The 1,153,433-nt window shown below is 41.1% G+C and overlaps 7 protein-coding genes, 4 long non-coding RNA genes and 2 pseudogenes across 26 annotated transcripts; 7 read left to right on the forward strand and 6 right to left on the reverse strand.

The window, feature by feature from the left end:
* Positions 1-21,125: 21,125 nt before the first annotated feature.
* LOC128312820 (uncharacterized) lies at positions 21,126-77,292 on the forward strand. Its single transcript, XR_008292601.1, has 9 exons — positions 21,126-21,379; positions 22,943-23,070; positions 23,918-24,095; positions 44,066-44,140; positions 45,757-45,796; positions 48,556-48,690; positions 50,959-51,069; positions 73,506-73,681; positions 75,018-77,292. It is a non-coding gene; the product is annotated as an uncharacterized LOC128312820 (long non-coding RNA).
* A 30,437-nt stretch (positions 77,293-107,729) lies between these two features.
* TSPYL5 (TSPY like 5) lies at positions 107,730-162,817 on the forward strand. 9 transcript variants are annotated; one of them, XM_053208104.1, is made up of 3 exons: positions 107,730-110,059; positions 143,971-144,870; positions 148,881-149,774. In XM_053208104.1, exon 1 carries the CDS (start codon positions 107,847-107,849, stop codon positions 109,083-109,085), a length of 1,239 nt encoding a protein of 412 aa, XP_053064079.1. In that variant the 5' UTR covers positions 107,730-107,846; the 3' UTR covers positions 109,086-110,059; positions 143,971-144,870; positions 148,881-149,774. The 9 variants fall into 9 exon arrangements, with proteins under 9 accessions (XP_053064079.1, XP_026919983.1, XP_026919981.1 ...); XM_027064182.2 differs by having other exon boundaries at positions 107,730-110,025; XM_027064180.2 differs by lacking the exons at positions 143,971-144,870; positions 148,881-149,774 and adding an exon at positions 161,412-162,817.
* Positions 162,818-191,734: 28,917 nt separating this feature from the next.
* CPQ (carboxypeptidase Q) lies at positions 191,735-675,287 on the reverse strand. Of its 5 annotated transcripts, none has more exons than XM_053208531.1 (8): positions 675,137-675,287; positions 569,352-569,818; positions 519,611-519,818; positions 463,587-463,794; positions 378,458-378,569; positions 324,205-324,296; positions 295,512-295,713; positions 191,735-193,638 (listed from the first exon to the last, which is right to left on the reverse strand). In XM_053208531.1, exons 2-8 carry the CDS (start codon positions 569,782-569,784, stop codon positions 193,610-193,612), a joined length of 1,284 nt encoding a protein of 427 aa, XP_053064506.1. In that variant the 5' UTR covers positions 569,785-569,818; positions 675,137-675,287; the 3' UTR covers positions 191,735-193,609. The 5 variants fall into 5 exon arrangements, with proteins under 5 accessions (XP_053064506.1, XP_053064504.1, XP_026919975.1 ...); XM_053208529.1 differs by lacking the exon at positions 191,735-193,638 and adding an exon at positions 219,290-222,967; XM_027064174.2 differs by lacking the exon at positions 191,735-193,638 and adding an exon at positions 229,238-229,270.
* On the reverse strand, positions 471,773-471,869 carry LOC113600702 (uncharacterized; annotated as a pseudogene).
* On the forward strand, positions 503,507-519,722 carry LOC113600649 (uncharacterized). Its single transcript, XR_003421748.2, has 3 exons — positions 503,507-503,786; positions 516,362-516,456; positions 519,585-519,722. It is a non-coding gene; the product is annotated as an uncharacterized LOC113600649 (long non-coding RNA).
* On the forward strand, positions 637,501-638,050 carry LOC106983843 (P antigen family member 4-like; annotated as a pseudogene).
* Positions 675,288-681,523: 6,236 nt separating the features above from the next.
* LOC113600651 (uncharacterized) lies at positions 681,524-698,687 on the reverse strand. Its single transcript, XR_003421750.2, has 3 exons — positions 698,462-698,687; positions 689,780-689,977; positions 681,524-681,732 (listed from the first exon to the last, which is right to left on the reverse strand). It is a non-coding gene; the product is annotated as an uncharacterized LOC113600651 (long non-coding RNA).
* Positions 698,688-708,059: 9,372 nt separating this feature from the next.
* Positions 708,060-808,977, reverse strand: SDC2 (syndecan 2). Its single transcript, XM_027064188.2, has 5 exons — positions 808,409-808,977; positions 722,438-722,549; positions 715,866-715,999; positions 711,531-711,666; positions 708,060-710,635 (listed from the first exon to the last, which is right to left on the reverse strand). Exons 1-5 carry the CDS (start codon positions 808,466-808,468, stop codon positions 710,472-710,474), a joined length of 606 nt encoding a protein of 201 aa, XP_026919989.1. The 5' UTR covers positions 808,469-808,977; the 3' UTR covers positions 708,060-710,471.
* A 59,676-nt stretch (positions 808,978-868,653) lies between these two features.
* On the reverse strand, positions 868,654-875,695 carry LOC128312825 (uncharacterized). Its single transcript, XR_008292622.1, has 2 exons — positions 875,511-875,695; positions 868,654-868,953 (listed from the first exon to the last, which is right to left on the reverse strand). It is a non-coding gene; the product is annotated as an uncharacterized LOC128312825 (long non-coding RNA).
* A 62,738-nt stretch (positions 875,696-938,433) lies between these two features.
* Positions 938,434-1,002,868, reverse strand: PTDSS1 (phosphatidylserine synthase 1). 2 transcript variants are annotated; one of them, XM_027064189.2, is made up of 13 exons: positions 1,002,559-1,002,866; positions 991,517-991,608; positions 980,028-980,072; positions 976,881-977,005; positions 972,570-972,728; positions 968,962-969,113; positions 964,668-964,809; positions 962,627-962,739; positions 959,481-959,546; positions 951,555-951,654; positions 942,577-942,645; positions 941,771-941,840; positions 938,434-939,537 (listed from the first exon to the last, which is right to left on the reverse strand). In XM_027064189.2, the coding sequence occupies exons 1-13, from the start codon at positions 1,002,735-1,002,737 to the stop codon at positions 939,428-939,430; spliced, it is 1,422 nt and encodes a 473-aa protein (XP_026919990.1). In that variant the 5' UTR covers positions 1,002,738-1,002,866; the 3' UTR covers positions 938,434-939,427. The 2 variants fall into 2 exon arrangements, with proteins under 2 accessions (XP_026919990.1, XP_026919991.1); XM_027064190.2 differs by lacking the exons at positions 938,434-939,537; positions 941,771-941,840; positions 942,577-942,645 and adding an exon at positions 947,030-947,079 and having other exon boundaries at positions 1,002,559-1,002,868.
* A 95-nt stretch (positions 1,002,869-1,002,963) lies between these two features.
* On the forward strand, positions 1,002,964-1,022,328 carry MTERF3 (mitochondrial transcription termination factor 3). 3 transcript variants are annotated; one of them, XM_015082015.3, is made up of 8 exons: positions 1,002,964-1,003,285; positions 1,005,681-1,006,029; positions 1,007,763-1,007,915; positions 1,012,775-1,012,964; positions 1,016,953-1,017,100; positions 1,017,482-1,017,553; positions 1,018,750-1,018,911; positions 1,022,037-1,022,328. In XM_015082015.3, the coding sequence occupies exons 2-8, from the start codon at positions 1,005,696-1,005,698 to the stop codon at positions 1,022,229-1,022,231; spliced, it is 1,254 nt and encodes a 417-aa protein (XP_014937501.1). In that variant the 5' UTR covers positions 1,002,964-1,003,285; positions 1,005,681-1,005,695; the 3' UTR covers positions 1,022,232-1,022,328. The 3 variants fall into 3 exon arrangements, with proteins under 3 accessions (XP_014937501.1, XP_014937502.1, XP_026919992.1); XM_015082016.3 differs by lacking the exon at positions 1,002,964-1,003,285 and adding an exon at positions 1,003,329-1,005,194; XM_027064191.2 differs by lacking the exons at positions 1,002,964-1,003,285; positions 1,005,681-1,006,029; positions 1,007,763-1,007,915 and adding an exon at positions 1,009,055-1,011,836.
* A 3,313-nt stretch (positions 1,022,329-1,025,641) lies between these two features.
* On the forward strand, positions 1,025,642-1,030,056 carry LOC106983863 (cytochrome b-c1 complex subunit 7). Its single transcript, XM_015082024.3, has 4 exons — positions 1,025,642-1,025,728; positions 1,027,887-1,027,958; positions 1,029,009-1,029,175; positions 1,029,847-1,030,056. The coding sequence occupies exons 1-4, from the start codon at positions 1,025,710-1,025,712 to the stop codon at positions 1,029,922-1,029,924; spliced, it is 336 nt and encodes a 111-aa protein (XP_014937510.1). The 5' UTR covers positions 1,025,642-1,025,709; the 3' UTR covers positions 1,029,925-1,030,056.
* Positions 1,030,057-1,085,686: 55,630 nt separating this feature from the next.
* GDF6 (growth differentiation factor 6) lies at positions 1,085,687-1,105,572 on the forward strand. Its single transcript, XM_027064192.2, has 2 exons — positions 1,085,687-1,087,180; positions 1,101,992-1,105,572. The coding sequence occupies exons 1-2, from the start codon at positions 1,086,757-1,086,759 to the stop codon at positions 1,102,954-1,102,956; spliced, it is 1,389 nt and encodes a 462-aa protein (XP_026919993.1). The 5' UTR covers positions 1,085,687-1,086,756; the 3' UTR covers positions 1,102,957-1,105,572.
* The last annotated feature ends 47,861 nt before the right edge of the window (positions 1,105,573-1,153,433 follow it).

Raw genomic sequence — 1,153,433 nt, forward strand, 5'->3', positions numbered from 1 at the left:
TTCACCTTCTAGTGGTTTGCTGCTTTGACATTCCTTGGCTTTTAGAAGCATCACCCTGATCCCTGCCTTCCTTTTCATATGGTACTTTCCCTGTGTATCTTTCTCTGTGTCCAAATTTCTCCTTTTTAAAAAAAATTTTTTTTAATGTTTATTCATTTTTTGAGAGAGACAGAGTGTGAGCGGGGGAGGGGCAGAGAGAGTGGGAGACACAGAATCTGAAACAGGTTCTGGGCTCTGAGCTGTCAGCACAGAGCCCGACGTGGGGCTTGAACTCACAAACCATGAGATCATGACCTGAGCCGAAGTCGGACGCCCAACCGACTGAGCCACCCACGTGCCCCAAATTTCTCCTTTTTTATAAGGACACCAATCGTATTGGATGAGGGCTCACCCTAATGACTTCATTTTAACTTGGTTCTATCTTATTATATATCCTAGATCCAAATAAGGTCATATTCTGAGGTACTGGGGGTTAGGCCTCCAACATATCTTTTATTTTATTTTTTTCTGGGGGGGACATGATTCAACCTATAACAACTATTTACTCATTAATGATTGGACTTGAACTGGAGTCCTTTTCTAGAAAAAAGGAAAAAGCACCCATCTACCGTCCGTCTTCTTTCCTAGGTTGAGTTTCTTGAGGGCCAGGCCTGTGTCAGATTTATTTTTCTATCCCTAGCATGGAGCTCTGGGTGTGGCACATGGTAGTTGCTCAATAAGTGAATGATTAACCATAAATACTTATTCAGATACCACTTTCTTCAAAGAAACCTGGCATATCAGGAAGCTCCAAAGGCTCTAAAAGGATGGAATCGCACAGAATGGTTAGTGGGTTCGTGCAAATCAGCCTAACATTTAGTGTGCCATTTTTCAGTCTAGCAGCAATAAGATACATGATGTTTTGTACCCCATACAATACCTACCTACATGAGTCAGCTATGGGGACCAGGCGAAGATAGTATAAGTCACTTACATTCTCTCATTTACCACTCGCAGTGGTGTTCCGAGGTAGGTACAGGTATTGGTCCCATTTTGCAGAAGAAGAAGCAAGACAGATGTCAGGTGGTCTGGGGTCATGCAGCTGGCCGATGGCAGAGCCAGAATTCCACCCCACTTCTGAGACCAAAGCCAGTGTTGTGAGCCACCGCGATACTCTGCTTCTCTGCTTGTCTTTTAGGCTATGTTTGTGAGACATAGCTTCATGAGTTGGAAGGGGCTTTGAAGATCATTTTAATCAACACCACCCTCAGTGCAGGGGCCCACACTCCAACCTCCAAGAACCAGTGGTATGTTTGTAGTATTTCCAGGCTTAAAGTTTGTTTTCTGTAAAATGAGAAAGTTGGGCTCTGTGGTCCCTACCAACTCAACGATTCTGGGATCATTTGAACATACCCAGAGAATGCTTTATTCTGAGGGGTGTGACTGGAGGCTGAAACCAAAAAAGAAAGTCCATGATGAGTCGATGGCTAACCCCTGTGGCTCTCCCTTCTTTGTCTTGTTTGGCCCCTCTGAAGCAACAGAAAAATAATCTATTCCTTTTTTCACACGGTAGCTCCTTATAGATAGCTTTTCTTCGTTGACACCACCTTCAAGGACTTTACCACGTTGGTTTTCCCCTTCCTGGTGAGTGCCATGTTGTCAGAGAAATCTATCTTAAAATGCATGAATCGGAAGGAAGGAAGGTCTGAGGAAATTGAGTAGCTTAGTGGCTGCTATGTGCAAAACTTTCTTCAAAGCACTGACTCAACTCTGTTGCCCTTTTGGATGCCATTGTTTCTGCAGAGCACCTCAGCAGGAAATGAGGCTGGCCAGTTCCTCTGGGGTTTCGATAAGACTGTGAGGCAGCCACAGCCCCGGGGCCTGCTGGAACCCACCAGAACTCTTCAAACACACCCACCTCTTAACTCTTCCACTTCCTGCATTGATTTGGGCTGTTCTTAGGTCCATCTTTTATCTTGTCAGTAGTCTAGTCAAGTCTCAATTATTGTATTTTTTTGGAATATCTCCTGGGGGCGATATTCACCTTCTCTTCCTATTGCCTTTTCCCTTGGCCAGACCCTGAGACACTGGTGCCTGGCTTCCCACCGTAGGCTCCCTCCGTTCCTGCTCTCACCTATCCCATTTACTGTTGTCAGAGTAACTCTCCTGCAACTCAGCCTCATCCCAGAACTCCTTAACCCCCTGCCACACCCCTTCTCTGCCTGCCAGTCTGTGGCCAGTGCCCCCTATCTAACTGACCCACCTTCCCATCATCCTCCAGATGTGCAGGTCTCATAGCAGTGTCTGTCAGGGTGAGAATGAGGCCTCTTTCTTAGTTTTCATCCAGAGAACAGAGTGCACAGTATGTAGTCCGCAAAAAAAACCAAAAACCAAAAAACAAAAAACACCCAAAAACAACAAAAAAAAAACCTTGTTAATAAATTGATCTGAACTGGAGTGCTTTGTGAAGAACAGACACCCATCTGTTTTCTGAAAATGAAGAAAAGACTTATTTATGTTCTTCTCGGAGCAACAAAAGGACTAAGTCTGGCTGAAGCACTTTGATTTTGCACACAATTCCCTTGTTTATTACAAATTCTGAGATGTTGGGTCTATAATTAAGGAAAAAGCTCTCCCCACATTAATTTTAGTCCCCAAGAAATGCATCCAATTTTACCAACTCAGAGGAAGGTATTAAGGATCCTAATATTTCTCAGGTGCCAAATCCAGATGGTGAGGATGGAAGTTATTTTCAAAAGGCCGATCACGAAGTACACGAGTGGAGGACACGGTGGCTTTGGGTTTCTGTCCGCGTCCTCTCCAGGAGGGTAAGGATCGGCTCGATTTGCAGAGCAGTGTGAGGCACCCCCAGGAACGGCCCCGAAGGTTCCCACTTATCTGCAGGTCAGTTCCAGGAGAAAGATGTTAGGTTCACTTCTCTTTCCAAGAGCAGATGCTTTTTTAAACGTCTTTGGGATCTGTTCCTTCTCTCCTCACTGACAGCCCAGTCCCACATTGATATCCAGGTCTCCCAGGAGTTTTGGAAATCAGAACGCCCTAAAGCAAACTCCCTGCATTACTTCCGGCCACCCGAAGCCATTCCCAAGACGCAGGCTCTGGGCCTCTCTCTCAGGGCCCAGTTTAGGAGAGTGCGGGCTTACAGCTGGGGACCATGGACAACTCAGTCCACAAAGTCGAGGATTTGAGGGAAGTGAGAGTGTAGGTTTGTACTTCTCAGCACATCATTTGGCACGGTCTCTGCTTTCCTTCCATGTGTGACACACATTCCCATGTCTTGCAAAAACTCTGGCAAGCCCTTGGGGGAGGAGGGGAGATTAGCGTGGATGGATGACATATGGAAGCTGCTACAGGAAGTACATGCTATCTAATCTGGATGGTATTTGGGGCTTGAACAAAGTAGAATTGTTAGGACTTGTAATTACCGAAACAAATTCTTAAATATAGATGCTGAGTAAGTGAGATCATAGCATCATGCAAGGGCTATTACAGTATGTGATTTCATTGGGCCATTTCACTTTTTTAAATTTAAGTTCAAGTTAGATAGCATACAACGTAGTCTGGTTTCAGGAGTAGAACCCAGGGATTCATTTGTTACATATGACACCCATTGCTCGCCCCGAAAATTGCCCTCCTTAATGCCCATCACCTATTTAGCCCATCCCCACTAGCAGCAACCCTCAGTTTGTTCTCCCTATTTCAAAGTCTCTTATGGTTTGCCTCCCTCTCTGTTTTAATCTTATTTTTCCTTCCCTTCCCCTATGCTCATCTGTTGAGTTTCTCAAATTCCATATATGAGTGAAATCATATGACATCTGTCTTTCTCTGACTCAGTGAAATTTGTAACTCATTGATTTATTTGATAAACATGTATTAAGACTTGTTTGTGCCAGGCATGTGGCTAACTGCTGGAAATATATCTAGCAAGTGGGAGGAATTACTGAATTGTGCACATGCACGCACACACACACACACACACACACACACACACACCATTCACATTGACATAATCTCCTTTTGACACCTGGGACTGTTGGCCTCAAGCACCAGCTGTGGTTGCTTGTTTTTGCTTCGGCTACCTGATTTCCTTATTTACTTTTCCCCCCGATTTAATTTGATGTTGCCACTATGTAAGAGAGGCTTTAGCTGTTGTGAGAGAGGTGGAAAGAGAAATGTGTATTTAGTGTAAGACATTTGTGTGCACATCTGAGCTGTTGATTTAATGAGATGACATCCAGGTCTGCAAACTGAATGAAAAGGAAGAGAGAAGGGATTTACAAGCTGGTTGGATAATTACAGATTTGTTTAACTGTTACTAAGATCCCATCTCACGGTTTTGTTTTTATAATTAAAGTTATTTCAGCACTGGGTTAAAACCTTATATCTTAAATGTCACCCAGAAGCATATTTTTTGTGATTGAGTTGTTCTAGAAAGCCTTTGAAACACAAGGTTTACCAAGGAAATAATAAAATACAGGCATAATAAATACAGAGGGGCAAAGTCAAGGTGGTTGATTAACGTGTAAAGATTATTGAAGTGTGCAGTGAAATATGGGGTAATCTAGTGGACATGGTTTATTGGTGGAAATTTTAAAACACAGGGTGTTTTAAAATAAATAAGGCTCAACTTTGATTAGTGTGTGTACTTTCAGTAACGGAATACATAATCTTGAAAAAATACTGGAGTCCCCTTTGAGGTACAATGGTTTAGCACAGATTTTTCATTTGGAATTAGTGTTTACTCTCAGCCAGAGAAAAATCCCAGATGTTTTTTCCATTAGGCTGTGTATTTAACTAGAAGCCATAATTACAGAGCACTTTGTAATGTGTGATGTGCTACATCATGCTCATACATGAGGCTTGCACTCATATTAATAACTGCCATTCATTAAGGGTTTGTCTTGAGCTTCGCCCTGTATTCAGCACTCCACAAACTCGTTTAATCCTGAGGAAAACTCTGTGGGTATTTTTGTGTGCATTTTTACAAATTAGGAGGCTGCTACCAAGTGAAGTTAAGAAGTACCCTGCCCAAAGCCATGGAGAGGCAGAGCTGGATCCTGGTCCCATCTGCCCGACTCCAGAGCCTGTACCCTCAATCACTGCACCTAGCCCAGGTCCTGAGTGGGCAGGCGTTTGTACGGGGATCCATCAGCCTTGCCTTCCACGCTAGGAAGATGTGGTGTGGTGGGAAAAAACATGTGGTCGCTCCTCCTCACTAGCAACCGGCACCTTGGTTTCATGCTCTGTAAAATGGGAATTATAATTCCTATTACTCACAGAGTTCTTGTGAATCTGGAGTGAGATAATGCATAAGAAAAAGTTTAGGAAACCATAAGGAGGCATACAACTGTAAATATCAATTGTATTATTTTCATTATGATAATACTATTAATCTATCAGTCCTCACAAACTTGTGTACCCGTTTAATATTCCCATTTCCCAAGGAGGCAGAATGTTTGGCTGGCTCTTTAATATTTAAAGAACAGGATTGTGCTTAGCGGTAAGATCCTTTGCCTACTCTCCCTTCCTTTCCCTGCAGCTCAAATCAGAAGGACCACGGTTCCCTGGAGGTGCAGAGTTCTGTTTCACTGGAAAACAACTTGGCATCTCGAAAACATTTTTTCTTATGCCATAACCATTTTAAAAGCTCTGCTGTCATTGAAAGAACTTTCTTTCAGTGTCTACCACTGAACCCCAACTGCCCTCCTTCTTTTTCTTTTTTCCCCAAGAAACCTAAAGTTTTTAGAGAGGGACTTTAGCACTTTTTTCCCCCTAAAAGGGATATTTGCTTTGTTCTGAAATGTCAAATGACTCACTGTGGCTGGAAGAGGGCCATTTGAGATACTAGACTGCTATTTAAATACACAAATAATAGGTAGCATGGCTACAGTGATTTTTCTGATCATGTTTATGCCTAAGAAGAGCCTCCACTCAAAGAGTCTGAGCGAGTTGTGAAGGCTCTGATGGCTTAGAGAAGCAGGAGATACAGTAAAAAGTATTTTCTCGTGGGGCCAACACACTGAATGAAAGCACCATCTGGAGAAGCTTCTGGGAATTCATATCTATTCAATAAGTATTTGCTGAGGACCAATCACCGGTGAAACACCATGTTAGAGACTAAAAAGATGCAGAGAGAGAGAGTAAGGCACTGGGCTTGTCTGCAAGATGCCTTTGGTCTATAAGTATAAAATAAGGTAGGACACAACATGTGTTGTAGTAAAGATACATTGTGTGGGATTAAGGGGCGCCTGGGTGGCTTGGTCGGTTAAGCGTCCGACTTCAGCTCAGGTCATGATCTCACGGTCCGTGAGTTCGAGCCCTGCGTCAGGCTCTGTGCTGACAGCTCAGAGCCTGGAGCCTGTTTCAGATTCTGTGTCTCCCTCTCTCTCTGCCCCTCCCCTGTTCATGCTCTGTCTCTCTCTGTCTCAAAAATAAATAAACGTTAAAAAAAATTAAAAAAAAAAAAACAATGTGTGGGATTAAGAGGAGACCTAGATCCCATTCCATTGGGGGAAATGAAGAAGTTGGGACACTGGGAACAAAATGGTCCAGCTTGGCTAGAAGGTTGAGTTGCTGCAGGGAAGGAGTAAGAAACAAGATGGAAAGGTCAACAGCTCAGGTGACATTTTAGAGGGTGGTCAACAATATTGTGCCCAGGAGGAAGACTGACAGGGGACCTGGTCCTTGGACCTGGTCTCATTTTCCACATCTGTTTCAGGTCCTCAGGTAGAGTTATATTAAACCAACATCTTTTGTGGGGTGCTTTGAGTGGATTCCTGTATGCAAAGACCATGACCAAAGCTAGCCTTTTGTTATTTTTTTCCCCCTCTGTTTAATGTATCTACCCTCTCCCCAGGGCTCAACATCAGAGCTGTGGTCGTGGGATAATTGGCTACAACTGTAGAAGCAGAGGCACTCCTTGCTCAGCCCATTTGCAGTCACTTAATCTTGGTTGCACAATCCCGCAATGAATGGAACAGATCTGGGCTCACTTCAAAACACAGGGAGGGGGTTCCTTAGATTATTGGTTCTCAAGCCCGACTACACATTAGAGTCACTCAGGGCAGCTTAAAACTTTCCCATCCTTTGGCCCTACCTCAAGATAACTGAATTAGAATCCCTGGATTTGGCACTAAACATTGGGACTTTAGAAACTTCCTCTGGTGATTCCAATGTACAGTGAGAGTTAGGAATCACTGCTTTAGATCATTTCTGGCAAGAAACACAAATCCAGCAGTCAAGAAACCCAATATTTCCCCCTTTGATACTTTTTGCCCCTGAATTCAGGGTGAAATTCAAAAATGTAATCCCTCAAAGTCCCATCCCAGTATTCTCTAGAAGTAACAGCCAGCTGCCTTACCACAGAGAATGACAGAGATAGCACATTTGCCCAGCAGAGGGACCTTGGCAGGCTAATATCAGGATTGTGACTTTTGACAAATTGACCACTGCCTTTTGTTCCTAGATGTTCTGTTACCACACAGTGTCTTCAGGATCCCCAATGTTAACCTGTGCTTCCTTCTCCTGACACATAATGTCACCCAGGCAATTAGGGGAGCTGCGCCCAGCTACTTGAAATAGATGTCTCTACCCAAAGAAAGACTTTTACTTAGCATTTCTCAACATATCAGACTCCTCACATAGAGACAGTCCTTGTAGTTCAAGGCCCCCAATGCAAGAAGTCTTGTTTCCTAGAACTTGATGTATTTTTTTTCCCTTGAATTATCTGGGTAATTACTTTGTGCACTCCATTCTGTATACAGACTTTTGTTTGGACCAAGAAATCCAGATCTAGAAATATGGGGCATCAAATTTATGCCCATCCTTGGAGTTATAGAATGAGAGGAGTAACTGTTCCTAAACACCAGCCTATGGGAAGGATCTTCCTAAACACCAGCCTAATTTAAAGTCATAAATTGTTTTGGATTCATAGTTGTCATGTGGGAAATTATGTTGATGTAATGATAGCCTTCAAGTACATCATCAGGTGAGTGATCCCAGATGAAAGCCCAGAAGACTACTTGTCAGACTCCCTTGCAGCCAGGTGTAGCCACATTACTAGGTTCTGGCCTATGAGAGATCAGCCAAAGTGATACGTAACATTTCCAGGTCATAAACCTCAGAAGGAAGGAGTGTCCTCTCTCCCTCTTTCTGCCAGCTGGAATGAGGACTTCGTGTAGTCACTGGGAACAGTGCTTGAGAACAACTTCCGTGTGAGAGAGGAATATATTTCTATCTTGTTTATTATTATTAGTTTTTAATGTTTATTTATTTTTGAGCTGGAGAGAAACAGAGAGTGAGCAGGGGAGGGGCAGAGAGAGAGGGAGACACAGAATCTGAAACAGGCTCCAGGATCTGAGCTGTCAGCACAGATCCTGACGCAGGGCTCAAACCCACGAACTGTGAGATCATGACCTGAGTTGAAGTCAAACGCTTAACTGACTGAGCCACCCAGGTGCCCCGATTTCTATCTTGTTTAAACCAGCGTATTTCTGGGTCTCTACCACACACAGCTAAACTCATATCCTGATACATAGTTCCCCAGAATCTTAAGCACCACCGCAAAAATCTTTCATAGGTACTTGGCTCCAGGAAGGGGGACTGGACAGAAAACTTGACTTGCAACATAATGATTTAAGTCAACTTCTGTGTTAAAAGTAGACTGATTTGAGTTGCCACATACTTAGAAGAAATGGAACACAAGGAAACCGAATGGTACAGAGGGGTCACTGTATCATAGGTGCTATGTGAGCCCCACCCTTGGTCGTGCTGGGAACCTCAACTAGGTGTGAGACATAAATGCATCGGAAACAAACTCTGTCCTACTGGGAATGAAATGACAGTCACGGTCTACATAATGCAGGATTCTAAAATGGAGATAGTCCCCATGCTTCATGCATAATTCACTGGGAATAATTTATTCAAAATAAGACATTAGTTATATCTACATGTTCAGTGTGTCTCTCAGAAAAAAAAAAGTTGGATTTCTGAATTACGGGCATCAGTTGCTTTGCTAATGTCATAAATCCAACAGAAAGAGAGAAATATGGAAGGCGTTGAAATCCAGGGAGCACTTCTAGCCCAAACAGTGAGTCCCAGACCATTTCTTCCCGAGTCTGGCCACCATTTGTCTCTGTATGAGCTCCCTGAGCAATGATCCTTTGGAATATCTCTGGAGAGGAGTGGCTCAACTCTGTATTTCATATGGTTCGCTTTATTTTTCCTTGGCTCCAGAGAAGGCAGTCTAGCACATCGCATGTTTAGGAGAGAAAGTAATGAGCTGTCAGGAAGGGCAGATTAGAAGCAATTTACTGACTAGTCAGGATCCTCAGCCATGTTCTTGTCAGGTAGGTGAGCTTTTATGCCTCTCAGTTCCTCCTAGGAATTGTGTGTCGATTCCTAGGAATTGGTGACCCAAACGGCCGAGCTGCTTGCATCATCCACTGCACTCACACTGGCTCTGGTTTACGAGACACGTATGAACCGAAGATGTATCTGATGTACGTACATAGTTCTTCCTCCTGAGCCATGTTTCTTGCCTCAATTCCAGTGCAAACTCAGACGTTTCAAGAGCACGAGGTTTAACAAAACATATGATACCAAGTTACATGAAATGTGGTGTTTAATTCCACCCAGGACTCTATTTGGTGATACAGTGTGAAGTTTTAAAATAATATTTTAGCACAAAGTAATGTATCTGTTCCTGCAAATGTCACATCTTTCCCAAGTGCTTTGGGTGATTCATTGTTTAAATGAAAAGCCTTAATTATATTTCTGCTACTCATTAGCAGCTACAGTGTGGGGATATTCACTCTCAGAACTTTCTGAGTGCTGATTTGATAAGATCGCTCACAGATAGCAGGGGAAAAACATGTCCCACAAGGAGATGGGGTGATGGACTTTCTGACTTATTTGGCTCTAAAACCAATCTTCAGGGAAGGATGTGGAACTTCTTAGGAAACGAATTGCCAACCTCAAAGTGTTCCATTTTTACAGGTCACTGAAGTGCTCTCAAATCTACCAGGACTTCTCGCAGGGTCCTGACACCAGCCTCTCCCCAGACTGCCAACCTTCATCCAGGATGTACCGTTACGGTTCTCTCCTCTGCAGCCCCCTAAAGAAAGAGTGAGGTGCAGCTTCTGAGAGACAAGATGGGGACAAGTTGGCTGTTGAAGGCAAGGAGGACAGGGTCTGGAGTGGGGGACAAAGGAAGAATGAATCAAGAGAAAAGAAAATTTAACATGTGGGACACAATAGGCTGGGGTCTGATAGAGATTTATAGCTCAACAGCTAGGCAAACCACTCCAAACCAATTGTGGATACCAGGATCTACCAGAAGAGGGTCCTACTGGGCAGGGGCAGAAAAACTGAGTTTTATCCATTTAGCTAATTGAGTCCTCTTGGGATGGCCCACTTAGAGTGGATAGAGAGAAGTGGCCCAAAAAGCTAATATAGATTGCGTTTATACTGATTGCTCTGAAGGCTATATATGCCTTGCCTCATTCAATCCTCACAAAGTTTTTCAAGGTAGTGATGATTATCTCTACTTTTCCAAGGGAAACTGGGTAGTTAAGTATCTTGATTGAAGTTAATCAGTCAGAAAGCGATAGATGTAGGTTAATTTGTTGATTCATTTCATTCACTCATACATTTATTCATTCATTCATCCTGTAGCTGGGGTCTACAATTTTATGTAATTACTTACACGTACAGAGAAACACATAGGTTCTTTACTTGGGATGCGAGACTTCTCACTGATGTTCTGTGCACAGGAGTGAGTTGTAGGGGGTGCGTGGATGTTGAAACTGTCCACACTCAGGGCAGCAGGACAGGATGGGAGCCCACTGGCCAGTCGCCCTGGTTGCTTTCCTCAATGTTCCACACCAGCGTCATCATTTTCTGTGTGCCTGGAGGTGAAAAGATTGGGAGGCCCTGCTGTAAACTGACCTTGCTCTTGAGACCATGCTGCCTGGTGAAAGGGGCCAGAGTGTGGGTAAGGAGTACTTATGCCTCCCAATTTATGGTGTAATCATATCTCAGTCTCTTCCAGTGTAACCTGCCTCTTTCAAGCCAGCTCAATGCCTTCCATGTGTCTTCTTTTCGACCCAAATGCTTGGGTGTTCAGCATTTTCCTCTTTCCCCCTTCACTCCAAAATGGCTCGCAGCATATGGGTATGTGGTTTGGTGGCTCACGTTTTCCAAATCTTTGCTGGCTTTGGTTGAAGAACCATGGCCTGATTGTCTCCATTATCAGCTTCTGTCCTCACTGAACCCCCTACTGGTGTCACTGCTCCTGCCTGTTTTGGGGTCACATACTGGCGTCAGTGGCCAGCTTCCACCTCCAGTCTCAAGGTCCCTGCCCTTGGGAGTCTTACCAGTCCTTCTGACTTCTCTTCACCTCTCTGCCCAACAACCAGGACACATGGGAACTTCTGGAATGCCTGCAAATTATGCAGCAGCCATGGAAAACCACCAGTTCTTTCTCAGGTCATCTATCCAGACTCCTTCTGGTGTTGTCCTGAGGCCCACCTCAGGGAGGGCAATGCTCTGGCTGCACTCCTTCCCACCAGCAAGGAATCCATGGATCCAGGAGGATGTACTCTGTCTAGTCTCTATTTGAGTACCCAAGACACTGAAATTCCTTGTGCAAATTCCTGGGGTTCCTTCTAGGTCCTCACATGGCCTGGGTCCTGGCCTTTTCCCAGGTGCCCAGTGTGTACATACCTGGGCCCAAGGATGGCCTCAAAAATTTGCTTTTGATAGGTAAAGGAAGTTGTATGGAATCTTACTTTCTCCAAAATAGCACACCAAACAGTGCTACTTTAGCAATTTGACATTGCTACACTATCTAAGTGTATGATCAGTGGGTTTGTTTCATAGACTGTACACTAGAATAGACTAGTTTGGTTGTCCTCAAGTTCATGTGTTATGTTGCCTGCAGATACTCATCATATGGACCATGTATGGATATGGAATGATAAAAAAAAGTACAATAAACAAAACAAAAACCACTGGTCCTTTGCCAGAGATTGAGAAACACTGATCTAAAGGTCCAAAACTTGGAGTCAAAAAGCTTCTCAAAGACTCCCGTTTTCTAGGTGATCTCCACCATCCCCCTGGAGGGGTAGATGCACTGCTGTCCCAAGGCCACTGAGTTCATAGGATGCAAAAGTATTTTCATGTATCAAGCAACTCAACAACCATTGCTGTGCACCAGCTGTGTTCCAATTACTTCTGGGTACTTGAACTTGGATCTGTGTTATTCTGAAGACCGCATTCATTTCCCTCAACTATGTCACCTCTGCATGGGGGGTTGCTGCAATGCCCACCTTTCTCTTACAACTTCATGCTGTAAAGTGATCTCCTTCTAGTCACCTCTTTTTCTAATCCATTTCTTCATGGATTGCCTTATCTGTCCTTGATATGACTACTGGTTTGTTCTCAGGTTTGGCCATAGCTTTTAGGGCCCAGGGGTCCCTGGATCTAAGAAGGCCTGTTACACCCAGGAGTTGTCTGCAAGTCCCATCATAGTACAACCAGCATTGGACTTTGACCTTTCTTAAAGGCCAGTAAACCATGTGTTCACGTATTTCAAGTGATTCTGATAATCAGTGACTCCTAAGCCTACAATTCTAGCCCAGATCATTCACCTGAGCACCAGACTCAGAGGCCAAATCCCTACCCACCCTTTAGGACCTTGTGCAGGTGATGTCCTCTAGGAAATATTCCTTAGTCTCTGGCTAATTTCAGTGCGCTTATCTGTGCCCCCATGGTGCTCGGTGGGGTTGTAGCAGTGTAGAAATATCTGAAGTACAAACTATCTGCTCCAGTGGCATTCTGTGCCTGCCCATACCACAGTAGAGAGGTGGCTGTGACTGTGGTTTTTAGACCAACATCGTCACCACCATGTAGAAGCTGGTTGGAAATGCAAATTCTCAGTCCCCAGGCTTGTTGAATACTAAAAGATGAGGTTGGGCTAGCAATCTGTGTTTTTAATTAATTAATTATTTTTTTCATGTTTATTTATTTTGAGAGAGAGAGAGAAAGTGGGGGAAGGGCAGAGAGACAGGGAGAGAGAGAGAGTCCCAGGCAGGTTCCATGCTGTCAGCACAGAGACGGAGATGGGACTCCATTCCATGAACTGTGAGATCATGACCTGAGCCCAAATCAAGAGTCTGACGCTTAACCAACTGAGCCACCCAGGCACCCCAGCAATCCATGTGTTAACAAGCACACCAGGGGATTCTGATTCTTGCTAAAGTTAGAGAACCACCCCATAGAGAAATAATGTTACCTGTTAGACTATAAGCTCCTCAAAGGCAGAGACAAGCCTCTTTCATCTTTGTGCCCCCAGAGTCAAGAAAAGTTCCCAGGTGCCTGGCCTGTGGTGGACAAAGCTGTGGGTTTGCTGCTTTTTTGATGATTTTGTGACCCAGACCCAGGAATGCCTGACTTGGGCCTCCAATAGCAGCCCCTGCCCTGGACGCCCAAGGAGTTTCAGAGAGAACAACAGATAAATGAGGAAAAAGAACTGCTTTAGTAATAAGTATGCCAGCTGAAACCCAGGAGGAAGCTTGGCAAGGTCTGGGTGAGATCCTGCTGTTTGGACTTGGGGCCTCTGTGCTATTTCGTATTTACGCCCACATTCAGACCTTGGTGGCCGCATGGAGCAGGGCATTTAGGGGAGAGAGGGGCCACGGGTGGCTGGAGCTCTGGCCCTGGTTTCCCTGTCATCAGCGGCACGAGGGTGAGAGGGAGAGGGGGGGAAGGCAGGTCCTAGGAGCCCTGAGCCATCTTTCCTACCCAGCCATGCAAGGCAAAGAGGATCATGAGCGCTCCCAGGGCCCACAGGAGCTAACATTTATGGAATACTCACTGTGTGCCAGGCACTGTTCCAAATAAGGTGGAGACAATGGTTCAACTGCCAGTTTTGCAGAGAGGAAACTGAGGCACGCAGGGAATGTATTGCCAAGGTCGTGAAAGTGGTATATGGCAGAGCCAGGCGGTCTGGGTCTAAACCCAATGTTGTAAATATTCTGCTAAACTGTTTCCCCACAGACAGAAAGTTGCTGTTTGGGAGCAAGTAGCAGGGAGTTTGTTAGGGGTAGAGGAGAAGGGGAGCATGGGGCACATCCATGTACACACACACGCATACACACACAATGAGAGAATGATTCCAGGGTCTCCTTATCTACCCAGACTCCTGGCCTAGAAGAGAGGGAGGATGGCTCATGTGCTCTGAGAGGCCAGCCTGTGCCCAGGTCCGTGGGCACACAGAGGCCAGAAGGGGGGCCTATGGGAGAGGGAACGAACAAGGGTGAGGGATCTTGCCTATAAGGCACAGCAAAAGTCCCCCACCTTCTGGTCCCCAACGAGTACACACGGCCCAGCGGATGTCTTCTGGTCAGACTACCTAGGTGGGAAATTCTCCTCACAGCCTTGGGCCCAAGGAGGGCAGGTGGGTGGGAGGCAGGCAGAGGCAGGCTTGGCCTGATGGGGTCATGCAGTCTGTCCTTCCTTAAGCACAGAGGGGTGGAGGTGTGGGCGGGGCTCTCTAGAGGAGGGGCGACCGGCAGCAGGGTGTGGTGGGCAGCGAGGCCAATGCCTGAATAAAGTGGGAAGAAGGCAAAACAGGTGGAGAAGTGGTTCTTTACCTGACTCACATTTGGGTAGTGTCGAACTTCCCTTAATGAGGGAGATGACAGTGGGTAGAGATTTTAAGTGAATACACAAGAAAGCTGATGCCTTTGTGGCTGTTTTCCTGCAAAGGTGTTTTGATATCGTGAAAATATTTTTTCTTCTTTTCAGTAGAACTGCCAGCTTCGGTATTTCTCTTTACATTAAAGGTGCATTAGTTTTCCTCAGAGTGGTTAGTTTGAAAGAGACTTAATTTAGCTCACTTAGTGGGGCCCTGCAGGAAATGTGGTGGGTTACAGAAAACAGAGTTGGCTTATGATATGTATCTTCTCCCCAAGTGTCTCAAAGCACAGGTTCGGGACCAAGATTTTTCTCCCCACATTACAAATGAGGACACCGAACCAAGGAGGTTTAAGCGGGTGATCAGTCTGCTGTCAGAGGCAGGGGTTGGTTTCAATTCTCTTCTGGTTCTGGCCAGCGGGTCTGCTCTTGGGGATTCATGCAGCACTGTCTTAGTTTCTGAGGCAAGTGACCTATTTCTGAGAAGACTCATCACAGAGAGGCCCTTACTGGATTTGCCTCACTTTTAAAGGGAGGAGCTCGTTTCGTCTCCTCCCAAGATACACATATGATGGATGAGATTATTCTCCCATCAACTGCATTCTCTGTCTTTTCACGTTGGAGTGGGGGTTTTAGCTGCACCTGCTTCTTTGGAAAAGATTCATCACAGTGGCGGAGACCTCCCGCTGTGCCCTGGAGGGGGTGTGGTGGAGCCATCGAGTGGCCTTCGGTAGGGGCCACTTTCCATTTCTTGTAGCTCTGGGACCCCAGGCTGTCCATCCATAGAAATACCACATAGGTACGGGCAACTGTGTTGGTTCAGGGAGCTAGGTTTTCTTCACCTCCTTCCTCACAACCTGTAGGAAGCACAGAGAAGACCGTTTGGGATTTCAGACTGAATGATGGTCAGGACAAGGTAATTCCAGATTAATTAGAATTCATCTGAGGGGAGAGAAAGTGCGGGAAGAACTTCCACTTACTAGTGAAGGGAATGATGAGAAATTGGTAGCAGTCCTCGTGTTATGTGAACAGAACTTGGCCTGGGGGCAGAACTGGAGTTAGGAGTTATTGCCTGGGAAGCTACCCAGGTGCCGATCTATAAATGAGAACATCCTGGCAACACAGTGAAGGGTAACTCGGGCTTCCATGTAACGCCTTCCATAACTGGCAACAGTAAATTGATTCTACTCCCACACAATAGGTAGGCTCTAAAACAGAAATTGAAGACCCATGCCTCACTGCCATCTTTGAGTATCTTTGCGACAAGCACGTGCAAGTTGTGTCTGCACCGTCAACCTTGAGGCTAGCTCCTGTGGACAGTTGTGGGACATTCGTAGTGACTGGATATTTTCAAACTGAGTGATACATGATATGGTGCTGTTTATTGGAAATAAGTAATTTATTTTAGAGTGATTCTATATATTGTCTACAGCTTTATATGGTTCAGTTTGCTTGGGAGGAGTTTTCTTGTTCTGAAGGTCACAATGGCTAATCTCTCATGTTTGAACACAGAAAAGTATACCACTTTTAGCAATGGAAAATTAGTTTCTTTTTACTCCCATTAAACAAATGTTCAATAAATATTTAAAGAGTATTGGCTTGAGGGATCATCAGATTATTGATTGCTCAGGCCTCTCGCATGTCCAGGTAGGTATAGGTCCGCCTGCCTTCTCAACTGGAGGTAGGATTGAATTTGGAAGCAAGGACAGATTTTTGTTAATGTCACAGAGAAAGAAGGGACAAAAGTTAGTGACAGATAAAACTGAGGGAGGACCATGCAAAGTCCTACGACACTGATTTGCATTTGGTTGAACTGAACTGAATTGCCTGAGAGCTGTGGCCTTTTAGGGTAAGTGGGAAAACTGACACTTAGAGATCTCTTTGCTCTCAGGACCCCAAGAGGGTCAGAATCAGACCCAACAATGGAGTCTCTGGATTGTTGGCAGTTTCAAAGTGAGTGTCTGAACTCAGCCAAAGATTATTCTGGAGTTTTCTCTGAGAGTAATGAGAACCAGTACCTATCTGTTACATGAAAGAAAGAAGCAATTTGGAGAAAGCTAGTAAAGAAATGTCATCTTTGCCATATTTGGCTGAAACTGGGACCTAACAGGAGATGTGAGAAAAATAGGAAAAGAGAAGAGTGAGTGAAGAGTCAGGGGGTAGGGATGTGTAAGCAGACAGAGAAATCTCCCTTCCTCCCATGTTTGTTCAAGATCTAACTTAGAGAGGGACTGTGTATTCAAACGCAATTCTGTACATTGTTGTAGAAGCATGCGGCCTCCTTGGGGGAAAGAATCTAGATGAACACAAAGCCTAATGATTACCGATACGTCATTATTTCCCCGTGTTGAACATGGGAATTATTATTTGTAGTAGATTTCAGCATTTTTCTTTTGCCCTTTACAGATCATTAGATGCATTTTCAAATCAAGAAAACTCTCGAAGGCCTTCACAAGCTAGACCGTTTATAGAGCAAAAACTCAGCTCCCAACAAATATTTACAACTTAATGATACGTTTGTATAAAGCCCAGAATTTTTGTATAAAACAGGTGTCAGTTCAGTATGTGTTGCCCTGCTCCGTTAAACATCCAGCTTTCCCTTGAAATTACTCCCCATCTTATATGGTGCAAATACATTGAACTGGTCATTTATTTTAAATTAACTCAGTGCGGGGCTGAAAAACACAGTTCCCCGATGATGGCAAAATTATTCCAACGAGGTTGCCTTTGGGACTGTGCACCATAAAGTGATCTTTATAGGTCAGTGTTTTTCATTCCAATGTGCTGTTGAAAGGTAAGTGTCTGGCACCAGGCAAAGGGGTTGTTTGACCAACGGGGCTTTATGGCCTGTACTTCTTAAAATTCCATTTTCTTTTTTCTTTTCGCCTTTACTCACTGTTGGGACATGTGGAAAACAGACGCTTTGAGCAGAGAAGACATTCAAAGGTCTCCCTGTTCTCGGGGCAAAATATAAACAAACATGCTGGTCACCAGTTTCCAGATTTTTCCCATTTATTGCTTTCATTGCAGCTGCCTGTCCTCACTACAAGAATCGGCTTTCTCTCCCATTTGGAGACCCTCTTTAGCAGAGGAAAGGAGTGGATGGTTAGAATCCTCTCTGTCTTTAAGGATTTCTGACCCTATTGGATCCAAATATTGCTTTTTTCTGGAGCTTAGTCCCCAAGTGCTATAACCCAGCGCCTTGGCTTCCTGCCAGAATGTCCCAAAAAAGAGTGGAAGGGGGTTGCCCCTCTGAACTGCAGTATGGCTTTTGTGGCTTTTAGCTCATTATTTCTGGCTTTGTTTATCAGCCTTTCTCCCAGTGTTCCCTACCTCCTGGTTCCTAACTCTGAGTTTGGCCAAAGAGTGGGCATGGATAGCCAAGGACAAGGGGATAAAGAGCATGTCCTCATTCGCAACCTGCAAGATGGATGATGTTTCCCAAGAGTCTGGTGCTTGACACTGGGTGCACCTAGAGCCACTCACTGGTGGAGGCTTTAAAACTCCTGCCCAGGCTGCCCTCAAGACCAATTACATCAGAACCTCTAGTGCAGGACCTAAGCATCAATATTTTGTAAAGCTTCTCAGGTAATTCTTAAGTGCAGCCAGAGTGGAGAACCACTGTCTTAAGTGTATTTGAGTGATTTTGACACTTTCTTGGTGTACCCTAGTGGGGCAGTATTGACTGTTTCTGTTTTTATTGCCTTAAAATAAATCAAACCTGAAAAAGACTGGGTCTGACGTTACCACCTGAGGTGTCCCTGAAACTCAGACGTTAGCATTTCTGCTTTCAACTTCTGCCACAGAAGGGCTTCAGACTTTTAAAGTGAGAAAGTCAACAGTTTTTCATCACTCAATTAAGAACTGAAAGCCATAGTTATAAGTTATGGGGCATTATGGGGTATGGCTTAGAAATTGCTCCAGAAAGTACCATTAATTTTATTTTTTTAAGTTTATTTATTTTGAGAGAGTACAAGCAGAGGAGGAGCAGAGAGAGAGGGAGAGAGAAGATCCCAAGTAGGCTCCACTCTGTCGGCACAGAGCCCACCATGGGGCTCGAACTCATGAACTGTGAGATCATGACCTGAGCTGAAATCAAGGGTTGGATGCTTAACCGACTGAACCACTTAGCTGCCCTAGGAAGTACCACTTATTAATTAATTTGCATGTATGAAATTATATTGTTTATTAGAATTTGTTGTTATGGGCATACTTTCTTCATATTTATACCATGGGAACAATGAAAGACAACGTATCATGCCGAAACAGAAGGTAAAACCTTTTCTTTATTCATGTGCTTAGCTACAAAATCATTTACACTCCATACCCCGCCTCTCCAAAAACAAAATAAACAAAGCAAAAAATAAAGAAATGATGTTTCAAGCTTAGAAAGTTCAAATATACTTAGATGCAATCCTGTTAATGATCAGTTTTCTATTGTGATCAGATTAGATTTTCTGCCATTTCGATAGCCAATTTCTGTATTAATCACCTCCAAGAGGCTTATACTGGAGTTGGTTTATTAAGACGATCACAGTGAATGTTCGAGCCCCCAGTTCCAGAAGATGGAACACAATTTATTGTCCAAGTGTCTGGATGAGCACAGGCTGGTTATCCTAATGTGAGTTAACTCATCAGTATTATCACTACAACCTGTGTGGGCATCAGCCAGGAAATGAGAAGAAATAGCTCCGGGTCATGTCAAATAGTTCATAAGTTAACTTGTGAACTCCATGATCATTTTTCACATCTCAGTTCTAGAGGAAGTCTCCAAGTTAGAGAATTTTAGAGATGGGACCTAAGACTTACCCGATGCCAGATGGCAGAAAGATCTCATCCCTTGTGCCAACGTTGAACTATTGGTCGTGGTTGTGTGGGATGTTGCACTGATAGACTGAGACAACATCTGGGCTCAGCAGGAGCAGCGCTGTCAGCAATGATGCCTGTGAAGGGTGTACGAGAGGAGGGCAGTGGCAGAAGATGGTTGGTATTTGTTGTGCCTTCTCTCGTCCAACCCTTTCCTCCTGTGACAGTGGTTCTCAACATCACTGCATCCTGCAATCGTTTAAGGGGACTACAAAACATCCCAATATCTATGACATACCCAGACCAATTAAATCAGAGCATCTGGCTATAGGACTGTGGTGATTCCCATATGCCTCTCATGTTGAGAGTCACTTTCTTGTGGACAAAGGACACAAGGGCCTTGAGTGATAATGTGACTTGCCCAATGCCATATAGATGTAGGTAGGACCTCTTTACCAGGTCTATAATTCTACCCACTCTTCTCTTCACCATACCCTATTGTCTTCATCAAAAATATTTAGAGAGGGGAGCCTGGGTGGCTCAGTCAGTTTAGCACCCAATTTTGGGTCAGGTCATGATCTCGTAGTTTGTGAGTTCCAGCCCCGCGTCGGGCTCTGTGCTGACAGCTCAGAGCCTGGAACCTGCTTTGGATTCTGTGTTTCCCTGTCTCTCTGCCCCTCCCTGCCCCTCCCTACTCATGCTCGCTCACTCTCTCTCTTACTCTCTCTCTCTCTCTGTCTCTCAGAGATAAATAAACATTAAGAAAATCTTTAAGGAAACACATGAATAACAGCACATCGATTATTTTGCTCACTTTTAGAGCAGTGGTTCTCAACTTATGAGTAACAAGCACAGACTTTCTAGACTAAATGGATTATAAGCAGTCATAGTTTAAAATAACTGCTTTGAAAATATATGAATAGTTCATTTTATCGAGTAAAATACAAATGTATTTAGAAGCATTGCTGAGTTTAGGGTAGCTTTTGGACCTTTCATGTTTTCTCAGTATATAATACCCTCTCGGTTACCACCATGGTAGGGTTGGGCACCACTGACCCAGACCTGAGAGGTTCATGAAACAGTGCAGCTATGAAGAGCCCAGAGTTTCACCTGGACTAATTACAGGCTCCATGATTACCTGCAGACAAACTCTGACAAGTGTTGCTGGCCTGTCGACTATTGTTGATGTACATGAGAATGAGAAGGTCTTTTCAGGACACGTGTGACTCAAAATATTCTGACTCTTGGGTACCTGAAAATGACATCCTTGAGACTGAGTCAGTGAGGATGCCAGTGATGCCTCAGCCTGGAGCCATTTAGAGGCTCTTTCAGATCAGCAGCTGCTATCCAATTGCAGAATGTGATGGAGTTCATGATCATGTGGTTTGCCGTCGTGTTTCTTGTGTTTGTATGAATATTCATGTATACAACTTCATTTCATTCTAGCTGGAAAACCTTGTGTAAATCACTTTTCCTCCCTAGGATCCAATTTTCTAATCTCGCAGAAAGAAGGATTAGTCCCTTCCATTTTAAGAAACTGTTTCCTATGGACCCATAGCCGAAAGGTTATTATTCTACAGATGAGGATCTTGGGGCCTAGAGGTGTACAAAGCAACTTTCCTAAGACCATACTTTATTATTAGAAAATACTGGACTCAAAATGAGATCCCTTAACTCAAAAATCTATTTTCTTTCTACTAACAAGGCTAAATAAAGATGTTGGGCTATACCAAAAATTTTAAGGCATTCCTGTAATTTACCACACCCTCTTTATTCTCTGTTCCAGCACTTCTGGAGGGTTCTCTGAGCCCAGAAGCCTACATATGTTTGGCAATCCCAGATGCACATTCTTCCTGTCACCAGTGGGGCTGTGAACTGGGTAAGAGGCCCACCTAAAAGATGGAATCGTTTCTTCCTTAGGGTCAGCTCTGGAGCAGGAGCTGGGAAATGAGACATTCAATTCTGTAAAATATATGTTTCTTGAACTCTGACTTATTGGATACTGGGAGCATTGGAGACATGCTCCAATGAGTGAGAAGGGGTTTCTGCCTTTGCCTTGTTTGAGAGGGAGACTGACACATGAATAAACACTGACCAATAAGACAGATTGATAAGTTAGCTGGTTGTAGCAGACGTGACTGATTGGCCAATTTTACACCCATTTCCAGACCCCTTGCCTGTACCCCCACAGAAAAAGCTAAATAGTTGCTTTTCTAGCTCCTGTGAAGAAAGGTAGTTATATGAATAGTCTTGCCAATATTCTCAATGACACACGCCTTATAAGATGACAACTAGGATAGGTCCTGTGAAGGGGAGAGGCATGATCTTGGGGTGGGGGGGGGGCAGGAAAGCCTTTCCTGAGGACATGATGCTCCAGCAGAGAGTTGAGGGATGACAGGAGTTAACTGGGCCACGAGGGCCACAAAGAACATTCCAGCAGGAGAACACCGTGTTCAAAGGGCCTGTGGTGAGGTGGGTGGGAGAGAGGTGTGTTTCAGGACCTGAAAGGAGGCAAGCTGGCTGGGGTGGGGAAGTGAGTGAGGGCTGTGTGAAGCAGGCTCTTACTCGCCTCTCCTGATGGTTCCTGCCACGTGGACAGAACTTCATTCGTTGTGGCCTTCTGGGCCTGCTTCTACCCCTCACTCAGTTACCTTCCTTGGGGTGGAGTGGGAATGACCTCTGGAGCGGGCAGGGGCAGCTCAAGAGTCTTCCTTTGTTCTAGGGAGGGAGCTGCCTGCAGTGAGCCTGAGGGTCCTCTGGTCCTCCAGGGAGAGGCTCTGCCCATGGGTGGCCTGCGATCAGTACTGCCTCCTCCAGGGTGGGGAAGTCTGCCTACTTTGGGGGCTCAGGGTGTGGAAGCACACCCACACACGGGTTCTGGCCACAGCCTCCAAACCGCTTTTATCATGAACGCAGGTGCTGTCGTGGCCCCCAGCGACTTACACCTTTGTCCTCTCTGTTGTCCAGAACTTAGGTGGGAAAAAGGACTTCTATTTATGGGGCCCTCAAAAACCCCACGAGGCATGGTTGCAAATACAGAGACGATCGGGCTTCAAACCACACAGAGCCTCACGGTCTTCGTCGAAAGGTTTAGATTCCATCCAGTACACAGTCAAGGTCTTTGCAGAGGTTTATTAGCAGGAGAGGGACCTGATCAGATTGGCATTTTGAGAAGTTCCTTCTGGCTGCTCCACAGAGAATGGAATGGGAAATTCTTAAGCGTGGATGGACGTCTTCCTCTGGGTCCCGACAGAGTGGTGGTGGGCAGGGGAGAGTCAGAAACAGCTCTTTGTCCCCCAGCCTCAGCTCTGGCTGAGGGGGGCAGGTGTGGCTCTCTCTGACCCATCCTCACAACCTCCATGGTAGGCTAGATATAGACTGAGAAACGCAGGGCTTGCTTTGAACAGTGAGTGATGGATGACCCAATTTTGTTGTTTTCCAGTTGTTCGGGCTGAAAGAAGAAAAGTTAAAACGCACTTTTAGGTTAAAAGAAATGCTGTTTGAGTGATGGAAGATGGATTGACAATGCTTCTTTTCATATCCAGATGGTGTCTATCTCTGGGTCCATGGGTGAGATAGAAGGAGCTGTGGCGTGCAGGGGGAAAGCTGCAGCTCGGCTGCGTGGGCGTCGGGAGGAGGCAGCGTGAGCTGGTGGTCAGTTGTGATCAGAGCTTGGAGGAGACACAGGGGACTAGGAAGGAATAACGAGGAGGATGTACTGTAAATAAGGGGCCAGGGAAGCCTCCCTGAGGGAGTGATTTATAAGCAGAAACCTGAAGGGTGAGAAGATGTGAGCCCTAGGGCAGGGTGGTGAGGAGTGGGGAGCAGGAGGTGAGGGATTATTAGGTCAGGATGAGCAGGGGCGGGGGGGGGGGGGGCGGCGCAGGGGGGGGTGGTGGGGGAAGAGCCAGACCAGCGCAACAATGAGTTGGAGACACAGAGGGGCCCATTATACCAAATCACAAAGTCTCGTGGGAAGGAGGAAGCGACTGAGCCAAGGAATGAGAGGCTGACCTAGGAGGGCTTCTTAGAGGAGGTGGCATTTGAACTGGGTTTTGAAGCCTGAATAGGAATTTTCAGGCAGAAAAGGCCAAGAAGCACATTTCAGGGGGCAAAATAGCTTGGTGAAGGCAGAGAGACATGAAAAGACATGATCTGGGAGATCCATTTTTTTTTTTTTAATTCTTCAGAAAAAAAAAAAGCTGATTAATACGATGGCCTCTGGCTCCGGTTATATTTCCCCATTTCATGTTTTCTTTCCCATGTGTTTGTGTACTGCCGAGGGGCATCTGGGTGTTTTCACTGAAAATAAATCTCAGGTATTTTATTTACTGTTCATGCTATGAAAAGCCCTTAGTGTTGGGCAAAGTTAGGCAGAATGCAACCACAACTGTCCCCAGTATGTTTGTTTCCACAGCCTGCTTATTCAAGGGGGATTGGAGGAGGTGCGTTTCATTGCAGAGATGAACTCAAGTTTGAATGTTGATCCGAGAAGCTGAACGCTCAGAGGCTCACAGTGGCTTTACTAGGCCAGGAAGTCAGGACCCTGTCGGCAAAGAGAAATTGAGAATAAAGAAACCTCCTGAATAATTCAGGTCAGAAATGGAAAACTTTAGTTTCAACTGTGCTTCTGGAGAGATCCTTACTTCGTTCTCTCAATGCTCCCCAGCTCAGCACTCCGAGGCCAGCTCCTAAAGAGGCAGCAATTAGAGATCACTGTCCGTTAGGACTTGCTTATCGCGCCTTCCCCACAGCACGGCCCTTTAACCTTGGAAGCCACGAGAAGCTAAGCATTCTGCCTCCCTCTTCCTCTGGTCTCCTTTACAGCTCCTCATCTGAATCTAGCTTGGGCCCTCCCCAGCCCTCCAGATCCTTCCACTATGCCTTCCTGACTCATGGTCTGTCATCAGCAAAATCCCCAGACCCTCCCATTATTTTCTGGACATTTGCCGCCACTTCCTGCAGCCCCAGATGAAATCCCCGTAGCCCTGTCAGAAGATGTTTTCTTTCTTTTTTCTCTCCTGCCTTCTCATACCCTGGGCATGGAGGCTGGCGAGGTCTCCCCTGCTGCTTCCAGTCCGCTGTTCTTCCCGCTGTCTAAAGTATCCAGGGCGTGTGAGACACCCCCCGGGGCTCTACGTGGTCCTGCCCCCCTTTTGTGTCATCTGCCTTCCTCCTCCTCTCACCCCCTCATTTACTGACAATTCAGTAAACGTGCAGCCTGTTCCCTCACCACAGGCCTCAACTGCACTCAGTGCTCCCCGACCACCACCTGCTTCCCTTCCAGCCCGTTGCCCCAGCAGCCCAAGTCAGGGGATTCTGAGGCCTCCCTCAGACCTCTGATCCGTCCTATTCCTTTGCTGTGCTATCTCTTCCCTCCTCAGTCAGCTGAGATCTCACGGGCCATCTTGCACACATTTTCTTGCACGCCGCTCAACTCCTTCGTTTGTCTCCCCCTGCTTTGCACTTGCCGGTGACCCTCCAAGCCCAGTTAAATCCTGCTGTCTTGACTGTCACGCGTCTGCACCAAGCAGCTGAGTGTGGCTTGCAAAGAGCACACAACCCTGTGATGGGCTATATTTTATTTTATTTTACTTTACTTTATTTTTAACTTAATTTAATTTATTTCAAATTCAAGTTAGTTAACATACAGCGTAGTCTTGGTTTCAGGAGTAGAACCCGGTGACCACGGGCTGTATTTTAAACTCAGGGCTATGGACCCGAGAAGCCTCTCCGCCCTGCCTGGCGGTGCTGCTGCTTCATGTATCTCGTCAACTCCTTCCCCTCCTCCCAGAGGAGTGTTTCACTCCTCTCCTCTCTGGCCTCAGACCACCAAGGCTCTCCTCCCGCCACTCAGGGCCTCGCTTCTTCGCTGAGAAAATGAATGCAATTGAAAGAGGACTCTGATGGGCTCTGACCCCCCCGAACTCTGGTTCCAAGTGCTTTGGTGCCACGGGCTCTCCCTTCCTCTGTCACCTGAGCATGAGTCCTCACTCCTGCCTAAGGCTGGCTCTCACCTGCACACTGGACCCCATCCCTGCACTGGCAGGACACTGGTCCTGCCATTGCCTGGTCCCTTCTGCATCGTCCATCATTCTGTTGAGCATTTAAACATAATGCAGTACCTCATAGCCTAACCTGCATCCTGTTCGGGCTGCAGCTTCATTTTGTGCTCCCCCTTTTTATATTTTATTTTATTTTATTTTATTTTATTTTATTTATTTCGTGTCATGTCATGTCATGTCATGTCATTTCATTTTTTAGAGAGAGAGAGAGAGAGAACACGAGTGGGGGAGAGGAGCAAAGCCTTAAGCAAAGGCTTAAGTAGGCTCCACACTCAGTGCAGAGCCCGACATGGGGCTCGATCCCATCCTGGGGTCGTGACCTGAGCTAAAATCAAGAGTTGGGAGCTCAACTGACTGAGCCACCAGCACCCCTTATGCACCCCTTTATAGCAAAACTCCTTGAAAGAGCTGTCTATTTGCTGTCTCCATTTCTTCACTTGTTCTCTCTTTAATCTACTCCCGTCGGGTTTTGTTCCTCATTGCTCCACCACACTCTGTGTCTACACCGAATGATCCAGTGGAGAATTCACACTCCTCAATTCAGGAGCATCGTTTGACATGCCACTTCTTCCTTCACGAGGCACCCTTCACTTGACTTATAAGTACTGCAACGTCCTGGTTTCCCTCCTACACCACTGCTCATCCCTTCCCACTTTCACTTGCTGGATCCTTCTCTTCTGGACCTCCAGGAGTTGGACCACATCAGGACTCTGCCTTGAACTTCTTCTCTTCTTTAGCCACGCACTCACTTCCCTGGTCATCTCTTCCAGGCCCTTGGCTTTCAAGACCATCTGTAGGCTGATGACTCTCACACTGATAGCTCTTGCTTGGAACTCTCCCTGATCTTATTTCCTGCCCAGGAGCACACTTGCAGTTGTGCAAATTAGGCTTCACACGACTCCAGGAAGTAGCATTGGTATGGGTAATAATCACAGATTTGGGTATTTATTAAATGAATTTTCTGGCATTTGGTAATAAAGTGACAGGGGAGTGTTTTCTTGGTTTGGACCAAGTCATCTTGTGGACTAGTGGGCAGGGCTGTTACAGCTTTTACCCTCCACTGGGCTGAGCAACAACCATCCTCCCTCGTGACTCTTCTTTAGGCAAGCCAAGCATACACCTGCCTGTGCCAGAGCACTGCTCTCCCCTGGCCTCGATCCTGCCATCCAGGTCGAGGCTTCCCTGCCTGCTCACGTCATTCCAGGCATTCCTTAATTATTACCACGCCAGATCAACTAACAGCCCTCACTTCTCTCCTACTTGACTGTTTTTTACATATTTTTACTAGTTATTTTTTAAATGAAGTTTTTAGAAGTTTTAATTCCAGTGTAGTTAACATACAATGTTATATGGGTTTCTGGTACACAATACAGTGATTCAACAATTCCATACATTACTCAGTGCTCATCAGACAAAGTGTACTCTTTAATCCTCACCCCTGCTTTACTATTTTTAATAGTACTTATCTCTCTTTTGTATTGTATTGTAAATACAGTTTCTTACCTGTTTTTCTGTCATCTCCACCACTCTTTGAAACCCAGGAGGGCAGGGGCTTTGTTTTGTTCATTGTTGAATTCCCAGAACCTAGAACAGTGTCTGGCATGGAACAGGTGCTCAATAAAAAATACTTGCTGAGTAGGGGAATGAATGAGTGGGTAGCATGGCTATACTTCCTCATGTCACTAGCTTATGTCCACGTACCCCATACATGGTATTATGGACTGAATGTTCGTGTTCCCCCCCAAATTCATGTGTCGAAGCCCTAAGCTCCATTGTGATGGTATTTGTTGATATTTGAGGAAGTAATCAGGTTTAGATGAGGTCATAAGGATAAGGCCCCGTGATGGGATTAGTGCCCTTATGAGAAGACGTGCCAGACTGGTTGCTTCCTCTCTCTTTCCACCATGTGGAGCCACAGCAAGAAGGAGGCAGTCTCCAAGCCAGGAAGAGAATGTTCACCAAGAACTGAATCTGTTGGCACCTTGACCTTGGATTTCCCAGACTCCAGATTGTGATAAATAAATGTCTGTTGTTTAAGCCGCCCGGTCTATGGAATTCTGTTATAACAGCCTGAGCTCACTAAGACTGGGTGCTCATTAAATGGGAATGATAATAATGCTAAACTCCTGGGGATGTTGCAAGTCTTAAGCCACGTAAGGCATGTACATGTGAGCTGTATACAGACTCTTACTGTTGCTTTTATTGCTAAGAAATTAACTGGTAGGGACAGGAATTCGAATTTCATTTATCCATTTATTGCACAATTATTTCTGAGTCCCTCATATGTGCTACATTCAGGATTCAAGGTTCTGGGGATACAATGGTGAATAAACAAAATCTTTGTCTTCCTGGAGCTCAAGAACTCTCAGATTAGATTTCTTTCTTTCTTTCTTTTTTAGGCTTTGCCCCAATTTCACTTGGGTGTGGTCTTAGCGCAAGGTGCAATCTGTAACGCAGAGGAAGGGTGAGTGAGCATGGAAGTCAGGGAGGGCAGTGATATTTTCAGATGCCAGCTGTTGTAAGTAAAGCTGCATGGATGGGAAAGTTACTCTGTCTCTGTAAACCTCATTTGTCTCTTCAGTAAAACTCAGGAACTAATGAAATCTACCTTGCTGGGCTGTTGTGAGGGTAATTTATGTAACGAACTTGGCATCCGGTGAGAGTTAAGTGAGCCAGGAGTGTGACTTGTGGAGCCATTTTTAGGGGAGGTCAAGGAGGGAACAGCTCCCAAGGGAGAAAGTTTCAGATCTCAGCAGAAGAAGGAAGATTTCTCACAGTTGTCCTGGCTGTAGGCAAATTCGTTTATAAGGGATTGATGATTACAAAAAGACATTATAGCAGGGCCTGGTGGGGAAGGAGAGAGGGAAGCAAGGCTGGAATGAGAAAGATGAGCCAAGCAGACCTGAGAAATAAGGAAAAGTGGTCTCAGGAAGATTTGTTGGAGGAGATCATTTCCGAATCCCAGGGATGAAGGAAGGTGGGATGGGCCATGGGTTTGGAGCCTGAGAATGTAAAGGAGCAGAGATCCGCTAGAGGAAAGTGGGCCTATGTTTACTTAGCTGAGAACCTGAGTGGCTTTGGATTCTCTAGGGGGGTGGGAAGTTGCTGAGGAGAGCTGGAGAGGGCCTTTACTGGAGTGAAATGCATTTGGAGTCTCTGGGTGCCCTTGGGGAGGTCGGTGGGGGAGATGGTGAGGGGAAGGGATGGCAAAGGGAGGAGAGGAACAGCACAGGGCAGGAGACTGTGGTGGCTAGAATGACTTAAGAACAAGCATGATTAAGTTGCAATTTCAAGCTGATAGCTGCATGTTGTGGCCACGTGACCTTTCCCCATGCTAAGCAGAGCCCCAGCCTTTTTTGACGTTGGCAACATTCTTGTTTTGGTGGATGATTTCCGGTAGGGTTGAGGGGATTGACTAAAGTAACCTTTCTGGTAGGCATTTTCATTCAACCCAGTACTTCACACGCATGTATGTGCGTGCATGTGCACACACACACACACACACACACACACACACACACACATAGTGACATACATTATTCCACAAAATAAGACTTATCCTTACTTTGTGTGATAAAGTAACAGCATAAAGTTAAACGTCATATGTGGTATTATTAACTCTTAAAGGCAACATAGAAACAATTTTAAATAATAGAACATATTTATAATTTCAAATAAAGATGATATGATGAGATAGTTGTGTTTACCTAGGGTCATAAATTCATCCCAAGACGCACGGGGACAAGACTCCAATCTTATCTTGTGGGCTGCTGATTGCAAGTGTTCTGCTTTGAAACGCGGTCAAGGGTGAAAATTCAGTTCACCCGGCTGGGTTACTGTGAATGATAATATCTGCAATATGCTTTTTATAATTAAGGCATTCTTATTCAATCTGAATCCAAAATGATGAACGTAAACACTAAGTCTGCTCATCATTCTTCAGGGTGAATGAATAAGTTGTAATTATTCTCTGGACAACGCCAAGTTAAGCTCAATTATCGAATCGGGGCTTGGGAAAGAAAATGGATTTGTAATCCAAGTATTTTTCTTTAATGTCCCAATTTCCCTTTTGGGAATTTGAAAATGAAAAGTTTGGGGCAGAAGGGAGTGGTGACAATATCTCCACTTCTATTTCATTTGGGCTGATTTCATGAGTAATGTTCTCCTTGCTGTGTCATAACAACAGTGGGAATATTTAGTAGATAGGGCCATTACTTATGTCTTGCTTCCTAGGCAAATAAGATCTTTTGAAACCCCCAGGTATGTGGAGTACCTTGTTGATTTTCCTCTATGGTTTCAAATTTAGTTTGTGAAGAATACTGAAAATATCAGTGAAATATGCGAATTTTATTAACAAACATCATCTTTGATAAAATTGCCAAATGAAACTGCTTCTCAATTAGAACACTGAATCTCATTCCAGAGTTCACATACCCCGCTTAACACTTTCCTCTGTAACACTTAGGATGACTCAGTAAGTGGATATGATTAGCTCTAATCCCCGAAAAACCCAAAAGTCAGCCATTTAGTGAGGTTCCTTTAATAAAATTAACAATTTAGCCTACATTTTCCAACTCGTCCATGAGATTTGGCATAATATCTGTGAGATGTCCAGACCTCAAGACACATAAGCCAGATTTCAAACAGCACTGTTCTTAGTAGCTAATAACTTAGTAGCTAATAACGTTTTCTAATAACTGGACTGTGTTTTCTAGCTTTGTTTACTGTCCTATGCCTTTTAAGCTCTTGATAATGCTTTCGTTTAATTCACATTGATCAACAACATCTATTTCGAGATTCAATTGAAACCATATAACAAATTCTCCAGGAATTGTGTCCCTACACCTGCTGACACACATGAAGCAGATTGCTTCTCTTACAATATCAGTGCCTCCTCACGTTGGGTCTCAGAATCTTTACTAGTAATTGTGTTCCGTACAACGATAGTGTGTTTTCATTAAGAGGAAGAGCTTTCATTTTATCTGCTGATTTCTTATTAACCGTTACATACACCGTATCCACGTGTGCTGAAAGAATAATATTTTTAAGAGCTGCATTTTCCATTTCTCTTTTGCCACTCAAGATGCCATTATATATGAGATTAGGGTTTTCTTGTTAACTGTTGAAGAATGACTAAGAATACCAAAAGCACACACTTACATAGGACTCCCTGTGGGCAGACTCTTTTCTGTGGGCCTTTACATGGATTATCTTTACAATAGCACCATAGACTAAGAACTGTTATAATTTTTATTTTGCAGTTGAAGAAATGAGGCACAGAGGGGGCAAAGTAACTTGCCCAAGGTATTACAACCAGTAAGAGGAGGATCTGGAATTCAAACCCAGCAACTCACTCCAGAATTTGGTTCATAATCAATACATTGAGCTACCTCTCGAATTGGAAATTGTGTCAATAATGTATATCCTTCCCCTCCCCATACTTGAAAAGACGTGAGGGATTTATTGAAAATATATAATGACCAAAAAAAAAAAATACATTGGGTTCTCTCATTTTCAAAGGATTCTGCGTGTTAGATAAAGCCTGAATTTTAAGTAATCTTCATTACAAAATCTCACAGTTGCTCTTAACCTTTTAGAATGAAGTTCAGATTAAGTCCCAGTGTATTGACTAGAGTCAGCATTTTGCTCAATATTGTTAGCCTTTAATTTCCAATTCAGGACTTGAACTTGCACACATGCCTCTAGATTTTTTACCTCATCATTCCTTGATCTTCATCCATTTTAAGGACCATTTATTATATTTCAACAAAAAGGTGATAATTGTTGAGAAACTAAAAAAATATCTGGTAGCATCCTTTCTGAAAAAGAAGAACTTCTAAATTTGTAACCTGTTGGGACTTTGTGAATTAAGCCTTACTAAGCAGAGCCTCAGGGTGTTTGATGGTGAGCCATAGTTTAGTTTAACAAAAGACCACAAGGAAATTGAAATAGAGCAGTTGATTGCTCCCAAGTCCTGGAGGAGGGTGGAGAGAAATGACCCTGCTGGGAGGTCAAGGTGGGATGCAGGCAGGGAGAATGGAAGGACCTGGGGTGCAAGCTTCCGATAGGGTTCATGGGTGTCATGATTTAGGGTTTCTGGGCTAAGGTCTAGATTGGCCAATTCAAATAAAAAAGAGCAGGGTTTTGATAGGCTCTGCAAGGATTTTATCTAAGGGGCGCACAGGGGGAAGGCCCTGGGAGGCAGGGCAGACTGTTGCTCAAAAGGCTGCTGGGGAGATCAGAGGAGGAACTTCCATTTCCCTGTGACTCTGTGGACTGTTATCTAGGGCATGCGCTCATTGGAGGAACTGGTTTCAGTTTAAGGCCTCTGCAGGCCACTTGACCACAAAGAATGACCGCTGAGGCAGCAATATTATCGAGTAATTTAGCTAATCTCTCAACAAACCAGCACTCAGTTGAATGGCTACTATTTTGCTGACAAGGGAAATACAAATTGTCATAATATAAAATAAAAGGACACCAAATTAACCCTCCCATTATGGTAATGGTCAAATTGACCATCATAAGCTGAGAAATAGAATGAGACGTCAACGAGAGAAGGAGCAAATGACCAATTCCCAGCCACCATGTGCATTCATCATGTGCCCACCACGAAGTCTCTCCAGTGGTGGGAGCAGCTGAGCACGGTATTAGCTGCAGCATTTACACTGCCAGGATTCCTCCTACAAACTCTGATATTTTCCAGTTAATTAAAAAGATGCAGGTTGTAACCTACCACAGTAATTTGATGATCCTCCAGTGAAAGAGACCTACAATTTGAAAACCCTCAGTTAGTGAAAGAGAGGGAGTTTCCCCATTGCTTCTATGTCAAGGTGGAGAGAAATGAATGTCCACAAGATGTGGAGTCAAGAATAGGAATTATGGCAAGTTTAGTGGAGCAATAATACAGTTAGTGACAGAAGTGACCATGAGAGCTTCGAACCTTTGTGGAGTCTCAGGAACTTGGGAAGGGCATTGGGATTTCCCTGGGGTATAGATGGAAGTGTGAGCCAGTCGTAAGGTGGCCCCCGATGCCATTTGCTTGACCACAGTAGCAGTGGAATGACGTGGTCAAGTGTACAGGCTTTGGGGCATGGCTGCTGAATCTGAATCCTGGTTCTGCTACTTAGCAAGCAGCTGTATGCAGGTTACTTAACCTATACTGTGGCTCAGTTTTCTCATTTGTAAAATGGGAATAGTAATAGTATTAAATTTAGAGGATTATGATGAAGATTAAATGAGTTACTATATACCATGCGTGAAAAATATTTAGAACAGTGTTTGGAATGTGATACGAATCCACTGAAAGTTAGCTTTTTTTTTTTAAAGTTTATTTATTTACTTTGAGAGAGTGTGCACAAGAGTGAGAACATGGGGGAAAGGCAGAGAAAGAGAGGCAGAGAGAGAGAGAATCCCAAGCAGGCTCTGCACCAGCAGCGTGAGCCCGATGCATGGCTCGAACACATGAACCATGAAATCATGACCTGAGCTGAAATCAAGAGTGGGACGCTTAACCGACTGAGCCACCCAGGTGCCCACCCCCAAATCCCTTTTTTTTTTAATTATCAAGGGGAGTCGTGTTCAGGCAAACTATAGGAATTGAAGGAGTTTTTAGCGTTGCTGTAAACCTCCATCTGAAGGTGGCCTCTCTGGGTGAATGGCTTTTCCTGACATTAGGTGACTTTGAAACACTGTAATCCCCCATCAGACCCACCCAAGAGTCTGTCCCCTGCTGTAGGACTCTTGTGTTCAGAGACTTCATATCCATGTCCAGTAGCTGGAAATGGGTCAAACAAGACAATGTCAATCGACACTTGTCCGTGAGAAGCATGACAGAGTTTAAGATGTAAGAGGAGAGGCAGCTATGGTCTGGGGCAGGGTGTGCTCACGGAGTGGACGTGTGAAAATGGAGCAGAGGTGGAGGCAGTTGATATTGAGGTAATTCAGAAATGTGACGTATGGAAGTTGGATGTATCATTGCAGGTAGCTTAGACCACTGAGAAAGAGGACAGGCTGTGGACAGAGAGTAGACTGTAAATCAGAGGTCAGAGCAAGTAACCGTGGGGTCACGGAAAGGGCAAGAGTGACGGGGGACAGAGAGTGCTGTGAGCTTCAAGAAGACAGTTTTCTGCAGTGGGGTCGGGGGGTGGAATCAAAGACATCTAGAGGCAACATAGGGATACTGATGCTGCCTCCTGGCCTGGAGCGTCCTGGGTCGGGGAGGGGAGAGCAGTCCAATTTGAGAGGTCAGATAGAGAAATGCTGTCCTTTGGAATGTGGGTATGGCTGAGGGGCCTGAAGGGGGATCCATCCAGAGGAGGATCTGAAGGGATCAGACTGTTAGGGTGGAAAGCAGGTTCTAAAGGAGGGGAAGAGCAGGTGGAGGGACGTGGTGGAGAGCCACATGGGATGGTGAAACGTGGTGCCCGGTGATGACAAGGGCCATAACCTAGGGGATGCCAAGAATACAGAGACGGGACGTGAGCTCATGTGACCTGAGGAAGGCAGCTCTGGGAGGGGCAGGCCTGCCACAGCTTCTCCTGCTGTGTAGGCTTTAAATAAGCCTTCTTCCCTCCTTCCTTCTCTCCTTCCCTTTCACCCAGCCTCATTCCTACACCACGAACTGACAAAAGAGACTGATTTTTGTACATTACTCATAAATGTGGAAATGGGCCCACACCTTTCAAGATCCCTCATTTGTGATCTCCTGGAGATGGACCCCACAGGATCTTTAATTCTAGGCATTGGAACCTGTTGAATTATGTGTTGGAGGTAGTGCTCCCCACTGGCTTTACCACCCAGCCCAGTGCTGGGCTTTTGCTTACATACCACTGTGGCTCCTCCAGGGCTAAGCCCACCTTCTGTTTTAGGGACATTAGAGCATTTAGGGGACTGGACAAGGGAGGGACTATATGGGGCAGTTCTGATGCGGACTCAGCAATTCTGGTAGTTCAGGTTGCCAGATGAGCCAGGGGACGGGCTGTCGAAGGAAGACCCTGGTCTCACAGTGATGGGTAGGCATGGCCTCAACATGGCGGCTGCTCCCTTGAAGGGTTGGGATGGTCTACAGATCCTCGGTTGTCTCGTTATCAGCTCTGATGCCTCTGAACACAGCAGACCTCCCTTTCTGGGAGTAATTCCTGTACCCCACACCAGTTCTTTCGTCTCTGGCCACAGAGCCCCCCAGGGTCATGGCCCCACCATGCGAGTTCTCTCTCCCAGTCCTGATGACCTTCACCTTGTCTCCTCTGGAGGGAAGTTTGCCCCTTCCTCCATGCATTGTTTTCTAGTCTTTATTATAACATAAACTCATGTCCATGTTCTCTTCCATGCAAGGATTTCTTTTTTGATTTTCAAGAGTTTGGCTTGTAAATAAAACAGTCTGAATAGTAACTGTCTTCTTTTCTGTGTCCCTGTAGCTCAAGGACCTTTAGATGCCTGTGCCGCACTGGCGGATGGGGCTCTCTAATCTTTGTTACAGTACAGACTTGAAGTTCTGTTTCTCCCCGGGCCTTCTGTTCTCTTCAAGGTCAGCAAGTGAAGGAAGAAAGAAAAAGCCCAAAGATTAATATTGCAGGATCTTATCTCAGCACACACACTTTTGTTCAGGAACAGACCTCAAAGGGCTGCTCCCGGATAGGCTCTCTGTCATGGGCACTGCATGTGAAGGGACCTGCCTGGCAAGCTGCTATCTTAATCAGGATTCTTCCGGAGGTGACTGTCAAAAGCTTCTTGGAAAATATTTTGTAAATGGATACCCAAGTATCTGTCTGTACTCAGAGGCAGGGGAGTAGCTGCTCAGATAGTGCCTGGTCCACACAACTGGAAGATTCTTCTTATTGTGTGTCCTTCTTTGTTTATGTAGTCTGATTTTTATTTCCTCTGACCACTTGGTAGAATATGGCCACCCAAGGCTCTCAAGCTTATGTGATATGGGTTGGCCATTTGGATGCTGCCTGCAACTGTCCTTCCTCAAGCTCAGAATCCCAGGATGGGGCATCTGATGTCTTTGCTCAGATCAGACATTTGTTCCTGTTATGGTCATCTGGTGTAGGGGTAGGAAGGGGTAGCAAGGGCTGTGAGAGGGCTCAGACCATAGAGAATGGTTATAGATGGACACACAGAGCACCGGCTGAGGCAGCTCCTCCCTTGCCCCTGAATACAGACAGACCCTTGTACCCTTTACAAGGTATTTCCCAGGAAGCTTTGACACTTGTTACCAGAAGAATCTGGATTAAGATAGCAGCTGGCCGGCAGGTCCCTTCACAAACAGGGCCTGTGACAGAGAGCCTGTCCCACACAGACCTGTGAGGTCTGCTCCTGAATAGTAGTGTGAGTGCTGTCTCTGAGAGTAGAGAGGTAGGGGCAGACCATTCTCAAAAGGTGAGGGAATTGGGGCGCCTGGGTGGCTCAGTTGGTTAAGTGTCTGACTCTGGCTCAAGTCGTGATCTCACGGTTCACAAGTTCAAGCCCTGCATCAGTGCAGAGACCGCTTCGGATCCTCTGTCGCCCTCTCTCTCTGCCCCTCCCCAGGTCGTTCTCTGTCTCTGTCTCTCTGTCTCTCTGTCTCTCTCCCCACCCGCCCCAAAGTAAATACACTTAAAAGAAAAAGGTGAGGGAATCAGTATGTGCAGGGCACGCCTACTGTACCTTGTTCGGCTGCACTTCTGGTGCTCGGGGCATCCATGACCACCCTCTGCCACGTGGTGATCCAGCCTGTGAGAACCCCTCCCACGAGGGGGAGTCCCCGTCCCTCCCACTTTTATCAGAGCTGATGGACTACTGAGCTGGAGGCTGTCTCCCTGTAACGTCCACCTTCTAGTGTTAAATCCGACCCCTGAGTCGTGGGAAATAAATCCGAGTTCCCTTTCCACTAACAAGACCTTCTGGTATTTGAAAAAGTATCTTCTTCAGGAAACTGTGACCAACTCCTTTAACTTTTCCTCATGGGATGTTTCAGGCTCCTTTGCCATTCTGACTACTTGCCTCTGAATGAGCTCCTGACTTGATTGTCTTTACTTAAAAAATTATTTATTTATTTATTTATTTATTTATTTATTTATTTATTTATTTATTTTTGAGAGAGCGAGAGAGAGAGAGAGAGGGAGACATAGAATTCAAAGCAGGCTCCAGGCTCCAAGCTGTCAGCGCAGAGCCCGACGTGGCTCAAACTCACCTACTGCAAGATTATGACCTGAGCTGAACCGACTGAGCCACCCGGGTGCCCCTAGATCATCTTTACTTTTATTAAACCGTGGTCTCCTAGACTGGATTCATTAATACTCTGTGCATGGCCTGGTGTGGGATGCACTTCCCTCATTCTAGAAACTACAGTGGACATAGTCTACAGTTGTACCAGGTTATTTAATGATCTCCTGTAAAGTTTAGAGGATGCTAGAGCAGAATTTAAAATCAGGTAGCATGGGTTCTGATCCTAGCTCCACCACTTACTGGTGAGGGGATTGTGGGAAGTCACTGCAAGAACTTTTGGAGCCTCAGTTTCTCCTGTAAACTGGGAATACTAATGGCCCTACCCTGATAAAATTTATGTTTGTTTTATATAGGGGTTAAATTAGCTAATATAAGAAAGCACAGTGCTGGTATTTGGTACATATTTTAAAATTTTTTTTAATGTTTATTCATTTTAGAAAGAGAGAGACAGAGCACATGCAGAGATGGGTCGGAGAAAGAGGGGGGACACAGAATCCGAAGCAGGCTCCAGGTTCTGAGCTGTCAGCACAGAGCCCGACACGGGGCTCAACCTCATGAACCGTGAGATCATGACCTGAGCAAAAGTTGGACGCTTAACCGACTGAGCCACCCAGGCACCCCAATCTAGTACATACATATATTTTTAAAGTTAGCTAATAGTACCATAATTATTTGTATTGTTTCAAGTGCCAGTGTTGACATTGGTGTTTCTCACATGATGTTCTTCTGGTTGCCTGGATTCACCCGCGTAGTGTTTCGTACTCCTGTGGAGGGCTCTGTTCTTGGGAAATCCCATTGTGTTAGATTCTGCCCATCTTCTAACCCTATCCTGCTAATTTTGGTCTCTGGCTCAGTAAGTCAGTCTATTCTATGTCTCTCCCAAATTTCTGCCTTGGTCAAAATGTAAGGAACCTCAATACCAATAGGAGGTTAGCTTTTGTTTTCCCTCTACCTCTCTTGAGGGTTAAGGAATGGAGTAGGGATGTGAATAAACATGAAACTCATTGAACTCAGAAGGATAGAGCGGCAGCTACACGGTTCAGGACTAGAATCGGCACCCCTGGGCTCCAGCCCCTACTTGCTGGTGACACGATGTTCCACCGGCTAATGGAATGTGCTAAGCCTCAGTTTCCTCATCTCTCGCATGTGAATACTATGGGACCTACCTCCTAGGGTTGTGGTGAGGACTCCAGGAGCAATCCATGCTGGGCACACATGTAGTAGGTACTCAGTGATACAAGGTGCTCTATTTACATCGCCGTGGCAGTTCTCTGTGGTTCTGAGTAGGAACCATAGGACTCTGGAAGAGGCACTCGTGTCTGGGGTAACACCAAAGCCGTCCCTGGGAGGAAAGAGAAGGTTATCCCCTTCTTGCCTCCCACGTGGGAGCCCGAGGATCTGATGGCCAGGGGAACGAGCTAACAGTAACAGCAGCAAACATGCAGTTCTACTAATATAAGCCACCTTTTGTTCAGCCCTCTGCTGGCATCTTCTCCAACACTGAGGCTATTATAACTCAGGCCTCCTGAACAGCACGCACCATCCTCACTGCCAAGGTTGGGTGTCTGGGGCTGACCTTCCCCAGCTGTGGTCTGGCCACCGCCCAGCTCATGTGGGTTGGGTGCTCAACAGAGGGAGGGTTAGAGGCCCAGGCTTTGGGGAATTAGGGAGGTTGGATCTTGGTATGGCAGCCAAAGAAATGTGAAAAAGGCACTTGTTTTTAAAAGCTCCTGCCTTAAAGCTTGGAGTCAGGGTCCCCAGAGAGTGTGGTAATAAAACGATGGTGGTAAATTACAAAGGTAGGGGCCACGTGGGCTTCTGAAAAGCATTTTTGCTTCCCGGAAATGAATAGCTTTTATGCATATTGAAAATTAATCAAATGATTCAGATCTTTATGTAATTAAAGTCCTTTGTAGGATCAAAGAAGCTTCTTCTGGGGAGGCTTTGAAGACACGGAGCAGAGGCTCTTGGCATACACATTCTGGAGATCCTGGAGATACCTAAATGAGGCTCATTTTGTCCAGACTTAACAACAATGAAGTTAAAGAAAAACCAGAACGAATCGGACCAGGTTGTTCGTGTCTGTCTGGTGCCAGCGTATCCCAGTGTGGCCGGATGGCGTGTGGCTGGGTACCTCCAGGGAGAACTTCCCTCAGCCCTCCGGTTTGCTCTGATGTGGCTCTGGAGGGACGGGTGGTGAGCCTGCAAGTCCCCAACCGTGCCTCAGGTTTATTCTGCTTCAGGGCCGGTCCAGGTGCTCTGCCCAGAGAGCAGGAATCTGCCAGCCCAACCGAGGCCTCCGGGGTGGATGGGAAGCCTTATCCCCAGGACACAGCACCAGAGGTCCTCTGGGTAATAAAGAAAAAATGAAAAGTAGGTCACTTGGGTTATTGCGCTGCTGGGCTCCAGGACCACTTTGTAACTTCCCTGAGGTTTCACTTTGCTCTCTGGTGACGTCTCTTTTCCAGCCTGTTCCAGAAACCAGGTTTCTTCATGGCTGCTGGTTCCTGGCACTGCCTCTCTTGTTCCTGGGTGGTCAGGCTGCACCTGGACAGGATTTCCATTAGTCTGGTCTTTTATAAAATCCTTCAATGTATATATCTTTTCCTTTTTTTTTTAAGCTTTATTCATATTTTTTTTCTGAGCATTTCCTGTCACTTTTCCCCCTCAATATTTTATTTGCTGCTATAGTGAATGGAATCCCCTCCTTGGGAAATTTTTGAATTGATTAATTCTGGAAAAGGATTGATTTGTGTGCGGGGTAGCACTTGGCATTAAATTCATCCGAGCCTATTGTTATTTTCAGGATAAAACTTTGACAATGAAAAAAATTATTGGGGCGCCTGGGTGGCTCAGTCAGTTAAGTGTCCACCTTTGGCTCAGGTCATGATCTCACGGTTCGTGGGTTCGAGCCCCATGTCGGGCTCTGTGCTGACAGCTCAGAGCCTGGAGCCTGCTTCGGATTCTGTGTCTCCCTCAAATTCAAGTTAGTTAACATACAGTGTAGTATTGGTTTCAGGAGCAGAACCCAGTGATTCATCATTTACATATGACATCCAGTTTTCATCCCAACAAGTCCCCTCCTTAATGCCCATCCCCCATTTAGCCCATTCCCCACCCCCCTCCCCTCCAGCAACCCTCCCTTTGTTCTTTGTAGTTAAGAGTCTGTTATGGTTTGCCTCCCTCTCTGTTTTTATCTTATTCTTACTTCCCTTCCCCTATGTTCATCTGTTTTGTTTTTTAAATTCCACACTTGGTGAAATCATGCGATATTTGTCTTTTTCAGATTTGCCAAAGTTTATTTTATTAATCTTTCCAAAGAACAAACTTCTAGCTTTAGAGTTTAAGGCTGTTATTTTTTATTTTGTATCCTAATGCATTAATGTTTATCTTTTGGTTATTAGTTATTTCTCTTTATTTAGGTTTATTCTTCTGTTTTTTATCTGGATTCTAGAATTGAACACTAAATTTGCTTTTAATTTTTTTCTAATGAATACCTATGAGGTTATTCATTTTTCTTTTTACTTCTGTGGTCAAATCTCTTAGCCTCCAATATGTAATATACTCATTCCTTTCTAGTTTGTAATTATTCTTTTAATTAAATACTTATTTTGAATACATTTAAATTTCCAAGTAAATTTGTGTGTGTGTGTGTGTGTGTGTGTGTGTGTGTGTGTGTGTGTAGAGAGAGAGAGAGATAGAGAGAGAGGTGGCTTTAGTTTCCTATTGATGCTGTAATGAATTATCACAAACTTAGTGACTTAAAACAACACATTTTTTTTTCTCCTACATTTCTGGAGTCAGAAGTATGGAATCTATTTCACTGGGCTGAAGTCAAAGTGTTGACATGGCTATTTCCTTCTGGAGGCTCTGAGGGGAGAATCTTTTCCTTCCTTCCTTCCTTCCTTCCTTCCTTCCTTCCTTCCTTCCTTCTCTCCTTCCCTCCCTCCCTGCTTCTTTTTCTTTCTTTCTTTCTTTCTTTCTTTCTTTCTTTCTTTCTTTCTTTCTTTCTTTCTTTCTTTCTTTCCTTCCTTCCTTCCTTCCTTCCTTCCTTCCTTCCTTCCTTCCCTCCCTCCCTCCCTCCTTCCTTCCTTCCTTCCTTCCTTCCTTCCTTCCTTCCTTCCTTCCTTCCTTCCTTCTTCTTTCATCTACCCTTTAGTGCAGCTTATATTCTTTGGTTTATATTCCTTTGTCTTCAAAGCACATCACTCTAGTCTGCTTTTGTCATCAGATTACCTTCTCTTTCGTAGTAGCATTTGCCTGTTTCCTTCTTAGAAGGATGCCTGTGATCACATCACTGGGCCTACCTGGATGATCTAGGGAATCTCTCCATGTCAGGATTATTCACTTCATCACGTTTGCAAAGTCCTTTGAACCACATAAAGTAACACATTCACAGATTCTGGGGATTAAGATGTAGCTGATTTAAGGCACTATTATTCATCCTATTTCAGAGATGCTTTTCTCTAATTGTGAATTTCTAATAGGCTTTATTTCAGTTTTAGTGAATTTGTTGTTTCATGGAAAATTAAGATTTTTTTTAAGTTTTGAAGAATATTTTAATTTAAACACCTGGTGACACTATATAGTAAGAATATTAAAACTGGTAGGAATATATTTTATGGGGAAGACATGAGAAAAGCTGTCATCTTAGAAAAAAATATAATCCGGAAGTGCTTATATAAAATCATAAGGTTTTGAAATTGTCACAAGAAAAGACAATAAGAGTTAAATTGAAACATCAGCATGAGTTCACCACTTTAAGAAAGCTCCTACTGTGTCACGAAGGTAGCTTAGGTAGCTTTGGTGTAACTGCCTGCAGTCAATAATAAAACTAGAGGATAAAAATATATAAACATATAATATATATATAAATATATATAAATATGTATAAATGTAAATATATATAAATAATATATATATAAAAAAAGACTAGACAGAGGATGCAAATTGTGACCATTGGTTTTCAGCAGGATGGGCCACAGGCTTTCTGCCTTATCTTGCAATGTCTTTGGAAAGGATGAGAAAATATTTGCAAGGCCCAGCTTGAAGCCTTCTTTTGGGACTCCTGAGTGCTTGCTCTTTTGTCACATGCCTTTGTATCAGAAGAAAGTTGTAAGGGATCTTGCCATGGCCAGAGTGCATCATGGATGTTCCCATGGGTGGCGGTTTTAAGTAAATTTCACCTTAGCTCTATAATCGGCTGGCTGGAATTATAACCTGGAGACTCCCTACAGGGCTTGGCATTAAGCTCTTCCTTGCACACGCCACCCTTAAGTACTGTTCAAGCAATCCCAGATCTGGGTTCTGGCACTGTTTGCAAAATTAGTGTTTCCATTGTTTGATCAGAGGGCTGAAATCAATGTGGGCAGTATTTAAATATCATCTAAGCATTACATATGATAGTGAATAAATGGCTGTGAAACCCTTCGACCAGCCTATCAGTTGGTGTTCTGAAATTTATCTTTTGATTCAAAGAATCAAAGTATAATTTATCCCAGAGACAGCAAAATTTGGAAATTTGGTCAACCATAAGGTGTGTACCAACTCATTTATATTTAACTACAAGTTCTCTTGGTTTCTTTGCTTACTAGTTGTGGTAGAATGAACTACTTGGCTTTGTTTAGATCAGACCTGTCAGAAGCAACTTGACTTTCTAGAGTTGTGGGAGGCCAATCGAAATATTGGCTCAGACTTCATCACAGACAATTCATTTAGAGAAGTGGAAATCGTTATGCATGTATACCTGAAAAATATCTTCATTTTACCTTCTCACATTAAGTTAGTGTGACTAAGCATATGATTCTAAATTTAAAATAATTTTCTATTAAAAAGTTAATATGTTTCTTCTCTGTCTTTAGGCATCCAGTGTTAGCAATGAGAAATTTTATTAGGATGTGCTTGGGCATGGGTTGTTTTCTTTTTCTTTTTTTAAGTAAGCTCTACACTCTACGTGGGGTTTGAACTCACCACCTTGAGATCAAGTGTTGCATGGGGCATGGGTCTTTTTCATCAATAGTCTTGGGTACTTGGAAGTTCTTTTATGGAACTTTGGGATATTTTGTCTTATTAAAAAAAATTCCTTCTCACTCTTACCTTTTAATTTTAATTTAAAAAATTTTTAAAGTGTATTTATTTTTTTGAGAGAGAGAGAGAGAGAGAGAGAGAGAGAGAGAGAGAGAGAGAATCCCAGGCAGGCTCCACACTGTCAGAGCCTGACATGAGGCTTGAACTTACAAAATGTGAGATCATGACCTGAGCCTAGATTAAGAGTCAGATGCTTAACCAACTGAGCGACCCAAGTGCCCCTTAATTTTTATTTTTAAAAAATTTATTGAAGTGTAATTGATATTCAAGAAATTCATATATTTAATGCATATACTTTGATAAGTTTGAATATATGCATATACTTATGACATCATCACCACAGTCAAGGTATAAACATCCATCACCTCCAAAATTTCTTTGTGTTCTTTCACTTTTTTTGTTTTTTGCTTTGGATTTCTGGTGATAAGAATACTTAATATGGGATCTGTCCTCATAATGTATTTTAAAGTGTATTGTTGGGGTGCCTGGGTGGCTCAGTCGGTTAACCATCTGACTTGGGCTCAGGTCATGATATCATGGCTCGTGGGCTAGAGGCCCACATCAGGCTCTGTGCTGACAACTCAGAGCCTGAAGCCTACTTCGGATTCTGTGTCTCCCTCTCTCTCTCTGCCCCTCCCCTGCTCATGCTCGCTCTCTCTCTCTCAAAAAAATAAACATTAAAAAAATTTAAAGTGTATTGTAAACTATAGATACTATATTGTACAGCAGATCTATAGAACTTAATCATCTTTTATAACTGAAATTTATACCCATTAAGCAACAATTCTGCATTCCCCCCACCCCCCAGCCCCTAGTAATCACTGTTCTACTCTCTGCTTCTATGAGTTTGACTATTTTAGATTCCTCATATAAGTAGAATCCTGCAGTATTTGTTTTTAGCATAACGTCCTCTAGGTTCATCGATGTTGTAGCAAGTAGTAGGACTTCTTTCTTTACAAGGCGAATAGCATCCCATTGTAAGTACATACCACGTTTTCTTTATCCATACCTATTCCCTCCTTCTCAAAAGTCATAGGTGATATTGACCTTATGAAATGGTCCTTCATGTCTCTTATATTTTTCCTTGCATTTTTCTACTTGTTTAGCTTTTACCCTAGTTATGGATGATTTCCTTGACCCCCATCTTTCAGAATGATAAGCTGGTCTCCAGTCCTATCCATTTTATTATATTCTGTTCACAGACGGAGAATTTGTCAGAAGTGATCTTTGAGTACAGCTAAGAGAATGGACTGGAGAGCACCACTGCAGACAAGGAGGTGAGTAAGGGGCTCTTGAGGTAGCATGGATGAGAGACAGTGGGGACTTGTCCTGGGAAATGGAGGCAAGTAAATGGATTAGGGAAAATTAGCAGTTGGAATAGATAGGACTTGGGGCTAGGATTTAGCATTGAAAAAGAGGGAGGAGACAAGGATGAAGAAAAGGTTTAGACTTTGGTAGCTGGATGATCGTGACACTATTCTTGTAGGGGGCCTCAGAAGTAGAAGCAGGTATAGGGGCATAAAATGAGCCTCTATTTGGACATGTTTGTTTCAGAAGCATCCAAGACATAGGAATGGAGATATCTAGCAGAGAGCTGAATCTATGGGTTTGGAACACAGCAAAGATATCTGACATAGAGTTATGGCTTAAGGATTTAGTAGGATATGGATGGACATTGAAGCCTTGGAACCAATAATATTACTCAGGGAGAGTGAGAATAGGAATCATTGTTTAAGAGACATGTCAAAGAAGAGAGGTCCACAAAGAGGCAGAGAAGGAGCGGTTTGAGAGTGTATTAGTTTTCTACTACTGCTGTACAAATTGCCACAAATTTATCATCTTAAAAGAACACCCATTTATTATCTCACAGTTTCTGTAGGTCAGTAGTCTGGGCTCAGCATGGCTCAGCTGCTTCTTTGCTTAGAGTCTCACAAGTGTGAGCTCCAGTTTCCTTGCTGGAAGCTCTAGGGAAGAATCTATTTCTAGGCTCATTTGGGTTGTTGACAGATTCCTTGCTGGCTGGGCGTCATTCTCAGATTCTGGAGGCTACTCACATTCCTTGGTTCACGGACCCCTATGAAGCTAGCAATGGTAGCCTATATCTTTCTCACTCTTCGAATCTCTCTGACTTTCCCTTCAGCCCCACCTCTCCTGACCCATCTCTCTGACTCCTCTGCTTTGAGGGGCAGAAGTGATTACATTGGTTCCACCTGGATAATCCAGACTACTCTCCCAATCTTAAAGTCAACTGATCACTTACCTTAATTCTACCTGAGGTCTCTTCACAGTAGTACTTACATTAGTGTTTGAATGATGGGGTCATGGGGATTTTGGAGAGGACATCTTTAGAATTCTTCCAACTGCAGAGAGAAAAGAAAGACCAAAAGAGAGGAGTTTGGGTCCAGGGAGCTAAAACCCAAGGAGGCGTGGGGATGAGAATGAACGTGAAGATGGTGTCCATAAGAACTTATATTTAGTGATAATAGCAAGCAAGAAGTCATGGCAGGGTCAGCTAGCTGAGGAGCCTCACAAAGAATTATTTTTGCTGGACCTCAGTGAATGGTGGGGATGTGGTCATCTTAGAAATATCCATCATCTGTCTGGGGTGATGGAGCTTTCAAAGAAGTGCCAGTTTGTGGTGGTGAGGGGGTTTCTAGGGGTGAGGAGATACTGATTTCCCTGGAAAGTGGAAGTGAAAGTCTTGGGCACGCTTAAGACCGGAGAGGAATTGGGTGCCGAGCCCACGCCCCCCAACTTTATTTCTATCATTAGCTCCTGTCTCCTTCCCCCAAAGCTCTTAATAGGTGTCTTAATTTCCTGTGGCTGTTATAACATATTACCACAAATGTGGTGGCTTAAACCAACTGAAATTTATTCTCTCACACTTCTGAAGGCCAGGAGTCTGAACTTAGTATCCCTGGGCTGAAGTCAAGGTATGTGCAGAGATGTGTTTCCTCCAGACACTCTAGGGGAGAATTTACCCCATGCCTCTTCTGGCTGGTGGTGCTGGTGGGGTGCGTGCCAATGTGAAGGAGAATTGGGTGTGGGTGGAGAGCCTCAGCAGGGATAAGGCTGGGGAGATGGGCTGCGGCTGGGCCACGGAACCCCTACATGAAATGCTAGGAAATGGTCCAGAGAAGGCCTACCTAGCTCCTTACTGTATGATGGTAGCCTCCAAAGAGGAGGATGGAGGCCTCCAAAGAGGATATAATAGGGGATGAGGAGAAAATAGTAGAACTTCCAGAGAACTTCGGTCATATTTTTTTCATATCATATCCCTCTCAATGTCTGTTGTAATGAATGTTTTGCACTGCTTTTGTAAGACATTAGTACAGTAATTGATACATATAATCCACAGGAGTTGATAACAATCTAGTACGGTAAATGACACACATAATATGCTATATTTATATGTACGCAAAATATTTACTTATATTTAAAATAGTTTACTGATTGGATGTAGGACCAAAATAGTTCAAAGACCACATAGTACTTTAAAGCACAGTAGCATAGCCTGCCCAACAATCTCACTGAGCACATAGGTAGACCCCTGGTTGGGTCCAGGAATGGTGTCCTGTCAAGTGGCAAAGTTGGCTCTAAGACCCTAGGATACCAAGCTTAGATTCTGGAAGCTTCTTTCAAAACAGGTGGGAAAACAGTTGTTCCAGAAGCTATGGTTGAATCTCATTGACCATATCTTAAATATCTTCCAACATCTAACTAACTTGTCCTAACAACCCTCTCAACAAATTGGTGTATTCAGTTACTGCTTTATGTTGGAGAGTTTGTCAGGAAGTGACATTGCTTAAAGTTAGGTATTCAGGATCCGTTATAATTGGTGTATTTATTGTTTTATTGTTTTTTTTTTTTTTAATGACTGTGCCTAGAGTTTGGAAACAGCTGATTAATTTTTTTCTGGGCTGAAATGATCATAGCCAGGCTGTGTGGAGTAAGGTTTTAGGGGCTTGGTCGCCCACATTACCCTGACACGCCCAGAATCATTTTCTGAGGGAATCCGAGCCCTGCTATGAGGGTTCTCCTGTGTCTGGCTCTGCAGAGCGGTGAGGTGGGGCGCATGTACCTTCTGGATCTTCATGGAAGTGTGATCATACGCAGACACCCCGTCGAAGGACATAGGCCTGCCTTTGGCTGGTGCCATGGAATGCCTGAACCCTTAGTGTTAGGACTGTGTTTATGAAGCTTTGCCTCCTGGGATACAGCCAGGCCACTGGAAAACCGTACAATCTGGATTTGGATCTTACCACCTGAGGTTTGGTGCGAAGCCATTTCACTGCACTGAGATGTGTCGTAAATGGATCCACAACACGGCCTCCCAGAACCATGGCCACATTTGCTTCAGGGATGCTGTTGACGGTGACGGTCTGTCGATCATTACATCACACAGCCCTTTTTAAGAGCCTCAAGTGAGACATTTTCTGTAAGTCTCAGTACCAGGATAGAGGTTTTTTTTTTCCCTGAGTTTGTTTTTCATTTTATGAATACTGTAAAGCATGTAAATGAACACATTTCCCTCTTTGATGGAGAAACACAGAGCTACATTTGCTGCTTTCTTCTCTAAAGTACTCAGGACTCTGTGGGTATATATTTTGTATGCTAATTCCAGCTTCATCTTATTTGTTTCTACCTTAAATTTTCTCTTTATCTCTTTACTTCACTGAATTGCTATCGTGTGTACAGAATGTGTTTCCTAAGCCACCTCAGATATTTCTGAAATGAAGAGAATTGAGGGCGCAGAGGTTTAAAATGTGAGTTCTTATGGTAGGATGATCCAAGGTTGGATTCCTGCCCTGCCACTTAGGACATGTGTGACTTTGGATAACATATCTGACTTTGATCGAGCTCCGGATCCTCAACTGTACAATGGGATGGCAAGAGCACCAGTTTTTTTTTAAGGCTGCTGTAGGCGGTAAATAGAAAGCATTTAATACAGTGCCTGGCATATGGTCAGTGATAAATCAGTGTTACATAATTAATGCTATTGTTAATATTAAAACTAGTGAGAGGAAAATTAAGATGTGAATAAATTAATTTATCTACTTTTTATCGACTGGAGGAGAAAAGGGCCAGTCTCATCCTGCCAGGGCATTTCCTCGATTCCTGTGGGTTGGGGCAGCCTGGTGAATTAATTGTACAAACTCCAATGATGATGGCTTAAAATCCCGTAGAAGTTCACCTAGGCTTCTGAGAAAGATTTTTATTTTTTATGGTTTAACTAGAAGGGTATGGAGAAAGGGTCATAACACGTTAAAGTGTATTACTGACTGCATTATTGACCTGTATTATGTTTTAACAGTAACTCCAAAAATTATTACCATCTGAAAAACAATTCCAAACAATAATGTTGTGGCTTCTCTGTATATGCTGTCATCAACTCAGAGGGGGTATTGCTAGCTACTAGCCACATACCCTGAAACTTAAACAGTAAAATGAAATGGAACAGTAGATGATTATAATATTCTAGAATAGGCTGGTATTGTTACAGTGGCTAAAGTGATGTATTCGAGAAAGAATAGTAATACCAAGGTGGTGTCTTTATTAAGGTGCTTTATAAACATGAACCTATTATTCCCCCAAGGAGCTCTTTCAAATAGCATAAGCTCCACACACCAGAGTAAGAACTCATTTTAGTCTGGACTTTTATGTGCTTAACTCATCTTTGATTCTGTTCCAGCATCCAGCACATGCCTGGCACAAATGTTTCTTGACAGAGTAAATGAATGAATAGGTTGCTCCACATCGTGAGAAGCCCACCAAGAACTGGACGATCTCTCCAGAGGCATCAGGACCGAAAAAAGCTTGGTGACCTGTGGGTTGATGAACAAGCACCTGGAAGTCTTTAAACAATTTTTTAAATGTTTAGTTTTGAGAGAGAGAGAGAGAGAGAGAGAGAGAGAGAGAGAGAGCAGGGTAGAAGCAGACAGAGACACAGAATCTGAAGCAGCCTCCGGGCTCTGAGCTGTCAGCAGAGCCTGATGCGGGATTCGAACTCGTGAATCATGAGATCATGACCTGAGCTGAAGTTGGATGCTTAATCGACTGAGCTAGACAGGTGCCCCTTCTACTGGAAGTCTTTAATGCTGGGAACATGGGAGAAGGGGTTGCATTCATTCATTCATTCACTCATTCAACAGATTTTTGTTTTAATTCACTATTATGGTCCTGATGCTATGCTGGCCATAGAGGACATAGAAGACAAGGAAAGTAGAAGACAAGGCGCTGTCCTCCTGGCACTGAGCACACAATAACAAAGACATGTGACAGGCACAAGGCATTCTATGGCATGACAAAGAAGGATACCAAATCCACCCCTGGACACACACAGGGAAAGCTTTCATGAAGAGTGGGCATACAAGGGTTGAGTTGGATGTCTTGACCAGGTAAAGGGGGTGGGGGCAGGATAGCTAGAAAATGAGAGAGCACATAATACACAAGAGCCCCTGGCCATGCTGAGTCAGTGCGGCTGGGGTAGAAAGAATACAAGAACGTGTTCACGGCTCAGACTGGCGAAGAAAGGAGAGGGGCCTGCTCGGCAGAGCCTTGCCTTCTAGGATAAGGAATATCACTTTACGCTGAGAGCAATGGACCTTGATTGAAAGTTTGAAGCAGGAGAGTTTCCTGATCAGATCTGAGTTTAGAAAGCTCACTCTGGATGCCATGGAGAGTGGATTTCAGGGTGGAGACTAGAGACAGGGAAACCACTGAATAAGGAGGCTGGGATGTTGACCAGGCAACAGAGGGTGGACCTGAAAGATCGTTGAGTGTCCTTAGTGATTGGATGTGACTGGGGACTGAAGAGGAAGAGCCAAAGCTATCTTCAAAGGAATGAAAAAAGTAAGATCGATGTTGCCTTTGAGTACTGGATGGACATTTTCCCACTTCTAACTCTTTCCAAAGCCACCTTGTGACACATGGGCAGGACTGTGAGATGTGCATCCGGCAATGTGAGAGGCCGTCTCAAAGTTGTGGGAGCTCCTCTTTGCCTCATTTCCAATGTCACTATCATGGTGGCATGGCAGCTGCAATCAGGGAAGCTGTGGGAGCCTGAGGACCCCTCTGATGGGAGTTAGGAGGCTTTAAGATCTTTGGACACTGCCTTGTGCAGATGAATGTGGGTCAGGACGTGCCTATGAAGACCCTGTCTTCTATTTTCCTTGTCTTCTATGTCCTCTATGGCCAGCATAGCATCAGAACCATAATAGTGACTTAAAACAAAATAGAAAACAGGTGGAAATCAATGAATCAGATAATCATGGCATTGGGCTTCTTGGGATTTGGAAGCAGAAAACCTGCATCCAGGCTCCATTTGGGGTAAGCTGGGGAAAATCATTTAAGCTCCAACTAAAATGTCATTAAACGTCAACACTAAAAACTCTAATGACTTACACAAATCCAGGAGTCGCTTATACTCTATTAATTTTAGTTTTCCTCTTTATAAAATGAGAATTTAAATGTCTGCCTAGGGGCGCCTGGGTGGCGCAGTCGGTTAAGTGTCTGACTTCAGCCAGGTCACGATCTCGCGGTCCATGGGTTCGTGCCCCGCGTCGGGCTCTGGGCTGATGGCTCGGAGCCTGGAGCCTGTTTCCGATTCTGTGTCTCCCTCTCTCTCTGCCCCTCCCCCGTTCATGCTCTGTCTCTCTCTGTCCCCCCCCCAAAAAAAAGAAAAAAATGTCTGCCTATACATATCTTGAATGAAATAAATCACATGTGTACTCATGCTTTGAAACTGGTAATATGGTTAACTATGTATGTGTTGGAAACCTGTGAGGGTTGCCAGGTGATGTGTTGAGCATGGATTTGACAAGTCAGACATTTAGGTTCTGGATATGTCACAAGCCAGCTCTTGGCAAGTAGAGTAGGTTGCTCCCCAAATGGCATCCAGTAATCACCACCTCCTGATATCTACTCCCTTGTGTAACCCCCACTTTGTGTGTGTGTGTGTGTGTGTGTGTGTGTGTGTATTGGAACTAGTGTTGACTCAGTAGAATATGGTGAAATTCATGGGATGTCACCATGGAGATTAGGCTGTAAAAGACTGTGATATCTGGTTCTCTCTCTTTCTCTGCCTCTGATGAAGCAAACTGCCATGAAGAGGCTCATGTGACTGAAGGCAACCTCCAGCCAAGTGGTGTGGAACTGGAGCCCTCGGCCCAGTAGTCCATGAGGAACTGAATCCTCCAGTAACCATGTGAGTGAGCTTGAAATCAGATTCTTACCCAGTGGAGCCTTGACATGAATGTGGTTCCTGCTAATACCTCGACTGTAGCTTCGTGAGAGACCCTAAGCCAGAGGACCTAGCTAGCTGTGATTCTTGACTCACAGAAACTGTGAGATAGTAAATGTTGTTTTAAGCCACTAAGTTTTGGGAGATTTTTTTTATATGGCGATATGTAACGACTATCAAGTTACTCAATCTCTCTGAGTTCCAGGGTCTTCCTCTATGAAATGGAATCCTAAGCCTACATGCAGAAGTTATAGCAAGAATTCAGTGAGACAATGGATCTAAGCCAAATACAGTGCCTGGCACCTAGTAGGCAGTAAATGGTTGTTAACGTTATCGAAAAGGCAGCAGAGCCCCAGGACAGTTGAATGGTACATACTACGGGGCACTGAGTTTAGGGTAGCACCTTCATGTCTACCCTGTGATAGAAAACCACACTCTACTGTTAATGTTTGTTCAGTTGTGTGTCTTCTGCAGTTGACTTTGAACTGGATGAGGATGAAGGTATGTATTTTGTGTCCCCACCCTATTCCTTGTGCCTAGTAACATTCAGTGAAGGTTTGTTAAATGAGTGAATAAATAATTGAATTAATGAGAGGGCTGAGAGATTGCTTGCCCCTTTGGGACTTCTGGGACTTCAAGCAGCTGGCGCTTGTCCCAGGAGATAGTGTGTGTGTTGGGGGGGGGGGGGGCGGTGGGAAGGACGTCGGAGCTGAAGTGTCAGGGCCAATTCTCACGCTCCTTAGCAGATACTCCCCCCGCAGCGCTTGCTGAACTCAGGCAGCACATCGCTACGTCTGCAAGGCTCAGTTTCCTCATGCACCAAAAGGGAGTCATCATTGTCCTAACCTCCTAATAGGATCGCTTTGAGGATTAAGTGAGGCCACCAATAGAAAAGCATTTTGCAAACGGCAAACAGGGCACAAATATTAGCTGCTAGAAATGCTGGCGGAAACCCGCCCCACGTGGTCATTCTTCTCAGGTGGCCTATTACTCAGTCAGGCATGTTTGGACACAACTCAGATTTGGAAAATATGTTTGGATTGTGGACAAAATTAATGGACTAATTTAATATGAAGAGCGATATTCTGACAAAGTTTTACTTTTTTATTATCTGGAACGTGTTCTTGTTTTCAAAGGAGTAAAATGTCTTATTTTTCCTTTGAAGTATTTTCTTTTCTTTTTTTTTAAGTTTTATTTATTTATTTTGAGAGAGAGAAGGACAGCATGTATGAGTGGGGGAGAGGCAGAGAGAGATGCAGAGAAAAAGAATCCCAGGTAGTCTCCACAGGGTCAGTGCACAGCCACGGCTGTGAGATAATGACCTGAGACAAACCAAGAGTCGGGCCTATAACCGACTGAGCCATCCAGGTGCCCTTCCTTTGAACTATTTTCATTCACCTTTGTGATTGGCATGTTTGGATTGGTAAATGGGAAATGTGTCTTTTACAGATGACTCCTTTAGCAGTAGGGTCACAGTAGTTTTTGCAACGTGTCGTTGATAAGTTTTGGCTCCAAATATTTGTTTTGTGTCCATGGACATGTGGGTCAGCACTCTTACCAGCTAAGGAAAACAAAGGCTTTTGTGAGATGTCCTTCATTTGTATTCAGGCTGGGTTACATCCCGAGCAACCAGCTCTGCCTCACGTGAAACACACAAGCAGGCCCTAACCAGACAGCTATTTCTGCTTCAGAGAAACCCAAATGTAGCCAAGAAGACTCAGTTTCCTTGAACAAGTAATATCCAGGCCCCTTTCCATCACACCTGACCTCTCATTCCAAACACATCTTCCTCTGCATAATAAATGCCTTTCCCCAGCATTTTACAAATTGTGGTAAGGGAGGGATTTACCAGTTTACCATGAGTGAAGGCACCATGTGACATGAACATGAGTTAGGGAAACATAGCATACTATACCTCCCTCTTGGGGAGCAATGCCCCCCTTTTCACTGCCCTCCCCCGTCTCCCCCCCCCCCCCCCCGCGTTAGGCAACTAACTTTAACATGACTTAGGTGAAAATAAATATCATCAAGTCAGACTTAATTGCTTTCTTTGTTCTTTCTTATATCTCTTTACTAACAAGGATAACCTTCTTCCTTGCCTTTTAGTTATTTTTCCAATTGCCTGTCTCCCTGGTTACTTTAATATCTCTGTGAGTACAGACTAGATTTTTCACTCTGCATTTCTTTGTTTTTTCAATCTGCATTCCTTTGTTTTTTCACCCTGCATTTCTGCTGGGCCCAACCCAGTGCTATAAATGGTGTAGGTGCTCAATAAATGTCTTTGGAACATGCCGATAGAATAGTGAATATTGAATCACCTAGAGTGGGCCAAATAAGCAGACCTTAGAGGAAGAGGGCACTGACAGGCAAAAAGGGTCATGTTTTAATTAATTAATTATTTTAATTTTATTTTTTATTTTTTAAACTTTACATCCAAATTAGTTAGCATATAGTGCAACAATGCTTTCAGTAGTAGATTCCTTAATGCCTCTTACCCATTTACCCCATCCCCCTCCCACAACCCCTCCAGCAACCCTCAGTTTGTTCTCCGTATTTTTGAGTCTCTTCTGTTTTGTCCCCTTCCTGGTATTTATATTATTTTTGTTTCCCTTTCCTTACGTTCATGTGTTTTGACTCTTAAAGTCCTCATATGAGCGAAATCAGATGATTTTTGTCTTTCTCTGACTGATTAACTTCACTTCGCATAATACCCTCCAGTTCCATCCACGTAGTTGCAAATGGCAAGATTTCATTCTTTTTGATTGCCGAGTAATACTCCATTGTGTGTATGTGTGTGTGTGTGTGTGTGTGTGTGTGTATATATATATATATATATATATATACGCATATATATATATACACACCACATTGTCTTTATCCATTCATCCATCAGTGGATATTTGGGCTCTTTCCATCCTTTGGCTATTGTTGATAGTACTGCTATAAACATGGGGGTGCATGTGTCCCTTTGAAACAGCACACCTGTATCCCGTGGGTAAATGCCTAGTAGTGCAATTGCTGGGTCGTAGGGTAGTTCTATTTTTAGTTTTTTGAGGAACCTCCATACTATTTTCCAGAGTGGCTGCACCATCTTGCATTGCCACCAACAATGCAAAAGAGATCCTCCCTCTGCATCCTCACCAACATCTGTTGTTGCCTGAGTTGTTAATGTTAGCCATTCTGACAGGTGTAAGGTGGTATCTCATTGTGGTTTTGATTTGTATTTCCCTGATGATGAGAGTGATGTTGAGCATTTTTTCATGTGTCTGTTGGCCATCTGGATGTCTTCTTTGGAGAAGTGTCTATTCATGTCTTTTGCCCATTTCTTCACTGGATTATTTGCTTTTTGGGTGTTGAGTTTGATAAGTTCTTTATAGATTTTGGATACTAGTCCTTTATCTGATATGTCATTTGCAAATATCTTCTCCCATTCTGTCGGTTGCCTTTTAGTTTTGCTGATTGTTTCCTTCCTGTGCAGAAGCTTTTTATTTTGATCAGGTCCCAGTAGTTCATTTTTGCTTTTGTTTCCCTTGCCTCCGGAGACGTGTTGAATAAGAAGTTGCTGTGGGCAAGATCAAAGAGATTTTTGTCTGCTTTCTCCTCAAGGATTTTGGTGGCTTCCTGTCCTACATTTAGATCTTTCATCCATTTTGAGTTTATTTTGTGAATGGTGTAAGAAAGTGGTCCAGGCTCATTCTTCATGTCACCGTCCAGTTTTCCCAGCACCACTTGCTGAAGAGACTGTATTTATTCCATTGGATATTCTTTCCTGCTTTGTCAAAGATTAATTGGGTATATTTCTGGCTATATTTCTCTATTCGGTTCCATTGATCTGAGTGCCTGTGCTTGTGCCAGTACCATACTGTCTTGATGATTACAGCTTTGTAGTATAGCTTGAAGTCTGGTATTGTGATGCCTCCTGCTTTGGTTTTCTTTTTCAAGATTGCTTTGGCTATTCGGGGTTTTTGTGGTTCCATACAAATTTTAGGATTATTTGTTCTAGCTCTGTGAAGAATGCTGGTGTTATTTTGATAAGGATTTCATTGAATATGTAGATGGCTTTGGGTAGTATCAACATTTTAATAATATTTGTTCTTCCTATCCAGGAGCATGGAATCTTTTTCCATTGTGTGTGTGTGTGTGTGTGTGTGTGTGTGTGTCTTCTTCAATTTCTTTCATAAGCTTTCTATAGTTTTCAGTGTATAGATTTTTCACCTCTTTGATTAGATTTATTCCTAGGTATTTTATGGTTTTTTGTGCAACTATAAATGGGATCGATTTCTTGATTTCTCTTTCTGTCACTTCATTGTTGGTGTATAGGAATACAACCTATTTCTGTGCATTGATTTTATATCCTGAAACTTTGCTGAATTCATGAATCAATTATAGCAGTTTTTTTTGTGGAGTTTTTTTGGTTTTCCATATAGAGTATCATGTCATCTGCAAAGAATGAAAGTTTGACCTCCTCCTGGCCAATTTGGATGCCTTTTATTTCTTTGTGTTGTCTGATTGCTGAGGCTAAGACTTCCAATACTATGTTGAATAACAGTGGCGAGAGTGGAAATCCCTGTCTTGTTCCTGACCTTAGGGGGAAAGCTCTCAGCTTTTCCCCATTGAGGATGATATTAGCATTGGGTTGTTCATATATGGCGTTTATGATCTAGCAGTATGCTCCTTCTATCCCTACTTTCTTGAGGGGTTTTATCAAGAAAGGATGCTGTATTTTGTCAAATGCTTTCTCTGCATCTATTGAGAGGATCATATGGTTCTTGTCCTTTCTTTTATTGATGTGATGAATCATGTCAATTGTTTTGCAGATATTGAACCAGCCCTGCATCCCAGTTATAAATCCCATTTGGTCGTGGTGAATAATTTTTTTAATGTATTGTTGGATCCAGTTGGCTAATATCTTGTTGAGGATTTTTGCATCCATGTTCATCAGGGAAATTGGTCTATAGTTCTCCTTTTTAGTGTGGTCTCTGTCTGGTTTTGGAATCAAGGTAATGCTGGCTTCATAGAAAGAGTTTGGAAGTTTTCCTTCCATTTCTATTTTTTGGAACACCTTCAAGAGAATAAATAGGTGTTAACTCTTCCTCAAATGCTTCGTAGAATTCCCCTGGAAGTCCATCTGGCCCTGGACTCTTGTTTTTTGGGAGATTTTTGATTACTAATTTGATTTCCTTACTGGTTATGGGTCTGTTCAAATTTTCTATTTCCTCCTGTTTCAGTTTTGGTAGTGTATATGTTTCTAGGAATTTGTCCGTTTCTTCCAGATTGCCCATTTTATTGGCATATAATTGCTCTTAATATTATCTTATTAGTGTTTTTATTTCTGCTGTGTTGGTTGTGATCTCTCCTCTTTAATTCTTGATTTTCTTTATTTGGTCTTTTCCTTTTTCTTTTTGATCAAACTGGCTAGTGGTTTATCAATTTTGTTAATTCTTTCAAAGAACCAGCTTCTGGTTTCATTGATCTGTTCTGCTGGTTTTTTTGGGTTTCAATAACATTAACTTCCGCTCTAATCTTTATTATTTCCTGTCTTCTGCTGGTTTGGGGTTTTATTTGCTGTTCTTTTTCCAGATCCTTAAGGCGTAAGGTTAGGTTGTGTATCTGAGATCTTTCTTCCTTCTTTAGAAAGGCTTGGATTGCTATATACTTTCCTCTTATGACCGCCTTTGCTGCGTCCCAGAGGTTTTGGGTTATGGTGTTATCATTTTCATTGGTTTCCATGAACTTTTTAATTTCCTCTTTAACTTCTTGGTTAGCCCGTTCATTCTTTAGTAGGATGTTCTTCAGTCTCCAAGTATTTGTTACCTTTCCAAATTTTTTCTTGTGGTTGATTTCAAGTTTCATAGCATTGTGATCTGAAAATATGCACAGTATGATCTCGATCTTTTTGTATTTACTTAGGGCTGATTTGTGTCCCAGTATATGGTCTATACTGGAGATCATTCCATGTGCACTGGAGAAGAATGTATATTCTGCTGCTTTAGGATGAAATGTTCTGAATATATCTGTTAAGTCCACCTGGTCCAGTGTGTCATTCAAAGCCATTGTTTCGTAGTTGATTTTTTGATTAAATGATCTGTCCATTGCTGTGAGTGGGATGTTTAAGTCTCCTACTATTATGGTATTACTGTTGATCAGTTTCTTTATGTTTGTGATCAATTGACTTTTATATTTCGGTGCTCTCACATTTGGTGCATAAATGTGTACAATTGTTAGGTCTTCTTTGTGGATAGACCCCTTGATTATGCTATAATGCCCTTCTGCATCTCTTGATACAGTCTTTACCTTAAAGTCTAGATTGTCTGATATAAGTAGGGCTACTCCAGCTTTCTTTTGTTGACCATTAGCACGAGAGATGGTTCTCCATCCCCTTACTGTCAATCTGAAGGTGTCTTTAGGTCTAAAGTGGGTCTCTTGTAAACACCATATAGATGGATCTTGTTTTCTTATCCATTCTGTTACCCTATGTCTTTTGATTGGAGCATTGGGTCCATTGACGTTTAGAGTGAGTACTGAAAGATATGAATTTATTGTCATTATGTTTCTTGTAGAGTTGGAATTTCTGGTGGTGTTCTCTGGTCCTTTTTAATCCTTTGTTGCTTTTGGTGTATATATATATATTTTTTTTTTTTCCATCTTTTCTCCCCTCAGAAAGTCCCCCTTAAACTTTTCAGGGCTGGTTTAGTGGTCACAAACTCCTTTAATTTTTGTTTGTCTGGGAGCCTTTTAATCTCTCCTTCTATTTTGAATGACAGCCTTGCTGGATAAAGAATTCTTGGCTGCATAGTTTTCTGATTCAGCACACTGAATATATCCCGCCACTGCTTTCTGGCCTGCCAAGTTTCTGTGGATAGGTCTGCTGCAAACCTGATCTGTCTTCCCTTGTAGGTTAGGGACTTTTTTTCCCTTGCTGCTTTCGTGATTCTCTCCTTGCCTAAGTATTTTGTGAATTTGACTATGATATGCCTTGTTGATGGTCGGTTTTTATTGAATCTAATGGGGGTCCTCTGTGCTTCCTGGATTTTGATGTCTGTGTCTTTCTCCAGGTTAGGAAAGTTTTCTGCTATGATTTGCTCACATAACCCTTCTACCCCTATTTCTCTCTCTTCCTCCTCTGACACCCCTATGATTCTGATATTGTTTCTTTTTAATGAGTAACTGATTTCTCTCATTCTTAAATTGTGCTCTTTTGCCTTACTCTCCCTCTTTTTTTTCTGCTTCATTATTCTCTATAAGTTTGTTCTCTATATCGCTGATTCTCTGTTCTGCCTCGTCCATCCTTGCCACCGCTGCATCCATCCGTGATTGCAGCTCAGTTATGGCATTTTTAATTTCATTCTGGCTATTTTTTACTTCTTTTATCTCTTCAGAAAGGGATTCTAATCTATTTTTGACTCCAGCTAATATTCTTCTAATTGTGATTTGAAATTCTGGTTCAGACATCTTGCTTGTATCTGTATTGGTTAAATCCCTGGCTGTCGTTTCTTCATGCTCTTTCTTTTGGGGCGAATTCCTTTGTTTTGTCATTTTGAAGGGAGAAAAGGAATTAATGAGGTAGAAAAATTGAAATTAAAAAAATTAAAATTAAAAAATATTAAAATTAAAAATACACACATAAAAATCGAATAGATGATGCTAGATCCTAGGTATGTTTTGCTCTGGGTGTTGAAAGTGATTTGACAGATTAGAGAAAAAAAGAAGTGGGCGGGAAGGAAATCATTTGAGAATTTGAAAAAATGGATACACTGAAGTAGACTAAAATGAGATGATGGGGGTAAAGTAGAATTTGAAAAAATATACACAAAAGTAAAGAATATAGTAGAAAAAATTAAAGAAAAATATTTTTAATAAAAATTAAAAATAAACATGAATTTTTTTGTTTTCTGTATTTAAGAAAAAAAAGAAATGAAAAAGAAAAAGATAAAAAAAGAAATCTTTTGAAAATTTGAAAAAGTGAATACATTGTATAGACTAAAATAAAATGATGGAAGTAAAATAGAATTTGAAAAAGTTTACCAAAAGCAAAATATATAGTAATAAAAATTAAATGAAAATATTTTTAATAGAAATTGAAAGTAAAGATGAAATTTTTCTCTTTCTGCATTCAAGAAAAATAAAAGAAACAAAAAAGAGAAGAAACAAAAAAAAGGAAATTGTTTGAAAATTTGAAAAGGTGAATACACTGAAGTAGACTAAAATAAAATGATGGAAGTAAAGTAGAATTTGAACAAATTTACACAACAGTAAAAAATATAGTAATAAAAATTCAAGAAAGATATTTTTAATAAAATTTGAAAATAAAAATGAATTTTTTCTCTTTCTGTATTCAAGAAAAAGAAAAGAATTGTAAAAGAGAAAAAGACAAAAGAAAAAAAGATAGAAAATTGAATAGATGAACCTGCTAACAGATTGAAGTTGGACTGAAATTGCTTAGCTTTCCCCTAGAAGTCAGTCTATGTAGCTCTTTATGGTCCATAAACTAAGCTGGTGGTGAGACTTGTTTTCTTGAAGAAGTGAAGTTGGCTTAGTTGGGCGGGGCTCAGTGTGATAGCTCTGCTCTCCACTAGATGGCGCTGCTAGCCTACTGGGGTGGATTGTTGAGGTGCTGGAAGGTGAGTATGCGCATTTGCATGAGCAGTGAAAATGGCGCCACCCAGTTACCCACTGTGTTTTCCCGGATCAGCAATTGTGCACCTCTCCTCTGTCTTCAGCTCTCGTCCACTCCCCGCTTTTTCACTCTCTGTGACCAGGCCCCAGGCAGTACCTCTCTCCTGAGTTTTGTGTCGGATGCGGCTATTTTCCCCGGCCCCTTACTTCTGAAGGACTGTGGCTTTGACCCGTTCCGCCCCTCTGCAGGAGGGTCTCACCAAGCAATGTCTGAATGAGCAATGGACGAATATTGGCTGCACCCAGGAACGCCCCCTGGACCCTGTTGTTGCCGGTGCCCCGAGACTGCAGCCAGGTGCCTGCCCATCCAGAAAATGTTCGCAAGACAGTGTAGCAGCAGCTTTTCAGGGATTATGGAAAATCACAACACACATCTGGCATCAGGCTTCACCCTTAACAACCTTGCCTCAGCACCAGCAAATGTGGCCGCCTTCTGGGGTCTGCTGGGACCAGGTGAATTCAACAGTTTCTACCAAATGTCCTTTCAGCAGTGGAACCGCTTTTCTCCGTGTGGCCTGAGAACCTCCCGGACCCCACTCTGTTCCTGGGGATTCGCCCTTCCTACCAGAGCACCGCCAGGTATGGAGCTGCGGAGTTGCAGACTTAGCGCTCCCCTTGTTTACAGTCTTAATGGAATTTAAACGCTCTCCTTTCTCCTTTCTCCTTTCTCCCTTTTTAGTTTAGTCCCTGCAGCTGTTTCCAATATTCCACTTTCTCTCCAGTTGCTTTTGGGGAGGGGTGCTTTTCCCGTATTCTCCCCTGGCTCCCCAGTCTCCATCGTCTCTCCGCCCGCAAAAGCGGTTCCCTACCTTTTGCAGCTTCTTGCTGCCCAAGCTCAGCTCTCCATGCCGCATACCTGCTGAATTCTGTGGTTCAGGTTGTGCAGATTGTTGTCTTAATCCTGTGATCAGTTTTCTAGGTGTGTAGGATGGTTTAATGCTGGTCTGGCTGTATTTCATGGACGTGAGACACACAAAATCTTCCATGTTCTTCCGCCATCTTGGCTCCTCCCCAAAAGGGTCATGTTTTTAACGGACCAGAATCAGACAGTGAGGGGGTAAAAAAATCCCACTTCCGTTGGCTCCTTCAGGCAGAGTCTGACATCAGTAGATTCTGTTAAGTCATTGTTCCCAACGGTTTGGCCCTTTTCAAGCCATTTATTCAGCGTCGTATAAGCATGGTCTTCCTGTATTTTCCTGCCTGGGGACATTTCTTCATCCACACAAATCCTCTTTAATTTTTTTCCTAGAGACACAATGTTTGTTTATGAGGGGAAAGTAATTTAGAAACTGCTCATCTTGATTTGGAGTTAATGGAACCAAACACACTGCCAATCTTAAGTTACCAACAGGATGATCATCTCACAAGAACACTGAGAGTCTTTGGCCAGATGCCAATTTTGGAAACGCTTTTAACATCTGTGTCACCAGCCTCCTTTTCTCATGCTGTGGGTAGCAAGCACTCCTTGGAGGCTTTGAATATACTCTCATGTTCTCCATTACTTGTCAGGTTTCATGTCATTTTACAAACACAAACAAGTGGAAAGACGGGCTTTGACTCAGAGGTGGTTCAGGACTCAGAATAAAGTGTGTGGGTGCCAGGTGCTAATTCTCTGTAACGTTTGTCAGCGCGGATTCTCTACCTCCCTGTGAGTTCAGCCATGTGTAACTGCGGGCCTGAGTGTGGGAGAAAGAGATGGCCTTTCAGACAATAACGCTGGCTTCCAGAAACATGGCCACTGCCAGAGGAAGAGGAGGCCAGACTGCGTTGGATTGTTTCATGGTTAGCGAGACAAACTTCAGTCAACTCGAGCTGAGGTCTGATTGTGTAGTGCTGACCCCGGTGGTAAGTGGAAACAGTGGGGAAATCTGTCACAGTTTGGCCATGACACGAACAGCTTCAGGACACACTGGGGTCTATTTCTTGAGACCCAAGTGTCATTCATCGCTGAGCGAGGCAAACAAGCTGAGCAGACATGACAAGAGGAATCGCATGTACTTAGCAAGAACCATTCAGGGAACCCAGCTGGGGGAGGCAGAATTGGTGAAGATGATCTTTAGTAAAAGTGACACCTGTTAAATTGCTAGTTATTGACAGGGACTCACGAAGCATGCCAAAGACAGAATAAGACTTTCTTTTTATTATCACTGGTCTTTTTGGGCTCCAAGAGGTGGGAGTAGCACGCGGAGCAGGAACATGGACAGTGCTGGAGGCCAGGAAGGAGGGCTCGAAAATACTAAAGGTCAGAGAAGAAGAGCGGGAAACGTGGTAAGGACAAAGAGAGGTCTCAGTGAGCTACATAGATAAACGGGTAGGGAATTCCTTTGGCAAACAAGTGAAGCATGAATCATTTAATGCTGAAATGGTGGTTGGAGTTACTGAAAGGAGTCTAGGAGGCAAGGTAGAAAATCGTTAGCAGAAATTAATCATCCACCGCTTTCAACACTAAAAATTATTCTGACCTACGCAAACCAAAAAGACCATAGAAGAAGCCAGAGGGACCGCTCCGGGGCCTGAGGTAGCGGCGGCTGCCGTCCTGGCAGGCAGAGGAGAGTGGCAACGGGGAGCAGGGCTGGGTCCGATGCTCTGGAGGAGATAATACTATCACAGATCTCTGTATAGGTAAGAGAGGGGAGGTTCCTGAAGATAAACAGAAAGGGAAGGTCAGTACTGAATGGGGCCCAGCACCCTTGGTGAAGAAAGTCACTGTGATGGGCTCAGCTCCTGGTGAGGAGATGTGTTTGGTTTGGACCCGAGAGTCCCCCTGCAGAACCTCATGGGTGGAGAAAAGGCATGCACTGTGCTGTCCAGGGGTCAGGCTGACCATACCAGAGGGCACCATAACCCCAGGAGCTGGACAGGATACGACCACACTGTTTCCACTGTTGAGAGCCAGAGGCCAACTTACTCCCTCTGGCGCAGACATCCCCAGGTTTCTGGACTGTAGCTTTCCCGACAGGTGTCTAGGCAGCACCCCACCATATCACAAGGAATCGTCTCACAAAATCTTTTCCTCTTCCAGGCACTGGGGATGGTAGGTAGGAGCTTCTTGGACTCCTGGCTTCCTGGGCATGGTGATGTTGGGATCACAACTGGCACTAGGACAGCACGAGGGAGGTCCCTAGGGTGCAAATGTAAGGAGGTACTCTCAGTGCCACTGGGAGAGTGCGTGGTCGGCACCCCCTTGTACTTTGCACCTCGCTTCTCCCACCCTAGTACTGGCTGTGGTTGGCCTCAAGTATTTTGCTCCGTATTTGGCAGTCTAGAGCCCACGTTTCCATCTGGTGTCTGGAGAAGCTGTGGCCAAATCTGGAATGCATCAGGATGGGAGGGGGGTGCTTTGTTCTCTGCAGCTGCCAGATTCCCAGGGGCTGTCCGGGCCCCACTGCTATGGGTGCTGCAGCCTATGAAGCTGTTCCTCCTCTGGACAGGAAGGGTGGGAAATAGAAAGAGAGCTTTCACCAGTGTGACCTAAAGGTAACCCCCAAAGGACACTGATAAGCTTTAAGAAATAACTTCTCTATTATTTTCTGTTTAGAAAAACAAATGCATGTTCATTTTACATGGAGTTAAAAAAGAAAAAGCACCTATAATTCCAACCCCCAAAGTGATCCACTATTCCCAATGGCAGTCCCTTTTAGAGTTTCATCTTTCATCACAGGGCCCTGGTGATGCCAATGATGAAGATGAGAACGATGACCGTCACGACAAATGTGTATCATTTCTCCACGTCAAACCCTAGGCTAATTGCTTTACATGCGTTTTCCAACATGAGCTAATCTATTGCTCATAACAACCCCCACTGGGCCAGCAATTGTATCCCTATTTTGCAGGTAAAGACAAGAAGCGTGAGATGTGAAGTGACCTGCCAGGGTGACACAGCTGGGAAGGGGATTCAAACCCAAGCGCACCTGACCCCATGGTCTGAGTGCAAGAAGGTGGATTAGGAAAGGTCTCCTCTTTCTGGGATCCCCCCTCTGGTTCCTTCCCTGTCCGTTTACAAAGAAAGCATAGAGTGAAGATCAAACAACAGATCCTGTTTTGGAAGATTTTCCACCTCTTGGGTAGAAGAGACTCGCCAAACAAGAAGCAAATATCACTCCCTCCATCCATCCCACTCCAGGTTCTGCACAGTGTTTATTGAGCTTGCTCACACCGTATAATTTACAGGTTTGAAGGAAAAACTTCTTGTATCCTTTCTGGGTTTGCATTTTGATGTTCTAGATTGTTTTGACCCTTTCTGGTGCTTCATGAAGTTGCGAGCAGTGGAAAAGACACTCCGTTGGAGAGAATTGTGCCCCCCCTCAGACCCAACGCTTGTTCACATCAGACATTCCCCCTGGGTTTTTGAAGTCAGACACACTGGGTCTGACACACTTATGACTTCTGCCGTCATAAGAAGAAACCGCCCTGTGTCCACACATGTTTTGGGATTATGTAAAACAGAGCATGCATGCGGATTCAAGATGGTTGCACATTCTTTGACAGTTCTTCTCTTTGGGGAAGTTGATTTCTCCTCCTCTTGAATCTGGGGGTGGCCTGTGACTGCTTGGACCAGTAGACTATGATGAGACTAGCTTTTATGGTTCTGAGATTAGCTTTTATGGGAACTGGCAGCCCCTGCATTGGTCCCTTAGAGCACTCTGTCCCAGGGTCCTGAGCTACGTAAGGGTGTTTCAATGACCCTGAAGTCACTGTGCTGTGCAGAAGTCCAGGTTGGCAACATGGAGAGAGGTGATCTCTCACACATTCCTTCCCCAGCCATTCAAGTCTCCCCAGATGAGACCATGGACACTGTGAGGCAGAAATGAGCTGTCCTTCTGTGTCTTTTCTGAATTCTGATCAGTAGAATCTTGAGATAAAATACTAAGTTGTCTTAAGCCGTTAAGTTTTTGTTAGTTATGCAGCAACAGATAACTGCAACATAACCACCTGCAAAATTTTACAAAGCCACTGAAGATATTTTCATCCAGATAAGCCCAGGAAAGCAAAGGGGTGGTGTCTTGATTTCCTAGGGTTGTCATGATACCACAAATTGGGTGGTTTAAAAAAGAACTCATTGTCACATAGTTCTGGAGGCCAGAAGTCTACATCAAGGTGTCAGTAGGGTCTTGCTCCCTCTGAGACTCTGGGGAGAATCTTTCCTTGCCTCTTCTGGCTCTTGGTGGTGGCCACCAATCCTTGGGGTCCCTTGGCTTGAAGCAGCCTGACTTCCCTATCTTTTCTGTTGTCACATGGCATTCACCCTACGTGTGCCTCTCTTCTTCATGAAAAGATAGATTGTATTGGATTAAGGGCCCACCCTAAACTAGCTCGGCTTTATCTCACTTAAACTGATTATATCTATGAGGACTCTATTTCCAAATAAGGCCGCATTTTCAGGCACTAGGGGTCAGGACTTCTACATATTTTGGGATGGGGGTGGGGGAACACAATTCAACCCGTAACAGGAACTTTGGACAAGTGACAGGTCAGTTAGCTGCCAAATGGCTGTTCTCTTGGAGAACACGTTTCCCTCCAGTAGAGCTAAGTAGTTTGTTGTGTTCTATTCCAGTTTTAGTGTTTACTCTGGTTTGAAATTCAGGCATTCAACATTCTAGTGAGACATTTATTTACAACTTTAATTGGAAATGTTTCATGCATAGCCTTTAGGCATATTTATATTGGTAAGGTTAGGGGAAAAACCAGTCTGTGTTTTTACCTGTAACAGCATCTGATCTTACAAAAAACTGAGCAACCAGATGAGAATAGGGGGACTCCCTCCAATTTTCTTTCTCTTCCGGTCTCTCCTAATCTGTGTCTCTCTCTCTCTCTCTCTCTCTCTCTCTCACACACACACACACACACACACACACACACTCAGTCACAGAGCTCAGAGAGAAATAAAGACAAACAAGAAATAAGGGCCAATCACAAAACTTTCGCTTTGATGGGAACAGGTAGGAACAGCATGGCAGTCTAGGCATGAGGATAAGCAGGTACCACAGAGCGTGGGACTGACAGCCAGGCAGATGCCATTCATTCTGTTACTCATGCATTCACTCAACACCCCTGTATCAAGCTGTAGCGACAGCATGACGACTGTTAATCGAGTGCTACTCTGTGCACCCGGAACCATCAGAAGATAACTCTGGTCACTATCAGTAAGGGATTTTCAGTGGCCAGGAACATACAGGGAGGTGGGAGGTGAAGTACAGAATGGTCTAGAGCAGAGACTCCATCAGAACAGTGAACTTGAGTCTCGGAGGAGATGGTGGCGAGTGGAGGGTGCGGATGGTGAAACAGACGGACTCATTGTCACTGTTGACAGTTTGTTTTACATGTTGGGATGGGCCCGTGCTGACTTCACACTTTAGTGGTCACGTTTACTGGTCCAGCAGTACTTAACCATTGGTGCCCAGCCACCTGAGTTTGAACCCCACCTTGGCCCCTTATTTGCTCTCTTAGTTTGCTGGGGCTGCCATAATAAAATGCCACAGACCGGGTGGCTTAAACAACAGAAATTAATTTTCTCACAACTTTGGCCTCTTTTTGTGTCTAAATTTCCTCTTCTTACACAGACACCAGTCAGATTGCATTAGGACCCATCTTTACAGCCTTGTTTTAACTTAATTACCTCTTTAAAAGGCCCTCTCTCCAAATTCAGTCACATTCTGAGGTACTGGGAGTTAGGGCTCCAGCATATAAACTGTCGGGGGGCACAATTCAGCACATAACACCTGCTGTCCAGTATTGGCAGGTTACTTTCTAAGACTTACCTTCTATACAACTGGAAAGCTGTTAGTAACTAACATGTATGAAATGCTTTCTGGGTGTTTTAAAAACATTTTTTTTTTTGATGTTTTGATTTTTTTTTTTTTTGAGACAGAGAGAAAGCACGAGCTGGGGAGGAGCAGGGAAAGAGGGAGGCAGGAACCGAAGTGGGCTCTGCGCTGAGAGCTGCGAGCCCAATGTGGGGCTTGAACTCATGAGCGATGAGATCATGACCTGAGCTGAAGTCAGATGCTTAGCTGAGTGAGCCACTAGGGCACCCTGCTTTCTGTGTTTTAAAAACTTTATATTTATCATCACATTTAGTCCTCACAATAGCCATACAGTTGGTATTGTTAGAATACCAAATAAAAATACAGGATGCCCAGGTGAATCAGATACAAAAATGAATACTTTTTTTTGTAGTGTGTATATGTCCTATGCAGTACCTGAGACATACTTACATTAAAAGTTGTTATTTATTTGAAATATAAATTTAGTCAAATGTCCTGTAATTTATCTGGCAACCTTAGCTCCTGGAGCCAGAATAGTAAGAAGGGTCAGGGCTGTTGCCTTGGGAGAAGGCCCAATTGTCCTCTCTCCTCTCGCATTTGGAAACTCCCTTCTTACTGCGGCACCAAACTCAGGCTTCCTGGGAAGGCAGCCTAGACCAGTGTGGTTCTCGATTTTGGAAGGAATTTGCTTTCTGCCTCTCTCTTTAGTTTCTTCTTCTCTGTCACCGGCTGGTGTGGCCTGAATAAGTTTTTCCTTGCATTGCGATAAGACCAAAGATTCAGATAGGAGCTTGGGGAAAAATGGCCAAGTGCTTGCTTTCCTGGTTCGATGCTACTGAGACCTACCTAACATAGGAAAAAAGACTCCTCCATATGACCTAGCTGTGTTCATCTAAGCCCTTCACTCAGTTTTGAACGCAAATCTTCAGCCAAGAGCAAAGTGCTATTTGCCTTGCTTTGCTTTTCTTCATCTGGTGGCTTAGCTCTCCCTTGGGGACCTTGGGTGGAGGGTTAAGAAAAATTATTCAAAACTTAGCAATAAGCAAAAGGGTTATTACACGACCTTTTAATGTCGTCTAAGGCTGTGCTACTTAAAATGTGGTTTGCTGACTAGCACTGTCACCTGGGAACTTGCTAAAATGTGAAATTTCAGGCCAAGCCCAAGACCTACTGAATCAGAATTTCTGAGGGCAGGGCCCAGAAGTCTGTATTTGTATATAGTCTGGGAAGCACTGATCCAGAGAAGCTGGCCTGAGGGTCCGCTCACTCTGTCTGGGAATGCAACATAGATTATACCACTGATTTGGGCTCAGACCTGGTGCAGTGCTAGTTAGATGGCGCTGATTTCATTTTCTGCCCAAGTGGACAGGACAACCTAAAATCTTACGGTTTCACTGACTTCTTGGGTGTGAACCAGTTTTGTATCTGGATGTGTAATCTTACTCTGCACTCCTGTTTTCTCAAATTCTCTTCTGATCCAGCATCGTCATCCTCCCGGCTCCCTCAGTCATGGACTAAATAAAACCTTGACTTGCGCTTTCTTATCTATATGAAAATTAGGTTTTTAATATTTTGGGAATTATACTCTGACAGAAGGATAACTGAGAGAAGACAGGGCTCATGTCTTCTTCAGACTCCTGGCTGAATACCGTCATCACGCTGTCTCCATCAGGGTCTATTTATTACAAACAACAAAAGCCAATCCGAATTAGCACAGATAAGAAGGAATTCACTGGAAGCCTATCAGAGTCACAGGACTCAGTTACAGGAAAGACAGCCAGGCCTCCAGGGGACCAGAACACTGTCAGTCCCTTACGTTCTCTCACCCCAAATGCTCTCTGGTGTCTGAGTTTCTCTAGAAATGAGCACCACTCTCTGGCTTCATTAGAGATTGCTTTCCCTGTTTACTTATCAGCCTGAAGATGGCTAGAAATGGATCTGAATGATCTTCCAGCACCAGAATCTGATTGGTGCCTGACAAACCAATGAATCGACTAGATTTCAGCACCATGCCCAAGTAGCTGCGGGAGGGGAAGGATCACACCTTCAGCTGCTCACTCACCAGAAGCTAAGGTTAGAGTAGATGTTCTACGAAGCGCCAATGGGCAGGGTGGCAGATTTATTTCTGATACTCTGCCCCTTAATAAGACTGTTTTAGAGACTCAGAGACAGAGAGATGATGAAAGATGTGTTCTTCCCAGGATTTCCTGCCTCAGACCTGAGAATGATCTTAGGACCAATTTGGCTCAACCATCCCTGAGGCCTAACAAATAGGAAAGCCTCTCGGCTTCTTAAATGGGCAGAGTGAGGGCTGAAAAAAGAGAGGATGATTTTTAATTAAAACTCTTTGAAATGGAACCTAATAAAAATATCATTTTTAGGGGTTATACACTTAAGTTAACTGATCATTGAGAAAATTGCATCATATTGGCATGCATTTTCAGCCCAAATACTTACACTACAGTAACAATAGCTACTGTAACAAATAAATCTCTACATTTCATTGCCTTAGCACAATAAAGGTTTATTGCCCACAGCAGTATAAATATAAAGCAGGTATCCCTGATCAGTGGGTAGGAATCCTTTGATTTGCTTAGGTCTTTAACAATTTCTGTCAGTAAAGCTTTGTACATATTTTGTTAAATTTATAGATACTGGATGGTTTTGACACTACTTTAAGAATTATTTTTCTTAAAATAATTTGTTTCCCAATATTTGTTGCCAGCATTTGGAAAGATAATTTCTTTTCTTAGACTGATCTTGGCATATTTATCTAGCAATCTGGCTAAATCCACTTAGTTACTTTAATAATTTATAGGTACATTCTTTTATATTTTCTATGTATATGAATATATCGTCAAAAATACCTTTACGTCTAATTCTTATGCCCTAAGAATCTAAAGAACAGTCAGATAAGAATTATGGCAGAATATTAATGAACTAAATATTCTTCTTAGGATATTAGAAAAGGGCAGTGAAGTAAACTCAAAGAAAGTAGAAGGAAGCGGGGAGTCTGGGTGGCTCAGTCGGTTCTCTGGGCTGACGGTGTGGAGCCTGCTTGGGATTCTCTCTCTCCCTCTCTCTCTGCCACTCCCCTGCTTGTTCTCAGTCTCTAAAAATAAATAAATGAACTTGAAAAAAAAGTAGAAGGAAGGAAACAACAAAGATTAAAGCAGATAATGAACACATTATTAAAGAATATCCACAAAACCAAAGATTTTTCAAAAGGCTAAAAAAATTAACACTCTCTGCAAAATTAATGAAAGAGAGAGAAAGAGGAGGCACAAGTTAACAATAGTAATTGACTTTCTGATGTAAATGTGAAGATTGTGTAATATAAAAATGTAAAAAATAGCTGCATATATTAAAATTTTTTTAACGTTTATTTGTTTTTGAGACAGAGGGAGACAGAGCATGAATGGGGGAGGGTCAGAAGGAGAGGGAGACACAGAATCCAAAACAGGCTCCAGGCTCTGAGCTGTCAGCACAGAGCCCGACGTGGGACTCGAACCCACGGACCGCGAGATCATGACCTGAGCCGAAGTCAGACGCTTAACCGACTGAGCCACCCAGGAGCCCTGCTGCATCTATTAAATGTAAAAAACATGATTACATATAATAAAAAGAAAATAGTCTTTTGAACAACTTAATGCCAACACACTGAAAAATTTAGATAAAATTGACAAACCTTAGAAAAATCACCAAAAGTGATTCAAAAGGAAATAGAAAATATGAATAGCTCTATAATAAATAAAAATATTCAAGCAATAGTATGAAATATACCCACAAAAAGTTATCCAGCTCCAGGCAGTTTTGCTAAATGATATCAAAGATTCAAGGAACAAATAATGTCATTCTTACAAAAATTATTCCAGAATGTATGAGTGTAGCCTAATCTTAACAGCAAACTTGGCAAGGATGGCACAAGAAATGCAAACTAAATCCAATGTCATATGCCTATGTTTATGAACATAGGCACATTCTACAAAAAATATTAGCAAACTGAATTCAGCAACATAGAAATGTAATAATACATCATGAGTGAGCTGGAATTATCCCCAAAATGTAAAGTTAGTTTTAACATTAGAAAGTCAATTACTATGATTCAATACATTAATAAATTAAAGGGAAGAAAATGATACAATTATCTCAACAGTTATAGAAAAATGTACTGTTAAAATTCAACATGTGTTCATGATATAAACTCTTAGCAACTAGGAAGAATTTTCAAAAGGAAGTAACTTCATTAACTTCAGAAAATCTGTAAAAGCACTCCAACAGCAAACAAACATCATAAGTAATGGAGAAGTATTGAAAATATTCTCTTTAATATCAGGAATAAGACTAGAGGGCTTACCATTCTTCCTTCACTTCTGTTTCATGTTGTAGTAGTGTCCTGACTAGGTCAGTAAGGGGAAGGAAGAAGATCAGAGTGAAAGAGTCCTAAAAGTCATAACAGAATTTAAAATAGTCTGCAGAGAAAACCCAAAGGCATCGGCAGATAAATTATTAGACTCAATACAGAAGTTTAGCCAAGTGGCTGGATGAACAACTGACAAAAACAAGAAGGACAACAAAAACAATTGAATGTATATCTATCAGGAAATACATTTTAAAAATGAAATTTAGAAAATCTATCTAAGAGTATCCCAAAATAAGAGGTACTTAGTAATAACCCCTTCCCACCATAGACAAAACTTTTGTGGAAAATATAATAAAAATGTACTCAAAGATACTTAGAGGCCCTAAAAATGGATGTGGCTGTGGATATGAATATGCACACACACATACACCAACTTGGGTCTGGTTCATCCTGGCAGTGGCAGGGCAGCAGGATGCTCAAGCATGGCCATTGCAAATGTTACAAGTTTGCAAATAATGCTGAAGACTGGCTGGAAGGACCGGCAAGCTCTTGACGTTCTTCCAGGGAGAGCTTGGACTCAGTGACCCTTGGGGGGAAGCCTCAAGAAGTTAAACACCTCATTTATACTGTGTTGTTTCAGGCTCTGAACTGTTCAAAGACCTTACGGAATATTAGGCAGCATCTAGGCTTTAAATTTGGCTCAAGGAAAGTGGCTTTCTTCTTTCTAATAGAGAAAGAAATGCTTAGTCTTGGACAAATACAAAATGATTTTGCAAGGGACGCTTTATGGTAATAACAGACCCTCAGCTTTATGGCGTGCTATAACAAGGCTAAATTACTCACAGCAAGATTCAAAACTTGAAGGCTTAGTCTTTACCTTTAATTACTGTCAGATGAGTCTTCATCAAGCTTCACTTGCTTTACTTCAAGCCATCCATTGAAAAGAAATCATACTGCAGAAACAAAAAGGGGGCTGGCACAAGTACTAATTTAGTGAAATGTGACCACTGTCATGGGCAAACATAAGTCTGGTTAAGGTGCGCGTGAAAGTCCTCTGTGTCCTTGCATCCCTTTCCTGTGTAGAATTTATCAGCGTGTTATTATTGCCCATTGAAAATCAATGGGAAAGAAGCCAGGAGCCCAAAGCCCACTCAGACTAATCATCTCAGTGTGTTTAATCACAGGACTGTCAGCCTTAGTGTAGTCACAGTCAGTACAGGTGGTAAATGACATTTCAAAATGTTACTGTCAAGTCCTGCCTTCCCCCATCCTCTGTGGCTTGCTTCTGTCCACCGTTGAGATGATTTACCCCCCACCAGCAGGTTCAGCCCCACAGTAGTTTCTAGGAAAAGGATTGTAAATATGCCTACCATCACTTACTTCCCTTCCCAAGACAGACATCATTAATGGATCACTACCTTCATTTCTGTGAAGCCCAGATAGCTGCCGCCTTAAAATCCTTTTCAACTCAGGATTCCCGGCAGCTATCCCCAACAGTCTGAAATGCAGGCAGGAATGCATTTGGCTTCTCTACTCTTGGACCAATTAGATGGAGAAGACCCTAAAGACAGCCAGCCTAGGACTGGCTCCACATGGAGTCACCCAGGCTGCTTTAGTCTGTCCTTGACTTTGTGTTCCTTTTCTTCTAACTGGGCTTTGCTGCATCCATCCATCCATCCATCCATCCATCCATCTATCCATCCATCCAACAAATATTGAGTGAGTGCCTCCTACAGATCAGATACTAATCTAAGCTCCAAAGAAACAGTATTTATATTATAATGGAACTTTTATTCTAGTGGTGGAGACAGATTATAAACAAACAAATGAAACGGATAGTAATAAATGCCAAGAAGAAAATTAGAGCAGGACAAGAGGATATACATATGTCGAAACGATTAAATTCACAGTTTGGATATGTGCAGTTTACTCTATTTCAATTATAGCTCAATAAACTTGAGGTGGGAGGTAAATTTAGAAGAAAAACAATGGTGGGTGACATGAAAAGGAGTGATATTTCAGACAGAATGGCCATGGCACTCCCCTCTCGAGCAGCAATACACGAGCAGAGTCTGTGTGAAGTAAAGGAACAGCACAGAAAGATATCTGGGAAGGAGCATTCCAGGTTGTTCAGGATGATAGGAAATCATTTGATTAGTATTTCTTCTCAGTTTTAAGGTAAGTTTCAGAGAGGTTATAGGACTTGTCTGACTTGTAATGGTTAAAGTAACAGATAACCCCCCAAATCTCAGGGCTTTAACATGATAGAAACACATGTTTTGCTCACTGGAAATCCAGGGCAAGTGTTCCTGACTGGCCAGATCTTTCCTCCAAGCAGTGATTCAGAGGTTAAGCCCTAGCCTCTTAGAGTTTTACTTCTCGTTACCAAGGTCAATTCAAAGGCATGGCAGAATGGGGGACCGGGTGTGGGGAATTCTAATGTACCAGTTGAGATCCACTTCCACTCTATAGGACATTGGCAAGAATACACACATGTGTGCACACATGTGACCCATAATTAAAAGAATCAAGATTCTTTTTTTTTCTTCGTTTTTCTTTAAAAAAAATTTTTTTTTTAATGTTTATTTTTGAGACAGAGAGAGACAGAGCATGAGCAGGGGAGGGGCAGAGAGAGAGAGAACGAGGCACAGAATCCAAAGCAGGCTGCAGGCTCTGAGCTGTCATCACAGAGCCCAACGCGGGGCTCGAACCCACAAGCCGTGAGATCATGACCTGAGCCGAAGTCAGACGCTGAACCGACTGAGCCACCCAGGTGCCCCTGTTTTCCTTTTCTTTATATTTTCTTACCTTTCTTTGCTTTTCTGCTCTTTTTCTTTCTTTTCTCAGGTCTATTCCTTTGCGGGGCATTGTCTAAAAGACCTTGTGTGAAGGGAGTATATTCCCAGACACTAGTGTGAGTGTGAAGGGTCAGGCTCCCCAAAGCCCATAAGGTGGGAGGACCTCAGAGGGTGGGCTGGGTCCCCGACCCCACCTCTAGGATTGCTTAACATTTACACCTTATTAATCATACAGTCCCACATGTACATAACAAAAGCAGATTAACTCTGTTATAAGGTTTATTAAATTATGATGGTAAATTATCTTCCCAAATCCCCCATCTTCATGTTTGTTGCTCATAAATTCATCTACTCACACACACCAAGAATTGGGAAACCTTGTTTTCTGTCCTGCCTTCCATCTATTCATACATCCATAAGTTATTTTTCATTTAGCAAATATGTATTAAGAAACTGCTATGTGCTCTGTTAGGATTATGAAAATAAAACCATAATATAAGATGAGATAAAACGTGGGTTTAGAACAAAATGCATTGAACTTCTGAATCCTCTATGAGTGTGTCATGTGTTAACGTGTCTTCTCTTTTATACGCAAAGATGAGACCCCAGCCTTCCATCAGTGATAGATGTACTTGAGCTGCCTTCTGGGCATGGCATGGGTGTTCTAAACCATCCATTCCAAATTCCAGGCTCTTTGTGGTCCTAGATACATGCAGTGACTGTACTCTGAGACTCCATTCACTCACATACTCCAGGCTTGAGTCTCCACATAGAGGTTCTGGTGACTTTCAATGTATTTAAATGTTAGGGTTGTCTTTTTTTATTCTCTGAAAAGTACCTGAAGTAACTTTCTTTTAACTATTATGGTCAACTGCTTGTGAATGCTTGTGCATTGATTTTCCAACTAGTGTCTGCATTGAACACTGAAAATAGCCCCTTAATTGCCACAAAGCCAAGCTATATTGGGAGAAGCCTGTCCATTGGGGTGCAGCAGATGCTGGGCAGAAGGACCCCGGGCGCAGGTCCAGTGTGGCAGGCAGACCCTCAGCACATGGAGGACTAAGCTCAGACAATGGGGGAAACAGCACACTTGGTGCATGATCCAAACACAGGGAAAGGAAGTCTGGGAGCAGAGAACACCCGGAAACAGGCAGGTGGTACGGCAGGCAGAGGCCAAGCTGAGCTGCCAGGGCAGGAAGCAGGCTTTCAGATGATGGCAAAAGAACAGCTCACATCGGGAGACAGATGAGGGCAAGGATAAGGAGCGTTGACTCTGGAGGTCCAGAGCCCTAAGTTCAAATCTTGATCTAGTCATTAGGTAACTGTGGAGGACACTGCTGGCTGATTCCATGCTGATTCTCTTCTTTCTGCACACTTGTCCTTTGTGGTTCGTTGTGGCACAGGACTGTGTTCTTACCAACGTACTGTGAGAGGAAGTGGATCCCAACTGGTACGTTAAAATTCCCCACAATGCCATGACTTTGAATTGACCTTGGTAATGAGAGGTAAAACTCTAAGAGGCTAGGGCTTAACCTCTGAATCACTGCTTGGAGGAAAGGCCTGGCCAGTCAGGAACACTTGCTCTGGATTTCCAGTGAGTAAAACATGGCTTCTATCACATTAAAGCCCTGAGATTTGGGGGGTTATCTGTTACTTTAACCATTACAAGTCAGACAAGTCCTATAACCTCTCTGAAACTTACCTTAAAACTGAGAGGAAATACTAATCAAATGATTTCCTATCATCCTGAACAACCCGGAATGCTCCTTCCCAGATATCTTTCTGTGCCATTCCTTTACTTCACACAGACTCTGCTCGTGTATTGCTGCTTGAGAGGGAAGGCCATGTCCACTAAGCACATGCGCACTGGCCTGTGGCTGGTGAGCTGTGGCAGCTCCTCCCTCTCTGTGCCCCAGTCCCCACAGATTGCACGTGCATCTGGAGGGGCTGCTGAGGAGAATAAAGAAGATGTGGGCCTGTGCATCTCCAGAAGTTTCACAGTGAGACCATCCCACTTGCCATCTCTGTCCAGCCCACCCTCCACGCTGCTGCCGAAGCAATTTTCTTGGAACGCAAACCCAGTTGCGTCATTTTCCTCTTAGTGCCCTGCCTCTCCCCCTCTGTCCGGTAAAGGCCAGACTCCTTATCATGGTTTATAAAGCCTTCATGGCCTGGCTCCTCCTACTTTCCAAGTCTAATCTGCCATTCTGTCAAATACAGCTTTGCTTCCAACCATTCAAAATTACACAAAACTCTCCCTGAAAGCGTGGTTTCACATTAACCCAGGCCTCTTTATGCACTATCGCTCTTGCCTGGAATTTCTTCCCCTCTATTGTCCATTCAGTGAACATCTAGGCATTCTTAAAGACTAGGTTCAAATAGACCGGCATTGTGCATAACTTCTCAAACCCTCATGCTCACAGGCTGTCTCCACAGCAGGCCTATCTCACTGTGCACATGGGCCTCCATATAGCAACAGCCACCCTGTGTGTCATTCGTTGACTTGTCTCTCTCCCAGGCTGGTTGCTCCCTGAGAGTGGCTACCTGATCAGACTCCTCTGGAAACCCCAGCACACTCTCAGTGCCACTGTTTGCTGAATAATAAGTCTGAGTTGCTTAGAATCGCACAGTGCCGGGTTGATGCATAGTGAGTTCAGTATTGTTTCCGTTCTGTTATGGCCTGTGTTCCCCAGAGAAGATATGTTGAAGTCCTAGCTCCCAGTACTTCAGAATGTAATTTTATTTGGAAATAAGGCTGTTGCAGAGGTAATGAGTTAAGATGAAGTCATCCTGGATGAGGGTGGGCCCCTAATCCAGTATGATTGGTCTCCTTTAAGAAGAGGAGAAAAGACACAGAGATGGACATGCACAGGGCCATTCAGCTCTGCACAGGAGGCAGAGCCTGGAGTGATGTATCGGCAGGCGAAGCACGGCAAGGATTCCTGGGAACAGCAGAAGCTGGAAGAGGCAAGGAAGGATTCCTCTCTAGAGCCACTGGGGAGAACGTGGTCCTGCTAACACCCTGATTACAGACTTCTAGCCTCAGAACTGTGAGGCAAATTTCTGTTATTTTAAGATACTTCATTTGTGATACTCTTAGGGCAGCCCTGCAGGACAAATACACTTTCCATCAGGCCATATGATCACTCCCGGTCCTCACATTTCAAGATGACTGCTGATTGTCTCCCTGTCTTTGCAAAGGATGATACCAAGGTCAGTATGCAGAGGGCATAAGGACCGTGAAACTCATAAAGCTTCAAGGGCCCCTCATTGATGAGGCCCATTCCAAAGGCATAGGAGGGTCTCCAGCTTTGTGTTCACATGAGTATAAGTTTTTGTAAAGATTTTAAAATAGTATGTTAACCACAATCCGTTAAGGCACTGTCTTTTTCCTCTCCCCTTGGGTCAGGTGACTTTAACATGGTTGTGAACTGTTTGGGATCCTGCAAAGGGGATGTAAACTTGGAGATAACTGAGTTTGGCTTAGTGGGATATATTTATGTGGTTTTCAGGCGCCTGCACGTGGAGTCAAGTAAGTGTTAGCTCTCCCGCTGTAGAAGGCTTTCCAAAATTCTCTTCCCACTCACTGCGGTGCAGGGCCAGAAGCTGTGCCCCATTATGCATGTGCCCCTCAGCACCCACTCTGAAACTAGGGGGAAGTGAAAAGACACAAGGTTCCAAGTGCATCCAGATGCAAGTCTGTGAAACATTCTTTGAATCACCAGATGTGTCAAACTGTAATTGGAGAATTTTGTGCTCATCAACTCTGTCAGAATGGAAGCTCCCTTCTGTCAGAAATATATTTTAGTAATGTAGCATGTACACTGATAAACACTCCTTACATTCTCTTATATCATGAGGGGAAGTCTCATAAAATAGAATTTCATCTGAATCCTTGTGTTTATAGGGCACACACATGTAACAGTAGTACAAACACTGAGCTCATTCTGAATGCAAAGCTGTATGTTTTCTGCATGCATATCAGATCACGTTTTTGTGAATCTGATATACCTTGTTCCGATGAAGGCTGGTGGATGCAGACAAAGAAGCGTGCAAGCGACAGCCTGATGAAACAAGTGTTTCCCTGAACAAAAGTCCTATATGTATTCATCTTGGAATCATTGTGTAGCGTAAGAGTAATTTATTGTATTATGGGACTCAATGCAATAGAATAACTTATGAAGCTGAAAGTAACTTTCCTAACCATTAATGAATAATGCAAAACAATTTTTTTTATAAAAGAAAGACTGAATTTTGTTTTCTCTTTAGAAAAATTATACAATTGTTATTGCATGAAGAGTTAATCAGAGCATATGGAGCCAAAAACTGTGTGGGAAGAACGTATTATAGAGATGTGTCAGGCAATTATTTAATAAGAATGTGATATTTATGAGTTCTGTGATCCTGGTAGGATTAGTCAACTTTGTTATATTTGAAATTTGTTGTATGTTCTTCAGTCTAAAGAAATATTCACTTTTGTATTAAATTTTATATTCCTCCTTTTGTATTTTTTTTCTTAAAGAAGACCCTCCTCCCCTCCCCCCAGATTATATGTGTTAAGCCCCATATAATCAGAAACTGGCCGTGTTAACACATAATGATGATTGACATGACTTGTTCATCATTTTTTTGAAAGCCAACTGCAGGCAGGGCAACGTGGTAGGGACTATAATTATGGTATAAAGTGGGAAGAGCCCTTGGTTGGAGTTAAGGGTCCAGAAAGAGAGAGAGGGAGAGGGAGAGAGAGACGAAGAGACAGACAGCCATATGAGATTAGGCAAAAACCTTCCCCTCTTTAAAACTTGATTTCATCTTTAGTGAAATAAGGAATTTGGATTAAATAAGTCCTAAAGTTCACCTTCACTTGATAATTTTATGAACGTGCATTTCAGAGTCAGCTCAAGCCTTGATATTATTTATAAATAATATTATCACTACCTAGTTGTTTCTGCTCTCCAGGAGTTTATGATCCAGTGAGCCAAGACTGGCCTTTGGTTTGCTGTGACAGGCAATGTTTTCTGGGAGTTCTTTTCCTTTGTGTCACAGGTTGATTTACATCTTGGGCCAAATGAACTCCAATTCTGATTGCTGAAGTTTTGAAGCTGTGCCTGGGCATGTTCTCATGAGGATGCTGTTCCTATTTCGGCATGAGTTACCATATCTAATAGCTGAGTTACTCTCTTGGTCTCATTGATCCTCTGACAAGACCTGTGAGGGCATGTACTCCTGCCTGGCAGTTTGGGGCATGATTCCATGACTTTGTTTTCTTGGACCCTAACATCGAATAGAACATTCTGTTTGATGTTTTGACTGTTCTGAGGGCATCCTCTAGGTTGTTGGGAATGATTTCTGCTACAGGGATAATGCTTATTGTCACATGGGATACTGACATGACATTGCTCTGTAGTTCTTTTTGCTAAGGAACCACTGTCCATATAAATGTCAAAAACAAAATTTCCATCAACCAGCTACTGTTCATTCCATATTAGAAAAAGAGCAGTGTGTGCTTCAGTTGGCACTTCTGTTTTTATTCCCAGGCCTAAGTTAACCATGGCTGTTTTTATTCATTATTCATCTATGGATTTGATTTATATCCCTTCTTTTTCCAACATAAGGATTTGAATTAGATTTCTGAATTCAATAGGGAATTCTGGCCATATCAAGATGCCATTTTTGAACATGGCAAGATCATAATTGTATTTGGGTTTGAGTTTGATTTCCAAAGATAACTTTAAAAGGTGTCAACAGCTCTTAATAAGGTCACTTACATAAGCAGGTAATTAGTTTAAGAACAGAATGTCAACATTGATAAAAGCTGCTAATTTGGTTATTTTTAAAGATGTTTCTGCTGTGGAAGAATACCTTTTAAGTAAGAACTCTTGTTTGCTATGACTGTTTTTGAAGATTACATGCAAGTCAGTTAAATGATTCATTCACTAATTCCCTCAATAAATATTTGCTAAGGCACTGGATGAGAAGCTGCTGACCACTCGCAGAGATGATGCAGTTCCACAGACTGAGAGTTAGTATGAAGAAGATGGAAGTTACAGGTCAACTTGACCCAGAAAAGGAAACCCTGCCTTTGAAGTTCCACCCAAAGATGGGACATTGATAGATGGTGTTGATCTATGCTGGCTTGGCAGACAGAGGGGAAAAAAAAAAGGCTCAACACCAGCATGGTCCTTTGGGAGAACCAGAGACATTGGCTCTATTTAATAAAGAAAGTGGTCATTTGGTTGCTGCTAGAGACAAAAAGCCAACCATAGGATAAGTCACAAAAGCAATAAAAACAGAAATTGCATGGAGCAAATAGCACAAACAACGCGGTCATTGTTTGGTCATTTAGATGGGTAATAATCACTATATAGATGGGTCAAATAATTAGCATTAATGCAACCACAGTTCTAGACTATGTGGAAAGTGTCTTGAACATTTCACTAATTAATTCAATTAGTCATTCAAACAATGAATTTTTACTGAGGCTATGCGCTAGGCCTTTGCTAGTAGGTGTTGGAGAATCAGAGATGAATAAACTGTATGGAGTGCAGTGTAAGGAGACAGATAAGTAAACCAACACTACGATATAGTTTGAAAAGTGCAATGACAGAGTACTTGAAAAGCACCCAATTCACTCGTGAAGGAGTGGTGAGCAAGGGACGCTAGGAGAGAAAGCATGGCCAAAACCATTGGTAGGTTACGCAACTACCATTTCCCCCACTCATCCTTGCCAATAGAACCTTTTGCTCTATATAAGGCAAAATGCATTCAAAGAAGAGGGCTTTCCGCCTAGTCACAGGGAAACCACAGCAACCATTTTCCCTTTGCCAGTGATTGCTCTAGGGTAAGTTGGTAACCTAGACCTACTGGTCCCAATGGTAATGGGACCAGTAGGAAAGTCTGCTGGGAAATATTTTCTTCTCTGATAAAAAAGATGTCCCAGGGGAAGCCTTCATTTCTTTCTGCCTTTAGATGTGGTTTTGTGTGGATATGATGTTTGGAGTCAAGGCATGCACTTTGAGACCATCTGGGGAAAGCCGAGACAAAGAGAAGGCAGCCTGCAGCTCAGATATCACCAGGCTGCTCAATTAGCTAGCTCTGGAATTGCCTGCTGTGCACTTCTTTCTAGGGAGGTAATAAACCTCTATATAATGCTGTATTACATTTCTAGTTTGATGTTTTGTTAGTTGAAGCTGGAAACATCTCAATTGATACAAGAGTCTTCCTGAAGGAAGTTCTGAGCTGAGTCTTGAAGAATGTGTAAGACTTAATCAGGCAAAGAACAAAGTGAGGCAGGTACAAAAGGCACTGAGCCAGACAGACACATCTGGGGAACCACAGTACTTCATTATGGCTATGGCAAGAGGTGGGGCTGGAGAGAAATGTGTGTGTGCCATGAGAAGAACCTTAAATGTATCCTGAAATAACCCCAGGGGCACTGCACTGAAGATGTCTCTTAGATTTGCATTTCATAGAGATGATTCTGGTGGCCATAAAGGGGATGGAATAGGGGGCTTGGGATGAGACAGACAGCAGGTAGGCTAATCCTGATGAGAAACGTTAAGGGTGGTGAAGTGGGGAGATGTTAGGAAGGCAGGCTCCACAGGACTTGAAGCCTGATTGAATGTGGGGGAAGACACAGTGAGGTGGGAAGGACAATTCTTGAGTTTCCGGTGGGTGTCTAGGCAGGTAGAAGTTTTTGCAACTGAGCTAGGAAATGAATAAGGTGGTTCTGAGGCTGGGGGAAACAGTTGGTATGTGTGTGATGGGTTGAAGGGGCATGGGGATAATAAGTTCAACTTGAACACATCCATTTGAGAATTCTGAAGGACAAGCAGGTGGGGATTTCTAATGGGCAGTTTTATATGTAGGACTAAAGCCAAGGGCTCTGAGAAGAGGTCTTGCCTGGAGAGATCTGAGGATCCTCTGCACAAAGATGCTGTTGAAACCTTGTGAGTGGGTGTACAACACGTAGACTGAGATGAGAAGTTTCTCTGGAAATGCCCACACTTGAGAAGCAAGAAAGAGGAAAAAGGTATGAAAAAGTGGGACAAAGGAGGCAAAGAAGCATCAACCAGAGAAACAGGAGAAAATGGTACAATGGAAGCAAAGGGAAGGTTATTTCCAGAAAAGAGAAGGGGCATTATTGTCAGATTCCAGAGAAATGTCAAGTCAGATGGACTCTGAGAATCCAGGTGTTTTACAGAAGGGAATTCGTAACCAGAGGAATGGTGGGGATAGGAATGGGTTTGTGCTATGGTAGGAGAAGCAAAGGAAGGTAAGGAAATGGAGACAGATGTATACATCATGGGTTCTTAAACTTGGCAGCACATTGGAATTTTCTGGAACTCAGCCCCAGGGAGCATAATTTAATTGGTTTGGGGGAGTCCCCTAACCATGAGGGGCACCAAAATTCCCCCAGGTAATTCTACTACGCGTCAAATTAGAGAAGTCCTGCCCCCAACTACACTGTGGGAAACTCAGCTGAGTGGGAGGAGGGCTCATGGCCCAGAGAGGCAGGCTAGAGGATGGTAACTCCTCAGAGAGACAGAAGAGGCTGAGATGGAGACACAAAGCACTGAACTTTTGCTGGGGGAACGCAGCAGGTCTTCCATGAGGAAGAAGATGCTATAAAGATGTGAAGGGGGTGTGTACAGTCCGGGAGAAGTCGAGGGAGACACCTGTATGCTGGTTTCTCTTGTTGGAGTTCCTCACGGGCCACGGAGTTCATTTGTATGATGGATTTACCGTTGGTTGTTTTCTTGTGTATGCCTATCCTTCCTGCTATACTGCAAGCTCATCTGTTTGGCTCACCATTTGATCTCCAGCAGCAGATCTATTGCCTGGACTCTAGTAGGTGCTCATTAGATGTTTGTTGAATGAATAAGTGGCTTATTTATCTCCCTTGGTGTGCTCAGCAGTGATCACTAGGATGCTCAGAAATATGTCAAAAGAAGTGAGAAGCCAGAGGCCTGCCACGGACATCACATGACACCCAACTTCTAATTTGATTCATCAACACCACAGAGCCTAGAAACTGAAAATTAAGACCAGTGACCAATGTGCGGCCCAAACCCCATTACTGCCTGTGGACTGACCTTGGGCAGGATGGTCACCTAGGCAACCTTACTGGAGAAGCAAAGGAGAGGTGGAGTGGGAACGAGTTGTTTGGGAATGTGAATGAAGCAAGGAGAATTTCAAATGTATGCCTCACAGAGGCATTTGCAAACAGGTCTTCCTTTATTTTCTTTTCATTTGCTGAACTGACCGGCTGGCTCATACTATCCTACAAGAAGCAGAAAGAAGTAAATTAACAAAATTCAGTGTCTCTGTTCCCTTTATGGGGCTAGTATGTGCCTTCTAGTGGGTTGAAGTTGCTGATCTGTCTCTTACCAATAAGTTTCATGAGGGCAAATAATTTTGTCTGGCTTATTCTCTGATGTATCCACAGCCCTTAAATCAGCATCAGCCCACAGTAACTATTTACTGAATGAATGAATGAATGAATGGACATTCACATTGTGCCCTGGCTTTTATTTTAGGCCTGCGGGTTCGCTGCTTTGAAATCCTGCAGTGCGCCACCTCCCAGTCTAGAACTTAACCATCACCCACTCCATCATGAAACTAACTAGGACTCTGTAAGGAAGGGATTTTGTTTAATCACCCTTGGTACCTATCACTGTCCTGAGCCCGTAAGAGAATTCGTTCATTCAAAAAATATTGGCTACTTGTCTTGCTAATTCCAGGTGCTGAGGTAGGCCCCATTGATACCATGTTAAACAAGATCCAGTTTCTCACCTCAAGGGTTTACCATCCTGGGAGGAGGAAAACCTACAGGCAAATAAACCAGTGAGCAGTGCTACAGTGGGGTCTGTACAAAGAGCAATAGGAGGGCACACAGTGGAGAACTTCCGTCTTCCTGGGGCTAGGGTAGGGGTGGTTGCAAGGTTGGTCAGGGAAGGCTCCTCAGAGTGGCTTCTGGCTGAGTAGGGACATGGGAGGGTATGTAGGTTGGTAGGCATGGATATAGAGTGAAAGAGGGAAGGTGGTGGTCATGGGAGAAGTGTGTTAGGCTGAGAGAAGAGTGTGACCATGAAAACAAGGAGACGAGGGGCACCAGGGTGGCTTGGTTGGTTAAACGTCCGACTCTTGATTTCAGCTCAGATCATGATCTCATGGTTTGTGAGATCGAGCCCCACGTTGGGCTCCGTGTTAAGGGCTTGGAGCCTGCTTGGGATTCTCTCTCTCCCTTTCTCTCTGCCTCTCCCCTGCTTGTTCTCTCTCCCTCTCTCAATAAATAAATAAACATTTACAAGAAAAAGAAAACAAGGAGACATGAGAAAGTGGAGAGGGGTGTGGCTCAGGGCTAGGGTTGTCTATCATGACATGGAAAATAAATCAACGATTTATTATAATCAGAACCTGGGTCTCAGACTTAGCTAGAACGGCTGAAGGCAGACAAAGTAGTCTTTTCTGTTTGTGGATGGAGGGAGCCCAGTCCCAGTGCCCAGATCCCAATGAGTAAGATCTCTGCTGAAGTCTGGGCTTTGCTTTCTTTGTTTGCAATTGATTACTGTGGTTGTGAAGATCTCATTTTTCTCCACTCCAAATCCTGCATCTCTTGTCTGAGGCTGATCTATGTGATTACACCCTTCTTTTCATATTGATCTGGTTTTATGGCACGAGATACTTTCAAATGATAAAACTTGTTTTCTTTGAGATAAAAAGGGTAGGAAAAGAAATTGACTATAGTGTTTGTAGAAGGATAAAGGAAATAAACATTTTTGGATAAACATGGACATTTTAAGCCCCAAACTGTGATCTATTATGGACATTTATATCCAAAAGGCAATCCTGTACACAGCAGTGAACAGAAAATGTTCAGGCTGCAAATAGGAAATGCTTCAAGGAAAACATTCTTCTTTTAAAATAATCAAATTCAAAACAAAGAGAATTGAAACTAAACCCCATCCCTAATTTGTGCTAAAAACCATGTGGCCAAAGTGTACAATTTATAAATGAAATTATCCTTGGCTTCTTGAACTGTCATGATTGGCTTCATCAATGAAAGGAGGAAATAGAAGGAAGGACCTTTATCTTAGGATGTATTTCCTCTCTGAATGGGGCTCCTGTTTAATTGGTTTTGCTCTGGTTTTTTTTTTTTTCCCTGTGGGCAGAAATAGAAAAGAGGTTGAAGGATGGACCAGTCAAGGCAGAGACCCCAGACTCCTCTCTTTAAACCAAAGAAAAAAGTAGAAGGTATTTTGACATTTTGTTTTAAATTTTCTAACTTGGCTCAAGTCATTTAACTTTCTTCACAATGCTATCTATACCAGAGAAACGTATATCCTGTATTTCTTGTCGGGAAAGAGAAAACAATTCTTCAAATGCTTGATAATGTGGCGGGCAAGAAGTACATGGACATATGTGGTATGAATTGAAAGTCTCCATGAAACTTCCTCTATGACCATAATATAAACAGTTTCCATTATTCTGCCATTGTACCTAGAATTCCTATTTGATTCATTCCTTTAGGGAAAGATATGGCAACAATTCAGATTATTCTGATCAGATGGTGATACCCAGCTAGATTGTCCACTGCTGGATGGCAGACCTATCTTCTGATTCCAAGTATGTCCACTTGGCCTAAATATGTCTATATCCATGGTAGGTGTTTAGTAAGTGTATGTGGAGAGCCAAAACTGAGCATTGTCAACCATTAGCACCATACTAGGATGGTTCACTTATAAAATAATTGTCCAGCTAAGAACACTGAAATTTATACTTATTCAGAAGAAGGAAACTCAGGTTGATTTGGGTGTTTTAGCAGACCAGGAGCAGGAGAAGGTGCAGTGAGATGCTTGGGACCCAGGGCACTAGACCTGTATTAGAAACATAATGTGACCACATATGTAATTAAGAAATTTCTAGTAGCTGCATTGAAAAAGGTAAAAGAAACAGGTAAAATTAATTTAATATATTATATTTAACCCAATATATTAAAAATTATCATTTAAACATGTAACCAAAATAAAAATTATTAGTGAGGTACTTTACATTTTAGTTTCATACTAAGTCTTCAAAAATCCAGTGCGTATTTTAATCTTACAGCAAATCTCAATTCAGAGGAGCCACATTTCAAGTGTCCAAGAGCCACATGTGGCTACCATGTTGGACAGCCCAGAACTGGAAGGCCAGTTGGCACACAGGGAGGGAAAGGGAGAGGGAAAGAGCAAGGGGGGAGCCTTAGGGAGTCTTACGGAGGAGGCTTAGGGAGCCAGGTGCCAGAAGAAAGTGGCTGGGAACAGGGAGGGGAGTTGGAAAGCAGGAAGGCATTGAGACAGAATATGCTTTGTAAGTCTGATGGGGCCTTTTAGTACAATGCTGGAGCTGCACTGCTCAGGTACATTTGCTCAGGCTGGGTTGGAAGGATTTTTCAGGGCTGCTATAGTTGGGGTTCCTTCAAGTGCTGTTCCTTTGGTGTCCTTGATTAACTCATCCAACTCAAAGTCTCTGAATTTAATAAATTCAAGGAATTATTAGAACACCAAAATTATCACTTAATTTCTTCTGGAGAAAATGACCATCTTCTAGAAGAACATGTTCAAATTACCATCTCGAAGCACAGGTATCCCTGGCCAGATGATATCTCCATGACTCTATATTTAATGTCACAGAGATTGTAGTAGAGACTGTGAGAAACAGGGTAGACAGAGAAACTTTCAGTCACTTTTACCAGCATGCCATCCAGTCTATCCAGGGCACTTTTCCATGATCTACAACCCATGAACTTAAACTCAGTTTGGAGGCACCTTCCATGAAGACATTATGGATGTATGGCACTACTTTACCATAATTGGGATGGGTGGGTGGGAGGGAAACCCACACCTAAATGCCATTTGCTTCATTAGAGACTGGATGTTGAAATGTTCTTTCTTGTTAAATTTAGAAATTTACAACAGTGGCAGCCCCAGTCACCCCACTTAATTCAAGGTGTATTTCTCTCCTAGGAAACAAATTAAAACTTAAAATTTTTAGGATTCTTTTTTTATTATACCCCATTAGATTTTGTCTCAGAAATTCCACATGCTGAGAGCTGAGAAATAAAAGATTTCAGGATCTTTCCAGCACACACTATTCAGAAAGAAAATTTCCATCTTCACTCCCATGAGTGGAATAATCCAACCTAGGAGGTGTAGTTCCATTAAGACCAATAACCCGAGGCCTGCACCTGATCTATTTTTTTTGTCCTGCTTTCCTTATTTTTTTAAAACATTTATTATTATTATTATTATTTATTATTATTATTTTGAGAGAGAGAGAGAGAACACAAGCAGGGGAGGGACAGAGAGAGAGGGAGACACAGAATCGCAAGCAGGTTCCAGGCTCTGAGCTGTCAGCACAGAGCCCTATGTGGGGCTCAAACTCATGAACTGTGAGATCATGACCCAATCCAAAGTCAATGCTTAACCGACTGAGCCACCCAGGCACCCCCTGCTTTCCTTATTTTTAAAAGGCCTTCTCTTGATTGTACCTTTCCATGGATTTCTTGGGCATGTTCTTTTCCAATCACAGGTATTATCTGTATCTTTGCTTACAGTAATGGTTCCACCCAGAAACTTACCTAGTAATTGAGTATTTTGGATGGGTCTTCCCTCTCAAATCTGTCCAAAATTTCTGTAACTACCTGGCAGATTGGCCAGTCTCCTGCTTGTGGTTTCTTCAGTTACTCTTATCAGGGACTCTTCCTAGAGCTGTAAGAGGATGGCTTTCAATGCTTTCACACTTGACATTCCTTAACCAGTGTGGGGAGAGGAGGAGTCATTATAGCTGGATCTTCCTCCTAATCTTTTCTTTGGGATCAGCTAGATCTGGGTGTGTCTTTTCATTCCCTTTATATCCATCTACCTTGTCTCTAAAACCCCAATTGTTTTCCTAAGGAAAGCTTTCTTTTCCTCCTACTTAAGCGGCCCATCTGCTTTCATTTGTCTTTCATTCTCTCTCTGCTCCTATTTAGATAGTAGGACAGAAGCATATTTTGACAACCAACCCATTTCCTCCTCGAATTTCTGAGCAAACCTGCTTTTAGATATACTGTTTCAAGTTTAGGCCTCCTAACTTGCCTTCTTAACTTTTCGGGCGATAATAATTTCACTGAGCATTTTTTTGAGGGGGGATGTTTTATTTGTTTTCTTTATCTAAACTCAGGAAGATGGATTATTCTTATAAACCAATGGCTTCTATTCCTTTCAATATATCCATTAGTGAAATCTACCACCTTTTGAGAGTGTCTCCAATGTTAGCAACCCTGAAATGTAAAGCGAGGGCCAGAATTTATGCAATTAACAAACTAAGGGCAAATTTGAGGCTGAGAGTTTTACTTCCATTATTTCATTCAATTTCCACAATAGCCATTGAGGTGTGTATTCATAACATTCAATTTACAGAGAAGCAAAATAAAAATTGGAAAGATTAAGCAACTAATCCATGTTATAACAAGTAATAGGAGATAGAACTAGGATTAAAATCCAGATCTGATTCTAAAGGCAGCACTCTCAGCCTGGGTACTGTATCATTTGCCTGTTAAAAGGTGGGTCACTGTCCATCCCTGCCCTTTCATTTAAATCCATATTCCTTGGACGTGAATCTTGGGAAATTGTTGGCTTCCCTCTCTCGTTATGCTTCCAGAATGTGTTTCCTTGCAGATGATGAAGTGGAGATGGGTAAGAATGAAAGGATGAATAGGAAGCTCCAGATGCAGGTGGGGCATGCTGAAATGATAGGTTGTGTACATAAATCAGTGGATGTGCATGGCTCTTGGTGACAGACACCCATTTGCCCTACAGCCAAACTGTCTGCTTTGGCTTTGCTGAGCTGTAGTGGGAGCCAAACTGTCTACTACTGAATCAGTGACCCAACAAGAGGGGCTGAAATTATTAAATCAAGCCAAATAAAAATCAAACCCTGTGCATTGCTGCAGTGGAAGAAGAAGAGATGTCACATGCCCGTTTCTGAGTATTTCAGAGATTTTTGTTGCCTGGGAATGGAATTCCAATGACTGGAAAGGCAGAGGGATGATTGCCTTAATGCATTGCCCGTTAATCCTGTTCATCCTTTTGCCAAGGAGTTAATGAAGCTGAGGCATAAGGAATTGTTATTAAACAACCCAACTTAAATCTACTATTTAAGCTAAAAGTAAAGCAGAACAGGAAGGTCCCCAAAGTCATAAAGGATAATAGTTTAAGCTAGAGAGGGAAATCTAAGGCAGGTTGCTGTAAACCTTGATTTTCAACCCTGTTACTGATGCAGATGGGCCTGTGGATCTTTTGAAATTTATTACTTTTTCATGCAAATTTGAGCCAAGCAAATTTGAAATTGTGTAATATGAAAATAGTAATAAAGCCTCCCTTTAGGTATGACATTTAGGATAATATAAATTCCCCTTATTTGTCATGTTCCCAGCAGGAAATAGATGGCACACTTAAATTGGATGAAAGGACTGTTTACAAAGGTGTGGGCAGGGTGCAGGGAAACTGCCAGAAGTAGTACAAACACTAGCTCCAGACCCACAGGGACCAGGGGAGGGAGCAGTTATTGAACCCTCAGCAGGCCAGCTGTATGGGGAGGGCCACCTGATGGGAACCTGGGTCTTTAGTAGAGGGACACAGCTGGTCTGTGGTGGCCCAGCAGAGTAGGACTCCTAGAAATTGATACCCTAATCTCTGTCCTCCCTCTCCCTGATTTCTTGCAGGTGCTGTGCATTGGCAGAATCTGGCTGGAAGCCAGAGGGCAAGGAGACTTGTTGATGTTGCATATATAGATCAAGTTCCTATGGCGAGCAGGGTGAAGGATCCGGAGGATCCCCAAGCTAAACCAAAAACCGAGCCAAGAATCATATAATTTCAAACTAATAGTAGGGCAAATTGTAAGGGATGCTATTGTTCCATGGCAATGCCCTTTCAGCTGGTAAACAGCACTCACACCCCGACTTCCCCCAAACTATCTATCCATGGTCAGGATTGCACTTGAATTGTATCGATTTTGAATTACAAGAAGCTTTGAGGAAACATGCTTTCCATTGAATTCAACCTCCCCAATTCACCTTCTCCCAAATACCATGTTGGTTTGGGGTCTTCCTATAGGAGATTTTAAGCTGCAAATTAATTACCAGGCTACAGAAAGAATTCTGGCTCACCTTTACGCAGCTTCTGTGTTCTTGAAATGCCAGAAAATTAAGATTTTTCTAAATACAATTCTATTTTTATTTTGAGGCATGGGATGTTTTAGGTGCAATGCAGCCCTTCTTTCCTCTTACCCTAGAACTGATTGGTATTCCAAGAAATTAATTTTAAATGGAATTAACAGTGATGCTTTCCTTGTCACAATGGATTGCAGAAGTTCTGGCTGCTAGACTGTAAGTTCCCTGAGGGCAGGGGTTTTGTCTCATTCAGCAACGGGTCTTCAGCTTCTGGCATAATGCATGGTTCTTAGAAAGTACTCAATAAATACTTTTTGAATAAATGGACAAAGCTTTTAAAATTATGCATAGATCCACACTGAATCATACCTATTTTTAACCATATTCCCTAAGTATGTATTAAAGATTTCAGAATCACTATAAATTGTGAAGGTTGAATGGCTCCCACCTCCACTGGAATGCTGGGAACACACAAACTAAGAATTAATATCCAAGATTATTAATCCTTGTGTATGATTCAATCTTTTAAAGGATTCTATGAACTGCAATTACTGCCAATTAAATTTTTTCCCTAAGACTCAAAGAAAGTCATTTATCCTTTCAGATCCCTGTGGATGAGGAAAACTTGGAATCTCGACCAAACCAAGTGTAAGAGTTGCCATGGGGCCCATTTTGTTCAGTCATCTGCTTTACTTTAAAAATAACAAGGCTGTATATTAAAGCCATCAAGGTTCAGTTCCAAGTGGGTTGAAAGGAGCTTTGATTCTCTCTAGGTAGCAGGATTCACCTCTATCACCTGCCACAAGGCAAGGACCAGCTGGGAGGGGCGAGAAGGATTGAGAAAAGCTTTGCCCTGTGATACTGTTCTTTGCTTAGAAAGCCTGCATTCTGGCATCTCTTAATGATGGCTTAATTTGGGGTATTTTTAATCCAGGAGATTAAACCAAGCCATCCATTAAGAAGTTAATCCATGCATTTGATTTCCATTAAGAGGGAGAAGAACAGATTTTTTTCCTCTCCCTTTTGTCCTAATTTCCCCTTTACTTAAACTTCTTCTCTGCTCAGTGATGTCATTGTAGCTTTTAGTCTCTGGCCTGGGGGTGTGGGTGTTAGCAGGTCTCTCTGTAGCCACTGCTGATTCATCTTGGTGAATCATCTGCCTGGGCTTCTGGGCTAGGAAAGAGTGATGTCACTGTATGTCCTCTTCCTCCTCCTCCACCCCGGCCTCTCCTTTAATACTCTGCATGTTCGCAACAGGCGTGTTCAGCTGAGACTTCCCAGGAGCCTGGGAACTCACTAAGCTTCCCAAACGCCGGGTGATCCCAGGCAGGGAGCCTGGAGTTCTCACCAGTGCAGGGCTGAACTTCTTCACCTTGCTCACCACGAGGACATTCATGACTCAAACAGCGAGGAGGTGACCAAACTGACACATCCGAGGCAGCCAGACATCCAGCAGTCAAGCTTCCCAGCCCTGCTCAGCCTCTCTGCTTTGAGGTCAATTATTATAAACTATCATTTTTGTAGGAGGCTCTTAGTTAAATGGTTGTATAAACCATGGCTCTGTTTCTCAGCAGTTATAATTCAGAGCCTCTGGTACAACAGTAATCCCTGGTTTAATCTTTTCTCTCTCTCTCTCTTTCCATTTCTTTTTTTCTCTCTTCTTCAACTGCTTCTCCACCTCACTCCTAACTCAACAGTTTCCAGCTGTGTATCGCTTGGCTCTGCTTCCACCCCAGATTTTTCTATAACATTCAGTTGAACTCCTTCCAGGTCCCAGATGTGCTATTTATTTATGCTGAAGCATCTGGGCCTCAACACAGCCCTGTCACTGCAACATGGAAAACCTGCAAAAAATTCAACTGGCAGCTAGCTGGCAGGCTGCACCATCCTGACAAACCAGGGAGGCATTTCAAAGGTGTATGGGTGAGGTCAAAGTGAGGGGCGTGAGGGGTGATGGCAACCCAGGCGAAGCCAGAAGCTCACACTCTCCCATGCTGTGGCTTTTAGATGAGTCTAGTAACACTGGAAGATGAGGGTCTGATTTATTTCAAAGCAGGATAGTGCCCAAATAACTCATTCTCCTCTGTAACTGACCTGGAAGCAAGGTTACCCAATGGGGTTGTCATCCCAAAGTGATGGGGCTCTGAACACCAAGGAAGACAGTCCAGAACTTGGGATTGTGGGGGCCACTGGGGAGGGACGCTGGACTGGGAGCCAGAGTCCTGGTTTTGGTTCAAATTTTCTCCCCCCCCCCCTTTTGAAAAGATATTTATTTATTTATGGGAGAGCACAAGTGGGGGAGGAGCAGATAAAGGGGAACAGAGGATCTGAAGTGGGCTCTGAGCTGACAGGCTGACGGCAGCGAGCCCAATGTGGGGCTCAAACTCACAAATTGTGAGATCATGACCTGAGCTGAAGCCGGATGCCCCGACTGAGCCACCCGGGTGCTCCTCTCCTGCTTCTTTTCATGACCCTAAGAAAGCCTCTTCATCTGGGATTCTATAGCCTTTCCCACAAAATTAGAAGATTGGGTTAAATGGTGAGATTTCAAGCTTTTTCTTAAAAAAAATTCAACCTAAATCTTAAGTGGAAGTCTTTTATGTGAGTTTAATACTATGGTGCAAGGAAGTGGTAATGACAATGTTTTGTTAAACAGCATTGCTGGCAGCCATTCCAGTGCACACTGGATCCCACAGAATTCAAAGGGGGGGTGGTGTCAGAAGTGTGCCTTCCCAACATTCAAGCATCCTCATCTTGAGAGTCATGGGGCTTGGCCACATGGCTACCCTTCTCGATGGCATAGAGAACAAGCCCCTCAATTGGCACTCTCTCTTCCTTTTTCCTTCCCTGGGCCAGTCTAACTTCCTCCACCCCCTCCTCCTTTCTATTACCCTCTTATCCTTAGTTTCCTGCTGATATGGCTAGTCATTCAGTTCCATCCTCTCTGAATGGGCCAGGTAGAGCAGGCATGGGACAGAACCATTTATAACATCAGGTGAAACAAATGCTTGGCACACGAATCTTCCGGACTACTAAATGGAGCCTCTCTTGGCAGATTTTCTGTGTATTGTATCAAAAGAAACTATTCACTCTCTTTTTCCACCTTGAGTCTTGTTACCGAAAGCCCCGCTTATCCTAGCCCTAGCTTGTGTGGCAAGCCCCAGGAATAAGGGTAGGGGCGAGGATGGGTCTGTGCCCCTCTGTCTAGCCATTTCTGAGATAACTTTGTTGAAACTTGAGGGTTCCTTAAAGCATACTTTGAGGACCACTGCACAAAATATAATCATCGCTCCCAATCCTTGGGTCCTAAAAACTCAGAGTAGTCTTCACTTAGATTAGAATCCTAGGAAGTTTTTGGACTAGAGGACTTTTGGAAATTCCCCCATCCTTTCTTAGCTGCTGTTTTGAGGGAAGTCTACACCAATCCAGAGTCTTACCAGTTGAGGGAAATTCCCCTTGAGGAACAATTCATAACTCCTAGCACAATATAGCTATCCTCAGGTGACACAACTTTCTCTCCAATGGTGGAGTGTGAGATACTCTAAGCACATTTCAGTTTTGAAGAATATCGTTCCATACAGGTGACTTCTTATTCACAGACCCAGGAGTCCAGGTGGTCTAGAGGTGAGGGCTGTGCCACCGAAGGAGATCCCAAATCATCTCGGCTCTGTGGACAAATGATTATTTTCCCTCTGATCCTCAGTGAATGGTATAGCACCATACTTAAAGCTGTTATACATTGTATTATGTTCTCCAAATATTTGCTGCCCTACTGAGTGATGGATTAAGATCTCCTGGCTACATGAATGTTGAGCGTAGTCACTGATTTGCTTTGGCCAATGAAATGTGAGAGGTGATGCATATCACTTCCAAGATAACACTCTCAAAGCTCATGTGAAATTCTACCATCTTTCTTTTCTCTCTTTTAACAAAGGGCAATATATGAAAAGGGCACTATCCCAAATAGTGGTTGCATCATCAGCCTGGGTCTCAGAATGATGAGGATGTGAAGAGGCAGCAGACCCAAGACAGACATGTGATAAATATGGAGCATGAACAAGATATACACCTTTGCTTTTGTAAGCCTCATTCTAGCTCAACTGTTTCTCATGGATTAGGGGCCAGACACACCTAGCTTGGAGTTTCAGCTGTAGAACCTCAGACAAATCACTTAACCTCTTGAAGCTTCCATTTTCTCATCCATGAAATGGGGATGATAATGGCACTCATCTCACTGGGTTGTTGAGAGACTTAAATACAAAAATGCAAGTAAACTGCTCAGCACAGTGCCCGATACTTAGAAAACACTTGATACATGTTACCTACTATTATTGTAAAACATATTTAGGGCACAGGAATAAAAACATGGGCGTATATGAAAGAGATGAACAATTATGAAGCAGGATAATTGGTCATAAATCTTCTTTTAACACTTAATTTTTAAAAATAATACTCAGTGGGGCACTTGGGTGGCTTAGCCAGTTGAATGTCTGACTCTCGATATTGGCTCAGGTTGTGATCACACAACCTGTGTGAGACTGAGCCCTGTGTCAGGCTCTGTGCTGGCAGCAAGGAGCCTGCTTGGGATTCTCTCTCTCCCCTTCACTCTCTCAAAATAAATAAATAAATAAATAAATAAATAAATAAATAAATATTTTAAAAATATAACTCAGTATTTATGACTCTATGCAGTAAGAATAATGGCTCCCAAAGATGTCCGAATCTCAATCCCCAGAACCTGTCAATATGTTACCTTATATAGCAAAAGGGACTTTGCAAATGTGATTAAGTGAAGGATTTTAGAGATGGCAGTTTATCCTGGATAATCCAGGTAGGACTGATGCAATACAAAGGGTTTTATAAGCGAAAGAGGGAGGCTGGAGAGTCAGCAAGAGAAGGAAATGTGAGGATGGCAGCAGAGTTAGGAGCGATCCAGTTGCTGGCTGGAAGAGTCAAGGAATGCAGGAAGCCTCCAGAAGATGGAGAGCCATTAGCATGGATGCTCTGCTATGGCCTCCATTAGGACACAGACCTGCCACCACCTGGATTTTAGTCCAGTGTGACCATTTGGACTTTTGACCTCCAGAACCATAAAATAATGTAATATAATATGCCACTAAATGTGTGGTAATTTGTTACAGCATCAATAAGAAACTAATTCAGGCCCAATCCTTCTTCTGTCATTTCAGCTTTGCTTCTTGTCAACAGGTAGTTTCATTTTCCTCAGTCCAAAATCAGAAAGGTTTGGGTAGGCCTTTTTTAGATCCCAATGCATGCTGACTCATCAATTGGGCCCCTGCCTGTGGCCATCCTTTCCTGCCAACTCCCTCCTCCATCTCACATGATCCCACCCTATCAATCTCACATACATAGTTTCAAATCATAAAAGGAATTTTCTATTTTAATTTTAAAATGACATGTTATACTTTGCTCACTGTATGTATTTTCCTGTAACTATTGAATGATAAAATTAAGGCCAGAAGGCCAGGCCCTTAGATAAACCTGAATTATGCCAGCATGTTTCTTATCATGACTTTTTCCAGAATTCTCTTCTAGCAAATGAATTCTTCCATCATCAAGAGAATGTCACATAAATTCTCTTGATGATAAATGAATTCATTTACTAGAGTAATATATGAGGCATATGGTAGCAATTAAAAAAAATATCATTGGTTGCTGAAATTTTGCTTGATTATAAACAGGGAGAAGTGATTGTTGTTGTTTGCTTCTTTTAGGGACTTTTATTTTACTTCATAATTTTTTTTTTTTATTCCAGGATAGTTAACATACAGCATTATATTAGTTTCAGGTACACAATTTAGTAACTCAACAATTCTATACATTACTCTGTGCTCATCATGATAAGTGTATTCTTCAATCCCCATCAACTATTCCACCCATCCCCCCACTCATCCTCCCTCTGTAACTACCAGTCTGTTCTCTACAGTTGAGAGTCTGTTTCTTGGTTTCCGTTTTTTTCCCTTTGTTCATTTGTTTCTTAAATTCCACATATGAGTGAAATCATATCGTATTTGTCTTTCTCCACTTGACTTATTTTGCTTAGCATAATATTCTATAGCTCCAACCATGTTGTTGCAAATGGCAAGATTTCATTCTTTTTTATGGCTGAATAACACACACACGTGTGTGTGTGTGTGTGTGTGTGTGTGTGTGTATATATGCCACATCTTCTTTATCCATTCATCTATCAATGGACACTGGGGCTTCTTCCATATCTTGGCTATTGCAAATAACGCTGTAATAAACATAGGGGTGCATATATCCTTTTGAACTGGTGTTTTTGTATTACTTGAGTAAATACCCAATAGTGCGATTACTCGATCATAGGGTGGTTCTATTATTAATTTCTTGAGGGATCTCCATCCTGTTTTCCTTTTTATTGGTTTTGGTGATGGCAGACAAGAGACAAGAGGAGTATTTGTCATCTCTTTTGCACAGGCACTTTTCACACATTTCAGCTCACCTGTCTGTAGTATGTAGGCTGTGCAGGTGCTTCAGGGGTCTCCCTCATGCTGGCAAACCTGGAAAGAAGCCTGCTCAATGTACTACCATTTCGAGGACTATCTCTGCCTCAGGGGTTCTTGGTTCCTTCACTGCTTGTGCTTGGAGTTAAGAGAATGAGTCACATGGGGAGGTGTAAATTTCCTGACCCTTCCAACTATAGTTCATAGAGTTAGCCACAAAACTTGTAAATATTCTCTTTGCGTTCTAAATTAAGATAGTAATTTTGTGCTCAGATTGCTACTTTTTTTTTTTTTTTTTTTTTTTTGCTTTCCATTGACTCCCAACTCACAGAGCCCAGGCTGAGAGTAAACAACTTTCCAGAATCTCCTCAACCATAAAATGCTGGTTAGTTTTTGTTATTTTCTCTATTAAAATAGGGTTGCAGTATGGGAGGGGTACCCTCTACCAGTCCTGGTGCCAGAAAATAAACCTTTTATCTTTCTTTATACCTTGCCTTTTCTTTCTTTCTTTTTTAAAAAAGTTTAATTTTGAGAGAGAGAGAGAGAGAGAGAGAGAGAGAGAATATGAGAAGGGGAGGGGCAGAGAGAGAGGGAGAGAACGAATCCCAAGCAGGCTCTGTACTGCCAGTGCAGAGCCCAATTTGGGCTTGATCTCACAAACCACGAGATCATGATCTGAGCCGAAATCAAGAGTCGGATGCTTAACTGATTGAGCCGCCCAGGCACCTGGCTGACCTTTTATTTCTAAGTGTCCCCCCATTACTTTAGAGGTCAGGGCTGTGAGCAACCCCCCCCCCCCCAACTCGAAACTCCTCTCCTTTCTGATATCCAGTCCTAGGGAAGGGTGGTCTGGCTACTCTCCAGTGACCAGCATCTCCCTCTCGGAGTGTAGTGTAAAATCTTAATACGTACAGTATACTCACTATCCTCATGCTAGATTTTTACTATTACATTTCAGCCTGGATTCTGCAGTGGAAAACTTAACTTACTTAAGTAAGTGCAACATAACTTACTTTCGTTCAATATTTTTATCTAAATATGGTTACACCCATTTTAGCTAGATATTGTAGGAATTGGTATCTGAACCATACCAAAGAGCAGATGGAGTTGGGTTTTTCTGAGGAAGACAAAGCATTAGGTTTTCTTGTCTTAGTTATGAAAATGCCAGCTTGAGCAATTAACTGGCTGGTGTCCTAATTGTCTTAATGTGTGAATCACAGGGGCCATATGGCCCACCTGATCAATTGTGTGGGTATGAAGAAGGGGAGGAAAAAAGGAATCCAAAGGGGCATAGTTAGTCACTCAAGTCTACCATTTATGTCAGAAGTGTGTTGGTTGCCAGTAAAGATTTGTAGATGTAGCTGCTGGGAGAAGCGAGCAGCATGGCGTGTCTCTGAGCTGGTCTTGCCTTCATATTATAGGGAGATGAAAATATTTTTTGGAGTCTAAATTACATGTGTGAAGAAACAGGAGGTAGCAATGGGGTTCTATGTATGAAGAAATAAAGCCAATTAAAAATAATTATCATCATCTTTGAAGTTCTAAAAAAAAAATCTTGTCAAGAATATAACCCCTCACTTGTGCCCATCTTGAGTAACAGCTGTCTCCCAGTTGCCATCAATTCCTCACTTGCCTTAATGGCAAAGGGTAGAGTCCTACCTTGGATCATATTACTGCTCTTTATTTTCAAAGGCTTCTCTTGAGTGGCAGCCACAAAAATCTCTCTTCTTTGGAAGAATTCAAATAATTTCCAGACATTCATTCATGATTTCACTTATAAACTTAGTTTAAAAAAAAATAAGGGTGTAGAACAGGGATTTAAAAGTGAAGTCTACGAGCAGAATAGTTTTGTTTGGTTCTCACAGGATTTTTAAGAAATTTCACATTAAAAAAATGCAGATTTCTCCATGGCTGTAATTAGCTGGAGTTAAGTGGCAATCGCTAGCCTGAGAAAGGGCATAACCCAATCTTCAATTCCCTACAGACGGGCACTGGGCTGGTTTCATTCACTTATACCACCTGCCCGGTCCTATAACTGAACCCTGGCCTGAATAACCACCTCGCACACTATTGGGAAACTGAGGTACAGAGTTACTCTGAGAGGCAAACACAGCTTAAGTCCACAAGGACTCAGCTTTGTGTGTGAATGGAAGAGGACCTGAAGTGGGGAAAAGGTTTTAAAAGCAACCGGAATGGTTTCTCTATAAACACACAGTGTGGGGGAAGCAAAGAAAGGAAAGTGATGGAGACAGAGAAATCGATGAGGAAATGGGGGAGGAGGGCATGGTTCTCAGGAGAGCTTTGTGCCCATTCGGTAGCAGGGGACAGAATGAAATCCACCACTCCGTTCCTCATGTGATATTATTTCCCACAGACAATGCCCAGGTTCCAGACACAGAGTCAACTGGAGATGGCCACATTTGCAGAGGCTGACTTCAAGACATATGTTCACTTTCTCCTCTAAATTCTATAAACTCTGTGTCCTTGGATGAAGCCACTATAGCTCGGGACCTGAACCACCACAGAACTGCTTTCATAAAGTGGCTCTCTGTCCTGCTCGCCAGACTTTGTGGCTGGTGCTATAGGAGATGCCCATGGTGCTGGATTCAGCATCAGGATGGTACTGGGGCTTTCAATTCTGATATTCCTTTCTGGGTTCAGTATTGAGAATACATGTGTTTTCTCTGAGAACATGCTTTTTCGTTTTGTTGCTGTTGTGTGTGTGTGTGCGTGTGTTTTTAACATTGCAAACATTATAAAGGTTATACCACATCTCCTTGCACTGGTAGGTTAAAGGCCAGATTTCTCTCCTTGCACTGCTGGGTTAAAGGCCAGAATCTGTGGCCAGCCTCCAGTAAGTACAGCAGACATAGTGGAATGGGACACATTTGGGTATTTCATTCTGTTTTTTTTTTTTTTTTTTTTTTTATTTCCCAGCCCTTAATTTTCCTTTGTTCTTTTTTCTTGACTATAACTTTTTAAGTGCTTTTTAAAATGTCCTATTGTTATCAGATATTATACAAATACAGAATGAATAACCAAAATGGGCATTCCAGAAAGCAAGGAGTATCTGCAGTTAAATTAGCTCGAGTAAAAGGAAATGGAACCCCATGCTTATGGATACTAAGTTGATTGCAACACGTAATTGAACATTTTAACCACAAAATACTTTCCCATTAATTTAGAATTCAATTTAATTTTGGCTTTGTTCATTTTCCCAAGGTCTTTGATGTAAATTCCTAGCTTCATGAAGATCTATGACTTGTTTGATATAAAGTGTGTGTGTGGATCTTCTAATTGGTTTCTCTCACACCATAGTTAGCTGGCTGGAGTCTGAGATGTGCTGGGTGATATGAGAGGATTCTTTCCCCCACCTCCATCCCAGGGACCTTAACTCCGTGCCGGTTCTGGCCATCCTCCATGAAGATCCTGGCCTTCCTCAATCTCAGAAGCTAGTGTAAACCATGCAGGATCTTAGATTATATAAAGTGAAGGTGATTCCAATTTCTGTTTTTCATGTTGCCCTTTGTCAATGGCTTTTTCTGGGATTTGCCAAGACTCACATCCAAGTCTTGTTGGGATATTGCCCTCCCAATTTAGCTCCCAAGTGAAATTCTACCAACCTCACTTCCTTTTCTAGAGCATTTCTGTACTATTATTGTGTTGTTGGGAAAGAAGAAGGAGTAAGGATGTTAAGAGTGTGTCTGTGCGTATATATATAGGAAAGGGAACAATCGAGATTAAAAAAAATATATGGGTATGATATGAACAAAACATTCCTGAATGCATAAAAAGAGATGTAGGGAAGAGAGAGACCTTGCATCCTACTGTTCTCTGCACTAGACAACATGTGGTGGTGTTGACTGAGGACAGCTTGTTTTGGTTTAGAAATTGAGGGTTGTTTAGTACAGGAATGGCTGTGGGGTAATTCAAGGAGAAGGCACTGTGCAGCTTACATATAAGGCAAGTTTGGTGTTTGTAACTCAGGGAGCTTCTTTTCTGGTTGGAGACAAAGTTGTAACCCAACTAGGAAAAATTCAAGTGTATGATAAATTACTGAATAACATTATTAAAAGTAATAACTGCAATAAATCGGGTGCACCCACAGTTCTAAATTCAACCCATAACCAATTTATGAGAGACTTTCTTAGAGAGCACTTAATTTGGCTTTAGGTTCTCTCCCTAAATTGTAGTGAAAATTTTCATATTTGGTGATTGGAGTTTAATGGATTTCTTGATGTTTATAATCACAACTATGTCTTAAGAGGCCTTCTTTTAATACCTTCTATTATTTTCTAAAACTATCAATGTCACTTATCTTCTAAGAAGTTTTAAAGTCCCATCTCTTAAGTTTCTCCAGCTTTGGTGCTGCAGGACTAAACCCATTAGATATTGGGCCTGGACTACTTAATACTATTGTAGTGAATATGAATTTTCATAGTTGCAGCAACTTATAAAATTCATGTAACTTAAACAGGGCAATTCAAGTTACTTGGTAACTTAACACTTAAAACTTCTGGTTTCTTTCATGCAGATACTTAATCACATAAGATGCCTTGTTCCTTTTCTCATTTCTCCAGGGCTAAGGATTTTCCATCTTGTCACTGATGGAGGAGGTCTGGTGTGAATATCATCTTCGGTCTTTGCTGGTATCTTTGAAATCTGTCTCTACTCCCATTGTGTCCACTGATGAAGCGTGTTCCCCATGGTTTCTAGTCATCAAATCCTTTACTCTGCATCTTCTTTGCCAACAATACAAGGCCCATTTAAATTCCCCATATGCTCTTAGCCAACCTCCACCTCTCTCTTTACTAAACATGGAGAAATATATGGCTGCTCTTGCACTCTGTTCTGGGGCTGTGGGAGATTGAGAGTAGGGTGGCTGGAGGGTAGGACAGGCCATTTCAGAAATCCCTTTGGCAGCTTTGTGAAAATCAGTAAAAGGAAACCTTGTTTAAAATAAAGTCACAGGGCACCTGGGTGACTCAGTCAGTTGAGCGTTTTACTCTTGATTTTGGCTCAGGTCATGATCCCAGGGTTGTGGAATCAAGTCCTGAGTTAGGCTTTGTGCTGAGTGTGGAGCCTGCTTAAGATTTTCTCTTTCCCTTTGTCCCTTTTCCCTGCTTGCTCTCTCTCTCTCTCTTAAATATAAACAAACAAATAATAAAGTCAGGAAGCTGGAAGGGGAGCTCTTGTGCCTACCACTTGTTGACAACTGAAGACACAACAGGAAGAGACACACTTTGTAAGCCCATACTACTTTAGCTGCTTTACTAGCCCAGCAGGAGGAAGGTTTTCTTCTTGCCCAGCAACAGTGCAGCCAATGAGAAACAGACACAACTCAGACAATGAAAAGTGACCATACTTCAAACCCCCAGTTTACTCCAATGGGCGTTTGTTTCTAACAGTCCCTCCCAATTCCCCTTTCTTCTATAAAAGAGCCTTCCTCTCTGTTTTCTGAACTTGCCTATGGTTTTGCTATAGCTTTCATGTTCTGAATTACAACTCTCTGCTATTCCTGAATAAACTTTTTCTTTTCTTTCTTTCTTTCTTTCTTTCTTTCTTTCTTTCTTTCTTTCTTTCTTTCTTTCTTTCGTGTGTGTGCTTGTAAAATAACTGACTTATTTTTAAAGTACACTTGTACATACCTTTCTACTCTCCTGGCTGTCCTGTGATGAAAGAAGCCCTTGGAGGATTTCTTGTCAGGGTTCCAGTGTTAAAGTTGGGAGCTAGTCCTCCCCACTCTTAGATGGCTGTCTTTTCCAGGATGGTCTCTACCAACTCCCAAGGGTTTTGATCCCTGGAGGGATAACTGTGAGAATCTTTTTCTCAAGATCCTGCACCAGCTATATACTCTCTAAATTTTCTCTAAGTTCCTCAAACCCATCTCAGAAAAAGTTCTTATTGCCTCTTTGTGTGGTGGAGATAATGGCTTATACATCATCACGTTTTTCCTCCTTATGTTTTATGTTATAAACTCTATGCACTTAGTGCTCCAGGATTTGCCTCTGAAGAGCTAAATTTTTTTTTCAATGCTATTGTATCTTCTCCTCTCAAGAGGCTATTTTGAAATTCAAAGCAAAGCATTTGACTTGCTGAATTCAGCTCTTGCTAGGTTCTTCCGTACTTTCTCCTCTTTAGGATAAAAACGTTAGCCTAAAGATCTAATTTTAATGGTGAAAATGTTGTAGGGTAAAAAGGAAATGCCAAGAAGTAAGAATATATCTGTGAATATTTTAAAATATTTTACAGCCACTTATATGATATGAACTGAATAACTTAGGTGGGCTACTATAAAATTTTGCTCTTTGGGGAGGAACTGGAAAGAAGCTAGGCACATTTCTCAAGATACTAAGCTTAGGGGCGCCTGGGTGGCGCAGTCGGTTAAGCGTCCAACTTCAGCCAGGTCACGATCTCGCGGTCCGTGAGTTCGAGCCCGCGTCAGGCTCTGCGCTGATGGCTCGGAGCCTGGAGCCTGTTTCCGATTCTGTGTCTCCCTCTCTCTCTGCCCCCCCGCCCCCCCCCCCCCCGTTCATGCTCTGTCTCTGTCCCAAAAATAAATAAAAACGTTGAAAAAAGTTAAAAAAAAAAGATATTAAGCTTAAATAGTTTGTGAAATTTACCATAAGAGGCAGATTTTTCTCTTCCTCCTTGGCTTTGAAAATATTCCCTGTATCACCCCCTTCTTTTCCATGATCTTCCATAACCTGGGAGGGTCAGTTGGCAAAATTCCACACAGTAAGCAAGACGTACTGCCATTTAAGAGGCTCAAACTATCTCCTTGGGGAAAAACAAAAACCCTGTGGCTAAAAATGTCAAGTCTGGGATCTTAAAGTTCTATTGGAGAAACTGGGGGGGGGGGGGGGGATGTTACTTTCTTGGTGGGAGACTAGGTTGGATCACTGGAATGTCTTTTTCCCAGCTTGTTAATTTATATGATTTGAGGAAAATAGACCTTAAAAGGAGTATACAAAGCACAATTTTTTGGAGAACAAAAGTGAGCACCAGTTACATCAGTATTTTGAGAAATGTTTTTATGAATTTTTAAAAAAAAAAAATTTTTTTTTTCAACGTTTATTTATTTTTGGGACAGAGAGAGACAGAGCATGAACGGGGGAGGGGCAGAGAGAGAGGGAGACACAGAATCGGAAACAGGCTCCAGGCTCTGAGCCATCAGCCCAGAGCCCGACGTGGGGCTCGAACTCACGGGCCGTGAGATCGTGACCTGGCTGAAGTCGGACGCTTAACCGACTGCGCCACCCAGGCGCCCCAGTTTTTATGAATTTTTAATAAAATTTGCAAATGATGAAATATCACATTTAAAAGAATCAATTAAATGCTTAAATAGGGACTTAAGCCCCTAATTATTGGGAAAAGGTAAAAATTCCCAGATTTCTGAGTTCATGATAGTAAACTTGTATTTCTTTCATAATATTCACATAATGCTCATGACAAATATAGTTCAAATGGAGATGTTTTATTCCCAACATTGATTGTTCAAATGAAACTCACTTATGTTGAGTATCACCATGCCAGGGATATAGACCATAGAAAAATTATTCCTGGGGTTCTTGGGTGACTCAGTCAGTTAAGCATCTGACTCTTGGTTTGGGCTCAGGTCATGATCTCACGGCTCTGTGGGTTCAAGCCCCAAATCAGGCTCTGCACTGGTAGTGTGGAGCCTGCTTGGGATTCTCTCTCCCTCTCTTGGCCCCTCCCCACTCACACTGTTTCTGTCTCTCTCAAAATAAATGAATTAAGAAAAAGAAAAAGTATTCCTGACTGATGTATGTATTGTTCATGTGTGTAAAAATGTGTATGCATGTGCATATATAATTTTATATGTTCATAAAATTTTTGAACATTGAAAAGGATTTTTACCCACTAGAGAGAGTTTGCTATTTCAATCTCTCACACCATAATTTTACATCATGGAGTAGTGGTTAAGAGCATGGGTGCTGGATCTGATTGCCTGGGCTAAAACCATTAATTTGCTGTGTGACCTTGGGCAAGGTACTGGACATTTTTGTATAGCAGTAACCTCATCTCTAAGAAGAGGGCAATAGCTACGCCTGACCCATGAAGTGGCTGTGGGGATTAAGTGAATCAGAACATGGCATTGTATAAAGTACAAAATAAATGTGAACTTTACTCAGTAACATTACTAGTAAGTGCAAGGCCCATGCTAGCTGCCTTGGAAGATAAAAGAGACACAGTCTTAACCTTTACATGGCTTACTGTCTAGTTGAAAACTCAAGCTATAGTCTCATATAAAGTTAAATATTAACGCCTGAGAAGAAAATCAGCAGTTCAGTTCAGCTGCATAGACCACCCTCTTAAATACAGAAGCCATATAGGCTGGGTGACCTGGAGTATCTTTATATAAAGTGCTAGTCTCACATTTGTTTCTCTTCACCTGACGCTTATCTCTTTGACATGATGAAAACAGGCTGGAGGCAGATTGTGTAATAAACACCATTTGCAGTGGCCCAGTCTACATTAACCTTGCAGTGGTTTTGCCATGGATGAGCAGTAAATGACGCAGATGCCGATGCTGGATTAAGGCTCTTGACAACAGAGGTTGGTTGAGCTGTGAGTGCTCTGAGAAGTGGGCCAGCCCACCAATTTCTGCAATTTTTATAGGGGCAGTGACTGCTTCAGCTAATTTTTAAGTTTTTCTGAGATTTACAGACAATTTCAGACAGTGGTTATCCAGTTTTAAGTGGTAATTTTGTACAAGGACTGGCACAAAACTGCATGTCTAATTGCCTGACAAATATTACAGTTAACTTCTCTGTGAGATTGAGGACAGGACTACTTACGATGGTCTGGGATGTTCATGGAAGGCCTTGGGAAGAAGTAGTTATGAAAGAGCCTTCAACAAGAATTTAAGGTAATCCTTGGACTAATCCTTTTTAAATCAAATATTAATTCCCCTTATTATGTTTTTTTAATAAAGAGAAATGCCTTTATTTACTTATTTTTAAAATTTTAAGTAGGCTCCAAGCCTGATGTGGGGCTTGTACTCACGACCCTGAGATCAAGAGTCACATGTTCTACCAACTGAGCCAGCCAGGCACATCATCCCTTAACTCAATTTTTAAATTAATCGCTCTGGATTTTCACCTACACACTGTCCCTGAATGGTGCTCATTTCAAAAGATAATTTTGTGTCTAAGTTATGAGTTTAATACATTTTCATTATGTTGATCAGAGTATATAACCTTTATCTATAAAACTGTTTCTGTGGGGAAAACAGGGGTATTCTGAATTTCAGAAGATCAATTTAGAAACCCATTTTTAAAAAACTCTACTTTGGTTGGTTCTTTCACTCAACAATTATTGCTTTTCATTAGTATCAGACACTGTTGTAGGCCCACGTGAACAAAAGAAAGACACCTGACCTCATGGAGTTAACATTCTGGAGAGGAGAGACAGTTAAACAATATACCGAAGAAATAACCGTGTAGTGTGTTGGAAGGCAATAAGTCCTAAGGAATAAAGAAAAAACAGTGCAGGGTATGAGGGATGGGGATGCATGGCAATTTTAAACAGGATGGTTATGGAGAAGATTACACTTAAGCAAAGTGTGAAGGGAGCCAGCCAAGATGACCACTTAAAGTGAGGGAAGAGTATAGAAGGCAGAAGAGCCAGTGCAACGTTGCAGCAGGAGCTGACCCAGTGAGTCTGAAGAACAGCAAGGAGGCCAGTACAGGTGGAAAGGAGTTGGGGGGCGAGGGGGGAACAAGAAGATAAGGTCAGAGAGGTAAGCTGGGTAGTGGCAGGAGGGAACTTGCTAGATCACATACAGCCTTGCAGGATTGCAGAGCCTTTGAGAAAGTCAGCGGTCACTTGCACTGGGCTGGCTTAAAGTAAGGCCTGCTTGTATCAAAAGAATTTCTCTTCTCCCCTGTCTCTTATACTTCAACTTTAATGTGGATACAAATAAACTGAGATCCTGTTAAAATTCAAATTCTGATTTCATCCTTCTGGGGCAAGGCCTGAAATTCTCCATTTTTAACAAGTTTCCAGGTGATGCCAAGCTGCCAGTCTACAAGGACACATTGACAAATAAGAGGAGGGAGGGGTTGAGTTCCCAAGGGCTTTGGAACTTACTTCTCCATTAGCTGGGTGCAAGGGACTTCTTGTTCCCCGTGAGCCTGAAAAGATAACCTCAGAAGGTTTTTGTTCGTTGTCTTTTTGGTCATGGTCTCAGCACGTGCTACGCTATTTCAAGGTCCTATCACTTGGCTAGTAACAACAGGGTCTAGACTTGCTCCAGGAACAAGAGCTAAGTTGTCTGGCTTTTTCCATGCAGTGTCTAAGAAGTTTCTAGGGCCTCCTCACTGCTACTATGGAGGCTCTGATTCTTAACTTCAACTTGGGAAACGCTGCTGCACTCCCTGAATAATTAAATTCTCTGACCACATTCCTGTCTCACTCCAGTTGCAGAAGTTCTGTACAGGTCCTATACCTTCAGTGAAAGCCCAGCTGTGTAAACGAGGCCTGAGGCAGCTAGAGGATTTGGGGTAGGGCCACCAAGCAGAAGAGAGAATACCCTGCCAATGCCTATTTTACAAGCAAGGCTGGCCTTCTTAAGAGCCAGTGCAGTAATTTGCAGGCGGAGCAGCCCTGGAAGGACTGGCCGCTTGCAAATATAAAGCACAGAGTAGGAGTCAGATGGGCTTGGGTTTGAATTGTGCTTCTACCCCTTACTGTGTAATATCAGGAATATTCCTTGGTGTCCCAGAGCCACAGTTTTCTCATCTGGAAAATGGGAATGACAACGCTTCCCTCATTTATTGAGATAATGCACATAAAGCATGCAGTGCGTAACCTGGTTCATAATGATGCTCATAAAATACTAATAATTATTTTTATAATTATTAGTAACATCCCACCTATCAAATCGCTTTGTGGCCTGGCACTACGGTACCTACCTTTACATTCTCTGGAGTTAAGGCACCATGGCAAATCCCTCAGCAAAGGCTTTCAAAGAGAAAAACACAGGGACCAATAGCAGTTTCATCTTGGCAAATGTCACACGAGGTAATAGGACGCACTGAAGATGTTTAGTTTAGAAAGTAGATGATGGGGGGGACACACGTGGTCATAGTTGTCGCCATGCTGTCTTGTATGAGAGGAATTAGACATGCTCTGTGAGACCCAGCGGGTACAACTGACACCAACGGGAGGGAAGTGAAGGACGGCACACGCACCCATTAACAGACAAAGCGAGGTAGGGGGCGAGGGAGGAGGGGGGCGTCCGTGAGGGTCCGCTCGTGCGCAGCTGCGGCGGCGGAGCCAATCACCGCGCGCAGCCCGTCCTCGCGCGAGGGTACAGTCGTACAGCCGTGACGTCGGCGGTTGCCATGGAGAGGCCCGCTCAGTCGCGACCGCGAGCTGGCGCCAGGGGCCGCGGGGTCGGAGCGTGGCTTTGAAGCTGCTTCCGCTACCACCATGAGCGGCCGAAGTAGGGGTAGAAAGTCCTCCCGCGCCAAAAACCGGGGCAAAGGCCGAGGCAAAGCCCGAGTTCGCGCTGCTCCTGACGACGCCCCCCGCGACCCGGACCCAACACAGTGCCAGAGGCTCGGGGAGGAAACCCAGGCGGCACAGGTGCAGGCTGGCGCGGGTTGGGGTGGCCTGGAAACCGCTGCGCCCGCGCCGCCCCGTCGGCCCGGGGAGGAGGCTGCCTGCCGGCTCCCCCTGGATTGTGGCCTCGCGCTCCGGGCCCGAGCTGCGGGGGGTCGCGGGCAGGCTGCGACCAGGCCCGGCCTGGGGAAGGCCACATCCCTCTCGGAGCGCCTAGCGACAGAGACGGTCTTCGTGGGAACCGTGGGAAGGCCAAAAAATGGCCCCCGCGTTGGAAATCGGCGTGGTGCTGCTGGGAAGAAGGCCTCAGAAACCTGTAGCGCAGCGGGGAGAGTACCTCAGGCCCTAGCTGGTGGGAAGCTGAAGAAAGGGGCCACTGGGGAGAGCGTCTCCGCCCCTGTGGGAGAAGAAACGAAGGTGGAGAAGGATGCAGGGTCAGGGCCCCTGGCGACAGATGGCAGCATGGATACGCTGGAGACCGTCCAGCTGAAGCTGGAGACCATGAACGCCCAGGCGGACAGGGCCTACCTTCGGCTCTCGCGCAAGTTCGGGCAGTTGCGACTGCATCACTTAGAGCGCAGGAACCTCCTCATCCAGAGTATCCCAGGTTTCTGGGGGCAGGCTTTTCAGAACCACCCCCAGCTCTCATCCTTTCTGAACAACCAAGATAAAGAGGTTCTCAGCTACTTGAACAGCCTGGAGGTGGAAGAGCTTGGCCTCGCGAGATTGGGCTACAAAATCAAGTTCTACTTCGGGCGCAACCCCTATTTCCAAAATAAGGTGCTCATCAAGGAATACGGGTGTGGGCCTTCGGGTCAGGTGGTGTCTCGTTCTACTCCAATCCAGTGGCTTCCGGGCCATGATCTCCAGTCGTTAAGCCAGGGCAACCCAGACAACAGCCGTAGCTTCTTTGGGTGGTTTTCAAACCACAGCTCCATTGAGTCTGACAAGATTGTGGAGATCATCAACGAGGAACTGTGGCCCAATCCCCTGCAGTACTACCTTATGAGTGAAGGGGCCCGTGCAGAGAAAGGAAAGGAGGGCAGGCAAGGTCCAGCAAGGCAGCCAGTGGAGACCCCTGAGCCTGGGGCAAACAAGTCCAACTGATCCTGCACTAGTTTCCCTACTACCTCCTGTTGGACCTGTGCCTAGCTAACCACGTGTGTTTGGCCGTCTGCCTTCTCTTCATGTTGGCCTCTGTGCACTGTATTCCCTTTGGACTTCAGTTACAAGAATATGGTATTTATGATCATGTTCTTTGGCCCCCTCGTGGCCTTGCTTTTTTCACATTAGTGTTACACGTTAAATGATCTCACCCCTACTGTTTATACGTTAAGCACACATGCTTCAAGTGTGTGCTGCCTTTGTCTACATTGCCTGGACCGTGTTCTTGGCTCTGGCCTTTCCCAGCTGTCTTTAACATGGACACTCATGAGTCATCCTCCACAAGGACCAGTGCATCCTCGAGCTCTGCTGCTCCAGGGCCAGTGACTTGCTGAGCTTTGTGTTCATGCTGGCCATGTGTGCCATCTGTGGCAAAGTCTTCTGTTGCCACTGCAAAATGAAGCTAGCACATATGGTATTGGCCATCAGCCAAAACTGATTGTTCCAAGGCCCTGGGGCCACCAGCCAAGGTTCCACCACCTACTGGATCTCTGGCTTTGGCTAGGGGCCTATGCTGCCCTGCTGGATGTGTGGAATAGCACTTGACTGCTGGGCATGGATGAGGTTAAGGGTGAGAAGCGTAATGCCATGTGTTCTATACCATTATGCGTCTCTTCCTGCCTCTGGGTCCTTATGATGAACATTCATCAGGGTCAACACCGTACCCCATCACTGTCAGGCCACTGAGATTTGTCTAGGTTGCTATTGGCCCCACTTGGCTTCCCAGTCAATGAGGACCTCAAGAACTGCCTGTGGACCAAGGCCCCCTGCCAGTGCATGAGACACACACCTACCTTCCCCAGCCTTCTAGGAACCCTACTGCTTGCCAGACTGATGGGCGGGTATGTGACATGTGCTCACTGTCATCGTGCTGCGGCTCCAGGTGAGAGTGAGGACTGGACCCACATACAATCTAGGTACCTTTGTCAACTCTTCTCATCCCTTGCTAGCATATGACCAGAGTGCTATAGTGGGGTTGTGGGGAAAAGGGATTTTTGATCTATGGGCCTGTGTCTACTTTATCTCATACCTCTATACCTCCTTACTTGCCCTTCCTTCACTTCTCTTCCTTCTTCCCTCCCCTCCTTTCCTGTCCTCCTTTCTTACTCCTCTACTCCCTTCCTTCCTTCCTTTTTTGTTTCAATATTACTACAGCTCAGAAAGTGAAAACAACTGAAAAGCCAAGGTTGTCTGCATACAGCTAGTGAGAGAGCTAGGACTTGCTGTGCACACTCACACATTGGGCTGACAGAGGGCAGAGGAAACCAGAAGGCCAAGGTCTGTAGTCAGACCTTGGTCCCGACTCCTGGATGCACTCTATAATTCTGAAGTTGAAAATTCTTTTCATGGCTAACATGCTAGAATTATAAGTCCCAAGGCAGCAGTGTTGTGGACTTAGTGTTTACTCCTGTTCCAGCTTTTTTGTGTGTGCCCCATAAGACCCAGTTGTCTCATATTGTTTCTTCCTCTGTGGTAGCCTCTGGCCATCTGGCCCTCGTTCCCCAGCTTTCTACCCTCAACAGTCCTTTGCTGTCTTTACTTCTACCTTCAGATACCCTTAGGAGTAGGCTTTCGTCTTGGGGCATGGGGTCAGGGTGGGCAGAATCTGTTCTGGATCACCAAGGCTCATTCCCAGTGGGTGTAAAAGCTGAGTTAGGCCCTTTTTCTCCTTCACATCCCTAAGGGTGACGCATTAAGACTGTAACTCCCATTCCTTGTGGGAGACCTTGTTCTGAGTTCCCCAGGGGCTGGGGAGGCCTTGACTCAAAATTGTATACAGGATGTGCCAGGCAAGGCAGTGGCAGCAAAAACAGAGTAGGAATGAACCTGATGTGGAGATGGGCCTGGAGAAGCAGATAGAAACGGGTGAAGAAACCTCAGGGAGAGTATGCCTATTTCTCAGTGATGGGGGGGACAGGGAGGGACCTTTTCCAGAGTGAGGAGAGGAGAGTTAAAGGGATCATGGGACAATTACAATGCCTAGATGTAGGTTTGCCCCAAGTTTTGTTCAGTCATTAACTCATCATTAGTGGATTTTATAAATCACAGAAAGAAACCCAAAACAGAATAATGTTACTTTGGATGCTTTCTCTTTTCTAGGTGTGGCCTTGCGTATGTGGAAGATTGATGCTATATGCTGCTTATTTTTGCCATAAGTAAAATCTTACCACTAATGGGAATATGTAGCAGAGTAGGTCTGCTTTTTTTTTTTTTTTTTTTTTAATGTTTTTCTCTTTATTGTGGACATTTTCAGACATGCACAGAAGTGGAGAGGATGGTCCCTGGACCCTGAGTACCCATCACCTAGCTACATCAATTATGATCAACCTGGTATCTTCCTCTCCCCACCTATATTGTTGATGGAAAGTCCAACACTGTGCCAATTTAAACTTGACTACTTTGGGAGATCAGGACTTTCTTTTGGTGGTGATAGTGGTGGGGTGCACTATCATGATCACATCAGGTCTGCTTTTTGCTTTGAATGTTAACTGATGAAGTTCTAGAAATGGGCCTTAGAAGTGAAAGTCTTCAAGATTAACAGGGAGTACTCAAAAAGAGATGAAAATGTGCTCTCTTTCCCCTGCATCACAACAGGAGAGAGACTGTTGTGTTGTAAATCTTTCAAAGACTGATATAAGGTGCTTACTTGAGACCCTTCACCAGAATATCAGTCTTTTTTTGCCTGTAAAAGATGGAGACTTGTGTGACTGTTAGAAATACCATCAGCTTGTCCTGGTCTCGTGATATAACTGTGGTCTTGAAAGTATAATTTGGTAATTGTTGCTGTGTTCTGTAAAAATAATCTCCCAAAAGTAATCAGTAACTGGTTGTCTTACTTGCTAATTTGACATCCTGGTAATAATGCAATTATTCCTTTGTTCCTAAGTATAAATAGTTGTAAGCCTGCATGCATTGTGGAAAAATAAAAATCTGTATCTCTGTTATATTTTTTATTTTTAAAAAAGAATTGGAAGGTTAAGCCGAAGCTGGGTAGTTGAGGGGATGTGTACATTGGCCTCGAGTGATTCCTAGGTCACAGGCCCTTGTGTGACTAGCTATATCACAATACACAAAATTCAGATTCCCAAGCCCTTAGCAGATAATGAGATTCTGTGGTTCTGGAAGGAAGCCAGGGAGTTCTTGTTCTTAACAAGTTTTCCAGGTGATTGTAGTGTAAATCCAGTGCTTCTCAAATTTTAGAGTACATCTGAATTGTGTGAGGAAACTATTAAAATATGAATTCTGATTCAGTAGTTCAGGGTGGAAACGGAGATGCTGCATTTCTTTTTTTTTATTTAATTTTTTTTAGTGTTTTGTTCTTAGAGACAGAGCACGAGCAGGGGAGGGGCAGAGTGAGAGAGGTACACAGAATTAGAAGCAGGCTCCAAGTTCTGAGCTGTCAGCACAGAGCCTGATGCAGGGCTCGAACTCACAAGCTGTGAGATCATGACCTGAGCTGAAGTCGGACGCTTTACTGACTGAGCCAGCCAGGCACCCTGGAGATGCTGCATTTCTAACAAAATTCCAGGTGATTTCAGTGCTGGTGGTTTGTGAACTACTTTGAGTGCCTAAGGAGGTGATGTTCAAGTCCCATTCAAACGGGAGTAACAGTGCTCAGCCTTGGCTACACACTAGAATTATCTGGGACACTTAAATATGCTGCCAGAGCTTTGTACAAATGCCAGGTAAATCAGAATGTGGGAAGGGGTTGGTCCAGATACAGGTATTTTAGAAACATCCTAGGTGATTCTTTTGTCTATCTAGAGTTGAGAACTAGGGTTACTGATGCTGTTCTAACACATCTATAAAAAGGTTAATTCTAGTAATCAAGAGAAGCATCAGCAGACAACAGAATGCCACATAGCTGCCCAGCAGAAAATAGTTGGAAAAAATTAGAAGTGGGTTGTTAAATGACAAGATAATAAAATTAGTTTACATGAGAAAGGGCTTGAATCAATAAGTGTACAGTGTTCAGAGCATAGTAGGTATTAAGATATTGAATGAATGAATGAATTTAAAACAGTTTATAGAAAAATGCCTCTGGGCTAGTCTGATAATTAAATTAGTAAAGTAGATCAAATTTGTTTATAAGGATGTATTAGTTTGTTGGGGCTTCCATAACAGAGTACCATGGACTGGTGGCTTAAACACCAGAAATTTACTTCCTCAGTTTTGGAGGCTAGAAGTCTCAGATTGAGGTGTTGGTAGGGTTAATCTCGGAAGACCTCTCTCCTTGGTCGTAGATGGTCGTCTTCTGTCTTCACACTGTCTTCCCTCTGTGTGAGCCTGGAGGTAGTGGACGGTTGTGGGAGTTGTGTGTGGCTGTTCTGCAGGCCTAGATTGTTTCCTTGGGCGCATTGCGGGCCTCGTGTTGCTACATCTTCAAAGGGGAGTGGGAAGAATCAGGATTTTTATGTAGAATCTCCCAATTTTGAATGCTATCAACTAAAAAAAATTTTTTTAAACCCCTAAAGCCTCACTACTAGTGATATGGGGAGTGCAAATCGGTATGGAGAGCAGCCTCTTTTTCAGGCTCAAGCCTCTTCTTGGGGTTCATGCCGACTCCTCTGGAGTTAGGAATTGGGGGAGGCTTTCTGCCCAGTTCAGCTCACACACTTGCTTTTTTATGGATGTGAAGCCTCCACTTACCAGGCCTCCCTTTCACAGCCCTCCACTTGGGTTCCATCTGATCTGGGATTCACTACCTTCCCATGGGCTCATTCATTTATTGAATGTGCCAGTCTTGGTGTAGACATTAGAAATATAGCTGTGAACAAATAGAACGTTGAATTCTGCCCCCTTCCTAGGTTTCAACCTCTTCTCAGATTTTGCCTGGGATTGTCAGTCAATCTATTTCTTTTTTCCCTTTTCCTGCATAGGGCTTCTGAATGTTTTAGATCAATATGGGAACTAAAAGAAAGTCTCTTTTTCACCCTCTGACCTCCTAGATCAGAGTTCACAGAGCAATTAGGCTTTTAATAACCTGAAAAGTGAGGGCTTCTTGGAGTAATTCTCATTAGGCGGGGAGTCCCTGGCCCTTTTCTCAACTTTGAATTTTATTATAAAAGGACTTTTGATTTCTAAACTCATTACTGGCTGGGCTTTTTTGGAAGTGTGCTGGGTTTGACTATGCCATGGGTGAGGGAGGAGAACAAAACAGACTTGCTATGCATAGCTTATTGGAAGTTTTATCAGCTTCTGACTGTCTCTCCTTACACTTGGGGCTTTCTGCCTCTGGTCTGCTCCACTGGTTTGCAACAAGGCAGAGAGGCATACTGCTCTGGGGTGGCCTCCCAGAGGGAGGAGACTTTGCCCTCAGTTGCCCCTTTCAAGATTTTGGAAAGCCCTTATGCCTTCTCAGCCCTTGAGATCCTAGGCCTTGGTGAGCCACTGTTACTGATGTTACATATCCCTCAGATGTTGGGGCAGCAAACCAAACAAAACAAACAAAACAAAACCAAACAAAACAAAACCAAACAAAACAAAAGAACCCAGGCTATTCAGCCTATGGTTTTTATCTGTCTTTGTCCTTAGCATCTTCACTTCTGCTTTTGGCATCTTCTTCAACTGTATTTCACCATTCCAGATCATAACTCACTTCTGCTGGTTCGTTTTTATCTGGAACTCTGACTTTGTGCTTCGGTACCCCAAATCAGCATTCTCTGGTTACCTACTCTCCAAGGCTCAAATCTTGAGTTCCTTCCTCCTCTCCCTGCCTCCTGTCAACCTGGTTCTCAGCTGAGGTTTGACAAATATAAGACAAAATAGTCACCATCCACGTGACACTTCATGCTTCCCAAACCACATTCACTTACATTATCTCAGTTATAACAACTGTCCCCTGAGATGGCTCAAAGAGGTTAAATGACTTGACCCAAACTACCCAAGTGGTACGCAGTAGATCCAGAACTCAACTCAGGTCTGCCGGTTCCAAACTCCATCCATACTTGTGATGGTAAACACAAGGCCCAAGCAGATATCTGGTACTGTGAATCTAGGCACTTCTTTCCACAGAACCTGGATTGATGCCTTCACGGAGTGCATCAGACCCCTCAGCATGGCACATTAGTCAGTCACAGCCAATCAGAGTTGGCATGAGTGGGAACCTTCTTGGCGATCCCAAACTACAGCCTGCTGTCGGAGCTCAGTTAGGAGCTGGACTAGCTAGGGTTGGGTGGCTCAGAACGGTGGCTGAGGCTTCTTTTAACTGCTTTGTTCTAAGGTCAGGATCGGCCCAAAGTTTTAATACCTGAATCTGAATGATTCGGGGAAAAGGAGGTAACTCTTCTATAACACGGAGTCTGGTGATAGGAAGTTGCTGGCTTGCTTCCATGGCTCCATGATAGTAGGACTCTGGTCCACACCACTGCTTCCTCTTCTCTTGGCTTTTTTTTCTCATGGTTCCGCAGCTGCACGTAAGGACAGGCAGGAAGGAGGGAAAGGATGTCTTCTCATATGTCTCTGTCTTTATCAAGGAAGGAAATCTTTGCCAGCAGTCCCTTCTGGATCTCAGGAGAACTGAGTCAGGTTCCTTGGGCCAGAAATGGGTCACACTCCCACACTCTATTTTAGGGAAACAGCACTTCTCAGCATCTCTCGCGGGTGTAGGGGTCTGCCATCAAAGAATAAGGAGAGCTCAAGAGGTTAGAATGGACAGGAGATTTTAGTCGCCTGTGGGCTCATCCTTTCTGGAGTGATGGCTGTGCTGCTGACACAGACACCACATACTAGGCAGAAGCACTGTGCATCTGCACTTCCCGCCTCCCAGCTCTCCTGGGCACCTCTTTTGCCAAGAAAGCTCTACCAGTGCTTGGTGTTCTGTGTCTCATCTCCTCTGTTACATGGCTAGTGCTCTTCCAGCCAGGCAGTGCCTTTTCGGTTTTCCTCTCTCCCACAGCACCTCACTCAGGGCTCACTCAACATTTGATGTATGTGTTCAGTAAATGCTACTTGGGTGGCTGTGATAAATCAATAATATTTCTAAAATGAAACTTTTGAACAAGTCAATCACCAATCAGAACTTTCAGGAGTAAGGTCCAATCCTAAGAAGCTCGTAACAGGCCCTTTGTTATATGACTGCATTAAAATTTTTTTATTTTTATTTTAGAAAGGGAGAGAGAGCACAAGTGGGGAAGAGGGGCAGAGGGAGACAATCGTATGCAGGCTCCATGCTAAGCATGGATTGATGCGGGGCTCAATCCCATGATCCTGGGATCATGACCTGAGTTGAAAATTAGAGTTTGTCAGTCAACTGACTGAGTCATCTGGGTGCCCCTGACCCTACATATATTTTATTTCAAACACTTTTATTATGAAAAGTTTTAATATACATAAAAGTTGACAAAGCACAATGGTTACCCATATATGATTTTTAACTTTGTGCCATATTTATTTTGTCTGTATATGTTTTGCTGAACAGTTTGGAAAAAAGTTGCTTGACCACTGAATCCTAAATACTCAGCTTGCATCTCATAAAAAAGGATTTTCTGGGGTGCCTGGGTGGCTCAGTTGGTTAAGCATCCAACTTCAGCTCAGGTCATGATCTCACAGCTCGTGAGTTCAAGCCCCACGTCGGGCTCTGTACTGACAGCTCAGAGCCTGGAGCCCATTTTGTCTTCTGTGTCTCCATCTCTCTCTACCCCTCCCCCACTTGTGCTCTGTTTCTTTCACAAAAGTAAATAAACATAAAAAAAAAAAAAAGGATTTTCTGCTGCATAAACATAAGACCATTATCAGGCTACAGAATACAGTTCCCAAATACCATCTAGTATTGAGTCCATTTTAGTCCATATTTGGACTTTTCCATTGTTCCCAAGATTATTTTACAGTATTAGTTTTAAAATCAAGATTAAATAATGCTCAGTCATTCATCTAGCTATGTCTTCAGTCTTTTTAAAACAAAAATAATCACCTCACTTTCCCCCCCCATGATATTGACTGAAGATGTTAGGCCAGTTGTCTTCTAGGATGTCCCAAATTCTGGATTTGTCTGATGGCTTCTTCCTGGTGTAATTTAACTTTTCCCTCTGTCTCCTATATTTCTTGTAAAGTGAGGGATGCGGATGAAATGCCTTTGGCAAGAATACTACGTAGACAAAGTGGTGTGCCTCATAATACATCACTTCCAAAGGCACAGTGACAGGTGTCCCACTGTTGTGCTGTTGGTTTGATCTATCAGTTAAGATGGCGATCACAATTAGTAGGTAATCTCTGAGATTACTGTGAGGATATTGTTTCATCCCAAGGTTTTATCAGCCATTGATGACATTTGGCCAAATCCGTTATTTCACTGTGGGATACAAAACAGTGACTTTCTGAACTTGGCATTTCCTTTACATATGCTATCTGGTATTTTCCTAAGGAACACCCAGCCCTTATCATCTAGTGGTGAACTATACTTCCTTGTGAAAGGCAGTATAAATGTCTAATTTGTTCCTTGTATTACCTATTTTTGGAATCAGAAGTAAGTGTAAATAATTGCTTCTAATGGCCTCAAATAAGGGTGTGTTATTCTTTTCTCTTTATTATCACTGTGGACTTGTGGGTTTTTATTTCATGTTTTATGATCAATTGCAACCATTTTTCTTTTGGCTACTCAGTTGATCTTCATTTTGCTCCTAACTTAAAAAAATTTTTTTTTTCTAATAGAGAGAGAGACAGAGACAGAGTGCAAGCAGGGGAGAGGCAGAGAGAGAGGAGACACCGAATCCAAAGCAGGCTCCAGGTGCCAAGCTGTCCGCATAGAGCCTTATGTGGGGCTTGAACTCACGAACTGTGAGATCATGACCTGAGCTGAAGTCAGACACTTAACCAACTGAGCCACCCAGGTGCCCCACTCCTAACTTTTTATCAGACTCCTCCTTGACCCTGATTTTCTCCCATTGCCCCCATGTGCTGTGCTGCAGCCAGTGTGACTCACTTCTCTGGATGCCCACTGGGTTCTCTGGATGCCCACTGTGCTCTTTCACACCCTGAACATTTGCATGAGCTGTTAGCATAGGAAGAAAGCCCTTGCAGCCCTTCTCAAATATGGCTCAGATACTGTTGTACGGGGGCCATACTTTTTGATCTGAATTTTTCCCTCCCTTCTCTTTATTTCCACAATATTTTGTCCACACTTCAATTTATAGAACCTAACTAACATAGTGACATGTTCTTGTCTGTTTACCAGAGACTGTGAGATTCTTGAGGCCACAGAATAATAATAACAAACAATATGTCTTAATCATTTTTTATTCTCATAGCTCAGGGGCTTACACATAGTAGGTTCTCATTAAGCAACTGAACAAATGAATGATCCCTAAAGATTCCTTAAGGCATCAGTGACAAACTACAGAGAGGCTAGAAGTGCCCAGAAACAGAGGTTGGGAATAGTTTCAAGTGAAGGAGAAGCATGAGTGAATACAAATGGGTTAAAGGATAATGGGGGAAGGAAGCTATCATTGGTACAACCTCAGGCAAAAAACTTAGTAGTACCAAATCACTCTTGCAGCATATTGGAAATCAAGTAGGAAAACGGAAGTGACCTGGAAAGCAAAAGAATAATGTCAGAAAGGTACCCTGCATGGTGTGCTGTAGTAATACTCCATGCGAATATATAATCAAAAACAAGAAAAAGCTGATATGATTCTCCCAATGACTTTTTTTCTCTCTTTATATATGCATACGTATACATAGTGTGAGCTCTCTCCTAAGAGGTCCCTTGAATTTAAAGGACTTCAAAAAATTGGCTTAGAACAAGATTTAGAAAAATCTCTAAAAGAGTGGTATCACCAAAAATCACCAAGCTAGACAAGTTAAGCCTGCAGAATGGAGCCCAGTGAGGTATCTAGCAGAAGGTTAGCTTAAGCCTCAATAGGAAATAGCCTAAATTCCAGGATTGTTGGGAAAAAATGGTCATCGAAGCCCACTGCTGCTCTGCCTGGTGCTGTGGGACCAGACACTTTATAAGAAAATTCAGAACACTTAGGGGGAGAAAGGTACAAGACAAGACCTTTGAAACCCAGGAACGTTCTGGACGTTATGATCGTGAAACAGACTGTTCCCCAGGAACTGAGGTTGTAGGACCTTGATGTGCCATCAAGAGAGCACTTCATCTCCTGCCCGGAGGATCCATCTTTCTGTCAGTGCCACTCTGGCTGGGAGAACATTTATTCACGCAACTAGCATTGATGTGAGGGACACTGAGCTCTTACATGTTTACACGTCATTCTCTCAGCAAGAGGTCTTATCTGATTCCCTGATAAAATGGCATTCCCATGCCCACTGCTCACTCTGTATTCATTCTCAGTTCCCTCTCCTTCATAGGATTTATCACAATTTGTGACTATGGTTTTGTCTTTGAGTTTGTTTCTTCCTCTGTACTATTTGCTCTTAAGTATCTTCATTCATTGTTGAATCCCTTAAATCCCAAGTGCATGCACACCGACAAATATTTTGGTCTGGTGGAAGTGTTAGTCTTATGAGCCATGACCTATTAAAATGGCAGACTGAATGGGCCATATCTTGGAGTTGTCCCATGGCAGGAGAAGCTTTCTCTTCCTAAGTGTGCTTTGAGATTTGGAGAATCCATTTTGTTGAGCACATGCCACATGCTGGGCACAGTGCTAAGCACATTTAAACACATCATTGTAACAATTCTATTATTATCCTTATTTTCCAGATGAGATAAAAGAGCCCAAGAGAGTTTAGGTAACTCATTCAATGTTTCATAAATTGTAATTCCTGGAGCTGGGAGTGGAAAGTCTTAATCACTATTCTGCCCTGCCTCTCAGTCTAGGGTATGCAGTTTGAATTGTTGAGTTAGACTAACATTGTCCCCTGCCTTCAGAAGGGAGGGAGGAGGGAGTGTGGCTGAAGATAGGCTTCCAGCTCTTCAGAGGATAGCTATCACTGTGCTCACTCACCAGGAAGTGGGAATACATGTGCATGTGTGTGTGTGTGCATGTGTATGTGTGTATGGGGGCGGGGGCACATCTTGATATGTGCCCAGAGAGGGAATGAGAATGGCCAACAAGCCAGCTTTGGAATACAGCCTACAGACCTGTAGACTGCATGCTGCTTGTCCACAGGCCCACAGTGCCTAGAGGCTGCCAGGGCATGTGTGCCCACTCGGATCACTGCCCACTGAGCAGTTGAGTCCACATTTTAAAGACTCCCAGCTGTGGGTAGCTTGTGGGCAACAGACTCCCATGGCCTGAAGCAGCTCAGAAGGAGTAGGCCTCTGTTGAGGCCCTGAGCAGATGGTGTGACAGAGAGGCTGAATCACAGAAGGCACCAGGCTCAACAAAAGGCCATCGCAACTACCAAATGAGGGGATTTGTTTGTGTGGAGGCAACTTAGATAGGCCTGTGGGTCAGAAGCTGTTCTTTGAGCTTCAGCCTCCCACACAGACAGCTGTCCCTATCTCTGCTCTTGTCTCCAAATAAGAAAGATGGTGAAAAATCATTCTTTCTTGACATTCCATAGGGACATTTTCCTATTCCCCCAAAACTCACTGAACATTCTGCTCTACACAGGGAGCACGTGGAGGGAAAGAAAGCAAAGCAGTTGACATTTGTTGAGCACCTCCTCCATGCTAGACTGTGACATGTGAAATTTTCACCATCTTTTGTTTAGGTTTGTTTTCTTAATAATGAGCTTATGAAGCCTCCATTGTTATGTACGTTTTCCAGTTAATAATACTGACACTCTACTCTGCAAGTTAAGAAACTTGCTCAGGGTTTCTCAGCCAGAATTCTGACTGATGGAGTGCCTTTGGCTCCAAAACTTTCCATTTTCCCATAGTTTTCCCTCCTAGAAGAAGAAGGGAGACACAGCTACTCCAAATTTTAATGAGAGTGATATGGATTAATTAGAATGCTTTCAGCTGTAACAGAAACCCTATCTAATGGGGACCAAGAATAAGGGCAGTTATTATTGCCATAATAAGGAATTTGGAAGCAAGTGGTCCCATGGTTGGTTTAGCTGTCCGGTTATTTTCTTAAGTCTCCAAACTCTTTCCATCTTTCTAGCCCTTCTAACATCCGTGGCATACACTTAGCAAGGACTTTGGGTCTTCAAATCTGTCTCTTGGTGCCAATATGGCTGCTTCAGTGCCAGGCATCACATTCTCAGAGACAGTGTCCAACATAGGAAAGTAACAAAGTGGGCAAAGGGGCTTCTCCTGCACAACACTCTCTCTTACCAGGGGACAAAATGTTTCCTTTACATCTTATTGACCAGACATGAGTCATATATATGTATATGCCAAGACATTACTGCCATGAGTTGCTCACATTAACCAGGACTAGTTCCCCAAGTCTGGGCCACGTTACCCGAAAGGAAGAAGGGAGCATGGCCGTGGGATATGCACTTGCCACATGATAGTAAAGTCACGGCTCCTCAGGCTGTCTAACTGCCAGAGGCAGAGCAGAGTACTTGGGAGAACTGAAGACATTCACTAGTTGTTCATGGATTTAGACTGCTTGTTTTGTTCCCTTTCTGATTTCAGGCATTTGTTAGGCGCCACAGTGGGTTGAAAGAACTATAGGATACAGGCTTGCATGTACTTTATGGGGGAGGAGTTAAATAAGGGGAACAGTGAAATGAAAGCATGAAACAAAAATTTCACAAAGCCAGCATATGATCGAATGGTCTCTGGGTCAAAGGGCAATTGAGCAGATTCTTCTTGAAAGTATTTTGTGAGTTTCTTTGTTATACTCATGATTGGATGGAAGCATTTCAACTCTTTTCAACCAGAGGGAATTGTTTTTGTATCCTCTGCTGGTTTTTGTTATTTCCTTCCAAAGAAAATGCATAAAATTTTCAATGATTTGAGGATATTCTGGGCCAAGGAAATTATTTTTAGGTGTTAAATACAATATTGCTGACCACCCAGAGAAAATATTTGGTGCTTCGGCAAGAGATCCGAACCATCCATAAACTTATGTATGAGTACTGGTAGCTTTACGACGTATGGGTGACATTTTATGATTTTTTTTTTCTTTTGCGGTGGGGCGGGAGGGTTCCCTGTGGAGCTAAGCAGTATTCAAATTAAGCATGAACATTCATTTCAACTGTTACATTAGAGGCATTTGAATAATGCTTAGCAAAATGGCACAGCAGCCAAAACTTTAATTTGGCCTCTGATTAAAGGCAATCTTCTCAATCTGGCCTCAGTTCCTAGAGTAATCCTTTGAACAGATTAAACACAAACACATACTTTGCTGATAATTGTGTGTTGATTCTATAATAAATTGGTTAGGAGTAATTGTTATCATTTGAAACCCCAGATCCCCAAATGGTAACTCAGGATATGAGTTCTCATTCCTCCAGAGCCTCAGCTGGACAACTTTCCCCATGGCCCAGGCATTTTGCTAAGGTCACCATTTGGGAGACACCACCCCCCTGCCTTTTTTATTTTTGGACTTTTGTTTTAGGATCTACCTCGAGAAGCTTACCTTGATTTTTCCAGCCTCTCCTTGGTTGGGGTTTGGGAGAGAGAAGGGAGGATCATGTCCAGCATGGCATTTTCCAGGCTCCCTTTTCTGGGACTGTCCTAATGAGTATGGGCTATAAGTGTGTTGCTACCTCACCCCACCCAGTTAGGTATTTTAAATGCTCCTCTGCCCTAGTTGAGCTGAAGCCATGGTGATCCACGCCAATCTAAAAAGAGACGGTTTTGCCAAACAGTCATCTATGGGTACTTCTCTGCCTCTGAGCACTCCAGAAGCTTCTGGGCCAATGAGCAATCACAGAAAATGTCATGGCTAAAAAACACAAAACAAAAGACATGATGCAGATTGCAGAACATGCTTACCTCATAGCTGCCTTCAGGTCTACATTTGAAGCCATGGCCTTCAAAACCAAAACTGGAACTCTAGTGGAACCAAGAAAGAAGAGTAGGTATGGGCTATGGTGCAACCAAGGCTGGAGAGAGTCACTGGCTTTGGGTTCTTGGTGATGATGTCAAATGTTTCAGAATGGTTAACTGGTAAATGTTGACCAAAGTTAGGTGTGGGACCTGGAGAGTTGGGAGAAAGGTATGCAATGGGAGGTTGGAGGGTAGAGTAGTTAAGACTTGGATTCAGGCGTATGTGGGCTCATACTCAAACTCTGACAGTCAGTAGTTAGGGTGTGCCAACTTGGCAGGGTGTTTAGCTCCTTTAAGCTCCAGCTTTTCTTTTTTTAATCTATAAAATAGAGACAAACGTTCTGAGTTAGGTGGCGGCCATAATAAATAAGAATTAAAAAAATGTTAACAGAATTAACAGAATTAAAATTAACAGAATTTTAAAAATGTTTTAGCATGTACAACTGAAAAGTCCAGGAGCAGTCTGGGCTTCGGGTAGGGCTTGATCCAGGGACTCAAACAATGTCTTTCTTCACCTCTCAGCTTTTCTTCCCTCTGCAAGCTGGCTGCTTGATTCTCTAGATCCACAAATATCACCCTTTCAGCAGCAACCCTAATGAAGAGAAAAGGTATTTCTTCCCTTTCAGTTCTCCCCTCCTCCTCCTCCTTCTCTTTTTCCTCAAAAAACAAAACAAAACAAAACAAAACAAAAGGCCTGAGATTGCCTCTTCTGGTTCATTTAGGTCATCATGTACACTTGAACCACTTCCTATGAACTGGGTTACTGCCCAGCCCTGGAGCCTGGAATGGGGTCAGTCCCACCCAAACTACAAGGGCTGACAATAAGGAACAGATGACTTTTTTTTCCAGATGCAAATAAATTGTGGTGCCAGTACCAGAGAAAGGGGGATGGATGCTGGGCAGGCAAAACCAGTAGATCCCCGCTGAATGGCAGTCCATTCCCAGGTCATCCTTGTTAATAAGGAAGTGGGAAGGGCAGAAATAAAAGACCTTGTTTATGAGGATCAAGTGCCAACCACTCCCCACCTTGCCTTTCTTTACAGTGTCATAGTCTTTATACTATAGAAATTTGGTCACAGCTTGATTGTGACATATGACCCACATTGCTTTAAGCTCTCAAGGCAGTAAGCCTTGTTACTATTCTCTCAGGGTTTTGGTAATTCTCCTCTGTATTTTCTGATGTGTCTCTTGGCTACGGATAATCCAGACAGCGATTGCTGACCATGGGCATGTGAGGCTTGGAAGTCTAAAGAAGTGAGGCCAGCAGCTACGACTGACATACAAAGAGGGCTCCTTCAGGGGGCAGAAGTAGAGGGCCTTCACCTGAGGCCGTTGGAAGCCGGATGACACTGGCTAGTATGTCAGAGAATTGAGGGATGGGATTACGGGATTTCCTGGGAACCCCTTGACTTTCCATATACCTCAGAGTGGTTTGGGAGTTTTTACTCCTCCTTCCTAGGCTAGGGGTCTGCCCTTCATTCCTCCTCTTGGCTCCTATTCCAGGGCTTACATTTCTGTAACTCCCTCTTCTCTACACAGTGGTCTGTTCCATTGGGGATGAGCCACACAGGTGACCCCTTGTTAATGTGGGTGGCAGAGGGACACACAGGCGGGTGGGTGTCTTCCAACACCAGACGGTGCCAGTTAAGGGATGCATGTAAGACTGGTCACACAGGCAAAGCTCCTGAGGCTCACACAGATGGCAGGATTTACTCTGGGACAAAGAGCAGAACAGAGTTAGAATGAGCTTATAACAACATGGAAAAGAGTGTTCACGAGAAATGTTGTGCACAAACTTACTACGAGAACGTCAGTCAGAGAAAGAGATGAGCTCTACTCAGTGGCACTAATGGATTCCGCGTACTTCCCTTTGGGCCGGGCTGTGGTGAGAGAATGAAGAGAATTTTATTTTATTTATTTTTTAACGTTTACTTATTTTTGAGAGAGAGAACACACGTGCGTGTTCGAGCAGGGGAGGGGTGGTTGTGGGGGAACAGAGGATCCAAATCAGACTCTGCACTCATAGCGGAGAGCCAGATGTGGGGTTCAAACTCAGGAACCACAAGATCATGACCTGAGCTGAAGTCAGATGCCTAACAGACTGTGTTAGGCACAGGCACCCAAGTTTTAGATGAATTGCTCAAAATGTGAAACTAAGAGAAAAGGAGGCAGGACGTAGAAGGGGTAGAGGCTAATTAGGTGGTGGTAGGTGAGTGTCTAGATTACTTTGCCCAGGAGTTGGCGGAGTTAGGCCTGGGAGCCAAGTGAGGGAGACACTTCCTCCTTTAGCAATCAGGAGGAGAGTGGAGGAGATGCTCAGCCTTGGGCCAGAGTGAGAAGCAGGAAGCAGGCAAGCTTTGTTCTGAGGATGCGGGTTTAGGGTAGAGGGAGCAGAGACCACCCAGAAAGGGGAGGCTTTCCTGTCCTAAGGCAGGGGACTCAGGAGGCTGCATGGATATCTCCTTCCAACGCCTGTTTCTTTCATCTGTGCTTGAACTTCACTCTGTACTTGAGCCAGCTGCATGAGGACAGGCGTGGGAAGACAGGGCGATGAAGTGATAGAGAGGATGTGGGGCCAGCGAGGGAAGCCCGGGCCTCAGGATTGGCCTTCAGCAGAGCAATCTCTTCCTCCTTAAGCTGGGGAGGTGGTTGCTAGGTGTGGATTGGAGAACAATTAACCCTATCACAGGAGGAGCCCTGGAGGTCCCTATAGCCCTCTGGGGAGGGGTGGGGGTGGGGGCGCAGATGCTCAGCCTGCCTGCAGCTAGCGCAGGGTTTGTTTTCCTGCCCTGCCTGAGGGCCAATGTGAGGTCACCCCCCACCCTCTGCCTCTGCCCATACACAACGGTTCTAAATCTTGAGGCGCGCCAGGTTCCAGCCCAGCCTAAAGGAACTATTTGTTCTCTTGAGCTGTATTCTGATCTCCATAGCACAGAAGAAAAAAAGTCCAAAATAAAATGTAGAACCTATTTTCAACAATTAGGGGTTTTGTTTTGGTTATTTTTGGAAGGGTATGTATTGGGGGGGAAGGTGGGAAGGAGGAATTCTTTCTTCATCCCTGCAGAATCTAAATCAATGAAAATTAAAAACTGGCTCCCAAGATGACACTGAAAAGTCTTAGCCCAGGATAAACTCTGAAAGCTACATTTTCAGCCCGAAAAATGAGGACTTTCTAACGGAAATGTTGGCAGCTCCGAGCTCTGCAGCCTGGCCCTGGGCAGTCTTGGGACGGTGTTTATTTGAAGAGAGGGCACAGCCAGAGCGGCCCCTCTTGGAGACTGTGGTCCTGGCAGTTGCAGGGCCGTCCCTGTCTCCTGTGTGTGAGCACCTCCGTTCCGTGGAGCCCTCACTCTCAGCTCCACTGCTAGAGGGCTCTCACTGCAGATCGATCAGTCCTGGGCATCTGCCATGACCTCCCTTTGCCTTTGAAAGAAGGTGCTGCCGCTTTCCACCTGCCTCCTTTAGGGGGATTTTCTTTCTGCCTGCATCAGGAGGGCGCACAGCTGTGGACAGGAAGGGCCAGGGGCCCACTGGTGGTTGCAATGAAAGGTGAAACCACAGGACGCACCATGGGACCTGTCTGCTGGACCCCACGCCTCCTACGCCAGCCACGGTCTTCTGCAGGCTGGCGGCTGGCTCAGCCCCTCAGTTGTGCGTGGATCTGGAGGGAAAGCCACGCTTGGCTGAGAGTGGCAGAGGGTGTGTGGGACGAGGCAGGGTGGTAGTGGGGAGTGGGGACGGGGACAGGGACAGTAGGGGTACTGCCTGGGAGCACTGGCTTTGCAACTAGACAGAAGTGGATTTGAACCTTGGTGCCAAGACTTACTGGCTGTGTGACAGCAGCCTGACTTCTCTGAGGTCCAATTTCTTGATGTTTAATACAGCGATAATAATGTTTACAGCAAAGTCTCAGGACCCCCCCCCCCCCAAATCACACACAGTGATTTTGAAATTGATGCCTTAGACCCAGACCATAGGCCATGGTTTGTGAAAATCTAAGTTCTCCTCCAGAAGCTGGCTTATTATGATCTGTGGACTCCTCTGCCCCAGCTTTGGGCCAGGACCACAGCCTCTTTGCCCCTGTATCAGCCCACACTTAAAACGCAGGGGCTTTCAGCACTTCCCACAAAAATCCACTCTTAGCAAGCACTCTGCAAGTCTGGTATACTTTTCAGTTGATCTGGGGACACTGAACAGGCCGCTTCTGGTCTTCTTTCTAGTTCTTCCTCTTCACGTCTCCACTCTTGTCCTCCAAGATTGCCCAGAGTTCGAAATTCTTCTCCCTCTATTTGCAGACTTGTCTGTGCCCACTCCCTGCTCCCCATATTGCAAACCCAAACTTTGAGATTGTTCAACAGATTTCACCAGATCTCAATGTCTTTGAAAGCAGTGGAGTAGCAAACAATAAATCTACCCTGAGAGACTGCCTATTTCGTAGCATTTTCATGAGTTCTAAATAAGGTGAGGTAAAACTACTACCACAGTGACTAGCACTTAGTTATCTTTATCTGTACCTTTTTGGGAGAAAGTTGGGGGTAAGCATATCTGAGAATCCAAGAAAGGATCCTCACACATCGGTGAAACAAAGAGCAAATGTTGAGGTCCACATATCCTGCTTTGTTTTCACAGAGATTTCCCCTTCTTCATCTCCTTCTCTGTCTTCTCCTTCTCCTCCTCCTCCTTCTTCTTCTTTCTTTTTCTTCTTTTTAATGTTTATTTATTTATTTTGAGTGCAACAGGGGGACAGTGCAAATGGGGGAGGCACAGAGACAGAGGGAGAGAGAGAGAATCCCAAGCAGGCTCCACACTGCTAGTGCAGAGCCTGATGTGGGGGTTGAACCCACGAAGCCGTGAGATCATGATCTGAGCTGAAACCAAGAGTCAAATGTGCAACTGACTGAGCCACCCAGGTGTCCCTGTTTTCACAGGTATTTCTATGTCTCATTGACACTCAAGGAACTCTGTGGGGAGGCAGGATAGCCTTTATCACACCTTTTACACAGAAAGACAGAGTGACTTCTCCAGATTCACTAACTGGGAAGTGACCCTTGTAGAACTGAAACCCCACAGGGGTTGGGACTGCTGGTGTTGCCCCAATATCTCTTTTCCTTGTTGCCAAAATTGCCCCTTCAGTCATTAGCTGTAGAATGTGGTCCCAGAAGAAAAGCACCACTTCCCTACATCCCTTGCAGATAGATGTGATCGTGTGATGCAAGTTGTTCCTCGGGACCCAGAAACCTTCCTTAAAGTCAGTCAGTGCCTCCTCTTTACTCCCTTTGTCCTTACCCCTTCCTCCATCCTGCCTTCTGTCACATGGATGTGGCCTGTGTCCCAGGGATGATGGAGCTGTGAGCTGGAAGGAGCCTGGGCTCCCCAAGAGCCTGTGGAGTCCCTATACTACTGGTCCTGGACTGGTTTCCTCAGCATTTTTATGTGTGAAAAGATGCTGTTTAAGCCACTAGTACTTTGGGTCCCTGTTTCTCACAGCTGAACCCTCTCCTGTCTGAGGCAGTAGATTTCCCGGCTCCAGGCACAGCACAGGGCAATAGGTTTCCTGGGAAGATGGTGGGAGGGGTGGGGGGCAGTGTGCGCTGATGAGAGGATGCTGAAGCAAGGACTCCAAGCATTCTGGGAAGCATTCTGACTGTGCTGTGCTCTGCCCTTTGCCTGCCTTCCAGAGTTTGTGAGGAAGTTTATGAGGAAGCAGACAGCCTGTCATCTCCAGGAAGCGCTGGCTCCTGGGCCAGAGTGTGAGGTTTGTCTTGAGTGCCCCCCTGTCCTCCATCTCTTCTGGCCCTCTTTCCCCTGCCTCCGCACACTGTGGTGCTGGTCTGGCACCCCCCCCCCCACCCCTACGCAGTAGCTACTACTACCGCAGGCTCCCTGTCTCCTTGCTTCTACCAAAACCCGCTCTCAGGAAAGGGTCTCCATGCCTGTCATTCCCACAGTGGTCAGAACCACAGCCTGCGAACCCTATGAAAGAGATGTCATGCTTCTGCGGGATACAGAGGTATTCCAGGACAACTTTCCTGCTGTGTCTACACCACTTACCATACAGAGAGTGAATCACACACCCTGCAGTGACATGGGCCTCCTGCCCAGAGGGGTAGAGATTACAAGGCAGTAGGACTCCGTGCAGGGAGCCTGGGCTTTGGCACCCGCTTTGGCGGTCCTGAGTTTTCAGGTTCTGGATGTTGGGGGCCGAGAAGCCTCAGGTTCTTTGCAGCAGGTGGAGTTTCTGGAAGCAGACATGGAGATGGAGTTTGGGCTCCAAAATGTTTATTGGGGGATCAACACGTGTGACATGGAAGGGGAGGGAATAGAATCGGCCAGGGGAGAAGGTGATCTGCACCCCTTCCCTGGGGAGTTTGGAGGAAATGCAGTATACGCAGCCGGTCACAGCTGTCCTATCATGGGCTGAAGGGCCTGGACCTTTGTGTCCCTGCCACTATCAGCTGCACGTGGGCTGCCCGGAAAGGAAATAGCATGCCCTTGGGTGAAGCAACCCTTTACAGCAAGGCACACCCGGAAGGGTCTGGCAGCTGGAGGCAACAAGTGCATCCCAGAGCAGGGTCTGGGCAGTCATCTCCTCCTCCACCGCATTCTCCAAGATGGAGATGATGAGTACCAACCTCACAGGGGTTAAGTTAGATAACGTGTGTGCAGATCCTTTGTAAACTGACAGAGGCTATCTCTATGGGCACGAGGGTAAGTCGTCAAATTGACCTGGCCCTTTAGGATGGACTCCCTGGGCAGTTCAGGACTGGGAAATCCGGAGCCCTCCAAGTTGAACGCTGTGAAGCCCATCCTTTCATTGAGGGTACGCTGCTCCTGCACTCAGCTGTTCCACATTAAGTGGCAGTTTGGGTTCAGAGATGAAGAAAGCGGAGTTTCATTCCACGTGGTGATCTCTGAATATATTTAAGGCTTGCTCCTCCCCCGTTCTAAAGCCATGCATAAAAAGGCCCAACTTTTCTGAGTCTGAGTCTGAGTCAGTCAGGGTCTAAGAGACATTTCAGGCCCGAGTCTACCAGAGTTGGGGTCCAAAATTAGAAGGAAGCCTGTGGAGGATGGTCTCAGTGTGACCCTCAAGGAACCACGCCTCCCGGTGCTGGCTTGCTCACATAGTCCCCTCCCACATTGGCTCTGGGCCCGGCCCTGGGGCTTGTTTTGGCAAATGGGACATCAGCAGGTGTAAAGCGGGCAAGAGGCTGGGTAACTGCTTGAGCCCCAGGAGTTGCTGAGGTTTGGACTGTACTCCTTGAGGAAGAAAGCCCGGTTGGAAGGAGAGGCCCCGCCCTCCCAGGCAGCCCTCCTGCTGAGCAGAGCCCAGGTGAAGCCAGCGGAGCCCCCCAGTTGTCCCACAGAATCATGAGAAATCATAAATTGCTATTATTATACATTTTTCGAATTGACGTTAAAGGCACTGAACATAAAATTAACCATTTTAAAGCAGACAATTCCGTGGCATTTAGTGTATTCACAGTGTTGTGCAACCACCACCCCTTTCTAGTTCTGAAACATTTTCATCACCCCCAAAAGCAAACCCTGCACCATTAAGCAGGTTGTCACCCCCCACCCTCACCCCCGCCATGCCTCTAGCTCCTGGCAACCACCAATCTGCTTTATGTCTCTATGGAGACAGACCTTTTGTGGCTGGCTTCTTTCATTATCATAATGCATTCATCTGTGTTGTGGCAGATATCAGTTCTTCATTTCATTTTGTACTCAAACTGTTGTAAGTGAATGTTCACAGCAGCACTATTCGTAATAGACCAAAGGTGAAAACAGCCCAAATGTCTATCAGCAAATGAATGGATAAAGTACGGTGTATACATACAACAGAATAGACTTCAGCCAGAGTTACTGTTATTTTAAGCCTTTAGGTTTGGGGATAGTAATAGATAACTGAAAGAATTTTTAAGGTGATCGGGGTAATGACAAGAGCCATCAGTTCTTACTAGGCTCTAGCGCCTTGCACTACGTGAAGCAATTTGCATGCATTATGCCCTGATTTTCACGGGGACCCTTGGCTCAGGTACTACTATCGACCCCATTTCACAAATGGGAAACCACCAATGGGAAACTAACCCCCTGGGAAAACTGAGAGTTGAAATAATTTGCCCAGTTTAACCCGGATGATTTGATTCCAGAGCTCATGTTTTATCCACTCATTGTACACAATCCAGCCCTAAACCATAGGCCTCCTCTGCTAGAGGGAGGGTCATGAGCCCCCAACAGACTGTGGCTTTGCTAGGAGAGTAATACCACTCTCTGTTCTCTATAAAGTTCCTAAGGAATATCACTGGGAGAAATGATCGACAGAAATTAAAGCAGATAGTGTTGGGGTGCCTGGGTGGCTCAGTCGGTTGGGCATCCGACTTCGGCTCAGGCCATAATCTCGTGGTCTGTAAGTTCGAGCCCTGCGTCGGGCTCTGTGCTGACGGCTCAGAGCCTGGAGCCTGTTTCAGATTCTGTGTCTCCCTCTCTCTCTGACCTTCCCCCATTCGTGCTCTGTCTCTCTCTGTCTCAAAAATGAATAAACGTTAAAAAAAAAATAAAAAAAAATAAAGCAGATAGTGTTTAAAATCTGTACAATGTAAAATTCTAATCTGTGGAGCCTGATTTAGGAACAATTGAACTTTGTAGAAAAATGTCTATACAGTCAATGTTCCGGGGCAGAAGTTACAATCTTCGTATTTGATATAAACAAAGCACACTGGTCAATAGTCAAAGTTGTATTGTACAATTTGCATGGGAAAGAATTAATCCCAGTGAAAATAACTTCCATGAAATACAATACCAATAAAAGTGGAAAGAATTGTAAAGGATTTAACTGGTCTGTTTAAAAAGATTGATCAAGAAATTAAAGGAATTAATGGAATTTGTTTAAAAAAGTACTTTCAGTACAAAAATGTATCCATGATGATATAACTGTGGCTTAAGTGGTAGTGCTCTTTGGAGTCGAAATATCCTCCGGACAGAACAGTTTTCTGAGTCAAAACATCTTATTATCATTCTATTTTTGAGTATAGTTGGCACACAGTGTTAAAACATTTTTTACCTTTCTTAATGGTTCTTTGAAGAGTGTAAAATGCTGTCAAGGTGTGAACGTAGGTCACTCTGGAACGCCAAGACAGATTTCTAGGGCCCTTTGGAAAATAAGTGCATTGGGATTTATTCAGGCCCCCAGAAAGAAAAGAAAAAGCCGCAAGTCTCTGTGGTGTGGTCATCTCAGGTAATCATGGAACCTAGCACCGCAGAAATATGAATCCAACAGCAATACCCACCTAGTAGCCACGATATAGGAGCAGGAGTTACTTGGGTTCACTAGAAAGAGATTTGGGGCTGGCTGGGGTAATGTGGGGATGTGGGGAAGAAGTATAGGGGTTCCCATATCTAGGCCTACAAGCTTTTCAGGTTTTGTGAAAATATTTATCAGCTGTAGATTACAAGTAATCTTGCAGCCATTCAGAGGGCATTGGTGGGAATTTGAGTAAAAAGTCTTCATCCTCCTGAAAGTTAAAATTACTAAATGAAGAAATGTATGTAAAATATAACATTAGGTCATCTAATAATGGGTTACGCATAGTATAGTTCTCATATAGTTATAATAAGTAGGATGTTTGGATCATAAACATAATTTATTCTTCACACATTCAAATTTATGAAAATTAAACATCCTTTCAAAAATGTAGAGCAAAATTATATAAATAACAATATTATATACATAGACAATATATGTGACTCACTTTCTCCCCCTCTCTCTTTATCTATCTGTCCTTGAAAGCTGTGGGTATGTTTTAATATATTTCATGTGATGTAGGGGTAGCCTAGGTCTTACAAAGGTCTTCATACACATGAGAGGGGTGGGGCATGACTTGAAGGTGAGGTAAGGGTTGTTAACCTGTTAACAAAATTGAGGTTTGGAGCCAGTGACCTTGTAAATTAGGCCAAGAGCTCGATTTTTCTTGAGGCTGCTGTGGCCTAGGAAACAAGAATTGTATACAGTATTATTAGAATCTGAGGAGAAAAAATACTGAGTACACAGGTAACAAATAGATCTGGGTTTTAAGACTAAAAATGCAGGTTGTGGGTCAGTGATTTACTAGGTGCCAAGTGGGGTTAAAAATAAAACCCCCAAAGCACTGCCTGGGGCCGTGATGTGAATGGAGCCCTTTAGAGTTATACGATATGGCAGCCCTGACACATCCCTTGGATTCACAGAAACGTGGAGAGCAGGTTCGAACCATAGAGATTGTTCATCCTGCATTCCATTCAATGGGATCCTAGTCAAGAGATAATGGATGAGTAGTCATCACAAGGAAAAAGAGAAAGATGTTCTTTGGAGCGAGGAAAGCCCCAGGCTGAGCCCTAAATAACCCACCACCTGTAATTCCTTCCTTGCAGGACTGGGGTCTAGAGCATTGGGGATGACATAGCGCTCTCTCTCTCTCTCTCTCTCTCTCTCTCTCTTTGTTTCTAGAGAAGCTGAACAGGTCTGGGCAGCTGGCCATAGGCTAAGCAGACCGATTGAAGTGCAGGGAGCACTAATTTGTTAGGAATCCCTGAAGTCCCTACTGTCACTGGCCATTACTTATGTCCTAGAATCTTTCTTTACAGGGGACCTCTCATTCACGAACACATCCATAACCTTAATGCGTTTGTTTTATAAGGGGAGACAGCATAAGTCAAGGGTTATTGCAGTAGATCCTTGCTCTGTGAGCACCACACATCGTCACCGTTCATCCTGCCGAATGCCGGCAGGGTGACCTCCGTGGAGAAAACAATTAATGAGTACAACCTTACTTTTGGAGAGAACTTGAAAGCTCTCCTGATTCCCAGCCTTAGTGCTGATTCCTTGACACAGGAATCTCTCCTTTTGATGCTTTAGAAATCAAATGGATAATGGAAACACTTTCCTGGTGGATGTTGAGAAATGGATCCTTCACAAACACCACCTATCCCAGGTTGAAGGGAAGCTTGGATGCAGTGCATTTGGCCAGTGTGTTCTTACAAGTAATCTTGCAGCCATTCATAGAACATTGATGGGAATTTGAATAAAAGGTCTTCATCATCTTTATTTTTGGACGAAGTGACCATTCCTGCCCAATCTAACCTTTCCCACCCTTCTGCCTCTGTTCCTCCTGATTTAGAAACCTACAATTTCAGGTCTGATAAGAACATAAAATTGACTTATCTTACCCCTTATTTATTTTTCCCCTGGGAGAATAAGGCCCAGAAGGATGAACAAAATTGCCAATAGTTGTTCAGCTTAGCATCGAGCTGTAGCAAAGCTGGGTCCCTTGAAGGCAGGGCCATTCCCAAAAGGGCTTAGGATTTGTGTCCCTTATTTTTCACCTAATGGAACTGGACGAAGACCCTTTGATGGCACACCCCGATGAACCCCAGACTCCTATGTGGAAATGCGGGAATGAGCTCTATACTATCCTCATGGATACAGACTGACTAGGACCAAGCTCCAGCAGACACATACGCCTTGCTTTGTGGACCAAACATGATGCTGAAATTTGTATATAACAATTTTGGGGTTTAACAACTACATTTTATGAGCACAAAGACAGCTGGCAGGTTTAAGGAAATATAAAGGGGTCCCTGTGTAAAGTAAGTTAGTGTCTCTTTCCTTTTTTTTTTAAGTTAGTGTTTCTTTTTAAAAAAAAAATTTTTTTTAAACGTTTATTTTATTTTTGAGACAGAGACAGAGCATGAACGGGAGAGGGGCAGAGAGAGAGGGAGACACAGAATTGGAAGCAGGCTCCAGGCTCTGAGTCATCAGCCCAGAGCCTGACATGGGGCTCGAACTCACAGACCGTGAGATTGTGACCTGAGCTGAAGTCGGACGCTTAACCAACTGAGCCACCCAGGCATCCCTAAGTTAGTGTTTCTTAACTTGCCTTTATGATACATCTAGATTTTCACAATGCATAAGAATCCCTGCATTAATATTGTCGGAGATCTGAATCAAGTAACCTCTCTGTATCTTTGTTTTTTCACCAGTAACATAATACTGATGTTCCTCAGCACCCCTGACAGGACAACTTTTAACTTGCTAGGGTCTCAGGGAGATATTGGTCATGTTGCCGAGTCCCAATATTGCCAGCAGTTTCCATTCTGCCCACAGCCTTGCGCTGAGGCTGACTGGAATGCTCCTATTGTGAAGCAGTGAGGCTGGATTAGAGTGTGTGAGAGGGCCTGGCTAGTAATTCTCATGTTAGAGAAACTACTCAAGTTAAAAGAAGCCCAAACAGAGGATGTGACAATCCAATTAAACTCAATTTGTGTAACGAGCACCTATTGTATACCAGGGCTATACTGTGCTCAGGGAATGGGGAATTCAGTGGCCAGTCCTTGCCCTCACGTGGTGGGGATGGGGGAGCAAGGGCCCCGCAGGGAGGGCCCCTGTTAGAGCCCTGCCTGGAGCCCATAAAGAGGAACTCTCCACCTTCTGACTCAGTTTGGTCCATTGAGGGCAGAACCTTTTCCACCCATGTATTTTTGTTGCGTTGAGGCGGTCCCAGCAGAGTTAGTCAAACATACCTTGAAGAGTGGGGAGGAAAGAGACACAGAGAAGAGAGGGGTGGGGAGTCACAGTGACTTGAAGCTGGAATTTTGTCACACTGACATCAACATTCTTCTTTGAGGAGTTCTGATCAAGCTTTCACTTTGCAGAGAAACTTCTCCCCAGCTTTCCTCCAGCACTTGAAGCTGCAAGTTCTGAAGGTGAGCTCGGGCCCTCACACCCCTCCCTCGGGCTCCCACAATGCCGGTAACCATGATGAATTGCACCTGGCCATGGCAACAGTCTAAGTTTTTAGAAAAGCCAATCTGGAACACTCACCATGCTTAATAAGGAGCACTGACAGATAAGCAGCCTTCAGGATGCCATTTCCAAAAACCCATCTCTAACGAGGCATAGCTAACAAAATGTGTATGGTGATTATTTATTCCAGCAGCCTGTCCCAAGGTGCTGGAATCAGTTGCATGTGAAATTTGCTTTGACAAACCATCCCTGATTTTGTAAGCCTTCCACTGGGCTCCAGACAGAGGAGCTTCCACTATTGACTGAAGCTTCTGGTAAACTCTTCCTGCAAATGGCAGAATATAGATTGAAGCCATTGTCAGGTCATCAGTCACACACCATTTCCTGGGACTGAGATCAGAGAAACAAAGCATTGAAAAGTGAGAAGTCTAGGGGCTGGGAGATACAGGGCCAAATACTGTTGCTTCCCTAGGAAGAAGCCAGTTGCTGCTTCTATGGGAGACCAAGAATGGGTGATATGTGGGGAGATGTAGAAATCCAGGAGGTAGTGGGTGTGATTCCAGGGTTTCAGAGAACCCTGTCAGATCAGGGCTTTATCTCCCAGCACGTGACCCGGTTTCCCCAGTTTCAACATGTAGGAAATCATACCTGCCCTGGAAATTCTGAAATCTCAGGCTGCTTGCAATTTATCTGACTTTATCTGTTGTGTTTAGAAAACCACATGTTGGTTGGGACTTAATGGGTTCAGGTTCATAGCATGTCAAAAAATCTGACACAAAATGCATGGCACAAAAATGTGTCAACATTTTTCCAGGAAAGAGCGCCTGGGGCAAGTGGGTAGTTCACTTTAATTCAGGATAGTAAATTTTTTCTGAAAAGATCTCATAACTATCATATAATCTGTATCTGTATCTGTATCTGTAGGATTAGGGCCAGCTGCTAGAAACAGACAACAGAAATGAAAGTGACTTCAGTAACATAGAAGTTTATTTTCTCTCATATAAAATAAGTCCGGATACCTAGAATAAGTTCAGAGCTCAACTATAGGTCTCCAGCTCCATGGCCCAAGATGGCTTCTGGAGCACCAGCCATCATGTCTGTGTTCTAAGTAGGAGAAGAAGGAAGGGGGAAGGGAAAAAAGAATGCTTCCTGATGGGATCCATTTTATTTAAAGGAGCCCCACACAATGACTTCATTTACTTCTATTGGCCATCCTTAGTTGCGAGGGGAATTGAACTATCTATTATGTTAGCTGGGCACATTGCTGCTTAGAATATATTGGACAGGCAACAGTTAGGCTCTGCTGTGTCATCTTTTAAGGGCAGCCTCTGAAGCTTAGGTGAAAAGAATATTGCCTTATCACCTAGACATAACCACATTTGAATGCTGGCTCCGTTGCCTTTTAGCTGTGTGACAATGAGTAATTCATTTTGATTTTCTGGATCTGTTTCTTTAGCCGTACAAATGAAGATACTAATCCTACCAGATGGGTCTGTTATAAGAAGTGGATGAGACAGATCATGTAAAGTGCTCAGCACCGTGCCTGACATTTGAACAGTAGGAGTTCGATAAATGTTAGTGCCCTTTTTCTTTCTTGTACGTTGAATGTAACATTTACCTGCCTAGAGGCTTTGACCACCAGCTCCTTGGCTTGGGCCCGTAGAGCATATTCCCTGGCAGAATGCCTAAGAGGGTGGCACTCGTATTTTTATTATGAGAACCATGGTGGCAACAGCAACAGTAAGAGTGGGCGTTCATCCCTAGCCCTCTCTGCACCGGGCACTGTGCCAAATGTTTTACAAAAATCATATCGTGTAACCCCCACTGTGTCAGACCCCCCTTTGTCCTCTGCCGAGATCTTTGGGTCTCTTACCAGAGTGATACTGCCCGCGGTTTACACCTGGGACTCTCATCAGACGTTGTCTAAGGGCTCCTGGGGACACTTCGCTCACAGTGCAGAGTGCCCAAGTGCCTAGAATTTACCTTCCTTCGTGACCCTCAGCCCCTGGGCAACCAGTGCAGGTACGTGAAAGCCCAGCTTCCTTGTGAGCAGGACAAACTGATGTACAACATCCTCCCAAGTGCCTGGGAGGATCAGGCTGGGAAACCATCTCTGGCTTCGACTTTCCTCTGTCCCCATCTGCTTCTACTTTCTTAAGTGGGAACGTGTCCTAAATAAGTCACCTGTACATGAAGCCTCCTCTCAGTTTCCGCTTCTGGGGAGTCTGACTGAAGATCCACCCCAAACCCCATGAGGCAGACCTATTAGTGAACCCTTTCCCGTTTTACAGAAGGGAAAATAGATGTTTAGACGGGTCAAGGAATTTGCCTGAGGTCACACAACCAGTAAGGTGGTAGAATTGTGATTTGAACCCAGGTCTTCCCAGCAGCACCCTGACATCTTACCTTCCAGCTGCGTATCTTCTCCGCATGGTGACCCAGAACCTGCAGGGACAGAGTACCAAGGATTCGGGCACGTTGAATGTCTCAGCCAACTTGCTGGTAAGGTGGGGGGTTATTTCCAAAGGATTTTGATGACAACAGCTAAGTTAAATTCTCAGTGAAGGGTCATCGAGGGTGTCCTGAAACCCCGACTCTTCTGATTGAGGTTTGACCCTCTTCAGCCAGGGGAGGGAGCAGTGGAGCTCCTGGAGAGGACGCGGTTTGCATCCGCCTGGCCAGCCAGAGTAGCCGCATCCAGCCTGGCCGTCTGCGGGGTGCAGAGGCCGTGGCATTCATGCCTCTCAGTCAGTCCTTGTCACATCCTCTCTCAGGGAAAATAGCTTGGCATGCTAGCATCAACTCTGCCCAGAAAATTGGGCTCACTTCTCACTGTATTGTTTCCAAGCCATTTTGGCTTTATCGCTGAAAGAGCGACACCCTGAGCCTTCCCATTTCCAAAGGGCTTACAAAGTCATTCCTTTCTCTCCCTTTGGCTTAAAAAGCCTGACCACACCATTTCTACTGAGGGAGACTGGGAAATAATTAAATTAGCAATAATAACTCAATAATTATAAAAAGTCCTCCTTAGCCGAGAATGGTTGGTGAAAGGGGGCCAAACATACAAACAAAACCACACACACAACAAAATCCCGGTTTGTGATTTTGCCCAGAAAATTAAATTTTTTATAAAAGCTTTTATAAAAGTAAGTTAGACTCTAATCATACCAATTATCAGCTAACTCTTAAAGAATAAATAAAACAAACTCTTTCCATGGGAAAATTTCCCAACAAAATGAATCTGATGGCTAATACTAAATTTTTCACACCTAACTTTTGTAGCACGCTCCCCAGAAGAGTAATTTTTACAAAATGCTTGAGTGTTTTATCATTTTCTCCAAGGGCTGCTATAAAATCTTTCCCATTTAAATTGTTTCCTTTGAAGCAACCCTGACTTTGCTTGTCTCTCTTAATTTGGGAATTGGCTACCTCTGCCTTAACTTCTTGGTCAGTGCTTTGCTGACTGAATCGAGCATTCTCCAACATCACTTTCACTGACCTCATGAAATCCCTCACCTTCTGCAGGATTTGCAATTTTATTGTGCCATCCATTTGCATTGTGTTTGCAAATATGGTCAGATATTGTAGAGGTCAGGCCATCAGAAGGGGCAGGCTTCCGTTTTTGGCAGGAAAGCATATTACTTAATTGTAAGGAGGTCTAGGGTGGAGCCCAATATCATACGTACTCTACTTGAGCAGTGGATAGTTTTGTGCTATGAAACCTTTGCTTTCCGGTACCAGTCCATAGTTTGGGCACTCATATATGAATATTCCAGTAACAGGGCCCTCCCTCTGTATCTGTATAGTGTCTCAAAATTTATGAAGCACTTTAACATTTAATTTGACCTTCATAGCTGCCAGGTGAGGAACCATCATTTTCTGGATGACCTTTCTGAGACTCATAAAGGTTAAGTGACTTGCCCAAGGTCCCATGGGGACTTGAGAGGCAGAGTCAGGGCTGGACCCCAGGGCTGTATTTTTTTGGTGCTTTTATCTGGAAGTTCTTCATCTAAGCACCGAGCAGAACAACCGTAGACCCTGAATGGAGGCCTAGAATACACAGACCCCTGAATGGGCCCCCTAATTCTGGCTTGGTGCATTCTGCTTAGCCAGGAGGCCTGTGGGAGGCAGAATCTGATGCACGCTACTCCCAGACCTAGCTCCGTATCAAGGTTAAAAAGCCCCATTAGCGAAGCTCATTTCTAAACTTCGCCAAAACCAAAGTGAGCTCCTCTGCTTGCAGAAGAGTCGCCCTGGGCATGAAACTCTCTCTCTGGTCCAGAACTGCCATTCGGCTCACCTTGGCAACATCATCTCAATTAGGGTCAACAACCCTCTTAATTATGCACGATTCCTTAAGCAACGAGGTAATGCTTCATTCATCAGAATTTTATCTCCTAGTTATACCACTAAGAGTCCCTTTGGTCTACTCCACTCAAATTATCAACAAGAATAAATCCGAGAGTTCAATATTACTGCAGGGCCATCCATTCATTAGGGCTCGTTTTATTAGTCTCCTGCCGTTTGGAGCTGCCAGAACGTGGGCAGTCTGCTGGCAGTGAAGGCTGAAATGTCACAATTAGCCACGCAGGCACGGTGGCCAGGTGGGCTCTGAGGCGTGCCAGGGAGGGGCAGGGTGGCCCTCGGGAGTGTCCCGTCTCTTTTTCTCTAATCGCTTCTAGCAGGCAAAACACACTCCCTCCCATTTCATTCCAAGGATGCGAACCGGAGAGGTCAAGGGCTCCCAAGAATCATCTAGTTTCTCTTCCTGTAAATATTTCTTTAAAAAAAATTTTTTTTAGCATTTATTTATTTTTGAGAGACAGAGAGAGACAGAGCACCAGCAGGGGAGGGGCAGAAAAAGAGGGAGACACAGAATCCGAAGCAGGCTCCAGCTCTGAGCTGTCAGCACAGAGCCTGGCACGGGGCTCGAACCATGAACCGTGAGATCATGACCTGGGCTGAAGCTGGATGCTTCACCGACTGAGCCACCCAGGCGCCCCTGTTTCTCTTCCTCTAAAGCACTGGCTCCCATGTCCTGGCCTGGGACCCGGGAGGACAGAGGGGTTACTGCATCAGTTTGGACAGCCGTGAGTGTGTCCAGCACTGCATGCACCACAAGTTTTTTAAATGTTTCCAGATGCCTCTAGGATGAATATAATAAACATTCATTTAAGAGCTATGGGATTTACAGTAGTTGCATCAACAGCCGTTTGGGGGCATCTTCTCAGCCTCCAACGACTCTTTTTTTTTTTTTTTCCTGAGAACTATGTTCCTTCTCCCAGTAGAAACTGGCTCCTGGCCCGTGTTTATATCACCTGAGCCCCCTTCTTCCCCGTCACGGCTAACTTACCTGATGCCAGTGCCTTGACTATGCTTACCAGACCAGAGTCCCCCTTGTAGAACTTGGAACTGGGATTCATAGATAGCCTTTGGGTGCAGGTGACTGGCCGGAGGTGATGTGTACCTGGTTGCTGTGGGACGACAGCGCCTTCCTGGGTTAGGTGTGGAAAGCGGGCATGGGTGCAGGATGGGGCGGGGGGTGGGTGGTGCGAACAGAGAGAAGCAGGAATCCAGGCAGCCACAGTAGGGTCCTGACCACTCTCCAGCTCCAGCTGTTTTCCTCCCAGAGGTGTGGCTATCCTGGCAATCCTTCCAGGACATTAAAGCTGATTAAGGTGACTTCAACCAAAGAAACTATGACAAAATAGTGACTGCTAGATAATCTATGGATACTAAATATATAGATACTAAATAAAACTTCCGATGCGGGAATTTTTACCTATTTTTATTTTTACCTATTATAAAGTTTCCTTAATTTCTTTTTCTTTAAATAATTTTTTAAAGTTTATTTATTTATTTTGAGAGAGCCAGAGAAAGAGAGAGAGGAAGAGAAAGAATCCTAAGTGGGCTCTGCAGGGTCAGCAGAGAGCCCAACACGGGGCTTGAACTCACGGAACTGTGAGATCAAGGGTCAGATGCTTAGCTGACTGAGCCACCCAGGCGCCCCTCCTTAACATCTTAATAAGAATGTTTTAGAAAGATGATGTCCTCTGCTTTGCCTGAAAATGTTCTACAGACGGAGATGCATATCTTACAGGAGAACACCTGTGCAAAGCGCTCAGCTTGGCATTCTCCGCAGAGTTCGTGCTCAACAAAGGTGAGCAACCATTTTCTTCACCACCCAGAGACTTCTGACCAGTCCTCACAATGCCCAGGTCCGGAAGCACCTTTCTCAAGTCTATTCTGCATTGAGAATGCATAGAACTTGAGCGTGTCCCCCTCACCTTGAAGATCTTTGCAGCCCCCGTGTAGTCCCCTGCTTGTAGGGTCAGGAAGAGGGTGCTCTGGGATGGGTTGTGGGTGTGAGGTGGTCTCACAAGCATGACGTGAACAAACTGAGTGAAAAATTCCCCGGCTCGCTCCCAGACCCACGACTAGAAGCTCCGGGGAGGAATGTGAGCGGCTGCATCCTTAACAGCGCCCCCAGGTGATTCCCATCATCAGGGAAGTGTGGAAAACACTGATCTGTTGGGGTTATAAATCCGTCTCTAAGTGGACGAACCACAGGTCTGAGGAGATGTTTTAGGTCCAGAAAATCATATCATATTAAAACATATGGGTTAAAACATCTTGGGGTTTTTTTGTTTTTGTTTTTTTTGCGTGTGTGTGTGTGTTTTTTTTTTTTTTTTCCACAATTACCCAGTATCCAACTGCCCACCTTCTTTCTCCCTAACAGGGCCGAGATTTTCATAGCATTTTCTTCTTCCCCACAAAGCCCCAGTACTTCTGGGAAGCTGACCCCATGCCCAGGTCCAGGGACCAATCAGTACATTCCATTTCCTGGTTCAAGTGTGGGCACATGACCCAAGGTGGCCTCATCAAGGGGAATTTCAGGATGGTTGCTTGGAAGGGATGGCATACTCTAAGGATGCAAGGCCTGGAACCACAGTGGCTATTTTGCCACCACGAGGGAGACAGCTTTCAGATGGCTCTGATCCCCTGGAAAGCAGAGTAGAAAACAGAGAAGAACTCAAGTCCTTACTGGCATTATTAAGGTGCCAAAGCTCAACTTATCTCTGCCCTCTCTGTTTGTGGGGCCAAAGATCCATCTGCTTCACTCTCCCAGTGCTTTGATCATGCTTCTAACGTCCTGCTCGTCTACTTAGTTGTTTGTGGGACTCCGTTCCTAGACTCTGCATCCTCTGTCAGAGGATCTTTATTGTTTTCGTACTTTGTTGGGCATTTGGAACTTGCAACAAAGAGTGCTACCAGATATACTTCACAAGAGCTTTGAAAAGCGGTTACGTTTATTTCATGTGTTGACGTGTATTGGTCAAGGCATGAAATCCTCAGGCGATCCCTAAGCAAGAGGGAGTGGATCTGAATTTCAGCAAGAGGGATTTACGTTACAGACAAGGAAAACTTTTCGTCTCATGAACGTTGTGAGGTATTTAAAGGGATCGTCCAGGGAGGTTTTAAGACTTTCCTATTTTGCAGATTAAGAACAAAAAAAGCGAATTTTGTAGGATAACTTCAGTGTTGTCCTGCAGAGCAGTGGAGGGACAGATCAATTATCCTCACTTAGGATCTCTTCTCCGTGATTTCATAAAGCCGTCCAAACTTTGTTCTGGACGAGTTTCCCGATTTCGGTTATGAAATCCATCATCCCGGCTCTCCCGGAGCCGCTCAAATGACACTTTGCAAACATTCCCAGGGGCAGACCCGCCCAGATGCCTCTTCTGGGCTGCTGGGGGATGAAAGGGTTCGTTCTCTCCCTGGTTGTGACCGACCAGATGTGTCACTTGGCCAGCCAGGAATATTTTTATTGCAAGTATGCCGTTTCCATTGACGGCAATCCCAAAACTGTTAAGACAAAAACAGAAGAGAAGATCATATTCTGGTTTGTTTGATTTTCTGATGTGGACTTGATGAGACAGGCATTATTTCAGGGACTTAAATCTCTCCCACTAAACCGTCCTACAGCGTCCAAAGCCTGCTCGTTTATACAATGAAAAAGCAGTGGTGCAGTGGAGGTGACTTTGCAAGGAAAGAGATTTCTTTTCTTCTTTTTTTTTCTTTTCTTTTCTTTTCTTCTCTTCTCTTTTCTTTTCTCTTCTTTTCTTTTCTTTCCTCTTTTCTTTTTTCTTTTCTTTCCTCTTTTCTTTTCCTTTTCTTTTTTTTCTGTACAGGCTGCAACAAGGACCAGAGTGCTGTTGGCATGTTGGTGAGGCAGCCCCCAGGGCCTGGCCCAAGAACGTTCACTCATCTGTTATTGGTCGCTGACCACACTCGGCACAGGGCAGTCGGAGTTGAACCAGACACTGTCCCTGCCACCAACAAACTCGCGGCCTCGGAATGGAGTCCTCGAAACGGCCCACGAGGCCGTGAGAATGTGAACAGAGCGCCAGGGGTGTGGCGAGGCCAGCCCAGGGTCTGCCCGGGCCAGGCTCCTGAGGCCAGCCTGCTTGGCTCTTAGCGGACACCATCAGCCAAAGAAGATGGGAAATAACTCTTGTGGGGGAGTTAAAGCTATGGCCTCATAGGCCCGACTCTGCTGTGTTTTACCTTAAGCCAGTCACTAAATTTTCCTGAGGTTGTTGCCTTAACAGTCAAGCAGAGCTTATCAAGCTTCCCCACAGAGTGCGTGAAAGCGCTTTATAAACCAGAACGTGTGTCCGCAGTTGAGCCACCCAGTGAGGCTGGCAGGCAACAGAATCAAGACGTGTCACCATGAAGAGAATGTGGGCTGAGGGGACGCACGGAGTGAGGCGCTGAACTCAGGGAGAGATCAAGCGCGTCTCTATGATCCTGAGGGCCACTCTTCAGGGATAGGACTATCGCGGGTGTCTCCTTTCAGCTTAAGTTGGCAGAAAAACGCAGGCTCTCCCGGATGCTGGGGTCAACCATCTCGGGATGGGAGTCAACAGTCAAAATTCCAATCCCACATCCCGGTCTAAAGAAAAGACTCAATTCGTCTGCTTGGTGGTGATTTTTTCCACTCTCCGAAAGCTCAGTAATATTTGACAAACCAGGCTGCATCACCATGGAGACGTGAACCGGCTGGCGCTTTCTCGGGCGGCACCACATAGGTGTGGAGGATGCCTGACTCCGTGGGCCAATTTCAGACACCGTGAAGGCCTTGATTTCTTACTTCTTCCCTTCCTTGCTTGCTTCACATTTTCGGGGGAGGGGCCCTGCTCATTAGCATACACAATTCCTTTAATGAGGATAATATCTTTCATTCCCTAATTTGCTCTAATAGCTAAGATTCCATTGTCCTGGGGGGGGGGGGGGGGGGGGCGGGGGGAGGGGGGGAGAAAAGGGTCACTTTTGCAGAGATCTAAATGCATGTGACATCTTTCGAGAAGGATTTTGGTGGCTGGAAGGGTGTGAGAAGAGGGCCCCAAAGTTCTCAGTGCTTGGAAACCCAGGGAAGGGCCCCTCCACCTCAGCCCCCCCCACAGAACAAGAAGGGAGCAGAATGGCTGCTGTGAACACGTTGGTCTCTTCATAGCTTTCCCCAGGGCTGGTGCCTGAAATTTGTGGCAGCCACGTGTCTTCCGTCAGAAGATTCCAGTGGTGGGGCTAGTATCTTGGTTTTCAAAATGGGGAAAAAATGTAAATTTTGGGGAATTCCTGGGTTTACTGATCATCATCACCTATATTCTAGAATAGATTATTTGGTAGAGATTTGTGAGCCCCTTTCAAAAGAAAGTCGTGCTCATGACTTACGAGCCAAGGCTCAGTTAGGAATTTATAGCCTGTAACTCATCTCCTTCTGGGCAAGTGCTGTGTGTAAGGGAAGCAGTGAACACACATTTGTTAAGAAAATGAAGGCAGATATGAGGTGGTCTATAGTAATAAAAATATATCCTAATGGATAATTGGACATAAAAAAGAAAAAAAATATTGGAGGAATAGAAAAAAATGTAGATTAAGAAGAAAGAGAAAACAAATAAATATTTTAGTCTCTAGACGATTGAAAGACTGTAAATGAGCCTGAGGTGTAGTTCCAAGGGTCCTGAAAACTAAAAGCATTAGAGTAATTGTTAGACATCTTATTCTCTCAATGTTTGGAAAAAAGTAGAAAGAAAGAAAGAAGGAAAGAAAGAAGGAGAGAAAGAAAGAAAGAAAAAGAAAAGAAAAGCAAAACAAAACATAGACTTACACCCAAATAGATGTTTTTAACTTTTTTCCCTGGCATTAAATTCTACATGACATTTATTGCATGAAAATTGTATTTTACAAAGAACCACAAGCAATGCAATATGTTTCAAAAGATATAGAAACGTTCTTCAAATAGACCCTCTAATAATGATTCTCTATAAAAGCTGAAGGCTTCACATTGAGTCAGAACTCAGTTAAGATATTTTTGCAGGGAACTATTAAAATATAGACCAAATAAATTTGTTTAGAGACACTAAAGAAAATCCATAAATAAAGTGTCCTTTCGTGCCATTCTCTCAAGTCTTTGATATAAGGATGGAGGTCTACATTATATAACACTAACAGATACCAGACATGTCCATATTCTGTGCCTGTGATGAGGGAGGGAGCTAAATCCTTTAGATACCAGACATGCAGAAGCAAATTGAATATCATGTTCAAAAATCTTAGGAATTTGATAAAAATTCTCACCCAGAGAGGCAATGTGGTATCGAAAATAAGAGCCCAGGAGACAGTGCAGATAGATTGGGGTTTCAAAACTTGGCTCAAAATCACTATGTGACCACCTTGGCTGAGCTACTTAACTTTTCCTCAGCCTCAGGATTCTATTTGCCAAAATGTGGATAATATGCCTTACTTTGAAGATTGAGTGAAAATTAGATGACATAGTGCATTAGTTTCTATTAGTTTCAGCTGCAAGTAGCAAAAACCCACAAATAGCAATGGCTTAAATAAGATAGATATTTATTTCTTGCTTGTGTTCTAGACCAGGGACCGGGCTCCTTAGAGCTTGCTGCTCTACCACAAGTGCCTCCCATTCCTCAGATAACCTCATAGTCCAAAATGGCTGCTGGAGCTCCAGCATCACTTTTGCATTCGAGCCAGCAGGCAGGAAGAAGAAAGAGAGTGGGGCACACCACTTCCTTTAAAAAAAACATTTTCGGGGGCGCCTGGGTGGCTCAGTTGGTTGAGCGTCCGACTTCGGCTCAGGTCACGATCTCGCGGTCCGCGAGTTCGAGCCACGCGTTGGGCTCTGGGCTGATGGCTCAGAGCCTGGAGCCTGCTTCCGATTCTGTGTTTCCCTCTCTCTCTGCCCCTCCCCCGTTCATGCTGTGTCTCTCTCCGTCTCAAAAATAAATAAACGTTAAAAAAAAATTAAAAAAAAAACCATTTTAATTTATATCTCTCTGGCCAGAATTTTATCACATGGCCTTACCTAAGGTCAAGGGAAACTGAGAAATACCATCTTTAGAATTTTTTTTTAATGTCTATTTATTTTTTGAGACAGAGAGAGACAGAGCATGAATAGGGGAAGGGCAGAGAGAGAGGGAGACACAGAATCTGAAGCAGCTGCAGGCTCCGAGCTGTCAGCACAGAGCCCAACACGGGGCTTGAACTCACGGACCGTGAGATCATGACCTGAGCCGGAGTTGGACGCTTAACCGACTGAGCCGCCCAGGTGCCCTGATAAATGCCATATTAACTTAGGGCAGGTTGGTGTCAGATTTAACCTCCAAAATATAGGACACCCAATTGAATTTGCATTTGGGATAAATAATGACTACTTTTTTTAGCATGAGTGTGTCTTAGGCAATATCTGAGACATATGCTTTTAATAAGAAAATTTTCATTGTTTATCCAGAATTCAAATTTAACAGAGTTCTATATTTCATCTGGCACTCTAGCCCAGTTAAAAATCAAAGGTCTCATTACTGAGGTGGGGGTGAAGAATGACAGCTGGGAACAGCCAGCAGTCTCTGCCACAAGCATGTGTGAAAGTATGTTTCACAGAGTGGGTCTCCAGTAAATGTCTGTTCTCTCTCCTTTCCCTGTGAGGCAAGGCCAGAGGACAGTCTCAAGGGTGACTTCGAGTAGAGCCAAATTTGTTTCTGAGGCTAGTTTGAGCATGTGTACCTGGTTTCGAGCTGAGAGATCTGTGCCCTATGCACGAGGGAGACAATTCTGGCCTGAAAATTAACAAAGCACCATTCTTTTTAGTCACGAGAACTCTTGGTCTCATCTCTGCAGAAAGTCCATTTCTGAGCACATCTGTAAGTTGGTGGACCGACCGACTGAGGTGGCTTCGAGGAGGGAAGGAGAGGCCTGCAGGGGAGGGTGGGGCGGGGAGGCATCGGTCCGTGGCTTACCTACCTGCCTGCCCTTCACTGCACACGTTTTCACTTCAGCGTGGCTGATGTGAGATTGCTCTCTCTGACTGTAGTCACCCAAACATTTCAGCTTCTTCTCAAGGCCACCTTGAATCCCTGATCACAAAGCCGTGTCATCAGTGTAATGGAGGAAGTCTCCCAATGCTGTGGCAGAGAAAGCATGAGCTCATTTCAGTTAATAACGGAAGTAAATTATTTGGGTTTCAGGTAAAATCAAGTGGAGATAGGACATAGTTTTGCTTTGCAGCACTTAGAATTAGAATCTACTTTGTCTAAAGACCGTTCTTGCCAGCAGTATTGTGTTGTGGGCTTTGATGACGGGTTATGTGCCCGTGCCCTCACTTTGAGAATGGCGGATTTGCTCCGAACTCAGGTTTTTGGGTTGGCACTAGCTTCTCAACTGGTCCTCTTGTGCCACTCTCCTTGCCCTCTACCTGTGTATCCATTCTTCACAGAGTAGGGAGTGATCATTCTAGATCATACCTCGGTGCAAACCCTACCTGAGATCTCCGGTGGCTTCTTGTTGCTAGACTAAGTTTCTGGCCAAGTGGAAAAGGCCCTATCCAGCCTGACTTTCTTTTGATTCTCTGGACACACTGTAGTGGGTTGAAAGGTGGTCCCTAAAATGTATGTCCACGTGCTCATCCCGGGAACCTGTGACTATTACTCTATATGGTAAAATACGTGATTAAGAATCTTGACAGGAGAAACATCTCCTGCACTACCCAGGTGGGCCCCAAATGCAATCACTTGTATTCTTACAGGACAGACACACAGAGAACGGGAGGAGGCAATGTGACCACAGAGGTAAAGATGGAAGTGATGTACACACAAGCCAAGGAGCACTGGAGCTACCAGAAGCTGGAAGAGGCAGTGGATGGATATTCCCTTAGATAAAGTATGGCCCTACCACCTTGAGTTTGGACTTTTGGCTTCCAGAACTGTGAGAGAATACATTTCTCAAACCCCCACATTTACGGTCATTTGGTACAGTAGCCACTGGAAACGAAGGCACCTGCCATGATGATTACAAATCTACTGGTTCTTCCTGTCATTCAAGGCTCAGCTTAAATGCCACCTCCTCAGATGTACCTCCCCTGATTGCCTATCTCAGGATGGCTCTGTTGACTCCTCATTTATTCTTTGGGTTTTCCCAGAAGGAGGGAGTGGTCAAGCAGTTGCATACTACTACAAGGAGAAGAAAGATAATTATTGAGAGCTGAGGATACGAGGGGAGCAGGGACTAAATCCAGGCCATTGGACTGCAGGGCTTGTGTCCTCTCTCACCAAGCTGTACTGCCCCTCGACAGTGTGAAACAATACTACTAAATGGCTGTGTGACAACATAGGATATATTCTTTTGTCCCCCAATATACTTGCAGAATTGCAGAGACCCTTGCTGCATTTTACCCCCTTACCTTCCTCGACAGTCTCATCCCTCCTGTTGAGCTTGTACACAGGGGCAGAGGAAGCAGAAATGGGAAATGATTGCTCACTTTCACCCACGTGACATAGGCATTCTGAAGGATGAAGAGAGCGAGACAGGGCCGATGGCTATTAAACAATCAAAACCGATGGTCCACAAGGTGCACAATTGGACACGGACTTATACCTTGGTGTGCTATTTAGGAGTGGCGATTAAATGCGTGTTATCAACATGTTTGATCTGTGTATTTTCCTCTTTGCTTCAGCAGCTCACCCCAATTATTCCTGGAGAAACAATATTCCTGATCTGGGTTCCTCATAGATGACTGACAGAGCCATTGTTTCAATATTGGCATTGATATGTCAGAGTTAACAGATGTTTTGCAGATATCAAGCTCAGAAGAATGGCAAATTGGGCCCATCTATTTTGTAGGATAAGGGGCAACAAGACGGCCTTGGGAGTCATCTCAGGGATAACTCAGAAGTTATGAGTTATAGGTATGCCGAGATGACCCATCATTTTCATAGACTGGTACTTGTAATGAGAGGACACAGATCTCAGTGATTAGAAACTTTGTGGCAAATTAAATATGGCCACAAATCCTTTGACTCTCTTTCCATTGAGAGATGAGATCCAGTTTCTCTCTCTTTGAATCTGAGCTGGCCATAGTGTCTTGCTTAACTGATAAAATCCAATGAAAGTGATGTTCTGAGATTTTTTTTTTTTTTTTGAGTAGGCTTAATGCCCAGTGTGGAGCCCAATGCAGGGGTTGAACTCACAACCCTGAGATCAAGACCTCGAGCTAAGATCAAGAGTCAGAGGCTTAACAGACCAAGCGACCCAGGTGCTCCGATGCTTTGAGATTTCTGAGGTTAGGTCATAAGAAGTGTTGTAGTTTCTGCCTAGGGGTCTTGGAACGCTCGCTCTCAGGACGTTCCCTCTTGGAAGCAGGTTCCGTGCTGCCAGAAACCCAGACTATATATAGGTGCTCGAATCAAGCTTGCAGGCCACAGACAGATCAGCTGCCAGCTATTGGGTGAGCCATCTTGAACATCCACACAGTCAAGTCATCAGAAAATTACATCCCAGCTGACATCTGGCTGCAATTGTATGAGAAACCCCGACTGAGAACCACCCAGCTGAGCTCAGTCAACCCATAAAGCCATGGGAATTAATAAATTGTGGTTTGAAGCCACTAAATTTTGGGTGACTTTCTATGCAGCCATAGATAATTAGAGCAGAATTTGGTCCCTGGAAGAGGTAATGCCATGCTAAAAACTGAAATCATGGGACACTGGCTTTGGGATCAAGCAGGAAGTTGTTACTGGAGGCTGGAAGAAGGCATCCCTTGTTTTGTTATGATGGATAATTTGGTACACTGTTGCTTGTGGTAATGTGAAAAACAGGAATACACCTATGAAATAGCAAATTTGGCCAGGGAGACATCCAAGAAGAATGTTCAAAATGCCCCCTGGTTTCTTTCAGGCTGGTATGATAAGGTATGGGTATAGAGAGATGAGCCCTAGTTGAAAGGCACAGAAGCAGACTTGCTGAATTTAGGAGTCAAGCTGTTTCTCATCCCCAGCCTCTCTAGTTGAGAAAAGTAAGACATGGTGTGAAGGTATTGATCATCTCAAAGGTATGGCCGTAAGATACTTGTTATACTTTACAAAGTTTTAAGACTATGGCTCATAGACCCACTCAACTGGACAGAAGAATTTGGAAGAAATTTGGGGGTATTGTTTCATACACCGGACTCTCAGCCCAAGGCAGAAAGCGGCCTGTCTCTGAGACAGAAAGATCTAAAGGAACCTCACACTGATGTTCAAAGCATCATCATATGGATGTGTTCAGCAGAGTTTTATTATTCATCTATTCATATTGGCATTCGCTCATTCAACAACTATTTATTGCATAATCCTGTGTCCTAGACTCTTTGCTATGCTCTGGAGACCCATGATGCTTAAGAGAGAGTCTCTTCCCTGGGGGCTTATAATCTAGTGGAGGAGACAGACCAGAAACAGGAAGTATAACCTGAGGATGCATCCCACCTCTACTGTGCATCCCACAGTAGAGGTGATGTGGGAGTGCAGAGGAAGGGCCCCAACCCTGGCATCAAATCTGCTCCACCTCATGACAAAGTTCATGCGTGAGCTGTGTGAGCTGTGTTCTGGAAAAAAGGACAGGCTCAGGACTGACAAAATGTGAGCTGCAGGCAGAGGCCACAAACAGACCAGAGAACTGGAGGACAAGCCCCCCACTGACCTCCTGGAGGCCATCGACTGGCTCTAAGCTCAGCTCCTGGAATCTGGTGGGTCTATTCCAAGCCTCCCGTGGGACCTACAGAGAGGGAGCATCTCTCACGGGCATGGATGTAAAGTAAAACATCTCAACTATGCCTTGGTTTTGGCTCCAAAGATGACTTCTGTGTGGCCGAATCTTTTTCTTCATGCATTTTATTATATATATATATATATATATATATATATATATAGTCCATGCTCTAAAACATTAAAAAATAAGAAGCTAAAATAAATTTCCAGAGTTCAAAATGGCAGACTGTGATCAGAGCCAATGTCCTTTTCCTTCCAATGTTGGCTTGTCTGCAAAGTGATTTCATACATACTTGGTGAAGCTATGCTGCCCCCACTCCCGTCTTTTCCTTCTTCCACCTCCCCCAGTTCCCACCCATTGAGGTTGTCATCAACTTCAGCTGTGGTCAAAGGCTAAGACCTGGGCTGAAGTCTACCCTGGACACCCTTTGGGGCTTGGCTGAGGGACTTAATTTCATCCCTATTTGGAAGGACTCAAGATGACATTTTTGTCAGTGATGGTATAGAACTCTCTCCTTCCTTACCCAACTGGTTGTCTAGCCTGAGTCAGGAACTGACTTTTCCCTGGAGTAATAACACAGTGTGGGCCATCAGCCACGGCCAAGTACAATCTGGGTGTAAGGTTCATCAGCACCAGTTGGTGAGAGCTCCTGGAGGGCAGGAACCAGACCCTCTATCCCCATTTTCCAGCACCTAGCCAGCTCTCTGGCATCTGGAAGGGGCTCAGTAGTGTTTGGAGAATTCACCCTGGGTATTACCCAGGCAGACAACAGCCCTCAGGTTCACCTTATGATGAGGGGGATTCTTCTACAGCTAAAGAATAAAGATGATAGTGGTAATAAAAGAGGCTAATACCATTTATTGAGCCCTAATGCTTTGTCAGGACAAGCAGTTTACAGGCATTGGAACTCAGAACCTCTGGTGTAAATATCATTGCCCTCATTCTACAGACGAATAAATGGAATCTCAGCCTTGAGGAATCTTGCAACAGCTTGCTTGATGGGGCTTGGACCTAGGATGATCAATTTTGGACTTTGACTCTTATCCATGACATCTTGTTTTGCTACCTGAGCTAAGACTACTGGAAAGCAGTATCCCTCCTACTGCAGAGCATCCCAGCTTCCATGGGACAAAACTGAAGTCCCTTTTATCTGGGCTATACCCCCAACTCTTTTCCCATCAAGGCATGGGAAGCACAAGCCAGGCTTTACTCAGTGGGAGTTTGGGTTTGGGTGACCAAGCAGCAAAGAGATAAATGCCATCCAAATTCCCACTTAAAATAAGCAAAACAGCCCCAGGGCTCACATGACCAAAGCCAAGGGCTGAGGGATTTGGTAGGTCTGTTTATTTCAGTCTGTATTTGACCTTGCACCACACTCACCCAGCAACTCCCAGTGAATGCAGAAACCTTTCCCCGCCTCGGGAACATCTCCATACAAAATAGAAACACTGCACAGATGAGAAAAATTAAGACGTACTCTCCAGCCCGCCTTGCCGTATTATTTAAAACAATTACTGTATGATTTTGCTTTCACATAGCCATGGAAACCCTGCTGAAAGGATTTAATACAATTTATTGTGTGAAGCTTAAGAAGAAATCTGTTTCTCCAGTGCAGGAAAACAAAGCCTGCCAATTCCTCCCCCACCTCCCTACAAGGTGTGATGGATGCAAATTGCCGGCCGGTGGGTGACCTCACACAGCAGGCGACTGAGCTTTCTGGGAAAGCGTTCTGGAGAGCCCGGACCTGCTTCCTTTAGATGTATCAGAAAACAAAGCCAGTGCCAGAGGAATGCTAATCTCCTTTGATGTGCCCAGAGTTGATTTACCATTTCGGAAAGGGAAGCACAGTTCTGGGTGGCAGGACCACAAGGTTTTGCAGTGCATACAACAGAGAAATTTCCCCTGCCAGGTGACCCCGGGAACCTCTCCATTCACGGGCTCTTCTTACAGGTATTTCAGGCCTCGGTGATGGGATCCGCGAGGGAGCGGAGCCGGACACGCGGGTCTGGGGACAGGGTGGGCTCGCTTCGGCGCTTGATACCTACGACCTAGTTTTGCAGCCCTTGTGGACCCTGGTTGCATATGACAAACCTGGCTGTGTTTTAGGGGCTTGGAGACGGACTGAGGCTCTAAGTCCCGGGTCTTTCTGATTACATTAGAAACCTTGAAGCTGAAGGAGGCCTGGTATTTTTTATTTTATTTTTATTCTTAAGTATTTTTTTAATTTTTAAAATATCTTTAATTATTTGTATTTATTTTTTGATTTCTTAAAATATAACTTATTGTCAAGTTAGCTAACGTGCAGTGTGCTCTGGGCTTCCGGAGGAGATTCCCATGATTCATCGTTTACATACAACACCCAGTGCTCATCCTGGTATTTTTTACAAGGGCACCAGGTGATTGGAATGCGCGGCCAGGGTTTCCAACCACTGCCCCAGGGCTTGGGCTTCCTTAGGCCGAATTCTTTATGCTGGCTTTCTGGTTCCCAGTAAGAGGCATCGTGCCTGATGATCTGTAAGCCTGAAAGGCCTGCTTTATTATTTTTTTAGTGTTTACTTATTTTTGAGAGAGAGAGAGAGTGAGCAGGGGAGGGGCAGAAAGAGAGGGAGAGAGAGAATCCCAAGCTGGCTCCATGCGGTCAGCACAGAGCCTGACGTGGGGCTGGAACCCAGGAGCCTGAGCAGAAGTAGGGCGCTTAACCAACTGAGCCACCCAGGTGCCCCACTCAACTCTTGTCTCTGCAGTTCAGTTCTTTATCCCTAGTTTCAGTGAGTGGTGGGGAGAACGTCAAATTGCGGCTCAACTGGGGGAAACTGGGTGAAGGGCTCTCCTGTACTATTTTGGCAACTTCCTGTGTATCCACAATAATTTCAAAACAAATGGTTGAACAAAGTTGCAGCTAACGGCTTGGGTTCAAATTCTGGATTTGTTTCTTAATATGAGGTTTGGGACTTAGGGAAATAGCGTACCCTCTTGGGCTTTTTCCTGTGGAAGATGAGGATAATTATATCTATTTATTACACAGTCAAAGGAGATCATAAAAGCATAAAGCCTGGGTGTTGGCTGGAGTCTTAAGGGCTAGATGAGATTGTTCCAACCCTCAACCTACAGATCGTGGACTGACTACTTTCTCAAGCCAACTTACAGCCTTGTGGTCACCTCAGACTGTGACCTCTTGCTGCCACCAAATTAGTCAGCTTGGACACTGTCTCAACACAAATGTGTTCAACCCAAATGTGCAACTCAGCCATTTCTCTTGCCAAACAAACCTCTCATGGAGGCAGTTCTGAGTGTAGGGGACTTCACTGGAGGTTTGTGAAATGAAAGAAATTACATCGACGTTTCAGAAATGACTCCCGACACAGCGTCATACAATCCCGCTTCTGAAGGTTTTTGGCCACCGCCATATTGGTTGGTCCTCACCTCTTCTGCTCTCGTCGTCCCTCCTGTCTTTTTCCTTTGCCCCCAGTTTCTGTGCCTTTCTAATGTGGAACATTTAGCCATCTTGTTGATTTCTTTAGCTCTCATCTTTTCTCCAGAGATCTTATTAAAATATTTTCCTGACACGTCCAGCCTCTCCAAAGCTACACAGAGCATCGGGAGGTCAACAAAAAGTCAGCCCCCAACTCTAACCCGTTGTGATGGCAACAGCAGGACTGTGCTTTCAGCTCAAGCTCACAGTCCACAGCCCCCTTCCTCCACCCTGTCTGACCCACAGTGGCCTGACGAGAAGGCCTCTCTGAGAATCATCTCTTTAGTCAGGCAGAGTTCACCAGCCTCCACGCCATGCTGCCAAGAAATGCTGTTTATGCTTTTATTAGAACAGACTTCCCCTCTGCTTGCATGCTGGGTCCTCCCGTCCCCCTACCCCTTGCACAAGCTGGTGAGGTCTTCAAAGACAGGAGACACGTCTTTTCCATCACATGGTATAGTCCTGGTGCACAGAAGGCATTTGGTAAATGTTTGCTCAAAGTAGCAATGAATGAATAATGGTTCACCAAACAACAGCGCTGAGTTTGCTAGGGTTATTTATTTTAATATCATGCAAAACACAGAGTGGACATTATCTCCTGTTTCTGAGTCTTTTGTGATTGGTTAACCAACAAGTTAGGACTAAAGTAGCTGCAGCGTAAGAGCCAGTGAGAGGGAAGCCATGGCGGTTGCATTCTCGGGGGGTTTATGCTTGACTGTAAAAATAATGCTGCGTCATGTTGTTGGAGCCGTTCTGTAGAGCTTATCAAGTGCTTTGTTTAATTTAAAAGTATCCTAGCAAGGATGAAGAAGGATAGCACACTTTACAATCCCTTGTCGGTAATTACCAGTCAACCTGTGATCAGACAGGATTAAAATTCAGATCTTTAGGACTTCCGACTCTGCTCTCACATACCTTGCCTGGGGATAATCCATTTCTGGAGAGAACAGCTAAATACTTCTAGTGGGCAGGGATGTGTCTGTCTCTTAGCAGCAGAAGGCAGAGCTCAGTTCCCAGCAGCTCCGTTGTCCTTCTTCTTCTGGCCTGTATCATATTTGGACTTCTTAGCTTCCAGGTCAACACAGGTCCCGGGGATGGAGGTGAGCATCGGGTGGCTGCAGAGATACCTGTCAAACCTCAATGCCTAGGTTTATTCAGTGACGCTGGATTGAGACAGCATGACATGTACTCATCTGTGCTTCATAGCAACTCAGTCCATGCACATTTACTGAGTACCTTCTATGTGCAGGCACTTTTGTAGGTGCTGCAGATTCTCAGGTGAACAGGAGAGTCGCAGTCCCTATCCTGACCGTCTAGTGGAGGAGATGGACATTTAACAAATAAAGGATCATAAATGTGCACGGTGCTGTGAAGGAAGTACTGTGTGAGTCAAGGGAGTAATAGGGAGTAGTGGTGAAAGCTGAGGACAGGGTCACAGCGCGGTTGTGCAACTGTGGTCTTTGTGAATGGCGTCCCTTGAGGTGGGGTATTGTACAAACCGTCTGGTCAGTATGGCAGTGGGCCTGAGAGGGAGGCGGTAACATGTAAACTGAAAAGGATGAAAAGGATTTTCCAGGTGAAGAAAGGAGGACTGGCATGTGCAAAGGCCCTGAGACTGAAAGGAGCTATGCATGGCCAAAGGATTGAAGGAAAAGTAGTGTGACTAAAGCAGAGAGTGAGAGGGCAGTGTGGTGGGCCCTGAGCCTGGAGAGGAAAGAGGAGCCAGGTCAGGCGAGGCCTCAAAGGCCTCGGAGAGGAGTCTGAACATTATTCTGGCTGCAGTGGGGGAATGTTTTGAAGCTGGGAATGGTATGATCTCTGTCAATTTGGTCTCCACTGGGGGATAAATTGCGGTGGGGACAGCAAGACCGGAGGTGCAGATAGCACCCAGGTGTAGACGGCCCTGCCAGATTCAGTTTGCACGATACACCTTGACCTCCTTTTCCTTCTCATGCTTACAATTGTGACAGCCTTTGCAATTTTCAAAGCATTTTTAATTTGATCCCAGGAGGTGAGGTGGTATGATCACCCCACTCCATACTTGAGGTAACTGAGGTTTAGAAGGGAAAAAGTGGCTTTCCCAAGATCCAACAGCCAGTGACTCCTGGCACTCGTTCTCCAGTCAAATCAAGGAACCTGACTAATCCCCATTCTATCATATTATGCAATGCCCAAGCTAAATTATATAATTACTTACTTTTTTAAACCCTAAGACGTAATCTGAAATTTCCGAGTCATGATTACCAAGCAGAAAAAGAAAGAAAAATACCCAGGAAAGACTGACGTTTTCCCTAGGAACAGCCAAGGTCACCCAAATTTCAGACGAATTGGGTTAAGAGCACTATATTTCATCGGCGTCACAGTGGCTCTCTCTTCTCATCTTTATTTACCCGAGTGTGGCCTACTGAAAAGGATCCAGTGTGCTCCAAGTCTCAGAAGATGTCTTTTTGCTCATTAATCACCAGAGGTTAAGACATAAACAAATCAACATTATTTAGAACGAATGAGGCAAGCATTCGTTTCAAAGACTTTTGTTTCCTCTGGGAACAGGAGCTACCTGCGCCATAGCCACAAAAATATGTGTTTTCTTTCCCTTTTAAGGAAATGCCACCTCATTGCCAAACCTTAAGCACAACATCCCAAGTGGAAGGAGAGGTTTCAAGTATAGCAGGGAGGAAACTCAGATTCAAAAACCCCACAGTTCTCTTCCACTGGGGACTCCATCTGAAACTGTCTGTGGATAGTGTTTAATGTTCTGCAAATCTCCTATTGAACAGGGATTCTTGTTACAACTACAGTACAGTGTTTTCCCCAAGATCCCTCCTTGTCTAGGAGCCAACCGCTCAAACCTTGAACAGGTCATTCCCAGACTGAATTTCCAATGCCCTCATTAAGGAGCAGGCATGAGGAGGAAATCATGTTTATCCTGCCCTCGTCCTTGACCCTGGGGCACACCAGATAAGTCATGAGTTTGGGGACTGAGGATTATAGCATGCAGTTGGCCCTCTTCACTTTTTTCTGGCTAGAGTTTTGTCAGAATTAATTCACTTGGATTTGTTATTTTGCTGGAATCTCTATGGAAATTACTAATCCAGAACATTATAAGCATAGTCCCATGAAGGCATAAAACTTAAAAGGAAAAAAAGCAGAAGGGGGGTACGTCTGGGTGGCTCAGTCAGTTAAGTATCCGACCTCAGCTCAGGTCACGGTCTCGCAGCTTGTGAGTTCAAGCCCCGCATCGGGCTCTGTGCTGACAGCTCAGAGCCTGGAGCCTGCTTCGGATTCTGTGTCTCCCTCTCTCTCTGCCCCACCCCCACTTGTGCCGTCTCTCTGTCTCTCTGTCTCAAAAATAAATAAAAACATTGAAAAAACACTTAGATGTGGACAAATAGGGCCCTGTGGGAAATGGAAAATGGAACACCTGAAAAGGGGAGTTTTTCAGCAAGTTGGGTGGGGGTAGGGGTGGCAGGGACTAGAACCCAAAGCTGCCATGATCCCAAGGCATGTTCAGTGGAAAGTTTGGGTTTGCAAGGATGCCAAAACCTACCAAACACACCCTCCTTGGCGTGGCTTTTCTGTAAACACCACCCTACCCCTTTTTCTGAGGGCACCCATTCAGAAGGAAAAGGTGGCAGCAGCTTTTGTGTGGCTGCGTCTAATGAGGTTCATGTCATTGTTGTATCTCAGTTTTGGGGAGGAAGGTCAGCGGGGAGAGCTGGCTGGGCTTGTCATATAGAAGCAGCATTGGAAACAATTGCAGGCTCCCCAGATCTCCACCCCTGCTGCCCCCACCTCCCCCAGTACACATTTCCCCCTCCCAGTGGCATTTGGTCCTACCTTTAGCACGTACCACACCCGCTGCTGATAATCTGTGCACAACTCTGTATCCTGTAGGGTTCTGTGACTGCAGGTGACAGAAAGTGACTCTGATTAGTTGGGGAGAGGAATTTTATCGGGAGGTCGATCAGGCACACGTAGAATCAACAGCGCTGTTTCAATAGTTTAGGAAACAGACAGGAGGCGAGACTCAGCAATGGGGGAAAGCGTCTATTTATGAGCTTAGTCCTGCCTGGCCCCTGTGACACTGGACCACTGGGGGAGGTGCTGGGGGAAAGGAGCTTCTAGTTTCTCTATTCTGGGGTGCAGGTGCATGGATTTACCATCTTGCTAAACCAAAGCCAGGAGTAAATCAGGGTGCTGAGTGAGGGGTGGAGGAAAACAGGGTTCACTGTACTTTTTCAATCTCTCCCAAGGGTCTGTGAACCATTCCAGGCAAAGGACAGGGTGATATATTTCTCCTCTTTGTATCCCCCAGGGTAGAGTCCCCTGTTTAATGCAAATATCCCCAAACAGGGCAGACCTGAGGGGCCTCAGACAGGAAGCTTGGGTTGGCCTATTGTTGCAGGTTCAATTCTGGGAAGGGAGAGGCTCTCTGAGGGGGTGGGGGGCGGCGAGAGGTGTCCACACGCTCCTCCTTCTGGGTGGCTGCCGACTGTGAACACTCCTTCCTGCAGGAGCTTAGAAAACTGGGGTCAGAGGCCTCCAGGGAACCTGGGAAGAGTCTCTCCTTAGTCCCTGGTGGTTGCCAATCCCTGCTATTCAGACAAATCTCCAGGAGCAAGCGGAAGGCCTGAGTGTGGCCGAGAACCTAAAGAGAGACAGAACGCCTGCTTTGCCCCTCCCTATGGATACCCTGTTATCCTCATGGCAAATGATGGCTTCCTGCATGCCCTCTCCTCTCCCCTCCCTAGGCTAGGACTCCAGGGCTGCATAGATTCATTTCTGAAGCAATTAGAAAAAACACAGCACCTTATAACTATTGGAGGTTGAGTTACAATTTTAACCCCAGCTGAGACTTACATTTTAATGAGAAAAGCATGAGCTCTGTGATGTTGGGGAAGCCACGTCATCCCCCTGGGCTCCCGTTTCCTCTTTTCCAAGGCGGTGGGGGCAGAGGGGTGAGGTCTAAGCGTCTCAGTTCTCAACAGCCCACCATACTAAATGAGCAGCCCCACTGCTTAGCTAGGATACGTATGAGCCTCATTTATTTGGGGCTGAGCTTAGAATCTAGAGGCACGGTTGGTCTCCTAGGTGACTGCCTTGCAACCTCACGGCAATCTCTTTCCTGTGCCTGTTTTCTCCTGTAAAGGGCTCTGGTAAGAGATTCCAGAGGCGCTACAGAGCAGGGAGAAGCCAGGATTTTAATATACATGCGGTGACATTTAGGGCCATGTCAGCATCTCCAGGCCGAGCTGGCACAGACTTACAGCTCACAAGATGATGCCTTTGGCTCATACCTTGCTTAAAAACAAAACAGAAATCCACTAGGAACACAAAATATTCTTTAGCAGAAAAGGAGGGACGCTTGGGACAAGTCAGGTGTCGGGTGGGCTGGAAGGCAGAGAGATTCCTGCTAACACTCATCTTTCGGGGGTCACAGGGTACGACCCCTCAAGGTCCTGACATAAAGGAAAAGGTTTAACTTTGTATAATGTAGCCCTCCCCAAACTTCTTTGAACATGAAATATTTTCTTTTCGTGGACTACTCATCAATTGCTGGCAACTTTGCATGATCTGTCTGCACATATGCTTTTGTACAGGGAACTTCCCATGCGCACTGACCCCAGGGCCTCTCCAGCCTCTCCATATGTTTGGGACATGCAGACAGCTTGTAAAGGAATGACACAGTCAGTAAGGTTGGTGAATTCCCTTTGAGCACTAACCGTGGATCAGACATTGTTTGAGTATCAGATAAATTTGTAAAAAATACATGGTTTCTTTCCTCAAGGAGCTGGTAGTCTGGTCGGAAGGGGACACGTGAAGAATGGCATCACCTTGCCTTCAGTATTGCTATGCATGGAATTGTGTCCCCTGTTCTGGACTGAATGTTTGTGTCCTTCCCCCTCAGATTCATACGTTGAAATCCCACCTGCCAATGTGACGGTATTAGGAGGCGGGGCCTTTGGGAGGTGAGTAGAATTAGATGGGGTCGTGAGGATGGAGCCCTAGTGAATGAGATTAGTGCCCTTGTAAGAGTCCCTGGCTTCTTTCCACTCTCTGCAGGGTGGGGACACAACCCGGAAGAGGGCCCTCCCAGAACTCCCCCCTCGGATGACGTCGTGGTCTTGTACTCCCAGCCTCAGGAGCCGTAAGAAGACAAACGTCTGTTGTTTATAAGCTGCCCAGTCTGGGCACTTCGTTACAGCAGCCCCGACTGACAAAGACACCCCAAACTCATATGTTGAAGCCCTGACCGCAATGTGACTGCTTTTGGAGATAGAACCTATAAGCAGGTAACTGAGACGAAATGAAGGCCGGGCCCTATTTTGATAAGAACCGTTGCCTCACAAAAGAAGGAAAAGAGGGATTGCTCTCTCTGCACAGGCCGAGGAAAGGCCAGATGAGGACACAGGGACAAGGCAGGCACCGGCAAATCAGGAAGAAAGATCCCACCAACAAACTGAGCTCTGCTGGAACCTTGATCTTGGCCTTTGCAGCCTCCAGAGTTTTGATAAAAGAAATTTCTGTTGTTTAAGCCACCTAGTCTATGGTATTTTTAAATAGCCCAAACTGCATGTGTGGGCATGAGCAGAGGATCCGAAGTCAAAAGCGGGCTCCAGAAGTGTCAGGAACCATAGCCAGGGGGAACCGTGGCTATTCGTGCACTGTGCTATCCTTACCTGTGGAGCTTATCATGGGCTCTCTGCGGACTTTGGGAAGCCAAGTCACGAGTCTGCGTCCCAGCCTCCTCATCTGATAGGTACAGTCGGCTTTAATGTTCTGTAATTATTTGGCCCTTGTATTCATTTCCTAGGATTGCCATTAACAAATTACCACAAACTTGGTGACTTAAGACAACAGAAGTTTATTGTCTCATGGTTCTGGAAATCAAGGGGTCACAGGCCATGCTGCCTCTGAGCCTCTGGGTAGAATCCTTTCTTGTGTTTCCTGGCACCTGGTGGTTGTAGGCAGTCCTTGGAGTTCCTTGGCTTATAACTGCATCACCCCAACCTCTTCAAGTGGCTTTGTTCTCTGTGTGTGTATCCATGGGTCTTCAAATCTCCCTGTCCTTAGAAGGACTGCACTCATTGAATTTATGGCCAACCCTAATCCTGATGACCTTACCTAGATTACATCTGCAAAGACCCTATTTCCAAAGGCCAAAGGTCCCATTCGCAGTTCTGCCAGTTAGAACCTCAACGTATCTCTTTAGGTGACGCGATTCAACCCACTACAGCCTTACTGTAGGTCGACACAATCAACTTGGCCAAGGCTTGTTGAATCACCTTGTAGACCGTGTCATAAGCCAACAAAGATGGATCATAATTGGCTGTGTTCACAAATGACGTGAAAACTGGAAACATGACATTCAGCTCTTGACTGGTCTCCTGTTAACAGGTCTTACACTCTTCTACCTATTCTGTTCTGTGCTCTGAGAACAATGGCAATAAAATACAAATCTAATCATGCCGTGTCCTCGTCCAAAATTCTTTGTGGCTTCACCTTGCCTAAAGCATAAACACTACTCCATTGTGGAACATGCCAGCCCTTCATGATTCGGTCCCTGTCCAGTCCAGCTTGGGTTCCTGTCCAACTCATCAGAGCATTGGGATGTCAAAAGACACAGTCAGGTGGAGAGAAGACAATGGTCAACAGTTGGGCCTGCAGAGGATAAATGGGATGGGGGCGGCGATTGATGGAGGCTGCCCCAGAATGGGACAAAGAAGGACGCAGCGAGGGTTCTGTCAGAAGAATGATGAAAGTGACTAGTTGGTACCTAAGGTGTTATGAGGGATGAAAGGCTCGGCAGTGGCGTTAGTGTGGCAGGCATCCCACATTGCCAAGTTTAGAATGTGGCTGGATTGGGGTGACCACTCTTGACATAGGACAACGACTTCACCACGGGCATTTGGAGAAGGAGGTGACTTGCCCCTCCCTCCTCCCGATGCTGGAAGGTGAGTGTCAGAGGGAGGGAGGCGTGGAAGCTGTCCTGACCCACCCCTGCCCTGGCCCCAAACCGCAGTACCTATAGATCCAGTCAGTCAGCACTGGGGGGCTGGCAGGAGAGGAGCTTCGAAACAAATAGGAACTGGCACTCGTAAAAGAGCATCAAGTCCAACCACAGGAAACAAATAATGTAATGGCTAAAACTGACAGAGCGTGGTTGCTCACAGTCACTAAAGAAACAAAACTGTGTCATGTTTACGCCTGGCGAGTTAAGCCTCTTCGACAGTCTTTTTGATGGGGAAACCGAGGCAAAAAGACGTTAAGTAGATCTCGTCTTCAGTTCTGAGGAAAATTAAATTGCGCATGGTTCTGGACATATTACCGAGGGCTCTGCAGATCTTAGCTCTTATTATTTCAAACGGAGAGGAAGACGTGTACAAAAACCCTGGCATCAAAAGGAGGCTCTGCTCAACCTCGTGTTGCCTCCGTTTTGGCAACTGTCAGCATTGTGATCGTTGCTCTGCATGTCTGCCTGCTTGACCCTGGGGACTGTGCCAGGCGCACCAGTGATGAATGAGCGAACGAATCATGAATGAGTGAAGTTGATAAAGTGAATAGCCTTCCTATTTCAAACTGTAGGGGTTAAGCGGAGGCTTGGAGGGTAGGTGTAGCTAAAATCGTTAAGATGCTGAATAAAGGTGGTGATAAACCCAGACTTTGGAGCATTTTCTTTGAGATGTGGGTTGTAATACACTTGGGTTTGTGAGAAGGTGGCAGAAATGGTCTGACACCTTTAGTGCAAGTTTGACTGGTGTTGCAGGGTATGGACAGGGGTTGTCTCTGGTTCCCAGGGGGCCCTGGGCAGCCTGGATTCGATGGTGACCAGTGACAACAGAATGCACAGCTCTCCGTTTGCTGTCTGGCTTCCTATGACAAGCAGGTGGGCATTAGATTTGGTCTTTTCAAGAGATGAACGTTACACGGAAGAACGTGTTCCACGTGAGCCAGTTCTGCTGCGACAATAAAAAACAACCAGCGGGAACCCAGCTTTGTCGGGCAAAATCCTAACTGAAAAGGCAGTGCTGGCCCTATTCGCTGAAATTCAGCAAAGCTCTGTGCTTACGTAGAGTTTTAGAGGGACGTTCTCTCGATCCCAGAAGAAGCCGTTATTCCCAAGCAGTTAGTCTTGGAAGAGAAGCACTGTCGTTCTGCGAGAGTCTGTTTCCCAGGCTTTGCCAAATAAAGGGGAAAGGTGAGCTGTTGTGCGCCTGGCACTTCCGAGTCTGACACACAGTTGCTCGATGACAATGTGGGTACCATGGGATTGAATCTAGGGTCCCAAGGGAGAGAGTAGCTCGCTTGTCCAGGGTGCAGCTTGTGGGAGCTCACGGGGCCAGGTCCTTAAATGGCTAAACAAGCGGTGGTGGATTGAGACCACGACCGTGCCGAGCTGAGAGAGTGCAGCCCATGCCACAGGAGATGCAGTCCACGCGCCTCAAGCTCAGCTTGGTTTCAGCGGATGTTAACCATCAATTCTGTCTTAAGGTGAAGGCTTCCTCCAGCCATCTCCTCTCTGGCCCTTTGATTTTGAAAGAGCTGAGTGCATTTCTGTAACGCCTCTGCTGTGCCAGGTTCGGTGGTCGTTGTTAGACAGGACGCGGTTCCCATGCTTGCTGGGTGTGCTTGCTAGTGTGGGACACAGATACGTAAGCAAAAACAGGGCAATAGAGGATGCGCAGAGAAGTGTGGCTGTTTTCATCGCCATCATCCAGGGTGGCGATCCTTGGCCACTCAGAATGCTGACAGCTTCACTGTAGCAATGCTCCCTCCGTCCCACCTTAACAGATGCTCTGTGGCCACGCTGCTGTGGAGGGCACCATAAAAACCACTGCACGGTAGCCGAAATCGTTTCACGTATCTCATTCAGACCACTGCTTCATTTTCTCTGGTAACCCCAACAACCCTTGACTCCATGAGGACGCAACTCACGGACCCGGCCAATTTTTCAGTGACACCAACATCTTGGTGTTCTCAGAAGCTTTCCTATCCAGCTTGGAGTCTGTGGGGACAGCCCGTTCCCCTTCCTCCCTCTCCCTCTGTGGTACTGCCTGGTGAAACCTCGGCCTTGGTCACTTCTCACTCTCCTCCTCCTCTGTGCCTGCACCAAATAGCTCAGCCTGTCAGGACAGGATTCAAGGCTAACCCAAGGCTTTTGGTCTGAGCGCTGCAAGGATGGAGTTGCCATTTTTGGAGATGAGAGAAAGACTCTGGAAGGAATAGGTCTTTGGGGGAGAAAGTCGGAGTCCAGCTCTGGATCTGTGAGGTTTGACATGGCCACTGAACAGCATGGATTTATGAATTTGCGGTTAAAGGAAGAGAGGTCCAGGCAGGAGATAGAAACTTGAAAGTCAGCAGCATATGGACAATATTTAAAACATGGAGATTGATTGAACTCATCCAGGGAGAGACTGTAGTTGAGAGAGGAGAAAAGGTCTGGTGACTGAAGCCTGGGACACAAACAGAATTCAGGGAGGCGGTGAGGAAGCAGCAAACAAGGCAAAGAAGGAGTAGCTCGTGAGGGAAAGAAAGCCGGGGAGTGTGGTGTTCCGGAAGTCAGGTAAAGAAAGTGTGGAAGAGGGGGCATGATGATAGGGGGTGGGGAGAGATACTATAGAGATACTATAGATACTATAGGGTCAGGCCAGGTGAGGGCTTAATAGGGGCTGAGTTAGAGACTTAGGTATCATCTGGAGACAGTTTCTGTGGGATGGTGGGACAGCGGTTATGACTGAGTGCATTCAGGAATAAATGAGAAGGGGGGAGTTGAAGACATCAGGAAGCTTTGAACTACCTTGCTGTAAAAGACAGAGTAGAGCAATGGGGCAGTAGACAAGGATGTGGGGTAAAGGGAGTTTTTTTATGGGAGAAGTTCTATCTGTGTGCTAGCGGGAAAGTTCCAGGGAAGAGTTAAAAATGGACGATGCAGGAGGGAGGGAACAGCTGCTAGAAGGAGTGGCCTTGATGGACGAGAAGAGGCGCTCAGGAGGGGCAGTGTGGAGGGCAGCCACGGGAAGGCTCACTGGGCTGGGCGCAGGGAGGGGCAGAGGTCTGCACCCCATGTGGTTGGGACATGCGCGGAGGGCAAGATGTGACCCTGCTTTCTGGATCGAGCCCTGTTCTCAGTGGATGGGGAAGCCGTGAGTGAGGATAGAAAGAGGTGTTTGAGGAGGTGTGTGGAAGGTTCATCCGTGAGATGAACAGTATGAGTGTCCGGGGAAGTGACCCTGCCCTGGCCTCGGGAAGGTTCTGACAAAGTATCAAGGCCAGAGAAGGAGGGAGGAGGAGACCTGGAGGAGGGCAAGTGGAGCCTGCATCCCTGTCCCCCACTCCAGGTCTGGTTGTACTCCTAGGGGTGCAGGAGGAACACATGGCCGGAATCGAGAGCCCTCCGAGGGTGCGGTGCCCTGGGGACACGACCTTCAGGGAGAGCAGGGGCTGGTTGTTTGCTGCCCCCGCACGAATGCAGCAGCCACTTGCCCCTCCACCCATCACCCTCTTCCACACTCCACACTCTGTGCGGCTTCCTGAAACCACTGTCCATCAACTCGCCTGCCCTCCCACGGGCAGGGTCTTGTCCATCGCTCTGTTCCTGGTGCCCTGGGCACCGCCTGGTGCAGACTGGCCCAGTGGTTCTCAACCCGTTTATTCTCAGGACTCTTCCACACTCTTAAACATTGCTTTTTATGGGCTATGTCTTGTCAACACTTACCATCTTGAAAATTAAAGTACAACATTTTTAATACTGCCTTTAAAAAATGTATTAGTTCTTTAAAAAATATAATGAACCCGGGGTACCTGGGTGGCTCTGTCGGTTAAGCATCTGACTCTTGGTTTCGGCTCAGGTCGTGATCTCATGGCTTTGTGAGTTCGAGCCCCACGTTGGACTCTGCACTGACAGTGGAGAGCCTGCTTGGGATTCTCTCTCCCTCTCTCTGGCCCTGCCCTGCTAATGCTGTCTCTGTCTCTCTCAAAAATGAATTAGAAAAAAATTAAAAAAAAATGAACCCATTGCATATTAACATAGAGAAGTTATTATTAGGAAAACATGACTTGTATTTTCCCAAACCAAAAGCTAAACTTCAGTGAGGAGGATGTCCTTGTTTTACCATTTTGCAAATCTCTTCCCATCTGACTTAATGAAAAGTGGAGGGGTTCCCATATCTGCTCAGGCCTTCAGTCTGCCATGTGTAGACTCTGAAACCTCCACAGGTTATTCATGAGAGAATGAATGTGAAGGAGATAAATGAGGTCTTGGTAGTATGCGGAAAATAGTTCTGACAACTTGCGTATCCCTGAAAGGGTCCTGGGGACCTTAGGTCCCACTCTGAACACTACTGCGAATATTTGCTGATTGACTGTCTGACCGACTGAATGAGTGAATGAACGAACAAATGAGTGAATGACTCTGTCAGTGCGACGTGCTGTCAGTTTTCTCCCTGGGCTTCCTGCCACCACCCAGGGCTCCCTTTCTAGTTCGCCTTCTGGATTGTTGCAGAGTCACCTTGCCATTGCACTGTCTGTCGCTTCAGGGTCAAGTGCAGTTCGATAGCATGGCACCTGTGGTCACCAGGGCCGGTCCCTGCCCACTTCTCAGGGCTCTTTTTATTCTCCCCACCCCAGCCTCCTGCCATACATAACCACTTTTCCCTTAATTCATGCTGTTCCCACCGCCCAGAACATCTTTTCCTGTGTCCTCCTCTCTCCCCGCGCCCCCCCCCCCCGCCCCGTCTGGCAAGCTAATCCTATTAAAGATCACCTCTCTGAAGCCTTGCCTGACTACTTGCCACTGAAACCACTGATAGACCAAGAGGCGCTTAACCCAGACCTCACTACACAGAGCACTGAGACCTTCATAGTCATGGCCGATGACCTAAGTGGGTGCACACACCTTACCTGCCGTACGCCTTTCATCCTCACACAGGCTCTGGGAGTCAGCCACTGCAGTTGCCATGTGGCCACACTGGGATGGAAACCACATCCCTTTAGGTGGAGGCTCTGGAGTCAAACAGCTCTGAACCGAATCCCAAGAAAACTAGTCTGAAATGCCCAGCTGTAACTTGCCTGGGCAAGTAACTTAATATTGCTAAGCCTTAGTACCTTCATCTGTGAAATGGGATGCTAACCGGACCTATCCCAAAGGGTTTGGTAAATCTTAAACACATTAGTACATGACAATGGTTTAGTACAGACAGCCACTGGCACATAGTAAGTGCTCAGTAAGTACCAGTTCTTATTATTTATGGTCACGTGTTCCTGCATTTTTCCATGCTCTAAGTGTAGGTAGATATTTATGCCACTTTCCTCTATTTGATGTTGAGGTCATGAAAGCAGGAACTATGTCCTGTAAATCTGTGTCTACCACACAAAACCCACCACCGTTCGTGGCACTTAGTAGATGCTGGATAAATATCCCATGAATGAAGGAATGAATGAGTGGCCACGCTACAGGCTAAATCAAGTCCCTGTTTACTGGACTCTGTCCTGGGTAACTTACGTCTGTCATGTAGGCTGAGCTGCACACTCAAGTCTGCATCTTGGGACGGGCCGGAGGAATTTCCCCAGACGTCCTTGCCTCAGGGAACCTGCAAGGAGGCGTAACTGGAGGGAGAATGTTTGGTGAAGGCAGATGCTGAAACTGTCTTTGAGGCGTGCGCTTAGAGAGCATACACAGGTTCAAATGCCAAAGCAAAGCCACAACACCCGCCGCGTGGCTTCCAGGGGCCGACCCTCTGGAAGTTGTGCTCCCAGCTGATGCAACCGCGCGTGTGCCCCTCTGTGGTGGACTCCCCTGACAGTGCTCTCTGACCGTGCTCTGTGGGAAGGAAGGCTGGGAGGTGGAGGCCCTGGCTGTCACATGGCTCTCACTTCTGAGCCTCTCCGAACTCCTCTTTTGGGGAATTGCTGGGCTGGGTCTGACCTGGAGGAGGGACAGCAGTGCTCTAGGCCCTCGGCTTGCTCACTGCCTGGCTTTGCATGCATGTTGTTGTCATTGTTGGGGGCAGTGTCACTGAGAGCCCATCTCTGCTCAGCAAGCAAACAGCCTCTAGTGTGGGGTCATGCTTCTCATGCTGGAAGGCTGTAAATCGTAACGGTCAAAGGCATGAGTCTTGGGGGGCAAACAACTAGATACAAGCCCCAGTTTACATCTTTCCCCTGCGTGAGATTTCATGTAATCCCCTCAACCTCAGCTTCCTCGTCTGTGAAACGTGGATAAAGACAGTTCCCTCCTAGTGCAGGTGTGAGATTTAAGGGAATTAGGGCAGATAAAGCTCTAGGATGTTCCTCAGTACTTAGTAAATGCTCCAGAAATTCTACCTGTTATTAGGAGATAAGGCCACAGGATGAACCAGGTGTGTATATATACATATATATATGTATATATATATGTATATATATATATATATGTATATATATATGTATATATATATATATATATATGTATATATATATATATATTTTTTTTTCCTGGAAAATCAGTTTTTCTCAGAGAGTTAGGGAGAAGTTTTGAATTTTGATTATCTCAACAGAGCAAGCACATGATATAAATATTTTATGAATTTTTAGATAAAATAGAACCTTTGGAGAAAATAAAATTGTGCTTTCAATGTTTGTTTTGCCCTTTCTGACACTGGCTCCAGAGCCCCAGGCCTGGGGCCAGAAGAGCACCCTCTCCTGGTGTGGGGGTACATCAGGTCTACATAGCAGGCCCCCCTCCGGAGAGCTTTAACAAGCATAGTTCCGGACCTGATCTCACTCAGAGGGATTGCACCCAGGAAGGCTGTCCCCTTAGGCTAGGGCAAGGGGTGGGTTTGCCCTCTCTCTTGGGGACCCCTGAAGTGTCACAGATGAGTCAGCAACTGATCTGCCGCCTGAAGCCAGAGCAGAGCTGATCTAACAGAGAAGATAGAGAGAGTGGGGCGGGTTTATTTATTTCTCTACTCTGAAGTCCTGCAATACCATGAAATCTTTGTATCCCCAGAACCCTTGCTCTAATCATTTCCTCTGCATTTGAACACACTTCAGGGCTTTGCTCAGGATGTCTGGAAAGGTGGACGGGACCGTTAAGAATGTGGCAATTACCTCACCTGCCCCTTGGCTTTCAGCTTGCATTGGTGGTAAGGCCTGGATGTATGGTTTTAAGTGGCTCCTTCAGGGTAACTAGATACTGAAAGACAACTAAAACATACAGATGCAGGCTGGGTAGCTGCTCCATTACATGTCTCTGCAGGGCTGTGCAGCGGCTCGTGGCTTTAATACGTCGGGCACATGACTGCGTGAGGTCTCCACCTCCCTGGGTCATCGGAGGTCTATTTAAGGTCAATTACGACAAGTTCTGAACAAAGGATTAATAGAAATCTGACAAATCTGGTTGGGAAATGTACTTATTTTGTCAGATTTCTTGAGTAGTAGCGTTGCTCCGTTCAGGCTGAATGATGGCATGCAACGTGCCTCCTTACTCATCCTGACAGCTAACAAGATAAACCTGTCAGCATGTGATTTGCCAAATACATTTCCGAGAAGTTCAGATAGAAGTTGCCGGTGGTGCACGCTTTGGAAAAGGGATGCGCGTCGCATTCAAGGTGGTGACTGTAAAACAAATCTGTTTCTGCCTGCTGTGCCCAGACGATTGTCTCCAATGGCCAGGCCAGCCGTGCCCGTGCTTAGGTGGTGAACTCAGCATAAAGCATCGTGGTATCGGAGGACCACTGGCAGAGAGCTGAGAGCCCGGTCAGGGGTGCCCTGCGGGTACAGGCCAAAGGCACAGCCGATTTGCATTATTTGGGCACTTGCTTCGTCTGTGGCTCGTGCACAGCCACAGGTGTGCCAGGAGCTGTGGCACGGCCAAACTGCCTGAAGGGGTAAAAAGTTCCCCGGGAGGACCTCGTGGTCTCAGAAGGAAACTGATGGATGTCTGGGGCTGGCCACACAGCAGACGGGGGGTTCCAATGTGGGATCCCTTGAGTTGCTCACCAGGGATTGGCTGGTCAGGGACCACCGCGTCAATCTCTCCGTTTCCCCCAGGGCCACACCGGCAAGACAGGGCAATTCTGGGTTAATGCGGCCTCTTGTCCTCACTTCCCTTCCTGTTGATGGGTGCCAATGGACAACAGGATGCTTCCAAGTTCAAGGCCCTGTGGATCTGAATTTGGAAGACATGCTTTCACAAGAGGGTCATGCCAGTGCCACAGAAGCCTCACGCTCCCCAACCATCTGGGTCAAGTTTACTTCTGGAACCAACTTGATCTGACCTGGTCAAGATGGTTGAGCCTCAGCCCACCGGCCATGGCTCTGGACTTAGTCTTGGAGCTGAAGGCCTGGTGTTAAGGAGTGATGACCAGAGGTATGTCGTTACGAATGGGCTGGGCCTACTGGTTCACCTTTTCCCCTTTAGGGCTGAATCCTGTCCCCAAGATCGAAGATGGGGCCCGACTCACTAAACTGTTCCATCTCCTCTCTGGGGTGGGAGGTGGTGGCTACTAGGTCTTTTCCTGCACAGGAGAGGAGTGGACCGATGGTCCAGTACCATAGAGTGCCCCTTCTGAGTGTCACCCACCACCTGAATTCATGCCATTTTGTTTTCTTGAGTCAGGGCCAGGGGCAGGTCACCATACCTTTGAACAGCATAATAGCTCTGCATTGAGTCCAGACCAGGGGCTAGGAACACTCTGAGCTATAGACCTATCTCACAACAATCCTATGACAAAGGTTATATTATTCCCATTCATTCAACAAAACCATAAACTCATGTTGTGCTGGATTCTATCCACAGGTAGGGAAGCCTTCAAAGCTCAGAGAGGCTAAATAATCTGCTGGCTGAAAGATCTAGTAAATGGCCAAGCAAGTAAGAACTCAAGCAGTTGGACTCAGGCACCTGGTGCTGAATGACCCACTGTGTCTGATCACCTTCTATGCTGGGCCATAGGCAGGGCCATGTGGGCAGCCCCAGAGCCCTTTCAATGCTTATAACTCCCAGGCCTGCTGTCCTGCCCCCCTGGATTTAGCCGGAGTTACTCAGAGTTCCGAGGATGGGGAAGGGGCTGGGGCCCCACACACCTCTTTGGCCTGGGTTATTTTCAGCCTCCTTTCCTAGACCACACTGGCCATACTTGATAGCGACCACAATTAGTTATTTTCAGTTAACACATTTTTTCTTAAAGTAGAATTTAATAAATATTTCTTTTTATGGAGGTAATTTTTATGGCTAATGGTTCTATCTTTTTATTTAAAACTTTTTTTTAACGTTTATTTATTTTTGAGACAGAGGGAGACAGAGCATGAACGGGGGAGGGTCAGAGAGAGGGAGACACAGAATCTGAAACAGGCTCCAGGCTCGGAGCTGTCAGCACAGAGCTCGACGTGGGGCTCGAACTCAGACTGTGAGATCATGACCTGAGCCGAAGTCAGCTGCTTAACCGACTGAGCCACCCAGGCGCCCCATAATGGTTCTATCTTTACAGTAGTGATATAAAATTTGCTTTGTAAGTAAATGGATTTAAGCTTTTTTTTTTTTTTTTGCATATACACAATGGAATACTACTTGGCAATGAGAAAGAATGAAATATGGCTCTTTGTAGCAATGTGGATGGAACTGGAGAGTGTTATGCTAAGTGAAATAAGTCATACAGAGAAAGACAGATACCATATGTTTTCACTCATATGTGGATCCTGAGAAACTTAACAGAAGACCATGGGGGAGGGGAAGGGAAAAAAAAAGTTAGAGAGGGAGGGAGCCAAAACATAAGAGCCAAAACATAAGCCAAAACATATTCTCTTAAAAACTGAGAATAAACTGAGGGTTGATGGGGGAGTGAGAGGGAGGGGAAAGTGGATGATGGGCACGGAGGAGGGCACCCGTTGGGATGAGCACTGGGTGTTGTATGGAAACCAATTTGACAATAAATTTCATATTAAAAATAAATAAATAAATAAATAAATAAATAGCATTTTGCCTTGGAAAAAAAATAAAATATTGTGGTAAAATACACATAACATAAAATGTACCATCTTAACCCTTTTTAAGTGTACAATTCCGTAGTGTTAAGTACATTCACATGTTCTGCTACCAATCTCCCAAACTCTATGAAAATCTTGCAAAATTGAAACTCTGTACCCATTAGACAGCTCCCCATGCCTCCTTCCCCGAATTTCCTGGCAGCCACCGTTCTGACTTCTTTCTCTATGGATTTGCCTACTGTGGGTGCCTTCTCTAAGTGAAACCAGATAGTATTTGTCCTGTGACTGGATTATTTCACTTAGCATAATGTCCTTAAGATTCAATGATGTAGGATGTTTCAGAATTTCCTTCAAGGCTGAATAATATTCCATTGTATGGACATACCACATTTTGTTTATCCATTCATTCGTGGATGTTAATGGACACTTGGGTTGTTTCCATCTTTTGGTCACTGTGAATAAGTTTCCTCTAAACATGGATGCACAATTATCTTTTTGAGACCCTGCTTCATTTTTTTTTTTTACATAGATACCTAGAAGTGGAATTGCGGATCATATGATATTCTATTTTTAATTCTTTTCAGAAACACCATATTGTTTTTCACGGGGGCTGTGCCATTTTGCATTCTCGCTGGCACAAAGGTCTAATTTTTCCACATAGTCCCCACATTTGTTATTTTATGCTTTTTGATGGTAGCTATCCTAATGAGTGTGAGGTGGTAACTCACTGTGGTTTTGATTTGCATTTCCCCAATGATTAGTGGTGCTGAGCAGGTTTTCGTATGCTTGTTGACGATTTGCATACCTTCTTTGGAAAAATGTCTATTCATCAAGGGGCCCATTTTTCAATAAGGTCATGAGGTTAATAAGTTTTTGAATCACAAATGCTTCTGGGAGAGGCAACAGACTTCATCAGTTTCACTGGTTCAACTGACAGAATTCATTAGTGTTTGCCTCAGAAGGAGGCTGTGCTAAGGACACTGAGAGCATATGGATTGGATGGTGTAGGTGGACAGGAAGATTATGGGGAAGTAGAGGTGGGTAAGATGGCAGGGGGCACTGGGCAGAGAACGGTGCCCTGTGGGATCTAGGAGAGAAGCAACAAATGGGAAGCAGGAGGGAACCCAAAATAAATTTCACTGCTTTCTCAATTTTGTCAATCACTGATCAGGCTCTCGGGGATGCCCAGAGAGAAGTAGGGATGAGAGTCCTCTGGGTTATACATATATTCAGTCCCTTGTTAGATTTCAGGACAGACACAAAGAGAATGAGAATTTTCCTGATTCAGCTCCCACCACCACCTGGAGGCCCCATCGATGGATGTGTGGGTCATGTGACAGGAGGGGAGACTCAGAGCTGGGCTCCCAGATGAAGCATTCTGACTCTCTGGGTCTCTGTCAGGTAGTTTTCAAGAGGGCCATGTGGGGGTGTTGGAAATGTGTGGAGTGGTTTGAGCTGGAGAATGCTACCTACTTGGGATGTGGGTCAGAATGCTAATGGGTGGGCAGTACGATTAAGAGCAAATTGTTGTGCCTGAGTCACAACAACGTCCCCAATGAGAAATGCTGCTCCATTCCTCAAAGGGACAGCAGATAGGGCAGAAAGGGCACAGTCTGCCCTAGTGACTGGCAACCTGCATCGAAATCCCCACTGTGATGCTTGCTAGGCTGCTTTGTGCTCATTCCTTAACCTCTCTGAGCTGTGTGCTACAATCTTCCCCAGGCGAACATGGGCTTGGCTGCTGCTTTGAACAAGGCTGGTGGTTCCCCATCATTTGGTAGTGAAGAGGTGACCCTCCAGCTGTGCCTGAATGCTGCTATCTTCTGCCGGGAAGCGGGGCTGGCCTGCCAGGCCTTGGACGTGCGTGTGTCGGTGAGTTGCTTCCCAGCCGCGGTGGTGGGAAGGGAGCTGGCAGCCAGAAGGGCCACGTCAACAAAAGCAGGCAGTGCCCACCCACTTGTGTAGCACTCTGGCATCAGTTCCCTTGGCAGTGGCTTCCCTTTGCCCTGGAACAACCCTGCCTGGGTCGGATCAGCTGGTAATCACAGCCCTTTACCACCGCCCCCCCCACAGACGAAGCTCTGTTTCCAGTGGGGCCAAGGCCCTGCGGATTCCACCTGTGCCTTTCCGGCTCAAAGAGAAGCTTTTGGTGCTTTTGTTTGATGAGCTGCTGGCAGCACCCCTGGTGGCACTCAATTACAGCCCAGCTCAGCCGAACGCTTTTGGTCTCGGGTTATGAAACAAATACCCGCTGAGCCCTGGACGCCCGAGCTCCGAGGCTGTTCAGATTTCACAACATCACTCTTGAAAAAAGCTCCTGTCTTACGCGGATCCTGTCACTCCCCTGTGTCATTGCATTCTTGCCTCCAGTTATGATTTTTGGAGAATACTTCCTCACACCTTCCCCCACCTCCCAGCCACCTGTATGTTCTCCCCACACAGCAGCACACGCAGCCGCATACCTCGGGGGTAAGAACGCAGGCAGGAGCTGCAGCTTGGGACAATATGTGTCACGGGGTGCTGGCTGTACCCAGGATTTTAGTGGTGGGACGTTTGTGTCTTTCTTCCTATGTAAAGGCCCATTTATCTACATTTCAGGCACCTGTGAATAAAGTTCTGTGATCTTGTTCATCTTACGGAGGCTCAGTTGAGTCAGGTTCAACTCTCCAGGGTGTTGGGGTAACCCCCTCTCTCTTTGCAGACACAGAAGAGGAGGCTGTGCCCTCTGAGGATATTGTCACTTGGTGGCTGTGCTCTCTACTCATTGGAAATACGTTGCAAGTTCGCTACAAATAGAAATCCCAAATTTTGGGAAAGGTGCATCGTTTTGTGACACTGATAAAAACATTGTTGGAGAATTGCTGGAATCCCATACAAAGCTATCGACAAATGTTGTTTGGTAGGATCAGGTCAGTTAACAATGAAAGAAGGGAAACTTAGCAAGAGGAGGTTATGGAAGGTGGTTTAAAACGTAGAATATTAAAGGATAAAAAAGGCCTTTGGGGAAAATGACGATGACCTCAAATGTCTATGCAATGCTTTGCAAAAGCTCCATTATGATTGTGCTATAATTCAGAGGAGAATGCTTTTGTGCTGTGCTGTCACGTTGGGCACCTCTGACTGCCAGACTCACGTGCTCCTGGCCTCACCTTGACTGCAGCCAGGGCTTCAGGATGGAGCTTTCACATTGATGGCTCCCATCCCTGCCTTACTTGCTGGGCTTCTCTGATGCCGTAGACCCAGTGTTGATCTTCCAATAGACACAAGTAGCCCAGAGCACTGGGAACAACACAGGAACAACCCACAAGCCAAGTGGAGCAAGGAGCTGACAGAGAAGTAGTCCTCACGGTCGGTGCCCGGAGCCACTCTGAGATGCCTTCTCTGCCATCCTCAGAAGGTTGCCGAGGTCGGTGAGATTATGTCCCAGTTGCCCTCGGGAGTGACTTTGACAATGCACCCTATATTGCATCCCTACCTTGCCTTTCTCTTTGCGGTCGCTCAGCCATGCTTCCCTGATGTTTCCCTGAAACAGGGAGCAGCACAGGGGTCCTTGACTCTGTCTCTGCCTGGGAGGGGGGGGACTCAAGTCGCCAGCGTGTAATTTGTCAGAAAGAATATATCCAACCCTCCTTTCAGTCTGGGTTCCAAGAATTAGCTCAAAATTTTAGTTATAACCTATATAGTGTTAAATACAAGAGAAAATAAAATTTTATACCTTTTGGCTTAACTTTTCAGATACAACTCTAATCGATTCTTTTCTTGCTATTCATTTCGTAACACTTGTTTATGATCTAAGTGGATTCACTTTAAGTGGCCTTTTCCCATCAGATAATGGGAACCTTATATATATATTTCCCCCCAGAAAACTGTAACTGATCTTTCCCCCACTTATGTTGTATGTCTTTTTCCCTTTATCAAATATTCTTCTAAAACATAACATTTGACCATATGGCAGTTACCACCATTTATATACTCAATCCACTAGCACTATATTTTGAAGTTATTTCCATTTTTTACACTATCATAAACAAAGGTGAGGAGAATAATCTCAGTGTATGAACCCTGGGCAGTTTTCAACTCCTGTGCCTCAGTTTCCTTATCTGTCATAGGGGGACAAGAACAGCACCTACCTCAGAGAGCCGTCCTGAGGATTAAATGGATTATGACTTGTAAAGTGCTCAGAACAGTGCCTTCCCCACACTCAGTGATCTATGAAGGTTAGTGATGGTGATAAAGGTGATGACTGTTACTCTAGTGAAGGCCATGGTCTGCCCAGTTATTCAGTCCAATCAATTCCCGAGACTTGTGAATTCTGACTGTTCACTTGGTTTAATTACTCCACCCTGTTGCTACCACACCCAGGTCACTCTCCCCTCTGCCTGGTGCCCTGTCCTCAAGTGGTCTCCTTGCTTTGAGTTTGCTCCTTCCAATCCATTCTGACTCCCACGGTCAAAGTGCTCTTTCCCAAAGACAAAACTCTGAAGAGGTGAACCAATTTATATTCCTTCTAGCACTGTGTGAGAGTACCTATTTCCCAAACCTTCACTAACCTTGTCTATAATTATTGAAAAAACATTTTTTGAAAAATGGTATCATTTTATATTTCATTTCCTTGCCATGGTTGAACTTTAAAAAACACATGCTTGCCATTTTTATTACTCCCATTCTATGATGCCTGTTCATGTCATTTGTTCTAAAAGGCCTTTGATATTATGACACAGTAAATGCTATCTGTGTTCAGAGGCTCAGTTTTGGAGCCTGGCAACATTTGCCCTGGCCAGCCTTGGCTCTGGGCCTGGGGCCATACAGAAAAGCCCCGTTTATAGTTGCTTCTGATGGTATAGTGTCACGTGCCCATCTGTTTTAACTTGGCCCAGCCCATGAGTGCCGGAGAACAGGACCCCTTGAAGCACACGATAATCGTTTACTCAAAGTGGCCTGTTCCTCAGCCCTGGATCACTTTTACATCAAGCTCCTTCTGGATGGCCATTTTTAGCTCAGATGACCACACCGTTTTGAAGCCTGCTGCTTTGGGGGGCTAAATATAATTTCTCTGGGAAAGGGGCCAACCGTGGCAGCTTATTTCCGTTTGGCCTGTGTCTTGAGGCAAGACTGAATATGAGAGGAAATGTGGAGCCAGCATGAAGAAACAGCGTGGCAGTAACCATCACTGCACACAGACCTTCCGGTGGCAAAGGCGGAGCCAGTGGACAGGTGAGTGCACCCACTTTTGAGCCCCCTGAGGGTACTGGCAGCTCAGTCATGACATTCTTTTGTTCTGGAATGACAGGGGTGTTTGGATGTGTGCCTACTCAAACCTTACTGGAAGGTTCTGCCTGAATTCCATTTCTCATTCTGGTAGTTCATACTACTTGGGATAGCACAGAAAGCCTTCCATGACTTAATCCCTAACTTCTCACTCTTGACACTCTCTAAATCCCAATGACCACACTCACCTCTCCAGCCATATGTAAAAAAAAAATTTTTTTCTTAATGTTTATTTATTTGTGTGAGAGAGACAGAGAGAGAGAGAGAGAGACAGAGAGACAGAGTGTGAGCAGGGGATGGGCAGAGAGAGAGAGGGAGACACAGAATCCGAAGCAGGCTCCAGGCTCTGGGCTGTCAGCACAGAGCCCAACGCGGGGCTCGAACTCATGAACCATGAGATTGTGATCTGAGCCAAAGTCAGACGCTCAACCGACTGAGCCATCCAGGCACCCTGACCTCTCCAGCCATATTGAACAACTACAGTTCCCCAAGTGCATCATCCCATTTTACACCTCTATACTTTTGCACATATTATTTTCTCTGCTTGGGTTATGACTGGAAAACCTCTACTCATTTTTTCAGATTCAAACCCAATGCCCCTTGACCCACTCAAGTAGAAGTAATCAGTCACTCCTTTGGTTCAGTATGGTTCCCAGTTTGTACCTTCATTGTAGCACTACTTTTTCCATGCTTATGTCTCCTCTATTGGAGTGTGAAAACATTGAAAGCAGGACTTCATTCATTCATTATTTCATCCATCCATCCATCCATCCATCCAACAGACATTTGCTGAGCACCTGCAAATACAACGTGGCACTCTTCCTTATCTTTGCACAGCTTCTGCAGAGCATGGCTTTGGAACATATCTGCTCAGGAATGGGTGGTAAGTAGTATGAGTTATTGAGAATGGCTGAATAACTCATTCCTGGCATTGGAGAATTGCCTTCAGGTGCAGCATATTTAATCATCCTGAGCTTTGTGATCTAATTGTGTGGGGGGAGATGCATCATTCCAGCACTCCACCCCACACTAGGACTCCTCATCACGTCCTGGCTGCCCAGTCTTCTATGTCCAGAGCTGCCAGATACATTCAGGAGCATCATCTGGGCTTACAACTTCTTCTCCCACCACTGACTTGCTTTCCCAGTGGAAATTATGTGTCATGTTGCACCCAGAAGAGCCAAAGTGTACCCTCATCATGGGCCAACTATGGCTCAAATAGTTGGAGCTGTGCTAGGACAGCATGATACCAATGCATAGCAGATAGCAGGAAGTGGGTGTTGGCAATAATCGCCGTGTTTTTTAAAAATTACTTAATTGGAGACAAATGGTTTGAGTGACTCAAGTCCATATAGAATTTGAAAAGGCCTATAATGGGGTGATGTTGGGGGGAAGAGAGTGAGTGCGCATGTGGGACAGATAAATGAATGCCCATAAACCATTTATAGGAGTGGGGGCTGTGCTTTGTTTTTTGGATGCACCTGCCATTTGTGCCCTCCTATTTTTCTTCTTGGTTTCCCAGGTTCTGGACTCCCTGGATCCTCCCTCCTTTGAGTCTCTCTGCTCTCTGTCAGCTTGGTCTCAGCTATAAAAAAGCCTCACTAAAGGAAACTGTTTATCCTCAACCTGGTCCGTGATAGAACCTCACACTGACTGTAAGGCATTGACTAGCAACCTCTAACTATTCACTATAGTTAATTATTTGTTCTGTAGGGTTTTTTGTTTGTTTGTTTTTGGGGGTCTTTTTTGATATTTGTGTTTGAAATATATTTTATGCTAATTATTTTAAAAATAGATTAAACCCTCCCCTAATATCTAGTTCTAGACTTCATTTTTTTAAATGTTTGATGCGTTTTATAACATTAAAATATGCTGTTCATAATTTTACACAGAGCTTTCAGATGTATTTTTTGGAGTGTTTGTAATAGAAGATGACTTTCAGTGTTTCCAGACAGAATTCTTATCAGGATGTCCTAAGGACTCGGACTCTTGCTTTAAGTTGTTATCCAAAAACAACAATTTTCTTTTTAAAGCCCAGTATCTCATTTTGGATTCTTTGTAGGAATGTTGGAAAGATCCCTCTGTCCCCTCCTCTTGGCCCACCCATCCCCTATAATAGACAAGCTTCCTAAGTTCTCAGGCCGGCGGCACAGGGGTCTGACCAAGCGGACAGCCAGGTCAGCACAGCTTGTTGGCAGGGTGATTGTCTGTAACAGGCCCTCTCACCCAACCCGAAGTTGCTACATGGCAGTCTGGGCTTGGTGATGCTTTTCGCTGTGTGGTGGTATCTCTAGGGCAAAAGTCACATCACAGTCCAATTTGGAGGGTCATTGAGCCACTCACTATTAGGAGTAAGTTTCCAAATCCCAAGTGTTGAGAAGTTAGTCCCTGGACATCCTGGGACATATGGTGCACACTGGCAGATGTGAAATAGAGATCCAGTCAAGTAATTTACCGTCAGGTGTGATTACCCAACCGTACTAAAGACCCCACAACCATGGCATTGCATCCCGCTCCAAACACTTGGTTAAGTGAAAAACGGATGAGAGCTCAGACTTCACCTTAAAATCTTTATGCTTTTCTCTTCCATTTCTTAGAATGAAATTCATATGTGAGGTAGCAGAGTGTATTGGATAGGACCAAGGGCTCTTGAAGCCAGAAAAAACCCCCTATCTTAAAGCCTTCCCTCTATACTTCTTAGCTGGTGACCCTGGGCATATTGTTTACCTCTCTCCGTCTCAGCTACTCACCCGTAAGATAGGGATAATGATACTGAAACTCACAGAGCTATTGAGAAGATTCAAAGAGACCGATGTATTTAAGTGGCAGCTGGGGGATAGCACTCGATAAACAATGCAGAGGTAAAGAAATGAAAATGGACCAGGCTTTTGAAAGATCTGGAATATCAAAGACACATTTTCTAGTCTAATTTAGGTCTTGAGATCTCTTTTCTTACTTGGTGCCTCTTCACATTGCTGTCCTTAAGTCAACGGTGGGATTGGCCACAGCATGTGGAACTGGGGATTGGGCACCAGTGCAGGGTAGAAGGTTGAGTTATGCCAGCATCTTGCTTTATGATTGGCCCAGCTAATAGACTTTCATTAACGCTGAGATAACTTGAAGATGTTCTTGAAATAAAATGTTGATCTAGATCAGGGGTTAGAAAACTTTTTCTATAGAGGACCAAATAGAAAACATTTTAGACTTTGTGGCCCATATGGTCTCTGCTGAGGTGACCCTTTGCAGTGTGAAAGCAGTCAAACACAGACAAACATGTAAGTGAATGCGGATGGCTGAGTTCTAATAAAATTTTGCTTATGGACATTGAAATTCGAATTTAATGCAATTTTAATGTGTCAAAAATATTCTTTTTTTCATTTTTTAAGTAACACTTTTTTTATTAAAAAAATTTTTTTTTTCAACGTTTATTTATTTTTGGGACAGAGAGAGACAGAGCATGAACGGGGGAGGCAGAGAGAGAGGGAGACACAGAATTGGAAACAGGCTCCAGGCTCTGAGCCATCAGCCCAGAGCCTGACGCGGGGCTCGAACTCACGGACTGTGAGATCGTGACCTGGCTGAGTCGGACGCTTAACCGACTGTGCCACCCAGGCGCCCCAGTAACACTTTTTTTAAATGTAAAAAAACGGGCCATATAAAAATGGGTATCAGGCTACATTTGGCCCATAGACCCCTGCTTTAGAATATTTTGTTAGAGATGAAATTTGGATGCTTTAGCTTCCTTCCTATTAAGTATGTGTGGTTATAAACTCTTGACTCCATGCCTATACTGTGTTAGGTTCTCTACAGGCATTACCAGAACTTCAAGAAGGAATCATCAAATCCACCATGATAGTCAAAGTTTCAATACTCTTCTCCACAGACGACCCATAAATAAAATATGCATTACCTCTTTTAATCTTTACTCCACACTGCAAAGTAGATTTTATCATTTCTACTTTATAGTTAAGGAAACCGAGGTTCAGAGTAGCTACTTGCATAGGATCACAGGCTGCAGAAAAGATAGGACCAAGATATAAACCAGGATTGTGTGATTTTAAAGCCCAGGCACTGAGCACTGCCTTTCATGGCTTCCCTCACCCACCAACCTTGTAATCATTTAGAAATTCGTGACAGAACAGAAGACCAGGGACTGTGTTAAACACTGACCTCACTTTTTAGAACCCAGGTCAAGGGTTTTTTTTCTGTGAATTTGGGTTCTATCGGGATAACACTGAGGAAGTTGGATTAAATGCCCAACAGCTGAAATATCTTTTTTATATTTGGTTTTGTTTTTTACTCACATGAGCAAGCATTACTATTAGCCAGGAGTCAATGGCCACACATGGGGAGAGACACCCAGCAGTGGGACAATAATTACTGAGGTCATAGATAACTTTGGGGTGAAGTTGACACAGGGGTCTTGTCACTGATGGAAGCAATGGCATGCAAGTCAATGAGGCCGAGCCACCCCGGATACAGTTCAAAAGGTTGTCTGCATTAAAATGATGTCAATTAAGTGGAAGGAATTCAGAGACCAAACAAGTAAATAATAACAGCTTTGGAAAGGGCTGATTCAGGAAGCCCAGTTTGATTTGACAGTGGTGTTGTGGTGGTAAGTGATGATAAATGGTTCCCTGGGAGAGCCATTTGGCTGTATTTGACTTGAGTGTAGAGCAAGGAGGTCAAGTGATCAACTTGAATTGTTCTAGGGGCCATTAACCAGTCTTAGAAGAAAAGGAGAAAGGGTTGGGGAGAGAATGGGGGAGGGAGGGAGAGAAACAGAAGGACAGAAGGGGCAGAGAGAGAAATGGGTAAAAAATGAGAAACAAGCAAAATTGCCCAGAGGCAATTAGCTAGTCTTTTCTAAGGGGAGGGGGGGGGGGAGGGAGAGGTAAAAAGAGAGAGAGAGAGAGAGAGAGAGAAACAAGCAAAATAGCAAGAAAAACTTGAGGTTTACTATAAGCCAGCCTTGGACTAGCTTCTGAAAGGAAGCACGTATGTGTTTGTTGTGGGAGAAGCTAAACTAGGGTGCAAAGGTGAGATAATAAGCAAGCAGGAGGGAATGGCCGTGTCTGATGAGAATAGTAAGGACACACGGGTGACATCCGTTTTCTCATCCAGTGACCAAAGAGACCAGATTTCAGGGTGTGAACCTGTATTAGCGGATAGGAAAGTTACTCCTCCAAGGCATCACGCCTGTGGGCGTGTGGGGAACACAGGCGGTCCCAAATAGATGACAGGAGGATATCCTGGCTTGGGTTTCTCCCAGAAGCAGACTCTGAGACAAGTATTTGAGTGCAAATAGTATCTTTGGGAGGTGATTACAGGAAGCAATCAGGGCGTGGGGAAGTGAGACAGAGATGGGAAGGCAGCCAGATAAAGGTTCATTATCAAGTAAGTACCACTGTGGACAGAGTGGAATCCCACCAGGATCCCTGGGGCCCAGTGTAGAACATGGACCTTGGAGTTACCCTGCCCGAGGAGAGAGGAGCTGAGGCCCCAGCAGTTGGTCAAGGGCCTTTTCCCCCAGAGTGTGTGACCATTGACTCCTGGTGGGCTCCAGGGGGCTTTGGCAGTCAGAGACAGCCCTTGGGCCAAGTGTGCCAGGGCTCGCTGGCAGTTGGCGTTGGGCTGGCATTTATGGCAATGGCGACTGCCAAGAGGATATGGCCAGGATGCTGGCCGCATCTGCAGTGGGCACCATCCAAAGAGCCATCTTGGAAGTGAGGCTCTGAGGGTTATGGTTTTACATGTGTACACGCCTCCTGCTACACAAAAGGGGTGGATGGGAGAAGAGAGAGAGAAGAGAGACAGAGGAGAGAGAGAGAAAGAGAGAGAGAGAGACAGCAATAGAGAAGGAAGCAAGTCCACGAGGGACCAAACGTGTCCGCGTGAGGACCAGAGCAAAGAGAGTGCAAGTCTGGAGTGTTCTTGCCTGCCGCCCATTCCCGCGAGAAAGGAAAACTGGATATCAGGCTCAATAATTCAAGGACTCCATGTTCTCATGCTGAGTATCATGCTGGCGGATGTGAAGATGGGTGGTCTTCTCCTTCTTGAGAGAGGGGCTGGACATGGGAGAACAAGTTTGCCGTGGCAGAAAACTTAAGCCGCTTTCATTGGCATGGAAAACTCCACAGATGAGGGAAAAAAGATCCTCCGAGTCTTCCTTTTAAGTGGTCTGGTAGTGAGACTGTTTTTCCCAGATGATTTCCTGGGCCAGTATAAACTTCTTCTGGGGCCGACTCTGACATTTCTCTCTCCACCCATTCCCCCTAAAGCATGAGCCCAGCCAAGTCTCTTTCCATACAAACTCAGCTTTTGGAAGGTGTTCAAGCAGTCAGTCTTGTGCAGGGCTAGGGTGTCTCCATTACAGCAAACATGCCCATTCACCACCCACCCCACCTCGGTCTCGGAGTGGGCTCCCTCAGGTGTCCACGGGACAACCTCTCCCCTGATCAGTGGGGCTTTGGTTTTTGCTGTTACCCAGAGGATGATGGGAACTCCTTTGAACTCAGGGCATCAGGGGAACTGAGCTGTGGGAAGTTGAAGAGTGACCCCCCCCCCCCCATACATCAGGGCCTGATTCCTAAAGTGTGTGAATGTTACATGATTTGGAAAAAAGAGTTTTTGCAGCTGTCATTTAAGGATCTGGAGATGAGGAGATTATTCTGGGTTATGCAGACTTTAAATGCCATCACAGGTGTCCTTAGAGGAGAAAGGCAGAGGAGGATTTCACATACACAGAGGAGAAGGGGATGCAAAGGTGGAACAGAGATTGGAGCAGTGTGGCCACTGGCCCGGGAATGCTGGGAGTCACCAGAACCTGGAGGCAGGAAATGGATTGTCCCCTAGATCCTCTGGAGGGAGCACCTGGAGTGCCCTGCTGACACTTGGATTCTGGACTTCTGACCTCCAGAACTGTGAGAACAAATTTGTGTGTGTGTGTGTGTGTGTGTGTGTGTGTGTGTGTTTAATTTTAAGGGCAGAGTGGGGGGCTTCTTTCTTTCTTTCTTTCTTTCTTTCTTTCTTTCTTTCTTTCTTCTTTCTTTCTTTTTTAATTTTATACATTTGTGTTTCTTTAAGCCAAGTTTGTGGTAATTTTCTGTAACAGCCACAGGAAACTCATTACACGAGTCCATAAAATTTCTGGTCACAAGCGGATCTGGTTACAGATGACCTGTGGATTGAGTTCGGTAATAACCTGAACAGCCCCTTCTTCTGGGTTTAGGTGAAGGCAGGGAGAGAAAAAGGGAGGCAGATGTTTGTTTCTAGCGGTAGCCTCCCGAGGGTTGTAAACTTGCTTCCAGAGACCTTGGGGAGACTGAGATCCTTGCTTTTATCTTCCAAGTGGCCAGGATGCTATCCAAGGGTGGGGTGACTCAATGAAAGAACGTGAGTGGTGTGGATCTGGGTCTGGGGTCCAGTTCCAGCTTTGCCAGGTCCTCAGCATGCAATGAGGTGACTGGCTTGGGTAGCACTGGGATTTGTACCGAGGTCTTCTGAATGCACCACACATTGCATAAGGACAGGAACGCTTCCATCTGCCGGGCTGTGAGGAGGCTGATGATGTCGGATCCTGTTCATTGGGGAAACCAAGGTTCTCTTAGGGGTGACACTGAACACTTCTAGTGTACCTGGTACTCTCCTGAGGACCTCACAATATCTTTGTAAAGTAGAAATCCTTATTCCCTGTCATACTTAGGGTTCCCCAGAGAAACAGAACCAAAAGGTGTGTGGTGTGAGTGTGTGTGTGTGTGTGTGTGTGTGTATAGAGAGAGAAGGTGAGTGGGAGAGAGGAAGAGAGAGAGAGAGAGAGAGAGAGAGAGGAAGCGAGAGAGAGGAGGGGGGAGAGGGAGAAGAGAAGGATTTAATTCAAGAAATTGCCTCACATGATGGTGGAGCCTTGGTAAATCTAACATCTATCGGGTAGGCCCGCAGGCTGCAGACCCCAGGAATCGTTGATGTTGCAGCTCAAGTCTGGAAGCAGTTTGCTAACAGAATTCCTTCTTCCTTAGAGGAGGTCAGTCTTTTTATTCTTAAGGCCTTCAACTGATTGGATGAGGCCCACCTACATTATGAAGGATAATCAGCTCTACTCAAAGTCTACTAATACACAAAGTCTACCGATTTAAATATTAATCTCAAATAAACAATACCTTTACAGCAACATCCAGATGTGTTTGACCAAATATCTGGGTACCATGGCCTAGCCAAATTGACACAAAAAATTAAACATCACTCCCTCTCCCAGCTCCAAGTCTTTTAACAGAAGAGGAAACTGAGGCTTAGGGAAGTAGAACAACCCACTCAAAGTCATGCACCTAGGGCATGGCTTGACTCAAAAGTCAAGGTTTCACTGCCAGGTTTAGATGTTTCAGCTGGCATTAGGCTGAAATCGGCCATGCAGCCACACCCAGTTCCTTGACTGGGTAGGTCATGCCCAGTCTAGGCAACAAGCCAAGGTGACCTTAATCAATTCAAGTTCTTTCTCTTCCTTACTACTCACCTTTGACCTTCTGACTCTCTCCTTCGGCCCTCATTCACTCTTCTCTGTTCCCTAGCTAAGTTTCCTTCAGCACATGCTTTTGCGATTTGTGTTTGATTTTTTTTAAGTTACTTCTAACATTTCATGCAGATTTCAGGTACCATATATCTACCATGAGAAAGCTCTCAGTCTCGAGCAACAAGTCAGCTTCTAGTTGGGGCTAGTGAGGGGGTTTCTCTTCCTGGACCTCTCACTCACAGGGCAGCGAGGAGAGGAGACCTGAGTGTTCTTACTCTTGAAGGGCAACTGACCTTGAAGATGGGGCCAACTCTTAGCCATCTTTGAACCCTGTGTCTGTCAGTGTCCAATCAGGAAAACTGAAATATACCGGAGATTTGAAGCGGAGAGAATTCCATTTGGGGAACGGATTGGAAAACCTGAATAGCAAAAAGGGAAGGATAAGGGAAACCAAGGATTCGTAGTGACAGGGAGCTGCTCCCCTTCCTCAGACTGGCCGGGGGAGGGGGAGGCACAAGGGAAAATGGCTCTTCCAGAGAGTTCCCTGGGTGAACTCTTGCAGCTTCTAGAAGCTAGGACACATGGCTTATCCTGGATTTGGGGATTGCTTTTTTAGGCAGATGCCTGAAGTTGATGCGGAGGAGTGAAGCTAAGGGTGTAGCTATGGTTACAAAGCTCTGAGGATATGTGTAGATTGGTGGGAACGTGTGATCTTTCACTACTTATTACCCAGGTTAGGTTGGGCCCCCATTTCATGCTGCCATAGCCCACTGTCTTCCCTCACAGCATTCGGTACATAACAACTATTCCATTTATCATTAAACATTTTTTTAATGTTTATTTATTTTTGAGAGAGACAGAGTATAAGCGGGGTGGGGGGGTGGGCAGAGAGAGAAGGAGACACAGAATCTGAAGCAGGCTCCAGGCTCTGAGCTGTCAGCACAGCTGATCAGCCGTGAGATCGTGACCTGAGCCGAAGTCGGACACCCAACCGACTGAACCACCCAGGTGCCCCTCCATTTATGATTTTATCTATCTGAGCCAGCTTCCCAGCCAGGCTGCTAGTTCCATGAGCTAAGGACCACGCCCTCCTTGTTTTCTCTCGTATCTCCTTTGTGTCTGGGGCTCAGTGGCCACCGGTGCTCGTGTGTTAACTGAACACCTACTGGGACCTCAAGAGATATCCTTTTTTATTCTCATCGAGAACATTCAGGGAGAATCAAAGGGCCTCATGGGAGTGCTGTAGAAGAAAGCTGTATTTGAGGCAGTTTTCATTCAGCCGTGGCCCTATCGTTCAACTTCTCACAGAGAAAAGGCGGCAAGAACAAGGAGGCAAAGGGCAGTCCAGGTAGAGTAGGGGTGGGTACGCCCTCCCTCCCGGAGAGGCGCCTCTGAGCGGAGATTTGGTGGTTACTGGAGCAGGTGGATCCGGAGGTCCATAAGCCCGCCCGTCTACTGTCTCCTCACCCCCTCCTCCCTCAGCCATCATTTACAGCTGGCTGCCCTGATCCCACATGCTCATCTCTACTCCCTAAGGAAAAAGAAGGGAGATAGATTGATAGGGTGCTTCATCTGTAGGAGAATCTGTGTGTTTGCCCCTAAGCCCTGTGGGAGTCAGCATTCTGAGAGCAGCTATATTCTCCCTGCGAGGTGTCCCCATGGTCTGGGCGTGGACTCCCCCTGAGAAGTTGCTCTTTCTCTCCCCTGGCTGAAAGCCAGGATGCTGACTTCTATCCTTAGAGGTGTTCAAGCTCTAATACCGAGAGTTTATGAATGTGACAGTCAGACCTGACCGATGACCACAGCTTGGCTACCTCAGATGCATTTTAACCTTGTCCCAGGTAAATGCATTTAGCAGGCCTGGCACAAGTCCGAGAGGCTTCCGCCCGTCCACCATTTGACCACTACAGTACATCCTCGAGATGCCTGTAAGGTATACATATGTTTAAATATATATGGTGTATACATTTAAATGCCTTATACCTATAAATATATAAGGTATTTATATGTATAGGGATGTGTGTGTGTGTGTGTGTGTGTGTGTACATTTTTTTTTAAGACCCAAGAATTCTTCACGGGGAGGGATAAAAAAATGCATTCTATCCTGCATGTCCACTCTGATCATTTATTGGTGGCCACCTGGGGCATGTGTTGAGAAGGATTCTGAAGTGCTGTGATCGCTAAGTTATGGGCACCAGAAGACTTATGAGACCCTTCTATAAGAAATATGTTAAAACCCAAAAGGCTCCATAATTGCATTTCTAAGCTTCCTTGGGAGGAATTCTGCAGCTTTTCTTGAGTGCTGAAATATCTAAGGCCATTCCTCTCTTTCTTCTTTTTGTTAATAGCAAAATTTCCCTTCCTGTCACACGTGCCTATCACCACACATGATGTATTTCGTGGTATCATCGAATGTTAGAGCTGGATGATTCTTTAGAGAGCATTTAGTCTAAGTGTCTTGTTTTACCGAGGGTGAAAATGAGGCATAGGAGTCTGATTTTCAAAAGGTCAAACAGCTAGTTAACACAGGTCCTCTGCCTCCCATTTGTCTTCTTTGGACCCTCTGCTTCCAAGGCAAAAATATCTGTCATCACCTTGACTCTCTGCAAGGAAAAATGCAGGGTTGCTTAAGATTGTGCCAGCTGCTATCTTGAACCAGAGAGGTCATCTTTGAGCTGTATGGTCTGGCTCTCTCACTTGCTAGTTGAGTAAAAAGTAACTAGTAAATGGCTTAATCTTGCTAAGCCTCAGTTCCTTCATCAGTGAACTGGAGGTGAGGATTGCGTGGATAAAATGAAGTGATGAACACAAAGTGTGTAGCACTGGGTCTGGCTCAATAAATGCTGACTATTTTTATCATCTGTACAATGATCCGGTTGGACTCAATGATTCCTTCTTGTTCTGAAGGCCTGTGATTCAGAACATCAGCTGATAACCCACGAGATTGCCTCTGAACTACCTGTGGTGGACTTCATGTTTCTATCGGGACTGCTCTACTCAAGTAAGATGATACGTGGCAAGTGAGTTGTTTGCTAACTAGCAAGCATTATTCATTGTTTATTTCAGCTAACATACTTATCATCATCTTTATAACTACTAGTATTAACTACTTTCAAGTAATATTCTAGGAAAATGGCTCCAATTCCGATGGCAAGTTTTAAATCCACAAAGGATTCTGTTAAATTCTCAACCCCCCCTAAGTACAACCTGGTTTTGCCAACCTTTATATTCTGACTTGTGTCTTTAAACTGACTATTCTCCACAAGGTGGTGTTTTAGGTTGATCTTTATATCCTGCTACAGTTTTAATTAGTATCATTTTATATTTGCTTTTTACTGATACCTTATTCCTGGGCTTTCATCCATAGTCATTTCCTAAAGGGCATGGTTTTTAAAAACCTAATAAATAAATTACAAGTGTGTGTGTGTGTGTGTGTGTGCACGCGCACATGTGTATGCATGTATGTGTCTAGGCTAAAGTCAGCACCAGCGTCTGAAGAGTGACCATTAGGTGTTTGTGAAGGGGAATGTTGTCTTGATGCAGAATTCTCTCTTGTGTCTCCGGATGTTGTCTGGTCACAAGTCCCAAAATATATCATTCCTCTGCTAAACTCCACAGTGACAGCATGGGCTCCATCCTGATCCTGTAGTCTGGATCCACACCATGTGTTCCAGGAATCATCTGGGAAGATGCTGTTGACATGAATTCAACTGATGGCCCGTCATCGGGCATCTTAAAGCTCCAGCAAGCACCCCAGGCCTGAGCACCATCTTCCTGGAGATGGGCTCCACGTACAAAATCCACGAGGGGGGCGTGGCAACATTCTGACAAGGCCTAGGGAATCTGAAGTGTCCTTTGTGGCTGGAGTTCAAGGCTCTATCAGGAAAAACTCACTGAACTGTGGGCCTATTATTTTTCCACAAAAAGAAGGCATGAAGACTGTGATCGGAGCGCCTGGGTTGGAATCCTGGTTGGGCCCTGCCGTGGTGTCAGCTGACTCCAGGGCTGTATCTTAATCTTTTCAAGGGCCAGTTTCCCATCCATGAAGTGGAGGAGGATTTACTTCCACTGCTGATTAATGGGTTGTTGAGAGGATCATAGGAGATAATAGATATGGAAGAACTTGTAAATTCTGAAGTCACTTTCAAGTGCAATTTTCAAGAGAAAATTCTTACAATAATCATAAAAGTATAATGATGGAAGGAAAGACCTGCCCTGCATTAAAGTCCCAAGAGCAGACAGTAGGATCTATCAGGAGAGGTAGAGAAAGGATAGAGGACATAATCCCTGCTCTTAAAAGCTGAAGCCCAGAAACACAAGTGAAGCCTGGAGGCAAGGGACTGCTCAGGCAGGTCTCCTCCAGCCATGAGGGGCAGAGATCCACATCGGCATGGCTTCAACACACAGGAATTTATTGTCTCTGGTCGTGGACAAGACCGCAGGACACGGTTGCCTTCACTCCATCTCCTGGTTCCACTTTTCCTCTTTGTTAGTTTTATTTTCAAGCAAAATCACCCTACTCCCATCAAGAAAATGAACTTCTCATTCCCAACGAAAGCCCCAGAACTTGAATCAGGTCTCGCACTGAATGGCTAGTGTCATGTTGGTCATGTTTCCTAAACCAGGCACCCATCAGCAAGGGCGTGTGATATACTGATTCATTCATTTACTTGACACATATTTATTTAGCATCTAAATTCCTAGGACTTTCCTGGGGGCTGAAGATAGAGCAGTGAAGAAGAACAACAACAACAAACTAAGAAAATGCATACATAAAAAGATAATTTTAGACACAGATTCAAAGTCAGACATTCTGGGTGGGAAGCCAGGACTCAGTATGTAGCAAGGTCCCTAGTGAGTCTGATGTCAGTGGTCTGTGTTCCACATTTTATTAGATGGTTGAAACACAGAATAAAGAATATGCTCCAAAGGCAGGGGAGCAGTGTTTAGCTGTAAGTCCCCCTTCCTTAGGTCAGGGAAGTTCTTAGAAGTGAACAGAGTAGACAACGAGATATCAATGATAATAGCTTCAGGATGGGCAGGAAAGCAGTCTGCTTGCTTGTAGAGCAAGAATGGCGCTATAATTGTTCAAGGCATCATTTCTGACCCTTGAAGGCCCTCTCATTACTTCCCAAGCCAAGATTCAGATACTTCTCACAAATATAAAAATTAAGAGTTGTTTGCTTCCTTTCTTCCCAGCTTAAATATCTGTAAAGATTCAGTCTCTGTGGGAACTAATAATCTTGTGCTCTAGATGTAGGTCTATCTGTTTAGAGTCCAGTATTTCTATTTTGGTTGATTATCATTCCACTAGCTGTCCCTCCTTCCTCCCTCTCTGCTTTCCTTCAGAATAGCCTGTTCTATCTCATTTCCTTCCCTTTCCCCAGAAAGTAAATTCTTGCCAAAAATGGCTCTATGTGTGGAGGTCTAGAGACTTGTTTCTTGGAGGCAAATAGTGAGAGATGCTTTGAAATCTGGTTTTATAAGCTGTTTTACCAGTTTTACCAGAGGTGAGAAACCAAAGCTGAGGCAGAGCAATGCCAGATAGCACTTCCAGAACTTTTTCATGGCAAGCCATCCTCAGGTTATTGCTGGGAGCATCTCCTACTCCTTTCCTTATTCCTCCTGTTTGCTTCATGGGGAAAAAAATCCTTATGCCATGTGACTTCCTTTTCCTCTGAAATTATCTTGCATTCCAGCCTTTGGTCACTATCTTACTGCTGCCTGAAGGTCAGAAATCAGGTCCTTCCCTTTCTGTGTTTGTGGAAGTGCTCAGTGGAAGTTTATCAAGCAGATGAATGATTGTCACAGTAAGGTGTGGGAAGGGGAAGGCAATTATAATGAAACAAAAGGAAGGCAGGGAGTGGTACCCAACAGAAGGAATAGGCAAGTAGGTGAATCCTTGATGGATGCATTAAGTATCATATGTAGAAGAGGCATCTGTTAGAATGCCACGTCTGGATAACAAGGTGGGAGAAGGTTAGAACCATTCCTTTAGAACCCTCCTTCTTGACTGTTCACAGATCATCACTTCAATAGAAACACGGATTACAACTGCAGGCTTAGAACTATAAGAAGGCAGAGTGGAGATGCCAGAACTTACCCTGTCTGGGTTCATTGTATAGAAGAGGGAAGTGAGGCCAGCAAAGGTGGGTGATGTGACCATGGTCAGCCAGGATCTTTCAGTAACAAAGCATTGCAAGTCATAGGCAGAAGCCAGGGAGGCCACTCACTGGGTGGCTGAGATTCACCCAGGAGCACAATTCTTAAAAAGTCTATCAAGTTATATAATGAAGAAAAAGCTGCTATCATTTAATCATTTTTGGATAATGGAATGATGAGTCAAATTTTGACTTTTCTCACAAATTCTTCTCTTGTAGTGAGATGCTTGGTAAAGTGTGGACAGCTCCATTTGTAGAGAAGAATAGCTGGAAATCTAATGGCAGCTCCTGATTTCCCTCTGCAACTGAAAAGCCTCCTGACTGATGATATCTGGTTCTTCTGGGTCTGGCAATTTCCTCTCTTTTTAAAGAGCAGATTGAGTAGAATTTGAATCTTAATTTAAAAAATAATAATAATAAAATAAAAAGATGAGAACACATTCAAATCACATGTCACTTCCTGCCTCCAACCCTCCTATCCAAACTTCTTAGCAAAGATTTAGTCCTTTACCAGGCTTCTCTGCCCATCCTCTCACTTTGTCACAAGTCTGAGCTCCTGGCTTTATTATTTCTAAGACTAAGTTATGCATCAAGTCTGGGAAAGTGAGCTATCTGTTTTGGTATGTGTGAAATTATCTCCTTTTAAAAAATTTATTTTAAACAGTCAGATGAATTGTCAGTGTTAATGCCTTGACTTTGGGAATTGAACCTAAGGACATGGCGTGTGTGTGTGTCAGGGGGGAAGAAATACAATCATGCATTCACTTGAAAAACGTTAGTTTAACCTTATATACTAAGATGAATGGGGGCAGAATTTCCTGAAGTCAAGTTCAGATGTGACATCCTTTCTAAAAGATGCCCAATTAAGATCACATATCAAGTCACCCCCCAGATTTGGACGTGAAAAGGCACAGGTATGGGGGCAGCAGTCTGTTTGCACTGCAAATTATAAGGAGATTTTTCTTTCTCTGTCATCAAGACATCATTTCAGCCATTTCTGTATAATTTTTGTGGGCTGGAAAATCCTTGTTGCCATTAATTATCTGTGTTCAAAACTGGAACGTGTGGAGAAAGGTTGGTAATAAAATAGGATGAAGCAGAAAATCATGCCAAATACCTCGTCAGCCAATAGTGTTGGGAAAAGCAGGTTCAGAACTATCTGTGAGAGAATTCAGCCCACCACAGGACAGGAGATAGAGGTTGTCTGTCAGATACACCTGTCCCTGTGTCCTCTCCTCTTCCTCCTACTTGGCAGGCTCATCAGAGTCAGCTTCATAGCACTGAGAGCCATGCCCCACCCCCAACTATCTACCTGTTTTCTTGGTTCACTTTGGCTCACAACACACTCAGGTTGGGCCATTGGTCTGGGTGGCCCAGATTCATTTTTGGGGGGGTTTGCTTTGTTTTTTATCTTTCCCCATTCTGATGGATGGCCACAGTGAAAACTTGTGGAAACTTAACTGCATTTGAGAAAGCATAAACACTTCAGGGAAGGTGTTGCTTTTTCTTCATTGTGTTTGGTTCAGCCCGGAGCCCTTAGACCTGAAAAGCATGCTGGATGTAGGAGGACTGACTTCTGGGTTCATTACGTCTACTGGCCAAATGCCTCAACCTGGCTGGGCTTGGGTTCCTCTTAGATTAAATTAGGAGGGTGGGCTGAGTCTCCATTTCCTCCCAGTCTCCTGGAGGGAGGTGACACTGTGACTCCTGTGGCACTTCTGTTCCTTTGCCTCTGGGTATAGTTACAAAACTAGCCCTCTCATTTTGTGCCTCATTTAACCCAATTTGTAAAAGAGACCTCACTTTTCTCTCAGATTTCAGTTTTGATATGCCTTTATGTTGGTGAATCATATTTTATAACCAAAACATTTTCTTACATTCCGCCCTAATTGGTTTGAGATGGGCATCATAAGGCCTAGTGCAGGAGGAAAGGGTCAGGATGTTAGGTCCCACATGTCAAGGAAACTGTCCCCTATTAGAGCTGAATGGATGAAGCATCATAACTGAGAAAACACATTGGACTTGAGCTCTCTAGCCTGGCAGCCCTCATGCCCTGGACACTTAGAAACTTCTGGGTTGAAAAATAAACTTCAATCTCTTAGAGGCAAAAAACTTTCCACAAAATCCTGGTTTAAACACAAAAGATGTAAATGTCTACTTAGCCGTAGAAGATTAGAGTTGTCACATAAGAGCAGCCATATGAGCTAAGGGGCCAAATTTTGGTGCAGGTGAATCAGAAAGATGCAGATGACATTTTTTTTCTGAAATGGAGCACATGGTGAAAAAGTAAGCGTTTTGGGCTGAAATATGCTGAGCACTCACTGAACCCCAGCTGTGCAAAAAAGCAGTTCAAGGTGCTTATGTATGGGAGTGTGTACGTGGTTCTCTTTTTTCTTTCCTGAACCCACTGCTGGAATCTATTGTCCTGTCCTCTTTCATAACCTTCTCTGCAGAGTAGACACACTCTCCCAACTGGGGCTCCATTTGCCCTGCCAAATCCCATTCTGAAAATCAACTCTTGAAATGGCAGCTTTAAGGGAACACAAATGGGGCTAACTAGGGAGCAGCCAAAAGGAATGGCTTGAAATCAGAAGTTAAAGAGGATCGAGAAGCCCTGTGGAGCGAACTTATATTTCCTAAGGATCCTGCTGTCTTGTGCCAGTTGAGGTGACCAGTGTCTCCAGATGGGATGTGCAACTTTGTGCGCTGGGCTGTAACTGCCTGTGATGATTGCAGTCTTCTCACTGCACCAAGAAAAAGAGCTACACCAACAAAAGCGCCAACCAGAAACCCACACTGTTTGAGGCAGGTGTCCTATTAAAACTGTAATTGTCTCCATTATAGAAATTCCTCCCCATGTTCTCATTCTTTGTTTCATGTACCTATTTTTCAGTAGTCTTCCTCCAACCGCTTCCCTCAAATCTCCCAGTGTCTCTTTTGTGAAAGAGAACGAAAAGAATTGCTAACTTTGACTTTCTTTCACTGTTAGGATGGATATACAAGAAAGTATTTTTCTTGTAAGTTTCTCATAGCGCTTCCTGCCTTGGGCATTGATTTTTGTATCCATCCATCTATCCATCCATCCACCCACCCCATAGTCATGCATTTACTGAACCTTGTGAGAATGTTGTTTGTTTTGGCCTGCCCAAAACTGTTCTCTCTTCTTCTTGGCAACAACTCCATTTTCCTTTGGGAAAATGCCTTCATTCATTTTCCTTTTTTGGTTTTTTAAATTTTTTTAAGCTTATTTATTTTGAGGGACAAAGACAGTGGAAGAGGGGCAGAGAGAGAGGGAGAGAGAGAATCCCAGGCAGGTTCTGTGCTGTCAGCATGTCACTCACCCGGGGCTCGAACTCACGAACCATAAGATCATGACCTGAGGCAAAACCAAGAGTCAGATGCTTAACTGACTAAGCCACCCAGGCGTGCTGCCTTCATTCATTTTTAATCCATGTGGTTCAGGTGAAACTGACCCCAGCAGTCAGCAGTAAGAGTGCATACATCACCCAGGCTTGGCCACTGCCCTGCCTCAGCGACTGGATTAATTGGGCAAGTCAGAGTCAGTCTGACTCCTTGGTCTGTGACTGGAACTCTTGGGAAAGACAATCTCTTGTTCAGCTAGATTGCCAAGCCATAGGAATGTCAATGTGGAGTTCCCAATAGCTATGAGGGAAGGAAGAGTGAGGCCAGCAGAGAAGAAACAGAAACAAGAGATGGTGAGTGAATGAGCAGCCACGTTCTGATAGCCCAGTGGAGCCTCTCGATCCGACTGCTGCAGTTCTGTTCCCTGAAGTTTTCAGTCTTGTGCGTGAATAAGTATCCATTTTGCTTAGGTCATTTTGAGTTGGGTTTCTGTCACTTGCAAATGAAGAGTTCTATCTATTCTGTGCCAGGTCCTGAGACCAAGACAAACCCATTTCAGAACCCAAGCAGCCTAGTGGAGTGCTTAAGGGTGTGAACTCTGTCATCTGCGTATGAATTCTGGCTTCGCTACTGACAAAGTACGTGACTTCACACAAGTTCCTTTGTGCCTCGGTTTACTCATCTAGAAAATAGTGAAGGTAAACAGAGTACCTATCTCACAGGCTATTGTGAAGATAAACTAATTCATCTAGAGTGTTTAGTATGGTGTCTGATCTGTAGTGAGCATTCGATAAGTACGAGCTAGAGGCAAATTGTGGCTAGAACCAATCAACAAGGTAACAGCCATACCAATATTCTCACGAATCTCCTTTGTTACCTTGTTCCTCCTCTCTATCCCACCTGTATAGATTGCATTATTGTTCCTAATTCATAACACCATGGTTGTTGTAAGCACTGGTGTTGTTTGCTCCTGTAGTATATCTGCAGCAGCTGACTGACCGATCACCTGTCCACCCGCCCCAACAAATGATGAAGTGAGGACATGCCATGTGGGAAACTGTCTCCAAGTAAAACAGTTGCCTCTAAATACACTATTGAACAAGTTGTTCCAGAAAGACTCACAGAACAAATTAAAATACTTAAATCACAAGGCTTATTAAATATATTTAAAACACACAACAGTAAGCAAGGGGGGGAAAGATGGGGTCAGTTCATGCACTTGGGATAGGGAGCAATTGGAGGACTCTACTACATGAATCCTGAGGTACACAATGTCTATATGCCCCGTCTCTCTCTGCCACTTCAGCTCTCCCTGCTCATAGTGTGGTTACTAGGACCAGAGTTGAGGTTTGTGAAAGAGGACTGTATAGGAAAGAATTAGCTTAGTAGGCTTAGGGTGCTCAAACTCTGTACATTCCAAAGAAAGGATGGTCCTTGACTACCTCTTGGGAGATAATCCTTGAGCCCTTGAAACAGATGGTCTAATAAGAGTATCTTTGTTTACCAAGGGCCTTGGGCCCTGCCAGATAGTTTATTATGCTAACAATGTGATTTATGGTAAGAGACTTGGGCCACATGTTATCAGTTGGACCCCTAGGGAACTGGGTCTGAGTAGTTAAGGTCAGTCACATAGGCATTCCAATAAAAATTCTGGACACTAAGGCTTGTTTGAACTTCCTGTTTGGCAATGCTTTGCAAGTGGTGTCATGCATCATTGCTGGGAGAATTAAGTGTCATCCATATAATTCTACTTGGAGAGGACAACTAAGAGCCTGTACCTAGTCTCTCCTAAACTCTGTGATATGCACCTTTTTCTTTTGCTGACTTCTATCTGTATCCTTTCGCTGTAATAAATTGTAACCATGAATTTAACTGCTTTTCTGAGTTCTGTGATTCTTAGCAAATCATTGAAACTGAGGGTGATCTTGGGTATCCCTGACACAGGACCCCCAGATGGAAGGTGCCCTAGGCCAACGTCACATACATGTGCTACTACAGAGATGTAGGAACAAGTATGCTATAGCTTGCTGATTAGCTAGCTGAGCACCTACGAGTTCTATTTGAACTTGGGCACAGCACAGATGGGCCCTGAAGGATATAACCAACTGGTTGCCCAATTAGGAGATCACGAATATCAAATGCTCACATATATTTAATGCTTCTTGATATTTAGCCTTACATATATTTAGTACACTCTGAATATTTGGTGCTCAGATGCATCATAAATATCAGGTGTTTCTTGGTCCTTTCATCCTTCTCTCCATGTGATTAACATGCACATGTTCCACTTGCCAACTACTTATCTTATATTTATACTTAACACATCCCCTAGGTTCTGCCTATGATAACCACACTTTTTGCTTACTAGCTACTCATTTAGACTTACACACCTTCAGATAGTTTGCCTATGTTTGTAAACCACAAGCTTACTCACTTACTAGAATTGAGTATTCTCAAAACCATGCACATCACAGGACACAACCTGCTAAGTGAGATAGGGGAGGAGAGTCACAAGCATATCACTGAATCTTTAGTCCTTCAAGTATTTCTTATGGAATAATGATAATAGTGATGACAGCGGAACTCACATATTCAGAGCTACTACTATGTTCCAGGCATTTTTCTAAGTACTTTATATAAAGTAATGCTTCATAGGAACCCTATGAGGTAGAGGACATTCTAATCTCATTTTCACAGAAGAGAACATAAGACACAGGCGAGTGAAGAGATTTGCTCAAAATCAATGGCAGAAGTGATGGTGGAGCCAGGAGTCACAGGAGAGCTGGCTCCAGAAACTATGCTCCCAGACACCGTATTCCGCTCACTTCCAGAACAGTGCCCCGGCTGAGCTCAAGTTCAGGCCTTGTAAACATTGCCGAATGTAAAATATTTGAAAATGCTTAGGCTGAATGTTCATAAGAAATTAGAGTGAGTGAAGGTGGAGGCACATTAATTTATATTAACCTGTGACAAGACCATCTTTCAGAAGGAGCTCTTATAACTTCCTTCTTCGAAAGATGGCCGCGAAGAACAGAAGTTCAATATGGTAAAATTTCGCCCAGGGCTGGCACAGGGAAGTAGATATTCATAAGAGAGAATTCGACTTGGAAGCGTTATGGGCAAAGAAATTACTTACCTATATACATATTGAAAATGTATCATAAAAATGGAAAATCAACATCCACACCCACTTCAGATCTACCGGGTATTTGTCACAAAGTTCACCTGCCTACTTGCATACTCCAGAGTTGGGAAGGCTAACAAAAAAGGGGGTCCAGAAGCATACACAGGGTGGGTGAGATCAGAGGGTGTCACACTCAGGAGTAGACATTTTAACATTTCTTCCTTTAAGCTACATACTTTTGAATGGTTATGACAAGGGTTGCAAACAGTAACTGTTTGGGTTATTTTGTGGAGGCAGGGCTAAAGAGTGGAAAATGACAGCAGTCTGTCAAAGGATTTGAATACTGATGCTTGCTCTGCTCTCTTTGTGTGGCCCTTGGTGGACCTGTGAGCCTAACTCTTGGTGTGTGCATTTGCAGAACTAGTGACCACACACCTGTGCTGAGGAGTCACAAATTCTGTGGTATAGTGAAACGAGGCGAGAAAAATGTACTGTTGGTGCCTGGCATACAGTAGGTACTCAGTTAACGACAGCAAGGTCTGAAGCATGTATACATTTTGTCAAAATATCCCTTTTGGAGATGAGCTCCGAAATTTTGCCCAGCCTGGATTTCTATTTGTCCTCAGAATGTTGGCAGGGGCCAGACTGGGAATTGGATTCCTCACTTGAAATAAAATTTTCATGACAAAACACAACATTTTATCTTTGAGTCCTTCTAAAAGGAAAAAAAAAATTCATGCGGTTTCTTGGAAACCAAGTGCTTCTTTACATGAGCATGTCTTAAGGCATAGTGGGAAGCCGGATCTTCTAGAATGGATGAGAGTAGGGAGTAGGACTACTAAACCTGACAAAGTCTTTTTGAAGTTTCACAAGATCCTAATTTTATAGACTGAGAAATTTTGCTAAGTCTCCCCACTCCTCTTGCTCCTTCCCCCTTCTCCTGCCACAAGTTAATGATCCCATAGGCAATAACCCCCACAGCTAATGAACCCAACACAAACCGGCCCAAGCATTGTGCCTGGTATCAGCCTCCAGATTCAGCCTTTGTCCAGGAGAGGGCGTTGCCATCAAACGTGGCCTCCTGATCAGCCCCCTCCCTGCAAGTCACTATAACTCCCTCAGCTTTGGCCACACAGTTCTCCTCATAATTAACCTCTCTTTTTATAGCTAATGGTTCTTACAGCGAGGCCTCTAATGTAGAGCAGCCAGTAATTCACCCTGAGGGTTTCTTTCCCTGTATGAAACCAAAGCATTTTAAAAAAGAGTCTTTCTATGCACAGCAGCTGTCTAAAAGTTGCTTAGAAAGCTAATAGGAAAGGCCTTCATCATTCTGAGGGTAGCCCCACTGGACCTGTGTTTGATTTCCTTGTTCTTCTTCCCCTTCACTTTTTTTTTTCAATAAAGAAGATCAAATTCATTCCCATTTAGGCATGTTCTGTGATTATAAATGGTGCCCCCTGGTATTCCTGGGAATATCTGACTATGGGTTGCTGCTGGCTGGCACTTCAGAGAACTTCTAACCTGAGAATGATATTGTCCTTAGGAAGCCTTCAAAGATAGACAAGCTGTACTGCCCACCTGTGAGTTCAAGGGCACATTTGTTGAGGCTAAAAAGACTAGAACCTTCTATCAGATAACCTGCTAACAAATAGTTCCCACCAGAATACCAAGTAAGTAAATAAAACCAAAAAACAAATATACAGATGAAGAAACAAAAACTCCAAGATCCTGAAACAAGAAAGAAAACGAGTGGCATCTTCCGACTCTATTTGTAAGTAAGAGTAATCAGTTGTGTGGTGGTCATTCTAAGGAAAGCTAACATTTATGACTGATTTAGGTCATTCCAGACACTGTTCTAAGCACTTTATAATTGTTCCCTCACATAATCCTTGGGACAATCGTATAGGGTAGATGGTATTAGTCCTATTGTACAGACGAGGTCACTGAGGCGAACACACAGGAGGCCAGAAAGTGTTGGCACATGGCCATGAGCTGGCTCTTAGCCACGCTCTGGCCAAGTTCATAAAGCTGCCTATGTAAAGATGTCCTCTGAGAGCTGCTCTTGGGTGACCTGCTGACCTTCCTGGCTGTATGTAGCAGCTGACACTATATTTTCTATTGCCCAGCATTATAGCTCCAGGAAAGTTCTCCCTTCTAAAGCCACATCTCCAGCCTACTCTATCTGAGCCTCTTCTCAACCCAGTTCGTTTCTAGATACCAATACTGCAGCCATGTCAAACCACAGAGTGAGTAAGAGAGAGCAACATCCAATGAACCTGCATTGGGTCCTTGCAACGTGTGGGGTTCTGAGACACAGAGATGGAAAAGCCAAGGGTTTCATAATCTGGTGGTGGAATAGACAAGTAAATAGACCATTCTGATACATGCAACAAATATTACAGTAGTTATAATAGCACTTCATTTGTATCAGGCACTGTTCTTAGCACATTTCATAGATTTTTCTCATTTAATCTTCACAATAATCCCATGGGTAGCTGTGGCTAACATTTTGCATATGAGGAAGAGGAGGTACCTACAGGCTATATGACTTAGCTATAAATGGAAGAGATGGGATTCTGAGTCCAGGCAGTGTGGCCCCAATCCTGTACTTTAAACCAAGCTGCTCTATGGCCTCTGTCCTGATGGAAGCAAGCTCAGAGGAAAGTGCAAGCACAGAGGAGGAACACTCCCCCAGGCAGAGGGGGGTCTTCCCAGATGAGGGGATCCCAAGTTGAGTGGGGTGGTCTATACAACCCAGTAGTACATGACTGGTACAAGACATGGGTTGAGTGGTGCAGGCATACCCTAGAGTATATGCTGTGGTCAGAAGCAATGGGCTGGCAACATGGCAACGTGGATATATCTTATGAACGTAAGAGTGAGTGGCAAAAGGGAGACAAGAATGGGGCTTGTAGCACCATGTCATATATGTTCCTTAAAAATGCATACACACGAAACAACAATATACATATATAAGAACATATATAGGTAAAATGATTCGTATCAAACAAAGTAGAATGGTGGCCTTTTGGGATTGAGATGGAATTCTAGTGTGGGGAGGAATAAGATTAAATAAAGAGAAGCATCGTGATTGTAGTGTACTGTGAAAGGAGAAGAATACATCAGTTAACCCTGAGTCCCTGAGAGAAGAGGAGGGTGGGGAGGAAGAGGATCCTTATTAGTGTTGGTCAAACATTTCTTTGCCAGGATTTGCCCCCCCTCTCTCCTTCCACAGGGTGTAGCATGAGGACCAAGTTGCTTTCTCCAGTGTGATCCCACCCCCTTCTCATCATCGATTGGTCCTCAGATGGGTACCTGACTCAAACCTGGTCAATCAGTTCACTTCCTTTTTAGAAGGCTTTAGTGTCTGATAGAGACAGTATAACTGAGGGTTAACGCCAAACTAGATTAAGGGCCAAAGTAGATTTAAACCCTGCCTGCACCGTGAACCATGTGACCTTGAGTATATAGCTTAGACTCCAAATACCTGGGTTTTCTTATATGTGAAAGATGAAAATATAATACCTAACTTGTGTGAAGATTTAGTGAGTGAATAAAATGCATGTGTAATGCTTAGAGCAGTGTCTGCCATACAACAGGGGCTCAAGAAATGTTGGTCATGATTGTTTCCTAAGAACTTGGGAATTGGGAAACTAAAGAAAGGTCTTTATCTGGATGGCTGATCAGTATGCCAAGGAGTAAGTTGCTTTCGATTTCACGAAGCAGCCTCATTATTTTATCCCCATGGGCCATGAAAATATCATCATTTTATGTAATATTTGTGAGGTGAAAGGGTTTGGGAAGGACTGTTAAGCAGGAATCAGTCTCTGGTTTAATTTCTAAAGCCTGGAAATACCCAAGTGGAGTTCATAGGATACTTCAGTATTTTTCCATTCTATCTCTCTCTCATTTTTTTCTGCAGTTAGTTTACATGTATTCTTGTGACTTCCCTTTAGAATCCTGATTGAGGTCATAATGATAGTGAAGACGCCACTGCTCAGCCCCTTAGCTCATCTCCATACATGGCAACTTCCATGCTGTCTTCCTCACAGGGAGAGTCACCCTCAGGTGCTGATTACTGAGTTGGAAATTGTTGAGAAACAAGTACAAAATCATGTATCTCTTCTACTGCCATGATCAAGCCCCAGTTCACACAAATGATAACACAAAAAACTTGAGCACACTGGATTTTATGTGGAATCTTCTGGTGTAATAACACGTTTCTGATTTCATGAGGTTTAAATATGTTGGTAAAAGAATCAGTTCTGCACTTACTCATTTACTTCCATGCTGGTAAGTTCTATTTACCATTTCCTAATAGGATGTTTATACAACTATTTCAAAAATAGCCATTTTTGGTCCTTAGAAAAGTTGGCCAAGTCTTTATTGGAAATTCAAAGTTGCATAAAAAACAAATAAATGATTGACTTAATTTTTTTTTTAGAACCAAAGTACTTACAAGAGAATGTGAAAGTGAATCAGAAGGGACGAACACACACAGAAAACCTTCCCTGACCTTTGGAAGTCAGAGAATAGTCAACAAACTGATTTAAGCAATTTCACTGCTTTGAAGGTTTCAAAGAAGACTGATTTCTGTTTGTTCAGCCACCATTTGGAAGTGCAAAGATCAAGGACATCAAAAGTGTTATCTGAACTTTTGAATGTGTTTGTGAAATTGCTAATATGTCATGGAGGCATTTTTCAGAGATCTGCATTGTGGCACTCTTTATCTGTGTCAGTTTGGCAGGTGCCATCTGATCAAGTGAGTGGCCCTTCCGGCACACCAAATGCCTTCCAAACTCCTTCCAAAGGCATACCAGAGAGAAAAGAAAACCAGTCATTTCCTGTGATTGGGAGTTAGAGTCAACCAAAGGGCCTATGATGACTTCCTGAGGATGTTTAGTTGGTCACTACAGTGGCTGACAGCTGGTGCATGAAGCTTGTAGTCTACACTTCACAAGCAGCAGTATTAAGTCTTCAAAATCATAAAGAAGTGCAGTCATGCTTTGCAGGAAGAACTACTTCAATAAAGTTTATCTGAGGGAGTCAGTCCAGGGCGATATGGTACTCCCCATCATTAGGGACCCATACTCCTTCCTGTTTGCTTCTCTGCTGTGTGTGACTTGCATTCTCAAGTTCACTTCATGGTGCAAGTTGGCTGTTGATGCTTCAACCTTCCGAAAGGAAAGAGGATGGGAGGAGAAGAGCATGCCCATCTCCCTTGCTCCCTTTAAAGAGACTTACTGGAAGTTTCTTGGGCCACTTCCAGTTATAACCCATTAGCCAGAACTTAGTCTCATGGTTACACCTAATTATAAAGTAAGGTAGAGACTACAACCTAGCTAAAATTTAGGGGGTCTGTTACCATAAAAAAAGTAGAATGCATTCTTAGGGACAATTAGCTAGTTCTGCCCCATCATCCTTCAGGACTTAGCTCAAATGTCCCCTTTTTAGAGACCATCAGAGCCCATCCTGTCAATAGCAGGCCTTCCATACTTATTATTCACCACATAATCAGCTCAGTTCCATAGAAGTGATCTTTGTTTATTTGCTTACTTCTACATTTTATGTTCTTGCTCCTCCACTACGACAAAGTTCTTTAAGTGTAGGGACCTTATCTGTCTTGCTGCTCACCTCCATACCCCAGTACCTTACAGTGCCTGCCACATGGTAGAAACTTGATAAACATGTGGAATAAATGAACAAATCATGAATGAGGGCCCTTAACAGAGAAAATCAATGAGGTATTAGGACTAAATACATAAGCTCTGGGATTAGATAACCTTAATTAAAATCTTGACTCCACCTCTTATTAGTAATGTGACCAGGGGCAGTGACTTAAGCTGTCTAAATCTTGACTTCTTCATTTGTAAAAATGGAGAGGAGGGTTTTGGGAGAATGACATGAGTGAACACATGTGAAATGCTTATCTCGTTGCCTGCTGGATAGGTAAAAACAAATGTTAATCTTTATACATGACCACAAAAATAATTATAGTTTTTGTTATTATTGGGATCTCTCTAGTCCCAAGATTTAAAGGAGGCATGCCAGAGGAAGAGACTTTAGAGATGAGCCCAGGGGATAGGCAGGAGTTGAACAGACAAAGAAAAAGAGTAAGGGGAGAACATTCTAGGAAGAAACTACATGTGCACAGGTCTTGGGGGCAGGAAGTGATGTTAGAACTGGAAAAAAAGTCAATGTGGGCAGAGTGAAGACAGGAAGAGTGGCATGTAAACTGAGGCCAGAAAGGAAGACAAGGTTAGAACATTCAGGACTTTGTATTATGAACTTTATCCCAAGTGCAAAGAGAAGCTACTGAAGGGCTCCAAGCAGGAGTGCATAATCAGATTTGTAATGTAAATTATGGGATTATTGCTCTTTAAAAAGTGGAAGAGACATGAGCTCTCCAATGAACACACACTAACAAAAAATCATGTGCATGCACACAGTGAAGGTGATTGTATACAAGTCAGGAAGAGGGTCTTCACTAAGAACTTAATCAGCACCTTGATCTTGGACTTCCCAGCATCCAGAACTGTGAGAAATAAATGTCTGTTGTGTAAGATATCAGTCTATGGTATTTTGTTAGAGTAGCCTGAGCTAAAACAACATCCCTTACTTGTGGATTAGAAGACTTAATGCTGTTAGGATATCGATGTTACCCAAAGTGATCTATAGATTCAGTGCAATTCCCATCAAAATTTCAATAGTGTTTTTTTATGGAAATAAAAAATCCATCTTAAAATTCATATAGAATCACAAGGGGCCCCAAATAGTCAAAACAATTTTGAAAAAGAACAAAGTTTGAGGTCTTACACTTACTGTTTTCAAAATGTATAAAGTTACAGTAAATAAAACAGTGTGGTACTGGCATAAAGACAAACACTTAGAACACTGGAATAGAATAAAGAATCCAGAAGCAAACCTTCTGTTAGAGATGGTTGAATGATTTTTGACCAGGGTGCCCAGACCATTCAATGAAGAAAAGATAGTCTATTCAACAATTGTTGTTGGGAAAACTGGATATTCATACTCAAAAGAATAAAGTTGGACCCTTACATTATGCTATATATAAAAGAATAAAGTTGAACCCTTATATTATACCATATATAAAATTGACCCAAAATGGATCAAAGACCTAAATGTGAAAGCTAACACTATAAAACTTTTTTTGAAAAAACCATAGGGGAAAAGCTTTATGACAACACATGTGGCAATGGTTTCTTGGATAAGACATCAAAGGAACAGGCAACAAAAGAAAATAATAAACTGGACTATATCAAAATTTAAAAATTCTCTGCATCAACTGATAACAGTCATCAGAGTGAAAAGGTAACCCCCAGAATGAGAGAAAATATTTGCAAATCATCTCTCTGATAAGGTTATACACAGAATATATAAAGAACTCTTACAACTCAATTACAACAACAACAACAACAACAACAATAAACCCAAACACCTTGATTAAAAATTGGGCAAAAGACTTAAACAGATATTTCTTCAAAGACATATGCAAATGACCAATAAGCACATAAACACCTTGATTAAAAATTGGGCAAAAGACTTAAACAGATATTTCTTCAAAGACATATGCAAATGACCAATAAGCTCAGCATTACTAATCATTAAGGAACTGAATTCAAAACTACAATGAGATACCATCTCACACCCATTAGAATGGCTACAAAACAAAAACAAACACAAAACAGAAAAACAAAAGCATGGGGAAAGAAAAGGGAAAATAACAAGTGTTGGTGAGGATGTGGAGAAATCAGAGCCCTTGTGCACTGTTGCTGGGAATGGTGCAGCCACTGTGGAAAACAGTACAGTGGTTCCTCAAAAAATTAGAAATGGAATTACAATGTGATCCAGCAATTCTACTGCTGGGGTTAAGCAGGATCTAGAAGAGATATTTATATACTAATGTTCATGGCAGCATTACTCACAATGGTCCCAAAGTGTAAAAAACCCAAGTCAATATTGATGAATAAACACAATGTGCTTTAAGCATACAATGTAGTATTATTCAGTTTTAGAAAGGGAGGAAATTCTGATACATCCTACAACATCGATGAACCTTGAGGATGTTACATTAAGTGAAATGCCAGTCACTGGAAAACTATTGTATGATTTCACTTATATAAGGTACTTGGAGTAGTCAGATTCAGAGACAGAAAGTAGACAGGTGGTTGCGAGAGGCTGGGGACCCTAGGGACAATGGGGTGTTACTGTTTAATTGGGACAGGGTTTCAGTTTTGTAAGAGGAAAAGAATTCTGGAGATAGATGGTGCTGATGGTTGCACAAAAATGTGGGTGTACTTAATGCCACTGAACTGTATTCTTAAAAAATGGTTAACATGGTAAATTTTAGCTTATGTGTGTTTTACAATTAGAAATAACAAACAACTATTGAATTAAAAATAAACAAATTGGGAGAAGCCAAGATGGCAGAACAGCATGGAAGTTTTTTGTGTGTCTCGCATCCATGATATACAGCCAGACCAACACTAAACCATGCTACACACCTAGAAAACTGATTGGGGGATTAACACAACAATCTGCACAACCTGAACCACAGAATTCAGCAGGTACATGGCACAAAGAGCTGAACATGGGGAGTGAGAAGCTGCAGCAGGCAGGGAGGTGCTTTTGTGGGTGGAGAGAGGATGGAGACGGGGGAAGGAGGGAGAATACGGGAAAAGCACCCCTCCCCAAAAGGAGCCGGAGATAAAGTGGAAAATTGGAAACAGCTACAGGGACTAAACTAAAAAGGGAGAAAGGAGAAAGGAGAGGGTTTAAATTCCATTAAGACTGTAAACAAGGGGAGCGCAAAGTCTGCAACTCCATAGCTCCATACCTGGTGGTGCTCTGGTGGGAAGGGCGAATCCCCAGGAGCAGAGTGGGGTCTGGGAGGTTCTTGGGCCACATAGGGAAAAGCGGTTCCACTGCTGGAAGGACATTTGGTAGAGACTGTTGAAGCCACCTGGTCCCAGCAGACCCCAGAGAATGACCACATTCTCTGGTGCTGGAACAAGGTCATTAAGGGTGAAGCCTGGTGCCAGATGTGTGTTGTGATTTTTCATAATCCCTGAAAAGCTGCTGCTACACTATTTCGCGAACTTTTTCTGGGGTGGGCTGGCACCTGGCTGCAGTCTCGGGACACCGGCAGCAGCAGGGTCCAGCAGCAAGCGTTCCTGGGTGCAGCCAACATTCAGCTGTTGCTTATTTGGCCATTGCTCATTTGGCCATTGCTTGGTGAGACCCTCCCGCAGAAGGGCGGAGTGAGTCAAAGCTGCAGTCCTTCGGAAGTAAGGAGCCAGGGAAAACAGCTGTATTTGAGACAAAACTCAGGAGAGAGGTATTGCCCGGGGCCTGGTCACAGACAGTGAAAAAGCAGGGAGTGGACGAGAGCTGAAGACAGAGGACGGGTGCGCGATTGCTGATCGGGGAGAACAGAGTTCTGATACTAGAGACTGGTAGCTGGGCGACGCCATTTTCACTGCTCCCGTGCATGCGCATGCGCATACACACCTAGCGTGCCACAATACTCCACCCCAGTAGGCTAGCAGCGCCATCTAGGGGAGAACAGAACCATTACACTGAGCCCCGTCCAACTGGACCAACCTTGCTCTTCAAGAACACAAGTCTCACTACCTGCTTAGTTTATAGACTATAAAGCACTTCATAGTCTGACTTCTAAGAAAAACTGAAGTAATTTCAGTCCTATTTCAATCTGTTAGTAGGTCCATCTATTCAATTTTCTTTCTTTTCTTTCTCTTTTTCACTTCTTTTCTTTTTCTTGAATACAGAAAGAGAAAAAATTCATTTTTATTGTCAATTTTTATTAAAAATATTTTTCTTTATATTTTTACTATATTTTTTACTTTTGTGTAATTTTTTTCAAATTCTATTTTACTTCCATCATTTTATTTTAGTCTACTTCAGTGTATTCACTTTTTCAACTTTTCAAATGATTTCTTTTTAAAAATATTTTTTAACTTTTTCATTTCTTTTTCTTGAATGCAAAAAGAGAACAACTTCATTTTTACTTTAAATTTCTATTAAAATATTTTTAATTTTTTTACTATTTTTTTACATTTATGTAAATTTTTTCAAATTCTATTTTACTTCCATCATTTTATTCTAGTCTACTACAGTGTATTCACTTTCTCAAATTTTCAAAAAATTTCCTTTTTTTCTTCTCTTTTTTCTCTTTTTTGTTTCTTTTCTTATTCTTGAAAACAGAAAGAGAAAAAATTCATTTTTATTTTTAATTTTTATTAAAAATATTTTTCTTTATTTTTTTTCTACTATATTCTTTACTTTTGTGTAAATTTTTCAAATTCTATGTTACTCCCATCATCTCATTTTAGTCTACTTCAGTGTATTCATTTTTTCAAATTCTTGAACAATTTCCTTCCCCATCCTTTTTTTCTCTAATCTGGCAAACCACTTTCAACACTCAGACCAAAACACAACTAGGATTGAGCATCATTTATTCACTTTTTGTATGTGTGTGTATTTTTAATTTTTTAATTTTAATATTTTTTAATTTTAGTTTTTTAATTTTAATTTTTCTACCTCATTAATTTTTTTTCTACCTTGAAAATGACAAAAGGAAGGAATTCACCCCAAAAGAATGAGCATGAAGAAACGACAGCCAGGGATGTAACCAACACATACAAGCAAGATGTCTGAACCAGAATTTAAAATCACAATAAGAAGAATACTAACTGGAGTCAAAAATAGACTAGAATCCTTTTCTGCAGAGATAAAGGAAGTAAAAAATAGCCAGAATGAAATTAAAAATGCCATAACTGAGCTGCAGTCACGGATGGATGCAGTGGTGGCAAGGATGGACGAGGCAGAACAGAGAATCAGGGATATAGAGAACAAACTTATAGAGAATAACAAAGCAGAAAAAAAAGAGGGAGATTAAGGCAAAAGTACACGATTTAAGAATGAGAGAAATCAGTTACTCATTAAAAAGAAACTATCAGAATCATAGGGGTCCCAGAGGAGGATGAGAGAGAAATAGGGGTAGAAGGGTTATGTGAGCAAATCATAGCAGAAAACTTTCCTAACCTGGGGAAAGACACAGACATCAAAATCCAGGAAGCACAGAGGACCCCCATTAGATTCAACAAAAACCGACCATCAACAAGGCATATCATAGTCAAATTCACAAAATACTTAGGCAAGGAGAGAATCACGAAAGCAGCAAGGGAAAAAAAGTCCCTAACCTACAAGGGAAGACAGATCAGGTTGGCAGCAGACCTATCCACAGAAACTTGGCAGGCCAGAAAGCAGTGGCGGGATATATTCAGTGTGCTGAATCAGAAAACTATGCAGCCAAGAATTCTTTATCCAGCAAGGCTGTCATTCAAAATGGGAAAGATTAAAAGGTTCCCAGACAAATAAAAATTAAAGGAGTTTGTAAGCACTAAACCAGCCCTGCAAGAAATTTTAAGGGGGACTTTCTGAGGGAAGAAAAGATGAAAAAAAAATATATATATATAAATACCAAAAGCAACAAAGGATTAAAAAGGACCAGAGAACACCACCAGAAATTCCAACTCTACAAGAAACATAATGACAATAAATTCATATCTTTCAGTACTCACTCTAAACGTCAATGGACTCAATGCTCCAATCAAAAGACATAGGGTAACAGAATGGATAAGAAAACAAGATCCATCTATATGGTGTTTACAAGAGATCCACTTTAGACCTAAAGACACCCTCAGATTGACAGTAAGGGGATGGAGAACCATCTCTCATGCTAATGGTCAACAAAAGAAAGCTGGAGTAGCCCTACTTATATCAGACAATCTAGACTTTAAGATAGACTGTATCAAGAGATGCAGAAGGGCATTATAGCATAATCAAGGGGTCTATCCACAAAGAAGACCTAACAATTGTACACATTTATGCACCAAAATGTGAGAGCACCAAAATATATAAATCAATTAATCACAAACATAAAGTAACTCATCGGCAGTAATACTATAATAGTTGGAGACTGCAACATCCCACTCACAGCAATGGACAGATCATCTAATCAAAAATCAACAAGGAAACAATGGCTTTGAATGACACACTGGACCAGATGGACTTCACAGATATATTCAGAACATTTCATCCTAAAGCAGCAGAATATACATTCTTCTCCAGTACACATGGAATGTTCTCCAGTATAGACCATATACTGGGACACAAATCAGCCTTAAGTAAATAGAAAAAGACTGAGATCATACTGTGCATATTTTCAGACCACAATGCTATGAGACTTGAAATCAACCACAAGAAAAAATTTGGAAAGGTAACAAATACTTGGAGACTGAAGAACATCCTACTAAAGAATGAACGGGCTAACCAAGAAGTTAAAGAGGAAATTAAAAAATTCATGGAAGCCAATGAAAATGATAACACCATAACCCAAAACCTCTGGGACGCAGCAAAGGCGGTCATAAGAGGAAAGTATATAGCAATCCAAGCCTTTCTAAAGAAGGAAGAAAGATCTCAGATACACAACCTAACCTTACTCCTTAAGGAGCTGGAAAAAGAACAGCAAATAAAACCCAAAACCAGCAGAAGACAGGAAATAATAAAGATTAGAGCAGAAATTAATGTATTGAAACAAACAAAAAAAACCCCAGTAGAACAGATCAATGAAACCAGAAGCTGGTTCTTTGAAAGAATTAACAAAATTGATAAGCCACTAGCCAGTTTGATCAAAAAGAAAAAGGAAAAGACCCAAATAAAGAAAATCAAGAATTAAAGAGGAGAGATCACAACCAACACAGCAGAAATAAAAACACTAATAAGATAATATTAAGAGCAATTATATGCCAATTAAATGGGCAATTTGGAAGAAATGGACAAATTCCTAGAAACATATGCACTACCAAAACTGAAACAGGAGGAAATAGAAAATTTGAACAGACCCATAACCAGTAAGGAAATCAAATTAGTAATCAAAAATCTCCCAAAAAACAAGAGTCCAGGGCCAGATGGATTTCCAGGGGAATTCTACCAAGCATTTAAGGAAGAGTTAACACCTATTTATTCTCTTGAAGTTATTCCAAAAAATAGAAATGGAAGGAAAACTTCCAAACTCTTTCTACGAAGCCAGCATTACCTTGATTCCAAAACCAGACAGAGACCACACTAAAAAGGAGAACTATAGACCAATTTCCCTGATGAACATGGATGCAAAAATCCTCAACAAGATATTAGCCAACCGGATCCAACAATACATTAAAAAATTCACCACGACCATGTGGGATTTATACCTGGGATGCAGGGCTGGTTCAATACCTGCAAAACAATTAGCATGATTCATCACATCAATAAAAGAAAGGACAAGAACCATATGATCCTCTTAATAGATGCAGAGAAAGCACTTGACAAAAATACAGCATCCTTTCTTGATAAAAACCCTCAAGAAAGTAGGGATAGAAGGAGCATACCTCGAGATCATAAACGCCATATATGAACAACACAACGCTAATATCATCCTCAATGGGGAAAAACTGACAGCTTTCCTCCTAAGGTCAGGAACAAGACAGGGATGTCCGCTCTCGCCACTGTTATTCAACATAGTATTGGAAGTCTTAGCCTCAGCAATCAGACAACACAAAGAAATAAAAGGCATCCAAATTGGCCAGGAGGAGGTCAGACTTTCATTCTTCACGGATGACATGATACTCTATATGGAAAACCCAAAAGATCTACCAAAAAACTGCTAGAATTGATTCATGAATTCAGTAAAGTTGCAGGATGTAAATTCAACGCACAGAAATCAGTTGCATTCCTATACACCAACGATGAAGTGACAGAAAGAGAAATCAAGGAATTGATCCCATTTACAGTTTCACCAAAACCCATAAAATATCTAGGAATAAAACTAACTGAAGAGGTGAAAAATCTATACACTGAAAACTATAGAAAGCTTATGAAAGAAATTGAAGAAGACACACACACACACACACACACACACACACACACACACAATGGAAAAAGATTCCATGCTCCTGGATAGGAAGAACAAATATTATTAAAATGTTGATACTACCCAAAGCCATCTACATATTCAATGAAATCCCTATCAAAATAACACCAGCATTCTTCACAGAGCTAGAACAAATAATCCTAAAATTTGTATGGAACCACAAAAACCCCGAATAGCCAAAGCAATCTTGAAAAAGAAAACCAAAGCAGGAGGCATCACAATACCAGACTTCAAGCTATACTACAAAGTTGTAATCATCAAGACAGTATGGTACTGGCACAAGCACAGGCACTCAGATCAATGGAACAGAATAGAGAAATATAGCCAGAAATATCGCCAACTAATCTTTGACAAAGCAGGAAAGAATATCCAATGGAATAAAGACAGTCTCTTCAGCAAGTGGTGCTGGGAAAACTGGACGGCGACATGAAGAATGAGTCTGGACCACTTTCTTACACCATTCACAAAATAAACTCAAAATGGATGAAAGACCTAAATGTAGGACAGGAAGCCACCAAAATCCTTGAGGAGAAAGCAGGCAAAAATCTCTTTGATCTTGCCCGCAGAAACTTCTTACTCAACACGTCTCTGGAGGCCAGGGAAACAAAAGCAAAAATGAACTACTGGGACCTCATCAAAATAAAAAGCTTCTGCACAGCAAAGGAAACAATCAACAAAACTAAAAGGCAACTGACAGAATGGGAGAAGATATTTACAAATGACATTATCAGATAAAGGGCTAGTATCCAAAATCTATAAAGAACTTATCAAACTCAACACCCAAAAAATAAATTATCCAGTGAAGAAATGGGCAAAAGACATGAATAGACACTTCTCCAAAGAAGACATCCAGATGGCCAACTGACACATGAAAAAATGCTCAACATTGCTTATCATCAGGGAAATACAAATCAAAACCACAATGAGATACCACCTTACATCTGTCAGAATGGCTAACATTAACAACTCAGGCAACAACAGATGTTGGTGAGGATGCAGAGAGAGGATCTCTTTTGCATTGTTGGTGGCAATGCAAGATGGTGCAGCCACTCTGGAAAACAGTATGGAGATTCCTCAAAAAACTAAAAATAGAACTACCCTACAACCCAGCAATTGCACTACTAGGCATTTACCCACGGGATACAGGTGTGCTCTTTCGAAAGGACACATGCACCACCATGTTTATAGCAGCACCAAAAACAATAGCCAAAGTATGGAAAGAGCCCAAATGTTCATCGATGGATGAATAGGTAAAGAAGATGTGGCATATATATATACAATGGAGTTTTACTCGGCAATCAAAAAGAATGAAATCTTGCCATTTGCAACTGCATGGATGGAACTGGAGGGTATTATGTGAAGCGAAATTAGTCAGAGAAAGACAAAAATCATATGACCTCACTCATTTGAGGACTTCAAGAGACAAAACAGATGAACATAAGGGAAAGGAAACAAAAATAATATAAATACCAGGAAGGGGACAAAACAGAAGAGACTCAGAAATATGGAGAACAAACTGAAGGTTCCTGGAGGGATTGTGGGAAGGGGGATGGGCTAAATGGGTAAGGGGCATTAAGGAATCTACTCCTGATATCACTGTTGCACTATATGCTAACTAATTTGGATGTAAATTTAAAAAAAGTTAATAAAAGAAACACAAACTATAATTAATGAATAAATATTTAAATAAAAATATTTAAATAAAGCGAACTTAAAATTTAAATTTAAAAATGTTAAATATTTTTACAAAAATAAAACAATTTGCATTTAACATTGAGTGTCCATCTAGTTGCCAATTTAAATTATGGATATTAGATTTCAAAAGTGTATGCCTAAATCAATAGATACTCAAATTTATGAGGAATACATATTATTTAGTATCGCAGATATAAAATAATGTAGCGTGTCACCATGTACAACTCTTGCAAATGCCATGCTTTATTCACAGGTACGTTCAGGGCCACAAACTGGGACACGATGAGAATCAAGAAAAAAATGCTCAACACTTCTGGGGAATAATAGCTCATTAATGCAAGAATCTATTGCATTCTCGATCTCTGAGAGGAAAGATTTGACAAGTTAATGAATTTGTCTTTTTTTCTTGAGTACTTCTGTTCCTCAAGTCTTCATGCTCTTAGGTAGTGTCTATGTTCACAACATTCAGATATAGTCTTCTCTCAAAGGCAAGACCTGAGGAGCAGCGCGTCCTTGGAGCCTGGGAGTGGAGGCTTAGAGTCATCGGTCACGCTGTGCAAGCCCTGAGCACCAGATCCCTGGTGACAGAAGCAACCATATATCCCTCACGAAATTTGCTGTTGGTGTGTGTTTGTGATATGTGTAGCCCTCTAAAAGCACAAGGCCCCTCTTTCTCGGGCCAAAGCATGGCACTGTTGAAGCCCCACCTGCTATTCGTTGAAATGAAAATGCGCCAGTTAGACTCAATCCATCCACACGGTGAAAGCTAGAATGGTTTGCTGTTCAGAGAATTTGTTTGTCTGAGGTAGATATTTGGCTTGAATTTTCTAGATTTCAGCTACTTTTTATCAGCTCCATGATCTTGAAAAAGTTATTTATGAGTTGTATACCCAGGTTTTCTCATCTCTAAAATGGGGGTTAAAATAGGACTAGCATCGATGCATCGAGTGAAGATTAAATGAGAAGATGCATATAAAGTTCTTAGCAGTATAACTGGCCCAGGGTGGGTGTTAGTGATAATGGTGATAATGATCTGGATGGCAAGTCAGAGCTTGGTGGAAATTCACGTTCCATTACAATTTCTGGGATAGACTGGCTGGTACTTAGAGTTAAGAGAACTAATTAGACTAGGGTGTGACTTTTACATCATGAAGATGTAAGGCACAGCTAATGTTCTTTCAATCTGGAAAACAGAACAAGGCTCTCTGAGGTACCGTCCAACCCAGAGATACTGCTTGAGGAGACCCAGAATAACCACCAGTGATATTAAGAATGTCAGGTTCTCTGAAGAGCTTGAGTGCTCTTAGGATATGCTGCAAATATATGAGTGGTTACCTGCCAAGTTTCAGGATCTCAGGGAGGCCTTAATATCCAGGGAAAAGGTCTTTGCCTGATTTGAGTAACTGATTGATTGGAAGACCTGCTTTGATGAGAACTGAGTTGACTTATCTCGTTTTGTGTACAGAACTCCATTAACAATTGCTTTCCACCATTCCTTTGCTGAACTATGGACCATTTAAGGGAGAGAGAAGAAAAAAACTTCAAAGGTAATTTCTTTCAGCTCCAAAAATGGTCTTGGTTTTTCTGGTTTAACACAGAATTGAGAAGTAAGCATGCATCATTTATTTCTATGCAAAAAACATTCTTCACTTCAAACGGCAATTAGTGATAACATTTCTATCTGGTGTCGTGATGAGATTTTTATGCTAATCATCACATAGCAGTAAATTAATCATTTGGGCACAGTTAGAGAGAATGTATATTTCATGAGACAGATATAGATATCAAGATCTGTTTGATATTTACTCAAGGTAAATGGGAAGCATCTCGAATTATTATGAAGGAAGCATACTGAGCAAATAGAACTGCGTGGCAATGAAATGGATGTGGTGTAGAAGCATGAGGATTTTCAAAACACTCTTGGTGTCATCAGTGTAATTATTGTGAGGAAGGTGGAACACTCTGGGGAACCTAAACTCCAAATCATTCGCAGACACATCAGAACCCTCAAAGCCACATCTTAACGACGTCAAGGGCAAAATCAGCAATCGACCTCCTTTCCCTGAATCCCCTCCTTTTTCTGTTGCAGAATTCACCTTCTTCACATTATACAGTATTTAAATGGCTTCTCTTCTCAATTTGCACTTAAGTCTACTCAACCAAATGAATCAGAAAAGCAACTTGACCCTGAAGTCAAATTGGAAAGCTGCTGTATGCAGAGGAAATAGGCCACCACTCAAATGATACACCATTTCTTAGCAGATGAACAGTTCCTTTTACAACAATTTATGGAAAATAAGAGAATTCTACCTAAAAATGTCTATAGCTATAGTTATTCAATAGCATGTGCCAGGCTCCACAACTATCTAGTAGACCTAAGCAGTTAGGATGTGCATGTTCTTGTGAGTTTTTTTTCATATTCCTTCTTTCACCCTTCTATTTTTCCAACTCCCATGTACTTCTCCATATCTCCTATATTACTAGTGCTACTGATAACCACATTCACCAACACACAATATTCACAATGTCCCCCAACCTAGCTCCTCTAATACTTCTCCATTAAAGCAGCAGTAAGGGGGTCAGTTAGGAAATGGGCCAATTCTGCTATCGTTTGGCCCTGTACAATTCTTTCCCCCCGCCCCCAGGGAAATAAACAACTCTCTGGGGAAAGGCAAAGAGATGAAATAAGATCCATTTCCTAAGAGCCATTTCCAGGATATAGGCAATGGGTTCTGATAATTCATAGATGCTGCTTATTTTTAATCTCAGTCTTTGGGCAGTTCATGAAATCCCTGAGATCCACATTCCCAAATTAGAATCAAGTAGTGAGAAAAGAATGAACCAAAATGTACAAAACATAAAATGAATATGGTTGTATACACTGGACAAAAATTAGTGACTTGACACTCACTTCTGGCCAAGCAGAAGTAAAAAGGACCAGACTTGTCTTTCAATATTAAACAAAAATCCAAATAAAATGTATGAAACAAGACAGTGGACATCAGGAAATGAAGGACATAGGTGCCCAAGAGACAGAAACAAATAGGGTGAGCTCTATGCTGGCCCTAGATTACTGCCTTGAGAGTTGCAGTTGCAGTTCAGAGAAGGAAAACCCAAACAGAGAGCAGCCAACCGAGTTAAGGAGAGGGATCTGAGTGTTCACAGAGGAGGCCAAGGCAGCTAGAGTTCATAAGATACACTCTCAGAGAGGGGAGAGTTTCACAGAGTGAGAATGTTAGAGACCTGCAGAGGGTCTCCTCACCCCTCCCCTAAATCTGAGTTCTGAAAGTTTTGATATGGAGGTGTGTGTGTGTGTGTGTGTGTGCGTGTGTGTGCATGTGTGCGTGTGTGTTATTATTCAGTTGTGGAAGTGTTTTAATTTCAATTATGATTTCTTCTGTGGCACATGGGTCACTTCTTCATTTCATTAAGTCACTTATTTTCCAAACTTATATTTTTTTAGTTGATTAGTCCATTGTGGTAGTAAATTTATTGAGTTTTTTCTTCTTATTCCATTTTTGGAGATGTTGTTCTGTTGTTTTACACTCTACCTCTATTTTTTTTTTGTGGTTACCCTAGAAAATTTAACATTTATATTTAACTTGGTAAAGCCTAAATTTAGACAGTACCTCTATTATCTTCTAGAGCAATACAAGGACCTTAGGACACCAATTCCTGTAACTTCTCTTTTCATTTATATGCTATTTTAGCCAATTATCTTCTTTCTTTTCAAATTATAGATATTATTTTATTTAGTTCATGTTTGTTTAAAATATTTACCATCTTCTTTGCTCTTAATTTCTAGTGAGCTGCCAGACTGAGGTGATCAATTAGGACAAGGAACCAAAATGAAATTAACAATCATGCTTTCATTACTTATGCAGATAACATATGCAAGATGTAAGAATAGGCACCAGTTCCCCAATATTCCATTTTCCTCGCACCAGGCAAGGGTCAGGTGAATCAGCACAGATGGAGGGGAATCTTACTGCCAAAGAGTTCTGAACAAAAGACTCCTGCCATTTTATGGATTGGGATGGGGCTAGGGAGAAGGGAGGGGAAATGGCTAGAAGTGAAAAGAACCAAGTCAGAGTAGACAAAAGTGTCTTAGTCAAGATCCTCAATAGGGAGGCCTCTGAATGGAGTTGTTGGGCTTGAAATGCAGATTATGTATGAATCTGGCTGGCCAGTAGGTCCTAAGTGCTTGACTGCAACTCTCTTCAGAAAAATATAACGTACCAGTTGTGTACTAAGTCTTGTGTGAGGATAGCTTTCCTCCATGAGGCCTGCTGGGCTGGTCTGCCCTGCCCCCTTGTAATTGCCTATAGATGAGTCTAAATGATCACACATAGATTTTTGGTGTGGAGCCAGACTTTTCACTTCTTGTCTATTGGTCTTCACTCTAGGGCCATTTAATTTTTCCAGGAGTAGACATTTTCATATTTCCTTTATCAAAGGTCTGTTGCTGGTAAACTCTCTCAATTTCTGTTTACCTGAAAACATCCTTATTTTGTTCTCGTTCTTGTATGCTATTTTTGCTGAGCATAGAATTTTTAGGTTGGTAATTGTCTCTTAGCATGTTGAAGGTATCTTTCCAGTGTCTTCTGGCTTGCATTGTTGCTGTTATTAAGAAGTTAGCTATTATTGATTTTTGCTCCTTTTAAAATAATCCCTTCTCTCTTGTTTCAAAGATCTTTTCTGTGGTCTGTAGTTTCTCTATAACATGTCCTAGTGTAGATTTCTTTGCATTTATTCTGTTTGGGATTCACTGGGCTTCTTGACTGTGTCAACTGATATATTTCATTATTTCTGGAAGTTTTTCATTTATTATTTATTCTTATTCTTGTAGTCTTATTTCTTTTATTATTGTTTGTCTTATTTTCTCTTTTATGCAACCCTGATTAAATATGTGTTAGATGATAACTCTATCCTTCATATTTCTTAACCTCTCGTTCATATTTTCTGTGTTTTTTCTTTCTGTGCTAAATTCTCATTAATTTTTTCACTATTCTTTCAGTTCATGAATTCTCCTATCTGCAATTAAACTGGTCCCCTAAGTTTAAATTTTTACTTATAATTGTTTACATTTCTTTAAGTTCTATTTTTTTTTTTTTTTTACAATATGCCTGGTCACTTGTACTCTCATATTCAATTTTCAATCTCTTCTTTTGATTCTTTAAACACAATAGATATAGTTTAGAAAATTCTCAGTCTAATAATTCCAATATCAGAAGACATTGTGGTTCAATTATGTTTTGTATTCTTAGTTTGTTCTTGCTCAGAATGCTACAGTTCTTTATTTGCTTTTGTTTTTTAAATTTTTTTGCATTTGACTGTGGGTTAATATTTATTGTAACATTATCGATGGGAATTTCTTTGGGCCTTCTACTCAGCACTTATTCAATAATGGTAATTTTCCTTGCAGTATTGAAATTTATTTTTAGTTCACCATTGTATTGAGGTATAATCCTTTGAGATCTCAGTTTTATTGGGGGTTCTCTAGTATCCCTAATATGTCTTTGAGATTTGTCTACAGTTCCCTGAGCCCTGAAAAGCAGTGAAATGGAATTGAAGTTTACCACCTGCTGCAAATTTTCTCATAGAGAAAGCTGATTTAATGTGCTATGTATCTCTTTTGGTTCATGCCTTCACTTAGTTTTTTGTTTAATATTTTTTTAACTTTTAACCAGTATTTATATATTTAAGTGTTTCTCAGATGGTATCCAGAATTTTTAGTGTAAGGGTCAAAGTATCTCTTTGCTGCCTTGCCAGAAATGAAAGACCTACTCTATCTATCAATCTTTTTAATTATTACCATTAATAAAACTGTTACTTTGTCTTTTCCTTCTGGAAATTCAATTACATGTATGTTAGACCATTTGCTATCCAATTACATGTATATTAAATCACATATGTATTAGATTACAACTCTTGGAAGATCATTTCGGTGTTTGTTTGTTTTCCTTCACTATTTCTTTCCTTAGTATTTCAGTTTGGGTACTTTTTATTGGCCTAATTTCAAGTTCATTCTTTCCTCAGCCTTGTTCAGTCTGCTGAGGTACCCAATAAGGAAATTCTTCATCTCTGATATTATATTTTTTATTTTAGCATTGGCATTTGACTCTGTTTTATAGTTTTCATCTCTCTGTTAAAATTCTCCTTCTGTTCATGTATGTAGTCCTAGATCTTTAATGTATCCACCAAAGTTATGTCAGATCCCTCTCTGATAGTTCCAGCATCTAGGCTATCTTTTAGTCTGGCTCTCTCATTTGCTTTAACTCTTGACAATGCATTTACTTTTTCTTGTAGTTTTTAAAATTATTAAAAAAATTTTTAAAATAATTTTTAAAGTTTATTTATTTTGTGAGAGAGAGAGAGTGACAGAGCGAGCAAGGGATGGGCAGAGAGAGAGAATCTCGAGCAGGCCCTGTACTGCTAGCACGGAGCCCAGTGTGGAGCTCAAACCCATGAACCGTGAGATCACAACCTGAGCTGAAACCAAGAGTTGGTTGCTTAACCAACTGAGCATCCAGGAACTCCATTAAATTATTTTTTTAAATTGAATACTGGACATTGTGTGTAGAAGAACAGTAGATATTGTTCCCAGAGTGGATGAGGATCAATGTTTTTTCTCTGTTAGAGCCTATGAGTATTATTTGGCCTTGCTGAGTCTCAACCTTGTCAACAGCAAAATGGGAATATGCCCCAACTTCATAGAAATCTTTTGTGAAATATATAAAACATCAACAGTATATTTATATTATTGTTTACCTGGTGATAGACCTTATTTTGTATCTTGAGTAAGGCAACTAGATTATACATACTTAGTTTTTATCTCCAAATGGTGACTTTTTTTCTTTTAATTAAAAAATCATATTTCATTAAAAAATTCTAATGACATAAAAATGTAGAAATTAGAAAGCCAAATGTCTCCATACATTCAATGAAGACCATATTACAATTGTGTATTCCTCTACTCCTTCGATAAATAGCATAAAAAACTGGTGTCCTTGTATTTGACTTAATGTTCATCAATACACACATGAAAACCAGAGATCTTCCAAATATTTATCCAGTATTTACTTTCAAAGTAGAAACAATATTTTTTACAGGTGGTATAATGAAATGTCCCCACTGTGATCTCTACCATATGTGGATTCTATGTTGGGTGGGGGTCATTTATTCCTCTAGAAACACAATTTGGAAAGTATCAAGAGAGACGGTAATAGAAAGTATGAAAAAGTACTGTGCTTTGAAAATGGACTAGGTCAGATGAAACTGTTAGTTGAAGAAGGACTTCCTGGAGCTGCAGACTCAGGATTCCTGGCCAGAAAGGACAAGCATGCTTTCTTTCTTGCTCTTGCTAAGACCTGGGCAGCATTTCCTCCATGTCTGCAATGACGTAAGAGACAACAGCCCAAACAGTGGCAGCAACATTCATCTGCTTTGGATCCATGATAGTCATGGTGTCTCCACGGGAGTGATGGAAGGAGAAATATTTATATAGGTCATCAAGTAGACTGGCTCCTGGGGAGAAAAGAGGAAGAATTCTTAGTGAAATATTTTGACAGAGATTTCTGATTAGCTGTTCAGAAACCATTGCTACTCACTCTTCCTGCTCCTACGATGCAGGCCACAGTGGCAAAATCATTACTTTCCCAGCTTCTCTTGCAGTAAGAAATGGCCATGTGGCACCATTCTTACTACTAGGATATGAGTGGCAGGCTATGGAGAGTTCTAGGAAAGCCTTTACTTTGGTGACAAGAGTCAGGAAAATGCCCTAGTGCTGCATTAAAGAAGATGAGAAGTTTGGAGATGAATGGGGCAAAAAGCCCACACACTAAAAATGTCAGAGTTGAAAGAGAAAAGGAGCTAGGAGTTAGAAAATACTGGTAGCCCATTGAACATTGCCTACTTCTGGACTATCTGCTACATCAAATAAATAAATAAATAAATAAATAAATAAATAAATAAATAAACGAACCTTCACTTGTTTAAGTAACTGATACAAATGTCCTACTTATTTATGAAAAGATATCTTCTTCTGTATCTTCAAGCGTGAAAATTATGTACCTTCCTAGATGCAAAGAAAGCCCACACTTTTTTGCTCAAGTTTTTCTTCTCCAATGATCCATATACTTCCCATGAGATTTCCCAGCAACCTCCAAGGGCACCAGCAGGTGTCTCTACCCAGTTAAGAGCTTTCTTCTCTCTCTAGAGAGGCTTTTGTCTAGCTTCAGCCATGAACCACAGCTTTGGTGAGGCTTCACTGTCCCTTTATCATCCTTCAGAAGATCTTGGACCCAGTTTGTAGATTCCAACTGCAGTTTTTTAGCCTCTGGTCTTATGTATGTATGTATGTATGTATGTATGTTTGTATGTATGTACTTATTGTTAACTATACATACATAAGATTTCAAAGAACAGAAATGCATATCATGATGGATGACAATATAAGAAGTAGGAATATGTTCACAATCCAATGCAAGAAAGACATTACAAGTACCTTTGAAGCCCATTTTATGAGCTCCCTGCCCCTTGCAGATCCTTTTCTCCCTCCAGAGGTACCCACTTTCCTGTTCTGCTTGTATGTTAATCACTCTTTGCTTTTTTAAAAAAACAGTTTTACCATATACTTATATGGCATTACAAATGAATGAATGAATGAATGAATAAAGTATTTATTGTTTAACACTGTCTGCCTTTGAAACATATACACCAGATATGTTTCTGTGACTTGTTTTTTCTGCTCATTGTGTATAGCTGCAGTATTTTCATTTTTTATTGCTGTACATTCCATTTATTGCATTGCATTTATTTATCCATTTTCCTGATGATGGACATTTAGGTTGTTTCCAGTTTTCATTATTAAATGTTGCCATCAACATTCTCTAGTGTCTAAATAGAGGAATGAAATTGCTGGGCTATAGAGCAGATGTGTGTTTAATTGTATTGTGTAATTCCAAAATGTTGCCTTTTTCAGTGTGCACTGCCACTGTCAGTATATGAGTCTTCCTCTTGTTTCATATCCTCTCTAGCATTTGGTAATATTAAACTAACATTTGCTAATCTGGTGGGTATGAAATATTATCTCATTATGATTTTAACTTTATTTTTTAAAATTATTAATGAGACTAAGCAAGTTTTCATATATTTTTTTGTTATTTATGTTTTCTCTTTTGTGAAATGCTTGTTCATGCCTTTTGCCCATTATAAATTGATTTGTGTTTTCCTATTGATTTGTAGGAATTCTTGAAATATTGTAGATACTAATATTTTCTTGGTAGAAGTTTATACAAATCATTTCCCAGCTTGTGACTCTTTTCACTCTGTTTTTCATGTACTTTGCTGAATAGATGCTCTTTTAATGTAATTTAATTTATTAATTTTTTCTTATGATTTTCACTTTCTGACTCTTGTTTAAGAAGTTTTGTCCTACTCTAATATCATAAAAATATTCTCTGGTGTTCTATTCTAAAAGCTGAAAAGTTTTGATTTTATTTTTGACTTCTTCATCCATTTAGAATTGGAATTGATTTTGTATATGGTAGGCTTATATTTTTATTTTTCAGATGTCCCAACAAATTTATTGACTAGTACATCCTTTTTTCCCACAGATCTGCAGTATCAATTTTCCATATATCAAATTTTCTTATACAAGTGGGTTTGTTTTGGGGCTTTCTAAATCTGTTCCAATGGTCTATTTGTGTATCCCTGTGGCAATACTACAGTGTCTTAATTACTTCTGCTTTCTATTCTTTGTTATCTGGCAGAGCAAATTCTCTCACCTTCTCTTCCTTCCCCTTCAGAAATGCCTTACTATTCTCAACTGTTTGCTCTTTCAGATAACATTTAGAGTCATTTTTAAATTGTACAAAGAATATTTTTGGATTTTGACAGATAGTGTGATAATCTACATATCAGTTTGGGGAGAGCTCAGATGTTTATATTAGGATATTGTGTTCTTATCCATGAAAATGGTGTATTGACATATTTCTATTTATTGAAGTCTTCTGTAACATCTTTAAAGTTTTGTAATACTGTTTGCATACCTTTTGTTAGTTTTCTTGTCTCCAAGACTTATATTTTTTGTTGCAAATTATAAATTATACATTTAAAAATTCTGCATTTTCTGTTTGTGGCTATCCATTTTTAGCATCAAACATATATCTGATTCATAAAAAGGCAGGTGTTCCTTCTTTTTGTACACATTGGAATAGTTTGTGTAAGATCAGAAATGATTCATTTCCTGGTTATTTTGTAGTAGAACTCCTTACAAAACTAAGTCTGGTCCTTTGTTTATGGTAAAAATTTTAACTAATGATTAAATTTCTCTCCTGGTTATTGGGCTATTCAGGTTTTGTATTTCTTCTTGAATTAACTTTGGAAATTATTTTTTATGTGTGAGTTTTGCCCAAATATTCAAAATAATCTGCATACAACTATCAGTTATATCCTGTTTTTATCTCTGTTTATGTCTGCATGTATAGGAATGCACTTTTTTTCATTCTCCATATTAGTTATTTAATGACTTCTCTCTCTTTTGTTCATCAGTCTTGCCAGCAGTTTATCAGTTGTATTCGTCTTTTGGAAAAAAAAGAGACATTTTTTTAATATATGAAATTTATTGTCAAATTGGTTTCCATACAACACCCAGTGCTCATCCCAAAGGATGCCCTCTTCAATGCCCATCACCTACCCTCCCCTCCCTCCCATCCCCCATCAACCCTCAGTTTGTTCTCAGTTTTTAAGAGTCTCTTATGCTTTGGCTCTCTTCCACTCTAACGTCTTTTTTGTTTTTTTCCTTCCCTTCCCCCATGGGTTTCTGTTAAGTTTCTCAGGATCCACATAAGAGTGAACACATATGGTATCTGTCTTTCTCTGTATGGCTTATTTCACTTAGCATCACACTCTCCAGTTCCATCCATGTTGCTACAAAGGGCCATATTTCATTCTTTCTCATTGCCACGTAGTACTCCATTGTGTATATAAATCACAATTTCTTTATCCATTCATCAGTTGATGGACGTTTAGGCTTTTTCCACAATTTGGCTATTGTTGAGAGTGCTGCTATAAACATTGGGGTACAAGTGCCCCTACGCATCAGTACTCCTGTATCCCTTGGGTAAATTCCTAGCAGTGCTACTGCTGGGTCATAGGGTAGGTCTATTTTTAATTTTTTGAGGAACCTCCACAGTTTTCCAGAGTGGCTGCACCAATTTGCATTCCCACCAACAGTGCAAGAGGGTTCCCGTTTCTCCACATCCTCTCCAGCATCTATAGAAGAGACATTTTTTTTTAACACTCTCTACCATATAGTGGTTTTTCTTCCATTGATTTCGATTTCTATTTATTATTTTCCTCCTTCCTTCTTTGGCTTTATTCACTTTTCTTTTTCTTACATCTTGAGTTGAGTGTTATGTTCATTGCTTCGCTGCTTTCTCTGTCTCCAGCACATACAGTAAGGCTACCATCCTTCCTATTGTTGCCTTGGCGATCTATATCCCACCAGTTCTGATGCGTATTTTCACCATTGCTCAGTTCTAAATATTTACCAATTTCTAGTTTGAGTTTTCTCTTTGACTCATGAGTTAGAATGTGTTTTGTAATTATTAAAAGTATGAGGACTTCCCTAGTTATTTTTTCATTATTGATTTCTAATCCAGCTTATAGAGAATGCAGGCTGTATGATACAGATTCTTGTAATTCTATTGAGATTTTCTCTGTAGTCTAATGTATGATCCATTTTTATAAATGTTCCATGTGTGGAAAAGAGTATGCTTCCAGTGTGTGGTATATATGCATGAGATCAAGCTTGTTAGTTGTGTTCTTTAAATCTTTTAACACCTAACTGATTTATTATCTATTCAGTCTATCAATTTTGAGAGGTTTATGTGGAAATGTCCCTCTGTGATTTTAGATGTTTTTTTTTTCTTGTAGTTCTAGCAATTTCTTTGTTATATATTTCAAACTTATACTATTAGGGGCATACAAATTTAGAATTACAGCATCCTGATAAATTGAACATCTTTATTAATGTGTAGTCATCCTCTTTATTTTTAGTAATGCTTTTTGTCTTGAAGTTAGTTTTTCTTAATATTTAATATAGCCATATCTTCTTTATTTACCCTAATATGTCTTCTTTCATCATTTTACTTGCATTCTTCCTTGCTTCTTGTTTTTAGAGGTTTCTCTTATAAAGACTTTAAAGTTGAATTAAAAAAATTTTTTTAAACGTTTATTTATTTTTGAGACAGAGAGAGACAGAGCATGAACGGGGGAGGGGCAGAGAGAGAGGGAGACACAGAATCCAAAACAGGCTCCAGGCTCTGAGAGGTCATCACAGAGCCCGAGGCAGGGCTCGAACTCAAGGACCGCAAGATCATGACCTGAGCTGAAGTCGGACGCTTAACCGACTGAGCCACTCAGGCGTCCCTAAAGTTGAATTTTAAAAATGTAGTCTAACAATCTGAATTTTAACTGGACAGTATAACTCACTTGTGTAGATTGTGAATATTGTTAAATTGAATTCATTTATACCATCTTAGTTTTTTTTTTATTTTTTTGAATGTTTATTTATTTTTGAGAGAGAGAGAAAAAGAGAACAGGGGAGGGGCAGAGGGAGAGGGAGACACAAAATCTGAAGCAGGCTCCAGGCTCTGAGCTGTCAGCACAGAGCCTCACGCTGGGCTTGAATCTACAAACTGAAATCATGACCTGAGCCAAAGTTGGACACTTAACTGACTGAGCCACCCAGGTGCCCTTATACCATCTAAGTTTTTGCTTTCTATCTGTTAATTTTGTTTTCTATGTTTGTTCCCCTCCCCACCCCCCCCACTTTCTTTCTTGCCTTCCTTTGTGTTGATTTTTTTCCCTTTTATTATTCCTTTTATCCCTTCCACTCTACTAGTTTGGAGATTACACACTTTATTTCAATTCTGTCAGTGGAGACCTTAGAAATCATAGCTCACATATTTAATTAAAGTCAATCAATATCTTATAAGAGGACACTAGGGCCTCTTTTGTCTCCTGTCCCAGATGTACCCACTGCTCATTAATAATCATGATTCAAAAAAACAGACATTGCCAGATACCCTCAAACAAATGCCAGGCTCCAGAGTTTTTTTTCTATAGATTCTCACTTATAATTTTTCTCCTCTGAGAAATTCCCTTACTTTGCCTTACTAAGCCATGCATTATAGAAAGACAATTATTGTTGTACCCAACAATTATTTTTTGGGGGAAGAAATCTGTCTACAAACTTCTGATCTACATGTTGGCACAGAGTTGTCTTCCCCCAGTCCTCTACTTCCTACCCTGTGAACTGGACCCTGTTCTTGTTCCTGAGAACTTTCTGGCCTCAGGTTGCTGTTTAGATTTTCTCTATCCCAACCCAAGTTTTAAAAGCTTTTTCCTGAGGAGCGCCTGGGTGGCTTAGTTGGTTCAGCCTCTGACTCTTGATTTTGGCTCAGGTCATGATCTCAAGGCTCATTCAGAAGATTGAGCTCCATGTCAGGTTCTATGCCGACAGCTTAGGGCCTGCTTGGGATTCTCTCTCCCACTCTTTGTGCTCCCATCCTGCTTGTACACTCTCTCTCGCTCTCTCTCTCAAAATAAGTAAACATTAAAACTTTGTGCCAAGGTTTTCCTCTACCTATCTCCCCTAACTCCTTGCTCCAAAGTAGGATTTGGATTTATCTCCATGCATATTTCACTTTGAGTTTAGCTATGATGCTATTAAACATAACACAAGCCAGTTAGGGAAAAAATAAGTATAAAAGAAAACTCAACTCTCACCTTTGATGACTCACCAACTAATGACTCCAGTGCCTGCCAGGAAATATCCAAAACAGGGTGTATTAAGTTGACAATGCCTCTAAAACCCTTCACCTGAGTTGAGGAGGCGTTCTTCCAATACAGTGGTTTTTCTTTCTAAAACTAGTAAATCATGTTTTCTATTAGCCCAGTGGCTCTGAAAAAGTGGGAATCTCACCATCATCCAGCCTAATAATGTAAAACCTTCAGTGGGTGGGCTGGAGTGGGGGTCCATAAATATTCAGAAGGCTCAATCCAATTCAATTAGATGAATACTTGAGTTCCTACAATATTCTAGGCAGTGGTCTAAGGACTAAGACAGAAATAAAGGTGAAAAAGACACAGCCTCTCCTCTCAAAAGACAGCTTTTGAGGCAGAGTTCCACAAGGAAAGGACAAAGAAATAGTGGATGGCTCATATAGCTGAATGACCTTTTTTGACCCCTAGACTTGGTCCCCTGGTTGTGTGAACTCCATACTTGTATTATCATTATCTCCACTTTCTTTTGTCATAATTGCTTGTTTCACATCTAATTTCCCCACTATTTTGTAAGGTCTCTGAAGGCAAGTCCTCTGTTTTGTTCTCTACTCTGTCACCAATACCTGTAACATAGCATCAAATAGAAGATGAATGTATATTTGTTGAGCGATTCAATGAAATTGGTAAATTTTATGACTGAACTGGGCCTTGAGGACGCTGTACCAGTCAGAGTCCCCATAGGAAACAGATGGGATGCTCTAAGAAGGTAGCTTGGAGAATTTGGTGAAAGGATTATTTACAAAGAGTGGTCAGGGTTAAATAAAACCCATAAGGGATGCTGACCTAGGACTGGCAACAAAGAGAGCCATTACCACTCCTAGGCCTAAAAGGCAAAGAAGAAAGCAGCTATAGCTGCCTGAAAGGGTCACTGGAAGAGCTGTGGCTATTTGTGGAAGCCAGGGAATCAGCTTCTTGCTGGTGCCTCTCATATCCTATTGGGCCTCCCTATGGCCAAACCCAATCATAGGCTAGAGGGAAGGTATGATTTGTTAATGTAGTCCATAACAGCCTTCAGGGCCACAGTATAGGGTAGAGAAAGGTGAAGATTTATGTGGACTGGTAAAAGAGAATTTTAATGTAAGTACTCAAGATGTCAACAGGCAGAGATGCAGTGTAGACATTCCAGGTGAAAGAGGATGTGAGCACTCCAGTTTGGGTGGCGTGTGTGTGTGTGTGTGTGTGTGTGTGTGTGTGTGTGTAATTTAAGTTAATTATTGGCAGATAAAGTTGGCAACCAACTGGGGAAGGTCCTAAATATAAGGCCGAAAAGAGACTGAATGTAGTTCATAAATGGGGATGCCTTGGGAACCAATGGGCAGGAAAGCAGGGAGACTGGAGTTGCACCTTAGGGAGATGCTCCAGAAAAATGTAGAGGTGGACTTGTATAAAAACCACTGTGGTGAAGAGAAGGCTGGGGAAGAGGTGTAGTCCCGGGGACAGGTGACAAAGATCATGGCCACATGATGATATCCCAGTCTCTGAAAGTCTCTGGAAAGCATATGGTGGATGAAGACAAGCAAAATTCCCAGTGAAAAGGCCAGAGGTCCATTTTAAAACCAGAAGATTCTTTATGTCATGATCTCACAGCATACCCAGGGGAGACAAATCTGTGTGTTTACTTTGGTAGGAGCGAGAAGCATGTTAACAGAAACCATGACATTTTAGAACCAGCTGAAGCTGGTGAGGAGCACATGCTTTGAGAGCACCAGGTGGATGTGAAACTCATGGATTAAGGATAAAATCAAGGAGTTGAAAGAATTAAAGTCACCAATGGTGGATGGAAGATGAATTAGAGTTGTGTACATTAAGAAACAGGAAAGGACATTTAGTTCCAGCAGACAGAGTATGGCTCACTTGGGGCTGTTTTCCTCAAATCCAGGGCTTCTTAAAGACACTACATGATGCCTGACAGGAAAGATTCCAAATTCCACATTGCAAAAATAGAAGCAAGATATACTTATGGATGCCCTCTCCAGGCCTCTGAAATTCCCTCTCAGTCTCAGACTGAAAGAACTTGCCTGCCAGATGGGTGGGAATTTGGCTGCCTCCTCTTAGAGCTAGAGCATTAGGGAAGGCATTTCCTCAGAGATCATCGAAGTTCCCACGAACATTTTATAAAACTAAAACAGCACCAGAAAATCCGATATTACCAATAAGAATGCTGATAACCACAAGGAGATATGAGGTGGGCCTGTTGGCTGCCTTGCAGCCTTGTCTCTGCAATTCCAAGGAGACATTTTACAGTGACAGCTACTAATCTAAAAGACCAGCACTGAGGGAGAGCCTGGATTTCAATTTCTGAGAGCACCTGACATATTCTCATGGGTGGAGGGAATGTTAACTATCCCCAGGGATAAATTGCAGTCTCTTTTGACAGGTATATGAGCTCTGAACAGGGAATCATCAAATGCTTTTTAGAAATAGAAAGCTGGTAGGAAGGAGCCTGCTCTGAAGGCCAACATTCACCCCCTGGAAATAAACCACAGCATTATTAGGCCAGTTCACTGTTAGGAAATTATTTCTAAGGGAGGTTTGGAATTTAAGGATGCGAAGACATATCCTGGAGTATGCCAGCCAAGCAACTGGACCTATGTAGGGAGATATAGCCGAGAACATAAGGATTAGAGTCAGACAGGCCTGGGTTCAAATTCAAACTCTTCTGCTTAACAAATGGGTGACTTTGGGTGAATCACATAAGGCTTTTCAGCCTTAGTTTTCTCACTCATGAAATGGGGCTACTGAGATATGAGAAATTCTGGTGAAAATTAGTAAGCATTAAATTAATACTTTATTATAGATGTTATATACCCATCATAAGGATGACCCAATATATACACAGCAGTTTGATCAATTAAATGCAGCTTGGAGCGATTAAAATTCTAATTTAATAAATTAAAGTTCTGGCAATTGTTCTTAAAGATGAAATTGCTGGACTCTGATGTCTATTCTATATGACCCTACCTTAACTTGGTTTGGATTATTTTTCCTTCTCCTCCCTCCTATCCCCTTCTTTCTACTCCTCTCTGAATCTTTTCTATAAACATTCATCTCAGAAAATATTTTCCAGCTGTGTGACTGGGTGAAGATGGTCCAATGAATATTGTAAGAAATACCCAACCTGCCCCATACTGTTCTCAGCAGATTCCAGTCTTCACAGAGATCTCAGTAATGACTGTGGTCTGTGCAGGATATTGGAACAAGATTGAATACCTGCTAATTCCTGAAAAGATGGGTGGGCAAATACACACAGATTCTCAAAGCCCCCTCTTATTTTAGGTTGACTCTCATTCATATGTAATCAGTGGATTTTCATGTACACAAATTAAGCAATTCATGTAATGGGAAGTTTTTAAAAGACATTTGAAAGCTTTGGAAGTTCAAGTCTGTTATTTCAGTGCATACGCTGGCTGCCGCAATGTTGCATGAAGGATGCACTAACAGGCAAGCAGCTGTGGAAAATCCATTCCTCCTTTATAAACAGATCTTGAACAGTCTGGGGTATGCAATTTAATTGCAATGGAATGTATTACAGACATTCCTCTGATCATAATTGTGGGGTTAGAAAAGAATATTATGGTCTTAAACTTATTCCCTGCAAGAAAATGGTCTCCCTAGAATCTATAAAATCTAAAAATAGATTTAAAATTTAATTAAAATTATTTCTTTGAGCAACATTATCAATGAAAAAACATTATTGCCAAACAATTAAAAAATCAGTTCATGGAATTTGCAGACATTTAATTTTTGTTTTCAAAAGGGGCAGCTTTATCTCTACCGTATTAAATCTCATTGAAAATTAGGGTGAGAAGCAGCTAATTAATAGCTTCCTAACTCATAGCTCTCCAGAAGAGAAAGCAACTTATAAACAGGAAAGGAAAAAAAAAACAGTAAAAGAAAGGAAAGGACTGAGCAAGGCAAGAAAGAGAAGGGAAAAACGTCTCCAATCAAAACCCCATCAAAAGTATTATAATTTTAGTTTCTACATTCTTAATTTATCCAAGAATCGCCAAGTCTGTGCTAAAAAATTACAGGTATAAGCCTGCACCTTCCATCTCTTTGTAAAACTTGGACTGGCTGCTGGAACAACTTTGACCACATAGCTTAAGTCAATACCAACAGACCTGGTGAACCCCCAGTTCACATATACCTAAACTCTGTGATAACGATTCATCTTTCCATCAAGTTGAAGAACTATATAGCAATAGCAAGACTAATTAATCACTGCTGCATTAAGCTGATACTACAGGCTTTCCCAAAGTGGGAATAATAAGGATACCATTTTGTTGAGTGCTTCCTGTGTGCCTTAGGCTTTATGGAGATTATTTCATTTAATTCTCCCAGTGACCCCGGGAGGGAATGATCATCATATGTCATTAGAGTCCGGATTCAAATCCGGGTGTCTCTGTTCTAAAACCCATGCTCCTAACCAGTTTTCTGTACCTTCTCTCACTGCCCTATCCCAGGTGTCTGTAACTACTTTCTCCCCAGTGGGAAACTATTTGCACAATTTACTCCATTCACTGCTCTGGTCCCCCCAGTACTCATTTCTACCTCATGACATGGAGATAGAAATTCAAACTGGAGGTATCCTTGACCATGAAACAGAGTGAAGACTTGAATTATGTTAATACAGTGGCAGCGACTATCTACCAGAAGATGAACAGCAGAGCCCTGTCTGTCACCAAGTCCCCTGCTGTATCTGGACGATACTCTCACAGCTGGCCAATCCTCCTGAGAGTTCCTCGACCATTCTGCCTAAAACTCACACCTTCCCTCTGATCACTCATTATCCTCCTTTCTATTATCTGAAAGTATATTATTCTTATAATGGTTTTATTATTTGCTGCCTATCTTTTCCATTGGAATATAAGTTCCCCAAGAGCAGAACCTTTGTCTTTTTGTTCCAATTCCCAATGCCTGGCATATAGTAGATGCTCATTAAATATTTGTTGACTCACTAAATGGATAAATGAAAGAATTATTAAATATCAAATTGGACAAAAGCTGAGACGAATACTGGCTTCATCCTCCTTTTCTACAGCAACTTTTGGTAAGGCAATCCTACTTTCTGGGGATTCTACTATCAGCTCTTTCCAAGCAGGTTTTCATTGTCAAAGACATATGATATTTCATACACAGGCTGAGATCTAAATGTCCTCTTATGGACTACACAATATGTTCCTATACCTTTCACCACTGTTACAGAAATTAACCACAACTTGAAAATAAGGCAAAAAGATGGGCAGCACATCTTTTCAATGTCATTCAGGAGCAAAGTCCACCTAAGAACTGTCTAGGAAAATGTTCTTAGTTTGACTCACTGTTTACTATTGATTAAAGGTCACAGACTTAGTGAATTTATATTTTAAATTGTATATTTTTGTCTAGTAGAGATGAAAATGATTTCTGTCCCAAAGAATAGATAATCCCAAACATTACAATTTATTGGCCGCTAGGATATTAACCAGTTTTAAAAATCTAACCTAGCAATCTTATCCTAATATTTCTTTATTAAATTGCACACATTTAGTTTCTCATATGCTCTGTAAATTGGTATTAATATCTTACTGATTTCCTCATTAACTAATTGAATCAAATCTTTGACATGTGTTTATTTTGTATTTGCATGAAAATTATAGTTTTTACCTTTTAGAAAATTATAGCTTAATACCACCCATCTATAAATCTTAAAAGAACAATTGCATTCTCATGTCTCAAAGGATAAGTTTCTCACAAAGTCATCATCTGTAATTTTATCCATGAGTACTTTAATATGCAAGAGCATTGAGCAAAATGGTTACCAACACAAGACCTGGCCTTCTGTCTTCTCCCCGTGTGGTAGCAGATGGTCTCCGGGTATGAGGAGATCATGAGGAGAATAAGTATAAATTTTACACACATAAACACACAAACATATATATAAACATAGGTGTATATATAGATGTATACATATATAAAATATATAGAGAGTCTATATCTATATCTATATCTGTATCTATATCTGCATTTGTATCTGTATCTATATCTATCTATATCTACGTATCTATCTGTGTGTATAATATTGGGCTTGTCCTTAACACTTCCTGACCCCTTAATATCCTTATTTCTTTCTTGAACTGCCTTCCAACTTTCACATGACAGTCATGATTTTACCATTTAGAAAATTATAATTTAATACCATCTATCTAAAAACCTTCAAAGAACAATCACATTCACATGTGATAAGGTCCTTATCTTTGAGTTTATGATTTTAGGTGTGTGCATGTGTATTTATATCTTCATATATAGCTATAAAGAAAAACCCACACCACCGTCCTTCTGTCTGGTTTTGGAACACAAAATGACATTGACACCTCTTTGGAGAGGGGTAATTTTGAATCTTACTCATTTTTACATATTGGTCCCAATTTATTATTCTCCCTTTGTCCATACAGAACTTATCGTCCACTCTTCTTTCATGGCCTGATGTCAGTAAAATTCCCACCTATGTGAGCTAATGTGACTCCATGTAATTGCTTTTCTGCAGTTCTCTCCACACTTGGGGAATGATGCTCACTAAGAAAACATCAGTAAAAATTGTTTCTGACAGAGCACACTGTGAGAACATTCAATGTATATGGGTCTTTGACTTGAAAAGACTCTGAAGATTGTTTCCAGTGTGGTGTTTATAACGAAGGTCTTAAAATCATCACAGGTTTTCTATGTGCTCACGGATTATGATTTCTGGCTACAAATACAAAGAGGTTACAAATCCACTGTGCAGTAGAAGGCAGGTGTTGAGATATAAACCTGTGTTTCTGCTCATCACCTCCCATTCTGTTGGCAAAGGAATGAGACAAATTGGAAGTATTACCTGGACATGCTGTTGTAGACCTACTTCCCTTTACTGCATATTGATAATTCCGTAAGGCTGGTTGACAGGAGTACTGCAGGAAGGCCTGGGTGACATGGGGGAGCTAGAGCCACAATTCTGTCACCCACTATTCAATGATCATGACATTGAAAGCCAACTGGTTGATAAAAATATGTCCATTCATGAGAAAGATCATAAGGAAGACTCTATGAACCTCTGACCAATGATTCTCACTTCTGCATGGCCAGGATAACGCATTTATAAAATCCAAGGTTTATTATTAAGGACTTAAACACATAGTTGATAGGTTGAAAAAGAAATGATGGCTTTTGTAAGAGGAAGCCTTGGCCTGCTTTTACAATCTTTACAATCTTTAAAAAGGTACCAAAAAAAAAAAAAGGTTGTAAGCAAAGGAAAAGGAGGTATTTTACCTATTCAAAGAAACTTTGATTAAACTATGCTACAACCAAAAAGGTTGAGTTGCTGTAGAATTGAAGACAATGTTTTGCTGTGCATAGAGAACTAACTGGCTATGAGACAAAGACCAGAAGCAACAGGTATTTCTATACAAGGAAGCCCACCTGAGAATTGGTATCATTATTTGGAATTGGAATCAGTCTTGAAAACCTGCAAAGACCTTCCAGCTACACTGTGGATCTCCATTATCCACCCCTTCCTCCCAATAAGGAGGACAGGCTAAAATTGTCCCTTTTAGGTTATCTAATATACATTCACAGCTGATTAAGCCATACTGATATACAGAAATCAGACTACTTGAGAGGGCACACCTATTAATTTTAGGTCATGTCAGGGTGGGCAGCCAAGGCCTCCACAAAATTCCTCTGGGGGCCTTTGTCAGAAGCAGAATTATGGGCTGGATGGACCAAGAGTCTACACTGAGATGGGCTTTTTCCATTTCCAGATAACCATAGTGTCAAAGTCACAAGAAGCTATGCGATGGAAAACAGGAAATAAATACATAAAAGAAAGTGTTACTACTAAAAGCAATCCCATCTGAAAACAGGCTATATTAAAAATATAATAAAATTTAAGTACTAATGAATAACATGCATCATGTCCAGAAACCAGGGGGCAGGTTTGGAGGTAGCTTAGGCCAATGAAGAAAATTGATCTGGGAATGAGAGTCTTTTGATTTCTTTCTATTCTTCATATTCATTTATACATCAGACAGCACAAATTTATCCAAAATAGGTGTGTCCATGATTTTGTGTAAGGCATGTGGTTACAAAAAGACGACAAACGACTTGGCTAACGCTGCAAAATATCAGTGAAGCTTCTTCCACCTTAGCTTCTGAGGGAAGGACAAGGAGAACAGGCATATGGTGAATAATTCTGGCCTTAAGCCATAATCCTTGAAAACACAGCAAAATTAGATGTTGGTAAAAATTTTGGTGAATATTGGCTCAGTTATTGAGCTTTTATTTTATTTATGCAAATAGGCTTTTTCATTCTTGGTCACCTGAGAGGTTCACATTTGGCAGCTAAATGCAGTCTCTTTAGTTGACTATCTGCTAAAAGGACGATTTTTTTTTACATAAAACCTTCTAAAATATAACCTTCTAAAAATTATTATTCAGTGAATAAGAAAAAATAGGCCAAACATGAAAAGCTTTCTGAATTCCAAAACAAAAGAAACAAATGTTTAAGAAGGAGCCTGGAAATGAATATGCTTTTAATGCAAACACATTTCACTTAAAGTAAAACATCAGTTCAAGGCACATCCATTAAATGCCAACACTCATGATAAGATCCTGGCCCATGGCAATCCACTAATAGGGAATCTACAAGGCTGAGGTACAAATTTTACATTTAAATGTAGCTAAATTTCCAATGCTATTATGGTTGACCCTCATTAATGTAATTTTTAGGACAATCCTCATAATGAAGAAATAGTGATTATTCTCAGTAGCCACCCAAAATATAATTACAGCACATTTGATTAAATGCTTCTGTGGTGAGATAAACTGCAATTTACACATTTCTGTGTTCTTTAAAAAAAAAGGCTGATGATGATAAAGGAAGCTAATGCTACTTTGTGGGGTAACATGTTATTAGCTGTTCCATCATTCATACTCAAACTCCAGAATTATCGGGTAAGGTAAATGGTGCTTGAGATTTGCTGCTACAGACCCTGAAACAGTTCCCAGCACAAACTTTATAAATAACACCAGGAGTCCTGCTGTTTCATCTGAGTCATTTTTCCGAAAGCAGCTAGAATTCTTGACAAAGGTGTAAGTATGCTGTCCTTTACTAACTAATTAAACTGGTAAGAAGACGGATTCTGAAGGATATGGAACATGAAGCATGAATTTTTTCTTGCTTACTTTCATACAGAAGAGGTAACAATCGTCCAGTTATTGTAACTAGTGGAGTGACTACTCGAGGTGATCACAACAACATTTACAGTGCACTCAGCGCTGCAGAGCAAGGCAGACACTAGGGATTCTGCCAAACATGACTTGGATATAAGGTTTTGAAAAGGAGATCATATTCACTCATCTGATATCTCCTGAGCTCCTACTGAGGTCCAAGTACCTTGCTAAGCCCCGGGCAAATGATGTTGGGCATAACTTAAATGTGTCTGCTCTCATGGAATTTCATGGAACCTTCAATCTAGCAGAGTACATCTGCAGAAATGAGATTAACGAACATAAGATTACATCCCAAACTGCTTGGGATTCCACAGATGAAGCTTAAAAAGGAAAAAGCCTCATTCTCCCCAAGTTACTGATTTTAATGTGGTAAAGACTATTTAGAAGCATGTTGGAGGGTGACAGAGGCTCTTTCACTACGGGCATGGTGCAGACTGGGAAATGGTATTCTTCCTTATTGTCTCTGGGATATTGGTTCTTTACAATGATGTATCATTTAATGATGAAAAAGGTAAAAAAAAATCATAACCATAATTGTAGCCAGGATTTACTAAGTGCCATGGCCTTAACTAAACATTTGACATTCATTATCTTATCAAATCATCGTAATGCTTCTGTAATTATTATTATCCTCATTTTATAGATGAAAAAACTTGGGCTTAAAGGTTATGATGATGATTAGAAGTGTAAGAGTCTGGTGAAAGGATCTGTAGACTTTTGTACCTTGTGCTGAATTCATCCCTTCATCTTTTTTTTTTTTAATTTTTTTTAACGTTTTATTTATTTTTGAGACAGAGAGAGACAGAGCATGAACGGGGGAGGGGCAGAGAGAGAGGGAGACACAGAATCCGAAACAGGCTCCAGGCTCTGAGCTGTCAGCACAGAGCCCAACGCGGGGCTCGAACTCACGGACCGTGAGATCATGACCTGAGCTGAAGTCGGACGCTTAACCGACTGAGCCACCCAGGCGCCCCCATCCCTTCATCTTAAAGATGAAGACCACAGGTCGGGGAGTCTTGGCTGCATGGAGTGATGTGATAGGGCAAGTCTATGAATGTGCCTCCCTCAGAGTACCCATGCCCACACGACCACCCATCTTTTTTCCCCAGGGAACGTCTACTATGAACATGTGTTTTTTGAAATTCCTTCTATTAGATTCAATAATAGAATGTCTGACTCGTACATCTCTAAAATTATATCCTTCCCTTGCTTCTAATTCAACCTTGCATGTGTGGTAACAGACCTCTAATCCCATTTTACTTATTTAGGGTGCAACCCACTCTGTCTGTGGTCAGTGGATTGTCAGTGGAATAGCTACTGTTCATCCCTCTTAGCTTTTAAGATCACTTCTGTCTGTGGAGAAATACCTCATCTCATTGAAAGCTTTCTTTTCACATAAATCAGGGCTGGGATGGAACTTCTCTAGTCCAACAGTCAAATGAGCCACACACCCAACAAGTTTGCCTCATTTTGGCTGACTGGAATTAAAAATTTCCCCAGCCCTGTGGGCTCTGGGAATTGTTCAACCTCCAGCTCCCTGATAGCTGTTCTTTGCTGAGTGTTACAGAATTTTACCCTATACATGCTCAGCTCAGTATGTAATAAAAGACTCAAAGAGAACCTCATGAAGATTTCTGGATCTCTTTTTCTGTTTATCTCCCTCTTCTCTGGTACTCCATCCCGTAAACATAGCTGCCTCAGACTCCCTGAACTCTAGTCTCTGCCTTTGCAATTTAGCAAGACTACTGTGTTATGCTTGGGTTTCCTCTCCCTGCTCCATGGCCTGAAACGTGCCTCCAGTCAGAAAACTGGGGCAATCATAGGAGTCATCTTTTGTTTTCTTTACCTCAGGGATCATAGACCTCATTTTCCTTTGTCCAATGTCTGAAATTAGCTGTTTAATATATCGTGCACAGTTTTCTAGTTTGTTTGTTTGTTTTAACAGCAAAGGACAAGTCTAATACCAGTTTCTCTCTAATGGACTGAGGCAGATATTAGCTTCTTTTCAAAAATTAAACACAAGTCATTTATTTTTTGTTTTTTAAATTGAGATATAATTGGCATACTTACCAGCTTCTTGAAGGTAGAAAATATGTCAGGTGCTGCTGTTGCTCCTACATTTCAGCACCCGATAGTTGCTTTACTTCTCAATATAGCAGACAAGTATTATATATGGCAGGCAAGTTAGTAGCACAAATTATAGAGCCAACTGCACTAAGTTTGAATCCTGATCTTGCATGTATCAGCTTGTAGTATATGGAAGGACATTTTACCTCTCTGTGCTTTGATATACCCATCTGTAATATAGGATTAATAATAATTGTAACTATCTTTTTGGCTTGTTTGAGCTTCAATGAGCTAATGAGGTAGAATGCTGCTTGGCATATGGTAACGCTCAGTACAGTTGCTATTATTAATATTACTATGAGTCATTGCCAAAAGGCCAGTTAGCATATTCCTGTACAACTGATCCTTCGTTGCTTTGAAATTTCATGCAGATAATCAGAGTGAGTTAGTCAACGAAATCACATGATATCGTTTCATTGTTATAATAAGGAATTATGCACCCCATTCCTCCCAGCCAATCGTAAGTAAGTAACATTAAGTTCCTAGGCTGAGAACAAAAGATGTTCACAAAAGCCACATCTTAGGATACAAGGGGATTATAAATGCACGTTGCTTTTCATCTTTCCATCCAGATTAGCAATGAAAAGGCATATGTGTTCTGCATTTCTAACAATTAGATTTTACTGGAACTGCACTAGTGGCAATAGATCAGTAAAAGAACATGGCAGTGAATTGGATTGTAAAGTGAAGACTCCTTTTATAGAGCAAATGATGGCCCACTGATTTATCTATGCCATAAATCTGGAGTTTCGGATGTAGGGTCTGTAAAAGGGCTGTACCTTGGCCAGCGTTACTTTCAAAGATCAGGCTTGGCCTCTTTAGACAGCTGCTTTCAGACACATTAAGAGCTATTCCTTTGGGGAGATTCTCCCTGGAGCTTTGATGGGGTTCTTAGGAAAGAGGAGGTCCCAGTATTTACACTTGCTAGGCAAAGATTTGAAAATCACTTGTGTGTATGCTTAACTAGCCTGGATATCAGTCATACGTCCGAGAATCAAATACAAATTAAAGTTTTAACATAAACAAATATCCTTGGTATTTGCTCTGCAAACCAGTCCATGTGCTACCACCATGACTGTTCTTCTGCCTTGGGAATAGTCCTTCCTTATGTGCCTGAAGGCCCCCCCCCCCCCTTCTTGGTCCTGGATTAAAATGGCCAGTTGTCAGGTGACCTCAGCAGAGATGTTGGCATCATCTGAAGTTCATGTCTTATAAATATTTAATGGTAGTCTTCAGAGGATAAAGGGATAAAGAAGCAATTAAAACTCACACTCCTGACTGGATACTGTGATTAAATTCAATTCTGGTGCATTATTTTAGTTTGATGTAGTACCACGGTGCAGGGGTCTGTATGCTATCACTGATCTAAATAATCCCCCACTGATGTACATGAGAGATCTAATATCAGAGAATAACAACACATCAGTCATCATTTCTGAATTATCTAACAGCATCCACCTTATGAATAATACTTTGAATTTAAATAATCTTCCTTTCATAAAAGATCAAAGCCTTTGTTTTCTTATCTATCTTAACAGCATTTCTGTGAGGAAAGAAGGGGATGGATTTGTATTCCCCTGTTTTTAGAGTATGAGAAACAGAGAACCAGACAGAGTAAATCATGTGCTCGGGATCATATACTAATACAGAACTTAACAGAAGCCTTAGATATTGGAGCACCAATCTGTAACCTTTCTGCGGCATCAGGGTTGGTAAAGTATTTTTGTAAGGGGCTAGAGACTAAACATTGTAGATTTGGCAGGTCATATAGTCTCTGTTGCAACTTAACTATTCAACTCTGCTGTTGTAGCATAAAAGCAATCATAGACAGTGTGTAAATGTAAATGAATGAGCATGACTGGTTATGATGACTATGTGTGTGTGTTATGTGTCTGTGTGTGTGTGTATTTTACAAAAGTAGGTGGTGTGCCAGATTTAGGTATAGGCCATAGTTTATTAACACCAATACTAAATCATGGCCCATGTTAAATACTGCCTCAAGCTTAGGGGCCACTGTATATGACAGCAGAAAGTGACATTTGTACATGCTTCCTCCAGTATCTTCACAAGACGAATCTTGATCATCACAAGATGCATGCTCTACAGGCTGTAAACAACTCTCCATTTTATATACGAGGAAACTGAGAGGCTAACTCATTTATCCGAGGCTGCATGGTTGTAAATGAAGCATGAAGACTATAGCATGAGTCTCCTGACTTCTAATCTTTCTCTTCTGCTAGCTGTCCCATGGGAAATTCTTGCCTCTACCTGCATTTTCAGGTGAGGAAATTCTAGGATCTGGGGAGGTTGAATGACTTGTTTGGGGTCAATGACCTGTTAGTAACTGTGCCAAGACTAGACACACCATCTGTTGGCTTCCGGACTAGTCTTCATTTGTGAACATTTACATTATTTTGAACATTATTGTGAACATTTTCCAGGAAAAAAAGGTTTAACTAGAGAGAATGATGGTATGTCCATTGTATTTTATTTTTTTAAACTTCCTGAAATGAAACTATTTTATAAACAATTTCTTTGATGTACCAAATAGCATCCAGACACTGAATAATATTTTTTGATTCACTTTATGTTTTTGACTATTTTTTAATGCTTATTTATTTATTTTATTTTGAGAAATATATATATATGGAGAGAGAGAGACAGTGCAGAGCCTGTTTGGGATTCTCTCTTTCCCTTGACAAAAATAAATCAGTCTGGATTATTATTTCTACTCATTAGTGACAATAGTGTAATCTATCCATTAACCTAAGACACATATGAGTAAAGAGGGCTTTTAGCTTCCAGTGTAACAGAAGGCATCTGCTCAACACAGAAAAGTATCCACAAGCTACCAGTGATCATCAGTTCCTAGACTCAACAGAGCATCCAGTTGCCAGCAGGGGATCCAAGCCTGCGAGGTACTGCCATGTTTCCAGACTCTGGATCTGGACCATAAGCCAAATGACACCTTCCCGAGATTTCTTAGGCCTCCTGCCATTTCTACCTTCCTCTGACAACTCTGGTTTTGCAAATTTGGGCTGACTGAGAAGACCTGCTCTGGATTTCCCAGCTTTGGGGGGAAGGAGTTTCTGGTGGTCCCATTAAGAATCCAAGTCCCTCAAAGGTTCTTTTGTTACCCATAGAATTAACATTCCTGCCAGGGGCTTCGCTTACATCACAGGTGTCAGCCACTCTCCCTGCCCTGCGGAATGTTAAAAAGTAAATACTAGAAGGATTCACATAGTCCAGCAATGGAACAGTTGCTAATACACTAGCCAGGGCTAAAAACCGCAAATGACTAAAAACTTTGGAAAAAGCAACATGAAGGGTTTTCAGACTTTTCCTACAGGAACACTCACGACTGAAAGCCTTATTCTAATTTTCAGTTACATCTGGTGACTGTTTATTTAAGACCTTGGTTAGAAAATTCAGTTTAAATATGCATCAGTGAATTCTGTTGCCATTACAGGCTGGCCAAACCCAGTAATGAGTCTGGCTGGCTTTTATTTTAAAGTCTGAATTAGCATATGCAGGGGACAGTTTCCCTAATTGTCAGATCATCCTAAGGAATTCAACACCCAACTTCCTTAGGGATAGATCTACCCCTGTCTACACTCCCCTAGGTCACCAATAATCTGCAATTCTGGAGACGTTGATGTCTCTCTTTTTCTCCATAATTCTTACTCTGGCCTTCACTTATTCTATTTCCTTGGTTGAGTCCATTACTCAAGTACATGTCATTGCTTTTCCTTTCTCCTTTCTTCCCTTCTGCTTCTTCCTTGACCCTTTCTCCCTTTCCAATTTATCTTCTGTCAACCTCACCCACTTTTCTTTGTTATTCTCCTTTTAATTGTCCTTGTCTTAATTGCCTAATTTCTTTTCCTCTTTTGCAACTTGTTTCCTTTTTTCCACTTGGAACTTCTTTAAGCATTTTAAAAACCAATTATCACCATGTTGCTTCATTTTTAATAAACTTGATTTTTAAAGTGGAAACTCCATTTCCTTAGTGTGCTATGGCAGAGAGGTAGACATAAATTAATTAGAGCTGGCTGAGATGGGGAACAGAAAGCCAGTCTGAGTTCTGTGCCAGAATGAATATGAAGCAGGTGGCAAGGAGTATGAACACATACCTATATCCAGTTTAGCACACACTATACTCACCAAATATATACAGCCTGTCTGTGCCCAGAGAAAAATAAGTTTCTCTTCATTGAATGCCAAATGAAGGCTGTTAAGTCAGGTCCTGGTGAACCGTTTTTCTAAAATTTTTTTATTGAGGTCTAATTGACATATAACATTACATTGGTTTCATGTTTACAACATAATGATTCAATATTTGTATACATTGCAAAATGATCACTGCAATAAGTCTAGTTACCATCTGTCACCATATGAAGTTAACTTTTAGGATTTACTCTCCTGGCAACTTTGAAGTCTGCTCTACAGTATTATTGATTATAGCTACAATGCTGTATACTACATGCCCATGACTTATTTATTTTATAAGTGGAAGTCTGTACCTCTTGATCCCCTTTACCCATTTCACCTACTCCCCAAACCTCCTTCCCTCTGGCAACCACCATTCTGATCTCTCTATCTATCAGTTTTGTTTTGTCTTGTTTCTTTGCTTTGTTTTTTAGATTCCACATATAAGCGAAACCATATGGTACTTGTCTTTCCCTGTCTGACTTATTTTGCTTAGTATAAGTCCCTCAAGGTTCATCTATGTTGTCACAAATGGTGGTATTTCATTCTTTTTTATGGGTGAGTAGTATTCATTACATATAAATATATATATATATAAATATAAATATACATATATATGTATATAAATATACATAAATATACAGATAAATATATATATATCTCACATATTTTGTATAAATATATATGTATCTCATATCTTCTTTATTCATTCATCCTTCAGTGGACAAGTAGGTTGTTTTCATATTGGCTGTTGAAAATAATGCTACAATGAACATAAGGGTACATATATCTTTTAAAATTAGTGTTTTCATTTTCTTCGGATAAATATCAGAAGTGGAATTGCTAGATTACATGGTAGTTCTATTTTTAAATTTTTGAGGAATCTCGATACTGTCTTCCATAATGAATGCACCAATTTATACTCCCAGCAACAAGGCATGAGGGTCCTCTTTTTTCCACATCCTCACCAACACTTGTTATTTCTTGTCTTTTTGATAACAGCCATTCTAACAGGTAGTGAGGTGATATCTCACGGTTTTGATTTGCATTTCCCTGACGATTAGTGGTATAGAGCATCTTTTCACGTGCCTGTTGGCCATCTACCTGTATGTCTTCTTTGGAAAAGTGTCTATTCAGATCCTCTTCTCATTTTAAAAGTCAGGTTGTTTTTTTTTAAATGAGTTCTTTCTATAAAAACATAGAAACCCTTAACCCCTTATTGGATGTGTGATTTGCAAATATTTTCTCCCATTCAAGGGTGTCTTTTCATTTTGTTAATGGTTTCCTTTGCTGTGCGGTTTTTTCAGTTTGATGTAGTCCCACTTATTTATTTTTTGCTTTTGTTGCCTTTGCTTTTGGAGTCAGATCCAAAAATTTATCACCATGACCAATATTAAGTAGCTTGCTGCCCATGTTTTCTTCTAGAAATGTTATGGTTCAGGTCTTACATTCAAGTCTTTAATCTATTTTGAGTTAATTTTTGTGTATGGCATAAGATAGTGGTCTAATTTCATTCTTTTGCATGTGGCCATGTGGTTTTCTCAACACTGTTTATTAGAGACCATCTTTTCCCCACTGTATATTCTTACCTCTTTTTTCATAAGTTAATTGATCATATATGCAAGGACTTATCTTTCGGTTCTCTATTCTGTGTCACTGACGTATGTCTATTTTTATGCCAAATCATACTGTTTTGATTACTACAGCTTTGCAATATAGTTTAAAATCAGGGGGCATCTGCTTCCAGCTTTGTTCTTTCTTAAGATCTGATAAACTATTTAAGGAGAACAAATTCAAAAATGGTACGGAGCTTTTTGCAATTGCTATGAAGTCCTGTTTCAGAAATATGAGTAGTTAAGTCAGCTGAAGATAGTCCTACAGGGACCGTGATGTCTGTGCATTGGCTGAAACACTCAGGTATACTCTCTAGATACCCAAACATTCTGCTAATATAAAATCTGAGTAACACAGACCCACTAGCTAAAACACAATTTAGTTTCCCTAAATGTTGGGCCTTCAATAGCCTCCCTGAGTTTTCAGAAGGCTTGGAGTCACACCTGCTAATCTAGCTTTTGATTACAAAACACAACAGTTGGGCAGTGCAGGTAACAATAATTATCTCAGTAATTATATTCTGTTATGCATCGTATACCCAGGGCCTTGGGCTTTTGTGGAAACACAAGAGGCACCCAGAATATCTTTAGAGCACGTGCTCTCTTCCAGTGAGCAGGTTGATAATAAGCTCTTCCTGAAACAATGAGAAGGCAGATTGCTTCCCTTTCATACCTTCTTCCTCCCCTTTCTGGCTCAGCAAATTTCAGTTGTGTTGCAGAATGGAAAAGAAGGGAGAAAGCTGTACGTGAGGAGGGAGGATGGAAACTGTTCAGGAAGAAATCCAATTTCTGTCTTGTGCTCTGCGTATTTCAAAATGGAAATGATACCCTTATTAAAGTGCCCATTAAGCCAACAATACAGGGAAGCATAATGGGGTTTAGGAGCCTGGGAAGGAGAAGAGGCAGGTCAGAGAGAGGAAACAAGATGAGGTCAGTATTTTTAAGGGAGACTGCAAAATGTTCAACCAGGGAAAACAAAATGCCTGCACACACTTCATTGAAGAGTAAAGAAGTACATCATCTCATACTGGCAACTGGCAATAATATCTCTCTTGCAGCCACAGAAAGATCTATTGGTGTCTAATAAGACAGTGGAGACTCTAGGTAGTGGTGTGAATTCCACAAAATGAGTTTAATGCATCAGGGTAAGGTTTATTAAATACTTGATATATTGACTTGATGTGAAGAATTATATCAGATTTGTGAGAGCAAACATGGTTACCTACTAGTCAAAACAGGGACACAGAGAAGGGAGGAGAAAAAACACAGAATCCCAACTGTGTGCTAGATGTTTCCATATATGTTGTCTCATTTAATCCCCAAAAGATACTGGTACAGTGGGTATTATCAGGCTTCATTTACAGATGAGGAAAAAAGGCTCAAGAAGGTATGTAAATAACCTAAGTTCATACAGCTGGTCAATGGTAGAGCCAAAATTTGAGGGCAAATCCCATATGGCTTCCACCCTGTCATGCTGCCTTATGAGAACAAATCATAGGTACTAAGTACTAAGTACCTTCCAGAAAGGAAACAAACCTTAGGGATCACCAACCATGTGCTAGCTACTTTGGAACATACTTGCACATTCTTCATCTCCTATAATTTCAGCTCTACCGACATGCAGACGATTTGACAGACAAACAGTGTGCAGCCTCTTCAAAAGATCATTCAAGTCTCCACCACTGCAATTACATAAATCTGGTGCCTAGGGTTGGGAATATTATGAAATCCCCAGCATTTGGCACCCCTCCTGAACAGGGAAATCTCATTTGAAAGCCAGAAGAAAGGCTTTGGAAAGAAACAGGGTAGGAACGCACAAGAGATTTCTCAACTGTGCATGCACTGCCTTGGTGATGGATGCTTCTGCTGTCCCTACTGGGGCCAAGCAACACAAACATTAAGTGTTTCTGCAGACGAAATGGGCCTGGCTCTGGAGGACAGGTCTGACTTTCAACAATTGAGAAAACAATGGCACAAGGACACGTTTTTTACTCGTTAGCAGCCTGGGTGAGAAGCCACTGGATAAATTCTTTTCCCAGGAATTTGGGCATCAGCAAATGATTGTAGCTAGTATTTATTGAGTACTTGCCTAGGGTGCACCAGGCGCTGTTCTAAGCACCGTTCTACTACTTTAGGTGGAGATATTAGAAAACTTACCCAAGGCCACTCGCAGCTGGGAATGGACCACAGGGGTTTGCTCCAAGATCTGCCCACTTTGCTACTTCTACCACACGGAACGGGTAGAATTTTGTCATTATCACGAGAAGACACTGCTGATATTCTCCCATCTGTTATTTGCTTTATATCCTACAGCTGCTTCTCACTACAGATTTCATTCATTCATCTTCCTATCTCCCTCTAAAAGTATATTAAAGTCCTGTTTATGTTTCTCCCACTGAAAAACAACAACAGCAATGTTCTTTTACCCCATACCCTCTCTAGCTACTGCTTTTTCTATCTCCTCCCTTTATAGCTAAACCTCTTGGGAGAGTTTCCTTTCTTGCCATCTGTATTCCTTCATCTCCCACTCCCTTCCCAATCTATTTCACCCTCACTGTTCCCCTGAAGTTTCACTTGCCAACCCCACCCTTCTGGTTGTTAAATCCAATGGGTATAAAAGTGTTTTTCTAGGACATTGGACCTGATTGACCATCTGTTCTTCTTGAGACTCTTCCCTTGGCTTCTGTCAGGGGGACACCTTCTCTTGGTTTGCCCCATCCCTGGATGTCTCTTTTCAGTTTTCTCTATACATTTCTCTTTCTCTGCCCATTCTTTAGTGTTCTCAGCCCTCCTCTTTGCCCGGGCTGCCTACCCTACTCCCGTAGCAGCATGACCATTGAGTACTAATGACTTACCTCCCCACTGACCCAGCCCTTTCCTGAGACCAGACACATATCAAACTATGTAAAGGACTTCCTGCCCCCGCCTTCTAACCTAAAGCTCTTTGTTCCCTGCTTCTGAAAATGCACCACTGTTCTCCAAGCCTAAAACCTGGCCTCATCCTTTACCTTTTCTTCTCCTTCACCTCTCATATTATATCACCAGGCCACAGCATTGCCAGTCCACCCACCTTCTCCATCCACTCTACCACTGCTCTTGCTGGGGACATCAGCACCCCTTGTCTGGTCTTACCTGTCCCAACTTTGTCCCCATGATCCATGCTATCAAAACTATTGCCAGAGTGACCTTTCCAAATACAAAGCTCTCCTACTCTTTACTTGAGCTCCCCTTTGCTGTGAGAGGTCCCTACTCCTTATCAGAACTTACATGAAAGGTGTGTTGTGATAATGCCCTGCTTATCTTTTCATTTTCAGTTTTCACCACTCTCTTGCCTCCTAATTCCCAAACACACCAAACTTCTTTCAATTCCTTACTGTGCCAGGCTCCTGGTTTCTGGGTGTTCCCACATACATCCTTTATAGGAACCACCCACCCCCCACCATCATGTCTTTCAGCTGACTGCTGGGTAACTCCCACTAGCTCAAATGTCACTTCTTCTTTGAAGCCTTCCCAGACCTCCAGAGCCTGGACTTGGTGCTCCTTACATGTGTTCCTACAGTCCCCTGTACTTCTAATAAGATGGCAGTCAGGACACTGTTTGGTGGTTGTCTCTTTGTGTACCTATATCTTCTAGTAAACATAGGCTCTGGAAGTAAGCACTGACTCTATCTTGACTATAGTTGGACTTCTAATTCCTACCATAGTGTCTAGTGAATAAATTAAAAAAATAATTTATAAAATACATATAAAAATAAATATAAAAGGTGTTAAATATTTTTGAATTAATATCTTCTAGGGGCTAGGAAGTGAGGAGAAAGTGGAGTAGCATAACCAGGTGAAGGGATGACCAGAAGGCAAAATAAAGAAGCATGGGATGGTAACATTCTTAGGTACTCTAGCTCACATTTTCCAGTATTGTAGATGAAGGATTCTTCTGGAGTCCAATGAAGACAATGAAAATTGAAAGAGAAGACTATGCTTTCCAGGATGTCTTTCAGGAAGACACCTGGGATAATTGCCCAGAGTATATGATGAAACAGACAAGATGTTGGTTTGTTTTGATACAGAGCAAGAGAAAACAGAGTGAAGGAAACCTATAGGGTTGTTAGTCCCCCCCCTTTTTGTCTTGTTCAAGATATTTGTCAAATTTAAGCTGACCGTTTCTTTGTCTCCCATGGAAAATGAGCAGGCTGTACAGATGGCATGAGGGAGAGCCATGTTTCTCAGTGCTTTCCCACACACCCAGAGGACTGAATACTTTAACATGGGCTCTTGAATGCAACTCAAGCTCTCAACTGACTGGTGAGTGGTGAAACATGGTCTGAAGCAATTTATTGCTTCAAGATGATGGCAGGAGGTAGATCTGGTTAGAAGTAGCGTGGCTCATTTTGAGCAAGGGATGTCAAAACAGAGGCTCTGCATAGCAGCTGGCCCTTTGGAACATGGCCACAGACATCTGGGGATACACTTGCCATTTAGGGGCTCTCTTCTGCCCTGGGGTACCCCTATTAATCTAGAAGCCCTGGAAACTAGGATGGGGGCCATTACTCTATTCTAGGAAGGTTATAATAATTCATAGGAGAGAATAGGTACTGAAGGATGAAGCAGTTGGGAAAGCTTCATAGACATATTGGCATTTGTGCCAGGCCTTGAAGTTCTAGCTTCTAGGAAGGAAAAAGGGGAGACATTCCAAGTAAGAATTTTCCGCATACTGTAGGGGAAAGGCATAGAGGAGGATTTGAGCAGGGTATGCCCAGGGAATAACGATTAGACAAGCTTGGCTGGAGGGGCAGGCTCTGGTCATAGAATATTGGAAGTTAAGACAGAACAAAAATACCCTGCAGTGTTCTACAGGTAAGATCAATGGGGCTCATTTACCCAGCTTCAAAAGGCTGCAAATAACTATTTTTTATGTTGAAAAAGAAATCCAATAATTTGTATCACTTGCTGCTATGAATCTGATAAAAAGCTTTTCCTGATGACTGTAACATATGGCCACAGGAACCCTGTATTCAGCTGTAATATTATAATACACCCCAGGAGAGTCAGATCATATTGATTTCATTGGGCCACTAGCCTGTCTTTACAGTATTCCCAGAGCTCAAGCTCCTTCACTGGGTTCCATTTTATTGTTCTGTGTAGATTTAGAGAGAGCCAGCTCTAGGGAAGGCTAGACTATGGGTGTGCAGAGAAGATGGAAGCACAACTACAGTCTTTAAGAAGTTCATATGGAGGAGGAGAAAAATAAGATGCTCCAATAATGTAGGGCAACATGTCAAAGAAAAGCATGAATGAGGACACAAAAGTAAGAGATAGATGCAGAGCAACTGGAACTCTCATACTCTGCTGGGTGGGAATGTAGACAGTGAAAAACAGTAAAACCATTTTGGAAAATAGTTTGGCAGTTCTTTAAAAGTTAAACATACCTCTACCCTATAACCCAGCAATTCTACTCCTAGATATTTTCCCAAGAGAAAAAAATCCACAAAAACTTGTATCAGAAAGTACACAGTAGCTTTAGACATAAATATGAAAAAAAAAACCAAAAATAAGCTAAATGAGTATTTAATAGGAAAATGACTAAACAAATCATGGTATATTCACATAATGGAAAATACTCAGCAATAAAAAAGAAGGAACTGATAAGGGAGACAACATTGATGAATCTCAAAGAGAGGATGTAGTACTAAAGAAATATGATATCCTGTGTTTTATTCCATTTACATAAAAGTTCAAGCACAGAGGCAAAACTAACCTCTGGTGATAGAAATCAGAATAGTGGATGTCTCTGGAGATGGGGGTGAGTTTGGGAGTTGACTGGAAAGAAGAATAAGGAAACTGGGATGATGGAAATATTATATCTTCATGTGGGTGGTGGTTACACAGGTGTAAATGATTACCAAAACTTACCAAACTGGGTGGCAATTCATTGTATGTCAATTCTATTTCAGTAAAACCATGAAAAAAATATAGGAGTTGGGTAAAGAACAGCTTCAGGGAAATGCTGTCTTGAGCAGGCTTCATAGAGAGGCTAGGGGAAAGGTGATTCAGGTGGATAAAACAGATAAAAGGTCAGGAGGTGGGAAAGTGTATTGTGGGTCTCAGGAAGGGCTATGTTGGCCACGAAAGGTAGGCTGAGGTCGTTACAGTGAGTGGGGAGGTTGGAGCAGAAAACACTGGTTATATATTCTATAAGATTCACCAAGAAAGAGAAGGCAGGAAGAATAATAACTTGAAGGGATTAAAATGCCTAAGGAACTTTTTTTTTTTTTTTTAATTTGTTTGTAGCTTGTTTGTAGGCCAAAGGGCAGAATCACTGAGGAGGAAACATTGAAAAGAGGAGATAATTTATAGAGCAAGGTTCTGGTAGACATGGATGGTTCACACTTAGAAAGATGGAGGAACCTGTGGACTCTCTGTCAGGAGGGAAGGTGAAGGACTGAGTAAAACTGTGAAGGGCTGGGGAGAAGAAAATCATGAGAGCTCACGATGTTGTCTCTAATGTCTTAATATGGTGGGAGGAGAGATCTTCACTGGAAGTGACAGAGGTAGGGCTGGAGCTTGGGGAGCTTAGGGTGCTATAGAGAATATTCCTGGGATGAATGGAAAATTCTGAGAATTATACAGCATGGATTGATAACGGAGATAACTGCCCAGGCTTGGGACTGGAAAGCATGGAGAATGAAAGCATATGGTGGCTACTGAGAACATGCTTGAAATGGGTCATGGCTAGAAGTGTAGGTTAGATAGGGCAGGACCCATGGGGATTACAAAAAGGTCAAGGGTCTGGAAGTCAGGAAGAAGAGGAAAAGGTTCAGGAGGCATAAGAACTTTGGTAAGTTTAAGGTAGTGTTCATCAGTGAAGGTTGTTTCACTACTCAAGATGTTTGAAGGAGAGCAGTTCCCAACGATAATGAGTTCCAAGTTATGCTGATGGATGGGTTGAATGGTGATGACATTCAGCAATGGAAGTTGGATTCACTATAGATGATGGCAGAAGACGTGTAGAAAGGGACTGAGGAAAAGGCTGAAGTCCTGGAGAAAATGTGGCAGAGTGTCCCCACTGACAAATTTCTCTTTCTCCCTAGGTGAACAGGAAGTTGATCTGAACTTTTGTTACAAAGTACTATTTTAAATACTATATTATTTACTGTATTTAACTTCTTTTATTCTATGAAGGTAAAAATGCTTGAGGGTGTATTTTAAAGTTGATCTTAATCAAATCTTTATGAGTAACACATAAGTGGTTTCATCTTCATTTTACAAACAAGTAGCTTTACATCAGTGCCCTCCCACAGCCTTCCTTCCAATTGGGGTAGGATTTGGTGCACAAAAGTAATTGCTGAAATCACTTGACTATTCAGAAAATGATTGCATTAGACAGAGGGCACAACATGTTATAAGTTTCAATATCTGAAAAGAAGTTGCACGTTTTGACACTTAAAAAATGAAATTTAGAAGTGCCTGGGTGGCTCAGTCAGTTAAATGTCCAGCTCTTGATTTTGGCTCAGGTCATGATCTCACAGTAGTGAGATCAAGCCCTGTGTGGGGCTCTGTTTGGCATGGGGTCTGCTTAAAATTCTCTCTTTCCCTCTCCCTCTGCCCACCCCCACTCCCCTAAAAAAAAAAACCAAAAACCAAAAACCAAAAAAACCTCAATTTATGAGAAGAAAGGAAGTTTTTGTTCTTATTCATCTTTTTACTTCTTTCATTGATTTTTTTTATTGGAATAATTTCTTCAAGATTTTAAAAATCAAAATTCTTATTTTAGGACTCCCAGATTCCTATATCAAAAAATATATTCAAAAGGCCAGGGGAGCATTTTGGTGTATCATGAATCAGAAGGAAATGTCAGCAGAACTGTTTCTACCACTTATTGATTGTGTGTCTCTTGGCAAAATACTGCCTATCTGTGCCTCGATTTCCTCATGAAAAAGAAATTATGCAAGTGAAGAGCTATGCAATATGGAATGTAAGTACTAATTGTACTAAAAAACAGTGAATTGCTAGCGAGATTTTTTTTTTAATTTTTTTTCCCAACGTTTATTTATTTTGGGGGCAGAGAGAGACAGAGCATGAACGGGGGAGGCAGAGAGAGAGGGAGACACAGAATCGGAAACAGGCTCCAGGCTCTGAGCCATCAGCCCAGAGCCTGACGCAAGGCTCGAACTCACGGACCGCGAGATTGTGACCTGGCTGAAGTCGGACGCTTAACGGACTGCGCCACCCAGGCGCCCCGCTAGCGAGATTTTAAATAGAAATTAAATTAACAGAGGTGGCTGGGTGGCTCAATTGGTTAAGTGTCTGACTCTTGGCTTCAGCTCAGCTCATGATCTCACAGTTTGTGAGTTTGAGCCCTGAATTGGGCTCTGTGCTGCTGCTGCAGAGCCTGCTTAGGATTCTCTCTTTCCCTCTCTCTTTGTCCCTCTCCCCACTCGTGCTCTCTCTTTCAAAATAAATTAATTAAACTTAAAAAATTTTAAATTAACAAAAGAAAGACAACTTTGACCTGAAATAGATGCTGGCAAGGTATTCCTAATCAGGCATCTTCTAGAAATGAGCACTGATCAATGAGATGAGAACTTCCACACCTTCCCACCACATCTAACTTCTTCATCAGCATCCACATACGCTGCCTTCCTAACTATGACCATAGAAGAACTTTTCAAGCTTATCCCAAAGCCTATTTCCATACTTATGCATTAGATCCTTTCCCCTTTTGCCTACTGGGAGAATTGCTTTGGTCATTCTTTTCTCTTCCACATCATCAATTTTTCCCCTCTTCACTGGACTGTTCTCACAAGCAAATAAACACATTATTTCTCTATCTGAAAAATCTTTTTCTCTACTCCATTTCTCCACAAGATCAGAGAGCCAGTGAGAGGATCCTTGCCCTTGGCTCCGTGCCTTCAAAGGCCACATTCTAGTTATTCTCCAGCCATGAAGTTTCCTATGGGGTAAGGCATCCATTGGGACAAGAAGTGCTTACCCAGAGCTGATGGTCCCTGCATTGTAGACCATTCTCTGGATACCTCATACCCCAGAGTTCTCTGTCCACCTGGCCCTTAGACCCTTACAGGGTGCTCACAGTCCTCTGAACTGGGTCTGTCTTCCCTAGAGTGGACCATGTTGCTAATTTACTCACTCCTAGGCTTGACTGATATTCAAGGGACGGCCACTTATGGGTGTGTGGCCAGAGCTTGGACATGAAGGCTGAGGTGTCTCCACCCAAGCAGACAAAGCTCCTCATAGTATGGGATGGAGCTGGGAAGGGAAGGGGTTTAGACCACAGTCCCTTTCCTTGTGCCACCAAGTTATGACATGAACTCCAAAGTCCATGAATTCTATATCTGAACTTGATTTTCCAGGTCCTTATGAAAGCATATTTGTCAGTGTAATGGAAGGAACACATTTTATTTAATAGTTTTTTTTAGCTTAATTTATACATTTTACATGCTGAAAATATTAAATTACATCTCCATTTATTCTTTTCCCCCATAAATATTAAGGGTGCACCCTTATAACCAAGAAAGGATTACTTAAAAAAATATTTCCCTTTGTGGCAAAATTCCACTAAAGAATGGTCTATAGTCAAGAGCTCAATTTCTCTCCTCCTGTTCTCTCTTAAACACATTTGTGTCATCAATATCTATTGCACCATGTATTTGCTTTCACCATCTAATAAAACTGCTCTTGTCAAGGTCACCAATACTTCACCTTGTTAAATCTACCAATTGGTTCTCATTCCTCTTACTTGGTGTTCCAGCAGCATGTGACATAGGGATCATTCCCTCCTCCTCCTCAACATACTTTCTTTCATTGTATTCAAAGATTCCACTCTCTCTGGTTAAATCTCAATGTCTTCTTTTTCACCTCTTTGCTGATTCCTCCTTTTATCTTATCACCAACCTCCTAATGCTAGAATTGCCAGGGCTCAGTCCTTATGATCCATCCAGTGCATGGCTATGTTGCTGGTGATTTCCAAATGATTTCTCCAGCCTGTACCTCTTCTTTAGCTTTGTACTCTCTACCTGACATTTCCACTTGGATGTCTAGTAGGTATCTCAGATTTCACATGTCCCCAGAGGAACTCCTTCTTTTCCAAAGCTGCTCTGATCACAGGCTTCCACATCGCAGTTTATGTCAACTCCAACTCCCAACTTCTTAAACCAAAAAACTTGAAAGTTCATTGGAATGATATTTTATTCTTGTAACCTATCAAGAAATCATATTGGCTCTACATTCAAAATATATCCTAAACATGACCGTTACTCACTACTTCCATTGCTAATGCACCCTGGTCCAAGCTCCAATCACCTCTTGCCTGGAATACTCCAATAGCCTTCTCATGGCTCTCGCTTTTGGACTATTCTCAATACCAGTGTGACACCATTCAAATATGACAGACCAGGGGTGCCTGGGTGGCTCAGTCAGTTAAGCGTCCGACTTCAGCTCAGGTCACGATCTCGCCGTCTGTGAGTTCGAGCCCTGTGTCGGGCTCTGGGCTGATGGCTCAGAGCCTGGAGCTTGCTTCCAATTCTGTGTCTCCCTCTCTCTCTGCCCCTCCCCCGTTCATGCTCTGTCTCTCTCTGTCTCAAAAATAAATAAACGTTAAAAAAAATTAAAAAAAGTATGACAGACCATGTCATTCTGCTCAAGACTCTGCAGTGGTTTCCCTATTTCACTCAGAGTCAAAGCCAAAGTCGTATCTAGCCCTATATTCTCTAGTCCTTGATCTTACTCACATTCTCTCCCACACTCCCTCAGCTCCAGCCACACTGGTCTCCATGTAGTACCTGGAATATGTCAAGCATGTTCCTGAGTTGGCACGTTGTGCTGACTGTTCAGTCCACTAGAATGCTCCTTTCCTAGTTATATGTTTAATATCCTGACTTCTTTCAAATCTGTTTAAATCTCATCTTCTCATCTGACCACCCTGTTTAATACCACAGCCTATCTCTAACTACCTCTGGCACTCCTAATTCCCCTTACTCTTCTCTACTTTTTTCTTTTCCATAGCACTTGCCACCTTCTAATATTTTATAGTTTGCTTATTTATTATTTGTCATTCCCCTATCATCATCCAATAGAACTTTCCTCAATGATGGCAATGTTCTATATCTGCATTGTCTAATATAGTAGCACTTGAGCTGTTGAGCAATTTAAATGTGGCTAGTGCACACTTGTTGGGATGAGCACTGGGTGTTGTATGTAAGTGATGAATCATGGGAATCTACTCCCGAAGCCAAGAGCACCTTGTATACACTGCATGTTAGCTAATTTGACAATAAATTATAAAAAAAAATGTGGCTAGTGAAACTAAAGAACTGAATTTTTAATTTTAATTAATTTTAATTTATATTTTAATTTAAATAACCACATGCAGCTAGTGGCTATCATATCAAGAACAGCTCTAGAATCTGAGTGCCATGAGAGCAGGGAACTTTGTCTCATTCACCAAGATCTCCTAAACACCAGGCAGAGTGCCTGATGTACAGGTGCTCAATATAAATATGTTAATGAATGCATGATCAAAAGTCCAAGGCCAACTTTTCCAAGGCCTTGCAGTTTATCACTGGAAGAGATAGGGGCAGAACCCAGGAACTCATCACTTAGGAAAACCACCTCTTTCCCAGCATACCAAGGAAAGATCCAGAAGTCTGGACAGGTGCCTTCTGGCAGGTGTACCCTGTAAAGAAGCACAATGCCTAATCCTTGGCATCCTTGATTTTATAAATGCATATACACATGCATATAAATTGGGGAAATAAGCAATCTTTCCTGCATAAAATCTAAACCTCCAGTCCCTGCCAATACGTAACCAACTCAGTTCATTTGTGGCTATCATCAGAATTCAGGACAGACACTCTCCACCCTCATGGTCTTGCAGAAGAAGGCTAATATAAATCTATCAACTATTTCACTGTTCCAATGGTGAGGAAGATGAGGGAACGTTTTATCATTCACAGATGAAAAGGTTGAGGTCACAAAATATAAGGTTTTATGCAACTGCATCCTGGAAACTGAACAAAATTACCGAATAGCTGTGGAAATTCATGTGGTTTTGGCAGAATAAAAGTACAATATAGGAAATTAAATAACCATAGAGTGAATGATATTTTAAAAGCTATTTTGGAAATGAAATATAAAATCAGTCTTATGATACCAAATCAGGAGTTTCAAAGTGTTTTCTTCCAAAATCTTATTTTGAAGATTCATAAAACCAATGTTTTCTGTTGTACTAGGGTAGTGAAGAAGTTACAAGTGCTTTACTAAACTGCAATAAAACTAAGGATTAGCCAATACTCTGCTCATGTTATATGCTTAATTTCTTAGGTTCCTAACAAAAGTAGCAGATTGTTATGTCTGTACTTTCCTTTAAAATACTTCAGAATAGGTTTGTCCATCAATGTTCATAGCAGCATATTCATAATAGCCAAAAGGTGGAACCAACTCAAATGTCCATTGAGGGATAAATAGATAAACAAAGTGTGGTATATACATACAATGGGGTATTATTCAGCCTTCAAAAGAAATGAAATTCTTACACATACTACAAGATACATGAAGCTTGAAGACATTATGCCAAGTAAAATAAGGCAGACACAAAAAGAAAAACATTACATGACTCCACTTACATGAAGGACCTGGAGTAGTCAACTTCACAGAGAAAATAGAATGGGGAGTTATTGTTATTCTTTTATGGGTTCCTAGTTTGGGAAGATGAAAACGTTGTGGAGATGGGTGGTGGTGATGGATAACAACATAAATTCTAAAGAATAGCATACTTAAAAATGGTTAAAAGGGTAAGTTTTACATTATGTATATTTTACTACAATAAAAGAATAGGTCAATATGTGCAGTGTGATCCTATGTGGCTGTTACTTAGGTTAGGCTATAACCAGGTGCTGGGTTCATTCTAATCAAGAAAGCACAACATAGGGGTGGTCTTTCCAGTTAGCTACACAGGTTTGTCTTTTCTTTATTTCAATCCATAAGCAATGCTTTGCTAATTAACATAACTGAAAGTCACTAATGGGTTTTTTCATTGATGAAATTAATAGTCTGTCATGTAGCTTGGTGAATGTTAGAAATGGGCTCTCATTAGTGAAATTGAAACTCTTCATTTTATTTATATGTGGATTGGCAGAAATATTTTAGGGACACTCCCCACACTTGCTCCACAAAGGCATAAGAATTCAATTATGCCTGTGGCCTTTAGCCTCAGGGATGATGGTCTTGGCTAAATCTCTCAATAGTCCTATGCCCAGCGAGGAGCACCGGAAGATCCTGGATTTCTGATGATACTGGCCACAAGGGTGTCCAGATCCTGCCCCTGGAATCTTCACGATGGCCTCAGTGAATAATCTGTGCAAATTTGGGGTCAGAACACCAAAACTATAGAGTTCTAGAACAGACTCAAGTCTATAGAAATGGTCACATGAACTCTGTGTGTGGGTTTATTTGTTAATAAGTGTTTACTGAGTAGATGTTTTATATGTGTTTATATATTTGCCTGAGATTTCTGTTCGTTGTGACCTAGTAGTGAAGTTATCAGCTAAGTAGGAAACCTTTACCTCAAAACTTCTTCAGAGCCTACCAAGATTTACCAAGAAGAAACTGAGGGTCATCCATGACCAAATCAGTCCAGGTCAGTTGACAATCACAAACACAGAGGCCAGAGGGAAATTCTAGTGTCAAAGGACAAGGAAAACCAAACCAGAATCAGATTACTAATCCTGGGAATATGCAATGGATGGTAAACTATAACATTTACCTTCCTCTCTGATTTTAGAGATAAAAATCTGAGGCTCAGAAGTCATTGAGGATCTTTCCAAGTGCAAATGAATTTTATAAGCAGAAACTAAAGGGAAACCTTTGTTATTATCATTATTTAAGAGTTACCGGTTGTTGAGCCATTATCATGTGTGACACACTACTAGGTACTTTAACGCAGGATTGCTAATTTTCACAGAATCCTTGCAGAGTCAGTAGCATTGTCCCCAGTTTTCAGAGGAGGGGCTAAAGTTCAGAGAAGTCATGTCAGCAGATGTGGTCAGTGCCCCATTTGTGGCCCCATGACACTCAGCATTCTTCACTAGATGTCGGCATCCTACTACAAACAATCTCTCAGGGAGTGGAGCAGGCTAGAAGTCCTGGAGATGATGGCCCTTGGATCAGCCCTTGGCTAATGATGAAAGCTTTGTCCTCCAAACTGGCTACCTCTGAGGCATGTTCTACTGTCTCCCAGATCCCAAAGTTCACTCAGAGGCTTACAGGAGTAGCCTGCTCAATAACATACTGTTTATTAGCTTCCTTCCATTTTCTGACTCATTTCCTCAGTCCCCATCAGCGCTTCTTGGAATCACCTTTCAAATAAACTACCTGTCTCAAATCCTTGTCTCAGAGAATATTTTGGGGGAATGTACCCCAAAGTAACCCAGCCAGCTACCAGGTTGTGGAATTAGACAAATGAACCCAGGTATATCTGCATTTGAGGGTCGTACTGTTCTCCTACTTTACATATTTGAATTGCATCTTCCTTTTTTCCTAAGTAGAGAGAAAAGGAGAGAGTGGATATTACAGAAAAAACTCTTAAGTTTTCTAAACAGTTTGTTTGGTTAATATCTCAAGCTCTCATGTCCTCAAGAGTTTATACTCACGACTCTGCACCATAGCAATATGAAACAAATTATCCCAATGATGTTTAGTAATCTGATTAGTCAATGTGGCAGGTTGCAAAACAGCCCTCAAAGATGTCTACATTCTAGTCTCCAGAACCTATGAATGTTAACTCTATATGGCAAAAGGGAACTTTGCAGATGTGATGAAGTTAAGAATCTTGAGATTGGGAAATTATACTGGATTATCTGGGTGGATCTAATGTAAGCACAAAGGTCCTTATAAGAAGGATATAGGAGTCAGGGAAGAAGGTGATGTAATGGGAGGGCGGAGATTATACTGATGCGATTTGCAGATGAAGGAAGGGTCATGAGGTAATAGGAGCCACAAAAGGTAAGGAAATGGGTTTTCTCCTCAGATCCCCCCCCCAGAAGGCAACATCCCTGCTAATGCCTTAATTTTATCCCAGTGAAAACTGATTTCTGATATGTAATGTACACAACTGTAAGAGAAGAAATCTGTGTTGTTTTAAGCCACTAAATTTATGGTAATATGTTACAGAGGGGACAGGAAACAGTCAGCTAAGCAGTACTGGTGATAATAATAGTATGTAAATTAGGTAGTATTCATTCAGCCCTTACGATGTCTAAGCATGGTGCTGGGAATTCTATCGGATGTTCTAGCCTAATCCTCCCCAGAAGTCCTTTTGAGGGACTATTTTAACATTATTTTTTAAATGTTCATTTTTGAGAGAGAGAAAGAGAGAGAGAGAGAGAGAGAGAGAGAGAGTAGGGGAGGGACAGAGAGAGAGGGAGGTACAAAATCCAAAGCAGGCTCCAGGCTCTGAGCTGTCAGCACAGAGCCCAACGGGGGGTCAAACCCATGAGCTCTGAGATCATGACTCAAGTTGAAATTGGATACTTCACTGACTGAGCCACCCAGATGTCCCTTAAGGGACTATTTTTAATCTACTCATTTTCTGGACAAGGAAGCTGAGATTTAGAGAGGTTTAGAACTTCAAATCATAGCTAATACCTGAACTCGGGTCCGTCTGGGCCTGAAATCACGTTCCGACTAAAAACACCAGAGTCTTAATCCTTGGGATGGTGAGTGGAAGGAGGTAAGTGAAAGGACATGTGTCACCAGTGTCGCAGAGCAGCTGTCCCTCAATTATATGTTGAACAGAGGGGAACAGCCACACACAGGATACTGAGGTTGAACCTTGGCCTCACCCACTTTTCCTATCACAGAACCTCTTCCCTCTTCCCCTCCGTGCTTCTGGAAAAGGGTAACTTAACTCTAACAGGACCTGCTGGTTGGACGAGGACAATTTAGGAATTAGGTGTTTCACTTTTAAGGTCTTCTTAGCTTCTAACTTCTATCAGAATTGAGACAAGAAATTCCACCAGCAGCTTTCTTGAAATTGGGAGTGGCTTTGAAAACCCAGAAAGAAACACATCCTTCTTAGTTTTTTTCAGTTTGAGTGCAGTTTAATTCTCAAAACAAACAAAAAGCTCAAATGGTCACACTGATTCTAAAACAGAACAGGATTTAAGGGGCGCCTGCGTGGCTCAGTCGCTTAAGCGACCGACTTCAGCTCAGGTCATGATGTCGCAGTTCATGAGTTTGAGCCCTGCATTGGGCTCTGTGCTGACAGCTCGGAGCCTGGAGCCTGTTTCTGATTCTGTGTCTCCCTGTCTCTCTGCCCCTCCTCCGATTGTGCGTGTTCTCTCTCTCTCTCCCTTCCTTTCTCTCTCTCTCAAAAATAAATAAAAACACTAAAGAAAGTAAAAAAAATAAATAAATAAAAGGGAACAGGATTTGACTGATGCACACAGCTAGATGAGAAAAGCAGGAAGTAGGTTTATATACCTTTCCCCCTGTTTAACATCCAATATCTGAGAGAGAGAGACAGAGAGAGAGAGAGAGAGAGAGAGAGAGAGAGAATCACCAGTCAAATGAATAAATAGGGCCAAATAAATGAAGAAAGCAATATGTGGGAAGGAAGGCTAAGACAGTACTTTCACGTAAGGCTTGCATCTGTGTATTTTAATCATGTGCACTAATACCCACTTACATACTTGCAGGCCATTAGCAGTGATAAGGGGGCTTCTTTGTTTGAAACTTTGTAAAGCCAACCTTTACTCCAGGATAGTAAGTTTTCATTTTGCCTGTGCCATCTCTGACCTCCTGGAACTGACTTCTAGAACCCTATATGGCAGAGAATTAATGGCCAAATCAAGACTCAGCTGGAAAGAATGTGTGATTGATTAAGTGATGTCAGCTTTGGACTCAGAATAGGGGAGTTGTAGGAGTGCTGTGCATTTGCTGAAACCTTCAAAACAATTAACTGTGGGCAGAGCACACTGCCCAGATTGAAGACCATGCCATCATCTCTGAAACTATATGCTATGAATATGCAGTTTTCACTTCTGCTTCTTCCATAGTTTTCCTAACTGACAACCAGCAAATCTTACTTTTTGCTTCTAAGCATACTGAAAAACAATGACTTTAATTTAAGAATGTATTTGACAAGAAGTTCAAATCAAATGTCCATCAAGTTCTCTGAAGATAAGGAATATTATATGCACCAAGAATCATTAAAGACAATAAAGCTCTAACATTCCTTAACACAAGTGTTGTTGGGTATTACTCTAATAAAGTTTCTTTATCAGCTCAGTGAATGAATGGGCCTTTACTTCCCACATAATAATTCTGTGAAATGAATGCATACAATTCATAATAATTTAAATCAATTACAAATTTAACTTTAAAATCACCTCTAAAACTTACTTAGGAATGTTAAAAGAATTTTCTCACTTGTTTTGAAATTATCCAATAGGCAATCACTAGGTTTTATCTTTTTACCTATTCTTCCCAGGAACATATGGTGGTGTCATTCTATCAACCAAATTTCCCATTATAAGAAAACCAGCAGAATCAAAAGGCTACCCAGAATATTGTTTTCATCAATAATAATAATAATAATAATAATAATACCATCTTTTAAATAGCTCAAGTTTGCAACTGTTTAATCTATCATATCTACTTGATTTCTTAAAATGTTTATTTACTTTGAGAGAGAGAAAAAGCGTGAATGAGCAGGGGATGGGCAGAGAGAGAGAGAGAGAGAGAGAGAGACAGAGGGAGAGAGAACCCCAAGTAGACTCCACACTGTCAGTACAGAGCCCAACAGGGGGCTTAAGCTTATGAATCATGAGATCATAACGTGGGCCAAAATCAAGAGTCAGACGCTTAATGGACTGGGCCACTCAGGCACCCCTACTTGACTTAAAATAATTTTTTAAATTCTCTTATTTGAGAGAGAGAGAGAGAGAGAGAGAGCACACAACTGGGGGAGGGGAAGAGGGGGAGGGATAAAGAGAGAATCCTAAGCAGGGTCCATGCCCAGGGCACCCCTACATGGAGCTCAGTCTCACAACAGCAAGATCATGACCTGAGCCAAAGTCAAGAATAGGACGCTTAACCGACTAAGCCACCCAAGTGCCCCTTGATTTTTATTTAATATATGTTCTACAGCATTATTCCCAAATTATAGATATTAAGTGAGGTTACTGAATAAATGGCAGAGCTAGGACACAAACCCCAAACACTGTGACTAAGTCCATACTCCCATGCCTGATCTGCCTGGTTTCTATTACATCACCATGTGATTCTCTGGCCTGAGATAAACCCATTTCCCTATCGCCCCATGAGAAATCCCCCCCTCTACTACTTCTCTCTTCTTTTTTCCTAGCTCAGACTGCCTCCCCTTCACCTCCACCTATTTGAGGTCTACAACTCCTCATGGCTCCCCTCATCTCTGCCATCTTTATACATTTTTGCTATTCTTGCTGAACTCCTTCCATGCTTACATTTTCAATACTTATTGATATATTCCTCCATGCTGTTTGATGTCCATTCGTTAAACAACTAATTCTTGAAGGTCCTCAGTGAATAAGGCTTCTTCTTGTGGAGTTTACGTTACAGCTGGGGTTCCTGCTTTTAGTATTTACATCTGGATTTTTAAGATCCTTTGCAATGGTAACTCCACTTGTGATTTCTCTGTCTATGGAGGAGCAATGTAATTTCAATGTTGTGTAGCTTATCACTAAATTAATAAACGGTGCCCTGGTGGTGTAAGTATATAGGTAGCTAATATCAGGTGACTAGACAGGTAAACTTACTTGAGATACCAACTCACTCCATTCTCCTCTAATTTTTTTAACACTGGGAAATCTACATTACCATTGAGTAAGGTACTTTTGGAATTCTCTAAGTGAGAACTTGTAAAGGAATTGTAAGGGGGAAATGCCTGGGGATTGGTTTCCTGTATATGCTAAAATCAAGATCCAAAATATCCATTTCTCAGAGATATGCCCGGAAAGACCCACTACACATGGGAACAACATTTTAAGAGGTTTTGAATTACTGTGCTCATTAATATGTTTTTTCCTTCCTTTGATCTTTTCCTTGAGGACAACTGGAGCTGTACTTACAACATTTCAAGGGTGGTGAGAATTTAGAACTAGGAAAAATCACTTGCTCAGAAAAACATATTTTAAAACTTTTTATTATAACCAAAATGAACAAGGGTGGAGTTGAACTCACCAAAACAAAACACCGTTCCCTTCCAAGTCTGATAGGAAGTAATCAGAGAACGAGCTTTAGGACTTCTTCCAGAGAATTCATCATAGAAAATTTAGTGTCTCGGGTGTTTTAAAAACTTGGTTTAAAAAATACTTGGTTTCTGTGTTAAATTAAACTTATATATTTAATGTGCCTAAGGCAGTTTCCTCCATAAAGTTTCTCCCTGAATTTTGCAAACACACACACACACACACACACACACACACACACACCCCTCATGTTACAGAGTTAGTTTGCATGTCTCCCTTGAAGAATCATGAGATACCAATGGCTGTTTTAGGACCCGATTTGCATAAATATCCCTTTTCCCTATTTGAGGACAGGTGAAGAGACTCTTGCCAACTCTTCTAGCTACTTAAGATCAAACTTCCTCCAGAGGACAGCCAGATGCACTCAGATAGTATAGGAGCTCACCTTGTGCCAAGGAACACAGTGAATTTGTGTCATGCCTTACGACACAATCTAAAGAGAATCTTAGTACTAAGCAGGGGTATAACACTGGGTAATGCTATCTAGACTTATCTCTCAAAATTAATTCTAGAGATGTTTCTCAAAGATCTTAAAAAACATAATGACCCTGGAGGAATAAGAAAAATTTTCTATAGAGAGCTAATGTCTAGAGCTGGTGTGGAGAGGGAAATACACCTTCTCTCTCAAGAACCTAGAAGCAGTCTGGGAGGGAAAAAGGCATTGGAGAAGGCCTCTTGAAATTGATGTTATGACTGGCCCCACTACACTAAGCATCTTGAGAGCACAGACTGTCTTGTCCATGACTGACTCCCTAGGACCTAGGACAGTGATTGCCTCATTAACGTTTTATAGCCGAATTGAATGGAAAGCAGCTGCAGAAAATGATAAAATAAAAAAGTGGGCAGTGCAAAGTTGGGAAGACTGTATTATTTGTGTATTCCATGTTCTCTCCACCAATCTATTATGAGGCCCCAGTGATATCTGAGAGAGAAGAGTAGAGAAACTTTAAAAATACAATAACTGGAATAATGAAGAGGATAAAGGCTGTGATAGAGTCAATGCTATGTGTTCACCAAACCATTTTTCTCCTGGAGACACAAGAAGGCTCCATTTCCTAGCTTCCTTACACCTAGACAGGGCTACGCAACTAGTCCTGGACAATGGCTTTTGGGCAGGAGTCACATGTGCTACTTCAAAGCCTGGCTGTAAAAACCTCTCTTGTAATCTTCCAAGTCTCTCCTTCTCTCCCTCCTTCCCTCCCTCCCTCCCTCCTTCTCTCTCTCTCCCCCGCTTCATTGTTTGACCAAATACAGAGGTACAGAGGTGTCATTTGAAGACATTAAGTGTCTAAAGTCTTAGGGCACATCAAGGCCAGTAGATGGAAAAAGTCTGATTACCTGAATAACTGTGTAGTATACAACATCCCCTCCCAAATACTGATCCCCACTGGCCTGTGTCATGAGCGAGAACTAATGTTTATTTGTTAAGTCATTGTGATGGGGCTGTTTGTTATAGCTGCCAACATTACATATGCTAACTAATACAGAAACCATTCGATTCTGTGTTAGTTATAGGGACACTGAACCCTCTGATTCCTAAAGGAGAGCAGGACTGGAAAATGGGGATTGCTAGAAAATGTGGGTGCACATTTGTATATGTAAATTCTAAATCAAATGCAATTTATGAAGCATTTTCCACATGCAAGATATCAAATAAATAGCAAGTTATTTTCGATTTCCATAGCACTTGTCAGTTTTATCATTTATCATATTTTGTCTACTTATTTTTTAACATGAAATTTATTATCAAATTTGTTTCCATACAACACCCAGTGCTCATCCCAAAAGGTGCCCTCCTCAATACCCACCACCCACCTGGTCTACTTATTAAGGTATGTTCATACCTTATTTCCCTTTCTAGGTGGTAAACTTAAAGGAAGGGCTATATTTTATTCAAAGGCCTAATTCAATCACAAAGTCCAGTTCACTTTTGAACAATGAGGGGTGGGGTTTGGGGTTCCAAACCCCCCTGCAGCTGAAAATCTGCATATAACTTTTGCTTCCTCAAAAATTTTACCACTAATAACCTACTATTGACTGGAAGCCTTGCCAATAATGTAAATGGTCAACTAACACATAATTTGTATGTTATTCAGATTATGTACAGTATTCTTACAGTAAAGTAAGCTAGAAAAAAGAAAATGATATTAAGAAAATCATAAGGAAAATATATTTATGGTGTTTTATATCTACTGTATTTATGGGAAAAAACTCATGTATAAATGGATCCACACAGCTCAAACATGTGTTGTTCAAGGGTCAATTGGAGATATATAATAAGTATTTTGAATTGATTTCCCAGGCTTTCTCTCTCAAAGAGTAATAAATGGAATAAGGTTGATGAAGTACGTGGAAAATATTTACCCTGTTGTTTTTGTACTCTAGGCTAGTACTCTATGTGTTCAAATCCTGACTCCAATACTAATATGCTATATGACTTGGCTAAGGTACTTACCTCTCTCATTATCAGTTTCCTCATCCATTAAATGAGATTATAGTAAGATAATATATGTAAAACATTTAGAAAGTGCCTACCATATAGTAAGTATTCAATAAATATAATCATCATCACTACAACCCCCACCATAATTTCACTAGAAAATTGCTGATAATATTTGTTATTTTAAACAGGTATAGTAAACCCAAATGCCTTTAGGGTCCAGGTTGGTAATGTAAGTGAGATAAAGTAAAAGCAAAATGTGGAGTTCAGAACTAGGTGGTAAGAAAAATAAGAGGCCTATTACTATATATTACTATATATATAGGAAGATATATACACACAGTAATATATAGTAATATATATGGTGTATATATAATATATATAGTATATATATGGCGTATATAGCAATATATGGGAATATGTATGGTGTATATATATTCCTAAATATATAGTAATATGCTATATTACTATATATATATAGTAATATGCTATATTACTATATATATATAGTAATATATAGTAAATATATAGCAATATATTTATGAATATATATGGTATATATATCATATATACAGATACTATGATTAACACTATGTTAAAGGTTTGCTAGGAGAATATAAAGAATGGGTGCCAATCAGCCATAATGATTACTAACATTTCCTGAATGAGCACGTTAAGATGTTAGTATATGAACTAAGCCTTGAAAGATAAGAAGTCAGCCATAAGGATTAGAAAGAAGTAATGTTAGAAGCAGAGGGAACAGCATATGAAAGGAAGAATTGTGAGATAATTTGGTGTTTTGAAGGAACTTCTGGTAGGGTGTTATGCTGGAGTAAATGTCCACATGGAAATCTGGTCGGAGAGCAGGCTGCAGAGTTTGGCAGGTGGCAGGTTATGAAGGACATTATATGCCATGCTCAGAAGTTTGCCTAGAAAGCAATGGGAAGCCACATTTTAAGAAGATAACTAGAAGCAGTGTACTAATGAGAAAGTTTTAGTGCCTTAACTAAAGTAATAGCACAATGAATAGAGAAAAGGCTACATTCTGAAAGTAGAATTAGCATATCTTGGGAATCAATTGAGTGGAAAGGGCTGAATGAGGAAGAAAGGTCTAAGTCAATGCAAAGCTTTTAGGTTTGTGTGACTAGGATGATAATTTTCTATTCCTAGAGGTGGACTGGAACGAGAACGGGATAAAAGTTCAGCTCTGGTCATGTTGAGTTTAAGCACCTACTGACCATCCACATGGTAATGTTGACTACATGGATTTTAACACCCAGAGATATAGATTTGGGAACTTCCAGAGCTCTCTTTTAGGGACACTGAGCTAACTAAGAAGAGAAGAATCCAAGCATGACACCCTATCACATACTAACACTTAAGAGACTAGCACACGGAGAGGAACCTGAAAAGGAACGGGAAGAGGGCGGTGCAAAATCAGGGAAGAGAAGTGCATCAAAGCTAAAGAAGTAAAGAGTATTAAAATGTGCATGGGGCTCACCTGTGTCAATGCTTCAGGAAAATCAAGTAAGGAAAGGACCCATTTGACTTGGCCAAAAACCAAATGAGTCCTTGGTGGGTAGTCTTGGTGGACTGCTTCAGGTGGAATTCAGACTGCAGTTGAGAAAAGGAGTCAGTGGTTGGAGACATGCTTGGCTGCAAAGAAAAAGACCTGGAGGACCATGGAGTCATGTGAAGGTGCTCACATTTTTTTTAAATGGAAAAGACTTGAGAATATTCTATATTCTAAAGGGAAAACATTAGTGAAGAGAATTGAAACTATAGAAAAGAAATAATTGCCAGTTTGAGGGGCTTGAGAGTGTAGAAGTTAGAGGACCCAGAACATAATCCTGGAGAAGAAAAGGAATATAGATCCTATTGTACCCAAAAGGGAGAGTGGGAATAGATGGATAATGGACTGCCTTTTGCTGAGCAAGGAAGGAAATGGAGGGTGGCAGAGGAGTTCAGTGGTGGTAGTTTGGGAGAGGAACTGACTGAGGACATACAGAAGGGGGCCTCACTGAGGTCCCAGCTAAGGTTGGAGGCCATGAATTTGCACCAAGTTAGTGGTGTATGTGACTTTTTCAAGAAGCCTTGTTTTCGAGTATAGATGAGGCAAAGAAGGCAGATGAATGACTTGATCCAAGACGTCCGGACATCAGAGGAAAAAGCTTATGCTCAGGAGCTGTTTAGTGATTTCCTCAGCCTGAGATTTCATTATGAGTCTGAACAATTTGCAAAACTGCAAATCATCTGAGATTTTCCCAAAGCCATGTTGAATACTAATTCATCTAGATAGACAGTGTAACCTGCAAGGGAATTGGAGCCTTTAAACTCAATTCTCTCTTGACACTTGAGAAATGAATGGAGAATTATGTGTCCAATTCTTAATCCTTGGAGGGCCAAGCACAAAAGTGTTTTATAAGAGTTATCAGAGCAGAGTTTTGTTCTCAGAATGCTCATTCTGAAAAAAATTAGAAATTAGAAAAAAAAAAAAGGAGCAAGGAGGCTTTCACATACTTCTAAGAGGAAAAGGAGGGGGCATTCCCTACCTTTATGAAGCCTCATACCTTATGGAACTCTAGGTACTGGCTATGACAAGCCTTTACATTTAAAGTAGAAGGCAAAGAAAAAGCAGACAAATGGCTTCCCTTAAAGATTTCATATTCTATTTTTTTAAGTTATTTTCCTTTTCTTGTTCCACTGAAGGATTATGTACAAATCTATACCCAGTAGAAGCAAAGTGGGTTTTTTTTAATGTTTTATTTTATTTTTGAGAGAGAGAGTGAGAGAATGAGCAGGGGAGGGGCAGAGAGAGAGGGGGGAGACAGAGGATCTGAAGTGGGCTCTGTGCTGACAGCAGACAGCCCGATGCAGGGCTCGAACACATGAATAGCGAGATCATGATCTGAGCTGAAGCTGGTTGTTTAACCAACTGAGCCACCCAGGTGCCTCTAAAGATTTCATATTCTAACTGGTGGCTTAACCTCTCAGGAAGCTTAGTCCTTACAAAGAATACAGATAAGAGGAGGGACTCCTGTCCTCTTTGCCCAGGGTAATAAGCATCAAGCATAAGTTCAATCTCCATAGTTGTCTATGCCACTCATCGGGCACAACTGGATTCCTTCCCACACGTCTTGAGGAAGGATCCCTCTCTACTATTTCTGCAGAAGTGCCTGTTGGACAGGAATTCCCCCCACCATACCCTGACACCATTTCATGTTTATGTGAAAATGAACATTTCATAGGCTTTAAAAACCTTATGATTCTGAGGATAGCCACAGCTGACAAGAGATTTCTGACAGATTTAAAAGGTAATGGGTTTTCTACTAGTTTCAGCCTGCCTATATTCCCTTTTGTTATGAATGAATAAAACTTTCTGGACCATTAACTGCCTTTCTTCATAATTTTAGCAGCCCATAATTTCAGTATTGTGTGTCAATATAGGTGCAATACATACATAAACAAATCATAAAATGGTAGGAATCATGTGTTTTGTTGATTTTGGTTCCAGAGGTATTCAGGATAACTGCAGATTATCTGGGATGGTAGTAAATTCAGATGGGCCTGATATTTTATATCCATCCATCTATCCATCCATCCACGCATTCCACCCATTTCTCACTTGAGTAGACTTTGGAAAACCATTTCATTCCCCTTGCTCTTCCTTATAATTCCCCTACTGACCCACTGCTTCATGGAGAGGAGTCTCTACTCACCCTTCTCACTGTTCCTAAATCCCTACTTCCCAAGTTCATAAGTGATAGGGCCATGCAACTCGAGATCAGATGAACTAATCATAAACAAACAATGGCAAAGCAGAAAATTAATCTTAAAAAAAAAAACAACACAGCACCTACAAAGAGAACCTGAAATGTTCATGGCAAAAAAACATACTCTTCCTGGTTTGCCCTTCCTGCAGATAAGATTAAGATATCCAGCTACAGAATTGTACCTCTTCCTGAGAACACCCAATCTAGAGCAAATCCCTGCTTTCTTGGACCCCACCTCAAACTCTGTCCTAATGCAAACCCAAATGTCTCAAGTCCTTTTTAACATCTTTGACTGAGATGCCCCATGATTTCTCATGGTGTATGTCCTCTCCCACTGCAATGAGTAATAAACCTGCCTTGTTCAACTGCATATGCCTTCCTGGTCTTTGACAAAGCAGAAGTTATAGGGACTCTTGGGGCACTCTGGTCTGATGTGAAGTGTACACAGTGTTTGAAAAGAATGAGGTGGGTAAAGAAATGAAAGAGGTGACTCTAGTGAGGGTGGACAAGGATGTTTCCTTTCAAAAATCCTAATTCCAAAGAATCTCTTGAGAACTTTCCCGCATTCAGCTCCTTTCTCTTGCATGAAGTCTAATATGGAGGCACCCACACACTGACTCATGATTGGGAAGACTTTTGTGGTTAAACCTGACTTTTTATCCCATACATTATTCTAGGCCAGCTCAGCAGCTGTTTGTTATTTTCAGTGAGTCAAATATGGTTGACCTTCTAGGTTCTGAGTGTGGGAAATGTAAGATCTCCAAGGGTACCAGTTAGAGGGTGGTTTAGAAATGTGACATGTAATATGCCATCTCAATATCTTTATAGAAATGAATTGAGACGGGATGAAGGTAAAGTAGAAAGTTAAGGAGAAAGTCTCTGAGGAGGTGGTTTTACAAACCATCATTTAAAACCAAGGGAAATTATTATAAAACATAAGGAAAATGCTGGGTTTTCTATGGGTGTTTGGTTTCTGGAAATCTGTTACTTATATAACTACAGGACCATGTAGAAATTAGTTTATTTTTACAAGTTGTGCCTCTGTATTTGTCAGAGTCTTGGTATTATGGGGGTAGAAGGCAAAGATGATTATCTCTACTCATACACTAGAAAACTGAGTCATGGCAATAAGTCTCTCAACACTGCAAAAGCTTCATCAACAGGGCTCTGGAACTCACCCAGGTCTTCCCACTCTAGAGTGCTCTCAGCATCACCAAACTGCTATTCATCCCAAGTAGCCCAGTTGTTATTCCTTTGGTTCTGAAATCTGATAACATTATTAAATCTGGGAAAACACTGACTAGATCATGCAATTCTTAGGTAGTTACAGTAAGTCGATGCTGTTTGAACACATGAACAAGGACCCAGAACCCCTGCCTTTCCTCAAAGGATGGTTCCTGGACATCCTACATCTTAGTCATAAGGGGACTTATGGGGAACTTAAGAAAAATGAAGATTCTGGGTCCCAACCCAGATTTACTACATTAGTGTTTCTTAGTATGGGACTCAGGAATCTGTACTAAGTTTAACAGGCTTTACAAGAGATTCTTAATTATATTATTTGAATACCACTGGTCCAGGGTAAGTAAGTGTTTGCAAAAGGCCAAAGTTAAAGAAAGGATCAACACCCCCAACCCCTATTGATGTTGAGTTAAATACACATAAGGGTTAGGGTAGTGTTGAGAAGGAAAAAGTGGCAAATGTTTCATTCAGGAATCATCATGCAAAAATTTGAGAAGGAGCCCTCTTAGCTTTTAATAACTACAAAATAAATACATCTACAGCAGTAAGGGTTTCAATGTGGGGTTTTTTTTTTCCAGATCTTGCAACAAAACTGCTATTCTTATGCTCATGGGGGATGAGGGGATACCCCTGTACTAATAGCAAATGAAAAGGATCTAGTAGACCATTCTGATGTTAGAATCAATGGCTTTAGGTCTGGTCTTGTTTAAGGGGAAAACTAAGGATTATATCATGGATCATTAAAATTGCTTCTAGTACTGTGGTTTTAGGAAAGAAGCAGACATACAGCAAGGGTAGACAGAATCAATGTGATTTTCTTAATAGCAATGGCTGTCTACGTATCTTGGGAGTGGTAATATTATAAATTATTATCTTTAAAATTTTTTAATGTTTATTTATTTTTGAGAGAGAGAGAGAGAGAGAGGCAGAGAGAGAGGGGGTCAGAAGATCCGAAGCCAGCTCTGTCAGCACAGAGCCCAATGCGGGGCTCAAACTCATGAACCTTGAGATCATGACCCAAGCTGAAGTCAGACATTCAACCCACTGAGCTGCCCAGGCACCCCATACTATCTTTTTCCATAGAAGGGTTACCTTTAAAAGTTATTTCACGTATAGCTTAGACTTTATATTTTATGGCTAAACAATATATTCCTTTTCTAATAGTTTTAATCAAGCTGTTCTTTTAAGTGATCTATGGCTAAAATTAATCAAGTTGGATGAAAATAATGCTACAAACCAGTCAGTTACTCAAAGTAGTATTGTTTTAAAGATTTTTTTTTTTTTTTTTAGCAATCTCTACACCCAATGTGGGGCTAGAACTGAAGATCAAGAGTCACTTGCTTTACTGACTAAGCCAGCCAGGCACCCCCGCAACCCCAAGTAGCATTTTTAAAACTAGGTCTTATGTTCTGAACGCAAAAATCTCTTGCAAACTAATAAATGCAACACAAGGGAGTGAAGGGCTCCTGTGGTAACAGAGTTAAGAGAACCATCAGCCTCTAGCGCTTGATCTCAATTATTCTAATTTTCACTGTTGGAACCGATGTTTAAGTTCTTCAACAGTTGCATAACATTTGAAAAGTCAGTAAAATCACATGCTGGCTTGTAAAAAGCCATCCTAGGTTATTCACTCTATAATAAGTAAGCAAACTGCATACAATTTCTCTTTACAAAATCTCATTTGGGAGTTGAATGCAGTACAGAGAACCAGACAAGAGGTATTAAGTGAAGCCAGCGAACCTTTTGCTTCCTTTTCCCAAATGGTCGTCTTAGACACAGATGTTTAAAATGTGCTACAGATGTGTAAATCAAGGTAGATGGCTATTTATAAAATTAAAATGCCACTGACCAAAAATGAAATATGTACCATTTTTACCCCACTACCAGCTTGGCAACTAGTTTGGTGAAAATTAACTATACTTGTGTGAAATTTATTACCACTGTGTTCATTAGTACCATTTCTTTTTTACCACTAATATTTTTACCACAAATACACAGTAATGAGATATTGTCAAAGGAGTAAATACTTTCTTTTCCGAAATCTTATTTTGAAAAGAATGGATGGGGGGGCGGTGGAGCTCATTTTCTCTTTCTTTTTCTTTGTTTTTAACTTCTGTTTGGATGTAAAATGTTTAATAAGTGGAAATCAAATATCCTTTGATGACAAAGAAATTTCCAATATGATCTTATAAACTGTGCTTACGTATCACCAGGACAAAATAATAACTATAGGTATTTCAATTTAAAATTTGATCAAGTGCTCTAAATGATGTATCACTTCTTTTTAAACCAGGTACTGCAAAGGGGCACTTTTTAAAACCAGGTACAGACTATGGATATAAAATATCCCACGTTAGCAATAAACTTTTGTATTTTTTAGTGAGATCTTTTCAAATTAATCTTTCAACACTCATATTGAGAAATCCCAGTTCTTGTCAGTTCTCAAATTTAATGACAGCCTTTTGCATTTGTGATGTTGAGGATTAGAATAAGGTAATGAATTCACACACTCAGCTAATTCAGTTTACCTTCAGTCCACAGAATTAATGCAACTGGATTCCTAGTGGGAAAGCCTTTTAAATTTAAAATTCTGTTTTGGATTTCTTAATTTACTACTCAAGGTGTAATGCTAATTACCATTACAACAAAAGATTAAAACAAAGAGAAAAGACTGCTCGACTCTTCCGGGTGGTGAGGACTGTGGTTAAGCAGGGGTGAACACCCTAGCCCTCAGCTGTAAGGCAGGGTTGAAAGGCAGCAACCTCAGTGAACAGCGCCTGGGAAAGGTGTTCTCAGCCAGGCAAGCTGACTACTGCAGCTAGGAGCCACAGGCTGTCTTGATTTCCCTTCATTTTTTCACAGTGCAAGACCATTCCTTCTGTCCCATGTAATTTGCAGCCATTATCATAGATATTAGATGTGGAAAGACTTGGCAGGTCACCTAATTCCCCAGCCCTTCGCACAGAATGCCCCTGTTGAATATTTATGAGGCAGTTGTTAGCTGGTGGAAACCAGCCTATTAGCAATCATGGTCATTTACCACTACCTGGGGGCAAACAACATCAAAAGAGCCTTTAAACAAAACCATAAGTGGAAAAAAAATAATGAAGGAATGTCATATTCTAGGCATTTGACTAATGGTCAGATAATGAGATTTATTAAAAACTTCCAGAGAAGCTAGATTCCTCTTACGTTTGGGGATCAGTTGAAAAGGCTCTCAACAATACCTGATGGTGGCTCTTTACTTTTGTGTAGGAAAATCTCAAAATAGGCTCTTCCCATGCCAGAGACAGAGCATGCTTCAAAAGCCAACCCGAAGGATTCTTGATTTAGGTACCATAAATTTAATTAATACAAGACAGCACAGTGTATACTTGATTAACATAAGACAACATTCTTAGTATTGCTCTGAACAGCGGGAGTTTTGAGACATTTTAAGCTGGCTACCAGGCAGAAATTGGAGAGAGTATCTAGCATTATTTGATATATGGGATAATTTAGACACAAATCCAGATAAATCAGGCCCCAAGTGGATTTGTGTGTATGAAGCTGGGTGTGTGTCTTCGATGAATCAGGCTGCATTGATTGCAAAGCCTCCGTGAACTAAGAAGCTGCCACTCCTCACTGTTTTCAGCATCACCCCAGGGATGTAAAGACAGCTGAGAAGGAAAACAGGCTTGCAGTCAAACAGAGCTGGGGCGGGTCTGCACTGCACTTCATACAAGTTAGGTAGGGGCTCCTAGTGGGTCTTAGCCTCAGTTTCCTCCTCTGTAAAATAGAAATAGCAGTATCTACTCATATGGACATTAAGAAGAGAGGATAAAATAGTGAATGTAATGCATTTAGTACCATGCAGGTCATCAATAAATACTGGCCTCCCTTGCCCTTCTGAGCATTCTATAGTTGCATTTATATGTTCATTTCTAGAAGACAGATTATTTAGGCCTACAGCAGAAATTTATTACAGGTAAATTTGCATGGCTGTAAATGCAATCAAATTTTCAAAATATTTCTAACCCACTGAACAGTAGAACAGGGTTTTAAAGTGCCAAGCAATTAAAATTGCTTCCTTCACATACCCTTGAGTTTAATAGCAAACCAACGCAAAATTTAATGTTGGAGAAGAGGCACGCTCATGCATCCTGTTTTCTTCATTTGAAGGAAATGGGAGCCTAGGATCTAACAACTTCCTCTCTCCTGTAGAATTCTCCAAGCTCCTCAAGCTGCTCCTTCCTCTTCAAGAAACTAAAGAATTTGTAGGTCACTTCCTCTTTTCTTCAATATGGTGGTGATTCATTTAGATATTAAGGATAATTAAGCATTACAACACACTTGATATTTAAATATTAAGAAACACCATTAACCACCATGGATGAAACTACCATTGACTTTAACCTCGTTCTCAACTTCTTTCTCTCCTAGTTCTTCTTTTAGCCATTAAGTAACTCCCTTAAGGTAGCTCTTCTAGAATTCATTTGATTATTCATAATATTAATAAAATATGCTCACAATGTCCAAAAGCAGTACCCCTCTCTTATTTTATTTTTTAAAATGTTTATTTATTAATTTTGAGAGAAAGAGAGAGAGGCAGAGAGAGAAGGAGAGAGAGAGAGAAAAATTCCAAGCAGGCTCCACACTGTCAGCGCGGAGCCTGAGGAGGGGCTCAATCCTACAAACCACGAGATCACAATCTGAGCCAAAATCAAGAGTCAGATGCTCAACCAACTGAGCCACCCAGGCATTCCAGTACCTCTCTTTTAAATGAAAAACAAAAAACAAGAACCAAACAAACAAAAACCACCCTCAAACTATGTTACTATGATCATGCATACCCAATATTAAATACTTAAGTAAAAACAGGAGAAAATGTCAACATTTTGGATATTGCCAACCATTCCAGGAGATAAAATACCTGGGTAGATGACTTACAGATTCAGCTTTTTGAGGTTCTAAATACTTCCTTAGAAATATGGATTATAGAATGAAACATGCTTATAGGTCAGGAAGAGACCCAAAAGAAAGAGGGCATAACTTCAGAGAGGGTCCCAGTGACTTGTAATTGCAGACATACATTGAAAAAATCTGATCCAAATCTTGACCAAGAACATGAGGAAATAAAACCAGAATTAAGTAGGATTAAAAAAAAATACAAAATCCAAGAGAAGCCAAGAAATATGGTACTAACAAAAGAATGAATAAAAATCCAAAGCAGCAATTTACAAGGAAGGTTGGTGGGTATGTAAAAGAAAGTCTTTGTGCTTATTACCTGGCATGGTTTTTCTTTGGTGCGTGTGCACACGTACGCGCGCGCGCGCGCGCGCACACACACACACACACACACACACACACCCCGCGTAGTAAGGAAAAGCAAAAAAGAATGACTAGTTCCTTTACAAGGTGCATAAACACATTCTCAGGCAAAATTAAACTCTTTAGTTCCAGGACAGTGAAAAAGCACACACTTTGTAAATGTCCCTGAGGGCCTGTGACCCAAGGCACAGGGAAGCACATACCACGATATGAATGGCGTCTTACGCACCTCTGTAATTGTCAACAGATGTGGCATGCCAACAGACTAGAAACAGTTGCCACTTAACACATGCTTTTTGGTGACTGATAGGATGGAAGTCTTAGAAAAATGAAGGTTTGATGAATGAGGCATCCTGCTTAATTGTGCTAAGCTGTTTAGTTCAAATTTTCATAAATAGATTCAACAGAGAAGAAACAGAAAACCTTTTCCTGATTCTCTCAAGAAATAAATAGGGGAGGGCTAGGAAGGAAATGAAAGAGAGAAACACAAGATCACGTTGCTACGGGATACTTAAACTGTATAAATCAGGCATTTGTGTGGTTATATTAACAAAATTGAAATAAAATTAGTATGAAGACCAGATGTTTAAAAAAATTAGGAAAATATATTCTTTCTCTTCCAAGATATTCTCATCAATTTGCTCCCTACATTTTAGTGATGTTGAATTACCAATCTTTTGAACAATTTAAAATTCATAGCTGACCTTTATTCATGTTTGTTTGATATAGGCAATTCTGTGCTTACCTAAAAGGTAAAGGTTCATGAGTAGACTGCTCCTTTGTTCAAAACACCACTGTTTACACTGAAAGCAATTTTAACTTATGGAAATATATGGGATTTTGATTATGGAGTACTGACACTATAAAAGGCCTAGTCAGGTAATTCCTCCATTTTCAGGTCAGAAAAGGTGCATACTAAATATACATTTTTGATGCATACTATTTTAATATCACTGTCTGGGATGAGGTTCCTTGCCAATAGAGAATACATAGCTGGTCCATAGCATATAATCTGGAACTTGATTTTGCCCATAAGAGTCAGAGTGCCATCTGTGTCCTTGGCCATGAGCCAGTTGGCTTTTACACCTTCATTCCTATAATCCTCTCACCAACTCTCATCAACCCATAATCAATTTACTTTGGCTGAACAGGAACTATAAAGAAGCCTCAAAATCCCCAGAAGCATCATTTGACATCGAAGAGCTAGTAATGCTATTAATAGTTGACTTTTTTCTTCTTTACTTCCTTATCTAAAGTGTTATTCTATGTTACAGTGAAGTGAGTGGGTGCTTTTCTAAATAATGCCCTTGAACCAGTAAAGTAGCAAGGTGACTTATAGTGAATGCCAGCAGCTCCATCATTCATTTATGTAACCACAAAGTAAGTGTGCTAAGACCCAAAGGTCAGTGAATATCAATAATACTTGTGCATCTTTTGCAGTGTTTCCTAGGATATTCAAGTATATGCCCAGCCATTCTCTCTACTGGGTCTAAATACATGAGAGCATGTTCATAGCAAGGCCTCTTCAGTTAATTTTGTAAATATAAAGCTATTCCCCAAACCCTGAAACCACTTATTGGAGATCCAATATCTAGAGTGTAATTGACTTTCAAAGACCTTATTGCTTAGCAAATATATTCAACTCTTACAAAAGTCCTGTGAAATATTATTGCCCTTATTTCACAAATTAGGAAACTGAAGCTCTGAGAAGTTAAATAACCTGTCCAAAGCACACTTGCTATAAAGCGATAAATCTTGTTCCTCTGTCATGACACTTGCCCCTTCACCACCACAAGGGGTAGATAAGTGGCTAGAACAAGTTAAATGTTAAAGGGGGTCTTTGGGTCTTTGTGATTGTTCTTGTACAGTGTCTTGTTCTTGGGTAACATGCACAGTAAAGTAGCTGTAGAGTGTATTCCTAATAACTGCCAAATTTCCCCACTCCCATAGGTAAGGAGAGACTGTGGGGTGGGGATGGGAGGGGAGAACACTCAGGTATTAGACGATGCAGATGAGACTAGGTGTTTTATTTTTATTTTTTAAATGTTTGCTCATTTTTGAGAGAGACAGACAGACAGACAGAGCGCGAGTGGGGGAGGAGCAGAGAGAGAGGGGGACACAGAATCCGAAGCAGGCTTTAGGCTCTGGCTGTCAGCACAGTGCCTGATGTGGGGCTCGAACCCACAAACCATTAGGTCATGAACCTGAGCAGAAGTTGGATGCTTAACTGACTGGGCCACACAGGCGGCCAGCGACTAGGTGTTTTAAACTGGGGGTACTTTGTGACTGCTTCTGGGACCTTACTGCTGCTCTTCCTTAGATCCTACGATGGCAGAGGTTTTGTGCATTTTATATTATTTGAATTCAATTATTTGAATGGTGAAAATGAAGGTGGTTACTGTGTTCATTTGCACATTATCCTTCTTTCCATTTTAAGGACTATACATCTTGACCATGGGGGTGGATATAAGAGCCAGCCCGGGTCACTGTGATCTTCTCAACTGAGTTGAATATAATTAGCTACTCTTCTGTGCATAAGAAGCTATAGAGATATAAAAGGCTTGAGTTGCCTATGGTTATAGGCTAGCCTCTCCAGGGACAGCTGGCTTCAGAGAATGAAGGCACCATGAAAGAAACTGGAATAAGCACAAGAGAGAATATGTGTCCTAACAGCATTCAAATGCTGGAATCCAACAGACCAAATCCAACCCTACCCTTCTTGTGGCTTGCTTGAATTTCCCATTTTTTGTTTCAGGTTGTCCACATTTGATCTCTGTCAGTACTGAAGAAGTCTAGAATAATACAGAAATTTTACTTTAATAACTGAAATAATAATAGTGGATTCTTGAGAATGAACTTTGTGGCAAGCATTTCACTTAGACTGTATTTTTTTTTTCAGTATAATCACATGAGGCAGGTATTATTTTTTTTTAATTTTTTTAACGTTTATTTGTTTTTGAGAGAGAGAGACAGAGACAGAGACAGAGCATGAGTGGGGGAGGGGCAGAGAGAGAGGGAGACACAGAATCCGAAGCAGGCTCCAGGCTCTGAGCTGTCAGCACAGAGCCCGACGTGGGGCTCGCACCCACAAACTGTGTGATCATGGGCTGAGCTGAAGTCCAACGCTCAACTGACTGAGCCACCCAGAAGCCCTGAGGCAGGTATTATTCTTCTCATTTTGTTTATGAAGAAATTGAGGCTCCACTAGGTTAAATGACTTTCCTAAGGTTCCACAGCTAAAGAATGGTAGAGCAAGATTTGAATCCATTTCTACTTGGCTCCTAAATACATGCTGTTATTGTCTCGTGCTATTTTATACCTTTACATGGTTCTCAGTTCTGGCTGCATTGTGGAATCACCTGGGGAGCTTCTAAAAACAGGTGTGCTCATGCCCCTCTTTAGGCTTCCAAGTTTGTACAAGGACAGCAGGTACCATTCACACAGAACACAGTGGACTTGTGCTCCGGGAAGTTCGGGGGCCCTGGGGATGAATATGTTCTCAATAAATGATGCTTCCTGGACTTGTGCAACTGATGTGGTACTGCAGCCAGACCAATTAAATCTGAATCTTTGGGAGTGGGGTCCCAGGTTGATATGATTTTAAAAGCCCTCCAGGTGATTTTAAAGTGCAGTCAAGGGTGTGAACTACAACCGTAACCTAAACACAGATCTTGGATTTATATGGGCTATGACTACACTAGCACAAAATGAAAACTTAAAGCTTATGGTGGGGCAATTAAAACTAATATGCCATGTGACTACAATTATTGGGATATCTCAGATAAAATCTTCTGTCAGGAATAGTGAGTGTGAAATCACTGGACAACAGATCTATTTATGTATTGAACTTTGCAGTACAGTGTTGGCTAAAAATATTAAAACGGTGTCTATAAATATCTTCATTCTTAAATATGACATCAACAAAAATTGATAGACTACATCTTCAAAAATGTAGATTTTGTAAAAATGGGTCCAGCAAACATTTTCATGTGGGTTTATATTTTCCATAACTGGATAGTTTTGGGTATTGATGAAGGCCATGCCCTTTCTCTACATAAGATTCTTTTCTCTCACCTGCCAGGAGACTATCTCAATTATTATGACAAGAAGGAAAGAAAGAAAGAAAGAAAGAAAGGAAGAAAGAGGGAGGGAGAGAGAGAGAGAAAGAAAAAGAAAGAGAAAGACAGAAAGAAAGAATGAAAGAAAAGAAGGAAGGTGGAATACTAAGGACATTTTTCATAACTTGTCCTAAATAGGCAATAGCTCACTCAGATCTCGAAAGATCCATAACTAATAGATTTTACAGAGCTCAACTATATTTGATTTATGCATTATGAACTGGAAGGACAATTAAGATAGCAAATGTAATATGGTAAAAGAAAGTTTAGTTACCATGAATTATGCAATCTCACACTTTGTTATAAAAACAGGATGATGGGGAGACTTAATTCACTGTTAGAAATCCCCATGAGGGGAATGTATGAGAATATTAGGTTAAGTGGTTGTTGTGTTTTGTTTTGTTTTTAACTTTAATACTGAGCAAAGGAAGGATCTTAAGCCAAAGTTACCTGAACTAAGAGTCTATTATGTATATCATTGAAATATAACTCATTTCTAGAGTAAAAAGTCTTTATCCAAATCCGAACTCAATTTTATCCAAATCTCTCTCTCTTTCTTTTTTAATTTTAGAGAGGGAGAGAGAGAGAGAGTGAGAGCATGTGCACGAGAGTGAGGGAGGGGCAGAGGGAGAGAGAATCCTAAGCAGGCTCCGTGCTCATTGTGAAGTTGGACACAGAGCTCAATCCCATGACCCTGGAGTCAAGAGTTGAAATCAAGAGTTGGAGGCTCAACTGACAGCCACCAAGGTGTCCCATTACCCAAATCTCTTGCATTATGGTATTTTTTCTATTGCTTCCATAATCCCATACTTATTAAAGTAATCAAATTGATAAATATACTTTAGCAGATTTTTTATAAGAAATTGATGAGCTATCACAGTACTCTAAGGCTTATTTGACTCCAAATATATCCAATTACAGTCAGACTTCATTGTTGATACTGAGAATTCCAGTGCAACCAGTGTCGACCACTGTGCAATGTTTCATGGGACTACTCTATGTCTAACTAGAAGGTTTAATTTGGCAAAACTTCAAGCAGCAAAACATAAAAAATAAGTTCAGCTTTAGCAAGAAACTGCTAGAAGACAGGCAGACCAATCTGTTAGGTGTGTGATCTATGAAGCTAGGTTTTGCCTTGTGTCTCTGAAAGGAGGAAGATGTGGGTTAGATGGAACCTACCCAATGGCTGGGATTGAGCTCTATCATGCCTCACTTCTGGCTGTCCTAAATCCTCAGACTGGCATTCAGGTCCCAGCTGGGGTCCTAGGCACCTTTTCAGCTTTAGTTTATTTCCCTATATTAAACTCCAGCCAAACCAGACTATTCATCCTTTCAAGAACCCATTGCATGTTTTAACCTATGCAATTTTGTTTATTTCCATCATTTCATGTGGAATGCACTCCTTCTCTATCCAACAAAACTCTATTTTTTTCTTGAGATTCAGGCAAATTGTCACCTCTTCTGTGATGCCCCTCACAATTTAATTCTTCTTTTGCCTGAACTTCTATTGTACTTTGTTCTTCCTGTGTCTAAACCCTCCAGTAACTCCTTGAGGATAGGGAGTGTACCTTATATATGACATTGGGAAAAAATGGACCAATATATTAATTCTGGTTTTTCCACTTAACAGCTCTGTTACTTTGGACAAAGGAGGCCCCTTGAGCCCCAACTGTCTCATCTGAAAATTGGTTACAGAATAATAAGGTATACTTCAAAAGATTCTTATAAAATTTTGAGATAATGTATGTAAAACAGCTAGAATAACACTTGAGACATAGCAGACACTCAATACATGTTAAATTCTCTCTTTATTCCTCTTGTCTGAATGTCATATAATATTTATTAGGTATCTCTTGAATGAATGAATGAATGAATGAATGAATGAATGAAATTGTGAAACTGTCTGAGTCAGGTCTAAGAAGAAAGAGTACGCAGTAGTATATCCTGAGAATTCAATGATGACACTCAAGGTAATTATTTTAATAAGTCTCATAATCATTCCTATCTGTAACCTCTTTTTTGATTTATAAAGAAAAATTATAAATAGTCATTTAAACATTTTGGAAATTAGTAGTTTTGGGTTTTAAGACAAAAATATGAAAAAAGGCAATGATATCACATTAAGGGTAATTTGTATTGTAGGTTAACAGAAATTTGTATATCTCTAGAGGAATATACATACTAAAGACAAATAATTCTATAATAAACAAACTGCTTTCAGTAATCATGCTGTTCCTGGTTGTGTGGTATTGCTATTCTGAAACTACTATGTGTGTGTTGTGGGATAAGGCAAATGAGTGGTTATGTTGTTGCATTAAGAACCAGGAATTTTGGCAAGGGAAAAGGAAATGCAGATATAACATCAGTGAAGTAAGGTACAACTTTGTAATCCTGAGATTTAATTGGAAATATAATATACTTCATAATATACTTTTTCTTAGAGAAAAAATATACATATTTCCTAGTTCTATCCACTGAAATGACCTAGAAACATTGACCAAGTCACTAGCAATAAGCACACTTAATGTTCAGACTGTGGCCTCTAAATACCATGACATACTAGAAGAAACTGGGCTCTTTGGAGAAATAGCTAATTCCAGATCTGGGAAGGAAATATACAAGATGGTCTGGAACATTTTGTCACATCACAAAGCTAGAACACTATCAATAAGTACAAGAGTCATGTCAAAAGGACTCAGGGACCAGCTTTAAAAGGCTCTCACTGGCCAGAGATAGGATAATTTGAGCATAAAATAAACATACTTACTGCAACAGAATGAAGCACATCTATATTTTTAAATCTAATAGTAAACAGCAATAGCAAAAAATAATCCAATTAGTTATTTTTGGAGGATACTAAGGAACCAACTAGTACATTTTAAAATAGGTAAGTAAAGGGAAAGAATGAAACATTTATCTTACCTTTATTAAATGAAAATACCTCAGGGTGATCAGACAGTCAATAAGGGGAAAGCTGTTTTTTATAGAATTGTTTCAACTAATAATCAAAATTACCATTTGCAACCCCAATGAAATAACCTTCAATGACTGTTAACATCAAAAAAAGAGAGGCAAGTATATACTACTCCTGATGGAAGTAAAAAGCAGCACCTAAGAAGTATTCTTGCCAAAAAAAAAAAAAAAAAAAAAAAGTAAAGAAAAATCAAACTTGCATCAGATGAAGGCTCTAGCTTCAACCACCAATTCACAGGAAATATATGGGAGAGTGAAAACATGTTAAATGGTTCCATGGGAATGGAATTAGCTAAATCCAGACTATAAAGAAATCCCAAGGGACAAATTACTTGGTTTCTGCAACAAACAAGCAGCAAGAAAGAAGAAAGATGAAGGTAAAACCTATGGATTAAAAAAGGCTTAAGAGATACCAACCACATCAACTGATTACATAGTTTAAACCTTATTGGAATCCTGGTTTAACAAAGAAAACTGTGGAGGGGGGAAACAGTTTGGACACAATTGAAAACATTTGAAATCTGGCCCTATATTTGATATGATATTAAGAAATGATTGTAAAATATTTTTAGGAGGAATAATAGATTGTAGTTACACACACACACACACACACACACACACACACACGAGTCCTTACCTTTTAGAGATACAAATTAAAATATTTACAAATGAAATAATATAAAAGTGGGCATTTGCTTCAAAATAATCTCTGTGTAGGAGAGTGATTGGGGTATGGATGAAATATAATTGCCCACGAATGAAGAATTCCTGAAGTGATGAATACGTGGGGATTCATTAATTATTCTACTTTTGTATCCAATCCACTTGAAATTTTCTGTAATAAATTTTTAAATTCATAATTTAAAATAATCTTGTATGCCAGGCCATTCTGAATTTTACAATCTAACACTTAAAGTAGGGATATACAAAGTTTATGTAGCTGGCAAGGAGGATACATATTTTGAGGTCCTACTTCCTTTGACTCTACTGGCCTTCATATAATTTTAAGGGTTTTTTCCTCAGAAACTTTCAATGTAGCTTTATTTAGTTTTCCATGATGAAGTCTTCCTCCTTATTTTTGTGATTATTAAGTAAACTAACTCATAGTCTTTGCTGGTGAACTCCTAGAGAAAAGGGGTCTCTTCTTATTTTTGTATCCTCCATAATTTATTTATAATATAGCTACCTGTTGAATGAAGTGTTACATAAGAAGTTAATTTGAGTATCTGTTAAGTATTAGGTGAAACTGACAGAAATTCAAATGCATAGGATGGGGAATCCAGAAGAACTAACCTTGAGACCCTGATAGGGGCAATTAGAGAAATGAAATTTTTCTAGGCTACATCGTTGGAAGGCATGGGAAACAACTGAGAGAGAAGTTTAAGTCATAGTGTTTTGAGAGTCATTATAATGCAGAAAATGGAGGAATAATTTCATGTTTTCCTCTGATTTTCTACAGCAATTGTCTTTGCAATTCCTCAATCTGCCTTCTCACTCCCAGTCCTCTCACTGAGTCTCCTGCCTGAGTGTGATGGGGTATCCACTGGTATGAACTTTATGGACTCCCTTCTAAAACACAGTTCTCGTCAACTCCCTCTTCTGCTGAGGATTTCTGGTGACTTTGCATCAGCTACAAGAGTTTTCCACCCGAAATTTATTCCTCTTCTTCATCTGGCCCAGAGATACTCAACTGTTCTTACCACCCACTGCTCTCCAAGATGAATCCTCTGCTCAGTGACGTTATTCCCCTAACCATTCCCAGTGGGGACACCTGCTTTTGTTCATACTATTTCTGTCACCAGAACTGCCCTTCTCTACCCTTTCTGTCCATTCTGATACTAGATAGTCTTCAAGAGCCAACGTAAGTTCTCCTTTTCCAGGTCTTTCCTGTCTCCCATCTTATGAGCTCCTACAGTTATTCTGCATGTAGTATTTATCTTGGTGCTATACCAAAAGCTTCCTTTTACTGTGATGTAGCTTTTCTTGTGTTCCTCTTCAAATCGATACATCTAATCAGTAACCATTTGCTGTATATCTATCATGTGCCAGGTAATAGTGAGTATTGTGGGTATATAAGTATGAATGAAATACTCTCTTGGTCCTTGATTCAGTTAAGAAGATAAAATACAAGGTATATTAACTTTAAAGTGAAAATATGTGCTTTAAAAACAGTTCCAGGTAACAACAGAAGAGACTTCATAAAGCAGTGTGTGACTAACTGCCCAATAGTGTAAAAAATGCCCCTACGCTGTAGTCAGTCATACCAGAGGCATGAGCCAGGTCTGCTTTGTTCAAAATACTCAATGACTTCTGTGGAGTTGAAGCAGGTCGACTGCAAGGGGGAAAACTATTATTAGTTATTTTGATGAGCAATTTCCAATAGTGTACTATTGATGTGGATGGTATACATATCTATCTAGCATATAGCAGTCATGGAATATTAAAGCAAGAGCTCTGACTCACTTGAGCTGGAGATAAGAGGCAGCCACCTGCTATAATTTCCTGTGTTACCCTTCTCTCTTTCTAATATTTCTTCTCATTCTTGATTTCTTTGTTGTAGTCTGCCTCTTCTCCTTCCTCTTTCCCTCCCCCACCCCCTACAATATAAACTTTACAAGAGCAGAGACGTACTAAATCTTTTTCATGTCTGTCCTATGTGTCTAGAGCACCTGGTTTACACTTGAGACATGCTTGAGGATGGAATGAAACTGCCCACCTGTTTAAATGAAGGCTAGAGTCACAAACCAGAGATTGCTCTTTTCATGTACCCAGTGGGGCGAGGTCTGCTCACCAACCAGGAATGATCTCTCTAGACATTATTGGCAGAGAGCGTTTCCACCACAAAGGAGGAATCTCTTAATCAGGAACAGAAAGGGGCATAGAGATGCAGTGTTGGACTACTCCATCTGGGGACTAGGAGACGTACGAGTCCTGGGTTCAGAGGTTGGACCTTCAATTTATTTTACATTACCATTCCTGCTTGTGTCCTGACCTTCTCCTTTCTTGGAACATATTAGAAGAGAGGCCTTTGGAAATGTAGAAATGGAAAGTTTTGTTTAGTTCTGTTTAATGTCATATGAGGTATTAGAAACAAACAAGATGGAAAATATGTGAAATTCTGAGTATTCTGCATATTTGGTACTTCAATATGGAGTCTGAACTTTTTAATCATAAAATGATGAAAGAAATTGTGATTTTAAAAACAATACAATATGTGAAGAAAGAGGAAAGCTCAATGAAGCAAAGCTGTCCCTAAAGTAATCACAGCTTATAGTTATGGCATTAGAGTTTATAAACCTCTTTCACATTATCCTACTCTTTCTACAAACCTAAACCCTACCTACTCAGCATTTGATTCATGGACACTTTGTCGAGGGCCAGGCACTTCTCAGGTACTTGGAACTCTGAGGAATTCACCATCAATCACCTTACGGTGAAAAGAGTAAACACCGCAAGGAGAAGGCATTATGGGGGCATACCCAAGGTACACTTGTCCAGATCAGTAGGAGTAAAGAAGGCTTGTGAGAGGAGAACAAGTTGCTGAACCATAGATGAATAGGAGTTATCTGCTGAAGAAGACAAAACCAACTGGGTCCAATGGCAAGGAAATGGGAGAGCACAGGTGTACCAGGAACTTCGGGGAATGAGATTTGTACAGGAGATTAACAGAAAGGGGTGGGGAGCCATGACACCAAACATGGCTGGTGTGGTGGCCGCACACCAGAGAGTGGAACAAGAAACACCTTGAATTCCATGCTAGGTAAAGATTATACTCTGAAGACAACGGGGGAGATGTTGAAAGATTTTAAGCAAGAAGCAGAGACAAACAGATATTGCAGCTTTTCTTAGTTGCTTACCAGAGGAAATCCTCATCTTCTTCCTAAGGAATCCCAATTTTTCTTGTATATCAGGAGGCTACATTTTCAGTGGTGACTGGGCCCCACTCTAGGCCCAGAAAGCAAAATTTGATCAAAATAAACCAGTGTTCATCGCCTCTGCCTAATTTAGCCACAGGCATGTTTTACAATTTTGGCCAATGAGACTATGGAAAAAATCTGCTTTGTGGCTTCTGGGTGAGATTGCCTCACGATTAAAAAGAGATATCTATTATGGACATTCTCTCTTCCACTGTTGCACAGTGTGTGAGAATTTGTTGCTTAGAACAACTGCAGCTATCTTGGGAACATGGGGTGGGGGGGCTAGTCTGAAGACAAAAGTCAACATGCTGAGGATGGCAAAGTGGAAAGATGTAAAGAACCAAGGTCCTTGATGTGGTAGTGGACTAAATCAAGTATTGTGCAACTACTCATTCCCGAACTCTTTTTAAATGAATTTAAAATTCGCTTTTCTTCTGTTTGATTTTTCAAGGAAAAGCAACCCAACTAATAGATTGATTTTCAATTTAGAATGTTCATTTTGGAAGCAGTGAGCCAATTAGATGGAAGGGGTCTAAGAACGCAGGCTGGGGTGTTAGTAGGAAGCTGCCATAGGAAAATCAGTGAATACTGATGAGACAGGTCTGTGTGGTGGAGAGAAGTGAACAGGTTTAAGAAATAAATGAAATTCAGAGTAAGTGGGACTTGGAGACCATTCTGTTGCATGTAATAGATGATGACTCTGTGGTTTCTGGATGGTGGTGCCAGTCAGTGAGATAGGGGACAGAGGAGGAGGAGTACATATTGTGGCTTGGTTGTTACCATACTTGTTTTGCATATAAGATAACCAAGTCTCACTCAATAGAATGTATAGTTTGTGAGAGCACAGATCTTATCTATCTTCTTTACTACTGATTCCCTAGTGCCATACAGTAGATAACTAGTAAGAATGCTTGATAATAAATGAGTACAGACATACAGATGGCCAATGGATACAAAAAGATGCTCAGCATCACTAATCATCAGGGAAAAGCACATCAAAACCACAATGAGACATCACCTTACACCTTTCAGAATGGCAAGTATTAAAAGGACAAGAAATAACAAGTGTTGAGGAGGATATGGGGGAAAAAGTGTGGATGAGGATGTGCACTTTTGGTGAGAATGTAAATTGGTGCAACCACTCTGGAAAACAGTACGGAGTTTTCTCAAAAAAGTAAAAATAGAAATATCATATGATCCAGTAACTCTGTTTCTGGGTGTTTACCCAAAGAAAACTAAAACATGAATTCAGAAAGATATATGTACCCTTATGTTTATTGCAGCATTATTTATAATAGTCAAGATATGGATGCAACCTAAGTGCCCATCAATAGGTGAATGGAATAGGAAGATGTGATATATGTACGTGTGTACGTGTATATATGTATATGTGTATATATATGTGTGTATATATGTATGTGTGTGTATATATATGTATATACATGAATGTAATATTATCCAGCCACAAAAAAGAATGAGATATTACCATTCGTAACAACATGTATGAACCTAGAGGGTATTATGCTAAATGAAATAAATCAGATAAAGAAAGACAAATATCATATGGTTTCATTTATATGTGAAATCTAGAAAACAAAGCAAATGAAGAAACAAAGCAGAAACAGACCTATAAATACAGAGAACAAATGTAGTTGCCAGAGGGAAGGGTGCTGGAGGGATGAGCAAAATGAGTGAAGGGGAGTAGGAGGAACAGGCTTCCAGTTATGGAATGAGTAAATCATGGAGATGAAAGGCAAAGCATAGGAAATATAGTCAATGGTATTGTAATAGGATTGTATGGTGACAGACTGTGGTGGTAGCTACATTGTGGTGAGTACAGCATAACATATAGACTTGTTAAATCACTATGTTGTGCACCTAAAACCAATGCAACATGTGTCAGCTATACTTCAATTTAAAAAATGTAAAGAAAAAAATGAGCATGGCTGAGAAAAATGACATCATTTGCCTAAGATAGCCCATGCAGTTAGACACTATAAAGCCAGAAAACACACTCACACACTCTAATTCTTTCCAGCGCACTGTCTACCACATGCCAACAATATTAGGAAAAGGTTGACTCAGAGTTTGAAGCAGAGGAAACTCTTATTGGTAGGTATGGAATAGGGTAGGCTCACTCCCTCAGGTCACATTAAGAGAGTATCTAATTTTTTCATTAATGTATATTTCATAGAAGAGTTTCTAAAGAAAGAAGATGTCTGAGAAGGATGCATGCAAGGACATTTGGAAAACGTGGATTATATCTCATTACTGACATATTCCGAATGAAATAGACTCCTCTTGTTCTAACCTGGAGCTTGTAATTAGAGAATCAGGTAAAAAAAAATTAAGATGGAAAGTCTCTCTGCTCTCTAGAGTTTTTGAATAGAGACTAACGAAAATCTCTCTTAGACCACTCTAAGCCATGCTCTTGTGTTGTGTTTGAAAGAGTCAGAGAACTATTTACCATTAATGTATGAGAATCATTAAAGACTAGAAGATATTATTCAGCATTTCCTTTCAGTCTTTATTCCTTTAAGGGAAATAATCCTAACTGTTGTAGCCTCCCTAATTTATGCCAATCTTCTACTATTTTTTCTACCTTTATATCTCTTTTCTCAGCATCCTTCATTTTCTCCACAGTCTTAAGATGAGGGACCCGAAGCGTGTTGAGAAAATAATTGTTTCTGTGGTTTTGTTTTCTCCTCTCATGTCATATTTACTAGAGTTTAAATGTTTCCCAAAATTAAGCTAAGAACTACAGAAGAAGAAAAGTAGAAACCATTGACTTTAACTTCAAAGAATTGATCACTGGGTACTCCTAGTAATCCAAGAACAATATTAGTGTGTAATTCAAATGCCAGATTGTGGGACACAAAAGTATTTTGGAAATTTAGAAAAGCAATAGAGTGCCATGGGCTGTTGTGGAAGGATTCATGGATACTGATGAAAACAGAGTGAACCTTAAAGAGCATCTAGGATTTGGAAGGGAAGAATAGGAAGGAGTATAGAAGGAAGTAGCAATGGGAGTACGTTGGAGTGTAAAAATATCTAGAATAGTCAGTTTATGTGGAAAACACATCTAAGATACTTTAAAAAAACAAACTTCCTCCCTCCAAAGCCTTATCTTTATGTTGATAGTTATTATGTCCATTATGGATATCATATAGATGGATGAAGGACAGCATCTCTCTTCTCCAAAGATGAACCTTTCTTTCATCAATCAATCTACTTGGCTTCTATAATTAATGAAAATCATGTTGAATTTTAATTCTGTCTGTGTTCTTAATTAGTATTTCACTATTGAGTACACAAGGAACATGAAAAAAAATGGGGCCCGCCATCAGACTACAGAAATTTGATAGGCATAGGACAGGGTAGGGGCTCAATAAATACTTATTGAGTCAGTGGAGGAAAGAAAAGAAAAAGAGAAAGAAGAAAGATGGTGTTTGGGATATTATTTCTCATTGATTTTTCAAAAGTTAGGTGAGCAGTTATTTAAATCATAATTAATATTTCGAATACCATCTTTAGGTTTAAGTTACTGTAACTTGCCAGGTTTTCATGAATAGAGGGTATACATACAGCTGGCATATTTTTATTTCTTTTTCTGATTAACTATGGTTCTTCATCTTTTTCTAAAATTCCTGAAATTTTCAATAGGTAAAAAGAGACACAATATAAGCAGTTCCATCATTTCTTCCAGAAATAGACCAAATTTGAAATATCAAAAGATAGCTTAATGGTAATAGGGGAAGACAGAAATAATTTGGTTCCATCTTACAGTATTCTGAAGGAAATTAAAAAGAATTCCAGGAAACATTAGCTGCAGTCTAAATGAACCACTGACGTTTTATAAGCCTTCCTGATCCACCCAGGTAGAGAGGGGAGTAGAACAAAGACTGTTAGAAGAAATAAGTAGTTATTTACAATAACAAACTCCTTTCCCCAGGGGTAAAATTTTCTAGAGCAGGAATGAACTGAAATCCTTTGCATAAGTAAGAGCTGAGTAAGACAAACATTTCAGACACTGCCATAGATTTGGAAGGCCATCTCAGCATTCCAGACTCCCCTGTGTTGCTGCACATTGTGGGAAAAGGGCCACCAGCCTTGAAAACAAAGTGGCCTGGTCTCAGGATAACTTTTGCCCTTAAGAGCAGGATAGCTTTGGCTAAGTTATTTAGTCCCTCTGAATCTGATTCTTTAATTGCAAAATAGGGATGACTGTACCTTCCCCTTAGCATGGTTATATGGATAAAAAAGAGTGTCTACAAAAGCCTCATAGAGTGCCTGATCAGTAACAAGAGCTCAAGAAATTGTAACTTGTATTAATTCTCAAGAAACCATAATGGAGCTCAAATTCCCCACTCCACTCCATTAGTTGGTGACCAAATCTGACCTCACGTTGGCAAGAGGAAAAGGCCTCCTTACCTTTGTGAAGACAATCAAACCAACCTGGTAATTGCAAACAGAACCATTCTTATGAACATCTACATGGAAGGAATAAAGCTAGAGCAAATTCTCAATTATCCAGTGCAACGAAAGCAAGCGACCCTGGGAGCAGAGATTTTACAAGTTTCTTTGTTCTACTTCTGGTTTTGGTTTCAGCTCCTCCCCGGCCCTCCACACACTCCCGGTCTCCACTTCAATTCACCCACAGTCTGTCAGTCTTTTCCTCACATTTACCACCCCACAAACTTACTCAGGCTTTCTCAATTTTTGAGAACATCCCTATGAAAAAAGTTAAGCCTTGGGAAAAATCTAAAATTCAAACAAATTATTCCATATAGCTTAAAAGGGCAAATTGCCTTCCCTTAGACCTTGATCATAATTAGAACTGACAGAAATGTGAGGAGTCTCAGATCTGTCCAGATGATGCACAGCCCCATCAATGCAAATGATATTTTAAAATATGGTTAAAATGTACACACGCCATGAAACAGAATCTAGGTCCTTGTATTAGAATAAAGGAAAGCTCCTTCTATTTTTAGTTATGAAAGATTATTATAAACCTTCAAACTTAAAATATGCTTTAAAAATATACAATATCTTAAGGATAAGCTTTTTAAAAATCTTAAATCCATGCAGCATGCTATTGGTGAAATCTATTTTGCACCTATGAATGCTCTGTAGCCACAGAAATAGTTCTGGAAACAGTAACGTTAAAACTACTGAATGGCATAATACAAATAGATCCTTTAACAATGTTTTTGATTATGGATATAAGGAGGGAACAACTTCAGTTCATAGATGCTTAATACCATCAATAACCCTTTCCCATGGCCAGTCTAGGGCAAATTTGAGAAGCAGTATATGAAGACTGTTTCACGTTCTAGTTCTGTGACCTCTTGAGGCCAACTCCTATTCTGTAAATTTATCCTTCCCCAGGACTTGTCTTAAAAATATCAACCTGATAAATCACTGATCATGTGAGATTAGTTTATGTCCAAGAGTTTTCATTAAGAAAAAAAGATGAGTAGGAAGTACCCTACCCTCAAAAAATAAAGCTCTACTGGTAAAATTTCAGATTCCATGGTATTTGGGTAGGGAATTATTTGGGTCAGAAAAGATTTCCTAGCACAGAGCTAGAACTAGAAGCATATTAGTAGTAATAATTGCTTTGTACTCGACTTCTCAAATTTTGGTCATGAGATCACCATTTAGATACCTGTTTTAAAAAATAACAAAAAAAAAAACCCAAACATATTTGTAGGTGTAATCCAGGAATCAGTAAAGCAGAATTTCTGGGAGTGAGGAACTTATAATTTAGAAAAAAAAATACAAATGAGTATTATTATTCCAAGTCTGGAAGTCATCAGATTATGGACAAAGCTTAGAGTTTCTGTGTATTAACTGGCCTATCAGTATCCGCTGTGGCATGTTTGAATAGCAATTTTAGTTTAAATCAGTAGCAGAACCTAAGGAACACCAACTTCATCTTTTGGTCTTACCAGGCACTCCAGCTTGGATCCAGAAGTTAATGTCTGTCCCTTCTCCAGCCCTAAAGACCTGTGTGATGTTGACAGGCTGCAGCAGGCTCATGACCTCCTCCACGATGGTCCTGGCCTTTTCGCTGCCAGTGAATTGCAGCCCAGAGGGTAAGAAGGTTCCCAGATCAGACTCCATCACCAGGCTGTAGTTGGAAATATTTGCCTAAACAAAAGAGAAAAGTGTTTGGTTCGTTATCTGTTGCCTGTGTGCTTTCTCCTTGGGAACTATCAAACAATAATAATCAAATGCTTTATCGCCTCGGCAGTTCTTACCAAAACACATGCTTCTCTGCCTGACCTCGGGTCTGGTCTGCATGTTAGTTAAGTGCTCTGAGATGTACAATTACTCATCTTGGGATTTGCCAAACACAAGTTGACTTGGAAGGATTAAAAAGATATAATGAAAGGAAATATAAGGCTTAATATTGAAGTTACTCAATTATTTCTGCTAGCAATAATAGTCTTTCCACCAATTTTCTTAAATGCCTAGTGTGTACCAGGATACGATTCCTCCTACATGGTAGGTACCTCCAGATAGTGTGAGTCATGTTCAGACAAAAGAAGGTATGCCCTGCGGACCTATTTCTCTGTTTTTCTTTCCTCTAAATGAGTATTTGATCTTATTTTAATTGTGAGTTCTGCTGAAGCTTAAAGGCATCAAACCGACAGGTCTGTCTTGGATTTCTGATGTTGTTGTTGCTCCGTTTGTTGAATCCCCAGGGAGGGAGCTAATAGGACAACACATAAAGCACTGCTCTCTCTGGTGTACAACCAGAGCACTTGAAACCCTGGCAACTGTGTCAGGCCACTAGTTTGTAAGCTCTTTCCAAATAAAGTCTGCTAAGAAAGCACATAGTGGTTTCGTGTAGCCTGTATTGTCACTGCAAGGGCTTAGAATATAAGATGCTGTCGCCAGGTTGCACAACTAAATTGCCACACAGCCCTAAGACTCACAAGTTTAAGGACCTAAAAACTAGCCTGACCTTCTGTTTCTCAGGAGCCATTCACTTCTCCAAGACTGGTCTACTACCAACAACTACCTGGTTGAGTTATTCCCACGCTATCCTTGGATGGCACCGCTAACCATTCCTTAATACTCACCCAGTAAAAGTCAATTAATAACATTTGCACAGGGCTTCCAGAGAGGTTTCACATTTGCAATCTCCTTTTATCTGCTTCTATAACCCATAAAGTAGACAAAGCAGCTTTATAAGGTTGATGCTGTTTTACAGAAAAGGAAATGAGGATTATAGAGGTCAAGTGATTTGCTCAACGTCACACGGTTGCAAATGGTAGAGCTGAGTCTGGAATCCTACACTTCCCAGGACTCCACACTGCCATCACTAGCATAGGATGGAGTGATAAGTAAGGCTTGTTCTGAATTAGAATGATTTCTCACTTACATAACAGTCTGAGGGCTGCATGTTTTTTTTTTTTCTAGAACAGATTCCTTTTTAAGATGATCTCCTAACTTGCCATGGAAGCGTACTATTGTTACAAGGGCAAGAACAGGAATGGTGGATTCTAAAGGAGGGTCTTGCAGGCAATTATAGGACTGAATGGGGTGGCCCGTGGGATTAGCAACATGCTTTGTTGCTAATGATTGATAAAGTTAACAAAGCAGAAGTCTTCTCACATTTCCACTCTCATTTCTAGGAGGTTTCTGTCTTCATGGTGATTTTCAGAGAAGGACCTGAGGCACTTATAATCAAATGTGTCATCTCAGCTTTCAGCTGTGGCTACTACACAACAGCAGCATCATTAGAGTTAATAATACGCACAATATTTGCATTAATGTCTCACATTCAGGGCTTGTTTAGCTAGCACGCTGATGCTAGGTCAGCAAGTTGACATGTTATTTGGCAGTCCTAACCTTCTCCCCTCATATGTCCTGCTACTTCTTACCCCAAACTCTACCCTCTGTAAAAAAGAGAATAGAAACATCACAATAATCTGCAAATGAAAACATAATTGGATAATCTTATATGTGAGGGTTCCCATACTACAGGCAGATCCCATCCTTCCAGCAAGAAAATTAGACAGAGTGCTCCTAGTCTTGCACTATTTAGGTTAAAATGGGGCTAGGCAGCAGTTTGGCTGTGAGACCCAACACTATAGAGCAGCCTGGTGAGGCGACACAGCCCTGGACCCACGCTATTCTATTCCATGCTGGGCTACCAAGGGGGTCACTGGCTTTCTCTCTCTGTCCCCAAGTCTTGTCATCTTGGCCTCTGGCTTCTCCATTGGTAGGGTGGGAGAAATGCTCTTTTTCAAAGCTTGAATAATGAGCCAGTGCACGTGGAGCTTTGAGCACCTTCAAAGGTAAGACCTTCGTGGATCACAGTGAGAGGGGCTGCGTGAGTTGAACTTGCCAGAGCTCTTCACAAAATGTGCATTAAGAACTTCTTGGCCCTCTGATTCGGCTGCAAATGAACAGACGTCCTAGGGACAGGGGCTCCACAGTTTGTGAATGCCCCTGTACAATGTCACAGGATGTTGCTAGGAACATAAGGAAATAATGTATATAATGAAGTTTTTAACGGTATGTGTGGCAGCCAGTTTAGCAGAGAGATAAAAGAGCATGGGCTTTGGAATTACTCAGACTGGGTTCAATTCTCAGATGAATCAGTCATTGGCTGTGTGACTTCATGCCGTCTATGTAACCTCTCAGTTTCTTCCTCTGTGAAATGGGCATGACAATGGCAGCCAGTTCACGGAGTTGTAAGAAAGAGTTCATGGTGAAGCCTGGTGCAGAATTTGCACTTAATAAGGTTGTCCTTACTGGTCTTACTACTAAGCATCTATACTTCTCAAACTTCCAAGGATGGTCTCCCCATAAACCATTCAGTTAGCTGTTACAAAGATGACAGGTGGCATTTTTCAGGGCTGCCTATTACCAGATATTGTAGGAAATGCTTTCCACCTTATGCCAGGTAATTCTCACAACCATTCTGTGAGACAAGCGGTACTGTAGTTCTCATTTCACAGAGGAAGCAATGGAGGTTTAGTAACATTACCTAACTTTTCCAAGGTTACCCTGTCAGTCAGTGGAGCACCCAGAATTCAGATGCAGAGGTCTGCTTTCCAAAGCTCTCCACCCTCCACCACCCTGTCTGCTGAAGCTTTCTCCCAAGTGTCAGGCCACAAGTCCTCGGTTTTAATTTAAAAATACAGGGACTGTAGTTAAACAAATGCATAGAGTTTAAAGTTATTTTTCATGATCATAATAAAAGGTCTGCTTGGGCAGAATTTATCATCCCTGCTAATAAAGTAATTTGATTAAGCAAAGGAAAGAGTAAACAAAACAAAAACTAAACTAAACAAAACAAAAATCCCCGAAAAGCAAACAAGTCTTGCCCCACAATTTCCTCCCAACTAGGAATAAAAAGCCTAAAATAATAAAACATCTTTTCAAGCTGAATTACACAGGATGTTCAGATGTCAGTAAACCAGAATTCTGGCGTAGGTAGAGACATGTTTAATTTCTATTCATGTAGAATTTTATTAGCTGCTGCTAACATGATGGCAGCATTCTATTGTTTTCTATTTATATATAAACATCTCCATATGTTTTCAATAAAGAACTAAGAAAACACATCACCCACCATCCATGGCATTCATTTATGGAGTCACTGTCTAATTGTTAGCACATGGTAAAGGACTCAGGAAAATAAAAGGTCTCTGCACAAAGAAACTGGAATGAGTAAGCTAGGTCACTGGGCTGTTAGAACTGCTGCTTCTCGGGAATGCGTCATTACAAACATCCGTGTTCCTCACTACGCCACGAGTTGCTGGGAATGCACTCCATGTGGATTTGAAAAGCTGATCACAGTTAGTGACAGGCCAGGAGTCATGCTCGTTCCACTCAACCATCTTAGCGCACATAACAAGATCTTTGTCCTGTTTTCAGGTTGTAGGAAGAAATCTGTTTCTAGAGACTGAAAACTTTATTCCTGAGATAACCAGCGCCAGTTGAGAGAAGCTGTGGCACGTAGATGAGGAGGCCGAGCAGCTCAAAGATAAGCTCAGATATTATCTGTAAGCCCCCACTTTGCTCTCGTAATAAAGAGAAAAGTCTCATTATTAGGAGCCGTGGAAACTGTTGTTCATTGCTGTGTAATGTACATAACGTAATGAGGGGAGATGCTCCTGGGTAACCTAGTTTGGCATCATTGGATTAGGTAATATCTGCTCAGGGTTGAGGACCCATAATTTTGTCTTGTGCTACAATCACATCCTATCACACTTCCTTTCTTTTTTCTTTTCTGAGAGGACCAGGTTACTCTGCCAAAGAACAATTTGGTAACTATTAGCATTCTTTAGGTGCAATGAAAGATTAAAAAGAAAAAAATGTTTAAAATACATACTGCATGCTTTAAAATGCTTACTCCCTAATATAAACACAAAGATGATGTTTGTGTTCTTTGCTTTTATAAAATTCCAGGTGATTCTTCTTCAGAAATATAGATTCAAGTTCAACAACATCTCCTCTCCCCTCAAATTTGGCTTTCTTCTTTCTTTGTTTTTTAATTTTATTTTTTTAATATAATTTATTGTCCAGTTAGCTAACACACAGTGTATGCAGTGTGCTCTTGGGAGTAGATTCCCATGATTCATTGCTTACATACAACACCCAATGCTCACCCCAACAAGTGACATCCTCAATGCCCATCACCCATTTTCCCTTCTCCCCGGCACCCCCCACCAACCCTGTTTGTTCTCTGTATTTAAAAGTCTCTTATGGTTTGTCTCCCTCTCTGTTTGAAACTATTTTTTCCCCTTCCCTTTCCCCATGGTCTTCTGTTAAGTTTCTCAAATTCCACATATGAGTGAAAACATATGATTTCTGTCTTTGACTGACTTATTTCACTTAGCATAATACCCTCCAGTTCCATCCACATTGTTGCAAATGGCAAGATTTCATTCTTTCTCATTGCTAAGTAGTATTCCATTGTATACATAAACCACATCTTCTTTATCCATTCATCAGTTGATAGACATTTGGGCTCTTACCATAATTTGGCTATTGTTGAAAGCGCTGCTGTAAACATTGGGGTACATGTGCCCCACTTTTATATCAGCACGTTTATATCCGTTGGATAAATTCCTAGTAGTGCTATTGCTGGGTTGTAGGGTAATTCTATTTTTAATTTTTTGAGGAAGCTCCACACTGTTTTCCAGAGTGGTTGCACCAGTTTGCATTCCCACCAACAGTGCCAGAGGGTTCCCATTTCTCCACATCCTTGCCAATGGAAAAACATTCCATGCTCATGGATTGGAAGAACAAATATTTTTAAAATGTCAATACTAACCAAAGCAATCTATACTTAAATTACATTCCAATTAAAATTACTCCAGCATTCTTCTCAGAGCTAGAACAAATAATCCTAAAATTTGTATGGAACCACAAAAGACCCTGAATAGCCAAAGTAATGTTGAAAAAGAAAACTAAAGCAGGAGGCATCACAATATTTGACTTTAACTTCTACTACAAAGCTGTAACCATCAAGACAGTATGGTATTGGTACAAAAACAGACACATAGACCAATGGAATAGAATAGAGAACCCAGAATTGGACCCACAAATGTATGGCCAACTAATCTTTGACAAAGCAGGGAAGAAGATCCAATGGAAAAAAGACAGTCTCTTTAGCAAATGGTACTGGGAGAACTGGACAGCAACATGTAGAAGAATGAAACGGACCATTTTCTTACACCATACACAAAAATAAACTCAAAATGGATGAAAGACCTAAATGTGAGACAAGAAACCATCAAAACTAGAGAAGAAAACAGGCAACAATCTCTTTGACGTCAGCCACAGCAACTTCTTACTCAACATGTCTCCGAAGGCAAGGGAAATAAAAGCAAAAATGAACTATTGGGACCCTATGAAAAAAAAAGCTTCTGCACAGCAAAAGACACAATCAACAAAACTAAAAGGCAACTGACAGAATGGGAGAAGATATTTGCAAATGACATATCAGATAAAGGGTTAGTATCCAAAAATCTATAAAGAACTTACCAAACTCCACACCCAAAAAACAAATAATCCAGTGAAGAAATGGGCAGAAGACATGAATAGACACTTTTTCCAAAGAAGACATCCAGATGGCCAACAGACACATGAAAAGATGCTCAACATCGCTCATCATTAGGGAAATACAAATCAAAACCACACTGAGGTACCACCTCACACCAGTCAGAGTGGCTTCTTCTTTGTTTAAAAGCTTTTATTTTCTCATGATGTAGGTGACATATCTTTGGTTTTTACCTAAAGTGACACTGCAATCCCAAGATCAAATGAAGAAGTAAAGAGACTCCTCTAATTATTCAAATTAATCATGTAGCCTCCCCAATTCAATCTTCAAAGAAGTAAACTTCACCCTGACACAGACCAGTATGTCTCAGTATCACTTTCCTGCACCATAAGTGTTAGTATTTTATAAATGATGGTGGTGATGCTGTTTGGTCAGGTGGAAAGCTCAGAACAAGTTCTCAGAAGCACATCGTCTTATGATACCGTGGGCTGAGTTGCTGCAATCATCTCTTCCAGCCATGCCAGTGACCTTGGAATTTCCAGTTCACGGAGTGGAGCAGTGGTTTCTTCACAGAGCTCCAGCTCAAACAGCTGTCATGACTGAATAATAGGTAAAGCAATTTCTCCCTGCTGTGCAAAGCCAAGAGTAGGTTTTACTTTCTGGTCAGGTCTACCCTGAAGTTCAGCCTTTTATGTCTGTGGTCACCAGTATTCAGTTTTGAACATCCTTGAGTACCCAAGGGAGAGCCAGGAAAGGGATGATGACAAAGTGGAAGGCCATAGGTTATTTTTATTTGACAGATAAACTGGCTGGGGGAACGGGCAGTCTAGGGTAAGTTACATTACTACTACAAGTGCAGACACCTATTGTGGTTCAGCTGCCATTCCGCCTGGAGACGGTACAGAATAAATGGCTTCTGAGGATCCCTTTCCAGCCCTATCATTCTCTATGTATGCACAGAAGGCTTCTGTTGTGAGACAAACCCGTGTTTTCAGGCAATCCAATTTTTACAATGTCATCCAAAGCACTCTAGATCTCAGTGAATTCTCCTCTTGAGGTGGTTAAGGTCCATAGATAGCCTTTAAACTTACTGAAAACACATGATCCCTCCATAAATGTCACTATGGTAACAATAGTGAGCAGAGAAGGCTGAAAATATGGCATAAACATAGGCTAAAAGAAATAGGAATTTTATTTATATCATAAGAGGAAATGTAACTGACTATATTCACATTTCCTTTAGGAATAAAAAGAATACGTTATCTAGAGTATTTGGTAGATAGACTTAAAAAAAAGCTTACATGGCAAGCTAATGTCAATCTCAGTTTTAAATTTTATTCCTGCATGTCAAAGCGACATAATCAACACTCAGAATCGGTGGGACTCGAGATCTCCACCATTTTGATTCTTTTAAAACAATACATCGGTCAGGTGTTTCGTGCTACCAGTTGCATACACACTTCAATATGCAGGTGCAGAAGAGAAGTCTCCAATACAGACAGGTCTGTGAAAGCAGCCTTCTCCACCTTCTCTCTATCCTTCTCAACCCCTGCTTCTCATGGCGTCTCCCCATCAGCTTTTCCTCTTGTACCCATCACACTCCCCCTCTTCCCCAGGCCCAAACAGAATAACTGAACTGCCTAAATGAGGTAGCCATCCTTCAGTTGACCTTCCTTACTCAACACTGTTACCTGCTAAATAAACATAAAGACATGTTTTTTGTTTTTGATGGTGGTGTTTTACCAGCCAAAACGGTGCTTTCCTGTTGACTTCTAATCCCTTTCTCCTGACTGGGAAGACTACAGCGGCTTCTTTAAGCCTTCCTCTAAGACCAACAGCCGACTTCACCTTCTATAAGTGGACAGGTTATTTGTTTTAAAAAATATAGTACTTATTTTCTTGTCCTGCAAACACAGACTACTCTATATTCTAGAACTCAAATATTCATTCAATGCTAGGGCATATCATATTAAAACACAATAGTTAAGTCTACTTTCTCTACAGCCTGTAGACAAGCACAGTATTTTTGGATTATGACAATACTCTCATATGCTTTCTTTGATCAAGCAGTCTTTACTAATGTTAGTAAAGATGCTAAATACAGTTTTAGAAGTAATTTTGTTTTTGTAAGCATGCCGTTTTTTTTTTCCTCAAAAGCACAATATTGGGTCTGAAACCTCACGCCCCCACACACGAACCCACAATAATATGCAAATATGAGCTTTAGGGCTCTTGGTCTACCCAAGTGACTTCATGCTCTAACTCTCCTCCTGCCTTCCCTGCCCAAAACACCACACTCCCATCTAATATGCTGGGTTACTGATCTTCACTTGATTTGTATTTTTATACCTACCTTCTCCAGAAAGGATTCAAGACTTCTTATAAGAAAAGGGCCTAATGCCATATTTTTAAAAAGTATCCAAACTCTCAAGAACCAAGAAAATTCCATGAAAGCAAATATCAAATCTGTGTGGATCTCTGTCATATTTCCAACTTACATAACAGAGCTCAGCACATAGTGGGTGCTCAATAAATGTCGGAGGAAAAAGAAAGTCACAACCAGGAAACCTGACATGATACCCTAACCGCAATTTGAGGATACAATTTAGCCCTAGCTTGAGCTGCCAGGGTAAGAGGGAAGATTGATGTATTACAGAGCTCTCATTATCTAGGAAAAGAAAGCATACCACCAGCTCCTTGAAAAAAGCAACAATTTTTCCACCGTTCAATTCTAAGAGTTATTATTATGTGTCTCTTTATATGAGGAACATTGAAGAAAATAACAGAGTCTCCAATAACAGTTTTACAAAAGAGGCAGAAACACTTTTCTGAACATCATTTCCTATATATTGATCCTCAATTAAAACAAAAAGGAAAATATTAAGTCATATTTCAGTAAAGGTGTTTGCTCAGGAGCAAACTGTATTTATTCAACAGTTACTGAGATAGTAACAGAGCACAGGGTGACCATACATCCATGTTTGCCCTTGGCAGTCGCAGATTATATCCTTTGTCTTGGCATGATTATTAACAGTGCCCCCTTTATCTCACAAATGTTTCCCAGATTTAGTAATAGACCATATTGCCAATCTATTTATTTGTATATACAAATACAATTTATTTGTATATAAAGATGACAAAATAGGCTTTCTTCCTTGTAAGAGGGCAGAGTTTCCCAGCAGAGGCCATAACTGGCTGTGATATTAAAAATGTGTTGAGTTTTAGGAAAGAGACATGCACAAATAAGGGAGGGTAACTACTGGAAAACATTGGGGAGAGCCTGGGAGAGGAGGTGATGTTTGGCCTGAGCAAAGCCCCTCAACTGAAGTGCTCCTGTTAGAACAGGGATCTTGTTAGTTCATTACTGCACCTCCAGGGCCTGCCAAGTGGCATTTGATGATACTCGTCAAATGAGTAAATGAAGAAATGATACTGTTGTAAGTATCCAAATCATGTTGTCCAGACATGTAGCTTTCTTTGTTTTTAATTTTATTTTTTTAATCTTTTTTTTATTTTTTATTTTTTAAAATTTACATCCAAATTAGTTAGCATATAGTGCAACAACGATTTCGGGAGTAGATTCCTTAGTGCCCCTTCCCCATTTAGCCCATTCCCCCCTCCCACCACCCCTCCAGCAACCCTCTGTTTGTTCTCTAAGAGTCTCTTATGTCTTGTCCCCCTCCCTGCTTTTATATTATTTTTGTTTCCCTTCCCTTATGTTCATCTGTTTTGTTTCTTAAAGTCCTCAAATGAGTGAAGTCATATGATTTTTGTCTTTTTTGTATGGAAAGAGCCCCAATATCCATCGATGGATGAATGGATAAAGAAGATGTGGTGTATATATACATTGAAGTATTACTCAGCAATCAAAAAGAATGAAATCTTGCCATTTGCAACTACGTGGATGGAACTGGAGGGTATTATGCTAAGTGAAACTAGTCACTCAGACATGTAGCTTTCTAAGAGAGAAGTGGAGAGAAGACAGAAGTAGAACTTAGGCAATCTCTAAAAGAATAAATATAAACATATCCACATAGCTCGGTTCTTTGTCTTCTTCAGATCTTTACTCAAACGTGACCATCTTGATGAAGTCTTCCTGGCTCTCCCGCAACACAAACTCAGACCACTTCCTCCCCACATACCCTGTCTCTGTTCCTTATCTTAGTTTACTCCTCAGCTGTCCCCTTCATCTAACATACCACTTTACCTCTTTATCCAGTTTGTTATCAGTCTTGATGCCTGGAATGGAGGCAAGATGAGGGCAGAGTTTAAAGTGGTACCCGAAACTTAGAAGGTTCTCAGTCAACATGTGCTGAGTGAATGACTAGATATATATATTTATGTGTTTAAAAACACACATGTGTGTATATATTTGTACCTGCAAACTCTGCAAACCCATAACTAGATGCTATTATGGGTGACAGTGGTGGTGGTGAAGATGATGATGATGATGATGTGGCTGCTAGTGTTGGTGATAAGGCAACAGCAGTTTTTCAGAATCTGTTCTTTTTTTTTTTTAACCTTCACAAGCAAGCACAGGTTCAACAACTAAAGTTGTAAGCTGAATCTGTAGTGACTATTTTATAAAGCTCTTAAAAATATACACATTTTTTACAAGATTCATTATAAATGCCACAAATAAATACATCTAGGAAGGCTATCTGGAGCGACAGCAATATAAAATGGCATTAAATACGAGTGAAACTTCTCAGGTTCCTTCAATAATGGAATAATAAGCTACTCTTACCCTGGAAGCCATGCAGCAAAAGCTGTTTCCTTCTCAAGTGAAAAAGGGCTGAATACATCTCTAGCAGACCCTACATCATCATCATTTGACCACCAAAGATGAGAACCCTCAACACTCAAGACTCACTAGAATAAAACGGCCATCATTCATAGCAGGAGCAGAGGATGAGGAATAACAACTGAATCACCAAGTGGGTATTTAAATAGCATTCTTCAAATGCGAAATAATTTTTATTGGCTTTTAAATGTTTATTTATTTATTTTGAGAGAGAGAGAAAGAGGAAGAGAGAGAGCGCAACAGGGGAGGGACAGAGAAAGGGGGAGAGAGAGAATCCCAAGCAGGCTCCACACTGTCAGCATAGAGCCTGATGCAGGGTTTGATTTCATGAACTGTGAGATCATGGCCTGAGCCAAAATCAAGAGTCGGATGTTTAACCAACTGAGCCACCCACGTGCCCCTCAAATATTAAATATTTTTTAAAGGAATCCTTAAGGTTTGGTATGCTTTAGTACAACATAAGGATAATAACAGACGGTGTAATCAGTAAGACTCAATTATAGAAACTAATAAATGCATCCTGGGACTACTTAGAGCTTTAACAATTGCTTTGCATACTTTGTAAGTTTTTAAGTATTCAGACAAAATGAAGGAAAATCATAAACAGATGAGGCAATTTAGCTTTGAGAAGAGTTAAGAAAATTTAATAGGTATAGTTTAGATAAAAGGAGGCTAAGGAATTATAGTGATTACAGAAAAGTATCCAAAAAGGTACCTGTATTGAGCTAAGGGAGGTATAGAAAAACAATTTTCCTCATGTGAGAATAGTAATAAGCAGCCCCAGTAATCACCTAAAGGTAGAAGAGGAAAATAGCTACAGTAGAAATAGCACCAAATATGTTGGAAATAATTATCATTCTGGGAAGCCACCTGAGGACCACGTTGGGGAGCCTGAGCATGAGAAAAGGCAAGTTGAATGAAAGCAGTCGGGTGCACAGCCCTCACCTCAAATTTCTCTTTGGATATCTGCAATCTTGATCAGGGTATCACTGGTTTTTGAAGGAGATACATGTGATCAGGATAACAGTCCTGCGGGTGTTGTCAGTCTCAAAGTGGGATGGATACTATAATCCCCACTTCAATGGTGGTTGCCACTGGGGAACTGGAGGAGGTGAATACAGACTCTAAAATGTCACTGGACACATTTCCTGGTTGTTAGGTGAGAGATCTTAGGCAAACCATTTAATTACTCTGGGCTTCAGAGTAGTCATTTGTAAAACAGGGGTGATAACAGCTATTTTGCAGGTTTATTCCAAGGTAGGAGTTCATAATCTGGCAAATTTGGCGGGCTCATAAATTTGGAGGTGGTCTGTGAACTTAAATGGGAAAAAATTGCATCTTTAGTTTCATTAACCTCCAAATGAAATTTAGAATTTCCTGAAATTATGAATGAAAGTAACAAACCACACTAGTTAGCAGAACCTGTCACCTTGTTGCCAATAGAAATCACAGGTACTTTCATATCACATTAGACTTGTAGAAATCTCAAAATAATCTTTATGTTCATCACTACTTTGGGATTACAGTAATAATTAGATAATACTGTAAGATCTTATTTTATACATTTTTTAAAAACATGGCCATATCATATTTAGTTTTAACTTTTTGATAACTGTGCTGATAAAATTCATATCCTTATAATATTATACATTTCATTTATGCACTAAAAAATATTTGAGAAGATGTCCATAGGCTTCACCAGACTGCCAAAGTGCTCCATGGAACAAACAGTTGTCACCAACCTCTGTTGGATAAATGGTAGCTTTATTATTAAGGTGATGATGATGATGATGATGGTGATTCCTATTGCTATTATTATGATTATTAAGCTCACTAGAATTTATTTGCCCTGGACATCTGCACTGCAGTCCTGGTACTCTCACATACTAGCTGTATGTTCTTGGCAGGCCATTTAATCTCAGTGAGTTTCATATCCTTTTCAACAAAGGAAAGACCTCTCTAATAGGGCTTTTCTGAAGATTACATGAATTTATTACATGCATTCTAAGATATACTATATATCAAACTTTCAATTCTCTTGAGACTTATTACTGTTATTGTCACCAACAACAGTGTCCAATAAGTAGAATAGCCGTATAAATTATCACTCAAGCCAGGATGCCTTTGCGATGAAAGATCAATAATGATGGCAGGACAATGGGTGGAAACTGGACTATCTCAGGTAGATCAGAAGCCAGTAAGCTATTTCAATACTACTTTTCTGATGTTTTTGTGTCTCCAATTCGGCACTATAAAATCCAATAGATAAACGCTGATTTCCCCCATTGTAATAATCACATTTTTCTCCTATTTTAACATTTTTTGGAAATGAGAAGGCATCTTGCTATTGACACATTCCATAAGATACTTCCCAAATACCAAGCAAACAACAAATCGTGCCATATATTAATCAGTTATCATTGCTTGTCCACATGCAAACTTCATCAAACATCACCAGAAAGGGCTCTGGTAATTCATTTTACACCGTAGCTAAGTTATTTGCATTGCTATCAACACGGATCACTAAATTTTAAATATGCATCCCTAATTATGGCTTAAAATTCTTCATAAAGTTTTGATGTATGCAAAAGATTGATTTTTCACATGAGGCAAAACAAAGGCAGTAGAAATCACCAAATTTTCAGATTAGATCCTAGAACGTTCAAGGTTAGCAAAGACTGGTGTAACCAAACATGCATCTGGAGGCCTCCAAGCAGGTCCTGAACAATTTGTGAAAAGCTTCCTTAGACTTTCAGGAAAAGCTGTATGGCTTTTAAAAATATTAAGTTGGAAGTAAAATGGAAAACAAAGTAGCCAGATTGGAAATACAGAGAAAAGCCTGTATTCAGTATACTTCATAATCAGGTGGTCAACTCTAAAGGCACATTTTTAGCAGACCCTTGTCAAAATGATGAGCAAAACTTACACAAAGTGGCCTCTCACCCTGACTTGGAGACCTCACTGCTGATGACCAAAAGGTATTTAATCCAATGCCATCTTTAGACTTGGACAGACTTTGACTATAACTACAAAAGTGTAAGTTGTTGTATGCTACCGTCAGTGTAAAAATGCACACTTAATGTAGTTTTATTTTTCCTTTAAAGTTTTATAAATCCTAACTGCACCCCCAATGACTGATAAGCCTTAAATCAAAGAAGTAGAGACTGCATTTCTTGCAACCAATCTCACAGAGTCACTCTTGAATTCCTTCTCCCCTCCCTCAGGCTCCACCATGATTTCCTAGTTTAAATTTGAAAATATAATATTTGGAATTCTGTTGTTCTAGTTGAAGAGGTGTAAATGATTGTGTTTTTTAAAAATAAAAGGAAATTTCCTTCATTATGATTCACGCATGTACTGCTTGAGCCATGTTTAAGAAAAGAGGCATAGTTTTTCGGGTGGGGAGTTTGGTGAGTTCTTTATAGATTTTGGATACTAGCCCTTTATTCGATATGTCATTTACAAATATCTTTTCCCATTCCATCAGTTGCCTTTTAGTTTTGTTGATTGTTTCCTTTGCAGTGCAGAAGCGTTCCAATAGTTCATTTTGCTTTTAATTCCCTTGCCTTTGGAGATGTGTCGAGTAAGAAACTGCTGCAGCTGAGGTCAGAGAGGTTTTTTCCTGCTTTCTCCTCTAGGGTTTTGATGGTTTCCTGTCTCGCATTCAGGTCCTTCATCCATTTTGAGTTTATTTTTGTGAATGGTGTAAGAAAGTAGTCTAGTTTCATCCCTCTGCATGTTGCTGTCCAGTTCTCCCAGCACCATTTGTTAAAGACACTGTCTTTTTTTCTATTGGATATTCTTTCCTGCTTTGTCAAAGATTAGATGGCCATACATTTGTGGGTCCAATTCTGGAGTCTGTAGATGCTGGAGAGGATGTGGAGAAATGGGAACCCTCTTGCACTGTTGGTGGGAATGCAAACTGGTGCAACCGCTTTGGAAAACAGTGTGGAGGTTCCTCAAAAAATTAAAAACAGATCTACTCTATGACTCAGCAATAGTATTGCTAGGAATTTACCCAAGAGATACAGGAGTGCTGATGCATAGGGGCACTTGTACCCCAATGTTTATAGCAGCACTTTCAACAATAGCCAAATTATGGAAAGAGCCTAAATGTCCATCAACTGACGAATGGATAAAGAAGATGTGGTTTATATATACAATGGAATACTACTTGGCAATGAGAAAGAATGAAATCTGGCCATTTGTAGCAATGTGGATGGAACTGGAGACTATTATGCTAAGTGAAATAAGTCAGGCAGAGAAAGACAGATACCATATGTTTTCACTCATATGTGGATCCTGAGAAACTTAACAGAAGACCATGGGGAAGGGGAAGGGGGGAAAAAGTTAGAGAGAGAAGGAGGCAAACCATAAGAGACTCTTAAGTACTGAGAAGAAACTGAGGGTTGATGGGGGGTAGGGGAGAGGGGAAAGTGGGTGATTGGCATTGAGGATGTCACTTGTTGGGATGAGCACCGGGTGTCATATGGAAACCAATTTGACAATAAATTAGACTTAATATAAAATTTTTTTAAATTAAAAAAAAAAAGAAAAGAGGCATAGTCTAGACTGTTGTAGCTGCTGGTAGCCATCCCCTTGACATCCCTTGGGTTACTCTGTCAGTAATAATTTACTCACATGCATCTCACTACCCTACATCAGTGGTAAAGATCTGCTAAAAGAAGGTGGTATTTTACTCATAAATATAGAAAGCATTTTTCATTTAATCAGAATAGTCATGAGAGAAGTGTACTTCATCTCACTTGAAAATTTAAATATGAAAGTCCACAATTACTGGCTCTTATGAAGACAATGTTAATTTATTACTCCACACATGTCACTTCCATATAATGCAATAATTAGCTGGGAAATTATATCTGCATTCTCAATATTTTTGTACAGTAGGAGTGTCAGTATAATTAGGCATTAACTACAGTGTCAGAGAACTGAAGAAAGAAGCTTTGTGTACAAGTGAATATTTTTTCCATCTTTATTTGCTCCATTCTTGACTTGGTGATTCAGAAAAAGTCATTTAAATAGAGACTATCAATGGAAGCCATCACCACAGTGTGCCCTATTAAGGAAATTGCTTAAAAGACGAAAAGATAATAATCACATGGGTGGTCAAAGCCTTTCTGGCAGGCTCTTGTGGAAGCCAACAGGCTTAGTGCCTTAGGATCCAACTCTTTGTTACACTCTTGAATCTGTCTTTCATTTCTATTCTCCTTTCCATTTCTGCTGTACTAGACTCTGGCAGGCTGAACTCACCACAAGGGGCAGCTCTTGATCATAGCCACCTTACACTGAAGAAGAGCAAACACCAATCCATTTTGGCAGGTACAGTTTTCCAACCCACTCAGTAAACAGTTTGCCGATTAAAGTACCAACAAATTGGGCTCTCAGTTATGAAGAAAAGAACATGCTAAAAGGTTATTTTATCTCCTAATCAAGGAAAGAATAAGTTAGAGTCTACTTTCTTAAAAACAAAACAAACAAACAAACAAACAAAAACCTGGAACAAATGTTGAATCATTTGTTCTTTGAGTTTAGTTTGCAAATAATATTTAAATGCCTCTTTTGCAATTCACAATTCATCTCTTGCCCCCAACTCACCTATCTCTCCTCAGTGCGCTCACACTGAAACTACTAAGGCAGATAGGATTAAGGGACACCACCTTTTGGAGACCTCACAGCTACTTTCTTTTATAATTGCTCCTGCAGTATCCTCAGTACCCTAAGTTGCATCCTTAAATTAAGACACTGCTAAGTGGATGTGGCCTGGAATATCCTTATTGTCTAATAATGTTAAAAAATACTGACATTAGTGAAAGCCTGTCCTTGGAAATCTTTAAAACTAGCACTAGCAGGGACCCACCCTAGTCTTTTGTGTATCAGGCACATTAGCTGGAAGTAGAGAGCTGAAATTGATATGTGGAGGGTCCTGATACATTTTTCTAGGTGTCTAAGCTATACACATGTAGAGAATATAAAAACAGATAAATATATACGCTATTTCCATCTCTCAAGGATTAGAATTTTTCTCTCATTTTTCTTTTCTTTTAAGATTAGAGGCACTGGGAAATGTCCTGAGGTGGTATCCTGGGGTGCCTCTGATCTGAAGACAATCTTTCAAATAGTGGAATGATCTTAACATTATTAGCTTGAGAAGGTGTTTCATATCACTGAAAGTTCTCTTTGGATGGTTTTTGATTTTATCTATTGTCCAGCTAAAACTTTACTTAGAAAATGCCCCAAGCTAAGAGAATATTACAGCAAAGATTAAAAAGTTTTTTAATCATTGTAGTAAGATGTAGAGAGTTAACTTCAGGAACAAATAAATATATTTATTTTTATACTCTCCAGAGCAAGTACCAATATAAAACATTGAGAATTACTGGTGTAGCTGATGTCTGCCTGATTATATAGTGTTATTTAGCCTTATCCCCTAAAATGTTGTAGAATACGATTCTGTGCTATATGTATTTTAAACTAAGCACTTTGAAGTGCCTTCTCCACTCATCCATTCATATGTTAGTTAACCACCATGCCTGATTTTATTGGTGTGTATATACTTCAGTGTATGAGAAGTGGATATATATATATATATATATATATATATATATATATATATATATCCTACATATATATATGTATCCCTATATTTAAGATGGGTGGCAGAGAAGTACATGGTCATAGAAGTTATTATGGCTGAAATCTTGAGATAGAAAAGCTAGGTTCAAGTTCACATTCTATACCTCATGGTTGTGCTGTGCAACTTGGGGAGCAACATTCCTTACTTCTCCGGGCTTCTTCATTTTCATGTATGAAATAAGGAAAACAGTACATTGAATGGCAACTACCAGAGTTATTACTATTATCAAAGTCTATGAAAGAGTACTCTTATTTATAAATGATCACACTGGTGCAAGAGATTATTACAATATCTTATAAATAGTAACAACTTGCTACATATTTATTTGGGAAATGGGATCTTTTAAAATTCTTGATGGTTTCTTTTCTCTCTGTGTCTATCCAAAAAAAGTCTCTACTACTGGATTTTCAGATCTATTAAAAGGAACAAATTACTTTCCCTTACATGGAAAAAAATGGACAATTTTCATAAAGAACTTTTCCCTCCATCTACTATTACATTCTCCTCCCTTTGACCTTTCCTAATTCAAATGACAAAACAGCTTGATTGCTTCCCATTTGGCTCTGCAGGGTATAATAAAGTATTTTCCAGAGCTTTGGAGGGGGAAAAACCATCCAGTTATGCCAGTGAGGGGGAAAGGATGCATGCCATACATTCTCCCAGCCCTCAGTTAATGCCAGGAGACTTTTCTGAAACATATTTACAAGTATTTACTACAGCATTGCCTGTGATTTCATGGGGTGGTGCATCTCATTGGATGAGTTTTATTAAATGAAACTATAGAAATCAATAAAAGCAAATTATACTCCTGTTTTAACTAGTAATGGAAATTCTGTCTAATCTCAAAATAACTCATGCTATGAAACCATTTTAAACCTTTGTTGAAAGACCTTGTTAAGCTGTTAAAATCTGAACTGTTGTATATATATGTTTTGCTGTGTGGCGTATAAAAGGCCTTTAGAAATTGATTCTGAGAATTCTCCTTTAAGAGAACTCTGCAACCAAACCAAAACTCTGAAACTGCTGGTTGCTAGGGGTAACCTCAGGTTATAGAATGAATAATTGCCAATGCAGGACAAGCACTTGATAAGAGTATGCAAGAATAAGGTTTTCTGAAAGAAAAAAAAAAAAGGAATAAAAGCCCTAATCTTTTGGTTAGGAAAAAATAATTATTCCAAGATCAACTCTATCAGGGGACAAGTGGCACATTTAAGATACTACCGGACTTGGGTTACTACTTATAGGATGGCCTATTAGAATGAGTTCCATAGAGAAGGATAAAGGACTATAGAAAGTATTCAGGTTGTAGTCACAATGGTGTCCCATGATTCTGCTTCTCAATTCCCTGTTTGATCTTCAGTCCTGAAAGTAACATAGTTTTAGTCCTACTGATTGTGGCTTCTGGACACTATTTCTCAGAGAACAAAGTGAACTCACCACCCAGTAGCTGCTTTCTAGCATTGACCTTGATGCCAGTTTTATTCTGCCCATTCGTTCCTCAAGCCATCTTTGACAGACCATTCTTTAATGGCTATACATTTATTACTCTAGCAGAAGTACACAAAAACCATAGCAGCCAGAAGTAGGGCACAAACTTCCAGAGGGGCTACTGATTATCAAAGGATATGATGTTCTGGGCATCTCCTGGGAAGAACCTCTCTCCTAGACAATAAATCATGTTTAAAAATGAAATACTGTAGGCAAATCTGTGGATAAAACTAGGATGTGGTTATAAAACGTGAATGACAACTGTTAGGGATTAGGAAGAAAGTTGCTAGGTGTATTGGGGTGTTCATTTCTTGAAAAGACCCTTCTATATGTATAGACTTTTTAAAAAATATGCCCCTTAAAATATATTTTTGAACACTATTGTATTTAGTTATCTTAATAAAGGGTTCTGTTCTTGTAGTGGGAAAGTATGCTTACCCCTTCCTCTAGCCAGGTTCCCTTGCCTGTTGTGTGGTTCCTTGGCTGGCTATCACTAAGACAATAGACTGACCTGGTGATGATGTGTTTTGTTAGCAAAATACCTAAGGGGAAACAATTGTCACCTCTTGAGAGCTGAGCTTACAAACAGTCCTACTAAAGCCCACCAAGACACAACTAAATATTAGATACAAGATACCCTAAATGCTAGAATTTCACTATGTACTACAAGCCTCTTCCACCAAAAGGTAAGACTGTGAGACTGGAAAAGGCTTCAGAAGAAAGTTTCCTAAACTTGTTCCGAATAAGGGTATAAAACAGGAGTCAACAAAAGTAACCAGCACGCCAAATCTGACCTGCTGCTTATTGGTGGTGTTTTTTAAATAAAGTTTTATTGAAAGGCAGCCATGCTCATTGTCTAGTATTGTCTGTGACTGCTTTTGCACTACAATATCAGAGTTGAGTAGAGAGATGGTAGGGCTTGAAAGCCTAAAATACTTACTACTTGGACCTTTAAGAACAAGTTGGCCAGTCTTTGTTTAGAAGACGAAGAGAAGAAGACAGCCCCGGGTAAATTAACATAGTGCCGGTGATTCAAAAGTGGTTTGCTGATTCTGTACCTTAGTACATCTGCAGCACATGTAATGGGATAATTTAGTTCAAAGGCTCTGACCCATAGGTCACTTGGGAGCCTAAGGCATGATACTTCAGTTCAGATTTGTGTGTCCTGATGTGCCCACCTGATTTCCTTAGAAAGTTCATGCACCAAATATGCTATGGGTCCTTCCAGGTCAGATCATGACCCAGTTGGCAATAGGGAGGCACTGAGGCAGAAACTATTTGTACCTCGTTGGCAACCTCTAGTAAGCTGGCAAAGTAGTCTGGATGCAAACTGAAGTCCTTCACAGTTTCAGGAATGCAGAATAAATGAGATAAGATGCCAGCCATGAGAAGTCACAATAGACCTCAGTGTTTTGGCATAATGTTCTCAGAACAACCTTAAAAGTGTAGTTGCCTTATTTGGGTTACCAATGGTAGTGAATAAGTCAGAATACTGTTCTTTACATGTATAGAGCTACAACCAATACTCAAGCCAAACTTCACTGTGATCCGAAACCATAAGGTGTTATATGGTAAATATTGCCCCACAACTGTAGGCAAAGTCCTGCCGCCCAAAGAATATGGGGAGAGTCAGTCCTAGTTGACACAGCCAGTCTTTTTACTTTAAACTATTCCTTTTCTTTCCTTTCCTTTAATAAAAACCAGCTAAGAAGGATCCTTTCTAAAGAAATAAAGGAAAGAGGTGAGTCAAAGCCTACTCATGTTCATTCACAAGGTAACATAATGAGATTCCCTAATATCAAAGGGAATATTTTGATATTTCTGCCTAGGCTGACATACATCTCTATATAAATACTACACATAGTATTCAGAGGATTCTGAAGCCCCATAGTCATAATGGAATCTACACAGGAGAGAGCAAACAAATATAAAAGACAGCCCTTTCACTTTACTAAAAAAAATTGATTCATAAATTCTAGTAAGACCCCAAAGAGCTCCCAGGTGTGCTGTAGAAATTATGTGAATGTTGGAACTATGAGGGGCTCCAGACCAACGACACACTGAGATAAATGAAATTTAAACAAATTTTGTGGTGTGCTTGACTGACTAATGCAAACACATAGGCACTGGAAGGCACTGGAAGAAAAACACAGGATGCATAAAAGCCCAGCAGTAACGATTGAGACAATAACCTGTGATTAGTACGTCTATACTGCATGGAACATTAACGATGTAAGGAAGGCCGCGCTGGAGACACGGTCCAGACACAATTATGCTGAATGGGTATATAAAGTCTATTATTTTTATAACCAGAGCTGCAGATGAGCACAAAACTGTTCCCACTCTGGCAGTGTCACCCAAGCTATATTCACATTATATAGAGGTGATAGGGTTGGTGAAATAAAATTGCCTAAGTAAACCCATTTGCACAGCTACCATAAAGAAGTCTCACAAGCATTTCTACCATATCCCTTTACTTTAGAATGAAACATGAATCTAATTAGGGTTGAGAAGTTGGCAAGAACTCCACGACTACAAGAAGCTAGGATTTTTGTATTTTTACATAGGAGGAAATTTTGTTCCTTGGCATCGGCAACACAAGAAATTCTGAAAAATACCATACACATTCATTCCAAATTTTTCTGCTTTAGAGTTGGCGAGAGTCAGGGTAAAATGCTGTATTTAGAATGATCATACATCCCCTCCCTCACTTAATAAAGCCTACTTAAAATATAGCCCTAATTAATGACTACCAGAACACAGCGGTGTTCATAATCCCTATAATTCAATTGCCAGTAGTTTGTGCAATAAATCAGGAAAAGGTTAAAATATTTTTATGCCAGAATAGAACATATCAATCTATTTTATTTGATTACCTTGTGTAATGAGGCTTTTTCAAGGCTAGATTACCTTACTCATTATAATTATGACAGATATTTTTGCTTAAAATGGAAAAGATTAAAAAATGCCAGAAATCTAGTTGAATCTATTCTAGGATTTTTTTTTCCCTCTTTTGTACGTTTCAGGACATGAGAAATGACATTATGCTCTCCTTCCAAAAGTAGAGAAGAAAGTAACATGGTTCCCATGAAAAGCAGATTAGGCAAATGGCATCGGGACAACACTCATTTTATTCACTGATTTGAAGGTTAAATAAAATCATCTATAATATTTTCTAATTCCAAAGTTGATCGGAAAGGGAAGCTTCCTAACGTAATGGGAATGCTCTATATCCATCTGGGTGATGGTTACACAGGGGTATACATTTGCTAAATATATTGTGTTATGTACTTAAGATCTGTGCATTTTATTACTGAATGCTAATTTTACCTCAGTAAAACACTGTTAGCATGAAAAACATGTTAGTTTCAAAAATCAATTACATAAAGCACAAGCAATATGCATATAAATAATTCTCATGTTCCTTTACTAATGTGAAGAAAGAAAGTGGAAGAAACTTTAGATCTGGAAGAGAACATTTACAATTTATCAAAATATGTGAAGTAGCATTTTTTTAATAAGAGAAAAATATGTAGATGTCCTTTATAGGACTTTCTGCTATGAATTGTTATGGGCATGCTGGATGAACCCTCAGGATTATTTCTATTCTAGATGACTCCAAAATATAGTAAAAAATTCATTTCCTGGTTGAAGTACTTTATTTAGTTACCTCCTCCAAAATGCTTATAGACCTTTTTGAGCCAAAGTTTTTCTTGAAAAGAGTGTTTTAGACATTGTAATAGAGTTGCACATGAATTTCAAAATCTATACACGAACCACAAATAGCCTCACATATTTCACAACAATTTAGTAAGGTTAGCAATTATTACAATTTAGCTAATATTTCATAAGAAAATAAACTATGAAGTAAAGGTAACTATTAATCTGATTAAAATTTTGAAAATTAGTTTGGCAATAAGTTTCACCATATAATTTTAAATCACTTTAATTTTATATTTTCTATGAGTATATGATAAAAGTACATTGTAAACCAAGATGTATTTCCTAAGAAAAGGATAGTTAATATTAATTTTACTTTCATTGTACAAAAGTTTAGCTACATGTGTCCATTAAAATAGCTTTTATAGGGGCGCCTGGGTGGCTCAGTCAGTTAAGTGTCTGACTTCGTCTTAGGTCATGATCTCTTGGTTCATGGGTTTGAGCCCCATGTAGGGCTCAGTGCTGACAGCTCAGAGCCTGGAGCCTGCCTTGGATGCTGTCTCCCTTTCTTTCTCTCTTCCCCTCCCCTGCTTGTGCTCTGTCTCTCTCTATCTCTCTCTCAAAAATAAATAAACATTTAAAAAAATAGCCTTTATAGAACTTTCACTGTTAAAAAGATTATATGAAGAGGAAGAAGGAAGTCTTCTGAGTAACAAAAAGAAGGAAAAATAATTTTCTGCATTCTATTTTTATTTTATTTTTACATAGCCAACTTTACTATCAAATAAATACCTAAAAAGAGTGCATAGAACAAAGGACAGAACCTGTAAATTTATAGTATTATAATAATGTCTTCTTGAAGAATACTTAATTGGTTCCAAGCAAAATTAATAAAATTATCTTTTAGGTCATAAAAAGCCATACATAAATTGTTGTATGGAAATAATAATATAAAATCTTTTATATTTTTTATCATATAGATTAAGGGTCAGCAAACTTTTTCTGTAAAGGGTTAGAAATTTAATATTTTAGGTTTTACAGGCCATGTATAGTCTCTGTCACGTAGTCGGCTAATGGGGTAAAAAACAGTCTTAGCCTGAGGTCTGTATATAAACAGGTGGCAGGCTGGATTTGGCCTGCAGCCACAGATTTTTGGTCCCTTACTGATAATGATCACTAATAACCATAACTACACCATAAAAGGAAAATTATTTTAGAAGTTCAAATCTTTTATTTTGCAATTACCAAAATAGGTCCTCCCCAAATAAACATTCCGTTTCTCTTTGATATCACCTACACTGGAGCCAAAGACATACCTTGGGTCTTAGTCATCACCAATATAAAGGAGAGTAGGGTTCTAATTTTCCTCTTCCTGATTACTCACTCAAACCCACATATTCCTCAAGGAGCCTTCCTCATGACCAACAAGTCATAGCCATTTCTCTCTTTTCTTAACTCCTTTCCATCCATCCAAGTGCTAAGCCTTTATAGCACTCAGCACCCTGTCAGGGATAGAATTCTTTGTAAAAGCAAGATACTTTTAGTACATAAATTAGAACCTTATTATATATTGTTTGTTATACTAAATTTTTTATGTGTGAGTTTAAAATTAATATTTAAGTAGAATGCAAGGTCCTTATGGCCAAAGACTCTGACTTCTTTTGTTTTTTACCTCCCTTTCTTGCATTTTTCTCTCCTTCCTTCCTTCCTTCCTTCCTTCCTTCCTTCCTTCCTTCCTTCCTTCCTTCTTTCCTGTAGATTAGAAATTATTCCACATTCTTAGAAATGTCTAGGTCAGGTGTTATATTTATTTCAAGGATAGAAAGATTATGTTCAATCAGGGGTTGAAGAGTTAGTCAGAAAATGCTCTTTTTTTAATTAATTTTTTTTTTTTTTACCATTTGTTTATTTTTGAAAGAGAGAGAGAGACAGAGTGCAAGTGGGGTAGGGGCAGAGACAGAGGGAGACACAGAATCTGAAGTTGGCTTAGGCTCTCAGCTGTCAGCACAGAGCCCAGTGCGGGGCTAGAACCCATAAACTGTGAGATCATGACCTGAACCGAAGTCGACGCTTAACCAACTAAGACTCAAGAGCCCCAATTTGGGCTAGATTCTATTAGTGCTGGGGAACAACTGAAGGTTTGGAGACAGAGGGTTTGTCTGAATCGAGCCAGGCTTCTGGAAGATTATCTTGGTTTGGTGGGTATCATGGAAAGCCTGAACTACAGAAAAGGCAGGGGGCATAGAAACGAGGGATTCATCAAAAGTGACAAAATGTAGGATGAATGTGGCTTTACTGTTTATTAGATATGGACCGCAAGGAAGAGGAAGGAAGGAAAGGTGTCAGTGACATTTTGATACTTGGCAGTGGGGAGATTGACACTGTCATTAATAGAAACAATAACGAAGGAGGAACAAGTGTGACAGGGATGATGGTTAAACTTCCTTCAGGCTAGAGTGTCTGTTGTAGGGTAAATTTTCAACAATAGAAGTTTACTGATCTCCAACTGTGCTGCTGAAGGTAACACTGCCTTTGTTTTCTCACAGACAATAACACTAGATCTTAGAAGGGCATGACTAATTGTACATTTTAATTGTAAATAATACTTTGTTCTCAATAGAGCAAAGCATAATTATGATACGAGAGTCTCTCTACATTGTGAGGGTTGAGAAGGGAAGATAAACTTCAATAAGTTGAGTTGAGGAAACTGAGTCTCCGAGAGGCTAAAGGACTCATTACTCAGGTCTCATGTTCAGTTAGTGGCAGAACAAAGACTAGAAGCCGCTCTCCTGAAGGCCAGTAGTGGACTGAGTTTCTTATTGAAGGGGAGAAGGCAAGAACAAGGCCTTGGAAAGTTGAGCTGTGGTGACCATTCTATGCTCATACTTCCAGTGTTTTGGTGGGTTTAATGTGGGAGGAAGAAGGCTATGTTCCCTTGTCTGCCAGTTGTGGTTTATAGGATATAGCTTTCTCTTTAATATAAAATAGAAACTTTTGTCAAGTAATTGTTTACTGATATCCCTGTTCTTTTACTTGTTTTCTTTCATTATTTCTACTTCACAAGAACTAAAACAACACAGTTATATAACTTACAATATCCACCTAGTCCTAGCTTTCTCTTAGAACCATGTTAAGTGGAGGATAAAGATCTTTTCAGACTTCAGTTAAGCAAACATAAACTCTCTGCTTTTCCACATCCATTTCCAGAACTGTCCTATAAAACCTCTCCACTCTCCGTCTGACTGCCAGCTGGATATATATTGATGCTCAAGGCAATATTGAGAGCCATGTTGCTGAAGAGTCTCTGAGCCTGGATCCTTGAATGACTATGTGGAGAGGAACCCTCCTGTAGATTGGATGTTAAATGAGCAAGAAATAAATCTTCATTATGTTAAGCACTGAAATTATAGGGCTTATTTATTTCAGCAGCTATCATAACCTTAGTTAGAACAGAGGATCTCTCTGTTACAGCTGGAGTGAATCGGACATTGTTTGACTATTTTCTGGTATTAAAAAATGCCATAGAAAAGTTTAAACACAATATCATTTGTTCTCTCTGATTTGTGACTTCCTTATTATATTTATTTAAAGTTAAACTCAGCTACCCCAGAAATGATAATGCTGTTGGCAATGCCTCATTCAATATGTTAATCATGAGAATACAGAATAAGTCCTTTGAAATTGGCTATATCATATAAACATGCAGAATGTTTTTTAAAGGTGAGATAAAGAGATATCTATAAATAAAACACCTATGTCTCCCTTTCTAGAATTTCTTTTCATCCCTGAAAATGCAAAGCAGACCAGCCACCAATATATAGACTTTTGTAGAGAGGCAACATGGATACTGTCAAGATAAACCAGTTCTGTTAATGTGATTTCATGTCCTCTGGAAAAAAATGTGTGTGTGTGTGTGTGTGTGTGTGTGTGTGTGTGTGTGTGTGTGTATATATATACATATATATATGTAGAATCAAGTCATTTCTGATTTTATCCATGTATTTTAGTAGGCTACAGTGAAACTCAAAACCTTACAGAGAAATAAACCTTATTTCAGATTGAAGGAATTTCAGCGTTGAGGAAAGTCCAAGCCAGATCCACTGCAGTTTAAATCCAATTTTTTTTTCTTTGAGTAGAATATATTATCGAGAATAAATGTGCTTCAAACCAGTTCTTAGGTATTATGTTGCTTATAGAGTCCAAGGTGTATAGAAGGTGTATAGAAGCTAAAAGCGCCTCCTTAAAAATAATTCAGTTACTCTTGTCGCCTCAAGGTAATCATTGTTGCACTGTATGCTAACTAATTTGGATGTAAATTAAAAAAATGATATTGAAAAACAAAGATAAAGTGCGAACTTGTAAACATGATGTATACGTCCTTCTTGTTCAGGCCCCTGTTTACCTCTCTACTGTGTGCTCTGACCACTGCAGCTTCCATTCCGTGCATCGACCACTCTGAGTCCCTTCCCCTTCCTCAGTGTGCGTGTGGTGCTGTCTTTACCTCCAGCCTTCACACATACGGTTCCCACTGCCAAGTACCCACCTCCCCCCTACCAACTCCTTTTCCTTAGCTTACTTCTATTCAGTCCTGAAGTCTCTGGTTAGATGTCATTTCTGCCCTGTAGCCTATCCTGAATGCTCTCCGTGGGCAGGTTAGGTGAGCTTCCTGTCTCTGCCATCAGTACTTTATCAGAACACTCCACACATGATTGTATGACTGAAGTTCAGTGGTTGGTGTCCTTTATACTGCAGTCTCGGTAAGTTTCGGGTGGCTTGTTTAATGACATGAAATCTAGCGCCTAATCTAATGCATGAAGCATAGTAGGCGGGACGCTATATTAAATGAATGTTGCTAAATCTAGAATAGCTCTCATCTGGAGTTCTAGTCAACCACAACACATAGAAGATGATGCTACTGACCCACCAACCAAAGGACACTTATCTGGAATAATCTGATTCTCCAGGATCACTCGAGGCCAAAAGAACTGAAGTGGTAAAAGCGTTAAGCATAAAGCATGGTTTTCCTTTGTACAGTAAATAACTATCTTCAGTGGCCAAATTCATGCCCCTTAGCTCATTATTCTTAAGCTCTAACTGAAGTAGGGTTATAGAGACTGACTCTGTAAATGATCCCAAAGGGTATAAACAAAATTCAAAAAACAAACCTTTCTCTGATTTTGATCATTTAAGCTTGCAAATCTGTTCCTCGTAATCTGGAAATGCAGGAAAAACAACCCAGCAGCAGCAGACCAGACCCTGCTCCTCTGCCCATCACTGTTCAGCAGCTCACCCACTGATTTGGAAATTTCTCTTTGAACTAACATTTGATTTGCTCCAGAGTATCTCTGAGCTTGTACACTTTGCCCTCTCTCAACGGTTGTTCTTGACATTAATCTCCCTGTCCCCCATCTTCACCGCGGTCTTGTATTTCTAATCATCATCTTCCACTATCACCTTCTTGCCTCAAGCTTCACTTTTGCCTTATTAAAGTCAGTGTCAAACCAAGCTGTCTTCCACATAGCCTGGTCTGAGGTGCTGCCAGTCCCACTGCCATTATCGATGCTCCTGGCTGGCTCTAGGCCCCCGCGTTTGGTTCTAAATCCAGGAGGATTTAGGGCATACAAGTATGGGAGAGGGCTCAGTGGTGAGAGGAAATGCTTACCTATTACTGTTTCTCTGGCACACAAGAAATAGTTGAACCAGAGAGGCTTTAAGAAAATGGCAGCGTGGCAGGTGGAATTCCTCTACGGTCACAGACTGATGTAGAAACAGAGAAGCCCTCAGGTCTACAACATAGCACCCTCGGTTCACCAGTGCATTCTCTGCTGTAGGACTGGATGAAGGCTTTTGCAAGGGGTGTTTGCTGGGGTCAGCCTACCACAAAGAATTGTTGAGAGTCTTCCGGACAATAGAGGGAATTTTTCAACCAAAAGCGCGGATGCTTCCGGTTTATTTACACTAATGTTAAACACGCAAATGCCCAGCAACCCGTGGCTACTTCCTTACCTTGTGTAACTGATAATACTGGAAGGCACCAATTCCACCTTGTTCCTCTGCAGTCCAGAGCACCAAACGCAGAGTCCTCTTTGGTCGCAACCCTGGGAAAAATAGTAAAATAAAACAAGTGATCCTTCAGGTGATTTAAAATTTTTTCAAAATGGCAAGGCCCCTCATCTGCATTCTGGAGACAGGAGGAACTCAGAGGTACGCATATTCATCTCTTGCTGATGTGGCTGCCTGCCTGATTCAGAGTGTGGCTGACACAGCAAAGAAGCGCCCTCAGGGCTGATCTCCAGGGCAGGCTAATGGAGAAAGGGGTTGTACAAGTGCTGCCTGCAGGCCAGAAGTGAGAGCCTCTAATCATATCCTGAATGGACAACCTGCCCAGCAGGACCCAGTGGAAGGCCAAGGTCAGTGGAATGTTAGATTGCATAGAGAAGATGCAGTCAGCAGGACTCTAGGCAGATCAGGGAGTCTTCCAATGACTAACTGAAACCCAATCATTTGGCTCTGCTTCAAGATCAGGTGTGAAGGGGGTTGCTCCTTAGTCTAAATCCACAAGCTGTCCGTGCTATTCTCAGTGACATGATGGCTGCAGAGCAGATACCGTGTTAATGTTTACCCACGGTCATTTTCCTTTACTATTTGGAAATACAAGGTCATTCGCTTCAGGTCAATGAAAATGAATTGCATGCAGATGACATTTTATTTACCTTATTGCTTCACAAACAGCTCGGTGACAATTTCATCGACTTGGGAAATACAAATTTCTGTCTTGGAGTTATTAAAGATCTGGCACATCTAGGACCATTTTTCAGTAACAGTGTCTGCTCAGTAAAAGTTAACTACAAGGATATCTGTTTTCCAAACTTAAAAAAATGGGAACGCAATATGCTAAAAGTCTCATTTTGTGACCAAGAATTAAAACCTGTTCCGATTTGGACCTTCTAATATCATTTGAGAGAAATAACCGTGACAGAACAACAAGAAGCTGGGCTTGACTCTTATTAAGAGGATCTATGCACCTGCCTCACCACAGGGGAGCCACAGGGAAGGACTTGGAGGGGCACTGAGACGGGCACGCTACAAATCCCCAGTGTAACCACACAAGTGCTGCCACCCAGGCATGTGGCCTTCGAGGGAACAGCCTGGCCAGCTGCAGCCAGGATGATAAATGCTCCTGGGGAAGGGACCCAGGACCTGCCTCCTCCTGGCCCCAGCAAGTATTCTCCTTTCATAAGCCTAGTGCTAAGGAGTGAATGGGTGCTACATTTTCCACTAAGTTGAATATTGTTGTGAAGCCACTTTACACTTGAGCATTTTAACATAATTAAAAGAATACAGGTTTAACATGTAGGCTGACCTGAGTTCCCATTAAAGCCTGGGCGAGCAGTGTCTATATTCAATTGCTCAGAAAATGCCACTGCTGTGTTCTTCTAAGTCCATCGAGAGCCCAGCTTCTCACCTCTGCTAGCATGGCGGTCAGAGCCCCACCCTCTTCTGCCCAAGCTACTCCTCCTGCAGCCAGACGGCCCCTGTAAAACTGAAACTGGGTCATGTCATTTCTCTGCTCAAAACCTCCAACAGCCAGAATATAAGCTTCTGGAAGACAAGGTTAAGCTTGTTGATTCACTGTGATGCCCTCCGTGCCCAACCTGCTTGGCACACCTTGGGTACCCAATAAATTGGTAAGGAACGGATAAATGAATCCAAACCCTGGGGTGTCACTTAGAATAAAATTCAAAGCCTTCCACCACTTTCTCAGCCTCATCTCCTAAAACTCTCCAGCTAGCTCACTCTCAGGCAAGCTGTTACAGTTGAAAACGGCAGGCAGAGCTGGTGAACCCTGCTATCATTAGGCACTAGCTGTGTGCAACCACTGGGAAATCGATCTACCTGAACTTCAGCAACCTTATCTGAAAAGTGGAGAGAATACTGTATGCCTATCCCATAACTCTTTCATGGGATGGTTGTGAGGATGAAATGAAATGTGATAATGTATGGAAGACAATTCTGTGCTTGGCATGTGGCAGACATTTAATAAATGAACTATGAAACTTCATAATGTGTATCTAGGCACAGAATGCACACTTGTACCCTTAGAGAGAAGGGGCATCTAAATACTCAGACAGCAAGTTCTTTCAAAGGCATTCAGGTGCCTGCTGACAAGGAATCCTGAAGTGCCCACTGCCTGTTCCAGAGTTAAATTAGCCTCTCACATTCAAAGCACAAACGTCAACCATTGCGGGAAGAAGTCTTACTGGTATATCTAAAGATCACCACCTTTGGTTTTGCTAAAAGAAATGTGCTTGATGTCACTTTAAATCAAATGACACTTTGCTTGCAACATAGAAAAAATAGGAGAGGATAAAGTACTACAAGTAAAAATTCTGAACATTTGTTAATCCATAAAAAGGAAAAAAAAATATTTTCTTTTCACATTATCTCTGCACCTACCAGCAAAACAGTACCAAATTACTAAAATGATGGAATTCTCTAAATAAGGATAGAAGGACAGTTAGCACAGGTTAGAAAAAATCATTTTTCTGAATGCTAAGTGCTTTTTTCTGAATATCCCTATAGACTTGGTGTTCCACCTGAAAGTCATTATTGTACGGTATTAGTCTCCTTCCCATTTCAAATCGGCCAGATGGCCAATGATATTATATTAAGATAATAAAGAAGCAATCAGTTGAAATGAGGAATGCTAGGGTCTCCAAACAACAGGAGCATAGCTGTTGATGTAAAGCTGGCTCTAAAAAGACACACGGAGCCTCATTCAAGCCCCTGAGAAAGCAGCTCAGTTCCCGTCAGCACGGAACACGAGGGCCTGCCCTGCGTTCAAAGCGAAGGGCCAGACAGAAGAGGTTAGGAAAGCAGTGGTAAGCACATGGCCTGACTGAGCTCCAAAGTCTCTACTCTGATATTCTGGCTGTCTCTAAACCTAAGACAAATGCGTGACTTCATTCAATGACTGGACTCTGCTCCTAGTGTAGGGTTTGGACCCCCAAGCCACCCACGTCCGCAGACGGGGAATGCGGGGCCTGGAAAGAGGCTGGCCATGAATCTGAGTAAGTATCGTTTGAGTCCCTGCCCTGCTACTTCCGTCTCCGTGACTTCAGACTAGTTACCTGATCTCTCTGGGCCTCAGTTTCTTCATCTGTACAGTAAGGAAAATGGTCATTGCCTCATAGGATTGTTAAGAAAATTAAATGAGACGAGGAAAATACGTATCAAGCATGGTCCCTGGCACATAGTAGGTTTTCAAGAATTGTTAGTTAGCTTCTTTCTATATGACTGCCCACAACTTCTTAGTCTGGGCCAGTAATCACCAGGGAGATCTTGTGGGAAAGCCAGGAGAGAGGCACAGTCCTCATTCCTCATCCTTAGGAACCGGAGAATATCTCTGTTTATTCAGAGTGTGTACTCAGCCAGTGGAAAAACCTCATCTAACTTGTAGAAAAATGCATACCCTCTTTCAGTGTGGAATGCTTCCTCAACACAACATAGAGCATATCCAAATCTAAGTAAAGACAGGAATGGGTTCCTCACTTCTTAGAAGTAAAGGTCAACCAGAATTCTTAGTTTCTGAATAAAGTCAAAGAACCGGAAAAATATGAAAACTGAATAAAGCTGATATAAGAATATCTGTTTATCATTTTTCTTTTTCTTTTTTTAAATTAATTTTTATTTTTTTTAAATTTAAATTTAAGTTAATTAACATACAGTGTAGTCTTGGCTTCAGGAGTAGAACCCAGTGTTTCATCTCTTACATAAGACACTCAGTGCTCATCCAACAAGTGCCCTCCTTAATGCCTGTCACCCATTTAACCCATCCCCCTCACCCACCTCCCTTCCAGCAGCCCTCAGTTTGTTCTCTGAATTTAAGAGTCTCTTATGGTTTGCCTCCCTCTCTGTTTTTTATCTTACTTTTCCTTCCTTGTGCATCTCAAATCCAAACTAGATTTAAAAGCTAAGAAAGAATTCTAAGTATATAAAATAACCACAACAACAATAATAAAGCAAGATCACCCATAGCAAGACAACATAGTGATATGAACTGGTATGTAGGGGTATGATTCTGTAGAGATGGGGTAAACAAATAGCTCAATATCATCCTGACTCACAACCCTGGCCCTGGCACAGCACTGGCCCCAGGCAAGCACGGGAAAGAAAGTCTTACAAATGGAGGTGAGTGGTAGGACTCTGGTCTCAGCGGTCTAGGAGTCAGGTGTCATTGAGGTTTTGTCAGAAGACAGGCAACTCATTCCCCTTTGGATGTACAGAAACTTCTCAGAGATTTCTCACCCTCCTGGAATTTCTGTTAAGAACTCCAGATAGCAGAGCACACATTTTACAGCATATGGTTTCCCTCTTAAAAAAACATAAAGTGCTGATATTGTGTCAGAATGTTGTCTTGTTTATGAAATATGATATACATGCATTTTCACTTTAATTTTTACTGAGGAAAATAATAATGCAAATGGGAAAATAGTACCTAGGAGAAAAGGTAAAAACCATCTGGTGGACTTTGTTTTTCATTCTTATCAAACCTGAAGATGAGAAGGCTGAGAGGTGACTTTCATTAAACTGATCAGTTGAAAGGTCAGTTGACTGTCCTACACTTGCGCCAAGTGGGGCAAAGCAAAATCAACTCACATTAATCCAACCTTGTAGATAGCTTTCCCATATCAGGAGTTCTAAAGAATGCTACTTGTTAACAATATGTGTCAACTCAAATGTTCACTTACTGCTCAGTTTCAATCCCTCCGAAACTATGGGTGAGTACTGTTCTCCCTTCTTTGACCTAACTTTGCAGAGAAAACACAACTTTCTCTTAGAGTAAATGCTGTATACCTATCTTCCATATAAATGCACTAGTTCATAAATAGACTTGTTGCCCAGCTCTCTTTTATCAATAGTTCAGGAGAGTGCTTACATTTAGAGATTTCTACCCCTGCAATAAACTTAATTAACATAATATCTGAGTTATAAGATAAATGACACATTAGCGTCTAAATTGAATGAGAAGAGGCTGTAAGCATAGTGGTTAAACAGATGGATTTGGTGGTCAAGACCTATTTCCACCTTACGCAAGTTACATAATTTGTCATATGGTATATAAGCACATTATCATTGTTTTGTTTTTTTAATAGGGTCATTGTTGAACACTGATTATTTTAGTGAAATAAACTATAACTACTTCTCTTTATAGGCAGGAACAGAAAATCACTTTGAAGATCTTTTGTTCTTGGAAAAATCATTTGGTGTTTTAGTTATGTAAATATGAAGCAATTAGGCACTTTTGGGGGGTCTTGGGGCAGGGCAATAACCTGTTTTTTTTAAGTTTTTTTTGTTTTAATGTTTATTTATTTTTGAGAGAGAGAGAGAGAGAGAGAGCGCGCTAGTAGGCTGAAGCAGAGTCCAGGCTCCAAGCTGTCAGCACAGAGCCCAGTGTGGGGCTGGAACCCACAAACCGTGAGATCATGACCTGAGCTAAAGTCAGAGGCTTAACCAACTAAGCCACTCAGGCACCCCCTAACCTGATTTTTATATTCCATCTTGTATATTCCATCTACCTCTGAGTCATCTAGAGGAAATGGGCACTGGGCAGGAGGCAAATCAGTGTGTAAAAGGAGCCTAGGGCCTTCTGGGAGGAAAGCCCCAGTGTCCTCACCCACCTCCTTGGATTGGGGGTTGGGGACGAGAGACCTGTTGGGTCAGGGTGACAATGACTAAGGTCCTGGGACACAGAAAGTCCTGGAAACAACTGAAATGAAGTGACCCTGATGAAGGGAGAAGTCTGGGCTGGTGACTCAACACAGTCACCCAGGGCTCTAGGGGAAGGGCTGATTCCAGCCTAGCGTGTGGCCAACTCCGGATCCTCCAGATCCAGCCACCCTGGCACAGAGGTTATGGTTTAGGGAGTAATAGCTGAAGATGAGAATGTAAACAAAGAGTTGCAATCTTGTTGCCCAAAATGAGCACCGCTGTGACTCAGGGGTACAATCAATGCCACGCACAGCAGTCACAGGTGGCTCCGGCTGCAGGTTTTGGAGGGGAGACTGGCCTATTCGGCCCAAGTAAAGTCCTGGGATTAACGGGCAATCTGGAGGTGGCGGGAGGGACCTCAAAAGGAGATAATAGACTTCCTGCTAATAAGGACTGTGGAGACTTGAATGATTAACTGTAAAGGCGATTAAAGAGATGTGATCATATTTATAACCTGTGTTTGTGGAACGGGTCATAACAGTTATAATTTCCATAATTCAAAAGGAACAGTCCTACCTCATTATAATGATTAGGATTCTATTAGCCAGGAAAATCACAATTAATCATTGCTGAAGCAAAAGCACAGTGACTACCAGTGCGTGAAGGCCATTTCTGGCCCTAACCCAGTTTCTCACCCTCATCTCCTGCTTCTGCCTCTCCTCCTAAGCTCCAGCCACATCACATTTCCTATCCATCCCTGAACATGCCATGCTGGCTCAGATATTTGGTTCTTTGTATATCTTCTTCCTCTCTAGAATGCCACTGCGCTTTTTCCATCTGGCAAACTCCTATTCACTCAACAAAGCCCATCTCTAATTTTACTTTCTTTGGGAAAGCTCCCCTAACTCTAGGGCAAAGTTGGCTACTCCTTTCTCAATGTTCCTCTAGAACTTCATCCGAACCTCTCTTTTCACTTTCAACCACACTTAAAGGACATTAATTTTCTGAGACTGACACATTTCTGTTTTTCATAATCCTGGTCCAGATTTAACGAGTGCTGAATAAATGCTTATTGGCTGACTGAATGAATGAATGAATGCCTGCTTACATTTATATAAATATAAATAAAAGCTACTGCCTTTTCATTTAATCTAAAGCATATTAGTGCCTCCTGGTTCACAGAAAGTTGGTAAGATATGCTCTTTTTGTGAAACCAAAGCCCAAATAACACGGGTAAAACCATCCCAGTTGTCCAGATAATCAGATGTGCTTCAACTTCAACATGAGCCTCAGTTGCAATTGCATTTACTTATTTTTGCAGCACAGGTGGGTCTAGTCAAAATTTAGTACAACAGCTTTTGTCAAAGAAGTCATTAAATCAATGTATTATGGTCAACAGAAATCTTTCCAGCAGCTAACTGTATTAAATTATAGGTATTTGCATTTTGAACTCCGACAGTTGTCTTTAATTTTTTACTAGATATTTGTTCTGATTATAAAGACAATATATATCCTTTTAAAAACTGAACTAAGAAAAACAATGAACAAGTGGAAACAAATAACCTCTAAGCATATTGCTATATTTCCTTATAAATTTTGTATGCAAGTATGTGTACATGCAAACAGTGATATTTTATGTATAGTTTTATACTACTTTTTCCACTCAAAATCATGGCATATATGGCCTTTATCTTCTATAATTAATAATCAAAGAAATGATTCTTAATTGTTTTAGCTATTCCCTTATTATTGGATGCTTAAGATATTTATCCTTAGGACAAGTTATTAAAAGTAGAAATACCGAATCTAAATAATATAAACATTTTTAAGGAGCTTGAGACATGTCACTAATGTCCTAAAGAAATGTTACCAATTTATATTCCCACCAGCAGTGTGTAGGAATATTCGCTTCTACTTAGTGTGGAACTTTTAATCCTATCTCCTTTGTTTTGATACATTCTATTCATTTTCAGCCCTAATAATCACACAAACACACACTGAAACTGTAGTGTATTTTTTAACTGTATCGAGACAAATGTTAAGTTTATTTCTGATGCTTGACTAGAGTTAAAATATGTGAATTGATTTTTCTTATTTAAATTGCCTGATAGTAGGGCTTTTTCATCAGTATATTATGATTAGCATTAGGATTATGTTAGCATCATGTAGGGATCACAAGTCTGATCTAGTTGGCATCTTTAAACATACTATTTCTTTTTCCCTATCATTATTTAGAGTGTTCTTATCTGCAAGGAGAAATTGAGAAGCCTGGTTAATGATAGATTTGAACTCTGAATCACATTTCTGTTAAGAGCTCTACCTTGCAAAAACATCCAAATGGGGAAGAGTTAAACACAAAGTACGATGTCTGAAAAAATGATGGTAAGTCAAGTACAAGTACTGAGACTTCTCTTACAAATTCACAGTCAGCAATATAGTTCTTTAAATTTTATTTCTTGTGAAGATGGCGCTGCGTGAGAAGAACGAAACTGTTTATGCTTGAATCAGGGGTTATCAGAAAGTAATACATCTCCAACAAGCAACGGAGATGAGGAAATTTCCAGGCTCCCCCTTCAAGACGAAGCAGCAGACATGAAGCACAAGTTGTTTATATGCAAGAGCCGTCATGAAGCTGCTTCTGGGAACTCTTGCAAGTGCTCCTCTCTAGGGTTATGGTCAGGGGGTTTTCTCTTCAGTTCTTTGTGTATAAAATTAGTTATGAGGTCGCCCAAGTTTGTTTTTGACCAATAATTAACCACACTTTTTGTTCTTGGTTTCATCTAAGTTTGGGTTTTCAGGCCGGAACACATTCGGGAGGGTCAACACATTGTTTGAAATCAGTTTTGAGCAACAACAAAACCCCCGTCCTTCTCGAGCACTGCTCCATTCTTGGCTCCCAAAGTGATCACTCAGTGTTCTTGCTGAGGACAAACCTCATCACTGGAAGCACAAGATCATCAAAATGTCCCCTCCTTTCCATTCCCACTGCAGATACCATACTTTAAGCCCTCTGAATCACTGCAATCACAAACTGTTGCCTCCAATCCACTCTGTAAAACTGCCGCCAGATTCATCTTTTTAAAGTAGTGCTTTGAACATGTCACTGGCTGCATGAAAATCTGTAATCAGTCCTTACTATCTGCAGCAGTAGTCTGCCTCCAAACTTTTTTGAATATGCATCTCTGTCAGCGATGCAATTTTGAGCACGCATCAACACATGTGTATGTTTATGCGTAAATGACACATATGCAATATTGTCAAACACTTAATATATTAATGAAGGTATTTCTTTTTTGAGATAAGGAATAAATATTTTCCCATACCCAAATGATGATCCTACATAGTGCCTGGCTTCAGAGACCACTGGTCTATAACGTAGAGCCCATAGGCATTAGAATGGCATTTGAGGCTTTATAGACTAGTTCCAATCTGCCTCTAGACTTACCTCCAACTGCTCTAGTTTCCAAAGCCTCAATTCCAGAGAAATTGGTCTCTTCATTTTCTTCCCATCTCTGTGCTTTTCCTCATAACCCTTATCCTACCCCATCTGCCCCTCCTTTTTTTCTTGACTTAACCAATGTCCCAAACATCTTGTAAGACCCAGCTCCAATTCCTCCTGCTCCACTCTCTCCTTCCTCTGAACTGCAAAACTGTTATTTTCTGTTCCACGCATTTGGCAAGTGGTCACAATTAGTGTACTTTCTGCTTTGGGTTTCCACATGCAGCTCCTGGTAAATCAAAGAGCTCTATATGTTGAATGGATTAACACACCTAATAGAAATGGTTGTAATTTACAATGAGATGGATAGAGATTAGATCTATAAAAAGAACTTTTGGACAGAGTATTTTTAAACATTAAATCAATTATCGTTCCATTTGCCTAAGGGAAAGTAAAGCTTGGAAATAAGGCGGGGAACATGGAAGGAGGCTGGAATCTCTGAACCTCTGTTAGAGGTAGAATATTACAATTGATGCCTCTGCAGATACTAAACCCATCCACAGGGACATGGGACTGGCATTTTCTCAAGAGAAGTGCTTGGCCTTCCAAGAGATGTGCTGTTTATCTCAAACATTTTCATTCCTCAGTTAGGGAAAGCGTGAGACACATTTGTATTCTCCAGATAAAAGAAACCTCAGAGCAAACTCAGGGGTGTTTACATGAAATTTCAATGCTTCAAAATTTATGAACCTTACACTGCCATAGACTATCTGACCCTTATGGAGCTTTTGCTTTTCCAGGTCATTGTGCCACATCTTATGTAATAACCACTATTAGGGTAAGAAAGAAATTTTACATAGTCTGTTCAAAGTATTTATAGGAGCTTGGAAAAATTTACTTTAGCTCTCAGGGGAATGCCATCTTAGAAAGACTCCCCAGGTTTATCTGCTCTCCTCCTAGGGCTGAGCTTACAGGGGTATGCTTGGTGTCTGTGAACATTCCACTTCTGAAATGAAACCAAACCCATGCAGTTATGTGCTTAGTGTGGGAAGGAATGCGATGCCACCATTCTTAGAACTTTTCCCAGGACCCCTGTCCTCAAACCTTAAAATCAAACTACTAGATTTTTTTCCCACTGTGTAGACACTAATATTTCAAGAACATTATTTCCTGTCATTTCCACATTTTACACTTGTTAAAACATGTCATTGTTGTCCATCTTTCGATACATGAGCATACATTTAAGAATTCTAGTCCATAAAGGAAGAAACCAAAATTCTGTCACAGGAGAAGTGGACATACAAATCAATAAATACTTGGACTAACTGTGCAGAAATCAAAAAGCTTAAATGGCATAATCAAAGCTACTCAAAATATCAGACTCACTCATTCAACAACTATTCCTGGCCCAGGAACTGAGGGATTTAGGGCTGAAGAGGACAGTCATGCTCTCTGGAGTCATGGAACCTAAACTTACATCTAGAAGACAAAGAGAGTAAGAAACTCCTACATTATTCTTATCACTACTGCCATCACTATCATTGTTGTAGGCACTTGTAATTCATCTAAAAAATTAACTTATCATTGCTCTGCATGGAGAATGAGGTTACTCCAGAGAGAGAGACTTACACTGGGTTCACAAATTGGAACTGGGACATAGGGCAGAAAGGTAATGAAGGAAAGAATTAGATGAGAGCAACCATATAGTGGTACAGCATTTACAGCATCCCTCATATGATTTTAGAGATGGTCAGCACTCAGTGCAAGCTGGGAGAGACAGGACCAAGGTTTACTGGGCACTCAGTACTGTCCCAGACACTATGCTGTTTCCAGATAATATCTCATATAATTTTAGAAACATTGCCCCATTTAATTCTGCAAAGCAAGTAATACTGCCTTCCCCTTTTACAAATAATGAAAGTGACAGGTATAGAAATTAGGTCACTTGCCAAGACTACACAGCTAATAAATGGCAGAGCTGGGATTCTAACTGGGACTGCCAGATGCCCAACCTATGCTTTTAACTACATCAGATCTCTGCCTTCCCAAGCAATAAGTTGCATGGGAAGATCTGACCAGTCCTGTACCTTCTTCTGTCTTTTTTTTTTTAGGTAAAACTCTAGCTTCTTCTGTCTGTTTTTAGGTGAAACCCTCACATTAGAGAGTATAATCTCACGAAGCTACTGTTTCTCTTCCCATTACTCAAAGGTCTGTATTAGCACCTTCAAATTCCATATAAAACTGCCCAATTTCAAAGAGACAAAGTGACAAGAATATAGCCTGTAGACCATAGACTGGTCAGTAGGGGTGAGAGCTGGGACCAGTGCAAAGAAAGAAATGTTCTAGGCAGATGGAGATAAGCAAGCAGACCCTATGACCTTCAAAAGTTGAACCACACTGGAATTTCATATTTATCAACAGGAATGACAAAAGTCTTGAACTGCTGGGTCTGAAAATCATCACTAACTTGAAATAAGTAGGAAACAGAGAAGGAAAATAACATTTTCTATATAGGTTGCTGAAGACTCATTGGTATTTTGGGAACCTGAGCTCCAGAAATAATCAAATTGAATCTAAAAAAATTATAAGCCTAGCATCCATTTAGACAAATCAACAAAATGCATTTTCTACACAAAAAAATCACAGGTCTGGAAAATCAGGAAAATATTACTGTCAAGATTATTGTAGAAAAGAAGCTCCAAATGCAAATATATTAATTTTTATGTCAACAATAAATCCATTAGGAAAACATAACTCATAAAGACATAGCAGGGGTTTTAAGTTCTCCTATGGAAAAATGATTTTTTAAACATCAGGTTTTCACTGCTCTCTGCAGAGGGAGATTATACCAGAGGGACAGTCATAATTGAGTTTAGGAATAGATCTGGAGGAGGGCAGAAAGGTGATCAAAGCACAGATTGGTGGAGAGCAATTACATAACAGTGAAAGTATTTACAGTTCCACTGATGCTGTATTAGAGACAGCTGGCCAACTGGTGGGGAGGTGAGGCTGGGGAGAGAAGGCAGCAGGATTTATTGGGTACTTACCACTATGCCAGACACTGTGCTAAGTTCTTTCCAGACGTTATCTCACTTAACTTTCACAACAATCCTTTAATACCTGGAGTATTACAATAACTGGGGGTATTATCCCCAAGTTACAGATAAGGAAACAAAGACTAAAAGAATGTTAAGTGATTTGCACAACTTCACAGAGCTAGTAGGTGCTATAGGCTGAGTACGAATCCAGATTTTCTTCTACCCTAGTGTCTATGACTTTTCAATCAGAGACCACCCTGATTCAGGTCCCTATACATCGAGAACATTCTTGGACATACAAAAGACAAAAATAAGGCAAATACTAAAGACATTACCACAGAGGCTGAACTTCAATAACAATGTGAAAGTAACTGAGCTGCTTTCTAATGAACGTTTCACCACGCTGACCATGTCCTGAATCATCAATGTTAAGTCGCAAGGTGTCACTACAGAGGACAGCACTTGTTTTCAAGTCTTCCTATTCATTTCCACCAGGACCCCACCTTCTAACCTCTCCTCAAGTTTTTAGTGCAATCTTAGCCAGGAAAATAAGGATTGAGATAAACACCATGTTAGGGAAGGAAAAGAAGCAGAAGGAAGATAGACACAAAGCACGATACAGAAAATCAACTACCGCTAGCCTGTGACTTGTAGAAATCACAGAAATCACACAAATCCCACTGTGAGCTGCTGGCCTTGAGGCACCGCCATCGTCGTTCTCCCACACAGCACTCTGCTCAGAGTCATCCCCTTCTATGAGAATTTAGCAGGGCTTACTCTCTCACTGGCTTGACCAGGGCATGAGTGAAAGATGGAAAGAAAGGAAGGAAGGAAAATGAATGAAAAATTAAGAAGATCCAGAGAGAAAAATGACTAGGACATTGAAGACATAGCTATGACGTAAGTGATGAAACCTGTTTCTGTTTAAAGAATAAACAGAATAAGGAACATTTTCCCCCCAATAGATAAGTAACTCCTTAAATAGAAACTGGTGACCATAAACAGCACTGACACAAACTCAAGAAAAGATGTGGACACCTTACTCTGTCTCTTCCTATACCTCTTGCCAACAGCCCCTTGGTTGGGGAAGTGGTCAGCAAACCATACTTGCTCCTTAGGCCCCGCATCTACCCTCTACAATAAGGAAAAACCAGAGGTGGCATGGGGGAGATGAAGTGGAGAGTGTCTGAGACCAAGTAGAAAGAATGCTGGAACATATCCAACACAGAATTCAAAAATCCAAGGAGGAAGGTGCCCATCTGGCCTGGCTCTCTGAGGCATCCAGAAGGAGCACTGTGGCTTCTAGATACTAGCACAGTGCACGTGTAGATGGAGGGCAAGAGCTCAGGGACTGATCTGCTGGGGCCAAGTGACTGGCCGTGTAGAGGCCGCCAATGCACAGTGACTGAGCGGATTCTACCTTGTGTGGTAAAGAGGCATTGTGCATAGGACCGGATGGTCTCCAAGGCCAAGGGACATGGGAAGGACAGTACATGGCCCAGACTTCAGACCCAACCAAGTCATCATGTGAAGAAGCAGTCATGAGAGAAATACAAACCAGAAAGACTTCCATGGTGTCATGCCAATCCTGACATGGATAGGAGAACACTAACTACATAATAGAGATGTTTGCTAATGAGGTTAAGTAAAAGGAAAGCTAGCATTTTTATTGAGTGCCTATTATATGCATTAGTTCCTTTGATTCTTCTCAATAGATTTTCACCATAACACAATGATGTCAGTATTATTATTTTTCCATTTCAACAGATTAGAAACAGAGGCTGAAGGAGGTGAAGCAACTCACTCCTGGTCACTTACAGTCATCACCCCTTGTCCACAGGGGATACGGTCCAAGACCCTATCCACAGATAGCACTGAATCCTATATGTACTGTTTTTTTTCCTATATGTACATACCTATGAAAAAGTTTAATTCATAAATTAGGTGCAGTAAGAGATTTAGCAACAATAACTAATAGTAAAATAGAAAAATAAAGCAATACACAGTAACGAAAGTTATGTGAATGTGGTCTCTCAAAATATCTCATTGTACTGTGTTCATCCTTCTTGTGATGATGTGTGATGACAAGATGCCTACGTGATGAGATGAAGTGAGGTGAATGAGGTAGGCCCTGTGAGTGCAGCTTTGGGCTACTACTAGCCTTCTGACAATATCTGCTTCCGGACTGTGGTTGATGGTGGGTAACTGAAACCATGGAAAGTGAGATGTCAGACAAGGTGGGGGACGACTTGTGTATAATAATGGTAGAAGCAGAACTTGAACCCTTTTGATCCTGAATGCCACAGTTTAAGCCTATACTCCTGTACATGGGTCCCCACGGTAAGCCCCGCGGGCCAGGGCTGACTCACTTGAGGATTGAAGATGATAACAGATGATATCATCATATACCCACTCACAAGGCACTAATAAGAAAAGTACTCTCTCGGCCAGTCACAGAACTGAAAAGTTGAGGAGGTCCTATTCTCTCAGCACTGGATTCACCCTGGCCACAAAGTTTGTGGCATATTTGAATAAACAGCCTAAAATGTCCAAGCATAAATCTACACATTATTACAGAGTCTTCTGGGCTATAGATCCCAGTTGCCTGGCTCTCCTTGGTTTGACTCACCAACACGTTGCTTAAATCTATTTCTGTATACTTAGGGGATCAATAGCATAAAGCATCAAATTGCTCTGAGCAAACAATTTTGTCTTCAGATTCTTCAAATGACAATAGGCATTAAAGAGGTTTTTTTTTTTTTTAAAAAAAAAAACCAAAGATGTCAGGTCATTTCCTCAAGGCTTGGGCTTTCCAAGCACCTAAAGAGGAAGGAGGGTTCACTACCCAACCACATTAGCCATACACATGTTCAAGTCCTCTGTAAGGCAACAGTGTTGACTTACTCATTTTTGAGCCTTGAACCTGGAGTACTTTGAGTCAACTGCCTCATCTAATCCCAGCCAGACTATTTTACTGTTCCAGCATTAAATAACAGCACCAGCGTGAGTCTCCTCGCGCCTAACAGACCATGGGCATTAAGTGTTAAATAAACAGGACTTATCCCAGTGTTTCACAGCCTGCTTCTTTACAGTATTAAAACTGTTGCTTCATCCCCTTGAGGTTCCCAAGTAAGAAAAACAGCCTGTTCTTTATTATAAGCAATAACAATTTCCCCTCCCATCTAGAAAATGCATGCCATTGCCCAGAATAAAGTTTATTTCAAGAATTAGATCACCTTAGACTGTAAAGCATAACTCTGTTCTGGTTGCCTGTGTTTTTTTTTGGGGGGGGGGAGGGAGAAATCACAATCCACTTTGAAAATTTACACACATTTGTCATTTTAGAAATAGTTCTTTGCTTTGGCTTTTGCGTGAGTAAAGGATTTTTCTAAGGACAGTGTCAAATAGCCCCATGATTACTCCCATTTTGCTATGCTAATCATTATCTTCCATTACTAGGCTACAGGCTCTGTCAGTTTTGAAAACAGCCTCTTTATGGAAAATAAAATATGAGTCAGGAGGCAAGCAAATTCTCGGTGGCATTTGCGTGTGTCATTTTATTCTAGGCAGTACCTGTGGCATTTCTGCAGGGTGGGCCTGCTTTCATCAGCTGTAAAGGCATCGTGAGAAGACACCAGCACTCAAAGATCTGGCTGGAAAAACGCCACATGGCTTCTGTTAAAACAGTTGGATGCCAAAAGTTAAGGCACATAGAAATCTGTAAAACTCCAAATGAAATGGAAGGTTGTTTCTCTCTTCCTAGATGCCCCTCTCATTCCAGAGGTAGCTGATAAAGACATCGGTTTGGAGTTTGACAGAAAAACAAAACAAAACAAAACAAAACTCTTCAAACAAAACTTTTAGAGGACGGGGATGGGAGGGGGCAGGATTTAGAGCAGAACTGTGCTATTTAATGACTGAGGCTGAATATGCTTTCTACTGGTTTCCTTTCATGTTTCTTCATAAAGCATTTTTCATGCTTTCCTGCTATTTTGTAGCAGCTTTTTTTTCTAATATACTTAGGTTGCCAAACTAAAAAAGAATCCCTGCCCCCATGTACTCTATTGAGTTGAAAGACGAGTTTCAACTATTCCATGCAGGAGAGTGAGCAGGCAACCTGTCACAGAAGTCAGGCAACAAAGGGCTCCCTTCAGAGCCTGTCCATTTCCAGGTCCTGCCACTCTGTGCCCAGAGAAGTCAGTCCCCTGCGCACCTGCGTCCTCCTGGGCTGCCAGCAGGGTTGTTGGCACCACACATCAGGGATCCAGCCACTGTATTTACATTTTAATAAGAATTTTTGCTTTTATTCCTTTTTCTTGTTTGCTCCCAGGGGTTCTAATAAAGGGAGAAACAAAGCAATAACCAATTCACATAAGGAAGAATCAGCTGCATTTGGCTGAACGGACAATTTGGACTAAGAAATCAGAACTGGAATTTTTCAAATAGGACAAATATTTAGAAAGAAACAAATGTGCTTTGGGTAAGTTTTATTTCCCTTGCACTTCTTTGTACAGAGAGCAATGCCCTGCCATCCTATTTACTGACTATAACGGGTGTAGTTGGAGTCACAGACCCCTGTGACAGTGTCTGCTGGATTCAAGCTTCTGACACCTTTTCAGGTCAGGTGTGGGCAAATCTAAGGAACAGCAGGACAAGTACATGGGAAGAGAGTCAAAGAAAGCAACTCAATTCTTAGATGCTTTCACTCCCATTCAATCTCACTTCTATCCCTTAGGAAAATTGTAAGTCTTCTTGGTGCCAAAACTGCCACCTCGCTTTTATAGAACTTCTATGAGCCTTCTTTTGACAACTGCAATAAACTCTCAAAATGCCATAGGTACAAGGATTTCAGACCAGTTGACTGACTCAGCTGCCAAGGCCCCTCTGTTAGGCATGGCCAGGCTTATTTAGACTTTGCGTCCCTCGCCATACATTCTTGGGGAAAGTATCCTGGATTCTAAACTGCAGAGGGCACCTGGGATTGATGTTATTGTCAGCACATTTCATGGAGCATACGAAATAGGCAATAACATTTTTAAGTTCCCCATTGCTCAGTGCAGCAATGTGTGCACATATGGGGAATATATACCTCTGGAGGTGGGGAGAGGAGCCCAGAAGGACTACAAATTGAGATTTAATGTCCAGAACAACAACAAAACAAAACAAAACAAAACAAAAATCCCCCCAAAACAAAGCACAACTCTGTATACTCACATTCACACATTTAGATTTCACTTCATTAAACTTATAACCTCTTCAATGAAGAGACAATGTTCATTTATAATTAGTAACATTTATATGCAGTTAACATGTCAAAGCCCATCAACAAGTTCCTAAGCATAGTTCAGGATTTAAGCTATGATAAAACTTTTCTTGCCATCTTCTTCACACTTAAGTGTTAGCTTAGGAGAAGTTGTCTTTGCTGGCTATTCAAAACAGATTTTACATCAATCCATATGAAATGATCATAAATACTCGGTTGCTAAACAAAAAAACCCCATAAACCTTTCATTCAAGCCACATTTGTGAAGACCCTTCCCCCAATCTCATAGGAGATTACTTTGATTGTATTTTTCTTTTTTTTAATGTTTATTTTTTTGGGGGGAGGAGGGGAGAGAGAGGCAGAGAGAGAGAGAGAGAGAGAGAGAGAGAGGGAGACACAGAATCTGAAGCAGGCTCCAGGCTCCAAGCTGTCAGCACAGAGCCTAACGTGGGGCTCGAACTCAGGAATTGCGAGACCATGACCTGAGCCGAAGTTGGATGCTTAACCGACCTAGCCACCCAGGCACCCCTTGATTGCATTTTTCAAAAAATAAATTTTCTTTTTCTCTTAGGAGATAACATGTTAATCATGGAAATTTTGGAAAATACAGGGAAAAGAAGGCATAACCCTATTAACGATAAATAATCTTTGCTAACATTTTGGTATTTTCCTTCAATTCTTTTTTTTTTTTTTTTTAGTTTTTTTAACGTTTATTTATTTTTGAGACAGAGAGACAGCATGAACAGGGGAGGGTCAGAGAGAGGGAGACACAGAATCTGAAACAGGCTCCAGGCTCTGAGCTGTCAGCACAGAGCCCGACGCGGGGCTCGAACTCACGGACCGCGAGATCATGACCTGAGCCAAAGTCGGCTGCTTAACCGACTGAGCCACCCAGGCGCCCCCCTTCAATTCTTTTTTGACATGCTTTTAAATATCTCTAAGTTGATCCATTATATGTACACATGTGTGCGTGCATGTGTGTGTGTGTGGGGGGTGGGTGTATCTATATACATATACACATATAGGATCCATTACACATAATATTTTTCATTTTGCACTACAAACTACTAATTTATCTGTTATTTCACAGCCTTCCTATAATTCTATTTCTTTTTTTTTTTGAGTGGCTGAATGGATTTTATTTTATTTTATTTATTTTTTTATATATGAAATTTATTGTCAAATTGGTTTCCATACAACACCCAGTGCTCATCCCAAAAGGTGCCCTCCTCAATACCCATCACCCACCCTCTCCTCCCTCCCACCCCCCATCAACCCTCAGTTTGTTCTCAGTTTTTAACAGTCTCTTATGCTTTGGCTCTCTCCCACTCTAACCTCTTTTTTTTTTTTTTTCCTTCCCCTCCCCCATGGGTTCCCGTTAAGTTTCTCAGGATCCACATAAGAGTGAAACCGTATGGTATCTGTCTTTCTCTGTATGGGTTATTTCACTTAGCATCACACTCTCCAGTTCCATCCACGTTGCTACAAAAGGCCATATTTCATTCTTTCTCATTGCCACGTAGTATTCCATTGTGTATATAAACCATGATTTCTTTATCCATTCATCAGTTGATGGACATTTAGGCTCTTTCCATAATTTGGCTATCGTTGAGAGTGCTGCTATGAACATTGGGGTACAAGTGCACCTATGCATCAGTACTCCTGTATCCCTTGGATAAATTCCTAGCAGTGCTATTGCTGGGTCATAGGGTAGGTCTATTTTTAATTTTCTGAGGAACCTCCACACTGCTTTCCAGAGCGGCTGCACCAATTTGCATTCCCACCAACAGTGCAAGAGGGTTCCCATTTCTCCACATCCTCGCCAGCATCTATAGTCTCCTGATTTGTTCATTTTGGCCACTCTGACTGGTGTGAGGTGATACCTGAGTGTGGTTTTGATTTGTATTTCCCTGATAAGGAGTGACGTTGAACATCTTTTCATGTGCCTGTTGGCCATCTGGATGTCTTCTTTAGAGAAGGGTCTATTCATGTTTTCTGCCCATTTCTTCACTGGGTTATTTGTTTTTTGGGTGTGGAGTTTGGTGAGCTCTTTATAGATTTTGGATACTAGCCCTTTGTCCGATATGTCATTTGCAAATATCTTTTCCCATTCTGTCGGTTGCCTTTTAGTTTTGTTGGTTGTTTCCTTTGCTGTGCAGAAGCTTTTTATCTTCATAAGGTCCCAGTAATTCACTTTTGCTTTTAATTCCCTTGCCTTTGGGGATGTGTCGAGTAAGAGATTGCTACGGCTGAGGTCAGAGAGGTCTTTTCCTGCTTTCTCCTCTAAGGTTTTGATGGTTTCCTGTCTCACATTCAGGTCCTTTATCCATTTTGAGTTTATTTTTGTGAATGGTGTGAGAAAGTGGTCTAGTTTCAACCTTCTGCATGTTGCTGTCCAGTTCTCCCAGCACCATTTGTTAAAGAGGCTGTCTTTTTTCCATTGGATGTTCTTCCCTGCTTTGTCAAAGATGAGTTGGCCATACGTTTGTGGGTCTAGTTCTGGGGTTTCTATTCTATTCCATTGGTCTATGTGTCTGTTTTTGTACCAATACCATGCTGTCTTGATGATGACAGCTTTGTAGTAGAGGCTAAAGTCTGGGATTGTGATGCCTCCTGCTTTGGTCTTCTTCTTCAAAATTACTTTGGCTATTCGGGGCCTTTTGTGGTTCCATATGAATTTTAGGATTGCTTGTTCTAGTTTCGAGAAGAATGCTGGTGCAATTTTGATTGGGATTGCATTGAATGTGTAGATAGCTTTGGGTAGTATTGACATTTTGACAATATTTATTCTTCCTATCCATGAGCAGGGAATGTCTTTCCATTTCTTTAAATCTTCTTCAATTACCTTCATAAGCTTTCTATAGTTTTCAGCATACAGATCCTTTACATCTTTGGTTAGATTTATTCCTAGGTATTTTATGCTTCTTGGTGCAATTGTGAATGGGATCAGTTTCTTTATTTGTCTTTATTTGCTTCATTGTTAGTGTATAAGAATGCAACTGATTTCTGTACATTGATTTTGTATCCTGCAACTTTGCTGAATTCATGTATCAGTTCTAGCAGACTTTTGGTGGGGTCTATCGGATTTTCCATGTATAATATCATGTCATCTGCAAAAAGCGAAAGCTTGACTTCATCTTTGCCGATTTTGATGCCTTTGATTTCCTTTTGTTGTCTGATTGCTGATGCTAGAACTTCCAGCACTATGTTAAACAACAGCGGTGAGAGTGGGCATCCCTGTCGTGTTCTTGATCTCAGGGAAAAAGCTCTCAGTTTTTCCCCGTTGAGGATGATGTTAGCTGTGGGCTTTTCATAAATGGCTTTTATGATCTTTAAGTATGTTCCTTCTATCCCGACTTTCTCAAGGGTTTTTATTAAGAAAGGGTGCTGGATTTTGTCAAAGGCCTTTTCTGCATCGATTGACAGGATCATATGGTTCTTCTCTTTTTTTTTTGTTAATGTGATGTATCACGTTGATTGATTTGCAAATGTTGAACCAGCCCTACATCCCAGGAATGAATCCCACTTGATCATGGTGAATAATTCTTTTTATATGCCGTTGAACTCAATTTGCTAGTATCTTATTGAGAATTTTTGCATCCATATTCATCAGGGATATTGGCCTGTAGTTCTCTTTTTTTACTGGGTCTCTGTCTGGTTTAGGAATCAAAGTAATACTGGCTTCATAGAATGAGTCTGGAAGTTTTCCTTCCCTTTCTATTTCTTGGAATAGCTTGAGAAGGATAGGTATTATCTATGCTTTAAACGTCTGGTAGAACTCCCCTGGGAAGCCATCTGGTCCTGGACTCTTATTCGTTGGGAGATTTTTGATAACCGATTCAATTTCTTCGCTGGTTATGGGTCTGTTCAAGCTTTCTATTTCCTCCTGATTGAGTTTTGGAAGAGTGTGGGTGTTCAGGAATTTGTCCATTTCTTCCAGGTTGTCCAATTTGTTGGCATATAATTTTTCATAGTATTCCCTGATAATTGTTTGTATCTCTGAGGGATTGGTTGTAATAATTCCATTTTCATTCATGATTTTATCTATTTGGGTCATCTCCCTTTTCTTTTTGAGAAGCCTGGCTAGAGGTTTGTCAATTTTGTTTATTTTTTCAAAAAACCAACTCTTGGTTTCATTGATCTGCTCTACAGTTTTTTTAGATTCTATATTGTTTATTTCTGCTCTGATCTTTATTATTTCTCTTCTTCTGCTGGGTTTAGGCTGCCTTTGCTGTTCTGCTTCTATTTCCTTTAGGTGTGCTGTTAGATTTTGTATTTGGGATTTTTCTTGTTTCTTGAGATAGGCCTGGATTGCAATGTATTTTCCTCTCAGGACTGCCTTCGCTGCGTCCCAAATCGTTTGGATTGTTGTATTTTCATTTTCGTTTGTTTCCATATATTTTTTAATTTCTTCTCTAATTGCCTGGTTGACCCACTCATTCGTTAGTAGGGTGTTCTTTAACCTCCATGCTTTTGGAGGGTTTCCAGACTTTTTTTCTGTGGTTGATTTCAAGCTTCATAGCATTGTGGTCTGAAAGTATGCATGGTATAATTTCAATTCTTGTAAACTTATGAAGGGGTGTTTTGTGACCCAGTATATGATCTATCTTGGAGAATGTTCCATGTGCACTCGAGAAGAAAGTATATTCTGTTGCTTTGGGATGCAGAGTTCTAAATATATCTGTCAAGTCCATCTGATCCAATATATCATTCAGGGCCCTTGTTTCTTTATTGACCGTGTGTCTAGATGATCTATCCATTTCTGTAAGTGGGGTGTTAAAGTCCCCTGCAATTACCACATTCTTATCAATAAGGTTGCTTATGTTTATGAGTAATTGTTTTATATATTTGGGGGCTCCGGTATTCGGCGCATAGACATTTATAATTGTTAGCTCTTCCTGATGGATAGACCCTGTAACTATTATATAATGTCCTTCCTCATCTCTTGTTACAGCCTTTAATTTAAAGTCTAGTTTGTCTGATATAAGTATGGCTACTCCAGCTTTCTTTTGGCTTCCAGTAGCATGATAAATAGTTCTCCATCCTTTCACTCTCAATCTAAAGGTGTCCTCAGGTCTAAAATGAGTCTCTTGTAGACAGCAAATAGATGGGTCTTGTTTTTTTATCCATTCTGATACCCTATATCTTTTGGTTGGCGCATTTAATCCATTTACATTCAGTGTTATTATAGAAAGATACGGGTTTAGAGTCATTGTGATGTCTGTATGTTTTATGCTTGTAGTGATGTCTCTGGTACTTTGTCTCACAGGGTCCCCCTTAGGATCTCTTGTAGGGCTGGTTTAGTGGTGACAAATTCCTTCAGTTTTTGTTTGTTTGGGAAAACCTTTATCTCTCCTTCTATTCTAAATGACAGCCTTGCTGGATAAAGGATTCTCGGCTGCATATTTTTTCTGTCTAGCACACTGAAAATCTCGTGCCATTCCTTTCTGGCCTGCCAAGTTTCAAAAGAGAGATCAGTCACGAGTCTTATAGGTCTCCCTTTATATGTGAGGGCATGTTTACCCCTTGCTGCTTTCAGAATTTTCTCTTTATCCTTGTATTTTGCCAGTTTCACTATGATATGTCGTGCAGAAGATCGATTCAAGTTACGTCTGAAGGGAGTTCTCTGTGCCTCTTGGATTTCAATGCCTTTTTCCTTCCCCAGTTCAGGGAAGTTCTCAGCTATTATTTCTTCAAGTACCCCTTCAGCACCTTTCCCTCTCTCTTCCTCCTCTGGGATACCAATTATGCGTATATTATTTCTTTTTAGTGTATCACTTAGTTCTCTAATTTTCCCCTCATACTCCTGGATTTTTTTTATCTCTCTTTTTCTCAGCTTCCTCTTTTTCCATAACTTTATCTTCTAGTTCACCAATTCTCTCCTCTGCCTCTTCAATCCGAGCCGTGGTGGTTTCCATTTTGTTATGCATTTCGTTTAAAGCGTTTTTCAGCTCCTCATGACTGTTCCTTAGTCCCTTGATCTCTGTAGCAAGAGATTCTCTACTGTCCTCTATACTGTTTTCAAGCCCAGCGATTAATTTTATGACTATTATTCTAAATTCACTTTCTGTTATATTATTTAAATCCTTTTTGATCAGCTCATTAGCTGTTGTTATTTCCTGGAGATTCTTCTGAGGGGAATTCTTCCGCTTGGTCATTTTGGATAGTCCCTGGCGTGGTGAGGACCTGCAGGGCACTTCCCCTGTGCTGTGGTGTATAACTGGAGTTGGTGGGCGGGGCTGCAGTCAGACCTGATGTCTGCCCCCAGCCCACCGCTGGGGCCACAGTCCGACTGGTGTGTGCCTTCTCTTCCCCTCTCCTAGGGGCGGGATTCACTGTGGGGTGGCGTGGCCTGTCTGGGCTACTTGCACACTGCCAGGCTTGTGATGCTGGGGATCTGGCGTATTAGCTGGGGTGGGTAGGCAAGGTGCACAGGGGCAGGAGGGGCAGGCTTAGCTCGCTTCTCTTTAGGTGATCCACTCAGGAGGGGCCCTGTGGCAGCAGGAGGGAGTCAGATCCGCTGCCGGAGGTTTGGCTCCACAGAAGCGCAGAGTTGGGTGTTTGCGCGGAGCGAGCAAGTTCCCTGGCAGGAACTGGTTCTCTTTGGGATTTTTGGCTGGGGGATGGGCGGGGGGAGATGGCGCTGGCGAGCTCCTTTGTTCCCCACCAAACTGAGCTCTGTCGTCCGGGGGCTCAGCAGCTCTCCCTCCCTTTGTCCTCCAGCCTTCCCGCTTTCCGAGCAGAGCTGTTAACTTATGACCAGCGCTTGCTGTCAGAACACAGTCCGTCAGTCCCCTCCGCTTTTGCAAGCCAGACTCGGGGGCTCTGCTTGGCCGGCGAGCCGCCCCTCCGCCCCGGCTCCCTCCCGCCAGTCCGTGGAGCGCACACCGCTTAGCCACCCTTCCTACCCTCTTCCGTGGGCCTCTCGTCTGCGCTTGGCTCTGGCGACTCCGTTCTGCTAATCCTCTGGCGGTTTTCTGGGTTATTTAGGCAGGTGTAGGTGGAATCTAAGTGACCAGCAGGACGCGCGGTGAGCCCAGCATCCTCCTACGCCGCCATCTTTATCTGAATCCCTATAATTCTATTTCTATTTGGCTGAAAAATATTCCATTAGAAGGATAAAGCATGATTTAACTGTTCTTCAGTTGATATACTTTCCCTTTACTTCTAAGTTTAATAATGCAAACACCACTGTAATCACTAGGTTCAAACATAAAGCTTTTTCAGATATTTGAATATTTTTGAGGATAGATTATGAGAAATAGAATTAGTCAAAGGATAATTTTAAGGCTCTTGATATATAATGCCAAATTGCTTTCCAAATAGTTGGTATCAAATTATATTCCCATAAATAGTATATTAAAATGCCTTTTTGCTGTGCTCTTACCAGTATTGTTTTTATTTATTTTTTATTAAAATGGAACAGAGGTAACTCCACAGTGGGAATCTAGTCATAGGGTATCAAAGTGCAGCAAAGCTGGTTACAGGTGAGGTGGCCAAGGCTCTCAGGTTTCAAGAGAAATACCTAAGTGTGTATACATATATAGTGTGTAGAGTCCTAGGAAGGAGTCAAAGAATTGCAGACCAACTGTATTCATCTAAAACAAAAACTTCAGTTTAATAATGACTAAACTGTACAAAAGGTTTTAACATTAATTTTCTCAAACTTCCCAAGAAACCAGTGTTTATGATTACATTAGTTTTATCAATGCAGTAGCTAAGATAAGAGAATTTCATTGAGGTGCCCACAATCCTAGAGCTTTTAACTTGTAGGGCAGGGGATCAAGATCAGACCTATAGACTACAAGACTAGTTGATTTTGTGACCTCATCAATAATTCTTAGGCTTGCTATACTCCTTGCTCTCTGGTTGAATTATTGGCTTTCAGTTTCTCAAGAAATTCTGCCATATCTAAAGCCTTGATTCATATAGAGTTAATAGAAGACTACCTTTTCCCATAAGTTCTCAGTGGAAATTTTGGAACAAATTGCTTCTTTGGTGGATATATTTCCTTATTCTATCCTTCAGTATGACCTCAGCCATTTCTCCTGATGTACGAAAACTTCTAGGGAGAACTGGAATTGGGCAGCTACAATCGAGAAAGCTCATCCATTATCTGAAGGGCTTGCCTGAAGACCAAGGAAGCCTGGCCCTCTGTGGATGCGTCTTCTGCAACCTCACTGGAAAGCTCAACCTGCCTTCTCATCCCAACATTTTAAAGTTCAAATGTAGAACCAGAATCTGCTTTCAAGGGAAATACATGAGAGTAGAGAGGAAATGCTGCCCTGCAGCTTGGGAAGGCCTTCAATTTCTGGCAACAGAAAATTCTTAGGGCTTTGTAAATGGTGAGCAAGTTCTATGCCTCAGGAGCATAAAGGGTTTTTGGCTTCCCAGAAACACATCACAGGGGTAACTACACTGGCTGAGAAAGTACTTATAACGCAGCCTGGATGATGTTGGCCATTTGTGGATCTGAAAAAGTAAAAAAACATCTAGAAAACAACCAATCGCTGTGTAAGGATCAGAATTCCACCAAGGTCAATGTTCTAGAATACAACCTCTCAGGAGAAAGGATGCTGAGAAAGACTTCTGGAAATCTCAGTAGCTTTCTTAAAGGCTTCTCTTTCTCATAAAACAAGGTATCATAGAATAGTCATTAAGAATCTGGGCTCCGAATTTGACTGACTTAAAATTTAGGATGCACCACTGACCATACTAGGTAAAGCTGCATGACCTTGGGGTGATTTCACCTTCTCCACCTAAGCCTCAGGGTCTTCATCTGGAAAATGGGGATGATACAATAGTATTAGCCTCATGGGGAGATTGTGAAGATTAAATGAAAAAAACCTTATAAGTTAGTAGATACAAAACATCCTATAAAAATATAAGCTATTATTATAATATTATTATTATGTGCTGCTTTAAAGCCAATCCCTTGTCCTATAGATAATTCTTATTTGTTATTTATAAAAGTTTCTTAAAAAATGGTTTTGGGGGATGCCTGGGTGGCTCAGTCAGTTAAGTGTCCAACTTTAGCTCAGGTCATGATCTCATAGTTCACGAGTTTGAGCCTCGCATTGGGCTCTGTACTGATAGCTCAGAGTCTGGACCCTGCTTCAGATTCTGTCTCCCTTTCTCTCTGCCCTACCCTGCTCACACTCTCTCTCTCAAAAATAAATGAACATTAAAAAAAAAAATATATATATATATATACATATATAAATATATATATGTATGTGTGTGTGTGTGTGTGTGTGTGTGTATATTTATATATATATATATATATATATATATATATATATAGTTTTGGGGTTGTTCAGTAAATAGCAAAAAAACAGCAGCAAACTAAACTGGGCTGGAGGGCAGAACAATGATTGCATGAGAAGTGATAGCAGGCATATAACTAAATGAAGAAGAAAGCTTTCTTACAATAGACTGCAAGACTAAACCTCTGGTAATTAAGGGAAGCAAAAGTATTATTTCATATCTTCCCATTCAAAAAAGCAAACATTTTGTTCTTGATATTCTTTAGCTTCATCTAAATATAAACATAAGATAAAGTTTTTAAAATGTAATCTTGTTTGGCATTCTTTGAGCTTTTTGGAATATGAATACTCATGTCTTGGCTTAATTCTAGAAAATATTCAGCAACTTTCTCTCTCTTCTCTCCTACTGGAAATATTTACTGATGTATAATAAAACTTATTGTGTTTCAAAATCATCAATATCTTCAATTCTTTTTTCCTCTTTTACACAGTTTTCTAATTTACATATTCCAAATCATAAAGTCTGTTTTTGATAGCATTCTCTCTTTGACTATCTATTCCTTCTGCTGACACTTTTTAAAAAATCCAAACGACTATGCATTTGGATTTCTAATAATTTTAATTGGTTTTCTTTTGTATCTGTACATTCTAATTTCATTATCACTTAGTTGTTATTTCAAAAACTCCTTTTTTTAAAGGTATGCTACTCATTCTTTTAGTTTTTAAAGATTCTAAACATACTTGTTTCTTATTTCCAAGTCTTTGCCACCATCCTCATGCCACCCTGTGATGACATGGGTAGCATGGCATGCTATATAATAGATATAAACTCAGTTGCTGCTAAGTATAAGAGACTGTTAAGATCGAAGGGAGAGTACAAGCAGAAGAATGGAGGTTGTAGAGATTATATGAGAAAGCCACCATATAACTTCCATTTTACTCAAGTTAGATTTTAAAATATTGAGAGAAAAATATTGAGTTCTTTTAAGAAATGCTAGATTAAGATATATGATAAATGGCTTGCTTTACAAATTCAGAATGCTAACTATTCCCAGGTAGTTTCCATTGCTCATTGCTTAGCAAGAGTTTAAGACTTAATACTGTTCTCATTATCTGAGTTGAATGGATGAATGAAGAATAAATGGAGGAATATTAAGTAATAATTCCACAAATGGAAAAGCTCATTCAAGTGAAATGATCGTTAATATCATATTTCCTCAATTCTAAGAGTATATTTGTTTTACAGCCGGTGTTTCTAAAATTAGAACAGTCTTATGATCAATATATACATTCATTGAAAAGGTTCTTTTTCCTTTTAAAAATCTTATCTTATACGAAAGATGTATCTTTCAAATAATGTTATTTGGAATTAAAGAACTAGAATATTTTAATATCATAATTATGAAAAGACTTCACACACATGCCCAAAAACAAAATGATAGCAACAATTTGGAAATTTCTAATTAAACGGGAACAACAGAAACCAAACTCTAACTGAAATGGATAGGCTATGTTATACTATAAAGTCAGCAAAAAATCTGAGCTTGGTCAAAACCAGAGGAAAATTAAATTATAGGTTTTGAACTCTTTGGAGGAAAATAACCTTTTCCTAGCTCCCTAGGGTCTGCCCATATAAGCAACTTCGACTCTTCTAGCTAAAGTGAGTTTTCTAATAAACCAGTGGAAACATGTTTATGAGTTTATTCTGCCCAGCTAAGAGGACCATAATTGGTAACGAAAAAACTAGAAGGGGATTTGTGAATGCTTTTGATCAAAACTGAGGTGTCTCTGAGAGAAACTTTTCCCTTGAGGCCAAGAAAACATTTGAAGAGACTTTCCAAACAGATCTCAGATAAAAGGCTGTAGTCCAGAATTATGATGCAGTCATCAATCCTGATTCTCCTATGCCCTAGAAAGACTGGAGGTGAGTGATGGGAGACCTGGGACCTTTAGAAAACAAGGCCATTGGCTCCTCCTGGTAGAACATTTCCAGATGCTTAGCCTACGTTATTTCATTAGTAGCAAACCAACTGCTTTGCTCTAGTCAATAAACCAACCAAGGCTCTGGGGGAAATGTTAGTCTTTAAAAAAATTGCCATTCAGTAAACCTCATCCAATGTTATGACCTAATAATTTAATAATCATTCTTTGGGAAAAGCTGGAAACACAGGCATGAAAAAAAAAACAGTCATAAAGACAAACTGTATATAAGCGTAAGCATAACTGGCTGAAAAGGGGAATCAATTAAAGAATTGTAAAAGAATGCAATGAATTCAATACTAAGAAAGTAAGAACTCTATTTATAAATGCACTATGTATGGATATATGTTTTGAACTCTAAGATATATTTCCCTAAAGAGTCATAAGATCAAATTAAATTCTAACTTAAATTTGTTGGGATAAGGTAGATTTTATGCCTTATCTGCAGGTATTACCCTGTGAAAATAAAAGCTGAACCTGGGAACTTATCAAGTAGAGGATCATGGAATAATAAATACTTTGAGATGGAAAGGGCTTTGAAGATCATGTAATCTAAAACCTTGCCTGGTCTGCAAATCCCTTGTGCTACTCTGGGACCAGATGATCCTATAGGCTCTGCTTTTGCAGAGCCTCCAGTCACCAGCTGACCCTTTCCTTTCCTTCATAGTCAAGTGCCTTGAAGAAAAGATTCATGTTTCATTACCTCCACACCCTCTTCTCTTTCTCACCTCAACTCTCTGTGACCAGCTTTCACTCTCCCTGCTCTACTGAATCTCTTCTCATTGAAATCACCCATAGCCGCCCTCCGCCCCCCACCGTGCTGAATCTATGAAATCATTTCTGTTCTTATCTTGATTTGTATTTGGCACTTTCCACTGTTATCCATCCTGTTCCTCCTTCACATCCTTTGCTGGTTCTTTACTACTTCTCTGGCTATTCCTTCTTGCCTTTTTTAAGGGCTTCTTTTCTTCTGCTCTTTAAGTACCACCCTACCTTAGGTACATGGTAATGGAACTTTATTATCTCACTCTGAATACTCTAATTGATCTCCTACATTTTCCTTGGTTCCAACCACCATCTAGATACTGAGGACTCAAAATCTAAATTTCAGCTCTGAACTCTATTTGAGCCCCAGACTTAGACATTCAGATGTCTATTAGAAAATGTCATTTGGATACCTTACAGGTGCCTGAAACTCAACATAATTAAACAGAACGCATTATTTCCCTCCACTTAAATTGGCTTCTCCTGTATTTACTCTTTTAGTCATACATTCAAACTGTATGCATATTTCTCTCACATAAATTGTCTTCCCTTGCATTTATTATTTTACACAATCATCCCTCAAGACAGCCAAATCAGAAATCTGAGAGTTTTCTTAAATACTTCTTTCATATTCAGCCATTACAAAAAAATCCTCCTCTCCTCTCCTCTGTTTCCCCTTTTTTTCTTCCCTTTCTCTTTCTTTTTCCCATCCTCCTCCTCCTTATTTTTTATTATTGTGATCATAACAAATATTTATTAAGTGTTTGTTATGTTACTCTTACAAGCTTTATAATTTTTTATCTCATTCAATTTTTACAATTGTGAAAATTGTGAACTGAATAATTTTTATTATTCCTATTTTACACGTAAAGCAATTGAGGCAGAGATAAGTTGGTAACTTTCCAAGTTAAGAGAGCTAACAAGTGGTAGAGTTGGTACTCAAACCCAGATGGTATGGCTCAAGAGCCTAAGGGTCATAGCCATTATGCTAAATTAATTACCAATACCTGTACAGTTTAATTCTTCAACCTCTTTCAAATATGTCTTCTCTGCTCCATCCTTATATAGCTATTGCCATGTTTAGGTCCTTATCATTCACTAACCAGATACTGAAGTTCCATGAAGGCCACAGAACCATGTGTGTCTTTGTTTATCAATGTCTGTAGTGCTTAGCATGATGATTAGCACTTACTATATCCTTAGCAAGTGTCTGCTGAGGAAACAAAGTATTTTTATCGTGTTAATAATTGGTAGATGATGATACACGTTAGTATCCAAACAACTTTTGAGATTGTTAACAGGGCACTACCAATAATTACTCTGGGTCAACAGGAATTGGGAGTGCTCCAGACAAACTGAGACATATCATCACCCTAATAATTAGAGTACCTATGTATGCCAGATGGGTTTTTGGCAACTCAACACCATTTTCTCCTTCCATACTCTCCCTGGTAGTATAGGAATTGGAAGCCTGGGAACTACATTTCCTGGAATCTACGCCAGCAGGATTATGGTGTTAGATGAAAACAATTAGCCTCATTCATGTGAGATTTCAAAGACAAAATATAAATAGAAACCATCCTTACTCCTTTGAGTGGGTAGTCACATGGGTCTTGGTAGACAGCATATGTGAACTTTTGCCAATAGCTTCCAAGTATTTTCCTAAAAATCACTCAGTTTAGTGCTGGGGGCAGCTGAAATCATTGGTGATAGTTTCCTGTAGTTCCTATACTTTGAAATTTTCTGAATACTAGTAACTGCATCACTGATCTTCTCTATCCCATGCCTTCCAAAATTTTATAGGTCTCTTTATTTATAAGGTAATTAATCCTAGTGGTCTCAACAGACAAAAGTGTCAGTCTTTGTGTCTCAGTCCATTAAAAGTTAATTTTTTCTTATGAGAAGCCCAATGCAGGCTGGTAAGAGCTCTCTTTCATCTGGTGACTAAGACAACCAGGTTCTTCCATCTTTTTATTTCCATCTTTTTATATAGCTTCCAGAGCAAGTGAAGATTAGAAGAGGCATACAAACTCAACCATTTTGACCCTGGGAAATTATTTTTTTCACTCCCCTTCACAATCTTTTGGCCAAGACCATCATAAGGTCCCAACCTAATAGCAGGAGAGGGTGACAGAACAATACAATTTTTGGTAAATATTAACTGTTTTTGCCATAGGCTCTAATCCACTAAATTAAATCCCTTCCTATTTGAAAAATCTAGAGTGGTTTCTGTTTCTACTGATACACTATGAAATAACACATAATTGGAGAACCTAAGTATATTAACTTTATAAAGAGGCACTAATCATTTGTTTCCATACCTACAGGTGTAAATACTGGTTATGCTGTGTATCCCTAAAGCATATTATCTTATGTAAAGTTTTACATATATGCTTATTGTTTAGCTCATCTAGCTACTGATTAGATATTATTTAAATTAATAGACTCAATAGTAAAGATTAAGTTAGGATTAATGTCTTAAATGAAGAGAACAAGGGCACCTGGGTGGCTCAGTCGGTTAGGCTTCTGACCCTTGATTTCAGCTCAGGTCATGATTTCATGGTTTGTAAGATCAAGCCCCATGTTGGACTCTGCACTGACAACATCGAGCCTGCTTGGAATTCTCTCTCTCTCCCTCTCTCTCTGCCCCTCCCCTCCTCATGCTCACTCTCTCTCTCTCTCTCTCTCTCTCTCTCTCTCAAAGTAAATACAAAAACATTTAAAAAATAAATAAATGAAGAGAACAAAACAAAAATTTGTTGGTATTAACCTATTAATACATACCTATCATTCCTTTGAAATAAAATGATCTATATTTTTTAGTGAGTGATAATGCTTGTGAAATTTATAAAGACATATGACTGCTGTCCATTGGACCTATAAAGACCAGGGTGCACATCATCATTTTCTTATACCAACATGCCTGATGATGCATAGGGTTGTACTAAAGTGAGTTAGAGTGGATGTGAAACAGGACATTGATTCTTGAATTTGGTAATCATCACATTTGCATGTAAAACTATTAGCTTCAATTCAGCTCTTATTCCAAAAAAAAGATAATACATACACAAACCTACTCATGCAACACATTATCTTAAAACATTTATATTCATGTGATTATAGATGTAGATGCAATATATGTACTAGATCACCATCCTTTCCATTTGAAGGTAATGCTCAGCAAACAGGCACTTGTTTCCATCTCAGTGATTACAGTGAAGGTGTTCCAGGGATGACGGATAGTCAATGCAGGTGGCAGAGCTAGCCCACTCCACAGACAACATTCAACTCCTGCCTGAACTGAGACATTCATCACTGTGTTCTGCCTATTCATGGCTCTGTCAACAAATGAAGGTCATGTGACTCTCTCCAATTTGTGCTAACAGGAAATGTGGGTACAACAAGAAATCTGAAGGAGGAATATGAATTGAGAGGAAGTATTTCCTGTGAGCCTTTATAGGACTGAAGTCTAATTCAGCCATTTTTCATTCAGGTTAATTTATGGAAAAGAGACTGAAGAGAAAGAAAGTGGGTGGAAATTCACCTTTATTTAATACTTACTCTGGGCCAGATTCTGTGCTCAATAATTTCACATATTTCCTTACTTTTCCTTATGTTTATCATAACATCCCTTGAAAAAAGGTATTATTGTTATCCTTATCATATAATAAGGAGGCCTGACTGTGTCACTTATTGTCTCAAAAACTTTGAGCAAAGCTTCTTGCCTTTCTCAGCCTCAGTTTTTTTCACCTGCTAAATAAGAATAATAATCCCTGCCCTACATATAGGCATTCTTCACATATATAATGATTTCTTTAACATTTTCCTTCCCTGCTAGACTACCAGCTACACTAAGCTTTTAAAAGCAGAATTGCCAAAGGCCCTCTTTTTTTCCAGGCCTCAGAGCCTGCCTGTAGAAGGGGCTTTACAATAGAGCTCACTTGGACAATCTAGATCCTCCTCAGACACATGCTCATCCCCAGGCAGAAGCCACATTTAGTAGAGTACCATTAGAAGCTTACGTTTGTCACTAAAATTATTCATACATCAAAGACCAAAGAAGAGAACTGCAGAAGAAAAGCAGCCAGTGATGATAAGCAGAGAAGGTCACCTTGCTGTTGACGATTGCTGGCACACACACATCAAGAGACATAGAACAAGCCTGAGTAAAGGTCAAACCCATCCACTTTGTGTGCCAGATACTAAGGCTAGGGAAGAATTTACAAAGAAATGCCATGAACTTTCAACGTTACTCACTTAACGCCCAAGGGTCAGTGGTTGGTCTCTGTTGATTCACTGTGGGTCTTTTGCCTCAGCTCCTTCTCAGTCACGGCAGTGGAAAATGCAAACACAAACTGAAAACTGCCACCTTCTAGGGAGCCAAAACAACATCCAAAGACAGCAAGAATCATAATAACAGCTTATAACTCCTTTAAACTTCTCCCTGTTATTTGGCCAATCAAGCAATGAATATAGTACATACCCTACTATGGGCCAAGTTCTGGAGATTTAGTGACAAGACACAAAGAGACCCTGCCTTTGTGTAGCTGACAATCTAGAAGTGAAGGAAATGTTACAGAAATCATTATATGTGTGAAGGTTGTCTAGGTGTAGGGCAGGAATTATTATCCACATTTAAGAGATGAGAATCCTGAGGCTGAGATTGGTAAGAGGCTTTGCACAGAGTTATTGAAACAGTAAGGGGCATAGTTAGGCCTCAAACCTGGGTCTTTATACTTCTAGTCCAGGGCTCTTTCTATATTGCTACACTGCTTGGCTGCCTGCCTGTCTCTAAGGACCCCTTTCTACTAAGGCATTCTTTTTAAGTCTACTGAGATTTGAACATGGTTAATACAAACAAGGATGGGAAATGCTTAAGTAGATTATACTTGTTTCTGGAGATGACCTTGAAGTCCTTCACTTTTTTTGGCTTTAAACAATGGGGCTGTTATTTTAGGAGCGATTTTAAAAGGAGAAAATACATCTATGGACTGCACTATGATTCACGCAAGCTCTTTGCTTAGGATAACTATGGTCTTTATTGGTTTTCATTAAAAAATCTTTCTTTCTACCATCAGTATACATGTGAGTTTCCTAGGGGTCATCTGTCACCTATGTCTATGTTGAGTATCAATCATAATACCCATCCTGTGCATTCCATTCTTCCAAAAAGGGGAGCTTTAGATGAAACTGTGAATCTCAAAACTATAAAATTGATAAGACCTTTGGGACACTTCTGTCTCAACAGTGATAGGAACTACTTCTTGCTTGAATAGTCTCTGGAGGTAGGGATAAATGAAAATGACTGTTGAGGCAGGTGCTGGAGATATTTGACTTCCAAGGAAGTCTTGAACATCTATGCATTGAGTTCTGTACGCCTGGGCCTCTCTCTTACTTCTTCTAGCTGCCCAACAGAAGACTTTTCAACATGCCTGTCAACAAGCTGGGAGTCACTATGGTCCTAGCCTGGCAGTAGGTGCCAGGAGGACCATAGTGCAGACGACAAAAACTTGGACATCGGAGACAATAATCTGTTTGGGAAATTGAGACCCAACATGAAACAGAATAAAAATAAACCTGAAGAAGTCCAGAGAGAGAAGAGGTTAATTTGGGCTAGAAGAACTACAGAGCCTTCACACTGGAAATGGGCTGGGCTGGGCATTGTGCGATGTGATAGGTTTGAGTAGAAGCACTGGAAGAGAAAAGCACGCTGAGCGGGCACATGGCATCAGCAAGGGCACAGAAGTGGGAGTGAGTAGGGTCTATGGAGGACACAGGGAGAAGACCCATCTGGTGAAGTAGAAGATGTGTCTTGGAGAGAAATGAGATTCAGCTGGTGTGGTACACTACAGAGTGTCCTGGGCCACAAGTCAGAATACCTGGGTTCTGATACACACTGTGGTCTGTGTCCTTGCACAAGCCACATTCTCTCTGGGTCTCACTTTGTTCATGTGAACAATCAGATTGTTCCACTAGACAATCCTTGTGATCTCCCTGCAGCTGTAGCAACTAAGATCCCTTGATCCTCAAAACTATTGCAGAAAAAAAACATACATATCCACTTGTGGCTAAAAGTCCGGGAGGAAACAGGGAACCAATGCCACAATGAACAAAGGGAAAAATGTCCTATTGTTTTTAGCACAGTTGAGACCCTCTGGAATTCCTCCTTCCTGAAGGAGGAAGTCTGGGTGGTATAATGTTAGGTGCTGAGGCTCGCTATTATTTTCTCCCTAGGACTCACTATCTAAGGTTGGTGGAGTTTGAAAAAAAATCCAGCTCGATGTTCATTTCTTTTCTCTCCTGCTGTACACACTTTTGATAAGAAGAAAAGCTTCAACAGTCATATCCTTATATAACAGGGCATGTACATTTCTTTCTTCAGAATCATTTCCCCTTGAAGATGCTTTCCCATAGTCGAGGTTCTCAGTAGTGGTCATTGCAGGGGGCCTGCCTTCTATAGGCAGTGCTCAGAATGATGGGAATCACCTTTGCTTCCCAGCAGATGAGTGGAATTGTTGTGCAGAAGGCATGTGAGAGCCTCCCTTTTGCAGACACAATTCACACAGCAGATAATCTTGTCTAAGTCTCAATGCGGCCATGGCAAACATGACATCTTAAACAGACTTTTATACAGAGCAAGTATTTTGCAAAAAAAAAAAAAAAAAAAAAAAAAAAAATCTACTTTTATCTAGATGTAGCTCCTTAAAGAGAATAAATACATAGGAAAATTCAGTTTTGAAGACCAAATAAAAATTAGCACATATACGCACACTCATCATGGAAAGCTTCTAGGATTTTGATTTTATTACTACTATGCAGCACCCTCAGCTCATCTTTAACTGAAGGGGAGGCACTTCTGTTTGATCATTTTTATCTCCTCCCCCTTCGGCAAGTGTCTGCCTTTTAAATTGTCAGCTGTTCTTAACAAGAAGCAGAATGACCAAAGTTTCCTCTTCCTGATGTTGTCTCATAAGGGTTTAACTGCTGATATTACTACTTCTACCATTGAATCATACCAGATTAATCTCCCTAAGTGTGTGAAGTCAACAACCAAGGTTTTGTCAAAGCTGGAAAACAGCATCTGCGCTTGGATGTTTCTCACGGTTTCAAGCAATAAATCACCAGGAGAGAGGAATAAAAAAGGCATTTATTGAAATTAAATCATCTGCTTACAAACAGTACATTTTTTCCCAGTCTGGAAGATTTGAAAAGAAAACAAAACTCTGGATGTGTACGTGGTAGACAGGGGAAAATGCTGATCAGTCTTAAGTAATTAATACATGTATCAAAATTTTAAGAAATAAGACTTGTGTAGAGTAGTAGGAATATGATTTATTTAAAAATTTAATGAAAGGAGAAAAAATAAGACTATTTTTCTTCTCTAGCCATCTTTCAGTAGGTAAAGGAGGGGGAAAGGGTATGTAAAACTGCATCTGAATATAAAATTTCAGGACAGCTAACATAATAAAACTACCCCCAAACTGAACTAGCGAACAACAGTCAGATCCAAAAGAAACAACAACAAAAATGTTTGAATCTCTTGGATGTAGATCAACTCATCTCACACATGTTTGAATCCAAAACAAACCCTACATAGTTGCTGACAGACAGTGTGGAACGAAGTGTCACTTCAAAGATGATCATAGCAATTCACAATGACCGGACAGCTCCCATCATGGGAATTCACTGCATGCCATGAAGTTACTTTTTATAGCAATTGGAGAATTATGAAAAATCTGCCACTGGGACCACAACTAATCTCTCCACTTGAAAGAATTATTAAAGAAAATCTGTTTTCTTCCAAAAGAGGAAATAACTGTTGCTTTAAGGATGAGTATATCAAAAAGAACTAGAAGTAGCTTACCTGGGAGACTGCCTAGGTTAAAGGAAGTTCTCTGAGTTAATAGTGATGTGATGTCTAAGATGGAGCAAAGAAGGAGAAAAGAAAAATGATTAAATGACGCAATTAAGGCTGAATGATTGACAAAAGGATAAAAGCCAGAGACAGTGCAATGACGGTGACCAGATCAAATAGATGGAGATGTGTGGACCATCCGACTTTATGACATGCATCCCAGATGTCACTTCTCCACTTGACCGTTCTTCCCTGAGACAGGGTCCACTTCTACCTGGCTGTGCCTTTTTACCTTCTTTCTCTTTCTTCTTTCCTTTCCCTTTAGTCCTTACCTTCCTATGTTTCTATAAGAAATCAAAGTCCTCCATGAATGGATTCCTCTACTCCCCAGAGTGAAGCTTCCCTCTGGCCCTCTCACTTTCCTGGCCCAGAGGATTTGTGCAGGGTCAGTTCTGCTAAATGTGACAGACACTATTGGTATTACCTTGTATTGGGTGCTGACAGTGAAAACAATGAGTACACATAATATATGGAGACATGGTGAATGAGGAGAGGTGAAATAGCAGGGCATATGTAGGGATCTGCAAGTAGGCATAATACAAAATATCCCTGAGATATACAGAGTAGGTGCTGCCCCTGTGGAAGGATCTGGATGATGTGCATGTGCCCATTTCCCATATGACCCCTACATGGGCTCCCTCAGGGACCTACCTCCACTCCTTCTGGGCCACTGACTAATGCTGACCAACATCATTTTCCTATTCCAATCTTGTTATCTATATTCCCCAGACTTAAATGCAGTAACCTTAAATGTACTCACTCCCTCACTTAATGACCTTTATTCATTACAATAAAAGAATGTACATGGGGGTAAGTCTGGAAAGTTATAAGGCTACAAGCATAATTCACAAGCCTAGACTATAGGCCTGCATGTTTAGCCTTCTAGCAAAGCCCATTCTAAAAATATGCTCTCTTCAACTACATAAAGCAACAGAGATGGCTACTCCTCCTGATGGCTTCCTATTCACCTTCCCACTGCCACCCCAGGCTCTCTTGGTGACCAGTGCTTTGCCTGCTTTCCCTCAATGACAGGCTGGCTTCAGAGTAAGCCCAGGTGTGAGTGTCATGAGGGACTGAGATTTGGTATTAAGGATTTGTTTCTTTTTCAGTGCTGGGTGTTGGGGTTGAGAAATGGGGAATGGAGAAAATCTGCTTAACAACTGCCAAGAAGAATCAGTATACATTTTTCCAAGGCACTATTCTGAAAGAATAAACAAAAACCCCATCTTTAAGTGAGAGCTGATTACATAAGTTGCATTTAGCAAAGCTGGGCAGAATCACTGATATGAACACATTTGTTTTGATGGCCCAGGGTTTTCTAATCTGATATGAAAATTGGGACCATTTGTCACGAGTGGCAACAAGATGATTCTATGTGATAATCTCCCTGACTAGTCCAAATAACATCTTCTGTAAGCTAATAAATACCTGCACCAAGACCACATGGGAACTGCGTTGCCAACCTCTGCAGAATGTGTGACTTGTGTCGAGAAGGGGGTTAGCAGTGGCTGAAGATGCAGTTTCTGGACAAGCTAGCAAGAGCTAAACCTGGACAGAGAGAGGAGGTAGGCAAGAATGACTTCTTTCTAGGGTGCTAATCAGTACCTTTATGTCAGAGTTTCCAAACCTAAGATCATGAAACGGACTCTCTAGGCCAATTTCAAATATTGTGAAAAACATAGTAAAAATATACCTTTATAAGTGAAATGGTTCCTTGAATAAACCTGAATTGGTAAATTTAATTTCTTTGCTCTTGGTTGGAAGAAGATCAAGTTGGTACAGTAACATTGATCATCTCATAAAAACTTATGTTCTAAAATTGTGTGATTAACAAAATCTGAAAATAAATCATCATATTTGTTAACAAATTATTTTTTTCAAAATCTTGCAAAGCACACAGGTGAAGATAAAAATACTAGGGAAACTCGATGGCATAATGATTGGGGCCACTGCCCTTGGCCATTCATGCTTTTCACAGTTCTTCTCTGTCTCCCTCTCTGTTATTCCATGACAATGGGTGTCACAGACAGAACCCTACTCTCATTTCCCAGTTCTTGTCTTCTCCAGATGTCAAGCATCAAGCTGAATCAAAGGTGTTTTGCTTCCTTAGAAAAGAAGTAGGACTTCTGGCTGCTCAAGCTGAGGTAGAAGGGACCTTTTTCTCATAAAATTTACGGAAATGCTTAGAAAGTATGCATTTCCCCCATCATGTAAGTTTTATTAACTGTATGATATTTTTTCTAGCTCTATTGAGAAATAGTTGACATACATCACTGTATAAGTTTAAGGTGAGCAACATGATAGTTTTATTCACATATGTTGTGACATGACAAAGACAGGCTCAGCTAACATCCAGCCTCTCATGTAGATACAATACAAGGAAAAGAAAGAAGAATACAGGAGAAAAAAAATTGTCCCTGTGATGGATTTATTCCTTTAACGACTTTCCTATATATCATACAGTGAATTCTACAAACTATCATTTAATACATAGCATAACTCAAGAAAGAGAAAGGAAGGGAAGAAGAGAGAGAGAGGGAGAGGAAGGAAGAGACAAGAAAAAGGAATAAAGAGAAAGGGACAGAAATGCCCAGATTTCAGAAACAAAAAGGGAATTTATATAGAGCAGAAAGTAAAAGCTGCTGCTACAGTAACCCAGGGGATTTTGAAAACCCCAGGCTGAGAAAGTAACTGAAAGGCTGGTCTAAGATCTCAGAAACCCAGAGAGATCAAGCCAAAGCAAGTGTAGATTTGCTGTGCAGGCACTTGCATGCTTCACTCTCTCAGGAAAAAGAAAAAGGACTCAATGAAGATAAGACTATGGTAAAAAGAAAAACTACACACCCAAAATTTACATAATGATATATGGCCTAAACCATATGCAGTTTATGTTAACAGCCAATGCAAGAGACGGAAAGTAGAATTGTGGCTGCGAGGAATTGAGGGGAGAGGGGAATGGGGAGACAAGTGTTTAATGGCTAGCAAGTTTCAGTTTTGCAAGATGAAAAGTTCTGGAGCTGAATGGTGGTGACGGTAGCACAACAATGTGAATGTACTTAATGTTGCTGAACTGTAGGCCTGAACTTTCTGTTATGTATATTTTACCACAACACGAAAACATTACAAAAACATGTGGCTAAGTAGAAGTAAAGAATGCCTGTATAAAATAATAAAATTAACTTATTGTGGTATTTTATATGTAAAAATATGTAAATGGACAGTGTCACTTTCCTGACTTCCTTCTAAAGAGTACTGAATGGAAGGGAGAGGAAGAGTTGCAGTAGAGAAACCTGATAAACACACTCAGCCAAGTGATCAAGGTCAATACCATCAGTGATAAGCCATGTTGAGGGCACATACCCTTGATAAGATGCGATAAGAACAGCACTTTACCTCCGTGATCTTTCTTCACAAAACCTATAACCTCAGTCTAACCCTAGAAAAACATCCAACAAATTGCAATCAATGGGCATCTACAAAATAACCGAGTTCCTCAAAACTGTCAAGATCAACAAAAACAAGGAAAGTCTGGGAAACAGTCACAGCTAGGAGGAACCTAAAAAGACATGACAGCTAAAATTCACTGAGCAGTTGTTTTGTGCCAGAAACAGAACTAGCTCATTTAATTACCATAATAAACCTACAGGTAGATATGATTATAATCTCCATTATATATATGAGGAAACTGAGGCATGGCACCTTTACACACCTTGAAAGGTAGCACACCTAGTAAGTGGCAAAGCCAAAATATAATAACCAAATAATAATAAACCTGGAGAAGGTTTAGAAGTAAGGCATAACTAAAACGCTAGTCAACAACAATATACATGATCAAAGGGGATATATTGGAGCAATTTATCATTGCTGTATTATTTAATTCAGACATACATACATGTAACATTTTAATAATAACCACCAAAAGAATAGAAAACATGCAAGTTGCCAAATAGTGGAAGGAAAGACAGGGAGAGAGTGAAAGAAAAAACAATGAATCGAATAAAAAGCAAAAAAACAAAAAACAAAAGTAACAACCTTAATAGAAAAAAGGGGGGAAATTGGTAAAATATAAGTAATCATGATAAACACAACAAACATCCTTGTTAAATGATATTGCAAGATTCAATATTTAAAAATCTAACTATAGGGGTGCCTGGGTGGCTCAGTCCATTAAGTGTCCGACTTCGGCTCATGATCTCACAGTTCCTGAGTTCAAGCCCCGTGTTGGGCTCTGTGCTGAGAGCCTAGAGCCTGCTTCAGAGCCTAGAGCCTGCTTTGTATTCTATGTCTCCCTTTCTCTCTGCCTCTCTCTCTCTCTCTCTCTCCTTCAAAAATAAATAAATATTTAAAAAAAATTTTTTTAAAGGGAAAAAATCTAACTTTAAACTGTTTACAGCAGAATCAACTAAAACACATGACTTAGATAAAGAAATGAATAGAAAAAGGAACCAAAAGAAAGTTGGTTCAATGATATTAATATAAGATAAAATAGACTTGCATAGAAAAATCATTATTAAAGATAAAGGTCTTAGGGCTCAACTATATAAAGCAACAAAACCTGAAATTATATAAGCCAAGCTGATAGAAATTCAAGGAGAAATCCTAGTGGAAACTTTTAAAATACTTTTCTCAAAAACATCAAACAGATAAAAAACTAGTAATGATACATTAGTTTTGAAGAGCATGATTAATAAGATTGCTCTAATGATCATACGTGCAACCTTATTCCTGGGGAAAGGAGTCTGTATATTCTTTTCAAGTCAACACAATACATTTTTTTAAAGGGGGAGGGTAAGGGGGAAAAAAGTTACAGAGAGGGAGGGAGACAAACCATAAGAGACTCTTAAGGACTGAGAACAAACTAAGGGTAGATGGGGGTGGAGGAAAGGGGAAAGTGGGTGATGGGCATTGAGGAGGGCACTTGTCGGGATGAGCACTGGGTGTTGTATGGAAACCAATTTGACAATAAATTATATTAAGAAAAACTGACTATATAATAAACCAACATTCTGTTTCAATGAATTTCAAATAACTGGTATTCTGTAAACCATGTTTAATAATCACTATGTAACAAACTTGGAACTCAATAACTCGATAATAACTTCATACTTTGGGAAACTTAAAGAAAGCTGTAATGATTTAAAGGCTCAAAGAAGAATTCATAATGAAAATTCCAACATATTTAACTGGATGGCCATGAAGGCATTATTTCAAAACTGTGGAAAGTAGTTACTTAAGTGCTTAGAGAGAAATGCATGTTAGAAAATTAGATTGGCAGTTAATGACTGACAGTTAATAAACATTCACTTCAAGAAGAAAGAAGAAATAAATAAAATTGAGCAAACCCAAATACAGAAGAAAAAAACATCATTTAGGTAAATTCAAAATCACAAAAACTGTATGATACTGTTTTTGGATATACACACTTACAGGATGTTAATAATCAGAACACTTGTTAAAACGATAGAGAGAGAAGGGGATGAACCATGGAGAGGTACAAAACAGGTTTCAACTGTATTGATGATTTTTTATTTCTTTTAAATTAAGGATCTGAAAGAAATATTTGAAATTGTTAACATTTATGAAATCTGAACGGAGGATATGTCAGTGTTTATTTTCTACGTTGTTTTCCAAATATTTGAAGTCTTTTTCAGTTAAAAAAAAAAGTGGGCAAAGAAAAAATTTAAAGAGAAACATTAAGAAAAAGAAATGAGGGGCACCTGGGTGGCTTAGTCGGTTAAGCATCCAACTTCAGCTCAGGTCATGATCTCACGGTCCATGAGTTCGAGACCCGCATGTGGCTCTGTGCTGACAGCTCAGAGCCTGGAGCCTGTTTGAGATTCTGTGTCTCCCTCTCTCTCTGATCCTCCCCCGTTCATGCTCTGTCTTTCTCTGTCTCAAAAATAAATAAATGTTAAAAAAAAAATTAAAAAAAATAAAAAGAAATGAGATTTTCTACTTTTGTAAGTTGTAAGTAACATCAGCCTTAGGCCCTTCATCTGTAGAAGGGATAATAGTAATTCCTGCCTTCTAGACTCAGTGAGAACTATATATACAGCACTGAGCTCAGAGCTTGGTATAGCAGGCTCTGTACCTACTTTACATCCTAAAGCAAGGGTACTCCTTGTTACTGTCAATTCTTAAAAAAACAAAAAATACCCCCCACCCCCTTAAATGTTATATATATTTGTAATTAGCAAACAGATATTACTGATATGGAACATAGGATACTACTGAAGTATTTTCTTACGGCAGCCACTTTAAGGTTACCTTGTCTGCCTATATCCAAAATCCCTTCTTCCCCAAAGTGCTCTATTTGAATTCCAAGATGACGAATTTCATGAGATGGTCATCATCAGTAGCAACATTGCCACTAACATTTTCTTCAACATTACATGCCATGGATTTTTCATTGTTGCAATTCTGGTAGATATGTGTTTCTTTATATTATGTTTGATTCATACAACAGCCCTGCAAGCATATTGTCATTTATTTTCCTAATAAGGAACTAAGGCCCAAATAGGCCCAGTGATCTGCCAGAGATGATAAAGACATACCTTGGAGGGCTGTTTTCAGGATTTAAAAAGGTCGTATAATGTAACAGACACATTGGAGATATTCCATAAATACTGGTTCTCTCCTCCTTTCTCTCAAATATTCAAGTAGTGTTTGTTGTTATATTGTTCAATTAATGTGTTTATTATATGAAAATATAGGGCACAGGGTTCTTTTGGCATATATTTTGCATTTTTATCAAAAATCCCTGCTTCATAAATTGAGCCACTGTTTTTTGCAATAAATATAATAAAGTTCCAAAAAGGCAATCAATTTAAAAATTCCTCTAACTCTTTATTTGTGGCCAAAATGGCCTTCAAATTATTTTATATAAAATTATTCAACTATAAAAGATGAATTCACACTTTCCTCTTTCAGAAAAGGAGTAATTCTAGAATGAAGCACTTCATAAAATATTTCTTTGTTCTAACATGCTGCCTGAAACAAGTGAATTTGGGATAGCTAATGGATATATGGTCTATGGTGATGAGAAGAGAAATATAGCCTTTGAAACACTTCTTAATTATATTTTCCCACACATTAACCAAAGCAATAAGTCAGAATAGTTTTAAATACATTTTAAATATATTCCTTTTAAAAGATGCCACTCAGAAAGAATGATCATACAGGCATCAGTGGTCATCATCCACAGTTTTCTATGCATGAGGATCTTCTGAGAATGCGTGGAGATTTTAGGGTTTTGATTATATTAAAAATAGAAAGGTTTCTTGAGAACTCAGCCACCAGGGTAAATTGTAAACAGTAAACACTAGATTTGATTCTTTGTTTTTTCGGCCTTGATTTTTTTCCCTACATTTCAAACCACTTACTTTGTAGCAAATTATGTTGCCCTCAACAGCCATTTCCTGTTTTTACCATTTTTTCCTTCAGGTTTATTATAAAACTTTGTATATACAGTGTTCCTAGGTTAGAGACATTAGCAGTGAGAACAAAGGGGACAGGAAAAGGTAAAGATCTTTCCATTCCCATGTCCTGTGAGTGTTATTTTAATTCTGCATCACATTTATGAAGAATCTATTAAGTGACCTTCTCTGTAGCAGTGAGAAGAGAATCAGTCCTGTATACACGTGGATGGTGGCTATACTGGGATGATGGTTTCAGTTTGGCTCATTGGAATCTGCTATTCTTTTGTTATGAGGGCTTCTCTGCTCTGGGGACGTCTCTGACCCCAGCTGGACTATGAAACAAGATATAGACAGACAGAGTCAATCCTGAGATTATATCCTTTGCTGAAATATCCACCCTTGTTGTTTTGGCAATTAGTATCCAACGAAATAGTTATTATTATTGATGACCTAGTAGGGGCCAGACACTGTCTAAATTATTTCAAATTATCCTCTCAACTACTCAGGATTACACTTCTCCTATTGTAAGGAAGGGAAAAGTGAGATCTAAAAGGTTAAATAATTTGTCCAACATAATACAGCTACTAAGTAGCATAGAAAGACTTGAATCTAAGATACTCTTAACACGCTTATTTTGCTATATAGGCTGCCTCTCATTTATCTGCAGATTTTGAGTTATTTAAGGAGTAAGGAAGGAGATTTAAAGACTTGAAAAGTCCATGAGACCTGGGTCACATGGTATAGCCTGGGGATGCTGGCATCTTGCAAGGACATGGGCTGAATATCAGCTCATCAATAATGATGATCCAATATGAGGAGGGCATTAGCAGTATTACAAATAATCTAATAATAGGCAACATTTTTTTAAAGTTTATTTTTGAAAGACAGAGTAAGAGAGAGAGAGAGAGCACAGGGGAACGGCAGAGAGAGAGACAGAATCCCAAGCAAGCTCCACGCTGTCAGCACAGAGCTCAACACAGGGTTCGAACTCAAAACCACAAGATCATGACCCGAGGCAAAATCAAAAGTCAGATGCTTAACCAACTGAGCTACCTAGGCGCCTTAACAGTCAACTTCTTTCAATACTTTATTTAGCCTGTCGTTGCTATCACACACTTGGTAGAAATTTTCCATTCCTAGAGCTTGATTTTGAGAATGTCCACAGGATTGGAAGAGCCTAAGTTTGAATTAAATTAACCTTTGTCTGCCAGGAACATTGAAAAAATCCATTTAACCATAAAGGTCCAATCAGATGTTTATAGCATATTTTCTTGTTTGTTTGCAGATCTCTTTTTCTGGGCAAGTTTACTGGAAGAGAATTCATTCTAAGCTGGGAAAACCACAGTTTTTTGCAAAATGCAGCATTAGCATGATGCAGAGAAGTGTGTAGGCGAAGAACACAACATCTCTGGAAACCCCATCACTTCCTCTTTGGTATATTTAGCATAGAGAGGTAGAAACTGGCTTGTTAGCCCCATAGCAAACAAAATTGTAATTCCAAAGTTGTGGTTTTCCAGACTCTGTATAGCTGGGATCTCCCCAGTCCATCTTCCTGTGTCTCCATTCTGTTCACCGTACTTCTTTATAAGTTGAAGGATAACATCTACCTGATATCTTTATTTTAGAAAGAACTCCTATCATGTCAATCCCATGCTTAAAATGTTCAATGGCTCCCTTTGCCTTAGCAAACTTTAGCTTTGCATCTAGTGTCCCTGACAAACTGACCCTTACCTTTCACTTGACTCATTTCCAGTCACTCTTCACTCATCTATTGCTCTAGACTTATAGAAACAGCCTCCACTCCTCAAACTATGTACTTCTGTGAGCTCTAATTTTGTCCTTTATTCTTCTACCTCCCACCCTTTCAAGGCTCAGCTCAAATGTCTCAAAGAGCATGTTATGCTATTGCTGCCTGACGAGGAGTTCCTTCATGGAAGGACTTGTGGTCTACCCATTTTATTTGGCTGGCATGAAATAGATGTTCAATATTTATTACTGAAATAGGAGATCTCCTTGTGAGCCAATTTGTGCAATACTGTGATGATACTGTTTTAATGAAGTAGCCTACATTTCCCAGACAGTCCCACCCTGGACTTCTACAGATCCCATTCTTGGGTGGGAGGAAATCCACTGGGGCACTAAGCATACCATCATTAAGTCTTCCCATAGTCCTTCTTCTCCAGGATAAATAATACCAAAGCTTCCGATTCCTCTAACAACACCACATTTCTTAACTTTCTAAGGCATGTGGGCCAAATCAAAGCAGATGTGGGGGAGGAAGCTGAGCACTCTGTGGAGAAAGGGGTCCCATGAGAGCTTCGTCTCACAGTGTTCATCGGCTATCCGTCCAGACTCTGTCAGACAGGAAGGACTGCTCACAATTTGTAAGCCACTGGGCCTGGGTTTTGTCTACTTTTACATAGAAATGGTATATTCTAACTAACAGATAGAATAATAACAGCAGTATTCATGCAGCCTAAGGTTCTAAAATGACTACTGAATCTCCCATATCACATCCAAACTAACAGGCAGAAGAAATTCTAAGTGATTCATTTCACTTTATCTCATGGAAACATTTCGAAGATCAATCTACATACAGTTTGTCATTTTACACATGTCAGTGGAAATGTCTGTGTTAGCTAATGAGATGTAAAGATGCTAAGTATTTTAGTGAAACTTACACACGTGATTAAAACTCAGGAAAATTCTCAGCAATTCTCAGCTGAAAAAAAATACGTATCTGCTACAGGTCTTACGGTAAAGCCAGACACTATATAACTTGTCACTAGAGGAAATAACATACCTAAATAAAAAAAAAATGAGAAGATCATCCTCAAAAAAACCATGAGAAGAGGCTATGAATGCCCATGACAGTAAGGCTACTTTTAGAAGTAAAATTTTAAAAAAAGGAAAAAGAGCAAGCAAATTCTTAGAGTCTAATTCTTCTACTGTTCTAGGTATTTGTCTTGTTAAATACAGTTATAAAAAGTCAAGACCAAAATTTGTTCAGAAGAAAGCAAACCACCATCTAGACATTAAAATTTAAATTAATAAAAATGAAATTTAATGTTGGGAGGGAAAGTTTTTTTTTCTAAGACTTAAAACAAGCTAATTTTTTAGACAGTTCCGCAGCAGACGTATCATTCCCCAAAGGTTTTGAGGATCAGTGATTTTAAGAGGATACTTATCCCAGAGGATACCTACCAGTCTCCCTTCTTGTGCTCACAAAAATAATTACAGAGGAAGAGCATCCGAAGTGAGAGGACAGAGAGTTTGTGGCATGTTTGAAGACAAAAATTCCTTCTAGGAAAGAAAAATGCTACCAAATTCTGATTCCTCTGGAGCCACAGAAAAACCTGGAAGGGAGAGCCCTTAGCACATGTCAAACATTTCTGATAATACCATATTCATTTAAATAAAATAGGCTCAGAGAGCATGGAGAAGAAGTTAGTTATTGCATAGAGTTTGCACATGGGTACAAATGCTCTTCAAGAAGAAATACAAGAACAGTCTCTATTATGCCAATAAGGGAAGCATTGAATAGTTCTATCTTGTCAATATTCAGGCAACCACAGATCCCAAACACAGCCTAGAAAATCTGGAATGAAAATCAATCCAAGGCTTTTTGTACTCAGTTCCATAAAGCATACCTGAGCCTGCATTCTTGGATTCTTGGTCAGTTCTGTCAACACCAATAATGCCCCAGAGCAGTGTTTCCCAAAGCATACTCTATCCATGAATTTGAATACTCTCCCAACAAATGTTTTCTGATGAATGAAGAAATTATCCAGGGTGTTTCCTAAATTTATTTGACTATCAGACACTTTTTTAAAAATATAATGTCTCAATATCCTGAGGATGAGTGTTCCTAGAAATAGACTAGCCATGCTGTTCCAGTAAAACAGTATTACAAAGTACGTACGAGTAAGGAGTCAGGCTGCCTGGATTTAACTTTTTTATGTGATAGCTCTGTGACCTTGAACAGGATACTTTTCTTTGCTTCAGTTTCCTCTTCTGTAAAATGGGTATAACAAGTGTATCCACACCTTGGAGTTGTCCAGAAGAAAAGAGAGTGTGTGCATAGTGGAGTACTTAACACGATGTCCAAAACACAGTAATATTCCGTAGATGTTAGCTTTTAGAACAGTTATTACACTCAGAGGTATGACTAAGCCCAGGGCAGGGAGGAGGTCCTTTCCAAATGGGATTGCCTTTTTAGTCTGGGCAGGTGTCAAGTTGGCTTCAGGGCTCTACCTGTCTCTAGCTCTACCTTTTAGATTTCCATCTCATTGGAAGCTGTTCATTTCCCTTGCTTGGTTATGGATTGGACCGCCTGGGAATTTTTCAAGGGAGGTTTGACAGGAGAGAAAGAAATCCTCTCACTGGATGTATGCATCCCTCTAAGAGAGAACCCACTGCACTCGAAATGGGTACTTAAAGCTCTGACTAGTCCAAAGCCTTGGCATGCATGTGGCTGTGTGCCCTTGTGTACTTCTGGGCTGGGAGGGCTTGACGGCTCCCGCGTAACTCTTCCTACTTCCTACTTCTGCTCTGTTGTTCCTGTTAAAACAATGTTTATGATAATGGCAATGCCAAGAATCTTTCCTTTGGCTTTTGAAGGTTTTTTTTCCCATGATTACTAAAATCACAACTTCTTACTATACAAAAATGTAATGTTATTAAAAATATTAAATAAAAAGTGAACATTTCCTGCAATTTTGCAAATCCTCTCTTCCCTTACGATCCCAACACTGCTACTGTCAACAATTTATTCCTCATTTTTAATGATGTGCAGGCCTGGAGGCTCTGTGCTCTCCTGGGAATTCTTCATTGTGCCCCTTTTGCTTCAGGAATTTCTATTTATCTTTATAAAAGAAAGCTTAACTATCACCTTTGTGAAGGTGCTTTGACCCAGCTAAGCCATACCAATCCCTCCCGGTCCTAGGTGCCCAAAGCAGTTTGTACATCCTTCAGTTAAAGAACTTAAAACAGTTTCATGGCAATTTTTGAATTCAATGTCTCTCTCACTTCAAGGCCTTCAAGGACCACGTCTCATTCCTCTTTGGTACAAGGCATCTGGCACTCACTGACATGCAGGCCAGTGCACCGTGAGTATTTGTTGAGTGAATCAGTGAAGGAATTTACAAATAAAATATTTTTCTAACACATAGACTCTCAAGCTCTGTAGTAATCACAACCAGGATGCTCACATTTAAATTTCTCTAGAAAGATGTTTCACACATATTCCTCATTTCAACAACCCAGTAGTGCTATTACTTCTGATCTTTTCCCTTTGTTTAGGCCTAAAAACTCAAAATTCTAACTTCACAGAAAATGGTAAATTTGGAAGAATTTGGGGATGGATGGTGGTTTATTTTTCAAGTGCCAAATGAACATTCTGAAGCATAGGATCCTTTGCCATAGGCTTTGTTCACTGACACCAGAACATTCCAGGAAATGACATTTCAAATAAACAGTTTCAAGTCCAGTAAACCACAAACACAAAGAAGTATTCAATAGCATTTCAAAGCAAATAGCCTTCTGTTGACAGTTACACAGGAATGACTGATTATATTTGGAAAGCATAAATATCTCTTCTGTTAGATTAATTGAATATAATTTTAGCTGAGGGCCTGGGCAAAAGAGTGAACCTATAATAATAGTAAAAGAAGAGAACAAAGGAAAAGAGATAAGGAGGGAAGGATGGACCTTAGAACTATATTCCTAAATATCAGAAATCCCTGCTTGACCAACATTCAAATTCACAAGCCCCACTGTAGGACTTTGACATACATGCGTGCTGCATGACATATCGTCCAAGGAACAGCAGCCAAAAGAAGTTACTTTCCTTGGAAAAAGAGATTGCCACAGAGTTTTCATACTTCACCACTTAAATAGTTTGGGCTTAATATAGTTAAGTAATATAATTATGAACCCATTTCCCAAAGTCCTATTTCTTGTTCATGTGTACCAGTTATTTTCTTTTTTTTTTTTTTAATTTTTTTTTTCAACGTTTATTTATTTTTGGGACAGAGAGAGACAGAGCATGAACGGGGGAGGGGCAGAGAGAGAGGGAGACACAGAATCGAAAACAGGCTCCAGGCTCTGAGCCATCAGCCCAGAGCCCGATGCGGGGCTCGAACTCACAGACCGCGAGATCGTGACCTGGCTGAAGTCGGACGCTTAACCTACTGCGCCACCCAGGCGCCCCATGTACCAGTTATTTTCAACTAGAACTCATATGTCACATGTTGGACCCAGCTCTTTGTATTAAAACACATAGGCAATCTACAAATAGAAATCCACAATCTAATTTTAACTTTAAAGAGTAAGACTCAGTGGGCACAATCACAGGAAGTGAGGTACAGAGATGACACTGGGCATTTGACCTAAGCAGGAAGTGACAAGGAGAAATTCAGACGCCTGAAAATGTAGTATGAAAGTAGAAAAAAGTGAAGGAGTCACTGGGTTTCCATCATATAAGAGATAGCAGCTTAAATAGTAAAGAGAAAGCATATTTAGGTATACCACAGCAGCTGGACCTAGAGTTACATCAGTTTAACTAACATATTAAGTGAAGAAGCAATATATTTACTAATGGGGGTAAGGGTAAAAAAAATTATCATTCTCTTTTACATAAAAAATATAGCACTGTCAGCGTTACGCTTATTAAATAATAATAAAAGTTAACATTTATTGAGTACTCGGTTGGATCAGACACTATTCTAAGTACATTACGTGAGTAGACTATTTAGTTTTCAAAGCAACTGTATGAGTTAGGAACATTATTATCCCAATTTCACAGATGAGAAAACTGAGGCACAGAAAGGCAAAAGCCACACACTTTGTAAATGCAGAGCCAGGATATGAACTCAGGCAGTCTGGCTCCATAGTCCTATGCCTTTTAACAGTATGTCATGCTACCTCTTAACACCTACTCAAAAGAAATATTACTCTTTATTTTAGAGTTTGTTTTCATATGTTTACATGAATAAACATAGGTTTCTTCATAGGTTTTCAGAAACCTATAGGAGAGTTAAGTCTTGAATTGAAGGAGGCTATTTACTAGCTATCAAAAGCAACTGAAGTCAGTGTTGAAAAAAAATACTTAATCCACCTTTGCATGATGTTATATTCATCCATGCAACTGAATCCAACTCAATTAATGGTGATTTAGGATTCCATGCTGAATACTAAAAATGTTAGATTCAAAGCCTAGAGAAGACATCATTTTTATTCCTATCTAAAGCAGATAAAATATTCTGGAAGCTTACGGTTAAAAGAGATAAAGAAAATTAAGACCAGAGAGTTCAAATGACCTGCCTGAGGCGAAAAAAGCAGTTTGAGGCGCAGAGTGACGTAAACTCTGATTCAGATGGGTCTGGTTCTCTCTTTGCTTTACCACTTTGTTTCTAATCAAGCTGGCTGAACACATCAAAATAAAATCAACTTCCCAAATGCATATCTGGGCCCTATAAAGAGGGAAATGTTTGATATCTGCCTGCCTCATGTCTAGAACCCACTTCATTCCGGAGTGAAGGTAAGGACAGAGAGAACAGACCACCAAGGGAATATTTTTAAGGGAAGGAGGAGAGGATTCACACATAGAGTACCCCAGATCTTCTCTGAAGGAATGTATGTTTTGGGTTTTGTTTGCTGGACAATTCATCTCTCTCAAACCTTACACAATTCTAAAAGCAGACCTTGAAATTATGTCTATACTGGCACCTATATGTGTAGGTGCTTGTGTATGCTCCAGTTCTATTCTAAGGGTTCTTAAGAACAGAGGACACGTTCTAAACCTTTCTGTATGTCCAGATTTTACCGAGTGCTTTCATACAGTAGGTGTTCAGTATGGAAGTGTTGAAAGTGTAAGTACATGGAATGTAAGGTTTCCAATGAGTTCATTTTCTCTCTCTAGAAAAAAAAAAACGTCCTGTATTCAGGTCTCTTAGTGATTTTTTTATTAGTTTATTTTAGTGGAGAAATTTTATGTATTCCTCCACCACCACCCCTGACCTGCCAAGGGATATTTGGCAATGTCTGGAGACCATTTTGGTTGTTAAAACTTGAGGGGGATGGTGCTTATTGTTATCTCGTAGATAGAGTCCAGGGATGCTGCTAAACAGCCTACATGCATGAGACAGACCCCACAATAAAGAATCATGTAGCCCCAAATGTCAGTAGTATCAAGGTTAAGGGACACAGGACTGTTTAGAAGTACAAAACGCACAACCACCTCTCCATTTCCCCATTTTTAAAACACAAGTAAGACATAAACCAAAATGGCACACCAAAGATATGCCTAAGCAAGACCATTTCAGCAATCTATTGTTAATATGACCAATTATTTAATAGGCTTATTTATAGGATTATAAGGGTTATTAAACACTGGAAGAAATGTATGAATTTAAACACACACATATATATGGAAAGCCTTCACCAAAAAAGATGTTCTGATCTTTACTGTATATGAAGCTGAGGCTACTTCACAGTTATGACAAAACATTGTGCTGATGAGGAATTTTAAAGCCACCCCTGACCTAACTCAGATGTGGGACTCTTCAAATTGTTTCATTATTTCTATTTTTCTAAGTTTATTTATTTATTTTGAGAGGGAAAGAGTGTGGGGGGGAGGGGTACAGAGAGAGAGAGAGAGAGAGGGAGAGAATCTCAAGCAGGCACTGCACTCAGTGCAGAGTTCCACCTGGGGCTCAATCTCATAACTGCAAGATCATGACTTGAGCCCAAACCAAGAGTTGGACACACAACCAACTGAGCCACCCAGGTGCCCCCAGACTGTTTCATTATTTCTAACCTCACTCAAAATCCACCTTTTTGACCAGCACACAAAGAGGAAATATATGTTTTTTGTGTGTGCAAATAGGGTCATCAAAAACTGCTTTACTATTGGCTTACCCTTTGTATGCCTGTCCATCTTCTTCATTTCTAGGTTCACCTGGAAGTTCCTATTTTCCAGCCTAGATTCCTTATTGTGGGTCCTTATTGAAGGATCATTCCTTCAGTTCTGCATTGCTCTCTTTGACTTCTGCCATGGAAAGATAGCTGCAGTAAAGCTATCCTAACAGCCTAATAATGTCTTTAAGATGAACAAGGAAAAGGAGGCAGGGGGAGCTGCTGGCTTTTCTTTGGACTTGGTCATGGTTTCCTTACATAGTCTCCAGCTGATGTGGTTATATTTGCTACAGTTTTATTTGCTTGTTCTTTTTCCCTAGTGCCTCATATTTGCTACTTTGGATATCTGGCATACACTTGAATAAAAATTTCTTTCTTTAAGGGGACAAATTCATTCTTTTCTGAGAATAAACTAACGAACACATAGATCTCAGGAGGATCTCTGAACATACTACAGTCACTAATCTGTTCAGTATTTTGTGTGTTGAGTTAAACATGTCACTACTGAGATCCTCATACATTGGTTAATGACTTTCTAAATATTTACCAAGATCTTTAATAAGCGAGAGTGCTTCCCATGATATAAAGGCTCCACCGCCATCATCCATGGCACCCTGCCCCACATCCCAGCTGTCCAGATGTCCACTGACCAGTACGACCTAGAACAAATAATAAAAAGAGAAAAAAAAATAAAACTAAGCAGAAATGACATCAAAGAGGAAGCATTCATAGTCATTCCAAATATAGAAATGAAACTTTTATATTTTCTTTTCTATTTTTACATCTTAAAAGATCTATGTCATTACTAGTGGAAAACCTGGTATAACGCTCTATATAAAGGGTGTAAGGTCATCCTAACAGTAATAAAAATTCTCACCTTGTACTTCTCTTCACTAATATAAGTTTGAATACTAAAGTGAAATGGTTTATTACTGACCGATGTTTTACAACTTTATTATATGGCTTAAAAGCTAAATGACATAAATGGGGCTCAAAACTTCAACTATATTCTCAACTGTCCCAAATTCTAGCAGACAATAATAAACATGTGTTGAACTGAATTCAAATGAAAAAGTGAGAACGATAATTTTTTATTTTTTATTATTTTTATTATTTTTTTAGCATTTTTTATTTTTTATTATGAAATTTATTGTCAAATTGGTTTCCATACAACACCCAGTGCTCATCCCAACAGGTGCCCTCAATACCCATCACCCACCCACCCCTCCCTCCCACCCCCCATAAACCCTCAGTTTATGATCTGTGTACTATAAATCACTCTGGTGTTAATAAATAAATATACTGGGGTTACAAACTACAGTCTAGTTAGACAAAAAACTTTTAAAAAAATTAAATTTACACTAGTCTTAAATAAGTCTACAGATTATATTACAAATTTTAAATCACCAAAGTTTTAAATTATTTTCAAGAATCATTAGAAATTATCTCCAGGAAAATAGAAACCATATTTCAATAAAACTAAATTTCATTAAAACATTTTAAACAAAGCAAGTTAAGTGATGCTTGCTTAATGGGATATCCATATGGAAAAATTGTACCTTGACCTCTATTTCACACAATATATGAATGTCAAATCAGATAGATTACAAATCTAAATAAAGATGTTAGAGGAAAGCATAGAACAGTTTTGTCAACTTGGAGTAGGCAAAGAGCACACACCATAAAAGAAAAAGTAACAAACTGAACTTTTAAAAAATAAGGAGTATCTGTTCATCAAAAGACCCCATTACAAGAGTGAAAAGGCAACCCACAGAGGAAGAGAAGATATTTACAATACATATACACAGCAAAGGAACCATATCCAGACTGTATAAAAAATTCCTACCAAACAGAAATAAAGAGGGAGTCAACTTATAAAAACATGGGCAAAAGACTTGAATTGACAACTCATAAAAATAGGCATACAAATACTAATAATCAAGCGAAAAGGTGCTTGGGTTCACTATCATCAAGGAAATACAAATTAAACTACATTCAATACATTTCCACGAAAATGACTAAAATAAAAAAGATAGAAAATGTCAAATATTGGTGAGGAGATAGACTGGAACTCTCACACATTGTTGGTGTGAGTGTAAGTGCTTATAACCACTCTGGAAAACTGATTTATGTACTGAGTCTGAACATACACACACCCTGTGTGTGCCCCAACACTTCCACTTCTATATATATCCAACAGGAATGTATGTGTGTATGTATACCTTCACCAAAAGAAATGTACTAGAATGCTCAGAATGTTCATAATGGCCCCTGCCCCCCCCCACCAAAGGAAACTACTTTAATGCCTGTTAACAGAGGAATGAATAAACTGTGTTGTACTGATCAATGGAACACTACATAGCAGTAATAATGAACGAACACAATACATGATCAATGGAGATAAATCTCATAAACATTATGAAATGAAAGAAGCCAGACACGAAATAATATATATCATGTATAATTCCATGTATATAAAATACAAAAACAATCAAAACAAAGGAGAATGGTTACCCAAGGTGAAAAGGGTTAGTGACATGAAGGAGAGCTTCTGGGGTGCTGGGCACATTCTGTTTCCTGATCTGGGTACAGTTACACAGGTGTGCTCAGTTTGTAAAAGCTTATCTTGTTACACACTTAGGATCTGTACACTTTCTCTGAGAACATTACATACCAATAAAAAGTTTTCAAAAGTTCAACAGATTGATGTCTATATACAGCATGTAGTAAGCAAACCAAAGTTGAATGAATCTTCTCGATGAATGAAACAAAAATGCCCCATGACTTTGGGAAAGCAGGATTTGGGTTCTGAAATATCAGGGTGACCCCTTGCACTGCCTGATTCCCCAGGCAGCTGTAGGATCCTCCATTGACTCTGCATACACACACAGCCAGACCCAGCCGGCATGACTTCATTGTAGTCACAAACAAGTACAATGCCTTGTAACTAACGAGACTAACAAATGGCCATGTAATGAACCCAAATGGATTGTTTCTAAGGAAAGAGGAAAAAAATGAAGAAGAAAACATGCTGCAATAGCAGGAAATTCTGACTCAGACGTTGGTGTAATCCCATGTGGGATGGACAAGCCAATTAGTCAACATTCTCACCATCCTCGGACCCATTTTCTCAATGAAATTGGAGTTCCCGTGGATTAAAAGTGTCAAAATGTGTTTTAATGAACTTTTTCCCAGTTAACACATAAGAGTAACTAAATCAAGGCAGCTGTTATTTCATCTTTCAGAATAATTGAGGTTATTTTACAATCATACTTCTTTATGTTTTCTAAAATGCCTCCATTATCCAACCCAGAATTATTACTTAAATAAATAATTAAAAGATGGGAGAAATGGTTTTGAATGATAGGAAATTAAATGTTATCCCATAAAATAAGGTCTTTGGCACAGTGCTAAAGAAGATTGACTACAAACCATGTAGATTTTAAGAGCTTATTTTAATATGTTTTTTAAAATCAGAAAATATATTGGGGGCCACTGTGAGACAGCAGCTGTAATTTTGATATAAAAAGTAGGTAATGACAATTCAGTAGCATTTTTAACAAACTTGAGTTTTCCTAATCATAAGAGCTCTACTCCCCTTAGAAAACAGTGATGCACAAGGTCTCATTCAACACGGTATCTGCATTATCATGCTTTAATGCAGTCCCACAAAGGATAAACCAGTACAACATACAAACTCACCATGCCTTGTGTCAGGGTCAGGCAGAAACGAACATTACTTATAATACATTTGTATCCGATTTAGGCAAACATACTAAAAACAGACTACCAAGAGACACAGTAAGCTCTAGTTTCTTGAAAAAGAATCACCTGATAAAAGACAGGAAAATACACAGTCCCTTCACTGCCTCTGTTGCCAGATGTGGAGCCCTTAGTGCAACAGGATGGCCTAGAACTAACAGAGAAGTGGGACACTCACCTATTTACTCCTCTTGTGTGCTGCTCCCCGAGGCAGGTAGAGCACTGACCAATTCCCCACCCACCACTTTCCTTTTTACCACCATCTCTTCCAAACACAGCAAGGAGTAAAAGTTATTAAAACAACAGCAGCAGCAATAGCAGGCACACCAAAACAATTAGGAAGGCAGAAGCAGAACTGTGATGATCTGAAATGCAGCTTCTTATTTGTGAGGAACACATTAGCCTTGACCACCAAAGACTCAGGCCTTGAGGTCGGGTGGGGCGGTGGGAGAGAGAACCTACCACAGAAGGGCAGAAACATACCAGATGGGAACCTGCTAAGATGAACAAAGACCAGCCGTGGCACACAACCCCCTACAGGCCAGCTGTGGGCCTGAGAGCAGAGATAAACTAAATCAAGGGTAGACAGACAGCAGCCTCAAGGACAAGCCCCTTACATCTTCATTATTGGGACATCCGGAGACACTAGTGCAAATAGATTTGCCTGATTAAATGATGAGTAAGAACATAATCAAAATGGGACATATGAAAAATATGGCAGAACAAGGAGAGAAAACAGCCTCAGTGGAAGTACATTCTTATGAAAGCAAGTTAATTCAAGGTATTGGAGAAAATGCCATGATCTTTGGCATTCACTGCATGCATTTATTCAACAATTTGTATTGAGTTCGTATTATGGGCCAGAAATACAGAAATGAAAAAATAAATAAATATTCTATCTTCATGGGATTATCGTTCTGGTAAGGGAAACAGACAATAAACAAATATGATATGATGGTAGTTTTAAGTGCTATCAAGAAATACTGGGCAAAGAAAGAAAATAGAGTGGTGGTAGCATGGAGAGGAAAGATCAGTGTGCTTCCTCCTACAAGGTGGACAGCCACAGGAGTGTTCTGTGCCTGCCCTAACAATGAGAGAAATCTGGATGATCTAGAAAAGCATAACTTTTTAAGGCCCATCAGAGATTTCAGATTGTGATTCAGTCAGAGGCGCTGAATTCCAGAGGACAACAAGCTCAAGGAGAGATGGGACACATGAGTTGCTTGGCCTTTTGCAGAGACAGGAGGGACAGGTGCCAGCAATAGACAGAGGTGGCAGACAAAAGCAGGAATGAAGAAGACAACTAAAAGGTTAACAAATTCTGAAAAGGCGAATGTGGGTTAATATGAGAGTTTAGAATACCTGGAAACCTCTCATGTAAGGTACTAGGTACCCAAATTTCCAGATCTTTTCCATAGGCCTCCATCAGGTACTCCCAAGAAATACTAGGAGCAGGGCAGAAGCCCTGAGAGAGCTTGCCTCAGTGATGCAGGAGTGCAGATGATGACCAGATACTATTGGGAGGCAGGCGCCAAACATAACCTGCTTCTGGGGCCCTTCTCTCATAGGAAGAAGTCACCTGCCCCTCCGGGAGAGAGGGAGTGCTATCTTGCAGGGCAGTCCTGGGCAAAGGTCAGTGGCTACAGGGAAAGGGGTAGAAAATTGCACTCCCACCCTGTACTGACACTAGGAAAAGCATGGATGCCTCTTGGGGAGGGCAGGAAACCAGCTCATACCTAGAATTCTGCATTGACTTAAAGCAGAGTCCTGCTGCCTGGGGGTGAGGGCTCGGAGTGGGGTGGGATACTCATTCCCATGACTACAGCAGAGTTTGGCTTCCACAGGGGCTTGGGAAAGAGTAGAAATGTTGGGAAAGCCCCACTCTTGTCCTCAGGCACACAGAGCCTGGCTGAGACCTAGGGGCAGGAGAACCAAGAAACTACCCTGTCCCCACCAGGAGTCCCCAATGAGTAACAAGCACAGCATTAACAGCTTATAGCCAAGGGAAGGGCAGGAGCACAGAGAGAAACACCCGCTGTGGTGCCAACATACAGAGCCTGCTGAAAGCTGAGGATAAAGCACAATACTAAGAAAAGTCCTCCAAGCAACCCAATCCCTACACTAAAAACAGAGTAGCAGCAACCCACTGCTAGAGAAATTTGAAACATGTGAGCACCAAAGGTAAGAATAGAGACAATAAAATCCAAACCTAGCTCAGCAATGAAAGATGGACTCATCCACTCTCAGACTAATGGCTGGACAGAAGAGGAGTAAGCACTTTTGCACTCACATACTGTTCACCTCAGGCTCCACTGTTCTGGTACATATGACATCTAGCATGCAATCAAAATTATGACATATAAAATAGGCAAGAAATAAAACAATCCGTTGTCAGGAAATACAATATTCAACACAATACTGTCGACCCAATGTAGCCCATATATTCAAAATATCAGACAAGGAGTTTAAAATAATTATGATTAATATGTTAAAAATCTAGTGGAAAAGATGGGAAATTTCATCAGAGAGATGGAAACTATAGTTACAAAGTCAAATGGAAATGAAAAATATAGTTATTTAAGGGACTAAATACTTAAGTGAAGTCAAAACTTAAAACTTTTGTAAGAAAAAGAAAAATATTTTCATGTCTTTAGGGGAGGAGGAAGTGTTCTTAAACAAGATACAAAAAATGCAAAGCATCAAGAAAAGATGCACAAATTCAACTATAAGAAAATGAAGACTTCCTGTTTATCAAGAGAATAACAGAATGAGAGGAGCTGCTACAAGTTGGGAGAAGATATTTATAATAAATATAACCAAAAAGTGGTTTATATTCAAAATACAGTAAAACCTTGGATTGCGATTAATTTGTTCAGTGAGTGTTCCACAGGACAAGCAAATATTTCTAATAAATTTTAACTTGATAAACGAGTGATGTCTTGCAATACAAGTAGTATGTGACACCAAACATCACATGATCACAACTGAGCCAATGGTTCTTCTCTCTCTGTGGGATTGTGGGTGATGAATGCAATGTCACATTTCTGTGAAATCCTCAAAAGGGGGCAAAAGCAAGTATCATTGGATAGGTTCCTTGTTAAAGTTGCTCGAAAAGGAAAAGATTCCACTGAGCCAATAGATAGCAGTGATTCCATTAGTGATAGTGAAAGTCGTCCTACACAATAACACTCCTGTCTCTTGTCTCCCTCACATGAAGGTTTTCAAAGGTAAGTTCAGGTTAATTTGTTTATTTTTCTTCATAGCTTGTATTTTCTTTATTATTTTGTATTATATTACAGTATTGTAATCATTTTTATGTGAACATTTTTGGGCTGTGGAATGAATCATCTGAGTTTCCATAATTTCTTATGGGGAAATTGGCTTTGATATGCAAGTGCTTTGGATTACAAGCATGTTTCCAGAACGGATTATGCTCATAAACCAAGGTTTGAATGTATATAAGGAATTCCTACTATTCAACTAGAAAAGATGAGCAATCCAACAGGAAAATGGAAAAAAGACATAAATAGGCATTTCACATATAAGAAATTATGAATGGATACAAAGCATTTGAAAAGATGACCAACCTCATCATTGATCAGGGAAATGCAAATTAAATCCTCAAAAAATTCTATTCTGTACCTAACTGGAAAAAAAAATTTAATCTAACAATATGAAGTCTTGGCAAGGATGCTGAGCAAAAGGAATTCTCATCCACTGCAGGAAGGAGCAGAAAAACCTAAATGGCTTATTAAAGCCATTTAGGAAAACCATTAGGCACATCCTATTAAATTGAACATATGTGCATCTCACAATCCAACAATTGCACTTTAGGTGCATATATATGAGGAATTCTGGCACTTGAGTTCTGGGACACGTGTACCAAAACAGTCATATAGAGGCAATCATAAAGCCTCAGACTAAAACCAACCCAAATGTCCACCAACAGAATGGATAAATAAATTGTGGCATAGTCATACAGTGGAATATTATAAAATAGTGAAAATGACCTACAGCTGCATCTATCAACATAACTGAATCTCAAAACAAAAATATAGGAGCAAAGCAAGAACAAAAAAGGAAGTCACAAAAGAAATAGAAGAGTATGATTCCATTATTTAATTTCAAAATCTGGTTGAACTAGAGAATATAATCTTTAGCAATGCATACAAAGATAGTAAGATTATGAAGAAAAGCAAAGTAATGGTAAACCAAAATCAGGATAGTTCTTATATCGGGTGGGGCTTGGGGCAGAGAGGAGGAGCTGATCAGAGAGAGTCATATGCAGATGATTTGAGTGGGTTTCTAAGGCACTGATAGTGTTCTTTCTCTGAAACTGAGTGGTGAGAACGTGTGTGATCTTTTCATTATTGTTTTTTAGGCTATACACATATGTTAAATAAAGTCTTACGAATGTGTATGTTGAACAATAGCAAGAGTTATTAAAGACGTATCTTCAAAGTCATGGGGCTCAGAGAGATATATCTTACGTTACAGGTCAGATATATCTCATCCTAATCCAACTGTTACAAAGCAAAGAAACAAATATGGAAAATGTCTACATTTACTTACAATCATAAGATTGATACTAAAATCTGAAAAAGAAAGAATGCCCTGTAAAACCAGCTACAGATCAAAGATAAATGTAAAAATCAAAATTACTTCTATCCAGCAGCATATTGAAAGCCATTGTGATAATGGCTCAATGGTCTCCAAATGCCCATAGAAAATGGAAGTTATATAGATACTAGATATGCTAAGAAAAGGCCACTAAGAAGTTAAGTCATACTTAATCTTCTTGGCATGCCTAGTTTTTAACATTCTGCATTTTAAATTATAAATTATATAGGTGTTTATCTAAACCTAACCAAGTTCGTATTGATTGATCCTTAATAAACAAAATGCCCACTTAACTTTGAAGCCTGCTTCATTTTACAAATGTCTTGTTCAATAAAAAAAAAAAAAAAACCCAGAAAGACAACTATTCAGTGTTTTTATTTGTTGCTTTTGTGATGTTTTTCTTTGCTTGCAGCTGCTTCATTCTCTCGGTCTCATTTTATTTGGTGTATTTTAAGAGGTAGCAGGAGGAGTATCAGGGTTGCAAAGTTCAAGGCCTAGTGCAATTCCAGACACAGGAAATCCCCAATCCAATTTTCAACAACAAAAATCATTAGATAGTTGAAAAATATGACCTACAAAAAAAAGGAGGAAAAAAGTTTTCTCATTATTTGGCCTTAGAGAAGAAGCCAAGAAGTGATCTAATAATGGGCTTCAGCCCTGACAGGCCCATCTGTGGAGGACTGAGCACCAAAAGAAAAGGCAAGGGAACCAGGTTTGGGCCATACCAGTGACTGTGAGGGTCATATAAATGATCAAGAATTTTCTGATGGAAGGCTTTTGTTGAAGTTAAAAAAGTGGCTAACTGGGGAAAGATTATGGAAAATTTCACTCCTGGGAGGGTTTCTAAAATAGGATCCATTCTTAGGTCTTACATGAAAAGCTAACAAAGGAGGGATAAATAAAATCTTTCAAGGTTCCATCTAATCCAATATTCCATGACAGTTCTTAAGAATTCTTCTTCTATTCTAACCACTTTAAAGGAGGAAATTGTCTTTTGAAAAGTCTCCATAACCTCAATAGACTTTTCCCTGAGCATCTCCTAGATACTCTGGCTGCCAAGATCTTCCCACAATTTAGGATCTAAATGCAGGTGGGCAGGCACTTCTCAAGAAATCCATGTTTTCATAATCCCTGTCAGAGACAAAGCCTTGGTTTTCAGAGGACAGTTGCTGCGTGTATTGTGCTATTGCCCAACACAGACAAAGGGGACTATGTTTGAACAAATATTGTCTTTCCCAATGAACAGAGTAGGTGGTCTACAGAATAAAGCTAGACTCCTAATACACAGGGTGTATTCAAAGACAACAAACATCTGAGCTCCTTTTGAATTAATTTATATTCAAGCTTTGTTTAGTGAAACAGCTGGGTGTTGACTGCTTGCAGGATACAGACTTCTTTCCCAAGATAATGAACCACGTGTCCAAATGCTCACACATCACCACAGCTACTCCTGAAAGGAGCTGTTTCCTCTTCTTGAGTGTCCCCTCTTACATGTTCAGGGCACTCAAATTGGCTTCATAAAAGAAAGATCATTCCTGTTCCTGGTTGAATACTCTAAGCACATTGCTGGTATCTGAAGGTACAATAAGAAGGGCCTAATTTATCTGTGACTCAAGAAAAAATAAGCCTTAGGTAGACTGATGAATGTGAATTGCAGTGTACTTGGAAGAAATGGCTGAAATTGATTAAAGATTGACTTGCAGATGGGACATGGCAGAGAGTGTCTATGGAAGGAAATCATTCTGATTAAATGAAGGTGGCGGGTTTCATCCAGAAGTCATGACTGGTTGCAACTGGCAATGATAATCTTTTAAGTAAAAGAACTGTGTTCCTGAATCCCCTCTCCATTGGCTTAAGCAACCACAGGATAAGTTGTCTCACTTGAGAGGATGGAAAGAGTAGAAGAGTTGAATGACAACACTATATTTGAACTTCCTCAAAGGAGGAAAGGGAGATGGACTTTAAGCAATTTTGATCTCAATGGTGATCATCTTTCTCATGGTCAAATCCAACTATGGTACAGGGCACAGCTATAACTTCTCTATTCTCACAGCCATTCACTCATCACTATGTTCTAAGCATTTGTTAGCCATGGCACATAAGATTAAAAAACAAAAAATAGAAGCACTTCATATTTTGGTATTCTACAGATTTTCATTATTCAATTTAGACAGGCTAACAGAGGTATCATCAATCTTTCATTATAGAAAACGGGGGCCAAGATGCTGCCTTCCAAAAAAAAAAAAAAAGAAAAGAAAAGAAAACCAAAGAAAAAGAAATTTTTTAACTTATTTTTTTGCCATTTAGTTTTATAAACTAAAGGATTATTTTTGGCCCCTAATGTTTTATAAAATCCCAGAAGCCTATGCAGCTTAGGGTACTGTTTTTTGTTTGTTTGTCTATTGATTGTGGAAACTTTAATTATTTAACCTTCTGTGATCTTCTGAATGTTCCTACAGAAGTCATTCTGCAAGATCAGCTGAAGGCTTCTGTCCACACAATATTCTGCAGCCTCCAGTTCTGTACCAATTTGATGAGCCATGAAAAGAAGCTAACAACAGACCAGGGTTTTCTATCCAAATGAATGCTGTCACTTTGAAAAGCACAGTAACTGGAAGGCTGTATAATAATTCCTCCCCTACCACCAGTTCCCATAAAGAGAAAGATGAATTGCTATGGAGTAGTATACAGATTTACTTCTGTGGATTTTTTCCCTAGTAGAAAGAAATTTGGTTTGAGGATAGGGTATTTTTAGTTACTCTGTGAATGATTAGGAAAAGAAGGAAGAAAGGAAGGAAGGAAGGGAGGAAGGGAGGGAGGAACGGAGGAAGGAAGGAGAGATTGAAGCAAAATGCTGACTAGCACAAAAAGAAGATGAAGTAGAAGACAGAGTAGAGGGCAAGAGGACTGCAAAGAAGCTTTGGCAAAGGCAGAGGAAGAAAAGAGAAAGTAAACCCAGGTCAAGATGTGAACCCAGTGTCAGGTTGCTGAGGCTCACATGACAAAACTAAGAGAAATTGTCTCACCATATGCTTATGTGCACTAGTTTGATGTCACTATGGGCGTGGCTAAGACTAGGTAAGCTGAGAAGTGGGAAGGAGGCTTTAACTAACACTAACCTGTCAAGATAGCCAGTGTATTTTAAGTTGCAGTTACCTAAATTACCTCTACCTCAAACATCCACATTATTCTGTTGGCTCCTGCCTGCCAAGTCCATGGACCACAACAGTAATGCGGAGTCAGAAGTCAACCATCCCAAGTCACAAGACGGGCAGTGAACTTTGGGGTAGCTTCATGGCTTCCTATGATGTCAACACTTGATGACAACTTTAATTTTGATGCATAAATTATAGTTTAAATAAAAGATAGTCAAATAACATTATAAATACCCCTAAGAGGACTTTTCAGTGATCTAATTTTTGTCTTCAGAACAGCGTGTCAAGAAGCCACGCTTACTTTCAAAGATTCTATGTCTCCATGGGAAGCAAGCTAATGGTTCAAACACAGTAGTTCTTGGTCTTTACTCCTCTCATCATATTTGAGCTCACATACTCTCAGCCAGGTCATTTTAGTTAATAATCTTTGCATTCAGACTCTAGGAACAAGCCAAATTTCCACTAGCATACTTTGTTTTAGGAAGGGGATGTTGCAAATATTAAACTTTTTATTTTCTTGTATCTTTGTGTAAAAGAATACTATTCTACCCATTAACCCTGATTCAGTCTTATTTTTTTATGGGAATTTTCTTCTCCTAGAAAGAAAAAGAATAGTTTTCTTAACCAATATTGTATCTAATATAAATGTTATGTAAGCGTCAGAGAAAAGTGTGTATTGTGTTTATATACCCAAAATGAAAAATTCTTCCTTTCCATTTAGAATATAATAAATTGAAACTTAACTTCAATATTCACTGTCAAATAACACATCTACATTAAGAAGAGAAGTGATCATTTTAGACTCACAAGAATCAAGTCTCTAAAGGCTAAAAAGCTGATTAACTTCATAATGTGTGTGTATCACAAATCAAAACAGACAGTCTGAAAGTGATTTCTTCTAAGTCCAAACTAACTTGAAGCATGGTCACACTTTGCACAGCACAGAAAACTTATTTTCTGCCCTCTTAGAAGTGTACTTCAAGGATAAGGAGTAGAAGCAGCTTGAATGTCATAATATTTGGTAATGGCAGACCCACTAGATAGAAAGGGGTAAAAATTGATTCTAGGGCCTCAGAGTGCATGAGGAATGACTATTTAAAAAAATACCTAATGATACAAGGTAATTTTAAGAACATTACAGAGACCACAAAGGATAATGAATAGTATAGTGTTCCTCTCTCCAAAATGCAATTAACTGAAATAAAAGATCATGATAAAAGAACGATTAACGGATATGGTGACATTATCACTGCAGACTTAGATTTTTTTAATGTCAACACTTATAAGGTTATCCATGTTCCCCTAAATATTTTGAATTGTCATGAGATTATAGCCTCATCAGTTACATGTTGATTGTGGCCATGTATTTTGAATAATTAACTGTATACCCTGGGAAAAGAAAGAAAGAAAGGAAGAAAGAAAGAACTAATGAACAAACTTTTCCATCAATTGTGCATTTTCTAAAGAAACAAAAATACTAATAAAAACAAATGTTTATTAATTTAACTTGTATTTTATCAGTGCAGTGCATTTTAAGAGACTATAAAATTAGAGGAAGATGAAAAGAAATACAAAGTACGGTTCTCATGAAATCATATTTGTTATGAGTGTTAGCACGTGTTTAACTTAAGTCACCCCTGGTACAATGTCAGACAGTATTTCTGTCAATACCTCAGAGACACTTATAAACTTCAAGATGATAAACACATAAGATGAATCATTAATATGTTTAACCAAATAATCAAGGTTCTATAATATCACCCTGAAGCAGAAATGATAGCTTATAGCTAACAAGATAATTCAGCAGGGATAAATATCAAGGTGTACATTGTACTCTGAGATGCTGGGTTGATAGCAGTTCATCTGGGGACAATCAGAAAATTTAGGTGTAGGTGGACCTAAACATATTGAGCAGTGTGTCCCAGCTATGGAAAATATTAATAAAATATTAGGGTTTGTTGACAGAAATATAGGATACTGATTATGTAAAGTAATACTCCCATTTCAATTAATCAAACACTTTTACCTCTCTCTCTCTCTTTCTCTCTCTCTCTCTTTTTTTTTTTTTTTGCCCAGATACCTATAGAGACCTTCCAGAAAATAGACTGTGGTTGGAGAAGAGATGCCAGGATCTTACAGTGCCTGGAAATAACACTGTTTGAAGAGCAACTGTATATGTTACCCTGGAAAAGAGCATGCTTCAAAGGGCTAGATGCCTCATCTACAAGAGAATGAACTTGATCAGATGGTATAACCAGGCCAGCGAGCAGAGGGTGCATGCATAGATTGCAGCTCGCTAGAAGAATGAATCTGAGCAGTTCAGCCAGGGAACAGAGGAGTCCTCAGAGGAGTAAGCTGCAAAATCCTGGCAGTGTTCAAGCAGAAGTGGAAGGAACATCTGTCAGGTAAAGAATGGATACATGACCTGAGGTCTGAGTGGCAGGTGGGCACTGAGCCAGATAATGTCCAAAGGCACTGTCAGCTCTAAGATTCCATGATTCTAAAAGGAAGAATGGGCTTATCTTGGCCATTATTCAGTGAGAATTGTTAAAGATTTCCTGTAAAACCTGTATTTTTTCCTAGTACAAATTTCTATTATCACGTTTTTTTCTTCAGTTGGACCCAGAATAAAAATTTAAAATTATGTTACTAGTAATATTTATTATTAAGAAAATAAGACATACTAAAAAGAACTTTTTATGACTTAAAATTTGCCTTCTTGAATTGGTGCCATGCTGCATCAACTTCCATTGAAACCTAGGGGCATACTGTGGGAGGCATAATAATTATAACCACTGTCAATATCAACCCCTAGCTCCTTTGGTAATTTTCTGACACATTTTCTGAGACATTTTTTTTCTTTGTAGGATGAAGGCTGCTACACTCATTATAACAGTCTCATCATACCATCTTGATGGTTCCTTTTGAACTTTCTCCAATTCCATTGGATTTTGAAACTGTAGCAATCAAACCCATAATGCATAGATAATGTAACTTTTTTGTGTGCTATATAGAAACTATAACACCTCTCCTGATATTTCCCGGAATTTGCTTATTTTCTTTAATGGCATAGAATTACATAAATTAAGAAACCTACAATAACTCTGAATTCCTTCTCAGGATCCTACATTCACACTATTAAAGCTAGAATGACCTTAGGAGATTATGGTCAGTGCTCTGCTTTTACACAGAGAAGTGCTTTGCCCAAGTGGCAGGGCCTGAAAATAGAACCCGTTGCTTCTGACACAGAGCTAAGGGCTATTTCCATTCTATCTTTCTGCCTGCTTCATAAAAAAACAATGCAGTGACTACTTTTGATTGCTTTTCTCTAATGCATTACCTTTTACTTGACTGTGCTGAAAATTAACCTGCTACTTTTTGCCTATACACATAGTCTAATGAGTTCTTCCTACAATTTATCCCTATCAGCTGGACATGGGCAAGTTATTTAACCTCTCTAAGCCTTGTTTCTACATCTGTAAGGTGGGAATAATAACACAAACCCAACTTTAAAGTGTGTGGTGAGAATGAAATGAGATGACATAATAGCTTCATCACTGTCTCAGTCACTGGGCACAAAGTATGGACTCTTACATGGTTGCCGTTATAGTGCTGATTACACCATAATTACTGTACGGTCACCCCAAACACTGCAAACAATTCTTTCTAGGAAAAATGCACTTGGGGAGTTGGAAAGGAGAGTGGATTTCACACACACTGCTTCAGCAGGCACAGGTTTAGGGTACTATGTGCTGCTTGCTTGAATTAGAGGGAGCATCAATCACAAGCGTATGTTATTTAAAATATGACAAATATTCTAAAAATGTTGTTTGGCGAGTCTAATTTAAAACAGCATGAACTTATCCCATTTGAAAACATTCGTACACCATGAAATAGCTAAGTTACATTTTCATTTCAGTAATAGGTTGCAAAGGGGAAAAAGATGTTACAGCTCAAGCAATCACAAACACACAGCCCTCCCTAACTAACTCTGTAGTTACTAGGTAACCAGGTAGTGCTGTGTGAAAATGAATTCAGGTGTTTGAACTAGAGATTCCCATGCACCTGAGGTGAGTTTGGTCCTGGCAATGGCTAGTCTAATAAATGATTCCACTGTCAATCGCATTTCTAGAGTTAGCAAGACTGGTCCCACAAAGGCTCTCTGTAGGAGGGCCCAGAATATAGGGAGAGAGTCTCCAGAATAGAGTCTTAGGGAACACAACAAAGTCTGGCATATTTCATGTAAAAATGAGAAGCTTAAGCTTTTTAAAAAAAAAAACAAAAAGCATATCTTGACATCCCATTTGAGCATAATCTCTGCAGAGAAGGCTCAAAGATCGCTAAGAATAGGGAGTAGATGATAAATGGCAGATATCAGTTTTATGCTATTGTAGACAAATTTAAGTGTAGTGTTGTTTAAAGATCAAAGAAAAAGCTAAATGGCCCATCACAGAGCTCTGTTTCATCTCTTTCAACTCTATACTCTTAACATTTGATGAATTTTCATCTCCATATGTTCCTTCAGTAAATTTCAGTAAGGTTGGACATGTTTCAACCTTTTGAACAGGGGAGAAGGGAGGAACATGCCTTCTATCCTCACCCCTCAGCTGAGAAATACCAAACTCTCTTCTAATGGCAGAGACCTTTTTATTTCCTTTTACACATATTACTCATAAGACTTGAAATACAGTAGAAAATCAACAAACCAACTTTGATTTCTTTCTTTTTAATAACAAAATGTTATTCAGAATCAAGCTAGTTCAGTTCCTTAAAAAAAAATTAGGGGTGCCTGGGTGGCTCAGTTGGTTAGGCGTCCAACTTCGGCTCAGGTCAGGATCTTGCCGCTTGTGGGTTCAAGCCCCACATCAGGCTCTGTGCTGACAGCTCAGAGCCTGGAGCCTGCTTCAGATTCTGTGTTTCCGTCTCTCTCTGCCCTTTCCTGCTGTCTTTCTCTCTCTCTCTCAAAAATAAACAAACATTAAAAAATTAAAAAAAATAATATTAGTGTTTGTGATCAATGAACAACTAAAACAAATTTATAATTAATTACTTTGACTTTTACAATTCTAATCACCTAAACCCATTAAAGAAGTTTACTGCAAGAACTCACGGATCTTGCAGTCCGTGAGTTCGAGCCCCGTGTTGGGCTCTGTGCTGACAGCTCAGAGCCTGGAGCCTACTTCAGATTCTGTGTCTCCATCTCTCTCTGCTCCTCCCCCACTCACACTCTATCTCTCAAAAATAAACATTAAAAAAAAAAGATTAAGTTTAATGTGTGCTTCAAAGGTCAAGAACTATACAGAACTATAGACAAAAAATTCAGACCAAAAATAAAATAAAGCTTAAAAGTTAATTACAAGACTTCTGGTCAACAGGGTACAGCAAGTTCACACTCTCATGAGCCTCCTCTGTTCCAAACACGTGGCAATTAGAGATGAGTTATAACAAGTGAAAACCAAAAGGCTATAGTTTGGCTCTAAAAACCAGATAAACATCTCTATGGACTAGAAGTGGATTAGAATCACAAGGCAGTGAGTAGGTCTGAAGCCAGGGGATCTGCAGGGCTTCAGATCTAGAAGCCAGCACTGTCTTCTGGGCATCCTGTTCCTATAGGTACAGAGAATCTGAAGTAGCTTTGCTGGAGATAGGGGGACCTATGCCAGGTTAACTGCATAGAAGCAAGCAAGGTAGATGGGCTCATGAGAGGAAGCTGAAAACAAGAAAACATGCCAAGTGGTACAGCTTTATAAAGAGTTTTAGCCTCTAGAGGAGATATGGACAAAGATATGAATCAGAACCAGGCACTGAATCAAGCTACCTGCTGGCTTTGGAACAGAATATGTGATCCTCGTTATCACCATTGGCAAGGGTGGCTGATACAACATAATAAAACCCAGTTCTGGACAGGCAGTGTTGCAGGCCAGGTGAAAGTAATCACAAAACCTTCAGAGAGAGAATGGGGAGCCCAAAGGGAAAGAACACAATACAAACAACAATACAAATTGAATCTTAAATCATCCTACTCAAAATGAGTCAGCAAACCCAAATTCCAAAACACATGAAGAAGTACAGTGTTAAAAATGTCAACAAAATCAACAACTGGAATAAAAATTCCATTCCAGATTAAATTAATTTTATGGAAAATCTACATAACATTTTTTAAAATTATGCTTAGGGTGATCAAAGGACTACTTTTCTAGAAAAAAAAATTACTAAAATTGACTCAAGGAGAAATAAGAAAACCTGAAAATATCAATAAACATTAAGAAATTCAATCAAGAGTCGGAAAGTACTCTCTATCTTCACACACACACACACACACACACACACACACACACACACACACTAACGCCATCTGACTCAAGAGGTAAATTTTATGAAGGAATAGAAAATCTTCAAACTAAGTCAATTCATTTATCAAGATATTACCTTGAGACCAAAACAAGACAAGGGCATTACAATATAGACCAATCTTATTTATGAATGCAATGCAAAATGATTATTAATGCAGTATAAAACTTCCTCCACTTTTAACAGATAAAATTAGAAAACAGACAATAAAGGTAAAAAAAAATGAGCTTATGATTTCAGTCAATCTATATAATATATTATCATAAGGTTAATTTGTCATTCTTGAAAAAGCAAACATAAAAACAAACAATATCCTATGTTTGGTCCAAATTGCAAAATATGTTAGTGATTCTTTATGAAAAAAATAAAATCCACAGCAACCCTATTTAATACACATGGAGGGTTCTGTGGATTTGTCCATGCAGACAGGGCATTTGGAATGATCAAATCCTGCTTGTTGCTTAAAGATTAAAGAATAATTTTGAGCAGAAAATAAGCACATGGATTCATTTACTCCTGCTTCACTACCCATGTCTATAAAGCTTAATGACACTGTCCCTAGCACCAAAGTTTACTTATTTTTATTTTATATATGCACTATTGCGCCATCAGTGAAATATTCAACAATCTAAAAAATCAAAACAGAGGCAATAAAACAGAAATATAGCTGTCTTCCATTTCCCCTTCTGTATCAGACAGGAGCCCTGAAGCAGTAAGTGCCTGCCCTGCCCACAGGCTTTTCCTTAGGAAAGTAGCCTCAGGAATTCTTTCTGCACAAAGCTGTTAGGGCTCATGCCATGTATGTCAAGAGAAATGAGCTCTGCTTCCATGGTTGCAAACAGTTATACTAAAATCAGCTCCTAAGTCAAACTAACATAGATAATCGGATATGAGAGAAACATACCTTTGACCTGGCTTGGCTCCAAAACCCAACTCAAAAGGGGTGAGTTGCATTGGATGGCAAGAAGCCATTGACACATACAGAAGGGGACGGGGGGTGTTGAGGAGGAAAAATGTACTCTACCCTTCAAGGTTCTTCTGGCTGGTCTAAGGATTATATTGCATGAAACAGATTAAGATGGGAAAAAAATCAAATTTAATTCCATATGTTTGGGGAAACCACATAAACTTGAAAGATTCCAAAGATAGTTAGACAAAATGAGGTATAAATGTTATCCTGAACTAAGGAGAAAGGGGTAGGGGTCTGGGACTTAAAAGGGAAGGAAAGCAATTCACAGGAAGATGAAAAAGTAGTTGTTTGGTAAACAAGTGTGTGCTGGACACACATTGGGACATAGGAATTTTAATAAACAGACTGCTAAATTCCTCCCTGTCTATTACCCCCAGTTCATATTATAATATAGTTATTTATGGTGATAGCTCCTTTCCTGGAGCAGGCCCTGTAAATTCTTTTAGGCAGTTAGGAGTGTCTCCTTGAAACTTTTGGACCTTGATTGTTTTCAACTCAAAATAATCTGTATGCCAAGGTGGAACGTCTTGAGGTGATTCGTTCTGAACCCCTACAGGGGTGAGGAGTCTCCTATACCCTCTGGAATTTACCTTGGTTCTTCTTTAATCCTAGTCTACAATAGTCTTAAAAGTATAGGGAACAGTACTATACAGCTAAAAAGCACATTATGTACCTGCCATCCACATGTCTTTGTACATCTATAGTAAATCACTATGCACTATCCATTCTATGTTCCCCCAAATATCTATCTATCTATCTATCTATCTATCTATCTATCTATCTATCTATCCATCCATCCTTAGACAAATATATTTGGAAAATGCTAAACCAGTATATACTATTCTAGAGAAACCTGTTTAGCCTTATTTTACCCAGCATTTCCAAAATGTTGTATCCATGCCTTCAGCAAGCATTTATCAAACCACTATGTTCCAGATGCCATAATATATAATTTCTGGGGATAGAGCAAGAAACTTGACAAAGCTTCTGTCCTTGTGAACTTACATTCTAGCTGGAGGATAAGTGAAGACCAAGTAAACAAAGGTAACTCCAGACAGTGACATATGCTGTGAAAATATAAAATCAAATAATGTGTCAGAAAGTGGTAAGGGGATCAATGGCCAGTAAAAGGCCTCTCAAAGAAAATAATGTTTGTGTTGAAACCTGAATGTTAAGAGCTGGCCAGGTGAAGATGTGGGAAAGAGAACTCCAGCCAAAAAGAATAGCTGAGGGAAAGACCTCGTGGCAGAATGAGTTTGAGAGCTTAAGTCTTTCTTTATAACAACCTGTTAGCATTAAGCAGAGCAGCAAATCAAGAAGCTGCACTTAGGAAATACCTGAGGTACCAGAAATACTAGTTTCATTTGAATTTAGGAATTATGATGGCATGCTGATTTAGGAAACCAAAAATATTGCTGAATGCTCATACATAGATCCATCTGGAAATGATCATTCCCTTTCAAGTACAGAAATGCAACATATTAAATCAAGAAGCCCCAGGAAAGATTTAATGTAGCAAACTAAAATGTGGCTTTCTAGAATTACTTTTCTAATTGTAGACAGTCATTGAGAATTTTTGTTTTAGATTTTTTTTTTAACGTTTATTTATTTTTGAGACAGAGAGAGACACAGCATGAACGGGGGAGGGGCAGAGAGAGAGAGAGAGAGACAGAATTGAAAGCAGGCTCCAGGCTCTGAGCCATCAGTCCAGAGCCCGACGCGGGGCTCGAACTCACGGACCGCGAGATGGTGACCTGAAGTCGGATGCTTAACCGACTGAGCCACCCAGGCGCCCTGAGAATTTTTGTTTTAGAAATGAAAGTAATACAAATATATAATTGCCATAGAAGTCCTGTGGAAGAAAACCAAAAGGTAAGGATCATTTTTTTTTTTTTTAATCTACCAGAGGAAATTGGGGAAGGGATGAACACTGAGGACAGGATCAAACAGAAGAGGAGTTGGATAGCCAGGGGATATAAGCAGAGATAAATCTTTTCACAGTCAATTGGAAAACTAACATCATGGAAAGAAGCCCTGAGGGGAGCAGTGTGGGGCACTGGTAGCAATAACTGGTCAGCATGCCCCCAGGGACTCTGCAGTGAGTGAAATGAGCAGCCACTGCCCAACGCAAGCCACCTGGAAGTTACCTGGGCTGACCATAATTCACACTGTCTGAACAGTGTGAATTCACTGGGCTGACCATAATTCACACTGTCTGAACTGTTCATAGCTGAAAGCAAATGAACAGTGTGGAGACACCCCTCGAGAAGAGGACAGTTTAGGAGCACGTGGAAACCAGTTAAGGAAGAATTCACACAGGGCAATAGGACAAAATAGGGACAAGTAAACAAACAAGTTAATAAGGAGGGTTGTATTTTGTGTTTCAGTAAGAAATGGAATACTGTACCATTACAACAGATTATCTCACAGAAATGTATTGTAAGTTCCTCCAATTCCAAATCTTGAAAGATGTGCTAAATTGTATATAAGTGCAAAAAAACAAAAACAAAAACAAAAACAAACCATGCTGCTGGGTACTCTTGCATCTTGAGAAAAAAAAAAAACACGTTCAATCAAATCATTTATGGAATAGAGTGTTCTGATTAAATTGATTTCCTGACTAGATAGATTATATTTTTTAAGTATAGTTGTCAATCTTTCTTAAGGACATCAGCCAAGATCAGTGGAACAGAACAGACAGTCCTAAAACAGATCTATGTATGTGTGTATAAAATAATTAAGTGTATTATAAAAAAAAATGTTTCACAACACCAACAGACTATGGGCTTTATGAAACATCCACAGCAACAGAAATTTAAAATGAGATAAGTCTAAGTTTTATATTTCTTCTCAACATCCTCGTGGATCTCCCCCTACCTACTTTGAAGACTTCTGTGCTCTCCACCCACACTGACCCCTGAATGCAACCATGACCTCCAGGAGTGAAGGGCTCCTCACCTAACCCCTGGTACTTAAGAGTACTCTGCAAGTGTTCGTTCTCCCTTGAGCCCTTTCATTCTTCAGAGGGATGAGACAGTAGCTTCTCTACTGCTTTCAGTAATCGAATCTACAACCTCTCAGGGGCACTGAAGAGAACTTCTCTGCCCAGGGACAGAATAACAAGCACTGGTGTGTAAAGTGAGTCCCTTTGCTAAGGCTACCACTGAAAGTGAAGGAGAAGTTTTTATACCCTCTAGGAAATGCAAGCCTTTAAAAAGAGGAATTTGAGGTATTTCCCCACTACCCATGCCACTGGAAGAATTTTTAAAGTTAAAGAGTAAATATGTGAACACTGTAACCTTTTAGAAGTACAACTGTTTAAAAAGAATATACTGGCAAGAGGCTCAAATATTCTAAAACAATGAACAGCTTGACATTTTTCAAACAAATATTTTAAAACTCAGGTCCACATGTGCACTGGAAATTAATGCCATTTGTTCGACAGTAATAGACTTGATTCATATCCACTCTCACATGTTGGATTATATTTGCTGATTTTATTAAACCTTCAAAAGGTTACAGCTGGTTGACATATGAAAAACTCCACACCTCTAGAAGAAGGAATTGTGTACCAGTCCTTTTTTTAACAAAACCACGCCTCAGAAAAAAATGATAAGACATAGCATTCTGTTCCTTACTATCACTGATTATATACTTAAATGTTTATCATCTATGGATTACTAGGAAGGAAACAGAAACAGATGGCTGAGAACAAACTTGGACAAATACCCCTGGGAATTCCAAGAACTGCCTGGAGAGGATGTTGTTGGAAGGCCTGGAGACCTGGGCTCTTCAAGTGTAGGGTCATAGGATGCAAAACTGGGCATAAACGGTTCATGAGACCACATTTACACTCTTTGCTGGTTGGGCCAAGGGACATTTGGATCACAGACAGGACTCTAGAATGCAGTACTTAGCAATGCCAATTGTATTCCTAGCTTTTCTTTCTGAAATGCTAAACAAAGTCTTTGAAAGGGCCATGCAACTCCAGAGGGACTGAAGCCATCCTTTAAATATGCTTTATAAAGCAACTTATATTAGAGAAAATTTCATGGCCATGCCAGAAACATGATCAGTGTGGGTTAAATCGGGGCTTCCATAATCATGACAGTAATTTTGGCAATGAGATCTTTAACAGTTACTAATGTACAGAACCTTCCAGCCTAAAAGGTTTAGTGACACAAATAACTATTACATTGTCAAGTCCTGAGCAACAATTAAAGTCCTGGAATTAACCCCAATAGGTATTAAAGGCTGCAGCTACTGTGTCTTGATACATTTCTGAAACACTAAAAAAAAAAAAAGTTACTCTTCTCATAAATGGTTGTGTTGTGCCCTTATAATGCCCTTCATGTATTTATTTCCTTTCTCTTTTGAAAAAGAAGCTTTCTGTAGATTCCTCATTTCCTCAATTGTTTCATTTTAACTTATACAAACCAAGGGGGCAAGACTGCTATTTTCTAACTGTGCAAGTTACTTAATTTTCCTGTGCTTTGGTTTCTTATCTACAAAAGGAAGATAATAATAATAAAGTCTTGGTCGTTATGAGGATTAGTTGCATCTATGTACATCACGTAGGGCAAGGCCTGGGCCATGGTAGTCAATTACAAATTATTTGTATTACTTTTACTATTTCAGTGATTTAAATAGATTTATGAAAATAGGCTCAATCATGATATAGAGGAAACTTTCAAGTTCCTCATAATTTACTTCCAGGTCATTTACCTCTCCTATCTAAAATCCCAGCCTAGGAATATCTCCTATTTTACAATGGAAAACTAAAAGGATCTCTGAAGGAAGAGAATTTGGTTAGGTCTGGAAGGCTAGCGGCCAACTCCAACTTTCAGTCATTCAAAACAATGGACCTTACATGAGCCTGATGGGAGCCTTCTAAAGAGCCAGATATGCTGTAAGTAAAGTACCTAAAGTTCTCTCAGATAAAGTTCAACCAGTTTAGATTAAAGTACAACATAGGAATTCCTGCTTCCAAGTGATGACGTTACAAGAGTCATATTCAAAATCACTTCCTGAAGCAGAGGTAAAGTGCCGAAGGGAAGAGATGACAAGAGGCACTAGGGATGGCGTTTCTCTGACTGTGGTCCTCAGACCACCAGCATCAGAATCATCTGTGGGCATCTTTACAAATACAGAATCCTGGGTCCCCCTCTAGATCTACTGAATCTGCATTAAGCATGGTTCCCAGCAATCTACATTTAAAAAATTTTTGTTTTAATATATGACATTTATTGTCAAATTGGTTTCCATACAACACCCAGTGCTCATCCCAAAAGATGCCCTCTTCATTTTTATTAAGCACCTAGATGAATCCTCTGCATGCTGAATTTCAAGAACCACTCCAGGAAATTTGACTCAGGTTATGGGACTGAGCCACAATTCTGTGCTGTTGGTGATGGATCCTTTGTGTCAGTTAGCGGAACTGTGGGTTGGATGATCTCTGGCTTACCTGTCTTCTCCACCAAGGGTCCCTGTCATCTGCTTCATTCCTGCCCCCTACCCAGCCTCAATGAAAGAATTCAACTCTACAAATCATACAGGGACCAAAGGAGGAAATTGGGCAGAGCTGGCCACTGTGAGAACTTGGCTCCAAGAATATTGCCTCTGTAGGATTTCTTCCTTAATATGGCTCCTGGCAAGACTATCTAATTTCCATTTAAAAAACAGCCATAGAGGTTTATGCTAGACAGTAACGTTTGTAAAAGCAATCCAGCCCCTGCCTCATAGGGATGAAAGAAGAGAATGGACTACAGAAAATGTACCAACTCATTGCTTTTTGTGGTTTCCTTGTGAAATGAAGTTAGGCAGTCCTTGGGAAGACAATGCTATTTCAAATTCTGTTAACAAGAAATTGTTTCTCTAAATTATAAATGAGTATATACTCTCAGTTATTTAGATATTGCAAAATAATGTATCTTCTCTAGAGAAAAGAAAGAAGAGAAAGGATAAGGATAATAAAGCATTCTAGCACATGTATCATCATTAAAGAAATTCAATATTTCCATAGTATCTTGAATGTCTAAACATCTTCTTCTTTCAATGTTACCTGTCTTATTCTCTCCAGCAGTTCAGTTTTCTTGCATTTCTATATTAAAAAAATAGAAGTGATTACATTTGATCCATAGGCATGAGCACAGGACATACTGATGCACAATTTATGTACAAAGATGTGAAACTGTGCTTACCTCACCACTGTGAGGGGCACAGAAGAGTATTACAAACTTTCACCCCAGTAGTTTTAGAATCAGGGTTCTCAGTTAGGCTCATGACATCCCTAGCAGGAAGAGAAACACATCACCTCTGGCAAGAGTGAAATAGGGGCCCTGGAGTGACTTGGCAAATTCTCCCGAGTCCCACAGCATGCTGGCTGGGGAAACCCTCAGCCCTGAGCCACCTCAATTGCGCCATCTACTCAACCACATACGGATGCTCAGTAACAACTCATTACTACTAATAGCAACCATATTGTCCACTGTTCACATACACCGCCATGCTCTGGATAGGAGCCTACAACGGAAGAACTCTTTACAGAGTGTGAACTGGAGCAATATATGGGCAGCTGAAGTCTGAAGCTGCTTTACATGCAAGCCGACCAGGACAAAAGATTAAAGAAACTAGGGACCCAGGCAAATTCAGCTGAGCTGTGGAATGCAAATAAAGTTTATAAATGAGAAAGACATCAAGGTTCTAACAGTAAGAGTGCAAGGCCAGCACAAGTTCAGCCAATCCCAGCAGCTTGTTAAAAGCAGTCTCCCCTATCCCACTGAATGTGCTTCCGGATCTCCAAGTTACATAACCCTATCTGCAGCAGCCGCTCCGCACTCCATCCATTACCCGCATTCCACCCGGCTAATTACCAAGCACCAGACATGCTTCTATGGGAGAGGGCTGAGAGCAATTTTGTAAGTCCCTGTGTCTTCATTAATGTGAACTTCTCAGCTTTTCTAGGTCAGAGAAACACTGGGTGATTACAAGCTCTTACTTGTATGGAAGGGGAAGAAAGCATGCTGGCACATTAAAAGGAGCTAATAATGCCAGTTACCAAGATTAGGGGGAAGAAGATGGAGTGCTTTTTAAAAGAATGCAAAAAGGCAATTTTTTAAAGTAAAATAAAGTGATAGAAGGCTTTACATCTCCTGAAGGAATCAATCAAGAGATCTTATAAGGTACTCTGAGTATTAAATTATCAAAGAAGACTAACTCTAGAAATAAGAGGAGGACTAGCTGATGGGAATTCAACTCCATGTAGCTCTTCCTAAAATACAACGAGTAAAGTACTGAAAACTCGTTTCTTTCATTCATTCATTCAAATACCTGGTAAAGCCTACCCCACCCCAGGGTCTCAGTTTGTTTCTTCCTCTGCATTCCAGAGCCATCTGTCCATTCCTCACTGTCCCATTTGCAAACTACATGGTAATATTCCTTTGTCCCCACAATTCCTTTCAAAAAGCATATAATCCAGTTTGTTGTGAAAGTCACAGAGGTCAGAAGTTTGGTAGAAAGGGGCCATGGAGAATGTTCATTTTCTCTTTCTTCTTTGCAAGCTAACTCCTCCAAATGGGAGCAGCCCTAACCATCAGCTGATGAACCACAGTTTTCATGTGCAGCCTTATCAGAATCACATTCATTTTAGAGTTCAAAAGAATTTAAAGATCCAACTGGCATATTTGTTTTCAATGTATTAACTACCTTTAAATATATTTAGACTGTGTCACAATCAGGGAACAATGGGACAAATCAAACAGGGCGGAAAAGGGAAAACCATTTTTGCAGAGAAAGTAACATTCATTTTTTTTTTTAACGTTTATTTATTTTTGAGACAGAGAGAGACAGAGCATGAACAGGGGAGGGTCAGAGAGAGAGGGAGGCACAGAGTCTGAAACAGGCTCCAGGCTCTGAGCTGTCAGCACAGAGCCCGACGCGGGGCTCGAACTCACGGACCGTGAGATCATGACCTGAGCTGAAGTCGGACGCTTAACCGACTGAGCCACCCAGGCGCCCCGTAACATTCATTTTTAAGATAGCCAGGTTGAACACATTTTTTTTTTTAATAAGAGAGACTTTCATTAAGCGTTTGCATGGCATCCCTGAAAAGAATATTAGTGGTAAATATTAAGCACTTGAAAATACAAGCACTGGGGAGGACAGGGAACAACCAGAACTCTTACGTACTTCTGGTGGGAATGTACATTGGCACAATCCCACTGCAAACAATTTGGCATTACCTAGCAAAGTCAGATATATGTAAACCTCATGACCTAGAAATTCCACTCCTAGGTATATGCCCTAGAGCTACTCTTACATGTATGTGCCAGGAAACATGGACAAAAAATGTTCACAAGCAGCACTTCTTGAAGCAGCAAAAATTGGAATCAACCCCAAAGTCCATCAACAATTGAATGGGGAGGTAAGCTATAGAATATTCACACGATGGAGTCTTATAAAATGTGAAAATAAATGAAGCACAGCGGCACACAGCAAAAGGGACACTGCATTAAAAAAAAAAAAAGCTAATTATAAGAGGCTATATACAATTAAAATAGTTTCATAAAGCTTTTTAAAGAGCAAAACTATATAATATATTGTTTAGAGATACATATACGGGAAAACTATTTTTAAAAACATAAAGGGGTTAACATGAAAAACTCAGACTGGTATTTTCAGGGTGAGGGGACACAGAGAGATTGCTCAGGAATGGAGCCCAAGGTGGGGTCCATGGGATTAAGTGATCTTAGGTTGAGAGGTGAATTTACGATGATAGTTTCATTATTAGGTTTCATAATTTACGTAGGTGGTACATATTCTCTTTACATATATAAGTTTTTAAAAAATCTGATATATGATGAAATATTGCATAGCCACTGAAATTCATTAGATCCATATGTACTGATAGGGAAAGATCTCAAGACAAATTGTTTAGGTTAATAAAAAAAGAAAGAATACCAGAATACAGAAAAATACCATAGTACAATCCCATTTCTGTAACAAGTTAGCAAGAAACTAAAAGCTCATAAAACTAGATGATAAGTATTTATTTGTACTGGATACCTCCTGTTTGCCCCTCTAATCCCACCTCCACCCTGCTCTCCGGCCAAGGAGGCTGACCTAGATGGATTGTATCAATAAACTCTCATGCCCCCAGCTTCCTGATGGGTTCAGCCAATGGGGAGCTTCAGCAGGAGTGTGGAAAGAGGGAAAAGAGAAAGGTCAGTGTGCTTATTCCCAGCTAGGTTCCTGTGGTCCCGGAGGACTGGCTGCTCCTTCCACCAAAGGTCTCACCACCATCAGAGGGTCCTTTCTACACCTCTGTGTCCACATTTCCATGGCCACTCTCCTTCTGTGCCCTCTCAGGTCCGGGGGTAATAAACATGATCCCTCATGGTTTCCTTCCATTCTCCCCACACCTCATAAATAGTGCCTTTATTAAATTCAAATTATCTTAATTTAAAAGCACCATCTATTTATTGCTGGGACCCCAACTGATAAAATTATATGTGGATATAAAAGCACAGAAAGGACTAGAAATATACACAAGAAAGGTTATCAATGATTAACACAAGTGAAAGAAGCTAGAATGAGGGGAAAGAAAGAAACACTGATTTTTTGGCCTTTATATTTCTGTATTTTATAACTTATTTTTAAGAGGCAAGTATTCATGTATTATTTAGGCAACACAAATATTAAGGGTACTCAAAATATTATTTTTTAAAATGCAAAGCAGAGAGGGGCGCCTGGGTGGCTCAGTCGGTCGAGCATCCAACTCATGATTTCGGTTCAGGTGATGATCAGAGGGTCATGGGATTGAGCCCCACATCATGCTGGGCATGGGGCCTGCTTGGGATTCTCTCTCTCTCTCCCCCTCTGCCCCTCTCCACATGTGCATGTGCACTCTCTCATGCTTTCTCTCTCTGTCTCTCAAAAACAAAAAGAATAAAATAAAACAAAAAGTAAAATGCAAAGCTAACAAGTTGAAAGGAACAAAGCAGATCCTTTCATGTCTCTATCCCCAGTGCCCAGCACAGTGCCAGGCACACAGTAGGTGCTAAAATGGAATGCTGGCACTGTAGTCCAGTGAACCTTAGGTTGAAAGGATTTCTCAGAAACAAGGTTAGCATCTATAAAGTTAATAAGAGAGGGAAAAAATAAGTACGCACCTCCTAGAGTCAACAGAGGCTTCCCAGAGATACAGGTAGTGGTATGCACTGTATACTACTGTTACGGGTGTGGGCAACAGCCGGGCTCAGCCTGGTTGCTGGCCTGTATGGTGTACCCATGGTGGAGGCCCCAGGCCCTCTGCAGGTGAGTTGTGCCATGGTCTCTGAGCATAAGAACTGTACCTGACTGTGTTCATACAGGTGTCTCTCCTAAGATCTGACAGACTTCCAGTATTGATACCTCCTTTTTTGGTACCCAGGGTCTAGATGTGTCTCTGGACTATGAACTCCATGGTCAAACATGGCTACTAGGCTATGACTACTGAACTGACTCTATCTGGGCACCTGAAGCTGGGGATGGCCAGCAACCCCTGCCTCACCCCGGTAGGTGGATTAAATCTAATCGTAGGCCCCCCCAATCTGGCCTACTCAGCCATGAAATACCAGATCGGGCTAACTCAAATTGTCCTTTAAAACTCAGAGTAGATCTCACTTCCTCTGAGAAGCCTTTCCTGATTCCTTGAGTTTGGGTTAAGTTCTCAAGTTCTCTCTTTCTTAAATGTTAATACTATATTGAAATTGCCCATTTACTTGTATGCATCTCTCACTAAGCTATAAGCTCTTTGAGGGCAGGAGCTAAGTTTTAGTCACTTCTGTATCATAAGGGACACTGATACAGCATAGGGGTTCATTAAATACTGGAAGGAAAACAGGAAGGAAGAAGGAAGAAGGGGATGAGGGACGCAGGGAAAGAAGAAGGAAGGAAAGGAGAGAGGGAGAGAAAAAAGAAACCACATGCTGCTGGACCCATGCATATGACAATACAAGATAGATCACCCTGTTTTGCCTGCTGTAATGACTCTTAAAGTCATAGATAACTCAAGAACCCATGTGAATATGGAGACATAGATTCATCACATACTTGCCGAGAAACTCCTCTCCTCCAATCGCTGTGCTAGGTAGGGTCCAGTGATCTAATAGTGAGAGAAAAAAATCCCTTCCCCATCCTCATGTTTATATGTGGGTATGTTTTGTTTTTCAAATTTCTAAATGTTTTAAAATGTTTTCCAAAGGTTCCTCTGATATCTTTGGAGTGTTTAGATTGTTCTTTATATTTCTAGTAATTGTTGTCAGGCAAGAGACTTTGTGAGTCAGTTAATTATCATTAGGTACAGCTACCAGAGACTTGCACTGGTTCCTCTGTGCTGAATTATCTCAAGAATTCTTTGCCAAAGTAATGGAAATGAATGTTTAATGTTGGCCCCCTCTGTCTCTCTGATTGCTTTACAGAATTCTGTGGTATTTGAAAAGTATCAGGGAAAGTAAATAAGGAAGGTTTGGTATTCCTTTTTTAAACATAAATGAAACTATTAAGCAAATGAGTCAGAAATCATATAAGAAAACATTAGAAATTAAAACAGACTTGAAAATGATTTCTAAAAGACCTTAGGTAAAAATTCCACTCAATTCAGTCCAGAAAAATTGTATTAGTCCCACCACATTGAATGAGGCTACCTTCTGACCACCCCTTACCACTCTTGCCTCCTTCAAATATGTAGCCACTGTACTGCGTGGCCTCACTGCTTCAGGGTAAGAAACTGTAGCACTTCACAAACCCAGGGTTTTCTCCAAGCACATGAGAACTACACAAAAAGCCCATGAAAAGAAAAGAAAGAACACAGCCACTTTGCAAAATTACCACTTCCTATCTGATGTTCACTACTTAACTGGGGGTCATAGACATTGGTTATGCTCATGAGTGAAGTAAGCAAGTACTTGAAAAGAAAAGAGGTAGAACAAATTGGAATGCACAGCTGGGAGGACAGTTAAATAGCATCAACTTTCAATTATCCACATGTAACGGTTAACCAGTGGAGACCTTTTCATCTCAGGTTGATTTCCTGGATCACCATCAAATTAAGATTTATAAGGGGACAGAGTTGACAATTACTTTGTGCTATGATCTGGGAGAGCCTGAAAATTCCTCAAATCCAAAATCTCTACCTTCTCCACCCCCCCTCACTGGCCTTTCCATGGTACACAAAATTCCCATGTAATACACATTAAAACAATGAGAGTCCTTCACTAGAGGAAAATGCTATCAGGGATGTAATACTTTGGAACTGTTATCGGCTTGTGGTTGGTTGTGTGTGGGTGATGTGTGGTGGACATACACATACCAGCCCGATATCCCTTTCCCTCTCCTTTGAAAACAGAAACCTGCTTTACTCTTGTGAACCACCTCTTTCCCACTCTCAGTCCATGGTTTAGGTGAGACTGACCATGACTCATGGTTCTCGTAGTGGGCACCCTACCTGGTGTTGGACAATCACAGATCTACAACCCACCACCACAATGAAAGTAGACAAATGACTCAAGTCAAACTAATCAAAGTCCTATCTAGAACTTTTGCCAGAAAAAAATTTCTCTAATTCACTTGGGATGCTAAGATGGCAGGACATAAGCCTGGTGTGCTCTCCAGGCCTTTTGGACACTGTTTGTAGGCTGTTTGCCTGGGAATGAATCATACAGAGAAAAGTTGAGCTTTGTGAAGGAGAGGCAAACACTTGACATCTTCTGAAAACCTGAATTCAGTCCTATCAAAATTCTTCAGTTACATGAGAGAAGACATTTCTCTCTTATTAAACCAGTTTCACTAAGTTTCTGAAACTTAAAACTCCAAAGGTCCTCATTAATACATAGGTATCGATGCCCTAATCTGAATGCACAGTAAAGGAAAATGCAGCCTGTGTAGCGGAAGGAAAAGAACACAACTGGGGATCACAGAGAACTGACTTTGTCCCTAAATGCTTAACCTTGGGCATGTCCCTTCTTAAAAAATAGGGGGGGGGGGGCAGTTCTAATAATGAACTCTACAGCTCTCTTTAAAGTTGGACATACTATGATTATATATATTTAAGCTATATAAAGATTTTGAGAGTGTGGAGAAGAATCAGAAAAAGGCTGCCAAAAGAGGCATATTTTGCAGGTTGGCAGGGTGAGGTGCGAGTGGGGGGCTTGTTTAGCTGACTGACAGGAGGACACAGGCAAAGGAAGGTGGGTTGCTGACAGGAAAATGAATGATCATGCAGATGAACGTCAATGACTTGACAATTTTGCCAGAACCAGGCCTGACTATCAAAGAAACAAACTTCCGAGCCAAAGTCAAGACCTTTGTATTACCCATTCTCCTCCAGGAGGAAGGCTGCACCAGAGGTGAGGAAATGAAGGAAGCCTCTGACATAACTGATGTGTGACTTGGCCCTTTTTGCTCCATTGTGCCCCTGTCTGGAATGCCCTCTTCACTTAGCTCATCTGGTCTAAAGCCTACTTGACCTACAGCACCTGGTCAAGGCCCTTCTCCACAAAGACTTCCCATGTCATTGCATCACACAGCAATTTCTCTGTTGTCCTTAATCCTAGGTCACTTGTCATGATTCCTCTCACTTAAAAATTACCTGATTCATGGACAGGCCTCTCTGCAATGATGGGGGAGGCCCAGAGGATACCAGAGAGCCCATGCCCAAGGGCACTGAGCTCCCCATGCATAGAAGCTGGCTGAGAACTTAGGTCTCTGGTCTCCTCATTCAGAGTTCTTCCCTCCCTACCCACTAATGACACCTATGCTACCTTCTCTTCATGTTCCTGTTGCTTTTTTACTGAACTTTCATTTGAACAGTTCCCTCCTCCCTACCCCCCAACCAACTTCTTACTGAATCCTCCCATGTGCTAGGCACTGTGTGGGCTCCTTACCAACATATTCTGTAACCATCACAATCACCTTGGAGGTACACATCACTAGTCTCATTTTATAGATGAGGCTCAGTAAGTCTGTGTGACTTGCTCAAGATCACAGAGCTAAGAACAGGAAGAGCTAGGATTTGAAAATAGGGTATATAGCTGTGAAGTCATTTTTGTCCTTCTCTGTCATCATCATTACCACCAACACCACATTACTATCACTGCTACTGCTTAACAAGGAGTGGTCAATGAAAAGACATTACCCCATATTCTCCCAACCTTATAATGTCAGTATTAATCTCATTTTCAGATGAGGTTACTTCCCCCAGTAAGCCTTTGTTGACCACCGCACCTCAGAGCAGGTTGGTGCCCCCCCACCAAGTGCTATTATTACAACCCTGTGCTTTCTCTGCCTGTTTTCACATTTAGTTAATGGTTTGAAAACCCCAGCTTTCTGTGTCCTCCATTAAATTAGAAGCAACCTGAAGGCAGGGACAATGTCTTGTCAACTGCTTATTTGGTAAATAATTGTTGAAAAATAAGGTTGACAAAAGTTCACAGGAAGCTTTTGTTGATCTTATAGAACCACTTTCCATTCACCCTGGCCCCTTCAACCCTACTTTCCAGGAGAGTGCATCCACCTGCAAGCAGAGCAAGAACAAAGTGGCCCAAGGCTGCCAATAGCAGCAAAGGAGGAAATTGTCTCCCTTCGACTGGGACTCACACTGCCATTTCTCACCAAATCTGGTATTTGTGACTTACTGAGGCCAAGTCAAAGCTAAATCAAAGCTACATTCAAGAGACAGATGGCAAGAAAGTGTAACATCTACCAGACCTTTCAAGTCACCAATTCTCTGTGGCAAGAGGTTTTGGTGGCTCTTTGCAAACATCCAGTGGGCCTCACTGAGCCATCAAGGAGTCTACAATCTGAGAGCTGACAGAAATAATCTCTTTAACCTACTGTGGCAATTTTTGAGGAAAAAAACCAGTTGGCAAGAAACCAGTAGTTGCTGGAGAGTGGTGTAAATATTTGCAGAAAGATCTCAATACCCTCTTATATGCCTTCAGAATCACAGCATTTAGCCCTTATTCCATAAACATCTACTTACTTGTGAGTAGTCATTTGTTCAATGAGTATTATTGCTTATCTATTAAGAATCAGGTACTCTCCTAGATGCTGGGAAGATAATGGTTAACAAACCTCCATCTCAAATGACCTTACCTGGAAGAGGCTGCTTATGAGGCCATTTATACTCAGAGTGTCAAAGCACAGACAATTACTTTATCAGATAAGCTAATGGCTCTTTTGAAAAGCAGGGCCACCAGGTAATTCATGAAAGGCAGACTGGAGCCAAGTTGTGAAGAATAGGGAAAGAACATAATTAGCTTTGCATGATTAAGTGACTTTTAGAGCAACAATGACATTTAGTAAACTAATTAGTTTGCAAGTTAAAATCGATGAATGAAAGCTAGATATCTCAACATGAGTAAGTCTTTAAAAGTGTAATAATAATGTTGAATAAGGATATTCAAGTTGCAAAAGGATATACTTTTATGATATCACTTGTTTAAAAATTTAATACTAAAAATCGAGAACCTAATTTGGGTATGAGAATGTGCATATGTAATAAAAAACAATCAAAATATGCACAGGAATGATATAGATAGACCATTAAGTAAATTCTACATGGAAGATACAAGGAAGATATGGGCAGAACTTTAACTATATATTATTTTGTTTCCTTCCTTCCTTCCTTCCTTCCTTCCTTCCTTCCTTCCTTCCTTCCTTTATTAAGGAGGAATCTGAAGCTAACTGTTGACATCTGTTCAATCTGGGGAGTGTATATATACAGTAAAACCTTGGTTGTGGACATAATTCATTCTGGAAACATGCTTGTAATCCAAAGCACTTGTATATCAAAGTGAATTTCCCCATAAGAAATAATGGGAAACTCAAGATGATTCATTCCACGACCCCAAAATATTCATATAAAAGTGATTAGGATATTGTAACAATACAAAATAATAAAGAAAATACAAAATATAAAGAAAATGAACAAATTAACTTGCACTTATCTCTGAAAACCTTCATGGCTGCTGTGAGGGAGACAAGAGAGAGGAGGGTTTTTGTGTAGGGTGACTTTCACTATCACTAATGGAATCACTTTTGTCTATTTGGCTCAATGGAATCTTTCTATTCACACAACTTTAAGAAGGAGCCTATCCAATGACACTTGATTTTGCCTCCTTTTGAGGATTTTGTGGAAATGTGACACTGCATTGTCATTAAACAGATTTGTTGTTCACATTGCTATAGCCTTATTCAGATGGTGCTTTTCTACAAAATTTTGCACTGTTCCCCACATTTTACACATCTTTCTAATCTCATTTGAAGTGAGAGATTCCTCCACTTTTTTTCCCTCATCTGTAGATGAGATGCAGACGTAGACTTCATATAAGATCTTGCAATTTCGGCCACTTGCATACCTCATTCATACTTCTCGATGATTTCCTTCTTCACTTCCACTGTAATCATCTCCTTCTTGCCACCTTTCTTCAACCTTTTTCTGCATGGGGCCATTGTATATGCTCACATGGATGTTGACTACAGTACAGTATTAATAAACTTTTGTCAGCATAAGAGACTCTTAAAAACTGAGAACAAACTGAGGGTTGATGGGGGGTGGGAGGGAAGGGAGGGTGGGTGATGGGTACTGAGGAGGGCACCTTTTGGGATGAGTACTGGGTGTTGTATGGAAACCAGTTTGACAATAAATTTCATATTTAAAAAATAAATTTTTGTCACATACTGTATGTATGTGACATGTATGTATGTCACATACATATTTAATGTAGCTGGCAATAAAGCAGCAGAGGAAAGGGTCTATATCCGCAGGCAGCCTGACCTAGAATGAAGCAAAGCATTCCTAAGCTTACTTTTGTACGGAAAAGCAAAGGACTGTCCATAGGTGCTCTGCAGTGACAAAAAATACACTAGTGCCAGTTGTGGCACCTTCCAACATTCTGAAAAATCACTGATTTCTGCCAAACACCGTGGCCTGAGACCAAGCATCCAAACATGGGAGATGATCACCCACAATCCCACCACGTGCAAGAGAGAGAAAAATCATTGGCTCAGTTGTGATCATGTGATATTTGGCATCACGTACTACTCTTACTGCAAGACATCACTCATTTATCAAGTTAAAATTTATTAGAACAAGTTACTCATAACCCAAGGTTTTAATATACATGCTTGTGTTTTCCTGATTTTTTTGTGGTTTTCTAGTATATTTGAGACATTTTAAAATTAAAAATAATTAAAAAAAAAAAAAAAGAAACACCGAGACAAGTTAGGAATTGCTATATAGGAAATCCAGAATGAAAGATTTTGAGTTTCCCCCTGGGGAAGTTGGTGATAGGCTAGAGGTAAAGAGTCCACAGAGCTCCATAAATACCATTCAGGGCAAGAGAACTAAACTCATACCAGGAAGATCTTGGTTTACTAGACCAAGTCCTATGCAAATCTTTTACAATACCAAGAGGCAATCTGGTACGTCTTCTCCTTTCAACCCTGCTGAATGAGGCACCTTCTATTTGGAGGAATTTTTCTTGCACAACTCTTTTTGGAGCCGGGAGAAATAGGGTATGTGGGGAAAATAGTAGTCCTAAAAGTTTAAGATACTCAGACCACTGCCTTGTTAGTTCCAGAGCTCAACGATACCAGACTAGGGGATAGCTGTAAGCGCTTAAGGTAGGGACTCCAGACGAAGAAGGGCAGAACATACCAGAGCAAGCTAAGCCTATGGCAGCCTCATGTGTATTCCTCCTACTATGTCTATTCCTACTCTGAAGACCAAGTTAAACCTAGCTTAGGTGATCACAGGAGCTGTACAGGGCCCAGGAGATTTGGCTTTCCAAGTTGGTAAATAGAACAGGAGCAAAGGAAAGAGTAGGACTATACTAAAAATGAACAAACAAGCAGAGGGGTTGTACAAACAGTCTGGCAATTTCTCCAGGGCTAACATAAAACTATGAGTGAGACTTCAGTGTTGCCAAAACTTCCTTAGATAAGAAGGAAACATACTTGTCCTTTGTGGTGCAATAGAAAAGTTAAAGAGAAAAAAAAAAAGAAAGGAAGCTAGAAATGAAACATTTTTACCTATTTCATGTTAGAACCGAGCATGGCTATAAGGCAAAAATGCCAGACCAGCATTGCTGAACTTTAGTGAATAGCCTTGGTCCCTGGAATACTCTAAACGCAAGCCAGTTGCCTCTGGTCCAATAACATGATCTTTCCTTCAAAAAATCTTTTGTGGGGAAGAGGCCAGCAGCCTGCATGCGTGTCTGATGAAAGGTCAACATGGCCTTTGGTGTGCACATAGCCACTGATAGAAGAAGGGTAGAACATTCTTGAGTTTCCTCTCATCCCTTTGCCTTGGACATTCAACACCTGCAAGGGGGACACCTGCCAAGAGAGCTGATGCAAAGGAAGGTCATAAGACTCACCACACTGATGTCCCTCTCTGCCCCATGAATACCTCTCTGTGGTACAAACATCTCCCTCCTCCCAGCAGTGTTGACAGACCCAAGTCCAAGGAGATATAAATCTGCCCGACATTCCAATAGCTCATCAGAATTCTTTCCTTATCTTGGAATCCAGCCAGCTATAACTATCTCCCTTCCTACCTTTTGCCAGACAGTGAAATGACACATCTGTTGGTGCTCCTGTGAAGGGAGCTGGCATCGTCCTCTGCATTCTGCAGACCCAAAAAAGTCATCATTGGGAGAACCAGGAGGGCAATGAAGGCTTTCCATCTAAACACTGGGAAATGGGGGTGTGCAAATTATGCCTTCAGTTAAAACAGACAGTTAAAACTAAAAATCTCCAAAGAATATCATCCTTGTTATCAGAGACAGAACTTTCTGGTAATACTGTTTGTGAGAATTTGATTTATTTAGAAATGGCGAGCCAAAGAATCAAATTTCTGAAACAGCAATTCCATGGACTTCATTCTATAGAGGAACTAGCAACTGAGATCAATTTTTTTACTCCAAACAAACTCTGCACAGATGAACAGGATTAACATTTCAGTATCTCCAAAAAAATCACTCTAGAACAAAAAGAAATATAACAGTTCTCTTAATTCCTCATCCATTGAAGATGTAAGGAGTTCTAGTTGCTAGCTGTTTGCTAGGCTAAAAGAAACAACAGGTCCTTCTTTGCTCTGTGACTTTCTATGTATTTGATTCCTTGATCTTGGGCTCATGTGAAGCTCAGGGATTTTAAGAAGAGAAGATGACACTGTATTTTCCCTGTTTGTTCCTACTGTCATAGAAACACCTATAGTTTTTGAATACGACTCATGAAATCTGCATCTCCTTCTTGATCTCCTAACAGCAAAGTTCAGAAAGGATAAACTTCTCCCCTCTTGGTTTCTGACTGTTCCAGCTGGGGGTGTTTCTTGATATACCACCTGACCTGAACACAGCCCCCCTCTCCCCCCTACCCCTGCCACACACTGAGTTCTCAGCACACAGAAAAGGCTGTTTTCATAGCATAGCAATTTATAAAGAAACTCACTTCTGGGACACAGTTCTACTGAATTCTTTACCTGTTTTTTTCAGTTTGAAGCAAGCACATGTAACTGTATTTGAATATAGTTCATGTCTTATATACACATTCCCAAAAGTCAGAGAATATAGTGAAAGTACATTTTCAACCCAAGCTCTACTGTGTAAGAACACTTAGAGGAAATATTAAGCATGTTTCAGAGACACAGAATTGGCAAGAGGCCATGCTCTGAACTAAACTGAAGGAAACTATAGGAGTATCCAACTGGATTTCTGAGATGAAGCCAGAGGAGTAACAAGAGAGCGGACCGCACTCTCACTCTCTGGAATTGAAACTGAGAAACTTGGTTTATTTGGGGAAGCATACGAGGAAACTTAGAAAGATGAGCATCTTTCTAACATTAACAAAGATGTTTAATCTCATAAAGCAGATCAAAAGAGTCACGAGGATAACTTCTTTACAGTATAACATGACTAAACACCTTATCTCCCGACATTCCTCCTAACCAATATAATGGGTCTCATCTGCTCATCAAGACTGTAGTCTCAGGCCAAGAAAATGAATGTTACACATTTTATTTCTTTTCCCTTGAAAGAATCTCTCCAGGAAGTTTTGGTCCCCTGTACCTCTCCAATAAATAGAAAGAAAGAAAGCACGTGGGATTTTAAACTATCACTCATTTACATCAGAACCATCTTCCATCATTCAAAAGCCTGCATAAGATCTTAATGTAAATGCTTGTTAATATATTGTTCATTAGGAAGTCAGGTGCAAAAAACGATTGGAAAGGGAGAACATCTTCTTATTGAGAGTAAATTATAATAAAAATACAGGTTTTAAATAATGTATAATTCCTTAAAAGCAACCTGGTTGGGGAGCTCAGGTTTTGTTTGTTTCAGACTCAGCAGAAAGCCTTCTGGCCCTGGTCGCCTCAAATTAAAATCAGACCCAAATCCAAACACATTGTTTCTTCTGATTAGCCACCCTCAGACTTGGAATATAATTTCCCTGCGTCAGGGTCTGAACTTTGGAAGCCCATCTTGCAAGCAGCTTTCGGTCCATGAACAAAGCTGAAGAGACCTCTGCTTTTCACTGGGAGAGTCAGTGATGTGGAGAATCTGGCGGCTCTTCAGAGCACAGCCAGGGTGGGTACAGTCTAAACACAAGGCTGTTTGCTTTCTTTTCTGGAGCCATTGAGCATGGAGGTAAACTGCTTACCCATGTTTGCCTGTTCAAAATACCATGGGCAGGAGAACTTGATTCAAAAGGCTGTACTCAGAAAAGGACAAACATCTGATAGACATGCATCACCCACAAATCCCAGGGCTGCCTCTGCTACTGAACACAAGGAGGGCAACTCTCTCTTGCGATCCTCTACGATACCAAGGCCCAAGTTTGGGCTTATTCTTAAAATTTTTTTTTTTTTTTACATTTATTCATTTTTGAGAGACAGAGAGAGACCCAGCACAGGTGGGGGAGGGGCAGAGAGAGAGGGAGACACAGAATCCGAAGCAGGCTCCAGGCTCCCAGCTAACAGCACAGAGCCTGACACAGGGCTCAAACTCACAAACTGCGAGATCATGACCTGAGCCGAAGTCAGATGCACAACCAACCGAGCCACCAGGCGCCCCAGGGCTTATTCTTATTTTAAAGTAGACAGATATAGGACAGCTCACAAGAAAGAAACGTTAACCCCTTAATATTGAATTTCCTGACGATTTATGCCACCATGCCAACGTTAACTCCATTTAATTTAATTGCTTTGGTTTACGTTCTTTTGAAAAGCACAAAGAAGTAAGGTTATTAGTGCATAAATGCCCTAGGGTCTGGAACTGAAGGAGCACTTTTCCCATACCCCTGCCTTATGATATTAGAAAACGCTTCCTGAGAGTAAGAGATGGGCATGGTCAATCCATAAAATGAACTGAGTAACTGGTTGGTTGTAAGACACCATGATGAACCTGACCTGTATAGGACTTGCTGGTCGGGCTGTGCATATTTGCAGTGAATGTGTCTGTTTTAAGGTTGATGCAACTGGGGGAGGGCACAACTACCTCCGGGCATAAGGTATACCATGGGATAAAGCATGGCAGGATAGAGAAATAAACCAGAATTAATCACCTGAGTGTAAATGTCACTGTGCTGATAAACAGAGATTAGAAGGAATTCAGATCATCTCAGGGCTGGGTTTACTTGAAGGAAAGGAGGACCTGGGGTCTAAATAGATAAGAAAGGATGGTGGAAACCTCTCAGCTAGCTTGGTTTCTAGACTTTAAATACCTCTGTGATGTGCTTCCAGGTTGAGGTAAATGGAACCATGTTCCAAGTCCCAGGAAAGAGTCCTTAGACCACCCCCCCACCCCCCACCGGCTTTCCCTCTGGTGGGAGAGCAGTGAGTTTTCCACATTTGCCCAGCACCAGTTCTTTTTTTTTTTTTTTGATATATGAAATTTATTGTCAAATTGGTTTCCATACAACACCCAGTGCTCATCCCAAAAGGTGCCCTCCTCAATACCCATCACCCACCCTCCTCTCCCTCCCACCCCCCATCAACCCTCAGTTTGTTCTCAATTTTTAAAAGTCTCTTATCCAGCACCAGTTCTTAAGGGGCTCCTCCCCACTGTGCCCTGGGGCCAAGGCCATTTCCTCACACTACTCCAGGGGGCGCTGTTCTCATAAGTCAGGAAGTGTAGGAATGCAACCCCTCAGCACACAGCAATGGGAACGGAGCCCCTGGAGCTCTGTGGCTTCCTGCTCCTTAAAGAAGCTTTGGAAAGCTATGTAAGGCCAGTGTGAGCCAGAACTGTCCTTGTGTGCTTTGTTTCCCAGCAAAACCTTTAGTTTTAGGGAACTCCCATGACCAAGCACTGCTGGACCAAGATTCTCCTGGGAGACCCCAGCTAGCTGTTGCATTGTGGGGAACAACAGGAGGGGAAGGAACCTTGTTTATCTTCCCTTCCCCAAAAGTTATCAGGTATCTGATTCAGGTATCTGAATCAATCATTCACTCTCCCTTCCCGAGGGCTGCCTCATTTAGAGAGGTAGAATGACTCACAAGGAACTCTGAGAAGTAACCTAAGACACTGCCCTCTGCCCTCAAGGAAGTATGTAAATGAAGTCACATGAAAATATACCATAGTTAAAGCCTGAAGGAAAGCTTGCACAACCTTATTCAGACAACCGGTCCCAAAGTTTTCTAGTCATAACTCTGCTATATAAATTTATCTTGCTGTAGCTTAAGCCCATTTGGTCTTTTACTATTACAGCCTAGATAATCTTTTATGGAAGAAATGTGGCAGGTTAAAAAAAAAAAGAATTTATTTATAGAAATGAAGATTGACTTTCACATCCTCTTAGGAATCTGTACTTTTATTTCCAATAAGGTAGCCCAGGGCTCAATACATGGTAGGCATTCTTTAAATGTTTACTGAATGAATGATTTATTCAAACACTTAAAAACTTTGGGAGAAGGTTTTTTTCCCCTTATAGTGGCAGAAACAGGAAAAATAGGTAGAAACTAGAAAAAGACAGACTTAGACATCAACTGTTTGAACTGCCCAAAGATGGACACTGGGGAATGGACTCCACGTCACTGGGGGTATTCAAGTGGACAACCAGAATGTTGTCAGAGGTATCTAGGAATTGGAAGGGTGGGTGGGCTGGTTGATTGGCAGAGTAACTTGAGCCAGAATACAAGGTCAGCTACAACAGTCTTGAAGAGGTATAATCAAGGTTTTCTGGGTCTTCAGAGAAGGCAGCAATCACATCCAGGTAGGGTGGTAGTTCTCTGCCTTGGCTGCATATTATAACCACCTGAGCTTTTAAAAATGAAGAGGCTTGAATCTCACCCCTAGAAACACTGATTTAAATGATCTGGGTGTAGGCTGGGCAAAAAGGTTTTTAACAGCTTCCCAACAGCATCTAGGTATAAGACGCACTGAACTGGAAGTAATAGGAGACACCTTATTAAAGAAGGAGAAATTATACCTAAACCTTAAGGGTTGGGCAAGATTTGAATAAATGGAGAGAAAGATAGAGGCATTCCTGTCATAACTTGGTTTATGTTTGATAAACACATATCATAGAGCATCCATAAAGGAATACAAAAAAGATTAATGTACTAATTTTTTGGTACAGTTAATGGGCTCTTGTTCTTACATATAAATTCCAAGTGGCTTTCATGCATTCAATAAATATTTATTAATCACCCACAATTATTTTTGTCCTCAGCCCAGTATTATAGGATGTATAGTATGGAATTACCCAAAAGGGTGGGTGGCTATGTTAAACAAAAACAAAAATTAAAACGAAACAAGGTCAATTCAATTATAAAGGGCAAAAATCTTTTCAACGGAGCCAAAGTAGATGACATTCAAACTCTGACACCTGTAAGTACTAGTAGCCGTAGAGTTTCCTTGTTTTTTAATTGGCTCAATAGTACCCAGTAAATTAAGCCCAGCAAACCAAGCACTCAATAATCAATCATTGTATCTAGTCTGGTTTTATATCCATCTCTTCTTCTCTGAAATCGAATATTTCTCTCCCAACTTTCCATGAAGAGTGCCTGCTTACTAACATACATAATTAGGGAGTGAATGGGTGATAAAACAAACCGCATTCACCATTAGAAGAGTTATGCTACATGGATGTAATCATTCTTCATAAAATAAAAAAAAAAATCATTGCACAAGAGTTGCAAAGTATTCTTTTTAAATGATAGATAATAAATCAAATGGGCATGATTAATGTCAGTATGGGGAAATTTGCAGTGGTGCTTTTGGTTGCAATATTTTTCTTGTCTGTATAAATCTGCTGAAAAAAGGTTGTAGAGAAAAGGGAAGCTATATATATTCAGGAAATGAGTAAGTCCAATTCTAAACATAGTGCTGTGCTTCTGCACATGAAATAGAGTAAATTTTACTGGAAAATGGAAAACTCTCATGCATTTCCATTTAATGCCACAGAGGTTGAAGCAGATGCTATGGATACTCCATCCCACAGCCTGTGGGCCCACCTTTGGGTTCACCTGCCCTCTGCTTTCCTGCCCAAGAGCATTCTCCAGCTAAATGCTTACAAGCAGGCAATCTGGAAAATGGGAGGGATTTAATGCTCCCAGGGTAACTTTCAACCAAGGGAGACAGCAGTCAGTACCCTGTCAGTCAGGATAAACATCTCAGCTTTGTCTTCAGGAGGACAATTTTGAAACATGTTCTACAGGGTTTCTCAAAAAAAAAAAAAAATCCCCCACAGACTGAACCCAGTTGCCTATAGCATTTACCCTATGTCTTAATGCATCCTTTATTGGATTTTTCCCCCCTTTGTTTCCCTCTTTATCTCACTTTGGCTTCCTGGAACTACCTATCAAATAGACTATCTGCACAAAATTCTTTATTATAAGGTCTGCTTTTGAAGAATCAAACTAAGAACAGGGCATCTAATCTTTCATTGTCTTCCTACTTTGGCCAGAGAAATAATGATCCTTTGAGGATATGCCTTGCATGCATGCAGTAGCTGCTCAATAGATGATGAATGGATGAATGGAAAGATGGGTACATGGATGGATGGACAAACAAGAGTATGCTACTAGGGACAATGGATAAAATAATAAGATTAACACTGGCCATGGGGGGGGGGGGTAGCGTTTGAAGAAAGAGAGAAATAGGAGTTAAAGGAGATGAATTCTTCCCATTGGCTGGGTTCTAGGGTCTAGTTGAGTGATTCTGATGAAAGAGCTATGTCATTACAGAGATGAAAAGGAGGTGTTCCATGGGGGACATGCACATTAAAAATGTACTCTCTTTGAATACCCAGACTTTGTGTTTAACTGCAATACCACTGATGATTCAAATTTGTATCTTACACCGCTTCCTGATACTTCTTTGCATCATAATCTTACCAATTTCAGTTTAATGCATTATGTTTAACCTCCAGGTAGAACTTTGATTTCCAGAGATGATATTTACAAAAAATCAAGCAAGGATAGTACAGAAGCCAAGGGAAGAAAGAGTAGTAGAAAGTCAAACTGGTTAACTGTGCCCCATGTCACTAACAGGTATGATATGATCTTGACTGGGAGGTCCTTATCACTGCAGCTGAGTCCTGGCTAAGATGGCTTCCATATCTGGTGGCAGTGGCTCCTGGAGACAGGGCTAAACTGCTCCTGGTAAATAGCCTACTACCTTCTACTTATTTCTGGCTCCAGGAAAGATGGAGCTGCCCTGGTAGAGGCAGCTCTTCCAACTCCCCTACCCCTACACAGAATTCATTCTCACTGAGACATGTAGAAACGGACTTAGGGGAGGGATCAATGTTAAGGAGTGGTCTCAATTGCATAGTCCTGCCACTACCTCAATTTTGAATGTCAGCTAATTACGGATACATTACCCAGTCAAGTACCAGAGGACTATTCTGACCTGGACACCCTGAGCCTTCTGTAAACCACGGTGGTCTAATCAAAACCAACCATGTATGCACTCATCTAAAGAAATCGGCTCTTCCAGCATATTATGAACCGTTAAATATTCACTTAAGACGAGTTTCTACATTGGCAATAGAGATAACTGTAAGGAATTTGTTTAAAATTGTTACCAGATAAATAACATTATTCTATTCAATCAGAAAAGGATGAAATATCTAAAAGCCTTTCAGGTTTGGAGAGACATTGTTTAAGGTTGTAATATAATTTTACTTCTTTTTAAATAAAACAAAACCTTATTACATAGGGTCATGAAGAACAGGAAAACAATGAATTATCCATGCCTCATGTTTCAGCCACTAGTCAGTCAAATAGTTTCCAATCCCATTTGGCAGCTCAGGCTGAGTACATGGAATTCACAGCAGTCTATCCCCTTCCAAAGGAAAAAGAGAAACAAATTAGGGGGTTAATCCTTGCTGTCTGATCAACTCCCACTGTCCGAATCACATGCTGCTGAACAAACAGCTTTAAAGGCTCTGTTTGCAAAAAGCATTTTGATTATCATCCAAAGGTTTTTTTCCCCCCTGAACCCTCTACTTATGTCATCTTGTAAAACAGACAGTTGGGAAAGTATTAGGGGTTGAGCCTGGTTGGGAAGAATGGGTTGTCATAGTTACTGTTTTATAAATATGGGCTCTGGATCAATTCCAGTGCTGATCATACTTAGGAAACATCTTTCTAATTAGATGGCCAGAGAATTAAAGTTACATATTCTGTGTTGTCACACAAGAATAGCAAAGGTCTCTGAAATTGAAAAATTTAATTTAAGAAGATGAACTTTTACATTATTATTCCTCTTAGGGGAAAAAAAAGAAGCATTCTTCCTTTCTTGAAGTAAAATTTTTGGCGAGAAAAATATAATATACATAAATGTCTTTAAATTGCAGGCTAAAAATAACAGAGAAGAGATCCCAAATCAAAGCTGTTACTTCAATGTCCCCTCCCTGTCTATTCATACTTTCACATATGAGCAAACAGTTTTCACTTTAAATAAATGAATGACTGTGACAATAAAGTAAGATTATATAAGGCCAGTAATACTGGATTGCTTACTATATTACTTTGAGGCCAGCTTTTGCAAATTGCTATAGACATTTTTCTGAGGATGAAGGGAGAACCTTGAAAGTTTAATTTGGGGATGGGGGAAGGTATATTTTCAATGTAACAAGAAATTACAGTGTAATCTCATGGAAAGGAAATGCTTTCCTGGATCAAGAGCCAACAATGATTTGTTCAGCCACATCTCTCTATGCTGAACACAAAAACTGATATCTAAACCTGGGGCTCATAACAGGTCCTCAATATATATTTGCAGAATGAATGAACAGCTAAACATTGATTAACGACATGGAATAGCTTGAAAGCAAAAACAAACAAAACAACCACACACAATAACAACAACAACAACAAAAACAGTAGATATATCAATATTCCATTCTTCAATTTCAAGTGGAACAATGAGAGAAACTTGAAAGGCATTAGATTTTGGAAGCTGAGTAATAAAGAAATATATTCTCTTTTCAAATTTGACAAGTTTGCTGTTTTCTTCATCCCAGCATTAGGTAGAAAGCCACAGTCACCTGTGTTAACCTGTCAGTGGTAACGTGTCAACACTGTCTTATAACAAGTCAAGTATATAAACTACACTAAGAAGAAAAGGTGCATACTCTACACTCATAGTAATAGTGAGAGACACCTTGGTCAAGTGCAAAGAGAAGGATATTTAAATCAAATAGTCTGGCTTCAAATCCTGCCTGTCCCCTGAGCATCTATGTGTTTGTGTGTAGACTCTCTGAGCCCCCAACTGCATCATCTGTAAAATGAAGTTAATAATAACACTTACTTTATAGGAGTGGGCAAGATTCAAATGAAGTGTGTGAAAAGTGCTCTATAAACTACAAGGAATCAAATAAAATCAGAAGTTCCAGAGTAAATTTTACTTCTCACTGTCAACTGTATTAGTTTGTTAGGACTGCCATAACAAAAAACCACAGACTAGGCGGCTTAAATAACAGAAATTTATTTTCTCCCATTCTGGAGGCTGCAAGTTTAAGATCAAGATGCCAGCAGGTTTGGTTTCTCCTAAAGCCAATCTTTCTTGGCCCGCAGGTAGCCTCCTTCTATGTCCTTGCCTGGTGGTTCCTCTGTGTATATGCACCTCTGATGTCTCTCTGTGTACCCAAATTTCTTCTTCAAATGACATCAGTCATAGTAGGTCAGGGCTCACTCTAAGGGCCTCACTTTCACTTACTCACATGTTTAAAGACGCGATTTCCAAACACAGTCACCTTCTGAGGTACTGGGCTTCACTGTATGAATTTGAGGGGAACAGAATTGAGCCCATAACACCAACTAAATATTGGGGTTTTGTTTGTTTATTTGTTTATTTGTTTTGCTTTTGTTTTATGTTTGTTTTTGAGAGAGAGTGCATGTAAGTGGGGGGGAGAGGGGCAGAGGGGGAGAGAGACAGGATCTTCAGCAGGCTCCCACGCTCAGCATGGAGCCCAAAACAGGGGCTCGAACTCACCACCCTTGGCTCGTGACCTCAGCCAAATCAAGAGTTGGAAGCTCAACAGACTGAGCCACCCAGGCACTGCCTAAATATAAGTTTTAATATAAAAATGTGGTGAGGGGATGAGATAGTGAAACATCACTGAAGGCTGATCTGCTGACTAATTAGCAGAATAGCAGAGTTAAAGTACAGCCTTTGGAGAGAACAATATATCATAATTGTTAAGAAAACAAGTCCATTACCAAATAACACATTTATTTACACCGATGGCTTCACAACATTAACAGCTAAATGGAGTAGCTAATGGACTTTAGATCATAAGAAATGATTCGTATAGCTGCTCTTTACCTTGGCTGCTAGAGCATAATCTTTCAATGTAATAGGTCTTAGTGAAGAAAGTACCACTGCTTCCCTAGGTTGCTAAATTTTCTATGCCCAATCCCAATCCCCACCCCCCAATTTTTTTCACTAAACTTTTTCAATTTATTTTAGACAACCATCAAATACTTGCGTGGCATTATTTTAACTGTCAGATATAGGTAATATTTGTTGAAAGCTTACCACATACCAGGCACTATGCTAAGTGTTTTACACAGATTATCTTGTTTTATTCTCAGACCGCACAATACGGTGTGTATTGTTATTATCCCAATTGTAGTGCATAAAAACTGAGGCTCTAGAAATTAATGACCTACCCATTTGGTCAGTGAAAGAGCTAAGATCCAAATTCAGCTCTAACTCCAGAGCCCAGATTCTTAATTGTTACCTCATGTGGCTTTCTTAACCCTAACTAAACTTCCAAGTTAATTCCATCACTAAAGTAATTATTTCCAAAGTTTAGACTATCCCCCAAATCACAAAAAATCTGCACAGAAAAGATATTAAAGTATGAAAGTCGCCTCTAATTAGAAATACCCAGTTCTTTTGGAAATTTCCCAAATTATAGTGTTCTCAATTTCCTTCAATTCTTTCCTAGGTCATCCAAAAACACTTCCAAGAGGCAGTACAGTTCCAGGGCATAAAACTGGGTGAAAACTTGAAAATGTGAGGTTCTAGTGCAGCCCAACATTATCACTTTACTTCTAAGATGGTACCTGAGCAAAGACAATGTATTTCAGAGGTTTTAGTGTCTGTTCCGAGTGACTGTGGCAAACACGGCACTGTGCACTTATTCTTAGATTCTGTAAGCCTGTATGAAGGATGTCTAGCACAATCAGTCCAGTGCAATGCTCACGGTGCACACACATCAGGTAGATGCAGTCCCTGCCCTAGACAGGCTCATAATCTAGTGGGGAAAATGGACAGATGGATTACAATACAGTATGGCATGCACCCCGACAGAGGTACAGTCAGGATTCTGTGGAAGCCAAGAACAAAGTAACTTACTTTGTTTGGAGGATTCAGCAGTTCCTTTTCCAAAGAGGTAACATGAGCCAAGACCAGCACAGGCCATAGAAAATGCAGCCCAGGCACAAGACTTCTTGTTTAAGTCGGGACTCCCTTCTCTCTTCAAAATCACCCCCATCAAAGCAACCAACAGCCTAAGAAACACAAATACAAACTCCATCTTTGATGAAATAAATTTAAAGATATCTGTAACATTGAACCCCATTAAGTGAAGGTACAAAGCAAATACAGGAACTTTTGCTGACTTGGCAGAGTAATTCAGAAGCTATGAGCCTGCAGATGGTGTACCTAAGAGAAACAAGCCGCATTACTGCAGAGAACCTAAGGAAGGTACAGGAATGAGAGTACCAGGTGCCTGTGAAGCAGGGGTAAGACACAAGGTTGAAAGCAGGAAGTTTGCTGGAATGTATTTATGAAAAGTATGTACACCCCCAGGTTCCCTGCTCCCTTCATGATCACACAAACACTGGCAGCCCATATTCCCCCAAGCCCAGCAAACAGGCATGTACATCTCACAGAAGGGGATGCAGAAAGACTTGGGACTCAGTGACTGGGCACAGTGGAAGAAAAGGTAACCCACCAGTTTGAGAACAGGAAGGTTAAGTGAAAGTCTGCCTATAAAACAACAAGACCCCTGGTCTCCTTTTCCACCCAATTCCCATGTATAAGCAGCCTTATTCCTGGCTCTGCATGATTATTCTCAATGAACTAGCCCAGGAAACAGTGGGTCTTGGGGGGTGAGGATAAGGAGTACGAAGAACTGAAAATTATCTTACAAGTTTGATCACATGAGAAAAAACGTGGGCTGGGTAAGAGCGATAAGTACATAGAATGAAGTAATTATTAATTCCAGGATTTAAAAAAATTAACAAAAAAGTAAATGAACACGGAGTATTGACTTAACTAAAAACCTGTGAAATAGCTGACTTAACTAAAAAACTGTGAAGAAATGGGTAAGGGTAAGGAGGTGAAATAAAGCTAATCCTCACCTAAAATAATAGGAAATGAATGGATAATGTTTAAAATTGAGAGCTTGAGAAATAGCTGTAAAGCACATTACTCAGATGCATGGCCATAAACAGCTAAGAGTTGGAAGTGTTGCTCTTGGGAAGCAGGTCAGGATGGAGTGGGAGTAGAAGGAGGGGACTGTGATTTTTATTATAAGCCCTTCAGCATGATTTCACATCTTCATCTATGTATTTATCCTTTGGATAAATAAAAAACATGCTTTAAAATATATAATGGTGTAAAACAACCCCACTGCAGACGCAGGGGAATAAGGTGCTCATCTAGGTAACTTTAGAAATGAGTGATGTCCATAAAGCTAAAGGTAAAATGAACTGCACTATAAGCACTGGCCTCTAGGTGATAAAGTTGTTTCACATGGGGGTGCAAGTTAACACTGCTGAAACAACACTACATGTATACTGGAACTGAGAAATTTAATGAATGTAGGGAGAATGGTGAGAGCCAGTTTTCTCACTGCTGGGGATGGAGGTTACAGAAAAACAAGAGGACAAGTTACAATGTGGTGAGGCATCAGAGTTGGAGATAGTCGTATGAATTCACATTTAACTTAATACATAAAGGGTTACTATAGTGTTATTCATAGATACATGTACACAAGTGGGTTATTGTACAAACCCATACCTCCTTGCTCTGTCAGCTGAGAAGATCTACAAACAATGACACCCCAGTAATAATAAGCATACTTAGTGCCAGATCTTGGGTTTGAATGCCATTCTCCAATTAAAAAACTAGGGCTCCTTGGAGAAATGGCTGATTCTAGAATGAGGGCAGGAAATATGCAAGATAAGCCTAGAGTACCTTCTAGTTCCAGAAAGCAAGAAAGTGCTTAAATGAAAACAAAAAACAAAAAATACCACAATGATGGGAGTATGTGAAAGGGACACAGGAGCCAATTTAAAGAGCTCCCAATAGCCAAAGTAGAACAATTTGAGCAACAAAGTAAAGTAGTATTGGATTATAACCCAAAATATAGAATAAATATCCATGCATCCATACTAATTTAAATAAATGACTGAATAAGTAATTAGGTAGGTAGGTAGGTAGATAGATAGACAGGGGAAAATAGTCAAATCTTCTGTGCAGAATAATGACAAATACTTTGAGATACTCTACCCTTAAGGAGATGGAGCATTGCTCACCAACTCTTTTTAAGTGTAGTTTTAACAGAGTGTATTCCAAAGAATACAGTACATAAAGAGTGAGGGGGAATTACAGTAAAGAAAACTGACGAACATGACTTCGGCCAGATTTTCAAGGTCAATATCAACAGTGTTAAGTCACACTGAAAGCATGTACCCTTGACGTGATGTGATAAGAAGGGCAATTTACCTCTCTGGTCTTCCTCCCAAAAATACATCATCCAGTCTAATCATTAGAAAAATATCAGACAAATTCCATTCTATACAATTGGTAATCCTCAAAACTATAAAGGCCATCACAAACAAGGGAAGTTTGAGAAATCATCATACCACGACGAGTCCAAGAGATGAGACTTCTAAATGTTGTGCATATTCCTAGACAGGGTCCTGGATAGGAATGGGACATTAGGGAAAAACTGAAGAAATGTGAATAAAGTTTGGGTCAACATCAATATTGGCTCATCAGTTATGACAAATGTACCACAGTCATTGTAAGATGTTAATAATAACTGGCTATGGGCTGTGGTAACTCTGCACTATTTTCACAATAATTCTGTAAATTCAAAACTGTTCTGAAATGAGTTTACTTTAAAAAATATTGTAAATTTACACAATTTCTACTCTTACTCTCCATTTTAAACTCACAAATTTCTAAAACTCTCAGCAGAAATGAAGTGGTACATGGGAGAATATTATTTAATTTCATTCATATGCGTGATCCCATGGAATTCTAGAACTTTTGAAACTGTAGGCAACAACCTTCACAATGCTTTCAAGTTGTTGTACCCCGTCATGACATATACATGGGCACTAGAAGATGGAGTCTGTATCAGGATAGTTTGTCAGCAAACAACAGTCAATTTTGGCAGATAGGGACAAAATGAAGGGATTTCTTGGCAAGATTTGAGGCAGCTCACAGAATGCAAGGTAACGCTACCCAAACAGTCTTCATAAAGAATGGGAAGCAGGCAGTAGGGGTCTCCTGTCTTCTCTTCAGAGAACTCCAGTGAAAGGAATCAGCTCTAGTACTTTTCCATTCCGGAGAATTCTGCTCAAAGCCCAAATTCTCAGAACAGCAGGTAAAGCAGATAACCCAAGAAAACCAGCCTCCTGTACCACAAAAACTCTGCGTGGACTCATTTGAATCTTGTGACTACCTCCAGGTAGAAGAAAGAGAAATATCTTAATTGGGATGCTACTTAGCCTGCATGCAAAGTGGAAAAGAGTAAGTTCTCCTAAGTAGTGTGTTATTTCCAGAAGAAGAGGAAGCAGGTGGTGGGGAGGCCAAAATATCAGCTGTCCCCTGCAGTTGTCCCTTCAGCGAACTTACAATCCAAAGGAAAGGTTGAGGTGAGCAGGATATTTCAACCCAAGCACAGGGGACAGAGGCAGCAAGTTATACAACAGAGAGATGGGATCCTCAAGAGACGAATTCTGAAGATCTGTACTCAGTCCTGAGAGCACAATGATGGAGGACACAGAGTCAAACCACTGTGAGGTCTTCTGGGAAAGAAGCTTAAATGAGACAAGTATGGAGAAACTCAAATGACTTAGAATTCATCAATGAAGAGAGTAGCCCATTTGGTCTATGTGGGTGGGTGATGTGTTTTCTCTTAGTTCCTCTTCTGCAAATCTTATTTTTAGAGTGATTTTTTTTAGAATATATACAAATCCATGAATGAAAAAGAAAAAAATACATCAGTCATAAGCGTGCTTACAATAATCAGCTATAGTTATTTTGGTGTTCAGCATTTCAACTGAAGACTTCAATATATATAATGTGCATGATCCTACAGCAGGAAGTTAGACTCAGCGAGCTTGTCCATACCTCTCCCATGATGCAAAGACTCTTAGACACAAGAGACAGACTGAAAAAGAACCTTCCTAGGGCCCCAACTTTTGTTTTGTTTTGTTTTTAATTCCAGTGTAGCTAACACCCAGTGTCATATTAGTTTCAGGTGTATAATACAGTGATTCAACAATTCATATATCACCAGTGCTCATCAGGACAAGTGTACTCTTAAGGCCCCAAAGCTTTTTTGGGGGGGGGTGTTTATTTATTTTGAGAGAGAGACAGAGCAAGCAGGGAAGTGTAAGAGAGAGAGAGAGAGAGAGAGAGAGAGAGAGAATCCCAAGCAGACTCCATGCTCCCAGTGCAGAGCCTGATGTGGGGCTTGAACACATAAACTGTGAGATCAGGACCGGAACCAAAACCAAGAGTTCGATGCCTAACCGACTGAGTCACCCAGGCACCCCTTAAAGCTCCAACTCTCAAAAAATCATAGGCCCCTGCAGTGGCAGAAGGAAAAGGGCATTTGCAGGCATTAGTTATCACTGGGCAAGTCAGTGCTAAGGATTGATCAACAGTTCCTGGGCTCTGGAGTTCCTTTCCTCTTTTATGTCATGTGAGACAGGTAAAGCAGATAACCCGCAAAACCGGCATCCTGTTTCACAATCCATCTTTTCTGATAACTTAAAAGATTTCCTCTGATTATTCCATCAGTGATTTCAGTGCCAAAGAACCAGCTGCAGTAAGTAATTTTTCCCATTTTTGACTGCACAATGGACCATAATTGGCAGAAATGCATCCCACAAGTCAGTCTCTAACCTACGATTTAGGCTTACATCAACAAATTCCTCCAAACTGCCAAGTGTTATTCCATCTGAGCAATTGCCTTATTCCTGGCATCCAAGCATGCCACTTCCTGCTCTATATGCTGGAGGTGGGGACCATTTATGGCTAGTTGGAGTCAGCAAACTCGGTTTGAAATTAGCCTGGTGGAATTCTGACCAAAAATCCCTTACTGTAATTTTAAAATAAATCATCCCAAAATGACAAAGCAGGACCAGGGCTGTAGTACCCTCACTAAAAACTAAGAAGTTTAATGGAAAGGAAAATGCCAAAGCTGCGGGGAAAATTACTATCACAAAAATTGTATTTCAGATTTCTGAGCACAAGTCAATTATATTTCCTAAACCTGTTCACAGGATAGATAAAATGCCAGCCCCCCTCATGGGACTTATATCTATTAATTTCCTACTACCCATACTTGCTGTAAGCACCACACACAGAAGCCTGAAGCAATGTCCAGGGACCTGTTCTGGTTTTTCCACAATCTTGCTGCCATTGCTATCAATGGCTCTGTGATGGAGGCATTCCAGGAATGGATCAAGGCTACTTTCTTTCACATCTAGGCTACAGTGAGTAACTACCACTGCCTTCTCCTAGCTATCAAGTCCTTGGGATGCTGCCTCCTTTTGCAAAATGAATCAAAACAAAAGCAAATCAAAGACTCAAACCCAAAGAGAGACAAAGTTTCCTTATGACACGTTGAAGGTACTCAATAAATGTTTGTTAAATCAATTTACAAGTGAAAGTATAAGCAGCAGTAATATAATCTGTCTATTGAAAAACAGCTAGATTGTTTTGGCCATGTGCCCCAACGTACCCCACCACAGTCTCCTAACACACATGTGGCATAATTATGTAGAGAAGCTTGAACGCAATTATTTTCTTTAAAAGCCATTTAGAATCATTTTGTAAACTTAGCATGTGTTTAGGGGGCATTATTTTGCAATTTCTTTTCAGTGGTGTTCAAGGTAATCATGTGGGTTGGTAAACAGCAAAGTAATGACTGAGAAATAAATGAACATAAAATATCATTTGTGTGGGGGCACCTGGGTGGCTCAGTCGGTTGAGCGTCCGACTTCAGCTCAGGCCATGATCTCGCAGTTCGTGAGTTCAAGCCCCACATTGGGCTCACTGCTGTCAGCCTGTTGGCACAGAGCCCACTTTGGATCCTCTGCCCCTCCTCTGCCCCTCCCTTGCTTGCACTCTCCCCCCAAAAATAAATAATTATTTGTAAAAAAAAAAGTATATATATCATTTGTGTGTGTGTGTTGGTGTGTTGGTGTGTGTGTGTGTGTGTGTGTGTGTGTGTGTGTGGGTATGTGTGTGTGTGAAGTTTTCGGCAACCAGCAAGACTGCAGACTGAGTAATAATTTATAACTAGCTAGACAACCAAAACAATTTCCCTTAAGTTGCCCTTTTGAAATTTTAGCTGATAAGAGATGGGAAGTAGGGCATTTACAAAATACAAACAATTTACTCTCCATCCTGAATCACAACGTGGAGCCTTGGCTAGAAAGGGAATTGGAAAGTATCATCCCCTACAGCTGGAAAGCTTATAATGAGTGAGGGTCCAAGACACTAAATTGAGACAGTCCAATCCATTTAATTTCCTCTGGTGACACCTCATGCTTGCCCCTCCTCCTTGCAAGAAGACAACTATGGCAGAGCTCCTTGCCCCTCACTGTCCTTTGGACTGGCTTATCCACGGCCCTGTGCTAGCGAAGCACATGGAATTCACAACTTGAGAGCAGACAGAGATTTGCTCTTCTGGAAACAGCGTAAGGATGATGTGGTTGGATCAGCAAGACTTCAGAAGCCAGAGCAAAAAACAAGAGACCATATGTGTTATGACCATTTTTAAAAATACTGTCAGCCCCACCAGCAGTGTGGACAATGGCCCATATGTAAGATACATCTGGAGCTACATGTGGTTGCCGGATTGCCCTGCTCTGTGCTTCTGCATATTCAGTAGAATCAAAGGGTTGCATACAGAGTTTTCTTCATAGCAGAGAGCGATGGTACCTTTTCCTAAAGAACACCATTTCTTAAGCTTCTCATTTCGAAGAGAAGAAGGGTGTACGCATATCGGTACGTGTGGTGGGGCGGGGGGTGCGGGGGGGAGAGGAGCAAGGAGAAAGCAGGGGAGAGAACAGTCAGTCCTGGCCTTGCCAGGATTGAGGATGTCACGATCTGATGAGGCGTCTGTGTGTGGTGTCTTGCACATTCTCCTCATCAGAGAAGCTTCTGTTCCACCGCTTCTCCTCACACTGGGCTCAAAACAGCCCCATTTACAGACACAAAGAGGAAGTTTCAGAGGAGAGCATATGGAATCATTCTATGCAGCTAAGGCAGAGTTGACCTTCCAGACTATTTAAAGATTCTAAGCCTGAAGCAACATAACTGGGTTGTTGCTCTTACTATTCCTTTGAGGTAGGTCAGATTCTACCGTTTCCTTCAAAGAACTGGCAAAGGAATTCACATTCCTTTATTTTAGCATTAATTCTATAAAGCTTTAAAAAAAAACCTATATAAAGTCACGAATTTGGCTGGCACATGCCTGATTTAATACAATTACAAAAATATAATAGCCTGTTTATATATGCCCCCGAGTCCTCGAAAATAGCCTTATCTCTTAATGTACTTTTTAATAAGCATTTCTAGTCATTATTAATATACTGGAACTTTGAAATTTGTTGACATAAAAAAGGCTGGATTAAAACAAACAATATACTCACAGAGATGTACTTGGCACATGGAGGGTATTTTCACATTCGTAGGCAAGATAACAGAAAGAATGCCTTTCTTGCTGGCTTGCTCATAGTGAGAGGATAAGAAATGAAAGTAACCCGAGGTGAAAACTTACTGATGTTATAAGACTTGACTTCTAAAGCAAGGTACAAAGTGTTAAAAATAATATTTTTTATTTCTTTCAATAAAATGGATGTGTCTCACACGTTAAAAGAATCCTGAATGACCTCTGTCTAGATAAAGCCTCCTAATGAGGAAAAAACATCACAAATGAAGTGCTCGTCTGGTTCTGGGGAGTGAGATCAGGCGAAATGCTGTCTTTGAATTACAGAACATCCCACGTGGTCGCTCATTTGATCCTCACAGCACCGGCGGTGGGTGGGTGCCATCACCGGCACTTAACAAATAGGGAAAGCGAGGCTTGGAGATCTTATGTGAGCTGACGTGCTTAAGCTGCAGAGCCAGGACTCCCCCCCAGGTCTGGCTGACTCTACAGCCCGTGATAGTACCTTCTGAATAATGCTGCTTTATAAACTTGGAGTCAGTAAAATGTCCCCAGAAATAGCAGCAATAATGGGAAAGGCAGACTAAATCGGGTTACGTAGGAAAACCTCAGAATGTCAATATTTACATTTTTTAAATTTGCATGGCTTTCTACACATGGTCAATAGAAGGTTTCTGAGATTAAAAGATTTAGTTTTACTGCCAGAAAGGACTGCTTTTCAGTAAGCCTGCTTATTATATAGTGGCCCCGGTGGCTCACTGACAGCATGACCAGAGGAGCATGGCATTACTCAAGGGAGACCGGATGTGAGTGAAATTCACTGTGCTGTCCTTATCTCCAAGTATCACTGACCGCAGAGAGACGGACAGACAAAACACATGGCCTAGAGGCTGGGAAAGTGTAAAGGGGACTCCCGGTATGGACAGGGCACTGGGACAAAAGGGCCAGCACAAGGCCCAGAGGCTCTTCTCTTGCTCAGCCCTCAGATGCCCATTTGAGAGCATGCACCAGTTTGACCCTTACTGGCCTGAACCAAGACTTGGAAGGAACAAATGACTCAGATGGTCTCCTCATTTATGAGCTGCATTTTTGAAGCAGCAAACTACTCATTTGCATGTTGGAGCAAGGGCCTTTCCTGGTTGTTGCACGTATGCTTTATTTTGGTTTGGTTTTGCAACTCCTCTCAGGGGAAACCTGCTGTCTCTTGCTCTACTTCTTTCCTTACCCATTGAGATCCTTCTGGTGGCACGTGGGTCACTAAAATACTAATATAATTCAAGAAAACTGTTTTGCTTTTCTGGTAGCATCCTTCTCCTAAAACATCCCAACTGCAGCTACTGAACTGTAGATTATAATGTTGACCGCTTTATGCTTCATCTCTCTGTCCTCTCTTACATGTGCTGGCATAACACTAAGACTCCACTTAGAACAGAGTGAAACCCACGCACTAGAGCCTCAAGACCTGGTGCTCACTCAGTCTTCAGCGCGACCTCAAAGAGATACTCGACCTTTCAGAGTATCGGTTTCCCCAACTGTAAAACAGGAGTAATGATACAATTTTAATATGATTTCACCAACTGCACATTAAATGGGGATATACCTTTTAAAAAAGTATTTTACACTTAAATAGTAGTATACAAATGATAATTACTAGGGTTATTACTGTGCAAAAGCTCAATGGGTACCAAGGAGAGAGAAAGGCAACAGGTCTAGATATGACCTAGTGAGGAAAAATCTTAGAATACGCTGGTCTTGGAAGACATTACTTCCAGTTCCAGGTCTACCATTAACTGGATGTACAACACTGGCCAAGGCATTTAACCTCTTTGACCAACACTTCATCTGTCATAAATGTGAGAGGAGGGAAGGGAAGGAAACCATGGGCCACAAGTAGGCTAGGATTTACACGTTTTCTCTCATTTAAGCCAAACACAAGAAGTGTTATGATGTCCACTGTCATCCAGGAAAAGAACCGAGACACTGGGAACTCAGGGAAAAGCATGCAAAGCACACACAGGTGGCTCACAATTCAAACCCTGTTCTGCTGACTCCCCAGCTCCTACTCAACCTGGTCAAGTACCAGACAAAGGAAGAAGTGTGACCATGGCTTTGATCTAGACAAGTCCTAGGGGTTTCTTTTAATTCTAAAATGCTAGGAGTCTAAAATCATGTAACTTTTTCCACTTAATGAAAAACAAAAGCCTAAACAAGGCAGAATGAAATATTCCTTCAGTTTCTACATGACCTCCCTCCACAAACGTTCCCTTGTTATTCAGGGATAGGCACACTGGTTACTAGTGGGCTGATCACAATCACTTAGATGTCCACTCCCAGCTCTTCTCTGGGGGATGGACATGACTCATGTCATCGGGCTATTACCATTCATCTCTCTTCTCACAAAAACACATGCCAATAACAGCAGGACATTCACACCACTGGCTTCTAATACTGTGAGAAAGATCTGCCCACACATCCTCAGCTCCATGGACAGAAAAACACAACTTGGTTTCTCACTAAAATTCTCTCACTAAAATAAAAGCTGAATTTATAGCATGATACTCTCACGGTAAGCACATCGAGCAGAGGAGAGAGAAAACCGCTGAGGAATTGTCCTCTCTGACCAGCCAATGCCTTTAACAGAAGAAAAGCATTAGAGGAAGCCTGCTTGGTGTCAAGTACAAGGCCTCTAATTCCATTTTATTTCCACCATTTCTGATGTCATTGAGAATTCCTGCTGCATTTATAATTAAGAAAGAAACAGATGGTAATGCTTAGGATTAAGCAATAAGGAGTGGCCATTAAAACAATCTAGAATGCCAGCAGTTGTATATGATATCAGAGGTTTAGTTTACCATAACAAAGTTTTATATCCATGGGAAAAGAGGAAGAGAAATTAAAGCTCTTTTTTACCTCACAAATCCATTCACATCACAGCTGTCCTCTCTCTGAAGGCACATCACACATCACAGGCAGAATCCTGGACACATGCGTTGCTGGACACAAAACAGGTCACATCTTGCTTTTATTATAAATTGCTATCACAACTGGCAAAACATAAAATCCAAGATGGAACAGTCACCAAGCTATGTTGGTAAGTCTCTAGAGGATCGCCAAAATCACTTGGGTGATGGGACAGGCTGAGGGTAGAGGGAAGAATTCCAGAATAATTTCAGAATACTGTGGGAACATGGCCAGCGGCCTAGATTTCCTGGAGAATATAAGAGGCTATTATATTAAATTGTGTTACAAAAATAAAACCAAACACCCCTCCGCCAAAATATACGTGCATATGTGGTGTGTGCATGTGTAAAACTCAAAAGAGAAATGGCTGCATAATTCTTCTGGTAAGACACACTTTAATGACAATGTCAACTAGTTGTTAGAAAAAAGTAATCTATCTCCCATTCCCCACTTATACACATGAGTGTTTCTACCTTTAGTAATCTGAACTTCCTGAACAATCTCAGCCCTCAACCTGCCTTCAGATTCTCTGAAGTAATTTCATCTCACTGGAGTCACATCACAGTCTCTCACAGGGACACAATTCCCATGGCAGGGAGGTCATTCTAAAACCAACCATCCAGGCAGGAGCTCTTGTATCAATCTGTTTGCATCCCCTTTAAAAGTGTCTGTCATCTGTCAACTTCCAGCCTAAGTCACTAATCTCGCAAGATGCATGGCAGCAGAGTGGCTTCACCTTTAGAACATCCCAAGGCAGCTAATTACAAGATCTTCTTGTTTGAATAGTGCTACGTATCACAAAATAACAAACTTGCAAAATTCAGAAATGCATTGTCATGGTAGAACTTTCTCTCCCTGACTTTCCCCCATCCCTGAGAGAGAGGGAAAGAGAGAAGGAGGAGAGAGAGAAGAAGAGAGAGAGGGAGAGGGAGAGACAAAGGCAGAGGGAGAGGCAGAAGCAGAGGGAGAGGGAGAGGGGGAGGGGGAGGGGGAGGGGGAGGGGGAGGGAGATCAAATAAAGAGTACAGAATAAAGACAGTGCAGGACCAGGTGGAGCCTTGAGAATTATCAGCAAAAATGCTGAAAATCTGTGAACTCATTTTCTGCCTGGATGATTCTTAAGAAAACATTCTTAATGTTCAGGACCTCTGATTATGTGACAATAGTCACACTTGAGATTCATTATATCACAACTGTCAGAACAGCAAATGGAAGACAATTCATACTGATACTTTGCCTATATATTTCAACCAATGGCACATTTATTAACTGTAGGCCAGGACTCAATAAGTCTTTTCTCATGGCCTGCATAGGATACAGGAGGAGAACCCTACAATTAAGAAAAGGGAATGCCAACATTCACATTGCCCAGAATAACTCACAGGCTTAGGTGGATACTAGGAATGACATTTTAGACAGGCTGGGAACAGCACATCAAAGGAAATATAATACTCCACAGCATAACAGCAGCTCTGGCTAATTAGTGAAGCCATGAAAGGTGATTGGCTCCACTTTCAAAGTTCCCTATACCTTTCCTGTGGCAGAGACTGCTAGTTAGTTACGAATTCTGATCTCCTCTTCGTCTACAGCATTAATAATAGAGGTGTAGCTGGGTTTATTGCTATTCAGCTAGGCTACATTTCCTAGCCTGCCCTTCACTTAGGCATGGTGGTGTTTTTTAAGCTCACCAATACCTTGTGAATGGAAGTGATATGTGCCACTTTCAGGTCTGAGCCTTAAGATGTTTCACATTCTCTTTCCCTTTCCCAGGTGACAATCCAGCTTCTGCAATGCAGTGATGACAATGCCCTAGGTGATAACAGAGCAACAAGATAGAAGGAAACTGGACCCTAAATTACCATGGCAGGGCTGAGCTACTCAAGAGATATATACCACTCATGTCTGCTACATGAGGAATAAATAAGTGTCTCTGTTATTTGAGCCACTATATTGTTGGATTCTTTGTTATAGCAACTGGACTTTAATACATTCCTCAAATGGAAATAAAATATATGATAAACATAAAATATATTATGAATATAATTTATTGGTCAGTATTTGTTTTTCTATCTACTGAGTTCCTTCTATCAATCTGTCTTGGCAAATTCTCCTTCTACATTATTCTGGCAGCTCCTATTTTCTAATAGGCACAGAGACATAACGAATAACAGTATTCTTATTTTGATATTCTAGAAATCTTTCAAAGGCTCCTAAGCAAATGCAATACTGTATACTATACACTATATTATATATACTATGTATGATAGAACCATCTATAGTCATATTCCTGTACTAAGCATGGGAGGGAAGGGTGGAAAGTAGGTTTATAGAAGCCCAGGACGTGGACTTTAATTCATGTAGATTTCTATGGTAAGTAATTAACACCATCTCTTTTATTCACACAGTTTATTTTGAAAACTTGTTCTGAGGCGTGCAATTTTGGTAGGGGAAAGTAACACTATTCATATTACATGAAGGGAATCTAACACTCAGAGGAGTTGATAAAATTCCCAAGGCATACAAAGCTCTAGTCTGGGACAGAGTTCACCATCCTTCCTCTCAGCACATAGGACAGCATTCTCAAAGTGTGGTTCCTAAATGCTCATGTGAAATGAGGAGCCCAGGTGTCCCCTCGATACCTACGGAATCAAAAAGAGCTAGGGGCTTGGCAGGAGTCTTCATTTGTGACACCTGACTCCTGATTTTCATGCAAAATAAACAAAATATTGTTCTAGACAATGAACATACTTCATTCAGGCCTGCTCAGTAGCCTCTTATTAGCTTATGAAAAAAAATTCACTTAGAACATTTGATCTAATCATGACTCCCTCCTAACAATCTTCCCCCAGAATTTAAACTTTTTTTTTTTTTTGAGAGAGAGAGAGAATACATGTGTGGGGGACAGGAACAGAAAGAGAGAGAGAGAGAGAGAGAGAGAGGCTCCTAAGCAGTCTCCATTCCCAATTTGGGGGCTCAATCCCAAACCCGGGGGTCAAAATCAAGAGTCAGATGCTCAACCAACTGAGCCACTCAGGTGCCCCAGAATTTTAACCTTTTATCTGTCCCGAAGCCCTGGATTTTTATTTTAGTCTTTTATCAACACAACCTAGCTTCTGGTAGCTACTGTATAGTTCTATTCAGGCTTGGGTATAAACAATTTTTTTCTTTTCTTTGATTTGGATTATTTTTTCAAAAGGAACTTCACAGCATATAAAGGGAAAACAAAGCCAAATAAACCACCAAAGAGAGAAACCAGTTGGCAACTATAATATTGTCCTAGCTGGGGGAAAGCCTTGGTTCTCTTCTTCAACTCAGCCCCGTCTGGGGAACTCGGATCCAAGGGCCCACCTTTTGGACCAAGCCGCTTGTGATCCCCTACTTCCTCACAGACCTATTCTCAGATAGGTACCAGTAATGGGGAGACAATTTGATAGCCAGCTCAACGTTGATTAGCTGTTCTTAAGCTGCTTCCACATTCCTATCCTTTAACTTTCCTATGCTTTAAACAAGCATCTGAGATGATTCTGATGATCAGCATGGTTTGGGAATAAATGATCTCACCCAACTCTCCCATTTTGCAGTTGAATGAACTGAATCCCCAAAGAACTAGATGAAAGATCAAGGTCACACTCAGCTGTAAGCTACAGCTGCAGTCAGGTCCCAGAACTCATGACTTTCAACAAGGGCCTTTGTCTCCATCATTTAAGCAACAAATAACAAAATCAAAGGAAAACTAAATAAAGACAACCACGAAAACATTACTGGTAGGGTAAAAAGTGGTATGAGACAGCTCAAAGCAAAATAAGAAAGGCAATTTGTATTCTCCTTTCATGGATCTCCTATACCATGGCTTCCTTCCATGGCAAATGTGGTCCTAATTATGCATGAACACAAAATTCTGGGAACGCAGCAAGGAGAGAAAGTTGGGAGATAAGAGCTTTAGATTCAAAGGAATAATTTTAAAGAAAAATTGGCTCCCCAAGGACACCTACCAAGGAAGGCATTGAGGAAGAAGTCTGCTGGCTGCTATGGGCTGGGTGATCGCTGTAAGATCATCATGTTCAGGGTTTGGCTCTGCCGGGTTGACTTAGGGGACTTATTCATGCCAATCCAATACATAAAAGCATGATGAAGGAGCCAGAGGGCCCTTTTACTGCTTTACAATGGAAGGCATTCTTGGCTTACAAGTATCAACAGTCTGCTACCCAGAAGTGGGCAAGGATGTAAGGACACTCCAAACACCAGCAGCTGGCTCCATCAGAAGTTGCTTTTGGAGTAAATTAGAACAAAGGGAATAAGATGCTCTCATGCCATATTTTCTCTCCATGTGGCACCTCCTTGCTCCAAATAACTTCCTTTGATAAAGAACTTGGTAGAAGATAGCAGAAGGCATCAGCTATGAGTGTAGTCCTCAGAGTTTCGCAGATCTGGGTTTGAACTGTGGATCTAGCACTCATTAGCTGTTTGATGGTCACTTCATCAAGCCTGTTTTCTACCTCAGGGGACTAAATGAGAAAGTACACACCATTTAGTGTGGTGTCCAGCATATACGTAAGTGTTTAGGAAATGGTGGCTATTTTTGCTACTTGTAACAGGGAGAGGAGAAGGGGAAGGCATGATAGTCAGTAAAGCAAATGTGATCTCCAATCAGCTAATCAGGGAGATAATAGTCTGGCAATGTTCCTCACCCCTAAAATTACTTCCTCCTTTGTAAGTGTTCACATTGTGGTAAAATTAACTTCTTTTCAAGTATTGAAACTTACCCATTAGTCATAGTATCAACTTCCACTTTATTCTGAATGTGTTTTTCAAAGAATCAATGTCCTTTTGTCATTCAACAAAGAAGTATCACTGAGACATTGCCTGCTACTCTATTTGTTTCTACTTTTTAGCCCAGGCCCACTCTTAGCTTAGCTTTAATGATTTTTCGGTGAGGGAGGTGGAGTAAACCCAGAGCAGCACAGGTTAGAAACAAGGAAAGGGAGATTAGGAAGGATGTCAAGCAATGCGAAGTGAAGTATGACCACAAGAAGGAAAGCCTGTGCCTCAGAGTCATTCACGAGACAGGGAAAAGATGAAAGGATTTATGTGGCCACTTCCAGCCTGTCCCCTGCTTTCCTCTGTCAAATTTCATCCCACAGTAAAAGAGAGTTAACTCTCCTGCACTTCTGGAATGTATTATCCAGCTTCTTCCAATGCTCATGGTGCCTTGTCCCAGATGCCATGATTGGGTATGTCATCCAAGTCCTGAAATGACAGAAAGGGCCAGAAACTCCAAGCAGGGGGCTGGCTGGCCAAGCAGCACAGTGACAGGCAAGGGATCTCCCCAGGCAGGTCCTCTGGGAGGTTCTCTGGACTGCAAATGCAAGATGCAGGTGGCCCAGATGGATCTGAGGTAGCATATATGATAAACTCATCTCCCTCCCTCCCCAACATATTCTGAACGGATCTTGGCCTTCTGTCTAGGAGATGTATAATGTATAAGAAGCTTCTTCCTCAGAAGCGGGTATGTAAGCAATATGCAATATTCAGAAGAGCATGAACTTTGGTAGAAGACTGCCTGGTTTGAAGCCAGGCTCAACCACGTACAAACTTTGTGACATTGGACAAGTCATCCGACCCCTAGTGCCTCAGTTGCCTCAAGTGTTAAAGAGGTTTGATGATAATAATAGCATCTACCTCATAAGCTTAATGTGAGAATTAAATTGCTTACACACACATAATGATTAGAACAGCATCTGACACGTAATCGGTGACACATAATAAATATTTGCTATTCCCAGGCATCTGTTCCACAGTCTGACATCGACTTCCTAGGCGCTCTGCTTGGGGCCCACCTCCTTCTTCCCACTCCAACTCCTTACCAGCCTCCTGATTCTCAGATGAATTTTAGGAACTTAGCCCCTTTTATCCCTCTTTGCCTTAACTGACCTTCCTCCTCCCATAGCTTGGACATCTGGTCTCATTGATGTGCACCTCTCACCAGGCCCCTCCTTTGTCACCAGCCTCTCAGTCCTGGTCTGCTCATTTCAGTTTCTGCCATTCCTGGGATGACAAGTATGAAATTTATGACATGTTTTTTTAGACAGTGCAAATACTACCAGGACCGTCTTAGGCAGGTGTCAGGAATCAAGCTCTCCCAAAGTAAATAAAAATGGTAATTGGCTATCTGACTACATCTCTCAAATCTCTTGCAGAAACCCCATAGCTCTGCCACTCGGCACCCCAAAGACGGGCTCATTAGGAAGCTGCCAATGAAAAACTGACCATAAAAGGATGGAGATTACTGGGACTGACCATTTCAGGGCAGAATCACTAGTGGCTAATCCACACCTACGAGACAGTAGTACCTATGTAGGATATGACACTAAAACAGTGTTTTGGTCCATGCAATGAAAGATGATCTTTCGTTTGGATTCCAAGCTACTTTCCAATTCCTTTACTCCTCACCCCAATTTAACAGTAAACTGCTGCATGGCTTAACACACCAGAGTCAAATCTCTGTGACATTCAAAATGCAGTGGGCACAGAGAAACTAATTCAAAGACGGCAAAGGAACTCTTAGGCAAACCATTGTCAAAATACTTGGCAATAAATGTCCGCTATTGGCAGAAAGGCACAAGGAATGTGTGGACCTTTTATAGAGGTTTCTGCAATTTCTCTCTGTGATAATTTACTGTTGATAAGTCTAGCTAGCCAAGATGAGTATTTTGTTTTTTTATTTTATTTTTTTAATGAAATTTATTGTCAAATTGGTTTCCATACAACAACCAGTGCTCATCCCAACAGGTGCCCTCCTCAATGCCCATCACCCACTTTCCCCTCCCTCTCACCCCCATCAACCCTCAGTTTATTCTCAGTTTTTAAGAGTCTCTTATGATTTGGCTCCCTCCCTCTCTTTTTTTTTCCTTCCCCTCCCCCATGGTCTTCTGTTAAGTGTCTCAGGATCCACATAAGAGCGAAAACATATGGTATCTGTCTTTCTCTGTATGACTTATTTCACTTAGCATGACACTCTCCAGTTCCATCCACATTGCTACAAAAGGCCATATTTCATTCTTTCTAATTTCCAAGTAGTATTCCATTGTGTATATAAACCACAATTTCTTTATCCGTTCATCAGTTGATGGACATTTAGGCTCTTTCCATAATTTGGCTATTGTTGAAAGTGTTGCTATAAACATTGGTGTACACGTGCCCCGATGCATCAGCACTCCTATATCCCTTGGGTAAATTCCTAGCAGTACTATTGCTGGGTCATAGGGTAGATGTATTTTTAATTTTTTGAGGAACCCCCACACTGTTTTCCAGAGTGGCGGCCCCAGTTTGCATTCCCACCAATAGTGCAAGAGGGTTCCTGTTTCTCCACATCCTCTCCAGCATCTATAGTCTCCTGATTTGTTCATGTTAGCCACTCTGACTGGTGTGAGGTGGTATCTGAGTGTGGTTTTGATTTGTATTTCCCTGATGAGAAGCAATGTTGAGCATCTTTTCATGTGCCTGTTGGCCATCTGGATGTCTTCTTTAGAGAAGTGTCTATTCATGTTTTCTGCCCATTTCTTCACTGGATTATTTGTTTTTTGGGTGTGGAGTTTGGTGAGTTCTTTATAGATTTTGGATACTAGCCCTTTGTCCAATATGTCATTTGCAAATATCTTTTCCCATTCTGTCAGTTGCCTTTTAGTTTTGTTGATTGTTTCCTTTGCAGTGCAGAAGCTTTTTATCTTGATGAGGTCCCAATAGTTCATTTTTGCTTTTAATTCCCTTGCCTTTGGGGATGTGTCAAGTAAGAAATTGCTGTGGCTGAGGTCAGAGAGGTTTTTTCCTGCTTTCTCCTCTAGGGTTTTGAGGTTTCCTGCCTCACATTCAGGTCCTTTAACCATTTTGAGTTTATTTTTGTGAATGGTGTAACAAAGTGGTCTAGTTTCATTCTTCTGCATGTTGCTGTCCAGTTCTCCCAGCACCATTTGTTAAAGAGACTGTCTTTTTTTCCATTGGATATTCTTTCCTGCTTTGTTAAAGATTAGTTGGCCATACTTTTTTGGGTCCAATTCTGCAGTCTCTATTCTATTCCATTGGTCTATGTGTCTGTTTTTGTGCCAATACCATGCTGTCTTGATGATTACAGCTTTGTAGTAGAGGCTAAAGTCTGGGATTGTGATGCCTCCCACTTTGGTCTTCTTCTTCAATATTACTTAGGCTATTCGGGGTCTTTTGTGGTTTCATACAAATTTTAGGATTGCTTGTTCTAGCTTTGAGAAGAATGCTGGAGCAATTTTGATTGGGATTGCACTGAATATATAGATAACTTTGGGTAGTATTGACATTTTAACAATATTTATTCTTCCAATCCATGAGCACGGAATGTTTTTCCATTTCTTTGTATCTTCTTCAATTTTCTTCATCAGCTGTCTATAGTTTTCAGCATACAGATCTTTTAGATAAGTATTTTATTGATAAGTGAGCATACCACTTCACTACTTCCAATGCATCGGGAAGTTTCTCTACCCCTATGATCAAAGAAGAGAAGGCTGGCAGTAGTTCTATGGACTTGTTAGGAGAAAATGCAGTCCAATGCACTCTGTCCTTTATAAAAGCCATATACAAAGAAGGCCCCAGAAACACAATGTTGTTGCTTACAGCTATTGCCCTATATTGGTTCTTTCTTGTCCTGTCTTACACCTTCCCAGCCCAAGTTTTTAGGTCCACAATTGCCGCAGCAACCAGCTGTGAACAGGTGTAACCCAACAGCATTTTGCCTCAGATACATCTGGCATTTCTCACTTTCTGCCCAGGGCTTTCAGTGCCTGCTTCCTGGGAAAGTGACAGGTACTCACTCAGCTGTTTTGAGCCACGCACAAACCTAGAGAGGCAAGGGACTTACCACCTCATAATGCAAAACTTGACCAATAGGAATCAGGAACTAATGGGTAAATTCTCTCCTCTTTTATTATCTGGTAGACAGATCTACCTGGCTTCTCAGAGAGTCACACTGGGAGTGAATCCCAGTTGCTTACAGTGGTGAGTAGCTCAATAAGAAACTCTTGGATTAGCTTTCCCTTGTTTGCTGTTTCCAGTCTTCCACATCTGTTCCTTGGAATAACTTCTCAAAAATAAACTACTCACATGTAATTTTTGTCTCAGGCTCTGCTTTTGAAGGGGAACCTAAACTAAGACACAACCACTGAAAAATTCTCTACTGTGTCAGGTTACACATTGGATTCCTAACAATGAAAATTAATTTAAAATATTCTTCAAGGCCAAATATATCATGATCATATAGAAGATTACCCCTTCTCATGAATGGCTCATGAGAAGACTTGTAGCCATGCATTACATATTGGGTTCCCAGAAATCAGACTGTACCAGAGTTTGGCATGCACAGTTGTATGCCTTTGGGGTGAACCCTAAGAAAGCGAGGGCAAGTATGCAAGAAGGAATAGAAAGAGAAGTCAAGTTGTAATGCAGTCCAACAATGGCCTCAGCTAACCCCACTGGCAGCTCTGAACTAAAATGGCTTATCAGAGTTGTCACATATTGGACTGCAATAACTGGGCTGTTATACCCCCCTATGAATCAGTCATTGGACGTGGACCACACCAGGACAGGGTGTGACCTTGTATGAGTGGCTCTCTGCCAGTGAAACAATCCCTGAAGGAGAGGACAATGGAGGCCATCTGCTGAGTGCATTTCCAGAACCTGGGCCAATGAGTCCTTCCCCAGAAGGAACCACTGCAGAGATGGGAGGAGAAACTCAGCTCAGTAAAGAGAAAATCAGGAGATACACAGAGGCTATTTCCAAATGTGCAATGAGCTCTCACCTGGAAGAATTAATGAGATTTGTCTTCCATGGCTGAATCTAGGAACAACTGGGGAATATCTACATATAGGTAGGAATATTTTTGCATCAAAAGTAATATCTTTCATATAGGGAATGCTATCTGAAGGAATGGGGTGTGTCAGTAAAGACTTCACGCAGGTGTAAAGCAAAGTCTGAATATACAGCAAATCCAAGAGAGAATATTAAGTTCCCTTCCAACCTTGAGATTCGATGATTCCAAGAGTCACAGTAATGCTCATAACACAAAATTGTCACTTATGCATCATTCATAGGCAGAACTATCAGCCCTTAGGCACAAAAAAATAAATATGAAAGTTCTATTTGCCATAGCTTCATGAGGAAATAAAAGTTGCTAAAGCAATAGGAATACTGACTAGTGACTACAGGCATTTCCCAACTTCCAAACACCCAACTCACCAATAAACTTTATCTATCTATCTATCTATCTATCTATCTATCTATCTATCTATCTATCTTCTTACATACCTATCTAGGTATCTGTCTATGTAGCCACCTATATCTCCTCCACTATCCTGCAGCAAAATAAACACTCCAGCTGTACCCATACCCACCTTTGGGCAACAAACCAGAATTTCTCCTGTGACCAGACATCAGGACACAGTTACCCCAAGGTAGCTCAAAATCAACATATCTAAAACTAAACTCAGCTTTCCTTTGCCTATATCCCACTTCAACCCATATTCCTTGTATATTCCTTTACTTTGTTAATGGTGGCACCATTAACTCGGACATCCCGAGAAAAAAATGCCGGAGTTCATGAGTTTTAGAACCAAACATATTTGATTATGAAACTGACTTTTCCTGTTTAGTTATTATATGGACATGAGCAAGTTACATAAACCTCTCTGAGCCTCATCTTTTTCAATTATATCATTGGGATAATAACTATATCATCAGGTTTTTTGAAACAAGAGGTTCTGTTAGCAAGGAAAAGTACAAGGAACTTTAAAAGGAAAAAAGATAGGGTCACCAAAGACAACATTATCTTTTTTTTTTTTTTTGCCAAGAATTGGCCCAAAGTCCCTAGTCTCTTCATCCATCACCCTGTGTCCCTCACACTGACTTTCTCTTATCATCATACATTATTCTAGTATACCTAACACTGCAAGATAAACTGTCATTTTCAATCTCATGTCCATGTAGAAATGCATTCCAAATTCCAACCTGCTTTTTGTACAACTGCTGATAAATTTGTGATTGTTCAAACTTGAAAAAAACATAACAAAAAGTCACATTTTAACTCATCATGTAGCTGTACCTACGGCTGCTAATACTCTCTCCAGACCCCATACAGAAGATCAAAGATACATGCTTGATCAAAACTCCCCCATAACTTCACATCAATGTTCTACCAGCCAGCAGGATCCTTTCTTTTTCCACTACAGCACCCTAATTTTGCCCACAACCTTTAATCGACTAGAATATACAAAGTCTTGATACTAAGTTTCCTTAACACAGATGCCTCCTGGTCATCTCATTTATAGTTCTCTATATTCTTATTATCAAATCCAATATGCACTGTTTCACTTTTGAAGTTCTCACCACCCATAGTGGAACATTTATTAATATGCTGGAGCACTGCCATAACTCTATTCATTAAAGGAAGGATTTGGCCACTGGATGACTGGATGGCTACTCTTTTATAGACTATCATCCTTCTTACTCCCTCCACATCCCCCTTCAAATCCCTCACTCCCAAGAGGCTTGAGTTTCTTTCATACCATTGATTTTTTAAAGAACAAAGTATTGTGAGTTTTAATAGCAGTGTTATGATTAAGTAGCAGTGCATCATCCCACAGTTCACAATCACCCTGATTATCTTTTGCTAATTCATCATTCGAATGGCTGGGTATTCTTCTCAAGTACCATTAATAATTCTGCATGTTATGCCTCCATAGTAGAAAGAGTCTACTTTTGCCTTTTCTTCTTTAGGGAACAAATAATTGTCCTCAGAATCTTGAAGTGTGGTAACTATCTTCCACTGAATAACAACTCTGTGCCAAAACTTTCATGAACAACATCTCACTGAATCCTCAAACAACTCAGTGAGGCAAAATACAAACCTCATTTTTCAGAAGGTAAATCCGAAGCTCAGAGATCCTGAACTATGCAAGGCAACAAGACGATGACTCAGCCTCAACCTGCTCAGTCTGTGTGTTTCTGCTCAGGACTCCAGTTCTTAGTAGTGGGAGTTGGCAGTTTACCAAAGCACAAGTGCTAGAGAGGGGCTGTTCCCAAAGGAAGGGATCCTGGGCAGACAAAAACACTTTTCTCAAGTTCTGGTTCCTTCACTAGAGGCTCCTTACCTTTTCCTTGCTTCTCTGCCCTAAATATAAAAATAAAGGAATTCAAAGTAACTCCAGATTTTAAAAGAATGATCAATCATCTCCAGAAGGAGAGTCACACCTATTCTGCTACAGAATGGTGCACAGATTAAAAGGGAACTTCTAATCACTCAAAATGGGACAATTTTTTTTAAGATTCTCCCTTTCTGTGGTTTCAATAGTTTCCTAAAAACAAAACAAAACAAATGAAAAAAAAAAAAACAGTCTAGCTCCCTAGAGCTAGTACAAGAACAACTATGTAAATGGAAATCATTCAAGGTAACTGAGAGGTTATGCAATGTACAGTGTCACTGTCACAGCCCACACATTTCCAACATCATGGGTAGATAAAGAAGAGCACAGAGCTTGAACTCACAGGTTTACTCTACCCACCACCCACTTTTGTTATCCAGTGGGCATGAACAATTTGCCCGACTCTCTAAACTTCTAGTTCCCTAGCGTACGGTGAGGAAAACAAAAGAACCTCATTCATAGAGTTGTTTGGGGGGATTAAATGACAAACTGGACAGCAAAATCCTTGACACGTGGTAAACACGGGCCAATAGATATGATTATTGTTTTGACAGCTCATTTCTATTGGGAACTAATCAAAGTTCCTAGTTCTTATTGTTAAAAATAAATGGTTTTTCAAAAATTACTTAATCTGCTGCTTTTCTCACTACTCAGGTTAATATATTTGTCTTTTTGAACACTAAAGTAGGTTAGTGGCACTCTGGAAGTAGAATCTCTCTATTCCATATAGTCCTTAAAGTCTTATAACAAAAAGCAATGACAAAGTGTAATACGGCTATTAATATCTAGATAGTGTAGAATGTGGTAGAATGCTGGTAAAAAAAAAACCATCTGTAAATCAGAAGATGGGGATTCTATACATTCCCTTCTCTGTTAGAAATCATATCGAGGGTGTTTCATAGACTCAAAACCCAGAAAAATGTTAACCTTCTAGACCAGTTTAATAATTTTATTTTAATTATTAGCTTCCACTAGTAGAGAAGGCAAAACTTTTCTTTTGATCATTAATTTATTCATGTATTCATTCATTTTTTTCTTGAAATTGGAGAGCATTTTGGACGCGCCTGGGTGGCTCAGTTAGTTAAGTGTCCAACTTTTGATTTCAGCCCAGGTCACGACCTCATGGTTCTTATGGTTTGTAGGATTGAGCCTGGCGTTGGGCTCTTCACCAACAGCATGGAGCATGGACCCTGCTTAGTATTCTCTCTCTCTCCCTCTCTTTATGCCCCTCCCCTGCTCTCTCTTGCTCTCTCTCTCTCTCTCTCAAAATAAATAAACATTTTAAAGAATAGAAAAGCATTTTTGAGTGGCTACTATATACATGGTAATGAGGTATAGATTAGCGACAAAAGAGAAGTATAAAAAAAAGACCAGTGGAAGTTCCTAAAGAGAGAAACCATGCATATGGCTGAGGTGATCAGGAAAGGCTTCTTAGGGAAGATGGCATTTGAGCTTGCCCTTGAACAATGTCGGCATGCAACTAGAGCTCAGTAAATATTTATTAGATGAATTAATGTTATTGAATCATTCAATTAAACAGTGAACAGATGAACAAACAGTAGGCAGATACAGAAAAGGGCATCAGTATGGAGAAGGCAAAGAAATAGTGAAGCGACACAAAACATATAGAACAGAGAATCTTCTGGGCTTATAGCACATAGATTACCTGTGGGGAAAGGCATGACCCTTAAAATATCTTGTAGACGTAAGGCTTTAAGTGCCATGTTTAAAGAGTGTTGGCTATTGTGTTAGCATAAGGGGAGAGACGCATACTTCTGCTTTGAGGCATACTTAAGGAATATTGGTTGGGTGGTGGAATTCCAGACATATGGAGAGGAGAAAGACCGGAATAGAATATTAAGATGGTATCTCTATCATTTACACAATGTCGCCTGAAGGCTAAAGAAGGAACAAGGTCCGGGTCTCTGATTGGCACTGAGTCTTGTGCGCTCATCTCCAGGACTACTTCCTAGAGGTTTATTATAAAAATACACAAGTGGTAGTTTATAGTATAAACTCAAAGGGCTTCTGATATAAACACTGAGGAAAAATGGGAGAAAGGCCTACTTAAATGTGGTCAGAATAAATTTGGAATGAAATATTGTAATTTTGCAAAGAGATGAGGCATGACTAAGGAAGAATATGCATTAACTGGCCATAATTGCTGCTAAAAATTCACATGACATTAAATTAAGTTAGTTTAACCTTAAATTAAGAGTCAAGAATGTGCACAGAATAATAATGTTCTCCATCCAATCATTCATGTTTAATTTAACTAACAGCATAACTATGACGGCACATTCGGCACATGGCCGCACAGTGTTCTTAGAATGTTCCAAAGGCAGTTCTTTTGGCAGGGAGAGAAACCATGTTAACCTCTTCCTAAGCTTCATGGGGATCGTTATTTAAAAATACTCCATTTTAGCAAGGCCCATAAACAGTTCAAAGGACAACTTCAAAATCCCCTGGCCACATATTTATTTAGATGTAACATCATTTTTACTGAGAGATTCATGTACAATCAAAAAATCTAATAACAGGTTAAGCAAATTACTGAATATCTGTCAGAATAACTTACAGATACTAAAATTTCTATTCCAAGGGATAGTTTGCCTGATGTGAAACAAAAATCAGATCTGACACTATCTATAAAATATAACTATATACAAATATTACAGGGAAGGAAAATACAGGGAAGGAAACACAGCAAGATGTCAACAGCAATTGTCTGAGTTAATGTGTTTCTGAGTAAGAATTCTTTTTATTTTTCTCTTTTTCAAATAAGTAGGTATTAATTTTATATTAAAATCCAACGTAAACAATAAACCAGGAGCTGCTACTAACTCTAGAAAACAGTGGAGTTGGAACTGAGAGATTTCTGCAACACAAATATAAAGGTTTGCTTTATGGGCCTGCCACAGTGGGTAACTCATGGGTAGCACTCAATAAATAGTCAATGAATGAGATATGGCATAGAATAACAAGTCAATTTGGGCAATTCTCTTTTTTAAAAATTCAGTTGGTTAACAGGATGCCAAACAAAACACATAATTGGTTATAAAATGTTAATTTCTACCTGATTGTTGCAGCAGAACTGTAGAGTGAAAATCCTGGGGAAAATCCAGGTGTTCTTCATTAGCTATTTCTTGGCCCTACTTTTAAGCTTAAAGTTTTCAAAACACAGACCCAGACAGTTCAGTGAAGTAACAACACAGGGAGGTGGCTATTTTGGATAACCTGGACTCCCCTTTCACTAAGGATTTATACAGTACATTTTTTGTTTTAATTTTGAAGTAAACATTTCAATGTTTTGATTGCTTTCCTATCTTCTTAAATCACCCAATTGGAACTTAATTTCTCGCAGATTCATCACTCTTAGGAACATTAGTTGCTACATTATCAGATAATAGAGTAAGTTCTTAGTGAGACCCTCACACCCCAAATGCTATGATTTTTGAGTTGTGAGTCTTTGTCTTGTCTTTTATTTGCAATTCCTAAAATGTACCTTGCTGTGGCACACTTTTATACTTTTTTGCATGCATTTTTTTTTCTTTGTCCAGACACGTCCCAATAAATTCCTTGACCATCTGTTAAACTCCTGCTTACCTGTCTTGTGTTCTTTGATTACTGTATTAATTCACTCCAAAACCTAGTGGCTTAAAATAATAAATATTTATCACCTCACAGAGTTTTGTGGGTGTTCAGAATTTGGAAGGAGAGAAGCTGGGTGGCTCATGTTTAAGGTTGTGTTTTACAGCATCCTTAAAGCATTTTTTCTATGCTATTTTAAACTACAGGGCTCGAGGCAGTGACTACAGCAAGTTATAGAGGAATCAAACTTTGAATCTTAACTCCCGCTTATTAGATGTGTGTCTCAGCATGAATAATTGACTTTGAATCTCAGCTTCTTCATCTTTAAAGTGGAAACTGTAGGGGGGCCTAGGTGGCTCAGTCGGTTAAGTGTCCAACTCTTGATTTGGGCTCAGGTCATGATCTCACAGTTTCATGAGTTTGAGCCCCACATTGGGCTCTGTGCTGGCAGCGTGGAGCCTGCTTGAATTCTCTCTCTCCCTCTCTCTCTGCCCCTCCCCAACTTGTGCTATTCCTCTCTCTCTCTCTCTCTCTCTCTCTCTCTAAATAAATAAATAAATAAATAAATAAATAAATAAACATTAAAAAGAAATTTCAAGTGGAAACTGTAACATCAGCCCTGTTGTCAGAATTAAATGAGATAATATAGGTGAGAGCACACAGCCAACTGTAAAATACTGTACAGTGCGTTTGTACTGAGCCAGCCAGGATGCAACGCTGCAGGCCCTGAGTCAATCCTGTAGATTCTGATTTCCAGAATTCACTGCCTACTTTACTTAGCCACCATGCAAGGGTCCCTTTATTGTCTCTCCTCTTTGCTCAGAATATTTCCCAAATTTGTAACACAAGTTCTACACAGAATACGTATTCAACAAGCGTTTGTTGCTGTTGATTATAATGTGGACAGTTATGCTGGTTTTCTTTCCATTTAGGGTAAAACACGAAACTCTTTAGATAGCAGTACCTCACAACCTAGAATAGAAAAAGACGAAGAAGTCCAGGATGATGAGTCGTCAAAGAGTACAGGTTCCAGGATAGAATAAACTTGTGTTTACTCCTAGCTCTGCCACACAGGATAACAGCATTGCTTACTTGACAAGGTCATGGTGAAGACTAAAGGAGAAAATGCATGAGAAGCATCACATGGTAAGCACTCCATAAATGTGGATTACTATTCACCTTGTGATTATTATTAAATGGCTCCATCACTAATAAAAGAAAGGTGCTCAAACCCATGAAAGATGGCATCCTCCTACTTGCAAGTACCATTTTGGCCACTAGGATGACTTATTGAGTCCAGGAAAGAACACTCTCCAAGGTTTGCCTTGTCTACCTGGGTGGCTATCTATCTAAAACAGCCCGTCTGGCTTGAGCTATTTCCATTTGCTGTCTTTATGAGCCCAGAGGCATGCACAGCTCTGAGCACATTTCAGAAATTTGAAAAATAAACAATGAAATGCCTCATGCTTGCCACACATGTATTTTTCCTTCCATGATTTAGGTTGGCTGGTTCTACGCCATAAAAAGTTTATAATAAGTAAGAAAAAAAATAAAAAGAATGAAATTTGCCAGCTTCAAACTCTTTAACCCCACCCCCTAAAACTTTCCAACTCAAGGTTAAGATGTGAACAAATGTTCCACCCAATATGTTCATGAAAGATTTAATAATTACTTTGCTTATGAAAGTTTAAACAGCTGCTTAAGTTAGTAAAAAGGCTCCCACCCAGGCAAAATAACTTGCTGTACCCATTAAGAAGGTTTTACAAATCATCAGACTACGTATTCGGATGAAAGGCAAAATTGCATTTGCTATACAGCATCTAACTAGTCAATTCTGTAGGGCATGATTTTGTTCACCAGGTCAGTCAGGTTTTGTTTATTCCTTCAACAAGGGTCTTGACAGCATCAATGTTAAAGCTGTTTCCAAAGGGACTGCTGAGCTTTTCGATAATTTATGTTAAAAAACATATACATGAAATAGGCCATGTGTTTTCCTTTAGGTTCTTTTACAGCATAACCCCATGAACACAGGGTTCATTATCAGATGGATTTGGAAATTAAAGGGAGTCACATCACATTCCTTAAAAAAAAAAAAAAAAAGAAAAAGAAAAACGCTACTCTTTGGGCTTATATACATACTACTCCTCTTCTGGAGCATTCCCCATCCCAGCACCCCAGCACCTTTAGCTTGGTTAACTCCTGGTGGTAAACTACTTGTGTTGTAGGAATAAGTTGGACCTCTCCAGAAAGGCTTCCTTGACCAGGATGTTCACCACTGCAATGAGCCCTCACTGTACCATGTAGCTGCCATATTATAGCACTTATCTCCTTCTATAGTGGTTACCTGTTCACCGGCTTGTCTCTTCTGCCCCAAGTACTGTGAGGGCAATGTGATACAGCCAGCACACAGCAGGAGCTCGATAAATTCTTGTAGAATTAATGAATGAATTCCCCTTAGTCACCCAAACTGCACATTTCCTTCTTTGTCTCTTCTATATCCAAACTTTAACAATCTCTGCCAATTTTATTTCCTAAGTATTCCCTGAATCCTTCTCCTCTTTCTCAACACTATGTCAACTGGCTCAGTTCCAGTCCTATTATCTTCTGCCTGAATTTCAGTATTTGCCCCTGCTAACGTATACAGTGGCCAGAGGGTACTAAAAGGCAAAGCTACTGCTAAAACCCTTCAGTGACTTCCTGCTGCCAATAGGACAAAGCCATAGCCTTGCACATGACATGCCAGGGCTGTGCTCTGTCCCTCCAATTTGCCCTTCCTATTTCTCAACCCCTTGCTTTTCAATAAGCTTTCCCCTCTCCAGGGAAGGCCAGGATTTATTGAGGGTCAGAGAAGCAAAACGACTGATCAAGAAAATAGAAGAGGTAGGATTTGAATTCTACTGGCCATGTTTCTAACTACAGTGCTATACTGCCCACCTCACACTCCTGCTACAACCCTCATGTCTGACGCATACCAGATACTCAATAAATTTGTTTTTGTATTAATGAACCAATAGTTTTTTAAAGTGAATATTAAAAAACATCAAAACATAAGCTCCCCAAGAGATCTTATGCCCCTATCCTACTGTTTCTCAAAAAGTTTAGGGAATATTACAAAACTACCTCTTAAAAATTCCCAGAGTACACTAGCATAGTAAAGGTTTAAGAAGTGCCACACAAAAAAAGGAGTTTATTTAACTTTTTTTTAATAGAAGAGTTGCTAACTGTATTTGAACATAGAATATTAAACAAACAAACACCTACCAACACTATCAAATAATAAAAGGGCCCCATACACTGTGTACTATTAGTCTGATGATAATCTCCAAGTATTTTCTTTTTTAATAATGGAATTTTAGGACTGGAAATGACCTTTGAGTTTTTCCAGATGAAGTTCCTCATTCTATAGCTGAAGGACTGAGTGGGCCGAGGTCACTCAGCTTATTTGTGGCAGAAACAAAACCAGAACAAAGGCCTGGCAACACTCACTTGGTGTTCCTTCCATTACTCCACACCAATGATTCTCAATCTGGGGTGACTTCTGTCCTAGACATTTGGTAATGTCTGAAGACATTTTGACAGTCATGGTTATAGGGTATGGGGGAGAGGCCAGGGATGCTGCTAAATATTCTACAACGCACAGCGTAGACCCCCACAACAAAGAATTATTTGGCCCAAAATGTCAATAGTGTAGATGTTGAGAAATCCTACTCCCCTACACATACACACAAAGAAAAAGTGAGCTCTCCAGCTAACAAACTAGAGCTTTCATCTCAATGTTTCCCACTAGCCTCCATAGTGCTGCATTATATTTGAAATAATACTTTATAGGAAAACTGAAATTGTTCTTTGAATCCATGAAAATAACTACTGTAGGAAAAAGGTATGTATAAAAAAACAATTTCACTCATCAAGGCTTTATCAAAATGGGTTTAGATATCATCAGCCAAAAAAAATAAAAATCTGAAACATTTTTCTTTTCCACATAATTCCCTCAGAAGACTTCTGGAATATATTAACATTTTTAGAATATTGCATTTACTAGGAAAAACCTCAAAATAAGGTCTAGGAAATCACTGAGGAGCAAAAGAAGTAGGCCAGCCTCCAGAGTCAACACAGGGCAATCTGTTATCACGGGAGAGTCTCTCCTACAGGTGCACTAAATCCCTCATTTCCGGTAACATGCCCTCTTATCAGGTCAGTTTGAGAACAACTCTCCTCCTGTGTTTGCTTGTTTGTTTGAGTGAGATACCCTGGAAGCATCACAAAGTAAGGGCGGGAAAGGACTATTTGGGCTGATATCAGAGGAGGGCCCCCCCTACACTGGGCACTACACAGAGGATGCTCACAGGGAAGCCCCTGCTTTACAAGAAAGCAACTTGCTCTCAAGAGTACAGTTTCCTCACTGGGTAAATGTACTATGGTTATGTAAAATGTTGTTATTGGGGAAGGTGGTCAAAGGGTACACCTGGGCTCTCAGCACTATTTTTGCAACTGCTTGTGAGTCTAAAATTACTACAAAATAAAAAGTTGTTGGGGCCACCCGGGTGGCTCAGTTGGCTGAGTGTCCAAGTCTGGATTTCGGCTCAGGTCATGATCTCACAATTCGTGAGTTCAAGAAGCCCCATGTCGGGGCTTAAGATCCTCTCTCTCCCTCTCTTTGCCCTCCTTCATTCATTCTCTCTCTCTCTCTCTCTCTCTCTCTCTCTCAAAATAAACAAATAAACTTAAAGAATGTTTTTTAAAAAGTTGTTAATTTTTTAAATGACGTGCCTGGTAGTAGACCTATGTTGGCTTTGTCTGTGGTCCTCTGTTAAAACAGAAACACCTTATTACCTGATTGGGGGGAGTGAAGGGATATGAACAGGGGCACAAGGGAACAGGGTGTCATAAAGAGTCATTAAGACCACAGAAGTGATTTCATCCATCAGATCCTGTTCCAAAGTGACAAGGAGCTAAAGAGGGATGAGACTCAAGCAAGACTTGCCTGAGAGATGATGCACAGAAGAACAGACATATCACTTGGTGGTTTTCCCAGGTGACAACCTTCATGAGAGTTCTCAGAAAACTCTGAGACAACTAGGGATGAGATTTATGAGAGCTCTTTGTATATAGGAAAGAGATGTCAGGAGAAAAGGCATGAAAGGAAGACAAAATCCCTCCTGTGTAATGACTTGGTAGGGATGGCACTGCCTGTGCAGATTCTATCCCGTTGAGGTAGGGCCAGGCACAATGGGATATCCTTAGGGCCGAAAGAAATGGGAGTCAGGAAATCTGGAGTCACATTCCAGGTGTGCTCCTCTCACACATTGGTTGTGTCCACTGGGACAAGTCACTCTGGGATTTGATATTCTCATCTGAAAATCAGGGATTGGTATTAGATGCTAAGACCCCTACCTCTCCGTCTCTGTTTCTGTCCAAGACTACTTTAAGCGTTAGGATAACCTCTATTGATTTAATACAAAAATAAAACTTATTCATGGATGGCAACAAGTTTTCTATGAATTTTCCAATGCAAATTAGTTCCTTAATGAATGGGAAATAGACATAATATTGCTAATTTAGCACCTGGAAGTATCAGCTCAGAAGTCAAAGTGCTCTTGTTCTCACTCTCGCATCCTCCTTCTCAACTATGGGTGGGCCTCAAAGGTACCATGGTTTCCTAGGAATAAAGCTGTCTGAGAGAAAGGAGTTCAGAGACCTAAGGTCAGAGCTTCTAGAAGACTGTTTTCTGCCCATGAAATGCACCTCCTCAGCATGTTCAAGGTCTGCTGAATTCTCCACAATGTGCCCTAACCACAGAAGAGCAGTTTTTGAGGAGGTTGAAGTACAGAGAGAATTCTAGGCTTGGAGGAGCCAAAACATGCCACTGTGGGTTGTTTAGGAAGACGGTAGAAGTAATGTGTATAATAGCCCTACTCTGCCATTTTCATATATCGAAACCCAATAAACTATCTGTATTACTGGCGTTTTTAAAAGCCTGTGGTTGGTTAATTCAGTACAGGCGTATGGCCCTACTACGCAATAGGGTTTTGTAAAGTATTAATGCTTCATCAATCACATATGTGCTTTTCTAGAGCAGAAAGTCACCACACCTTGTCCATGGTTCTTGGGCCAGATCAGAAGGATTCTTTATATGTTAATTGTTTTTCTTTCATTAAGGTGCTGTGAACAAAAAATGAGACTTAAAGGGCTGTGCTGGGTGTTCGCACTGAAGAGGCACTTCTTCAAGCCACCCAGGATGTCTGACCTGAAAGCAGAATAATAGCTGCAATAAACCCTCTCCTTTTTAGAGATAATTCCATTGCAACTAATTTGCTCAGCATGTGTCAGAGACACGTTAGTCAACCTAAACCAGCACCATCAACATTTATATCACTGTCGCCATTACAGCAATCCCCCCTCATCCATCGGGGACACATTCCAAGATTCCCAGTGGATGCCTGAAACCACAGACAGCATCGAATCCTATATATACTATATTTTTTCCTATACATACATACCTATGACAAAGTTTAACTTATAAATTAGGCACAGTAGGATATTAACAACAGTAATAAATAGAGCAATTATAATAATATATGGTAATAAATGTTATGTGAATGTCTCTGTGTCCCTCTCAAAATATCTTATTGTACTATATTCACTCTTCTTGTGATGATGTACAATAATAAAATGCCTACGTGATGGGATGAAGTAAGGAGAATGACGCAGGTATGTGATGTAGCCCTAGGCTACTCGTGACCTTCTGATCATCTGCTTCTGACCTTGGCTGACCAAAGGTACCTGAAACTGTAGCAAGTGACACTGCAGATAAGGTGGGGCTACTGTACTGATAATTAAATCACTGGTACTGAGTGATTTTAGGAAAGTTTGCCAGAGTTTAGGAGAGCTAGACTCCTTCACCAGTCAATGAAAAAAATAGGTCTTAGTTGGCATTTGAGTCTCCATTATAAATTTCCTTCCCCTCCTTCATTCTCATTTTCTGCTCATTTATGAACAGGACTACATAATTTCCTCTTACCTATAACTGCCTTCCTTTTAACCTGCCCAAATTCTTCCCCCTTTGTCTCTTTTCCTTTGTCTTCTGCTCACCTCTGATTACTCATAACTGAGTATTTATCTTTATCATAACCTTTATCTTATAGGAACAGGAGAGGGGGCCTGACAGCAGGGAAACACCATGTGGAGATCAGTGTTGTAAGATAGCTCTGAGCTACACTGCAAAAATACAGAAATAGAGGAGATATTAGAAGAAAAAAATCATGGGGGGAAGAGCAAGGGCCTAAATTAGGACAATCATTACAGTAAAGGCAAGACGGACAGATTTTTTTTAATATGCAGAAAGTAGACTTAAAAGGATGTGGTACCAGGCTGTAGAACAGTGATAAAGAGGAGACAATGAAAGATACTGTGACATTCTCTAAACGGGCTGACAGGTAAATATGGTTCCTTTCACAGAGATGAGAAACTAAGGCAAATGATCAGGCATGAGGGAGTTGAGTTGTTCAGGTTTGGACATACAGAGCTGCATTTAGGAGTGATGTCCAATATGCCAATGGATAATCAGTGTTCTGAATGCGGCAGGAGAACTTCTAGATATTAAAGGATTAAGAAAATTCTGCAAACATTTTCTCCTTCATTTCCTCTTTTCACTTTACTGAAACAAAATATGTTTTCGAGAAGCTACTACATGCCAAGTCCTGAGATAGGCATTAGTGAAAAGCAAGGAAAAAAAAAAAAGTAAACGTTGTGTCTGCTCAGGGCATTTGCAAGCTCTGGCGGGAAGATGACACCGTAACAATGATATCATAACAGCACACAGTGCCGGGATGAGGTGAAGGTTACCAAAGGAAGCTTCTTGGAAGAGAGAGCATTTATCAGGGATAGACTGTGTTTACTCAGGTTCCTTAACTCACTGATGTCTGGGGGGGAATAATACATGCTTGCTGCTTCCCTTCACAACCTGGGCATCCCTTGCAGTTTTGGGCAGACTATAAGGCCGATTCCCACCCCCCCCCCCCCCAAAACAGTCACATGGACTTCACTACACTCATCCACATTCCTTCCGTGGAAGTAATAGCATAACTTCTTTATGGAAGAGCTTCTGTTAATCTTCTACCTTGTATATCTTGGTAACAGTGTACTTATAACCCACTTCTCTGGAATCTACCCACCTAAACAGTCTACCGCACAGAATTAAGAGATGGAGGCAACTTGATGGTGACCAGATTGCTTCATATTCAGGCTGGCCCAGCAATTCCACTCCTAGGCATTTACCCAAGGAGAAATGAAGACACGCGTACACGGAAAGACTGTGTAAGAATAGTCACATAAGCTTTACTCATAATAGTCAAAAACTAGAAACCACCCAAATGTGCAACAACTGCTGAATGGATAAACAAATTGTGGTATATCCATGCAATTAAAATATCACTCAGGAGCAACAGAAACGAATGGACAATTGGTAAAACAATGTGGATAATCTCAAAAGCAGTATGCTGACTGAAAGAAGCCACAGAGGAAAGACTACAGATTCTGTGATTCCACTCCTTGGAAATTCCAGAGAAGAAAAAACTATAGTTCTCAAAAGCAGATCGGTGGTTACCATGGGGCAGGGGAGTGGAGGAGGAGATGGACAGCAAAGGGGCACAAGGCAGTGTTTGGAGCGATGAAAATATTCTATATTATGATTATTGCAGTAGTTACATTACTGCATACATTTTTCAAAGCTCACTGAATTGTAACTTAACTTTGGTAAATTTATGTAATTTTACTTCCATAAAGCTGATTTAAAAAAAAAAATCATGCCAGACTGAGGAGTAGCCAGACTGAGCATTCCCAGCTCGAAGATGCCCAGAAACTCTTCTACTTTAATGATTTAACTCAGACCTTGATACCTCCTGGCTGTTTCAGACTAAGGGTCCCCATAACTCACTCATCTTGCCACCCAGGCTAGGGGCCAGAGTAGCCTGCTCGCCCAGACAACTGATCACAGATAATCCTAAACCCCTCCTGCCCTGTACTAACAGCCTTAAAAATGGCAACACTTTTTCCAGTAGATCCTGGAACTACTGACTGGGGAAAACACCTGGTAAGGTTACACATTAAGGGGTCTGACTACCTAGTAGCTGGAATATAGACTCTGGATTCTTCTGTTGTTACCAGTTCCCTAAAGGGCAAGGGACTTGTTTGTTTGCTTTTTCAATGTTTGAAACTAGAGTTTCTCTACAGCTATTTGACTCCCTATGGTACCACCGAGATCTTGCTTTTCAATCATCCCTGTGGCTACAACCCCAAAGCTGATGCATGCCCGTGTCCTGAAAGTGATTTGGGAAGGAAGAAAAGGGTCCCGAACATAAAACCAACCTTTACTGCAGCAAAGCCCTTAAGTCTGGGAGAGGTCCTGAGTTAAGACATGTATGGAAGGTTTGTTTCTCTATCGCTATTCACTTTTTCCTTCATCCCATTGATCTCCTTAAGCAAAAATAAGTCTGAAATTCTGGAATAACTTCCTTTAAGTGCTACTTTAGAATTTCAGTAGCTATTAATAGAGGAAATTTATACCAGACACCTTATCAAAACTGGTTTTGTTTTTTTTTTTCTTTTTGTACATTTGATGCCATATGAGGTAAACTTACATTCAATGAGTGCCATGTCGTGCCAAACACTGTGCTGGCTATTTGACGTGCTAGGCTAATCGAGTTCTCATGATCATCCTGGTAAGTTACCTATACCATTCTGTCTTTGAGGGGAAGTTCTCTAAGACTTATAGAATAAGTAACTTGCCAAACTTATTTAACCTTCAGCTAGCATAGAGTATGGATCTGCCTCTAGTACTATTTGATTTTCAAGTGTTGCAAGGAAAAATAAATACTTTTGGAAATTACTGCGGTCTAAGACTTGGTTTAGAGGTGCCTGGGTGGCTCAGTCCGTTAAACGTCTGACTCTTGATTTTGGTTCACAGTTCCTGAGTTCAAGCCCCATGTCGGGCTCTGCACTGACAGTGTGGAGCCTACTTGGGACTCTCTCTCTCTCACTCTTTCTCTCTCAACTCCTCCCCCACTCACGCTCTCTCTCTCTCAAAATAAACAAATAGACTTAAAAAATTTTTTTAAATAAAACCTGGTTTAACAATTATAAGGTCCTAGGTTTCAGTCCTTTCCCAGCCACTTACTAGCTGTGTGGACGTTAGGCACCTGAGCTACCTTCTACATTAGTTTCCTCACCTATAAAATGATGAAAATAAATCCAACTTTACTAAATGTTGAAAGAATCAAATAACATAATCCATACATACAATAGGCACAGTAACTATTAGCTATTGGTATGATCTCAAATACTAACCTGGCTCCAGTTGGAATAAACACAACACATATATACAAGTAGTGCCCTCAGCTATTCAGAGGCTGAGTTTCCACACCATGGATCCTATTCCACCCTTCAATATGTTGTAGAACTTTTGGTTGGAAAAAATATATACAAAGATCTTGCCATTAATGAGTTTATAAGAACCATCTCTGCAGATTCAGGTTCTCTCTTTCCCCAACCATCTCTAAAAACTGACACTTGACCATGAAACCCTACTCCAAGACAGCCCATCCATTTCCTTGACTCACCTGCTCTGGGTACTTGCTGCCAATGATCTCTCCTACAGTGTTGAAGGAATCAGCATCTGGATAGTTCTTTGCCCCCATCTTCAGCTGAATAACAATTCTGTTCCCACGAGAAGCCATTCTTGACATCATTTCTGCATCTTCCACTGTAATACAGGCTGTTGGGATTTTTGGCACACCATCTTGGTATTCCTGAATACCTGTGTGAGGACTTGAGAAAAAGAAGGCACCAGGTCATCTTAAAAGTAAAAACGGACCAAAATTATTTTTTAAGTGTCTGTATTTGACATTTGATTCTCACTGATTTCCATTTGCATATGAGAAATATGATGGGTGGGCAATATTGGATTATTTGCTTTTGAATATAATTTTTCCTTTTGGTAAAAAATAACTTAGAAACCTCAACTTTACAATCATCTCATTGAAAACATTACATGACATTTATTTTGATAATGTGATGATCCTTTAAAGTTGCAAGTTTCCTCAAATTCAAAAGAACATTAACAGTGCCTTCATGACCAAGAGGTGAGTGAATGCAAGTGTTCAAGGAGACCAAGAAAGCTCTCAAGTCCCTCAAGGCTGCAGACCAGAGGACCCACACATCTGGAGGAAAACTGCCCACACACATCCAGCTTTCTGGTCACTGACGGCTCTGGGCGCGTTTTCTTCTCACTCATACACACAGAGACAGTAGGGCACCTTGCAGGAAAACTAGGACAATGGGACATGCTTGTGTGTCCATGAAGAAAAGTGCCGAATAAACCCTGCTCCCTGATGTTACTGCCACAAGAAAGAGACAACTATTACAATTTTGGCACTAAGAAAGAAATATTGCCCCTATGGTCAAGTTTTTCCTGCTAATTTCCAGGTGCTTCTTAGATTACTAAAAACACTTGTAATTGATGTTTCTATTCATCTATTGTTGGTTCAACCTCTATACATGCTAATTGAGTTTATCAAACTCACTTTCTAAAATTGTTCTTTCAAACTGACCCTTTCCGCTCGTGAGGCACAACTCTAAACCCTCCCAAACCACAGCTCCCTCAGGACCAAGCAGGCACAGCTCCAAAGTGTGCACCACACCCTATCAGTGCATTCCGATCTTCTGGTAAAGCACAAGATAATGGCCTCCCTTTTAAAAGTAATTTTTCTTTCCTTATTTCCATGTTTGTCTCAGGTTGTCTCAGATTTGCAGAAAAAGCCTTTCTCCTCCTCTCAGCCACAACACATTTCTCTCCTACAGAAGTGATTCCAACCTCCACATGCATAAACACAATGTTCCAGTCTTATCACTGCTTTCTTGGTGTGACTGCATTGTTGTGACAATGTCAGATGACTATTTACTTCCTTAGAGAAACTGCACAGCAAAATGATTAAGAACAGAGATTTTGGAGCAAGACCATCCAGGTTCAAACCTGGGCTATGGCACTTATTGCTAATTGACCTTGAGCAAGTTATATATATTTGTTTCAGTGGCTTCATCTATAAATAAAAGTGATAATAATAATATATCCTTAATTCATAGAGTTATTTTGCAGATTCAGTGAATTTATACAAGTGAGTCAACTTGCCATGCATGAAACACAGCACTCAATAAATGCTAAATATTTATTTTGTTAACTTGTCTATTACATCATCCCTGTAGAGAGAGACTGTTTAATTTCAAATCCTTAGAACCATCTTAGCACTTCCTTTATGAACATTTCTTAAATGTTGACTGAAAATGTTAGTCTTCATCAAGAGAGGGACAAAGGATTTATAAACTCAAAAATTGTAACACAGAAACCCTGAATTGAATCCCTGCTCTGGAATATGCCTAATCTACCCTAACTCCTGGTTCAAGATGGCCTATGGGGTCACATAACCTAGATAAAATCCTGGCTCTACCATTTTCTACCCACACGACATGAAGCAACTTAGATGACCTCTCTGTTTCTGAGTTCTCACATTTGTAAAGTGGAGAATAATATTAGTATTGACTAATATTAGCACCATATTAGCACTAATATTAGCACTAATATTAGCACCATAAGATTGCTATGAAGACAAAAGATATAGTATATGTAAAGAACTTAAAACAGTGTTTGGCACATCATAATTATTTAGTAAACATTATCTATTATTATTTCTTCAGTGTTAATTTTTCCCATTGAGTTGACAGTGACTAATGACCAAAGGTACTTGGAAACACGTAGGAAGACAATCTAAATATTTATTGTTTGGATTACCTTACATGATGTCTGGGATTCAACAAACTTTCCTGTTCTCAGACTTTCTTACTTAAGAAGTATAACACTTCACAACAGTCTTTTTTTTTTTAAGTTTTTATTTAAATTCCAGTTAGTTAACCTACAGTGTAATATTGGTTTTAGGTATATAATACAGTGATTCAACACTTCCATACAACACCCAGTGCTCATCACAAGTACTTTCCTTAATCCCCATCACCTATTTAACCCCTCCCTCCACCTACCTCTTCCAGTAACCATCAAACCAAAGTTTGTTCTTTAGAGTTAAGAGTCTATTTCTTGGTCCCCCCTCCCCCCCGCTTCTCTCTCTCTCTCTCTCATCCTTGCTCATTTTTGTTTAAATGATAGTTCTAAACAAATTTGTATCAGTAAGCTACAGGTAGGAGTTCTTAAAGTGGGGACAGTAAGTTAGGCATGTACCTAACATGGCTCCACTGAAGAAAATAGCACTGAAAGGCATCTTCCAACTATGGTTCTGAATTCAAAATATAAAAGCTTTATAATTTGTTTCTGCAATTAAGAGCGTCCCCCAGTGGTGCAGTATCCAGCACTGTAGTATAGTAGAAGTAGGCAGAATAAAGACTCAACACTTTTATTTGGAGTACTGTACCTTTGCCATCAATTGTTCTATAGGGAGATGATCAGCATTAAACAATACCTTTCTGTCTCCATTTATAACCCTGCTTGCAATTTAACAATAGCAAAGGGTATACTATAAAGGAAGCCATAAAAACTCAAAACAATTACATTTAAAAATTAATACCAATTCTTTATAAACTATTCCAAAAACTATAAGATAAGGGAACATTTTTCAACTTGTTCTACAAGGTCACTATTACTGATATCAAAACCAGATAAAGATATCAGAAGAAAAGAAAACTACAGACCAACATCTTTTCTAAATATAAATGCAAAAAAAAACCACCAAAACTATCCAACAAAATGCAAGCAAACTGACACCAGCAACAAATGAAAAGGATTATACATCATGACCAAGAGAGATTTATCACAGAAATGCAAGGTTGGATTAACATCCAAAAATCAATGAATGTAATTTATCACATAATATAAAAGGACAAAAACCACATGATCACCCCAACAGATGCTGAAAAAGCATTTGACAAAATCTAACACTCCTTCATGATTAAAAAAAAAAAAAAAAACAACTATAGTAGCAAGAGAGTGTGGTACTGGTATAAGGATAGGTAGATCAATAGAATAGAATTTAAAGTCCAAAAATAAACCTTTAAAAGAATGGCCAATTCATTTTCAACAAAGGTGCCAAGACAATTCAGTGGATATAGAAAAATATTTTCAGAGAAACAGTGCTGGGGCCAACCAAATAACCACATGTAAGAGAATAAAGTTGTATTCACGTATCACAACATATACAAAAATTAACTAAAAAATTAATCACAGACCTAAATGTAGGAGCTAAAACTATAAAACTTCATGACCTTGGGTAAGTGATTGTTTCTTAGATACAATACCCAAATCACAAGCAACAAAAGAAAAAATAGATAAATTGAATTATCATAATTGTAAACTTCTGGATTTCAAAAGACACCAGCAAAAAGAGAAAAGACAACATAAAGAATGGGAGAAAAACTTCGCAAATAATATACCTGATAAGGCACTTGTATCTAAAATATCTAAAGACCTCTTAAGATCTCAAAAATAAAATGGCTATCCAATTAAAAAATGGGTAGAATATGAATAGACATTCTTCAAGTAAAGTATAAAAACAGATTATAAGCATGTAACAAGATGCTTAATATCATCAGACAGCAGGAAAATGCAAATTAGAACCACTATGAAAAAAAACCACTATGAAATGTCACTTCATACCCACTAGGATGGCTATGATCAAAAAGATAAAAACAAGTATTGGCAAGGATGTAGAAAAATTTGAATGCTTGTACATTGCTGATGGGAATGTAGAATGGTATAGTCACTTTGAAAAACAATTTGACAGTCCCTTAAAAAGTGAAACATGTACTACTAGGTCTATATTCAAGAGAATTTATAATATATGTTCACACAAAGACTTGCACACAAATGTTCATAGCAGCATTATTAATAATAGTCAAAGGTAAAAAACAACCTTATGTCCATTAGCTCATGAACGGACAAACAAATTGTATGTCCATACAATGGAATCTTATTCAGTAATAAAAAATTATGTTTTTATACATGATACAACATGGATGAAACTTGAAAACATTATCTTAAGTGAAAGAAGTAAAAAAAGACCACATACTGTAAAATTCTACTTATATGAAGTGTCTAGAATAGGTAAATTGGTAGAGGTAAAAAGTAAAATTTAGGTTGCCTAGAACTGGTCAGGAGAGAGGAAAATGGGCAGTGAACGCTAGTAGGTATGGGGTTTCCTTTTGGGATGATGACAATATTCTAAAATTGGATAGTGATGGATGGTTGTATAACTTTGTGAATATAGCTTAACTGATTCAGCCAGCTTGCTGGCTATGGATCTTGTGACTTCACAGCCTCCATAATCATGTAAGCCAATTCCTCATAATAAAACTGTGTGTGTGTGTGTGTGTGTGTGTGTGTGTGTGTGTGTGTGTGTATCCTATTGGTTCTCTTTTTCTTAAAGAAGACTGACTAAAACAGCCACGATGAGTCAAATTTCTTTTTATTTGTATCCAAATATATTCCCAACATTTGCAAGACCAAAATAAATGGTGCACTGCATATTTAAAAATTATAAATATTGGGGCGCCTGAGTGGCTCAGTCGGTTAAGCGTCCGACTTCAGCTCAGGTCACGATCTCACGGTCCATGAGTTCGAGCCCCGCGTCAGGCTCTGGGCTGATGGCTCAGAGTCTGGAGCCTGCTTCCAATTCTGTGTCTCCCTCTCTCTCTGCCCCTCCCCAGTTCATGCTCTGTCTCTCTCTGTCCCCAAAATAAATAAACGTTAAAAAAAATTAAAAATGATAAATATTAATATTAAACCTTTCTTTTCAAAAATATACAGCTTCAAATCAAATATATAAATCCAAAATTAAAGTTACTGGAAGAAGCCATTATAAAGGATTCTGGGAAGATAGTGAAGTAAACCTGCCCTGTAAGAAATGCTCAAGGGAGTCCTAGAGGATGAAAGGACACTGGACAGTAACTTGAAGCCATATAAAGAAATAAAGATCTCAATAAAGAGAAATAAATGGGCAACTATAAAAGCTATTTTTAATTGTAACAAAGGTTTGTAGCTTCATTTTTGTGTTTCCTAAATGATTTAAGAGACCAATACATTTAAAATAATCATTAGTTTATGTTTTGGGACACATAACATATTAAGATGTAATTTTGTGATATCAATGACCAAAAAGCACGGGGGTAGAGCTGAAAAGGAGCAGAGTTTTTAGATGTTATTGAAGTTAAACTGGCATAAATTCAAATTAGAGTACTATAACTTTAGGATATTCAATGTAATCCCCATGGTAACCACAAAGAGATAGCTCTAGAATATAAACAAAAGCAAATGAAAAAGAAATGTAAATATTCCACTACAAAAAATCAGCTAAACACAAAAAAAGACAGTAATGCAGCAAATGAGGGACAAAAAAAGAGCTGAAAGGCATAAAGGGAGCAAATAGCAAAATGAAAGAAATAAGACCCTGCTTAGCAATAATTACTTTAAATGTAAATAGATTAAAATCTCTAATCAAAAGACAGAGATTGGCAAATGGATTTTTTAATGATCCAACTATATGCAATCTAAGAGACTCACTTTACAGCTAAAGACAGAAATATTTTGAAAATGAAAGGATGAAAAAAGATATTCCATGCAAATATTAACTAAAAAACAATAGGGGTGGCTATACTGATACCAGACAAAATGGACTTTAAATCAAAAAGTTTATAAGAGACAAAGAAGAACATTATATATATTAATAAAAGTGTCAATACAGCAAGAAGATATTCACAATTATAAACATTTATGTACCTAATGATAGACCATCAGTATATATGAACCAAAACTGACAGAATTGAATGTAGAAATAGATAGCTCTAGAACAACAATTTGACACTTCAATATTCAATTCTCAATAGTGGATAGAGAAACCTGTGGCACAAACCTGTTCTTAAACATTCTTCTCTTGGATAGTCCCTCAGCATGTACTCTCAGACTCTAGGGCTATAAAAGCAGGTCCTAAGGGAGATGGAGTTACAGAGATCTGCTCGCCTTGTACCCACCTAAAACACACTTCTGTCCACGAGTCTCCTTAATAAACCATTTCTAATCAAGCTGGACTTCTTTATTTTTTTCTTCACTTTTATGTCTCCTTCAGCCTTTAGAAGTCATTTTGTATATACCTCCTTTTCACAGAACAGCCAGACAGAAGATAAGTAAGGAAACAGAGGACTTAACACAATAAACCCACTAGATCTCACAGACCACTCTATCCAACAACAGCATACACACTCTTCTCAAGGACATGGAATATTTTCCAGGATAGACCACCTTAGGCCACAAACTGTGTCTCTACAGATTTAAAAAGATATGTATTGGGGCACCTGGGTGGCGCAGTTAAGTGTCTGACTCTTGGTTTCAGCTGAGTTCCAGCCCCGCATCAGGCGCTCTGCTGTCAGCACAGACCCCGCTTTGGATCCTGTGTCCAGCCCGCCTCTCTGCCCCTCCTCTGCTTGTGCTCTCTCTGTCTCAAAATAAATAAATAAACTTTAAAATAATAATAAAATAGATCAATAAAAAGATATGTTTCATGCAAAGTATCTTCCCTGGTCACAACAGAATGAAGTTAGATAAAGAAGGTAAATGAAAAGTCACAAATTTGTGGAAATTAAACTGCACACTCCTAACCAGCCAATGGATCAAAGAAGAAATCATGAGGGAAATTATACAATATTTAGAAATGAATGAAAACAAAACCACAACATACCAAAATATACAGAATGCAGCAAAGCACTGCTAAGAGAAGTTTATAGCAATAAATGCTTACATTAAAAAACAGGAAAGATCTCAAATCAATCAAACTTTACAACTTAAGTAACTAGAAATAGAAAAAGAAGAACAAACTAAACTCACAGCTAGTGAAAGAAAGGAAACAAAGATTAGAGCAGATATAAATGAAACAGAGAATAGAAAAGCAACAGAGAAAATCAATGAAGCCAAAAGTTGGTCCTTGGAAAAGATCAACAAAATTGAAAAACCTTTAGCTAGATGTACTAAAAAATAGAGAGAGAACAGTCACATTACTAAAGTCAGCAATAAAACTGGGGACATTCCTTACTGATTCCACAGAAATAAAGGATATAAGAGAGTGTATGAACAATTATACGCTAACAAACTGGAAAACCTAAATGAAATGGCCAAATTTCTAGGAACATGAAACCTATCAACTCTAAATCATAAAAAAATAGAAAATCTGAATACATCTTTAACTAGTAAGGAAACTGAATCAGTAATTAAAAATCTCCTAACAAGGAAAAGCCCTGGACATGATGGACTTTATACTCAATGGTGAAAAACTGAAAGATTTTCCTCTAAAATCAGGAACAAGGCAAGGATGCTAACTTTTGCAACTTCTATTCAACACAGTACTGAAAGTTCTTGTCAGAGAAATCATGCAAGAAAAAGAAGGCATCTAAATTAGAAAAGGAAAAATAAAATTACATGTGTTCACAGATGATGTGATCTATATGTAGAAAACAGTAAAGATTCCACACAAAAACCTGTTAGGACTAATAAGTGATTTCACCAAAGTAACAAGATACAAAGCCAACACATAAAAATCAGATGCATGTCTATACATGAACAACAAACAATCTGAAAAGGAAATTACAAAAACAATTCCATTTACAATAGTATCAAAAGACTAAAATACTTAGGAATTAACTTAACCAAGAAGGTGAACGACTTATACAATGAAAACTACAAAACACTGCTGAAAGCAATTAAAGAAAATACAAATAAACAAAAACAAATACGATGTTCATGGATTAGAAGACTTATATTGTTACTACACTTGATCTTAGCCAAAAGGCCGAGAAGCGATAGAAGACTTATACTGTTAAGATGTCAATACTCCCCAAAGCACTCAACAGCTTCAATGCAATCCTTATCAAAATACCAAATATGTGCTTTGCAGAAATAGAAAAACCCATCCTGAAATCTATATGGCACCTCAATAGATCCTTAGTAGCCAAAGTAATCTTGAAAGAGAAGAACAAATCTGGAAGACTCACACTTCCTAATTCCAAAACTTACTACAAAGCTACCACAAGCAAAATAGTGTTATACTTGCATAAACACAGACATATAGACCAATGGTATAGAATAGAGAGCCCAGAAACAAACCCTCAAATATATGGGGTTTTGACAGGTGCAAAGACCTTTCAACGGGGCAGACTTTTCAACAAATGGTGCTGGGAAAACTGGATATCCACATGCAAAAGAATGAAGTAGGACTCTTATTTAACATCATACAGAAAAATTAACTCAAAATGGATCAAAGATTTAAATAAAAGATCTAGAACTATAAAACTCCTAGAAGAAAAATATAGGGCAAAAGCTTCATGACATTAGATTTGGCGTTGATTTCTTGGAAATGACATCAAAGGTAAAGGCAACAAAATAGACAAATTAGATTTCATGAATATTAGAAAATTTCGTGCATCAAAAGGCAACATCAACAGGTAAAAAGGCAATATACACAATGGGAGAAAATGCTTGCAAATCATAGCCCTGATAAGGAATTAACATTCAGAATAAATACAGAACTCCCAAAACTGAATGACAGAAACCAGACAACCCAATTCAACAGTGGAAAAGACTTCAATAGATATTTCAACAAAGAAAATATACAAGTGGTCAATAAGCCCATGAGAAGATGCTCAACATCACTAATCATTAGGGAAATGCAAATCAAAACTAATGAGATACCACCTCACACCTATTAGGAAAACAGAAAATAACAAGTGTTGGTGAGAAGGTAGAAAAATTAGAGCCCTAGTGTGCTATAATGGAGAATGTAAAATGGACACACTTAGGAAAATAGTATGGTGGTTCCTTAAAAAATAAAGAATAACCATATGATCTGGCAATTCCACTTCTGGACTTATACCCAAAATAATTAAAAGCATGGTCTCAAGGATGTATTTGTACACCCATGTTCATAACAGCATTATTCACAATAGCTGAAATGTGGAAGTTACCCCAGTGTTCATCAATAGACAAATGGATAAAAAATTGTGGTATATACATGCAATGGAATATTATTCAGCCTTAAAAAAGGAAGGAAATTCTCGGGGCGCCTGGGTGGCTTGGTTGGTTAAGCGTCCGACTTCGGCTCAGGTCATGATCTCACAGTCTGTGAGATCGAACCCCGCGTCGGGCTCTGTGCTGACAGCTCAGAGCCTGGAGCCTGTTTCAGATTCTGTGTCTCCCTCTTTCTTTTGATGCCCCTCCCCTGTTCATGCTCTGTCTCTCTCTGTCTCAAAAATAAATAAACGTTAAAAAAAATTAAAAAAAAAAAAGGAAGGAAATTCTGACATATGCTACAACATGAAACATTGAGGGCATTATGCTAAGTGAAATAAGGCAGTCACAAAAGATAAATACCATATTCCATGCTGATGGTACTGTTAAATTAGTTTAATATTTCTAGAATATGATCTCCCAATATGTAGCAAGAACTATAAAAATTCTTACTTTGTTTCTTCTGCTTTGGAGAACAAACTCGTTGGCAGTATTATAAAATAAGAAAAAAATTTTATATTAAGATGTTCCCTGCATCTCTGTGTATAAATGTGAAAATCTAGAAACAATCCATTAGAGGTAGCAAGAAAATGAAAGACTGGCATGGAAAGTAAATGGCCAAAAGCAGTCTCTGGAAACATGTAGATGAAATAATGTTAAGTTAAAATAAAAGAACTGAAGACAGAATGCACACGATAAAAAAATTGAACATGAATCTGAGTGATATAAATTAAGTTAATATCCACTTGATTGAGAAACTACACTCATCCTGTTAGATTGTAATCGTGAACTGCAACATTACCAATAAACAGAATTAAATTCTTAAAAATGTATGCCACAGTCTGTAAAATAACCTGGAAGCAAAGCCTGAAGCTATCACAGTAGCATTTTGAATCCTTGACATACTAGGTCACAGTCATTTGAGCACCTGTGGCAAATTAACAGCAAAATATCTGTTGAAATTTTCTTTTCTTCCACCATCAATTACATGAAATGCTTGCAGCTGAATCCTTCTGCAGTGCTGGTCCATCAATGTGCCATCCAGGCAGAATTACAAAGCTAATATTTTCTTGATGTCAATCGTGTTTGTGTTCAAGGACTCTTCCTGTGCACCTGGTAATGTTTTAACTGTTTATTCACATTTGCGTACATCTTCTCAGCCTCTGAGGCAATAGGTACCTTTTAGTCTTCTAATCTTCAGAAAAGTTGTATAAGCTCTCTTTCCCACAATGATATAGAGGGGCACAGAATTAATTCAGAAAACACTGCTGGCACAGATAGGAAATCAGCACTCAGTTACTTCAAAGGAAGAAAATCGTGTCTACAAACAGCATCTGTGCATCATTATCAGTAAATTTGCTTAAATAATACATTTCCATAAAGTAAAAATGGATGTCCTGCCCTTTGATTTAAAATTTTCTTCCCCTTGGCCTTTTTTAAGCTTTATTTTGGTATTATTCCCCCCCCCCCTTATTTTTAGGCACCACAAAAAGGCTTTTACTTAAGTAGTGGAACCTTAATGCCTACAGAATTAAGGAATAGTGATATTTTTATTCCAAAGTCCCCTAAAACATAAACCTTTCCATCAAAATCACAACATACCATAGAGAGAAGTTAAACTCTCTGAGAGAGCAGTCCATGGCACATTCCCCCCCAAATTAATGATAATACCAGCCAGCACTTACTGAGCATACACTACAGGGCTGGTCATGTTCCAGGTGTTTGACATGCATTAATTCATTTACCAGTCACTACAACCCTATGAAGTAAGCACTCAAGGCCCCCACCTTAGAGTTAAGGAAATTGAAGTACAGAGAGGATAAGCCATGGTCTCATGGCTAGAGGCTGACAAAGCCAGAATTGAACTCTGGCAGTCTGGCTTCAGTCTGTCTTCTTAACTCATATAGAATTTATATTATATTGCCACTTACCACTCTAATAAAAATAATAACGATTTTGATGATATTGGTAGTGGTAATGTTGATGATTACTGTCAACAGAAATAAAGACATTACTATCTATTGAATATTTAGGACATACTGAGCTAAGCAACTTCATACATTACCTTATTTAATCTGCAAATCAATTCTGAGATAGGTGCTCATATACCCATTTCTGAAGGGAACTGACAAACGCAGAGTTCATGAATGGCTCAAGTGCTCTGGGCAAGGAAAAGTGAATGTTGAGACTAAGATTTTCTTTCCAGATTCAAGGGAACCTATTCAAGCCACATAGAACCTCTTAATATTTATATTCCTTCTAATGGCCAGACTGAGAAAATGATATATTGTGATGGAAAGCACTGCACTGTGCCTGACAGATAACTTGTGGCTTATAAATGGTACTTATGATCATCACCACCCATATTTACATGCTTCTATACTGAAGTATCACAGAGCATTGTATCTATATATTTTAATCTATTACTCATCCTTTACCTATCCTAGACCACAAACTCTATGAAAACAAAGACATTATCTTTTTCTTTTGCTTTTACGTACCCAGTGTTATAGCACAATTTTTAGTCCAGAATATGTACTCAGAACACACTGAGTTTTATAACCTATGGCCTCTGACATCAACTTTCTCCCATCATACTATTATCTCCAGGAACTTTATTTCTAGTTTTTTCCAAACTTTACTATTTCTTGATCATGTATTATGTATCAGAATCACATGGAGGTTTTGATAAAGCACAGATCATCGTGTCTAACATCCAGAATTTCTGATTCAGGAGTTGCAGAGTGGGGCCAAGTAATATGCATTTCTAACAAATTCCCAGGTGATGCAGATGTTGTTGGTCCCAGTGTTAGAGAGTTCAAGCCTTCACCAGAAGAGTTTATTCAAAAGTAGGTGCTTGCCAATGGAAAAAGTGTATTCTAGACAGATTATTCATTGCTAGAGACCTATGACAAATATATAACAGGTATGTACTATCTGTAAGGCATGAATACAGGTTCTGTGAAAGAATCACCCCTGCTCTCAAGGAAGCGAGATTATTTGGGATGATAGTCTTCTCATGAAGAGTTGACTACAGAGTTATGGACTTAATGAATATAGTAACAGACCTACCCAAATCCACATAACGAAAGGAGTGTTAGCTCTCCAAAGCTATCACTGCAGGAGGCTGCACAGTTATTGCAGTAATTTCCCATTGCTCTAAATATTTTTGGAACTTTTCCCTCTAAAATTGCCTTCAGAACATTTTGGCAGCCTTCCAAATAGTCAAAATGGAGGTAAAATTAGGTACTTTAAAATTAGAATTGATTTTTGGAGACAGCCAAAATATGAACAAAAGAACAAATGATGTAGAGTCCAAAACCAAGATACAAAAGACTAAAATAACTTTTTAAAAATTTATTTATTTAAATTCAAGTTAAATAAATATGTAAGTAAAGATACAGTGTAGTATTGGTTTCAGGGGTAGAACCCAGTGATTCATCACTTACATACAACAGCCAGTGCTCATCCCAACAAGTGCCCTCCTTATGCCCATCACCCATTTAGCCCATCCCTCGACCCACCTCCCTACCTCCCTTCCAGCAACCCTCAGTTTATTGTCTGTACTTAAGAATCTCTTATGGTTTGCCTCCCTCTGTTTTTATCTTGGTTTTCCTTCCTTTCTCCTATGTCTGGCTGCTTTGTTTCTTAGATTCCACATAGGAGTGAAATCGTATGATATTTGTCTCTCTGACTTACTTATTTCACTTAGCATAATACACCTTAATTCCATACATGTTGTTGCAAATGGCAAGATTTCATTCATTTTGATCACCAAGTAATATTCCATTGTATATAAGTACCACATCTTCTTTATCAATTCACATTTGGGCTCTTTCCATAATTTGGCTATTGTTGATAGCGCTACTATGAACACTGGGGTGCATGTGCCCTTTTGAAACACCACACTAGTATCCTTTGAGTAAATACCTAGTTGTGCAATTGCTGGGTCATAGGGTAATTCTATTTATAATTTTTTGAGGAACCTCTATATTGTTCTCCAGAGTGGTTACACCAGTTTCCATTCCCACCAACAGGGCAAAAGGGTTCCCATTTCTTTGCATCCTCACCAACATCTGTTGTTTCCTGAGTTGTTAATTTTAGCCATTCTGACAGGTGTGAGGTGGTATCTCATTTTGGTTTTGATTTGTATTTCTCTGATGATGAGTAATGTTACCATCTTTTCATGTGTCTGTTAGCCATCTGGATGTCTTCTTTAGTAAAGTATCTATTCATGTCTTCTGCACATTTCTTCACTGGATTATTATTATTTGGGGGGTGGTGAGTTTGATAACCTCTTTATAGACTTTGGATAATAACCCGTTATTAGATATGTTATTTGCAAATATCTTCTCTCATTCCGTTGGTTGCTTTTTAGTTTTGTTGATTGTTTCCTTCACTGTATAGAAGCTTTTTTTCTTGATGAGATCCCAAGAGTTCATTTTTGCTTTTATTTCCCTTGCCTTGGGAGACATGTCTAGTAAGAAATTGCTGTGGCCAAGGTCAAAGAGGTTACTGCCTGTTTTCTCCTCTAGGATTTTGATGGTTTCCTGTTTCATATTTAGGTCTTTCATCCATTTTGAATTTATTTTTGTGTATGGTGTAAGAAAGTGGTCTAGTTTCATTCTTCTTCATGTCATTGCCCAGTTTTCCCAGCACCATTTGCTGAAGAGACTGTCTTTTTTCCACTGGATACTCTTTCCTGCTTTGTTGAAAACTAGTTGGCTGGGAAATGACTGTTAAATGTGTAGCTTTATCAATTGGCTTTAAAGACAATCTCAAAAAAGAAGTATCAGAGATGTTTACATCAATGACACCTGTGTTAGAATATATGTTTAGACTTAGAAGGTACTTACACAGTAATGTTGATTAGATGTATGTGGTCTAGCATATTTGTTTAAAATGATTTATTCTAACAGCAACTCTTTTTAAAAATAGGAGCAGCCTAAAAGCTCAATAAGGAAATTGTGGAATAAATTATGTTATTCAATTTCAGTGGAGTATTTGTAGCCATTAAAATGTTAATTATGAAATCTAGAAAACAATATGAAATTTTTGACAATATAGAGAAAATGACAAATTCTTTGTAAACTATGACAAGCAATATAAAGTTATATGCACAAAGAAAAGAAAGAAATATAGGATCACAGAAATAAGTTTAGATGGCAGGAGAAATGACAGCATTTTTTCTCTTTTGAATTTTCTTCTCTTTATACAACTCTAAAGTTTGGACTTTAAAAAGCCTTTATCTTAAAGATGCTATTGATATTTGTCAGAGCAACAGAAAAATATGGACAAGGCTAATCAATCATAAATATTGTGAGAATGAAGTATGAATGCTTGTATTTGTATGTGATATGAGTTATCAAATATGCCTGAAGTCAGCTAAAGAAATACTTTGAAAATAGATGGGTGGGGGAAATATTCCCCATTGTTTGAGAATCTGAGGGTGCATATCATGATCTGGCACATAATTCATGAAAATGAAGGTGAGTGTGGGTCCACTTGATGACTACAAGGTCTAAGCCAGATTCCCCAGATTCATTTAAATATGATCAGTGCATCAGCCAAGATAGGTGAAATTATACTATGATAACAAACAGCCCCTATGATTCTATTCCTTAAATAACACGTTTTTTTTTATTTCAGCTTCAAGATATAATTGACAAATGTGAAAGTATTCTCTTCATCTAGTTAATTAACACATCCATTACCTCACATACTCATCATTTTTTTGTTTTGGTTTTGGTTGGTTTGGTAAGAACATTTAAATTCTTCTCTCTTCACAAATTCTAATTATACATTATTCCCTTATTGCCTGCAAAGATTCTGCTGAAAAGTCTGCTGATAGTCTTATTGGTGTTGCCTTATACATAACAAGCTGTTTTTTTCTTGACTTTAACTTTTGATATGTTAATTATAATGTGTCCCATTGTGGGTCTCTTTGGATTCTTATTCTACAGAGCAACTCTCTGGGCTTCCTGGATGCAAATGTCCGTTTCCTTCCTCTGGTTAGGGAATTTTCAGCCATTATTTCTTTGAATAAGCTTTATGCACCTTTCTCTCTTTCTTCTGCATCTGGGACCTCTATAATGAGAATACTGGTCCTCTTGATAGTATCCCATATGTCCTTTAAGCCATCTTAAGTCTTTTTCATTCACTTTTTTTTTTTTTTGCATCTCTGACTGAATGAATTCCACTACCATGTCTTGAAGTTCCCTGACCCTTTTTTCTGCTTGACCTATCTGATATTAAACTTCTCTTTAAAATTTTCAGTGCAGTTATTCTACCTTCTGTATCTGTGACTTCTGTTTGGTATTTTCTTATATTCTCTATCTTTGTGTTGAAATTCTCACTTTGTTCATGCATTGTTCTCCAGACCTCACATAAGCATCTTAATGACCATTGTTTTCAATTCAGTATCAGGTAAATCATACATCAACATTTCATTAAGGTCTGTTTTATCTTGTTCTTTTGTTTGGAATATATTCTGTTTCTTCATTTTTCTTACCACTCTTCATAGGTTTCTGCACTTTAGATCAAAGAGCTACCTCTCCCAGTTTTGAGGGAGTGGTCTCATGTAGGAGGTGAATCTTATCATTTAGCCTGGGCTGAACTTTTGGTTGTCTCTCAAAACTTTGTGAATGTCCATGCTGCCATCTTTATTCATAGTGGCTCACAGTAGTTGAGGATGTGCTAAGACTTGTCAATATTCCAAAAGGAGGATCTCAGTTATCATCTATATGCAGGTTGATCAGAATTTAGGCTCTCAGACAGTAGCTTTTCAAATACTCAAATAGACTTACTCCTGGGAAAGACCAGTAGATAAGTTTTTGTATCTGCTATCTATGTATTTAGCCCTGAGGAGATCACTGAGTAAGAACTGTTTCTTTGTTTGCCAAAGTTCTGTGGCAAAAGCAGGTCCTGCAAAAATAGAAGTTAAAAACAAACAAACAACAGAACAGATCCAGAAACCAGGAGCTTTTCTGTGAAAAGATCAACAAAGTAGATAGACCTTTAGCCAGACTCATCAGGAAAAAAAAATAGAAAGACAGACAGAGGACTCAAATAAACAAAATCCTAAATGAAATAGGAGGGCACCTGGGTGGCTCAGTCAGTTGAATGTCCAACTCTTGATCTGGGCTCAGGTAATGATCTCAGTCATACGATCGAGCTCCATGGCAGTGTGGAGCCTGCTTGAGATTCTCTTTTGACCTCTGTCTCTACCTCTCCCCCCTCTCTTTCAAAATAAATAAACAAACTTAAAATATATCTATATTTTATATAGATATAAATATATATAATTTTTTTCTTTATTATACATATATAAAGAAGATAAATAACAACCAACACCACAGAAATATAAAGGATTATGAGAAAATATGAAAATTATATGTCAACAAATTGGACAATCTAGAAAAAATGAATAAATTCCTAGAAACATATATCCTCCAAAAATTGAATCAAGAGGAACTAGAGGGGCACCTGGGTGTCTCAGTCAGTTGAGTGTCCAACTCTTGATCTGGGCTGAGGTCATGATCCCACAATTTGTGGGATTAAGCCCTGTGGCAGGCTCTGTGCTGACAGCAGGGAGCCTGCTTGGGATTCTCTCTCTCTCCCTCTCTGTCTCTCTCAGAATAAAGAAAAAAGAAGAAATAGAAAATTTGAACAGACAAATTACCAGCAATGAAATTGACTCAGAAATCAAAAACTCACAGCAAACGAAAGTCCAGGACCAGAAGACTTCACAGGTGAATTCAACCAAAAATTTAAACAACAGTTAATATGTATTCTTCTCAAATTATTCCAAAAAATAGAAGAGGAAGGAAAGCTTCCAAATTCATTCTATGAGGCCAGCATTACCCTGATACCAAACCAAATAAAGACACTACCAGAAAAAGAACTACATGCCAATATCTCTGATAAATATAGATGTGAAAATCCTCAATAAAATATTTGAAAATTGAAACCAACAATACATGAAAAAAATCATTTGCCATGATCAAGTGGGATTTATTCCTGGGATACAAAGGTGCATGTGGTCAATATTTGCAAATCAATCAATGCGATACATCACAACACCAAAAGAAAGGGTTAAAACCATATAATTATTTCAACACATGCAGAAAAGCATTTGACAAAGTCAACATCATACTCAATGGTGAAAATCTGAGAGCTTTTCCTGAGGTCAGGAACAAGACAAGGATGTCCACTCTCACTATGTTCTTATTAAACATAGTACCGGAAGTTTTAGCTATAGCAATTAGACAATAAAAAGAAATAAAACATAACCAAATTAGTAAAAAAGAAATAAAATTTGCACTATTTTCACATGACATGATCCTAGATATAGAAAACTCTAAAGACCCCACCAAAAAACTACTAGAGCTGATCAATGCATTCAGTAAGGTTGCAGGATATAAAATTGATATACAGAAATTCATTGCATTTCTATACACTAATAATAAAGCAGAAGAAAGAAAAAGTAAGAAAACAATTCTATTTATAAACAGCACCAAAAATAATAAAATATCTAGGAATAAACTTAACCAAGGAGGTGAAAGGCCTATACTCTGAGAACTATAAAACACCAATGAAAGAAATTAAAGACGATACAAACAAATGGAAAAATATTACATGCAGGGCACCTGGGTGGCTCAGTGGGTTGTGTCCAAATTTCGCTCAGGTCATGATCTCACCGTTAGTGAGTTTGACTCCCACATCGGGCTCTGTGCTGACAGCTCAAAACCTAAAGTCTGCTTTGCATTCTGTGTCTCCCTCTCTCTTTTCCCCTCCCTTGCTCACACACACACACACACACACACACACACACACGCGCGCGCACACAGTCTCTCTCAAAAATAAATAAACATTTAAAAAATTAAAAAAATAATTTCATGCTCATGGATTGAAAGAACAAATATTGTTGGGGCACCTGAGTGACTCAATCAAATGAGCATGTGACTTTGATTTAGGCTCAGGTTGTGATCCCAAGGTCATGGGATTGAGCCCACGTTGGACTCTGTGGGATTCTCTGTCTCTCTGTCTCTGACCCTCCCTGGCTCATGCATGCTGGCTCTCTCTCTCTTTCTCTCTCTCTCTCAAAATAAATAATGAACATTACAAAAATAAAGAACAAATATTGTTAAAATGTAAAAGCAGTTTCCAAATTTAATGCAATCCCTATCAATCACAGCCTATCACACCAACAGCATTTTTCACAGAACTAGAAGAAATAATCCTAAAGTCTGTATGGAACCACAAAAGACCCCAAATAGCCAAAGCAATCTTAAAAAGAAGAACAAAGCTGGAAGTATCACAATTCCAGATTTCAAGTTAAATTGCAAAGGTGTAGTAATCAAAACAGTATGGTATTGGCACAAAAATAGATACATAGATCAATGGAACAGAATAGAATCCAGAAATAGATGCAAAATTAAATGGTCAATTAATCTTTGACAAACAATGCTAGAATATGCAATGGGAAAATGAATCTCTTCAACAAATGATATTGGGAAGACTGGACAGCTACATTCAAAAGAATGAAATTGGACTATTTTCTTACACCATGCACAAAAATAAATTCAAAATGGATTGAGGACCTAAATGTGAGACCTGAAATTATAAAAATCCTAGCAGAGAGCACAGGCAGTAATATCTCTGACACTGGCCATAGCAACATTTTTCTAGATATGTCTCTTAAGATAAGGGAAATAAAAGCAAAAAAAAAAATGATTGGGATTACATCAAAATAAAAAGCTTCTCCACAGCAAAGGAAACAACAAAACCAAAAGACAACCTACTGAATGGGAGCAGATATTTGCAAATGACATATCCAATAAAGGGTAATATCCAAAACATATAAAGATTTTACACAACTCAACACCAAAAATACCCCAAATAATCCAAATAAAAAATGGGAGAGGCTGTGAGAAGACACTTCTCCAAAGAAGACATACAGATGGCCAAAAGACAAATGAAAAGATGCTCAACATCACTAATCATCAGGGAAATGCAAATCAAAACCACAATGAGATATCACTTCACACCTATCAGAATGGCCAAAATCAAAAACACAAAAAACAAGTCTTGGTAAGGATGTAGAGAAAAAGGAACCCTCCTGCACTATTGGTGGGAATGCAAACTGGTGCAGCCACTGTGTAAAACAGTACGGAGTTTCCTCAAAAAATTAAGAAGAGAATTACCCTATGATCCAGTGTTCCAACTACTGGATTTTTAACCGAAGAATAAAAAGAAGAAAAAAACACTAATTCGGAAAAATATATGTACCCTTGTGTTTACTGCAAAATTATTTACAATAGCCAAATTGTGGAAGCAGCCCAAGTGTTCATCAATAGATGAATGGGTAAAGATGTGGTATATCTATACAACGGAATATTACTCAGCATAAAAAAGAATAAAATCTTGCCATCTGCAAAAATACAGATAGAGCTAGGGAGTACAATGGTAAGTGAAATAAGTCAGTCAGAAAAAGACAGACACCAAATGATTTCACTCATGTGAAATTTAAGAAGCAAAACAAATGGACAAAGAAAAAAAGAGACAAACCAAAAAACAGACTCTTAATTATAGAGACTTAACAGATGGTTACCAGAGGGGAGGTAGGAAGGGTGTTAAGTGAAATAGGTGAAAGGGATTAAGAATACTCTTATCGTGATGAGCACTGAGTAATGTGTAAACTTGTTGAATCACAATATTGTACACCTGAAGTTAATACAACATTGTATGTTAGCTGTACTGGGATTCATTTTTTTCTAATTAAAAAAAAATCAGGTCCTACTGGCCACTAGAGCCAGGCAATCCCAGGGTGTATCCTCTGGGTGGCAGCGACAAAAGCTGAGGTGCCAGATGTGTGCACATGCAGCTTCCAGGGAGACAACAGCCATGTGGAGTAGGCCAGAGGAAGAACACAAAGACGGTGTCTCCTGCTTCATCAGTCTCTGGGGAGGATTGCAGTCAACCCCTAGACATATACTTTAGAAGCCTGGATCAGGCAGGAGCTTTTAAAATATACAAATAGGATTCTCAGGGAAATACTGAGATGTTAAGTATTTCTATCTACTCCCGCTGTGCTGAGGCTGAGGTGGATAGCCACAGTGAGTCCTCACAAGCCCTTTCAGAACTTTGTCTTTGCTTTTCTTTGTCTCCTGTACAGAAGTCATGTTGGCTTTCAGTGGCAGATGTTATGAGGGCCTGTCCCTCAGGTGGAAGTCTTAAAAGCTGGGTACAAAAGGTGTTGGGTACAAACACTTTGCTCCTCAGGAAAAAGCTGGTTGTTGTGAAATACCTTCCAACCACATACACTCTACTAGAGTTGAGGTCTATAGGCAGAATGTGTCTTAGTCTTTTCTACCAATTTCAGTGAGGGTGTTTTCTTGTTTGTCTGATCTGTAGGAGTCACTAAGCTAGTTTTTGAATTTCTTTCAGAAGGAACTGCTCCATGAGTAGCTGCTGATTCGGTGTGTATGTGGAAGAAGATGAGTTTAGGAGCCTCCTTTTTGCCATCTTTGACTGGAACTCCCAAGATAAAGCTTTATTTTATGTTCACATTACCTATCCATCCCAGTTCTTCGGGTGCTCACCTCGGCCTCTCCCTCACTCTGGGATTCAGGCTCATGGAGTAGCCAGCTCTCCAGACGCTGCTGCTTACTGTGGCAGGGGGCAAAGCACTCTGGAAGATCTCTCGTCAATAATTAGTACTCTGCTTACATCTCCTTGGCTAGAAAAAGTCACACGTCTCACCAAAACCCAATGGTGCCAGAAAGCGCAGTGCTCTTTTATGTGTAGAAAATGAAGAGCCAGAATTGTTTGGTGACCAGGACTAATTAATAATAGTGAGCCGAGAGGGGCTCAGTGAAGACCAAGGGTGGATGTGAATCACCACGGGACTGAGATTAGGCACCATAGAAAAATAGGAAAGATCAAATAAAGGATGGTAAAGTCATCACGAATACCTCTGCAGCCATTAATCACCATATTTTGAAGAATATGTAATGACACAGAAAATGGTTAAAACGTGTCTCAAAATTGTGTATATATGCCAAGCCCAATAGTATATATGTAAATTTATGCGGCAAAACTACTCAAAAAATATATGAAAAAGTAAAAGAAGGTTTTTTTTCTTTTTTACCTTCCCAACCTGAATATAAAATGTCAGCTTTAATATTGTTTCATTCTCCTCTTTCTTTTCTATTTCTTTCTCCCAATATACCTTTCTAAGTCATCTTAAACTGATTAATAGTGATAAGTAAAGCAGACAGATTTTTCAAAGGATTAGATTCTGCTGCTGGGTTTTGAGGAATTAGTGGGTGTTCCTGCATTCATATTGAATAGTTTCAATTAGTAATCTGGCTTTAAAAATTGAGAAATGAAACTTTTATTTCCAAGAGACAATACATTTGGGGGAAAGTAGAAAAGCTAGTAAAGGAATAAGAAACATTACCAAGGACTTAGTATTCACACAAAATTCCACAAAACAGGCTGCATTCCTGTCATATGTCATAGAGAAAATAGGTGATGATAGGGAATAAGTCCCTTTAAGGCAGAGGAAGTGAGGGTGAAGGGCTGTTGAACAGCTCAAGTATAATATTTAGTCGATGTAAAATAGTTTCATCTGGTACTTTGAAGTAGGCAAATGTATTTCTTTACCACAAAGTCAAAGTATAAACAGGACATTAGTAGAATGGCATTTTATAAACATCTGGATAATGTATTCATAAGGCCTAGGCCTAAAGATTCAAGAATCACCTGGCAATAATTCCAAATCCATCACTGATTAGAACACTTTTCAAACATAAAACCTCTGGTACTTGGTGTGGTTTTAGATTGCACTGGAACATTCCCTAAGCTTTAACCCACTTCATAAACACTCTATTGAGGTATAGCCTTAAATTTAGAGTTTGAATTTTAAAAGGAAGGGGTAACTAAAATCATAAAAAAATGGGTAAGCCAACTCTAAAATATTTAGTAATCAAATGGAAACTATTATTTCCACTTTTAGAACTACGGTTTAACTTTTGGGAGAAATCAAAATCTACTACTCCTTTGAATTACAAAAAAAAATCATCAAATATCTAATCAATTCCCCACAATTTTTTTCCCTTTTCAGGTAATTTCCGCTTTTAAATAGTAAAAGAGACATAATTTTAAAAATTATTTTCTTAGTTGCCTTGCAAGAATATTATATAATCTAATAGGTATCATTTGCTGGGAATTTTTCCTAAGCAACCTGGTGTAATGCCTTAAAACTGCCAACAGATTTGCTGAGCTTGTCATGAACCTTCTGCTTTTATTAAAAATAAATCACTCATCAAACCTGTGACTAAGTGCAATCATTAATTACCAAAATTTAAACATTTGGCTACCAGGTTGACTTTGGCAACCAAAATTTCCAGCTCACTAAAAGGGGCAAAAAGGACTTGAGCGTTGAATGAACTCATTCTGGCCACTTGATCATGTAGGTGGAAACATCAATAATACGTTATAATAATCTAATATTTGAAATATTAAGTCAACTCACAAAACGTCTTGGGTTCTTGAGCCATTTTCTGTGCTAGATTCTGTGAAGATATGCTATATCTGTGAGCAAAACAAATGCAATTCCTGTCCTCTAAGGAAAAAAAAATTTCACACATTTGCAAAAGCTTGCTGAGCACGTATTTCCCCAACAAACCCGAATACCACCCTCAGGCTCTCCATCCTACTCTAGAACAAGCATTGTTCATATATTTATCTCTATATGCCTAGCACTTTGTATGCACACTAATACATGGTAGGCTTTTAATAAATGTTTGACGGATGGATGAATAAGATATAAGTTATTATTTCCATAATCATGTCCATTACTAGTAGATGATGAGTTTAACACAGACAACTTAAGTTTAGGAAAGATTTAACCTCTCTTTCTCGTCTGTGCAGTAACTGTTCTCAAACTCCATGGATATATTTAAAATCGATATCATCTGAATTTCTAACTAAGTCTGACAAAGAATCAGTCACACAGCAACTCCAGAGAAAGCCCAGATTAAGAGGCAAGGGCATGTTGCAGCTCCTCCAAAGTCAAATGAACTGAAGTTGAGTGGAATAGGAATTCAATAAATGGCCACCCTCCACAGGTAGCATATCGACCACAAACACCAGAAAGGGTCCCACTGGGCTCCTTTTGCATGCACTTGTCAAGGAAAGAGACACCTGGGTATCTCAGCACATCATCTATGTGCTGCTCAAAACTAAGTCAAAGCTAAGCAAAGCCTCCTCCTCTGTTCTCCCCCAAGACAGAGCCAGTTTACCACGGTGCCTTACTCTCCATACCTGCCTCTCTAGTCCAGGCTGACTCACAGGGTCTGAGTAGGAGGGCTGGCCTTTTGAAGTATTCAACGTGACTCAGCTGTCATTCAAGGAAGTGTTGATTCTCTGTTGAATTCTGGAGAGGTATAGTCACCATATGAACTAGAGAAACCAGGGGTCAAATCCATTTTTGACAATAACAGTATGATCTATAGAGTAGCTTTCATAACCAGGCTCAGCCTCAGATTTCTCATTTGTAAATGGAGATAATATCTAGCTCAGCGTGTTGGTGAGTCTGTAAAACAGCTTATACAGGATGCCTGGCACACTGTAATTTAAAATAGCAGCCACCATTATTATTCTACTGTTTGGAGCCACCCCCCCCTTCCTATACATCCAGAAGCCCAAAGCCCATATATTCCACAGAAGCATTCCACTCGTGCCTTCCTCCACAGACCCCACTCCCTGGCACTGCTACAATTGTTATTACTATTGCTATTAGTATCAATAATAACGTCCAACATTTGCATTGTCACTTAGAATTTACTAAGAAGATTCTCATAAAACTTCTTTACTTTTACAAAATCATAAAAGGTAGGCATTGTTACTCATATTTTAAAAATTAAGACACTTTTGGCTCAAATTTAAGTAATTTGCCCTATATCACACAATTAGCAATCAAAGGAACCAAAATCTGGGGCCCCTGGGTGGTTCAGTCCAGTTAAGCATCGAACTTTGGCTCAGGTCATGATCTCATGGTAACCATATTGGATTCCCTGCTGTCAGCACAGAGCCCGCTTCTAATCCTCTGTCTCCCTCTTTCTGCCCCTTCCCTGCTCACATGCGTGCTCGCTCTCTCTCTCTCTCTCTCTCTCTCTCTCAAAAATAGGCATTAAAAAAAAAGTATTAAAGGAACTGAAATGTGAACCAAGATTTTGCCAGTACCTACAATGAATATTTTATGGAGAACACATGCTATCTCTCACTCCTCTCCCCATGCTATGCCTCATCCCCCATCCCATTCCTCCAATTTGCTATTAGTGTTCCTTTCCTTATGTTTGAAAATACAGAGCACAGGTTACATTTAGGATGAAGTTTTAAATATTATGGAAATAAGAATATTTACCCAAAATTCATCCAGCAAATATTTTAAGCACTCCTCTCGGTTTGGAAGATATGACAGCAAATGTTATTTTGTTATCATGGTTTGTGACTCTTTGGAGTTTCTTATGGTCCTACACTCTGCATTGTTTCATCTTTGAAAACATGGAAGACGTAACTGTTTTTGTATACTGCTGCTCAGGTCAACACCCTGTCCAAGATACCTGTAACCTTTATAAACACAGACCTGCCCCTTTAAACTCCTGATGAGTGTGGATAACTATAATCACTGAAGGTCTGCAGCCTCTTCCTCTCCTGTTGGCAGGGAGCAGAAAAGTTTTGGGTTGACCCATGCATAAAGTCTTGAAGACATCTCAGGAAATCAGGGAACCACAGATAGCGATATCTTTCATCTTTTCTAAATGAGAGAATACTGCTGGCAGATTTGCTGGCCCTGGAGGGTGAGGACTGGTGCTGGTTGACATCCTAGGTGCTCAACTGGGGGCAAGTCACTTTAGGCCTCCAGCTCTAGAATAAGCTAGTTAGGAAGCGGAAGAGGAAGGAACAGTGCCCTCCTCCTCCCCATCCTTCCTCTTAGCGCAAACCTTCCTTTCCCTCATATTTCTCATTATTCCCTCTTACAGCTCTCCCCATAAATTTCTGGCATATGTTCAGGCAAAAGTAATACTGAGTATTACCACTTATGGCCCATTACTAGATGACCTGTCATCACTAAGTCCAAAGATAATTATGCATGCTATTATAACGTGTCAAATCTAATTTCTTATTAATTTTATTTGATGCTAATACCAAAACCATTCATGAGTTCTCAATCTTCATGGTCTGTTGTTTAAGCAGCATGATCATCTACTCACAGCTTTAAAACCATTAAGTGACTTTCTAACCAAGACCATCCATCCTCTGTGGAATTCTTTGGTAATTCTCTCATTGAGATACTTTGGTATGCACCTGCTCACCAAGAAGAGCCTAACCAAAGCTCTTAACAGCAGAAAATAACTCTATGGTCTGGAATCAAAGTCCTTCCTGAAAAATTCAATAAAATAACATTTTATCCATTAACAAACACGTATAATCCATACATTCTTAATTATGGGAAACCTGGAAATTCCTTTTCTTCTTGCACATTTCCTGCCAGGTGCAAAAGAAATAAGCTTCTCCAATTCAGTCTCAATCCTTTCTTTGACCCCTCACAATCGCCATGCATCTCTACCTCACCTCACTATCTCTCTTGCTTCTTCCTCCTCCATGGGTAGAGACCTCACCGAGGGTCAGGCTTCGGTTTTTTGCACTTATTTTTTCACACTCTTTCTACACTCTACTCCCTTGGAAATTTCATCCCCTCCAATAAGGTCAGTTATCAGAGCTATTTAGAGGCCTGTTTCCCACTCCAAGTCTATAATCCCCCACTCCAACCTCTCTTCCAGGCCCCTAACACTGGTTGCTAATCATCTAACATCTCTGCCTGGATTGGACCCCAAGCCAAAAGGATCATCTTCCTGCTTGCTTCCTTTATTGATATTGGCTTGAAATCCTAGAAACTAAGCTCCTGTTCATATTCCCATTCCTAGCTCTGAGTTGGCTAGGATTAGATTCTACTGCAAGTAACAGTATCTCAAAGTCTCAGTGGCTTCAAGATAGTTTAATCCTCTCTCATGGAGAAGTTGGTGAAATTCAGTCAAGGGCTGTAATGACAATCCATGGATCCAAATGAGCAGCCAGAACTAGACCAAGACCAAGATAGCAGATTATCTAAGTGACATAAGAAAAGTGATGGAAGGAAAGGTTGTGTTCCAGCCAACTTCTAGGCATGTTGCATGATACTTCTGGCCAGAACACAGTCTCATAGCTACACCTAGCCACAAGGAAAGTTGGGAAATACAGTTTTTACTCTAGATGGCCAAGTTTTCAACTAAAAATCAGGGATTTTATTACTGTGAAGGAAGAAAGAACACATACTCGGGTGTGATTAGCAGTGTCTGACACCATTCTCCATTATCTAATTGTTCTTTGATATTTTATTCTACAATGAATCTAGCATCAGCATTGCTATCAGTACAAAATTTTAAATTGTAAACTTAAATCACATCATTCCCTGGTCAAAAATTTTCAATGGCTCCCCTATCCCTACATATAAATTAAAGTCTGTATTTTTAAACTAGCTCCTTAAAGCCATCCAAAAGTTGATTATACACTACTTTTTTTGTCTTATCTAATACCATTGCCCAAAATTGAGACAACCTATTTGCCATAATATTTGCTATTTATTAAGAGCCAGAAAGTTTACATAGATTATAACCAATCTTCACCAAAAAAAATCAAACCACACAAAAAAAGCAAAATAAATATTATTGTAATAATATTATCCTCATTTTAAAGATGGGGAGTCTGAGACTCAGAAAGGTCAGATAGCATGGGTCTAGTCCATATTTATAAGAAGGGATATGAAACTATACTGTGTGACCCCAGAGTACATTGCTTCTCTGCATCCTCCACCCCTACCCCTACCCCATTACACACGGGTAGTCATCAGACAAGTTCTCCTTCTTTATGGCTTTTTTCCTGCTGTTTCCTCACCAGTAATGTCCACATCCTCCATCTCTGTTGATATTCATCAGTTGTTGACATTCAAATCTTCTCCCGTGATCAGTTAAAATACACTTCCCTTCATGAAAACTTCTCTAATTTATTTGCCTCCCTCTACTCAATTCCTCAACAACCAGAAGTACTGTCCTATCTGAACATCCACAATATTTTGTTTGCATTTCTTTAAAGTCTTAATCATATACTATTTTACAACATGGTTGGGTATATCCCAGCTTGCCCATCCTCAAGGCTTCTCACACCCAGAGTGCTGGACCAATGTGTTTGTCATGTGCATCCCCAGTGTAGGGACTACTGGGTACCAGGCATTCGGGATAATCATCTAATTTGTGTTAAGTAAATAAATCGGAATTTGAACATATCAAGTTTGCTTAAGAATAGGCACACCTGTTTAAGACGTATCTCCATACCCTGTTGAGCATATTCTCTGCAACAACTCTGATGCCAAAATTAGCAAAGGGAAGTGAGAATGGAAAGAATTTATCACACCCCAGTGATATCCTCATCATGTCTTTACATCCTCAGGGTCACAATGTACTGATTAGGAAATAGAAGATCTTGTAATCCTAGTGACCTAAACAACCTTCCTCAACCCTTGTTGCTTTTCCTCCTTCAGTTCAAATTTTGTCCTCTCAGCTCTGTCCCCATTCCATTAACTTCTTGCCCCTTTACTGTTCTTCCCAATTTTCTGCTTAGTCTTAGTCATAAGATTCTAAAATACTGGTAAAAAGAAGAGTACTTTCTCACACAACTGGTTATACAATTTTGCTCCTAACGAGTATTTTTGTTTGGTTTCTATTTTCTAAATTCTAAAAGGCTCATGCTGGCTTAGAATTCAATCTAGACAATTTTTATGTCAGAGTACCAACAAAAATATCACAGCCTTATTCATTTCCTATCACCAGTCCAAAGCCCGAGATCTCATGCTTGGTAGGGATTTCATAACTGTTTAATGAAGAGTGAATAAATGAATGAGTCCTGAGGAGCCTGCTTTTCTTCTGACCCCTCCCTCACTATACTTCAAAGAATTAAACTGACATCATTATATCCAATATTATACTGGATATTTATTTATTTATATCTAATAAAATATCAAATATTTTAATTCAAAGTAAACACGTATTTATTACCAGAAAATGCACATTGATGATCCATTTATTAGAATGGAAAATAAGCATTACAGTTTTTTTTGTTTCAGTGCAAAAGAGAGTGTATGGATGTTGCCTAAAACTAAGCAACTGCAAAGGGGAAAAAGAGTAAGAAATTTTCTTTTAGAATTTTAGGTTTAGTGTCCAGAGGCCTGAGATTTATCCTACCTCCTACCTATTCAGCCAAGAGGTTAAATCTATCCTGGAGTGAAAGGAGACCCAAGATAACTCTCAGCAGATTTGCCCTATGAATAGGAGGAGCCCCTATAGGCTGAACACATTTGCGCACCCCAAGTTCACAGCACCAATCATTCCTACTGCTTGACAATAATAAGTGCCTAGAAAAGACTACCTTCCTACTACTACTCTCCATGCCCTACCAGGAAAAGAAATGGCTACCGGGCCAAAGACCTTGAGAGGATCTCAAAAGGTATTCAAACATACTGAGCAAACAATCCAAAGGACTGATGTTATAGCATGCACGGGAAAATCAGTCATACGAACAAAGAACAGGTCCCACAGCTATGAAGCAGTGGCCAGTATTCTCTCAGAGCAATCATAGTTAAGCTTTTCAACTGGGAAAATGAGAGGAAGAGAGAGAGAGAGGGAGAGCGAGAGGGAGAGCGAGATCTCTTGTATTGAAAATATGCTATTCTTAGTGATTTGTTTTTTTCTACTGAATGACTCCTCAGTGCTTACATCACTCCCTTGGTGTCTTAGAGAATTTTTTGAACTTTTATAATCTAGCACATGATCATCTAACACATTGTAAAAGTACCAAATGTATCCTCAGGAGAGCACTGGGGTCACAGTGGCAAGGGCAACATAGCAGGTAAACCCTCAGTGTGCTCAGCATCTCTAAAAGAGTTAATAGGCCTCTGCATGTTCCTAGGAAAACTATTTGGTACTAGGTTCAAGCTATTAGATCAGATACTGACCTAAAAATCATTGGTCCAGTAGAGAGAAAGCCTCCACCCTGAGATTTAAATGTAACTCATTTTTGTAGAACAATTCAGCAATCTCTATTAAAACTAAAAATCCATATTTTTCAATCCAGAAATTCCAGGCATTAGTAATTGCCATAAGTAAATAAGTGCACAAACATGCATATACTTGAATTTTAATTCCAAGATTGTAAAAGTGAAAAATTAAAATACTCAGCATGTCCATAAACAGGGGAATGGCTAAATAAACTACAGAAGATAATACATCATGCAATGATGCAGAAGCTAAAAACAATAAGAGAAAGTTCTACTTCTGGATATAGAGTTGTTCATGGCAGGCCAACATTCCCACTAAAACAATAAGAAAAGTCAAATAAACTACAAAAATAGTTATATTAAAAACATTAGAGTTACTAAAGCAAAGAGGACTATGAAAAAGTAAAATTCCAGAATGAAAAGATTTCAGAGGTGGCCTAAGTATATGCAGCTACCTATAGGGACCATTTGTCACTCCTGAGTTGGCTCACTCTAGAGGATCAGGGAGACAGAATCAGAATAGGCCCGGGCAGAGGGCAGCTGCTGGAACTGAGAAACTAGCAGATCCTCTGGCAGCCATTTGAACTTCAGTGACAAAATTGGAAATGTGAGGGGCCCTGACCACAGAGTTGGTCTCCCCGGCAAGTTTTTTTGTCAAGTTCTGAAGCTGCCTGCAGAAAACTATAAGAACTAAGCTGAAATTTCTCAAAAGCAGACCAGAAATTCTGCGGTCTCTCAGTGCTAAGGATTCAAAGATCTCCCAGGCTTTTGACCGAAAGCCCTGAAGGGCCATACTACAAAAATAGGGCACAGTGAAAGTAGACTGAGTCTTAATGAAATTTTAACCTATTTTGAAGCAACATAATATATGCTTGGATTAAGGTACTCAGTCCCTCAGCTTAATCTGTGTAGCAGAGGAAAGGTAAACCTATGAAGCTTCCACAGCTTTTGAAAACAATGTCTGGCATTCATGCAAAAATTATAAGGCATAGAAAGAGTTAGAAAAACATATATCATATCAAGAGGGAAAAAATAAAAAATAAAAGCAATGAATTAGCGCTACATGTACTGATGTAAAAAGATTTCTACACTGAGTTGATAGAAAAAACATAAAACTACACATTTACATAACATTTGTACACATACATGTCCATGCATGGAAAAGAAATCTGTGATTTCTTAAAAACTCACATCAGTGATTACATCTAAGAATACTGACTTGGATACAGTGGTCGGCGGTGGGGGAGGGGGAGTCAAGCAAAATATTTATGGGTATTGCTCAAAACTGCCTATTTTAAAAAGTAACTAATTCTCAAAACCAGTTAAATGTTTCAGTCACCTTGGAAGTAGAGAAATACACACAGCTTTCTGCATCACAGGAAAGGAGGCACTTGATTACAACAGCTGGGAAATTAGTGCACTAGCAACATATTTGCCTTGATAGGAGAGAAGGAAAGAAGCTGGTAAGAGTAGAGGGAGTGGGAGGTTTCTTCTTTTGAACTACCCAGTAGTGGTGACTTTAGTCATATCCATTTTGCTCATACAATTTTGCATCAGTGATCTTCATTTGGGTAGGAAACAAAGGAGTAACTTTCCGAATATTTGACCCTGTTGTGCAAAGAACTCTGAAGTTAAGCAAGGAATTGGAAACAAAGGGTAAACTCAAAGTAGGTAGAAGATCATCTGATAAAAGCAAACACAGACACACATACCAGGCTTGATGAGGCCTGCCACAAGCTAGAGAAAACTAATAATCCAAGAGGAACACTCAAAATTAGGAGCTGGGATAAAGTGTGTGGAAGGATCCCCAGCCAGGCCTGGATTCCTCCAAGAAGTATCTCCCTCCCCTGTGTTCCCACAAGACTTCATATCTCTCTTACGAATCTTAGCGTAGTCTTCCTTGACATGCAGTCTTCATGTACACATCTCTGCACTCAACACTGAGGCCCCCGAAGACTGGATGGATCTCAGTATCCTACCTCACTCCTAGCAGAGTGTCCTCCAGTGGTCAATGCTCTACACTTGTTTTGACCTAAGTCAAAATAAAGAGACTTCTGACTATGGTGCTTATCAACAAGGAAACAGTCAGACCTTCAAATTGCAGGGCATCATTCACTGAAACAATCCACTTTGAATTATGAATTCTCTACTGTCTCCTTAGCCTTTATGCTAAGCTGTTTTTCGTTTTCATGGCTCCTCTCTTCTTAGTCTGCTTTCCGATCAGCCTCACTTTCCTTTCCTCCTAAAGATGCTAAATGGGTCAGCGATCTTGAGTTATGGGGAACATGCAGACAAGAAAAGTAACACAAAGGCAAACCTTGAGGAACAGTTCCCAGTGGAGAACCACTATTCAGGAAGCATGTAATAAATATTTATTGACTATCTGACAACCAAAAAGTCTGTTCTGGCTAAAACGCATCACAGTAGTGTGTAAAAGGACAACTGCACAATACTGTGCTACTGGAGCATTCCATGCTTACTCTAGTTCAGGAAGATTTTTCATTTTTCACTTTTCATTTTGATAGAGGACCAACAACCCAGGTAAAAATTTTCCCCTAATTGTGCCTAAGGGTAATTCCTTATCCCAGGAAAAGACTGCTTGAGGGCAGATAAAGCTCTTTTGAAAATTTTCTGTTAAAGCAGATACTGTGGAAGAAATGACTGCATAAGAAAAGGTCTAAATATGTTTCTTAAGTAGAGGAGGAAGGGGTGGGACTTTTTTGTTTTGTTTTTTGATAAACATGCAGATGCTCCTTGGATCCCTTTGGCCACTGCTTTCTGGCACTCCCTCTTTATTGGCCTAAGTTTATTCCCTTACAGATTTAATTCTTCCCTAGTGGCCTTGAGGTGCTATCTGCTGACAAATTTGCGGCAAGGCCGTGTGTGGCTTGGCAAATCCATAGGTGGGCTTCCCATGCTTATTAACAACCCAAAGCCAGGGGATCAGTTAAATTATAGGTCTGTCCAGGCACAGGCCCATGGGTCTAGGTGTTGTTGATCTACAAGAAAAAGGAGGGAGTTAGCCAACTTCTCTAGCTGGTCACATAGCACAGACAACAAAAAAGGAAACTAAGGCCCACCAGGAACCAAGGATGGCTTCTGGGCATGACTATCCCAGGGCTTGTGGGTACATACTATCTGCTTAGCACTATACAAAGAATATAGGACCTAGTCCTTGCTTTCACAGAAGTTACAATCTAATGAACATATGCAGAACATATGCAGAGAAACTAGAGATCTTTCCTGCACCACGCTATTGATCCTTTTTTCAATACAGCACTTACCAAAATCTGAAACAACTTAATTTACATGTTTATTGTCTGTCTCCTCCACCAGAATGCAGGCTACATGTCTGCAAAGGTTCTCTCTGTCTTGTTCTCCTCTGTATCTCAGTCTTAGGACAGGCCTATTCCATACAAACTGTTCAATCAGTATTTATATATGTATTCATTTAAGGCAATGGGTCCTGTTCTAGATACTAAGGATTAGGCAGTATCTGATAAGATAAGCAAGGTTGCTCCTCTCACTTGGAGGGGACAGAAAGCAAAGAAGTACACAATGAAATAAGATATTTCCAACAAAAATAAGTGCCATTAAGAAAATACAATCTAGCGATCACCTCTGAATCCCTAATTTCCCTGTTCCCACATCCAATCAATCAGCCAGTCTCGAATTCTTTGCCTACAAAACAGCCAAATCTGACCACTGACCACTGTCTCCACTGCTACTACCACAGTCCAACTCTCATAATCTCTCAGCAAGTCACTGGCAGCAGCCTTATAAATGTCTGGTCTTCTTACTTCTATTCCTGCTCCCGCAATCTACGTCCCACCCAGAGGTCAGGGATTTCCTAAAGTATGAATCAGTCTGTATCACTCCTCTGCTTAAAACCCATTTCCATTAGGGTAAAATGCAATCTCCAAACCAAGGCCCAGATGACCTTCCATGAAGATGTGGTCCTGCCGACCATTTTGCCAGCCACTTCCTACCTCTCTAACCCTTGTTCCCTCTGTTCCAGTCACATCAGCTTCTGTCAATGCCTGGAACAGGCCAAGTGGTTCTCCCTGTTGAGTTGTTATCTCTAGCCCAAGGGGCTCTACACCCAGGTCTCTGAATGAATATGTCCTTCTCATCATTCAAATCTAAGCTGAATGTGATCTAGAAAGGTCTTTCTTTTCTGACCAGTGTAGCTAGTACAATCACTACTATGCCCAAGTCAACACTCTACCGCATTACTCTATTTTATTTCTTATAGTATTTATCACTATCAGAAATTACATTCTTTGTTGTTGTTTTTTTTAGCTTATATCTGCCCCCACTAGTGTGTGATATGTATGAAAGCAGGAATCATGTTTGTTATTCACAGTCATTGTTCAGTTTCCAGTGACTTTCAAGGGGTAGGCCCTCAATAATTTTTTTAAATAAATGAGAGCAGCTTAAAGGACTACTTTAGACAGTGTCTGGGGACAGTCCCCCTGAGGAAGTAGTATGTGAGTTGAGACTAGAATGAAGAAAATGAATGGATGAATTCTTTACATAATTTAGAAGAAAACCTGCCTATTTCCCAGAACCAGGCATTCTTCTATCAGGGCTTGATTTATTGTTTTTGCCCTGGATTCTTGGGCCTATGACAATACCACCAGCCTCCTTTCCCTGGCCCTTCTCAACAGCCACCTGCTGTCCAGAGATAGGAAGATATCTTAATATGACTGACTGGAAGGATGGCTGAAATGGTTAACTTTATGTGTCAACTTGACTGGGCCATGGGATGCCCAGATATTTGGTCAAACATCATTCTGGGTATTTCTATGAGGGTGTTTCTGGAGGAGATCAATGTGAGTGGATCTCATCCAATCAGTTGAAAGTCTATATAGAACAAAAAGATTTCTCTCTCAGAGTAAAAATCTCTCCTACCCATCCTTCAGACGGGGACATAGTTTACCCTGCCTTCAAACTGAAACATTGGCTCCTCGCAAGTCTCGAACATACCAGATTTTTTTTTCATATGAACTCTTCATACTTTCTAGTTGTTAGACTTCTGTTTTTATGGGCAAGCATTTTCTCCATTCTTCTGAATTTTTAAACCTCAGCTTTATTGGTATTCCCACCATCAGAGCTAAAACTATCTAAGTAATGAACCTGTCCATCTCTTTTTCATTTCTATTCCATCAATAGTCGAAAAGTGACTCCCACTACTACTAGTCTGTCCACATATGTGGGAGTGTATTTATTTTTATTTTTAAGTATTTAACTTTCAATCCACCTGGAATTTTTCTGGAGAACACACCAGCTTTTGGATTGGGACCATATTATTGGCCTTACTGGCTCTCAGGCCTTCAGGCTCCTGGATCTCCAACTTACAGATCTTGGGACTTATCGCCCTGCATAATTTTATGAGCCAGTTCCTTATAATAAGTAAATTATACATACAACACTTTTACTGGGTCTTTAGCTCCCCACCTTGTTTCTTAAAAAGAAGATACAACACAACTTTTCTGGGGGACTCAATGTTACACTTATGAATTTCCACCATTGTAGAGTATGGCAATCCAGTTTGTGGCTATGCTTTAGTTTTCCTGTGTCTTCCTTCAGTGTCAAAATGTCCACTATCATTCCTATGTCTGCTGATATGTCCTTAAAAATCAGAAATTGAAACTTGTTAAAAATAATGTGCTAAGAATAACCAACACAATATTGAAGAAGAACAAAGCTGAAGGGCTGGCACTACCCAACTTTAAGACCTACCCTAAAACTACAGTAATCAAAACAGGATGGAGTGTTGGTGAAAGAATAGATAAACAGATCAATGGAATAGGATAGAGATTCCAAAAATAGACTCACATAAATACAGTCATCTGATCTTTGACAAAGAAGCAAAGGCAATACAATGGAGCATAGATAACCTGTTCAGCAGAAGATGCTGCATATCCACATGCAAAAAAAAATGAATCCAGACACAGACCTTACACCCTTCACAAAAAACTAACTCAAAATGGATCATGGATCTACATGTTTATATTCATAGATATAAGCTTCCTAGAAGATAACATAAGGGAAAACCTAGATGACCTTGGTACAGTGATGCCTTCTTAGATACAATGCCAAAAACACAGCTCATGAAAGAACTGGTAAGCTTGACTTCGTTAAAATCAAAAACTGCTCTGCCAAAAATAATATCAAGAAAACTGGAAGACAAGACAAGACAAAGACTTGGAGAAAAAGGCACATGTGATGAAGGATGTTTATCCTAAATATACAAAGAACTCTTAAAACTCAACAAGAAGAAAACAACTTGATTTAAAAATGAGCCAAAGCCCTTAACAGACACCTCACCAAAGAATACATACAGATAGCAAACAGATATATGAAAAGATGCTACACATCATACGTAAACTGGGAACAAGTACGAAACTCCATTAGAATGGCCAAAATCTAAAACACTGACAACACAAAATACTGGCCAGGATGTAAAGCAACAGAAACTCTATTTCATTGCTGGTGGTAATGCAAACTGGTACAGCCACTTTGAAAGGCAGTTTGGCAGTTTCTTACACACCTAAATATGCACCATCCAGTAATCGTGCTCCTTGGTATTTACCCAAAGGAGCTGAAAACTAATGTCCACGTAAAAACCTGCACATGGATGTTTATAGCAGCTTTATTCATAATTTCTGAATGAATTCCAATTTATCACTTGGAAATGACCAAGATGTGCTTCATCAGGTAAATGGACAAACTGTGGTATGTCCAGACAATGGAATAGTATTCAGTGATAAAAAGAAATGAGCTACCAAGCTGTGAAAAGATACGGAAGAGCCTTAAATGTATATTATTAAGTGAAAGGAGCCAATCTGAAAAGGCTATCCATTGTATGATTCCAGGTTTATGACATTCTAGAAGAGACAAAATATGGAAATAATAAAAAAGATTGGTGGTTGCCAGGACTAGGGGCAGAGAAAGATGAGTAAGCAGAGCACAGAGGATTTTCAGGGCAGAGAAAATAGTCTGAATGATACTGTAATGATGGATATATGTCATTATACACCTGTCCAAACCCATAGAATGTTACAACACCAAGAATGAACCCTAAAGTAAACTCTGGTGAAAAATTTTACCATTCTCTGGCACCTGGGTGGCTCACTAGGTTAGGTGTCCACTTCTTGATTTCACCTCAAGTCATGATTTCTAGGTTCCTGCAATCCAGCCCCAAATTTGGGCTCTGTGCTGACAGTGAGTAGCCTGCTTGGGATCCTCTCTCCCCCTCTCTCTGTCCCTTCACCACTTGCGCACATGCTCATGTGCCCTCTCTCTCTCTCACTCTCAAAATAAATAAACTTAAAAAACATTTTCCATTCTGGTCAGTGATACTGATAATGGGAGAGGCTATGCACATATGGAGGCAGTGGGTACATGGAAAATCTCTGTACCTCCCTTTCAAGTTTGTTGTAAATGTACAAGTGCTCTAAAAACTAAGTCTTAAATAATAACAATAATATACGCTAAAGTCCCAAAAGTTCTTGCTGAGAAGAGCAGAGGTACAATGTACTATCTCACTACATGGGGGTTGTGATAGCTATATGGAGGTGCTCAGAGGCTTCTTCTCTGATTTCTACCTGAACTTTTAATAAAATTTCCACCTTCGTACAGGTATGGCATTGTTATCAACTGGTTTTGCCTCAACTAGGAGATTCCTAATACTAAACACAGGTATCATTTAGCACACAATTAAACAATAAAGAAAAGTGTGTGTTGTTTACACTATTTGGTAGTTTATTTTTTCACTCACAATAAGCCTTTTCTGTGAATAAGTTTCATCACTGAATTATCAACAACATCGAACTTCCCAAAACATGTAAATTCAGAACCAAAGTCCAGAGGCTGGGAAACAATAAAGGTTCTCATGTGAAGCAAATATATACCAAAAGACCCCTTATACCCAGCACTAAAAACATTTGCTTTATTTGTGTACCTAAAACATCAACTTGAATTTGCTGTTTCAGAAGGTCTGCCAAGTGACCAATAACAGTATAGAGCAAAGTTGAGGGAAAGAATTTCACTGTAAACATAAGTGAACAGCAAATGTCACATGATTTTACCAGTGTTCAGAGACGAAATTCCGCCTGTGTCTATGAAGGTTGATCTCTCTCTTCCTGTTCTCAGAGTATGTTAAGAATATAATGATTCATAGATTAGAGCTCGCCACGGTGCCCTAGCCTTGAATTTTAGAATGTTTTACACGGACCAAAAAATGTTTACCTTCCACTAAATACCTTCCCATGACATTTATGACCGTACGTTCCCTTTCAGGCAAGTAAGAACCCAAAATATCAAGCTATGTGGCAAAAGGGGAAGAAGTTTGAGGACACTTCTGCTCATATCTTGGCAAGAACTGCCAAACTATAGCCATAGCGGGAGAGTGTCCAAAATGTCAAAATGTTTGCAGCTTAGGTAACAGGTTTGTTTATTGAATAACTAACTAGCAGGGCTCAAAATTGATGCTCCTCCCCAAACAGGTCTGGGAATAATAAACATAAGTAATAGCAAGTAAGCAGTGGCTGTTCTTTTGGGGGGAATGTGGACATCTCATGCTGAGTCACTACCATCTCTTTTGCTTGGGAACTTAGAAGAACTTCATTTGTATTTCAAGGTTTCTGTTTGGGTCAACCATGAACACGTAAGAATAGGAATGGGGGGGCGGTGAAAGAGAGAGAGACAGAGAGGCCACCTGGAACGTGAGCTGGGAGCCTGATCAGAGTTTCTCCAGTCATGCCATCTGGTGCGTCCTGGCACTTGTCATCCAAATTGCTGTTCTCCCGAACAAATTTCGTTTCCCCCAGACAGTTCAGCTTAAATGAGCTCATACTGTCTATCTGACACCTGTCAAAAGAAGAGTGAAAGATTTCTCTAAGCCCTGAACTCAAGGAGAGAGTGAGGTAGACAAAGAGAGAGAGAGGTGAGCAGGAGCAAGGAAGAGGGCAAGGAGGTGGGAGCTCTTCTTGGAGGGCTAGTGTATTTTTATCTTCACCCATCAATCTAATGCCAGAAGGTGGGAAAAGAAGGAAAAAGGGCCATTTCCAGTCATATTTGCTAAGAGAAATGTGATTGAATACATGAAATACGGAAACAGTACAAACTACCTTCGCTCTCACCTTGTGTCTTTTTTTTTTTTTTTTTTTTTTGGTCTGTTCCTTTTGTGTCATGCTTTGTTTTGTTTTTAGTTAAGAAAGGAAGAAATAGCAGTGGAGAAATCTGATCTGCTTTTGACAGCATGACCAATGCTCTTTTTCCATCCCATCTGGAGCAGGATTCAGTAACAGGCAAGGGCAAGTGGAGGAGTGATTTCATTAACTAAGTCTTGATTTTGAGGTTTGCATATCTGCAGATCTGTTTTTCCCTCGCTAGGTCTTGGGGAACTGCCAAAATGGGCAAAAGAAGTGATGATAATGGATTGAAGCTGCCACAGGGCAAATCTCTGGAAGGGGAAGATATCATAAATAGTTGCCAGGAGGATACTGTCTGTGCCTTTCCGTTTCAAGTTGTAAGGTAACAGGGAATCTAATTTAGAAACTGTTATTTGCACAAGAAGGTACTGAATAAAGAGAAGGAGGAAGGAGACAAGAGGGAAGCATAGGAAACAAATGTGCCTCACAGAAATACAACCAAGATGTCTTTCAAAATCCCACTTCCAGAGCAGACGGTCCAAGCCCGCGGAGGCCTTGCTGACGCCATTACTGCCAGTGTTCGGATATTGGTTGGTAGTTCTCTGCCTTTTATTCTCTCAGCCTGGTCTCAAGGAACACGCTGTTCTCTTTTGCAACCTTTAGTAACATGATCTTATGAAATCCTTAGCTATGTATTTTTTTCTTTATTTCTAGTTCAATTATATCAGGACTGTTAGTTCTTAAATTGGAAAACGGAGAATCAAAAAACAAAAACCAAAAAGCAAAAAACCTTTCTCAAAATGTCCTATGGTACAGTCTTAATCAAGTCACTCAAATGTAAAATGTGTCTAAATCTCCTGCCTCCCAAGGCTCTTGTTAAGTTTCAATTAAGATGATAAATAGCACACATACGTAAAAGCTGTTGGATATACATTAGCTCTTTTCTCTTCCTCTCTCCTAATAAGAGATCCCTAGAATTTATAGCAGAAAATCCAGATCAGTAATGAGCAATATATAGGCATATGTCCATAAACTTAAGCTTCCTCAGGGAAATTATTCCAATTAAGATAAAAATCAGTGTAATATCACAATGCCTCATTGGGGTATTTCTGAGCATCAGAATCCCTTTAAGAAAATATTCCAATGGAGAAGTATTTTAAATACACCATGGTGTTATGGATACAGCTGGTGCTAGGCAACGTGAAGCATGTAAGCAGTGAAGATCTATTTCACAGCTTCTTTCCTTAACAGGAGAAGGGATGACATTTTGTCGGTCTCGCCTCCCTGGAGATTAAAAACCAAGCACCAGAGGAAGGCCAGGCAGCTGACAAATAGGCTCTTCCCCTGCTGAGGAAAGGAAAACACAAGGCCCATGGAAAGCTTTCCTCTTCACAAGGTGAGTTTTCATTTCCTGTGAGAGAGTGTTCATGATACGGTTCCCTTTGCTAAAAGTCCTATCAAAATGGGCAAAGCAACACTATTATGTAGCATTTTAGAAGCACATGGGTATCCTGACTCTTAAAAATATCAATTGGGGTGTGTGGGAGGAGGAACCCCACAAAGATTAAAAATCAATGCATGCCTAAATCGATGTACTGGTAATCCCCGGAGGCGGGGGGTACTCTGACAGAGATCTGCCTAGGAGACTTGAAAGAAAGGAAACATGGTATCAGGAGCTAAAGACATGTGTCCTGGAGTTTCTGGGTGGTTCAGTAGGTTAAGCATCCAATTCAATTTCAGCTCAGGTCATGATCTCACAGTTTGTGGGTTCGAGCCCTGTGTTGGGCTCCATGCTGACAATGTGGAGCCTGCTTGAGATTCTTTCTCTCCCTTTCTCTCTGTCCTTCCTCTGCTCCTGTTCTCTCTCTCTCTCTCTCGCAAAAATAAATAAACTAAAAAAAAATTTTTTTAGGGGTGCCTGGGTGGTGCAGTCAGTTAAGGATCTGACTTCGGCTCAGGTCATGATCTCACACTCTGTGAATTCAAGCCCCGCATCAGGCTCTGTGCTGACAGCTCAGAGCCTGGAGCCTGCTTCCGATTCTGTGTGTGTCTCTCTCTCTGCCCCTCCCCTACTCACACACTCTGTGTCTCAAAAATGAATAAACGTTAAACAAATTTTTTTTTAATTTTTTTAATGTTTTATTTATTTTTGAGAGAGAGACAGAGACAGAGTGAGAGCGGGGGAGGGCAGAGAGAGAGAGGAAGACACAGAATCCAAAGCAGGCTCCTGGGTCTGAGCTGTCAGCACAGAGCCCGACATAGGGCTCGAATTCACAAGCCATGGGCTCATGACCCAAGCCAAAGTCAGATGCTGAGCCCCCCAGGCAAAAATAAATAAACTTTAAAAAAATAATAATAAAAGACAAGTGTCCTTATTTTGCCACTAACTAGTTAAGTGACCTCAGCCCCAAATTCCTCACCTGTAAAATGAAGGAGGGGAGCAGATGTTCTCTAAGGGCTCATCCAGCTCTAACATTTTTGAAATCTGGATTCTAAAAGGAAAAGGAAGTAGAAATAGGAAGAAGCTGCTTATAAGAATTCCAAAACCACTAAAAACTGAAAAGTCCACTAAAATATGTATAGCAGCGAGGAGGAGGAAGAAGAGGAGGAGGCGGGGGAGGGAGAGGATGATGTTAGCTTCATATGCGGACACCTGACTAGGAGCTCAGCACTGGTCTATGCACTTGACAGGTGTCAACCCTTGTAATCCACTCTGACTTCCTTTATGTCACACCTCCCATCACAGGGACAACACTGGGATGAACACAGGCATTCTGAGGATCCAGCCAAGAGGAAGTTGATTGGGGGTTGTATTAGTTTGAGTTTATGGGGATGTATTTATGCAATTCACAGTTTCATTTCCATCCTGAAATGGCTCCTGGGACTACTGGTGTCATAATACAAAGGGGCAGGGCCAGAGGCCATCTTGTGCTAAGAATGTATCCTGCAACACCTGGCAATGAAAGTAGGGAGAGAGTGGTAGAGATCCAGATGCTAGTTGCCAGAAAAATTCTTCCAACTGCAAATGAATGAGTCAATTCTCGTCTATGCTTACTTAAAACGGAAGTACTCTCCTGTCAAGAAGAGAGTCAGTAATTCAGAGCATATTATGAACACAACTTCTTTTTTTTTTTTTTTATGTTTTATTTGTTTTTGAGAGAGTGAGCGTGAGCAGGGTAGGGGCAGAGAGGGAGACAGTGACGGAGGACCCAAAGCAGGCTCTGTGCTGACAGTAGCAAGCCCAATAGGAACACAACTTCTAATTTTATATTTTATTTTTCCTTTTTAAGGAAGTCAGGTAAAATGGAATTTAGCAGAATTTCTGTGTTTGTAGGGGGAAAACCTGTAGTTGCACTACAAACAGTTGAGTGCAGTTATGTATGAGGTCACATGATTTATGTGTGTCAACCTACTGGATCTCATGTTAGGATATATAACATATTTGTCCTAACCAAGTCTGTCAATACCAGACAAAAAACATACAAAAACCATGATTTATTGAGAGACAGAGATGTACTTCGAGCATTCATGACAAATAGCCTCTTAGATTATTTAGGAATACAAATAGTGAAGAGTAAATCACCTTCAAAAAAGACTGAAATTTCTTATTGATTTGACACAAAATACTGACAAATGTAAAGATAACAAAAAGTTATGTCACTAAAGAGGAAATAGACAACAAACTCGTTCAAATGTTGTCAACTCATTGTCACTATACAAGAAAAGGTAAAATGTCCTGAAATCATAACGCTCGTGCATGGAAGAAACTTAATAGCAGCTTTCCAAAATTTGACAACAATCCTAAAAATGTATATATTACCAATAAAAAGCTGTAAACCTGAAATAAATTTTACCAAACTATCAATAATAAAAACTACATTTCTATCAACCATGCTGGAGGAAAGACTGAATTCTCTTTTTATTATCTCTTTGCAAAACATAACACAAAAGCATTGTCACATAAAAAGCAAAGAGTAGTCAAGCAAAAAACATAGGAAAAATATGGAAGCTTGACAGGTATTTAATAAAAACATTATATTTTACTGAATTTTGTAATGTTTGTAGTATTTGGCAGCTTTCTTAAATTTGTAATTTGTTATAATTTCTTTGTTATTCTAAGTAAATGTTGATTAATATCTAAATTTTTATTTGCAACTTTGTATTCTTTTCTTAAAGAGGCCCCAAAATTACATGAGAGCCTAGTCCTACAATACTTAGGTCCTCCCTGGCCTGGTATACAAAAGATGCTTAATAAATGCATATTGTGGGGTGCCTGGGTGGCTCAGTCATTTAAGTGTCCAACTTTGGTTCAGGTCTTGATCTCAAGGTTGGTGAGCTGGAACCTGCCTGAGAGCCTGCTTCCCATCCTCTGTCTCCTTCTCTCTCTGCCCCTCCCTGGCTCGCGGGCTTGCGTGCCTGAGTGCTCTCTCTCTCAAAAATAAACAAACATTAAAAAAAACGCTTATTGAATGAATGAAATTGGAAATGTTAAAAATTAAATTCTCCTAAATGTTAAATATGTAATTTATGTAGCAGTCAACCAGTGCAGCAACAGACATTCATTCAGCTTTTAAACTATTACCGTTGACCTGCTGGCCAAGGCTGGCTACCCTTTCCCAACCACTGATGACGTGGGGGGGTTGGAGTGGGTGCATAATTTACAGCTTTCTGTTCTCCACCACAGAAATTAGGTAAACTCCCCTCAAAGAAGCATCCTTGTAGGCTTCTGCAAACCCACACTGGGACACTTATTTCTCCTGGAAAGGGTTCTTTGAAAACACACTCCTCAACATCAGCTCTGCATGGCAAAAAAAGGAGAAAAAAAAAATCTAGAGAAAATCAGGAGCAGTTGCTGGATTTAAGATTTTTGCTCATTTATTTTAACAATTAACAGCAATTATGTATGGGGTGAAGGATCTTCATTTGCATATGGTATATACTGGTAATGGTAAACTCTAAAAATAACTTCAGGAGTTCTTACTCCAAAGCTCATGCTGTTAATGAGAAAGTTCAGAGGAAATGGTATTGATTACACCCCGCTAATCAGTTGACTTATCTGAGATAGTTTGGGTTCCTTGGGATATAAAAAAGTGAATTCCTTCCAATGCTTCAAATATTCAAGCTTATTGTAAAATATTAACTTTGACATTTATTAAGCACTTTGAAATTTTTGATGCTTTGTCAAAAAGAATAATGACTGTAATGAATTTTAATGCATACACTTTTAAAAATCCATGGAGTGATACTCAGAAACAATGAGAAGGGGAAAAAGGTGGAGGCTCCTCTTTACAAAAGCAGGCCAGTTAATAAATGTGAGAGGAATAACTGAATTAGGAAAACATTTGCAACCAGCAGTGTAATGACTGATTCAGGCAAGAATCATTAACATATGCCAGGGACGCCTGGGTGGCTCCTTCCGTTAAGTGTCCGACTCTTGGTTTCAGCTCAGGTCAGGATCTCACAGTTTGTGAATTCAAGCCCTGCATTGGACTCTGTGCTGACAGTGTAGAACCTGCTTGGGATCCTCTCTCTCTCCCTCTCTCTCTGCCCCTCCCCTGCTCACTCTCTCTCTCTCAAAATAAATAAATAAACTTTAAAAAATTTTAACAAAAACATAGCTAAATTTTCATTGGGTGAAATTTTATTAGGGAACTTAAGATTCACAAAGCCTCAAATCAACTCACCATGATTACAAGGTATTCCCTCTACAGATGTGAAAACTACCTTTCCAGTGAAGAAATCCAGAGATACTGCCTTAGACAAGTGATCAACTTAGCCTCACTAATAAAGAAAACTGACATTATTTGCTTCCTTATGCAATGCAATACAAGGGATGCAACATTATCCATAGAGAATTGTTGCCAAAAATATTTAACCTGAATCTAATAATGAGGAAATAACAATCCCAAACTAGGGACATTGTGCAAAACAGCTGCCTGTATTCTTCAAAAATGCCAGTGTAATAAAATATTATGAAGGCTAGGCAAGAGTTCCAGATTAAAGGAGACTAAAGATACATGACAACTAAATGTAAAGGATGTCCTTGATCGGATTCTGGGGTGGGGAGGGGGGCGGGAAAGCAGGGACATTATTGAGAGTGAGGAGCAATGGGCCAACATGCATTGTGTAACAATGGAGATTTCACAGGTATGATAATGATGCTGCTGCATTATAAGAGAAGGTTCTTGTTCGTATGAAATACATGCTAATGTATTTCTGGGTAAGGTGTCTTCATGGCTGTACACACGTCACTTTCAAGTGATTCAGAAAAGGAGAAAGAGAGCAAATGTGGCAAAATATTAAATAATGAATGTTGAAGAAGGGTATGTGAGTGAACACAGAATGCAAAAAAAAATGGATACATTAGAATTCATTAATTTCAAAACTTTTCCTCATCAAAAGACACTGTTAAGCCAAAGGACAAAGCAAAACAAAAACAACAACAATAAAAACAAAGAATAGGCAAGACATCAACTGGGAGAAAATATTTGCAAAACATATATCTGGCAATACACCTGTATCTAGAATAAGTGAAAAAGTCCTACTAGTCAACAATTCAAAAACAATCCAGTTATAAAAGGGGTAAAAGACTTGAACAAATTCTTCACAAAGGAGGATTCAGAAATGACCAATCATCACGTGAAAGAGTGCTCAACATCATTAGTCATAAGGGAAATGAAAATCAACATTTCAATGAGCTACCAATACACACCCACCAGAATGGCTAAAATTAAACAGACTGACAACACCAAATTTTGGTGAGAATGTGGAGCAGGCTGAAATTTTACAGAGGGCTGGTGGGAATGTAAAATGGTACCACCTCTCTGGAAAAAGTTAGGCAATTTCTTATAAAGAGCTTATGAGTCATTTAATATTCTTTCAATTTTTACCATAAACTGATATTTTTCCAAAAAAAGAAAAAGTTGGGAAAAAAAGTATGTGATACTTTAGAATGTGGCTTCAGAAAACAGACATGATTCAGTGTATCTGATTCTGGTTTGTTCTCTGTTTTTTGATCTTGGATGATTTTTTTAAATAGCTACTCACTCTACGAATATCTTGTGAGTACCTGCCATGTGCCAGGCAATCTCCTGTGTACTGAGAATACAATGGTGCAGAAGAAGGATATAGTCTATTTCTCAAGAAGACCATGGGGGAGGAGAAGGGGGGAAAAAAGAGTTACAGAGAGGCAGGGAGGCAGGCAAATGATAAGAGACTCTTAAATACTGAGAACAAACTGAGGGTTGATGGGGGGTGGTGGAGAGGGGAAAGTGGGTGATGGGCACTGAGGAGGGCACTTGTTGGGATGAGCACTGGGTGTTTTATGGAAACCAATTTGATAATAAATTATATTAAAAAAGAGAAGAAGGATATAGTCTAGTCCTCATGGAGTTTATATTCTCATGGAGAGATATACAAGTAATAGGTAGTTATATGAAAGTCACCAAATGTTATCGAGATTCTGAGCATACAGAAGAGGTACTAGGTAAGAGAATTTGAGGGAAAATGCTACTCTACTTGGGACAGTCAGGAAAGCCCTTTCAGGAAACAAAACAAAACAAAACAAAACTCTCAGTTGAGATCTGAAGGTCGAAAGAGAGTCAACCATATAAAAAGCTGGGGAAACAGAATTCCCTAGACAAAGGGGTCAATGAGTGCAAAGACCCTGAGGTGGAAAATAGCCTGGAAAGCATTTAAAATAGAAACTTACTACATCTCCATTAGCTGGTCACTGATCACTGGTCTGAGTTACCACGTCTTTAACACTTACACACAAAGAACAGTATCGAGTATTCAGTGTGAGGCCAGAGAAGAGAGAAAAGACAAACAGCAGAGTTTTAAGCCAAAGACTGAAGGAGACTACAAGAGTAGTTCCTGAAATCAGAAGATAATCAGAACCAAGGTCTCTGGAGCCCACAATGTGGAGAGTTCTGAACCGTTGCTTTTTAAGATAAGTCAGTTCGGATCAAGCTACCTGTTCAGTCCTGTCATGACCTAATGATGTTAATGACGACAGTGACCATGATCAAAATAATATGTCAGTTATAATTCACTGATTGCTTCCCATGTGTCAGGTTCCATGTCTAGTGCTCAATCTCATTTCATTCTGTCAACAACGCTAGAGGTAAACAGTATTCTCCCCATGTTACAGATGAGGAAACAGGCTCAGCGTGGTTAAGTAGTAAACATAAGGCTGGGGGGTGACACCATCTCTAAGTGGCAGAATCTGCATTTGAATCCAGGTCTGTCAGACTCCAAATCCCAGTCTATATATTGTTATATTTGTTAGCCTTCAAAATTTCCCTAGTAGACCCTTCTGGTTGGCACTTTCTCCAGAAAGCTAAAGAAGCCAATGGAAGCAAGAGGATTTTAAGAGTTGACTTTAGCTTTCATGAGAGAAGAAGAGAACAAAGGCACCTGCAATAGTAAAAGACTGACTTGAGTCTACTCGGGATTCTTTTGGTTCATATGCTACACTAGACATTTTTCAAAGGGCACTGCATAAGCAAACAACATTGTCATAATCCTGAAACCTGAATTCCAAATGCATTAATTTCTTTTTACCACTAGAGATTCAGAAAAACATGCCACAGTGGTATGATTCTTAAGCTTGTGCTTTCAATAATAAGAAAGCTGGAAGATAGAAGGTGAACATTTATATACATTTTAAAATTATGAATGCAAAATAGCAGCCAAGAACAAATTTTTATATCAAGGTTATGAGCAGATGAAAGATGACAGTCAGTACCAGGAATGCAAACAGACCATTAATTATAGCAGCCTCACAAAGCACCATAGTAATATGCAGTTTGCAATACTTTACCGAAATTTACATAACTATATAGTCTCCTCTCAGACGCCAGAGATTCTATTTTTGATAAGTAGCAATTCAAAAGGTTAGTCACCTCACCTATAGTATTATTCAACTTCTATCAGTGTGAAATGGTGACACCTTGAATTTACGTGTTAGAGAACCAGATAGGCTAGGCTGCCTCTAACTCTTCATTCATTCATTCCAGCACTACTGTGTGCCAGGCATTGAGCCTGGCTCCAGGGACGCTGACATGAATAAGACACACAGTACGTCTCCAGGAGAACTTCCAATTCAGAGAGAGAAGCAGACTAGCAAACACATAAGACAGAGTTTGGACAAACTAAACAGGTGGAGATCCAAGTGACAATCTGGTGTTAGGGTTGCAGAGCGCTGCAGTGACAACAGTGATATGGGATCAACTACATTCTTTTTTTCTCCGCCCTCCTTTCTTTCTTCCTTCTTCTCTTCTCTTCCTCCTTCCCTCCGTCGCTCCACACTTCCCTCCTTTCCTTCCTCCTTTAGTCAATGAGTACATCCAGTCATCATTTAACAAGACTCTATAACAATAGCACTTTACATGTATGTAAAACTATGTGTCAGGCAATACTAATATCTCACTTAAAAGCTCACAAAACACCAGAAAGAAGGTATAATGAATTCCTCCACTTGATGGATGAAACTGAGGCACAGAGTGTATGCACAGTTTGCCAAGGTCACACATGTGGCAAGTGGCTGAACAAAGACCCAGGCACCACGACTCCAGAAGTGGGGCTCCAGAGTCACTGCCTGATTCTATCCATTATGAGGTAGTATGCCCGTCACACTACCTGAAGCAATAATAAGATTTTGGTGATTAAAGAACATTTTGGAATTTCTAACAAAGGCCTTCTGAAAAGAATCTGCCTTTCAAAAGCAGAGAGAGGGAAAAGAAAAGGATGATGAGAAGGAAAAAAAATGTTGTGTTCAGTGTGGGTCTTCTCTGGTTTCCCCCCTTGGGAGCACAGTGGCCCTCCACCTGCATAAATGATGAGAATTGGCATTCTGCTTGATTACTGTGCATCTGTTATGAGCCTCAGAGTGAATTAAGCAAAAACAATGTAAGGCAGGAAAAGAACCTACTAATGGAGGCTGGCCCAGTTGCACCGATTTGAGTCACGGTGGTATCCTCCTTATTTTGTAATCACCAGCAGGCACATATGCCCCTCGAAATTGCAATGATATTTCACAACAATTTAAATCAAGCTTGATAGCTAATTATGCTAAGGTCACGCCAAAGAACCAAACCACCAGGACATCAAAAATCCAAGATGGTCTAAGTGTGAAGTAGCAGCATTAATTTTCTCCCATTAAAAAAGCAATGGGTGGTGGGGGTGGGGGACAAGCTTTTTTACTCCCTGGGAATAACTGGCTTTCAAAAATCATCCAAAACAGACCTCTTAAGACATTTCACCTCTGCTCTGAATGTTTTAAGCTGGCCCTCTGATTACAAAAATGTTCATGTTAAATCTCATCAAGATGCTTTAAGATGAAGAATGTTTTATAAATTGTAATGGCTTTAATCAGAGCCCTCTCTGCAGCTATTTAACTCTACGATGTAGCCCAACTGGAGCTTCAAATTATGTCATTTATCGACTCTGTATTAATTAAGTATCATTATAAGGAGTGATTTATAGACTTTTTCGCAGCTCTCTCACCAGATGGTATAACACTCTCCCTCTCTGATGCTCCAAACACATCACCTGGATTCACTCATCTCTCTCTCCAGCTGAATATTCAATCAGATCTCAGTCATCTTCAAACTGGATTGCTGCTATTCCTCCTCCTCTTCACTTTTCTTATCAATATGGCACGCAAAGGCCAAGTGATATAAAACATAAACCAAGAGAATTCACAAAGCAAGTTCGATCAACAAGCCATCGCCGCCTCCATGAATTCTCACCCAGTGTAGTGATGCCATTTTCACAGGAGAGTGGAGGGAAAGCCTTTTGCTTCCTTAGCTGATTAAAACTTATAGTCTGTGTTCAATTATCTGGGGCAATGGAGAAAATAACGAGGAAAAAAAATGTGTATTTGGCAATGGGAGTACAACAGACAGTTTGGCCTCAGTAGAGTTACTTTCTGAATTGTATTTTACTCGGGCTAATATGAAACTCATTTTGCATTCTTGAGCTCGCACGTAGAGAAGGCAGGAGGCGGGAGTCCCCAGGTGTACTGCATTGCAAGGAAGCCAGCCTAGAATTTTAAATTGCCTTGGGTGATCCAAAAAGGAGATAATTGAGAAATGGAAATGCTTACCTGTTTTTTTTTTTTCACAAAATATGAAAACCAGGTTAACGCAACTTCTCACAGTTGCCTCAAACTCAAATGTCTAAAACCCAAGCTGCTCATGTTGCCTCCAATCAGTTCCCTCTCCTCTCCTCCCTCTCCCTCTCCTCCCCCAGTTGCCAGGCTGGGTGTAGGGAAACTGGGGAGCTATGAAAGACTGAAGAGGGTACATCCCATTAACTAAAAGGACTTGGTGGCTTATCCACTCAGCTGGTCTGCCTTTTGGGAGATACTAGATGTTGTCAGATTCGGTTTTTCCCTAAAAACCACAAACTCCTATTTTTTATGTAAATCTCATGACTTTCAAACTGTGCTGAACTGAACGCAGATTCATCCCATGACTTTTGGTCCTTGCCTTACCATAAACTTTGACCCTTCCTCCTGCCCCCCCTTCAAATACAACCAAGTACTGATCATTTTTTCATACTATCCCTCCTTGCTGTCTCTTGCTGTCCATTCCCACTGCCATCATCTCTGCCCTCATTATTTCACATCTGCATTATTAGAGCACTAACCTCTCTTTCCTTTTCATAGCAGGCCATGTAGTCACCATTCTGAAACAGCAGCGCCCAAATTTTAACATGCATCAGAATCACCTGGAGAGCTAGTTAAACCATAAGCCCCACCCCTAAGCATTTTTAATTTAGGGGGTCTCAGGTGGGGCCTGATAATTTCATATCAACAAGCTCCCAGGTGAGACTGAGGTGTTCCAGAGACTATCTTTAGAGAAATATTGCTCTAAAACATCACCCCCCAACTTGATCACATTCAATGATTCTCCATTTCCTCTACATAAAACTTAAAACTCCCCAATCTGGTATTCTGGATTCTTCATAACCGGGTCTCTTCCACTCACCCCCCTAATCACATTTCTCTAACCTCCAATGAAACCTCTGGCTCCAGCCATACTGGTCTACTTGTGTATTACCCAAGTTCATCAAGCATTCCCACCTCCTTGCCTTGATCATGTATAGAATGTCTTTCCACTTCCCTTTCTTATTTAAGTTCAACTTTGTGGTTGAGTATACCCCAAATACACCTCAATGAAGCAGCCCTAATCAGACTTCTGCTACCTCTTTTAGACTCCAAAGCATTAGCTCTTCGAGTTGCTTGGTATAATTCAAAACGCATGGAATTCAGAGCCAGAGACTCTAAGTATGAATCCTTGTTCCTTCATTACTTGTGTAACTTGATTATTTAACCATTCTAAACCTGTTTCTCTTTCAATAAAAGAGACATACCAATTATCTGCCTCCATTGGGTTGCATAAAGAATTCATCGCAACAAACTATTTAAGTCTTCAGAGATGCACAAAGATATACAAAGTAGGTGCCAAATAAATGTTCATTTCTTTCTTTCATTCCTTTTCCCCAATCATTCATTTAGCACTAAATATAAAATAGATTACATTAGTCATTTATATTTTAAGCTTACCTTCTTCTCTCTTAGCCAGGTAGAATATTTCTGAGGGGCAACAAAAAACATGCCTAATTCATTTTAATAACCCTACTGCTTGGGGTTCAGAGCAACTGTTAAGCTCTCGATAAATATTTACTAAGAAAATAATTAATTTGAAAAATAACGTAAGACAAATGGTTCCTCTGCTGAACTTAAATTAACAATTACACTTAGCCTTAAAATATCCTCCTATGACAAAGGCAAAAGGTATTTTACATACAAAAAAACTAATCAAGATCTAATGAGAGTCCCAGTTGATACTTAATGTGAACAAGAGTCATTATAAAGCATCAATAAAAAAAAAAATTCTTCTCCTTAAAGTAAATTTGAGCACAAGGATACTGACAATGGCAATGCAGAGAAATAACAACAATGAACCTGGAGATATTGAAGGCAACAAGTAATGGACTTTTTACAGATGTCTCTTAAGGACATGTCATGTAACCATGTGACTGTTGTACTTCCAAAATGGCTAACAAATATTGTTAATTGCACTGACAAATGTCAAATCAAACTGGTAAAACACATGTTCTGCATTTTAGGGGATTCTCTAATTTTGAAGTCAGGCAGAAACTAATTACAATTTCTATTCTGTTCTCTAGTATTGCTGACCTCTACACCACTCCTAGACAGAATCCAGTATCACCACCCCCATAAAACTTAAGGGTGAAATATCTGCCAGAGAGAAGGGAGCTGTTTTATTCAACTAGCAACTCAAAACACCATTGTTCATGAAAGTTGTGGCAGAAAAAAAGATACAATCTGGCATGCTGGGCACCTGTATATTTTCCTTAAATACAGAGCAAAGTGCCCTAAAAATTCAAGTTGTTTTGTATTTACTATCCAGAGGTTATACAGTTTGGTTAGAGAGCATTTGCAATCTGGTCACCTGGCTTGTTACGAAAGCCCTGCCATGACTGACTATACAATCTCAAACAAGTTCATTCCCTCAACAGAACAGTTCCTGAGTGACTATTATGTAACAAAAATACTAGATGATGGGGATTTGGAGATGTAAATATATATATACATATATATGTGTGTGTGTATATGTGTATATATATGTATATATATATATAAATACATATAAATACATATATACATATATGTGTGTGTATATATATATTTACATGGAGAGAAAGAGAGAAAGATATCCCATGTCTTTCTGGAACGTACAGTGGAGTCAGGTGATCAGGATGGACTGGACAGTTTCTGTCACTGAGGGCATAAAGGCACACCACATCTCCCAGCCTCATGACTTTATTATGACCAGTGAAATGTGAACAGAAGTGAAGTAGGCCATGTCCAGACCTGGCCATGGAAAACCTCCTGTTTGATTATCGACTTTCTCTCTCTATCTTTTTATTTGCCAGCTGGATGTAAAAGATCCTGCAGAAGGCTCTGAGATCTTAGAGTTGATGGAAAGGAGCAGAAGGCCACCTGCTAAACACCCTCTTAGAACTATTATGTGAGTATGAAATCAACTCCTATTGTGTTAAGTGACTGAGATTTGAAGTTGATACAACAGTTAGTGTACCCTACCAAAGCATGGATCACATCTACCTCCAAGACATTATGATATAGAGTATGCACAGAACGATGTGGAAATACTGGAAAGAGGCGGCTCACCCTGGCTGGAGCTAGATACCAGGGAAGGCTCCCCAGAAAAAGAAACATTTAAGATGAATCTTAAAGGACAGTTTGAGACAATGAGGAAAGGGATAGAAGGTTACAGGGGAGAAGGCATATGCAAAGTCATGAAATCCTGAAGAAACCTGGTGCATTGGGAAAGTGTCAGTGACTCCTGACTACTGGAATGTGGAGTCATGTTGGGAAATGGGGCTACTCAATATGTATTTGTTGAAATGACTAATAAAGAGCAGAGCCTAGAAGGCATAGTAACGGTCAGCAATGATGGATAAGGGAAGAGGAAAAAAGTTCTCAAGAACCATCTAAGTTAGAAGGCGGAATAGATGACATGCTCTTCCCTGAGGTAGAAAATGCAGGATAAAGAGGTAAAAAGGTGAGTTCAGTTTTGAAGAAAACTGAAGAGATAACTAAGGAACATCCAAAAGAAGGATCAGGAGGTCGTCGGATGTATGGGCCCTGTGCTCAGACAACAGTATGGGAAGGAAAGGTGGGTTTGGAAAGTGTCACAGGCAGAGATGGTGGCTGAAGCCACAAGCACGATGGGACTGCTCAGGTAGAATGTTCAGAGTGAGAAGTCAGGGAAACAGAAAAGGAAGAGGGTAAGTGGGAAAGAGAGAAAGAGTAAGAGCAAGAAAGAGAAAGAGAATATAAGAACAAAGTCACAGAAGCCAAACAGAAGAGGTATTTAGAAAGCAGTCAACAGTGACAAATGTTTCAGAGTGGTTAAGTAAGATGATGGCCTGAAAATGTCCATTATATTTGACAACTAGGCCGCTATTTGTGACCTTAACAAGTTCCATTTCAGTATTGGCAAAAGCCAGATTAAAATGGTCTGCAGAATGAATGACAGGTGAAGAATTAGAGACAGGAATACAAAATACTCTTTAAGGAAAATTAGCTCTAAGAAACAATTAGCTATTAGTGGAAAAAGAGTTTGTTTCATTTTGTTTTTATTTTTCAGGATGTAATACTTAAACATGTTAATATGCTGAATTCTCTGAACTTTTATTTCCCTATCTGTAAAATGGGTATAATAATGCCCCTTCTGCTTGGTCCACTGAGTTGTCATAATGAGTAACATGACATGTGTGAAAGATTCTAAAATACTAGGTAAAGGGCAATGTTATTATGTATTTTTAAATATCAAAAAGATGGAGTTACAAAAGTCAAGAGTCCATTGAAATACGGTTGGCTATAAAATCAATGAAAAGATTATAATCAGTCTAGAACTACAAATATTAAGAAAAACATCTTTTAAATATACACTATAAGTTGTTCATCCCAAATATTAAAGGCTAACAATACATTTCTATGTCCTATGCCGGGCAAAATTTTTCTGGGGCTCCTAGGGTATAGCCTGGGTTTCCAGATGTCATTACACCAGAAAAAAAAATGTCAATTAACCCTAGTATACTGCAGTACACTAAGTCATCTTGGAGTTTATTAGTCTTATAAATAGTAGTTCTTAAATAAATATTTTTGGCAATCACCCAATAGCTCCATAATTTAGTCTCATGACCAGTGAAATCATAGTGAATGGCCACATTGCTGAGGCCCTTGTTATTCTAAGGGGTGACTGAGGTATTCTGGGAAGTAAGCTAGCCATTTTAGGACTTCCCTCCTGGGAAGATTAACCATCCAAAAGAATAGGATCCAATGATTATTTCACTAGTCACTAAACCTTTGCACCCTACAAAGCACATTATTTTTAGCACTATGACATGAGTGGAACTAGTTTTTCTCTCATAAAACATTTCACAAGTAGTTTTAACATGTCCCATCTTCGTCCCTGGGAAGATATCTTATCCCCATTAAAGAAAAATGTCCCTTTTCTCTTTTCTCCGCACTTCTGGACAACTCTCTTTTGACTTGGTTTCCTATTTGCTGATGTCTCATCAGTTATATTATTTTCAAGGGTGTAGGGTGCTAATTAAGATCAAGCAACTGTGTCTCCAGCTCCAAACAAAAATTGTGCAGAATAAATAAGCTTTCCCTTACAATAGATACTGATCTGATCTTGAAACCCAAATAAACCCGATTTGCAATTGTTTCCGTAAGCTTTGTTTTGTTTTGTTTTTTATCTTCGGGAGACCAGGCTACAACACTAAAATGGTGCTTCTTTTATCCATGTTTATCCCATCAAATATTTCACCCTTAATGTGTGGCATGACCATATGTAACTATTAAACTAGGCCAAATGCCTGCAGGTCAAGTTTCAGAACTTTCATCCACTGAAAGGCTGAATTTTACCCTAAGACTGACGGTCTTGCAATTACCTCGATCAGATATACAAAGAAAAAGGAAAACTTATGTTGTCCTTAAATACCATCAAACACTTATATAGACCTTTACAGATAATCGAGTATCTTTCATAAGTTTATCTCATTTATTCTAAAAGTAATATTGTAAATTTATTATTCTTCATCATCACTGATTAACAGAGAAGAATGCAAAGACCCACAGAGTTTAAGAATATTCCTAAGGCCACATACTTGTTTGGGGGCAGAGCGAGGTCTGTATCCAAGATCCTCTACTCCCTAGTCTCCTTCCACTACACCACAGACAGCTCTCATCACGTTACCCACTTTATTTTTATTTCACTTCTCTAGCAACAATGGGAAAAGGCCTAGCTTCCTCTGAAGTCACTAGGAATCTTTGATGAAACACAGACGTGAATTCAATTCTCCCTCCAATGAAAATACATAACATATTGGTTATATAAGGAATGTTATGGGGTCATCACGGATGTGGAAAGGTTTTTAAAGGAATGTACAAACAATGCTTGGAATCCTGAAAAGGCCAAAGAAGACATTACAAACAAGTGACCAAATATGGAATGAGGGAAAATTCCGTAAACAAATCAGTATTTTCATTTGAATGGTTTGTTTTTATTTCATACGGGTTTCTCTTTCATGGGTTTTTCTCAATCTTCGGGTTTTTTTAAAGGGTTTCAAATGAACATCATGACCAACCTGTAGATGGAGAAGGAAGCCACTGATCGAATCAGGGATGCCACAGCCCCCACTTTGGCAGCTTCCACTGACCCCTGGACTCGGTACTGCACTGTCTTCGAGTAGTTGACATAAGGTTGATTATACACAACAATCTTCCCTCTTGCTTCTGGGGCCCTTCTCTGCAGTTCCTCGAACGAGGTCACCACGAGAACTTCTGCTGTAATGCCTAGAAAAAACATCATACAGGATTAACTTATGGTTTCCAATCAGCCCTGTTGAATTGGCACATAAAAGGTCATACAGGCTCTACCTGCTACATCTGGCAAACTGGTTTGAGAAGATCAAAGTTTTAGAGCCATTTGCCATGGAAGAAAGACTGCAGAGGTTAGCTAGTCTCCCAAGAGAGAGAAAAGGCATTCAAAATAATAAGGCATACGACTCAGAAGACTTTTCAACTCACTCGACCAGCTGGTACTAAATCACAAACTGCTTGAAAAGATAGATTTTTCCCCCTTCCCACCCTAAGAAGTCACGAGTTTCATAGAATGACACTAATTATTTATAAAGAAAATGCATTTCAGAAGCTCCCCCTGGGATTAATGAAACACATATTTATCTTTTTATAAAGCTATTTTGTTATGTTGTTAAACAACCTTCATTGACATCATACAAAGAATGGCAGTTCATGAAGAATGTTCTTAGAAGCCAAGAATCTTCAAAAATCCAACTTTTGACAAATAGTTAATGTAACCTCTACCAAGAATTATAAAAAGTCAGCTTGTTTTCTTTCCTTCTTTATACAAAACACTCTCAAAGAATATGGAAATTTCCCATGCTTCTCAATTTACAGTACTGGTTCATCACCAAAACACATCACCGGTCTTCAGAGAAAAATTTTGAAGATGTTGTGTAATTGTCCTATTATCCTGTTGTGTCACTTAGAAGAGACGTGCCATCTTTCCTCATAACAGAAGACTTTCCCAGATCTTCTTGATTAGGGAACAGGGTTTCACAGCTTCCAAGAAGTCATTCAAAAACTGCCAGACCACTGAAGATCCAATTTGATGGAGCAGTTTGAGTGACAAGGAAAAAGTATTTAGCAACAAAGGACAGATGCAGCGACTAAATAAAACTGTGAAAAGAAAGTGGCAGGCGTCTACTGTTCTGTGGCTTTAGCCATGCAGTCATGAAATATGTCAGTAAAAACTGAAGTATCAACATGCATTTGGCGTGCTTCCTTAATCTTGCAAACTAGAGAACTAGGTTTTCCTGGAAGGTTAACAGATGCCATTAAAATATTAACTGTTACTTGGAAAATCCTTTTAAAATGCACTGCAGGTATGAGAGAATTCTTGCTTTCAACGTAGGCCCCATTATAATGGACCCTTTGGGCTGGCTCCACTCCTGCTTCTGGTTCTCCTATCTGGACTCAATTTGTGATTTTACTTTAAAGTGACTGACTACAGATCTCTAAGCATGTCTCCACCAACATTCAGAACTCTGAACTTAATTTATGATCTAAAAAAAAATGCAATGTACAATTATAAAAAGGAAGCCACTAGCTCCTTCACATGATAAATAAATATGTGAAACATACAAGTAAGAGTTCAGCTAGACAGATTTTGAGATTCATAACCTTCTGAAACCTGGAAGCTACCTTAATATTTGACTGGGGTTATTGTTGGCATAGTACAAGAATTTTGTTGATGGTTTTCAGTTGTTCCTAATGAATAACAGATTCAATGGTCCACCCAAGGACTGTCCCAGCAATAGAGTAATTTTGGCATCTGGACTGGATCCACTAGAAATGAAGCTGAATTTCTATAAATTTTCATAGGCCATTGCAGAATTAAAGTCATAGGAGGGTAGTACTTCACTACAGTCTAGGCCTCAAGTTCTTTCAACAAAGGAAAGAGCGGTAAGAGTCCTGAAGAACCAAAACCCAACCCAGACACCACAGTTGCCAATGCAAATCACTAGTAGAAGCTATAGGTCAAAACCTATCACCATAAATATGGAAGAAGAGTTCAAATTAATTGTTTTCCTGAAAGCCTAGAGTCATCTCTGACTCCTCTCTCCTTCAGCCCTCATGTCTAATCTATCCTCGAATCCAGATATTATGGCTTAAATACTGATTGAACCCAGGTCCTCTCCTCCACTCCATTACACTCTCACATCAGGCCCTCATTAGCGACCTTTTGGACTGCTACAACTCCCTCCTCTTCCACCCACCTGCCACCACGGGTGTCCCAGCCTCCAGCCCACCTCCCTCAAACTTCACCTCCACAGAGCTGCTCTAGTGAACTAACTGAACTGCAGAGAAGTCAGCTCAGCCTACATCACCACTCCCACACTGCCCCTCCTCCAGCTCTGTTGAAAACCATCTTTTCAACATACCACCCAAAGCTTGTCCCTCTCTACAGACACAAGCTCCCTCTTCTTTGAAATTCCATCATTAATAAACTTAAAAGTCCCCACTCTCAACATGACAGTTCACTCCTCAGTGTCTTTCTTTGTTCATACTATCACATATCATACAACATCATGTGTTGTTGACCTCATTCTCCCAGCTCCGTCATGTGACAAACACCTATTCATCCTCCAGGATGCCACTTAAGAATTTCTTCTTTAGGGAGCGTTCCCTGGCCTCCGACCTCCTGTCTCATCTCCCTTCCCACCACCTGGGGGAAGGCTGGCTTATGAACCACCCTCCTCTGGACTTTCAGAGTGTCCTGGGCATACCTGGGCACTGGACAATTGGAAACCCTGCCTATTTCTGACTCTCTCCACCACATCGACTGTGATCTCATGGAATGGGGCCATGTTCATTTTTGCTTGCATCTCCTGGACATAACACAGTGTTTAGCATATGTGTAGGCAGTCGGTCAATAAACACTCCTTGAAAAGCACTGCTCCAAATAAGGGACTATTGACAGGGTCTAAAGCATTTCCATAAAAGTGCAATTTTACCTTTTAAGTTTGATAGCATTTCTCCCATAATAACTCAGCAGTATGATTCTCTTACCACCCAGAGCACAGCTGCATAACAATAACCAAGCAAAAAAGGCCTTGGGGCAGTCAGAATAGAAATATACATTCTAAGTATGAAAACTCAAGGACCTGAACATAAGAATGCTCTTCTGTTCTCTGTTAGAGCCTCGTTGCCCTTACTTCACACAAAATTCTAAATCTAGTATTTAAACCTATAAACCATGAGAAACAACAAGTCAAAAGGAAGAGACAGAATTGGAAGCTGCTAGTACCACAAAAAACAATGTCAGAGACAGGAACATGTAAAATAACAAATGCTAGCAATTTTCTGCAATGCTGGAAATGAGCACTTAAAATATGACTAATGTGACTAAGAAACTGAATTTTTAATATCATTTATTTAAATTAATTTATATTTAAGTTTGAATAGTCATATCTGTGTAGTAGCTGCTGTGTAGAACTGACAACCACTGCCGACTCAGTCATGATGTAGGCAAATAGCCGAAAGCATCTCTGTTGACCCTGAGGACCTTGCTTCATGACAGTTCAGTAACAGGCGTGGGGGTCATGGTGATGATCCCTGGCAGCAGTCACAGATCAGGTGGACTGTATTCAGTACCCATCTTTTGGAAAGGTGGAGTATGTAAAAAAAGCATTTCAGGAAGATTTTTGCTCAAATTGAATAAAAGAAAACTAGCCCACCTGGAAGACTTTGCTTTTCTATATTAGTTTGTGTTTTGACACATGTTACACAAAGGAAATTCTCACGTTCTCCTATGAATCAGCAGACTCCTTTTCTGTGCTCTCATCTTCCTTCTCCATTCTCAAAGATAGTACATGAAATCCTCTAAGAACAAAAAACCAGTGTCGTATTCACAGTAAGGCCTTCCCTCACCTCCCTGTTTATAACTGCAACCCACTCCCAACTCCCTAGCCTCTTATCTTGTTTAATGTTTCCATAGAATTTATCAGCTTCCAGCCACACCTACTACAATCATGTAAGCCCCATGAGCAGGCAGAAATTTTTGTCTGTTTTATTCATTAATGTTATCAAAGGGCTTGAAATGGTACCCGATACACATTATGTGAAATTCACACACACACACACACACACACACACACACACACACACACGCACAAATGCATACACGCATGCATATACTGAATGAATAAAAAGAAACAAAAAAATTAAAGTATAATAATACCTCATCCCTGATCACTCTCCAAAAATGTATACTTCCAAGGAATATGTGTATTTCTGCAGGTCACAAAAATTGACGATAATAATAATAGCTATATTTGAATATCTATTGTTCATACTAATGCTCAGAGAAATTGCAGAGTAGTTATTGGGAGGATACTGATAAGCAGGTAAATAAATCTGCACAACTACTAGGTGTTGACACTGACATTTGAATCCAAGGGTCATGCTCCTCCTATTTACTGCACTGTTATCTTCTTTCGCAAATGTAAAATAGATCAAAAGAAAAGCTCAATATTTTCATTTTAAAAGGAATAAAGAGGAAAAATAAAGTATATAAAAAGTCTGTCTAAGTTATCAGTTATTTTTCTTAGTCTACCCAGGATCTGACTAATAAATTAGAGTACTATGATCACATTAGGTCCCAATCTATTAACAGAAGAGTTGGGGGGGGGGAGGTTTCCCTCTAGGACAAGAGTCATCAGACTCTGTTAGAGTAATGAAAAGGATTATGATAGTTAATTCTGAAGAAAATGTGTGACTGAAGCTAAGAATATTCACATTATAAAGCAACTCTCTTGGCTACAGCTGATTATATCACAAAAACAGTGTAAAAATCCTCAGGTTCCCTTTTATTCTCCACACCTAATTTTTTAAATTGATCAATTTATTTTTTAAGCAACCTGCCCTGTGCATAATTACCACTGTGGTCTCCTTGCAGAGACGACAGATGCTGACTGCTGTGGTGTTGGCTCAGATCATTTTTTCTATGAAGAATGCGATGAAGAGACTCTAAGCTTGGTATCTTCTGACTTGATTCCTCCCAAGAACAGTTAAGAATAGGAAGACAGTGAAGTGAGAATGTTTATAATGTCTTCTATTATTAAAAGGAAAGGAAAAGACTACAAACAGAAAAACATATCTCTGGGGCTCAATTCAACGTGGTATGTTTTAGAAAATTGATTCTGATTTCAGAAGACTTGGCCTCCAAAAAGGAAATACTGGAGCCCCACCCAAAAGGAAGCCTAGCTTCTTACTCGTATCACACAATCTTATATTGAGTACACGACACAAGATAAGTAGGTCCAGTGGAATGGCTGGTTTTTCCTGAACTCACTTATGGAGAAGAGAAAACAGCTGTTCTTGGAAACTCAAGTGTTTTGAACTGAAGTGGTAAGGAAATGGCAAATTCATGGCAAGACAGAAAAAAGAACATCAGAGCACTTCTTTTCGAGTGTCCATTTGTTTATGGAGAATATTATAATTGTGCAATGTCCTTCTCATGAAAGAACAAGCCTTTAAGATTTAAATTCATTCAACAAATTTACAGCCCTCCTACTGAGTGGAACTTCGTACTGGGCATTGGGGACAGCATGAATTTGACTAAGTTCCAGTCCTATCCTTAAAAATTAGAAAATCTGGGAGGGAAAAGTAGGTAAAGAAGAACTTTAAAAACAGCACAGGCAGTCACAAGGTGAAATGAAAGTACAAAGGAAGATTTCACCAAATAATAAGTTAATTCTGACTGGGGGAAATCTAGGAAGTTTCCTGTAAGATGAAACTTTAAGTGAGCCTTAGAAGATTTCCAATAGCCTGAAAATGAAGAAAAGGGCATTCCCTGGAAAAGAGCAAAGAAGGGAAGACAAAAATAGATGAAACATTTATTCACTTACAGTGAATAGGAGGCTTCCTGCCAGGGCCCCAAACAGACAAGGAGATACTCTAAAATCTTCTAATTTTTAACCAAGACATTTATGGACCCCTATTTTCATTCTATGAGTTCCAAGAAGGCAAGGAAAACAGTCTCCTTGAAACAATCTTCAGGAAAAAAATATTAAACTCAGCTATTAGTAGAGTGAGGGAAGAGCAAGAGGCAAATTGCACCCCGACCGATAGCTGCAGGTATGTGACTTACCCTCTCCACACTGTCTCCTGAGATGTGGCTCAAGTTAAATCTGGTCTGTCACCTTGAGAACAAGCCCAGACATGACTGCATCAAAACCCATGGGCACGGTAGATTATCATCATCTCTGGAGAGGCAGCTGTCTGCCCAATGGAGCAGTGTGCCACAAGCCGTCTTGCCATACTGACAGCTGAGGACGAGCCACAAGCAAAGCGACCTGTCTACCCTGACCTCTAAGATACTGAAGGTACACATCTTGTTGTGTAATGGAGAGATGCCCACCACGGGCCCACCATGTTTAACAACCTGTAATGGAGCACACTCAAGGGGTACGAGGACCCAACTCCGCAACATGTGGTGGCAACAAGCGTGGGGCACAGACCAACCCTTAGCAATCTGATCCCTTAGGTGCCAAACTGCCACCATCGGTAAGGCCACTGCATGAAAGGCAGTCAGAGTTTGGGGTGCTTTGATTAATTTTAGCAGTTATCACAGGAAGCATTTATAGTCTAAAACATGAGGTGGACTGTGTTTGAAACACACTTGCATTGTCTTCAACATGGTTGCTCTGAAACATGTTTGAACTTGGTTGCTTTCTCCTCAACCCGAGTATCTTCTTGTAATGGTGACTGGTGTGGGTGGGTGGGGACTTCCATAAAAAACATTATCATCTTATACATCTGTGAAAATGAAGGCTGAAATACCCTATGTATCTCAGTCAGCTTCCAGTGATATTTAAGCAGGAAAATCTACAGGACTTAGTGATGGCAGGGGTAGAGAGGCGAGTTTCTGGCTGCATTTCCACTGACACAGGACTAGCTATTGTGGTCTGGGGCTCATGGCTGGCTCTGCTGAGAAGGTAGGACCTGAGAAGTGAGTGCTAACAGACTAGGGAGGAGAAGAGAGAACTGAGATTAAAGACACAGAGAGGGGGAGTGAATGGCACAAGAGAAGGCTGGCAGTTTGTGGGGTGATATCACATGGAAGCCATGTAGCTGTATCAAAGAATCTGGGTGGGGAGAGAAAAGCCAGGCAAATTCAGATTTATACTTTGAAAATACCTCTAGTCTTGGTGTGAGGAAGGCCTGGAAGATGCAAGAAAAGGTATGGAGGGTTATTTAGGGGATGGCTGCCATATTCTGGTTGAGAGGCAATAGTGGTTGGATGGGGGCAAGGCAGTGGAGGGAAAGAAGAGAGTGGACCCCTTTGAGCAGCAGTATGGAGGGGACACCATTTACTGCGATGGGCAAAGTGGCTTCATAGAGTGTTGTACTCCACAACCATACTGCCCAATCTATATAATGATTGCTTTCCTGGGGAAAGTTGTATATAAACTGAAATTTATTAATCAGATCACTCAAAATGAAGCTTTTATTTTTTTTTAAATCTTAAGATGAATCCTATCCATGAAATAATCATCTTACTCTAAAACTTCTTTACAAAGTATTTACTATAAGCATTCTTCCAGATATGCTTAAAACAGGGTATTTCTTTCTCAGTAACAAAAAGCGCCCATTGGTATGTAACCTGGCTTGAATACTGGCTAGAAAGCTCATTAGCCTTTGATCTTGAATAGGCTGCTTAACTTTTCCCAGCGTGGAAATGGGAATCACAATAATATTGACCCCACCAGGATTCTTGTGAGCATGAGGATGAGTTGACTGAGGTAAAAATTGCTCTGTGTGCTATAAAGCATTATAAGACAAAAAGAGGAGTAAGGTATGTAAGGGCTTTGGACATATGTCAAATAGATATAAGCAGTAATTATCTGATTTATTTAAAATTTCACTTCAGGGGCGCCTGGGTGGCTCAGTCGGTTAAGCGTCTGACTTCGGCTCAGGTCATGATCTCGTGGTCCGTGGGTTCGAGCCCCGCGTCGGGCTCTGTGCTGACAGCTCAGAGCTTGGAGCCTGTTTCAGATTCTGTGTCTCCCTCTTTCTCTGACCCTCCCCTGTTCATGCTCTCTCTCTGTCTCAAAAATAAATAAATGTTAAAAAAAATTTAAATAAAAAAATAAAAATAAATAAAATTTCACTTCAAAGTAATTACCAGGAATAAAACAAAAATAATGGATATATCTTCAGCAAATATGGAGCCTACCTGGATCAGAGCAGAGCTATTCTTTTTTTTTTTTTTAAGTTTATTTATTTTGAGATAAAGAAAGAGCACAAGCAGGGGAAGGGCAGAGATAGAATCCCAAGCAGGCTCCACGCTGCCAGCATGAAGCCCAATGCGGGGCTGGATCCCACAAACCATAAGATCATGACCTAAGACAAATCAAGAGTCAGATGCTTAACCAACTGAGCGACCTAGGTGCCCCAGAGCAAAGCTATTCTTTATCACATCAGACAACTCCAGAGGCTGTGTCAGTGTTGACTAAAGCAATCATTTAAGCACTATGTTATAAAGACGCATTATCAGGTTGGGCAGAGAAGCTGGGAAGGTTTTATGGGTCTACCTGGCAACAGAGGGTATAGGAATGATGGAGGAATGGGTGAGAGGAGCAGGGAAGGGACTTTTCAGGGAAGTATCAGAGGAACAGGGCATGACAGAAAAAGATGCTAGCAGCCCTATCTAAAATTATATCAATGCTATATTCTATTATTTTCTCTCCCCTTTCCTGTAAGAGAATGACACATGCCAATCAATTGCCTTGTAAACTGCAGTGTCCCTCCTGGAAGACACTGAGGCTGGGCTTGGCCACGAGATTTGCTGTGGCCAGTAGGATGCACATAGGGACGGAATATGGTCACAGCTGAGCAGGAACTTTATGAGCCACTGCGAGCTTTGATTGTCTCTTTCACCCACAAGAATGATGTGTCCCAGATGAAGACTTCTCCTTCTGCCTGGATCTTGAAGTGAAAAAGATACTTGAGGCAGAAGCAAAGGCACTACCAACTTTATAAACTTATATTCAAAGTGAACAAGAAATAAATCTTAGGGGGGTCCAAGCCACAGAAATTTGGGGGTTGTTACTGTAATACGAGTGAGAGCTGACTGAAGTAGGAGCCCTGAATTTAAAGCTTCTATCAGAGCATTTCACAATCTATATCTGATGACAGATAAGATATAGAATGAATATATTTAATACCTTAGGGAAGACTGTTCAGTGAAAATTAGATAACTACTTTCTTCCTCTTGTCATATATCAAAGTGATCAAATGATCAGCACCAAACAGTAGAAAACCAACAAATCTGAAGAAGAATTTAGCAAGTGTCAGTGATTTAGCACATGCAGACTAAATGACAAAGAATTTTAAATAAGAGATAAACCCTAGAGATCATTAAAATACAGTCTTGACAGCTTCAGTTAGCTAACCCACCTGATGTCACTTCTAAAAGAAACACGCAGTCCTGTTGTACTATTAAATAATTCTATACACTCTCAATAGATTTCAATATTTCATATCTAAATGCATTTTGCCTCTAAATTCCATCTCCAAAAACCAAGGGCAAAAATGATAAAAACTGGTGTGCTTATGTTTATATCAAGTACAAAATAATGTTATTATAGTGTTATATCAGAGAGATAAAATAACTCTATGACAGCCTGGCATTCCAAAATGGGCTTTTTTATTTAGCTATGTTTTGAAATGTTAACTTCCTATGCTGTTCTTAGAGAAGTAAAACTTGGAGAAAAAAAATACCATAACAAAACAGAATTTTTGCCCTCAATAAGAAGAAACCTGACTCACTTTCATAATTCAGTTTGACATAGCAATTTGCCACTGGAAGATTCTAGACACATGATGGAAGAAACAGAACCACAGAACTTACATGAAAATTTCCTGGATGCTATTTATCAAAGTCCATGGGCTGTAAGGACGCACATCCAACTATCAATGTCAGTCCTGTTACAATTACAACTCAAAGCCATCACCATACAGTTTAAGCAGAAGAGATTTAAGCATAACAACATTAACCACATTTAATAGGTGAGAAGATAAGAAGTTTCAATTAGGTACAAGAAGGTTCAAATGTCTTACCAAACTATCAAGTGGCAACACTTGGGTCTGAATCCAGGTCAGACTGACTCCAAATCCATGCTCCTGTCACTCATCCCATATTAACTTAAATCAGCATGTATTTGCATGTTGTCTAGGACTCTCTCCTCAGGCAGCCAAAAACCTTCAGAGGAGCCCCACATCTTGTTTTCCATAAATTCCTGGATTTAGGAAGTGGAAAGGAAGGGCAAAGGGGTTCTAAAGGCTCACAGATGAATAAGTATCATTTACTTAAACTTTCACATATTCACAGGCTTTGGGTGGCTCTCAGAATATCCAGAATTGGCTATTCCCAGCCAAATATTGATCTGATTCAGTAAACAGTTGAATCGAACTAGACTCAACTAAAATAACTGACATTAAAGCGGGGGGAGTGTATTTCCATCTTAAAAAAGATAATCACCTACATTTATTTATTTACTTATTTATTCATTCATTCACTCATTCATTCATTCATTCATTCATTCAAGAAATGTATTTGAGCCCTTCTAATGTGCAAGGCCATTCCAAAGTGCTAAACATCTGGTTAATGATACAGTGATTTCGCTAATGAAGATTACATTCTAGTGGAAAGGACTGGCACCCATCAAAAACAGCAAACGTATTAATAGTTATACAATTTAATAAGTGAAATACAGGATGGTCTAAAATGGAAAGCCTTGAGACTTGTTCTGGTCTGACAAGGATCTTGGAAATCTTCTAAGAGAAAGACACATTGAGTTAAAAAACTGAAAGATGAGTAAACGTTAACTAAGTGGAGAAGAGTAGAAGGGTAGAAACAAAATATTCCGGGCTGATTAGATAACATATGCAAAGCTCTGAAGTGAGATGAAGGGCAAGGAATTGAAAGAAGACCAGGATAGAGTGTAGAGTGATCTAAGATAAAGGTAAGAGAGGAAGGGAGGGAGGGACAAGGTTAGGCAGGATCTCCTAGGCCCCTTTAAGGAACTTGGGCATTTATCCAATAGGCAGCTGGAAATAACTGAACCATTTTAAGTGGGAGTAGTAATAATAATCTATCTTCTGGTTTTCAAGGTCATATCAGACTTCACCCAAGGTGGCAGTGGCATTGCAAGTTTATATTTTAATTATTAGATCAGAACACAACAACAAAGAAGCTTGCTCACTATCACAACTTCTATTCAACAATATGCTGGAATTCCTACCAATGAAGTAAGGTAAGAAAAAGAAATCAAACACTTAAGCATTGAGAAAAAGAGATCAAATACATAGGGGCTGGAAAGAAAGACACAAATTGTCCTTATTTGAGAATGACATCTTTAGATAATCTGAGAAAATCTATGAAGAAATTTATAGAGAAACCAGTTTTGCTTTCATGCAATTAGTATAGAAAAATCCAAATATCCTATGTATCAGAGAGACTCTGATTAGGAAATAAAATTATGTTATCATTAATGGCAACAGAAACTACAAGTTAACTTTAAAAAAAACACTAAAAATATAGTAGAGGAAAAAAACAAATTATTGTATTCATATTGAGAACAAAGACCAAAAACAGCCAGGAATATATCATCGTCAACAACAACAGAACACAGGGAGTGTATTACCAGATAGTAAGACTTATTATAGAGCTTTAATAATGAAATAACTACTGTGATATTACTACCTGGAAATAAAAATAAATAAATAGAAAAGAATAGATTCCAGAAATAGATCCACCCATATGTGAAAATTTGGTATATGATATGATAGCATTCCAAATTGGTGGGAAAATGATAAATTGTTCAATGATGATGCTAGAAAAATATAAAACTAACCTTTACCTTCTACATATTGGAAAATAAATATAGAAATATCAAAGACATGAGAAAAAAATTTTTAATAGCTTTGGAAATTCACAATCCCTATCAAAATTCAGAATCCCAAGGTATCTGGGTGGCTCAGTCAGTTAAGTGTCTGACTCTTGGTTTCGGCTCAGGTCATGATCTGACCATTCGTGGATTCTAGTCTCGCATCCAGCGCCGCGCTGACAGTGTGGAGCCTGACTTGGAGTCTCCCCCTCTCCCTCTCTCTCTGTCCCCCTCTCAAAAATAAATAAACTTAAAAAAACTTCAGAATTCCTATCAAAATCCCAACATTATTTTTTGCAGAAAATAGAAAAATTCTTCCTAAAATTCATTTGAAACCTCAAGGGACCCCGAAAGAAAGAAAGAAAGAAAGAAAGAAAGAAAGAAAGAAACAGACAGGAGAATTAACTCTTCCTGATATCAAAACACATTACAAAGCCACTGTAATCAAAATAGCATGGTACTGGCATAAAGCAGACAAATAGACTAATGGAATAAAACACAGCGCCCCCCCCAAAATTCTTGCTTGTATGGTTAAATGATCTTTGACAAAGGTGCTAAGACCACTTCAAAAAATGGTATTGGGAAAACTAGATATCCATATGCACAAGAGAAACTGGACCTTTATCTTACCCCATATATAATCGTTAAATGCATTAAAGTCCTAAGTGCAAGCCCTGAAATGATAAAACTCCTAGGACACATAGGAGGAAAGTTCCATGACACTGGACTCACCAATGATTTCTAGTATATGACACTAAAAGCACTGGTAACAGAAGCAAAAACAGACAAATGAGACTACATCAAACTTAAAAACTTCTATGCATCCAAGGGTACAATAAATAGAGTGAAAAGGCAACCTACAGAATGGGAGAAAATTGTGCAAATCATCTATCTGATAAAGGGTTAATATCCAGAATATATAAAGGACCCCTACAACTCAACAACAACAAAAGCTAAATAATCTGATTTAAAAATAGGTAAGAGATTTGAATACACACACAAAAAACATAATACATATTACCTTACACCCATTATAATGGCTAGTCCCAAAAAGGAGAAGATAACAAACACTGGCGAGGATGTGGAAAAATTGGAACCCTTGTGCACTGTTGGTGGGAATGTAAAATGATGCAATGTAAAATGGAAAAAAAAAGTATGGTGATTCCTCAAAAAACTAAAATAGAACTATCATGGGACACCTGAGTGGCTCAGTCGGTTAAGCATCTGACTTCAGCTCAGGTCATGATCTCATGGTTCGTGAGTTCAAGCCCCGTCAGAATCTGTGCTGACAGTTTGGAGCCTGGAGCCTGCTTCGGATTCTGTGTCTCCCTCTATCTCTGGCCCTCCCCTGCTCACACTCTGTTTCTCTCTATCTTTCAAAAACAAGTAAATGTTAGGGGCACCTGGGTGGCTCAGTCGGTTAAGTATCTGACTTTAGCTCAGGTCATGATCTCACACTCCGTGAGTTCGAGCCCCGTGTGGGACTCTGTGCTAACAGCTCAGATCCTGGGGCCTGCTTTGAATTCTGTGCGCCCCCCTCTTTCTGGCCCTCCCTCATTCATGCTCTGTTTCTCTCTGTCTCAAAAATAAATAAACATTTAAAAAAAAATTTTTAATGAATAAATGTTAAAAAAAATAATAGAACTACCATCTGATCCAGAAATCCCATGTCTGGGTGTATATTCAAAAGAATTGAAAGCAGGGTCTCAAAGAGATACTTGTACACTCGTATTCATAACAACACTATTCACAATAGCTAAGAGGTGAAAGCAACCCAATATCCATCAGCAGATGAACAGTAAACAAAATGTGATATATACATAACAATGGAATAATAGTCAGCCTTAAAAAGGAAGGAAATCCTGTCACATGTTACATTCTGCTAAGTGAAATAAAGCCATCACAAAAAGAAAAACACTGTATGATTCTAATTATATGAGGTATTTAAAGCAGTCAAATTCACAGAAACAGAAATTAAAATGGTGGTTATCAGGGGTTGGGGGAAGGAGAAAAGGGAGAATTATTGTTTAATAGGTATAGTTTTTCAGGTTTGCAAGATAAAAAGTTCTAGAGCTCTGCTTCCACAATAATGTATATACACTTACTACCACTGAACTGTACACTTAAAAATAGTGCAGGTAGCAAATTTCATGTCACATGTTTCTCACCGCAATAAAAAAAGTTTTTGAAGAAACTATAGGAATAGATATTTATGACATCAGACTAGGGAAGGAAATTCTTTTTAAAAACATACAAAATTCATATCACAATGAAAAGTTTCTTAAACTTGACTATAGTGAAAATTAATAATATAAAAACTTCTTCTTGAAAAACACCTAATAAACAAAGTTAAGTGACACAGACTGAGAGAAGGGATTTGCTCTTCATATAACTAATAAAGGCTTAGTTTCCAAATTATACAAGGAACTCTTGGAGATCTAGAAAAGACAAGCAGATCAATAAGAAAATGGTCAACAAATGTATGTAGGCTATGTATGGAAGTAGAAACCCAAAAGAAAATAAGCAAAAAGTGTTTAATATCTACTAATTCCACAGTGAGATAATATTTCACATCCATCAAATTAAGGAAAAATTTATAAATCTGACAATACCAAGGGTTGGCAAGGATTTGGGGACCACAAAATCCTCATACATTGATAATGGTAGTATAAACTGGTACAAACTCACTACAGAGAAATTTAGCAATTTCAGGTAAAGTTCAAGATGTCTTAATGCCCAACTGAAATGTGAACTTTAGAGATATTAGGGAAACTCTCACATGTGTGCCCTGTGGAAATGTACAAAGATATTTTAGCACTACTTTTACCTGAATACAAGTAAAAACAGCTTAATAAAAGTATAAACAATGAACGAACGTGTCCATCAATAGAAAAAGGACATGTAAATTCTTATACAGTCATTGAAAAGAATACAGTTGTTGAATGAACTAGATCCACATGTGTCAACAGATAAATCACAAAAAGAAGAGTTTTTTTAAAAGAAGCATTGTTCAAAACAATTTGTTCCATTAATGGGGCATTTTAAAATATGGAATACAATCCTATATATACTTTGTGACACATATATCCAAAGTAATAGCATAGGGGCACCTGGGTGGCTTAGTCGGTTGAGCTACCAACTTCAGCTCAGGTCACAATGTCAAGGTTCGTGAGTTAAAGCCCCCTTCAGGCTCTCGGCTGTCAGCACAGAGCCTGCTTTGGATCCTTTGTCCCCCTCTCTCTCTGCCCTTCTCTTGCTCGCTCTCTCTCTCTCTCTCTCTCAAAAATACATAAACATTAAAAAAAACTAAAAAGTAAAAGTATAAATACATGCAAAGGAAATATAAATACCAATTTCAGAACAGTAACTACCCTGAGAAAGAAAGAAAAGAAAAACAGTTGGTGAGAAGTACAAAGGCAGCTTCAACTGCATTACAAACAAACAAACAATTTCTTCACCTAAAAATTTTTATCAATGTGCTGACAGCTCAGAGCCTGGAGCCTGCTTCGGATTCTGTGACTCCCTCTGTCTCTGCCCCTCCCCTGCTCATGCTCTGTCTCTCTCTGTCTCTCAAAAAATAAACATTCAAAGAAAAAAATAAATAAAATAAATAAATAGTATATTTGAATGTGTATGTGTCTTTTTATATGAAGCAAATATGTCCATAATTTAGCATTTGTTAGATCTGAGTGGAGGATACTTTCCTGAAAATTTGAAATCTTTAAAAATGTACTCTATTTGAGGGAATTGGGGAGTGGGGATGTCACACTTCCCGTGTGTCCTATATCCTGTCCTTCCGTGATGAGGCACAAACCAATGCTACCACAAACCCAAACAACTTTTTTGTAACTTAAAATATATACGTTGTTCAACCAATATATCAACCCAAATTTTTTAAAAAGGCAAAAGGTCTAAAAAGACACTTCATCAATGGCAAGTAAGCATATGAAAAAATGTTCATATCATATGTCATTAGGGAATTGCAAATGAAAATAATGAGATACCATCACGCACGTATTAGAATGACAAAAATCCAAAACACCAACACCAAATGTTGGCAAGGACAAGGAACATAAGAAATTCTCATTCATTGCTGGTGGGGATGCAAAATGGTATAGTCACTTTTGAAGGCAGTTGGGAAGTTTCTCACAAAATTAAACATACTCTTACCATACAATCCAGCAATGGCACCTGTTGGTTATTTACCCATAGGATTTGAAAACTTATGTCCAAAAACTGCACACAGATATTTATAGCAGCTCTATTCAAAGCTGCCAAAACTTGGAAGCCACCAAGATTTCCTTTACTAGGTAAACAGATAAACTGTGGTACTTATAGGCAATGGAGTATTATTCAGTGTTTAAAAGAAATTAGCTATCAAGCTATGAAAAGACATGAAGGAAACTTAAATGCATATTACTCAGTGAAAGAAACCAATCTAAAAAGATTACATGATTCCAACTATATGACATTCTGGCAAAGACAAAACTATGGTGTAAAAAGATTAGTGGCTGCTAGGAATTAGGGAGAGACAGAAATGAATGGTCAGGGCACAGTGGATTTTTAGGGCAATGAAACTATTCTGTACAAGGCTACAATGGCAGACACATATCATTATACATTTGCCAAAACCCATACAATATACACACCAAGAGTGAACTCCAATGTAAACTATGGGTTTGAGTGATAATGTGTCAACACAGGTTCATTAATTATAACAAATGTACTACTGCAGTGTAGGATGTTGACAGTGGAAGAGATTATCCATGTGCAGGGGGAGTGAGTACATGGGAATTCTGGATACTTTCCACTCAATTTTGCTGTGAACCTAAGCTGCCCTAAAAAATAAATTTTATTAATTAAAAAATATATATATATAAGTATATTCAAAAGACAGCTTATGGCCAGTAAAGCCTATAATCAGGAAGGCCCCAAAGAAGAAGGTCTCCTCTATGTGGGAAACACAGAACCTAGCATAGCACTGAAATAACATATTCAATCCACATATATTGAGAGTTTAATTATGTGCTAAGAATGGTCCTAGAAGACCCAATATTAAATAAGACAGATATGATCCCTTCTCTCAAGGTATTTCAATATACTTGCCATCGGTTAATTTTGTTTCCATAATAATTTTAGCCCCTATAACAAGTTTGCTTACATATATGAATCCATATTCTAGAATAATTGTAACACTTGGGTTGCAGCTATCATGCATCTTTTTTCTAACTGCTGAGATCAAAGAACATACTTGCAAATGATAGGAAACCCCATTTGGCTTAAGGAAATTTCCACCTGGCTTAAGGAAATGTATTGGCTCATGTGACCCATAGAAACGCTGGCCTCAAATAGTTCCTGGCTCCTGGTACTGCCCCTTTCACCTTAAGCATCTGTGTGGTGCTTTGCCCTTCACAGCTCTAGGTTCTCCCAGACCTGATATTCTTATACTGCCCGAGGAAAGAGGGAGTGTCTCTTCCAGAAGTTCCCATGAGAAAAAAGCAAGCTTCAGTTTTCCAGAGCCCCAGGAAACAAGTCTGTTTAAAACCATGTGTTATATGCCCACTCTGAACCCAAAACTATGGTCTTAGGATGGGATGTGCTGACTACCGTAAGCCAAGGAAGGCCCACCTCTAGATTTGGGTAAGGAGCCAATCCCACCCAAACCATATGTCTGGGAGTGGGTGAAGGCCACCTAGTCCCAGACAAAGGGAAAATGGATGCTGGGTAGCAAACAACAGATGGCCACCACAGGGGATATCTCTTGATATTGTCACAATATGTAGTATAATGCTTTTCCCATATTCTGAATTCAATATATATTTGCTGTATTGAATTAAATTGACCATATTTTTCATGATCCACTTTGGCAGAGCAAAGAGGCTCTCAGGCCATTCATCTCCAACCATTTGAATTCAACAAAATGAATGGGAAGTTTTTGATGAGCTTCTAAGAGCTACCAATTAATGAAAAACAGGCGTCCATTTAACACCATTGATAGTTTATTAATCCATACCAGAAACTTAAGCAGAAATGCTATGGTAATAGAAACATTAATGAAACAGAAGTCCAGAGCTTGCATGGTTCCCCAAAGCCCATGCGGACCATTTATTACCCTTGAACCATATCTGAGAAGTCACTATTTCATACAACTTCTTAATGGGAAAGTAAAAATGTAAGCCTTTGCAGACTTCCCGCCAGATTGTAGGACAGGATTTTCAAATATTTAAAGAAAAAAATCAAGTTTGTTTATACTCAATATAAATCCAAGAAGTGAAAAGTAATAATTCTTCAGTTCAAAAGATTTGTATGAAACTGATTATAACAGGAATAACTGTCATATGCATACTCTGGCCAGACACCATGGAAAGCTATTTACATGAATACATGAATTATTTCATGTAATCTCTATGTCCTTATGTGGTAGGTATAATCCCTGTTTACTAAGATAAAAATTGAGATTTGACCTAGTCCACAGAGTTTGGTTAGCTGCAGACCTAAGATTCAAACCCAGATATAACTGATGGGAACTTCCTATCCCTAACATGGAGAAAGGGAGAGAGAGAGCAACAGTCCTTCTGGTAACTGAATCCAGTTAGTCATTCATATGTTTGTGTCTACAAGATGCCTAACTGCCAAACACATAAACTGTCTTAAGACCATCTCTACTAAGATTTTTAGCATATTATCTTAGCACAATGTATTTGTCAGCTGCTACACAGATTATAATCTGCAGACACAAAATAATCATTGATGAATGGCGCTTAAATATATAACTTTATCCATTCCCTCCGCATTTAACATACTTTGAGAGTATTCTATCTCTTCAAGCAGGCTTACTTGATGATCACTTCAAAACGATTTAATTATAAGAAAGAAGAACACTGAGCAAACATTTATGTAGTTTTTATAGTATGTCGGACACTGTTCTAAATGTTTTACTTGTATTAAGTCTTGATTCTCTCGACAACTCTATGATATAAATGCTTTCATAACCCTCATTAAACACAGGGTATTTTATTTATTTATTCACAATTGCATTTTACTTATTTGTTTCTAACTTTATTGCCAAAAGAATTTGAGGAGATGTACAAAAATACATTGAAAAAATAAAAGTAAATGAAGAAAGTAGAGAATTCCAGTGTGGTAAAATAAAATAATGCCATGGTTAATATAGAAGAAAATACATGTCATAAGGTTTGTGCAGTTACTAGAGAGGATTGTAAGTTTAGTTGTAAACCACCTGGCAAACAAAGCAGAGAGTCAAACATAATCAGGCACAAATTAGAAATACAAATCACTTGTGCAGGAAAAGCACAAATTTTCTAAGAAGAAAGTTATTTTGTGAGTCATCATAAGGAAAATGCCATGTGATATAATAAGGGACAAGACTCCATTTCTACCACAAATATAACATATGGGGGCATTGTTCCTTTCCCCCATATCTACTTTCTCTCTTTCCTTCAGTAATAGAACCTTTCAATATTGATGGAAACATGACTACCTGACAAACAAACAAACAACAACAACAACAACAACCCTCATTTTTCATCTTCTCTGTAGCTAGGTATGACCATGTTACTAATTGGGGGTGGGGGGGCATGTCTTTACCTTCCCCTTGACTTCTTCCTGGTCATTCAAATGCAGATGGAAGATGATGTCTTGCCATAAGGTAGAGCTGAAAAGGAACATTTGGATAGGAGTCCGGGTTCCTAACCCATGGAGCACAATTACCTAGAATTTTAAATGCCAGAAAGAAACTTCTATCCTGCTTAAGCTACTACTATTATTTTGAGTTTCCTATCATTCCTATCTAACTGAAGAATGAATGGGTTTTTTTACATGTATATTACAAGAGAGCTCTTTGTGATGATAATTTTTCTAGGCAGGAGGACCTGCATAGAGGCAGATGATAGAATGCTCATATGAAGAATGTAGGTCTTGCAGGTATAGAGGAAAGAAGGCAGATACTTGAAGGGGTGACGCCCATTGAAAGGAAAGACCTGGACAAAGATGATGGTGGTCTGGCCTAATTTCATAGAAGGAAAAAAGAAGTGAATGAATTTGCAATATATGTTAGAAATAGAATCAATAGGTTTTGCTGCATGATTTGATGTGCAGAAACAAAGAGGGTATAATGGGGAAAAAAAAACCAAAAAGAACAATTTGAGGAGAATTAAAAAACAAAGAGTTAAAGGATAGATTCCCTATCAAGAACCTGGAGTGAATGTGTATTCCACACTGTCAATTCAAAGCGGGACAATCCATATTGACAAGACAATCAATATCCCCTTAGAAAATTGTGACTAACAACAATACATGTCCGCATCCAAGACCACCATATGTCCACTGGTTGGTGGTCATTGAGCTCTGATTTTCTTCAGGATACAGTATTCAAGGCCTCACATGTACTGAAAAGGATCAGAAAGATATAGAAATTTCCTTGTCCTCAAGGAATTCAAAATATAAATACTTAGCTAGTCTACAAAAAAATACATTAATATATTAATACATTAGTCTACAAAAGCATAAAAGTAAACAGTGCTAAAAATGTGATTTGGACTATAAGAGTTTCTGGAATCTGAGAATTCTAAGTATCTCTACCTTTGTCTTGTCTTTGTTCCTACTCTCTAATCTCAGTAGGCATGCTCTGCTTTCCTAAAAAATGAGTTTAATTAATTACCCATTCTGCTTATTAAGCTGTACATTCTTTGGCAAGTCACTTAAGCTCTCCAACCTTCAGTCTCTTCATCTATATAATAAATTCACAACAATGGTGTGAAGATGAAATGAGAACCTCTACTTGATACTATCGTGTAAATTAGATAATCAACATAAAAATAAAACATATCCCGTAATCACCCTCCCATAAAATATGCCCTCATAGGAATATTTTATGGAAGACCTATCTACTCATTCCCTTACTCACTCATTCTCTCTCTCTCTCCCTCCCTCTCTCTTTAATAACAGCTTTATTGAGGTTAAATCCACTTAACATACAATTCACCCACTTAAAGTGTACCATTTGGTAGTTTTTAGTATATTCGCAAAGGTATGCAACCTTCACCACAATAAATTTTAGAACATTTCATCATCCCAAGCCAGACCCCACACCATTAGCAGACACACCCCATCAACACTCCCCCCCCCCCCCCACTAATCTACTAATCTACTTTCTATTTCTATGGATTTGCCTATTCTGGACATTTTATATAAATGGAATCATACAAAATGCAGTGATTAGCTTTTTCCACTTATCCTAATGTTTTTGAGGTTCATACATATTTTAGCATGCATCAATATTTCATTCCTTTTTATTGCCAAATAATATTCTATTGTATGAATATACTTTATTTTATCCAGGCAACAGTTGCTTTAGGACTCATCTTTGTATTCCCCGTAGTGAGTCATACGATGCCTGTAGAGGGTTATAAGCCATTGATATCAGCAACTGTGTATTACTCATTTCTATACCACCAGTATATGCATCCAGCTGGCATAAAGCAGGTGCTCAACAAACGTCTATTCAAGAAAGGAAAGAATGATAAGGATTTAAAAATCATTTATTGAAATAATTTATATGTTGAAGGCAAGATCAATATAAATGCACACATGTAGATTCAGATTAGTATGTTTCATTCATGAACCCTTACATAGCCCTAACAACTAATTTTACAAAGCAAATTGACTGCTTCCTTCAAAGTAGCCTGAATTTCATAACTCAGAATAAAAACTCCCCAGGAGCATACATCCATCCAGAATCCCATCACAAACCTTTGGCTTTCCATCTTCTAGTCTTTCTAGTGAAAAATGTGTTGTTTCCAAAATAATCAGAATAATAAGGTGCTATTTGCCTTCACAGCACTTACAATCCAGTCTAAGCGATACAGAGTCCCTGTAGTTTTGTATTCCACTAACAGGGGAAGAAATAAAGCTTAAGGAAACTAATAGATTGATTGTATGGCCATTAAAAATAAACTTAAAGCCCTCCCCCATTCATGCTCTGTCTCTCTCTATCCCAAAAATAAATAAACGTTGAAAAAAAATTAAAAATAAACTTAAAGCTAACTCAAATGAACTTGGGTTTATTGTTTGGTCTCATCCTTGATTTAGGTAGTAGATAAAATAATGACCAAAAATGTAGTATTCATTCAAGAAGTGCTTGATACCTGGGTAAGACTTAAAGAAAATGAAAAATACATGTAAGACATTTCTTAGGTTGAAGCAACATAGTGATGAAATAACTGATTGCATACAATATATGGCTACCCAAATACCATAAGAGACGTTATAATGCCCATAAGACCCAGAGCAGGTGGGTGTCAATCCCTGAAAGAACCTGCACTGTCCAGCTGTCAAAAGCCATTCATCTATAGGCTCTGCCCTACCCGGGGCCCTCGCAGTATGCCAGAGAAATGTCTGGAATGGTATGATGCATTTATCTGCTGTCTGAATGCCAGGGGTGATAAAAGTCCTAGGTGCCAGGGGCGCCTGGGTGGCTCAGTCGGTTAAGCATCCAACTTCAGCTCAGGTCATGATCTCACAGTTTGTGGGTTCAAGTACCACGTCAGGCTCTGTGCTGACAGCTCAGAGCCTGCAGCTTGCTTCGAATTCTGCGTCTCCCTCTCTCTCTGCCCCTCCCCTGCTTGTGCTCTGTCTCTCTCTCTCAAAAATAAGTGAATATTTTTTAAAAATTAAAAAAAAAATCCTAGGTGCCAACGTGAGTGGCCATCTTCTGAACTACTCCCAGCTTATCCCTCACCTACTGAGGCCAAACAGTCCCCAGGCCCTGGTTTTCATGGTAATTTCCTGTAGGACTTAAGTCCAGCCCTGAATACCAGACTGACAGTCTGGTGTCCTGAGTTTCTCACCTAACTCCCACTTGTCTTTTGGGATTGACTCCTTTTTCCAAAATCTAATACATCAGCTCACAGAGTATGTCCTAATTTGTAAGTAAAATGATAGATTGGAGTCAAGAAATGACACATTATCTGAACACAACCACCTAGACAAGCATTGTTCCTCACCTTAGAAAGGCACTGTGGAAATATTATCAGTGCGAACAGCACTACAGTTCTCCATGTCCCCCTGAACTTAGTGATCTGGATACTAATCTCTGTTATAAGCCCCAGGCCTCACCCCCTTCCAGCTTTAGTTTTTTCTCTCCTTCCCATCAGAAATGCCTAGAATATCTCTTGACCAAATAGAATAATGGTTGAGCCACACTGAGGTTCAAGTTGGAGAATGGTAAAGGTTATGCTTAGTTTGGAATCAAATTTTAGAGGGCCTCCACCTGCCACCTACATTAAAGTGTTTGGACTTTCTCCTATTGTCACTGTGGGAAAGGTGGGAGGGGCACTGGAGGTTTGAGTAGGAGAGAAACCAAATGAAATCACAGTTTTCATATCCTTCTGTCCTAACCCCACAGGACCAAAATCACAGGAAGAAGTCTCTCACTCTATTTGAATCAGAGCCCAAAGAACTGTCTAGCTTAATGACAAATATTTTAGCTTTCTTTAAAATGAATATGTTGTTTATTTTTTATGAAGAGAAGAAGTAACAGGCACCAGCTCGGCTTGAGAGGAAAACCTTGTGGTGCACCTGGGTGGCTCAGTTGGTTGAGCATCTGACTCTTGATTTTGGCTCAGGCCATAATCCCAGGGTCATGAGATTGAGCCCCATGTCAGGCTGCACACCGAGCACAGAGCCTGCTTAAGATTGTCTCTTTCTCTCTCCTTCTCATCCTCTGCCCCTCTCTCCCACTCACGCGTGTGCCCGAGTGTGCACCTTCTCTCTCTTTAAAGAAAAAAAAGAAAAGAAAAGAAAAGAAAAGAAAAGAAAAGAAAAGAAAAGAAAAGAAAAAAGAAAACCTTGAGAGGGATTCAGCATTTTCTAAGACCAACCTCAGATTTGTTTTTCTTTTGACTGTTCTGGTAGCAACACTGTCCTTTCCTCCCATGTGAATGGTGCTGCACCAGGCACTTAAGGACTTTACAGAAGATTGAGAAGACCCCATTCCTGGTCTCATGGACTTCATTATCTAAGGATCCCTTCTAACCACTCTGTCCTTCCCTGACCTCACTACCCTTACCCAGTTTCATGTTTGCACTTGAGACCTTCAAAATAGTCTGCCCAAGAGCAAAGATACTACCTCCCAATCACACCAGCATTTCAATCCCTCAAGCAGTATTTTATGGCAATTACTTTCAAAAAGAGAAGTTTTTTATTATGCATGAGGCAAGAGACATAGACTAACCACATTTATTTCAATAAACAGTTATAAATTAATACATGCTGTTTAGTGAATAGACACAGTACTTTTTAAAGTGCTTTTAATCCTTTTAAATTTTAATGTACGTTTAAATGTAATTAAAGATGAATGGCTGGGAAACATTTTTGCTATAGCATATAACCCAGTAAGATACCAAACCATTTTGAAAGCATATGAAGCTCTGAGAGGTTATGATGATTTGGGGGGGGGGGTGGGCGGTGGGGAGCGAGGGGGGTACAGAATGTGAACAGAAAAATACCTGTGTTAAAAAAAGCTATACTGAAATAAAGTAGTACTCCTAAATGCAAATGCTGCATGTTTCATCCTGAATATTGAAAAGAACCCATTTGGTAAAAATGTAGTATCTCTCTTTGGGTATTCTAAAGAGAATTGCCTCATAAGAATGTATAATGGTATATGAAAATAAAAATCAACAAAGAAAAGGAATCATTGGGTTAATATCCCAACTATCAGAGTCACTGATGTGGATTTCTAAATAAAGCCCATAAACAAACATTTGGTTTCTATTCAAGTTCCTCTTTCTTTCCACTTATTCCCATTTATACTGTCACTCATGGGAAAATGCGATTTATGTAAAGTAAATAAGCACAAGTACTGGATTTATTCCCCAAATATTTCCACGTCCTAACCAAAAACACATTTGGATAAATATCTATAAATGCTGCAAGAGGTTAGTGGCCCTTGACATATTTGAAAGGTTAAATCAATAAGGCAGCAAATGATTTTAAATTGCTCACCAAGATTAGAACATAGGTTTAAATCACCTTGAAGTAGAAATGCAGTTATTAATAATGACCATAATAAAGACTTTTTGCTTTCTATTAGAATTCTATCTCATAAATTTAAATATTTTCATAATATACCAGTAAAGTATTTCAGTATCTCTCACATTTTCTTGTCAATTTCATTTATTTTTATCCTGTGTCTGAAAAAAGTCATATTATCCCTAATATTATTTTTGATGAACTCTTAATGTACCTCAAAATTTATACACCTAATTAGGTTTATCCCATTTTTGTTGTAAGGAATAGCAATAAGGTTAGTAAAAATTAAAAATAATGTCGGCTAGCTAATTAGAGTGAATCAAGGGTATAGTACCTATTCTGTCACCTAAAAATATGACATAGTTCCTTTCGTTCTATAATCAAGGTAAGATATTATTTTTTAGGATGAAAATGTCTATGAGATGCTATAAAGATTACCACTTTTAAGACTTGTGGAAAATGGATCCTAATACAGTGAAATTCTTTAGTCTTACAAAGTTCCAAAGACATCAGTAGACCTCCTAAGATCCAGAACATTTTATTAGCTTAAACTTGGAAAGTTTCTGTGGTAAATTATTTGAGCAGACTCTAAAAATGGGATGCAATTACAATTTTATTTTGAAATGTAGCCTTCTTGGAGGGAGGGAAGATGGCGGCTTAGAAGGACGCTGGGCTCACCGTGCATCCTGCTGATCATTTAGATTCCACCTACACCTGCCTAACTAACCCAGAAAACCACCAGAAGACTAGCAGAACGGAGTCTCCAGAGCCAAGCGCAGACGAGAGGCCCACGGAAGAGGGCCAGAAAGGATTGGCATGAGATCTTCAATGTGTTGAACAGAAAAAATATGCAGCCGAGAATCCTTTATCCAGCAAGTCTGTCATTTAGAATAGAAGGAGAGACAAAGGTCTTCCCAAACAAACAAAAACTGAAGGAATTTGTCACCACTAAACCAGCCCTACAAGAGATCCTAAGGGGGATCCTGTGAAATGCAGCCTTCTTAAAAAAAAAAAAAAATGGATAACATTTCTCTATCCTTCTGTGTTAAGCTCTCCTTGGTTTATTATTTTAACATTTTTGGGTGTTATACTTTCTATTAAGAACTTAGAGGACCCAAAGATAAATTAGACAGGAACCATGTCTTCAAAATTTTATAGACCGGTTGGGAATTGCTTCTGTGCAAAATAACACAAGAGTAAATGGATTTGACAAGTCTATAGATGTCTCTCACAAACAGAGGAAGCTCTAACTAGATGCCACAAGGAGCCATGTAAACGTATCAATGTTATGCTGAGGCTCCATGTAAACAATTGAAGGTGAATAGACTTTACCTCTTTGGTTTGGTTTGAATCACTATATCCTCAAGCTGAGAAACTGCTCTATTCCAATGATATAATAATCATTTATGTGTGCAAACTGTGTTATTCTGTACTTCACCATACATCCTTTTATTCATGTCCCACAGCAATCCTATCCAGTGGACAGGACTATTCCCCTCACTTTTCATCAGAGAAAATGAAGGCTGACACATGAAACAACTTGTCCAAAGTCACTCTAACCACTGAGAGTCTGGGATTCAACTAGATTTCCTTCTTTTCCATTATTTTCAATATCTTACTCTGCCTCGCCACAATTCCATGAGACACGCCCATTCATTCATTCTCAAACACTCACTGGCCATCAGCAATTTGGGATAAAAAGTGTGTAAGATATGGTGCCTTATCTCTAAAATATTACCATCTTTTTTTGAAGACAAACTCATAAAGAACTCATTATAGTGTAATCTGGTAAATGCAATGATAAAGCTAACAGACGGGGATAGCTTTGTGCAAAGCGCTAAGATGTCCCAATGTGCAGAGGTGCGGAGATATCGAGGAAAGGCTCATGGAGAAAGTGCATTCCGAACTGAATCTCTCAGGTAGGTAGGAGTCAGCCAGTGAGGGAGAAAGGAGGTGGGAGTCCCACTGAAGCCAGGGGAGTAAGCTATCCAGGGAAGTGGTCAGCATAAATGAACAATAGCAAAGACAGAAACAACACAATGGATATGGAGGACTTCTTAGCAAATTCGGTCTTACCAGAGACTAAGGCTCAGTGCAGGAGACGAGGCTGAAAAATTTATTACTCAAAAGCTTAAATGGAAATATATATAAACTATACAGGGATTTAATTTGTAATAGAATATTCCTCCTTTCTCTTTCAACACTACATTTTCTACTTTTTCCTGAGCAAACTGTTTTTCCCTACTTCAATTTTTTCATCAGGTTTTTATTGAAGTATAATTAACTTGCAAGAAAATTAATCAGCTTTCTACATACAATTCTATGACAAATAGACATGACTATATTCTTTGGCAAATATAGTCATGTAACCAACCACCACCACAAACAAGCTACAGAATAGTTCCATCATTTCAAAAAGTTCCCTCATGCCTCCCTCATGCAGTCAATCCTTTCTCCCATCCCTGGTCCCTGGCCACAAGTGATCTTTCCGTCACTAAACTTTTGCCTTTTGTAGAATTTCATGTAAGTGGAATCATATGGTATACAATGTTTTCTATTTTCTTTCACTCAGCACAATTCTTTGGAGATTCAGCCAGGTCACGCTGTCTGTCGGTTCTCCATTCCTTTGTATCGCTAAACAGTATTCCACTGTATGGACGCACTACATTGTGCATATCTGTTCACCAAGTGATAAACATGCGAATTGCTGCTAGTTTTTAGCTATTATAAATAAAACTACAGTGAATATTCATACAAGCCTTTGTGTAAGCATATGTTTTCATTTCTCTTGGGTAAATATCTAGGAGTGGAATTGCTCGGTTGAATAGTAAGCATATATTCATAGGAAACTGCTTTCTAAATAAATTAAAACTGTGGGCCAATGATTGCTTACTTTCACTAAAGACACTTCTTTTTTGGTCGCACAGCCCAAAGCATGTCTCAACTGCCCTCCCCAACTCATGAATTTCGCATTCATAACACAGATTTGTATACCCTTCCCGTTTTCAGAGCGTATTCACCCTTCCAGTTTTCAGAGTTTTCATGATCCTATTTTATCCTCCCTGCAACTCTGAAAGATTGTCATGGTTGATATTCAGCTGGTCAGGGACAACCTGACCAGATGCATATGTTATCTTTTTCGCCAATAGCCAAGCCAGACTGGCTGTCAGATATTTCAACTATTACTTTTGAAGTAGGTAATATCGGCCCCATTTGAAGATGAGAAAACCGAAGCTCAAAAAAATTAAGAATCTTGGCCAACATGAGATCCTGGAAAGGCATAATGACAAAGGACTCCCACCTAGACTTTCTAAATTCCTGTCCTTTCCATGTCTTCTAAGCACCACAAACAAGTAAACAGGTGGATGTTTGAAGTATAATTAGATTGATAAAGAAAGTACCTTTCTTCCCACAGGACTTGCATGGGGAGTTCATCCTATGATTTTCCCAAATTCAACTCTAGAAAATATTAGCAAAAAATACATTGGATTTCTCTCCCCAAGGAGCAACAGGAATAGAAAATATTGTCAGAAATGCCAGAAGCCTCCATCTTTGAGGGGCGAGGGCTACAAGCCAAACTCTGTGATGACAAGGATCAGGGACTTTCCATGCCCTGTGTATCCAGGCTCATTGTGATCCCACAACAAACTCTGTCAGAGCCAGGACAGATACCTGGCGGCTACAGCTCAACTGTCAAGCCTCACTTCACTACTTTATAAATTTTATTTTCCTTTCTTTAGCTCAAAAAAAGATTCAGGTAATTTAAAAGGAGGTTTTTCTCCATTTTCATAAATAATAGCTATATTGCCACAATCTTACCAACCTTCCTGAAAATCACTAACAAACATTTAGTTTGATAAAACTGAATAGAATACAAATGAGGACAAAATTAACATTATCTGGATTCAACAGCAACCCGCAGAATAACCTGTAAAAGTAGAAACAGCACCGAACCCCCACTTTGCTAAAGGGCATGAAAAGTGCATTTTTTAGGGGTGTGAATCCCTCACATATGTTCACCCAGACATTGTCTCTGGTCTCAGGCTTAATATATTCAACTGTTTGACAACCTGAAATGGAAAAAGAGCTTTACAAATCTGAATATAAACATTATTTTGTTTTCAAGATTGATCTGGGTCTGAACACAATCTGTCTTTACAATTTTGTATCTAAAATTGATGCCATGTATCCTAGATCAGTCATTCCAAAATTGTGCATTAAGGAAACTACAGCTGTACTTACCTTCATGAAGCAAAAGTTTCTTGAGACAAAATTGCCATAAGTTGTTGGATGAATGATCTCCAAGATACGTACAGTTTGGTGAAAAGAGCAAAGAGCATTAACAGTGCAAGTAGAAAAGGAATGGGTATACAATATGCTTCTCTAGCACAGACCATCATGGGAAGGATTCAAGGGCAACTGTTCAGAGTGGTTTTCTCTGGCAAAGAGAATAGGAGCCAGGGATCAGTGGGACAGTAAGTACTTACTTTCCCTTGCATTGCTAGAATATCTTTATTGTGGTCACATATTAACCCTCTCTGCCCCCCTTTCCCTATTTTAATGAATCATGAATATGTTAATTACATTAATAGAGATAACATAAACATATTTCAACCTCCTTACATCTCAATATTTTGTCAACTTTGCTTCAGTTCTTATTTTCTTTAAATACCCATATATTACAACTTGCGTGATGCTTTGTCTCCCCCATCTCATTCTCTTCTTCCACCAGAGATAACACTTACTAACTGTGGTGTTCAAACTATGCATGTGTTTATACCTTCAATACATAGAAATGTATAAACATAGCATTACTTGTGTGTTCTTTAATTTCATATAAATTGTATCATATGTACCTATGCTTCCTCAACTCACTTTTTAAAATTCAGCATTGTTTGTTAAAGTAATTCAGGCTGATATATATAATATATGTCATTTTAGTTCATCCATTTTAACTGCTTGGTAGTATTCCACTGTTACAAATCTCCTCCAACTTATTATTTAAAAAAATTCTTTAATGTTTATTTATTTTTGAGAGAGAGAGAGAGAGAGAGAGAGAGAGCGAGCATGAATGGGGGAGGGGCAGAGAGAGAGGGGACACAGAATTTCATGCGAATTTCATTTTATTTTCCTACTTGTGCTTTTAGTTTTCAAACTTCTACATTTGAAAATAAATGTTACTTTCATGACCAGGAAAATATTATTTTAAGAGACTGTATGGAATTTATACTTCCTGCTTGCACATAATTAGCGATTTAGTTTTTGTTCAGACCAGGTATATTACCCATAGCTCCCACAGATAAGTGCTTAACAAATGCTCTTCAAGATGAAAATAATGCATAAATTCAGTCTGAGGGCAAATGTCTTGTTCCATGAACTGAGAGAGAGAAAACCAAGAGCCTTCTCAGAAAACAAAACACTGACTGTTTTGTGGTAATGTCCCCCAGATTAAGTAGCGAAAATGCACTTGAAAGGTAAGGTTTTGGAACAGCACAATACAGCAGTCTGAGTTTCCAAAAAACAGAAACACATTTTGCAAATTAGTTCTGTCACTAAAAGCTGCATTAGCTTTAAAGTCATTTGGATCATAGTAAGACTGACAGGGACAGTTTACAAAATGGCAGCATTTTGTAAATGCTGGAGAGTAATATTAGTAGGAAATGAGGTTAACAGTTGCCTGTGAAGTTAAGATAGGCAATTATTTCATTGATCCCATGTGATCAAGAGAGTATGAACTGTTTGGTTTATTTGATTTTTAAAAACCAAAAATCTTACTCAAAAAATCTCATAAATCCCCCTATCAAATACAAGTGTCAGTAACAATATTTATAAGTACCATAGAAACTGACCCCAGGTAGTTGAAAGAATTTTTATAACTTTGACGTGCTCGACAGTAGTTAGTAGCAAAGATTAAAACTCAAAACTCTTTACTCCTAGTTCTCTATGCTTCTACTAAGAGGTACAAAATGAGGTTACCATCTAATCCCCTACCCTTCTATCCTCACCCTAGAAATATTTTTTGTCCTAAGAAATGTAGGAATACACAAGACAGCCTAAGCAAGTTTTTTACAGTCTACCTTTTGTACCTTTCCAGGCCCATCACCATCCTCTTCCATCTTCTCACCAAGAATCTGCTCCTCCAGTCACTGGGCAAGTACATCTTATGCTTTCACACCTTCATCCCTTTGCTTGTCTTCTTTCCTGTCCCCTTTCTCCTTTCTTAACACCAATGAATCCTTCATTCTTCAATGTCATGTCCTTCTGAAGGGTTTGTTCAGCCCCCAGAGAGAACAAACCCTGTTCTTCTCATTCCCACCTTACTTACAACAGCCCTTGTTTGATTCACCTGTGTATCATTGCCACCTCACCTTGTGCTGGGTGTACGATGGATGCCAATACAGTAAACAATTGTCGAGCATCAGTAAAGTGGCCAGTGCTGCCTGAGGAGTTGGGGAGACAGAGATTATAGGCATCCTGTGTCTGAATCAGGCCCACCATCCAGTGATTTGACAGAGAAATAAACAGGAATCATTGTTGTGGCAGCATCAAGAGAGGATACAATAGTTTGTAGAACTTAACCGCAGAAAATAAGAAATGCTACATGGGTGGGCTCAGTGAACACTCTGCTCCACTATTACCACTTTGTGGCACTCAGGGATGTGGTATAAGAGAACATGACTGTTTCTATGGAATCAACATCAAAAGGTCAGTGTATTCAAAACTAACCCTTTAGTCCACTGTCTTCAGTCAAGTTCCCTCCTCAGTCTTTCTCTCTGTGATACCACTATGGTTTTTCTAAGACCAGACTTGAAAGCTTTGTAATCTTTTTTTTTAATATTTATTTCTTTGAGAGAGAGAGAGAGAGAGAGAGAGAGAGAGAGTGTGTGTGTGTGTGTGTGTGTGTGTGTGTGTGTGTGTGAGTGGGGTAGGGCAGAGAGAGACAGAGGAGTGAGAGAGAGAGAGAGAGAGAGAGAGAGAGAGAGAGAGAGAGAGAATCTCAAGCAAGCTTGTGCTGACAACTTAGAGCCTAATGCAGGGTCCAATCCCCTGAACCATGAGATCATGACCTGAGCCAAAATCAAGAGTCAATCGCCCAACTGAATGAGCCACCCAGGAGCCCTGAAAACTTTGTAATCTTTGATTCTTCCCATTCCTCATCTCTCATATCTAAAATGTATTAATTGATCTTTATTTAATAATATTTGGTTCTCCATTTCTGAAGCCCTTACTCCAAATTATTAGTCCCTCAAATCTGAATTCTCTCTGGTCTTTCTCCTTTCTTGTCCATTTGTCACAGAGCTGAAAGAATGTGTTCTAAAAACTGTTTACCCCAAAATCCCCCTATTTATAAGTGTGCAATGGTTCCCACTGGCTATAAATCCATTCTGGCCCTATCCTAGGCTTCTACCACTATTCAGACATCATCTTCCTCCCAACAAGTCATCTATATGCATCTTTCAGAAATGCCCTACACATTACCTTGTCATGTATATCGTATGAAGTAAATAAGTAATGATCACCTACAAAATGTACTTCTCAAAATCTTCTGGAAAGAATTCCTACAGAATGTGGTCCCATGGAAAATCTGACAATTCTTAAGCCCAATAGCCACTAACAAAGATTAAATATAATTTAACCAAGTTTTGACAAGTTCCTTCAAAATCACTAGGTGGATGTCATCTGGTCCCAGTGGTTTAATGATCACCCACTTTTTCAATCAGGCCTTGAGTATCTAACACATTTACCGGTAGTTGATGCAAAATCTCTAAAACTATCTACTTCTAAAGAAGACAAAGTTTCTTAACGTTTTCTTCAGAAAAATGGTTTCAATTTAATGACATAAAGCTCTGAAACTTCCTGGAAATTTCCCATGCAATTTTTTAACACAAAGAAAATCAAGACTGTAAGGAGTACCATAAGGCCTTGTCCTATTGAGCTCCCCTGGAGAAATCAAAGTACCTTCAGTTAATTGATATTATTGATGCATTTACCCAATGGCCATCAAAATGGCACTGATTCTTAGGAAACCACTTTCAATGAAATCCATCACAAAATTTTTGAGTACAAAATATGCACTCACCAGCTTGCTTCAGGGACTGTAATTCTAAGAATACAATTAGGCTGTCAAAGAGGACTTTCATGGACTAAGAAAAAGATAGAAGTTCCAATTAAATCTAGAGCAATAATCTGACATAGCTGCAAATACATCAGCTCTGGATTACCCTGGTGATGAGTCTATGAACCAGAAACTAGAAGGCAGAGGACAAAAAGAGACAAAAACCAAGAGTCCAAACCAAAGAAAGAAACAGGAAGAAATGAGAGATGAAAAGAGGAACAGAAAGAAAGGCAGAGATGGTTAGTAGAGAGAAGTACAGATAAAGAGACAGACAAGCAGAGTAAATAACAAAGACACAAAGAAAAAGAGAAAAAGGAGAGACATAGAGAATCCCAGCTATCGAGAAGAAATTTCCTAGTCCTACATGATTAAGTTCAATATTAAGTATAACCTTCTGATTACTGAACACATTTCTTAAATTCACTCACATCAGTTATCAAAGACTTACAGTTATTAACCAGTGATATTTTTTGTTAGGAAAAAGGAATTAGATTTGTTAAAGAGAAGGAAAGATGAAATACGAGCTGGATAAGGGTGTTTATTAAAAAGGATACCTGGGTACTATCAACCTACGTTATTTCATCAGTAAGTCTACAGAGCACATCATCCATACTTTTACAATCTCAAAAGAAAATCTTTTCCTGGAAGATTTTTCATAAAATTAAACATTGGGAATATAACTAATGCAATCTAAATGTCCAACTACACTAAAGGCTCCACAAAGCAAATGGAAAGAAACTCCATCCCTGCCTCCAGAGAAGCTTTGAAACTAAGACAACAATAACAAAGATAAATATTGTATGACAACTAAAAACATGTAAGTAAAAAGTCAAGATTTCACATTATATAAGCATAAATCTAAGTGAATGTCATAAGATTTCAGGAGAAGAGGGAACCAGATAATGTTTAAAAAGTAAAAGAGAAGCAGCTTTGTTTCCTCTTGGAGAAAATGACAAACTACCCAAATACCTTCCTTAACTTCATGCTTCAAGCAGCAAGTGGATTTTTGCTTTTAATATCAAATGAAGAGTTTTGAGTTAATTATACTCTTTAATTCATAGTATACCATCATCACTGGCCTATTCAAGGCAAATCTCTTTGTTTTATTTGCTTGTTTTTAAAACTTATTTATTGTCTTTTAACCCCACTCCCACTCCTCATTCCCACCTCCACCCCATGTCTTAAGTAGACAACCATTCTAAGATCTTTTTTGTTTTATGTCTTCTTAGAAAATATGAAACATAATTCTATATGCATGCAAAATTGTATTTATATGTATGCAATTGTATTATGTATTTCTTTCTACTTTTTATTACTTTTATTCAGCTTTATGCATGTAAGATCCATCCATGTTGCTATACATATATTAGTCTGTTGCTTCTAACTTCTGTAAAACATTCCCTGGGAGGCATCCACCACATCTTACATGTCTACTCTCTCAGGGAAGGACCTCCAGATGGACCCTACCCCCCGCAAAAAAGGCTATAATAATTATCTTTGTATATATACCCATAGGTAACTGAATGGCAATTTCTTCGGGAAATATACCACGGAAGTGAAATACTAGGTAATTGAATATAAAAATATATTTAGGTTGGTTAAATACTACCAGTATGTTCTCCAAAATGGTGGCACCATGCTTCATGCTCACCCATCAGTGCATGAGGGTTCCTGTGTCCTCACAGCCCCACCAACACATTTTACATCTTTGCTGTAAAATGATCTCATTTTTTTCAAAATTTGCATTGTTCTCATTACTAATGAGTTGAGATCTCTATACACATGTTAGCTTTTATGGTTCCTCTTCTTTAAATTGTTTATTCAGAACCTTTGTCCAGTTTGCTACTAGGGCTACTGCCTTTTTATTATTGATTTCCAATAGTTCATAGCCTACATATTAATCCCATAACAATTTTAGACAGTGTTAACATCTTTTCCCATTTTGTCATCTAACAGCTTTTGTCATGGTATCCTTCATGTTAGAAATTCTTAATTCTGATACAATAAAATTCAGTAATGCTTTTGTTGTATGGTTTATGCTTTTTAAGCTGTGTTTGTATGAGAGTGTACCACATAGGAGATAGATGTGGAAGTCCCATTCTTAAGGAAACAGCCAAAAGGAAAATATTAATACATGAGAAATGTGGGCAGAAATGTCCACGAGGCAAGGTGAAGAAGGAAGCCTCTTAAGAAGGCATGAGTTGGGATAAGGCTCTGCCACATATTGGCTGCATGACCTTGGACAAAGTGCTGAAATTCCCAGAGCGTGTCGCCTGTAAGATGTGAACAATACCTAGCCCAAAGGATACTATAAGTAAAAGAATCGTGTGATGACTAGCATATAAATGTCACTCAATAAATGTGAGTTCCTTTGTCCCCCCACCCCCTTCCTCCTCATCCCTACTCCTGCCTTGACGCAGAGAGAGAATTTGTAACCTCTGACACTTTGGAATTGGATCCTTCAGCTGATCCCATAACTGCAAATTCCAAGAATCACCTGTGGTTACAGGCTTTTTAGAACACTTGTTCACACTGTGATGAGATATTAGACAAAGATAAATCCCTGTGTATGTGGGGAGGGGGGGAACACTGAAAATGCTGTTTCCCTGATGAGACCAAAGGAGGAGAAAAGGACAAGTTCAAATAACTAATTCTCTGATGACGGGGCCTTGTGCACAAAACAGTTAGCACTTCACTAAGAAATGGATCAAAATTATAAGTAGTAGAATGTCTTTCTTTGGTAGATGTGCTAAGAGTATGCAGGAAGGCTATTTTAAGTTCCTCTGAGATGAACACAGTAAGAGTTTGGAATATGCTTAAACTGCACCTTTCTAGACGTTCTGATCCATGCTGCTTAAATCTTCAGAAAGAATAGACTGTGGCAAACAACCCAATCATGATTTCATTGATGTTTATTTTCCCTTCTTTTTGTTATGTGCCTTTACTTTCAATGCACACCAAAACTCAATGCTATTTGGATATGACAGGGACATAAAAGACCTATGGAAATCATGTAGGGCTAAAGGAAGCTTGTTTGAGTAGGAATAAATTTTTAAATATCCCTTTTAAATGTATGATATTTCTCACAATCTAATCATCAGATCAATGGATATTTAATATGCATCTATTACCTACCAGGCACTGAGCCTATCGCTAAAGGAGATACAAAGATAAGATGTGGCTTTTACCCTGGAGGAGGTCACAATTTCTCAGAAGAGAGAACCCTGTGAATAATCAACTTCAATAAATTGTGATCATTGCATAATATAGGCAAAGTGCTAAGAGAATAGAGATGAAAGAACAATTAAGTTTACTAGGTTTGGATTCAAGAAAGATTTTAAAGAAAAGATCCGTTTTAAATGAGTCTTTAAAATGAGTAGGAATTCTCCAAGCAGGGAAGAGTTGAGTTAGGCTGAGTTAGGATTAGGGTTAGGGTTAGGGTGAAGGTTAAGTTAGCCAGAGGCCCAAGAAATAGCTTCCAAGGTAAAGAAGTGTGAACATGTCAAGGCAAGAGCAGTTAGGCCCATGTAGCTTCAGCCTAAGGTGTGTGGCTAGAGAGGAACTAGACATAAACCTAGAAACAGAGCCTGGGGTCACCTTTTTAAAGGTTGTAAGAATTTAACTATACCCTGAACAATGAAAAATTTTAAGAGAATGGCATAATGAGATCCATATTTTACTAAGACGACTGAAGCAGCAGTATTGAAATTGATCAAACTGAGACTGGGGTCAGGAAGATCAATTAGGAGATGATTATAACACTAGTCAGGAGATGTTAGGTCCTGAACTCTGATGCTACAGTGAGATAGACAAAAGGAATCACACATGACATTTAAGACTTGGTGACCAACTGAATGTTGGAGCAATATAAATGCAAAGACTTAATTCATTCGACTAATATTTCTTGAGGCTTTTTTGTGCATGAGATACCATGCTAAGGACTAGGGCAAATTTTCTCAACTTTGACACTACTGGCACTTTGGAATGGATAATTATTTGTTGAGGAGGAAAAAGAACCTGTTCTGTACATTATGGGATGCTTATTAGTATTCCTGGACTCTACCCACTAAACTCAAGCAGTACTGCCTCTCAGTCACAACTATCAAATTGTGTCCAGACATTGCTAAATTTCCCTTGGGGAGCACAACGGCCTGAAGTTGAGAACCACTGAAACTTGAATCTCTGACTCTAAGAGCCTTACTATCTAGTAGAGAAAGCATGTATAGGGTACAGAAAGGAGATGAGCAAACACAGAAAAAGTCTCCATAGAGGAGACATTTGAGCTGAATCCTTAAATATGTACATTCCAGGCAGAGAATAAAAACATGACAGCAAGATACCATCTCAGATATTAGATGCTCTAAGCATGGGTGCCTGGGTGTATGGCAACATCATTAACAAATATGAGAAACAGAGGGGAGAAAGATGCTGAATTTGTGGGACTACTAGAACATCCAGTAGTTCTTGGAACTACAGACAGAAGTCAGGCATGCATATATATATATATATATATATATATATATATATATATATATAATTAAAAGTTGTAAGTATATAGGTGGTACTTAAAGCCATTGAATTGGATCATATTACTTAAGGCAAATGCTTACAGGCAGAAACCTCTGAAAACACCAATATTTAAGATGAAGCCTAGGAAAGAGAAGCATCCAAAATAGATAAGGGGGAAACAGCAGAGAAGATGAAGGAGAAAACCTACTTTAATTTATGTGGAAAATTTCATAATCAGCCTAGAACATTTCTCTTCAATCCATCAGAATGTCCAGGGAGATATGCCCCCACTTCATTCCATGATTACTCTCCTCATATTCTTTTTAGTCTTTTTAGAGCCACTATAATTCATTTGTTACAGAAAGTTGCTATTGGTGGTGTTATGTGTACTATATAACCAGTGGCTATCTTTTTTACTTGTTTATTTATACAAAACAAAAACTTCATACCATATTGTTATCAAAGAGGCATAATGAAATGAGCATTGTGTTGGATGTGGACAATTGGCATTTAACATTCATTCTAAGCATTCTTCACAAAACTAGAACAAACAATCCTTAAATTTGTATGGAACCACAAAAGACCCCAAGTAGCAAAAGTAATGTTGAAAAAGGAAACCAAAGCTGGAGGCATCACAATCCTGGACTTTAGCTTGTATTACAAAGCTGTAATCATCAAGACAGCATGACATTGGCACAAAAACAGATACATAAACTGATGTAATAGAATAGAGAACCCAGAATTGGACCCATAAATGTATGGCCAACTAATCTTCAACAAAGTAGGAAAGTATCCAATGGAAAAAAGACAGTCTCTTTAGCACATGGTGCTGGGAGAACTGGACAGCAACACGAAGAAGAATAAAACCGGACACTTTCTTACATCACACACAAAAATAAATTCAAAAATGGATGAAAGACCTAAATGTGAGACACGAAACCATCAAAATCCTACAGGAGAAAACAAGCATCAACCTCTTCGACCTCAGCTGCAGCAACTTCTTACTTGACATGTATCTGAAGGCAAGGGAAATAAAAGCAAAAATAAACTATTGGGACCTCATCAAGATTAAAAGCTTCTGCACAGCAAAGGAAACAATCAACAAAACTAAAAGGCAATTGATGGAATGGGAGAAGATATTTGCAAATGAAATAGCAGATAAAGGGTTAGCATCAAAAAATCTATAGAGAACTCACCAAATTCAACACCCCCCAAAACAAATAATCCAGTGAAGAAATGGGTAGAAGACATGAATACACAGACACTTCTCCAAATAAGATATCCAGATGGCAAACAGACACATGAAAAGATGCTCAACATCACTCATCATCAGGGAAATACAAATCAAAACCACACTGAGATACCACCTCACACTGATCACAGTGGCTGAAAGTGACAACTCAGGAAACAACAGGTGTTGGCGAAGATGTGAAGAAAGGGGAATCCTTTTGTACTGTTGGTGGGGATGTAGCCATTCTGGAAAACAGTGTGGAGGTTCCTCAAAAAATTAAATATAGAATTACCCTACAACCCAGCAATACCACTACTGGGAATTTATCCAAATGATACAGGACTGCTGATTCATAGGGGCACATGTACCCCAATGTTTACAGCAGCACTATCAACAATAGTCAAATTATGGAAAGAGCCCAAATGTCCATCAACTGATGAATGGATAAAGAAGATGTGGTATATATATACAATGGAGTATTACTTGGCAATCAAAAAGAATGAAATCTTGCCATTTGTGACTACGTGGATGGAACTGGAGGGTATTATGCTAAGTGAACTTAGTCAGTCAGAGAAAGACAGATATCATATGATTTCACTCATACGTGGAATTTGAGAAACTTAACAGAAGACCATAGTGGAAGGGAAGGAAAAATAAGTTACAGAGGGAGGCAAACCATAAGAGACCCTTAAACACAGAGCACAAACTGAGGGTTGATAGGGGTGGGGGGTGGAAGGGGTGGAGGAGGTAGGTGATGGGTATTGAGGAGGGCACTTGTGATGAGCACTGGATGTTATACGTAAGTGATGAATCACAGGAATCTACTCCTGAAGCCAAGACTACACTGTATGTTAGCTAACTTGACAATAAATTTTAAAAAATAAAAATAAATAAGTGTGTCTTTATTGTGCATAAAGACTAAAAACCTACAAACTAAATTTCTTCCTACAGCTAGGGTTCTAGAAATAATTTAAGTGTCACCAACTCTATGCACCTGAACAAGATCTGGAAAGCAGAACTGGGTGAAGACTTCTTTCTACTGCTTCTACTATTTCTAAGGCAAGCACAATTGTGGCACTGTCTGGATTTTCTACAGCAACTTTCCGATAAAAGCCATTGCTCAATCTAAGAAAAGCAATAGCAGTCTTGGTAGTTTGTTTCTACAGAATGGTTCTCAAATTCATTCCTGAAAAGTTCAAGTTAAAGTCTGCATTATGAGATTTCCCAATAATTGGGGGGGGGGAAAAACCTTAAAATCCTAAAATATACCCATGTGTACTTTAAATTTAAACCAGGTAGAGTGGTTCCACAACTAAACATTAACTGTCAGTCAATTCTACACATTAAGTCCAGTTTAGTGCTATCTCTACCTGTCTTCCTCCCACTCCTAAATCATTTCTATGAAGAAAAGTCATGAGGTACACATAGTTTGACATGACCCAGCAGAAGTACCAATCAGGGCACTCAGCTCAAAATCTAAGGCCAGACAGACTGGATTCTTAAGTTTGTAAGTGCCATTTCTAGATCAAGTTCCCACCAATCTGCAAACCATGATGTTAATGTTCCAAAGGCTGTGTAAACTGAGCTAAAGAACTGTATCTTAGAGCACTTTGATAGGACAGAGGGAGCATAAATTAGTCAACTTTGTTGCTTTACAATCTTTTAATGCACTCCAGGGCCAGCTAGCCCTCTTCATATATGAGAAATAAGTAAACTCTTAAGAAAACATGAAAAAGGAGATAATGAATCAATACAAACCATATCAATAACTTAAAAAAATTAATTTGAATCAGGTGACAAAGAATTTAAATATTTACTATGTAAAGAGTTCCTATACATCAATTAGAAAATCACTGAAGTACCAATAGAAAGTGGGCAGGGGATATTCACAGATAATCTGAAGAAGAAAAATACAAGTAACAATAAGTATATTAAAATATTAGTCTCACCAATAAGCAAAGAAATACAAAATAAAATAACAGTGAAATATCATTGTAAGCCCATCACAATGGCAAAGATTAGAAAAAAAAATATCCAATGCATATGAATGCACAGGGATTAGAATATTAAGATACACTGCTGACAAGACAGTAGATGTGCATAATCCTTCTGGAAAACAATTTAACAAATATATCAAGAGCTTAAAATATCAATATTTATATTAAAATTTTGAATAATTAAATAGACTATATTTATACACTGTATTATAAATAATTTATATTATATATAATGTTATATAAATTCTATTATATTAACATTTCACATAATTTAAAATATTTGGAAAAAAAATGGTTTCTAAGAATTTTATTTGCATTTTTTGTATCTATAGGAGCAGTTTCAAAGCTATTTTTTGCCACCCTTTTAAGACTCCCTAGAATAACCCAATCATTCCTCTCTTTCTGATATTCATAAAAAATATAAAAATTTCTCCTTTAAAAATCTATCTGTATTAAAGGATTTGTATAGCTATGTTATCTGAAACAGCAGAAAAAAAGGAAAAAGGAAATAATAGAGATTCCAATAACGGTTTTATTCATGTTAATTATTGTAGATTTGTGTTTTATAACCATTAACATTTATTTCAAAGGATATTTATTAAATGTGGTAAATGTCTATGATATATGACATAAAAGGCCACAAATATATATAGTTTCATCTCAAATTTATAAAACAAAAATATATATGCATATGGAAAAATTAGAGAGAAAAATAAAAACACTAGAAATACTTTGAGAGAAAAGATCACAGATGATTTTTATTATTTTTATATTTATGTACATGTTTTCTGTAATGAGCAAGATTGATTTTATAATCAGAAAACAATTATGAAGCAAATTACGATGGGTCAACAACATCAGTAAGTAGAAGGAAGCACTATTTTTTATTATTACAATAGTCTAAGGAAAGATCTACCTAAAATAATTCACTGTTCCTCAAACACTGAAAGAATAATGAATAAGCGCTGAGTATGGTGCTAGGTGCCGAGGATAGAGAGATGGATAAAATTCAGTCTGGTTTTTCAGGAGCTCCCAACACAATTTGCAACATATAGTATTCTGGGAAAGCCCAGTACCTCTACAGAGATGTCAGTCTCCATAGAGAACTAATAAGTACTAAATAATCTGCTATTTGGGGTTCAGAGACTATATAATGAGACCCACAGAATTATGTGTACTGAGGAGGGGCAACAACATTCTGCCCAAGTTCCGCTTTCTTGCCCGTATATCAGCCTCTCTTGGATTTGGCTGCTGGTTCTCATTCTTTCACTCAGTCCATTTAAATCTGATGTCTGCTATGTTCTCTCAGGATTGATTTGAAATTATACTTTCTCCTGTCTTACTTCTAAGTTTCGCTCAGCATCTTGTCTTACTTGGCCTACTTGCATATCTGTCTCCTTCCAACTCTCCACAGATAATTCACAGAGCCTTAGCCTGACACACCAATACATTAACACACACTGTCATACTCAACTCTAAGATTGGACAGTTAAAGAAAATCATCTCTGGTTATGTAAGAAATCTGTTCCAGAGCATATGCCTGGGAGAACCCCTGCTCTCGTGAACTCTAGCTTCACTCATCCCTTGTGGATTCTCATAAAAATCACAATCTTTTCAATCTGGAAGAAACCTTACAGATTCAAATGTCAGACATCTCTCATTTTACAGATGATAAAATTAAGATCCAAAACGATCAAAAGACTGGGCCAAGGTCACACAACTAGTAGGTGGCTGAACCAAGGACATAACATGGGTTTCCTAAGAGATGAGCTCTGTACCACACTACCTGCATACAGAGGTCCCTTTATGCTGACTTCACTCTATCTCCTGTGGGAATTTCTCCTTACCTGGTTCAGACTAACTCTCCAGTGTCCTCAGAGCTGAAAATAGCCCAGTTGCCAGACAACTGTTTATCTACTTTGAGCCCCATGGAATAAGGAGTGGGGTGAAAGTGAGTCTTGGAACACCACAATAGATTCTAGTGAGTAAAACTCACTTCCCCTGGGTTTTGAAAGCCCCAGGAGCAATCAGTAACTTGGCTTAGTTTTCAATACCAGGCAGATAGCCAGGGAAGATCAGGCCCAGCTACAGAATGAGAAATGAGGATAAGAAAGAAACAGGAACGAGAAACATGTCCAAAAAGAAGGTGCAGACACCAATATATTCTGTCACAGTATGGGTATCAGCAACTTTTGAGACAGATCTGCTTCAGTCAGACGACTAAAAAGGGAAACCTTATAAATGAAGATAACATACAAGTATTTGTATATGAGGTGATATAGTCTAGTAACTAAAAGCACAGACTTTGGAGTTTGACAGTTGGCCTCTCACTAGTTGTGTAACCTTGGGCTAACTACCTCACCTCTGGTTTTCTCATCTGTAAAAAAGAAAAAAATAGCTAGGTCTTTTAACGTAGTTTGGAAAACTTAAAAAGGAAAAAAAGTTATACAGACTATTTATATAGTTAGATAGATAGAAATAGATCTACATGTGTGTTGTGTTTGTGTGCATATATACATACATATATGTACATATATGCATGTGCATATACATATGTATATATATGTAAAGTCTGGTGCCTAATACAGATTAGTGTATAACAGAGGCAACTGAACAAAACACCTGGCTGACACTACAGAACCCAAGTTTAAGGGTTCCCTAATATCTCAGAAATCACCTATTCATGCAGTCTCAGAGAAATCAAAACAGACTATCCCAATGGTACTTCCAGAAAGGTGGAATGAGAAACTTGGCAGATCTGTCCTCTACAAAACTTAAATAAGAAAAATTATTTTTTTTTTAAATCACTTAAAGTCTCTCAAAACTGTCTTAAGGGCATAAAGCAAATGGAGAAACATTCATTCAAGAAAAGCTACTAAATCTGAGTTAGAATCATGAGAGTCTATAGAGTTTGGGCCATGACCTGCTTCCTTCTCCCACCCCCAGCTCTATTATGTTACAAAAACTCTATTATGAGCACTCCACTCCAAAAGGGCTGAGGCCCTATTCCTCTACCTAGCCCCAACTCACATGTTAGAAATCCTACCTTAAGCGTAGCCACCAAGAATACTTGGACCTTGATCATCACTGTCTGTCTCAGCTTATTCATAGGCTGAGGTCCCACACTGGGAGAGGCAAACTGAGAAGACCAGGAGCTACCACCCTCCCCTTCTAGCACCTGCTAAGGATATCAGTCTGGAAGAAGTAGGCCATTATTACTGTGCCTAACTCCTGTGCTACTTTAGCACAGAGGTTCTCTCAGAAAAGAGGCAAGCAAAGAAAAGGAAGAGCTTTGCAGTTCTTACCCAGGGTAGTGATTGTATTTGAAGCAGAACATAGAGAATTCCATGCCTAAGGGTGTTGTTCAAAACAATGGAGAGTTTGGTAGAAAACAATTAAAGGAGTGCTAGAAGCTTTATGATACTGCTGGTACCAAGCAAAATGGCAGAGCAATCAGAAGTTTAACAGAACCAGGAAAAGAAACAACCAAGAAAAGCCCTCCTGGGAACACACAGTAAACCCTGGTGACTGGAAAAGCTATGCACATGTTCCTACTCAGGAACAATGAAAACAGGACATGGGTCAGATTGAAAACATTCCCCAAGCTGCACACAGATCCATCAACAAAGGGCAGAAGCTTCACTGGCACAAGAGGCTTAAGCACACCCTCGGACCAAACACATGCTCAAAAACAAGCTATTCTGATACAGTGGAAAATATTATTAAGCAAGACTTAATAAAATTACATGCATCCTAGCAGGCTGGAAGAGTATGTGCATGCCCAAGGCTGCCCTCTCAAGACTGATGGTAGAGGGAACTTCCAAGCTACTAGGCTGTGGCTGAACTTAGGGCAAAAACATAAACTCCTTAAGTTTTAACAACAGCCCCCAAGCCATGTGTACACCCAACAATAAAGGGTAAAAATATAACTAACTAATGAGATCTACACACAACATTTCACTAGTAAGTAGTTTATGTGGATCAAGGGCTGACTCCTAATGAGCCAGACTAAAAGTGAAAAAGGGGAAAATAAAAGCATTCTTCACAAGGGCATCAGAATTTGTACACTGTGGGAGAAATAGACTTCACATAGTACAATCAAATCATTAAACAAATAAATGGCAAAGAAAACAAGAAAAATAACATCAACCTCCAGTGGGCAGGAGAGGAGAAAGGAGAAGAATCAGTATTGAGAGTTACTAGAATACATTACTTCAAATGTTCAGTTTTTAACAACAACAGCAACAAAATGATGAGACATTAAAAGAAATAGGAAAGTGTGGCCAATACACTGGATAAAAAGCAGGCAATAGATACTGCTTTTGAGGGGGCCCAGTTGTAGGACATACCAGAAAAAGACGTCAAAGCAGCTGAGTTTATAAATATGTTCAAGGACCTCAAGGAAACCATACTTAAAAGAATTAAAGGAAGTTATGATGACAATGTCTCAGCAAATAAGAATATCAATAAAGAGATAAAAATCACAGGAAAAAATTCTAGAGTTGAAAATTATGATAACTGAAAAGAAAAATTCAGTAAAGGGGCTCAACAATATATTTAAACTAGCAGAAGAAAGAATAAGTGAACTTGATGATAGATTGTTATAGGTTATACAACCTAAAAAGAGAGGGGAAAAAAGGGGAAGAAAAATGAGCAGAACCTCGGGAAATGTGGGACACCATTAAGTGTCCCACCACTTACTGACAGTGGAAGGACCAGAAGACCAAAAAAGGGGTAGAAAAATATTCATAGAAATAATAGCTGAAAACTTCTCAAATTGAAGAAAATCGCTAACTGACACATTCATGAAGCTCAACAACTTCCAAGCAGGATAAAAGCAAAGAGATCCATACCTAGATACATCAGAATCAAAATGATGAAAACCACAAATGAAAACAAAATCAGTAAGAGCAAAATGGTTAATTACATATAAGGGAATCCCAATAACATTAACAACTGACTTCTCATCGGAAACAGCAGAGACCAAAGGACAATGGATGACAAATTCAAAGTACTGAAAGTAAAAAACTGTTAACCAAGAATCGTATATCCAGAAGAACTATGTTTCAAAAATTAAGATTCAATAAACAAATAAGAATAGATGAAGGGTTAGAGAATTTTCTGCTAGCAGACCTGCTTTGGGGGAAAAAAATTAAAAAACTAAAGGGAGTTATTCAGGCTGAAAACAAGTGACACCAAATAACAATTTAGATCCTTATCCTCACAAAATTAAAAATATTTATGCTAATACTTAAGGAAATACTATAAATAACTGCATGCCAACAAATTACATCATTTAGATAAAATAAACAAATTCCTAGAAACACACAAACTACTAAAACTGACTCAAGAATAGAAAATATGAATAGATCTATAACAAGGAATGATATTAAGTTAATAATTAACAATATTCCCACAAAGAAAATCCCAGGACCAGATGGCTTGTGAATTCTACCAAAAAACTTAAAGAATTAACGTCAATCTTTCACAAACTCTTCCAAAGAACAAAAGACCAGGTGGTATTTTCTAATTAATTATTTGAGTCTAGAATTACCCTGATACCAAACCAGGTTAAGATATCACAAAAAATAATAATAACAATAAAACTGCAGACCAATATCCCTTGTGAGTATAGATGTAAAACTACCAGACATAATACTAGCAAACTGAATTCAGTAACATATGAAAAAGATTATATTGCCATAACCAAGTGGGATTTATCCCAGGAATGGAAAGCTGGTTTAATATCTGAATATCAATTAATGTAATACACACTAGCAAACATAATACATAATACTAGCAACATAATACTAGCAAACTGAATTCAGTAACATATGAAAAAGATTATATGCCATAACCAAGTGGGATTTATCCCAGGAATGGAAAGCTGGTTTAATATCTGAATATCAATTAATGTAATACACACAATAAGGAAAGAATAGAAAGAATAGTCTTTTCAATAGATGATGCTGAGACAACTGAATGACCACATGCAAAAGAATGAAGTTGTACTCCTACCTGACACCATAGATAAAAATTATCTATCACAGACCTAAATGTAATAGCTGAAACTATGTAACTCTTAGAAGAAAATTTAGGAGTAAATCTTTGTGATCTTGGCTGGGGCAAAGCTTTCTTAGATATAACACCAAAAGCACAAGCAACAACAAAAAATTTGGATAGGTTGTGCTAAATCAAAATTAAATGCTTTTCTGCAGTAATATTACCATCAAAAAAGTGAAAAGCGGGGCACCTGGGTGGCTCAGTTGGTTGAGCGTCCAACTTCAGCTCAGGTCATGATCTCACAGCTCATGGGTTCAAGCCCCACATCGGGCTCTGTGCTGACAGCTTGGAGCCTGGAGTCTGCTTCTGATTCTGTCTCCCTCTCTCTCTGCCCCTAACCCACTTGCATTCTGCCTCTGTCTATCTCAAAAATAAACATTAAAAAAAAAGTGAAAAGAGAATCTATAAAATGGGAGAGGATGTTAGTAAATCAAACATCTGATAAGGGACTTGTATCCAGAATATATGAAGACCTTTTACAACTCAATAATGAAAATTCAAATAGCATAATTAAAAATTGGGCAAAGGAGGGGCGCCTGGGTGGCTCAGTCGGTTGAGCGTCCGACTTCAGCTCAGGTCACGATCTCGCGGTCCGCGAGTTCGAGCCCCGCGTCGGGCTGTGGGCTGATGGCTCAGAGCCTGGAGCCTGTTTCCGATTCTGTGTCTCCCTCTCTCTCTCTGCCCCTCCCCCATTCATGCTGTGTCTCTGTCTCAAAAATAAATAAACGTTAAAAAAAAAATTTAATAAAAAAAAAAATTGGGCAAAGGATTTGAATACACATTTCTCCAAAGATACACAACTAGCCAATAAGAACATGGAAAGATGCTCAACATCATTAATCATTAGGGAAATGGAAATCATAACCCCAATGAGATATCTCTTTATACCCACCAGGATAGTCATAACCAAAAAGACAGATAATAACAAGTGTTGAGAAGTATGTGTGAAAATTAGAATACATTAATGGAAATGTAAAATGGTACAGTCACTTGGGAAAAGAGTATGGCAGTTCCTCAAAACATTAAGCACAGAGTTACTATATGACACAGCAATTCCACTCTTTGGCATATATCCAAGAGAAATGAAACATATGTCCATACAAAACTTATACAAGAAGGTTTTTAGCAGAATTATTCATAATTGCCAAAAGATAAGAAAAACAAATATCCACCAACTGATGAATGAATAGATAAAATGTGGTATATTCAAAAATGGAATATTATTCAACAACAAAAAATGGATTAAGTACTGATTCATGCTAAATGTATGAACTTGGAACACATGCTACATGAAAAAAAAAACAGCACAAAAGACTACATGGTGAATTATTATGTTCATGTGAAATATTCAGAATAGGCAAATCCATAAAGATAGAAAATTAGTGATTGCCTTGGGCTTAGGAGGGAGGTAAGGGAGGAAGGCAAAGAAACTGCTAATGAGTATGGAGTTTCTTTTCAGGGTGATGAAAATGTTCTACAATTAGACCACGCAGTAGTTGCACAATTCTGTGAATATACTAAAAACCACTGAATTGTAGATTTTAAATGGGTGAATATTATGTATGTGAATTATACCTCAGAAAAGATGTTTGTTTGTTTGTTTGTTTGTTTGTTTTTTAACCTGACCATCTACTTCTATACTGGATCTTTCTTTTGTCATTAGAGAAAGTCAAAACTTTCTATAAACTTTTTAGAGAATGTTAACTAGTTTCTATAAAATAGTTCCTCTGTCATAGTTAAATAGTCCAAGAATACATGAATAGTCCATGAGCAGTCCACAGGAAAACAGTCCACGATTGGTCCAAGACTGACTGACAGCTCACTGGTGACTGGTTATATATCCCTGATCTAGTCACTTATACTGTCTGTTGGAGCTGAGCTAGGGTGCTGATAAGTAAAGGCAGAACTTCCCCTGGATAATTCCTTCCATTAGAGTCCTCAGGTTCTGTAAAAATAATTAACTCCAATCAATTCCATATGTAAAAATCTGTTCCCTATCTCATTAATTCTTTTTTTTATTTTTTAATTTTTAAACTTTTTTTTAAACGTTTTATCTTTGAGAAACAGAACATGAGCAGGGGAGGGGCAGAGAGAGACACACACACAGAATCTGAACCAGGGTCCAGGCTCTGAGCTGGCAGGACAGAGCCCGACACAGGGCCCCAACCCATGAACTATGAGATCATGACCTGAGCCAAAGTCAGATGCTCAACAGACTGAGCCACCCAGGCACACCACTTTTTTAATTTTTAAAAACATTTTTAAGTTTATTTATCTTAAGAGAGAGAGAACGTAAGTGGGGAAGGGGCACAGAGAGAGGGTGAGAGAGAGGATCCCAAGGAGGTTCCACATCACCAGGGCAGAGCCCAATGTGGGGCTTGAACTCACAAACTGTGAGATCATGACCTGAGCTGAAGTCAGATGCTTAACTGCTTGAGCCACCCAGAAGCCCCCCTAATTCGTTAATTCTAAAAATTTCTGCACATTGAGGTTGCTTGGAGGAAATTATAGTTTTTCTATCCTATGCACACTTATCTCCATGCTCTGGAGAATGAAACTAATATTGTACTAGCTATAAGTTGTTAAGCGATAGGGCTGATAGATATTGTGGACCAATAGTTGTAGATCTTCATTTAAAAGGCAACCCTACACAGTCAGCTTTCTTTCAGAAAGAAATAGAAGAAAGGGAAGAAAGGAAGAAGGAAGAACAACAAATATAAGAGCAGAGAATTCATTAAGCCAGTGGAATGAGAAATGATTTTTATCTTCCTTCTTATCATCTAAATTGTAATACGAATCATGCATACTATAATCAACTAAATCACATGACGTTAGTTTTATAAGGTACACAGCAGATTGACTTGAAAAGACAAAGAATACCTTCTGGGGGAGTCCCAATGCTGCTTCCAAGACCCAAAATAGCCATCTTGTGAATCCTTGGCTCCAGCATCACAGCAGATTCTTCCCCCCTCTCCCAGTGGGGTATTTTGACCGGCTCCAAGTGGACATTCTCCAGCCCATCTTCCTGCAGGTTCTGGTGCATGATTTGGATGGCTTTTTCTAAGCTCTTGGAGCCACTTGGTCTGGGTCCAACAGTATCCACCAGAAGTGCCAGTCGCTCATAGGATCTGTTCTGGGCTTTACCATAAACAGCAAGGTTGATGATTGCTTTAGCAACATCTCCATAGCTGGCTATTTCTTCTTTAATTTCTTGAAAAGTCCTCTGAGAGATGTCATTCTTATATATCGTTTTCCCAGAGCTGAGGGATAAAAGGTGAACAACACCAACAAATGTGAGGAGAAGGAACTTCATTGATTTTTCCAGTTGGTTTTCTTCCTAAAATAATCTATGTAAGTAAAAAAAAAACAAAAAAAAAAACCAAAAAAAAACATGTTTTAGGGGGAAAGAATCTCACAGCTATCTGCCCATAACCCAGGAATTGCTTTTCTTTTCTTTATAATAGATTTTTTTAAGTTTTATTTATTTATTTTGAGACAGAGAGGGAGAGAGAGAGGGAGAGAGCATGAGCTGGGAAAGGGCAGAGAGAGAAGGAGAGAGAGAATCCCAAGCAGGCTCTGCACTGTCAGCACAGAGCCCGAAGTGGGGCTCGAACTCACTAACCGAACCATAAGATTATGACTTAAACCAAAATCAAGAGTGGGAAGCTTAACCAGGTGTTCCCTAGGGACTACTTTTCAAACAGGAGTCCCCTTCTCTTCTCAACCACTGCCCAACTTCCATCATCAAATGCAGGCACCATAAGTCGCAGGAATGAAAATGTACAGAGACAATGATTGGCTTAATATGCAGTATTTATTAAAACAACAGAATCACATGTTACCTAGTAATCCAGTTTAAAATATGCTAAAAGGTTGGGGTGCCTGGGTGGCTCAGTTGATTCAGCGTCTAACTCTTGATTTTGTCTCAGGTCATGATCTCAGGGTTTATGAGTTCAATCTCTACAAGGGGCTCTGGGCTCCGGGCTCTGTGCTGACACGGTGAAATCTGCTTGGGATCCTCACTCTCATCTCTCTGTGCTCCTCCCCTCCCCGCACCCCTCCCCAACCTGCTCATGTGATCTCTCAAAATAAATAAATAAACATTTTTTAAAATATGCTAAGAGGTTAAAATAAAACAACTAGGAAAGAGAGGAAGAAACAGTGTTACCAGTGTGTAGCAGTCATAGGGCTCAGAAACTACTGTCTGCTGCTCCTCCCTCTTAATAGAGTATGATCCAAATGGGTTTTAGAGTTTCCTGTACCTGATATGCTCTCTCCTATCTGCCTATTGAACTCGTCCATCAAGGCCACTGCAGATATTATCTTTTCCTGGTGCTTTCTCTAACCCCACCTGCTCCACATTTAATCCTCACAACAACTCTATGAGATTGTTTCTTTTTTAAAATATTTATTTACTTAAATAATCTCTACAACATGGGGCTTGAATTCACAACCCCAGGATCAAGAGTCACACGCTCTTCTGACAGAACAAGCCAGGTGCCCCTCTATGAGATAATTACTTAAAATTACTTTCATTTTATAAAAGAGGATCCTGGGGTAGTAAGAGATTAAGTGACTTGCCATAGACACACAAAGGCTTTCTCACTCTAGAGTCCATGCTCTAAATGCCTGAAAGTATGGTTTGAGGGCCAATGCCAGTCCACAGCTGTTTTTCACTAATACAATAAATACAGAGGTTAAGAGCAAACACATCCCGTGCTGTGCAGCAAAGTAACCAATAGCCTCATGTGATTATTTCAATTTAAACTGATTTAAATGAAATAAAATATTTAGCTTTTCAGTCATACTAGCTGCATTTCATATGCTCAATAGCCACATGTGGCTAGCAGCTACCATATTGGGCAACACAGATAAAATATTTCCATCATCATAAAAGTTTCTATTGGATAGCACTGATTTAGACATCTTTATATACAACTGACTGAGTAATTGTACCTTTGTCTAACCTATGATTAAAAAGTGGTGCTTCTCTTTGTGTGTCTCTTCTATTTCATTTTTCAAATTCATTGCTATTGTATTTTGCAAAAGTCTAATAAATTTGACATTTTAAAAACTGGTCTTTCACCAGAGATAATTTGAGAATCGCAGTCATGAACTACTATATTATAGGGGTAAATTTCAAATTCAGCCAGCATACAAGGCCTTTCAAAATAAGGCTCCAACAACCACTTCAAACTCATCTCTCTACTTCCCCCTCTGGAGCACACAAATGTCTTCCTTCTTTTTCTCATTCTCTCTTCCTCTCTTTCCTTCTTCCTTTTTTCCTCTTTCTTTCTCTCTCTATCAAACACACGCGCGCGCGCACACACACACACACACCCACACACACACATCTTAGGGAAGCTTCTAGATATACTGAGCATTTGAAATGGGGTACTAGTCCAAATTGAGATATTTTTTAAGGTAAAATATATACCTGATTTAATCTTTAAAACCAAATACTTCACATTTAAGTATGAAAAACAACATAATTATTAGGTTAAATAAAATATTATTCACCTGTTCCTTTTATGTTTTAATATGAAATTAGAAATGTTTAACTTACATACTTATATTTATATGGGACAGTAATGCTCTAGCTGCATTGAACTTGACACTGTTCTTCTAACACCCAGGCCCCTTCATTACTCTAGATCTCTGCATATTTTCCTTCTCTTTGACCCCAAGGCCCTTCTCCTCACCCTACTCCTCTGCTCCTGGTAAAGGTCTCCAGAGACTCATTCTTTAATGAAAATGTTTTAAAAATCACCTCTTGTGCAGAGTCTCACCAAACACCACTGCAGAGTTAATTGCGCCATTTTCCATGCTTCTTCCCTAATTAACAATATTACCAACTAATATATTTGTTTATAAATTTGCCTCTCCTACTCTCAAAGTCAAGTAGGGTAAATTATTCATCACTGTACCTTCAATCATTGTACCCCTATGTAAGCATAGGGTACAGTACATTTTCATTTAGGGAATGAAGGAACCCTTAATCTCTCCAGGTCTTAGAGTCTTGTCTTTCCTCCTATACAAAGAAGCTGAGGGAATAAAAACTTGTGATCATATTTAAAATGTTTTGAAAAATTATGAAAACTATACATTGCTGTTGCTTTCCTTTTTATTAGAACTATTTATATGCATAGGTTCTTGGTTTCTATAGTCACTATTATTGATGCTTGTTTTTAAAAGCTAAATTTTATTAAACCATGAAAATATTTCACCAGATTGCAACTTATTCTTGAAGTACATTCTTTCAATGTGTTGTTGGTGCAAATAAAAAAGGAAAGGCTAATAACATATTTATCAATTAACACTAACCATAAGTATCTACTTCTCATTAAAAATTCTCTAAGCATCCTATAGACATTAACTATTTCATAATACATACATTCTAGTAATGGATTAGAATCATATAATGGCAATTTTGTGGAGATACAGGAGAGCTTAGGAATCCCTAGTCCATACACTTGTTTTGTAGAAACAGGGCCTGTGCTGTGATTCCCAGGTAGCAGATAAACCAACAAGTACAATCAACCAGGTAACTGGACCAACTAGTACAGACTTGCCAGAGGATTAAAAATTGTTTTCTTACAGGAAGCTGTATGCATTTACATATAATAGAAATTCAATGGACACTCAAGTGCAGTCTGAGAAGCAAATAACTCTAATGTAACATATGTACTCAAATAGTCTCAACACCATAGCACTAGAACATAGAGAAGAACAAGAGAAATCATGAAAAGCCATGGAGAAGACATGACAACTCAAGAGAGACTCAAGGAAAGGCTCCACAGGAAGAGAAGGGAACCCTCCTGGAGGGACCACTGGAACATCATCCCTCAGTCACATTCTGTTCAGAAGATAGGTTCATAAAATAAGTGCCTGAGTCTTTTATTTTTACATGTTTTGCATATACATCAATTGAATTAATAGAAGACATGCCATTTTGATAATAAGACTTAACTGCTCTCTAATGTGATCATTTAAATTAATTTTGACATGAAAAAATGATGTAATTACTTTAAAACAGAAACTAGTATCTTTGAGTATTGTTCCTAATATCTTAACTATACTTTGTCTTTAAATCCTACAAATGTAATAAATGCTTATTTTTAAAAGTAATTTAATTTAAAAGATGATTATTTGTTACTTTCAATGGATCAGTTTGTTCCTTGACTGTAATATTAGTACTTTAGAAAATTTACAAGATTGAAGGCACAAAACAACAAACTACAGGAGAAATCACCTAAGAACACTTGACATAAGTAAACACTAAATAGATACTAGTTGATCCTAAACCTGATTTTCCTTGGAACATAATCTGAAAATTACTGATGTAATTCTTGGCTAAAGAACATAATTATATACCTCTCCAACAGAGCACTGCAAGAATCTTTTATTATTGTTGTTTTTAGGAAGGCACATTAGCCCAACTGAGATATGTTTTTGTTAATAAATAGTAGAAAATAATAATTATTACTAACAGTATATAGTTGGAGAGGTAACAAAAATAGAAAAAGATATCACTATATTACATTCCACGCAAGGAAAACACTGTAAATAATATGTAATTTAAAAACAAATCATGCAGGGGTGCCTAGGTGGCTCAGTCAGTTAAACATCTGACTTTTGATTTCAGATCAGGTAATGAGCTCATGGCTCACGGGATTGACCCCCACGTTGGAGCTTCCAGTGACTGTACATTCATGATTTTATCAAATTTTCTGTTTTGTTGGGGGAACCTAAGCTGTCAGCATAAAGCCTGCTCAGGAATCTCTCTCTCCCTCTCTCTCTGCCCCACCCCTGCTTGCACACTCTCTCTCAAATTAATAAATAAAACTTTAAAAACAAATAATGGAATCCAATACATAATTTGTACATTCCTAGCAAGAAATAAAGATTCAAAATACAAATTAAAATAGTGAAACATAGAGGCTATATAAAGGCCAATGATCAAGAACACCTTGAGGAAATGCTCTCCTAATTCACACATTAATTGATATGTGATCACCACACATCAAAAAATTTATTCCGGACCTAGAGTCAGTTCAAATGAAAATGATCAATGTAGGGCGCCTGGGTGGCTCAGTTGGTTAAGATTCCGACTTCGGCTCAGGTCACACACGATCTCATCGTTCGTGAGTTTGAGCCCCACATCGGGCTCTGTGCTGACAGCCTGGAGCTTGGAGACTGCTTCGGATTCTGTGTCTCCCTCTCTCTGTCTCTGCTCCTCCCCCACCTGTGAGCTCTCTCTCTCTCTCTCTCTCTCTCTCTCATCAGCCCTCCTCAGTCTGAAAAGACATAGGCCAAAAGTAGAAATATTTTGGTGTATGAAATCAAGAAGGACTTTGATAACACAAATATAGACCTACTCACCAAATCTTATATTAGTACCAGGGGATGGTCCGAGTAGCTCACAGGCAATTTGAGAAAAATCAAAATATACAATTTTTCACAATGAGTGATAAACTTATGAATAGTTTCTTCCAACAAAAGAGAGAATTTGATAAAATTGTGAATACCATCACTGGACGTCATTTTAATCTACCACAAAGCATTGCTTCGTCATTGACCCAAGTGAACCCTGTGGTATCACTAGGAGTATCTTGTTGATCTGAAAGGCTATTAGTCTGCCCTAGTTCAGAACTACAAATATCCCTACACAGTCATTTCAGTGAAATAAAATTAAGCAAGCTACCGTGGTATTCTTTTATAGTCTGCAAAGGGAGAAAATAATTCTATGGTGATCAACAAATACAAGTAGTACTACTCATCTCAAACATTGCCTCTTTATTAATTGCAAACCGTATTCTGTTTGGGGTGATAACTTCATCTCTCCATTCATTTAACAAAACTTTATTGATCACCTACTAAGCACTGGAGATGCAAATGTGTGAGAATATCCACATCCTCAAGGAGCTTCCAAGTATAAAGAAGAAGACAAAATGTACAAACTACTGTAACTAGGGTAGTGAAAAGGTGCTGTGAGAACAGAGGGGAGGAGGGGATTAAGAGGACAATGCTTGAGCTGAGGTTTAAAGGGTACTGATGCGCAGTGAAGAAGTCGGGAGTGGCACTGAAGAACAACCCAAGAAAAGACATAGAAAAGGGCTTTGGACAAAAGGGGGGAAATGGTGGAAGATACAGCAGTGATAGGAAGGAATTATTCCTTAGGGTCTGACTGAGAAGGTCTACTGGTGAAGCTCCAACACACATGGAGCAAAATGCCCCAGGGTACTGTAACAGGGGACATGAAGAACTTTTCCCATTCCTCATGCAGTCAGGAAAAGGAAAGAAGCAAGGAAAGGAGGGAGGAAGGGAGGGAAGGAGGAAGGAGAAAAAAAGGAAGGGAAGTTTCTTTCTTATCCTCACAACCTCCTGTCTCCTCAGCACAGAGAATTCACCCAGATTCCACATCAGGGCAAGGAGAGCATTTGAGGTTCCTCAAAATCCTCAAATAAGCCACTACCTATTATCTTCTGGTTATTCCTTAGAATTTTCACTGAGGGAAAAGTAACCCATGCTTACAAGAGATGCATTAGTCAAGCAATTTATTTACAAAAACACTCAAGATTTTCTTCCGTTTAAAATTCCAGGGGCGCCTGGGTGGCTCAGTGGGTTAAGTATCCAACTTTGGCTAAGGTCATGATCTCATGGTTCGTGGTTTTGAGCCCTATGTGGGGCTCAGTGCTGATAGCTCAGAGCCGGGAACCTGCTTCAGATTCTGTGTCTCCCTCTCTCTCTGCCCTTCCTCCTCTCGCACTCTCTCTCTGTCTCTCAAAACTAAATAAATGTTAAAAAAATTGTTTTAGAAAAAAATAAAATTCCTAAATACCAGTAATCTGACAAAAAAAAAATCTCCTGCACTCTTGAACAATTACAGGACATTTGAAATGTCTAAACTTGAACTGCATGTTTTCTAACAATACTGTTTATTTTTATATACAAAAGGCTGACGTTATTGTTCCTTTACTTGAATTCAAACTGTAAAAATATTAAATATTATACCCTTCAAAATCTTAAACAACTATTTTTAAACCCATGCTGTATCATGACTTTGAATTCAGAAAGTTATATATTCAAAGGAAATTGGGAGCACTATTTGAAAATGACTTGCTTTTCATATATTGTCTTCATGATCCATAGTTACAGATTATCTTTTTCATAAAAAGAGATAAAATTCTTTATAATGTCATTTTCATTCTTTTCTACTTAAATCTGGAAGCAAACTAAAGCAAAACCAACTTTACTCCTACTGTGAATTATTTTCTCTCTAATAATAGGTTTATATTTTGAGGAAACAAAACAAAATCCTTTGCTTCGATTTCTAAATATTTTTCCTAGAATATTATTGTTTAAAAATGTCTTAGGCTATGATAGAAATGGCAGAATGAATAGATTAAGTGAAGCGGAAAGGAACACAATGAAAAGAAAGTGCAATGAAAGAAGAGTAAGATTTAGGGACTGAGACTCTCACTGATTTTTAACTGTATCACTTTTTCTTCTAAAGACTGAATATACTACTTACATGAAAACTTAAATATTTCCCCTAAATTTTCCATTGAAGAACAGGGTTCACTGATACAAATTTAACTCTTAGTCTTCATAAATTTTCCATTGAAGAACAGGGTTCACTGATACAAATTTAACTCTTAGTCTTCATTCTAAAGCATGTAGCAGACACAAAGACCAGAAATTTTAAATCCTGGCACAGACATTTGCACATCAAAGCTCACTTCCTCCTACTAACACGCCTAGATTTATGATGATTAGCCCGTTAGCCATCTTAAGGAAGATCATCCTTTCCTTTATTTAATTCACAATTCAAATAATGCTGGGCCTCCATTTTTCCATAGCTTATATTCCAATTGTTCATTCAACCATTCAAGAAAGCTTACTGAGAACCTACAACATGTCAGCAATTGTGCAAAAATTTGGAGAAGACACAAAAACTAAGTTCCTACTATTAGCAGGCACTATTAATTACCTATTCAATAGCCATTCCCCTTTTTTCTTGCCAACCTAACGTCAATTTTGTTCAGAATGCAGAGTCCAGCCCCATTAATCTAAGCAGTTGTTTTCAATATGGATGATACTACCCCTAGGAGTCATTTTAAATACATGTGGGAGGAGGAGCATTTCTGGCTGTCATGAGAGTATAGGGATTCTACTAGTAATTACTTGGCAGGGGCCAGGGATAGTAGACATACTGTGATGTGGGGTACAATCATGTATACTAAGAACTCTCCAACATTCTACACAGATCTTTTAACATGAAAAACCTATTATCTGAACCTTAAACCTAACTTTATTGTATATATAAAAATAGTTTTTGTACAGCTTTAATGCAAGTTAACTTTTTCAAGAAGTAATTATCAGGGACAACTGGGTGGCTCCTTTGGTTATGCATCCGACTCTTGATTTCAGCTCAAGTCATGATCTCACAGTTTGTGAGTTCAAGAGCCACGTCAAGCTCTGCACTATGTCAGCATGGAGCTTGGAATTCTCTCTCCCTCTCTCTCTGCCTCTACCTCACTCATGCACGCGCTCTCTCTCTCTCTCTCTCTGTCTGTCTCAAAATAGAGAAATAAACTTAAAAAGTTAAAAAAACAAGAAGCAATTACCATGTATATCAAGGGAGGACTATGCTGTCTTTTGTTCAGGACTTTACTGTGGGCTGTTCACTCCAGCAAAACACCAATGACTACACTGCTTCTGGTATTGGAATCACCACCACCACACCCCTGGGCCATCTACATCTGCTGCTGTCACATTCACTATGTAAGCACTGGACTACTTCATTATGTCATTTAGTTGGGTCATGCCTGCGTATGTATTTTGAAGTACTTTATTATAAATTACTTTCCTTTAATTTCTCCTTTACATTACAGTTAGGATAGCATACTGATTAAATTGAAAATATGCATAAGCAGATTATCTATGATGCTTCTTCAGAATAATAAAGCATGTACCCTGAAGCATTATTTTTGAAAAGGGGGCATTGCATCTAATAGGATGATGAACTTGTAATTTAAGTGAACTTGACAATTATATTCCTCACTCTTCCAGCCTACCTTCCAGCCAGAGGAGGCCCCGTGACCCAGTTCTACTCAAAGAGACCCAAACAGAAGCAGCTGACAAGAAAGTGGCCACAATTCTAGGGCTGCATTTCCTACTTTGTAACCATGAGGGCAAATCCAAAAGAACTGGTCCTGACATCACTAAGCAGCTGAGCCAACACCAGCACCACCAACTTGTTTGTTAGGTGAGAAAAAGAAACTCCATTTGTTTTAGCCGCTGTGAGTTGGATTCTCTGTTCATTGCAGTTGTGAATACATTTCCAACTGCTATACTACTTTAGGGGCTTCTGGGGGATCCATAATTGAATATATTGTTTATATTAATACCAAAAGCAAGGTCCAAGATCTGGCATATGGTCTACCTAGACTTCTCGTATGCATCTAGGTTCTCAATAGCCAACATCACACTCAGAATCTTCCCTTCTAAACCTGATCTTCCTTTGTTCCCTGCCCTAGTCAGTAAGTTAGAAACTGCAGTGTGCTATTGGATTCTTGCCTCTCTCTCAGGGAGAACAGGTGAACAGTTGGCAAGTCCTGCCTGCAATTCCACCTTCAAATTCTTTCTTGACTAATTTCCCTCCTCTCCAACTTATCATCACTTAGCTCAGAACCTCATTATCCTTCATTTGAAACACTTCCTGACTCATATCCCTGCCTTAAAGTCAGGTCCCTTCCCAACCTATGTTCCTTGTTGCCACTAGAGTTATTTTAAACCCAAATTGAATGACTCCTTGGCTTGTAACATCTGTTTCCCTACTGTTCATTGTTCAGTGTTATGGGTATGGCAGTCTTCATGATCACTCCCTGCTGTTCCCTCACCCCGATATCAAAGCCCCAACAGGCTGTGTACCAGTCCTGGAAATCACAGAACAGTCTTTATACCTCTCTGACTTTGCTCATGCTGTTTCCTCTGCTAAAATGCCCTTTCACGCTTTCTCCACTTGGAGAAGTTGCAATCATAATGCAAGGTCTGGCTCCTCGGTCTCCAACTCCCAGGCAGGATTATTTGCTGCCTTTTCAACAATGCACTGTATGCTATGTGCTTTTGTGTCTGTCACCCCACTGGACTATACATCACCTAATAGCGATAATATTTTACTTTTATAAAATTCACCAAGCATGTTCTCTGCAAGGAATGTGTTTTATTTATTTCATATACTAAGCAAATAGCAAAACACCTGTCAATAAATATTTATAGAACAAATGAATAGATTCATCAAACAAGTAGTTATATTTCACAACAGAAGTATACGCCTCTGATTCATCACTTTCATGATTACCTTTCTTGCATCAGACATTAATTTGCTCCTTTAAACTGTAGCATATCCATAAGTTCCTTTCATAAAGAGAGTCAAGAGACTTGGAACTTGGTCCTGGCTATCCCTCTCTAGATGCATGACTTTGGACAATTGATTGTAAGTCTCTATGTGTAAAATAAGGGGTTGCATTTCAGCTCTAACATTCTATTGTGGATTTTCTTAAATTTTTAATAGGAGTCACGCTTTTCTTTACAGTCCATGTTAGCACTTGACTAAATCACCTTATACCAAACACTTACTTGGTTCATATACAAAAACCACTACTGAATCTACCATTCTGTCTCCTTCTACTAGTCAACTGAAATTGAACTCTCAAAGGTCATTATGGATGCCCTTGCTCCTAAATCCAATGAAGACATTTCATTTCCTATCATATGTAACATCTGAAACATTTAACACTATGAGCAGCCTCTCCTTTTCCAAACACCCTTCTTCCAGTATTTCTGCTCTCCTTCTCAACCTTTTTTTTTGTAGGGCCTCTTTTCTCCATCTCCCCTGTAAAGCTTATTTCCTAGGGCTCTGTCCTTGACCTTTTTCTCCTACTACACATTCTAACTGGGAAGGTCATTCACTTCAAGGCTTCATTACTATGCATGGCAAGAACTCACCTATAAGTTAATAAGTTCTTTTAGTTTGGATGCCCATAGGTACCTCTAACTCAACATATCTAAACGCTTCTCATGACTTTTCCCCCAAGTCAGTTCCTCTCCCTGAAGGCCCACTCTTGATGCCTGGCATTTATATCACCTATCATCTGCACCATTTGGGCCATCTCACCCTCTTTTAAGCCCTTCAGCCACTTGATCATTAAGTGCTATCAAATTTAACTACTAAAAATCCCCCAAACCCATCTTTCCCCTTAAGTCTTCCTCAGCAGCTTAGCTTCTGGCCATACTACCTTAACCTGAACCACCATAGCAGTCTCCTAACTTATCTCCCTGTCTCCAGCCTCCTGTCCTCCGATGCATTCTTTTTGCTGCACTGATTATCATTCAAAATATTTATATTCAAAATGTGTATCTCTCCCACTAAACTGTGGACTCAATGTGGGCAGGGCCTGCATAGAAGACATCTTTGAGCCTCTAAGATCTAGCATTGATCTAGCATTTAGTAAGTACTCCATAAACATAGGTAGGAAATATAGGAGGTGATACCTGAATTAGTTTGGGGAAAGTCTAAGACCTAGTAGGTGTATGGGTTGGGGAGGAGTGAGTGTCCAGGCTGAAGAATAGCTCTCCTCTCTTTATAATTCAAAGAAAAGTGCGAATACATTTCATGTGCTTAGTCATATGTACTGTCTTGAGCTGAACCTTTCTGTATAAGCAGATAACTCCCAGATATAAGACCATTTTTTCCTTATAAGCATTTGTGTCCTCCTTGGAACCTAACGTATTGCTTTTTAGAGTAAGCATTCAGACTGTATTTGTTGATGCAAGTTTTCTAGTATCTACTTTTCACATGATGGGAGACAGGAGGGCAAGACAGAAAGAAAGGAAGATACCAGAGAAGAACGTTTGCTCCCACTGCACCTTCAATTTTACTCACTAGAAAAACAATTCCATAGAGTTTGAAGTCTTTTGAAAGTCCCTAATAAAAACTGGTGAAATGCAAATGAAGTTTATAGATTCTACCAGTGGCAATTTCCTGGTTTTGATATACAATAGTCATAGATGTTACCATTGTAGAAAGCGGGGTAAAAGACACAACAGGGTCTCTCTGTACTATTTTTGTGACATCCTGTAAGTCTATAATTATTTCAAAATAAGAAGCTTAAAAAAAAGCTACCTATCTGACGCCTTTTTAAACTTTTTTTTTTTTTTTAATCATAATACTTATCTGTACTTCTGGGAAAAACCACACAGGAGTGAACCAGAACCGGTCCAACTTTAAGACAGGGAGCAGAGTGTCCCAGGCCCACCTCTCCTACCAACTTGGACTAGGATTCACCCTGTATCCAATAGCTTCATCACTATTTTTCTAGGAGACATGGTTAAAGAGGCTTCATTTCCAATGTCTCTGTCATAGAACATGTCATCCTGAATAAGGCATGGGCATTCTAGAGACAAGGGAGGAGGACTGAAGAAAGAGGCAAATCCTGCAGCCAGGCAAAGAAGTCAGTACATGAAATTTCCTTTCTTCCCCATTGGTTCTGGAAGTTAGTACAGAGATAGCTGGTTAGTGAGGTGATGAGAGCAGGGTAAGTGGTACACTGACTGGCAGTCCCCTTCTGGGAAGGAATCCAAGATGCTGTGAGGGTGACACCCTGCTGGGAAAGGTCTACCAGTAGACCCTTCTCCTCCCACTAGCCACACTGGATCACTCATGCCCTGACTCTACAGATATCAAGCGACCTTCTCTCTCTTACCCCTCCTAATCCCATCAGCAATGAGCCAGCAGGCTGACTCATTTTGTGTCCCTGACATTTTACTGTTTATCAGTGAGCAGTTTTTGAGTTTACCTTCTAAAAAAATTAATTGGGCTCACTCTACTAATCCTTTTTCTAGATTTCTTTATTCCTTTCAAGTTTCTTGAGTGTATAAAACAATGTAGCCTAAATTCCTACTGTTCTTTGTAGGCATCTTTGTTCATATAGCCGAATGTAACTGACTTTTGACCTACATCGTGATGGGACTAAGAGAAATAAATGTAAAGCTCCCTTATATGCTGCTTAAGAAAAACAATATGATTAACATTCCAATAAATGAAATCAACCATGAACCCTCAGACAAACTTTGTATCCTTGGCTTGCAAAATCTGTACTGAAATTCAAAGAGGCTATAAGATTGCTCTTGGTCCCTTTGTTAGCTAAAGATGCCAGGCTGACCGTGAGGGTAGATGCTTTTGAGAACAGGGGTCTCAGATCTGTGACTCAGCCACAAATGCGCATGCCCAGTCAGCAGCCATAACAAGCACGTGTAATCAATAAAAACACAGATAAATCATGACGAATGCAGTTTATACCCTTTGGAGCCAAATACAAAGTGGGTAACCCTAGACATGAGCAATTCTGAGGCCCTACGATCCAGAAGAACTGAAAAAAGGGATGAAAGGAAATAGGATTGTAGCCTCGTAAAGTTCTAGTTTTCTAGGACTTGGACCCCCAACATAAGAGTAATAGGAAGTGTTTTATTTCTGCCAATAAAACCAGCGAAGCATTTGTCTTCGATCTGGTGATATTAAAAAGCTATTACAAGGCACAGCAGCCTCTTCCAGAGGCAGGGGAGAGAATATGGCCTTCCTTGAATCAGACAAAGTGCAGAAATCTTCCAGAGAGTCAGCTGCAGAAAACTATAACGCCAGAGATATATAGATTTAATTACCATTCACCAATATAGGGTTACAGTAAGCTGACTGTACTAATGTGTTTTTATTGCTAAACAGCATGCTTCCCCCATGTATCTTTCCCTGAACTGGTTAATAACAAGTTCCAAGGAACACTCTGGTAGAGATATTAGTAATTTCCTTTGGAACATACCTTTCAGTTTCCCTCGCTTTAGCCAGATTCCCCCATCCCATAAACACGAAAGCAGAAAGACCCTCAATGAATCTTGCTGCAAACGCAGTTCTTGTTACAGCCCAAGCCAGGGAGGCCTGTTCAGAAAGCCACTTACCGCAAAATTTGCTATTAAACCTGTCAAACGGACATATATGAAAATACTGCTTCGCTAAACAGCTGTTAAGTTTCACGAGCTTAAAAAGAAAATACCATGCAGCTATCCACTGTTAACAGAGATTCACCAGTCCGTTTTAAAATCTGATACGTCGGTCTGCTTTTCCCCAAATCCTAACATTTGCTCTCTGCTATGAGATGGCTGCCACATAGTACCATCAGCAAACACTGGCTGAGAGCACACACATTCTCACTTTACAACAGCACAAGCTCCCTCCTCCTGCATGGCAGCGCGCATCTGCTGCTTTGGGCTCTTGCACAGGAAAAAGAGCATTTCTCAATGGTGTCGAGGGGAAATTAATGCACTGATTCCTCTCTGTACCAATGGGCAGACATTAATCAAAGGTGGCAAAAGAAAAGAGTTAAGCCAAATAGATTCACAGTAATGGAGCTGAAACAATTATTCAAAGTGCTTAATCAGTCAATGCAAAATAAAACCATTGTAGCACTGCATCAGTACACAGCAAGCAACATTATCCTGGGGAAAAGAGCACTCATAAAACAAGTTTTCTAGGAAGTGGGGAAAGCAAGGTGATACAGCAGATGTTTGACAGCAGGAAATTAAAAAGGTAACCTAAAGAAAAAAAAATAAGGAATTAGGGAGACACTTAGCCAGAGATGAGCTTGGAGTGTGGAACAAAGGCCGTGGGGGAAAATACACCCCAGTCCAGAGGTGAGGAGTGAGTTGAAAAGATCTATACAGAAGCACAGGAACCAGCTGAGAGTGATTTTTCTTAATGGGCAATTTCTAAAATCCAAGAAGCAATTTTTAAAAAGAGAATCACATTCATCAGGAGATAAAATGTATGATTTAAAGGATTATGAAGACAGACTTAAAGAAAAAGATTCTTGGATCCCAGACGGAGACAGCAAAAGAAGTAGGGGGAAGAGAACTGGTTCCCTCTGGGGAGAGGCAGAAGATGCTTAGGAGGAGGACAGAGAGAAATCAAAGGAACCACAGCTTATCTCAATTTTTGTGACTTACTTCCCAATCTCTCACTCGAAAGATGAAAAGCCCATAGTCAGGTCACCCAAGTCATTGTTATAGGAAATGAGGTGAGGAAACACTCAGTTTGGAATAATCACCCCATAATTGCCTAGAGGTCTACTAAATCTGTGAAGGATCGGCCTATTTCCTAAATGTAGTGCGTTTGATTTCCCTCCAGAGAATGCAGGAAATTGTACCCTTTGAAACAGATGAGAAGTTTTGGATAACATCAGATTCTATTGGAAAGCCCCCGGGTAATGAGTCGGCAACTCACAGCCTGCACCACAGTGTCTGATACATTTAGTAGCAGATGAGGGGAAGTTTGTTGTGACAGCTGTGCAGAAAAAAAAGGCTGAAGGTTAGGTGGATTTGCAACATGAGAAGGTGATTTGGGCTTGGAAAAAGCAAAGTCATCTTCAGAAGGAAAGAGCGCACAGAAAAAAGAACAAAAGGAAGCACGGGGCAGGTGGGGGAAAACACAACAAGCCCAGCTTGTTGGGAAGTTCTCTGCACTGTCTCCATGCATTGGGAGTTCCTGCTGACCAGTCAGAGTGTCCCCCAAAAGCCGTTGCCCGATTTGCTTTTATAGTAGCTAGATGTGCCCAATTTGCTTTTATAGTAGCTAGATGTGGCCAAGAGTGGGAACACTGTACCACTTGCAAGACACATAGATACAGAGCAACCTTGATTTCTTACTAGAAGATGATTTTCCTCTCCTCTCTCCACGAAAGAACTAGGACGATCTCTCAGATGGTGGCTGCTGCCTGCCCCTCCCTTACTCAAAGACCACACTGTTCTTCTGTCCCATACAGCCCCACGGTGCTGCGTTTGTTCCCCATCTTCTCTCTCCTCCAGCACTTGCTCAGAGGCTTGCCGCTTCTCCTCATGAAGTGTCACAGGCAGGACATGCAACACCTTGTACTGTGCGTGAGCACAGGCCAGACCGGCATGAGAGGGAAAAGAGTCTAATGATTTGGAAGCAGGAAGATAAATACCAAGTGACAGAAAACCCTCCAGAAGTTGCCTCTGCATAGCCTGCTCTGGAAGTCACATTCCTCACTTGACAGAGGCAGGAGGGAAGGAGAAAGGAAGAAAACCAACATCTCCCTTTGCCCTAGCAAGGGACTGTGCTATGTGCTTCCATATATACATGTATATCTCATCTGATAGATAGATAGATAGATAGATAGATAGATAGATAGATATCATCTGATTTAATCCTCATAAGCAACCATTGAGGGATATTATTACTACCAAAGCAGAGGCTCAGAGAACATGATTTGTTCATGGTCAATTGGGTAGTAAGAGGTAGAACCCTGTTTTTCACTTGACTCACCTTTTGAAAAGCCCTGTCTGACCCTCAAAGTTTGGGTTGGGGGACCCTTCATACTGCTGTATTCTCCACGGTACATAACATTCTCCACGGTACTTTCTCCACGGTACATAACATTCTGCATTGTAATTCCTGTTAATTTCTGGGTCTCTGTCTCTAGACTGAGGGCTCACTGAAGGCAGAGGCTACGCCTTAAGTATGCCTCAGTGCTACGTACAATGCCTGGTCTATGTGTGCTGGAGGAACGCTGGGCCAGAGATGAGAACCCACCATCCCATGCCGTCTCTGAAAAATACTGCTGGAATTTTAATTTCACCAAGCGCTTAGTGAAATGAAAAAGAGTAGTTATGAAAACTATACATGTCATCCTCTCAAACTCTTCCTCCATGGTCTCCGTGGTACTAATGCTGCCTTGTGGAACATAGTTATGGACTTGTAAAATAGGGTGTTTAAATGCAAGTGACTATACAGCTCTGTAGTACTCGCTATTCCCTGGTTGAAAATGAATGTTGGGTTTTTTCCAGGTCCTTTTCTGTCAAGTAATGAGAAACACTGGTAAGCCCTGCTTTCACTCTCAGGGTCCCACAGACACCAATTATTCACACTCAATGTCACAACTTCAAAATGTTTAAGATGCTCTGAACTTTGGTGGGTTCTTTCTTCTAGAGATGAGAACAAAAAGAGAGCCAAATTACCTTAGCCCATGTTGTTGGAAGTCATTATGGTTTCTGCACCATAGAACCCATGCAATTGTTCCAGCAATCCTGTTCCAACGCCTGTTTCCAAAGTACAAAATACATGACTTGACCACCAGGAATGTCTGTACTAAGTCCAAGTCCGGAGCAGGGTGGCTCTGCCTCAGCTGTGACCCCTGAAGCCCCCTCAGTGAGCAAACTCTAATCAACCCAGAAAACCAGCAAAAAGAAGCCAGCCTAACAACGGAGTCCAGACTGCAGTAAATCTGCTTCCAGTTATTGTTCACCCTTGTTCCAAACACATCTAGGTACAGACTTTAATAAAGGCATGTGCAAAAGCTAGTTTTACTGAATTCCATACCCAATGGGGATAGCAAATCGTGGACTTGGAAAAAAAAGTAGCCTCTAGCAACTAGAACCACGCTGAACATGCATGTAATTCAAAGGTACTTAATTCTATAGAAAAAGCTCAACCTTTCTCAATTTGTCTTGGCATTTGTATGGTTCCAGGCTGTATTTTAGGGCTACCAACACTGTGAGAGATCTCTTCTCAGTCTTCCGACTGACTGCCTGGATTGGGTATTTCCTAAAGAATACAAGAAAAACAATCCCGCCAATGCTGCTGAGATAGCGGACATTCAAATAGGCCTGAAAGCTGATGGCTAACCCTCCTGTATTTTTTCACCTTATTCTCTGATTCTTCACACCGCTAGTCCAACTGCTTTCAATAAATTTTTTAGCATCTTTACTGAGGTATAATTAACGTACAATAAACTACACATATATCAAATACACAATCTGATAAATTGATATAATACTGAAAGGATGATCCATAAAGGAAAAGTGGATAACTTGGACTTCAATCACCTTTTAAGCATTTTTCCCTTTAAAAACACTTATGCACAGCACCTACGTAGAGAACAGATAAAAGCAGAGCTCCTTTTGAAGGGGACAAGGATCCTGGGTCCTGTTTCCTTCGTCCCTCATCACCTTTCTTTGTGGTATCTAAGATGTTTCTGTAAAAAAACACAGGGTCCTAAAGAATAAAAAGTAGAAGCCACTGGATTTTATTTACAGGATGTTTGTATCTGCCCAAAATAACAACTAACTTTTGTTGAGAGGCTATATATGCATTGCATAATGAGATAGGTATTTTGCAATATTTTTTTTCTCTTTTAATCCCATTAGATAGGTATTATTTGCATTCACACATGAGGAAATTAAGGCTCTCAGAGCTGGTACATACCAGAGCTGACATTTGAACCCACCTAAGACCATGCTTTTTTGGGTTCCAATGTTCAGGCGCGCCCCCCCCCCCCCCCACACACTGCCTTGGGACCAAACATAAAAGATAAGAACTTGGAATTTCTGTGGACATAAACTACTTGTACAGAATAATTGTCAATTCTAAAACATGAAATTCTTATTTCCCTAGAAAAATAAACTCCAGCTAAAAATAACATATAATAAACATCCAGGATATACTTCCTATAATGCCACACCAGCACGTGATAGTGTGATAACACAGCTATTGAGCAAATAGTTTGGACAAGGCCCTTCTCCCAGGCATGCACAGACCTTCCCTGCTATCAAGAACAAGTAGCACATGAGGGTCTGCAGCTAGCTGATAAATTCCATTTGTTTCAAGGCCTAAGTAAGCCAGTTAACTCTGCCGCATTCAGGAGAGGGCTGGAATAGCACGTTGGTTATGAATATATTGTCACACAAACAGTAAAGAGCCTGAGCCCTGACTAGCCCCAAGGTTTGATGCTATTAATGGAGGTTAACAGTTATAATAATATCTAATCTTTATCAATTCCTAAGGACTTAATATCATATTATCTCATTTAATCCTTACAACAACTCTGTGATAGATGGAAAAGAGGCTTAGAGAAGATAAATGACGAGGTCAAGGTCATATAGTAAATGAGGGACAGAATCATGATCCCCAGATCAGGGACCACAGAGCCAGTTCTCTGTACTACTGCTGTGGTCTAGGCCACCTTTCTCAGAGCGAGGAAGGACAAAGAAAAGAAGGAACTCCAATCTCATCCTTCTAACCCTCCACTCAAGTGCCCTGGGGCAAGGCATTCACTCCCCTGCTCACCCCATAGAGCCTACAGAAGGGGCTCCCCACTGGAGAAGTCAGTCCAGGGCTGTAGGGGAGGAAACTGAGGGATGCTGCGTACAAGGTGCAGAAAGCCCAGCTCCTGGAGGTGACGAGTCACACGTGTGAGGCTCTGTATCGTCATGGCAGCGTATGGGCTTCTGATCGGCATCACAGACTTCAGGTGGGCTTGTGGGTATCAGAGGCAGACACGCAGCTGTCTTCCCCTGAGCTGAAAACCCAGTCAAGCCAGTCTTCCTAGCTCAAAACCACCTCAGACCAGGAAGGCCTTAGAAAAAGCAGGAAAACACCTGTCACCCACAGCTTCTGCACTTTGGCAACAGGGAACTGAAGATTTGGAAGGGAGGGTTTTACTCAAAAGTCACTAGCAGCTGCTTATTCCCTATGAAGTTTCAGGCAGAATGCTCAGCCACACAACAGTTTAATTGACACATAGCCTAACTGAGACTTTTATAGCTTTAGTTTTTCTTGTTAGAAGATTTTGCCTCTCTCTGACATAATTACAAGTTCCATATATTTGCCTGAAGCCTAAAATGTAAACCATTTCCTGGTATACCACAACTTCCTAGCATTGACTATATAAGGCAAGGCTGCACAGCATTTAAAATTAAAAACATCATTTTCCTAAATGTGTGTGTCATTATGATGTTTACCAGTGTGTTTTGCTGGTTAAATCACGGTTCCTATGTACTTCAGTCAAAGGCCTGCTGGCATTGTGATATAAGCCTGGCAATGCAGCCTAAAACACAGTTTTTCTTCTCTTTGGGTTCTCTTATGAGTTCCTTCACAGAGTACTTTATGGGGCTCCAGAATATCAACTATAATGCCTTTTATGACCAGCAGGGGCTAAATTCATCTCTGTTGGTTAAAGTTCTCTTTAGGCCTCTGAGAAATATTTCTCATTCACTCTTAGAATATCATCACTGGTAGACTTGGGCAAAAGTCTTGACTCTTCTACTTACAAGTTTGCACAAATTCTCTGAATCTGTGTTTCCTCCTCCATTAAATGGGAATGATGATACCAGACTTATAGAGTTCTTATGAAACAGATTTCTAACAGCCACTGGGCATATGATAGTTGCTTAGCAGGTGTTTGTTCCCTTCACTTGCTCTACCCTTCTTCTCCATGCAGCTCCCATTCCTGCCCTTGACAGTAAGCCCCAGACCTATAGGAGTCACAGGGAGGAGAATGGGGTTTGTAATCACAACTCAGGAAATCATAAGAAACGAAACAGGCTTTTAAAAGCGATGCTGGCTTGACCAATAAAGTGAAGAGGAAGTCAAGTAGCTAGGAGGTTGGATTATGAGATCAAGGAAACTTGATTTCAAACTCTAGCTCCACCAGGACGAGCTGTGTGACCTTGACCAGGCTACCTAACCTCTTTAAATTGCAGTTTCCTTGTGTGTAATGGGGGGCTAATAGTAGTGGCCTGCTTTTCAGGGTTACCAAAGAGTATTAAATGACAAAATATATACAAAGTGCCTAACACAGCAGCTGGTGTATTGTAAATACTCAATGTTAGCAATCATTTCCTGTCACTAACAGGGATAAACAGCGTGCTCTCATCTGACTGGCTGAAGACATGGCCTCTCATCAACATGCTGCCCTTAGACACCACATGACTTTGGACAAATGTTCTCCTCATTCACAAAATGGAATGAGAATAAACTCTCACCATCCTTCACAGCATTGTTGGAAGTATCAAATAAAATAACGGACAGAAAAGCACTCTGTGAAAGACACAGTGCAGAAATGGACGCTAATCATAATGTTCTTAAGTTCACCCAAAAAGCAAGTTGGTCTGAACAGGGCTTAACTGAGTGCAAAAAAAAAAAAAAAAAAATCAACCCAGAAGCATCCATTAGTCAGGAAATCACACTTCAAAGAAGGGTTTTAATGCTTCATACATATTTATGTGGTCTATTTCTGACTTTGGAATTCAACAGCCCATTTTCCTAATATTAAAATCTCTTCTTCTCTCACTGGAGGTTTGGGCAAAAGGGAGGAAAGGAAACCAGAGAATAAGTTGAGGCCCCTGAAGGTGGCTTAAAGGTAGGACAGAGATGGAGCAAGGTGAAGGAGCCCATCCAGCGGGGCTCTGGAACAGCACACTCGCTGGCTTGGTCCCAGGAGACATGACTAGGTAGCACATTATTTCCCCCTGCAAAAGACTAGGAAGCAAGGGGATGAGGTCACCACAGGAGCTGTCTGGGTTCCAAATTCTCCTTAGGAAATACTGCTCAAACTCTGTCCTTTTCCAGGGTGTAGCTTGGGTGGAAGAATGGAGGAGTAGGAGCTCATTCCTATCCCCTGACGAAGCTGACCAGCTGATCAGTACATACGTATTCAACATCTACCATATGGGGAATACAATGAGGTAAGACTGAGACCCCACCTTCAAGGAAGTGGCTCACAGTCTAATTGGTGATACAGTACCTGAAGTCATTATCAGTACAAGTGGGCAAATGGTAAGCTAGGACATAGAAGCAGCAAGAAGACTCATAATGGACTTCTGGAGTAAAAAGGTTGGGAGAGGACAAAAAATGAGTTAGTGAGAGAGGATTCAGCCCCTGAGGATAAATTAAAAAACAAAAATAAACACAAAATATGAAAAGCAAAATAATAATAATAATCACAACAACAACAATAACAACAACAACTACATAGAAAACCAAAAACCACCTGAGATGCCTCGCTCATCAAATTCAGTAACTGGGCTAATGGTTTAACATCTTAACATGGTAGCAGGCTAGATGTGCATGATAGGGCTTTTCCTTACTTATCATGATAAAAATGACACATGCAACACACAGACACACACACAACTGGCAAAATACAGAATGCCAAAGATCAGAAGGAAGAGCCATTTACTATGAGCATAAAATTTCCATTTAGTACAGCATCAGTGGGAGCGGGTTAAGAAGTACATTCTTAGACCATATGTCATGTGTTTCATCCTCACAACCAGATAGTAAGAATGGTCCCAAAGAATGTAGGAAAAGATTTTTATCACCCCCAGAGTCTACACCAAATTTCAGAACAAATTTCAGAACCTAGGGGGCTGCAGTGGTCAGAAAGATGGGGAGCAGCATCCACTTTTACAGGGACTCTCGTGCAGTCGTGCAGCCCCACCCCAACCAACTGTCTTGTCCTGTCAGCTCTGCCTACTCTCCTTTGGCCAAGAGACCTCAGCTCTCCCAGTTTAGCAAGATAATGAATAAAGGTGGAAGCTGAGTTTTTTAGTAAAAGCTCTGTAAATATGCGCAAAGACAGAGAGAATCCACATTCTAGAGGACATGTGAAGGAATATTTGGTGTTGTGTGCTATTTAAGTAACTGGAAATTGTATGTCACCTTATAGTTTTAAAAAATGCAAGAGTTTATTAGGAGGATATTAACTGTAATCCTAATTCCACTCCAACCCATGATAGATAAATGCCCGTTAGACATAAAAATAAAAAAGGAAACATCAAAGTAAATTTTTAGGTTAAATCTGAGTAGAAGAAGCAAGTAGAGTGAAAAATAATTCACCTATTCTCTTGGTTAATAAACACAAAACCTGACTAGATATCACAAGATCTCTCTCAAGAGTGAAAGGGTAGAAAAAGGGCCAACAATGAGTTTATGGGGAAAGAAAAGGAAAAAACTCCAGCCAAAGAGAAAATAGATAATAGTCTGAAGCCTCAAAGAAAGAGAAACTTCTAAAAACGGTTTTCTAAAACAGGTGAAAAATAAAACCATATCTTCTTGTCTTCATAGAGATATGAAAGCTCACTACCTCTATGAAACAAGATCAGAGCACAATAATTAGAGAACAAACTCACAAAAGAACTGGCTAAAATATGAAAATATAAGAAAACCCAAAATATAATCAGGATTGATTTTAAAAACATATTAACAACAACGAAGAACAGAGTGACATCGTAGAAAACAGAATTTGTGATAGAGCAGGGCTGCCCAAAATTCAAGCGGACGTGGATCATGTAAGAATCTTGTTAAAATAGAAATTCTGATTCAGCAGTTCTGGAATGGAGCCAAATTCTGCATTTCTAACAAGTTCCTGGCGATGCTGAAACTGCTGGTCCTACAGACTATATGGACAGCAGAGATACAGAGAACAAGGTTGAAAGTTCTCATAGAACACAGAGAAACAGAAGCTATGGAAAGGAGATGGTGGGTAGGATGAATAGAGAATACATATCCAACCTACTATAGATATGCTGGAGTGAAAAAATAGGATTAAAAACAAAAATCAAATAAAACTTCTCAACTTAAGGAGAAGAGATAAAATGAAGAGACAGTGTTCCGGTTTGAGTGAAAATTATTAAAAGAATCATATCTAGATAAATTTCTGAATTTCAATGTGAAAACAATCACTCACAAACACATGGATCCGGGCCACAGAACGACTGCTACGAAGGGAAATACGGAGGGAAAGAGAGGAACTGAGCAAAAGGCTGGTCTCAGACTTCCCCCATACTAAACATCAGGAACCAATGGGTACCGATTTTTTTAAGTTTTGCTGTTTGTTTTGTTTTGTTTTTGAGAGAGAGAGAGAGAGAGTGCACAGGCAGAGGAAGGGCAGAGAGGAGAGACAGAATCCTAAGCAGTTTTAGCACCATCAACGCAGAGCTGGACACGGGGCTCGAACTCACAAACCGTGAGATCATGACCTGAGTTGAGATCAAGAGTTGGACGCTTAACTGTTTGCACCACCCAAGTGCCCCAACAGGCATCAATTTATAAAGAGATTTTAGAGGCAAAAAAAATATGTGCCCAAAGAATTTGGCACCCAATTAAGTTATAGTGCGTGTCCCAAGGCATGAGAACAATATTTTCAGGTGTGAATGTGCTCAGCAAATATTATGACATATCTACACTTCCTAAGAATATTACTTAAGGACATTCTGACTGCAGGCCTAATCAAAATTATAAACTAATGAAGAGGAAAGTCACAGTATTAAGGGACTGGTGGTGAGCATTAAATCCAACTCAATGCTGTTTGCAAATGACAAACCTAAAGGAAAATGAGGTATAAACTAATATATTGAATCAAGCTATCCCAGGAAAAAGTATAAAAAAGGTAAAATGGCATTGTAAATACAAAACATAATTAAACAAAAATGAGATGCAAAAATTACATAAGATACAAAAATTATTAAACAGAAAAAGATCACTTAATATTGAAAAAATTTATAATGCAGACATCCAGTTCAGGAAGCAGCCTGATTACTTATATATCCTAAAAACCTAAAATCCATCTGAAATAACCCATCTTAAAACCCACTGAAATAATAGTAGAAAAAAAGAAATAAATAAAAACAGAAAATAACTGAAGAAATAATAGAATAAAATTTTTCAAACCTGAAGAGGTATCAGTATTTAGACTGAAAGTACCTAGAAATGGTCATCAGGATGAATATAAAATAGCAATTCTTAGACACATTTGGGAAAACATGGAATACTGAAGTTAAAAAGAAAATCTTAGACTCTTCCAGAAGGAATAATTCAGTTTACCTAGAAGGTAAAGAGAGTAAGCTTGGCATCAGACTTTTTACCAGAAAAAGTACATTTTAAAAGACAAAGGAGCTATGCCTTCAAATTGCTAAGAGGAAAATATTTTAAATCTATAATTCTACACCTAGCAAAATATTAGTCAAGCATGAGGTCAAAATTATAACACTTTCAGAAAAGCATGGAGCCAGAAAGTTTACTGTCAACCTGCATCTTCTGGGGGGAAAAAATCACTTCAATATGTACCACCGGGGTTGAGGGGATGAATAAAAAAAAGAGAATACACAGGATGTGAGAAAGAATGGAACTAATCCAGAAGTGGCACGAAGAAAAATCCCAGGATGATAGCTCTAGACATATCAAGAAATAAATAGGTCAATACATACTAAAGCATTCAACAAATACTATGACTAACAGTTGCAAGATATTAGTTATTATGATGAAAAGGCATGTATTTCTTTTGTCAAGAAGAAAGACAATTAGAAACTCCAGAAAAAAAAAAAACATTTTCTAAAAACAGTCCAAATAGGAAACAAGTTAAATCATGGTTGGTTATGAGCCTGAGTAATAGATGGGATATTAAAAGAGAGAGAATCCATTTATCCTTGACCTTTGGATCATTCCCCCTTCAAGGGGCATAGGTGTTGAATTGCATTACCTTCTCAATATTCCAATATTCCTACCAAATATGTAGTGAATATTTACATCACTATTATATAAAAATGCTGTCTATCAGCTTTTAACTTTCAGAGTCAACCTACTGACAAAGTATGGAAGATTTTTCATAACTAAAGAAGAGAATGCCCTAAACCTTGATCATATAAAAGTGATAACAGAGCTAACAGAAGTTGGATGGTAGAGAAAGAGACGTGCAAATGATGTTGATTGGGAAATTCATTTCCTGATGTTGAGTATCAAAGAGCCAAAAAGTGTTTTAAGTTGATGAAACAAGAAGTTGGAGCTTAAGTATTTTTTTAAATTGTAAAGGTTATGAAAAAAATAATGGGATGGATTTGAGAAGGAGAGGTAAGGGTATAAGTAACTGAAACCAATTTGTCATATTGAAAAGCATAGATAATATCTATAGTTAATAAATTAAGAATGAAAGATATAAATATATTATTTAGAGTTATGAAAGTAACTACCAGAAGAAATAAAAATAGTAAAATAGATTCAAAAGTAGCTACCACTAAAGTGTGGAATATAGGTGGAGAGTCTGAAGAAAATTTTACTTTGCATTTGATGTCCTTCCATCCTCTTTGAATTCTTACTTCCTGGCATAGGTGTTACTTTCAGGATTAAAAAAAAAATTTTTTTAATGTTTATTTATTTTGAGAGAGATGGAGGGGAGGGAGGGGCAGAGAGAGAGAGAGAGAGAGAGAGAGAGAGAATCCCAAACAGGCTCTGCACTGTCAGCACAGAGTCAGATGTGGGGCTCAATCTCACCATCCATGAGATCGTGACCCGAGACAAACTCAAGAGTCAGTTGCTTAACCAACTGAGCCATCCAGGTGCCCCAGTATTTTTTTTTAAAAGAACTAAAGTTACTATCCAGAATACATATGAGAATCATCAAACTTATACTACAAATATTAGGGAATAAAATATAAAACACAAAAATTATCAGGAATGTAAATAAACATCACAAAAGCTCAACTTGAGAGTGGGGAAGTAATTTATCACATTCTATAATAATAGATCAAGTAAGCCACAATAAATAACTTATTTTAAAATAATAATTATATACTTTGTGCCTTTAGAGATGATACATTTTTAAATATCTAAATATTTCTAAACATTGACCATGTAATTGCTCACATGGTAAATCTCAGGACTTTCAAACACTATAAATTCCAAACCATATAAAATTAGAGACTACATTCTCTAATCACAATGCAATGAAAGTAGAAATGAATAACAAAATAACTTAATATCCTGTGAAAAAGAGTTTCAAAGCCACTCTCCTATTACTGTATCAAATGGGAAATTTAAATTAAAAGTAGAGCCTATTTAAACCTAATGAAAATAATAACCAAGTAAAAATGGAAGCATTCCTGACAAAGCAATACTCAAAAGCCAAATCCACTTAGAGTAACTCTGGAAGGATGACCAGGGCTCTGGGAACAGGGGCTGCCTCTGGTGAGGCCCTAGAACACTGGGGCAGGAGACAGAAGGAGACCTGCTTTTCTCTGTGAGCCCTTCTGGATTCTCTGAATGTTGCAGCACATGCACGAAGGACCACAAAATACAGAGGTATTTTTAAATCAAATTTATAGCTTAAATATTTTAATTACTAGCCAAGAATTTTGTTTTAAATGAACCCATCAACTCACAAAGCTAGAAGAGAAAGCAAAACAACAGCAAGCCAAGCAGGAAGACTAAAATGGTAATCTAAGCAGAAAACTAATAAATCATGAAACGATAAATAGATGAGTAGATAAGGAGATAAGGAAACAAGTGGAACAGGTGGTAATTTGGGAAAAGAGTTTTTAAATGGACAAAGTTGTGACAAATCCAAATGCAAAAGAAAGAAACAAAGTTAAAAAAGGGGGGATTGGACATAAGAGTTCACCCTTCACTAAGTGCCAGGCACTGTGTGTGTCAAACATTAGGCATAGATCATCTCATTTCATTTTTTTTTTATCAACAGGTAAGTCAACATGCCTTAATAATTTAAGAGAATTGTACGCACAATTATATTTTAACAAACTGGGAATCTCAATAAAGTGAACAATTTGTAGAAATATTAAATAAGATTGATTCAGTGGGATAGGAAAGCTGAATATCCATGGAAGACACTGCAAATGTTACCAAGGGACAATTTGCTACACTGATTCTTGGCCCAGACAATGCTATGGGCAAGGCCTTTCAAGTTTTCAAGAAATTGATTAATATCCACATTCTATAATCTACTGCAGAGCTTATAAAATTATGAAAAGCTACCCCAATTCACTCTGTGAACTTACCATAATTCTGATGCCAAAATATGACAATGACTAGTATATTTCAAAGAGGTTTCTGTGGAAATTAGCTTCACTTTCTGAGGGAGGGTGGTCTATTGTGGGTTAGTTTGGAAAACACTCTCAGAGATTCACAGCATGTATTAGCATATTAAAGTCTCTGAGAAGCCAGAAGCAAAGAAATTTGCTTAAATGTTTTAATTTGCCTTTCTCAAATGCATCTGACCATGGAACTATATTTTTCCTCATAATATTCTTTCTTACAAAACACTTCAAAAAATGGTACTCCAGAAAATATTCACTTATAGATACAATATGAAAATCCTAAATAAGGAGCCAGTGAAATTAAGTCAAAGTATATTAAAATAATAAGCCAGCACAATCAAGTAGGGATTACCTCAGGAATGCAAGGATTACTTAATATTAGAAAATATATTAATATAACACATCACATCACTAGGTCAAACAAGAAAGAGCACATAATTGTCAAAAAAGGACAAAAGATCGCCTAATAAAATCCAACATTTTTTTTCTGATTTTTAAGCCTCTCATAGTAAACTAGGAAGCAAAGTATATTTCCGCATCTCTCTTAGACTAATTGCCAGTACCTCTTAGCAACAAATTACTAAAGCTGCTCTCATTAAAATCAGGAGGAAGGTAAGGATGTCCAAGATCCCAACTAATGTTCAAGAAAAGAAGATATATAAATATTTGAAAAGAGAATAGAAATTATTGATTATTTGCACAAGATGATATAAGAGAATCAAAAAACTATTACAACTAAAATAACATGTTAACAGATTGGCTAATTATAAAACATATATCCAAATTACGTTTTCTATATACTAGAAATAATTAGAAAATGTAATGAGGAGAAGGTACAATTCACAATAGCTATAACTTAAACTTAACAATAATAAATAAACTATAAATTACTTAAGCAAAACACTGAAAGAAAAAAACCTAACCAAATGGAAAGATAGAACATGCCCTCAGAGGGGTAGAAAAAAATAATAGAAAATGTCAAACATTCCAAAGAAAATCTACATTTTTAACATAATGCTAAGTATTGTATGTGTCAATCCTTGCGTGTGAAGATAGGTATATTTTTTAAAGTAAAACCAGTGTAAATATACCCAAATTAGATGTTAAACTTGGGGCAACTGGGTGGCTCAGTTGGTTAAGCATCCGACTTTGGGTCAGGGCATGATCTCACAGTTCACGAATTTGAGCCCCACATCAGGCTCTGTGCTGACAGCTCAGAGCCTAGAGCCTGCTTCATATTCTGTGTCTCCCTCTCTCTCTGCCTCTCCCCCACTCATGTTCTCTCTCTTAAAAATGAATAAAAGGATTGAAAAAATATATGTTAAACTGTATTTTAATACTTTAATAGTCAAAACAGTATAATGCTGGTGTTAAGAACCAATATTTCAATGCAACAAAACAAACAAGACTATCTATTTAACTTAATATATGACAAAGTACATATCACAAGCCAATATGGAAAAAAATGGATTACTCCATCAATGGTTTGTGTAAAACTGGCTAAGTATTTTGGGAGAAAAAAAGTATGATCTCACCTCAATCACACAAAATAGATTTCAAATAAAATTTAGAATTAAATGAAAATATGTTTTTGAAACACAATAGGTAAGTATTTGCCAGATTTTATAGAGGAATAATTTTCTAAACCTAATAGCACTGGAAGGACTACAGGATAAAATAATGGAATGATATGGGGTCATGAAAACTGATTCTCAAAACCTTTAATGAAATGAACAAATAGAATTAACGACCAGCCAGAAATATACCAGCAGCACTCAAAGAAAGGAGCACAGTCTCAACCAAGGAAGGGAGGTAACCTCATGCTGGTATCTGAAAACCAGGGAAGAAGGAAAGATCTCAGGAATCAAAGCAGCTATCCCATGGTAGCAGTTCTAGTGGAAAATGAATGAATAAAATTCAGTAGTATCTCCCTAAGAAGAACTACTACTACCAAAATGGGAGTAAAGTTGTTTGCCCACTCACTCAGTATTTAATATGCTAAAATGTATGTTACAATTACTCTTTTCCAACCACTATGCATTCAGTCTGGAAAATGCCAGTCTGAAGGAATTATCCTTTTTATATGTAATAATTTTGAAAAAAAATTATTATCCCTTCATAACTCAAGTATTATATGCTCTCTGTAGAAAATTTGAAACATCAAGATAAATAAAAAGAAAAAACTTCTCTGTATAACTTTCAGTAGTTGTTTGGTACCAATATATATATTATACATTATAAAAATTAATCATAATGGACCTGTGGTTTCATAGACAGCTTTTTAAAAAAGTCAGTCAGAGAAGGACAGATATCATATGTTTTCACTCATATGTGGATATTAAGAAACTTAACAGAAGACCATGGGAGAAGGGAAGGAGAAAAATAAGTTACAAACAGAGAGAGAGAAGGCAAACCACAAGAGACTCCTAAATACAGAGAAAAAATTGAGGGTGGGGGGGCGGGGGTGGGGTGGGGAGGGAAAATGGGTGATGGGCATTGAGGACGGCACCTGTTGGGATGAGCACTGAGTGTCGTATGTAAGCCAATCTGACAATAAATTATATTTTTAAAAATTGACAATATATTATGTACCTCTTTCCTTCTCCATAAATATATCTCTACATTATTTCAATCCTATATAAAATTCTCTTGTATAGATGAATCGATTTGTTTCATCATTCTCTATTTGGGGTCCTTTTAGACTGGATCCAAATAAATATCCATGTACAAACATCGTGGTACACTTGTCTAATTATTTCATTAAGAAAAATTCTTAGAAGTAGAATTAGTAATACAAGACAGTATAACCTTTAAGCTTTTTAATACGCATTGCAAAGCTGCATTCTAGAAAGGCTGTACCAATTTACACTTCTATCCTCACTAACAGTGAAAAGTGCCTGTTTCCTCAAACCCAGGCCAATCCCAGTACTAAAGTACTATCTTGACTACTGTGTCCTTGTACTTCTTTTCTTCTCAAGTTCTTCACCAGACCTAACTAAGCCTCTTACAGTCCAGGTTCCACACTGGCAGAAGAGTACCCCTTCCAAGCCGCAAGCCTCTTCCTCCCTCTTACATTCAATCCTAGGTCTTCATTGTTTATTGACAATTCATCCAAGCACTTTTCAGATCAGAATGAAGAATTACGTATTCCTGACTTCCAAACCTAGCTGATTGACATATCGGAGCACTGGCCCCAATCTAGATTTGTGAACAGACACAAGTCTATTAAACTGAAAAAGGTAGTTTTCCAAGCTTTTCAAATAGCCATCATCACATCACTAGCAGTATATGAATTTTTCTTGACTATTCTTTGACAGAGTTGAACTACTTCCCAGAGCAAGGGGAGAAGCCACATCATTTGGCCACTCCGTTATTGCCAAATGGGTACATATAAGAACCTGTGTTCTAGATACTACAAAATAAGGTAAGAAGGATAAGTTTCTTGAGGAACAAATACCTAAATCAAAATAAGGCTTTCATATAACATCAATTTTTGAACATCAACTTTTTATCAGACCCCATACAGGCATTTAGGTATAAAGCTGAATAAGATATAACCTAGAAAGCAGCACAGAAACAACAAAAACATCATCATCATCATCATCATCATCATCATCATCATCATCATCATCATCACCATCATCAGTTCAACATCCATTACAAAGAAGTACAGACAAATATCCTAAGTAACATGGAAAATACAGAGGACAGAGCAGGTGATTTTATCTGTAGGGGTCAGAGGAGGCTTCACAGAGAAGGTGACAAATTCACTGGATCTTGAACAATGAGTAAAAGTTTTTCAAGAGAAGAAGCTTCAGACAGGCATTCCAGAAAGACAGAACCACAAGGACATAGTCCCTGCTACTCAGCACTGTTCACAGAGAACACCAAATCAAGGTATTTCACTTTTTAAATCATAGCATGGAAAGCTGTTACAATCTTGCTGCAACAAATGTTTTTTCTAAAGTAATTATATAGACTAGACTTAATTTTGAGTTATTCCTGCACAAATATTTCTTTTATTTGTTTTCAGCTTTTCTAAAAGCAATAAATGGCAAACAGTAAAAATACACAAAAATATTAAATAAAAAACTCAAGGAGCCAAATTAAATCCGTGCTTGTTTTCTTTATTAAGAAATCCTTATGGGGGGTGCCTGGGTGGCTCAGTCTGTTAAGCGTCCAACTTCAGCTCAGGTCATGATCTCACGGTCTGTGAGTTCGAGCCCCGTGTCAGGCTCTGTGCTGATAGCTCAGAGCCTGGAGCCTGCTTTGGATTCTGTGTCTCCCTCTCTCTCTCTGACCCTCTCCCATTCATGCTCTCTCTTTGTCTCAAAAATAAATAAACGTTAAAATTTTTTTTAAAAAAGAAATCCTTATGGTTTAATGTTTTAGCATAGTTTCTGTGTATACGTTTGTCCCTGGATCCAACAACAGATTAAAATATAAAGCTATTTCATATTTAAAAACAAAACAAAACAAGATGACTCTAGGCAATCAGTTACCTACACTAGTTTGAGAATCGAAGGATTCCTGGATGAATGAGGGTGAAAATTGGGGAGCTAAAACTCCAATGGTAAGTTATGATGCAATACCTAAAAAGGTCTAGTAAGACATGCTAAGAAATTAAATGTTATTATAATACAAAGAAATTACATATCAATTCTGTGAGGGATTTCTTAGTGTTTGTTATTCATTAGATTAAAAAAAAACTGATGGCAGCATAAAAGATGGACTTGAATGAGAAGAGACTGAAGGTTGCTCCAGCTATGCAGGAAAGAAACAGGATCAAAACAGATGAGCTGGGAGAAGCAGACATAAATAATGAAAATAGTATATTGTCATCACATGCTAATGAGTTGATTTCTGACAAATTTGAAACAACTAGAGTCTTTGACATTAAGAAGGGTAATCAATTATGACCATTAGGTACATGAAAAAGTGCTCAACACCACTAATCTGGGAAATGCAAATCAAAACCAAAATCAGGTATCATCTCTTACCTGTTAGAATGGCTATTATCAAAAAGGCAAAGATAACAAATGTTGGTAAGGATGTGCACTATTTGAGGGAATGTAAATTGGTGAAGCCATGATGGAAATTAGTATGAAGGTTAGTCAAAAAATTAAAATAGAATTATCATATGATCCATCAATCCCACTCCTGGGTATATATCCAAAGGAATTGAAATCAGAATCTCGAAGAGATATCTGCATTCCCAGGTCAGTGCAGCATTATTCATAATAGCCAACACATGGAAGCAACCTAAATGTCCATAGAAAGATGAATGGATAAGGAAAATGTGGCAAATGTTATTTGCCACAACATGGATGAACCTGGAGAACATTATACTAAGTAAAATAAGCTAGACACAGAAGAAGGAATACAACATGATCCCACTTGTATAAGGAATCTAAAACAGTAAAACTCATAGAAGCAGAGAGAAGAAAGGTGGTTACTGGAGGGGGGGCGGGGAACAGGAGGAGGAAGGGGGAATGAGGCAGTGTTGGTCAAAGTGTCAAAATTTCAGTTATGCATAATGAATAAGTCCTAGAGATCTACTGTACTACATGATGCCTGTAGTTAACAATACTGTATTATATACTTAACAATTTGCTAATGCTAAGTGTTCTTATCACAAAATAAAAGGAAGGAACAGTGGGGGGGGAAGGAAAGAAAAAGAAGAAAAGAAGTGGGGAAGGAGGGCAGAAAGAAAGAAAAAGAGCAAGCAAGCAAGAAGAATCTTTTGGAGGTGATGGATATGTTTATAGCACTGATTATGGTGATGGTCTCACAAGCATATACTTAGCTCCAAACTCATCAAATTGTATATATTAAAAACATACAGCTTTTAGTATGTCAAAAAAATATTTACACACACACACACACACGACAAGTAAAAAAATTTCTGCCAAAATTAAATACATTATTGCTCTTTGTCTTTCTCAGAGAATCATAGGATGTCAGGAGTAGAAGAAACCTGAGATTACCTTATCCAGCAGTGCTCCAACTTCAGGGCACATACATAGTTTGTTGAAAATTAAATAACTAAGTCCCACTCCCACAGGTTCCACTTCTGTAGGGCTGGGTGGAGTCCAGGAATTCAGATTTTCAACAAGCAGCCCTGATGGTTCTGATACATGTGATCCTCCAAAGACCATATTCCAAGAATCACCAGCCTGGTGCAAGCCCCTCAACTGTCAGGCAAGAAAGCTGAGGCCAGGAAATGAAAGGGATGAATCTTATCTCCAGAAGTTCCAGGATTAGAACCCTGGGCACCCAATTCCAAGTAATCTTTATGCTACAAATGTCTGACGCCCAAAACAATCCACAGTTAATGTGGGCCAACTAGAGGAAATGAAAACAACCAATCTATAGCAACAAAGAGTCAAATTCTGAAAGTAAGAATTTTCTTGGGTGTTTTTTTTGGTCTCATGCTGCGGTGACAGCACATTCACTTCAATAGTAGGCCCTTTTCAAAGTGTGTTCACATTTAGTAGGCTTTGAGTAGCACTTTGTTGGCCTGTTTAAATAATGAGCTCAGCCAACTGCAAGCAAGTACACTAAACCCCGGGTATCAGCCATGCCACGTAACTTAAATTCCAAGAATCAGAAACTCATGGGAAATATTTTGGAACATAACATTTGGCTGCTAGAGCTGTAAAGCTGAAAGATGCTTCAACTCTGTCACCAACTACTTAGCAATTCACAGCTTCTGTATGCCTCAGTTTCCTCATGTGTCAGAAAGCTATAATGAGATCTTTCCTACCCACCCAGAGAGATGATACAGAAAGCAGTTGCAAAATTGCTTTTGCAAAGTTTAATAGGACTACTCAAAAGTCAAGAATGTGGAAAATCCTTTTCCATATATTTCAGCTTCCACTTGGATACTTGGGAGAGGTACAGGTACAGGGAGAGGGGCACAGGTCATTAGAAGCATCTGGAAAAAATATGGTGTGGGCCAGACTTTAAAAGAAGGCGGAGTGGTTACTGATGGAATGGCAGTGAGGATGAAGAAAATAAGGTGGAGAGAAGCAGGGTGGGGGGAGGGAGGGGGAACTTGATGAGATTACTGACAGAAATTAATTTTTTTATTCTTCTAGGGTTAGGCAGAATGTACCAAAAAAGCAAGAGACAAAGGAAATACGTTTTTCCCCCAATGTAAGCTAGCTAATTACTAAAAGCTATCTCTCAAATATTTCATTTTTTTAAATGTTCACATTTGAAATTAGGTATGGCTTTATTGTTAAGATTTTTATTTATTTTATTTTTTTTAACGTTTTATTTATTTTTGAGACAGGGAGAGACAGAGCATGAACAGGGGAGGGTCAGAGAGAGGGAGACACAGAATCTGAAACAGGCTCCAGGCTCTGAGCTGTCAGCACAGAGCCCGACGCAGGGCTCGAACTCACGGACCGTGAGATCATGACCTGAGCTGGACGCTTAACTGACTGAGCCACCCAGACGCCTCTGTTAAGATTTTTAGCATGAGGATGTGTGTTGATAGTAAAGTCTCTTAGCTTTTGCATTTCTTGGCTCCAGCATTTCAAATCAACGAACCTTATACTGCACCTATACATTCACTCTGTAAAATGCACATGACTTATTTTTCTCCTATCTAAACAGGCCAAGTCAACTTTCATCAAGTCACCATCAAAGAGCATTTTATGAAGCCTCCACCTGTACACGTCATATAACACTGTAGTGAGTTGAGGAAGTTTAGTGAAGAAAGGACAAGTTCACATCGCAGCCACTTTCAAAAAGTAGGGGGAGTTTTGACAGGCATATACTTGTTAAGCTTTGGCGCAGTTTCAACAGGGTGATGGAAACTGAAACAGACCTTAATGGTCATATAATCCAAGCAACTGTTCTAAAGTACAACTTCCCACTCAAAGGAAAATTCCCACTACAGTAGTCTTAATACATGCCCACCTCGCCTCTGATTAGAAATGTCCAAAGATGTGATGCTCATTTCCCCTAATAATAATTCATTATATATTTATCAATTTTGATTAAAATAGAATTCTTCCTTTATTTGGTGTTTAATAGTTAACCTCCCTGTGATATAATTCAGTGAACAAAGCAAGAGTTATAGAATCATACAGAATGGTGTGCAATTCCCAATCCTGCCACTTACTAGTTTTTTGACCGTGAAGATCTTCTTTAAGGTCTCGGTTTCCTCACATATAAAATGAAGATAATAACCCTCCTATCTCAGTGCTTTGTGAACAGCACTTAGCAATTAACCTGATACATAACAGTTGTTCAATGAATAAAAGTATTATTCCATTCACTTGTTCTAGCTCTGTGGTTTGCTGCTAATGTTTTAATCCCCCTTTTATATGTATACAATAGTGCTTTAAGTATATGCTGATGGTGAACTTTTTCTTCCTAAAACTTTCTTCACCCTGCTAACCATCTCCAGTTCCTGCATCATTTTATGGTACCATTTAAGCCCAAGTCACTGTGCTGTTGGGGCCAAAGGGACAGTCCATCATAATGGGCTGTGGATGGGTGATTGGGTGGTTCAGTGATTGGGACATCCTTCAACCAAGGGATATGATAAATCCAGATCAACACTTCATAGTTACAAACCATTACAAAATGGAAGAAATGCATGCAAATATAATATTAATTACAATCAATATAAATGGATTTGATTATCCGGCTAAAAGACAGATGTTGTCAGACTGAATTAAAAAATAAAATATGACTCCAAGCTATTTGCAAAGGACATATATAAAGCTTAACACACAAAAATGTAATGTAAAGTTTAAGAAAAAGATATATCAAGAAAACACTAATCAAAAAACTGGTAGGGGTGTCTGGGTGGTTCAGTCAGTTGAGTGTCTGACTTCAGTTCAGGTCATGATCTCATGGTTCATGGGTTCAAGCCCCATGTCAGGCTCTTTGCTGACAGCTCAGAGCCTGGAGCCTGCCTCACGTTCTGTCTCCCTCTCTCTCTGCCCCTCCCCCACTCATACTCTGTCTCTCTCTGTCTCAAAAACAAACATTAAAAAATTTAAAAAAAAACTGGCAAAGTTATATTAATATCAGACAGAATAGATTTAAAGGCAAAACAATTACTGGATATAGAAAGAATCATTACATGAAAGACTCAATTCACTAGAAACACACAAGAATTCTACATATACTTGTACTTGATTACATGGATTCAAAAGTATCTATAGCAAAAATATGTTTGAACTACAGAGAAACAGAAAACCCACTGAATAGAAGGTTTTAATGCATCACAGTAACTGATATATCAAAAGCAACAACAAAAAAGTCAGCAATGTTATAAAAATCTGAGTACAAAAGACTTGATTTAATATGTGTATTTATGAAACAATGCATCCAACAACTTGAGAATACGTTCTGTTCAAGCACACGTTTTATCAAAATTAACTGCATTCAAGGCCATAAAATAGATCTCAACAAATTTTAGGTTATCTGTACTTCATGTACTACATTATCTAACAACAAATAGCTAAATTAAAAATCAGTAGCAAAAACAACTATAAAAGGACAGTTTATGTTTGAAATTCAAAACCACACCTCTAAATTACCCGTAGGTTATAGAAGAATGAAAATTTAAAAATACTGAAAGATAACAAAAATACTACTACCAAACTTTGTGAAATGAAGCTAGACACAGATTCATAACATTGAAATAGTGAAGAATGTACTTAAATGAGATTTTAAAAGGAAAATCTCTAAAAGAAAAGATTTTACTATATTAAAACTGATAATCTTGATTCATAAAAAGCCTGAATCGACTGAAAAAAAAAAACTCCACAAATTGGGAGAATATATTAGCAATACAAATACTATCAAAGGAGATTAGAACCCACAATATACAAAAATCTCAAAGAACCAATGATGAAAAGACGAACAATCTATTGGAAAAATGGCAAAGTCACTTAACAGAGGGGAAACAGGAAGGGTGGATAAAAAAATTGAGAGGTTCACTTTCATTAGTAATCAGGAAATTACAATTTAAATTGTGAGATACCATACACACCATAATACTGGCAAAAACAAAGTCTGATAAGTATGGGAGAGAACAGGACACAAAAGAATGCCCACACTATTGGCAATAGTGTGAAGTGGCATAACCACTTTGGAAAACAAGTTCAGAATTACATGGCAAAGTTGAGTGTGCACATACCTGTGACCTAGCAGTGCTACAACCACATGAGCTGTATGAGGGGCAGGAGAAGTTAGTGGAAAGAATATACTTATTTTACAAAGCTAAGCTGACAACACTGTGATCATCAACTCAGAGCCAGTGGAACTTCCCCAGGTTGATCAGCAGTTTGCCAAGGAAACGGCCTCTTAAAGATACACTCTAAAATCTTCATGTTGAAACAGAAGCTGGAACACTCGGTCATACCAATAAGAAGTTCTGCAACATTGAGACGCTTCTTAGAGCTACCAAGCTATTAAAAAACAGGCTGAGCACGTGCATTTACAGATTCAGCTGGAATTTACTGAAGGCTCACTATGTGCCAGGCCCTGGGTGAGTACTGCAGATACAAAGGTAATGAACAAAGGAGATACGATTCTCTTTTCTCATGAAGCTTACATTGATTGAGACAGATAATATATTAAAACTACACAAATAATCGGGCGCCTGGGTGGCTCAGTCAGTTGAGCGTCTGATTCTTGGTTTCAGCTCAGGTCATGATCCCATGGTTGGAGAGTTTGGCCCCACATTGGGCTCTGCACTCACAGCATGGAGCCTGCTTGGGATTCTCTGTCTCCCTCTCTCTCTCTGCCCCCTTCCCTGCTCAGCTCACTCTCTCAAAAATAAATAAATGTTAAAAAAAAAAAAAACTACGCAAATAATCATGTAGATAAAATCGTGGTAAGTGCTACGAAGGAAACATAGTGATATTATGAGAACACAGAATGGGCACCCAAGAGTCAAGGAAGTTAGAGAAGGTGTTCCTGAGGAAGTCATATTTAACCAAAATGACAAAAAGAGGTTAGCTAGGCAAAGACAGAGGGCAAACAAGTATTAAAAATAAAAATAAGAGATGTATGAGAATCCTGATACAGGAAGAGAGAGAAGCATAGCAAAAGGGAAGAAGTAGTAAACATCTAGGAGCCAGATCACAAAGGGCCTCAGAGGCCACCATAGGATTCTGGACTGTTCTAACAGTATGGGAGGTTGTTAGAGGATTTTAAGTGGGAGAGTGGCTTGCTCAGACTTGCCTTTTATAACACAGGTTGCAGCGGGGTGAATGGAGTGGAGACCGTGCAGAGTGGATGTGGAGAGCCAGCTGGAGGCTACTGCAGTAATCCAGGTAGTAGCAGCCTCTCTAAGGAGACGGCAGTAGAGACTGAAAGATGCGGTCTGCTTCTGGATGTACTTTGGAGACAGAACCAACAGAACTTAGTGAAAGAATTGGAGAAGATGTAGGCTGAAGGAGATGAAGTGTCATGAATGACTCCCTTTCTGGTGTGAATAACTAGGTACTGACATAGCACTTCTGCATACAGCCCTATGCACTGTAATTCGTACTTCGTAGAGTTGAGCAGTGGTCCCACCTGTACCATACACGGCAGGCCTGTCGGTGACAATTACTGAACTGAAGAACACTAAAGGACAAGATTTGGGAAGAAAAGTCATTTAGATTTAAACATTTTTCACAAAGAAGACAAAGAAGGAGAGAAAACTAAGCAATTCTCTTCTTACTCAAAAGTTTTCTAAGCCTATGAATATGGTAGTCACTAGCCACATTTAGCTACTAAACATTTGAGATGTGGCCACTCCAAACTGCTATGTGCTGTGATTGTAAAATACAGCCTAGATTTCAAAGACTAAGTATAGAATAAAAAAGGAAATATGAGATATCTCCTTATTTATATTGATTACATGTTGAAATGATATTTTAAACACTGAATGAAATAAAATATATTATTAAAATTTATTTCACCCATTTCTTTCTCTTTTTTTAACGTGGCTACTAGAAAATTTAAAATTAGGTATGGAATTCACATTATATTTCCACTGGGCAGGGCTCTTCTAAGACATAACTCAACCATGTATTCATTATTATCCATGTCTTCATTAAGTAGTGATGGATTGAAAAAGTTCATTGTTAAAACTGGTGAAAGGGAAATAAGGACAGGCCACAATAAATAAAGTCACTTGTTAAGTGAATGCAAAGTGAGAAACTGAAATCCCTACACTCCACAAATTTCACCTCTTCACCAATACTGAGAACAGTCACAAGCAGGCAGGAGCTAAGATGTCACTAATGTCTTCTGGTCTTTGGTAGGAACAAAAGGGACTTTTAAATGCCCTGGCAATGGGGAGGTATAACAGAAAGGGAGTTTAGTGATGTTAAGGTAAAACTTCATTAGGTCCTATCTTCAAAACTGGTTTGAAAGAAAAAGCCTGCATTGAGATCTGAAGAGGGTCTGTATGGAAGACTACACACCACTCTTCCCCAGCCATCAAATCTGTTCCTGAAATCCTGAAACTGTCTCTGTTTACATATGCATTAATTGGGGTTTACAAGTGACTCCTTTTTTTTTAAAGTGAAATTTATTGTCAAACTGGTTTCCATACAATACCCAATGCTCATCCCAACAGGTGCCCTCCTCAATGCCCATCACCCACTTTCCCCTCCCTCTCACCCCCAATCAAACCTCAGTTTATTCTCAGTTTTTAAGTCTCTTATGGTTTGCCTCCTTCCCTCTCTGTAACTTTTTCCCCCTCCCCCTCCCCCATGGTCTTCTGTAAAGTTTCTCAGGATCCACATAAGAGTGAAAACATATGGTATCTGTCTCTCTGTATGGCTTATTTCACTTAGCATAACACTCTCCAGTTCCATCCACGTTGCTACAAATGGCCAAATTTCATTCTTTCTCATTGCCAAGTAGTATTCCATTGTATATATAAACCACAACTTCTTTATCCATTCAGCAGTTGATGGACATTTAGGCTCTTTCCATAATTTGGCTATTGTTGAGAGTCCTGCTATAAACATTGGGGTACAAGTGCCCCTGTGCATCAGCACTCCTGTATCCCTTGGGTAAATTCCTAGCAATGCTATTGCTGAGTCATAGAGTAGATCTGTTTTTAATTTTTTGAGGAACCTCCACACTGTTTTCCAGAGCGGCTGCCCCAGTTTGCATTCCCACCAACAGTGCAAGAGGGTTCCTGTTTCTCCACATCCTCTCCAGCATCTATAGTCTCCTGATTTGTTCATTTTAGCCACTCTGACTGGTGTGAGGTGACATCTCAGTGTGGTTTTGATTTGTATTTCCCTGACGAGGAGTAATGTTGAGCATCTTTTCATGTGCCTGTTGGCCATCTGGATGTCTTCTTTAGAGAAATGTCTATTCATGTTTCCTGTCCATTTCTTCACTGGATTATTTGTTTTTTGGGTGTGGAGTTTGGTGAGCTCTTTATAGATTTTGGATACTAGCCCTTTGTCTGATATGTCATTTGCAAATATCTTTTCCCATTCCGTCGGTTGCCTTTTAGTTTTGTTGATTGTTTCCTTTGCAGTGCAGAAGCTTTTTATCTTGATGAGGTCCCAATAGTTCATTTTTGCTTTTAATTCCCTTGCCTTTGGAGATGTGTCAAGTAAGAAATTGCTGCGGTTGAGGTCAGAGAGGTTTTTTCTTGCTTTCTCCTCTAGGGTTTTGATGGTTTCCTGTCTCACATTCAGGTCCTTCATCCATTTTGAGTTTATTTTTGTGAATGGTGTAAGAAAGTAGTCTAGTTTCATTCTTCTGCATGTTGCTGTCCAGTTCTCCCAGCACCATTTGTTAAAGAGACTGTCTTTTTTCCATTGGATATTCTTTTCTGCTTTGTCAAAGATTAGTTGGTCATATATTTGTGGGTCCAATTCTGTTGTTTCTATTTTATTCCACTGGTCTATGTGTCTGTTTTTGTGGCAATACCATGCTGTCTTGATTACAGCTTTGTAGTAGAGGCTAAAGTCTGGGATTGTGATGCCTCCCGCTTTGGTCTTCTTCTTCAATATTACTTTGGCTATTCAGGGTCTTTGTGGTTCCATACAAATTTTAGGATTGCTTGTTCTGGCCTCAAGAAGAAGGCTGGTGCAATTTTGATTGGGATTGCATTGAATGTGTAGATTGCTTTGGGTAGTATTGACATTTTAACAATATTTATTCTTCCAATCCATGAGCATGGAATGTTTTTCCATTTCTTTGTATCTTCTTCAATTTCCTTCATAAGCTTTCTATAGTTTTCAGCATACAGATCTTAAACAAACCTAGGTTTATTCCTAGGTATTTTATGATTCTTGGTGCAATTGTGAATGGGATCAGTTTCTTTATTTGTCTTTCTGTTGCTTCATTATTAGTGTGTAAGAATGTAACTGATTTCTGTACATTAATTTTGTATCCTGCAATTTGCTGAATTCATGTATCAGTTCTAGCAGACTTTTGGTGGAATCTATCGGATTTTCCATGTATAATATCATGTCATCTGCAAAAAGTGAAAGCTTGACTTCATCTTTGCCAATTTTGATGCCTTTGATTTCCTTTTGTTGTCTGATTGCTGATGCTAGAACTGCCAACACTATGCTAAATAACAGTGGTGAGAGTGGGCATCCCTGTCATGTTCCCGATCTCAGGCGGAAACTCTGTTTTTCCCCACTAAGGATGAGATTAGCTGTGGGCTTTTCATAAATGGCTTTTACGATGTTTAAGTATGTTCCTTCTATCCCGACTTTCTTAAGGGTCTTTATTAAGAAAGGATGCTGAATTTTGTCAAATGCTTTTACTGCACCAATTGACAGGATCATACGGTTCTTATCTTTTCTTTTATTAATGTGATGTATCACATTGATTGATTTTCGAATATTGAACCAGCCCTGCAGCCCAGGAGTGAATCCCACTTGATCATGGTAAATAATTCTTTTTATATGCTGTTGAATTCGATTTGCTAGTATCTTGTTGAAAATTTTTGCATCCATATTCATCAGGGACATTGGCCTGTAGTTCTCTTTTTTTGCTGGGTCTCTGTCTGGTTTGGGAATCAAAGTAATGCTAGTTTCATAGAATGAGTCTGGAAATTTTCCTTCCCTTCCTATTTTTTGGAACAGCTTGAGAAGGATAGGTATTATCTCTGCTTTAAAAGTCTGGTAGAATTCCCCAGGGAAGCCATCTGGTCCTGGACTCTTATTTGTTGGGAGACTTTTGAAACCCAATTCAATTTCTTCACTGGTTATGGGTCTGTTCAAATTTTCTATTTCTTCCTGTTTGAATTTTGGAAGTTGTGGGTGCTTAGGAATTTGTCCATTTCTTCCCGGTTGTCCAGTTTGTTGGCATATAATTTTTCATAGTATTCCCTGATAATTGCTTGTATTTCTGAGGGATTGGTTGTAATAATTCCATTTTCATTCATGATTTTATCCATTTGGGTCCTCTCCCTCTTCTTTTTGAGAAGCCTAGATAGAGATTTATCAATTTTGTTTATGTTTTTCAAAAAACCAACTCTTGCTTCCATTGATATGCTCTACTGTGTTTTTCTTTTTTTTTTAGATTCTATACTGTTTATTTCTGCTCTGGTCTTTATTATTTCTCTTCTTCTGCTGGGTTTGGGGTGTCTTTGCTGTTTTGCTTCTATTTCCTTTACGTGTGCTGTTAGATTTTGTATTTGGGATTTTTCTTGTTTCTTGAGATAGGCCTGGATTGCAATGTATCTTCCTCTCAGGACTGCCTTTGCTGCATCCCAAAGCATTTGGATTGCTATATTTTCATTTTCATTTGTTTCCATATATTTTTTTAATTTCTTCTCTAATTGCCTGGTTGACCCACTCATTCTTTAGTAGAGTGTTCTTTAACCTCCATGCTTTTGGAGGTTTTCCAGACTTTTTCCTGTGGTTGATTTCAAGTTTCATAGCATTGTGGTCTGAAAGTATGCATGGTATGATCTCAATTCTTTTATACTTATGAAGGTTATTTTATGACCCAGTATGTGATCTATCTTGGAGGATGTTCCATGTGAACTCGAGAAGAAAGTATATTCTGTTGCTTTGGGATACAGAGTTCTAAATATATCTGTCAAGTCCATCTGATCCAATATATCATTCAGGGCCCTTGTTTATTTATTCTCTGTCTAGATGTTCTATCCGTTGCTGTAAGTGGAGAATTAAAGTCCCCTGCAATTACCACATTCTTATCAATAAGGTTGCTTATGTTTGTAATTAATTGTTTTATATATTTGAGGGCTCCCGTATTCGGTGCACAGACATTTATAATTGTTAGCTCTTCCTGATGGATAGACCCTGTAATTATTATATAAGGCCCTTCTTCATCTCTTGTTACAGCCTTTAATTTAAAGTCTAGTTTGTCTGACAAAAGTATGGCTACTCCAGCTTTCTTTTGACTTCCAGTAGCATGATAGTTCTCCATCCCCTTACAAGCGACTCCTTTTGAAATGCATATACTCAAATCAGGATAAAACACTGAATATTATCAGTGATTAATTCTCATATACCTTGATCTGAGCTATTCTAATCACATTCTTAACACAACTCACTACCATTGAGGCATTTTTTTAAAAAATAGAAATTTTCTTCAGAAGGGGAAATGCTAAAGGACGTAGACTTTCAGGGGCACTCTCAATGGGACACTGTGGACAAATGCACTCTCACAGGGGAGCCACACAGGGGTCCTGCAGAGCTGCTGGATGTGAGTAGAGGTGCCACATAGCAGGAAGACACTATGAGAAAGAGGCTGCCATCGCGACAGATCAGTTTTGCCAGAATTTGCCTTGGTCTCAATTTTAAGTTACAAAAAGAGATTTCATTGTTTTCACTTTTTACTTCATGAAAGTTTTTTTAATTTTCATCTGTCTGTTTAGATGGAAGTTAAAAATGGAACAGAAATTAAAAATAAACCCACATGTTTTAGATAATATGTGGATAAGATAATGCAAAAAAAATTTCAACAGACTAAATATAATCCATACTTGAGTCTACCAAACATCCTACTGGTCCAAACACCTACACTCAGGTGGCACTCCTCCATTTATTAAGATACCAGAAAGAAAAGAAAGTTTATCTGGAAGGTTCTTCATTGTTTAAATACTCAGGAAACCAAAAAGCATTTTTCATTTTTGTGGAGGTCAGGGATGTGCAGATAACACGATGTGGAAATTGATGCCAGCTTTGTAAAAGATAAACAAGAAATACCACCTATTGCCACTTGACTCACTAGTTCAATGTCACTGAGACAACGCCAAACGCAAATGAATCTTTCCTTTACCAGATTTTAGACATCTCTGAGTTGTGCAGTTTACTCAACATTATTCAATTACAGATCATCTAACTTTGTAATTCCCCAAGCCTCTGACTTCTCTGGTCACTCCTCTGAGCACCTCTAGCCACTTCACTGCTTACTAATGTCTCGCAGAGTGGAGGGAGTAGAAGGAGGAGGAAGTTAAATTCTTCTCAATTTCACTTCTTAGCAACACTGTAAGATATTCATAAGGGGGAAAAGTGAGGCTTTTATATTATCTAGAAGGTTTTTTGACCATATGAGAATATATCAAAATGGGAAAGAATATGTTTATGTTTTTTCATGCTTGCTTAAAATTCCATTGTTCTTTAAAAAAAAAAAAATCAAAAATCAAAAAATCCTCAGTCACGAACCTGTATCTCTGGTCCACAGAAAACTCCTTCCCACCTCAACCCCCTAGCCTAAACACTACCACCATTACTATGGACACTCATACCACTTTTTTTATAGTCATCCACATGAAAATGGACTTGTGATTATTGCCTCTCCATCAATTATCATTGTCCATCTGAGTTACAGAGTATTTCCTGAGGCATTTCATGAACTCAGCAGTGAACAACTCCTCCCCAACCCCATCTGTTTTTATGATGCTACGTCAATCAAGAATTGTAAATCCATCATGGGTAGAGGGAATCTGAGTTCATCCTACAATACAGGTGCAATATAAAAGTAACTAAAGATTACAGATTAAACCAAACCATCAATCTCTTCCCAAAACAAATGATAACATGGCCTCACAGAAAGCCTGAACTATCCAAGGAGCTAACCTCTATTGAGAATACACTACCTTACATCCAACTTTGCTCATTACAACTTGTGAGACAGGCACTATCTCTAATTAAGAGATAAAGGAACCAAGGATCAGGGAGTTTAGGTATATTTGTCCAAAGTCACATAGTTAGGGGGCACCTGGGTGACTCCGTTGGTTGAGTTTCCAACTTCAGCTCAGGTCATGATCTTGAAGTTCGTGAGTTTGAACCCCGCGTTGGGCTCTGTGCTGACAGCTCAGGGCCTGGTGCCTGCTTCAGATTATGTGTCTCCCTCTCTCTGCCCCTTCCCCGCTCATGCTCTGTCCCTCTCTGTCTCTCAAAAATGAATAAAGGTTAAAATTTTTTTTTTCAAAGTCACATAGTTAGCTAACTGACAGAGCCAGTGTTCAAATCCAGGTCTAGATTGTTAAAATCCAGTATACTTAGCTACATGAAGATGCTGTTATAGGGAGGAAATGAGAGTTTTAAAGAAATGGGTAATGAGGATGCCAGATGTTACCCAGTGAGCAAGGTTTCAGCACTACCTTAACCAAAGAACCTCCACTTTTATCTCTTTTATGCATTGGGATTCCATAAGGTTTGATAGAGGAGGGGGGAGTTGAGTACATCTTTCTTTTTTTTTTTTAAAGGTCAATGCATATGCAGTTTATTGCTCTAGGTAAGTTGGTCTCAAATGTAGATGCACACTGAATCACCTGGGGAATCTTGAAATCCTGTTGCCATGGGCACATCTGAGACAATATACATCAGAATTTCTGAGGGTAGGACACAGACATCAGTAGTTTTTAAAGCTTCTCAGGTAATACCAATGTGCATTCAAGTCTCAGAACCCCTGTTCCAAGTTAAGAATGCTAAGAATTAAGTTAATATTCCAAATACACCTTTAAGATTGGAAAAGATTTTATGGGCCCACCGACAACCACCAGTCTTTTGAAGGAAAGGGGAAAAGAGATGAGCTGAACCCTCTCACCATGTGCCCCTCTGTACTAAGATTCCCTCTTTGGCTGTCTCCTTCCCAAGTCTAATCTCCTAATGTCTGTCATCAGCTTCTCCCATGACACTTGGTCCTCTGCAGTTGTCTCTTTCAAATTTAGGTTCTCTCCACCCCTAAGAGAGATGAGCAAACTTCAAGAAAGGAGAACAAATTCAAGCTGTCAGGCTACTGGGAATTATCTGTGACCTTCTCATAGCTTTAGTTTCCTTTTGTTTTCCTGTCTCTTGGTTTTAACTTGTTTTATTCAGGATACACTATTCAAAATACACACCCAATAGGATCATTATATCCTCCAGCTCTGTCCTATAGCCTAGCAAGAGAAAAAAAAAATGCCTGATTGTTTCTAAAAATGTTGTGAGTCTGTATCTGTCAGCTCTGGCAGGGAGCAAGACATGGGAATATGGAACACTCCTCCTGCCTTTGTGTTTACCTCCCTCATTATCAAAGGCCCTCTGTGTATGGGGTCTCCCAACTGTTACCAATTTCCAGACCCAAGGCCATTTTCAACATCAAATGCAAAACATCAAAACTTATCCTTGCAAATCAAACAAATCCTGAATATGAGACATAGTACAGGCCAACTGGTTTATCTCTTCAACAAGTCAACATCACATGTTCACAAACACACACACACACACACACACACACACACACACACACACAGAAGCAGGGGTGAGGAAGGATTGTTCTAAGCTAAAAAGAAACTTAAGAGACATAACCATATGAAATGCACTGACTTTGATTAGATACTAAACTGACCAAAAGACAAAAGACACTTTGAAGACAACTGGGAAATGTGAATATGGACCAAGTAGTAGATGATGTTAAAGAATTACAGCCAATTTTAATAGGAGTGATAATAGTAGGTGGTAATGCAAGAAAACAGTCATACTTTAAGAGAAATATATAGGAATGACCTAACATTAGCCAAAAAAAAATTAGAAAGCGAGTATGGCAAAATGTTGACAATTATTAAATCCAGATGATGTGCATATGGATATTCATTATTATAGTCTCACTACCTTGAGATTTTCCATAATATAAATAATTTTAAAAGTTCTTACCCTTGGAAAATAGGTACAGTTCAAACTGTCCTTCCTATAATGAAGATTTCCATAGGAAAACACTCAAGAAATGTGAAAGCAGGGTGTGCAAATACACAGAATGTGTAAGACAGGCTATAGGACAAGTGTGTGCAATCCTAGGCTCACATACAAGTCTCCCTGCCCTTTTACTCATCCTGCATGAGAAGAGAAAGTTGTCTTAGCGTGTATGTGCATGCTTCACACCTAAAAAGGAATCTCCTAAGAGCTCTTTAGCATAGTCACAGAGTTCCAACTTGACCACAGAGGTTCATCCCAGCTTCATTAGCTATAAGATTCCCCTTCACTTTCCAGATATCTGAGAAGCCATTAGTTTCTGTTGGTTATTTAAAACCTGTATGCACAGAATGTTGGAATATTTTATGTGATGCACAAGTTCTCCCTACATGTAGGTAATATAGGTGCTGAATCCACTCACAGATGATAGCACTTATCACATCCAGCAGGACATGTGCTTTGGGTTCTTTTTCCCCTGGTGGTGAGGGATTTGCTCACTCTCTAATCTAATCCTCCTTGGTCTGCAACCATATAGTTATTTTCCAGACTGGCTGAACCAGAAATCCCTCTTTGGGCTAAGCTAATAGACCTGTATGGGGATCAAACACATGGCCTTGTGCTTATTAGCACCTCGCTCTAACGAAGACCACTAGCTCAGTCTCAGAGACTGCACCCATAATCACACCTGGCAGACCAGCAGGGTTGGCTCTGAAAATATCTGTGTCTGATATTGATTCAAGAACAGAGAAAATAATGATTCATGAAATGCTTTTCTTGGTTTCCCAACTTGATACTGACCACATCCACCTTCAGAATGTGCCAAATAATCCCAAAGAAAGCAAAGGCTTTCCATTTCAAGAAGGCTATGCTCAAAATGCTCCTGCCTAAAATCCATGAATCAAAAGGTAGTGAAAACTTCTAAGATGGTAGAAGGTTAAAGGCTTCCTTTTCTTATTTAAAAAAAACAAACAAACAAACTTCTCTTTAGCCCACCAGTCTATTAGAATAAGGGAGGAGGAGAAATCCAGCTTCAAATTAAATTCTGATTAATATTAGATCAAGATCAAACATAGAAATCCTAAAGTACAAAAACAAAACAAAACAAAACAGGTTTGAGAGTCAGGGAATCACAAAATGCTGGCTTCTTGTCATACTTACTTCTTCAACAGTTAAAAAAAATCCTTCCATATATCATTTCTCTTCTACTAAAATTATCAAAACAAATCTGGCCTCTCAAGCACCAGCATTTGGCAGAAGCACTTAAGGCAAGCAGTGATGCAAAGTCTAAGTAATCAGACATTGTCCTCCCTGCTCTCGATATCAGATCACTTCCAACTCAAGGTTAATCCGAAGGTTAGTCCCTTCAATGAAGTGTCACCCCAGGGAGTGGGTGACACCTTGGCAGGAACAGCCAGAAGGGGGCTGAGAGCAGGTAATAGCCAAAGCAAAAGGCAGGTCAGCCAAAGTTTGAGGCAAAGGTCACAGAAGAGTGATCTGTGTGCTGCAACCAGGTCAGATATAGTTTGGCCTGCACAGTGTTTTCCCAAATATAAAATCAACTGGTGACATTAAAAGGTCAGGAGATTTCATATAGAAATTTGGATATCTATCTTTTTTTTCTGGAAAACTCAGAAGATCTAGGAGCAGCCTCATTAGAAGAGGCTACCCCATGATCAGATCACCATAATCCCACTTCTCCAAATGTGGGAAAAGATCAGAAGTCTGGAAGTCAATGAGTCCCAAGAGTTACCTTTCCACAACATTCAGCTGCAAGCTAGGCTTCTTGAGCCAGCAAGCTAGCTGAGATGTAAGAGAACTGTCAGGACTCAAGCAGTTGGGAAAATAAAGATGGCAGCACCACAGAACACAGCAGTGAGACTAAACCTAAAGTGACAGTGAGAAAGCATTTATACCTTATGTCAGGGCCAGGAGCTGCTAACCAGACTAATTCAAAGTTCTTTCCTGTAGATGCCTTACACAGTGGTTTTCACTCCTTGAGGACACTACGAAGGTGCCCCTATAGACATGGGGTAATGAAAGAGGGACTGAGAAAAGGGAATCCAAAGCTTCAACCACAGCAGCAACCTTTATATGTTTTACAAATTGGTCTTCTTTCTAAGATTTCATTTGTTGAAAGGATTCCATTCCTTAAAACAAATAACATAAAGGGAAGGAAGCTTAAAAATCACCACTCTAAATAAGAAAACTCCATTAATAGGATTCAGTTTTCAATCTACGTGTAAGGTTCATAAAAGGATGCCCTGTCTCAGGCAGATCGTTCAGGCCATTTAAAACATTGCTATATTTCATTTAATTTGCACAATTGAGATATTCTTGAAAAACGGTGTCAACTGAATATTGAAAATGAAACCAATTTTTAAAAACTAGTAGACCCTAACTTTAAAATAAAGTGGCTCTGAATTTTTTTTAAGAAAAAGCCATAGACAATATGTAAAAATAATGGGCATGGCTATGTATCGATAATCTTTATTTATAAAAAACAGCAAGGTGGATCTAGCTGTACTTTGTCAAACCCTACTACAGACATTTAAACCTTTCCTTTATGATCTCTGGAAATGTAGCCCAGAGAAGTAAAGACTAAGGAACAACAATTACTATCCTGTATATTTGAAGAGCAGTCATATTAAAAAAGGAATAAACACAATCTCCATTCATTCATTCATTCATTCAATAAATATTAATTGGATACCTATATATGCACCAGGCTTTATGAGCACTGTGGATATAGCACTAAACAAGGCAGATAAAATCCCTGCCTTTACTGAGCTTATTTCCTATGGGAGAAAGGAAAAGAAACATGAGAATTGTTAAATAATGACACTGTGGTGGTGTATGGAACATAAAGTAAGGGGTTTCATCTGTTATAGGCCTTCAAAAAAAAAAAGTTAAGTCTCTGGTGCAACCTAAAGGAAGAGCAAGTGTTCACCAAGTAAGATGGGAGTCAGAGAGTGGGGACTCCAGCCATAGGAAAGTAAATGTGCAAAGGCAGGGAGGCAAGTAACACCACTGCACATTTGACAAAGTGTAAAAGATCAGTATGACGTGCACAACTGTTCAAGACAGAATGCAACAAGCCACAGCTAAAGAGGGAGATAGGACGCAAATCATAAAGGGAGACCCGTGAATCACTTTAAAGAGCTCTAACTTTATCCTGAGGGTAACAGAATGCCTACAAAGGGTTTCAAACAGTGAAATGGCAAAACGAAATGGGTGATTTAACAAGTTCACTCTGGACGTTGTGCGGAGGTTGAAAGTAAGGAGACCCATTAAAAGGCTGATGATGTAATCCTAATGGGCTGATTATCACCTATGCTAGCTATGGACAGGGACTGCAAAAAGTAGAAGGAGGACTTCTGCTTCCAAGAGAGTTCAGAAAGAATGCAGTTAGTGGTACAGGACTAACCCTCGCACCATAAATGGCCATAGAACTATAAACCTGGACAAAAATAGACAACTATTTTCAGGCATTGGGAAAGAGACAGTATAAGACAGCAATCTCTGAGAGAAGAAAAATTCACAAGGTGACACCAAATGTCCAGTTCTTTGCCCAGGGACAAATTCCCAACTGCAGTGAAGTGACCTAGAATTCATGCAGGGTACAACAGGCTCACTGAACTGAGAAGTCAGAGACCTGAGGTTGAAGAGTTGGAATCTGCGAGGCAGGGCACCAGAGAGGAGGAAGCTGTACAACGAGGAATTGCAAAAGTCCATGTGGGTGCCCTGCAAATCCTTGGCTAAGGGCTGGGCTGTACACACACAGACTGAAACTACTTTAAGATTCCCAGAGAGTGGCTGCTAAGGGGTTGAAAGAAGAGCAGGAATACTAGGGTTTGAACAGTGTTGGAGGATATCTGCATTCTGGCACAGCAGGAAAGAGGGAAGAAGTCTCATTAACAACTCCTATTTAATCCCCTGGGCATCTAGCAAAACATCAGAAAGGCTTCACCTTAGGAATAGGGACCACCTCTAGAACAGCCTTTCTCAATAGAAGTGACATCATCAAAAAAATTCTTATAAATTATACAGTACACAAACAGATATATAGTTACATCTGTGGTATTGAAACTTCACAGAAGAATTAAGGTTGGGGGAATTAATGACTGGAGGGTGGGATGCCTGACAAGTCTCCTAGGAGAATAATCATGGAAAAAAAGATTGAGAAATACTGGCCTAGAGTACAAAGAACTCTGGACCTGATGAAGAAACACCTAAACCTAAGCCTTGACAAGAACTTCAGAGGAAGCAGAACTTGCAACTTAAGTCTCACTAAGGGAGAAGGGCTTTGGTAACACCTAGAGGTTTCCACAGAACCATTTCAGCAAAGGATAACCCAAGTTTATCCAAGTTCAGGGTAATCAACTGCCTTCTTAAAAAAAATAAGTCTTTAGAGGAAAATATTTTCAGAGGAAGATAATATCACAGTGCCTAAAATGTATCATCTACAATGTCTAATACACAATCAAAAATTGCTAGATCTGCAAAGAAAAAGGAAAATGTAATACATAGTTAAGAAAAAGTAATCAAGAGAAACTGATCCCAAGATAGCCCAGGTTTGGGTTTTCCAAAGACTTTAAAATAGTTATTATATTTTCAAGGAATTAAGAAGAAGATATACTCAGAGAATTAAAGGAAAATATTGTCTTAATACACAAATGAGAATCTCAAAAGAGAGACGGAAACTATAAAAAGAACCAAATTTAAATTCTATAAATGAAAAGTACAATAACCAAAATGAAACAAGTGGACAGATCTGAGAGACATTTGGCGAGTTACACATTTAACATATTCAACAGTGGTGAATGAATATGGGGAATAAAGTAAACAGGACTCACAAAATTTTTGCTCAGACAATGGTGTGGGGGTAGTGGTGCCATTTCCTGAGAAAGGTAACAGCAAAAGAAGAGCAGGTTTACATGGCTCCAGAAATCAAAAACAGAGGGTGACTGTGTGCAAATGATAAAAATCTGAATGATAGAATGACAGAGCGGAACGACTAGAGCTATACAACAATGCAACGGATTTTGTCGCTAAGTAGGGAGTGCCCTTCATAGGAAACTCCTGGAAGAAATCAAATGAATTATAGATTCCACAGAAGAAAATACTACTGTGTGGGATAGAAGATTGGACTATGTATCATATGAGTTTCCTTTCAGAGTTAAATTTCTATCGTTCTTGAATCATTGTGAGACCTCTGCACTGCAGTGCATGAAATACAGACACAGGCTCAGCAAATAATGTGAAAAAGATGCACAGGGCTTAGTCCACCCTTTCACTAAATTGTTCCATATTTAGAAGATGATGTGGTAGGCAGAATAATGCCTCCCTTAAAGATGTCCAACTCTTAATTCTTGAATCTATGAAAATGTCAGGTTACATGACAAAGGAGAATTAAGATTACTATCCAACTGACTTTAAATTAGGGAGACTATCCTGAATTATTCAGATGGGCCCAGGAGAATCAAAAGGGTCCTTGAAAAAGGAAGAAAGAGGCCGAAGAGGACAGTCAGAGGAAGATGGGACTATGGAAGAAGGGGACAAAGAGGTGTAACATTGTATGAAAATGGAGAAAAGGGGCCATGAACCAAGGAATGTGAGCAGCTGCTAAAAGTTAAAAAGGTCAAGGAAATAGATTCTCCCCTAGAGCCTCCAGAAAAGAAAGTAGCCCGGCTGGCACCTTAATTTTAGCCCAAAGACACCTGTGCCAGACTTCTAACCTACAGACCTATAAGATAATAAAACTATGTTGTCTAAGCCCCTAACTTTATGGGGTTTTTTATAGCCACAATAGAAAGCTAATACAACTATCTAGAACTATGCTGTCTACTATAGTAGTCACTATCCACATGTGATTATTTAATTAAAATGAAATAAAAAATGAAATTCAGTTCCTCAGTCACAACAGCCACATTTCCAGCACCTAATGGCCTCTTGTGTCCAGTGGTAACCGTCCTAGACAGGGCAGACAAACACTTCTCTTGCTGCAGAAATTTCTAATGGACAGCACTGTTCCTTCAATGTCTCTCTTCAATTATGCTTTAAGGCCTGTAACTTTGTGAAAAGCTATTTCTCAATCTATCAGCTTCCTTTCGTTTCCTAGATTAAAAGTAAAAACTATATGTTTCCAGGAGGAAATAAAGAAACTGCCATAGATCATAACTAAATCAAATAAGTTCTGAGCCTACTATAGGAAAAGAAATGCCATTCTGGCCTTACTGAGTCAAGCCATGGGATTTGTAGAAAGTATTTTTTTTAATGTTTATTTATTTTGTGTGTGTGTGTGACAGAGAGCCAGACTGTGATCAGGGGAGGGGCAGAGAGGGAGGGAGACACAGAATCTGAAGCAGGTTCCAAGCTCTGATCTGTCAACACAGAGCCTGACACTGGACTCGAACCCACGAGCCGCGAGATCGTGACCTGAGCCAGTCAGACACTTAATCGACTGAGCCACCCAGGCACCCCTGTAGAAAGTATTTTCATTGACTTCAAAGGCTTTTTACTTAGTTTTCTCCTACATTTGTGGGCTATTCCAGAAGGTTATGGTTGTAAGAAATTGGAAACTTGAATAGCAAGATTATTATTGCAATTTAAAATCTGCAAAACTGTAAAAGGATATAAGTAATGACTATTGAATAAAAAAAAAGTCAAAATCATTTCCTCCTCTATAACTTTTCTGGGTTTTATTCACAGTACTAATATGATAAGACCCGAAGATGTAAAGCAGTTAGTGTCAATGAATAAGGTCATGTTATTCAAAATTATACTACTGCTTATGAATCATAACTTCCCATTTTAACGTTAAGCTGTCATTTTGAATGTATGCCTTCAAATGTTTTAAAAATTGGTCTTCACTCATGTAGACAGAACTTCGTAGTCACCTTGATTTGAAATCAGTGAAATTTATTTTGTTGAAAGTCTGTCTCTCTGTCTCCAGCTTAGCCCCCACCTTACCTAGGCTTTCCACCCCAATACCCTCCATGCACTCACCCCAACCCTCAAGAGCTAGGTCTCACTCTTCTCCAGCCACATGCTTTCCCTAAAACTAACCAAATGTCCAGTCATCCAAGTCACTTGGAGATGAGAAATACAACAGGCAACACAAAAGATAACAGACACAGTCTGAAAAACACATACCTGGCTTAAAAGAGCAGAGTCATTGGTTCAAAACCGAAGACTTAAGAAAAATTCCACAGGTCAAGGAGGCATAAAGTTCCACAGGTCAAGAACAAACAATAAGTCTTGAGGAAAGAAAATTCTGGCAGCCAAGATCATGAACTAAAGGAGAGTCCAGGCAACAAGGACTGGATCAATATTATAGCTGTTTGCTTCAGCCCAGGAAGAAGAACCGATTCTCAAACACAGAGATGGAAGGCTAAGCAAGCACAGGCACCAGGCAGGAATGAGGCATGGCGGGAGGAGAGGAAAACCCACTGGTCTTCACACACTGGTCACATTACTATTAGACCTGTTATCAAAGAGAATACAGAAACCTCATTACCAGAGGTAAAAATAATATGAGATGGAATAATGTATTTCAGAATGGAAAATGGAGAGGAGAGTTGTTAATAACACACACACAAAATTTTAAGTTTATTTATTTATTTTGAGAGGGAGGGGGTAGGGGCAGAGAGAAGAGAGAGAGAATCCCAAGCGGGCTCAGGGCAGAGGCTGAGGCAGGGCTCGATCTCACGAACTGCAAGATCAGTGAAACCAATGAGGTGAAACCAATGGGCAGACTTTAACGAACTGAGCCACCCAGGCACCCTGATACAAAAATATTATTAATTTCTGAGTAAAATCATGCTTGAAATTACAGAACATACCCCTGGGGTTCTCTGGGCAAAGGAAAAAGAGGGATTGTGGTAAAGTCAGGGAAGTGGTGGTAGGCAGTCAAGGAGGAGAGAGAAAAGAGGGAAGCAATTTACTGGGAGACATGAGCAAGCCAAACTCCAAATTGGTGAGGTGGACAGCAAATTCTCTGCTGCAGCAGCTTCTGGGAATAATTTCTAGCAGCCCCAGGTCTCGAGAATGGGAGCAAATCCACGCAAAGGCACTAAATGAAGAATTTAGATTCCTGTGCCCCTCTGAAAGTTTCCCATCTGCTTGCTGATACCCGAAGTCACCATTTCACAGGTATTGACAAAATGCTTAAAATAAAGAGCGTACGGTCTCACACACAGATAAGCTATGTGAGAGAAAGCTGCTTTCTGTTCTTGCTCATCTTCCCTAAACAGGATCTTTATTCCCACTCAAACAGACATATTCATGCCAACAAAGCAGTCAGTCAGTGTGCTAGGTGCTAGGGTTTCAAGCATGATTTTCAAAGACAAAGCCTCTGACCCCAAACATAATAAAAGAAATAGACAAGAAAATTTGTGATTAAAACATACGAAATTGAGTTCTAATAGAGAGATATGCTCAAGGTGTATAAAATTATCTTTGGGCAACTGATGACAAAACTGTTTAGAGACACCACAGAAATAAGCATACATAATTTAGCTACTCTGCTTTTAATTAAGATTCTCTCCTATTCATCATCAAGTCTTTAAACGCTGAAGTTCCTCAAAGCTCAGATTGAATAAAATCCCCTTTTTTTTCTTAACTTTACACTCTCTCCTTAGACAATTTCATCAATGCCCTGGATTTCAAATACTGTCTACTGTGCTGTCACTCAAATGTGTATATTCATCTCCAACCCCAAAAATGAATATATGCAATTGTCTACCTGACATCTTCAAGTGGACCCTTTAACCTTGAATTCAACATTTCCAAAACTAAATATCTGATCTTCAAGACCATGAATGGTGACACCGTTCACACACTCGGTTGTCCCCCTCCCCTGAGTAGAGCAGCAAGATTGACTTCCTTAGTTGCTTCTCACTGCTCTTAGGATGAAATTCCAAATCCACATACAGCCTCCTTATCCCTGAGTGTCCTATCCTCTTCTACTCCTGTAGGTTCACCTCATGTGCTCTCCTTCTCCTTGATTCCAGATACACTGACTTTCTCTCACACATGCCAACATGCCGTGTTTTATCCTGATCTCTCTTCCTGGAATATATCCTCTTTACCAGCTTTAGTTAATTCTTACTTCTTTACAGTTTGACTCAATCAGTATTTCCTCAAAGATGCATTCCATTCCTGATTCCCCACAGTAAGTCAAAATCTCTGAGGATTTTCATAGCATAGCATCATGATAGTTATAATTAAATAAGAACAAACATTTACTAAGCATATACTATTGGACCGAACATTACAGGTGATGGAGATCCCGCAAGAGGAAAGACAGACAAGGTTTCTACTCTCTTGGAGCTACATACTTGTCATGAGGAGAGACAGACAATAAGTAGACAGAAAAGCAAGATAATTTCAGATAGTAGGGAATATGAGGATAATAAAACAGGTGATGTGAGAGCCAGTGCTCAGCAGACAGCAGATAATCAAACAGAAGACAACTTGGGAAAACTTGCTTACTATAAGTTTTATGGCTTACTTAAAAAGAAACAAAATATTGATTTCCAGGCCCATTCATGTATTTCTTAAGATTTAGAATATTAGACTATTCAAACCTTGTAGGTTTGAAGCATTCATTTACTCATTCATTTATTCACTCATTCTTTCAGTGAGCATTCACTCAGTGGCAACGACTTGCCAGGCACCTTGTAAGATACTCTGTGTTGGATTTTATGAACTGAGGAAAGAAAATCTGTGTGGCGACAGTGCTTAGCAAAATGACCACACTGCTTGGAAAAATAACTGTACATCTAGCCAAACTTAGGTGGCAGGGATACTTGTTAGCATCTTTGGTAGAAAAAGATAGAGAACTGAGTCTCATTATTCATGGCAGCTATATTCTATAAAGTCACCACAAACAATGAATTAGAGAAAACTGAACCATGGCTTTTAGGGAAATATAGGGTTAGGTTCCTGTGAACCTCTTATCATAACCTTTTTGTCAACATATCAATATATAACCTTGCTTTATGGGTGTTTCTTTTAAAGACACCATATTTAATTCTACTGATTCATTAACATCGAACTCACAGCCAGCAGCACTTTAATTCTTGCCTGAACCAAGTTTGTCTAACACAGGTACTCTCTATGTAAGGCACATCACAGCCTTCTTGCATTTAGGAATACTAGATAGTGCTCCAGCGTGTTAAACAGTAATCACCTCAAAAGGCACAAAAATGTGTCAGTAAGTAAACCGTGAAAAGGATACTTGTCTACAGTATGAGCGAAGAGAGAAGGAAGAAAAGAGAAAAAATATATAATTCTTGGGACTGAAACCTGGTTCTACCATGTACTAGCTGTGTGATCTAAGGAAAATTACTTTATGGATCCATGCCTCAGCTTTCCCTTCCCTGAAATGAAGATAATATTACCCACCCTGGGGGTCTGTAGTGAAGATTAAAAGAGTTAATACAATAAGGTATTTGGTGCAGTGCCTGGCACATAGTGAGCATTACCTAAGTGTCGGCTATCAAAATAAATAAGCCTAAAACACTAGGAGATTGTCTTAACCTTTCAGCAAAAGTACGTGAGGAGTATAGAACGGGTATTCAATACCTGCAGCTATCATTCATCTTTCTCCTTTTTCCTCTCCCTCTCCCTCCCCAAATCTCTTCTTCTTCCTCACTGAATCCTTCTTGCCTGCCTCAGGCTCCCTGGAGGCCCACATAGGATATTGGAAAGTCTTCCTCCCTCAAAGAGTTTGCTGACCTACAGGCAAACAGCTCTCATTCTGGAATTAGGATGACACTTCCTTCAAGTGCAGACTCATCAGCTTCTGGAATGAACACCTCTCCCTGCTGGACACCCGAAGGCTGCTGCCCAGGACAAACCAACCATCTGCAGGCAGAAGGAGCCTTCGTGTTAACCCCACAGCTCTGCAATGACTGCCCCTTTCCACGCCAGCAAGGGACTACACAGTCACCATCTTGCCAGCACGACTCTGGTTTTCAGTGGGTCACCAAACAAGTGAGCCTCCAGACGAAGTAAACAGAGAGATGAGGAGCCAGATGAGAAACTGGCAATGCCAAAGTGGGAGCTTCTCAAAGCAAACCTCCCATGTGCCTATCCCAGCTGGAGACTGTGGAGAGGAAGTCTGGGCCGGAGCCAACGAGTAGAAGGGAAGAGATACAATGGCCACTGCACAAACAAAAGATCCTTGGATCGGAGATGGAGAAGGGGCCGGGAGCAGAAACACCCAAGCTAGCCCTGAGTGCCAGGGCTTTAGCTGGCAACATGAAAGTCCCTCCTGCCAAGGTTGCCAAGGAACGCTCTCAGAAGGCCAAGAGTATGTTTTTCAGGGCATCTTCTCAGTGAAATGTGTGTGGCACATTTTGAAGCTGGCAGAATCTCTGCCTCAGATCTCCTCTTTGGAGCTTCCTCATCTTTCTGATCAGGACAAGAGGCCCTTTTTCATGGTTTTCAAAGTATTAGCTTCCAGTTAGATACTTTTAAACTTCCAAATTAAGCAGAATAATGTTTCGAAAATATATTGCCTTCATCGAGAAAGATAGTTTGGGATTTAGAAAATGTCAAATACTTATCAGATTCAACACCTCTATCTACTGCAAACTACACTTGATAGCTGCATTGGCCATTAGTCCTTGGTTTATCAGAGCTGTCTCCAGTTTATAATGATAATCACTCCCCCTTTCAAGGATCTATGCTGCAAGCATCACACTAGACACTTCTTAAAATTTATGTCATTTACTCCTCCCCCAAATCCCTGAGAGGTTGATGTTACAACCCACCCCCATCTCACAGTTAAGGAAACTATGTGAAAAGTAATTTGCCAAAAATCATGTAGAAAGTAAGTGACTGAGCAAGACCCAAACCCAAGTCTGTCTGACTTTAATATCTATACTCATACTTTTTCTACTATATTGTATATAACCAGGTAATTGTACACTCTGCACTCAATGGAATACAAACTTGAAATGGTTGTATTTTCCCCAGTCCCTGCTGCCACAATGAATCATACTTTACTGTCCCTTTAATAACATCTGGGCAGATTCGACAACTTTCCAATCATTTTCAGTTATTGGGAGAGTGCCATTTCAGTATTTAAGACTCAGACCTATTTATTTTTTAAATTCCAGTTCTGCACCCAGCTTAAAGCTCTTTTCCTTCCGTCGTTCCAGGGATGGCCCAGCTTTGGGTCAGAGCACTTCTCCTCCCGCCACCCTTTGAGTAGAGAGGAGATGTGCTTAGTGTCTCCCCCGTCCATCTTCCAGGCTAAAGTCCACCAATGTGTGGAGGCTGAAAGCTGAGAGGGAGCGGGGGTTGACATATCACACTGGCTGCCTGCGAGATGTGGACAGCTATTGGAGTTTCCTTTCTAGCTGGATCTGGTTCTCTCTGCTGCTGGTGGTCCTCACTAACCCAGAAGGCAGATGTGGTTTTCCTGGAGGGATGTTGTGCTTCACTCCATCTCTGTCCATGACTGAGAATGCCCTCAGACAGGGAGCAACTACGTTTCCATGTTGTTTCTGCCAGGATCCATGCCCTCAGCCATCTTGCCATATGGGGCATCCCCTAACTAGATGTCACCTGATCAGCTCCAAAACCCATGCATTCTTTACTTCTCCTGTGGAGCCACATTCTGCATTCTCTGCTTCTCCTGTGGCGGCACAAAGTCCTCCTCTAGGCCTTCCATGTGGGGTGGGGAGTATTTCCTCTGTCTTCTCAGATACCTTACCCTGCAGTCCCTTCTCTATCAGCTTTGGCAAACCACCACAGCTAGGCAAAAAGCAGGCACCCATTTCACATTCACATGTGCCCTGACAGCAAACCATGTCAACCTCTCTCCTTCCTTCACCACATTTAGCTCCACACCATGCCAATGAGAACACCAAGAAGGGCCTCTGCTGCTTCATCTCGCCCAACATCTAGCCAGGAGAAAGAAGCCATCTCCAGTGATGTCTCCAGGTTCTTGTCCAGGAGTCCACCTTTCATGGGACTTTGAGGTAGGCAGGAAGCCCCCGTGGGGAAGAAAGGGGAACATTTGGCCATTTGGCCAGCATCTCACAACTATAACAATGTCTTCTTTCTCCTCTCTACCTCATGTCTTCTTTCATCGGTTGGGAAGGGAGAGGGAAGGCATGGAGTGACTGTAGATAGAATTGTTTGGCCAGCTCTTACTGTGCCCTGGGGAAGTGTCTGACCCCAGTTATTTGCAGCTCAATTAAATAAGAGAAACAGTTTTGCACTGTTGGTGGGAATGCAAATTGGTACAGCCACTCTGAAGAACAGTGTGGAGGTTCCTTCAAAAATTAAAAATAGAACTATTTTTTATGACCCAGCAATGACACTACTAGGTATTTATCCAAAGGATACAAAGATACTGATTAGAAGGGGCACATGCACCCCAATGTTTATAGCAGCACTATCGACAATAGCCAAATTATGGAAAGAGCCCAAATGTCCATCGACTGGTGAATGGATAAAGAAGATGTGGTATGTATGTATGTGTGTGTGTGTATATATATATATACACACACACACACACACGCACACACACATACCCATACACAATGGAATACTACTTGGTGATTGAAAAAGGAATGAAATCTTGCCATTTGCAGCAGTGTGGATCGAACTACAGGATATTATGCTAAGTGAAATAAGTCAGTCAGAGAAAAATATTATGATTTCACTCATATGTGGAATTTAAGAAACAGATGAACATAGGGGAAGAGAAGGAAAAAATAAGATAAAATCAGAGAGGGAGGCAAACCATAAGAGACTCTTAAATACAAAGAACAAACAGGGTGCTAGAGGGGAAGGGGTGGGGGGATGGGCTAAATGGGTGGTGGGCATTAAGGAGGGTACTTGTTGGGTGTTATATGTAAGTGATGAATCACCGGGTTTTACTCCTGAAACCAGTACTACTGTATGCTAACTAACTTGAATTTAAATAAATTAATTAAAATAAATAAAATAAAACAAGGGGTGATTGATACCTCTTTGTCAATGCCTGCCCAGGCTGAAGGGGGAAGCCACTACTCAGCTGCTGCAGCTGTCAACACATGGGGATGTGGCCAGTGTTGCCCATCATCCATTTTCCAAGTGAAGTGGGAAATCTGTTCATCACTGGCCCCTTAGATATTTGTTTGTTATTGCCATCATGGCACTTCTCCTTTGCTTGCTCCCTCTGCAAATGCTGGTTTTTTGTTTTGTTTTGTTTTGTTTTTTACTCAATGATTCTTGCATCAAACCTTTAGTAATCAAATAAATTCAACCCATATTTTCCCTTAATATCTTCCTCGGTCTCTATTCTCTGCCAGAATTCATATCTCCCCAAAGATTCAGCCTCTCCTATACATCACAGCACAGAAGACCCTGACTCCACACTTTCCTGGTTTTCAGAGGTCAAGGCTCTGCTCTCCCCTTCTCTGGCATTCTCTCTCAGAACCACCTACTGAAGGAGAGATCCAGAGAGAAAATCTCTGCCAAGTAAACTCAGTCCAACTGGTACCCTTGGCCCTGACCCTATCCCCTTCTCCAGTATCTCAGCCATCTTCCCCTTTGCATCCCTGTCTCAAAACTGCTTCCTCCCACTTTGTCAGCCAGTGGGTACAAAACTTTCCCCTGCCTGCCTGCCAGCAGAGTTACCTGCCTGGATCACCTGTGGGCTTACTATTCATTAGCTTCCTTCCATTTACTACTACACTTTTCAGTAGGCTCCACGTCCTCACCACACTCCTCCTCCTTAATTCTCTGCACTGTGACTTTTAATGCTTTCCAACCAATCACACACCCATGGTGCTAAGATTGTTAACAAAACTTAGCAACTCCAAGTTCACCTCTCTGAGCTATGTGGTCCCACAGCTAAAGCCACGCTTGTCAAGATTTTCTCCTATTTTAGCCCTAAGAGACCAATCTATCATAGGTCTCCCACCTCTGGTGGCTTCTTCTCTGTGTTCTTAACTAGCTTTTCTCTATCTCTTTTATTCCCTCAGTCCGTTTTTTTTTTCTTTTTTAACACTGTTAAGGCCAAATTTTACTACACAATGAATGGTGGCCCTAACTGTGGAGTATGGTAAAAACTCTTAGGCTAGCGGGCGCCTGGATGGCTCAGTCGGTTAAGTGTCTGACTCTTGATTTCGGCTCAGGTTACGGTCTCATGGTTCATGAAATTAAGTCCCGCATCGGCTCTGCGCTGACAGCATGGAGCCTGCTTGGGATTCTCTCCCTCCCTTTCCCTCTGTCCCCACCCCCGCTCATTCATTTTCTCTCTCTTCTCTCTCTCTCTTTCTCTCTCTGAAAATAATAAACATTTAAAAAAAAAAAAAAAACCTCACAGGCTAAGGTATGGAAGGCTCACTCCTTACTTAGAACTGCAGCTTTATTCAGGAAAGTCCTACTTTTCACTCACAAACAAATCTGCAATCCTGAACTTCTATTGAAAGCCTGAAGCAGTCCAGCCAGACCAGATCATTCACCTGGTGTTTCGAGCTTGTCTAGGTACATTCCTGCCTTTACCAATGCCATTTCCACTGCTGAAATTCCTTCTTTCTCAATCACATTGCACCTAGCCTGTGAATCTCAGTTCAAGATCCATTTTCTAGAGACAACTCCACCCACAGAAACCTTGCCCTTCTCCAAAACTGTAAGATTCATTAATAGTATCACTGTCTTGCATTTAATCATACATAATTGTGTGTTTTAATAAAACCCAATCAAAAACAGTGTGGAGGCTCCTCAAAAAATTAAAAATAGACCTACCCTATGACCCAGCAATAGCACTGCTAGGAATTTACCCAAGGGATACAGGAGTACTGATTCATAGGGGCACTTGTACCCCAATGTTTACAGCAGCACTCTCAACAATAGCCAAATTATGGAAAGAGCCTAAATGTCCATCAACTGATGAATGGATAAAAAAAATTGTGGTTTATATACACAATGGAGTACTATGTGGCAATGAGAAAGAATGAAATATGGTCCTTTGTAGCAACGTGGATGGAACTGGAGAGTGTGATGCTAAGTGAAATAAGCCATACAGAGAAAGACAGATACCATATGGTTTCACTCTTATGTGGATCCTGAGAAACTTAACAGAAACCCATGGGGGAGGGGAAGGAAAAAAAAAAAAGGAGGTTAGAGTGGAAGATAGCCAAAGCATAAGAGACTCTTAAAAACTCAGAACAAACTGAGGGTTGATGGGGGGGGGGGGGGGTGGGAGGGAGGGGAGGGTGGGTGATGGGTATTGAGGAGGGCACCTTTTGGGATGAGCACTGGGTGTTGTATGGAAACCAATTTGACAATAAACTTCATATATTGAAAAAAAAACCCAATCCTTTCGCTGGTTCCAAAGGAAATCCATTCAACAAATTTTCATTGTGACTTCTATGGCTTTACTGATATTTGTAGAGTAATGAGGAAGGGTTACATTGCATGGAACACAGCATTTCACATCATAAGTCCCCATTTGACTTGCCTCTCTCTAAAAGCCAACTCTCATGCCACCATCAATGACCTTCTTGACCCTCCCGTCCTTAAGATCCATCCTTCTTTCAGAAACCTGAGGACCAAGCCAGGCCTTGAAGATTAACTCCTACCCAAGCTTATCAAAGCATCATCTCAAGAAAGACATTGTTCCCAGCAAAAGAATTCTCATACCAGTTACCAGGATAACTCTACTTTGTTTTTTGGTTTAATATATACTACTGTTCAAATATAGTTCCTGAGCCCTCAATTAAATTTTAAGTATTTTGAGAAATACTAGTAATACTAACAATACTAATAATAGTAGTCAACACTCTGACACCTCTAGAACAGTGTTATTCACAAATGCAGTGCTTGTGTATATCTGTTGAATGAATGAAGACAGATGACACAAAAAGAAATACCGGTAAAGTGAGTTTGAATAGTGGTCCCTAAAAAATTATGTATGTATCCAAACCCCCAGAACCTATGCATAGGACCTTACTTGGAGAAAGAGTCTTTGCAGATATAATTAAGGATCTTGAGATGAGATCATTTAGATTAGCTGGTGGGCACTAAATTTAATGACAAGTGTCCTTAGAAGAGACAGAATAGGAGAAGACACAGAACACACAGGACAAGGCCATGTGAAGACAGACATAGAGACTGAGAGTTATTCAACCACAAGCCAAGGAACACCTGGAACGACCAAAAGTTGCAAGAGGCAGGATGACTCCTCCCTAGAGCCTCCAAATGGAGCAAAGCCCTGCCAACACCTTAATTTCAACGTCTGCCCTCCAGAACTATGAAGGAATAAATTTCTGTTATTGTAAGTCACCAACTTTGTGGTAATTTATTACAGAAGCTCTAGGAACCTAATAAAAGCCACTTCTGTATATTTATTCTTCCATTAGGAAAATATTCCCCCAGAGGGTGTAATATACAAAATAGACACTGTGCTAGGCATTATAGATAAAGACACCATTTATATGGATCTTGCTTTGGAGAAATATATATTCCTAAAGCAAATCTGGTTACTTCCTGGATTTAGGGTGCCAGTTGCTAGGAGGACATTTTATATTGTTTCATAAAAGACCACAGATGCAGTCATACCTTTATGTCATAAGAACAGAAAGTCATAACATGGCTGTAGAAACAGGTGGAGAGAGGACTCTTGGCCAGCCTTTCCTAATTCCTGCTATTATCAGGAGAAACTGTAAGAGTCTGAACAAGTCAACAACTACAGCATCCGAAAGAACAAGATATATATCACTTCCCCTGCAATTGGCATGTAAACTTTGTGTCACAGCTCAAACAGGGTTGCAGGAAGATATCAAAAGAGAGCACCTGTGGCTATGGATCTGAGACAAAACAGCAGAGGACCATTCACCAAAGTGTCACACCCTCATAGGAAATACTATCTATCCCCTTTTTTGGAATAATGCTTCTAGGTGCATGAGCTGACAGCAGGAGAGATGTTTTGAACAAACTTTGGCACAAAAGAAAGCAGGTAGCTGGGAATGAATAACAAATCACAAGTGAATGCCACGTTGTCAGAAAGCTGAAGACAAAGGAGTGAGAAGGAAAGTAAAAACTAAAAAACACACTCACACATAAACCTCATGTCATAAAGACAATTGTTATTTAGTCTGGAATGGAGCATTGATCCTTGTCCCCTATACATCTTGTACAAATAGCTGATCCAGAAAAAGCAAGCCTCATTTAAGGTAACTCTTAAAAAGGGGGAAAAATTATATACAAGCCATAAAAAGAGGGAAAAAAAACAGGAAAAAAGGGGAGGCATACAAAAAATATTGCCACAGAACAGATGAAAATTGCAGCCAAATAAAATACCATGAAATAAAAAATAAACAAATGCCTCTATGAAACAAAAATTTAATGTAAATATACAAGCGCTCAAATAAAATTAAGTGAGGCAATAGAAAGAGATGGCTTATGCATCAGCAAGGTCGTTAAACAGATGAGAAAAATAAAACCATCAGAAGAATGAAGATCAACACGAAAGACAGCCCAAAGAGACTAAATATTGCTGACAACAAAGTAAGGATCACAAATGACACAAATAAAAAAAAAGTCAGAATAAAATGTAAACAACTGAGTCAAAAGAGATCATAGCAAAAATAAATTTTTTCAAATAATTATAGCAAAATGATGTGCATGAACATTATAAAATGTAAATCAAACATATACATAACTGGTATCTCCCAACAGCATAATCAAGACAATGGAATAGGATTAAATCCATAAATTTTTCCCTGTGTAGGGAAAAATTCTCAAAGAAATACTTTACGACCAAGTATTTTATACCTAATAAAAGAGGTGTTTGAGTATAATGACAGCTGACAAATATCTTTGAGCATTCAAGAACCCAAAGAATTTGATTCCCTGCCTCCCCTTTAACCTGGAAGAAACCAGTACATTAGCTTCAGCCAATCAAGAAATGAATGAAAAAACTCTAGCTAAAATAACTAATAGTAGTACTACATTCACAGCACAGTGAATTCTAAGACCAAAACAAATATAGATAGTATGGTTACAGGAGGATGGAATGGATATGTTATATATACCACATCTTTTTTATCCATTCATCTATAGATAGACACTTGGGTTGCTTCCATAATTTGGCTATTGCAAATAATGCTGCAATAAACATAGGACTGCATAAAATCCTTTCAAATTAGCATTTTAATATTTTTGGGTAAATACCAAGTAGTGTGATTACTGGATCGTGTGATAGTTCTATAGTTCTATAGTTCTATAGTTTAATTTATTGAGGAAACTCCCTACTGTTTTTGACGGTGGCTGCACCAGTTTGCATTTCCCTCAACAGCACAAGAGGGCTCCTTTTTCTCCACATCCCCACCAACATTTGTTGTTTCTTGTGTTTTTTATTTTAGCCATGCTGACAGGTATGAGATAATATCTCATTATAGTTTTGATTTCTGTTTCCCTGACAATAAGTAATGCTGAGCATCTTTTCATGTGTCTATTGTGGTGTATAATATACAATGGAATATTATTCAGCCATAGAAAAATTGAAATCTCGCCATTTGCAACAGCATAGATAGATCGAGAGAGCATAATGCTAAGCAAAATAAGTCAGTCAGAGAAAGACAAACACCGTATGATTCACTCAGGTGGAATTTAAGAAACAAAACAAATGAACAAACAAACAAACAAAAAAGGGAAACAAACCAAAAAACAGACTCTTAACTACAGAGAAAAAAACTGGTTTTTACCAAAAGGGAGGTGGATGGGGGATGGGTGAAACAGATGAAGGGGATTAAGAGTACACTTATCTTGATGAGCACTGAGTAATATATAGAATTGTTGAATCACCATATTGTACATCTTAAACTAATCTAACAATGTATGCTAACTATACCGAAATAAAAATAATAAATACATAAATAAATACCTCTTAAAAAAAAGAACTGGATATGTTATAAGCCCTAACACTTAGCAATGTATAATTAACAAAAGTTGAGAGAGCAAGGGGACAAGAAAGTTGGCAGCAGTATACTTCTGCTGATTTCCTCATCTCATAGAGGCAGGGGCAACAGATACCAATGGTGACCTACGTAAATCTTTCCCTGATTTTTTTGTTGGTAGAGCCAGGAGGCTTTCGCCAACTCTAGGGAATGATCTTTGATCAGTCTAAGCCAGTCTTGGTAAATCGACTTCCCACAAAGTAAATGGTTTTAGCATGAACATGTGATTCAACTCTGGCCAGTGAGACATGAGAGGATATTTGTTTCCTTCCTCTTATGAAGAAACCTAAGAATGTGTTCTGGGTGCCTAGCTGTGCAAGTCACATCTTACTGTCTGGATTCTTTCTCATTGGCTGAGACTTGATCATCCTCCCAGGAGTTTTAGTTGCGAAATATGAGTGCACAAGTAAGATCAAGATCTAGAAGAAGGGGAGATGAAAAAGAATCTTCTAAGCTGGATGAACTCCTGTTGCTCAGCAACAAGGTGAAAAAAAAAACACCACAACAAGAGGAACCAACAACTGAGAATCCAGATTTTGAGCCTGGACAAGAGAGAGAAGAAGGAGCACCAAGAACCTGAACTGGAAAGTGAAAGTCAGAAAATGGGTCTGGGAAAGACCGGATGAGCATGGAGATGGCCCTGATGTGAAAGGGAAGACTCCACCCTAACCCAGCACTTGCTAAAATTCTAGAAGCAGGTGATGGACAGTTGTAAGTTAAAAAGAAGACAAAGCTGAAGCCACATATGTTTTATTATATTGGCTTAAATCCTCTCAATAAAGCTATACAGTTTGCTCAGAAAAAATATATATATAAGAAAACAAAACAGCACTTATGTAGCTCTTGCCACAGCAATATAGCAAATTTATCCCTATAAATGCAACCAAGAAGAGATAAGTATGAAGATAAAAGCCTACCTGCTGAGGGTTGCAAAGTGAAAGGGACATAAAAAGCTGGGCCCTGATGACACTGTTGAGACACTAGGACTATCCTACTTCTTGAGTTCTTATTACTGAGATATCATATGTCTTCATTGGTTAAGCAGCCACCAGATGAGTTTGTAGTGACTTCCTGATGAAAATATTCTATTCCTCATATATTTGAGGTCAAAGGTACCACTTAAATCAAGTGTTAGAATTATATGTATATTCAAATGTAAAGAGATATTAATGAAGAATACAATATCATCAAGTTTGGGGTGGGAGTAGTAGGAAGAAGTGGAAGTTTCCAAGTTCCCCAGTGCTACAGTGTTCTATGTAAAGACACAGCTATAAGGATAACTGCTAAAACAAAAATACAAATCTCCCAAATTACCAAAAAATACACATACCACACAAAGCAGAAATACAGTTCATGTTGTGAATTTAACAACAACAAAGGTATGATGACAAAACTAAAACCAACCACTCATTCCATAAATACACATGGTCTAAACATACCTATTAAAAGTCTCTTAGACTGAATCTCAAAAGCAAAATCCAACTATCTGCTGCAATCCAACATCTTAAATTCAGTAACTCAGGGAGGCTGAAAATAAAAGGAAGGGCAAAGGCAAAAATAGCAAACAAACAAACAACAACAAAAGGGTCATGATATTAATACCAGATGAGTTTGAATGCAGAGTAAAATGCATTAAATGAAAAAGGACTGGAGCACCTGAGTGGCTCCTCTGACTCTGGCTCAGGTCACAATCTCACAGTTCATAAGTTTGAACCCTGCAGCAGGCTTTTGGCTGTCAGCACAGAGCCCACTTCAGATGCTTTGTCCCCCTCTCTCTCTGCCCCTCTCCCGCTCCTTCTCATCCTCAAATAAATAAAACTTTAAAAAAAAAGACTGCTTATGATATTAAAGGGTACAAGCCAAAATGGTGATTAGTTGTTATGAATATCTAAGTACCCAAAAACATAGCATCACTATCCATTAAAAAAACCTACAGAAAATACAAGTTTTAATCTCAAAAATAAAATCTCAGCAATATGAAACTTTAATTCGTTTTTTCCAGTATATAGCAAAAACAATCACACATAATATACAAAATATACAAAGTATAAATATACAGAATATACAAAATATAAATAAAACAAGGTATTCCTAAGTAATACACTCTGAAAATAGAGAATATACCTTCTTTCCAAGATTCACTGGTAAATTCACTGACTATTTGGGAACAAAGAATACTTCAGCAAGTTCCAAAACTGGAGAAGGAATATATACATCTGTGATCATAACACAATAAAACTTAAAAATAACAAAACTAGGAAACAAAAAATCTCTACCATCAGGATATTTTTAAAGTTCTGTTAACTTTTGCATCAAAGAAGAAAGAAATCAAAACTGAAAATGCAGATATCTAAAAGATAATGATAAAGAAAAGTAATATATAGATTTAACTATATAGAAAGACAAGATGACTATTATGTAGGGGATATGGCTAAAAATACCAACAAACAAGGAACAATGAAAGATATGATTTAAGCACTCAATTCAAGTTAAAAAAAAAGAAATGGATGACAAAAGGAAGAAATTAATAATGGTGCTGGGAAAACTGGGACAGCCCACATGCAAAAAATTAAACTGGACTACTTTCTTATACCATACACAAAAATAAACTCAAAATGGATTAAAGACCTAGATATGAGACCTGAAACTATAACATTCCTAGAAAAAAACATAGGCAGTAAATTTTTTGACATCGGCTATAGAAACATTTTTCTAGATATGTCTCCTCTGACAAGGGAAACAGAAGCAAAATTGAACTATTGGCCCACAGGGGCACCTGGGTGGTGCAGTTGGGTAAGCATCCAACCCTTGACCTCAGCTCAGGTCATGGTCTCACAGTTTGAGTTCAAGCCCTGCATCGGGCTCTTTACTGATGTTGTAGAGCCTGCTTGGGATTCTCTCTCTACTTCTCTTTGACCCTCCCCTACTTGTGTTCTCTCTCTCTTTCTCAAAATAAATAAACTTAAAACAATAATAAAAAATAAAAAAATAATAAATAAAAAAACTGTCGGCCCACAGCAAAATAAAAAGCTTTTGCACAGTGAAGGAAACCATGTGCAAAACAAACTCAACATAAAACACAAATAATCCAATTAAAAATGGGCAGAAGACCTGAATAGACATTTTTGCAAAGAAGACACACAGGTGGCCCACAGACACATGAAAAAATGTTCAACATCGTTTCATCATCAGGGAAATGCAAATTAAAACCACAACAAGAGATCACTTTGTACCTGTCACAATGGCTAAAATCAAAAACACAAGAAATACCAAGTCCTGGTGAGGATGTGGGAAAAAAGGAACTCTTGTGCACTGCTGGTGGAAATGCAAATTGGCATAGCCACTGTGGAAAACAGTACAGAGGTTCCTCAAAAATTAAAAATAAAATTACCATATGATCCACTAATTCCACTACTAGCTATTCACCCAAAGGGAACAAAAACACTAAGTTCAAAAGATATATGCACCCCTATGTTTATTGCAGCATTATTTACAATAGCCAAGATATGGAAGCAATCCAAGTGTCCACCAATCAATGAATGGATAAGGAAGATGTGGCATATATTTGCAATGAAATATTACTCAGCCATAGAAAAGAATGAAATGTTGCCATTTGCAACAACATGGACGTACCTAGAAGGTATAATGCTAATTGAAGTCAGAGAAAGACAAACTAAATACCAAGACAAAGACATATATCATAAAATACCAACACCATATGATTCACTCATATATGGAATTCAAAAAAACAAAACAAAAAAAGAGACAAAAAATCAAACTCTTAAATACAAAAAACAAACTGATCACTGCCAGAGGTAGGGGGTGCAGGGGTAAAATAGATAAAGGGGGTTAAAAGCATACTTATTTTGATCAACACCAAGAAATGTATGGCATTTTTTTAATGTTTATTTTTAAAAGACAGAGAGAGACAGTGGGTGAACAGGGGAAGGGCAGAGAGAGAGGGAGACACAGAATCTGAAGCAGGCTCCAGGCTCCGTGCTGTCAGCACAGAGCCTGATGTAGGGCTCCAACCCACAAACCGTGAGTGAGAACATGACCCAAGCAGAAGCTGGATGCTTAACTGACTTAATCAGGTGCCCCTAATGTTGCTGAACACTATATTATACACTTGAAATTAATATAACACTGAGTGATAATTATACTTGAATAAAAATATTAAATTAAAAAATAAAATAGAAATTAATAGAAATAGATTTGAAATTAATGAATTAGAAAAACAGAACATACAAGAACTAAGAAGTAAATCAAAGGGCTATTTCTTTTTTTTTTTAATTTTTTTTTCAACGTTTTTTATTCTTATTTTTGGGACAGAGAGAGACAGAGCATGAACGGGGGAGGGGCAGAGAGAGAGGGAGACACAGAATCGGAAACAGGCTCCAGGCTCTGAGCCATCAGCCCAGAGCCTGAGGCGGGGCTCGAACTCACGGACCGCGAGATCGTGACCAGGCTGAAGTCGGACGTTAACCGACTGCGCCACCCAGGCGCCCCAAAGGGCTATTTCTTAGATGGAAAGAGAAGAGAAACAGAATAGAAAACCTTAAGCTTGCCTAATTTCTTTTTTTTTTTAAACGTTTATTTATTTTTGAGACAGAGACAGAACATGAACGGGGGAGGGGCAGAGAGAGAGGGAGACACAGAATCTGAAACGGGCTCCAGGCTCTGAGTAGTCAGCACAGAGCCCGACGCGGGGCTCGAACTCACGGACCCGCGAGATGGTGACCTGAGCTGAAGTCGGACGCTTAACCGACTGAGCCACCCAGGCGCCCCTTGCCTAATTTCTTTAGAAGGAAAGAAATAAAGGGGGAGAAAATCACAGAAAAAGAAGAAATTAGAAGAATCCTAAAACACCCTTTTGCACATTCATTGTTAGTAAATTTGAGAACTATGATGAAATGGATTATTTTCTAAGAAATCTCACCCCCGATGAAATCGAAAATTTAACAGATCAATGTCCACAGAAAAAGTAGGACAAATTGTCAAACATTTATTCCCACCAAGATAGTTCAGCACTCAGTTGGTTTCACAAGGGAAATCTTGCCAAATCCTTCAAAACAGATAACCCCACTGCCAAAGTGTTTTAGAGCATAGGAAAAAAGAAAGCCTCAAAATAACCTTTATGAAGATATAAACCCCAATATAGATAGACAGCACACAGAAACATGCAACCAAGAAAATTAAATGACCATCTCCACAGATTATGAAATAAAACTTTTGATAACATTCAACATCTTTTTGACAAAATTTTTTTACCATATACTATACTAAGAATAGATGCATTCTCTCTTAGCATAAAACATCCTTCTTGTATCTCAAAAACCATCATATTTTACCTAATAAAAACACTATTAGTATTCCTATTAAAGTCAAGTTGAAGAATGTCCACTATGACCACCATGAATTATTGGTAATATTAGACAATAAAAACGGGTAAAATTTAAAAGGATATGATAAAATTATCATTATTTTCAGACAATATGATTATTTACCTGGACAACACAAGAGAATCCACTGAGAAACTATAATCAATAATAGAATACATTAAAGTGGATGAATATAAACATAGTGACATTGCTACTTTATATGAATACAAACAACACTCCTAGTGGATATAAAGGATTAGTAGATTACATTTAAAATGGCACACAAGGGGCACCTGGATGGCTCAGTCAGTTGAACATCTGACTTCGGCTCAGTAACGATCTCATGGTTTGTGAGTTCGATACCCACGTCAAGCTCTCTTCTGTCAGCATGGGGCTCTGCTTTGGATTCTCTGTCCCCCCCCCCCCCCCCGCCACTCTCTCTGCCCCTCCCATGCTCAGGTGCATGCCCTCTCTTTCTCTCTCTCTCTCAAAAATAAATAAACATTAAAAAATAGCAACCAAAGGTTATAAAATAGCTAAAAAATGTATAACAAGAAATATGTATAGTTATATATGAAGAAAACTCTTAAGTGTTACTGAAGGACACACAAGAATTTAACAAATGAGAAGATGAAACATGTTCAAAAGTAAGAAAATTATGCATATTAAATATGTCAGTTCTCCCTAAATTTTTATCTATAAACTTAACATGATCACACACACACACACACACACACACACACACACACACACACACACACTTGCACTGTCTCAAACTGGACAAATTGATTCTGAAGTTCACAAAAAAAATAAGCAAGAATAATCAGGAATATTCTGAAAAAGAATACAAATGACCAAGGATTAGCATTGCAAAATGTTAAAACATGTTGCAAAGCTGTAATATTTAATATGATGAGTTACTGCTTTGTGAACAAAAAGACCAATGATAAACAGAGTAGAGGGTCCATAAACAGATTCAAATACAGTTAGAAATTTTAAATGTGATAAGTGAATTTGAATCCCATGGGGATAAAATGAACTATTCAACAAGTGGTATGAAAACAATAAACTTCATAGCTAAGTGGGAAAAAAAAAATAAGTTGGATCTCTATATCATACCTTACACCAAAATAAATCCCAGATAGATCAAATATTTAAATGTGAAAAGTCTTAAAATATTATAACAAAATTAGAAGATTTTAAAAAATATTTTCATACTGGTGACAGATTTTCTGGTTATATCACAGAACTCAATCCATAGAAGACTGATAAATTTGACTCATATAAATAGAAATAAAAAATTCTTCATAGCAAAAAAACAAAAAAATGTCAAAAGACAAATTACTAAGAAACTAAGAAAAATATTTACAAATCATAAAATATTGGGCTAGCTTCATAAATGCATTAAGAACTCTCACAAATTAGGGGCGCCTGGGTGGCTCCGTCGGTTGAGCAGCCGACTTCGGCTCAGGTCACGATCTCGCGGTCCGTGAGTTCGAGCCCCGCATCGGGCTCTGTGCTGACAGCTCGGAGCCTGGAGCCTGTTTCGGATTCTGTGTCTCCCTCTCTCTGACCCTCCCCCATTCATGCTCTGTCTCTCTCTGTCTCAAAAATAAATAAACGTTAAAAAAAAAAAGAACTCTCACAAATCAGTAAGAAAGGACCAATAATGCTTTACAAAGAGAGATAAAAGATATCAACAGACATTTCATAGAAAATACAAATGACTCTTAAACTTAGGAACAGATGCTCTCAACATCACTCATGATAGAAATGCAAATTAAAACAGGGTACCATTTCTGTCCCTCAGACTGCTAAAGATCATAAGGTTTGGTACACACTGTGGTGACAAAGGAAAGGGGAAGTAGATATCGCTGCTGGGAGTCTACAGTTTCTATGGAGAGCAGTCTATAGACATGCATGTTCTTTTTAATACAAAAATTCATCTTCTAGAAATTTTCCTACATGTATAATCAGACAAATTGATCTACATACAAAGATTTTCACTATTACATTGTTTGTAACAGCAAACGTGTGAAAAAGCCTAAATGCCCTCTGTAGCCTATGGTAGACTAAGTAATTTATGGTACAGACGTAAGGTAGAACATGAAGCTATTAAAAATGAAGTGCTCTCTATGAACAACTATTGAACAGCCTCCAAGATGAAATGCCAGAAGAACAAAATAAGTTGCAGAACAAAATGTATAGTAACCTACCTTTTTTTTTATTATTTTGATCATTATTTATTTTTTAATATGAAATTTATTGTCAAATTGGTTTCCATACAACACCCAGTGCTCATCCCAAAAGGTGCCCTCCTCAATACCCATCACCCACCCTCCCCTCCCTCCCACCCCCCATCAACCCTCAGTTTGTTCTCAGTTTTTAAGAGTCTCTTATGCTTTGGCTCTCTCCCACTCTAACCTCTTTTTTTTTTTTCCTTCCCCTCCCCCCATGGGTTTCTGTTAAGTTTCTCAGGATCCACATAAGAGTGAAACCATATGGTATCTGTCTTTCTCTGTATGGCTTATTTCACTTAGCATCACACTCTCCAGTTCCATCCACGTTGCTACAAAGGGCCATATTTCGTTCTTTCTCATTGCCACGTAGTACTCCACTGTGTATATAAACCACAATTTCTTTATCCGTTCATCAGTTGATGGACATTTAGGCTCTTTCCATAGTTTGGCTATTGTTGAAAGTGCTGCTATAAACATTGGGGTACAAGGGCCCCTATGCATCACAATCCTGTATCCCTTGGGTAAATTCCTACTACACACACAAAAAGAAGATGCTTTCTCTTGAAGAATACATAAGACACTGACAACAGGAGATGCCTCTGAGAACAGGAGGTACCTCGGTGGAGCGAGAAATCCAGTGACTTAGTTCAAGGAGGAAGAGGGAAAATTACATTTTACTATATACCCTTTTTGAGTGATATCTCACTTACACATATAACCTCAAAATTATAAAGATTGTAAAAGCTTTTTGATACACTTTCTTTTATCTGACTCATGTATCTTCTCAAATTCTCAACAAATATGCATGTCCTTAGTGTTTATTCTTCCAAAGAGGGTGTCACCTTTGTGGGTATTCTTGTTTTGTTCCAGGGGACAGGCTGGATAAATTGCACCTTTATAGGCATCAGTGTTTCAATTTTCAGTGTGATTATGATCTCCAAAAGAAAAAAAAAATAGACAACACTGGCTCTTTTTTAAAAGTCCCTTAAATCATTTCTGTTCTTAAGCAAATCTGTTGCCAAACATCAAAAGGGTTTTTTTCCTACCTTTACATCCAAAGATAAACTGTTTTTCAAAAGCACTTATTGTGTTTCTAAAAACAAACCAAAAATCAAGATTCCCAAAGTTTTGTGGGATACAGCTGTATCAGGATATGAAGGGAATGTCTCCTTCAAACAAAAGAAAAGAAAGATTTTATTCACATTTTACTTGAATCTCTTTCTTCTTGAGAACTGCTATGCCAAGTTTCAACCTGAAAATATGTGCCTGTAAATGAATGTGCTGACAGACCTTTACCTAGAGAAATGTGAATCTAATGCAATAATTCTTAGCCAGGTGTGTTGTTTTATTCATTATCTTAAAGTCTACACAAGCATTTCTTAAGGAAATTTATACCCTTAGTAATACCAATTCAGAGTGATATAAAAGTGTACTCAGGTCATGAGGTCTTAGACATTACAGGCTGCAAAACTACGCTATTCAGCTAGATAGGTCTGACTTTATTAAGATGTAAAGAAGTGTATTTATTAAAGTCTCAATAAACCCACAGAAGTATTTAAAGCACATCATCAAGGAAAGGACAAAAAGTTCAGAAAAGTTCACGTATTTCAGTCCTGTCTACTTCTCAGACTCCCTTCCTCTTAGGAACATTTTCTGTTTCCAGCTGTTTTTTCCAGGGGGAGGAACCCAAGCTGCAATCCCAGCTTTGGCTATTTTGTGATGCTCAAAGTTTTAAGATACCATGCTAACGGTAGATATAGTGCATCACCTACTAAAATAGACGTCCTGTGACGGGTTTCATTGTTTTTGTCCAACAATTATTTTAGAAATAAGACTTTTGTATTACAAGACTAGATCTTCTGTGCCACTACCTCCACTTTCTTAAAAATAATAGAAAGGTCTTGTCAAGGTGGGGTGCCTGGGTGGCTCAATCAGTTCAGTGTCCAACCTTGGCTCAGGTCTTGGTCTCAGGGTCATGAGTTCAAGACCCACGTTCATCTGGGTATGGAGGCTACTTTAAAAAACAAAGAAAGAAAGAAAAGAAAGAAATGCCTTGTCAAGGTGTTGTGGGTTTTTCACTCCAACCACCCTTTCCCCCAACCGCAACCCTAACTTAGCATTTTATAGGAATTGCTTCAATATGGTATTTGAGCTGCTTCCTAACTAGCAAGGTGCTGTAGTGCTCATACCAAAGCTATCTGCTCAAATTATGTTGTTCCCTGCTTAGAGCCCTCAAAGTGTTTCCCATCTTGCTCAGAGTAAGAGCTTCCATCCACAGGGTGGCCCACAAGGCCCCTGCTGCATACAGACCTCATCGCCACTATTCCCCCTCCCTCTGCTCCAGTCACTCTGGCCTCCATGCTGACAACCAATGTTCCCACCTCAAAACCTCTGTACTAACTATTCCCTCTGCCTGTACACTCTCACCCGGAGGGAACAGAGTGCATCCAAGGCTTTGCTCAAAATTCACTTCTCCATGAATCTTTCCTTGACAACTCTATTCAAACTTGCAATGACCTCCCCCCTAATTCTAGCAGTCCTTTTCCTCCTTCCTTGCTTTATTTTTCTGCATAGAACATGTCACTTCCAAACATAATATAAAATTCACTTATCCATTTAGCTTATTGTGCATATTTCTGCCTTGAATGAAAACTCCATGAGGGTGGGAGTTACCATGCGTTTTGTTCACTGCTGCTTCCTGTGTCCCTAGAGCACTGACAACACGTAGTGGCCACGGCTGCTGCGTCCAACCAGGCTGCGTACCACATGACCCCTGAAGCCACTAGTCTGATAGTCTTGGCGGGGTGCAGTGGTGCCTTGCCAGTGGAGGCACTTGGCATTTGCTAACTACCTGCTCTGTGATCTGTAATACAGCAGCTTCACAAATGGTCTCAGACTTCCACGAAGCTTTACTTTTGCCTTGTTGCTTTCATGGTTTCATTTTTATTACACAGCAAGCTGGTGTTGGATACTGCATAGAAAGACAACTACCTGACTCCATAAAGACAGAAATCTTCATCTATTTCACCTAAATCTGTAAGAATTCCTTTAAACCACAAGATCTGATAGGATCTATTTTTCTGCCAGACCCCTGAAAAACATATTCATGAATTGTTATTCTAGTTAAAATTTTGTTGTGAAAATAGTTCTTCAAAGAGATTCTACAGGCAAATGAAATGATAATTAGGAAAGAATTTTAAATGCTAAACATTCATATATTACATAAATACGAACCAAGGAAAAGTTGGCAAGAATTTTATTTTTTTTCCCAATTTTTGGAGATGAGTTGCAGATTGTTCACATGATTCTTCATTCATCCCAAGCACTAGAATTACTTGGAAGAATGTTCTTTTAAATATAATCCATTAAAACAAACCTCAAATTGATAGGTTCCTTATTGCAGCTGCCAAACCTTAGCTAGGCCATTTGTTTTTCTTTTGTTTTGCGTAATTCAGATGGATTTGACAATATAATGGTTAGTACTGTAGTGAACCTACAGTGAATCCTCAGAAAGGATTTCTTCTTGGTGAGTTAAGAGCTGAATAGGATTACAAGTACCACTTTATTCTATAGCTCTTACAATTTACAATGGAACATAAGAAATATTTAAAGAAGAGAGCTATGTCTACCCCTTAGATATATTTGCACATGCTTTTCACACACACACACACACACACACACACACACACACACTTTAGTTTGTATGTACTGTAAATCATATGCTTCTATACTCCTAATAATATAATATCCTGTACTCCTAATAGTTCCAGCCACCAAAAGGCTGAATGTAATGCAGAAATTCAGAATAAGTATTTGTTGACCAGTGTTATCATCGGTTGACAAAAAGATTTAAGATTATCAACAACAGGTAAGGGAACTACACTAAAGTATATTAAGTTTTTAAAATTATACTTTTTATTTTGAGATAACTGTAGATTCACTTGTAGTTGCAAGAAAGATACAGAGAGATCCCATGTACCCTTTACCCATTTCCTCCCAATGTAACATCTTACAAAACTATGGTACAATGTCAGAACCAGAATACTGCCACTGATACAGTTAAGATACAGAACATTTCTATCAACACAAGCAACCCTCTTGTTGCTCTTTTACAGCTATATCCACAGCCTCACCACCACCACCTCTTCCTTTAATCCTAACAACTACTACTATCTTCCCCATTTCTATTATTTGTCATTTTAAGAATGCTATATAAATAAAATAGTACATATGTAACTTTAGGGTTGCTTTTTTTCATCTAGGTCATTGCCTGTATTAATGGTCTGTTCCTTTTTATTGTTGAGTAGTATTCCACTGAATGGATATACCACAATTTGTTCGACCATTCACCCCTTAGAAGATAGCTCGGTTGTTTCCAGTTTGGGGCTATTACATGTACAAGTGCTATGAACATTAGTGTGCAGGCTTTTGTATGAACATAAATCTTCATTTCTCTGGGATATATACCCAGGAATGCAATGCTAGATTGCCTGGTAGTTGCATGTTTAGTTTTTTAAAGAAATTATCAAACTCTTTTCCAGAATGGCTGTAGCATTTTACATTCTCACCAACAATGTATGGGTGATCCAGTTTCTCTACATCCTTGCCAGCAGTTACTGTGGTAATTATTTATTGTAGCCATTATGATAGGTATAAAGTGCTGTCCCATTGTGGTTTTGGTTTGCATTTCCCTAATGGACAATGATGCACGTCTTTCCAGGTGCTTATTTTCTATCTGTATATCCTATCCAGTAAAATGTTTCTTCTTGCCTTTTATCCAAGTTCAAACTGTACTGCTTCCTTCCTAACTGTTAAGTTTTGAGAGTTTATATATTCTAGAGACTAGTCCTTTGTCAACTAGGTGATTTGCAAACATTTTCTCTCAATCTATATTTTGTCTTTTCATCCCCTTAACAGGGTCTTCCACGGAGCAAAAATTTTAAAGTTTGATTTAGTCCAATTTGTCACTTTTCCTTCTTAAGGATCATGCTCTTAGTGTCAAGTCTAAGAACTCTTTGCCTAGACCTAGATGCTGAAGACTTTCCTTATCTTTTTCTAAAAGTTTTATAGTTTGACACTTTACATTTAAGCCCATGATCCATTTTGAGTTAATTCTCACATAATGTGTGAGACTTAAGTCAAGATTCATATGTTACTGATGGTGTCCAAATACTCTAGCACCATTTGTTGGAAAGGCTATCTTTCCTTCATTGGATCACTTTGGCACCTTTGTGGAAAATTAGCTGGACACATTTACATGGATCTATTTCTAAGACCTGCTCTGCTTGACTGATCTATGTATCTATCCCTCCATCAATACCACAGAGTCTTGATTGCTCTACAATAAAGCATGAAATCAAATAGACGAATTCTTCACACTTTACTCTGATCCTTGGGAAAAAATATTCAGTTTTTCACCATTAAATAAAATGTTAGGTGTAGGTTTCTTGTGGATGTTCTTTATCAAACTGAGTAAGCCCCCTTCTATTCCTATCATCCTGAGAGTTTTAATCATGAATGAGTACTGAATTTTCTCAAATGCTTTTACTGCATCAATTGATAGAATCATGTGATTTTCTTAGTCTGTTAATACAGTGGATTGCATTGATTTTCAAATATTGAATCAGACTTGCAGCCCTGGAATAAACACCCCTTGGTCATTAAGTATAGTTCATTTTCTACATTGCTAAATTCTATTTCCTCATATTTTGTTAAGAATTTTTATGTCTATATTCATGAAGGACATTGGTCTGTAGTTCTCATTTTTGTTCTGTTTTTGCCATTTGGCATCACAGTAATCCTAGCTTCATAAAGTGAACTGGGAATGTTCCCCTCCTTTCTGTTTTCTGGTTTAGATTATATAGAATTGGTGCTAATTCTTTAAATGTTTTGTAGAATTCTCTAGTGAAACCATCTGGAGCTAGAGATTTCTTTCTTGGCAGTTTTTAAATTATAAAGTCAATATCTTTAATCATTATAAGGCTATTCAAATCATTTATTTCATGTTGAGTAAGTTGTGGTAGTTGTGTTTCTCAAGGAATTGGTCTGTTTCCTCTACAATGTCAAATTTATGTATGTAGAGTTGTTTGCAGTAATCCCTTATTAGGTTCTTGGTGTGTGAAGTTGGTGATTTCCTGCTTCATTCCTGATATTGGTATTTGAGTCCTCCTTTTTTTCTCTGTCAGACTTGCTAGAGAATTGTCAATTTTATTAATTTTTTCAAAGAATCAACTCTTTGTTTCCTTAAGTTTCTCTATTGTCTTACTGCTTTCAATTTCATTGATTTCTGCTCTTTATTATTTCCTTCCTTCTGCTTGCTTTGGGTTTATTTTTTTTTCCTAGGTTTTTGATATTGGAATGTATATTGATATTAAACTTTTCCTCTTTCCTAATATGCTCATTTAGTACTATAAATCTTCCTCTTAGCACTGCTTTAGGTGTGTACCATGAATTTTGATCTATTTTCATTTTTATTCTCTTCGATGTCTTTTTAAATTTCTTTTGAGACTTCTTCTTTGACCTATGCATTATTTAGAAGTGTGTTGTCCAGTTTCCAAATGTTTGTAGGTTTTCCTATTATTTTTCTGCTATTCATTTCCACTTTTATGTCATTATGGTCAAAAGACACATTCTGTAGAAGTTCAGTTATTTTAAACTTGTTACGGTTTGTTTTATGGCCAAGATATGGCCTATCTTAATATAATGCTCCATGGGCACTTAAAAAGAACAGTTTTCTGCTGTTGTTGGGTGATGTGTTCTATAAATATTTATTAGATCTTTTTGGTTGGTGGTATTGCTGAATTTTGCTATAATCTTCTGATTTTATGCCTAGTTGTTCTATCATGTGTTGAGAAAGGGTTATTGAAGTCTCCAACTACAACTTCGAATTTGTCTATTTCTCCTTTAACTTATACCAATTTTTGCTATGCAGGTTTTATAGCTGGTGTGTGTGTGTGTGTGTGTGTGTGTGTGTGTGTGTGTGTGTGTACCTACACATTTAGAATTGCTATGTATTCTTAATGGATTAACTCTTTTATCCTATAATGTTCTCTCTGTCTCTGATAATTTTCTTTGCCCTGAAGTTTACTTTACCCAATATTAATATAGCTATTTCTTCTTTTTTTTGGTTAATCTTTATAATGATCTAGTCAGTTCTCATTATTTATGGATTCAATATTTGCTAATTTACGCACTCAGTAAAATTTATTTGTAACCCAAAAATCATACTTTCAGTATTTTTGCAGTCACTCATGGACATGCACAGAGCAGCAAAAAAGTGAGTTGCCTGACACACATATTCCCAGCTAAAGTCCAACAAGTCAATACTCTGCCTTCTTATTTCAACTCTCGAGCTATAAACAAATATGCACTTCACAATCTACTTAGTACCACATTTTCCCCATTTTTGTGCTTTTTGTTAGTGATTTCCTGCTTAAAACGGCCTCAAGAATAGTGCTAAAGTACTGTTTTCAATTCCTAAGATCAAGAAGGTTATGTCTTATAGAGAAAATGTGTGCTAGAATCAGGATTCACAGTGCTGTTGGCAGTGAGTTCAAAGTTAATGGATCAACAATATATATATGCAGTAGGGTGTCTTTACACATAAAACAAGAATATGTATTGACCAGTCAACAAAAATGTGAACAGAGGCTCACAGGAACCTAACTCTGTATTTCCCCTAAGAGCAGCAATTTAGTATTCCCCAATTCAGTGTTCACAGTGACTTAACTAGGTACCACAAATACAGAGAACCAACTGTTTGTGTTTCCCATCCTTTCATTTTTAACTTGCATATACTATGATAGTTGAAATGAGTTTCTTATAAATGGCATATAGTTGGGTATGTTCTTAATCCACTCTGCCAATCTGTTTTTCAATTGGGTATTTATAGCATTTACTTAATGTAATTATTGATATGTTAGAGCTTAAGTCTTCTATTTTATTTTTTGTTTTCTAGTTTTCCTCTGTTATTTGTTTCTCTGGGGGTTTTTTCCTGCTTGCCTGTGGGTTACTTGAACATTTTTTAGAATTCCATTTTGATTTGTTTTTGAGTATATCTCTTTACATAGCTTTTTTAGTGGCTTCTCTATGGATCACATTACATATATAAAACATCTTAGTCTACTGGTGTCATCCTTTTACCAGCTTGAGTAACATATTGTAAACTTAGCTACTATTACATCCCTTTACCTTTCCATGTTTATAGTATAAGTTGCTTAAATATTTTATCCACCTACATTCAGAATCACATTTAGAGAGTATTACAATTTTCACCTCAATCATCAAACATATTCATAAAACTCGGGGAAAAAAAAAGAAAGCAAACTTTATTTACCAATGTATATTTGCTTACCATGTTCTTTCCTTCCTAAAGTTCCAAAGCTCCTTCTTTTATCATTTCTTTTTTGCTGAAACAAATTCTTTTAGTCATTTTTAGGGTCTGTCTGCTTAAGATAGTTTTCTTTTACCTGAGAATGTCTTGATTTCCCATTTGTTCCTGAAGTGCATGTTCGCTGGGGATAAGATTCCAGGTTCACAGTTATTTTCTTTTGATACCTGAAAAACACTCTGCCACAATCTTCCAGCCTTCATGGATTCTGAGGAGGAAGCCACTGTCATTCTAATTATTTTTCCCTTATAGTTAAGATGTCATTTTTCTCTGGCTGCTTTCAAGATTTTTTGTCTTTAGTTTTCAGAAGTTTGATTATGCTGTGTGTTGGCAGAGATCTCTTTGGGCTTCTCCTATTGGGATTTTGCTCAGCTTCCTGAATATCAAGATTTATGTCTTTATCAAAGTTAGGAAGTTTTCAGCCATTATTTCTTTGGGGGTTATTTTTCAATCCTGATTTCTTCCTCCTTTCCTTCTGAGACTCTGATGATATGGATGTTATATCTTTACTTATAGTACCATAGCTCCCTGTGGGTCTGTTTATTTTTTTGCCACCTATTTCTTCTGCTGGTCAGATTGCTCTATCATCCAGTTTACTGGTTTTTTTCTTTTGCCCCTCCATTTTACTATTGAGCACATTCACTGAGATCCTTATTTTGCTTACAGTATTTTTCAGATATAGAATTTCCATTTGATTCTTCTTTATGTTTACTGTGCTTTGCTGAGATTTTCTATTTCTTTTCTGAGGCTTTTTATTTCTTCATTTGTTTCAAGCTGTTTATAATTTCTCATTAAAGCATTTTTATTTGGCTATTTTAAAGTCATTGTCAGATAATCCTAAAATTTCTGTCATCTTGCTGTTGGTATCTATTGATTTTCTTTTTTCCTTCAGTTTGAGATCTCCCTGGCTCTTTTTGTTATAAGTGATTTTCAACTGAAACACAGGAATTTTCATATTATAAGATCATGGGTGTAATTTAAACCTTCTATTTTAGCTAGTTTTCTCTGACACCATTGCAGCAGGAGAAGGGGTGGGGGTGCTGTTGCCTTAACATTGCCATTACAGGTGGGTCTGAGTTCCCCACTTGGCTTCCACTGACATTCAAAGAGGGAATCTTCTTATAAATTCTGAGTGAGGATGGGAGTTCCAGAATACCCCACAGGGTCTCCACTGACAATGCAGTGGGATGGTCTCATTGCTGCTGCCAACGGTGACAGTCCTGGCTTTCCACTGGGTCTCTCTAAGACTGCGCCATCAGGGAAGAGGAGGGGTGCATTACAAGCCCAAGCTCCCCACATGGTCTCTACTTACTCCACTGGTAGGGCTTGGGGTGGGGAGGCTCATTAATGGGTGGTAGGTATGAAACTCCTGGCTCCCTGCTGGGTCTTCCCTCACACCACCCTGGCAGGAGTGTTGGAATACCCTGTAACAGCCTTGTGAGGACAGAAACCTACGCTACCCACTCTGTTTTTGTTGGTATGGGTCACACCAGCGCTATGGTTTTTCTGTAGTGTCTCACTGGAGTAGAATGGTTACTTTCTAAGTTTTTTGTCTTGAGAGATTATCCCTTTCCTGGTCCTTTGGCTACAGAGAACAGGCTTTTGTTAGGGCTTTTCCTTCCCCCCCACCTTCTTTTTTTTTTGTCTGTACTTACTGGCATTTCCAAGTTGCTAGCTTTTTCAGCTCCAAGTCTGAGGTATATGATGCAAAAAGAAAACCCAAGGAACTCAGGTCCCAAGGTCCCTAGCTAGTCTGCCTTCTTTCCACCTTTCAGTCTTCTTATGTTTTATATATACATTTTTCCCCGAGAGTTCTTAGTTGTTTTTATCCCACTTAGCAGGATAAATAGGAAAAAGTACATCTACTCCATCTTTTCAGAAATGGAAACTTTCCGGCATGTTAATTTTTAATGACACGTTGTGTAAAGTACAAAATTTTCACAAAGCAAACATGAGTGTCAGTGCTACCTCCCCGCATGCTTCATTTTTTCCCTGAACATTATCTCCTCTGTGAATCCTTTCTAGTACTATCCAAGTCAGAATTAATTACTTCTTTCTTTGTGTGTCCACAGCATGTCATTTACTTTTCTGCAAAGCCTTATAATCATCCAATGGTGCCATCTTTGGTCATGTAAGTAAAGCAAACTCAAAATGAAGACCATGTCATATTCATGTTTATATTCTCAATGTCTGAATGTCTAAGAGTATACATGTATTCCAGTAATTCACACAGTGTGGGAAAAATGGTGGAGACCCAATAAATATCGGTTGACTGGATAAGTGAACACATGAACGTTTATTCAGCACTTGCCCATATGTTCCAGAACTCAAGAAGCGTTTGTTAAATTGGACTAAATTGTTTCAGCATCTGTCAGTCTAATCAATCCACAATTACTTCTTCCCACGGGGAAAAGAGAAGTGCACAAAGTATATCCAAAGTGGAATTATTGCAGATTAGTACTTTTTCCCAATTAACAATTAATTAATTAGCAACTATTTATTTAAAAACTACACGAGAAGAACTATGCATGGTATAAAAGAAGTGAAAGTCAGGATTCCTGCCCTCAGAAGTATAAAATATACTATGGAAGGGCACCTGGGTGGCTCAGTCAGTTGAGCTTCTGACTTCAGCTCAGGTTGTGATCTCACAGTTCTTGGGTTCAAGCCCGCATTGGGCTCCCTGCTGTTAGCACAGAGCCTGCTTTGGATACTCTGTCCCCCTCCCTTGGCCCCTTCCCACTCATATTCTGCCTCTAAAAAATAAACTTAAAAAACATTTAAAAAATGAAAAATAAAGTATACTGTGAAGACAAAAAAGATAAATAAGAATTAAAGAGTAAATAAATCAGTGAAAATGAACTGGAAGAAAAAAAAGAACATGGGTGACCTGAATAATTTTTAAAAAGTTCATAAAAGAAGCAGACCTTCTATCAGACTTTAAAAGATAATTAAGATTTAGTTGACTGAAAGGAAAGCAAAGAGAAGGGCATCTCAGGTCTGGGAACAGTAGAAAGATACGAAGATAGAAACAAACTCAGTCCAAGTGTGGAACAGAGAGGAATTCACTTAGAGGAGATAAGGCTGAAAATCGGAGTTTAAAAATGACTGAATTCACACAGTATAGAAAAAAGAAGCAAAGAAATCACCATCACCTGAGCTGCATTACAGTTTATAAAGATTTTTCAAACATGCATTTTCTCATTTAAGCCACCAAATACCTTTGATGAAATGCCAAATGAAACATGGAGTGACTTGAATTTAGATCTTCAGACATTGCCAATGGCCCACCATTCTGTGTAATGTTCAAATAACTGGAGGATTTTGGAGGTGCTGTTTCCCCAGTAAAATAAACCTGCTGATATTTTAAAAGATAGATTTAAGAGAAGAGACTAGAAAGGTGATGAAGATCCTAACTAGAAAGGCAGTAGCAAACATGGGTAAGAAAGGACTAAATTGAGTAGAGATTTCAGAAGATAGAGGATTTTACAGAAGGGGAAAGAAGAGAGTAAAAAAAAAAAAAACAAAAAAAACAAAAAAACCAAGGTAAGGGTTCTGTTGCAGGCACTGAAGAAAATACTGGTACCTAGTCAAGGGGATCAGAAAACATAAATGATGAGTTTACGTTTAGACACTAAATTTCAGGAACTCTATAGGTTTGTAGAAAAGCAGGAAAAAAGGAAGACATCAAGCCAGGGAGCAGTACATGTTGTGCAGTAAGAGCTGTTAAACAAAACTACTCTGTCTGGAATCTAGAAGCCCAGAGTTACATTTGAACTGGTCATCTCAACCAAGATGGCTAGAGGCACATCATAGTAGACTCTGATAGCTATAGGTTTTGGCTTCTCATCATACTTCCCCATTTTCTGTTTTCTTTTTCTGTAAGGTCATCCTCCCTGATTTCCACACTCTGGTCCAGGGTGGCTGTCGATCACAGTACCATTTCTCATCCCACACCCAAACTACAGAGACATAATGGCCCAAGTAAGGTCAATCAGAATTTTCACCAATGTTGAAATACAGCATATTAACTACATTTTTAAAAAATTTTCTATATCGTTGATGCTCTGGCATCTTGGGCCTCACTGATTGCCCCTCCAAGAGTTAGCTGATTCTTAGACTCCCCTGTGAACACTCCTTTCATACATAAACCAACCAATCTAAAACCAATACCCTCCAAAGATTTCCTCTAACTCTCACATGCTTAGCCAATATTCCTCTGTCCTAACCAACCCCAGGCCAGGGACCAGACAACCTAAGATAGTCCCTATAACTGAGAACCCACTAAAATTATTCCAAATGGCCAATACTAAGCCTGTTTATTTTGTGTCACCCATTCTTTCTCACCAAAACTACAATAAAGTCTTCCACACATGCTTTCCCCTCACTCCTTCTGCCTCCTACCTGGCCCTACCTGGTGCTTCCCTGTGTGGCCCTGCATGGCATGCCATGCCCCTCCTCTCAGAAACTATGAGTAACAAAATATCTTTTCCATGGCAGTCATTTCCTGATCTGTCAGCTCTTCACACCTGAGTAATAATAAAATATATTTTTAAACATATGGATGTTGCAAATAAAAGTTGTTTCAACACAGTACTGGAAGTCCTGGCCAGAGCAATTAGGCAAGAAAAAGAAATAAAAGTCATCCAAACTGGAAAGGAGGAAGTAAATCGGTCCCTATTTGCAGATGACATGATATTATATATAGAAAACTCTAAAGACTCCATCAAAAACTGTCAGAATAAATGATTTCACTAAAGTTGCAGGATACAAAATCAGTACACAAAACTCTGTTGTATTTGTATACAGAAATAACAAAATATCATAAAGGGAAATTAAGAAAACAGCCCCTTTTGTGATTGTATCAGAAAAACAAAATAACTAGGAATAAATTTAACCAAGGAGGTGAAAGATCTATATATGGAAACTTCAAGGCATTAAGAAATAGAAAAACACACAAATAAGTGGAAATATATTTCATGCCAATGGATTGGAAGAATATTGTTAAAATGTTCATATTACTTAAAGCAATATACAGATCCAATGCAATTCTTATCAAATTCCAGTGGCATTTTTCATAGAAATAGAACAAACAATCCTAAAATTTATATGGAATCACAAAAGACTCCAAATAGACAAAGCAATCTTGAAAAAGAAGGAAAAACCGGAAGCATCATATTCCCTGATTGCAAACTGTATTACAAAGCTAAGTAAAATAGTATGTCACTGACATGAAAATAGACACACAAATCAATGGTACAGAAGACAGAGACCAGAAATAAACTCACACCTATATGGTCAACTAATTTACAACGAAGAAGCTAAAAATATACAATGGGGAAAGGATAGTCTCTTCAACACATGCTGTTTGGAAAACTGGATAGCCACATGCAAAAGAATGAAACTGCACCCCTATTTTACACTACACACAAAAAATACCTCAAAATGTATTAAAAACTTGAGCATAAGACCTGAAATCCTAAGACCCCTAGAAGAAAACAGGCAGTAAGCTCCTTGACATAAGTCTTGACAATGAGTTTTTTGAATCTAACGTGAAAAGCAAAAGCAACAAAAACAAAAATAAACAAGTGCGACTACATCAAACTAAAAAGTGCACAGCAAAGAAAACCATCAACAAAATGAAAAGGCAACCTACTGAATAGGAGAAAATATTGCAAATCATGTATTAATAAGGGGCTAATATCCAAAATATATATAAACTCACATAATTCAATACCAAAAAAACAATTAAAAATTAATTAATTAAAAATGAGCAGAAGATCTGAGTAGACACTTTTCCAAAGAAGACATACAGATGAAAAGATGCACTACATCATTAATCATCAAGGAAATACAACTCAAAACCACAATGAGATATCACCTAACACCTGTTAGAAGGGCTACTATCAAAAAGACAAGAAATAACGAGTGTTGTTGAGGATGTGGGGATAAGGGAACTCTTGTACACTGGTGGTGAGAATGCAAACCGGTGCAAACACTATGGAAAACAGTACAGAGGTTTCTCAAAAAATTAAAAATAAAACTACCATATGATCCAGCAATTCCTCTTCTGAGTAGTTATCAAACAAAACTAACTCAAAAAGATATATGCACCCTCACGTTCACTGCAGCATTATTTATAATAGCCAAGATGTATAAACAACCTAAGTGTCTACTGATGGACGAATGGATGAAGAAATTAAGGTGTATATATATATATATATAATATAAGGTGTATATATATATATATTATATATATATACATTATATATATATAATATATATATTATATATATAATATATATATATATATATATATATTATATATATAATATATATATATAATATAAGGTGTATATATATATATATATAATGTAATATTATTCAGCCATTTTAAAAAAAAGAATGAAATCTTCCATTTGCAACAGCATGGATAGACATCAAGGGTATTGTGCCAAGTGAAATAAGTCAGACAGACAAAAACAAATACTATATGATCTCTCTTATATGTAGAATTAATCAATCAATAAAGTCAAGCTCATAGACACAGAGAACACATTAGCAGTTGCCAGAGGCAGGAGTAGAGGAGTAGGGAAAGAAATGTGTGAACTCTTTAGGTTTTGTTTGTTTAAATAAATGCAAATCAATGAATAAATTTAATTACATTTTTAAAACAGAATCTCTCCTTGCTAAAGGATGTGAGCTCAGATGTGCTTCTAGCATGGGATTTATTTTCTAAATGTTCCTTTTAAGCTTACATAAGATGCCTCCAAGATCTACCTGAGTGGATTTTGTTGTTGTTGTTGTTATTCTACTAACCAATTGCTTTTCTTGCCCAACTTAATTATATTCCATGTCTCTTGGCACCTAATCCTAAACCCTGTTTTTGTCTCCTAGAACCAGACCTACATTCTCAAATGCCTGCTAGGTACCTCTATCTGTGGATCCTTTCAAAGCCTAACTAAATTCATAATCTTCTCTCCCCAAAGTCTTTCCTTCAAGATTCCCTATTTCTGCCAGAACTTACTATCCTTCCATATACAAATGCTCAAAACTTCCTGACTCCTTCTTCCTTCTCCCCCCAAATCCTGCTCTCTGACCTGCCACTGCACTGTTTCTGCCCTGAGGGACGCCCTTGAGGCCTCCCTTCAAGAAAGCAGGAACATTTTCTTCCTGAAGACCACTGCAGTTTTTCTGAATTTTATGTTTGCATTTTTGTCTCTGACAGATCATGACTGCTTTGAAAGGAGCTTTAAATATCTGTGTATTCTGATTTCCTCCATATTTCAGCATCTGTAACAAAAAATGATGCTGAATAAATGCTGGTTGAATTATTTGTATTAATTGCACTAATTACAGTAAATGCAATGGCAAATGAAGACAATGCAAATGCAATTTTAAAAAGGATTTTCTTAAATCTTCTAATCAGTAAAAAGTAACAGAAAAATCCAATGAGTGGGGTGGTGATTAAAATGGTATAAATATATGACGGAATAAAAATTTGAGAAACTCAGTAGAAAGATGTTTAAGAGAATAGCGATAGCTTTCCAAATTCATGAAAATAAAATAAATTTGGAAAATATACATACTCTTAACTTCAAATTATTAGAAGACAATTATAGTATTTCTGTCCCTCAACCAGACTACATTGAAGATTGCACATTTGCAATAACTTATGGTTTTATTTATTTATTTATTTATTTATTTGAGAGAGAGAGAGAGAGAGCACGAGTAGAGAAGGGGCACAGGAGAGAGAGAGACAGAGAGAGACAGAGAGAGAGTGAAACTTAAGCAGGCTCCACGCTGGGCATGGAGCCTTACATAGGTCTGGGTCTCACAACCCCGAGATCATGATGTGAGCTGAAATCAAGACTTAATCAGTCACCTGACTGACTGGGCCCCCCAGGCACCCCTATAATAACTCATGTTTTCAAAATTATATTTAAGACAGGTAAAATAAATTGTTCATATAGGGGTTGGGGGGGAAGAAGTTGTTTCCACTGAGATTGCTAGGACTTCTAGGCACCCATTTTGCCTACTGTATACTGAAAGCCTATCTGCAGTAGGTCAAGTTAAACTGAAATATAGACAGTAGGGATAGACATGGGCCTATATTACATCACTTGTGTCCTGGATCTAGCCATGCCTAATGCCAGCTATATCTCTGAACTTTCCAGTTATGAAAGCTACAGATTCCCTCTTCAGGTTTAATCTCATTTTTGTTGGATTGCTTTCACTTACAACCAAATGTTCTGATTCAACATCACCAAACTTATCAACTTCCCCCAAATCTTCTCTAACTTAGAAAGAGGATTTCCCTCTTTCTGCTAATGAAATCATAATTGTCCTATCATTCAGGTTCAAAAGTACAAAATCAGGGTACCTGAGTGGCTCAGTCGGTTAAACATGTGACTCTGGCTCGATCTGATTTTTGCTGACTGAGGTCACGATCTCATGGTTTGTGGATTCAAGCCCCATGTCAGGCTCTGTGCTGACAGCTCAGAGCTTGGAGCCCACTTTGGATTCTGTGTCTCCCTCTCACACTGCCCCTTCCCACTTGTTCTCTCTCTCAACCTCTCTCTCTCTCTCTCTCTCTCTCTCAAAAATAAATAAATAAACATTTAAAAAATATGAGGTACAAAATCATCTATTCATTCCCCCACATACTCAGTCAGCCACTAAATCTCATCACTCCATCCTCTTACATTCTCTTCCTTCTGTCCCTACTGATAAAATGTTCACCGCTTTAATTCGGGTCTTCTTTTTTTCTGTCACTTAGCAATAGTGTTATACATAACTCGTCTCAATTACCACCTTCTCTTTGAAACATTTTCTTATCTGCCCTGGCCACATCAGTCCCCTTGCTCTGCTCTGTCCTCTCCCTTTCTGTCATTCTTCACCCCCACTATCCTATCTTGAGCCAGCTGAGACACACTTTTCCAGGATGCTTCCTGACTCGGCTCCTCTTCTCACAGGTTGCGTGATATCTCAGCACCTTCTTCTTAACTCCTTCAAAGTTTACCACAGTTTAAATTGAAATTATCCAAATTATGTCACTAGCCTTAAAGATTTTCAAGGGAAAGATTGATGTCAAATAGATTATCTACCCAATATATACTAGAAGCTCAATAAATGTTTTGAGCTTTTAAAGTGAATTGTGTTTCCTTCAACCTTATAGCTCCATCACTCAGCACATATGCAGCACAGAGTAGCAGCTAGATTGTTGTTGGCTGTCTAAGTGAAGAGTCTTCTTGAAATTCATATGTTGAAATCCTAACCCTAATGTGATGGTGCTGGGAGGTGGGGCATTTGCAAAGTAATTAGGGCATGAGAGTAGAGCCCTCATTAATGGGATTACTGCCTTTATAAAAGTGAGACTGGAAAACCCCTGAACCCTCTTTTTTGCTATATTGAGGATACAATGAGAAATTGGCAGTCTACAACCCAGAAGAGGGCCCTCACCAGAACCCATCATGCTTGTACCCTGATCTCAGACTTCTGGCCTCCAGAACTGTGACAAACAAATTTCTATTATTTATAAGCCACCCAATCTATGGAACTTTGTTACAGCAGCCTGAACTAAGACACCTCTTCATCTCCAGTCTGACTATATATCTATCCACCCAACTCACCATTTAAGATTAATCTTGGTTCACAACCAAGTTCACAATTGGTGGTTAACAATTCCAAAATGCTTTCATTAGCACCCTAGAACGCCTCTGCCTTTCCTCCTCACCTACTTGCCTATTCCTTAAAACTAATTTCGAATTTTCTCTGTGCTTGCTTGCTCCATGATACCACCATCAACATTTACCTAATCATACCAAATGTCTCCACTATACACTATGGCTGTCTGATCTCAGCCGGGTCCTCTGCATTGCTCGGCCCCTCATATTTATCTTCAACTGACCCCTATCAGATTCCCCGTAGCAGCTGCTACGAAGTTTTTCCACTCGCCTTAAGCCCCAAATTCCATCCTACTCCCCTCATGCTCAGCAAAAGCTCTCCTCTTCTACATAACTCAGGATACGATATTATAACCATGAGATGCCTTGACTTTTTCCATCCTCAAGTCAAAACTTTTCTATCCCTTTATACAGTCTTTCCCAGCTCATGCTCCAGTGAGGGATGTGCCCCCCCTCTTTTCCAAAGCCAAATTCTCTATTCATACGGTACCAATCGTTTAATTTTTCTCCCTCTCCTGGCTCCTTTCCTTCACCACACAGGAATGCTTAAACCTCCTCTGTCCAAAAGGTTAGTATTTCATTATTAGCTAACATTTGTTGAGCATTTACAATGTAGAAAGTGCCACTATAAGCAGTTGACATCAATCATTATATTTAATCTTGACGACCTTCGACGTTTTTGATAGTATATCCCCTATTTTAGAGATTAATAAACTGAGGCCAGTATTGGGAAATTTGCTTAGGCCACACAGCTTTCTACTTCCTTGTACACTCAAGCTTTTCTAACAAATGATCTAAATTTGATTCTCCTTTATTTCCTTCCTCTCTTCCCCTGTGTTTCTATATCATATGTCCAAAGTCTTCGTTGCTATACCACAGTGACTTCTGGCTGAATATTTCTGTGTCTGTCAACAAGGATAGCGACGTACCTACACCGCACGCACATACACACACAACACCGCTGTTAACACTTGTTCAAAATATATGTGTTGAAAGGTTGAGCAAATGAATCCAGCCCTTAGGAGAATTATATTTAAGTAAAAAAAGAACACACCACATATCAGCACTGCCCTTTTCACTTTTTCTCAGCTGCTACCACTTTTATAAATATTCAAGCGCAAAATGTTTAGAACCATGCAAAAGAAACTAAAGCACCGAGGAGGTTTTCCTGCGTTTCAGAAGCACTCACAGCCTCAATATTTTTCTTTAGTCACCTAACCGAATCCCATGGTCCACAGCTTGGCACAGTCTCCATGGCTTTCAGGAAGAATTCTGTCTGAACAAGAGGGACAAGATCAGGTCCAGAAAGGAAGGGCATACAACAGTATCAGCTGAAATGCTTCTCCATCAGAAAGGCCAGGCTGACACCAGGTCGGCTGAAGAAACAAACATTTCTCCCATTGACAAGTATTTAATTGGATATTTTGAAAATCTAATGTCATGTATGCAGATGCAAATGTCTGAAGAGTTGTTTACAGTGTGGTTGGTGCCAGACAGGCTCCAATGCCAAGCCAGCACACAGCCTCCCATTATTCTGCAGAGCTCGGCCTCTAAAGATGTTTCGGGGCTCTCTGAGCCTTGTAAATTTCCACATCCAAAGGCTTATCTGTGTTTTCAAAGCAAAGTCCTTCTTCCCCCATGAGTAGACATCAGTCCTTCCCCTGCCAATCTCTGCAACTGCCTGCCCTGGTTCAAAAAAGGCTTTGGAGAAATGATTTCAGAGGTGACTACTCCATCTCTAGAAAGTATAGTGTTGAAGTTTTAGTAGTTTTTGAAAACTAACAAAAAGAAAATGCCAGACTCTAGATCCCTGCCCAGAAACCAGGTCTTAGCTGACACAATTACTTCAAGAATTATTTCTATTATTCATTGACCCAGGAAAACACACCGTATTAGCTCAGCTAACAAACAAGTTTACTTTAACATGCCAGCTACAAGGAAGCAGTTCTCAGTTGGAAGGATAAACAAGGATATTCTACACATGGACACTGGGGAATCCTTTCATGTTTAAGAACTGAACCATTCACAGTCTGCTTGGGAAAATGCAATGCAAAAAAAGCTGCCATTATCACAAATTGTTATAATGCTTTCACTGCATCCTCTTCCGATTCAAATACCTTCTTCAAGAAAACATTGTTCACGTATCATGTAAGAATATTTAATTCAAAAATAAAAATCCTCGTCGGGCTCTGTGCTGACAGCTCAGAGCCTGGAGCCTGCTTCAGATTCTGTGTCTCCCTCTCTCTCTGCCCCTCCCATGCTCATGCTCTGTCTCTGTCTCAAAACAAAAAACAAAAAAAAAAACCCCCAAAAACCCACATCAAAAATAAAAATCCTGCTACTCATTTCATATTCAATAAGCTTATTTCCTTACCCAGTGGTCTCCACTGTATAAAAAGCCATAAAACTTTTGATCATTTATTAATGAGTTCATTCACTTATTCATACTACAAATATTGACTGATTACCTACTATGTTCAGAGCAACGGTAAATATTTCAGATATACAGAAATAAGGAATATGCCATCCTTGGCCTGGAAGCTAGTGAAAGAGGAAGGCAGATAACTATCATATAAAAGGAAATAAATTCTCATGTACTCACAATAAAGTAATGATTAAAGCGCTACAGGATTGTCACAGGAGAAAATAAGGAAGAAATAACAGAGAAGATGGTATTTCAGTTCGACCTTGCAGGATAGATTAATTTTCATAGCTGTATAGTGGGCAGGGTATTTTTAGTTAAAGAACAACCATGAGCAAAAGTCTGAACATTTGTAATATGTTCTCCAGAAAGGATAAAGAGCCTGGGGAAGCTGGGGTGTTACAAATCAATAGGGAAAAACTTAAATACACTCACATGCACACAACAAATGTATCCCCAGGCCCCTTTCACACTTACTGATTCAGGACCTACAGTTAGGTTGGCCTAGGAATCACTATTTTTAAAAATCCTCCCAGGTCATGACATGCACTCATGATGTGACTTGATACACACATAGAATGCAAGGAGGAATATGGGAGGTGTTATGGGCTGAACCGTGCCCCCCCCCCACCCACACACACACACCAAAATTGATATGCTAAAGTCCTATCCTAATTCAGTAGCTCAGAAAATGCCTATATTTGGAGATAAGGCCTCTAAAGAGGTCATTAAGTTAAAACGAGGGCATTAGGGTGGGCCCTGGTACAATCTGAACAGGGTCTTTATAACAAGTGGAAATTTAGACACAGAGAGAGACCAGGGATATGTGTGAACAGAAAGAAGACTGTGTGAGGAAACAGCAAGAAGATGACCATCTGCAAGCCAAGGAGACGGGGCTGGGAAGAAACCAAATGCTGGCACCATAATCTCAGACTTCCAACCTCCTGAACTGTGAAAAAATAATCTTCTACTGTTTAAGTCCCGCAGTTTGGTAGTTTGTGGTGGTGGTGCTGATGAACTAATACAGTAAGTGAAAAAAACATGAATGCACCCAGAAATACATTTTTTTTAAAGTTTATTTACTTTGAGAGACAGAGAGAACACATGCACACGAGCCAGGAGGGGCAGAGAAAGGGAGAGACAGAGAGAGAAAGAGAGAGAGAGAGAGAGAGAGAGAGAGAGAGAGAGAGAATCCTAAGCAGGCTCCGCACTGTCAGTGCAGAGCCAGATGGCAGGGCTCAAACTCACGAACCGCGAGATCATAAGCTGAGTTGAAGCCAAGAATCAGACCTTAACTGACCGAGCCACCCAGACGTGCTACCCAGAAATATATTTTAATGCCAGATTTCTAAGAACCTTACATGCCATATTAGGCATTCAGATTTTATTCCACAGACAGTTTCTCAAAATGTAGGCCTTTTGAGTAGGGAAATAGTATGAGCCAGCCTGCGATCCAACTCTTAAGTCAGTGTGGAGGGCAAAGTGGTTTCAAAGATTCTGCCCAGCCAAGGCAAGAGACGGTAAGGGGTACGACTAGTGCAACAACAGAAAAGGATGGTAGGAGGGGGAGACGGAAAAATTCAGGAGCTGTAACAGGTAGGCATAAACAGCACTTGCTGACTTCTTAATTTTGGAGGACGAGGAAAAGGGGAGAGTTAAGGATAAGCTCCCCCATTTTGAGGCTGTTTTGTACCCTGTATTTCAGACACATCACATTACCTACAGTCCTGTAGAATGAGGTGCCATTGACCACAACAGAAAACACAGAAACAGCATATCTGGGAATGAAACTAATGAGTTAAAAACCAGAGAAGAGAAATCAGAGAGAATTCAGGTGTAGAGATGAAGATCTCTTGAGGACAGAGGAGCTTCTTCAAGCAACGGGGTAACGAGAGCATGGCCCTCGCTTCTAGTTCCGGCCCCAACACGGAAGAGCTGGAAAGTCATCACTCGGGCCCTTATGACAACAAATAACACAGAACAAAATGAAAACCAGCAACCTTCCTTCGACCTAGCAGGGTACTAAGGTTGCAGCGCAAACCACCACCCTAAAATCTGAAGCGACAGGTAAAGTCCCAATCTGCTTAGCTGGAGCAGAAGCCACTGGAGCCATAAACTGGTAAAAATACCTATGTGGTAATTCTGACAGACTGCAGGACACTGAGTATGGACTGCCATGAGAGTGAGAAACACCTCAGGCCAGTGTTGGTCAGGTTGAGGGCACGGGGGATTCCAACAATTTTAGATAATCATAAGACAACTATGACAATGGAGCAAAGACCAGGGAAACTAAACTACCAATGAATAATAATAATGGTGGCTGATAATGACAGCACTTACCATGTGGCGGGCCTGTCCTAGATGTTTATTTACATTTCTTAATCCTACAACAAATTTACAGGATAATGCATTACTTTTCGATTGCTGCTCTAACAAATTACCACAACCCTGGAGGCTTAAACAACATAAATGTATTAACCTACAGTTCTGTAGGTCAGAAGTCCAACACAAGACTCACCAAGTAAAAATCAAAGTGCGGGCACGGCTGCATTCCTTTTGGTGGCTCTAGAAGAGAATATCTGTCTTTTTCCAGCTCTGTGTGGCCACCCACATTCCTGGTCTCAAGGCCTCCTTCCCCCATCTTCAAAGCAGACAGCATTGCATCTCTTTGGCCACTTCTCCACAGTCACATCTCCCTAACTCTCTGACTCCTCTTCTGCCCTTTCCACTGTTAATTGGGCCACCGAGACAATCCAAGATGGTCTTCCTAGTTTAAACTTAGATGATTAGCAATCTTAATTCCATCTGCACATCTCCTTTGCCACATAACCTATAATATTCACGGGTTCCAGGGAATAGGGCTGGGACACAGTTTAATTATTACCTTTGTGTTACAAATGAAGAAGATGAGTCAGAGAGAGTATATGTAATTGGTCCAAGGTCACACAGGTGTTGGTGGCAGAGCTGAGATTTGAACACAGGAAAGTTGGCCCATATTCTTAAACATTCTATGTTCTAGAGAACATGGGTGCCGGTGAGTGATTTGTTTAAGTGGCAAACCCTAAAATTTGGACTGAGTAGGTAGTGAAATGTCAGAATAGTGCACAGTTCCATGTTTTGCCCTCAAAGGACCTAACTGGTATTGGTGATCCTTCATACGTTCTCTACTCTTCCTATGGCCACTAGTTCTATAAACGTCAGTTCAGAACAACTAATGAAGAGAAAAACCCTATAAAAGTAGAGCCAGATGTCTGAGATGGACAATTTTGCAATATAATACACATGGAATTAATGATTGAGAAAACTTAATCAAATGTAACAAACGCATTTAGTTTGGATAGCGTAGATCCCATGTCTTTTAATAATGGTAATAGAATATCAACATGATGTTCTGGGCACAAAAAGAACAATGTATATGAAGGTGGAAGATGAACACATGAGTGCCTTAGCAGCATCATGAAAGAAAGATGTTTACTTTTTGTCATTTCGACCTATTACAAAACTAAGAACATGGACTAAACCAGAGGACTGAGGCACTAGGCCAATAAGCCTTTAGAATTCACTGAAATCTTCATTTGGCTTTTTTTTTTTTTTTTTTTTTTACAATCTTTCACAAATGTTCCAAGGAAGAAATGAATTTTCTGCAAATGAGATATATATAGAGAGAGACACTCTATGTTCTAGATAACATGGGTGCTGGTGAGTAACTTAAGTGGTAAACCCTGAAATTTGGACTAAGTAGGGACTGAAATGTCAGAATAGTGCAGACTTCCATGTTCTGCCCTCAAAGAACATATAGATATATATATCTCACATATATACACACACATATACAATAAAAATAAGATTTATGTATGTGTACCTATATATATATCACACCCATATATATTCACACATAATATAAATAATTGTATTATTTTATTAATATTAGGTATGTCATATTATTGGAACTTCCTACATTCCTGTTCATCTTTATGAATTATATTCTTCAACTTCATTAGTTACATTATTCAATCCTACCATTTGTCTTTTGTCTACTTGATTTGTCATGTAAAAAAAGATCTTAAGGTACTCCTTAAGTTTTGGCCATATTCTTGCACTCCTGACCATTGCCTTTATATGTTTTGAGAATAAATATTTTTAAATGCTTGGCCCACAAAAAAGTCACAACTATTCTGTCATCCTTACAGATTTTATCTTTCATCAACATAAAACTCTGGGTCTAGTATAATAATCTTTCTTTTAAATTATACTTGATTTCATTTTAATGATGTGGAATTCAAGGCCCATAGAGTTTTTGGTTTCCCTACTCTGGCCCATTCTGTTTACGTTTACATTCATGACTGTCTCTTGTGGTTCCCACCATCAGACCAGAGCACTGCCAGTCCTGGGCTTCACCCCAACCAATGTCCTACTTGTCGATGCTTTGTAAGCAGTGAAGGTAGCTAGATGGATTTAACTGCAAATCATTACGCACAATATGTTTTCACTGGTCTCTAATCATTAAGGGATCCAGGTCCAGATCCCCATTTCCATATTTGATATCCACGTTAGAAAAGTCTTCAACATATCATATAATCAAAATAGATGTAGCTTTTTGCAGATGTGTCTTGCTTTAAGCAAACCCCATATTTGACAGTCGGGATTTATCTAGACAAGCCAGTAAGGAGTGATTAATTGTTCACTTTATAAAGGGGTTATTTGCCTCATGGAAGATTTAATCAGACGATATATTGGAGACTCTCCTATTGTATTGAAAGTATCATTAGATTTCCACAGATACTCTCTATACACAACCATCCATGACCATCCCTATAGTATACAGCAGAATTGTGCTAAGGATACTTTCTATCACTGCCTCTCTCCTGAGAAATCTTGCCTTTCCTGGCCTTCAAATAGCATCTGCTTTACTGTTACACGATGTGACATGGTAGAGGAGAGGAGATACACTGTAAAAGGCCAGGGTTCCAAGGCAAAGCAAGGCTCTAATACAATGGACAGAGCAGTGGACTGGACATCAAAGGCTTGGAGCTCTTGCCAGCCATGGGATCTGAGGCAAACTACAGCCTGCTTAATACCCAGATTTTTACTTTATAAAAGAAAGATAATAGTGCCTGGCTGCACCTAGTTTTAAGGGTTCATGTAACAATCAAATGTAAAAATTCCACTTAAATATAAAATGCCATGCTAATATATCCTTTTTTCTAAGCAGGGCTAATGCCACAACACTAAGAGAATACTATATCAATCTACCTTTTCCTTTGTTAGCGACTATTTGTCATAGAATTAGTTAAATGTTCTGAAAATACCTCCTAATCATTATCCTTTTCATTTTATCTTATTCTACCTCTTTTATTCTTCCCTTAGTTCAAAGTCTCCCAACACTTTCTCTGCAAAGATCAAACCCTCTGCCCAGCAATTCTGAACAATCTCCTACTTGTCTCTTCCTGACAAGCAAACAAAGCCTGTGGTATTCTTACCATTAAAGAAGTATAGTTATTTGGAAGAGCCAGCTCAAATCTCTGTATTCCAAACCTGCCTACACCTGTGTCTACAGACATCCATCCTCTCTGCTACACTCCGGCCATTTGCTTATCTTTGTTCCTTTGAAACACTTCCATCTATATTGCTCTATTTTAGTTTCTCTTGGTGGCTTATGGTAACCCCTCATTGTCTGAGTGTCCAACTTTTTTTCCTTCACTGGAACTTACGTAAGATTTGGAGTTCCAACAAATTCACATGAAATATGATGCAATGTTCCTTAGCCAAGTCCAGTGTGGTTTTTTCCTTCTTTTCAAGTCATTTATTGAATTGATTTTTCTTTTCAGACTAAGGACCTGTTGAAACGTTTGGCAGGTCTCGACGGTATGATGTTGCAGTACAGCTACAGTCAAAGCTGTATAGTGGAGCCTCCCCTAGATATTCCACAGTTGCCTCCACTGTCTTTCCCCTAAAACATATTCCTCATCTTATATTTATTAGCCTCTTTAGTAGCATCTCCATTCACCCAGCCAAGCAAACCCCGAACCTTATTTCCCATTTCCAGCTGGTCATTAAATCCTGCCCTCTCTATTTTCTGAATATCTTCGAAACCTGTGTTAACTTAGACCCTTATCCTCTTTCATTTGTGCTACAGAAGCAGCATCCTCCTTTTCTTCTGGCTTTCTTCTAGCTTTTCCATCTCCAGTGCCTTCAGAGCATTAATGCTGGAGCTATTTTCTAAAGAAAATACAATCATAGAACTCTAATTAAAAATTCAGCTTAAAAAAATACACTCTAAAAAAGATACTCCACGCTGTGAAAAAAGTTTAAATAACACGGCCCCACCCTCACAAGACCTCTCTACTGCAGCCACACTGAACCCCTGTCTCTCCCCCGGAGTGGGAGTCCTCATACCCTCAAACTCCTTGTCCTTGTCAGTGTAGTTCTTCCTGCTTAGAATGCCGTCTTCCCTCCTCTTGGCCTTCAAGCTTCAAAATCCAGTTCAGAATTCACCTGCTCTCTGAAGTCTTTCCCAGCTCTAACTATAGCTCTTTGCTAGTGGAATGAATGGCCCCACTTTCACATCACCCCATGATTCAATTATTTGTGGAATGGTCACTTTCCTACTTAAACTCAGTATCTCACACATCTTAATCTGGCTCATAGGATACACTCAATAAATGGTCACTGAAATTAACATGCACAAACAAAATAATAGCTAAAGAAAAATTCCAGAGACCTAGAAGCATACCAGTCCAACTTCTTCGCTGCATTAAAGAAACAGGGCCCAGGAATAAAGAGAAAGGGCTAATAATCTGACTGAGGCAAACACATGAATGGGTTGTTTGTTTTTAAAAGCTAAGTGGTTTAGGGAGGGTAGGGGGAGAAGAAAGTACATTTTAAAGCTCTAGCTCCAGGGCAAGTAATAAAAATTGTTGCTTTAATGCTTTTTTCATAACATTGTGAGCAATGGGAAGGCCTATTCTATCATACCAGCCTTCAGGGCGGAAAGTTTCGGCCTCCTGAGCTAAATCAAACTGGCATCTGCTCTCAGTTTTTCAAGTGGCCACTGATAGGTCTCAGAAGCTAAACGTGACTGACAAAGAAGAAAAAAAATAATTTTCCATTTATTTTATGGGCCTCTCTCTTCCTCTTTTGCTCTTGTCAATTAATTATAAAGGTACTGGAAACCCATCCTGCATTCTTGTCCCTGGATTACAGGGATATAGTCTCAGTTGTACTTTTTCTGCAATAGGAGCTATCATTCTTATAAAGGAGGTTGGGAGGCAATGCCTTAACAAGGACCCAAAGCTAGCCTAAGAAATAATAATGCTCTGTACTCAAAGTTCAAAGCTCTTAAGCTTATGATAGCTCTTGATGTCACCCATTTTACACTCCCTAAATTAGGTTAAAGTCTGAATATGTTTAAAATTAGGATGTATGTGCATTTAGGGAAAGTATCAGAGTCTACCAGAGTCCCAATGGAATTCAATAATTTTCAAAATGAAATAACCAATTCCCTACAATCCAGTCTTAATCATTCCACCCCTAAGCCCCCACCCTAAATTCACCTACTCACAATGCCCCAGAGTTCATATATACATATCCTATACATATCCTAGAGACCCCATCCTCTAACATCACACAGACTCTCCTAGCAGGGATTGCCTACATTTCCGGGAAAAACCCTGCCTCTGCCTATATTTTGAGTACTTGACTTTCCCATTTCCAAGCAGTTTCTATTTCGGAAGGCTGAATGGGGATTTCAACAGTACCTAGCTCTTAGGTTTATAGTAGGATTAAATGGGGCAATATAAGTAAAAAGATTAAATATAACAGCACTTGCTACACGGTCAGTGCCCCATAAATATCAACTTTTGTTACATGCCATGCCTGAACAACTCATGACCCCATAACTGGCTCTTTGGGAAAGGAGTTCCAGAAAGTTGGTCTTTTTCACCAAGTACCACTTTTGGCTCCACGTCTCCCAACAGACTTGAAAGAACCGAAGTAGGTAACATTAATTTTCTTTTACTTAACACATTTGGGACTTTGAGTTTGTTAAATGTAGCATGCAAAAAATATTTTAATATGTTTGTAAAATGACTTTTTAAGTGCCATTAAAAAATCTCCAAGGCCCTTCCAGCTCCAAAATGTTGTGATCTATAATAACTAATTTCAAATGCATGCAAATTAATACTGATACAATTCCCCAGATGCACTGGAGATATATGACATTGTCAGGCTGGGTTGCACTGGCAACAAGTTAGACCCAGGCCCAGGAGCCTCTGGCAATGCAGAGTAAAATTTTGCCTCTCTTTCTCGCCTCCACCCCAGAGTCTATTATTCTCATCTTGAGCTCCCAGGCCCTTTGGTAACAGATGTGGAAGAGAATAAGGAATGAGCTGCAATTTGCAGAGAAGAAAGTAGGGCCAAGATTCTACAGAATCCCAAACAGATTGGCTGAAGTGAGCAGAATTCCATGAAGTCACCTACAATCTCACCTTTAACACCTAACGAAAGAGAATCCTAGAAGTCTAACTCAGAAAGGGGTCCCACCAACCGTCCTTCATCTTGGAGGTTAAAAAACTGAGACCCAAAAAAGATCAAATGACAAGTCCAAAGTCATCTGGCTTTTCTGGAACTCAAGTCTGGAAACCTATAGAGCTGATGCAGTCACCAATTGTATTAAAGCAGTCAACCACTTGTAGCTTGCAAAGCATCTGCACAGATGTCTCTCATTTTCCCTCTCTGGGCTACATTCAGTCTCCTTTAGTCACTCACAAATCCGCTAGTACTTGTCTCAGGAAAACTAACAAGATTCTTTACAAACATGAATTCAAGAGAAATGTCTGATTTGACAAGTTACTAAAAGCAGAGTCACGTGTTTCTACCTTTAGATTCACCCTGATCTTTCAGAAATACAGTGAATAATATTATAGTGACAATGATTCTTCAAAAGTCCACACCAGATAGCAAAACGCAAGCAAGAAAAAGCCTGAGCAACACTCACACAACTTTTTGGAAAACGATCCGCTAGAAGATGCTCTGTGAGTCTGTCTCCACTGCCTCCACTTAGTATTTACATCCACTCGTGCATTCCTTCACCGGGCTCTACTTCACAGGCAGGCACGCATGCACTTACTCAGGTGTTAACGCACCAGTTCTAGTTCAAAGGCCCTGGCTCATTCCTTCAATTACTTAAGGAGTACCACCGAGCCGCCCGCCGGTAACAAGCCACACAGGCCCTGCCCTCCGGGAACCTGGAGTCTGAGTGGAGCCTAGACGTGCACACCAAAAGCGAAAGCACAAGGTAAAAGGCGAAAAACTCCTCAAAGGAGCTGGGCTAAAGCGCCCTGGAGGCCCAGGGGAACCGGGAGTGCAGTCCAGACGAGGGGGTGGGGAGGGCAGCCCCGCGGCCTGGGCCGGCTGGAGGGGCCGCGCTCGCCACAGCTCAGCAGAATCCTCCTCCTCCCTGACGCCGGCGCCCGGCTTCCCGTTTCTGGGCCCGGACTTCCCTCGTCACGGAAGCCGCACGGCCTACCCGTTTCCCGTGGCCTCCCAGCCCCGTCCGTCAGTCGCTCCCACGAATGAGCGACTTAGAAAGCCATCCCCGGGGCCCGCACCCCCTCAGCCCGCTCGCGGGAAGCGCGGGGGCCTCGTCCCGGCCCCCCGCGGGCACAGCCGGCCTGCGGCGAACGCACCTGGAGGGCCGCTCCGGGGCGGCGGCGGCGGCGCTGGCGGCGGCACTTGTGGCGGCTGTGCCGGGGGCCAGGCTCGCGGCCCAGCTTTCAGGTGGCGGCGGCCACACCCCTGACGCGCCCGTGGGCCCTTAGTCCCCTGCCGTCGGGTGACTGCGGCCCTGCCCCTCCGCGCCGCGGGCGGAAAGGCGAACAGGGGAGGACGTGGGGGAGGGGGGGGCAAGGAAGGGAGGGGGCAAGGGGGGGGCAAGGAAGGGAGGGGGCAAGAAGGGGGGGGGTGGTAGTGCAAGGGGCGGGAGGCGAGGAGCGGCGGCCGGAATGCCACCTCCAGAACGCTTTGGAGCCTCACCTAAGTTCTGGCTCCCGTTGGAAAATCGAGAGCCACACGCTGGGTTTTAGGCCCCTAGCCCTTGCTTCTTTATACATGGCCAATGGGGGCTCAGGAGTCGCCCTCAGACCCAGATGGGTCCCGGAGGCCTGGTTTCTGGGCCACAGTGTGTTTGCCAAGGTGCAGCCTCAGGTAGGACATAAGACGTGGCAGACGTGGCGTGTGCCCAGCAGGTAGGTTAGGATGGACGGGGCTGTGAAGCCAAACAGAAAACTTGACCGGTTTCTGTCTGTCTCTGAGCCTGGCTAAAGGAGTCTGGAAACCCCATGCTTAGCTGTCAGATGCTGATTATTAAACCGTGATTCTCCGGGTCCAGCCGGGAAGGACTGCTGGACAAGTGGTGAGGATGATAGCAAGGGAGGTGACCCAAGCAGGGAGATCTGGAAGAGTCGATAATCTTCAGTTTATGCCTTATTTGTATGAGGGTGCCCAAGAAGAAAGGAGACTCATCTGATCACCTGGTGTAGCTTATCTCAACAAGTCACAGGCATTCCTGGTCACAAAGTGTGTGCTCACGTGTTTTCAAGGTTTTCTGTTTTGATAAATTTGAAATTCTTTATTTAACTGCACTGTCATCAAATACAAACCGTCACCTATGTGAAACACGGAGCAGTTCCGGTCTCTCAACAATTCAGTCTCTCCTCTTAACCAGAAAAGAAAAATAATCTTTTAATTAAAAAGAAAAAAGAGGGAGGGGCGCCTGGGTGGCTCAGTTGGCTGGGCGGTGGACTGCGGCTCAGGTCATGATCTCGCAGTTTGTGAGTTGGAGCCCGGCGTCTGGCTCTGTGTTGACAGCTCAGAGCCTGGAGCCTACTTTGGATTCTGTGTCTCCCCTTCTCTCTATCCCTCCCCTGCACAGACTCTGTGTCTCTCTGTCTCTCAATAATAAACTTAATATTTTTTTTTTAAAGAGAGGGAGAAAACCACATGCTCACGGGGGGGGGGGGGGGGTGCAACCTATATATGTGTAACCCTCAATTAACAGTCTCTTTAAACTTTTAATAACCCTGTTGCCCACGTATAACGTGTGAACTCTGAGACATTCAAGGTTCCTTGAAGTTCCTCACAATGTGATCTTGGCCCTACTCTTCCAGGTTCATCTCTTTGGTGCTCTATCCAGCTTCACTGAGTTACTTTTTTCTCAAACTATCTGGGGCAAAGGACAAGATTTTATTGTAACAGTCATGGACTGTAATTTTTGTAAGAAACTATTAAAAACTTGCTAGAAAAAGTAAAAACGAGACATAAAAACTACAAGCCCCAGTTTTCATTTTGAGTGTACAAGTATAAAGTTACTCTTTCCATTTGTCTTTGTTTTCTTCTAACTTCTAAATGTTTACTCTCGATTTCTGTATTTATCTCATCATGGACCAGTAAAAACAGTTCACAGATTGGCAGTGATGACCATACTTGAAGTGGCACTGTCTTGCTGTTCTTTAAATGTGCCAGATGATTTTAAACTTCTGGGCCTTTGCTCATGTTCTTCCTTTAGTGCTGATCAAAGTTCTTGTCACTCAAGGTTCAACTCATAATGTAATAGTAATAATATCTTAATATTTATCGAGTGCTCTATGCTAAGACTTTTATGCATTCACTATGAATTCTTATGAGCTAGGTAGTATTATTATTATTTCTACTTTACAGAGGAGAACACTAAGGATCAGAGAAGTCAAATCACACAACCAGTGAGGCACAAAGTTAGCATTCTAAATTGAGCAGGCCTGATTCCAGAGCCCATGCAGTCAACCATGATGTTTGGCCCTCCTCCATAAAACCTCCCATTTACTTTGGAATTAAAGTTAATCACTCCTTACTTACACTTCTACCATATATTTTTCCCCGTTGGTTTTCATTCACATCTGTTTCCTACACTAGGCTTTCAGCTTCTGAGTACAGTGACGTTTGCGTATCTCCATGGCTGTTAGTGTTGCTTTCTCCAACTGGAACGTCCTTTATGCCCTCAATTCTGCTCATCATAGCCACTGGAAAGCAAGCCCTTCCTCATCTTTGTATTACCGTATATTTTGTGCTTAGTTCATGCTGTAATTATTATGTCTGCATCCCCTATTAGACCACAGGCTACCCAGGACATTCAGTTATCTTATCAAAGATGGTTTTATTTATTTAATTGAACAAGAACTTCCATAGCACTTATGATGTGCCAAGCACTATTCTCAGAGCTTTACAATTACCTAAACAGCCATGTAGGGTATGTATTATTTTTATCACCACTTAACCCGTGAGGAAACTGAGGCACAGAAAAATTAGTAGGATACTAGTAGGTGGCAGAGTCAGCATTCCAAGCCAGGCAACCTGGCTCCAGAGTTGATTTCTCAACCATCATGTTGTATTGGTTTTCCACCAGACCATGTGGTCTTCCTGCTGAAAACACTTCAGTGGCTTTCTACTCCTCTTAGGATAAAAGTGAAACTCCTTGGTAGGGCCTTTAAAACTCTGTGTGGTCTTAGCTCTGCACTTGCCTCTCCCACCAAGCTTCCTGGCTGCCTTCTAGCCACACTTGTCTTCTTTCCCTTACTCCTGAGGTTCATGCTCTCTCTGACCACAGCACACGTTGTTCCTTGGGCCTAGAATGCTGTTCCTTCACCTTGTTCCTTCCTCAGCCCAAAATTATCCTTCATATTTTAGCTCAGGAAAATCTTCTTAGACTAGGTCAATTATCCTAGTATACATTTTTAAAGCATTTTTTGTTTTTAACAAAGTTATCATTTTATATTTTATATGTGAATATTTGACTAAGGTCCGTCTTCCCCGTTCAGCACTGTAAGCTCCATGACCACCGGAACTATCTGATTGGCCAACCTTTATATTCTCAGCAACTACTGGTATCTGACACAGAGTAGGCAGTGAGGAAATATTCAGTGAATAAATGAAGAAATAAATAGTATTCAGAGTGTTATGAAAACTTAGAAGAGTCACAGTATTGTGCTGGTAAATGTTTACCAACCAGAGAGACCTGATTTGTACCATTTGCCAACTTCTATGGTATAAATACTCTCTCCATGACCAATTTCAAAATGCCAATATGACCTCACACAACGCTGGAGTTGGGAGGTGATGTGAGCACTTGGCTTTGAGAGGCTGTACCAGTTGGCTCCAGTACACCATTGGATGAACACCAAGGTGGTGTGGCTGAGAGTGGTGCACAAAGCCCAGGCAAGCTGCTTAGGGAACTGAGGTGAGATCTGAAATATGAATAGAACACAGGCTTGGGAGGTGGACACGTGTGTGGGACAAACAATTGACAAGGCAGGTGGGGGTTGGAGAAGGAACAAGAAAGGTCAGTGGGGCTGACATGTACATTTGAAAAGAGTGTTGTAAATCTGGGTAAGGTTCAGTCTTTATCCTCATGGGAAGCACCAAACTTGTGTAAGCAGGTGAAGTTAGCATTTTGAAGAGACATCTCTGACTGCCTTTGCCCAACGGGCTGGGCATAGTATGTAGCCACCCAGAGAAGAGATGCTGGTGAACAGAATCAGGACAGAGATGAAGAGAAAGTGAAGGCAGCTGTGAAAGGGAGCCTGGGTGGAGGTGTTTTGCATGGAAATATGGCCCAAACGGTAGTCTCTTGGTGAGCAGACCTAAACTACAGTTTCAGGGAGGTGGGACTTCAGGCGCCTGTGAAGGGAACCAAACACAAGGCAGTGTTCCTTGTGCTGGAGACCCAGGGACTAGCCTTGATCATAAGCATAGACTTTAAAGACTAGGAGACCAGGACTTGGGGTCTGGTGTAGCCACTTTCTGGCTGTGACTGGTCATTTAAACTCTTTGGGATTTCAGCTTTCTTTTCTGTAAAGAAAAAGAAAACAAAAAGGAGAGTACGATAAAAACACCTCACATGGCAATTCTGGTGATAAAATGAGATTATAAGTCAGGCACCCCTTGGTTTATAAGAGTCGTCTTTAAATGTGAATATGTGTTCCTTTAGGAAACCAGAAGGGATACTTGAGGGGGTGACCAATGAGATCATTCAGACTGAGATACTTAGAGAGTGACAGGGGGTGCTCTTAATAATTCCATCAGCACGAAGGCATAAACTGGAGTGTGGTCATCTTAGTGCTCAAGGGCTCCCCAAGAGGCATGGAGAGTTTTAAAGCACCAGTTTCAAGATCCAGAATCTCAAAGGTCATATTGTCTCCTTCCAAAAGTTGGTTTGCTTGAAAGGTGCCTTTTATAATTGCCTTTCTCCCACTTTACAAAAGAAAAAATTCCGCTCACATACCCGATGCCTCTCCAAAATTCATTGCCCTGAGAGGAAAGATGGCCCAGAAGCCAAGCTAGAGGACACTTTGGTATTTCCTTTAAACAAAGTTCCATAAACACCTGTGACTCCCATGTATCTCATGAAAATTCAGTTCCAATATCTTACATCTATGTTCAATAATTATTTATTAAATGTATAATCTATTTATATTTTAATAAATTATGTACCACTAGTAATTATAATAATTCAATTCAGAGAAAAAAATTGTAACACCGGAAATTTTTTAAAAGTTGTTATTTAAATTTCAGTTAGTTAAAATACAGTGTAATATTTCAGGTGTACAATTTAGTGATTCAACACTTCCGTACAACACCCGGTACTCATCACAACACGTGCACTCCTTAATCCCTATCACCTATTTCAGCCATCTCCCACTCACCGCCCCTCTGGTAACCATGTTTGTTCTCTATGGTTAACAATCTGTTTCTTAGTTTGCCTCACTCTTTTTTTTCCACTATGCTCATTTGTTTCTTAAATTCTACATTTGAGTGAAATCATAAGGTATTTGTCTTTGTCTGACTGACTTATTTCACTTAGCATAATACTCTCTGGCTCCATCCATATCATTGCAATTGGCAAGATTTCATTCTTTTGGATGGCTGCACAATATTCCATTATATATATACACACACACACCCTTTATGTACGTATATAAAATATGTATGTATGTATATGTGTGTGTGTATATATATATATACATATATATATATATAATTATGTATATACTTTAGCCCTTCAACTGTCCATGGACACCTGGGCTCTTTACAGAGTTTGGCTATTATGGATAATGCTGCTATAAACATCAGGGTGCATGTATTCCTTTGAATTAGTATTTTTTTTATTCTTTGGGTAAACACCTAGTAGTGCAATTGCTAGATCATGGGGTAGTTGTATTTTTAACTTTTTGAGGAACCTCCATACTGTTTTTCTGAGTGGCTGTACCAGTTTGCATTCCCACTAACAGTGTAAGAAGGTTCCCCTTCCCCACATCCTGGCCAACACCTGCTGTTTCTTGTGTTGTTGATCTTAGCCATTCTGACATGTGTGAGGTGATACTCATTGTAGTTTTGATTTGTATTTCCCTGATGATCAGTTATGTTGAACATCTTTTATGTGTCTATTGGCCATCTGTAGATCTTCTTTGGAAAAATGTCTGCTCATGCCTTCTGCCCATTTTAAATTGGATTATTTGTTTTTTGGACGTTGAGTTTTATAAATTCTTTATATATTTTGGATACTAACTCTTTATCAGGTATAAAATTTGCAAATATCTTTTCCCATTCTGTACGTTGCCTTTTAGTTTTGTTGATTATTGATTGATTGTTTCCTGTACAGGTGTTTTTTGGGGTTTTTTTTTGTTTGTTTTTTTTGTGTTTTTTTGTTTTGTTTTGGTTTGGTTTGGTTTTTTTTGATGAAGTCCCAGTAGTTTAGTTTTGCTTTTGTTTCTCTTGCCTCAGGAGACATACCTTGTAAGAAGTTGCTAAGGCCAATATTAAAGAGGTCACTGTCTCTGGGATTTTAATGGTTTCAGGTCTTACATTTAGGTGTTTGATCCATTTTGGATTTATTTTTGTGTTTGGTATAAGAAAGTGGTCCAGCTTTATTCTTTTGCATATTGCTATCCAGTTTTCCGAACACCATTTGTTGAAGAGACATTCTTTTTCTCATTGGATATTCTTTCCTGCTTTCTTCAAAGATTAATTGACCATATAATTATGAGTTCATTTCTGGATTTTTTATTCTGATCCATTGATCAATGTGTCTATTTTTGTGTTAATGCCATACTGTCTTGATCACTACAGCTTTGTAAATGTAACTTGAAATCTGGAATTGTGATGCCTCCAGCTTTGCTTTTCTTATTCAAAGTTGCTTTGGCTAATTGGGGTCTTCTGTGTTTCCATACAGTTTTTAGGATTGTTTGTTCTAACTCTGTAACATAGAAAAAAATTTTAAATTATACTTACATGTGTATTTTTATTGTGGAGAAAAAAATATGATAGAGCAATCAACAAAATATTTTGAAACATAAAAACCAGGGGGATAAAATTCTGGATAAGGGGCATTAGGATGGAAAAACAACTTCATGGAAAGAAAGGAACAGTGTAAATTTTTTTTTTACTATTACAAAGAGTTTTTCAAGAATTTTTTTTTTAACAGATGATGGTTAGGAACTAACCATTGTAGAATTTAAATACGATTGGATACATTTAGAAGAGTAATATAACAGTTTTGTATTGAAACATCAATATTTACAACCTGCTGGAAACATTATTCTTTGCAACTATTAAACTTACAATAAAATTACAGAAGTAAATGTTTTTTTAAAAATGTGCCAGGGAGTATATTAGCAAAAACATTTGAAGGCCATGGGTTTACATGACCTACAAGTTAAAGTCTACCTCTGCCATTAATTAGCTGTGTAGCCATGGGCTAGTCATTTAACCTAAGCGTTTATTTCCTTATCTATAAAATGGGAAATAATAAAACCGACTTTGCAGATTAGATTGAATAAACTTTGTAAAAATTCCTAGCAAGCCTAGCACTCAAGCTTGGTACTCAATAAATGTTACTCAGTGGTACTCAATATTAATAATAGCTAATATTTCTTGATACTATATGATAAACACTGAACTAATGTAATTTAATTATCACATTCTATGAGGTAAATTTCTATGAATCACAGATGAGTAAACAGAGGCACAGAGCAGTGTCTTTTTGTCTTTCAAGTACTTTACAAAAAACAGTTGGATAGTGGTAGAGCCATTATTCAAAATCAAGTAGTTTGACTCTAGAGCCTTCCTTTGATACCTAACTTTTCTTTCCTAGAGGCCCCTCTTCTACATCCTACTAACCTGGGTTACTATCAGAATTGAGGAGTAATTCTCTATTTACAAGTGGAACTGTTTGCTCTGTTGGGTCCCTTCTTACCATTTTTCCTCATTGCTGACTTTCTAACCATTTGCATATCATTGCAAAGAAGATGATACCTTTAAGGCATGCTGGGATGAAGGATTGAGGCATTTCATTGCAGGACATGGCCAGCTCAAGTAGTTTCAGTTTCCCCAAGCCTAGCTTGACCATCTTGAGGGCTGAGTAGAATCTGTGCCTCCACAGACTTGCAACTCATTCCTGGTACTCAATATGCCAAGGCACACAGTTTGGGGAGCTCTAATATAGATATATTGAAGAGAAGTCTTTACTCTCTTTTTCCTTTGACATGGGTTTACAGGAATAATTGATGGGTCTCTATTTTGGCAGCTATCCTGGTTAGCTTGGCATTATATAAAAATGTTTCTTTGTCAAAGTTGACATTACCAGAATATTGCAGTTAAGGAAAGTATTCTAGTCAGATGCCATCCCTCAACTAACAAAAGTCAACATTACCTTTGTTAACAAGAAAACCAACAGGCCCAAGATGGAGTCACATATGCTGGGCTAAGTCACCAAACCAGGGCTTCATACATAACCTAACTGCAGTTTCAACCTCCCCTGGAAATGTAGTCTTGACAAGTCAGTCAGGAATTTTCTGGTCAGCACCAATGAGGTGATCTGTCACACAGGCCCTCTTTATCTCACCCCTCAAAAGGAAGATGAATTCATCAGCATGATAAGACCTCCTGCCTTCCCCTTAAGGAAAGGTCACCTTGCTTGAAACTCTTTTTTTTTTCTTTTCTTTTCTAATAACTTCCTTACCCTATCCTCTTTCCTGTAAGACACCTTCCATTTTATACAACTCCTCAGGACCATCTTTCTACTTGCTAGATGGGATACTGCCTGATTCATGAATCACTTAATAAAGTCAATTAGATCTTCAAATTTACTCAGTTGGATTCTTTTTTGTTCAACACCCCAATCCTTCAAAGAATGCAATATGAAGCATTGCTTATTCTCTTTCATCCACTCGTTCCTAACTACTTTGACAGGTGTGTAAAGAAAGAAGTCCCCTTGAATGTGAATGTCTGAAACTTATATCGAAACTCTTATCATCTTGCCTAAGTTTGAATCCAATAGGGGAAAACACACACACACGCCATAATAATTAAAAGCAATACAGGATCAATGGATTGTTTTGTAATCATAGTTCTCTATTCCTATGCAACAGTTTTTCATTAAGATTATATTAAATACTATAGAAGCACTTGGCTGGTTCAGTCAGTAGAGCATGTAACTCTTGATTTGGGGTTTGTGAGTTTGAATCCCACATTGGGGGTAGAGTTTACCTTTAAAAAAGATTATATCAAATAGTATCAAGATTCTGAAGTAAGTGAATACTAAATACCTGTGCGTAACTCCGTGAATTTTACTTATGAATGCCCCTGTATAATCAGCACACCGATCAAAAAACAATATTACCAGTACCACCAAAAGCCCTTCATTCACATATTCCCTTCGAGCCACCCACCCCCATAAGGATATTCCCTTAGACTGACTTCTAACACTATAGACTAGATTTAATCATTTTTGAATTTTATATAAATGGAATCATACAGTTCATATTATTTTGTGCCTGGTTTCTTTCATTTAAAAATATGTTTGATGGAATAAAGATAGATGTATAGACCAATAAACTATAATAGCCAAGTAAGCCCTCGCATAAATGGCTAAATTATCTTTGACAAGGGGCCAAAACCACTTAATGAGGAAGGACAGTGGCTTTAACAAAAGATGATGGGAAAGCTGGACATCTACATGCAAAAGAATAAAATTGGACCCTTACCCTATATCATATACAAAAAATCAACCCAAATGAATTAAAAACCTAAATGTAAGATCTAAAACTATAAAAATACTACAAGAAACTATAGAGAAAAAGCTTCAGGACATTAGGTTTGGCAATTATTTCTTGTGTCTGACACCAAAAGCACACAAAACAAAAACAAAAATAAATTGGACTTCATCAAAATTAAATACTTCTGTACAGCAAAAGACACAATCACCAGAGTAAAAATCTCTGCATACAGAATGGGAGAAGGAGCACCTGAGTGTCTCAGTCAGTTTAGCATCCAACTCTTAGTTTCAGCTTGGGTCATGATCCCAGGGTCATGGGATCAAGCCCTGCATCAGGCTCTGCACTGACAGCATGGAGCTTGCTCAAGATTCTCTTTCTCCCTGTCTCTGTCTGCCCCTTCCCTGCTCACACATGTGTACTCCCTCTCTCTTTCAATATAAATAAATAAATTAAAAAAAAAAAAGGAATGGAAGAAAATATTTGCAAATCATATATCTGGTAAAGGGCTAATACCCAGAATATATAAAGAAATACAACTTAACAACAAAAAACAACTGGGTTGAAAAATGGGCAAAGGACTTGAACAGACATTTCTCCAAAGATAATTAATAATCAAATGGCCAATAAGCATATGAAAAGATGTTCAACATCACTAATTGTTAGAGACATACAAATCAAAATCACAATGAGATACCACCTCACACCCATTAGGATGGCTGCTATTAAAAAAAAACAAGAAATGTTGACAAGGATATGGAAGAATTGGAACTTTTATGTACTGTTAGTGGGAATGCAAACTGCTGCAACCACTATAGAAAACAGTATGGTGGTTCCTCAAAAAGGTAAAAATAGAATGCATAGGAGCCAGATATCCACTTCTGGGTATATATCCAAAAGAATTGAAGGCAGAATCTTGAGAAGATTATTTGCACACCCATGTTCACAGAGGCATTACTCATAAGAGCCAAGTGTCTATCAGTGGAAGGATAAACAGAATGTGGCATATACATATAAAGGATATTATTCTGCCTTAAAAAGGAAGAAGATCCTGTCACATGCTACATTGTGGGTGGACTTTGAGGGCATTATGCTAAGTGAAATAAGTCACGCAAAAAATACTGTATGGTTCCACTTATATGAAGTATCTAATGTAGTCAAACTCATAGAAACAGAAAGTAGAATGGTGGCTGCCTGGGGCTAGCTGAAGGGGGAAATGGGGAATTGTGTTTAATTCAGTTTTGCATGATGAAAAAGGTGTAGAGATCTGTTGAATTACAAGGTGAATATTTACCACTACTGAACAGTACTTAAAAATGTACACTTAATAAACTTTATATTACATGCCTTTACTACAATTAAACATCTAAAAATTTTTAAACGTTTGAGAGACTTAATATTGTACATAACTGTGATTCATTCATTCTCATTGCTATATATATTCCATTAGGTGCATATGCCACAATATATTTGTCCATTCTACTGTTGATGGACATTTGGGAAGTATGTAGTTTGTGGTTATTGTAATTAGTGCCATACATAGCATTTGAAAATGAGGCAAATAAAAATCTATCAGAATTTTAGAGCTTCGAAGGCACTCACAGAGCACTCATAATGTATTTTAAATATGTTAAAATATTCTCCATCCTTGCTCTCAGCTTGTATAGCCAACTGCTACCTTAACTTCTCCCTGTGGATATCTAATAGACATTTCAAACATATCATGCCCAAATATGCTTTACCTGCAATCTTCTTCACATCTATTGGCAACTCTATCCTTCTAGTTGCCCAGAACAAACTTTAACATCTTGACTTCTTTCTTTCACACTCACATCCAAGGCATCAGTAAATAATGATGGCTCTACCTTCAGAGTAAATCCAGAATCTGACTACTTTATATTATCTCTACTGTTACCATATCACAACACCATCATCTCTGCTTGGGTTATTGCAATTACCCGCTTAGACAGACTGCACTTAGCCCATGCCCCTTCCCATCTTTTCCTTCACCACCCAATCTATTCTCATTACAGCAGCTAGAGGGACCCTGAGGCATTTTATATTTTCCAATAGCAGCCAGAAGAATAACTCTCATCCCATGTACTCTTCTGCAACGTGACTTTGCCACCCCCCAACTAGAAGTGGAATCTAAATCACCTCTTATGAATCCAGGCTAACATCTGAGACTTGCTTGGACAATAGAATGAGGCAAAATGGCTAGTTCATAAGAAGCCTTGCAGCATCCACTTAAGACCTCATAGAATGCTCGCCTTTGCAATGCTGCCCCTGGGAACCCAATTTCCATATTTGAGAAGCCCAAGTTATATGAGGATGTTCCAGTCAATGCCTGAACTGAGGACCCAACCTACAGCCAGCATCACCTGCCATCTGACTGGAGATCTCAAGGAAGAGCTGCCCAACTGTGCCCAGCCAATTCACAGAACCATGAGAAATAATAAACTGTTTTAGGTCACTAAGATTTGTGGTGGTTTGTTGCACAGCAATAGGTAATAGGAATAGAACTTTTCACAGTGAAAGTCAGATAATGTCATTGATCTGTTCAAAACCCTCCAGTGGCTTCCCATTGTGCCCAGAGTAAGAGCCAAAGTGCTTATAATGGCCTGCAAGATACTGCATGATGTAGCCTACATCCCTTCCTCACTTCTCCATGGTTACTCGCTCTAGCTTTACTGCCATCTTTCTTGCTACTCCCTAAACACTCCTGCATTAGGGACTTTGCACTGGCTACTCATCTTCCCTAGACATCTAGTTGACCATCTCTCCTCACTCACTTTCTTGAGTTTTCTCACATCTCCATGAGGCCAACCCTGACCACCAATTTAATACAATTTAATCCAGTCCCTCCCCACCCCAGAACTTCCAATTACCCTTACCCTGCTCTACTTGTTTTTCCACAGCACTTACTATTTGCTAACATAGTATGTAATAGTATTTATTTATTATGCTATTGTATACTTTCTGGAAGTCCCTCAAGGACAGGGAGTTTTGCTTTATTCCTTTACCTACTGTGTTCTCATCATGTAAGACCGTATCTGACACATAGTAGGACTCAATAAATGTTTGTATTGTATGTCCTAATAATAGCTGAGACTTAGTTAACCAAGATAGCCATGAGGGTAAGGTAAAGGTGACTAGCAGAGCCATGTAAGAAGAGAGAGGTAAAAATAAGTACAGGGGAATGGGTTATATTTCCAGAATCCTAGTCACTGCCCATTCCCCCACTCCTAGCTTTCCATGCAAGGTGAAAAATATAAGGTGGAGACCAAGTTTGGAAGAAAACATTCAGCTCATGTAAGAAACCCAAGATGGTTACATGTCATGTAAGTCAAAGCCAATGCATGAGTTGAGCTAAACTCCATTATAATACTGTTCCTAATTACAGTGAATTGCAGCCAAATTACACTTCCCAAAACCAAATAAATATACAATATACCAGGTGGTAGCCCTGTTTCAAACCAGAGTTTCAAAGGAATTGCTTGGTATTTGTTTTGAACATGCTGTTCTGCAATTATCTGATTAACAATTCAGTTTTCCCAGAATTGCAGAACCAAATTCATTTTTTTCTTGATATTATTGGTCATGAGATATTACTATACCTTTATAATATAGTTAGCTCTAAATTATTAGCCAAAAAAAGTAAACCTGACCCTTCAGGTCAATAGAATATTAATTTTGAGTTGTGTGTAAACATGTAGATTAGAACAAAAAAAGTCATCACAGAAAGATGTATTTGAGTGCTTTAAAAAAAATTATACAGCCTCCATATTTGAAAAAAATGTCATGAAATACAAATGAGTAATAAAAATATTCAATTTCACTGGTAATCAAAAAAGGCAAAGTTAATGATAAACCTTTCTATGCAAGGTGCCGAATTATTTTTAATGCTGACAATGATGTGGGCTTTCTCATACATTGCAGATGAGAATATGTATTAGCTGTACATTTCTAGATCAGTTTAAAAATAAGTACAAAAAATAACCCAATATACAAAGATATTTTAAAATGTGTATTTTTTTAGCCATGGTAACACTAGCTGCTGAGACATTGGCCCAAAAATGTAGTATAATGGCTCAAACAAAATAGAGTATTTCTTGTTCATAGGATATTCCTAAATTATTTCAGGTCTTGTGTGTGTGTGTGTGTGTGTGTGTGTGTGTGTGTGTGTGTGTGTAAAAGAGAAAGAACAGCAGAGAGAGATGCAGGGACAGAGGAAGGGAGAGGGAAAGAGAGATGCTCTATACGATTATACAATCATTCAAGAATCTGGAAATTAATGGATCCTTGGCCCGATTCAATGGAGATGTCCAGGGGTCATTCGGCAGAAGTAGAAAAAGTATAGAGAAGTGTACATGTAATGTTTTATGGGGATGCCTGGAAGTAACTCACATTCCTCTGGATAGAACTCAGCTATGTGGGCACATTTCACTGTGAGGGGACTGGGAAATGTGGTCTAGTTGTGTGCCCAGAAAGAAGAAACAATGAATGGGTTTGCTGAAAAGTTAGCACTCTTTGTCACATTCTTTTACCTAATAATGTACTTCTAGAAGTCTATTCTAATTCTAAGGGTATTGAAATATATAACAGATTAGTTTGGTGTAGCAAAACACCAACAATACATCATATGACTAATAATACCAACTAGCTCACAAGTTTCAGTACATTCAAAGAGTGAAATATACAGCAATTTAAAATTAGGCCTACAAATAATTTTTCTTAACATGGAAAATATCAGCATTAATTTTAAATTAAAAGCCTTAATAAAGGCCTTATTTGTAGCACTTTATATGTGTGTGTGTATATGATATATATGATATGATATATATAATATAATATATATTATATTATATATTATATTATATTATTATATAATATATATATTATATATATAATATATATATCATATATATCGTATATCTTCCCCTAAATAAGGATATGATTAAGTAGGTAATACATTCCTTTCTGTGTAATGTTCTACTTATGTTATGCTTACAAGGATTACAATGGAAAAATGTTTCTTTTATGTTAAAGTCTAAAGCAAGAAAAATGCTTTATATGATTATAACTATGTAAAAAATAATCATGAAAAACATAGGATAAAATGTACCGAAATGCAACAATGGTTTGTCTTTGTGTGATGAGATGAATGCATTTATTTCTTCTTTTTCTGTATATGAAATTTCCATTTTTTTCTAGAAATAACTCTTATTACTTTATATTGGAAAAATTTACCTTGTCAAACAGGCTAATAAGTTGAGTGAATCCTTTAATAAAGTTGAATCTCTGCTGTAAAGTGGGTGGTGACAATCCTAGAAATGGAAGTTGGAGCTTCCTTGAGTTCTTGCCCCTTAGGAGAGAGGTGATGAAGGGAGGAATCGGTAGTCATTGGCATTGTTCTTGTCTCCCCAAAGGCTGACTGGTACAGGAACCCTTGAACATGGCAGTATGGGAGAGGAGAGCACACCAAGGAGCATCAGTGACTGGTGCTGAGAGATCCCCAAAATGTTGGCATAAAGCCCCAGCTTTACGTATTCTTCCAGGTCCCCTATTCTATACTTCTCTATCCTGTTCTTGTGACAAGAGGTGGTAGTAATTGAGAAGCAAAAAGGCAGAAGCACATGGCTTTTCCCTAGTGTGAGCAAGAAATCTAGCTGCTTTATCTGACTTCACAAAGATTGCTTGTTACAATAGAATAACAACTAGACTAACTCTCAGAAGACCTACACTACTAAGTATGTGATTCCAGCTCTAACTCCAATTCTAGACTGCTTATAGTCCTCCACCGTGCCAGGGTGCCTCATGCCTCTATGCCTTCCGTCACTTCTGGAGTACTGCTGGCAGACATCCAGCCCGCAGCTATTAGCCCTCTTCCAGAATTTCCTTTGTTGCAGGTTGTCTTATTCATTGAGTACTTCTTTATTTTTTAGCACACACACACACAAAAAAGTTGTGATGCATGACCGAAAGATGGAAGAAATTGTAAGAACAGTGGAATTGAGTGACTGTGCTCAGGCAAGAGACAGTGGTCAAGAGTGATTAATGTATAATCAAAAGCTGAGTGTGGAAGCCAGAGCACTCCTGTGGTAGCATATAAAGAGGCTTTCATCGCCTATACAGGAGAGAAGAAAAAGCTGATGACCCTCCTTAATCATTATAGGATAGCTTCAAAGAAAGTAAAATTCTCTATGTAGGCAGGGCTGCTATACACAGATTAGGACTCTGGATGGCCAGTGCTGGACTTTGTACTAGAATAGGGGATTGTAACCCAAAGTTGATGCAGGATCTGGCTAATATATACCAGCAGGAGTTCAGGAAATATGGGACTGACCTCAAAGGTGCAGGGATCCAGAAGAGTAAAACATAGAGATGAATAAGGAAGAGTTTGTCAATTCTGGTAGCACTTTCCACTGACACAGGATTTAATACGAGGCAATGACCTCAGAAGATGGATCTAATATGTGGCTAACTTAGCTTTTTAGGAATCTTGGAAAAAGTGATGGACCACACCAAAGGAAATACAAATGCCAGAGCTGCCAATGCAGATGGTGGAACAATGGATCAAAAGTCCAGACGGATTACCAAATAGATCCCAGAGATTACCAGATAGATACATAAGTTACCAAAAGCAAGAAAGCCCACCAGTCAACCATTTACCAAAGCAATAAGGATGCATTGATGAGAGGGGCAGTCTCTCATGACAAGCTCAGTAGTAGCTACTGTCTGTGGGCCAGGTAGGAGGTGCTGTTAGGGCATTGATCTCCTAAGAGGGGTGATAGAAACAAACCCAAGGTAACAGCGTCCAGGCAGTGGCGATTACATATCGGAAGAAGGTGGGTACAGTTATTATAATGTAGAAACTGTGGCACAATGCGAGGCACAGAACAAACTACACAGGAAATGGATACTAGAGAATTATTAGAATTGGGCAGAGAAGGAGACATTCTTGGAAGAGGGAACTGAGTACACAAAGACAGGGAAGTGTGAAACAGCATGACCCATGTGGGGATTCAATGTAATGAGTGTGTAGAGGAGGAGATGCTATAGACAGTCACGAGAGGATCAGATCCAAGACTGTTTAGAGGTCAGAGTGTGGACCTAATCATAAAAGCTACAGGGAGCCATTAAAGTATTATATAAGCAAAATAATGGTACCTTTAATCCCAGTTTCAGGACAATGCAATCATGTTTCCACAGTAGCTAAAGAAGTGTTCTAAAAGATCATCTCAGTCAGCTATTGATGTATATATAACAAACCATCTCAATGTTATAATACCATATTCATTTATTCTTACATGTCTGCGGGTTGGCCAGGCCTATCCAGGCTGAGCTTGGCTGATTGCTCTGCCTCAATCTGCAAATCTAACTGGGATCAATTCCTTGTTGTAAGGGGCTCAGATTTGCTCCATGTTTGTTCATTCTGGGGCCTGAAGGGGGGGCTTCTTCTCATCCTCCTTGGTGTAGTTGACTATCCAGGGCATCTCCTTCCCATGGCAATGGCAGAAGCCACTGAGGGCAGGCAGGAAATGTGATGTCTCTTAAGGCTGAGGCTCAGAACAGGCACATAGTGCTATCCATCCCCATTGCATTGGCCAAAGCAGTTTAGATGGCTAAGTCCAAAGTTAAGAGACCAGGAAGTACATTATGGCCCTAGTGAAAGGAACTACAGACTCACTTTTAAAGAGTGTAGATACAGGGAGAGGTGAAAACTTGGGGTCAATTATTTAATCTACCTCAGAGGTCATTTTTACTCAGTACTTAGAAGCTACATGGTATAATAAAAAGAATATCAATTGTGGAGCCAGACAAGCACTTAATAGCTCCATGGCTTTCCATGAGTTATTTAAAATTCTTCAGACATGAGTTTTCTCATCTACAGAATCTAGATTGATACCTCCTTCATCTTCTAAGTGATTACAAGTATTACATGTGATATTGTCCATGGGTGTGCACTTTGGGCACCAGTACTAATTAGGACCTCTCTGACTAGCAGTTATATCTAGTGTGCCGTGACTGTATTAATAAAAACTATGGGGAGGGAGATCAACAGTTGGACTTTGGTGCTGCAAAGTTACCATATTGGAGAGAAACAAAAATCCAGCAGAACCCAGAATGCATGTCCCAAGATGCCTATTAACACCCTCTCTGTGGGCAACGACAGCCATTTGTCTTTGAGGAAAGATGTATCTCCCAAAAGAAAGGCCAGCCATTTGCTAATATGTGTTTGGTCTGATCGGCCTTTTACACATCCACTCTGTTCTTTGGCACCTTCAATTTTTGGTTCATGAAAAAGAGGGGTATTTACCCCAGAGGGATCTAGGACAAAACTGGGCAGGAAGGACACAAATGGTAAAAGCTCCTCCTGACATTGCTTTTGAGTTGTTTTCCCTGAATCTGCTGCTCCTGCCCTGTCCAGATGGCCTCCCTTAGCCAAAGGATTGTACCAAAGATAATACCCAAAGTGCCCTTATTTATCTTCTCAGATTGAGACCGACTGGCCCAACATCACATCGCTCTTTGAACTCAAACCTCTTGAGTCCCACAACAATGCTCTTTCTCCTGTTGGTATAAATTAGATAGGCAAAAGGCTAAGCTGCTATATAAAAGACCACCAAATATAGTGGCTCCAATAGTACTGAGAATTTCTTTTTCATATAGCCCAGAGATGGGCCAGCAGTCTCGAATGGGTTAGAGGCTGTGATCCTTGTGGACTTCCAGGAGTCCAGGTTCCTTCTGTCTTTTTACTCCAATATCCTTTAGCAGCCCTTCCCAATGGAGCTTTCAGAAGAGAATTAAGTTTTAATGCTTTAAAGCATCCACTGTGTTAATGAATTAACTTTTCTCCTAGGTATCTAGAGTAGTATAGCTTTGTACCATCCTTGGAATAATGGAGATTAGAGTTACTTAACTCATTTTCTGTAAGGCTTAATTCTCTTACAGAAACCAGTTGAGATAGGCTGCTAGAGTATGGTTCTAATCCTATAGTTGAAGACGGACCCCAGCACCATATCTGTACATTCCAATCTATAGGAAGGGAAACCAGAGAAATGGGAGAAAGGAGATTCTTTAAACAGTGTAACTGGGAAGTTGTATACATTACTTTTGCTCACACCTGATTGGCCAAAATATAATTTCATGGCCAAATCTAATCACAAAGGTGCTAGGGAAAGTAGTTTTCTAGCTTGGCAGCCATATGCACAGTTAAATCTTTTGGGGACTCTATTACTAATAGGAAGGAGGATGGAATAAACATAGAGATAGTTATCAACCTCTGCCACATGTGACTATTATTCTCTAGACAGTAAGTTTAATGAAAACAGGAACTGTGTCTCATTAACTAAGGACAAATAAGTGTATTTTTCAGCATAGTATCTAGAACATTGAAGACCCTTAATGACTTTGATTGGAATTCCATTTACTTATATCACGTTGAGGTAATTCAGAGGAGTGTCTTAAGGTACGATTTTCAAAAGACCCAGGGACTAAATACTTCAGTGAAAACTTATTTAACATTTTCTTTTTGTATGTGTGAAGGATGAGGGTAACCTTGACTTGTTCTGAGCTAAGTTTCTCTTTGTTATTTTAAATTTTGATTTACTTTGACTTTCCAAATCTTCAGGATCAACTTTGTGGACTTTCATAAGCCTGAGGAAGAAATCATCCCTCCTCCACTGGGACACAAAGGGTACTGTTAGTATATAACAATTATGTGGAACAAAGCTGATATTTGTAAAAAGCATATTAGAATGGTGCCTGGCACATAATGAGTGTTGTATAAGTGTCATAGATGATAGAAGATAGTCAGAGAAATGGAAGGTAGGAAGGAAGGTGGAAGAAAGGGATGAATACGCCAAAAAACAAGCCAGCGTTTTCCCCATATTTTGGAATAGCTTATAACATTTTATCCTAAAAGCAGAAACAGTCCCTAGGCCTCTATGGCAGGAGACATCTCACCAGACACCTGAAGATTCATTTCCCTGCTTGGCTAAACTTGGACGTACTTTGCCTACTATATGTGCTATGGTCAAACTAACTGCTTACTAGGCTCTTAGGGGAAACTAAAATGACAAGCGAAAGTGGGCCAAAGTAGACACTGGTTTAACAGGGCCTGACTCAGAAGGAGGCCAGTGCCACAGCAAGCAACTCTAGGATGTCTTATAGAAGCCTCAGACCTAGTCTTCTAGGGTCATTCTCCCACATATTAGGGGTAATCTAGCACACAGAATATTCCAGGATAGAAGCTATCTTGGGCATGTAAAATGTGTCCATTCCCTGGTTTTGGTATAGGTGATTATGATGGATGCATGGTTTTGCCCACCATGCATCCATTCTCTTTTTTTGGTAATAGCACTTTGCTGCCCTTCTAGGGATCCTCAGTTCTCCCTTTCTACATGATTCTGATACAGTTGTGCCTAGCCCCTACCAGAACCAGAATAACCACTCAGAGCATGCCTTCTTTCTGACTATGCGGTTGATTTATGAATGGGTGTATGATTCAAACTGTTCTAGAGTCATCCTTAAAATTTAAGATAGACAATGGAAGAAAGAGGGGAGATTCTTCTGGAGAGATGAAGGAAAGTAGAAGTTGCTCTACTTGAAAACATTTCTCCTAGCCCTAGAAAGGCCACATGTCGTCAAAAAATGTAGCCAAATCAAAGGGGAAGGCAGAGTTGAGAACACATCAGATGGGAAGTAATGATACTATTTGAACCCCAAGGTCCAGTTGTGCCTGAAGCTAGATTTTCCCCTTTCAGCTACATGCACCAATGCATTCCCATTTTTAATTAAGCTTATTTGAGTTAGAATGTCTGTCATTTGCTTCCAAGAAAGTTCTAATTTACAAAGTGCCTGACTTGATTTGGTTACTCTAACAGCTCCTACAGTTCTAGGATGGCCAGGCAGCTAAGGGCCTATAAACAGCTCCTACAGTAATGTCCCAGTGCTTCAGAAAACTGCTCCATGTTCCACATTGTACTTTCTACTCTTAACCCTCTTTGTCTAGCTCCTTATTTCTACTCCTGTCCTGTGGTCTAGTACCTGGATCTCCTTGGATTGATACTTCATGGTACATTGAGCCTGACCTTCTATTTCAGTCTTACCCTGAATGTAGTTCTCCCCAAATCCTGGAGTGTGCCCTTTTTATCCAATGGGCCAGTGTTTCCAACCTCCGCACCCAGCCCAGGGCCCCTGAGCCAGACATCTGTCCCAGAGCAAGAGCCACTGACTCATTTTGTTTCCTTCAGTGGGCCCTGCAGCCAATCTTCCAGGTCCCCTTAGTACATGTTCACTTTCTTTTTGATGTTCCTGCCCTTGGCTTCAACTTGCTATTCAGGAAACCCAGAGATCAAAACCTCCTCGCTAGCCCACCAAAATATTCATACTACTTTCCTCAGATTTGGTAGTAGGGATTTTTGCTGGGAAATGATAAGAAAGAATAAACTTTTCTAAAGAGGTTAGTCATTCAAATAAAGAAGCCCTAAAAATCTACATTGCATAAGACACTCTGACCACAAAAAGAAGAATGTAAGGCCTTATGAGAATATGTCCCTATAATGGGCTCAATTATGTCCCCTCAAGAATTCATATGTTGAAGTCTTAACCCCCAGGGCCTCAGAGTGTGACTATATTTGGAGATAAAAATCTTTAAAGAGGTAATTAAGTTAAAATGAGATCATTAGGGTGGGCCCCAATCCAGTATGACTGATGCTCTTACTGAAGAGAGTAGGACACAGATACAGAGGGAAGATGGTATGAAGGCACAGAGAGAAGACAGCCAGCCATCTGTAAGCCAAAGAAAGGGTTTCAGATGAAACCAGCCCCGTGGACACCTTGATCTTGAACTCGTAGCCTCCAGAACTGTAAGAAAATACATTTTAATTGTTTAAGCCCCTCAGTCTGTGTACTTTGTTATGGTATCCCTTGCAAACTAATACAGTTCCCTACTAATTATTAGTGACCTGGCATCTCTCCTCATCAAATCCTTTGTGAAAGAACAATAGGAATCTTTTCCTGATTCTCTCAAAAAGATAATTCATATATTTGTGCAATTACCACTAACCACTTACAACTTAGCTAGTAACTAAGGAATACATCTGGGGTCTCAGTCACTTGTGGGAGAGGAAACTAAAGTGCCAGCCTTCTTTTCCTCCAGAATCAAATATGGTCCCTCTTCCTCTTCTTCTTTCCCTTCTTCTCTTCTTGAATAATCTGTGCAAAAGCCATTGGATGCAACTGAGCAAGCAAAGTGTAGTGTTGGGGGTTAGGGGGATAATAAGCTGTGGTGGTGGCCCAGAGCAGGGCGCAAGAGCCTGAATGGGAGGAGTAGGATATCCATATAAGGGCTAAGCTTAGCACAGGGTAGCCTGACCAAGAAGAGAAGGGCATTTATGTCCTAGTGTGAAGAGTTGAAACTGAACAGAGTAAGGTGAGGCTCCATGTGGGAGGGTGACCCCATGTGGGGTGTCATAGCCAAAGCAAGGTGAGGAGGGTGTCCCTTCCCCCCAGGGATGCAACCCAGTGTAAGCAATGAAGTCTGAGCAGATTGAGGAAGGTATCCATTTAGCAAGGTGGCTCAGCCTGGTGTCAGAGGACTAGAAGGATGAGGAAAGCATTCACATGGGATAGGAGGGGGGGCACTGGTATGGTATGTTGGAGCACCAATGGGGTGAGGAGGATGCCCACAAAGAAGGGTGGGCTGGTATGAGGTGGCAAGACTTAAGCTGCATACATGGGGCATCCATGTGGTAGGTCAACCCAGTGTGGGGTGTTGGAACCCAAGCAGTACAGAAGGCAGATAGGAGGTTGGTTACATAGAGTTGGATTGATTCAATAAATAAATATAGTAAGAGCAATGACAGCTAGGTGTCTCACTATTGGAGAAGGAAATTACAAATATGGCAAGAGAAAATCAGAACCCTGTGCTGGTGATGTGAACACAGAGGTTTAAGATGAGAGAGAGAGAGATGGGTAGAGATTATAGATAGATGGCTAGACAGTTAGATTTTTTTTAAATGTCAAAGTGTACATGCACACATCTGCACATTCCCCAGCTTTGTGCACTGAGAACATCTGGGAGCAGTGACACTCCAATAGCAATGAGCATACTGAGGGCATAGATTTGGGTTTCTAAACACTATTCTCCACTAAAGAACATAAAAGACTCTTGGATAAATGGCTGATTCTAGAACTGGGCTAAGGAAAGCACCAGATAAGCCTGAAACCTCTTTTGTACCAAAAATTTCAAAAGTAATCAAAGAATTTAGAAACACGTCACACCCAAAGTATACAGAAGCCAGCTTGAAGGGACTCCCACTAGCCAAATATGGAACAATATTAGCATGAAAATAAAGACGGTAACTGATTATATAACCCATTAAATAAAATAGAAATCTGTGAGTCCATACTCATATAAATAAATTGCAAATAACAATAACAGATACGATGGAGCATCAATCCCATCAGCAACTTTCTCTCATATGCTTCAGAAAAGAAAATTATTTTTACTGCAAATTTTCTGCAAACTTGGGATCTTTTCCAAATTAAAAAAAAAAAAAAAGTTCAAGAATGCAGGACAACTGGCCCAGTCTCTTCAATAAATTTGTGTCATGAAAAAAGGGGTAGATTAAAAGAGGCTTGTGGGACATAACAAGCAGATGCAAACATCGTCCTGGCTGAGATTCATTTTTGGATAAACAGTGATAAGGCACATTTTGGAGACAATCGGGCAATGTAAATATAGTTTATTATTAGATGAGATGAAATGTGCTGAAATGGAAAAGTGGAGATCATTGATCAGAAAAGGAAAAAAAAACAGGAAATAAAATAGAACAGTAGTATATATCATGATCTCGTTTTATAGAAAAGAGAGAAATATAAATAAAGTTCTGGAAGGATAAATACTAACCTTAGCGCTGGTACTGAGGGGTGGGAATACTTTTGTTCTGTGATTTTTGCTTGTCCTTATTTTCTGATGTATGACAATGGACACGCTCTGATTTTGTAGTAGTAAAAGATAATCTTTAAAAATAAAATTTAAATAACAGAATTAAATAATACTCACATTTGTATCAGCTGGGACATGTTGATGTTCCAGAAGACATATGGGCAAAGCAACAGAAGCAACTTGTCTGTAGCATAGGGTCCCTAACTCTGCTATATGTGTCTGAGAGGTGCCAAAGGGGTGTGTATGGCTGTACCAGACCATTAAAATTTTTTATTGTTTATTTATTTGGGGAGAGAGAGAGAGAGAGAGCACAAGCAGGGTAGGGGCAGAGAAAGAGAGGGAGAGAGAATCCCAAACAGGCTCCTTGCTGTCAGCGAAGAGCCCAATGTAGGGCTCAAACTCACAAACTGTGAGATCATGACCTAAGCTGGAATCAAGAGTCAGATGCTTAACTAAGCCACCCAGGCACCCCTGTACCAGTCCATTTTAAATACCATATAGAAATGCCTCAGTTATCTTGCCTGCAAAATGGGTACTAATACCCTGCCTCAGGAGGAGATTATCGGGAGTATTATAGGAGTTAATATATTTGTAAAGTGCTGAATAAATTATTAATAGATACCAATAGCACCTCATTTATACAAATACAAAATTTGTGATCATCTGTTTTTTGTTCTATAAAGAAAATGAAAAAAAAAAAAAACCAAGCAGATATAGCTTCCCAGACAGTAGTCCCCCTGATATATACCCCCCCCGCCCACAAGATGTCTGAAACCACAGATGGTACTGAACCCTATTATTTTATGTTTTTTTATACAAACATACATATGATAAGGTTTAATTTATAAATTAGGCACAGTACAAAATTAATAACTAAACAAATAGAAAAATAGAATAATTACAATATACTATAATAAAAGTTATGTGAATGTGGTCTCACTCTCGAAATATCTTACTGTACTCACCCTTCTTCTTGTGATGATGTGAGATGATGTAATGTGTTCTGATGAAATGAAGAAAGCTGAATGTCATAGACATTGTGACATAGCATTAGGCTATTGTTAACCTTCTGATAACACGTCAGAGGAGGATCACTTACTTCCCAGACCAGGGATGACCATGGGTAACTGAAACCACAAAAAGTAAAACCGTGAATAAAAGGAAACTACTATATTTATTTTATGAATTCTTACAGTGTACCTTCTGTATGCTACACACTATTCTAAATGCTCTACAAATGATAAATTTTTAATCATAATAATCATAACAATCCTAGGAGGAGGGTAATCCTGTCCCTCCCCCATAGTATAGATGAAGGAATTGAGCCACAGAGGAGTTAATTAACTTGTGGAAAGTCACACAGCCAGTAAGAGCCATGGACAGAATTAGAACTAGGCAGTCCAAACTCTGTCTCAACCGAGGGTGTCCCTCTTACCAGCACATAACCAAGTACAGGAGAGAACTTTAATTTATATACCAATTGCCTTCCAAAAGTTCACTTGTAAGCCAATGTTTCAAGTTCTAATCAATTTTCCACCAAAACAATATTGTAAATTAGGTTTGGTTCCTAAGCCAACCTATTTATATAGACCAAATATATTTAATTCACAACATGGCTGATTCAGAACAACCATGGCCTCAAGGTCAGTGTCCCTCTGGGTAGAGGATGGGGAATAGGTTTCATCTTCTGACCTGGTTCCAATCAATTACTTGTGGCTACAGGGAGTGCTGTCTGGAGAAGAATTCTGAAGTTGGCCTTAGCAGGAGAGCATACTGGGATCAATTAATGATGTCACCATGAATGGAGAAGTAGGAAGAGAGCCCCAAAGCTGGGCACTGGCCATTTGCACTCCAGACCCTTTTAAACACTGACACTAAGCTGGAAGCTAAGGTTTGCAACTTGAAGTCTGGACACTTCTCAGTCTTGAGCCCTGAGGAGTCCAGGGAATGGGGAAAAGGGATGGGGCAGGGATTCTGACAGCAAAGGGGGAGGCAGAGACAGCCTGGGGCTTTGGGGATAATGTGGGAGGGCCTGGTGAAATCAGTGGCTAGAGCTCCTCTAATGGGGTGACAACCGCAGAATTATGGGTAACTCCTAAGTCGAATATTCCTGCGTCGGCCCCTGTCCTTCCTCACATTGCAGGCATCACCCCAGTGATCCACACACCAGCAAGCACGAGCAAGGTTTCGACATTGTCTATTCTTGTGGCATTTCAAAAAGTTGTCAGAATGGTTAAATGACCCATTCTAGGTCACACAGCGAGGTCAGAACATCTGTCATGAGCTATATATAAAAGCAATGTCAGAGCAGAACGAAAATGAGTATATACAACCCAGTAAGTTGATCCCACAAACCACCAATTTACGTACCGGACTATTTAACTAAGGTTTGGGGTGGGTGGATCCTCGCACACTCTGCGGAGGTTTTCAGAGAGGGACATTAGAAGGTGAAATAGATTTTGAGTGTGGTTTGCTGAGGATGTATTACTCCAGATAAACTAGAAAAAAATAATAACATAGAGCTAAAAGTGAATCCCAGACTCAGTTGCATTTGAGAGAGGACAGCAGCCCCGCAGGCCCACAAAATGTCACGTCAGCTTTCGAAGGCACTTCACAGTTGCTGCAACAGCACTATTGGAAGAATGCCAAGGAGCTTTAGAAGCAGCCCAGTCCCTTAGACATAGATGACACTGCCAAGAGCAAAATAAAAAAGGGCCATTGCCTAGCTTGGCATCTGGGTCCTGCAGCTGCCAAATCATATCCAATAACCATGCCAAAGTAATCCGCAGAGAAATTCCCAATGAGAGGCCCAGCGGCCCAGCAAGCTAGAAAATTGCCTATGATCTAGGCGAGCAATGGGTTCCAGTTCTCCAGTGTCTGCTGTGATTGCCAGGCAACTTGAAACAAGTCAGTAGGAAGATGTCCATTCCTGTCGTCTTACTCATAAAATGAGCACTTCACTCGTGAGTGTGTGTGTGAGAGAGAGAGAGAGCAAAACGAGAGAGGCATTGGGAAGTGATGATAAAATGAACATTAAAGTTTTTTTTTCCCAAATTATCCAGAAGATAGGGTCAATATGATTCAGTGAACTGAAAAGAAGGATGGGGAATAAAAAAAGACTCTGGCCACTTCCTAACCCCTTCTACCAGTAGAATAGACAACTGCAACAACACAAAGACTAAAATCCCACCCTGTAGCAAGAAAAGCCATGCGTACTCTGCTAGGGAGAAAAAAGGAAGCAAAGCAAACACTCAGAAAAGTTGGCCAAGCCAGGCAGAAACTCGTCTCCCACCTGCACATCTGCCTTGGGCTTTTCTTCTTTTCAGATTGTTGCAAGAAAACAGATGGCTGCAGAAGCCTGAATTTTAAATTTATGAATGGAAATTTGAACAGATGTTAGCAATCAAGATGGCATATAAGAATTTTTTTCATACCATGTTTACAGCCCAGGCTCTTTCACAGAAATGGGAGAGAGGGTCATAAAAAGGGTAGTTTTTGATCTCAGGACAGCATGGATCCAGCATGGTGATTATGTGGCACAATAACGGAAATGTTGAAAGAACAAAGAAAGAAAACGCTAATCAGCACCCTGGGTAAATGCTAAATATTTATCTACAAAATGATAAAACGTATCTGCAAGAAAACCATTAACCCATCAGAGCACTTTCTGTGTTTTAAGTAGGTGAAGTTCAAGCCCAAGGTTTTAACAAATATCTGTGAATGCCTACTTATTTAAATTCTGTTTAGACTTTTGACATGATATGGATTGTTTCATTTTGTTTTGTTTGGCTGAAAGTCCCAGGCATATGAGACCTTACTGGATTTCAGAGAGGAATTGAGTAAAAGGCTAATAAGAGAGATCTGGCTATATGTGCATGCAGGTTTCATCCAGTGCTAGGAACTTGGGTTAGGTACTAAGGGCAGGTGGGGAATAGCAAAATGAATCAAGCCTGATCTGGGTCCTCAGCACACTTAGAACTGAAGGTAAAAGCAGGCGTGTATAACACAAAGCTGGAACAAGTTATATGTTGAAGGTGGTTGGAGTGAAGAGAAAGGAGTGGGATTGATAGGGGACTGAATAATGACTGGCTTCTGACAGCCTATGGGAAGAGTCTGGAGCTTGGGGCCATCTGGAAGAAGAGTGTCACACAGGGTTTGCTAGCAATTCCTATTGGCTACACTGTCAAAGTATAGGGTGGCCATAAAGTTTAGAAACATGGATCATATTGTTATCAGGTATTATACTACAATGTCAATAAGTCATTTATTATGTATTCACCTGGGTTTCCAGACTTTGTGGCCACCTTGACTCTCCAGAATCCCATCACTTCTTGCCATTTCCATCCACAATGATGGTCTCTCCTCGAGTACCGAAAGAGCCTCACAAATCGTCCTGCTCTCATGTTTGCCCACATCCATCGCCCATAACCAATCAACCCTCAACCCAATAATCAAAGCAATCCCTTTGATGCAGTGGTCTTCAAAGTGGGGTCCCTGGATTAGCAGTAGCAGCTGCACGTGGGGAAAGTTGACGGATGCAGGTTCTCAGAATCAGAAATTCTGGAGGCAGAGCCCAGAAAGCTATGTTTTAATAAGAGCTCCTGGTGATTCTGATGCCTGCTAAGGTTTGAGAATGAATTGTAAGTCTAGCTCAGATAATGTCACCCTTGGCTCAAAATCCTGTGACAGCTAAGGTCATTACAATGGCTACAAGGTCATACATACCCCATCTGGTCCACGGATCTTTCACTGACTGCCCAGCACTCTCGTCCCTGGCTCACTTGCTCCTCTGCCACACTCAAGGCCTTGGCAGTTGTTGTTCCTTCTGCTAGGAACACTACCCAGCACCCCAGACCTCCCTCCCCTAGCTACCATGGCTCAATCCCTCACCACCTTCAAGCCTCTGCTCAAATGATTTTTTGTTAACACATTACACATTTGTTGTCTGCCTCTTCCCACTAGAATGTAAGTTCCTTGAGAGCTGGGAATTTATGCTGTTGGTTCCTGTATTCTCAGAGCCTGGAATGATTCCTGGTACATAGTGAGTACCCAGGAAACACTTTGTGGAGGAATGAATAAATAGTCCCGTAGTGAGGTGCTACCAGATGCCAGATAACATGCTAAGCTACCTCACTGAATGTGCCTCCCTGAATTCCCACAATAAGCCAGTGCACTGGATGTTGTTATCTTTATTTTATACCTGCGGAAAAGAGGTAACATACTAAAAAAAGAAAGGACTGAGATACGGGTTATCAGAAAAGGGAACCTCACAATCCCCAAATTCTGGGTCTGACTGGAACCCACTACATCTACATTTTGTATCCTCTTTACTGCTTTTCCTTGCAATTGGTCCGGACAGAGGAAATGCGAGCTTACCCTGGTATTTACCTAAGCAGAAAGTAATTAAGGAGGCAAAAATCCTGCTTTCAATGATCCCAGGACAAGGCTACAAGTGGGAAAATGACTGTTTTGTTTGCTGATATTTTCCTATTGTAAACACAAATAATAGAGAGATTTCCTGAACATTGAAATAATTCTACTCCTCTGCCCAATTAACTTATTTTCTTTTAAAAACAGTTCATATGGTATGTTATTAAGAACCTGGTAGAAGTGGATACTTCATTATGCTTATTAATTTGCTCAAAAATGAGCTATGATGCATGATGGGGATTCTCCTCCCCCCCCCCCCCTTGCAATGAAAGATTGTTGTTCCCTGCTAAGCATCTGTGAAAATGTAAACCCAAGTCTGTGACTGGTACTAAAGAGTGAATCTGGTAGTGGTTCGTCTAAAAAGACAGACTGTGCTAGAAGGCAGACCCAGGGTCATCCTCCTCCTTTATCTTTTACCTCTCCAAATGATCTCATCTAGACCCATGGCTTTAATACTATCTATATACTGTTCATTCCTGTCATCAGTCGGGGTCAAGGAAGGAAAACAGAACCCATGCTGGGCAATGCAATAGAAGGAATTCAATCCAGGGACTTAGTTACAAAGATGTTGGAAAAGTTATAAGAGCAAACTGGGGATGGCAAAATAACCCAGGCAAGATAGCAACAGCAGGAAGCTGCTACCCTCCCTAAGACTGGAGAGACCAAGAGGGAAGATATGGGGTTCATGAGAGTTTAGGAACAAACTAAACTAGTGGGAATTCAAACCACTGAACAGATACATTAATGCCAGAGATGCTGCCCAAAGCTGGGACAGGGAAAAGTACTCTGACTTTTCCCTTCCTCCTGACCTGTAGTCTTCTGTCAGTAACCTTCCATTGGCCAAACTTTCCTAGAAGCCAGTTGGCAAGGAAGCTTGGGAAACGTGGTTTGCATGGGTCATCCCTCTCCCTGCCCTCCAGCTTCCACACAGAGTAGAGCAGGGAAAATAAGGAAATGGGAGTGCCAACAGGCAAGTGATTGACAGTATTCCCTTATTAATATCTCTAGCTCAGACCTCTTTGAGCTCCAGATTCTTACATTCAGTTGTTCACCTGACACCTCCACTTGGGTGTCTAATAGTTCCTTTTAACTTAATTTGACCCAAAAGGAACTCTTATCAGCCAACTCCCCAATATTCCCCTTCTCAGAATGTGACTCACTCAGCTTAGCCAAAAATATGGATGTCATCTTTGATTGCTTTCTTTCCTTACTCCCTACTTCTTCCAACCTTTTAGCAAGATCTGCTTGATTCTTCCTCCCCAAACAATTCCTCTCCACTCTTCTCCATCTCCACCATTACCACCTTAGGCTCAGCCACTGCCATTTCTCCTCTAGGTAACAATAATGATCCCCTAAGTGGCCATGTTACCCCTCCCCCACTGTGTCTCCTCGTAACGGGTTATCCAGGGGTCAGGTCCTGAAGATCTCGAGGGCAGGTGTAAGAAGTCAGGACTGTATTCTAAGTGCTATAGGAGCCATTGCAGAGAGTGGCATAAATAATTTTCATCATAAAGCAATCAGGCTAGCTTCATTGTGGGGAATACAATTAAGGGAACAAAAGTGGGGGAAGACCAGTAAGGAGGCAATTACACTTCTCAGCCTTCTTACCCCACCTTTTCTACCATGGTCTACTACCAAGGTCAGATATTGGCCTTTTTACTGTTCTTCCAACATGCCAAGCTCCTTCCCTGCTTAGAGCTTCTCACAGCCTGGGATGAATGTCCTGATTTTACCACCGCTGCCCACACATCTTTCAGGCCTCACCCTCTCAGAGATCTTTCCTAACCAGGCTGTAATAATCATAGCAGTTCACAAATACCCCATCTCTCTCCTTTGGGGTAAAAGTAGGATTGCACTTCTCTGCACCCTGGAAGTTAGTTGTGGCCACATGACTTGCTTTGGCAAATGAAGTGTGGGTGGAAAGTAACATATGTCACTGCTAGGTGGAAGCCTTAAGAGCCACTGTGTGCTTACCATGATTTTCCTTCTACCACAGTGACCAGCAGCATTCCAGATAATATGCACTCCATTGACCGGAGATTGGGGCTGAGGGTGACAATTATTCATAGCAGAACTCTGCCAACCCACAGACATGTGGCATAAGCAAGACATAAATCTTTGCTGTTGCAAGTTACTGAGACTTTGAGATTGTTACCGCAGCATACCTAGCCTAGCTGGCTAATACAGTCCTTCGGTCCCTTACATCAGTCTGCATTGTATCCACTGTGGAAATTACCACCAAATGGCAATTCTTACTTGCTAGTTTTGTTTCCTCCACATACCCCTCTCCAAACCCCATGAGAGTACGGTCTCTATCTAACTCACCATTAAACACCAGCTTCCAGAAGAGTGCCCAGGGCATACTCAGTAGGCAAACATCTGATTAAACCTCTGATGACTTGCACAAGCATTTGTTATTTGAATGCTACTTTTTTTGTTTTAATTTTTTTTTCAACGTTTATTTATTTTTGGGACAGAGAGAGACAGAGAATGAATGGGGGAGGGGCAGAGAGAGAGGGAGACACAGAATCGGAAGCAGGCTCCAGGCTCTGAGCCATCAGCCCAGAACCTGACGCGGGGCTCGAACTCACGGACCGCGAGATGGTGACCTGGCTGAAGTCGGACGCTTAACCAACTGCGCCACCCAGGCGCCCCTTGAATGCTACTTTGACAAGGCAACTGGAATGAATGAATCTTGCATTTGTGCCATCAGAAACACCAAAGCCTAAAGCTTTCACTTCGTTTGTACATTAGAACTGTTGCTTGGGTCACATACATCCTTCCAGCTCATTCATAGGAAACCAAGTTGCCCCCAAAGCCACCATGGTTCCTTGGTCAGAAAAAGCTTTGCTAAAAACCATATGCAACAGATAAACAAAAAGAAATGAAATCTTAGAACGATTTATTCTAAGAGTGAAGTCACCCAGAATTAGGAAACAGCATGGGACAAAATTCATTTTGATACTGTTTTTACCACTAACTGGCACACAGTTTTTCTATTCTTTTTTAAAGTTCCCATGCCTGCTAAAGCTGACTTCCCAGAAATAGCAAAATCTCAACTTTCACTATTGTAATAGAATATCAGCACTAAAAACACCTCCATGGTTACTCAATTCAGACTACACTTATCATCTGGCTTGGTTAATTTTAATTGAAAACCACTTAGGGTCTCACTAATGTCTGCCAGAGGCTTAGAACCTAGAAATTCAAGTTAAGAGATTATGTTGCTTAAAATCATTGCCTTGTAGGGGCGCCTGGGTGCTTCAGTTAGTTAAGTGCGCAACTTCAGCTCAGGCCATGATCTCCCAGTTCATGGATTCAAGCCCTGTGTCAGGCTCTGTGCTGACAACTCAGAGCCTGGAGCCTGCTTTGGATTCTGTGTCTCCCTCTCTGCTCCTCCGCCTCTCATGCTCTGTCTCTTTCTCTCAAAAATAAACATTAAAAAAATTTTAAGAAGTCATTGTCTTTTAAAAATCATATTAAAAAATATTTTCAACCACCCCATTACAGAATTCTAATAAAGCTGTAAAGACAATTGTCATAAAATTCACCCTGCAATATTTTTAAGGTTTTATATTTTTGTTCCTCACTTAAAAATTTACCATATGCTTTTACCATAAGCAATTTCACTATGCTTATAAGTTTTCAAAATGTCTAAGACACTGAAGAAGTAAGCTCCTAAAAACCAGGAAGTTGCTATTTATTGTCCCTGTTCTTGAAGGACCCAGCATCCTTTGCAGGACATTCACATTCTTTCAGGCAACCAGAATTAGGTAATTGTGTTCTAATTTAGGTTAATCTCCTAGACCCTACAAAATCAGACTATATTCTCAATAAGCAAGGGTCTTTTGTCTAATTTGCAAAAATGAATCACCAAAATTCCACTAAACATTCAATCTGAAGCTATCAACTTCCAATGTGAATAGATGACAATTTTATTAACCAGGTCCTAATTCTGAAGTTCAGGTACTATGTACCTGCAGCTGTAACTTAAAAAAACAATGCAAAACAAAAACACACAACATCAGCTCATCCCACTTTCCCCATCCACCAAAAATGGGGCAATTTCAATATTACAAGCCTTTCAAACAAAAAGCCATATTCACACAAAGGAAATCACTTACATGTGGTTAAGGAAACAGGAAGTTTTCATATTGGCTTTAATGTTTATAATTTTACCAAAATTTTCCTGAACTTGGTAATCGTTACTAACACTTCTTGTAGTACTAGTCGCTGCATCTTAAAAATAAAAAATAAAAACTAGGCAGAAAACATACAGTTGAAGAAAACTGGATGTCAGTCTATACAATGATTTTTTTTTTTACTTTCAGCATGACAGACTTTATTTTGGCACTTTAACAAATATTTTGCTTTACAGCAGTGACAAAATATTTGCCAGAAACTTTCTTTTCTTGGCACGGATATTCCAAGCAGTTGTTATTCTACGAACTCAATTTCACTATGCTTTTGCACAGTTAGAGGTATACCCACTACATTCTTAACCTCTGTAATCGAGGGATATTGTGCAACTTTAGAAGGTGCTAGAACTTCCTTTTAATCACTCCAAAGTGGATTGACTCTGTAAGTGATGGGACAGGAATTTGAGAATTAAGGCCATTAAGAATTTAAGTAAACACTGTTCCGAGTGCTGTTTAAAAAAACTTTTTTAATGAGTTATGTGGTAATTCCAGGAAACGGTCTCTAAATGAAGCAGTATTCATACTTTATTAAAAGTACATTATGTATTGAAAGGGTTGCTGTTTTTGCGGTGTTCTTCCTACTTGGGCGGCTCACACGTTAAAACAAAATTTATGGTTAAAACAGAAAAGGAAATGTTCAGTTCGAAGGAAATACCCAGCCGGGTACCCTCATACTTCCATCTCCTCCTCAGGAACCCCTGCTTTGCAGCTATTTCAGTGGTCAGCAGTGAGGCCCTCCTTTTAATGCCCAGAGCCTCCCTGCCCTTCTTCCCTTCCCTATGGTGTGAACTATGGCATTCCGTCTATTGGTTCTTCCGTTAAGCTTCAGGAGAGATTTGGAGCACAGTTTCCAAGGTAAATCAGTCTTCAGTCTATAGGACAAAACCTTAGATACTGACATCAGGAGAGTCCCCTTCGGTTCTTTGGAATTTAGCTCCTAAAAATTATTTGCAAAAGCAGGCATCCCTCTCAACGTTGCCATCAGCTATCCTACAAAGGCTGCCAACTTCACTATTCCTTCCCTGGCAGTCTTCCAATATCTACACCCGAACACACACAGGATACATTCAGATTTCCTCTGGCCAATTCAGAAGTGAATCTGGTAATAAACAGCCTCATCGATGAGCTCTTTGGTTTTGATTTACAGACACTCTATGGAACACTCAGAAATCAAACCCACATCATTCTTGAGAGCAGATGGTCATTTGCAAAGGGGAGATGTACATTTGATCGAAAATGTACAAAATTTATAACAGTGACATTTTCAATATTAGGCCACATGATTTATTCAGTAGTTTTTATGTTCCCAAATTACAATTGATGTCTATTCGTAAGACTACAAAAGTTACCATTAGAATTGTCTGTGCTTATAAAATACCAACTTTTTTTTAAACTGTTATATATACTCATTAACACCAGTCTGCAACGAGTTACATAGAATCATAGGCACTTCAAAGGCTTAAAAAGACGTTTACAACTTAAATGCATTTTTAAGAACAAAAACTGATTTTTCCTTAAACCCCTACTCGTACCTTCAAATTGCAAGAAATTAACAAATACAGTGGCCAAAGGAATCTGCAGCAACTTCTCAAAATACTGTTAGCATCTTTGGGTTTGCTGAGGCTCGTCAGTAACTCACATCAAATCCTCCCAAAAGAAGATCTGATTAGATAGCTATGACTGAACAGTTTTGTGGTAATAATCCAATTTTACACATTAATTTGCTGTTGCAAATCTGCCTGAAGCTACAGGTAATGAAAAACAAAGCAAGTGTAAAATGGATAGTCTGACACTTAAAAATTTATACAAAGTGGAGGTTAAAGTTTACATATCTGAAAATCACATATACACTAAATTACCATTATCTGAATTATCCAAAGACAAATTGCACCGTAACAGCTACAAAAGGCATAGAGTTTTGTTTTGTTTTCAAGGGGACAAGAGGGAAAGTGCAGAGGAGAGGGGAACAGATAAATTAACAAAGTAAGACCACTTGGTAAGGTCAATCAGAGACACGCGGACACAAATTAAACAGCTTTCATCTTCGAACCGTAGGATAAAAACGATCATTTTGTATTTGCGCATAAAAGTTTAAACCGATTCCATGAACATAGAGGGTTTTCATAACATAATATTTTGCCACTGCTATTCACAGAACACTGCAGATGTTGTTTTAATTTTATGTTGTTCTAAAGAAATACATGAAAAGTTTTAAATACAATGGGATTTTATCATTAAAGTGCCAGAATGGCTCTTTAATGAGAAAAACAAAAAACAAAGATCTTCATTATTCTATGCAAAAGCTTTATTTTTAAAAGTTCAGTGATCTCATAAATAGAGACACTAAGTGGGAGTTTCACGCGTAAAACTCCTTAGTAGGTGCCTTCTGATAAGCAGCACTGGATGGTTTACGTTCTCCAAGGTCGTAACTTCCTTCATCCTTCTTCCTCATGCGATACACCAACAGCAGGATAAGGAAAATTGCAAAGAGAAAGCCGATAACTCCGCCAGCAATGACAGCTGAAACATGCCAAAAAGGAAGATTACTTTTAGGACGATTCAAAGGTTGCAGAAATTAACTCTGTCAGGCCCAATCTGTTTACACTTTTATAAAAGGCTCCATTTGAAAAACCCCAAAACATTTAGAAACGAGATTCAATGAAACAACCGGGTCATTACACCAATCTGACATTCCCAAGGAAGGTACAATACTTTCTTTGATTAGTATTAATATCCTCCAAAAGCCTCAGCAGGAAAAAATCTGGCTGGGGCCTCAACTGACTCCATACTCTAAAATTCCTTAGTGTTCTCAGTACTCACATTTCATAGTCTAATCTTCCAATTGCTTTTTCACCGAAGACACATAACAGGATATAACTGACTTAAGTTTTGTAAGGGTAAATATGAAAAAAAAAAAAGCGAGCAAATTTCCTTTCTAGTCTTGGCTTTGGGACTATCCTTTCGAGGACTAAGTGTTCTTATATCTTGCAAATCTTCCCCTTTAAAATCAAATAATAAATACTTCCATCAGGTAAGCTCTGATTCGAGACAGCGTTCTTGATGCCTTGGGCATTATCTGTGTCAACTGCCCTCCCCATAAAGAACTTTTCCTTCCCTCGAATTTACTTTGGCATCAGGATGACTTGGAGCAGGGCTGATAGAGCTGCAATCCCACCATCCCCCACACCCAGTTGTTCTGGACCAATTCAGTTCTGAACTTTCCTCTTCTTGCATCAGGTGGTAGGATGAAGGGGCTGACAGAAAATAGAGACAACATTTGCCTAACTCTTGTCTCTTAAGACTGCTCTCAGCAGGAAGGTGACATTCAGCAAGCTTGGCCTACACCTCTGAATATCACTTAGCCAAACAGGCCTATTTAAGGACCTTCCCACCAGGCCCCCACTGGGTTACTCACCTGCCAGGACTTCTGTTCGTTTAAACAGATTGTCTGAGTGTTTCTCAGTGTACACATTTGTATCGTCTTCAGCTGGGTCCATCTTCCTTTCTGAGTCAGACAGGTGAACTTTTTCCTTATCAATTTCTTCAGGTGACTGATATTGGAAAAAGGAAAAGATTTAAAAAAAAAAAACTGTATAATGTGCTGGAAAGAAGATACAATAGATATATTCCAAGGTTTATTTTTTTTTCAAACAATGAATGTGGGAAATAATTGGAATAAACTTGCCAACGGGCAAGTTTTATGATGGACCCACGCTGTTCATGGTTTCATATAACACCCATCACAGGTATAGGCAAAACAGCTGGTTAATGAGTTTGTAATAACCCTAATGACATGGTTAGGTTGTTTTAGATGACACCTCATAAGATCTGTTTTCTTACCACTCTTCAGGCTACAACTCTCTCTCGCTGCACCAACCCAAGAGCATGGCCCCAAGTCTCCTTATTCCTTCATCTCTTTGCCACATGGGGCTCTGTGATGACAGCTCCTCCCAGGCTTTCTCTCCAGGTGTTCTCCAAGGCTCTCCCTGCTACCACTCTGCAGAGTAGCTCCCCAGGCTTACTCTGTAATGCTCCCCTCTACCTATTCACCCTTACACTTTCAGCAAACCCTGAACTAGAACTTCAGGAGTCTGGGTTCTATAAGCAGCTCCCGTGTGATCCACACCAAGTCATACCACTTTTTCGCACCTTGGTGTCCGTGGCCGTTGAGTGATATGCACTCCCAGCTTCTTGGGTATCCCACAATTCTAAAGCTCAAATCCAAGATGGTAATCTCAGAAGCTCATCTCCAGCCAGCATTAATCGCAACCCCCCAGCAAGCTGCAGGACACTAACTAACCCCTGGCTGTAGCACTGAATAACACTGATCTTCTTTTCTATGTCCATTAATGGTACCAGCTATTCTTTTGGGGCCCCCAAAGTTATTTGAGCACATTTCAAATCATATGTTTTGCCATGTCACAGTCCTGCCAACTTGCCTTTCACCATTCTCTCATATTAAGTGTCTTCCTCAGCTCCCCATTTCCACAGCCTTGTTCAGGTGTTTATCACATCACACCCACGTTCTTGCAGCAAACTCCAACTACCAGGCTGAAGTTCTACTTGACCGACACTACTGATGAAAACACTGTCAACTGCATTGGCTATTATTATAGACAATAATCCTTATCAGCTCTACTAGTCTGCCTACAAACAGCCAAGTCCATTTTCATTAGGACTCTCAGCTGTGGTCCAGTTAAGTGATTGCTTTCTGAAGGCCAGAGTTCATCCCAAATGGGAGCCAGCTACTCGTCTACTCAAGTCTAAACATAAAAAGGAAAGACCTCACCTTTTTGGGGTGGCTTAAGGTCACTGGTATATCCAGGAAGGACCACTAACCAGACCAGGTGGATCCATCTGAACTCCAGAGTATGTGAGGTCATGGGTCCCTGCCTCAGTGAACTGAACACTAGGCTTCCAAAGAAACTGACCTGGGGCCGCCATCTTCTTACAAGGACAGCCCATCAGTGCACAAACTTCCAGGTGTTGTGGATGGAACATTTATCCTTTAAATTGAAATGTTTTATTGTATAGAAGGAGGGGTTTGATTCAGAAGGATTATTTCTACAGGATGGAACTAATCTGAAATACCTTAACTCTTGCGGATATGTGCAAAATGAAATTACAAAAAGGCAACACAGATGATTAAATGAAGTCAATTAAAGATCTGTTGCATCCACGTCTGGTTGTTGGGATGCCTTGGAAATGTATCCGAAGTAAAAGATGATGAGTAATGCTCTGCTTCAACAAACACCTGGGTTCTTTTCATTGCTGTCACATAAATTTACAACAAACTAGATAGGATATCTGTAACAGTGACGCTGATGCCACTGTCAGACCCATTCAAAAGTTGACATTAACGGTATCCTAGAGGCAATGCTTAACTAAGCCGTACCATGGAAGTATAAGAAAATTAAATCATTAATTATCAATAGTATCATTATCAGTACCTAGGATGAGGAGTAGCATGCCATAAATCTCTCTTGAACATAAACGATACTAGGAATATACATATATTAAAATGTTTGGAGATTCTTAATTTCTGAGCTCATCTGCCAAACATCTATCTATCTTCTTTATCTAGACCTGACACAATTAATTCCTTAAGGCCAATTTTTAAAAATTGAAATCAATTTTAAATTCGTTCTTGTCAACTGACCAGAACTCGATTGACACATTAGATTTTGTTTAGGGTACAATTTTTATCACTGAAAGCCAAAACTGGGTTTCTTGCCTCAAGCTAGTGGGTCCTAATGGTCACAAGAGATTCAGCCATGACAAGCGGTCAAATAAAACCGCGGAACGCCAAATGCATCTTTCAACAGTCACACTGGAGAAGTGTGCCACCCACACTGAGGGCCCCCTCCCCATCCTCCCATCAATGGCACCAGTTACCCTGCATTCCTCCCCTTCTTCCTCCTTCTTTCATTCGTTCAACTCCAGGCACTGACAGAGGAGCTCCCGCACATGGAGCCAGCACACACTAGTATGTCTGCCTGTGTTCAGGGACCTTCTTTTTTCCTCTCTCCTGGCCTGTGAAGTCAGTCTGCTACTGACACTATTTGGTTCTTCTTAATCCTACAGAGCATCCTCCAGTGTGAGGAGGGTTGGCCACGGCCCCTCCACATCTTCAGAAACACATCCAGCCAGCTCTGTCACTCACTGTCCTGTTCCCATGCAGCGGGGACACAGAGGGAGGGACATGAAACTGTGGGAAGCTGTCATGCGTTCCTGCCTGTAGAGGGGCACTTCTTACTCCAGACGAGACGTGTCACTACCTTCAGGGGACAGCCCTCCACATCTTGTCTCCTACTAAAGCTTGGCAGCAGCTCATTTCTGACCAACAGATGGAGGAGCTCTCAAAGGGGACACTTGTGTTTCTAAGTTTTCATAAGCAGTCTGCGAGCCCTGGGCCATCTACAAAGCCTCCTACTGCAGTTATAAGGCTTATCTGGTGATTGCTCTAACCAAATTCAGTCAAGGCTTACAGAATGCTTCCTGGGTCTCAGGGGCCATACTATAGGCACCCACCCACATTTAATCTTCTCACGGACCCATGAGGAATGGCTCAGAGAAGCTAAGAAATTTGACCAGATCCAGGATTTAAAGCTTAGGCCTTCTTCAGACTTTCATATGCATTTTCCAACTTAAATAGCTTACCCACTAGTAGGTAGTCGGCTAATTACAATATAATGATAATAAGGCCAAAATCACCAGTCTCATAGTTTTCAACAACTAGTACTTTGGCTCTAAATCCAAAGACCTTATTTCTTAGTAACTCAGCCCTCAAAATGAATATATTGAGATGCAACCACGTTCATCATTATCCCTGAAAGAGGTCAAGTCTGTATTCTGCTGATGACAGGCCTGAGGAGACTTTAAGAAGTAACTGAATGAGACCGGAACCTGGAGTTTCCTTATTCCAGAACCCGTTTCATCATGTGTAAAGTTCACAATGGTTTTGACTCAGAAAAAAATTCTTTATGAACTGAAAACAAATTTTCTTGGCTTAAGCCCAAGTAAACAAAAAATTTTGTTTCTTAACTGGGTTTTGAGACCCTTAGCACCCTATAAAAATTATCCATATATAAGCTGGGCCGGGGTGATAAAAGTAGTAGGCAGTAGTAGGTGGCTGAGTGAGCTACTGAGCTATGAAGAGACGCGGAGGAAACTTAAATGCATATTGCTAAGCGAAAGAAGCCTATTTCAAAAGGCTACATACTGTATGGTGATAACTCTATTACATTCTGGAAAAACCAAACTATGAAGACAGTAAAAAGATCAGTACTTTCCGGGGGTGGGGGGGCAGGAGAGATAAAGAGGCAGCACGAGGTACATCTGTCAGAACCCACAGAAGGTACAACACCATGAGCGAATCCTAAGGTTAACTATGGACTCTGGGTAAAAATAATGTGTCAATTAGGTTCATCAATTGTAATAAATGTACCACTCTGGGGGGGGAGGTGGTGTCTGTGTGAGGGCAGGGGTCACATGGGAACTTTCCACTCAATTTTGCTATGAACCTATAACTGCTCTGAAGAAAAACGTTTATTTAAACAACAATGAAGGAGTCGGTGGGTAAACGTCAAAACGATCATAAAGAGTAAGAAAGAGCCATTTACAGCAAGATGATGAAAGACCATTTGTCCTCACATAATTTTAAGAGGGCCTTCTCAAAAGGAACATTCTGTGCAATTTTTAAAATGAAACACTTACAATAACCCGGTAATGCAATGCAAAGCAAACACACCTTCGTCTGAGCAGGTATCTTGTTCTGGATCTCCCATGTCGTAGTTTCCACTTTGGGAACAGCACTAGTGAACCCTATCTTTGGAAGTGGTCGGGATGTGGTCATCTCCGGGCTCTCTACGTCCTCATCAGCTCCTGAAAAAAAACAAGCAAAGAGGAGCTGAGCACATGAATCACAACACAGATTTCTATATCAAATGGTACTGTTCAAGATGGACACTGACAGGGCCATGTGTTTTCAAAATACCTGCTCCTCAGGAATTTGGCATTTAAGGGATGCCAGGTGGCTCAGTCGGTTGAGCCTCTGACTCTTGATTTTGGCTCAGGTCATGATCTCATGGTTCGTGAGTTCAAGCTCCTGCATTGGGCTCCATGCTGACAGCACGGAGGCTGCTTGGGATTCTCTCTCCCTTTTTGTGCCCCTCCCCTGCTTGTGCTCGCTCTCTCCCCAAATAAACTTAAAAAACGAATTCCACACTTAACTTTCCTACAGTTTTCACTGCAATAAAGTGATTTCCAAGGGATCCATGGGCAGCCTGGCATGTTTTGTAATATTGTTCTAACACTCTCAAGGATCTCCTCTTTTACTTGAATGTTCAAACTCTTCTGTGCATGAGATTTCTTCCTTTCCTGTGTTGAAACATGCTACATTTTCCATTTCATTTTATTTATTTTAAACTTTTTTTAACATTTATTTTTGAGAGAGAGAGAGAGAAAGAGAGACAGAACACGAGCGGGGGAGGGGCAGAGAGAGAGGGAGACACAGAATCCGAAACAGGCTCCAGGCTCCGAGCTGTCAGCACAGAGCCTGATGCGGTGCTTGAACTAACAAACTGCGAGATCGTGACCTGAGCTGAAGTCGTACATTTAACTGAGCCACCCAGGCACCCCTACATTCTCCATTTTAAAACACAACAAAACAACAGAAAGAGAAGACTCTCCCACAGTAGGCCCTTTATTGTCTGAGGGGAACTGCTGCTCTCTGCTTTTTTTACAGCCAAGACTTTTCCGGTGGTGCTGTGGGTCCTCATCAGCAGCCCTGCTCACCAGCTATCTGTACCCCCTCTAGTCAGACCTCCCCTGTCATCACGCTCTCAGTGCTGCTTGTTAATCAGGTCACCAATGTCCTCCACGCTGCCCTATCCAACGGCATCTTCCAGAGTGGTCCTCATATAATTGAGCCTCCTAGCACCACTGGACACTGGTCAGCTATCGTCTCCTTCTTGATATACTATCTTTGGGCTTCTAGGACTTGACTTCCCGGCTTTCCCCCTCACCTCTTGGGCTATTTCTAAGTCTCCTCTGTGGGCTCAGGCTTTTTTGACCTAGAGTTTAAATATCAGAGTTCCTTGAGCATCAGCCCCAGGCTGCTTCTTACTCTACACTTTCTGCCTCACCTACAGCCATGGCTTCAATTACCATCTAAATACAAACAAAACCTAAGTTTATATCATTAGCTTAACTGCTCCCCTGAAATTCAGACCTACACATCCACTGGCCTACTTGACATTTTCACTCCAGTGACTCGAAGGTGCCATCCACCTCTAACGTGTTCAAAACAGAGCTCACAATCTCCCTCTGCCCCTACAGACCTGGTGGTCGTCTGGTGTTAACGGGCAGCAAACAGAAGCCCCCATTCCTGGAAGTCACAACTCTGACTTCCTCTTCCTTACCCCACACTGAATCCATCCCCTAGTTCTACCAATTTTATTTTCTTAATATGTCTTCACTCTAACAGCTTTTCACAGTCCCAGGGCCACCACTCTCATCCAATGCCACCATAAACTGTCCACAAGCCACTGTCCTGCCCTCTTTCTGAGAGCCCCCTTTTCAGTCCACTGCCCACAAACTGGCTGTCACCCCATCATCCTCCTGTTTAAAACCATTATAATGGCACTCCACTGCTCGAGATGTATAGGAAATGCCTCAGCCCAGCCTTGCAGGGTCCAGCCCTGGCCCACTTTTCCAGCCTCCTTGAGCCTCATTTTCTCCTGTTGTCCCTCATCTCCTGGCAGAAGCCCTCACCTGGCTAGTTCCTAATTCACCTCCAGACATTAGCACCAAGGTCATTCCCCATGTTATCCTCTCTCTCTTCCATATTACCTCAGTGTCCTCTGTTAAATGGTTTTTAGTACCACTTTTCTTACCGTAATTGCATTTATCACAAATTTGTAATCCTGCATTTATTTACACAACTATTGATTGAAATCTCCACTAGTAGACTAGAAGCTCTGTAAGGCCAAGAACTGCATCTGTTTGCTCTCCGATTGCCTAGTAGAATCCCCAACAGCCACAGGCTCCAATCCAGTATTTGTTCAATGAGTAACTAACCGCCAACTGCCTGCCACCTGGACACTTTATTTTTATTTTTATTTTTATTTTTGCCTTTTTACCAGAATAGCATTTAAGAATTTCTGACATTCAAATACAATATTCTTTTTTAAGGTGATCATCTGTCAAATGTGTAACAAACTCAAACTCAAAACTCTGCAACTCTAACCTGCTTCCTCAGACAGGAGTGAAAAGACAAATACCTCTAAATTCCTCACAGGATCCTGGTAAAATGAAATAAGTAGTTCGGAAGAGGTGCTGTGTTGGAAACATGGCAAGAGGCTAGGACGCTGTTGCTTTTGTTTTTGTTTTTCAATTTCGCATTTTAAAATATTTTATTCTATCAACTATCTCCTTCAACTTTAGCACGTACACTCATCATACAGAGAAGAAATGGTAGAGTATATCGGAAATACATATGGGATTTGGCATTGAAAACAAATCTAGGACTGGTTCTGGCATCTTCAGCTTTGACCTTTGGCAAGGAATGCTGGCGTCAGTGTCTTCGTGTGTGAAGTGGGGATAGGAACAAACTCTCAGAGGTCTGAATGGGATATATTTTGGAAGCACCGTACATATAAAATGGTATGTAAATGTGTCATTAATAATGATGGCTCTAGAAACACACTTCTCGTTTCTAACAGCCTACCTGATTTTCTGTCAAAGTTTGACACATAATATGCTTGATTTGCTCCTACAATGAATCATTTCCTTGCAAAAAAATGTTTTTCAATGCCAAATGAAAAATTTTCCATTAAGGGCTTTCAAGACCCCCCTTTGTTCACAGCAGTTACAAATATGACTCACTGAATTAGGAGAATCTGTTTTGGGAAGAGAGGAGATTGTGTAAAGTAGAAAACTCCCTCAAGCTAACACTTCTTACGTTAGAGACAGAGGAGTGATCTGCCTCGGGTGGTTCTTCTACTGTATTTATTATCTTTATTAAAGTACATTGACCCTCTTGCCTGAACCAGAGACCCGGGAGCCCCCTTGATCACATCTCTGTCATCCCTGACTTTCAAACTCTCACTGTTCTCTCTGGCCTGAGACATCCCAGCCCAGAGCCCGTTTCCACCTGGGAAACTACTGCTCACACTGTCTTTCTCAGAATCAATGTCATCCCCTCTCTCCATTACAAGACCATCTGCTTTCCAGCTTTCAAAACATCATGGCTATTGTCTCTTCTACTGTTTTATGTGTCCTTGTAAGTTAGGACCAATTCCTTTATTGATGGTTTAGTTGGACATTGGATGGTATGTGTGTTCCCTTGTTTTTTGTTGTTTTTTAGTTTTTTGGGGTGTTTTTGTTTTTTGAGAGAGAGAGAGAGGGAGGGAGGCAGGCACGCAGGCAGAGGGAGAGAGAGAGAATCTTAAGCAGGCTCCAACCCAGGGCTCAATCTCACCACTCTGAGATCATGACCTGAGCTGAAATCAAGAGTCAGACACTTAACTGACTGAGCTGCCCAGGTGCCCCAAGGTACGTATGTTCCACAGCACCAGAATACTATGTTTAACTCTCAAATTTTTGCTGTACAGCATTTTCCTATATTATATCACTCCTGACATGGTGTTATAATTGTCTTTTTCTCATTTTTACATTTCTCTCAGGTGCTTGGTCCCCTGAAGACAGGGACCAAGTCTTCCTCATCTCTGTGTCCCAAGAACAAGGCACTATGTCTGGCATACAGTGAATGCCTATGAAATATTTAAGTGAATGGTCAGAGTGTTCATATTCATTAATGCCCATTCTTGAGTCCACACATATAGCATGGCCCCATCTCTTCATCCAGGAAGTACACTTTAGGCCTCCAGCCATTTCCTCCAGTCCATTTGCTTTGCCACTAGATAGTTAAGATAGGAGTGAGGACAGAAGGAACAACGGCCAAAACCCTGGAGAGGATCTCAGTTTCCAGCTGGGATTGGGCATCAGCTAGGCAGGGTGGCCTAATTCTAGAGTGGGGTATTATGACACAAGCAGGCAGGACAACAAAAGAGCAAAAAAGAACACACTCTCAAGCCCAACTCCCCAGTCCCTACCCCAGCTCCATTACTCTGACAGTGCGATCTGAGGCAAGTTACTCAATCCTTCTGTGCCTCAGGCTTTCCCATGTGAAAAGTGGAGACAATAACAATCTGCCCTTACGTAGATGTTGTAAGTATAGGAACAGTACCTGACACACAGGAAGTGCTTTATAAATTTTGGTTATAACTTCTACCACCTTTAAGCTGCAAATCAATATACTTTTAAGCAGCATAAGGAGGTTTCCAAAGTCCAGAATGATGCACTTCTTTGCAGCAGTGATCTGCCCGGGGCTGGAGCCTAGGTGGAAGCAAGCCTTAGCTCGATCCATCTGATTAATGTATTCAGGATTTCAAATGACCCACTCCAGACCCCTTTCATCTGCAAGGGTCGCAGAGAAGCAGGACTGTGTACCTGCTTTCTTTACATTAAACTTCAGCGCAATCTTGGCAGAAGTCAGCAAAGTGATTGAACAATAGCTACAAATCTAACAACTCTTGGGTTCTAAGATCGGTGAAATGGGGGAAAAAAGGGGTCCGTAGTTATTATTTCCTGGGATACTCTGATGATGACAGTTACAAAGCACTTTTGAGGTGCTAGAGGAAGAAAAGAGGTGCCATGAGTGAAAGATATTAATAGTGTTGTGAGCCATGGAGAACAACTCTTTCCACACTCATTCTGCATGTGTGATATATATCACTTCCCCAAGAATAACGAGGGCTATTTTTACATTAAGATTGCATTGTAAGCTCATTGTTACTAGGTCAGCCACCACCTCTCTTGTCTTTCTCAGATTTGCTTTTTTCCAACTTAAAACACTCACTCCTACATAGGTAGATCTCTACCAAAGATACAATTGATTTTAGTTTGTTCTTGGTCATTCTGAAGCCCAGGCTAATCTGATTACAGACATCCACATTCAGGGTAACTTTTGCCAGCTGTTGAATCTACAGTGAAAACTCAAAACAAGAAGGGTCTTGGAGAAGACTTTCCTAGCATACTGCTGACCACAATTTCCTGACTTGATTGTTAGTTGAATATATGCACAAGCTCTTCCTCCTTCCCAGCTTCTTGGAGGGGGGTGCATTCCTGGTACAGGTGAAACATTTATCATTATGGTAGATTGCAAAAATGGCCAGAATCCTTTAATACCCACCCCCCACCCCATATCCACATCCTCTGCAATGTGACTTTGTACATCCTTTCATTAAGAGTTGGAGTCTGGCCTGGATGTGTGACTTACTTTGACCAATAAAATGTGGTAGTGATGCTGTGCCAATTCTAAGCTTAGTGTGCAAGAGGTTTGCACACTTATACTTGCCCTCTTGGGATCTCTGCTTCCTCCTCTGAACAAATGGCTGGCCCACTGGAGGATGAGAGACTGTGTAGACCAGAGCCAAGTCTGCCCCAAAGACATGTTAGAGCCCAGTGCAGATCAGCAAAGCTGCATACCCAACCTACAGTTGGCCACTGACACATGAGGGAACCCAGTTAGCCCAGCCTAAATTGCCATCTACAGAATAATAAGCTAAATAAATGATTGTTGTTTTTAGCCACTACGCTTCAGGGTGGTTTGTTATGCAGCATTACTGAGCTACTAGATAACTGATACACCAGAGGAGTAAGGATATCCCTGTATCATGATTTTATTTGGCTGCTACGTTCTCCCTCCCACTTTTGAGTAAGAAGGCATAACTCTTCTTGGCCCCACCCATAATCTCTAACACAGGATTGGTAGTTTCATGAAACTAGCATTTGAGGGATTTAAGGGTAGATTCCACTTTTACCACTCTGAAAGCCTTCATAATAAAATCAAAACTAATGTTAACAGGACACTGACTACTTGCCAAGCACCAGACTCCTAGAGCTGTAGATATGTTCACCCTGTTAATCCTTACAACCTACGTGATAGAGACTATTACTACCTCCCATTTTATGAATGAGGAAACGGAGGCTCAGCTAAGTCAAATACGTTCCCAAGATCTCACAGCTTAAGTGGCAGAGAGCTAGAATATGCTGCCAGGCATTTTGACTTTTTAACCACCCTGCATCCTGCCTGCCTCCTTGAAGTGAGTTCTAGTACAATGTGTGTGTGTGTGTGTGTGTGTGTGTGTGTGTGTGTGCGCATGCGCACGCACACGTGTGCACCTATGCATGTGCATGGGTGTGGGTGCACGTGCAAGCACAAAGAACGGAGGTGGGCATGGAAGTAGCCAGCCTTACCTGAGCCTGATGCAGAAGCATAGTCATCATCATCAATAGGATACACTCCTGAAGCTTCTTCAACAGAGCTGTTGTCGAGGTACATGTCTTTATCAGATGTCGGCTCTGCTCTCTGAGAGAAGAATGAGAAGGGATTCAGGATGGTGAGAGATCAAGAAACATGCTCATTTATCTTACTTGTTCAGGTTTACACCACAGTGACTATCTCTCTCTCCTCCATTCCTCTGAACCCACATTTCCACCCTCCCCTTCCTCAGGACATCCTGATAAGTCACAGGCTAACCACAGGCAAAAGCCCCCCAAGGAAGCCTATGTAGCCTAAAATCCAGGAGAACCAAACAGCTCAGAGATGTAAGCACCTATCAGGGGCTTATTTCATTATATTCCACTAAAGCTGCCTGAGTTTGGTGGTCCCAGGGCTAGTTATAAGCCAGCTCAGGCATTCTCTTTGTTACAGGGTCACCAGCTCAGGCATTCTCTTTGTCACAGGGTCACTGTGAGGCTTCCTTACCGGGAAACTTACCAACCATTCAAATTATTTAAGACTTTCTTGGGGATGAATACAATAGTATTACCACACTTCTGCCAAATCATGACCCAAGGATCCATCAAGGCCCTGCAAATATTCGCAGGCTTGGCCACACTCAGACCTTTATCACTACACCCAAGAGCTTCCCAGTTGTCCAGGCAGCCCAGATCCATGCCGACGCCAGGCAGGGCACCCTGTGAGCAGCAGTGCCTGTGGGGTTCATCTGACAAGGGCAAAAGCCCCCACAAGCCCGCTTCTAGGGCTCACTGGCTTAGCAGAGCCTTAATGACAAATGCAGATAAACCCACACAAGCACATTCTTTTTATATTACTGGCACTTGGAAACAGCAAATCACACACTTCATATGGAGAGGGATCGTTCGCTAAGTATACCAGCTCCCCGGCTTCTTAGCTCTTCAGTAAGAGTTTTAGTATTAAAATTCACCCTAATCTTGCCAGAAGAGTACTCGCATGAATTGGAGGCAGAGTAGACGTATAATTTTTTTTTAAATGGTTTCAGTAAACTGATATTTTACCACCAGTATCTCATGAAAACCGAGAAACAAAGCAGACTGTCAGATTCTAAACATTTGTGTTTAGAAACGGCCAACACTCGTTATTGTCCTATTTTTAAATATAAATTGAATGTTTGTTCCTAACAGGAATTATAAAAAAAAAAAAAGGTTTTCCTTACTACATTGGCTTTCATTAGATTTCCTCTTAAAATAAAACTTTGTGTTCCAGCGGTCGCCGTGACTGGAACCTTCCTAAGAGGGCAGATGGGTCCAGCCCTCCGTAACAGGACCAACTTTATTCTCTCCGGTTTCAGTGGCTGCCTCAAGAAGCTGAAGCATTTTAAACCTGAGCCCATGTTCTCCACCAGGCTTCAGTGCCAACTGATGGAAAAGTATGGGAACTCGTTTTGTGTGAGCCACAACACCGGCACATGGAGAACTAAAACCTTAGGGACTGGTTTTCCAGTGGGTTGGCTTGTAGGCATCGAGTGACCACCCTGAGCCAAGAGCGTGCTGGAATTTTTCTGGTAGAATGGTCAGAGCTGAACTCTGCAATCTGAGGCCATCCTGCATCCTACTGGCTTCCAAGGCCATCATCACCCTTCCAGGCAGTAATTCCCAAAGCTTGTGAAGCGTGTCAGGAGGCCCACATTCCTCAGCTCTACAATCAACCCAACTGACCCCTATCAGACTCTCGGCGGCTTTGAGGCAAGGACGGTGCCACACTCATCTTTAATCCACCTCGGCTCCCTGTAATCACAGCTCCTGGCATACACTAGGTGCTCAGCAAACGTTGCTTAGGCTGTTTGTGCTCACACCGAAGAACAGTTTTCAGTCCTGCTTATGTTAAACTCTGTCCTGTGAACATCGTCTGGAGGACCCTCTCATTCTTTCTCTCAAATCCTGTTTATGAAAAAGGTTCTGACTTCCCCGTCCCTGTACGGCATCTAGCTAGAAGCTGCTAGAGGATTTTATAGGGTATGAACAGTTTAAGCCCTAAACTCTTACTGCCATTTCTCACTGTTTCATGTACACTTTCTCTTGCGCCTCAGCTGGGTCCAACTTGCTGAAGGCAGGTCTTCAATGACCCAGCATGCTCCCTGCCTCTCTCAAAGTACATGAGCACTCAATAAATATTTGTCCATTGAGATTACCTAAAACAAATTGGCCTTTGACTCAGGTTTCAGAGTTTACACATGTCACAAGACCTCCAGGATTCCTAAGGTTAAAAATCTCTCGATTCTAAGCCTGGGCGATCATCTGCCCCCAAGCTTGCCATACATGTTGCACTGCATCTATTTAAGTAGCCCAGAGTCTGAAAAGTAAGTAAAAGTATCTTTTCACATCTTAGAGACCTGTCTTTTGTTCATATTGATTTCATTTTCCTCTTGGCTCTGTCAAAGAAGTTTGATGGGGCATGGGTCACACGAAGATATTTAACCCCTACGGGTAAACTGTATTTCTATTCATTAGGTGCGGCAGCTGTCCGGACTAATACATCTGTCACAACGAACAGACAGTTGGGCCAAAAACGTCTCCAGGGGATTCTGGCCACCTCACAGTTCAGCCACACTGGGTACCCTGACGAGCAACAGACTTCCCCAGGACAACTCTTACGAGGAAGTTGTCAGGCCCGAGTCGCCACAGGGCTTGGGGTAGAAGTCTGGGCGCATTTGGAGAAGCTGGCTTGCCCTCAGCCAATCGGGGTCTGTGGGGCTCCAGCATGGTCATGGGGCCAATGGGATGTTTAATGTGCTCGAGGGCAGCTACGTGTATGTTCTCCTCCATCCTCCAGTGTGGTGCCCATAATTATGACCTCAAACTAAAAGTTATCACCTGCTCTGATGTCAGGGGCACCAAGCGCATAGGAGGAATTACCAAAATCCTTCCACAAAGTCCAATGAACAATAAGCAGGGCCCTTTTCACACTGTAGCAGATGATGCTCAAAGAATACCTCCACTGTCTTTCCTTTAAATAAAAAACACCTTTCCAAACATGACAAGTGTCTTTTGTGAAGACTCCACACTGCAGAAGACTTCTGCAGTCAACATGCCTGGGGAGAGAAATGGATTATGCACCACCACTCCCCTGGGGAAAGAAGATGTGCATCTCTCGAAAGCCAGGGAAAGGGGTGACTCAAGAGGACTTCTTTTTACACCTAGCCAAATGTGGTCTGCCTCACTAAGCAGAAAACCCCAGGACATACTCTGAATACTTTCTTGCTCAACGAGACAGAGCCACTGGACAAAAGGAATGGGGAGAGAATGTACGTAGACACAGCCCGGCAGCTCGGAGCAGCCGGCCAACTGGAGGATTTCATAACGAGGCTGTTTAATTTGGGACTGACCATTTCTGTGAGGCTGTGCCAATGATGTTGGCTAAGAGGGCTCAGAGTACGAGCTGCAAGAAAAATAGAGCTGGTCTTTCAGACCTTTCCCCCTCGGCTGATGCAAGATGTGAACACAGGAGAGCAAAGGAAAGTGGTGGAAAGCCGCCTGGTATACTGACGGGGGGCGGGGGGGGGGGGGGGGTTGGGGAATCTACTGCAAACCGAGATAGAGGTTGATACTCTATGCCACCTTCAGCCACCGAACCCGGAGCACCGAACTGCCTGCAGAGAGGAGGCAGTTCTTCCCAGAGGAGAATGCACATTGGACTCAGTTTTGCATCCCCAAAATGCCTCAGGGAAGGCAAGATACATACCTGCCTCCACCCTAACTCCATCCCTCCCCTGGCCCCCAAATCACAGCAACCTCATCATACCAGGCCTGGACCATTAACTACTAAGGCCTCCTTACTTGGTCACTGCTTACGTCTTTGTGTTTGGATCCATTCTCTGCAGAGGGACCACCCTTAAATGTGACAGTGTCACTCCCAGCTGAAAACCTTTTATTGGCTCCCTGTCACCTACAGGATGAAATAAAAACTCCTTAGCCTTGAAAGAAGTGCTTTCACCATAGGGCCTCACCTGGACTTCAGTATCAGCTGCTGCCACTTCCTCTACCCAACCCCAGGCTCCACGACATACTCAAGAGATGCGGTCACACCGATTTCCTTTATGTAACGCCTCTAAGACGAAATAAACTTTCAGGATGGCAAATTGAGGAAAGCAATGGTGACCTAGGTCTTACATGCCTGAGGATGATGAAAACCAGTATTTTGAGAACATATATATCTAGAATATAAATGAACAGAGAAATGTGAATTCAACACACAAAAGACCATCCAGTGGACCAGTCTTGGTTTTAGTAATATCACCAACCTGTCTACTTTCTCAGCAAAGAAAATTTGTGACATAGCAACTGAACAAATCTACGCACTGGATTTTCTCACGTAGATAAAGCCTACTTTGAACAAATACTACGTTTCAAACTGCCAGTGTGGAAATCAGTTATTTAGATATCTGAGGTCTTCCTTGAAAGATACACTGCCTTATCTACTAGATGAATGTTCTCTAAGTGCCTTAAACTAGTGCAAGCGATAAACAGTGGTCAAGATAATTAGAGCTCAAAGCAGCAGGTGTTAAATTCACTTTACGGTTTAAACTTAGGTTAAGAACAAAGTCAGAAAGTAGAAAACCTAACTATTCATGGATACCAGACACCCCAGAACTGACCTTCAGAAAAGTAGCCTTCGGATATAAAAATAAAATATTCATGTGGCCTAATATTGCATTCTGTATCATACCATAGAAAACAAACACTTAGATGATACTCTTCTCTTAGTTTTGGGATAAAGGCACATTTGTCCCAATTTAGACTCAAATGCATATTAATTTTTATAGTGACTATAAAGTGCCAAACTGGCTGTTAACTTTAGCTTATCTTTCCAGAGATGACTCAATAAACTATTTTATTAATAGCTAACATACACCGTAAATGAAATAATAATTAACATTTTCTCCCATACAGTCACTCAGAGATGGTATACTTGTCCTTAAGGTGAACTTGCCAATTCTGGCTTAGGTAAAGCCCAAAGGGACATTAATCTTAGAGCATGACTGGACACTATAGGCATCAAGATCATCTATTTGCTTCAAAAGTGAAGAAACAGAGTACCACAGTGGCAAAGTAGCTGAAAATCGTTCAGTCTAGTTGGTGGCCAAAGATAAATCCAAGACTTCAGACACCTAATTCTAGGTTCTTTCTATTACACTGTAATTCCCCAGAACATGAAGATATCAGACCCATTCAGCCTGGGGTTCAAAAGGATTAGCTGTAGGTGACTGTTACGTGTTTATTATGTGCCAGGCATTTTGTGCTAAGTGTTTTATAAGCATTGGCACATTTAATCATCTCAACAATCTCCACTGCAGACCAAGGACCCGAGGCTTGCCCAAAGACCTACAGCTCAGAGGTGGGGAGCAGGCTTCATATACAAGTCTGGACTTCAAATTGTATGCTCACTGAGAGTGCTGGCCATGCTGTGCCTAACGTCTCACCTGCTTTTCTTGTGATTCACACCTAATCATAATAAAGGTCACGAGAAGAACTCCAATAGAGTCACGTTGAACCCTGCTTGATCCAGCACTTACAAACCTTAGCCATGGAAATCCTCCCTCCAGGGTATCTATTTAACATCTTTCAGAACTAGTATTCTTGTCATCATAGATAGGGAGAAAATTCTATGTTAAGAGTTAGAGTTCGAGCTTAACAGTTTCTTCTCTGCCTAATGTCCTGTAAGTTTCCCATATGAAGGATCCCTGGAGTCGTGACCATCAATTGCCATTCATTTTCAGTAATACCTTCATCTCTCTCAAGTGTCCCATCCAAACCAAAGATGTTAATAGAAGGAAAGAACCCTATGTTTATTGTTGGAAAAAGATACTGCTGTCCTTGAGTATGTGACATTTGCTTGTTACATAAGCTTATAAGCAAATACTGTTGTATTTACAAGCACTTATTTTAAGGGTTTGTTTACAGACAACTAACTACCTGGTACCCAATCATGTCCCATGCTTACTCTACCATCCTGTATATAATACATACAAAAGCCAAGGTCAAAGGTGAGGTCACACATGAAAGAAAATTAGTAAATCCCCTACTTAAGAAATCCTCAAGAAAGGTCTTTAGAACTGCTTCAAACACCTATACTAGTCCTTAATTACTTACCCAGAAAGCTAATGCCTTTTACTTTAAGAAAAACTTTAGGGTACCTTCCATAAAGTGAGGAATGGATTCACAGACATACCTCAGAAATATTGTAGGTCCGGTTCCAGACCATCGCAATAAAGCAAATATCACAATAAAGAGAGTCAAATGAATTTTTTTTTGGTTTCCCAGTGCGTATAAAAGTTAGGTTTACTCTAGAGTCTAGTAAGTGTGCAGTAACATTATGTCTAAGACAATGTACATATCTTAATTACAAAGTACTTGATTGCTAAAAAATGCTAACCATCATCTGAGCTTTCAATGAATTCTAATCACTGATCACAGATCACCATAATAATAATGAAAAGTGTGAAATATTGTTAAGAATTACCAAAATGTGACGGGGACACAAAGTGAGCAAATGCTGTTAGAAAAGTGGTGGTGATAAATTTGCTCAATGCAGAGGTGCCACAAACTTCAATTCATAAAAAACAAAAACAAAAAACCCCGTAATACCTGCAAAGCATAATAAAACAAGGTATGCCTATAAATTATTTACTTGTGCGTATTAGGAAAATAAACCCAAATTCTGAAAAAAAAAAACAAAACATTAGGTTTTATGAAGGAAGAATCACATGAAGGTATGAAGTGTGAGGCAGGATGTTGCTCATAAAAATGGCAAATTTAAAACCAATTAACGTAAAATCATAGGCAACTATGGAGAAATCCAACTTGTTCCATGAACCTTCTGAAACAAACCAAGCCATAGCATACGACAGAATTCCTACGGTATCTATTTACAGTTCTTCAAGTTCCAACCACTCATTTGGAATTACCACTCTGGTTGGGATTTTCCTGTTGGATGCCTCACAGAGTGGGAATCTGATCTCACTCCTTAGAATGTACATTCCTTGAAGCGGTCTGAGGATCGGGACCCGGTCTGCTGTTTTCTGCATCCTCTACCAGACCTATCATTGTGCTCCAAGAGACAACACATGATAAAGGCTCAACAGAGGAAGATGTCACATTTTTCAGAAAGGCTGAACCCAAGCTTACAGCCACTTGGGGAAAGGAAATAACCACGCTTTTTAATGACATTACCTGGTTACCTCACATCTGGGAAAATTAGATCAACATTCTTTTACCTGGTCTCTTTAAAAAGGGCTATCTGCACTTCTGCCTTATACTGTGAGAAGAGCCATAAAGATAAGTATGACCTTAGAAGAAACCACCAGCTCATTAGGGATGCCTCCAATGAGCCAGAGACAGTGTTGGTCTGTGGAGAACTTTAAAATGGCTGAAGAGCATTTAAAAAATAACACTGAGTGGGGCACCTGGGTGGCTCAGTTGCTTAAGCTCCAACTTCGGCTCAGGTCACAATCTCACAGTTTGTGGGTTCAAACCCCACTTCGGGCTCTGTGCTGACAGCTTGGAGCCTGCTTCAGATTCTGAGTCTCCCTCTCTCTCTCTGCTCCTCCCCCGCTCATGCTCTCTCTCTCTCTGTCTCTCTCTCTCTCTCTGTCTCTCTCTCTAAAATAAACATTAAAAAATTTTTTTTCACAGTAACACTGAGTTAGTGTACTTAATGGTAGAAATTTTCCTCTTAAAAAAAAAACAAAGTGGTTCAAAGCAGATTTTCTAGCTTTTGAATTCTGAAACACTGGAATTACAAAAATTCAATCAATATGTCTTTAAAAAATACTCTTCCTGAAATTGGTTTATTGCTAATGCTAAACAAAAACCAGTCTTCCTCTTAGGCAACAAGGAAGTGAAGGGGGGCACGGCAGAGGAGGGGAGGGAAGTCGGACACACTAATTTTTTTTTTTAGTTTTTATTTTAATTTACACACCAACAATTCTTCCTTCTGTTTGTGGTAAAGGGTTCATATTCCTAATCCAAAGAGAGAAGGGAAGAAGCTTTGTCCTGAATTAAATCTGTTGGCAACAAAAATAGGGCTCTACGAAGCAATGTATATTAAAGCAATGCTGGGATTTTGAGTGGGATTATGTTGAATATGCATGATACACAAAAGGAAAATGTTCATTACTTACAGATGTGTTCCAAGTTGTGCTTTCTTCCTTTTTTGGAATATCAGAGGAAAGCAAGAGGTTTGTAGCCATGTTATTATAAGCATTGCCGCCTCTCCCCCTCTAAACTAGAATATTCCAGTATTTATTTTGTTATCCATATGACCACAGTTTAGACTAGAGTAAAAATAGAAGCCGTGTGATCCTAACCTGAAAAGTCCCAACTGCTGGAGAGGGTCAGTATTAATATATTCTAACTGAAATAACGAGATTCTGTTTCCTGGTGGAGTTTGGCAAGAGAGGGGGGAAAAAAGATTTGGAATTTATTTCTTACTCAGAAGTGTTTTGTAAAAACTACCATAACGAAACAGACTCCCAGTCAAGCACAAGAAGCCAACAGGCTCTGGTTTAGATTTAATAATTCACTCTAAGGGTTTTCAACTGTTACAATTTTAGGTCCCAAGGCACAAACACATATATTCTCCACCCTACACGGGGGCTGACAGAATGCCACAGGAAGCCTATGGGACAGGAAATTGGGAAAGACCTTTTGTCCAGAGGGTAGACCACACCCTCCCAGGCTCCAGCTGATGCCCAGGACCAACTTGCATTGAGGCTAGCTAGCAACAGCTGATGGATGGAATTTCCAGCTCAGCCTGTACTTCAGAGGGCTCACCTAGCCCTGAGTTTGAATGTTACTAGGAATACGGGACACTTGAGTACTGGCCTGTAAAGAGACACTTTGACGATTTAAAAGATGCCAACTAACAGGGGTGTCTAGGTGGCTCAGTCGGTTGAGCGGCCGACTTTGGCTCAGGTCATGATGTCACGGTTCCATAAGTTCGAGCCCCGTGTCAGGCTCTGTGCTGACAGCTCAGAGCTTGGAGCCTGTTTTGGATTCTGGGTCTCCCTTGCTCTCTGCCCCTCCCCCACTCACATTCTGTCTTCCTCTCTCTCTCTCTCTCTCTCTCAAAAATAAACATTTAAAAAATTAAAAGATGCCAACTAACAGAAATTGGCACAGGCCCTTTGGGAAGCACACAGGTAATGTGTTTTAAGAAGATAGAAAATCTTGGGGTGCCTGGATGACTCAGTCGGTTAAGCATCCAACTCTTGGTTTTGGTTCAGGTCATCACCTCATGGTTTGTGAGTTCGAGCCCCATATTCGGGCTCTCTGCTGTCAGCGCAGAACCTGCTTGGGTTCCTCTGTCCTCTTCTCACTCTGCCCCTCGATTGTGCGTGTGCGCGTGCACACACACTCTCTCTCTCTCTCTCTCTCAAAAGTAAACATTAAAAAAAAATACAAAATCTAGATATTTCTACTCTCAGGCATTATCCTAAGGAAATATCCTAAGAAGAAAAAAAGTTAGGGTGTTTACTGCTGCATTAAAGGTAAAATCACTGAGACAACCTAAAGGCCAACTGTAGCAGGGGAGCTCTGTAAATTACGTGTGCTAGATTAACTTTCTCAGCATAGCCATTAAAAATCATATACACAGAGCAACAAAGAAAAATGTTTAGACAACACATTAAATTTCGAAAGCACATATTGTTTTAATTTTTCCTAATATTACAACTCTGTTAAAGTTTCATATCATTTGGCCAAACACTGGCAGGGGAATGGAAAATGAAGAGAGTTCATTGGTGAGGGTATGGTGGTGGCTTATGAGTGATTTCTTTCCCAAATGATATTATTGTGCATTTTTACATATATACGTATGGTGCTAAGTGCTCAGAAAGCACAAAACCAGTGAGTCACAGTCACAAATAACCAGGGGCTAGTTTCTAAACATCAATACTACAAATGAACTTCTGAAAACAAACTTATTACTTAACAGTTCACGCATTCAAACATTGACAAGTGCATACGCATGTGTGTGCATATATATCTGTAGATCTATATTTAGAATCTAAAGAAAGAAACATGGAATTATATTAGGTGTATATTAGGTGTATAAGTGACAGGCATTAAAAAGAAAACTTCACACTTCAGAAAAGTGCCACAGAATGACACAACAGTGCTTGGTCTATACCCGATCCATTTCATCAGGGGTCACAATAGCAAAAGGTCTAGCACAATGGATATTCAATTACAAGATTCCAGGTTCTAAAGTTTCCTGGGTTTAATTACCCATCTCATTAGCTACTCTTGGCTCCTAGGTTAAAGCAAGGAAGCCACTCCATGTCAGAGTGAGGTTGCCCAGCTTCCCAGTGCACAAGCTTCCATTCCAGCTTAGGCCCTGCCATACGGAGGACAAAACCTGAACTTGGAACGCTGAGCCCTGACATGCCTACAGGGCCGACAGGCCAAGTGCACCCCTGAATATTCCACATCGCTCCTGGTTTTCAGAGTCTGTTCTACCACACTTGTCTGTCTGTCTGTAAGGGGAGCCTTGCATTCTGCTTCTCCTGCTAATTCCAGAAAGCCTTTGGGTTGACACAATGATTGCCTGATCTAGGAGGACTTTTTCAATAACGATGACATTTGTTGCTGGTTTCTTATCTTGGAAGACTCAAAGTGTGTCCACACTTCTCTAAATAAAAGTAACAAAACAAGAAAGAAGGGGATAAATCCAAAGGCGGTAAGACCACTGATTTCACTCGAGAGCCAAGCTGTTCTGAATAGCTGGCTTTTAAGACCCAGGGCCAAGTTCAAAGCAGCAGCTGTACTGTATGCCCAAGGGATTATTCACATTCCTGATACCTGCTGGAAAAAAACACCCTGATTCTGCCCAAGACTCATAGCCCCAGGCCCCATATTTCTTTTTATTATATAAAGGAATTGTTCTTGACCAAACTTTTTAACCAAGTGGGGGAAAAAAAAAAAAAGCGAGGGCCAAGCAGCTTTAAAGAAATGGTTTCCTTGACAGAGAAACCAGGATAAGATTTAAAGATATTGGGGCGCCTGGGTGGTTCAGACAGTTAAGCGTCCGATTTCAGCTCAGGTCATGACCTTGCGGTTCGTGAGTTCAAACCCAGAGCCTGAAGCCTGCTTCGTATTCTATGTCTCGCTCTTTCTCTGCTCCTCCGCTGCTCGCTCACTCTCTCAAAAATAAATAAATGTTAAAGTAAATTTAAAAAAAAAGATTTAAGAATATCATTAGAGTCTATTATGAAATCCATCATAGACCCTGCATGAAATTTTCCAAGAAATGGAGCCTCCCCAGGCTATCCCATAGCACTTGAGGCAGGAGCATGAGCTCCTGGACACAAGCATGTGCCTCACGGAGTGCGTTTATGTGTGTCACATGACCTGCACCACCTCTAAGCAAACACATTTTAGAAAGTGCTCCTGTTGGTATGCTGAAGTGTTGTATTTGAGTCATTTACGTGAAGATGACATTTGCGGACTTGCCAAATGACGAGGAAGAAAGAGTCCTATTCTTTCCCCACCAACAATAAACACTTTATTGGCTTTGTAAACGGACATCTGACCAAAGCTCCCCAAATTCCAAAAGGTAACCTAGAGCTGCCTTCTGTCTTTCTGATCTACGTCTATCAGAATCTAGATGAGAAAAGACATTCTGACATTTTGCTGCTGGAACTGTGCACTACTGTTAGGAGGGGTGTGGAAGATGACGCAGAAGACAGCCTGCAGGACGGTTAAATTACCTGCTCAATTAAAAAATAATATTTAAGAAGGGCTTTTGTATCTATTTAAAAAGAGCATACCGTTATTATTTTTTGCCCCCACAGGAGGCTGATTCACTAGTGATCATTAAAAGTCTCAGCTGGAACACACATTCATAAGCACCATTTCATAAGAGACATAGCACTTAGTTTTCTAAAAATATGGTAGATAAAGAAGAGAAATAGTTATGAGTTAAAATACATCAGACCATCTCAAGGAAATCTGTTTTTTCTCCGAGTGAATCCAGTAGGAAAAGCAGCCCACCAGCTGATTCCATCGTTCCAAAGCAAGCCGTACCAAAGGCCTCTGCGGTCACTTAGCACCCAAGAATGCCAAATAAAACTTGATGATGCTACACCTAACACTAGTTTCTAAAAATTCCCACATTCCCCAGGATCTTCAAGTCTTCCCAAATTAGTGGACCACCCCATTCCCACAAATGCCCCTGTGAAACAACCAATGACAAAGTCTATATAAAAAGTCCGTCCCACTCCTTTCACGATGCAAGCCACCAGGGCTATCTGTACCTCTTCATTTCCTAGAGAGTGCAGTCTCACGGACAATGAAAAACACCGGGGGCCGGGTCCACATTAATGGTCTCTCACTTGGGTTCCATCACAAGCCTTCTGAGATGGGACCAATTTCTAATAGATTGGACTGTTCCAGGCACCCTGCCTCCAGACCCTGCCTCTGCCCGCAGAGTGTTTATTATTTAATTGGTAGGAGATCCGTGTGCAGTCCTGGAATAACTCAGTCATGGCACATATGTATAGATGCCCAATGAAGACATGTCCATGGGCCTCAGGGAAACAGCTGGGGATATGGAGTGCTGTGGAGATCTCGGTTTCTATGATTCCCAACTTCAGCTGGACATACCTGCCTTTGGCCGGTGCTCTGGAATAAAAGCAGACCTGCTGATTTTCTTTTTCTGATGCTTAACCTTACACACCACTTGTCGAAAAATTACTCACTTCTTGCCCCTCCTGCATTGGAGACTGCAGAATCCGGGCCTGAATGACTGCAGCTGCCGGGGCAACCTCTTTGGCATGCATGCCAGCAACTCCTCACCTAATAGCCTTCCTCTGCCTCGCTGCCCTGGCCTGCCGGGGACGGCCACAATCCCTTCAAGCAGTCACATTGCAGCACAGCCCCCATGGAAACCCATTTGGAACTGTGCAAGCTCGTACCAAAGATGATGTTTTTAATACAGATTGTTCTTTTTAAATCTCTTACAAAAGCAGCTGTAATCAATCGTGCTGCGGGGGGGGGGGGGGGGGGGGGGGGGGGCTCTGTAAAAAGCTGCCACTCGGAAAGCCCTAATATTGATTCCTTCCCCTTTCACGGCTTTTAAGAAAACAATCCTGTGCTAAGAACCCATAATCAATTTCTCTAGACTTGGCTAACATGAAACAGTATCTAAATTACAATATATTTTTTCAAATTAAATAAAAACCATAGCAGATATAAGAAACCCATCTGTTATCCTGCCTTTCATTCTAGGGCAAACATTTTTTTTTTCTTTTGTAAAGGAAAGTCCGTTGAACGAATTTGATAATTATTAAATACTGATTAAACATCAGGAACTAAGAGTCTTTTAGCAGGTGACACTAACTTAAAGATTAAAGGGAAATCTGTCTTCATTTGAGTTCTAGCATTTCCCAATTCTTTACTTGCAAGACAATATATGCTGTTTTCCCTATGCCTATTCTTAGAGAAAACTATCAATCTTAAGCCTGTGTTTATAGACAGTCATGATTCCAAAGTGGTCACATCCTGACTGAACTTCCAAATACCAGAATATTTCAAGTCTTTTCCCAGGAATTATGGTAGATCTATTATTCTGTCAAATCTGCCTTTCCATATTAGGCCTCTTAGAAACTCAAATATTCCAAAAAATGAAAAGTCAATGTTTAAAACTATAATGTGCAGATAGGACAACTTGGCATTTCATTTAAAAATCATATTAAAAATTCTCAACAGCCAATTTCTAGATTAGACATTAAGGAAAAGCACAGTTTAATGTAACGTCCTGTTATCTGTACTTCTGTTTAGAAGGAAAAAAAAAAAACCCAGACTTTATTAAAACGCCTTACATAAAATGAATACAGAACTGGAATCCAAGCAGACAGCCCGTAACACTGTGTCAGCGTGGCACTTACCACGTGAATGAAATGAGATCTGGTCAAATCCAAAGAGCTGGCAATAAAGCCAAAAAAACAAGAAAACTTAGCTGCCCTTTGCTTTGCTCCCAAGGAAGTATAATTTTAATTTCAAGGGAGTGAACCATGATTCTGTGGTAAGTATCTGATCTTCATTCAGGTTTCCTGTTCCCAGCATCCAACGACCACAGGGGTTTACTGAAGGGATGGGTATACGCTTTGCAAATTTATTAGTTGAGAAGTTTACCTCCCTCTCCACACCCACCCCAACCCTTCAAATTAGAGAGGGCCCCCGCTTTTTCACCAAACTAAGTAAGCAAGAGCTGAGGGTTCTGTAAAACTCCTTAACACTGGCTGATCAAGGGCCTAAACCTTTGTCAAGCCATACCTCCCAGGCCTTCCACACAAGGAGGGTCTCACAGCTTCACTGGCCTGGGCAGCCTTTTTATCCCCAGTCTGTTATTTAGAGCAACTTTCCTCCAGCAAACAAATCTCTGGCCTTCCTCTCCTCCATTGTAAAACCATTGCAGCACAAAACACTCAGGCATTAAATAGAAACCAGAATTAAAGTCAGTCTCCTGGTCAGCTAATGCCAATCCCATCCTTTTATTTGGATGCCCTAGATTAGGGCTATCTGATGAAATTTACTATACATGTAACAGTACAATTAACGGAAATGTTCTATACATGCCTTGTCCAAAATGGTAGCCACTAGCCACACATGGCTATCAGGCAGTGGGAACATGGCTAGTGCAACAGAGGCACTGAGTGTTTTATTTACTTTTAATCGATTTAAATTCAAATAGCCACATGTGGCTAATGGCTACCATATTGGAGAGTGCAGTTCTAGACAGAATTTTTAAACTGCTGTTGGAAGCCATCTACTGCTGCCAGGCTAAGCCACTGAGGGACAAGTGCTCTCCTTAAATAATCACTGCACATTGGGAGAAACCAGGGCCTAACAACATAATTGCCTTTTCCATCACGACTCTCCCTGGGCATTATACACCTGTCAGAAGAATTAAGGATTCACTCTAACTGGGTCACTTAATGACTATTTGTCAAATACCTACTATGCACTGAAATGTGTTACCATTTGTTTAAAAATAGAACATCAAGGCTTGTGAATGGATAAACAAAATATGGTCCAGCCCAACAATGAAATGAGCTCTGAAGCCACTAAAAGACATGGAGGAAACTTCCATGCAGAACTTCCATTCTTCTAAGGGAAAGAAGCCAATGTGAAAGGGCTACGTACTACAAGATTTCAACTATAGGACATTCCGGAAAAGGCAAAACTATGGAAACAGTAAAATGACCAGGAGTTGCCAGAGAAGGAGGGAGGAAACACAGGGGATTTTTAGGGCAGTGAACCTATCCTGTATGAATGTAGATACATGATGCCCTTATGTATTTGTCAAAACCCACAGAACTGTATGACACAAAGTGTGAACTTTAGCATAAACTGTGGACTATAGCTAACAATAACGTACCAACACCAGCTCCATGATGACTGCATACACAAAGGTACCCAATAATAAGGTAAAAGGGAAGGCTGGAGGAGTCTGTGCACCAAAATTATTCTACAAATTTTAAAGAGTCCTCCCCTGCCCCCTCCCCCTAAATAAGAAAGTCTATTAATTATCATGAAGTCCCTATCCCTGGAGAACTCCTGAAGCCTGCCCAAATATTCTGCCCGGAGCTAAGCCTCCTGCTAGAGTGACAACAGGTTTTTGGCAAACCAGCACACAAGAGATGGCTCCTAGTTGCTAACAATGTGTGTACCTGGCTGCCTCACCCCCATGGCATCAAACTCAATTAGCTTCACCAAACAAATGAGACATTCCCAGATTTCTAGAAGTTATAAGGCCCATTCACAGTAGTGACAGTGTTATGAATTCATTCCCATTCGTCCATTCTTGCCATCGAGCAAGGAAGCAAACTGCCAAGAACAGGCGGCCAAGTGCAGTCTTCTCCTGGGAGGATGGCTTGTTTGTGTTCATGTATTAAGTAATGAGCTGCACCATTTCCCCCCTGCCCAACTTCGTGGTCAAAATCATTGGGGTATTCTCTGATGCATTAATAAATTTCAGGGGATAAAAACTCCAATGCATTCTGGTTTAAAAGCAAGAACTGAAAGAGACATACTTAGGGCAACTGGGGAAATCTGAATCCAGACTGGCTATTAGAAAATAGCCTAGACTCATCATTAACTTTCCTAGAGAAGATACTGTCCTTAGAGGGGCTGAATGCTGAAGTATTCAGGGGTGAAGTATCCAGATGACTAACATTTGCTATCAACAGCACAACTCAGAAAAATCTCTATATAAAAGAGAGTTTAGCAAATACGGTAAAATACCACCAATTATTGAATGTAGGTGGAAGAGACTGTCCTACTCTTTCACGTCTTCTGTGTGTTTGAGAATTTTTGTAATGAAAAAGTTGGGGAGGAGAGGGAATGCTAATTGAAAAAACTTCCAGGGGACACTAAGGCTGATCACAAGACAAACAGTTCTCCACTAATGGGACAAGAAAACGTGCTTTTCATGCCAGACGGAAGAGTGAGCTGAACTTCACTGAAAATTAAACCAGCCTGTTTTTAGGTGGTTTAAACTACCTGGATCCACAAAAGACTGCACGGGAAGGGAGACAGGTGATCAGACGGTCTTCTAGAAGAAAAGGCAGCTATGAACTTGAAAGATAAACTACAGTTCCAAAGGGAAAGGGTTTCCACCTTTGAAGATATACGAGTAAGGGGAGAAAACAAAACCAATCAAGGTAAGGGACTTACCAGCACAGCATGTACAGCTAGACTCTTAGGTGATCCTTCACTGGACAAATAAGCATCTGACACACAGAGATGGGAACAGACCATTTTTACGTGTAAGGATTTAATGGAATTCATTCAAGAAACAGGATTGGAGGTAAAAATTACAGGCTGTGAGTAACTCGGATATTACCACCAGGAAAACAAAACTCTGCCTCTTGAGCACGTGAATAACAGGAAAGTCGCTGAACAGTTGTGTCAGAAGAACAGAATTCAGAACTTCCTTCCTATCTCCATTCTCATCAGCCCCTTATTAATCAAACAAGAAGTTGGTGGTAGCACCAAACACTAAATGATTAATGTATTACATACTTATATATTAAAAGGGCTCCTTGAAAATTCAAGCCATGCACTCCTGATTTGTGTACTTTTCTGATTATGTTCTACTTCAGTAGATACTACATAAAGGGAGCAACAAACATAAAGGGAGCAACCAGAGTCTTACAGAACCCTTTTCCCTGGTCACAGCATTCTCTGTGACACAGGTTTGCAGGTACGTACATTTACAAGACACAAAGCCAAGGTCACGTGGCTTTTTTTCAGGCACACCTATAATCTGAGCACTAAAGTCAGATACATCAACACTCACCCAGGAAACATATTTAATAGGCTTTGCATCTTATGGGAGCAAAGCAAATCCCCCAGGTTTGGATTTCGAGTTGTTTAGAACATACATGTAATGCAATAATTTTCCCATGGTTCTTGAGTTTCCCCAAGAAGTAAAGCGTAACATAGAGATGGGAGGTGTTAAATGTCTTTCTCACAGAACAACAGTAAGACCAGACTAGTGCCTCAAAACCTTCCACAGAAAGCTGTCAGATGACTAGAGACAGGTGTGGTTCCTAGCACAACAGGATAGGACCCTACAGCCTGTGTGGACAGTAGGTCAGGCTTTGCTACTTTTCAGCTATCAGAGCTTTTGTACCCAGTAACCACAGATAACCACTCTTAGCTGGATGTTGCTTGGGGGGAAAGACGATTGCTTTTGCATGAGGTATTTAGGGGCCATTATGGTTTAAATTTTGAATAGCCACATGGCAACTCTGGATAAATCCCTGATGGGACAGTTGCTGCTGATAAGGCAAAGTGTGGTGACAGTGATCTCGTTTCTCTTCACCTCAAGTTCCTGAGTGCACACTCCACATCTCCTGGTGGCTCAGCCACCAACCCAGAGTCTTCCCCTGAAGACCCAGACTGTGTCTACCCTAGCCAACCCTCTAGAGAGGCTACAGACTTGAGACGCGGAGCCCATGAGGCTAAAGATGCTGGCCACTCTGTATCTACTTAAGCCAAGAGTTAACTCATTCACTTACTGAACCCCTACTACGTGCAGGGTGCTGTGCCGGGTGCTGAGACCACAGAGCTAAAGGCGAGTTGGTCTGGCTAGGCAGAAGGGAGGAGGTGCGGAGGGAATGAGGAAGACAGGAGAAACAGGCACAGGAAACACTGGCATTTAAGAGTCCAAGATAGGATGGAGAACCCAGGGGAGTCCCAGGCCTGCGCCATGGAGGGGAGAGTATGTGTGCTGGAACAGAAATGATAGTGTGAGAAGAGGCTGTAGAAAGGGTTGATCATGGAGGGCCTTTGGGGAGCAACTAGGGGATTTCTATTTATTCTGTAAGGGAAATGAGGGACTTCAAGGAGAAGTTTAAATCTGTGCTTTTGGAAAGATCTGCCTGGTGTATTGTAGACAATGCACTGGAGGGCCTGGATTGCAGTCAGGGTGATGAGTTCGATTATGGCAATAATTAGGGAAGAGATCTAAGGCAGACGGACTGCAAAGGAGAGGATGAAGTCAACAGTATTAATGTGGATAAAATCTACAGGGTCTCCAAACTGGCAGAATAAGTGAGAGGACATAAGTGAGAGGACGTAAGGTTGGGTTTTTTTCTTTTTATGACAATAGCTGTTGTCCTTATAGAGTATTTGTGTGTTGATAAGACCCCAAAATACTCTCTATAGCCAGCAAGGCAGGACAATCACATTATCCCCATTTTACAGCTCCCTGAGCCTTGGGGGTCACATGGTTTGCCCACCATCAGCCACATAAGTAAGTCTGAGAAGAACACCCAGGTTTCTGATTTGGGCCCCCAAGTAAGGGTAGGTCCTTCACGGACTCAGGCATGTAGGAAGAGGCAGGGGTGTGGTCAGACGTTAAGTTGTGTTTGAGACATGAGACATTTGGAGAATGAGCAAGGAGGATGTGCCAGTAGGGGTTACTAAAGTAAGAACTAGAAAGGATACTTGAGAGATGATAGTTTTCTCCTCTTTTGTTGAATGACTGGGTTCATGTAGCCCTTTGGCCATGTGCCGGAAAGTTCGGCAACGTGGTAGCAGCGGGGAGGTGGAAGAGAATCCATGTGGACTGAAACTCTGAAGACAAGTCTCCTTGTGGGTTAAAGGAGAAAATAATCAAGCCACCAGTGCCGGGGTTTCACGGGAAGACCAAGGAGATGCACTCTGTGAAACGGCCAGTGTAAGCTGACAAATAAAAACCCAACACAAATGATTATTTATGTTTGTGTAGACACATTCGCTCTTTTGGGAAGGTCAGGTGCCGTGTTAAAAAAGCCACTGACTGCTCCCCAAACACAAGCCACCTGCAGGAAGGTCACAGAGCTTTGTTAGTCAGTGTCACAGCTAAGCCAGTGGTCACAACGATGCGGCAAACCTTCGCTAGAGCAAAACCAAACAAAAACAAACGAAGCTGATCAGGGCTGAGAAATAAATGAAGAAAGGATTTGTAGGCTTTGTAATTAAGTCTTAACCTCACTCCATCTCCATAAAAACCTCTCGGAATAAGGAGTTCTTCATGAGATTAGGAAGTGTTGAATTAATTAATGACTTCTGTTAATTGACCTTTTGATGGTAAACAGGTAACAGTAATCCCACAGAAATGGAACACAATATACGCAGAGCTGAAAAATCCAGAGGGATTTCTGGTTTGTGGCTCAGATATCAATAATTACACAATAAAGGGACAGAACATACCTCTACTAGTTTTAGAAAATCAGCCCACATAGCACCTAGGCTCTCGGGAAATGAGAGGTCTAGTCATCTCAGGGGAGCACAAAGTATCCACTCAACTTTTAAACTCCAAACAGCCTTGGGAAGCCACAGTCATGACCTCTCCTCCTCATGCCACCTGAGATGCCCAGAGCCACTGGGACCGTTTCAATGAGGAGTTCAAATAGGACACAGAACTCCTTCACCAAAGAACAGAGCACAAGGTGATAAATCATCATCACTGGCTGGACTCACTCCCCAGCAGGTGGCCAGAGAGGTTTCAAAGCCCAGAAAATGTTTCCATGAAAGATTTTAGGCATTAACCACCTTCCCCTTTAATATGAACAAACATTTTCCACCAGGGGCTCTGGAGTCAAGGACTATTAAGAAAAAGATTCATTCTGCAGCACTTCCAATGGGGTCACCTCTCATTGTCTCAGGGCCCCTGCTCGGGAAAAGGCAGTAATAACACACAATGAGGCTGGCAAGCTGGACCCGGGAAACAGAACACGGCCTCAAGACTACCTGAGCCAGCACCGATGGCCTTTAATGCAAGGACAACCCCCAACTTACCTTCCTAACGACCCTCCCCCTACTGAGAATGCTAACCCTTCCATTTGTCCTGAGCCAAAACCTTTCCAGAAGAAAAAGTCTACCTGTGCAATAATAATAAATGCTGCCGTGACCTGACAGAGACAAGATCCAAACGTGCTAACAACACTATTATCTCTCCCTCTGGGTTCCAAATAACCACCAAGCTGACAAAGAGGGAGGTTTATGAGATAGGAAATGTTCAAGGTAGTACAAGATTTTTTTATTATTTTTGACAGTTTTAGTTTGTGGTCAGCTAGGTTTTCTTCTGTTTCAACACAGATTTGTTGCCAGGCATGGTGATCCACAAGCCAATGGGGTGGGGGTAGGGGGTGCTGTCTTCTGAACACCTAGCAATGCAAAAATTATTAGAAAACAATAAAGTGTGTTCTTTGCTAGCAGACCAGGCATATAAAAGATCAAATCTCCAAACTACAAACACAATATCAGGTTTAATCAGATGAAATTGCCATTTTGTAGGTCAAAAACATCAGCAATTCTGAATGATTTAGTTTATACAGAATTTATGGTTTTTTTTTTTATTGCTTTGTTCTCAAGTTGAGCTGAAGTAGTATCTGAACACTTCACCATGGCCTGTTAGACTGCATTATCTAGAACTCCCCACTTTCCATCCTTTTCTCACCCTATCTCCCCAAACATACAAACTTGTTCCCACGCCAGGGCCTTTGCAGCATCTCTTCATCTACCTAAAATTTCCCTCAAGCTTCTGTCTGCTCAATTCGTTCTCAGTTCAGAGGACTCATTTCTCTTTTTGAGGATATCCTCAAAAAAGCCTTTCCTGACCATCTTACCCATCCCTCTTTCCCAGCACAGTCTCATAAAAGTAGAACACAAGCCACATCTGGAATTTTGAGTTTTCTAGTAGTCCAATTTTAAGTTAAATTCATTTTTTGTTTTTAAGAATTGTGGTAATGCATACATGAATTTTACCATTTTCACGTTCACAATTCAGTAGCATTAAGTACATCCATATTGTTGGGTAACCATAACCACCATCCATCTCCGGGACCTTTTTCATCATCCCACACTGAAACTCTACCCATCAAACCATAACCCCCGGGCACCTGAGAACCACCATTCTGCTGCCTGTCTCTAGCAATTTGACGATTCCTCCCATAAGTGAAATCATACAATATTTGTCTCCTTGTGCCTAGCTTACTTCACTTATTTCTTGTAAGTTTTATTTAATCTGATATATAAAAACTTAATTTAAAACAATGTAAGAACCGAGAGATTTATAATTTTCTTTTCATACTAAGTCTTTGAATTCCAGTGTACTTTTTACACTTACAAAAGGCTTCAATATGGACTGGCCAAATTTCCAATGTTCAATGGATACGTGTGGCAGGCAAGTGGCTACCATAGTGGATAGCACTACGTAACAGGATATGTACGTACCGGGTTACTTTGTCTTTTTCACTTATCTTTCTCTATATGAAAAAAAAATTTTTTTTATATGTCTGTTTTCCTATGTCCCCTTAGCAGAATAGAAGTTCTTCAAGGGCAAGACCAGTGTCTGTGTGTATGTGTATGTTTTCTTTCTAAACCAAGCATAGATTAAATAGAATATAATCACATATATATTTCTAGACAAAGATCTTTGGAGCAGATTCTTCGGGAAATGGAAAGATCGGTCTCCAAAATATCACTGAGATCCTGTACTATCTGTGATAGAAACATCACCAGTGACTACTTAGTAATCATTCCCTTTAACAAGAGGACTCAGTGGCAGCATGAGAGAAAGTGGGGAAGAGCCTGGAACCAGACTTGCCTGGCCCTGCCACCTCACCTACCAGCTGTGGGGCGTCTCTGAACCTCAGGTTCCTCGTCTACAAAAGGGAAATGATAGTAACCGTGCCCACCTCAGAGACCTGCCATGAGCATTCGATCTGTTAATATTTGTAAAGTCCTTGGAACAGTGTCTGATGCATAGTAAGTGCTCTGTCTGTTAGGTCAATAAATCACACTAATATGTCTTGCCGTTGCCATTTTAGGAGTGACTTCACTGCTCCAGGCATCTCTCTTCTTCAAACAGTTCATCTACACAGCAATACCATGATTACTTTACCACAGGGGGCATGGGCTCACACACTCTCCTGCTTACAGCAGTAACAGCCCCAACGCCTCCAGAAGCCGGTCTAAATTCCCCTGCAGGGCAAGCCAGAGACAGACAGGAAGCCAGAAAGAGCCAGATTCCAGATCCAAATGGTAAGGGTTGAGCTAGGCCCTGCACTTACAAGCTGAGTGACCTTGAGAACACATTCAACTTTCTGTGCCTCAGGTTCTTCATCCATAAAATGGAATGACAACACTTATTTTCCAGTTTGTTAAAAAATTAAATGAGTTAATACCTGCCAAGCACTTTTTACAGTGCCTGGCACATAGTACACTATCAATAAATATCTATTATTACAGGGCCCTCCCTGTAATAACAACTAAACTTCACCCTTAAGAGCTTCATTTCATTTAGCCAATATTTTAAGCACCTATTAAGTGCTGGGCGCTGTGTCAACACGGTTCTTCCACTCATGGGAACTTACAGTCAGGTAGGAGCCAGTTATAATTGAGGGGGTAGATGACATGCCAAGGGTGACCCACTGTATGCTCTGACCCACAACAGGAGAACCTACCCCAGTTTTGGGGCAGAGGTCAGGGAAAGGGCTTCATGGAGGAAAGACTATCTAGGCTGAGACTACAAGAAGGGGGAATGGGCATGAAAGAACATTCTACCACTCTTACCTAAGCACCAGCCACATGAAACTTCTCACCCTTTCGTGCTTGCATAATGACTTTTCCCATTTCTCTTTATGCCTCTTACTTGTATTACACTGTGACTTATATCTGCCTACCCCAAAGAGATGAATGCTTCCCCATGCCACCTGTTTCTCTGCTGAGCACAGAAAATGTTCAATAATTGTCTACTGAATGAATTTGCTTTTCTCCTCCTTTCCCTTGTGACTAAAGACCCACATTTTCAAAATGGTGACTTGAGCTATGGTGCTAGACCAGGGCTGTACGAACCAGCTCCTGGCTCCCGCAGACGCAGGCTCAACTCATAGCATCTGATCAGTTCACATTCTACAAACTTGCAGATACAAGAAAAGAGGGCTCCAATTCAGTCCCTGTGGAATTCATTTCCCATCTATGAACCGGGAACCGCAAGCACCAGTCCCACCTCCAGGTTTTCCCTTACGCAAGTCATTGAACTTTCTGACCCACGTGTATTACCCACCCCTCCGGCCACCTTACCTGCCTAGCTAACACAGGCGGAGCTTCAGGGCTCTAACGCCAAGTACTAATCCAACTGTTACAGCAACTGGACAATTGTTTAGGATCTCCAAGAGGTTCTGGTTATGTTTTAAAGGCCCATTATGAAAAACAAATTCATTCGAGCTGCTCCGCCTTTTGTTTAAAAACCAACTCTTTGGGCTGGCCAACAAGTTTATTCATTATAGTTAACATTTCATTTTCCACCCCCACAAGATGTATTCTTTCACCACAAGATGTGCCAGGAGTAATTAAGAACTTCTGAGGAAGAGAGGAAAAACCCACATGCTTCGCTGCAGACAGAGGGTTTACCTGGCTCCTATCTCGATAACTCTGTAAGACAAAGCAAAGAAAACAGAGGCAACCCTAAGTTTAGAATAAGCTCCACTGGCATGTTAGATAAGAGTCAGTAATTATGCCTCTATAAGGAAGCAGTGGGAAAAACATGGACTTTCCAACGTGCAGCAGACTTAGGTTCAAACAACTATACCACCTTATAGGAGTTCCTTCTTCTAAAAAGCGAAGATTAGACCACCCATCCAGGAAATAACGGTGCCTAGCACACAGTAGGTGCTCAATAGATGTTATTCCCACTCCACTTCTCAGAATACAGTTGGGTAATGAGGCTTTTTGGTAAAAATAAGTTACCTATGACAACTAAATTATTCTTGTGAATACTCTTACAGATGACAGAACATGCCAAAACTTAAGACTTTCATAAGACTCCATTTTCTCTTCAAAGTGCAATTGAGAAATAAGAATTCTTCCCCATCTTCTTGCTACCAGAATTCTGGGAAGTCAGACTTTGATGACATTCGATACAACGTATTATAGTCATGAGATCTTACTGAAACATTTTCAGTTGTGTAAACTTTAGAAAATAAATAAAGACACACTTAAACACACACACACACACACACACACACACACACACACACACTCAGCCCTCCCAAAATATAAATGCTCACAGTGGGATTAAAGTATAAAAATTATGAACATGCTTCTCATATTGCAAGGTCAGAATGATTTAAGAAAAAAAAATAGAGACCACCAATCTCAGGGAAACTAAGCACAACCAGCTAAAACACTTTTTGGTATCGTATATATACTTGTTAGTTGTATCTCATATAAAAGTAGTGAGTACAATAGTTATTATGGGAACTTCTTTAGACAGGTAAAACATGCCCAATTAGAACCTGTTACGGGGGCACCTGGGTGGCTCAGCCAGTTGAGAGCGTCTGACTCCTGATTTTGGCTTAGGTCATGATCCCAGGGTCATGGGATCTAGCCCCACACTCAAAGTAGAGCCTGCATGAGATTCTCTCTCTCCCTCCCTCCCCTGCTGGCTCTCTCTCAACAGAAAAAAAAAAAAGAAAGAATCTGTTAGTATTCACACTTCATTATTTTCCCAGAAATATTGTGAATAGAATTCTTGAAAACACTTTCACACGAATCCTTACCATTCTAACAAATTAGCTGCAGCCTTTGCTTCTGGAGCTACAATACCATTAACAGTTTCCTAACTCTACAGAATTAGGACAAATTAAACTCCCTTAAATAGTCAGGAAATATTTAAAGGCCATGAGAGAGTTTAAGTGTTTAAGTTCATTTACCAAAGTCAACTCCAATGTTCTTACACGAAATGTGTTTTTAAAGTAAAATTCCATATATTTTTAAGAGAAGAATCTAAGAAACCCACAATAAAAATTAGTCAATATAACAGTCAAAATAATAATAACCATGATAATCATGATAAAACACCAGACATCTCCTTTTGCTGCTTTATGTCTGTGACACACGTTTATGTCATCCGGGGAAAGTGGGTGCTCACTGCACCCAGGTAAGGTAGACCAGGTAGTCAACATCATCAATGTCAAAAAGGATGGGAGTCGAGGGTCCTACTCAAGATGACACAACTACTAAGTGGCATAAGGGGCAGAAAAGAAGACTGGGGCTCAGTTCTTGTGGTTGGGATACCCACTGCATTTTTCACTAACAGTATGACTCTCTTGTGGGGTAGCAACTCAGGCATTTCAACCAGTTGCAGAATTTCAACTCCAAAACTTCCAACTCATCGATTCCTCAATTATCCATCCCTAGGCCCCTCCTTCCCACCTGCAGGGGAAACACCATTACATTTCAAATGTCTACAATTTCTTCATAGCAGTTGGCCGTGTGGCCTTTCCAATCAGTTATTTCTAGCCCTTGTTAAAGAAAATGCAGTATTTCCCAATCTATGTGTGATGTAGGTATTACTGGGGTCAGGGAAAATTGAGACACAGCCACGAGGCACCACTCAACACTGTAGTCACAGAAGAGGCTGCTGCCGGGGTCACAGATGTTCAATTCCCTACCCTCGCCACCCTATTTCCCACTTTGTCTCTATCCTCATAGACAAGACCACATATGCATACACTTGTTGAGATTTATATATGTTATATTCTTACATATGTATATCTATCCAAAACTTACTAAACTAAGACTTAACATAAATTCACTTCTTCAGCACAGAAAAACAATGAAGATTCGATAATCCCACAAGACCCCAAGATCTCCTCTAAATCAAAACCTAAGTCAGATTCAAGGTGGTTTTGGGGGTCGGTATGATTTATCAGGACCTCACTGCTCTCACCTATAAAACAAGAGATTGGATTGGAACATCTCTAATAAAACTTTCATCTCTAGAAAAAAATGAAAACATTTTTTAAAAATTGAAAATTCACAAATGGCAAATATCGACTCACTTAACCAGACCAATATTAAATGGGCATCTCCTTTCTAAAACAAACTTCAGAAAAGAGGGCTTAGTGTATTCATGCATAATATTCATATAATTTGCTCATATGGTATCTGTTCATAATGAACTATAACTAAAATACCTGATACATCTCATAACTTTAATGCACACGCTTAATGCATTACAATTTTCCTAAAAATTCCTTTCCTCAATGCATGACTTTAAAAGAATAAATAAATACGCCTGGGCAGAAAAGGATATCTTATTGTTAACTTATCAAAGTGTATGATGCAGAGTGAAGAAGGTACAGAGAATGAATTCAGATATGGCAACAGACAAGTAAGTCAGTGTTCCAAAGGACCACAAAATTCAACTCCAAAAACGAGGGGTGAGGTACTCTTCCCAAAGTGCTGGAAGGGCTAATTTCATCACTTAACTGCCAGCAATAGTAAAACTTGTAAGATGAACCACAGGGGGAAAAAAATGACAAATCTCAAGGTATTCCCTTGGGAAGTTTTATTTCACTTAGATATCAAAAGTCCAGATATATAAGGGAAATACCTTAGGTACGTTCACCAATCAGAAAGCACTCTTCCAGCTTTCACTTCAGAATCCTTCACGAAAGAAGCCCTGTTAAGTTACAGGTCCTTTCCCTCTCTCTCTGAGGCTAGGCCATAGGCAACCAACACACGCAGTTCTGTGTGCAAGGGGCTGTAGTTGAGGCCAGGAGAATGCAACCTGAATGAGCACAGAAGTGAAAGCTCTTCTATGAGGTACTGATTACCTTCTAAGGAGTCCCAAATGCCCTACTCAAATCACATTCATGCTTGAACATGCCCTTGCAAAGTTAAAAACACAAAAGTGCCTCTAATAGCCCATAGGCCTAGGCAGGAGCCATGGACCTATGGCCACAGTGCCCTCCTGGCCCTCCTCTCCTAGCCCCACAGGGGGGTACAGGTGGCTTACATTTCCATTTTGAACGAGACAGGGAAATGATGCCTACATTTAACAATAAAACTACAACGTAAGCCTTCTCACCAGGACAACTGGGGACACCTGAGTCTTTAAAAAAAAAAAAAAGGTCATAATTACCAAGTCATCAAGCTACAACATGCTACAAGACTATGCCTAGGCTGGTCACAGAAGGAACCACCAAGATGCTGGCACAGGTTGGCTAAACCGCTTTTGAAACACAGGCCTGTAGTTTCATAATTGGCAGTTGACTGGCTGTACGGCCCATTGGTCTGTAATGACAGAGTGTGGTCATCGGTGGCTCACGGATAAATATGGCAAGTATCCTCATCCAATATGTAGAGAGGAAACACAAGTATAACCCTTAATTTAACAATGCTTTTACAGGCAAAGGGCCTGTCAGCTGGCACAGATTAAGAGCTTAAAGTATATATATTTTTTTGAGCTCAAAAACATAATTTTAGCACTTTTGTACATAAACTCCAATGCACAGATCTGAATAACTAATGGCCTCCTTAGGAATTAAATTTATTCCCTAGCCTAAATGTATTAAGTATGAACTATAGTACTTCTACATCCAGCTTTTCAAAACTGCTTAGAACAGCGGTTCTCAAGATGCAAGGTAGGGTTACTGGACCACCAACATCAGCACCACACAGACACCTATTAGGACTTAATTCTCAGATCCCACCCTAGACCTGCTGAATCAAAATCTGGGGATGGGGCCCAGCCATCTATGTGGTCGTAAGCCTTCCATGTGGGCCCAATGCACACTAAAGTTTGAGGACCACTAGCTTAGAAGTCTGAAAACAAAGATATAAGAGTGAAAACACAGAAGATATTTACAGGAAATGGAAGGACTAAGAGAACACGAAGAGAACTTGGCTTAGTTAGGAAGCCAAGAGCATGAGGGTGGAGGGCGGGGGGCACTAGAAAAGATGAAGGTTGCTGAAAGCCAGGAGACTGAGTGCCAGCCTGGGAAGCCCAAACTTTAACTGGAAATTTTGAGCTCTTGAAAATTTGGGGAGCAAGAAAGAGACCCTAGAAGGTTGGGTTTGGCAGGCCAGATGGAAGACTGTCAAGAAGGCTAATCTAGAGCAAGGCAACAGAATATGGCCAAGGGAGAGATTTATATAATGTCAGCAGTGGAAACTCCAATACGACTTGGCAACAGAGACCTCTTGCTGATACCATTTACAGACACAGCAATGGAAATTAAGTTTGGGAGAAGACGGGCAGATTTTTGCATTTGGTATTTGAGGTACCCACAGGGTGTCCAAGGGAAAATGTCCATCAGGTGGCTGGAATGGTGCGAGAGAAAAGAACACAGAGCCAGAAAAACAAATTGGGGTGACAGGTGTGAAAACGATGGTCTGAAGCCACAAAGTTAAGTGTTATTACCGGGGAGAAATATAAAGAAAGAAAGGAATGGAACTCTACTGTGAACATGTCCCCTCTCCCAGTCACTAACACATCACTAAATTAACCTTGGCCTCTACAGGAGAACTATCCAAGTCCCCCACTGGGAAAGAGGGAATTTAGGTTAGCCTACAGCTAAGGAAAGAGAAATGGGGTAATTTAAGCACAAAAGCTCTGCTTGAAAACATCCCTAATTTTATTGTAGGTTTCACTAGAAGGAAGAATTGAAGGTGAGGATTACCAATTGTATTTGTTTCAATGGAATCCCTGGTTCCAGTGGTTACACAAAATTTTGCTCTAATTATCTTATCAGTTAGAATGAGTATGTTAGGGCCGAGGAGCCTGCAGAAGAGGAGGAGGTGAGGCCTGGATTCACCGTTATTCCAGTAATGCAGACCCTCTCCCTTTCACTCTGAAAACAAGGACTCCTTTTCTCAAACTTGCAGAGCTACTGACACCCACAGGGAGTGCCCTCCATGCCAGCCCCCTACCATCCAGGCTCCCCAGGCAGACCATCACCTTCAGAAACCCTGCCAAGGGCAAGCAAGGCAGCAGCCCCATTGGAGATGCCACCTCTGTCCGGTTGGTAATCTTTACATCACGAAAAGGCTGCGGCCCAGGCATGAACCCACATAAACACAGTCAACCAATCTTTGAGAAAGGACTAAAGGCAATATAATGGAGAAAAAAGTAGTCTTTTTGACAAATGGTGCTGGAACAGCTGGACACCCACTTGCAAAAAAAACAAAACCTCCCAAAACAAAACAAAACACCAACAAAACAAGGCCAGATAGACTTTACACCCTTTATAAAAATTAACTCAAAATGGATCAAAGACCTAGGGGCACCTGAGTGGCTCAGTCAGTTAAATGCCTGACTCTGGATTTCAGTTAAGGTTATGATCTCAGAGTTCATGAGTTCAAGCCCCCCAAGTCGGGCTCTTAGCTGACAGTGTGGAGCCTGCTTGGGATTCTCTGTCTCCCTCTCTCTGTCCCTTCCCTGCTCACACCCTATCTCTCACTCTCAAAAATAAACAAACGTTAAAAAAAAAAATGGATCGGGGTGCCTACGTGCCTCAGTCGGTTAAGCTTCCAACTCTTGATTTTGGCTCAGGTCATGATCTCAAAGTCATGAGATCAAGTTCCACATCAGGCTCTGTGCTCGTTCTCTCTTTCTCTCAATAAATAAGTAAACTTTTTTTTTTTTTAATGGATCACAGACCTAAATGTAAAACACAAAACTATAAAACTCCTAGAAAATAACATTGGACAATATCTAAATGACCTTGGGTATGACAATGACATCTAATTTTTAATGTTATTTAAGCATAGTAGACACACAATTTATATCAGTTTTAGGTGTACAACATAGCGATTTGACACATCTATAATGTTATGCCATGCTCACCTCAAGTGTAGCTACTGTCTGTCACCATGCAATGCCATTACAATATCACGGACGGTAGTCCCTATGCTGTGCTTTATTCCTGTGACTCAGTCATTCCACAACTGAAAGCTTCAGCCTCTCCCCTTCACCCATTTTGCCCAACCCTCCGTCCCCCTTCCTTCTGACAACCATCAGTTTGTTCTCTGTACTTATAGGTCTGATTCTGTTTTTTGTTTATTCATTTGTTTTGTTTTTTTTTAGATTCCACACAAGTGAACTCATATGGTCTATGAAGATGACTTTTTAGATACAACACTAAAAGCAGGATCCACTGCTTAGGAATAACTGATAAGATAGACTTCATTAACATTAAAAACTTCTGCTCTGCAAAAGACACTGCCAGGAAAATAAGAAAACAAACCACATAATGAAAGAAAATATTTGCAGAAGACAGATCTGATAAAGGACGGTTCTCTCAAGGCTGTGCAGCATGTGGGATCTTCCTTCTTATTTGACAGGGGCCACCTGGCCACTCTTCGTTTGGCTTTCACCCCACCTTTTCTCCCTGTCCCAAACCTCTGGGATCTGTTCTTAGTTTGATCCTTTTACCACAGGTGCCCAAACAACTTCCCATAACAGTGCATTTCAAATTAAGGAAAGTAAGCAGGAAACCAGAACTGGTAAGGAAGAAATCTGCTTTGTAGACACAGTAAGAACTTCTCTATTAAATCTATTGAGAAGGGGCGCCTGGGTGGCTCAGTCAGTTGAGCATCTGACTTTGGCTCAGGTCATGATCTCACAGTTGGTCAGTTTGAGCCCCACATCGGGCTCTGTGCTGACAGCTCAGAGCATGAAGCCTGCTTCAGATTCAAGGTCTCCCCCTCTCTCTGCCCTTCCCCTGCTTGTGCTCAGTCTCTCTGCCTCTCAAAAATGAATAAATGTTAAAAAAAAAAACAAACACTTAAAGAATCCATTGAGGGATGCTGCACCATCGGGCCATTTAACAGGTATGAGATAAACAGCAGTGTTATCGAGTGGCCTGTGAGTAACAGCCATCTGGAGAATCAACTCAATCAAGGCCATCCCACTCACCTTGTAAGTGAGGCTGTTGTGAATTCCCACTTCCCACTGGTCCTTTCGGAATGCGATGCTAGTTTACACAAGGGTTCTAAAATGTGCAGGCTGGAGGGGCATTACTTGCAATATGAAAGATACTCTGGTTGCTTGTTCTTCCTCTTGCCAGCTCTTCCAGAGATTACTTCTCAATGTGAGATGTAGGTGCATTTCTGTGCCTAGATCAGTATCCACCTTGCTTGGCCAAACACATGTACACTTTTACATGGATGTTACGAACTGGACAGTAAACACACTTCTGGCTGATGGCTGTGTTTTCCTGTCAATGTGCCGGACTGCTCGCTCCAGCTCTGAAGCATCATTTTATCTCTCTTTTAAAAGACCAAGGGCCCTTAATCTGGTAGGTAGGGAGTGTAGGGATGGTTTTAAGGGATCCACGAACTTCCTGATTTTTTAAAAATAAAATCAAGTGTGCGTGCATAGCTTTCATCAGATTCTCCAAGGGGCTTGTGATCCAAAAATAGTTTAAGTACTACCATCCTGGGTTATACCTGGAAACACAAATACGTCTTCCATCCTGAAAGTCAAACCCTGAAGTCACAGGAACAACAAAAAATCTACCCCGTCACATCCAAACATTTGTTATGCATTCTATTATGTCCTACCAACTATTTTAAAGGATTAATATTTGATATCCTTTAATAATTCAGTGGAACAATTAACTGTGGAGCAATTAACTCCTGTAGCACTTCACAAAACACACCCACATAAATATCCTTTAGTCTTCACCAATTGGGAAGTAGATATTATCCACATTTTAAAGAGATGCAAGCAGACTTCACAAAGTTAAGAAATTTTCTCAAGGTCACAGAACTAGTAAACTGGGGTTTGAACCTAGGTTGCCTGATGCCAAAGTCTGTGGTAACATTTGGTATACTGGTTAAAAAAAAAAAAAAATCAAGTGGACTACAGAAACAAATTTTATTAGTGGTTGCCCAGAGCTAGAGGGGTGGGGGGAAAGGAGGTGAAAACTGCGGGGTGTGGTGTGGGGGGCAGCGACTGCTAATGGATACAGGGATTTGGGAGGGGTGGGGAAGGGAACTTTGATGGAAAAATTCTAGAATTAGATTGTGGTGATGGCTGCATAGCTCTGAATATATTAAAAACCACTGAGTTGTATACTTTTTGAATGGCGAGATTGTATGGTATGTGAATTATATCTCAAAGAGGCTGTTAAACCAACTGAAAATTGAGCGGGGGGAATGAATGATACTTTGTCATCTTTAAGATCAAAATTTATACCAACTCAAAAACTCGCATCTGGTCCTATGTGAAGCTATAAAGGCTTCATATAAGTCCAGGTGCTTTGTTTCCCCAAGTATTTGATTCATTTCACACTGGAAAGTTTGGTAATAACTGGAAGAGAAAAGATGGCTTAGTAATCCTGGACTAGAGCCAACGTGGTGAGAATTCAGCTGAAGAACTCTCGAGTTTCATCAATCTGCCTTCCTATAAAACAGGGATGATTGCACTGCTTATGTGCACTCCAACTTAGAGAAGTATGAACCATGGTTTCATTCTCCACTTCTCTCTTCAGAGATCTTCAGAGATCTTCTCTTATTACTTATCTTATTAAATCCCAAACCCCCTCCCTGGCCCCATACTCCACCTCATTTCCCACCTTCTACCAACAACTCCACAAGGTGGTCACCCACGCTCACTGTCCACACTCAACTGCATCTCCAAGTGAACAGAGATTCTCCAGTAGTCCCTTCCTTTCTCCCGTCTAGCTGTCAAAATCCTAGATCCCTTAAGCCCCACCTCAGATTTCCCCTCCTCCTTGGCCTTTCAGCCTGGACTCCCCTCTCCTGTCATCATATCCCACCTGGTCCCCACTGGCTCTTGTGTCAAATGATGCAACCTTGTTTCCACGGTTATTCCTTGGGGAGACCCCACATAGCAGCAGTTACCCCCAGACTGAGCATGAAGTAGATAACTTTAGCCGTTAGACTACCATGAGGAGATTTAACTCCACAGTTCCAAGAAGTCATGGAGAAACAGTCTAAAAAATAAACCAGTTCCTCCACTAGCAATTCATAAAATACTCTGGACGTTGCCTTTATATGGGACTTTGAAGATAATGAATGCACTGATTTCAGAGTTTTCCACTGAAGTGCTTGACTAATTTATATCACTTAGTTATTCACACAGTAAGAAGTTTCATTAGATTTGTGGAAATGCTTCAAAAATGGGTATTTGGTTTACATGGACTTGATCCCATTGAAAAATTACATTCAGTCATTCAGTCACTAAATATTTCAGAGCACCCACTAAGTGGCAGGAACGTTCGTCAACAAACCCTAAGCCCATCTCAGGAGATAAAATCCAAAAATCCTTTGTCATGTTTACTTTGAAAAGAACTCTTCCACACACGTCAAGGGTGTAGGTGAAGACCACGGCCAACACAAGCATTCACAGAGGCAACAATACCTACCCACTGGAGGCCCGTCAGTTGTCTGCCACAAGACCATCAGCCATCTCTTTAGCCTAAGCATTGTTCCTACTTACCCAACTCTTGAGCTGGAATTGCAGATTCCCTTCTCCCTTCCCAAGAACCAGGGCCAATCTAGTTATTTTCCTCTCAACCCCATCTCCACCCACCAGAAAAGCAGCATGTCTGAACCCTAGCAAACCATTTCTAAATGACACACAGCTCTACCCTACACTTATAATCTCTTCAACCGCCAAAAACAGAATGGTCCCTTCTCTCAGACGGGTTTCATGCAATTAGAACTGCTCTAACTACTCATGCATACCAATTACGGGCTTTATTTACAAAGTACACTGAGTGTAGAAAAAGTTTAGACATGCCCTGACATCTATCCTCAGGGTCAGTTTAATGTACTTGTATTCTTCCTGTACTTACGTATCTTCTTTAAAAAAAAAAAAAAAATCCAGCCTGGCATTTCAGGACCTTCCTACTACACAACACAGGTATCATGTTCTTGGGTTTGGGGCAAGTATTAAACAGATAAAAATACCATGCAGCAAGAAACAGCACCGTTCTTCTATGAAGACACCAACTGACCAGACACATGGCAAAACTGATACTAAAATAATCCTAAAATTGCTTAAAAGTGTGTGTGCACGGGGGTGGGGGGGATTGCATAACCAAACAGGAAGGAGCATTTTTCTTTTAAACATAATAAAATGTCTTACCACAGCTGGTTTATATATAGTTAACTTCTCAAATCAGCCCCAAAGAAGAGAACGTAATGGCGAGAAATCGGAAATAACATTACAAAAATAACCCACATCATAAGCTTTCTAGTTCAAGTAGGATGTCCACGCATGTCATCTAATCACATTTGAATATATGTGTATGACAGTCTGAGAATTCACTCCAAACAAACTATATTTTAACAAGCAAGCCCAGGAGGAAGTTGAGAGGTCTAGCTTTTACTAGGTTTGACGATTTATTGTAGCTCAACCTGGAAATATACTATTCTTAGACCAAGAGAAAATTTATACTATCTCAAACCTTTCTTTGCAGCAAAGAAGTATGTGGATTTGTACGGATGCCTCAACTTGTAGGTCAATAAAGGGAGTTTGAAAGATGAACAAAGGAAGGTGACTGGTGCAGAAAATGCTATTAAATCTGAGAGTAAGTTTTGTCCAGAGTAACTGAGAAGTGGCCTCATTCTTGAAAATTTCTAAGACCGGAAAGCATTATACACCAAAGAGAACAACTTTAAATCTAGCCCACTTTATTAAACTCCACCAGTGACACACATTCACGTTTCAATGTTTATGCAGCTGCCCTAAATAAATACTAATATTTGTTATCTGTGTGCTTTTACCTGGGGGCTTCCAGTAACTAATTAAATCATCCTCGTTGCTCTGTAAACATGAAACAATGCTAAGATGGAGAACCAAGAGCCACAGCACTTCATGCCCTGTCCCCCACTCAATAAATATCGGTTAAGTGATTGGTATTAGGACTAAGCAAAATAAAGGAGTTCTACTTTGGTCAAATCTGAGTGTTCTACCAGTTCCTCTTAATGGACATTAACGGAAGCTCACAGGCTCCCCATTATTCTAATGGCTTAAGAAAGGAGACAAAGTCTCTATCATTCATTCGTTGGTCCATTCATCCAGACACGTGAGCCCTCATATGTGCCAAGCACCGTGCCAGGGTTGAGAACAGAACAGGAGTGCACTGTAGATTTTTAAAACTAGAGTTTTGTTTTCCCCATGCTTCTGCATCCCTACAAATAGGATGTCGGTATCCTGGCTCAGGCGTCCAGTGAAGAGTGTGATGAGGCTGGTCCCTGCCACAAGTTCTCCTTCTTGCATTCCACTCTGACCCAGTGACATCCAAATGCACCAGTGAAATCTCCTCAAGCCTTTGCTTGTACGCTCCATCCTGAGTCCAATGAAGGCGCTTGCCCAGGGGACCTCATTCTCTCCAGCTCCCCACCTGCTTGGCTGAGCTTGCTTCCTGGGCACTCACATGGCCCTCTGCATGGCATGTCTTGCCACCCCTTTCTAGGACCTGTGAGTGTAACAACTCCTTTAATTGCATCTGTGTCTCCGAGTAGAATTTCTGTAGTCACGTTGGAATGAATTCCATTTACAACACAGGGTGCAAAACTGGACAAAGTCCCCATGCTTCTCAAGCTTGCTCTAATCAGGGAGGCAACCAAATGCCAGAAAAATAGCCCATAGAGGTAACTGCTTCCATGGAGAGAGGAGCGGAGTTAAGACCATGCAGAGTGGGGGTGGGGGGCTGGAGGGTTGGTCAAAAAAACATTTGCAGAGTCCTGAAGGACAACCAGCCTTCAGTGGGGGAGGAAGGAAAGGGAGAAGGACGAGCAAGGAGAGAGAAGAGAGCTACAGGTAGACAGCCACTTATGCAAACCACCCTTTGCCCCCTTCCCCCGCCCCACTGGAGGAAGTGGAATCTGCAGGAGAAGCTCAGGAAAGCTGTCAGGCTGCCGCTGGCTACTGAATGGCGCGAGGGCAGGGTACACATGGGTTGGGGAGAAAGGGACCAGTAGTGCCTTGAGGATATGTCTTTATCTTAGCATTAAAAAGAGGAAAATCAAAACCACAGAGCTTTGCAGGGCACATTAGAAAATGGACTGGATCCCAAATCAACCCAAGGCCCAAGTTTCAGTTCAAAAACAGGCTGGTGGCCTTCAACCTGGCCTCTGTCCCATTCAGACTGTCAGCTGAAGACACGAACACCCATATCCGAGCACCCCTGTGAGGAATGAACTAGGTAAAAGTATGTGAAACTGCTTTGTAAAGTATCTGGAAAATTAACAGCATTGTAAGATTAAAGATTATTTTTAATTAAGGGCTGGAACATAAACCACGATCTGCACAAAGTCTACTTTTTTCCTTTTAATTAGGAAACATGTGCCCAAAGATGATATCATTTTAAGAGTAATGCTCTCATATTTGTGCTTCAATGAAGGGAATGATATTCACAGAACTCGAGACTTTAATAAAGTTTGGATTTTAATCTGCATGATGACCCTTTACAAATGGAGGGCAGGCTGCTCAGATACTCCTATATATTATATTTCAATACACCAGAATCTTGTATCTTAAATAATCACCACGTAAAGCTCCTTAGGAAAAATATCCTGGGTAAAAATCCAGAATTGTGGGTAATCAATCAATTACCTCATTATATAGAGAGCTTGGAGCCAAACCAGACAGATTATGAATCTTTATATAAAATTAAACGCAAATAAGTTGAAAATACAAGTAGCTCTCATGGTCTGAAGGCAATATTCTAAAGTAGAGCAATAAAGCATAAAGAGAAGAATAGATTTGTGACTCTTTATGATGGACAAACGGCTGTATTATCTACTCTGTTATTGGTGTGTGCAGTTCTTGCCTCCAAAAAAATACCAAGGGAAAAAAAAAAGAGGAAGGTGCTTTAAAACTGATGTTGGTATAAGTGTAGCTTATCTCTACAACTTCCTACTACCCTTATCTCTTCTGAAAAGGAAGTTACTAAAGCAATCAAACTTGGCAAGAGTAATGACTCAAAACACAAACAAAAAACAAAAACAAAAGCAAGAACTAGGCAACTTATATATTAAAACATATACCTTCCAGTCATTTATAGTTACAATTGCTGGAGGTCTCTTCAATTTAAAAAAATTTTTTAATTTTTTTAAATTTAAAAAATTTTAAAATTTTAAAAATCAAAATAACCAAACCGTATGCAATTTTATAAAAATGCATTCTCCCATACAACCTATATGGATACATATACTTATAGATTACTTATATCAAAATCAAATGCCTGTGATATTTTCTGAAATTCATCCCGGTTTATAGGGCTTGAGTCTATTTTCAAAGGATGCCTCATAAAACACATTTTTCTCCCAAATATTCATCAAATGAAACTTATTTTGTGTTTTTTGGCAAATTCCCCCCTCAGTGTAAAAGCATTTTATAAAATCAGGCTGTCAGATGTCTGCATCATTTTAAAATCTGAAACTTGTAGTTTATACAACCCCCCCAAGATGAGAACTGGTTTCTCTTCATCAGTCTGATTATAAAAATAGCTAATCAAGAATTCCTGAAATACCTACAATTCCTTTTCATTCAATACCAGAAAACTCTTATAAGCTTAATGACTAGAGAAGCATTACTCCGTAACAAAGGCAAGATGCTTCAAGACTCCACAGGAATTTCATCATTCCAATTCTCTGAACACGGCAGGGAGGGGATACCATGCTCTATGAAAAGTTAACCAAATATACTAAACACCTGTAAAGTGTCTCTTCTAAAGAACCACAGAACCAAGAAAAAAAAAATGGAGAGGGTTCAAAAACAGTAGAACACTATTTTTAATCCCATTAGAATTCAGTGACAAAAACCTAAAACCTCCTTTGTCCTTTTCAGTCTTGAATGAAGAGGAAGACAGTCTGTAAGTGGAACTACTAGAAAAGTCTGTTCAAGAAAAACTTACGACTTGACAATGATACTGGATCAGAATAAACAGACACGGCGCACACCAAACGGATTGAATGAATCAATCAATTTTTTAAAAAGGCAAAGCACAAACTGATTTTATGTCAGAAGACTGACTTGATAGGATTCCTTCCTTGGAGACGTTGGATAGAATTCAAACAAATGTACAGTAACAACAAAGCACCATTTACTTCTCTCTCAATTTCAAAACCCACACTTGCCAAGATCAATAATGTGGAATATAATTCAAGAACTTTAATATATCGAAACAAAAGAGGGAAAGAAGTTTCTCGGGGCTTCTGGATAGAATATAATCCCAAGACGGAGCTCAGAGTAAAAACAAGCCAGAGTTACATATTAGATACTAGGATCTGTATCTCATTCCTCATTTCACCTAGAGCCTCAAACATTAACTGGAACAGGGTCTGGCTAAAGCAGGGGTTTGGGCCACACCTAGAGGGAGAAGCAAGCCAAAAGTACATACCAATGTGGCCCAGCTTCTTTGATTTTGATATAAACGGCCCAGATGCTGAAGTAGGTAATTTGTTACTTTCCCCCAAACCAGAAGACATCCAAGCCTTCCAGGGAGGCAGCAAGAACTGGCATCTCTTCCCACCAATCAAGTCCTGACTCATGGGGCATATATCCTGCACCCTAAGAATGAACACAGGCTGATCTTGTTCAAGAAAAAGGAAAGAGGAAAAGAAGATTTGAAGGAAGATGAAGATATCTGAGAACATCTATTCCAAGAAAAAGGAAATGGTCGCCAAGAGGGCTTGGCATCCGAGCTCACAGCATTGGATTCAGAGGGCAAGAAGAGAAAGTCCCAGAGCACTGGGGTCTGCCAAATGCCCTGTGTAAATCACATCTTTTTCCTTGGCAGCTCTCCTCCGAAGATTCAGAAATGACCTTCCTATCTCATAAATGATCAAATTCAATCACCTGAAAAGCCCATCAGAATCCAAAATTAAGCACCCTGAAACTAGCCTACACTTGCTAATGAGAAGTACAGTAGGTAAAGGGCCAGACTTTGGAGCCCTCTTTAGATGGGTTAATTTCTGGTTCCACCAGACCTGGGCGAGTTACTTAACCACTCTGTGTCTCTCTGGTTAATTCACCTACAAACTGGGGCTAAAATAGTATACCTGCCTTCTAAGATGGCCAGGAGGACTCCATGAACTAACAAACACAGATTGCTTAGAATAGCAGTTTGGCACAAAGTAAGCAATACATCGTGTTAGTTATTAGTAATTACTTACTGAGGAAATGGTCTGTTTTAAACTGTTTTATACTGTCCCATGAAGAAGAGATGGGTTTAATTAGGAAAATTATAACCACGGGCAGATTTGCTCACTTAATCTCAATTAGTGGGTGAGATGTGAATTTCTGGGGGCTTATAGAAAGAAGGTGATGCAGCCCAGAGCAAGGGGATGACAGGGCTCTTCTGCATCTACACCACCTACCTAGGCTAGGAATAGGCCAAAGAAATGCCCCCTGGGAGAAGGGCCTGAATGAAGTAGAAGCTCCCCACAGACAGTTAGCCACCGTTCCAGCAGCCCTGCTCGTCAACAGGACTTGAGTGAGCATGGTAATCCCCGGCTGAGCAAGTTCCAAGTCTTCCTCAACAGGGACTTGTGAGCTGTGTACACCTGGGGGCCTTATCAGACACAGGATCATGGACACTGTGGGTAGGAACCAAGAGCTGACTTGTCAAACCAGGACTAGAAAAAAGATCAGGACACCCATCAACAGGAAGCAATTGGACTCTTCTCACCCATCAGTGAAAGCTACACACGAGGCTTCTGGGGGCTCTAGAGACTGAAGAGGAATAATCACAGAGGGCACTAGATGGTCACGATTGACCAGTTTAAGAATCACTGCGGCATACTTCAATCGAACATTTTTTATTTTCTAATAAAACGTGCCTAGAAAAGGGAGGTCAGGGGCCTTGTTTCAGGCTGTCTTACTAAATGATTTCCCCAGGACCTGTGTGTTGGGTGGGAATCAGCCCAAGTCAACAGACATGTGATACACACGTAAAGGAGGAGTATTGAAACTCCTTTTTCATGAGCATTTTTGACACAAGTGCTGTGTCAGTAACGATGAACTGTCAGCCATTAAACTTTCGTGGTCAGTGGAATTTCTCTCTCTCTGGGAATGATGGTCAGCATTCTCCATACATCAACTGTTTGAATTAAACTATCTTCTATCCAAAATCCTAGACTCAGACTGGGCCAGCCATCCAATCTTCCATTTTATTTCAACTTTTACATCATACGGCATACTTACTCATCAATATTGGTCTTGCCAAACTTTTTAGGTTCCCATTTTCATATAAACAGAGAGGTCCCCACACTGTGCTGCCTGTATCTGAAAGTACCACACTGGGGAGACCCAGAAAGCCCGAGTGTAAGTTTCAAACCTAAAAGAGAAAACCATCTCCAAAGGGGAACCGGATTTCAAAACTGATGAATTTGAAAAGTTATTCTATCTATTTTCACCTGAAAGGATAGTATACGTGTCACTACATTTACAAAGGTTTCTAGGCTCTGGTTCCACATAAAGAAATAGATCTTGTTTTTAACAATGCTCATTAAATTTCGAGAAATCAAATTCAATGGTAAACACTTCTTGAATCCCTACACAAAGGCATTTCAGGGTGTTCAGACATGTGACTGATTGTTCCAGCTCTCAGAAGAGAGACTGACAGGATTTTTAAAGCTCTATTTTCCTTGACGGGAGGCACAAAGATCAGCCCAAGAAGATCCTCTAAACAAGGAGAAACAAAGGGCCAATAATAAACATCCCCCCAAATTACTGGCTTCAAAGACCTAGTAGGTGAAGAACAACTGGTTCTATCTGCCAGCTATAGTAGTTATATACCTATAATTGGTTCTATTTCATACCTAGACCTGGTTCTGCATACCAGCTATATTAAGCTAGATTAGTGCTTCTCAGTGTTCCTGTTACTAGGAAGGAACTTCCTCTCTCTCAGTAGCTGATAGGCCACTCATTTCTCTAAAAGCTGCTCAGTTCCTGGCAGCTGCTGGACAGTTCTCCGAGATCAAGGCTTCAGTCCCATATTCAGAGTTAACAGGTACGATTTTTGTTATTCACATCAACCTCTCCCATATCCTGCAAGACACCCTCAAAGTCCGAGTCTTCAGAGCTTCTCAGGGGGCTTGTAATTCAAGAATAGGAAACACAGGCAAACCTAAGGGAAAAAAGGTTGTGTCTGTTCTTCCCCCAACTTCCCCCCCCCATCACACACACACACCCCTATGTCAAGTCCTCTGGTTGGAGGAGGGTGAGCAATGCAAAGAAGGAAAATAGGGGGAAAGTTTGGAAATTCCCGAAATTGTTCGTAAAGAACACATTTTCCTAAAATTTGCTTAAGAAACTGAGTGTCTCGATTTCAGTATCAGGGTGTTCTGTTAAACACTCAGTTTTTAGATTCATATACTTGGACTACCAAAGAAATGTTTCTGACAGATGTAATTTGCTATATGTGAGATAAAAGATACATAGGCACATTTGATTTCTATTTGCCAGAACGGTGATAAGAGAAAATTTTATACAAACACAATCTGCTGCAAAAACTCATTAAATAGAATGCTTGCTTCACATGTGCACTGTTTTCTAGGACATTCTAGGAAGTTATGTCTCCCACGCAGAGTTGGGGTCAGAGCTCTTTTACTGCCACGGTCCTACTTACCAACCAAAATGGACATCAAGACTGTGAAGTGCGCAGCCTTCAAAGTCTGCAAATTCCTTGTTTTGTGTTCACTGCAAAGCAGATTCTCAATGTTAAAACTGGCAGTCTATTAAAGAGAAGGCTCAGACCAGGAATTTCATTCATCCATTTCTAGTCCTAGCTACTTCCAGTAGGTCCTTAATATTCAGGAATATCCCTGCCACTTCAAGAACTAAAAAAGGAAGCCCTAACATGAGGGGCTAAAACAGAGGTTAAAGCAGGTGGAAGGTGACATCAGGCTCACTCCAGTCTGAAGACTGCCTTGAGGTGAGAAGAAGTCCCTCTGTCAGGATGAATCACATCAGAAATCTGCAAGAAAAAGCACTTGGGACTCTTGGAACTTTCTTCCTCCTTTACCTTTCATGTTTGGGAAAACACAAATACTTCATATCTCAACTATCTTCATTACCACTATTAGTAACATCTATAAAAGCTGCATTAAAACTTTGCGTAGAAATTCAAACCAGGACCCACACCAAATCCACTCAGATATTAAGAAAAGAAGGCATCTTTTAAGCCCAGACGCCACACTTTTACGTAACAGTCACCCTGATATCCTGAATCAGCAGGCAAGAACCATACCCTACCCAGATACATCTGACACAGTTTATCACCATCTGCAAGTCTTAAGAAGAGCCCAGATTGGCTGCAGGACTGATTAGCATGGTGAGGCAAATGAATCCAGACCCTGTTGTCCGGGCTGACACCTAACAATTGCTGTTGGCTTCTTCCATAAATAGCACAGTGGAGAGCGTTGGCGGGGAGGTGGTCCCCAAGTGTATGGGTGAGCTTGAGTCATCATTAGGCATTCTAGATCCATACATACTGACTGACTCACACTGTGTAAGTGACTGTAGAAGTCTTTTAGAGGTAAGCTAATGAACCAGATTTTTACATGTCTGACCAAGGCATAAGATGCCAGTAGACCTCTACTGCCACTGAAACATGGTCAAATCAAACTTTTAAGACACAATAATAAATTGAAAATAGCCTGCATTTTCCCCTCAACTCAGATATGAGACCATTCAATCTGACACAAAAAGGTCTTGCAAATCAAAAGGCCATTTCGAAATGGTCCATTTTCATTCTGCACTGTGGCTTTTTAAAAATGGTCACACCCAGTATAGCAGCCTACAGGCTGTGTGGAAAGTGCCAGTTCAGGAAAAGCGTTGCTCTTTGTGATGGTTACCATCATCAGCAGAGGGAATTCTCAGCAGTATACTTTGCTGGGCCCATTAATCAATATATGGAAATTCAAACAAAAGGCTTGTTTAGTCCTTCTTCCCAAAAGCATTTCTTAATTCCACAAAGGAATCAGAAGGAAGAAGAGACTCTAGGATGGTTAGAGGGCTAACCATTCCAACGAATCTTTAATGAAACACTTGAGAAATCCATTCACACGTAGCTCTGTTTCACACACCAGCTTTTTTCCTCAGCTCCAAACTTGATAGTAATAACCGGTAATTCGCCTCCTTGCGTTAAAATAGCCCTTTCTTTGTACTTCGGCAGAGACCACCGAAATTGCTCCATGAGGAACAGAAAAATTCATCACACATTCTACAGAAAGCTCCCTGTTCCTTTCTTCCTCTGATTTATTATTAATGATGGCATGCCCACCCACACAAAAACAAATGGAAGGGCTTCTGTAGGTAAATCTAGGGCTCCACTATCGCTCCATCCAACAGACTTGAGTCTTCTTTGTTTTTCTGGCTAATCTTTTCCACTACCAGGAATTGGTTTTAGATTTTTATTTATTTATTTATTTATTTTATTTAAAAAAAATTTTTTTTCAACGTTTATTTATTTTTGGGACAGAGAGAGAGCATGAACGGGGGAGGGGCAGAGAGAGAGGGAGACACAGAATCGGAAACAGGCTCCAGGCTCTGAGCCATCAGCCCAGAGCCTGACGCGGGGCTCGAACTCACGGACCGCGAGATCGTGACCTGGCTGAAGTCGGACGCTTAACCGACTGCACCACCCAGGCGCCCCTAGGTTTTAGATTTTTAAAAAGAGACAGGAGAGAGAAAGCAAGCCAACCCATCAGCCAAATATTAAATCATCTTACCCAAGATCCCAGTAAGGGCTCCTTTGAGATTGTGACCAAGACTATAGACCCTCTCCCCAGAAAATGTGTGTCCACACAAAACACTGCAGTTTCTGGGAGTTGATATGTGAAGTCCTTGGGGCCATTCAGGGTTCATGGATTCCAAGTCAAACCCCAAGACTCTACCAGTCTTTGACTGGGCTATTTTGGATGACTATGTGGAACCTCCTAGAGGGGTAGATTAAAAAGGCTAACTTACTAAAAAATTTCAACAGATTATTTAAATGGAAATTTTCTCTACAATCTCTTAGCAGTTTACAGAAGAGGAAACTCCTTTTAAAGCTGTCTGTACCTTCTTGTGAGAAAAGTTCTACCCTTTAATTCCTGATCCTCCCTTCTCCCAGTCCCCTCAGGCATGTGTCACCACACCAGGGGCATTGGTGACCAGCAGCCTTGGACAGACGTTCCAGCTGGCGCTCTAGTCTCCCCACCATAAATCCAAAAATGGAAGGACCGCCTAAACGTAGTCCCCACCACCCTGCCAGCTTATCCTTTTACTCCATGAAGCAAGGGTTCCATCCCTCGGGGTGTTCAAGATCAGTGGGATGTTTAGAAATGCAGATACGCAGGCCACACCCTAATCCTCAGAACACGTCAAATTGACAGAATTTCAGGGTGGGGTAGAATGCAGGAATGTGAACATTTCAGAAGTTCACTGGACACTTATGTACCCACAGTTTGAGAACCATTGCTCTCAAGCAGTCTTCCATGGAAGCCTGGTTAGGATCCTCCTTGCCCACCCTCACTAACAGGACACACTCATTCTCACCCTAGACTTTGTTCTATTTCTTACCTGTACATGGAAATACCCACCTCTCCACCTACCTAAATCTTACACATTTTAAAAGGTCTATCTCAATACTCTGTCCCCGACACTGATCAATTCTGGTATCTCCCAAGGAGAATTCTCTGACCTCAGATCAGAATTGCCTGGTTTTGTTTTGTTTTTTTTAATTTTTTTTTTAACATTATTTTTGAGACAGAGAGAGACAGAGCATGAACAGGGGAGGGGCAGAGAGAGAGGGAGACACAGAATCGGAAACAGGCTCCAGGCTCTGAGCTGTCAGCACAGAGCCCGACGCGGGGCTTGAACTCATGGACCGTGAGATCATGACCTGAGCTCAAGTCGGCCACTTAACCGACTGAGGCACCCAGGCACCCCAGAATTGCCTGGTTTTTAAAAACACTAGTTATTAGACCAATCCAAGTTCTACTGAATTAGAAGAATGTGGAATGAAATGCAAATATGTAAACGTTAAAAAAAGGAAAAAAAAAGTCTACATAAAACAGCGGAAACTCCCAAAACCACCCAAAGGCTGTCCACTGAGTTTTCCAAAAGTCCTCCAAAATACTTCTGAATCTGAGGCCAGGCAGAGGAGAATTAAAGTCCTCAAACTTGTTCTCTCAGCCAATGCAGTGAACGCAAGCTATAAAAGAAAAGCTGGTCAGGCGGGGACAGCTGTGCCCCGGCTTAGCCTAACAGGATATGCAGCAGCTTGAGCAGCCAGCTCACCCAGCTTCTACAAAGGACCTCAACTCTACATGTTCTCTCTCCCTTCACAGCAGCATTCTGAAAAACACCTAAGCAATGTAATGAAATAATAGGCCCATAAAAACTAGGGCAGACTTAAAACTGTACGTGATAACCTACTGCATAAAAACACGCAATTACTTTTTCAAATTATGCACAAACTAGGTGATAATTATACCGATAATAAGGCTCCACGTAATATCCATGTGTTTTAAATTTCTGCAATCCTCAAATCTTATCACAGTGGGCATAACCATCTCTAAAACTCTCCTTTATCCAAAACAAAACAAAACAAAACAAAACACAACCTAAGTGCTAAGTGCTATGGGGACACCAAGATAAATAAGAAATGGTCATTGCCCTTGAGGAGCTCAGCCCAAGCTTGAGTGAAGAATGTAATAAAGACAGACAGCTAGAGTACAAAACTGTGTGTGTGTGTGTGTGTGTGTGTGTGTGTGTGTGTGTGTGTGGTAAGCGTCACAAGAGAAAGTCAAGGCGCTATAACAGGAGCTCAAGAGAGGGATTACTAGAATAGAGAAAATAGCATTGAGGCAGTAGCCTTTCACCGGGTTCATGTGGAACGAGTCTGTGAGGTAAGAATGGACAGGACAGTCCAGCAGGAAGGGCAAGAGCTAAAGGACACAGATGAAAAAAAAAAAAATCCCTATTTCCATTCTTGGAAATGCAATGGCAATGGAAACAGAGCCATCAAGAGGATATTTGAACTGAGGCCCCTGGCCCCTCTTGGGTATGCCCATAGGATGGAGATAATTTTGCATTACTACCATGATTTTGCTGATGGGGAGACCACATCCAATCAGCCCAAAGGCACCCAGGTTATTTCTTTTCTAAAAAGGAACAGTGTGGCACAACCTTAAACTAGGCCTGAATGGAAAGCCAACTGGAAAAAAAAAATCTTTCTGAAATAAACTGGGTGAGAAGAAGTCAGAGGGAACATCATGGCTAGAGCAATGGACATAAAGTCAGAAGACCTGGGTTGAAGTCCAAGTTCCTCCTGCCAGCTGTAACACCTTGAGTAAGTCACTCACACTCTCCTTTCTTCACATGCAAAATACAAATGGTAATTCTTCCATGAGTAAGACTTTTTGTTGATCCAACAAGACGGATGTGAAGGTCCTTGGTAAAATTACAAAAAGCTCTTTTCAAAATATAAGGTAATATTACTGGGTCTGCTGAAAATTAAAAAAAAAAAAATTAAGTACACACAGTCATTATTAAATAAAATTCAATACGATGACTGTCCACAATGAAAGGAGTGCCAGGTTCGGGCTGAAGCAGATGCCAAAGATGCCAGAGCAGAGAAAGGAAATAAACAGAAAAGTGCTAAGGCAGTTGGGCTGCTGGATCAACAACCCTGAATGCACCTTGCAGCTAGACTTTCCATTTACTTAAACAGGTACATCTCCTTAAAGAAAATTAGCCCAAACCTCTTTAAACTGAAACTTGCAACAAAAAACTGCCTAAATGATACTTGCTTAAAAAACACTTATTTGGGGGGCCCTTGGGTGGCTCAGCTGGTTAAGCATCCGACTCTGGATTTCAGTTCAGGTCGTGATCTCACGGTTTGTGGGTTCGAGCCCCACATCGGGCTCTGCGCTGGCAGTGCTGAACCTGCTTGGAGTTCTCTCTCCCCCAACCCCTGTCCTTCCTCTGCTCGCTTATTTTCTCACTCTCTCAAAATATATAAAAAAACATTAAAAACTTACTTTGTTCAGTTTACACGGTATTCCCTTAACAAATATAAAGATATTAATATGGTCCTACCTAATTTCCTTCATGACCAGCTTGGCTTTTCTTAATAGCTAAGGTCATTCAATATTGACTATCCACTATACAATTATCTTAGTTAAATACATACACATAGAAAACAGAATTTCAGCAGGCTGGAATTCATTTTCATAGTTAGGGAAATGAATGCAAGGTATATACTCACATTCGTACATGGCAGTGAACTCTTCTGCCATCAGCCATAAAAATGTTTAAAGCTCTAAGTAAACACATTAACCTGTTAACCTGCACTAAAGGATTCTATAGTATGACTAATTAAAATAAATCCTTTGATCCCATGCTGCCCTCAAGACTTTCAAATTCTAACATATTACACTAGCATGCATATAATTTAAAAGCCAAATAATTTTTCCCATCCAAAGAATATCCAACATGCGAGACTACACAGCTCTTTCTTAAATTCCTCACCTCTTGAGCGTCTGGCAAGCCCAAGTTACTTCTCCCCACCTTCCCCTAATAACTGATTCTTCCTACATATCCCTTCTTGGAGTGATAATATGAATTATCCAAACCAGGGCATTTTTGAGAATGAGAAGGGGGAGGTATTCATAATTAAAGCAGGAACTGGGACATATGGTGACCCTACTTACAACTATTATTCTGGAGAGAAAGAAAAGCCTATTCACTGAGAAAGAGAAAGAAAATCTTGTATTTAATAGGCTGAACTAGAACATAAATATTCAGACCTACCCCAGCCCTGAGTTCCCATCCTTGAACCCTGCACAAGAAATAGAAGCTGTCCCACTGCCCCATCACCCCTCTCTGGGATGGGGAGTCCAGGCCAGCATGTACTGGGGTAATACCTGACTGTGAATTCTTTGGGACCACTGGAAAAAGCTTGGAGGGCTCATTTGTTCCCTGCTGGAAACAGAACTATCCTTCACTGCTAAAGAGGCATTAATAACCTTCAATTAAATAGGCATTAGCAATGTCAGCTTCCAACTTCAGGGGTTCATCCTTGTCCAAAACATTCATTAAGTATGGTTTACTGTGCTCGGTGCTGCAAAGGTCAAAGTACACAGCCCACGTCCTCTCTGAATTCATAGTTCAAGAAAGAAAACGATGCGGGCTGTAAATGGGAGATACACGTACATCAAATAGGGGATTTAAAAGCACAGGCCAGTGAGGAAGAGCCAAGCTGGATTGAGAAGCAGAGCAGAAAGCAATCCAGTTGAAGCAGAAGGTGGTTAAAGGACCCAAGGTCCTGGTTTAGGGATACAGCATAGGGGGCTATGTGTTGTGAAGAGAAGGTGGGTAGAAAAGGGAATTCCAAAGAGAACCATTTCACATCCTTTTTCATGGCTTGGGTCAGGGTCACCCGACTTTAGGACCAAAGCATCCTTAACCGTGACATGACCTTGGATTCCCCATCCCAGCAGCTTTGCACCCTCACCTCTCATTGACCTGTGAGCCCCCTCAAGGCTGGGGGCTTTTGGGTCAGTCACAACTATAATCAACTCCCCAAACCCCAAAATCAGGTGCTCATAAATACCTTTTAAAAACTATAGTTAAGATCTACAGAAAATTTACCATCTCAGCCATTTTTACATGTGTAGGTCAGTAGTGTTAGATACATTCACAGAGAACTACAATGATCAACACCATCCATCTCCAGAACATTTTTCATCTTGTAAAACTGAAGCTCTGAGCCCATTAAACAGCTTCCCTTTTTTTCCCCCTCCCTCAGCCACCGGCAACTGCCCTTCTACTTTCTGTCTCTATGACTTTGCCTACTCTAGGTACCTCAAATTAGTAGAGTCATGCAATACTTCTCTTTTGAGACTGGCCATTTTAATGCCCTCAAGGTTCATCCAACATGGTAACGTGTGTCAGAATTTCATTCTTTTTAAAGACTGTAATATTCCACTGTATGGATATACCATGTGTTGTTTTCCCATAGTATTTTTTTTTTTTAATCAATGAACTAACTATACTTCAGAGACTAGGACACAGTCTCTTCAAACTTGATAGAACTTCAAGTCTCTTGTTCGGGCTAGAATATTTAAAATGTCTTAAGAAAAACAGACGAATTGGCAATTAAAAAAAAAATCTGGTAAGACAACACTTCCCAAGGCTCTCTTCTACTTTCTACCATGCCAAGAGAATGCATAAGTTGGTAACTCACTTGATGATCTGGGATTTTTCCCCCTAAACTATCTTGCTTTTATCAGCTTTTATTTTAACACTACAGGTTCAATGCATGAGTAAAATCTATTTTCATAAAGGCGAGGAAGATAGCCTCTTTATCTGGAAAGAGAAAGTCACTACAGAATGAACAAACACTGCTAAACCTTTTCAAATCCTGGCTTCCAAAGCCACAGAAGTTTAAAAAAGAAGGGGGAAAGGCCTCTGGGCAGCAACTGTCACCACAAGGCGACCTCCCAAGATGGGCTGGTGGGCACAGGAGGCCCCACTGAAAACCACCACTGTGTACAATTCTGATAGTCTTCAAGACATTACTGCTGTAGCTGGCAGAAGCTTCCATTTTCTTTCCTCCCGCCATCTTGAGATTCTGAACGAACATCAGAAATGCATAAGCACACAGGATTTTCCTAACAAAAACTGTACTCTATCTTCTTACTCCCTAAAACTTCTTAGGGGCTTAATCTAATTATCTCAATAAGGTTGAATATAATGACTTGTTTTAAAAGCATATCTTCTGTCAACTCTTGCTGTCAACATGGCCCCATTTTCCCAACCACATTAACCTGTTAGAACTGCTTCTGTTAATCTCTATCATAGGACATCCTAAGGGTAGGAAAGGGTTAAATTATACCTTGATCCACATATGACACCTTAGAAAATTGGAAAACTTGGGCAATGACCCATTAGACTACAAATTCCAGAAATGTTATGCAAAGTAGGAAAACTGAATGAATGAAAAGAATGTGAATAGAATGCATTTTAGTGAAAATCTAATTTATGTACTATTGCTTTTTAATCACTAATAACTGGCCAGGAAATCAGACCAGGCAAATAAAGGGAGCAGGGATCATTCCTCATATTTCCTTTTGATCCCTGTGGTATATAATGCTAGGTAAATATCTATTATACTTAACACATATTGATTTATAGATTGATGTTTACCTGACAATGAGCAATAAAGCAAGATTGTTGTTTCTCTTCCTTTCTTAAGCTAACTCAGTAATTTTTTAAATACAAATTCAATCAGAGTCAACATAGCATGAATCCACAAATACATACTCTACCATGTATGCAACCCTATAGAGTACAAAATCTAGTTGAGGTCAGTAGGCAAAAAAAGCAAGTGCCCCAAAATGTTTGAAGAAAACACTTTCATACCCTGTCATTCACATTTAGATGTGTTTCATCTTTGAAAAGATGCGAGATAAAAGATCTTCCTTTAATGTCTTTTCTGTAGGAACTCCAACAGCTCATGTAGACACAGACACATGCTATTCTAAGGTCGGTACTGGTTATTATGAGATAATGCCAGGCACCACCTTGTCCTCTTGTTTAAAAGAAAAACCAGAAAATGGCCTTTTAGTCAAAATTTGTATTTTGCATTCTTTCTTAAGACACAAACACATACAGATTAAAGGAGAACATCTTAATGATGTTTGGGGAGCAAATTCCAAAGACAGCTCAACTTGCAACTGCCTTTCATGAGAGCCACACAGGGATAAGCAAAATGGATGGCAATCAGGCCCACGAAGGACTACATCCAAAGTCAATGCTTTGGTCAGTGGACTGGCAAGGCTGACTCTCAGCTGGGGACGGTACAGACCCAGATGTCTGATCTAACTATACTTACGGCAAATCAATTGCTTCAGCAACTGCTCTTTGCATCTTGAAGACTTGATTGAATTCTTAATATTTCATTCAGAGCTCAGCTAAGAAGATCCTTCTGAAATATCAGAGCATGGGTGGCTGAAGAAGTTGCCATGGCAACTGTCCCTCCTTCAACTTTTAGTAATTAAGAAACTTAGCTGCATTTCTACACTTCTCATGCGCAACACAATTTGAGGCAGATAACCCTATTATGTGACAAAATTTAAAGATCCTTGAAGCAATAGAAAAATACCTACATTTGCTCTAGGGAGATTTAAACATTGGACTCTAACAAGCTTCAGTCAATTCAGCCTAAACAGAAAAAAAATTCCCCCGAAGTAGCATTTACAGAATGTTTTATGATCTTCAGTATCTTTGGCATGAAATATTTAATGAATATTTGTTTTAAAAAAAAGTACATTTGTATATTTTCATATGTATTTTTATATCACAAAACAAACTTCCAGGAATGGAAGCCCAATATAAAACATAAGCTTTACATTTAACACAGCCTACAGGAAATATGAGTTTGTGTTATGGCCATGCCTCAAGACTAAACGTTCAGGAACCAATTAGGCCTGAAGTCAGTGGTTGCTTTAAATAAAAAGAGTTTAAAGACGAAGCTGACAGATATTTTTAAGTGCATTAGCCCTCAAGGAATGAAAGAACGGACTTTTTTCTCCTAACTTATCCTTAAAATTCATGGCTATAGGTTATATAGCCCCACTACAAAGTACTGGACTCATTAAAATAGCATTTGAAACCAGAAAAAATAACCAACATGTCCCAAAGAAAAATCTTTAAGTCAGTAATGTTTTTTTAACATCCCTGAACGTAAAGGCACTGATTTCTATGCAGTCTTTTTGACAGGACACCGTATGACTGCCTGATTTGTTATGTCCCCCAACAGAGAACCCTGCTAGCCCTAAAGGGTACCCCCACTGCATGCATTTGCTCCTTCAGTATATTCTTTTCAGAATTTCCTGAGAACTGTGTGTCAGCTATGAGATACCTAGACACCGTGACATTAGCCATAATGACATAAACCTTAGGCTGGGGATCCCGAGCAACCCAAGAAGCTTCTAGGACACAGGCAAGATTTCAAATTCCAAGGGGTTTAAGATCAGATTTTTCTTCTTAATCTTAAAGAAAAAAATTAGAATTGCCAGACCACTAGTCCTCTTTCTTATTCTGTACCATTTATATATTATTTTGATAAGGAGGAAAATTCTTACTGTCACAGACAATCTTTTCAGCCCCCTAAAATTTTAACAAAGTGTCCCCAGAATTAATCACGTTGTATTATTTTTCATAATAGAACCCCACAAAGGTACTGATGACATATACCTTCATTATTTCATAAAGCATTATATTTGATTAACTAGCTCTTTTATTACAGACTGCCACGGTCAGCTTGGACTGGCTACTGAAGATTCTGGTATAAAATTCCTCAGTGAGGAAGACTGAGGTCTTAAGAGCTTTTCAAAAACACAACACACAGTCAGGTTTCCAGTATTCTGACCAACATCAGACTCTTTGTCTAATCACCACGGAGGGAAAGCTCATAGGTAATCAATCTTAAAGCAAGCTCCCAGAGGCCAGGATTCCCTCCTGACTTGGTACATCTTCATATTTCTCAGAGTATCCACAGAGATTGAGCATAAGCTCCGTGAATCCAGGACTGTACCTATGTCACTGCTGCATCCACATCATCTAAAGCCCTGCCACGCATACGCAAGGCACTTAAATATGATGGTGTCCCCCATCCAGCAGATACTCAAGAAATAGCACTGAGCCATTAATGCAACCTCTAGCTGGGAGCATCCATGTTTCAGAGTTCAGTGAAGAATTATCCTTCACTTGGTCATTCCTATCCATAGCTGTGGCAGACCCAGTTCTGCCTCTGAGAGAGGGAAATTAAATGAAGAAACAAAATGAGAAAGCTGGAATAAGCCATTCTATTTTCAAATTTCTCACCCATAAATTAAATTTCTCAAGGGGCAAGTCCATATCATCAGATTACTGCAGTACTCCTCATGGACATTTCCATAAATGCTCCTGGTTGACAAACACAAATCATTCCTGTTTGCATTTTGCCATTCGACATCATGCCTTTAAGCTGCATGAAAAAGCCATTCCTAGGTTTCATAAAGCTGCCTAAATGTAATACTTAACTGGTAGAGTTTGTAGTTCAGTCAAGGAACCGAAGGCAAGATGCCATGTTCCAGTATGCATCCCTCTCTCAGAGGCAGAACTAGGTCTGCCACAGCTATGGATAGGAATGATCAAGTGAAGGATAACACATGGATGTATGTAAGACTGAACCAGGCTACCATTACATAGAACTGGTAAATCATATCATGGGGTAGATAGAGACCTTACGAGAACTCAATGATAAAACCATGCCAGACAACCAGTTTCCTAGTGTTCTTAAGGAATTTAAACAGTGAGTTTGAAAAGCAAGACAATTCCCAAGCGTACAGGTTTTATACCTTGAGCACATTCTTGATTTGTGTAAATATTTGGTTGTTTTTTACATACACTAGGCTGTTTTTAGTTTCGTGACCTTAGTTTTGTTGTTGTTGAAAAACAACCTTTTAGTCTTCAGGTTGTGCGAAAGAAATATATAATTTTCGGCTCTTAATCATATACGTCTCTGTATAAAACATGCCAAAGAGATAAACCTTCTGGGAAAATATGCCCCATAAAATGTTTTTATGGTTCTTAATGTCCTGGAAGAAGACCACAATGAGGCATCCGATGTAAAAGAAAGTCCTACTGAGACACAAGTTTCTGAAATGCTCAAATTCTAACTACTATAACATCGCTAATTCATTATGTAACCTTGAACAAGCTACTTTATCTCTCTGGATCTCCTGTGTAAACACAGAGGTGTCTCACTTATAAATCGGGAGGGTTAGATTAGGTTACAGTTTCCCAGCTGCACCAAGATTCTGACGGCCCTTGGCCCTCAAGGCAGCTGGGCAGAGCCCCCAATGGAGGCCCAGATCCATCACCTTCAGCCAAAAGAGGTCATTTGTTTTCCCCACAGTTAGCTATGCAAACCTTTTCAAGGTACACCATGATGGGAAAATGGCTGGGAAGCACTAGATGAGAGGGACACAAGGTCCATGCTAATTCAGACATTCTGTAACTCTGTAATTTTAAGTCGGAGCTACTGGCTGGGCCAACTAGGTGATTCTATCATCTACACTGCAGAGCATACTTTATAATTAGGAGGCACTCAACAAATTTGTCACAATGGCTCAAACTGCCCTGGCACCACTATAAGAAATCAACATTACTATAAAAATTAAATCTATAATTACAATGTCGTTTACTAGCATTCTACCAATTACAAATTTCTATTACTTAATAACTTAGTTAATATCTATATTCAGAATGTCAAGGCACACTACAAGATCCTAAGGTATTATATAAAAGAAAGTTATCTGTATTCAGCATAGTTTTAATACAAGCACCAGAGTATATTCTAACTTTTATAAATAATGACCATACATCATTATTTATGCTGGCCTCACTATTAATCACTCTAAAATTTTGCTAAAGAATTATAATGGCACTTCTAATTCCCCATGTGTCCACTACCTCCACCATCTACACAAAACAATCATAGGTTTTAGACACTTAAAATGTTTACAGTCAATGAAAAGTACTGGTTTGAGAAGCCAGAAAAAAATAGGGTTTAAACACCTTTACTGTGTATAGTGTTTATCCACAGAGTAAAGCAACCAACAAAAGGGAGGAAAAAAAGCCTACACTCCCTGCTCTCACCACTGCTCCCCACCTTCCCCTTACAAGTCTGAAAGTTGTAGGCAACTCATTACCAGAAAGATGCAAATAAGCAAGAGGAACCTGGGAGAGGAAAAAACAATACTGGAAATAGAAGGGTGGTACATAAGGGACAAATTAAAAACAGAATCTCTGTCGCTTAGCTAAGAGGGCACAAGGGACATCTAACTCTATACACCCTGGGGATCAAGGAGAACAAAGAAAGAAGGATTATTCCCTGATTGGAGGGATCACTGGGAAGGGGAAAAGAGGGAAGAAAGCATTTGGGAAGAAAACCTGGGAGGAAGACAACTTTGGAGATAAGGTATTCTGAGTAAGGAGAAGGCTTCTAACACACTCTACAGATAGGCTTTCTGCTCAAAGGTTACTGCTGATCTTAAAGCAGCCTTGAAAATAAGCACTGGGCAAGAAACCAGGGTATGAAAGTGCCCCAGGATATTTACATGAGAAGTAAGTCCAGGTTTGGCATTTTATTTTTGTTAGAATCTTAACACTGACAGCCACAGTGGTCACTCATGGAGTTCTGAATATGGCTACAAGTGAGGTTTTCAATTACAAGTCTTATTTTAAACTTAACCCACTCTTAACCTAGTAAATCTGAAAGATATAGGATAAGAAATAAGAAAATAAATAAGAAATAATAAGAATAAATAAGATAAATAAGAAAATAAAGAAAATAAATAAGAAAATAAATAAATAAAGAAAATAAGAAAATAAAAATTACCCATAAGCCCACCAGGTTAGTGATTACTGTAATTACTGATAATCTTTTTTTTTTTTTTAAGAGAGAGAGAAAGAGTATGTGAGCAGGGGAGAGGGAAAGAATCTTAAGCAGGCTCCATACTCAGCACAGAGCCTGCGAGGGTCATGACCTGAGCCAAACTCATCAGTCTGATGCTCAATCCACTGAGCCACACAGGCGCCCCTTACTGATAACATTTTGATGTATTTTCTTCTATTCATTTTTTAATATGGCTATTGAATATTGAGTGGGAAAGATGAGAGGTCCATTATATTTTAAATTATCTCCTTTTCCACCTAGTTTTCACCTCTTGAATTTAAAGCAACTCACCTCATACAGGCTTCAAACATTAAGTGTGATTTGTGGTACTATTTGCACAACTCCCTGGGGGAAACAAATGGCTGTTCTTGGCCAGAAGTGATAGATCTGTGGCCTCCTCCCCATGCTCTCACCAGCTACCCCTAGGCTCCATCCAGCTACCCTAAGGGCCAAGGAGCATCTGAATCTTGGCACAGTGTGCAAGGGTATCCCAGTGAGTAAACTGGAATCTAGCCCAGTAAACTGATCTAACCCAACTCTCTCCTTTTACAGATGAGGACATCAAGGCCCAGAGAGTATCTTGTTCAAAGTCACATTGTGAATTATAATTTGAGCATTTCAGAAGCTGGAGTCTAACACAGCTTGTCTCTTACAAAGGATACCTCATATGGTCTAGGATATTAAGGATCATAAATCCCCTTGATAAGGCATGCTTTCCCCAAAGGTTTATCTCTTTGCCATTACTGTATACGGAGACACGTATAATTAAGAGTAGTAAATTATAGGGATGCCTGGGTGGCTTAGTCGGTTAAGCGTATGACTTCGGCTCAGGAAATGACCTCCTAGTCCATGGGTTCAAGTCCCACATAGGGCTCTGTGCTGACAGCTCAGAGCCTGGAGCCTGCTTCAGATTCTGTGTGTGTCTCTCTCCGCCCCTCCCCCACTCATGCTCACGCGCGCGCACGCTCTCTCTCAAAAATAAATAAATGTTAAAAAGGAAAATATAATAAAAATATAGATAAAAACATATTTAACTCCAATTCACATGACTGATATTTTGGCATATGACCTGAGGCAAGATTTTTTTTTATGGTATTCAATTTTACAACCTTCTTTACCAAATAATCTGTACCTTTCCCCCAATGACTTATCACCTATTATTCTATACACTGAGGATTTGAGACGTGCTATTTTGTCTGATTGTATATTTTTTACACTCCCATCTTTTATTATTATGGCTTTATAATATGTTTTAATCTCCAGTGGTACACATCTTTGCCTCATTCTTTCTCCAAATTAAAATGTGTGTGTGTGTGTGTATATACATATACACACATATATGTGTGTGTGTGTGTGTATGAACCTATACACACACATGTATCCTTCCAGATGAACTATAGAATCCGTTGAAAAACAAACTTTTTATTAAACTGATTTTTTAAGGATCTCTTAAAATCTCAATTTTCCCTGGTTACTTAACATGAATTATTCCACTCCTGTTCCAAACATTCAATGCAAGTTCTAAAATCCCCTGGTTTTAAAACCCCAGGACTCTAAATCCACCTAGTAGATTAGAGCCCCCACTTGACCAGCCGGCAGGGCTGCACACACTACATACAGGGTGCAGAGAGACTTTGGGGGTTTGATGCTGCAGAAGCATGCAGGACCTGACCACACGGGGCCCTGTGTGACCCACTAACAAAGTATGGATTTTATCGGAAGCAACAGGGAGCCACGGCAGGGCATTTAAGTAGGAGAGTGCCCTGATCAGATTTCTGTCTTAGAAGGATAAAGACAACGATGAGAGCTGGACAGCTGGATTAGTGTTAAAGCACTGACAGAGGCAGAGAGAACAGTTAGGACTCTCCTGTGGCAGACAAGCAGTGACAGGGACGACAGTAATGGAAAACAGAATGATTCTAGTGGTATTTGTGCTATTAGAGTCTTGCCTCTATTGCTGTAGAGGGTGGGTTCCAACACATCAGAAGCAGAAATAGTAAAACTCGTGAACCTATCCCCAAGCATGGTCATTCTCCCCACATGTCACCAGGCCTCCCTCTCTACCCCTGGAGGTTACATTCAGTCAACCAATATTTACTGAGCATCTACCGTAGCTCAGGCATCATACTAGCTGCCGAGATAAATCGTGGATGGGTCGATGCCAATAATCAGCAGCAGTCACCAAAAATGAAGAATAGGACTCTGACATCCAAAACAGGCCCAAGTATTAGAACTGCAGTCACCCAACCTTCAGGAAAAGACTGTTGTATGGAGTCACCACCTTCTCAAAGGATACCTGTCTCTCCCCTTCAGGCCAGAGGCCAGTCCCACAACTCCCCCAGCAGATTCAGAAGGCTTAGGAGTAACCTCGGATTAAAAAAAAGAAAAAACAAGGGGAAAAAAAAGGATCTGGGGATCCAGTAGGGTATGGTCTTAGACATGTCCTCTAAAGCTCATATGGAAATCTAGGTGGCCTGTTAAATAATGGTCAAAGTCTTGTCTCACTCAAATTCTGGTTCCATAAAAGAACAATAATTGTTAGAAAGTTCTCAAACATCACATCGTTGCAAGATTGAGCAGTAAACCACACAAAAATAAGAACCACCCACTGAAGTGCAGAAATGACACTACATTAGGTCCCATTCGATAGTCCAATGGGGTCTGCAGTATTTATGAGGTGTAACCACAGCAGTGCTCTGACTTCTATGGGAAAGGGGGAAGATGGAAGAGGAAAGATTTTTAAGTATCACTCAAGCGTGTTGATAACAAGCTTTGCGGCACTGGTTCATTATTCCCAGCCACCCTGCAATCATTAACCCGGGGCAGCAGTGGGGCAAGCTAAGACAAAGAAACCCAGTTCCCGGTCCAAGGAGACTTCCTGCCTTCAACCATGACTTTTAAGGAAGCTATAACTTCTACATCTGAAACCAAAAGAGCTAATACCCTAAGCTGGAATATCTAACTGAAATTAGTTCTGACTGGTTTTCATTAAATCTTTTTAGTCAGTTGTCAGTGTGCTTCAGAGGGGGGAAAATTTACACACACACACACACACACACACACACACACACACATCATTTCACATGTTCAACAGATGTGGGCCAGAATCAAAGCCGAGCTGAGTGGAGCTGCACAGTGAACAGCAGCTCCCCCAAACAAAAGGTCAGCCATGTATAATGACATCCCCAGAGTGATATATGTGCACATGAGAAAGTTAGATTTCATGAAAAGAATGTCCAATAAAGCCATCAATTTTATTTTTGGTTCATCTGGCTGCAATTTCTGCCTACAGTCATTTTGCTCCAGGAAAACAGCACCAGCAGGCACCTGGATTCACTTCAGGGTCCCTGGTCCATGAACTATGACATTCCACACATAGTTTCCCGACACAAGTACTGAATGCCTGCTCCCGACTTCTTAGCTCACTGTCTGCAGAACATTCCCCGCCCTTTGATGTCAAAGAAAAATACTCCACTTTATAACATGACCCTGCACTGGGCTTTTTTTCTGAAAGAGGCTAAGACACCACCACCATTGTGGCCACCCTGAGTGGAGCGACAACTGTAGAATGATGGTCTTAATGTTACAAACACTTCAAGTGAGTTTACTTCCCCTAAATCCTGTTACTATTTTAAGGAAAGAGAAATCACTAGAATTCCCCCACAATTATCCTTGAAAAAAGCCCACCTCTTTGTGGGGATAGATTCTTGTCCCAAATAGTTAAGAACTCCTCTTACCTTCTTACGCGGTAATTTGTTACTGAGTGCACGTTTAAACCACGTTTATAGTGTTGCTGGTGTTCTCTCAATGAGTCTCCTCCCCTTCCTACCAGGCATTTTGGACTATAATAGCCATCCCACAGTCACCTCCTACTGGATAATTATAACACTGGGCCAATTAAACTAATCACCTTTCCACATATTTTTATCCGGCTTACAGATGTAAATCTCCCCCAGAATGCCAAGAATGAAAGACTCCTCTCTCAAAGCACCTTGGAGTCCAAACACTCCCCCTGGAAGAGGCCCAAGCCCACCAGGGCAAGCCTAACTCACAAGGCACATTCATAAATAACATTTTCAAATATGTGATATTCATGTATATTCACCAGATATTCATCTTTCTTCTTCAAGAGAATCTAAAGGGTCTTCCGGTTATTAATCCTGAACCACTTCTACACTTCAAAAGCCTAAAACTTCATGTTAACGTAGTTGAGCTCAAGCAGCAAAACACCACCAAATCTTCTAAAAAGAGATTATAGAGAATGACAGTGCTATACAATGTGGGATTTTTAGCTGCTCAGAAATGCATTGTATGCTTTCTTTCTTTTCTTTTTTTGAAGGAAAAAAGATAGTTAGAAGAGATTTCAAACTCAGAGGTTTATCACTGTAGTGTGAGCCCTATACTATGGAGAAGCTGAATTAATAACTCCACGGAGAAATTTTTCCTGATGAATTAACCAGAATCTTCTGGCTCTGAAAGGAAGGACATATTTCCATTCAAACGCCAAGTGACAAGCAGTGAAAAGGAAAAATTCCAATCCCAGGCAAGAACAGCAGGAGAGAACTTCATTTGTGTAAAACTAATCCAGAAACAGACCTATAGATCCTCTGCCTAGAGAAAGCTACCACCTGAAGACTGTTACTTCTGGTCAAGGTGAGGACTTGGAAGCAGTACACACAGAGGATTTATCTTACACCCTATATCCTGAAACGGCCCATTTTGCTAAACATCCAATTGCACACCTTCACAACTATGAAATAAACACAGATCACAGGTCCTTAATCTATTCTCCCAGCCACAGCTGTCCAAAGGGCTCTCCAAAAAGTTTTATAATAGGTCATATAAATTGCAATAACTTCTTACAGAGAAAAATCACTTTAGTTACTTCTTTTGACATCATTACAACATTCTAACAGCATTGACACAGTGTTTCTCAATGGGGGCAAAGAGCCACTGCTATCCTCCATTAAGGGAAACAAAGGAGGAAAGGATTAACCAACCACCTTTTGATACCTTCTCCAAAGGTATCCAAAAAGTTGGTCTTTGGTGAAGAACAAAAACAACAGTAGCTTTCCCTTCTGCCCAAACTCGTCTCCCGCCAGAGGAGAGGGTAAAAGTATCTGGTCAACACTTGAAAGACTGAGGCCAACAGTACTTCGAAAAGCTCAGTCACTAAGCAGACATGGGTATATCCTAATTAGGCCACTGAATAAAAAATATTACCCAAAGCACAGCTCTGAAAGAACTCTTACAACTGCCTGTTTGAGAGGTCTCCTTCTGTGCGCTCCAGACCTCTCTTTTCCCCTTTATTTACAGCTAGAGGTCACCAAAATCTTAGAAGAGGAATAAATGCAGACAAAGACATTCACCATATCTCAAAAGAGTATCCAAAATGTAACATTTTCTTTCAAGCTTCGTAGAAAGGATGGGGGACACAGAAGGACACTCAGCTCCCACTCACCTTTGAAGATGAATAAAGGAATTAAAAACACTGCTATTAAGAAAAAAAAAATCCCACTGTTGAAACATGTAACAACAGATTCCAGATTCACTTGGAATTTGAATGAGTAAGAGCATCATGATTTTTCTCTCTTGCTTAATCAATACCTTTTAGGTCAGCAATGGTAAATAGTTCCATTATATCAAACAACTCAGCTCAACTGGCAAGAGCGCTTCCCCCATTTGGGTGATATCCTTGGATTTAACGTATTCTTTTCCAAGAGAAATTATGTTCCCAGCCTTTAAAAGGAAGAAAACTGGGGATCCTATTGACCACAAAGCAGGGAAAATTTTCAATTCCCGACACAGACGTGGAATAAACAGCAACACATTACTCTCAAAGAATGTGAGATGGCCATCTTCTTTGACAAAGCCTTCTGTTACCTGGACAAAGCCTTCTGTTACCTGGACAACCTTAGGCTCAAAGACCCCACACAGGCTCCTCAACACAGATAATGTGAGCCCACCTACCTTCTCCAGACTGGAGGCCATAAATCTTCAGAGGCTGCAGCCCTGCTCCAGACCGCCATAGTTGAACAAAAGATTCATTACACCAACATCCTTCCTACTTTCCAGAGCGGTCTTCCCATTTCCAGTTTTCCCTCCCAACACGTCTCTCCAATATGCTTGTTCTGCCTCCCAACACCTCCCAACATGATTTAAGAATCATGCACAGAATTTACTGGAATAATGTATTTGCTGCTCACCTAAGACTTACACAATGATAAAACACTACTGCTTGGAAAGAAAACCTGAATATGCCTGGACAGTCTATAAAAGGTGGTTAATACAGAATTCCAAAATGCTTTTTTTAAAGTTTCTTCCCTTTCGTCCTCAGTTTTCAAAAGGGTAGGGTTTGTATTGACATGAGAATTGGGTCATCAAGAATGTGGTAGGATGTAGCTCTAACCAGAGAATGAGGAGTCCTGAATTTTGGTTCTGACTAGTTCTCTTTGGGCAAAGTCACTCAGCTTCACCTTTGCTTCCCCATCAGTAAAATTAAAGGGTCTTACTTAAAAGGCACTTGCAAGCCCAAAATTCTACAGCCTTCTTCCTAGATTGTTCTCTCAAATTCAATCTTCAAAAGCTCCACCTTCTTTTAACCTCCATACTGTTTTGGCTTTTGCCCTTGGGTGTCCAAGGGAAGAGTCTTTTGTTGAAAAGACAGCCCTGATGTTCCCCAGGGGCCCCGAGGGTTAATGCAGGTCTCCCAGAGCAGGATGTGCATAATCAAACTCAGACAGCAGCTGCTGAGTTGGAGATAATCCTAAAAGGACTGCTTCAGACCTCCTCTTTCTCTCACAGTGAAATTGCCTGGCACCAGGCCTGTTCCGGCTGTTTGGACCTTATGTTTTCGGCACATTGCAAACAACATCTTCTGCGGATTCAACTCTCAAAACGCCAATGGATTTTTCTGTTTTGCTTTTCCAAGCTGGCTCTCCAGAAGCAAATACTTAAAACATAAGCATGCACGGTGTCCACATGCTGATCATATATAAACAGTCTGGGATGGGAAAGGAGGCTCTTTGAGGGGCAGGGATAGAGAACTCCTTATTAGTGGAATTATTACTGCTCCTCTGTTCACTCTGACAAAACAAGATTTCATGAAATTGCAAAAGTGAGGAAAGTAGCAAAAACCACCCATTTGGAAACTGCTGAATTTATAGATATCACACTAATTTCTAATACTGATTAGTGTTTCCATGAAGTCACAGCCTCTCTTCACTGAAGGACCATGGCCCTAAAGTAAAAATAATTCTATCTTGTTTTCCTGGAAATATAAGGTGACTTAAACAGGTTAACCTCGTAAAATGGGTTCCACTTGTGATTCAAGAGAGCTTTTTACAAGGTGTGCTTCCAAGTGTAAAAAGGTTGTCAATGCAAAGTCTCCCTGGCAGGATTCGTCTATCAACTATACCTGACAAAAGTCATCTTGTTCCAGGAAGTCCGGGGAGAAAGGTAAAGATGATGTATTAGGAGAATCACTTAGTTTCAGTTAATAACTATTTACTAACAGCCAAATTAGCGGCCAGCATTAGTTAGGAAAAGTACCAATTTGTTCACACAAATAAGGTTATATGACTACTTCTAAAATAATGCAAAGTTAATTGCGATCAAAAACTCGACATAAGAAATATAAAGTTGAGCTTTTCTTCTCCCCAAGTAGCCAAGGTAATAATTTGATACAATTACATGTTCTCATAAGACATCTATTTTGTTGGGGCACCTGGGTGGCTCAGTCAGTTAAGCGTCTGACTTTGGCTCAGGTCATGATCTTGTGGTTCGTGAGTTTGAGCCCCGCATCAGGCTCTGTGCTGACAACTCAGAGCTTGGAGCCTGCTTTAGATTCTGTGTCTCCCCCTCTCCGCCTCTCCCCTGCTTGCTCTCTCTCTCTCTCTCTCCCCCTCTCTCTCTCTCTCAAAATAAGTAAACATTAAAAAGAAAACATCTATTGTGCTGTTTTAAAATTTCTCAGAATACAACTTCAATCCAAATCATTCTTCAAGAACACATGCTATTTTTTATACTTACTCTCTAATAAATATTGATCATTTTGAAACATGTCTCTGATGAAACATTAAGAAACCATGGGAAGTAAACTCTTCCAATAAACTGTATTAATACTTTGGAATCTGAGGATTTTATAAAAAGGGGGTTGTAAATATCTTGTTTTATCAGAATTGAAAGAGTTCTTCTTATCCCAAGGAAGTTGTGAGGGCAGCACCTGGTTCAGCCTCCATTCGCAAGAGCCTTTAAAGCGAAGGCTCTCTCCCCTAACAAGCCCAAGTTCCTCCAGCAGAAATGGTCCTGCTGCGGAGGACCACATCGGAAGCTACAAGTGCCCCATATACTTTGATGCAGGCTGATGGTACTTCTTTCTGGTTTCTGCCTAATGGGGGTCTGCAGTGAGGATGTCCAGATAAATTCTGTTAAGTGTGGGTTAGCTTTGTGTGACGTGTGCTTTTCGTTGGAAGGCATGAAAATCAAACCATCAAAACCCTTGTAACAAATTAGCAAGACAAGGCAGATTTGCATACTTCCTGACCAAAACCTAGGATGGACCTCCTCCAAATATTCCATTTGAAGACTCTGCCAGACTTCAAGACTTTGCCAGACTTCAAGACTTCAGATCAAAAAAAGTTAGGGGATTAAAACTAACAGCTTAAGAGGTGAGCCATTTTATTCCTAATTATTATTACCACTCTATTCATGCACCAGCTGTGAATAATTAAAAGCCTATATTTCTAAATTCCCAGGAACCCAAGAATAAAATTAAGACATTTCTGAAGTAAGTTTCACTCTTTATCTGTAGTTAACTGCTCTCAAGGTAAGGCAGTCTCTCCAACTATATCCACAAGGCAGAAGCATACTGCATACAGCAAAATCTTGTGTTTTCCTTTCGCTATGTCATGCATTCCGTCTTTAAACATTAAGATAACCAAGAAACATTAAGAGCACATGACTAGGCTTTTTATACTATTACACTAAATAACAGGAGGGCTAGTCACTCATTCCCACTATTTGTTTGTTTCCCAGCCTCTTCCCACCAGAATCAGCAGGAAAATAGGAGTAAAAGTAATAAGGGGTCTTTATTCCTTTGGTTTTATGTACAGAGGACAATGAGGAGATGTACCACTTTTTAGGGGCTGGCCAGGCACACAAATCACAGAATTTCAAGTTGATTGGGGTATTGGGGGAGAAGCATTAGAATCTAGTCAAGCTGTTTCATTTTACAGCCAAAGGCTTCAGGCCCAAGAATCCATATGCAGGGTGAAGGAGATTCAGATCTCCTGACGATCACTTAACCAAGTCCTGACACGCAAGGCTAAGCCAAGACCACAGATCTAAAATGTGCCCCACTCCAAAACATTCCACAACATATTCCACTTCAGGAGGAAGGGGGAGAAAGGAATAAAAAGAGAAGCATACCAACCACCCGGCTACCTACTCTCTGTATCCCTGGCAAGTGGACTCAACAGAGGCTTGAGGGACCTCATGGCCAAGTCTCCTTATGTAGTTAATATCTGAAATTCCTACTTTTTAAATTTTGTTCCATTTCCTCTCCGCCTAAATTGAAGCCAAAGGAAAGACAGCATTCACAACCAAGTTTAACATGCCCTTGTGTTTGTGTACATACACACACACACACACGTAAATAAATAAGTGGAATAAAATTGAGACTCCAGAAATAAATCCTTACATTTATGGTCAATCCTTACATTTATGGTCAAATCCTTACATTTATGATTTTCACCAAGGGTGCCAAGACCATACAATCGGGGCAAAGAACAGCGTTTGTAACAAAACGTGTTGGGACAACTAAATAACACATGCAAAAAAAAAAAAAAAAAAAAAAAAGAATGAACGTTCATTCCACAACATATGCAAAAATTCAAACTGAATCATAAACCTAAATGTAATAGCTAAAAACCACAAAACTCTTCGAAGAACACACAGGAATAACTCTTTGCAACCTTCACTTAGGCAATAGTTTCTTACATATAACACCAAAAGCAACAGAAGAAAAAAAAATTGATAAATAGGACTTGATAGGAATTGAAAACTTCTGTGCTTCAAAGGACACTATCAAAAGAATGAAAACACAACCCACAGAATGGGAGAAAATATCAATGAATTGTCTGATAAGGGACTTCTATTAAGAGCATATAAAGAACTCTTAAAATTCAGTGAGAAGATAAATAACCCAATTTTAAAACAAAGGATTTAAAAAGACCTTTCTCCAAAGAGGAAACACAAATGGGTAATAGGAACACAAAAAGATGCTCAACATCATTAGTCATTAGGTAAGTGCAAAACCACAATGAGATACAGCTTCACACCCACCAGAATGACTATAAGCAAAAGGACAGACAGTAACAAGCATGAGCAAGGATGTAGACAGACTGGAAGCCTTGTGCACTGTGGCGGGAACGTAAAATGTTACAGACACTTTGGAAAAGTTTGGCAGCTCTTCAAAATGTTCCACATGGAGTTACCACATGACCTAAGGGAAACGAAAACATACATCCACACAAAAAACTTGTACGTGAATGATCAAAGCAGCATTACTCCTAATGGCCAAAATGTTGAAACCACCGAAATGTCCATCACCTGACGAATGGCTAAACAAAATTTGGCATATCCATACAAGGGGGTGTGGTTTAGCAATAAAGAGCAATGCAGTCCTGACACACGCTCAGACGTGGATGAACCTTGAAAACGTCATGCTAAGTGAAGAGAGTTGGTCAGGGAGACCAACCATCAGAGGATTCCGTTCACACAGAAGGTCTGGGATAAGCAGGTCTACAGAAACAGAAGGTAAGTGGGTAGCTGTCTAGGACTTGCTGGGGACTGGAATGAGAAGCGACTGCTAACGAATACAGGGTTTCTTTTGGGGATGATGAAAATGCTGTAAAATTAGACTGTGGTGACCGATGCCTCTGTGATAATACTAAAATCCACTCAACAGTACACTTTAAGTGGGTGACTTTTTGTAGCATGGGAGTTAAATCTCAAGAGAGCTGTTAAATATTAGGTACATTAACTGCAAGTAGCATAAAAGATACTGTTTGACATTCAGCCTATTGCATGACCAGATAAACTGCACTTTTTTGAAATGACCGCTTTCCCAATAATGTAGGTCTTGATCCGGAGCTCAGTGGCAAATTTTGCATTTTGTAGAGGACCTCAGAGCTGGAACTAAAAGCACCAAAAGATGAGCATAGAAGTGGGGTCCACAGAAACTTAGTCCAAGCTTTCTGGTCACTCAGCCAGAGCAGTTATTCTGTAACTTCAGTACATTTTGACCACATTCAAATACAGGGACTAAGGTCAGAACCAATAATGTGCCTTTTTAACAAATCCATCCCACTGCCACCCAGAAAATTCAAATCCAGGCAGAGTGAGGACAGCACTTTGTACTAGGCCCATCAGCCTGGAAAGGCTCCTTTCCTCTGGCAGCCTGGGGCTAATGAGCTGGAAACTGGGGGTTATTGGGGGGGGGGGGGTCAGATCACAGGTCATGATCACATTTTTCACCTACTTCATAATAACTCTTCCCATCAATTTTATAGGCATTTGGGAAATTTTCTTTCTTTTAATGTTTATTTTGAGAAGAGAGAGAGAGCACGTGCATAGGAGGGGTGGGGGAGGGGGAGAGAGAGAGAGAGAAAGAGAGAGAGAAAGAGAATCCCAAGCAGGCTCTGTGCTGCCAGTGCAGAGCCCGACTAGGGGCTAGATCCCTGGAACCAAGAGATCATGACCTAAGCTGAAATCGAGAGTCAGAGAGGAAGGCCAGCTGCAAGAATCCAAGTCTTTTGGCTACCTGTCTGCTATTCCCTTGCTTCTCCCAGGATAAAGAAGGAAACACACAGTGCGTGCTATTTGGGCAAAAGAGGTAAAGAAATGGCTCCTAACCCAGAGTCCCTGTGCACCATTTGTTTCAGTCTTGTTTTTTCACAATGGCTGCTTGAGCCTCACGAGGAAAGCTTTGTGCTAGGAACCATGGGTCATGTGTGATCATGGCACGACATGACTGCCCTCGACCAGTCGGTCTGTGTGGTGTGGCAAACCAGTGGAAGAATGAATGCTTAGCAGGCCAAAGGTACCTCCCAAACCTCTGCCAGTGGCCCCTTTCCCTGTGACCTTTAGAGACCCTCTGCCTCTCCACCTCTAGAGGCTCTCTTCCTACCCCCTCAAGGCCACCCACTGCAACTTTACCTCCCAGGTACACATCTCTCTGGCTCACATCAGTCAAGCTGGCTATTCCACCTGATTAAGTACCTGTCAGGGCCACTTGAAGTTTGGAGAACACCAAATTTCAATAATTACACGGTCCCCTGAATTGGGCAAAGAGAGGTTTTGTGGGTAGTCTACAGAAAGTTTGTCCCAGAATGCCATACTCCTTCAACCAAGGGCCAAACCTGATGTCTAGTTTCAGTCAGGCCAAGTTACCAGGACAGGAAATAAAATATATTTTAAGTGGCTCAGCCTTCAACTTCAACATACGGTAAGAACAACAGAATCTAAGGTTAGTAGGAAGCTGTAAACATCAGCTAACCTCCCAGCTAGCTGAGGTTTTGAAGATGTCAAACAGCCAAACACACGCTTGCTTATTACCTCTAGGTGTGGGGCCTCGCTACTTCTGAAGTGGTCTATTCCCTCTGTGACCACTTTTTAGAAAGGTCTTCCTTCCATTCAATCAAAATCTGCCCCTTTAAAAGCCTCCACACCTTGCATTCCTGATTGTCCAAAAGGAAGATCCAGGAAGACAAAGGGTCAAAGGTAAGTCATTACATTATATCTTCCTGGTGTTTCGCGATGATGATGCTTTCCAGAAAGTTTTTTGTTGTTGTTGTTTTCTTTTTTTTTTTTTGAGAAAGAAAGAACAAGCAGGGAAGGGGCAGAGAGAAGAGGGGGACAAGGATCTGAAGCAGGCTCCGCGCTGACAGCAGGGAGCCCAATGCGGGGCTTAAACTCAGGAACCATGACATCATGACCTGAGCCGAAGCCAGATGCTCAACCAACTAAGCCACCCAGGCACCCCCAGAAAATCTTTTTACTCCTGTTTTTGAAATTTCCAGTGAAATAAAAACTGAACCTCTTGCACTTCTAGAGTACTAAAAGAAAGTAATTTTATATTAAATAGACTAATTCTCCTGAATGAATACTAAACACATCTGCAAATAGTTTATGGTATGGAATTTGTTTGAATCTTCCAGGTTCTCTGCCTCTATTATACCTCAAGGCACAAAACAACAAAAACAGCCTGGTAAAGACTCACAAGAGTAGTTAATGCCCAAGGAGAGAAACAGCAAACACCAGGAGGCAACTCACAAATGTTCTCTTAATATTTATTAAACCAACAATAGTGTTTTGGGTAAATCATATTAATGTAATACACAAAGTTCTGGGCAAATGAAATTTTTAATTCATTTACATCAAATGTGCCTGCAGTCCACATTTTTATTAAAAGGACAATAAGCATTCAGTTGAGAAGCTTGGAAATAGCATGTTATTTTGAATATCATGTATTATTTTTCTATCATTTAAGACTGTTAAACTTTTTTCGAAAAACATCACACGGTAAGCTTTTAGAAAGCTCTGGTTGCAGGAGTATAATTCAACCATTTATATAATTTCTTCTAAAGGTTGTGGAAAAGGTATGCAGTCATGGAAATCACTTCAAATCCTCTCTGTAATGAGTAAGATACATATATATATATATATATACACACATATATATATAGCATATATATGTATAGAATATACACACACATATATATATATTTTTGAAGGAAACAAAATCTTGCAAATCAGAGGGTAAACACAGCAATTCATCCTTTGTGTAGCACTCACCATTGTTTGATGTGCTAAAGGCCTCTATTTATACAATCTTTAGCAGTTAAAGATGCAAACCACTTCACTGAAAACATTTTAAAAGAAAAGCACTTACCAATCTGCCAAAGATAAACAGATTTATCTTTTCCTTTATTCACATTCCTGGACTTCCCCCATTACCTGAGCCACAATGTTTCTTTTGATTTCTTCATGCCAATCTGCGTTGGGATTTTTGCTGCTAGCACCTGCAAGTGTCTTAACTGCCATCACTCCCTTGATGACGGCTTACGGGCTGCTGTTACACCCGAGGGTCCCAGGTCCTTTTAGCAATAGCTACCATGCCAACTGTCTCCCCCGGATCGATGCCAGCTTCCCTGAGTCAACACCAGGCAGATGCCAAACAAAGCTGCTGTGCTGCCTACCTCACAAAACTTGTAAATGAAGGGCATTCTAGAACCGGCTTCTAGGAAGAAAACTCACTATTTCTATATTGTTTTCACCAACTTTAATGTGCTTATGAGTCGCCGGAAGCCTTGTTAAAATGCAAATTACAGTTCAGTAGTCTCAGGTGGGGTTGAGATTCTGTATTTCTAACAAGCTCCCAGGTGATGTTCATGCTGGTCTGGTGTCCACATTTTGAGTAGCGAGGCCCTAATGCAGCGGCCCGCAAGCATGGCTGCACATTAGAATCACCAAGGCAGCTCAGAAAAAAAAAGACAAAAACAAAACGCTGATATCCGGGCCCCACAAGCAGGGGCTCTCATTCAATAGTGTCTGGGACAGCAGGGGTGGGAACCACTCTCAGTAGCTCTCAATCTCTAGTAGCATGCAACAGAATCACCCGGTGGGCTTTTTAAAGCAGAGTCCTACTCTCAGATTTCTGACTCAGTCGGTCTGGAGTCAGGCCCTGAAGCTGCATTTCTAACAAGTTCCTAGGTGATGCAGATACTGCTGACCTGTCCACACTTAGAGAACTGACCTAATGCCTGGGTTAATGACTCTCCCGATAGACTCCAAGTTCCACTGAGGACAAACACTTCTTTAATTTTTTTTAATGTCTATTTGTGAGAGAGACAGAGAAAGAAAGAGAGAGAAAAGCGTGAGCTGGGAGGGACAGAGAGAGAGGGAGACCCAGAATCTGAAGCAGGCTCCAGGCTTTGAACTGTCAGCACAGAACCGCACGCAGGGCTTGAACCCACAAACCATGAGCTCATAACCTGAGCTTAACTGACTAAGCCACCCAGGCGCCCCATGAGAACAAACACTTCTATGTACAAATTGTATTATATCAGCACTCTGCAACATCTATGTGTCAGGGACACACTAAGGTTGGGGGGGTAGAATTCACATTTCCACTCCCTTAATTTCTAAGATTAGTCTACATGTACGCTTCATACTTTGGAAAGACATTTACACCGATTGTCCCCCCCCCAAAAAAAAAACCCAGCAATGTTGAATTTCATTCTAGATATTACAGACTTACTAGGTTTAAAAGCATATGAATCCTAGCAAATGGTTTATTTTAACAGCTTGCTCAGAATAATCCTCCTTCCAACTCCATTGTGGGACAGATACATGTTGAGTGGCAGTTTCTAAAGGGTGAGTACTTTAATGTTATCCTGCAGAGCAATTTTTAAAAGCTTTGAAAACTCTAGAATTCTTAAACAAGGTTTTTTTTTTTTCCTGAGTCAATTAAAGATAGCCCCCTTTATTCAAGGGATGGAAAATTGTGTTTCAGAATTGAGTGAGGGCAAACATGTTCCCAAATTAGATATCTGAACAAAGTAAACTATGAATAGATTAGATAATGGGCCGCTGCTTTTTTACTGAAGCAAGAACTAAAGACAACTCAGACGTCTTATTCACAGGATAGCCAAAAGCACTCGCTCTTCCCTACTTCAACCCCGGAAACAGTAGAGTTCCATGGAACTAATTCAACTTGAACGAGGTCCAAGTAGCTGAGCTGAAGTAATAAAGTATAAACTGAAGAAAAGGACCATCATTAAGACACGTGTGTGGGGCTTATACATGATCAGTAACTTCAGACAAGTTCTAGGACACATTCCCAATCAGGAAAACACAATCTCTCTGTTCAAAGCATGAACTCAGGCAAATCTAATAAGCTGACCAAACATGCTTTTCTGCAACCAGGCCAGGAGGACAAGCATCCTTTGTTCCACTAAGGAAAGTTTTTGAAAGGAAAGGGAAATGTTTCCTTTTTTTAAAGACATCCTCAGAAAGACTTAATTTATACGTATATAATCTTCTGTGTAAAGAGCACGTATCATAATCTACCAACATAAACTATCAGAAAAGTATGAGCCAACAGAAAAAGATGTTGAAGAGAAGAGTAGAAAAGGAAGAATCCCGAAGGGAGCAAGCATATCCTCTTGTATACAGCTTTGGACTGTGACGGGCAGCAGGGCAGTCCTGGGAAGCCACTGCAATCCATGGGGCTTGGTCACAAGCAATAGGAAACATGGTTTAAGAGGACAAAATCTTGGGGTGCCTGGGTGACTCAGTTGGTGAAGCATCTGAACTTGGCTCAGGGCATGATCTCACAGTTCGTGGGTTGGAGCCCCACATCGGGCTCTGAGCTAACAGCAAGGAGCCTGCTTGGGATTCTCTCTCTCCCTCTCTCTCTGCCCTGCCCCCACTCATGCTTTCCTTCTCTCTCTCTCTCTCGCTCTCTCTCAAAATAAATAAACTTAAGAAGAAGAAGACAAAATCTTACCTGCTAGATTTGCCTCTAAGCTGGAGGAGTCCATGAAGGCACCCAGAGCAGTAGTTCTCAAACCTTCTGGAAGCTAGAATCACCTGGTGAGCTTTTACAGCCAACTGGGCCCCACCCCCTACAGAGTCTGATGTCCCAGGTGGGGCCCAGGCATACAGAGCTTTCCAGAGTTCCTCAGATGAGTTTAATGAGCAGGAAGGGGTGAGAGTCAGTGATCTAGAACATGCCCCTCACTCTCCAGAGCTAAGAGCTAGAGAGGCTAAAATACCTTTTCTTTTCACCAAAACACAATAGCCACATTGAGAAAAGAAAAAAGAAAGAAATCAGCCTATTCTTTCTTTCCCATCTGGTCCATGGCACCATCATTTTTCTCAGTCTCAGGTTCAAAACATCCGAAGAGGATCCTCTCTTCTTTGATCAGCACATCTAATCAGCTGTCCATTTCAATCAGCATCAACAGAGACCAGTGCTGACTCCACAGCGGGTCCGCTTCTAAATGCTTGACATGCAAGAACTCACTAATCCTCACAGCATCACCATGAGGTGGCTACTGTGACTAATCTCCTTTTTACAGATGAGAAAACTGAGGCAGAGAGAGACTAAGTAATCTGCCCAAGGTCACACAGCCAGACACTGGCAGAGCTGAGAATTTAAAGAGACCCTGTGAATTCTACTCCTTAGTTCCCCCATTACCAGACACAAGCTTATGGAGAGAAGCCATCAAAGCAATAGGCTCCACGTTGGTAAAGAAATCAGAATGTGGGTGGGGCACCTGGGTGGCTCAGTCAGTTAAGTGTTCAACTCGTGGTTTCAGCTCATGTCACGATCTCACCGTTTGTGGGTTTGATGGGTTTGAGCCCCACGTGGGGCTCAGTGCTACTGGTATAGAGCCTGCTTGGGATTCTCTCTCTGCCCCTCCCCTGGTGACTCTCTCAAAATAAATAAATAAACTTAAAAAAAAAAAAAAGGAATATGGGTGATCTAGGGTATTTGGACAACCAATGCAAATGAAGTGTGACACTTCATTTTTCTGAGCTACACCTGTTAGACCGTATTAAAAACTGGTTATACATTTAAATACTTTCACTGCTCTCTTGAAAGATAATAGTATCATGTCAGGGCTATTTAAAGCTAAAAAAAAAAAAAAAGCCCCCAAAACACGAGGATCTAACTTCTGCTAGGCCACATAAAATGCAGTCGTGGCAAACACCGCCTGGCAGTTGTGAGACAATTACAGACAAGAATGGAAAGTGCCTATCATGGCTCTAAGTACATAGTAGGACGTCTGTGTAGTAATTTTCAATGTTAGTGTCCTTTAATAAAATTCATTTCTTAAAAATACCACGCCACAGACTAATTTTCTGAAAAACTATGAGGCAAATATATTTATGTTATTACGCTAAAATTTACCAAAAATGTTTTCAAGAGAAAAATGTTGGGAGAAAAGATGACCCTACGCCCAACACCAGCAAAAGGAACTGAGCAAAAAAGTACTTCTACCTGGATCAGAAGTGCCTCAGCCTCTCTTTTCCAGGAAAGCACTGACATATTTTTAGTGTAAAAATCTAAGGAACGCTCTTCTTCCCTCAACCTACCATAGCAGCTTTTTTTAATCGCATAAAATGTGGTATTAATTCATGAGTACTTTGCTTCTAGTTTGATTCTTATCTCCAAGAAACTTTCATCTCCTTTTCTGTCTACAAGTCTCCACAATCTTCCTAGGATTTACGTCAGCCCCTGGTATCTCCAAATCCTAGTGCTTTCTGTTCTCCTCCCTGAATTAGCCAAAATGTTTGTGGATAATAATCGAGTCCACCAGAGCACAAGTTTTGCTGCAAGTTAAAAAATTATCTAAACATCATTTTAAATTATTCATTTTGCACAGAACACATTAACCACACTGATTCAGAGCATATAACATATAATGTATGTTCCATTTGATATTGCATTTACGTACCAACCATGGTCCAGAAGTAAGTGTATTAGGTGCTAATCATTAATGTGCACAATGAAGGAGAAGACGGAGCCAGAAAGGGAATGTTTTATGGTAAAAAAAAAAAAAAATACTAACAAATCAGATGGCCTAGGTCCAATATATAGCTCTACCACTAACTATATGATATTGGACAAATACTGATGGGTTTCCCTTTAAAAGTCAATTCCAGCTCTAAATCCATTGTTACATAATGAAAAGGCAGAGTCCAAAAGAATAAAATAAAAATCATCCTGACACTTCTATACCTCTTTCATTCATCAGTTAAGACGATTTGATCTTAGCCAAACACATAAGGTCCAGTTCTCACCTGTCAGAGCCCCAAGTTTACAGAGTATGGAAAATTAGACTATATGAAACGTAAGGTTTCTTTCCCCTTGGATACAAACACCAAGAAATTATTCAGGTTCTAAACAATTTCTTAATCTTTGTGTCTTTCATACATCTTAATACCCAGATGTCTTTCCTCAGAGAACAGATGGGGAAAGAGAAAAAAATCTGAACATCAAATGTCTTCAGGTCATGAATAGAATTATTTTTCTCCAACACATCATGCCACTTCAAAGAAGGTTTTGTTTTTGCTTTTCTGGGAAAGCAGTGACTTCTCTTCTACAAGGGGTTCTTCTTATCCCTCTCAATTGTAGATATAGTTCTTTGGCAGTTTTGATTGCTAGGTATGTCTAACTAGATTCAGACTGATACATATAATGCACATGTTATCTATGGGCCCAATACATCTTCAATTCCCCTAAATAATCAAAAGGTAGATGATAGTTGCTTAAAGGTAGGTATCATGTCGTAATTTCTTTTTTTACCTTGCAAGACCAGCAAAGAGCTTTGCTCTTGGTCGATGTGCCAAGATGATTTAAGTCTTAACTGATTGACTTACCAAACATAAAACTTCATTCAATAACCAATCAGAACCATTACAAAATCTAATCAAATCTAATACAGTTTCCTCCCGCTATCCGAAAGCAGAGAGTTCCCATGAAAACTTTCGTAAGCCAAAGTGGCAGAAAGCGAAGAAGCAATTACCAGTAATTTATACGGGAAAACCTTTGAGCATTCCCAGACCCAAAAAATAACCTCCCTTAGGCTTTTCTGGTATCTTAGGACACATCTTGCTAATGGATACACAAAATGAATCAAGATAAAGCACAGATGCTCACACAGTTCAAAGCTGCAGTGGTTTGATGCGAAGATGCTGTGTGTAGTTCCACAGGAAGGAGACTGGCAGTGCCCCTCTTGATGCTTAGGGTACATGCCACCTCCATAATGGCTCACCACAAAACAAACGCTCAACGTATTTTCACTTCTTGCCTTGTTTTGTAAAAGCGAAAATTCTCTTCAGATTTCTTTCAGTTAGTGAAAACAGGTACTAAGATAGGTCTTACATAAAAATGCAATAGCCTAATGTGAACTTTCAAAAGGCAGGGGGATGCCCAAATTATGAAATAAAAATACTCACCACTCTTATCTAAATGAGTTCAAAGCGGGGCAGAAATAAAATTAAGATTTTAATTCATTAGCAAACCTAACAGATAAATCAGGGTTTACAGCATAAGATTCCAATACTGACCTTCTGTAAGCATTTACAATGGTAATCCCAAGTACTATGTCAGGTTTTATGAAGCTTTCATGAAGTCTTAACTAAATTTTCAACTTATATGCAAGTCTCTTTTGAGCTTTAGCTGAATGTAACTGAGGAAACAGATGATGGCAGAAAAGAAAGTATAATTCGGCATCACACCCTGCCTGGTAAAAAATAAACTGGTCATAAATTTGTGAAAATACATGGCCCTTGGTGTCAGGGGTCAAAATGCAAGTGAGAAACAAAAAAAAACATATGCATACATATTTATGCACGTAGAATGTATTCCAGAATCACAAAATTTAAAGCTAGAAGGAAAGAGAATCAAATGTGCTTAAAGCACATTAGAAGTTTTCAGTCATTATTGAAGCTAATCTTCAAAATAACCAAAAAGCAAAATATTATAATTCTCGGTCTTACACTGAAAACACAAGGTCAGAAATGATAAGAAATTTCCTCGAGGTCACGTGGATTTCAAGTGGTAATACCGAAAACCAAACCCCAATACACTGGATTCCAAAACCCTGAAGACCATCTCCTGTGTCATCTTAATTTGGGAGAGCACAAAACTGAAACTCGGCAAAGCCAGAACTACAAGTTCATATGGATTAGAATCTACATATGTTATGACCCCATACTTCATTGCACTGTCACACACCTGTCACCCAGGCAACTAGACACTGTTGCCTCACGACTCAGTAAACAGTGATCTTTTGGTTGCTAAACATGTCAAGTGAATCGGAGCCATCAGCACAGATGTACTAACCCTAAATAGTAAACCTTCAGTTAACCAGAAATTAGAGACCCTTGTATTAACATTTTTACAATCTTTTCTCAGATGTTTCCTGCATCTATTGAGATGATTATATTGTTATCTCCCTTCAACTGTTGACTGCATTGCTTTTCTGATGTTGAAGCCTTCCTTGGATAAACTCTATTTGGCTCCATCAGTTTTTTAGTAAGCTGCCATTTTCAGTTTGATAATGTTATACGTAAATTTTTGGCATCATAAGTGAAGCTGGCCTGTAGATTTGTTTCCTATGCCCTCCCTGTCTGATTTTCACATACAGTAATGCTAACCTGATAAAATGAAGAAGAACAGCCTCTATCATTCTGGAAGCTCTATAACAACAATTATTATCTACTCCTTCAAGGATCGGCAGAACGTACTTGTAAAACTCTCTGCATCTGGCGCCATTTTTTTAAATTGATTTTTTTTTTGTTGAGATAATTACAGATTCACATGCAGTTGTAAGAAATAATACAAAGAAATCTCTTCTACTCTTTATCCAGTTTCCGCCAATGGTAACATTTCATAAAACTATCATGACTATCACAAGGATATTGACATTGACACAATCCACTAATCTTATTCAGAGTTCCTAAATTTCACTTGTACTCGTTTGTATCTGTGTGGATGCATATATTTAGTTCTGTGCATTTTATCACATGTACAGATCTATGCATACACATATAAATTTATTTAATATAACCTTAGTGTCACTATATATAGCTTTTTATCAGACTTTTTGTCTATTATAAACAGTTTCCAAGTTATAAACATTCTTCAAACATATTTTTAATGGCTGTATATTTAATGTATAATTTAGACTCTTTTATTTAACTAATCTATTATTATACACTCAAGTTGTTTCCATTTTTTAACTATTATTAATAAATCTTCAATAAACACATTTTACCCAGCTATGACTATTTCCTTTGGATAGATTTGAAAAGGTAAAATTACTGGAAAAAATGGGCATTCACATCTTAACACTCACAGCTTCATCTAGTTCCTGCAAAGACCCTTTCAGAAATAACTAATGACATATCCTCTCACATCACCCATGTTTAGAGAAAAGCTGAATCCAAACATATCTCCAATGTCTCAACATAGAGCTAGGCCTCCTCAAATCAGCAAAGAGAACCCCAGCTATGAAAGAGCAGGCTCGGGGCACCTAGATGGCTCAATCGGTTGACCATCCGACTTCAGCTCAGGTCACGATCTCGCGGTTCGTGCTTATGGCTCAGAGCCTGGAGCCTGCTTTGGATTCTGTGTCTCCCTGTCTCTCAGCCCCTCTACCACTCGCACACCGTCTCTGTCTCTTTCTCAAAAATAAATAAACATTAAAAAAAAAAAAAGAAAAAAAAAAGAGCAGGCTCAATCGTTCATCTCCTGGGCCACTCTCTGGGCTGCAGCTGATCAGATAAGCCCATGTAGTGTACAAAGCCCCCACTCTTTAAGGAGGCAGAAAACCATGAATCAGAAAAATAGTAACTAACACATGACATAAAACATGAACATGTGTTAAAAGCTCCTACATATTCTGTCTCGCATAATCCTAAAAATCTTGTTTAGAATATTCCATTTTATAGAGGAGAAAACTGAGCACAGAGTGGTTAAGAAAACTGTCTCAAGTTACACAGTGAAGGGGATTCAAACCTAGGCAAGTCTGACGTCCAATGACCAGGCTCTGAGCCAGTCTACCATACTGCCTGCTAATTTAGATTCTTGTTTGTGGTGACCACAGCACTTACACTGGGTTCCAGTGCTACAGAGAGGAGCTGAGGGGAAGGCAACAGTTAAGGTCCCCTCTCTAGAAATGGGCATCTAGGCCAGAAACCAAATGAGAAGCCTGAGACCTGTCAGTGACTTATGCCTTAAAAAGCCCTCTAAGGGGTGCCTGGGTGGCTCACTAGGTTGAGCATCCAACTTTGGCTCAGGTCATGATCTCATGGTTCATGGGTTCAAGCCCTGCACTGGGCTCTGTGCTGACAGCTCAGAGCCTGGTGCCTGCTTCAGATTCTGTGTCTCTTTCTCTCTCTGCCCCTCCCCTGCTCATGCTCTGTCTCTCTCTCAAAAATTAACATTAAAAAAAATTTTTTTTAAAAGCCCTCTAAATTAGGGGCGCCTGGGTGTGTCAGTTGGGGTGCTTGGGTGGCTCAACTGGCTAAGTGTCAACTATGGATTTTGGCTCAAGTCATGATCTCATGGTTCATGAGTTCGAGCCCCATGTCGGGAGGCTTTGGAATATCTGTCTCTCTACCCCTCCCCCACTCACAGGCTCTTGTTCTCTCTCAAAATAAATAAATAAACTTAAAAGAAAAAAAGCCCCCAAATTATATCAACAAGTTATGTTTTCTTCTGTCGAGACTGAAAGTGAATTCCATCACATCAACTTCATGCTACACTGGCTTGTATCAGAAAATATATGAGAAAACACTAGATCATGAACATTCAGAGCAACGTATATAATCCCAGTACATGATGAACACTCCATTCAAGTTAACTGATCACCATCAGCTCTTGGAAATGACTTACCCTTCAGTAATGTGAATGAATTCCTTGTTTCAGTAATAAAATAGTAAGTATTTGGCAGGAGCTTAATAATTACTTATTGATTAAGTTAATCTTAACATTTCTCCAATCTTACCCGGAAGCATATAGAAAAACTAAATGCTAAAGACAGAAAATTCTTCTAGTTCACTCCATCATTTTATACACAGGGAAGCTGAGGTCCCACAGGGATTAAGATAATGAACTGCATGTATGCAAAACCTCACTTTTGCCCTAAATATTGTACATTTATTTCTGCTGTCTTTATATTTAATAATATACCACACAAAACTAATATTTGACTTTTACTCTTTCTTGGTAAGAACTAGAAAAAAATAATCTTCCCTTAAGATTAAGAGTATCTCATTCCATGTGTCATCTTATCATGAGACTAAACTCTATTAATTGCACATACTCCTTAAATACCAGTACTATTTGTATTTAATATACCTGTATAATCATCAAAGAAAATAAACATCCAAATGCTTTGTAAAGGGCACACTTTCTGCATCTTTGTGACATTTTCGACAAAACGAATTGAACAGCAGAGGAAAAAAATGTAAAAACGTGTCTTGTCTTTAACAACATTTTCCATAGCTTGAAGTCCAAGACCAGGAGCTGGCTCTCACATCACTGAGTGCATACCAGTTGGCCTCTCTCTGCTGATATGAAATTCAAATAGGAAATCTCCAAAGACTTCAAGGTTTCTCCCCTTCTCCCAGTCCTACCAATTCTTTGAGATAATCAAGAAAAACATTCACAATTCTATTTCAACAGTGTTCTTTGCTATTCAGAGGCAGTCACCCCTCCAGCCTTGTTGCTAAAACTAATGCGGCCCCAGAAACAGACTTGTCAAAACACAGTGAGATTTTTTAATAGTAGGAACCGAAACTCAAATTGCTAAAAGGAGAAATTTCATGCATTTCTACTCTCAAAAAATACTCTCTTTCTCCACTCCCCCCACCCCCACTGCCCAACATTCCCTCACCAGCCCTGCTACCTCCTTTCAGATGACCAGCTTCACTGCAGCGTGCAATACAGACATGACTCTCTCCTTCCAGTCTGCTAGAATCTCAATGGAACCAAACAGGAGGAAGCATGGATGTACACCAATGACTGCAGGACTTGACCTCGTCTTGTTTACTCTTCATGCCAATACTGCAATGTTGATGAAACTGAGGTCTAGTGAGTCAAAACTGGCAAACTAGCCCAGGTACACCCATGGGTTGGTGGATTCAGTTGATCCCAGACACACTGCTTTCAGTGGCCAGGGCAAAGCTGAGCTTCAGCAGAAATGATGGATCCCGACTGCCCTTGCCACGGGCACCTGCATTTAAGTATGGATCATTAACAGTTATTTACCAAGCTCAGCACTGAGCAGGGGTGAAATGTGTGAAAAGAGGGCCCTCCCCTTATATGGCATCAATCTCAATGGAAGAGAAAATTCACCTCTTAGAATGTCAGAGGGCTTAAGAACATCTTATACAGCTCCCACATTTCATAGACAAGAAAACAGAGGCCAAGAAAGGAAGAAAAAAACCACTTAGTACTTTCTGTGCCTCAACCACCATTCCTATGCACCCTCATTTTATGCCCACAATAATCATGTCATAAAGGCATTCAGGTCCAAATTATACACATGTACATATGTATTTTTTCAAGTGACTTGGAGTTGTAGCATCTTGTCCAAGTACTATAGTAAGTGGCAAAGTACCAGCATGTGAACCCAGCTTGTCTGCCTCCCATGCCAAAGCCCTTCGTGTTTACAGTGGTTCCCAAGGTCACACAGCTATATACTGCCAGGAGCCCACCAACCAACACAGAATGGCATATAAGAAGGGGAAAAGTATGTGACCCAGACCAGTGGTTCCCAAATGTGGCTGATTCATTAAAATCATCTGAGATGCTTCATAAAAATACCCCACCCCCTTTCAGGCTACTGATCATGTAAGTCTGAGATGAAGCCCTGAAATCTGTATTTTTACATGCTTCCAAAGATTCTCATCATTAGTCTGCTGTATCGTTTATAGAAAGATAAAAACAAGAGCTCAAACATGAAAGGCCATCTGGGGCTTGGGTCTGAATCAACAGAATGTTAAAGGAGAAACACTAAAGAGGTGGCTGTGTCCCAAGAGTGTTCATGACAGTGAGGCCAGCGGGCAGGTGCTGGGAGACATGATGGGAGTGATCAAGGGGGAAGAGATAGGAAAGAGCAATATTATGAGCATCTTCTAAACCCGGCAGAGATATTTAGTTAGATTCCATGCCATGATAACAAGGAAACACGGAGGTTTGAGGACCATGGGAACACCATTAGAATGGTACAGGATAAATCAAACAGCAGGTGAACATCTGGGCAGGAAGGACAGCTAAAAAGCTGCTGACATAAAGGCACAGGTCCCAAGAAAGACAAAACTAAAGAGGAAGCTACCTGGACCACTAGAATGTGAGCTCCAAGAACACAGAGGAGTTTGCCTGGTTTGTTCAGTGCTTTCTCTCGGGCATTCAGTAGGTGCTGAACAGTGTTTGTGGAATGACCACATAGGTGGATTTAACGTCCAACTGGACATGGACATCAACAAAGTGGAATGAGTCAAGGATGTCTTCAAAATTCAAATCCAAAAGCCTAGAATGAAGATGATGGTACTGGCACAACTAAAAAAAAGTAAATAAGACTAGCTTATTTTCATCAAAGCCTCTTCCTCATTCCTTCCTGCTTTTTTGGGTTGTTTTTTTTTTTTTCCTCTAAAAGTTTACTTTGGCTTCTGGGCCATGAAAGAATTAGGTGATTTTGAGATACTGGAGTGTACTGTTGATGGTGGCAGAAACGGCAAGTCTTCTTCCATGGTAAGAACGAAATGATGAGGGGTGCCTGGGTGGCTCAATCAGCTAAGTCTCTGACTTTGGCTCAGGTCACGATCTCACTGTTCGTTGAGTTAGAGCCCCACGTCGGGCTCTGTGCTGACAGCTCAGAGCCTGGAGCCTGCTTCGGATTCTATGTCTCTCTCTCTCTCTCTCTCTCTCTCTGCCCCTCCCCTGCTCACACTCTGTCTCTGTGTCTCTCTCTCTCTCAAAAATAAATAAACATTAAACAAATTTTAATATAAAAAAAGAAGGAAATGATGAGCAAGATCATTTAGTTTGATTTTTGGCAGTGTTGAAAAGGGACTGTGTTGTGAGAATCTAAATCCAGATGACATTCCTCATACCACCTATTGGATCACTGCCAGCTGACAGGCCAAATAGCACAGTGGCTTGACCAGACTCCTTATAAACCTTAATGACAGAGCTGTCGGGATTCTGGGTGGCTGGATCAGCCTCAGGGCTTTGCCAACCTGAGGAGACTCCAGGCCACCTGTGGCTGACCAGGCAGGTCTCCCAGGGCTTCTGGAGACTTGGGAATTCGTCCTGCCAAGGAAAAAAACTAGGTAATCTTTTGAAATCCTCTCCAAACTAATGATTACTCAAGGTGCTATGTGAGTAATCATGTTACACAGCCCTTCAAAACTAGATGTACCAGGCCCCAGGAACAGGAATTGGAGAGCAAACTCTAATTCCTTTTAGGACAACCATCTTTCACAAGCCTGATCTTACAAGATCTTTCTCCAATGATGTCTACCTACTGCTAACACCCAACTAAAAGAGAAACAGAAATTCTATAAAATTCCCCAGCAAAAGTAATTTGTTTCATTACTAGAGCAGCCAAAATATATTTTTTTAAAGAACTGAAAAAGGTTATATGGTTCCAATTCTATTTTTCTCTCTAATGCAAACTTTCCAAAGGCTGCCTTTTATAATGCACTGAGAGGTAACGCACGGGTCCAAATGTCTTGACAGTTTCTTTTAATTTACACACACTGAAACATGTGTATAAAACTCCACTAGTTCAAAACACTTCCTCTTCTTAAACATATTTCTAGTTCCAATTATGTGTTTATAGCAGTCTGCAATATATTATTTCTAAAGATAAACAGTCACATTAAAAAAAGAAATGGATAGAAAAACAGCAGCATATCACTACCGCCACACTCAGTCTTTCCCCTCACATGGTGTTCCCGCAGCGAAAGCCCTAACCTGCTGGTGCAAAGTATGAATGCATCACCACTGCTGTCTCCAGCATCCAGAAAGGAAGGGCCACAGTTTCTTCTCACAGATAGCTTTGAGCCTTCATTGCTAAGAACCTCTTCGCCCTCACCTTGCCTTGAGCTTAGTATAAAACTCAAGAATTCAATAACTGCAGACATTTTTCCTTTCCTCTTTACAAAGACAGACTTAAAGCTCGGAAGACCTCTAACTACTTCTAATTCCCAGGAAACTGCTGCAGTTTTCAAATTAAAATACGAAGTACTGGAAATAACTGCTGTAATAGCTAATTGTTAAAAAATTAAGTCTATCAACTTCACCTACATTCATGCCGCTATACATGAAACAGAAACTAAAAAGTAATTGATATGGACTAGTGGCCATCCTGGGCTTTGAAACAGCCTAACAAAGATTCTCTGCTAGAGTCTCCAAGTTGACATTTTAAAAATATCTAATCACCCTTCTGGATGGTAGTCCAATTACTGAAAAGAGTATCGACTACAGTGAAGGAGCTCACTGGGAAAGCATCTAATCCTGGTAGGAAATGAAAAATATTAGATCCACAAAGAGAGTTCAGGGGAAAGGTGTCACCAGGTAGGAAAACAGTTCAGCCACAAAGCTTCCTTAAGGAGCAATATCAGATTTATGCAAAAATCCAGAGAACCAGAAAATAGAGACATTCTTTCTGGAGAATCCCCAAACACTTCCTGGCAAATCCTGAACAGGATTTGACCAAAAGAAGGACTTCCTTACCCCTGTACAGCCTTTTAGGCAGGCTTCTCTTGAAAACCTTTAGAGGGAGTTCTCCCTTTGCCCTGTTTTGCAACGAGATGAGCAATAACGTTTTTTGTTTTTTTTTTTTTTTTCCTGAAATAAACAGAGAATCTCTTCCTTTTTGTGTACAATGAGTCAAAGTTCATAACTGGCTGGGAGATTACCAGTCCCAACGGATTAGCCCATCATTTGCCAAAGAGAAATACTGATAAGGCTCGCAGTTCTGTTTTACAGCCCAAGCACCCAAATACTCATCTCTTCTGTGTACAGTGTACAATTCTACCTGCTTTTCAATCTCAAGTAACGTTTGGGGACCTTGCTGGCACACACAGCGGCTCCCACACTGATGGAAAACGCCCATCTGCTGCTCCGTGCCCAAGAGGTTTTCAACTCCTGAACTGCTGCTTCAACTCCAAAAAGGGGGAGAAGGTAGAGGGAAGTAACACTCCAAAGGCGAGGAGGAAAAATTCACAAAACCATCCCTGGACAAGTTACTAGGTGGCAAAAGGAGGAGGTATGGGGAGCTAAAAAAGGTCAGAAACAGCTGCACTCCGTCACCGAAGCCCCGGAACGCACTGAGGCTGCAGACAGTATCTGGGTGCTTAGGCTTCCACCTTAGCCTGGCAAAGCTCGGGGCGCCCAGGTAGGGGCCGCCACCGACCAGAAAAGCCCAGGAGGCAGATCCCTTTAGAGGGCGCTCATCGGGCGACGTAGGAAACAAACTCCAGCCCCAGAAACTCGACCCAAAGGAGGAGAATCCAAGTTCCCATTGCCGCGGCCGGAGGGAGGCTGGGTGCCCGCAGCCGACCCAGGCGGGAGAAGAAACTCCACCGGCCCTCGGAAGCACCCCTGCCAGAGCCCGCGAGGACAAGCGTGGCAGGCTGAAAGCCTCGGTCCCCGATGGCCAGGCGACCCGAGGCCGAGCTTGGTGTCACCCGCACCCGGCCAGGTCCGGCAAGCTGCACTCCAGGGTAATCCGTATTAAAATGTCCTCCTGCCCCTAAGGGCCCGCGGGGCCGCCCTCCGCCCCTCAAGGAGGAGGGGTCGCCGCAGGACTGGGATTCCAGAGCCCCGGGCCCCAGCATTTTCCGGCGCGTTCCGCGCACCTCGCGGGACCCGGGACTGGGCCTCAGCGGGGGGGTAGCCTTCCCACGAAGTGTCTGCTACCTGGCCCCAGCCACAGAGAACATCAAACAAAAGAACTTCTGCAACTTTCCTCCCCGGACACTCTCGGGTTTCTTAAATCGGAACCCCACCTCCCCAGAACTTGCATTCAACTGAGTAGGAAAGCTAAGCTAGCGTGGGGGGGGTGATGTGTGGAGGAGAGGACCCCAAAGTTTCCAGGTTGTCCCTGGGTCTCGCCCAGCGCGCGGAGGAGATGGGTTCCCTCGCCGGCCCTCCGACTATTCTACCCCGCCCCCCCCCCCCTTTCCCTAGGTCCTTCTCGGGCCAGGCAGCAAGACCCCTCGAGGGCGAAGTTGCGAGTGACTCCACGGGCCTCTGCGGTTAGACAAAACTGAGATTCTCGCACCCTCATCCCCGGGGACCTCGCGGCAACTCCGGCGAGCAGCGCTTTTCTGCGGGAAGGGAAGGCAAGGGGGAAAGTGGTGGAGGAGCGAGCGCATTTGTCCCAGTAGATCCCCGGGGACCAAGCGCCAGGTCCGGGTGGGGAGCGGGGATAGGGATCCCACAGGAGGCGCTGCCCGATTGCCCGCGGGCGCTGCGGACTCCCCGCGGCCCCGAACACCCGAAACGGCGCGCGCTTCCCCCTCCTGGCCCACTCACCGACTCCGCCGACACGCAGGCCACCAAGCCCAAGGTAAGCAGGATCCAAGCGCGCCGCATATTCCCCGGGGACCGGCTGCTCCCAGCCGCCGCTTGCAACGAGGGCGAAACGAAGCCTACTGCCTAGCGCCCGGCGCAGCCGGTACAGAAGGATCCGGGGCAGAGCAGCCGCAACGACCGCGGCTTGGGCTCGGGGACTGGGGCTCCCGGCTCAGGGGCGCTAGCTGGCTCCTCCTGCGCCTGCTCTCGCCGCCCGCGGCTGCGCCCCGGGAATGCGGCGCTTTTCTCACTTGTTGGTTTCTACACTCCCGAAGCCGAGTTGTTGCTCCTGGGAGGCTGTTCTCTAGAGCTCTTCTTGCTCTGCTGCTGTTTTACTCCTCCGCGGACTCCTTCCCAGTGTCGCGGCTCAGTTGCTGGTTTTGAGGAATAAATTAGATGGCTTGGAATGTAGCTGCAGCTGAAGTTTGGGGGCAGAGCGGTCAGGGCGGGCGGTCCGCGCGGCTGGAGCTCCGGGAGTATCTGGAGAGAAGCGCGTCCGAGCGGGGCTAGTGGCTCAGCGGCTGCGCCCCTCCTCCTCTCCCGCCGCCGCCTCCCTCCCCCGATCCTCCTCCTCCTCCTCCTCCACCTCCTCCTCCTCCGTTCCTTCTCCTCCCACTCCCTCCCTCCCTCCCTCCCTTGCCTGCTTCTCCCAGCTCCTCCGGGCGTCAGGGGGAGAGGAGGCGGCAATGTGACTCCCAGCTAAACCCGGGAGAAATTCCTACAGGATTACGCCTCGATTGGCAGCTTTGGGGACCAGTGGGCGCCGGTGGCTCCGCGCTGTGGCCGCTCTGGATCTGCTGGTCCGCAATCAGTGCTCCAGCGCTCCAATGCTCCTTCATTTTTCTCCCTCCTTCTCCTTTTTCCCTCTCTCCACCTTCATGCTCTTCTCTTCTCTATTTTCTTGTCCCCCGCCCCCTTTCACTTTTCTGGCAAGAGATCGGGGAAGCAATGAGAGACATATTTTAGCTTTTCTGCCTGCGAGAATTAGACCAGTAGAAAGAAACTGCTTTGGGAGTTGGAAAAACATACACAAACTTTACAGATGCCTTCAAGCAGTGTGAACTGCTCATAAATCACTAGTTCATGAAAATTGTATTTTAAAAGAGAAGACAATAAATGTAATAAATGTGTAGTAAGAGTATTCCTCACCCTTCCTTAACCGCCCTCTGCAAAAGAAAAAAAAAAAGAGGAGTGACCCCTGTAAACTCAAAATGCAACACTTTCAAAGCTCATAATTTCATTAAGGACTTAAATACCAGTTCTGCCTCACACACAGTTTAAGCCCCTAAGTCATTTTATAGGCTTCATTTCAGCATTGAGGTGTTAACGTTAGGAAGCTACAAATAGGGCAATTTGACGAGAAATTGGATAGAGACACTGAATAACAACAGATTTAAGAGAACTTCAAAGAAAAGAGGGATAAAGTAATTTCTAGTCTGAAGAAAATAATGAGCATGTACTTCCTGAATAGAAGTAATTGAAATATTTTGTGATGAAAACTTTTTTTCAAATCTGTGGCCATGGTATGTGTACTAGAGAACACGGCAAATACCTATTCCCTTCCAGTTTCTAACACTGCTTTTCTCTCTGACTTATGGAGTAAATGAATTGTGGAACCCATTCTCCTCGAATGCCCACTCCAGGAGACCGGGGACCTCTCTGTTTTTCACCACTGTATTCTCATTCCTGGTATGTAAAGACACACGATAAATATTTATTGAACAAATTTTGATCTAAAACCCAATCTATACTGCATAAGAATTGTCAGCTTTTAAGATACATAGATGTGGACACATAGATACGAGGCCATGGTAATTTTTGAATTTAGAATAAAATACAGTCATATTCTGAGAATTACAGTGTCTTAGTAACCTTTCACTGTAATAAATCTCAAAGAAAAAAACTTTAGAAAACTGGAGAGTTATAGCTCAAACTCAGAGGCATCCAGCCCTTTGCTGCTGAGTGCCATCCACGAAGCTCCCCATGGGCAAATCTAGGGCATTGGCAGTCCAAAAGGTAATGTAGAGAAATACAAGAGTGGACAAAGGAGGGGGGAAAAAAAAAAAGAAAAAAATCAGGAGACTGGAAGTTGTATCATCAGATGCTTCTGATTCCATAGAAACTGAGCTGGCAACTATGGGGTCAATGTGGGTCCAGCTTGGTTTTTGGAAGAATGAGCTACAGCCATATTTTTAACATGGATTCCTTGTGGTTTGAAGAATTTCATGAAATGGGGGGAGAGGGACTTCTGAAAGGAGTTTACAAAGGAAAATAAGCAGTATGATGGAAATACAAAGAGCCACAAAATGTTACCTCTACCCCCAGAAGAGATCTAGCCTGCTCTCCAGTCTCACACCTCCTTTCTCCCCACTAGTTACAAACATCAAATAAATTAGAACTCTAATGAAAGGGGAAAATGCACTCATTTACTGGCTCTCTGAGTTATTGCTGTTTATTGGGGCATCTACCTAACAAGAAGCACAGTGGCTGCTCTCTGATTCAGCTTGGGCACACAGTGATAAAAATAAATAAGTACATGCATCTGTTCGAGGGACATATACACCTAAGCTCTTGGTGTTTACGGGAGTCTCAGTGATTTGTTTTTTATAAATGATCCTGAAGCATTGAGAGCCTGTGTGGTAAGGGGAATGGTACACTTTTGAGAGTCACACAGTATCAGGTATTTGATAACAAATAAATATTCAAATCCTGTGTGCAAATGTATTAACAGGTCTGGCCAGAAGGATAATCTGGAGGCATAAAAGGCACTAATAGGAAAAGCACCTACCTAAGGGCTGAGTACAGAAAAGCTGCCTCATGCTGAGTGGGGGGTGATGGGAGGGGACAAGGGATGTCTGATGGTGTTAGGAACATGTCTAAACTTGGAAATGACGAATGTCTGTGTCTTAGTCTGTTTGGGCTGCTATAAGGAAAATATCATTGACATAAACAACAAACATTTATTTCTCACAGTTCTGGAAGCTGAGGAGTCCAAGATCAAGGCACTGGAAAATTCAGTGTCTGGTGAGAGCAGGCTTCTTGGTTCACAGATGGCTCTTTGCTGTGTTCTCACATGGTGGAAGGGGTGAGGGAGTTCTCTGGAGCATCTTTGATAAGAGCATGAGAGCCATCCAGGAAGGTACACTCTAATGACCTAATCGTTTCCCAAAGTCCTATCACCAAATACCATCACCTTGGAGATCAGGGGGTTGGGGGCTGGAGCCAGGACACAAACATTCAATCTATAGCAGCCTGTTTGTGTGTCTTGCTAACTATAATCTTTTTTTAACTGAATAAAATTCAGTGGAATTTTGTGGCATATATCTAATACACTAAGCATAGCAAGTGGTTAAAGCCAAAGGCTTCTCCCTCGTGTATGTTTTCATGCCCTCCTTTCGAGGGCTGTGCTTTAAGGGGCACAGCAAATAAAATAGCAAAACCAATCACTTCCCAAATAGCTCACTGATTGCTGAAAGAATAAACAACCTACCTCAAGAATCTCACAAGAAAATATAGAAGATGGACAGAATATAAACATAGAGATGCAGGGGTGCCTGAGTGGCTCAGCCAGTTAAGTGTCAGACTTCAGCTCCAGTCATGATCTCAAGGTTCGTTGAGTTCAAGTTCCAAATGGGGAGCTCTGCTGTCAAAGCAGAGCCTGCTTTGGATCCTCTGTCCCCCTTTCTCTCTCTGGCCCTCCTCTGATCAGGAGTGTGCTCTCTGTCTCTGTCTCTATCTCTAAAAGAAATAAACATTTAAAAAAAATTCTTTTTAAGACAGAGATGCAGACATGTAAATAATGGGGGGAAGGGCACTGTGAATTAAAAGGAACAGAACACATGAGATGATAGAAATGAAAGCTACTAGAGACATATTTTTAACCTAAGCTGACACACTGGACCTTTGTCATTATGGTACCTAATGACATCACATTATCGCCATGGACAGGCAGGTGCTGTGGCCCAAGGTGAGCTGTCAGAGTAGGACACTGCAAAGGGAGAAAGATGCCACTTTGTTGTCTTTGGTTGTTTTTCACTTGCCATTGCCTGGAATTTACCGGGGTCTAGGTGAGAAATCTATTCAGTAAGATCAGCCCTGGCTAAATTCACTTGAAAGATGACAGAACCTGAGAATAAGAGGAAATCCAGCCAGCCGGCTGTTAATTACTCAGGCTAATAATGGCAACTGAACTAAGGCCATGATGAAAATCTACAGGCAATCCAAAAAAATCTCTTCTTACCCTCAGCCTTTCCACTCTTCTCTCCATTCACTTGCATCATTCCTTTGCCAGGGACATTGGCTGACTTTTAACTTAAGAGTTGACCTCGAATTACAAGTCTGTGACTAAGGTACACGTCAAATTGCATCGTAAAATCCAGGATGGAAATTTTAAAGAAAGCATCATTTATAGACTACATCATTTTGGGGCATCAGACATTTACCTAAGAGTCATACTTGGATATATGAATTCAGGAAAGTTCCACAAAGGTATCTTCAAGTTACTCGCATTGCATTTGCATATATCCAGTTGAACAGGAAAATATAATCCCAGCCGATTTTATGTAAAATGCTACTACTCTTGTTACTACTATCTGGAGGCTATGATTTTGAGGGCAGCTAGCTCTAACCCTCCTCACTGTTCTTAGGGATCCACCCTCTCCAAGGCCCTGAAGGAGAGCCTTACACGCTGTATACTAAATGGTCTCACACCTCCTTGATCACAGTTGTGTGGACCAGGGCCCTGTGTGGGGAGAGGCAACTTTTTAGTGACCACTGACCAATCAGATCCACCCTTCAGATCCAGGGAGCCCGGAGTTGAACTTAACTGTACATTGACCTGGGAATCATCCAAAACTGTCAACGGCTCCTTGTGCCATGAAATAGAAAAGGCTGATCGATGTGCAGTGGAAAGAATAAAGTGGGTAAACAGAGAGAAGCAGAAATAGAAGACACATGGTTCCAGAAAAACGGAGGTCCCTGACTTTTGTTTTTTCTGTTCCTTTTCCAGCTCTTTTGAGACTCCAATTAAATTTATTCTTTTAGGGCCTGTGAGATATCCTTTAAGGTAATTTTTTTTATTTTTCTTCAGCTAGTTTAAGAGGACTTCTGTTCCTGGTCAACAAATGATTCCAGACAAAGACAGAGATGAAAATGAATCAGAGTTTGGACACTCTTCACTCTGAGCAAAATGAATTCCTCACTATTTAGTGCTTTATAAAGCATATATATGTAAAGAACAGTTTTTTTTTCTCTTTTTTTTAAAACAGTCTTAATTAAGGCAAACTACTATAAAAATTATTTTTAAAAACTAGATTGGTAGGGAAAAACATTTTTAAAGAAAAGATGTTTTAATTATTGAATTAAAGCATTTCCTTAGGGGAAATGCTTTCAATGTTCAGGAGAGCTAGGTATCTTAAAAACTCTAAAAGCAGCATAGAATACATTGATACTTCTCTGAATAAAATAGTATTCATAGTGGGATCACCTACAGGTTAATTCAGGGAATTATTTCATTGAATATTTTTCTAAGATATCTAGAAGGCAAAGTGCACAAATTTCCAGGTATGCAAATGTTACTACATTCTTTCAGGTAATGAAATGTGAAACAGGTCAGATGCTCGGGTGAGCTGTTAAGTAACCCCATACAGTAAGGAGATGTAAGGCATGCTCTTACACCTGCTGTTACTGGAGTCCATACACCACAATATAGTAGCTCAGGCTTTGCTGACAGACAGCCTGGGGTTTGAATCCCAGTTCTACCTCTCACTGTGTTCTACGAGGCCTTGACACCTGAGCAAGCCTCAGTTTCCTCACCTATCGATTGGAGATGATAGGGTGAATGTGTGGAGTGCATGAACTAATTCATGTGAAGTATTTAGCCAGTTACATTAGTGAACTCACAATAAATGGTGGTTGTCTCAATAAATGCCAATTGTTATAAATGCCAGCTGTCATTAGTAATATTTCCTCTGCCTGGAATGACCTGTAAGTTCTCCCAGTTCTCTGCCTGGCTAATTCCTACGTATCCTTTCAGTGTCAATTTAGAAGTGTCCTCACTAGCAAGTAGCTGAGTGCCTCCTGTGTGTCACACACCTCCTCCAGGTAGCCTTCCCTGAGTCTCCTAGACTGAATAACAGATCTTGAGGATAATTAATGCTCACCTATGAATTATAATCTAGTATAGAATATTTGAGTATTGGTAAAACTTGCTTGTAGAAACATGTTATGTTGTGGGGCTAAAAAAATATGAACAAAACAGACCGAATAGCATTAAGAGGACATAGGAAACAAAAGTACCCATCATTCAGTCTTCAAAAAAAAAAAAAAAAATCAAAAGAAGTGCACCTTCACAAGTTTAAACCCAAATAAAAACTTAGAGAAAGAGTATAAAATTCCAACATTGCAAATCCTCAAATAGAAGTGAAGAAAATTAAGTTGTGAAAGCAAACAAAAAAATCATCCCTTTGAATTAAGATAGAAATAAAAATGCTGGGGTGCCTGGGTGGCTCAGTTGGTTAAGCATCCATCTGATTGGCTCAGGTCATGATCTCACTGGTCGAGAGTTCAAGCCCTGCATCCGGCTCAGAACCTGGAGCCTGCTTCAGATTCTGTGTCTTCTCTCTCGGCCCTCCCTAGTTCACGCTCAGTCTCTCTGTCTTTTTTCTCTCTCTCTCTCTCAAAAATAAAAAAAACATTAAAAAAAAACGAAAAATGCTTTCTTCTTATAGCTATTAGTAATGCAATGATAGAAGATGGAAGGTTCTCTGCAGAATTAATCCCAGTGCTGCACTGCAAAACCAGCTGGTCCTTCCCCCACCCCCCCACCTGTCCCGACCCCTATTCACCACAGGCACACCCAACGTGACCTATGTGAATGAATCATCTCCTTTCTCTCCCCTCTCATGTAACCCAAATAGACATACACACACATCCATGACACAGGAGTTTTTTGTTTTGCTCTTATGTGTTTTACTATTAAACACCTTCTTCATCTTGTAGAAATTCCTCCAAGTCACCTGACAGAACATTTATTCATTTTTTTAATGGCTTCTTATTTCCCTTTGGTGTGGGTATTTCATACTTCATCCAGCCGTATCCCTGCAAAGGGCATTCTTTCTGTTTCCAGTCGTTTCCTACAAACAATCTTACAGGAAATACCTTTTATATATTTCCTCAATTAATGGTGATTTTCTTTCTGTGGGCTAGATTCCCAAGAGTAGGATTGCTGAGTTGGAGAGTTATAAATGTGTTTAATTTTATGAGATGTTGTTTGACAGTTTTACAACAACAACAAAAAAAGTTCTCATATTCCTACTAGCGATGTTTGAGAGTATCCTTTTCTTTTTTCCACTCCTCGGCCAGCAATTGGTATTAATTTTCTTTTTGGCCAATTTGATAAGTATGAAGTGACAGCTGAAAGCTAGTGCTGTTTACATTTCCCTGCCTACTAGTGCTTTAGAGCATCTTTTCATGTGTTTATTATACTTGGAGTCGGTCTTCTGTAAACTGTCCTTATTTTCTTCTCATTTTTCTACATGATAATATGACTTCTTGTCAGAGCTCTTGTATGACTGCTATTAATATATCCATCGACAACTATGGTATTAATGCATCTTACATGTATTCTTACATATAGTGCAGTCTGCTTCCAATTCTCTATTCCGCCCACAGATCTATGTGTCTATTCTCATGTCATGCCATATTCATTTGATTACCTTGATGATATAGGACCCTGGGATATTTCCAATCTCTTTATTCTTCCTCACCACACACTATTTTCTTTTTCTTTTCTTTTTCATGTTTTTCTTGAATATTTTGGGGGTACCTTTTTATCCATATAAATTTTAGGATATTTTAGACACAATAAACCATTTTAGAATTCCATCTGAAATCCATCTAAGCTTTGCAACAATTCACATTTTTCACGATAGTATGGCCTCTCAAACCAGAAAATATTACATTCAACCTTGTTCAGATCTTTAACTATTATTTAATAAGGTTTTATCATTTCTTATAGATCCTGTTAACTTCTTTTTATATGTATTTCCATTATTTATATATACTTTGTAACTATTACAAGGAGTAACAGGGAAACAGGATTTCCCCTGTTTTCATTTAGGAACCTTTTGCTAGAGGAAAACTGTCTTATCTTTTAATATTTACTTTGTATGCTACCATCTTAAAAATTCTTTAATCTAGTACATTTTTTTACTAGAGTTTCTTGGATTTCTAGGTGTGCATTTATATCATCAGCAAAGTGTGTGGTTTAATATCTCCTCTAATGCCTATCTATGCCAGCTACTTAACAACAGAAGTGTTATAAAGAAAAATGGTGATAACAAGTATCCCACTCTAGCTTCTGATTTTAATGAAAACAATTTAGTGTACTGTGTTTTATCATTTCAAATGATGGTTGTGGTTGGTTTGGGATAGTCTTCAATAGACCAAAAATTTTGTTACTTCTAATGAGTTTTTATTAGAAATAGTTGTTGATTGGGGCACCTGAGTGGCTTAGTTGGTTAAGTGTCCGACTTCAGCTCAGGTCATGATCTCACGGTTCTTGAGTTCTGAGCCCGGCTTAGGGCTCTGTGCTGACAGCTCAAAGCCTGGAACCTGCTTCAGATTCTGTATCTCCGTCTCTCTCTGCCCCTCCCCTGCTCTCACTCTGTCTCTCTTTCTCAAAAATAAATAAACATTAAAAAAATTTTTTTAAGGATATAGCTGTTGAATTTTATCAAAGCTTTCCCAAGATTTATTAATATGATTCTTTGGGCTTTATCCTTTAGTTGGTTGATGTACTAGACTGTGCTGATGTTCCCTGAGGGTGATTTTCTAAGAGCAATCCACTTTCATGTTCCTTTAATAACACTTGCTTGATCTTACTGCATCTATTTTTGAGAACTTGCTAATATTTGCCAGTATTTTGCTTAGAATTTTGTGCATCTTATTTGAAAGTGATAATAGCTCTATAACTTTTTCATCCCACTTTCTACTTGATCAGGCTATGGCATTAAAATTGGGCTGACTATATTTCCTCTCTGGCCTGGGATAATTTGAACAGCACTGAAAGAATCAGTTCTTCAGAGATGAGATAGCACCACTCCACCAACCCACTTAATCTTGGTGCCTGTTTAGACTTTAGCTCTTTTACCACCATTTATTCTGCCATAATTAGTCTTTTTAAGATTACTATTTCTTCTTGGGTCAATTCTTCGTTCGTATTTCACCACAAAGTCATTATTATCCTCTAGGTTTTAAAATTTGTTGCCATATATGTGCTTCTAGAGAGATGAACATTCTCTTACGATTCTTAAAATTTCTCTTGCATTCTTTTTTCATTCCTTACCTTGTCTCTGACGATTCTCATCTGGCTCTGGAGATTTATCTTTTCTGTTACCTATCTTCTTTAGAGTAACTTTCACATTTACTTAGCCTTACTCTTTTTGTATTTATTTGCTTTCTCTTTTATGTTTATTCTCTCATTCCTTTCGTTTAAAAAATTGATCTCTTTAAATTTCTTAAATGGAATTCTAACTTATTTTTGTCTATTTTGTAATAATAAAAGCACTTGAGGCTATGCATTTTCCCTTTAGGTAAATTTGCTCTTTCAGTTAAAGAGCTTTTAAGATTTTCCAGTTATCTTTAGAATTGAGGAGTTTTACCAGGATATACCTACATCCTTGTGATTTCTCATCAATATACCTTTCAGTTTTCAGATTTGGGTCTTTCTGCTCAAGTAAAAGTTTCCTTGTTTGTTTAATTGTGAATTTTTTGTTTGGTTTTATTTTGTTACTTTTATTATTAAAATTTCCTCACTTTCCATTTTTTTCTTTCCAGAACTCCTTTTTTTTTTTGTCTGTTATTCCTACTATTTGTTTGCTACATGTCCTAAATATATTCTCCAAGTCTCTTATCTTTTCTGACATGATTTCCATATTCCCATGTTTTTGCTTGCTCCTGTTCATGAATTGCCAGACTGCTATTCAGATCTTAACAGTGGTAAGCATTTCTCCTTTAACTTACCTTCTGAACTTTTTATCAGGAAATCTTATGTTTTATTACTAATTAATATTATTTACTTGCAGATGCAATTGTGTTCTTAAAGTACATTTTAAAAAAACTAATGTTTTCATTTGTTTCTTCTAGGAGTTTTATTTCCTTAGGTATATGATCTGGTAGGTTTTCCTCTCTCAGGCTGCTGGATACCTACTGCTTCGACAGGGTATATTTCTTTGTTGGCTAGTTTGGTCTCAGATGTAGCTGATCAGAGAATATCCTTATGATGGAAATCACAGGTGGAGGAAGGCAAAGGGGTTCTGCTCATGTGTCCCTGCACTGACTGGCAGGCATGCCATCAGGTCTCTTGCCTCCCTGCCAGGCCACCTGAAGGAAGCTTCTCTCTTCCCTGGTCCTCAGCCTCAAGATCAGGAAAGATTTACCCCTCCTTGGCCTCTGCAGAAGGGATCAGAAAGACCTAGCATGCCAACACGGAGCAGAAAGTGTCTTCTGCCCTATAGACACTCTATGGCCCATCTTCTGGATTCTCCTTGGGGGAATCGAGGGTATAAATGGGTGTGTGTGTTAAGGACTGGCACTTTGGTGGCCTCTTCTAAGCTATCTGTTATATTTTCTAAAAGGAAATAAATCACTGAAATTATAACAGAGTGGCTGGTCTGGGCTGTGGCATCAGACCAACAGATCCAGGTTTTGTTGCCCATTTAAGTGAGAACAGAAAGGTTTAAGGAGCAAGAGTTATTTGCAAGGTGAACATTTCAGGGAAAATATCATGCAAACCAAGGAATGCCTGTGTATAACAGACTAGAAACCGTGGCTCTAGGAGTACCATCATTTGCCCAAGTTGATCCAACTCCTGAGTTTGAGAGCCAGGATTCCCAGCCCAGTGTGTCTGGAAGTTTTAAGTCTTCTGAAATTTCTTCCATAGTTGAGTTCTTCCATTAGTTACCTGTTAGCTTTATTTTAAGGCTTAAGCAAAATTTATAAATATTTCACTGAGGGAGTTTCCAGTTTTATTTTTAATGTGTTTTTTCAGTTTCCATATTTGTAGTTTTTTTTTAATCTATTTTTTTTTATAATCAAGTGCCAAATGACTAGTATTGTCATCAGAGAACATAATTGGGATATTTTTTATCTGTCATTGCTATGTGTCTCAAGCCAAAGAGGACCTCAAGGTAAGCTCAGAACCTCCTTGCTGGGTGATGTTTATTTTCTTCTTGTACATATCCATGGTGGATGCTTGCCTAGAGTATCAGATGCAGCTAGGGTTACTATGCTTCTGAAAGAGGCATAAAGAACATCTGAAGGTTCTATAGAAAAACAACAAACTGACCACAGATGTAAGAGCTATCAAATGAGGAGAAACTAAAGGAAATAGTAGAGCTCAGATAAGATAAAAAATGGTGGGGGGAGCACCTGGGTGGCTCAGCTGGTTGAGTATCCAACTTGATTTGGGCTCAGGTCGTGATCTCACGGTTCGTGAGTTTGAGCCCCACATCAGCTCTGAACTGACAGTGACGAACTTGCTTGAGATTCTCTTTCTTTCTCTTTCTGCCCCTTCCCTGCTTACATGCTCTCTCTCTCTCTCAAAAATAAATAAACATTTTTTTTAAAAAAGATAAAGGACAGTAGGAAAGTGACTTACATTTATACAGTAATGAAAGTAATCTTGGAAAGAGGTCAGACTTGTTCGTCAAATTCTGGATTTGGAACCAAAGGGCATTATTTAGTTCTTGGAGGATAGTTCTATGACCCTGAGAGAACAAATTAATGAGAGAGAATTGTGAACTTTTAGAAATTTATTTATTTTTGCTATATTTTGTTATAAAAAATTCTAAATATACACAAAAATATAAGAATTGCATACTGGAGATCTTTTCCTAAATAGGGCTTAGAATGAAAATATGAACAGATTCAAGAAGCATTTTCATAATGCACAAATGGTGACTGGACCCTGGACTTTTAATTTTTTTCTAAACGCTTACTTATTTTTGAGAGAGAGAGAGAGAGAGAGAGAGAGAGAGAGAAAGCATGAGTGGGACAGGGGCAGAGAGAGAGGGAGACACAGAATCAGAAACAGGCTCCAGGCTCTGAGCTGTCACAGCACAGAGCCCGACACAAGGTTCAAACTCATGAGCTGTGAGGTCATGACCTGAGCCAAAGTTGGAGCTTAACCAACTGAGCCACCCAGGCGCCCCAGGACCCTGGGCTTTTAAAAGCTCTTAAGGATTTGGGGTATTCAAGTTTTGAGATGAATATTTCAGAAGATGTGGATGGTAAGACATGTGGGCTAGGGTCTCTAAAGTGGCATGAGAAGGGGAGCACTGTGAATGGGGGTGGAGGAAGGTACAAAAGTCCCAGAGAAATATTCTCACATATGAAAGGGAAAAAACTTACAGCAGTTGGAGATGTGACAGCTTTGCAAAAACATGAGAAATTAGATCTCTGAACTGTGAATGTTAGTCATAATTCAATTTGCTTTGCAACACCATAAAAATTCGAAATTTTTATTAAAACAAAATGAAAGCTTATAAAAATCAAGTAATGTCACTTCTTCTTCTGTCCAGAATGGAGTAATTGCTACTGAATTTGCCCACCTATCATGAGCAACTATAAAATTGAACAAAATATATGAGGTAACTAGCTGTTTTAAAGTATTGCATAACAGGCAGTGCAGGATTGTGAATCTTGGGAGAAATGAAGCAAAGGGACACTCATGGCTACCCTGGCTTTCTGTGTAGGAGAAATTTCTGGATCACGACTTAGGGAGGGAAAGCCCAAAGAGAGTCTTGCTTTTTTGTGGAGATGAGATGAGAGATGGGGCTCCAAAAGGCTGAGATAGGTGAGCAGGGTACTGGACAGGATACAGCTACACAGAGGATGACGCCAGAAGTCTGTGTGGAGATTCATCATGGATCCTTGGAGAGTACTAGTAGCCTAGTAGAAGACAGCTAGTGTGAAGCTAAAGGCAGAATAAAGATGCTAGACATCCTACAGTGATGGAAAATGTTGGAGTCCTGGCCCAGCCAGAGTAGGGATGTCATTACAATCAGTTAAAACCAGAGAAATACCACATCTTCAGAGTAAACTCTAGCCATTCCCTAGGACTAAGGATAAAATCAAAATAGAATCACTCTAACAGAGCATAAAATCAAGCCTGACAGGAAAATGAAGATCTAATAATATTGTAAATGCCTGCCAGAACAAAATTCAGCGCTCTTTGAAGGAAGGCAAAATAATCCCTACAACATATCACCCATAATATTCAGAATACTATTGATAATGACTAGACATGCAAAGAAATAGAAAAAAATGTGATTCAATGATTAAGAAATATATATAGTTAATAAAAAATAGACTCTGAGGTGACCAAGATGTTAGATTTACCCAATACAGGCTTGAAAATAGCTATTATATGTATTTCAAGGACTTGAAGGAAAAGATGGACATAATGAATAAATAAGTAAGGAATATTAGCACGTAAATGGAAATCATAAGAAACAGTGTGATGAAAATCCTAGAACTGAAAAGTAAAATATCAGAAAAATAAAAATCAAGTAAAAGTGAACAGAGTCTCAGTAACTTGTGGGATAGTATCAAGTGATCTAAAATACACATATTGTGAGCGCCTGGGTGGCTCAGTAGGTTAAGAGCCCAACTCTTGATTTTGGTTCAAGTCATGATCTCATGGTTCATAGGATCGAGCCCCAGGTCAATACTGACAGCTTGGAGTCTGCTTGGGATTCTCTCTCTCCTTTCTCTCTGCCCCTCCCCCTGCTTGCACACACACTCTCTCTCAAAATAAATAAATAAAAATTTTTAAAAAATAAAATAAATAATAAAATACATGTATTAGTGCCCCAAAAGAGAAGAAAAGGAGAAAAGAGACTAGAGGGGAGGGGAGAGGATGTAATGGGGATGGAGGGAAAGAGAGAGTAGGAGGGAAAAAGAGAGATTGAGAGAAACAAGCAAGGGGTATAGAAAAAATATTTGAAGAAACTGTGGCTGAAATTTTTCCAAAATTGGATACAAGAGGCTCAACAAATAGTGTGTGGGATGAATACAAAGAAAACCACACTTAGACACATTATGGTCAAATTGATGAAAACAAAGATAAAGAGAAAAACTTTAAAAAGTGAAAAATAAGGGACATCTGGATGGCTCAGTCAGTTAAGTGCCCAACTTTGGCACAGGTCATGATCTCACGGTTTGTGAGACCAAGCCCCATGTCGGGCTCCATGCTGACAGTATGGAGCCTGCTTGGGATTCTCTCTCTCTGTCTCTCTGTCTCTCTGCCCCTTCCCCACTTGTGCATGTGTCCTCTCTCTCTCTCTCTCTCTCTCAAAATAAGGAAATAAACTTTTTAAAAAAGTCAAAAATAAAAGACCCATTAGGCACAGAGGAATAACAATAAGAATGTAGGATGACATCTTTTCTACAACTTTGGTGACCAGAAGACAGTGGGAGATTATCTTTAATGTGCTAGAGGGGTGAAAGACAACTGTCAACCCAGAATTCTATAGCTAGTAAAACTGCCTTTGAGAAATGAGAATGAGATAGATATTTTCAGACAAGCAAAGGCTGAGAGAATTCATTGCCAGCAGACTGGCACTGTAAGAAGTATTAAAGGACATTTTGCACGTTGAAGGGAAATGATACCAAATGGAAACTAAGTCTACAGGCGAGAATGAAGAACACCAGGAGTGGTAAATAAACGTACCATATTGAAAAAAGAACTTTTTTTCTCCTCTTGATTTCTTTAAAATACACTGATTGTTTAAAGCAAAAGTAAGTATATATTTAGTTTGGAGTGTATAATGTATATGTAAGTAAAATCCGTGAGAGCAATAGCAGAAAGAAGGGAGGAGAGGTAGTAAATGGAATTATAATAAGGTTCTTACATTTTATATGAAGAGGTACAATAGTAATTTGAATTAGAAATTGATAAGGTAAGGATGCATCTTGTGATCCGAGGGTGACCAACTCTTACGGTATGCCTAGGGTTGATGTGTTTCCTGGGATGGTCGTCCTATCTCACATGTGTGACAGAAAAAATAAAATTGCAAGATGGTAAACTTAAGCCCAACACTAGCAACACTTATATTAAATTCAAATGGACAACACACACCCATTAAAAGCAGAAATCAGTCTGGATTTTAAAAAGTAAGGCTGGGGCCACCTGGGTGGCTCAGTCGGTTGAGCATCCGATTTCAGCTCAGGTTATGATCTCATGGTTTGTGAGTTCGAGCCCGGTGTCAGGCTCTGTGCTGACCGTTCAGAGTCTGAATCCTGCTTTGGATTCTGTGTCTCCCTCTCTCTCTGCCCCTCCCCTGCTCATGCTCTGTCTCTCTCACGAATAAATAAACATAAAAAAATTTAGAAAGTAAGGCTGAACTATAGGCACATTATAAGAAATGCACTTTTATATATGAAAACTCAAATAGATTATAAATAACAGTATAGAATAAATATACTTGGTAAACAGTAAACCTAAGAAACTTGACTTGGGGTAGCTATATTAATATCAGACAAAGTGGGCTTCCGACAATGTTACAAAAGACTGAAAAACATTAAAGTGTCAATTCATCAGGAATACATAAATATATATGAATTAATAACAGGACTTCAAGACACAAAGCAAAAACTGACAGAACTTAAGGAAGACAATCATAGTTGGATATTTTATCACTCTCTTCTCAGTAATTGATATAATAAATCGATTTAAAAATCAGTAAGGATATAGAGGATATAAACAAAACTACCAATCAGCTTAGCCTTTTTGGCATTTGTAGAACACTGTACCTACCAACTGTAGAATATATATTCTTTTCAAGTGCACATAAGACATTCACCAAGGTACACCATAAACCGAGTCATAAAATAAGTTTCTGTAAATTTCAGATTTAAATCTTACAGAATATCTTTTCTGTCTACAGTAGAAATGAGTTTAAAACTAATAACAAGTTAGAAATAATAATAAGATACTTAGAAAAGGCCTAGACATTTGGAAATTAAATAACATACTTCTAAACAACCAGTGGACCAAAGAAGAAATCACAAGCTACTTTACAGAGATTTTTAACTGAAATTAAAATGAAAATAATGTATTAAGTTTGTGAAATATAACTAAAGCAGTATTGGGAGAGAAATGTCTAGCTTTAAATGATTATATTAGAAACAAAGAAAGGCTTAAAACCAACTCCCTAAATTTCCAATCTTAAAAAGGTATAAAAGTGGGTGCCTGAGTGGCTCAGTCCTTAAGCATCGGACTTCAGCTCAGGTCATGACCTCAGGGTTCATGAATTAGAGCCCCACCTTGGGTGAGCCCCTCCTCTCTCTCTCTCCCTCTCTCCCTCTCTCTCTGCCCCTCACTCACTTGCACCCTCTCTCAAAAAAAAAAAAAAAAAAGGTATAAAAGATAAGCAAAGTAAACTCAAATAGGTAGAAAGAAGGAAATAGTAAAGTCAAGATTAATAATATAGAAAATAGACAACCAAATAGAGAAAACAAGCAAAGCAAAAAGTCAGTTCTTTGAAAAGATTAATGGAAGTATTAACCCCCTAGCAAAATTGATTAAGAAAAAAAGTAGCCCCATAGGCAAAAATGAAAAGCTCAAAAGAACTATACATGTAATTGCTGCTAATTAGGGTGAAGTGTGCACTGGTGTTTTGTTGGATATAGAGATAAAATCTAGGAAGTCATTTATCTGATTTTTGAGAAAAACATTTAAGTATTTTCTCTTCTGCCCATTTCTCCAACTGTAAGTTAAAAATGAAACACCAAGAAGAGACAAAGTCAGAGGAGGTGGGTAAAAATACCGTTATGTAATTGTAGCATCTACGGATTGAAACTTGTAGTAATCCTTGAAAGATTATAAATGCACACATAAGACCAATTATGAAATCACTATTTTTATTTTTATTTATTCTCTTTTGGGGGTTTAGGGAGACCTCATATATATAAAATCTGGTTAATCATAATCCTTGGTGAATGAACACTTTCTTCTTTGGTCTGGGGTTAGCTATCTTTTCTTTTCATTCATTTATTTTTTTATTTGCTTTTGTTTAGTTATTTAATGAAAACCTATGAATCTGCCATCCAATCTAAGAACACCTATCCTCAAAATTAAACTTACCAATGTGTTATCAACCTCAACTCCAGAAACATCCATTATTCTGCACTTTGTCTTTATTATTTTTATATATGCATGAACAATATGCTGCTTAGTTTGCTTCATTTTATATCTTGGACATGCTTTTCTCAACAACATGTTACTAAAATTCATCCATATTGTGGGTAGTTATAGTTTACTCATTCTATTGGATGAATATGCCACAGAATGATTTCTGCTATATCATATCATATATCATGTATACATACATAAATCATATCTATTCTGCTAGTGTGAACATATTTTGGGGGGTATTCTTAAAAATAAGAATGTTTGGGTGGTACACAAGTGTGTGCCTAGGAATAGAATTACCAGGTGATGAGATATGACTTTACAAGATAATGCCAAATTATCTTCCCAAATGCATGTAGCAATTTCTACTCCTACCTGAAATGTACAAGTGATTCTGTTGACTCATATCTTTTCCAACACTTGGTACTGTCATATTTCTTAATTTTTGTCAATTAAATGGGTATAAAATGGTTACGTCCTAGTCTGGATTCACATTTCTCTTCTTACTAATAAGCTTGAGTATCTATCTCTTCAAATGTGTTTTGGTTATTTACCTCTTCCATGAAATGCCTCTTCATTTCTTTTGCCTATTATTTTATTGGATTTTTTTTGTCTTTTTCTTATTAACTTGAAGGAGTTCTTTATATGCTCTAACAATAACATTGTCTGTTATATGTGTTACAAATACCTTCTCTCGGTCCGTGGCTTATCTTTTCAATTTTGAAAGGTTTCTTTTGATGAGCAGAAGTTCTTTGTTTTAACATAGTTGAACTTCTCAAGCTTTTATTTTATTTTATTTTATGGCCAGCACAATCTGATGGATTGTTTAAAAGATCCATAGTCCAAAAACATATTCACCTACAGAACTCTAAAAGTTTTAAAGTTTTACATTTGACATATAAGTCTTTCATCCACATAGAATTAATTTTTGTGTTGGTATGAGGTAGGGATCCAATTTCATTTTTTTCCCCCTTTATAGGTAATTATATCTGTCTTCATTGTCTTCAGGCAGGAAGAGGGACAGAGAAGCCTAAGAAGACAATCTCTGAACATACATTTTTTTCACTGGAGTCAAAGGGGAGAAGTCCATATCCCCCATTTGTGAGAACACAAATCTAATGTACTGCTCTGAGATTTATCATCAGATTGCAGAAACGGGAAGAGCCTTCAGAGTTATATAATCTGTCAGCATCCAGAGATGTTTCAACTGAACCACTCAGGACAAATAAATATCTGACTCATTTTAAGATATCTCTGGGAAAACATTTCTCATTCCAACCCTTGACTATCTTTGCTAGACTTTCCCTATGCCTAGTCATAGAATCATGCTCATTTCCTTATATCAACCCCTACTGGGAACTAATTTATTGTAATAACGGTTTGCACGTGGATCACAAATCTCCCCAAAGATCATAAACTCAAAGTAGTTTAAATTAGTGTTGCAGATCAAGGTTTTGCACCTGATTCCATAAAAAGTTTTACCAGCCTAGAAAACATTTGCCTATCTTTTGGACCATGTCATAGCCCTGATGTGGTAATGCCAGGGGTCATTAAGAGCATAGAGAATATTGATGATTCTTTTTCTCAGTTGAAAAATTATTGCATTAATTTAATTTAATTTAAATCTAACCCAATCTATTTTTAGCCCTACTGAACCCAGAGGAGGGAATAAATATATGGATGGAGTCAGGAATTGTGGTTGTTTTAAATAATAACAACAGCAGTAACAATCAGAGAATAAATTGGACATAATGGATTTAAGTCTAACTCCTAGGCTTTTTTAAATTTCTTTAAGATAACAGGGAAACGGAAAGCAAAAATAATTAAATAGGCTGTAGTTCTAGTTTAGCTAATTACAAGATGAAAATAGAACACCAATAAAGCCCTTCCTGTAATTCAAATACAAGATCACCCTCTTGGGTAGATATTCTATCTAGTAATAAAAGTGGTAATTGTCTTCATATTTGTAAAGTATTAGAATAAAAATAAGCCAGAAAACCTACCCAAACCTGAAAATTAGGAAGAATGACCATAAATTATTTCATCTCTTTCTACTATATTCTGATGCTCTTTTTCTCTGGTGAAATTTTCTTCTTGATACCTCTTAATTTGCTTGCCTTTAACATTCCCACTGTAGACCCTTTGTCACAGGCTAAAGGACACTTATTTTTTAAGGACAGGGTTTGAGTTATGGTTCTCCTGTACAGCTTTAGTGCTCCGGAGGTAAGTATCCAAGAAGTGAGTCATAAAGGCTCACATCAGTGTTAGATGGAAGTTGTTCATGATGTTTTTATTGCCTTTATAGACAATAGGAAATAGCAATGTGCATTTAGGGGTGGGGACAGGGGAAAGATATATAAGCATTTAATTTCCTTTTAGTTAAAACAATCTTTTGTATAGGAATGTGCTAATAACAATCTAAATGAAGGCCTACTTAAGGCTGGTGCTAAAACCATTCAAATGTTGGAATAGACTTTAAAACTCTAAAACTGGAGGCTGTATTCTCTGAGAATTAGTACATGCACTAGAAGTTATATTTGTTTTCATTTTATGTTCAAAGATGAGTACTCAACTTTTCCCCCCATTAAATTGGAAGCTATATAAGCTCTCTGGGTTCAGATCAAAGAGTTATTGCTTCCTTGCTTTGCCTCTGCCATGAATGTGATGAGTTTTTAACAAATCACTCCATTTTTCATCTGTTTTCGTTGCTATATTAAATGGAGATGACCAGCACATTTTACAAGGCTTTTGTTGGAAATAAAAATAGTTCAGTATGATTAACTACTACATGCTATATTTACTAGCACAATTCCTCATTTCCCCTTGAAGTAATTTGTAAGGCATCTGGATTCTGGTCTATCTCCATTCTTGGTTTAGAACTAAAAAGGCTAAAGCAGAAACTTATAGAAAAGACCATACAAAAGTCCCAAAGCACATATTACTGTATATTTTTAAGAGAGAAATGAGAGGAAGGAGTAAAGTATCTTTTCTGTCCTTTCAAGTTTCAACTTAAACCCTAAAACAGCAAAAAGCAAAGAATTACATTGGAGATTCTCAATGTGAAAGTGTCAAAACATGTGTATGCCAGTATGTTTCTAAACAAGAAGTAGACAGAGAGGGGCAAGCGAGGGCAACCTTCTCTTTAGCCCTCCCCAGACCCCCTTCTCATGCGTAAGCACCTCTGGTCCTGGGGGAGGATGTGCACCCTTTCAGGGACTGTGGGGGGACCAACCTCTATAGGCCAGTCACCTGGCAGGACTGGAGGGGGTTTGTTCCCTTACCAAGAAAGTTTGAAGGTAGTTCCCACACTTCAGTTTGGTTCATTTGGTTTCTGGCAACTGTCCAGAAAAGTTAAGAAGGCAGTGGATAAGAAAGAATGAAATGCTTGGGAATGCAAGCTGGTGCAGCCACTCTGGAAAACAGTATGGAGGTTCCTCAAAAAAACTAAAAATAGAACTACCCTATGACCCAGCAATTGCACTACTAGGCATTTATCCACGGGATACAGGTGTGCTGTTTTGAAGGACACATGCACCTCCATGTTTATAGCAGCACTATCAACAATAGCCAAAGGATGGAAAGAGCCCAAATGTCCATCAATGGACGAATGGATAAAGACAATGTGGTATATATATATACAATGGAGTATTGCTTGGCCATCAAAAAGAATGAAATCTTGCCTTTTGCAACTACATGGATGGAACTGGAGGGTATTATGCTAAGTGAAATTAGTCCGAGAAAGACAAAAATCATATGACTTCACTCATATGAGGACTTTAAGAAACAAAACAGATGAACATAAGGAAGGGAAGCAAAAATAATATAAAAACAGGGAGGGAGACAAAACAGAAGAGACTCAGAAATATGGAGAACAAACTGAGGGTTACTAGAGGGGTTGTGGGAGGGGGGATGGGCTAAATGGGTAAGGGGCATTAAGGAATCTACTTGTGAAATCAATTGTTTCACTATATACTAACTAATTTGGATGTAAATTTTAAAAAAGAAAAAAGAAAATTAAAAAAAAGAAAGAATGAATGAAATACAAAGCAAATGGGTGGGAGAGAGTCACTAATTACCATTCTTCTTATCCTATTCAGTGGCAAAGGATTGGTCCTTGCTGGGGTCCTTTCATTGAACAGGTTCATGTCCTGGGAAGACACTGTCCTTTAGATTTACAGGATTCCCCTGCTTCCCAAAAGTAGAGCATTCCTACGAAAACTTTTGTAAGCCAAATGGCATAAAGGAAGAAACTATCATCAATTTACATGGAAAATTTTTTTAGCATTCCCGGACCTAAAAAATAACCTCTCTTCGGCTCTTCTGATACATTAGGACATATCTTGCTAATGGATGCACAAAATAAATCAAGATAAAGCACAGATGCCCACAGACACAGTTCAAAGCTATGACAGCATGATACTGAGGTTCTGAGTGTGGTTCTTGGAGAAGGAGCTCGGTGGGGCTGCTCTCCTTGCTCAGGGTGCATGCTGCCTCTATAAGGGCTTCCTGCAAAACAGCAACAACAACCACCACCACCACCACCAGGCAAACAAAAACCCTACACACTATTTTTGTTTTTCACCCTTCTTCATAAAAGTGAAAACCTTCAGGTTTCTTTCAGGTAGCAAAAACAGGTACTAAAGTAGGTGCAGTGGGGTAACAAGAACTTTTGAAAAGCAGGGGAATACCATGGTGTCCACACCTCCAATGGAACATAAAGTGAGTGCTTTTCTCAGTGAACCCATATGATATTCTTACAACTCCCAGAATAGCTTGCCAATGACCATAGTTATTTTTTTTAAAGGTGTTTCAAGAACCATTGTACAGATGATGTGAGAAAGAAGAGTTTAAATGGGGGCAGGAGTTGTCTTGGATAGAGGGGAAAGTCAGGAAGGAACATAAACATGTAAACTACAGAAAATGTAATGAAGTAAAATTATAAAGTACTGAGATGCTATGACAATAAATGCTTATATATTAAGCAGCATATCACCTACAGGAAAAATAAAACAAAAAGATAATAGTATGAATTGCTGAGATGTTTCAAAATTTAATGACTTATTTGGCCTTTTTTCTTTCTTTTTAAAATCTATTCAGGAAAAACTATAAGCATAATTTTACTTGTCTTAGAAACTTTTTATTTGTTTTCTAGATACAGGAAAATTTTGAGCTCTTAAGTATTACTTTTAACATCTAGGACATAAGGAGGCCTTAAGGGGTAGCAGCGTTACTGCTTTTGAAAAACAAATTGACTTTGTGACAATTAAGGTTGGGTTGAAAATTGCATTACACATTCTGTGTGCGTGGGACACAATGACACCTGAAGGTAGCCGATAGAGTAAAGCCTAGTCTAAAAGTATGCGTTTTAGGGGCGCATGGGTGGCGCAGTCGGTTAAGCGTCCGACTTCAGCCAGGTCACAATCTCGCGGTCCGTGAGTTCGAGCCCCGCGTCAGGCTCTGGGCTGATGGCTCAGAGCCTGGAGCCTGTTTCCGATTCTGTGTCTCCCTCTCTCTCTGCCCTCCCCCGTTCATGCTCTGTCTCTCTCTGTCCCAAAAATAAGTAAACGTTGGAAAAAAAAAATAAAAATAAAAATAAATCTACCAAAAAATCCATTGAAAATATAAGCAATGAAGGGCATTACTATAAGATATAAAGCCTGAATTTGACATTAACACACCCCAAATTATATTCATTACTCTGAAATTTTTTATTTGCCTCATGCTGAAGAACAGAATAGAATTTAATAGCTCTGTTATGATTATACAAAGCTTTTTGGTCTATTATCTAAAATAGAAGGCCTATAATTTATACCTCCCATCTTCCAAAAAGATGTTTTTCAGCTTTACATTAAAACAGATGAAGAATGTTCCCAAAACCCATTTAGGTCAGAAGTTAGAGTTGTTTTAGCAACTCAATAATTAATAAAGCTCAGAATTTTACTTTTATTTTTTTTAACAATGACACGCTACTTTTGATGTCTCTCCTACAGCAACATTGGCAAACGTACACAAGGTAGTGTGAACAAAAACATTCAATGGATTATTGTTTGTGTAAAGACAATAGAAATGTCCTAAACATCCAAACACAGGAGAATGGTTATATATAGAACAGTATGTCAATACTATAGAGTAATGTATGTCCATTTAAAACCATGTAGCAGATTCTGACATCTTGACCTGGAAATAGCTCCAAACATATTGTTACATGAAATAAAATCAAGCCACAGATTAATCCATATAGGACTCATTTATTCAATACATCCTTGTTGACAGCCAACTACCTCATAGCTAGTTGTAAGGAGTTAATGAGGTATAACTCAGGCAGAACTTATTTAGAATGCAGCCTGACACACTTATTAAGTGCTCCAAAATGTTAGTTACTTTACTAGGTATTATTCTGCTACTACAAAACAGGCAGAATGACATCGAAGAATAAGTCTCCAAGACACAATTTTTTCACTTTTGTAAGCAGGGCCAGCCCCCAATGAAATCATGGACTTGATTTTTATCATTCTATTACCCATATGGCAGAATTCCAGAGTTCTTGGGCTACAGTACATGCATGGCCTTGTGTCCATTGCACATGCGGCCCTCACACAGACCCACCATATTTGGGCAGAAGATAAAATGTTTATCTGTCCTATGCCGGATGCCTGTAAGATGCTGACTGACTTATTACTAATCTGAAAGAGGTAGTTTGTAGCAGATCTATAAGTTTTTGCTAAGGATTCTCATTTTCCATAAAGACGTCTCCTCTCAGTGGTATGTTTTAGAAATACTCGCCTCCTATGGCGTAACCACAGGATCTCTACCACTCCTGATTCATAGTACATGGAGAATGGGGTTTCTATTCTGGGTTCTGAAGTCCTGTGGCCTGGCTTGAAAGCTCAAATCCACCATTTGTTCTTAGGTCTATGATCTAGGACAAATTACTTACTATTTCTAGTTAGAATTGTAAATTGTAAATTATAAATTGTAAACTGAGGATAATATGTACTTTTTGAAGATCATTGGGAGGATTATTAATAAAATGATATAAAGCACTTAACATAGTGTGGGGGGGCATATAGGGTACACTCCCCACCTGGTAGTGGTGTAGCTGGTGGATATCTAGACAGGCAGTTTCATGTGTCTGGGTCACTCTCTCAGTAATATGTATGCTGGTCTCATCTCCTTATTACAACTAATCTTGAAGATGAGACCCTGTTCTCTACTGAATTTATTTTCTCACCCATAGCTAAGGTGACTTAGTTCCCAGATTTTGCAAGGAATCGTTCCTGTCTTCTTTGAAAGACCATGATCTGGATCGTGAATCTGCTTTCTGGATTGGACGGTATGGCCAGCAGGATAACACAGAAGTTAAGACTATGCTCCCTGGAGTCCAAGAGACATATTTCTGCCTGATATTCACTGTGCAGTCTTAGGCAGATTGCTTTACTCCAATAAGCCTCAGTTTCCTAATACGTGTAAGTGGCTAACAGAAATTCCTACCTCATAGGGTTGTGTGACGCTTCCTTAAGATTGTGTGTATAAAAGACATAGCAGAGAATTAGGCATATGATACGTGCTGATAAATGTTAGCTGGTATCATCATCTTCTTCCTCCTCCTCCTCATCTGAATTCTGGAAAACCCAACCTTAATGTTGAACACAGAGCTCTCATTCCTTCATTTGGACAATTGCCTAATGAATGCTAACTACACCTTGAACTGCAATGGGCACTTTAGAATATGAAAATGGATGAGTGTGCTCCTGAAGCCATGTTGCTTACTCAATGATGGAGACACACACATAGACAATGAGGTGAATTAAATGGGAAGGTGATAGCAGGGAGGGGGATAGAAGGAAATCAATATGTTTTCTGGATGAATTGAGTGGGCATAGATGCGCTCACTGGAAAGGCTGATCCATCATTGTATTTCTCCTCAGATCATATAAGTGCAGCTTGTCCAGGGCTGGGGAAAACACTCTACCTTCATTGCTGGACTCTTAGCAGAGGCCACCTGGGAAGGCTTTCAGGGCAAGTGGGAAGAAAATGTGACGTCATGACACAGGAAGAGATGTTCTGGAACAGGCAGAGCTCTGTGGTTACCCTCTGACTCCCTATGCTGGCAGTCACTGCTTTGCCCAGATCTGGGGCAGGCTCTCATGCATGCACATGCACTTATTCATTCATTCATTCATTCATTCATTCATTCATTCAACTGTTTGTGAACCTTGCCTGGGTCAATCTCTCATTACTGTGGGTGGTTAGGCTCCTACATAAACACGTATATGCCTTGTATGTTTCATGTTCACAAACACTCAAAACCTTCTATCAACTATTTACTTGTTAAAAGGTTTGTGTATCTTCTATGTTTACTTATTATGATGCCATATACAAGTTTTCATGTATAGAGAAGAGAGCAAATGATCTGAGTCATGAAACTTTGATTTCCATCACAGTGGATGTCACTGTAACTTTCTAGGCCACGCTTCCCTCATCTGTAAAATGGAGATGATAACACTGGTCCTCACAGACTCACAGACTCATTTTAGCACCAAGAGAAGGAAGCACATTCCAAAATAAAGAGATATGTATATTTAAGCTGATGTTATCATTGCTATTACTGGAAAGAAATTTTACATTTGTAACTGTTTCTTTTACTAAAGAATAGAAAGACCAGTGAAAAATCAGTGGAGAGAGGGTGTTGACTTGCCAGCTGCTGATCAGTATACATATTTAAAACACACTACAAATGTCTTGTACAAACTGAAATGCTCTAAAATGTTCAAGGGGATGCCCACAGAGTGTCAAAGTGCAGTGATGGTTTTGACAGTCAATAACAGAAATGGCATAGAGGCCACATCATTTTTAGCACTTAAAAAATGTTTATTTATTTATTTTGAGAGAAAGAGAGAGAAAGAGCATGCACAAGCACGGGAGGGTCAGAGAGAGAGACAGAGAGAGGGAGAGAGAATCCCAAGCAGGCTCTGCACTGTTAGCACAGAGCCTAGCACAGGGCTTGAGCCCATGAACTGTGAAATCATGGGACCATTTTGGACCTTAGCTGAAATCAAGAGTTGGATGCTTAACCAACTGAGCCACTCAGATGCCTCCACTTTTAGCACTTTAATGTTAAATGGGAGAACTGATTCAAGAGATTCTAAATGTGGTGTTTTAATGGAGCAGAAGACAGCTGCGCTCTGTTAACCAGACAGGAGGCTATAAGTGGATGGTGACTTTGATCTTGAAGAAATTTGTACGGAGGGATAAGAAAGGAAGGAGAGGAAGAAGCAGCAGTATTAAGGAAAGAAACATCAATTAAAAAGAAGCCAGAGCAAGAAAAAGTATCTGAGCCCAGGGCCCTGACTGTGCCCAGGGAAATGGATCAAAATGTCATCAAAAAAAGCACTGTATTGAGCTTTATTCATATTCGGATCTTGCCCGAGCAGAAAATTTCTATAAAACTTCTAACTCCATTTACCTTGGGAACTCCATTTTTGAGCAAGGGAGGGTTCAAATTATTTTACACATTTGTAATATTATCATTAAAATTAACCGTGAAATGAAATTTGCATTTGAGGTAATAATAAGAGTTGGGATCAGATCACTCCGGATTTTAATTCCCCTGCAGCATTCCAAGGCCAACTTACCCAAGGCTGCCCCTAGCCAATGGCCAGCCACGGCGGGGTGCAAGAGCCCAACAGGGGACTCCTCTAATGGGAAAGTTTTGCTTTGGATTCCCTCCGCCATAACCGTGGATGAGATTTTCTCAGAGCTGTGCTACAGTCCGCATATCCTCCTACTCAAGCCCCCTACCTTCTCCCCTCCTTGCACAGGTGTCAGGCCAGATCATGATCTGAAGGCTTCCCTGTTATTCCTGTTCCCTCTCCCCTGCACTTCTAAATCCACCTTGACATTTGCTTCTTAGCAACCTGAACTGCCACACATCCTTAAAAGTTTGTTGTGAAGGTTAAATGAGATAATTCACGTAAGGGGGTTGGCATGGTAGGGGCGCCTGGGTGGCTCAGTTGGTTAAGTATCCAACTCTTGACTTGGGCTCACAATGTGTGAGCTCTGTGCTGACAGTGTGGAGCCTGCTTGGGATTTTCTTTCTCTCTCTCTCTCTCTCTCTCTCTTTGCCCCTCCCCTGCTCACTGTCTCTCTTTCTCTCTCAAAATAAATAAATACATTTTTTAAAGGTGTTGGCATGGTATAGAATTCATAGTAAAAGTTCACTGACAACTGGTTATTGAAATTTTGAGAAAGAAGAGTACAGTTGCAGGAACCACATTACTTGATTTTAAGACTGATATAAAGCTACAGTTATCAAGACAGTGAAGGTATTAGTGAAGGGATATAGACACATAGATCAATAGAGCAGAATAGAGAGTCCAGAAATAGACCCACTCAAATACAAAAGCCAACTGATTTTTTTACAAAGGTGCAAAGCAAATCAATGGAGAAAGGATGGTCTTTTCAACAAATGATGTTGGAACAACTGGACGTTCATAGGCAAAACATGAATCTTGACCTAACTGCACGCCTTATACAAAACTTAACTCAAAATAGATCATACAACTATATGTAAAACCTAAAACTACGTAACTTTTAGAAGAAAACACAGAAGTAAATATTTGTAACTTGGGGTTAGTGCCTAGACATGACACAAAAGCATGATTCATGAAAGAATACAATCATAAGTTAGACTTCATCAAAATTTTGTCTGTGAAATACACTATTAAGAGAATGAAAAGACAAGTCACAGCCTGGGAAAATATGTTGACAAATACTTTCCACAAATGACTTATATCCAGAATATATAAGAATCCACAAAATTCAACAGCAAGATAACAAACCAGTTAAATCACAGACAAAAGACAAACAGACACCTCACCAAAGAAGATATAATGAGAGCAAATAAGCACAAGAAAAGACATTCAACATCACTGACCATCAGGGAAATTCAAATTGAGGTCACTATGAGATGTCACTACACAGTGGACAGTTAAAATAAAAAAATATTGACAACACCGAGTGCTGGTAAGAATGCAAAGCAACAGGAACCCTCATACATGTCTGATGGGAATGCAAAATAGTACAGCCCCTCTGGAACTTTCCTATGAAGTTAAATACAGACTTGCCATATGACCCAGCATTCCCACTCCAGGGTATTTACCCTACATGAATGAAAACTTGTATTTATACAAAAACCTGTACACAAATATTGATAGCAGCTCTATTCTTAATTGCTAAAAACTGGAAATGACTCAGATGCCCTCCCCCAAAGATGCATAAACTGTGGGGCATACATAGACTAGAACACTACTCAGCAAAGTGAAGGAGCAAACTATTAATATGGGCAACAACTTGGATGAATCTGAAAGGCATTATGCTGAGTAAAAGAAGTCAGTTTCAAAAGATTACGTACCACATGATTCCATGGATAGCACCATCTCTAAGACACAAAACTATAGTGATACAGAACTGATCAGTGTTTAGGGGACAGGGGTGGGAGAGTGTGACTACAAAGGGGCAGCCTGAGAGTTTTTTGGGGTTAATAGAATTGTTCTGTATCCTGATTATTGTGGTGGTTACATGAATCGCTGCATATGTTAAAATTCATAGCACTGTACACCAAAAAAAAAAAAGTTGACTTTACTGTGTGATAATTTAGAAAATAAATCTACAAATCAGCCATTGGTTTTATAAATATTGACATCGAGCATTAGTTATGTAAATAAAAATTGCCAGTGATCGCTACACCTCATTGTTTTAAGTATTCCTACTTTTCACTTCCATACCCTGGGAAACCTTTCACGAAGCTCACACCAATGCCTTCTTGCTGTGTTCTAAAACCTCATTCAATCCTACTGTCAGACTAGGGAGATTTTGTTTAGAAAATTGGTTCAGCAAGGGACAGCTATAAAATGCCATGAAGATTGCACAGTCAATTTAATTGAAGTTAGTAATGCTGACAATGGTACTGCTGCCGCTGATTATGATAACAGCGTTCTGGAACTCTGGAGCATTTTCTCAATGGTTCATCGGTGTAGGAAGAGCCTAACAGATATTGACAATAACTCTTCCCCATTGGCATGAAAGCCAGCGAGTCATGGCTCAAAATGTGGTAAGGACTTCCTGGGGGATCCCCAGAGTGACACATCAGTGTGATTTTAAAGGACTGAAGGATTCTTCTGACTTTCTGGGAAAACTCTCAGTGGGTCCACACCAGAGAGTAGAAGCTGCGGAAATAACCATGAAGCTTGATTCATCTCGTTTTCCTTGTCATTTTTTAATCGAGCCCTGACTCTTCATCAGTGGCTGATTCTGCTTCTGAGGATTGGGTACTGCTGTCTACCATATGTCTCTGGAGGGCAGATGGTTGGCCTTCGTAGATGAGTGGCAGAATGTGAAGGCAGAGATGGAGTTACCTGGTATACCAGTTGTATGTGGCAAAGTGTAGCCAGTCAACCACCTTCTTCTCTTTGGATTGTCAGCTTTTCTCCAGAGCCCCTCACCTCACCTACCACCCACAGGACCATGCTGAGTTCAGAGCTCCTGCATAAGGCTAAGATTCTGTAGTGGAATGTAGAATTTCATGAACATTATTTACCCATTCATTGGAAGTTCATCTGCAGTTGTTAATGAAAGTTCACCAAGGGTAAAAGTGTGATTTTTGTGTGTACAGAGGACACTGTGGGTGTCTCCTTTGATGATATTATACTGAATGGCAGATCCCCAAAGTGCTTTCTCGGTGTTTTCTCCAAAAGACACATTTTCGACAACACTGGTAGCAAAGTAATAAAAATTAACAACACCGAGTTATCTTTTTATTTGTCAAATTGGCTAAGAGTAAGAAATTACTTTGTCCGGGCTTTCGTTCTGCAAGTTCATGGCTTGAGTGGTCTAATACCTTCGTCAAGCCAATTGTTCTCTCCCTGTAACACACGCCTCATGTTTTATTATTTATTTACTATTATTTAATTAAGTTTGCTGCTTTTATATCACAAAAGCAGTGTGTGCTCGGTACAGACAATGTAGAAACTACCAAAAAAGGCAAGCAAGCAGAAACAATTAACTGTAGTCTCAGTATCCCAAACAACCACTGTTAAAATGTTGATGACATTCCTCACAATGTTCTTTGTAAGCAGCATTTGTTCCTATTTTTAAATGGAGGTAGGATGGCATTACATACAGTATTCTATAGCTTACTTCATTTTCACGAAACGTCTTATCAAGCACAGCCTCCTGTTTGCACCTACAAGTTGACTTCATTTAAGCAGGGCAGTGCTCAGTTCAAAAATTCTTGTCCTAAACGATAGTTATAATGCCTCGTCATAAAAAATTTACTTCACTGCCATGTTCATTTCCTTTCTCTGTTGAGGCTTTTGTTCTCTCTCTCTCTCTCTCTCTCTCTCTCTCACACACTCTCTCGCTCCCCCCAACCCCCTCCCGCCATAGGGAACTCCAGGGAGAGAGAGAATCAATGTTTATGTCGGGTTTTCACTTCTGGTTAAAAGCTTTATGGCTGACAAACTTCTTCCTCCCTGAAAGGTCCTCTTGGGATCCAATTTTGTATTTCTTAGAGAGCCTAGGATGTGTCCATGCAACACCCTGGCATCCTTCCAGCAACGTCCCAACACAGAGAGGAGATATGCGTTTGGTTCTAGTATTACCATCCTTATTAATGCCTAATTTCTTCTCTGGAATAACACCACCTGCCACCGTTAAGAGTTTTGCTTTCAAAAACCCTCCTAAGTGTTTCCTAGAATACCCAAGAAAAACAAACACCCATTTGCTATAATCTTTCAGAGCTGCTTCCTGCAACATAATGACAACAGAAGGTTCCAGCCACTCCACAGTCTTAGAAATGACCTAAACCTTTTGAATCTTATTCAGACCTGCGCTCTAGAAATAAAAAGGAATAAAATCATAAAGCATTAATGCACATCCAAAGACAATGCAGAAAAATACAAAGCATCCCGAATTTACAAACAGGAATCTTTAAGGATTTTCAGTGCCCAACCCAAGCACTCTCCTTCTAAGAAGGCTTCCTGGAAGAGATGGTTTCTGAGCCAGGGTATAAAGGATGAGTAGGAGTTAATCAGGGTCAAGTGGGGGCAAAGAGTGGGACCATCTTGGCAAAAAGTATGATATGAGCAAAGTTATAGAAACAAGAAACGGGAAGGTGAATCTGCAGTGTTCTGCTCTTAAGGAATAAAGTACACAGTGGTGTGAGGGGCACAGGGAGAACAGCAAGAAATGAAACTGGAAAGCTTAGGGAGGGAACAAATGTCTAAGGAAAAAAAAAAACTAGTCCAGGGTGCCTGAGTGTTATATTCTAGTGGTCTGTATTGCTCTAGTGACTGTTTCTGCTATTGTAGTTTTGTACAATATTAAAATCCCTATTTATAAACTGAGGTTTAAGCAAAAAATTTCAAGCAATTTTGTACTCCTGAGATTTCTTCTCCCCAATAAAAACCTATTGCGAAGTATTTTCTCTCCTTTCTTGATGTAGCATTTTAGGTAAATTTAGATCATTTGCAAGTTTCACTCTAACAGTAGGAGATAAGATCATATTTTAATTATGATATATGTTGTGTATATATATACAAGCATATGTGCGTGTGTGAGAGAGAGTGTGTGTGTGTGCGTGTGTGTAAGGTAGCACAACAGATATGCCTTATCCATTGAACTTCATTCCCTGAATACATTTTCGTATCTGTGTAGCTTGGTCCATGCTGTTCCCCATGCTTGAATACCTTCCCCCCTGTGCCTTCCCAACCTGGCAAATTTTTGCTTATCCTTTACCCCTCTGTGAAGCCATCCACCATGGTCCAGGCAGTGATAACTTTTCCATCTGGGTTCCCATAGTATTTTCTATCACTTTTGCAGCACTTAGGATAGTAGTTCTCAATGGTGACTGTATATTAAAGTCATTGGGGCTGCTTTGTGAAAATACTCTTGCCTGGGTTTCACCCCTAGAGTATCTGATGTCATTGGTCTAGGAGGGGAGGGCCAGGAATCAGTATTTTTAAAAAGCTTTCCAGGGGATTCAAATGTGAATCAAGATTGAGAATCACCACTTATCTAGCACTAATTTAGCTCCATCTCACAAATACTGAAATGTTGTAACTTCATTTTCCTTCTGTTCAAAATATTTTTTAATTTCTCTTGAATATTTACTTATTTATCTTAAGAGGTGGGGAAGAGCAGTGAGAGAGGGAGAGAGAGAATCCCAAGCAGAGTCCGCACTGTCAACAAAGAGTACAATGTGGGGCTCGATCCCCAAACTGTGAGATTGTGACCTGAGCCAAAGTCAAGAGTCAGATGCTCAACCGACAGACCCCCCTCAGGCCCCATTCCAATTTCTCCTGAAACTTGTTCCTTGACCCATGGATAATTTAGAAGTGTATTCTGTAATTTCCAAGTATTGGATATTTTTAGTTTTATTTCTGTGGTTGATCTCTAATTTAATTTCATTATGATCAGAGAACTTACATTGTATGATTTATTTTAACTTCATTAAAGTTTGCATTAGAATGCAGAATATGGTCTGTTTTGGTCAATGTTCAACGCACACTTGAAAACAATTTACATGTTTCTGTGGTTTGAGTGGAATATTGTATAACTGTCAATTTGATGTCGTTGGTTGATGGTGGTGATCAATTCTACTGTATCCTTGTGGATCTTCTCTTTACTTGTTCTATCAGTTGCTGAGAGGAGAGCATTAAAGTCTCCAGCTTTAACTGTGGATTTTTCCATTTCTCATTTCTGCTTCCCATCAGTTTTGCTTCCCATATTCTGAGATTTTTGTTAGTTGTAGGCACATTGAGACTTGTCATATCTACGTGGTAAACTGACCCCTTTGTCACTGTGTAATGTTCATCGTTCATCCCTGGTAACTTTCATTCCTCTGAAATTTACTTTGATATTAAAATGGTCATTCTAGCTCTTTTCCATTAATGTTTGCATAATACACTTTTCTCATTCTTTTAACCTATACCCTTATATTTAATGTGGGTTCACTGTAGACAACATATAGTTGGGTCTTGCTCTGTTATTTATTATGGCATTCTCTTTCTTCTAATTGATGTAGTTAGACTATTGAAATTATGTCATTATTGATATATTTGGATTAGGTATACCTCTTTATATTTGTTTTCTATATTTTTTGTTCCTGATCTCCACCCTGTCCTGCTGCCTTTTGGGTTATTTGAATATTTTTCAGTATTCCACTTAAATTTATGTATTGAGTTTTCAACTATATTTTGTGTAGTTTTGTTAGTGGTTGCTCTATAGATCACAATATAATATTTAACATTCAGTCTACTAAGAATAACTATTTTAGCACTTCAAGTGGAATTTAGAAAACTTGCCATCACATACATCTCTTTATTCTTTACTCTCCCACTTTATGTTACAGTTGTGATATGTATAGCACCCAGCTACACTCAAAACCCATCACATCATGTTGTAATTTTTGCTTTTAACTGTCATATATATATTAAAGCTTCAATCTATTCTATTCATCCAAATATTTACCATTTCTGTTGTTCTTTCCTTCATGAATTTCAAGGTTCCCTCTAGCATCATTGCCTTTCTAATCTGAAGAACTGCCTTTAGCATTTCTTCTACAACAGGTCTACTGGCAACAAATTCTATAGTTTCCTACCCCTGAGAATGTTGCTAACCTTCGAAGCAAAACTGTACACTTATTTTACTAGCAAAAAAAAAGGGGGTGGGGGTTAATTCAGCAATAGCAGAGAATCGCAATTTGAGACATGCAAGCTATAGCAAAACCAAAGTCAAATTCAGAGAACAAAAGTGAGAAAGACTCTTTGATAGAGGAAAGGGGGGGCTGGGGAGGGTCTCTTATAAACAAAAAGTTCATTGGAGTAAATTGGGAGTTCCAAGTGTAGTGGTTTTTCATTGGCTGAGTTGTGACTGTCTTTCATTGGCTGGGCTGTTGCCCTGCAAGGAAAAAACCTCCTGCTGGGGTATTAAAGTATAGGCTTCTTCCTGTTGGGAATGCAAAGTAGTCTCTTTCTGTTGGGGTCTGCAATTGACAAGGGGTGGTAGAGCATGAGAGCTCCCCCTGCTGCCTCCAGGCTTCATTTTAAATGAGGTTTAATTTAATAATTGTCATGTCTTTATTTTGCATTCATTTGTGAAAGATATTTTCACAGTGTATAGAACTCTAAGTTGGCAATTCTTTTCTTTAAACACTTTTAAAAATGTGTGTCTTTCTCCTGGCCTCCAGTTTCTGATGAGAAACCTACAGTTGTTCAAATTATTGTTCCTCTACAAGTAAAGAGCCCCTTTCCTGTGGTTTCTTTCAATATTCTCTTCTCTATTTTTAGTAGTTCTGCAGCTTGGCTCTAATATGTGTCAGCATTTATTTCCTAGAGTTTCTCTTGTTTGGGGTTTCTTGAATCTATAAGTTTATGTCTTTAATCAAATTTGGTAAATTTTTAGCCACTATATCTTCAAATGTATGTATATATTTTAAATGTGCATATCTTTCTCATTCCTTTCTGAGACTCTGATGACAAAAATATCAGACCTTTGGGTGTTGTCCTACAGATCCCTGAAGTTCTGTTCCTTTTATTTTCAATCTTTATTGTTTCCATTGGCTAGTTTCTGAAATATTATCCCTCCAAATAGAAAAACTGTGCTAACGTTAACTCAGTCATTTACTGTCCTGTTTTACAGTCTGTTGTGGCAGCAGTTAAACTAAATCCATTTCTCACAGTCTTGCAATCACTGATGCTAGATGATAATTCTTAACATTTATATGGTGACAGTTTACAAAATGTATTTTCACACATTAGTGATCCCTAAAACCCTCAGTGAAGAATCAAGTATTATTCTAATTTTTCAGGTACGGAGTTTGAGAAGCAAAATAATAAGCCAGCCTAGGGGCACCGGGATGGCTTAGTCAGTCAAGTGTGCTACTCTTGATTTTGGCTCAGGTCATGATCTCACAGTTCCAGCCCCACATCAGGCACTGCACTGGCGCTTTGGAGCCCACTTGGGTCTCTCTCTCTCTCTCTCTCTCTCTCTCTCTCTCTCTCTCCACCCCACCCCTCCACCCCCAGCTCATGCATGCTCTCTTTCTCTCAAAATAAAAAAACATTAACAAAAATAAGTAGCCAGCTTAAGATAACAAGCTTATAGAAATTAAAATCAGGACTCAAACCAATTGATTATAGAGTGTATATCATAGTTCTTCTTTTATACCAGGGGAATTAGAAATGAACTTTAAAATTAGGACTCTGTTTCCAAGCAACATCTTAATAAAACTCCAATATGTATACAGATGTGAACACAGTTGCTCTGGTTGAAGGGCAGGATTGGCCTCTAGGACATTATGGTCTGAATGGTAGAGTGTGAAAACCACTGCCCTGCATCCCAATTAGACATTGAAGGACTGAAAACTGACCACTGAGGATGTAGTTTGTTCTCGCCAGAAGTGCAGCCCATCTGTCATGCATCCATTAGTTCAGCACATTTCATCACGGTTCAATCACAGCCTCCCCTTCTGCACACTGATGTTGAACCCATTTTTTCTTGTATTTTTACTCTAAAATTGGAAAGAGGTATGGGCATCCTACATCTTGACAGACTATCACCCTCTACCGTCTTTGTTAATTTGTGGGATTCTCACCTGGATTTATGAAAGAACAGAGACAAGATTAATCTTGGGCAATGTTCATTGTAATCCTAGGGTTTCTCTGTTTTTTTTTTCTTTCCAGCCATTCTTTGCATTCCTAAAAAAAGGATGCTTTAGCAAGGTGACAATGTTGAGAAGCAGAAAGGTTGTAGGCGAGGGCTCCAAGCCAGTTGATAATGGTGGTCCTATGTCTTGTCCCTAATAACTTCGTAAGAAGCCAAGTTTCAGCATTTTAGTGTGACATTGGTGGCTTTCTGCCACACTTCCACATGAGTAGCATCTCAATACGGTAATAGTAAAGATTAAAATTTTTAAAATTTACAGTGCTATTATTTATAAGTTTCAGACACAGAATTCAATCTCTATTAGTTCCTGGAGAAGAAAGACTAAGTGGCCCCAGCTCCTCTTGTCACTCTTCCCCTCTCCACGCCTCGAGGTACAATGAGGGAACCATGTGTGAGACCAAACAGCCTACGTCTTAGGATATATACCAGTGCCGATCTGTTATTTCTGTTATTTCTGAGACTCTCTATTCTGGCCATAGGGGCTAGACTAGTACCTATTCCAGCATCAGACAGGAAGGCAATAGCCTTATAAAGGATTTAACCACCTCCCACTATTGTGCCCGGTCAAATCCTTCACTGATACAACCTATTTGATTTTTGTTGGAATTTTAAAATTTTACCTTTTATGTTCTTATCTTTCATGTTTCATATTTCCTGCCTCTGCTCAGTATCGCATTCCAGATAATTTGGGCTCATTAACCTACTAGTTCTCCAGTTCCTCCTTCAGGGATAACTGTGTCTAGTGTAGTCTTTTAAAGCATTTGCCACTGGATTCTACCCCCCAAAATAATGACTAGCTACTCTCTAATAAAGACAAAGCATACAGAAGTGTCTACCATTTATTACTTCAAAATAGAAATAAGTTGTAGGGTGACAATCTTACTAACAATCAAATGAAAAACTATTAGAACACCCACATAATAGTGTCTTTTTTTCTTTTTGGGGGAGACTAATCAATGCTACTCAAGGCTAACAAGGATTTTCATATATTGCGGTGTCAATATAAATTAGTATGATATTATGAAGCAACTTAAAAACTACATATTGGGGTACCTGCATGGCTCAATTGGTTAAGCGTCTGACTTTTTGGCTTAGGTCATGATCTTGTGGCTCACGAGTTCAAGCCCTGCATTGGGCTCTGTGCTGACAGCTCAGAGCCTGGAGCCTGCTTCAGATTCTATGTCTCCCTTTCCCTCTGTCCCTTCCCTGCGCATGCTCTGTCTGTCTGTCTCGCTCTCTCTCTCTCAAAAATAATTAAACTTAAAAAAAAAATACATATTAAGAGCAGCACCTGGGTGGCTCAGTCGGTTAAGCGTCCGGCTTCATCTCAGATCATGATCTCACAGTCTGTGAGTTGGAGCCCTGTGTTGGGCTCTGTGCTGACAGCTCAGAGCCTGGAGCCTGCTTTGGCTTCTGTGTCTCCCTCTCTCTCTGCCCCTCCCCTGCTCATGCTTTGTCTCTCTTTCAAAAATAAATAAACATTTAAAAAAATACATATTTAGAAAATTTACCCAGGAGTTTAAGCTCATGAAACATACAGACCATAGATAATACTTTGGAAAGAACATTAATTTGAAAATAAAATATAAATTACATATGCAATATAAATTATTACTATGGACTATAAACTGGAACAAAATGTGAGCAGTATTTGGATTTGGATGGTGCAGCTATGAGTAGTATCCTTTCTGCCTTACTTTTTAATAAATGTTCTTATGCTAGACTTTTAAAAAATTGAGTAAAATTCACATAACATAGAATTAACCATTTTTTTAAGTTTATTTATTTTGAGAGAGGAAGGCGGGGGGTGTCAGAGAAAGGGAGAGAAAAAGAATCCCAAGGACACTCCATGCTGTCAGCGCGGAGCCCAATGCGGGGCTCAAACCCACAAATTGCGAGACCATGACCTGAACCGAAAACAAGAGTCGGATGCTCAACTGAGCCACACAGGTGTCCCTAGAATTAACCATTTTTAAAGTGTACAATTCAGTGGCATTAAGTACATTCACAGTATTGGGCATCCATCACCTCTATGTAGTTCCGAAACATTTCATCATCCCAAGAGGAAACCCTCATTAAGCAACATCCTCACCCTTCTTATTCCCCCAGCCCTGGCAACCACTAGTCTTAGCTTTCTGTCTCTACATACTTACCTTTCTGTATGTTTCACATAAATGGAGTCATACAATATGTGCCCTTTTGTGTCTGGCCTTTCACTTAGTATAATGCCTTCAAAGTTCATTCATGTCAGAGTATGTATCAGTACTTCACTCTTTTTATGGTTGAATAATATTCCATTGTATGAATATACCACACTTTGTTAATCTATTCATTCACTGATGGACATTTGGGTTGTTTTTATCTTTTAGCTATGGAAAACAGTGCTTCTATGAACATTTGTGTACAAGATTTTGTTTGAACACCTATTCTCAATTCTTTTGGAAATATACCTAGGAATGTTTTTAGACAGCCAGATCTAGTTACTCGGCAAAGACACATTTATTCATTTTTCTTTCTGAATTGGTGTGTAGCATCTTGGATGTGATGGGGCACATGAAAGGAGACCCATATGGTTCTCCCATCCCAACAGTTCCAAGTGAAAGTCGCGATAAGTGTGTGAGCCCTGGTGGGCTGCCACAGTGCTCCTGAGGAATAGGTGCTTTAGTTCAGTGCTACTCAAAATGCAGGCTGGGGGCCAGACGATGGGGGGTGAACAATGTCGTACCAATCAGCAGGCTGGAATTTTGAGTAGTGTTGCTTAGCACTGGTAATGTGCTAAGCACTGAAAAGAATCTGGGGAGGTTTTGTGATAAGACTAATGGAGGTCCAAGAATCTTGGAATGAAGGCTAGGGAAAAAAGAGGTCTTTTAGGTCTTTAGGGGTCTGAGTGTAGGTTTCTATTAACCTTGTATGGCAGCTGTGGGCCATATCTGGAGGTGGAGAAAGGTCGAGAAGAGTTTATACTGCCTTCCATGCTAGAAGACCTCTTCATGCCATTTATGACTCAGGCCTGGCTTAGTGGATTGATGGTTACCTGGGCAACAGATGTTGTATGGCTCTCATCGATAGTTCTGCTCTGTGTGTGACAACTTGGTCGGGACCGCTGGGCTTTGCAATGTTCTTCTGAAACAGTTGGGGCTCTTATCTGGGATTTGCTCCCAGTTTCATTACAGAAAGCTGATCCCAAAATTACACACATGGCCTGAATGCACCTCTACTTCTGTTTCCTGCAAGAAGAATAAAAGTCATAAAAAATAAAAAAACGATTACAAATGGAGAAAACAACTCCCTTGATGAAATGGATAGAAATTCATTTACATATTATTTTTTGAATGTCATATATTTAAGCCCACAGGAGCTGCTGGAAGGATATTACAAAGATATTGCAGCCAGGAAAAGAACCCAACTACCTGAGAAATAGTTGTTCCTCTTAATAGGATGTGGAGATTAATCCCAATTTGGTATCAGACATCAGCCAAGTACTCAAAAACCACTGAGGCAGAAAATGTTGCAGGTTTTTAATCAAAGTTCTGGCTGGGTCAGAGTGACGTTCCAGGTTAGTTCAGCCTCACATTAATGCCCCAGCCCGAGTTGGGCAGCCTTTACCATCTTTCTTAACTACAGAGTGCTTTAATTAGTGGAAAGCAGAGCAAGCAGCTGGTATGAATCTGTTCGGCTGTTAAGTTTTCAATGCCAAAGCCCAATTTTGGGCACTTCTTAACTAAGCTTTCAGTATCATTCTGGAGTCCCAATTTGGGGTAGTCTGCAAGTGCTTATCAGCGGCAAATGGTGAGATTTCAGCACGTGACCAAAAAAGAAAAAATTCTGACCTTGAACTCAGGTCCTGCCCCTTGGGTAAGCATTAGCTTCAAATTTTTAGTGGTAGGATTTTCAAGTTAATACCTTTTTCTCCCTAAGTTCTCAACTGAGAATTTGAGAAAATTCAAATCATCTTTTTTGAACCTCTGGCTCTATGACATTCTTTTAGAAACCCCTGTGGCTCTTCCAGATCTGTTCTTTTCTTCTATGTGGCAAATAGGTTTCAAATCTGACTCATGCTGATCCTGGAGTGCTGGATTGAGAAAGATTCTAAGGCCACTTCAGGGTTCAGAAACCAACAATGCCATGGACCTGCCTCAGACATGGGAAGGGATTCCTGTATCTGCCCTTCTGTCTGACTTGAAGTCCGAGGTGGATTCCTACTCCTTGGCCCAGGATCCCATCCTCCAGCCACCTGCCCAGATCTGCCTCGTTCCTTAGCAGTGGGATGGAGCAGAATGGGTTTGGGTTCATACTGACATAGATTCAAACCCTGGCTCCTTTAATCATTAGTTTTGTGACTTTGGTGAGAGAATTAATAAAAATACTGTAAGTAGAATATCCAGGAGAAGACCTGGCTTTAGCAGGTGCTCTAGAAATTATACTCTTCTTTTATAACTCAACTTGATCTTGCTTTTGGAAACTATTTCTGGCTCTCTTAGCTCCCATGGCCTCCCACATACCCCTCCACTATGTATTTTCCCATTTTCCTGTGATTGACATTTTCCTCATCTCTCTCCCCCACTAGACTGAGCCATTTGGAGTGTTTATATTTGTTGTTCAAGAAATGCTGCTTGCTGATTGCTAAGTGCTTCTGAACTACTGCTCCCTACCCATCTGCCTTATAAAGTGAAGATATCTGTGCCCGAGAGATGAAAAGGATCCATTCGTAAGACTCCTTCAGCAGTGTCAAGGGCAAGGTAAGCCCTGGCAGCATTAGCTCTTCCCGAACAGAAATGAGCCAGCAACACAGAATGTGAGGAGAGACTTGGTTGTTTCCAGACCATCAAACTACAAAGGAGCTCTTCCGCACTGCCATATGGCCGGCGAAGCCAAATGCATCCAGCGACGAGCATCATGGTGACATACTGTGCGGAGCTGCTCACTGAGTCGCTGGGATGATAGGACTTTTGATGATGCTGGAATCAGAATCCCAATGGGGGCAGCGGGTGATGTTTCTATCCAGCTGCTCTTCAGCAATGCGAGCCCTCTGTCAAACCCTTAACCCTCCTAAATTCCGCTTTAGGGGCTTAAGCTTGGTCTTGGGTGACCGTATAAAGAAAGCCATGAAACATTCTTTATGCCAGACTTGAGAGTGGGGAATTGAGCAGGAAATTTCTTACTATATTTTCTGGACATTCAACACTGTGTCCACCCCCAATGTCCCTCCCGGTTCTCCCTTAGTGGGGAGGGGGGTCTACTTACAATAAAATACTATGGGAGGTGATTGGTTTTAGCTTGAAAGAGGCTAGCTAATGTGGTGGGTGCCACATAAATGCAGGCAAACAGGACCCCGGTTAAGGAACGGTGGGAGCCCTGAGAGATGGCCTTCACTAGCTCCACCGCCCAGGAGCAATGACAGGATGGGGCTGGAACCCAATGGAGATGAGTGTGGAGACAGTGAAAGGGTAGGTGGCCAAGGAGAAGCGGCTTCTGTGTGGCCATGTAGTATTGAGGCAGCACTTGCTGAAAAGTGGCCCAAAGAGAAGGTAAATAAATATTTACACCAACCTTTGGGAGCCACACGTGTTTTTGATAAGCCGTGAGTAAGACTGGGGATAGATTAAGAGGATCCACCTTTCTAGACTCTGAGGGGCCCAGTGGCAGCATTACATGGGCATATCTAGTTAAAAAGCCAACCAAAACAAGCCAAAAAGCAAAGGTCCTGATATCTTATCTACCAAAAAAATTCTCCCTCTCTCTTACCCATGCTGTAATAGTAACTTTTACTACAATCTAGGTGCTCTTCAGTGCCTCACAGGTTTTTAACGCATTTAATTCTCTAAGTATTATCATTTCACCATTTTACAGCTGAGGAAACTGAGGCAAAGAGGGATTAAAGTGACTTAAGCAAGATCACATGAGCTCATGGGGGCAGATCTGGGATTGAGAGCATCGGGTGTCTGAGATGAAGGTCTCAGATCCTCACCGCTGGACACCACTGCCTCTCCTCAGCCATTACGACCATCTTCTAGGTGCCCCCTTTAGTCCTGAACAGCCTCACTGCCCACCCCCACCCCAACCATGCCCCGCTGCTCCCCTCTCTGTAATCTCACACCTGTGCAAGGAGTGCCCCAAGGTGACTGTCCTGTTACTTGGTGGATCTATGAATCACCTCCAGACTAGACCAAGAGCATGAACTTCACCTCATCATTATTTCTGAGCTCCCTGAATCCATTTAGTGACAGATACAACAGCACTGACCAATGTTTGACAGATGAAATGAATGAATAAAGATATAAACTTAGGGATATGGGAGAAAACCGGGGCCTAATGGGATACAATTGGACCTTGTAATAATAGTCATTCATGTTTATTGACCACTCGCTTCATTCCAGGTAGTGTGCTGAGCATTTTTCATGCATTCTCCCTAAATCATTAGCACCACCCTATAGGGTAGTACTGCTATTCTCCCTACTGTAATTTGAGGAAAGCAAGGCTTAGATTGAGCTACCCAAATTCACACAGCTACTAATCTACAGAGCTAGGATGCCAACTCATATCTGTCTGATGCCAAAGCCATGGATGTTGACCTTCTCGATTTTTTGCTGCTGTTCAAATCCCTGCCCTGTTTGTCTAAACTTGTATATTTGTTATGGGAACATAGCAGAGGGTTTTCCAACTGCAGTTTTGAAGTCCTACCATCTTTCCTATAATCTCCCTAAAACAATTCTACACATGGTCATTTTGAAAAAGCTCTATTTTTTTTTTTTACTGGTGTTCCATAATCATTGCATTGTTACTACTGCTGGTCGGTTCATATTGAGCTCTTGCTGTATACAACTCTAGGTACTTTCAGTATTTAAATGTATTTAATCCTTTCAACACCTGCATGAAGAAGTTACTTGTCTTCAGTTCGTGTTACAAATCAGGAAACTGAGTCCCAGAAAGGCAAATTAAAACTTGTGCAAGGTTCTTCCACTGGTAAGAGACACACTGGTATTTAGTCTCAACCAGTATGGTTCCAGAGCCTGTGTTCTCCATCACTGTGCTAACTTGACTCACCAGCATTACTGGGTGTTCCACCTCCCTGCCTGTGGCTGCCAATTCTTCTTCTTCTTTTTTTTTTTTTTAACGTTTGTTTATTTTTGAAAGACAGAGGGAGATAAAGTGCAAGCCGAAGAGGGGCAGAGAGAGAGGGACACACAGAAACGGAAGCAGGCTCCAGGCTCTGAGATGTCAGCACAGAGTCTGACACAGGGCTTGAACTCACGAAAGGCTGCCAATTCTTTAATTAGATTAGGGTCTTCAAAAGCCAAGGCTATGGGCTCGATCTCTGATAGCAGTGGTCTGCACCTTAACGCTGCCCAGATGCTCTGCAAACACCTCACAGATCTAGGCCCCTGGTTACCAAGGAGACCAGGTGGGGATGGATCAGTGGTAGTCTGCCAGCTCCAATGGGGAAGCTGCTTCTGAGAAAAGGTCAGAGCTAGCATCTCTATATCATTAACATACCCATTCAAAACTCTATTGGTCAATGAATTTGGCTTCCTTGTTTCTCTAAGTGCTAAACCTGTCCCCGCCTGGCTTTATACGCACAGAACATTGGTTTTCACATTCATGATTTGTTGAAAGGGTCAAATTCCACACTGGCTGTTTCATCAGAAGGGTGAATACTGTGTGTCCAGATATTTGAAGTGCTTGTACTAAGAGTGTTTTCCACTGAAAGCTTTGGAGGTTTTGGGGCAGAGCCTAGAGTAACAGGGATGTTAGAGTTGTCAGGGGCTTTAGGGATCAAAGTCCAGAGCCATTATTATTTTTTTTTTTTAGAGATAAGGGAGGCCAGATTGCCCCCAGCCTGTATCCAGGCAGCTAGTGAACAGCAGAACCAGGACAAGACATCCCATCTGCCATCAACAGGCTGACTGAGACTGAAGTTACATTGCTCAGAACACTTCGGGAATTTATTTGGGGCTCATCAGCAAAGCCTGGGAATTGAAAATGGCTATTTCATCTTTGGAGAGGAAAGAAGGAGGTGCCATCAAGGCATGAGCCTCTCTACAAACTGAAGTGAAAAATGGATGGACTTTCTGGCCACCTTGATCAATCAAGGTAATCAAGAGGAAGTTACTTCCTCAAATATCCAGGTTCTATATTAGAAGTAACTACTCTAAGTATGTTAACTCTATGTAACTCTGTGTAACTACTCTGTGTATTTCAATATGCTTCTATAGATAAGGGCATTTTGAAGTTTTTTTTTTTATCCTTGACTACTAAGAAAATTGTCGCACCATTTAGTAGATCTTATATGCCATTAGCCTTTCACAAATCTTTGCATGCAAAATAAGTCTGTCATTTAAAAAATAAATTTGTAGTATGGGGTTTCCATTTGAGGTAATGGAAAAGTTATGGAACTAGATAATAATGGTGGTTGTACAACATCATGTAAGTGCTTAATGCCACTGAATTGTGCACTTTAAAATGGCTAAAATGGTAATTTATATGTCGTGTATTTTTTCATAATAAAAAATATATTAAAAACCTAATTGCTATAAACAATAAAAAAGCTCAGTTGCAAAAAATATGTTTCATTGATTTATTCAGTGTGTGCGTGTGTATATATGGGGGGGGCAGGAGTCAGTCAGTCACCTGCTATGAGTCAGGTCTGTATGTTTGTGTATAAGCACACATGCATTTGTGAAATGTGCTGGATACTGTCTATTCACTCTTCACCCTTCTCTACCTTGCTTTGTGTTTTGGGAGCCTCCCCTAAAGGGACTGCAGCAATGGTTGTCTTTACCACTTGGCAACATATACTAGTTTTGGCCAATGGGAGGTGCCAGGAGAAGAAGACAGGAAGGGCAGAGTGAGGTTGGGGTATATATCCCCTCAACCCCCTTGCTGGCAGGTCATTGTAAATTGGTTGCATCCCTCCACCAAAGGTCAAAGCTTCTTGTGGTCAGCTTTCTCTTGCAGCTACCCTCACAGAGTTTCAGAAAGTGCCCTCTCCTGTTTCCCCTTCTGGCCTAGGGTGGTAACAGCTACCAGCTGTGGCTAGCCCCAGAGTGCTGCTGTCCTTGTTAATTCCCTTTAGCCCGTACCCACATGCTAGACATGACCCTTTTATTAAATATACTCAATGACCATGAATGAGTATGCCATCAAATTCCTGCCGGAGCTCTGGCCAGTACAGGGTCTGTGTGTGTGTGTGTGTGTGTGTGTGTGTGTGTGTGTGTACAGCCTGTGTAGCAAATGGTAGACATTTTCTCTGCTTCAATTCATTATCTAAGGCAATTGGAAGTGCATAAATTAAAATTTGCCTGTCTGAGAAATCCAGAAGGATTCAGAATAGAGAGAACTGAGTTTTAAAGACTCTTTCCACTTAAGGTTGCTCCTAGGTGTTTTGGGGTTTTTGTTTTGTTTTGAATCTTTTTTAACATCATGTCTCATGCTTTAAAAGGTGACTATACTCCAAATGGGTTAACATTCTCTCAAACTTCCATTATTGTAGAAAAATGGACTTTGAATTAACAGAGTTTTGAAGTATTCAGTATCTTTTATTATTAAAGCAAGAAGGCACCATTTAAACTAGGGAATACTGATTGCTTAAAACTACACTCTTTTGAATAAACCTATATTAGCTTAATGAAGTTTTCCTGTGATTAGTATAATTTACCACAATATATTCAAACCCCAAATTATGGGTATTATACACATGAAATGCAGCACTGGTTTAAGGCAATTAGTTTAATCACTTTCCTGATGTGAAATGAAGCCAGGACACTACCGAACAGGGCTGCCCATTAGCGCACTGCATGAAAAGGCCAGCACTCCTTATTGGTCCTTGTGGGACACAGCCTTACTTTCTCATGACAGCCTCTGCCCTTTCCACCCACAGCACATGGCATTTTATAAAACAACACCCCATAGACTGGTGCCTTGTTACTGTTCATCGGTCTGTGCCGTTTAGGCCTTCCTCATCACACGTCTGGACAATTGCCAACGTGCTTTCTTGTGTGCTCATGCACGGTGTTCAGGGTGCCTGTGCCAGAGCAAGGCTTAAAGCCGGCCTGCACCCTACTCACCAAGCCTCTGTAGGTTGCTTCTACAAAGAAGAGGTGACTTTTTCCAATTTGTTCAAAAGTGGAAACAGCAGCCCAATTGCTAGGGTCTCCAGACTGGTGTCTCTTCCTCTAGTCTTGCTCTCCTTTTATTTATCCTTCTATGAGGATACATTTCTAAAACGCAGGTTTTGAAAGCACTGATGAAGTAAATGGGAGATGATGCAAATAAATGGAAAGATATCCTATGTTCATGAATCAGGAAAATTACTATTGTTAAAATGTCCATCCTACCTTAAGGGATCTACACGTTCAGTGCAATCCCTATTAAAATTCTAGTGACATTTTTTCACAGAAATAGAAAGAAAATCGTAAAATTCATAGGGAATCACAGAATAGCCTAAATAGCCCTAAATAGCCAAAGAAGTGTTATGAAAGGAGAACAAGGGTAGAGGCATCACATTTCCTGATGTCAAACTATATTCTGAAGACATAGTAATCAAAACAATGTCGTTACTAGCATAAAGCCACACATAAAGACCAATGGAAAGAATAGAAAACCCAGAAATAAACCCTTACATATATGGTCAAATGACCTTCAACAAGGGTGCCAAGAATACATAATGGGAAAAGGGACAGTTTTTTCAATAAGTAATCCTGGGAAAACTAGATATCTACATACAGAAAAATGGAATTGGATCCTTATCTCACTTCATATACAAAAGTCAATTCAAAGTGGATTCTTCAATCAATTCTTAAATGTCAGACCTGAAACTCCTAGAAGAAACTCCTAGAAGAAAACATGGGAAAAAGCTCCTTGACATTGGTCTGGGCAATGAGTTTTTGTATATGACCCTAAAAGGACAGGGAACAAAAACAAAAATAGACAAGTGAGATTGCATTAAACTAAAAATCTTCAGTATAGCAAAGGAAACAATCGACAGAGTGAAGAGACAACTATAGAATGAGAGAAAAATCTTGCAGATTTGATAAGGGGTTAATTTAAAATATAGATTCAAACAACTCAATAACAACAACAGCAAAAAAAATAGCCCAGTTAACAAATGGGAAAACGATCTTGAAGAGATATTTCTCAAAAGAAGACATATGAATGGCCAGCAGATATAGAAATATATGAAAAATGCTCAACATCACAGATCATCAGAGAAATGCAAATCAAAACCACAATGAGAGACCACCTCACAACTGTTAGAGTGGCTGTTATCAAAAGATTAAGTGTTGGCGAGGATGTGGAGAAAAGAGACCTTTGTGCACTGTTGGTGGAAATGTAAATTGGTATAACCATTATGGAAAATAGTATGGAGGTTTCTCAAAAAATGACAAATAGAACATCCAGCTATGCTACCTCCAATGGTAACAAAGTCAGTATTTTAAAGAGATATCTGCACTCCCAGATTCACTGCAGCATTATTCACAATAGCCAAGGTATGGAAACAACCTAAGTGTCCATTGAGAGATAAATGGATAAAGAAAATATGATATACATATTATTCAGCATTCAAAAAGAAGGAAACCCTGTTATTTGTGGCAACATGGATGAGCCTGGAGAACATTATGCTCATAAGTGAAACAAGACAAGCACAGGAAGAAAATTCTGTCTCTACTTGCAGAGATAGAGAGTAGAATGGTGGTGGTTGGGGTGGGAGTGGGGCGGAATGGGGAGACAGGAATGGAAAGAATAAAGAAAAAGATGCGAGTTTGACCATGCTGCTTCTGCTTAAATGGTTCAATGGCCCCCCATTCCAGAGAGCAGTGCGCCTCAAATTTCCGTGTACATGTGAATTTCCGACGGTGGGGTGGGGGAGGAAGGTGGGGAGCTTGTTAAAATGCAGACTCTAATTCACTAGATCTGGGGTGGAGACTGAGACTCTGCATTTCTAACAAGCTCCAGGTGAGGCCAACGCTTCTGATCTGCTGACCACTTTGAGTAGAAAGGTTCCAGAGCAGTTCTGTCCAATAGAACTTTCTACAATGAGGGACATGTTCTCTACCTGGATGGTCCTATATGGTAGCCTTATGTGCCTAGTGAAACTGGCCATTGAAATGTGACTCATGTGACTGAGAAACTGCATTTTTAATTCTATTTTAGTTCTTGTAGATTTAAATAGCCACATGTGGCTAGTGGCTACTGTACTGGACAACACAGCTGTAGAGAGAAATATCCACATTCTCACTATGACATACAAAGCCCTCCTGCGATCGGTCTTCTACCAACGTCTTCCTGCTCATTTTGTGCCCTTCCTTGTTTCTTAATTTTTGGTATAATACCATGAAACTATGATAACCTTCCAAACACATCAGTGGTGTCCATGCCCCCCCTTTACACATGCTGTTCCCTTTGCATGAATGCCTTTCTTTATGATTTATGCCCCATAACGTCGCATCTGCTTTCCTGGTCCAGTCTCGGTACTCCCTCCTTCCCTGACCATGTCCTGCTAACAGCAATCATTTACCATCTACAGGTTTTGAAGGCCCTTCACACACATTATTTCATTCAATCTGTGCATTCAGCCTGGTGTAAGAAAACTGAAGACTGAAGTGGTTTGCCCAGGGACACAGAGCTAGAAAGCAGACAGTCATGAATTCAGATGCAGGTCTGCCTGATTCTGAAGCTGATGCTTTGCCCACCCCCCCCCCCCCCCCCCCGCAACACACACACCACAGTGCCTTCTGCTGACACAGTGCTGGCATATGAAGAGCACTAATCATACAGTGGTGAAATTATTTGTCCACAGTCTCTCTTCTCCATGGGATTGTAAACTATTAGAGGTCACAGACTAGGTATCATTTATTTCTGTATCCCATGAGCACATCACGAGTGCTAGATTGCTAGATAACTGTTGATGCATCAATACGTATGCTTCCACTCTCCAAATCCATTGTAAAATCTGAGCATGCAGTGACTGAGTTTTATGTCCCCGGTGTGCTAGGTGCTCAATATGCTGCTCATAAGACTCTGAACAAGTGAATTACGAACTAAATGAGTATGTCAACTATGCGCAACATTGGCAAGGATTTTGTTAGAAACCCAGCGGTAAGGATTCTTGCTAAGCAGCATTTGGACTTCGAAATAAAACTATCCTTTTCATTCTCCTCATAATTTACAGAATGCTATTTTCCCCCTATGCTGTGTCACTTTCTATCTCTTGAGTTACACTGGATCTAAATTACATATTTGAATTCTGTTCATGTACGTTAACAAATATTTAACAAATCAATCACAAACAAAACTCAGGGCTAGGCCCTCAGGGATATAGACTACAAATTGCCTCAGACATGTTCCTTACCCTTAGACTAGCTAAGCCTCATGCAAGAGAGAGATGGGTACCCAAATAATGCCAAGGAGAAAGCAAGGAGAGAGAGCCAGGGGTGTGGAGGGCTGACTATGGAAGCAAACTGCAATAATAAAGTTTTGATGTGTGATTCCCTTCAAATCTGCCTAATTAGCGTGGCGAGTGTTCTCCTGAATTAATGTCTTGTAAGGTGCACTTTATTAAGAATGTAAGAAGACAGGAGTGTGTAGGCGCTGCCGGCAGGACCCAGGAGTATAATCGGTACGACCTTCACAAAGGGAATCTGTAGTACTATTCAACTTCTTTAAAAACACGTATGCCCTTTGTTCCAGCAATTCTACTTGTAGGAATTTATCCTAACATAATCATCATGGCTGTGTCCTGAGTTTTATCAGCAAAGACTTTACCATAATATTGTTTATAACGATTAAAAAATGCAAAAAGACAAATTTCTAACCCAGAGGGAATTAAATAATTTAAATTCATATGAATGAAAACTACTCATTCATTAAAAGTGATATGAAACTGGGGTGCTTGGGTGGCTCAGTCGGTTAAGCTTGGTTTCTTGGTTTCAGCTCAGATCATGATCTCAAGGTTTTGTGAGAGTTAAAGCCCCACGTTGGGCTCTGCCCTGGCAGCCTGCTTGGGATTCTCTCTCTCCCTGTCTCTGCCCCCACACCCCCCCCGCCACTTGTGCTGTCACTCTCTCAAAATAAATACATAAACAAAAGAAATTTTAAAAAACTGATATGAAACTATGTGTATTGATATGGAATGACATCATTATATATTTTTAATTGAAAAAAGCAGGTTACAACATAAAATATGCCATATGATTTCCTAATTTGGGGAAGGAAAGTTTGAGGGTTTCTATACATGCACAGATGAAACAAAGACCTTAACACCCAAAAAGTTGCTTACAGTCTCTAGGTGATGGGGTTAGATTAGTAGTGTCTTTATACGTTTCATTTGTTTCTGTCACTTTTTATGACAGAAAAATCTATCTTAAAAAAATGAAGACACTAATCTACTCCATGGTATCATTTCAGCCTAGTCTCTACTGACAAAATACCTTCTTGAAGATCCAGGATACTTTACAGGAAATCCATAGGTGGCCAACTTCTTGGAAATGTCTCCAGTTTGGGGAAGGCATATTCTATCCTGTCATCATTCAATGTCCTCATTCCTTGATTTCCAATATCCATTATTTTCCTGTTTCTGCTTCCAAAGTCAGGTTACATTGGAGCCATCTCCTCTTTGTTCAGCTTGCACTTGAACAAGGCCCCACAGAGGTGTGCCGTCTGTAGCAGAAGTAAGCCTTCTGGTCCTCAAAAGCTGGTGGCCCAGGAACATTTCTCACTGCAGGATTTCCTTTTGTTTGCTGTGCATTTTGACAAATAGCTTCTAATCTTTTCTGTCATTCAGGTCTCTTGCTCTTTTTTTGGTAGTAGTGGTGGGGGAGGGGGGAGTGCTGTTGTCTCCTCTCTCTGCTGGGTCTTCCCAAACCATAGATGGTAAGGAGTGGGGGTCATATGCTGGGCTCTCACGAATTTGTCCCACTCACCAGGAGTTTATTAGTCATAAAGGAAAAGCAAAGCTCTGATTAGAGCCTATTCTAGAATCCAGACAGTTCTTGATCTGTAAACTAGACATGTAAAAAAGAGGAAAACAAGCTAACAAGTAGCTTCCTGGTTCATTCCAACAAACACAAGATAGGTTTTAGAAACATTACATTAGCTCCTTCAAGGAAAACTCATGTCATCCTCCTAAAGAGTTCTTCAGCTTTGCATAAGGTTAAGAGAGAGATTTTTAAGAAACAAAAATTAAAAAATGATCCAGACCGATTTTTTGCTGCATAAGAAGTGTGGCTTAAGCCACCTGCATGTATTTTTTCACAGTATGTTTATAATGGATCTTGCCTCCCTGATGCTACTCTACTTGCAGATCATGTGACAAGGAGATTCAGGAGACAGCCCAGTGCCATGGGCACGAGGAGAGAGCTGTGTCCTAGGAAGCACCAAGACTGTGGGGTTGGAGCCAGGAGTCAGGGCTCACATCCATGAACCAACTGGAATAAACCAGCAACTATTCAGCAGGTTGGTAGGAGAAGGAAATGCTGACAGCAAGGACACATACACCTACTTGAAGGAGGGACCATCCCCAGCTGGTGTGGTAGGTGGGTCGGCCCTGCTCCTAACCTCAGGGGTAGGCCGTGTCATATGAGAGCATAACCTCACCTCTCTGTCTCAGTGATTGTTCCAGAGATGAGGAGGCACCAACTGTACGCTCATCAGCGTTATGCATTCCGACTGCCACGGAGATCAGTTCAGGCTTGCAAAGAGCAACATTTTGTTTAATGGGGAGAAAAGAGCTTTTTTTTGCACCTCACTTACCATTCTTCTATTTTGGATCTATAAAGGTACCTATTCCCTTTTTCTTTGATTTGTCTTCCCAAAGAACTAGTACCACAAGGCAGAGTCTGTGCAATGGTTACTGGAAATTGAGGCTAGTATAGGTGGCTACAGATCACAAGGAACAACAAGCAACATGAGATATTAACATGCTCTTCCAAGTCTCTGTGCAACCCTTCCAATCTGGCTCTCTTTCCCCCTTACGCACAATTTCCACCATCATACTCAACACCTTCCTCCAGTCCCAACTTCCTTGCATCTTCTTTATTCTCCTTCATCTTCCTGGGTCCCTCACCTCTCCCTCTGCGCCTGTTCCATTAAACGAAAACATTCTCATCTCCTTTGCAAATGAGTTCACCCTTTCCTTGCCTTCTTCAGACCAAGGCTTAGGTTTATTCCTTCCACCCCCCAATGAATGACTAGAGATGTTTCCTAAACAGAAATTTCTTTTCTCTTTTTTTCTTGTAAGTTTATTTATTTATTTTGAGGGGAGAAGGGCAGGGAGAGATAATCCCAAGCAGGCTTCACACACTCAGTGCTCAGTGAAAAACCCGATATGGAGCTTACCTCCATGAGTTCATGATCTGAGCTGAAATCAAGGGTCAGATGCTTAGCCAACTGAGCCACCCAGGCTCTCCAAAATTTCTTTGCTCTTCAAGAGGGATTATAATGTGGCTGCCAGTTTTAAGGTTTATTTTATCTTCAAGTATTAAAGGCAATATGATTTGCCCTGTCACTCAAACAGACATCTGCCCGAATTTCATCACATTCCATATACCATGAGCCATGACATCCTATCGATTCTGTATTAGAGAAAGCTCTCAAATTGAGCCCCACCTCTCCCACCCTACCCCACCCACCCCACTCTTCACGTCTAGTTCAGGCCATCATTGTCTTTCTCCTAGACTGGAGTTTCCAGGTATCATTCCACAGACCCTAGTGAAATTTGTACCAATCTGAAGGGACAAATAAAGTTAAAGACAATGGAATAATTTTCCCCATAAGTCTAATTTTATTTACAATAGAGAATTCAAAACTGAATATCTTCATGTTAAAAAATGAAGTGGGACCCTAGCCTTACACCATATACCAGAATTAATTCAAAGGGGATTAAGGATCTAAATATAAAAATAAAACTATAAAACTCTTAGAAGAAAACATAGGGAAAAGCTTCATGACACTGGATTTGACAAAGATGCTTTTTGGATATGATGTTAAAGGCACAGACAACAAAAGAAAAAATAATGAAAATCAGACTTCAAAATGAAACACTTTTGTGCTGTCAAAGGACACTAACAACAGAATGAAAGGCAACCCATGGACTTGGAGAAAGAAGTGCTGTAGCTCAACAACAACAAGACAAACAACTCAATTAAAAAATGGGTAAATACTTGAACAGGCATTTCTCCAAAGATGTACAAATGACCAATAAATACATAAAAAGATGTTTGGCATCACTAATCGTTAGAGAAATACAAATCAAAACCACAATGAGATGCCACTTCACACTCATTCAGATGGCCACTATTAAAATACATATATAAAAAATAATAAGTGCTGGTGAGGATATGGAAATTGGATATGGAAACTGGCGACAAAATTAGAAGCCTTGTGCATTGCTGGAAAGAATGTAAAATAGTGCAGCCACTGTGGAAAACGTATGAGGGCTCTTCAGAAAATTAAACATAGAATTCCCATAGGATCCAGCAGTCTACAGCTGAGCAGATGCCCAAAAGAACTGAAAGCAGGGACTCAAATAGATATTTGTACATCCATGTTCATAACAGCATTATTCCCAATAGCCAAAAGGTGGAAACAAACTCACTGTCCATCTACAGATGAATGCTAAACAAAACATGGAATATGTACATATGATGGAATATTATTTGGCCTTAAAAAAGGAAATTCAGACACGTTACAACATGGATGAACCTTGAAAACATTATGCCAAGTGAAATATGCCAGTCAGAAAGGGACAGATATCATACGATTCCATCTGTATTAGGTACTTGGAATAGTCCAACTCACAGAGACAAAGTGGAATGATGGCCCCCAGGAATTGGAGGAATGGGGGATGGGAGAGTCAGCCTTTAAGAGGGTCAGAATTTCAGCTGGGGAAGATGAAAAAGTTCTGGAGAGGGATGGTGGTGAATGTCATACAATGTGTGTGTGTACTTAATACCACAAAACTGTACACATAAAGTGGTTAAATTGTAAATTTTATGTCATGTATATTTTACCATAATAAAAAAAGCTATAAACAAACAAACAAACAAACAAAGAACTTACCTCTAATCTGAGATTGTCCTTCATACTTTTTTGGTATGAAAATGTGTTTCATTAAAAACAAAATCTTACAACAAAACAAAACAAACAAAAATAAATAAAATCTTAAATAATCTTGTTTTCCCTTTAATCCTTATTTGGCAAAAATAATAAAGGTGACAAATTTAAATAATGCTATTGCTATCATTAAATTACTAGCCATAATAGCAGTAGTAGTCTATGAAATCTTAGAAGTTCCAGGCTACCTGCTAACTTCCCTGTCTCCCCGACCTCACTCCAGAGTGGTATTTCTAACATCTCATCATGTCACTCTTCCTTGTTTCAAATCCTTCAGAAAGTCCCCATTACTCACACTGATGGGGTGAAGAGTCAAAGAAAGATATTCCCTCAGAATCTTTAGAAGGTGTGCGGGCCTCCCGACATCTTGTTTTCAGACTTCCAGCCTCCAGAACCGTGAGAGGATAAATCTTTGTTGTTTAAAGTGACCGAGTTTGACTGATGAATAGATAAAGAAGAAGTAGTATATTTATACAATGGAATATTATTTGGCTATAAAAAAAGAATGAAATCTTGCCATTTACAACAACATGGATGGAGCTAGGGAACATAATACCAAGATAGGTAAGTCAGTCAGAGAAAGACAAATACCATATGATCTCCCTTATATGTGGAACTTGAGAAACAAAACAAATGAGCAAAAGGAAAAGAAAAAAGAGAGAGGCCAACCAAGAAACAGACTCAACTATAGAGAACAAACTGATGGTTACCAGGGCGGAGGTGGGAAGGGGGGTGGGTTAAATAGATGATGGGGATTAAGAAGTGTGCTTGTGATGAGTACCAGATGTTGTATGGAAGGGCTGAATCACTAAATTCTACACCTGAAACTAATATAACACTGTACGTTAACTAACTGGAATCTAAATAAAAACTTAAAAAAAATAGAGACCGACTTTGTGCTGATTTGTTGTGGCAGCCACAAAAAACTAATGCTAAATTATTTTTATCTTCTAAGTAGAAGCATAGATCCTGGCACATATGATATGTTTTAAATGAGTGAATTAATTAACAGATTAATACATGGGAGTGATGAAAAAAGCTTTAAATTGTTTCTCAGTAACAGGGACGGAACATTATAAAAGTGTGCTTGGTGACAGTTTGAGGGTTATCTAGGAAGAGAACTAATATCTGCTGAGTGCCTGCTGTGTACTAGACACACAGAGAAGTTTCACACATAAATTATATCATGGTGGCAAAAGCAAGGTCTTTGGAGTCAAGTTTGAGCTCTGATTCTTATTAGCTGGATGACCTTCAGCAAATTACTTAAACTCTCTTAGCCAAAATTTACTTATCTGAAAGTGAGGAAATGATTCCTAACTCCCTGCCCCGTTGTGAGGATTAAAAGAGGTCGTGAATGAAACAGCTGAGCACAACACCTGGCACATGGAAAATCTCAACAAACATTAGCTATGATGCCGTAACATGGCGGTGGGTGCAGAGGGAATCCTGGGATTGGGAACCAGGGCCCTCACCTGAGATCAAGTGCTACGTATCCCACTTTCTTTTTTTTTAGGTTTCTTTATTTATTTTGAGAGAGGGAGAGAGAGAATCCCAATCAGGCTCCATGCTGTCCGTGCAGCGCTCAATGCAGGGCTTAATCTCATGAACTGAGTGGAGATCAAGAGTCAGATGCTTAAATGACTGAGCCACCCAGGTGCCCCTAAGTATCCCACTTCTAAAAGTTCAGAGAACTCTGGCATTGGAGTCCAGCTGAGACCCCACGGGCTTACTGAGACAAGCCCTGCTGGTCAACTGGTCCCTGCACAAGGTGGTGTGGTTTATGTGATCTTGCCAGTATCCTCCCCCTTGGAAGGCTGTCTAGTCAAGGGTGGGGACTCAACAGCAAGAGACTGGTTTGGAGAAGGCAAACTAATATCTCATCCCCACACCAGGGACCAGGCAGAAGAAAGACCCTCACAGGGCCCACCAAAGAACCAACAAATGTACCTCACAGGAGAATCCATATTGGACACCTGCCCTACACAGGGAACTAATGGACTGTCGGTGTCAAATGGAGGAGCTGGGGTGACCAACAGAAAAAGTTACCATCTGACAACAGGCAGTCTGGTAAGATGAGACCTGACTCCCCTTTCTCCTCCCTGCAACACCAAAGCAATGCATGCTGGGAAGGAGGAGATGTTGGCAGGACAAGAGGAAGCCAGACTACCCTTACCCTAGCAATAGTTTCAACCCTGGTTGCACAATAGAATCCCTTGGGGAATTTAAAATAAAATTCTTGATAAGCCAAGATATTCTGATGTAACTGATCTGGTCTGGAGTGGAACCCAGGTATTGAAGTTTTATTTATTTATTTTTTTAAGCTTTGACTTTTGATGAAATGTGCCCTACTCAATTTAAAATTTTTAAAAAATATTTATTTTTAAGAGACAGAGAGCGAGTGAGGGAGGGGCAGAGAGAGAAGGAGACACAGAATCCGAAGCAGGCTCCAGGCTCTGAGCTGTCACTACAGAGCCTGACGCGGGGCTCAAACTCACCAGCCGTGAGATCATGACCTGAGCTGAAGTCGGATGCTTAACTGACTGAGCCACTCAGGCACCCCTATGCCCTGCTCAATGTAAAACTTGCTTGGGACTGGTACATTATTTCTTCTAATTTCTCCCTTTGGGAATGGCAACAACTATCCTATACTTGTCTTATGTCTAAAGAAGTTCATTCATTTTCCTTCTTAAAAAAAAAATATTTTCGGGGCACCTGAATGGCTCAGTCAGTTAAGCATCCGACTCTTGATTTTGGCTCAGGTCATGATCTCAGGGTTGTGGGATCAAACCCCTTGTAGGGCTCCACGCTAAGCATGAAGCCTGCTCAAGATTCTCTCTCTCCTTCTCTCTGCCCCTCCATTGCACTCTCTCTCAGTCTCTCTCTCTCTCTCTAAAATAATTAAAAACAAAAACAAAAAGATTATTTTGAGTATAGTTGACACACAATGTCATATTAGTTTCAGGTGTACAACGTGGCCATTCAACTTCCTCTACATTATGCTATGTTGTCCAAAAGTCTAGCTACCATCTGACACCATACAATGCTATTACCGTATCACTGACAATATACCCTATAGGCATTGAAATTGTGAATGAGTAGTGGTTCCCTGAATTGGGAGCCACTTTTCTAAAGCCAAAGTATATCCTGTGCTTAGGAGAAAGTGTAGGACTGTCAGATTTAAGAAAGAAATTATATGAGATATCCTTATACAAAAAAATTCTTTGTCTAAAATTGTAATTTACTGGGCATTCTATATTTTATCTGACAAGCCTAAAAGGGAAGGAAAACTATTTGAAATGGATAGAAGACTGAAATTTTAAAAGGAACAAGGCAAAATCTTAATGACTAAAAGTAACTTTAATATTAAAAAGGTGACTGAAACACTAGGGAATGGAGCTGATCTGTAAAAGTTGCTTCTCCTCAGCCAGAAATGGAGGGTTTGACCTAAGTACAGTTTGGGAGAAATTTTAGGAAAAGTACAACCATTTCATATTTATGTCCCCAGTGAATTAAGACTCCCAATAAACCTTTTACATTATTCTAACCAATTACCTGGCCCCACAGACGAGCAAACGAAATCTAGAAAATTCATGTGATTTGTGCACATTCAACACAGTTGATGACAGAGCCAGGCTTTGAAGCCAAGTTAATTTGACTTTAAAAAAAAGGGGGGGGGGGGCAGGTAGTGGAAAGTTCTTTTTACTGTGCCATAATGGCTTTCCAAAATTTTCTATGATAGTGGTAATACTGTAAGTAGAGTGATTCCCTAAAACACAGCTGACCTATGTGAAGAGCCCAGGGAAATGCACCCGCATTAAGGGTAGAGGAGGAGAGGCAGCTGTGGAGTTATCCATTTTGGAGCCTTGGGGCCCCAGACCCTGCAGACAGGTCCGGTTCCTGCCTTCCTGCCCTGCTGTAGGTGAGCAGGATGAGCAGATCAGCCAGGGACACTTCTGTCTCCTCGTCCTCTCTGTCACTGAGCAGCCAAATGGCAGTGGCTGCTGGAATGTTTATTTTGCGGCAATTTGCTGCTCCTTCATGATGTCTACTGCTTATATTTTCTGTATCTTAATTAAATGCCATCTCACTGTGCCTGTACTTTGTTGTGCTTGAGCTATGGGGCTGTTTCAGTAAAGGGTACAATTTTGTGTATCAAATGGCAAAAAAATAAACAAAACCACCTGTTCTGTAAGACTGAGGCTGCCAAAGGCAGACGGGGCTGGAGGTACACTGTCCCCATCCAAAGTAACCTAGACTGGGGCTCCCAGCCACAAGGCATTGACTTTCCAGCGCTGAGAACAACTGTGGTGACAGAAGCGGGCAGGGACTCAGGGTGTGGGGGGAAGGCAGACTGCTGAAGGCGGCCTGTCCCCAGATTACCTTAGACTCACATATGTGAAGGGGACAGAATTTACTCATGAGTAATCCCAGCCTTCCCTCACCCATTCCCAACCACCTGTTAAGGGAAAATGTGTCCCTCCCCTCACCCCGAGCTTCCCTAAGAGAATTCTGTGTTTGCCAGATTGTGACCCAGGATTCTGAGATCTGGATTAGGGAGAGGGGGTACAGAGACACAGGACCAGAAACATGGGAAGGAAGAGAGAGGGAACCTCAGAAGGGGTTTATGGCCTGCACAGGGAGGAACATTTTTGGTAGAGTTGAGAGTGAGATAGATACAAAAGTTTCAGGCTGGGAGACAGAGGGTATTTTTTTCTAAATAATTTGCGGAGGTGAAATTCACATAAGCTAAAATTGACAACTTAAAGGCAACAATTCAGTGGCATTTAGTTACATTCACTGCCTTGTGCAACCACCATTTCTCTCTCTTTCTAAACATTCTCATTTCTCCAAAGTTAAACAGTGAACAAGGGTAGTTTAAGATGTGTTGACATGGATTGTGAATTGGATCCATTAGTTTTTCAAGAAACGTAAGCGAAGTAAGCTCTTCTTATCTTATTGTTATTTATCACTTCTCTGTCATCTGTATAACTCCCCCCCCCCAACCTATCATCACTTGGCTATCATATTTTGCCAAGCATTTCCAATTTAAATCAGTCAAATGTGTCTTTTCTTTCAGAGGTTCTGAGTTTCCCATCCCCTCTCGGATCCATGTATTAACCTAGATTTTTCTTCTAAGCTATTTACTATCTTATTTTATATAAATGCAACAAGTCCTTAATGTATCTAAAAATGTTTTTATCTATGGCATAAGATGGGATTCAGTTTGTTCTTTTGGAGAATAGTAAGTTGAACTAGTATCATTTTCCCTGATGACCTAAATGATCAGCTTTGTCATGTAAATGCTCTCCTGTCCTGGGATTGATTTTTTTCAATCCCCTATCCTGTTCCTCTCCTTCTCTTCCTGTACTAATACACAATGATTTGATTTGATGACAATGGTTTTTTGGAGTGTTCTGATATCTGAAAATGTTAATCCTCCCAAAGCATTACACTTTTTCCTATTTTTCTTCTTTTCTGGATATTTGTGCCTCCATGTAAATTTTAAGTGCATTTATCCAATTAAGAAACAAAACTGCTGAAAGCAAAATAAGTCAATGGTATTAAGAGTCAAGACAGTAGACCCCTGGGTGGGAGGTATGGACCAGGAGGAGGCATGATGATGGAGTTCTGGGGTACTGGTTATACTGTATTTCTTTATGCAGATGTTAGTTACAAGGGCACATTTATGATTTGAGTGCTTTTCTGTATGTATACTATACTTCAAAATAAAATCTATTTACAGTCCAAAAACCTTCTGGGATTATGACTGAGATTGCATTATGTTTATATTTTGGGGGAGAATAAATTTTTTTGTGATATTAACTCTCCTGAACAAATGGTGTTAACATTTATTCAGATTTTCTTTTTTTTTTCACATATTTCTCTACCTTTCTTTTATATTCTTCCTTCAATATTTTAAAGATTTTGCCACTAAAATTGAGTTTTTTTCTCATTTCTAGTTTTTTTTTTTCAACATTTATTTATTTTTTGGGACAGAGAGAGACAGAGCATGAACGGGGGAGGGGCAGAGAGAGAGGGAGACACAGAATCGGAAACAGGCTCCAGGCTCTGAGCCATCAGCCCAGAGCCCTACACGGGGCTCGAACTCACGGACCGCGAGATGGTGACCTGGCTGAAGTCAGACGCTTAACCGACTGCGCCACCCAGGCGCCCCTCATTTCTAGTTTTTGATGAACATACTATAGTATGGAGAAGTGACTAATTTTTGTGTGCATTTTTGTAGGTCTTGCTATCTTACCAAATTCCTCATTAATTTGAGGGTTTTTTGTCGTTGTTTTGTTTTTTGTTTTTCGTTTTTTAAACTACAGTGTCCTAGGCTTTCTAATAATGCAATCATGTCATTGGTTGGAAGAAAATATTGTCAAATATTCATATCAATTACTTAACTTTATGTTCTTCCTGTATTTCCTAAACATATCCAAGGCAAAGTTAAATAGTAATAGCAGGTGTAAATCTGGAAAAAAAAGAGAGAAGCATGAGCAAAAAGAAATATTCCAATACTTTCTTTTTTCAAAATTTATATGAATCACTTCATTTTCTTACCTTATTATATTTGTCTGACTCTCTAAATCTCTAGGAAAATATTTAATTAAAATGGCAATAGTGAGCATTCTTGTCTGGTTCTTGATTTTAATTGAAATGCTTTTGGTATTTTTCCAATTAGAATGATATTAGCTATTGGTTTTTGATAGAAACTTTATTATATCTAACAACTGTCATTTTATTCTTATTTTCCATAAAGCTTAAATAGGCATGGCAGCTGAATTTTATCAAATGCCTTTTCAGGAACTATTGATAGCATGATAAGCTTTTTCACCTTTAATTTATTGATGGAGGTATTTATGTTGATAGATTTCTTGATGTTATGCTTTGTAATTCTAGACTAAATTCTATTTAGTTACAGTGTATTATTCTTTGGCCACGTCACTAGATTTTATTTGTTAATATTTTATTTAGAATTTGGGCATCTATAGCTGTAAGTAAGATTGGCCTACAGTTTCCTTTTATGTATTATCCTAATCAGATTTCAGTATTAAAATTATGCCTGCTTCATAAAATAAATTGAGAAGCTTTCATTTTTTTCCCCCATGGTTTATAGTAAGTTAATTAACATCAAAATTATCTGTTCTTTGAAGATTAGAAAACTGAGCTGTGGAACCATCTGTCCTGATACCCTTTTTAATGGTAGAAAACTTTAATATCTTTCTCCTCTCCCTCACTATAATTAGTCATTCAGGTTTTCACTTCTTGGATTGATTTTGGTAATTTCCTCTAGATCTTCAAATTTATTGTCATAGAATTAGCATATGATCAACTATTATAATTATTTTAATCTCTTCTGTATCTGTGATGATGGCTCTTTTTCATTCCCTCTGTTGTTTCTTTTTTGTTCTCTCTTTCATCAGACTTGAGAGGGGGTTATCAATTTTGTTGAATTTTTAATTCTTTAAATAAGAATTTTAGGTTGCAGTCCTTTGCTCTCAAAGGTCCATAAATGTTATGCACCTAGGTTCCCATTCAGCTGAGTGAAGTGCCAACCTGATTCTCCTTCCTTGTTCTTTTTACGTGTGAACCCGATAGAATTTGTTAAAACTCCCAAGACAGTTCCTGCTCTTTCCTCATCGGCAGGAAATCTTGTTTCACTGTTGAATTCTGGCCTGTTTTGCAGCTGTTTCTCCTTCTCCTTCTGGAATTGCTGTTTTCCCTTAGGGTGGCCATCTCTTTGTGTCAGCTCTGTGGTTTTTGTTTCTTCTGCTTGATCCTCCAGGCCCTGACTGGAGTCTCACCACTGACTATCCTACTCATATTACCTAATTCAATTGCTGTAATTTGGAAATCATATTGTTTGTTTAATTCCAGGCTGTCTCAGGGGCGTCTGGGTGGCTCAGTCGGTTAAGCGGCTGACTTCGGCTCAGGTGATGATCTCGCGGTCCGTGAGTTTGAGCCCCGCGTCGGGCTCTGTGTTGACCGCTCAGAGCCTGGAGCCTGTTTCAGATCCTGTGTCTCCCTCTCTCTCTGACCCTCCCCCGTTCATGCTCTGTCTCTCTCTGTCTCAAAACTAAATAAACGTTAAAAAAAAAAAAAAAAACTTAAAAAATAAATTCCAGGCTGTCTTTTGAAGACTTTTTTTTTTAACTTTATTTATTTTGAGAGAGAAAGAGAGCATCTGAGAACAGGGGAGGGGCAGAGAGAGAGGGAGAGAGAGGATCCCGAACAAGCTCCACACTGTCAGCCGGACTCAGGGGTCGGTCCCACACACCAGGAGAACATGACCTGAGCTGAAATCAGGAGTCGGACACTTAACTGACTGAGCTACCCAGGCATTCCGAAACTTTTCTTAAATCTCATCAGCTTCTCTTATTTATTTATAGACCATCTCCTCCAGTGGTGGTAATTTTTTTGAGCCTTTATGTTTTGTGTTCTAATTGCTTTATCATCTCTCTCTCTCTCTCTCTCTCTCTCTCTCTAGCTGTTGTCCTTCTCTGACATATTATTTTCCTTTGTTCCTTGGGGCTCAGGTATAGCTGCTAAGAACCCTCTGTAGTATCATTTACAAGAGCACTAGAAAGCCCCACGGTCTCTGTCCCGAGGGCTGGCAGTGGAGCCAAGAGTAGTTTGTTAGATCCCTGTGAAGGCACCACAGGAAGGAGGCTTTTTATGTTTCCCATCTTTTCGTGAGTTCCCAACCTCAGGGATAGAGTGGCATCAACCTCCCATTGCAGTGCTCGAGTTGGGCTATACAAGTGGATACAGACATTCTCCTAGGGTGGACAGTCCCTCAGGGCTAGCTTACCTGAGTCCCTGAGACACTGGTGGCCACGATCTCATATGGCCCAGAGGGGAGAAAGCCACTTAGCTGCCAGGGGCCCCCTTACCAGTTGCTAACATCTGTCTGGGTTAGGTAAAATAGACCAGCTGGAATTGTGGCTGGGAGGGCGAGAAGTCAGGACATCTTCCCCAATTCCTGCTCATTTTTACAAGTCAAAACTCAATCCATCCTTAAAAGGGTATTCACAAAAACCACTTCCTCTATGAATTCCTTCCTGACCTTTCTGTCCCAGTGGGTCTCAAAGGGCTGAAATTGGAATCTCCTGAAGAACTTTAATAATTACCAACGCTTGGGGCTCCAAGACTGATTTAACAGGTTGGGCTCTGAGATCTTTCAAGCCCTTGTGGGAACTGTACCATGGCAGCCAGCACTGGGCATCACTGATTTCACTTGATGTGATTGTTCCTTCTCACGAAAGCACTCGATCTTTTCTGTATTATTCCTTTTGTGTACTTCTTGCATCCTTCCCCAAGTAAGCTTCTTGAGCTCATGTTCACTTATTTGCTCAACAACCATTCACTTCCTCACTTCGCTCATTCATGAATTCATTCAACAAACATTTAGTGTCTACCATACTCCAGGTGGCAGGCCCTGGAAGATTCAAAGATGAATAAAAGTCTTTTTTTTTTAATGTTTATTTTTGAGAGAGACAGAGACAGAGCGCAAGTGGGGGAGGGGCAGAGAAACATGGAGATACAGAATCCGAAGCAGCTGTTAGCATAGAGCCCAATGCGGGCTCAAACCCATGAATCATGACATCATGACCTGAGCTGAAGTCGGAAGCTTAACGGACTGAGCCACCCAGGAGCCCCGGGTAAAAGTCTTTATATAAATGTATTTACACATTTCTGTGAGTTCAGTTAATGTTTTTCAAATAGAAATGATCTTTTCCTTGCACTTTTCACAAACGTAAACTGAGAAAAAATTGGTATGGACTGCTCAACCCCCGGCCCTGAAAAGTGCTTTTGTGACTGAAGGTGCTATCACAAATTCAATTTTTTAAGCCCCAGATGAAAAAAGACTGCAGTGTCAATTGTTGACAGAGACAAACGGGAAAAGCCAGAAAGATCTGTGAATAGGGAAGCTTCAAAAATCACACAGCATGCAGACTCGTGTCGATAACATCTGCAGCTTACTAACCTAGAAGTTAAACTCCCCTAAAAATGGATGGCAAAGTTCCCTTTTCTTGCCATAAATTTCTCTCTCTCTTTTTTTCTCAGAACTAGGTACATTCATAGGTACTATATGAATAATGGTTACTCCGAGTCATGGAAATGAAACAAAAACATTTCTAACTACTAAGTTTTTGGTGCAGTCTAATGTTGGCAGATCGCTCGTGCACACTGGCTAGGAGGCATTACCATGGTGGGGTAAAGCCCGAGAACTGGCTGGTGAAGTTCTGGCATTTCTTGGCCATTTCCTTCCCTATGTCATGAGCACCTCTCACACACAGCAAGGAGCCCAGGTGATCTCTGTCCATCCTGAGTGAACCTATATGTGGACAAGCTCTCAGAAACATGCGGACAGAATGCCAGAGGAAGGGCTGTCTGTGAAGAGAGGCTGCTTTTAAACTAAATTCCACAAGTACCAAGAAGGGCAAGGAAAATTGGCTCGAGTTAGCATAAGAAATGCCACCACATAGTTGTTGTTTTGTTTTTCCTTCCCTTAACTTACTGCATTTGAAGTCACATCTCACCTATCTGGGGCCTACCCAAAAACCAAGAAAGAAACAAAAAAGGGCTCTAACCATAGCTGGCCATGGCAGAAGTTCTGCCACGAGGACACTCCAGCACTTTGGGTCTGGGAAGACCCAGCTTTCGTCCAATATTTGCTCTTATTCAAACACTTCAAACTTGAGCAACTTTGAGAATCTAGTTATCCAAACCTAAATGGATAATTACACAGTGGAAGGGATATAGAGGATGCTATATAACGTGCATACTGGCAGCCATGAGAAGCAGGCAGAAGATGCAATAAAGGAAAGGTGCATACAGGGGCATTTCTCCATCTTTTCAGCCCATTCTATTCTCAGTAGATAGTTTCTGACACCTGGCTCCAGGTAGATATATCTTCCCTCCTTGCCACAGGCTGAGTTGTCTGCAAAGCAGACTCTGAGATAGAGTTTGGAATACAGGATGTTTATTACAGAGTGGCCATGACATCCAATTGTGGAAGGGAAGGGAAGAAAGTCGGAGTGGGCAGAGGGAAAGTTCGGGCTACAATGTGGTCTAACAAGAGCCTTGGCCAACTCCATGGGAAAAATTGAAGCTAGTCCTGAGTTGCCAAACTCCCAAGTTGGTTGTCATCAGCTGGATCAAGATGGGCATGCCTTTATAGTCCTGCATCAACAGTCACTGAGTATAGGCTGTCTGGGTTCCTTGGGTGAAGAGGCTCTTCTGGAGGTGCTGACAGATGAAGGCTCTCTGCTGATAACACTCCATACAGCTGAGGCAAGTCCTTCATCAAGGGGGACCTGGGTGGCACATCAATGTCCACGGTGTTCCTTGATACCCATCCTGGAGGATTAGGATATCCTGACCTTGTCTCATTTGATTGATGGCTGTGACAGAGACATCTGATCATTTGCCAAATATCCATTCCAGATATTTGGATAAGGGTAGCAAGGTACTCAGCTAGAATATATATTTCCCTCTCTTCCTTGTCAATAAGTGTAGCCATGTGCTTTGGCCAATGAGATATAAACAACAATGTTGTATGGAAGATGTAAGGATTTTGTACAGTTGCTGACTCAGCCTTCACCCTTCTTTTCTCCATTCTGCTGTTTTGCTACCTGTAATGTGGGCATGATAGATGAGTTCTTGCAGCAATCTTGGACCACGAGGTAGCTGGAAGAATGGGACATACGCAGATCATAATATTCAATTCGTAAGACATTCCTCCTTGGGATAAAGTCTGGAATTCTCTACACGGCCTTCGAGCCCCTCCCAGTTCTGCCCCTAACTCCCCACCCTTATCTTTCACCACTCCTTCCCTGGCTCCCCCAGACCCAGCCTTACCCAGCTACTCTACTGCCTGGAAACCCTCCTCTAACTGGGTCTAGATAATTCCTCCTCACCTTTCAGATGACGCAAAGTCTATAATTCCTCCTCGAAGCATTCACTACCCTCTCTCTCAGTCTGGGTTAGATGCCTTTTTTATCTTTTTATTTTTTATTTTTTACTTCCTTAAGGGCATGGAATGCAGAGATGCCCAATATATATTTGTTGAATGAATGAATAAATGAATGGCTAACTCTCACCAATGTAAGAGGGTTGGGATAAACTGGCTACTGTTCTTTTTCTGTTACTTAACTCCAGGGTCCACCATTGGGAGAAATCCTACCCTATTGCCTTGGTATGGGCAGCACCAAGCCCAATGTACTGCATACCTTAGGTACTCAATATGTGATGATGGAGGGCTAGAGGGAGGTAGGAATCGAGATGAGAAGAACAGTGTGAGCCCAGGTTTGGAGGCAGTGTGTCCCAGGATAGTGAGTGCAACATTCGGCTCAGAAGAAAAATCATTTTATAGGCCATTTACTCCATTTGAGCAGTAAGTCTGGCTTATATCACTGGGCATCTCGATTACAGGCATTTACTGAGTCCCTCCTGCCCCTACACTGTTAAAACAAAATATAAAAGAATCTGCAGCTTCTGCAACCCGCTATTCTGTGAACATCAGTAATCCCCATGGGCTCAGCGCCAATGGCCATCAATAGCTATTCACAGAAATTCCTAGGATCCCAAATTGAAGGGATTTGGTATGTTAGATGGACTTCATTCACCTTCAGAAAGGTGAGATTTGCCTGAATGTTCATGTCAACTTGAAATGATCTCCTGAACAGCTATGCCATCATGAGCAACTTAAATTTTTTTTTAACATTTATTTATTATTGAGAGACAGAGAGAGGGAGAGACAGAATGCGAGCGGGGGAAGGGCAGAGAGAGAGGGAGACACAGAATCCAAAGCAGGCTCCAGGCTCTGAGCTGTCAGCACAGAGCCCGACGCAGGGCTGGAACCCACAAACCGCGAGATCATGACCTGAGCCGAAGTCGGACACTCAACCGACTGAGCCACCCAGGCGCCCCCATCATGAGCAACTTAAAAGGAGATTTTTATTTTCTTACTGCAGTATCTTATTTTATGGTAATATGGAACTCATGAAGCTGGACTTCACATACCAGTTTGTAGGAGAGGCTTCTTTGTACAGCTGCAGCGATGGCACTTGCTTCTGCCTGTGAGACACTCTTTTCCAGGGAGCCAGGGTATACTCCCAGTGAAAGACACAGGGTCAGGGGATGGATGCCCTTAGTTCTGAATCCTGGCTCTCTCTCTCTCTTCACATGGATTTAGTGCCCTCCACCTCCGCATCTGTAGAATAAGGAAATAAGATGACTCTACCTCCTACAGTAGTTTTGAGGATTCTGTGAGGCAATGTATGGGAACTTAGAACAGGAACAGGTACATGACAGATGCTTAGTAATGTTCCCCCTCTCATCATCATCATTCCTATAAAAGAATCATAACTGACCGTGAAGTATGGGGGGCTCAGGTCAAAAGCAGCTGTTCTTAGAGGCACTTCCCTTAAGTTTTTCATTATGTTAGGTCACTCGTGCATAGACACAGTTAATATTAAGTTTAGGTAGGCTGACTAATACATCCCACCAAAGATATCCATGTCCTAATCTCTGGGACTTGTGAAGGTCACCTTAAATGGCAAAGAAGGACTCTGAAGATGTCATTCAGTTAAGGAAGTTGAGATAGGGAGATCATCCTGGATTATCCACGGAGACCATAAATGCAGTCACGTGTATCCTGATAAAAGGAGGAAGGAGATTTGGCACACATGGAAGAGAAACCAATGAGACCCCAGAGTGATGAGGTGACAAGCCAAGGACTGCCATAAGCCACCAGTATGGGAACTTATCAGTTGGAAGAGATACAGAATAGTTTCTCTTTTGGAACCTTTGGAGAGAGCACGGCCCTGATGACACCTTGCTTTCAGCCAAGTGAGACTGATTTTGTTTTTGTTTTTGAAGTTTATTTATTTATTTTGAGAGAGAGTGTGTGTGTCAGCAGGGGAGGGGCAGGGAGAGAGGGAGAGAGAATCCCACGCAGACTCCGTGCTGTTAGCAGGAAGCTGCAAAGCCCCACTTAGATCTCAATCCCATGAACTGTGAAATCACGAACTGAGCTGAAACCAAGAGTCAGATGCTTTAATTCCCTGAGCCACCCAGGCGCCCCTGATTTTGGACTTCTGGTCTCCAGAACTTTGAGAGAATTTGTTTCTATTGTTTTAAGTCACCAAGTTGTGGTAATTTGTTATAGTAGCCATGGAAACTAATATGCCACTTATCTTAACTATTTGGTTGAATTATTGCAACAGCTGTTTATAATTTTTATTTTTTCTGTTTGTTTTTAAGGTTCCTGCCCTCATCTTTTATGTCATTTTGAGGAAAAAAGCATGCGAAATTAATGAACCTAGGATTCAAGTTATAAGTAGCAAATTTTGATGCCTTTTTCTTTAAATTTATTGAACAGTAAAGAGTTGTTTTGCTCAATATTAATCATCTGATGAGTTCTTTGGTGCTTCAGTACAATTCATATTTTAATACTTAATTGGTATTTTGGTCTTTAATAAAGAATCTGAATTTAGAGGGTTAAGTAACCCACATCTGAGGGTTAAGTAAGAGTTACTTTGTCTTCCTCATAATAAGTTGTTTAAAAAGCCAATTACTTATTACTGTTCTGTCTAATAGAGTTAAGTGTTGAAAACAATTGGTTTTTACTTTAACATGAAGTTTAGGTTTTTCACAGTAAAATCATAACCTGGAAAGTAGTAAGACACCTTGTTGCTCTTCTAACTTTTCTGGAAAAGGTTTCAGGGACAAGTGAGCAGAATGTTTTAAACTGTGTGCACTCAGGGGAGGAACATGAATTCAGGGTCCCTGGGACTGGCCACTCTATCTTCTTTGTCCACCAAATAAACCCACTTTTTTGTGATGGTCATCGGATTCCTATAAGAGATTCAGGCCTTTTCTCCTTGTAAAAATGCACATGCAGTTGATTTTCCTTATTGATAGTATTTATGTTCTATAAAATCAGAATACTGAATTAGAAAATACTGAACCCTGACTCCTAGGGGAAACGTCCAGTTAGGTTCCTGCAAGCCTCTGGTCACATTTTTATCAACTGATCAGTACATAACCTTATTTTATATATGTTCTGTTTAAGGCCACCTCACTGAGTATATGTTGTTGATTTGTTAACAGTGAACTCCACCAACAGCACCTGAGCTCATGCTCGAATGAAGCTTATCTAACACACATATTTTCTCCATCACACATATCACAGCTTTCTTGTGCTGATGAGCACTAGACAGCCCTTCTGTGCTGTACTTGAATCCTTTTAAACAGCAAAATCACCAAAAAGGGCACAAAAATGCAAAAAAAAAAAATGCCACTAAAAGAACCACACACACAAAATAGATACTTGTTTCCACTACTGAAATAAGCTGAAACATAATGAAAACAAATAGACACGATTGGCCTGCTTGGCCCCAGCTGAGAAGATGTGTTTCAGTGACTCAACCTTTAGGTCGCCTCTGCACATATCCGTGAATGAACGCAAAAGTGCTGGTGAGGTTACAAATAAATTTCAGTGAGTAGGAAAATTTGAAAACACAGAATCCGTAAATAATAAGGATCACATGTACTTTACAGTAAGCTAACAAAGCAGGCTTTACCAGCAATGGACACTTTAACGTGAAGTGACTTTCTTCAAAATTGTAAACTGAGCCTGTGCTCAGAGGAAGATGTGGTTCTCTTTGTGAAGGAGCTTGAGTCTGGTTAGGGAATGGGGCATGGGAACAGATGTCTGCATCTCTAGTACCATTACAGAGCTGGTTCAAGCACCTTGGAGCACATCTAGAGGAGCCATATTGAATCCTCCCCAACTGGGTGAAGCAAGTATGTGAGGGAGAATGACGGAGCTCCTTCCTGACAGCAGGTCTCTATGAAGGCAGAGGAAGAATCCAGAGGTGCTAGGATCCCTGGAGACAGAAATGGTGTTAAGGGAAGAGAAAGAAAAAAGGGAATAAAGCCGTGTTTGTTTTCTTCACAATTTTGTTTGTAGTCTGCACTCTTTTGTACTATTAACAGCTGTGGAAAGGCTTTAGACATATACAATCTGATGAATTTTCCTTGATATATCAAGTCACAGGAGAAAATTAAACATAAAGAGGATTCAGTTAGGCAAGGGCAAAATGCTTTGTGGAATGATCTAAGGTCCTTAATATAATTGTTGTGACACAGGATCTAGAGATAAAAGGTGCATGTGATCTTATAAAGACTTACTTTTGCATTTTCCAGAAAGGATTGAGAAATTTGTCCCAGGTCTAAAAGTGGCAAGCCTAGAACTAGGGTTTCCTAATGTCAGTTTTCACTCTGCATCATTTTAAAAAATAAACTATTTTTGAACACAGTTTAAGGTTCATAGCAAAACTGAGCCAAAAGTATAGAATTTCACTTACACTCTGCCCCCAATTCTTCCTCATTTTCAACATCCCCCACCAGAGTGGTACATTTGTTAAGACCCATCAACACATCACAATCACCCAAAGCCCTTGGTTTATATTCAGGTTTGCTTTTGGTGATGTATATTCTAAGGGTTCTGACAAATGTATAATGATGTGACCCACCATTATAGTATCGTTTCACTGCCTTAAAGAACCTTTGTGTTCCCCCTATTCATCCCCAACTTACCCCTAACCCCTGACAACCACTGATCTTTTATTATCTCTAGTTTTGCCTTCTACAGAATGTCATATAGTTGGAATCATACCACACATAGCCTTTTCAGATTGGCTTCTTTCGTAGTGATACACATTTAAGTTTCCTCAAGGTCTGTTCATGGATTTAAAGCTTATTTATTCTTAGTGCTGATTAATGTTCCTTTGTCTGGATGTGGCAGTGTACTTATCCACTTACCTACTGAAGGACATCTTGGTGCGTCCAAGTTTGGACAATTAGGAATAAATTGCTGCCACAAACCACAGTGCAGGTTTTGGTGTTGGCATAAAGTTTTCAACTCCTTTGGGTGAATACTAAGGAACATGATTGCTGGGTTATATGGTAAGGGTATGCTTAGTTTTGTAAGAAAAAGCCACACTAGCTTTCATGGTGACTGTAGTATTTTGTATTCCTACCAGCAATGAATGAGAATTCTGTCACTCTACATCCTCACCAGCCTTTGGTGGTGTCAGTGTTCTGGATTTTGGCTATCCTAACAGGTTTGTCGTGGTATCTCACGGTTTTAATTTGCATTTCCCTGATGACATATGATGCAGAGTATCTTTTCATGTACCCATTTGCAATCTGTATATATTCTCTGGTAAGATGTCTGTTAAGGTCTTTGACATATTTTTAACTAGGGTTGTTTGTTTTCTTATTGTTCACTTAAAAATTTTTTTAATGTTTATTTATTTATTTTGAGAGAGTGCAAGCAGGGGAGGGACAGAGAGAAGGAGAGAGAGGATCCCAAGTAGGTTCGAAGCTCAGCACAGAGTCCAACGTGGGGCCTGATCTCATGAACCACGAGATCATGACCTGAGGCAAAATCAAGAGTCAGATGCTTAGCCAACTGAGCCACGCAGGTGCCCCTTCTTGTTGGCTTTTAAGAGTTCTTCATATATTCTGAGTACAGATCCTTTATCAGATATGCCTTTTGCAGGTATTTCCTCCCAATATGTGGTGTGCCTTCTCATTCTCTTGACACTACATCATATTTTGGCACAGTGTAGATATTCCATGAATATTAGTTAAATGAAATTAGTTAGTGGCACTTTATCCCTGAAACTAAAATAGAAGCCTGTAATCTGTTCTGGGTGCTGGTTACATGTGGGTGTTCATTTTGTTCATTCATCAAGATGTATACATTTTTCTCTATATGGGTTATAAGCTTCAAAAAACAAGTAGAAAAGTAGAAGTCCATTGGAAAACACAATCTGAAAGACAAAGTTCCAGTTTATATGAAATGTCTATCCTTCTGAAGGAGAGCAAATTAGAATCTTAAAGGGACCTTAGAAATAATCTTGTCCAGTTTTCATGTTTGACAGACGACAAAACTTAAAGATAAAGGGACAGTCTGACCTATCACTTCAACTTGGGCCTTTCAACAGGAGCAGTGTCTAAACAGTAGACCAACAGACCTAGAATCTGATAGACCTGCACTTTGAGCCTCAATTTTCTCATCAGTATAATGGTGATGATAAGAATACACTGATCTCACGGGGTGGTTATAAGGTTTAAATAATCATAACGTGTGGGAAGCACCAAGCTTATGTTGGTGCAGAGTATGTATGATGTGCTCAGCAAATGGCTGTTTTTGATGTCTTTCCTCAAGCACAGCACTTTACACATAGGGTTTGTCTAATAAATACTTGCTGAATTCTATTCTATATTTTCATTTGGAAAGAGAGAGGGGAAAGGTGATAGTGATTTTAGCATGCATATCCAAGTTCAAATAGGACGGCACATGTTCAAAAATTTAAAGTTCTACTTGGAATCTAAAATAACAGCAAGCTACAAAACTGTACATTTATAAAGAAATGGGTGGGGGTGCCTGGGTGGCTCAGTTGGTTAAGCATCTGACTCTTGATTTCTGCTCAGGTCATGATCTCATGGTTCATGAGATAGAATCCCGTGTTGGGCCCTGTGCTGAGCGTGGAACCTGCTTGGGATTCTCTCTGTCCTCTCTCCCTGCCCCTCCCCTGCTCATGCACGTGTACTCTCTCTCTTTCTCAAAATAAATAGGAAGGAAGGAAGGAAGGAAGGAAGGAAGGAAGGAAGGAAGGAAGGAAGGAAGGAAGGAAGGAAGGAAGGAGAAAGAAGAAAGAAAGAAAGAAAGAAAGAAAGAAAGAAAGAAAGAAAGAAAGAAAGAAAGTAAGTTGGATGGATGGATGGCAGTATTTCCAGGATCTTAAAATGTTGATATTTACACAGTGAATGTTCAGCATTTGCTTTTCATGCCAAGACCCCACCAGCCGCTTTCATGCTCTTTCCCCGCCCCAACTCCCTCTCATTCCAGCCCCAGACTCCAAAGCCACTTCTCTGGGTAAGATCCTGGTGTGGGTGTTGGGGAGGCGTAAGCTTCACAGGGAAAACTCGGCCAGTGGCTTATCTCTTACGTTTATTGTTCCTGAGAGTGTTTGCATTTTTATATTTTAAACAACTACTAGTGTAAATTTGTTAAATATAAACATTTAAAATACGCTATGTTTTTAAAAACCCTGTTTTGGCATTTCCTCATTTCCACCAGAAGCTTGAAAGACAGAAAGTGGCTTAGAGCCTCCCTTAGCCTCCAAAAGACCCTGTCACAACACCAACAGTAGCAAGATAGTAATAACGAAGCAACAACTAGCACTCACTGAGCAGGAGAGCAGAGGGGTGGTGAAGAATGTGGGTTCTGGGACCCATTACCTACATTCAATACCAGCCTCATTCTGGCTAGTGACCTCTGAGAAGTTCCTGCAATTCTCACTCACATTGAACACGAGGATATTAGTAACAGACTCTTCTTAATAAGGCAGTCGTGAGGCTCATATGTGTTAAAATACAATGCACTTAGGACAGAGCCTGACGTCTAATAAGCACATAATAAGCAGTCATATGTATATAGATAATACTTTTTAACTTAAATGTGGTTTCCCTGGACTCTTGTAACAACTCAATGAGATAGGTTGCTTTATCATTCTAATTTTACAGATAATGGAGCTGAGGCCTAGAAAGATTAAGTCACTTGCCTGCGGTTACACTGCTAGTAAGTGGCCCAGAAAGGCCTCCTTGACAGTCAAGTCTACATCTATTACCACTCTGCCTTGTTGCATTATTTATAATAGTGGAAAATTGAGGAACAACCTAAAAGCCTAATAAAAGTGAACGGTTAAATAAACTATGGTGCATCTGCATGATGAAATGCAGCCAATAAATATGACATTTGTAAACTGGGCACAGTGACGGCAAAGCCCTGCTCCCTGGCACAGCAAGAGGCCAGGCTTGGGCATGCAGGGACATCTCTGATCACCACGGGGTGTCCTGTCCTGGGAGGCCGTCCCCACTCTGCCCCTCGTCTTGCTGAGAATGGAGGCCCTGATGGCAAATGCCTGCTTTCCTTCCATGATGTTTGTAGACAATCTCCATTCTCTCTGATATCTTCCCCAGCCTTCCTCCGCTTCCAGGAAATGTCCCGAATGACCTCAGCCCAGGAGTAACTCTCCTTCCGCTGTTCTGGTTTAGCAGTTATTGGATGCATTTGCAATTTACTCTGGCGCGAGTGTCTTCACAGTGCTTGGAGGACAGGATTGAGTCCTACATTCTTGGCCCACTCCCAGGGCCTGATACAGTGCATTCAATAAATATTGTATAATAATAATAATAGCTCACATTCATTAACAGCTTGCTATATACTCAGCCCTGGGTAAGCATTTTATGGGTTTTCAGGAAGCCAAGACAAATAGGAGAAAAAAGGAAAAGAGCCACATTTCCCCTCATCCTTCTCTTACCCCTGCCTGAGAGGCCAGCAGAACAAATAAGGGACAACAGATTAAAGCCAGTTTCATGCTACATGTGAGGCTTATGAGGGGAGATAAGACCTTGCTATGTCACTTAAATTCCCTAAGTCATATTTAACCTCACTCGTATTAATTAGCACCCCTGTCATGGGATTGTTGGTAGGATTAGAGATAATACAGATGTTTACTGTTTAGCACACGTTAATCGCTTAACAAACATTAACAATATTTCTGGGGAAATGGGGCAAGGGCCCTAATCAGAGCTGCAGGGCAGAGATATCAAGAGTGTGGGACACTGCCATCTCTACAATCCTCGTTTCTGTAAGGGAGTATAGGACAGACTCTAACCAGCCTCCCCCAAATGCAGGGTTGGTGGAACAAGAGGGAACAGGTTACCTAGCAATGGCCAAGAGCTGCCATGAATCCACTCCTATTCAGTCATCCTGAGAAGATTCCAAAACACTTGATGACTGAGGTCATGGGCCTTTTGAACCTCCTCCTTCTGACACAGGTGGCAACCGTTCCAAACCTGGGATGATGAGGTGGGGGTGGTTGATTCCCTGGGCCCTCAACCTTTCTCCGCCCAGGAGAAAGGTGAGTAGTGTGGCCTAAAGGCACCTGGCTATTCAAGAGTTTTACTGGGGCCAAGTTGAGACAGGCCAAGTGGGGAAAGGATGAGGAATGGGAAACCTCGCAGTTGGATAGACGGAACACTGACGTCGGACTCAGTTCTATGCCAGTACTTAATATTTAACTCACAGTACTCATTTCATCCTCCTGGCCATGAGCATGAAACAGAGACTATGATTTCTAGTAATGTGCTTAGGGGAGAAGGAAGAAACCGAGGCACTCAACGGCTTGAAAACTTGACTGAAGTCTCCAAGTTGGTAAGCGGCATAGCCAGTATCTGAATCCAGGCAGTGTGGTGCCAGAGCCCATGCTCCTACCCACCAGGCCTGCGTGTGTGCATGCATGTGCATGTGGGTGCACACATGTATGTGTGTGTGTGTGTGTGTGCGCACATGTGTGTGCTGGTTGGTTGGTTGGGGCATCAGATTATGAGCCTGTCACAGGAGCACCTCACTCTGTGTGTGGCAGGGGCAGGTGACTTTCCAGCCCTGGGCCTGACCCGTGTCCCACAGTCTTCTCTGCCTCCTGCAGAGCAGCCGTTCCTTCCCCCACCCATTCACGCTCCTCTTCTCTTCCACTTTGACCATCACACTCCTTCCTACATCCTCACCTTTGCATTAGGGCTGCCCTGAGACAGAACCATGAGAAGAAAGCTCACATTAACACAAAGTTTATGTTAACACAAAGTTTTGGTGACTTTCACGGAGACACTATTTTTTATAGGTCACAGTACCTTCAGGGCAGAAGGCAGGCCGAGGAGATGTATCACACACCACACTATGGGTTGGCAGCCCACCCCTGACAGAGGGCTCCTGCAGTCTTAGCACTGAAAGATAAACCAGCCAAGCTAAGAGCGTCTTTTCCAAACCTTGGGCTTGCTTAATTATAAAGTGTTTTGCCAAAATGAAGTAGATCTGATCTGCTTCAGGTATTAAAGTCAGGATGGTGAGGAAACCAGAGAGCAGTGTGTGAGATTTATGTATAAGCGATGTTGGCTTGGTCTGGGGTTCAAGCTGACAGAAGCTCAAGAAATTCCCTGCTAGGAGCACCCTCTGGGGCTAGTTTGGAGGCTCCAGACTTGCCCTACCAGCATCATGGGCCCAGGTTCATTTTGTCTAGTGTCTGTGATCTCTACGCTCTTCCTTAGAAGGAGCATAGGGCCAATGGAATGGGAGATTTCAGAAGCAGACCTTGTGTTGACATCTTATTATACAGCTTATCATCAAGAGACAAATAAAATGCCCTGCTGATTTATGACATTTCCCCCTTGGCAGCTGCTGAAAGACAGGTGGGTAGTGTGGTGCAGAGGGGAAATAGAAGGCCATGCAGCTTTTGCCTGTGGGCCTTCAGGGGTGCAGCAGATAAATTGCTTTTATTTGCATACCTGATGTGAAGACCTAAAGCCCTGTGTTCCTTCTGGCCAGAATAGTGAAGGTTAATCCACAACAAATGCCCACCTTTGAGCCAAGTGCAGATCTATTTGCCCCGTCTGCTCTTTTCAGCCCCTTCTCTTGCCAGCTCCCTGCAAGAGCGTATAGTTTCCTGTTCCTGGAGCCCAGGGCTAAAAGCAAAACATCCTCTTTCAAACTTTTTGGACTGAGTACTTGTTAGGGTCCACTGAGAGTATGTCCAGGGAGATAGGGGACCTGGAGGCACAGCAAAGAGGCTCAGAATTCACCTGGCACCTCTAAGCCCAGCAAGGGGAGAGGAAACCCAATTTAACACAAGCAGGGAACAGGCTTAGAAGCCACATAAAATTCTGTGTGGCTGTTCTTGTTATTTTAAGTCAGATCAACCATTCAAAATATATTACATTAAAAAAATTATGAAATAGTTCAGATATGCAAGAAAATAGGTTGTTATGATGCATAGCAGCTTACCAACTTTCCCTTTTAAGTAACTAGATATTCCCAAATGGCTGAAGCTCCCTGTGTACCATACTCAGATTATACTCACTTCCTTCTACTGAATTGGTTTTGGTGTTTACTATTCCTGTCAGTGTCTTTATATTTTTGTTACACCTGTAAGAATCCCTATATAACAAATTTTGCACTCTCATTTGCATAAAAACATTTAAATAGGATTATGTAGTATACATCCTTCTGAGACTTGCTTTTATTATTAAACTTAAAAAAGGTATATCATGCTAATACATGAAATTCTGGTTAATTTATCTATTTCATTGCTATAGTGTATTTCATTGTATAACCATACTGCCTATTTGTGTTTCTGTTGATGGATATTCAGGTTATTATGTTTTTGTTTGTTTGCCCTTCTAGTCATTGCTTTGTGCTGGGCAGAGGTACAAGAGTTTCTCTGGGATGGCTACCAAGGAACAGAATTCCTGAGTTACAGGGTTTGGCCATCTTGAGTTTCATACTGTCAGAGAGACCTCAAAAGTGGTTGATACCAATGGGTACTCCTGACAGTGATGAGAGTTGCATTTTTCATATTCAGGCCAACATACAATATCGTCAGGTGTTTTAATTTTTTGCTGATATGGTGGATGTGAACTGGTATCTTATTGAAGCATGAATTCATAGTTCCTTGATGACTGGTAAACATGACATCTTTTTACATACTTATTGACCATTTGGATTTTCTCTTGTGTGAATTGCCTGTTCATTGACCTTGCCCATTCTTTAATTTCCTCATTTGTCTCTTTGTACTTGTCTTTCATACTAGCTCCTTACATATCGTGGACACTTTTGAAAATATTTTCTTCCAGTTCCTAACTTGCCTTTTGATGTTTAAATAGTGTTTGAGAATTTTGTAAAGCCGTGGTAAAATACACAGAACATAAAATTTATCATTTTTACCACTTTTAGGAGTACAATTCTGTGGCATCAAGTACATTCACATTGTTGTGCAACCATCACCACCATCTGCCTCCAGAGCTTTTTAATCTTTCCCAGCTGAATCTCTGTACCCATTGATAATGCTTGAGATTTTGATGCACTCAAATTTATCAGTCTTTTATGTGTTGAACTTTGTATATATTTTTTAATCCTTCATAAAAATATTCTCCTAAATTTCCTTCTGTGGATTTGCTCTTCACTTTTATGTCTTGATGCATCTGAAATTAATTTTAGAGAACTGAGTGAAGTGGAGATCTATTTCCAGTTTTTTTTCCACACAGATAACCAACTGTTCCAGCATAGTCTTATCGGTTAGACCGTCTTTTTTCTCTCTGATCTTCAATTTTAAGTCCACCAAATATTATTTCTGTATATGCAAGGATCTACTTCTGAGCTCTTTATTCTTTTGCATTGGTCTGTTTTTCTCTCCTGGTGCCAAACTACATTGTCCTATTTGCTACAGATAATTAAAAGTACCTTATTTCCTCTGTACTTCTACCACCTGATTCTCTTTCAGAATTGTCTTGGTTATTCTTAGCTTACTGATTTTTCATCAATCCTAGAACCAGCTTGTCAAAGCCCATGAAAAGCTCTCTCAGAAATTTGATTGGAGTTTTATCGAGTTTATAGGTTAATTTGAAGAAAATCAAGTATTCTTATCCATGAATATGGTCTATTTCTCTGAGTATTTAGGTCTTCTTTAATGTTCTTGGATAAAGCTCTATCATTTTCTCCACAAAAAATGTTATGGAGCTCTTGTTATGTTTATTCATAGATACCTCATACCTTACATTTCACTTTGCTGTCACAAATAATATCTTTTTAAAGTTACATTTCAAAGGAATGCTGTTTTATTTTTTTGCATGATGGACTTACATCCTGCAATCGAGCTGAATTCTTTACTAGCTCTAATAATTTTTATAATAAAGAAATAAGCCCTAAGATATCAATTAACCTGTCCCAAATCAGCACACACCTAATAAGCATCTGTGGGAGTAGAGATAACGTCAAGATAAGCATCTGTGGGAGTAGAGATAACGTCAAGATAAGAATTTGCATGGTATTCAGTTCAAGTTTCATATTCTACCTCTATGAGTCATTTGTTTGTAATATCTGAAGGATTTATTGGAAGACTCCTCTGGCCTCATCTAAGTGCTGTAATGTCTGGGGAGGAGGGTGAGAGCACATGCAAAGAAGCATAGAATCATCTAATCCCAGAGAAGGAGGGGGCCTTGAAATACATCTAGTCCTTCCCTCCACCCTATGTGTCACAAAAATCTGCTCTGAAAGTGTCCCCTATGAAGCCATTTATTCATTCAACACATTCTTTGAGCACCTACTAAATGGCAGGTCCCATGCTTGATGTTTGGAAACAGCAATGAGCAAAACCCTCAAGACACTTAAAATTTACAGAGTCAGACTGTAGTAAATAATCACATAAATATATAACTGTGAATGGTACAGTGCCATGAAGGGATATAAATGAGACTCTGACAGTATATAGGATGGGGTTGGGCAACCTGACTTCCTGAGTGGGTGGTAGAACATTCTAGGCCCTGAGGTGAAAAAAGAGCTTGGATGTGTGAGAAAGTCTGGTGTGGTCAGAGCCCCACAGGGGTTGCACAGGGCCCAGCCTGTGCATCGTGCTATGGGCTCTGTTAAAGATTTTAATGGAAGTCACTAAAGGGTTTTAAGCCAGGGAGTGACATGATCAGATCTGCATTTGGGGAAGGTCACAAATCTACAGAATGGACAATAAACCAGACAGGGCATGGATGAATCTGGGAAGACTAGTTAAGAGGCTATTGCAGCTCCCAGTGAGTAATAACAAGCCTGGCCTAGGTAATGGTGGCGGTAAAATCAAGCTGGAAACCCAGTGGTGGTAATTCTGTTTGAGATGCACATGCCTATGAGATAAGAACTACTACTGTCACCCTTGGTGAAGCTGAGGCTTGGACAGGTTAAGAAACTCATTGGGTGGGGCACCTGGGTGGCTCAGTTGGTTGAGCATCCTACTTCAGCTCAGATGATGATCCCACAGTTCATGAGGTCAAGCCCTGCATCAGGTTCTGTGCTGACAGCTCAGAGCCTGGAGCCTGCTTGGGATTCTGTGTCTCCCTCTCTCTCTGCCCTTCCCCTGCTCATGCTCTGTCTCTCTCTCTCTTTCTCAAAAAATAAACCTTTAAAAAAAAAAAAAAGAAATAAAAAGAAAAGAAACTCACTGGGATTCCAAGCTGGCTGGTATAAATCTCAACTACCATGTCATAGTGCTATGTGTGAGGTTGGGAGAAGAGGAGTGAAAGGTGACCCAGTGAGCCCCCCAGACAGAATATGAAAGCTTCTAATAAGAGGAACAGGCTGAAAGGAAGTGGGATGTGAGCTGTGAGCCCTGGACCAGCAGGCTGGCATGTCTGCCTTCCATCTCAAATCTTCTGCTCACCTGCTCTGTTTGGAAGACATCCTTCATTTCCTCTAAGACTCTGGGATGATTACATACATGACTTTGGGAAAGTCATTGGATTTCTCAGAATCTCTGTTTTCTCTTCAGTAAAACCAGAATAATACCTCTCAAGTGAGATGATACCTATAGAAGTGTGCTGCAAACTTTAAAGAGGTTTACAGACACCAGCGATCACTAGGATTACCTTGTCATGAAGCGATCCGCTCATTTGGGGCAATTCTCCATGCCAGAATGTTTCTTCATGTTGATCTGGTATTGGCTTTCCTGTATCTCCCTTCCACTCTGATCTCAGCTGTTGGACACTAAACCTCATCATGTTGTCCATCTTGCCTCTGAGAGAGCTTCAAGCATCGGGGGCAGCTGCCCAGCCCCCACAGGGACCTCTCTTCATGCTGAACACCAGCAGCTCTTTTAAGCACACCTTGGCTGGTAGTCAGCCTCTTTGGAGGCTCTCTGGATTAACAGCAGCTGAGTTAAAATGTGGCCCACAGAACCGAACACAAGATTTCAGGTGTGGTCTGAAAAGCTCTAAATACAGTGGACCTGGTTCATCCTCAATCTCAATTCCCTGGTCCTTCCCTGCAGTGTGCAAAAGTCCCGGCTACACTCTGCTGGGCTGGTGGAGGGATCCAGATGTGCATTTGAGGAACCGATTCATTTTAACATGACCTCTTCCTGCCTTCCTAAAAGAATACATGCTACCTACTCTTACAGGACTTAAAGAAAGAAAAAAAAGTGTATGAAAATACAGGGCTTGGGGCACCTGAGTAGCTCAGTCAGTTGAGGATCTGACTCTCGGTTTCGGCTAAGGTCATGATTTTGCGGTTGGTGAGTTTGAGCCCCACGTCAGGCTCTGTGCTTGCAATGTGGAGCCTGCTTGGGATTCTCTCTCTCTCTCTCTCTCTCTCTCTCTCTCTCTCTCTCTCCCTCTTGCTCTCTCTGCCCCTCCTGCTCTCCTCTCTCTCTCTCAAAATAAATAAACTTTTAAAAAATAAAAATAAATAAAAATACAGAGCTTTTTGGATGACCCAAAGAAGTCATAATGAAAGTATAAAAGTAGACCTTTCCCTCACTGCCAAAGTCATATGGCTTAACTTCATTTTTAAAAATTTCTTGTAATTTGAGAAAGAAGACTTTACTTGAAATTTGACATATTTGAATAAAAAGGTAAATTTGGGGCAGGTGTAGGAAGGAAGGATGATGGGAACATTTTCTGCTGACTTTTATGGATCATGGGGAAAAGTTAATAAAAAAGTTGTGATGCTGTTTGGGGCGCCTGGGTGGCTCAGGGAGCTGAGCATCCAACTTTGGCTCAGGTCATGATCTCACAGTTCATGGGTTTGAGCCCCACATCAGGCTCCACCCTGACAATGCAGAGCCTACTTGGGATTCTCTCTCTCCCTCTCTCTCTGCCCCTTCCTCCTCCTCTCAAAATAAGTAAACATTAAAAAAAAAAAAAAGGTGTGATGCTGTTTTCCAATATCACCTCAAAAAAATGATATACTTTGCAACTTCGAACTTAATGCCAAGAGTCTTTGACAAAATGAACATGTTGTCTAAGTAAGTCGAAAAATAAAAAGTGAGAGAATCCATTTCCACTTGTCTCCATCAGAGAATTCCTTCTTTTCAACCTGAATTTGAGAAGAGAACATTTATTACGCCCAAGGTGGGAGTACTTCAGGTGGGTTTTGTTTTTTATTTTATCACTGATGCTTGCCACAAATCTACTAACTAGAAACCAAGATATTTGATTACATTTTAGCCCAGTGGAGTGCTTAGGTAGTTATAGATGAGGTATACATAAAACCAACTGTAGTAGCCAGATACTTTTCTATAACATAAAACCCAGATCCAAGTAATGAAAAATTCCCTTTTGCTTCATTTCCCAACATGCTGTCTTCACATTAGTAGATTTTGTGCGTGCTTTCCCTTTTCCACTGGTAGCATTATGACATTTTCTTTTCCATGCATTCAAGATTTAATAACTTCAAGTACAGTCAACATAGCGTTTCTGAGAGCTCAGGCTTCATTTCAGATGCTTCTGGCCAACCGAATAGACTTCTTGGAAGAGATGCCAGACATGTGTGATGCTAATTTGGCTGCAATAAAACAAGATGCCCAGAAAAATAATTTTTGCTTAAACCAGTCCTTCTGGCCTTAGCAATTCCAGTTCCATAGCCACTGCCTTTGAAAATGGGCTGGGGCAGGTTGTGGGCCTCAGCCCTTCAAGGTGTCTTCCCTGGATGTTCCCAGAAAGGGATTCAACAGGGAGAGAAAGGTGAAGCTGGATTTCAGATGACCCCAAAGCCAGGGAACCCCACGTCCTACAATGGCATGTTATCACTGATAAGTTGGATATTGTGGACTCAGGCTGCATTTTTCTCACAAAGTATAAGGGGTAAATACGTACGTTTTAAATTAATTAGGGGCGCCGGGGGACTCAGTCAATTAAGCCTTCAACTTCGGCTCAGGTCACGATCTCACAGTTCCTGAGTTAGAGCCCCGTGTCAGACTCTGTGCTGACAGTGCGGAGCCTGGAGCCTGCTTCCAGTTCTGTGTCTCCCTCTCTCGCTGCCCCTCCCTTGCCCTCTCTCTCTCTCTCAAAATTAATAAACATTTAAAAATCTTTTAAATTAATTAATCAGTTAACTATTTACTGAGAATATATCATGGTCATCCTTTCAAAGCCCAGGACCTACAATGCATCTCAACTAGAACTGGAAAGGTTTTTAGAAGCTGCTGTTTCCATGTCCACACAGCTAAGTCAGCCAAGGCTCCCCAGGGGCGCAAGTGATATTTAAAGAAAGCTTCCATGTTCCCCTTAAACTTCTGCTTTTCTAAACTAAACATCCAAAGGTAGCCAATAGGACAGTGGTTTTCAGACCCTTCGCTAGTTAGGAATGTCAGTCCTAAAGTGTGGGGCTTGGAATTTGTCATAAAGCTTGAAATGCCTTGTACTGGTGCAGGGAGTGTCTGGCTCTTAGCTCCCTTTCTCCTGAGACTCTGTTCGGAGGCAGAGGAGAAACATATTTGCTTTGGGAAGTCACATCCGACTGTGAGGTCACTTTTGGTTGGGCAATCCACACATAAGGGCACGTTAAAAGCAAAATGAGATGGCCCCACCACCCTTGACCTTTACTGGTAGCAGGGAGAATTCATAATGGGAAGACAGAAAGGGAGGAACGGAATACACATGGAGGGGAAGTCAGCTCAGTGCTGGTTGTGGTGCTAAATGTTTCACAAACCTCACCTCTTTTTACTCTCACAGGGGACCTAGGAAGCAAGTATCATTTAAGCATTTGTTTGGAGTTTGGCTACCAATAACAGACAAACTGATCAAGAAAACCTGAAAAGATAGGGACCTTGTTGCCTTGTGGTTTATTTTTCAGGTCTGGGGTGGGCAGCCTCATGTGTCACCTCACGTGTCACCTCATGAACCCAGGATGGCTTGCTGTCCCTTTTGGGCATCATGTCCACATCGTAGAGGGAAGAGGAGAAGAGTCAAAGGGAGAAGTTCATGCCGGCCCAGGCCCTTTTAAGAAACAACCTTCCTACCGGCTATACTCGGTGATCTCCACTTACAGCTCATGGGCCAGAGCTTATCAAATGGGAGAGCGAGAAGATGAAAAATCTTATCGGGGCACATTTCAGCTCCAAACAAAATCAGGGTTTCACTGGTAAAGAAAAATGGGAAACGACTCAGGGATAAGCGACAGTCCACCACTCTGTGCTGCAAATGAGAAACTGGGCCCAGAGGCGTAAAGTAACTGTGTCCTGCCCACGTGCTAAGGCGGTTAGAAGGTGGCTGAGTCAAGATTTGAAGCCAGGCTCTTCCAGGTCCAGGTCTTGCTCTTTCTACTGTGCCGCATGGCCCCAGAACATGGCACAAGCAGATTTCCCTTCCTAACACTGTCAGGAAGCAGGTACTTTCTCACTCCAAGCCATTTTACAGATGGGGAAAGGGAGGCAGAGACGCTAAGAGACTTCAGCAACAGGATTTGGACCCAAGCAGTCGCTATAAGGAAGAAACACAGCAGTAGCAACATTAGTCTGGACATTTAATGTCTCTAGTACAAAGAGAGAGGGAATGTGAAAAGGTAGGGGTGTAGAGAACTCAGGAGGGAAGAAATGTGAATTGCCGTGAACAGGAAGGAGAACGCAGGCATGAAGAAGACTGATAGCAACTCTCCCTGGGCCAGGAGCGGCTTCCAGCCACATACCTACCACGTGGGGTGGGGAGGGGGACATCCTGCCACTCAACCTGAGTGATACGAGGATATCGATGGACACATTAAAAATATACGTAGTCAATTACTGAAACCCTGTGAATGGTTTCAAAGTTCCTCAGATCATGTTCTCATTCGGAAGAAACTCATTTTGGCTTTAACATCTTCAATGTCGAGACTATGCAGATTTCGTTTATATCAGAAATACCCAAAGTTGAGTGCAGCCCACTAATCAATTTGTCTTCCAAAGTGGTGCCTGGGCACAGACAGACGACCCTAAGAACAACAGGCTTTTATTCAGTGGCAGCTTAAGAGGGAGCAGTACTGTGATAAATGCTTCACATCTGTCATCTCATTTAATCCTGATCCATCTCTTGGGAGAGATTTCCTATTTTCCTTACTTTTCAGGTGAGAACCGTGAGTCTCAGTGAAGTGAAGTGACTTGTCCCCAGACACAGGCCTAGGTAAGGGGCCGAGCTAGCGCTGTAATCTGGGTCCATCTGAACCCACCACCACCGGCCTGCCTGGGTGTGGGCTGGAGACAGCAGGATGGAGACTTGGTCAGACTTGCAGGTAGGTAACCCCCTAAATGTGCTCGTGCAGCTGAATTGCGAAAGCTAAGTGAGAGTACACTCGTCTCTTCTCATTTATATTTGAATTCAGCCCACTGTGTTGGCCTGTGGAGGTATTTTTAGACTAGCCAACCAGTACAACTCTGCAGATTAAGCTACTTTAATTCTAGTGGACTTCCCTCCGCCTGGCAGACAGGGCATATCTTTATGTAAAATTAAAAGCTAATAAACGTTAAAAACATTTTTTTTTCATTTGGCAGTAAAGTTGCTTTCTTCCAGTTGTTCACAAATGAAACGTGCAGTGCTGGTTTCTGAAAACCAGGAAGCCTGGAGAGAAATTTATGACTTCAAAACAAAATTTAGAGGTTGAAGGATTTAGCAGTTTGCAGGGGACACAGAGCTAAGCCTGTGAGGAAAGCTGTTCCGAATGTCCTGGCCTGAAGTGCCCAGGTCTTTCTCAAAAGTCCCCGAAGAAGCTCTTAGGTGTCTGAAAGGAGAAAAGTGGGAGCGGACACTTTTGAGACCTGTCTCCGCCAGGAGACGGGGCCCGCGAGACTGTGAGCTTTCCCACACAGATGTGCTCAGCCATTATGTTAGCCAGGCATTTCCTGTGCGCCACAGGTTTTGTTATCCTTGTTTCCGCGCCACCCCCCCCCTCAGGGAATTATCCAAGATTTGTAGCCAACAGCCTCTGCCACATTTTCTCTCAGCCCTTAGTCACACTCCCATATATGGAAATCCTTATCACATAGCTAACTCCCCGGCTAGGACATTTTTGTAGGAAGGGTTCACTGTGTTGTGGTCTTTATAAGTGAAACAATGCTAAGGATAGAATGGCAACAGCTGGGACAGGTGTGTGTGCGCGTGTGTGTGCGTGTGTGTGTGCGTGCGTGTGTGTGTGTAGCCCTTATTGCTGCTAGAACATATATGACAAACGTAAACTCAAGGTTTCATCCCCTTCGGTAGTTGTGGGATAGCCAAGTGAATTTTAACTATTTAAAAAGGCATGCCCACACAGTGCCTAGAAGCAAAGCTGCATGCCACGATAGATTTTTCCCACAATGAAGGATTTCAAAGCCCCTCCACATGTGGGCACTTTCTCTGCCCAGACAGCAGCAGCACAGGGTCAGAAAGAATGACTCAGTCGCCAGGTTAGTCCAGCTTCAATAAACAGAACACAGAGAAGCACTTCACAGACTGGACTTTCAGCAGATGCTCTCACCTTGCAGGGAGTGTGTGGCAGGGGCAGGGGGCAAGTGTGAACCCCTCTGGCTGTCATACATTTATGCCATGAATTACGCTGTTGGCTCAGAGGGTTTTCACACCTTTTTGTCCTTGTGCAACTAATTCCTCTTACCCGAGGTTCCAAAGGGCAAGTCATTTGCTTGAGAATACACAGCTAACACCATTTCTGATTCAAAAACTCTCATTGGCCCCCATTATTCAAGTACAAACTCCTTAGAAACAGTAATTACGATTTAACATTTAATAAGATTTTATATAGTCAGACACTTGTGGGCAGGCACCATAGGGGGCAAAGGGAAATAAGACAAGATCCTGGTATGTGAGAGAATCTGTCATAATACAAATAATTAATAATACATAATAACAGGGGCACCTGGGTGGCTCAGTCGGTTAAACATCGGACTTTGTCTCAGGCCATGATCTTGCAGCTCATGAGATTGAGCCCCGCATCGGGCTCCTGTGCTGACAGCTCAGAGCCTGGAGCCTGCTTCAGATTCTGTGTCTCCCTCTCTGTGCCCCTCCCCTGCTTGCACTCTGTGTGTGTCTCTCTCTCAGAAATAAATAAAAAATTTTTAAAAATGTTTTAAATAAATCATAACACATAATAATTGCCGTAATGTAGGTAAGTACCTTAGCTCGGCTGTGTAACAAAATACCACAGACTGGGTGGCTTAAATACAGACACTTGGCCCTGGAAGGTATTTCCCAAATTCCCTTCAGCGAAGATGGTCTGCTTGTACATTTTTACTCATATTTTGGGCCCACAAAGTATTTTTTTTTCTTAGATGTCTGAAATCTTGAGACCCTCTTCAAAGCCAGATCCCCGGGGCTGGTGGGGGTAGTTAACACACAAGTGAGACTGATCTCCCAGGCATGAGAGGAAATCTTTTATATAATCAGTGCCATGTTCTTCAAGCCCAGGGTGCCTTCCGGTCTGTCTGCTGTTGGCCTAGGGATGAGTGTTTTTGCTTTGCAATGGGAGTAACTGACTCCAGGCATACTTCCTCTGTGTAGAGTCCTAAAGCTGGCAAGTGACTGTGCTCAGGATAAAACAGACTGAGAGAACAGCCCCAGCAGCCGGCCCTTTAGTCTGGAGCCCAGCCAGATAAACACCCTCTGGTACACCCAGTGCCAACCTTTGGTGTGGGATCCTTTGCCCATTAAACCCCATAAGATTGGTGAGTTTCAAAAATAATTAAATCACCTTACACAATTTTTTTTTGGGGGGGAAGTAAAATGCTAAGAAGTTGTTGATATAGTTTGATCAATCAGAATGACACAAGTTAGCTGTTTTCTTTTAAAGGCTTAATACTGTGTCCTCCCTCTCTTTTCCCCTCTTTCCTTCCCTTTCACCTTAAAAAAAATTTTTTTAATGTTTATTTTTGAGAGAATGAGAAAGAGAGAGAGAGATTGAGAATTCAAGGGGGGTATGGGCAGAGAGAGAGGGAGACACAGAATCTGAAGCAAGCTCCAGGCTCCAAGCTATTAGCACAGGGCTGATGCTGGGCCCTAACTCAATGAGCCATGAGATCATGACCTGAGCCAAAGTCAGATGCTTAACCAACTGAGCCATCCAGGCGCCCCATCCCTACCTTTCACCTTGATTGAGTACCTACCATGTGCTGGCACTGCCCTAAGCATAAAGTATGCAAATACCTAAGGCATGTTATGGCACCTGTCCTCTTTCATTCTATAAATACCTATTGTATGTGCCAGGCCCTATGCTAGTAGTGAGGATACTGCATATAACAGGAGACACAGATTCTGTGTCATCAGTATATTAGGAGTTTTTAAAGGTCATGAGTGAAAAGAATAGAGTTCCATGAGGGTATATAACAGGAGGACCAGATTGAGGTTATAGGATCAAACAGTTTGTGATCCCAAGGAGGAGCAAGCCAAAAATGCTTAGAACATGCTTTTAACTAAGGAAGCTGTTTTTAGTTTCTATCTATCTTCCTAAAATTAAGACAGTGAGATTAATAAAAAAAAATCTATTCAATCAAATTATTTTGATTTTGATTGCATTGAGTCAAGCAAGCAGTCTAATAAATGAGTTAGTTGCTCAAGATTTAAGTAAACTTAGTCTAGAGATGATTGGCCTTTTGATATATGTTTACTCAATACTGATTTAAACTTCCTAAGCTCCTATAGCAGCTGTGGTGGGCAGAATTCTAAGATGGCCCCCCAATGGTCGAACACCCCCCTTCCCCATTATACTTCTCCCAGTTATTCAATCAAACACTAAGCTAGGTAGTCCTAAAGAGACATTTTGTAGATGTAATTAACCTAACAAATCAACTGATTTTAAGATAGGGAGATTATCTTGGGGCCAGAGGGCTGATCTAATCAGGTGAGCCCTTAAAAGGGATAGGACCCTTCCTGGTGAAAAACATGCAAAAAGCAAGCTAGATTCAACACTGTCCAGCTTTGAAGATGGAAGGGCCATGAGGCAAGGAATGTGAGTGGCCTTTAGGAGCCAAGAGCAGCTGTCAAGGAATTTGGAACCTCAGTCCTACAACCGCATGAAACTAAATACTGCCACAGCCACATGACTTTGGAAGATGACCTTGAACTTCCAAGGAGAACAAAACCTTGCTGACACCTGTGCAAGATCATGGATGCATGCCATGGACAGCCTTCTGACCCACAGTTCTATGAATAGCTGGGTGCTGTTTTAAGCCACTTAGTTTGTGATAATTTGCTACACAGCAACACTAGGTTAATACAGCAACTATTCTGTTTCTCTGCTCAGCAACATTCCCTTCAACTCCTTCTAATAATAGACTCAAATCTTCCTGACAAAAAAGACTGGACAAGTAACCAGGCTGGCAAATCATCATCTCTCTTGCCACTGAGCATAGTGATTGGCTCAGATACTGGGGCAGGTGACCCCAGCTTAGCAATCAGTGTCTTTACATGTGAATTTTCAAACTTGAGAAAGAGAGTTAATTTTCTTCTTTGGTCCTAAGCTGTAGGAATGTGAGCCCAGAGCTGCCTATAGCCGTGTCCTCACTGTACAGTGGAACTAGTCTGAGCCCCAGACACCAAAGAGCATGAAGAGTCTCTGAATCCATTGTCCTTTGGCCACCTGACCCCTGCCGTTTCAGCGATTTGCTTACATGAGCCAAGGCACCTCCTTTCAAGTTAACCTAAACCATGTTCAGCTTTTGTCATTGGCAACCAGAGCCCTGGACAATACAGCTAGAGAAGAGTAAAGAACTGTTAGCTAGAAGACATCAGTTCTGCTTATTAGACAATATCAAACATAGAACCTGTTTCTTTTTTCTTTTTAATCAGTGACGAAGGACATCATATGATAGGAAAAAATAAATGCCAGCTCAATTGTCCTATTATTAAAGCTGCAAGGGACCTTAGATGTCATCTGATTAAGGTCCCTCATTTTCTACATGCAGAAGCTCTCTGTGCCAGAGAGGCACAGCTAATTAAGGAACAAACTGGTATTCCAGAATCATTGGATAAAAATGACCCAGGTTGGATGAAAAATGATGCTGTTTGCATTTAATTAGTTTTTCTCTTCTGCTCCCTAACCCAGTATATTTTTCTCAAATTTTCTGAAACTGTGTCCACTGAGTACCGTGACTTTCAGGATTCATATGGTATATTTTCAAGTGAAACCTTGCAGTTTCTGGAACTCTGGTACCTCAATTTGTCAGGATGATTTTTATCTGATGCTACCAAAAATGGTGTAAAACTGTATCTTCTTGTACACACTTTTGGAAGCTTAGCCTGGTCACAATCTTATCTTTGTGAAGACTGCATGAAGATAAATTCATAAGTGATTATCTTTCTGGAGTACAAACATAAGTAGTTTCCATAGATATCTGTTTACAAAGACTAATGAGATGAGTGTTTTCCAAAACCTGGCTGAATGACATCTCTGACATATGAGATTATCAACTTATTCCACTTGAACATAGAGTCACAAACTGCGAAAGCTGGCAGTGGTCTTAGAGGTCATCAGACTCAGCCCCCACATCGTTCAGACAAGGACAATGGGTTCCAGAGAGGAGGAGGGTCTTGCTCAAGGTCAGATTCTCTCTATTTTAAAACATCAGTAAGCATTCTGCAATGCCTCTAAAAGACATGAATGGATAGAATTTTTTTTTCTTTACAATTTGCATTTTCTGCATGTATGCAAACAAAAAAAAGTAGCAGAAGTACAAAGATCATCCACCATCTGGATTTTAACTTGGGAAATCTGCTCCCAGATTAAGAAAAAAATCTTACCGATGAGATAATAAAATGATCTATTTGTTACAAATCTAAAAACTGAGTAATTGGGAGAGAAACACTGTTATTTATTATGAGAATTGGTGCCAATTTATTTTTAAATATTTAGAAAACTTCAAACTGTAGAAAAAATAAGGAGGAAAATTTACATTTTTGTTACCCAGCAGAATGAGTCTTTAACATTTTTGGTTGTTTTTCTTTCAATTTTTTTATATGTATAGAAAGCTTATGAGGAGGACAGTCACAAATATTTTCCCATGTTATTACATCTCTTTATAAATATCTACTAAGTGCATGTGATATGTTTTTCTTCAGCAACTAACAATTCTATTATGGGAATGCTGGGTTTAAAATAATCTTAAATGAGCATCTTCATGTATAAATATCTTTTTCCATATTTAGGATTCTTTTCTTCCACATAAATGGAATGCCTGGGTCTGTTTTATAGTAGGTGCTTAGCTCAGTAGATATTCATTAAAAGAATGACATAAGCATATTAATCAGAAGAGCCTAGGCGTGCTGTGGTAACAAGCAGCTCTAACATCTCAATGACCTAACAAAATAAGAATCTACTTCTTAGTATAAAAGTATCTCTCAAGTTGCTGTCTTCTCCACAGGGACTTAGCAGTCCAGGCTTCTCAGTCTCTGGCTTCACCATCTCAGCTGAGGCCTCCTCTCTAATTTATATCTTCAGAGGAAGCTTCTCAAATGAATCAGTCCAGAAGCCACACACACCACCCCTGCCCATTACCCACTGTCCAGAACTAATTGCACAGCCCTATCTGACTCCAAGGGGGATGCAGTCCGGTGAGGAGGTATCATCTTCCCACACAATGGGAGGAGGTGAGCACTGAAATTCTCTGTCACATCAAGGTTAATATTATTGACAAATTGCTTCCCTGTAGAGTCACATCAGTTAACATGACTATCAATTCACAAGAGAAAGTCCTTTTCACTACATGTATTTACAATACTCATTGGATATTACCCCTTAAAAAATATATTTGCTACAGTGATGGGCAAAAATATTTAGTTTGGTTGATTTTTTTTCTTGTATTAATTCACTTAATCAATTATTCAACAAATATTTATTTAACAGGTAAGAGGCATTGGCCCAGGCAAAAGAGCTAAGATGATGAACACACAGACATGTTCCCTTCCTCGTGGACCGCATAATCGTTGACTAGTAATAGATTCCCTTTGGGACCTGTCTGTACATATCTTGCCTGTTTACGGTCAGGGTTCTTTGCATTTTTCTCATTGGGTTGCTTGAGTTCTTTATACAGCAAAGAGAGCAGTTCTTTGTTGTATTTGCTGCAAATGTTTCCTGCAGTTTGCCTTTTAATCTTAATTTTGGTGGTGCTTTTTTTTTTTTGTACAGAATTTTAAAATAGTCTATTCCCTTATGATCTTTTCTCTTATGATTTTATCTCTTGCTTTTGATTTATAAAATGCTAAAAATGGTTATTTCTGAGATTTCTTACAATTTTTCTTTTGCAATTTTACAGTTTTTCTCACCTTGTGAGAAAACACACACATTTATATGATACATATAATTATATTACTCTTAATAAACTAATTATACATAATAATTACACCTAACTATGCATACTATACATATATACATGATATATATTATACTATATATAATATACATAATATTATATACATCTAATTAAATATATATCATATACAGGGTGTGTTTTCTCACAAGAGAAAAATTGTAAGAAAACTCAGAAATATATGTATTATATCATATATGCTCAGAAATACATATGTACACTATACAATGTGTGTGTTCTATATAAATTGCATTATATAATATATATATGTATGTTTTCTCACAAGGTGGTTAATATATATATAATTATATATTATATAATACATAAATATATATATACATATACATATATGTGGAATTCAGTGAAGATTCCAAAACTGTATATGCAGATTATGAACATAAAACTCACTTCAGGGGCACCTGGGTGGCTCAGTCGGTTGAGCGTCTGACTTCAACTCAAGTCATGATCTCACGGTTCGTGAGTTCGAGCCCTACGTCAGGTTCACTGCTGTCAGTGCAGAGCCCGCTTCAGATCCTCTGTCCCCGCCCCCCGTCCCACCCCTGCTTGTTCTCTTTCTCTATCTCAAAATAAATAAACATTAAAAAAAAGTCTCTTCAGTAGATACTATGCTCTTCTACATCTCCTGTTAGTAGGATCTTTTCTCCTCTTGGGATTCCTACTTTTTCTTACCTCCAGCTTTCCCACTATATTTCTATTGTGTTTTCCTTTAGCAGTCTGTTCCCTTTGAAGTATTAATTCACAAGAAACAAAGACCGTACTTCTGTTAGGAGTAATTGCATTTTAATTGGGGTCTTTGGTCCCTTAGCTGACAGGGATTAATTTTCAAAGGAGAAATTTCAGGCACTGTGACAGTCAGTAGGGGAGATGTTTTGAGCCAGGATCTACTAACCCATTCTCTTCAAACCGCACTATATCTGGCTTATAAGATCAGCCTTAAGCAGCACCTACCAAGATCTCGTGTTGTGTTCTTCCTCCAGGCTGACGTTAAATTCAGAGCCCAGCTAGCATTTGTTTACCCTGTAGCTCTACTGCATGGCCTCTGTTCATGTTATCTTTTCCCTAATGATTAGATTCCTCTCCTGGCTACCCTACTTCTGCCATTGGCCCTAACACCAAGGCTCAGAATCAAAGTCCCTGATAGCCCCTTGCTTTTATTCACTGCCCTCCAACACCATTCAGACATTCCTTTTTCTGTACTCTGGAAATACCTTTCACATAGAATGCTGTTCCACTTACCCAGAGCCATGCAGGGACAGCTAATAGCAACCCTTGCTCTTCTGAGTCCACAGAGGACCTATGTGTATACTAGAGGTCTTCAAAGTAGGGGTCTATGGTAATCCATTTGGGGTGCAACAAGAAAGCAGTAGAGGTTCTGCTTATAAAATTTCAACCTTTTAAAACTCCCATCATGTGTGTTCTTAAATAGACCTAATATATTCATTTAGAAGTACATGACCAATTCTCATCAATTTTAAGACACACACTGCTTCACATTTTAATGTCTCTCATATTGAAATCCATTTTACAATTGATGCGTAAAGAAAGCCTTATGTCCCAATATGGTTGGCAGCAAAACTTTTCTTTCTTCATGCGATGTAAGATAAGGATGTCATATATAATCGATAGTGTCTTAAATTCTATGAAACATACATATATTGGGTGTGCTTGCTCAAAAAAGTTCTTAACTAATGGAGAAAATTTTGGAGGCCACCGAATCTATACAACTCAATTGTTTCTTGTTATACACTGCCTCAAATTAATTATTAACTCATACATTTGTGTGTTGGCGTACTTGTGCACACTCTGTTATAAACTTGATAAAGTACTAACCACGTGCTATTCTTCTTTATAGTTCTTACAAAAGCTTGCACTGTCTAGTCCAGTAGCTCTCAGCCCTATCAGACCAAAGCCCTCTTTTATAGCTAATATTTTAAGTGTCCTCTTCACTATCTTAAAATGGAATTCATATAGAAACATTAGGAAAAAAAGGCTATATTGTATTAGCCATGGTACACTGATTGCTAAAACAAATGGGCCCTATATTTAAAGGCTTAAACACAATAGAAACTATTTCTACCTCTTATCATGGGACCGGCAGATAAGCAATCTGTGGGGAGGGTTGCATGTAGGAGATTTTCATGGGTCAAGCCCAGAAGTAGCATGCCCCACTTTTCTCACATGCCATTGGCTAGAACTCAGCACATGACCACACTAAGTACAAGGGTGGCTGGGAAATCAAGTCTAGTTGGGGGCCCAGAAAAGGAAGGAGAATCTAGCTTTTGATTAGCATCTAGAAGTTTCTGCCACAACCTCAACACTCTGCTATTCAAGAGAAATAAAAGAAAAAATAATTGTTAAGAAAATAATATGATTTTCATTATGTAAATTCTTAGGCATGGCCATGCTAGCAGACATGAGAGTAAGATGTGAATTTCTGCATGGAGAATCATGTGAATGGAAAGGCCTTAAATACAGTTTAAGACAGGTGCATTGTGGTAGTGACTAACATATCCTTCCCATTTGGATTACTATCCAACGGTGGTATTGTTACTAGGAATGAGAGGTCCTAAAATTGTGAGAAATCAGAACAAAGTACAAATTTCCCTTAATTTACACATCTGACACATTCCTGGAAAATCCAATGCATATTAGAATTCTGCAAAAAAATGCTTTCCATTTATGTGCAAAATAAAAATAGTCTCTAGGCTCAGATCATTATGAAGAGTTATTTTTTTTTAACCTACATGAATGTCCAGTGGGACACTAGGAGGCCATGAAAGATGAGGGAGCGTCCTTTGTGGTGGAGAGCTCTTCTGTACGCAGAAAGATGTTTAACATCCCTGACACCATCCTACTAAGTGCCAGCAACACCCCCCAAATCCTTCTGGCAACCAAGTACACCTTCACAAATTTCTAAAACATCCTCTGTGGAGAAGTATGACTTCCACTGAGGATCTCTTCCACTCATTAATGCTTATCCAGGGGTGCCTGGGTGGCTCAGTTGGTTAAGCCTCCAACTTCAGTTCAGGTCATGATCTCACAGGTTGTGAGTTTGAGCCTCACATTGGGCTTCGTGCTGATAGCTCAGAGCCTGGAACCTGCTTCGGATTCTGTGTCTCCCTCTCTCTCTGCCTGTCCCCTGCTTGTGCTCTCTCTTTCTCTCTCAAAAATAAATAAACATTAAAAAATTGTTTTTAAATAATGCTTAGCCAATTCACTCATGGGCACATGAATAAATGAACCGATTCACTAATCCTGGCATATTGCTGTAAAGCAAAGAATGTGGATATATGAGGAATGCCACCCTTCTGCTATGCTAGGTGATTTCACATATGCTATTTCATTTAATCCTTATGACAATCTTGCAAGACTAGTATTAATATAAAATGAGCAAAGTGAGGCTTTGGAGGTGAAATAGCATGTCTGCATTCATGTGGCGAGTAAGTGTGTGAGGAACTAGAATTGAAATATGGGCCTGACTAGAGAATCAATCCTATTTCCATTGATATTAGAGTGACTGTATGTGTCAGCCTGCTGTCCAGGAGTGATGATTATGAGAATTCCCTTTCGCTCTCAAAAGAGCCCCAGTTTGGGTACTAAATTACATGGTCACTGTGAGTATTATGTGCTGCTATTGTCATCACGATTTATTGAATGAGAAGATCAAGGGAGAAAGTGAAAAATGATATTCTTCTGTCTCAGACACCAGTGGGATGACTGAGGATGCAGAATGGGTTTTCCTCTTCCCAAGTCATTATCAAGGCATTTCTGAAATCATCCATGGAGGTTTCCATTTTTCTGTCTTCTAGTGAAACAATTTTTTTAAATGGTAGGAAAACAAACACATCCTAGATAATTCAATCTTTGCCCATCAACCAGGATGGTGTTCTTTACCTTCAAGTAAGATGTGCTGCCCCTTGAGAAAGTGAAAGATTAAATGCTCCTAAGTCTGAGAAGCAGCCGAAAGCATAGGAAGATGAGCTGAGACATTCTGAGTGAGGTAATGCATTCATGCTTGCTTGGTTTCAATTTACTGGTCACATTACTGAGTCAGAGAGGAAACCCTTCCTTTCCAGGTTGAAAAGTCAGAACCCATCTCCAGCTGTTCTTGTTTCTAACAATTTTGAAACAAATTGCAGTTTTAGAAATGTCACATGAACATGTTTGGTCTCTGAGTTATGGAAAAGACTAGAAATTCACAGAGGGGTTTGAGCATTCAAGGACAATATTCTACTTCGCTGGGAGTGCTCAGTCTCTGTGCCCCTCCGATGTCACTCTGGTAATGACTTCCCCTCCCTCTAAACTGCTTTTCCCCAACTTTTGTTTTAGCTTTCCAGACATTTTGTTCTTCTTTCTCGAGGTCTGCAGCCCCCTCTCAGGCACTGGTGAGGCAAAGTGGATCAGATTATCCTTTCCCTCTTATGCTAAACATCCCCATGTTGGTTGGTTCAAATGTTTACTTATTTTTGAGAGAGAGGGAGAGAGGGAGAGAGAGAGAGAGGGAAAGAGAGAATCCCAAGCAGGCTCCACACTGTCAGCACAGAGCCCCATGCGGGGCTCCAACTCAGGAACCATAAGATCATGACCTGAGTTGAAATCAGACGTTTAAATAACTGAGCCACCCAGGCACCCCTCCCCATGTTGGTTCAAACCCAGAATCAACCTAAATCCACTCAGGCTCTTCCCCAGCTACATCACCCACTGCCCTCATGGGTACTGTGAAGAGCCTTCTTGGATTCCCATCAAAGAGCTCCAATATAGAGAGTCCTGGTGTGCCTGCTGAGCCAAATTCCCTTTGGGGCATGTTTCAGACCCAGGTGGGACAAAAGGTGGGAAGGAACAACCTGGACTGTCCCAGGTTTATCTATCACCATTGCCAGCACTTGCAAGCAAATGATGCTTGACAAACAGCACAGCATCCCGTCACAGGCTCACAATAAAATTCTAAAAAAAAAAAAAAAAAAAAGACTAAGTTGAGTTTAGAAATTGAGGGTGCTGGAGGGGAGGTCGGTGGGGGGGATGAGCTAAATGGCTGATGGATATTAAGGAGGGCACTTGTTGTGTTGAGCACTGGGTGTTATAAGTAAGTCATAAATCACTAAATTACACTCCTGAAACCAACACCATATGATGTGTTAACTAACTTGAGTTTAAATAAAAACTTGAAAGAAAAAAAAGAAAGAAATACCATCCTGTTGCCATTGCTTCCTTCAACTTCTGTTATATCTCAGAAGAAAAGAAATCACATCAGAAATTATTACAAATTATTAAAATTTCCCACTCCTCAAGTCTCTGTAGTGGAGGAGTAGGAGTGAAGACTACTGAGGGAAACCTTAAATCCTTAAATGGCACATATGAAATAAATCCCCCTAGATGTAGATCTTAGACTGTTTTGTTATACAAAGATAGGTTGCCCTGCTGAGGCCATAGGCGAATACTCTTCAGAAATGCTTTTCTTCCTCCTCACCACCCCCATGGCAGTCACTGTTAATTGATTACCTATTTTTTCTTAGTGATTCTCCATTTTCCCTTCTGGCCTAGAGTCAGTGTACATCCCTAGAGAGGAGGATAGTCCCAGAATCTATTAACCAGGAAAGATTTCCCCTTCATGTGAGACTCTAGAAACTTAGAGAGTGGACTGACCCCACCATGGGATGGATCTCCTGTCCCTCTCTTGCCCATAGGTCTGTCTTGAAAAGTCTAGCTTTGTTGCAGTATGCCAGGTGGGAAGGAAAAGACGTGAAGGTATGGTAGGAGCTAAGTAGGGAGGCCCTAGAGAGGAAGGCAAGCTCGAAATGAGTAAGCTAGACTTTGTAAGCCCCATTCCCTAGCTACAACTAGCTTTCTGAATCTGTTCTCTCTATTGCTCTCCCTGAGACTTAGAAAAATTCATTCATCGAAAAAACATATTGAACATCTATCCTATGGCAGTCATTGAGCTATGATCTATAACATGGGGATGAAGGACTCAGATAGACCCCAGGAAGGCAGACCTATAACAACCACTTACGCTTATATCTGTTCAAATGGCCACTTATGCCATTTGAATGAAGAAATGCTGATGCTATGGGAGCACACGGCAGAGGAGCCTGGGATGCCTGGAGTCTAAGTGCTCTAGTTAAGGAATGTCTCTTCCCCAATATGATCTCAGTGGATGGACTGGACACAGAAATTTATGGACAGGGCTTGGGGAGGACGTTCAAAGAGGCAGCTACTTCCTGGGAGTTGGGGCCATGAGACCCAGGCACCTTATCCATGTAGAGGATTTCCACCCACTGCCAACCTTGGAGGAAGGAATGGGTATGATCTTAACAGAGTTTTATTTTTTTAATTATTTTTTTAAAGTTTATTCATTTATTTCTAGAGAAAGAGAGAGAGAGAAAGAAAGGTGCAGGAGGGGCAGAGAGACAGGGGGAGAGAGAGAATCCTAAGCAGGCCACCACTATCAGTGCAGAGCTGATATAATTTGGAGAGCTTTTTTTTTTTTAAGTTTACTTGTTTTGAGAGAGAGCACACGTGGGTGAGTGGGGGAGGGGTAGAGAGAGACTCCCAAGTCTCCTGACGTGGGGCTCGAACCCATGAATGATGAGATCATGACCTGGGCTAAAGTCAGATGCTTAACTGAATGAGCCATCCAGCCACCCGTAGAAGGTTTATTTCTTTTTATAGGGTATCATAGGAGCAAAATCCTTGGCAAAGAGCAATCTATGATCTGCCATTATTTCTATGTCATTCTATTTCTTCTCAAATGTGATTCTTAGAAGCCTCTACTCTGAAGGCCTCTTCTTTCAACCAAGCATCCGGCACATCCTTACAACTTCCTAGGACCACCCTGAAGCCAATCTTCTCACCGCTGACACCATCCCCATTGCTCCTGTCATGTAAGGCAGGAGGCTGCCAGGCCAGTTTGTCATGGTCAAGAGGTGAGCAGATAATACTCAAAGGCAGGCGGGTTGAAATTGGAAGGACTTCCCAATTAGCTATTATAAATGGAGATACAAGAGGTTTGAACAACCTGGACTGGTAGAAGGGAGGAAGGAGGAGTCAGGTGGAGAGGATGACGAGAGTGGATGCCTCGGCTGTGTAGTGACATAAAAGGGGCTGAGAGAAGGCTTCAGGAGCATATTTAAAAGGAAGGCAATGAAGGAAGGTACAGAATTCAGTCTTTGGCACTCAGGTGTGTGGTGATGGACTGAACTTGAAGGCTGGGATATCAGTCTCTGTTCTTGGAATGACTTCCTGAGGGCTTCTCATCTAACCAAATATTAGCACTCATTGACTAAACAAATACTCCTGTGTCCCTGGACAAGCAGGGACTGGAGTGTCATGTCCCCCATCCTCATCAAAGACAGCTCAGTCCCTGCCCCCAAGACTATCACCACCCAGACCAAGAAATGCTCTGAGAGCTTGTCAGGATCACCCTAGTGCACAGACTCAGTGTCCAGGGGTCCTGGGTAGCCACTGAACAGCCAGGGCTCCTGCTTCCCATAAATCTGAGGCCAAACATAGTAAAGCAGGGAGAAGGGAGGGATTTTTTAATATTGAGGTAAGTAGGATCAGGGAGAAGAATAGTCCCCAAAATAAAGATTAGATCACAAACAGTAATAAGAAAGCAATAACCTGGCAAAACCACGTTCAGTTCAGTTCAATTCATCAAGTACATGTTGAATGCCCCTGTGTGCCTGTCCTGAAATAGTCTGCTTGAGAGAAAAACCATATGGAGACATGAGCAGAGTTTAGGTGAATGGCAGACAGGCTAAAGAGAAGGTATCTCTTCAAGCACTAAGCTCTGTCCTACAGATAGCTGCCCTTGCACTGGGGGCTCTCTGATAATTCACACTTGGGAGACGTAGAAGGCAAGGGGGCGTGGCTATAAAAGGACAAAAGGAAGAGATATGTGTAGTGATGGGAATGTTCTGTATCTTGACTATCTCAATGCCAATATCTTAGTTGTGATCTTGTAGTATAGTTTGTTAAGATGTTACCTTTGAGGGAAATGCGGTAAAGGGTTCACAGAGCCTCTCTGTATTGTTTCTTACAATTACATGTGTATCTACAGTTATCTGAAAATAAAAAGTTTAATCAAAAAAAAAAAAAAAAAAAAGCAAAAGCTACATCTCTTATTGTCTCACAGTTCTGAAGGTCAGAAGTCCAGGCACAGTACACATGGATCTTCTGCTTAGGGCTGACCAGGCTGAAACTAACATGCCAGCCAGAGCTGTGGTCTTATATGAAGCTTGGGGTCTTCCTTCAAGTTCAATTAGGTGTTGGCAGAATTCAGTTCCTTTTGGCCAAAGGACTAAGCTCCCATTTCCTGGCTGGGTGTCCACCAGGGACCATGCTCAGCTTTCTAGAGACTGCCTGCTGCTTCCTGCCATGTGGTCCTTGCCATATTCCCTCTCATGCTTTGAATCTCACTTTCTGGAAGAGCACAAGCTCATTTAGGGGCTCATCTGATTAGGTCAGGCCCACCCAAATACTCTCCCTTTTGATGAACTCCAAGTCAACCTATTAGTAACCTAACTATGGGTGGGATATCCCATCATATCTACAGGTTCTGCCTGCACTGAATGTAAAAGGAATTATACATGGCGTGTATACCAGAGGGCAGGAATCTTATGGCTATCATAGAATTCTGCCTGCCACAGTCTGTCGGCCTCAGCATTCCTTATGGGATAGACTGAGTTTTGTTTTTGTTTTATTGTAGTGTTTACTTATTTTTGAGAGACAGCATGCAAGTGGGGGAAGGGCAGAGACAGAGGGAGACACAGAATCTGAAGCAGCCAGGCTCTGAGCTGTCAGCACAGAGCCCAATTGCGGGGCTTGAACCCACAAACTGAGATCATGGCCTGAGCGGAAGTGGGACGCTCAACCTACTGAGCCACCCAGGCACCTCTAGACTGAGGGTTTTGTTGGAACTGCATAGCATTGCAATTCTTCCCTCCACCACTCCTACTTCCTTTATTCCCCAGAGATGGTAATCTCTAGATTACCAATAAATTTTCTGCACGAGGATCTCCATCTGTGAGTCTGTTTTGCAAGCAACCTGACCTAAAGCATGAGTGGGCTAGAGTGTGCAGAGAAGGGACTGGTAACATTTAGAAAATCTCTGAGCCAGTTATTCTTGAGACTCTGCTTAAAAGGATGTTGACAGAACTTGTGGGGCTTCTCCCTGGGGTCCCAAGTCAGGAGCACAATATGAGTCAGGAGCACAATATCACCGACAACCACATCACTCAATGATCTTCCTCCAGTGTCTACCTGTTTTAAAGTTTGGTCCTCCTTTATCATTGTCATCACTTTAACATCATAGTTACATACACTGAGAACTCCCTCTGTTTCAGAAACCATGCAGACATTTCGCTGACCCATCTACTGAGCCATCAGAGCAGAGGAGGTAAGAGTACCAGGGGTTAGACTGCTTCGTGTTGAATGCCAGCTTCTCCGTTTGATTGCAACATGGCTCCAGTGACTTAGCCTTCCAGAGCCTGTTTTCTCATAAAATAAGCCTTGGTTTCCTCTGTTTGATAGAATAAGCCTTCATGTAGAACTCTTAGCATGTTCTTGGTACAGAGCAAGCATTCTGTAAGTTTCAGTGACTTCATAACCTCCTTTAATTCTTATGACAACCCCGCAAGAGGGTTTATAGCTGAATAAGCTGAGGTTCAGAGAGGTTAAGCAGCTTCCTAGTTTCCAACAAACAGCTAAAGAGTGCCAGAGGGAGGATGTTAACCAAGTTCCTTCTGACCACAGGTCTTAGCCCTTAACCATGTTTCTGTCTTATTTCGCCACGATGGGTATCAACAGGAGCCATGAAGCCAACACTGCCTTAAGCACAAGGCAGAAAGAAAGAAGAAATGAAAACACACACACAGAGTCTTAAAATCTCTGGGAAGAAAACTGCAGGTGAGAGCAGGTTGCCACAGGTTCGCCTGAAGAGCATCAGGGTTTTGAGCCTGAATCTCTGTGCTGGTTTGTGGTTTCCTACGTGGGGGAGGGGAAATCAGAGTTTCTCTTCTCAAGATATGCACTAGCCCCTCAGGAAAATGTTACTGCAGGTCTGTGATCAGCTACTGGGTTCCCTTTCTAAAATCTGAAATATTCTCAATTTTGGATGAGGGCTTTGGGGCCTTTTAAGATTATTCCTGACCATTTTTGCTGCTCACCAGAGCAAAGAATTACAAACACACCAGATTTCATTCACAGAATGACCTTCACTGAAAGAGCCTTTATCCAAGAGCTCTTCCAAGAATCCTTGCCTCCCGCAATGTGGAGGCCGTACACACCTGTCCAGCTCTACCTGTCCAGGCAGGCTCAGGGATTCTTAGCTGCTGCCCAGTCTTTTTCCTAGAACTATGGCTTTCAACTCTGCGTCGTAGAATTTTCCTGCATCGTTTTCCATGCCCAGAATGCTGATCCTGGCACGATTCTATGGTGTTGTGGCATTTTATAGGGCAAGGGGGTTGAGGGTAGGGGGGAATGTTGGGGCTGTGGACAAAGGTACAGAAGAGACACAGGTGTTATGCCCCTCCTTGGCCTCCGTTCCTTTCCTGGAACCTCTGGGGACAGCAATCATTCGCTCACGGTATTTTCCACATAATCCGAGAGCGTAAACTTTACATATTTTGAATGCATAAATTCCACGTCATCCTCTCTCCTTCTTCAATATTTATTCAAATGGGACAAAATGCCCATCGAGCTATAGGCCTGGTCTTATTTAAAATTATAGATTCAGGGGCACCTGGGTGGCTCAGTTGGCTAAGCATCGACTCTTGGTTTTTGGCTCAGGTCATGATCTCCCAGTTCATGAGTTCGAGCCCCACACTGGGCTCTGTGCTGACAGTGCGGAGCCTCCTTAAGATTCTCTCTCTCCCCCCTATCTCTTTCTGCCCCCTCCTATACGTGCTCTCTCTCTCTCTCTCAAAATAAACTTTAAAAAAATCTTTAGAAGAAAATTCAGCTTAAAAAAAATGAAATAAAATTACAGATTCAGAGCTGCAAAAGAAAGAGTACCTCCAAATAAATGACCCATGTGTCGATATTTCTGCCGAGTCTATTTTCTAACATTAAAACCCTATTTAGCCACTTTGATATGGGGTTGAATACGTGGAGCATCATTTGACCGCCGTTAGTTTAGCTGTACTTTGGCAAATGTCAAGTCCAAGTCTGTGTATTTGGACTGTGGTGGACAAAAATGAGGTCAGCAGCCCCCTGATGTGCTGTCTGGCTGGCTGACAGCCCCTCACTGACCTTGACTCCATGAGGAATTGCATGCACAACCCAAAGGGAAGCACTGAATGAATAAGGCCTCTGGTGGCTTTCTTCTCCTCAGGATAAATATCAATGAACAGCCAACACAGAAGATACTCATCACTACTCCAGCTCCAGAGCTCACCCTGAGAGCAAATCACTGAACACTTGGAGCATTTAAAGTGAAAAAAAATTAAAAATGTTTCTGTGTTTGGTTGCTTCCAAATTATTCTCAGACTTATGAGCTATCTAGGGCAGTGTCCCCTTCAGCCTTTTCTTACTGGTTATCTACCATTGGTCAGCAAATAATCATGGATGATTCCTTTTCCAATACGTGGATGGAAAGCAGTGAGGAAGGAAAGCAAAATTGGCCTCTCTTTTGAGTTAAACTCAGTTCTATAAACAAACTGAGCATCTACTAATGGCCAGGTATTCTGCTGATACTACAGAGAAAGAGACTAGGAATTATAGTCAAGTGGAGGGGACAGACCAATTGACTTTCTTTCAATGACGACAAGTTAGCACAAGACGCTACAAAAATAAATAAGACATGGGAGAGTCACTCAACTCAGCCTTGGTGAGGATGGTGGCGGATCAGGGAAGGCTTCCTGAAGGAAGTGACAGCTATTCCAAGTCCTGAAGATTGCATAGGAGCTAGTCAGGCAGATGGGTGAGAAAGAGATGAAGATAATGCATGCAGGAAACAGCTTATGCAAAGGTCCTGAGGCAAGTACATGCTATGAATTTTATACACACACACACATATATATGTATATATGCATTTTACATGTAATTTATTTTTAAGTACTTAAGCTTACACTGACAGATGTATGTGTTAGTTTTAACCTACATCCTAGGAGCATTTTGTTATGTCTGAAGTACCCTAATCAGCAATACACATTCTAGAATGTTTTGTAAGCTTTGATAGATTCTAAGTAGAAATCTACACTCCAGGGTAGCTTCTATAAGAGCTTCAGCAATTTTCCCTCCACCCCCAGCTTTATTGGGATATTACTGACTTATATGTAAGTTTAAGATGTACAATATGATGATTTGATAGACACATATATTGCAAAATGATTACCACAATAAAGTTAGCTAACACCTCATCCCTCACATAATTACTATTTTTTGTGATGTTAAAATTTAAAACTCACTCTATCAAGAACTTTCAAGTATATAATACAGTATTGTTAACTATAGTCACCATGCTGTAAATTAGATCCCCGGAATTTATTCATCTTATAGCTGGGAGTTTGTACCCTTTGACCAACGTCTTCCATTTCCCCACCCCACAGCCTCTGGCAACCACCATTCTACTCTATTGCTATGCATTCTATGAATGACTTATTTTACTTAGCATAATGCCTTCATGGTCTATCCATTTGTTCCAAAGGCAGGATTGCCTTCTTTTTTATGGCTGAACAATATTCCATTGTACATGTATGCCACATTTTCTTTGTCTATTCATAAATATTAATTTTCTTTATCTATTCAACTTAGGTTATTTCCACGTCTTGACTACTGTGAATAATGCTGCAGTGAACATGGGTATACAAATATCTCTTCCAGATAGTGATTTCATTTCCTTCAGATATGTACCCAGAAGGGAGATTGCTGGATCATATCATAATTCTATTTTTATATTTTTGAGGAACCTCTATACTGTTTTCCATAGTGGCTGTACAAATTTGCATTCCCACCAAGAGCACATATGGATTTCATTTCTTCTATTTCCTCACCAACCCTTGTTACCTTTTGTGTTTTTGATAAAAGCCATTCTAACAGGTGTGAGGTGGTATCTCAGTGTGATTTGATTTGTATTTCTCTCATGATTAGTGATGTTGAGCATCTTTTTGTGTGTCTGTTGGCCATTTGTGTGTCTTCTTTGGCAAAATGCTTATTCTAGTCCTTTGGCCATTTTTAATTAAATTGTTTGGATTTTCTTGCAACTGAATCATATGAGTTCCTTATATATTTGGATACTAACACCTTATCAGATAGATGCTTTGCAAATATTTTCTCCCACTTGGTAGGTTGCCTTTCTATTTTGCTGACTGTTTCTTTTGCTGTGCAAAAGCTTTCTATTTTTTTTTTTTTAGTTTATTTATTTATTTTGAGAGAGAGAGAGCAAGTGGGGGTGAGGGGTGGCAGAGAGAGAGAGAGAGAGGGAGAGAGAGAATCCCAAGCAGGCTCCACACTGTCAGTGCCGAGCCTGACATGGGACCCGAACTCATGAACCATGAGATCATGACCTGAGCCGAAATCAAGGGTTGGACACCTAAGCAACCAAGCCACTCAGGCACCCCCAAAAGTTTTCTAGTTTTATATAGTCTCACATTTTTATGTTTGTTTTTGTTGCTTGTCCTTTTGGTGTCATATCCAAAAAAAAAAAAAAAATCTTTTCCAAGACCAATGTCAAGGAGCTTTCCCCTATGTTTTCCTCTAGTAGTTTTGCAATTTTGGGTCTTACATTTAAGTCTTTAATCCATTCTGAGTCCATTTTTGTGAGTGGTATATGATAGGGGGTCCAATTTTATTCTTCTGCATATAGTTATCCAGTTTTCCCAAAACCATTTATTGAAGAGACTATCCTTTCCCCGTTGAGTCTTCTAGGCCTTCTTGTCAAATATTAGCTGAGCGTATATACATGGGTTTATTGCTGGGTAGAGCTTCAGCAATCTTTATCTTCCATCAGCACTAGAGGGTCTGCTCATTGTGAAATGGGTTTAGAAATTATTTTTCATTGGTAAAATAAACGGTGCAAAAGATATAGGGATAGCCAACAATACATGTCCTCCATGCCCACCTGAGTAGAATGCAAGAGTTTTTCCAGCTCAACAGCTTCCAGCTACATCATAATGTCCTGCCAGGCCCCAGACTCCACCTTATCTGTGCGCTACACCTAACAGATGAGGCTACTGCCTGATTTTGACTAGAATTATTCCACTAGAATATTGTCTCATCCTGCAAAGTGTATGTCAGAGAGCAGAGATTTCATCAAACTCAGAAAAAAAGATTGGCATTATTATAATGCCTGCTTATTAATAAACGTTTGTATGTATACCAGAATTTGGTCTGGGTCTTGCTTTCAATGCAACCTACCCACACCCCCTGGTCGAGCAGTCATAGCAGAGGAGGTCTACAGTCCTCATCATCTTTTAACTATGGTAGGCTACAGATACCCAGCACAAAGGATGCTTATAATTATAAGCAGCCAAATTGGCTGGAGTCAGATTTCCACAGCATGATTCCTTTGTTTGTTTTTAACAGTGCTAGCCATGTATCCACACCACTCCAGGGTGGGAGTTATCCAAGGTGGCTCAATTCAGCTGAGCAGCAGGAAGGACAGAATTCCATGGAAAGGAGCCTAAGTTCTGCCAGGAAGACAATACCAGTTCTGACAAATCTGCAGAGTGATGCAAGGACAAAACAAGAAGGCCATTTGGCAACTGGGAGAGCTGAAAGCAGGATGGAAAGAAGTGTGAGGCACAGGTTAGGGTGAATGACTCAGGACCGAGGCTGTGGCCAGCAGGTGACTGCCAGAACACACCTTTGTCGTAGTGCCAAAACATATCGTGTCCGCTTAAAGGAGCCACACACAGCTAAACACCAGTCAGCCACCCATGGCCAAGCTTCTTACCTATTGCTACTCCACTCACTTCCCCTGAGTCTGCTCTGCCTCCTTGTGTTTTCTGTTCAGCTAATGGCATCACCATCTACTTAAGAATCATCCTGGGCACCTCCAATATCATCTCCCAAATTTTAATCAATCACCAAATCAGAAAACTTCTCCCAACTTGACTCCATCCCCAACTGCCTTGGTTCCAGCCCTCATCATCTCTCTGTGGGACCACTGATGCAGCCCACACAGCAAGAGGCTCCTTGCTGGTCTTCCTGCTCACAGTATCCCCCTCTCCACTCCTGCCTCTCTCCAGTGCACATTAAAGCCCTTTAGAGGCTTCACATTGACCTTACTAGACCAAATTCCAGTGCATGGTGTATTAGCGTGGTTTTGTCACAAGTGACAGGAACTTAAGTAGGACTATATTGGGTGAAAAGGGGAAATTTATTTGCTTACATTGCTGAATTATAGGAAATACAAGGGTTGTGTCCCAGAAATTCGAATCAAGGGCTCAAATGCCATTGGGATTTTTTTCTCTTTCTCTGTGTATAATCAAAAACCATCTTTTTGCCCTTCTCCACAAGTCTGGACCATGACCCATGGTCACTTGGAGCTCTTGTCTACTTAGTTGTACCACTGGAGTAGGACAGGCTCCTTTTTTTTTTTTTTCAATTCCAGTTAAATTCCTTGGGAAGATCCTATTGGTCTGGCTGGAATAATGAGCCCATCCCTGGTCTAATGAATATGGCTGGGATAGAGAAGGGAAAATATGATTACTGTATATGCCCCTGATCAGAGGCCAAGAGCATGATGCACCATCCATATGGACAAAAATGGCTGTCCTTTGGTAATCTAGCCAAGTTTTTTTTTTTTAATGCTTATTTATTTTTGAGAGAGTGTGTATGTGCACAAGCGGGGGAAGGGCAGAGAGAGAGGGAGATAGAAGATCTGAAGTGGGCTCTGTGCTGAAGGCAGAGAGCCCAAAGTGGAGCTCGAATTCATGAACCATGAGATCATGACCTGACCTGAAGCTGGATGCTTAACTGACTGAACCATGCAGGTGCTCCAATCTAGCCAAGTTCTGGCCATGAGAACATGGCCCAGATAATTCCCTCTCTAGCCAGCTAACCCCTAGCAGCATGACACACAAGTTAAGCCCTTGGGCTTTGGAGCCACAGAGATGTAGGTTCAAATCCTAGCTCTCCCGATTACATTAGCTATGTAGCCTTGGGCAATGGGCATAACACAGTGAGCCTCAGTTTCCACATCTGTAAAACAGGGAGGGAAGTTAAATAATACCGATGTGAAAATTTAAGGAGACAGGCTTCAAGAGTACTTAGAACCAAGCCTGGCCCATGGTGTGAGCTCAGTCAGCTCTTCCTGTTCCCAGTACCCCTGGCATAAGTGGACAGCCTTTGGAAGGCAGCAGGGCCTCAGGCCACACTGCCTGCTGCCAACAGAATGAGATCAGGGTTAATCAGAGGAACAGACTGACCTGATTCACAGCACTCCAGTGAAGTGACCCATCTGACACCCCAGAGAAGACCGTGCCAGGAAGATGAGTTGCTTGGCAAATGATATTCTCCAAAAGCAATGATGAGGGGTCCTTTCAAAGCACTTTGTCTCCCTGCCGGAGGAGGACAGCATCTGGGAGAAGGTGCTTCTCCAGCTCTAAGGTTATAATGCTGCCAGCCTTGTGGGTCACAACCTGGAATCATCTCTCTATTAAATAATAATTAAGAAGCCCCTGTAAAGGGAATCTGGGTATAATTACCTGACTCATGAAGCTTCCCAGGTAAAAACTGGGAGGATGTTTTACTCCTGTGGCCACACTCTTAAGCAGTTTTCATGGTTCTGAAAGCAGCAAGTGGGGTCTCACTTTTGTGGGGAGCTCAGACTCAAAGTCGTGCGTTTAAGTATACACACTCCTCAGGAAGCCTCTAGCCAAGACTCTGATTCAAATGGTGAGTCCTCCCCTTTCCTGCCCAGCAAGATTGGGCTTGGACTGTTCCAAGGAAGGGCTGAGGGACCAGCTGGGCAAGGAGTCAGCTCGTTAGTAGCCTCCACGGAGGTATTGAAATGAAGCAAGTTAAAAGCATATTAGTTTAAATGAGATTTTTCATCAGTGAGGGGTGGTGTTTAGATAGGAAGCAAATGCAATCATTTTTTGATGGTACATAATTTAATAATTAATGGGGAAGTTGTCGGCATAATCCTGACGGGAGTCCCAGGAAATGAAGAAATCTGTCTTTATTAAGGAGAACTCAGGAGAATGTTATTGGAATGCAGATAACTAACGAGCAAGGTCCTGGTAGCAAGTCCTTGTTAGATGGATGAATTGGGACAGTCTTTCTGTCCTGTCTGTGTTTCATCTTGATTTGCCCAGACCCACTACCTCTTTGAATGGAAATACAGAGAACAGAGGACATTGCAGGGGGTCGTGAATCGAGCAGGGGTTTTCTTTCTGCTTCTCAGAAGGGCTGGCCAGTGCCTCTGCCAGGCTCCTCAGGAACGGCAGGGAAAGACAAGCCTAACTGACTCCCTGATGGCTCGCTCATGTCTCCGCTGCCCTAAGACCTGCCAGGGCTGTGCAGACTCCCAGTGGGCCAGAAAAGGAATCCTTGGGAAAAATCCTACAAAGGCACCCATAGCACAGTGGTTAAGGCAGGGCTCTGGAGCCAGAACACCTGGGTTCAGCTTTCCACTTGGAGACCCACTGGTGTGTGACCTCAGGCAAGCTACTCAAGCTTTCTGAGCTTCAGTTGTCTCCTGTGTAACAGGGACAATAGTTGTGCCAATCTCACTGGGCCATTAGGAGGATTAAACGAGTCATTCTATGTGAAGGATTCACAGTAGCGATAGGCACTTAAAGTCAGCTCAACCAGTATTCCATCATTATTATTCTATTATCTAGAACTTGGCTGTCCAGTACAGTAACCACCAAGCACATGTGGCTATGGAGAACTAGAAATGTGTCCAGTCTGGGTTGATAGGTGCTATAGGTATTAAATACATAGATTTCAAGGACTTTGTGCAAGAAAAAGAATATACAATATCTCATTGATAGTTGTTACACTGATTATATGTTGCAGTGATAGCATTTTAGATATGTTAGGTTAAATAAATATGTAGTATTAAAACTCATTTCACCTGTCCCTTTTTAAAAAAAATTTCTAAAAAACACATAACACAAATTTCTCACTTTAACCATGTTTAAGTGTATGGTTCAGTACTGTTAAGTATATTCAATTTGTGTGACACAGATCTCAAGAACTTTTCATCTTACAAATCTGCAACTTTAGACCCATTAAATAACAACTCCCCTCTCCTCCTCCCCCCAAATGCTGGGCAATCACCATTCTATTTTCTGTTTTTAAGAATTTGACTACTTTAGCTATTTCATATAATTGGAATCATGCAGTATTAGTCTTTTTGTGTCTGGCTTATTTTACTTAGCATAATGTCCTCAAGGTTCATCCATGCTGTAGCATGTGACAGGATTCTTTTCCTTTTTAAGACTGCATGATAATACTCTATCCTTTTAATTTTTCTAAGGTGGCTGTTAGAAGCCTGGAAGTTTTATTTGTAGCTTGCATTATATTTCTATAGGATGGTGTTAGTCTAGAACCAGTAGTTCTCAACTCCATTAGTCTCAACCCTCCCTTATAACAATCGACTTGTAACACCTCCTTCACTCTCCTGAAATGAAAGTTACATATAATTCACCTACATGCATAATTAAAAAAATCGATATAATGGCCTAACTATAATATGAAGGATAAATGAAAGGAAAGGAATCCATAGGAGAAAATGTATTTCAGCTGATGGTTAGGCATGAGTACTTGAAGACAAAGTAATCACAGTTGCACACATATGCAGAATCATCATTAGTGGGAGAGCTATTTATGAAGAGTAATAATTCAAATTCTAGGAATGACATTGCCATCAGAAACATGATTTTCTGAAATGTGACAGCTCAGTCAAATTCCAACAAATCGAAGTACAATTTTTTATTTTTATGATTACATTCTTACAAAACAGAGTATAAATTTAAGTGGAGCAAAATATATATGTATATATGGAAATTTCGATTTTAGGCCCAGAGACTTATAAATAGAGCTTTCACCTAAGTGAATGTCCAATGGGATATTTAGAAATCCAGAGGATCCCAGAGTGATTCTGCGTTGGGCAGAGCTGTCCCATGCATCATGGGACATCTTGTATCCCTGTATACCCTGTAGGTCTGTTGAAGACCAAGGGCATCCAATCACTGGGACAACCAAAAGCAAGCCCTCCATTTCCCAGGGTTCCACACCAGAGGTAGCAGAGTCTCCTCTGAGAAGCAGAGATACTGTATCATGAGAAACACAGTATGGTGGTCCCAAAGGTTCAGTGTTCAGTGAGCTGCTCTGTTTCCTTGTCTGGTGTCCCATTAGTGTCCTCTGGTCCAGCACTGACCGCTCTCCAGCACAGACCAGAAACCTACACTGAAGTTCTTCCAGAACCTCAAATACAACAGATTCAGCATCTTTCTCTTCAAACCCATGCCCTCCCTTGACACCCAGGTTCCAATGTTTTCTCAGTCACCAATGTTACCAATGTTTTCTCATGACCAGAAACTTCTTTTCCTCTCCCTCCAAACCCACTCCCGACCCTCAAATGTGGCACTCACTAATATGCCCTGTTTCTAGCTCACTGCTACTTCCTTTTATCCCTGGGTTTCTCAATGGCTCTTCATTGCACTTCCTGACTTTGATCTTCACCCAACCGCCCCTCTCCCCTGCCACGAATCTATCCTAACCCTACATTGGGTTTGTATCCAAGCTTCACTTATTAGCTGCCCATGGGCAAGTGTGTTAGCCTCTACGTGTCTCCTTCTTCATCTGTCAAATGGGATCACAACGCCTGCCTTGTAGTGCTGTTATAGAGAACAAACAATAACATGCTTGTATGACATCAAGCACTAGGCTGGAACATAGGAGAAAATAAACAATGCTGGTTCCTTAGACCTTATTTTCTCTTATTCATTTTTATTCCTTGTCTCTATGCACTGAGCCAAATATTTGCCCATTTTTCACGTCATCCCAAGCAGGCAGTTGTCCAAGAATAGTCCATAAGGGTTTAGACCATAAGGGTGCTAAAGCATCATTAGAAATGCTACAAGGTGAAGAAATCTGTATTTACTAGAACAAAAGGAGAGCACTTTCAATGGGCTGTAAGATTCCTTACGGGCATGAAAAGTCACAACTGATGGTCACCGAATAGGCCAGTTGCTGACTGTCTGGCTTGGGTTTTCTGGGTCGGGTGGATGGGTTTGGGTAGAGTGGAATTGTAGAGGTGATAGAGACCGTGAGTCCTGCCACCTTCAGTCCTGCATGCCTTACACATTCAGTCCTCAGTTTCTCTTCTGGCAAATATCAAGCAAATATTTTTAGCACATCAATTTGAAGGAGTGTCCAAATGATGCCAGCCCAGGGTGCTTTCATCTTCATCTGGATACAGTCAGATCAATACTCAGGCTGTTATTCCCAGACCCCAGGGTCCATGTGCCCTGGGAAGCTTTTAATGCTCTGTCTGTCCTTAACCGTCCTTCCCTTCTTGGAAGTCCTGGAATATCCACCAAGCACACGCCTGATAAACTCACTTGGATTACTTTGTGTCCTAGTGAAATGATGAGCCTCTCAGGGGTAGGGATAGTGCCTTCTACTTCTTTCCTTCCCTCACAGCCCCAGGACAGCTATGCTAAGAGATGCACAATAAAATTGGACATGAATGAAGCATAAAGGTAAGTGTTAGCAAAGTAAGAAAAAATGTCAGAGTGGGAGAAGAGAGAGGTTATGAGTTCATACTCTCTGAGATGGCTTGGGCATGATCCCGATCGAAGGGGAAGGGAGGTGGTCCTGCCCTATGGTTTCATGGCACCTCTTTTATCCCAGAGCTTTGTTCTTTCTAACACACATCTTGGGAATCTCGAAGGATGCATCTTGCATGGGGCAGATTTTGCCACAAATTATCAGATAGAGATCAAAATTAGGTGTGGTTTCTTCTAACTAAAAAGTTGAAGACCACCTAGGAATGCCTTAATGAGATGGACTTTATCTATCTAATAGTGCCTACCAACAACAGCTGAAGAGCAAAATGTTTTGGCATGAAAATCCAAGCACCCATCTGGAGTCCCCTCCTAAAAAGAATTTAAAAGGAAAAGAGCTCATTCCTAAAGTGGTTTCTTCTGAATATAGAACCTCCTTGAAACAAAGTTTAACCTTTCTGGGGTTCAAGTTCATTTACTCTTTGCATATAACAATTTCAGCAGCTTCTTTATTTCCAAGAACAAAGGCTTGTTAAAAAGAAAAAAAAAAAAGTCTCTAAAGTCTCCTTGGACATCAAATAGCTCTTCAGAGGAAGTGCTTTGATGAGTTAAGTGTAAATGAGTAAGAAACATATGGATTAGATTTCTCATATAATACACATGGATTTAAGAATTAACAGGGAAAATCTTTTTGGAAAATATGGTTTGGATTTGGGTTCTGCCTACTCCACAAACACTGATTAAGTTAAAGAATATGGATTTTCCTCGTGGCTCGCTCTGCACCTTCAGCCTCGGGCATTTGCCATCATTCTTTCCAAAGAGCAATGTCAGATCAGGAAGGCCAGGGACGATTTTTAAACAGAGAATTTACAGATTGCTAATGTTCAAGATCCAAATAGTTTTTGTAACAGATTTCTCTCCCCATCAGACTGGTTTTAAAGCATTTTTTAGAAACATCTCTCTGTTGGCCAATGCGACTAACCAGAAGGAACGCTGAGCCCTGTGTTTTGGTGAACTGAAAACACTATTCTCTGCAAAGCACACTCTGTGGCTGGTAATCCCATTTCAAGGAGGCCTCCTCCTACCCTGGGGTAGAAGAGTTTACCAGTTGTGGCCTTGACGTGACATTATGCATACACCACAAGTTGAACCCAACTGAGACAGTTTCTTTGAGTCAGCACATGCTTTCATACAGTGTCGATAAAGGATTATACGGGATTAGGGATGTGAGAGCAGTTGACACTGTATGTGGCACATGAAAGGTGCTCATTATATGTTGGTTCTGTTAGAAAACTCTGAAAATAGACTGCTATTACCTCTGAGGATGGGGACTGCTCATCCCACACAGACCTACTAAGGGGCGGCCTGGTTAGGCAAACATGTCTCCATCCAGGGGGCTTAAAACTGGTCTACAGAGATTTCTTTTCTTTTCTTCTTTTTTTTTTTTTTTAGTTTATTTATTTTGAGAGAGAGAAAGCACATGTAAGATTGTAAGTGGGGAGGGGGGTTGAGAAAAAGAGGGAGAGAGAATCCTCAGCAGGCTCTGTGCTGTCAGCGCAGAGCCCAATGTGGGGCTTGAACTCATGAACAGTGAGATCGTGATCTGAGCTGAAATGAAGAGTCAGATGCTTAACAGACTGAGCCACCCAGGTACCACTACAGAGATTTCTATTGTACGAGCAAGAGCATGGGGCTGGATGCAGTGTAGAGTAGATCCTAGGACAGCCTCTTTTCTCCTGTGCACAGAGAAAGCCCAGCCACAGAGCAGAAGGGGAATGAAACGGAAGCACAGAGAGGGAAGAGAGACAACGGGCTACACACTCCTCCTCCAAACCAACAGCTTGTCCTGTCAGTCCTGCTCCAGGTGTGGTCTCTCTTTTTTTCAACAGTGTTACTGAGAAATAATTCACATAGCATACAATTCACCCATTTGAAGTATACCATCCAATGGTTTCAGTATATTCACCAGTATGGGCAACCATCATCCCAGCCAATTTTGATTTTCATCACCTCAAAAATAAATCCCCCTACCCTTTAGCTGTCATCTTCCCTCCCACCAGTCCCATCCCTTTGTCCTAGGCAACCACTAATCTACCTTCTGTCTTTACGATTTCTCTCTTCTGGACTTCCATAAGAATGAGATAAAAAAAATATATATGAGGCTTGAGTGACTGGCTTGTTTTGATTAGCACAATTTTTAAAGGCTTATCCACAATGGACCATGTATCAGTCCTTCATTCCTTTTTATGGGTGAATACTATTCTACTGTATGGATATACCACAATTTGTTTATCTACTCATCTGTTGATAAGCATGTGCGGTTTTCACTTTTTGCCTATCATGAATAAAGCTGCTAGGAACACTGATGTACCCCCAAGTATGTCTTGACTATTCCCCCTTCTCTCCACCTCCCTGGTGGAGGCCTAAGCCACTGTCTATGACATTCCCACTCCTGTTCCCTCTCTCGCCCCTTCCCCTTCTCAATCCACTCTCCACCTGACTTCCAAAAGGATCTTCTAGAGACATAAATCAGATATTGTTACTCCTCAGGTTATAACTTGTCAATGGATTTCCATTGCACTAGAAAAGAAATTCATTCCATAGTCAACAAGGCTCTGAATGATCTGGTGTCTGCCATTACACTCCTTTCCTTTCCATCTGCTATACCATCCCTCGCCCACCTTGCTCCAGGCTCATGGCTTTCTCTCACTTCCTTAACGTAACATCTCCTCTGCCTGGCATATGGCTTTCACCTCCTCATCCTTGTGCTTGAAGCCTCAGCGTACCTCCTCAGAGCAGCAATCAATGATCCGCTAGGTCCCTCTGCCACCTTCACCTCCCTGATATTCTTTCTCACAGAATTTGCTTTTCTCTTCATTCAATTTACAGAATTTGGAATTTCTTGTTTATTTAGTTGCTTATTACTCACCTTCCCCAGGGTAAAGTCGGTTTTATTTACAGTTGCATCCTCAAAGCCTAGAACAGCAATGTCTGCAATTGAAAGAACAAATGTAGGTTCTATAAGATGAAGAGAGGAACTTGGTTTTAAACTCAAGTTTCTGGATCCAGTCCTTCCCTCGCCCCACTTTGGGTGCCATGAGACACCCCTGTGTTCTGATAAGCACTTCTCTTGAGCTAGTATGAGCGGGTTCTGTTCCTTACCACTCAATAATCCATGACTAATGACTTTTCTTGGCCAACTGTTCACTGGTATTCTTTCAAAATTGCCATTTTGGGCATGGATTGCTTTTTTGGGTTTTTTCTTTGTCTCTACAAATTTGTTTCCCTAAATCTCCCCTCCCACGTTTCCAAAATCTTAACTTCTCTATTCCTTTAAAAGCATTTCTAGGGACACCTGGAGGGCTCAGTCGGTTGGGCATCTGACTTTAGCTCAGGTCATGATCTCACAGTTTGTGAGTTCAAGCCCTGCATCGGGTTTGCTGCTGCTTTCAGTGCAGAGCCCACTTCAGATCCTCTGTCCAGCTCTCTCTCTGCCCCTCCTCACTTATGCTCTCTCTCTCTCTCAAAAATAAATAAACATTTTTTAAAAAGCATTTCTTTTTTTAATTTTTTTTTAATGTTTATTTTTTTTAATGTTTATTTATTTTTGGGACAGAGAGACACACACACAAAAAGCAAGCAGGGGAGGGGCAGAGAGAGGGAGATACAGAATTGGAAGAAGGCTCCAGGCTCTGAGCTGTCAGCACAGAGCCCAATGCAGGGCTCAAACTCAGGAGCTGCAAGATCATGACCTGAACCTAAGTCGGATGCTTAACCGACTGAGCCACCTATGTGCCCCCCGCCCAAAAGCACTTCTGTATTTGCACAGCTATGCTCATGGCATTATTCACAATAGCCAAGAGGTGGAAGCCACCCAAGTGATAATCAATGGATGAATGGATAGATGAAATGTGATCTATCTATCTATCATCTATCTCTATATCTTCAATGGAGTATTATTCACCCTTAAAAAGGAAGGAAGTCCTGTCACATGGACTTCCATGGATGAACTTTGAGGACATTATGCTAATTGAAACAAGCCAGTCACAAAAAGACAAATAATAGGTCCATTTACACAAGGTATCTAAAGTAGTTAAATTAACAGAAATAGAGTGGTGGTTGCCAGGAGGTGGAGGGAGGGGTAAATGGAGAATTGTTTAATGAACGTTTTGGTTTTACAAGATGAAAAAGTTTTAAAGACCTGTTGCACAGCAATGTGAATATACTTAACATTACAAAATTATACATTTAAAAATGGTCAGGATGGTAAATTTTGTATGTTTTTTTAATTGCGATCCTTTTTAAAAGAGGATCTCTCCTTCATTCTCCTTCCCTTCCTTCCTCCTTCCTCCCTGTCTCCCTTCCTGGTCAAATATCTCTAGGTCTAGGCCATGGCCCACGCTGGACTAGGCACTAACCAAGGTACAGACTCTGTCAGCAGATGCTCACAGGGCCCCCCAGCACATGCCCACAAACACTCCCCCTTCTGCAGAGGTCAACAACAAAAGGCAGGGCCACAGCTAAGGCTAGCTTAGTCTCCAGCATGGACTGACTGCATGCCGGGCGTTCCCCCAAGACAATGTTTCAGACCAGCTCTGGCCTTGTCATCGATTTTCTGGCCAAGGCTAAATTGCCCCCACTTCAGTGTTTCCACTTTTGCTTTTTTTCCAGTTGCTATGTCTTTGTCCCCATCGTTAATGCTATGGGAACCAGGGTAATAGACTTAAGTAGGCTTTGGGGCATGATAACCGAGAACACTCTTTAGGACAAAATATTAGGTACTGGGGAGATGGTACAGGAAGAACCAATTCATCCCTAAGACTCTTACTGTGCAGTCAGAAAACTTATACATAAGCAGTAAACAGATTTAAGTTCACTGACAACAACTACAAAGATAATAATATCTAACATTGATTGTAAACTTACTATTTTTCTAAGGACTTAAAATATTCTATTCATTTTATCTCATAAAGCTGTTATTGCTATCTCTATCTTACAGATGGGGAAATGGAAGCCCAGAGAGCAATCTGCCAAAGGTCACATGGCCAAGATGTAGAGTCAAGATTTGAACACATGAACATTTATTAAGTGCCCACTGAGAACAAATCCCTGAACTAGGCTGTAACGGAACGCCCAAATAGGAGAGAAAGCCCCCATTTACATAGGAAATGGCCCAAGAACAATTTGAAGTATGCCTAAGTATCTCTTCAATATATATGAACGTGGAGGTTGAATATATATGAGTTGACCACATATGGAAGAGAACGATACAGTCTAGCTGTATCTATGAATCATGGAATCTCAGAATTGGAAGAGATCTGGGAGTTATCTAATCGCACCTCTTACCAAAGCAGGGATCTCTTCTAACAATCTGCGGAAGTTCCACTGTCAACTTAAAGGCAACTAAGTCAGTTCCTTTGTTTTCCAGGTTTTAGTTACTACAAAGTTCCTATTTTTCATCATCCAAATGTACCTCCCTTAGAGGAATTCTCCTACTGGTCCCAGTTTCCCCCCTGGATCTATATCAAATGAATCACCTTTCTGATTGCTATGAGTGCCCTTTGTATGGACAAAGGAAAGAGCTCATTTTGACCACCTATTCTGCTTCAGGACATCGCAATAACCCTACTAAATAGGGATGATGACTTCTTATCTAAGGGCTTAGAAGATAAGAGATGTTAAGAAACCTGTCCAAGAACACACAGCCTAGAATTACTAGAGCAGAGATTGGAGCAGAAACTCACTTTATTTCTACTCGACTACACTGCCCCCCAAAGTCAGTTATCAACATGTTCCTTAATATCTCTTCTACAGACCACCTAAATGTCCCTGGTTTCTTCACTTTCCTCCTTACATCACATGTTCTCCAGAACTTTCCTGATGGTGGCCATTCTTTAGACATGCTCCAATTTGTCAATGTCACTCTCAAAATGCAACATAAGACTGGAATACCATTCCTAGAGTGGCCAGACCATCTTGCCTCCCGTGCTTGCCTTGCAAGCCATTTTACCTGCCAGGATGGCTTCACTGACGTCAGAAGCATGGTAGCCCTATCACACATTTGCCTGATACAGCTACAACCCCATGTCTTTTTCATATGAGCTAGCTCAAAGTCAGAGGTAATCTATCCTTTACTTTCACTATTGATTCGAACAAATTTTTAATGGAACTCTGTTGGATTCCTCTCTTGGTTTGAGACAGTATTTCAATGCGTTATATAGCATATTAGCTTCTCACACTTTAGGACACCTGAAAATTTTTAAATTAGGTTTGGTCTTCAATGTTGTGAGACAAGTCACTGTAAGAATGCTGAACATGCCAGGACCAAGGGCAAAGCCTCAAGACATACTATTAGAGACCTCCCACAGAGTGGCTACTAATGACTAATCAATGTTTTTAGTACAGTTGTCTATCCAGTTGTGATTCCAATGGGCTATTTTAACCCCATATTTTTTCATTTCCTTCACAGTTTATACAATAAAAGACTGCAAAACTCCTCGCTGAAATTTTCACAATCCATCCTTTCTCCAAGGGTGTTCTGTGGAACATTTGCTCAGCTGAATAATATTAAACAGGTTTCTTTGATGCTGGACTTCTCAGAACCTTTAATGTGCTATATGCACTGTGACTCTCTAGGAGGAGGTATAATAGCATACTGGATTTCTCGAAGTTGAGATGGTTTTTTTTTTAATATTTTAAAATTATTTTTTAGCTTAGATGGGATTTGTACTCTGAGATTTGAGATTTGATCTCCCAGTCTGGTAATCCTGTGAAAAAAGGACACATTAGCTTTGCATGGTTTGTTCTTAGTGAACCTCTGCTAATGCTCAGTGATTAATGCTTTCTTCTGTAAGGATGGTCACAGACCACTTTTTGTAACTGGTTCTAGAGTTTTACTGTGAATTAACATCAAGCTTGTTGATCTGTAGTTTTCAAAATCTACCTCTTTCCTCCTCTCTTCTAATGACACTTTGTGTCTCAGGGTTTAACCAACAACAGCTCTAAAATTCAGCACTATGTTTATATAATATTTACCTGGAGCTGACATTTTTAACGCAGGTACTATCTTGGATTCCAATTCTCTTCTACGAAATGCATGTTCTGCCTTTTTCTGGGTTGTATCATACTGTTACATCATACTTTAATCATACTGTTGATGGGGAACATATAAAGGAAATCAAAATAACTCACTCATGGTCAAGGCAGAGTCCATGAGGACTGGACTCTGCCTCAGACTTTCTTGCTTCTCCCACTGCTCCCCATGGACTTCCTGCCTCCTCTTTGCTAATTCATATTCATCTCCTTCTAGAACCAGCTGGATGATCTCTCACTTCATTTAAGTCTTTCCTGACTAATCACATCTCTCCCTTCCTATATTCCTTTGTCATGCATGTATTGTTTCCTTTGCTCTATCAACTATTCATTCAAGAATTCATTCACCCAACAAATGTTTACTAAGTACTTACTGTGTTGGGTGTTGGGTATCTGAGAGCCCACAAGCCAAAAACAGTCTTAGAGTTAATAATCTGGCAGGAAAGACAGGTGTTGTACAGCAACTAAGAGTTACAAGAGGAGAAGGATAGTACTCTGGGGGTGGTAAGCTAGTATGGGCCTCGAGGAGGGTCTTCCTACAAAAGCAATGTTCTGACTGAGAGTGAAAGGATATGGATGAGTTTACTAGGGAGATGGTGGGTGGGGGGCAGGATGTGATGCGAAAGACGCTAGTGAGTATTTAATAAAAACAGGCCAGAATGGCTGGAGCACAGAGAAGAGTGGGAGATGGAACACAGAGGGGCCAGAACTTGACTTAACAAGCCATAGTAAGGAGCAAAGAGAAATCACAGAAGATCTGCAGCATGGAAATAACAAACAATAAAACATAATAAGATTGAACTGTTTCTTGTTTTTTTCAAATAAGGGACACCAATCTTTTGTTTTGCTTTCTTGTCCTATAGGCGACTTTCAAAATCTCTCCCTACCTCCTTTTAAAAAATTATCCTTAGCACTTTCCAAATAGCTCAGATCAACCCAGGCTTTGGCCACTTTATGTTACTCTTTCACACGGGTTTGTCCTTTTATAAGCAAGTTGGGCTATGAGCGCTCTGGTTTTATATATGCCTTTTAAAATTCTGAACTTGTTAGTGATAGAAGGCTTCTGAGGCTGGAGCAGGCTCTGAATATGACAAATACACGGTTATAGGGAAGGAAAAAAATTTGGTTGAAAGGACAAATACCTTAAACACAGGCACCCTCCGTGGCTGCTTAACCAACACACAGTTCATTGGCGTCCGTAACTTGCAGGAGGTTGCGGCAGGCGTGGGCGGGAGGTCTTGGTGGGCGAGGGCGGGACGACGTGGCGGACGTGGGCGGGAGGACGTGGCGGGCGTGGGCGGGAGGACGTGACGGGCGAGGGCGGGAACGCTGGTGCATGGATCCGGGGGCAACCAAAAGCTTAGCCCTGGGGTAGCCAGCTGTGTGACTCTGGGCCAAGTTACTTGACTACTCTGGGCCTTTGTGTCTTTTTTTTCTTCCAATTTTTTTGTAATTGTAAAATACACATAAAAACTTGCCATTTTAACGATTTTAAGAGTACCATTAAGTGGTTTTAAATATACTCATAATGTTGTGCTACCATCATCACCATCCATTTCCAGGACTCTTTTCACCTCATAAAACCGAAACTGTATACCCATTAAATGACAACTGTCCATTTCTACCCTCCCCTCAGCCTCTGGCCACCACCATTACACTTTCTGTCTTTGTGATTCTGACCACTCTAAGAGCCTCATATCCGTGGAATCTCACAGAATTCGTCCTTCCTTGACTGGCATATTTCCCTCAGCATAATGTGCTCAAGGTTCTTCCATATTGTGGCATACTGCAGAATTTCCTTCCTGCTCCATTCGTCTATCAATAGACACTTGGGTAGTTTCCACATTTCAGCTATTGGGAATAAGGCTGCCGTGAACATGGGTGTGCAAATCTCTCTTCAAGAATTCTTTTGGACATATACTCAGAAGTAGAATTGCTGGATCATATGGTAGCTCTATTTTTAACTTTTTGAAGAACCACCATACTTGTTTTCCATATAAGTGACACCATTTTACATTCCCACCAACGTGGCACAAAGGTTCCAATTTCTCCACATCCTCACCAACACTTGCTCTTTTGTTTGTTGTTTTGGAAAGCAGCCATCCCAGTGGGTGTGAGGGCATCTTGATGTTTTGACCTGTGAACTGTAGGGGTTTAGCCACAGGCTGAGCCTGAGCCCCTTCTTCCCAATGTCTCCTGGTTTCCACCATCTGCATGTGTGCGTGTTACAACATGAAGGTTAGGTCACGCGGGCTCTTTGCCATCCACAACCTCCTTCTTGAACAGTTTGCGAGTCAGAAGTTGGACTGCAGAAACAGCATCTGGGAGCAACTCTCTTTGCTTTGGAAAAGAGGTGAAAATGTGCTATTCTGTGTCATTTCCTCAGCTATCTTTTAATACAGCCCCGTCTTCTGGCTTCAATCAGCAGAAGGGATCGGTAGGCTGATTACGGATTGTAATCTTGCAGAATGGCAGGTCAGCCTCTCCTTGCAGCCAAGGGAGTGATTTATTTTTGGCTCAGTTAACCCCAGAGAGAAGTCAGATTCACACAGACACTTGCTCGGAGGGGGGGGGGATGTTGCATATGGCTTTCTTGAGGAAACACATAAGTGCTTTATCCAGGGGATATAACATTTTACTCGATGGTCTGTCATTGCCTGTTTGGAAAGCTGGTGGTGAGCAGATGCGAGAGGAAAGAACATTTGCCTTCAAAAGCAAAAATAATTCCCCGAACCAAACCGGTCACAGCAGGATAAAGTTTGCAGGATGAAAGATAATTATTTCAGTTTGGGGAGAACCACCAATAAGAAGTGCCTTTTCTTTGGGACCCTTTTCTCACTGAAGCAGTAATCAGGCCTTACAGGGTATGGAACGAACATCTTCCCTAGACGCCCAGCAGACACAGCCCCTGGCAGCCCAGCCCCTGTGGCTCCGTAAAGAACCCTCAAGAACACTGCTGTCACCATCTGAAAAACGGAAGGGCTGTGGGTCTCGTCAGGAAGGAAACAGCTTACATAGGAGCAGGAGCTCCTCGGTCAGGTCCGATGAAACAGACCCAGCCAGCTCCTCACAGGGGAACAACCATAACACTGCAAAACAGAACTTTTTAGTTTGTAACCTGGCACCCACTTGCTGTATGCACCACAAGCAAGCTGTTCCAGGCTTGCGGAGAGAACAGAGCTGCCAAGAGGCCAAAGGGCACGAGAGGAGCTGAGAACTTAACTCTCCCCTTTTGGGGTGGTGCTTATGGGAATCTCCTGGATGGATTAGCTGGTCCCAGGCAGCGATGGATACTGAGGCCCCAAAGGAAGACTGATCCTGAAGGAAGGCAGCACCTGGCTGGTGAACCGGGCTCCACTTCGACTTTCTCATTTCCTTTCATAAGTTTAACTTACAAACCTCAGTCTAACCACAAGGCTGACTGTATTAAAGGCTCTCCAGAGAAACAGAACCAATAGGAGATATGTATATAAATGTCCTACATACGAATTGGCTCAGGAGGGTATGCAGGCCGTGGAGTCCCATGACCTGCTGTCCACAAGCTAGAGAACCAGGAAAGCTGGTGGATGGTGTAACCCAGTCTGAGTCTAAAGGCCTGAGAATTATGCATGTGGTGTGGGGGAGGGGCTAAGCCATGGTCTGAGTTTGAAAGCCCAAGAACCAGGAGCAATAATGTCCGAGAAGATGGATGTCTCAGCTCAAGCAGGGAGAGCAAATTCACCCTTCCTTCACCTTTTTGTTCTATTTAGGCCTTCAATAGATTGGAGGATGCCCACCCACGTTAGTGAGGGCCATCTGCTTTACTCAGTGTACTGATTCAAATGCTAATCTCTTCCACAGACCCCCCTCACTGCCACACCCAGAAAGAATGTTTTATTAGCTGTCTGGTGCCTCCCTCAGCCCAGTCAGGTTGACACGTAAAATTAACCACCCTTCCGACAGACATTTTCTTTGCCCGCCACTGCTGGGTTTATCTTCACTTTCTGCTGAAATCACTGAGATGTACATGAACAGAAACTTCTGGGAGAGACACAATAGGGAGACCTGCAGCGGAGGTTACCTTGGGGACCAAAATGTGCATTTCCGCGTGGATGTCTGTGAGAACCTTGGCCCTCTCCTCCAGGACCTATGCCCTATGTGTGGTCTGGCTCATCCCACACTCGAGCTGAGCCTGGCATTTTGTGAATCAGATGTGGTCCAAAGAAAATGACAGGAAGACATGAAGGGCCGGTGTGGGGGTGAACAGGTGCTTGTGAGGTTACGTGTTTCTGTGGGTGGAAATGACTGTGATTATAAGCGCCATATTCTCACACTCACGGCTCTGCTGTCAGCACACTTACTGACCGCACACAGACCACAATCCTATCGACTTTTGGGCTGTTAGAACAATGGCTTGGGAACTCTGCAGCTCTGGGTGTTTTTTCAGCTTTTGCCCCTCCTTGTGAACTGGGATGAGGTCGGGTTTAAGGGGAAAAGTGCTGAACGCCAGCACAGCAATCCCAGGCGTTGTGTTCTGCGGTGTGAGACCCACAACAGAAACTCACACGGTGACCAGGTGGTTCCTTCTTGCCTCAGCAGAGCCGGGGCGGGGGGGGGGGGGGGGGGTGCTGCTTCTGCCCAGCTTGTGAAATCTAAGCTGGAGGTGACCCCACCCCTGGAATGAAAATTCAAACCCACTGCCACTGTGTGGTCTTCATTATGACTTTGTGGCTGTCCTCACTGCTCGTGACAGCAGTTAAGAAGTTACCTGTTGGGATGAGCACTGGGTGTTGTATGGAAACCAATTTGACAATAAATTATATAATTAATTAATTAATTTAAAAAAAAAAGTCTGTTCCCGGTTAGAGCGCAGAACCTTGACTGATAAGACGGGAAGAGAATTTCACAAATCTCACAGGAAAACCTCCTCCTAGAGAGTTAAAATTGGGGTGGGAGGGGGCTTGCTAAGTGAGAACACCGGGGGTTCGTCTGGAGTGGCACCAGGTCAGTGGGAAGAATGTGGCTACGTGACAGTCACCTATTACCCTATGCTGTGAAGGGTAGCTTCCAAAGTATTTGGCTGGTGAGTCATCAGAAAAATGTTATCTCTTATTCATATCTCAGCAAGATATTTTACTGCTATCTGTTCTCCCTGGAAATATGGTGGTGGTTGGGGGAGTGGGGAACCCAGCCCCTTAGAAATTAAAGCCATATGCATACCATATTAAAAAAAAAAATAACCCAACCCAGGCCATTCCATTATTGCTGACCATAGGAATTCAGTATTTATAATTTACATTCTTTCCCATACTTCGCTGTTTTTCAGAAGTGAAGAGCAGAGGTTTATGGCCTCACCAGATCATAAATCAGATTCCTGAAGGTAGAGGGAGCTGCCGTAGGCTGAGGAACTGCCTTCTGACAGTTTGCAGAATGCGTCAAAACATCAGGAAAAGTACCCAAATGGAGACGGGACCTGCTTCAAGGAATGACAGCTTGACTCATTTGAAGCCACAGAAACAGGACTGATGAGGCCACAGTCCATGCACTCATAAACACTAGTTATTGTTCCATCCAGCACACGACCAGCCAAAATCACATGGGGAGCCAACGTCTGGGGAGAGGCTTGGAGGTTTGGCCTTCCCTCACAAAGTGAGCACCTGAGAGCTGACTCACACCAAGCCTCCTTCCAGGGGGAGGAGGGGAGACAAAGGCCTGGGCGCCTCCATCGGAACAGGCTTCTCACTGTCCACGTGTCGGCCACTGATGCTGGCTGGAAGCAAGGTGGGGGCGGGTACATGAAGGCTCTAGTTTGGCAATGAGGCATAAGAGCTGTGTACAAGAATCAAGTCAAGGAGCCTCAAGTGGAAGAAAGAGCATTAGGCTCTGGTTGATACGACAGCCTCTAATGGCTATGTGCTCTTGGGTCAAGGACTTCTCCTCCCTAAGCTTCATGACCCGGGAAAATGGGGATCACACCACCAAACTCACAGGATTCGAAAAGCACACACACACACACACACAGTCCTGGACCCATGGAGCAGGGGAAGGGTGGTTTCAGGGACACCCTTTTCCCCTGGAACTGAAAATGCCATCCTGGTTCCTGGCTCACTAGCAAAACCAGCTGAGTGTTACTGTCGCCCTGGGAAGATTCATGGGAGCAAGGGGGTCCCCGGAGCCCCACCCAGAGGTCTTTCCAAGGTTCTAAGTCCTCTGAAAGCCTGTCTGGAAGATAGGTTAGCAGTGGCCCATTAAACACATGCCCCCGCTCCTGGTCTGGATTTTGTCCACTCCAAGAGAAGGCATAGGATTCTAAACATTTTGAAAGCTGGAGATCTTTCTTAAGTCTTTTCTGGGTTGCACCCGTAAAATACCTAATCAGTCCATGACGTCTGCAGTCAGACTGACGAGAATGAGCCAAAGCAGCACTTTGTCAGGCAAGAGGGAATAGTTAAGGTTTACAGTCAAGATTTTCCAGTATGGATTATTACATAAACCCTGCCTGCAATTTGACACCATAATTAAAGCTATTGTATGTATACTTCAGACATGAAAATGCAGGATTTTGGTTCTTTAGTCTCAGATTTTTCTACTTTTCTTTTAAAAGCAACCAGTTCTTATTTCCTGTGGTTTGTAAAACCACAGTTAGTTACCTTTTCTGAGCATCCAGAACGGGAACACAGCCTGTGTAGAAACACCAGTATCTGAGGCCCTGGGGAGACTGCGTAGGGAGTGGGGGGCAGGAGGCCAGGCAGATGGAAGAAAACCTTCAAGACATTGTGGGACATTATCGGCACCCACAACTTGCAGGCCCTCGGAGCATATTTCCAGAGCCTTCCAATAACAAAGAAAAAAATAATTAATACCTGGGGCACAAGAGGTTCAAGTGTGAGCCCAGAATGGCTAAGGAGGCTGGTGGCTGGCTGCATCAGCTGTGAAAGCAAACCTCTTGGACAAATTCTCTTTTCTGAATGATGTTCTTGTCCTCACTGGGTTTATAATGGATTTGCCAATACGCTTCTCCTTGCTCCAACAGGACAGGAAGGCTGGGGACCAGGAGTCCCTTTTGCCAGCACTGCAGGCAGGAAGCTTGCCTGTCACCCACCCCTCTGGCCAGCCATGTGTGCTGTCTTCAGTCAGAGTATCATGATGTATAATAAAAACCGAGCTTCGCCATGGGAGGCCTTGGATCTACTTGGACCTGTTACAAATCCTTACCAGTGTGAGACTATAACAACAAATATTTTCTTATAGGGCAGGCAGCTTCAAAATCTACCCAAAAAAGCTGCAAGAAAGGGAATGTCAAGATAGACAAAGTCACAGATGAATTTCTGAAATGGATTAAAGGTACTCTTTAGTAAACATAGGAGACAAGGAAGATTTTTACAATTCGGCATCCCAACAAACTAAAAAAACAAAAAAATCAACGTGCAACTATTTTTCCCGTTCTTTGGTAGACATTAATAAAATAATTCCTCTAAATTCACAGAAGATAGCAAAGGTTAAAAAAAAAAAAGCTGTTAAGTATTTATTGCATCAAAGATAAAAAAAAGTTCCAATTAAAAATTTTTGTGACTTTCGCTTATGATAGTCCATGCATCAGGTTTAGAATAAAATGTGATCAAGGGAAATGTAAAAATCGAATTATGGGCTAGCAGTGAGACTCTACAGCCCATCGGTCTTAGCCGGTACTAACGCTGACCCTTGCAAAGAACCAAATCTCAAAATATAACCCTTGCAAAAGCACACACATGTATGAAGGAGAGATGCTTCTATGATGAAACACTGATGGACAGAAGTCTTGGCTCTCCTTACATCTTGATTTCAATCCTGTAAGTGGGAATATATTGAGGATCACAATAGCTTGCCTGTGGGATTTCTAGTTTCTCTAACAACAAGAAACCTGGTGAACACTGTGGCAGGCCCAGGAATTCTGCAGGAGTCGCTGAGCATAATTCAAAGAGCATGTAAGTCAAATCCCCTGTGTTTAAAGTGCTCACTTCAGTCTAGTTTTCAGTGGGTAACAGGTAGTTCTATTCCACCCTGCATTTAGCCTCCCCCCCTGTAAGGGCCTGACCAAGTGCATGCTTATAGACGAATGAAACAATCCAGTATCCAAAGGGAGAGCTCTGACAAAAAGAGATGTCTCTTAGAGATGCAGCTTCATGGGGAAGACCAACAGGGCTGAACCTGATGTGTCTGGTAAAGAATTTTATTTTATTTCTCCTGGGTGAGTACTTTATACACAAGTTCACTATAGAAGTTCTAGTGAAAATAAGGCTGGCATTTATGGCATGTCTTTTATCATCAAAATGTTTAACGGGTCAATGAAATGTCCTAGCATTGCTGTGGGAGCAGTTTGGCCAAGTCTTTTACAAATGGTTAAAACAGACACAAGAAAAGTGGGGAAGGGCCATGGAAAGCCCAAGAATGACAAAAAGGGAAAAGTAGCTAATACTCAGTACAATGCTACTTATGGAGAAAAACACATAAGACATTCTTTGAGCATTATGTCCAAAAACAATGGTGGCTTTTAAGAGGGCAGTTTGCAAATCGCCAACGTGAGATGATTTGCAAGAGAATCATTTCTGATATTAAATGATGCCTCTGATCTATTTCCATCAACGTGAGGTCCATTTCCATAGACACGAGTGAAAAAGTAGGCCAAACCCAGCAGTATGGTGTCCAGGAGGAATGGCAGCCGAGGTTCTGGCCGGTCACAGAAAGCATTGGTTTTGTACCTACTGTGCCCAGAACTTTTACTGAAAGGGAAAAGAGAAAGTGTAAACTCAAAGAACAGGCACAGACAGCATCGGAGGGCTTTGTTGGGATTTCACACAAAGCCGTGGAGGAAAAATGGTCTCGTGTGCACTTTGCTTTTCAAATATCCCACAGGAAAGTCAGCCACTGGGTGCTAAACAGGTACCTCCCTCTGTGCCAGCCTCGGAGAAAGGAAAACACGTTGCATCAGTCTTACCCGACGAGGAGTTAGAGGAGCGTTCAAGTGCCAGACCAGGCTCTCCCAGATAACAAACTTGGAAACGCTCAGTGACGTGGGCCAGGTACAGGAAGGAGAGTTGAGGCGGACCATGTATATGATATTATGGTGTACTCAGGAGCTCAGTGCTCAGGAAAGCAGAATGCATGAGGAAACAAGATGAACCCGCCTACTTGCAAAGAGAGTTTATGGTGTACCGATGTTTTAAAAAGGCCCTTAGATGGGCTACGGAAGCGTGAGTGGGTTTATGAAAGGGGACCTCGGCTCTCTCAGTCCTTGCTGGGAAGGACGGGGCTGCAGTTTGGACCGCACGTGAAGGCGCACAGCCGCGGCCCCTCACGGCCAGCCCCCCACCCCGGCCACCGTGCCAGCTGAACGAATACAGGCACTCCTCCACTGGCAAGACGCCTGGCTGCCACGGCAAGTCTGTGTGAGGCTCTCGACCAAGTGATCACCAGAGGCTCAGAGCACAGGATGTGACCCCGGCTTTGCATGATTCATTTAACCCCTTCACCCCAGAATTCCTTTGCAGAAAAGAAAAACATGACACTTCTGTGGTGAAAGATTTCCTTAAAGGGGGAGAAGACATGAAAAACTCTGCTCTGTAAATGAGGAACAGAAGGATTTCCTTGGGCAAGTTTAGATCTATAAGCCAATCGGCTGAGCGCCGATCACTTGGTAGGGAGAAAAATCCAACTTGGTTGATGTAACCATTACCACGTGAAAACACAATGACTATCTTGTTCATTTCCCATTGATTACTTTGGGAGCTCAGGAAATGTAACATGTATCTGTAAGTCCTCTACAATACATATTTTTCTTCTTTTCTCTTTTCACTATATAAACACACATACACATTCATATTATCCTTAAAGTCACTTGAAAAACACAGCAATTGCTTACAAGTGGTGAAAAATACCAATACGATGCAAAGAAACGAGCATTTTTAGAGACTAATCTTTGATGGACTTTAACGTGTATTATTTTATTTAAAACAGGGATCCATCAGAGGTGGTGAACTACCAGGGTAAATGTTCTAGAGCATGGCACACAGATGAAAGGTAATACTCACCAGCACCTCACATGGGACTAAAAGACAAGGTCAGCAACACACCATGGAAGGAAAACAAATAAAATGTAAAAGGCACCTGGCTGGGAGAGAAGCTGCGATGTGCACCGCCTCTCAAGCAGGCTCACTTCTGTGCACTGTGGATAACTCTGGACAAATGACATTCAGAACAAACAAAAAAGGTTCTGATCTGAAGCCCAGGATCCTATGTAGGTAGCCAGTCTTTCCTCAGACTGGTTTACACCACTGTGTGGTTTCAGGTCCTAAAAGGGGGACGAGTTTGCCAGACAGTAACACAAATGCTCTCCCCATTTTCTTCTTTAGGAGAGAGAAGAGCTTTCCCCCAACTCAATTTCAGCAGTGGCTTCTGAAGGCTTTTAAGCATCCTAACTTAACAACAAATAAGATACCAACAATAAAAGACAGAAGAGTGGCCTGAACTTAAACCAATCAGTCAAATGGGAAAGGCAGATTTATAAAAATAAAAACTGGTCACCAGTGTTAACGTACCGTTAATGCCCTGTCTGAATGAAGGTGTTTCAACTAACTGCAACCACAATACACGCAAGCGGTGCTGCTCCGGGCAGCTGTGAGTGAGAGGCCGCCCTTCCTGCAGATGCTCCGTACGGCTACCAGTGACCGCACGCCAAGTGCTGAAGTTGGAGGAGACCCCGAGCTGGCGAAGGATCCCAGGCACTGACCTGCCTCACGTGGCTGGGTCTGTGGGAAACAAGACTCACGCGCTCTCAAATAATGACCCCAAGTCCCCTCTCCTTGTCCCAATGGCACCGCATGTTTGCCCTCCCGACAGGGAGGTCCAAGCCTTTCTGTCTCCCTCTAGGTTCTAGGCACTCTCTGGGACGTCTGCGATTAACCGGGCTCCTTCATTTCTTTCCAACTCCGTTGGTGACTTTTGACTTGGAATGTCGATTCCTTCTTCTGGAAGAGTGGCTTTCATTGTTGCCCGGATGCTTGGGTGGGCTGTCTTCAGAACCTGGCCAAAGGAATGAGAACACGCTGTCACCCTGAGCGTGGGGTTTGCGGGCTCGCTCCTCAGATGGGCAGCTCGTCCCGCTCAGGCCGCCCTCTTCTGATACATGTGCTCCACCTAGTGGCCTCATGGATCCATGAAGGCAAGGCCCTGAAAACCCAGCCTGGAGCTAGTGCAGCAGCCGAGCCTGTGTATGCAAGGGGATGGCCCCACAGAGCTGGGGGCGTGGGGAGCAAGGGCATCCCGAAGAGTGTTTACACTCTCACTGTGTAAGGCGGATTGTGTTCATGGCAATGGGGTCTAGAAGTGAGCGTAAAAATGAAACCAAAGAACAAGGAGGAACAATTAAACCACATGGGTGTCGGGTCTACCCTCACAACCAAAGGATGCATCCCCTAGGTTTCCACACCTTGACCTGTTATACACCGGAGTTTCTACATCCCTAAATGAGAAAGAATTCTTGGCTTTATGGAAGTAAAGACATTACGACCTCTCTCATTTGATCCAGAGGACACCTTTAAAACCTAGGCCGCTTCTAAGCCTCCCACAGAAGATGGCACACACCCTCAAGACTCTCACAGTTGGCAGTATTTGTCACACCATTATTTGTTTGCGACCTCAGAGAAGAACTTCCGTGTCAACCAGACGCTGAGCCACCAGCAGGCATCAGGCAAGGTGGAGGGTAGAAGTGGGGGAGCAGGGAGAGGGTGGGCCTTCCGGGTAACCGTGTGTAAGGAAGGCCTGGGAGGTGAGCAAAACTTCCTGGCATTGGACTGGCTGTGCCTAAAGACTGAGCGTGTGGCCAACCTCTGGCCCAGCAGTCAAGCCAGAGAGTTCTCTGCTTCAGGGCTCAGATCCAGCCCCAGAGGAAATCTCCACCCAAGACGGCCATTCAAACAAACAAACAAACAAACAAACAAAGAAAAAACTTCTCAGAATTTGGTCTTCATTGCAAAGGCCATTTGGCTTTGTCCAAGAGATTCTTTTACTGCTCTGAAGATTCTCTTTTTTAGTTTACTCTTTGTCTACTTTTCATTTATATCTCTACCACTGCTTGCTTCGTGTAGTCTTTTCAATGGAGAAGGGCCTGCAAGTGCCAAGAACGGATCTGTGAGGGGATGGTTCTGAAGGGCGGAACCCCAGGGAACCCCTCCGTCCACTTCTATCAGCGTTCCAACATAGGGCGCCTATCGACTCCTTGATTCAAGAGTCTCCAAAAGGGTGACTGGCAACTCAGCAGAGAACATGCTAGCATTTTCCCCAGAAAGAGCTCTAAAAAGCTCGACCCCAAAAGAACTCAGGAAAGCAACCGCAACAGTAGTGCTTTCCTCTCCCTGGGCCCACGGTTTCTCCGGGCAATTCTGTGAGCTAAATTTCACCATCTCCAGTGTTCATAACTCTCTCCCCTCAGGCAGCCTTCCAATGGGCTCACGAGCATTGCCCAGAGATTACTGGCCAGTGGAGCCTCCTTGGTATCATTCCACAAGCCTTAATTCTTTAAAATACCCAGGTAGCCCCAAATCTTTCCAAAAGGCTCCTTGGAGAGGCCAACGGGAGATCCCCGGCTATACTACCAGAATTTTATTCTGGCCTGCCTCCTGAATAAATACGATGAAATCAACCCACCTCTTCTGAAAGCTCCTCCTCCCAGTGCACAATTCTTCCTAACCCTTTTCACTCAGGATGAAAGCCAAGAGGAAGAACATTCCCAATAGGGTGCTTGGGATGGTACAGGCCTTGCCTCGTTATGTTTTCCTGTGTCAGAAGAGGCAGAACCACATGGTGCCTCTTCTTTAGAAGCAAGTTTCTTGGGCAGATCCTGACAGCACTTTGCAGTTTTCATTAATAAGTAACAGACGACATGGGATAAGTAGACATGAGACCCTTCAGGGCATACACTTATCACCATTCTGAGGATAAATCTTGATTCCAAATCTGCTCACTGGGCCTTGGGAGGAAGAAAACCCAGGAAAGTTGTTTGTTTAGTGTTTGTTTGTTTTTGAGTGAGTGAGAGAGAGAGAGAGAGAGAGAGAGAGAGAGAGAGAAGAGAGAGCGGGGGAGGGGCAGAGAGACTGAAGCAGGCTCCAAGCTCTGAGCTGTCAGCACAGAGCCCGATGTGGGGCTTGAATCCATGAACCGCAAGTATATGACCTGAGCCGAAGTCAGACACTCAACTGACTGAGCCACCCAGGCGCCCAAGAACCCAGTCAAGTTTTAAGCAGTGAGGAAGAAATACCTTTTGTACCTTTCCCATGAGACCAGGAGATATCTGGACTGTAGGTGCCATCTTCACACTCGGAGTACGTCTAGAGAGAGAAGCAGACTTAGTGATGGAGTTTCAAGGACTCCCTGGGGCTGCAGGACAAGCGAGGGAGGTCACTCCGCCCCTATACCACCAGCAAGTAACAGAACCTCCCCATTCGTAGGTTCCTTGGCTATAAAGCCATGACTGTCTTCCAGGTGATACAGAATCAATTGTCTAGAAAGAACCTTTAGTTCCTCAGACTTAATATGAATTAAGTATGAATTGAGTATGAAAGCTATTATTTTACTTAAAAAGATACTATACTTTGCAAGACTGCTGTAGCATTTTAAGCTCACTCACATCCATTTTCTGCTTTAATCCTTGTGTCCACTACACGGTGGGCAGGGCGGGCCATTTACAATGGGGGAGAGCCCCAGGCTGGGTCACAAAGAGGCCTGCGCAAAGTACAAGAGCCGGGAATAAAACCCAGCCTTTCAAAAGCCAGTCCGGGGCTCTCCCCGCAATTTTATTTTTAAGCAGACGCATAATTAGGTTTTAAGCCCCTTTATAAAAGGGAGGATAAAAACACTGACCTACTGAACAGGGTGCTCACAAGCAAGGACAGCAACCGATAAGGAACGGGTCCTGAACCGGTTACGTTTCTACAGCGGCAGGACTGAACCTGCGTGCTCACACAGTTGGCTACACCACATTCTCACAGGAATGTGCTTCCCTGCTAAAGCTCCAAGCAGGATGTGATTATTTTACAGAGACCATCTCTGCCCTTCCTTCCATACCTTTTCTCGGTGACCATAGTGCTCTGCGTACCAAACCATGCCGTACAGACACAGGAAGGTGGTGAAGGCCTGGCAGAGAAAACCAAGCATATTTCATAAAACAATGTTGCACCAAAAAAAAAAAAAGAAAAGAAATCCCATTTCCCAGACTTTCAGGGTCTCAACAGTAATGTACAGAGGACGGCTTGATGTGGTTCTACTGTCTCTCTGAGGACACTGGTTACAAAATGGCAGAGCTAGTAGGGTTGGGGAGAGCGTTCCCCCCACAGCTTTTGACAAGAGTTATGACCAGACCGTAGTTACTACTCACGACGCTAATAATCAGAATGCAAGATCATTTTTAGATGTAGGATAAGGTGGGATGTATTTTCTGCACAGTTTTGCAGGTCTTCCTACAGAGGATACATAGGATTGTATATGCTTTATTTCTGGTTCTCACGGCCCATCCTCTGCCCCCATCACTGGAAAGTTACAAGGACTCTCAGTTTGTGAGCTTCCGTGGGGAAGACGAGTTCTGAATGAAAAAGGAGCTTCATTCAGTCTGGGAGCACAGTGGCGCTGGAAGGCATTTAGGACCGAGGCCCACTGTGTCTGAGTGGGTGGCTCTGCACTGCTCTCTCACTGCTGTTTTGTCTCTGTGGCCCCACCCCAACCCCAGTTCTGGTTGCTTTTGTTTTTCTTCTGTAAGTACATAGGAAGTCAGAGAAAACAAAACCGCTCTGTAAACCCCTGAGTGAAATGAGAGGGGCATGGCCTGTGGGTACCCAGAGGCAGGGATAACCTCTACTTCCCCGAGACTCCCCACCCACCTTGCACCACACCCTAAATTATACTCCAATTTAAGCAAAGAATAGCATCTACAAGAGTCCGAAGTTTTAACATGTGCCAAAACACTGAAAATCCGGGAGAAGTTTCTGGGTGCCTTGCCAAAGCACTAAAGGAGAGAGGGAGGGTATGCCTCAGCATTGTTAAGGACAGATGAACCTCCGCCAGGCCCTCCGGCCAGGCCTGACTTTCCCAACCGTAAATGAATCACCAAAACAAAACAAAATGACTGTCTGTCCCTCCTGTCTTTAGAATTCCTTGCCTTAGGAACTCACTGACACCAAAGCACTCTCCCTATCTGGTCTCTGGTTCTTCTCCTGCTGTCACCTTGAACCAACTATGTGAACAGTCGTGAAATCATGGTAGAACCTTCTCTTCTGGAATAATTTTAATTCTCTCCGAGAATCGTAACTTTTTAATTTTTAAAAGTTTGTATTAATTTTGAGAGAGAGAGAGAGAGAGAGACAGAATACCCCAAGCAGGTTCCATGCTCAGCACAGAACCTGATGTGGGGCTCAATCCACAATCATGAGATCATGACCTGAGCCAAAATCAAGAGTCAGATACTTACTGACTGAGCCACTCAGGCACCCCAAAACTAATTCCAGATCCAAAAGATATCATTCATTTCAACTCCTCTCATTTCACAGAAGGGGAATGAATGTTTGGAGAGGTGCCTATTCAAAGGCACACATTTAGTATGTGGCAAAACTGGAGCCTGAACACAGGTCTCTTGATTTTCCTGGATCCAAGTTTTAGGGATGGCTGTAGAGATAAACAAATACTGGTTTTATGTCTACACATCTTTATATCTCTTTCCATCCATCCATCCATCCACTCACCCACCTCCGGAGAAAGAAAAGCATGCCGGGAATAGCCAGGACCAGCAGCATCCCTGTGCACAGCCCCCAGATGCAAGGGTGGAGCCGAGACTGCAGGCAAGGCAGGGCTGTGAACTCTCATCACTGCAGCGTGCAGGATAGCTCTGGCCCCGTTCCTGTCAGTCAACATTTGTTAAGCGTCTGTTGGGTGTGCAGTGTCATCTTAAGTGCAGAAAGACAGGAGTATGAGTGCTCTGGTGGGCCTTCTCCTTCTAGGTCAGTGAAGTGGGAATGCCGGCATGGTGGAGACAGAACATAAAATATAAGGCCCACTGCTTCATTTTATTTTAAATCCATATGCAAGTGGACATACATATGCAGATGAGGGATTTAAAGAAAAGCAAGCTCATATCCTCCCCCATCAAAAAATTAGACAGCAGTAAAGCATAAGAGACTCTTAAAAACTGAGACCAAACTGAGGATTGATGGGGGGTGGGAGGGAGGGGAGGGTGGGTGATGGGTATTGAGGAGGGCACCTTTTAGGATGAGCACTGGGTGTTGTATGGAAACCAATTTGACAATAGATTTCATATATTGAAAAAAAAAATTAGGCAGCGGGGGCACCTGGGTGGCTCAGTCGGTTGAGTGTCTGACTTTGTCTCAGGTCATGATCTCACAGTTCATGGGTTCGAGCCCCACATCGAGCTCTGTGCCGACAGCTCAGAGCCTGGAGCCTGCTTCGGATTCTGTGCCTCCCTCTCTCTCTGCCCCTCCCCTGCTTGTGTTCTCTCTCTCTCTCCTAAAAGGAAATAAACACTTAAAAAAATTTTTTTTTAATTAGGCAATGAATGAATACATTAAGATTATAAAGTGAAAGTAACTTCTACCCTTTAACATATTGTAGTACTTGCTCAGATTTCTAATATACACCACCATTAAATGTACCATCTTCACGGCATGGAAAGAGTGGGGAAGACTAGAGCATTTTCAGTGTGTAAGCTTATGTACGTGTTTGCTCCTTTACGAAGGGCAAAACAGACTGTCCTAGGTTTGAGGGAGTGGAGCGTGGGAGGCAGGTCCCACGTCCCCAGACTAGTCATGGAGACCAGTCATCGCGGTGCGATGGAGGTGGGGAGGCTGGCAGGCAGCTGCTACTCCACAGGACGAAGGGGCGGTGAGCGCAGGGCTGCCCGTCATTGCGGATTCTGCCCACTGGAGGGCAGCAGTGCGGTGCTCTGCCTTCTCCAGCCCTGTCCCTGCGAGGACAGAATGGGCTTTGCAGCTTGCAGGCAGGCAAACACTGGCAGGTCAGGTGCTTATCATCACAATCGCCACACAAAGGGGCCGCTGTGGTTGCCAAATTTACCACTTCACCTGGGTACTTAGAGGCCCAAGTCACACTTGTCCCAGGAGACAAAAGCTTGTAATTTATGGGTTCGCAAGCACACCTGTGAAAACCTAGGCACGCATCCACTTAAAATGTCAGGGCCTGGATTTAAAATAGCAATTGTACAGATTTTGTTTAAAGAAAGAGAAGGGGGAAAAAAAAGAGAAAGAAGAAAACTATGTGGGATGAGAGCCAAGGCAGCACACGACAGCGTCATGTGTGGTGGCAATGAGGGCGGAAGATCTCCCCTGGCTTCCAGTCAGAGTAATGAGCATGCAAATTGCCGATGACTGATCACACAACCGCTGAGGAGAAACTTAACTAACCGGCATGCGGGAATCTCTGCTTCTGCATTAATCTCGAGGTCTGGAGATATTCTCTTACCAAGCAAGGGAAATATTAGGAGCTTTGTTTCTCTGAGGAGTAAGGGAGGCATGGTCAAACCTAACTCTCCTAATGAATAATGTTCACCTCATTCCAATCTTGATGTTTAGTAAAGGCCATGAATATGGGCAGTGGAGACATCTAATTATCCCGGCCAATGGTCTCTTTTTGGGCCAGGTCCCCCTCCATGGCACTGATAATGCTCATTAGGGGATTCTGCTTCTTCAAAGGCCTGCTCTCCTGAGTCTGTTTCTCAGGCCTGGCCTCTTAAATGTGGCTGCTCCACAGACCATCCTCAGCCAGCTTCTCCTGCCCACGCGGTGTTCCCCTACCCGAATCCAGCGGCTCCCACCATGCCCTGTGCACCAGTGGCCCTCAACTCTTTCACCTCTATTGCTGACCAAGTCTTTCCAGTGTTACTGGACAGACTGGCATTTCCCACGATACGGGACACCTTCAGCTATTAGTTCTAAGGGTCCCTCAAATCCCAGCACTCCAACCCAATTCATCTCCTTTCACTCAACCGGCTTCTGTGATATCCCCCAATCTGTTACTACCACCAACACTGCCACCCAGTGGCACAAACTAGAAACCGTGGAGTCACTCACACTATCACAAGGGGTTGGCATCCTATTGAGCTGACCCTCTTGAACAGCTCTCAAATCCAGCCCTCTCTCTGCATCTTCCACGCTACCACCCTTGGGTAAGCCTCAGTTATTTCTTTCTGGGATCCTCAACCCCCTCAGACAGCACCTCTCCTCCCTTGGGACTCTCCCACCCATGCAGCCTTTCTCTGCGAACAGGTGTCTTCCCACTGAATTATTGCCTCTGGATCTCCAACTACAGACACATAGGGTCTCTCCTGAGCAGATGTCCCATGTCTCCTCCCCCCCTCACTCTCCTCACTCTCGTTCCCCAAACAGCTTGCCGTCTTCCTGAGAAGCTGGGCATGGGCACAGCTGCATGTTTTCATACATGCCTGTCTCTCAGCCTGCCTGTACGTCTGTCTCCTGGTCTCTGCCTCTTGAACTCATTCCTTTATTCTCCATGCATTTGCCGAGTGAGTCCTATGCATCAGGGACTGCACTAGAATCAGTGGGGACAAAAAGACAACAAAAACTTAGTCTTCGTGAGCAAGAAGTACAATGCTGGGGAGACAGATGTAAACACTGCAAGTTACATTACGCTGAGGTTAGAACTCAATGAAATATGTACCAAGTGTGACTGGTCCCCCAAGGGGAGTTATCCAGGCCGCCTGGCAGATCAGGGTGCACTTCATGGAGGGTGTGAATTTAGTTTGATCTTGGCATAAGAGTCACTAGGTAGAAAAAGAAGGGAAAAGCACTTTGCCCAGGCAAAGAAGATGCCCTGGGTGAGGACAAGAGAAGTCTGGAAGGATGATTTGTTGAGGTGGCTACGTCCAATTTGGGGTGGCCCAAGAAGAAAGTACAAGAGGGCGGGTATGATGAATGCTCCAGATAATGACCGTCCTAAACACACAAGCAACATATTTCAGCTGGCAGGATGTGTGGTAGGGATCCTTCTTCCTTCTTGATGTTTCTTTCTACACAGACAGAGTTTTGCTGGTATAACACCCCTGCTCCTTTCCACCCCAGGGAGAATGAGTTCTCTCTTAACCAACTGGCGAATCTGAGATAAGGAAGCTGGACATTTCCTGTCTTCCTTGGGTGCAAGGCCACTTACACAACACAGGGAGGCCTGCTTCCTGGGGTGGGAGAGTGTCTCATTCGAGGGTTCACTGTTCACAAACCCCTTGTTGCCATGCATCTAAAGCTGAGATTGAAAAATGTGTATCATCAGTGATAAAGATGCTATTCTGATCTCTCCATCCTTCTTTCACCCTATCTTTTAACTATTCTGAACTGAAAAGTGTTGTATTATTGACTCCTCTACACCCCCGACGGCAGGGAATGGTTCTGAGCAGGGAAAGAGATTCAGATATGAGTTCTAGAAGACAGCCTGGCAGCAGCGTAGAGAGTGGGTCTGAAGGGCAGAATGGGGAGGAACACGTATGTCCAGACAGTGGGAATGGAGAAGAGGGGACGGAGATGGGCTACATAGCTGGTTGGGATGGACAGAACCTGGCGACCTGCTGATTTCAAGAGTGACAGAGGAGAGGAAGCAGCCTGTAAGGTTTTCAGCTGGGAGAGCATCCGTGGCAACCCTTCAAAATCCTGCTCACATGTTACATCCAGGGAGCCCTCAGCAGCTCCCTGGCTCATCTGGTGTTCTCTAGTGCCCGTTTAGCACTACGTTCACACCCTTCACAATGGTTATCACACATGAACATGATGAGATTGCGTGGACAATTCCCGTCTGGACTTGGACAGCCTTGGAAGGGGACACCTTTTGCAGGGGGGCGGGTGGGGGAACACAAACTCTCTTGTCAGACCATCTGGATGTAGGCCCTGGCTCTGCCACCTACTACCTGTGTGACCTTGAAGCCAGTTAGTGAACCTCTCTTTGCCTTTATTTCATCTATAAAAGAGGGCTAATAAAGTATCTCCCCTCAAAGCAACAATCAAACATGTAATTCATGAGAATTGCTTAGAAGAGAGCCTGGCATGTAGTGACCATTAATAAATCTTATCTTGACCATCATCTATCTTCGTGGGACCAGCATTGGGTGCAGTTTTGATGAACACTCAGTAAACGTTCTGTGAACAAATGACAGACTTACAGGGACCATGCCAGGGGAAGGAGAGACCAATAAGGAGACAAGAAGTGATTCGTGTCCTCAATGAAGTGACAATTACACAGGCACCAAGGCAAACCAAAAGTCACCAACATAAGGGAGCATATGCTGAGTGTCAAATAAGTAAAATGGAGAAAAGTCTCGAGAACTGAGAGACTAGAAGAGCCCCTGCAGGGCAGGTGACCAGACAGGGCTTCTTGGACATGGCCTTGAGAAGACCCTTCTGGCCACGGACACCCCAGGGTGGGGTTGTATGCGGGTGTTGTGAGAACAGCTGCTGCCCATGTCCCAGGAGTCCCACCTGCCTCAGCCTCTCTGTGGTCCCCATGGCTCCGGCACCAGGAGAGGGCCACACCCACCTCTGCCTGCCCTCCACACTCGGTCACAGTACTATTCATACACCTGAGGTGCATGTGCCAGAGAAAAGTGGGAGAGCACACAGTTAAAATCTCCGGGCACATGTACACACACTCCCCTAACCAATTCTTACATCTAGTTTCACTGGGCTGGAAAAAAACCACTCGAACGTTAATTCTGGGCTGTAGGTACAAAGGAAATCATTATTCCCTTTTGCTGTTCAAGACAAAATGGGACAGAACAGGCTCAAGGTTCTCTGGTGCAGTTAAGATTTCTAACAAGTAACCCTAAAAATAGACGCCGTGAAAGGCAATAAAAAACACCTTAAAAACACAAAGTCTTGCCAAAAAAAAAAAAAAAAAAGTAGACCTGAATCTGATTAAGCCTCTAGATTCAGCTACTAATTTGCAGAAAATACAAAGGACAAAGAAATCTGTTAAATTACAGTACACTACAAAATCAGTAAAATCCAGACTGTGGGAAAATCTATGGGACAAAGAGCTGGATCCTTCAACAAATAAATCGTGAAGGAGAGAGAGCCAGAGACAGGGGGAAAACTATACATTAAGAGACTTAAAGGGCACGCCAACCAATTGCAACAAGTGGATGTTGATTCAAATAGACTGTTCAAAAAATATATAATTTTTAAAAATATTAAAAGTCTGAACACTGATTAGATATTTAATAGTATTATGAAATTATTCTTTTTCAGATGTGATAACGGTATGGTGGTTGCATTAAACAAGAAAGCATTCTTACCTTCTTTTAGAGATACATCCTGAAATATTAAAGGTGGATCTGTTCCAAAATAATTCAGCATGGGGATAGAGGGTAGGGAATACAAGGAAACAAGACTGTGCACGAGGTGAGCATTGTTGAAACTGGAGGATGGAGGGGCGCCTGGGTGGCTCAGTCAGTTTAGTGTCCGACTTTGGCTCAGGTCATGATCTCGTGGTTTGTGAGTTCAAGCCCCAAGTTGGGCTCTGTGCTGACAGCTCAGAGCCTGGAGCCTGCTTTGGATTCTGTGTCTCCCCCTATCTCTGCCCCTCCCCTGCTCATGCTCTGTCTCTCAATAATAAATAAACATTAAAAAAAAAAAAAGAAACTGGAAGATAGATGGGTACATGAGGGGTCATCTACTCTACTTCCCCATATGTTTGAAATTTTCTATGATTACCAAGAAAACCCAAACTAATTTTCTGGACCAACCAAGTAAAAGTGAAGAATCTTAAGCTTAACATAAGACTTCTGTCCAAAATAATAAAAAAAATTAAGAAGGGCAGACACAGAATGCTTAAGGTAGGTTAAGATCTTACTTAATTTTATTTTTTTTTAAGATTATTTATTTTAGAGAGAGAAAGGGAGAGAGAGAGAGAGAGAGAGAGAGAGAGAGAGAGAGAGAGAGAATCCCAAGCAGGTTCTGCACTCAGTGCAGAGCCTGACTCAGGGCTCTGTCTCATGAACTGCGAGATCATGACCTGAGCCGAAAACACGAGTCAGACGCCCAACCAACTGAGCCATGATTGAGCCCTACATTGGTGCACAGCCTAATTGGGATTCTCTGTCTCCCTCTCTCTCTGCCCCTCCCCTGCTCATTCTCTCTCTCTCTCTCTCTCAAAAAAAATAAAGAAACATGAAAAAAATAAAGAAAGATGGGGCTCCTGGGTGGCTCAGTCAGTTAAGCGTCTGACTTCAGCTCAGGTCATGATCGCAGTCCATGAGTTCGAGCCCCATGTCGGGCTCTGTGCTGACAGCTCAGAGCCTGGAGCCTGTTTCAGATTCTGTGTCTCCCTCTCTCTCTGACCTTCCCCCGTTCATGCTCTGTCTCTCTCTGTCTCAAAAATAAACAAACGTTAAAAAAAATTTTTTTTTAATAAAAGAAAGAAAGAAAGAAAGAAAGAAAGAAAGAAAGAAAGAAAGAAAGAAAGAAAGATAGACAGATGACGGAAAAGTCCCAGGACAGTGGAGCTAGAGGCCCCCAAGGGCTCTTCCCTTCAGACAGGAAGGTCAGCTCATAGGGTTTGGCCCCTTAAGTCAGCCTGTGGGGCAGAAACTGCATGGTCTGATTACCTTCAAGAACATCTCTCAAGACCTATAAACCACAGTCCATCATTTTGTCCATAAACACTTGTACAGCAATATGTAACACTGTAACACCCTTGCTCCTTCATGGAGGCCTGCATGTAGGTGAATTCTCACAAGTGAAATTTATGCATGTATGGTGTACCTGCTGAGGGCATTTGACCAGAACTTACCAAGGTGACCCGCTTTGGATGCTGGGTGGTCCCATGTATTTAATCTTGACCTTCAGACTAGTGGCCAATTTTGGGTGATTACAAGCAGAAGGTCCGGTCTATGAATTTCTAAAAAAACTAGGTGCACAAGAATTTTTGCTGTTGTTGTTAGTTTTTTTAAAGAGACACCATGAGGAGTTTCACTAACACTTTTGGGTAAAAAAGTGATCTTTTTAAAAAAATAATAAACTTACCACACAAAGAAGCCAAAGCACAACATATAGTATTTGGGTCTTAGAGAAGAGATCTTGTCCAAATTTTATGCACACGATAGCTTCCAGGAAACCAATGACCCTAGTTAGAACAAGAGGTTAAATATTAATTCGTCTTATCAGAGCATATATATTCTACATAAATATGCCTTATGCCATCATGACACACTGATAGCGGGTTCCCCACAAAATGACACTTGTTCTCTTCCATTGCAATTTCTTCAGAAATAACATATATATTTATATTTAGTACTTAGCTTCTTTTACTGTTACTCACTTCTTCCCTCCTCCCAGAACAGAACCTCCACTCATACATTTTAATAGCTGCAAGCATCCAGATGAGTGCCTATCACGTTCGAGATGAACTGTCACCACCTCTGTTGGCACCCTCTCAAGTGACAGAGAACCTACTACCTTGGCAGGTGGGCTTATTCCGCCACTCAATCTCTTTAGCTGTGGGGAAGTTCTCCTTGTCTCAGGCTGGTATCTGCCTCCGCCTGCCCGTGGGTCCTAACTCTGCCCTCCTGTCCTACAGGGTGAGTCTGAGCCTTCCAAGCCAAGTTTTTCAGTAATTTGAAGGCAGCAATCACATTCCCTCCCAGACTTCCAAGCATTTCCAGGTTCAATATTCCCCATTCTGGATGACAATAAAGTAAGCCTTTATCCTCTAAATATAAAAATGTTAAAAAACTACAACAACAACTTTATTTTACTTTTTAATTAAAAGAGCAAAGAAAAACACCACTTTTATGTTCTGCACCTTCATTTATGAATATTAAAATCAAACCTTAAAATTAAAAACTCAGAAAACAACAGATGTTGGTGAGAACGTGGAGAAAGAGGAACACTTTTGCACTGCTGGTGGGAATGCAAACTGGCACAGCTACTCTGGAGAACAGTATGGAGGTTCCTCAAAAAATTAAAAACAGGGGCGCCTGGGTGGCTCCATCAGTTAAGTGTCCGACTTCAGCTCAGGACATGATCTCACGGTTTGTGAGTTTGAGCCCCGCGTAGGGCTCTGTACTGACAGCTCAGAGCCTGGAGCCTGCTTCGGATTCTGTGTCTCCCTCTCTCTCTGCCCCCCACCCCCACTCATGCTCTATCTCTCTCTGTCTCTCAATAATAAATAAATGTTAATTTTTTTTTTTAATTAAAAACAGAGCTACCCTATGACCCAGAAATTGTACTACTAGGTATTTATCCAAAGGATACAAAAATGCTGGTTCAAAGAGGCATGTGGACCCCAATGTTTACAGCAGCACTATCAACAATAGCCAAATTATGGAAAGAGCCCAAATGTCCATGGATTGATGAATGGATAGATACGATATATATACACACAATGGAATACTACTTGGTAATCAAAAAGAATGAAATCTTGTCATTTGCAACAACACGGATGGAACTAGAATATATTATACTAAGCAAAGTAAGTCAGTCAGAGAAAGACAAATATGATTTCACTCATATGTAGAATTTAAGAAACAAAACAGGTGAACATAGGAGAAGGGGAGGAAAAATAAGATAAAAACAGAGAGGGAGGTAAACCATGAGAGACTCTTAAATACAGAGAACAAACTGAGGGCAAGTTGCTGGAGGGTAGGTGGGGGGGGGGGCTAAATGGGGGATGGACATTAAGGAGGTCACTTGTTGGGATGAGCACTGAGTGTTATATGTAAGTGATGAGTCACTAAATTCTACTCCTGAAACCATTATTACATTATATGTTAACTAACTTAGATTTAAATAAAAATTTTAAAAGGTTTAAAAAGATCAGGCCTTTATTAAGGTTCCAAGCTCGTAGTTAAGAACGGATGAGGTGAGCATGAGCTGGCCACGTGATCCCAAAGATGACCCAAGAATATTGATTTCAGACAACTCCACTTCAGGGGTTCCTTACTCCAGATGGAATCTGGTCAATCAGGGTTGGTGTAGTCGCACAGATATTCTCTCAAAAGGCAAGAAGGGGCCCAGAAGGTCCTTGGTCCCCCTACCCATGGGAAGACCCAAAGATCACTCCCAGCATCAAATGTACAGATGACTCTAAACAACTGAACACCCCAAATCTGAACCAAAGCAGAAAATCTCCTTAATTTATCTTTCAAGAGTTTGGGACTCTTTTCCCCTAGCCCCAACCAAACAATGTTTAGGAGTGGCTGGCCTGAATCTTTAAAGACCTTCCCCAACCCACGCACCGCCCCCCCCCCCCAACAAAGTACATGTGTGAGAAAGCATCATTCTAGCTGCAATACACGACAGGCTTTTAAGTGTAGGGCTGAGTGTCGCTAGAATCCTCAAGTCCGGGCTGTGAGCCCACACTAGATGGCAGCACAGTGCAAAGTGGTGCCTGTGGAGGAGACTCAGAAAGAACATTTAGTTTAACTTTTGGCTGGGACTTCTTGAAGAACAGCAAATGCTCAGCCCAGAAAGTCAGTGTGCTTATCTGCTCTTAAGCCAGACTGAAATGTCACAGAGTTTCCTGTGAGAATTTGGGGTATTCAACTTGATCAACTCACCTTTCAAAAACACAGTAACTAGGGCCATGATTCTCAAACTTTTATGATCTGAGACCCACAGCAAGAAACACATTTTTTGTGAACTAGTAGACACACACACACACACACACACACCTGAAACAAAAGTTTTGCAAAACAATCTGTTCCTTTACTTTGACATTTTTTTGTATTCTATTTCACGTTAAGAAAATGTTGGCAGGACCCACTCAACTGACTTCACAATGACCTGAAGTTAAAGACCACAGAGCATTTCAGTCAGCAACTTTAGGGTTAGGATTTGCTCATCTGTGCTGAGGAAATCTTACGTAAGCTGCTGTCCATGTGCGTGGACTTCTCAGTGAGAATGTGACCACTGAGCAAAGCAGGGTGGGGGGAAGTGAGGGGAAGGGGCATAGTTGAGTCACAGGGCAACGCGGGTCGTGAGGGCCACACTAGGGCTTGGCTTTTAGTCTGAGGGAGGGTTTTGAGCAGAAAGTTTTTTCACATGATTCAATTTACATTTTAATTTGCTCATTCTGGCGGCAGGAACAGGGAGCCTTCTAATCTCGGGAGGGGACCCAGGGAGTAGCTGCAGAGTTGTGAGAAGCAGTGGGAACTGGGATACATTAAACCCAGCAATCACATGGACCCTTTCACCACCAGTCATTGCCCCTCCGCCGTTATCCCTGGCCCCTGGAGGGAATCCCAATAAATAAAGTCCTTAAGGAAGGCTAACATCACTTTTGTATAAGACCCAATGGCTGCCCCTTTAGGGTTGAGTCCAAAGGCTCAGGAGCACTGGGAGCCCATATTATTGAGCCTGTCACCTGCGAAAGCACAACCTCCTCACCAAGGGGGTGGGGGGAGCAAATTTAAATCTATCTGATCTTTACCAGACTGAACTAGGTGGCCAAACTATGGTTTGGTGGAATTCAGTCGGGGCTGCTACTTTCTTAGATGCCTCCGCCCATCCTTATCCTTAATTAGCAAGGTGAGGCGCTCCTGCCTGGGGACGAGGCTGGTCAGCTGACTGGGACCTTCTCAGCTTCCCAGACCTGCGGAGCCTGCTCTTTCCAGACATGGTAGAAATAAAGATGACAGGAACGTGGGGTCCAGGGTAAGGAGCTCTTCAGTGAATGGGATAAGAATGTAAGCAGAGTCACTGCAGAAACTTGGGGCACAAAAGCACTAGGCTCCACATGTATAAACTGGGTGGCCGAGCCAACCCTGACAAGTGGAAAAAGTTTTCAGTTCGCCAACAAGACCTGCTTTTGGATTCTGAGGATGCCACGGCCTCCATGCACCTCGCATATACTGCATATACTGCCCCATGGCTGTGCCAGAATACACTGCTGGGATGGCTCAGGGGGTGGGTGAGCCGCTCTGTCTGGCCAGCCAGGAGCTGACTCTCCAGCAGTGGAAACGAGACGTGCAAATCTGTGACACACCTACCGCACAGTCACACAGGCAGCCAGGAACTGCTCCTGCGGTTCAGGAGTCAGGCTCCGGTTCAGATTAGGGGGAGCAGACGCACCTTTGTAGAGACAGTCATAGATGGGCTAGGCTTTACCAGCTAGAAAAAAAAAGGTTCAACCGTGTTCCATGGAACTTTCTGACTTCCCAAGAACCCCAGGGGCAGGGTGGGGTGGTTGGGGACAGGGGCAAAAGGGTCCTCACCTTGACAGTTCTGCTCAATTGTTTCTTTCTTTTAAAGTTTATTTATTTATTTTGAGGGGAGGGAGGGGACAAAGAGTGAGAACGTGAGCGAGGGAGGGGGACAGAGAGAGGGGTGGAGAGAGAATCCCAAGCAGGCTCTGCACCATCAGTGCAGAGAGCCTGAGGTGGGACTCAAACCCACGAACCATGAGATCACGACCTGAGCCGAAATCAACAGTCAGACACTCAACTGACTAAGCCACCCAGGCTTAGTCAATTGTTTTGCTCTCTATTAGGATTTGGGGCAAGATGTCATTTGGGGAAAGGGATTCAACTGCTAAAAAAAACTTCTGTGCCTACCACCGAGGTTTGGGGCTAAGACTGGAGGGGTTTTTGAGGAAGGAAGCATGGGTGGCGGGATAAAGGAAGGACGGACTATCGATCGTGAGGAGGACAGGATGAAGGGGAAGACACGAGAAAAGGGAAACTAGAATGCTACCCCAGCAGTGTGAGCACGGAGGGCACGACACAGAGGTGGGCAGATGGGGAGAGAAGGTGAGGAGGGCAGGAGGCTGTGAACAAAGGTCAACAGCAGGAAGGTGAGGGCTGTGCTGGGAAAAGGTCAGAGTGGGATGACACCTCCCACAGAAGTCTATTCCCCTCGCATGCACCCTCCTCCTGGAAGGACTCTATGCCTCACAGCTGTTGTCTATCCTTCCGGGGGTAGGGGAGCACAGGGGGAAAAGCCTGAAAGAACAAGTACCATTGCAAGAAACTGTGGAAAGGAGTGACGTGGAATGGACAGCCCGCAGAGGAAACCGAGAAGAACAGTTTCAAGATGGCAGATGCCGCGGGGAAGACAGGGGAAATGCGGGTGGAGGAAGGGCCTGCTGACTTGGGACTGACCTTGGCGAGAACAGTGCAGCAGAGCACCGGAGACGTGAGGCTTATCATCAAAGGGGCACCAGTTGGGTTAGGACAACATGGAGCAAAGGACAGTTCTGAGAGTGAGGCAGACGTGGTCCTGGAGCCCCTGGGGAACAGTGGACTCTTACCCAACCCAGCCCCTGAAGGCTCCACCCAAGTACTTTCAGGGGAAGGAAAAGTGATTACTCACTCCTGCTATGGCCAAAGCGTGGACACCTTCCTTCAGGGCCATGCAATCAAAATCCTTTCTTTATAAATCAGGCTACTTCCCTCTTGTTCAGAAACAGTTATGATGAGGGCAGAGTGGGGAGAAAGACAAAGATAAACATGGTATAAAGTGCTCCCCTGGGGCATCTGTTCATATCGGTCTGGGCCTAACACCCCCACAGAGCTGGAGTAGTGTAATGAGACGTTCTAAAGACAGAAGAGGCCAGCTTTTACACACTACTGCTTTCTCCTTGGTGGGGTTCCCATTCCCTAGCTGGATGGAGTCCCATCTCTCCGCTGGGCACGGCAGGTTTGGGTATAAAAAGCTTAAAAGCTCAGTTTTATGGTACAACTGTGGGAGACCACATTGTAAGTCCGTATTTAGTTACATCACGAGTAATTAATACAAACCCTTTCAGGGTATAACATTTACAGAAGAGAAAAGTGCTCTCTTCAGGAGAAAAAGATGGAATGGTGGGTCAGACACCTCAGGGGGTCCTGTTTGCCCTTTCCCTTCCCCCGCCCACCTCCGCAAAGGCAAAAATTTGACTGTGGCTATGTGGGGCGCTCCTATTCCCCCCCCCTCCACACCTTGCTAAATGAAGCCTGAAATTGCTCCAAAACTAGTGAAAAGGAGCTATAAAACAGCTACTAGGAGACGGGAAAAAGACAAAACGAGGGCAACAGGGACGGGGCAGAAGAGGGGAGGTGGTGGCCTCCAAGGGGCAAACCTGCAGAGAGAAGACAGCTCAGGCCCCGTGTTTCCCTGCCGCTGGCTGACGAGAGGTGGCTCTTGCGTGTGCTCACACCCCCAGGCGGATGGCTGTGTGAGGTTTATGGACAGGAATGTTCTTTCCGGCATGGCCCGCTAGTTCTCAAGGTGCGTGTCCTGATACCACCATTCTGGGAGCTCGCGATTCTCGGAGAGCATACTCAATAAGCCAAATGATGTCTCCTTTGCATTTTACTTTACTTGAGCCCTTTTCAACAACGTGTGACTTTCTGCAGCAGCGTTTTGTGCCGCTCCAGCCCCATTTATCTTTGCCATTTCTCCCACCGCTAGGGATTGTATTTTTCGGCTGCCCGATTAGAAACCAACTTTGCTGCCACACTGCCACTTTCTCTGATCAGCATCTCCTTTTCCTCAACAGGTAAAACAGAGACAAGTCATGTGGAGCATACGTGCACTCACAGCAGAATAAGGCTTTGGCAAGGACTTCTGAGTCTGAAGAGGAAACTAAGTGTGGAAAGAAGGCATAGGCAGTGGAGGAGGGCTCAGACGCTCTGTGGACGAGGTGCGAGAACAACGCTTCCTTTCCTCCTTGGATGGGACAGTAAGGAGAGCCCGTCTACCTCCTTTTTGTGACTGCAACAGTGCGGTCGCATGGCCTTTGCTCTGTATTTCAGAAATCTGGTAAACGTGTAAATTCTCTCTCCTGCTAGATTACTAAACAATGGAAAGCCAACCCACGTTATCACCCCATAAGCTACTCTGGGTATGAAAATCAGCTTACATCACAGAATGTATGAGAATTAAGGACAATGGCCCTTTGTGTTTTAGGTGGGAGGGGGAAGCCTGCCTACATCTTTAACTTGAGCAAGCCCTCAGAATCTGAAATGAGAGCTGACACACACCCACACAGGAAAATGTTTAGAAAGAGTAACATAGAAAGGTTAAGGACAGTGATCCCTGATGGGCTAACTTCTTTGGATGATCTTTAGTTTCTTCTTTTGCCACTTTTTCTAATCTAAACATATGAATTACCTTCTCACTGGGGAAAAAAAAAAAAAGTTACTCTGCTTAAAAATCTGCTGAAAGTAGTAACTTCTTGCCTACTATGGGTACTCATTTTTATGTTGTCACACTCAATTTAGAACCTAAATTAGGTCTTGAGTCTAAGCTACAGGGACTTAACTTCACACAGATGTGCTACACAACTACAGAACCTCGGCTGCTAAATGGAATGGTAAATTGTTGGCCGAATTTAAGCAAAAGAACCACTTACCTGAGACACTGAAGATGGCCTCACATTTAACACTGCAGGGTTAGACTAGTTAGCCTATGGTCTCTTTCAAATCATTTAAATAATAATACTTTAAGATAGCATTTGTATCTGTAACAAGACAATTGTGACTGTGTGGCTGTATGTTAGTTCTCCTTGGAACAATAAAATTATACCTTGGTAGGCAGCAAGCAGCTGTTTTGAGCAGGCTTTTTGATGTAAAAGTAACATAAAGCATCACTAAGCCTATCATGAAATGATGTCCCAAACTTGTCACCAAATTTAGAGGGAATTCGAACAATCCGTTGTCTATCTAATTTATTTCATAAAATAAGGTCTCTGAGTTCCATGCAGCAAATATCTTTTGATTTCCTTTTTTTTGTAAAAAAAAAAAAAAAAAAAGTCTGTATGTCCTCTTTCTATAATTTGCCAATTAACTGCAATATTCTAAACTTAAATCAGAAAAGAGAATGTTAAAAATGAAAAGACATATAACAAAACAATAGCAAACCTTCATAGGAAGATTGTACTGAAAGGCACTTAATACAGGGTCAAGAAATAACCAAGGAAATTTAGAGGCTTAAGTGGTTTTTAAGCCTCCACAATAACAGATTACTCACCCAAACACCCAGCACTGTGTTCCTACGCGTTTGCACTGTGTGTCAGTGAGGTAAGCATAGTACTGCCTGAAAGAACAAAGATGGAATTCAATGAAAGCTTCTGGAAGATCAATGGGTCAGCATAAAATTAAATCACTTTGACAGGATAAATATAAAAGATGTTCTGACTTGTTCTACATACTCCGGCTAAGTGGTCTACTTCTAGTCAAGGGAATGAGAAGCCAGTGGCTGCTGGAACATTCCTATAAAAGGTGAAGAGTTTGGGCTGGGTTGGAGTGGAGAGAGCATGGCTTAAAGAGCGGAGTATTCACAAAGGCAGTTTTGATTCAGGGACAGAATGGGTGCTTCAGTCTCTCTGCAGGGAAGTGATTCCAGAGGGTCACCTACACTGTCATGAATTGTCTCCTCTGGCACTCTCCAGGACAAAGGTTGCCGATTGTAACCGGGTAGGGCAGACACACACTTTTGGCTCTCAGAAACTGGAATGGGATCCCGCATGCAGGTCACTGTTCACTCAATACCAATGACTTTGAATGTTACTGACGAGCTCAGAAAAATGAGGCAATGACATGGAGTTGAAAAGCTTAGAGCAGCACTGTCCTACGTAAATATAATACAAGCCACAAATGCAGTTTCAAATCTTCCGGCCGCCATGTTAAAGCAAAAAGAAACAAGATAATAGATGTTTTAGTAACATGTTATTTAACCCAGTGTATTGAAAACAACTATAATGAAGTATTTTACAAGGTTTCTGCAGTAAGTTTTTGCACAAAATCCGGTGTGTATTTAACATGTACAACATTTCAACACAGACTGGCCACACTTCCTGTGCTCAGCCACCACATATGGTAGGGTAAGTGGCTGCTGTTAGGACAGTGCACGTTTAGACCCTCATGACCACCCCCAAAACCCAATTCGTCCCTTCAGAAGTAGCATCTGAAGCAGGAGCTCATCATCTTTTTGGAGGTCACAGACTTTTTTGAGGATTTAATGAAACCTATAATAAGGGGCACGAACACACAAAATGTTGCATTAAGTTGCAGGGGACTCATGGATACCTGAAGGTCATCCACAAACTATCATCTCTTCACTCCAAAGGCCTGAGTGAAGAATTCTAGTCATGAAGAATTCAGGTCTACCTCTCACATTTTCATGGCCTAGTATGTTTTTACCACTTCAGCTTCTCTCCCCTCCAACTGTAGCCATCCCTTTACACTGTACTTGATATTATCAGAGTAAGAGAAGGTTCAGTCAAACTTCTTCGCAAAGCAGGAGAGTCAAATCAAAAGGGAAGGAAATGGAGATGTGGTCCGTATGATTTATTTATCCGAAAGCCTGTAAGCTTTCTCTCCTTTTAGGGACTGCCATTTGCTACCTGGGGTGGCCGGGTTAGAACCCATTAGAACACTTCCATCTTCCCAAGTAGCTTGCCAAAGCATCTTCTTACATAGGAAATGCCTCAAGTTGGTATGAGAGCACAGAAAAGGGACTGACTTTTAAACAAAAAAGAAATCATGTAGAAATCCACAGTGTTGGGTGGAAATTTTAAGGAGCTCTCAAAAACTTAAAACACTGAGGGGCGCCTGGGTGGCTCAGTCGGTTAAACAGCCGACTTCAGCTCAGGTCACGATCTCGCAGTCCATGAGTTCGAGCCCCGCATCGGGCTCTGTGCTGACAGCTCGGAGCCCGGAGCCTGTTTCAGATTCTGTGTCTCCCTCTCTCTCTGACCCTCCCCCGTTCATGCTCTGTCTCTGTCTCAAAAATAAATAAACGTTAAAAAAATAAAATTTATAAAAAAAAAATATATAATAAAATAAAATAAAACACTGGACATGTAGCCTCTGGTTTTTGTTTTGAAATGTTTAGCAATATTGAAATTTCATGATAAATCAGATGTGATTTGTGATTCTGTTTTATATATAAGCGATTTCTTTCCCCACTTACTGACTTTGTTGATCACTCCTAAATTAATGAAAAAGCTGCTGCTAATCTTTCTTGAAAATAACTGTGAGCCTCAAATTAGATTAAATTTTAAATGAGAAAGGGAGGTTCCAATCCACCAAGGGAAAATAGCATTTATGAGAAAACCACTTCAACAGACCATTGGTCTATAACGTGTCAAAACTCTGCCTGCCTACCAACTAGTGGGTTTCCTGTTTGGTCCTTAAAGAAAACAAGAGATGGAATTTTAGGTCTTAACTTCCCAGGACTCAGCTCTATCTTATTTGGTTTGTTCAATCCGGGATCTGCGCCACAGGAGGAGGGAGGCAAGGGGAGGAGATATATATAGATACAGATGGTTATCTATATCTATCTGTTTCCTCTTTGTAATAATTAATGAAGACAGAAGAGGTTTGACCAAGGAGAATACAGACTCTTCTTGGCAAGTGAGGCCCTCTGCTTTTGTGGTTTGCATGAACATTGAAACTGATGACTTAAGTTATTCTACAGCTACAGCTTCTGAAGCTAACTCTTGTAGCTGCTTACTATCTATTTGTATCTTTGTAACTTTTCAGATACCTCTGGTGTTGTTAGTGAATCAATGGCGGTGCTTCACATGAATTGTCAAACCCCAATGCTGTTAGTTCTAGACAGGAGGAATGAAACAAATGACTGTTGGTCTCTGATGTACACTGGGATCAGTCTGCATGAGCGACAGTCACCAAATCACACCTCACCTCTGGGGCCCTACCCAGGTCAGAAGCATAACGGCATGAATATCTAAGCTTATCTCACTTGTCCTGGAAGATGACAGGAAGGATGCTGATAAAAGGAAAGTAACTGGCTCTAAAATAGCATCATTTATGACTTCAGATCCAACATTAAAACTTTTGTATTTTTCGATCACCTCATTAAAAACAAAAAAAGTCAGCACCACTGCTACTCATTTTTTTTCAAAGGATGTTAAAGGGGGGAAAAAGAACAGCAGTGAAAGATTATTAAAAAGGTTTGAAGATAACGGTGTGTGTGGTGTTCTCATTTCATGTTACTGAGGTCTGAGAGCAAAACATTTTCTTCATATTCAGATGTATAATTCTTTAATATTTTCATGGGAAATCTAACATATGTGACTTTCCTTATGCTGAACAGGAGAATGCACAGCAAGTTAATGCGCTCAAATGACAGTCAGGCTTGTATAGAATTACCTCACTGTGGGAGCCGTGATGCCACCAATAAAGAGAATTCTACACCAACTTAATGGATGACTGGCTTGGAACACAAAGATATGTTTCAAGAAGAAGGTATTCAACTCAGTTAGCTGAAAAAGAAGGATGCATTAGTCAACCTGATACTGCATGCTAAGTCATAACAACAAATTCCTTGTTATGGACATTCTAAAAAATTATTAGTATATTTAAAGCATTTTCAGAAAATTTATGGGGTCCTCCAAGTTGCTACTGGAACGGCTGTATTTAAATTAAGTAATAGCCAGTACAATATGGGCACCAACCAGCTGGGGGATCACGGGTGCTGGCGTAGGGAAGGGGTATATGGTGGAATCAGCTATTTGTCAGGTTTCCTGGTACGTGGCTCTCATTTGGGTCACCTGTGTGATCTGCTGGGATAGTTGGGAGACAGATGTTCTGAGAACAGCAGAAATCATGAAAACAAATATACACCATGGAACACCTCTGCAGCCTTACAGAAATCAGGCCAGATCTAAAAGAAGTCTCACTGTAGGAAAGTGAGCTCTTTGATAACCAAAAGAAGCTTGAGATACGTCAACGAGAAATGACTGGGAACCGTATCTAGCACACGCCTTGACCAAAGGCAGCTCTTAAAAGTGGGTGCGAAGGGTCAGTTCAAGTTTCACCTATGGCCAGTGGTACTTTCCCTGAGGTGAGCATCCTGGTGCAGCTCATCACACGAAGAACCCGTGGCAGCACAGGAGAGACCAGCCAGGATGTGGTCTGTGCTGAGCCCATCTCCTGCATTTCCCCTCCAGATTCAGCAAGGAGCGGAGATTAGGAAAGGAGAACACACGGACCAGCAGGTTCATTTCAGTGATGTGAGACATGTGTCTTTTCCCACAGCATTGATTTCAAGGATATAAAATTTAAAAAATGGTCCACTAATTAATGCCACACATGGAAAGCTGGCCCCAGCTCAGTGAATGTGAGAAGTGTGCTCCGTGTAATGCTGCCATTCTAGGAGCACACCCGGTCTCTCCTGGACCCATCCAACCTCCTCCTCAGTTCGCATACTAATGGAACACCTACACCTTCCCAGACATCGCTCTGATAAGGAAAAACTTAGTCCCTGCCCATTTAAACTCCCATTTTCATCAGACTGACTTCCCCAAACCATGGTGACTACTTATTCACATCCACTTCTGAATCCGTGAACTCCACCTGCTGAGATGAGCAATATTATTCTCCACATGTGGACAAGGACAATTGTCTTAAAGGTGACTCATGCTCATTTTTTATGTTGGGAGCATTTCGTGTCTGTGTTCAAAATATAATTTCTCATGATTCCGAAACACTCGTCAAGCAAAAGCTGGTCTCCCAAAGTTGTAAAATGATTAACTTGGGCACAGGAGGATCAACACAAAAGGCTATCTCTAGAAAACAGAGTTGTTTAGTAATCCTTTTCCAAGACCCTTGGCTGCCTGAATCACGTAGTGGGCTGCTTGGAAGGAGACCTTCTCTCCACTGACAACACCTTCTTGGAGGACCCAGGGCCCCACACATAGTAGAGCCTTCTTTACTAAGCTCTCTACAAATTACCTGAGGTGGTAACAGCTGCGGCCCAATTTTAAAAAGTAAACGTTAAACTTAGAATATAAGAAAAACCCTTTGCATTAGTTCCTTTGGTCCTGAAAATGATCCCTCTGAAAATCTATCCGATGCCTAACAACTTGGGTGACAGATGCTGTGACCAAAAGCTTCTTTTGGGGAACTGTAAACATTTTCTAACTTCCAACTCCAAGAAAGATATTTGAAAATGTCTTTATGATGAAGCAAGGCCTTGGGCATAATAACACTGCTCTGTTTAATTATTTTTTGTATGTAAGCTGCAGGATTTTCTATCTTCCAAACCACCCAGCTGGTAAGCAGCGTCAACTAATGTTAACTCTCAATTCCTGAATGGTTTTTATTTTGCTTTTGCTTTTCTTTTGTTCCCCGCACCCCGCCCCCCTCCCCCCCCCCCCCCCCCGCCATTTCTGGGCATCTGAAAAAATACCTGCCAGATGATCATGAAAAGGTATATTCCAGCCACTCTCTGAAATGAAGATTTGGGGTCAAACCATCGAACGTAGGTCCAACTAGCAGGAGTAAACTGGAGCACGGCTCTTTTGATTTTACCAGTGGTGGTGTGGATGTCTCTGTAAGAAGAGAATGGCTCCAGTGAAAATCCAGAGAGATAAGGAAGGGGAAGAAGAGAAACAAACCAAAAAAACTGCACTGACAATCTTACAAGAAATGCTCAAGACAAAAAGATTCCTTTCTGGGTGAACCATCTCCCCAACAATGATCTCTGTATTTATATGGAGTGCGGAGAGATGTATCCTCGATAGGAAATTTCAGTGATGACAGGCACAGGGCAGGGGTCAGGTCACTAAAGAGCCAGGAGAGGCCTTAACTTGTGAACAGGTGACAAAAGAAGCTGAGGCATAGTAACAGCCCCCTGGAACCAGGCCAGTGAGAATGAGGACGCCCACAAGGACATGATCCCACCCACTCTATATTTCCCAAGGCAGGGCATTTTTTTTGTTTTTTTAACGTTTATTTATTTTTTGAGAGAGAGAGAGAGAGAGAGAGAGAGAGAGAGAGAGAGCACAAACAGGAGAGGAGCAGAAGGGGAGGGAGACACAGAGGGAGGCTCCAGGCTCTGAGCTATCAGCACAGAGATCAACACAGAGCTTGAACCCATGAACCGTGAGCTGAAGTCGGATGCTTTACAGACTGAGCCACCCAGGGACCCTCCCAAGCCAGGGCATTTTAGTTAAACAGAGAGGTCACCCACACCATTTCTTTGTCCTATTTCTTCCTAAGATAAATGAACAGTTTGGGATGACAAACAGCAATTTCTAAGCCTCCTTCATTTTAATCCTACAAAATCACTCAGTTAAAAACTTCACACTCCCATGACAGGAACACAGATTCCTACATGTTACACGTGAGAACAGTCAGGCTCAGGGCACCTGCCAGAGGAAAGCTCCCGTCATGAGCACCACAGTTGGCTGTGTATTCTAGCTTCTCCTGCTAGACCAGGAGCCGAAATCCAAGGTAAATAGCATTTAGTAACTGGTAAAGGTTCTTTATTTCGACAAAGATTTTTATCAAGTGCCTTTATGTCTTGGACATTGTGCTAAGTGCTGAAGGCACAAGAGAGAACAAGTCAGGTCTTTTATTTTTGCGGCAGAGGAGGATCCACTCGCCTACCCATCAACAGGCACGTACTGAGAAAATCTTGCAGCAAAAAGATATGAGGCACAAGAGCGACAAAAAATAGAGATTCTCCAAAAATAAACAAGAACTATGAAGGACCTGTATTTAAAAGAAAACAATAGCAAACTATATGGTAAGAGGTAGAGGAATATGGGAATAAATAGGAAGACAGAGCGTGATCAAGTATTGGAATACTTACTACAGATCTCCGTTACCTTATGATGGGTTTCGCCCAGACAAGCCCATCATAAATTGGAAATATCATAAGATGAAAATGTATTTAATACACCTAACCTACCAAACACCATAGCTTAGTCTAGCCCACCTTATGCTTGTTCTGAACACTTACCTTTGTCTACAGGTGGGCAAAATCCTCTAACACACAGCCTATTTTATAATAGAGTGTTGACTACCTCATGTAATTTGTGGAATACAGTACTGAAAGTGAAAAACAGTGGGTGTCTGGGTGCAGAATGACTGTGAGTGCATCAGTGGTTGACCCTCACCATCGCCTGGCTGACTGGGAGCCGCAGCTGTCCCCTGCCCAGCACCACAAGAGAGGATCCTACCCTACACACGTCACCAGCCTGAGAAAACATCCAAATTCAAGATCCAAAGTATGATTTCTGATGAATGTGTACCATTTTCATACCACTGTAAAGTCAAAAAATCATTAAGTCAAACCACTGTAAGTCAGAATTGTTTGTACAGCCAACAGGTTAATTCAGCTTTATATTCATTTGTATATTTGACGTCACTTAAAAGAAAAAAGCACCAATGGGATTTCTGCTTTTTAGTTGGGCTTGTGTTTTGGGAACCTGACAAAACAACTCTCAAGTTGAGTCTAAAGCATAAATGTATGAAAATAGGGAAGCATTATGGCAGTGTGTAAAGAGCCAGACAACCTGAGATAAATTCACACTCAGCAGCTTGCTAGCTGTGTGTCCTTAGGCAAAGTACTGAACCTAGTTCTTACTGTCACCATCCCTAGAATGAAGAGAAAAGGAGTGTCAACCCCGAGGACTGATGTAAGGCTCAAATGAGATACTGCTTATAAAGCGGACTTACAGCAACATCTAGCACAGCTCCAGTTTTTGTTCCATTATCTACTGTCTTAAATATATTAAAAGTGTGCTTTCAAGTCAGCACCCAGAGAAAGGATGATTTAAAGAGGAATAGGGAACACGGCTTAATCAATTGCAAAAAACATTTTGAAATCTCTCCCTCATACCATCTAGCACATTAAATGTGAGAGAGACTAAATAAGTTACTCATAATAAAAGACCAAACCATTAAAGAACCGGAAGAAAATACAGGTTAACATTTACCTAAACAAAAAGATGAAAACCTTTTAAAGTTTAAATGGAGTACCTACCATAAAGAAAATTACAAGTGGATGACAAAACAGAAAATAAAGTCACATTTATGACAAAGCGTTAATGTCCTTAACCTATATAAAAAGCACTAATAAGAAGAGGGAAAATATAATAGAAACGGACTAGAAATTCAGTATCACATAATTATATGTGATAACATTAAAAAAGGCTTAAAAGTAAAATTCAAAGAAATAGTGAAATAGACACATATATACATTAGTGAATGAGGGTGAGAATATAAATTAGAGTACTACACTTTTAGGAATTTATTTATAGGGGCACCCTGGTGGTTCAGTGGGTTAAACATCCAACTCTTGATTTCAGCTCCGGTCTCAGGTCATGATCTGATGGTTTGTGAGATTGAGCCCTGTGAGCCTGATGGTTTGTGAGATTGAGCCTCAGCTCTGCGCTGAGACATTTTCTTTGTGACTTATACTCATTTTCCCTTATTTATTTTTTTTAATTTTTTAATGTTTACTTATTTTTGAGAGAGAGAGAGAGAGAGAGAGAAGGAGGGAGAGCATGTGACGGGGTGGGCAGAGAGAGAGGGAGACACAGAATCCAAAGCAGGCTCCAGGCTCTGAGCTGTCAGCACAGAGCCCAACATGGGGCTCTAACTCACCAACTGTTGAGATCATGACCTGAGCTTAAGTTAGATGCTTAACCAACTGAGCCACCCAAGTGCCCCTCATTTAACAAAAAAAAAGTTATTTATAGAGAAAAAAAAGATCTACAAAGATACATGTTCAAGAATGTTCACTCTAGCTTCCTTCATAAAACTGAAAACTCTGAAACACATCTAAATGACCACAAAAGGCAGCTGGTTAAATACCTCATGATTTATCCATATGTTGGGATATAAAGAAGCCCTCTGAAATCATGTTTTAGAATATTTAATGATGTGGGAAAATGTTCATATTTTGTTTGATAAATAAATGAAGGTGTAAACACAATAAAGACAACTACTTTCATAATCCCACTGCTGTTCTTTTCCTCCTTTTCAATGGCACAGTTCCTGTTTCAGTCAAATTGAGGAGAGAGCTCAGGGAGGCAGGACAAGGAATGATAGAAGTGGGTGCTGTCCCCCCTGGAGGCGCAGAGGAGGGATGCGCAACTTGCATCAGAAAGTCAGAGACAGCTACCTGAAGAGGTGTCAAGGTAGTTGAGGTAGGAAAGGAGAGGACCTGTCAGCCTGGCACACGGGGACATGGGTCAAACCCAGGTATAGAGGAGCATGTGCTCAGAACCTTGGGAGCCCCAGGGGGCATGGAGGGAATGACTGGACCTGCCCAGCCCACAATGTGCACTTTGTCCCAAAGACCAGGAGGAGCCATCACAGGGGAATGACATGATGAATCTGACATGCTTAAAAAGATCCCTCAAGCAGTGGGGTGAGATGGTTTGCAGGGGGTAACCAGGGAACAGGGGACGAACTAATCCCCTGTGAGGGGAGTATGTGAGGGCAGTATGAATGCAGGCTGAGGCAGGAGAATGAAAACAAAATGGATATGAGAGAAATGAAATCATAAATGGTTTAACATCATCTGGGTGAATGCCTGCAACACGGTCTATAATCATTCATGTGTTTCAACTACTAATGTGTCATTTACTTCTTATCGTCAAAGACCATACTGAAGGTGCTTGCTACTAAAGCAGCTCAGTCCTCGTTGTGCGAGACTGTGACTAATGTCCAGAGGGGAGGCGACTCACTTGAAGCTGGCCCAGTGGTAGGTCCTCATCTCTAAAAACCGGCAAACGACCATGCCCAACCAGATGCCACCGCCGTTGCACAGCAGGATGTCCAGGATGACTTGGTCCCACCAGCACTCAGCGAAATTGGGCAGAAGGTGCATGAAGAAGAGCTGAGACACACGAGACCACGGTTTTAAAAACAAAACTGCAGAAAGATATACTTCCTTTTAATACATTCTTTTAGGAGAAGTCGTTGACGTTACAGGTTTTCCCAATGTATGAAACACATAAATCAAAACAAGGCCTGTAATCAGGTTTGTTTTTTATGCTGTGGGTAAGTTTACACATTTTATGAATCCAAACAGCTCTTTTCTTGACATACGGCTTTAAAGACAAGGTAACCCCTCCTGAAAAATACTACTGATGAATTACCTTGGCTAACGACAGCGAGACAAGGATCTAAGAAAGGAAAGGGAGAAAAGCCTTCATACCTGCCAACAGATCACTGGCATAGTCCTCAAAATTAGCAGCTTGAGAGTTCAAGCTGTGTGTTTTAGAACTATCCCATAGATATCTAGGTAAAACAGCAAGGAAGCTGCAAAAGGAGAAAGGTTAGGTTTTGATGACATGAGGTGGGAAACGGATAGCTTAACAGGAAACCCTATGACAACTGGTTCACAATCGTCATCTTATTAAGTGCTTATGATGTGCTAGGGGTGAGGCAAAATAAAGTCACGGTTCTCGATCCCAAGGGCAGGACGGAGTCAGATGTTTATGCAGAACCACAAAATAAGGTAGGCTGTGGCAAATGTTACCATGGTGACATAAATGGAGCACGGTGAGGACAAAAGAGAGATTCATTGTGACAGACGGCAACTGGGCAAGACCTATTGGGACAGAGGTCGTTAAGGACAGGGATGACTGGTTTCAAGACGGAGATGAAGACTGAGGGCATTTCAGAAACAGCAGGATCAAGGGTGGAGTAAAAATCTCTTATGGAAATCCTTTCGTCCAAAACAAACAGCCTATCAGCTGTGTCCAGAGCAGCACATGTTGCTGTGTGAAGGCCCATTTCTAGAAGGTCTGAAATGACAAAGACGGTACCTGGAAATCCTCTGGAAAGAGGCAACCCCATAATCACAAACCTCTGAAGTAACACAGTAAATACTACAAAATAAAACTGTTCACAAAAGCATTTTGTAGACTGTAAGACAAGGCACATATATGGAGTTTGCCTTCTTAATGTGCCTGCTGCCAAGAAGACCCAGCACAGCTACTGCATGTGAAGGCTTGCAGTTGCGTTCCTCCCTCAGGTGAGCCAGGCACGACCCGACCCCCTAAGTGTATTCTCTGGTCCCCAGCCGTGAGATGCGGCATTAACTGTGGTGTGCCCAAGGGGAAGAGAGAAACTTCAACAGAAGTTGATAACACGTATTTGCTGAAACAAGACTATGCAGGGAGGTGGGGTGTGGAGGACATGCTTCAGCCTGAAGAGCTTTCCTGGAAAGGACCAGATTCTGGGGGTGAGATGGGCCGTCCAGATGAATGCCTGGAACTCACAGAGGGGAACGTGGTAGGGCAGCAAGAACATGGGCTGCACATCTTAGCAGGAGCACATCTGGAACCCAATCCTGGCTCACCTAACGAAGCAAGGTGCTGGGCTCTGGTTCCCTCATCTGTCCAGAACTGAGCATGAGGAACTGAAGAGGGCTGGACTCATTCACTCATGAGTAATTTGGGGAGAACCTACCACTTGTGGGGCAGAGTATCTGGGACTATGCAGATATGGGCCCTGCCCTCTTGAGGCTGAACACTTAGCAGAAAAGAGACACTATAAGTACCTATAATATGATGGGCATTTCAAAGGAGAAGGCCCAGGTACTCTCTTTCCAGGTGTACAAACATGGAGCACAGCGGGAGCAGGAAGAAGAGGGACCAGCCTGCCGGTGGGCTCTGGGATAGAAAAGACACAGACTCTTTGACAAGAAGAAAGCAAAGATGGCTGGAGCAAGATGGCAGGGTGGAGAGGGTCGCAAGCAGGTGGGCTGGGGCCAGTTAACATCACGCCTCAAAGGCTGGTCCAGAAGTTTGGATTTTGTCTTAAAAGCAATAGTTTTAAGCTGGGGAAGGACGCAACTGGATCGAGGTGTGAAAAAGATCACTTTGGCAAAAGACAGTGAAGGGAGGAAGCGAGTAGTTCACACAAGAGAGGACAGGAGGGTAGATGCCAGCAGAGCAGGGTCGTGAAAGACTTAGACGGAGCAGAGGTGCTTGCAAGAGTCTAAAGGACACAGAGAAACAGAGAAGGAAGGCCCAGAGGCCATCTGTAGTATGAGGGGAGAGAAGCAGGCAGGCTGAGAAAGGCCCAGGGCCTTGCACAGGGTCACACGGCAGTACGGTCAGGAAGATGCCTGGAACTCGGAGGAACGTGGCATGAGAGCAGGAACGTGGGCTGTGCACCTGGAGTCCAGCACATGTGGAATCCTACTGGCTCACTTCAGGAGGCAAGACTCTAGGCTCTGGTCCCTTCATCTGTCCACTGGGAATATGTTTATGGTGAGGATTTAGGAGACAATACATGTACAGTGTTGGGTATCGCTGTGGGTTGAATCGTGTCCCCTCAAAATCCTCCTGCCGAACCCCTAACATCCAGTTCCTCATGACATGAACTTATTTGGAAAGAGAGTTGTTGCAGATGTAATTAGTAAAGGTGAGGTCATCCTGGAATAGGGTGGGCCTCTAATCCAGTGTGACTGGTGTCCTTATAAAAAGAACACCACATGAATGCACACAAGGAGAACCCGGCTCAAAGACAAAGGCAGAAATTGGGGTGATGCATCTACAAGCCAAGAAACACCAATGATGGCCAGCAACCCATAAGAAGCTAAGAGACGCCTACACCAGATTCTCCCTCGCAGCCCTCAAAGGGCACCAATCAACATCTTGAACTCAGACTTCTGGCCTCCTGGGCTGTGAGAGGCACATTAACAGAAGCTAGATCTGGCTGGCGTGGTTCCCTAAGTTGGGGTCAAGACAATAGTTGGCATCAAGAAATATACTGCACACATGGCCAAATTTTGTTCCCTGGGACTGAGGAAGAATGATATCATAACTGAACAATAAATAAGTTCCCCCAAAATCATTTTCCTAATAGTTTTAAAAGACTATATCTCTTTCATTCTTGAAATGAGACAAACTTGACTCCTGAGACAACAGAGCTATATTAGGAATCCATTTTTCACCTACAAAATATCCTGGGTGCCCTTGTAATTCATAAACACAGTTCTGTTTGTCCCAAACCAGAAACTAACTAGTGGGTAACCCACCTATTTACCCCTAAGCAGACGTCCTCATTACTATGTACCTGTCTCAGTCTCACTGAGGATTTTATTATCATTCTTTTTTGCTTCATTTCATTGGTTTCTCTTTAAGACTTGTGAGACAAGAGACACATTTTAGTTAATAAGGAATCACACCCCACCCCCAACTGCCACAAAGGCATTAAATATTTCTAGGGGATGGTTTAAACATAGTTTGTACCACAGGGGCTGGAGAATGGATTAACTATTAATGGACAGACAACCTTCCTCCTACATGTAAACTATCTGATCGCTACCCCTTCTTACCTCAGTTAGCTCCCAGGTAATACTGATTGTCCAGCAGAGGCCATAACTACGGATCAACAAGGCCTTCATAGCCCAGCCCCAGAAATGTCCAAATGCAAATATATCAAAATGGCTGATAATCCTCTCCCAGGTGATAACATGGCAGTTCACAGCATACTCCTATTCAAAGTAAACAAGGAAGTAATTAATGGATATTCTCAAAATCAACCTACTTCTAGGATGCTGACAACAAATGAAAAGAACTGATACGACCTTGATATGACAACTGACACCTGTCCTGCCCACCTGCCCCCGAAAGTTTTAATAACTGAAGATCCTTTAGGAAAAACAGACAAATATTAAAGTTGGTGACTCAGAATTACTTTGCTCTGAATTGCAAAAGTTTGATTAAAATAGGAAGCAGGACGCCTGGGTGGCTCAGTTGGTTAAGCATCCCACTTCGGCTCAGGTCATGATCTCACAGTTTGTGAGTTCGATCCAGCCCCACATCGGGCTCTGTGCTGACAGCTAGGAGCCTGGAGCCTGCTTCAGACTCTGTGTCTCCCTCTCTCTCTCTCTGCCCCTCCCCGACCCGTGCTCTGTCTCTCTCTCTCTCTCAAATATAAACATTAAAAAAAATTTTTTTTTAATGGGAAGCAAGATAATTTTACACAAGTTGAGCATGTCTTAAAGAAGTGGAATCACACAGCTCAGGTCACCTGACCACAGGACAACTATGTTAAAGCCAGCGATAAAAACATAAATAGAATCTCAATTAACAAAAAAATAAGTAGAATCCCAATAGGTTTGAAAATTTGAAAACACATCTAAATATCATGGTGTAAAAAAGGAATCACAACAGAAATGTAAACTATATTCAGTATTAATGGTAATGAAAACACTATGTGTCAGAACAATGGGATGAAGGTAAGTAGAATTTACAGAAGATCCAAAGCCTGAAAAATTTGTTAGCAGAGAGGAAAAGCTGAAGCATCCAATTTCAGAAATTAGAAGGAAACGGAATCAAAGTTAACATCCCAAAGTTAACAGCCCAGCTCCAGGCCCCGAGCTGTCAGCACAGAGCCCAACATAGGGCTCAAACTCCCTAACAGTGAGATCATGACCTGAGCTGAAGCTGGGCACTTAACCGACTGAGCCACCCAGGTGCCCCTAACTGGCACATTTTAAAGATATTTTAAGTCAACATCCTTCTGTTTCTGTATATATTAGTAAAGTAGTTATCATATGACAATATAAGATTTCTCAGGAATTTCTACATTTGAATTCTTCCTTCCCAAAAGTAATCTGATAGGATGAAATAAGATTCAGAAAATAGCCACCTATTAACAGCCAGCTGAAGAAATTCCTGGAACAAGGTACTAATATTTTCAAATTCTAGAAATGATGCCTCCTAAGGGAGCAAAAGAGCAATTTGATTCTCCTCTATCTCTTCCAAAACCCACCACATCAGATTTCTCAAGCCTTTCTCAGATCTATTCAGTGCATTTCAATTTGCAAAGCTGACTTTTATTTTTTATTTATTTATTTATTTATTTATTTATTTTAATTTTTTTAAATGTGTATTTATTTTTGAGACAGAGAGAGACAGAGCATGAACGGGGGAGGGTCAGAGAGAGAGGGAGACACAGAATCCAAAACAGGCTCCAGGCTCTGAGCTGTCAGCACAGAGCCCCAGGCGGGGCTCGAACTCACAAACCACGAGATCATGACCTGAGCCGAAGTCGACTGCTTAACCGACGGAGCCACCCAGGCGCCCCTGCAAAGCTGATTTTTAAAAAAATTGCATTTTGGGGCACCTGGGTGGCTCCATCGGTTAAGTGTCTGACTCTTGGTTTCAGCTCAGGTCATGATCTCACGGTTTCAGGAGTTTGAGCCCCAACTTGGGCTCTCTGCTGTCAGTGCAGAGCCTGCTTCGAATCCTCTCTCTACCCGTCTCCCCCCAAAATAAATAAGTAAACATTTTAAAACATTGCATTTTTCCAGAAACAATTGTGATGTGATATTACAATGTATAAGTGGGAAATCTGGAGAAAACAGGGAAAGATTCAATAGGGAGAAGTCAAAACAAGACTTAAAAAACAACAACACCAACCAACTGCAGTAAGATGAAAATTCTCATCCTGATTCTGGAACAACATGTGCCTGTCACAGGAATCACAGACTGGCGGAGAGAAATACCCTGGAGCCGGAGCAGGTCCCGGTTGGGTTAAGGAGAGCTGCAAAGCCCCGTCAACCCCAAATTCCTCCACCACCCCCTCCTCTTATTTACCCTGGACACACTGCATAGGGTGAGGTAAGAGAGGGCCAAGTTCTGTTTCCAGAAGGCTACTCTTCAAGTGATCATGGGTTAAAGATGACTTTGGAGGCCTTTTTACTCTCCGTGAGGATATTTTTGTGCTTCAACAGATGGAAAGTCACTTTGAAAATCATAAAGAGCCAAATGTAACTATTAGCATTATAGTTACTGGTTTTTTTCTTAAGATTTTTTTATTTGTAAGTAATCTCTACACGCAATGTGGGGCTTGAACTCACAACCCCAAGACCAAGAGTCCCACGCTCCACCGACTGAGCCAGCCAGGCGCCCCTAGCATGGTAATTATTAATGAGCAGATTTGCCAATGATCACATCAGGAAGATCTTGAGGTCCTGGTTGTGGGAGGGATGCAGGACATGATGCTTAAGGGCTGCCAGGGAGCCAGATGCAGCACAACCCTGGGAAGCAGGGGGAAGAGGCATTAAATGAGGATATCCCGGAGCCAGGGAGTCCAGAAAGGGAAGGTGTGTGCACACGAGTAAATGGTAGGTAAAGATAGACTGTGCCCACCTCCCAACTGTTCGCAGGGCTGATCTTGGTGGCTCCATCCTCTCCCCCGATTGCCTAACGCTTCACCAAATACCAAGTCTTATCCATTTTGCAGGTCAGTTTACTTTGTGATATAACCAATCTTGCTCAAAAACCCAAGAAAATTCTCAGGGGAAAATATCGTATCTGGAATACGTTCCTCCCAATCTCTGTTTCATGAGGCTCCAGTGAGTGTCAAAGCACTGTCATTATTATAACTACATACTTAAGGCATAGAGCAAAGGAAAAGTATAGGTTCTGAAGTCAGAGAGATCTTACCAGCTTCTGCTTTGAATGAGATATTTATCCTGTTTAAGTTTCCATTTCCTCCTTGATAAAATGGGGATATTAATGCCTAGCATGCATGTGGGAGGCTTACCTAGATTATATGTTAAATGTCTGGCAGAATAGGTAGCCCACAGTTGGTAACTGCCACCACCCTCTCCATCAGCAGAAGCTTGAAGTCACCCATGCCATTCTCTTCCATAAACTAAGAAACCCCCCAAACATACTTTTCTTCCTGAGACTTTTAAATAATTTTTGGCATTCTTACTTCTGCCTTTAGCATGTCCTTTATAAGAATTAAAGAGAAAATCCTAATACACCATTCGAGAAGGGTCTGACCTATCTTAACTCCAATAGAATGATCACTTCTTGGACCGTTATATTAAGTCCATTTGTCTTGTTTCTTAAACAAGGACCCGCCTATAGCCCAAATGCCTGCTCTCCTTTTCTGAGCATCACTAGGTTTTTCCTTCAGTCTACAAAATGTTATGTATTATTTAAAAATAAATTAATAAAAATTTTCAAAAAAGGAATGGCCTTGGAGCATAAAATGGTCTCTTCACTAAAAGCCAAAATACAGAGTAGCTTTTGCCAAGAATAAAATTATTTTTGTGGGTTTAAAAAAAATAATGACCGAAATGGCCTAGATCATTACAATTGGCCCCTTCATGGCGAGCAGGTGGGAAGTTCATGGCGTCAGGGCCAGAGCGGGGAGCAGAGTTGCTGAGGGTGACACTGATAAGAGCAGCCACCACCACCATCACTGAGGACCTGGTGTGTGCAAGGCACCATGCTGGGCCTCATAGATAGTGCTACTTTGTTGAGTTCACAATAAAATCCCCAAATAAGTACTATTATTTCACTTCACAAAGAAATGATCAGGCTAGCAAGTACATTGCCCAAAATCCTACAGCTAACAAGTGACAGGGGCAGAATTCACACCCAAGGCTGTCTGACGATAACAGTCACACTCTTCCTACCATCCCCCTTTGCTCCAAGAGAAGATACCATTTCCCTGGACTGTTATCACTCGTGGAAACCACATGCTTCACCTTCCCAGAGGCCTGGCTTTTAGATATCTACACAGGAGATATGGAGAAGGAACAACTTAGAACGTGAAGTTAACTATCTCCTATACCCAACAGTCTACCAATTTCTCTAAGAGAGGACTGACAAGTACCTACCATGACATCTGCTTCCCTCGTGGCGTACCGGAGATTTGGATCTAGCCAGTACATTAGGGATTTAACCTGATCAAAGTTCAGGAAGAGGAGGAATACCAGGAACAGGAAGTAGAGCACACTGAGTCCTAAGGGAAACAAAAATATTCTTATGTTTAGGAAAGATCTGGGGGTCAGATGCATGACACACATTAGACTCAAGTCACTTATGGCCAAAGCAGACAGTGAAATTGTGACGTAGCGTCTGGAGATCCTCACTACAATCCAGTATTTCCTTTGATGAGTGAGTCTGATACACAGTCTTAATTCAGGCTGAGAGGCTCGGTAATATTCTCAGAAAATGATGCTCAGGTTGAGTCTTGAAGGACCAAGGACCGGCAATATTCAGGCAGAGAAAAGGCATCCAGGCAGGCCCACGGAAGGAGAACCATTCAGGGGCCAGCCTGTGGCTGGGGTGCTGGCAAACACGAGAGAGCAAGGTGGCACTGAAGTGAGGGGGCTTGGGGGCCGCGGCAAGGATTTCAGATTCTACCTTCAGTGAAACTAGGAACACATGACAGGTTTTACATGAGGGCAAGAAGTTGATCTGGGTAACGTTTTACAAGGTGGCCTCTGGCTGCTGTGTGCAGAGTGCGTGGAGGTGGGCAAGGCTGGGTGTGGACAGCCCAGCCAAGGGGCAACATCAGTAGAGACAAGTGGGATGTGCCAAGAGGTGGCCCGTGGCCACACATCCACAGTTTAGACCCCATGTGGGCCCTTCTGGGGTTCCCGTCACATCATATCATAACTGGTACCCTAATAACCGCCCCATATTACAATAACCTACTTTTAAAACAGCAAGAGCCTTTTAGAAAGATCTGAAAAACCCCACCAGTGGCTTTATCACTTCTTTCTCCTGAACCTGTTGGAACTGAAACATTTGTGTAGGACACCCAGACACGGTGATACAAACGACCTTGGATCATGTGAACCTGGCTCAGCGCTAATCTCCAATGAGCTGTTCCAGAAGAGACAGTGTCCAGGGCTGGAATGAAGCACCATGGAACATCTACTCACCAGGTCCTCCGACAGGGCCTCTCTCAACCCTCAGGGAGTTCAGGGGACTTGAGCAGAGCATGGCTGACCTGGTTGCACATCCCAGGGCCCCAGGGGCACACCCATTATGCATGTTAGTATGAGGATCTCCTCAGGTTTATCACCAGCTGTTTTTAAAATTGTTCACCTCAAATGCCCCCCACTATACCCTTTTGTAATAATCCTTTCAAAACAATTATTCTAAGACAGAAAAAAACCATCTGGGTAGAGCAGGGCTTCTTAAACTGGAATTCATGGTTGAGCTTCAAGGTCCATGAAGCCCCAGATGTAGTGTGTGTGTGTGTGTGTGTGTGTGTGTGTGTGTGCGCGCGCGCACGCGCGCGCGCACGTGCACACACACACGCTGGGAAAGGGTCTATAGTCTTCATCAGATTATCAAAGGGCTCCATGATCCCAAAAAGATCTCAGGTAAGAATTATACTGCTAATTACCTATAACGGATCATTTGAAGTAGAAAAAATTCAAATGTAACCAGCCAGCTGAAAACTTATAATTTCAAACAGCAATATTAAGCTCATGAGATGTAAATATGATGCAACCAGAATAATCTATTTAAAAATGTAAATGGGGCACCTGGGTGGCTCAGTCGGTTAAGCGTCTGACTTGGGCTCAGGCCATGATCTCACAGTTCGTGGGTTCGAGCCCCGCATCGGGCTGTGCTGACAGCTTAGAGCCTGGAGCCTGTTTTGGATTCTGTCTCCCTCGCTCTCTGCCCCTCCCCTGCTTGCATTCTGTCTGTCTGTCTGTCTGTCTGTCTGTCTCTCTCTCAAAAATAAATAAACATTTTTTAATGTAAATGGTCACTTTTCTGCAAAAAATCCTCCTAGAACTTCCCACTGCTCTTCCTATCTGCACTGTTTACTGGCCCACGAACCCTGCAGGATTCCATCCATGCCCAGGTCTGGCCTCTTACTGCAGCCCTAGGGTCTGCTCTGCTCCGGCCACAATGCCCTGGAACACACCATACTTTTTCTGGCTGGGGACCATTTCAGTAGCCTTTCCCTTGGCCGGGCTTCCCCTGACCTCAATCCTTGCATGCTAGATCCTTCTTGGCATTCAGGTTTCCACTAAGCATCCTTCCTTCAAGGCCTCCTTGCACATTCAAGTGAAACCAGCCACTGAGTCATCGTCACCTCACATGGTTTTAATTAACTTCCTAACATTTAGTGGCATCTGATATTTTTTGGTTGTTGATTTGTTTAATAGTTTGCGACAGCTGTCCTCCCTCCTTGTGACAGGAAGGGCCGCTCCTGAGGGGAGTCCCCTGTCTGTGTGGCCCTCCCCTTCAGCCTCAGGACCACAGAATCCCTGCCACACAGAATAAACACCTACTGTGGTTATGAATAACGCCCCGCTCCACGCACAGAGTTACTTATGATGTCTGAAAGTTCAAAGAAAAATAGGCGACCTTGAGCAAAATATCCATTTTTAGGGTCCTTTTTGTAACACTACATTTTCTGAACCTAAAATAATTTATTTGATATCTTATTTAGGCAGGACGAAGCCAACACCTAACATTTGAAAAGACGTGTTTTAAGTCCATTTAGGGGATCTATTTGTGGACTAGAAATCAAGTAAAAATAAGACACCCAATATTTACAGATGTTTATCACTAATCCTCATTTCAAATCAGGACTCTCTGTCTAGAACTTCTCCCTCTCTAGGATCTTTCCTGTTTTCAGTACCTCCTGGCTGCTGACAGGACAAATGGGCTCACAGCACACACCGGAGCTTGTACCAGCCAAGAGCAACGTAAAGGTGCATAAAGAAAAACAAGCCGCATCCCCTTACGTCAGACCTGTGCACAGCAAGACACAACAGCATGCGCGGGGGGGCGAGGAGATCTGAGACAGTTCACACGTATGAGAATCTGAAATTACCACCGGTACGTCTGCTTTATGGCAAGGAATTTTCATAAAAATTTATATTAAGAACACCAAAAAGTAAAAGGTCATAAAGTTCTACTGTACAGCAGTAAGTAAAACTGCTATAATGATACACAGAAAAAGGATTTTAAGTAGGATATATCTCTAAATCTACCAATGGGTAACTCACCGAAAACCATTCGCCACAAGGCTGGATGAGGTCGAGTAAATGGACCTGTAGATGGAAAAACATTGGGTTAGAGCGAACTGGTTTTAAACAAAAACTAAAAGCAAAGTGGTCTCTACAGAGATTTAAAAAAAAAAAAAAAAGGCTCTCTACTGTCAATTTTTTTTTTCCACATAAATACTTTTAGGTTGAAGTCTAGGTTGAAATGTTTTTATTCGCATTGTAGCAACTGTCACTACAACTGTTAACAGGTACCAGTCTCCACAACAGAGGTTTCTGTTTTTAAAGCTTTGTCTTTAGAACTCAGACCATAATTTCCCACGGAAACAACGTTACCACAGTGAGCAGGTTACCAGGATGCCCTGTAAGGGTTTGGAAAATACTACAGTTTCACAAGCGAAATCTCCTGCGTGCCCGTGTGTGTAGCCTGACACAGGGCAGGGGGTAGGTTCTGAAAATTAAACAGGAGAAGCACTGCTTTGAAAACAAGTGAGGTGGGGTTTGAAATGGAAAACAAACCCTTGGAGCACTGGAACACACTAGTGCAGTGGCTTCTGATCATGAGCCATGGTAACAAAATACTTTGGACACGGCAACCCAGTTCAGACACACAGATGCAACTCTGGCACCACGAAAACAAGTTTTACAGGATAAAACTTACTCTTACTATAAGTGACACACCAATACTTTCTCTTCTACTTTATTCCTTCAATAAAAAGAAAAGAAAAGAAAAGAAAAGGAAAGGAAAGGAAAGGAAAGGAAAGGAAAGAAAAGAAAAGAAAAGAAAAGAAAAGAAAAGAAAAGAAAAAGGAGAAGCAAGCAAGTTGGGCCTTGATCCACTAAACTGAGTTACCATCCACTGAAAGGTTACATAGTTCGCAAATGCTGAAAACACTGCTCTCATGAGCACCTGACCTACTTGGGGCTGCCCACCCAGTTGGAACGGCCTTCCTACAGACTCTGGGCGCACTTCCAATGTTATGAATCCCACATCTCCCAGGGAGATGCCAGAACTCGCTGCCCTGCCCTCTTCATAACTGGGGCTTAGTTTTTCAGTTGCCCCTGAGCCAGACTTGATCTCAGGAGCTGGTGATACAGATGTTAAGTATGCTGAGCTCTCTCCCCAACCTGTCCCTCTGCCGGGGCCGGCATGGATACTCATGATGGTGGCAAATCACTGCAGAGTGCACACTGGGGTTTCCTCATGAGACCAGCTCTGGGTGATGTGCCAGTTTCTAGGAGCTTAGCCTGGGACCCAGCCTCCTAGCCCTCCCAGGAATCCTCCAGCCAACATCCTAGAAGTCTTTTTAATCAGCAGTCAGCTTCTGTTGCTGGCAACCTGGAATCCTGTCTGAAGGAAACATGACATTGTAATTTTTATTCTGGAACTCATCCTGAATTATCCACCTCATTTTTAAAAGATGGCTTTGAAACATACTGTAACTGCTTTCTTTTGATGGATCAAGTTCATATTAGGAAAAGCAGTGAGTTACAAGGATCCCCTACCATCCAAATCTAGTCAGTTCTGGAGCTTACACAGTGGCAGCTCAGAAGGTGAGTTAGGTTCGTGCGGGACCCTTCTTTATCCAGAAATATGATGTCTGAGTTTCAGATGGCAAGTAGTGAGGGCTCAGAGTGAGGGATTTAAATAAGATGTCTCAAAATCTGATCCATTTCTGAGTTCTTATAGCAAAGGCTCAGACAGCAAGGAACACCTGCATTCTTTTTAACTGGCCACTTTCTTCTCAGAAAGGCACAGTGAGGCACAGAAACCAGGATCCGTTTCCAAGTAACTTAACATGGCTACCCTTCTTCAAGTCACTGGAAAACTGATGGCTAAAATGGTCATCACTTAAGTAATTTTCTCTTCCAAATTCTCTTCTTCCCTGCTGTTAGGTGACAGCTCAACTTGTCACCATGAATGACTTTTGTATTATGGTGGCTGCCTGCTTTGCAAGTATTACTTCATCCAAACCACTGAATTAACCTTTTAGACATAACATGGGATCCCAGCTTTCTCTACAGTTTCCTCTTGCAAGGTGAAAGTCAAAAATGATATTATTATTTGGCTTGCAAACAGAATTCCATGCCCAATCAACACTCAAAATCATAAAAGAAGGGTTACTCTCAAGAGCATTCATAATAGTACTTTGCTGAGCACATAATGGGGAGCAGTTTGGAGGGTAAGAGACCCCCCACCCCACCCCGCCATTGTCTCTCAGTTGTCCCCTCAGTTGACAACTGGCTGATGAGAGTGTATGGTCACTCCCACTTTACAGATGAGGACACTGAGGCATAGGCACTTTCCCAAAGTCACACCGCTCACAGGACTCCACTTTTGGCCTGAGAGCACTTCTGTGCTTTCTGATCAGCTCTGTCAGGCTGGGCCAGCTGAAGAGGACAGAGTGGGGGTGGTGAGTGGGGGGCATTGAAGGTTTGAAGCAGGACTGTCTCCAGGCCAGGAGAGTGAGGGGAGAGAAGCAAGCTAGTGAGTGGTGTTTGGAGGTGCTGCTACGTGGAACTGATAAGCAAGGTCAGGAAACACAAGGTCAGGAAGGACAAGGGACAGGATGGGGAACTGATGTAAGTTCCCTCATAAGTCCATCCAAGGTCATCTTCAGCCCATGATCACTTGAAGAGTAGTCTTCTGAAAACAGAACTTGGCCCTCTCTTACCTCACCCTATGCAGTGTGTCCAGGGTAAATAAGAGGAGGGGGTGGTGGAGGAATTTGGGGTTGACGGGGCTTTGCAGCTCTCCTTAACCCAACCGGGACCTGCTCCGGCTCCAGGGTATTTCTCTCCGCCAGTCTGTGATTCCTGTGACAGGCACATGTTGTTCCAGAATCAGGATGAGAATTTTCATCTTACTGCAGTTGGTTGGTGTTGTTGTTTTGTTTTGTTTTGTTTTTTTTAAGTCTTGTCTTGACTCCTCCCTATTGAATCTTTCCCCACTTTCTCCAGATTTCCCACTTACACATTGTAATATCACATCACAATATTTCCGGAAAAAAATGCTAATTTTTAAAATGCCCTTTCAGTTTTGCAAATCGAAATGCACTGAAGGGATCTGAGAAAGGCTTAAGAAATCTGGTGTGGTAGATTTCAGAAAAGATGTTGCTCTGCCCTGAACCAAGTAGGTGGGGAGTAGTGGTATCTTTTGCCTCCAAAAGGCGAGACGTGGCCCTGGAAAGTAAGGTGACACCTTCAGCAGCTAACTGCAAAACCAAATCCAGGCTTTATTTCAATGATCAAATCTGCCCACTTCTTTCGAAGAAGACACTTTCAATATTTTGATGTCATATTTTAAGAAGTACACTAGGAGCATTACTAAGATTACCAACTTTATCATCAAGGATGTTAATATTGCTGAAAACATTATTTTGCTTTTTTAAAAATGGAGGATGAGGCTGGTGTCTTTCTATATTTTATTATAAGCCCTGACACTTATGCTCACCAGATTACTCACATTTGGCTAATCCAGTCAGGTCACCTTTAAAGCCATGCTTCTCACAGTGTTCATCTGCCCAGACATGTTAGCACTGCCTACAGCCTTCCTGCAACGTTCACTTTATCTCTATCTTCTTTCCCGACAGACTGTTTTCTCAGTGGGCATGTACAGGCAGGGTCCCCCGTGTTCCTCCGCATGGTCAAGAAGTTAGGGGCGCTCCATATCCTGGTGTGTGTATCTATCTATACTTCATTTCTGATTTGACAAAAGCTGCCTGCAAGAGGTACTCTTCTTGATTATGTGGGAGAAACGGGGAAGGCCTGGCCAGGTCGCGAGGGAAAAAGAAGTGCTGTTTTGTTTTGGACTGTGTTCTTCCGGGGTGCATTTAAACATGGCATGGTTTGTTCTCTTTTATCAATCCCTCCATCTAGAACATGTGAATTTTCGATCAGATATTAGGAGTGAGTTTGATCTCAAAAGAAACAGAAATCAAACATCTTTGTCATGAGAAGAGCTAGCATTGAAAAGATCCGACCTCAGAAATTAGAAAATTAGAGGGCCGCCTGGGTGGCTCAGTAGGTTGAGCGTCCGAATTCGGCTCAGGTCATGATCTCACGGTTCGTGAGTTCGGGCCCCGCATCGGGTTCCGTGCTGACAGCTCAGAGCCTGGAGCCTGCTTCCGATTCTGTGTCTCACTCTCTCTCTCTGCCCTTCAGACACGTGCTCTGTCTCTCTCTGCCTCTCAAAAATAAAGAAAACTAATAAAAAAATTAAAAAAAAAAGAAATTAGAAAATTAGAAATCAGAAAATCACACACACACAAACAAAAAGAAAAGAAAAGAAGATCACAGTTTGACTTGCCAGCAGCCTGTTAGTCCCAGGGAAAAACTAGGTTTAAGGGACCGAACCTCAGGGAAGAATAATTCCTTTAATCAAATTCAGGAGCTGCCTCTCCAAAATCTGTACATCTGTGTCCTTGGGCCTCTTCAACCACATCTTCTCTTCATTACCACTGTTTTTCAGCTTTAATGAGGTATAACTGACAAGGAGTATTACTTGAAAAGTTTAAATTCCTCTAAGAAAAACCTAGAAAAGGTGAATAAAATTATCTTTAAGCAAATTTCAAACCTAAGCATTTTTTAAAGCAGGAGTAGTGGAGCAGGGAACAGAATGGTGGGAGGAGGGGGGGAGAAGACTAGGCTTTTGTTTTAAATTTAGGGGACAGGGAGCCTTCTGGATCCCCTTCAAACCTCAAGGAGATGTGGTTAACACCATCTTAGCTCAGAGAAGTCGAATGAGGCCAAAGGACAGACAAAAGGATAAACTCAGGAAAATCAAGACATACTAGTATTTCACTCTTCTCAAAATACCTTAAAGAAGTGCTGAATGGCATTCCTCTTGCAGACAAGGAATGGGGAAGACAGGGCTGATTCTGTGAGCTTTCTTCCCAGCAGACTCATGACTTAATCCCACATTTACCTACTGAGAGGCCCCTGTGGGCCAGGAGCTGTGGGTGAGGATAACGCTTGCACAGTTTGGGTAGGGTGGCGGTGGGGGTGCAAGGGGGAGAAACAGTTCAAGGAAGCCCTCAGACACTGGAAAAGTACCCCTGAAGGTCACCTGTTGAAAGAAACCTCGCAGCCAAACAGGTTTCTAGATTTCACTGCACTGACAGAGTGATACAGTTATAATCACGCTCTAATGATACAGGGGTGGAGTTAAAAGCTCACTCCTACCTGAGTGTCAGTTGCTATAATGAGATGAAAGCAGCATTTAAGAAACTTTTTTTTTTTTTAAGGGAACTGAAAGAGAACAAGAGAGAAGATGGCAGGAAAGCAGCAGCATGAAGTCAATATCAGATCCTCCTTCCCTGGCCTCGCCTCAGGGTCTTTCCCTACACATCCTTTCCCAGGCCTGAAGGAAGGAACTCGAGAACCCACCCCAGCCACTCACCCTGTTGACGCCAAGTGAAATTCTGTTTTGAGTGTCCACGCCTCTCCCAGATAACTCAGTGGTAAAGTCTAAGCCGATGGAAGTAATTCTGTTTCCCTTTTATTCCTTTGGTCACTGAAGATCTATCAGTGCCTACTCCTTTGGACAATACGAATTCCTGTCCTGAGGTCTGCTTGGGGAAGAGGCATAGGGCTCAATTCTAGTCAAAGAGAAGTGAGGACTAGTGTGCTGGAGAGTTTCTAGAAAAGGTTTCTTTACTCTTAAAAAGATCTACAGGTGGGGCGCCTGGGTGGCTCAGTCAGTTAAGCATCCAACTTCAGCTCAGGTCATGATCTCACGGTCTGTGAGTTTGAGCCCCACGTCAGGCTCTGTGCTGACAGCTCAGAGCCTGGACCCTGCTTCAGATTCTGTGTCTCCCTCTCTCTCTGACCCTCCCCCGTTCATGCTCTGTCTCTCTCTGTCTCAAAAATAAATAAACATTAAAAAAAATTAAAAAAAAAAATCTACAGAAGAGGTGTCCTCCTCTTCCTTTGGATGTTGACCGTGACCATATGTTCAGCACTCAACAGCTCTCTCAGGATCATTAGCACAGCAGAGAGCAGCACCAACATGACGACAGGGGAGCAGAAGAAGGCAGAGAGCCTGGGTCTTCACATGCCGCCGAGCAGCTGAATTAGTCAACCCTGGAACCACTCTATCTCACAACTTCCAGTAAACATTCTCTTTATTCTTCAAGCTATTTTGAAATGGGCTTCCTATTACTTGGTGGCCCAAAGCATCCTGTTATAGAACCCTATGGAGAAAGTCAAGGGCTTTCTTTCTTATTGAGACTCTACAAAAAGAATCACAGGCCCCCCCTTCCTGAAGGAGCTGCCTGATGCTACCACACAGGTAGTACAGATGGACTCACACAAATGAGACATATGGATAGCATCAAACTCAGGCCTGCAGTCAAACATGCAGGGCAGCCTCTGCTAGGTCAAGGATAAATGCATCTGAAGTTGCCAAAACAGAGTCATTCTGGGAATGCCATCCACTGCAGGCACTGCCCCAAAACTGCCTTTCAAGGAGAAGGCTAACGTTGGGCTCTATTTCTCCCATTCATTTTCATTACTTAATCTAACAATTCGTGCCAAGGGGGAGGAGAACGGAAAATAAGGTGACTGGACTGGAGCAAGAGGGGGCGTGTGCACTCAGCTCAGGAAGCGGTCACCCGGCATCGAAGCTCCCAGGAAGGTCTGAGGTCTAAGTGACCACATAGCCCAGACCACCCTTTCCCAATGGCCTTGTAGTTCCCCCACCATCAACACCAGCACCCCCTAAAGCCAGCCCGCACTTGTTGTTGTTGTTCAACAACAACATTCTTCAATGTGGAAAACTTCTAGTTTCACTAATCTTTTGGGAAGTGTGGATAAGTGGATCTTTAGAAGACAAGGCAGACACGTGTTTGCTATGCACACAGGGCTTCAAGAGAATCCCTCTAAAAACATGCTACACTAGCGTCCTAATCCTTCTTACATAGAAGATTAAACTGCCATTGCCCTTTCTGTATCCATCTAAAACCTTCTCTTTTGGCATGCTCTGCCTACGTGTTCTGCAGGCACACACAGACATGGAAGGGGAAGGATAAGGCAGGAAGTGATGAGAAAAAGAAAAAGAAGGAAGGTTCCGATTGATCTGCTAACTCCGGCTGGTCACAGATGACATCTGGGCAACACAGGAACATGGACACCACCACCAACCAACTTCCGCAGGATCGAAAGCCACTGCGTACAGACCAACTAAGACCCTAAGACCGACTAAGTACAGACCAATTAATACCATAAGACCCTTTTACCTGGGCAAAAGAAAAGCTAGACACTAACAGAGAGGAACAGAAGAAAAAGAAGACGAAACCACATAGGAAAACAGAGACAAAAACACATGTCAGTGGATCTAATAGGGAGAAATGACAAGGACAACAGAGACTAAAGGAAAACACAGGAGCCAAGGCCCTACCAGCAAGCTGACATCAAATGGCTGGGTGACCTTTCACGGATGAACACGTTTCAGCTTTCACAGCTGTAAACTGAGCAGGCTGAATGAGATGAGCCTTATGGGTCCTCCCCACAAAGTCCACAAGCCAGGATAAGAAAAGCATAAAACAAACTTCACTTTTATCTTCCCAGAAGGAAAACAATAGCACAGTCCCACAATGAGACCGAGTAGGTGGACTCTGAAGATTAGAGGACTTCATTAGGAACAGAAGAAAAAAAGAGCAGAAATCATATAAAATGTTCCTTGCAATAGACTTAATCCCCCAGTCCTCAGGGCCTTTGGTACCTGAAGAAAACCATCTGCTAATGAAGCCCCAAATTCAGCTCTTGCTGAAGCCTCATTGAAGGGATGGCTATAAAATCATGGTTATTGAGAGACTAATCTTTGAGATCCTCAGACTTCTAAAATGACACTGGACTCAGAAAAAGTAAGTGTAAAAGAAAAAAAAAAAAGGCAGAAAAGAAACCGTCAAAGCCATGAAGAAGTTACTGTTGAGAACTAAGCAACAATTAGCACCCAGCCAAGAAAAGCTGAAGACTTGAAGAACAGACCTGACACCTTTGATCAGTTCTCTGAGCACCTATCATGCCTTGACTGATTATTTAAAAAGTAGGACAGGGAAAGACTAGATAAGAAAGAAATAAGAACAAAGGGTACACAGCAATAATGGTCATGGCACTGACTAATGACGTAGAAGTAAGCAGTGGGCCCTCACGGGACAGGAGAGGTAGAATGGCTAAGGGGAGGAATGGCAGTCACCCCACCTGAACTGTCACCTATATACCCTCCTTTGGGGCTCACCATCTCCCTGCTTTGGGCTGTGTTCTCATGTCACCTTTGCACGAAAAGGCCAGGTTTCAGAGCTCAAGGAGACCAACCACAGACTTAGGTGGTTCATGTATGTAAAATGCTTCATGTTGCAAGTGATCACTTAGCTATCCTACAACATAGGACCCGTGAAAGAGGGGATGGGTTGCATAATGTCCAAGCTCTCCTCTAAACCAAAAATTCTGAGGTTTTGTGTGTTTGAAGAGGAAGGGAAAAGAAAGTTGGCAAATAGCCAAAATGCTGTTTGACAACGGGGACTTTTCCCAGCCAATGTCATGGACATCTTATTGTCGTACTCCAATAATTGTGCATTACCAGAACTCTCAATCATCATGGAAAGGCCAAACTATGTCTGTCATATCTGCATAGGGTGTGCAGGTGTTACAGACTCTCAGCAAAATGCATTATGTTATAATCCTAACCCCTAAAGTGAAGATTTCTGTTGGACTCTTGTACTCTTGGGACTCTTGGACCCTACAGGACCAGACCATAAAGCTACTTGGCTGTGAACATTTGCTATTTTTTAAGACACAGGAAGAAGACCTCAAGGTAATTGGGAGATTATCTGGGCTATCACTTCCACCACAGGCCTCAGAGTGCATGGGCCACTGGGGGGGGGGGGGGGGGCAGGGGCGGGGGGAAGGAAGCTCCACCTTGGTTTCTAAAGGCAAGATAAACACCCAGCAGACCCATGGGGGCAGGCTAGACTCCTTGCTGGGCAGAGCTATGGAAGCAGACTATTATTACCCCAGTAGGTCTGGAAGGCAGAGCACTGATCCAAAAAGGATTGATGATGATGATGATGATTCTTCTTCTTCTTCTTCTTCTTCTTCTTCTTCTTCTTCTTCTTTTTTTTTTTAAGAAAACTCTACTGCCAACATGGGACTAGAACTCACAACACCAAGATCAAGAGTCACACGCTCCACCAACCTGAACCAGTCAGGTGCTCCCAGGATTGACGATTCTTGAGCTTTAAAATCTCACAGAGTTTGCCTTCCTGATTTTGAACTTGCTTGGGACTTGTCACCCTTCCTTCCTTCCTATTTCGCCCTTTTGGAAGAAAAGAGCTTGTCCCACTGCTATATTTTGTAAGCATGTGCTTGGTTTCACAGGTTTACAGCTGGAGGGGATTCTGCCACAAGATGAATCTTGTGTTGTTTAAGCCATCCAGTCTAGGGCATTCTGTTATAGCAGCCTGCACTGACTGAGACAGCAGGCTGTCACATCTTGAAAGGTTTCCACTAAAAATAAAATTTAAGCTAGAAGCATGAGTGGTTGGAGAGTTAAACTCAGCTGTCAAATAACTTAGTTATCTAAAACAACTCATTCTCTTAAGAATTCAGTCATGGTTTTACTGGTTGGATTATGTTATCAGCAAAAACCACGTAGTGTTATGTAAGATTAAGCAAACATACAGAACGAAACACTATTGCCACGATCTTGAAAAGACTGAAGGCCTTGCCATGTGTGATACTGTGATTTATAAGAAATATATATTTGGTCTTTGTGTCCTTTTCTGGCACAGATCTCCTAAAACCATTGGTATCTTCTAAGTGATGAGGGTAATGCATGTTTTTTGCTGTGTTAATGAGAACTCAAAAGCACCTGAAGATGGGGCTGGTTGCCAGTACAGCCAACCATGTGATTAGAGGGTTGGAACTTTTAGTCCCACCCCCAGACCTCCAGGGAAGGGTGAGAGGCTAGAGATTGAGTTGGATCCCCAATGGCCAATGATCGGATCAATTATGCCTATGTAAATTAGGCCTCCATAAAAATCCAAAAGGATGGGGTCTAGGGAGCTTCTGGGTTGGTGAACACTTTTCTGATGCCAGAAAAGTGGTACACGGAGAGAGGGCATGGAAGCTCCTTGCCCCTTCCCCCATGTCTTATCCCATGCATCTCTTTATTTGGCTGTTGATAAATACCCTTTGTAATAAACTGGTACTGTAATCTAGCGAGTAAACTTATTTCTTGAATCCTGTGAGCCACTCTAGCAAATTAACTGAACCCAAGGAGGGGTCATGGGAACCTCTGATTTATAACCATTCGGTCAGAAGCACAGGTGACACTCTGGACTTGCAATTAGCATCTGACATGGGGACAGTCGTAAGCTTGAGCCCTTAACCTGTGGGAACTGATGCTAACTCTGGGTAGACAGTGTCAGAACTGAGTTGAACTGTAGGGCAACCAGCTGGTGTCTGAAAATTGCTTACTGATGGGGGAACACCTCCCCCCGCCCCAGGCCTGCTACTATCCCGCAACACACATATTTTGGAATTGGCATTAGAACGTAATTACCATGGTACATTTCCAAGCAGCAATGAGTAACATTCACAATGAGCTTCTTATATTATACATTACATCTACTGAAGAGACAGGAGGATACAGAAGAAACACACCCTAAAGTATGATGTTTGAGTACGGCCCATGGAGAATAATTCATAGGTAAGACTGAACAATTTCAAAATATCTAAAGTGTAAAAGAAATAGGCTACAAAAAGGAAGCATTTATAAATGGTTACAGAAAATAAGTAAGCATATTCCAGGGAGAAGGTACAAAAGAGAAATAAGAAAAAGTAAAGCAAGGGACAATTCAGAGGAAAGGGATGAATCCTGAGTATGGCAGATTTTTTTTTTTTTAACAGACTTTGCCTCACTCTATAATCATGATGGGAGATAAAATTCACTGTAATAATGGTCTTTTTTTTTAATCCGATGATGAAAATTCGTATCTCAAATGCATGATCAGCAAAGTTTACTGTGATAAAAAGATCATCTGGAACAACACGTTATTTAAGTAATACTCATCACAGCACTGACCCTGTCATTAGCAAAAAGGACTAAATAATAATTGTGTATTTTTATGACTCAGCTGATACAGCAAAAATAGCAACAAGAACAACAGCGGACACTTATTAAGAGCTTACGATTGGTCAGTCACTACTCAGAGAATATAACATGTATTAGTTTATTTATTTAACCCTTTCAACAGTACCTACCTGTTATTTCCAACGTACAAAAGAGAAACTCAAGCACGGTGAAAATGCTAGGGGACTTCCCCAGGACCACTTCTAGCAACTGGCAGAAGGGGCAGTTTGCCTCCAGGGCCTGTGCCCTAACCACCACAGATTAAGTTTTTACTCCACTTTCCAGTTTCACCTTTTAGGTGGCATGCATCTCAAAAACACCAAAAGGATACCATGCACAGGAGAAATACGTCACTTACCATTGGGAAAAGCTAACACACTGATGATAAGAAAGAAGAAAACAACAGAAAGGATACCCCTCCAGATGTTGTCTTCTGGGACAGAGTCATCCCTGAAAGCAGAAAAGAAAACACTGAGTATTCATTTTCAGATCTAAACAGACGACATGATTGGGATTGTTAACTTCATTTTGCTGAGCAAAGTCATTACAAATACTACTTATCATTCACTATCAATTCCTAAAATAATACCATCTTATAATAAAGTCCAGTTCTTACAAAAAATGCCATTGGCAACCTTGCACACCAACATACATTCTCTTCGGACAAACATTTGAGAATCACTGTTCTTTTTTTTTTTTTTTTAATGCCCAGGATGTCAAAAGGTAAATGCTTTTTGATTTCAAGAATCACTAAAGATGACCTTTATGATATAGACTGTGCAAAGAAATCTTTTAGAAGTCAGAAAGAAAGCATAACATTATAAAGAAAACATAATGCAATGAGATTATGTATCAATTCTTAAAAACAGGCAGTTGACTACCTAAGGGATGAACAAAAAGGGCAAAAATGTTGGGCAATAAGAAAACACCAGAAAATAATACTTATTAAAAGAAAAATCATTAAAAACAGAATATAAGACTTAAAGTCAGACCAGAAGCAAAAGAACTATGAAGAAAGGGAATGAGTTTCTTCCCTCTGCGTTTGGTCATTTCTAATCTATTGCTGTGTTTATCTCCTCCATAACCCTAGTAACTGAAATGATTCCACTTGTTGGTTGATATGTTGTCTGTCTTCAATATAGAAAGTAAACTCGGGGATTATTCTCTCATTGTATCCTCAAAGGCTGGCACATGGTAAACCTTTGATATTTGTGGACTGATTATTTATTAGGAAGAAAATCTATTGTATAAAACCAAGTAAAATTCCCTTTGGGAAATCTGATGGCAGAAAAAAAATTAAGGTTCTCACTGTTTGCATTTAAAAAAAAAAGGAGAGTCTAGTAACATATTTGGGGTTCAAGAGAAACCAACAAAAGAGGGAAAACAGAAGTATAAGACAGAAAGATTTTGTGAATTGTTGATCATTATTAAGAAGCTTGAGAGAGGAAAGTCCAGGGTTTCAGTTTAAAAAGATGCAGGATGAGTAGACAGAAAATAAGAAAACAGAACAGAAGGAGATACTTAGACATAATAAGACTACGAGCAATAAATTTAAAACTGATTTTTGAAGGCTGAGTTTATCAGTGGAAGGACTGCAGTGAAAGAGCTTTCAAAAGACAAAGATTAAACATTACTAAAAAAAGAAGATAAAAACTTTATAAGAAAATCAAGTTAACATACAAAAAAAAAATCGAGGGCATCGGGATACATGAGAAGTATAAAATAAAACAATAATGAATTACTATGAACTTCTGTTCAGGCACCCAATTAAGTGATTTCCAGATTCATGAGAGGACTGAACATAAGGCTCTGAGGTAAGAGATCATATAGATTCCATTTCTTAAACCATCATCCGGCCAAACAGCACTCATGTTAATGTTGGACAAACAATGCTTAACTGTTAACTTCACAGATCTGCTTATAAAACCAAACTACACAATCAGACAGATTTTCTCTTGCAGCAAGGCGCAATCTTATTTTAAAGTACACCCTAACAATTTAACATCTGCCCAGAAGTTATGAGTATGTCCTTAAAAAATGCTAGCCCAATTATTACTAGGGTATTTGCAATGCGTTTCGGCCTAGGCAGGGAAGCCCCATATCCAAGTTCCAGGAACACCAGCTTGTCCTGAAGAATGAATACATACAGGGATTGGGGGGGACACAATGTTTTCATTCAGACCAACATCACACTACTGATATTGGCAACAATAACGACCATAATAACAGCTCCTGTTTATCAAGTATTTACTGTGTGCCAGGCACTGAACAGGCAGTTTCTAAACATTATTGCTAATTGTCACCCCCCTCTGCAAAATGGAGTACTATCAACCATATTTTACAAATGACGTAACAAAGGCTCAGAAAGGTTATGTAATTTTAATTTGCCCAAGGCTACACAGATAAGAAGATACAGAGTTTGCATTTGAAACCAGGTCTTTTAGACTCTGAAGACAATGCCAAATTGCCTCCTAAAAAAATTATCTGTCATCCTAAATCAATCTGATTCATGTTAGATGTACCGGGATGGTAGAAGAGAGTTTGACAGGACATAACGTTTGTAAGTTCCAGATAAAATAAAAACAAGGCTGAAATAAATAACTGTTGCTTGGGAAAAGGTGAATTGTAACTCATACTTTATACCAAATTATACTCTGGACATTCATAGAATAAAAAAACTAAAAACAAACAAGAATGGAAAAAAGTTCTGGAAGAAACAATGGGCAAATTAAAAAACCAAAACCAAAACACAACCATCTCAGAGCAGGGAAGACCCTTCTAAAATATGACACAACCCAGAAATCATAAAGGAAAAAAACCGGTCAATCTGCACAACAAAGAATCAACAAAGGAAAAATGATAAACTTAGGACTTCTATCAAGGTAAAGAGTTAACTTCCCTAATACACAAAGCACTCCTCCCCAAATCAATTAACAGAAAGAACAACAAATGGACAAAGAAAAACAAACAGAAAAATGGGCAAAGGATATGAAGAGACAGTTCAGAGTGAGAAATCCAGTGGCTCTCAGGCAAGTGAAAAGATGCTGAGTCTCACTCATGGTTAAGAGGTGGACAAACTAAAACAACCACGAGAGACCATTCTCTATGAACCTATGAACAAAGGTAAAAATTGAATGACTGAGTTGGAGAGGATAAACAGGAAGTCTCTCTCACATTGCCAGTAGTAGTATAGATTGAAACCACTTTAAAGTAGGGCAATTTGGCAACATATTAACTTTATAAATGCACATACCCTGTGACTCAGCAACTCCATGAATGAGAATTTATCCCACAGCTACACCTTCATTTATGCAAAAATGACATATGTACAAGCTTGTTCACTGTGGCATTATTTGCATTAGCAAAAGAATGGAAACAAGCTAAATAAGTGTCCACTGAAAGGGAACTGATAAAATCAATTATGGTCCCATCTCATAATGAAATACTGGGCAACCAAAAAAAGACTGAAGAAGCTTCCTGTAAGTTAACTACTACAGAATAAGAGACATCATGAGATAAATAAAGCAAGTTGTAGAACAGTGAGTTTAGGAAGCAAATATTCTCTGTTCAAAAAAGGGGGCACGTGTATGTGCATGTAACTTGCAACTTGTACAGATAGCTGCAGGTCTCAGAAATCTACCCAAGAAATGGCAACACTGTTTCCTCCAAGAAGAAAAAAGGAGGGAGGGAGACTTTTCTCCACAAATTCTGGTGAATGGATTTCAAGCAATGTGTATCCATTATTCTTTTTTTTTTTAATTTTTTTTAATGTTTATTTATTTTTGAGACAGAGAGAGACAGAGCATGAACGGGGGAGGGTCAGAGAGAGAGGGAGACACAGAATCTGAAACAGGCTCCAGGCTCTGAGCTGTCAGCACAGAGCCCGACGCGGGGCTCGAACTCACATACCGCGAGATCCTGACCTGAGCCGAAGTCGTACACTCAACCGACTGAGCCACCCAGGCGCCCAATATCCATTATTCTTTACCAAAAAAAAGGTAATTAAAATTTTACCTAAACAAATGGCTACAGCAAACCAGAAAATCAGTCTCTACTTGAAATTACTTGCTAGTCAGAATGCTTGAAAATATACATCAACATGAAATTCATAAAAACTTAAGATCAGTAATAACTAAGGATATAAAACCGGGGTGCCCACCTGGCTCAGTAAGTTAAGAGTCTGACTCGGTTTCAGCTCAGGTCATGATCTCATGGTTGGTGAGTTCAAGCCCAGCACCAGGCTCTGCGCTGACAGTACAGAGCCTGCTTGGGATTCTCTTTCTCTGCTCCTCCCGCGCTCGCTCTCTCTCTCTCTCTCAGTCTCTCTCAAAGTAAATAAATAAACACTTATAAAATGAAACTGCAATTTTGTAAATTTTGAGCAGCTATATTAGAAAGGATCAAAGGGATGGCTTAGTTGTTTCAGGAGGGAAAAAAAAAGCTGATTAAATCTGAAAAAAAGTAGCAGTGGGGTCTGAAAGTTGGCAGCCTTATATCTAATGAGGGGGAAAAAAGCATAGCAAAGATAGACAGCAGGGTTGTTAGATAAACTGAAAATGTACAGTACAGGAAGATCAGACTTCTGTGACCAATGATTGGAGCGTAAGCAGGTGATCTTCAGAAGGAATGTGAGCCCCATCTGAGCTCAGCCTCACAAGCAGCTTCTGGAGAGTGGAAAGGGTGTTCCCACCGCACCTAGAACAGCCCCTTACAAGAGGTGGGTGCACAGAAAGAACTGAATGCATGAATGAAGGCATTGCCCAGCACCCCCAACCCCTGCCCCGTCAACTCTCCCTGCCCTGACAACCTTGACCACAGCCCTGACTTCTTCCCAAGGTCTACTGCAGCCATCAATGACAAATGTCTCAATCTCTGGTGCTCTGAACTTTCCAAAGAACTTCCTCAGCTGGCATTTTCTTTTAACTGCTTCACAGTTTTGTGGGGAAGTATTATCTTTACTCGAAGGATGAAGAAGATAAAGCTCTTTATCTTGCCCACAGTTACACACAAATAGGAGGCAGAGTGGAAGTAGGAGCCAGGGCTTCTGGAATGCTGGCTCTAGGTCAAGATTGCTACATTTATCAAAATGATACAAACAGACAAGCTGGGGAGGGGGGACAAAGTCCTTTTCTCTCTGCCAAATTTAGGAGGTGCTCCAGAAGTGTGGGGAGGGGGGTAGCCCCAACCACATACAGTAAAACTACTGAATGGGCAGATTATAATAAAATTGTAATTTAAGCGCCGGTGGGCACCGGTCCCATCTCATTCCTCTGAGGTACCTCCCATGCCCAGCACAATGCTTTAGCACATGGCAGGCATTCTCAATATGGTGGGTGCCAGAATGAAAGAGACGCTATGGCTGAGTGGGGCCAGCGACTCAAGTCACGAAGGAGTGAAGCACAGCCTGAGGCCATAGAGTCCACTAACAGTGACTTTACTGTCCCAGTGCTGAAGGGCCAAATATTCAAACACCTCAACTCCTTCTGCAGAATGCTGTTTCTACCCAGAGAGGAGAGAATGTCCTAAAAGCAGGAAAGGTTTAAGACAAGCTCTGAACTTAAAAAAAGTTTGCACTCAGAAAAGTTTTGGACTCAGATTGTGTCAGTTTAATGTCTGACCATAGGCAGTGGGCGAGGAAGACTTCAGGAAAGCGAAACAAACTCCACGTACTCACAGACCATCTAGACAAGGCTTCCTCCCCGGGGCCGGGCAGACAGGAACCCTTTATCACGACTCCTAAGGCTGCTAAGTGGGTTGTCCTCCCTCCCCACATCTTCTCTTTCCCTTCCCTCTAATAGGAGTCCTTGAAATTGAGACACACAGGTAGGGTCATGTTTATAAGGTTGGTCTCTGTTAAGGATCCTCTCTCCCGATGGAGAACTTAGTCCTCGGTTACATGGTAGATCGAGGTTAACTAGCTTTGGTATTACCTTTAAAGACTATATTCATTTCATTTTACAGTAAGTTACAGTCCTTGTCAAGAATTATAACTTAGATAACTAAAGGAGAAGAGTGATTTTTAAGATCTTATTGGATAAATGACTTCTTGCATTTTTATTCATTTAGCATTTTCCGGGTGTGCATCTTGGGGTGATTAAGATATTTGGGCTCAAGAAACTGATGCAGTAACAACTATCACAACACCAATAAGAGACACACAATAATAAAAGGTATTTGGAAGTATATAAACATGTCTTCCCTGTGCTTCCTGAAACAATCAAGAAAGGTGCTCAGGAAGGAGCTCAGGACGCCATGGGCAGGCAGGAGGTGCCGGGAGGTGCTCTTCCCTGGGAAAGAGTTGCCAGCCTGGCACTGGCTGTGGGGCCGGTGAGCCATCCGGGCCTGCCATGTGCCCTGTGTGCAGGTGTTGTAGGGAAGGCAAGGCTGGAGAGGCAGGGATACTTCGTGATGGAAGGCCTGAGTCCAGCCAGCATTTCCTACAGGTGAGGGGGACGTAGTGACAGACAGTAAGCAGGGGACAGATCGGGTCTCCCCTTTGTCTTAGAAGGTCATGAAGGCAGCAGTGTGGAGGCTGAGTGGGAGGGAGATGGAGTAAAGGTCTGAGAGCATACTGTCCCGAAGGATAAGAGGATTGCCGAGCCACGGCCTGGGCCTGGGAGGGAACACAGCTCTGAAAGGCGTGAAGGCCCTGTGAGACCTGGTGAAGATAAACTAGGTGTACTCCAGGTGAGCGGAGACCTGGACTACTGAATTGTTGAACTGAATTAAACAGGATGCCAGGGCCAAAGGCTCAGGAAGCAGTCCTGGCTGACTGGACAATGTCTGGTTTCTGAATTCAGGGAGGCTGAAAACCTGCTAACTTCACTAGAGAAATGTGAGGCTACAGGGATTATATCACAAGACTAACTGTATTATACTTGGTAACAGAATTACAGTTCAAATGCTAAATACCACGTAGCAATCCCTAGGCATGGAATCTCTCTGAGGTAAGGCAGCATCAAAACCAAATGAACATCTGAAGTCACCCAGGAACCTATTTCCTACAGAAGACCCCAAAGAAATATAGGATACATCTTCCCCTCCAAGGACCTTGTAATCTTATTGGGGACCTAAAACACTAGACATAAATATAAGAAAGGATATAGAAGATGCTTACTTAAATCCATCACAAAATAAAATCCAAATAGGAAGTGGAAAAGAGAAATATTAAGATCACTGTTAAGTGAACCTCTTCAGAGGGCACCACCCAACAGTGGTTGGTGACCTCAGGGTTGGTTGAACCCCAGCACACAGCCCTGTGGACCATCACTTCATAGAACTGGTGTCAGGGAACAAGGACATCCAGGCCTTCCGTTAATGAGAGAGAAAGAACATGATGTACATAAAGGAAACAGAACTAAGACAACTGAGTCAGCAGTATCAGGAGATGTTTTCTAATGGGATTTATATGGTCTAAAAGGGAAAGAACAGGGAAGGCTGGCAGATATCCATGAGGGAAGCTGACAAAGAAGGCAGAACTATAGTTCTTCCAAATCCACCGAAGGGAAATAAGGTAAAAACCATTATTAACAAGCAAATAAGAATAAATAAATCAAACGTCTGTCCACTTCCCTGCCCTCACCTGCGTCCTCAGCCTCCTACCAAGGAGAAAGCTAGCACAGACGAACAGCGAAGCGCTTAGGTACAGCAAGCTGTAGGAGGGCAATCTCCTCTGCGTAAGGGACGACCGGCATGGTTGTCGGACGAGAGCTCCTGGACAGGTGGATGCCACTGTTTCATTGCCAAGTGCCTCTTAAGGCGGGGGTGGGCTGCTATGAACGTGTTAGTAGACTTGGGTGTTTTCAAATCTAAAGTTTGAGTTTTTGAACCTAAAGCCATTCACTATTTCCAAGTTCGCCAATCTCTGAAAGCAGAGCAAATATGAGGCACCTTAGCAATTATACTCTGAGCTCAAGGCAAAGGTTCTCCTGACCCCATTGTGGCTGAACAAACTTCCAAAATACGTGCCAAAGCAGTTATCTTATAAAAATACTTATCCTAAAATGTGGCAAAATGAGGTTAGGGAGAATGATTCAATGGTACCCGGCTTCATTTTTAATGACAGTGAAAGAGACAGGAGATTTAAACGCTACGATTTAAGAGTGAGTTGACCTAGTTGCTATTTAACAAAAGAACTACTTGACAAATCCAACCCTGTCTCCGACTTCTGTGCATGGTATCTAATTCTTCACGACCCTAAATTCTTGCTGTGTCTCTACAGCATGTGACGTGACCCAGTACTGTTTCTCGCCGACTGCTGCTATGGCACCCTGAAAGTATTCTAGATCACTAGTCTTTGAAAAACAAACGTTAAGGCATATTTTGAAAGTTTTACTGAAAGAATTGCAGTGAACAGTCATCCAACTAAAATCCTGTTGTAAAATAAGTACAAGGTACTGGAGACAATCATTACAAAAGAGCACAGAATGAATAATTTTCATTTAAGTCATTACTTTCAATCTTTATGGAGAAAGAGCGATCACTGTAAGGTCCCACTTTAAAGGATCACAAATCATATAAAAAATGAATAAGAGATAATAAGTACCAACTACATTAATGGTGCTTATAATTTTATATAAGGTGAAACTGGTTATTAATGAGTTCTTCAATATACGACTTCTCTTTATGAAACTATTCAAAGAAATAAAATGATGAGGATTTTTGGAAAAGACCATAGCCTGAGGTTTAGATTATGCCTTTTCCATTACTTTTGACAAGCTGTCGAAATTCATATTCTCTGCTGCAATTTATCGACTGCTTTGGCAGAATATGCTGTAAAGGGGAAGTTACAGAAGACTGCGACTTTCTGTATTAGAAAAAAGGAAGAAAGATCTATTCTTAGGGGGCCTAGAGTAACATTAAAGATAAAAGGTGGAAACAAACTGCTCATTCTTGCTTCTCATTTAGAATAAAATACCGTAACTACTTTTCTTATTTCCAAAGAAACTCCCGCACTAATTACATCATTGCCAATCCACACAGGAGATGAGTTAAACCAAAGCTAATACTAAACAGGCATGTATGTTATCCAAGCAAAGCAACGTCCACTATTCCAATGCCTTCATCCCTTTTGTCAATAATAGAGCATACTTCATCCTCATTCAATGAGAAATATAATCTAGAAGGCATTAGCATACAATGAAATGATGTAATAGTAATAGATAATGTTTACTAAGCACTTAACTATTTGTCATGAACTGAGCTAAACACAGATTACCTAAAAAGATGAATTAAACCCTCATGCTAGACAATCCTATGGAGTACTATTAGATATTTTCATTTTACATATAAATAAGTAAACTATGGCTTAGCAAAACTAAGTGGCCACATTACTATTAAGTGGTAAATCAGATGACATGACGAATGAAGTATTTGAAGGGAACCATAATTAGGGACAAGAATGAGTATTCTCCAAGGCTAGAAATAAGTTCTTGGTTGGATACTATGGAAATATCTGGTCTTAACACACTGCATAGCATTAGCAGAAGACTTTACAATAATAGCAACTGTATCCCTCAATCATTAAGAGTAATCATTAAGAGTAATTATTGTTATGTATTCCTTATAGGTAGATTTATGCAAATAGATGAACACAAAATAGGAATGAAGAGTCAACTGGATTCTGGAAGTAAGAAACACGTGTGATGTGGAAGAATATTATTAGTTTTATGAAAATGTGAAAAATTTCAGTGATTCTTAATCCACTGGCACTTAACATGTGTGCATGTGTGTTTATCTTGTATGTGTACATGCACACACATGCATTTATATAGAGGACAATTCATTCTTTGCTGTACAGTGCTGTCCCATGCGTCATAACACATCTAGCATCCTTAATCCCCACCCACAAAACACCAGAAGTTCCAATGCTTGTGACCACTCAATATACCTCTGCACATTGTCTGCTGACTTGGACTGAGAACCATTGATTGTCAGACAAAAATACTAAGAGAAGTAATTGACATTAATTGCGCATCGTGTAGGAGATACTCTTAAGTGCATTCACACATATTCACTTAATACCCATAAACCTGTATGAGGTAAGTACATATTTTATCCCCATTTTACAAATGTGGATCAGAGAAAGGTTAAGTAACTCAACTAAGGACACACAGACACTTCTGAAGCCAACAATCTGGCTCCAAAACTACACTTCCCTGGGTTGATCTTTTAAAACATAGCAGCGTGATAGGCATGCCTTTCCTTTCTTTAAAGAGGTTCATTCAGAAAATACAAGTCCTTGTAAGTAGGACCCACCCTGCGCATGTCATTACGAACAAGGGATAGAATGGTTCCCTTGCTTGGGGGTGAGGGGCCATATGTTCAGTTGAGGGACAGTTATATGATGTAGGTATCAAGAGTTGGGCTGGGTAGTTCCTATGCATAAGTATATATTAGAAGAGCTTTGACCGTATGGGGATGTGTGTGTGTGTTTAGGGAGAAAGGAGAATTGTGCTATATTGAGGTTTATGTGTTTTACGTATCACTTCCACAGTATTTACTATGCACCAGACACTGCTACAATTGCTTGACGATATCTCATTTCAGCATATGTGTTAGATGATGAACCAGGCAGAGTGTGCACTGTGTGATACGCAGTGGGCTGGTGTTTGTATAGCAATGTGCACAACAGGTGACAGGTACTGGCTGCGCTGGAAGGGGAAAGGTCAGCTTTGATAGGTGTCTACATCATTTGTGTTGTGGTATATAGATAGTCCTGTTTCAGGCTGGGGGAAGGGTTATGCTAGATGGTCTGTGTGCCACACTTACAGGAGGTGCTGCATGGGAAAGGCTGTGTAGTGCAACTCACATGTGCATTTTGTGCATGGCCCGTAGTGCTGAAAACTGGAGGCGATCCAAGGGAAGGGATCCAGGTTGTGCCCTGGGCCCGTGTATGGTACGTGGAGACGCTGTGGACCGGTGTGCTTTCAGCCATGTAGCGGTATGTGCTGAAAGTGGTGCATAGGAGATGATTCATGCGGTGTGCTGGGTAGGGACGGGGGCTGGAGAGGAAGGGGCCGTGTCGTGATGTGTGCGGGGAGGATGCTCGGTGCGATAGGAGAGACGGGGACCGCTCTAGGTGACTCGCGAGTACGCCTGATATGGCCCAAAGCGCTGTACAGGAGGGGGTGGTATGGGGGGGGGGGGGTGAGGGTGGGGGTTGGAGGGTAGGGCCAACGCCAGTCCAGAGGAGCTGTAGGGCAGAACTAGCTGCGTGTGCAGTGAGACACCGGGCCGGTGGAGGAACTGACGGGTGGAGGGTCTGCGAGGGTGTACGTGGAACAGCCAGCCGGATTCCTCACGCAGAGCTACACTGGCCCATGCTCCTCACCACCGCCTCCCGCCGGCCCCTTCCCTTCGCCCAAGGGCGCTCCCTCCGCGCGGTTCGGCCCGCCTCACCGGGTGAAGGCGAAGTACATGAGGCTGACGATGGTGAAGCTGAGCAGGGTGATGGTGTGAGGCCGGTAGAAGAAGTCGATGGTGATGTCCTCCACTTGCTGCTCGTTGATCATCCGGAAATGCATCTTGTAGTTCACATCATCTTTGCTCAGGGTCCGGCTCCCCACGCAGGACGCCATGGCCCGCCTCCCCGTCCTGCGGCGGCGGCGGCGGCCCCGGCCCGTGTAGGCTGGGACCCGGGAGGTGACGAGCCGCAGCGAGCGGGCAGCCGGGCGGCGGGGCCGAGTCTGGCGCGGAGCACAAGCTGGGAGCCGAGAGAAGGACAGGCGCGGGAGGGCGGGGTCGAGGCGCCGCCAACGCGGACTCGGGCGGGGGGCGGCGCCGGCCGTGCCCGCGCTGGCGTTCCAGCAGAAGCATCTCTACGGACTCGTGGTATTTCAGATGCCCAGTGGCCAAGGCCTAAGGGAAGTGGCGTGCGAGAGAAGAGAAGCTGTGGCCCCTGGCCGGCTCTTTTCCCACCGCTTGCCGCCCGCTCTCCCCCCGCGCAGCCTCGCAGATAGTCTCGCCCACTCCGGCCGCAGTCCACGTGGGCGAGGGTGCGCGGCGGCGGTGGCCGGCAGGGGTGGCGGGGCTGGCTGACCAGCTGGCGTGGGGTACTGCGGGACGGTCCGCCGGGCCAGCCTGGAGGCCACCCCAAAATAAACCGCGAGCTTGGGCCTCGCCACAGGTAAAGCGGGAGCCGCCGGAGCGCGAGGGGCGCGCTCCTGGTGGGGTTTGGGTCCGGATCTGCCCACGTCCAAGCCGCACCCGGGGCCTCAGGGCTCTCGGGTCTCCGCGACCCTATCGGGGGCAATTAGTCTTGTTTTGTTTTGTTTTTTTCCCTGGTCGACGACGCGAAATCTCAACCATGCTTGTCTATTAGCGTGTTTTGCGGAAGGAAGCCTAGCTTGTCAGCTGGCTTCCTGCGGAAGTTCGCTATGGAGGCTTGTTAGGAGAGGCCCCTTATAACGAAGCCTTTCTCCCATTCACCCCTTTTTCACCTCCTAATTTCGCTAATTAGCCTTACAGAGGTAGAAATCTTGAACCCTGGAAAAACAGTACTTCAGTCCCAATTACTATTCCTAGCGAGGAACTAGAGCAAGAAGTAGTGTGTGATATTTTAATGGACTTTACAGAATTCTTTAAGGCTTTTTTCTTTGATCTTACTGAAGTTGTGTTATATTTCCTGTTACCAGTACGCTGGATTTTATGCACGTCTGCAAGCGCCTTACCCTCTTTTGAATACCGAGCTAGACAAATAAGTTAGCCGTAGTTGGAACTGACTCACTTCCATCCAACACACATTGGAGCAGTGCAAGACTCTGGGCTAATGGGAGGGTGGGTCGAGAGAGGGGACCCATCCCAGCTCCCATGACCGAATAATTCATCAATTGTTAAAAAGGTATCTACAGCAATGAAATGTTGAGGAAGAGAGGTTAGTGCACTTGTAAATACAAATGGGATAAACATTAGTTGTACGCAAAAGGTCTTGTAATGAATATGGATGGAATTCAAAAGCTCATCTGCGCGATATGTGAGGCTGGAAAGTCTTTACAGTGAATGTGGGATTTAAGGAGTGTGCTTTGAAATCAAAGTAGTATGAAATGCTTCGACAAACTTAGAAGTCAAAAAACATTTTAGAGCTGCTAGGGACTTTAAGAATCATCTTACTGTACCTATAACCTTTAAAAAAATGTTATTTAAAGAATAGTTATTGAACCCCCTTCATGGGCCAATTTGCCCAGCACCACAAGAAATAGTCTTGTCAACTAGCACAACCGAGGCCTTCTGGCTTCCAGTTTAGTTCCCTTATGACTTTGTGCAGAGAATCAATGTTGTAGGTTTTAGTGGAAACTTGACAGATTTGGAGGATCATTTCCTACCAGAATTTAACAAAAAGCACCAATCCCGCAAGGTTCTTGTGCATACTTATTTCCTTTCTAAAATCATTTCAGAATGACAGACTTTGACATTTGTAAATCTCTTTCAGGAAATTTCCCTAAACTACAAATCTCCAGAAGGAGGTTAGACCTTCAATATCTGCTCTAATTCAGATCATAAAACAAGCTGAATTCCAATATGTAGAAAAACAAGAAATTGTATGCTGCAATTAATTCAGAATTCATTTCTGTTTGGATGTGTAATCAATAACAGTGATAATGGCTAACATTTGTTGAGCATTTTCCATATGCTGGACTCCAGGCTGTGTTTTATGTGGATTATCTTATTTAACATAAAATTATATGCAGCAAGTCTACTCTTCTAATGAAGCTGGATGTAGACAAGATTTCTTCATAATTTCCTTATAAAAATCTTTTTTAAAAACCACTGTTTTTTCAGTAAAAATATTCATGTATTCATTGCTGGTTGCATATGTATTTCTGTCACTTCATTTTGCTTGCTAGTTTTGACCTTTTGTTTTTCAAGGCTTTTCTTTTTCTTTTTCTATAACCAAAAACAAAATTTGACAAAACTGGTTTTGTTCAATTCCCTTTTGAGGAACAGCTTTATCTTAACAATGTTCAGCCCTGAGAATAAAGCGAGAAACAATCTTCTAGATAACAGTGATAATATTTTGATAATTCATTTAGGACAAGGTAGATTTTTTATTGTTTTTTATTTTGTGACTAATGTACATACATAAAATGCATTTGAATAAGACAGTGTTTTGATTAACAATCTGCTTCTTAAATGTCTTTCAAACCAGATTTCAAAAATACTTAAAATCACCTTATTTCCTCTAAATATTAAATAAACAGATTATGGGGTTCAGCTGTAATTTAAACATTTACAGATTTTTGTTTTAAGTGTTTTTCTTATACCAATGATTTTTTTTTTTTAATTGTAAAGCAATCTTTATTTTTCCAGTTCAGAAGTTCCTGTCTTTTGGTTTATACCTGGGACTGCTTTGCTTATGGCTTTTCTTGTGCTTAGGAAACATCTGACTAATCATCTAGATTTATTAAACATCTTTTAGTTAGAAAAAAGATTCTCCAGTTTATCATTTTGTTGTTTGAATACTGTTTTAAACATTTAAGTAAAGTAAGTTTCTCTCTTTTGACTGTTATATATTTCCTTTGTAGCCTACTTTAAGAAAGATGGCTTTGTCAGCCCAACAGATACCCAGATGGTTCAATTCAGTTAAGTTGAGTAGCTTCATTACAGCTACACACCTCGGAAAACAGTTTCAGAGACGAGGAAAAACATTGTCGCATGGCTTTTCTGCTCAGCCACAGATGTCCTCTGACAATTGCTTTCTCCCGTGGGGATTTAAGACTTATAGGACTTCCTCCTTGTGGAATAGTTCCCAGTCTACGAACTCAAGTAGGCAAGAGATTAGTTCTGCCCAGAGTGCTCTGCTTCCTTCCATCAATGAGCAGACACAGAAGACACAAAAGATACCCAGCTTTGATTCTGAGCTGTCTCTAGAAGGTAATTCTGAACTTCCAGAAAAGTCCCCTTTGCCCCACTTTGTTAGTTTGAACAAGTTAACTGTTTATAGTCTGTTAGCCCATTTCAACACACAAGGAAAAGAACAATGCTGGTTCTGTTCATTTATTTCTATTATATCTTTGACTAAAAAAACAAGTTCATAAATTTGTGTACATATACACATATATATGTATATATATCATTATAGCTAGCTATATGTATAACAGTTGCTTTCTAAAAACTTTATTATTTAGAATCTTTATAAAAAAATTTTCAGGTGGTAATTAGGTTTATTAGGGAATAATTTATCCTAATTTTATATGCCTGATTAGGATATAATTTTATCCAAGTAAAATTCATTGCTTTTGAATATACAGTTTTACGAATTTTGACATACACATTTAGTTATATAACAGCTCCCATAATCAACAAACCAAAAAGAGCACAAATGGGACACCCCTGAAAGCACCGTTGTGTCATTTTTTTAGTCAGTCCTCTCCCTTCTATGTTTTCTATTTTAGGAATATTTCTGTAAAAGGAATATTTCACCACAATGAGGTAATATTAGGTTAAGCAGAATATGAAAGAAAGATAGCTGGGTTGAGGAGGGCAGGGAGGAAAGACTGGCTATACGAAATAAGAAAGGGTAGTGTTATGAAGCAAAAAATAGAACAAAAAAATCACAGTCTTGATTCTTTAGCTTAAGGTTGGTGACAGTTCCCAGTGTCTTCCATACCTTGTTTGGTTTAAAGAAAATATCAGAATCAAGACTATACCAGAGAGGGTCATGTCCTTAGGGAAGGACTACAGGTGATAGAAACAGTCACAGAAGTCCTTTAAATTTTTTTTTAATGTTTATTTATTTTTGAGAGACAGAGCATGAGCAGGGGAAAGGCAGAGAGAGGAGACACAGAATCCGAAGCAGGCTCCAGGCTCTGAGCTGTCTGTTGGCACAGAGCCCAACACAGGACTCGAATTCACGAGCCATGAGGTCATGACCTAAGCTGAAGTCAGACGCTTAACCAACATACTTGAGAATAACTTGGAGGAAAGGGGATTGCATCAAAAGACATTTCAGGGGGCACCTGGGTGGCTCAGTTGGTTAGGCATCTGACTCTTGATTTCGGCTCAGGTTATGATCTCATGGTTCATGAGATCGAGCCCCGTGTTGGGTTCTGCACTGACAGTGTAGAGTCTGCTTGGGATTCGCTCTCTCTCTCTCTCTCTCTCTCTCTCTCTCTCTTTCTTTCTCTCCCCCTCTCTCTTTCTTTCTTTCTTTCCCCCTCTTGCTCTCTCTCAAAATAAATAAATAAACATTTAAAAAAAAGATATTTCAGGAGATAATGATTTTAACTCATACAAATCAGGCTGGTAGAATATGTTGTATTTTGGTCCAGTTTAACAAGCTATGGTAGAATCTATCTCAAAATATACTTGAAGGTCAGTTGATCTTTAGCATTCTTACCTGTTGATTAAAAGTAAAACAAAGGAAAGGAATTTTGTATAGGACCTCTTTATGAATAGAAACTTATCAACAGATTTCTTATCTTGGAGGAACAGCAGTTGATTTCTCTATAAATAGTCTTAACCTTACCTCTCTGAAGGTGGAAAATATTTGAACTCAGATCTTTAATTCTGAAATGGTTCCAAGATTTAAAAAGAAGGGGTTTAGCTTTAGCTGTACAGACTGGATAGCTAACTGCTTCTTTCTTTCTACATGGCTGGCTTCAAAGCACTGGACGATTTGCCTCCATTGTCTCCGTTGCAGCCAGTTTCCGAGGAGGAGGCCATTCAGATTATTGCAGACCCTCCATTGCCCCCAGATACATTCACACTTCGAGACTATGTGGATCATTCTGAGACTCTGCAGAAATTAGTGCTTCTAGGTAAGTCTGAATAACCTACAAGTACTTCTTGGTGTAGTCTTCATTTGTGTTATTTTGCCTTACTTTGTTCAAATCAGCATTCTTAATCTTTATCAAGATGAACAAAAGTCAAATAGTGTGAAAAGCCCTCTAGTGAAAACCCATATTCTCTGCTTCATCCTTCCTGACCTTCATGCCTTTCCCCAGAGGTATCCACTCAACTTTTACGGCTCTGTTTACAGTTAACCTTTGTTTATATAATTGTTTATACTGTTATTTCTTGGTTCATCAGCTTTAGACGTTAGTTGATCTCTTGTATGTACACACATACCTTTCCCCTACTCAGTTTGCCCAGTATGTTTATGGTAACAAATTTTAGATGAATCATCAGTCATCAATTAACATTATGACTATCAATATTGCTTGCTGTCCTGGGATTGTTTTCCTTCCTGTACAGCTTTTCATTTTTCCATAGTTAATGATAATTCTTGTTTTTCCTTTGATTCGTTTTCTTTATTTCTAGAGCCAGATTTTCCCACACCTTCCAATAGCCTCTCAGGACAGTTTTTCCTACAGTAAACCCTATCAGGTGAGGAATTACTTCCATTACCCCCCCCCCCCAACAGCCTTCCTCCTGAAGCCCACTGCCCCCTAATTTCGATGGTTTGTCTCTAGGCCTACTCCAGAGTATTTCAGCTTGTTGGTTGGGAGGACATACTTGGGCCTGGAGAGTTGAAGGCAGCCAAGGGACCCCACCACAGGCTTTTTTACTTGGTCCTCTCATTTTCAGTCCAGCATCTTATTTCAGCCTTCTGCTTTTCTCATTATCTCTGGGTCTGGCACTTCTCAGGCTTCGTTTTCCCATATGACAAACCTTTCTCCTAGGGGATTGAGAGGAGCAGGGTAGGTGAGGGATTCTCTGTCAAATCCATGTGCTACTCTCATTCTCCAGTCGCTTCTATAGTTTAGATCCTTATTTTTCACTGGAAAATGAGGAGTTTTCTAACTTGATATTCGTCTTATCAGCACCATTACCCTGATGACCCCTAATATCAGTTCTCTTTCTAAAATGCAGATCTGACTACATCAGTGAGCTACTTGAAGTCCTTCAAAGCCTTCCCAAGATATCAGAGCTCTGTCGGTCTGGCCCCTGCTCACTGCTTGCCCCTTCCATCCTTTTGGTTGGCCAGCTCTGACAACTGGAAAACTTAATTCAAGTTCAAGTAACTTCTAAAATGTCTTCAGGGACCCTCCGCTCGCTGGGCGTTCCTATCACCCGCAGCTTACTGCCTTTCTTGTGCTAATAACAGTATTACAGTTGCTTACTTACCTGTTCCTATGCAAGTGACCCAAATGTACAGGGAATGGCCTTTGTTCTCACTAAGCTTCAAGTCTTTAGAAGCATCTAAATATACATCTATAAGAATAACCAGCCTACAAGGATGAAAGGTAAAGTGGTAAGTGCCACAGAAGACATATGAATAAAGTGTTTCGTGGGGTCAAAGGGGAGAGAAAGATGACATCTACTGCAAACAGAAGAGTCAGCCCCCTTCCTTTTGGAACAGCTTCCTCCAACCTTATGAGAAGTACTATGGGTAACACAAGATAAAAAGAAGACGTGGCCCTGCCTTTAAATAATTTACAGCATACTTAACAGTTTTAGAATATGTTTCAGCTGTTCATCTGTATGTTGATTTGTGGACAGCACATCTTGGAAGTAATTTAAATGACAGAACAGAGGACCCATGATTACATGGTCAAGCAGTATTTTTAAGGACCCTAGTGTCCTGGTGCCTCTCTGCTTCTCAGATCTATTTTCTGCCTTTCTCTGTCCATTCTGTCTGTATCCTAGGAGGCTAACCTCTGTGCACTAGAGCTCCTTTGCCAGCTGGTTTCTGGGCAGCTTCAGCCAGTGGGAGGCACTTGCAGGAGGAGAGGGAGGGCAGGTGGGAGTACTGTCTTCCCTGTTCCCTCCCAGCTTTGGGTCCTATAACTGCCTCGCTCCATGACAACAGCTCCAACTGAGCAGCCCTTTCTCAATAGCTTGCAGCTCCCTGTGGGTTTGGGTAATACTTTTTGTTGCCTGTCTCGTTAGCACTAGGGGTGCCCTTGTCGGTTCCCTCAACTCTGTGACACCACACTGTACAGTCTCTTCATTAAAGTTCTTTTTGTTTGCACTTTCTAGGGCAATCCTGCCAGACCTTGGTGGATACACTAAATATGTATAACCATAACTGAATACAGTGGTAATATTTTTAGTTACTGAACAGATAAAACCAACTTAGACTGTGGTCACTTAGATGTTAGCGTCGTGTATTATTCATTTTTTATATCCCCAGAGCCTAACAGGAGTGCCTGGTCCATAGTACGCATTCAGTGATTATTTTTTCAAGTTAATGAAATCTTGAGTAAGCCCAAGTGATTTGTGCTGACAGCAGCGTGCTCTCCCGATGAGATTCTGCTCTCCTATTGCTGTTAAAAAGCAGCTTTTCAGGATTTCTGTTTCAGCACAGTCAGGGTGTGACGGCTCACGCTGAGCAAGGCACTTCAGCACATGTCAGCTGTAATATTAAATTAAATTTGAAGTCTGAACCCTTTATGTTGTTTTTAAAGCACCTCTTCCCACATTTATCACAGATTTTTAGAACTAGTATCTGTCTTATCTTTTCATCTAACAATTTTAATTTATTTTTCTACTAATGTTATTTTTAAATTATAAAATAATCACATCTAGTTGTTAATAATGCAAGTATCATAAGAGAAAGAACTCTCACCTTCTCTGCATATCCATTTCCACTTTCCAAAGGTAACCCTATCACCAATTTGTTAATAGCTTTCCCCACCTTTTTCTCTGCAATTTATTACAGAAAACCGTACAAGGGTTTTATATTTTTATGTAGTCAAGCTTAATATTTTTAAACTCTGTGTTCTTCTAGTAGTTGTAGAGTTAGTACACATTTAGATTCTTAATCTTTCTGAAATTTTATATCAGATGTAGAAGGAACTTTTTAAATTTAAGTATAATTGACATACGTTATGTAGTTCAGATATACAACATAGTGATTCAACAGTTCTGTACATTATATCATGTTCACCATGATAAGTGTAGTTACGAAAACAATTACTTTTCAAATGTATAGCTAGTGATCCCATTATATTTTAATGAATTGTCCATCTTTTCATCATTAATTTGAAATGTCATTATTTATGCTAATTTTTTATTTATTTAGCTCATCCTGGATCTGTTTCTGGTTTTCGTTCTGTGTGCGTGTTTGTGTAATCTGTTTTTCTGTTCATGATCATCTTATATCAATGCCTGTTTAATATCAATAAATATGGGTTTACAAATATGTTTGGATATAATAATTTATTTTTCTGGTTGTGTATACCATTAAAGAAAGAATGTTTTTATTTCTTTGCTTTTATATTTAAGATTATACAGTTGCTTCTGGAAATCAGTTTTTAGAGTATTTTTAACCTGAAGAAATATTTTTAAGAATATAAAATTTAAGTCTAACCTTGAAATTTTACATTGTCTTCAAAGGTTTATTCTAAAGGTAAGAAATAGGCCTTTCCTATTCATGTTTTTTTTTAACCAGATAAAAGGAAAAAATGAGAGAATAAAACACTCAGTTTTAATGAGAATTTTGAATTACAGGTTACTTTGATTTCCTGCCTAATTAATGTTGACATCTAATTATATCCATAACCAGAGAATACTTTAAAATAACAACTTGCTTTCTCCTTCTTCCTTTCTCCTGTCCCTTGTCTCATTTTCTTAGACTACCTAAGATTATAAGGATATGTGAGGGTTATGGGTTGTATACTTCCTGCTGTGTTGCATATTTGAGGGCTGTATACGCTCACCTGTTCTCACACAGATATTTCTTGAGCTCCTTCAAGGTACTTGTCTTTATGCTGAAGACCTGGAGATTACAATGAGTAAGACATCAGGTTATTTTTATTTCCCCTCTGGAGGGGATCATAAGTATATATATATTTTTAAGTTTATTTATTTATTTTGAGAGAGAGAGAGGGAGAGACAGGATCCTAAGCAGGCACCATGCTGCCAGTGTAAAACCTGATGCGGGGTGTGAACTCATGAACCTAGAGATCATGACCCAGGCCAAAATCAAGAGTTGGACACTAGGGACACCTGGGTGGCTCAGTAGGTTAGGTGTCTGACTTTGACTTAGGTCAACATCTCATGGCTCGTGGGCTCAAGCCCCGCATCAGGCTCTGTGCTGACAGCTCAGAGCCTGGAACCTGCCTCAAATTCTGTGTCTCCCTCTCTCTCTGTCCCTCCCCTGCTTGTTCTCTGTCTGTGTCTCTCAAAAATAAATGAATGTTACAAAAAAATTAAAGATTTGGACACTTAACCAGCTGAGCCACCCAAATGCCCCATCATAAGTATATTTTTAAAATAATGATTATAACTAAGAAAATGACAAACTTCGAAGAAAGTAACAATCATTTATAGGGTTTGTTACACTGCAGAATTACCAGTTAAGCAGTTACTGTGGAGATCACCAGGGATTGATAAGCATCCTTCAAACAATATTCAAGAAAGCATAGATAAAGGTGATGATCCTAGCTAGGTCAGTATGACTTGGTAAATTTGTTTTGGGTAGAAATTTAGCCCCAAATGCACTGTTTTCCTCTATAGATGACTTTGAAATAAGTACTATATTTCATTTTAATTTATTTTTATTTCTGCAACCAGATTAGTTTAAATAGATTTAGAAATTGCTATTGGCCTATCTCAGTTCTCCTTTGGACAGGTTGTTGGTCTTCATCAGTAATTTTTTGTGTTTTTGTGTATGAAGTTTAATGACCTACCTAAACTGTTTTCCTCAAACAGTATTTGCAATTTATTATAGGAGTGGATCTCTCAAAGATAGAAAAACATCCAGATGCAGCCAACCTCCTTTTGAGACTGGATTTTGAAAAAGACATTAAGGAAATACTCGTGTTTCTTAAAGATTTGGGTATAGAGGATAACCAACTGGGAACATACCTGACTAAAAACTATGCTATTTTCTCTGAAGACCTTGAAAATCTTAAGACCAGGTAGGGCTGTTAAAATGATTTTCACATAACCCAAGAAGTGGTTATGGTTATGAAGGAAATGTATATGTAAGTTATTTTTAAGTCTCAGCTGCATAAGGATTGACTGATAATGAACATGAATGTTATTTTGTTGTTGTTATAGATTTTCTTTGATCAAGATTAAGTAAGACAGTTTACTATTCAACTTCATACTTTTATGTGTTCAGCTTATTGCTGAGTCAATACTTAACTGTATCTCTTTGGAGACCAGAATAAAAAAAATTTTTAATCCATTAGCAGATGGCTGAATTTTCTGAGAGTGCACTTAAATTATGAAAGCCTGAACTTTTTTGTGTTTTTTTTTTTTTTATTTTTCTGGCCAATTTTTGATGGTAGACACTTGGCATCCTCTTGGCACATTATTGTATAATTCGCTTAATCATTTCCGTAAATTTGCTATTTTGGTTGTTCTTTTTTTTCTTCTTTAAAAAGCACTTCTATAAACATCTTTGTACTTCATTCAACATTCAAAGAAAAATCTGTGAGAATCAATACAGTGAAATGAGACAGTATTGATCTGTGAGATAAGAATCCTGCTAGGCATTGGGAACACCACAGAGAACAAGACAGAGCCCCTGTCCCTAAATTCATGTTTTGAATTTATCCTCATCCCCACTTCTCACCCAAGAATCAGTTCTTCCCTGTATTCCCAGATAAAGCACTGCTCACCTTGTTGCCCAAATTAGAAATATTGGTATTGACTTTGACTTTTCTTCTTTTAGTATCCACATCTAATAAATCACCTATGAATTCCATTTTTATCTCTCTCAAATCAGTCAACACATTTCTCTTAATCTTCACTGTGAAGGTTACCTCGGGTCCCCATCATTTCACATGAAGATTACTGCAGTAGTCTCCTAACTGGTCCGCCTCTAGTCTTCACCTCCAGATTATTCTTACACTGATGCATTTCAGAGAACTGTGCAGTTCCTTGAAGCTTCAGAGTCCAGTGTCTTGTCTCTGGAGTAGGAAAAATCTAAACAAAAAACTGGATTCCTTACATTGAACAATTTGAGCGGGTAGATATGTAAGGCACCTAGCTAGACTTGAACCACAAAAGATAGACATGCACACTCTCTCTTCATGGGACTTACAGTCTGGTATAATATAAGTAGGCTATTAGAATACAGGGGAGAGAACGAAGGAAACGCAGTCTGATGTATCCAGCTCTGCTTCTGATTCTGGAACACTGATCTCTCCCCATTCCAACACCAGTTTGCCCTATTGCTCAAGATGTATTCAAAAGAAGTGTGTATACTAGGAGGTGGGGATTGGGAGCCATTTCAGATGCTGCCTACTGCACTGATATTATTTTTTTTAATTGAAGTATAGTTGATGCACAATGCTACGTTAGTTCCAGGTGTACAACAGAGTAACTCAACAAGTCTGTATAAGGCTGTCTGTTATGCTGTGCTCCCCTCAAGTGTAGCTACCATCCATCACTATACAACACTATTTCAGTACCATTAACTATTGCACCATATTACTAATAACCCCATTTTACAGAGGAGGCACAGAGAGGTTTAATGATTTGCCCAAGATTACACAGGTAGTATAAGTGGCAGAGCTGGGATTCAGGCCCACTTAGTCTAACTGCAGAGTGCTGGCTACTGCACCATGTTGTCTCCCCACTCCTAATTCTGTGAAGGAAACCTAAGTTTAAAAGAAGCGGACGTTACTTGCTGTAGATCATGCATGCTCCTAACAACTAAGGGATATTCTCCCGTAGACAGCATGGTCTAATGATCCCTAAACCTAGCTGACTCAAAACTCTGGAGCATTTGTTTTAATTACTTGGAATTTTTTAATAGGTAGTTTATCCACATACGACAACAAATAAGCTTCTGCTGTAAGAGTCGAGAATAAGATAATCTTTATTTAATTGAACTTACTAGCTTTTGTCTCTGGTATGTACAGCAGTCTTATTTTCTAGGATTTCTGTAATAGCATTGGTTTCATATACTTTCTGTCTTTTGAATGTGGAAAATTTCAAATGTATAAAAAAGTTATTTGATTCTTCATAAGAATTTTCAAGTGAATAATCTGCATTTAAATCATTTAAAAAAAATTTTGGCTGGGCCTTATATCTTAATTTTTTATTAGAAAAATTATCACCATGTAGACAAAGGTTTTGATAATGTTTTAGTCAGATACTGATTTTTGCTATGACCAAAAAAAAATGGGGGGGGGGCATGGAAGTAACTCTGCTTTCCACCCACTTATTTCCTATCCCTCATCAACCTTCTGAGACCTATCTGTGGAGGCAGCTACTATTACCAATTTTGTGTTCAACATGTTAAGAATGTTTTATCGTATGCAAGCATATGTGTAGATCTGTGTGTACAAATATACATGAATCTCCATACATACAATTGACAGCATTTTTATGCATACTATTCTGCACCCCACTTTCTTACCTTAACTATATGTTAGAGATAGTTTTGTATTGGCACTTCCTATCTTTTTAATGCTAGTATAGTTCATACTGAGGATCATCTAGTCCCTTATGATAAACATGGCGGTTGTTTCCAATCTCTACTAGTAATCACAAGGCTGCAGTGACTCTCGTTATCATATGTATCATTTCACACATAGTGGTATATAACTGTACGACAGATTTCTAGAAGGGAGTTGCTAGGTCAAAGGGTATGTGCATTTATAATTTTAATAGGTATTGACAGGTGGTCCTTTGTCAGGTTGTTTTCCAGTTTACACTTCCACCAACATCTTACGGAAGCGCCAGTTTCTCTAGTACCCTCACTAATACTGTGACATCTAACTTTATGGTTTCAGTTCATTTTGTACATAAAAACTGCCTCAGTGTTGTTCCAGAAATGTTTGGAGTATCTTTTCGTATGCTAAATTTCCATTTACATTTCCTTTTTCATAAATCACATACGTCCTTTGCCATTTTAAAATTAGGACTTTTTCTGTCTTTTGTAAGCATTCTTCTATATTTTAATAAAAGTAGTTGTTTCTCTATGACATATTGTAAATATTTGTCATTTGACTTTGTCGATGGTGGTTTTGTTGTTGTTGTTTTTTGCCTTGCATTTAAAATATTTATATACTTAAATTTATTGGTCTTTTTTCTCATGAACTCTAAGGAGTCCTTTAAAGGAGTAGTAGTCACTTTAAAATATAAGCTCTGGTGGCATATGGTATAGAATATACCATGCCATATGGTGGCATTCAATGTAGGCATGCCCAGGTTCAAATCTCAGCTTGGTCATTAATCAGTTTGTGGTCTAAAGAAGGTATTTAACTTCTCTGAATCTGTGTTTCTTCAAATGCAATGTGGAAAACTTACCTGGTTCACATGTTTTTTGTTTTTTGTTTTTTCTGGTGAGAATTAAACATGCCCCCCTATATTTTAGGCATTTAATAAAACTGCTTCTTACTGTGCTTATAAGTTTTTAAAATCAATAATGTTATTTCATAGTCATATTTTCTATATTTTACTACCTTACTTTTGTTCCCAGAAACTGAACAGGAATTTCTCAGTTGTTAACAAAATGCACAATGGAAACCATGGTAAAAATTATTTATGAAAATAAATACTCAGGAAATTGACTAACTGAAACAACTCCCGATTTTAGCCATGCTTGAGGGTCTTTACAAAAAGAGTTTGGAATCTCTTAGTTTCTTAATTTATGGATTTTCTGTTCTTAAACAGAAACTATTTGATTTTCTTCTATCAAGTAATAAAATAAGTCAGATTAACTGAAAAGAGAATCAGTCTGTTAGTAGATTTCAGAATTATTTGGTTTCTAAGTATAAATGGGAACCATTCTAGAGTTGGATGGATGCTTGTTTTGCTTTAACCATATTTGGGCCATTACTATAGAATGTTTTTACTTATTCCTTTTTTGGTTTGTTACTTTGGGAAGTAGCATGACATTAGTAAATGTTGATCATGTGTACGTGTGTTTTTTGTTTGTTTCTCTAGAGTGGCTTATCTACAGTCAAAAAATTTCAGTAAGGCACATATTGCACAGATGGTCAGAAATGCACCATTTTTGCTGAGTTTTTCAGTGGAAAGATTGGATAACAGATTGGGATTTTTTCAGAAAGAACTTGAACTTAGCGTGAAGAAGGTAAGGGGAGAATTTGTATACTTCCGTGTCAGCTTCATTTAGTAACTTAAATCTCTCACGTTTCTAACAGATACCTAGCCCATATGATTTCTATAAATGCCTGGTATTTTTGTACCAGAATGAATTACCCTGCTATGTTAAATATATAGCCATATCATTTTATAATATTCCATCAAGGTGGTGCCTTAAGTTTGGTTTCAGTGTTTGTTTTCTCCTCAAACAGTATTAAGTTTATGTGTTATCAGGCTTCCTAGCATTTTTCTTAATGGGTCATATTTTAAAATTAGTTTTGTGTTCCTTCCTAGTTCCTAGTAATGCCTTGTTTTTCCAAACTAGTTAAATATACATACATAGTAATAATAGATTGTTTTACAACTATAGACTAGAGATCTGATAGTTCGTCTCCCAAGGCTACTAACTGGAAGTCTGGAACCTGTGAAAGAAAACATGAAGGTAGGATGACTTTAAGCTTTTCAGAAATCAGCTTTGTTGCTTAAGAAGAGGATAGATTTTGTACTGTCATTTTAAAAGAAAACTAGATTGTGAAAGAAGTTATTTCTAAAAAGATGGATATAGGAAATGATACAATAAGTATCTAGCAAGCAGTTTATTTTAGTTAATAACATGTTCACATGTTTACCAGGTGTTATGGGAGTGAATCCCCTTGTAGACATTGAAACGTAACCCTGGAGTAATGAATTAGGTACCTGGCTGATGCCTGGAAACTGCATCTGTTGCCCAGTGTGAGACTTGAGGGCATCTGTTGCCCAGGTTTATGTCATCTCGGTGGGGGATGAGTTTTGGAGGCTGGATCCAAAAGACTTCTGTGAAGAAACTAGTAGCCAGCACATTGCTCTTCTTAGAACTGTGCCAATTGCCAGTTCTATCACAGAACATACCAGACACTCTTTACTGTCCTTCCTTCAAGAGGATAGTATAAAGCCAAAGGCAGCTGACAAGTAAGCAAAGCTATAGTAGTATTTGAAATTATGATATAAGGCCTATTTTTCTGAGGTGCTAAAAGTGTTTCATGTCCAGTTGTTGAGGAAACTTTTATTGAGCACCTGCCTGTGCACTGTGCTAGGGGAGATAGTCCCTGCTCACATGGAGCTTATAGTCTAGTGGGGGCATAGCAAACAGAGTAATAAGAGCAGTCAATTGGTGGGGGAGCACAGGATACTATAAGTGCGTACAATAACCTACATTTGGGTATTTAGTTTTATCATCTCTGTCTGGAATTTTGAGATGTAGGTTTTCCAGATAACATGTATATGAGTGTGTTTGGGAGCAGAGGCTCAAAAAACACTTTGAAAATCTTAACAGCTGGTCTGTGATATAGGGCCCATCCAGATAGCCTGACCAGGCCTTCCACATCCAACCAGTATTCTATTTCATAGCTATGACAGTTACACCATAGTTATGATCTTCATGATGATCACCATTGCATGAGCAGTTCGTCCTCAGGAGAGGGGCTTGAAATTCAGGTGACCCCAGAAGCAGGAAGTTATGAACCCTTGAGGGCATTGGCATAGCCATCTCCAGATTCTAAGGTCCTCATTTCAAATTGTGAAGGAATCCGGGTATCCTCTGGCCTATTACCAAAACAACTATTTCCATTCATGATTCATAGCAACTCTACTTTCTTTTAGGTTTATCGTCTTGAACTAGGTTTTAAACATAATGAAATTCAACATATGATCACCCAAGTCCCAAAGATGTTAACTGCAAATAAAAGGAAACTTACAGAGATTTTCGACTATGTGCACAATGTGATGAGCATTCCCCACCACCTCATTGTCAGGTTCCCACAGGTAACAAGCGCACAACAACTCGAAGAGCTGTCCTTGCCCTTCATCCAGAACTGCTGTCTGTGTGCATAGTGCTGTTCCACTGCAAAAATGACTTGCTATTTGGAAAGGAATCAGACCAAATATAGTCTGCTTCTGAGACTGACCATTGTAGTAAGATCATATTTCTTTTGCCCATTTTTTTAATCAAGAACACATCTAGCAAACAAAGTTGAGGGATCACTTGTGAAAAGTTAACAATGTCTGGGGCACCTGGGTGGCTCAGTCGGTTAAGTGGCCAACTCCTGATTTCAGCTCAGGTCATGATCTCATGGTTCATGGGTTTGAGCCTCTCATCAGGCTCTGCACTCATAGTGTGGAGCTTGCTTCGGATTCTGTGTCTCCCTCTCTCTGCCCCTCCCCCCCCCCCCAAAATAAATGAATGTTAAAAAAAAAAATGTTTACAACTTCTGGAACACACATGGACATCTCCAGAGGAGACACAAATGATGAATCTATTTCCCTATAGTTTTTGTATATTGGTCATTCTGCCTGTTGGAATCTAAGGTATTCCCTATTGTGTTTTTCTCCATTTAAATCTGAAATAGATTACTTCCCTTAAAGGTCCTTTCAATTCTATGTATACTTTTTTTTTTTTTTTCAACGTTCATTTATTTTTGGGACAGAGAGAGACAGAGCATGAACGGGGGAGGGGCAGAGAGAGAGGGAGACACAGAATCGGAACCAGGCTCCAGGCTCTGAGCCATCAGCCCAGAGCCTGACGCGGGGCTCGAACTCACGGACCGCGAGATCGTGACGTGGCTGAAGTCGGACGCTTAACCGACTGCGCCACCCAGGTGCCCCTATGTATACTTTTATTTCACAATCTATCTAAATCCACTAGCTAAGCCATATTGTAATGATCACCTCCCAAAGCATAAAACAGTTCTAGTTTGCCATTGTGCCAAAGCTGTATTTTTATTTTCTAATCTAATCAGACTTCCTGGTCTTTAGTAAGTGACATTATCTGCTTGTTCACAAGAATGTTAACTTTTTGAAAGTAGAGATCCTGTCTGATTTATATACTACTGGATTCCCAGTGCCTGGAACTAAACCAGGACATTTAGTAGGCACTAGATAAATATTTGCTGAACAAATGAATGATTGAATTTCATTAAAGTGATCCCCGTACCCTATTTGCTATATATGTTCTTGATACAAAGATAGGCAAAAGAAACATGACTTTAATACAGTTCAGAACTAGATTGCATTTGGTACAATTCCTTCACAAATAGCAATGTTTATTTACCTATCATACTTCACTATGAATGGGCCTTTAATAGAGAATTTTTCTGTTTCATCAAATGCGTATCTATTCATTATTAAAAGTGTCAGAAGCCTGCAGTGGTGTTACAAATTTGGCTCATTGGAACAATTATAAAGTAAGTGATCTTCAACTAAAAAGCAATGACAATTAGTTTTCCCCTGAGTGGTTAAATAATTCAGTGATAGAGCATGATAAAATAATCTGATTTGGGGATACAAAAATCAATCAGACACGGTCTGTAGTCTTGTGGAATTTGTAATCTAGCGTGGAAGACAAGCTTCTAAAATGTAATTAATTTACATAATGTTAGAGTCTTAACCAGATATCTTGTAGAGCTATTAATTTAATTTAGAAGAAGTAGGAAAATCATAGAAATAATGATAGCTACTAAGTGCTCACTGTATGCCAGCTCTGTCTTTACTGTTTTACTTGTATTGATTCATTTAGCCCTCACAGCAACCATATGAGATGTGTACTGTTATCCCCATTTTACAAGTGGAGAAAGTAAGCATAAAAGAATTGTCCAAAGGCTACTTAGGTAACAAGGGACAGAGCCAAGATTACAACTCTGGCAGTCGAGTTTAAAAACCCATCCTCTTAACTAGGATATGCTATCACTCTAAGAACTGACACTGTCAATAGAATGAGTGGGGTCTCAAAGATGGACAGAAGCTTTCTGAGGAAACTATAAACTTGACCAGATGCATCAGAATCACTTATTTAAAAACACAGACTTTTAGGCATGCTGACCCCTAACTTCTGGGAAGCCCAGTTATAAAACTGTGACTTCCTTCTTGGGATTCTCAGAGTCCTAGGGGTCTGGCTAATATTGTTTAAAAAAAATAATAATAATGGAAAAATACATTAACTGACAGGGCTGTGAGGGAACTGATACAGACCTTAAAGTTTTGGCTGGTGCTTTAAAACCAGTGGTGTGAAGCAAATTTTCTCTGGAAAAAAACAGTTCTGGTTGGTCTATTTCTGATTCCCTTTTAAAGTTGCTGCCACTTATGCTACTTCTTAGGAGTTTTAACCCAAGATGGGTAAGACATGCTTTCCCAAGTTGCTCTCCTAGAGGCCAGGTTCATTTCATTCTGATGCTAATCAGAGAGAGGGAGCAAGCAGGAATTTTACAAGAATAATAAGGAAGCTTCACAGATTGTGAAATCTTACAAATTTTTTGGTACCATTGACCTTGATTTCTAACCTCGGTTCTCAAACTTGGCAGTCATCAGACTCACCTGGAGAACCTGTGAACCCCATTCAAAGTTTCTGATTAAGTACTTTTAGGGCAAGGCCTGAGGATTTGCTGTTTTAACAACATGTCCTCTATCTGGATTAGTCAATGTTCTTTGCCTACAATATAGCCCTTAATTACTTTATAGTTGTTCTGTTTATTAGTTTTGAGTCCCTTTTTAATCATAATTTCTTAGCAGAAGCTATATGGTTTAAACCCTGTGGCATTTATCATAGTGATTGAGTATGTAGTCAGTACTTTATAGTTGTTAGCCTAATTAAAGTTTTTAGTGAAGGGGCGCCTGGGTGGCTCAGTCGGTTAAGCATCCGACTTCAGCTCAGGTCATGATCTCATGGTTTGTGGGTTCGAGCCCCATGTCGGGCTCTGTGCTGACAGCTCAGAGCCTGGGGCCTGCTTCTGATTCTGTGTCTCCTCTCTCTGCCTCTCCCCTGTTCATGCTCTGCCTCTCTCTTAAAAATAAGATAAACATTAAAAATTTTTTAATTTTTAGTGAAATAGACATTTTTAATAGTTCATCTTTCAGTGCACAATGTTTTTTTTAACCTTTTTTTTTTTCTTTTATAGGTATTTAATACAAGGTTGTTTAAAATCAAGGAAAGACATTTGTTTCTTACCTATTTAGGAAGAGCACAGTATGATCCAACAAAACTTAACTACATTTCTTTGGACAAATTAGTGTCTCTGCCTGATGAAATATTTTGTGAAGAGATTGCCAAAGCCTCAGTACAGGACTTTGAAAAATTCTTAAAAACTCTCTAGTGTGTGATGAATGTTAAGATGTAATAATGTAAAATGAACATGTATATGAATGGATGATATATATTTAGTTTTAAATAAATGCCCAGCCCTCAATTGATACTGGCGCAATTTCTTGATATTGTGAATTTGGTTACACTTACAGTACATCTTTCTTACAAGTTCCTAGTGACATAATTTTTCTTTAACTCAACCATTTTCTTCCTTCTCAGGGAGGACAGAACTTAAAATACAGCAAGCTTCGAGAGAGAGAGTCACTTTACTATAGGCTGGCACATTGTCATTCTGGTGAAGATGAGAACAGAGGTTTTCCTCTGATGTTTACGGGTCTTTTAAAGTGGTTTTGTCACAAGACATCTTTATTTTCTTTGAAATATAATGCGTTTCTGGAGCATGCTATATTATTATTCACCTAATATCTATTATTCATTTAGATAATGCTACAAGACACATTCTATTTTGGATTAGCTGCACTGTTATCTTCCTGAGCATAGATATTCAAAGTTGCCCACAATTGGCTACTGAGAATCAGGAAAGGAAAAAGGAGCGGAAAGTAGTTTGAAGGGAAGTGGAAGGCAATGAAACATAGTAAAAGGCTATAACAAACCTTTGACTTCTTGCCAGTATGCAAAGATTTACAGCATGAGCGGATACTTTTTTCCCCCATTTGTCATTTAGACATGTAATCCTGGGCCAATAATTTAACCTCTGGGTCTAGTTCTTATTTGTAAAAAACAAGGTGTTGTGACTTTAGCTATCTGCTTTGGGATCACAGGCTAGGTAACACTGGTGGTTCCCAGTGAACCACCCTGGTATTTGCACTCCTTGTCCCCTTCCACACTGACCCTGGGCCAATGAGATTTGGTCCCTGAGGCATTCTCAAGCAGAAGCTAGACAAGTATTTGCACATTGGGGCTTGTCCTCTTGGAACCCTGAGCCACTATGGAAGGAGGTCGGGTGACCCTATTAGAGAAAGGCTGTGGAGAGAAAGACGTGCCTGGCCAAACCTCAGCTGTTCCAGCCATGCCAACAGAGCACCACATGTTAGAGGGATGAAGCTATCTCCGATATTTCACCTCAGCAGATACCACATGGAGCAGAACTACCCAGCTGAATTCAAAATTTGAAGAAATAATAAAGTGTTTTAAACCACTAACTTTGGGGGTAGTTTGTTGTGCTCCAGGGTTCTGTGATGTGCTGTATGTATGTCCCGCAACCTCATGAGCAACTAGATTTGTAATTGATCAGGGTTAAGTATAGTAGCCTTCCTGTTAGGTATTTTATTCATTTGCCCAACAGATTTTTGAGTTCATAAAATGCAGTGGTGAGTGTGGCATAGATATATGCCTTCATGGAATTCTCTAATGAATGAGATCAATACAAAGAAAACAAGAAGGTTCAGCTAAACAACAACTGGTCTATGGCTCAGAACCTCATTTTGCCCTTATTAAAAAACCACTCATATCAGTCAGAATAGGCTCCCATGAATAGTCCTAAAGCCTTAAATGGTTTAGAACCACAGCAAAATTTGTCTCCTACATGTCCAGCTAGGGACCAAAAGAGCTGTGCTCCATATCATCTTTAGCAATAGAAGTTGATGGAACCTCCACTGTGTCTTAACTATAGCCCAATCCATGAAAGGGGAAAGGAATGTGAATTGTTCTTAAAAACTTCTCACATTTTTCTTGGCCAAAGTGTCACATGGCCATGCCTACCTTTAAGGGAGTAGAGAAGTGCAATCCTACCCATGTGCCTGGAGGAAATCAAACATATTTTTTGAATCAATATTAATGACTGCCAGCAAACATCCAGGATCTCTAGGCTCAATACCTTTAGGAGCTGGATTTTGCAACAGTCTTGGATATCTGACCTCTTGACAAGGTCTTCCTTCTCTTACTGCCTTCACCCTATAACCAGCAAGCTGACACTTCAGGGTAATGAGGAAGGAAAAAGAGTTTAGTAGAGCACTGGTAAAGTAATGTGCCAGTGTAGAATGTATTGCATTTCTTCACATCTTTCAGACTTCACTTTGGCTAGTGTAGTCCGGGAGCAGCCCTCGTCAGTTTTTAGTGCTGCATAAGGACTGAGTAGTGTTGAGAATCTGGTGGCACAAAAGAAAAAAGGGGAAGGCAGTAAAATTTTAGGACTGGAATGTGACCAAGACCATTAAATCTAACCTTTTGAATTTACAATGAGATGGCTTTCTATATGGTTCCAGTTCTCAGCTTAAGCCTGAAGAAAACAAAAGTAGATATTTGTGGGTACTTGCTATGGATTGAATTGTCTCTCCAGAATTCATGTGTTGAAACCCTAACTCCCAAGGTGATGGCATTTGGAGATAGAGCTTTTGGAAGATAATTAAGTTTAGATGAAGTAATATGGGTGGGGCCTTCATAATGGGATTTAATGCCCTTATAATATAGGCACAAAAGAGCTTGCTTTCTCTCTGCCATGTGAGGACACAGTGAGACTGCAGTCCTGCACCACCCACAGGAAGACCATTCAACTGAAACTGTGCTGCCACCTTGATCTTGGGCTTCTAGCCTTCAAAACTGTGAGAAATACTTTTGTTTTTTAAGCTATCCAGTCTCTGGTGTTTTGTTACAGCAGTTCAAGCTGACCATGACAGTAATGCTGCTAGAGGTTCACTAGTAACTGAATCAGTCACACTAATTCTAATTGCTTTCTGTCCCAAGATTTTAATCCCTTAGACTTAACATGTTGGGGCTGAGATCTTAAGAGTATATTTCTATCTTAAAATTGTACACAAACTCTGCTATATCTCTTAGTTTTAGCATCAATTTTTGTTGTTGTTGTTCTTATCTAACCTTCCCTTCCACTAAAATGGCTTGGTGTAGATCTTAAACTGGAGAAACGGAAGTCCAGAGAAGGTTAGGGTGCCTGGATTAGTAGTGTAGTTAAGTACATGGTCCTAGAGTTAAGGAGTCCCAAAGTTTTACCTAGATACTCTGATACCAGAAGATGATCTGGAATCTTTCTAGCTCTGTGGTCTTGGACAATTTATCCAACTTTTCTGAACCTCAGTTTCCTCTCTACAATGGGGATAATGACAGTACCTACCTTAGATTTACAACTAAATGAAAGAAAATGAGAATATGCAGGTAAAAGGCTTAGCGCATTACTATGTACAAAGGGCTCAGTTAATACTCCGTAAATTCTCACAGCTTGTCCATTATAGAATCCAGGCTAAAGCCCCAGTGTCCTTATTCCTTGCCTAACGTTCTTCCCACTAGGTCACATGAAATGTTTAATGGAACAGGGTGCGCAAAACGCCAGGCTTACTACAGCGGCCTGACCCAAAGGGAAGAGCGCCGCCAGCAAGCGCCCTAAGTCGGCGCCAAAACTGCGCCTGCGCGGGCGTCCTTCCTCGCCTGGTGACGCGACAGGTGGCGCCTGCGCATTGTGTCCAGCGCGTCCTGAAGGACTTACCCAGCAGGCAACGCTCCAGTATCGGGTCAAAATGGCGAGCCGGCCTGCGGGTAAGTTATTGGCGACCACCTTGCCAGGCATCGCCACACTCAACCTTTTATTCTTGCAGCAATTTGCTCCACTTCCTCTGCTCTAAGGGGCCAGGTGTGCGGCGATGAGAAGGTGGCGGCTCCGCTCTAGCCTAAAGGACACCTTTTCCCTCATCCCCTTGCTGTCCCCGGGCTCACCTGGAGGGTCGGGAGGTGGATCTGCTGCTGGTGAAGGTGCCCGCGGTGGCTCCACAGCCCTGCCATTCCAGCTGCCCGTGCTCGGCAGTTCCTTCCGCTCGACCTTAAAAAAGTTCAAGGGCACAAAGAGATAATTAGTGCAGGATTTTCAACCAGAATGAACCAAGTGCTTGCCGTGAGTCAAGCCCTATCATGTGTGATAAATTCTCCTGCCAGTGAGACGTGAGAGATTAGTACTAGTTTCCCTTTTCTGCAGATCAGGTAACCAAGGCAGAGTGGCCGGAGGAAATAGGTCTGCAAACTCGGTTCCCAACCTCACGCTTCTCAAACGGAAATTAGGGGCAGCTGAGCTAAGGTTACAGCCAAACTTCAGATTAACCTTGGCTTATTTGGGACGGCAGCTCGATCTGTAGGTTTGGATAAATTTGTATTTACTGTAGGCACTGGCGCAAACATACCTAATGGAATAGAATACAGAAATTACCAGAGTATTTAAAACAGATCGTGAGGACCAAGTAGGATTTTCCCTCCCCAGCACTATTTTTTGCCAGTCTGTGCCCTCTGGAGGTATACATTGGAGTAGCTTTTAAAAACTATTGATCCCTTTCTCCTCGCCCCCAGCAGTGGTCGAAGCTGTTAGGAAACATCAGGTTGCCCGAAAAATCCATTAATTTAAATGACACTGAACTTTTTGGTGGCGGGGAGACATTTAAGAACTCATTGTTTCATAGTTTGACAAACGTAGAAAGCACTCCACTCTATCCTGTGTTTGAGAACTAGATAGACCTACAGGTGTGTTGTAAATAAACGGAGCTAATGTGGGTAAAGCAGATAGGATAGTGCCTAGCATGCAAGTGTTCAATGGATGTTAATCATTACCACCATGAATGGTAAATATGTTTACAGATAATTTGTCCTCTACAAGTATGTTTGTAGATTGTTGACTCTTTGGCACTTGTTTTTCTAGAAGCAATTTTATACATGGTGCTTAATTTTCAAGGAGACTTAACCAAAGTTGTGTAATCTGTGATATACTAAGGAGGGATATAATAAGGAGGGATTGAAATAAAAGGGAAGTTTGCTTTCATCCCTTAGTGAGGGGCTAGCCCCAGACAAAACTTTAAAAGAAAATTTAAACATGCTCTTCCTCCCCTTCTTACCACCTCTCTTCTACGAATACGTCAGGCACTATCATGTTGCCCTTAGCCTCTACTGGGTTATCCCATCAGGCTCAGTCCTGCTAGGCTTTAACACTACCTATTTCTTCTCATCCATTTCCTTGTTGGAAAATTAGCTACTTGGGAGGAGGAAAGTGGGCTGCTTCTACCATAATCTATATTAAATGACAGGCTAATGGTATCAAAATCCTCCCAGAAATATATATATATATATATATATATTCGGGAGATATAGATATAGATATATAGATAGAGAGAGAGAGAGGGTAGCCAAGTGAAGTAAAGGTAATGTGGAATAAAGATTTTGGAGGAAGAGGGTCATTGAGACCTGCCAGCCTATCCTGAAGTCTTATCTTCTTTTCATATAACTCCAACTCCTTTGAAAAGTTTACACTTCCTTCCTGTAATTTCTGAATCTACAAAAGGTGGAGGAGTTCCAAGTACCATTCCCACATCCTACCCCTTCAGTTCTGATGGTAACAGGTACATGAAAGGATGGGACACTTGACATGGAGAGGCTGGAGTGGTAATAAGTATCTCTATATAGATCTTTTGTACATCAGATACTTGAGTTTACCCTTTTTCCCATGACTTGCTGCCCACCTTTTTTTAACCTGTGATCACTTTTGCTCATAGATACAATAAGCAGTTTTTATCTATATAGGATATGCGATTTTAAAAGGAAATTCCTCCCAATGTTTGCATTCTCTAACAAGGTAATAAAAGTACTGGTTGCTTGCCTGTCTACATGTTCATATAGTATAATAAGTGAATCATAGCAACTAACAGTGTGACAATATCAGTTGCAGCATCAAGTCGGTGGCTGGAGGGTATTCGAAAATGGTATTACAATGCTGCAGGGTTCAATAAACTGGGTGAGTATCTGAGTTTTCTTCTTCGGTTTTCTTGCTTTGCTTTATCTGAGAGTAGTGCTTTTGCAAGAGTTAAGATTCCCAAAAACAGTTTAACTGTACCTGTGTACATTAGAGAATTTTAAAATTAGGCCACATTTTATTGTTAAGTCTATCCTTTTTATTATTTTGAGAAGAGAGTAATAGAATCATCTTAGATGTTTGAGATGGAAATAAATTATGTTCTTGAAATATGGTAACAGTACATTTTCCTTATACACTCCCTCTCCCAACTCCTCCACTTAGCATTTGAAAATTTAAGTTATAGGAACTTCGAAAGTAAGAGATTTTTCAAATGTTAAAATTGTCTGGCATTTTTACAATCATCTGATACCTAAACTTTTTAAAAATTTTATAATTTGCCATGAACTTCATCTTTTTATTAATTGAAGCTTGATGGAAGTGTCATTAAATGTTACTGGTTCTTGGGGCGCCTGGGTGGCTCGGTCGGTTAAGTGTCCGACTTCAGCTCAGGTCATGATCTCACGGTCCGTGAGTTCGAGCCCCACGTCGGGCTCTGTGCTGACAGCTCAGAGCCTGGAGCCTGTTTCAGATTCTGTGTCTCCCTCTCTCTGCCCCTCCCCTGTTCATGCTCTGTCTCTCTCTGTCTCAAAAATAAATAAACGTTAAAAAATAAAAAAATAAAAAAATAAAATGTTACTGGTTCTTTAGTACACTGTCATCTTAAAATTCTTTAATACCTTGATCTCAGATGTAAAGTATAAGAAAATAGACATGTGGTTTATTGATGTGTGTTTAAAAATAAAGTAGATATTTTAAATATTTTTAAAATTGTTTCAGAGGAAATATGAGTTTTGTGGCAGTGTATTTTAAAAGGCTCTTATTTTGTTTCTATAGTATGTTTAAGAAATAACCCATTATTATGTATGAAATACATACATATTTCACCTGAGTCTTAAGTTATAAGTCATAAACATATTTACCCGTTTTTTTTTTTAAATGTCTGATTTTTGAGATGTGTGTTCAATCTGACTCTCTTGTTTTTTATCATAGGACTAATGCGAGATGATACAATATATGAGAATGATGATGTGAAAGAGGCCATAAGAAGGCTTCCTGAGAACCTTTATAATGACAGGATGTTTCGCATTAAGAGAGCACTGGACCTGACCATGAGGCACCAGATCTTGCCTAAAGAGCAGTGGACAAAATATGAGGAGGTAGCACAGCTTTTCTGTATCTGACAATGTTGGCCTCCAAGGATTGAGCATTAGAAACAGAGAAACACATTCATTTGTACAGTTAGGGTTCTTAAGGTTATGTCAAAGAAATATCCTCATGGCAGTCCAGTGAGGTTAGTAGGGCAAATGTTAGCTCCATTTTAGAGATAAACACTTTGAGACTTAGAGGTGACATGACTGTTCCCAAATCACTAAGCAAGTCTCTAATGTAGAGATCCAGGGCTGGAATCCAGATCGTGTCTCTTCCAGCCCATTGTTCTCCCTCTGCACTCTGCTTTCTGCTCAGATGAAAAAATTGGTGATATGCATGTGATCAGCCCATGGAGTGGCCCTCTAGCTCCCAGGAAGGACTCCGAAGTAAACCCTCCTCTTGAACTGCATTGAAACTAGGCAAAGGCTTGTACTCTCATCTCTTCTTCTCTGGCAGACTTTCCTCTCATAACCTATCAAAGCAACTTATTACAGTATCTTTGTGGGCTTTTACATGTTAGAAAAGCAGACCGTTTTAGCCTGCTTCAATATATATATTTTTTAAGTTAGAAATAAAAATTAATTTTGATGGATTTCTTTTGTCGAAGACCTGTTGAGTGTTAGGGATATATCAGTGTGTGATATTGGCATATAATATTTTTCTTTTATTCATTCTTTAGGATAAATTCTACCTTGAACCATATCTGAAAGAAGTTATTCGGGAAAGAAAAGAAAGAGAAGAATGGGCAAAGAAATAATCATGGAGTTGAAATCTGTGGTTGCAGCTGCCCTCAGATATTTTTAAGAGATTGGGTAAACCCAAAATATACAATTTGGAACTATTTGAGCTGCAAATGTATTAACTTTAAATAAATGTCTATTGTAATTATTGTTGGGATGTTTGAATTCTAAACCCTATTCTGAGCAACTACTGAATTTACTTCCCTGTTACAATTCTAAGATACTTTTTAGTTAGCATTTTACTCCATCCTGGAGCTTAAAAAAGCTACTTTAATCAGTTTTCCTCACTGAGTGGATAACTTCTTAATGTACTGAAGGATATAACATTCTTCCAAGTAGAATAGTCACCTTTGTATTGCCTTTGTAGATTAGCAGTATACTTAGAAGCCCCCTCAGGGCCTAACTCGCAGGGATGGTATAGAGCAATTTGCCTAGATCCTCCTTTGATCATGGATTTGGTCATGGCAAAGCAGTTTTCCTTTAACATACTTAATATTTTGTAAGATTTATGATTTGATTTTGCAATCCATTTGAGTTCTGTTATTGGTACAGTATCACAGATCACAGAGAAATGGTTGAGGATGTTGACAGATGCTAGTATTGGGACGTGGTTTAGTGAAGGACTATATGAGATTAGTAAAGATTTTTGTGTCAAGGTGCTTCCCTATCAGGCCCAATGAAGCAACTAAGACAAATTCTCACAACCAAGGACCATTGTTTTCAGTGATTCAGTTTCGTTCCTCTCTCACACCTTTGCAAATTAATTTGAGTCTCATACGCTGCTGATGGGTGTTCTATGGATATAACCCATTTGGATACCATTTTGGCAATATGTATCAAGAACCGCAAACTTTTTCTAAATAATTCCAGTAGTGGCCACCATTATATTGAGTGATTGTGATTATTTTACATTAGACACTGTGCACTTTGTGATCATTGATCTTACCACAATGCAGTGAGATAGGATTATTACTCCTTTACAAATTGAGAAAGGCTTACAGAGATCAAGCAACTTGTCCAAGGTCATGCATCCACAGAAATAGTGTAGGACTCCAAAACCGTGATGGAATGATACTTTATGAAAAGGATGTTTTTGCAGCACTGCTTATCAGAGTGAAAAACTGAGCAATGAAAGTTTTCAGTAATAGGACATGACTAAGCTGTGCTAAGTGGAAAAAGTATATTAAGAGAGTTTTAAAATTTAGAAACTTCGGGGTACCTGGGTGGCTCAGTCGGTTAAGCATCTGACTTCAGCTCAGGTCATGATCTCACAGTTCCTTGGTTCAAGCCCCGTGTCGGGCTCTGTGCTGACAGCCTAGAGCCTGCTTCAGATTCTGTGTCTCCCTGTCTGTGCCCCTCCCACACTCGTGTTCTGTCTCTCTCTCTCTCCAAAATAAACATTAAAAAAAAAAAAAGTAAAAACTTGGAAACTTCTTATGATATTAAATGAAGAAAGATGTAACCAGGTGAAACAAAATCCCCGACTCTTGGTTAAGGAAAGACTGGGGAAACACTGAGATGGCAACAGTGGTTATCTTTTACTGAATAAAGGTAGTATTTATATCTTTCCTTTTCTCTAATAGTCAATTTTTTATAACTGAACAGCAGTCACTTTTACAGTAGAAAAGGAAATCGCAGATATTTGTGTTCGTGGCACAAAAGCTGTAGGTCATAGGATCTCTTGACTTGGCTTGAGCCCCCTGCCCCAGGGGCTCTTATGGGTGAAATGGTAGCTAACAATAAGACTGAACAATTTTTCTAAAACATGTTCAGGCTGAGTAGGGAAGACTGGACTGAAGAACAGCAGGCAGGTTGTGCCTTTGTATTCCTTTGTCACCGGTGAATTCCTAGTACAAGCGTGGATTGAAAACCACTCAGGCAAGATCAAGATTCCCTGGGGGCTTTTAAAGATCAGGCCACACTTGGAGGAGGTTTCAACATAGTCCTGCTTCACAGAAAAAGACTAAGAAAACAGACTGTCCTGAACCCCTGTTTTTAAAACCATTTGGGTTTTCCTTGACTAGGACTCTCCAGAGGCTCCTTTAAGTTAAAGATCACTTTTGCAGGAGTCTATATATAATTATTCAACTAGGCAGGCAATGTGTACCTTTGCAAGGAGACCAGAGCTGAAGCATCTCAAACTGGACCCCTACAATGGTATGTGGGGAGAAGGATGGAGTGGAGGGAGGCTGAGGTACTAAGCTTAGGAACTATGTTTGTAAATGCTGTTGATATTTAAAGCAAGCCTAAAGGCTCCCCTGAAAGATGGGGGCAAACAATTGGCCAAGGTTAAGGTGTAACAAACAGCTGGGTCATCCACCTGCTCAAGGTAGAAAATGAGGCATGACAGTAGGGTGATCTGTGACTTTGTCAGAGCTCTTTCTATAGCCAAACTGTAAGGCTTTTCTATGTCAATTACCTGATTCTTCTAAATAGAAAAGGTATGCAAAAGTTCTTAGAAAACCATGAATGCTATATCAAAGTTTTTACTGTTAATTATAATTATTAGTATTGTTCTGCTTGTTATGAGGAATAAGACTGTAGAAGGAGTATTTGGCCATTGAAAGAATAGTTGAAGGGGTGAGAATTTTGTTAATTGGTCAATGAAATCCTTTCATTTGAAGAGAGGGCCTTTTTGCTACCAAAAGCTGTAGTGTTTGAAAAATCAGCATGGGCGTATCTGAAATACAGAGGCTTATCATCCTATAGACAGAATAGAGTGATTCAGAAATGATTGTGGGTTAGACTGCCCAGAGATGAGTCCATGACTCATTGTGTAACTTCAGAAATATGATTTAACCTCCTTGTGCCTCAGCTTCCTCAACTCTACAATGAGGCTAATGATGGAACCTACTTTACAAGGATATTGTGAAAATTACCTGACTTCCTTACATGTCAAGCACTTAGACTAGTTCCTGGCACATGGCTAGCACTAGGAGGCTTAGCTTCTGTGCTCCTTTAGGTGAATAGAAAGAATAAATATTCTGGGGAGATGCACTCAGCCATCAAGTCTGGTTAGCTGACTTGAGGTCCAGGTCCTGGGCACGTCTCCTCAATCTCCCCTGTGGCACTCTCATTTCTGGTCCATCTGCCTCCTTTGGCTGTCTGACCTTGAATGAAGGTACCCATTAGCCAAGATGAGGACAGATGGAATTGGTCCTGTATGACAGCTTCACTGGGATGGAGCCCAGCTAAGACTTTGCTGTCTCCTTGTTTTGCCTTTTGAGTTGAGTTTGTTTTTTTTAAACTTTCAAAATTTCACATCCTGCTAGTTTATGTTGTACAGCGTAAAATGTTTGGTATTTTTTATCGTTCAAAGTTTGAGGTTGATTTAAGTTTTGAATGTATAATTTCCTAGACCTTGAAAGATTCCTTACTCTGAAGTGGTTTACTTTATCTTTCTGTTCTTTGCAATTCCATCCAACACCTGGCTTATGTTCACTGTTGTAGTACATCAGTCAACCTTCATGTTGCTGAGGTGTAGGAAGCAGAGTAAGGAATGGTGGGGCCTCAGGTCCCCAAATACTGACTCTGATTCGAATCCCAAACTGCACAGCAATGTTTGGTAACGTTCCCAAATGGCGTTCTCATGGCTTGAACATCTATGTGATGCTCTATGAATGGTACCAACATGTTTTTTTTTTCTTGTTGTATTTTTTTTATGTTTACTTATTTATTTTGAGAGAGAGAAGGGGGCACACGCACAGGGAAGAGGAGAGGCAGAGAGAGAAGGAGAGAGAATCCCAAGCAGGCTCTGCACTGTCAGGGCAGAGCCTGAGATGGGGCTCCATATCAAGAACCATGAGATCATGACCTAGGCCGAAATCAAGAGTCCCACACTTAACCAACTGAGCCACCCCGGCGTTCCAGAACCAACATGTTAGTGAAGGAATGTTCACAGGCAGCACCATTGCATATTTTAAAACTCTAGAACCTTAATAAAGTCCCAAGTGTAGATTTTGATAATGATTTCTTATTTACTTTAGGGGCTCCCTTTTAAGGCATTAATTCTGCACTAATTCTGACTTTCTAAAAGATTCATTAATAAAAATAAAAACTGGGCCAAAGCCCAAAGTTCCTATAGCCATAATAATCCTTCTATATTCACAAACTTGATGGGGTTTTGTTAATATAGACATCCTGTGTGTAGTGTTGAAAATACCCAAAGTACTTGGAATTTTTAAGTTAGGTGAACATAAAAACTGTACTAAGCAAAGCCGTGACAACCTGATGGATGAAGGGAATTGAGTTTACACTGAATGAGTGACATGAATTTTAGGAACTACCTGTATCAGAGATGAACACAGTTGAAGGGTGAATGAAACACAGAACTCTAGAAAATACAGGGAAAGGGTCCCTTGTTGGAATAGGTACTAAATTCTGCCACTAGGTGGCGATACACTACAACTTTACAACTTCAAGGTCCACTACACCAGTGCAATTGAAGATTTATCCATTCTGTGCCCCAACTCCCTCCCCTTCATTTTTCAGGATGACAACACCTTAGAGGTTTATGACCATCAGGAGAATTTACAACTAAGCTATATACTGATGTAATGAAATCTAATATATGCTGTGCAATGAATTATGAGATGTTATTTAGTTTCAGGATTTTATTACTTCAATCAGTTATGACCATATTTCCTTTTATATGATTGCTCACTCTTTAAACATACCAGATGACTGTATAAGGAACACCTAATAAAGTCTATAGATGTTAAAATATGAATGTTTTAATTTATTTGCCATAATTTGTTTAAATTCTGGTTATACTGTTCATATTAAAAGTCATAACATGTTAGAATCTGAGATCTCAGATTGGATGGTGCCTCCGAATTATATTTTGCTAAGAAATGTCATTGTATGTATTAGCAATTGAGCAGGGAAGAAGAATGGAATCGTTACAAGGCAGTTAATTTTTAGCATAGATTCCAGAAAGTCTGTTAATATTTGAGGGGCTTATGTATTATGACAAACTATTTAAATTGTTATTCTGGAATCTGACTATATCTCTCCTACAGTCAAAAGAATGTATTATTTGTTTTACTTTGTATTTTAATACATTTGACTATTTTTGCATAAATGCCAAAAATCTAATTTCAAAATAAATCCCTGTGAAAATTCTGGTAACACTATTCAATTGAGTCATTGCTCTGTTAATATTCTAACTATTTTAAAGAAAATTTTATACATACATATGAAAATTATATTTACAAGCCATCCCCCCACCAAGAAAGGTAATTTCTTTGGTTTACAGAAGAGTAAGTTTATAATTCCTTTCTTATGCATGCATTTAAAATGTGGTTTGCCACTAAACTGGAAACTCAGATCTGATGCCAACAATTTAGGCAAGTCATTAGCCTATATAGATTGGGGTTTCCCAGCTATAAAATGAAGGGGCTTAACTGCAAAGGCTTTAAGACATTTCAGCACCAAAACAATCTGGGTCTGTGATTTAACTTATGCACGTTATAGTTAAGAAAAAGTACTCTTGATGGAGCATCAGCTTTGTACCAGGCATTGTTCATATTTGTCTCTTTGCATCCTCTCTGCAACCCTTTGACATAGATATTATTACATCTACCGTATAGATAAAGAAATTGGGCTTGAAAAGTCATTTTACTATTGTTCATTATACAGTTAACATTTTTTTTAAATGTTTATTCATTTTTGAGAGAGAGAGCACGAGCAGGGGAAGGGCAGAGAGAGAAGGAGACACAGAATCTGAAGCAGGCTCCAGGCTCTGAGCTGTCAGCACAGAGCCCGACATGGGGCTTGAACCCACGAACTGCGAGATCATGACCTGAGCTGAAGTCAGATGCCCAACCTACTGAGCCACCCAGGTGACCCTAAAAAATTTTTTTTTAGTGTGTGCTTTTTATGTGTTTTATACTAGGTGGGAGCTAGGGATAGGACAGGATTTCTCAAAATTAGTACTATTGACATTTGGGGTTTAATAGTTCCTTGCTGTGTGGGCTTTCCTATACATTTTAGGACGTTTAGTAGCATCCCTGTTCCCCCATCCCCCCAGTGTGGCTACCAAAAATGTCTCCAGAACTTGCCAAATATCCCCTGGGAGACAGAAGTGTCCCCAGTTGAAAACCATCAGTATAGGGATACAAAGAGAGAAACCAAAATGGTGCAGACCGATATGTAAATAGATATATAAATATGTAAATAGATATGTAAATGTGTAAATTATCAGCAAAAATATATGTATCAGGTATTATGGAAACATGGAAGAGGGGAAACTTACTCAACCAGGAGGGTAATCAGGGAAGACCCTCTGACAGCTTAGCTGGTTCCAGAAGAGTAAGCACAGCCAGGCAGGCCAAGAAGGTGGTGGAGACTTTCCAAGCAGAGGGAAATAAAAAGGACATGCTCAGAGACACTGAAGTGCAAGGTGTATGTCTAGGGAAGAACAGGCAGTTTTGCATTAATGAAGTGGCAAATGTCAGCTGGAAGAGGTGAGATGAAACTTGGAAGGTAATTCCCTATCGACATGCTTGGACTTTGTGAGCAGGAAAGTATTTGAAAAAATTCTGAGAAGTGAAAATTCCCAGAATTTTCAAGTTGGGTCAAGAGGGATGAATTTTAAAGTTTCTCAATATTGAACTGCCAATTTGCTTTTTGAAACTTTGTAATGATTTATACTTCTCTAAGCAATCCATTAGCACCCCTGCTTGCACTGAATGCTCCCCTTAAGAACAATCTTTGTGAACTTGGTTGGAGAGTTTCTTGTTTAAATTTGCATTTCTTGGATTGAGTAGTTAAACATTTTTCCATATGCTGTTATCAAGTTGTTTTTCCTCCTTAATCAATCTTGTTCATGTCCTTTGCCTATGCCTCTATTTTTATTTTTATAGCTTTTTCCTTATTTGTTTAGTTTTCTTCTTTGTTCCCCCCCCACCCCCCCAATTTGGGTCAGTTCTTATCTATTTGTGTGAGACCTTTATGTATTTATACAGTACTCCTTTTACTTAAGTTTGTTGAGATGATGTTTTCTTATTTCATTGTTTGAATTTTGTTTGGGTTATTTTTGATGCCGTTTCAACTTTGTTCATGGTGGTTTTTGTCAAATGGAAGTTTCCAATTTTTATGTAGTACAATCTATCAGTCTTCTCCTCTGTGGTTTTGCCTTTGAGGTCATACTTTGAGAAGTCCTCCCTTTACTCCAAGGTTATATAAATATCTAGTGAGGTTTTCATCCAGTGCTTTTAGCTGTAAGAAGTACAACCATAAATCTTTAATCTCTAAGGAATTTAGGTATATGGTATGAGCAGAGCATATTTTTGAGAGATACTAGGAGGTCCAACTGGCAAGACTGGATGATCAATTACATGTGCAGAAGGTGAAGGTAGGAGGTAGAGAGGGAGGGGATCCACTGAAGGGAATGCTCTAGGGGGAATGCAGGCTGGTAATCAGCCCATTCTGTGAGCTTGTCATTCTGTAAGACTGTTTGCTGTGCTGGATAGTCCAGATCCACTCTCTGTACTTCTCCATCTTGTTTTGCACTTGGGAGGCTGACCTATATGGACTGCATCAATAGACACCCTTGCCCTCTGGCTTAAGGTTGGCCAATCGAAAGTCACCTGCAGGAGAGGGCAGATAAGAGACACTGGGGTTTACTTACCTGGCCCACGACCTGCAGGGCTAGGTTTGTCAGTCCCTCTCAGGATTCCTACAGCTCTCTGCCTCCCCACTCCTGTCCTTTGTTGGTTCCCCTTAACCCTGCCTGCCCTTTGTTAGTAGTCTCTTCACCGAATAGTCCTTGGTTGCAGGAATTTGACTGGGAACCGAGGACCCTGACTGAGAGCTGGGCTCCTCTCAAGAGTGGTTGGGTTTTCCTGTGGGAGCACCAAGGGCCACCACTGGAACTAGGTTGTGGTCCATCCCCGGAAAAGTTTACAAGCTTGCTTCTTTGAGGTTGGCCAACTCATGGCCCAGTGTCAGCCTCTAAGAGACCACACAAGTTCCTGTCGAAGGGAATGACCTTCCAAAGCCTGTCTCCTACTACTCTCACCTCTCTGCCTCTATGCCTGATGGATCTGCTTCCAATCAGAGACTTACTCTTCTACACAATTTAATTCAGGGAAATGCCAGTGCTAAAAAGATGCTGTATGACAGAAAACAGAAGGTTCACCCATCCTGACATACTGCTGCACTGTCTTTCTGGGCAAGCTCTTTCTTCTTGTTTAACTCCCTCTTCCCCAAACACACTGCAAAATTCTATCTCTAGTCTTTGTCTCCCCTGCTCCCTGTCTCCTGGGATGCCACTCACAAACCTCACCATCCCCTCTGCCCAAGTTCTAGCTTTACTTTCAGACAAAAATTAAATTCTACCTACTCAAAGTAGCCCTCCCAGATCCCAAAACACCTGACATTTCTATTTTCTTGGAATTTCTGAAGCACTGACTGCTTCAACGAATCATTTGTTATTTAAAATTTGGGGCGCCTGCGTGGCTCAATCTGTTAAGTGTCTGACTCTTGGTTTTGGCTCAGGTCCTGATCTCAGGGTTCATGGGTTTGAGCCCCACTTCGGGTTCTGCACTGACAGTGCGGAGCCTGCTTGAGATTCTCTCTCTCCCTCTCTCTCTCCCCCTCCCTTACTCATTCTCTCTCTCTCTCTCTCTCTCTCTCTCTCTCAAAATAAATAAACATGAAAAAATATTTTAAAAATAAAATTAGCTAAAACCATTTACCTAGTGTTCACTATGTGCTATTAGCAGTCTTGTTATTCCTTAAAAAACTCTTTTTTTAATGTTTGTTTACTTTTGAGAGAGAAAAAGAGAGGGAGACAGAGAATCCGAGCAGTTGGCCGCTTCACCTACGGAGCCACCCAGGTGCCCCTCCTTAAAAAACTCTTTAAACTTTTCATATGTACTCCGAGATGTTAGGTAACTGTACAAGATCACAAGTGAGCAAACTGAAATTTAAATTCTGTCTGCCTTGAAATTGCCATGCTGTCTTTTCCATATATGCCATCTCATATTTATCATCTTTACATTTACAAATTCAATTCCATTTCATACTCATCCTTTGCCTACATTTTTCTTTTTTAATTCTATCAGCCAAATGATAGAACTTTAGTTTTAAAAGTAGTGTAATCACGCCTTCTCTGGGGAGGTGACATTTGAACTACACCCTAAATATCAGAGAGGAACCACCCTGTGAAGCCACCCTGATTCTCAAGTTGAACTGTGCAGAGAATCACCAGGGAAGTTTAAAAGCAAACACGTAACCCAAACCAAAACTACCCGATGCCTGGGAACCACCTTGGAGATTCTGATTGACCGGATTTGGATGCAGCCTGTAATGCAGGTGGTTTTAATAAGTCACTATGGCTGAGAAACACTGGTTTAGCAAAGAACATTCCCAGCAGCGAAAACAGCAAGTACAAAGGACCTGTGGTGGTAGCTAGCTGGGGGCAGCTGAGGGGAAGCTGATGGAGGCCATTGTGCTGAATCTGAGCAGAGGAGTAGAGAGTGCAAACCTGAAGTCAGAGAGGCAGGCACAGCCATCTGGTGGAGGACATTTTAGACCAGGGGAAAGAGTTCGAATTTTGTGTAAATGCAACTGGAGGCCCTGGGGGTTTTTAAGCAGAGCAGTGAACTATGATTTTAAAGCAAGTGGTATGTATAAAACAACCTCATTCTTTTTAAGGAAAGCAGAGCTCTCCAGGTTATGGGTGTCCAATAATTTATTCAACCACTTTCTCATTGATTGACATTTGGGTTGCTTCCAATGGAATGCTATTACAAATAGAGCCTCAGTGAATATCCTTCTGCACTTGTGCCTTTTTGCATTTTTATAGGATAGGGTCCAAAGGCTTAAAAAATTTAGACAGGGGACATGTTTGGTGAGGAGGAGAGAAAATCCTTTAAAACTCCCTGTCATGCAAGCAAGAGAGATCTTTTAAGCCCAAGTGTCTCAAATGCGTGTTCCACACCAGCCAGGATATAGCCAGGTTTAGCAGACCATCAAGATTTTGCAACTAGCCGCTGGAGTGTCCTACAATAACACCGAAGTGTGAGAAACAAGGACACACCCAGCGTTACTGAAACGGACATTTCATTTCCCCTTAGGTTTTAATAATATCATAAATTGATTACATTTGCTCTGCTTTCAGTTCTATCCAAGTGATTTAGCTAACATATTGTATGTTTAGTATTTTATGTTCACATAAAAGTCAGCTTTTTGAAATCCTGTCGTAAATCAGGACAGAATTTTCCTTTTTGGTAGATAGCATACTAGTTTTTAGATTTCCCATTGTCTAAAGAAAAGGTGCCTAAGGTGAGTGTTTCTCCATCCATTCAAAAAACAATTTTTTTTTATTACTTAGGGCATTTCCACCTTTTGTGTACACGTCTGTGTACAAATAAGTTTTAATGTGTTCCTTTAACTAATATTTACTCCTTACGTCGTGCTGGCTGCTGGGGTCCAAAGATGAACCACATTGAATCCTTGTCCTCATTGTGTCTGAGGTCTGGAGGGGACGTAGCCCGGTACAGGAACAGTCACAACTTTGGGTGAGTAGGGCTTCTCTGGGGAAAGCAGGGGATGGGGAGGGGTCATGGAGGATAGGACCCACCCAACCCTGGGGGAGCTGCAGGTGGGTGACATTTGGTTGGTAATAAGCAATGGGATAGATTGTGGTTAAATTAAGCAGACATTTGTATTGGGAGAATATCATGGAATCAGTGGAAGTTGTTTTAATGTCCTATTGCTGCTGTAACAAATCACCATAGACTTAGCATAAAACCACACAAATGTACTGTCTGACAGTTCTGGAGGTCAGAAGCCCATAATAAGTCTCATGAAACTAAAATCAAGATGTCCTCAGGGCCAGTACCTTCTGGAGGCTCCGGGGGAGAATCTGTCCTTTGCTCTTCCAGCTTCTAGAGGCTGCCAGCATTGCCTGGCTCATGGCCACATCACTTCAATTTATGATGCTATTAGCACATGGCTTTCTGCTATCTTTGACCTCCCTGCTTCTCTCTCGTAAGAACCCTTGTGAGTACGTTGGACCCACCTGGATGATCCAGGATAATCTCTCCAACTCAAGATTCTTAACTAAGTCACATCTGCAAAGTCCCTTTTGCTAGATAAGGTAACGTACTCACAGGTGCCAAGGATTAAAGCAAGGACCTCTTTGGGGATAGAGGTCGTTATTCAGCCTACCACAGAAGGCAAAAGAGAAACCTCCAGAAAGAGTGGATGGACTCAAGCACAGCCAAGTTCCTGTCCCAGGACAGACTGAAGCTCTGTACTGGCCACTGCAGCTGCTGGCCTCTGGACTGCTGGCCTGCATAATTTCTCAGCTATCTCCACATCTGTGTTGCTCCCACAAGACAGTATCGTGAGGTGGAACATTCCAGGTGGTGGAGCCTGGCTCAGGCACCCCATGCTGACTGTGGGGAGAAGGCGTATTGCTCCTGAAGCTCTGGTAACCTGAGGCCTGGGTTTGCCTTCCAGGACTCATACTAGAGTGTTCCTTCCCACAGCCTGCCAGGAGCATGTCCAGATGCTAGTGGCTATGGTGTGGACACACTAACACATCTATACCCCAGGAAGGAACCAATCACCAGGTGCGACTTCCTGAGGGAGATGCGTGGGCTGCTGGCCCGAAGAAGGATGTTAGAGTAACTCCGGTGAGTTCTTATGTCCTTTTTCAGGTGGCTCATTTAAGGACACTTGGCCCTTTATCAGGTCGTCATTTTCCCAAAGAAAAGGGACTAATACTAATAAAGGGGATCTGAAAAGAAATCAGACACAATATGTTCTAAAAGCATACAGATAAAAAACACTAGAGTCCCTCGCTTTAATACATTCCTAGTGGGTGTGCAGTTGATAAGATCTTTCTCAAAAGAAATAGATGCCAAGAGCCTTTAAAAGGACATAACATGTAGAGGTGCTTGGGTGGTTCAGTTAAGGGTCCGACTCTTGATTTCAGCTCAGGTCATAATCTCACAATTCATGAGATCAAGCCCCACATCAGGCTCTGTGCTGACAGGGCAGACCCTGCTTGGGATTCTCTCTCTCCCTCTTTCTCTGCACCTCCCCCGCTCATGCTCTCTCTCTCAAAAATAAGTAAACATTAATTTTTTTAATGCAGAGATTTATGTCCATGGATGTTTCTTCCAGCATTGTTTATTGTGGCACACACTGATGATATTACTGTCAATAAGGGGGAGCTGGGAGTTGGAATATTATTCACCCTTTAAAAGTGGTATTCTGAAAGGGTACTTAAGGCTATGGGGATATTAAGGATGTGTCTTGTTAACTAAAAAAAAAAACAGTTTCAAAACAAAACATGTGATGTTGATATTATAAAAGCCATATATATGCTTGGGTAAGAAAAAGAAAATAGTAATTTTCTGTAAATTTTCAGAAGTTTAGGCCATGGGCTCTCTGAAATCCATCCAGAGTTCCAGATTTAGACACCCTGGACTAAAAAAGATATGTCTGGCTAATCAGTTTAGAGATGATTTTAGCCTTTTTCTATGTACTTTTTCATGTTTTCCAGATTTTCAACGAACTGTTTTTATAATTTGAATACTAAAAAATAACAGCATTGGAAAAATTAAACTGTGATATTAGGAGAAAATAAAGAACGAAAAATATATTTGCAGCACACATTTTCTTGGCCACGGTATACGTTAGAACCACCTGAGCGGGGCCTTTTCCACAATGTACTCCCTCGCAGAGATCCTGATTCAGTATGCAGAAAAAAACAAAACAAAACAACAACAACCAAAAAACATCAGAATCGTCTGGGTGCCCCTGGTTAAGGATTACTAATTTCAAACATGTATGTACTTCTCATATGGAAAAACAAACTCTAACCTCCCTGGACGCTAATGCCTTATCTCTCTTCATTTCTTCCTGATATATCTGCTGGTCCTTTACCCTCCTTCTTGTCACTTCTTTACCCCTCTTTCTCTTCTTAATAGCGTGCATCTGCCAGAAAGCACTATTCTAACCTATACCTTGGAAATCTCCTGCCCTTTAATAAGTCTTGTGTCACTGTGATCACATATAAAGTGTTGTGGATTGAACTTGCTGGCAGAGTCCTCCAATATAGCAAGCCACTGCTGTTTTGCCACCATTTATTTATTTACTTTTATTTTAATGTTTATTTATTCTTGAGAGAGAGAGAGCATGAGTGTCAGAGGGGCAGAGAGAGAAGGAGACACAAAATCTGAGCTGTCAGCACAGAGCCCAGCGCAGGGCTGGAACTCACAAGTCATGAGATCATGACCTGAGCCTGAGTTGGACGCTCAACCGACTGAGCCACCCAGGCACACCTGCCACCATTTAAATTATGTTAAATACCCAACTACCAGCCCATCCTTGGAAGTCTGGCAGTAGTTTGTGGATGGCAGAAAGAATAAGTCCTATACTGCCTTCCACAGCAAGGGTCAAATCATAATGTCCTTCATTGGAAAATTGCAAGGCTCACTTAACTCAGTGAGCAAAACTTTATATAAAAGCAACAGTCACATGCCTTTTTTTTTTTTTTTTTGCAGGGATGAGCTTCCTACTGGAAACTGAATGAGAAGGCAAAGAACATGCTGAACCATTTGCTGGAATTTGTCCCTTGGATTAGAGAAAGTGCCTGATATCTTTACCTTCCTCAAATATTTACAGCACAAATGGGTGAGGCGAAAGAAGAAACAGACATTTTTGGGCAGTACTTCATTTTTCCTTTTTCTCCCCAAATTGCTTTTCTTTCCAATCCACACTGAAATTTTGGTATAAGATGTTATAAGTTAACTAACTTGAGTATTGAGAACTAAAAACATAGCTTAGCTCACTAACCCACATTACAATCTTTTAACCGTTGAGACTGTTATCTGAAGATCAGGAAAAAGTAAGAAAACTGATTTGCTGATGAACAACTGTTTCAAATTATGACTTTGACTTTAAAAAGCAAAATATCAACATTAGACCTTAACACTCCAAGTTGGAATTTGGTCTTGGGGCTTGACTGAATTTATAACCTCAATTCCACAACTTCGTCATTCCTGGGAGAAAAGGGTCTGGGGACTTCGGTTCAGAGATTTAAGATAAGGGTCTGAGAGTGTAGGGATGGATGAAGGCAGCTGTTGGAACGTTTGAAGAGAATCTGTCACTGGACAAACAAGATTATTTTTTTAAGTATAGGGGTTGTGCCAGTGTTAAACAAAAATAGATGTCTAGAGCATTTAGGTTTCTCTCTGATAGGTTGGGAAATCTTTGAATTAATCTTGACCCAGAATTACCTTTACTCTAAAAACCTTTACTTTCTTTTAATTATGAAAATATTGGCCATGACTACAAACTGTGTCCGTCTCTGCTGTGAGTCAACACAGGTAGATTAGTCTCGTCAGAATCTAGAGATGCTGTGTGAGGTTTGGACGCACTGAAGGCTTTGGGAAGAAGATACAAAGGTACAGAAAGACAGACTATGATATCATGGAGGAATGGAAAAATCCAAGTAACTGAATTCAATGATTCAGTTCCTGAGTTCCAGGCCATGAACTTGGGTGTACATGGTGAGCAAAACAGATAAGCTGTCTGCCTTAGTGACACAGTGACATTAAGTAAGCCATTTGGGAACAATGGGGTAATTGAATCTCTGAGCTTGGTCTGGGCCTGCATAGTGTGTGTGTGTGTGTGTGTGTGTGTGTGTGTAATTTTTTGTGGTGCTTGTGAAGCCTTATAGAAACTGAATATTTGTGTCCCTCCAAATTCATATGTTGAAACCCTAGTGTGATGGTATTTGGAGATGGAGCTTTAGGAAGATAATTGTGTAATGAGGGTGGAGCCATCACGGTGGGTTTGGGACCTTGTAAGAAAATACAGGAGAGAGCTTGCTTCCTCTTCCTCTGCTCAGGATATGAGAAAACAACTGCCCATAAACCAGGAAATCATCCCTCATCAAACACCATCCTGCCGGCCCCTTGATCTTGGACATCCCATCCTTTAGAACTGAGGGAAATACATGTTTGTTGTTTAAGGCACAGAGTCTGTGTTATGGTATTCTGTGATAGTCACCCAAAGTGACTAAGGTAACAGCTAAGAGATCTTTTGGTTGTATTATGATCATCAAGGTGTTTATTTTCTGGTCCACAAACTGAACCCAAGTTTCATGTCTTCAGTGGGTCACTGAATGACTAATACAATATAGTATAGTATAATATAATATAATATAATATAATATAATATAATATAAGATATGATATGATATATGATATGATATGATATAATAATACGTGTGTGTGTGTGTGTGTGTGTGTGTACATATAAAATGCCCAGCACTGGCCCTTCAATATCATCCACATTTGAGGCCAGTGTGCTAGCTTTGTTTTCTGTCCCGTCAGGGTGGGCACCCACCAACAACAATGCAGCGTGAAAGCACCTCTTAGTCCTCTTATAATAGGAAAAGATAGGATGAAATAGGCAGAGAGGGAAAGGTTAGGACCTGAGGTCCCTGGGTGCGGGAAAAAAACAAGTATTTTGGAACAATGCTGGGAGTGTCTGACCACAGCAAACCCCCTCAGGAATAAGATTCCTCATGAGAATCTTCTGGTAACAGACCCCACCTACTCCCCCTCAGGTTTCCCTCAGGAATTTCACAAAAGGCCTGACTAAAATTAGTAGTAGACCATAAAACCTTATGACCCACAAGGAACGGTGTGGCCACAGACCCTCGTACGATGGAAACGAACCAGTCAGGAATGGACAACCCAGCACCTAGAGTTATCCAGCCAATAAGGGTAGAACCTGAGAAGGAACCAGGGGGAAGGGTGGGGGGCGGGCAACCAGAACTTTATAAAACAAGGACCCTTGCCTATAGTCCTCAGACATTCACTTTCGAACGCCCCCTCTCTGCAAAGAGATCTTTCCTACTACTCTTATTTTCTAATCTTCTACTCTAATTAACTAATGCCTGCTGCTCATTTTGTGTCCACCTGTCCATTCTTTGAAGCAACAAGACCATGAATCCTAGGTATTGAGGTTAAAAAATCCTGCAACACTCTCTGCTTGGTAGGTTGGCACGCTGGCACATAGGAGCCCCATGCCAGGCTCAGCACAGTGAGATCTGTACTCTTAGCAGGACCTGGTCCAAGGAGTCACCAATGCAGCTGCCCTCTCCTTCTCTCTGCCCTTCCCAGCTGCCTTCATTTGCTGCCCTTTACCCATGGAAATAAATGCAGGAGAGAAGTGTTGTCTGCCCACTTGGCCATTGGTCACATACCCTTACTTAGGGGACAGGTCAGGTCTGTGTGGGGGTGGGGTGGAGGTTAAGAGCAAGGGCTCTGAAGTCAGACTGCCTGGGTTCAAATCCCAGCTGTGGGACCTTAGGCCAGTTACTTAGTCTCTCTGTGCCTCTGTCTCCTCATCTGTAAAAAAACGGGATGATGATATTACTCATCTCATAAGATTGCTTGATTAAGTAGGTAAGCACGAAGAACAGTGCCTGGCACTTAGTAAGCACTCAGTACCTGTTGCCCATTAGGATTTCATAGGTTTGAACGAAACTCAACGTTCACCTTGGTGTTCCTATTTCCTGCACTAGAACAGATTCAGGTTTAGACTCTGTTTTTAAGGGAGAGGAGCTGACAGGGCAGGAATTTAAAAAGGGTTTATTTAACTGACCTGGAGGAAAGCTGCTCTGGGGACACATAACCTGGAGGGAAATGCCAGGGAAGCAGATCTGGGTCCTAGAAATCAGCATCGCTTCTTGAAGATTGACCATCTGGTCTCTCAATACCCAGGCCCCTGCTCCCTCCCATCTACCCTCAATGTCTTGCCCTTTTTGGGGTGTGATTGCCTATGAGTAGCTGAGGACAAGGAAAACTGGGGAAGAGGCACAGGCCCTGGCCGATCTGTGAATTCCACGTGTTCCCTCCACCTGAACATCCACCCTGCCTCCTCCTCCCCGACCCGGCAACTAGCACTGAACTATCAACAAAGGGTTGCTTGTATGTTGGGTCTTTGAGAGGGAAAAGTCCCAGATTCATACATTTGTAAAGAAAAAAATTATCTGGCCCATATCTTTGCCTGCCCTTGTCAAAACAGCAGATCAGCGGCTTCCAAAGTTTCCCCGACCACAGAAAGCTGAACTCCCCAGCTCGAGCTTTCCGAGTAAGGTGAGACTGACCTCAGAGTTCTGTATTTATCAGTGAATTTTGCCAAACAAACCAGCTTAACGAAAAACATGGAATTGAGACCGTCTTTACGGGGCCAAAACCCGAACAGTAACAAGAACAGAAACTTGGCGTTTGGGTCTCCATTTGTTTCTGAAATGCTTCCCTTGTCCTCTCCCTTCCTTCCCCCAGGAGTGTTTAAACAGTGGAATAAAGATTTCATTCAAAGACAACTGATTGGCTCTCCCACAAATGGGGTAGAGGATGCGTCACCGCACGTCAGCAGCCTCGTGGAGGGAGGAAGGAGCTACTGCTGGCACCTTTTGTGTCGGGAGATCAGCTTTCTCTTTTGGCTGAAAGTGTTCTGTTATTAGAGTCTGTTTAAAACTGGAACCCTTGGGGTCCTTTTTTGAATAGCACCATCAGCATGTTTCTAAACAGCAAAGATGTTGCTTTCCCTACCTCAGCTCTGGCCTTAAAAAACCAGACCGTGGCCACTGGCTTGTTTTGGTCTTGCAGACAATGGAGTTTTCAGACGTCTTGAAGTCTTAGAAATTTTACCTTAAAAATAATGAGAACCTTGATTTTAAAATATGTGTTAAAGATGTGAGGCAGATGTTAAAGTACAAAGCCCTACCCTTTGTAGGTGACAATTGGTGTTAAGGGGGACCCGAAGGATGGTAACTTAGTAAAATATTAAAGTGGCGACTTTGAAGGTGAAGGTTCAGGCTCGACCCAACAAACCTTTATTGCGATTATATTGCTATGAGCTTGTCTAGCAAATGGTAAGTGAGTGGGGTCACGGGCAGAAAGGTAACAGGGAATCGTGGGGATGAGAGAGGGAGACAGGAAACAGGCATGACTTGAGTTGTAAATTTTAGCAGGTGGTGAGGTGGCCATGTCTTTAACTGAAAAAGGAGTCGATTTAGGGATAGAAGATGGTAACAATATTTTGGATGTGTTGAGTTTATGGGTCTGCATGACATCCTCTACCCAACCATAAACCCCAGGAAGACAGCAAGACCTACTGTGTGTTTGTATCTACAACACTTACTACCAGTAACTGTCTGTAAATGAATCAGTGAACCAATGAATCGATGGCAGCACGTGGAGATGTCCACCATACTGTGGGGAAAGTAGATCCGGTGTTCCAGAGGAGGCCAGGATCTAACCGTCCCAGGAAAACCTGCAGAGATTATAATTAAAGCCCTGGGAGTGGATACATTGGAGAGTATGAGTGAGAAGAGAAGGTACTAAACACACATTTGTGTCATCCCCTAGGCGTCCCCCAGCCTTCCAGACCCCCAGGGCCCCTGTTGGCCTTTCACAAATGCCAGGCTGGTTTGAAGAGAAATCTGAGGATTTAGACATACATGAGAAATATATGGTCTCTCCTACAAAATGTCTCCATCAGGAGGTATGTTGCAATGGAAAAAGCAAGTCTTGGAGGAATTAGACCACACACATTTATCAGCAGGCGCAGCGAAAGACATTCACCCAACCTTTTCTTTCAGGTTTGGTGAAGTCCTAGCTCTCCAACAATACTTTGCATGTAATGTTCTCTTTTTAGAAAAAATTTTTTTTTATTTAAGTATAGTTGACATACAATATGGCATTAGTTTCAGGTATACAACATCGTGATTGGAGCTACTGTCTGTCACCTGCAATGCTATTACAATTATCACTGACTGTATTCTTTATGCTGTGCCTTTTACTCCCATGACTTATTCATTTCATAACTAGAAGCCTGTACTGCCCATTGATCTTCAGCCATTTTGTATATTTCCCACCCTCGCCCCCCACTCTGGCAACCATCGGTTTGTTGTCTGTATTTATAGGTCTGATTCTGCAGCAGATGTGAGAACAGTGGTGGGATCATCTTTTCTTCTAGGCTGATGGGATGAATCCTCCCTGAAGTAAGGACACATACGACCAAGTGGAGCTTGAAAGCCAAGGGCCATGTGGACTAACATCAAGGCCCAATAGTTTATGCTGCCTTGACATCTTGTAAAATCAGGAAGGCCACAAATGGCCTAGCCACAAATTCCACTCCCCACTCTACTCCTGCAGATAAGGTCCTCTGGCCAAACAAACCTTATCACAAGGACCAGGCACTGTTCCTGCCTCCCAGTAGCAGTCTTCTGTTCCCTGCCAGTCCGTGGAATTATTCAAACAAGCCAAGCACATCCTGTCAAAAGAGCCAAGGGCGGGATGCCTGGATGGGTCAGTTGGTTAAGCATCTGACTTCAGCTCAGGTCATGCTCTCATGGCTCGTGAGTTTGAGCCCCATGCAGGGCTCTGTGCTGACAGCTCAGAGCCTGGAGCCTGCTTCGGATTCTGTGTCCCTCTGTCGCTCTGCTCCTCCCCTGCTCACTCTCTCTCTCTCTCTCTCTCAAGAATAAATAAACATTAAAAAAAAAAAAAAAGAGCCATGGGCCACTTCCCCCTCTTGTTACTACAAAGCCTGCCTCCTACAGTCCCTGGTTGTCTACTCTGTTCCGGTATACAACCCCTGTGGGACATTCTGTGTCCTCCTTCCTCAGGCTATGCGTGTACATGACTTATAAAATGTTGTCCAGTGTCAAGTATCACACACTTGGTCATCTCCATAACCCTAGGACAGGGATGCCTCCTTCACCAATGGGGTGAATAGGAGGTGATTAAAATAATCCCCTCTAAAGGCATTAAGTGTTGGATTCACCAGATCTGATATCCTCTTCATGCAAAATGCCTCTACAATGTTTCTAGCCAATCCCCATATCTTCAGTACCACTCATTTCCACTGTAAAATGTTATAAAAATACATAAATGTTATAAAATGTTATAAAAATAACATAAAAAATGTTATAAAATATTATATAACATTCTTAATGCTAGTTTACAGAACCAATTGTAACATTAAAACTCTTGTAGTAGCTGTTTCTAGAGTGTGGATGCCTAATGGGGGTCTTCCAATGGTAACTATATTTCTGATAGGATATTCCTAGGGTGTAGATTACATACATATCACTCTTCCTATGCTGCAGTATTCTAAATTACATTACAGACAATATGTGAATGATTGTTTCCTTTAATGTTGAAATCAATTGGCTTGAACATTTTTTTTCCTATAAGCTGGGTACCCAATATACCTTTTCTAGATCTGAGGGGCTCTCTGGGCTTATATCTGTCCTTCTGTCTCTGAATTTAGTTTCTTGTGAGTGTTCTTCCTTCCTCAAACTCTTGCTTCTTTAGAACACTCCCTTGGTTCCCTTACTCCCCAAATTATGACTGGTTGGGAGTAGCAGACTTTACTGAAGGTTCAGGGCAAGGAGAATCCATTCCCCTGAACTGAATACCAGCAGGGTTGCTAGATTTAGCAAGTAGAAGACTCTCAATTAAATTTGAATTTCAAATAAACAATGAGGAATTTTTAGTATAAGTATGTCCCAACTAGTGCACAGTAATGTGTATTTTATCTGGCAACCCTAAATACTAAGCCCTAAACAGACATCTCTGTTCTTACACCAACCACCAAAAACTACCCTCCGACCTCCTTTTCCCCTTTGCCAAGACAAGAGCATCACAGGTGTTAGAGATAAACATATGGTGTGGCGTGAAACCCAAAGGCGTGGGGGATGGTGTGCAATGGAGAGCGGAGAGATGATGAAGATTGGGAAGAAGCCACAGGCCTGGGCTTTGTAACTTCTGGAAAAGTGGTGCTGATGGACACTGGGAGGAGAATGATGATTTCAAGCAATGAAAGAAGACCAAAAGAAGTTCTGTTGAGTTTGGAAGCAAAGGGAAGGAGAGGGCATACTCACTGAAGGGGATGGAAACAGATGAATTGTTTTTAATTGGGTATATTTATGTGTATTTGTGGGCTGAAGAGAAGGAGCCACTGAAGATGGAAAGATGAGGGGTACCTGGGTGGCTCAGTCAGTTGAGCTACCAACCTTGGCTCAGGTCATGATCTCACCATTTGTGGGTTCGAGTGCCACGTCCCTCTCTGTGCTGACAACTCAGTGCCTGGAGCCTGCTTTGGATTCTGTGTCTCCCTCTCTCTCTGCCCCTCCCCTGCTCACGCTCCATCTCTCTCTGTCTTTCAAAACTAAACATTAAAAATTTTTCAAAAAAAAAAATGATAGAAAGATGAACTATGAACCAAAGATTTAAGAATAGGGGCCCTCTCCTTCTTTTGTGTGACGCCCTGTGTTGAAGCCCTAATCCCTACTACCCCAGAACGTGACAGTGTGTGGAGACATGGGCTTTAAAGAGGCAAGTAAGGTAAAATGAGGTCATATGGGTGGGCCCTAATTCAACACGACTGGCGTCATGATAGGCAAAGGTTAGGACACAGGCCCGCACATAAGGAAGACCATGTGAAGATGAGCAAGAAGACAGCCATCCACAAGACAAGGAGAGAGGCCCCAGAAGAAACCAACGCATCTGGCATCTAGCCTTCAGAAGTATGAAAAAACAAATTTCTATTGTTTAAGCCCCCAGTCAGTGGCGCTTTGTTAGGACAGCTCTAGTTAACGAATACAACGGGTATTTGTAATCATTGTGTGTACACGCTTTCGGGTCAGGCAATGTGGGTTTGAATCCTGGCTGGGCTTCTTCCTGGCTGTGTGATCTTGGGTGATTTAATAAACCTGGAAGCCTCAGTTTACCCCTCTGCAAAACAGGAATAACAGTTTTCACTCATACTGTTGTAAGGATTAAAGTGAAGCAATGCATGTAAGACCCTCAGCACAGTGTCTAGCAAAGAGTTAAGTGTTCCAGTGCCTTTATGCCTTCAACAAATACTTACTGAAAGACTATGTGCTAGGCATTTTTCTAGGTGCTGGGGACATATCAGTGATTTAGACAAAAAACCCTGCCCTCTGGTAGCTTTATTCTGGTGGGGGAAGACAGATAATAAGCAATTATATGAAATCTGTTATAAGATGAAATGGTAAAGTCTATAATATAAGTGCTAAGGAGAAAAGTAAAGCAAGGAAGGAATAAATGAAATGCTAGGGGGTATTGAAGTTTTAGATAGGGTGACCAGGGAAAACCTCACTGAGTAGGCAATTTTTGAGTTAAGACCTCAAGGAAGTGAAGGAGCCAGAATTCTAGCAGAGTAAATAGCAAATGCAAAGGCCCTGTGGCAGGAATGAGTTTGGTTTACATAAGGTACAGCAAGGAAGCCAGTGAGTATGAAGAGAACAAGGGTAAAAGGAGCAGGAGACGAGGCCAGAGAGGTGACAGGGACAGATCATGTAGGGGCCTTAGTGATTGAATTGTATCCCCTAATCCCTGGGACCTGTGAATGTTCTCTTACATGGCAAGTGATGAATATTACTTTATCTGCCAAAAATATGGTTAAGGATCTTGAGAGGTGGGGTGGAGCTTATCTAGGATTCTCCAGGTGGTTTCTAAATGCAATCACACGTGTCCTTATGAGATAGACACACAGAGGGGCGCCTGGGTGGCTCAGTCGGTTGAGCGTCCGACTTCGGCTCAGGTCATGATCTCGCAGTCCGTGAGTTCAAGCCCCGCGTCGGGCTCTGTGCTGACAGCTCGGAGCCTGGAGCCTGCTTCGGATTCTGTGTCTCCCTCTTTCTCTGCCCCTCCCCCGCTCATGCTCTGTCTCATTCTCAAAAATGAATAAATGTTAAAAAAAAAATAAGATAGACACACAGAGAAGTAATGGGAAGACAGAGCAGAGAGATGTACCACAAGCCAAAGAGCGCCAACAGGCACCAGAAGCTGGAAGAAGCAAGGAAGGCATTCTCTCCTAGAGCTTTGGAGGGAGAGCGGCCCTGTCAACACCCTCAGACTTCTGACCTCCAGAATGGCGAGAGAATACACTTCCGTTGTTTTCAGCCACTAAGATTGTGGTAATTTGTTACACAAGGCCTAAGAAAGGTCATACTGAAGCCTGGGAGGTCACCCTGAGAAATGTGACTTATCCTCTGAGTGATACAGGGACCATTGGAGGGTTTTGAGTCGTGGAACAACATGATCTGAATTTTTTTTTTTTTTAAATCTGCTTGGGGACTATGTTAGGGTGTGGGACACAAGGGGCAGAAGCAGGGGCGTCAGTTAGGAGACAATTGCTGGAGTCCAAGTGAGCAAAGATGGTGGCTAGGACCAGGTGGGCCAGTGAAGGTGGTGAGAAGGGTCAGATTCGGAATACGTTAAGGTAAAGCCAGCAGGATCTAAGAGCAGAGTTGCCGCTGCTGAGATGGGGCACCTGGCTGTAGGACCTGGTGTTGGAGGGTGAGAGGAAGGGCCAGTTGAGTGCTCAGTTTGGCACATGCTACCTCCGAGACGCCTATTAGACACACAAGCGAAGGCACTGACTAGGGGCTGGTGCATGGGCACCGAGTGTGCCTGAGGGTTTAGGCTGGCACTGTAAATCTGGGCGCTGACCGCACACAGGTTGTATTCAAAGCCAAGGCATGTTAGCTCTTAAAGTGGGAGCAAGCGTCCGTTCCATTTTGTGTTATTTTGTTGTAACTGACAGGACCGCCACACGGCAAAACCGTTCCTGAGCCGAATCAGCACAAACAGCTGCCTCTAGATGTCTGAACTCATCACGGCTGGCTCTTGATGTGTCCTTAATTGACTCTGAGCGCATGGACCACAACCACCGGGATAACGGCGTCATTTGGCAAAGGTACTCACTTCAGACTTAGGAAAATGCAAAATATTTGGAAATCGGTAATTTTATAAAATCAGTCCAAGCTTCAGTTCTCTTGCAAAATACCCCCCATTCTCACACAGTCCTCCCTGAACACAGTTTGAGCAAACAGCTCTGTCAAGTGCTGTGTTCCCCCAGGAGGGCACATCTCAAACAGCACACCTGTAAGAAAAGGAAGTCTTTCACTGAGACCCAGGAAATGTGTAAATGTGCAAATCCCGTGGTTTTTTTAAATGCTAAATTTATGAATTTCTTTAGGTTGAATTGAAAGAACTGCAGGAATGAGTTAATTCATTTTTCTGACAAAGATTTGCAAGGGGTAGCAAAGACTTTAGCCTCATAATTGTTGTGCTTTCTAAAACACTTTATATTCACACCCGGTTTCAATGACTGTTGTGTGTATTACCATTAACCACTTCCATTCTATTTCCTCTTGAAAGGGAGGATGAAAATAGCACTGGCCTAGGGGAAAAATAATTTTAAAATCACAGAAAGTAAACTAGATTACTTAGAAAAAAAAAAGATTTTTCTAAATTTTCTACTTTGATTTACTTCACTGATTACAGGACTTTACCGGATCCAAATACCCATTTGCTTAAATGTAGCTGGGGTCTCAGAAGAGGCAACAAGGAGGAGGAGGGAAGAAATCGCCGTTGGCGTGAGAACAAGATTCAAATCCCCATCTGACCTTCAGTAGCTATGACTTGGGACAGGTCACCTGAGCTCTCTGACACTGAGTCTCCTCCCCTCTTAAGTGGGGTCATAGCAACTACCTCGCAAAGCTGTGCAGAGGAACCACAGCACATACCTGCTCCCACAGAGACCTGTCACGGCGGGGGGGGGGGGGGGGGGGGGAGGGCACTCTGCAGCTGCTTTTCTGCACACACGTCTAATTTGCATCATAAATCAAGTAACAAGCTCATGTTTTGTCCTAGGCCCACCATGCCCAGATGCTGGAGGTTGAAGAATGACACAATCCTGGGGGCGCCTGGGTGGCTCAGTCGGTTAAGCGTCTGACTTTGGCTCAGGTCATGATCTCACTGATCCCGAGTTTGAGCCCTGCGTTGGGCTCTGTGCTGACAGCTCAGAGCCTGGAGCCTGTTTCAGATTCTGTGTCTCCCTCTGTCTCTCTCAACCAGCACCCCCCCCCCCCCCGCTTGCACTCTGTCTCTCTCTCTCTCAAAAATAAATAAATATTAAAAAAAAAAAAAAAAGAATGACACAATCCTGGCTCCTGAGGGTCTCACAGTCCCTTAGGGAATTTAGTTATTCATTCAGCAGACAGTCCTGAAGGGCTTATTATGTTCCAGGCTCTGCTCTAAGAGAGAATAGGTCCATGTCTTCAAGGAGCTTAGATTTTACTGTAGGCGACAGTAATCACACAAACGAAGAATAGATAATATCAGCCTGGTTGGGGTTGGAGGTCTGAAGAAAGTGGGGCAGACAGTGATGGTAGGGTTGGTATTTTGGTAGCATGTTTGGGGGACAGTCTCTCTGAGGAGGCTTGAAAAGAAACCGAAGGAAGCCAGGGAGCGAGCCATGTGTCTCTGGGGCGAGAGAGTTCCAGAGTTCAGAAAGTACTCAGTTCCAGTACTCAGAAAGTACAAAGCTCTGAGGGGGGAATGTGCGTGGTTGAGACATGGGTGAGGGGCCAGTGTGGATGGAGCAGGACAAACAAGGGGAAGTGAGGGCAGAGAGGAGAGATAGCCAGGGGTCACGTGGCAGGGAACAGAGAGCCATGCCACTCTGTAACACACGTGCTCTGCTGGTGCATATGTGGTGGCCTGGGATGCAGAAGGCTCTGTTAATCCTGCTTGGGAACGAGAGACTGCACGGGGGTTGGTGTGAGGGAAGGCTTCTCAGGGAGCTGGAAATGGAGCTGAGCCACTCAACACAGGCTTAGCTCTGCTACATGCCGGGGGCAAAGACAAGACAAGGTATTTGTCCTTATGGGGTTTACAGTCTACTGAGATTAGGAAGCAATATACTTGACTTGATGGGGACAGATGGTAGCTGGGCTTGTGGTGAGCACAGCATAAAGCATGCGCTTGTTGAACCACTATGTTGTACGCCTGAAACTAATGTAACACTGTGTGTCAACTATACTCAAATAAAAACATGTAGACAGGAAAATACTTGACCTGATAAAGTCCGCACAGGGTGCAGTGGACCCCCACCGAAGAAGAGATCGGTGATGTGCAGTGAGCGTAAGGCATGAGGTCACCACATTGAGCGGACCCATGGGAGCCAGGAAAGCTCTTGGAACAGTAATGTCATTGGACCTCATAGTCAGTGACGTTGAAGATGGAGAAAGGGCATAGTGGAGTAAAAAATATAGGAATCTACTGAAATTAATTCAAGGACACACTTCCTCTCCTCTGTCCAAAGGAGGTCTTTGCCAACATGACACATATACACAGGGCATGTCTTGTCACAGGGGTGTGGCTGAGTGTAGCTGTTGGTGTCTTTCAGAAACACAGGGTTTACTCTTCTCTGATGCAGTTGTGTTCCCATGTGGTTTTGGCCTCCAGCTGGGAGGCTGGTCAGGAGGCCTCAGTCCACACCAAGAAGGATAAGGAAATATAAGGAAGGGACATCATTGTCTCAGGGGATGACCACATGTCCTCTTGCACCGGGCCATCCTGTTCAGATGGGACCTGGGGAGGAGGAAGGGCTCACTTAAATGGACCTCAGGAAAGTTGTGAAAAATGGAGCCTCAGGTATTGATGGCTCAAGATTAATCAGGAGGATCTAGGTCTGGTTTCCTGTTCCATCCTCAGAAACTACTTTGGGCCTGTTGCTAAACCTCTTTGGACTTTATTTGCTCATCTGTAAACTGGGCTATGATCGCATCAATTTCACACTCTTTTGGGGACAAAATGAGTTAATAGGCATTTAGCACAATGTCTGGCACATATGTTCCAATAAAGGTTAGCTATTTTTCTCATTGCAAAACATCTTATTAAAGGTAGAAATGAACTTAATACGACAGACACACGGGAGCCAAAAAAGCTGTTTGACCGGTAAAGTGATTGGATCTTTAACGTGAGTGACATTGAAAAAAAAAATAAGGCAGCAAAGATAGGTTTCTGTTTCAAGACATTTGGTTGCAAAAGGAAGGAAAACTGGATAATAACTTGGGAATTTTTAGGATAGATTTTACGGAAGGGTGCAAATCTAGGCTGATGCAGCTGATATGACGTGTCCTACAAGGATGTCATTCACTCCCACAGAGGCGGGTTTGGTCCTTTACTCTGGCCAAGGGGTGGGTAAGGGAAAAGCATAAAGTCATGACCATGCTGAGGTAGTACCAGAAGAGTGAAACAAGGACAGAACCCTTGCTCAGACCCTGTCAAGCACTGATGAAATTTGTCAACACCTATTGCCATGCAAACTGGTTTAGCATAGTCCCTAAGCATTTGACTTTTACCCTTTGGTTAGGGCGTTCCCGCCACTGGGGAAAAAAACCAACCAACCCCCTCACCATTCTTCACCATGCCTGGCACATAATACATAGCAAATAATTACTTCTTGGCTGCATAGATCAATCTATGTTTTCCTCTAAGCAAACATTAAATCATAATCTGTTATCGGGTAAAACTCAAAGGCACCCTGCTGGCTAAGTCTGATGATGAGACTACTTGGCCAATGCATCTCAATTCAATTTTATGGCCCTAAACTAGAACTACCTTGCAAAACACTACTAACGCTTTTCCAGGTCACATCCATTTTACTAGTCCCTGTGTGCTGGGAAAGTGACACAGGTGGGACAATAATTGAAGTCAGCCTTTTTAATTGGAAGCCATTACTCACGCTGGCAAAGGAATGGTAGGAAGACCGTGCAATCCTTTGCAGCTGAGAACCTGGCGGCATTAGGACGTCTCAGCTGAGCTTTGCAGCTGGAAAGATGATGGCATGGCAAGGTTAAGTGGCTTGGTCACTGTGCCAGATTTAGGGACATGTATTGAGGATTATTAGCGATAACTTTCCTACGAAATTCATCAACAGACTGCCGAGCAAAAATCATTCCATTAGAATTCACTAAAAGGGAGAGGTGGCATGAGGAAGATGATTAAGCAGTAAAACTCTTTTTAGAGGAAAGTGAAAATGTGTCCAAAGTATATAGACAAGGAGCAATATTCGAGTCAGCCAGAAGAGACCCAAGGAGCTACAACTGTTTAAATAAAATTGCCATTTTATATTCACAATGGGCCAGATTTTATCCCGGTATAGCTCTGCAGGAATTCTTTGGAAAGGTTCCTAACTCTAGAATTACTTGGTGAGAGCGAATTGGGGCCCTATGAAAATGATACTTGGTGATGATTTTATGCAACTGCTTTTTAACCACCTAATAGACACAGAATGACTTTCCTACTAGTCCCACATTGGCACAGCCTGGGATGAACATTCAGCAAGTCCCATTATAATGTGGATTCGACTTTTCTTTCAGTATGATAGCTTTTGTGGAAAGAAACTTCAACAAGTTGTGTATTTGTCCAACTAACTCAGCATAAATCCATTTCCACTGAATGTGTGCACTATGCAAAGTTGGCCCTGCCATATAAGCTTATACAAGTCCAGCACGTACTGTAAGGATCGCTTACATAGTGAGATTAGAAACCCCAGCAATGCCTATATACCTAGAGAATCAGGTTGCTTCTGCTGTTACCTGTTCCCTTGCTATGGGCAGCGAATACCAAGGAAGTTCATTATGTTCTCCACTGCTTCTCCACTGTGTTGGCCCTGTTATAATTATATCTTTTTCTCCAATATTTTTAAATGTTTCATCCAACTTAGTCTTTCCTCAAGCTGTCCCCCAATTTTGGGAACCACTACCCTCTTTCCTTACATTTCGCCATCCCAAACTCACCATCTATGGAAAACCTCTCTCTACCTCCTTTTTCCCTCTTTTCTAAGCTCCCATGGAAATGCTGACACAAAAATGAATAACACAATTTTTGTCCTTAAGAAACTTCCAGACCAGTGGGAGATGGAAATGTGGTGATCAGGAGACACATGGAATCTCCAAATAAAGATATATGTGCCAGCCCGGGGGGAAATCCCAGAAGACCTCCAAAAAAAAGGTGGCATCTAAATTGAGTCATAAGATACAACTAGCATTGTAGGGCAGGTAGGCAGAGGGAGGAGTGGGGAGAAGGAATCCAGGGAAAATATGAGCAAAAGTGAAGAGGTATGAGATAGGATAATGGTGTTGTAGGGTTAGGGGGTGGAACGCTACAGGTCCTTTGGGGCACCTGAAATGGCAAAGTAGGTGGCAAGCAGTTGGGGAGATGGGGCTGGAGAGGTTGACAAGGACCCAAAAGAAAATCTGCTTCCTTATAGTCATGGCTACATAACAATACATTGTTGGAGGACTGGAAGAATGAATCACTGAGAAATAATTTTCACAGTAAGACTCACAGAGTCATTAAACAATGGAAGTGAAGCTCCTGAACATGATTCAGAGCAAGGGTTTGGTTTTTGTGTAGATTAGTTTAGACTGACAATCAATCTACTTACTGATTTACTCAGTTTTTCTTCTTTCATTATTACCTACAATGTGCCAAGCCTTGAGCCAGACACTAAGGATAAGAAAAAAACCAAACAAGACACCAGCTCCAGAGTAGAGTGTTTTCCTTTACCAGTATGGCCTAAGAGTGGTCCCTGCCCTCATGAAATTCAGGTTCTGAATTCAAGCAAGGTGGTGGTGAGGCCACTAATTTGCAATCGAAAAGGAGGCCAGATGGCATAATCTATCATAAGCTGGAAAGCCAAGACTTGACTTTACACACTGTATTATGAACTATGTGTGACCGTGACAAAGTTACTGAACCTCTCAAAGTTCGTTTTCCTATCTGTGAATTGGGGGTAATAACATCTATCTGATAGAGTAGTTTCCAGGATCACATGAGATAATATATGTGCCTGGAGCACTGTGGGCATAACACGTTTAATTCCAACAAACATTGCTCAAACATGCAAATTTGCATTCAAGTCATATACTATTTCTTAATCTTCAAACACTAAAGATTCAAAGATGAGTAAGAGACAGTTTGCATCTTTAAGGAACTCTCCACCAAGTGCTACCTTTCTTCTGATAAATACAGATAGAAATTTCTATCTGTATTTGTATTGTATCTGTATCTGTATTGTATCTGTATCTGTCTTAGTTTCTCACCTAGGAAATGAGGCTAGTTTTCTTGCTTTCCTTCCCTTCTCCATAGAAAGTCTCAGGACCTAATATAACTTAACTACACACACACACACACACACACACACACACACACACACGTGTGGTGAGGCATTAAGCACACACATTCTGGAAATAACTCACCAAACCACCAAACGAACAAAACTTCCTCATGCCCGGATTCGCACTGGCCACAGCTGGTGGTGCTGTGGCTCACAGAGCTGTAGGTTAGGGCATGGCTAGTCTGAGGACATAGAAATCCATAGGCAAGTTTTCTGGCTTGTGTCCAGAATCCCTTATGGTTCCTTGGTGAGAAAAAGGCAGACAAATTCACAGGAGCCTCAGGTTCTCATCCCTCTCCCAAATGTTGCTGCTGTCACTGGGCAGGGAAGTAAGAATTCCATATGCCAAGTGCCTTTTGATGATCATGATGGGGTGGGGGCAGGTGGGGATTCCGTTAGGATTTTGTTTCTTTCTTGTGATGTGCTATACTCGTTCATCTGTTCCATGTGTCCCAATTGTTAGGCAGCAGCTGTTTTTAAGTTATCTGGGCGAATCCACAGGGACACTTAAGCATCTAGAGAACATTAGTGGTAATACACCTGATAAATCCATTTGTGTTACATGGTTTTCCTGCAGAGACAAGGAAAAGACCAGCATTCTGATGATGGTCTAGCTTGTGGGGCACATCTGCCACATATTAAACACATTTTAGGGTCTCATTTCTGAGAATGATTTTTCTTCATTTTAGAAGGACAGCTACAGCTGTAACTCCCTGCGAGTTATATTTGATTGAAGGCAGCCCAAACTCAGGAGTTGTTGAAAATTTCAGTCACCTTCGATGATGCGCCAATGAGTTTTAGTAAAGCAGGATCTGTCCAATGATGTCACTGTGTACATTTTTTCATTTGTTCCTTTCTCCTCCCCCACTTCTTCCTTCCTTCCTTCCTCCCTCCCTTCCTTTCTTCCTCTCTTCCTTTCCTCCTTCCTTCCTCTCTTTCTTTCTTCTTTCTTTCTTTCTCTGTCTTTTGAAAATGAATCTTTCTAGGTGATTCAACTGAATTTTAACTCACCATAAATCTTGTCTCAGAGTTAAGAGACTCCAGTAAAATGCATGATCTGACTGGAAGTTTTTGTGGTTTCTCTGCAAAAAGATGGTGTTTAGGAACCTGGGACAGCAGTCAAAGTTTAAAAGCAGAATTCACAAAGCACAATGTGGCTGGCCTGCGTGTGTAGAGCACGCTCTGTACCCACCATGGCTAGAATGTTCAAAGAAGGGGATTTCATATGTCTTGTAACAGCAAAGTCTAGGGCAATTTTAGAGCAACCTGGCCAGTGTACTGTGAAAAATAAACCAACGGACGTGTACGTAGTCTTCCCTCCTTTTATCCACCCCGGGACCCAGTCTCATTCTAGCTCCCAACCTCTTTCACCAAAATTCAGAGGAAATAAAATAGAAACTTGACTTTTTAATAGAAAATAGGGGGAATTCCTTGTGAACTCTGATTGTGGCTTTCTGGGTACAAAGAATGGAAACTTCCTCTGTGCAGCTCCAGATATGGGGATTCCTGTAATAAAGACTGAATATCACAGGAATCACAAAGTCCTGAGGCATAAACAGGCTTCGGGGAGACAAAGTTGGCTCAGATCAGCTCTGAAGGTGGTGAGTCTTTACTCCTGTCACCACTTTGGGGGTTTCAGCATCTATACAGACGATTCACCCAACACCCTGGCCTCACTTCCTTGACTTCATCAATTCTAGTGACCTTTTCCTGTAGCCTTGTTAGCCACCTACTCGCACCATCTTACACTGTATTTTGTCATTATCTGTCATTTCACTGACATTGAATTCATGGAAAAGACACAAAATGCCACAAACTATGGTGAATAGGTGCAATTAGAGGTCTTTCTCTCAACTGATTGTGCAATCTTCAAGTCCTGTCTCCAGAAGTGGCCTGTGTGTGCCTTCTGGCCAGCATTAGCTGCCTTGTGAATGTTGTTTGTATTTGCTCCTCAGAGCCCTTGTCTTTGAGAATTAAATAAAAATAGTTAATTAATAAATAATTAATTGAATAAAAGTGTGTTTACTGTTAAACTCTACCAAAGTTATTCCACCAATAATTATGTCAAGTGCTGGAAAGAGAAAAAATATCCACAGTATCAATTGGATATACAGCAGCTCGTTAAAGCAAAGATTATTTTCTCATATGGAATTAAAGTGAAAAGTTAAGCTTCCTGAAAATAATTTTTAAGAAATTAATTTAATTTCCCAATTGTTTTACTTTTGCTGGAAAATAATTTTCTTGAATCTTGAATAATTGAATAAATTTTTTAAAAATTTGATTACGTTGCTACTATTATTATATATTTATATAAGTCACTGATTCACATATGTGATTTTTTATGTTACAATTTAGTTAAGTAAATGACATTAAAAGTCATTCAGCAAGTAGGTATGTCAAATATTAATAGATTTTTAATTTTTTTCAACGTTTATTTATTTTTGAGAGAGAGAGAGAGACAGAGACAGAGCAAGAGCAGGGGAGGGGCAGAGAGAGAGGGAGACACAGAATCCAAAGCAGGGTCCAGGCTCTGAGCTGTCAGCACAGAGCCTGATGCAGGGCTCGAACCCACAAACTGTGAGGTCATGACCTGAGCTGAAGTCAGATGCTCAACCGACTGAGCCACCCAGGTGCCCCAATAGGTTAATTTTTAATTTAACTTTAAAATTCAACATTTTATTTAGTCACCTTAAATTTGCATCCAATAAAAAACAAGCCTTGTACTTTTTTAATGTACACACAGTGTTATATACTATATATACTGTATGTATATTTGTGCTGTATATATATATATATACATACATATATATATGCTGTATATATATATGTATATATATGTATGTATATATATATATATATATATATATACACACACACACAGCAAATACATAGATAGTACATGCTGTTGAAAAACCACATTCTGATTGTGCACATCGGCAGGTGAATCCTCACTTCCTGATTACAAGTCAATCATGTTTTTGTGACACAGAGTCCTCATGTAAGCTGTGGTTAGTATAGCAATATGGTACCGATGGGGTAGTAAGAAGTTATGTAAGTGGAACCCGGGTATCAGCTTCAGGTGACACAGCTTTTGTGAGCTGGTCCTGTGAATTCCTGACCGGAGTGATTTGCTTCCACGTTTCTTGCGCTCCTCAGCAAGCCAGGCACATACTCGTCTCAAAGCTGTTGCGATCACAGTTCCCTCTGCATCAACAGCTCTGGCTGCCAGAGCAGGTCTCACCCCCGTTTGGTTCAGGGCTCTGCTGGGAAGTCGTGTCCTCAGAAGGCACGCCCTGCTGGTGCCCACACTCGGAGCCCTGTCTCCTTCTCCGTTTGTTGTGATGTGTGATACCTATCACCACCTGACATATGTCTATTTGGTTATTTGGCTTATTGTTTCTCTCCTTCATTAGATTGTAAACTTCACAGAGGCCTTTTGTTTACTCCTGTATCTCCAAAGTAGAGACTCCGTATTTGTTGAATGTGTAAATGAGTACATGAATAAATAACAGAGCCCAAGTTTGAGTCTTGGCTTAAACGGAGCACAGCTCCTTTTTCATTACTTCAGGCTACCTTTCTACCTGATAGTGGTAGTGAAGCGCCCGAAGATAACAGACATCTCTTTCTTTCTCCTGCATTCCTGTCCCACCCCTCTCTCTTTCCCTCGCTTGTTCTGTTTCACACTTTTCACATTCCTAATGGCTGACAGGGTCCAGGACCGTGAGGAGATAAATCTCCAGAGGGACCCCCTCCTACCTCTTGTCTCTCTCTGCCCTGCTTAGAGCAAGTCTAATGCAATTTTCTAGGCACACAGCCTTTGAAGGTGCTTTCTTCACCTGGTCGTATCACTTGGTCCCATGCTGCTAGATGACTGTGGGCCTCTCACCCATTCCTGCCTACCAGGTCCTGCTGTCAGGTCTGAGTTACTGTGGGCTCACAGGTCTCATCCGAGTGTGATGACAGTCTCCTCCCCCGCTCATGCAGCAGAACATTTCTCCTGGAATATATTGCTCTAATCAATTTCAGGCATTGCCTTAGATGTCCTCGAAGCTTCCCAGGTACCATCTGAATGTACATTCCCATGAGACCAGCCCAGGACACCAGAGCATTTGGAAATTAAACTGTCTGGCTATGTACGTATTTCTGGGGCAATCTCAAAGCACAGTGTAATTTCTATTATGGGACTGGGCTTGTGTTTGTCTATCACATGAAATGGCAGAAAAGGAAACACATTGATTTTGCAAATGTATACTTTTTTATGGTCTCTAAAGAAATGGAAGAAATGAGAGACTCCATTTGCTATTGCCATATGGAATATAGTGCGAGAAAAATTTACCAGCCTGCAAACCTGCAGTTCCTGGTCTTAAATCTTACCTATGAATTGTGTTTTTCTTCTAACAAATGGAAATCCCTGAACATTTAAATAGAGGACTCACTGACTTGTCCCTTGAATTGTAGTTCAACGCAGAGACCCTTTTCACGAGATTAAATTGTTTAAGTCCCTCTAGCCGTGAAAATTTTTTTCACGCTCATCCAGATTTCTTTCCAGAAAGTGACTAGGTCAGAAGGAGAGACACCAACTTAACTTTTATGTCGATGACAAGGGCAATACAGCTTACTAGGGTGAGCTTTGATGTTGGGCAGACATGGAAGGGAATCTTGTACTCTCTCCTCCACCAATACTACAATCAAGGCAAGTTATTGAGAGAGGTGGTATTGAAAAGCAGAGAAGAAGATGGGCTTCTAGGCCAGGTGGCTTGAGTTTAAATCTTGTTTCTGCTACTTATGCTATGATCTTGGACAACTGACTTTACCTCCCTGAATCTCCGTCTCTTCTTCTGTAAACTAATGCTTTACTTAACTGGGTGGTTGTGATCATTAAGGGAAATAAAGTATATAAAGCTCAGTTTCTGGCACAAAGCAAGGGTGCAATAAATATAAGCTGCTACATCGTCATCATCGTCATCATTATCACCATCATCCTCTGTAACATTAGTAATTGTGGTATTCGGTAAGATCACACAGCTAGTTAGTGATGGAATCTTAAAAATCCCTAGTTGCCTTATTTCCAGCCAAGTGATTTTTGTATTGTGTCAAAATATGTAGCTTTGGGAAAAGATTGGGCAATAAGTTCAACAACGAGGGTGGAAATGATGATGATGATGATGTTAGTAATGACGGTAACCGCTTGAACCACAGCTTTCTTTAGACTAGTGGTTCTCAACCTAGGTCACAAATCGGAATCATCTGGGTAGCTTAGAAAATACCTGGATTTCACTCCCAAAGATTCTGATTTAAATGGTTTGGAGTGCAGCCTGGGTGATGGGATTTTTTAATACCTCTTCCTGATAATTCTAATGTACAGCCTGGGTTGAGAACCACCGGTTTAGGGACACCTCTTACAGCTTGCTCTTCTGTGACAATGGTCAAGCCAAAATCAGGCTCTGGTGCCCCCATAGAGGAAGGCCAGCAGAGAAGTTTCATTCCCTGGCCCCCAAATTACCTGCTGTTATGAGGTTGAGAGGATGTGAGCTCAGTTCACCTTGCTGGACACCTGGAAAGGAAAGTAGCAGCTGAATACCTCTCCACTTGGGACCACCTGCCCTGTAGTCTCTGTGGGTGCCTCTCCCTGCACCCAGCTGTCAGCTAACCCATAAGCAAAGTGTGTACCTGCATGTAGGCCTGCACATGTTTAAAAGCATGTTATCCTGGAATAGTCATGAGAATCTCAAAATGTGTGTGTGTGCTTGCATGGATGTATATAGAAGAGTGGGATCATTACAATCAATTTTACATTCCCCTGTATTTAATTATATTCAACACAAATCAGCTGAATATTGAATAGGAAGATGACCATGATCTTGAGAGAACCTTGAGTTTGTTCTGAGCCACCAGGTGCCACCATATTGCACACCTAGCTAATGGCCTTCTGTTTAAGAGGGCTGGTCAAGTCCACTTCAGGATTCATGGCCATTATTTGTCAATACATGATCCCCTCTGTACCTGGAGGTACACACTGGAGCAGGGTCAGCCTGGCTTGACCAGACCTCACAAGCTTGAGCAGATGTCCCCAAGTGATGTGTCAAGCTTGGGGAAAAGAGATTCAGCATGTGTTTAAGGAGTGGGGAGTTGAATCTGGGGCAGCAAATCCAGGCCAGGGTTCTAGAGCAAGAATCAAGGTGTGGAGTCCAAAAAAGGTGTTGTGATACCAGAAGGGCAGGGGATGGGGGTTAGAGGAGCTAGAGAAACAGGAAGCGTCTTGGAGCAGTTCTGATAAGTAGTCCCCTTCATTTGTAAGGGAAGCAGGGACCAGAGTAAAGAGGACAATTATCATTGTCTATGTATCTATTGTAAATTATTTTGCCTCTTGGAACCCTGAATGCTTCAGGTGGCTGAAGCTAGTGATTTTATCAACCCACTAATCTCTTTTAGGCCACTATGGGGTCTTGTCCATGGACATTTGACCCTTCTGGAGTCCTCTCCAACCTTCCTTTAGTTACTACTTCCCGAGTCAAGCCTGCCTCTCTTCCTTCCCAGTGTGCCTTCCTCTGACGAGCTCCTCTTGTCCTTGCCCTGCTCAGGGCCCATGACCAGGGACTGCCATGTTCACTCTGGGCCCTTGTTCAAGACTCTCTGCTCCCTCCCCCAGCCTGTTAAGTACAAGAAGTCAGCAGGGTTTCCTGTCGGAAAGAGTGGATAAACTAACTTATACTGCAGTGTGACTAACTTAAAAGAGCTTAGTATGTTCCTCTTTAGGATATTTGCATTTTGTGTGTATGTTGGGGGAAGTATACTACAGGGAAAGGAATTTTATTTTTAGATTTTTTAATGTTTATTTTTGAGAGAGAGAGAGCATGCAAGCAGGAGAGGGAGAGAGAGAGAGGGAGACACAGAATCCGAACAGGCTCCAGGCTCTGAGCTGTGAGCACAGAACCTGAAGACCGGCTAGAATCCACGAACCACAAGATCATGACCTGAGCTGAATTCGGGTGCTTAACTGATGGAGCCCTCAGACACCCTGCGAAAGGGATTTTAAAAAAGAATTTCAGGGGATGCCTGGGTGGCTCAGTCGGTTGAGCATCCAACTTCGGCTCAGGTCATCATCTCGCGGTTTGTGAGTTCGAGCCCTGCATCGGGCTCTGTGCTGACAGCTCAGAACCTGGGGCCTGCTTCGGGTTCTGTGTCTCCTCTTCTCTCTGCCCCTCCCACGCTCATGCTCTGTCTCTCTCTGTCTCTCAATAATAAATAAATGTTAACAATTTTTTTTAAATACAATTTCAGGTATCTGTCATTAGACCAGTGACAGATGATTAAAGATTTTTGAGGATTTTTGAGAATTTAAAAACTTAACACAGGCACTCCCTAGGCCCCTGAGACAAGAACGATCTTCCCCATGTGCAGGTATACACAGACATCCAGGTGTGATGAGCCAGTGGGGTAGGGAGGAGGGAAAGGCACACTATATAGAATCAGCTGGGCAGACCTGGGTCTGGGCTCACACTCGGGCACTAGCAGTGTGGGATCCAGGCAATCAGCCTGAGCTTCCCAGGCCTTGCATCTTCATTGGAAAAGTTAGCTCTGGGGCCCCCAGGTGGCTCAGCGGGTTAAGCAATCTTGATTTTGGCTCAGGTCATGATCTCACAGTTTGTGGGTTCCAGCCCTGCATACCACCCCTCCTCTGTCCCGTTGAAGCTCCATACAGCCAGCACTGAGCCTGCTTGGCATTCTCTCTCTCTCTCTGTCTCTCTCCCTCTCTCTGCCCCTCCCTCTCTCTCTCTCTTTCTCTTTCAAAGTAAATAAATCAACAAATAGATCAAGAAAGAAAGAAAGAAAGTTAGCTTAGCCAGCACTTAAAGAATACCTTCTAAGTTCCAGCGCAGTACTAGCTAAGCCCAGGGGGCAAGGAGAGAGCATTTACTGAGGAAGGTGAATCCCTGCCACAAGGCTTTTCTAGCCCTATGCACCAGGCATAGAGGAGACTCAAGGAAATGTATGAACTCTGCAGGGGGTGTTGGGGAAGCCTGCCGAAGGGGAGCTTTGTGCTCACCTGGGATGCAGAATGCCCCGAATGTCCAGTACTGGGGACAGTGCACGGGGCGGTTGGAGCCATGAGCTTTGTGGAGTCATAGAGCCAGCTCGAATCAAGGCTCTGCTCCTCACTAGCTGTGTAACACTGGAACATTATCTGAAATGTGGGGATGATAACATATATACCCCATAGATGAGAAGTAAGATAATACAGGTGAAATGGTCAGAATGGTGCCAGCCTTTACCTTTTATTTATTGAACAAATGATCAAGACAGGGGATTTCCGGGAAAAGAGACTGGGGCGGCATTCTAGGCATAGATGGAGGGAAGGCAGAAGTACAAAAAGAGAATGATGTGCCTGGGGACTAATGGGCACAGCAGAGGTCAGGGACCTGGGACATGTGGGAGGAGCGTGGGGAACCAACCTGCGGAGGCCAGTGGCGGCCAGACCTTGGCAGGCCCCAGGGGTGCTCGGAGGGGTGTGGGCTCTGTCGAGAGCCTCAGGGAAGCCAGTCATGGCGGTGAAAGTGTTGGAGGGTTATACCAGGAAAAGGTTTCTGGCAGGGTCATGAAGGTTGGGCTGGGGAAGGGAGACAGGTAACAGGAGTGTGGGAAGGTCCAACGAAATAATGAGTGTGAAAAAAGCTCATATTCGTGTGCAAAGTGTAAGACGAATAGGAGTGGTCCAGGGAGCCCAAGGCAGGGCTGCCGACAACCCCCTAGGCTGGGAGAACCCTGGGCCCAAACTATTGCTGCCAGAGCTGGGGGGAGGTGCGAGGGTTGGAGTGAGGCTCCGGCCACCAGCCCACACCTGTTTGTGGCAGACTGCTGCAGGCCACAGGAGCGGCAGACAAGACTCATTGCAAAGGACTCCTCCCCACTCAACCCTGCTGCCCCTGCCCCCCACTCCCCTACCCGTGCAGTCTCTTGAATGGGAAACTTCTCATCGTGGCTATAGGCAGACGGAGAATGAGGGCTTGAGGAGTGGCCTGGACTTAAATCTGCTTCTCTCTCTCTCTTTTTTAAAAGTTTTATTTATTTATCTTGAGAGTGAGAGAAACACGGGGTGGAGGGGCAGAGAGAGCCCAAGCAGGCTCTGCACTGTCAGCACAGAGCCCGATGTGGGGCTTAAACCCACGAACCATGAGATCATGACCTGAGCCAAAACCAAGAGTTGGATGCTTAACCACAGAGCCACCCAGGTGCCCCAAATCTGCTTTTCTTAGTTACTAGCCCTGTGACCCAGGCAAGTGACTTAACCTCAGTCTCCTTTGGCCTCAGTTTTCACATCCATAAAATGGGGTTAATGAGAATGCCTACCACATAGGACGGCTCTGAGGATTAAATGGAAAGCACTGGCATGGTATCAGGCACACAGTAAGTGCTAAATAAGTGTTTATTGGTTGAAATGTGTAAAGTGATAATACTTGCACCTACTTCAAGATTTATTGTGAGTATTTATTATGAACGAAGTATTTAGGGTAGTGTCTGGAATATAACAAACCCTCAGTTAGGTTCACTGTGACTGTTAGTATTGTAACAGATGCCCCGGAGCCCAGGGAAGAACTCAGGGGGAAAAGTAAAGGAGTGGATGGGAAGGACATTTTCCCTGTTCCAGTGAATCTACTTGAACATGAGTCTTGCTCTGTTGCATTTCTAGTTGAAGTTCACTTTGGACGTGTTTATTTGCTAATCATTTTCTGCGTGCATAGATATTCACCTGTACCACTTCCATCTGGAAGCTGGAGAGACAGGAAGCCCCTACTCCTTGCACTGGACCAGCCCTTTATCTGCCTGCAGCTGATAAACTGCACTTCTGCTCGGAGGCAGAGGGATGGACTAGGCGATCTCCTCTTACCCTAAAAACTTTTTCTAAAAAGGACACATCAGATTTCCATAGCTGCCTCACACAGAGACCTGCCTTTCAGGCCATTCATCACAACTGCTTTGCAAAATAAATGTAGGCTTGCTTCTCAGTGTCCCGGAGCCGGAGCCGCCCTGGGTTTGCAGACAGGAGCCAGAGATCCAGAACCGCAAGAGAGAAGGTAATCATTTGGCAAAAGAGAGAAGAAACCAGGCAAATGGAAAGCTGGGGGCATCAGGACATCCCTCCTGTCCCTGATATCCCCTTGACCCTCTTCCATGTTGAACAGCAGGGCCACCCACAGGAGGGCTGGCCTCCTCTGGGGAAACTGGGGAAGCCCTGGGCGGGTGGGGGTGGGGGATCCCAGCTCTCTCTAGAGCTGCAGGATCTGGGCCTACTCACTTAGCCATGCAAGCTTTTCCTTAACTGTAAGATGAGAAGATCAATTTGTCAAGAGTGTTTTTCAGGGTTCATGAAGTAATAGCCTTCTTTCCCTTACTTAGGCAGAGCTTGTTCCCGCCCTGGGGACTCTGCTCCCACTGTTCTCTCTGCCCAGAAGGCTCTCCCCCCAGACTGCTGTCACTACTTTCTTTTCATCATTTAGGCCTCAGAGCAAACATCTTTTCCTCAAACGGGCTTTGTTTTCCTCACCACCTGATCAAAAACAGCCATCCCCTGACACTTGTATCACATGACTTGATTCTATTGTTTAACCCTTGTTTATTTACGTGGTTGTCATCTGTCTCTCCCCTGATTAGAAGGTTAAGTTCCACAAATACATACTCACTGCACATGCCCATCTATTTCTGAAAATCAGAATTCTCTAGGCTTTTATCATGGACAATAACTTTAAACTATGTACTACTTATGAAAACCCATCTTTGATGAAAATATCTATAGAGGCATGCTGTTGTGTCACTTTTATTTTCTTTTCATTTTCTTTAATGTTTATTTATATTTTTGAGAGAGAGAGAGAGACAGACAGAGTGTGAGCAGAGGGGCAGAAAGGGAGGGAGACACAGAATCTGAAGTAGTTTCCAGGCTCTCAGCTGTCAGCACAGAGCCTGATGCAGGGCTCAAATCCATAAACCTCAAGATCATGATCTGAGCTGAAGTCAGATGCTTAACTGACTGAGCTACCCAGGCACCCCTGTCATTTTTCTAAATATTCCGGATGCTACATCAGCAGGAAAACCATAAACTTGCCCCTTTCAAAGGGTGGCTTCAACTGCGTTAAATTTCTGTGCTCTGCCCTGGGCTTTCACTGAAGGATGCTATGAAAAACTACCTTAAGAATCCTTTGTTATTGGAATAGTACCAGGAAGACAGTACATTACAGCCCTAGGAGCCACTATGAGAAACCCCACTGTAAGAAATTCCTTTCAAATTTCAACCCTTAGCAAAATGTTCACTTCTTTGAGGAGCTGGCATGTATTTCATCTTCAAGAGTTGAGTAGCAGACTGTATTTCTCTTTTCACATCAGCTGCCAGGAAGCTCAGGGCCAAATGTTTAACTCCTTTATAGATAGTAGCTACGTGAGACTTATTGGCCTGCATATCTGCACTTCTCTTTTTCCTCAGTCTTTACTTCTTGCTTTATATTCATCCTCAGTATGCTTAATGTCTGAGAAGATTAAAAACAATGTGGCTTAGAAAAGGGTAGGTACCAATGAGGCTGGCCTATCAAAACTACAGCTTAATCATAACAGGGGGAGAACCTGGCGAGGACACGGCTGCCACAGCCTCTGGACACGGGTCTCTGTCACTGCAGGTGTAGTCCTGAATAGGAGCATCTGCTGGGAGAAGACTGGTCAGACCCTCACAGCCAGGGGAGAGTGCAACAGGGGAATCTGGCCTTCTAGGCATCTGTATGAGAGATGGCCCTCCCTCCCTGCCAGACTCAAACAGGAGGGGATTCCTCAAACATGGGAAAGGGCTTCAGATATTAGACAGCCCTCCCCGCTGCCCTGCAAAATAACTATTCACCAGAGTTTATTTTTATTTGGAAGGGTTTTTTTCTTATATACTTCAAAACCTTTGTGGAATGAAGGGGGATAGAGGGATATCAATAAATACATAAAACAGATGTGAATTGATCCATGCCAAAAGGTGAAAGAAACTTTTCATTTCCTTACTTTTCTAAATGAAAACCTGTTCTGGGTCCCATTCCCCGATGTCAGTGAGAAGTTCAGTGTCAGTTACTTATCATGGCTCCTTTCTCATTTCTTGTACCATGAGAGTCCAGGAGGCATAATTTTCAGAACAATTGAGGGGATGGCATCCGTTCTCTGGGGAGGGCTCCCCGGTGGTTGCCATGGAGATGCCCATTATCCATATGCCTGGGCCCTCGCTGAGGTGGGCAATTCCCCTGGTGACACCCACTCCCTCCAGGCCAAGCCCTGTGCTGCATTTGTAGCTAGCTGGGCCACACTGAGGTGAAAGCGGAATATTTTAGATCCATCCGATGGGTAGAATCACCTCTAGGTGGAAGGAAGTCAGGTCGTACAGGCTCACGGAGGCCAGCACACAGTGCTGGGCCCTCCACTGTGCATTCTGCTCTCCCCGGCCCCACCCTGCCCTGGCCCCAGGGTCCACACGCTCAACCATCTTATACCCAACAGAGTGGCGCACACCTGACACATTTTCTTCAGCCTCTTCTCAGTCTGCATATGAGGGACACACAGACTGTGGGACAGCGGGGCACTGTTCTCCCAGATAGGAGGAGGAAGGTGACAGTCTATATTTTTAAACATAAAAGGAGGCTGGATTTGACCAAACTCCTCACAGCCAGCAAATCGCCAGGATGATACTGGGCTACCACGCTGTTTCCAGGGCAGCAGTGGCGAACTCTCCCCACACCAGGCAAGAACAGAACGATTAAGGTATATCAAAGACTGTTGCTCTCCTGGAGGCTTTAAATTACGTCCCCTGCTGGTGCTCCCGCCCCGAGCTCCCAGCATTAAAGTGGCTTGTGTTGCCATCTGAACACCAGAGGGCGCCATTAGCTTAGTTTCTGGATTCTTGTCCCTGTAAGAACCAGACAGGTGTGAGGCCGTTAAACAAACTGCAATATTTTAGATCCATTTTAGAGCCAGTAGTTGGCCCTTTGCTGTGAATTAAGGTTACCGACAATAAAGTAGGGCAGAACCTCCTTGATTCCTTTCTGCCCAATCTCAACGTAAATAAGTAACTATGAGGCTGGTTTCAATGGTTTCCAAGAGACTGATAATTCCAGGCCTAGGGGCAAGAAATAGTGATTCTGGGCATGAGAAGCATCGGACCTTCTATGAAGGATGAGGAAGGCTGTTTTTCAGTTTTATTAAGATGTAATTGACATACAGCACTGTATAAGTTGAAGTTGTTCAGCATAAGAGGGAGTCTTTTAAATAATTTCAGTGAGAAGTGTTTCCAGGTTCTGCACGTTACTCATCTCAAAACCAAGCAGTGGATCCTCTTTCTCACTCTGTAGAGCCACAGCTGCTGTCAGGCCTCCCCTTACCGAGTATTCTTCCCAGAGCTCCCCTGACAACCGGCCCATCATAGAGGACAACATGCGGCCGGGTCTTCCAGTGGGAGTTTGGCGTTTTTGCGAATCTGGCCTGAGCCAGAGTAGACTTATGGAGAAAACGCTTGGTCAGCAAATGAAAACCACAAAGAAGATTTCGGGGATGTGTGTCTGACCAAAGCTTTTGGTCCATTCCATGGCTTTTTCGTTGTTGTTATGTGTAAATAGATTGAACTTACAAATGAGTCTCCTGGGGCCTTGAAAGCTGGTCTCAGCAGAGTATTCACCTCAAAACACTGGTAGTGGTTATGGTTTTGAACATAACAAAAACACATTTTTAAAAATCTGTAAATTATAAGAAGTGCACTTGTCATGATGAGCACCGGGTGATGCAGGGGATTGTTGAATCACTATATTGTACACCTGAAACTAACATAACACTGTACGTTAACTAACTGGAATTGAAATAAAAACTTAAAAAAAAGAAAAAAATCATAATTCAGACTCTGTTTATTCATTTATCATTCAGTTAATTACTGGCTATTTACCACTGGGTCCTGAAGATGCCTCCTTGGGAGATGACTTCAGTGTGGCCCTTTGCCCTGGGGCTGTGTGTTGTCTTGTGGGAGATAACTACATGTAGAAGGTCATTGTTGTACAATGGGTAGAGACTGTAAACAGCATTCCGGACAAAGGAAACAAACCTATTGAGGGTTAAAGGTGGCTTTCTCTTTCAATAATTTCATACCTAATTGTGCACTCATTCTTTCCACACATATTATCACGTAGGGTTGTGAGGCAGTGAGCACACTCCAATTGTAGGTGTGTGCAAAAGGATCCACGGTAAGGTCAGAATTGCCTGGCGCAACCGGGGCTCTAAAAGCTCTTAGAACTAACCAGCCAAGGCTCACGTGCGGGATGGGGTCCACAGTGAGAAGAAATTTCTGGGAGGCTCTTCCTGCCCACGTGGGCTGGCATGCACTGGCTGGTATGGATTACCAACAGGAGCAACAGAATGCTGCATGGAAAAGCCTGGAAGTTTGAGCACATGTCTCCTTGCTCAGAGAATTCCTTCAACGTGGTTGGTTTGTGCAAACTCTAAGTGTCACATGTTTGGTTTTTTTTCCTTTTTAAAAACGTATATATTTTTTTCATTTTTAGAGAGAGAGGGAACAAAGGAGGAGCAGAGAGAGAGGGAGAGAGAGAATCCCAGGCTCAGTGCAGAGCCCAACCCCGGGCTCGATCACACGAACCATGAGATCATGATATAAGCCGAAGTCAAGAGTTGGACGCTTAACTGACTGAGCCACCCAGGTGCCCCTCACATGTTTTAACAATCAGTTTCTGAGTGAAGAAAATTTATTAAATATCCATAATAATGAGGAGACGGAAAATGCTATTAGAAACCGAGTTTTGTAAAATCTGTATCGTTTCTGCTTTTAAAGACTGGGCAGCACATTTCAGATCAAGGTAAGGATGCCTCATCCAAGAATTTAGCCTGATTCAAAGAAAAAATAAACATCAGTTTCCCCAATGTCGGCAGGCTTTTCTATGTGATGAATGGAGGCTGACCATCATGGTTGACTTGGTCTTTTTGCAAAGCATTGTAATGGGCCTCATGTCGTTTGAGCACCAGTAAGGAAAGAAACAGGAGGTGTTTTGATTTATATAGTAAAGTAGGATTCTGAGATTCCCAGGACAATCTGTGGGGAAAGGCGGAGGGGGATGGATGAGGAAACATGGCAGAAGCCAGGGGGATGGCGAGTAGAGATGGCCAGTGGGAAGGTCTCAGAAGTGAGCCCACATGAGGATCGTTAAAGAACAAAGACATCTGATATTGCCTTTTATGTTGTCTTCTGGGCTGTGTGACAATCTAACTTCTCCACGCCTTCAGTACCAGCATGTCATATGTGGCATCCTTGTGTGCTGTGGGGAAGCAGAGGTCAAAAGGACAACTTTCAAGGCAAGACGGCAAGAAGAAACAGTCCTAGGAGGGCAGAAAACAGTGAGAATTCAATATAAATAAGGCATTGGAATAAGAGGGATCTGGAAGAAACACACGTCTCCAAGAACCCCCAGAAATATCAGGAACAGAAAAGATGCTGGTTTTCCTATGTAAGACGTAGATTCTAGATATTTTAAGGTTAATTATTAAAGAAAGGATGCCCCCACATGGCAGCAAGGTGCACCAGCACCCAGCTGGCTGGCCTGTGAATTACACCACCTTTCAGACTCTCTCCTAAGATTTTCCCACAGGCTCTTAATTCATTTCCTTATAGGTATTCAGCCACCTGGTTCTGAAGCATGTTAGCATCCCATGAGAATAAATAGCATGGATGGAGTTTTTCTACATTAAAAAATTGCAGACACAGTGATTTGACGGGAGCGAGGAAGAGGGTGAGGAATAACTGGGTTAAGTCTGCCTTCTATGTATTTGAGTTTAATAAAAGAGAGTCTTGAATGAAATAACCACACTGAACAGTTGCTGCGAAGGTCTCTTTGTGGAAGAGAATGGCAGCTTGAATTAACTGGCCTATTTTTTTCTTTTTTTTAATCTCCAGCCGTGTGAGAAAGATAACCACAGGACTGTGGTAATTATAGAGTAATCAGAGCGATTTGTTAAAGGTAAACCTAGCTGGTGGTACTAGGGGTTCTGTAAACATTTTGTCACTTTGCACATTTTGCAGACAACTTTTAAGGGAGCATCAGCTTGTTTAACAAGTTCCTTGGGTGAGCTCTGTCATTGGATACACGGACTTCAGCTTTTAATCCTTCTTCCATTTGAGCCAATGAGCGGTCGCCTCCTGCAGCCCACTGTTCCTTTACTCTTCTTTTCTCCAGGTTCTTTTGCCTGGAATGACTGATATCATTACAGTAGGTGAGCACACAGGCAAAGGAATTAACAGAAATGGCCTTTGCTGGCAGAGCCATGTATTCCAAAAAAATTAGGGAGGTTTTTCCTCATTGGTTTCCTATTTTGTAGCTATATGCAATGCTAAAAAGTGTTAGAGAATCTTTTGACAGAAGTGTTTTTTTTTTTATGTCAACTGCATCCCTTAGAATTTTATGGGGGCAACCCACAACACATAGCCCCCCCCACACACACTCCCACACACATACACACACACACACACCCTTCAAATAAAACTTTTCCATTAGAATATTTATACTATGCACAGGAATTCTGATCTGTTCTGTTCTGCTCCATTCCTTTCTTTTGCTTAAAAAAACTGCTGATCATTATCTATTGCTCTGATGTCACAACCCACAGTTTGTAAAATACTGCGATCTAGACCATGTGGCATTAGGTCACAACAGTAAAGCTGTCAATTTGTTTTTTAATACCGCATGGCAGATAAATGATTAGAAGAAGGCATTAGTAGGAATCTCTGCTCTTTGGTCAGTCCTTTTCCTGCTCTATGTAATCATCCTTAAATAAAATCACTATGACCTTCATGAAGGGGCATCCGCCCTTCTCTTACTTGGTTGAATGGGGGTCAGGAAGACAAGGTTTTTCAGCCCAGCTCTTGTCCCCACTCTGTCACCAACTGTGAGACCTGGACAGGGCCCAACTCACCCTCATTTCTTTCATCTGTAAAATAATAGTACTATTAACAGCTAAAGTATTTCTATGCGCCACTCACTATTCTAAGTGTTTTACATAAACTAATTCACTTAATCGTACCGCAAAGCTGTGAGTTTGAGGCTATGTTGATCCCACGTTATAGCGAAAAGTAAAGACCTGGAAAGGTTAGGAGACAGGCGAAGGCTGCAGACCTACAATGGCAGAGCCAGGATTTGTGCCTGAGCAGCCCATAGCATTATTCTACACTACCTGTTTGGGGCCAGTTAAGCTGGGTGGTCTCCTAGGCCTTTCTCAAATATGAGTTTCTGTGATTCTCCTTGTCATGGTAATTCGGAGTTTCTCAAAAGTGAGTCTCACGGAAATATTGTCCCTGTCGGTCTTCAGGAAAAGTTCTGTGATATATGACCTTAGAGAATATATGTCTTACATCTGTAAGACAAACTCCAAGCAATGTTTCTTACTCTAGAAAGAGGTTGTGTGTATGTGTGGAGGTGGTCAGAGAACATGGAAGGCAGGAAAGTTGATAAAATCACCCAAGGAGGTTTTTTCTTTATCCTTCATATCCACATATATACTACAGCCTTTCCCCCTGCAGGACACATCAGGAGCTGTGGTCGAGGCAGGCACCATCAAATATGTCTGTTACAGTTAAGAAGTAGAGAAGTACAGTTAAGAAGGCAGTCAGGCCAGCCTTCCCGATGGGACACATCTGTGAGCAGGAAGTAGGTGGCGAGAAAACACAGGCAGGTTCAGAAGAATCAGAAGAGTCCAGCCATGTGTCAACACAACTGCCAGGCGTGTGCTCAGGAGTGATGGAAGACAAAGTTAAGGCTCAACGTAGCAGGCCTTGAATGCCAGGAGAAGCCAAAATGCCTATTGAAAAGACCTTTAGCATTAAAATTATACTTTCAGGTATTATTGAGTTACACTCCTAAAGTGATATTCTTGGCACGTTGGATACTGCCTAATATTGCTAAAATATGAACAAACTTCTAAGAGCGGGTCAAACAATCCATGGCAGCTATTTAAACCTTCAAAAAAAAAAAAAAAACCCATCAAGGGAATCATAGTGTTGGCTCCATCCAATCGTAAAAATGCACCCCACAGAGAAATAATCAGTATTTATTTGATGCTATACTTAAATGAATATCAAATAATAAAATCCTTATAGGGAGATAGGGATCCCCCCGCCACCATCAGGGCCACTGTGGGAAAATAAATCTATCAAGGGACACATTTAAATAAAAAGAAAAGTAGATTAGTTTCAAGTGGTAGGGTTTTGGGTTTTTAAGGAGAAAAATATTTTAATTCACTCGGTGCTTAAATAAGGATCAACAGGAAAGCAAAGTTTTTTTAATGTGCTTCAGTCCCAAATTGTTCAAGGACAGGAATAGAAAGAGTGATGGAATGAGGAGGAGAGAGAGGAAAGGAAGGCAGGGAGAAAGAAGAGGGGTGGGGACAGAAGGAGAGATTGAGGAACCAGGCTTGGGGACGAGAGCCAGTGGCCAAGCTGAGCCTGAAGGGCATTCTCGAAGGATGCTGTGATCAGAAAGTCTCAAGGAGTCAGGGAAGTGGAAACAACTGAAGGCGAACTGTGGTGATCTTAACTGAGGGAATAAATAAGAGGAATTGAGGATGGTTCACATAATATAGCTGGAGAGGTGAAGAATTGGATTTTAATCCCCAAAAGACTAATATGAGTTTTCCACTTGAAATTTGTGTAGATAGGTATAAATTCACCCTTAGTTACGCTTATTAACAGAGTCTGTGCAAAGGGGTTAAAAAGCCAAAATGTCTAGGTGTTTCTGCCTTTATAAACATTATTTTACAAACGGGCATTTCTTGAATTGTTTTATTAAATCTTTGTCCTTTTTTACTGAAGTAAAATATACACAACAAGAAAACTGCCCATTTTAGCAATTTTAAGCGTACAATTCAGCGGCATTAAGTATATTCATGTTGTTGTCTTACTGGGACCACCATCCATCTTCCAGAATTTTCTCATTTTCCCAAATTGAAAATTTTTATTCATTAAACATTAACTTCCCATTCCGACCCCTACCCCTCACCCCGCCCAGGCCTTTGGCAACCACTATCTACTTTGTCTCTGTACTTTTTCTGAAGACCAATTCATTATGACTTGTAACTGTGACATTTCATAATCTTAGCATTTGGGAAGCAAAATCAAGGAGAGAAGTCTTTTTGAGGAAAGGTAGGGCTTACATGGACTTTTCGAACCTTAAGTTCCATATTTATCGATTTCAAAATGAAATTTCAACCATTTCTCAGATTTAAAAGTGTTCATTTAATTAATGCTAAATGAAGAGGCAACAAATTTGACTTTATTTTTAGTGATTCCCAGACAAGATACATTAGAGTATTGTTTTCTAAAAGTGCATGAAATTAAATAGTTACATCAGTCATTTTTATTTGACTGGAATATATTGAAACTAGTCAGTGTAGGCTCATGCCCTAAATATTAACATAAAACGAGTGAAATTGTTTCTAAAACAATTGAGGAAGCATACACTATTTTGATGGAGTAGTTAGTTGTTCTTTGCGACTTCTTTTACAAGTTAAACCTGGCCTTTAAACAAATGGAGAAGCGAGCAATAAACAATAGACATTGAAATCATTTAGCTAATACGATTTAGAGTTCTGAAGCAAAAATAGATTATGATACATTCATAGTAAATGTGACGTTCTTAGTGCATGTAAATAAACCCTGAATTTGAGAACCTTTGTTTTCCCAGAGCCCTAGTAAATACACTTTTAACAGAGATCTCATGTAAAGTAGCCATATGCTTATAATTATCCAAATATTGTAGATCCCCTGTGTGAGATTTCACATCTTTATTGCTTCTATTTTAATGTTTACAAAGTTGGTAGTAATTTTTAAAACCAAATCTGATCCCAAACAGGAAAGACAATTTCCTATGTAATTGTAATTCTCTATGCGAGATTTGGCAAGGAGCAAATCGTTTCTAGGATTTAATCATCTTTACTCTTGTAAGCATCCTCTACGCTCATTTGAGAAGGCACTTTGTCTGCTCAGTTTAAGTATCCCAATACCTATTGGCAAACTGCAATGTGTTTCTAATCTAGAATATTTGGACAAACATAAAACATGTCGAATCATTACAGAAGAAAAGTGTTGCCACCAATCCACAGTGAAATACAGTAAAAGCTCACTATGTCAAACACATTTAGCCTTTTGAGAGGAGTTGCTTAACAAAAAGAAATTCTTAAGAGGACAAGAAAGCTAGTCAGACTGACGTTTTGAAATGTAATTTTGAAAAAAAGTAAAATGTAATTTTGGAGCAAATGTATAAAGATTGAGAACTACTAACAGAACTATTAACAGAACAGAGAACAGAGAACTATTAACAGAATTATTTGAGACTTAAATCCAAATGGTCAACTAATGAATGACCTCCATACTTACTAAACGTCTGTAATAAAAACTTATATGTGCTGTTGTATGTGTAATCTGCATAAAAAAACCTAGAGGGACAGATTTTTACCTCCATCTGAGGGGACAAACGTAAAGTTAGAAGATTTTGTGTTCATGGAGCTAGAGAGTGAGACAGAGGTGAGATCCGGGATCAGAACCATCAGCTCCAATCCCCTCCTCTTTCTTTCACATCCGTAGTACATAAGATGTCTACACCCTGCTTCATTCTGATGCAGTTTCTGTTTCCCTTCCAGGTTCCAAACAGGCTCAATGCTGCTTACATCTAGAGATCTGACCAGATTAGGCACATTTGGCCTGCTATGACTGTAGACAATTAAATACACCTGGTTCACGTGGGGAATGAAAATTATTTGCTCATTAGGAATAAGAATCACTAATTTGAGAATAAAGTTGCATACTATGCATTTCCTTTACAGCTTTCTCTTAAAAATCAAAGCATTTCTCGAAGTTCTTGGCAGGTAGATTGCCCCTATTTCATGGTGCTGACAGTGTGGACCAATGGTTCTCCAACCTAGGCAAGCATCAGAATCCCCCGAGGGCTTGTTGACGTGTAGGTCTCTGGGCCCCAGCCCCAGAGTTTCTGATTCAGTAGATCTGAGGCCCAGGAATGTGCATTCCTAAAAAGCTTCCCGGTGATGTTGATGTGATGTCCCTGGTCCAGGGACCACCCTTTGAGAACTATTGGTATTGGCAAACTACAACATGGTTGGACATCTCTGTGCCACGCGGTGCAACCAAACAAAGGAGAGCAGTGAGTGGCTGATGTGACACTCCAGTGAGTCTTTGTGCTTCTCGCCATATTCAGAACTGAAGCTCACGTTCCCTGCCAATCTCAGTGCTGTCATACTGGAGGCAGGCGTGGGACCGGCCACATCTGAGTCAGCCGATGGAGTGGGGAAACCGAGGCCACAGAGGTTGTGAGTAGGATACCAGCAGGCATGACGCCTCATTCTGTTTCATCTAACTTGTCTGTGATTCATTCTGGGAAAGAATGGGAGTGCCAAGCCAACAAGCAGAGGAAACAACAGAAGAACCAGAATCATCAGTCCCAACACAACAGGAGGAGGATGTCAGAGCTGGTACCTCCCAGTCTGAGGTGTGAAGAAGAAGTTGTATCTTACGTGTACCCTTTCCTCCAAGGTCTTTTCCCGTAGTGTTTGGTTAGGTTTGCTTTCATCCCACCCTCTGCCGAGAATCGTCACCTTTTTCCTGCTGCTACATTTTTCACTCTTTAAGGAACATTGTTCATTCATGACTCTAAGCCAATGGCTTCTTTTTTTCCTTTTGGAAGGAACTTTTCTGCAGATGAAATTTTCTGAAAATGTCAAAAACATAAGAGCGGGGCTGCTCAGGTTGGAGTAAGTATGGTTGATGTGAGCCTCACCTGGCTGGCTTCCTCCTCAGCACTTAAAAAAATTTTTTTTTTAAATGTTTATTTATTTTTGAGAGACACAGAAAGAGACAGAGCACGAACGGGGAGGGGCAGAGAGAGAGGGAGACACAGAATCCAAAGCAGGCTCCAGGCTCTGAGCTGTCAGCACAGAGCCCAATGTGGGGCTGGAACTCATGAGCCGTGAGTTCATGACCTGAGCCGAAGTTGGACGCTTAACCCACTGAGCCACACAGGCGCCCCTCTCGTCAGAACTTTAAACCCACTTATTGGACCCTTTCTGTCATTTGCTTTCTTTTAACCCAAATCTACCAATCTTGAATCTCATTTCTCTTGGTCCACATAGGTCACAACTAATCTTATCAGATCACCAGTTTATCAATTTATGTAGAATAGTATAACGCTGGTCATAAAATATGAATGGGGACCCTACTCAATAACATTTGTATTTTAACTCCAGAACCTTTAAAGAATGGTTACCTCACCTGTGGGTGGGGCCCACATTAAAATTCAAATCTCTTCAGTTACTTAGAAAAATTCTATTTAAGTTTATTTATTTATTTTGAGAGAGAGAGAAAGAGAGAGAGAGAGAGCAAGCGAGCAGGGGAGAGGCAGAGAGAGATGGAGAGAGAGAATCCTAAGCAGGTTCTGCTCCAACAGCACTGGGCCCGAGCCAGGGTTTGAACTCACGATCCGTGAGATCATGATCTGAGCCGAAACCAAGTGTAGGACACTTAATGGACTGAACCACCCAGGCGCCCCTCTTCAGTTACTTTTACTGAAGTTGCTTTCCAAGTGACATTTCAATTAAAAATGACATAATAAAAGATACAAACTCCTTTATTTAAGAGCATCTTTCTCCTTGGGTAAATATGAAATAATAATTTAGAGACAATGGCAGCTCAGATTTCAGATAGTAACAGGCCGTTTCTACTTGTTTTTGGTCCAATATTTCTGGGCAGGCACATCTCTCACCTATGGAGACTTTGTTGTCAAATGCTACACACATTCGAGAGTCAAATGACTCTCTAATTTCTTAAAATCATGTTCATAGATATTCCTATCCCTCGCTGATCTTGGCAAGCTCCTCTAAACATTCTGTGTCAGCATGGTTTGGGTGCTCCAAAGATAACTCCCTCGCTGTCCACAGGGGGGCAGGACATACCATACTGCACGTTGTCCCTATTCCCTTCTATGTGGGGGGAAAATCTAACCGTGGAAAAGAATGCCCCAGGAAACTGCTAAAGGTGCCTACGCCAGACCTCAGTTCAGCTCAAGAAACTCTTACCCCTTTTTTATGTTCTTCATAGATGAAACCACTGAGGAAATATGAGAGAATTGAAGACTGGACTGAAACTTAACTCCTATCTACTATTTCAAATTCTCAAAATGTTGTGAGAAGATCTAAAAGCATATGTTCACTTGTAGTTTTTTCTCTGTATATTTTTACCACACACACACACACACACACACACACACACGCACGCACAGCAAAGGCCTTGGCATGGCCTTACTAACATTGGGGTAAATTCCTATTTGAAACGTATCCATGAGGGAGGAAGAGATAGGACTTTATACATGACTGGGGATCACTGCCACGATATTTGAAATATGAGATGTTTTTTAATATATGGGAAGCCTTGGATTAGGAGTCACAATGACTTGCCTCCCAGGCCTGACTAGACTACTGACCAGCGTTGGACCTTGGGCCCAGCCCCCGAGTTTATTTGCTCACCTGTAAGTCAGAGCTGCAGCCCATCAGGCAAAGGGCAGCCTACACTTTCCTTGCATAGACCAGAAGTGGGTAGTTATGTAGGAGAGTAATATTCCCCTCCCCACTGCCCCCCTGCCGGGGGGGAATCTTAGAGCTGGGAAGACAGACCACATCCTTTGTGGTCCCTGTCTCAGTGTCATTTACACTAACACATGACTCTATCTAGTGTGCTGAGAGATCCCAAGCCACAGCAAATAGGCTCATTACTTTGTTTCCTGTTTACCGATAACTTGTAGCTGATAATGATTGCTGTGAGCAAAATGAAGAGAGAACACGCTGGGTTGCAGTTACAGGCAGGAAACATTCTTATTGGATGGAGGGTCTGAAACCATGAATCATCATTAACCAGACTCCATACTGATAGAAATTAAAACACTGATAACACAAACCACAAGTGTTCATTTCCCCGAGGGAAAGGATGGAGAGAGACCACAAGGAGGAAGCCTCTTCTGGATGACACTCAGGAGACGGATGTACAGAGCCAGAAGCGGGGCCAGGCCAGGAGAGACGGCGTGCATCCCAGGGGTGACAGGTAGGCGGAAGGGGGGAAACGCTGCTTCTGCAGGTGAGAAGTGAGTTTTGAGTCTGTGGTTTTGCAGAGGTGGCATGTGCAGGCCTGGAGAAAGGGGGTGAAGGGGGTGAAGACCTGCAAAGAGGGGCAGGAGGGCACAGGGGAGAGATGTAGGGGGAAATGGGCTTGGCCTTGATACAAAAAGCAAACAAAAGAATGAAAAGAAGGACCAGCAGATGTGCTTTGGGTATAATGTTAAGTGACAAGGGCAGGATACAGCATGGCATCTATCCCTGGATTGCAGTAATATGGAAATGATGTGCACAAAAAAGTAAAGAAGGAATGGAAGGGAACTAATAAAGGTAAATACATTTTAATTTGGTGATTTGTTGGAGCAGCTAAAAATCTGAGAAACAACTTTACCCCATTCAGTGTCATTCCCTTTTATGTTGCTAATTTAGTAAATAGTAAACAATTTTAATGCACAGACAGGAAAGAAGGTCATGGTAAAGCATCCCTTGAGTCTAAAGGTCAGAACCTGCCAATCACAAAGTCAAAACTAGGGGATGTACATGGGATTGCTATAGGGCCACAGGGGCATCTGTGGGGGAGATGAGGAGGAGAACAGCCAGCACAGACCCTGGAGCAGTGTGACCTGAGGTCTCAGTTTCCCTACCTGTAAAATAGGGATAATAACAGCACTTATAAGACTATTTTGAAGATTAAATAAAATAATATGTGTAAAGGGCTTACAATCCTGCCAGTTCACAAGTTCTCTTAGGTGTTTGCTATTATCTGGGGGAGGCCAGTGCCAAAGAAGCCAAAGCAGAGCCCAAACCTTGAGGAAGTTAAGGCATGAAGGGAGAGGGGAAGAGCAACTTCCCCCTGCAGTCAAGCCAGTGGACCTCTGCAGGGACAGAAAAAGGCAGGGAGAAGCAAAAGTGAGAGGAAGGGGAGTAGAAGACTGGCAACACACACATACAAAACAAGTGTGGGAGGAAATCATCTGAGATCAAATAAAACCATAAAGAAGAAAAAGGCACAAATGTGATAGAGGTTTAGGGTCCGTGATGCATTCTTCTATGTTGGAATGGGAACACTGGATTTGGGGTCTGTGCCCTCGGTTCTCTCCCTGGCTGCATGTCCTCTTGTCTGAGTGTCCTTGGAAAAGTCATTTATCCCCTGTCTCATTTTTTTAAATCTGTGAAAGTGAAAATGGTGAGGCCAACTGCACAGAGCTGTTGGGATGACTAAAGGAGAGCATGTTATGGTTGGTGGCTGAACACCCAAAAAATGCACAAGGAGATTCTAGGACCATAGCATTCCAGGGCACAGAGCACTGTGGGAGAGAAGCAGTCCTCCGCCTTGACTTCCAGCGTTCAGGCCCAGGAATGAGCAAGGCAGTGGGCGGGGAAGACACGCACTGGGAATCTGGGGACAGATAAAGGAAACTCGTGATGGGGCGAGGCTGGACTGAAGAGAAACAGATTGGGGAAGAGCTGCAAAGGGAGGGGTCCGCTGAAAGAGGAGGGGGAGGCCGCGGAGGGAGAGGGTGGGAAGGCAGAGATGGGAGGGCAGTGTGAGAAGAAAAGCAGGCTGGGGAAAGAAGGATTGGAATGCAGAAGGAACTTAGGGAAGGAGAAAGTATTGAAGGCGGGAGGGAAAGACGAGTGGGAAAATGGGGATGCAGTGGAGCGGGGGACCAGGCCGCGCGAGGAAAGAGGACCCCGGGAAGAGACGGAGGAGAAAAGAAGCGGCTAAAGCCAGCGCCAGAAGAGTCTGGGGACTTCGAGAAGAGAGGCTGGGGCCTGCAGTAGAGCGCGGCAGCTTTCAGCATCCATCCGGACTCTAAAGACTCGTGGCCTTTGCTTGACCTCGAGGGTCGGGAACAGACGCCCTGTCTTTGTGGAGAGCGGTACCCCACCGAGAGAATGGGGCTGTTCGGGGTTGGGCCCTGCGCCTGGAGCCCGGTGAGGCTTCGCTGGCCCCGGGCGGGCCCCTGAAGGCAACGAACGGCCGGCCGGGAGGTCGGGGCCGAGGAAGGAAGGTATCACCAGCCAGAGCCAGAGCGCAGTCCGCTGCAGACGCGCCTGCCGGGAGCAGTCTCTGGGGGGCGCCGCCGCCGCTTCCCTCCTCCGGGGCCGCTTGCTCCCCGAACAGTGGAGGCAGCGGGAGAGGACTTAGCGCCCGCGCTGCGCTGCGGAGGAGGTGAGGGGGCGGGGGCGAGCTTCCGACGGTGCTAGGGGGACTCTGGCGCTGCGGATGCTCCTGGCCTCCCCGCCGCCGGGCGACCGCGCCCGCCTTCCCTGGCCCAGCGCTCCCGGCCCGCTCTGCGCACGCCGCCCGGCAACCCCGCGCGCGTCCCGCGGGGGCGCTGCGTCTCCCAGCCACACCGGCACACCGCGGCCCCTCTCCCCCACACCTCCTGGCCACACCACCGGCCTCTCCTCCCACCCTCCGCTCCCCTCCTCCCCCCACCCCTCCCCTCCCGACGAGGGGCGGGAGGGGGCGTGGCAGGGCCGGGGTTTGTGTGGCTGGGACCCGGCTCCTTGCACTCTGAGTCCGCGCGAGGAGCCGGGCCCCGGCCGCTGTCCAGCCGCTCCGTGCCCCTCACGCCCTGCGCCGCCGCCTCTCTGGGAGACGCTGCCACTCGCTCGCCATGGATACCCCTAGAGTCCTGCTGTCGGCCGTCTTCCTCATCAGTTTCCTGTGGGATTTGCCTGGTTTCCAGCAGGCTTCCATCTCATCCTCGTCGTCGTCCGCGGAGCTGGGCTCCGCCAAGGGAATGCGAAGCCGCAAGGAAGGGAAGATACCGCGGGCGCCACGAGACAGTGCCACGGCCGGGGAGCCCCAGCAGCGCCACGAGCCACAACCGCGGCCACAGGATGGGCCCCGGCGGCGGCCGCCGCAGCAGCCCGAAGCGCAGGAGCCCCCCGGCAGGGGCCCACGCGTGGTGCCCCACGAGTACATGCTGTCAATCTACAGGACTTACTCCATCGCCGAGAAGCTGGGCATCAACGCCAGCTTTTTCCAGTCTTCCAAGTCGGCTAATACGATCACTAGCTTTGTAGACAGGGGACTAGGTAAGTGGCAAAGAAGATGCCCCACTCCTCTCTCCCTGGAACTCCGCAGCCAGGGCGCTGCTTCGGCTCTGGCAGGAGGTTGCGTTTGTGAATTACCATCCCGCTCTGGACGCCTCCCCCTTTCTTTTCTTAAATTGTTTTTCTCAAGCCCGAATAAGTTTATGAATGCAGCTGCAGATTTGACTCCGGTTTTCAACCCTCCCTTCCTCGCTTCCTTCTTTCCCTTCCTTCCTTCTCTCTCGTCTTTCTTTCTCTTGTCTTTTGCAGAAAGCAGCGTGGTGGCCGCTCGTCTGGTGGCTGGTGGAGGAAGCGTGGAGGACGGGAGGTGGCAGGCAAATCACTGGGTCTGGAGAGGGGACGCGGCGGGGACTGACGGCACCCTTGCCACGGGGTCTCGGGTTGTGCGTGGTGCGCGGTACAAGGCCTGAGCTGCGGTGGCCGACCGGGAGGGCCCTGGGGCACGAGTGAGCAGTTGTAAAGCCCCGAGCTCCCGTTCGCTCCGGGAAAAGCCGGCAGAAGCAAGTCCCGCGGTCGGAGGAGTGAGTCCTCGAGCGGCGTCTGGCATTGCCCCGACCCAGCCGCAGCAAGGGTTCTCAGCTCACCCCAGCGCTGGATGTGGGGGGTATTAACAGCCTGGAGGGAGCCCGGCGCCCTCGGGCGTTTTTGCTCCTGCAGCGAGCGTGCTCTCTGCGGCTCCGAGGCGTCAACCTAGTCGTTTCTGCTAAGGCAGCCGCGAGCAACTGGCAGGGCGGGGCAGGGGCAGGGCAACTAAGTTTGGGGTTTGTTGGTACTTAATCCATATGGGTGCATGGATGTGTTCATCCACCTTTCCCAGCCAGGCATCGCTCCTCTCTTTGAGCTTCTCCCAGGGGCCCTATTCGTGGTTCCCTCCGAGGGCGTGGGTGCATGAGTGGGTGCCTGCGGAAACTCGTGCACCAGCTCCTTGCCACCCGAGATGGCCCACGTGGTGAGTGCCTTCAAGAGAACCCCGCTCTCCCCATGGCCCCCAGAAACTGAGGAGGGATCCACAGGCACCAGGAACTCAGCTCCTAAAGAGACAATAACGTGGAAGGAGGCAGGAAAGGAGGGAAGAAAAGAGAAAGAAAAGGGAAAGGGGAGGAAGGAGTCGAGAAGAAAGGGAGGAGGAGGTAAAAGAGAGAGAGATTTGGGGGCAGCTATCCATTCCACCATCCTGCCCAGACTTAGCTCCGCGGCTTTGACCGGTTCCCCTCCTCCTACTCCCAGGTCAGTGAAAGTGGGGTCGCTCAGGAACCCGCGAGCGCCAGGGTTCAGGCGGACAGGGCTGCTCCGCTCGGCCTGCCTTGAATACACGCAGGTCCTCGGACCTTTTCGGAGGAGGCTAACGGCCCCCGAGCCCCGGGCTCTTCCCGGGCTTCAGACCCCAGCCTCCACCCTTGCAGCCACCTTCCTTGCAGACCAGGGTTCCTGCCCACGCTGGATTCGCTGCTGCAGCCGAGGTCAGCGAGGTTCATGAGCTGCTGAAAGGTCCAGGCAGCAAATTAACGCCGGCTATTTTATGGTGATTTTAGGGCTACTAAAGTCACCTTTGCAGACACACGTGGCTTCTTCGTAGTGCTGCAACTGGATCCCCAACCTCGGTGCCCGCAGCGCAGCTCGCCCCCTCCCCCCACCCGGTCTTCTCCCTGCCTCTGTTGTCTCCCTCCCTCTAAATCCTGTTTACCGTCCGCCTTCTCTGCTACCCTAGTCAAAGACTACCCTACACTTCCCTGGTGGAGACACTAAAGAAGCTCAGAGAAAATTGCTTAAGAGGCCTTTCCCCAGGGGAAGAAATCCCGGAGGCCCAGGCTGGCGGGAGGCTGGGCGCCTGTTTTCTTTTCCCCAAAGGAAGTGGCAAGAGTCTCCGCCCCTCCCCCAAGCAGGCACCCCTGACTCGTAAGCTGCGCCCTCCGAGTTTGGCCCGGGACCAAGGGACCCTGCAGGCTGTTGGGAGGTGTCTACCGAAGCCTGTGGCGTGCAGGCAGGAGTGGGAGGTCTCTGGAGGGTTCAGCTCCCGCGCCGACGCGGCCTCCCTTCTCCACTGCTGGCGCTGCAGTCTCCCCCCGGGCACCAAACTGGGCGCCCCGGGCGCCGGAGGTAGGGAAAGGGACTGGCTGCGCGCCCAGGCCTGGGGGCCTCTGTTCCCCAGCCAGGTCTCCAGGCTAGCGGGACCAAGACCCAGACGTCGGCTTCAACTCTGGAACGCGGTCCCCAGCCGGAGGAGACGTGGAGTGACCACTTGGACCTCAGCTTCGAAGGCGCGGTCTCCTCCACTCTCTCAGGTTCCCAGAAAACGCGAAGAAAGGCAGTTAGTTGACTGGGAAGGCTGTGCGACTCGTCGCACGCCGCTCGGGGGCGAAGGCGTGCGGAGCTCGAGGCCGGAGGGGGCGCGCAGAGGAGGGGTTGCGTTGCGGGCTACAGCGCCAGCTTGATAAAGGGAAAGCCTCACTTTCCCTCTCACTGATTTTGATTTGATGTGTCACCGGCGGTGACCTCGGGCTGGACCTTCCGGGGCTTGCTTAGCATCGGGCCCCTGATTGGAGTGTTTCAACTCAGCGATCTAATTGAGGGTTCATGTCATAACACATCAAACGGTGTCTAGTCTCCCGTGATGGAAGGGACCCGCCAGCCGCGCATCCCCGGCTCCTGGCGAGGACTTCCGCCCCTCTCACGTGGGGACTCTGAACCGCGCCAAACCCTGCTACATCCCCTCCCCCAACCCGTGGATGGCAGGGCAAGTAGGAGAGAGCAGCGGCCAGCCGAGAGCTGGGCCGGCCGCGCTAACTTGGCGCCTTGCCTCGGGGATGTTTAAATCGCCGTCGAATGCGGCAGGCTTGGCTTGGAGCTGCAGGGTCCCTCGGGGGAGGAGCAAAGAAAATGCAAGGAGTCTTGAAGCCGGTCCGGGAGGCAGGAACTCCTCACTTACCTACAGTATTTGTAACAAGCCTTCCTCACCCGGGAACCCCGGAACCTCAAAAGTCACCCCTCAAGCTTGCGATTAAGAGTGGGCGAGTAGGGATAAATTCGGTCGGAAGTGAATGAAGAGCGCTTTGGGTCATAAAGATAGCACGTTCTCTGTTACCGCATCCTTGCCACCTTCTCCCCACCCCACACACACACCTAATGAGGAGACCTGATTGCGACTTTTAAAAAAAGGTCCCTCCTTTCGGGTTGCTCTTCCAGCATCTAGGGGTGATAATAATAGCCAACATATGTTGAGCATTTACTGTATACCAAGTACTGTGCTAAAATCTATTACCTGAATTATTTCATCTAATTCTTACAACAACTCCTGGGGAAAGTGCTATAAACAGTGTTTTACAGGTGAATTAAGGAAGACAGAGAGGTTAAGCAAGTTGCTTAAGGTCACACGGAGTGAGGGGTGAAGCACACATCCAATTCTAGGTCTTGTGTACTTAACGATGACACTATGTGGATAGGATAAGGGGTGAGAAAGTTTCTAAAGGATGGTGGCAGGAAGCGGGAACAAAAAACAGGGGGGACAGATTTGCCACCCGGTCTAATATTCTATGATTTCTAAGAACCAGTTTGGAGTTGGAGCAGATCTTTGGATTTGAGGGTCTGAATCTGTGCTGTGCTTTGTAGTCTCTGTAAAGGCACAAACCACATTATCCCTGATCTTTACAAATTCTTGCATATTGTGCTTTGACTTTGGATCCACAAAGATGGAAACTGCACGTTTGTGCTGGTGCAGTTGTAAGTTCAGAATAGATCAGTTTGGATACAGAGAAATTGCAATTAGCACATGATATAACCATTCAAAGGCCACTAGTACTGGAGTCCTGGGGCCTGGGAAAGGCAGACAATTAGAACTTCTATGAACTCAACATGGCTGAGAGATAGAGGATGAGAGAAAGAGAGAAACAAATCTGGAACTCTCAGCTTTGTAGTTAGAAGTGCCACATAAACAAGGGGGGAAAAAACCTCCCCCCTTGGTTTTGGAAGAAACCAAAATGAGTCTAGGAATACTGCTGTAAGTTTGGTTTCCAGATGATTTGGAAATAAGACTCTTTAAAAAAAAATTTTTTTTTCCCCTGGTGGTGGTGGTGGTGGTTGTTACAATAGCCTTCTCAGAAAGGCAGCGGTAGGGGACAGATCAAAAACCAAAAATGAGATCGGAACATCCTTGAGGAACTTGACACCCTAGAAATGAATCCCTGGAAAGTCTGCCGTTGACTGTTGCCTTCTTGGTTTACCTTGTGGGTCTCCATTATCAGAGGGCAGGGCAGGACAATTGTGGGGATAGCCGGGCCGCGAGGAGGGCATTCTCAGAGCTGCAGAGTTCCCTCGCGATTGAAGTTTGTCCCGTACAGCATGTTATGCAAAACAGCGAGTTTCTGGGTGGACCTGGGCCGCAGAGTGGCGTAATCAACGCAGCAGCGCTTTTGCCCCGACCCTGTTGTCGTTGGCAAACGGAAAATGAAATATAAGCAGGGAAGTATTTTAATGGGGACGGAGGGAATTCACAACTGTTAATTATTTGGTGACCTTGTATTCGATTTGTTTGAGTCCCTTATAAAAACACTAATGCAGACCAGACGGCCAAGTGAGGAAGCCGGCAGAAGGTTCCAATCTAGGCTTTATTTCCCCGGAAAGAGGGAACAGCCTTGGAAAAGGATTGCTGAGCGTTCAGAGTGTGCGCGTGAGGGCGCGCCCGAGTGAGCGTCCGCGTGGGGTTTGCTTTGCTGTCCAGGTTCATGATCTTCTACCAGGCCGGTGGACTGGAAGGTCCTGGGAAAAGGCCGAGGTTGAGGGAAGGAAGCTTTAAAGCAGAAGTTTGTTCTTCTCTTCTGGCGGGAAGGATTAAAACATTTTCAAGGCCACAAACCACAAACACCTAAGCCATTGGCTTGCTGTTAAATATCAGTTGCTGTCACCCCCTTCCCTAAGGCCCAAGGCCTTTGAAGACTCTTACAAGGGCCGCCTTAGCAAGTAAGCTAAGAACACCTAGTGTCTTCTGCAGCGAGAGTGCGAGTGTGGCCCGAATTCTGGGCGAGCTTCCTCTGCAGGGGAGGCTAATTTGACAGGGACACTGAACGTTTTCCCCCGGCGCGGGAGGCTCTTGGGCTCTGCGAGTTTGCGCGATAGAGTTGCTGGTGGGGGAGGGGATCGAAAAACGTGCCCAAACATCCTGGCCTTTCCTCCACACTAAAAGAAAACCAACCAACCAACCAAACAAACAAAAAAACAAAACAAAAACCAAAAAACAAGTTACCTAAGCCACAGCCCACGACAGGCCTTGAGAATCCCTTCCGCAAGCTGAAAGAAGACACGGAACCTCCCCCCTTGCGACCCGAGCGTTTGCGCGTCGCCTGGACCCGCGGGGAACGCGGGCGTTGCATAGATGGAGGTCCTAACGCAACCGGTTTTTTCTCCCAGTCTCAGTTCTCTGGGTTCTGGCGGCACACCTCCTAGCAATTGGTGTCGTCTTTCTGGGGCGGTGTAAGGAGAAGGAGAAGAGAACGGGACGGAGGGGCGGGAAAAAGTACGAAAGAGAGAGGGCAGAACGAAAACGTTTGCTTTCTGCCGGGACTGCTGCGTGCTTTAAACGACGCAGAGCAAATGAACAATACCCCCTGGGGGCCTTTTACGGGAAGGGAAGGGCACTAATTCAATAAGTCCTCGGGTACAGAATAACCCTGGTCGAAGGATGCTCTCTAGATCCGGGGACAGTATCCCAGCGGAGGCCGCGACGTATGGCAAGCGGGACTGTGGATCTCCGCGTCGCTTCGTGGCTGGGGGCCTCAAGCACCCCACCCTACCCCCGTCTCCCTTCAAAGTCCTGGCTTTAAGCTCAATGGCAGTTAAGTGCCCTCTGTTTACAGGAATGAAATCGGGCCTCGTAGGCCTAACGAGTTCCAGGGTTGCTGTCCCCTGCCTTCCAGGACCGTCCACTAGCGCTGCTGGGGGCAGAGGGTTGGGTCGGCGTAGGGTGAGAAGCTGCGGGAGCTAGGAGGGACTGGCGGCGGGCGGCGGGCCGCGCTGGCCAGCGTTCCCGGAGAAGCGCGCGCGGCGCAGCCAGTGGCCGGGGTGTCTGGGGGCGGAGCTCGGCTTAGGGACCGGGTAGTGGGCGTGCTGGAGAGGAGAGGGGCGGGCTTGTGGCCCAGGCGGACGCCGGTGGAGCTGAGTGAGCCGTGCAGAAAGTGGGGGCAGGAGCTGCGCGGAGGGTTGGTTTTGGGATCCCGGGTGGTTTATACGGCCCCCTACCCCGTACTCTCCCTAAATAACGTGAGAACCAAAGAGAATCCTTGCGCCCGCTTTGCCAATCTGGCTTTGCAAGATGGTCCAGCCCTCATCCCACTTCCCAGAACTGTTGCTCCTAAGCCCCGTGGGGAGGGAAATTGAATGATGTTGGCCTATGGTCCATAGCTGCCACAGCGAATCTCATTTTGGTGCGACGTTATTTTGGAAGTCAGCTCAAGGTGAACTCATTGAAGCAGAGTTTCCACGATCCCAACCCTTTAAAGAAGACACACCATTGAGGTTTCTCCTACGCAGGACCCCTGGACGCCGAAGGTCCTATCCTGTCCACACAACACGCCGGTTGGAACCCCTCTCCACACCTGCAACCTGAGAACTGGTCAGGGAGGAGAAACCAAATACAATGGAACCTTTTCTTCTACTTTTGATCTCAAACCTCTCTAGTCAAAAGGCCCGATCATTTTCCAACCGGGAAAGCTGGTTCACGTCGGCAAGTCATCCTCCTGGCCAATCCTGGGTCTGTGTCACTCCAGTGGGCTCCCAGAGACCCTGCTGGTCAACAGGGCAGCGAGGGCGGCCCCTGGCAGATCAACCCGGTCCGGGCCCTGCGTGCGCAACTCCAAGGGAAGGGCAGTGACCTGTGGAGGACGGCAGGACTCCGCGGAAAGTTGGGGACAAAAGCTACAGCATGAGGGAATGGTACCAAGTTGCCGTGTGGATTTCATCTGCAGTGATGTCAAATTAAGATTTGGGGAGACCAGGGTGAGACTGCAGTGAAAAGAGACGCCTGTGAAGTGTTCTTGATCTCCGCTTTGAATCTCTGGCTCTTGAACCCCTCTCAAGAACTCGTAGCCAAGAGCGTTTGCACTAAGTCCTCGGACACCACTTTACAAACGAATCCATTTCATCTTAGAGAAACTAAAGGAGTCTCCTTGAAGCTTCTTTGCCTTCCGAGTCCTGCTGGGGGTGCGCAGTGCCCAGTGCTCTGGGGGAGGGATGGCCGCCTTCTTCAGCCAGAACCTCGCCTTACTGCCATTGAAGGCTGTGCTGAGGCTCCGGGTGTGCTGGAAGTTCAAAGTTCAGTCGGGTGGCATTCAGGGTTCGCCTTCCCTCCCCTCCTCACGTTGGACCCAAGCGTGGTGCTCGAACACTGGGATTTCTCTGTGGGATCCCCGCTGGCCACCAGACCTGCTGAATCGTATGGGGTTTACAAGGCCCAGACTCTTTGCAGGGAGGAGGGTGCCAGTCGGCCAGGCTTGGGAGAGAGGCTGGAAAAGCCTCTGAAGATTCCGTGGAGGACCCGCCTGAGGCCTCTCTGGCTTTGAAAGGAGGAAAACAAGCTGACAAATTCTGGGCCAGCTATTGGAGAAAACACTGGGGAAGCCAAGAGATCTAGAGAGAAGCTAGATGGTTGACTGTGTGGTGATCACACACACACACACACACACACACACACACACACACACACCAACCTATAGGGCCTTCTCAGGTGACTCAGTGGCTGGGCCTCATTCATTGCTACACCCCATCTTCCCCACCAAATGTGCCTGGCTCTTTGCCCTGTGAAGATCACCCTCATCCCCACCCCGATTACCTCTGTGGACAGATGATGCCCCACAAAAGGGCTCCAAAGTGGGAAGCGAGGGGCAGGGAAGGCTACTAACCCCCAGGCCTGTCTGGGCTGGGTCTGCCCAGCCAGGAACCAAATGCCAGGGTTGGCATATGGGCCAGCACTGGCCCTGAACCCACAGAGGAGGGAACCTTCTAGGAGGGACCTATCTTTGATGAGATTCTGGCTAGAGGTTGGTTGCCCACCTGGAGGTTGTGAGAGAGACCTTGGTGGTGGAGGGACATAATGACAGGAGCACTGAAAAGGGTCTGTGTGATGGGGGTGAAGCCACAACCCCTATAGGCCTTGCCCCTCACTGGACCTCAGATGAATAGAAGCTGGAAGCCCTTGCTTCTCTCATCCTCCCAGCACCTCTCCTCCACTCACTTCTGGAAATCCTGTGGAAACAATTGGACTGCATCTCCTCAAAGAAGGCCAAGAGGAGTACAGGTGCATCTTTTGCCTACCTGATTTGGGTGGTTACAGTAATCTTGGCTGTGTTCATTGGGTGCTTCTGTGTGTCATGTACAGCTGGCCCTGGCTGCCTTGACTCTGACTTTTACAATGACTCTGCAAGGTAGGGGGGTGGTTCTCCCATTTTACAAGATGAGGCCTATGAGGCTGGGAGAGATTATACGACCTAGAGTATCCAAGTTCATTCAGCCACTAAGTTACAGGTCAGGATTCAAATCTATGTCTCTTAGACTCTAGACTTTTGTGCTAATTCCACATTGTCAGTAGTAACTAACATTCACACGCGTCTTCAGATAAATGTCTTTCCTACTCTTCTCATTTGCCACCCCTCCCGCAATGACTCTGTGAGTTGATGTTATCCTCATTTTGTAGATGAGAGAATTGTTTCCCTGTAAGTTCTCTTTCAAAAGCCCAACTGTTAACATCCCTTCAGTTCTGCTGTTTAGGAAGTGATTTACTCTTAGAGACTAGAGACCGATGCTCTTCCCCCAGGCATGGGCTGCATGAAAGAGCAGGAGCCTTCTCAGAGTTTCTACCAGACACAGAGATCAAGGGCTAGATGTCCAGGGTGGTGGCACAGATTTCGGAGCCATATGGCCATGTTTACTTCTTGGTATCTTGGGCAAGTTACTGTTCAGCAATCTGCATGTGAAGCTTTCTGGTCCATAACATGAGCATACTCGTGATATCCTTTTCTTTTTCATAGTTACTTTTGAGGCTTAAATAAGTTGTTATAAGAATTTAGATCATGCACAATAGATACTGTTTGCTATTATGATTTCTATTCCGGATGGTCAAGCAAGTGCACCCTATGGAGGGTGAATTGCGTGGATGGCCTCTTGAATCTGCACCTCAGTGAGGAGGCTTCGTGAGATCAGCAGTTTGCAACAAATCTCAACAGAGGCAGGACTCAGGACAAGAATACAGGAGGATGCTCAATATATTACTGTGTCCCAGGAGAGGGTAATCGTTGGAGCACAAATTACTCAGAGGCCTTCACGCCCCAGGAGAGAGGGCTGGTGGCTCATTTTTACTCACCCTGTTCATCTGACTGTGTTTCTAACCTGTCGACTTTGGCACCTCAGGCAGTGCTGAAGCTGAGTAACTAGGGAGCAAGTGACTTCCAATCTAACCGTGCAATTCCTGCTTGGAGATCCTCCTTCTAGTAAAGGAAAAAAAAAAATCCTTGGGGAACCCAGTTCGCCTTGAATTGATGGCATTGGTGATGAATCTGCGTCGCGTGTCTTTCCTCCCTCTTTGCTCCACCGCCCAACGAGTGCCCTGGAAGAGGCGTGGCCACAGGTCTGAGGGCCCCGGATAGAATTAAGACCTTCAGATCCTGTTCTTTACTAGTGGCAAGGCATTGGGCAAGTGAAGATAACTCACAGAATCCCAGTTTCTGCATCCATAAATGAATGTAAAGTAGAACGGGTCTCACCGCCAGCGGTGAGGATTCAGGGACAGAGGCCATCAAAGCCCAAGCACTGGCCTGCCACAAAGGCGCGCCCCATACGCGTTCAGTGCGGCTGTTGGCCAAAAAATGAGGGGGTTGGGGGAAAGGGTTAGCTGCAAAGACGTCTGGAGTTTTAGTTGTAAAGATGGGTGAATATCCCGCCCCTTCTTACTCCTCCCCACCCCACCTAGGGAAGTGGGGGTGGGAAAGTCCACTATCATCTCGGCTTTCTGAGCCCCTGCCTAGTCGCAGGATCTGTGCCATTGGAGGACGTGGGGCGGGACGCGTGGCGGGGTGTCGGGTGGAGGCGAGTGGGGCCCTCTAGGGTCACCTCAAATGCAAAGGACGAGAGCCCGGCACGCACTGAGGAGCCTAGAGAGCTGGAGCCGCGGGGGCACCCTGGAAGGGTGAGGGGCGAGAGACAAAAAATACCCGCAAGGACTCTCAAGCGGGACCTCAAGCTGTGTACCTATCTCAGGAATGTCTTGGAAAAAATGCAGTGTGTGAGCTTTCCGCCCCAAACCAAATGAAACTGCGGGTTTTCAGAAACTCTCCACTGGGTGGCCCAGCGGAGCTGGCCCCAGCGTGAGTAGCCCTGGGGGACCCTCAGGGCGCATTTCCTGCCGCCTGGAGTCCCTCGACTAGGCCGCCCTCCTGGGGCTCAGGTTCTTGGGTGTCGGGTCTTTGGTGCTGTGGGCAACCTTTCCTTTCCCGTCTGGTGTTTGTTTCTTAGCTTTCTCCGGCCACGTACTGAGACTGCGACCCCGCATTGATGACTTTACTGTCCTAGGCCAGTTTTCTAATTTAAAATGGGCATTACAGTCCCTACCTTGCAAGTGATTCGTTTTTTTCTTGTGCCTTCATCTGTGTCCTTTTTAAATTGTTTGTCAAATTCCACACTAGATGTACATGTTTGAGGTGTCCTCAGCCTTTTACCAACTTGCTCTTAACTCAAAAACGGCTGACCTATTTATGAAGACTTCTCTTCAAGTATACAGATGTTTGTCCCTTCTCCTTCTCTCCTCCTCCTCCTTCCTCCATCCACCCACCTGGGAAAGGTGATAGGCACAAATCCAGCAACTGTAACTCGCAAGGTCTGTACGTCTAATACTCAACAAACACCGAGTAAACTGGAGTCTGAGCCAAGCTGTAACAAACCAGGTCGGTGCAAATTAAAACAAAATAAAAAGCTCCCATGATTACTGATTGATTTCAATTTAAAGGTGGAAACCTTAGGATTCCCTCCCAGGATGTAAGAAAGTACCAGAAACAGAAGGGAAGGTTCATGTTTCTAGTGAGGAGGATGGGAGAGAGGGTCAACCGGTGATATCAGCCCTCATTTATGAGGACTTGGTGGGAGAGGGGGCTTGTGGGAAGGGAGTGTGAAGGGCTGGCTTCCTACCCAGAGGTGGCCATGACGGCAAGGCCAGGCTTTCTGATGCCAGGTCAGCAGTCAAAGTGTCTTCAGGGTCACAGGGGATGGTGGTGTGTGCACTCCCCAGGTTGGATGCCTCCTTTGGGCGATTTCTGTGATGCATGGCCCCAGAGCAGGTCCAGACAGGTGGGGAATGTGGTCTGTAGGAGAGCTGCACAGAGAAGCCACCTTCTTGGACCCTCTGTTCAGGGGTTAGAGGTTCTGGAGACCCAGTGAGAGTACATGTGGCTGAAAGAGTACCAAAAATGTGGGGGTGGCTGTGGGGGGTGGGGCAAAAAGGAGCTGGGAAGAATAGTGACTTGGTTCTAGTGAGTGCGACCTTAGAGTCTGCCCTGGGTCTTGTGCTTTGGAGGACCCTGTTTTGCCTCACCTCCAGTGGTGCTCCACCCCACATGGTGAGGAATCTAAGGAGCCAAGGGGACATGCTCATGTAGATTCATGGCTCTTACAGTGAGATCCCAGACCAGCAGAATCAGCATTGCCTGGGAGCTTCAGAAAGATGCATTTTCTAGGCTCCATAAGAAACCTCTGGAGCTTGAGAGAATTTGCATTTCTAACAAGCTTGACGCTGTGTGGTGCTGAGGGTGCAGACTTAAGGGGCCTCTACAGGTTTAGTGGCCTTGAGAGCTACTATTCTACTGTGGTCATTGAACCATAGAGCTCTTGCCCAACTAGCCCAGAGTCCCCTTCAAGGGCCTGGACAACTTCTTCATTGGGTTTGTCCTCCTAAGAATGTATCTGCCCCAGATATATGCCTGGAAGCTTGCACCTGTGAGCAAGGGAGTCCACACTGGTGCAGGTGAGGCTGTTGGAGCTGCAATGGAAAGAGAAAGGAGCAGGTTAGACTGAAGCTCCCATTTGCACTCTTTCCCTGAGCCCTGGAAAGATTAAGAACTGGCTGATCTTGCTAGAAAGACCATCAGAAATCCCAAGGCTGCACCATCAGTAGAACCCTCTCTCTACAGATGCTTTCCTCTGTTCTGACACCTTTTGAGAAGTAGAGAAAAGTAATTCAGCTGTGCAGACTAACCATTGTTAGCCCACACTTAAAAAAAAAAGAGTAGAAACAAAATAGGCTGCTTTCTCCATGTTTCACGAGAGAGATATAAATAAATCATTACCCTTTGCACCTTTCTATGCTCTCCAGCCAGTGACAAATTGTCTCAAGAGTTATGTAAGCAGGGATGGAAATGATTTCCTTAAGGAGTCCATGTTTTATTCCTAGCAAGCCGTGAAAATACAGTTTGGACTGTATCCCCCCATCCCTTATACCCCAGCCATTCCTGGTTGCTTTTAAACTCTAGTACCTGGACTACAATGGAGAGGCAATGGGGCTTAGGGGCTAAATGCTCCAACTCTGGAATTAAACAGACCTAAGTCTGGATCTCAACTTCACCACTTACTAGCTGTCAGACTTTGGTAATTAACTTAATTTCCCCAAACCTTGGTTTGCCCACCTGTAAAATGGGAACAATAAGAATATCTACCTTACAGAACTGGTCTGTGCTTGTGGATAAAGTAAGGATGAAAAACACATCAGCCCTCACAATATTTAGCTGGTGCAGCAAATGCCTTCTGTTTGTCCATCTCATCACACCCTTAGTTTAGGGAGAGAGAAATATGAGAGGCAAGAAAGTGAAGCCTAAGGCAATAGGTCCAGAGATCTGGGCGGTGGCTGAGGGTTGTCAGACACAGGTTTCTTTAAAGGAGGAGAAGAAAGTGTGCTGAGTTCCCACTGATTTTAATGTGACCCTGGCCGGTTTGAAGGTCTTGGCTTCCATAAATCAACCGCCTCCAGCAGCTTTTCCCTCTTCACCTCTCTAACCCTTCCCACAGCTCCATCTCAGGTCAGGACTTGTGCGTTAGAGTGAGGTAGCCAGCCATGCAGTCAGCCTAGAGTGGGGACTGGGTGTGGCTGAGGCTCCAGACCCAGTGCCCTGGGGCTACATCTGGATAGGCAGGGAGGGTCGGACCCAGGACCCAGTGACGCTTTTACTATTGAAATCGAACCAAACTTTACTAGCTTCTGGGGAAAGCTGGGGGCTTTGGGGATTTTTGTATTTGCTGGGTTGTAAATATTTTATGAGAAGGCAGCCCAGGAAAATCTGGTTAGCTTTCCGCCTTGCACATTGAAGTGGGGTTGGCTTCATGCACAAATGCATCAAAAAAGAAGTCAAGTTGTGCCTTGGTCCCAAAGAATTCATCTTGGATTTTAAAAGCTTGTTATTCCCGCCACCCACCCCCTGCCATCATGTGCCCCAAATTTCTTTTTCTTATTTGTAATCAAAAATTTAATCTGCAAGATGAGTTGCGAAGCAAGAAGATTTCAAGTTGGGTGGGTGGGTGAAGGGGAGTGTGTGTGTGTGTGTGTGTGTGTGTGTGTGTGTGTGTGTGTGTGTGTTTGAGGTATTCTCCTTACTGGTGTATTTCTCTTTGACTGAGGGATCTTCTCAACGGATAGATGCCTGGTGTGTGTGTTTGTTCCTTTGCCCCCTGCAGACTTCTGAAAGCTTCATTGCTCTTTTGTTTGTTGTTAAAATGGTAGGTGAATTTGAGGAAGGAAGGAAGGAAGGAAGGAAGGAAGGAAGGAAGGAAGGAAGGAAGGAAGGAAGGAAGGAAGGAAGGAACAGATCATATAGTCGATCTTCAATCTGTCAGCTTTGTGTTGGGCCTAAATGCTTCAGCAAAACTGTCTAATGGGCAGCAACATCCCCCCAGACCAGTGGGTCTAAACTAGGGCTGCATCTTCAAATCATCTTGGAGCTTAAAAACAAAGAAACAAACAAACAAACAAAACTGACAAAAACCCAGTACCCAGGCTCTACCCTCAGATATTCATGCAATTGGTTAAAGCAAGCCCTGGCACTGGTAATTATTAACTTCTCTAGATGATTATAATGGGCACCCAGAATGCGAATAGCTACGTTTCTCACTTATTGCCCAGCATGTACTCCAGCTGGCACAGCTGTACCGGCTGCGTTGAGCAAGATGGACATGACATGGTCCTAGCTCCTATGGGTCAGTGGAGGGGGGCAGGATGTTGCTGGGAAAGACCACTAAAGAGACAAATATAAGCAAGTGTTTGTAGATAATGCTAAGTGCCCGGATGATAATAAGCCAGGTCCTGTGATAGTGACCAAGGGAGGCTACTTTAGATCAGGGTGGTCGAAGATGGCCTCACGGAGGAGGTGACATTTGAACCGAGACGTGAATGATGAGAACGAGCCAGCCAGCCAAAAGGAGGTCTAGGGGAAGCGCGGCCCAGGTCCACGACCACAAAGGGCACATTAGTGGTTACGCAGGCTCCTTGGAGGGGAAACCAGGGAGGCCGCCGCCACCGCCGCCTCTCCGGCAGCCAAGGACTTCCGCCCTGGGAGCCCCCGGCTGACAGGAGGAGGGGGGCCTGCCCCGATGCTCCCCCTCCTCTGGCTGCGCACCGGCCAGGCGGGGAGCCCGGGTGGTCAGGCCCCGGGCTGGCCGAGCTGGACTCCCAGCCGGCCTGCCCCGCTCCCCGCCCTTTTCCTCCCGGGGGCGGCCGCAGAGCACCGGACTGATCTCCCCCTTAAGTGAAACTGACTGTAATTATTTTTTATCTCGCAGACGATCTCTCGCACACTCCTCTCCGGAGACAGAAGTATTTGTTTGATGTGTCCACGCTCTCAGACAAAGAAGAGCTGGTGGGCGCGGAGCTGCGGCTCTTTCGCCAGGCGCCCGCAGCGCCCTGGGGGCCGCCGGCCGGGCCGCTCCACGTGCAGCTCTTCCCCTGCCTGTCGCCCCAGCTGCTGGACGCACGGACCCTGGACCCGCAGGGGGCGCCCCGGGCCGGCTGGGAAGTCTTCGACGTGTGGCAGGGCCTGCGCCAGCAGCCCTGGAAGCAGCTGTGCTTGGAGCTGCGGGCCGCGTGGGGCGAGCCGGGAGCTGGGGAGGCCGAGGCACGCGCGCCGGGGCCGCAGCAGCAGCCACCGCCCCCGGACCTGCGGAGTCTGGGCTTCGGCCGGAGGGTGCGGCCCCCCCAGGAGCGCGCCCTGCTCGTCGTGTTCACCAGATCCCAGCGCAAGAACTTGTTCGCCGAGATGCGCGAGCAGCTGGGCTCGGCCGAGGTCGCGGGCCCGGGCGCCGGCGCCGAGGGGTCGTGGCCGCCGCCGTCGGGCGCCCCGGACGCCGGGCCTTGGCTGCCCTCACCCGGCCGCCGGCGGCGGCGCACGGCCTTCGCCAGCCGCCACGGCAAGCGGCATGGCAAGAAGTCGAGGCTGCGCTGCAGCAAGAAGCCCCTGCACGTGAACTTCAAGGAGCTGGGCTGGGACGACTGGATTATCGCGCCCTTGGAGTACGAGGCCTACCACTGCGAAGGCGTGTGCGACTTCCCGCTGCGCTCGCACCTGGAGCCCACCAACCACGCCATCATCCAGACGTTGATGAACTCCATGGATCCCGGCTCCACCCCGCCCAGCTGCTGCGTGCCCACCAAATTGACTCCCATCAGCATCCTGTACATCGACGCCGGCAATAACGTGGTCTACAAGCAGTACGAGGACATGGTGGTGGAGTCCTGCGGCTGCAGGTAGCGGCGCCTTTCCTGCTGCCTTGGCCCCTGACCGCAGGGGAGGCTTGACTAAAGAGAGGCGGAGGAGGAGCTGGCCTTGGAGGAGGCAGAGGGTGGGGGAACAGCCTGGACATGCAGCCCGGTGGGAGAGGAGGGTGCGCAGCCTTCCCAGAACCTTCCACCTGCCAGCCCAGAGGGAGATACGGATTTTCACACCTCGCCTGGCCACCCTGGAAAAACAAGCCAAGGAGGATTTCTTTAGTTTTTTTTTTTTTTTTCCTTTATTACTGTGGCTTTGGATTTCCTTGTGTGTCTCACAGGTTTTGATAGGAGGTGGGGGGCGGGGAGACGCATACCTGTTTCTCAACCGCTCCAAGGATTGAAAATTTTGTAGCTTAAGAAGAGAAACAGTGTGGGAGGAAGAATCACCTTTGACCACATCTTGGTTTGATTGTTTTCTATCCGTGTAAAGAAGGTGGGTTTTTTGTTTGTTTGTTTGTTTGTTTTTTCTGGCCATGGCCTAGCCTATGCCTTGTGACCTCCCAAGCAGAAGAGTGTTCAAATAGAGGAATTGGCACCGGGAACAGGAAAGCCAGGAACGGCCCTAGCTTTAGAAGAACTTGCTTTTATACCTGGCTGCCCTGGGCTCTCCCAGGAGAGGGAGCTGGCAACCGGCATCTCACTCAAGGGGTCTCAGGTCCTTTCTGTTGCTTTTTCTGGTAGGGGAAAGGGGGACTGGTATGGATGGAATGACAAGAATGAGTCCAAATGGAACCCCCTGAAGGATAATGAGAAACCACAAGGCCTGCCTCTGATGGGGCTGACACTGAGGTGTATTAGCCAGGCTGGAGGTAACCCAGGAAAAACCCTTCTGTGGTGTCTGTTTCTAACTGATTTCTTTGAACAGAATTTGCCAAAATTCAGACATCCCCTTTTAAGGGGAAGGTGATTTTCCAGTTAAACAAAAAGTGAGTAGGGACGGGAAGCTATGTAACTAAGGTAAGAGGTGCAGAGGAGGGGAAATGAGCCAAGAAGCAGAGGATGAAGTCAGGACGGGAGGTCGTGGGCCCCAAGGAAGCATGGGGAGAAGGGGGCAGGCCAGAAGCAGGGAAGAGAGGATGAAAGGGGACACAGGTCCCTGTGCCCGTAGATTTCTTTAAAATCTATGTTTTCTCCCCTCTAACATTCCTGGAAGATTACCAACCAGCAATAGCCCAGGGCTCCCCCAAAAGAATTGTTTCAGATTGTAATTACCAGTTAGGCAATGTTTTTAAAACTTAGTAATGAGAAACTGTGAAAAGAGCTAAGTGTTACATTGAGCTTGGAGTGGGAGATGGGGAAGGGACAGTGAGGGAGGAGGCAGGGGCGGTATTCATCTTCCGAAAGGAAGCAGGAGAGAGCACAACACAATTTCAATACCATTCCCAGATTGTCAGAAACATGAACTTTCCCCCAGCCTGCACCAGTATTATTTTCAAACATTGCCCATATGTAGGCCCTTTGCAGCATTAGTTTCCTTCCTAGCTTTGACCATGAAATGGTTTAAACAAGGGAACTTGTACCAACCATTAAAAAAAAAAAGTTTTTGTTTTTTCCTAAATGGTTTTGCTCTCTCTCGATCTAAACCTGTTGCTTGTTTGGTTCAGAGAACTACAAACTGTCCAAGAAAGGGTGAGAATGATTTTTAAAAAATGCTAATATAAAATGCTAAGTAAAAAAAAAAAAAAAAAAAGACTTGGCCAGGAGAAATAATTTAAAATGCACATTTGCTTTGGATGCACTGTTGTTCTGTTACGGCTGTATATATTTGTTTATTTAAGGTGGCTGAAAGTGCAAAGGGGAAATGGACAGCATGCAATTCATCTTAATGTACAAACCTTATATGCACTCAAATGTTATAATTTCTAATATTTTAAAAGTTTATATTCGAGTTGTACAAAGTTACGCATTAATCAGATATTTCATTCTTTCATAATGTTATCATTTTCTTAAATATTATTACAAAATTTTAAGTCTGTCTAATGGAGAGTTTTTTTAAACTGTCTACCTCACTATAATACAAGTATTTACAACACTAAAGTTACCGGAGGTCAATTTTATATTCAAAACATTTTTTACAGTACACTTTACTTGGATGATACGCAGTCTAATACTGTATTATTAAACTCATTTTCCCCCTTAATCACTCAGCCTGGTTTATATGGATCTATTTAGAAAAATCATTTTCTCACGGAACTGTTGTCAGTGGTATTTTGGTCCAGTATGGGACTGAATGTCTGGAAAGGCACTGGTTATTTGAAAGTGCATCATTTAGAGCATTGCACTTCATAACTCTTCCATGACTCTTGGTGAAATTTTCATTTACTAGATTAAAGCCAAATCCTCGTCAACTCTTAGAAAGTGTTGATAAAGCCTGTAATGCACTCCAGCATCTCAAGTCCCCAAATAAGAATTGGGATGATTTCTTGGCTTCTTTAACGTTGAGAAAAAGGCTGTAAATTATTTAAGCCCACCAAGATGTCAGTAACTACTGTCTTCATGTATGGCATACTGCAAGCAGAAGATATGAGACGTTCTCTGTTCACTTACTGTAAATCAGGCTCGTACTTGCTGTACACACAAGTGCAAGTCTGAGCCCTCGCTGTAGGTCAGGCACAATGATGTATGTGCATTATTTCATTTAAACCCCTCAGAAACTCCATGATATAGGTATCATTTTTATCCCCATTTTACAGACCAGGAAACTGAGGTGCAGAGAGGTTAAGCAACCTGTCAGTGGTCATGTAGCCAGGGCATGGCACTGAGGTTTTAAACCTAGTTCTTTCAGACTGTAGAGCCTGAGGCATCAACCCCTATACAATTCTCCCCCAACCTCATCTACCTGCTCTCTGGTTGGTGCCTAAATGTCAGTGTGGGGAATTTGCAATTAGTCACAATTCTGGAGGTTGGTGAGCTGTCACAGGGGCCACCAGCACTGCGTGCAGGTTTGGAATATGTGAATTGTGTGACTGCTAGGGTGGGGGAAGCTGAAATGTGGGTACAGATTGCAAAGCTCAGTGAGTTCTTAGCTTAGGCTTGCCCCGGGAAACCCCGTAGTTTAGGTCATTGCTGGGTTTCTGCAGAGTCTCTGCGGTTTTTTGGAACTGCCTGGTTGTGGTTTTGTGAGTGGGTTCTCACAATAATGGTCAATTTACAGATAGGTTATGTTTCAATAGACTGGTTGTAAGTGGTCTGTGTAAAGGTGAGAAACATTTTCCTATGGAAACAATAATGTTGGTTTGAGTTTCCAGGTCATTTTGCATAAGTTTTATTTACCCAAATGGAACTTTTTAATAAAGCAATTTTGACTTCTGGGTTTTGGGGACAGATAATCACCTGGGAAAGAAAAAACAAAAAAAGAGGCTCTTGCTCTTCTCTTTCCTGGGTGGAGGTGGGTTTTGAAATAGTTGAGAATTCTTTGCGCTCTCCACCACTCTTTCTGTATGCCTCACCCAATTCCCCAAGCTCCCCAGCTACCCCTGGGACTGCCAGCCCTGCCCTGTAGTGTGTCCCCAATCCAGAGATTTCCCTTTTCTGCATAAATATTTCCAGCCCCAAAGTTATTTTTCTCTCTTCCTTCCATCAGAAAGTTTATTCCTTCACTCAGATGGTAGAAGAAACAGGATCGATCGGATTGAATTACATGAAGATGTAAATATCTCCTAGTTCCTTAACCTTGGAGACATTTGCATTTTAAGAAAAGAACCTTGGGTAACTCAGATTTCTTGGGAGTGATGTGAAAGACTAAATAGAAGATTCAACACTCCAGCCACACACAATTTTGAGGTTGAATATGAGCTAGGCACTAAAGATACAGGGTGAATGGAAAGAACTGTCAATGTGAATTTTTTGATGTCCTTTAAGGTACATCGCTATTTATAGCTAATGTTTTAAAAATTAAATGCAATGCATTAAAGCAAAAACATTTAATAACTTAGTTTTTTCTAAAGCTCTTACGTTTAATGAGTGTAGGCCCCATAAAGAATTTGTTGCCCTTGTTTTTACTCATTGCTATATTCTTAGCATCCAAAATAATGCCCAACACAGAGCATACACTCAATAAATATGCTGAATGATTTTACAAATTCTATTTTACTTGTTAATATAATAATTTTAGTAAGCACTTTGAAGGGAGACTTAGATTTATGCCTCTTCCACTCGAACGGATCAGCCTCCCTTAATTCTGGTTACAAACCTAATTAATAGACTTCCTTTAAATATTGCACACTGCTTTTATCAATTTAATATATCATTTTTCTTTTAGAGCCCTTCAAATTTCTCTAATAAGAAAAAAAAAAACTTCTTATATATTTAAACCCCTCTTAAGTAAAGCTAATAAATTAAACTTCTTAAGATGATTCTTAAGCATTTCATTACTGTTTGTATCATTTGGCTTAACATCAGGAATCTAAAATTAGTTACCCAATTATCCATTTAAATTGATTTCAGAAGGCTAACCTGCTAGATACCTTAATAGACAACATTTTTTAAAGCTTGAAAATGTTTTAAATACCAAATATATACAAATTGTCTGAATAATTAAAAAAAAACTATTTTTGGGGCACCTGGGTGGCTCAGTCAGTTAAGTGTCCGACTTTGGCTCAGGTCATGATCTCACAGCTCCTGAGTTTGAGCCCCTTGTCAGACTCCATGCTGACAGCTTAGAGCCTGCTTCAGCTTCTGTGTCTCCCTCTCTCTCTGCTCCTCTCCCACTCATACTCTGTCTCTCTCTTTCTCAAAAATAAATAAACAATGGGGCGCCTGGGTGGCTCAGTCGGTTAAGCGTCCGACTTCAGCTCAAGTCACCATCTCACAGTCCGTGAGTTCGAGCCCCGCGTCGGGCTCTGGGCTGATGGCTCAGAGCCTGGAGCCTGCTTCCAGTTCTGTGTCTCCCTCTCTCTCTGCCCCTCCCCCGTTCATGCTCTGTCTCTCTCTGTCTCAAAAATAAATAAACGTTAAAAAATAAATAAATAAATAAACATTAAAAAAAAGTTTAAAAAAAAACCTATTTTTGAACGTAGTACACAGTGTTAATGATTGATATTCGATTTACTTTATCTTTGTACTCTATTCCAAAATTTCTTTGGGTTAAAAACACTAGCCCACTCCTGAAAATTGTAGTGTCACAAGCAAGGTAGAGTGGCCATTTCAGCAGACGACTGTGGCTGCAAATCTACCAAAAGTTTCAGTTGAGAAAGGAGATGGATTCTCCCTGAGACACTGACCACATGCCAACTCCCTTTTAACACTCACTGTAACTACATGAACTCCAGACTCCTGTCTTTTATGAGGTGATCTCTCTTGGTTTCAAGATAGGTCATTAACTAATTTTTCCTCCTGAGTTGGGTAAATTGAATTCCACACCCCTTATTAAGATTATAGCTAACTTTCTTCACTGATTAATTGGATTTCACATTTATTTAATGATCTTAGGACTTATCTTTTTTTAAAAAAAATTTTTAATGTTTATTTTTGAGAGAGAGTACGTGCACATGTACACGAGTGGGGGAGGAGCAGAGAGAGAGGGAGACACAGAATCCGAAGCAGGCTCCAGGCTCTGAACTGTCAGTAGCCCGACGTGGGGCTCGAACTCATGAGTCAAACCATGAGATCATGACCTGAGCCGAAGTTGGACGCCCAACCAACTGAGCCAGCCAGGTGCCCCAAGACATATCTTTGTTTTCGCCTTTGGTTTTAAAATTACTGCCATTTTATTGAATTATTCTGCCCTTACACAATTCTTCCACAACCTCTTCTGACTTTATTTATTTATTTTTCCTATAATCTTCCTTTGTGGAAGAGCTACAACTCTTACAGATATTAAAATGGCGTCTGATGGAAGCTGCACATCCCTTGTTCTTGGTCTAGTTCTATGGTCACTGTACTAAAACCATGTTAATAAAAACACAATCCCTATGCTTGAGGAGTTCATAGGAATATTATTATTATGATTACTATTATCTTATGAGGTAATCTTTATGAAAACCCTAATTCTTTTTTTTTTTTTTTTTTACAAATTGCCACCTTTACATTTTTTTAAATATTTTTAAATGTTTATTCATTTTTGAGAGACAGAGCATGAGAGGGGAAGGGGCAGAGAGAGGCAGACACAGAATCTGAAGCAGGCTCCAGGCTCTGAGCTGTCAGCACAGAGCCCGACGCGGGGCTTGAACTCACACACTGAGATATCATGACCTGAGCTGAAGTCGGATGCTCAACCGACTGAGCCACCCAGGCACCCCTGAAAACCCTAACTCTTATCACTCCGCCTTACAGATGAGAAAACTGTGGCTTAGCCAGGGTCAGCCACTTCCTTGAAAGGAGTTAGGATGCAATCTGGTAGAATCCAGAGCCCAGTCTCATCTGCTCACTCATTCGGCAGCTGATTCATAAATTCTCGTAGCATGGTATGCATTATTTGAAGCTCGAGGAAACTTTACAAATTGAACTGGAGATACAGCCAGTTCCAAAATTGAATTCAGAGATTTTGCAGACTCCTAAAGGCAGGCTGCTCTCTTTATCTACATTCTGCATTTTTATACTTTATTCGTTTCCTTGCCAACTCACAAATTCCCTGAAAGCTTAACCTACCCTTTTCCATAGCTGTTGAGGAACCAGGGAGAATAGGATTCAGGTTTGAGGGATGGAGAAACATTTACAGCCATGAGTTCTCTACCGTCCAGATATTCAAAATTACAAAGGATGCAATGCTAACTCTTCCAAGTAGTCCAAACTTATTGGAAGTAAAATGTGTTTGATTTAAAAAGAAGAAATTTAATAAATATTTGTTATGTATTAGTGTCATCTGTGACTAGAGGCAGAATTTCCTAGATGTAACTGAGAATGATCACCTGAGTGGAAATTAGAACCTCTTGATGTAATTTTGTTTTCAAAAATTCATATTTCCAAGTGATTATTCTTTTACCTCTACTGGGAATCCTTAATCATGATAATGAGGGGGCCTGGGTGGCTCAGTTGGTTAAGCATCCAACTCTTGATTTCCGCTCAGGTCATGATCTCAGGGTTTGTGATATGGAGCCCCTGTTGGGCTCTGCGTTGTTAACATAGCAGAGTCTGCTTGGGAATTTCTTTTCTCTCTCTCTCTCTCCCCCTCCCCCACTTGCTCACTCGCTCTGTCTCTCTCTTTCTCTTCCCCATAAATAAATAAATAAACTATATATATACATACATATATATGTGTGTATATATATATGTGTGTATATATATATACATATATATACATACATACATATGTATGTATATATATGTGTATATATATAAATAAAATCATGATAATGGTTCAGCAGCAGGAATGTGAGACTAGTTAATGTACTTTTTCATCTCGAAACAGCTAGAAAACCAATAGTATGTGTCCAGGGAATTTTAAAACAGGTTTAACAGGATTATTTAGTCTTGACCTAGGGCAATGACCAAATAGGATTACATCCATGATGCGATTTGGCCATCTGCAACTCCATGTTTGGTTGTCCCTCTTTGGAACAGAGGGAATCTTGTGTCTTTACCCAGAAGACCTGATGATTTACTTGTCAATGCCAACATACTTACACCACCAGCCAGGTGTGCCCTAAACTTTTCTCTTTTTAAATTCCTGATTAGATCCTTACTTTCTGAATTTTTGTAAGTTCTCCAGAAATGACAGTTCCAATTTGTTGGAAGAAAGGAATAATTGAACTGCCAAATGTCTTCACTCCTTTCCTTTGAAATTCATATTCTCATTTCCACAGGGGATTATTTACTTGTCTCTGTTGAGATTGTCTTAAAAGTCTTGGAGTTTCAGTTTGAATTTTGAGACTTGCCTTATCTCCAGTTTTATACCTAAAATCTCTGATGAGTTGAGAAAACCATGGAGATAATTAGCTTCTGAGTTATATTATTACTTTTTTCCCTTACTAGTAGATAATGTTTATTGGATACCACTAGTGTTCAAATCATGGTAGAAGAATTAAATTTATCCAAGGCCCTTGGTTAGATGGCTCAGTTAATAATTTTTTCCCACCAGAAAGAACTTTTAATGTTGCTTACTTTAAAATTACTGTCCAGAGCAAATGGACATTTACCTTATAAGAATGTTTGGTTTAGGCTTAAACAAAACTATGTATTCTTTCCAGATTTCAATTTTGCCAAAACATGAAGTTTGTTGGGAGTGGGTTGCCAGTGAGCAAGAGCCTCTGACAGTGCAGTGAACAGATGGTTCTTCAAAATAAATAGGTAAGGGGCGCCTGAGTCGCTTAGTTGATGGAGCGTCTGACTTTGGCTCAAGTCATGATCTTGCGGGTTTGTGGGTTCAAGCCCTGCATCAGGCTCTGCAGCTGACAGCTTGGAGCCTGGAGCCTGCTTCAGATTCTGTGTCTCTCTCTCTCTCTGCCCCTCCCCTGCTTGCTCTCTTTCTCTCTCTCTCTCAAAAATAAAATAAACATTAACAAAAAAGAAAATTAAAAACTAGATAATAGTTTCATTAAAAAACAATGATCTGATTTCTAAAGATTACTTATATCAATTGGAAAGTGACTTCCTAGCCAGCACATTGTAGTTGTTGTTACCTAGTTGTCAGTGGGAGTAACCTGGATTGAGCATTGGGACAGCATAATGGTTAAAAATTCACTTCAGGCATGATCTGAACAGCCACTGTATCTTAGAATTCCTCCAAATCTCAGAATTTGGGCTATTTGTCTAGCGGTGGGGTACACAGACAGGCAGATCTGACTCCTTCATATCACTGTCTCCCAATCTCTTGGTGTGACCCAGGCTGTGGGTGCTTATCCTATGATCATGTTTCCTGGGTCTGGGGTGATCTGCCCTTGTTCTCTAGCAGGGAAGTAGCCAGGAATTCATATGCTCCCTAGAAGTTCAAGAATGTGAGGGAGGACAGGAATTTTGCTCAGTCTTGCTGGAATGTTGGTGGATTTTGTGGTTGGTGATGAGATTCGACTGTTTACTAGTTATATAATATCATAGATGATAGTGGTGGTGAGTGTTTGTAGTGTCAGCCGTTTAACCATTAGTAGTTAGAGATAAAGTTTCGACAATAAAAGATGGTTGGATCACTTAGGCCTTTGTTCAGTTTTATTTAACAGAAGCCCTCAGGTTAAGACTAGCTTAAATTTTAGAAGTTTAGCTTTCACACACAAAAAGTTCAATGACAGGCAGTCCGGGGATAAATGAGGGTTCTGCAATGTCTTTCAGAGCCTAAGTTTCCTATATTTCTGCTTCACCATTCTAGTGCATAGCTTTCGTATTCAAAGTTAACTTATGGTCCAACATGGCAACTGCAGTCCAGCCATCACATCCCAGCTGTAGGCCAAAAGAAAGAGGAAAGTCAGAAGGGAAAAAAAAAAGGGCTTCTTCCAGCTGGACCAGCTCCTTTTAAGCAGCCTTCCCAAAAGTCCCAAACAACATTTCTCTTTATTTTTCATTGGCCAGAGCAAACCCACACCTGGCTTCCATGGAGACCAGGAAATGTAGTCTTACTCAATAAAGCATATGATTGTTCTTTGGTTAGGCAACACATAGCCTCATAATCCTAGGGTTTTAAGGCAAGGACCCAATCTTATCAGTTACATCTCCTCTTCCCTGAAGGTGTCCTAACTCTGAGAGCTCCTCACAGAGAGTTCAGTTAGCTAGAACAGAAAGCAAGTGTCCCTAAAGTGATGGTAGAGAAGCACAGGCCCTGCAGTAAAAGCTTGACTGGAGAACCAAGCTGAGGAAGATAAGCCTTTTGCTCTCTCACTCCAGAAAATGTCTGGATCTATACGGCACACTCTGATTTAGCAACTTAATTGTAGGAACAAAGAAGGTTAAACTGAAAGAACAGAACAAGTACTTATTGAAGGAAATGTTGACCAGTAAGGCAAAAGCTTTGACCAGTCAGATTAGAATCTCCTCCTCCTGTGGGAAGGCTCTGACAAGGGAAAGAGCATAAGGTAGAAGATCCCATCTCAACCTTAGCTTTCCTACTGCAGCTGTTCTTGTTGGGCTGTGTGTGTATCTAGACACAGATACTTATAAATGTATAAATAATCCCATTACTATATACACATAGAAATATTCTATATCTTTATCTTTATATATTCCCTATGTATATATAATATACTGCATAGTCTTATAACTCTGAGCTCTGCAGCCAACAGGCCCTCAAGGATTAAGGTGTACTGAGATATCGGGCCCGGGGCGGCCAAAGCCTATAGCAGATCACCTCTCTCCAAGAGCAGGCTCTTCTGTTTGCCCCATTGTGTTCCACAAACATTACCACTTTCACTGTGAGCTCTGGGCCCCCAAAGGCAATGAATTAGTTTATTCTAGGCAACCTCATGGTATGTGTCACAGGAATATCACTTTTATTGTCATCTATCAGCGATGGAAAATTAGTGAAAACTTAAGTCAGTTGTAGGCATCAAGCCACAGTCTGACTGAAATGCAGTGCTGACCTGGGCTCTTCATCAGTGAAGAGAGGTGAAGAACTAATCAAGCTAACCACGGTGAAGAACCAAAACCTCCTACCTTCCAGATCAAACATCTTTAATGAGATAGATGAAAAGACCAGGTTACTCCTAGAAATTACAGTTGACTCTTGAACAACTCAAGCGTTACGGGTGTCTACCTTGCACAGTTGAAAATCTGAGTATAACCTTTGACTCCCCTAAAACTTAACTACCAATAGCCTCTTGTTGACCGGAAACCTTACCAATAAGTAAACAGTCAACTAACATATATTTTGTATGTTATGTGTATTATCTACTGCATTCTTACAATAAAATAAGCTAGACAAAAGAAAATTATTTAAGAGAATTATAAGGAAGAGAAAATACATTTACAGTGCTGTATTGCATTTATCAAAAACAAATCCACACATAAGAGGACCCATGCAGATCAAACTCATGCTATTTCAGAGTCAGTTGGCACTGATAATAATAGTGTCATGATATTTGTGACATTTTCTGTGATAAAAATCAAAACCAAAAGCAATATTTCACTACTTGGATGTTTTGGGGGGTGGGAAGGGATGGCAGTTTGTGAGGTCTTGCCATTCAAACAGCACCTTTTACCTCACGCCAAAAACATCCTATGTTGTTAGTGATTTAACATTGATGTTTATTCCACAGATGGGCAAAATGGTCAATTATATGAATGTTAAAAGTTGAGTTCCTATCATGGACCAACCTTCAGTGTCCAATAACCTCATAGGTCATTTTGCTTCCTAAAGGTAGATTACAGAACAAAAATTTCTTACAAAAAGTATGCTCAATAAGACATTCAGAAGCCAGTTCAGCCTCTGTGAATGTGAGGTGGTCCGTGTCAGTGGTCATTGTACCAAATTACATGGCTTCTTTTAAGAGTATGTGTGGTCTGAAAGCATGGACCATAGATAAAGATAAAATATAGAAATACACACACACACACACACACACACACACACACACACAGCTCTCTTACAGAGCTTTTTCAAGCTTAGCAAATGACCTAGTATGTAGAAAGTATTCAGTAATTATTATTATTATTATATTTTTTGGATAGATCTTTGAAAGCTACATTAATCTTTGACTGGTGATAGAAATGAGAGTTCTGATAGTTCCAATAAGCCTCTAATAAGGGACATCATTGATTCATTAAGGAGTGGTGACTTTTGGGGCATCTATCATTTGCAGGTGCTATGCTAGGCACTCAGAATACAGACTTAAATAGGAGAGTCTCTGTAAAAGAGAAGACTTGCTAAAATCATTGCAGCACAATATGGGAAGCATTATGAGGATTTGAACATCATGCTGAAGAGGAGAAAGCAGCACCCCTTCACACAAAAGTGACATCCCCTTGAGTTTTAGTGAGCCATTCACCCTGATTGGTAATCTCTCACATTGGTGAGGTGGGTTGCTAACTTAGTGTGCAGCATGTGATTACAAAATTATTTTTTCTCTCTACCTAAAATGAAATATGCCTTTGGAAAATCAAAGTTCTGACATACATCTTATTAACCCCGCTGAGCAAATGCACCTGGGCTATATATTTTACTAGGCTACTTAAAGGTTACAGGGTGGGCAGTGTAATAAACCTTGTTATAGTATCTTGGGTAAAACAAACTCTGAGAACAGATATTCAGATGAGCCAATGCAGAGAATTCATCCTGGAGTCAAAAAAAAAAAAAAAAATGGAACAGAAAGGTGTGTCAATAGGGTCAAGTTCATCTGCATAAAACAGAAAGCCCCAAATAACAGTGGCTCAAAACAGTTTATTTCTCTCCCATAAAATAAATTTGGAATTTGATACTGTAGGGTTGATATGGCGATTTCTTAGACATCAAGGAATTTTCATCATTTAAATGTGCTTTTTATCTTCAAGTTTGCCACATAGTCCAAGATAGCTGTTGGAGCTCCTGGCATCTCATCCCTATTCCAGTAGGCAAGAGAGAGAAAGAAGGAAAGGCAAGAAGGGTGCACTCTCATCCTAGCAGTGTCGATTACCTTTATAGAGCCTTTATGAAGTTTCACATAACACTTTAGCTTGCATCTCATTGACTAGAACTTAGTCACAAGACCTCACCATGGCTACAGGGGAGGGTGGAAATGTAGTCTTTTGCTTGGATACATTGTTGCTGGAAATAACACTGAGGTTCTGTAATCATGGAAGGAGGAAGAACAAGCATATTGGGAAGATACTGGCAGTCTGTGAGACAATAGGCACGACAGGTTGCAAGGTTTTTAAGAGGAGTATTGACATAACATAATACAAGCCACATATGAAAAACCCACAGTTAACATAATACTTAATGGTGAAAAGCTGAGAGCTTTCCCCCTAAGGTCAGGAATAAGACAGGGATGTCCACTTTTACCACTTTTACTTAACGTAGTACTGGAAGTCCTAGTCACAGCCATCAGACAAGAAAAAGAAATAAAAGACACCCGCATTAATAAGGAGGAAGTAAAACTTTCACTCTTTGCAGATGACAGAATACTATATATAGAAAACTCTAAAGATTCGACCAAAAAACTACTAGAAGTGATCAATGAATTCAGTAGGGTCACAGGATATAAAATCCACACATAGAAATCCATTGCATTTCCATACACTAATAGTGAAGTAGCAGAAAGAGAAATTAAGAAAATAATGCCATTTACAATTACACCAGAAATAATAAAATACCTAGGAATAAACTTAACCAAGGAGGTGAAAGACTTGTATAAAACATTGATGAGAGAAATTGAAGACAATACCAACAAATGGAAAGATATCCCATGCTTAGGACTAGAAGAACAAATATTATTAAAATGCCCATACTACCCACATCAATCTACAGATTTAATGCAATCCCTACCACAATACCAAAGGCTTTTTTCACAGAACTAGAACAAACAATCCTAAAATTTTGTATGGAACTCCAAAAGACCCTGAGTAGCCAAAGCCATCTTGAAAAAGAAGAACAAAACTGCAGCTATCACAATTCCAGATTTCAAGATACATTACAAAGTTGTAGTAATCAAAACAGTATGATACTGGCAGAAAATAGACACATAGGTCAGTAGAACAGAATGGTGAGCCCAGAAATAAACCCATTATTACATGGCGAATTAATCTTTGACAAAGGAGGCAAGAATATGCAATGCGAAAAAGACAGTCTTCTCAACAAACGGCGTTGGGAAAACTGGACAGCAGCATGGAGAAGAATGAAACTGAACCACTTTCTTACACAATACACAAAATAAACTCAAAATGGATTAAAGACCTAAATGTGAGACCTGAAACCATAAAAATCCTAGCAGAGAGCAAAGGCAGTAATTTCTCTGGCAACAGCCAGAGCACCATTTTTGTAGATATGTCTTTGAAGGTAAGTGAAACAAAAGCATGCATAAATGATTGGGACTATATCAAAATAAAAAGCTTCTGCACAGCAAAGGAAATAATCAACAAAACTAAAAGGCAACATACTGAATGGGAGAAGATGTTTGCAAATGACATATCTGCTAAAGGGTTTGTATCCAACATACATAACATACATACATAAAGAACTTATACAACTTAACGCCAAAAACTCCACAAATAATCCAATGTAAAAATAGGCAGAAGATATGAATATACGTTTCTCCACATTCAGACATTCAGGTGGCCAATAGGCACATGAAAAGATGCTCAACATCACTAATCCTCAGGGAACTGCAAATCAAAACCACAATGAGATATCACCTCACACCTGTCAGAATATCTAAAATCAAACACACAAGAAACGGCAAGTATTGGCGAGAATGTGGAGCAAAGAATACCCAAAGAATACGAAAATGTTAGCTCAACAAGATACATGCATCTGCATATTATTGCTGCATTATTTACAATAGCTAAATTATGGAAAACACAAGGGCCCATCGATAGATGGACAGATAAAGAAGATGTGGTATTTATGCAATGGATCATTACTCAGCCATAAAAAAGAATGAAATCTTGCCATTTGCAACTGTATGGGCCGATCTACAGGGTTTAATGCTAAGTGAAATAGAGAGACAAATTCCATATGATTTCACTCATATGTGGAATTTAAGAAACAAAATACATGAGCAAAGAAGAAAGAGACAAACTAAAAAGCGTACTCTTAGCTACACAGCACAAACTGGTGGTTGCTGGAGGGGAAGCTGTGGGGCAGGGGGGTGGGGTGGGGCCAGTGATGAAATAGGTGAGGGGATCAAAAGTACATTTATCACGATGAGCACTCAGCAATGTATAGAATTGCTGAGTTACTATATTGTACACCTGAAACTAATATAACTACACTTGACTTAAAATAATTAAAAAAATAAAAATAATAAGTAGAATAAAATAAGGAAGAGTGTTGCATAAATTCTCCCTAGTAGTATGGGACACGGCAATGGGAATAGAGAAGCAGAGGAGTCAGCAACATAGGGTGAGCATTCAAATTACAAAAAAACAAAACAAAACAGGGGCGCCTGGGTGACTCAGTCAGTTAATCACCTGACTTTGGCTCAGGTCATGATCTCACAGTTTGTGGGATTGAGTCCCACATTGGGCTCTGTGTTGACAGCTCGGAGCCTGGAGCCTGCTTTGGATTCTGTGTGTGTGTGTGTCTCTCTCTCTCTCTTTGCCCCTCCCCCAGCTAATGCTTTCTCTGTCTCCTGAAAATAAATAAACATTTAAAAAAAAAACGAAAAAGTTGCCTATTTTTCTTAATTGTGAAGAGGACTTATCGTTAATATCATTAAGTGGTATTGTCTGATGTGCATTTAAGATATTGCTTTCTTGAATTATCTGGAAAATGATGATTTTGTGAGGGAGAAAGCTCTTGTCATGGGAGATGAGGGCAAGGGTGTTCATTTATGTGCCCTAAAGAGCGGTGGCAATCGGTTTTCCATGCACTGGACGGTGGTGGAAGGGTTAATGTGTTAGTGCTTGCCCGGGGCTGGAAGATGAAAACCAGTAGGCTGGGATATTATTTTTATTGTGTTGACACAGATGCATTTTCGTAAAGATTTATAAGAAACTTTTAATTTTTCAAAATACTCTGCCTCTTGCTTTTCAAATTCCATTTTACTTATGTATGTGTCATCTACACTATGGCCTCACTGGGGGAGAACAACAACAAAAAATATTTCTCTTTTCTTTGAGGTTTTACATTCACGTGGAACATTTTTACTGAGTCAATAAATCGTTGCTTACCAGCGAGGGTGCCCCGGAGATCTTCAGAAAATTTTCTGAAATTTGGGCGAACCCAGTAATCATTCAGGAAGAGGGAGCAAACAAACTGAGTCTATTAACTTCCAAGAGAAGCAGAAGGTTTGGCATGATAATATCACCACTACCAATAATAATAATAAAAACCAGCAACCATTATAGACTGCTTGCACTGGGACCTGGCAAAGCTTAGTGCTGTCCACACATCTTGCTCCTCTCCCCTTTCCTCCTCTCTACTTGTACTCTTCCCAATGTACAGACAAGAAAACCGAGGCTCAGAGAGGTTAGGTAAAGTGCCTGTGAAAAAGGAAAAAAGGCCGGAAAAAAAGCACAACTGGGACTCATACCAGGCAATCTGATCTCACAGTCCACAGCAGTCTTTAACCACTGTGTAATATCGTCTCACAAACATCCCCAGAATCTGCTCCATCCCTTATCACCGACAAAGCCTTGGATTTGCTGGGAGAGAAAAAAATGCTTGAAATCTAACTGGGCTCTTCTAGTATCTGTTTTGACAGCCGAAATTAATTGTCCATTTTCTGAGCACTTTTTGGCAAAGCTCTGTAATGACCCGAACTGCCGTCCCCTTCCTTTTCAGTTTGGCAGGGCTCCCTGGTGTCAGGCTGACAGGGAGAGGGGTGGGCCGTGCACTCCAGCCGTAGGTGCCTGGCAGGGTTGCTGGCTTTGATGAGAAAGGGAGCGATTGTTCTCACTCTCTGGAGTTGCTGAGAACGATGGTGGGCATTTTCGGTCTCTCTGATTAGAATGAAAAGCCTCACAAAGCTGATTAAACCAAATGTGATAATTGAGTGGAACCTATCTCCCATCTTTGTGTTTGTCCTGTCAAAGTAAGACAAACTGTCTTTCTCACTCTCCGCCTCCCGCACCCCTGCCTCCGCACTTTCCCTCAGTGCTGACCAGAAGAGGGAGCAGCAGCAGCCTGAAGGTGAGAAATGTGCAGGCACGTGTCAGAATGGACACCCATCTTTAAATGTGCTCATGCCTTTAGGACTAAAAACATTTGTTAAATTGAAAAATGCCACTGAGAACAGAAAATTATCAACATTTCTTCTTGTAGCTCTGAGCCTCTAGGTACCATTTTGGGCAACTTTATTTTGAAGAAAGCTGAAGCCGCCCCCAAATGTTCATGAATAATCACTTGAGAAAGCCCTTAACGTCCTTGATACTGATATTATCAAGATACAAGGAGTCCTAAGTGCAAGGTGCTTATAGAGTAAAATGCAAAAGAGATTGTGTGGATAAACACTGTAATTTCTACCTCCCCTCTTTATTTTCTCTGTGTTTCTCTCCTGTAAATAACGTAGTATGCAAATAAGTGGGGGGGGGTGTCAATATTTGGCTTTTGATAGGAGTATTTTCTCCCCTGATTCCTCACCATCATTCCAGGTGAAGGTGAACTTCATGTTGGGTTTCAATTAGGAGGAGAAAAGTAAATTGGAACGGCGACGGGGAGGTGATTCCTATAGGTGAGCACTGCCTGAAGAAGAAACAGAGAGGAAAATGAATCAAGAATAAAAGTCACCCGTGGCTGCTTGACATAAGATGGAGCAAAGGGTTTGGATCAGGTAGACTCTTCAGCAAACTGCAGGAGGAGGAGAGGAGGAGGATGGATTTGATGCTAAAGGCAGGGGAAGTGCTGGAAGTCTTGAGGCTGGAATAAAGAGAAGGGAGATGATGCTGGGCATGCTTAGACCCCAGTGGAAGCATTTAAAGCAGTGGATCCTGCTGGGCGGGTCAAATAAGAAAGGAGGCCACATGTACTGATTGGCCAGGGAGGGTCCCAGTTTATACCTGCTGAAACTATTCATAGCTCCCTTGTTCATTGCCCAAGCGTCTTGGCTTAGATGGTAAATTATATAGTCCCCTTAACCTTAGTTTACACACGATTCATGGTCAAGGGATAGATCACATATGGAGGGGGAGGGATAGCTTTTGGAGAGGTTGCTGTAAAACAAACGAACAGACAAAGCAGGATGATGGGAACAGTAAAAAGGGACCTAAATGGTGATCTCCTGACACAAGGGGATATGAGGGGGACCATGAGGGAGCAATGCATTGCTCCATGTGGTGGCAAGATCCCCAGGGACAATTGATATTTATTATAGGAAAGTGTTGAGCAAACAATACATACTTGTGAGGTGGATGAAGTCATGCACAGGTGGAGGAAGCAGAGCCTGATGTGAAGAAGGCAAGATCAGAGCCCCAGCGGGAGCTTTTGGAAGCAAAAGTGATTTTCGAGAGAAAAGATATCTAGGAAGACGTGTGGAGGGCATGGTGGGTTCTCGATCCTGGTGGATCAGAAATGGGGGCAGAAGAGAAAATAGAGAGGCGATGGTCTGGGGAATAAAATAGATGCACAGAAGATGAAGCTTCAAGAACAGAGGCACAGTTCAGATGCCACATGAGGCATCAGGGACAGAGTCGAGTGATGTGTGGAGGCAGCCCTCACAGTGTTCATGGTCTGGAATCTAAGACCATCACAAATAAGCAGTTACAAATCAAAGTGTAACTCCTCTAACACAGGAGTACAGTAGGAAGGGCTTCGTCTTGTTTTAAGGTGGGATGAAGGTCCTGTGGGTGAGGGGCCAATATGAGTATCAGATTGTTGGAGATGGCTGATGGGGGCCTCGAGGAAAGAAGAGGAATTTTCCAGTTGTGGGAGTGGCAGGAGGGAAGATGAGAACATTATTCCAGGTGGATCCATGGGGTGAGCACGTGCAGGACGGTGCACCTGGCACACAGGGTATCTGTGGGATTAAGACCACAGAGGAGGGCACATGAAGAGCACTGGGAGTTCAAAGCTAGAGCATATAACTTTGGTTCCGCAGCTCCCCATGCAAAATTGTTAAAGAGGGGGAGTGTTCCACAAGTGAACTTTGAGCAGTGGACGATGGAAGGGCAGATTGAAGGAAGGTGAGACTGGAACAAGGGAGAGGGGGAGGGGGACAGCACTCTTGCAGGGTGAAAGGAACAGAGAGGAGGGGAGGGAGGGAACTAGGGGACACCTGTAGGGTCTGTTTGCAAGGTCTGCAGGGCAATTTGGATGTGGAAGGTGAGGAAGAGAGGAGACGCAAATATTTTGACTATGAGGAAATCTCTGAGAGGGTGGTGAAAGGAAGCAGCTCCAGAAACAGGGCTTCAGGGATGTGAGAAGCGAGTTTGGTGAAAGAAAGCAGAGATGGGTGGGGAGAGAGTGGAAGGCTGGAGGGGTTGAGATGGGGTGACAGTGTGATGGGGAAACAGGGAGGAGGGGTGCTGGGGGTGGGCACACTGCCAAGGCTGAAGGAAAGTGGTTAATCTTGTTTCCTGAGATGGATACGGGAAGCCTGGGTATATTTGGTTTTGATGAGGTTATAGAAACAGAAGGTAAAAGCTGATGAAAAATGAGGGAGATTCTGTGGTCACTAGAGAAAGCAAATAGTTCCAGCTGATGTTACAGTTTTAGTACTAGGCTTACCCCCAGCGGGTACTCTAATTCTTGTAGATGATGGTTGTGAGTTCAAATCTAGATGGAAATTGGTGGGGAGGCAGGAGAAGAAAGATGGCTGAAGAGGCAGAGAGCAGCCAGGGATGAAATGGCACTAATACGTGTTTGACAAAGGGACCGAGATATCAATAGAGATACCAGTAGAGAAGGAAAGAGAAAGAAAGGGAATGTAATATGCAGCCATGTGGGTGCAGAGACACAAGAAAAGATAAGAAAACCAGAAAGCAAGTTTAAGGTGGTAGTGAGTGTTTGTTGTCTTTACCACCTGACATTCATACCTACTTTTTAAAAAATTTTTAAAAATACTTTTATTTATTTTTGAGAGAGAGAGAGAGCGCGCACAAGCAGGGGAGGGGCAGAGAAAGGGGGACAAGATCCAAAGCAGGCTCCACACTGACAGCAGTGAGCTTGATGTGGGGCCTGAACTCATGAACCACAAGGTCATGACCTGAGCTGAAGTTGGATGCTCAACCAACTGAGCCGCCCAGGCGCCCCCATACCTACTTCTTGAAGCAAGAATGCCCTGAGTGTCTTTTGGGGAAACCACCCTTATTCAATGTTCAGATCAAGTGCTTAGCATTTAGCTGACTTCACTGAACCCAGCACTGGAATGTGAGACTAGGTCCAGTCCTAACGTTGTATTTCACCCCCTGTGCATTGTGGCTGGTACAGGCATATACACTTAGCTCCAGTCAGACCTAGGGAAGCTCAACTCTGGGATTCATTGCTGAGCTGTTGAGGGACAGGGCCCTGTTTTTAATGCTAGACTTGAACCTAGAAGGATACAAGCTGGAGTGGCAAGAGACAACTTTACAGCCTTGAGGGGAGAGCCTATCACAGAATATGGACAACGTGGTGGAGTGCACAATTAATAGAGTGAGAAACTGGGTCTTCATGATATCCTCTGAGTCCTAAGTCTGAAGCTAGCCTCATCACTAGATTTTCAGCTTTATGAGCAATAGACAGATTCTTTTTCAGGTAAGCCATTTGGATCGGGCTTTCTTATTTGCCATAGAAAGAGCTACAACCGATAAAGGATATACACATCGACCTAGGATTTGAAGCTGCCCTTGGGATTCAAATTTTTCCTCTCATGTACACTTAGACAACAGCTTGTGGTAATGTTAATCACGCTCTGGAATACTGATAGAAGCTCATTCATTCATTCTCCCAGTAAAAGTTTATCAGCATCTGCAAAACACTATATTGTAAGAATTAGAAGGTGGAAAAGACATGATCTCTTCCCTAAAAGTGCTTTAATGAGACAGGGCAGCAGACAGATGCCATCCTAGTGCTGGGTACTCTGCAGACTGGCGATAAATCCAGGAGTTTGAGCTTGGAGGGGGCCAGAGAGAGGTATCTACATGGCCATAATAAGTTCATAAAAGTTGTGCAGCTAACAGATGCCTCCGAAAGCTGCTAGTTTTGGCATGGGCAGTCTAGGTGAGCTTTGTTCTCTCTTGGAGTCTTGGTCCCATGGTGGGAAAAGAGGAACCAGATAAACATGGTTCTCTCTGTTTTCCTGTTCTATTTCTCTTAATGCAAATGGACACTTGCTTATTAACTCTGGTTATTGACCTCTGGTTATTGTAGGATGCTGTTCATTTAGGCAGTCAGATGTGGATTTTGAAAGTCCTCTTGACTTTCACAAACTGGTTGCAGTAAGTATAGTTGCTGTTATTTTTTAAAATCAGTATAGAGACTATTTTGTCCACCTAGGTTGAACAGGCTCACCCTATGTGCCTCTCAGAACAGTGCGTCTAAGCAGCTGCAACACATATTTGATGCAATGAAAAAAGCAATTTTTGTCCTTAAAATAAACAAATTTTCTCTTTCAGTAAGCCTGTCCGGATGATCAAAAGCCAGACAAGACCTTCAAGCAAATTCCCTTTTACCATTTGCAATGTAAAACACTCCTTGGTTCCCCACGAGAACCCTCCCGTTTCATGAATGGAAACACAGCTCTTATCTTGATGTATGTGTAGCTGGTGCTTCTTCAGTTCTGACAACAAGAAAAGTGAGCTTTGGAACATAATGGAGCCCTGAAAAATTGCTGTCCTCATACCACTGAAATTTCTCCTTTCAAGCCAAATCCACCCAAGGGTCATGTTTGAGAAATGAAGCCCAGGAGAGATATCTGTGAAGCTGACAGTCTGCAAAGTATTTTTCTTTTCTTTTAAATAGCCAGTGATTGCCAAGTCATTGGCCAGTCTCGAACAATTTTCTGGGTAAAGTGACAGTTATTGGAAGGGGAAGACGCTCTCTTTTGCCCTTCAGAAGCTTCTAACCGGAAAAGGGCAAAAACAATTAGAAAAATAAATGAAGTACAAGAGCTACAGAGTCTGGGGATCTCTGGACTCACATTCAGTGGCTGCAGCTTCCCAGGCCAGGTCCCATTCTTAAAGTGTGTGATAAACAGAAAAAAAGGTATGATTCTGAGTCTGTTGTTCTCCACCTACTTTGAGGTGAGTAAAAAATAAAAATAAATGCTACCCCTGACGGGACCCTTGCCTACCCAAACTGTGCAGTATGGCGATCACGTGGGTGCTGAGTTCTGGCTGGTGTTCAGTGATGAGCACAGCACTGCACCCACCACTACTCACAAGGGAGCAGCAATCTAGTGAGAGCAGATCTCCAGATGTTGCAATGGAGCTTCAGGTAGTCTATTTGCTCCTCATGTCATCTAGGATGATTATAAATCAAGGACTGTGAAATACGTTTGCTCAAGTCCTTTTGGCTAGATCTTCAGGTCAGACAACTTTGTCTTTAGTCAGTTTGGAGCAGACAAGGGCCACAGAAAGGAGGAAGCAGAGATGACAGTCTCCATCATGATAAGACAGCTAAGATTATCTGAATAACCACTCAGACTTCCTCATGGTAAGATACCCAGGGCACATAAAGGTGTTACAGGCTTCAGGATTTCCTGCTGACTCTGTGTGGGGGACATGAGCTCTGGCATGGCCACGGTTCTCATTTTCAAGGTCTACGACCAGGCCCCTGAGCACCTCTTGGTAAGCTTTAGCTTGAGTTTCAGACACCTTGGCCAAGTATCATCTTCTTTGTCTACTGGTTGGTGGAGACCATTAATAATGGAGTACTCTATAATTTGCTCCTGAAACTTCAAGCTAACCACTCTAATAGACAGTGGCCCAAGTGTTAGGGAATGCACGTTTGTGTACCCCCTAAATCTATATGCTACGCTGAAGTCCTAGTCTCCAAAGGGATGGTATTTGGAGATAAGGCCTTTAGGAAGTAATTTAGCTATGAAGGTGGAGTCCTCATGATGGGATTAGTGCCCTTATAAGAAGAGGCATGAAAGAGCTTGCTTTCTTCACCATGACCCACAATCCTTCTCTGCCATGTGAGGATACAGCAAGAAGGCATCCATCCACAAACCAGGAAGTGGGCTCTTAGCAGGAATTGAGTTGGCCAGCACTTTGACCTTGGACTTTTCAGCCTCCAGACTGTTAGAAATAAATATTAATTGCCTAAGCCACCTAGTCCATAGTATTTTCATTAGACCAGCTCAAACTGACTAAGACATCTGAGCCACCTCATCTTGGTCTGCCTGTCTTCATTTCCCTGGGCAATTCAACACTAACTTCTATAAGCTGGTGGTCTGCCTGGTCCCTATTTATTACCTCACATTTCTATGCTGGGTTTTACCTCACCTACGAGCCTAGACAACTGGTAGTACTGAGCTCTGACTGAACCAAAATTTACCCAGCAAAACCTGAATGTCAACGCAAAATGGCAGCATGTGACCCATGTCATGCTGCAACACCATTTCCGTCATTTTCTGAGGGCAAAAGTCTATGAAGAAAGTAGATAAAAAGATCCTCAACTGAAGAATGAGAGCAGCAGCTCCTAAAAATAATATATCCCCAGAAATATCAAGACAATGTCTACAACATTCTACTCCATGGGCTCAAGGTAGCCATTGGCAAAATCTGCTATCTAAGAACTCTTCGTGGGAATCTCCTTGTCTGAGCAGTTCAGTGCCAAGTCCTGTCAGAAAGCTTCCTCTGCTAGAGCACAGGGAAAGGAGTGGATGAAATAGAATTTCTGGAGGATGAGATGAACAAGAACACCCTTGTTTCAGGAAATCAGTGGTATCAGGATGCTACAAGAAAGAGAGAGATTTCATGGAAGAAGCCAAGAAGGAGGCCTGAAGGAGGACACCAACCCCTTAGTCTTCTCAGTTTACCCAGATTTCACTGTGGCCCCATTCCCCACCCCCCTTCAGAATTAGGAGGATCTCTTCCTACCCTCCCATTAAATCCAGTGGAATATTTCCATCTAGGATTCCCCCACCACACCCCTGCTCAGAGTCTACTACTAAGTGCCCATAGTTTGGATGGCCTGATCCGAGCCCAGATTATGGCCAAGAGAAAAAGAAGACTAAGACTATTGACTCTTAGCAAGTAGAACCACACGGTCAATCCTGACTTTCTCCCTCATGTACCACCTCCAGATGTTTTCTTGGCTTTCCTACCTTCCCTTCCCTTTCTCTTCTACCTCAGCTTCAGAGCTAGATGCTGGTGGTGTTATTCTTGTTGTTGAGTTCTCCTCCGAGTTCTGCTCTGAGCCCTCATTTTCCTCTGGAAGAGACTGTTCCACTCTGTTATTTTACCTCCTTTCTTGGGGGCAGCCAGAAAGTTGGGGAAACTGCCTTGATATCTAGTCTCCTGGGGAGGATCCCCCTCCTCCTCTTCCCTTGCTCATTACATCCATAAAATAGGAAAAGGAATACATTGTCAGCTAAAAAGAGAGTAACATTTTCCCCAGGATGGGGGGTCAGAGGGTACCCCACCATCAGTCCTTTGTCATTTTCTCTTTTTCTTCCATTGCTGGGCTGCTTCTCCTGTTTTCCGGGTCTGCCATTTAGTTTTTGTTTTGCGTGGAATCTGTTGTGTTTTTGAAAAGGTGATGTTCTCTGAGCCAAAACCAAATAGAAAATGGAAAAAAAAAACTGAGCTAAGGCGCTCAGACTTAACGCTTTTGCTTTCATTCAACACACCTTCATTAAGCAGCTAGTGTGTGCCATACAGTGTGTGTGTGTGTGTGTGTGTGTGTGTGGCCGGCAGGGGCGGTGGGGGCGGGTGGTGGTGGTGGTGGTGGCAGCAGCAAGTCTTGCTTCCCCTCTGGTGGGAGCTGAGCCAGAAGAGAGCTGAGGAATGGCTACTCTCTGGAAGGCAGGGATGAAAGCTGGATGGAGGTGCTAAAAGTGGATGACCAGGGCTGCAATGATGAGAAGTGTGTTGGGATTATTTTCTGTGATACGTAACTCTTCACAGCCCCACTGGAATATTGAAATTTTCAGTTTAAGGGAAATCACCTTTGCCCAGTGGGGCGTAGCCATTGAGATACACATTTATATAATTTTCATTGTTTATTCTAAAACAGTGGTTCTCAATCAGGGGAAGCTTGCCCGCCCTCCCCCTTCCCCTTTTCAGGGACATTTATTAATGTCTGGAGGCATTTTTGATTGTCACAATTGGGGTGAGGAAGCAGAGATGGGGGAAGGAAGGATGATTGTTCCTGGCATCCAGTAGGTAGAGGTCAGGGATAGGTAAATATGCCTCAGTACAGACAGCCTCCGACAACCAAGATTCCTCAGGTCCACATTGTCATTAGTGCTGAGGCCGAGAAACCCTGTCCTAAAGGAGGAGACCCTGGACCCCTTACTATACAATGCAAGTGATAACTAGCATTGCCAAACACTTGCCATATGTCAGAAATTCTTCTTAGGGTTTTATATGTGGCATCTCATTTATTTCTCACAACTGATCACTACGTAGGTTCTACAATCATCACCGTTTTTCTGGATGAGAAGAGTGAATCCTGGAGAGATTAAGACTTTTGCTGAAATTAAGGCTGGAAAACAGCGGGGTCAGGATCTGAACCACTACAGCCTGAGTCCAGCACACCTGCACTTGACCACTTCATTGTGCCCCTCTGGCAAACTAAAGCCCATTGTTCCCAGTTGGGAAGTGTAGTTACTCTTTTTGTTTGTTTGTTTGTTTGTTTGTTTGATGGCTGGGTGATTATGGAAACCTAGAAGAGGGAATAGAGGAGAAGGGACTATCTCAACAACTTGTCTTTGTAATGAAAATAATCGAGGTTACCGTCTCTAAATAGCTGCACTGGGGTGGGTGAGTACTGATGAACATGAAAGAAGAGGTGCACCTGACCAGACAGGACCTGCATGAATGAGAGGACACCCTGTGTCAAGCACACCACTCCTCTTAAACCACACTCACCCTGACTGGCTGACATCCCTGCATCAGAAACTAGGTCTGCAGCCTCAGCCAGACTTGGAACCCTTTGAAATAACCACGTTGGAAACTTCTTGGCAAAGCCTAACAATGGAAACCATAAGCAGATTCTAAATTACCATTATCATTAATCGGGGTTGACATTTAACAACCCTCTCCTAAGTACTGTTCAATCATTGTCCCTTTTCATTCCTTTCTCCAGATTCCCACAGGCCTCCTTAGAGTGAAGGGTACCTGAGCCCTGCCCCTGTGTGTGGTCCTCGATGGAACAATGGAGGCAAAGTAATCCCTGACAGAGCAGGCTGGGACCTTGGACATAAAGCAGATATGGGGGCACAGCCAGGGCCCTGCAATCTGAGAGAGGGCCACAGGGAGCGGTGCAGAAAAGGGAAGAGGATGTGGGAGAGAGGCCAGGCATTAAGGGGTGGGTGGGAAAGGAACGAGGACAGCCAATAATCCAGAGTGGGGGAAATGGAGCTCAAGCACATGTTTGTGTTCATACATACGCCGAGTTGTCACTTTAATGGATTCCAAAGAAGGAGGCAGACATGTTCTACAGGTAGCCTGGGAAACCAGCTTCATATGGGAGAACTTTTTAAAAACCGCTTAATTCAGGTAACCTATTTGTAAATTACTGTCTTAGAGCATTTTTCTTTTTAATAAGTATTAGCTATGCTTCAGATTTTTATTTTACTTAATTTTTTTCCCAATGCATGTAGGTTTTAGAAACTGCAAAAGGCCTGGGCCCCAACTCTGATCTGTCCATTCATTCATTCATTCATTCATTCTGTGAATATTTGTTGAGATCCCACTAAGTGCCAAGCACTATTCCAAGGATTGGGAATATAGGTGTGGGCAAAATAGACATGACCTTGCCCTTAGGGGCCATGCCCTCATTCTAGAGGGAGACAATAAAAGAGTAAATACAAGAAATAAGTAAGCGACTTCTGTGCATCAAAGGATACAATCTACAGAATGAAAAGGCAATCTGTGGAATTGGAGCAAATTTTTGCAAATCATGTATCTGATAAGGGGTTAATATCTAGACTATATAAAGAACTTTTATAACTCAACAACTACAAAAACCAAATGACCGGATTAAAAGATGGGCAAAGAACTTGAACAGACGTTTCTCCAAAGATATACAAATGTCCAACAAGCACACGAAAAGATGCTCAACAGCACTAGACACTAGAGAAATGCAAATTAAAGCCACAACAAGAGGACACTTCGTATCCATTAAGATGGCTACTACAAAACACACACAAACACACAAACAGAAAATAACAAGTATTGGCCAGAAACGTAGAGCAATTGGGACCCCTGGTGCACTGCGGTGGGAATGTAAAACGGTGCAGCTGCTGTGGAAAACAGTATGGCAGGTCCTTAAAAATGTAAAAATAAAATTAACATAGCATTCAGCAATTCCACTTCTGAGTATATAATATGCCCCAAAGAATTGCAGGCAGTGTCCCAAAGAGATATTTATACACCCATGTTCATAGAAGCCTTATGCACAGCAGCCAAAAGGTGGAAGCTACCCAAGTGTCCACTGATGGATAAACAAAGTGGCGTATATTCGCGACATATTATTCAGCCTTAAAAAGGAAAGGAATTCTGACACATGCCACAATATGGATGAAAGTTGAGGGCAGTATGCTAAGCAAAATAAGGCAGCCACAAAAAACCACAAATACTGCATGGTTCCTCTTACATGAGGTACCTGGAGTAAGCAGTCAAATTTATGGAGACGGAAATTAGAATGGTGGTTGCTGGCAGTGGGATCGGGGGTTGGGGATGGAGAGTTGTTGTTTAATGGGGACAGATGACACGTGTCCTGGAGATGGATTGCACAGCAGTGTGAATGTACTTAACATGACTACACTGTACACTAAAAAATGGTTAAGATGATAAACTTCATGATGTGTATTTTACCACAATTAAAAAAAAATAAGGTGAGTGTCATGGAAACATGGAAATAAAGCAATGTGACAGGGAGTGGATGAAGTTGGTGTTGCAACTTAAACACTGAAGCTTTTAGGTAAGCCTCCCTGAGAGAGTGACATCGGAGCAAAGGCTTGTAATTGGTGAGGGAGTGAGCCATATGGATCTAGGCAGGGGGTGCTGCTAGGACCAAGGCTTTAGGTAGGTTGGCATGTTTGAGGGACAGGAGCCCAGCGAGGATTGAGCCAGGTGAGTAAGGGAGAGAGAGGCAGCAGATTGTGCTGGGCCTTGGAAGCCATTGTAAGGATCTGGCTTTTATCCTGAGTAAGGGTGAAGTCACTGGAGGACTGAATAGAAAAGAGCAAGGAGCTGCCTGATGTTTTAATGGGATCACTCCATCTGCTGTGAGAGAGGACTGCGGAAGGCACAAAGGAAGTCTGGAGACCAGGTGGAAGCTACTGCACCAACTCAAATGAATAAATTATGGTGGTTTGGACCCCAGCGGGAGCAGCAGAAGCGTTGAGAAGTGGCTGGATTCTAAACGTAAAGGTAAAGTCCACTGAGTTTCTTGCTGAATTGGAAATTGTTTGTGAAAGAAAAAAAAATGAGTCAAGGATGATCTCAAGACTTTTGCCCTGAGCAACTGGAAGAATGGAATTAGTGTGAACTGCAATGGGGAGAGCGGCAGGGGGAACAGGTTTGGGGAGGAAGAGCTGGGTTTGATTTAGACATGCTAAGTCGGAGATGATGATCACACATTCAACAAGGACATCTGTGGATATATGGGTCTGGAGTCCAGGGGGAAGCTCCCCGCTGGAGAAGTCGACCGGGAAGCCATCAGTATGTAAATGGTGTAGGTTGAAAGCCATGGGTCTGGAGGAGGTCTCCAGAGTGTAGGTAGAGAAGGGAGGAGGCTCTAACATGCTCCAAGGAGGACCTAATGTTTTTAGGTTTAGAGAAAAGGAGGAACCAGAGCAGGAGACTGAGAAGGACAGACAGAAGCTACTGTTCAGGGCCCACAGTAACTGCAGAGAATCTCCAAAATGGAGCACGCACATGGGCATGTCGGAGGTAAGGAGAAATGGAGTCCCAGAAGGAAGAAGTGACATGCTCAAGTCACACAGCTAGACAATGACAGGCTGAAAGTAAGTACTTCTCATGGGAACCTGCCTATTGAGGAGTCAGAAACAAAACGCCTAATTTTAAGGGGGTGCAGACCAATCCTTCAGTAAAGAAGAAAATTTCTTTTTTTGAAGCTCATCTAGACCAGCATGTAATCAGTACAATACAGACACTAGAAAACTGACGATACAATAAGCAAAGCTAAAGGGAAGAACACTTAACGGTGGATCCTGGTGACTTCTTGGGGGTTGCACAGTTAATAAGATGGCAGCACTAACACTGTCACAAATTTAACTTTCCAATCTGCTTCCTCTGAGACATTCGTCACTCCGCCCTATTAAAAACTTCTCATTTTGTCAAAACTTTTAAAAATCACTAGACCCATCAGAATACCTGGAAATGTTTTGGACACCTGTGTTGTAGACATTTTCTCAAAGTTCACCAGGTAGAATAAACAGAGTTTTGCAACCAGATGTTATCTGTAAAATGAAGTCTGAAGAGATGTGAATTGTGTATTTTGGGACAGTCAGTGCAACATATAACATGGCTGTGCTTTAAAAGTTTTTCCTGGGGTGCCTGGGTGGCTCAGTTAGCTAAGCGTCCCATTTTTGATTTTGGCTCAGGTCGTGATCTCATTGTTTGTGGGCTTCAGCTCTGCAATGGGATTCAGCTCTGTTTGGGATTCTCTCTCTCCCTCTTTCTCCCTGTCCCTTCCCTACTCATGCGTGCATGTTCTCTCTCTCTAAATAAACTTAAAAAAAATGTTTTTCCTACATTATCACTTCAATGGCACTCTTAACACACTGCATATTATACCTTGCCTGATTTGTCTTCAAAAAGATTTTTTAAATTGACATTGTATATACTTTCAATAACATCTCAATCATATTTTTTTCCCACAGTACAGGTACTTTTTATTGTTTCCTTCTTTCCCTAATGGCAGTCCCATATCTCATCCTTTATAGGTGCAGATTTTCAGAAAAACTTAGAAGAGGGAAGAAAAGAAAAAAGTCAAATCACCCATATGATCACTTTCTAGAATCAATAGCCACTACTAACATTTTAACATGTTTACTTCCAGTGGATTTCTTCCCCCTTATTAATGATTACATAAGCATAATACTTTAGGTTATTCACACTTCCCAACCAGCCAGACTATTCTGGGTTCGTTGCTTCTGGAGAAATCTGTGTGACTGAGTAGAGAGTGGAGAAAATAAATATCTCTCTCTGGCTTTAGGGTTTGAAAAGCCAACATGCGGGGCGCCTGGGTGGCTCAGTCGGTTAAACGTCCGACTCAGCCAGGTCACGATCTTGCGGTATGTGAGTTCGAGCCCCGCGTCGGGCTCTGTGCTGACAGCTCAGCGCTTGGAGCCTGTTTCAGATTCTGTGTCTCCCTCTCTCTGACCCTCCCCTGTTCATGCTCTGTCTCTCTCTGTCTCAAAAATAAATAAATGTTAAAAAAATTAAAAAAAAAGAAAAGAAAAGAAAAGCCAACATGCTCAGGTGTATAGAGACCATAGACCATAGAACAGGATTTGAGGAGTATAGGACCTTCTCTTTCTCCCCACATCCTCGATACACACACACACACACACACACACACACACACACACACACTTCCCATGGGAGAAGGAACAAAACATTGGAGTCCTAGGCCCTGTTCTCCATGTTTACCTCCAGGAAAATGGCAACAACTCAGCACAGATGGTCGGATCTGAAAGCAGAGGAACTTGTTCCCAGTTTCCAGGTGGGACCTGGGAAAGTGGTAAAATTGCACAGAAGAAAAGAAATGGCTGTGGGAGAGTCTAGACAACAAAGCCTAATCAGTGTCACAGAATGTCCTGTACCTCACTGTGGTTTGGAAGCAGCAAGACGACCCCACTGGAAGTTGACCTTGGTTGGAAATGAGGACCATGGCCAGGTTGGGGGATGGGCTTTTCCATAGATGCCCAAGTGCTTTGTTGATACTGAAAAGCAGCTCGGAGAAAGGAAGAAACATGGATTCCGAGGTTCAGTTTCTAGTCCTCTAGACTAGAGGGGAAATTAAATTGTTATAAAAAGTATTTGTTCACCCTTGGGTTTGTGGACTAAAATCTGTACTTGTTAACTATTCTATAGATTTATTTTATATCCTGATTTTTTCCCCATTATTTTCAAGACTTCTATCTGAACATAATTTTTAATACTGGCTTAATATTTTACTCAGTGGATGTCATAATTTTTTAACCAATTCCTAATTGTTAAACATTTTGGTTATTTCCAATTTTTTGCAATTTTAATTAATCATGTGTATATCATTAGACACAAGCACCCAGGGTGAGGGGTTTAAAATAAATTCCAGAAGTGGGGTTATTGGTCAAAAGGTGTGAACAATTTTAATTCCCAAAATACATAGTGCCAAACTGCTTTTTTTTAAAGGTTTATTTTTGAGAGAGCACAAGAGAAGGAGGGGCAGACAGAGGGGGACAGACCATCTGAAGTGGGCTCTGCGCTGACAGCAGCCAGCCCCATGTGGGGCTTGAACTCTCAACCTGCGAGATTGTGACCTGAGCTGAAGTCAGACGCCCAACCTGCTGGGCCACCCAGGTGCCCCGCAAAACTGCTTTTGTGAAAGTTTTGTAGAAATGTGTACTGTCAGGGGGCCTGGGTGGTGCAGTTGGTTAAGCATCCGACTCTTGATCTCAGCTCAGGTCATGATCTCACAGTTGGTGAGTTTGAGCCCCACATTGGGTTCTGCACCGACGGTGTGGAGCCTGCTTGGGATTCTGTCTCTCCTTCTCTCTGCCCTTCCCCTGTTTGGGCTCTCTCTCTCTCTCAAAATAAATAAATAAACTTAAAAAAATAAAAAAAAAAGAAATGTGTACTCTCATGAGTCATCTATAAGAGTTCATTGTTAGAATTCAACAGTAGATCAGCATCAAATGACTATTTTATACTTGAAGAAGAGATTTCACTGGTTTATAAATAATATATGTCACTTTTCTCTGATTAAAAAAGCAAAATATGTTCATTTTAGAAAATTTGGAAAATACAGAAAAATACAAAAAAATAACTAATAATCTCATACTTGAAAATGGCCACTGCCCACATGCTGGTGTAGATCTCCTCATCCCTCTAGGAGTATGCATGTATCACATGCAATCATATGTGCCTCTGTTTTGCTGCTTACAAAGTTAGAATTATTGTATATGTCATTTTTTATTTAGCAAAGCTATATTTTCCAATATCATAAAATATTCTTCTAAAACAGTAATTTACACTATTATTAACGTCCTAAACCTGCCTTAAATACAAAACACTCAATAATAGCTTGCTGTTGACATGATGAAATGGGGATATACATACACAAACAGACACACACACCTATTTCACGTGGATGCTGGCATGTGATTCTGGCACTCAAAATATATGATAGTTTGCAGCATAGTGTAGTAGAATGAGCACTGATGTCAGAAAATAAGGACTTTGAGTTTGATTCCATAGTTTAGCAGTCATGAGACTTTGACCAAGTATCACCACGCTTTGCCTACCTTTGTCTTAGGGGTTTACCGAGAGTGTGAATAAAAAATGAGTAGGAGGGGGGCCTGAGTGGCTACATCAGTTGAGCATTTGACTCTTGATTTGGCTCAGGTCATGATTTCACGGTTCTTGAGTTTGAGCCCAACATCGTGCTCTGCAGTGACAGAGCGGAGCCTGCCTGGGATTCTCTCTCTTCCCCTGTATCTGCCCCTACCCTGCTCATGTTTTCTCTCACTCAAAATAAATAAATAAAATTTTAAAAATGAATAGGAAATGTCATAAGTCTGACATCTTTGACTCACATAGTGTGTCTCCACAAAACTTGATACTTAAAGTCACAAAACCCGGGGCGCCTGGGTGGCTCAGACGGTGAAGTGTCTGACTTTGGCTCAGGTCACGATCATACAGTTCATGAGTTGGAGCCCTGCATCGAGCTCTGTGCTGACAGCTCAGAGCCTGGAGCCTGCTTCGGATTCGGTGTCTCCTTCCCCTGCTCCCACTCTGTCTCTCTCTCTCAAAAATAAAACATTTAAAAAATTAAAAATAAAATCAAGTCACAATACCCAACTAATTCGCTGAGACTTGGAGCCTAAAACATCATTTCCGATTTGGCATCTCAGGGCTTTGTCCCTACCCAGTCAATGTACCAAAGAGCCTGTGAGATGTAGGACCACCAGTATAGGGTGACCACTAGATCTACATACCTTTTTTTTTTTTTTTTAAGAACTAGACTAGAAAAGAATACTTTTTTATCTTATCAGATTATCTTCTGCTTAGTGATGAGTTGGCTGCCGATCGGCTTTCGTCATTTGGCTCTACCACAGGCGACTGCTAAATACTCAGTTCTCGGGAGTAATTGCCACTTCCTCTCACTTTTATACAGGAGTGGTCTGTTTAAAAAGCTGTCCCAGTAAGTGGAGCAGCTTCTAAATAGGCTGCCTTACATTCAGCAAAGCGATTATGACAAAACCCGGCCAGGGTTTGCCTGGCAATTGTGGAGAGGCTTTCAGCTGTGAGCCTCAGTGTATTATGTGAGCTGTCTGACCCAACTTGACCTAACTTGCATGTTGCATTTACCCTCCTCATTCAAAGAGATTCGCACTTTTGAGGCTCTGGCTACTGGAAAATATGCGAGTTACCTGAGGGGAGAGACCCAGGGTCCCATCCTCATTCAGGCGAATCTCAGGTAATAGTAGGGGTTTAACCCATCGTGTTTATTGGCAATATTTTAGCAGCAAGATGTAGTTTTTAAAGGTATGTTATTATTAAGATCTATTATTGTGCTACTTCTAAAATATTGATTGATCTGGATGCTTAGGAAAAAGACTGAATTATTGTTTAGCAAATATTTTTAAAAACTCATTTAGAAAACGTTCCCAATTTTTCTACAAATGACTCAGGAAGACTCTGCAGCCAATTCCCTTAGTACCGTTGAGAAAATCAATTTAGCGTTGCTTCACTTTAGTTTCTTAAATATAAAAACAAATGTTTGGGTGCTTTAGAATTTCTTGAAACCTTTAGAGAAAAGAGGCCTTTGAGAAGATTTAGAGGAGGAGAGTGTGATAGGAGGTTACTTTGCTCTCTGAGTCTTAGGATGTGTCCCCTATGGAAATGTTTTCTTCTCACCTTGGTTGTTGAAATAGGTTGGGTCACTGGGGGAGTCATGGTTTCCTTACCTACTCAGGGGAATTTTGCTGTGGACACTTCCCTCCTCTTGCCACCTATGTGTACATATGCACACAAACACACACATTCACACACACATGCATACGCATACACTCATGTGCGTTCCTACTTGTCTTCAAGTATTCAAGTGTATGTACATATTTGCATTCAAGATTCAAGGATTTTGGAGAGCAGACATGATTGGAAAGACTCTTCAGTGAACAATTAGAATAGTATTTATTGGACGCTTACTATGAATTGGGCACAGTTTGTGATATCTCATTTTATACCTTATTTTATTGTCATTCAAAAACTGTCCCCTGAGGTGGGCCAGTTGCAGATGAGAAAAGTGGGGCTCAAAGCAGTTACATTACTTGCTCATGCTCACACGGCTATTCCGTGACGGAGCCAGAATTCAAATCCAGGTCTGGCTGACTCTGAAGCCAGATCCACATCAGAATGTGAGAGCCTGTGGGCTCTAGACTTCTTAGAGATCTGACCTGGGAGCAGTGCAGAATTACCTCAGGACCTTCAGTCTCTCACCTGGTGTGGGGTCTGTGAGGACAGGAAGTGGGCACTGAAGGCCCTGGAAGGTGCTGATGTGGTGGGCTCATCCCCTTAACATGGATCATCTGCTCTCATTTCCTCCTGTGAACCTGTTATGGTTAATTATATGTGTCAACTTGGCTAAGCTACAGTGCCCAGATATTTGTTCATGCATTACTCTGGATGCTTTTGTGAGGGTGTTTTTTTGGATGAGCTTCAGGAACATTTAAATTGGTAGACTTTGAGTTAAGCCAGTTGCCTGCCATGACATAGGTGGACCGTGTCTAATCAGTTGAAGGCCTTAAGAGAACAAAGACTGACTTTCCTCTCAGAAGCCTTCCTCTCAGAAGTCTATCTGCAGACTACATTTGGACTCAAACTGCTGCTCTTTCCTGGGCCTCCAGCCTGTTGTCCTGCCCTGAGGATTTTGGACTCACCAAGGCTACATCATTATATGAGCCAATTCCTTAAAATCTTTCTCTCTCTTCCTGTATGTATGTTTGTGTGTGTGTGTGTGTGTGTGTGTGTGTGTGTGTGTTGTGCATATACACACATACGCACTACACACACACACACACACACACACACACACATACACAAATCCTATTGGTGCTGTTTCTCTAGAGAACCCTAACCAATACATAATGTGTCTAATTTAGGTCAGAATCCCTTCAAAACTGGTAGTGAAAAGTTAGATAACTCTTCCTTTAGGATTTCCTGCAGCTTATTACTTCTTTACTCCTGGAAAGCTCTGTCCAAATGGTAATGAGCATCCCAAAGACATGTTCTCTTCTAATTTTTAAAAATTACAACTATTTCCCTACTTACCTTTTTCTCATCAGATTGCTTTTTTTTAAATGTTTATTTATTTTGAGAGAGAGCACGAGCTGGGGAGGGGCAGAGAGAGAGGGAGAGAGAGAATCCCAAGAAGACTCCGTGTTGTCAGCACAGAGCCTGAGGCACAGGGCTTGATTTCATGAACTATGTGATCATGACCTGAACTGAAATCAAGAGCTGGATGCTCAACTGACTGAACCACCCAGGCATCCTATTAAGATTGCTTTCTAACAGTGAACTTGGTGGGGTTGAGAGTTTCTGGTCCACAGTGGGCTCCCCACCTTTTCGGTCCACTCTTACTCCAGGTGCCCCGCCCTTCTTCTTATGCTTTGACAGGGCTCCTTCTGGGCTTTGCATTCGAGGCTTGTGGTGCCTGAAATAATATCCTGTGAAATACATATCCCCCTCTGTTTTCCTCTCCACATTAGGGCTCTGGCTTACAGATCGACTCCTAGGAAGTTTTCTAAGGCCCAGGACAGAGCAGCTCTCCAGTCTCTTTCTAGCACCTGCCCTATTTTATTGTCTTCCTTGCAGGTACCACTTCTGATGTGTCCTATTTCTTTACTTGTTTAGTGTTGCTCTTTCCCTACCAGAATGTCAACTTCGTGAAAGTCTGCCTGGCCTTTTTTTGTCTTCTCACTGCTAAATACCTAGAGCCTAGAACATTGCCAAGTTTGCACAGGAGCTCAATGAACAGTTGTTGAGTGAGTGGATGAATGAACGAATGAACGGATGGATGAATGAATAAATACATTTTATTGAAGCACTTGGCCCGTGAGACACACAGGTGTGCAGGTGTGTGATATCCTACTGGTGAGAAGAGAGTAAATTGTTCATTTTGAAGGTGCATTAACTCTTTCAGGCCCCTAGGGTAACATTTAGTTCAGTGGAACAGTAATTTACCAAACAGTACCTTAGGGGCTTAAAAAAGTTAATGCACCTCCAAAAGTTTCTAATTTACACCAGGGAGCAGTTTATGTACCCAGCAGGGTTTGACCTAATAGGTCTTAACTTCATTTAAGAGAGTCATAAGGACTTTATCACTTTTCCACCTTCACGTTTCCTACCCTAAGCATCTATCTGTTTGTGGAATACTTGTGGCCAGTTGTTGGTGTGCACGTGCATGTGCTTCTGCTCACGCACACACCCATATCCATAGCAATGCCAAGACCTGAGAAGGACATTGCCACTAATATAAATGTTTCATGTATGTTTTAGTTTGCATAATTTTAAAAAATCTGCAGACTGTAGTCCTTTCAGATAATGTTATTTTTTAGTGGCTTCTTGGTATATATAACAAACTAATTGCTTAATTAGTTAACATTTGTTTTTTATCCAATAATTCAATCGCAAATATTACAGAATGTAAAAGATTCTATGCATTTGGGTTACCAAGCTTTATCTATAACATGTAGTCTATTTTATATTTTATTTTATTTCATTTTTATTTTTATTTTTTTGCTGTTTCAAATAGTAAAGCTGTTTCCACTCCTGATCTTGGATACTTTTGTTCTGAGGTTTTCCAGATTTTGCCTAATCTTTCCTCTTTTAGTAATTACTGTCAATGTTGTATTGTTGCCAAAAAAATCTCCTCCACTCCTGGGTTTATTTTTTAAAAGCTCACCCTCACTGATTCAAACTATGGAAGTATCTTTTTAAAAATTATTGTCAAACTGATGTTACAGGACTAGGTGAAATGTTTTTCTTAAAACTTTGGGGTCAAATCAGGTATGACTGTTATCAGCAATAGGTATGATAACACAGGTTGTGGGCAGAGAGTTACAAAAATGGTAAAAACCTGTTAATTAAGAGTTTCCTAATTTTGACTGATAATTCATCCTGAACTGACAATATGCCCTTGCTGTGGAATGAGGGGTTTGCTAAGCAAATAATTGTGTAAACCAGATGGAAGAGAACAAACTCTTTTGAGAACATTAGCATAGTACAGTCAAATCTTGGTAGGTTCCTTTAATTTTTTGCATAACAAAGTTTTGTTGTTGTTAAACATTGTAAAAATATATCCCCTTCTGTTTTGGCTAATGTGGTAATTGAATTCAATTTATGGGTGTTGTATTTCCTCGGGGATATTACTCTGGACAATAGTCACAAGTTTGCATAAGTCAGTAGATGTTAAAAATTAAGATATTGGTTCTATGTTTTATTTGCTTGTTTGTTTGTTTATTTAAAAAGGTTTTATTTTTAAGTAATCTCTACACCCAACGTGGGGCTCAAATTTACAACCCGGAGATCATAAGTGGCACGATCCACCGACTGAGCTAGCTAGGCACCTCTGGGTCTGTGGATGTTTTAAAACATATTTTTGATGCAGATTTATGGTTTTGTGAGTTAATACATTCTTTAAATGTTGGTTGTAGTAAAACATCAACAGTATCTAGAGAAATAGAAGATTTTCTTTAAGATAGTAGAGATTCTCTAATTTCCTTTTTTTTTTTTTGTTATTTTGAGAGAAATTGAAAAGCAAGTGAGCATGAGCAATAGAGGGAGAGAGAGAGAATCTTAAGCAGGCTCCAACGCTCAGTGTGGAGACTGGTGTGGGATTCAATCTCACAACCCTGAGATCATGACCTAAGCCAAAATCAAGAGTGGAATGCTTAACCAACTGAGCCATCCAGGCGCCCAGAGATTCTCTAATTTCTAACAGATTATTTACTATAGCAAGAAGTTCATGTATTTGAAATAGATTTTATTTTAACATTCTATCATTTCAGACTTTTCACTAATTCAGAATTTATTTTTCCTATTAAAGTAGTTGTCTGAACTATTACTGCACTAGAAAAGCATTTTTAGTAGGTGTATTTCAAAAGTGAGCTTTGCTACAGTATTTCTTTTGTGTCTTCTTTAGAAAAAAATAACATTAAAACTGGGCTTTATAATAGAAATACAGTGTTGCAGAGGTGTTTGAATGAGTGCTGTTGCCATGGCAACTTTTGTTGGTGTCCTGACACAGATTTTCCTACCTCTGTGTTATCAACAGGTGGTAACGATATTTAAAAGATCAAGGGTCTAACTTCACTAACTTGACCCTGGCATTCTGAAGAGCTACCCCTTAAATTCCTAGGTCCTTAATGGGGCTCATACTTGGCTGTCGGGTTGTAGCAGTAGCTGGTACCCTGTGTTCTGATTCTATTTCATATCCTTAGATTTGAAAGCTGTATCTAAATTCACATTTCTTTTTTCCTGAGCCCTACCATATGACCTTGCTTTCATCTGACAGCGAAGGGTGAAAAACTATATCCTGAAAATGGTCTTATCTTGCAAATGGAGAAGTCTGAGCTGGTTCATCATCGACTGTCTGAGTTACTTTCAGGAATATAATTTGAGTCTTGTCTTTTTTTTTTTTTAATATTTATTTTGGCTTCCCAAGTATGAAAGACATCCAGAGGGTAAGAAGTTACACAACAGATTCATGTCAGCAGATAGGAAGAGTATGTTAGGAAGCAATATCAAGTTGGGTATTTAGTTAAATGTGGTTGTTTTAGTCCAAATGTCTTGTCTGGTGCTACCCTTGTGTGTCTTAAAATGTTTGAATGACACTTAATTTTGTATAACCGTGTAGATCTCCTTTCTTGATTCTTTTAGTTAGATAACGTTTTAAGTCCTGATGAAAGCTAATTCTGATTCAAACATAATCAGATTGAAAACTATTCCCTATAGTCTACAAGAAAGCAGATAAAGTTCACATGAAAAATCCTAAATGTTCCAGGATGCATACAAGGTCCTAAGTGTTCTAGGAGTGGTGAGGCATTATTCTGTTTTAATTTATTATTGGAAATTCTATGCTTTCAGGCAATTTGTTCTATATTTGTTGGTAATTTTTCACAACATTTCACTACACTGGAGAAATATGTAAATATGTGTGAGAAAGTGGTAGTTAGCCTCAAGTGACAAATAGTAATCGTTATTTTAATCTCATATTTCAATTAGCCTTAATCTTGTGTTTGAATAGCCTTGAAAAGCTGTAAAAGTCAGTCATTACAGTTTAATTACTAACCATTATCCCGGGTGGCTAACTCTACTTCCTTCTAAACAAGCTCCTTCTTTCATTTCGTTTTTAAATGCCTCTACTGGTATTCTCTAACCAGTATTACCCTTTATATAGCAGGTATTGTAAGTTACATTGTAGACTATTTGAAATTTTGTTGCTTCTTCCTGGTACCAGAGAGCTGCTGCTTCTTTTTCTTCTTCTCTCCCCCCCCCCCCCCAACAATCCCTTTTGAACTGGCCTGTTTGCTGTTCCACTCAGAATAGAATCACACTTAAGTTTTACATAATGACAGAAGTTGACTGTTTCCTGCTCTAGTGTTTATTTAGTAAAACATTTTACATTCCTGGATAGATACCAGTCTGTCATTAATGGATTCTTGGCTTTGGGCCAATAGCTAATAGTTTTATTGGTCCTCATAACATAGCTATGTGATTTTTGTAACCACAAGGGGCTCTTTGCTGTGTTTTTCTTTCTTTTTTTTTCCCTTGAAAAAATAACCTAACAGCCCAGAGATGCCCCAAATTTAAGAACACAGCATTTCTCTTTAAATCATTATCTACTCCTCTTCATTCATTCTTTCTGCTTTTCGGTAATTCTCACATATCTTGGCGTATTTTGAACAAGGTTGGAACTCAATTGTGTGATTCTATTCCCAGCTTTCTCATTGCCTTAGCTAAAGAGGCCTGGCAAGGCTCATTTTCTCTGCTAGATGGTGTTGATTTGCCCACCTAAACAGGGGAGAGGCAGGAGGGGTTATTTATAGTACGGGCTTTTTTTTCCCCCAAGGTTTATTTGATTGCTTTAAGCATTGAGTAAGGAGGACCAACATTTGGAGATCTTGAAATTGGGTAACCAAAAAAGGAAAAAAAAAAGTCTTTACAACTGGGTGAGTGTAAGTGAAGCTTATGCATTTCATGTATTCCTCCCTTAGACACATAGGTGTTAGTTGTGAATTCAGAACTTGCCTCTTTGCTCCTGACCTCACACAAAGCTATGCTGCGGTGCCTTTATAACTCTGATGCCTATTTCTTCTTGGTGCCATTTGCTGTTTAGATCTTTCTCCTCCAACTCTCCATGTATTTTAAAATGGAAGTTAAAGTACTTTGTGTCTTTAAATTCCGCCCCCCCCCCCCAAACTCAATCTTTCCTAACACATAAGTTACTATGGAATTCCAGGATCATAAAAACATCTTAAAATCAGTTAGAAATCGGTCATAGTGATAAGTAGGTTGTGTTTCAGGGATGGCTGGTCCTTTTCCTTTGTTTTAATATATATGAGACAGCAACAACCAAGCATGGAGGTAATTAGTAAAATTGGGGAAATGTTGGAAAATATACAGAATATAGAATAGGGTAATCACTCTCAACTTCCAATCTCCACTCCCCTCGCCAACCCGTCACAATGATAGATAGCATTTTCACCTATTTCTCTTTTTTTTAAGGTTTATTTGTTTGAGAGAGAGAGAGAGAGAGAGAGAGAGAATGTGTGAGTAGGGGAGGGGCAGAGACAGAGGGAGAGAATGAATCCCAAGCAAGCCCCACACTATCAGTACAGAGCCCCATGCAGGGCTAGATCTTACAAACCATGAGATCATGACCTGAGCCAAAATCAAGAGCCGGAGGTCCAACCAACTGAGCCACCCAGACGCCCCTCACCTATTTCTTTGAGTAGTTGTTATTCTCTACTTTACACATACTTTGCATCCTGATTGATTTGCTTGTTATATAATTCTCATTTCCCCCTGCCAGCTGAACTATTAACATAATTTTAAAGGATGTATAATATTTCATCACAGGATTATACCATAATTTACTCAATCATTTCCAAATATTGGGCATTTTGTTTTTCTTTTCTTTTCCTTTCCAATCATGAAGAATGTTGCAGTAAGCATGTTTGTGCATAAATAAATCTTTGCCTGATTCTTAGAATTCTTGGAGATGGCTCAGTTTTTAACACTACCCCATCGTACATCAGAGGAGTCCAGTCGAATTGGTGGAATCTCACCTCTGGCGGCTAATTCCAGGGAAAATACTTTGCCCAGGGACTAGTAAATAAGAATGCTTTATTTTGGAGCAAGAGTTTTGCCTTCAAAAAGAGCAAAGAGTCTCAGGGTTCGGTAGGTGAGGAGAAGGTCCTAATTATTTTTTATAAAGAGGTTTACTTTTGCTCTTCTGGAGAAGTTAGGGTATGACATACGTGCAAATATGTTTCAGCAGCATGACACAGCCCGAGAGGAAGGCATGCTTTGGTACCACAGGTCAAGTTTATTTAACACTGTGATGTTTTAAAACAGGTTGATGCCAGTTCAATCAAATGACCCAGAACAACAGTGTGTTGTTGTTGCAAGGCAGTTCTTTGACAAACAAAACAAGTGTTTTCCACTTTTGAAAACAATGCCTACAAATAAGCCAGAGATACTACATAAAACACACCAGCCACAATATAAAATGTATTAGAAAAGCCAAGAGAGAAGTCTCTGGATAAAGGTATCACTAATAACCTTTTAGTCCCTTAGCTGCAATAGCCAACTTTTGGGCGTGTGTGGAATTAATGTGTTTTGCTGTTATGTTAATAATTATGTATGGATTTATGGAACTCAAAAAAGTAATAGCTGAAAATAAAAGCCCATAATGCAAACTGGTGCAGCCACTCTGGAAAACAGCAGGGAGTTTCCTCCAAAAGTTAAAAATAGAACTATCCTACAATCCTGCAGTTGCACCACTAGGTATTTATCCAAAGAGTATGAAAATACTAATTCAAAGGGATACATGCAACCCAATGTTTATAGAAGCATTATCTACAATAGCTCAAGTGTTGATCAACTGATGAGTGGGTAAAGAAGATGTGGCATATATATCTACACACACACACACACACACACACACACACACACACACAGAGGAATATTACTCAGCCATAAAAAAGAACGAAATCCTGCCATTTGTAACAACATGGATGGAACTAGATAGTATTATGTTAAGTGAAATAAGTCAGTCAGAGAAAGACAAATATCATACGATTTCATGCCTATGTGGAATTTAAGAAACAAAACAAATGAGCAAAGGGAAAAACAGAGAGAGGCAAGCTAAGAAACAGACTCTTAACTACAGACAATGAACTGATGGTCACCAGAGGAAAGGTGGGTGAGGGGATGGGGGGAATAAGTAATGGGGATTAAGGAGGGCACTTGCTGTGATGAACACTGAGTGGTGCATGGAATTGTTGAAATCACTACATTGTACACCTGAAACCAATATCACATTGTATGTTAACTGGAATTTAAATAAAACTTAAAGTAAAATCCCATGTTTTCATGTGATAAGATTGTCAATATTTTTATTTGCTTAGCTGATGCTTTTAACTAGTAGCATGTTCCTACTATTGAGTTCAACCTCACCCTCTCTTCCTGTTATATCAGAGCCAGGTGTATTTGGAAGCTGAATGGAGGGATAGAAATGGGTTATTGCTCTTGCTGTTCCGGATTATTAAGTTAAGACCATTGCTTATCAGATTTTGGGGAGGACCTTTTCTTCCCTCTGAATACCCCAGAACTCCTTTTGTGTAAGTCCTGTCTGGGCCACCGAGCCTAGTTATGAATTTTGTTAATGAACTTGGTTGATGGTTTGGTAAAATCTCCTCCATCAGGCCAGCCAGGAGAGAACAGCTTCTCTCTTGAGTTACCTTTTTTTTAATGTTTATTTTTGAGAGAGAAAGAGAGCATGAGTGAGTGGGGATGGGGCAAAGAGAGAGGGGGTTCAGAGGATCCGAAGCAGACTTCATGCTGACAGCACAGAGCCACATGTGGGGCTTGAACTCACGAAGCGTGAGATCATGACCTGAGCTGAAGTCAGACGCTTAACTGACTGAGCCACCCAGGGACCCCTCTCTTGAGTTACTTTTGTATGAAAATCCAGGCTGACCAAATGGATTTTACACCCAGTGAGATGGTATGATATTCAGAGTAGGCCTCTGGGTCTCTGAGAGGTCCCACAACTGGCACTCCAACTCTGGCTGGAAGAGAGTGTGGTGACTTGGCTGTGGCCGACACTTCAGTTTGGTTTTTGCCCAGGAAATAACTAGTCAAGAGGCAGAATTTGATTTCCTATAGTAGCAACAAAACCCCAATTTATCTGAAAAACTATGTGGAGCAACCTCTGGGCTTAACCACGAAGCCAAGAGAAGACAGAAGCCTGGGTTCTTTGAAGATAAGAGCCACATTCTCTTCACCTTTATCTGTCCCTTGGCTCTTTGCAGCATGCTTTGTATATGGTATTCGGTCACTGAGCATTTGTTGAATGAATCATCCGACAAATCAATTGGGATCCGGTATTAGAAGGTGAAGTATATTAAAAGAGCCATATCTTGTGCCAAGTTGAGGAGTAGGTATTTTTGCCTGTAGTTCGTGAGGCCATAGGTCACGGGGATAAAGGAATCCTAAGGACTCCCTGTGTATCATGGTTCCGGATCTGCTGAGGAGCAGTAAGAATGGATGACTTGTTTTGAAGTAGACTCTGAGAAGGGGACTGAGCAGGAGGTGGCCACCTGGTCTGCAATGAATTCTCACCAAGTAGGGCCTACTATAAACAGGAGTGCTTTAAAATAGCAGGATGATAACGTGAAGGATTTCACAAGTGATCATTTCTCTCTCAAGTTTTCTCTTCGTAAATGGCTTATGAAGTAATGCTCTTGTCTATGCACTTTCCTTTCATTTTGAACTCCCCATCTCGGCCTGAGCAAGAATTTTGCAAGCTTTGAAATATGTCAACATAAAATAAGCTTTGAGACAGCTTGAAAAATGTAAGATTCATAATGGACTCCACTAAAAATATGGTTTGTTAAAAAAACAAACCAGGCTCGATCTTCCTCACTTGGAAAAACAATCAGATGGAACTTGAGCTATCACCATCCTTTTACAGATTCCTGCACCAGGAGAAGTCAAGCGTTTCCCAATTAAAGCATGCATATTTGTGATGTTCCTTTCAACCACTTGCCCAATGACCTCTGTGAACTCTTCAAATTCTACTTGATATTCCTCAAGGCTCTTACAGAGTCTACCTGTTCCATGAAGCCTTCCAGACTACTCCTCACATGACAACCTATCCATCTCATTTCATCCTCAGCTCTGTATTGGCTTGTATTATTCTCTGATTGACCCATTGGAATCTTTCCCATCTTCCTAACAGACAAGGTTCTTGGTGGTAAGAATGAAGTCTTTTACTTAATATTAGCACAAAAGTTTATTTTTTCTTCATGTAAATGCTAATGTTGTGTGCAAGGGCAGGTTGGGAGGTACTGGAGGGTTTTCCTCAGGATTTAAGCTTCCTCCATATTGTGACAGCACCTTCTCAACTGGGACCTACCAAGATCATTGCAAGAAGGCTCAGGTGGTGGGCAGCTCTTAAAGGCCTCATTTTGAAAGTGACTTATAGCATGTCTTATTTTTTCATTTGCAAGGGGGCTGAGTAGCTGTCATATGGATGGAGGAAGGAAAGGAAATTGTGTGTGGGAGATCTCAAGTAGTGTCTACTACATGGCTCAACATACCCAAACTCGTTTCCCTGGTTCCATTCTTACTCATTCCAATCTAGTTCCTATAGTTAAAAAAAAAAAAAGAAAAGGTAAATCACATCACACTTCCTGAGTCATTATCTATAGGATAAAGTCCCAGCTCTTTAAAAGTCACAGAGGCCCTCCAGAATTTGTCCCCTGACTCCCAGCCCTTCAGCAGTCCCTCAGATGCTCATAAAGGCTCTGATTTGTCCTGCCTGGATGCCTTTGCCTGTGTGATTCCTTGAACCTGGAATGTTCTTCATCTCTGAAAAAATTCCTGCTCAGTCTTCCCTTTCGAAGTCTTTGAAGGGCAACTCAGCATCTTTAGGGGCCTCTTCCTTTGAGCTTCCTTTGAGCTTCCTTGGAACCTCCTATAAGGTCCCTTCTCATGCAATTGTTGCTGTTTATGAGTCACTCTCTCCCATTTAATCTGACCCTGACCTAGGGAAGATGCCATGTTCTCCTCAGCTCTGAATCATCAGACCTAACATTGTACTCAGCACTGAATGCAGGCCCTCTGGATGTATTTGTTGGGTGACTGCATTTAAGTTGAATATACACACTGACTCTACCCATATCAAAAATAATGAGATGGGTTTGTTCTCTTTAAAACCGGTAAGGATTTTGGGGGCCTGGGTTGGCATTTGACTGAGGGTCACAGGACTGGGGGAGTTCACAGTTTGGTTTAATGTGCATAGTTGGGATGAAACAGGTGCCTATACAGGAAGGAATATACTTTAAAGACTGGTTTGTTTTCACTTCATTTTCTGTTGGAGTCTTTTTTTTTTTTTTTACTTCCCTGATTTTCAGTGCTCATTGTATCATTTTATCCAGTACTTTGAAGAACAATCTGCCTCCATTGTTCTTCTCATTTAGGTCTGTCTCCTTTCCCACAGTTATTTGGTGATCTCGTGCATTAGCTAGGCATTCTCAACCTTCACTCATGCTGAGCTCCATGTATGGAAAATCTGCCCCTTTATGTTCACTTCTGTCCTTCATCCCTTAATTCAAGACTTTCCTGCTCCAAGAGGCATCACCAGATTTTATTAGACACATAGGGAGAGAGTCACCCATCACTATAATTCAACAAGCCATCTGAAGGATCAACAAGACAGTTGGCTCAGCTGGATGGCCTAGAGAGTGTTGAGAAATCAGGCTGAGAAGAAGGAGTTAGAGATAGTAGGAGGGATTCTCATGTCAAGCTTAAGGCAGGGGTTCTCAATCCCTGAGGCAGAATAGAATCACTTGGGGCACTTAACACACACACACACACACACACACACACACACACACACACACACACCCTGGCTCCATCCCCTACATATTCACATCTAATGGGTCCGATATAGACCATTAGTGGACCAATAGTGGGCATCACTATTTATAAATACTGCTCCAGTGATTCTGTTGTGCAGACAAGTTTGATAAACTTATCAGTTTGCAGAGTTTTTGGAATCCATGGGACATTATCAAAAACCCAGAGGAAAGGGTCATTAGTACTGGCTACTAATGGTCATTAATATTTTCCATCATAATAAATCTCTCTTCCTTCTCTTTGTTTTCCACCAGGAGCTGGAAAGAAACTTAAGGATCATCAAGTTTTGTTCAGTAGTTGTAGAACTTAGCAGAGGAGCCTCAGAACTCCAGGCACACTCTCTCCTCCTCCAGAAGACCCATACTTATTTGTGTCTTTTTGTATTTATTTGCTTATTTAAAAAAATTTAAAAAAATTTTTAATGTTTATTATTTTTTGAGACAGAGAGACAGAGAGCAATCAGGGAAGGGGCAGAGAGAAAGGGAGACACAGAATCTGAAGCAGGCTCCAGGCTCTGAGCTGTCAACACAGAGCCTGATGTGGGGCTCGAACGCACAGACTGTGAGATCATGACCTGAGCTGAAGTCGGCCGCCCAACCGACTGAGCCACCCAGGCGCCCCTAAAAAATTTTTTTTAATGTTTATTTAGTTTTGAAAAAGAAAGACAGAGTGTGACTGGGGGAGGGACAGACACACACACACACACACACACACACACACACACACACACACAGAATCTGAAGCAGGCTCCAGGCTCTGAGCTGTCAGCACAGAGCCCCACGTGGGGCTTGAACCCATGAACTGGGGAATTATGACCTGAACTGAAGTCAGATGCTCAACTGATTGAGCCACCCAGGTGCCCCATTATTTGCTTATTTTTAATTGGGGTTCTGGTTAATATTTTGTTTGAAAAATGGATTTTGCTGCTACAAAATATTTGAAAATCACTGTAACTGATTCAACTGTTTTAGAGATGGACCCACTTTTTAGAGATTTGTTGTAGGTCACACAGATAGATTATAGTAATGTGAGGATCAGAGAGCATGTGATAGAGCAGGAATGGCTCTTGATCTTGGCCAGACCACTTAAGTAGCCATGTGTCCTTGGCACCTAACTTCCAGAAGCCTCTGTTGTTTCCATGTCATAACATTAATGTCCAGTTCTCAGCTGAGAGTCATTCTGAATGAGAATATATGTGCTAGCATACTAGAAACACTACACAATGTACAGTATGTCGGATACCCTTATTAAAATTCAGGACCGTTTCTCCTGTTACTATGATGCAAACAGACAAAAGCTACTTAAAGCTATGTCCTTGTGCAGTGAGGGTGGTGTCACAATTAAAAGTCAATCTAAGGAGGGGCACCTGGATGGCTCAGTTGGTTATATGTCCAACTCTTGATAATGGCTCAGGTCATGATCTCCTGGTTCCTGAGATCAAGACCCTCACTGAGCTCTGTGCTGACAGCACAAACTCTGCTTGGGAGTCTGCCTCTCTCTCTGCCCTTCCCCTGCTTGCTTGCTCTCTCAAAATAAATAAATGAACATTTTTAAAAAAAGTCAATCTAAGGAAATTTGAAGTTTCTTATTTATTCATTCCGAAGTATTGAACACTCAATATACACCAGGCATTGTGCCTATTTCTGGGGCTCCCATAGTCAACGAGATGGACAAGGTCCCTATGGTCCACAAGATTTGAAAATGGATTCTGAAGGCAACTTTAAAAGGCGTTCCTGATGGCAGGTCTGCTGGGGTCAGGTTGCCACTCACTATGACAGCTTTGAAGAGGCCACTCATTCAAAGGCTTAAGTTCCTGAAAGTTTGTTACTTTCAGTGAGACTCCTATGGTGCCTTGTTTGCTTTCTCCTCTGTATTATGATGTTTTAGGTTTGTGCTTCCAAGCAGGAGGGGGAGGCAGCAGGATTGGGTTTACACCTAACTAAGACCCAGAGAACATTTTTTTGTGCCTCAGGCAGTGAAAATGATTTGCCGTGTGCTTTCAGGGGCCAACTTCCTTAAGTGTGCTGTCACTGCCTTGTGCCCTAACTCTTCAGTCATATGCAATCACCTTAGATGATGCGGAAGCAGAGTAACTTAATATTAATAGCAGCTTTTTCCTCCATAGCAAAACGATGAAACTATGTATGCAACAAAAAATAAATTTGATGCTTTGCATTTTTTCCTCCTCACTCTAAGTAACAACATGCCAGTTTCTTTGGGGGGATATACACTTCTTCTCCTCTGTCACATGATTCTGGTAGGGGTGCACTCTACAATCCAGGAGTAGGCACAAGACACAGGCTGGCCAATCAGAGAACCAAGTGCCTTCCATCTCTATAATTGGCTTGGGCTAGTGAACCAGAGCACCAAATTCTCTCCTCTTGGTGATTGATTGGTGGAGGGATGAGAACAGGTTGCAAGTCTATTTAGTCAGAGTGAACTCCAATACTTCAGTGTATTACTTTGTTCTGCTGGGATAATGGGGAGGAGCATGTATTTCTGGACTGCTGGTAGCCATGGACAGAGCACGCTTGGAAATAGAGATTTTCAGAGGAAAGCCACCATCAGAGATGGAAAGAAACCACATCCTGATGACATTGTTTGTATTACTTGATTCATCGGGGCCTGAAACCAGACTAGCCCTGAAATTTTTTAGTTACCCAAGGAAATAAATCCCCACTTCTTTTTTTTTCTTAACTCGTGAGCCAGTTTGAGTTTTTCTTTATAAATCACCAGATACTGAGAAAGTCTGAACTAATACAATACCCTGAACATTCATTCATTCAAAAAATACTTGATAGGCAAATGCATAAAGCACAACAATATGACTGGGATAAAATAGGTGTGTAAACAGAAATATATTTATATGAAATGGGTGATTCTGACCTATAGTTGTATTTAGTCTATACTTGTTTGGATCTTTAAAAGGTCCTTTTGTACAGTGGCTTAACCTGGGACAGCCTCCAATCTGTGGATGCTCTGTGGGTCACAAAGTTTAGATTAATTATATAGGTATGCACGGAGACATTTTGTTAGTGGCTGTTTTAAATACTTGCACATTAGTTTGACTTTTGAGGTCTTGGTTTTTAATAGATCATATCACATGAAAGTTTCACATTATCATTTGGAGGAAATTCAGATATTTTGAGACGGAGTGATATCCAAAGACATTCTCCATTTATGGGAATTTTGGTTTCTATATCTTGTGTTGGTTTGCAAGATACGTGCATGAAACTCTCTTCAGGAGAGACCTGCCATACTGTGCAAAACTGACTCACAACCACTAGGTTTTCAAAAAATCCAAAATGACAGGCAGGCATATCTGCTCACATGAGCATCATTCAAAGCTTGGGAGACATGTAAGTTCATGCTGGCTCACTGACACTGCCATGGAAGTGATCTGCTTTCTGAGTGCTCTCAGCTTGCTGAATTGGACCATGGATTTGTCCGGGATACCTGTTGCTTAAACCGACCATCTCATCCAAAAGTGATACCATGTGTCTCATCCAAAAGTAATATAATTCTTCCCAAAGCAGAATGCTTCCTATTATAGTCAATGGAACTTTTTCTAGTTATGTTTTGTCACATTGTGTTACATTTTGCCACATTAGCTGATATTTCATAAAGGGAGGAAACAGGAATGTAGGACAACGTAGCTGATGAATGAAAAGCATACATTAGCCGTCGTTTGCTTATACATTTTAAAACAAGCCCCATATTATTTTATCAAAATGCTCTTTTTTTAACTTAACCACAATATCAGCATTATATCTAACACAATTAACAATGTTCTCTAAATACACAATTTCTTTTAAAATTTCCTTGTCTCAGAAATGTCATTTTACAGTTGAGTCATTCAATAAGGATCCAAACAAGGTCCATACTTTGCATTTAGTTATGTCCCATGTCTTATTTCTTCTATACCAGTCCACGCTCTTTTCTCGACCCCCCTCATCCCCCACGTTGTTTATTTGTTGAAGGATCTGGGTCGTTTGGCCTATAGAATGTCTCACATTCTAAATTTGACTGGTTGCTTACTTTTGGTATCCTTTAATTTATTATTTTATTTCTTTTATTTTCCTATAAACTGGTAGTTAGGTCTAGGATTAATTAGATTCATGTTCATTTTATTTAGGCGAGACCAAAAGGTAGTCCTATTCTGTCAGGAGGCACATAATGTGCGGTTGTTTTCTTTTAGTGGTACTAAGATTGAGCAATGGGTTTGTGTCAGCTGTATCCATTCATTATAACATTCACCATCATCCATTTAATTAATTGTTTTATTCAAAAAAAATTTTTAATGTTTATTTATTTGAGAGAGAGGAAACGCAAGCAGGGGAGGGGCTGAGAAAGAAGGAGAGAGAGAATCCCAAGCAGGTTCCATGCTGTCAGAGCAGAACCCGACACAGGGCTTGATCTCATCATGACCTGAGCCGAAATCAAGAGTTGGGTTCTTAACCAACTGAGCCACCCAGGTGCCCCTAA

Source organism: Acinonyx jubatus, chromosome F2 (assembly GCF_027475565.1).
Source record: "Acinonyx jubatus isolate Ajub_Pintada_27869175 chromosome F2, VMU_Ajub_asm_v1.0, whole genome shotgun sequence".
Taxonomy (NCBI): Eukaryota; Metazoa; Chordata; class Mammalia; order Carnivora; family Felidae; genus Acinonyx; species Acinonyx jubatus.

Excerpts from the sequence above, each read along its gene's own strand:
- GDF6 (XM_027064192.2), top strand. The coding sequence starts at position 1,086,757 with ATGGATACCCCTAGAGTCCTGCTGTCGGCCGTCTTCCTCATCAGTTTC. Across the intron at positions 1,087,181-1,101,991 it reads CTTTGTAGACAGGGGACTAG|ACGATCTCTCGCACACTCCT; the intron begins GTAAGTGGCAAA and ends TTTATCTCGCAG.
- LOC106983863 (XM_015082024.3), top strand. Across the intron at positions 1,027,959-1,029,008 it reads TGCAGGGTTCAATAAACTGG|GACTAATGCGAGATGATACA; the intron begins GTGAGTATCTGA and ends TTTTTATCATAG. Across the intron at positions 1,029,176-1,029,846 it reads AGTGGACAAAATATGAGGAG|GATAAATTCTACCTTGAACC; the intron begins GTAGCACAGCTT and ends TTCATTCTTTAG.
- CPQ (XM_027064170.2), bottom strand. The coding sequence starts at position 569,784 with ATGAAGTTCCTTCTCCTCACATTTGTTGGTGTTGTTCACCTTTTATCC. Across the intron at positions 463,795-519,610 it reads GCTTCCTTCTCCATCTACAG|TCCTCACACAGGTATTCAGG; the intron begins GTTGGTCATGAT and ends CTTTTTCTCAAG. Across the intron at positions 378,570-463,586 it reads GCAGCAAGTACCCAGAGCAG|GTCGTACTGGTCAGTGGACA; the intron begins GTGAGTCAAGGA and ends TATTTGTTCTAG.
- MTERF3 (XM_015082015.3), top strand. The coding sequence starts at position 1,005,696 with ATGGCTTTGTCAGCCCAACAGATACCCAGATGGTTCAATTCAGTTAAG. Across the intron at positions 1,017,101-1,017,481 it reads TTGAACTTAGCGTGAAGAAG|ACTAGAGATCTGATAGTTCG; the intron begins GTAAGGGGAGAA and ends TTACAACTATAG. Across the intron at positions 1,017,554-1,018,749 it reads CTGTGAAAGAAAACATGAAG|GTTTATCGTCTTGAACTAGG; the intron begins GTAGGATGACTT and ends ACTTTCTTTTAG.
- PTDSS1 (XM_027064189.2), bottom strand. The coding sequence starts at position 1,002,737 with ATGGCGTCCTGCGTGGGGAGCCGGACCCTGAGCAAAGATGATGTGAAC. Across the intron at positions 991,609-1,002,558 it reads ATGTACTTCGCCTTCACCCG|GGATGACTCTGTCCCAGAAG; the intron begins GTGAGGCGGGCC and ends TTCTGCTTTCAG. Across the intron at positions 951,655-959,480 it reads ACACAGTGCTGGGTGTTTGG|GGTCATTGGTTTCCTGGAAG; the intron begins GTGAGTAATCTG and ends TGTTCTAACTAG.
- SDC2 (XM_027064188.2), bottom strand. The coding sequence starts at position 808,468 with ATGCGGCGCGCTTGGATCCTGCTTACCTTGGGCTTGGTGGCCTGCGTG. Across the intron at positions 722,550-808,408 it reads CCTGCGTGTCGGCGGAGTCG|AGAGCAGAGCCGACATCTGA; the intron begins GTGAGTGGGCCA and ends TTCTTCTCTCAG. Across the intron at positions 711,667-715,865 it reads AGATACCTGCTCAGACGAAG|TCACCTGAAGAAATTGATAA; the intron begins GTGTGTTTGCTT and ends TTCCAATATCAG.
- TSPYL5 (XM_027064180.2), top strand. The coding sequence starts at position 107,847 with ATGAGCGGCCGAAGTAGGGGTAGAAAGTCCTCCCGCGCCAAAAACCGG.